We start from the raw sequence: 1,153,433 nt of genomic DNA, 5'->3' as shown, positions 1-1,153,433 counted from the left end.
TGAAGACGACGCACACACCCAGCCTCTGTGCAAGCGAAATTAACCAAAGATTGTTAAAATTCCCGACTCTGCCGGGAATTGAACCCGAGGCTCCTGTGACCGAAGGCCAGCACGCTAACCATTTAGTCATGGAGCCGGACACCATTTATACAAACCTTTGTGGATGAATTTGGAGCTGACTTAATTTCTGTTGACGACAATGCTCACCCTAATCAAGGAGCATCAGTGAGGAACTTTACGAGAGAGGAGTGGGTTATCAACCATGTGATTTGGCCATATAATACAAGAGTTACCAACATCAACGGATATGAACTGTATTGAGCATGCAGAGGACAGTTGAAAAACGGCTGTTTTTGATCGTCCACAACCTCCATAGGCACTCCTAGACCTCATTCGAGTTTCCCAGATGGAATGAAACCTTCTTCCTCAAGATTACGTCAATATACTGATCGCAAGCATGTCACAACTTATCATAGACATGAACAATGAGAGAAGAGGCCAGGCACGTACTGAGGCAAAGCGAAAAGTGAGAAATAAATTTTAACCGTTTCATCATCTATATATTTAAAACACCAGGTAGTGCGAGTTAGAGAAAATGACTGAATCTATTTGTCGTCGTAAAGCACTTTTACGAAAGCTCTAGGCCTGTAGATTTGCAGAGTATCTCAAAAAGCATAAACAATTCTTGCCACATATTTTTTAATTATCAAAGGAAATGTGTAGCATTCTGATTGGTCAATGCGCTCGTCAGTACTTCAAGGCCGCCTGAACCGTGAGAGCGCTGAGCAGGTGCCGCGATAGGGGAGGTGGACAGGGGTAGGCACACTTTCTGGTTACTCATTATTTGCGTTACATTTTGGGAAAAGGAATTTGTAAAGTTTACATTTCCAGGTTGTGTGTCTCTGTGATACAATAAACAACATTCTCTAACCCTTAATTTTGGGGTGTGTAAATTATAAATTACTTTTGTGATGATGATGATGATGACGATGATGCTTGTTGTTTAAAGGGGCCTAACATCTAGGTCATCGGCCCCTAATGGTACGAAATGTGACGAAATGGTATGACAGTTCAAGAATCCACAATCCTTCACTGACCAGAATTCGAAAACGTGACGACGAAGAATGAATGCACGGAAATGAAGTTAATGCAATCAGTGGATTCGACCCGCAGTGCTCCACATTCCCAGGAACTGGCGTTATTACAGACTGCTTCTAAAGAACAATACTGACTCGATGATGCTTGCAGTCGAAATGGGTCCAAAATCCAGGTCATAGGCCCCTCAAAATGGTAATTGCCGCTAGGAAAATAGAACCATTCTACGTGTCATGTTGCGGTACTAATCAAAAGTAGCTTAGACTCGCGGCATTCCACATGTTACGGTACTATGCACAGGTAATGAAATTCGCACATGTAACACAGACCTATGGCGTTTCGCACACTGCGGCGCTGTTTACAGGCAACGCAAACCCCCTCGTTTCTTTTTTTTTTTTTTGCTAGTTGCTTTACGACGCACCGACACAGATATGTCTTATGGCGACGACGGGACAGGGAAGGTCTAGGAAGTGGAAGGAAGCGGCCGTGGCCTTAATTAAGGTACAGCCCCAGCATTTGCCTGGTGAGGAATTTTGAAACTACGGAAAACCATTTTCAGGGCTGCCGACAGTGGGGTTCGAACCTACTATCTTCCGAATACTGGATACTGGCCGTACTTAAGCGACTGCAGCTATGGAGCTCGGTACGCAAACCCTTACAGGCAACGCAAACTTATGGGGTTCCTCACATAAGTGTACTAACCACAGGGACCCGCACTATCCTGTGGTGTTCCTCACATAGTGGGTACTAAGCACAGGCAAGGCAGAACCATTGTGTCGCTAATCCTATGGTGTTGCTCATGTAGGGATACGAATCACAGGTACTGTAAAAGCCACCGACGCACCTATTGCTACGAATCACAAACCTATTGTGTATAAGCGACCCATGGTGTTCCCCGCGTGGTGTTACTAATTACAATTAGTATCATGGTTATAATTCGATCATCCCTTGGTCGCCCCTTTTAGTTGCCTGTTAGGACAGGCAGGGGATACCTTGGGTGTATTCTTCGTCTGCGTCCCCCACCCACAGGGGGTGGTGTGTTTGGTCCGCGAGAGGTATTTTATTTCCCTCAAGTCTGCCGGCAAGCCGGTTAGGAACCCCCTATCCGCCACCTGGGACGCGCCACGTGGGAGTATCACCTCTCCCACTGCTACGCCAGAGTAGTAGGTTTGTAGAATTATTTTTGTAAAATTTTGTTAGTTGAAATACATCATGAAGAACTAACTGCAGAACTATTTATGATTACAATGAATGAATACTCTCTCTCCAGTTGGTGGTAAATGTCAGACAAAAGCATTCATTCATTCATTCATTCACTCATTCATTCATTCATTCATTCATTCATTCATTCATTCATTCATTCATTCATTCATTCATTCATTCATTCATACTTTTATGTAACAGGAAACCTTTCTTTAAATTGCTTTCTCCACTGTGCTAAAATTTTATATTTGTAGTTTTAAATTTATTTTGTGTAACTTCTAGGTTCACGCAGAAAGAAGTTCCATGGAATGTCCAGGAAGTCTCAGCCAAAGGAAGCAACGCTACTTATCACATTATCGTCATAAAAAAGAACCAATGAAACCTCAGACTGCCACATCATTCACCATACTCGTAAGTTCGAATGACTTCGACCAACTTCCGCTGGAGACACTGTGTTCGCTTCTTAGCTCCAACGAAATCACCGCACATGATGAGCTGGAGGTCTTCATGGCTGCTGTCAAGTGGCTCATGTTCGACTTTACAAAACGTCAAGAGAATGTCGTTGATGTGATGAAATGTGTAAGGTTTGGCTTGATGGCACCGTGGGAGTTGGTAAATATTCGTCGCAATCCTCAGAATCCCGAATTCGTTACTGTAGCAGCCATTCCGGAGGTTCGTCAGATGATACAAGATGGTTGTAACTACGCCTTGTACCGCTGCGAATTCGGTGAAGACGAGAACAACGGGTATTGGATTGAGCAGCTGAACCTGAGTGTACCGGAAACTAGAAACTATTCAGGTAAACGGCTCGTGCAAGTTTTCAGCACTACTTAATGTTTGAAGAATTCATTACATTAGAGTAAAAGAAGGGTGGCACTGTGTGTGGGGGGTGCAGAGGAAGAATACATCTATGGTATCCCCTGTCTGTCGTAAGCGGCGACTAAAAGGGGCGACTAAGGGATGATTGAATTAGAACTATGAAACTACTTGTGACTAGTACCATCATGCGGGGAACACCATGGCTGGCCGTTACTTGCTAGTAGTACCACACAATAGGCTTGGGATTATTAGGAGCAGAGAGTGTGTTCGGGCATTGCCTGCAATTAGTACGACTATATGAGTGACACCGTGGGTCTGCGTTACCTGTGCGTAGTATCACAATGTGTAGAATAACATATGTCTACGCTACATGATAAATACCATGGTTCACCTTTACTAGCGACAAGTACCACTCTAGGGGCAGTTGAACTCGATTTTGGACCCCTTTAGAAAACAAGCATCATCGATTCAGGTTTGTGCTTTGGAAGCAGTCCATTGGTCGCTAATACAATTGTTTTAGGATATTCTTTGAGAAATGTGGCATTGCAGGTCGGATCCACTGAGTGTTTTAAGTTCATAGTCATTGTTCATTGTCGTCTTTTTGAATTCTGGTCAGTGGATCGATTTTTGAATTATATTTAATTTTCAATATTGTCAGTTTGATCCGCTGATTATTTTTAAATTCACATCCATTCATTCACTCTTCATCATCACGTTTTGAATCCTGGTCAGTGGATGAGTTTTAGACTTTTAAATTTTCATTACATTTTGTCTCATTTCGTACTATTAGGGCCCGATGACCTAGATGTTGGGCCCCTTTAAAACACAAGCATCATCATCATGATCACGATCATGAAAAGAAGGGTGAGACTCGTAAATATTCCAGACAGATAGAAACATACACAGTAGTAATACAGCGTGTCTCCCTCGTATTGGTAAGAGAGTGAGACGATGGATGATAAGGCAGACAGTAAGCCTAGGACGATAGCCCGATATCAAAGTTGGTGGAGAACGTGCAGCGTGTTGTGCTGCCTCTAACGTACCGTAGAAGTAACTTCCAGCAAACACTGTGACGTTGTTTTAGGCCCGCTCCACCGTGATACACGAGGTGCACTCATCTACAGTCTCCTTGCAAACTGCAGTACGAAAAGGTCTCGGCTTTGATAGCATTGTACCCAGTCGCAGGCATATCCTCCATATATTCCCTTCCCAGGCTAGTCCAAACGGTAAGTCAATTCTGGGCTCTGGTTATTCAATTCGGTAGTGAATATGCCTCCTAACTGCGGACGGGTTTCATTATTTAAATTTAGAACTAATTAAAATTAACTCCAGATATTCTGGTTAATTGATTAGAAATAAAAGAGAATGTTTGGGTGCCGATTCAATTTTAATCGTAATTCGTCAAAAATGTCTGTCGCTGGTGAATTATTTCCAGATTCAGTTACTATTATGCGGTTTAAAGTCTCCTTATTGATGTCATGAAAGTCATGCATTAGTCTTACATAATATCTGCCAAAAATAAATGATCCGTTAAACACAAATACATTAATTCAACCAATAATATATCATCAAGTCCGCAATAACATTTCGAATTTCCATCATCGAGTTATTTCAGATGATTGAAATCCGTTGCTTGCATTTGAAATCTTCTTCTTCCTCTTCTATGGCTCTACAGTACATTGTGAACCTTGGCCTCTTCAACAGTCTTACGCCATTTACCTCGATCCAACGTAAACTTTCCAATTCTTATAGCCCATTTCCCGAAGATCTTCAGTTTCCACGCCAAGTTTGTCTCCATTGATCAGTCCGCCTTTATTTCGCTGAAGTTTCGCAATATAACCTATTTTTTACAAAGCGGGATGTCAGCCCTACGTCCAACCTCTTCCGGAGCATGTGTAATTTTTAATCAGAGTTTTCTTCCCTTAACCTTTGGAGAACCAACCCCACATACTACAAGGCAGCAGCATCTTCACCATAGCCCCGTTAGCCGCCACTTTTCAGGGTTCCTGCTGGGCCTTCACAGCTACCGAAGCGGTCACGGGGCACGCGCAGTCCCCACTGTACATCACCCCACCAGGCAATCCCTTACTTTATGACGTTACCCGTCTCCCCCGACGTGGACGAGAGGTTGGACTTATGGGAGACTGTACTTGAAATAGGAAATCTAAATATGTTATGAAACCAAGAAATTGGCGTATAGGATAACAATGCCCAGTGATATTCTTTTGCTAGTGGCTTTACGTCGCACCGACACAGATAGGTCTTATGGCGACGATGGTGTGAAAATGGGAAACCATGGAAAACATCTTCAGGGCTGCTGACAGTGGGATTCGAACCCACTCTCTCCCGAATGCAAGCGACCGGTCCCTGTGATTTAATATATTATTCTATCACTTGAGGAAAGAAAGCAAGAATATTATTGTCTGATATACAGTAGATAACAACCAAGTGAGAAGGCAACAAAAGCAATAATAACAGATTTCAGTCTGATGAGATATTCAAACTCACATCAATAAAATCAACGACAACTACATGCAAATACGTCTACTCCAATATCTACTTAAGATGTCAACTCTTAATTCAGAAAGAGAAAGTGGGTTTACCCGTTGCCACGTGACATTCAAGGCCTGGAAATGCTGGCCAGCTGATGGGGTCTTGGAGAGTTTCAAGATACGCCTCCAGAGGTCATCTTTTTGGGATGACCTGCACAAAGCTCTAAATGGGAAGAAACATAAGGAAGTTGATATTCACCTGGTAAACTCATAAACATGCTATAGGGAAGGGAAATATTTACAAAAATTATATCGGTTTAAATCACATAATACTTACTCCGTGCCTGTCAGTCTATAATATTTTGGAGAATCGTTTAAATTTTCAGGACGTTCCAGTCTCTATTAGTGCAGCCTATGTAATATTTTAATCTATTCCTGTGAGGAAGTTTGAGGCAACCCATTGATCTAATTAAACTCTAAACATTGGGTGCTTTCATATGACACAAAACTGTTTTTTTTTTTTTTTTTTTTTTCAAAGCAGTTTCACCAGACTTGATGTTTTTCCTTCCGTACGGCTGCACCTGATCTACTTTCTTCTGTAATTTTGTTGTTTTACCTTCTGCTGAGATTCTAATTCTTTCAGTTATGTCGAAGCTTATAAATTTCTTTCTAATAGTTATCAGTTGACTTCCTCAGAAAGATAGATTTCCTTAGTTCATCCAGTTGCTTTCGGAGTTGGGATGATACTGAAATTGCTGCCTTGGTAATGAGAGGTTGAGGAGCTTTCCTGTAATTGAAGCTGCCATTGATTGAATTCTTTCTGGTTTAGACGAATATAATCTGGGGTAGGTTCACTTCTGCGTTTGGCACATATTTGTTTATGAGTGGGGTAACCACCAAATATGGATGATATTGTATTTGGAAGGAGCCACTTCTTTGTGAGGTAACACTAAAATACGATTGAAAGAAATGCTTGCTGTACACTTTCGACGGTCTTGTTGGTAACCATAAATAACCTAGCTTTTGCCTTACCTCGAAACGGCAATTCTCCGCTTCTCTAGAAATATTTCCCCTGTAGGCGGGGGCAGTATAATAACACCCACGGTATCCCTTGCCTGCCGTAGGAGGCAACTAAAAGGATTCTTAGGATCTCTTAACTTTGGAACATGGGTCGGCGAGCATGGGGCCTTTAGCTGAGTCCTGGCATTGCTTTCACTTACTTGTGCCAGGCTCCTCACTTTCATCTATCCTATCCGACCTCCCTTGGCCAACTCTTGTTTTTTCCCAACCCCGACGGTATTAAGGCATTCGAGGCATAGGGAGCCTTTCATTCTCACGTCCTTCGTGGCCCTTGTCTTTCTCTGGCCGATGCCTTCATTTTTCGAAATTTTGGATTCCTTCCATTTTTCTCTTTGATTAGTGTTATTTAGAGGATGGTTGTCTAGTTGTACTTCCTCTTAAAACAATAACCACCACGTCAAACATCTAGAAAGATTGGATTAGTAAGAAACAGATGGAACATCACAATTTTCTTTTTGCACTTGGAACAAAGCAATGCACCATTTTAATGCTTTAATCACATTCCCATATTGTGCACGGAATGCACATTACATGATTTGGCCCTACACTAATTATTACATTATTGAGAGTAACACCACACTATTCGTCGCTGCTATAACAAATGTAGTCTTGCTGTTTTGGTACAGAAGTAGACGAAGAAAATACCTATACATTTTTACTACTACTAAACGTTTTCATTCAGTACCCTGATGGAGTAAGGCGGGTCTCCTAGAGGGTTACTCACTTTCTCAGAACAAGGTGATTTAAGGTGTGGGGACGATGAGGTAGTGTCCCTACTGACTTATCGAAAGACAGGTCCCAGTATTTGCCTTAGTGCAGGCGAATGGAAAACCACGGAAAACCATTCTGCGCTTAGCCAACGATGGGAAGCAGACCCTCCGCCTCTCGCTTGCAGAGCTGCAAGGCTGTTGAGCTGAAGGCCACTCAGCTCAGTCAATAGCATATAAATTATAAGAATAAACCACAAAAAAATGCGGTCCATTTAAACAACAAGCATCATCAAACTACAAAATATCCAAGCGGATCGAAACTAACTTATAGATGGAATAAGATGTAACACTATTACAGTTGTAATTAATGAAAGAAAAACGATATCAGGATGCACCTATGAGAGTTCTATAATTCGTACATCTATAGCACGCCGAAAGATACCACAAAAACCATTAATAAACTGCAAACATATCACACATATAATGCGAATCTCATATTCCCTGACACCGACCCATATCGCTGCCATCTACAGGTGACACTACAAACTTAGAGTCCCGTTATTCTAGCGGTAAATCACCCGTTCTTCCAAGCCTTGATATTACATAGTGCGCCGTCCCGTGTCCAGGTAGGGTCGCGTGAGATCCAGGCTAGCATGAAGACAATGTCAATTTCCAAAGTATAACGAAAAATTCTGGGCTATGAGTCCCGAAACTAGAGAAAACACCGTCGTGGTAAACCACCGGATGAACAAACCTACGCAAACGGACGTCTCCAATTCGCGAAACCGGTTCGTATCCAAATAAAGTAGCACAACTCTTAATCTATATTTATTTACAAACTACGTCCATAATCTAGTAAGTCATTGAACGAATTAGCAGTTTTAAACAATACTATTTATTAAAACAAGAATGAATGAAATCTTGAAAAAGAACTTTAAGTGTGTTGAAATACCATTAAAGAAATGAACAATAATTCATCAATGTCACATCTCATCAAATGCTTTCAAATTATTTTAAATTTGGAGGCCTCCAAGTAATTAACAAGAAAGAAACATCAAACATTACACCTTGATTGGGAGTAGTTTGAAAATGTCTGACGCAAATCAGGATCACGTTTACAACCTTCTTACAACATTACATAATCTGTTCCTACAAATTTTCACTCGATTTAATTAATTATTTCCCAACTTCATTTGCGGTATGATGATCTCATTTTGCTAGTAATTATCACATTCAGTTATCAGGGATATCAATTATCAGATAAAACATTCTTTCCAAGTGTCCCAAGCATTTCACCTGTCTAACTGTCCTGAGTTTTCGATACAGTATCTCGTAGGCATTGAGGAAAAGATAACTCTGCAAGTCATTCTTCTATTTAACATAAATAACCAAAATATTATTATAATTATTAATTAAGTTGCTCGTTAAAGAAATACTAATTTCAAAAGAAATATATATATATATCCTTAAGTGCCAGTTCAGACGGTATATGTGTCCTATCACTCACATCTAACAAGCATCTAAACTAATTCAATTAAATATTAGGCAATCGGTTTTGTGAGAAGACTCTAACTGTTACCATCAATCTTTAATTATGAATGTTAACAGTGATATCATATGATGTATGTAAATAAACTTCTGAGCTTAGTTTACCAGAGTAAAATTACCTATGGCTAGGAAATTCTACAGACATAAGTTGCCTTCCTAATATCATCTATGTGTGGAATCATTTTCGATTTTCATATAAGTAGTTGCTAAGTTAGATACGATATTTGAATTGTAATTGACATTGTATAAAGCTTTCCGAAAGATTAACATATATTTGAGAACCAATTATATTATTACTTATCTCGAATAGCATCAATTGACCTCATTTTATTTTTAGAAACTATCTCTTCATTTGCGATGTAATAATCATCATCATCATAACTCCTACCATATTACTATTCTTCCTATACAATTCATGTAACACGCCTCATGTGTCATCTTAATAGTGTAACAACATCACAGTTCACGCACATTACATCCTCGCCGTTATTCATCAATCAAATATCCTACTTTATTCTCAAACTTTCTTCGAATTCCATAAATTGTCTCGTTATGTCTTGCAACGATGTTATAACAACCTTTCCATGATCATATCTTACCTCAGCTTGATTGTACATACGTTATCATAGACCTAATGTCGAGCACAATATTGCTTAATATCGAATTTACATGAACTAACCTTTCCTTCACCAAGGGCAACATTACGAACGCAAAAAGAAAATAAGTTATCACTGGATAATCACTTCCTATATGAATGGATTTGCCTTGCATGTTAGAAGATTACCTACTAACCCCTGATACTGTGAATTCAGATAACCATTCACGTAACATCACTCTTATAGGACACTTAAAAATAGCACTTTCGAGTAAAGAATGCAAATATAAATGGCGCTTGCCAAATAACAAATATCTAAACTACTTACTAGAATAATGTCGAGACTTATCTTTTCCTCCCGCTCTCGTTGCTGCTGTCACATGTCCAATTGATTAGGACATGTGGTCTCCGGGTTTAGGGCATCACATTAGCCTGTCGGGAACGTTTGGGATGGTCTTCGCTTGTCTCCGACTCTCATGGGCTGGACTTGTCGATCGTGATACCATCATCTAGGTAGCCTCTGCCTCTGTACGTCTAGCACATGACGTAGCCGGTTTCCTGCGTGGTGAACATGGAAAAACAGATCAGCATGGTCAATTTCGTCATCTGAAGCCTACTATGAGCTACTTATTAGTCTGACTGCTGCTTCTTATGTGGCTTATGATATTTTAGAATCTTTCTCTACGTCTGTTAAAGCTCCAATTAAACCGCAATATAATTCTTTCTATTTCTTGCACAACAATTATTATTCTTCTGCGACTTCTTAATATTGAATTCATTTCGTTGTATGCAAGTTCTTGCTGGTCTCCCGTGACGTAGTACTACGGTACTCTGCCAATTAAATTGTGTAGCTTTATATTAAGAAATGTTACAAATTCTATCTCGCCGATGACTTCTATTGCTTGTGAAGATGTTTGTTATTATTTATCTCTAACTCTTATCTATTTTCCTATTCTCAATCAGTCTTCCTCCAGAAGCTCTGTGTATTCTTCAGCTAGTATGTCCAGTGTAAACCGAATTTTTTTCTCAATAAGCATATTTTAACAACATCTGGATGTCATCTTTTTTCAACGCCTTCTGTAATTTCTCCCCTTCTTTTACCTGACGGGAGTATCATTTTCTTATCATTTAAGCACACGTTGACGTTCTATGTCTGGGATTCGTACGACATAGCCGCCATTTTTACTCCGGATAAACCTTTGTACACAGTGAAATGGCACAATAGGCAACGGCTTAACTCAACTGAGATCAAATGGTTATTCATTCATAAATAAAGAATCATTACCGCCTATAAATATGACAGAAAACATCACAAGTTACGTTGTAGGTTGGAATTTACTGTAATCATTGTATATCTCTGCCCGTTCGCAATCAATAACGGTGTTTTTAACCTCCGGTATTACTCCAGCCCGTTGGACAACATAATTCTAGTGATATAACTAAGTGGAAATTAATGAAATCTGACTTGAAGTGCGTCTCAGATGTGTTTATTGCAATGTCAAGGAACCCACCATCCCGCCCCAAGAAGTACATTTACTTTCATAACCTAGTGAGAATCAGCGAGTAAGAGTACACAAGGAACTTTTAATTTATATTCCTAACACTAGACCTCATAGAATGCTCTGCTGTCGTCTCTATATCTCGATATCACAGGTCTGGTCCAGGTCCTATCCTAACGTCCGCACGGCAAGGACCAGTCCACACCAATCGTGTTTCCACACGAAACTAGAGGCCTTGGGCCACTTCGCGGCTTCTAACCTGAGGGCGTACTCCCCCAGACCCCCTTTGCTTGTCCCTATATCACTGGTCTGGTCCAGGTCCTATCCTAACGTCCGCACGACAAGAACAACTCCTCACCAATCATGTAACAATAACCACCACCACCAGCTATCGAAGCTCCACTCACTCGTTAGTTCCTAAGTACAGAGGTTGGTAGCACTCCACCGCTTGACATCATCCTTCCCGAGAAGGCCGCAAGCATGTAAACAAACAACAGTCGTTCCGCGGATGTGAAATTCTTGTCCAACAGGCTGGAGTAATGATGTGTCCTATATCCCCATATGGCCACACCTTATCTCGTTCAGACTCAATTATTTCTCATATACCCAGCCAGAAACTAACATCCAGTTTCACGTTCGCCAAATGAGTATTTAAATGGAAGCATGACACTTCTGTTTTACTCACAATGGGTTGAAGTCTCCAGATTTTCAAGTAATTTTCCAGTAAAGACAGATATTTGGTCAGAAGCTCTTCAGTCGTCTGCATTACCTGATCTTGTACAGCTAGAGCCAAGTCATCGGCGTAGCAGAATTCTTTGGATGAAGTGTCAGGAAGGTCCGAGAGATATAAGTTGAACAATAATGGTGAGAGAACTGATCCTTGTTCAGCTTCCTCTCCTTGCTTATCTTGCATCCAGTGATTACTTGGAACTTCCGATCACTCAACATGTTGTTTACCAGTTGAGCCATATTCTGCAGGGTATGATACGAAGAAATTTGTAGATAAGGCCTTCACCCCCATACATTTTCAAAGGCAGCAGTAAGATCAACAAAAGCAACAGATGTTTTCAGCTTCATTTGATATCCTGCCTCAATGAAGGATGTAGGAGACAATACTTGGTCACAGCAGCTACGCCCTGGTCTTGTAACGTTAAGCTAGTAGTAAGCCCAACCTATAGTTTTGAAAGCCACAGTGTTAAGTAATGGAAATAATTAAGTTGTGTATGAAACTGTACATGATGCTGGATTTAGAATGTTAAACTAGTAGTATTACTTGTAGGATATTTTTTCCCATGGAATTGCTTGTTGAACTCGAGTTGTTGTAGATGTTGGGTAGTATGTTTTTAACTTGACTTTATTATCACTTGTAGTGTCAATCTACAGTATTGTAATTCGTAGTGTATATAATGACGCTGGATTTAGAAAGTTAAAGTAGTAGTATTGCTTGCTTGTTGTACTATTGTTGTTGTTGTTGTTGTTGTAGTGTAATTACGGTTTACCTTCACTTTATTATCACTTATAATGTTAAGCTAGCAGTAAGGTCAGCCTATATATGGTATTGTAAGCCGTAGTGTTAAGCACGGAAATAGCTAAGTTGTGTGTGAATTTGTATATGATGCTGGATTTAGAATGTTAAACCAGTAGTAATTCTTGTCATATTTTCTTCCCATATATTTGCTTGTTGTTTGCTTCTTTGTTTTTTGTTTTTTGATTTTTTGGTTTGTTTGTTGTTTTGGTTAATTTAACTTTACTTTATTATTGCACTAGCAAATGTACCCGTGCTTCGCTACGGTATTCTACAATATATACGGATATCGAAGTAAATTGCTGTACATGAAATGAATAAAAATAATTCATATTGAAAAACGGATTGTATAAAAAGACGACTCTGGCCTCATTTAGCTATATAAATGGCTGGCCCCTTATTATTTCCTCGTATCTCATCTATTTAAAGCAAGATTATTTTAGAACCGTTGAATAGGGTGAAATTTGTGTAAGATTTTCACACAGTGAATTACTTTTCAGATACTTATGCGACAGCTTCAAACATAGAATTTGGCTGGATGGGCCAATATTCGTGTAGAATTTGATGATCCCATCTTATTTATACGTGAATCAAACCATCAATTATACGTATACAAAGTGCAAAATTTAGGTAAATCCAGAAATAGAGCCTAATTTAACATAAGGGACAGAGATACGACAAAAAGTCATAGGATCAAAGTTGTAGATCACTCCAAACTGAACAGAGATTGTGCCATCCGTTTTGTGATACGACTTACCGTTTAGCCACCAAATACCTCGAAAGGAAGGTCTGCACTGTCATTAAAATTGCCTCCATATTTCGATATTTTTGGTGGGTAAAAAATTATTTTTAAAAAATCTCGTACATCTTCCATCAGTTACAGGCAAAAAGCTATATTTTTGCCAAATTTATATTTTCTAACTCGTCTGGGAGATTTCGCTGCCATCTTGATATGAAGGAGGGGATTAAAAATTAGGACTTTCAGGAAACTTTTAAGCCCATGAAACCTATAGGTCATCGTTCAGGATAAATATCACCGACTGTGTTCTTATGCAGATTTGAAACTCCCAACCTGTCCCTCTCAGAGAATTTTGAGAATTTTAGATTTTTTCTAGGGATCCTGAAGTCATCAGGTTGTCTGGTACCAAGTTTTAATTTTCTAGGATGCCTCGAATGGTCACATTAACTCACGCCTGTTTTCATTTTTATGCCTTAATTTATATATGTATAGTACAGTATATATAGATCGCGCCAAACTAACTTCTATTTATTAATATGGATTATATATTTCACCCGCTTCCGAAGCGGTTCTAGGGGTGTCTTACTCCCACCGTATGTTTTCCAGGTAGTAAGTCACACTTGAAAGTCATACTGGAACATACACACGTCTATTACCTTGGGCATATTTGACAATTTATTTTTACACCCTTTCTCACCCTCTATGCCAAAGGGGGGAACTTTTGACAATTTATTTTTTCACCCTTTCTCACCCTCTATGCCAAAGGGGGCTGAAGCTGGACTTAAAAAATCCGGAATGTTACTATTCATCTCAGTGACCCGGAAAACTATGGATTAGGCAGTATATTCGATTACTATTACATATCGGAAGTATTACTATTACTATAGTATTACTATAGTATTACTATTCATCTCAGCGACACCGAAAAGTATGGCTTCGACACTATTTTCGATTATTTTTAAATCTGAATCCCCTCACCTCCCACCAGAAACGTGGATGAACATGGACTTGTACAATATCCGGGGTCTCACCATTCATCTCAGCGACCCCGACAACTATGGATTCAACATTATTTTCGTTTATTTTTATATATCACTCTCCAATTGCCACCCACCACGAAGGAGGCTGAACTTAAAAAATTCCGGAGTGCCATTATTCATCTCAACGACTCCGAAAAGTATGGATTCGACACTACTTTCGATGATTTTTATATCCCAGCCCCCTCGCCCCCCCGCCCCTAAGGGTTCCTGGGGTGCCCTACCCCCACGTGGTTTGTCTCCTGATATTAAAATTTAAGTGTACAATTCACCTCGGTGACCCCTAAAACAATGTATTCGACACTATTTTCGATTAATTTTATATATCACTCCCCCCTCGCCCCCGATCCCAAAGGGGGATAAACTTGGACTTATAAAATAACCGGAGTCTCACTATTCATCTCAGCGAGCCCGACAACTATGGATTCGACACTATTTTCGATTATTTTTATATATCATTCTCCCATCTCCCCCACCACGATGGGGGCTGAAATTGGACTTTAAAAAAATTCCGGAGTGTCACTATTCATCTCAGCGACCCCCAAAAATATGGATTCGACACTACACTCGATGATTTGTATATCTCAGCCCCTCGCCCCTCGCCCCTAATTTTTCCTGGGGTGTACTACCCCCACGTGGTTTGTCTCCTGACACTAAAATTCTGGAGTGTCACTATTCATCTTAGCGACCCCGAAGACTACGTATTCGACAGTATTTTCTATTATTTCTATATATCACTCCCCCATCCCCCCCAACGAAGAGGACTGAACTTGGACATTAACAAATTCCGGAGTGTTGCTATTCATTTCAGGGAGCCCGAAAAGTATTGATTCGACACTACTTTCGATGATATATATGTCTAACCCCCTCGCCCCCCCCTCGCCCCTAAGCGTTCCTGGGGTGTCCTACCCCCACGTGGTTTGTCACCTGATACTAAAAATCCGAAGGGTACCATTCACCTCGGCGACCCCGAAAACTATGTATTCGACACTATTTTCGATTAATTTTATATATCACCACCCCCCTCGCCTCCCGCCCCAAAGGGGGATAAACTTAGACTTATAAAATATCCGGAGTCTCACTATTCATCTCAGCGACCCCGACAACTATGGATTCGACACTCTTTTCGATTATTTTTATACATCACTCTACCATTGCCCCCTACCACGAAGGGGGCTGAACTTGGACTTAGAAAAATTCCGGAGTGTGACTATTCATCTCAGCGACCACGAAAAGTATGGATTCAACACTACTTTTGATGATTTTAATACCTCACCCCCTCGCCCTCCCAGCCCCTATGGTTTCCTGGGCTGTCTTACCCCCACGTGGTTTGTCTCCTGAAACTAAAAATCCGGACTGTACAATTCACCTCGGCGACCCCGAAAACTATATATTCGACACTATTTTCGTTTAATTGTATATATTATTCCCCTCTCACCCCCACCCGAAAGGGGACTGAACTTGGACTTTTAAAAAATCCAGAGTGTCACTATTCATCCAAGCGACCCCGAAAGGTATGGATTCGACACTATTTTCGTTAATTTGTGCATCTGACCCCCCTCATCCCCCGCCCCGAAGGGTTCCTGTGCTTTCTTACCCCCGCGTGGTTTATCTCCTGATACTAAAAATCCGAAGTGTACAATTCACCTCGGTGACCCCGAAAACTATGTATTCGACACCTTTTTCGTTCATTTTTATATATCACCCCCCTCACCCCCGCCCCAAAGAGGGCTGAACTTGGACTTTAGAAACCCGAAGTGTCACTATTCATCTCAGTGACCCCGAAAAGTATGGATTCGACACTATTTTCGTTAATTTGAATATCCCCCTTGCCCCCCACCCCCGCCCCTAAGGTTTCCGTGGCTGTGTTATCCCCACGTGGTTTGTCTCCTGATACTAAAAATCCGGAGTGTACAATTCACCTCGACGACCCCGAAAACTATGTATTCGACACTATTTTCGTTTTAATTTTATATATCAGTCCCCCCTCGCCCCCCACCCAAATGGGAGCAGAAATTTGACTTTTAAAAAAAATCGGGATTGTCACTATTCACCTCAGCGACCCCAAAAACTATGGATTCGACACTATTTTCGATTACGTTTTTACCTGACCCCCTAACCCCCCACCCCTAAGGGGGCTAGTGGTGGCTTACCCCCACAGCGCTCGTCTCCAGATAGCAAATAATATGTGTTCAAAGTTTGATTGAAATTGCTCCAGTGGTTTAGGAGGAGATGTGTCATTTACATACAAACATACAAACATTCATTTTTATATATATAGATTACTGAAAATGACCATTGCCACTGGGATATTTCCCAATTAAAATGTATTTGTTAATAATAATAATAATAATAATAATAATAATAATAATAATAATAATATATTAAGGATTTAAGAAAGTCCTGATGATGATATTGATGATGATGCTTGTTGTTTAAAAGGGCCTAACATCCAGGTCGTCAGCCCCTAATGGTACGAAATGAGACGAAATGAAATTACAAATTAAAAGCCCCAAAACATCCACTGACCACAGTTCAAAACGCGAGGACGAACAACGAATGGATGGATGGATATGAATTTAAAACGATCAGTGGAACCGACCCACAGTGCCTCACATGCAGAGGAGCTGGGGTAGAACAATAGTATTACTGGCCAAGGGACTGCTTCTATAGAGCACAATACTGAATCGATGATACTTGTAGTCAAAAGGGGGTCCAAAATCCAAGTCAGCGGCCCCTCACAATGGTACTTATCGCTAAGAAAGTATAACCATGATATTTGTCATGTTGCGGTACTAATCAAAAGTAGCGTAGACTCGCGGTATTCCACACATTATGGTACTACTCACAGGTAATGAAATTCGCACATGTATTACAGACCTACGCTGTGTCGCACATTGCGACGCCAGTTACAGGTAACGCAAACCTATGGTGTTAATCACATAAGGGTACTACTCACAGGTAGGTATTGTAAAAGCCGTCGCGCTCTTGTTTGCTACTAATTACAAACCTATTTGGTATCCAACATAGTGGTACTACGCGAAAGTAAAAGCGACCCATGGTGTTCCCCGCGTGGTGGCATTAATCACAAGTAGTGTCGTGGTTTTAATTTGATCATCCCTTGGTCGCCCCTTTTAGTCGCCTCTTACGACAGGTAGGGGATACCGTGGGTGTAGTCTTCGTCTACGTCCCCCAACCACAGGGGGGGTTGTGTGTTTGGTCCGCGAGAGGTATTTTATTTCCTTCAAGTCCGCCAGCAAGCCGGTTAGGAGCCCCTATCCGCCACATGGGGCGCACCACGTGGGAGTATCACCTCTCCCCCTGCTTCGCCAGGGTAGTAGGTTCGCGGTTAAGAAAGTCGATCTGTTTCACTAGATAAAGGATCATAAGCTGCGCGTATTAAAATAATTTTCGTAAATATTTAGGAGTTTTATTCTCCGGAAATTACATATGTATTCTTTTACAAGTTGTTTTACATCGCACCGATAAAGATAGGGACAGGAAAGGGCTAGGAGTGGTAAGGAAGCAGCCGTTGCCTTAACTAAGGTGTGAAAATGGGAAACCAGGGAAAACCATTCTCAGGACTGCCGATAGCGCAGTTCGAAACAATGAAATACGGTAGATACAAACATACTCAAAACTTGAAAACAGTTAAAAAGTTTCTGTCAGCACGCAGAAGTTAAGATGTACAAATAAAATAACGATGCAATAATTATAATGAGAGTAGTAAACATCTAGGAAAAATTCACCCCAAGAACTCAAACAAATTTGGACAACGGAAATCTATCAGAAAACTGTCTAACGCCTTCTCGTTCCACTTCTCAAGAAAAGTGACCGAACAGATGTGAACAATTACAGTGGAATTTTCCTGGTGCAAGTCGCTGCCCGTAGGAAAACAGGAACAACTAGAATCACTCATAGGCGAATACCAAGCACTTAAGGCCCCACAGATCCTTTGCAGCACAGATACTCAATCTGAAAACATCTTGAAAATACGACACACCTGAAAATAACCCACAATCTGCACCTTCGTGGACTTCCAGAAAGCATACGACTCCAATGACCGGCATTCCCTCTTCCAAACACTGAGTGAATAGGGAGTGGACAATGAGACTAAAAAAATCATCAGACTAACTTTCACCAACACGAACTTCCAAGTAAAATTCATGCGAAATATATCTGACATATTTCAGATAAATACCGGTGTCCGACAAGGAGATGGACTTTCCCCAATAATTTTTAACATGGACCTGCACAAAAGCATCAGAGAATGGGAACAAACTCTAAAAGCTCAAGGAGGAAATTGGCAACCATTAAGTATGACAAGAAAACATGTAAAAATATCCTGTCTCGCTTTCGCAGATGATCCCGCGATCCTCGCAACAAACGAACAACGGGCAATCAGTCAATTTGAAACCCTCGAGAACTGCTCAGAAAAATTCGGTCTAGAAATCTCTTTCTCATAAACCAAGCTCATGTGCAACCACTGCAACCTCCAGAATTTGGACACGAAATTTGTCACAATCGAAAAAGTAACTTAGTTGCGATATCTCGGAGATATTGTAATACCAACAGGAAAAGAACAGTAGGCCCTTGAGGTGCGCATCCAGAAAATGAAGAGATCCCTCGACCGAACGCAAAACATTTACAACAAAGAAATACCACATCTTCACCCAAATTCGACATTAACAGCACTGTGATCAAGCCTGAAATAATATACACGAGTGAAACACCGGATCTCCACAGAAAAACAGTACTCGAAGACATCCTGAAAGAGGAACGTAAAATCAGAAAAATTCGGCCCAAAGCTGACTGACGATGGACACTGTCTGCAATCTCTTGCAAATCCTGAGGAGCTCTCAAACCTTGCGGACACATCGAACGGCTTCCAGAAAACAGACTGACAAGAATCTTACTAGAGGCAACAGAAAACATCAAAACAAATATCTGGGCATCGGAAATGCGCCAAGACCTGGAAAATCAGGAATCAAAGCGGCCGACATCGCAGAGCGACCCTGCTACAGCAAGTGGGAAGTGAAACTACAAGAAGAACACAGGAACCAAGTGGAACGGCGATGAGACAAAAAATTGAAGGCTGTCTGGCAAAGAAGGAAATGCTCAACTTCTAAGTGAGCTTAGCGTGATCAGTTTTCTGGTCTTTTTTCGCAACTAATAATAATAATAATAATAATAATAATAATAATAATAATAATAATAATAATAATAATAATAATAATAATAAGTTCAGGTAGAAGCAAACGTCCTCCATGAGTCTCCCGATGCAAGAATACTAGGGTAGTGCAATCTGTTGAATTTTAGGCACACTAAATCAAATAGTTCTCGTGGGGACAAACTGAAATATTAATTTTTCTTACTAAAACAATATTATGATGGACTTAGAAATAAATGTAATTGAATATCAATTTTAATACATGTTAATTATGTAAATGAATGCTGTATTTAATTACAGAATGATGCGTCATGTTCAAAGGATTACAGATCGTTGCTCTTGGACAGAAGGGAATACACAGTTTGCCACGTAAGATTTTAAGGAACCTGTTTGGTTCCACGTAATTGTTTAAGAACGCGGTAGATTAGTAATGTGCATATTCCTAAATTCAGGCAGCATACAACTTTTTCTCAAGATACAGAATTGAAGTTGGCAGAATATTTTTTGAAAGTAGGCTCTACTGGATACGGGTGCTACATAGCTTGGTATTTTAAATGGTTTAAAAGAAAGGAATTAATAAAGTCTAATTCGGAACAATTTTTGCTAAATCCTGCAACCGTGGAGCTACAGTCGGAAACGAAGAAAATGGATTCAGTGCTTGTGGGATTCATCCATTTAACCCGAAATGCTTACCTGACCACGTGTTTGCTCCCGAAACAGTGTATTAAGATCCCAAGACTTCCACAGTAATACATCCTGAGGATGTGTTAACTGAGTCAGGAAATAATCAAGTGGAGAAATTGCAGGCACAGGCAGTGACAAAAAAAGGTCAGAGACATATGGCGAATGGGGGTAGTGGTTTCGAGGTCCTCAGCTCTGTGCCATCGGCTTGAGGATCTACCAAAGCACAAACGGAAGATGGGAACATACCCATTCATGATAGATCCTGCTCTTTTTACTCAGCTAAAAGGGAGAAGGCCAGACCAGCCAAGAATATGCTAGCGAAAACATAAAAAGTAATAGTCATAATGATGATGTGTGCAGTGTTTGTAAAGAAAACTATACATAGATTGTGAAAAATGGACGCAGTGCCTGAATTGTTTCGTATTGCGTGTGTTGTGAATGGAAATTATCCATTCCAGGGTTGTTCTAGTGATGAGAAGTCAGCTGTCTGTTTGCTCCGTATGAAGCGTCCATTTCTCCCAATAGCTGGGGCATACGGACATTAGTGACCCGTACATTTATTTCATTATTTCTGAGCAAAATATCAAATTTGACGGAAAATGCAATATGCATTATTTAAACAAAAAATGCAAAAGTATTAGTGATAATGTACCCGGGTGAGAAGGGCCATAGGCATCATGATTTGATATTAAAAGGTAAATTCGGGGATATGAGAACATTGAAATACACGCTGGAAGCCAGTTGGGCGGACGGAAAGATTCCAACATTTTCAGGCCTACATGCGACAAGATGGATCCAGTAGATTTAGGTCTGTATAATGGGTGGTGTATTTCCATGTCGGAAGTTAAGAGGATTACCCGAACGAGAGGTACACGAGATAGCCGATCGATTATTTACGAAATTAGAAACGGAGAACTCAACACATAGGGGCTGATTGCCACAGGGAAGTGGCGGAGGGGTTAATCCTGAACAAGGCTGATCGCCATACGTCACCAATACTGAGAAGTGTCGCAACGAACTTCCCGTGCCTCCAGGCAAATTTGTTGTCAAGTTGTCGAGGAGAGATATTTAAACAACCCGCTGCATCGTTAGCCAATGACATGATTTCTAAAATGCCCACAGATGTACCAACATGACAGAATAAAATGTGAACTCTAGTTATCTTCTGAGTTAATTAAAATGTTCCAACCACCGAATTGAACAGAGGGGAATTTTTAGATATCATCTCCAGGTGAATTCATTGTAAGTTTAATAAATTAAGATATAGAATTCTAGGAATGGACCCCCGCTGGAACGCTATTGGTCAGAAGATACTACGCTCACTTGGACGCCGACTTAACGCGCGAAAATAGGAGGACGGATATCGAGTAATATCTCCGTAATCTACGATAGATGTGGGATACCACGGGAATGTTTACCGCCAGTTTATTAAGTGGGATAAGTTAAGACATCCAAATCAGCTTGCAAGTGCCGATTTATGAAAACCAACCCCCTATCTCTGGAATGACAGCTGATGAACCACGCGGGAAGGCCCAGCATCCATAAATACGATGGACTGGAACCTCATGGGCTCACTTTAAGTCAGTACCTCGAGATACTTTAAGTCAGTCAGCTAGAGCCGCGAGTACATGGAGACGGTTCCGCGCTGAAATTACGTGAGTCAGTATGGAAGTGGAGATGGACAGTGATATTATTCGTAGTGCTGGGTGTTAATATCATTTTAACTTTTATGATGAATGTTATATACTTATAAAGTTTCAGTGATTTAAAATAAATTATCGTGAAAGGCCGATAGCACTTTTTGAAGGCAGTGTGCGGAGCCTGAACTAATAAGTTTTAAGATAGACGGTAAGACAATTATCCGGAGCAGGAACTGACTAAGCGGGGCGAACACTAGACGGCCGAGGAATATTTCGGGAAGTGCCGGTTGACAATTGCGATACGCGCCGGGTCGAATTAAACGACACATCGTCGTAAGTGTCAAGGCTTATGGTTCGGGCATAAGCGAAACATGAACAGTGATAGCGTAATGGGTCATAGGGACTATCAGTGTTTTGATATGTAAATTATTGTATCTTCATAATTAAGGTGTTGGTAATGAGTAATCGCCCAGGTGTGGTTCTCAATAATGTTATAAAGTCAGCAAGATGAACGAGTAGACGAATATGGGGTCATGGGGCCTCTCAATCACCACGAGACACTGGAAATCTACAGAGGAATGAGTACACAGTTTTGATTTATTTTGGGGATGATATCGCGATAAGACGGGAATATGTGTAAATTAAGCATGGTTACTTAACGTAACGCATGGATCGCTTCACGATTCCATGATTTTATTTAAGGTAGACGGATGAACTAATTTACATTAACGTAATTATGGGTTAAACTAATTATTTGATTATTTGTTTGTTGTATATAATGCAAATATGGGTTATATCTTTCAATTAATGCATGCTGTTTGTTAATACATTGATTTGAGTTCATTTAAAGTGTTGGGTTTTTCTTTATGCTAACCCAGTTTATTTAGATTTCTCAATCACTTGTACCGTAGTTATGCGTATTTTTTACCAGAAATCCAGATATATGAAAGTGCCAGTGTGTTTAATTATATGTTTGTGTACGGAAGGTCACAAGAAATAATAATAATAACACTTTCTGAGTTTGCAAGTTAAAGTAATTTAAATGTGGAGAAACGTATGGCACGTGGAAGCCTTTAATTCAATCAGAAAATTTGATTTTAATATTATTTGTTGATTTAATGATTTTGGACTCCATAATAATTAAAATAAGTGGTTTAGAAGCGAGAACCGAGCTCGATAGCTGCAGTCGCTTAAGTGCGGCCAGTATCCGGTATTCGGGAGATAGTAGGTTCGAATCCCACTATCGGCAGCCCTGAAAAATGGTTTTCCGTGGTTTCCAATTTTCACATCAGGCAAATGCTGGGGCTGTACCTTAATTAAGGCTACGGCCGCTTCCTTCCCACTCCTAGCCCTTTCTTGTCCCATCGTCACCGTAAGACCTATCTGTGTCGGTGCGACGTAAAACAACTAGCAAAAAAAAAAAGAAGCGATAGAGGCACTAATATATGACGGTTACGTTATATTGAAGACCCAGATTGGGTTAAGCCCATTTTTTATTTCGGAAGTTGAGCGGGACAAAAATCCGGCATGAGATAAAATTGAGTCGTACTCATGTTGTTGATAAAATGGATGAATTCCGAGACCTACGTCGATGTTATATGCCGATTCTGGTGTTATGAGTGGCAGATGAGTTCACGCACCGAGTTCACTACAGTTAAATGGGTTTGATTTATACCAGGTTTAACTCGATTTGGAGAAAATGGCCCTATGTTACCAGTGTTAAATTCCTATTGGTTATGTTAAACTGCACAGCTTATTTCCGAGATTTTTTGAAGACTTCTGCGCATGGTTACATCACTGTCACTCGTTTCATCACGCAGTTCAAACATCAAGCTAACAGATGGCGCTCAAATCTAAAAAACGTTATTTCTTCCTTCCTTCCCTCCCACCGTTTCTTCCTCGTAGTTGTAAAATGTTGTCACGCGACTTACGGTATGGTTTCCTGGATCACAAATAACGAAAACTGTGATATTATTCAACCAAAGTGAATTTAGTGCCACATTTGGGTAAACAGTTTCCTGTCTTAAAATGAGAATGCTGCTCATTACTTTTATTTATTCTGTCGCAAGGGAAACGGCACGATAATGAATTCTCGCATGTATTAGTTTCAGGTAGTGATCGCCAAAATGTCTCCTTCCTCGAGTTCTTGAACTATCTTGAACGTATTAGAAAACAAGAAGAATATCAACGAGGCTCTGCTGCAGATGATCACAATGCCAACTGTTGCGGAGACAGTCCAAGTAATGACAGCAAGTCCTGCCAGTGTGACAGTCCTGTTAACGTCCACAAGAGCTCTCAGTGCGACAATCCGCTCATTGTTAATCGCAGTGCTCAGTGTGACAGACCCTGCATTGAAAATAAGGAATCGCAATGCGACAGTTCCTCGTTCGATCGGAAGATTTACTGCTACGATGCACCCGCTTCGGAGGATGTGCACTGAACCGTGGACAGTATGCTCCATATCTGTACGTTATAATCATTTCCAGAAATATATTCCGGATGCTAAGAATATCTTCCTGGAAATCCTCTATCATATATTAAACAGTCCAGTCTTTCACAACAAAATCTCATTATGATTCTTTATAATAATTGCTACATTGCAAAATAAACACAAAATACTATATTGAGAGTTGGATTATGAATTGAAAGCGAACTGGGAAGAATTGTAAAAATATATTATTATTATTATTATTATTATTATTATTATTATTATTATTATTATTATTATTATTATTACTATTATTATTTCAAGTATACTGACATGTTAACGACACGTGTAGGCCCTACTGAATACGATAATTCCGAAGAGAAGATACGCTGGGCCTTGCACACTCAAGCACTCGCAAATATTGAGCGTTTCTGAATGTTTTCTGCCTCACACCGTATAGCACGGAACACGACAGAGACATAATCGCTTCTCGGGACACACAAAGCATCTCTGGAGCGGACCTCGCTGATCTCCGTTGAAGAAACTCCTGTTATCTTTGATCGGCCAGGTGGCTATCCATCTTTACTGCAAGCTCCCGCCGACCTGAACAAAGCACATTGGCCGACTCCTCGTTGGATGTTAGCCTTTCCACTACCTTTCTACACCATGGCTACCACCACTTCCATCACCACCACGACCTCTGCCCTCACCTTTTCCTACTCTCCTTTTCCTACTATCCTATGACGACTGTTACGTCTTCCCATCCGTCACCGCTTATGTCCGCCTTTCTTTCTATGCCAATACCTCTTCGTTCAATCAGTGTTCCACCTCCTCCCCCAGGCAATCTACACCGTCCACCAACTGATGCTACACTAGCACCACCGACAACTCCGTTACTACAATCTACAACCGCACCAGCACCAGCCACCAGCCAACTGTCATCACCGCCGTCAACTTCATCTACTACTACTGTTTACAGCTGTGTCGTTCGCGGCGTAGACCCTCTCCTTCCAGTAACAGAAGTTCAACGTCATCTCCGTCTTCACGCCGTTCCAGTCCGGAAGGCTTCCCGCATTTTCAACACCTATGGCCCCACGTACTTAGTGGGTCTTCAACTATCTACTGCAGCAGCCGTCAACCATCTCATCACCAACGATGCATCCCTCTACGGCCGTCTTTATAAAGTCGAACCTTCTCGTTCTCCTCCCCGCTGTAGACATCCCCTCCCTACACCACGTCGTCGCACCCGGCCAGATCATCCTCCCTTTCAACCTACACACCACGTCCGCACATCTTCTCCCCATCTGAATATCTCTTTTCCCCCACCGCCGACACTTGAACATCTACAACACCTCACAACCGTCTTCTACCACATCGTCTCAATACTTAACCTTCTCACCTTTCCCAGCACCTTCCAAACAACCACTCTTGTGTAAACCTTCACTTTTCCCATCTCCCTTAAACATTTCACGCCTAATACACATTCTCCTTCATTAACAGCACCGTAGCCATTTCCCATTCAATCTGTCAAGTCGCTTACCCACCCTTTTTCATTTATCGCATCTCTCAGTTATCTTCACCTCTCTTGACCCGAGAGATCGCGTTACGATCTAGGAAAACTTAAAGAGCACGGAAGACGAGCGTGTTACAGACTGTGTGCTCAGTTACCAAGAAGATTCTAGGGAAACAATGCTGCAGCAGGTAAGGAACGTGGCAAGTTGTTTAGGTGAGATAATAGTCTAAGGGACAATCCAGAAGAAGAGTTTATGCTGGATAGTAACTAGCTAGCGAATGCACGGGCTGGGTCTATGAGACCCTTACGCGTCTTTTCTTTGCTTTTTCTCAGAGACGGAAGTACCGGTAGTTGGTTCCATGTGGTTTCCGCTACCTTCCTGCCTGAATATCTTTGGTAACACGACAGAATTGCAACAAAGTGTTCGCTTTCACTTGTGATCTGTGGTATATTTTAGTGTTCTGTAGGCCTGTTAGACCCCGTGCAGTCATCCTAGATTTTCTTTATGTTATTCTATCTTATATTTTCACACTGTGTTCATAAGTATAATTTTGTGTTCTTATAGCGAATGTAGGTCAAAGGAAGAATATTGGGAATAAATATAGAGTAGTGTGCATAATGCAAAGACACAAAGATCCACTACTCATGCTCCCAGTGCATAAATTAGCAGTGTTTGGAGCACGCTGAATTTCTGCGGAATGGCCTTGAATATGAAATGCAAATGTTGCCTTGCAATGAACTGAGAGGATTACATTGTCCAATTTTCAAAGGTCTTGAGTTTTGTGTTAAATTATAATAATATTATATTCGTTTATGGCCATTGGATACCACAATCACACATTACTGGAAGCCATCCTTGCAGCCCAAAATCTTTGTATTCTCTCTTTGGCAGATCCTCTTCTTTCCTCTGTTCATCCCCTATTCATTTTCTGTTTGTCATAGAAGCCTCTGAAGCTGTCGATCACTGATCATTTGTCGGAAATTTTGGGTTTACTGACAAGTGTTTTAAAAATCTGTCTTGTCAGCCTCTTCTCGTCCATTCTAAACAGATGCCCATAACATTTGTGTCTTCTTTTCTTCATTGACTCAATCAATCTTTCATTTTCTTGGTATATTTCTCCCATTCCTCGTAACCCATCCTGGTTATCCACGATTTTTGGACCCATTACCTTGCGGAGGACCTTCCTCCCAAATTTCTCGGCTTCTCTTAATCCCCACATTCCTGTCATTCGGAGGCATTCACTAGTATACACTCTATTTTGATTACTGCATTGTTTTAAATACGATATATATATATATATATAATATTAACGTGTAAAAATTCGGCTGTAAGAAAAACAGCATTGTAAAACAGTATCATGACAATTCTTGATTTTTAACAATATGATGATGTTGCACACATAATGATTGACAAGAAGAAGTTGATTTTCATGTAAGTATTACGAACGCATTTAAGAATGAGTCGTGGGGGACACGGACGAAGAATACACACACGGTATTCAAAGGGATGATGACTTTAGAACCACGAGAATACTTGTGTTTTGTACCATGACGTGCGGAACACTATGGGTCGACGTTACTTGCGAGGAAAACCATGGGTCTATGTTTCATAGAAGCGAGAAATACTACAGGTCTGGGCGTTGTGATAAGGGCATCGTGTCCATTCCACCGGTCGGTTCCACAGTGTTCGGAAGGGTCTGCGTTACTTGAGAGTAGTACCACTTGGAGAAACACCTTGGAGAAACGTTGCCTCTGATTAATACCACTCAGTGAGAAGCACCACGGGATTGGCTGGCACCTGTGATTAGTACCACTATGTGAGCAAATCCATACGTCTGCGTTAGCTGAGAATACGTGAGGAACACCATGGTTCTGTGTAGTCTGTGGGCGTTGCCATATTGTGTGGTACACCGTTGGTCTGCATTACCTATGATTAGTACCACTATGTGAGTAACGCCATGAGTATACTTGGCCTGTGGTTAGTTCCACGTGTGAGGAACACCACGGGAATACCAGCCCCATTGATTAGTCCGACTATGTTAGGAGCACCATGGGTGTGCATTGCTTGTGAGTAGTACACTTATGTGCGCGGCACCATGGGTTTGTGTTACCTGTGGGTTGTGCCATTGTGTGTGACATACCATGGGTCTACATTACCTGTGATTAGTACGATAATGCGACAATCACCATGAGTTTACGTTAACCTGTGATTAGTACCGTTATGAAGGGCTGGTGATCTGGATTTTGGACCCTGTAAAAGTAATTAAAGCATTGTGAACTGCATCGACTGATTGCTTTTTATTCACGATCTATTTTATCACCAATTTTTTAATGTTCTGTTGAGTGTATACATTTCGAAAGTTTTAATCTTTGTCTCGTTCACCTCGTACCATTAGGGGCCGATAACCTAGCTATTAGGCCTCTTTGAACAAGAAACAACATCATCATCACCATCATCATCATTGCCATCATCATCATCATTATCATCATCAACATCATTACCATCACCATCATCATCAGAAGAAGAAGAAAAAGAATGGGGTCTATGACAACAAACCCGTGCATTCACGTGTCGTATTATCCCGTTCACTGGTGGGCGAGAAGCAAGCCAAGACTGAGTTAGCGACCAGTGTTGCCTGTCATAGACGTTTTACGTCCCACTTACTACTCTTGCAAGGTTCGGAGACACAAGGTGCCGGAATTATGGCACAGAAGATCTTCTTTAGGTGGGGGTAAATCTGTCTACTCGAGGATGATTTATCTGAGCATTTACAGATATCACTGGATTGAACCAGGAACGATACTGCAGTCGGAGGTAAGTCTGATATAGTCTTAAGTGATGACATTAGCATTAGCACACCATGTTGAGTGTAAGGAGGACTACATTCGAGGGTAGGAATGGGAATAGTGGCTTCATTGTTGTCACTTTGCGTAGGATCGATCAATCAATCAATCAATTGATCGATAACTATTGGTCTGCATTTAGAGCAGTCGCCCAGGTGTCAGATTCCCTATCTCTTGTATTCTTAGCCTTTAGTTCAACGATTGCAAAGAAATTTGGGAATTTATTGAACATCTCCCTTGGTAAATTATCCCAACCCCTAACTCCTCTTAATATAAACGAATATTTGCCCCAGTTTGTCCTCTTGAATTCCAACTTTAAGTTATCGCTTCTTTTTCAACTTCACCCGTAAGGTAATTTCCCGCAATCACAACGTGGCTTGGGAGCCACACGAAAGTAATTCTAGTGTCGGCCTCAGACAGCCTTGCTAGAAGGTCATGAATCTGCCGCGCCAATGGCTGTTGCGGGGCATCAGATGAAGGATCGGTCAAGAGAGCGGCAGGGTCTCTCGCTTTTGCCCGCCGTGTGTGCATTGTTTGGAGAAGAGCTGGTAGGTGAAGCCCTCCTATCAGTTTGGAGGTTCTTTAGGGGAGCGCTGAGGCTTCCCTTCTCCTGTCTTTTCTCGGAACTGGTAGGTGGACTGGAGCAAGGCCAACTAGATATACAGGCCATAAGGCTCCCCCTCCACTTCCGGCGCTACGTCACACTAAGAGCCATCCGCTTCATTTTTCGCCAGTGACTTGTAGGCTGATATGAACCTCGCAGCAGTAAGGCTATCAATGGTGTTGAATGACTTAAGCATGTGTGAACATCGTGAATTATGTCCACGTCGTGTTGTATACCTGGTTGTAGAAGCAACTATAGGTTATAAGGTAGTATGCATAATTTCTGATAATAATAGTGTTAATAGAAAAATGTTTGAAAAGCTGTGCAAAAGCAATTTACAAACCACTTTTCAAAATCCATTTGACGAAACACAAAAGATTTGTGTAATGTTCGATACTGTTCATTTATTTAAAAGCTTAAGAAATAACTGGCTTAATCAAGCCGATAACTTACAAACGTTCGTGTTTCCCTGACTTTGACAACCCTGAGTCAGACAAAAAATGTTTTGCTAGTGTTGGTCACCTTAAAAAGCTCCACAGAGGAGAAGAGAATGATGTAGTTAAGCTTGCTCCTGCCCTGAACCAAAAAGTGTTGTACCCAACTTCATTAGAGCGACAAAATGTAAACCTTTGTTCTAAGCTCTTCGGTGAGAAAAATGTCGCCGCTTTAAAACACTTTGATAAAATAAAAAATGGAGATGGTTTTAAAAGCACAGCTGTATTCTTAGAAATAATTCTTCAGTGGTGGAAGATTGTTAATGTTAAGCATGCTTTCAAAGGCGACATATTTAACGACCCTCATTGTAACGCAATATTTTCAATTCATGACAACAATGTTTTATTTCTGCGCCAGTTTTTAACATGGTTAATTAGATGGGATAATCTGTCTGATCAAGGGGAGATTACACAAAAAACAGAGAGTCGTCATGGAAAACTTACTAATGAAACTCAAACAGCCTTAGTTCACACTACAAAAACTATTTTAGAGTTAATACATTTCTTGAAAACAAGTTTAGGATTCAAGTATGTATTGTTAGGGAAATTTCAAACTGACGAACTGGAAGCACGATTTGGGCAGTACAGGGGAATGAGTGGTGCCTGCTACCATATTTCAGTGAAGCAAATCCTTCAGTCAGAACGAAAATTGAAAGCCCTGATGGCAATAAATGCATACTCTGCTAAACATGCAGCCATCCCTATTAGTGATATTTCATTAACTATGTGGATTGCAAGAGCTCAGATTGTAAAAGCTTCAAACCAACAGACATTTCACATTTTGAAAATGTGGTAGTTGAGTTAAATGATGTTATTGTATCTGAAAACATTTTATTAGGTCTAGTTTATATTGGTGGATATATTTGTAAAGTAATTATGAAAAATTGTACATGTATAAATTGTCAAGATGTTGTATTGTTAAATAATGATAATGTAACGTCAGATGTGTTAAAGCCGGAGGACAATTTTTATTTCAATATAATTGACAGGGGAGCTTTGAAATATCCATCAGATTTTATTGTTAACATTTTGATCACACAGTTTAAATTATTTAGTGTACTTATAAGAGATAAATTTGGATCGAGGTTTTTACATGGTGATTCTCAAAGAAACATTCTGATTTTGCTTGTCAACAAAGTTCTGGAAAATGAAAACGTCATGTTTGAAACATGCAGTGATTGTAGAAGTAGTTTTAAAGATTACATTGACAAATGCATATACATCTTTTGTAATATATTATTGAATAACTATAGAAAAGTTATCGCAGACAAACTCGTTGCTAAGAAGAAGAAATCCTCAAGTAAGGATAGCCATAAATCGGCAAAGAAAAGGAAAATTGATAAACTGAAACCTTAAGAATTGTTAGAAAAGTTTTAAGTTGAAGCCTAATTTCTAAGAAAGGTTCCAGACTATTGTTGTGAATTGCTATCATGTATTTGCATAGTAACATTAAAACTATTTTTATACGTATTATGGGTTTTAATCTTTTGCATGAAACCGTGTTCCGTTACAAATGACAGATGTCAGCTTAATTTTACGTAAATAAATGAACATAAACTGTTCCGCTAGTTTTCCCCCGCATAAAACTGATGTAGTGCACAAGCCTAAATAAAACCTCAATTAAAGGCGTGTTCAGTTATATCGTTAAGGTTCAATAAATTAATAATATCATGGAGACGGTGAGAGCGGGCCGTATACTACCATGCTGAACGCCAGCCACTCGCGTGACGTCACGGTCCGAGCCTTGTGGCCTGTCTATCTAGTGCGGCCTTGACTGGAGTTGGGGAAGTATTTCCTCCCGCCCTGCTGGGGAGGATTTCCCAGCCGAACTTGGCTGCTCAATAATGCGAGTTGCCAGGAGGTACCGATACTGCCAGGGCTCTCCATTATGTTTGATTATTGTTGCTGGCTAATCTGACTTTTCTATTGTTGTGCTGTGTTAGTACACACATGCACAAAAATACTGTCTCAGTATTGCAGCAGGTAGACAGCCCACTACAAGAGTGTTGTGACTGAAATGGGCACAGTGATGGATGTATAGCCTGGCTCCGCGGTGTAGAGGTAGCGTGCCTGGAGGCCCCGGGTTCGATTCCTGGCCAGGTCAGGGACTTTTAACTGCATCTGAGAGCTAGTTCTAGGTCCACTCAGCCTACGTGATTACAATTGAGGAGCTATCTGACGGTGAGATAGCGGCCCCGGCCTAGAAAGCCAAGAATAACTGCCAAGAGGACCCGTCGTGCTGACCACACGACACCTAGTAATCTGCAGGCTATCGGGCTAAGAAGCGGTCGGTTGGTTGCGCCATAGAGGGTGGGGTTCATGTACAGCAACATGCACTACCCGTTCACTCCCTTCCCCTCCTTTTCAATACTGAGTGGCCTGCAAATCCCTCCCTCACGCTTCAGTACTGGAATGGGGCAATGTTGATTGTCTATGTCGTTACAACATTTCTCCGCAAGCATGTACAAAGCTCCCTAGTGTGATCCGTACTAGTGATACCCTTTCAGCATGGGAAATTGACAACTCCGCAGCAGCCATGGATTTAAATTATCTCCTGACATCTGGGTAAGGTAGATTACCCAGAATTTTGATCCCCTGGATATTTTCCTCCTCCCTGAATATGGAACACACCTTAGAGATTGGAGCATTCGCATCTGTGCATTTGACACAAAGAGGTGTTGGAGTGTAGTAGATACCAGCATGCTCATCTTCGTCACACAAGTTACAGGTCGTCGGGCCTTGAAAAGCAGTGAGGTGTGACCAAACTTCTGGCAGTTCAGCACACCATCAGGCGGTACATTGAAACCTTTACACGTCTGGACAGAGTATGAGCCCCGAAGGTCAGGATTAAAGAACCCGTACCGTGCAGCATTTCACCGACACGCCTCTTTAACCTCCGCACGTCGGTTACTCCCCGACGAGCGAGGTTTCTCATCATGTCAAGCCTTAATCAAATCCCTGTAGAAGATAACTCCTTTGCAGGAACACAGGGATTTATGCTTGTCAACTTCACTCTTCCCAAATGATTTGGCTTTTAGTAGCTGTTTCGACTGCTCAGCCGTCAATGTCTCGATTAGTACGCATCCCAAACTATCGTATACTGAATTGCTGATTAAGAAAGATCCTTAATCTAGGAAATTCTTTCCATCGACCCTGAGAACAACCAGGAATCGAGGTAGAGGGTCGTCACTTTCACAACACTCAGGTACAGGAGTGTATCTCTTGCGCTTCTTAACTTTAGTAGACTCTGTTTTAAGCGTGCCACCGTGTCAGAAGGAAGAAGATTGTTCCATTGTCGGTCACACGACTAGCTAGGGAAATAAACAGTCATCATTTGGCAGAGGTAAGGCTACTCCAGAGGTCGCCCGGCCCGGCCGTTAGTGACCACTCCCCAAGTAGCCAAGCATCACCCCCCCCCCCCCCACCAACAGGAAACTTGTGACGGGGGAAAGACGAAACCTCCACACCTCTCAGGCAACTTGCGGGACAACTTGTTCTTCTGGTCCTTCGCCGAGGCCAATCCAGCACGGATGTCCGTGAGATGGCATAGACCTAGGGATTAACGAAAGCACTAGCCCACTCACCGACGTTCATGTCTTGGGCTCCCTAGAGAGGAAGAGGTGTAACGTGCCTGATTCCTGTCAAAAGTGTTAGTTCTAGGGCGAAGGCTGGAATCATCAATCAATGATTCAATAAATACTGATCTGCAATTAGAGCAGTCGCCCAGGTGGCAGATTCCCTATCTGCTGTTTCCCCAGCCTTTTCTTAAACGATTGCAAATATATTGGAAAGTTATTCAACATCTCCCTTGGTAAGTTATTCCCATCACTAACTCCCCTTCCTAAAAACGAATATTTGCCCCAATTTGTCCTCTTAAATTCCAGCTTTATCTTCGTATTGAATGGGACTCACTCTTCGTGTGTTCTACTGTGGAGTTGCCGAGAAACGGAGTCCTCGTGATATCCCAGTATTGTCTGGCCATTTGTGGGTTCGTTATGAGCTGTAAAGGCTTCGGGTGTCGTTTCGTTTCCTCAAGTCTTCAAGGCGGGGCACGATGACTTCGATTATTGACACCTTAAAACAGAACAATCATAATTCTTCACGAGGTCGAAACTGTTCTTTTAAGTGTGATATTGTTGAGCGTCCTCAGTTTTTCCCCTTGAAGTGCTAGTCATTGACGTCAGTATTATTCCTAATGTATACCGGGTCCTTGAAATGAAAATTCTTGTAATAATGGATCGTATTCTACGTAGAAATGGAGGTTCCGTGGCTATTAACAGCCGTTGCTTAGCTTCTACTTACACTTGCTACAAGAAGTATTGGTACACCCTATGTTTCCGCAAAATATGTGTATACAGGAAGCATGAAAGAAAATAACGTGTGTGGCCCTTAATTTAGTGTACATCAAAACTACAATGCACTGCTAAGGACATACACTTTAAAACTGCAGAACAAGTATTGGCACATAGGTGTTCATGCGTACGTTTCAGTATCGTGTATACAAGCCATTGGCACGAATTCCAGCCTCCAGACGTTTCGGCATTGAATGCACCAACTTCCTCGTCGTTTCAGGTGCAGATTGTAAAAACCTCTTCAGTTCTTCTTTACCAGACGGGCGGTGCTTGGCCATTTCTCTTCCAAGATGATCCCACAGATGCTCAATGGGATTCAAATGGGGGCTCACTGATGGAGTAAAAGGTCGTCTGGGAGCGTTATACAATAACCAGCCTCGAGTTTTTAAAGCAGTGTGTTTGGGGTCGTTATCCTGTTGGAAATGGAAGACCCCATCCAGGTCGAGCATGTGAACACTGTTGGATAAATTATCCGGCAACACATCAATGTGTTTGTACTGATCCATATGTCATTCAATAAAGGCCAGCTTTCCAACTTCCAAGGATGCCATGCACGCCCAAACCATAACATGTCTACCACCATGCCTTACTGTTGGCACTGTGCGTTGTTGGTGTAATTTGGTGTTAGGTTTTCGCCACACTTTGTTTCGTCCGTCGGAACCAAGCAGGTCGAACTTCGACTCGTCTGAGAATGTGACAGTGTTCCACAATTCCACCAGTTTTCCACAATATTCCTTGGCAAACGAAAGGCGTTTTTTCCTATTTACCTCCGAGATATATGGGTTTTTGTGGGGATCTGCTATGTATATCGCTGCTATGCAAGCCATTCCGTATTGTCTGTGCACTTACCGTCTTGTTAGATGTTGTGGCGACATCCGCAGCACTTCTTGTCGAATCTTTTTGGACTAAACGTACGATGCGCCGTTTCTCTCTTTGTATGAGTATTCGTGGGTGACCTGATCTGGCTTTGTTATCTGTAGATCCATGCTCCTTATATTTATAGATGTCACAGTGGAGTAGCTGACACAGTATGTACCTATTCTATTCGTACGGGCTGTTTGCTTTAGTAACGCACTGCAAGAAAATAATAAACTGAAAAGGATTTCAACCACTCAACATACATTCAACAAAGCCTTCAGAAAACGTATATCTACTGTATCTGTCTGCAATCATGTTAACCAAACATACAGCTTCGAATAAACAAAAGCGCGCCCATAATTTTGTATCATTCCTATTCGAACAAGCAAACTGAACACTTGAAATAAACAAACAAAATAAAGGGTTCCTGGAACATGTTAGTATCTAGTGGAATGTCCTTACGACTTTTTAATTGCCTGACATCGTCGCAGCATAGAAAACATTAATTTATTGCACATATCGGAGCTGATTTTCTGCCATTCCTGAAGAATCACACTTTTTAGTTCCTACTTCGTACGCAAACGTTGCCTACGGAGATTCCTCTTCAACGTAGCCCAAAGATGTTCGATGGGATTTTAATCCGGGGACTGGAAAGGTGTTCTAAGCTACTTAGGAATGTTCCAGATCAATCACGCCTTATTAATATCAGCAGTGTGTTTTGATTCATTATTATGCTGGAATATATAAACAGGTGGCATCCCCATATTTTCGGCTCTCTGTTTCACGTTTGCCCGTGGGATTGCATTATAGCCTTCCTTGTTCATTATTCCGTCGATGAAATGTATGTTACGCATACCTCTGGCTGACATACAGCCCCAAAGCATTACAGACTCACCACCGTATTTTACAGTTGGGAATGTATTCGCTACATCATTGTCCGTACCATATTCTGTGGATGCTATCTGACCCTGGAAAGGTTTATTTTTGTCTCATCAGACCAGATAACATCATTTTAGAATTATTTCTCCTTATTTATATGGCCCTTAGCGAATGTCAGTATAAGCCGTTTGCTTTTTATACTTACACATGGCCTTTTCCGAGGGATTTTTCCGTAGTACCCATGCCGATACAGGATCCGACGGATGGTGGAGTTGCTGATCTTCTTTCCAGTACATTTCTCCGTGAGTTGCCTCAATACTGGTGCACTTAATTTGGAATCTTACTTAATAAGCCGAACAACAAGCCGTTCTTTCCTTTCAGTTCAACACTTTCTCTTGGGTTTCCTTGGCGTGTTCTTAATACTGCCTTTGTATTTAAATGTAGCAACCACATATTGCACAGTACAATGTGTTCTATTGACCAGCTGATCAATCTTTCGTAATGAAAGTCCTTTTAGTGTCAGTTTAAGTATAGTGTTTTTGAGCTCCGTACTTAACTCTGCACACCTACCCATGTCCACCACAGATACACTAGGAAGGAGACTATCGCACTTGACCAGTCGTATGCCGTCACTGAGACTATTCCGTTCATCGCAACCAAGCGGTGGGCATCATCATGTCCATGTGTACGAATACAACCGGTACACCCGTTTGTCGATGCCGGCACATTAATATCGAATCTTCTTGCCTGTATGTAAATAAGTATGGTTTTCACTAACGAATTGTCATTGACAAACCATGTTTTTACCCGTAATGTACGTTTTATTTCACTGTTTCAATCGTTAATGTGAATATACGAGACTTGATAAGAAATTGAAGCCTGTACGAATAACAGAGACACATACTGTATCCCTGTAACTTCTGCCTTGTGAGTACAGTAACGCAAAGTACTCTCGAACGGCGGATGAATGTTCTCCTTTCTTTGGTCCAGTGTTTACAGTTCTGAGTTCTACCACATCTACCGTCAGACTGACTGATAAACAAGGCTTAGTGACGATACATACACATGACCTTGTGCCCCATGCTGTTCACAACAGCGAGGCGTACAAGGGCTCCACTGTGCCAATAATTATTTGGCGGTTCTAATAGTGTATTTTCCTTTCGAAATCACTCGTTGCTTCTGTCTCCGCATAATATCGAACATAATAATGTGTATCTACCGTATCTCTGTTTACGTGTATATCTTGCATGTTACTCTGTCGTTCATTGCTCCCAATATTACAATAACATGGGGTGTGTCAATAGTTTTCGTAACAAGTGTACTTGTGCCAGGCTCTTGCCGAACTCAGCTTCTCTTCTCACTCTGATGGTGAATATTTTCCCTCCCTTTAAGGTACTTATATTTCCTTAACCTTCGCATACGGTCTGCGTATGCTTGCCTACAAGCACTTCATCTTAAAACAGTAATCACTACCTCCCGTCTTCTGGCGCGACTACAAGTGGGAATAGGGTCTGAATTGGCGACTACGGTTCCCGAAGATGAGTCTGGCTTTGTTTCCACTAATTTGCATCAGGCACTCGATTGCATCTTTCCCATCCGAACTCCTTTCTTCAACTCTTGTTCTTTCCCCACCCCGATGGTATTAGAATATTCAAGGCCTAGGGAGTCTTTCATGTTCACGCCCTTCGTGGCCCTTCTCCTTCCTTTGTCCATACTTTCACTTTCTGAAGTGTCGAATCCCTTAAATGTTTCTTCTGGTTAGTGTTAATAGAGGCTCGAACCCTAGAACTGCGGACCGTCTCCCGGAAAGACTGTGTGCTGTTTCATCTGGTGAGACGAGAGAGGCGATCTCAGAATTCCAACTTAATTTCATAGTGAATCACCATATGGCAGTAACACCAAGCCATTTTCCAGATACTTTTATCTTCCGTTTTGAAAGCTTTTGTAAAAGATATGACGATCGCAGGCTGCTATTTAGTTGCAAAAGTGCATCTTATTCTTGCAAGTTGCTTTACGTCGCACTGACACTGATAGGTCTTACGCCGACGAAGGACAGGAAAGGACTAGGAGTGGGAAGGAAGCGGCTGTGGCCTTAATTAAGGCACAGCACCTAAATTTGCCTGGTGTGAAAATGGGAAACCACGGAAAACCATCTTCAGGGCTGTCAAAAGTGGGATATGAACCCACTATATCCCGAATACTGGATACTGGCCGCAATTAAGCGACTGCAGCTACTTGCAAACGTGGAAGTACATTCATGTTGACATTGAGCAAAATGACAGCCCACTATATTGACGTTTTAGCGCTTGAGTATTGACGTACTGTGTGAGAGGATGATCATTATTGTGTGGAAGGTAGTGAAAGTGCGACAGGATGTCTCAGAAGGTGTGTGCAATTCAGGAAAAAAGTCCGAAATTTCGTATGGATTAATTTTTCTTTAGTAACAAACAGAAATAATTGAAAACTGGTTCTTGAGTAATCAAAAAAATTCTTGAACATGGCGAGTATAATGTTTTTGTGCAGAAAAGGCAATAACATTTTATTAAAAATATTAAACCTTTTTATGATTAATTCAAAATAATTAGATTGTCTTGTTATATCTACCAGCTTTGATAAGTTTGAGTTATGACTGCGGTGTGTATCCTGATACTGTTTTATTTTATTCTGTGCATTGTGGAAAATCAATGCAGCATTTGACAAATAAATCTGAAGCAGTTCCAGCGAAAACAACAATCACCACCATCACCACCATCATCACCCCCTTAAAAACCAGTCATGGATTCTTCAATGATCAATCTGGATTCTTGCCCCATTTCCTTTTAAGGATTTTACAACAACATTCATGCTAAACCATAAGGTCAGTTTAATTACGGATGTGAGGGCAGAAGAATTGGGCTGCAGGTGAACTTGTAGTGCTGAACTAGTTACAAAGTTAAATTGCTCGCTGCCCAGGCAAGCTCAACTCCGACTGTGATTGAATGGTTACTTATTGGCACAGTCCACTGGAAGTCAAAGCAATAAGACTCAGCCGTAAGCTCCTAAGTCGCCGTCGCCACCAGACCAAGGATAGGATTATCCTACACTCTCCGCCCCCGAGGGACAAGTTGCGCCGGATATTTGGAACTGGTCGTCATGGATACACACCATTTGTCTGGCCGGTTTCACACTGTTATTGAAACTTCAGATATAGCACCATTCGTGAACATTTGTATACACCAGGCACATCGCTACCACTGGGCTCACGTTATTACAAAAGGAGATTTAGAAACTTAAATTAGGAGCGCTGTATGGACGTAGGACATCTATTGCTATCTAACACCGCACAACGAAAGGCCCTGATGCTTGATACTGAGATCTTCTTCGAAAAACAAGAAATGACTCACTGAATTGCGTGCTTGTTGGCTTGCCTTTTTTTTTTTTTTTTGCTACTTGCTTTACGTAGAAGCAACTCAGATAGGTGTTATGGCGACGATGATATAGTAGAGAGCTAGGAGTGGGAAAGAGACAGCCTTGTGTGAAAATATAAACCACAGAAAACCATCTTCAGGGCTGCCGACAATGGGGCAGTGCAAGTTCACAGATGTAAATGTAGCCTACTCAAAATCGTTGTGTGACGATTAAGATCATCATGAACGTTTTCGTCCACCAGTCCCTTTTTGTGTTGACTTTACACCTGACAATGATTGATCTGTTATACAGAAATATTGGTATTTGATCTCCTGCTACCCAAATTAACGTATATGCTCGTGTTATTAGCCAAGAAAGGAAAGGCAAGGGACTTTAAAGAAAATTCAAGAAGTAAATTTATGAGACCATCCACAGCGACCAAAAATGTGGTGATCCAATGGACCTCGAAAAAATATATTTAAAGGCCCTAACATTCACTGTTTTAGATAAGTATGTATCGCGCAACATTTTGCCCAAATCACATAAGCGTGAGACGGTCAGAAATGGAAGGGAATCGTGTCTCTGCCTGTCGATCCTGCTAACTGCACGTCCGTCCTCGTTTTCACGCGTAGAATAGCAATATGCTCCTTTTTTTTCTACATTTCGGTTAATCCAGCGGAATAAAAGATTAAAATGCAGGTTTAATGAGACACGTTAAAATGTTTTTTCCTACGAAAACGCGTGGCATTAACGTGAAATGTGATAAAACTGTACAAAGTCGAGAGGGAATGAGAATGATTTCCGCACGGTAGGGCTCATCGTCCGAAGTTGTACGAAATTCTCCGTGATTACCAGTTTTCATATTGCACCTCTGACACTGGCACGGCGCTCCAAAATCGATGATTCCTTCCTTAATATCTGTCCTATCGAAAAGAGTAAAGTGGCTCTTTAGTTGTTCCGTCTACCCAACAAACAAACAAACAAACAAACAAACAAACAAACAAACAAACAAACAACAAATAAACAATCCAACAAACAGGAAAGCTAAAAACTACTGAAACCGGGCGGGTTGGTTCTGCGGTTAGGAGGGCGCAACTGTGAAGTTCCATCCGGAGAATAGTGGGTTCGAAGACCACTGTTAGCAGCACTGAAAATGTTATTCCTTGGCTGCCCATTTTTACACCAGGCAAATGCTGGGGTTATACCTTATGGCCATGACCGTCTCTTTCCCACTCCTAGCCCTTTCCTGTCCCATCGTCGCCATAAGTCCTATCTGTGTCGATGCGCCATAAGGCCAGTTGTAAGGAAAAACTACTGATACGATCTTAATATGGTGAAATAAATGACCATAGAGAAAGCGGATCCCCTAAAACTTCATTTATAAGATTATCACATGTTATGTTAAATTCCAGCATGGGCTAAATCCTTACTTCCACTGTGCTTTAAATTGTCAGCTCCATTCTACCTCGAGAGTTTCACTACCTGTGAGAATTGCATTTCATTGAAACCTCGAATTCATTTCAGCATAGTTTTCCATATTTCCGCTTTCGTTTCTCTAGAGGTCAACTCATTCTCTAACATACCCATAAATTTGCTGACACGGATAAAATGCGTTGCGTATTCCTAAATGTCAACCGATTTCGCCAGAATTTAGCAGGATGAGAGCTTGAACCACTCTACTACCCATTCGACAGAGGACGCACGTCCCCTTAATCTCTCAAGAGAACTAAGTACGTCTGAGCATAGGCTAATAAGACTTTGTCCTACAAGAATGAGACAAATATCATTTTAAGCCTCACGACGCGAAGAAAAAACACGGTAACTTTATACGTAAAATCCCACGGCCACTAAATGGTATTATAATACTAATTTGGGAATATTAGGTCGCGTTATGTTATAATCTGCTGACGCGTTTCCTGTTCGACACCGTAAACCATATTTTAAGGCCGTAAACCAACCGTTTTCGAGATAATGACGCCACACTCCTCCGCTATAGGAATCGGATATAGAAATTACCGGCCGTAACCATCTCAACGTCAGCTCCAGGGTTATAGAATACAGGCTTCGTGTTCGAAGTAGACCCTGTGTGAGTGTAGGCAGGGCCAGAGAAAGATGCTGCATGAATATTTTAAACTCATAGCTTGCGTTAATCTACGATATACTTATTGTTTCTGAATCCATATTTCCATACTCTTACTCGCATAATGATCGTGAATAGTACTACAGTGTTGCTTTCGCTGTTTACGATGTTGTTTGATGATAATATTTGTTGTTTAATGGGTCCCTACAGCTAGTTCAATCGGCGTCTACTCGTACGAGTTGCAACGAAATGACAGGATAATTTAAACTTCAATATGTATCCACTGACTACAATTTAAAACGAATGATGATTTAAACATGGCCATGAATCCAAAACAGTCAAGGGATTCAATTCACAATGCCTCATTTTTCTGAGATGATAATTGTTGTCCAAAGGCGTCCAAAATCCACGTCTTCGGTCCCTTATAATTGTACTAATCACTAGTAAAGCAGAACCATGGTGTTCTTCCTACAGTGGTTCAAATCACAGTTAACATAGACTCATGGTGTTCCTCGCATGGGGTACTGATCACAGGTAATATAGACTCATGGTGTTCCTCGCATGGGGTACTGATCACAGGTAACGTAGACTCATGGTGTTCCTCGCATGGGGTACTGATTACAGTTAACGTAGACTCATGGTGTTCCTCGCATGGGGTACTGAACACAGGTAACGTAGACTCATGGTGTTCCTCGCAAGGGGTACTGATCACAGGTAACGTAGACTCATGGTGTTCCTCGCATGGGGTACTGAACACCGGTAATGTAGACTGATGGTGTTCCTGGCATGGGGTACTGATCACAGGTAACGTAGGCTCATGGTGTTCATGGCATGGGGTACTGATCACAGGTAAGGTAGACTCATGGTGTTCCTCGCATGGGGTACTGATCACAGGTAACGTAGACTCATGGTGTTCCTCGCATGGGGTACTGATTACAGGTAACGTAGACTCATGGTGTTCCTCGCATGGGGTACTGATCACAGGTAAGGTAGACTCATGGTGTTCCTGGCATGGGGTACTGATCACAGGTAATGTAGACTGATGGTGTTCATGGCATGGGGTACTGATCACCGGTAATGTAGACTGATGGTGTTCCTCGCATGGGGTACTGATCAAAGGTAACGTAGACTGATGGTGTTCCTCGCATGGGGTACTGATCAAAGGTAACGTAGACTCATGGTGTTCCTGGCATGGGGTACTGATCACAGGTAACGTAGACTCATGGTGTTCCTCGCATGGGGTACTGATCACCGGTAATGTAGACTGATGGTGTTCCTGGCATGGGGTACTGATCACAGGTAACGTAGACTCATGGTGTTCCTCGCATGGGGTACTGATCACCGGTAATGTAGACTCATGGTGTTCCTCGCATGGGGTACTGATCACCGGTAATGTAGACTGATGGTGTTCCTGGCATGGGGTACTGATCACAGGTAACGTAGACTCATGGTGTTCCTCGCATGGGGTACTGATCACCGGTAATGTAGACTCATGGTGTTCCTCGCATGGGGTACTGATCACCGGTAATGTAGACTGATGGTGTTCCTGGCATGGGGTACTGATCACAGGTAACGTAGACTCATGGTGTTCCTCGCATGGGGTACTGATCACCGGTAATGTAGACTCATGGTGTTCCTCGCATGGGGTACTGATCACCGGTTATGTAGACTCATGGTGTTCCTCGCATGGGGTACTGATCACAGGTAACGTAGACTCATGGTGTTCCTGGCATGGGGTACTGATCACCGGTTATGTAGACTCATGGTGTTCCTCGCATGGGGTACTGATCACAGGTAACGTAGACTCATGGTGTTCCTCGCATGGGGTACTGATCACCGGTAATGTAGACTGATGGTGTTCCTGGCATGGGGTACTGATCACAGGTAATGTAGACTGATGGTGTTCCTGGCATGGGGTACTGATCACCGGTAATGTAGACTCTTGGTGTTCCTCGCATGGGGTACTGATCACCGGTTATGTAGACTCATGGTGTTCCTCGCATGGGGTACTGATCACCGGTTATGTAGACTGATGGTGTTCATGGCATGGGGTACTGATCACAGGTAACGTAGACTCATGGTGTTCCTCGCATGGGGTACTGATCACCGGTAATGTAGACTGATGGTGTTCATGGCATGGGGTACTGATCACAGGTAACGTAGACTCATGGTGTTCCTGGCATGGGGTGCTGATCACCGGTAATGTAGACTCATGGTGTTCATGGCATGGGGTACTGATCACAGGTAATATAGACTCATGGTGTTCCTCGCATGGGGTACTGAACACAGGTAACGTAGACTCATGGTGTTCCTCGCATGGGGTACTGATCACCGGTTATGTAGACTCATGGTGTTCCTCGCATGGGGTACTGATCACCGGTTATGTAGACTCATGGTGTTCCTCGCAAGGGGTACTGATCACCGGTTATGTAGACTCATGGTGTTCCTCGCATGGGGTACTGATCACCGGTAATGTAGACTGATGGTGTTCATGGCATGGGGTACTGATCACAGGTAACGTAGACTCATGGTGTTCCTGGCATGGGGTGCTGATCACCGGTAATGTAGACTCATGGTGTTCATGGCATGGGGTACTGATCACAGGTAATATAGACTCATGGTGTTCCTCGCATGGGGTACTGAACACAGGTAACGTAGACTCATGGTGTTCCTCGCATGGGGTACTGATCACCGGTTATGTAGACTCATGGTGTTCCTCGCATGGGGTACTGATCACCGGTTATGTAGACTCATGGTGTTCCTCGCATGGGGTACTGATCACCGGTTATGTAGACTCATGGTGTTCCTCGCATGGGGTACTGATCACCGGTTATGTAGACTGATGGTGTTCATGGCATGGGGTACTGATCACAGGTAACGTAGACTCATGGTGTTCCTCGCATGGGGTACTGATTACAGGTAACGTAGACTCATGGTGTTCCTCGCATGGGGTACTGAACTCAGGTAACGTAGACTCATGGTGTTCCTCGCATGGGGTACTGATCACAGGTAACGTAGACTCATGGTGTTCCTCGCAAGGGGTACTGATCACAGGTAACGTAGACACAGGGTGTTCCTCGCAAGGGGTACTGATCACAGGTAACGTAGACTCATGGTGTTCCTCGCAAGGGGTACTGATCACAGGTAACGTAGACTCATGGTGTTCCTCGCATGGGGTACTGAACACCGGTAATGTAGACTGATGGTGTTCCTGGCAAGGGGTACTGATCACAGGTAACGTAGACGCATGGTATTTCTTACACCATTACGACCGAAACAACGCACGTCTGGGCGTTCCATGTGATTAGTACACCTGTGTGAGGAGCACCGTGGGTTTGCGTTGCCTATGAGTGGCGTCATTTTGTGAAAAACACCACAGGCCTGCGTTACCTGTGCTGAGAACATTACTTGTGAGTAGTACCATAACGTGTGGAACACCGCGAGTCTACGCTACTTTTGATTAGAACCGCTACATGAGACATACCATGGTACTACTGTACTAGCAATGAGTACCATTATGAGGGGCCATTGGCCTGGATTTTGGATCTCTTTAGACGACAGGCATCATCGATTCAAGAATGTGCTTTGGAATCAGCCCCTTGGTCAGTATATAGACTACCACTGTTGTGATGTTTGGGACATCACTGCATGTTTTCAATTATTGAACTATATAATTAAGTGATAAGATGTATATATTTAATCACTGATAGGTCATGTTTAAATTTATATATATAGGGGTTTTATCATATATTTCAATCATCATTTCATTTCTTTGTATCGCGGCTATAATGTATTCTGAACGAACAAATTATTGGGTAAAGTATTTCAACATCATTCATATTAATAACTTGCAGTAAATTTTCCAATGGCCGTTGTGAGGTGACCAGAGTCAGCAGGCTAATTTCAGCCCGTTTCCAGGAAAAGTACGTCATCTAGGTTTCGAGAGACCTCACCCTCTCTACCTCATGAAGAGACAGTTGATACATTATGAACGCCCACTTTTCGAACTTCGCTACCTGACGCTTTATTTCAGCGGGAAAGTTCGGCCTATGTGAATGAACGTAATGAAGCAACGTGATGTGAGATTTGTGCTGGACAAAGCGGAGGAAGGACAGGTTTTTCTGCGAGTACTCCGGTTTTCCCTGTCATCCTTTCATTCCAAACACACTCTCCAATATCATTTAATCTCATCTGTCATTCATTAAATCATCTCCCCAGAGGAGTGCGACAGGCTTCGGCAACCGGCACAATTCCTATACCCGCCGCTAGACGGAGGCTTTATTCATTCCATTCCTGACCCGGTCGAACGTGTGGAAACAGGCTGTGTATTTTCACTATTATTATTATTATTATTATTATTATTATGATTATTATTATTTGAAAATATAGAGTACTTATTTCTGGTGAATGTCAGTATAATCGAGTTTCCTGCCTCCCTTTTTTCTCCACCTGTGTATGGCTTACTGTCCGTTTTTGTGCATAATTCTTAACTTATTAAAAAATTTACCTCTGTGTATCACAGCAGGCAATATGAGTGAGGCCTACTGTGTATTGTAATGTCGTAGTATATGGACCTACAGTGCATTGCTACAAATTCAGTGAGTGGACTTGGTGAGGGCTAGTACTTCAGTGTATTTTATCGCAGCCATTGAAGGTATTGAGCTTCAGGAACGAGCTTTCGCCAGACTGGTGACAGATGTGTATGGATTGATGAGCGAATAAAGGAATATATAATATGCCAAATTCAGATTCAGCACGTCAACTATGAATATAGCTGGTGTGGCGTGTATTGTACATAGAGGCACGCAAATCAGCCGAGTGCCTCGCTTGATGCTCAGTGTAACGCAAATAACAGGCCATCGTATTGGCTCTGTTGGAGAGTACCATCGCGTGCTCTCAAAAATATAACACTCCATTTGTTTATGTGTCCTGACTATACCAAAGATGAACAATTTTAGGTTATTAGTAATTCTGAGAATTATATTATGACTGTTCATCATCATTAGGCGTGTGTCGTGACCCCATTGTGTTGTCTCTAGAGAGTTATTACATGCTTCACAAAGTGTCGCCATCCAACTCGATCTTCAGCCTTTCTTAGGACGTTCTGAAGAGGAAGGCCGGTTATCTTCGTAGCCTGATGTAGCCACCTACTTGTTGTCCTTCTACGTGGTCGTCTGCGTTCTATGATATACTTCTCCAGGTTGTCTCCATCCCTCCTTAAGGTATGTCCAAGGAACAGAAGTATTCTTTCACTGACACGTGTAGAGAGACGTTTCACTATGTTCAGCTCTTAAGCTGCCTCTGTGGGTCCGTGGTAGAGTGTCGGCCTCCGGATCCCAAGATAGCGGGTTCAAACCCGGCAGAGGTAGTCGGATTTTTGAAGGGAGGAAAAAAGTCCATTCGACACTCCATGTCGTACGATGTCGGCATGTAAAAGATCTCTGGTGATACATTTGGTGTTTACCCGACAAAATTCATTAAATCTCAGCCATAGACCCCCAAGAGAGATCCGGTTTACTCTGTCTGCCATCTAGCGGACCTAGAGTAAAACGGAACGTCGAAATTGACGAGCAGACAGCCAGATGGCGTCAAATCGAAATGTCTGCAAACGGTAGCTGAGGCTATACGATTATTATTATTATTATTATTATTATTATTATTATTATTATTATCTTCAGCTCTTTAATGATGGACTCAGTCGTTCTCCTTTCGGTCCAAGCTACACGGAGCATTCTACGCCAACACCGTATCTCAAATTCATCGATGTGGTCTTTATCCTTAGCCTCGACAGTCAATGTCTCACAACCGTAAAAGATCACGGAAAATACTAGTGCTTCACCATCCAATCTTCGTGATTTTCGATATTGACCTTTAATCGACGTGTGAGGTGCACTTGATTTCCACGATCAGTGGTCATGAGCTTGGTCTTCTTCAAAATGATTTCTTATCCGTAAATGAGACTTACATCCTTCACTTTTGCAAGTAAATCTGCAAGCTGATCTTCCCTACTGGCAGTGAGTGTGATGTCGTCAGCAAAACGCACGTTGTTGATTTTTCGTCCAGCAATTGAGATGTCTGTTATGTTTTATATTTTAGGCAACGAGCCTTATAAGAACGCGAATATGTTTATGAAACGAACGAAATTGAGTTCCGTGATTTTCATATGATAATCTTAATTACCATTAAGATTCACACGACTGTTCTTGATGATGATGATGATGATGATGATGATGATGACGATTATGATTATGTTGTTTGTTGTTTATTATTTAAAGGGGCCTAACAGCTACGTCATCGGCCCCTAATGGCACGAGGGTGTAACAAAATGAAAATTAAATCTTCAAAATATGTCCGCTTACTATAATCTAAAAGAAATGATGCTGAAAAAAATGATCGTGAAACACAAACAATTAGTGGATCGAATTCACAATGCCTTAATTATACTGAGATGATACGTTTTATCTAAAACGGTCCAAAATCCTAGTCAACGGCCCCTCACAACGGTACCGTGCTGTTCCTCCTATAGTGGTGCAAATTAGAGGTAACATAGACTCATGGTGTTACTCGTATGGTGGTACTAATCACAGGTAATGTAGACCTATGGTATGTCACACACAGTGGCACTACTCACAAGTAACAAAATTCCATGGTATTTCGCAAATAAGGATACTACTCGCAAGTAACGCAGACCACTGGTGTTCCTCACATAGTGGAATTAATCACAGGCAACATGTACTCATAGTGTTCCTCGTATAGTGCTACTAATCGTATGCAATGTTGACCCACGGTGTATCGCACATTATGGCACCACCCGCAGGCAACACAGGCCCATGGAGTTCTTCATACAATGGTATTACTCCCATAGTAATCCTCCCCCGTTGATACTAATCACAGACCCGGCTGGAGGGTGCCTGGTGGTTCGCGTTCCTTAGGTAGAAGTGATTATTGCTCCGAAAGCGAGCACAACCAGCCACATGTAAGTTAGTAGTAATCGCAAGTAAAGTCGACTCATGGTGTTCATCGCGTAATGGTGGTACTAATCACAAGCAGTCTCATGGTTTTAATGTCATCATCGCTCGGTCGCCCCTTTTAGACGCCTCTTACGACAGGCAGGGGATGCCGCAGGTGTCCCCCACCCGCTGGTGGTGACGGTTTTCTTTTTAGTTGAACCATGTGTGTAGCTGATGATGATACAATACCGTGTGTATACGAGTACTTTGACAACATCTCAAAACGTTATTTTAAAGAAATGCCTCATGAATGAAACGAAAATTCCGATATTCATGAAACTCTTGAATGGTAATATCGAAAAATACTGAGTGATCCAGCAGAGTGCAATACAGTTTGAAATATAAACGTTTCTAAGATCGAAGGATAATGTTCTCAATTATCGTAAAAATGCAGACATGACATAGAGTACACTGAACATGACTGTAACCGATTAGTTCATCACATACTCTGAAGCACAAGGAAGCTCATCGTGAACTGGAAATAATGTGGTATGGTATCAACTTACAGAACTGTGACACTCCAAAATATCTGGGCATAATGCTTGACTAAACTCTCACATTCAGGAAGCATTACGAACTCAAAGTGTCGGCAAGGAATAACACACTGCGTAAATTGGCTGATTCACAGTAGGGTAGTCAGCCGCAAACCATCCGCACGTCTGCAATGGCGCTTTGTTATTTCGTCGGAGAATATGCAGGTGGGTGTGGCCCTCAACGAGACATGCAGCTCAAAGTCTACTCCAGTTGACAAACTCTGTTACCTTGACCCCTGTGGGTGGGGGACGCAGGCGAAGAATACGCCCATGGTATCCTTTGCGTGTCGTAAGAGGCGAGTAAACTGCTAACACATCCTGCGAGTGACGGGCGCAGATGCATAATACACCCCCGGTACCCTCTGCCTGTCGTAAGGGGCGACTAAAAGGGTAACACCTCTTGCGAGTGGGGGACGCAGATGAAGAATACAACCCCGGTATCCTCTGTCTGGTCTATTTTAAGAAGCGACTAAGAGAGGCGACCTAGGCGCGGATATGGGTTGTGGTTTAGTATAATGTGTTGGAACTTCAGGGAATGGGAGGGGCTGAATACATTCACAGGTAATCCCGGCCTGTCGCAGAAGGTGACTAAAAGCGTCATGTGGCCATCAGTCCCCTCTTTTTTCTAAGCGTTATTTGTAGAGCTATTCAAAATTCTTGATGTGCGTGCTGCTCGGAGATGGCAATATTACGTGTGTGACTACGCTCGGAACCTCGCTGGTTACCCCGATAATCCAGTCGAGTGGGAGCGCCATGTACTATATCTGCCTGACAACACAGGCCCCCACACAACCGAATGCCCGAAGAACATATTATTATTAATTGTTTGTTATATTGTCTCTATATTTATTACTCTGTATGGGATATATGCTATTGCGAGTTATTGAGGTGCTTATTGCTCCAGCCATCGCGTATTTTGCATCGTCCAACAGCGGACCTCGCGGAATACCTGTTAAGAACAGGTGGGTATTGCCTTGGCTGCTTTGTTCTGGAGTAGGTGGCATTCGGGCAGGATGATTTCGGGCATGGCTTCGAAACAACTTCCGCCTGCCACGGGTGGTTCGCTACCCAAAATTTGAACATTTGATTTCCTGAGGGGGAACCCCCTGAGAAAAAGCGCAGTGGGTAAATTTGGGTTCCAGCTTCCCTAGGTTTACGTTTGCTACCAGAACCGAGGGGAAAGATTTCAAGCTGGTGAAATCGATCCTTTTCAGTCACACATCGAAGGTGTGTACAGCGAACTTGAAGACCTTAAGAAAATGCGCAAATGGTGGTTTGCTTCTTAAGACGAGTACTGCACTCCAAGCAGATCGGTTGCTTATGTGCGACCACTTTGGCGAAATTCCCGTCAAAGTGGAAGAGCTCAAAACCGTCAATCTGGTTCGTAGTGTTATCTTCCACTGTGATCTCGTTCTGAACACTGACGATGAATTAACGGAAGACATCGTGGCGTTACACACGTTCCGATGCACCACGTCCAAAGTCAATGGTGAACACGTTGTCACGGGTGCGTTCATTGTCTCCTTCAAATTGTCAGTTTTGCCAGAGAAAGTCAAGGTAACCACCTATCGTTGCGATGTGAGGCCGTGCATCTCGCCTCCTATGCGGTGCTATCAGTGCCAGAGATTCGGACACATTGTATCTCGTTGTTCTCATCCATCTATATTGGTACGTGTGGAAGAGGAGTTCATGGCGCGGAGGAGTGCACAACTCCATATAGGTGCGCTAAGTGCCGTGGTCTTCATTCTCCATGAGATCGGAATTGTCTGGTATACCTGAGTAAGAAGAAGATCCGGGCGATCAAGAGCCTGGATGGTCTCTCCGACCAGGAAGCACGCCTTAATTTCAATTCATTGAATGTCACAGCCAAGACACTAGACTTCAGCATGATAGCACAGTCATTCACAACTGAAACACATTCCTAGAAGATCGCTGCTCCCAAGCGGCAGTTGCTCCTGTGTCCTGCGCCGCAAAGAAAAAAGCTCGAGGGCGGGTTCATCCCTGCCTTGAACAACAAACACGTCTGTGCCGGCTAAGAAACTTTCGCCGGTACAGCGAAGTAAGAAGACAACGTCTCCTTCAAACATGAACCAACAGCGGGAGAGAAGAACGTCCCCTCAGGGTGTTCTTCTACCCTTCCTACGAATGTGGTCTCAAGCCCTCCATCCGGAGGGTCAGAGTCTGCGCCAGCAGATTGTCCTGTTGGAAAACCTGCGCGCTCCCCTCGTAAGAATAAACCCCGCTCCTGGAATACGTCGAAGAAATTCGTCACCGGACGATGTGATGCACACAGAACATTTACCTCCACCTGCGGATGGGGATCTAAGTGTAGGTTAAGTAGCGATTCGCTGATTCTAACATAAACATCAGAAGTTCATACTATTGTAACAGTAAATTTGGTACTTTGGTAGAGATGAGACGCAGGGCGTGTACCAGTCGCTGAAGTGCACACAGAGGGAGAGGGTTTGTTAACAGAAATCTTAAAAACTTGTGTTTCAGAGTTTATTAAAAAATTTAAATTAATATCACCTCTGTACAGCATATACAGTCGAAAACGTTCCTTGACCTATGGCTGGCGATGTCCTTGGATTCCGGCAGCTCCATATTCCATAGCAACGAACCACCATTCGTCCCCCGATGGAAGTTCTAGAAGATCTATTCGGTACTTTGAAGATCCATGGCGTCGAGGTAGTCCTTGTAAATGGTGAACATAAATGAACATCGTTCAGCTCTGGGGCGAGTTAGTGCAACGGCTGCTTCTGCACAGATGATAGAGTGTTTATAAATGCTTTTGACAAAGTCCAAACACAAAATGTCTCGGTGAAATGTCACTTAACTTTATCACATGTCAAGTGAAAGAAACATTCACAAAGTAAAGTCCACTCGGAACTGATTGTCCAGTTTAAAGTTATTTAAAGTTCGTTGCACCTATTACAACGTGAAGTAAGTTCATTGAAGCACTGTTCAATTTAAATGAAATAAAGATGTTCCGCTCGTGAATCAAACTCGTTCACGTGTTGAAACCAAAAGACGAAATTAACTGTGTACTGACAGTCCTTGGTTTGACTGTTCATAAACTAAATGTGCCCAGAATTGAAATACACTGTTCATTAGAGTAGAAATGCACTGTTCATTAAAATAGAGATGCGCTGTCCACACCTGCACAGTTCACAGTTCATGACCACAGCTCACGGATTGGCAAATTAAATTTGGATTAAACACAGTTTATAACTTAAAGTATCGAGTCCTCGGCAAGGAGCAATCAGATTCAAGTCCATAAAATTTCAATTTCGAACACTCGAAAATGTTTGCGGGTCTCGGACACTCGTATAGAGTAACAGTCAATAAATAATGTCCAGACGATACACAATTCACCTCACGTCCTATCGGAGTAAAAGGTTGTCACAATATAAGGAAATCTGAATAAGTCCACATTCAACGTGACTATATTAAAGTCCACGAACTTGAAACTTAGCAGCGGCTTCACGTTCGGTTACCGCACCCGCGAACTGACTGCGCGAATACGACAGTCTAGTGTGCTTATAGAAATCCCGGCCGCAAACTGGTATCACATTCTGCAGCGCACTGCTGCTCACTATAACAAGCTGTAACACACACTGACACACTGACACACTCTGATCTGCTGAGCGAAGCAGCACGTATTTATATTTGATCCGAAACTTGTAGAACACTCTGCATCAATCCAGGCTGTGGAGTGCAGCGAGGCAGGCTGTGACGTCACCCGCTCACTACGTCACACGCGCGCAGCTGGTGCTCGCTGCCCGGTCAGTTCTTCGTAAGCGGACCGGAGCATAACACGTAAGTTTAAGATTTTCATAACGGGGTCTTAGTCTGTACCGCCGTTACCGGTACATCTCCCCCTCCTCCTGGGGAAAAGAAAATTCGATAGGATTTTCTTTTAATGATATTCTCTCCTGAAATATTTCTTTAGGTTGGCTGCATTGTAAATGCCCTCGATGCTTCCATCCAGTTTCTTGATTTTGTATGCCCCGTTCTCGAGAACCTCTGCAATCCTATATGGTCCTACATAAAGTGGGCAAAACTTTGCATAAATGCGAAGTTCGGGATGTGAAACAGCTGGTTTTCTTATCAATAGCCAGAGGGTTTAGATACGGAGTGACACGTTTAGAAATGATACCATTATTTTCCATTTCCTTTATCACAGTCCTGGCTTCTTCTCGGTACTTCTCAGGAACTGGATAGGGCCGTTTTTTATAAGGAGAGGTGTCCTTGACATTCAATTGGTATTCAAAATCTCTAATAACGCCTGGTTTGTCATCAAAAACTTCAGGGAATTTCTCAAATATTTGTCGAGTTGCTTCTGCCACGCGGGAATCGAACTCTGGGCTTTCAGCCGCACTGGTGAGAAATATGAAGTGATCACGACCTTCGTCGAACACATCCTCAACAATGGGCACTTCCTGGCCCTCGACGGGTCCCTCTTGACCGGGTCTACCCTCTTCGCAATTTATTTCATCGGCAGGCAAAGCATCGCTCATCTTGCCTCCGGCTTCTATGAATGGGGTACCCAGACCTTGGCACTTCAAATTATTACAGTCTACCAGCTGCAACTCTACAGAGTCGATATTAAAAAATCGTATGACGTTGGCAGGATAATCAATGATTCCCCCATACTTGGCTAGGAAATCTGACCCTAGGATGACGTTGAATTTCATCGGCGAAATGACTAGGAATATATGCTCGAACTGAACACCTTCAATGTCAAATGTAACAAAAGCTTGAAATTTACATTTGATATGCTTGTCCGGTACTATCCCTTTAATTTTGATCTGCGCGACTGGTATCAATAACATGTCTTTTCCTCCCTTCAACATTTCAATTAACCTCTCAGACATTAATGAAGCTTGAGCTCCAGAATCGATTAAGGCAGTTACATAAAGGGTATCCAAAGTAATATTAATAACTGGAAGGCTTCGTTGGACCTTCGGTGTTGTAGGAGTGGGATCTTCATACAAGAGATCTGAGTCATCCAAGTACCAGTAATTAATATTAGTGACACAAATTATTTCCCCTCTACTACAGTTTTCAGGCAATCTTATTGTTGTGTTGTCGGAGTTTTTTTTTTAATTGCGCCTGTCGATTCGAGGTTGGTCGCAGGCGTCGTGTTCTGTCTTCTGGCATGCTCTTGATATTCTAAAGAGGTAGCGCCAGGTAATCCTTCATCCCGGTTTCGATTCTGGATATATTCGCGAGTTTCTCTCCATCTTCTTTCGATCTCGGCTCTCGGCGAATCTCCATCTCGAGTAAGCGATTCGGTAGGTTTCTTCCACGTTTGATTACGTCTATAAGGCGCACTTTGCCTGTATGGACGTCTCCTGAATCGTCGGAAATGAGATAACGGATCTCTCCGTGGTTCTACTTCCTCACGGGGTTCGGGATTCGATCTCGGCGGGTTATCAACTTCGACATGGTTAGTTGCAACCTCTTTCGTCTTAGTAACCCTAGGTAGATTTTGTGTATGGGCAGTGTCAAGTTTCCTTAATAAATCATCAAGTTGTTCTAGGTCTTGAACATTGGCTGCCACAAGAATTTCTTGTACATGCGCCGGAAATTGTAAAGTTACTACTTGTATTAACTCCTGTTCTGGCAAAGGAGGATCAAAGAACTGCATCTTCTTTAATTGGGAAATGAGAAAATCAGAATATCGTGAAGAATTAATAGCTGTGTTGTATCTCCTAGAGTATAATTGTAACTTAATCAAATGCTGAATTTCCGAATTCCAAAACCTCTTCAACAAGGCTTCCTTGAATTCATCATAGGTTTTAATGTTAAATTTAAATGCTGTGTACCAATTTAGTGCTTTCCCCTCCAATAATCTAGAAGCTATCCTCAATTGATGATCGGATCGTACTTTATTCTCTTGAAAGTACTCTTCAATATTGAGAAGGAATTCTTTCGCTGTGTACTCTTCCTTTCCGGAAAATTTTGTAGGTTTATCGTCTGATAATTTTAAGACTGTGAAAATGCTAGAAGTATCTCCACTAGACCCTTGACACTGGTGTGTAGACACCTCCTTCTCCACCTGAGAGATTCTATTATCAATCGTCTCTATTTTTCCTTGCAATTCGACCTTGATAGTCTTAACTTGCCCACGGATAGAGTTTTCCACACTCTGGACTTCCTTTTCGAGGTCCTGCTTCACTTCATTTACATCGCGGCCTATGCGAATGATTTGAGTATGTGCGCTATCTAATTGGTTTTTTACATGCTTACCTGTTTCCTCTTGCTTTGTCTTAAGTAAATTGACTTCATTACTTATTTTCTGAAAGTTAGTCTTAAAAGATTCATGGATGTTATCCTGAATAGAGGCTATTTTTGCTTGTGCCTGTGATAACTGACCATGAGATTCTTTAAATTCTGCCTTTAAGCTTTCAACTTCCTTAATCAATTGATGTGAGGTGGGAAAAGAAGCTTTTAAGTCTTCAACTATTTGTAGTTTAAGGTCCTGTTTTACTGTTTCTAAGTCACGGGTGAGGCGTTCGTTTATTTCCGTAAACTTAGAATTAATCTTCGCATTAGTTTCTGAGAATCGTTTTTCAATCTCAGAACCAGCTTTAGTAAGCCTATTTTCCAAATTAGCATTAACTTCGGTAAACTTGGTATTAATTATTTTAGTTACTTGTGTGATACGACTTTCTAAGTTGGCTGCAGTTGCGGTACTGGTTTCATTAATACGAGTGTTAATCTCATTAATACGAGTGTTAATCTCAGTAATACGAGATTCTAAAGTAGTACCTAGTTGAGCAGTTACGGCATTAGCCTCGTTAATACGAGCTTGTAAATCAGCACCTACTTGAGCAGTTGCGGCATTAGCCTCGGTAATACGAGCTTGTAAATCAGCACCTACTTGAGCATGCGATTTGGCGATACGTTCATTTAAGCTAATCTTAAGAGCTTCAATAGCAGCTAAAATATTTTCCATTTTGATGGTAATATATTTAAACCAAGCAACAAGAAAATCATAAACCACTTGAAAAGGATTCAGATATCACCATTATTGTCCAATGGTTAAAAGTTCATGTTCAAAGTCATTCAAACATTCCCAAAAAGAAAAATCTCTAAGACATTTAACACACAAAAGTTATCCCATATCATTGATAACACTTCTTATTATAGAGAAGTTAAATCTTGTTAGAAAGTTCACTGTAATATTAATAGTTATTCCACATAAAGCACTGGAAATGTATCTGAATTAAATTACTAAGTCACACGATTTAGTGCGATTTTGTCTATCACTGCACTTCTTAATTATTACTAGTACTTCAACATTGAGCTTAGAATGGTTAAGTGTCAATTTAATGTCTGCTGCACTCATAATTAAGTTCTGATATTGCTGAAGCGCTAATTTCTAATTTTACTGCACTCCAAATCGGCCCCGATACGACTGGGGCGCCAATTTCTACCCCTCTCCTCTGTAACAGTAAATTTGGTACTTTGGTAGAGATGAGACGCAGGGCGTGTACCAGTCGCTGAAGTGCACACAGAGGGAGAGGGTTTGTTAACAGAAATCTTAAAAACTTGTGTTTCAGAGTTTATTAAAAAATTTAAATTAATATCACCTCTGTACAGCATATACAGTCGAAAACGTTCCTTGACCTATGGCTGGCGATGTCCTTGGATTCCGGCAGCTCCATATTCCATAGCAACGAACCACCATTCGTCCCCCGATGGAAGTTCTAGAAGATCTATTCGGTACTTTGAAGATCCATGGCGTCGAGGTAGTCCTTGTAAATGGTGAACATAAATGAACATCGTTCAGCTCTGGGGCGAGTTAGTGCAACGGCTGCTTCTGCACAGATGATAGAGTGTTTATAAATGCTTTTGACAAAGTCCAAACACAAAATGTCTCGGTGAAATGTCACTTAACTTTATCACATGTCAAGTGAAAGAAACATTCACAAAGTAAAGTCCACTCGGAACTGATTGTCCAGTTTAAAGTTATTTAAAGTTCGTTGCACCTATTACAACGTGAAGTAAGTTCATTGAAGCACTGTTCAATTTAAATGAAATAAAGATGTTCCGCTCGTGAATCAAACTCGTTCACGTGTTGAAACCAAAAGACGAAATTAACTGTGTACTGACAGTCCTTGGTTTGACTGTTCATAAACTAAATGTGCCCAGAATTGAAATACACTGTTCATTAGAGTAGAAATGCACTGTTCATTAAAATAGAGATGCGCTGTCCACACCTGCACAGTTCACAGTTCATGACGACAGCTCACGGATTGGCAAATTAAATTTGGATTAAACACAGTTTATAACTTAAAGTATCGAGTCCTCGGCAAGGAGCAATCAGATTCAAGTCCATAAAATTTCAATTTCGAACACTCGAAAATGTTTGCGGGTCTCGGACACTCGTATAGAGTAACAGTCAATAAATAATGTCCAGACGATACACAATTCACCTCACGTCCTATCGGAGTAAAAGGTTGTCACAATATAAGGAAATCTGAATAAGTCCACATTCAACGTGACTATATTAAAGTCCACGAACTTGAAACTTAGCAGCGGCTTCACGTTCGGTTACCGCACCCGCGAACTGACTGCGCGAATACGACAGTCTAGTGTGCTTATAGAAATCCCGGCCGCAAACTGGTATCACATTCTGCAGCGCACTGCTGCTCACTATAACAAGCTGTAACACACACTGACACACTGACACACTCTGATCTGCTGAGCGAAGCAGCACGTATTTATATTTGATCCGAAACTTGTAGAACATTCTGCATCAATCCAGGCTGTGGAGTGCAGCGAGGCAGGCTGTGACGTCACCCGCTCACTACGTCACACGCGCGCAGCTGGTGCTCGCTGCCCGGTCAGTTCTTCGTAAGCGGACCGGAGCATAACACGTAAGTTTAAGATTTTCATAACGGGGTCTTAGTCTGTACCGCCGTTACCGGTACACTATGACACTCTTACAGTGGAATTGTAACGGTTATGGCAGGCATCTTACTGCGGTGCGCCAGTTACTCAGACAGTTCGCGACGAGTATAGTCTGTATTCAAGAAACCAATCTCAGACCAGGTCATCATACGGTCTTGAGGAATTTTCGACTATACTCGAAGGAACGACATTATGGCCACCGGGCTTCCGGTGGAGTTAGAATATTTTGTTGGAAGCAGTTGCGGTACGAGTACCGCTGCCTGTCATACAAATACTGTGTGATGTGTATTTTTTAACGTCAATGACGTAATTGATCTTATAGATCAGCTCCCACCTCCATTCCTCTTCTTGGCTGATGTTAATATCCACAGTCCTTTATGAGCATCTACAATGCCTTGCCCCAGAGGAGAGATTAATACGAGAGCTGGATTTATGCATTTTGTATACGGCGGAAACAACGCATTTCACTATGACGTGAGTCTCCGAAGGCGAGCGCTGTGCCCCTGATTCAGTGGAATACACGTGATCATTGGTTCATGCTTCACACCAACGTATTCACAGTTTGATGATAAATTTATATTCACACTTTTCGAATCTAGGTACCTCTCCTTTTTGAACAACTTCGTTATTTATTCATGTTAATCTTACCTTGAACTTGTTCCTAATTCAATTAGCTTTTCAATATGGAAGAGTATAAGTTCACCCTCGGCGTGTGTTCATGTCGCAGGCTTAATGAAAACTATGTTCTGTGATTTCTTAGCAGGTATGCTGACCCTGTGGTCATTAAATCCTAATTTTCTTAGTAGCTACTATCACCTGAACATGTTGCCCAATCATCGGCAACTTTCACGCTGATTGGTACCGATGATGTAACCTTTCGCCACTGTCTTCCCTTAGATGGGTTATTCTTTTTAATTTATTATTTAATCTTTTCGACATTATTTATTGAGTGTTATTACTAATATTCCTTCAGGACATTTTTTTCAGATTTTTAAATTTTTTTTGAAGTCTGTTATTATTCTACGTAGTAACTTAATAGTTAGTTTTCCAGCGCTATTTTTGTCTTCCGCTTCGAGAACATTCCATCCCTCTACGTACCAGAGTCGCGAGCTTGCACTCAGCCAGCTGCTCTCCAGCTCATCCAAGTGCTTTAGCTGCAGCTCTGAATCACGCCATGTCATGGAGCAGCTAACAGTTTATGCGTGGCAGAGTCTTCATGTTCAATGCAGAAACCTATCAGATGGCAGTTTTGACTCTGCATTTAACGGCGATTTATTCCTCTGTCTTTGTTCGTATTCGCCAGTAGCACTAGCTCTTCTTTTTAAAAACATTACTGGCAACTGGTTCGTCTAGCCGCCTGTGATTATCTGTTCACTTGGGTTTTTTCTACTAGTCAGCGAAATTTCATGGCTGAAGGCTTTAAATGCTGTTATCTGGGTTTGCTGAAAGTTTTCTCCATGGGGGAGTGATACAAATGTTCTCTCTTCAAGAGCTTGTAATTTAGTCAAATACTTTATGTCAATTTTTATCAATCAATTTTCTTTCTCTATTTAAACGTAACGTTTCCTTGTCATCTTTAATTAACTTTAATATTTTCTTGTTATCAAAATTTTTGTAACTTAAATTATGGTTTGACATTAGTCAACCTACAATGTAGTTTATGTATTTCTTTCGGATTATGCTGAATTTTTTTAGCTTCAATAAGACATCTGTCTTATTTCTTTTCAACATTAAAAGTGCCTTAACCATGGTTTTTGTCTCCCTTTAAGGATTGTAAAATGTTTGCTTCTTTTAATATGATTACTTATTCTTATTTATTCTTAATTTTGTTAAAATAAACTGTGTAACCGCTGTTCCTTACAACACGCTTGTCTGTTCTCTATTTATCCCCGGAAACTTTTGATCCTTTCCTAAGTTTTCTCCAATGATCTCCGTGACAGTGGCCATTTCCACATTATTCTTGCTTTGTTGTAACATAAATCTATGGAGGTTCCTCCTCTATGGATACTTAAACGTGCTGATTTGTCAAGGTTTACATAATTAGCTGCCTTTAATGATGCGAACAGCCGGAACATAGACGACGATCTACATAACTTATATAACACAAGTTACTTCCACTGCTGCTAAGGAGTACATTCCATTCTTCGACGAAAACTCGTTCCTTGGTGGAACGAAGAAATTGCTGCTGCTCTACGTCGCGCTCATAGGCAGCCTCCTGTGGATAACTTACTTACGTTTAAACAACACCGCACTAAGGCGACAGTTCTTATTTGACAGAGTAAGAAAACTTCCTGTGAAAGGTGTGTTTCGATTTTGACGTTACATACACCGTAATCTCAAATGCGGACTAAACTTCGCGGAGTATTTTCGGAGTACAAGGACCATCCTCAGTACCGGGAATGTCCATTGCAGGACGCATCATGACTGATGCATCCTCGGTTGCAAACCTTCTAGCAAGACATTTTGTGGATGTATCCGGTTCCCGGGAGTACCACAGTGATTTCTTATCTCCGAAGCGGGGGGAAGAACATCATCATCTTAGTTTTGCCCCTCAAGCTTCAGAGGACTACAACGTGCCCTTAAAGGATTTGGAAAACCACAGCGCTTTTGCTCTTTGTAGACAAAAGTCTCCCGTACCATATAACATCCGTAACCAGATTTTGAAACACCTTTCTATCTCCTTGGGTACTCAATCGAATCTGGGTAGAGGATGAGTTTCCGTCACAGTGGCGAGAGGGTGACAAGCCTGACAAAAATCCTAAATATGCAGGAACTTACAGGCCTATTTACCTAACTAATTGACTGCGTAAGCTGTTTGAGAGGATGGTGTATCGCCGAATTGTGGATGCCTGGAGAAAAGGGGAAATTCCCCGAGTACCAATGTGGTTTTCGAGCCGCTCGCTCCACTACTGACCACTTGGTACGCCTGGAGTGTGCTATCCAGGACGCATTTGATGGCTGTTTTCTTTCACATAGAACAGGCCTACGACACTACATTGCGACATGGCATCATAACAGTCCTGCATCACTGGAATTTCCGTAGAAACTTGCCCGTATTTATTGCGAATTTTTCGTCCCTCCGTCTATTCCGTGTCCGAATGGGGAGGACATGTTCGCAATACCACCTTCAGGAAAATGAAATCCCGCGGGGATCGTTGCTCAGTGTTAATCTCTACGCGATTACCGTAAACGGTATTGTCGCTGCTGCTGGTTCAGCAGCAATACCGTCGCTATATGTGGACGATTTTGCTCTGCATTATAGCTCGCATAATATTGCAGCCGCAGAGCGACAATTACAGCAAGCTATTAGGAGAGTGGAACAGTGGGCTTTAGAACATGGTTTTCGGTTTTCAACCGCAAAGACCTCTGTGGTCCACTTTTGCCTGAAGCGCACTCTTCACTCCCATCCTGAGCTTTTTCTAGTTGAGACCGATTTCTTGGGCTCCTTATCGATAGCATATTATCGTGGAAGCCACACGTGCGGCATATGAAAGTGCAATGCACTAAGAAGTTGAATTATTTGAAGTTTCGTAGCAGCACTCCCTGGCGGTGGGGGGTGGGCTGACCGCACGGTGCTCCCACGACACAATAGGGCACATATTTTATCCAGGTTAGACTACGGCAGTGCAGCATATGGATCAGCAAGGCAAAGCGTCCTTGCGAAAATGAACGGCATCCACCACAACGGCGTTACGTACACGCCTGCTCGCTGAATCTGGTGTACCGCCACCACACCTGAGGCGTCAGCAAATGCTTCCGTCCAATGCTGAAAATGTCACTTCACCCTTAGCTATCGTTGCGTATTCCACAATGTAAACCGTCGGCTGTACGCTGTTTATCCTCGAGCAACGCGGCCGGTTGGAATGCGCTTGGATAGCAGTCACAGATTGTTTGATGTACCTTCGGTTCCCCGTCTCGTCTGACAACCAAGTGGGATACCTCTGTGGATAATACGACGACCTGAAATAATCCTGGATCTGCACACTGGCCCGAAGGAAATCACGGACCCTTCGATTTATCGGAGGCTCTTCCTGTCCGTTGTTGGCCGATATCCAGATTCAGTCGTCGTATACACGGATGGTTCGAGAACAGACACGAAAGTGGGCAGTGCGTTCGATGTTGACGAGGATAGGTTTCTTTTGCTCTCTCGGAAACCTGTAGTTAATACACAGCAGAGCTGTATGCTATCTGTGAAGCTCTGCGGTACGCACTGTCCGATAAGCGCCGACACATTCTTCTGTGTACTGACTCCTTGAGTTCGCTCCAGTCTATTGATACCTGTTTCCCTCGGCATCCCCTGGTGCACCGGGTCCAGGACCTGCTGGCCGGGTGTTCGGATGCCGGCACCAGAATCACGTTCATGCGGCTCCCAAGCCACATGGGTGTTGAGGGAAACGAGTTAGCCACATAAGGCTGCCAAGGAGGCAGTTACACTGCTCCCGTTGCCTTACAAGGTTCCAGCAAGTCATATTCACTCTCAGCTGAGACATTTGGTGGCACACCACTCCACTTCCAAATAAGCTGAGAGCGATAAAAGGTACAATGAAGGTGTGGAGGACTTCCCTTGGGGCTTCTCGGAGGGTAGCAGTGGTATTCTGTCGTCGTCGGACCTGCCACGGCATAGTAACGCACTCCTATTTACTGAAAGGAGAACCCACTCCGGTGTGTATTTGCGGCGATCGTCTTACCGTGTACACGTCCTTACGGAGTGTGTGGACCTGGTCGATCTGCGCCGTAGTCTAAAACTTCCGAGTGCAATCTCCCTCATCCTGCGAGACGACGAGCAGTGCGCAGACTTCGTCATCGATTTTGTGAGTGATAGTGGTTTGTTTTATCACATAATAACGTCGTGTTTCGTATTAGTCTTTATAATATTGGTTACTACATTTTATTAATTTGACGCTGTTTGTATATTTGAATGTGTTTTTATAAATATAAATTTGAATTATATATAATACATTTTATACCCTCTGTGGGTGGGGGACCAGAGATGAAGAATTCCCTGCCTGTCGTAAAAGGAAACTAAAAGAGGCCCTGGGGCTCTCAACTTAGGAGCGTGAGTTTGCGACCACGTAGCCCTTAGCTGAGTCTTGGCATCGCTTTCATTTACTTGTGCCAGGCGCCTCTCTTTCATCTATCCTGTCCGACCTCCCTTGGTCAGCTCTTGTTCTTTTCCTACGCCGACGAGATTACAGCATTCGAGGCCTAGGGAGTCTTTTATTTTCACTCTCTTCGTGGCCCTTGCCTTTCTTTGCCTGGCACTTCATTTTTCGAAGCGTCGGATCCCTTCTTGTCCTTTTTCCTTGTCCCCCTCTCTCTCTTTCTCTCCACCCGCCGTGGTAGGGGTATGGAGACGTAGACTACACCCACGATATCCCTTGCCTTTACAATCTGGGCTTCAAGCCCCTCGTTTTACAATCCTGAGCTCCCAGCTCAAATTTACAATTTAAAATGAGAACCAATTTAACCAAGGGCAGAAATCCCCTAATTCAAAGAGCAGTTGCTTCCAAAATTACAACATCTAGACTTCAAGAGGCATTCGTTACTCTTACAACATTTGGAAAAAGAGATAACAGGGTCTCAGCTTCTCACGCCTACTCAAGGCAACACTGCATGAAAAGTGACAAACTCTGGCCTTTCAAGGCACTATTTACAAATTGAAATATTATTACACAGAGGTATCTCGTACCCAACCTACAGGGCCTTTGAGAAAAGGAACAGGTTAAGTAAACGGCTCGAAACACAAACTGAATGGAGGCGAACACTTCGCTCCTGATAATGAAATATTATAACCTATAGGGCTTTCGGCCGATGAAGCAGGGGCTATTCCCACACTACTGAGGTGGCTCGCATGGAAATCACTTTAACACATTACGGGAAGAAAACCGGTTCGCAGTTAAAGCTTAATGAAGTTTTACATTAGCCAAAAGAAAATTTATATTTCAGAAAAGTAGGTTACATAGTTAAAGATTCGGACCTTTCCCCTCGGATTAGGTTGCGGAGGTAACTACAACCAGAAGATGTAATTTATGTGGCCATTACCTTATAGATGTTCTGCTACCGACGAAAGGGGCCGCCCGCCTCTTGCTTAAGCACACACACTCAGATAGACGACGATCAATTGGCCAAGAAACGTAAAAAGCCGCAGTTTATAAACCCTCAGGGAAGGTTCGAGATCATTCAAGACTAAACCAGCCACACCATCTCAATTTAATTGGTTAATCTGAAAGTTTCACTCAGAATCGAACAAGAAGCGTGTGATAGGTTGAAAATTAATTACAGGAATTTTTCATTGGCCAGATTCAAAACTGGCGGAAAGAAAAGGAAGTGTTGCCAATCCAAAAATAAATCAACAGAGATCAGTTATGGTAAACACAGGAATATAAAAGTTCCTTAAATTATAAGTTCTTTCACTTTGCACCAGAGTGCATGATCATAGATTTTTAGTATTGTCATCTGTAGAAAAATGTCCAAACTTCTTGATGCATTGCAAAACAAAACAAGGAGAAATTCAGTCAGTTTAGGAAACTTTACGCCGAAACAATTACTTAATATTTCAGTGGTGACATCTTCTGGTTAAAAGTTCCAAGTTCGTGTAGTTTCAGCTTCACCTTTTGATCGATAGGGGAGTTCTTAAAGACGGTTATTTTGAATAAACGGAGTAGAGGTGTACCTCCCGGTACAAGCATCATCGCAAGGATTAAGATATTTTGAATCGGATCCACTGATTGTTTTAATTTCACGATCATTTTCTCACTACCATTCATTTTAGATTCTATTCAGTGGATACACTTTGAAGTTTTAATTTGCATTTCGTTACCCCTCGTACAATTAGGCGCCCATGACCTAGCTGTTAGGCCCCTTTAAACAACAAGCAGCATCATCATCATAATATTATCTTCATCATTTCGTTCATCTCGTATCCATAGTGGATGATGGCCCAGATGTTCGGCCTTTTTTAACAACAAGCACCACCACCATCATCATGTTTGTTGAATTTTGGCCGGTGTATGAATCTTGGAATTATAAATGTCATTAGTCTTACATTTCGTCGCATCTCATACCATTAGTAGCCTAGATGTTAGGCCTCTTTAAAGACAAGCACCATTATCATCGTCATCATCATCATACATCATTTAAACACCCCTCAAATATCGATGTTCAGTTGGTTACGTTACCTTAGAGAAGAGAATCTCTAATTTCTTACTCAGTAATCATTCTCACCACTGGGAACGTTAACAACCATGTTAAGCCTCTTAGGAGAGAATGCAACTAGGAACTTCCGTCCCTCACAGTGACGTGGAACCCACATAGTAAATAGCTGGAACATCTCATCAGCGGCGAACGACTTCTCTTATTATTGCTGACAAAGTTGGTTAACTCTGTGATGAACGCCGCCTGCTGAATGCTCTAATTGATCTTGAATAACTTGACTTCCGGCCTCAAAAGTTTCCGTCAAATCGCAACATTTCCTGACTTAATCAACTTTACATTTACGTTTGAGTTGAGCTATTTCAGGGACACAGCTCCCAAAGGTCCATTCCTGTCGCCTGGTTCACAAACCTACTGCCTGGGGGAAAAGCCCTTTCATGGCTGCCTCTAACAGCTGTTTGCTAAATACTGTAACATAGCTATAGTTTCGCTGGAGTGAGAGATGTATAACTCTGGTCAACAATGTTTACTTTTTGTTTTTCACTCGTTTTGCTCTGCGCTTAACCGGTGCCTCGTGCCATAAAATGAAGGTACAATAATACTGATTTGCTTTCACGGTTAGGGCATTGATGGCTTAGAATTTTATGCGTTTTTCTCCATTGTGTAGCATAATTTATCTCCTGATGATCAGTATATATATTCTCTCCAATCTAGTATGCCAGATGGAGCCCCCTAAACCAGATGACGAGCAGCCCCGAATGATACGAGGTGCAACAAAATGACAACCACATCTAAAATTTCAAAATGTATCCAACCGAGCTCGATAGCTGCAGTCGCTTAAGTGCAGCCAATGTCCAGTATTCGGGAGATAGTGAGTTCGAACCCCACTGTCGGCAACCTGAATATGGTTTCCCATTTTCACACCAGGCAAATGCTGGGGCTGTACCTTAATTAGGGCCACAGCAGCTTCCTTCCTACTTCTAGCCCCTTACTGTACCATCGTCGCTGCGACGTAAAGAAACTTGCAAAAAAGAAATGTATCCACTGACTAGAATCTAAAAGGAATGATGACCTAAACATGAACATGAATCCAAAATAATCAGTGGATCCGATTCACAATGCCTTGTTTTCTGGGATGATGCTTGTTGTCCAAACGGGTCCAATATCCAGGTCACCGGCCCCTCATAATAGTACTAATCACTAGTAAAGGAGAACCATAATGTTTCTCCTATGGGTAACGAAGAATCATGGTGGTACAAATCACAGGTGATGTAGACCCACGAGATGTCACACTTAATGGCTCTACTCATAGGCAACACAAACGTATGGTGTTCCTCACGTAAGTGTACTAAAGAATTCACAAGCAGCGAAGACCCATGAGACACCTCACATAGAGATACTAATCACAGGCCACGTATTCCCATGGATTCGCTCGCATTGTGGCACTAGTCACAGGTTACGTATACTCATGGTGTTCCTCACATAGAGGTACTAACTATGGGCACCGGATATATCCATGGTGTTCCTCATATACTGGTACTAATCACGGTCCATGTATACCCATGGTGTTCCTAGCATTGTGGCAATCATCATAGGTTACGTATACTCATGGTATTCCTCATATATTGGTACTAATCACGGGCCATGTATACCCATGGTGTTGCTAGTATTGTGACACTCATCACAGGCTACGTATACTCATGGTATTGCTCATATATTGGTATTAATCGCGGGCCATGTATGTCGTGGTGTTGCTCACGTAGTGGTACTAATCGTAGGCAATGTAGACCTACGGTGTCTCACACATTACGGCACCACTCACAGACAACACAGACCCATGGTGTTCTTCATATAATGGTACTACTCCCATTGTAATTCTCTCCCGTTGATAATAATCACAGACCCAGCTGGAAGCAGTAGTGATACGAGTTCCTCAGGTATCTGTGAATATTGCTCTAAAAGTGAGCACAGCCAGGCACATATAGTAGTACTACTCGCAAGTAAAGTCGACCAATGGTGTTCATCGCGGAATGATGGTACTAATCACGAATATTCTCATGGTTCTAATGTCATCATCCCTTGGTCGCCCCTTTTAGTCTCCTGTTACAACAGGCAGTCTTCGTCTCTATCCTCTAGCCAAAGGAGGTAAGATAAGAGAGAAAAGGAAAGAAAAACGAGATCCGACACTTCGAAAAATGTAGTATCGTACAAAGAAAGGCAAGGGCCACGAAGGGCGTGAAAATAGAAGACTCCCCAGGCCTCCAATGTTTTAACACCCTCGGGGCCGGAAAGGAAAAAGAGTTGACCAAGGGAGGTCGGGCAAGATAGATGAATGTGAGGAGCTGGCACAAGTAAGTGGAGCAATGCCAGGACTCAGCTAATAGCCGCGTGGTCGCGAACCCACGCTTCCAAGCTGAGAGCATCTGGGGCCTGTTTTAGTTGCCTCTTACGACAGGCAGGGAATACCGCTGGTGTATTCTTTATCCGCGTCCCCCACCTACAGGGGGTCCCTAAAGTAGAAAAGGCATAGTTGAATCGTTGCGATGCGAAAAATAATGTTTATAACATAATTTTTTCGCAAACGTTACATTTTTCCAATGAATAAAGACTTTTACGCAATAGGAAGATAGGAGAAAACGAGGAAAACAATAGATCATTAGGAACAAGTTGAATTGCTGCTTTGTATTCCAGAGGGTTCTCGCGAAAAGTCACTTTCCATCATACTCTTTGGCGACAATGTCCATGATTTCTTAATGGATGGAACCTTTCTCCTTGTTTATCCGAGAAACCGCCCAAATTGTTCTTGAATGTCTCTAGATAAGAATCCAACATACGCATTTTGAGAGATATGCGGCTTCCTATTTTACCAAAATTTTCCACTAGCTCCTTGACTAGCCTCGTGCTTCCCTTAGCAGCCTTCTTTGACGGCGATAAAACTTCTCCAGGTTGTCTTTCCTTCTTCGAACTTTTCTACAAAATCTTCCTACTTGATAATCTTTTTAATCTGTGGGCCCGAAAAAAATGCTTTAACTCTGTCTTCCGGCAACTTCAGGAATGTATGCCAAGGTATGTTATAATTGCTTGGAACTTAGTCCTGTACTTTTACAAATTGTCTCATAAGGCTGAGCTTAATATGCAGAGCTGGCATTAAAATTTTAGTTGGATCGACCAGTGGTTGTCACTTATAGTTTTTGTTCCGACAGTAAACTCATATCTCAGAAGGAAAATTATCATCTTGTAACGCTTGTGTTCGATCTGGCCGCCCCTTAAACGAAGATAGCCAGGATGCCTCGTATAGCCTCGTTGAAAAGCCATGAGAAACGATATCTCCTTAAAATCTCCGATGATCTCGAATTTATGATCTTTGTCCATTAGTTTACATTGTCGTAATTTTCCTCAAGATGTGTGGAATACCCCGTAGGGGCTGATGGTTAATAGTTTCCATTATACCCTTGTGGATGGAGGACCCAGACGAAGAATACAACCATGGTATCCCCAGCCTGTCGCAGGAGGCGACTAAAATGTGTGAACAAGGACTGATGAAATTAGAACCGTACTTGTGATTAGTGGAGAACACTACGGGCCTGGCCGTTGCTTGTAATAAGTTTAATCGTGTGTATTCAACTGGTCGGTTCCACTGTGTTCAGGAGGGGTGTGGGTTACCTATGAGTAGTACCACTTTATGAGAAACACCATGGATATACGTTACCTGTGATTAGTGCCGGTATGTGAGATACACCACGGGTTTGGTTGGCGCCCGTAATTAGTACTACTATGAGAGGAAAACCACGTGTCTCCGTTGCCTGAGAGTAGTAGTACCATTATGTGAAGAACACCATGGGTTTGTGTTGCCTGTGGGCGTTACCATAATGTGTGCTACGCCGTCGGTCTACAATTGCCTATGATTAGTACCACTATGTGAGCAAAACCACGAGTATACATGGCCTATGATTATTTCCATTAAGGAACACCACGGGAATACCGGCGCCCGTGATTAGTCCCACTATGAGAGGAACAGCACGGGTCTACGTTACTGGTGAGTAGTACCCTTATGTGCGAAACACCATGGGTTTGTGTTAGCTGGGAGTGGTGCCATTGTGTGTGATGTACCATGGGTCTACTCTACCTGTGATTAATTAGTGCCACCATGCGAGAAACACCATGAGTCTAAGTTACCTGTGATTAGTACCACTGTAGAAGGAACACCGTGGTTCTGCTTTACCAGTGATTAGTGCCACTATGAGGGGCCGGTGACCTGGATTTTGGATCCCTATTGATAATAAGTATCATACCAGTAATTCAGGCATTGTGAATTGGGTCCTCTGGTTTTATTTTTCACGATCATTTTCACCTTCATTCGTTTTAGATTCAAGACAGTGGATACTATTTGACTTTTAATTTTCATTTTGTTCACCTCGTATTATTAGGGTCCGATGGCCTAGTTGTTAGGCCCCATTAAACAACAAACATCCTTATGATCATCAGTTTCCGTTATGCAGCAGGGCCGCTCTTGAGCTGTGGGATGAACCTTCTTTGAATAGACGCAATTCAGGTGGATTTTTGTACAACTCCTATCTGTTCGAATAACCCTTTAATGTCGTGACAGAAGCCTTCTTCAGTGCAGAAGCTCGCAAAAGATGTGCTCAGACACGCGCACGCTTCGCACACCAAATTTCACTTCTTTTGCCTCGAAATCAAGGGCTCTGCTTTAGACTCGGGTAGATCTAAATATAGAACCAAGACATTTATATCCTATTGATTTGGAAAGTACGGTGATTTTTCTGTTTCCATAGCCTTAAACATATCCGTCCCCTATCGTTCTGGCTGAGAGAAATCCCATGTTATCCAAGAGAGTAAAGAATTCAATGCCACACCACAAAAACAATTCTGGACCATAAGGACAAGTAACACATAGGGGGAAACGAGTCACAAATATCGTGTTGACCGGTGTAATACGTAATTATTTGAAAGTATTTTCAAGTTGCACGGTTCACTAACTCGCGTCTGATTACAGTTTAAGCTAAATATAAATACATTTACAGAAAGTTAACTCCGTAGAGTGGAAATTACAAACCTGGGAAACTCAAGGATTAAACTGAATTGAACTAGTTACAAAACCACACACACACTGAGTGGCGAAAAGTCACGGGAAGGGGTGTCCCGTGTATGACCCCTGAGCGTTGCGGATAGCTGCACTGTGTCACAGACACTAGTGTCGTGAAGATGGGATCACGTTCCAAGTTAACCGACTCTGAACGTGGAATGACCATGAGCGCACAGCGCATTGCGCAGATTACACGTGAATTCAGGTTTCCGAGGTCAACAGTATCGAGGGTGATCTTCAATATCGCAAGAGAATGTTACCGCCGCACGGCAATGGACTATGGAACAGTGGTGGAGTGTGGTATGGCCCAATGAATCCCGGTTGCAGTTATGTCGAGCTGATGGGTGAGTGAGAGTGTGGCGTATGCTCCATCAAGCTCTGGATCCTGCGGGTCAACAAGGCTGTGCCTAGTCGGGGGTGCCTCAATTCTAGTCTGGGTGGCCTTCTCATGGTCTCAATTAAGTCCCATTGTCCGGCTGCACGGAGCGTTGACAGGTGCACGTTATGTGGACATTCTTTCAGACCATCTCCATCCCTTCCTAACCCTAGAGTACCCTGGCGGAGATGCCATGTTTCAACAGGATAATGCGCCTGTCACCGCTCTGTGGTGACACGCAGGTGGTTGGAGGAGCACTCCAGTGAAGTTACGACAATGAATTGGCCCTCCACATCCCCCGATCTTAATCCAAACGAGAATGTATAGGATGTGTTCGCTCCATGAACACCGCACCAATTGCACGAGACCAATTGTGGGTAGGAGTGCAAGATGCGTCCCTCCAGATCTTGTAGAGTCATGCTTCGCCGTATTGTTGCCGTTTTGAAGGCTCGCGGAAGAGCAACATCACATTCAGTGTCTTTTGGACACTCAGTGTAAATATACTATCTCTTTTAAGAAATGAATGACTAGATCAATCGCTCTCAATTTGTTTTTATTCATTCATATGCCATTCGTTGGCGTAACGCTAAATATTTCGCAAATATTCAAGTTACATTAACCTCTATGGCATTTGAGCAAATTAAGGTGTCTTTACTATAGCTAATCTCGACATGTTATAAATCATTATTAATTTGATTTACAATGAAGAAAATTGTAAGACGGCTCGAAAAATTGATTGGAATACGTCTGTATGTTCTTTTAGTTACACAGCTTTCTCTGTCAATAGTTTCGAAGTGAGTCTAACCGCTGCAATTCACAACGGTTCAGGTGTATACGACAACTATCATTTAAGATGATTATAATAAAACATCCAACTATCTACATTAGTCTGTAATGAGTATTGTATACCCTATTAATAGCATTTATACGAATTTCAAATAGATTAAGATACCTTGAGCCTAATCTTTAAATTTTACTCAAGCTTACAAATTTCAGTTCTACCAGTCTAACCATATACGAAAGGCTGAGGAAGGAAGGGAAACCAAACAATACAGTAATGGGAATAAAATCTCCTTGAAGAAAAACGAAAGTTGAGATCGACATTGTTTCACACAGGCCGTAGATAAAACTGAATCAGAAATGTTCGCCAGGATATTAACTCCTTAACATTCAAGAAGGAAAATAAATGGCATACTAACTTTTCAGAGTCTCACCATGGAGATTGTACCGGGTGGTACACCTCCACGCCGCTAATTTAAAATGTGCGCCTTTTGAAACTCCTCTGCTGAAGGAACTCTGAACTTTATCTACGCTATTAATTCTCTACCTTCTCAGAAGATGTCACCACGTGGAAAATTTTGAGTTTTAGAACTGTGTCACTTTTGATGTGTTTTTGTTTCGCTTGAAGTAAGAAGTGTGAACCTTCTCTTCTAGAGGACTCTACTGAAGATCAACAATAGTGCAACCTAGTGAGGAGTCAACGAACTATTTTTTTTGGAGAAAATTTAATTTCAAGAGTTTGTTCTTTGTTAAATTTCTTTCTGTCATTGTTTAAGTTGGCAATATTTACCCCTTTCTTCCCCTTGTTATGAATGTAACCAATCCCGAATTTCTTTAATTAATTTCTGACCAATCAGGGGTATCTTCCCCCAACTTGAATCTGTTGCGGGGTCCTATCCAATAAAAACGTTGTGGGCGGGTGTTTTCATTCCCCTAACGCCTAGAACCTTCCACGAGAGGTTATAAACTGCTGATTTTTGGGTCTCCGGGCCACTTTTGTTCCATCTTTCAGTGTGTTAAGTACATAGCAGGGGGCGGGAAGCGCCTCTTTCTTCGGCAGCGGTCAACAACAAGGTAATGGCCGATTAATAACTTCTTTCTTTGCTAGCTCAGCAGTTTAACTTTCGGGGCGGGTTCTAAGCGTTCAACCATGTAACCTTTTCCTAAAATGTAAAAACAACTGGTATCTATTCTATTTTCAAACGACATATCGGGATAGAGAGTGCTTAACCCCCTCGAGCTCCCACTCACATCGTCTTGAGGTGAACTTATTTTTCTCAACCAATTCTTCCGTAATATAATGTAAATTGCTATTAAGTCACCTCTGTAGTATGGGATTAGCCCTTGTATTAACGGCCTAGTGCCAAGTAGGTCTTAAGCAAAGTGTATTAGGAGTGCAAGTTCGCCTCCTCTCAAATTGTATTTTAGAGGTCATGTATTAATCTTCTTGTTATTTAACAGACCTCAGTAGGTTGGGTATTTTGCCCCTGTGTATATGTTCTTTGAGGACGGCTTAAAGGTGGAGTTCGGAGTGGCCTATGATAGGCTTGTATTTTAGGGGAAAGTTGCCCTTTTTGAAAATTGTGTTTCTGCCTCAAGGAGGCTTTTGGATGTAATTGGAAGCAGATGTTTCTGGCATGTTTGGGGGTTTTCGGCCCCTTTGTTGTATGGTGTTCATTGTAAGGTTGGGCTCATTGCTCAAGAATTATGTTTCTGACTTTTGAAGCCCCAAATGGGGTACCTATGTAAATGTATTTGTCAATCGTGTTTCGGCTACTAAGTACCTGTTCTATTTGTTGTTACCTAATTTTGAAAAGAAAATATAACCTTGTTAGATTTTAAAATTAATTTCACTTCAGTAGCTTGAGACCCGTTCACCACCCCCGCACCTTCTTTCACGCATAACTACCACCAAAAACACGGTAACAAGTGGTAGCAGAGCGTGGTTGAATGGGTCTCAATTTAGCCCCTTTTGACGGCTACACATTGTTTTGATCCGAACTCTAACCATTTTCTCAGTTGCTGGAATTTTTTGACTTTTTCAAAAGTGTTCTGTCATCATGCCAGGCCCTCGCGATGTTCTCCATCTTAATTATTTGCGCAAAGAGGAGTTGATCTATGAATTAACTATCAGAAATGTACAATCTGGAGGCACGGTTGCAGTAGACACAAACAAGCTTAGAGAGTCCCTAGATTTGCCTATTTCCATCCCCAATTTGGGAGAGAAAGAAATTGATGACTCTCTTTCCACGATCGTCGAGAATATTACTGGGCTAGCTTCTGTAGTTAGTTTTTTTGATGAAAATGATCCGTCTCCTAATCAAATTAAGCGTGTGCAAGGCAGGCTATATCATTTTTCGAATAGGGTTAACGATCTGTTGTCTCTTAAACTGAATGACGTTCAGAGGAAGGAAGCTAGTACGCTGCTTGAAAATATTTCTGATTTGTCTAGCAAGGTCACTCTATTGTTGACTGGGGAAGTTCCTCCCAAATCTGATCAACCTACCATAGTAAATGTAGGTAGTGAGGAAGCGCCTCCCAAGGGAGAAGTTAATAGGAAAACCATCGCTGCTCAAACTATCTCTGCCCCATTGGACAACGAGTCTGAACGCCGTGCATCGCTGAGTAACATTCGTTCTGAATTAACTTCTTTGCCATTGAAACCTTTACCTACTATGTCACCCGGGTTTAGCAGCTTGCCTCATCCATTGGCAATGTTGCTCAGAGGTATTTCTAAGTTTTCTGTTAATACCACCAGTGACGTAATTTCATTTTTAAGATTTCTAGTGGAATTTCAGGATCATGCCCTTGTGTTTTCTCTGTCTCCATGTCAAATTTTGCAAATTATCTATCCGTATGCTATTGGTATTCTCTCAGATAAAATTGTAAGAGCCATTGCCGAGCAATCATCTATTGAGGATTTCCATGCCCATTTGCTAGCTAATTTCATCCCGGCTAGGGCCAGGTCCTCCCTTATTCAGAAGTACTATTATCGTGTACAGCGCTTGGACGAAAACTTGGCTGATTTCATACAGGACATTAAGTTTTACACTAGAGTGTTTGCCCTTCATTTTCCTGAAGATCAGATTGTACAGGCTATTGTAGAAGGCATTTCACCATCTTATAGATCATACTTGTGTTTCGCGGCGTGCCCGCAAACCTTCTCTGAACTTGAAGCATTGGCCGTCTCAGCGGAAAGAGTTAGATACGCCGATTCTTTGCGTGTCGCGAAAGAACCCCCGCCTTCCTTTAGTAACACTCGGCCGCCACCTCGCCGACCAGTCAATCCCCGTAAATGTTATGCTTGCGGGTCGCCTGACCATCTGCGCAACAAGTGTCCGCTGATCAAGTCAAGTGGGACAAGGAATGGAGCCGGGTCATCACAAGGCTGTTTTAAATGTGGGGCTTTCTCACATATTGCCAAGAATTGTCCGAACTCAAATAGCACCCCCTCCTGCTCAACTTCTGGTGCAAATTCCATCTATGCCAATAATAAAAAGTGACTAGTGGCTTCGGCTGAGTCGACTAATCCATCTTCCCGAGACTCAGCCCCTGGTAAACAGGTTGTAAATTCAGAGGACGATCAGCCTTCAAATTCATCTTTTGAATGCCCTAAAGAATGTCTTAGGATTGCGGCGGGTACCCCCGCACCTGTTCCTTTTCTTAAGATTGAGTTAAATAACGAGCCTATAACAGCTCTCTTAGATTCAGGCAGTGTTTGTTCGATTATTTCGGCTGAATGGTATTCTAAATTGAAAACGGTTTGTAAACTTCCTGACTATGTCTCTTCTCCTGTTCAATACGTTTCGGCTAATTCATCTCCATTAGAAATTCTAGGTTCCTTACTGGTCAAAATTCGTGTTTTTAAGTTTACATGGAAAGTTAAATTGTTTGTGGCCAAGCAATTGTCTAGCCCCATTATATTGGGAGCGGACTTTATTTCTCACACTGGTCTTGTGCTCGATCTCCAGTCTAGGTCGTGCACATTCAAATTTGCTTCTAATTGTAAAATCCCTCTATTAAAGTGTAATTCTGTGTCATGTTCTTCTATTTCGCCTACCCAGGATGAGATGTTGTTAGACCTTAGACATCTACCTGAGGAGCAGGCTGATAGTATTCGCAAACTGTGTCAGTCGTTTCCCGAGGTGTTCTCTGATACTCTTGGTGTTACTGACCTTATTGAATACAAAATTGAGGTCACGGATTCGATTCCTGTCCGTGTTCCACCTTATAGGCTATCTCCACCTAAAATGAAGGCTCTGAAAGAAATTATTGACCAGATGTTGAAGGATGGTATTATTAGGCCCTCTAAGTCGGCGTATTCATCGCCTATTTTTCTAGTCCCGAAACCCCAAGGAGGCTTCAGGCCTGTCATTGATTACAGGGCTCTCAATCGGAAGGTGGTGTTGCAATCTGTGCCCCTTCCTGACCTTCATTCTTGTTTTTCATGGTTTCGTAAGGCCAAGTTCTTCACCATCTTGGACTTGAATCAGGCCTATAATCAAATTCCCCTTGCCGAAGAGTCTAAACATCTTACAGCGTTTGCCACGGACTGGAACTTATACGAATACAACCGCGTGCCTTTCGGGCTCCCCACCGGAGCAGCTGTACTCACTAGGCTACTAGATAGGGTTTTCTCCGACATCAAATTCGAGTACTTATATCACTACTTAGAGGATGTCGTCGTATTTTCAGAGACTTTTGAAGAACATCTAGATCATCTGCGAGAAGTTCTCGATCGCCTTCGTAAGGCTGGGTTAACTGTTAAGTTGTCCAAGGTTGCCTTTGCTAAGCCCTCTATGTCATTCCTAGGGCATATTGTGTCACCCGATGGGGTAGCAGTCGATCATTCTAGAACACAGGCCATCCGTGATTTTAAACCTCCCAAGGACATTAAAGGTATCGCCAGGTTCATTGGTATGGTGAATTTCTTCAGAAAGTTCATTCCTAACTTTGCTAAAGAGCGGCGCCCTTAAACCTTCTTCGTAGGAAAGGCATCAAATTTGAGTGGGGACCTTCTCAACAAGCCACTTTTGAAGATCTGAAATTAGCTCTCTGTAATGCCCCTGTCCTTGCTATGCCTGATTTCTCAAAGAAATTCATCGTCCAAACGGACGCGTCATCGTCAGCTGTAGCTGCAGTCCTTCTTCAAGAGACTGAACTAGGGAGGCGACCCATCGCCTATGCATCTAGGACTCTATCGGCTCAAGAAGCCAAGTATTCCATCTATGAGCTCGAAGGGTTGGCAGTCTTATTTGCCTTAGAAAAGTTCCGTCTCTATCTGGAACATGTCAAATTCGACCTGGAAACAGATAATCAAGCCCTAAGCTGGGTCTTAGGTAGGCCGCGTCGTACTGGTCGTATAGCCCGTTGGGCCATCCGTATTTCTGCCTTCCAATTTGATGTGAGGCATATTAGAGGTACCGAAAATGTTGTTGCCGATGGACTCAGCCGTATGTTTTCAGACGACGTTGAGAACCATGAACAGGTCGACAGTTCATCACCCCCCGAGTCCATGCTATCTGGTGTTAATGCCATCTTAACAGATGCTCCCATGCTTTTTAGGGACATTGAGAAATACCAACGTGAAGATCCGACGCTGGCTCCGATAATGGAAACCCTTTCTTCTGGGGAACATGTTGTCCCTTATGTTCTGAGGAATGGTGTTTTATGTTGCCCTTCGAGGCAGGGCAAGATGATGAAGGTTGTTGTTCCAGCGGTTCTTGTACCTATGATCTTCAAGTATTATCATGAGACCCCATTAGGAGGGCATCTTGGAATCTTTAAAACCCGTGAAAAGATTCGTGAAATGTTCATCTGGAAAGGTATGGACGGTGAAATCCGTGAACTAGTAAAGGCTTGTAAATCCTGTTTGATTAGTAAACCCACCATGTCCACCAAGATAGGCCTCTTGTCTTCGCATCAAGCATCGCGCCCCATGGAACGCCTGTATATTGATTATGTAGGACCCTTCCCCCAGTCGAAGGGAAATGCCAACAAATTCATCTTTGTATGTGTAGATGGTTTTACCAGATTTTCCTGATTATTTCCGACTAAGCTGGCTACCGCTCAGTCTACCATTACTTGCTTAAATTCTATTTTTGCTTCTTTTGGTCCGTGCCAATATATTGTATCTGATAATGCTAAGGCTTTTACATCTAATTTATTTCGAAAATTCTGTTTTGACTTGTCCATCTCTCATGTAACTACTTTGGCTTATTACCCTCAACCATCTCTGGCTGAACGGGTTAACCGTAATCTCAGGTCCGCACTGATTGCCTATCATCATGAAGATCATTCCAGGTGGGACACGTCCCTGCATTGGATAGCTTTTGCTTTGAATTCGGCGGTTCATGAATCTCACAAGTTTACTCCAGCTTCTTTGATGTTCAAGTTTGTTCGCAACTCGCCGCTCTCTAACCTCTGGTCTCTGAATGACATTCTACCCGAGACAATAGATCCGAATAACATTAAAGATCTTTGGAAGAAGGCTAAAGCTAATCTTAAGGTGTCTCATGAAAAGGTTAGGGAAAAGTATGATCGTGGACGGAGACCCACAACTTTGAAGGTAGGTGACCAGGTGATGGTCAAGAATTTTGTTCCCGCGGGCAAGCTTGCCCCCAGATTTCATGGGCCTTGTATCATTCTCGATTTTCTTACGCCAGTTACGTTGTTAGTAAGCAATCCGGCCACCGAGAGGATATTTAGGGTTCACCTGTCACAGGTGAAACCAGTGTAAATTTCGTGTTAACTCGCTTCATATAATTTGAAAGAAATATGAAGGTTATATATATATATATTTTTTTTTTTTGAGTTCAACTTTTAAGGCTTTCTGCCCCTTCTATAATATTTTGGTCTTATATGTAAGCCTCTTGTAAAACCTTCCCCGATCCGTTAAACTGCCATTCTGTCCTTGCCTCGGCCATTACCACGCTCCCGTCTCCTGCTTCAATACACACTGTGGCTTAATTTGAGTAAATGCCATGGATATCTGCACGCCGCTGACCCCTCAACCTCCTCACCAAGCCTGTGCCCTCAAAGAAACATGATGGTCCAACACAATTCTGCCGCCGAGTTTTTATGTTTCAGTGCCCCCGCAGCCGCGCAGCGCCGTGCAGCAACTGGGGAGGGGAATGGGCCCCCTCCTCTCCAGCGAGGACGACATGTGCACGGCGGGCCGGAGCTCTCCTCCCGGCCAAGGCTGATGTGCGGCGCACAACCTGCTACTTGCCCGCAGCCTGTATATGTTCACCGCGGGCGCGGCGTACTTCAACACCTCTGCTCCGCTCATAGTGCGGGCGAGCGGTATCTCAGGGTACTTGAGGGGTCCGAGCGGCCTCCTTTGGACGCAAGCTGCAACGGCCGGTCTGGCCATCCAACTTAGCCTACATCAACTACATGGACAGTCACTATAAGAGATGACCACACTTGGGAATTCAACAACAAATTTGGTGGACATTGCAAAATTTTTCATCACCTTTTAAAAGATTATCTTCAGAAATTCGCCTTCTACAAACATAAAAACCTTACGTTACCAATTACAACAAAAATTTTGGAACTGAATTAAGAATTTCTCAAATACTTCTGCAATTTATTTTAATATCAACATCAAAACTTGGACTTTGTTTTCAAACTATTTCATGTGTCACCCCTGGTGGAACTTTTGGGGGGGGAGGTCTGTACCGGGTGGTACACCTCCACGCCGCTAATTTAAAATGTGCGCCTTTTGAAACTCCTCTGCTGGAGGAACTCTGAACTTTATCTACGCTATTAATTCTCTACCTTCTCAGAAGATGTCACCACGTGGAAAATTTTGAGTTTTAGAACTGTGTCACTTTTGATGTGTTTTTGTTTCGCTTGAAGTAAGAAGTGTGAACCTTCTCTTCTAGAGGACTCTACTGAAGATCAACAATAGTGCAACCTAGTGAGGAGTCAACGAACTATTTTTTTTGGAGAAAATTTAATTTCAAGAGTTTGTTCTTTGTTAAATTTCTTTCTGTCATTGTTTATGTTGGCAATATTTACCCCTTTCTTCCCCTTGTTATGAATGTAACCAATCCCGAATTTCTTTAATTAATTTCTGACCAATCAGGGGTATCTTCCCCCAACTTGAATCTGTTGCGGGGTCCTATCCAATAAAAACGTTGTGGGCGGGTGTTTTCATTCCCCTAACGCCTAGAACCTTCCACGAGAGGTTATAAACTGCTGATTTTTGGGTCTCCGGGCCACTTTTGTTCCATCTTTCAGTGTGTTAAGTACATAGCAGGGGGCGGGAAGCGCCTCTTTCTTCGGCAGCGGTCAACAACAAGGTAATGGCCGATTAATAACTTCTTTCTTTGCTAGCTCAGCAGTTTAACTTTCGGGGCGGGTTCTAAGCGTTCAACCATGTAACCTTTTCCTAAAATGTAAAAACAACTGGTATCTATTCTATTTTCAAACGACATATCGGGATAGAGAGTGCTTAACCCCCTCGAGCTCCCACTCACATCGTCTTGAGGTGAACTTATTTTTCTCAACCAATTCTTCCGTAATATAATGTAAATTGCTATTAAGTCACCTCTGTAGTATGGGATTAGCCCTTGTATTAACGGCCTAGTGCCAAGTAGGTCTTAAGCAAAGTGTATTAGGAGTGCAAGTTCGCCTCCTCTCAAATTGTATTTTAGAGGTCATGTATTAATCTTCTTGTTATTTAACAGACCTCAGTAGGTTGGGTATTTTGCCCCTGTGTATATGTCCTTTGAGGACGGCTTAAAGGTGGAGTTCGGAGTGGCCTATGATAGGCTTGTATTTTAGGGGAAAGTTGCCCTTTTTGAAAATTGTGTTTCTGCCTCAAGGAGGCTTTTGGATGTAATTGGAAGCAGATGTTTCTGGCATGTTTGGGGGTTTTCGGCCCCTTTGTTGTATGGTGTTCATTGTAAGGTTGGGCTCATTGCTCAAGAATTATGTTTCTGACTTTTGAAGCCCCAAATGGGGTACCTATGTAAATGTATTTGTCAATCGTGTTTCGGCTACTAAGTACCTGTTCTATTTGTTGTTACCTAATTTTGAAAAGAAAATATAACCTTGTTAGATTTTAAAATTAATTTCACTTCAGTAGCTTGAGACCCGTTCACCACCCCCGCACCTTCTTTCACGCATAACTACCACCAGAAACACGGTAACAGAGATAATTCCTAGTCAAAAATTGTTCAAGATGTCTGGAAACGAGAAAATCAAACTGCAGCCTCTCATTCTTGTTCAATTTCACCTGAAGTCCATCTCTGTGAATGAACGGAGGGCCTGGAGCACTTTTCAAACAGCCACTGCCAGTGCTGAAACACGTCCGGCAACTTTTAGGCGAGTGGAAAATATTCGAAAGAACATAATGATACGTGACAGTCGGCAAGTTAGTCAGTTGTGCCCCCTGTTGGTGGAGGACGCATATGAAAATAAACCCACTGTATCCGCCGCCTGTCGTAAGAGGCGACTGAAAGGGGTAACCAAGGGATGATTGAATTAGAACCATGAGACTACTTTTGATAACTACCATCACGCGAGGAACACCATGGGCCGCCTTTACTTGCGAGTACTACCACTATGTTAGGTACACAATAGCTTTGTGATTTGTAGCAGCAGTGGGGGTTCACTATGTGTTTATAGTACGCGTGATTTGTGTCACTATATGCAGAACACCACGGGCTTAGGTTGCCTGTGATTAGTACCCACTAAGCGAGGAATAACACGGGATATATCGTGTCCCTGTGATAATTACACGTATGTGAAGAACACCATTGGTTTTCCTTGCCTATGAGGGCCACCATTTTGTGAGAAACACCATGAGGTTGTGTTGCCAATGAGGGCGCTATTATGTGAGGAAAACTATAGGTCTGCGTTATCTGTGCGACGTGCAATACTTGTGAGTATTACCACAATGTGTGAAACACCGTGAGTCCACGTTACATTCGATTAGAATCGCTACACGACAAATACCATAGTTCTACTTTACTAGCAATAAGTACCATTATGAAGGGCCGTTGACCTGGATTGAACCCTCGTAGACAACAAGCACAGTTGATTCAGGATTGTGCTTTGAAAGCAGCCCCTTGGTCACTATACTTTATTGTTTTAAGATAGTTTCTGGGAAGGTGGAGCATTGCGGGTCGGATCCACTGATTGTTTTAAGTTCATAATCGTTGTTCGTAGTCGTCTTTTTGAATCTGATCAGTGGATTGATTTTGGCATAAAATTTTACTTCCAGTACCGTGAGTTGGATTCATTGATTATTTCAAATTCATATTCAGCCATTAATTCTTCTTCATCAAGTTCTCAATTCTGGTCAGTGGACCAGTTTTGGACTTTTAAATTATCATCATATTTCGTCTCAGTTCGTACCATTAGGGGCCGATGACCTAGATGTTATGCCCCCATTAAACAACAAGCATCAAAATCACCAATGTCAGTTGTGACGTCAAATACAATGGTGAATCGGGAGCGTTCGTCAGCGAGAGGAGTGCAGAGTATGCATCCGGCGGCGATTATGACTGGAGGTGAGGTAAGATTTTTTGTCTTATGTCAAGTCCAGGCATGCCATGTAATAAGATATATGTGAACGTATAAAACAGGGGTTACAAAATATTCCACGCCCCCCCCCCCCCGCAATAAACACAAAGAAATAGAACGTTGACACAATAGTAAGTCCAGAAATCTGCTGACTTATTAGAACCTGCATGGCGCAACTTTAAGACTGGTCAAGATGAAATATTTTCAATTATGTCTGTTGATGTTTCAGACTTCCACGATGCTTGAGAAACATTTTACCAGGGAAAAGGTGTAGAAATCCCCCAAACTAGTCACGGTGTATCATCACTGAAGCCTCCTTCCAGGTGATGACAGCGTGAGAAATAATTTCGAAGATGACTGAAAACGGAAGAATAATAGGCCCAGAAAGTAGAATATACAAAAGAATGGCAGTAGGAGGAAAAATGGTCGATGATAAGTGAAGATGAAGTGCTCCAAGAGTGGACAGGGATTAACAATAATGTAAAGTAATACACAATCGTAGAAAGGTGCAAAGTGAAGAAAATGTGACAAGTAGTTCGGAATGTGTAGGATTACGTGTGAAAAGGGCTATGTCCACTGAGATTTCCAAGCCGCCGCTAAATGGCAACAGTGTTGTTGCCTGATGATTTCTTTTTTGCTATTTGTGTTACGTCGCACCGACATAGATAGGTCTTATAGCGACAATGGGATAGGAAAGGCCTAGGAGTGGGAAGGAAACGGCCGTGGCCTTAATTAAGGTACAGCCCCACCATTTGCCTGCTGTGAAAATGGGAAACCACGGAAAACCATCTTCAGGGTTGCCGACAATGGGATTTGAACCCACTATCTCCCGGATGCAAGCTCACAGCTGCGAGAAACCTAACTTCACGGCCAACTCGCCCGGTAATGATTTCTTAAGAATGCTGCAATACGCCATTCAATTGTTTTAGTTTCTCTTTGCTGGCGTTATAAGTGTGTGCGTAGACTTTTATTCTGTCCTATTTTGTGAATAATTGCTCCTCAAATTACAAGGAATGTATAGTGTAAACTATTCAAACGTCCGCCTCCGTGGTGTAATGGTTAGGATGATTACTTCCACCTCCCAGAGGATCGGGTTCGATTCCCGGCTCTGGAACGAAATTTGAAAAGTATTTCGAGGGCTGGAACGGGGTCCACTCAGCCTCGGGAGGTCAGCTGAGTAGAGGTGGGTTCGATTACCACCTCAGCCATCCTCCGAGTTGTTTTCTGTGGATTCCCAATTCTTCTCCAGGAAAATGCTGGGATGGTATCTAAATCAAGGCCACGGCCTCTTCCTTCCCTCTTCATTGTCTATCCATTCCAATCTTCCCACCCCGCACAAGGCATAGCAGGTGAGGCCGCCTGGGCGAGGTACTGGCCCTTGTCGCCGGTTGTATCCCCGACCCATAAATCTCACGCTCCACGACACTCCCCATGAGGCACTACACATGAGATCCCTCGCTGAGTTTGAGGGAAAAACCAACCCTGGAGGGTAAAAGGATGAATAAGAAGAAGAAGAATGGGAAATGGTCGAGGATGGGAAGGTTGTTAATCATTTCAAAGTAAGTTCCATGAATACTTAATTTCTTTTAACATTAAAATTGTGGCAGACGAAGTAATCTGAAAGCTGTCAGCCAGATGTAGAAAGTGTGACAATATAAGAATGTTACACCGTCATAGAAAGGGTCCGTAAGGGAAACTTGAAAGAAACATTCAATCTGCTATCTGTGAATCTAGTTTCTCAATGAACTCAATTACAGATGGAAAAAGAGAAGGACTTAAGGGCTACGATCCCTCACCTGGAAAGTAATAATAATAACGGCGTGTGGCGTCCGAAGAGGCCGACTGCAGATCTTTCGAGTTGACGCCGTATAGGTGACCTGCGCGTCTATGAGAATGGGGCCCTACCTGTGATGAATTCTAATGCTGAAGACGGCACACACAACCAGCCCCTGAATCATTGGAATTAACCAATCAAGGTTAAGATCCCCGACCCGGCCGGCAATCGAATCCGAGTCCCTCTGGACCGAAGGCCAGCGCGCTAACCATTTAGCCAGGGAGCCGGACACCTGGAAAGGAATTAGCACAAAGAATATTACATGCAGTTCGGTGGGGAGTGACTGAGAACACAGCACCAAAATATTCCAACTTTGTCATAAAACCGCCAATGAAAAAAATGAAATGGCTTATGGCTTTTAACGCCGGGAGTGTCCGAGGACAAGTTCGGCTCGCCAGGTGCACGTCTTTTGAATTGACTCCCATAGACGAGCTGCGCATCGTGATGAGGATGAATTGATGATGAAGACGACAGATACATCCAGCCCCCATGCTAGCAAAATTAACCAATTATGGTTAAAATTCGCGACCCTGCCGGGAATCGAACGCGGGGTCCTGTGACCAAAGGCAGGCATTTCGGCATGGAGCCGGACACTCCTTTGTAACTTTGAAACGTTTGAGGAACAAATAATTAAAATATTGCATTACAGACAGATATCTTGTAATACATCCTGTTCATTACCTTTCTACTGTTCAGTTTCCAATTGTTGAGGAAAATAACAATTTAATTCTAATATCGTTGTAGCTGTTGGGAGAGTTCCCGTTGAAAAGATGCTCCATAAGGGAGATCGAGGAAGAAGAGGAAATAAATTGACACAAATACTTTTAACTGAGATCAATGAGCCCATTTTATACCGAAATGATCAGAAATGCCTTGCAAGTAGTGCGTTGACAGAGGAGGGAAATGCAATAATACGACATGGTTCGTTGCATGATAATGAAAGTTTAGCAGTGTATTGGTTAATATAAGTAGTTCGGGGGTGGTTTTGTGAAAAAAACATTTTCCAACGAACTTATCAGTTCTGTTTGGCTAAGTGGGTAGGTGTGTTGTAAATAAGATGGAAAGATTGCAGTTCGAGGATAGGGGAGATTGAAATTCCGAAACTAAAAGCAAGCTAGGTGGAGTGTGTTGGGTGGAGCCATTAACAAAGGCGGTAAACGCCAATCATAAATAACGTAACTCGAAATCCTGCGTCATAATGAAAAACGGTTAAGACGAATGTTAACTTCGGGTGATATCATTCTACCATCTCTGCCGTGGCATAATAAAAAGTACCGTAGTAGAAATCTTTCTTTAACCCAAGAAAAATATAGGTCTTGAAAAGTTTTCATAAAAGTTCTGGCGTTATCTGATACGGATTTATTCGCAATTGCCGTAAGAGGAAAAATTGGTTAACCAGGAGATATGTCACTATGGCTGAAGGAACATTTGTAATTGGACGAATGATCAAAAAATTGGGAAAAAATCTGGTAGGGTAAGCATATACATTGCCTCTAGAAGATCTAGTAAAAGGACCAACGACGTCAATGTAAAGTGCTTGTTTTAGAACAACTAGGAGGGGAGGCATTGAACGTAAGACAAAGCCTTCTTCCCCCAAGATGTCGGAAAATGCCGCACCCAAGACGGCCGAGGCGGCAATGTTGACTGCGGCTGGGAAACCACCTCCCAGCCCGTCTAAACCAGAAAAAAATGGTGGAGATGAGGGACTCCTTATCAGGCACTCCCCTACTCCTCCTGCGAAAGAGGAATCATGCCTTCCATCTGGAGGGTGTGTATTAGCGCCAGCAGGTACCCCTGGTTCAAAACCTAGGCCCTACCTTCGTAGGAAGAAATCAGACCGTCCAAAAAGCGTCGAAGAAGATCTCTGCGTCACCTCGTCCGCTGATGAGGGGATCGCCGTCGATCATTCTTGTAAATCCACGGATGTAGATGTTGATGTTTGTGCTAAGATTCAAAAGGGTCTTACCGCTTATAAACTAAAACTTTATTTTGTAGTCCACACCGATTACAGTGGAATTGTAAGGGTAATGACAGGCGTCTGGAGTGATGAGGTCAAAAATACAGTACGAAAGAAGAAACGGCTTTACCATGAATTTCTTGCCGACAAGACACCCTCTCGTTGGAATGCCTACAAGATAGTCCGTACTGGTGCTAATAATGTCATAGCTACAACAAAGCACCTTTTCAAAATCATTATACAAAACTAGACACGCGTGTGGGCGAGCGGGAATTACACTGACTCACCAAAGGCATGCAAAACACAAGATATCCAGCGCTTCTGTGTCATCTATATAAATAAAATTGTTCGTGTCTGTTTGTTTGTCTGTTTGTTCCATCACGTCGAAACGGCTGGATAGATCTCAACCAAACTTCATATTTAGAGTATACTCATCCCGGGGAAGGTTTCGATATGCATATCATTTTAAAATCCTTGAATGCACGGGGGGTTTATAGGAAAACCAGAATGGTTTTTCCACCATCACGTCGAAACGGCTGGATAGATCTCAACCAAACTTCATATTTAGAGTATACTCCTCCCGGGGAATGTTTTGATATGCATATCATTTTAAAATCTTTGAATACACGGGGGGTTTATAGGAAAACCAGAATGGTTTTTCCACCATCACGTCGAAAGGGCTAGATAGATCTAAACCAAACTTCATATTTAGAGTATACTCCTCCCGGGGAAGGTTTCGATATGCATATCATTTTAAAATCTTTGAATACACGGGGGGTTTATAGGAAAACCAGAATAGTCTTTCCACCATCACGTCGAAACGGCTGGATAGATCTCAACCAAATTTCATATTTAGAGTATACTCATCCCGGGGAAGGTTTCGATATGCATATCATTTTAAAATCTTTGAATAGATGGGGGTTTATAGGAAAACCAGAATGGTTTTTCCACCATCACGTCGAAACGGCTCGATAGATCTCAACTAAACTTCATATTTAGAGTATACTCCTCCCGGGGAAGGTTTTGATATGCATATCATTTTAAAATCTTTGAATACACGGGGTGTTTATAGGAAAACCAGAATGGTCTTTCCACCATCACGTCGAAACGGCTGGATAGATCTCAACCAAACTTCATATTTAGAGTATATTCCTCACGGGGAAGGTTTCGATATGCATATCATTTTAAAATCTTTGAATAGACGGGGGTTTATAAGAAAACCAGAATGGTTTTTCCACCATCACGTCGAAACGGCTCGATAGATCTCAACTAAACTTCATATTTAGAGTATACTCATCCCGGGGAAGGTTTTAATATGCATATCATTTTGAAATCTTTGAATAGACGGGGGTGTATAGGAAAACCAGAATGCTTTTCCTCCATTTTCTCTTATACTATTGATTTTCTGTAAACTTCGTTTACCGTACGTGAAACGTCTCTTCATTATAAACAACTTTCGTTATGTTCATAATTTACCTTACTCTTTACATGACGGAGAAATTTACAATTTTCTGCTGGTACCATGCTCTGCATTGAGTGACCGACAGACCGACAACGAACCTACAGGTTACCATGGCAACGTCTCTGACTGCATGCCAGCAGGGAAGTAACGTATTATCATTTTCCTCATCATGCTTTTAAATTCGTGGTTGTTCCTTGGGTAGAAGGCAAGAGAGGCGTCAATCGGCCTATCTGCGGGATATTGGCGGAATATCGTTTGATGTTATAACCGCCTTCGAATAGCTTAAGTAATAACACCATTAGTCATCTTCTTATTATTTGTTTACCTAGGAATCACTGGACCTAAATTTCTTCTCTGTTACCGCTTTATTATATCCATAACTCACACTAGCATAATTTATTGAGGGGCATTTGATTTTCCAATACATTAACTTGGCATTTACATATTTGTCGTTATCCGGCTGTCCTCAGTTATAATCCATTTTCTATTACTTTCAACTTTCTTAACTGTATTATTTTCTTCCTTAATTACGCCGTATGTACGCGAGTGCTACAAACTACTGGATGTATTTCCACCAATACTCATATTTAGAATACACCTGTCCTTGATAGGTTTTAGGGCAAATATTGTTTCTAAATCCCTGAACTGACTGGGGGTTTATACGAAACCGAAACAGTGATTTTGCACTTCCACAAAATATACACAACCAACGTTAATTTAAATCTACCTGCCTTGGTAGAAATTAATTTCTAAACCTTTTTTCTCGTGTGCATCATTTCGATACGAGGATTAATAAGGGAGATATCATTAACGGACCGTTTTTCTGTACAAGTCCCATCGGACTTAACTCACGAGCGTGTGCGTGTAAAGCGTATTCCTTACAACTTGAAAACTACTGAAGACATTCGAACCAAAATTCATATTTAGCATCCACCTGTCCAAAGGTAGGTTTTAAACGTAAATAACATTTCATGTTCCGGAATGGACTGGCGGTTTATAGGGAACCGAAATGGTGATTTTACTCTTCCACAATATATACAGAACAAGACCAACCTGACTGGAAATCGACCAAACGTGATGGAATTCCACCTCTAAACCTTTTTTTCATGTGCATTTTTTCGTCAGGAGGATTAATAAGGGAGATATCATGAATGGTCAGTTTTGCAGGTTAAGTCCAGCGGTCATAACCAAAAAGGTGTTTTACATGGAGCAGATTCCTTATCTATATAAATCAAATCGTAACGACTGTGTGCCTCTACACTGACTATTTTGGCGAAATTTTCGTACAGCTTTCCGTTTAAGGGGTAATAATGACCATCTGCATAATTTTTGGTTTAGTTTACTGAAAGTCCTAATTTTTACCCGCCTCGCCCAAAATCCAGATTGCGGCATAATCTGCCAGAAGAAAAAGAAGATAATTGAAATTTGACAAAATTATACGTTTTAGCCTGTAACGAACGGAAAACATCCAAGATCATTAAATTTTTCACTTTTTATCCCCGAAGAATATCGAAATATGCAGGCAATTTTAATGATGGTGCAGACCTTCGGAAATTCCTATCACATAACAGATTTCACAATCTCCGTTCAATTTGGAATGATCTACAACCTTGGCCTTATGACTTTTTGCCGTATCTGTATCAATTTTACGTTTGATTTTTCTCTATTAATGGATGTTAAGTCAATTTGGAATTTTCACATGCATAATTCATACCTTCGATTACTTATATGAAATACAGAATCATCAAACTCTTCGCGAACATTGGCCCACCCAGTAGCCATATATGAGCCAAATGCTATGTATGTAGCTGTCACATAATTATCCGAAAAGTAATGTAATGTGAGATAATCTTACAAGAACGTTACCCTGTTCCACGTTTCTAACTCAATCTGACCCAAGAATAGATGACATATCATAGGACCAGCCATTTAGGCCACTAAATCCGGCGTGTCTTATGGTATAATCCTTTGTCGATATGACGTACGTTTAGTAGCAGTTATTCTGTAAATGAAGGTCTTCAATATTGTAAACACGCATATACTTTCGTATGTCGATCTATATATATTCACTGATGTCGATTTGTAGCGATCGAGAAAGGGTGGGTCTGCTATTGTAATCAGTACTCCCCACACCGACTTTGACTAGCAGTATGAAAGGGTTCCTTCTCCAACTCCTGTGTAACTGTCATTAGTAAGGAAGGTCTACAATTGTAATGAATAGTTCACTTCTCGATTCGACTTGCAGAAGGCAAGTGAGCATGCAGTTTTGTTTAAAACTCCCCTACCCGATTGTGTTTGGCAGTAGGCAAGGGTGTCCGCCATTATAAAGAAATGTCCTCATCTAAAATGTGACTGACATTAGGCATAGTGGCCTGCTATTTTGATATAAACTCACCAACTTGGTGTGACTGGCAGTAAGCTGGCTGGAAGTAGGAAAATGGGCCTGACATTATAATGATAACTGCACAACTCAATTTCGAGTGATAGTAGGGTAATTGCCTGCCATTATAATAAAAACTCCTCAACTGTAATCTGTCTGGAAGTAGGAAAGGGGGGCTGCCATTTTAACGAAAACTCCCCAAATCGATTCTGTCCGCATAGTGGGCAATGGGGCCTGCGATTATAATGTAAACTTCCCAACTCGATTGTGAATGGCAGTAGGCAAGTGAGCCTGCCGTTATATCACAAATCCATAACAAACACTTTACATTGGAAACAACGTACGGGGACCTCCCCATGCTCTTTCTCGGATAACGCTAAGAGACATGCAATTTTAAAACAATCTTATTTACTGCATGTACACTATTTACTTCGATATTCGAATACAATGTAGAATACCGTAGCGAAGCACGGGTACATTCGCTAGTCAGCGATAAAACAGGAAACTTATTGGTTGGTCGGAAAAGAGCAAGAGAGCGGTGGGGTAGCTACATCGAGAAGATATCAACAGAGGAATTTCCCCATCCACTAATCCCAGTCACTGCTATTGTGGAAGGACCTGTCAGAGACATTGAAGGAAACGAAGCCTGGGGAAGCTACTGGCCCAGACGATCTTCCAACATAACCCTCAACTATCAAGAGTGGGATACGGCAAGATGGTTAGCACGACTCTTCAAGCGGATCATTGGGGAGCGTCGAACACCGAGCGACTGGAAACGGTGCTTCACCGTACACATCCTCAAGACGAAGGGGAGCCCAGCTGAATGTGCAGTTTACTTACCGATCCGACTTTTGTGACACGAGATCAAGGTATTCGAACGGGATCTTGATAAAAGGTTATGTGAGATCGTTGAGCTTTCCAGAAACCAAGCTAGATATTTGAGAATTGTGGCACAACCGATTCAATCCACGCTGCACAACTCTTGGTTGAAAAGCAACATGAAGAGAAGAACAATCCGATCCATCTAGCTTTCCAGGACCTTGAGAAGGCCTTTAGTCGCCTCATATGACCTCATATTGCTAACACTGCGAGACCATGACATTCAAGGCCCAAAGTACACTCCTAGCACATACAAAGTTTCATAGTGGAGTACGACCAGGATACCTTTACAACTGGGTTCAGCTGCTTTATGTAAATACACGGAGCTATGTTCAGACCGCCGCAGAAGCATCCAGAGGTTCAGCCCTGTCACCCCTCTTGTTCATTCTAATGATGTACCCTGTAACAGCAGACCTGCACCGTTCTTTGCGATGGACGCTTCTCTGCGCAGATAATGTACCGTTGGCCTCTGAGACCCAGTTTCATCTGCAAAGCCAAACCCAACAATCGAGTGATTGGCTAGCACAATATGGCCTGCGTCTAAATAAAAAGACTGAATATAAGATGTCAAATCCACAAGCGATCGGAACCATTCAGGTAGACGGTGAGGACCTGCGGCGAGTGACAAAATTGAAGTATCTTGGCCCCACGATCGCCAAATGATGGCCGATTTGTCGAATAGGTCAATACAAGGATATCCGCAGTCTGGATGAAATGGAGAACAACAACCGACGTCATTTGCGACTGGGGGATTAAAGACAATCTCAAATCAAAATCTATCGTACTGTCATCCGATATGTTGCAGTGTGTGGTTGCGAATGTTTGCCGACTACGACAGAGACAGAACGTCGACTGGGCGTCATGGAGACGAAGATGCTGAGGTGGACAGCTGACGTCACTAAACTGGATCGCATCTCCAATGAATCCATCAGGGAGAGCTTTGGTGTTGCACTGATTCAAGAAAAAATTTGCGAAAGTCGTCTACGATGATTTAGACATGTACTAAGGGAAGACGCCGACACTATCGTGAAGATGGGTTGCATGTTAGAAGTCGCCAGTATGAGACGAAACGGACGACCAGAACAGCAATGGGCCAATACCCTTCACAACGATCTGAACAGCATCAATTTCCGCCCTGACATGGCCCAGGACAGAGCTAAATCGAGACAAAGAAACCATGTATCGGTCCCCGCAGCAGGAGGGACAAACGCAGAAGAAAAAATAAGAAGATTAACAGTCATCTTACTGGGCTGCGAAAGCTAATCAGTGAGTTCGAGGAGAGTACATCCTGTATTGAGGAAAATAATCTCAGACCAGTTCATCATGCGGTCTTCAAAATTTAAGACTATACTGGACAGAACGAGTTTATGCTCACCGGGCTTCCGGTGGCAGTGATATTATCGTTCGTTCTAATACCTACAGCCAAGAGGTTCCACTAAAAACCCAGCCGGGAGCAGTATTCGCTATGTGGACGATGTTCTTCTGCATTATAGCTCACAAAGTATGGCAGTCGAAGAGCGACAATTACAACAGTGGACCTTAGAACATAGAACTGCAAGCAACTCTGTTGTTCACTTCTGCCGGTTGATGAAGGTGATGATGATATTTGTTGTTTAAAGGGGCCTAGCAGCTAGGCCATCCGTCCCAAATGGTACGAGGTGAACGAAAAGAAATTTAAAACTTCGAAATGAATCCACTGACTAGACTCTAAACGGCAATCAGTGGATCCTATTCACAATGCCTTGCGTGCTGGGATGATACTTATCTAAAGGGGTCCAAAATCCAGGTCACCGGCCACTAATAATGGTACTAATCATTGGTACAGCAGAACCATGGTGTTCCTCCTATAGTGGTAGTAATCACAGGTAACGTAGGCTCGTGGTGTTTCTCGCATGGTGGTGCTAATCATAGGTAATGTCACACCCAATAGCACCACTCACAGATAACACGAACCGATGATGTTCCTCACATAATGGTATTACTCTCCGGCAAGGCAGACACATAGTTTTCATCACAATGGAACCTACCACGGGCGACAGTCTAACCTGTGGTTTTTCTCACAAAGTGGTGCCAACCACAGGCAACGTAGGTCCATGGTGTTTCTTATAAAGTGGTACTACTCATAGGTATCACAGATCCATTCTGAACACAGTGGAACCGACCGATGGAATTCATACCATGAACATCATCACAAACAACGCCCTGGCCCGCAGAGTTTCTCGCACAATGGTACTGCTTCTATGTAAGGTAGATTCATGCCTTTCCTCGCAAGGTGGTACTAGTCGCAAGTAACGTCGACCTAAGGCGTTCCGCACGTAATGGTACTAATCGCAAGTAATCATATGGTTCTGATATCATCATCTCTAGGTGGCCTCTTTTAGTTGCCTCTTGAGACTGGCAGGCGATACCGCGGGTGTATTCTTCGTCTGAGTCCCCCACCCACAGGGGGCACTACAGCAGGATGAGCGCCTTAACCTCCTTCCCTCATGTTGTTTCTTTCCAAATCTTTCCTGACTTCAAGAATCCACATTGTTGTTGACTTCTTGTTCCAAGGATAGTTGACGATCTGAACCTGTTGTCATTCATTCAGTATACATGTCCAAAACACGTCAATCGCCTCTTCCGCATTGTATCTCTGATGTTTTCTATTTCCCGATTAATTTCATCATTACTTCTTAATTTCCAGAGTCCTATAGTTTTTAGCGGACAGAGTACTTCCGGTATAATTTTTTCCAGTATTTCTAATTTATTAAGCTTGTAATTCAGTACAAAACATTCACTCGCGTATAGGCATTCCGGTTTGACTACTGTGTTGTAGTGTTGTATTTTGAGTTATTTGGATTTATTATTATTATTATTATTATTATTATTATTATTATTATTATTATTATTATTATTATTATTATTATTATTATTATTATTATACGTGGAATCGATGTCATTCACAAGCAGAAACACGTGGCGGTCAGATAATTCTCACAAGATGAGATTTTGTAGCGGTGTGTTTGTTTGGGTTAAAACATCCGCCCTATTCAACTGTGCTTCCACGTACCTACTATGGTACGAAATTTAGAGACGGAGTGATTGTCATATATACTGTAATTCGGCTTCCAATCTAGTACTCTACTCATGAAATCTCGTCTCACTGTATTACCCATTACCAACAAGACTTACATCTCTACTGGCTGGATCAAACACGCGAACGTATGAACGTTTAAATGTGTTTCTACAAGACCTACAGTTATCAATTTGACACCTCTTGGTGTGTACCCGTTTCATTTGTCTTGTGTTTGTTTTCATATTTACCTTAAAAGGAAGGACTCAATTACTCGAATAATATTTCAAGTCTTTGATGCTAGTGCATTTCGTTTTGAATGGCATTGGAAGTGAAGTGTATAAATTTCACTCTCTTTGTACAGACGTGGTTTGTCGTGAGGAGGATAATGGAGAAGAATTCACTCACCTCGGTGAAGGTGATAGTGGGCAGGTCTATTTGAAGAGACAGCAGTTAATATCTGTTAGGACTAAGTGGTATGGATTAGAGTGTAGAGGCACGCTCACAAGACGGATTGCTGCTGGGAAATTAATATAATGTTAGTCGCTCCATTTAAGGGGTCTGAGACATTGATGTCGCAATCTTGAGTACATACAGGGGAACTGTCTACGTTTGACTAGACATTTACAGTATTTTATAGAAACTTGGAAGGATGATAGGTGAATCGCAACCCCCCCCCCCTGTGTGATAGGGACGCAGGTGAAAATGTATCCATGTCGTAAGAGAAGAGGCGACAAAAAGGGGCCCCAGGGGCTCTCAACTTGGGAGCGTGGGTTGGCACCACAAGGCCCTTAGCTGAGTCCTGGCATTTCTTCCACTTACTAGTGCCAGGCTCCAAACATTCATCTATGCGGTCCGACCTTCCTTGGTCAACTCTTGTTCTTTTCCGGCCCCAGCGTTCGAGGCTCGTTTCGCACTTCGTGTAGTACATCATTTTTCGAAGTATCGGATCCCTTTCTTTCTTTTTCTCTCTCTTCACCCCTGTGAGTGGGGCACGCAGGCGAATTATGCACCCACAGTGTCACTTGCCTGTCGTAAGAGGCCACTAAATGGGGTAACCTAAAACGGAAATGGATTGAGACTTTGCATTCATAAATTGTATCCTCCTCCCCTGGATAGGAGGGTATGAATCCATCCATAGGTAAATCCTGCCTGCCGTAGAAGACCACTAAAAGGGGCATGCGGCCGTCAGCCCCTCAATTTATTTCATTTTAATGAAGGTTGTTCATGGATGGAACAGAATTTGATGTGCGTGCTGTTTGGACAACGACTAGTCGCGAAAGTCCAACCAGTGATTAGGGCTATTTACTGGCCGGTGACCAGGATATTGGACCCCTTAGGATAACAAGCATCATCTCAGAAAATACGGAATTGTGAATTGGATCCACTGATTGTTTTTAATTCACGCTAATTTCTTCATCATCATTCGCTTTAGATTCTAGTCAGTGTATAATTTTTAACGTTTCAATTATTGTTTCATTCCGTTGCGCCTCGTACCATCGGGGTCCGATGACCTAGCTCTTAGACACTTTTAAACAAGAAACACCATCTACATTACCTTTGTAATCTCGCAATCCTGGGTTGATAACATTTTTATTGTCAAGTCCAAACAGTAAAACAGGCAATATTCTCTTTTTTGCTACCAGGTGAGTGTTTATACATTATTATCGAAGCAAAGACCCCGGAATTGGCAGGTAATTATGATATTATGGTATTCTGAATAATAATTAGGTATATTACTAATTCAATCAGACCACGATGAAGTTTCTAATCCGGCTAATTGCTCGGTGTTCCTGACTGCAGCATCAGTTGTTACATAAATTAAATTGAACTGCTTGCGGGATGATAATATGTATTAATTTAGTTAAATACACGTACACAAATAATGATAATCTCCACTCAGTTAATTTATGATATAACTTCATGTTTATTAATATTACGGTACTGTATATGATTCCTCACGGACGAATTATCTCTACTGACATGCAGTACACCATGTTCGACTGTAAAATCAGAAACGGCAGGAGCTACTGGTCTGAAATGTGATCATAATGATAAATTAATCACTTGTTTGAAACAAGTTTACTGCTAAAACTCGCATGAAATTAAAAATAAGAAAATGCTGTAAATATGATGATAGAAAATCAAAATTGTTCCTTATAACTGTAGTATAACTTCACACTCTTGGCCGAAATTCTTTTGTCTCTTCAGATAGAAGTTTTGTCAAACAGTTATGATCTGCGGTTCAATAATATCCTTGCGTAGAATTAGTTTTGGAGTCCCAACGAATAAAATATATTTGATTCATTTTCAGGCACCTTTCAACAACTGTTATCATCATCATACGTATTCAAACAACTCTTTAAGAGATAATTGGAAATGAAATGTAATTATAGCCCCTGTGGTTGAGGGTCGCAGACGAAGAGTACACCCACGGTATCACCTGTCTGTCGTAAGAGGCGACCCAGGGATGATGACATTAGAACCATGATATTACTTGTGATTTGTACCATTAGGTGTGGAACACCATGGATCGGCGTTACTTGCGACTAGTGCTACCTGGCGAGGAGAACCATAGGTCTATGTTACATAGCAACAGTACCATTATGTGAGGAATACTACAGGTCTGGGCGTTGCTTGTGATAAGTATCACCGTGAACATTCCACCGGATAGTTCCACTCGGTTCAGAATGGGTCTATGTTACCTGTGAGTTGTACCACTTTGTGAGAAACGCCATGTTTCTACGTTGCCTGTGATTAGTGCCAGTACGTGGTCAAAACCGTGGGTCTGCGTTGCCTGTGTTAGCACAATGTACATTGCCTATGATTGGTACCATTATGTGAGCAACATCATTAGTATACGTGGCGTGTGATTAGTTCCAGTAAGTGAGGAACTCCACGGGAATACGCCCCCCTTGATTATTCCCACTATGCAAGAAATACCATGGGTCTGCGTTGCTTGTGAGTTGCTTATGTGCGATACACCAAAGTTTTGTGTTAACTGTGAGGGGCGCCATTAAGGTTGACTTACCATGGGTGGTACCTGTCATGCTAGAAACATCATGAGCGTACGCTACCTGTGATAAGTACCATTATGAGGGGCCGGTGACCTGGATTTCAGACCCTTGTTTTTATAACAAGCGTCACCTCAGAAAAGAAGGCATTGTGAATTGGATCCCCTGATTGTTTTCGTTGAACGATCATTTGTTCATCATTATTCGTTTAACATTCTAGTCAGTGGTTACATCTTGAGTTTTAATTTTTATTTCGTTCAGCTCATACCATTAGGCTACCTAGCAGTTAGCCCCTTGAAACAACAATCATCATCATCATCATCATCATCATCGTCATCATAATCATCGTGCAGGTTTAACAGTACCCTGCTTCGTTCTTTGATGTCTTTAATTCTATCTGCCGTATACCTTATTTACAAAAGGAAACGTTGAAAAATACCTTGTTGAGAAGTCGTCATATCTTAAACTAAACATGAAGATTTAAAATTGGAATATTCAACATTAATCTGTTCAGTTCATAGTTCGTTTTTTATTCCTCCTTTCTTGTAAAGTAATTTCGTGTCTTCGGATTCATTGAGGTAGTTAAGTTCTATTTAGGCGCTCTCTAATGCTGGTGAACTGCATTGTATTATCTAACCATACAGAGTCCTCACATCTCCGACAATGCTAAGAATCTAACATGGGCTTCCGAAAACGTCAAATATATTCCAGCTGTGGAAATCTCCAGGGAGGCTGCGGTGCGCCTGCCATTCCTGGATGTCGGTAATTCCTCTGACTGTGTTTTGACCAATAGAAACTACCTCGGCAACCACTCTGCTGATTTCAGTAATTCTTCCTGTTTATCCGGGAAGCAAGCGTTAAAACTAATTACGCTACTCCAACAACTCGACTTACTGTTTCACTTTCTACAACCAAGTTCATATGAAACTTCTTCCTAACTTTTGCAGTTTTGTACGGGAATGGTCATAAACCGTCAATGTAGTCGCTTGACACGCCAACAAGTGAAGCGTACGTGAAGTGTGGGCAGGCACGAAGAAGGGCATCCGGCAGAAGAACAGCAGCAGAGAAGTATGATAACAGTCAGTCTCTATGGTTATGTAGAAGTTTACAAACAACTCACGTGCGCGGTTTCTGTAAAACACGCAGTTTCCAGCCAATGTCATCTGATTTTCCTTTGGTAAGAAGAACATTTACACAACTGACGTACTGATGAGCTCAATATTACAATCCTCGGTCTAATAAGAGGCTAGGTAGGCAATGTATACGGAATTTGCCACCTGCGCGACAGCCTTAAGTGCAGATCATTGATGATTGTTTGTTGACTGACCGACATATACAGCGTTTTATTATAATTAATATATATAAAACACTGAGGTGTACATTTCGAAAAACTCAGACTCCGGAACTATAAGGAATTGCGAGGTGCAAAAAAAGCTAAGTCACCCCCGTACAGGCCATGAAGGCCCTTGGAGGAGTGGAAGGTAAAGGCTTCCACCATTCTTAACTTCGGCTCGTGATGGGGTAGAGTGGTTAGCTCTACGCCCGGCCGCCTTTGCCCCCAGGAATTAACATTGTATTCATTTTGGTGTAGGCTGAGTGAACCTCAGGACCATATGCACCTCCGATAGTGGAAATCTCTTTTCTAAAATTGTTTTACGACTTCCTGACGGGGATTCGAACACACGTCCTTCCGGGCCAAGCGAGCACGCCTTTACCGCTTCGGCCAGGCAGCCCCTAATTCCGAGGTGCGGTTTGCACAAACATGCTGTAAATCGCCTGAATGTAAGTTTACACGTTAATCAAGTTTATTTACACGCGGTCGGGGAATTTGTATGCCGGCGGCATGATATTCCTGACGCCAAACTCAGTTGAAGAGCAAATGAAGATGAAATGAGTTATGATACCACCTCTGGTACCCCCTGCCTGTCGTAAGAGGCGATAAAAGGGGCGACCAAGGTGCGGAAATGGATTGTGGCTTTGGTGCCATGGGTTATTCATCCCTGTATGTAAGGGGCTGAATACATCCTCGGGTAGTCCCAGCCTATCGTAAAAGGCGACTAAGTGGGTCATGTGGCTACCGGTCCTCTTTCTCATTTTTCTTGAGGGTACGTTGTAGACCGAATCAAAATTCTTGACGTCCGTGCTGCTTGGGGATGGGCCTGTTACGTGTGCGACTATCTCCGAAAGACCAACCGTATCCCAAAGGTCCAGTTTGGTGCTAGCGCCATGTATCCGCCAGACAAAGCACGTCCCCGCAAAGCCGAACCAAACCAAATCAAACCCCATGGCACTACAGCCCTTGAAAACCTTGGCCTACCAAGCGACCGCTGCTCAGCCCGAAGGCCAGTAGATTACCAGGTGTCGTGGTCAGCACGACGAATCCTCTCGGCCGTTATTCTTGGCTTTCTAAGCCGGGGCCGCTATCTCACCGTCAGATAGCTCCTCAATTCTAATCACGTAGGCTGAGTGACCTCGAACCAGCCCTCAGGTCAAGGTAAAAATCCCTGACCTGGCCGGGAATCGAACCCGGGGCCTCCGGGTAAGAGGCAGGCACGCTACCCCTACATCACGGGGCTGGCTCGCAAAGCCGAACACCAGAAGTATTTAATACTCTAATTGCGTTTTTAAAGTGTACTTGTCACTCTGTACACGCTATGGGACATCCTGTTGCGGGAGATTTGAAGAAGGGAGTCCTAGTGCGCAATGCCTCAGCCAGCCCGTATAGGCATCGTCCAACATCTGACCCCGGGCAAGACCTGCTATAACGGGGTGGGTATTGTTTATGTATCTTGGTACGGCTAGAGACGCTCCTGATCCGAAACAAAAGTCTACAGTGTGCCCGAGTCTTTAACGTTTGATTCCATCACGGGCAAAACCCTAGGAACAAGCGCAGCGTCATGGTATGGGATCATACCTAGGTTCTTGGTTGCTACCAGAACTGATGGGAGTGACTTCAAGATGGGGAAAATTTCTAAACTCGTGAAGTCTAATTTGTTTAGTAAACCGTGCAAACTTATCGGTTGCTCAAGTACGAGCACTTTGGCGAAATCCTCCGTCAAAGTAGAAGAGCACAAAAGCTTGAATCTAGTTCGTGGAGTTATCTTCCACCGTTATCTCATCTTGAACACTGACGATGAGTTGATTGAAGACATGAAGCACCATGGCGTGACACACGTCCGACGCATTACGCGCAAAGTCAAACGGCGAAGACGTTGCCACGGGTGCGCTCATTGTCTCCTTCAAGTTGTCAGTGTTATCAGACAAAGTCAAGGTAAGAACTTATCGTTGCGATGTGAGGCCGTACATCACGTCTCCTATGCGACGCTAACAAAGCCAGGGATTCGGACACCTGAAATCTCCTTGCACGAATCCGTCTGTATGTGGTACATGTGGAAGAGAAGCTCACGGCGCGGAGAAGTGCACAACTCCCTTCAGTTGCACTAACTGCCCTGGTCTTCCTTCACCTCGAGATCGGAATAGTCCGGTATATTTCAGTGAGAAGAAGATCTTTGAGATCCTGACCCTGGATGTTCTATCCTACCAGAAAGCGCGCCGTAAATTCAATTCCACGCACACACCTGCGAAAACATTAGACATCAGCGTAATAGCACACAGTCTACCAAGTTTGTCGTTTACTTCAGCAGTACCCGACAAGATCGCTCCTCTGAGCAAAGCCGCAAAGAGTAAGAGCTCCAATGGGGTGATTACGCACCCTTCGACTACATAGTAGACTTCTTCTGTCATGAGGTCGGCGATTGCCGTTCGAAAGCCGGTGGAAGCGGCATCGTCGATAGAGGCTGGGAATTCACCTCGGGCCCGTCGAAACCTGAAAAGAGGGTAGAGAAAAAGGGCGGCCGTTTTAGATGCTCCCAAACTCCTACAAAAGGCGAAGAACGCCGTACATGTTCATGGAATTTTCAGGGCCAGCACGTACGCCTGCTTCAAAACCTAGGCCCTCCACACGTAGGAGGATTTCCGCCGCCCAAAAGCATCGAAGGAAATCGAAGGAGATCACCTTGTCCGGTGTTGAGAAGATTGACGTCGAGAATTCATCTCCATCCACGGATGTAGATGTTGATGTTGGTCTTTAGGTCTAAAAGCGTTTCGCCGCTTATAACCTAAAAATTATATTTTAGTCCACACTATGACGCTGTTCCAATGGATTTGAAACGGTTATTCCAGACATCTTACTGGGCTGCGCCAGTTAATTGGTCAGTTCGCTGAGTGTATAGTCTGTATTCAAGGAACTAATCTCTGAACAGGTGACCATACGGTGTTGAGAAATGTTAGACTGTACGTGACTGAGGCTTCAGGCGGCGTTGGTAGTTTTGTTCATTCTGTTAGCGACAATGGAGGCAGTAGCACTACGTCTTCCGCTGCCTGTCGTAGCATCAGTGTGTAATGTTTATTTTCTACCAGACCAGCTTATTAATATAAATAATGTAATTAATCTTATAGATCAACTCCCACCTCCATTCCTCTTATTGGAAGATTTTAACGCACATCACCCTGTATGTGCCCTTTACGGAGTGGGAACTCCGCAGCGCCTTGGCCATTTGCAAAGGCACAGATCCTGGAGCAGATAATGTCCCTAACCAGAATTTGAGCCACCCGAGCGTAGATAACCTCTAATTTCTTCTTGGGGTGTTCAAAGGAATCTGAACAGCGGGTGAATTTACGCCACAGTAGCGAGAGCGAATGGTAATTCCTCTCCTAATTCTTGATAAAAATCCCAAGTATAAAGGAATTTACAGACCTATTTCTCTTACTAAATGTTTGTGTAAACTATTTGAGATGATGGTGAATCATCGACATGCGTGGATTTATCAATACTTTAGCCCTGGAGACAAGATTTTCACACGCGCGGAACGACTGTCGTTTGTTTACACGCTCACGGCCTTCTCGGAAAGGATGCTGTCAGGCGCTGCTCAGTGCTGCCAATGTCTCTACTTTGGAACTAATGAGTGAGTGGTGCTTCGATAGGTGGTGGTGGTGATTATTGTTACACCATTGGTCTGGACTGGTTCTTGCCGTGCGGATGGTTAGGATAGAATCTGGACAAGACCTGGGATATAGGAATAAGCAAAGTGGCGCTTTTGTTGTTCTGAGGTTGGTAACGGATTGTGATTATCATAATTGACATAAATGAGATCACGTGCCACTTTACGTTGGCAAATAGGAATGCAAGTAGATACTTCAGCAATGAAAATGGCGTGTAATACTCTCAATTATGTTATAAAATTAAATGTAGTTCTTGGGGCGGGATGGTGGGTTCCTGGACATCGCAATGAGGGAAGTCGCACCTCTCCTCTGAGACGCATTCCAAGTAAGATTTCATTAATTTCTATTTACTTATAATTTTATGAAAATGTTATCTCCAGGGTTAAATTTTTACCGTGGTTTTTGGAGAAAACTGTCCTTTTTCCGAGCACCGATATGATGTTTCAGCCACTCACTCTACCGCTGACAATTTGGTACGCCTCGAGATTTCTACGCAGAGAGCATTTATCAAAAAAAAGCATTTACTGGCTGTTTTCTCTGACTTAGTAAAGGTGTATGACATCACATAGCTATATGGCGTCCTTTTAGTCCTGCATCAGTGGATATTCCGAGGTTTCTTGCCGGTTTTTAGTGATTTCCCTCCGTTTGTTCCGTGTCCGAGTAGAGAGGGCTATTCTTAATAACGTGTTCAGGAAAACGGAGTCTCACAGGGAGAGGTTCACAGTGTCCCACACTCTGTGATTACCATAAACATTATTATTGATAATTTGGACTAACTTATATCATTGGTAAATGCTAATAACAAAACTGGTCCTAAAACTGACCCTTGTAGAACACCATGATCTATGTTTCTGTCACAGTAATAGACATTCATAATTTCATATTTGCTGAAATCAGTACCGGTATATGATATTTAAACAATCTATTGCCTATGCCCTAAAATGATTTGAACCTGTTATAGGCCATTCTCCGAACTCCGTACCTATATAAATTTTCTGAATGCAAGCTGTGGTAAATTACACCAAATCTTATGTTGTCTAAGAAAATACCTTAACATGCACCCTTCCCATCTAGTACGTCATATACCCGTTGAATAAAGTTAATGAAACTGTGGCAGTAGATCTATTTTTACGAAAGACGTTTTGGCAACCAGCTAATATATATTGTGTTTCTCTAAGAATGATAGTAGTCTGTCGTATATAATACTTTACATTATTTTGGAGAATACAGATAGGAGGCAGAGAGGTCTATAGTTACAAGCATCTTCTTCACTACACTTTTTATGTATCTGAACAATTTTAGTTACCTTGAATTTGTATTGAAATTTACCAGTGGTTAGTGAAAAATTTATCAAATGACAACTAGGCTTGATTATTTATTGGTAACAGCATTCAATAAGGTAGTTTGAATAACCATCTAAACCAGAAGATTTATTATTATGCATTTGTTTTATTATTTTTTCTATATCTTGCTCAGTTGCAGGAGTAAGAAACACGGATTATACATTCCTATGAACTGTATTCAAGTTTGTTCTTATCACTGATGTTTGAAGAAACTGTTTCTAGAAAATAGTTACTAAAGATTTCTGCAACTTCTTCCGCCAATTGGGCAGTAAGCTGGCGATAGTAGAGAAGCAAGCTGTAGCCAGTAAAGTTTGGACTTTGCACATGACTCTCACATTACCAACCAGTTTCTGTGTCTGTGGGCTCACATTCATCACTAGCAACATAAATTCACCCTCCTTAGCATGATACACGGGTTCCGGAAACCTCATGTTCTTATTTAGTGCACCTGGGAAATAATAGCAACAGAGGGTTAATACAAGACGAATAGCTAAAGTGGCGCTGGGCATGTCGCCCAGTAGCTATTTCCATGGTACTGAAAGCGAAGGCAGAACAAAAGGCTTGTTCTCTAATGAAAGGGGAGTGTTATGACTGTCATAACGTATTCTCTTTCGTTACGAGCACACATTTACCGCTAATGTGTTTATCGATCACAACCACGGATATCGATGTGTTTACGACCTATTAGCCGACAAGTGCCTTCTTTGTGATTCGTGCGCAAAGATCACGGGGGCCGTGTCACACTTGCTGTCTGATCACCGTTAGTCTGCTTCTCTTTTATTGAGTGTACTTTGGATTCTCGTTCACTTGCTAAAGCCGATAACTTCCTTCCACAGAGGAATGTTTCTCTGTGTTATGTAAGTTATGTACATAAAGGAAGACAGGCAAAAACGTGCTGGACTGAACCATGAAAAATAGAAATATTGACAGAAGTAAGGGGACAGAAGATTGAAAATCCACAGCCATTTCCGTTCTTCGAACAGGTCAGGAATGGAATGAATCAAGCCTCCATCTAGCGGCTGCCGAAGCCTGTCGCACTCCACAGGGGCAATGTTAATGACTGACAGATGAGATGATATTGGAGAGTGATACTGGAATGAAAGATGACAGGGTAAACCGGAGTACTCAGAGAAAAACCTGTCCCGCCTCCGCTTTGTCCAGCGCAAATCTCACATTGAGTGAGCGGGATTTGAACGACGGAACCCAGAGGTGTGAGGCCGACGCGCTGCCACCTGAGCTATGTAGGCTTTAGGACAGAATATTATTAAAATCAAATAATGGAACGCAGAAAAAGTAACTACTTCCCACACGTAGACGGAGGTCATGTCTTCAGTGGTCTTTGTGCGTCTCTTCCTTTAAAACACTCTGTTGATTCTAAGTAATTCAGCTGATGTCATGTCAGACCAACAGCGTATATTCCTGAAGCGCGAACTTAGTCCACTTAGGTCCCCTTTTGCCTTCTATTCTCATTTTACGGTGGTAGTATTTTTCAATCCCCATTATATGCCCCAAGTATCCCAGTCATCTTCAACCGGCCAATGCATGTGGAATTCTTAAAATGAAAAGAAATGTTCCTGTGGTTCGGAATCCTTGTAAACTGGAGAACCCGTACATAAGCTCCCGATGTAAATATATACGTACAGAAAGAAGCTTAGCTCTTAATTATGTTTTCGAAGGAGTAGTGCTAGGGAGAAGAAAGCGAATATCAATCAGGAGGACATGGGAAGGGCCCCTGTGGCTACATAGTACACACTGTATCCCCTGCCTGTCCTTATAGTGGCGTCAATGGCAACAATCAACATGAAAATTGTATCCGCTGTAGGTGGAAGGGACTGAACACACCCACAGGTCATCCAGATTAGTCTACAGCAGTGCCGCATATGGATGCGCAAGGCGAAACTGAATAGCATCCACCACAGCGGGGTTAGGCTGGCAACGGGAACTTTTCGTACAAGCCCCATTGCTAGCCTGCTCGCTGAATCTGGTGTGCCACCTTTACACCCGAGGCGCCAGCAAACGCTTCTGTTATACTGCAAATTTGCGATAGATGCCACTTCACCCAAGCTATCCTTGCGTATTCCACAATGGAAACCGTTGGCTGTACGCTGCTTACCCTCGAGCAACGCGGCTGGTTGGAATACGCTTGGATAGCAGTCACAGATTATTTGAAGTACCTTCGGTTCTTGGTCTTGTCAGACAACCAAGTGTGGCACCTCCGTGGATAATACTTCATCTTCTTCTTCATGTGCCATGTCCTCGCAGAACGTTGGCGATCAGTAGCATGATCTGTTGTTTGTTCATAGCTGTTCTGAACGGAGTAAGCATTGTCACCTCAAACCTCTGGTTCAAGTTGCCGAGCCGTGATGTCTTACTTCTCCCCAGACCACGTTTTCCATTAATTTTCCCTTGGAGTATTACTTGCAGAATGCGGTATTTACTGTTCCGCATCATATGACCAAAGTATTCTATCTTCCTTCCCTTGATGGTTGTGAGAATTTCTGGTTCTTTGTTCATACGGTGCAATCTTCCTTATTGATCATTTTAGCTGTCCAAGGTATCTTCAGCATCCTTCAGTACGTCCATATTTCAAATGCTTGCAACTTCTTGCACATGGTATCAGTTAGTGTCCATGCCTCAACGCCGAATAACAGAATTCTGAAAACGTAGCACTGCTTGTCAAAAGTTTTCTCTCTGAAAATAAGTTCTGGCCTGCTCAATTCTGTATCGGATCTCGTGAGTAAGGTCCCAGTCACCATTGATGTGACATCCCAGGTATTTAAATGTTGCCACTCTTGCGATCTGGTCCTGTGCTGCTTGAGATTACCTCGAATGCCATCTTCTTTCCTACGTATAACCATCCACTTGTTCTTTACATTAAGCCTCAAGACCATGGTGCTGCTGGTTTCAGTGACAGCATTATAGATCCTGGAGATTGGTTGCAAGTAGCACAGTGTCATCGGTGTACCTGATGTTATTTATGATGAAACCATTAATCACAACTCCTTGAGTCTTTCCGTAAAGAGCATCTCGAAAAATCTTTTCTCAATATATGTTGAAAAGCATGGGGGAAAGAATACAGCCTTGGCGAACTCCTTTCATAATTGAAACTTCTTCCGAGACACGACCATCAACTCTTATGCCAGCACTCTGGTTCCAGTAGAGATTACCAATAATACGGACGTCCCGCCCACCAAGTCTTAATTCTCGAAGAATGTTCATAATACGACGACCTGAAATAATCCTGGATATGCAAACAACCCGAGGAGAACACGGACCCTTCGATTTATCGGAGGCTCTTCCTGTCCGTTGTTGGCCAGTATCCTGATTCAGTAACTATTTACACGGATGGATCGAGAGCAGAAGCGAAAGTAGGCTGTGTGTTCGTTATTGACGACTTTTATTCCCTCTACTGGAACCCTCTAGTTCGTACACAGCAGTGCTCTAAGCTACTGTATCTGTGAAGCTCTCGGTACACACCGTCCGATGAGCACCGGCAATTTCTGCTGTGTACATACTCCTTGAGCGTGCTGCAATCTATTGATACATGTTTCCCTCGGCACCCTCTGGTGCAGCGGATCCAGGACCTGCTGGCCGGGTGTTGGGATGCAAGCACAAGAATCACGTTCATGTGGTTCCCAAACCACATGTGTTTAGAGGGAAACGAGTTAGCCATAAGGCTGCCAAGGAGGATGTTACCTTGCCCTCGTTACCTTACAGGGTTCCAGTAAGTGATATTCACTCTCAGCAGAGACATCTGGTTATGTCCCATTGGGAAATGGGGTGGCAGGCCACCCCTCTCCCAAATAAGCTGAGAGCGATAAAAGGAAGTACGAAAGTATGAAAGACTTCGCTTCGGGCTTCTCGGAGCAAAGCAGTGGTATTATGTCGTCTTCGGATTGACCACGGCATAGTCACACACTCCTACCTACTAAAGGTTGAAGGCCACTTATGGCGGTCATCTAAGCGTGGTACATATCCTTACGGAGCGCGTGGACCTGGGCGATCTACGCCGTAGTCTGTAACTTCGGAGTATAATCTCCCTCATCCTACGAGATGACGAACAGTCAGCAGACCTCGTCATCCTTTTTATGAGAGATAATGGCCTGTTTTATCGAGTATAAAAGTGTATTTTTTTACTTTGCTTTTATTGCAAACTGAGTTTTTCTCTTAACTATAATTTTTAATTCTCTTTTTGTATATTCTAACATGGTTTGAGCTGTTCAGCCGAATAAAATGACTTCTCTTTAAAGTCAATGCCTCATTCAATATTATTACATTATAATCAATTTTAATATAATTTTCAGGTAAATGAGGCATTGTGACATTTACAATGCAATGTTTTTTTTTAATGCATCATCCTGCTCAGCATTATTATGTTTATAACTCCGGCTTAATTTGATATTTAAATATATACTACTTAGTTTCATCTCGCATCTTCAGATGCGATGACCTTTAAATCCCTTTAAATAACAAGGTAGGTTAAGCACAATGTTGCCGTTAGTACCACACGATATCATGAATTTTTACATACCTTCAAAATTGAAAATACCGAACATGTTATCTGAGAGCATTGTGGCCTAGCCAGTTATGGCTGCTAAATCTATACTCGGCCAAGCCTCGAAATGGTTTTTCGTGGTTTCCTCTTTGATCTCCGTGATGGCACTATTCTGAAGGTCACGGGTACATTTTTCTCATTCCTAGACCATAAGCATACACCGCGTCACACGTAGCTCGCCCATAGGAACTGCAGAACTGTGGAGGCGAACATGTTGCTGGACACTCCGGGCACTAAATGTCATATACCCCAATATATCTTTTAAAAAATTTTGTTTACTTTTACAATTGTCCATGATACAGCCTCTTGACGGAGAAATCACAGCGCGCGTCACTCGCTCTTACTCGGTGCAAGCGTAAATGGCATAGGGAAGCAGTCAGTTCCAGCTGTGTATGCGCGGTGCGTCATTGACCATCACATGCGTGCTGCCAACGAGGCGTGAAGCCAGCAGACACAAACATTCAGATAATAATTTTTCCTTGTCGGTGTTAATTCTTGAACTGTTTACGTCGCCTCCATAAGCCATAGATATTTGCATCTAGTACTGTATAGTGCAGGAGAAAGCTCCCTTCACAGCGAGTTAGGAGAAGAACATCTGTGATTTTGGAACTACTGTAACTCGATTGTTTTGACACATTCACCCGTAATGTTGGCGCAATAAAACACCATGTCTACTCTACACCGTCTATTCGTAGACCACCATCTGAACGATATAACGCGAAATGAGATTCATCCGGGACGCCATGTCTTAGACTAGCGCCACACTGTAAGGTCACGCTGTGCAAGTGTAGCCACCCACCTCGCAGGTCGCAAGTGTGGCCCTAGTGTAGTCTCCTGCCACGATGATGTCCGTCCAGCCCAGGTACTTAAGCAGGTCGTCACACTGAGATTATAAACTGACCTGACTGTGTGGTAACGAACTCGTACACCAGAAGCTACAATTAGGTCGATCTCTAGTGCTGTTGCTGTTACTTGAGAGCTTGGAGACAGGCAAAATGATCCTTCCTGTGAACGTCGCCTCTTTCTGCTTTGTAGTCACTCCTTGAGTTCGTTACACTCTATTGGTACATGTCTCTTCAGTCACCCTCTGCTGCAGCGAATCCAGGATCTGCTGGCCGGGTTTTGGAGAGCTAACACCAGAATTATATGGTTTTTCTTCCTTTTTTGCTATTTGCTTCTCGTCGCACAGACACATATAGTTCTTATGGCGAAGATGATATAGGAATGGCCAAGAAATAGGAAGGAAGTGACCGTGGCCTTAATTAACGTGCCTGAAGGGACACCACGGATACCATCTTCAGGGCTCCCGACAATGGGGTTCGAACCCGCTATCTCCCAGATGCAAGGTCACAGCTGTGCGCCCCTAACCGCACGGCCAACTCGCCTGGTAGAGTTATGTTTATGTATTTCTCAAGGCATATGGATGTAGCGAGAAATGAGCCTGATAAGGAGGCTGTTACGTTAGCCTCGCCTTGCGAGGTTCCAGCCAGTGATATTCACTCTCAGCTGAGACATTTGTTTATATCCTATTGGGAAATGGAGTGGCAGGCCACCCTTCTGCCAAGTAAGCTGAGAGCGATAAAATGAATTACAAAGGCATGGACGACATCCATTCGGGCTTCTCGGAGAAGAACAGGAAAAAATCTAAAGAAAATCAGCTTGATTTGTTCTGGGTGGTTTCCGACAAAAGAGTAGCGTTACGAATATGTTGCAAAGTTTGGGCTAGGAAGACTTGGGAGGAAGGAGACGAGCTGCTCGACTAAGTGGTATGTTCCGAGCTCTCAATGGAGGAAGGGTGCGTGTTTTTAAAAGTACGAACACTCACAGTATGAAGATAAAGTTGCAATTCAAGAGGGCAAATTGGGGCAAATATTCGTTTATAGCAGGAGGAGTCAGGAATTGAAATAATTATCAAAGGGAGGTGTTCAATAAATTTCCAACTTCTTTCCAATTATTTAAGAAAAGACAAGGTAAAGAACAGATAGTGAATCAGCCACTACGCCAAATGCAAATCAGTGGTGATTGATTGAAGCCAGTGATATTATGTCGTCTCTGGATCGGCCATCGTATAGGCAAGCACTCCTGCTTACTGAAGAGAGTGGAAACCCCGACTGCGCGGACCTGGCCGATCTGCTCCGTAGTCTAAAACTCCCGAGGACCATCTCCCTCATTCTGTGAGGTAACGAGTAGTCACTAGACCTCATTGTCCGTTACAATAGTAAGAGTGGATTGTTTCTTTCGTGTTTAAGAGTGTGAAGTTCTTACTTATATATTTGTTTTATAATGTTTGTTACTGTCAAATACGCTTTTATTCTTTTAACTCTGTTTTTAGTTTTTTTAAATATATTTTAGTATTGTTTGATCTTTTCAGCTGAATACTATACACAATATCACATCAAAGGCAATACCTTAGTCAGTTTTATTACATTTGAATCTATTCTAAAGTGATTTGATAGGAAAATGCAACATTGTGAATTAATCCACTGGTTATTTAATATTCATAATCATTTTCCAAATTCTTATACTTTTTTACATCCTAGTCAGTGGGTAAATTTAAAATTTTAATTATTGTTTAAGTTCACGTCGTACCATTCGGGGCCGATGACTTATGTGTCAGGACCCTTAAAACATTAACTGTCATTATCACGACCACCACCACCACCATCATCATCAACCACTGCCTGACCAGTCTAGACGGCGGGTTCACGCTACTTCTGTCAATGTTGCATGCTTGCTGGAGGTTTCAGAATTTCAGATGTTAAGAGGTTCTCTCAAGACGATGACAAGCCGTGCAGTGTAATGTAGTACTCGAGTGATTGTGAAGCCACCGTCTATCGACTTTAGAACAGAATTATGAAGTTGGGAATTGAGTTGGCAATATTCATTTAACGTGCACATGTTAGAGCAAGGCGGAGGAGAAGTGAGCTTGTCTGATCCAGTCAGAGCAAGGCTGCTCCTAACAGAATAGCCAGCAGGCCAGTCGTTTGCCACACGCCCTGCTTATTGAGTTAGTAATCTCGTTCCAGCTCCAAGAAGGGTAAATCCCCTTCCAGCCAGGTAAACTCATCTCCAGATTGTGGAGCAGTGCCGTGCGCGTTTCCTTCCCTAAATTCCGAACCATTCCTGTAACACCTGTTTCTATGTGTTTTAAACAAATTACTTGTTTTCTTGCATTATTCCACCGATGGGAAAGAACGTTATAATAGTTCTGTGTAGTTTTCAATGTGTACAGGCAAGGAGACTGACCGCAGCGCACATCTTCTCTAAGTGTGGAGAACTGCCTGAGCTTCCAAACCAAACCAAACCAAACGAAACCCCATCGCACTACAGCCCTTCAAGGGCCTTGGCCTACCAAGTGACCGCTGCTCAGCCCGAATGCCTGCAGACTACGAGGTGTCGTGTGGTCAGCACGACGAATCCTCTTGGCCGTTATTCTTGGCTTTCTAGACCGAGGCCGCTATCTCACCGTCATAGAGCTCATCAAATCTAATCACGTAGGCTGAGTGAACCTCGAAGCAGCCCTCAGGTGCAGGTAAAAATCCCTGACCTGGCCGGTAATCGAACCCCGGGCCTCCGAGTAAGACGCAGGCACGTTACCCCTACACCACGGGGCCGGTGCAAAGCAAAGTAATCTCGGTACAGGACATCAAGGCCCCTGGAGGGGTGGAAAGTAAAGGCTTCCACTATCCGTAACCTCGGCACTTGATGGTTAGAGTCCGACCGCCTTTGCTCCCAGGAATTAACCTGGTACTCATTTTTGGTGTAGGCTGAGTGAACCTCAGGACCATGTGCACCTCCGGAAGTGGAAATCTCGTTTCTCAAATTTTTCAGCTTCCTGACGGAGAATCGAACCCTTGTCCTACCGGGTGAACTGAGCACGCCTTTACCGCCTCGGCCAGGCAGCCCCTGACTGATGACGAGTGCTGTTTCTTTCCGGCTAGTTTAGTCTGCCGGTAAATTCTGAATTTTAAATATGAACTTCTTTCCTTGTGTTTGATTGCAGACCTTCAAACCCATAGAGTTAGTAAATGATACACTAGAGGTAGCATTGGCGCCACCGTCTACGAGAGAATTACTGTAGCGGGCGGAGCATGTTGCAATCGCAGCTGTTTGGCAAAAATCTCACTTCACTGTACTCATCAACGTAAATCGCGGCCTTATAAAACTGTGTGGATATACATAAGGTTTCAAATTCTTAGATGTAAATATTCTCAGGTACTACAGTATACTTGCGATGCTTCTTTCCAGTAAAAAAAGAAAAGACTAGGAGTGGGAAGGAAACGACTGTGGCTTTAATTAAGGTACAGCCCCGGTTTTTGCCCGGTGTGAAAGTTGGAAACCATCTTCAGGGCCGCCGACAATGGAATTCAAACCCACTATCTCCTGAATGCAAGCTGACAGCTACATGACCTAAAGACTGCAGCCAGTCCCTCGGTATCTTGCACATGGTTTTTCTGGATATTCGCTTTCAAAGGCAGGGCAATTCACTGAAAGGAAAATGGCATCCCTTATATTTCGCAAAACATTAATTTCAGTCTTCAAGGTAAGATCCAAAGAATCTCATACACTCCGACAGGATAATCAGTCGCGAAGTCAGCCCAATTACAGTAGGCAATTCACATGACAATAAGTGTCACGCAAAGTACTTTTTCATATGTACGGAAATGAATTTGAAGGAAAATACCTGTGAAATGATATGCCATGGCCCTTTGTGAACCTCTCTACGCAGTCATAAGCTGCACGGGAGACTAGCATTTTCCTTGAGAAGGATATACTTCAATTTATCGGGAAGCTTCAGTAGTGACAGCGCCAAACAATCCAGCTTTTGCCAAACAGCGCGCTCGTTCAACTTCGCACGCGACTGCAGCGCCAATGCTACCTCTAGTGTTTCGTTTTTCGTTTACTAACTCTATGTTCAAACCTGTCTTTTACAATATGTGTTTTAAATCTGCAGTTTCTATTTCAATAATAATAATTTCCTTAGTCAAATGGTAATTAATCAGTGCCTTGTGTATTTGAAGGGGAAATGGAATCGCCTATCTTCACAATGTTAATTAGAAAACGTTTTCTCATAAACCAGTGCAGCTAGACATCGCATGTTGTCTGTAGATCTTATGAGTGCTATTCCTGAGTGAGATTGTTGGTTTCAACAGATTCTGAACATTGTTTTCCTCCTAAAACTCTCATTATGATAGAGTTTGAAATAAAACTGTGTTCAGAATACTGTAATGAACATGTTCTGAAAATGTTAGAAGAGTCAGTAGAATCTGAGAAAATATTCCTTGAATATGATAATGTCAAATTTACGGAAAACTGATCCCAAGTTAAATCATCCCTGTTGCATAATCTACTCTTCATTCCTTACCTCCCAAGGCATCCTCCGTTCTAACTTGTCTTGCTTTTCTGGTTAAAATGTCAATTGCACTGTCTAAATTTCAGAGTCTAAGCTTATCTGAAGCCAGAACAGCATCAACTGTCTAACACTTGGTAATATTCCCTTCGATGTATGTTGCCACTGCCTTGGAAATAGCTTTCCTTTCTCTTCTTCTTCTTCTTCTTATTCCAATTCACACGCCTTTTAAAAACTTTACCACTAAATCTAGGCATTTGCACACACACACACACACACACACACACACACACACACACACACACACACACACACAGAGGCAGAGACAGAGAGAGAGATTTCACCAAAACCCAGCTCGATAGCTGCAGTCGCTTAAGTGCGGCCAGTATCCAGTATTCGGAAGATAGTAGGTTTGAACCCCACTGTCGGCAGCCCTGAGTATGGTTTTCCATGGTTTCCCATTTTCACACCAGTAAAATGCTAGGGCTGTACCTTAATTAAGGCCACGGCCGCTTTCTTCGCACTCCTAGCCCTTCCCTGTCCCATCGTCGCCATAAGACCTATCTGTGACGGTGCAACGTAAAGCCACTAGAAAAAAAATGATTTCAACAAACTACCGATACCGCCACAACACAAATTCGAAACAATCAGAATGTTTTAAAACTCACGGCGTTGGCGTCGAGGATGTCCTGTAATGACGACCTCCTTCCCGTCACCATTGAACACCTCTTATGGAACCACGTAATCCCTGGGTGGTGAACGGCCCTGGAAGTTCTGGTAGAGAAGCTCGAACCAAGGAGTCTGATGACATGTAAAGTGCAGCGTGGAATGTATAGCTAATAACTAAATTCCATTTAAGTTCCAAGAAGGGAGTAAAGAAGCACGTAACACCAAACAGAATGCCAATAAAATCTCAACGACACTTCCTTACAGCACTGTACTGGAGATAATTGCGTAAGACTGTTCATACGAGTTGCGAGTTCCACTGTTCGTAAACTTTAGCACACATAAACAAGTTTCAAGTGACGCTTTTATCGAAGAAATTAAATCAGTTTAACAATCTGCGACGAAAGGTAAATTAACATAGTTCAAAAGTGAAATAATAACTGCCCGATTCATTGGTCGGAAAAAGAGAAATTAATGGAGTAATGTGAAAAAACACAGTTCGTAACTTTCTCCATCAGTAAGGTTAATGCAATGAATTTAACACTGCTTTTTTAAGCACAGTCTAATGAAAATCAAAGAATGCCATTGAGACGTAGTTTTATAGAACTCTTGAAAGTATGACAAGCGTTGTAATGAAGTACAGTCCCATTACCACACTACAGCACTTCATGAAATGAGAACGATCACTAAAACAAGATCGAATGAAAGAAAGCAAAGGCCTTTCTCGATACATCGTTTTGCGAAGTTTCCTAAAGCACACAGTCTTTCAAAGCACAATCTCATGAAATTAACACAGTTCTTTTATTGAGAATAGTCATTCGAAATTAACATAGTTCTTTCATTTAGTACAATCTTTACAAGTACGAAAAGAAATTAAGTTCCCGTACGGAAACACAGTCTAAAAGAGCATAGTTCCTATGGAAATGAACGAAGTCTTTCACTGAGCACAGTCATGAAGATAAGTTAAGGCACAGTCTAACGCAAGAGGCGATGTTCCAACACTGCGGCACAATCAGTGCATATATGATAAATTGGGCCCGGATTTTTAGGTGGCATTAACCTTCACTTTAGGTTTTCTGTATTCTTAAAATAGGTTATTTTAGGTTTTGCCTCCAGGCAGCAATATTTTTTGGTTTTGGTAGTTCTGTAAAATTGATTTATGTACTTATTTCACAAAAGTTTACATTGTCATATTCATAAAAATACACTGTACTGTTTCCTTTGTAAGTTGTTTTTGGCATTGCAGTAAATAACAACGTACATACCCAAATTGTCTGGCGTAATTGACTTGCTGTTGTCACGTAACACATTCTTTTATGACGAGAAAGTTCTTTCAACGGAACATGACATCACTGGAGCGTAGTACATAGATGCTAATGCATTAGGTTGTAGGGGTGATTTTCCTGAATACTTTTCTCGCTGTAATACTGAATTGATGATTTTCATATCTTCAAAACCAGAACTGCGTTGAAGAATCTTCTGCAGCTTCGAAAAACATGCCACTCCCACTCTCTTCTGAAAACATTGCCAATGATATCCAGGGAATCTTTGATTGGCAAGGTTGCACTTTCCAACTGGGGAATAGCTTCTGGTATAAAACAAAAATGTGTCTTAATATATGCTAGGGAAGCGACGAGGGTCGGGCACTCGAGCGATTTCTTGGCCTTTGCGATGCAGGAAGCTTCTGTTTCATCCAAGTCATTGACAACATTTTAAATTCCTGCCAGGTGCTCAGCATAGTAATTATCAACAGACAACCAAGTTCCCCAGCGGGTAAGTATCGGCTCAGGTGGAACAGGTGTTGTTGGTAGTTTCTCTTTGAACAACTGTATACGTGTTGGGGCTTTGAGGAAAACTTTCTTGACTGAAGAAACCACGCTGCTGACGTCACTGAAGTTGCTTCTAATCTCCTCCGCTAGGCGGGGCCAAGCAAGTAACGTGTACCATGCTCGGTAGAAGGACTGTAGAACCTGCCCTGCCTTCAATATGTAAGCAGCACTGTACGTCACTAACAAAAGGAACTTACTATCTTGATTCTCTCCTGGCCACAACATGCGTAAAGCATCCCTCACACCGCACGCTATTGTGCTGTTCTATTTCTTTACAAAGAATTAGATGAGCGTTACCTCTTTCATTTTGATCCAGCTTATCTACTACCGCATTCACAATGAAGCGACCGCAACTGTCAGATGTTTGATCGACAGAACACCAAATATAGTGATCGCCTATATCTTCTCTTGTTTCATCTAATGTCTTCTGGTAAACAGGATGCAAATAATTCTTCCTTAAAGTGGATTCATTAGGCATACTGCGGCCGCTGATGTCTCCTAAGACAGGTTACTTAGCACGTTCCATGGGACGTTTGCAGACACCAACGCCTGACATAGGCGAAAGTTAAAGTTATCTTCAGGTTTGCTAACTGTGGAAGAAACAAACGTTTGCTTACTGTTGCTACTGGACTTATTTCTCCTCGCTACGCTAGCCATGTGAGCAGCTGCAGATTTATGCTGCTCAAAATGGGATTTCTGCTCACATTTAACCTGAAATGACGAATCCAAATCCTAAGTACTCTTCAGTAAGCGAGCCAGGGTATTGCAATGCAGGTTTTAGATAAGTTACGGGAAACTTGGAGCATGCATGACAGAAGACTCCTCGACCGTCTGTAGTGAAGTGTCCATCTGTAGCAATCCATTTTCTCAATAAGTGCGATTTAGGCATTGTTTCGCTATACAGCAATTACGGTTAGAAAATACTGCAGGAACCAGCCACCACACACTCTGCCGGCTATACTCTTTATGGACGACTGGAGGAGAAACTGTTTATTTTTGGGAGATGAGAAGAATGCACATGCCCGGTGAGGCACGGGTTGAAGGGGTTTCCACTAGCAGAGCCAGTGAAGCAGTGGTTACCATAGCTACTCCGCTACTATCCAGGCGACTTTGTATTATCTTCTACCGGCAGCTCTTCACTCTTGACTGTTGTAATCCAGCAAACTGCAAAATGTGAGTCAATATTTTCATGTAGCAGATAAGAGCAGATAAGAGCCGATCTGTCTGAGCAGAACAGGAAGATCGTGCTTGCAGGCAACATTCTTCATTCTTGCATTCTTCTCATCTCTACACAGTACGTTCCTCCTGACCTTCTATCAGATGCATCAAGGAGCCACCAGATGTCACATATGTAGTGGGAAGCATGGAATGTGCTGCATTTAACGGTAGTAACGTGAACTACCTCCGTCCTACTGCTTGTAATTGCGGTGGAAATAATTTTACAATACAGGGAAAGTAACATTCTTTATTTGAAGAAGGTAAAACAGCTATTTAGGTTATTTTAGGTGTCAACCCTTCATTTAGGTTTTTATTTAGGTGCAATGAAATTCACATATTCTGCTCCAGGAAGTGTGAAACGAACGTATATATCGAAATTTTTGAGTTAAATAGCGAGGAAAAAGTAGGTTAAAACCTAAAAATCCGGGCCCTAATGATCAGGCACAGTTTTTCAGAAAGTAAAGCACATTCGGAGCGTTGTTCAAACGAAATAATTTGAATGCACGGTCTTTAAGAGAACAACTAAGTTTTCTTACAAAGTACAGTCTTTCAGAAAAAGAACTGAGTTCTCACGAGTCACTTCGCGAATATTTGTTCGTAGCATGAGTGTTACTTTTGCTAGATAAATCCTATCACACTCGTGTCACAGTTAAATGTTAGTCGATCACTATAAATGACTTTTAATAGTTTAAACACCTCTCCTCACACTTGAAATTTAGAGTGCAAGGTTCGTAACTTTACTGAGCATTCGTACTTTACGCGTAGAACATCGGCGTTTCGCCAGGCAGAGTAACGATGCAGAATTTACTACCGACATACGTGAGGTCGGACCACGGGCTTCAAAACTCATATAACTCTAACTTCTAAATACTCGGCTATCTTGCCACCGATCTTCTTGAAACTTGGTACATCACCATATTTAATACTGGGATACATGATGGTGTAGTCAGAAATTTGATATCATGCTTCATTCAAGAGATAGTGACAGAAGGTTCTATTGTGACGGCATTTGTCCTTGGCGAGCCCAGAGCAGCGAGCAGCCGCATGACTCGCCGTCATATCCGCTGCCTGTGCATACAGCGGTAGTTTCAAATCACCTAGACGAGTGTTAGCTTGCGTGGTCTCAGAAATACTTTGGGCTGAGAATGTCGGCACCGCAGTCCCGTTCCATTATATAATGTCTAAATTCGAAATAGCATCCATTTACTCACTCAACAAGGTAATTCAAGAACCAACAAACAGAATCCCCTGTAGGTGGGGGACGAAGACGAAGAATTAACCCATGGCATCCCCTGCTTGTCGTAAGAGGCGACTGAGAGGGACGACATAGGCAAGGAAATGTATTGTGAATGAATTTAGATATTCCCATCCAGACGGGGTACATCACATGGTACTAAAGCCACAATCCATTTCCTCGCTGTATGTTGTAGAAGGCGACTGAAAGAGTCATTTGGCCATTGATCTCCTATTTATTTTAGGGTGCTCCGTCACTCAAATCTTCAACTTTTGATTTCCTAAGGGCGGCAACCTCCTCGGAACAAGCGCAGCGTCACAGTATGGCACCCAGTTTCTCTAGGTTCCTGGTTGCAACCAAAACCGATAAGAATGACTTCAAGCTGCTGAAGTCTATTTTGTTTAGTAGACTCATAGATGGTGTCTACGGCGAACTGGAAGACCTTACAAATCACAATGGCAGTTTGCTGCATAAGACACACACGCTGCACTTCAAGCTGAGTAGTTGATCAAGTGCGACCATTTTGGCGAAATCTTCGTCGAAGTGGAAGAGCACAAAACCTAGAATCTGGTTCGCGGAGTTACTTTCCAGGGCGATCTCATCTTTAATAAGAACGATGAGTTATGAAAGACATCAAACACCGTGGCTTGACATACGTTCGGTGCAAAGTCGACGGTCGAGACGTTGCCATGGGTGCGTTCATAGCCTCCTTCAAATTGTCATTGTTACCAGAAAAAGTCTAAGTACATTCCGCCTCCCATGCAGTGCTATCAGTGCCGAAGGTTCGGGTATATGGTATTCCGTTGCTTGAATCAGTCTGTGTGTGGTGCATGTGGCAGAGGAACTAACGGCGCGGAAGAGTGCATAACTCCTTACAGGTGCATTAACTGCCCTGGTCTCCATTCGTCCCGAGATCGGAACTGTCCGATATATCTCGGTGAGGAGAAGATCCAGGAGATCAAGACCCTGGATGGTCTTTCCTACCAGGAAGTGCGCCGTATATTCAATGCTATGAATGCGCCTGCAAATGCAGTAGACTACAGTAAGATGGCAAAGAGTCTTCCAATTTCGTCGTTTACTACATCAGCACCTAGTACGATCGCTGCGCCCAAGGAGTCTGTTGCTCTTGTGAGCAAAGCCGCAGAGTGTTAAAGCTGGACGGTGAGAACCACCCAACCTGGGACCACAAAGTATCCTGTGCCGGCTGGGACACCTAAGCCGGCACAACAGGTGGGGAGGGCCAAGTATTCCCCCACCAAGAGGTCGGCGGAAGCCGTGCCCACGCCGGCGGAAGCGGCATCGTTGAACGTGGCTGGAAAAATATCTCCCAGAGCGTCTAGACGAGAAGAAATGGAGGGTGGAAGGACGCCCTTACTACGCGCTTTCCCACGCCTCCTGCGAAAGGGGAATCATGCCCTCCATCTGGAGGGTATGCATCAGCGCCAGCAGATCAATCTGCTTCTAAACATGTGCGCTCTCCTCGTAGGAGGAAACCCCGCTTCCTAGAAGCGTCCAGGAAGATAAATCCGTGCATCTATCTCCATATTCGGGTGGAGATATTACTGTAGATTAGAAAGCGTCCCGCTGCTTACAATGTAACACTTCTTTTAAAAGTCCACATTATGGAACTGTTACAGTGGAACTGTAATGGTTACGACAACACGTTGCTGAACTGCGCCAGTTAATCAGTCAGTTCGCGGCGAATTAGTTACACGGGTTCATCCTTATTGTTTATAGTGTACTTGGAGCATTTACTGAAACATATAACATGGCTCCGCGAACCAGATTCTAGGTTTTGTGCTCTTCCACTTCGACGAAGGTTTCGCCAAAGTGGTCGCACTTGATCAATTGGGTGAAAATGTAGTAACCAGCTTTTTATGGCTGACTGTCCGTAGAGGAATCAATTTAATGTTTCAGAATTTGTAAAAGGACGAAGCAAGCATGCCATGAAACCCACCGTTTGCAGGAGTAAAGTGAAGTGGGGAACAAACCCAGGATGACTGCATATCAGGTAGAGAAAACAACTGAAGAGATGAACCAGAGCTAAAGTACAGTAGTTAAGATCCGTATTCTCCCAGGTTTGTGGTATAGTATAAGAAGTCCAATCGAGGTGTTACGCGACAGTGAGCTCGCAAATGCGATCAGCGGTATTCTTTAAGAAAGAAACATGTTCTCGGACGAAATTATCTTTACATCAGTCTTCTTTCACACCGTCCTTACTGTACGGGAGTGAAATCTGGGTGGACATGTTTTTCGTAGGTTGAAAATATGGGATATGGAGCTAGCCAGAATGATTACTGGTATAAGCTGACACGATGGATGAAGCTGTGAGTATGGTCATGTGAGGTGAATGGAGAAGGAAGGGCTACCGAGAATAGTAGTGGACTCGACCAGGCTAGGTAAGAGAAGCAGTTGACAATGATTAGATTCGGGTTTTAATAGTTTACGGGGATGAGGTGTAGAAGTAAAGAAGTCCACGGAGCTAGTTGCACATAGAGGAGCATATGCAAGTCACAGATGCGCGAAACTGAACGCTGAAAGGCATGAGAGTCCAGAATGAATACGTACATGAATAAAGGTGCGAGTCCACTGACTTCGCGGTCCAAAGAGTATGGGTTAGAACCCCACTGTCGGCAGCCCTGAAGATGGCTGTCTGTGGTTTCACACGAGGAAAATCTGGGCTGCATGATAATTAAGACTACAGTCATTTCCTTCCCTATCTTATCGCGTCGTCGCCGTTAAATCTCTCTGATTCGGTGCCACGTGAAGGAAATACACATGCAAAAATGAATAAACCCCGACATATTGCTTGACTCCAATAATATGAGAGAATAAAGAACTAGGAATAAAAAAACAATTGTGCCGGGCTCCGATAACGGCAGCTAATAGCCCTAAGCGAACGATCCAACTGTGCAACTTAAGCTATATCGGTAACAATTGATAAATACACGAACTTACTTCTGTATATTTTGGCAATAACGTATCATTTGCTATAAATCAGATATTCTTAGTTCCAAATATTCCCCCAAAACAAGATAATTCACATTAAAATTATGATATGGACAGCATAAGGAAGCTTTTGACGTGCAGTGATATAATACCCTGATCGAATAAAATTTACAGCGATTGCCTGAAATTGACGTGAATTCACATTCCAGTTAGCACATTTCATTGAGTTCAATATATTCCAGCAAATGTGATGAAATACTGCCAGGGACATCAGCCTTTCAAAGCCCAATAATCATTTAGTAAACAACACTGTCAGAGGAGCCCACATCTGGGAACTCTGGGGTTCATCCCAGCGGGTGGCATCACCACCAGTCTATTGACTTTCATGATGTGATTATAAAGTCAGTATGTTTATTTGTGTGCTGGGGGAGGTTTAATTGTTAACTCTCGAGTCCCGGGGCTTTGCTATTCCAGAAGCGAGAGGAAAATTAGCTGCAAGTAAAAGCAGACCTAGTTTTCAACTGCTTTAAAAACCTCGTGCGAATGACGTTTTTTAAAAAAAATCATTGTATTGATCTGTGGAAGATAAAAATAATTCATTCTCGAATACGTCAGTTTCGTGTCATCAGATTTACTAGCTGGCGTACAAAATCTCCCTTGCGAAAAAATTCCGACATCTTGTAGAAGGTCAGTCGGACGTGCATTCTAATAAATAGTCTTGCCTAGATGAGTAGGTCAGACGGTAGAGGGCTGGCCTAGTGACCCCAACTTGATAGGTTCGATCCTGGATCAGTTCGGTGTTGTTGGAAGTTGCTCAAATACGTCAGTCTCGTGTCGGCAGATTTAAGGGCACGTAAAAGAATTCTTGCGGACCAAATTCTGGCACCTCAGCGTTTCAAAAACCGCCAAAAGTAGTTAGAGAGCCGTAAAAGTATTTATTTTTATTATTATTATTATTATTATTATTATTATTATTATTATTATTATTATTATTATTATTATTATTATTATTAATATTATTATTATTATTATTATCATTACGGAGTTTCCGTGCAACAGAGAGAGGTGAAAGAAGGTGCTGGTTGGAATAGGTCTATCTACGATGTCAAAGATTAACTTAAAACTTTTAAAAATGAAGGTTATATTTCTTTTCAAATCTCAAACTTAACAAAACACTTCAATTAGTGAGATAAAAAGGTTACAGGTACAAATAGCAGTTTGATACAAGGAAGAAAACCCAAGGGTTGGAAATTAGAAGTGCTGAGCTTCCAGCTCCAAATGTACAAGTTTAGTTAGACGAGGAGAGAAATCTCCCAATTCAAGAGCACTTTGCTCCAAAGGTTACAAATGCAGCCTTCCAAAGGCCCTACCCAAAATTACACAAAAACGAGAAAGAGTTTACAAGCTCTCCGAATTCAACAAAGCAGACTGGCTCCCAATTTCTTACAGCCTACTCAAGCCAACATTACACAAAAAGCTTACAAATTTCTGGCCTCTCTAGATCCAACCTACAATTTACAATTTTGTACAGAGGGGTATCTATTACCCAAACTACTAGGCCTTCGTGGAAAGGAAGTACAGGTTAATATTACTGGCTCAAACTCAAAATGGATGAAGGCGTACACTTGCGCTCCTTGAAAACCAAGTATACAACCCTAATTGGGCTCGCGGCCCGATGATACAAAGGCTAATCCCAAGCTACTGAGGTGACTAGAAGAACAAGTTATTTGGTAATTTACAGGAGAAAAATGGTTACAAAATCGTCGTCAGCTCAAGATAAATTGAAGGGGAACTCGAGAGGGTAACGCACTCTCAATCCCTGATTTACCATTTAAGCCTTTATGAAATTCTACATTAGCCGAAGCAAAGTTTACATTTTAGAAAACAGGTGGTTACATAGTTAGAAATTAGAACCTTCCCCTCGTGTAAGTCTGCGGAGATAGGTACAGAGATAAAAAACTGGTATCCATTACCTGGGCTGGTGTACTGCATGCCGAAGAATGAGGCTCCCGGCCTCCTGTCTTAACACACACGCACTCAGCATATATACACGAGGGGATGGTTCGAGAGGGTTCTGGACTAAATTCGCACACACCCTCTCATTGTTATTAGCTGAATAAAAATCTACAAGAAGCCTGTTATTGGCTGGAAATAATTACAGAAATTACTAATTGGCCAGATTCAAAAGCTGACGGGATGAGAAGGAAGTGTTGGAAACTTTGAAATAACAAAATAAATGAACATTGATTTAGTTATGAAAACCTAAAAACACAAAACTTCTTTAAATCACAAATTCTTCCACCTTGCGCCAGATTGCATGACCACATTTTTTTTGTAATGACATCTATGGAGAAAGTTCAAACTTTCTGACGTAAACCAAAACAAAACAAATAAATCCAGTCAGTTTACGCAACTTCAAAATAACACATTGCTTAATTATTCAGTTGTGACATCTTCTGGTTAATGTCCCAACTTCATGAATTAGTGGTTTCTAGTTTAGTTTGATAGATAGGGTTCCTTGAGGCGCTTCTTTCAAATGTGCGGGTTTGAGATGTACCTCCCGGTACAATTATTATTACTTCCCCAAGAACCTAAATCTGAAGCACTGCAACTCTAAGATCATCTGTACTCTATGCCTCTGAGTGTGTCTTGATGAATCGAAAGGGCCCACTCAGGAAACTAGAACTTAAAGAGAGGAAGATCTTGAATAGGATACTAGGACCCATGAGAGGGGAGGATGTCATCTGCAGGATCAGGTACAACAACGAGCTCTACGAACATCAGGAAGACATAGCCACGTGTATGATGAGAAGGCGACTGATTTTCTACGGGCACATGCAAGCTCACCAACAAAATAATCCTCACAGTGACAAGTAGGGGAAAGACTTTCAAGTCCAAGTGAATCGCTTCTATAAAATCAGACCTAAAGGAACCACAGAGACCACAGAGAACCGATCTCAGTACCGACAGGCCATCCTACAGGGAGTTTTCCCACTATCCCTCACAGGCAAAAATAATTCAATTTTTACAAGTTATTTTACGTCGTGCCGACACAGATAGGTTTTAAGGCGAGGATGGGACAGGAATGGGCTAGGAGTGGGAAGGAAGTGGCCGTGGCCTTTATTAAGGTACAGCCCCGGCATTTGCCTTGTGTGAAAATGGCAAACCACGGAAAACTATCCTCAGGGCTGCATAGTGGGCTTCGAACACACATGTTCCGAATACTGGCCCCACTTGAGAGGCTACAGTTATCGAGCTCGGCCAAAAACAGTACAGGGACCACCAGACCTGTGTGGACGGATGGAAGGAAGCAGGCTCGCAGGTAGATAATGAAAGTGTACTGGGCCAAAGAGTTAAGATGAACCCCGTGGCCCTAGTAGGACAAACGGAACCACAAAACGTATATTATTATTATTATTATTATTATTATTATTATTATTATTATTATTATTATTATTATTATTATTATTATTATTATTATTATTATTATTATTATACCATGTTTTCGTGGAGCAGAAAGAGGTGAAAGAAGGTGCTGGGGTGGAATTGGTCTATCTACTATATCAAAGATTAACTAAAAACTTTAAAAGTGAAGGTTATTTTTCTTTTCAAATTTCAAATTAAACAAGTTTCTTCACTAGGTGAAGAAAAGAAAGTTCAGGTACAATAACAATCTTGATACAAGAATTGGAGAGATCTCCCAAAACAAGAGCACCTTGCTCCAAATGTTACAAATACGGCCTTCCAAAGGCCCTCTCAATATTACAGCAATCTCAGAAAGAGCTTACATGCTCTCCAACATTAACCAAGGAGACTGCGCTCCCAATTTCTTACAAAAATCTAACAAATTCCTGCCTCTCTAGGCCCAAATTGCAAATTAGTACACAGTGGTAAATAGTTCCCAAACTACTGGGCATTCGTAGAAAAGAAAAAACAGGTTAAATTACTCGCCCGAACACAAAAGGAATGGAGGCGTACACTTGCGCTCCTAGAAATATACATATAAAACCCTAATTCGTTCTCGGCCCGATGATGCAGAGGCTAATCCCAAGCTACTGAGGTGACTAGAATGAAGGTTAATTAAACGCTTTACAGAAAAGCGAAACTGATAAAAATCGTAGTCACCTCAAACTAAGTTGAAGGGGAACTCGAGAGAGTAACGCACTCTCTATCCCCGATTTACAGTTTAAGAATTTATGAAATTTTACATTAGCCGAAATAAAATTTACATTTTAGAGAACAGGAGGTTACATAGCTAGAAATTCGAAAGTTCCCCTCGTGTAAGCATGGGAAGGTAGCTACAGAGAGATATGACTGGTGGCCATTACCTTGGCTGTTGAACTGCCTGGCGAAGAATGAGGCGCCCCTCCTCCTGTCTTAACACACACACTCAGAAATACAGCGATCAAAAGACCAAAGTATCCTGGAAAGCCCGCAACTTGTATACCCGAGGGGACGGTTCGGGAGGGTTCTGGACTAAATCCGCACACATCCTCTCATTTTTATTGGGTAAACCAGAAACCTACAAGAAGCCAGTGATTGGCTGAAGAATATTTACAGAAAATTAGTGATTAGCCAGATTCAAAAACTGGTGGAGTGAGAAAGAAGTGTTGAAAACCTTGAAGTAACAAAATTAATGAAGGTTCTTTTAGTTGAGAAAACATAATGACACAAGACTTCTTTAAATCATTAATTGTTTTACCTTGCGCCAGAGTGCAACACCTCACGACATCTATGGAATAAAGTTCAAACTTCTTGACTTAAACCACAACAAAACCAATAAATACAGACAGTTTAGGCAACTTCACCAAAACACAATTACTCCATAATTCAATGGTGACATCTGATCAATGTCCCAACGTAGCTGTTTCAAGATTTGTATGAGAGATAGCGTTCCTTAAGGCGCTTCTTTTAAATGTGCGGGGTGTACCTCCCGGTACAATTATTATTATTATTATTATTATTATTATTATTATTATTATTATTATTATTATTATTATTATTATTATTATTATTATTATTATCATATTCATCTTTATCCACCTGCGTAAAACTTAACAGAAAACGAATATATATACAAGGTGAAACAAAATATTAATTACAATTGAGATTGCTACTCAAAGTTGGAGTGTTCGTTCTGAGGTAATAAGTACTGATCTTCTTTCAGCAACGATTTTGCGCAGGCAAAGCAGACAAATCCTCTTCAGCAATTCATCACTAGTAGGCACTTGTGGGGGAGTAACGGACTCGTAAGCAGAAGTGCCAGTTATTTAAAAGTATATTGAACCCACTGTGGGTGTGGAAAGCAGATGAAGAATACACCCACGGTATCCCCTGCCTGTTATAACAGGCGACTAAAAGTGGCGTCCTGGGCGTGGAAATGGATTGCGGGTTGGTACCATGTGTTGTACCCCTGCGAATGGGAGAGTGTGAAAATATCCACAGGTAATCAGTGCCTGTGATAGAAGGCAAATAGGCCATTGGTCTCTTTACTTTCTTTATTTTCTATCGTGGGGACAGGATACATGAAAGTGAGGAGCCTGGCGCAAGTAAGTGGAAGCAATGCCAGGACTCAGCTGAGGGCCCCGTGGTCGCCAACACACGCTCCCAACTTGAGAATCCCGGGCCCCTTTTAGTTGCTTTTTACGACAAGGAGGGGATATCGTAGGGTGTGCTTTTTCTCTGCGTCTCCCACCTACAGGAGGTGATATTTGCTGTAGAACTAACTAAACTTGTGCAATTGATGGTGAATTATGCATTTCTGAATGCACTTTGGAAATTAATAATAATAATAATAATAATAATAATAATAATAATAATAATAATAATAATAATAATAATAATGAAAATTCACAGCCTGCTTCCAATCATTCAACCGTGTCAGGAATGGAATTTATGAGGCCCCCATCTAACAGCGAGGATGGGAATTGTGCCGGCTGCCGAAACTTGTCGCATTGCTCTGGTGCGTTGATTAATGAATGACAGATGAAATGACAGATAGATAGATAGATAGATAGATAGATAGATAGATAGATAGATAGATAGATAGATAGATAGATAGATAGATAGATATAGGTTTTTATTGGCGTAGTTAAGGCCATTAGGCTTTCTCTTACACGAAACCAATCTTGGAGAGTGTTGCTGAAATGAAATATTACACGGAAAACCGGAGTACCCTGAGGAAACCCTGTCCCACCTCCCTTATGTCCAGCACTAAACTCACATGGAGTGACCTGGATTTGAACCACGGAACCCTGCAGTCAGAGGCAGGTGCGCTGCCGCCTGAGCCACGGAGGCTCAATAATAATAATAATAATAATAATAATAATAATAATAATAATAATAATAATAATAATAATAATAATAATAATAATAATAATTGTACCGGGTGGTACACCTCCACGTCGCTAATTCAAACTTTGCGCCAGTTGAAACTCCCCTACTGGAGGAAGCCTGAACTTTATCTATTGTGTTAATTTTCAAGTTTCTCAGAAGATGTCACTACTTGGAAATTTTGAAGTTTCTGAACTGGGTCGTTTTCGACGTATTTTTGTTTTGCCTGTAGTAAGAAGTGTGGACATTCTCTTCCAGATGGCACTACTGAAGAACTGCAATTGTACACCCTAGTGCGAAGTGAAAGAACTATGTTTTTGGAGAAATTTTGAATTCATAAGTTTGTTCTTTGTTAAATTTCTTTCAGTCATTGTTTAAGTTGGCAATATTAACCCTTTCTTTCCTCTTGTTTTGAATTTAGCAATCCCGAATTTCTCAAATTAATTTTCCACCAATAATGTGTTTCTTCTTCATCTTGTGTAGGGGTTTTCTTGGTTAGCCAATAAAATTCTTGTGGGAAGGTGTTCTCATTCTTGAAACGCCTCGAACTTTCCGCGAGAGTATATAAACTGCTGATTTTCGGGTCTCCAGGCCACTTCAGTAACATCTTTCGGTGTGTAAAGTACGTAGCAGGGGGCGGGAAGCGCCTCTTTCGTCGGGCAGCAGTTCAACCATCAGGTAATGACCGTTTAATAACTTCTTTTCTTGCTAGCTCAGCAGTTTAACTCTCGGGGCAGGTCCGAAGCGTTTTACCATGTAACTTTTCCCTAAAATGTAAAGACACTTGGTATCAATTCTATCTTGTTAAACTACATATTGGGATAGAGAGTGCTTAACCCTCTCGAGCTCCCACTCATATTGCATTGAGGTGAACTTATTTTCTCAACCGTTTCTTCCTTAACGTAATGTAAATTGTCTCCTTCTATAAGTCACCTCTTTAGTATGGGATTAGCCCTTGCATTTGAGGCCTAGTGCCAAGTAGGTTTTAAATAAAGTATATTAGGAGTGCAAGAACGCCTCCGCTCAAGTTGGTATTTTAGAGGCCATGTAATATTTCTGTTTCTTCTCTGAATAGGCCTCAGTAGGTTGGGTATTTTTACCCCTGTGTATGTGTCCTTGGGGGACAGCTTGAAGGTGGAATTTGGTGTGGCCTTTGGTAGGCTTGAACTTAAGAGCGGGTCGCTCTTTCTTAAAATTTGTTTATGCGTGCCTCGAGGAGGCTTTACTGTGTAATTGGGAGCAAGAGCTCCTGGGCATGATTGGGGTCTTCTGCCCCTTTGTTGAATCTTGTATAGCGTAAGTTTGGGCTTATTGCTCAAGAATTATGTGTCTGGCTCTCTGAGCCCAAATCCTGTAACTCTGTAATTGTACATTCTCGATTGGTTGCTTCGCTACTCTGTACCTGCCATTCTTGTTATTTCTTAATCTTGGAAAGAAAATATAACCTTGCTAAATTTTATCTTAACTTTAATTTCGTATTTTGAGACCTGTTCACCCCCGCACCTTCTTTCACCTCTGCAAATCCACGAAACTCCGTAACAATAATAATAATAATAATAATAATAATAATAATAATAATAATAATAATAATAATACCAGGGGTAGACCTTCCCCGGCTACTTAAACTGCGCGTCTTCTGTATGGCCATCTATGTCATTGAACATGAACTTTTAAAATTTTCAAAAAAATTCTCCTCCGACGGTTAGATTGCTCTGCCATCTATTTTGTAGCAACCTCTAACGGCTAAGCACAAACTAATTGCTGAAGATATTTTTGTTGTTGTAGTTGGTAAACTACTTTTCTGATCATTGTTTTTGAAAGTTACGAAGTAGTCAACACTTCACCTGGTTCCTCCCCTAATGTAATCTATCACATGCCTGTAACTATGATCTCTAGCCAATCAAACCCGGGGGTGTGTATGAAAATTTAGCCTATCAGTGCTTTGTATTTTAATTTAATCTGGAACTTTCCCCTACGGAGCTATTTAAGGAGAGCACTTAAAGGCCGTTTTGTCTGATTTTCTACGGATATTCAGAATGCGACTTTACGGACGTTAGAGAGGGCAGGAGGCAGGGTGCAGCATACTCGAAGAAGATCCAGCGCTATAAGGTAATGGCAGAATTTACCTAAACATGTGATTGCGCCGGTGGATATTTCGAGCGTAAGGCTTCAGCAATTTCCTTAAGATCTAACATGTAATATTTCTTTTTGAGCTGGAATGTAGGACCTTCTGCGCGTTCTTAGGACTCAATTTATATTCTCTAATGGAATAACATTCCATATAAGGGAGCACGAGTGGCGACCCTCTGACCCATCCCCTCCAACTTGGTGTTGGGTTACAAAAGTTTTCATCGTCTACATTTAGAAAATATTGTCTATAATTTAAATATACCTTGTCCCCTTTAGTCGCCTTTTTTAATACGGGATTAGCCTCTGTATCATTGGGTCTTAAGCCCACTCAGGTTCTTGTCTCTTCCCGAATGTTCGTTAAGGAGTGCTGGTGTTTCGCCTCCTTGCCTTTTCTTTATGACCTATTTTGTGTAATCTTTTTTTTACACGTAAAGCCTCGTACTATGGGTAATTATGCCTCTGTATATTCTTGTGGCTTACCGGATAAAAAGTCTACGTTTTTGTTCCCTTCAGAAACAGTACTTGAAACTGTGAAACCTTGTAATAGATAACCGCACCATGGGGCAATCGGTGTATGAACTGTATGAAGTGGGATCACCCCAGGGGTTACTGGACGTAACTGAAATTATAAGGAGCAATTGACTGCTCTGTTGAGGCTAGCCTCTATTGTATCTACACAAGCTGACTCTCCTGTAATATTGTACCTGTTCGGAGAAACTATTCTCCTTCATAATATTGTACCTGTCAGGAGCCTGTGATTAGTACCTACCGATATATGAGGAACACCGCGGATCTATTTTTATTTGTAAGTTAACGACTGGGAATTCTCCCAATTAATTTCGTACCTGATTAAGGACGTTATGTCATTAAATTGCTATCTCTCTCAGTTTAAAGAAAGGAAAAGAAGCAACATATCAAAACTTTTGTTTAAGTAAATATTGCTCTAAGTGATCCCCTGTCCAGCCACTCTCTTCCTCTGCGAGCCACGGAATCGCGATAATAATAATAATCATTAAATCTAACTTCATATGGCTATTTCTAGCCGAGTGCAGCCCTTGTAAGGGAGGCCATCCGATGAGGGTGGGCGGCATCTGCCATGTGTAGGTAACTGCGTGTTGTTGTGGTGGAGGATAGTGTTATGTGTGGTGTGTGAGTTTCAGGGGTGTTGGGGATAGCACAAACACCCAGCCCCCCGGGCCATTGGAATTAACCAATGAAGGTTAAAATCCCCGACCCGGCCGGGAATCGAAACCGGGACCCTCTGAACCCAAGGTCAGTACGCTGACCATTCAGACAACGAGTCGGACGATAATCATAATAATAATAATAATAATAATAAGAAGAAGAAGACGACGAAGGTCGGCGACCATGACAATCTAAATAACGAACACCGATTGCGTTCATTTCGACAGTGTATAAACTCCCGTCTGCTGCTGAACGGAAGTGGTTCTGGAGTGTTGCATATCAAAATGAGATGATTTTCACAGTTTACTTAACGGGATGGACTAGAGTTCACACAATTTCTCCTCCGTGAACAGTTAGTCGAGAAGGGACAGTCAATTTGAATATGTGCGCTTGCAGTTCCTCTTCAAATAGAAACGGAATCTGCAGTGAAAGGCAGAGACGACTTTGTCTTCTAGCGCCCATAGTGATTTGCAAATAATGACGAGCTGGCTCCCTTCCAACGCAGCTGTTCGAAATTTCTAGCATGTTATGTCCTCTATATGTGAAGTCGTCATATGGCTGCGGTTTGGAGTGGGAGAAACGTTCGTAGTCGTGAGAGGACGGGCCTGCGAATATTTGCGTAGGCTCATAAAGGAATATCTACATTCATTGAAATTTATTACGGCCTTTGAAGGGAAAGCGGAATGTTTATTGAGGTCTGAGAAAATGGGCGGGCACCTTGAAACTCTGGCATAAGGAATATTGTGCTCTGTAATTTGCTGTCATTATTTAATGGCAGTAAGTTTATATTAATGATTTGAAGAACAGTTGAACAGGATAATTGCCGTGTTGGATGCAGGTGATATTCGTCCTGGTTAGTAGTTATATTTTAATAAAAATTTCATAATACTGTAGGTCATCAGGGAACGATGATGAAGAAGTTAGGCCCCTTGAAATCATCATCATCATCATCATCATAATCATCATCAATTGCAGGCAAGCGTAAAGGAATATGTTAATTGATACCCACTGACAGACTGAACCTTCCAAGGCATAAGTTCATACTGAAAATGTATTTGTATGCACCTACTGACTAGGGAACACTATACCCAAAAATGGGCCTTTCATCCCAAATTTTGCAATTTAGTTCTTTCATGCCACAAAACCATTTAATACAATTTTTATTAGAAATGGATCTATAGTATTAATATTATTACTTTTATTATTATTATTATTATTATTATTATTATTGTTCCGGGGATTCTGTGGAACGCAGAGGTGAAAGAAGGCGCGGACGTGAAAGGGTGGATATAGAAGAGTCAGAAGATGAATTTAAAAATCTTGAAAGTTGAGCTATATTTCCTCCTCATATCATTTGTTTTTCTTTTCAAATTTTGAACTTTACACTTTGATAAGCTCGTGAGCTTGAAGCTGCCTGAGCGCTGTGGCACCTCTCCACCAACAGTCAAGGAGACGGATCTCCTAATTTTTACATCAGTGGAAGAGCTTCTTTGCTCTACAATTTTACATTTTCCAAGCCTATCAAAAGCACAACTTACATTTAACAAAATGAACAGTATACACTCTCTTAATTGCTCAACTGTCTAATTGCTTTACAATGAAATTAATTAAGTTGACTTTAACAGGGGCTACCAATACCTAATCTACGTGGCCTTAAAAAAAAAGTTAAAGTTACTGGCCGAATTTAAAAATGTTAGGGCGCGAACACTTGCAATCCTTGAAATTTACACGAAATACTTAAAATACTCTTTGCGCTTATAGCCCGAAGTAACAGAGGCTAAGCCTATACTACGGAGGTGACTAGATGGAGAAAAATATTTAAGTTACAAACATTACTAGATAGATTTAAAGGTTATACAATCATAATCACCTCAATATCAAGTTGAGGGGAATACAAGAGGGTCCCTCACTCCCTATTCCCAGATTTTGGTTACGTTTCTTTCGACTAGTTTGAAATTTACATTTGAAGTTTGAAATTTACTGGAGAAAATAAAAGTTACATTACTAAAGATTTGAAACATTCCACTCGAGCTAGCTTTGAAAGACTATCACATATTAATCGTAATCTCCCATTATCTTTAGCTTATGGACCTCCCGAAGATGAATGAGGCAGCCCGCGCTTCCGTTAGGAACACACTTTGGACTGGAGCGACCTCGCTCACCAGTCCTCGGCTTTTATAGCGGAGAGGAACGTTCCAGAAAACACCCTCTATTCCTATTGGTTAATTTAATGTATATCAGAACATTTTGGTCGGTAGATAAATAAATATACAAACTTTCTCATTGGCCAACGCTTTAAGTTGGCGGGAAGAGATAGAAGTGTCGATAATTTTGAACATCAAAAACAAACACCAAACATTCCACTTTAAGAAACATTAAACAAAAAATTTTTCTTGAATTTTAAGCGTTTATCTTCACCTCAGAGGGCGCGACATAAGTAGATAGTAGCGACATCTGTTGAGAAATGTTCACACTATTTCCAAAATGAGTTTCAGATTTCCTGATCTAGATGGCCTTCTACAAGGTGCTAGTTTTAAATGCACGGGGCGGGTGTACCTCCGGTACAATTATTATTATTATTATTATTATTATTATTATTATTATTATTATTATTATTATTATTATTATTATTATTATTGTACCGGGCGGTACAACTCCACACCGCTAATTCAAAATGTGCGCCAGTTGAAACTCCTCTGTTGGAGGAAGTCTGAACTTTATCTACGCTATTAATTCTCTACTTTCTCTGAAGATGTCACCACGTGGAAAATTTTGAGTTTTTGAACTGTGTCATTTTTGATGTGGTTTTGTTTCGCTTGAAGTAAGAAGTGTGAACTTTCTCTTCTAGAGGACACTACTGAAGATCAACAATAGTGCAACCTAGTGCGAAGTCAAAGAACTATTTTGTTGGAGAAATTTTTATTTCAAATGTTTGTCTTTGCTAAATTTTTTCTGTTATTGTTTAAGTTGGCTGTATACCCCTCTCTTTCCCCTTGTTTTGCATTTAACCAATCCTGAATTTCTTTGAGTAATTTCCGACCAATCCGATGTATCTTCCCCCAACTTGGATATGTTTCTGTACCCTAGCCAATAAAAAGTTTGTGGGAGGGTGTTTTCATTCCCCTAACGCCTAGAACCTTCCGCGAGAGGATATAAACTGCTGATTTTAGGGTCTCCGGGCCACTTCTGTTCCATCTTTCAGTGTATAAAGTACATAGCAGGAGGCGGGAAGCGCCTCTTTCCTCGGCAGCGGTCATCAATAAGGTAATGGCCGATTAATAAATTCTTTCTTTGCTAGCTCAGCAGTTTAACTCTCGGGGCGGGTGCGAAGCGTTCCTCCATGTAACCTTTTCCTAAAATGTAACGATCTTTTCTTCTATTCTCTTTTAAGCTGCATATTGGGATAGAGAGTGCTAACCCTCTCGAGCTCCCACTCACATTGTCTTGAGGGGAACTTATTTTCTCAACCTATTCTTCGTTAATGTAAAACAAATTGCTCTTTTCTAAAGTCACCTCTTTAGCATGGGATTAGCCCTTGTATTAACGGCCTAGTGCCAAGTAGGTCTTAATCAAAGTGTATTAGGAGTGCAAGTTCGCCTCCTCTCAAATTGTTATTTTAGAGGTCATTTAATTAACCTGCTTTTCATTTAATAGACCTCAGTAGATTGGGTATTTTACCCCTGTGTTTATGTCCGTTGAGGACAACTTGAAGGTGGAGTTTGGTGCGGCCTGGGAGAGGCTTAAATTTTGAGAGCGAGTGGCTCTTTGAAAATTGAGTGTTGTATGCCTCGTGGAGGCTTTTCTGTGTAATTTGGAGCAAGGGCTCCTAGGTATGAATGGGGTTTTCTGCCCCTCTGTTAAAACTCGTGTTTGGGGTAAAACTGAGCTGATTGCCCAAGCAGTGTAAAATCAGGGCGCGAAGCCCAATTCCTGTAAATATTGTAACTATCCTTTTTGATTTGCTACTTTGTACCTGCCATGCTTGTTATTTCTTTGTTTTTGAAAAGAAAATATAACCTTGTTAAATTTTAAATTAGTTTTGCTTTCGTAGCTGGAGACCTATTCACACCCGCACCTTCTTTCACCTCTACCTACCACGGAAAACTCCGTAACAAGTGGTAGCAGAGTGTGGTTGAATGGGTCTCAATTTAGCCCCTTTTGACGGCTAAACATTGTTTGTTCCGAACTCTAACTATTTTCCCAGTTGCTGGAATTTTTTGAGTTTTTCAAAATTGTTTTGTCACCATGCCCGGCCCTCGCGATATTCTCCATCTTAACTATTTGCGCAAGGAGGAGTTGATCTATAAATTGACTATTAGAAATGTACAATCTGGAGGCACGGTTGCAGTAGACACAAACAAGCTTAGAGAGTCCCTAGATTTGCCCATTTCCATCCCCAATTTGGGAGAGAAAGAAATTGACGACTCTCTTTCCACGATCACGGAGAATATTACTGGGCTAGCTTCTGTAGTTAGTTTTTTTGATGAAAATGATCCTTCTCCTAATCAAATTAAGCGTGTGCAAGCTGGGCTATATCATTTTTCAAATAGGGTTAACGATCTCTTGTCTCTAAAGTTGAATGACGTTCAGAAGAAGGAAGCTAGTACCCTGCTTGAAGATATGTCTGAATTATCTAGCAAGGTCACTCAATTGTTAACAGGGGAGGTTCCTCCCAAAAGCGATCTACCCACCACAGTGAATGCAGGTACTGAGGAAGCGCCTCCCAAGGGAGAAGTTAATAGGATAACCGTTGCTGCTCAAACTATCCCTGCCCCATTGGACAACGAATCTGAACGTCGTGCATCATTGAGTAACATCCGTTCTGAATTAACTTCCTTGCCATTGAAACCTTTACCTACTATGTCACCCGGGTTTGGCAGCTTGCCTCATCCATTGGCAATGTTGCTCAGAGGTATCTCTAAGTTTTCCGTTAATACCACCAGTGATGTAATTTCTTTTTTAAGATTTCTGGTTGAATTTCAGGATCATGCACTTGTGTTTTCTCTTTCTCCATGTCAAATTTTGCAAATTATCTATCCATATGCTATTGGTATTCTCTCAGATAAAATCGTAAGAGCCATTGCCGAGCAATCATCTATTGAGGATTTCCATGCCCATTTGCTAGCTAACTTCATCCCGGCTAGGGCCAGGTCCTCCCTTATTCAGAAGTACTATTACCGTGTACAACGCTTGGATGAAAACTTGGCGGATTTCATACAGGACATTAAGTTTTATACTAGGGTGTTTGCTCTTCATTTCCCTGAGGATCAGATTGTACAAGCTATTGTGGAAGGGATTTCACCACCCTACAGGTCATATTTGTGTTTCGCGGCGTGCCCGCAAACTTTCTCTGAACTTGAAGCATTGGCCGTCTCAGCGGAAGGAGTTAGATACGCCGATTCTTTGCGTGTCGCGAAAGAACCCCCGCCTTCCTTTAGTAATACTCGGCCTCCACCTCGCCGACCAGTCAATCCCCGTAAATGTTATGCTTGCGGGTCGCCTGACCATCTGCGCAACAAGTGTCCACTGATCAAGTCAAGTGGGACAAGGAATGGAGCCGGCTGTTTTAAATGTGGGGCTTTCTCACATATCGCCAAGAATTGTCCCAATTCGAATAGCACCCCCTCCTGCTCAACTTCTGGTGCAAATTCCAACTATGCCAATAATAAAAAGTGACTAGTGGCTTCGGCTGAGTCGACTAATCTATCTTCCCGAGACTCAGCCCCGGGTAAACAGGTTGTAATTTCAGGGAACGGGCAATTTTCAAATTCATCTTTTGAAGGTCCCAAAGAGTGTCTTAGGATTGCGGCGGATTCCCCCGCACCGGTCCCCTTTCTCAAAATTGAGTTAAATAACGAGCCTATAACAGCTCTCTTAGATTCAGGTAGTGTTTGTTCTATTATTTCGGCTGATTGGTATTCAAAATTGAAATCTGTTTGTAAGCTTCCTAACTATTGTTTGTCGGCGATCCAATATGTTTCGGCTAATTCCTCTCCATTAGAAATTCTCGGTTCCTTATATGTCAAAATTCGTATTTTTCAATTCACATGGAATGTTAAATTGTTTGTGGCCAAGCATTTGTCTTGCCCCATTATTTGGGAGCGGACTTTATTTCTCACACTGGTCTTGTGCTCGATCTTCAGAGTAGGTCTTGCACTTTCAAATTTGCCTCTAATTGTAATATCCCTCTATTAAAGTGTAATTCTGCATCATGTTCTTCTATTTCGCCTACCCAGGATGAGATGTTGTTAGACCTTAGACATCTACCTGAGGAGCAGGCTGATAGTATTCGCAAATTGTGTCAGTCGTTTCCCGAGGTGTTCTCTGATACTCTTGGTGTTACTGACCTTATTGAATACAAAATTGAGGTCACGGATTCGATTCCTGTCCGTTTTCCACCTTATAGGCTATCTCCACCTAAAATGAAGGCTCTAAAAGAAATCATCGATCAGATGTTGAAGGACGGTATTATTAGGCCCTCTAAGTCAGCGTATTCTTCGCCTATTTTTTTAGTCCCGAAACCCCAAGGAGGCTTCAGGCCTGTCATTGATTACAGGGCTCTGAATCGGAAGGTGGTGTTACAATCTGTGCCCCTTCCCGACCTTCATTCTTGTTTTTCATGGTTTCGTAAGGCCAAGTTCTTTACTATCTTGGACTTGAATCAAGCCTATAATCAAATTCCCCTTGCCGAAGAGTCTAAACATCTTACAGCGTTTGCCACGGACTGGAATTTATACGAATACAACCGCGTGCCTTTCGGGCTCCTCACGGGAGCAGCTGTACTCACTAGGCTACTAGATAGGGTCTTCTCCGACATCAAATTTGAGTACTTATATCACTACTTGGATGATGTCGTCGTATTTTCAGAGACTTTTGAAGAACATCTAGATCATATGCGAGAGGTTCTCGATCGCCTTCGTAAGGCTGGGTTAACTGTTAAGTTGTCCAAGGTTGCCTTTGCTAAGCCCTCTATGTCTTTCCTAGGGCATATTGTGTCACCTGATGGTGTAGCAGTCGATCATTCTAGAACACAGGCCATCCGTGATTTTAAACCTCCTAAGGACATTAAAGGTATCGCCAGGTTCATTGGTATGGTGAATTTCTTCAGGAAGTTTATTCCTAACTTCGCTAATAGAGCGGCGCCCTTAAACCTTCTTCGTAGGAAAGGCATCAAATTCGAGTGGGGACCTTCTCAACAAGCCGCTTTTGAAGACCTTAAATTAGCTCTTTGTAATGCCCCTGTACTTGCTATGCCTGATTTCTCGAAGAAATTCATTGTCCAAACCGACGCATCGTCGTCAGCGGTAGCTGCAGTCCTTCTTCAAGAGACTGAACTAGGGAGGCGACCCATCGCCTATGCATCTAGGACCTTGTCGGCTCAAGAAGCCAAGTACTCCATCTATGAGCTCGAAGGTTTGGCAGTCTTATTCGCCTTAGAGAAGTTCCGTCTCTATCTGGAACATGTCAAATTCGACCTGGAGACAGATAATCAAGCCTTAAGCTGGGTCTTAGGTAGGCCGCGTCGAACTGGTCGTATAGCCCGCTGGGCCATCCGTATTTCTGCCTTCCAGTTTGATGTTAGACATATCAGAGGTACCGAAAATGTTGTTGCTGATGGACTCAGCCGTATGTTTTCTAACGACGTCGAGACCCACGAACCGGTCGACAGTTCATCACCTTCCGAGTCCATACTATCTGAGGTTAATGCCATCCTAACAGATGCTCCCATGCTCTTTAGGGATATCGAGAAATACCAACGTGAAGATCCGACGCTGGCTCCGATAATGGAAACCCTTTCTTCTGGGGAACATGTTGTCCCTTATGTTCTGAGGAATGGTGTTCTATGTTGCCCTTCGAGGCATGATAAGATGATGAAAGTTGTTGTTCCAGCGGTTCTTGTACCTATGATCTTCAAGTATTATCATGAGACCCCATTAGGAGGGCATCTTGGTATCTTTAAAACTCGTGAAAAGATTCGTGAAATGTTCATTTGGACCGACCATGTCCACCAAGGTAGGCCTCTTGTCTTCTCAGCAAGCGTCGCGCCCCATGGAACGCCTGTATATTGATTATGTAGGACCATTCCCCCAGTCAAAGGGTAATGCCAACAAGTTCATCCTTGTGTGTGTAGATGGTTTTACCAGATTTTCTTGGTTATTTCCGACTAAGCTGGCTACCGCTCAGTCTACCATTACTTGCTTAAATTCTATTTTTGCTTCTTTTGGTCCGTGCCAATATATTGTATCTGATAATGCTAAGGCTTTTACATCTAACTTATTTCGTAAATTCTGTTTTGACTTATCCATCTCTCATGTAACTACTTCTGCTTATTACCCTCAACCATATCTGGCTGAACGGGTTAATCGTAATCTCAGGTCCGCACTTATTGTCTATCATCATGAAGATCATTCCAGGTGGGACACGTCCCTGCATTGGTTAGCTTTTGCCTTGAATTCGGCGGTTCATGAATCTCATAAGTTCACTCCAGCTTCCTTGATGTTCAAGTTTGTTCCCAACACGCCGCTCTCTAACCTTTGGTCTCTGAGTGACATTCTACCCGAGACAATAGATCCGGATAATATTAAAGATCTTTGGAAGAAGGCTAAAGCCAATCTTAAGGTATCTCATGAAAAGGTTAGGGAAAAGTATGATCGTGGACGGAGACCCACCACTTTGAAGGTAGGTGACCAGGTGATGGTCAAGAATTTTGTTCCCGCGGGCAAGCTTGCCCCCAGATTTCATGGGCCATGCATCATTCTCGATTTTCTTACGCCGGTTACATTGTTAGTAAGCAATCCAGCCACCGAGAGGATATTTAGGGTTCACCTGTCCCAGGTGAAACCGGTGTAAATTTTGTGTCATCTTGCTTCATATAATTTGATAGGAATATGAAGGTTATATTTTTTTTTTGAGTTCCACTCTTAAGGCATTCTGCTCCTTCTATTTTATTTTATATGTAAGCATTTCTGTGAAACCTCCCCCGAGTTGTTAAACTGCCATCCTGTCCTTGCCACGGCCATTACCACGCTCCCGTCTCCTGCTCCACTACACACAGTGGCTGGCTTAGATGAAATGCCATGGATATCTGCACGCCGCTGGCCCCTCTATCTCTCTACATGCCTGTGCCCTCAAAAGTAACATGATGGTCCAGCACAATTCTGCCGCCTAGCTTTAATGTTTCAGTGCCCCCGCAGCCGCGCGGCGCTGTGCCGCGGCTGGGTTCGAGGACGGGCCCCCTCGGCCCCAGCGAGGACGACATGTGCACGGCGAGCCGGAGCTCTCCTCCCGGCCTAGGCTGATGTGCGGCGCACGACCTGCTACTTGCCCGCAGCCTGTATATGTTCACCGCGGGCGCGGCGTGTTTCAACACCTCTGCTCCCCTCATAGTGCGGGCGAGCGGTATCTCAGGGTACTTGAGGGGTCCGAGCGGCCTCCTTTGGACGCAAGCTGCAATGGCCGGTCTGGCCATCCAACTTCATCAACCTCAACTACATGGACAGTTACGATAAGCAATGACTACACTCGGGAATTCAACAGCAATATTTGGTGGACATTGCAAAATTTTTCATCACTTTTAAGTATTAAAAGTTTATCCTCAGAATTCTACTTCTACAAACTTAAAAACTATTCTTCATCTGCAACAACAAATTTTGAAACTAAATCAAACCAAATTAAGAAAATCTTATAAATTTTTTTGGCAATTAATCTCCATATCTACATCAAAACTTGGACCTTGTTTTCAAACAATTTCATGTGTCACCCCGGGAGGAACTTTTGGGGGGGGAGGTCTGTACCGGGCGGTACAACTCCACACCGCTAATTCAAAATGTGCGCCAGTTGAAACTCCTCTGTTGGAGGAAGTCTGAACTTTATCTACGCTATTAATTCTCTACTTTCTCTGAAGATGTCACCACGTGGAAAATTTTGAGTTTTTGAACTGTGTCATTTTTGATGTGTTTTTGTTTCGCTTGAAGTAAGAAGTGTGAACTTTCTCTTCTAGAGGACACTACTGAAGATCAACAATAGTGCAACCTAGTGCGAAGTCAAAGAACTATTTTGTTGGAGAAATTTTTATTTCAAATGTTTGTCTTTGCTAATTTTTTTTCTGTTATTGTTTAAGTTGGCTGTATACCCCTCTCTTTCCCCTTGTTTTGCATTTAACCAATCCTGAATTTCTTTGAGTAATTTCCGACCAATCCGATGTATCTTCCCCCAACTTGGATATGTTTCTGTACCCTAGCCAATAAAAAGTTTGTGGGAGGGTGTTTTCATTCCCCTAACGCCTAGAACCTTCCGCGAGAGGATATAAACTGCTGATTTTAGGGTCTCCGGGCCACTTCCGTTCCATCTTTCAGTGTATAAAGTACATAGCAGGAGGCGGGAAGCGCCTCTTTCCTCGGCAGCGGTCATCAATAAGGTAATGGCCGATTAATAAATTCTTTCTTTGCTAGCTCAGCAGTTTAACTCTCGGGGCGGGTGCGAAGCGTTCCTCCATGTAACCTTTTCCTAAAATGTAACGATCTTTTCTTCTATTCTCTTTTAAGCTGCATATTGGGATAGAGAGTGCTAACCCTCTCGAGCTCCCACTCACATTGTCTTGGGGGGAACTTATTTTCTCAACCTATTCTTCGTTAATGTAAAACAAATTGCTCTTTTCTAAAGTCACCTCTTTAGCATGGGATTAGCCCTTGTATTAACGGCCTAGTGCCAAGTAGGTCTTAATCAAAGTGTATTAGGAGTGCAAGTTCGCCTCCTCTCAAATTGTTATTTTAGAGGTCATTTAATTAACCTGCTTTTCATTTAATAGATCTCAGTAGATTGGGTATTTTACCCCTGTGTTTATGTCCGTTGAGGACAACTTGAAGGTGGAGTTTGGTGCGGCCTGGGAGAGGCTTAAATTTTGAGAGCGAGTGGCTCTTTGAAAATTGAGTGTTGTATGCCTCGTGGAGGCTTTTCTGTGTAATTTGGAGCAAGGGCTCCTAGGTATGAATGGGGTTTTCTGCCCCTCTGTTAAAACTCGTGTTTGGGGTAAAACTGAGCTGATTGCCCAAGCAGTGTAAAATCAGGGCGCGAAGCCCAATTCCTGTAAATATTGTAACTATCCTTTTTGATTTGCTACTTTGTACCTGCCATGCTTGTTATTTCTTTGTTTTTGAAAAGAAAATATAACCTTGTTAAATTTTAAATTAGTTTTGCTTTCGTAGCTGGAGACCTATTCACACCCGCACCTTCTTTCACCTCTACCTACCACGGAAAACTCCGTAACAATTATTATTATTATTATTATTATTATTATTATTATTATTATTATTATTATTATTATTATTATTATTATTATTATTATTATTTATTCTTCCTCAAATGATTGAGTTACCCACTGTGGGTGGGGGACTCAGACGAAGAATACACCTGCGTAACTCTTGCATGTCGTAAGAGGCGACTAGACGCGGGCTCTCAACTTGGTAGCTTGGGTTGGCGACCACGGGTCCCTTATCTGAGTCCTGGCAATCTTTCCACTTACTTGTGCCAGGTTTCTCACAATAATATATCCTGTCCGACCTCCCTTGTGCAACTCTTATTCTTTTCCGACCCCCACGGTATTAGAACATTTGATATCAAACGAGTTATTCATTTTCATTCCCTTCGTGGTTCTTGTGCTTCTTTGTCCTGTTTGTTTGTCCTGTTTGTTCCGAAATGTCGGATCCCTTCTATTTTTATTCTCTGACTCCCTTTGTACGCAGATAAAAGACAACACCCACACTTCTGTATCCCCTGCCTGTCGTAAGAGCCGAATAAAAGGGGCCACGAAGAGATGAGCTTGAGATAATCCGTGATCAGTTCCATTACGCGATGAACACAATGAGTCGACTTTACTTGCGGTTAGTAATACATGTTACTGGTTGTGCTACTACCTGAGGAACACGTACCGCTACCGCCTGCAGCTGGATCTGTGACTAGTATCGTTGGGAAGGGTTACTATAGGAGTAGTACCATTCTGTGAAGAAGACCATGGGTGTGTGAGTTGCCTGTGGGTGGGGCCATAATCCATGATACACCGTGGGTCTACATTGCCTGTGATTAGTACCACCGTGCAAGGAACACCGTGATTCCTTGTTAGCTGAGATTAGCACTACTGTATTATGAGGGGCCGGTGACCTGTATTTTGGACCCCTTTGGACAAGCATCATCCCAAAAAATAAGGCATGTGAATCGGATCCACTGATTATTTTGGATTCAGGTTGATTTTTTCGTCAACATTCGTTTTAGATTCTAGTCAGGTGGATACATTTTTAAGTTTTAATTATCGTTTCATTTCGTTGCACCTCTTATCATTACGGCCCGACGGCCAAGCTGTTAGGACCCTTTAAACAACGAGTATCATAATCTATGATTGAGTTTGTTAAACCAACAAAGAATATCACACAGTACAGAACAAAAGAAAAAAAATAATTATAATGTAGAGAAAACAATCCTTAGTGACAAAGAAGAAGCAGGTACGATATAAAAAAAATACTTTGCTGTAATTGATTTAACGGAAGATTAAAGAATTAGAAACTTAAACAAAGCAAGTGTTTGAATGAGTGAAAGTATTATTGTTGCAGAGATTTAGTGAACTAGACAGATAAGGAAGCGTGAGGAGTAAATGGCCGGACGGACTGAAGCCAAGGATTTAATGTTAAATATTAAAAGAAAATACCAACAATAGAAACGATAGGAAATTTACAATAGGTAACAAACTGACAAGTTTGGAATCTCAGTACATAACCAGGGGAGAAAGGACTCCAAATTTCGTACGAGATACAGGATCGAAACTAGGCCAAGTTATTAGCATTCATTCGTGAGGCACTAGCTTTTACAGCGCAAGTTCCCCAGCAGAAAGGTAAATGTTCATAATGAGAGAAGCAGAAGCTTCTGGAACAAATTACCATCAGGCGAGTCGAACCTTCAACTTCAGATTTACATTTACAAGGCTCTCGAACCGTGAACCACAATTTACATTTTACAATTTACAACGCACTCATAGGCCTCGAACTCACATTAGTTTAATTTAATAATATAAATGACTTTACGTCAAAATATATCTAGCAGAATACTTTTTTCTACTATTAAAAGAAAGTAGAAAACAAAGATTAATTGGAAGACCGAGAACAAAATAAAAATGGAGGCTGAAGCCACTTAAGCAGTACAAGATTAATGATAAAATCTAGTAGAGCCGGAGTGGCAGAGAATATAATATGCTACGTGATGACTAAGGAAGGAAAATGTAATTCAGAATTCAGTGTAGAAAATTTAGAGATAGAAAACTTAGTCGCCAGAGAACAAAATGAATAAGGGGAACGAGGGTACACACTCGTGCGTCCTTACAGTTTACAAAGCTTGCATGAGGCGCGATTAAACTAAATCCGTATAATTTCTAGAAAACCTGCATTTTAAGTTCTAACAAAAGACGAAAACTTCGCATAAAATTTAGGGGAAACACAGATCGACCTAACTATTACATGCTTAGGGGATATCTGGAATCTTCTCTTTGTCACACGTAGATAAAGTTCACATAGTAAGATGATAGTTCTACTTTACATTATGCCTCCGCTAGCCACTGAAACCGACTCCCAAAGGAGACCGATACAATCAGCGTAGCACTCTCAAAGTCCCGATAAGCACTGGCACTTCAGGTTCAAAACTACACAGATATGTATATTGGGGCTGGTTGACTGTTCTAGATCAATAATGTAATAAACAGTTGTTTGGTAGAACATTGCGTAATTTGGAAGAAATCTGATTGGTTGATGAAAGTTTCAGACAGCGGTGATAACTCGAAATTAAATAAAAGCTACTGAAAAGGGATCAGGTTAACAAACTTTAAAACATGAACATTCTAACTCAACACACTTCAGGACACTAGGTGGAACTCAGAATCAAGAGTAGGGACAACTAATTAAGAAACATTACACTTCGTTTATATGATAAAGTTCAGAGTGTTTCTGTTAGGTTTCACTGGTGTCACTTGGTATAGCGGGAGTTCAAACTTAGGGACAGGTCTTATTTTTGTCAAAGACCTCCCCCGCCTATGGTTCACCATTCTAAAGGAATTTCAAAATTGCTTTTTAAATCACGAAGTAATGTCCATATTGGCTGTTGAAATTATCTTTGAAAGCAGAAAAGATCAGTAAGCAATATTAAGTCCATACAGCATCCCCGATGCTTAACGGTAAGGGAGGCTGTCGCGGCCGAGGTCCGGGTTCGTGGAATCGGACCTACTAAGTACCCTGAGATACAGACCTTCAGGTATTATAAGAGACGGCGTGTATTGAAGCAGGCCACAACCAAGGACTTTGGCACCGGTCTGCATACAGTAGGCACGCACGCTGTGGTCGGTTTTACGGACACAATTCTATGTAAGTTCCCTTCGCACGGGAACCGGGCGGGCAAGAATTTGGCACATACGCACGTTCCGAACGGGTCCAGGTCAGAACAGCATATCAGCAATACAGATGATAATGATAACACCACCCAAGTTGTTGATAGCGGAACTGAAACACTGCACAACGCGACGACAGAAGTATATTTTTGAAGTAATTTTATTGAAGTGAGACGTGGCTGCTTTAAGTGGGAGGAGAGGCATTTTTGGGTGATAAACTGCAAATAGAGGCTGAGGAAGCTGGCAGGACTTAAATTCCACGAACCTAATACGCTCGCGTAGCAGGGGAAGAGGAGATACTCCCACGTGGCGCGTACGAATGGTAATAGAAGGGGGAGTGGTCCTAACCGGCTTGCGGGCGGAGTTAAGCGAAATAAAATAGCTCTCGTGGAGAAAACACACAACCCCCTGTGGGTTAGGTACGAAGACAAAGAATACATCTCACGGTACACCTGCCTGTCGTAAGAGGCCACTAAAAGGGGCGATCAACGGATAGTTGAATTAAATCCATGACACTACTTCTAATTGCTCCCATCACACGAGGAACATTATGGACCGCCTTTACTTGCGAGTAATACCACTATGTTAGGAACACAATAGGTTTGTGATTAGTAGCAACAGAGGCTGAATCAGTGTGGGTTTTACAGTACCCGTGATTAGTACCACTTTATGCGGAACGCCATGGGCTTACGTTGACTGTGATTAGGGCCTGGGCGTTGCCTGTTGCCATTATATAAGCGACTCCGTGGACTTCGTTGCCTAAGATTAATACCCACTCTGTGAGGAACACCACGGTGAAGTTCGGGTCACTGTGATTAGTACACCTCTGTGAGGAACACCAAGGGTTTGCGTTGTTTACGAGTGGCGCCATTATGTGAGAAACACCATAGGCCTGCGTTACGTGTGCATACTACATTACCTGTGAGTTACACCACAAGATGTGGAACACCGTAAGTCTACGTTACTGATGATTAGTACCACTATATAAAAATATACCATGGTTAATACTTCCAAGCGATAAGCACCATTATGAGTGGCCGTTGACCTGGATTTTGGACCCCTTTAGACAACACGCATCATTGATTCAGGATTGAGCTTTGCAAGCAGCACCTTCGTCAGTAAATAACATTGTTTTAAAATAGTTTCTGGGAAGGTGGGGCATTGCGGGTTGAATGCACTGATTGTTCTAAGTTCATAATCATTTTTCATCGTCTCTTTTTTTAATTTTGGAGTTATTTTTAAGTTTCAATATTGCGAGTTTGATCCGCTGATTGTTTTAAATTCATATTCATCAATTCATTCTTCATCATCACGTTCTGAATTCTGGTGACTGGATGAGTTTTGGACTTTTAAATTGTCATTATATTTCGTCTCATTTCTTACCATTAGGGGCCAATGACCTATATGTTTGTCCCCTTTGAACAACAAACTTCATCATCATCATCATCATCACAACTTAAATGGTCGTAGGGAAGATTTTACAATTAAGAGAAAACTTCAAAGATCTTATAAGTACATTGAAATTGGATGCACCATAGGTAACGACAAAGAAGAAAATTTACAATTATCAATATATTTGAATGTAATACAAGGCAGGTAAAATCTAAGCATGCCTTCAAAATACCTGAATGTAAGGAGGCACGGAAGTTAGACGGATCTAACTTAACTCAACATATACTTAACACCTTACAAGCTAAACATAAGTAATTATAGAAAGAAAAATTATTCGTAGGTTTCTAGCAACACAAATAATTAAGAAAGGACCAAGTCCGTTAAGGGGGCTTAACTTAACATAAGCGAATCCTCAAATTCCTTTCAATCTCTGGGTTACTGACCAACAGAGTTACAAGCGTGAGAAAATCTACAATCGTAAAAGGGGCACTGAATGTGGAGGTAAGTTTACCGATGCGGAAATTTCTTAACAAATACCTTGTATCCGTCCTTCTGGCTGCTGGACGGCGTCCACGATCGTATCTCATTTTCACATTCCTATGGGATGCCGTAAGATTATCACTAGCGTTTCCCCAAGAACACGGATATATTGTTTCAGGCAGATGAAGGTTTAGCTGGATAGAGGCGATTTCGGGACAAAATTAAACAGCAGGGACTTACGCGAGAACATGTGAGACTTGTGGTTAGCAGAGTTAAGGGGAGGTGTTAGCCCCTATGCCAACAATGTAAAATTGCCATACTTTGTGACCCGTTTTGTCTGGAACCGCTAGCCCCACAAATATCAAATTTGGAATGCTGTTATGCTGATACCCTGTATGTGTACTGAGTTTGTTTCAAGAAGTAATTACTGAATATGAAATTTTAAGGGATATTTTTCTCTAGTACGCAATTTTAATACATTTTTCATCAAAAATGTATCTGTAAAATCCGTACAACTGCAAGATGGGAGTTAGGAGTAAATCAGTAGATTTATCATTAGTATCACTATATATTAGCAAAAATTCATTTTTCTATGATGAGAAGTTTCTGAAAAAATGGGTCATTTATACAAAAAGAAATAATTTTCAGAACTTAAAGTTTCAACATATATCAGTGTATCCCTGCAGCATACTCCGGGTTGTCATCATCATCATCGTCATCCTCAGTCTTTATAAACTGCCTATTGTGCTTCCTAGCTTGCTTAATAAAGTCTTTGATATCCTTATCAGCTCTTTTAACTCTAAAACTATCAATTTCTTTAAGCGCTCTCACAGGGTTCAACGTTTAAATGTTTCAAAACACATATCCTTCCAAAATTACCATCATTAAAGGTCAATACATCAACAGATACACCTGTGTACAGAGTTTCCAAGCCAATAAACACTTTCTTAGGGATTCGAGTCCACACAACATTGTTGAAAGGCTCACTGGGGTTTTAAGTCTTGCCGTGCGAACATTTTTTCAGAAAAATTTGGATCAGCATGAGCTGATTGCATTATTCAACAAATCCAATGATACAACAATATATGCATTGTGTAAATCATCTTCATCTTCATACGAGTTCTCAAATGATAATAGTTTACGTCTATAAGCACTTCCAATGGATTTGGGACTTGTGTTTCTAATACACTTAAGAAAATGGAAATTGCAACACCATGAAGGCATCAGTCGTTTGTGTTGATTTTCAAGATATGGAACGATGCCATGTAAGTATGTAAACAATCAAAGTTTCAGACCCATTGGATTGTTGCTACAGGTCTCCCCACGTAATTGGTTGCGGAGGAATCAACTCCAGTATACGGGCTCTGGTGTAGCGTACTTGACTTGCAGTCTGTGAAGTGAAGTGTTCCCGTCAGACATGCCTCGACGACAGAGAAGAGCACGCTATCAACAACTGTCGCCGTTTGAGAGGGCTCGGATAATTGGGCTGTGTGAGGCTGTATTATCACTAAGGACTGTCGCTGCACGTGTTGGCCGACAGGCATCTACGGTACAACGTGTATGGAAGCAGTGGTCAAATGAAGGTACCCACACTCGTAGACCTGGCACAGGCCCAGCGCGACGGACAACTGTGAGAGAGGATCGCCGCATCATTCGGATGGCCCGGATGGAACCCCATGCAACAGTAGAGCAAATTCGAGCAGCTGTGGGACCCCACGTTACACAATAAACAATAGGTAATCGCCTGCGTGCAGGTGGCTTACGAGCCCGTGTTCCTGCAGAAGGTGTTCCATTGACCCCACAACAGTGACGTGTAAGGCTGGCCTGGTGTCGAGAAAGATAGACGCGGGTCGACGAATGGCATTGGGTCGTCTTTAGTGATGAATCGCGCTTCTGTCTCGCCCGCAGTGTTCGCCGGAATCGTGTGCGCCGACGTGCCGAGGAGAGGGGCCGCCCGGATCTTATTGTCGAGAGGCACACAGGGCCAACACCAAGCATTATGGTCTGGGGAGCTATTGGCTTTAATGTGAAATCACAATTAGTGCTTGTTGAGGGCACTATGACTGCTCGACATTACGTTGATAGGGTACTCCACCCAGTGGTTGTCCGTATGATGGCGAACGTTGCTAATGGGACATTTCAGCAGGACAATTCCCGGGTTCACACTGCACGCTTCTCCAGATAAGCTCTCCACGACGTCACAACCTTAGAACGGCCCGCCAGATCCCCGGACCTCAGTCCTATTGAGCATGTGTGGGACATGATGGGTCGACAACTGGCCAACCGTCCTCAGCCAACCAAAACTCTGGAACAACTGACCCGTGCAATGCAGCAAGCATGGGCCACAGTTCCCCAGGAAGCGATTTAGGGCCTTTTTGACTCCATGCCTCGACGAATTCATCAATGTATTGCAGCTCTTGATGGGCACATCTTGTATTGATTGTTGTCCAAACTTGCGGTCAGAGGGAACTGAAGGTGTAGTCATCGAATCACAACTGAACACTCGTCCTGTATGTTCAATTGCAGCAATGTAGCACCACTCCTTCTGGGTGTTGCAATTTCTGTTTTCTTTAGTATATCATGATCAGATGTATGCTCTAACCTCACATTTTCAAGTGGACCTCTATTATTGCACAAGACAACTTTTATTTTCCCTCCAACACCTTTCCTCTTCTTGAAAATACCCTTTGGTTTTGTCATTTGAAGTAAACACGAAACACACGATGTGAAAAAATAAGAATATGAAACAACGATACCGCAAAAAAATTGTCAGAGTTAAACCAAGGAACAAAAAAATAGCGATGTCCGCATGTCTACTACATAACTTACAGAGTAGCCAACGTGTATTACACCGAAAACAGAAATATCAAAACAAAATTTACAAAAAAAAAAAAAGTTAAAGTTTTCACATTATCAAGACAAGATATTGGCAAGGTCCAAATGAAGCCATGATCGGACTGAAACAAGTTTCGGGACATTTACTTCACCTGTTCTTTCCCGCAAAGGCCCTGTAGGTTGAGTACTGGATACCCCTGTATAACATTACCTTTCAATTAGTTTTTCTTTCCGCCAGTTTTGAATTCAACCAATCACTAATTTCTGTAATTAATTTTCCACCTATCACAGGTTTCTTCTCCGATTCTGAGTGTTGCTTTTGAAATCCACCAATAAAATTTAGAATGTGTGTCTTGATTAATCGTGTATGATCTCGAACCTTCCATGAAGGTTTACAAACTGCGGCTTTTCTCGTTTCTGCGCCAATTGATCGTCATCTTACTAACTGTGTGTGTCAAAGCAGGAGGCGGGCGGTCTCTTTCTTCGGTCAGCAGTACATCTACAAGGTAATGGCCACATGACATATTTCTTTCTGGCTAACTCCGCAGTTTAACCCGAGGGAAAGGTCCGAATCGTTAACTATGTAACCTTCTTTTCTAAAAATGTAACTTTCTGCCGGCAAATGTAAAACCTTCATAAATCTTTAACTGTAAACCTGGGATAGAGAGTGATGTACCCTCTCGAGCTCCCCTTCATCTTGGTTTGAGGTGACTACGTTTCATAACTGTCCTTCATTCTGTATTGTGGTAATTTAAATTCTATACGAGTCACCTCAATAGTTTGGAAATAGCCCCTGTTTCATTGGCCTAGAGCCCATTAGGTTGTTTTAGTGTTTATATCTAGGAGTGCAAGTATACGCCTCCATTTAGTTTGTGTTTCGGGACATTTACTTAACCTGTTCTTTCCCGCAAAGGCCCTGTAGGTTGAGTACTGGATACCCCTGTATAACATTACCTTTCAATTTGTAAGTTGTGTCTTCATGGGCGAGTGATTGTAATTTTCGGATATTGCCTTGAATAGGCTAGAAGAAACTGAGAGCCTGTTAGCTCTTTTCCAAGTTCTGTAACTGTAAACTGTGCCTCTGGGGAGGCTAGATATTGTGAGTTAGGGAGCAAGTGCTCTTGAATTAGGGGATTTCTGCCCCTCATTAAATAATTCCTCTTCCTTTTGTCAAATTCTAAAACTAGGGGCTTAAAGCCCAAAGTGTTAAGGTTCTGTATCTTCGGCTTTTCCCAATCTTGTTTAATGATTGCTAGTTGTACCTGTAATATTATTTACAAAATAATTGTTAAGTTTTAAGTTCTAAAGAAATATAACCTTTGTTAAAGTTTTAAATTAACTTTGTTATTGTAGATAGACCCATTCACCCCGGCACCTTCTTTCACCTCTGCGTTCCACTGGAAACCCTGTAACAATTACCATCACGTGTGGAACACTATGGGTCACATTTACTTGCGAGTAGTACCACTGTGTTGGGTACACAATAGGTTTGTGATAGTAGCAGCAGAGAGTAGTTCAGTGTGGGTTTACATTCCCTGTGATTAGTACACCTATGTGAGGAACACCATGGCTTTGCGTTAGCTATGAGTGGCGCCATTATGTGAGAAACACCACATGTCTGCGTTATCTGTGCAACGTACATTATTTATGTGTAGTACCAAAATTTATGGAACATTGCGAGTCTACGTTACTTTTAATTAGTACCGCTACATGAGAAATACCATGGTTCCACTTTACTAGCGGTATGTACCATATGTGGAGCCGTTGTACTGGATTTCGGACCCCTTTATACAACAAGCATAATCGGTACAGGAATGTGCCCTTGGTGTTAGTATATTATAAAGTTGTTTTAAGATAGTTTCTCTGAAGGTGGGGCTCAGCGGGTCGGATCCACTGGCAGTTTTAAGTTCATAAGGAATGTTCATTGTCGTCTTTTTGAATTATAGTCATGGATCGATTATGGAATTATTCTTAACTTTCAGTTTTGTGAGTTGGATCCGCTGATTGTTTTAAATTCATATTCACCCATTCATTCTTCATCATCACGTTTTGAATGCTGGTCAGTGGATGAACATTGGACTTTAAAATTGTCATTACATTCTGTCTCATTTCGTGCAATAAGGAACCGATGACTTAGATGTTAGCCCTCTTTAAACAACAAGCATCATCAGAATCATGATCATCAATGATTTTTCTACGTCAGTCGACGTGGTTGTAGATTATGTATACGCAGGAACAAGAAAAATCTCGGAGCATTTATCTGGGAGTGATACCCTAATATCATCCAATTACTAAGTGAGTAGATCCTCTTTAGTAAATTATTCAAATGTAATATTGTTTCTAACTTGCATTTAATCTTCTCTCCATTTTCATCTTGAGTGGAATTCGGTGAACAAATTGCTTTTTAAACGAGTTCAGCTGAGTCATGGAGGAGTGTATCACTAGATTGTAAACTCTCGATGGGTTTTGAAGAGAAGAAAAAGGCGTGAAATACACATCATGCTAGACTTTCAAACACAATTTATCAAAGAAAGAAGTAACATATTATCTGAAGGGACTCCTCACAAGTGACTCTCTGATATGGTGAAAGGAATGAAGGAAAGCCCCAATTCCGAACTGCCTTTCACCCAAACATTCTGATTTTATTGTAAAAAGAGAGCGCCGGTACTCAGCGATGAAAATAGCGCGTTTTCCTGTGAGGAAGTGATGTCCAAAAATCAGGTAAATCGATTTTGTTCAGGATATTTGAAATGATGCTTAACTTCAAACGTATACGCTGGAACACACTGTTATAATTACGAGGGCTGTAAATAGAGGCAACGTAGTTCAGACACTCGCAGGAGGTCGAGCATGCGCAAGTAGAATATGGGAGCGGTCAGATGGCGCTGTTGTCGATATGTAGTGTGCATTTTGACGGGCATCCAGTTGACAGTGTTTGCTGTGTGGAGTTGAAGTGAAGAAAGCCGATTTCACCGCTCTGAAGCATGTATTCAAAAGATGATCAGCGTTTGTGAATAAAAATCGATGTTGCCCGTGGCATCAGAATGTGATCGACGATTACGTTAAACCTGTGGTGACAATGCATTCCCGTATAGCACGGTTGCACGGTGGGTCAAGGATGTTCTTTACGGGTCGGAATGTGGTCTTGGAACACCCTCCGTACATACCAGACATTAGACCTTGTGACTTTGACCTGTTCCGAAGTTGAAGGAGACCCTCCGAGGCCGCCGAAATCCTGACGCGGCATCTGTACTTCGCGTAGTAGGGCACTCCATGGCTGTCATCGACAGAGAATGCCTTCCAAGCGGTCCTCAATGGCTTCCCGACATTTGGCAGACTTTGAAGGTGACGGTATTGAATGAATGTAATGCAGTTGTACTTGTTAGATCATTAAACATTTTCTAGCAATATATTTATCTACAGCCCTCGGAAAATACACTCTAACGCAGAAATCCCTCCAAATACCGCATTTATTTCCAATTGTCCACCTTTATTTTCAAAAACTCCTGGGTCTAAAGGAAGAAATTCAACTTTCTGTATCTGTAATGTTACGGAAGAGTCTGATTGTGAATACCACTTCACGGCTTGGCCAGAATTGTATACTCACAGAAAAATTGATTCCCTGTCAATCACGGTGACAGCAGTGAACTCTTTCACATAAATCATTTCGTCTCGCGTGACGTGGAACATGATAACGGCTGGCGCTTTTGGCGAAGTAATTGTCCTTCTTCCTTAACACTCACGAGAATTCTATCAGCGAAAACTTTCTGAATAACCGGCAAATTTCCTGGAGGGGATCAGAAAGTGAACGTGCTAAGTAATGCTTGAAGATTAACTTTATCATATTTACAGACCTTTACTCGGATACCAGTCACTGATAATAGCACGCAGATTTATCGATTACATATGGCGTTCTCTTTAATCCATATGTACTACATTAATTTACAGAGTCATGAGGGTCCTCTTGTACGCGCGCTTCTTACATTACAGTATATCACTAACAAACACTGAAACATGCGTTGAAGCCTAGTAATTTCTATTTAGACTTTGTTGCATCGCCTGCAGGCAATAAATACAGTTTTGTACATATCAAAATGAACAAGAAGGTAAATAATTTTTTCAAGTAACAAAGAGGTAACAGCTCTTTCCAGTCAATTCATAAGAACAGCATGGATACCCGTTGTTGAGATAAGTAATTTTAGTCAATGCTATTATTGTTTGAAAATTCATACTTGGCATGTGTTGTACCTGTTTGGAACTGCATTCAGTGGGTATATTTAATCAGTCATAATGGATATCACATCAAAGTGAGATCATAGCCCTACCCGAATTTAGTGGTATGACTCAGAGACAAATATCAGCCGAATGTACGGTGCTGTCTGTAATACAATTGAGGAAAATAAAGACAGGGACCATTTCATCTCAACGCAAAGGGCGATGTGGCCCAAAACGGGAAACCTCATACATATCTCATCAGAACAAGCAAAATTAAATCTCACTACCTGCGGGTGGGGATACACCCGCGGTATCCCCTGCCTGTCGTAAGAGGCGACTAAAAGGGGCCCAAGAGGCTCTCAACTTGGGATCGTGGGTTGGCGACCACGGAACCCTTGGCATTGCTTCCACTTACTTGTGCCAGCCTCCTCACTTTCGTCTATCCTTTCCGACCTCCCTTGGTCAACTCTTGTTCTTTTCCGACCTCGACGGTATTAGAGCATTCGAGGCATTGGGAGTCTTTCATTTTTACGCCCTTCGTGGCCCTTGCCTTTCTTCGTCCGTTACTTCATTTTTCGAAGTGATGGATCCCTTCTTTCTTCTTCTTTTTTCTCTCTCACTACCCCCTGTGGGTGGAGGACGCAGACGAAAAACACACCCGCGGTATACCCTGCCTGTCATGAGAGGCGACTAAAAGGGGCGACCATGGGATGACTGTCTTAGAACCATGAAACTACTTTTGATTAGTACCATCAAGCGGTGGACACCATGGGTCGCCTTTACTTGCGAGTAGTGCCACTATATTAGGTACACAATAGGTTTGTGATTCGTAGCAGCAATGCGTGTGGACTGTGGGTTTCCAGCACCCGTGAGTCGTACCCATTTGAGCAACAGCACGGGTTTGGGCGTAGCCTGTGAGTTGTACTATTATATGAGCGACACCGTGGATCTGCGTTGCCTGTGATTAGTACACCTAGGTGAGGAACCTCATCGGTTTGCGTTGGCTATGAGTGGCGCCATTGTGTGAGAAACACCATAGGTCTGCGTTACCCGTAAGAGGTACAATACTTGTGAGTAGTACCATAATGTTTGGAACATCGTGAGTTTACGCTACCTTTGATTAGTACCGCAACTTAAAGAATACCATAAGTGTCATTATGCGGGATCGTTGATATAGATATTGGCCCATTTAGACAAGTATCATCGATTCAGGATTGGGCTTTACAAGCCGTCCCTTGAGCAATAATATTGTTTTTCGGAATGTGAGGCATTGCGCGTCTTATCCACTCATTGTTTTAAATTCATATTCATCAATTCATTCCCCATCATCACGTTTTGAATTCTGGTCAGTGGATGGATTTTTTAAAATTTTTAAATTGTAATCGCATTTCGTCTCATTTCGTACCATAGGGGCCGATGTTAGGCCGCTCTAAACAACAAGCATCATCATTAAATTAAACCTGAAAATAATAGTTCCGATTTAAAAAGGATTTAGGTTGTGCACGAGTAAAAATTGGTGCTATTAACGTGTCCCATGAAGAAAAGGAGTCAGTAATAGACAAGAAGATATCACAAATAGACACAAGAAGAGTGGCGAAGGGTGATAAATGTCGTTTTGAAGCTCAAGCTTATAACAGCACATGTAAGGAGGCGGAATAATAACGCGAAAGTCTTGCCGAAGAACATCAAATAGACAGCAAATTTTTCACAAAACAAGATGTTTCGGGTCTGTTTGGTTCCTGTTGATGAACAGCGACAAGTACATCCCAATTTTAGAGAGAAATCTGCCCCAGAACTAAAGAGATTGGGAAAAGGAACACAACGTCCAAAAAGCGATTTTCCAACAAGACCACGTCCATTGCCACGTATGATGAAAACTGGTTTCCAGTGTTTAGAATGTCCTCGAAATTCACCGGACATTATTCCTCTAAAAAATCATTGGGCAATTAAAGAAAACCAGATGAGGAAATGGACTGCACTGCCAAGGAAATAACTATATTTTATGCTGTAGTGAAGGTGTGGTTTCGTGACCAAGAAACAAGGGAAATGTGTAAGAAACGAGTGGAAATGTGGACATATTAAATACTAAAACATTGATTAATAAGAAGTAAATTTGATGATTTTTAAAATAATTTCAAAAAATGTGTCTCAGATCAAATTAATATGCACAAGACTGTGTGCTTTTAGGGTAGACAGCTGCCCACTTCGACAGACGAAATGCCCGCACTATCCGCGTTAATGAGCGATACAACAAGCGATTCAGGTTCCCATCACTTCCCGAGTTCCGAAGTATGCATTCATGTGCATTTCTGTAGAAGGTCTTGGCGGCTGTTAATCAGAAATCTGAATGGATAACAATGGGTCCCTCGTTCCATTTCGTCCAATGTAACCTTTCGTTCCAGGAGCTCACATTGTACAGCGTGGCGCAAGGAAACGGAAAATTATGAAGTAATGTAACTTCCACGAATAAACAGAGAAAAACGCATTTTTATTGACGAAAGTGTATGTATACAATATGCCACTTACAAATATCACAAACTGTCACTTTAGTTCTTACAGATGACATCGAAAAGATGTGCCCCATTTCGGCGCTCACATTTTAATAACTCTCGCTTTAGCATGTTCTTGGGGAATGGCAGTGATTTTGTCTTCAATCTTCTGCTTCAGTTTGTGGATAGTTGCCAGACGTGAGCGCTACACTTTAGTTTCAAGATGTCCCCACGGGAAGAAGTCGCAAACGCAAAGATCAGGTGATCTCGCAGGCCATGGAATGTCGCCGTTACGTGAAATGATGCAGTTCCAAACAGTTCGCGATTGGTGGTGGTGGTAGTGACTAATGTTTTAAGAGGAAATACAATTAGGCAACCATCCTTTATGTAACACTAATCATGGAGAAAAAATGGAAGGGATCCGACACTTCAATAAACGAATGTGTCGGTCAAAGGAAGCCAAGGGCCACAAAGGACGTGAAAAAGAAAGACTTCCTAGGCCTCGAGTGCTCTAATACAGTCGACGTCGGAAAACAACAAGACTTGCCCATGGGATGTCGAATAGGATAGAGGAAAATGAGGAACCTGCCACAAGAAACTGGAAGTAATATCCGGATTCACCTAAGGGCCCCGTGGTCACCAACTCACGCTCTCAAGTTGAGAGCCCATGGAGTCTCTCTTAGTCACCTCTTTTTCTCGTAGTGGCTTTACGTCGCACCGACACAGATAGGTCTTATGTCGACGATGGGATAGGGAAGGCGTAGGAGTTGGAAGGAAGCGGCCGTGGCCTTAATTAAGGTACAGCCCCAGCATTTGCCTGGTGTGAAAATGGGAAACCACGGAAAACCACCTTCAGGGCTGCTGACAGTGGGAATCGAACCTACTATCTCCCGGATGCAAGCTCACAGTCGCGCGCCTCTAACCGTTCGGCCAACTCGCCCAGTAGGCACCTCTTACGATAGGCAGGGTATACTGTGCGTGTTATCCTACCGCCCCCGCCCACAGGGGGTAGCTGGCGAACGGCTTTCATCGATTGTCGAGCGGTATGTAACGTGGCTCCGTCCTGCTGAAAGCCCAGGTTTTCGACGTTCAGAGCATGCAGTCTCGGTGTAAAGAACTTTTCAAGCATATCAATATACTATACCGAGCGGATGTTACTGTTCTTGCAATGCCATCCTCACATTCAAAAACGTAAGGCCCAATGACGCCATGACATGAAAGAGCACACCACACTTTGGCGTTGGCCCTGTGTAATGAACGCTTGTGTAACTAAGTAACGAAAATTCTGTTTGTTTCCGTATCCGATGAGCTGGAAGTGGGCTTCGTCGGAGATCCATATATTGTTAAGGAAATTGGTGTACTTGTTAATTTTATCCAACACCTGTTCGCTAAACTCCCAACGCGACACAGGGTCTCGTAGATTTCATTTCTGCACAACCTGTAACTTGTACGGGTGGAACTTGAATTCGTGGACTATTCTTTGCATACTTCATGGCTCAAACCTAGCCCAGATGCATGTTGTCGCACGGAACGGTGAGGACGCCTGTCGATGGAAACAACTTCAATGTTCTCAGGTGTACGTACCGTTCGAACGCCTCCTGGAGGCTTTCTCTTCAAGGCTGAACCAGTTTCTTCAAAATTACGCACCCATGTCGTAAACGTATGATCAGATGGCGCACGTCGGGATGGTAATGCTGTCGAAATAACCGTTGCACAGCAATCACACTACCACCCTGCATGTAATACGCTCTCACAACAACAGCACGTTCCACATCACCCCAGTGCTGATGGCAACGCGTCCACAACAACTACGCAGCGGTTCCGAAAACCTGCCAGCACTACAGGGATGACAACACTAACGTTCAAAATTTCGTATTTCCCTTCGCCATCCTGTATATAATCTATATTACAATAATTTACTAAAAACAGCTTTGGCTGCTCTACTGCACCGATGTGCTTCATATTTTTTATTCTCTCCGGAAATACCTGCCGCTGAATCATGAGACATTGATAGATCTCAAAGTTGAGCCAAATTTGAGTAATCATAAAATCATCAAATGATCACTCCAATAATTGCAGGCGAAGGCTTACTCTAACCCGCAATACATTCTGTACTTAGCAGGTTGCTAAGCGACCAACACTTTAATTAATATTCTGATATACTGTATATGATGTCCATCCTTAGTAATGCCATTGCATGAAACCATGTTTGATTCCTACCTGTCAAGCCAGAGAGTACACTTCCTCTGCTCACGGAAGGATGTTATTCCCTATCGGATACTCTTTGATTATCTAACCTTTCCCAGCATGGAAATATAATCAACAGATCGCAGAGCATTCCTAATAACTTACATGCTGCTAAGGGAAAAAAGTCTATGTGCAAACAGACCCCATCATGACATACGCCTTAGACATTCTATAGGAACATCTATCGAAGGATAACCTAACTACACTAGAAAGAGTGAAGCCATGTATCTTAAAATGTTCTCTGCCTGGCAAGAAACCGCTCTTTGAAACTAACCTATAAGCTCACAAGACAACCGTTCTATATAGAATAACTGCGATTGAAAGTACCATTGCCTTCTATGACACAATACCAAGCTTTACATCAAGAACTGCAGGATAAAAAGCTAATCTATATAAATAAAGTTGTAGAGGGTCCACTGTTTGTAATTTCGTTTGTTTTGCCAATTTTTCTGATATTTGTCTGTTTTAGGTCATCTCAAGACCGTATCAGTGGTGTTTATTTCTCGTGTCTGTTTGTCTGTTTATTCCACCAACACGGCGAAACAGTTAGATAGATCTCGACCAAACTTCGTATCTAGAGTATACTCATCCTGGGAAAGATCTTAATATGCATATGATTTAAAAATCTCTGAATAGACGGGGGCTTATAGAAAATCTAGAACAGTTCTCTTTCATTTTCTCCTATACTGCTGATTTTCTGTAAAACCGTGGACTATATGTGAAGCCTTCTTTCATTATAAACAACTCTTCAAACGACGGAGAAAATGACTGTTTCCTGCGGGTCTCATGCCTGCATTGAGTGACCGACACTCTCTCAAGGAACCTACCGGTTGCCATGGCAATGCATCTGGGAAGTAACGTATTGCCATTCATGGTTGTTCCTTGGATAGAAGGCAAGAGCGACGTCAACTGGCATTCTATTGGCGGAATAGCGTTGGAGGTTACAAACGTCCTCGAATAGCACAAAGGGGCGTTGCTGATATTTGAACAATACCGCCCATTATTTCACACCGTAAGGTGTTTTCTGTCATTTGCTATAATTTTTACTGCATTTCTATTCTACTTCTGTTTTCCACTTACATTTCTCCTCTGCCTTATCTCTTTAGGCTTAGTAATAACACCACAAGTCATCTTCTTAGCAATTTACCTAAGAATCCCTGCAGCTACATTTCTCCTCCGTTACCTCCTTCTTTCGTCCGTAACCCATATCATGACAGTTGACTGAGGGGCACTTTAATTTCAAATGGTCCACATGGTTTACATAATTGTCCTGTCCAGCTGACCTCAGTTATAATCCTATTTTCTATTAATGTCAACTTCCTTTACTGTATATCATTCTACCTTAATTACACCGTAATCCTGAAACCTGGACACTCTTTTCTTTGAGGAAAAATTCCAAACTGTCCAAATGTATAAGTTTTTACCCCGGAAAATATAGAAATACGGATGAATTTTAATTACGGTGCAGACCTTCGTTCCGTGGTAGTTGGTGGCTAAACGTTAAGTCGTATTGCAAAACAGATAGCACAGTCGCCGTTGAATGTGCAGAGATCTACAACTTTTCCCTATGACTTATTGTCGTGTCTCGATTGTTGATACGATAGATAGCGTTGCATTTCTCGACTAGAATCAAATCTCTCCAGCTCGATTGTGATTGGCATTACCAAGGGGGCCTGCCTTTATAATGAAAACTCTCTATCTGAATCGTGAATGGCAGTTGCCAAGTGAGCCTGCCGTTACAGTAAAAACTCCCGAACTTGATTGTGATTGGCAGTAGGAAATGTGGCCTGCCATTATCCACAAAACTTCCCCAATGCCTACCTTACATAGGAAAAAACATATGGTAACCTCCCTGGTTTGTTTCTCAGATAGCGCGAAGGGACATGCAATTTATTATAAACTTACTCACAGCGTTTACAGTAATTTGCGGAGAAATCCGTATACAATGTAGAATGCCGTAGCGAAGCACGAGTGTGTTTGCTAGTATATGGATGGATATTTTTACCGCGCTTTTTCTTAAATGTTCATAAAACCATTGCAAAGGCCAGGCAAAATGTTATGACTATTTATAACCAGTGCTGTGGGTCCTCTAGTGATATAATAAAAGTACAAAATATAATACCTAAACAAAACACTGAAAAGAATACATTGTTACAGGTATTACGTAACCACATGAATTACCCCCTTAAACTGCACTCCCCAACGATGTTGAGTTTTTCAGTTCCTTCAGATAAAATATATCGTCATCTAAGTAGAACAGTTTACGTCATATGAATGTTTTCTTTAGATTACGTCTGCATTTTTATTTCGAATTATTTTATGCCATTGTTAGAGTGATGTTTAGTATCGTATGTTGAAATCAAAATAAACGCGCAATATTGCATTAGATGGCTGCACTAAGAATGAGCAGAGCACAGAGGAACCGCCCGTAACTTAAACGAGGTTCTTCTGATTGCTTCAGCATATAGAGTGCACCATTATAAAGAATCTTATGCATATTGACATCAAGATTTAATGTTAGGGCATTACTGCAGAGAAGACGTGGGTATTTCAAGGAATGCTGCGGTAAGTTTTCTCCCATTCTGCACCACATGTTCCCGCAATAAATCTAACAGGAAGGTGCGGGAAACTTTCCAGGACACAGCGCTTGAAGCCTTAAAAGGTGGACTTGAACTTTCATAATCATTACTATTACAAACTATCCACTTCGTGTTGGTATCGATATGACAGTCTAAGAATAAAAGAATTAGTTAACCGCCTAATCGATACGTTTGTTTGCCTATGACAATTTATAAAATCATTCGTAGTACATGTTTCGTCTGCTTTGCAGACATCTCCTGCTCCATTCACTTATGCTTAGGTGCAAAAATATGAAAGTATGCACAATTTTTCCTATGACCTTAAAATGTGTGATTAAAGAACTTATCCTCTAAAATAAACACTTGTTTAGCTTCCAATTTCAAATATAAAATCTTTTTCAGTGCCTGTCGTGCTTCTGCTCGAAAACGTGTTTGAAAAAATCACTCGTTAACTTGTTACAAACGTGTTACTTAAGGTGACCTCCTTGTTGTCAAACATAAAATGGTCGTGCAATTCAACGTTAGGATGTGCTTTGATGCTTATTTGACACTTGACCATGAACTAGGCAATTGGGTAGTTTGTAACACGATATGCAGCCGATGGAAAAATACTGCACGAAAGAATAATTATTGAAAACGTTTCCTTCCCAAGTGTTGGCATTTAGAATTGTTTTTCTGGTAGAAAGAAAAGAGGGGGTGGGGTATTGTGGATGGTCCTGACTTTCCCCTGCTTGTGGATTACCCTATTCATAATTATCATAATATTAATGAAATAAATAACATAATTAAACACTGCAGTGAAAATACCTTACCGGTACTACAGGTAATAGTGATGTTGTTATTTAAAATATTGTCCAAACGTAGCCTAAGTTTTAAGTTATATATGACAAATCAATGAACCGAAGTGTAAAAATCACAGCATCCAAAGACATTCCTATATATTGAGGCATTAAAATGTCAGCAAAACACTGTTCTAGCTTGATATGCTCAGCTTGTGGAAAACTAAACGTAATTAATGTCACTGGCTACTACATGTACGCCGACGTTCCGGAATTTTGTCCCGCAGGAGTTCTTTTACGTGCCAGTAAATCTAATGACTCAAGGCTGTCGTATTTGAGCACCTTCAAATAACACCGGACTGAGCCAGAATCGAACCTGTCTTAAGTGTCTGAGCCACTCAGCCCGGCTTGTGAAGTCATATTCATCTTCATCCTACTTAATTACTTTCCTCCAAATGGTGTACTTATTAGCAAAGCCTAGATGTAGTGTGTAGTTACTCACCAGCAGATGCAACACAGTCATGACATTTTACAGTGTCTATGCAGCACTCTTCCTCATCCACAATTAGTGTAACTGAATCATTTTTGGAACTGACCTTTTGCATTTTACTCACCACTTTGTCGCTTCACTTGAACATAACCTATAGCACTGTCTCCTTAATTCTCTCTGCCACCAGTGTAACATCAATATAGTTTAGTTCATTTTTCTACACTTATAGCTATATAAATAAAATCGTAACGACCTTGTGTCTATACATTGACTATTTCGGCAAAATTTTCGTACAGTTATCCGTTTCACGTGTAATAATGACCATCTGCAGATTTTTTACCTTTGGTGTCTGTCTGCTTGTCTATAACTTGAAAACTACTGGACATATTTCTACCAAACTTCATAAATAGAATCCACCTGTCCTTGAGTAGTTTTAAGGCGAATATTGCTTCTAAATCCCTGAATTGACTGGGGGTTTATACGAAACCAAACCGTGATTTTACACTTCCACAAAATTACACAACCAAACTTAATGGGAATCAACCTGCCTTCTAAACCTTTTTTCTCATATGCATCATTTCGATACGAGGATTAAATAAATGGAGATATCATGAACGGTCGGTTTTGCAGGATAAGTCCAGCGGACATATCCCAAAAGGTGTTGTACGTGGAGCAGATTTCTTACCTATATAAATAAAATCGTAACGACCATGTGTCTGTGCATTGACTATTTTGGCGATATTCTGATACAGCTATCCTTTTAAGGGGTAATAATGACCATCTGCAAATGTTTAGCTAGAGTTTCCTGAAAGTCCTAAATTTTACCTCGAGAAATATCAAGATTGCGGCACAATCTGCCAGACGAGACAGAAAATTGATATTAGCTTGTAACCGGCGGAAAACTTCCAAGACCTTTCAATTTTTCACTTTTCATCCCCGAAGAGTATCGAAATATGGAGGCAATTTTAACATCGGTGCAGATATTAATTTCGAGGTATTTCGCTGCTAAATGGTCCTATCAGAAAACGGATGGCACAATCTCCGTTCAATCTGGAGTGACCTACAACTTTGGTCCTATGACATTTTGTAGTCTCTCTCTGTCCCTTGTACGTTAAATTTGACTGTGTTTCTCGATTGTTCGTAATTTTTGTGCTGTATACACTTATATTACACAGTTTGACACACTTATTGGAAAGATAGAGTCATCGAATTTGGCACGCACATTAACACGACGAATGGCTCTATGTGAAACTAATTTAATGATTCTAGCTTCCACCTAAGTATGTGAAAAATAATGTAAAATGTTAAAAATGTACCAAAATTTTACCCCATTGAAATATCGTAACTCAATAGAACAATAAATATGGGACACACGATAAAATGTTTAAGATCAAACATGTAGAACGATGAAAGGGGCTTCTGATGGTGCAAACCGTTTGTTGATATGATCTACCGTTTAGGACCAGTAAATTTCGAAATGAAGGTCTGCATTTACAAATGAGACCATGATTAACTGTCATCTATATAAATAAAATCGTAACGACCATGTGTCTGTACATTGACTATTTTGGCGGAATTCTCTACACTTATCCGTTCCAGGTGTAACGATGACCATCTTCATAATTTTTCCTTAGGTGTCTGTTTGTTTGTCTATAACTTGAAAATTACGTGATATACTTCTTCCAAACTTCATAATTAGAATACATCTGCCCTTGGGCAGGTTTTAAGGCCAATATTGTTTCTAAATCCCTGAAATGACTGGGGTTTATACGAAATCGAAACCGTGATTTTCCACTCCCACAAAATATACATAACCAAACTTCATGGAAATCTACCTGCCTTAATGGAAATCAATTTCTAAACCTTTTTCTCACGTTCATTATTTCGATACGAGGATTAATAAGGGAGATGTCATTAACGGACCGTTTTTCGGTACAAGTCCCACCGGACTTAACTCAAGAGCGGGTGCGTGTAAAGCTTATTTCTTATAAATTAAAAACTACAGCAGATATGTCAACCAAACTTCATATTTAGCATACATCTGTCCAAAGGTAAGTTTTTAGGTTCGAACCATGTCAAATTCGCGGCATGGACTAGGGTTTATACGGAACTGAAACACTGCTTTTACTCCCCCACAACATATGCAAGACCAGCCTAACTGGAAATCGACCAACCTTGATTAAAATCCATTTCTAAAACTTTTTTCGTGTGCATTGTTTAGTTAGGAGAATTAATAAAGGAGATATCATGAATGGTCGGTTTTGCTAGCTAAGTCCAGCAAACATAGCCCAAGAGGTTTTGTACATAGAACAAATTCCTTATCTATACGAATAAAGTCGTAACGACCGTGTATCTGTACATTGAGTATTTAAGCAAAATTTTCGTACAGTTATCCATTTAAGGTGTAACCATGTTAGCTTTAGTTCCCTGAAAGTCCTCATTTTCAACCCCCCTGCCCCAAAGCAAGATTGAGGTGAAATCTGCCAAACGAGGTAGAATATTGACGTTCACCAAAATTATACGCCTTATCCTGTAATCGACGGAAAGGTCCCAAGATCTTTAAATATTTTATTTTTTACGCCCTAAACACATCGGAATATTGAGGCAATTTTAACGCTGCTGCAGAGCTTCGTTTGGGGATATTTCGTGGCTAAAGGTAAGACGTATAACAAAACGGGTGGAACAATCTCAGTTCAATTTGGAGTGGTCCTAGGACGTTTCGTCGTATCTCTATTCCTTATATGTCAGATTTGTCCCTATTTCTCGATTAAACTACATTTTGCTCTTTGTAAACGTATAATTCGTAGTTCGAATCACTTATAAGAAAACGATAGGATCATCTAATTCTAAACGAGCATGTCCCACCCAGTATCCACAAGTGAGTCATATTCTATGTTTGTAGCTGTCATGTTAGTACCCAAACCCTTATAGAAATGTCACCCTATTCAACGTTCCTAACTCAATTTTATGCATAAATAAACGAAACAGGAGAAAATATATTCAGACTATCCATTTAGACCGCTAAATAAGGCGTCTTATGGTACAATCCGTTTATCGATATGATGTATCGTTTAGCAGCAGTTGATCTGTACATGAAGGTTTTGTAATAAAGTAAACATGCACATACTTCGTATGGTGATCTATATATATTCATTGAAGTCGATTTTTAATGATATAAATAGGGTGTGTTTGCCATTATAATTCATATTTTACATCGATAGTGACTCTCAGCTGGAGGGCGTCTGCTATTGTAATCATCACTCTTCACATCCACCTTGACTGACAGTACGAATGGGATTCTTCTCCAACTCTTTTGTAACTAGCATTAGTAAGGAGGGGCTACCAATGTAATTAATAATTCCCTTCTCGAATTGACCGGCGGAAGTCAAGGGAGCATGATTTTTTTTCAAAACTCCCATAAGTTATTGTGTTTGGGGGTAGGCAAATGTGCCCGAAATTATAAACAAACATTTACCCATCTAAAATGTGACTGGCATTAGGCATAGTGGCCTTGCTATTATAATGGAAACTCACCACCTCGGTATGATTGTCATTAAGAATAGGGCCCTGTCATTATAATGATAACAGCACGATACAACTTTGACTGGCAATAGGGAAGGTGTCTGCTATTATAATAAAAATAAATAATAAAAAAGGCAAATGAGCCTGCCGTTATCATCAGAACTCCGCAACTCGCATTTTACATTGGAAACAACGTATGAAAACCTCCCCCTGCTGCTTCTGAGTAATGCTAAGGGATATGAAATTTAAAAAAAATCTCATTCACTGCATGTACAGTAATTTACTTCGATATCTGTAGAACACCGTAGCGAAGCACGGGTGCATTTGCTAGTTGAACAATAAAGACTTTTAATGCTTGTCTTTAACGGGCCTCGGAAGTGGGAGGCCAGTTGCCGAACCATAAATCTATATTTTTCAGGAATGATAGGTTATAGAACTATAACACTAAAATGCTAACTATATTTTTACGTTAGTGCATAAGTCCGATTTGTTGCTAGAGTAATGGTGAAAGCCCGAAAATATAAAGCTATTCTTTAATATGGGAATCAGTCTAGAAGTGAATGGCAAAGGTGATTTACGTGATCTCTAGCAATGTTCCAGTACATTGCACGTGCTACTTACCAATTTGCTTTTGATCCGCGAATTTCTGCCACAAAACTGTTGCTATGTTTCAAGGATGTCACCATGATGGAATCCACATATGGTAGATTGTCTGCGCTTTTTTGAACCCTTCTTCTGTCATTCTGAAGTTATTCGCGATCACGAAAAATAAACATTCAGCTTTCAGTGGTTGGTAGAGCTGCATGCGGTACCAGATCGTGACGTCACAACACGCCGCTTACGTCACAGGACGTTTGACTCGCCTTGCGGAAAGGGACTTTAAAATATTTTTTAATCGTAGAAAACAAGGCAACTTTCCACAAAGTAATAAGTTTACGTTCCGTTTCATTGGTGTAATTTACATTTTTAAAATTATCATGTTCCCTATTGTTCTCTGGAGAATTACTTGTAGTGGATGGTAGTTACTGTTTCGCATAATATGACCATAGTATTCAGGTTTTCTTCTCTTGACGCTATTGCGAATTTCAGGATGCAAAATAACTACTTTCGTAATATTTTCTGATATAGGTATTATTTGTGTATGATTCGGTAGGACAACATTTCATATGTACAAGGTTTAAGTTACTGCCCAAGCTTCAAAGACATATATACACAACTTTTTCGCATCATCTTGGTTTTTGCCAGACGACAGTGCATATGCTCTGTTAGGGATAGGTAGTTGATACTCGGCACAATGTATAGCAATGTAAATAAATGTATTGCAAATACAAACGTACATAACCAGTTCAAATGTTTCAATACGAAGTCACACCGCCTCTGGCTTTGATTCAGAAGCATACACTTCCAGGCACGCTGTCTACCAATTCATCTAGGCGTCCTCTTTCTAGCCTGTCCCATTCTTCGACGCCACTCCTACAGACGCCTAATGGTGTACGTGGAGGGTTGCTGTGACCACGGATAACACGCTCCTATATGTTCCAAGTATTCGCAATGGGATTCGGATCTGGAGAACATGCGGGCCAATACATCCGAATGATTTTGACCTCCTGAATGAAGTTATTTATCAGGCGCGAACCGTTGTTCTCGTTCTGTAGGCGGAACTGGTCACCAACGTGTTGATGGAAAGGCAGCACAAAAGGTTCGAGGATGATGTCCCGATGTGACCCTTATTGCAGGTTGCCTTCAATATTATTGAGCAGCGTCCGGCGAACACACAGTTTCTCGGCCCAAACTATGATGGGTCTTCCACTCTGCTGGACCTGTGGACAGGGTGGCGGAGGCGTTCGATGTTTCCAGTGGTGAGGGTGATCTTGCAACGACAAATGGGCTTTGATTCAGTGTCCAATCTTCGCACTTTACCCACTTGTTCCAGGCACCACGGTACTGCGGAGCGAGTATCATCCAGAGGATGGTTTGTGCTGTAACAGTCGTGGAAGTGGCCCCCAAGAGTACTTGCACACCCACGTTACATTGTCATCAGGATTCTGAGGATCACAATCCGAAGGTATCGATCCTGAGGGGCTCCCGTTGACCCTGGCGGTCCTGTGTGAGGCAAATTTTCTACAAACGCGGTTTATTGGAAACGATTCCAAGTCCTCACATCGGTATGATTCATCCCTTTGGCTACGTTCCTATCGAACAGCTCTTGGTCGGGTCCGGTCAAATGATACGCGCATCCTATGAGGCATGTTGACGCACTGACGGACCGTCCAGGTCAACGTGTACTTCCAAAGTTCGGCGCGTAATTGTGTACTACGTCCGGATGAAGTTATCCAAGAGGTGGCGGTAACTGTAGCCTTGTTTCCGTGCACGAGAGTTAGATATGAAGTTATCTTTGAGCGAAAACTGCCAGGTTTGGAACTTTAATAGTGGCAAGTATATAATTACAACTGATAGATCCTTTACTGCTATTCAAAGTAGTCACCAGCATTGTGTACAACCCGTTACCTGTACAACCCGTTACCAGCGATATGGAAGTCGTAGGATACCGTCTAGCAGCGCCTATTTTCTTGGTAGTTCGAATGGAGTGATCTACTGCCTGACGGAACTCTGGAACAGTTCTGAAACCGACGCCACGAAGTGGTTCTTTGATCTAAGGAATCAAGTCACATTCAAAAGGGATTAAGTACGCGGTCTGTGGTAGGTTGTACAGCAATTCCCAGCCCCATCGACCGAGCTTGGGCTGTATGCGGCCGAGCATTGTCGTGCAAAATGACAGGTGAGTTCTGCAGAAAGTGTCGCCGCTTCTGTCTGAAAGCTGGCCGCAGGTTGTGTTCCAAAAACGAAGAGTAATACTGCACATTGACGGTCCGCTGTGGAAAAACGTAATGCGTTATGATAACATCAACAGAGTCGTCGACGGGAATAACCATAACGTTCAGATTGCTGGGGTTCTAGTGGACTTTCATGGTGGCGAGTAATGACGCCATTCGTTCGATTGGCGTTTCAGTTGTCGCTCGTAAGATTCGGCACATGTCACGTTCAGCGTAATGATACGGCGTAAGAAAGCCTCTCTTTCGTCCCCATAGCGCTCCAAGTGGTTACAGACAGCGTCATACAGTAACGATTCCTGCATTTTCGGCAAATCAAGCGAAACTTATCGTGATGCAGTTTTTCTCATGCCCAGCCGTTCCTTCAGAATGCGAAGCTCAGTCGTATGGGCTAATCCGGTGTGTCGGGTCAGTTCACGAATCATATGGCACCGATCAGTGTGCAGTAACGCTGAAAGAGCATGCACGCGTGTCTTCTTCACTGACACTAGGACGACCTGCCCGGCGCATTGGCGTCCCTCGTTGAAGGCTTTTACTCACCGTGCCACTGTTCCGTGAGGCAGTGCAGATTCCCCGCAAGTCTCTTACAGACCACGAACACAATGTCGTGCTGTACAACCTCTGGCACATTCAAACTTTATTCAAATCCGTTGTTGTGACAACACTACATTAGATTGCCAGCTAACACGAGGCTCTGTTCCTCTCGCCAGTTCGCATGCGCGTGATGTGGGGATACAAGGTCCATGTGCTCTGAGGTGTGTAACTAACGTGTGCTATCAGCGACATTATCAGGTTCCGTTGCGTGGCGTCTCGACAGCAGTGTGCCAACCTTTGCATAAGTGCTTACCCAGTATTATAGGTACGCGTAACAGGGTGGCGGAGCAAAACATTTTTCATATGTGTATTAGAATCTTAAATTCGTAACAGTGAAGTGCCTTTTCTTGCTGACGACTACCCACTTCGATTTCCTTACATTCAATTTATAAGTGTTAAGTTTTTAGTCTGTGTAAGTTAATTCATGAATAAGTAAAACTTATAAACTGCCTGAAAAAGAAAACATATGATAACACATAATGATAACTAGTCTTATTACATTGTTGGAGGACTTCATTAATGTAAGTACTACATTTGAAGTATTTAATAACTTGAACAGAATTTTATAAATATTTGTACATTGGTGGGTGGGAGACGCCCATCGTAAGATGCGGCTGAAAGGGGCGACCAAGTGGTGATAGATTTTGAACCATGCTAGCAACAGAATCACGTTGATGTGGTTCCCAAGTCCGGTGTAGGGGGAAACGAGTTAGATGATAAGGCTGCCAACGAGGCGTTCACATTTTTGGCACCGTTACTTTACAAAGTTCTAGCCAGTGATATTTGTTGTCAGCTGAGGCATTGTTTATGTCGCATTGAGAGATGGAGTGGCAGACCACCCGATCAGCAAATAATCGGAGAACGATAAAAGTAAGTACGAAGGTGTGGAAGACTTCTTTTCGGGCTTCTCGGAGGAAAGCAGTGGTATTATTTCGTCTTCGGATCGGCCACGGTATAGCAACGCACTCCTACTTATTGAAGAGAGAACCCCCCCCCCCCCCCCGATGTAGTCTAAAAGTCTCGCGTACCATCTCCCTATCTTACGAAATGACTAGCAGTCAGCAGATTCCGTCATCCTTTTTATGAGGAATACTGGCCCGTTTTATGGCGTATAAAAGTGAGATTTTATATCTGCTTTTAATTTGATTGTATTGTTAGATTCGTTTTATATTTTACTCTCTTTGAGTGTATTTTGTTTGTTAACTTTAAACTTGGGCGATATTCAGGGTGTATCCGTGATGACGTTACAAACTTTCAGAGTTGATGGAGGACGGCGAGATCAGACCTGCACAACATTCACTAGCCTCTCCCTATATAACAAATGTTCGAAATGACGTCCCCCTTCCTCAATGCAGGCATGACATTGTCGCACAAAGTCCTGCCGTACCTGTTGGAATATCCCCAGTGTCGTTTGAACAGCGTCGCATGCAGTGACAGAGATTCTCTTCAGTCTCGACAGGTTTCTCATACACAAGGCGCCAGAAGAGGAGATCAGGTGAACGAGCGGGCCACGAAACAGGACCTCCTTTTCCTATCCACTTTGCAGGGAATGTCTGATTCAGGTGTTTACGAACCCTCAATCCAATGTGAGTCAACGGCCGCAGCCGTGTTGAAACTCCGCATCCCGTGAGATCTCCGAAGTTAAGCAACATTGAGCGTGGTCAAGATTTGTATGGGTTGCCAGGAGCGGAGAGAAACTGGCCACCCTACCGTACGTAAACTCTGGCTCAGGCACAGCTCTGCTGAGGTTCAGACCTGCCTTTGTGCAGAATACACCCTTTCCCGTACCTTAGTCCAACGTGAGGTGGGGTCCATCATGTTGGAACCGCACCCGTTGACGAAGGGCAAGTCGAATGTGTTCCAGGAACGTGGGTAGTACATCTCTGAGCACCACTGTGTAGGGTGCTGTATTTAGGCAGGGAGGAAGAAGAAACGGGCCTGCTACGTAATCATTGGCTATGCCTGCCCACACACTGACTGAAAGTTTGGTGATGATTATTCACAACTGTAGCGTGGAGATTTTCATCAGCACAACAGTATTTAGCATTCCTTCTCTGGTGAAACAGGCTTAATCTGTGAAAAGCACATGCGCAGGAAAGCGAGGAACGACTGCAAGGCGCTGCAAGACGACTCGAGGTGCGATGTATGCACTTTCTGTGGATGGTAGCTGCATTTCACGTAATACTCGCCACACAGTTATATGCGAATCATTCATTTCTCGTGCAACTTCTCGAGAACTGACTGCAGGCTCCTAATTCACGCGAGCATGCACTGCATCTTCTGAGTCGGAAGTCCGTGTAATTCGTCGTTCTCCTCGGTCATTTTACTGAGGTACCAATCGCCCTGTTTCGGTTAATCATTGGAAGAGCCGTGGAAACATGAGAGCCGGATTTGATCCTGTTCAGCCGATCGAATTCTCTGCTGCTTCCATTTGCTGGTCCATACACAAGCACCATATCTGAAGATTCCCTAACTTCGGACAACTCCCTTCGGATAGGGCTGATCAACGTACCACTTCAGACGGTAAACACAGACTGAAGCCTACAGTACAGACATCGCACACCGATCATGTCAGTACAGAGGACCCCATCTGCATTGGAGTCGTTGAGTTATTATCCTAGCCCCTTCTGATCGTAAGGATTGTCTCCCCTGTTGTACTCTTAGCACAAGTAGTGTACAGTACAGTCAGAGGTATCAGGCAGATTTTTACTTTAACTTTTGACTGCCGGACGCAGTGGTGTAGTGGATACAGCATTGGTGTACTTATCGTGAATCCCCTGTGGATGGGGCACGCAGACGAGGAATACACCCGCGGTAATCCCTGCCTGTAGTAAGAGACGAGTAAAAGGGGCGACCGATGGATGACGGTATTAGAACCATACGATTACGTGCGGAACACCATGGGTCGACGTTACTAGTAGCACCTGGGTTTACGTTACATCATTATGCGTGGAACACTGCGGGTATGGGCGTTGTTTATGATAAGACTGATCGTGTGCATTCCACCGGTCGGTTCCACTGTGTTCAGAATGAGGCTGCGTTACCTATGAGTAGTACCACTTTATGAGAAACATTATGGGTCTACGTTGCCTGTGGTTGGCACCACATTGTGAAATAAACACGGCTTGGACTGGCGGTGCATGATAAGTACCACTGTGTTGAAAATCATGAGTATGCGTTGCCTGAGAGTAATACAATTATGCGAGGAACACCATGGGTTTGTGTTGCCTATGGGCGTTACCATACACCGTGTGTCTCTATCACCTATGATTAGTAGCAATATGTGAGCGTCACCATGAGTGTACGTGGCCTGTAATAAGTGAGGAGCTTCACAGAAATACCACCGCCCGTGATTAGGTCCACTATGTGAGGAACACCATGGGTCTGCGTTGGTTGTGATTGGTGTCATTGTGTGAGACATATTATTGGTCTACCTTACATGTGATTAGAACTATTATAGGAGGAACACTATGGTTCTGCTTTACCAGTGATTAGTACCGTTATGAGGGGCCGGTGACTTGGGTTTTGGACCCCTTCAAGTAAGTATTATCCCACTATTTATGGAATTGTGATTAGAATCCACTGATTGCTTTTGTTTCACGATCATTTTCTCATCGTCTTCCGTTCTAGACTCTAGTCAGTGGATACATTTTGAAGTTTTAATTTTCATTTCGTTCACCCTGTACCATTACGGGCCGATGACCTAGCTGTTAGGTCAGTTTGAACAGCAAACGTGACTGACGACAGTGACTACAGTTCCTCATCTCAAATTGATCCATTTGCCATCCTCCATCATCCCTGAAAGTTTGTAACAACATGACGAATACACCTTGCATATGATCGCACGCCAAGGCAATAACTTATTCTACCTTAATAATTATACGTTCTCTATCAGTTAATAACAAAATACGGCATTGCAAATTATATCCCCTGATTATTTTAAACTCATAATCATTTTGATCATAATTTGTTTCAAATTCTATTGAGTGGATATATTTTTAAATCTTAATTATCGCGTCATTTCGTTCCACCCCGTAGCATTGGAGGTCGATATGTTAGGCCCGTTCAAACACATCACAATAAAATCCACCACAGAAAGCCGCAACAGTGAACACATCCCCGCACATACGTTTGGCGTCGGGAAGTGCATCCGGCCGTAATAATTAGCTACGTCCGTGCAAAATACTGGCGCTGGTAAGTAGAAAAAGGCCAGGGAAGATAGAAAGAGAAATGTTAGAAATATATTTGATATTTGAAGGATTCACATTGTAATGTGCACAGCAGAATCCTAATCCACCAAGAGCAAAGGGAGCTAAGTTATGAGCTCCGTCCTTCTAATTAGTAAGGACATGGATTAACGATCCCTAAGCCGCGTCCTTCTACGACGGACCGTGCCTGATCCCAGCCGCACGGCTGCAATTTGTTTGCCTTATCATATTTCTTCCAGCTTTCACACTCTTCCGCTCTGCTGAGGGACTGGAATGGTCTTTGACGGTGATAACGCCTTTGTAACTGGGGACCAGCTAAATGTACTCTTCTTGACACAAAACGTACGGGTAAAGTGAGAAATGGAGCGCCAACGTACTCTGGAGAGGTGTTCCTTACTTGTGCTCCAATGGAGCAGTAAAATCTCCCCCGTCGTCATTTTATCTCTTTGGTTACGCAACTCTGTTTCTTTTGAAGACGTACTTTCGACACATATAATACCTTGCTAGGATAGCGATATTTGCACTGCTCTTGATGTAATTACTATTCCAGGATTTCCGTTAAGTGAAGGATAAAATCATTGTAATACCTATATATATAAATAAGAGTTTTGTCTGTACATTGCTCAGAATTTGAAAAGAATGGTATTTTTGTATCGGTCAAGTCAACAGTAACAAGGAGATGCAGTTTTTACTTTTCCGTAATGTCTGTCTGTCTGTCTGTCTGTCTGTCTGTCTGTCTGTCTGTCTGTCTGTCTGTCTGTCTGTCTGTCTGTCTGTCTGTCTGTCTGTCTGTCTGTCTGTCTGTCTGTCTGTCTGTCTGTCTGTCTGTCTGTCTGTCTGTACACACATCACGACAAAACGGCTGAAGAAAATTTGATAAAAATCGGTATTATAAAGTCGGAGGATGAGCTACTACTATCTAGGCTATGTATCATTTTACTCACGCTGAGTGAAATGATAGTTTAGAAGAATACTTGAAATTGAATTCTCAGATATTTATATTATTAGTGGTCATATCGATAAATACTACTCGTCGCCATAAGACCTATCTGTGTCGGTGCGACGTAAAGCCCCTAGCAAAAAAAAAATAAAAAAAATAAAAAAATACTACATGCAGTAACTTAAGTTATACAAAATTTAATTTCCTCTCATTTAGGTCATACGTTTTTACCGTACCGGCTATGATAACACAGATATTCATGAATTTGGATTTTTGTTGCTAAGTTCATATCAACGCCGAGCATCGAGAAAATGGGTTAACAGAATTTAATAAAAATCTGTATATAGAGTCGGGGAATAAGAAACTACAGTTTAAGCTCTAAACAATTTTATTCACCCTGGGTGAAATTGTGGTTATGGGGAAGGCACTTAAAATTGAATTTTTAAATACCTATGTTACTGGTCCTATGGAAAAGTAGTACATAACAAAAGTTATAGTGAATACAACTCCCGATCATCTATGTTTTATTCAGTTTTACCGAACCGACAATGATAAGAAGGGTATTTCAGAGCCGGGAGACAATTAAAATAATATGAAGGCCTACAATATCGAAAGCGCGTAATATTAATCAACAATAACATTACATTAACCGTTGTTTGTTTTGATGTTATTTGTCTCTTATGCTGACACTCAACTCCAATAGATGGGATTAGTGCCGCGTACCGAGTATAACAGCGTGGCAGAATATTGGCGTGAAATAGCTGAGGAGTTGGATAACTTTCTTCTTTAGCATGCCATCCTCTGGTTCATACATTTTCTGATACCTACTGCTGGTTTGTAACACACTGGTTCATCATAGTATTCCAACTGTTCGATCCCTACTCTGACGCGCTGTTTTTAATGAGCAGTGTGTACACTTAAGACAGAGGCTCACTTAGTAGTAGTAGTAGTAGTAACTGGTCTATGATTACAGTTTAGACCAATTCCAAATTATAGTACCACAATTCAGTAAATAACTCAAAATTCAACTCGGAAAAGAGCCGTTTCTTAAGAAAAGATTCTTCCTCTTCACTTTTATTAAATCTATATTCATTTTATTCCAAATTAGCAGCGAAGATGTGGTTTCTCCTCTGGCTTGGAGGAAAAATTGCCTCCATGTCAGATAGATTTTTCCCCCGGCAGTGTAGTGAATTGAGATTTACCTACTCATCGTATACTCCCAGGAAACAGATAAGTGAACGGGCAGATTTTTTGCCCTGGGACTATCCACTTTTCGAACACCCGACCCTCCCCGCCGATAAAAAAAAAGCCAAGAGTGTTCATGCACGGATGTCTGCACCTTGATCATTCCAGCTCTGGAACGTTGAACTGTTAGTTCGGCAGTGATGTCCTGTTCGTTAAAAGTGAGAAAATAAGCGGTTTTTCATTTGATCGAGTATTTCATATCAAAGCATTGCTTTTAAGCGCGCCACTCCTGCTGACGTCATTCTTATGACCCATGTTCATTTCAGTTGGGAAAACCACTAAGAGAGTCTTCCTGAGAATCTACAAAGGTAGGCGAAGAGCGAGTGTCTGCTGTGATAATGAAAACTCCCCAATCTGATTGTGACTGATGGTAGGCAAGCGGGCCTACCATTACAATGGAAATTCCCTAACAGTCTTGATATGAGAAAAAACGTTTGGTTACTTCCCCATCTTGTTTCTAGGGCAACGTTAAGAACTATGCAATTCAATACAATATTAGGTGTACACTACCTAACCTAGAATTCTGTATACAGTGTAGAAGTCTGTAGCGGATCAGCTAGTCTATATGTACAAAACGCTAACGTGTATGTTTCACAAAACTCAAGCACTTAAACCAGAGGGAGTTAAAGGTGTGGTTTGTACCAAAATCTTTCAAATCGTCTCAATAGTATAGGAAAATGCTTGCATTTCTTGAAAAGTCATTAAATGATCACGCTAGTAATTGCAGGCTAAGGTTTACCCTAACCCGCAATATATAGTATTCTGTACTTGGCAGGTTGCTAAGCAACTTACATTTCCAATAAACTTCTAACGTGTATATCCTTAGTGATATCATTGCATGCAGCCATGTTTGATTACTACATTTCAAGCCAGAGAGTATACACTTCCTCTGATGATGGAAGAATACTGTTCTCTGCGAGATACTCTTTGATTTTCTGACCTTTATCGGCTTCTGAATATACTCAATAGTTGGCAGAACGTTCTTGATCACTTACATGCTGCTAAGAGGAAACAGTCTACGTACGTACATACGGGAAGGTATCAAGTCGACTAGCCTTCTGTATGACTATTAATAAAGTGCAGGGACAAACGCTTGAAAAAGTAGGTGTCTACTAACCCGAACTAGCATTCAGCCTCGGCCACTATCTCGGGCAAGATCGACACACAGATAATATTGTACAGAAAGAGGTGTTATAAACTAAATTACGAATGAATCAGTTATTGTATACCAGTATTAAATGTTCATAATACTACTGAAATGGGTCAACAACACAATATGACTTCGACAGACATATCGAGACGAGTTATCTGACCTGTTTCTAAGGAATGCAGCGGAGCAACACGAGTCCTCCAGTAGTGATAATTGTTATTGTTTTAAGGGAAAAATTTTACTCGAATGTGAAGAAGAATGGAAGCGAATGGGGGTAGCGGAAAGAGAAAGAGAAGGCCAAGTGATTTGCTCCCAAGACCTCACAAACCTAGTATTGTGGAGGTCGGAAGGGAAGAAGAGTTGGCAAAAAGAGGTGTTAGAGGCAACGTGCATGGGGCTGCCGCATTCATTCACACCTTGTGTGACAGAAAATATCTGCACTTTTCTGCCAACGAATTGTTATAAATTCAGTAATAATAGTTTGATAAAAGGGAAAAGCAACGTTTTAGTAGACACGTAATTAATTGCAAATAACAAATTGCCCAACATCGGGTCCCGGGAAATGCCTTCTACGACCAGGTGTGTATTGCCTAGGAAACTTGGTTCGACTGCAGTGGCTCCTGATCGGAGTGGGTGGCATTTGGGGAGGATGTTTCCGGGAATGGCTGAAAACAAACGTCTAGAGTCTGCCCAGGATAGTCGGCCACCCAAGTCTTTAAACTTTGATTCCCGCACGGTGGTGGGGGGCAACCCCTGAGAACAAGCGCAGTGATTAGTACGATTACGTGCGGAACACCATGGGTCGACGTTACTTGCGACTAGTGCCACCTTGCGCAGCTTCCCTAGGTTTCTGAATGTTACCAGACCTAGTAAAGTCTATTTTGTTTAGTAGGCGTATAGAAAGTGTCTACGCTGCACTGGAAGACACAACAAAAATGCGCAACGCTAGTTTTTGTTAAAGACGCCCACTATCCTGCAAGCTGATCGGTTGCTCAAACACGACCAACTTGGAGAAATGCCCGTCAAAGTGGAAGAGCAGAAAAACTTGAATCTGGTTCGTGAAGTTATCTTCCACCGCGATTTCATCTTGAACACTGACGATGAGTTGACGGAAGACCTGAAGCACTGTGGCGTGTCACACGTCCAACGCATTACCCGCAAAGTCAACGGCGAACACGTTGCCACTGGTGCCTTCATTGTCTCTTTCAATTTGTCAGTGTTACAAAAATGTCAAGGTAACAACCTATCGCTGCGTTGTGAAGCCGTACATCCCACCTCCCATGTGGTGCTACATTTGCCAGAGGTTCGGGCATAAGATATCTCCTTGCTCGAATCCGTCTCTGTGTAGTACATGTGGCAGAGAAGTTCATGGAGCGGAAGGGTGCACAGTACCTGTCAAAAGTTTAGGACCACATAAAAAATTGCGAAATGTCATCTAGAACCTAAAACTGTGCCGTTAGACCTCTTTAATTTTCTTTCTGAGCTCTCATATCTGTACTGTGAAAGTTATAAATGTTTAACTCTTGGAAAGTCACACTGTACTGTATACTCTTATTGGACGCAAATACCACCACCAAGATTCTTTTGTAGACTTACCAATAGATATGCGGCACCAATTTTTTGCGTGTTTTACTTTTTCGAAGAACTGCCAAGATGGTTGAGTTTTCTTTTTTTCTTTTGTCAGGTACGGTCCAATGCCTCGGGGCGAGCTATCGGCATCAGACTTATCTCCCCCGACAGTTTCATTTGCACTCTACATATGGCATCCAAGAACACATTTCTGATGCGGATAGTTCACACTGAGACCTATGACAAGAACAAGTTAAAATTGATCAATTTAGCGCTGGTTTGAAAAAAATTAAGCGCATAAAAATCAGTGCTGCGTATTTTCAGGAATTTTATATTTATACTAAAAAGACCCCCACCTATTGCTAAGTCTACAAAATAATCTTGGTAGTGATACTTGAAACCCATTAGAGTACATAATATTTCCACCGTCGCCATAAGACCTATCTGTGTCGGTAAAGTCATTGGCAAAAAAAATATATTTCCAAAATTTAGACTTTCTCATGCGATCTTTCAATAGTTAAAAATGTATAACTTCTACAAAACTTGGTTTAACTCAATGAAATCAGGTGACGTATATCATATTGGTTTCGAGAGCTCAGCAAAAAATAAAAAAAATACAGATGTCTATTAGCACAAGTTTAGGTTCTATAAGACATTTCATTACTTTTTATGTGGTTCTAAACTTTTGACCGGTACTGTACGTGCGCTAACTGCCCTGGTCTTCATTCTCCTCGAGATCGGAACAGTCCGGTAAGTCTTAGTGAAAAGAAGATCCAGGAGATGAAGACCATGTATGGTCTTTCCTACCGGGAAGCATGCCGTAGGTTGAGCTATATAAATGCACCTGCCAAGACGCTAGATATCAGCATGATAGTACAGAGTCTGCGAGGTTCGCCGTTTACTTCATCAACACCTGTCAAGATCGCTGCACCCTGTGAGACGAGCCGCAGGCGGGATCATCCAAGTGTTCGATCACAAACAAATCTGTGCCGTCTAAGAAGCCTATGCCGGCATAGCAGGGAAAGAAGATAGTCTCCTTCCCATAAGAGTTCGACGAAAACCACGCCAAAGCCGGCGGAGGCCTGTCTAATCAAGAAACGAAGGCGGCGGAGAAGGACCTCCCGTGAATTGGGACGTACGCCTTCCATCCGATAGTACTGATTCAGTGCCACCAGATATTCCAGTATGAAAACTTGTGCGCTTCCCTCGTAGGAGCAAAGCCGACCACCAAATGCTTCGGAGAAGCTCTCATCTCGTTCCCAGGAGATGGACGCCCAGCATTACGGATGTATACGATGATGTTCGTGTTTAGATCTGTTACGGTGGAATTGTAACGGTTATGGCAGCCATATTACTGAGCTGCGCCAGTTAATTAGCCAGTTCGCTGCGAGTGTAGTTTGTATTCAAGAAAAAAGTCACCGAGGTTGTTATCATACAGCCTTGAGAAATTTTAGACTATACTCGAAATAATAAGATGATGCCAACCGGGCTTTGGAAGTTTTGTTTGCTCTGATAGCTACAGAGAAGAGGTTCCAGTAAGAAACCAGCTAGAGGCAGTAGCGGTACGTGCTACGTTGCCTGTCATAGCGACAGCGTATGTTTACTTTCCACCAGCCCAGCCTCTTATTGCCAGTGGTGTAATTGATAGTTGCCCCCTCCATTCACCGTATTGGAACACCCATCACCCAACATGGAGCTCTGAAGCGCCTTGCCCCTGGAGAATGGAACTGGAACGGTTAATAAAGGAGCTAGATTTATGCATTCTGAATGCACACTTCAGCGTAGCTCACTGCACCTCTCCCGCATTGTCTGTGCAGTTGAGCGCTCGTTCCTTCGCTTCGGTGGAATGCAAACGATGACCTCTGCCACAGTGACCAACTCCCTATTATTCTTATTAGAGGCCGATGACCAAGATGTTACGCCCCTTTAAACAACAAGAAACAAACGTAGTCAATAGAATAAAAAATTACTTAACAACAGATTAACAATTATAAACATATAACAACTTCACTTATAAACACGATAAACATGTTTTTCGGGAGTTTCAGACTACAGTGTAGAACGTTGATGTCCACACACACTCTGCAACATAATGATGCTAGCTGCTCCCTGATTGATTCTTAAACGTACTGATGGACAAAGTACCCTTAACGACGCTAATAGCCGGAGTGTAGGCGACAAATATATCTCATAAATCACAAGTTATTCTTGGTTCTGCTGCTACTGCTGCTGCTGCTGAGGAGTCTATTCCATCCTTTTCTCGGACTCGTTGACGAAAACTCGTTCCTTGGTGGAACAAAGAAATTGCAGCGACTATAAAAGAACGCCGTCACACTCAAAAATGCTACCATAGGCAGCCTTATGTGGCCAACTTGGTAACACTTCAGGCGCGAGTTCTTAATGGACAGAGTAAAATTGCTTTCCTGGGAAAGATGTGTGTTGTCTATGACGTCACATACACAGTCATCTCAAGTGTGGACTAAACTTCGACTTGTGTCGTGTATACAAGGGTCATCTTCAGTACCGGGTAATTCTATTGCAAGCAGTATCGTCACTGATTCACCCTCTGTTGCTAATCATCTAGGCAGTCATTTCGCGCAAGTGTCTAGTTCCGGGAATTACCAGCCTGATTTCCTAGCTCTGGAGCGGGAGGCAGACCGTCATCATCTGATTTTTTCACCCAAGGTGTGAAACTGAATAGGATTCACCATAGCGAAAATCATTTTTCATCATCATTCGTTTCAAATTCTAGTCAATTAATATATTTTAATATTTTAAGTATTATTTCGTACCACCTTGTATCATTAGGGACCGATGACCTAGAATTTAGGCCCCTTTAAACAACAGTCATCATCATCATGATCATCATCATCACCATCGTCAAACATTTACTTTCAATGAAGTATGTTATTTCATTTCAAAGGCAATGCCTCATTCAGTTTTATGAAGTATTGATTTATTTTTCAAATCATTTTGTAAGAAAATGAGGCGTTTCCAATTATATTCACTTGTTATATTAATTGTAAAATCATTTTTCATCATTTTTAAAACCTGTTCATTGAGTTAATTTACTTCAATTATTATATTTCGTTTCCTCTCGTATCATTAGGGGCCGTTAGGTGCCTGTAGACGACCAGGATCATTATCTTGCGGAGTGAACGTCTACACTGCGGTCTAAAACTCCCGAGTACCATCTCGCTAGCCGTCCGTTTCATGAGAGTTAGTGGCCTGTTTTAACATGTTTAAAAGTGATTTTTTTGGTTTTTAATTGTTATATTATAGTTAATAATGTTTGTATTCTATTGACTATGTTTCTATTTATCCTTGTATATTTGGTTATATTACCTTATTTAACTGTTAAGATGATTCAAAAGCGATTTCACTTTAAATTTAATGCCTTATACAATTTCATTATATTTTACTTTATTTTTATATTTTTAAATTTTAAAATAATGCATTTTGAAATACATTCACAGATTATCTAAAGTTCATAATATTTTACATCTTTGTCAGTGGGTTATTTTAGATTTGTATTTATAATTCTCATTTTGTCTCACCTCTTACCATATGGAGGCGATGACGTACGTTTTAGGCTCCTTTAAACAACAGGCATTTCCTGGCTAAGTCCTGTGGTATTGAAAGGTGCTCAAACACGCCAGCCTCGTACTGTCATATTTAGATTTACTGGGACGTAAAAGAACTCCTGTTGGGCTAAATTTAGGCATCAAGTCTCCCAGAGCCGTACAGCCAATAACATTATTATTATAACACGCATCACTATCATCATCACGCATTACGTTTGGTAATACACGCAATAAATAGATCGTTCAGCGTTATTCAGGCCGTTCTTCTTTAGCCATTGAAATGGTAGATGCTGGAATTTCCAAAATACCGTCTTTACCGTCTTTATTGCGAATGCACTTGCCGACACACTCTAGTATTTAAATTTTCGAGACTTCCTGCGATAAACCGGGGCATTTTGGAAGTCACGTCTCACAGACCTTAAAGAGGGCGCTTCCTCTGAAGGTTTATTAAATATTGACGTAAAGTGCGCTTACAGGGCGGAGAGAGGCCCCACCTGTGTGAGAGAAAGAGAAAAGGGAGAGAGGGCGCCGGCAGCGATGAATTTGCTGCGGCGCACCACAGACTCTTGTAGCTCAACACTCACTCAAAAGTAAAATATTTACACATTTTTCTCATACCGTCCATCAGCATGTCAAATTTGGCTTGCCCACAATTTACTATACGCTTCTCGCTGCCTCATCGTATTCAGTTTCAAAGAAGCCGTAATGGAAAATAACATTGCTTCTTTCGTATCGTCAGTATTTAAAAAAAAACATGCATTTTAATCACAACGTAGCTGGAATGTATGTCGAGAGGTGTAATCCATAAGGCGGTAGCCCTATTTTTACAAAAGCTAATCATCGTCTATTTCATAGTGAGAAATTGTTAATCGGAGGTTATTTAGTAGTTCAAATCTATTTTCTTTTCTGCAATTTTCTTTACGTCGTACCGACACAGACAACTTAGGTCTTACGGTGACGATGTGATAGAAAATGGCTAGAAGTCGGTAGGAAGCGGCTGTGGCCTTTAAGGTACAACCTACGCATCTGTCTGGAGTGAAAACGGGAAACCACAGAAATCTAAGTTCAGAGCTGCCCACAGTGGAGTTCGAGCCAACTATCTCCCAAATGCAAGCTCACAGCTAAATGACCCTAACCACTCGGCCAACTCATTCGGGCTCGATGCCAGCTCACTCTGGTGGTATTTGAAGTTCCCCGGATACGTCAACCTCGAGTCAGTAGATTTACTAGCATGTAAAGCATCTCCTGTGAAGCAAAATTCCGGCATCCAGGCATCTCCGGAAGGCAGTACATAGTGAGACATAAAACTAGAGATATTCTTCTCCATCTTACTTTTTTCCCTCTGTGCGTGGAGGCGGTAGAGTTACATCCACGGTATCCCCTGCCTGTCGTAAAAGCTCACTTAAACGGGAGAAGCTGGGAGTGTAGGTTGACAACCAAGGAGCCAATAGCTGAGTCCTGGCATTGCGTCCGCTTATTCATCTATCCTATCCGAGCTCCTGTGTCCGTTTCCTACCCCGACGGTATCAGGATTGCGAGGCCTCTCATATCCTTGCTCCTCGTGGCCCTTGTCTTTGGCATTTATCGAAGTGTGGACCTCTTCCATTTCTCCCTATGACTAGTGTTACCCAGTTGTACGTCCTCTTAAAACAACAATCACCACCACCACCGCCATCTTTCTGCTCTTGACCTAATTATCATTATTTCTTGAATTATTTTCAGTATCATCTCCTAATTCAAAGAGAAATTAGGGACTGGAATAATTTGCTTGACAAACTTCCAATTCTTTGAGGTAGTTTAAGAAAAGACTAGGGTATCTGCCACCAGCGCGAGATCATTGGTGACTGATTCGAAACATCATAGCATGTCGTTGAAAATGTGCATCATACTGAGACTTGCTGTATACCTGATATAGAAACATGGTTTACACCCTCTGTGTGGGGGACGCAGACGACAGGCTTCGGTATACTCTGTCAATCGTAACTGGCGAATAAAAGGGGTGACCAAGGGATGATGAAATTAGAACCATGAGAATAATTGTGATTACTACTGTAGCAGGAGGTACACCTCAACGCAGCTCATTTAAAATAACCGCCCTAATAAACTGAAACTACACGAACTGGGAACATTAATCAGAAGATGTCACCACTGAAATATTAAGTAATTTTGTTATTGGGAAGTTTTCTAAAGTGACTGAATTTATCCTTGTTTTGTTTGCCATTCATCAAGAAGTTTGGACATTTTTCCACAGATGACACTACAAAATTATGTTCATGCACTCTGGTGCAGAGTGAAAGAACTTACAACTTAAAGAAGTTTCATATTCCTATGTTTTTATAACTGAATCTATGTTCATTTATTTTTGGATTGGCAACACTTCCCTTTCTTTCCGTCAGTTTTGAATCGGACCAATCATAAATTTGGTAATTAATTTTCAACCAATCCCGCATTTCTTGTTTATTTTGAATCTACCAATAAAAATTAAGAGGGTGTGTCCTGATTAGTCTTGAATGATCTCGAACCTTCCCTGAGGGTTTATAAACTGCGGCTTTTCATGTCTCCTTGTCATTTGATCATCGCCTTTCTGTGTGTGTATTAAGGCAGGAGGCGGGGCCGCCTCTTTCTTCGGTCAGCAGAACATCTATAAGGTAATGGCCACATAAATTCGATCTTTCTTGCTACCTCCGCAGCTTTATTCGAGGTAAAGGTTCGAGTCTTTAATTATATAAAAATACTTTTCTTAAATATAACTTTTCTTTCGGCTAATGTAAAAACTTCATAAATCTTTAATTGTAAATCGGGAATAGAGAGTGAGTTACTCTCTCGAGCTCCCCTTCATCTTGGTTTGAGGTGGCTACGTTTTCGCAACATTTCGTTTCTGTCATATATTAAAGTGATTTCCATTCGAGCCACCTCAGTAGTTTGGGACTAGCCGCTGTTTCATCGGCCGAGAGCCCTGTAGGTTTTTAATTTTTTTATTATCTTGGAGCGCTGAGTACGCCTCCCTTCAGTTTGTGTTCGGGCCGTTTATTTAACCTGTTCTTTTTCGCAAAGGCCCTGTAGTTTGGGTACTACACTCATGCTCGTAAATTAAGTATGATTGCAGATTGTGGTGCCACACAACGTGGCACTACACAAAACTGGCGCTAATAGCATAGGCACATAGTGAACACAAACGAAACATATCTGTAAGTCCACAGTACTGCTGATAATTTGAGAAAACTGTCCCAAAATACATGTGCTATAAAATGGCACTGTTTCCTGCGCATGTACCCCGACATCAGTATGGGATATGATCACCATGCACACGTATACAGGCCACACAACGGGTTGGCATACTCTGGATCAGGTAGTCGAGCAGCTGGGGTTTGAAGACGTGCAGCGATACGTCTACTGAGAGCATCCCAGACGTGCTCGATGGGGTTTAGTTCAGGAGAACAGGTAGGCCACTCCATTCGCCTAATATCTTCTGTTTCACGGTACTCCTCCACGATGGCAGCTCGGTGGGGCCGTGCGTTATCATCCATCAGGAGGAAGGTGGGACCCACTGCACCGCTGAAAAGGCGGACATACTATTGCAAAATGACGTCCCAATACACCTGACCTGTTACAGTTCCCCTGTCAAAGACATGCAGGGGTGTACGTGCACCAATCATAATCCCACCCCACACTATCAAACCACTACCTCCACATAGGTCCCTTTCAAGGACATTACGGGGTTGGTATCTGCTTCCTTGTTCACTCCAGATGAGAACCCGGCGAGAATCACTGTTCAGACTATACCTGGACTCGTCCGTGAACATAACCTCGAACCACTGTTCCAATGACCATGTACTGTGTTCTTGACACCAGGCTTAATGGACTGTCATGTGAACAGGGGTCAGTGGAATGCACTTTGCAGGTCTCCGGGCGAATAAACCATGTCTGTTCAGTCATCTGTAGACTGTGTATCTGGAGACGACTGTTCCAGTAGCTGTGGCAAGGTCCCGACCAAGGCTACCTGCAGTACTCCGTGGCCGTCTGTGGGCACTGATGGTGAGATATCAGTCTTCATGTAGTGTTGTACACTGCAGGCGTCCCGTACTGTAGCGCCTGGACACGTTTCCTGTCTGCTGGAATCGTTGCCAAAATCTTGAGATCACACTTTGTGGAACACGGAGGGCCCGTGCCACGACCTGCTGTGTTTGAACAGCCTCCAGTCGCCCTGTTATTCTACCCCTCATCAATATGTGTTATTTGAGCCATTTTCACCACACAGTCACCTTTAGCACGTTTGAAAACATCTGCACACTTACTCGCTGCACCGTACTCTGACATGCACCAACACACCTCTGCGTATTAGGACTGCTGCCAGCGCCACCGTGCGTGACCGCAGGTCAAATGCACTACATGGTCATACCCCGAGGTGATTTAAAACAGCAAACCCCCCACCATAGCGTTGTTTCACCATGTATCAGCATTATGCTTAATTTCTGAGCATGAGTGTAGTTACCGCTGTGTAAAAACCAGTTCAATTTGTAAAAATTTGTAAACTGTGGCTTGAGAGGCTAGAGATTGTAAAGTCTGATGTAATGTTGCCTTGAGTGGGCCGTAAGAAACTTAGAGCCTGTTAGCTCTTTTTCCAAAATTTTGTAAAAATAATGAGTGCCTCTGGAAGGCCAGATGTTGTATTTTGGGAGCAAGTGCTCTTGAATTAGGGGATTTCTGCCCTTGAGTAAATGATTCCTTGTTTGAATTAAAGTTGTAAAATGAATCCTTTCCAGACTGTTTCGGTTGAGAAAATTCCCAAATCAAGTCTGTTAAAAGCCAACAACAGGATCAGAAGCGCACTTCAAGAAATTCTACAACTTCCGAGTGACACGCCGACAAGTATGGTATGATCTATTCGAGCCACAAATATGAAGGGTTAGCATTAATGCGCGCTACTTGGGAAGCGTACCTTCAACAGCTGAACATCAGTCTTAAGCTAGAAGCTGTGAATGATTCGCACGTAAATGCTATTCGAAATTTCACAGCAATAAAAACTCGCTGCCTATCTGAACTTCAACTCAATGAAGAGACATCATCGAAATCTGTTAGACAACTGCGCGATATACTTAGAACACGCCATTTTGAAGCTTGGTGTTCATATCCACAGAAAGGAAGAGGTGTTGAGTTCTTTGCTCAAGTTCCTGCTGCTAATTCTTGGGTTACCAGAAGGGATGGCTTAACTTGTTCGGAATGGAGGGAGATGTTGAAGATGACCGCGATGGTTGCACCAGTACGTACTCTGCCGGGACGTTCTACCAGCACAGGCCACTGCAGACACTGCAGTGAGTATGAAACCTTACCACATGTGCTGAAGACTTGCCCTCAAGGAGAGCTGCTTAAGATCAGAAACCTGATTGCTAATGCTCTTCGTCTCAAAAATCTAGAAGTGTACGAAGACGTCCACTGCCTCGCCGAAGGAGGCAGCACTCGCAGGATTGATATTATAGCGATTGACAGACGGAGGAACGAAGCAGAAATTATTGATCCTACGGTACGCTTTGAATCTTCAGCCTCTCAGCCGACTGACGTAGACAATGAGAAAAAGGATATCTATAATCCAACCATCCCTTTATTCCTTGAGTCGTATAACCTTAAAAAATTACGGTGACTGGACTTTTCTTTCGCGCGAGGGGAACAGTTTCCAAATCTTTCGTCACATGGCGACAAAAATATAAACTAGCAAGAAGTCTACAAGATGAGATAGTCGTCTCACTCATCAAGTACTCCGTTTCGATTCTTCGTCACCATTTATATGGAGATCATGCCATTTAATATGGTTAATTGTAACTTATCATTTTTAAACATTAATCTCCTTTATCTTCCCTCAAAATTGTTATTATGTATTATTCTGTGTCTTATGGCAAATCTAGGGTGTCCTGGATCAGACTATACAAATAAATAAATAAATAAATAAATAAATAAATAAATAAATAAATAAATAAATAAATAAATAAATAAATAAATAAATAAATAAATAAATAAATAAATAAATAAATAAGGGCTTGAAGCCCAGAATCTGTAAAAAATCACTACTCTTGGATTTTCTTAGTCGTGGTTCAAGATTGCTAATTGTACGTGTTATATTGTTATTTGTTGATTTTTTGAAATTCTAAAGAAATATAACCTTTGTTAAAGTTTTATATTAATTTTGGTATTGTAGACAGACCCATTCACCCCGGCACCTTCTTTAACATCTTTCTGCTCCACTGGTATCCCCGTAACAACTACCATTACGTACGGAACAGCATCGGTCGACGTTACTTCCGATTAGTGCCACCTTGAGAAGAAAACCATACGTCTACGTTGTATAAGAGCAGTACCATTATGTGAGGAACCTATGGGTCTGAGTGTTGCTTATCACAGAGGTCATCATGTGTATTCCACTGTGTTTAGAATGGTTCTGTCTTACCTGTGAGTAGTACCACTATGTTGCCTGTGATTAGTACCACTATGTGAGGAATGCCATTGGTCTGCGTTACCTGAGAGTAGTACCATTATGTCAGGACCACCATGGCCTTGTGTTGCCGGGGAGCGTTACCATAATGTGCGATTCGTATGGGACTTCATTGCCTGTGATTTGTACCACTGTGTGAGCGACGCCATGAGTACTGTATACGTGGCCTGTGGAACACCATGGGAATACCGACGCCCGTGATTAGTGCCACTATGTGAGGAGCACCATGGATCTGTGTTGCTTGTGCGTTGTGCCCGTAAGTGCGAAACACAATCGATTTGTATTAACTGCGAGTGGTGCCACTGTGTGTGACATACCATGGGTTTCCATTACCTGTGATTAGTACCACCATACGAGGAACACCATGGTTCTGCTTTACTACTGATTAGTACCACAGTGAGGGGCCGGTGGCTGTGATTTTGGACCCATTTAGGTAAAAAGCATCATCCCAGTAACTAAGACATTGTGAATTGGATTCACTGATTGTTATTGTATGATCACTTTTTCATCACCATTCGTTTTAGATGCTAGTCAGTGGATACATTTTGAAGTTTTCATTTGCATTTCGTTACATGTCGTTCCATTACGGACGATGACCTAGCTCTTAGGCTCCTTTAAACAACAATCATCATCATCATCATCATCATCATCATCACCATCAAAACATGGTTTCTTATGTACAAGTTGGGGAACTGAACGGTCTGTGATAACTTCTTTACGATTATTGTTACAAAGACGGAAACACTGTACTCTATTTTTGCACATACCATAGCTCTGTCTGACAAATGCCTCGCCCTGTACAATCTCTGGAGTTATTCTACAAACTATAACAGCACAGTACGCTTAAACCTCATGTCTTTTCTTACTGCAATACATCAGCCGAGCTCAAACAGACAGATTCCTTATCCTCAGTGGGGTTGGCAAAGAAGTTCCGCGTTTGGTCAAATGAGCACCACATCAAAGGGAATATATAACAGATCCTTTACCTCTGGAATGCATCAGGGACATTTCTATGTATCTTAATGTTTTGTATGTACTTCCAAGGCTGCCACCAGATATTCAAGAATATCACCTTGCTAATAGAGTTTAATTTCATTTACAGCGAATACAGTATGCGCAATCGCCCTAGGCTCCTTACGGTATTGACGTCTTCATCCGTACAGTGTGTCAAGTTGATTAGCCCTGAGGTCAACAAATCATATTAGAAGACACAGAAGCAGCACGTGCCAGAGGCAGCATTTTAAACAGCACAGCTGTTCAACCCCCTGGGGGTGGGGAACGCAGAGCAATCACTGTATCTCTCTGCCAGTCGTAAAAGGCGCCTAAAAGGGGCGACCATGAGACTACTTGTAGCATTATGTGAGGAACACTTCGAGTCTAGGAGTGTCAGCATGTGTATTCCACTAGTCAGTTCCACTGTGTTTAAAATGAGCCTGCGTTACCCATTAGGAACACCATGTGTCTACATTGCTTGTGATTAGTACCCCTATGTGAGTGACACCATGAGTATACGTGGGCTATGATAAGGTCCACCAAGTGAGGAAAACCACCGGAATAACGGCGCCTGTGGTTAGTCCAACTATGTGAGTAACAGCATGGGTCTGCGTTGCTTGTGAGTTGTGCCCGTATGTGGGAAACACCATGGGTTTGTGTTACCTGCGAGTGGTACCATAGTGAATGACATACCATGGATCTACATTACCTTTGATTAGTACCACTATTCGAGGAAAACCATGAGTTTACGTTTCGTATAATTATTAGTACCACTATAGGAGGAAAAACATGGTTTTGCTTTACTAGTGATTAGCACTGTTGTGAGGGGGTGGTGACCTGGATTGTGGACCGTCTTAGACAATATGTATCATCCCAGTTAAGACATTGTCAGTTGGGTAAGTGAGTTTTTTGATTCAGGATCATATTCATTCTTCCATTTTTTCCCGTCAAGAATATCATCTTGCTAATAGAGTTTAATTTCATTTACAGCGAGTACAGTATGCGCAATCGCCGTAGGCTCCTTACGGTGTTGAAACTTTAGGTGATATTACATTTCCTCCTATCTCGTACCATTAGGGGCCGATGACCTAGATATTAGGCCTCGTTAAACAACAAGCATCAAAAGCAAAATTTTTAAAAATTTTCCTTTGGGTTTTTATCAATCTGACAATATGGAATAGATGCATATATTTTAACCGGTCTAGAAAGCCAAGAATAACGGCCGAGAGGATTTTTCGTGCTGACCACACGACACCTCGTAATCTGCAGGCCTTCAGGCTGAGCAGCGGACGCTTGGTAGGCCAAGGCCCTTCAAGGGCTGTAGTGCCATGGGGTTTGGTTTGCATATATTTTAAAATTCTAAAAATTCTTCAAAATACTATATATTGAGCTAACACCTTGAAGGTTGAAGTAATGAATGATCATCTCAAATCTGCAAAAGTGCAAATTAATGCCAAATAAAAATATGTTACTATCTTTTGTTATATTGCAGATTGTCCAAATGCTAATGACACTTTAACAACATCCGCCCCTAGTTGTGACACGGTTCCCTACCAGGAAACAAGTCTCTTGAACTCAGTTTAGCACTTCAACGTGGCTTCGATTCACTTCACTTGTGACGAGCTCTTTACCGTTATTATTAGTGGGGACCGGATAGTTTGAAAATGTAAATTTTGTGGGTTTTTTGAAAGTTGCTTTACGTCGCACAGACACTGATAGGTCTTATGGCGATGATGGGACAGGAATAGGCTAGGAATGGGAAGGAAGCGGTCGTGGCCTTAATTATTAGGGTACAGCCCCAGCATTTGCTTGGTGTGAAAATGGGAAACCACGGAAACCCATCTTCAGGGCCGCCGACAGTGGGGTTCGAACCCACTATCTCCCGAATACCGGATACTGGCCGCACTTAAGCGACTGCAGCTATCGAGCTCGGGTTTTGTCGGCTTATTGGATGTATTGCATATTGCAGTACGTATGTTGAGTGTTCAGTTCATTGGCTAGTTTGGACCTCAACAGTTCAGCCATCGGCCGTTAGGTGGTCCAGGCATTACTGAAGAGGCGTACTAGGGAAATGAGGAGTGAGGTAGTTTCCCATTGCTTTTCTCACTGAGCCAGAAGTTGCTGTTATATGACAGCCTATCAAATCCACTGAAATGTCAGCATTAACCGACCCTAGGAGTAACATTTTCACACTAATCCCAGCAGAGACTAGCAGCTATGACTACCATCAGTCATAGTTCGGTCACCTTGTCAAAGCCAAGGATGAGACTGAGACAGGTCAATGAAAGTAACCAAATTGTTCTAGCCCATACCAGAAGGCATAGTGCACTGTAAACACTAGCGCTTACCAGCAAAGACATTCTTTCAGCATATACATTCCAAATCAAGTGTAATTTAAAAACATCTCGAACAAAATTGGTTTTGCCTGTGTGTTGGAGATCCCATGTAAGCAACTTTCTTAGAAACAGATAAACAGATTACAGTATTTTACGTAAGCACTCTGGCTGGCTATTTCAAGAAGATCGGGTGGAATATTCGTTTCACCATCTCGGCAGCGAGCAGGTCCCCATTTCAAGTAGTTAGCGCCCTAGGCAAACAATATTTAGCTGCTCCCTCCCCCCAACCCTCGTTTTGCTGTTCCCCTAAAAAAATTGTTTACAAATTAAATTTTACAGTTTTCAAGATTATGAGTCTTAAAACAGCACATTATGCAAATAGAATTACTTCTCATAGTTAAATTTATCAAGCCAAATAAAGGTAAAAGCCAAATAAGAATCAGGCTGTTTATATTTTTTTTAAAAAAGCCGTTGGTTCAGTTTGATAGTTAGTGTGTAAGTAAATAATTTTAGAAATATGACACACAAATTATCATTAATTTGTTGTAATTTATTTAGATCGCATTTAAAAGTACAAGTTTTGTTTATAGGCTACTTGAATATAATACTGCTTTACATAAAAGGATGTCTTTGATTTTTTCCTAACAAACTCTTGAACAATTTCATCAAAGATGGTTTTCAAAGTTAAATCTTTTTCAGTGCACATAAGGACTAATGAGTTTAATTTTACATTAAGAAGAGTTGCCCTCTTATCATTTTTTGCTCTACTTAAAACTGAAGAATCCCTTTCTGCAGTACAGTTGGTTATTTTTAAACTCAAAAAACCCTAATTGCAAATTCAAGGATGGGAAAAGTACTTGACAAATTGTTTTGCATACTATAAGAATACACTTAGGCAAGTTTTGGAATTCTTCCAGTTCAACATACATTTCAAAGTGACTGATATATTCAGGGTTCAGCGAACTAAATTTTAAAGTAGCGTTCTTCACATCTGATTATTCGTATGAGCAAGTCAGTAGTAGAGGTAACACTTAAAATCTGCATGCTACGCCTTCATATGCTTCTTGCTAAGTTTCCTATAAGTTCGTACATTATTTTAAGGAACACATTAGTTTTGAAATTTGTTTTTGCATCTGGGTCTCCTTCAATACCACGTGTTTCATCTGCACATATTTTCCGTCTTCTTACTCTTTCGAGTAGCTCGGAACATCACATCCACCTATTTTCAAAGCAGATTGCTCATATACTGTATATATAATTCATCCATTTTCGCTTTGATGAATCCTTCCAGGATTGTCAATTGCGTTACTCCTCCGTCAAGATTAAGATTTTCATACTGAAAGTTTTTAGAACACTTGTCAACTCTTTCCAAAATGCCAATCAGCACAACTAACAAAAATGTGGTCTCGAAATTTTGAAAACAGTAATTATACAACTGGACGAAGGCAAGGAAAACTGCTGTGGCAGTACAGCATTCTGCGGCAGCCGAGCCAACAAGATTGAGGGAATGTGCTGCACACGGTATGTATTCAGCAAGATGACTTTTGGTGCTTAAAGACCTGAGTAAGCTTCTGACATATTGGAAGCATTATCGTAACTTTGGTCCATACAGTTCTTGATGTTTATTTCCAAACTCTCTAGACAGTCAACTACAGCTTTTTATAGTCTAGCAGATGTATGTGATATTCCAGACAGAAGCTTAATGAGTCGTTCTACAGGCTTTGGCTCTGTTTGAGGTACATATCGTAAAACAATACCCAAATGGTCAGTGTGAGGGTAATCAGGCATCGAATCTACTATGAGAGAGTGGTATCTAGCTTCTTTTACTTCATCAGCTACAGTTTAAAGCACGCAATTCCCCATAACTTAAATAAATTAATTCCAAATTTGAGAAGACAGATATGAGGTGTGCCTTTGATCTTTGTTATCATATTACCCGATGTGCCGGGCAAGGAATGGGTCATATTCACTGATTAACTCTAGGCATCCAAGATATAAACCGTTTGAAGTTGATCCAAAATCCTCATTGTCTCCTTGGAAAGGTAAACACCTAACTGCCAAAAATCGTACAACAGAAACTATTCTTGAGAATATACTTCGCCAGTAGTTTACCTCATCTTCATACTGTGTAAACAGAATTTTATCAAGCTGCATTAACTGGCTTTGTCTGTTGATGTACAGTACATAAGAACATTACGCCTGTGCTCATGAGAATGTTCATGAAGTTTCAGTAGTTCGTAGCTGTGCTTCCAGTCACTAAAATCGGTAGACAAATGTGTTTTGCATTGTCTGGTTGAAGTGAACAGCATTGAATACGAAGTAATATCCCAGTTGACTGTGAATATAATAATCAATCTCCATTAGGAAGAGTACTCTTAAACATGTTTTGAGATAATGTTCTTTTACCATCATTGTAAGTTCACAGAGATTTCGAAAAATTCACCATTACGTTTTGTTTTGGACAATGTTTAATAACTACTGAATTTAACTTGACATTCTAAGTAGCAGGGTCATCTATAAAAAATGAATTAGGTAAGGCTACCTCAGGTTGTGATTGTAAAATAGTTCTAAACGGCTGGTGGACAACTTTAGGCCCGTCGTTCAATTTAATACTAACACAGGGCTGATCAGTCTGTATATCTAGGCCTTGTAAGTTTTCTTGTGTAAAGTTAAATGGGACCGACGACGAAGTCAAAGTGCCCATTTTAGGCACTTTCTTAAGTAGTTCAACTTCGTCACTCTGCTTTTTAGTAGTGCGTTTGTTTGTATTCAGCACCACTTAACTTTTTACCCATGGTTAAATACCGAAAAACATGTAAGAATTACACGAGTTGGCTAGGTGAAGTTATCAGGTTGATTGTGAGCGGTTGTAAACAAGAATACACGATCCAATGACAGACAGGGCAGTGGCTGTCTAGACTAACAAACCACCAAGTACAATTGACCACCCAGCACCCGCACGAGATTCTTATTGTTTGCAGTTATTTAATTATCTTCATAAAATTTAAATACATAGATTAAATTCAGTTTTTAAAGTTAGAATAGTTTAAACTGTTTTATATAGGGCAATAAAATAATTGGAATAAATTGTGGAAAGTAAAAGTAATTTGAGTGTAATGAATTTAATTCACGCAGGCCATAATTATTCGATGTGCTGTCGCCGCCCCTCAGAAACTGGCGCCCAGTCCGCCCATTTGTAAATCGGGGCCTGGCAGCGAGCGAACCGGGTTAGCTTTGTGAGGAGTTTTTCAATTAATGTATTAATGGAGCAGAAATTATTTATCAAAACAGTGCTTGTCAGGTAATAGTGATTATTCAACTGACGGCGTTGTCGTCTGTTGTCAAGTAGCATGCTCGAAGGTAGTGAATTATGAAAATAATTTTCAAATTCAACAACTTGGTCAACTCTTGTTCTTTACTTGTGACTAGTACCACCTTGGGAGCAAAACTGTGGGTCTACGTTACATAGGAACAGTCCCATTGGGCGATGAACACCATCTGTCTGCGTAGACTGAGAGTAGTGTCATTATGTGAGGAGCACCATGGGTTCTTGTTGCCTGTGGGCGTTACCATAATATGTGATAAACCGTGGATCTACATTGCCTATGATTAGTAGCACTTTGTGAGCAACACCATGAGTACACGTGGCCTGTGAATAGTACCACATTAGGAGGAACACTTTGCTTCTGTTTTACCAGGAATTAGTTCATTATGAGAGGCCAATGACCTGTATTATGGATCCCTTTAGATAACTCGTATCATCCCAGTAATTAAGACATTGTGAATAGGTTCCACTGATTGTTTTTATTTTCTCGTCACAATTCGTTTTTGATTCTGGTCAGTGGATACCTTTTGAAATTTTAATTTGCATTTCATTACACCTCGTACCATCAGGGACCGATGACCTAGCTGTTAGGCCCTTTTAAAGAACAAACATCATCATCATCATCATCATCATCATCATCATCATCATCATCATGCAAAAACGAATGTATATACGCGAGAGATGGAAAGAAGGACAACACACTACATCTACTCCAGTGTATGAAATCCGTTTATTCTTCAGTGCGAACTTTTTAAGTGTTAATGCATATTTTCTACATTTTAGTGCTTAAAGATGCGGTCCCCAATGATTACTGTAATATTTATTATTTTTTTACCGACGGAAACACTGTTCCATAGAGAGACCTTATATTCCAAAGAATGTGAGTCAAATTCCAGCTAAATTGTCTGTGACTAATGAAGTTCATAATTGTGCCGATCAGCGCCACTTCTCTTTCTTGCCTCACAACTCGCTGCAAATCTGTTCCAACCCTAACTCAGTTTGACTTCTGTTTGACATGGAAATGGCCCTCATTGCCGTTATGGTCTCTCACTGATTCAGTTTCTTGGAGATGCGGATGCAAGTCCCTCCGGCTACGTCCGTTTCCGCGGTACAAACAAGGATGTCCCAAAGTCGAAGTTCTCTTAGCATATGACTGCCATCTCCCAGCCCGATACAAGACCATGCGGCGCCTATTGAATTTCTGGCAACTCCTGCTCCCTCTCTGCAAACATGAAGAGGAAGTTTCTCGCTGTGTATTTGGCTGTGATGTATTTCAGGCCCCAGCGCACAGTCTCCAGTACAAGTCCATTCAAAATCAAGAGGGGATAGAAGAAACTGTGTGATCTCTTCAGTGTATAGCGCCTTCATTGACTCGTCAGTGTCCCTTTCCCCGCAGAGCCGGGGATTTCAACCACGTATAGTTTATTCGCTTGGCTGGGTAATGTGTTTCGTCCTAAAACACTCCTCTTCATATAGGACCCCCCGCGTGTGGGGGACGCAGACGAAGAATACAACCACTGTAACCCCTGTCTGTCGTAAGAGGTGACAGAAAGGGGCCCCGGCCGCTCAAAAAATTAGGGAGAGTGGTTTGGCAAACATGGGGTCCTTAGCTGAGTCCTGGCATTGCTTCAACTTGATTGTACTAGGCTCCTAACTTTCATCCATCCTGTTCGACCTTCCTTAGTCAACTGTTGTTCTTTTCCAACCCCGATGGTATTACAGCATTCGAGGCCTAGGGAGTCTTTCATTTTCACGTCCATCGTAGCTCGTGTCTTCCTGTGTCCGTTACTTGACTTTCTTCGAAGCGTCGGATCCCTTTATTCCTTACCTCTCCTGGATGGGGGACGCAGACGAAGATTACATCCACGATACCCCTGTCTTTCGTAAGAGGCGAATAAAAGAGGTTACAAAGCGATGATACATTTGGAACCACGAGACAATCTGTGATTAATACCATTACGCGATGAACACCATGGGTCGAGTTTATTTGGGATTAGTACTACTACATGAGAAGCCTCCGTGGCTCAGACGGCAGCGCGTCGGCCTCTCACCGCTGGATACCGTGGTTCAAATCCCGGTCACTCCATGTGAGATTTGTGCTGGACAAAGCGGAGGCGGGACCGGTTTTTCTCCGGGTACTCCGGTTTTCCCTGTCATCTTCATTCCAGCAACACTATCCATTATCATTTCATAGCATTTATCACTCATTAATATCACCTTAGGAGTGGCGACCCCATTGTAATAACAGCCTATATGGTTCATTCATTACATCCCTGACCTGGTCAAAGACTGGAACACAGGTTGTAGGTTTTCATTTTTCTCACTACTACATGTGCCTGGTTGTTCTCCCTCTTAGAGCAATAATCACTACTACCTGAGGAACTCGCACCACTACTGCCTCCAGGTGCGTCTATGATTTGTAGCATCGGGGAAAATTACTATGAGAGTAGTACCATTGTATGATGAACACCATTGGTCTGTGGGTGGTGCCATAATGTGCAATAAACCGTGGGTGTTAATAATAATTTCGTGTGGCTATTTCTAGCCGAGTGCAGCCCTTTTAAGGCAGACCCTTCGCTGAGGGTGGGCGGCATCTGCCATGTGTAGGTAACTGTGTGTTATTGTAGTGGAGGATAGTGTTATGTGTGGTGTGTGAGTTGCAGGGATGTTTGGGACAGCACAAACACCCAGCCCCCCGGGCCATTGGAATTAACCAATGAAGGTTAAAATCCACGACCCGGCCGGGAATCAAACCCGGGACCCTCTGAACTGAAGGCCAGTACGCTGACCATTCAGACAACGAGTCGGACACCGTGGGTGTTCGTTGCCTATGATGTGTACCACAATATGGGGAACACCACGGATCCAGCCGGCGCCCGTGATTATTACCTCTGTGTTGGGAACATAATGGGTCTCTCTTACCTTTGAGTAGTGGCGTTACGCCTACACTACCTGTGGCTAGTACCACCATGATTCTTCGTTACCTGTAGTCAGTACTACCATCGGAGAAACAGCATGCTTCTGCTTTACCAGTGATTACTTCCATTATGATGGGCCGGTGACCTTGATTTTGGACTCCTTTGGACAATAAGCATCATCCTTGAAATTAAGGCCTTGTGAATCGGATCAGCTCATTGTTTGTCATTATCGTTTCATTTCGTTGCACTTGGTATAATTAGGGGCCGATGACGGAGCTTTTAGACCGTTTTATACAAGAAACATCTTCATATAGGCCGACACACAACGCACCACACTACCAAACAAGTAAGCAATAGTGAATATATCCGTGCAAGTAGGTTTCGCATCTCATTGTAAATCATGGCAAAATGCAGGCTGAATGCCGACCGAAGTAAATTAAGGAGAATAAGAAGAAGCAGAAGAACAAGAAATGGAAGAAGAAGTGTGATCTCCTTACTGACTTTTTTTCAATTCACTTTTGCGACATCTTTTCTCAGTATAGGATAAGACATTGTAGCATGGGTTTTTCTAACTTGCGTCGAATTCCACCACTTTAGACTTTATGTTCGCTCTCTGTTCTTCAAATTGTGTTCTGTTCCTAGCTTCACAGTTTTCAATTAACCTGAAGGAATGTATGCCTCTTATGTGTCCGCTTTTAATGGCCCTCTTGAAGCAAAACTGACATCCTTATTGTTAGACAGTTCCGAATTTCTCCACATTCCGATTAGCTGCCTACCCCACATTCATTACGAGCAGAATCTAGTCCTGTCGCAGTCTGTTGCCGTTCAGGGGTGCTTAAATGAGGAACTGTGTTTGCCCAAATAGCTACGAGCTAGCGATACACGCTCTCCGTTGAATTGTGGGAGAAGGCTGAACGGTACAATTCGAGTTAGGGAAGGCTTCTTCCCGGAACGTATCGGGGTGTCAGAGCACTCGTACTTATTACATGCGCTAGCGGTTCATGTCCTCACGGAGTGTACTGACCTGGTCAAAATAAGTCGCGTTCTAAAATTACCTCGCACCATCTCCCTCGCGCTGACTAGGAGTCAGCATTTTGTTAATTAGGTTTGTGAGCGGTAGTTGACTACTTTACAGGTTTTAAATTGCGCGAAACTTAATTTTCCCCACATAATTCTAAGAGTTCTTTTAATGTTTACTAATCCTGTTGTCAGCTTTTAAAACCTTTAAAAGTCGAATTTAATATTTTACTGGGGGAGAAATCTCGCATGTTCATAAAGTATGTGCTGGTGTAGCCACACATCAATACAATTTTAGCCAGTCTTATCATTTTATGTAATCTTCGATGTTTTAACATTAATGGTATCCACATGAACGAAGGCAAAATCAAGTGCATTATTATACTGACGAATGTTCCGGAAGTAACTTTTGGTTTTACTATCATTCTTTTCTTAAATGATGATTACAGCATATTATAATGACATAATACAGACATCCCAGCGGCCAAATTGTGAAGTGGGCAGCAATGATGTTGCGTATTTTCACACAGCAACGGTATTTCCAAATCGCACACTTCGTACAATTTTTCTAAACTCATTTTTTAAAAGAAAATATAGATATTTATGAAATGAGAGTGCAATTCGTCACTGCTAATGTCTATTCCCTTTCTTTTAAATGCTCATTTGCCACTATCGGTTACTTGTGAGCGCCGCAAAAGGGATCTACACTACTGAAATAATGCATATGATTTTTATAAGTTTATATTTGAGCAAAGTTATAGGAATGTTTAAGTAAAACATTTCCTCGTTGATTTTCATTCATAATCGATTTTGGCCAACTATCAACTCCGTAAAGGACTCTCCACGACTTCAGATTCCACCATTCTCTTGGTTACAGCTTCTTTCTTTTGAGTAATCTAGGAATCCATCATATATGTGTATCGTGTTTCTGATCTGTTGTGTATGCCTAGATTCATGATGTCCATTTATTGTTTTTATTTACACATTTATCACAAATTAGTTTTCATTGTAGTATAACAAGGCACATATTTGTACTCGCAGACTCTTGTAATGTTCTCATCCATATATGAACCAGTAGAGAAATGTTAATACTTGATATCATCTAATCTCATATCGATAACCTCGATATAAAGCCTGTTAATACAACACTATTGATCAACAGAGTGGGCGAGAAATCCCCATATCCCCGTAACTGTCAGTATGAAATGTTATTTAGGTTATGTTCCTTAATGCAGGTTGGTAGCTATATTATTTCTTATTAATTGCTGAAATAAAGACTTGGAATGTATATTGTCGCAGTCAAATGTTAGTGTGGGGCTATAACAAATGTGAGCGGTAAGAGTCATACTATTGAGGAGCGGTTAGTGGCAAGTGTGTCGATGCACGAACGACAACACACAGGAAGACAATGAGAGAGATTAAAGGTTTACTAAGGCAACACTTATCGATTGGGGCAGACGTGCTTTTGCCTCGGGCAGTATTAAAGACAGGCCGTAGAGTGGACTGAAAGAGATACGAGAAAAAAAACATGTGTTTCGAGTGAACAATCCCCTATGAAGTCGACACATAAACATGCTTCGGAACTCTGTATTATTGCATTTGGCACTACAATGTGAATGGTGGTTCGCGAGCATGAGGAATTTGTAGGGAAATTTGTGTGGGCTGACAAGACGCAATTCAAACTTAATGGTACTGTCCCCTATCTACTGGTCTCCTGCAAATCCTCACGTTCATGTCGAGGAATCCTTGCGTCATGTGTTGCCATTACGGATAGATGTAATTCGATCTGCAGTTCGTTGTCATCGGTGTTGTTTAGAAGCTCCGGCTGGTCGTTTCAATGATGTAACAATACACTGTCTCTGTGCCTGCAAGTGAAACTTCTCAGAAGATCTGGATTATCAAACAGTGAGTATTTTTTCGGACCCCGCTGTAGAACAACGAGTAAGGGGGGTAGTCAGAGCGTACGTCAGGATAGGTATTTGACTGATTGATTACGTTGCTGCTGCGTTGCCAAGTATACGAGGGCAGTAAATAAAACAGTGACAATGTTGTCCAGACAATCGCAGGAGACCGGGCATGCCCAAAATGGATATGAGAGCGATTAGGTGTAGTGTGCATTTGACGGGCATCCAGTTGGGAGTATTGTTGCTGTGTGGCGTTGAGGTGAAGAGTGCCGATTTCACCGCCCTAAAGCATGTTTGCATAAGGCGATCAAAATTAAAATGGAGATTGCCCGCGGCAGAAATGCCTCATAATACTGTAGAGAGTTACGTGAAGCATTACCGTATGGGATAAAGGCGTTTCGTGCTGGTCGTGATGGGACTGCGGATTTGCACCACATAGGTCGGCCCTCCATTCCTCAAGATCAGATTGACATAGTGAGTGATCTCGTTTCCGTAGATCATTAACGGACTGTTCGGGAATTATCCGTAGAGTTTGGTCTCAGTCATCAAATGGTGACGAAATGTCTGAACATGAGGAAAAGTGTGTCCCTGCCTGGCATCCACCTGGAACGCATTTTTACAGAGTACAAGTGTAGTCGCCATAGAGCCTGAGTTAACCCCTTCAGTCCCGAATTATCTTCTGGCGTCGAAAAAAAATATTTTTGCTGCCTAGCAGACCCCTTGGGATTCTTTTAAGTCATATCACAACAAAAATTGTTTTTGTTGCCATTGCTTCAAAAAATATGTTCTTTTCCAATATATTGGACACTGGGTCTGGGAGGTTGTAAGATCATGAAATCTTAAGTGACTAAAATGCAGGTTTAAAAATACTTTTTTATTGCAGAATATGACTACACATCGTTAACATCAATGATATGTATAAATAAATCGCAAAATAATTAAGACTGGGTTTCTACTTCAAAAGAAATACTCCCAAGAAACAAAATAACTTGGATTGACATCACATGTTTACATTTCTTCCTAGAAATTAAACCTGTTTGCTGTCTGTATACCTGCAACAAGGATGTACTGGTATTTCTCTTTGGGAAAATGGAATGATCATACATATGTCTTTCAATAAAATGTGTATTGCGATGTAACCTAGAAACCGTGCAGGCTGTGATGTGACGGATTGATGGATGACCATGACATAGAGATCTACGGACTGTGCAGCTTCCTCTATACAGGTCCACGACTTATTTAGTACAGCTCAGTGTAGGGAAATCAGTGCTTTAATTTTACTGTCATTGGTACTTTTGAAATTTGTTTTACCAGACTACAGGGCATAAATATCTGTATATTTTGCAAAATTTTCTAAATCATGATCTGTGGTAAACTTGATGAAGAAATCAATAGGATAATCTTGAAAACCTTGAACGTCACTGCAATCATGTTGGAAACGAATAAAAGAGAGAAAGAACGTTGCCTGAATTGATTTTCAGTGTTTTTTTTTTTTTTGTAGTTTTTCAGCGAGATAATCCTACAGGTGGCCATTGTTTGTTATAGTTGTCTCACCACCTAACTGTATAAGTAAACCTACAGCTTCTTCCCCGCCTTCTGCCATTGGTTGATCTGTCACATCCAATATCATCTGCCAGTCCTGTGAATCCCATTTAGGTTTCATGTCTTCCTTGACTGAAAGATTTGTACATCCTATCCTGACGCCTTGGCCTACAGCAGCTGGAATATCTTCAAAATTATCATCCCTTTCATCTGACATATCAGTATCAAATCGATCTCCGTCTTCGAGCATGTCTAGTATTCCCTTGGCATGCGTTTCATTCAGAACACTGATGTTTTCCTGCATCCTAGAAGTAAAACAAAATATTACATAATTTCTAAAAATAACCTCGCATTTTTATTGTTGAAGGGCAAAACCTAATTCTTATACATTTTGGAAGAATTATTGTATAATTTAAGCCTGTAATACTTTGTAAAAGTTTCACAAGTTGCGAACTCTCATCAGCATCCCGGTCATGAACTTCAGAAAAAGTACTACCATTGTGACCTGATGTCCAAAATTTTGGACATTGAATTCCACCGCTTAGGAAGCTCAAGTCAACTTATTTTTTCAGTTATCATATTATAAAGCTGAAGCTTATGTTACTCACTTCCACACACATAATTTTCTGAAGTTATATGAAGCAAATGGCTCAAGTAATTAATACAGAAATGCGACTTACCTGATGATCCTGGCAATGAGTCTGCCATCTTGCATGTTTTGATGTTTACTTCATAACTCTATCAACAGAAGGCAGAGATATTCGATGCCTTGCACTAACCGAACGTCCTAAATAATGATCGTGAAGTTTGAATGGTAATTGAGACAGTTTACTGTGTTTAAAATAGGATAAAAGTTAGTGTCCAATATATTGGACACCAGGTCTGAAAGGGTTAAAGGGTGAATCGAATGAATGGCGTCACCCTGGTTTATCGGGTGAAGCTTTTTATGATTTTGGCATACGACTACGCATGCTGTGCCTCAGGGACAAACCGTCAACTGTGACTGCTGTTGCGACATCTGAGACCCGCTATGCGGCGCAAAGGTCCCCGTTTATTGCGAGACGAGTGCCCTGTCGTGACGTTGTCATGTCAACACCCTCCGTACTCACTAGACATGAACCCTTGTGTCTTCAAATTTTTTACGAAGTTGACGGAAGCCTTCCCAGGGCGCCGATTTCGTGACATGGCATCTGTAGTCCAGCAGAGAACGTCTTGCCAACGTCCCCCAACGACTTCCCGACATTTGTCAAAAGACTTTTTTTTTTGCTAGGGGCTTTACGTCGCACCGACACAGACTTTGCGGGTGACTACAGTGAAGGAATATACTTGTTAGTTCATTGAACATTACTTTACTCACAGCCCTCGTATTACAGCTAAGATTTATAACCGGGGAAAGTTTATGGTTGATGTAGGATAAAGGCATTTGCTGCGGTTTGACGTCGGTCTCCATTTGATTAAACACGTGGTCAGACTATGATGAAGACTTCGCAGACACTTGTACGCGGTTGGTATGTTGTGGTAGGCAATGAATAATGTGGCTTTGTCAGCAGAGGCAGAGAGAATGCCGAGCCTGCAAGTAACAACAAGAGTTGAAACGTATCTAAAAATATAACATTCTGCAACGTAGAACACAGCTAAATTTCTGGTTAGTGGTTTAATGTCGCTGGTACGACTACAAGGACTCTGGTCGCTCCATTAAATATGTAAATGAAAATAATTAATATAATTGATTTTACGTTCTGAAAACTACTTTTGAGGATTTCAAAAGCGCCGAGGTGCAATAATTTGGTATCCTAGGAGTTCTTTTACGTGCCAGTAAATTGACCAACAATGCAATTAACGAAAGTGCCATTTGGTGGCCTACAACTTCCGTGCTTCGTATGACCTTACGGCCCTATCAGCGAGGATATTCCTTCTTAACTTACATATCGTCTTTCTTCTTCAGTAAACTGGCTTCAAGCTGCCGAAAGTGCACTACACTACGTCCCCTGTGTTGCGTCATAGAGCTCACCGACACACAACTTCTTTCCTCCTTGTACAACTACGAAAAAATCTACGTAATATTCTTAAGAATAATTACCTGATGTAAGGCACCATCCCAGTGCAGCCTCAAGGAGAATTCCCCGTCAACCCTCCGTGAGTGGAAGCACACAAACATTACACCCACGGTAAACCGTGCCTGCCGTAAGAGGCGAATAAAAGGGCCGACCAAGGGAACCATGAGAGTACTTGTGATTAGAACCATCACGCGAGAAACACCACGGGTCGACGTTACTTGCGACTAGTGCCACCTTGCGAGGAGAACAATGGGTCTACGTTACATAGGAGCAGTGCCAATGTGTGAGGGGGCGTTGTTTCTAATAAGTGTCATCGTGTACATTCCACCGAGCGGTTCCACTGTGTTTGGAATGGGTCAACGTTACCTGTTTTTAGTACCTCTATGCGAGAACAACCACGGGTTTGTCTGGCGCCCGTGATTAGTACCACTATGTGTTGAAAACCACGGGTCTGCGTTGTTCAACCGTTCTCTCAAAATCGCGTTTACAAAACCAGCCCAGTGTTTTAAATGTACTAAGGGGTGCCCAAAAATAACCGGAATAACATTTTCATGGGCGAAGCTCGTGTAGTACGCATTTCTACCGCTAGGCGTGTATAGCGCCGCCTGTGTTGTCGACGTGGCTTGTCGTGTTCATCTCAGGGATTGTTCATGCTGTCGCTATTATTTCCTTCTTTCGTTTCTTATGATGGTAACCTTAAGTGTACAAAGTGCAAACCTTTTATTGGGAAGTTTTAAGGACATTACGCAACAGTGTTCGTCAAGAAAGACCCGATTTGTGGCAGACAGGGGACTGGTTCGTCCACCACGGCAACGCACCTGCACACTCAGCCATCTTGTTAGACAGTTTTTGGTTATAAATGGCATGATTCCGCTGCCCTACGCCTGACCTGGCTCCGTGTGACTTTTTCTTATTTACACGCTGGACAAGGGGCGTGAAAGGACACCGATTTAACAACATTGAAGAGGTCATGAAAAAAACGAGGGAGGAGCTGTCAGTCATGTCTATAGATGACTACAAGAAATGTCTAGAACTGTGGAACCACCGGTGGGACAAATGTATTTGTTGTTATATGGAATATTTTGAAGGGGATAAGGTTGTTTTCTGAAAAAAAATTGAAAATATGTACCTTTAAAAAATAATTCCGTACGCCTCGTACCATGGTACAGTTTACGTAAGACGAACCCTCCGACAATTGTGGTGGCGTCTGCCTTGGAAAGGAAGTGCGTTGTGGCCTGTTTTTTGCGATAGTATATAATGTGGTATGGGAGGTACTGAAATATTGAGAACAGTACAAACACCCAGGACTCGAGATTAAAATCCCAAGGCCCAGTGAGGTATCGAATCTGAGGTCCCAAGGCCGAAAGGTCAAGAATAAGAATAAAGCCTGGAGCCGTAGTTTTCTTGCAATGTTTGCTGAGATTTAGGTAAGTTTGCATAAACATTTCCCTCAACTATACATGGCGAATCTAAGTTTATCTGCTGTCTTGCACACACCAGTATGTCTACCACTTTATCCCCTTTCTTGATGCGGGGATGAGGTGATATGGAGTTATATGTTAGAAATAATGAAAATTAATTGAATGATGGTGAATTAAATTTTGTGAGCAGCTGGAAGAAATCGTCTGTGACCGGTGAATAGGAAGTGTACCGGCATTTGGCAGGAGTAAAAGTGGGAAGTGGATAGGGTATGCCAGTAATATCAGGGGCTGTTATGTGAGATTTGTCGTGTTTTCACAATGTTCAAGCAAGCCTAACACTGCATGACAGGTTGTGTTTCGCTCTAAATGCACGGCACTTACTTGAGGTCGTGTGGGGTGGGAGTGTTCCATGAAGCTCCATTTAGTTAATGTACACACTCAAAGTCCTCTCATAGCTAGCATAAACAATTAGTACATAACTTTCTACAAATGTCAGGATAACAGTTTTAAGACAGTGTTTAAATATCGTGCCATAATGTATGTCCGCCTCTGTGGTGTAGTGGTTAGTGTGATTAGCTGCCACCCCCGGAGGCCCGGGATCGATTCCCAGCTCTACCACGAAATTTGAAGAGTGGTATAAAGTCTTGAAGGGGGACCACTCAGCCTCGGGAGGTCAACTGAGTAGAGGTGTGTTCGGTTTCCATCTCAGCCATCGTGGAAGTGCTTTTCCGTGGTTTCCCACTTCTCCTGCAGGCAAATGCCGGGATGGTCCCTAACTTAAGGGCACGGTCGCTTCCTTCCCCCTGTTCATCCCCCTGCAAGGCCCCTGTTCAACATAACAGGTAAGGCCGCCTGGGCGAGATACTGGTCATCCTCCCCAGTTGTATCCTCCGACCCACAGTCTTACGCTACAGGACACTGCATTGGAGGCGGCAGAGGTGGGATCCCTTACTGAGCAACCCTGGAGGGTAAACAGATTAAAACAGAAGAAGGAAAGACATAATGTGCCCAGAGGCTGGTAGAACGCCCAACTAGGGCCATCGAAAATTACGTAAGGAGGCCTACGAGACAAGATGAGTGAGATAGTTTTAGGTAGCTTTCCTTACAGAATCAGAAAGAGCTACTACAGCGCGGCTAGTACATTTCATGGCGTATGGCTGTTAGTGACGGGAGTTATTTATTTATTTATTTATTTATTTATTTATTTATTTATTTATTTATTTATTTATTTATTTATTTATTTATTTATTTATTTATTTATTTATTTCGTATGGGATATAGAGGGTACAGAGAAACTATATATGTAATATACACTTAAAGTAGATAAAAAGAACAATCGGACAAAGGATCAATCGAAGGTAATTAACTTATAATTTTATGTCCAGAGAATTTAGCCAATTCAGCGCCGAGAGTGTCCGAGTGCCAGTGGAATTAACCAATTATGGTTAAAATTGCCGACCATGCCGGGACACCTGGGACCAAAGGCCAGCACGCTAACCATTTAGCCCTGGAGGCGGACGAGCCGTATTCTGAGTGGCATTAAAGGTGCGTTCACACCAAGCTAGTTAATAAACACTGTTAACCAACAATATTCACCAACATTTCTGACACTTAATAAACAAATAGGGTGCTTGTTATCTTTTGGAGCATGTTGATAAACTTGTGAATGAACCTTTTCATTAACGTGCCGTGTTTTCGTTAACATTTCGGTTCTCACATGCCCAAGGACGCAATTCGTACCGCGGAATACGATGCTTTCTCATTTCTTCTAAAAACTGACTATCAAATCGCTAGCGAAAGTTCTTATATGCAGTATTTTTAATTTTGTATACTTGTAGCTGTGTTCTATTGCAGTTTAATCTCAGCTTCACTTCTCGCGGAATAATCTAATCTTCCATAATCACTTGTATATCATCAAAATAATGCTAGCCTAACTAGGATAAATAAAGAATTTTCTTTATTTCGTACTTTACCAATGCCTTGAGATTGTTGTATAAAGCTTCAAACACCTCAGGCACAAATACTGAAATTGCTTGTTTTGAGACTCTAGACAAATACATAAGTAAAATGTCCGAGTCATCAGTTGCTAGGAATCTTAAAGTAATACCTACAAAGATAGCCTGTCATTAGTGGAGCCGGCATTCCGATAATCTGTAAAATTTCTTGCAATTTCAGGCCAACTTACTGTCAACAAGAACTGAAAGTCATGTGGAGCATTTTCAAGAAAATTTTGAAAACCTGCTGTAATATTAATTAAAAGTTTTGACTTAAGTGTTCTCTCCAAACCTAATTATAAACGCCTTTCCAATATTCTTCTTTGCCACACACTGCGTTTATTTCTTCTTCAGCTATGCGTCGTAATCTCACAAACAGCCTTTCTGGTGTGCACATAATGTTGAAGAAATGTGTTAACAAAAGTAAATTAACTATGTTGAGAAGTGTTTTCATTAATATTGTTTATTGATTTTTTGTTAACATTTTTATTATTTTTGGTGTATAGTAGCCATTACCCAGCACCAGCCGTGGATCAACAGCTACATACTGCCCCTGAGATTCCAGTGGAAGCTGCATATTGCCGGTGAAAAGGGAAGGTGAAAAGAAGTCTCGTTTCAAATCGAAATTCAGAAAATGATTATGTTCATGCTATAGGCTCGGTTACTGAGTTCGAGATATTCTGAGTTCTGAAAGGGCGGCCTTCCAGAACATTTCAGCATTCCTGTTGTGGAATGAAATGAAATGTCGTATGGCTTTTAGTGCCGGGATGTCCCAGGACGGGTTCGGCTCGCCAGATGCAGATCTTTCTATTTGACACCGTAGGTGACCTGCGCGTCATGATGAGGATGAAATGATGATGAAGACAACACATACACCCAGCCCCCGTGCCATTGGAATTAACCAATTAAGGTTAAAATCTCCGACCCGGCCGGGAATCGAACCCGGGACCCTCTGAAATGTTCAGCCAACGAGGCGGACATTGTGGAATTTTGAACTTCTTCTAATGTCCACGATTATATTTATTAATTTTTCTGGGTGACAATGATTCCAATTCGGTATCAGAGATCTTAAACTGGGGGCGTGGAAGCCGAGTGTCCTAATCACTGGGTTCTCATTTACGCTGCAGCGGGTTCGAATCCCGGAAAATGAATTCAGAATTTTCGAAATGAATATTATATCCTTGTTATTAGAATTTTACGTAAAACTTGAACTCCTGTGGATACGCAAACGGTATGAATTGTCAGATAAAAGTAACTGATTGATTGATATATGTTGTTTAAAGGGGCCTAACAAACAGGTCATCCGCTCCTAATGTTAAGACGTGCAACGGAATGAAACGATGATTTACACTGACTAGAATCTAAAACGAATGATAATGAAAATATGACCATAAATCCAAACAAAAAAAACCAGTGGATCCAATTCAAAATGCCTTATTTTCTGCGATGATGCTTGTTGTCCAAAGTGGTCCAAAATCCAGATCACCGGACCCTCATTATGGTACTAATCACTGGTAAAGCAGAACCAATGTGTTTCTCCTATAATAGTACTATAATAATAATCGTATGGCCTCAGCTACCGTGTGCAGACATTTCAATTTGACGCCATCTGGCCGTCTGCTCGTCAATTTCGACGTACCGTTTTACTCTAGGCCCCCACTAGATGGCAGACCGAGTAACCGAAACTGTCTTGGGCGTCTATGGTTTACATTTAATGAATTTTGTCGGGTAAACACCAAATGTGTCACCAGAGATCTTTTACATGCCGACATCGTACGACGTGGAGTGTCGAATGGACTTTTTTCCGCCCTTTAAAAATCCGACTACCTCTGCCGGGTTTGAACCAGCTATCTTGGGATCCAGAGGCCAACACTCTACCGGTGATCCACAGAGGCAGCTATAATAGTACTAATCTCATGTAACGAAGAAACATGTTGTTCCTCGTATGGTGGTGTAAATCACAGGTAATGTGGACCCTGAGTATGTCACACATAACGGCACTTCTCACAGGGACACAGACGCATGGTATTGCCCACACAGAGGTACTAGACACGGGCGCCGGCTAGATCCTTGGTGTTCCTCATATAGTGGTACTCACCATAGGCCACGTATACTCATGGTGGTACTAATCATAGGTGATGTAGATCCACTGTATATCACACATTATGGCACTACTCACAGGTAACACCAATCAATGGTGTTCTTCGTATAATATTACAATTCCCATAGTAATCCTCCCCCGAAGATACTAACCACAGACCCAGCTGAAGGTAGCACTAGTACGAGTTCCTCAGGTAGTAGTGATTATTGATCTAGGAGCACAACCAGGCACATGCAGTGGTAGAAATCGCAAGTAAAGTCGGCCCACGGTGTCCATCGCGTAATGGTACTAATCACAGATTGTTTCACGGTTCCGTTGGTAATTCCCCTTATTCGTCTGTTATAACAGGCAGGGGATATCGCGGGTGTATTCCTTGTCTGCAACCTCACAGTGGCTCTGAGATTGGTATTTCTGGACTTCTCATTTTTTAAATTTAGATATACTTGTAGAAGGTTTTCACAACGATTTACACTGAACTTCTTTGATGAGCATATTAACGTCAAGTAGAAAAGGCCGTGGATGAGATATTAGAGGAAACACCAAAGCTTTCTATAGAAACAGCACGGAGACTCCTCTGGTGGTAATTTATCACCGACTAGAGGTATTTCTTGAACAACTGTGGAGACAGCTCTAGGCAATATATTTCCGCAGTGACGATCGGTACGAAGCAGCTGGTAAGGAGACAGCAGTTTGAGATGAAAATATCGGGCACAATTCAAGAAGTTTCAAGTTTACAAACGCAAATATCCAGTTTGGTAGAATAACTTAATTCAAAAGCACATTTCACGTCATAGGACACATTAAACTTCTTAATATACAGAGTAGGAGGGGTTTAGGTCGGCAGCCGGGAGCATAGGATCCGCTAAGTTGGATGCGGTGGTGGTTGGCGAATTCTCTGACTGGACGGGCTGTAAACGGTATCCAAAGTTAAATAAGACGAACAACACGAAAGGAAATTTTTGTAATCATACCTAAGTACGACTACGTTGGTTAAAACACGAATAATTCCTCAAGCTCAAACGTCCTGCTACCCCCTGTGGGTGGGGGATGCGGACGAATAATACAGCTACGGAGTTGCCTGCCTCTTGAAAGAGGCGATTAAAAGGGACAACCTAGGGATGATTGAATTAGAACCATGAAACTACTTGTAATTAGTATCATCACGCGAGGATCACAACGGGTCGCATTTACTTACGTTTAGTACCACTACGTTAGGTACACAATACGTTTGTTATTATAATAGCAACATAGGGAGAATCAGTATGGAATTTACAGTACGCGTGATTAGTACCACTATATGAGCGATACCATTGGTCTGCGTTGCCCGTGATTTGTACCACTATATGAACGATACCATTGGTCTGCGTTGCCTGTGATTTGTACCACTATATGAACGATACCATTGGTCTGCGTTGCCTGTGATTAGTACACGTATGTGAGGAACACCACGGGATAGTACGAGTTCCTGTGATTAGTACACGTATGTGAGGAACACCACGGGATAGTACGAGTTCCTGTGATTAGTACACGTATGTGAGCAACACCACGGGATAGTACGAGTTCCTGTGATTAGTACACGTATGTGAGGAACACCACGGGATAGTACGAGTTCCTGTGATTAGTACACGTATGTGAGGAACACCACGGGATAGTACGAGTTCCTGTGATTAGTACACGTATGTGAGGAACACCACGGGATAGTACGAGTTCCTGTGATTAGTACACGTATGTGAGGAACACCACGCGATAGTACGAGTTCCTGTGATTAATATACGTATGTGAGGAACACCACGGGATAGTACGAGTTCCTGTGATTAATATACGTATGTGAGGAACACCACGGGATAGTACGAGTTCCTGTGATTAGTACACGTATGTGAGGAACACCATGGGTTAGTACGAGTTCCTGTGATTAGTACACGTATGTGAGGAACACCATGGGTTAGTACGAGTTCCTGTGATTAGTACACGTATGTGAGGAACACCACGGGATAGTACGAGTCCCTGTGATTAGTACACGTATGTGAGGAACACCACGCGATAGTACGAGTTCCTGTGATTAGTACACGTATGTGAGGAACACCACGCGATAGTACGAGTTCCTGTGATTAGTACACGTATGTGAGGAACACCGCGGGTTAGTACGAGTTCCTGTGATTAGTACACGTATGTGAGGAACACCACGCGATAGTATGAGTAACTGTGATTAGTACACGTATGTGAGGAACACCACGGGATAGTACGAGTTCCTGTGATTAGTACACGTATGTGAGGAACACCACGCGATAGTACGAGTTCCTGTGATTAGTACACGTATGTGAGGAACACCACGGGATAGTACGAGTTCCTGTGATTAGTACACGTATGTGAGGAACACCACGGGATAGTACGAGTTCCTGTGATTAGTACACGTATGTGAGGAACACCACGGGATAGTACGAGTTCCTGTGATTAGTACACGTATGTGAGGAACACCATGGGATAGTACGAGTTCCTGTGATTAGTACACGTATGTGAGGAACACCACGGGATAGTACGAGTTCCTGTGATTAGTACACGTATGTGAGGAACACCACGGGATAGTACGAGTTCCTGTGATTAGTACACGTATGTGAGGAACACCACGGGATAGTACGAGTTCCTGTGATTAATATACGTATCTGAGGAACACCATGGGTTTGCGTTGCCTATGAGTGGCGCCATTATGTGAGAAATACCTAGGTCTGCATTACCAGTGCGACGTACAATACTTATGACTAGTACCATCATGTGTGAAACGCCGTAAGTCTACGTTACTTATGATTAGTACCGCTATATGAGAAATACCATGGTTCTAGTTTCCTAGCGATAAGTACCATTATAAGGGGCCGTTGACCTGAATTTTGGACCTCATTACACAACAATCGCCGGCCCCGTGATGTAGGGGTAGCGTGCGTGCCTCTTACCCGGAGGCCCCGGGTTTGATTCTCGGCAAGGTCAGGGATGTTTACCTGGACCTGAGGGCTCGAGGAGCTATCTGGTGGTGAGATAGCGGCCCCGGTCTAGAAAGCCAAGAATAACGGCCGAGAGGATTCGTCGTGCTGACCACACGACACCTCGTAATCTGCAGGCCTTCGGGCTGAGTAGCGGTAGCTTGGTATGCCAAGGCCCTTCAAGGGATGTAGTGCCATGGGGTTTGGTTTTACACAACAATCAACATCGATTCAGGATTGAGCTTTGGAAGCAGCCCCTTGCTCAGTATATACTATTGTTAGAAGTCGAATCCACTGGTTGTTCATAATAATTGTTCAACTCCTCGTTTTATGAATTCTGGTCAGTGGATTAATTTTGGAATTATTTTTAACTTATACGAGTTGGATCCACTGATTATTTTAAATTCATATTCATCCATTCATTCCTCATCATCACGTTCTGAATTCTGGTCAGTGGATGATTTTTGGACTTTGAAATTGTCATTACGTTTCTTCTGATTGCGTACCATTACGGGCCGATGACCTAGAGGTTGGACCACTCTGAACAACAAACATCATATAAATAAAGTTGTCTGTAATTTCTTTTGTTTCGCCATATTTTCAGATATTTATCCGTTTCAGGTCAACCCAAGACCGAATCGGTGGTTTTTACTTTTCGTGTCTGTTTGTCTGTTTGTCTGTTTGTCTTTTTGTCTGTTTGTCTGTTTGTCTGTTTGTCTGTTCCACCATGACGTCGTAACGGCTGGTTAGATCTCAACCAAACTTCGTATTTAGAGTATACTTATCCCAGGGAAGGTTCCGATATGCATATCATTTTATCTTTGAATAGACGGGGGGTTTATAGGAAAACCAGAACGGCTTTCCTCCATTTTCTCTTATACTATTGATTTTCTGTAAACTCCATGGACCGTACGTGAAACGCCTCTTCATTACAAACAACTTTCGTTATGTTCATAATTTACGTTACTCTTCACATGACGGAGAAATTTACTATATTCTGCGAGTATCATGCTCTGCATTGAGTGACCGACAGACCGACAACGAACCTCCAGGTTACCATGGTATCGTCTCTGACTGCTTGCCAGCAGGGAAGTGACGTATTGCCATTTTCCTCATCATGCCTTTAAATTCGTGGTTGTTCCTTGGGTAGAAGGCAAGAAATGCGTCAATCGGCCTATCTGCGGGATATTGGTGGAATATCGTTGTAGGTTATAACCGCCCTCGAATAGATTAAGTAATAACACCATTAGTCATCTTCTTATCTGTTTACCTAAGTATCACTGCACCTAAATTTCTCCTCTGTTACCGCTTTATTATATCCATAACTCACACTAGCATAATTTATTGAGGGGCATTTGATTTTCCAATACATTTACTATACATTTACATGTTTGTCTTTATCCGGCTGTCCTCAGTTACAATCCATTTTCTATTCATTTCAACTTTCTTAACTGTATTATTTTCTTCCTTAAATACCCCGTATGCACGGGAGTGCTAGAATCTACTGGATATATTTCCACCAAACTTCATATTTAGAATACACCTGTCCTTGATAGGTTTTAGGGCAAATATTGTTTCTAAATCCCTGAACTGACTGGGGGTTTATACGAAACCGAAACAGTGATTTTGCACTTCCAAAAAATATACACAACCAAACTTTATGGAAGTCTACCTATCTTGGTAGAAATTAATTTCTAAACCTTTTTTCTCATGTGCATCATTTCGATACGAGGATTAATAAGGGAGATATCATTAACGGACCGTTTTTTCGGTACAAGTCCCACCGGACTTAACTCAAGAGCGGGTGCATGTAAAGCGTATTTCTTACAACTTGAAAACTACTGAAGACATTCGAACCAAACTTTATATTTAGCATCCACCAGTCCAAAGGTAGGTTTTAAAGGTCAATAACATTTCATGTTCCCGGAATGGACTGGCGGTTTATAGGGAACCGAAATGGTGATTTTACTCTTGCACAATATATGCAGAACAAGACCAACCTGACTGGAAATCGACCAAACGTGATGGAATTCCACCTCTAAAACTTTTTTTCATGTGCATTTTTTTGTCAGGAGGATTAATAAGGGAGATATCATGAATGGTCAGTTTTTCAGGTTACGTCCAGCGGACATAGCCCAAAAGGTGTTGTACGTGGAGCAGATTCCTTATCTATCTATATAAATAAAATCGTAACGACCGTGTGCCTCTACATTGACTATTTTGGCGAAATTTTCGCACAGCTACCCGTTTATGGGGTAATAATGACCATCTGCATATTTTTGGTGTAGTTTCCTGAAAGTCCTGATTTTACCCTCCTCGCCCAAAATCCAGATTGCGGCATAATCTGCCAGACGGAAAATAAAATTCAAATTTGACAAAAATATACGTTTTAGCCTGTAACGGACGGAAAACTTTAAAAATCTTTAAATTTTTCACTTTTTATCCCCAAATAATATCGAAATATGGAGGCAAATTTAATGATGGTGCAGACCTTCGGGAAGTCCTATCACATAACGGATTGCACAATCTCCGTTCAATTTGGAATGATCTACAACCTTGGTCTTATGACTTTTTGTCGTATCTGTATCCCTTTTACGTTTGATTTTTCTCTATTAATCGATGTTAAGTAAATTTGGACTTTTCACTGGATAATTCATACTTCCAATCACTTATAGAAAATATAGAATCATCAAACTCTTCACGAAAATTGGCCCACCCAGTAGCCATACGTGAGCCAAATGCTATGTATGTAGCTGTCACATAATTATCCGAAAATTAATGCAATGTGAGATAATCTTACACAAACTTTACCCTGTTCAACCTTTCTAACTTAATCTGACCCAAGAATAGATGAGATATCATTGGACCAGCCATTTAGGCCACTAAATCCTTTGTCAATATGACGTTTAGCAGCAGTTAATCTGTAAATGAAGGTCTGCAATATTGTAAAATGCATATACTTTCGTATGTTGATCTATATATATTCACTGATGTCGATTTGTAGTGATCGAGAAAGGGTGTGTCTGCTATTGTAATCAGTACTTCCCACACCGACTTTTACTGGCAGTAGGAATGGGGTCCTTCCTCAACTCCTGTGTAATTGGCAGTAGTAAGGAAGGCCTACCATTGTAAATAATAGTTCACTTCTCGACTTGACTTGCAGAAGACAAGGGAGCATGCAGTTTTGTTTAAAATTCTCCTACCCGATTGTTTTTGGCAGTAGGCAAGGGTGCCCGCAATTATAAAGAAATGTGCTGATCTAAAATGTGACTGGCATTAGGCATAGTGGCCTGCTATTTTGATGGAAACTCAGCAACTTGGTGTGACTAGCAGTAAGTTGGCTGGCAGTAGGAAAAAGGGGCCTGACATTATAATGATAACTGCACAACTCAATTTCGACTGATAGTAGGGTAGTTGCCTGCCATTATAATAGAAACTCCTCAACTGTTATCTGGCTGGAAGTAGGAAAGGGGGCTGCCATTGTAACGAAAACTCCAAAAATCGATTGTGACCACGCAGTAGGCAATGGGGCCTGCAATTATAATGTAAACTTGCCAACTCGATTGTGAATGGCAGTAGGCAAGTGAACCTGTCGTTATATCACTAATCCGTAACAAACACTTTACATATGAATCAGCGTATGGGGACCCCCCATGCTGTTTCTCGGATAGCGCTAAGAGACATGCCATTTTAAAACAATCTTATTTACTGCATGTACATTATTTACTTCGATATTCGAATGCAATGTATAACACCGTAGTGAATCACGGGTACATTAATTGCTAGTAGCTAAATAACACGAACAAAACGAAAGGAACAATTTATAATCACAGCTACGTAAGACTACGTTGATAAAACACGAAAATATCCATCATCTCAAATTTTCTGCTAAACTTAAATGCGCCGATCTGTTCATTAAGAATGTATGAAATTTTAGCTACTTTCACTTTCAAATATTTTGTTTTTCAATCTGTATATAGAAGATAATCGTTAGCTTATGTCTATTTTCTCACGCAGTAACAAGTTTTTTACCATGAAGTGCTCATATGACACGGAAGATATTTTAAACGTATCTTCTACTTTACTTTTTCTTTTAGAAAGAATTCATTGCAGCAGAATGGCCATATTGGTACATACATGATATATATTACATTTTCTTTGTTAGCTTATCCTATATAATATTGTCTAATTATAATATTCAATATATAGTATTCAAACAGTTTTATCCGTCATCATTTCTCCCTATTATATTCATTTAACTGTGCGGTTCCTTTTAAGTGTGCACGGTTATGTCTTACTACACTCAAAAATAGACTTTTGCCTCTTATTACACATGGTTAAGTGGTACCTGTCACAGAGCTGATTACACAGTGCGCATACACAGTTTTTGGATGGTTCGTGGTATTTCATGTTCTGGAAGATTTTATGGTGAAATCCATGGTTTGCCAGTCTGGTGAGTACGTTCCTTAGTTTCTGGTTTTCGTTCACCCATCTCCTGTCTATCATAGCGTCTGTTCCATAGAAGTTTAGGGGTATTTCTCGTCGTTTCTTCTCTCTAATCTCGATGAGTGTCTTCGCTGGCTTGGTGTATGGCAGGGATAACTGGAGTTGTAGGTCCTCTAGATAGAATTGTCACCGGTTGGTGGGACGGAGAACTGAAACTACTGTGTGTTTGGAAATGTAAATTTTAATTTTTTTATTTGTCTGAAGGATTTAATTTTTTTTGCAACTCTGGACTCTACTGGAATTTTGTGTAATTGAAATATGTTTGTAAATTTTTTTTTAAAATATGGAAACATCAAGAAACATTGAACTGTATGAACATTTCAACATGCAAAAGTGTTTTGAAGTGATTTTTTTAAATGTAGTTTTTATGTAATCTGATGTAAAATTTGTAAGGTGATTTATTTTGGAGCATCCTGTACCTGTACCACACGTGTGGTTTCCTATGATGAAATTTTGGGTGTTGTAATCATAATGTTCCAGAACTTGTGCAATTGCAAACGATGTTAAAATTACCATATATGGTAACGAGATTTCCTATTGGCAAAAAGGTCCAGGAATCTAGGGTAAGTTTGATCTTAATGGGTGATTGTAATCGGGCCATTTCCGGCCTTGTGGCCGGCTTCGGAAAATGATGCGTGTGCTCGGCGTCTTTTCCATCCGACCGCCGAAGCGAGCGTTCGCGCTCGAGGGCTGCTGCCCTCGGGAACTCCTGCTTTTCCGAAGTAAGTGTTATTTCAGTGTTTTTGCAATGTTATTCTCAATGTTTTCTGGTTTCGTTTCATTTAGTTTAATTCCTTTTGTGTTTCATTATTTCTTCGCTTAATGTCATTTTAAAGTTTAATTTGATGTGTCCGAGTTTACCCTAGGTTCCAATTGCCGTAGTTTCTATTCTTTTATCCATTAAATACTTTCGGTTTAAACTATACCTTTAATGTAGCATCACCTTCTTCGTTAAATCAAATTGTATGTTAAGTTACTTAAGTATGTCTTGTTTCCGTGTCATGGAACTGTATTTGTAAAATTTTGTCATTTTTAATATAGTTGAGCTAGAGGGTGTTTCTTATAAGTCTTTTCTCCCCCATAACGTCATACGTTTCCATGGACCTCAGTAGGGCTTCCCAGCACGTTCCACTTCCTGTCTTAGTTGTCATTTTTAGACCTGTAAGTGTTCCCTGTATTTGGTTTATATTAATTTTCCGCCACTGCGTCATATTTGTACCTCCTTATTCCGATTAATTATTATTATTATTATTATTATTTATGGTAACCGTAATTGTCCCGAACTGCGGTAACATTTGTTATTATTTTTATTTATGTACGCGCTCCAAGTAGCGCGGTTACATTTGGTAGCAGAGCGTGGTTATGGAAAGGAGCGAAGGCTTACAATGATCATCCTCGGCTAACTTTTCTAAAATTAATTTTAAATTTTTTAAGTTTGAATATAGATTGTAAGTGTTCCGTGTGTGTTCTTAATTCCCGCTTTTGTTTTCGTGATTCTTGCGTGAGTTCATCTCACCACGTGTTTTCGTTCCGCGATGTGCAGTCTTGTTACTGTGTTTCTCTTGTAATTAACGGTTGTAGGAAATAGTGCGTCACTATTTGTAACAAGTTTTTGGTTTCGTTAGTTTCAATAAATTTTTCTGTGTGGCAAGATTTCACTTGACCACGGTTTTTTTAGTAAAGTGATATCTTCACATGTCGTGTGCTGTGTTCGCCTTCCGAAAGTCTTCTTTGATAAATTTCAATATGTTTGATTATGTCAAGTTTTTTTTTTCGATTCGTGTGTTTTCATCGTAACACCCGTGGGATTACTTGTGGCTTTAGGCTATGTCATTAAATTATGCTAAGTGCTGTACTTAAGTTATCTCCCAAACAGCTGAGTTGCGTATTGTGTTGAAAACAGATGATTGCTTGACTAACTTCCGAGATTTTGAGCGCTCAATTCAATCTTATAAAAGTTTCTCGTGTCGTAATCATCTTCTTTTTCTTCCAGATACGTAAATTGTGGTGTGAATTGTCAGAGTGATCATTGTGTTCTGATTGAATTTTAGCACGGAGTTTCCTTAGTTTATCTGTAATTTCTCTTTTGGTAAATTTTTGGCAACAATTTTAAGGTTATGTTGTGAATTTTCGTCTATTTCTTCGAGTGTTTTCCTGTTCGTAAATCTCGTGTTTCAGCAATTTATTTTCTAAATTTTGTTTCTTGTCGCCTGGTATGTTATGTTTGGCAGTATTCCACGTGTGTGATCTTTTAAAGGTAATTTTTACGTCATGTTGTAGCTCTGTATGTACTTAAATTTCCGGTCATGTGTTGTTTTTGGTCTTTTGCTGAATCTGGGTTCGTTTCCAAGTAGGTATGGGACTATTTTGGTGACTGTTTCCCAACAAGCTGCTAAATTACGAAAGTTTCCTAGTTTGTCTTGTGCTTTTCCATCGTGTGTCTGTTTCCTTGTCACGTATATTTATTTACCCGTGTATTCCTATATTTGCTAGGGAGGGTTCTATGAGGACTTGGATAGGCTCATAGGGTGACACGTGTTCACCATATCTTTAGACCAGGTAATGCTGAGGCTCATTTTGGGCAAATTTGACGGGTTGCGGATCTGCACTTGTGATCGTGACAGGTTGGAAATCTAGTGTATCTGGTATGAGATTCCTCGTAATCGTTTTCTTGGTATTAGGTGCCTAGATAGAAAATGATGTCCCTTGTGATTATAAGAATGATTACTAGGAAGATTTTCTGCAAATGTTCATTTTGGTGTTCTTACGCTGAGCTATAAATTGGTAAATTCATAGTAGGTCTGCAGATGGCCAAGATTTAACGTTCTGTTAGTTTAAATTTGTCACTAGTGAAATTTTGAGGGTATCCTAATTTAGCTAAGCCATTCAGTTAAATTTTCTGCTTGTTTTGTCTTGTTCGAGTTTATCGATAGTAAGAATGTCTTGCATTACGGGTTCGTGTCTTCCAAATTTATGTACTCAATTTGTAGAAGTATGGGATTCTGTAGACTGAGTACGGTTCTAAATTTTGTAGCTGTGCTGTATCTGTCCTACGATTTTGAATATAATTGTGCCTTTGGTAGGCATATGTGTGTGTGTACTGAGACTTAGGGTTAAGGTGCTGAGAGGCCGTTCCTCTTCTAGGAGTACAAAATTGGTCCTAAGAGTCTCATTGTCGTGTGATAAGTTCAAGGGTACTCGAGGTCATGTTCTGATGTTCTGTCCTTTTATTTTGTGGGTACTTCTTGATGTGTCATCGCATGGGTGTTTTTGTGTGTGTGTGTGTGTATGTCTGTGTACTGTGTTTGTATGTCATGTGATGAAAGTCGGTATTGAGGTCGTCCGTGCCTTTTACCATTCGTCGGTTATGCTGATTCAGTGATCGTCGCACGTGTTTTGGTAGTTTGATGTTGTCTGTGTGTATGTCGAAGGACAGATAAGCTTGGTAGTCTTGTGTGTCGTGCGGTTATCTGGTAATCTCTGGTATGAAGGTTGTTCTTGTACCTTTTTATTTCTTATATCAGTGAGTTGGATGTCTGCATGTGCACTCTTGCATCGCTTTGGTTTTTCATTTTTGAGTTCCTGTTGATAAAGTAATGATTTTCATTTGGTATTCCGGGCTTTATTGCGCCTTAATTTGACTGGTGTGACACGTAATACGTAATGTGAGTTTATCTATGTAAAAAAATTTCATGAGTACATGATAGGGTAAATAAATAGTGACTTACTATCCTCAATTCATAGAAAGTGGTTGCAAGCTAACGTAATTAATTATTTCTCGGTTTTGAGTTCCCTTGTAACATTCTCAATTCTTCCTTTCATTTGTTTCGTTCTGTTCCTTCATGTTGGGTGATTAAGAACGCACACGGTAACTTAATTTGGTAGTTATAAGGAATTAGTTGTAAGCAAATTTTAATTAATTGGCGCGCACTATTTTTCGGGTTTTGTAGTTAATATAGTTACTTTAGTTGTAATGGGAAGGGTTATTTATAATCATATTAATTATATAATTTAATGTAATGTCTGTTGGGGCAAGTTTAGAAGTTTATTGATGATTAGTTACGGATTTTATAATGTTTTGGCACTGGGGTAAACTCTGGCAAATTTTCTTTTAGTTTTTTAATTTTCCTAAATTTTGAAATTCTGAAATAGCACTTGCCAGGAGGGCTGGGGTTTCCCAGAAACATGAGAGGGAATCTCCCTAAGGAGGCTTGTAATTGTTAATGAAAAAACACAAAAAACTCACCCTCGAAACTCAAGGTTCCTCTTAACGTCAGCAATAGTTCAGGCCAGTGGCCTAAGTTCTTCAGTTCCAAATTTCTGCTGCGTATGTTTATGTTCCAGTTACTGCGATGCCACTGACATTTCAACCTGGGATATCTATTTGGAGTCTGCAACGCACCTATTGGCCACTAATGTCTGATGGTGGAATGGAAAGCTGTTTAATGGTGACAGTAGTCTGTGCTGTGCCATCTGCCTTCGCCAGTTATGGACCTGTTCACTAAGTTGGGTGGGCTGTGCTGAGGCTGTATGTGAGCAATGGTTGGACTGCAATTAGGATGGAGACGTTGGCAACGGCCACGGTCAACGACTTCGTTTGACAGCGATACCAACGCTCTACTGGTTTTTGCCTGTATGGACGTTCCTGAAGAGAACGATGATAAGAAATTGTGGTGTGGTGCAATTTGTGGCGTTGTGAAAATATTCTGATCTCCATTAAACCTCCCATTTTAAGTTCATTTAGATTTTGTTATTTTTGGTAAATCTTTTTTGTCGAGCGGAGCTCGACTTTGGGAGGAGGAGAATGTCACCGGTTGGTGGGACGGAGAACTGAAACTACTGTGTGTTTGGAAATGTAAATTTTAATTTTTTTATTTGTCTGAAGGATTTAATTTTTTTTGCAACTCTGGACTCTACTGGAATTTTGTGTAATTGAAATATGTTTGTAAATTTTTTTTTAAATATGGAAACATCAAGAAACATTGAACTGTATGAACATTTCAACATGCAAAAGTGTTTTGAAGTGATTTTTTTAAATGTAGTTTTTATGTAATCTGATGTAAAATTTGTAAGGTGATTTATTTTGGAGCATCCTGTACCTGTACCACACGTGTGGTTTCCTATGATGAAATTTTGGGTGTTGTAATCATAATGTTCCAGAACTTGTGCAATTGCAAACGATGTTAAAATTACCATATATGGTAACGAGATTTCCTATTGGCAAAAAGGTCCAGGAATCTAGGGTAAGTTTGATCTTAATGGGTGATTGTAATCGGGCCATTTCCGGCCTTGTGGCCGGCTTCGGAAAATGATGCGTGTGCTCGGCGTCTTTTCCATCCGACCGCCGAAGCGAGCGTTCGCGCTCGAGGGCTGCTGCCCTCGGGAACTCCTGCTTTTCCGAAGTAAGTGTTATTTCAGTGTTTTTGCAATGTTATTCTCAATGTTTTCTGGTTTCGTTTCATTTAGTTTAATTCCTTTTGTGTTTCATTATTTCTTCGCTTAATGTCATTTTAAAGTTTAATTTGATGTGTCCGAGTTTACCCTAGGTTCCAATTGCCGTAGTTTCTATTCTTTTATCCATTAAATACTTTCGGTTTAAACTATACCTTTAATGTAGCATCACCTTCTTCGTTAAATCAAATTGTATGTTAAGTTACTTAAGTATGTCTTGTTTCCGTGTCATGGAACTGTATTTGTAAAATTTTGTCATTTTTAATATAGTTGAGCTAGAGGGTGTTTCTTATAAGTCTTTTCTCCCCCATAACGTCATACGTTTCCATGGACCTCAGTAGGGCTTCCCAGCACGTTCCACTTCCTGTCTTAGTTGTCATTTTTAGACCTGTAAGTGTTCCCTGTATTTGGTTTATATTAATTTTCCGCCACTGCGTCATATTTGTACCTCCTTATTCCGATTAATTATTATTATTATTATTATTTATGGTAACCGTAATTGTCCCGAACTGCGGTAACATTTGTTATTATTTTTATTTATGTACGCGCTCCAAGTAGCGCGGTTACAAGAATGTCTCTTTTGCTTGTTCGTAAACAAGTCTGGATGGGGCCATTTTCTCTACTCATAGTGCTCTTCCTAGATATCGGGCTTTCACTTTCTCTGTCAGACATAAATTTTCCCATTTTACTTCCAGGCCGTATGTTAGGACTGGGCTTATTTCCCTGTGGAAAAGGGTTATGGCTGTTTGTAGTGATAGGGAGGTAATATTCTTTACGCTGTAGATTCCCCTGATTGCGGCATGTTGCTCTTTCTTTTACGTGTTTCCTGAATGAGTTGCATGTTGTCTGTAGGATGATTCAAAGGTATTTGTACGAGTTTACTAGGTCTATTTCTTCCTCGTCCAGTGTCATTCCATCTGTAGCTGCAGCTTTTCCTCCTTTTCTGAATACCATGTTTACCGTTTGTTGTGGTTAATTTTGAGGTCGTTTTGCTTCTTCCAGGTATGTACGTTGTTCAGCGTTTCCTGTAGTTCGACCTTGTTGGGTGACCTTATGACCATGTCATCTGCATATAGGTACAGTGAGACCGAGGTGGTTTTCCCTGATATTTTCGTGATGTATGCCGTGGCAATATTGAATACTATAAAGCTCATTGGGTCTCCCTGTAGTTCTCCGTTTGTTTGTACCATTATTCATGATGTCGAGACTCCATCCTTGATTTCTATTTTGTTGTAGGCCAAAATGTTGTTAATCGTTTCTCTGATGACATGGTTTTCTCCCATCATGTTTTCTAACTTTTTTAGCAGCTCCGTCCTGCTTAGTAAGTCGAAGGCTTTTGTGTAGTCAATGAAGATAGTATGATGTTTACCTTTAGAGTGTCTTAGTGTTTCATGCATATCATTTAGTAGATTGTTTATGGCATGTTATGTCAACCTTCCTTCTCTGAATCCGAACTGCTGGTCGGGAATTAGTGAGTCTACCGATACAGTGAGTCTTCTGGTGAGTAATTTATAGTATACTTTGAAAATATTACTTTCAAAGGCTATTCCTCTATATGAATTTGGATCATTTTCTTCTCCTTTCCTTTTATATAGGTCCTTGATCGTTGATTTTCTCTTGTCATCTGGTATTTCAGCAAGTGCCACACATTTATTAAAGAGATCAGTCCATACGTCTATTAGTATATCCACCGAGTCTTTCAGCATTTCATTGTAGATTCCGTCGGATGCAGCTGCCGTATTATGTTTTGTAGAGTTTATTACAGCTTTAGTGAATGGGGTGGTATTTTCCTCACTACAGGGTGGTCTGATATCATGTGATAAGTTCATGTTAGGACATGTTTATTTTCCTAGGTCTCCATAGGAACTTCTCCAAAGGTTCTGTTGGATTTTCTTTTCAGTGCTATGTAAGGGTTCTTGCGTGCTTCTTTAGCTTCCAGTAGTGCGCGTTTTTCTACCCATTGTCCCTTCTTGTCCTTCAGGAGTAGTTTGTGCGCTTTCCTTTCTCTCGCGTATTCTTCAAGTTATTACTGAGTCTTGCCTGTTGGAGAGCAGCTAGTGACCGTTTTCGCTGCTGGTAACACTCAGCATGAAACCGTGGTTTAATTGGGATCGTCGCTACTGTTATAGCACTGTGAATGGTAGACTTAGCAAAGCTGATATTGTTTTCTTGTAAGTGACTTTTTGCGTGTTTGAGGGCGTGCTAGTTGTTGGTTAGTGTTTGTATGTTCAGTTGCCGTGAGGTTGGTTGCATTTTCGTGTTTGATGTAGCATTATTGTTTCTTAGCAGCAGAAGTTTAGTATGGATAGCGGCGTGTTGAATGTTGGCCACAGGCCTTGCTGACTTTTGATGGCTATGTCCTCTCCTCGGTAGTAAAGGAGGTCTATAGTGCTTGCGCGTTTATGGTGAGGTAAGCTTTTTCCTGTGGCTTATTAATAAGGCAGAATCCTTCTTCTCGTAAGATGTTTAACAACACAGTTGTTTTGTAGTTGGGTTTGTCCAGTCTGCAGTTGAAGTGCCCTGCTAGTATTACATTTCTATCTGAACTAACTTGCGCTATTGCCTCTGACAGTTGTTCTACTGTATCATCTATGGATGTACCATATGCAATGTACATCCCGATTATGGATAGGTATGTAGCTTTTACAATCACTTTGTTTCTTCCTTCAATATGATTGATCCTAAGGTTGATTGGTTTAAACATGATGGAGACGCCCTTTTCTGGTCTGCCTCTGGGCTTATGTTTTGCGTATGAGTGTGCCGTATAGTATCCTGGAATGTCAAGTGGTTCTGTCAGGAATGTTTCTGTGGCTATTATTATGTCTTTTTCTACCCATATACCTTCTGGTGCTCTATTGATTTATTTTTCAATCCTTCTACATTCCATAATAAGATGTCCAATTCCTTTCCCGTGGAGATGTGCCATTCTTCTTGTCATCATCATCATCATCATCATCATCATCATCATCATCATCTGTTTACCCTCCAGGGTCGGCTTTTCCCTCGGACACAGCGAGGGATCCTACCTCTACCGCCTCAAGGGCAGTGTCCTGGAGCTTCAGACTCTCGGTCGGGGCTACAACTGGGGAGAATGACCAGTACCTCGCCCAGGCGGCCTCACCTGCCATGCTGAACAGGGGCCTTGTGGAGGGATGGGAAGATTGGAAGGGATAGGCAAGGAAGAGGGAAGGAAGCGGCCGTGGCCTTAAGTTAGGTACCATCCCGGTATTCGCCTGGAGGAGATGTGGGAAACCACGGAAAACCACTTCCAGGATGGCTGAGGTGGGAATTGAACCCACCTCTACTCAGTTGACCTCCCGAGGCTGAGTGGACCCCGTTCCAGCCCTCATACCACTTTTCAAATTTCGTGGCAGAGCCGGGAATCGAACCAGGGCCTCCGGGGTTGGCAGCTAATCACGCTAACCACTACACCACAGAGGTGGACCATTCTTCTTGTTCTTTGATAAAAGTTGTTTCGAAATCGGTAAGTGCGGAATGTCGCGCCATTTGGCCAGAAGTCCGGGTTGAAGGCCTTTTCCCGGTCCCCATGTGTACTCCTAACTTGAATGCTTTATGTATGCCGCGTGTAGGTAGTTGCTTACATCCAATGATTTTGGTGATGCCGTTGTTTAGTAGGTGTTCTTTTATATCTTGCTCTGATATGTCTGAGTCCAATCTGCTGAGGTGGTCTTCTTGTGGAATAGTATGTCCTGCGTTTATACCGTGGCTGCCTCTGTGGATCAATGGTAGAGTGACGGCTTCCGGATCCCAACATAGTGGGTTCAAACCCGGCAGAGGTAGTCGGATTTTTGATGGGCGGAAAAAAGTCCAATCGACACTCCATGTCGTACGATGTCGGCATGTAAAAGATCTCTGGTGACACATTTGGTGTTTACCCGACAAAATTCATTAAATCTCAGCCATAGACGCCCAAGAGAGTTTCGGTTTACTCGGTCTGCCATCTAGTGGGCCTAGAGTAAAACGGAACGTCGAAATAGAAGAGCAGACTGCCAGATGGTGTCAAAGTGAAATGTCTGCACACGGTAGCAGAGGCCATACGATTATTATTATTATTATTATTATTATTATTATTATTATTATTATTATTATTATTATTATTATTATTATTATTATTACCGTGGCTTGGTGTGTCATTGTGATTTGGAGTGGTTGTTGGGATTGTTGGCCTGTTTCCTTCCGTACTAATGGCCTTTCTTCCTTTTTGAGGTCTTTGGTGTTTTCTTGTACTACTTCATTGTCTGCGTTCAAGTTGGTAGGCTCAGTCGTGGTGGTTGCGCTGTCTCTCGTTATTTTGGTGTTATTCGTAGTTCTTCTGGTTGCAGATTTTTGCAGGCCTTTCCACAATATGTCTGTTTGCTGAAGTTGCGTCTCCAGGATGAGTATCATTTTCTTCATTAGATCATCGCTTACTTCATTAAGCTTTTCCTTGATTTCATCGCATGTGTGTTTATTTTCAAGCGCGATTAGTCTTGTCACATGATGTTCTGAAGTTCCAGAGTTCAGTCCGTAGGTTTTTAGGCAGTGCTTCACACATCCATAACAGGGATCCTTTCTTTGACCTCAGAGCGTTGTACTCTGTTATTGTGAGAGTAGTGCATTCTCTGTGGAACCATAGTTCACAGTCACACCACAGCTGACAGTTTTTCGTCCTTTGTCACAGGGGGGTGCACTCAGCCGTGCGCAGAAGGTGTTGCATTTTCCTCGCTTAGCGCATGACGTCACGGTAGAACAGCTATCCACGCGGGACCAGGGTAGACCGAGGCAAATTCTTCAGTTATCACATGTATCGGATGTATTTGTTTACCTTTGAAGTGCGTGGGTGTTTAAACGAGTGTCAGAGAACCTAGTTTCTTATTTCGTTTGTGCTGTTCAAATACATGGAATCTTTCGGCGTTAAATACATTCTCCCCCAACTTGACAGGTTCGATCCTGGCTCAGTCCAGTGGTATATGAAGGTGCTCAAATACGTCAGCCTCGTGTCGGTAGATTTACTGGCACGTAAAAGAACTGCGGGACTAAATTCCGGCACCTCGGCCTCTCCGAAAACCGTAAAAGAGTAGTTAGTGGGACGTAAACAAATAACATTAATTATTATTAAATACATTCTCACAGCAAGTTTGAATCAAGATTGCCTGGAAAATTTATTTTCGCGCCTAAGAGGTCTTGGGCATTTTTACGATCATCCATCTCCACCTGATGTGAAAAATAGCATCAGACTGTTGTTGTGAGGAGCCAGTTCCAGCGATATTCCTCATTCCCATGAGTCACCTGTAGCTCCTGCCGAAGGAGGAGAATTTGTTACATCGGCTATGTTTGGCAACATCCTCCCGGATATGACAAGCTCTGGCGATGACTGCTGGTGACAAGGATATTAATGACATTGAATTGCCAGCTGTTGATAGTGATGATCTATCCGTACAGGAAAATACTGACTGTAGTCTGGAGGGATTCAAATACGTTGCAGGGTTCATCGCATATCGCTGCCGAAAATTTGCCAGGTGCCTGGGCACGCCTACAGGAGATTTGTTGATACCACCTGATGACCCAAGTCTGGGGTGGGTACTCGTGCTGTTTCGGGGAGGTTTGCTCGTCCCTTCCGATAGTTTTATGGAAATTATCACTAAATTCGAACTGATATTTGCTGAAGTTCACGGACGAACATATTTGAACAGGGAACCAGAAGATGTGAACAATATGTTTGTGCAGTTGAAAAGCCGTTTTCCTGACGTCCATCCACAAGTCTTGAAATCATGTGCTAAGATCCGAACCTTACTCCGTTTGCGTTGGTTGGCTGCAAAACAGAAATAAAACAATAGAGGCTTCCCGTAATAATTACGTCCCACGAACTACTTTTATGGTTTTCGGAGACACCGAGGTGCCGGAATTTTGTCCCGGAGGAGTTCTTTTACGTGCCAGTAAATCTTCAAATACCACCGGACTGAGCCAGGATCGAACCTGCCAAGTTGGGGTCAGAAGGCCAGCGCCTCAACCGCCTGAGCCACTCAGCCGGCAAAGAGGCTGCCCGTAAGCGAAAAACTAGAATGTGGCATTTATCAACAAAGTAAATGTCAAGAAATGTTCGTTACCGTTGTATTTGTTGTTTTAAACTTCGTGTGCAAAGCCACGGGACCTTTGCCTTATGCGCAGAACTCGGAAAAGAACTTATTTCATACCCTGTCTCGCTTTCATTGACTACGATTCGAACTGTAGCCCTTTTGATGAAAATCGGATAGATAGTGAATATACTAGACTGTGATACTCTTCTAGACTTATGTCAACGGAAAGAAAGACAAGCCGTTTATTTGGTGCTAGTGTTCCAAGACTTGAAGTTATTACATATCGCAATGTATCCTGTAAGTTTTCACCGTGAAGTGTTGAACAAATTAACAGTGTTTGTGATATAAAACAAAACCCATCTGTCAGTCAGAGTGAGGTGCAGATTCCATGCATTTCGTCAACATCATCTTCACTGAGGTAAGAGTGAATAACAGTAAATAAAAATAGTCTTATTTGTCCCGAATCTGTTGATTTAAACCTAACATATCGCGCACTTCTAAGTACCTCTTATTTTGTAGCGCTACGATGTTATACGTACTTTATCTTCTACAGAATGTATGTTTCTATAGAATACATTGTATGACGTTCAAAAATTCTAAAATATCACTTCGGTATATTATTAAAATGTGAAAAATTACCCGCGCGCTAATACAGTCTGCCGTCAGCGGCTACCAGCGATGTTCCATGGTGACGTCACAGCGACAGCCAATGGCAGCCCGTAACGCGGAATGACTAACCTTACTGTTCTCTATTAACCTTGCTTTGTCAGGGTTATGGCTCATTTGGCACATTTTGGGCACTGCTTATTTTCCATGTTCTGGTTGTTTGCAGAAATTTTCCTCGCAGTTGTGGCAGGCCGGTGATTTCCTTCCTGTGTGTGTCACCGTCGTACGGGGTCTCCAGATTAATTGTGTTTTATGTGTCATAATACGTTCGTCACCCGGAGTACAAACAACAATAAAACGTCTTTTGCATTAGTTGCAGGCAAATGTCTTTTTACGAGAGTGCAGTGCCGTGTGTTTTAAGTTGTGAGTTTTCAAACTCTTGTTACATTCCGTGCAGGCGTTTAGTTTTTGCCTCGTGTGTATTCTGTAGGTCGTCGCTTGCCCTCGGTAGGATCTTTGTTTAGTTGTGCGATTTGCAGATTGTCGTCCTTAACCTCGCAGTTAGTTTGGTCTCACGTGTATCCAGTATTATTAAACCACTTAGTTTTATTTGCTAACACTTGGAACATTTGATTGTATCGCGTGAGTCGTCCGAACCTTACACTTACACTCGGATTCACTTATATTTCAATTACATATCACTCCTTGACTAACATCTCGACCGCCATATATTACAGTTCTCTTTTAATGAGCTGCATGTACGGTTTTGTTCTGTCCTGCAATTTAGCACAAGTCATTCCTAGGTTGTTTAACTCAGAGAGGAGTGTGAAGATTTCTCTTCAATAACAAACTACTTCAGGGACGTTGCACACAGCGCGCATTAGTACTGAGTTCATAAAAATGAGAAGCGGATAAATCCGGGGGTTTCCCTATGAATTTCTCTATTTTGAAGTTCGGCCACTCACGGGCAGTCACGGCATACTTCTTAAACTGTTCCAGGCATTCTTTTTTCTCTAAACATATCTCGCCCTAGCTGCAGTCCTGCTTCTATCTGACGTACAGTAGCATACTAGTGCAAGCAGTGTTACGTATTGTTCCTCCTGTTTTCTCCCGATTTTCTACGGTATATTAATACGTATTAATGCCGAAGACATTTCTTAGCATATACTACGAAAAACGTGACAGCAAGCAATTAGCTGAATTGTGCCGAACGGATAAACGGGAAGGTTTCAAATTGTGAGGCTTGGATAGCTCTATCAAGGCTTAAAGAACAAATTTCAAACATCAGTTGCGGCCTTAATGCAGTTCTGAAAAACTGCCTAATACGGCTTGTTTCCTTTCTCGTTTCCCAGCTAATTAGCTTATTTACATAATTCTTTCTGTAATGCGTTCCTTAATTCAATACCCTCTGGCGGTTTTTGATTGTTTAAATATCCTCACCTAATGCAGTTATAAGAGCTGAACTGAAACTCTGCATTGACTCATATTTGCGCTCGTAGTGGTAGAAACAGTCAAACTGCGAATCTATCGACCGGATATGATTGAGTTTCCAGTGATCAGACTGTAATTTTTAGGAATAAGTAAGGAATATATTCTCATATTTTATTAAATTTTATCTATCTAAAATTCGTAGGTCATATCGCTAGGATGTTTTAATAACAATGTTACTTGCTTTACGTCCCACTAACTACTCTTTTACGGTTTTCGGAGACGCCGACGTGCCGGAATTTAGTCCCAAAGGAGTTCTTTTACGTGCCAGTAAATCTACCGACACGAGGCTGACGTATTTGAGCACCTTCAAATATCATCGGAATGAGCCAGGGTCGAACCTGCCAAGTTGGGGTCAGAAGGCCTGCGCCTCAACCGTCTGAGCCACTTAGCATGGCAGGATGTTTTCAACACTGACTTGCCTGCCTGAAGGGCTAGAACTATAATAATAATAATAATAATAATAATAATAATAATAATAATAATAATAATAATAATAATAATAATAATAATAATAATAATAATAATAATAATAATAATAATAATAATAATATTTAATTTAATTTAATTTAATTTAATAATAATAATAATTATTATTATTATTATTATTATTATTATTATTATTATTATATATATATATTCGTTTACGGCCATTAGAGACCACGTTAGATAACAATTACATGTTTCTGGAAGCCTTCCTCACAGCCCAGAACTTCAGCATCCTCTCTCTGGCAGCCTGTCTTCTTTCGTCCGTCCACCCACGGTTAAGTTTTGGTTCGTCATGGAATCCCTGAAATCTGTCGATCACTGACCTAAACTTTGTTCGGTTTGAGATGTCTTCCGAATTTAGTCCCACCTGTCTGAGATCCTTTCTTACCTCCCTGAACCATTAATTAATTATTATTATTGTTATTATTATTATTATTATTGTTATTAAATATATTAAATTTCTTAGGTAAAGTACGTTACTGGTCATCATGTCCTCCTTAATACTGTAAGCAGAGTAGGGCTCAGTGGCTCAGAGGGTTAAGGCGCTACCTTTCTGAGCTCAAGTTGTCATGTTCGATCCTGGCTCAGTCCGATGGTATTTGAATGAGTTCAAATATGTCAGCCCCGTATTTGTAGATTTTCCGGCACTTAGAAGAACTCCCGCGAGAAAACATTCCGGCACCTCGGCGTCTCCGGAAATCGTAAAAGTTGTTAGTGGGTCATAAGTGAATTAACATTATTAAGTTATATTACGTATAAGAAGAGTGGAAATATTTCCCTCTTTGTGGTGCGTGTTCGTTGGTAGTTTCGCCTTCCCACCCTTATATTTTAGCGAGTGGCGAGCTTGGTCCTTAATGGCAGCGATTGCTTTACCTTGTCTCCGCTTCTCGTCCTGTACAGACCCATGCTTCATGAAACGCAGATAGTTGTGGGCATATCTTCCCTTTACTCGTCCCTTTCCTTGTGTAATAATGTTGCGTGAATAAAGTCATTACTTATCTGTATCTTTATACCACTTTATATTAACCTTAGTGATATTTTAACTTACCTTAGTAATGCACTAGTGAAAGTAATTATCATTACTATGATCCTTTCTTAATCAACTGAATTATTTTTTGCTAAGTATTCTGATGTTGAACATTTTCATAAATTTATTTTAACCTTCTTTCAATTTTAATAGTCGCTGCTACTGGTTCAGCCGTAATAGATCATAAGCAATGGCAGTCGCAGAGCGAATATTACAGCAAGCTGGTAGGAGAGTGGAACAGTGGACCTTAGGACATTACAGGTGTTTTACAATCAACTTTTCATATTCTACTACATGGCTCAAAATTAAGATTTAATTTCACCGAACGGCTTCTAAACCTCGAAAACAGGGAACTAGGCCAAATGGCAGTATTGCGATTCAACAAAACAGCATTTAAAATTGTTTTACATTATTCAGTTGGTTCCTCTTTTCATCCAAGTCAGAGTACAATGTTTTCCAAACTTGCAATTATTTTTTGCACAGGAAACGAACAAGTTAAGATCATTAACCAATAGGTTGTGAATAGTTTGATAGGTGACCAAATAACGTAATAATGTGCGAAGATGGTAATGAAGGTAATACAGTTGTTTAGTGCAATGCAACGAGATAGAATTTACTGAAGCTAAACAAAATTATCGTTCATGCAGAAATTAAGACGGATTCAAGTTCGGGAAGAAATTCTTTTATACCAAGGATAGATTTAGAACCAGTGAATCCAGGTATACAATTAGTTCTTATATGGAGGCAATTTCCCCTAAATTTAGCCATTTCTTTCCCGATGAATAAGTCCCCAGGATAAAATTTAAACTTTGTTTAAATCTCTGTATTCCATTACTTCGGACGGTTGTATGTAGCTTTCTCAAGAGTAATCACATCCATAGGCATCAAAGTACAACACCGAGAAACAACTGCACTGAATATGGTTTTTAAGGGAATACTACAATACATGTTTTGATTCCATTCGAATGTTCTATAAAACCTGGAAACTGTAACTTTTATTCATAAGATATATTAATAGTCCATTTAGAATTACTTTATAGATAGTAATTTCTACTGTCGAATACTGGACTATGTACTAGTATAAAATATTACTGCAGTATACCACCGATGGTACTATTCTCTTTTAGCAGAAACTCTTTGAGTCCATTCTAGATTTAATTCTGTTATCTTTATATGTTTATCCTACCAATTTAGTTTTACCTTTCGAAGTCCATAACAAATTTTGTATTTCCTATACCTATTTTTCCTTTTCATTTTAGATTATTTGTAAGCCAAATTACTTATGTTTTAATTTAGGAGGACAAGTTGTACTATCAATTAGTTATTCATTCGACTCTAGTCGGGGTCCACGGGGCCTATAACTTATTTCTTACCACTGCTACATTCGCTCCTTGACTACCGCTGCTGTCATATTGTTCTGTGAAACGAGTAACACTGAGTGACCGTAAGGTTTTCTCAAATGTAAATGGATTCCTTGAATAATTACGTGAAATAATTATCATTTGCTTTTGTTTGAAACGATATAATTCACACGCTACCGAATTATTATTTGTTGACATGATAATAAGCTTTCGGGCTTTTGTCGTGTTCTCAAAGTATCTTAGGTTATAAACAGATGTAGAGAGGATAACTCGGGGGTCGTAGAAAAATCGCACAGCTTCGGGGAAAGGAGAAATAGAATATGGGTCACTACTTTGTCAAAAAGGAAAAGATTAAAAATCAAATGATCATAAATATATCTCCCATCCATCAACGTCTGCTAATTTCAGGTGTTAACCAGTCATAAGACACAGTTGCTAGGTAACAACACCTTACATCACTCCCTGCACGGTCGCTATGCTTACACTTCCGTCACACATTTTGTCGCTTCACGTTACAACAATTTTCGAATGATCGCAGTCATAAGACATATTATTTATGTCAAAATCTAAATTCCCGCAATTATATGAGGTAATACGGTTGGCTGATGAGAAGTACACAGCAATGAACACAGATAACATTCAGCACGAAGTTGCCACGTTTGTGGGAGGCTGATAAGCTTACATGGGAAATTTGAGCCGAATGGTCCAATATTTCAGTCTACAAAGAATGGTTCGAACAATTGTTGTACGGAGGGCAAGCTGTTCCCTGAACCAGAAGGACGCATGGTTGCTAAACAGGATAAAATGGTTGCCACAAGAAATTACATGAAGTAAAGGATTCTAACGTGACCAATGATGGTGAAATCCTTTAGAGGACTTTGTTACGCGTCTTCAGAAGAAAAAATCCCGACTGGTCAAAAGACGTTTTCTAATAATGAAGTTTTGAATTCACGACGTACTCTCATCACTGAATACACCTGTCACTATATTATACGTACTTCTTTCCACTCCCGTGTCTTCAACGTGGATGTAGTATCTCCTGCCTTCCACCTCCACGCCCTCTCACCCGGCTGACTCTCAGTCATTTTTTCTCGTTTTGTCCTTTTTTCCTCCCTACTGTACACTTTTCTTCCTTTCGTCATCTATATTCCATTCTTATATCCTGTTATTCGTTGCACTTAATTTTATTTTCATTCAGTCAATACTTATCTGCACTTAGCGCAGTCTCTAAGGTGGCTGATTCCCTATGTGTTTGTTTTACCTTGCCTTTTCTCAAACAATTGCAAAGAATTCGGAATTTTTTTGAACATTTCCCTTGGTAAATTATTCCAATCCTTAACTCCCTTTCCTATAAACGAATATTTGCTAGAATTTGTCCTCTTGAATTCCAACTTTATCTTCATACTCTGACCTTTCCTCCTTTTAAAGACACCACTAAACATTTTTCGTCTACTAATGTCATTCCACGCCATTTATCCACTGACAGCTCGGAACATACCACTTCTTCTAGCAGCTCACCTACTTTCTACTCTGTCCTACCAGCCCAAAATTTGCAGCATTTTTGCAACGCTTCTCTTTTGTCGGATATCACCAAGAACAAATCCTGCTGCTCTTCTTTGGATTTTTTCCAAATCTCGAATCAAGTAATCCTGGTGAGAATTCCATACACTGGACCCACCAGATCGCATCGAAATGTACAGTGGTGTCCTTCACGGTGTAGATCCTTACATCTCGGATCAAGAAATCCTCCACGAATTGAATCTAGCTGAAATTCCTGTCCGTCGAGCCTTTCGTATTTGGAATACCTTGGGACCGACCTTTTTAGTTCGCCTCCACCTGCCCACTGATGACGACGTACAACGACTTATATCCAGCGGAGCACGTTTTTGCGGTCGACGCCTGAGAGTGGAACCTTTCCACTCTCCTCCCCTACCATCCAACAGCCCACTTCATCGTCCCCGGCCAGGCCCTCCATATCCACCTCCACCAAACGTCCGTCCACATCCTCCAACTTTCTTCCGCTTCCCACCACACCCGCAAGCCGAACTACTCCGACTTCTTACTACCTCCATCTGCAATATCTCCGCTACGCTTCACCTCCTCATCCTACACCCTGCAACCCTTCTTTTACCTCCTATTCTACTTCTGCACATCGCTTTCCCATCTTCTATATCGTTCGCATCACCCAATATTCTCATTTCGCCCGGCCAGAGAGATGGCGTCACCCTCTAGGAGAACACCGCCCCCCCCCCGTTCCGGGCGGAGAATGAAAACCGTTTCGAACGAATTAAAACAGCGGTGTCGCTAGCGGCGTGCTAGCCGGCCAGTGTCTTGGAAAGGCGCGGTATCCAACTGGTGAGCTCATGCCGTACTGGGGCGAAACACTTCTAATTTTGACGATTGAGTTTCCCGAATTTTATTTAGCTATCTCAATCGGAAGCCATACATTTGGTCAATAGTAAGACAAGTTGAAGTTGAGATGGGAGAAGACCAATCTGGTTTCAGAAGAAATGTAGGAACATGTGAAGCAATCTTGACTTTACGCCCATGTACATGGCGTCCGTAGATTTAGAAAAGGCATTCTTTAATGCTGATTGGACCAATTTGAGATTCCTAAGGTGATTTTGCTCAGATACCGTGAAGGTAGAATTATCTACAATCTGTATAAAAATCAGTTCTGCGGTGATAAGAATCGACGGTTTTGAAAAAGAATAAGAAATCCAGTAAGCAGTGAGACATGGCTGAAGTTTGTTACCCCTCCTTTTCAATGTTTACATAGAACTGGCAGTAAAGGAAATCAAAGAGGAATTTGAAAAGGGAATCACAATCCAAGGAGAGAAAATCAAAACAATGAGATATGCCGACGATATTGTTATTTTTATCTGAGACTGCCGGAAATCTCGAGAAGACGAAGACTTAGGTAAGGAATACAAGATGAAAATAAAAACGTCCAAAACAAAAGTAATGGAGTGTGGTCGAACGAAGGCAGGTGATGCAGGTAATATTATTTAGGAAATGAAGTCTTAAAGGAAGGAGATGAATATTGTTACTTGGGCAGTAAAATAACTAACGATGGCAGAATTAAGGAGGACATAAAATGCCAAACTGCTACGAGATCAACAATCCATTCTCCAGCGTTGGGCAGATTACTTTAATAACATCAGCAGAATTTACGCATCCACCAATATCTAGTCCTGATCCTATCGTAGGCCCTGTTCCCTCAATTACATCCGAGGAAGTAATGCTTGCCATTAGCAAAATAAAAAATGGAAAAGCAACTGGTCCAGATGACTTATCAGCGGAAATGTGGAAAATGCTCGGAAAGCCTGCTTCAGAGTTCCTTGTCTCACACTTCAACCAAATCATCGCTGAGAAACAGCTTCCACACTCATGGACAACTAGCACAACAGTTCCAATCTGGAAGGGAAAAGGAGATGTGAGTTATTGCTCGACCTATCGCCCTATACGACTCCTCTGTCATACTTTCAAGATCTTTGAACGTGTACTTGACAGCAGACTCAGATGTATTGTCTCTGTAACACCAAACCAGTGTGGATTTGTTAAGGGATGCAGTACCATCGATGCTACCCATGCCACACGCCTCTTGATGGAAAAGCACAGAGAGAGACAGAAGAGGGTACACATGGCATTTCTAGACCTAGAAAAGGCTTTTGACCGTATCCCACACGAACTTATTTGGCGAGCTCTTCGCTGTCATGGCGTCCCTGAAGAGTATGTAAGCTGGGTGCAACTTCTGTATCGCAATTTCACTAGTGTCGTCCGGAGTCCTGCTGGAATCTCTCCGCCTTTCGCTATCACTGTGGGTGTTCATCAAGGTTCTGCCCTTTCACCATTGCTATTCATCCTCTGCGTGGATACTTCAACAGCTGTCATACAGACTTCACATCCCTGGACCCTTCTTTATGCCGATGATGTGGTACTTGCACAAGAAACCCGTCCTGAACTCCAGCATCAGGTTCAAACGTGGAAGGACAGACTGGCTGAAAATGGACTGCACCTCAATATCCAGAAGACAGAATACCTGGAATGTGGCCCCCAAACCAGAGGTACCACAAGTATCAGTGAAGAAGACCTGCAGAAGACCATGCAATTTAAGTACTTGGGATCCGTCGTCACCTCGAACTGTGACACCACTCCTGATATCGGATGAGGGTAAATGCAGTTTGGCTCAAGTGGAGACAGGTCACTGGAGTCCTCTGTGATGAAAAGATGCCTCAATATCTAAAGGCAAAAGTTTATAAGAGTGTGATACGGCCAGCAGCGATCTATGGGACTGAATGTCGCCCCATGACGAAACAACAGGAGCAAATGTTGACAACCATGGTGATGAAGATACTTCGATGGTCCATGGGGCTGACCCGATGTGACCACATAAGGAACACGGACGTCCGGCAAAGGTTTGGTGTCGCGCCCATCATAGACAAAGTGAGGGAAGCCCGTCTCCGCTGGTACGGCCACGTCATGAGAAAACAGGACGACTCAGTTACCAGAACAGCGCTCCACATCAACCCAGAGGGAACAAGACCACGAGGAAGACCGGCAAAGAGATGGACTGACAACATCAGGGCAGACATGCACAGTGTTGGCTTAACACCAGATGATGTCAACGACAGACAGAAATGGAGGAGATGTAGCAAAGCAGCAGACCTTGCAAGTCGGGATTAATGCTAAGAAAGAGAGATAAAATGCAGACTAGCACAAGAAAGGACATTTGCTCACTTCGAGCAGTGATATAGGAATCAGAAGAAGGCAGGTGGAGGCGAACTAAGTAAGTCGGTCCCAAGGTATTCCAAATACGAAATGCTCGACGGACAGGAATTTCAGCTAGATTCAATTCGTGCAGGATGTTTTGATCCGAGATGTCAGGATCCACACCACGAAGGACACCACTGTACATTTTGATGGGATCTGGTGGCGATGACGGTGATTACGGTTCTCGTTCGATGTCTGCTGAGGTGAATGGCGGCGGGACCGGTTGCGTTGCTGAGGCGTCTTCGTTGATGGACGAACGGTTGGGGTACCAGGAAGGGATGGGGCGTTATGGTGGTAGAGGACGTCGTGGTCGTGCTTGTGATCGTTGTGGTATTAGCCATAATGGGTAGAGCGAAGTGTACTAGTGCGGCTTCCGATTGACGATTGAGTTTCCTGAATTTTATTTAGCGATATTTTTGGTCCTGCTAGCCCGGGGGGGGGGAGGAGGGTAGTATTGGCATATATAGCAAGTGGAAATGGGATTCTCCCCTGGTACGTCGGCACTGATCACAGTGGTGTCGCACAACGTCTGCTGGCCTGTTAGAGGAACTTCATCGACCGGTGACTAATGCTTGTCTTTGTACTGTCATGTCGAACGGGAGCCCTACACCGTAAGCTGCCATGCAATTGAACGTTGCTTGAAGAAGTGGTCAGATAGGTGGTCGAAGTGCTCCGCGTGGGGCTTCACCCCAGCACTGTCTTCTCTACCTGTGTGTGTCGTGAGCAGTGCAAGGAGATCGCTTGGGCTGACTACTGGACTCTCAGGGGTACCCACCTCCATATACTTTCACAAATTATCACTGAACATTGGAGACTCCATTAGTGTAGTGAAGTGCTAGTGCCCAAAACAGTGACGTGTTCACCTGGACTACAATGTACCCCATAAGTACTGTCACTACCAGCTCCACTACTGCCACCACAACCACTTCAGCAATCCTGGCCAATACAGACCACTCCCGATCAGTGATGTGCACCAACACCGACCCCACACAAACGTCACGAACGTCACATCAGCTGCCAGTAACCCCTGCACCAACCCGGGATTCCCTTCGTGTGGTACCAAAGTGACCTATCACAAGCCACGCAGAGAACAATAGTCACAGGACGACGATTCCAGCAACCGAACAGACACCTGCCTTTGGTGGACCAGAGATCGCACACACACCAGTAGTATAATAGACGGGTTCTGCGGCCTCCTCCTCCTCCGGCTCTCGGGAGAGGCCTCCTCCTCCTCCTCAGCCAGTGGCCTCCCAGTGGCCACCTCCTCCTCCTCCTCCTCAGCCAGTGGCCTCCCAGTGGCCTCCTCCACCTCAGCCAGAGGCCTCTTCCAGTGCTGCCAACTTAACCTAACTAGCGCGAGATAAACAAAGCCACGTGCTTTTTGACAGACAACAACGCACCGCTAACCTCAGTACTGCCATCTTGACGGGCCTAAACCTCAGTAGTACCAACTTAACCTCACAAGCGCGAGGTAAACAAAGCCACGTGCTTTTTGACAGCCACGTGCTTTTTGACAGATTTGTAAACAAAGCCACGTGCTTTTTGACAGCTGTCATCGACAACAACGCATCGCGAACCTCAGTACTACCATCTTGACGGGCCTAAACCCCAGTAGTGCCAACTTAACCTAACTAGCATGAGGTAAACAAAGCCACGTGTTTTTTGACAGCCACGTGCTTTTTGACAGATTTGTAAACAAAGCCACGTGCTTTTTGACAGACAACAACGCATCGCTAACCTCAGTACTGCCATCTTGACGGGAATAAACCTCGGTGGTACCAACTTAACCTAACTAGCTCGAGATAAACAAAGCCACGTGCTTTTTGACAGCCACGTGCTTTTTTGACAGCTGTCATCCGTCATCTTTGAGCACAGTGCTGCCCTCTTTAGCTACTTACCTTTGAAATGTGGTGGCGGATAATTTGAAAAATGCTTTTTGACAGCAGCCATCTTGCATCGCAAACCTCAGTGCTGCCCTCTTTAGCTAGATACCTGTGGTAGCAGACAATTCCACGTGACAGCAGCCATCTTTAATCAAGAGAGCACCGTGCTGCCCTCTATGTGGTGGCGGTAAATTGAAAAATTCCACGTGCTCTTGTTTGGAAACAAACTCACGTGCTTTTTTGACAGCTACCATCCACCATCTTTAATCAACAGAGCACAGTGCTGTACTCTTTAGCTAGATACCTTTGAAATGTGGTGGCGGCAATTTGAAAAATTCTATGTGCTCTTGTTGGGAAACAAAGCCACGTGCTTTTTTTTGACAGCTGTCATCCGCTATCTTTAATCAATAGAGCACCGTGCTGCTATCATGCGGGCAATTTCGTCACCTATCACCCGCCATCTTTAATCTACAGAACACCGTGCTGCCCTCTTTATGGCTACTACCTTAAGCATGTAGTAGCGGGCAATTTGAAAAGTTCTGTTAGCTATCATCCGCCATCTTTAATCAAGAGAGCACCGTGCTGCCATCTTTAGCTAGATACCTTTGAAATGTGGTGGCGGCAAATTGGAAAATTCCACATGCTCTTGTTTGGAAACAAACTCACGTGCTTTTTGACAGCTACCATCCGCCATCTTTAATCAACAGAGCATAGTGCTGCCCTCTTTAGTTTGAAATGTGGTGGCGGCAAATTCCACATGGTCTTGTTTGGTAAACATAGCTACGTGCAGCTATCATCCGCCATCTTTAATCCAGAGAGCACCGTGCTGCCCTCTTTATCGCAGTAGATGTAAATTCGTCACCTGTCATACGCAGTGCTGCTATCTTTAGCTAGATACCTTTGAAATGTGGTGGTGGATAATTTAAAAAGAAAAATTCTACAGCAGTCCTCTCTCGACGCTAATTGCATAAGATGGCGGCTATACATGACTCCTTAAGGGTGCTTACGCAAGACGGCTGCTATACAAAGGTTCTTATGAGACGCCCTTGGGATGCTTGCGCAAGATGGTGGTTATACAAGGCTCCTTATGAGACACCCTAGTGATGCTTGCGCAAGATGGCGGTTGCTCTTATGAGGCGGCTTAAGGGTCCTTGCACAAGATGGCTAGAGACGCCCTAAGGATGCTTGCGCAAGATGGCGGACACAAGATGGCGGCTATACACATCTCCTTATGAGACGCCTTAAGGGTGCTTGCGCAAGATGGCTGCTGCTCTTAGCTTAGAGGCTAACGTGTCGTGCTAGTTCGATTCATTAAATTTAGGGCTTAAATGCAAAATGTTAAATATCTCGAAAGCAGTGCACCGTAGAGCAAAACGGACAAAATTTTTCTGCCTAATACCTAGGTTCGCAGTATGAGGAACAAGAAAATCATAGTCTAATGATGGGATCAACGGTTCGGTTCCTACTTAGGCCCTTTGGCATTTGCTCTGTTTTAGCTTGTATTGAAGCGAGTCTTCGTAACATGATCAGGTTTAGCTATGGTAGAGAGTATAACGTGCCGTGCAGGTTCGATTCATTAAATTTGGAGGCTTAAATGCAAAATGTTAAATATCTCGAAAACGGACAAAATTTTTCCGCCTAATACGTAGGTTCGTAGTGTCAGGAACAATAAAAAACATAGTCTAATGATGAGATCAACGGTTCGATTCCTACTTAAGCCCTTTGCCATTCGCAGCTATCTATTTCTACAAGATGGTGGCTGCTCTTATGAGAAACAAGATGCCTTGAGACGTCCTAGGGATGCTTACGCAAGATGGCAGACACAAAATGGTGACTATACATAGCTCCTTATGAGACGGCCTAGGGGGTGCTCGCACAAGATGGCGGCTACTCTTATGAAGAAAGCTAGCTTAGAGGCTACTGCGCAAGATAACAGCTGCTGTTATGCATGTGGTGGAGGGCAATTTGAAATTCTATGTGCTTAATCAACAGAGCACCCTGCTGCCCTCTTTAGCTGAAATGTGGTGGTGGATAATTTGAAAAATTCTTTTGACAGCTATCATCTTTAAACAAAGGCGACTATACATAGGCTGTTAAGGCCTTATCATTCTCCTCCTCCTCCTCCTCCTCCTCCTCCTCCTTCTCTACCTCCTCCTCCGCCTCTTATGTCAAGGCATAGCTTTATATCGAACAAGTTTAAACCTGCATCGCGAAGGCAAGCGTGTGCAGCGATAACATTATTGTGCATGTTTAGACTTTCGAAACATAAGAAGAGTAGAATCAAACGCTGTACTCGATACAACATGTGATCAGAACATTGATTGATGCGTTCAGAAAACAAAATAAGTGATCAAGACTAGAATCGAACAATGTACTCAATACATCATGTGTTTAGAATATGTCAGGGGATACGCTTGTTCTAAGAAGATCAGATTGAAACATAACAAGACTAGAATAGAACACTGTAATCGATGTTGTTAACTTCAACATGTGATCAGAACATTGATTGATGTGTTCAGAACACAAAATAAGTGATCATGACTAGAATCGAACACTGTACTCGATACAACATGTGATCAGAACATTGATCGATGTGTTCAGAACACGAAATAAGTGATCAAGACTAGAATCGAACGCTGTACTCAATACAACATGTGTTTAGAACATGTTAGGGGGTACCCTCGTTCTAAGAAGATCAGAATGAAACATAACAAGACTAGAATCGAACACTGTAATCGATGTTGTTAACCTCAACATATGATCAGAACATTGTTTGATGTGTTCAGAGCAAAAGTACAATTTTGATGATTTGCGCAGCTAACTCGCTCGGTAAACGATATAGCCAAAGTATAACTTCAAATTATTTACCTTCCATCATTCGTCTTGTGTGTAAAAATCAGTCGAACAAGTTATCGCATAAACATGGCTGAAAAAAAATCGTGATAGGGTATGGAACCCAGGGGTTACATCTTATCAGAAGGGCAAAAAGGATGAAAGGACTCTTCCTCCTCCTTACCGCACATTCCTTGGCTAAAGGGCTAATGGGCTAAAGGGCTAATGGGCTAAAGGGCTAAAGGGCTAATGGGCTAAAGGGCTAAAGGGCTAAAGGTGCAACAACCTCATCGATCGCTATCAGCAAGAACGCTTGTACTTTGTTAAGTGTAGAAAATTAATCTTTATTGGTAAATGGTTTTATGTTCAGAACAAGGAATGGAACCTAGGGGTTACGTCTTACCTAATAAAATCCCCGAGGTGCGATGAGTTACGTTTTTCGAACTAGTGTTTGGAACACTGAACTTTTCAAGATGGCAAGAGTGAGGTTAGCAATGTTCTGTTGTTGGATTTTAAATTCCGCGCTACAACATGCATAAGGTGGCAGCCCTTGAGGTTTACTCCCGTAAAGATGGCAAGAGTGAGGTTAGCAATGTTCCGTTGTTGGATTTTTAAAATTCCCCCGCTATAACATGCAAAAGGTGGCAGCCTTGAGGTTTACCGCCGTAAAGATGGCAGCAGTGAGGTTAGCGACGCTCCATTGTCCTTCAAAGTGAGGTTAGGGTTCGTCAAGAAGACAGCTGTCAAAAAAGCACGTGGCTATGTTTACCAAACAAGAGCACGTGGTCGTGACGTCACGGTCACGTAGTATGCTGCCTCAGCATGTAAAGTTCAATGTCTACACCTACGTAGTTAACACTCTGCTATGTTCACAAGATTTTTATACATCACTATTCTTTAAGCTTTAAGTTCATTCACATAGGCTATGCTAAGATAGCAGCACAAACACATGCGAACTTTGTACATTCTAATGGAATAAGTTTAGTACTGTGTGCGTCATGGATACATGATGTGTGCACGCATTTAATCTTAACTATACGTAATGCTGCTGCTTTGTTTACAAGATTTTTATACATTGCTATTCTTTATGCTTTAAGTTCGTGCACGCACAAGCGATACTCGTACGCTCTAGCAGGAGAAGTTTAGTACGATATTCGATACATACATTATCGATAGGTGATGTGTACACGCTTTAGAACATAGCTCATCTTTATGCTTTAAGTTCATGCACATGGGTTAGGGATACTCAAAAGCGATTGCTACATGCTCTAGCGGAAGAAGTCTAGTACGATAGTAGATGCATGTAAAATCGATAGGTTATGCTAAGATAGCAGCACACTTACATGATTTTAGCACAATCTAGTGGGAAATGTTTAGTATGATAGTCGTTTCGTGCAAAATCATTAGGTAATGTGTAAACGCTTCGAAACAAGGCTATTCTTTGTACTTTAAGTTCATGCGTACAGGTTATGCTAAGATAGCAGCACAATCTAGCGCAAGAAGTTTAGTACGAGAGTCGATGTATGTAAAATCGATAAGTAATGAGTACACGCTTTAAAACATGGTTATTCTTCGTAATTTCAGTTCATGCATCTTAGTTATGCTAAGATAGCAGCACAATCTAGCGGAAGAAGTTTAGTACGATATTTGTTGCATGCAAATCGATAGGTGATGTGTACACACTTTGAAACATGGCTATTCTTTTTACTTTAAGGTCATGCGTATAGGTTATGCTAGGATAGCAGCACAATCTAGCGGGAGGAGATTAGTACGAGAGTCAATGCATGCAAAATCCATAGGTAATGTGTACATGCTTTGAAACATGGCTATTCTTTGTACTTTTAAGTTCATATGTATAAGTTATGCTAAGATGTCAGCACAATCTAGCGGAAGAAGTTTAGTACGAGAGTCAATGCATGCAAAATCGATAGGTAATGTGTACACGCTTTGAAACATGGCTATTCTTTGTACCTTAAGGCCATGCGTATATGTTATGCTAAGATACCAGCACAATCTAGCGGAAGAAGTTTAGTACGAGAGTCGATGCTTGTAAAATCGATAGGTAATGTGTACATGCTTTGAGACATAGCTATTCTTTGTACTTTAAGTTCATGCGTCTTAGTTATGCTAAGATAGCAGCACAATCTACCTGCAGAAGTTTAGTACGAGAGTCGATACATGCAAATTCGATAGTTGATGTGTACACGCTTTGAAACATGACTAATCATTGTACTTTAAGTTCATTGGTATAGGTTATGCTAAGATAGCAGCACAATCTAGCGGAATAAATTTAGTACGAGATTTGATGCATGCAAAATCAATAAGTAATGTGTACACGCTTTGAAACATGGCTATTCTTTGTACTTTAAGTACATGCGTACAGGTTATGCTAAGATAGCAGCACAACCTAGCGGAAGAAGTTTAGTACAATATTTGTTGCATGCAAAGTCGATAGGTAATGTGTACACACTTTGAAACATGGCTATTCTTTTTTACTTTAAGGTCATGCGTATTGGTTATGCTAAGATAGCAGCACGATCTAGCGGAAGGAGTTTAGTACGAGAGTCAATACATGCAAATTCGATAGTTGATGTGTACACGCTTTGAGACATAGCTATTCTCTGTACTTTAAGTTCATGCGTATAAGTTATGCTAAGATAGCAGCACAATCTACCTGCAGAAGTTTAGTACGAGAGTCGATACATGCAAAGTCGATAGGTAATGTGTACACGCTTTAAAACATGGTTATTCTTCGTACTTTCAGTTCATGCATCTTAGTCATGCTAAGATAGCAGCACAATCTAGCGGGAGAAGTTTAGTACGAGAGTCGATGCGTGCAAAATCGATAGGTAATGTGTATACGCTTTGAAACATGGCTATTCATTGTACTTTAAAGTCATGCTAAGATAGCAGCACGATCTAGCGGATGAAGTTTAGTTCGATGGTCGATGTATGTAAAATCGATAGGTGATGTGTACACGCTTTGAAACATAGCAATTCATACTGCTGCTCTGTTCCCAAGACTTTTAAGCATAGCTAATCCTAATGCTGCTCTTAGCGACGTCGAGCTAAGGATTGATTACGTGACCGTGACGTCACGACCACGTGCTCTTGTTTGGTAAACATAGCCACGTGCTTTTTTGACAGCTGTCTTCTTGACGAACCCTAACCTCACTTTGAAGGACAATGGAGCGTCGCTAACCTCACTGCTGCCATCTTTACGGCGGTAAACCTCAAGGCTGCCACCTTTTGCATGTTATAGCGGGGGAATTTTAAAAATCCAACAACGGAACATTGCTAACCTCACTCTTGCCATCTTTACGGGAGTAAACCTCAAGGGCTGCCACCTTATGCATGTTGTAGCGCGGAATTTAAAATCCAACAACAGAACATTGCTAACCTCACTCTTGCCATCTTGAAAAGTTCAGTGTTCCAAACACTAGTTCGAAAAACGTAACTCATCGCACCTCGGGGATTTTATTAGGTAAGACGTAACCCCTAGGTTCCATTCCTTGTTCTGAACATAAAACCATTTACCAATAAAGATTAATTTTCTACACTTAACAAAGTACAAGCGTTCTTGCTGATAGCGATCGATGAGGTTGTTGCACCTTTAGCCCTTTAGCCCTTTAGCCCATTAGCCCTTTAGCCCTTTAGCCCATTAGCCCTTTAGCCCATTAGCCCTTTAGCCAAGGAATGTGCGGTAAGGAGGAGGAAGAGTCCTTTCATCCTTTTTGCCCTTCTGATAAGATGTAACCCCTGGGTTCCATACCCTATCACGATTTTTTTTCAGCCATGTTTATGCGATAACTTGTTCGACTGATTTTTACACACAAGACGAATGATGGAAGGTAAATAATTTGAAGTTATACTTTGGCTATATCGTTTACCGAGCGAGTTAGCTGCGCAAATCATCAAAATTGTACTTTTGCTCTGAACACATCAAACAATGTTCTGATCATATGTTGAGGTTAACAACATCGATTACAGTGTTCGATTCTAGTCTTGTTATGTTTCATTCTGATCTTCTTAGAACGAGGGTACCCCCTAACATGTTCTAAACACATGTTGTATTGAGTACAGCGTTCGATTCTAGTCTTGATCACTTATTTCGTGTTCTGAACACATCGATCAATGTTCTGATCACATGTTGTATCGAGTACAGTGTTCGATTCTAGTCATGATCACTTATTTTGTGTTCTGAACACATCAATCAATGTTCTGATCACATGTTGAAGTTAACAACATCGATTACAGTGTTCTATTCTAGTCTTGTTATGTTTCAATCTGATCTTCTTAGAACAAGCGTATCCCCTGACATATTCTAAACACATGATGTATTGAGTACATTGTTCGATTCTAGTCTTGATCACTTATTTTGTTTTCTGAACGCATCAATCAATGTTCTGATCACATGTTGTATCGAGTACAGCGTTTGATTCTACTCTTCTTATGTTTCGAAAGTCTAAACATGCACAATAATGTTATCGCTGCACACGCTTGCCTTCGCGATGCAGGTTTAAACTTGTTCGATATAAAGCTATGCCTTGACATAAGAGGCGGAGGAGGAGGTAGAGAAGGAGGAGGAGGAGGAGGAGGAGGAGGAGGAGAATGATAAGGCCTTAACAGCCTATGTATAGTCGCCTTTGTTTAAAGATGATAGCTGTCAAAAGAATTTTTCAAATTATCCACCACCACATTTCAGCTAAAGAGGGCAGCAGGGTGCTCTGTTGATTAAGCACATAGAATTTCAAATTGCCCTCCACCACATGCATAACAGCAGCTGTTATCTTGCGCAGTAGCCTCTAAGCTAGCTTTCTTCATAAGAGTAGCCGCCATCTTGTGCGAGCACCCCCTAGGCCGTCTCATAAGGAGCTATGTATAGTCACCATTTTGTGTCTGCCATCTTGCGTAAGCATCCCTAGGACGTCTCAAGGCATCTTGTTTCTCATAAGAGCAGCCACCATCTTGTAGAAATAGATAGCTGCGAATGGCAAAGGGCTTAAGTAGGAATCGAACCGTTGATCTCATCATTAGACTATGTTTTTTATTGTTCCTGACACTACGAACCTACGTATTAGGCGGAAAAATTTTGTCCGTTTTCGAGATATTTAACATTTTGCATTTAAGCCTCCAAATTTAATGAATCGAACCTGCACGGCACGTTATACTCTCTACCATAGCTAAACCTGATCATGTTACGAAGACTCGCTTCAATACAAGCTAAAACAGAGCAAATGCCAAAGGGCCTAAGTAGGAACCGAACCGTTGATCCCATCATTAGACTATGATTTTCTTGTTCCTCATACTGCGAACCTAGGTATTAGGCAGAAAAATTTTGTCCGTTTTGCTCTACGGTGCACTGCTTTCGAGATATTTAACATTTTGCATTTAAGCCCTAAATTTAATGAATCGAACTAGCACGACACGTTAGCCTCTAAGCTAAGAGCAGCAGCCATCTTGCGCAAGCACCCTTAAGGCGTCTCATAAGGAGATGTGTATAGCCGCCATCTTGTGTCCGCCATCTTGCGCAAGCATCCTTAGGGCGTCTCTAGCCATCTTGTGCAAGGACCCTTAAGCCGCCTCATAAGAGCAACCGCCATCTTGCGCAAGCATCACTAGGGTGTCTCATAAGGAGCCTTGTATAACCACCATCTTGCGCAAGCATCCCAAGGGCGTCTCATAAGAACCTTTGTATAGCAGCCGTCTTGCGTAAGCACCCTTAAGGAGTCATGTATAGCCGCCATCTTATGCAATTAGCGTCGAGAGAGGACTGCTGTAGAATTTTTCTTTTTAAATTATCCACCACCACATTTCAAAGGTATCTAGCTAAAGATAGCAGCACTGCGTATGACAGGTGACGAATTTACATCTACTGCGATAAAGAGGGCAGCACGGTGCTCTCTGGATTAAAGATGGCGGATGATAGCTGCACGTAGCTATGTTTACCAAACAAGACCATGTGGAATTTGCCGCCACCACATTTCAAACTAAAGAGGGCAGCACTATGCTCTGTTGATTAAAGATGGCGGATGGTAGCTGTCAAAAAGCACGTGAGTTTGTTTCCAAACAAGAGCATGTGGAATTTTCCAATTTGCCGCCACCACATTTCAAAGGTATCTAGCTAAAGATGGCAGCACGGTGCTCTCTTGATTAAAGATGGCGGATGATAGCTAACAGAACTTTTCAAATTGCCCGCTACTACATGCTTAAGGTAGTAGCCATAAAGAGGGCAGCACGGTGTTCTGTAGATTAAAGATGGCGGGTGATAGGTGACGAAATTGCCCGCATGATAGCAGCACGGTGCTCTATTGATTAAAGATAGCGGATGACAGCTGTCAAAAAAAAGCACGTGGCTTTGTTTCCCAACAAGAGCACATAGAATTTTTCAAATTGCCGCCACCACATTTCAAAGGTATCTAGCTAAAGAGTACAGCACTGTGCTCTGTTGATTAAAGATGGTGGATGGTAGCTGTCAAAAAAGCACGTGAGTTTGTTTCCAAACAAGAGCACGTGGAATTTTTCAATTTACCGCCACCACATAGAGGGCAGCACGGTGCTCTCTTGATTAAAGATGGCTGCTGTCACGTGGAATTGTCTGCTACCACAGGTATCTAGCTAAAGAGGGCAGCACTGAGGTTTGCGATGCAAGATGGCTGCTGTCAAAAAGCATTTTTCAAATTATCCGCCACCACATTTCAAAGGTAAGTAGCTAAAGAGGGCAGCACTGTGCTCAAAGATGGCGGATGACAGCTGTCAAAAAAGCACGTGGCTGTCAAAAAGCACGTGGCTTTGTTTATCTCGAGCTAGTTAGGTTAAGTTGGTACCACCGAGGTTTATTCCCGTCAAGATGGCAGTACTGAGGTTAGCGATGCGTTGTTGTCTGTCAAAAAGCACGTGGCTTTGTTTACAAATCTGTCAAAAAGCACGTGGCTGTCAAAAAACACGTGGCTTTGTTTACCTCATGCTAGTTAGGTTAAGTTGGCACTACTGGGGTTTAGGCCCGTCAAGATGGTAGTACTGAGGTTTGCGATGCGTTGTTGTCGATGACAGCTGTCAAAAAGCACGTGGCTTTGTTTACAAATCTGTCAAAAAGCACGTGGCTGTCAAAAAGCACGTGGCTTTGTTTACCTCGCGCTTGTGAGGTTAAGTTGGTACTACTGAGGTTTAGGCCCGTCAAGATGGCAGTACTGAGGTTAGCGGTGCGTTGTTGTCTGTCAAAAAGCACGTGGCTTTGTTTATCTCGCGCTAGTTAGGTTAAGTTGGCAGCACTGGAAGAGGCCTCTGGCTGAGGTGGAGGAGGCCACTGGGAGGCCACTGGCTGAGGAGGAGGAGGAGGAGGTGGCCACTGGGAGGCCACTGGCTGAGGAGGAGGAGGAGGCCTCTCCCGAGAGCCGGAGGAGGAGGAGGCCGCAGAACCCGTCTATTATACTACTCACACCCAACACCTCCTCCACCATTGAATTTCCCCTCCTCTCAGGAGCCCGAAGACACATCTCCAAACCCAGAACCCTTAAGAAAACGCCCTCTGGACCCGTCCTTTCCTACTCCTCCAACCAGCCCCCGAATATTGCAATCCCAGGGCCATTTTCACAAAATTATTACAGTTCAACTTCAGGCGGGAAGACACGGCAGATATTCGCCCCACTAATAATGAGGTAATTGTTAACATTAATGGTGAGGCCGCGGCCCGTCAACTTACCAACTCAGTCGGCACTTCCCAGCTCGGCTCAGCTTCCCCCTGAAAACCCCTTTCATTCCCCGCGACGCGAACCCCACCCACACCACCGCGTCACATCCTGTTTAGTTGCGTTATCCGTAGGGTAGACCCAAACATTTCTGAGTAAACTATAATCCAATAATTAAATGCGGAGGATATTCCGGTAAGGAAAGTCTTCCGGATTAAGAAAAACTCAGGCCCAACCGTCATGGTCTGAATTCTCCTCCCCACCTCCCGGGACGTAGATCGCGTCCTGGAAAGTGGGGTATCTATATTCAGGCATCACCACCGTGTGGAACCCTCCCGTACCCCCACCCCCAACCTATTCGATGCGAGCGCTGCCTATCTTAAAACAAACATAATATTGCGCACGTCACCGCCGAACATCCGGTATGCAGCCACTGCTCGCAGTCCCGCACCACCTGCCGATGCCCCAACGTCCAGATCCCCCCAAATGCAACACCTGCGGAGAATCCCACCCCACCTACTCCTTAAGTGCAAATCCCGCCCCCAACCACCCAAGAACCGCCCTGAACTAGTCGCCCTTTTCTGAACCATCGATGGCCCGACACAGACTTTCCAATCCCTCTTCCACCCCCTACCCTTAAAGATATCACCTGATTCCTAGCTATCTCCCTCCTCAGCATTCATCCTTACCACCGCCCCGTATTGCTATCCCGACTGCAGGCTGCCGCCAACCCTAAACGTCCACTTCCAGTCCTTCCATTCTGGTCTCAACACCCACTTCCACTTCACACGCCTCGAGACCCTCGTTTAACCATGGACCCTATCCCTACAAGAAGATCCCGGCCTCCAGAACCTATCTCCATCATCTTCCTTAATATACAGTCCTTCCAGTCCAAACGCCTATACCTCAAAGCCCGCACCACCCAATACACCTCCCACGTAATCATCAACGAAACCATGCTACGCCCCCACCAGTCCGCCCATCTTCCCGGCTTCACTATTCACAGAGCATACCACCCCCTTGATGTGGGTCAAGGGAGAGCTGCATTGCCACCCGCACACTCTCTCCGCTCTATTTCCCCGAATCCCTAGCCATCACAGTCTACTTCCGTTCCCGGATCCTACAACTAGCCACCATATACCACCGGTCTCATGTCCCCCTTCCCCTAGACTTCATAACCTACCTGAGCGATACCTATCCCCACTTCCTACTACTAGCCGACCTAAACCTCACTTTTAGAACCCGCAGTGAAATGGATAATCTCCTAACCCTCCTAAGTGATAGAGACTGCTCCCTAATCCCTGGCCAAACTCGTCCCGCTTCCAACACCACCCCAGACGCTATAATGGCCCACAAATCCCTAGCCTAGATCCTCACCATCCAACTACTCCCTAGGATAGGAAGCGACCACTCCCTGCAAATCCCATCCTCAAACCCCGGCCAACACCCACTCCTCCAATCCCCATTGCCAATTTCTCCAAAGCCGACCCGCCCTCCTACCAAACTGATCTAAACAAAGCCCTAGAGAACTCGCCACTCCCTCTCATCGATCAAACTTCCGTCGATACCCTCAACACGTTCATCCCTTCCGCCATAACCTCCGCCTCAGAATCCAGCATCCCCACCGCTCTGCATTCGCTTCACAGCCCTCACTGCCCCCAACCGCTTCATTCACCTACAGAAACCCTTGCAATCCTACCTTCGAGAAGTCACCACTACCCGTGACCGCTACTTTTTCGCCTACACCAGAAAACCCTTAGAACCATCAAAAACTACCTCACAGCCCACTCCCGCCGCAGCTGGGCCCAAACCTTCAATAACCTGAACACCCTCCACGCCCATCCCACTAAAAGCTGAAAAGACAATGGCGGCAGTGAAGAAGTGCATGTGAGAGAGCTCCGTAAACCACCTAGCAAATCAGCAAGTTTAACTGCAATTCGTGTGTACTAGGTCAAGTTTCATAACTAAATAACACTCAGTGGCTACATACATTCATTCACAATGTCTCTAAAGTCATTGAACAAGCGGATTTCTTCATTCGAAGAAAAGCTAAGCGACATCCAAGCTCGCTTCGAGAAAGCAACGCGCGCCGCCAACAGCAGTGCTACCAACCCCGGCGATGTTTCCCTAGACGCACTCGCCCTTGAGTTCCAGTCTTTCAGAGCTGCTGTCACCGAGGAGCTTAAGGAGGTGAAGTCCGAACTTACCCAAATGCACAACCAGATCTCCAAACAGGACGACCTAATCGACGAAGCAGAGCAGTACAGCAGGAGAAACTGCCTATTACTCCACGGGGTGGCAGAAGCTCCGAACGAGGACGTCTATGACAAGGTGTTCGGTATTGTGAAATCCCACCTAGGAATAGACTTGACATTGGACAATTTAGATCGCTGTCACAGGATTGGGAAACCAAGGAGAACAACAGCTGAGGTAGTGACGGGAGGGAAGAGGCCCATCATAATAAAGTTCACGCGATATCACGAACGTGACCGTCTCTGGCGTGCAAAGAAATCGCTGAAGGGATCGGGTATGCTGATAACAGAATCGCTAACAGCAACGAGAAAGGACATACTAAACGCCGCGCGTGACCACTTCGGTCAGAAATCTGTATGGACTAAGGATGGACGTATCATTATTCTAAGCTCTGATGGGAAGAAAATTCAAGTGACCACACGAGCTGACCTTAACAATGTTATTCAAGCAGCTAGGGGGTGAAACAGTGTGAAGTAACGACAATGTGGATTAGTTTAAGTTTGTATTATAGTGTTTTATTATTGAGTGTGAATGTGATTGAGTGCATGAAAAGCCGGCGCGATATCAGAGGAAATACGCAGGTAAGAAGCATGTATTCTTCTTGGTATTCTGTTTTGTGTGATGAATACTGTTATAACCACTACCAGCTGTGGACCTGACTGTCCCGCTACCCCTAACCTCTCCTATCCGAGAACGGAGATACCCCGCTGCCAAGGTTCATTAGCGAAAGTATTTCAGGCCAACGCACGTTCATTGAACTGCATTCATTTAAATTCTCAATCCCTACCTGCTCACCACGAGGAGCTAACAACTCTCCTTGAAAACAGTAATGTACACGTAGCTTGTATCAGTGAGAGTTGGTTACGCGCAACTATCCCTAGTAGTATGGTACACATAACGGGCTATAATATTTACAGGCATGACCGAATAGATAAAAGAGGTGGAGGAGTAACCTTGTACTGTAGAGATGATATTAAATGTAAAATCGTATGCACATCTGCCCACTGTCCTGACCCCAGACCTGAGTTCATTTTTGCCGAGATAACTGTGACAACAGTTAAAGCTTTAATAGGAGTTGTTTATCGGCCACCACGGGTAGGTCACCTCTCAGACATTGAAGACATCCTGCAGAGACTATCACCTGCTTATGAACATATTTTAATATTTGGAGACTTCAATACTAATTTACTGGAACAGACTGGAGATACAAAGCAACTCTTAAGTATTTTCCAGACGTGTGACATGACAATACTTCCACTAAAACCGACAAATCATACCTCATCTTCACATACACTAATTGACTTAATGGTCACTAACAACCCACAGAAAATAGTATCACATGGACAAATTCCTACCCCTAGTATATCGACACATGACTTAATATACTTATCTTACTCGCTTAAAGTACCGAAGTATAAGTCCAGATACATCACATTCAGGGACATGAAACATATAAACTTAGATCATCTGAGAGTTGACGCCTTGAATAGTCCTTGGGATGACGTAAAAAATATAAACGGTATCGATAAGAAAGTTGAAACTTTAAGTTCACTTATACTTGGTCTCCTTGATAAACATGCACCTAAGCGTACGGCCAAAGTCTCCCGACCTCCTTCTCCATGGCTGACCGATGACATTAAACAAATGATGTCTCACCGTGACGCGTTACACCGGCTCTACAGACGCACACACTCTTCCAGAGCGCTTGAACAGTATCGACAACTTCGGAATAGAATTAAAGTAATAATTCGAAATAAGAAATTTTCTTTTTACAATCACCTGGCTGGAAATTTAAATGTGTCAAACACTTGGAAACAACTTCGTTCCATTGGAATTGGGAAAGCTTTGCCCCAGCCATGTAATCCAGACATCTCTCTGGAGAGATTGAATGCTCATTTTTCTGAAGTAAAAATTAAACCGGAAATACGCACAATATCACAGACTATAAAATCTCTTCTGAACCACCCACCACCAAATAGGCCATTCTTTGAATTTCGCGAAGTCACAGAGATTGACGTGAAACGCGAGGTATTATCAATTACATCATCTGCTGTAGGACCTGATGAAATACCCATACTCATAATACAACACATCATTGACATTATTCTTCCTGCCATTACTCATATATACAACACGTGCCTCACAAGTGGCCTCTTTCCAAAAATGTGGAAAAATGCCATTATAAATCCTGTTCCCAAAACTTCCTCACCTGTACTTATAACAGATTATCGACCTGTTTGCATACTTTCATCTCTCTCCAAGCCTCTTGAACGCATAGTACACGTGCAATTAACCGACTATTTAAATAAATACAAACTACTTGACCCTTTACAATCGGGTTTCAAAAAGGGACACAGTACGGCCACTGCCCTGCTGAAAGTTACAGACGACATGAGACGCGCTATGGACGAGAGGCAGGTGACGTTACTTACACTTCTTGATTTTAGCAGCGCTTTTGACACAGTAAATATAGACGTACTGGTTGCTAAATTGAAATTGCTTCACCTTGGACAGACAGCCCTAGAATTCTTTATCTCATATCTTACGGAACGAAAACAACGCGTAATTATTCAGAATAGGTCATCCAAATGGGTAATGAAATTTTCAGGAGTACCACAAGGCTCTGTACTTGGACCACTTCTCTTTGTTATCTATATTAACGATATATCGACACGGCTAAGACACTGTAAATACCACTTGTATGCTGACGATCTGCAGATCTATTACCATTCCAAAATTTCAGACATCAATCAAGCAATAGGTTATATGAACTCTGACTTAAATAATATCTGTGCATACGCTCATGAAAACTGTATTTTAATTAATCCATCAAAATCTAAAGCTATTATTGTTGGGCAGACGAAACAAATCAGTGCGGCAAAAAACAAAAACATTCCTCCACTAACTTTATCTGGTAAAATTATTCCGTACGAAAACTCGGTAAGAAATCTTGGTGTAATTATAAACGAGAATCTTAACTGGGGAGAGCACATTACAAATATCTGTAGAAAAGTGTACGCATCCCTTCACCCACTAAAATATCATCAAAATATGCTGCCACTAAACATGAGAATTAGGCTTATAAATACTCTTATCCTCCCTATATTTTCCTACTGTGACGTAGTACTAATTGATGCCACGAGAGAACAACTAAACCGATTACAACGTGCTATGAATTCGTGTATTAGATTTATCTTTTCCTTACGCTATGATGTTCATGTTACCCCTTATTATCGACAACTTTCCCTTCTAAAATTTGAACAATATAGAAACCTCCACGTGGCAGTATTAATCTTTCGAGTATTAAAAGAGAATATCCCATACTACTTATCTTCACAACTCAATTTCCTATCCTCTTTCCACCAGCATAACACACGCTCTGGCAGTACACTTGCTATCCCTCTCAGCAGGTCAGCAGCATTCAGCCGTTCCTTTGTTGCAAATGGAGCTAGAATATGGAATTCTCTCCCCCACAACATTAGAGCCATACAATCCTTAAATTCCTTCAAGTTGTCTTGCCGTGAGCATCTCCTCGATATGTGCCGCCAGGCTGAATGAATCTGGCAGAGTGAATGTGTGTATGAATGTACGTTTACTGTGCTTAGGGTATTTAGTGTCAATCAACTTTTAACTTGTAACGATAGTTTAAGACATGACTAAGAATATTTATAGAGTTTATGTTATTTTGTTTCATATTTTGTTTCTAGTCTGTAATGGTAGTTTTAAGATAAGATTATGAATATTGCTCTCAGATGTACTATGTTAATGAAGTGTGGTTAAGTGTAAGAGAGGACCATGAGTCCTAACTTCGCCACTACAAATAAAGGCAAATATAATAATAATAATATAAATTCTGGCGAAAGCTCAATGGCCTCCACGGGGCTAAATACAAAAATACAACCCCCCGACATCCCATAACCCTTTTTGGAGTAGCTCCAGCCAACACCCAGGAGAAACTGGAAATCTTCGCTCAGCATTTCTCCCAGGGCTTTAATACTCACCTTGACTCAAACTTCGGAAATACCGATACCCCACAATGCCTTTCCTTAGCCTCCTCCCCACTTACCCCCTCAAACAGCCACACCCTCTCCCACAATCCCCACGACACCCCCATTACACCTACCGAAATCCAATCATTCCTGTCCATATCCTGTAACTCAGCACCCGGACCTGACAACAGTCGCTACCTCCACACACGACATGCCCCGCCATCGCTCCTTACTCTACTGGCGAACCTCTACACCTTCATTCTTCGCACAGGATTCTCTTCCACTTCCTGGAAACATACCACAATGCTCCAGTTCTGTATTTGATAATAACCCCCCTTCGAATTCGATTCCTACCGCCCCATTACCTTGATCGCAGTCCTAGTCAAAATCCAGGATAAAATCCTAGTCCACCGCCTCCACTCTCACCTGCAATCCAACCATCTCCTATTCCCATCACAATTAGGTTTCTGGCCCAAACTTTCCAAAGAAGACCAACTCCTCCGTCTCATTCAAACCACATCCAGTAACTTTAGCGTGCTCCTTCCAAGCTCCTAATCATATTTGACTTCCATCTGGCTTTCGACTCTGTCTAGCACCCCACAGTCCTCTTTTAACTAAGGTTCTTCACCTTGTCCATCTCTTACATCTGTCTGATATCCTCATACCTAGCCAACCGCACTACCCAGATATCCATAAACAACCAACTATCCCCACCCTTTACTCTCACTCTAGGAGTCCCCCAAGGATCACCCCTCTTCTCGTTACTCTTTATCCTCTTCGTAGCTGATATTCCAAACCCCCTGCCACCGCCCAACTCCTACAGTTTGCAGACGACACAGCCTTCGTGGGCCCCCAATACTCAGTCCAAATCATCAACCGAACCATCCAACCTTACCTCGACACCTTCATCTTCTGGTGCGACGGTGGCACCTAAAACTAAACCCCGATAAAACCCTAGCCATCCTCTTCCGCCGCAACCGCAGCAAATCCAGCACCCGCAAACCTGACCACCTTAACCTCAAAGTCCGGGACACCTGCACCCGCACCCAACCCACCTTAAAATACCTCGCCATACTCTCTGACCAGCACCTAACATTTCGCCCCCACTTCGAACACCTCAAGTACAAGACGACCTCCTATGCCCGACTGGTGCGCCGCCTGCCTGGCATAATCTTCCCTCCTCCTCCACACATACAAGACAACCTCCTTTTACCTACGGACTCACCACCTGGGCAGCCACAGCTAAATCCAACCCTAACCTCTATCTCCCCCTCCTTTCAATAGAACGACGCACCGCACGCAACGCCCTCCGGCCCCCATGCTGCTATCCCACCTCAGACCTCCACGACATGTTCCCATTCCCCGATTTTGACTCCTATGTACTCACCCAACTCCAGCGCGGCTATCGGCGAGCCCTCGACCGAGACCACCCCTCCCTAAACCACCTCCTCAATGGCCCCCTCCCACCTCCCCACATTTCATCCAAATACCTTTCCATACACCGTTCCCTGTTCTCACCCTGAGGTGATGCCACCCTGAGGACTGTGACCACACTACACCACCTCCCACTCTCTAGCCCCACCTCACCAACCACAATAGCCCCCATTCCCCAATAGTAACAGTTCAACACATGACACACTTGGAAGCACGCACACACGTCCTCACCACTCCTTCAATACGAGGTCCTCCTGCTCTGTGTGCAGAATCCACATCACAGCCAAATATTTGTTATTTACCTATTTATTTTATTGTATTTACACTATTGTAACAAAAGAACTCCGTGTCTATGTTATCATTTTATTTTTCTAACCTATAAAAAATTAAGTATTAATTTTGTATTAATCTGTAGTGGGAACATCTATATATATTGTAATATAGTGAACCCTTTTGACCACATTGTATTATATTAAATTTCTATGTAATCACTTTATTCATCTACCATATAAAAAGTAAAGTATTAATTTCGTATCAATCCGTAGTAGAAAAAACTAAGAGCTGCAAGTATTGTAATATGTAATACAATGAGTACTTTGACCGCACTATAACCAAGTATGTATTATTTGTACAGAAATTAATTGTGAATTAAAAAATTCAATGAGCTCTCTGTTTGCATCGTGTTTTAAATATTGTAATAGTACATTGTATTGTAAAATATTATAATAACGTTTTGTTAACCTGCTAATGTACCTCTCCAACACCAGTTTAAACTGTGTACTATTAACTGTAAATAACTAAAATGAAAATAAATGAGAGGTAAAATTCTCCTCCTCTGCCACCTCTAGAAAGTCAATCCACACACCCCTGAAACCTACTCCCACAACCCTACAAAACCCCCACAAATCTCCTGGCCAGAGAGAATGCGACACCATCTGAGTGGCCCGCCCCTCCCCCGCCCCCCAATCGAGGAGGGGAATGAAAACCTCTTAACTGGAATTGGCAGTGGTGTCGCTAGCGGCGTGCTAAGCGGCCAGTGTCTTGAGAAGGTGCGGTATGGAACTGATGAGCCCATACAGCACGGAGGCGAAAAACTGGTAATTTGGACGATTGAGTTTTCCGGAATTTAATTAACTATCTCAATCGGAAGCCATATTTTTGTTCATGCTAGCCCGTGAGGACATACAGAGCAAGTGGTGATGCAATTCTCCCCCAGTACGTCGGCACTGCATTGTGCTTATCACATGTATAGCTTGCAGTGGTGTTGGTCGCTAGATACAGAGTACATCTCGGCCCATAAGTGGCCACGGCTGATCCTTGGTCCAACAGATCTGCACTCTGACCGGCCAACCGAGCAGAGGAGGGGTGGTAACGACTCTACCGTGGCTCTACGCCTCTGCATTCGGGAGACGGGACCGGACTGGAGCTCACGGCTGGCCCCAACTGTCGGATACCCTGAGAATGGTTTTCCGCGGTTTTCCATTCTTCTGCACCAAGGCTAATCCCGGGGTAGTTCCTAGTATAGGCCACGGCCGCCAACCCGCTCACCTTTTCCGAGCATCTCCTTCACCGTAACAAATCTCTCGGCTTGAGAGACGGCGTCACCTTCTAAGAGGCCCGCCTCCCCCTTCAGGGAAGGATTGAAAACATTTTTAGTACTAGCAGTGGTGTCGTTACCAGAGTGCTAGCCGGCCATTGTCTTGGGAAGGTGCGGTATCCAACTGATGAGCCAACGCTGGTAATTTTGACGATAGAGTTTCCTGAAGTTTATTTGTCTTACCATTTTTCTGAAAATAATATGAGTTAAAATTTTTCAGGTATGAGATACTAAACTAATTGTGCGATAGTTTTCACACTTATCAGCACCGGCTTTCTTGGGAATAGGTACAACAACATTTTACCGACAATCGCATGGCACTTCTCTTGTTTCATACATCTTACCCACTAGATGGAATAACCCTGCCATGATCGTTTAGCCTACGGCAGTAAGTAATTCAGAGGGAATGTTATCAGTTCCAGATGCCTTATTCCTATTTAGATCTCTCACAGCTCTGTCAACTCTGACCTCGGAATTGGATCCCCGATTTCATCAGCATCAACAGCCTCTTGTTGTTGTTCCAGAACCAAATCATCTACCTCTTTACCTTGATGCAACTGTTGGAGGTCTGCCATCATTCTACAATGTCTTCTTTCCCTAGACTTTGCTTTCCATCTGAGCTCTTAGTATTCATACATCTAGATTTCCATTCTCCAAAGGTATCCTTGATTTTTCGGTATGCAGCATCTACCTTTCCTACAACAATACAACCTTCAAAATGCTTGCACTTCTCTTTCAGCCATCCTTCCTTAGCTATCTTGTACTTTCTATCCACTTCATTCTTTAATCGCCTGTATACCTTTCTGCCGTGTTCATTCCTCGCATTCTTCTATTTTCTTCGTTCATCAATCAGGTCTAGTATCTCCTGAACTATCTACTGATTCTTGGTTGATCTTTCCTTCCTTCTTAACATTTCTTCAGCAGCCCTATTGACCTCATTTTCCATAACTATTCATCTCATACTATTGTGTTTCCTTCAGCCTTTTCATTTCGTCCTTGTGCAACATGTTCCTAGAAACAATCCCTCACACTCTTTTCTTTCGACTTGTCTAGATCCCACCTCCTTGCATTCCTTCCTTTCTTCAATTTATTCACTTTCATATTGCATTTTATGACCAACAAGTTGTGGTCAGAGTCCACGTCTGCTCCTGGGATAGTTTTGCATTCCAACACCTGATTTTTAAGTCTCTGCCTAATCATAATGAAGTCTATTTGATATCCTGCAGTGTCTCCAGGTGTCGTCCACGTATACAGTCGTCGTTTTTGATGTTTGAACCAAGTAATAGCAAGGACTAAATTGCGATCAGTGCAGAATTCAGCTAGGCGACTTCCTCTTTCATTCCTTTGCCCAATCCGAATTCTCCTACTGTATTACCTACCACTGTACTCCATTCTCCGATCACAATTACATTCCCGTCACCTTTTACATATATTATTAAATCTTCTATCTCTTTATATATTATTCTAAATTCCTAATGATCCGCTGAACTGGTAGGCATATAGACCTGCACTATTGTGGTGGGCCATGGTTTGATGTCTATCTTGACATCAATAGTTTGTATCGCTATGCTCGTTGCAGTAGCTTACCCGCTGCCCCATTTTCTTATTCGTTATTAAAGCAACTCCTGCATTTCTCCTTATTGATTTTGTGCTGATAATTCTGTAGTCGGCTGACAAAAAAATCCCGTTGGTCCTGCGAGCGTACTTCACTTACACCAACTACATCTAACTTTAGTCTATCAATTTCCCTTTTCATATTTTCTAACCTACCACAACAATTCAAACTTCTAACATTCCAGGCTCCGACTCGCAGAATGTCAGTATCCATCTTCCTGATGATTGCCCCCTCCGGAATATTTTTCCGGGAGGAAACCATCATCAGTGCATCATTCAAACAGAGAGAGCTCCATGTCCTGGGGAGTTATTACGGCTGTAGTTTCCCGTTGCTCCCAACCTTGCACCAGTCTCAACACAGCTAAGCCATGTTGAGTATTATTACAAGGCTGTATCAGTCAATCATCTAGACTACTGCCCTTGCAACTTCCGGAAGTCTGCTACTCCCCTTTCGATGAACCATTCGTTAGTCTCGTCTCTTGACAGATAACAATATGGTTGCACCTGCGGCTCGGCCACTCCCAATCAATCTCACTGTGAAACATACGCTTCATTGATTTTTTTCTTTACTTGTGTTGTGTTTGTTGAGAATGGCGTATTCGAAGGTTTCCCTAGTTTTTTCTAGGAGAGGCGCAGGTTTTGTGCACAGAGTAGGTGCGGGCGCTAGTAGAACACATCCAGAGTATCGCCTAACTGAGCCTGACATTGTTTCCACTTACTTGTGGCAGGCCCCTCATTGTTATCTTTCCTCCCTCGGTCAGGTCCTGTACTTTTCCGTACAGGATGGATTTGCGCGACCTGGGGACTGTTTCGTGTTTACGTCCTTCATCCCCTTCTCTTCCTTTCTGAATCCCATCATTCCTCTTAGTTCGTCCATTTTCCTTTCCAATTAGAGTCAAGGAAGGATGGTCGACTAGTCGTGATCATCACCTCCACGTGCCTTCAGTTTAGTGATGAAAGCATTCCTTAGCAGAAAAAGTCGGGGTCCCATACTACGGAAATTGTGCCGAAAGTAGAAGGACTAAAGGGCTCCGTAAGGTACAAAATTGAGAGTCTAAGATCGATCTGTCAAACTAAAAACTAAATATCGAAAATCACTTTCGGCCTAAATGCAATTCCGGAAAAAACAGCCTAAAATCAATTGTTTCTTTACTTGTTTTCTTTCTTGATTCAAATCCTAGGCAAATTAACTCTGCATTCACTCACATTAGCGCTCGTAGTGGTGCTTAAGTGAAATTCTGCATTGACTCACATTGGCGCTCGTAGTGGTGCTTAAGTGAAACTCTTCATTCACTCACATTAGCGCTCATAGTGGTGCTTAGGTGAAACTCTGCATTGACTCGCTCGTAGTGGTGCTTAAGTGAAACTCTGGATTGACTCGCATTAGCGCTCGTAGTGGTGCTTAAGTGAAACTCTGCATTGACTCATATTAGCGCTCGTAGTGGTGCTTAAGTGAAACTCTGCATTGACTCACATTAGCGCTCGTAGTGGTGCTTAAGTGAAACTCTGCTTTGACTTAGATTAGCACTCGTAGTGGTGCTTAAGTGAAACTCTGCATTGACTCACATTAACGCTCGTAGTGGTGCTTAAGTGAAATTCTGCATTCACTCACATTAGCGCTCGTAGTGGTGCTTAAGTGAAAGAATGCATTGACTCACATTAGCGCTCATAGTGGTGTTTAAGTGAAACTCTGCATTCACTCACATTAGCGCTCGTAGTGGTGCTTAAGTGAAACTCTGCGTGACTCACGTTAACGCTCGTAGTGGTGTTTAAGTGAAACTCTGCATTGACTCACATTAACGTTCGTAGTGGTGCTTAAGTGAAATTCTGCACTCACTCACATTAGCGCTCGTAGTGGTGCTTAAGTGAAACTCTGCATTCACTCACATTAGCGCTCGTAGTGGTGCTTAAGTGAAACTCTGCACTCACTCACATTAGCGCTCGTATTGGTGCTTAAGTGAAACTCTGCATTCACTCACATTAGCGCTCGTAGTGGTGCTTAAGTGAAATAATGCATTGACTCACATTAACGCTCGTAGTGGTGCTTAAGTGAAACTCTTCATTCACTCACATTAGCGCTCGTAGTGGTGCTTAAGTGAAACTCTGCATTCACTCACATTAGCGCTCGTAGTGGTGCTTAAGTGAATGAATACATTGATTCTCATTAGCGCTCGTAGTGGTGCTTAAGTGAATGAATGCGTTGACTCACATTAGCGCTCGTAGTGTTAGAAAAAGGTAAACTGCTAATCTAATCGACCGGATAACGATGATTAAGAAAATGATTTTAATTTTAGGAAATAAATAAAGAATATATTCTCATACTTTATTATATTTTGTTTACCTGAAATTCGTAGCTCATATCCCTAGGATGTTTTCGACATTGAGTTGCTTGTGTGGAGAGATAGAACTGTGGATTTTTGTTGAATGCTCACTTTCTTCGATAAGAAGGAATCAGAACTTGTCCTCTTCCACTGATGGAAATAATCGCTGCGATGTTCGTGTTTCTTCCAGTAATTTGTCAGTCACCGTGATCTTAAAACAACAGGCACTTCCCACCCGTTCGTGGCACACTTCTGTACAAAAGAATCTTGTATTTGCGTGTGAGCCACTAACACTTCGCCCTTTATTGCATCTGCTTTCACACACTGCTGAATGCCTGAGGTGCGAGATGGGAGGATTTTGGAGCTGGCCGGTAGAGATCGCGTACAGCGTCTCGCTAGTGTACCGGCGCCGACAGACGCCAGTCAGTGGGTGAGTGTGCTCGCGCCGTGTCGTGTCGGGGCACGTTGTGTTGTGTAGTGACCGTATCGTGTTGTCATCTGTCGCCGAGCAGTGACAGCTCCCGTCAAGGTAAGTCGATTTGCAATTCAGCCTCGGGAGGCCGACTGACGTCACGGAGCAGCACCATTGTATAATAACTAATTAGTGCGGTTTTGTTGTATTCTATCGACAGCAAAATACTTGAGAACAATTACTTATCATGTAATGTTTCTTCCAATGTGTGACCGCATCAAAAATCCTGTTAGACGTTTCACCCAGGCTATAATATGGCATTTTCAGTGACAATGATAGAACTGTAATAAGTATAGTACTGAAGGCGATTACTGTATTTTGAAGTACGAAGGTGTTATTGCGATAGATGAATGGTATTGTTACGGGCTTTTCATCAGCGTGGCTGTGGTTTGTATCCAAGCCAATGTACGAGGGGTTTTGAAATGAAAATTCACATCCCTGTACTTCCGGTTCCTTGTAAACTCGTGATGTCATGGTTATGATCACAGTTTATTTTATTGATTTAATCTCGTGCCAGAAATATACGGCAAAGTTCAAATGTTATATTATTGGTGACCATAACCTGTCTACCTCCAGTGCATTTAATGCGGAGTAATGAATGCAGGAGGCTGGACAGCAATTGTTGTGGACTTCTCCATATTCTCACCTTCCGGCTAAATTAACTTTGATCTGCCCGCTCCACGTCATGGCCATCAGGCAGAGTTTCTGAAATATGGTGACAAAATAAACATTCCCGTGAATTCATTGCCGGTATCTTCCTTTCTAGAGGTGTTGTAAGGACTTACAGGCCATACTGAGAAGATAAAATATTTTTCTTAATAAAAAGTTGCTAATCGTAGAAAATTCATATACGAAGTGAAAATACGTTTATAAAAGCAACTTTTAACACGCATTAGTGGAAATAACTAATTCTCCCGCTGTAGTATTTTGCAAGGTATCCCTAATCGTATTCTTCTCGAATTATTAATGAATGACCAATGAGCCAGTATGTTCGACGTTAACTTTCACTCCAATGGCGAAATGCATTTTACCTTCTGGCACTACTTGGTAAATTGAACAGGATTATCTCGTTCATCCATTCCGTAAACGTTTCTTATTTATTGCTTTCCTGAATAAATCTTCGTTGTGTTAGGTTTGTGAAACACCTGGCCAATTTGGCCGTGCAGTTAGGGGTGCACAGCTGTGATCTTGCATCTGGGAGATAGTGGTTTCGAACCCCATTGTCGGCAGCCCTGAAGATGGTTTTCCGTGGTTTCCCATTGTCAGACCAGGCTGTATCTTAATTAAGCCCACGGCCGCTTCCTTCCCACACCTAGACCTTTCCTATACCATCGTCGCCCAAGACTTATCTGTGTCGGTGCGACGTAAAACAAATTCAAAAATAGGTTTGTAAAACATTGCAAAATATTTCTTTTAGTATTTATGACCTCATTTCATTCATTCATACTTTCTTTCTTTCTTTTTCTCTTCCCTTCTTTCTCTCATTCGTTGAGGCTGGGATGTCTCCTTCTCCCGCTTTTCTTATCCTGTTAATTTTGCAAATTCTTGTTAATTCAGCTGTCTTGCCTGTTATGGGAATTATCATCACCAGAAGCGTGTATAACTAGTAAGAAATCGTCAATAATTTAATAATAATAATAATAATAATAATAATAATAAACTAGGGCACTATGAAGAGGTGACAATTGTACTAATCATCCGTTCGAGTGCGGCCGCTATACCTAAAACTCTGGTGGAAGGACTAAAGAAGTTGGATTTTAGCACCAACATCTACAAGATCATTGAGAAGGCGGTCGTCATTGCGACGACTGGAATTGTCCGGAAATTGGTGGATTCAAATTCTGGGTAAAAATGTAGCGAAAATTGAGGTTTATTGTCTATGATTTCCTAAAATCAGTACAATTGCTTGAATATCATTACCACGAACGTATTCAAAATAAATAATAATATTCTTAATTATAATACACGCTTCTGGTGATGACAGTTCCCATAAGAGGCCTGACAACGGGAATAACAGGAACTTCTAAAATTAGCAGAATAAGAAAAACGGAAAAGAACTACTAAATCGGTGGCCCGAACGGATTATTTCTGAAGAGAAGAGAAGAAAAATTAATAATAATAATAATAATAATAATAATAATAATAATACAGTGGAACCTCGATATCCCGAATCACCTCGGGAGTTGTATACATTTCGATATAAAGAGAATAGCGTTTTTGAGCCTGTATAGCACACATAATGTATCTATGGTTTATACTGAATACATTATTTTTACAGATAAAATCCTTTTTACGGTATCACGTCAATTATAACACTTATCATAGTAACTTTTAGAAGTCCGGCGGTCCCAGGTTCTAATGATTATTAGCCCTGGCCTGGGGACTGGGCGTTTGTGTCGTCCCTAACGTTCTTTTCCTCACATTGAACACTCTACAATTCTGCAATTTCAGTTACACGCAGGTTCATATCATATGGTGCAAATGATCTCTATAGGTCGATGCCCATACAGTAGTGACACAAGGAACATCTTCTGTTTGTTACGGTTAAACTTTCCTCCCTTCACGTTGAAACTTCTCGTCAGTACCACGCAGCCGAGATTCTTAGAATGAGCTTCTCATCCGCGACTACGGGGATTGCTTTCGTACGTGACCGGCAATTAACTCACACCCGAAAAACTGCAAGGTTACGCCGATTTTCGGATCACTGGAAATTTTAGTTTTTCTATTCCCGCCGTATTAACTCCCAGCATCACTGCAACCCACAAATGCCGTATCGCATAGTTACAGAGTATTTTCCGTTCAAGGGAAGAAATGTTTGCTTCGACAATTCGAGAAATGAAGAATAGGAAAAATAGCCGGGAAATATGAGTCACTTCGAGATAATGAAAATTCGAGGTTCGGGATATGGAGCTTTGAATGTTAACATTATCTTAAGTCGTTAGAGATTATGGTGCCAGAATGTATCTCGAAATGTCTCTTTCCAAGTCTTGGAATTCATTCTAAATCGAAGTGCAAAGAAGGAGGAAGCTAAAATTCTTGAGTTACAGAGCCAGTTATATAACATGTGACATTCGGCTTGAAATGTGAGGGAGAGTCAGCAATGCAGAAAATCCATATCTGATGAAGATCGAGTGAATAGTGTCTAAATTTGCAGAACAATTTTTAATTCAATCAATACATCACATGACAGTACCGAGCAGGTAAAATAGCTGACAATTAATTAATTAATTAACAAACACGTATGTCTACTGTATGAGCCGTCACTCATCAACATTAACATTTAGAAAGCCATGGGATGAGTAACAAATAAAGACTATCACTACCCATAGCCTCCCAACACAGTGGTGATTGTTTAAAATGAACTACATCTGCGTAACTACGTTAATTACAGGTCCGATTCTTCGACGTGTGTGGGTACCGGTAAAAGAAAGAATCCGTAGGTTTGCAAACGTAGGACTAGAACGAAAACAAGAGTTTACCGTCGGATGGGAAAGATGAATGTGTGGAGCCTGACATGAGTGAATAGTGCAATACACATACACGCTCACAAGACGAGATCTCGTTTAGTGTTCTTAATATAGGCAGAATAATAATAATAATAATAATATTAATAATAATAATAATAATAATAATAATAATTGTTACGGGGTTACCCGTGGATGCAGAGGTGAAAGAAGGTGCCGGGGTGAACGGGTCTAACTACAAAGTCAAGAATGGAATTTAAAACTTTAACCAAGGTTATATTTCCTTTTCTTTTTTAGAATTTCAAACTTAACCATCTTTCACTAAGTGAACACAATAATATATCAGGTACAATGACAAACTAGAAACAAGACAAGAAAGATCCCAATTTTAGTGATTTTTACACTCTTGGGCTAAACGCCCCGAGTTTTACAATTTTGAGCTCTTAGCTCAATTTTGGCAGAGCACAAATTTTAATGCAAGGGCAGAAAATCCCCAATACATGGAGCACTAGCTCCAACAATGACAATTACAGGCCTCCCAGAGTCACTATTACAACACTTGAAAAGAGCTAACGTGCTCTTAGTTCACAAGCCTACTCAAGGCAATATCAGACTTTACAATTACTTGCCATCAAGGCACAACTTACACAAATGAAACGGGGGAACCTCGTACCCAACCTACTGGGCCTTAGCAGAAAAAGAACAGGTTAAGTAAATGGCCCGGAACACCAAGTTAAATGGAGGCGTGTACTTGCACTCCTAAATATGCATTCTTGAAACCTAAAAGGCACTAGGCCGATGAAACAGGGACTATTCCAAAACTATGGAGGTGACTCGTATAAGAATAATTTAAGACATTACAGAAAGGAAGAAAACTAGTTACAGAACGTAGTCACCCAAACTAATATGAAGGGGAGCTCGAGAGGGTAAACCACTCTCTATCCCCGAATTACAGTAGCAGATTTTATGAAGTTTTTATATAAGCCGGCAGAAAATTATATTTTTAGAAAAGTAGGTTACATGGTAAAAGTTTCGGACCTTTCCCGCGGGTTAAACTGCTGAGCTAGCAAGAAACAAAGATGTTAAACGGCCATTACCTTGCTAAAAACCTGCTGCCTGATGAAAAGGCACCTCCCGCCTCCTGCTTCACATACACACTTAGTTAGATGTTGATCAAGTGGCCAAGAGCCGTGAAAATCCGCAGTTTATAAATGCTCGGGTAAAGTTCGAGACCCTTCATGAATAATCAAGACACACCCACAGAATTTTATTGGAGGATATAAAAGTTACACTCAAAATAGAAGAAATACGTGATTGGTTGGAAATTAATTACAGAAATTCTTGATTGGTTAAATTCAAAACAGTCAGAAAGAAAGGATAAATATTGCCAACCCAAAAATGAATGAACGAAATTTAGTAAAGAAAAAACTTATGAATACAAAATTTCTTCAAAAAGGTTCCTTCACTTCGCACCAGGGTGCATGATCATAGTTTTTTCTACTGACCTCTCTGAGAGAAAGTCCTAATTTCTTGATGAACGGAAAACAAAACATGTTGAAAGTCACACAGTACTGGCAACTTCATAATCAAAAATTACGGTAGTGACATCTTCAGAGGAAACGTTTAAATAGGTCCAGTTTCAAGTTCAGTGTTTCTCCTGTAGAGGAGTTATAATTTGCTCAAGATTTAACAGTGCGGCGTAGAGGTGTACCTCCCGGTACAATAATAATAATAATAATAATAATAATAATAATAATAATAATAATAATAATAATAATAATAATAATAATAATAATAGGGAAAATCCTGTTTTCCGCTCAGTCGACCAGGTCAGGAATGGAGTGAAAGAAGACCGCATCTACCGGCGAGGATAGGAATTGTGCCGGCTGCCGAAGCCTGTCGCACTCGTCTGGGGCAATGACGGAGGAAATGAAATGCTTTAGGAGAGTGACGCTGGATTGAAAGATGACAGGGAAAATGAGTACCGAGAGAAAAACCTGTTCCGCCTGCGCTTTGTGCAGCATAAATCTCACAGACCGACAGGAGTTCTTTTACGCGTCGGTTAATCCAGCGGTGCATGGCTGACGCGTTTGAGCAACTTCGAATACCACGGAACTGAGCCAGGATCGAACCTGCCAACTTGAACTCAGATGGCCATCACCCTACACTTTGAGCTACGGAGTAAGGCAGGATAAACTCCGGCTGTATGGCTAAATGGTCACTGGGGTCCCGGGTTCCATTCCCGGCAGGGTCGAGAATTTTCCCCATAATCGGTTAATTCCTCTGGCACGGGCACAGGGTGTATATGCCGTTTCCAACATCATTTCATCCTTATCACAACGAGCAGGTCGTCTACGGGCGTCAAATCGAAACACTTGCACCAGTCCTCTGCGGAGGCCAGACGCCATTATTACACAGTGGTTGGCCGTCTTTATTCAGAGTAATTAACCTGTTGACTATATCCAATTCTTGTTTCTGAAGCTTTCGACTCTGTGACGGGGAATTGAAGGCATATCCTATGAGGTAAATTGAGCACTCCCTTACCGCTTCGTCTGGGAGTACACGAGGAGTACTCTGAACAATTATTTCTTAGTATATTCTGAAAATAAACAGCACGTATTATTAATGGGAAAGTGACTGTCTACTTCCTTGGATGATTGATCAGCTTCGAGGCCTTCGGTTCAGTTGGTCCTGGTTTCGATACTTGGTTGGGTCGGGAATTTTTGTCGTTTATACTCAACTCCCCTACGGTTTGAATTTTTCTCGATACACTCTTCGTCATGTGTTTATATACTGTGCAGGCAGCACATATCACACTGCCAGCAACCGCATGTGTTTGGTGTCAGAATGTCCTGTAAAGCAGGACCAAGTGATACAGTACGCACCCGCAACTACACCTACTGAGAATCGAACACCACTTGAACTACGAGGCCCAAAGTTTAGTACACCTTCTACACATCCATGAAGCAAAGCACTGAAGGTTAATGGTGGGGTAGAAGGTAAAGGCTTCCACTATCCGTAACCTCGGCACATGATGGAGTAGAGTGGTTAGCTCTACGCCGGGCCGCCTCTGCCCCCAGGAATTAACCTGGTACTCATTTCTGGTGAAGACTGAGTCAAGCTCAGGGCCATCTGCACCTTCGGAAGTGGAAATCTAGTTTCTTAAATTTTATGATTTCCTGACGGGGATTCGAACCCACGACCCTCCGGGCGAACCGAGCATGCATTTACCGCCTCGGCCTGGCAGCCTCTAAGCACCCATGAATGTAATAATATTTAAAATAGGATGTGGGGCCGTCCGGATACGAAATGCGGTGGGGTGGATCGATAAATTGTGCAGCACTGGCTTCTACCCATGAGCTCAGGTTGGGGGTTCGATCCCAGCAGTTCGGAGTTAAAGGTACACAAATACATCAGCCTCGTGTAGGTAGATTGTCCGGCAAGTAGAGAAATTCCCACGGGACAAAATTCTAGCATCTCGGCTCCTTGGAATGCTGTAAGAAAATACTAGGGTAGGTGGAAATTCCCTCATTGCGAAGGAAAGAGCCAAGGTATGATACTTTTGGAAACGTGAGACAATCTGTGATTAGTGCCATTACGCAATGACCGGGCGAGTGTCTGTGCGGTTAGGGCTGTGCGGCTGTGAGCTTGCATCCGGAGACAGCGGGCCCTAACCCCACTGTCGGCAGCACTGAAGATAGTTTTCTGTGATTTCCCATTTTCGCAACTGGAAAATGCTGAGTCTGTAACATTTTTAAGGCCACGGCCGCTTCTTTCCCATCGTTGCTATAAGACCTACCTGTGTCGGGGCGGCATGAAACAAATTGTAAACGAAAAAGTAATATAATTACGCGATGGTCGACATCACTTGCGATTAGTACTGCTACATGTGCCTGGTTGTGCACCTCTTAGAGCAATAATCACTACTAGCTACAGCTGGGTCTGTGATTAGTGTCGTGGAGGGAAGATTACTACGGGAGTGGTAGCATTATATGAAGAACACCACGCCTCTCTGTTGCCTGTGGTTGGTGCCATAATGTGTGATACACCGTACGTTTACATTGTCAATTATTAGTATCACTATGTGAGCAACATCTTGAGTACCGGGTGAGTTGGCCGTGCGGTCAGGGGCACGCGGCCGTGAGATTGCATGCGGGAGATAGTGGGTTCGAGTTCCACTGTCGGTAGCTATGAAGATGGTTTTCCGTCTTATGTCTTATGTTGACGATGGGATAAGGAAGGCATATGAGTTGGAAGGTCGCGGCCGTGGCCTTAATTATGGTACAGCTCCAGAATTTTTCTGGTATGTAAATTGGAAACAAAGGAAAACTATCTTCAACGCTGCCGATAGTGGGATTCGAACCCAGTATGTCCCGGATGCAAGCTCACAGCCGCAAGGTCAACTCGCCCGGTGACTGATTGTTTAGGATTCATAGGATTTTTTTATCATTCGGTTTGGATCCAAGTCAATGGATATATTTTAAAGTTTTAATTATAGTTTCATTTCGTTGCACCTCGTAATATTAGGTGCAGATGACCGAGTTGTTAGGCTACCTTAAACAACAAACATCATCATCATCATCACCATCATCATCGGAGCCAAGTTAACGTGCAGACTATGACTTGAAGTGAAGTGTTCGTTTGCACGAGCATGTCACCGCTTGAGACGTCTCGGATAATAGGTCTGCGGAAATGCTTCTAGGTAAAACACGTATGACATCAGTAGTGAAATGAAGGGAGACCTGTAAGGACAGACCCCGGAACAACACTGGCACCACACGTGTCCCTGCAGCGCCATTCCTACTGACCTCGGAACATCGACGTACGAGGCCGTTTAGGTGCCAGAAATGGCCACACTGGGCCAATAAACGACAACGTGTCGTGTTCAGTGATGCATCACCCTTTTAAGATATAGGCAATGATCGTTGAGATTAGTGCCACTAAGTGTGTGAAACACCACGGGTTTGGCTGGTGCCCGTGATTAGTACCACTACGTGAGCAAGGCCATGAGTATACGTGGCCTGTCATTAGTTCCACCAAGTGAGGAACACCACGGGAATACCGACGCTATGTGATGATCATTCGTTTCAGATTCTAGTCAGTGGATACATTTTGAGGTTTTAATATTAATTTCATTATACCTCGTACCATTAAGGGCCGATGACATTGCTCTTAGGCCCCTTTAAACAACAAACACCATCATCACCATCAACCACGTGTGAAAAATGGTGGGTGGACGCTTTCAAAACTTCCCACGGCCATCCCGAATTGTGGACAAACTGACCCTCACAACCCAACAAGCATGGAAGGTAATTCCACAGGGCGTGATCCAGAGCCTCTATAACTCAATACCACGCAGGATTGAAGAATGTATTGCAGCATTCATTGTGCGGACCTGTGTCCACACGTACTCGCAGAGGCATCTGAAGATTTTATCATCACATCACAAACTCCAGTCTACGACACACTTTCTGTTTTCCCTGGTGTGTTTAATGGAGCATAAAATCAGTATTATAATGATTATTATTATTATTATTATTATTATTATTATTATTATTATTATTATTATTATTATTATTATTATTATTGGAATATACTGAACAATTGTTAATTACGAAAATTTTAGAGTACATATTATTAACATACCAAAAGCTTTAATTATTTGAGAAATGAACAGATTTATGCAGCAAATCGATTCAAAAACCGTTCCCTAAGAGATTGAAGTTGTAGTGTCATCGCGTCCCACGAGCCCAATGAATTTTCGTCATATTCGTTTGCTAAGAAGGTTTGAAGAAGGTTCCAAGGTGATAAATTGAGCCCGTACTTCAAATACATTTCACTCGTGTGACAACAAATAAAAACAACAATCCATGACGCAAACGCCCTGCCAAGATGATTGTTGCCCGGCCTGCTGACTTGAGTAAACTGTAGTTTCACGTATTCAGTATAACGACATTGTCAGTCGCATTGATTGACTTTTGTGACCAGGTCTTTTGCCCCTTGTACAAGGCACCATCTCGAGAAGTCTTACGCGAAAGAGCTAAACCTGTTCCAGCCCTCAGTCCGGAATTAAAATCCCAAGACTGGTTGGAAAATCATCACGGGTCCTCCGTGTAAGAGGCCTCACACATGGTTGATGATAATCGCTGGTTCAATTGTCCTGTTTCATATTCGTGATCTCCTCTTAAGCTGTTGTGAGCACGGGATGTGAAAGAAGGAGGGGTGGCTAGGTTGGCAACCGGCTCTAAAATCGCTAAACCGCTGTGCGTGGGGACGCAGACAAAGAATACACAAACGGTATCCCCTGCGTAACGTAAGAAACGTGTAAAAGGGCCCCCATGGACTCTCAACTTGGGAGCGTTGATTGGACCCACGGGGCTCTTAGCTGACCCCTGAAATTGCTTCCAAATACTTGTTCCAGGCTCTTCAGTTACATACATTCTGGCCGACATCTCTTGGTCAACTCCTGTTCTTTTCCGACCCCGATAGCATTGGGGCATTTCAGGCCTTCATGGCTCTTGTCTTTCTTAATCCGGTACTTCATTTTTCGAAGTGTCGGATCTTTCATGTTAACCCCTTGTCGCTGGGGGAAGCAGACGAAGAAGACACCCAGGATATTCCCTGCCTGTCGGAGGCGAATAAAAAGGGCGACCAAGGAATGGTACTTTCGGAACCATGAGAAAATCTCTGAATAGTACCACTAACCCGACTTGCGATTAGTACTACATGTACGCGGTGGTGCTACCTCATAGAGCAAAACTCACTACTCCTGAGGAACACGTGCCTCTACTGCTGTCTGTGATTAGTACTACTACATGTGCCTGGTTGTGTTCCTCTTAGAGCAATAATCACTACTAGCTGAGGAACTAGTACTGTTGTCTGTGATTAGTACTACTACATGTGCCTGGTTGTGCTCCTCTTAGAGCAATAATCACTACTAGCTGAGGAACTGGTACCGCTACTGCTGTCTGTGATTAGTACTACTACATGTGTCTGGTTGTGCTCCTCATAGAGCAATAATCACTACTACCTGAGGAACTAGTACTGCTGTCTGTGATTAGTACTGCTACATGTGCCTGGTTGTGCTCCTCTTAGAGCAATAATCACTACTAGCTGAGGAACTGGTACCGCTACTGCTGTCTGTGATTAGTACTACTACATGTGTCTGGTTGTGCTCCTCATAGAGCAATAATCACTACTACCTGAGGAACTAGTACTGCTACTGCTGTCTGTGATTAGTACTGCTACATGTGTCTGGTTGTGCTCCTCTTAGAGCAATAATCACTACTACCTGAGGAACTAGTACTGCTACTGTAATTAGTACTACTACATGTGTCTGGTTGTGCTCCTCTTAGAGCAATAATCACTACTACCTGAGGACCTCGTACTGCTGTCTGTGATTAGTACTACTACATGTGTCTGGTTGTGCTCCTCTTAGAGCAATAATCACTACTACCTGAGGAACTAGTACTGCTACTGTAATTAGTACTACTACATGTGTCTGGTTGTGCTCCTCTTAGAGCAATAATCACTACTAGCTGAGGAACTGGTACTGCTACTGTAATTAGTACTACTACATGTGTCTGGTTGTGCTCCTCTTAGAGCAATAATCACTACTAGCTGAGGAACTGGTACCGCTACTGCTGTCTGTGATTAGTACTACTACATGTGTCTGGTTGTGCTCCTCTTAGAGCAATAATCACTACTAGCTGAGGAACTGGTACCGCTACTGCTGTCTGTGATTAGTACTACTACATGTGTCTGGTTGTGCTCCTCATAGAGCAATAATCACTACTACCTGAGGAACTAGTACTGCTGTCTGTGATTAGTACTGCTACATGTGTCTGGTTGTGCTCCTCTTAGAGCAATAATCACTACTAGCTGAGGAACTGGTACTGCTACTGCTGTCTGTGATTAGTACTACTACATGTGTCTGGTTGTGCTCCTCTTAGAGCAATAATCACTACTAGCTGAGGAACTGGTACCGCTGTCTGTGATTAGTACTACTACATGTGTCTGGTTGTGCTCCTCTTAGAGCAATAATCACTACTAGCTGAGGAACTGGTACCGCTGTCTGTGATTAGTACTACTACATGTGTCTGGTTGTGCTCCTCTTAGAGCAATAATCACTACTAGCTGAGGAACTGGTACTGCTACTGTAATTAGTACTACTACATGTGCCTGGTTGTGCTCCTCTTAGAGCAATAATCACTACTAGCTGAGGAACTGGTACCGCTACTGCAGTCTGTGATTAGTACTACTACATGTGTCTGGTTGTGCTCCTCTTAGAGCAATAATCACTACTAGCTGAGGAACTAGTACTGCTGTGATTAGTACTACTACATGTACCTGGTTGTGCTCCTCTTAGAGCAATAATCACTACTAGCTGAGGAACTGGTACCGCTACTGCTGTCTGTGATTAGTACTACTACATGTACCTGGTTATGCTCCTCTTAGAGCAATAATCACTGTTACATGAGGAACTAGTACTGCTACTGTAATTAGTACTACTACATGTGTCTGGTTGTGCTCCTCTTAGAGCAATAATCACTACTAGCTGAGGAACTGGTACTGCTACTGCTGTCTGTGATTAGTACTGCTACATGTGTCTGGTTGTGCTCCTCTTAGAGCAATAATCACTACTAGCTGAGGAACTGGTACTGCTACTGCTGTCTGTGATTAGTACTACTACATGTGTCTGGTTGTGCTCCTCTTAGAGCAATAATCACTACTAGCTGAGGAACTAGTACCGCTACTGCAGTCTGTGATTAGTACTACTACATGTGTCTGGTTGTGCTCCTCTTAGAGCAATAATCACTACTAGCTGAGGAACTAGTACTGCTGTGATTAGTACTACTACATGTACCTGGTTGTGCTCCTCTTAGAGCAATAATCACTACTAGCTGAGGAACTGGTACCGCTACTGCTGTCTGTGATTAGTACTACTACATGTACCTGGTTATGCTCCTCTTAGAGCAATAATCACTGTTACATGAGGAACTAGTACTGCTGTCTGTGATTAGTACTGCTACATGTGTCTGGTTGTGCTCCTCTTAGAGCAATAATCACTACTAGCTGAGGAACTGGTACCGCTACTGCTGTCTGTGATTAGTACTACTACATGTGTCTGGTTGTGCTCCTCTTAGAGCAATAATCACTACTAGCTGAGGAACTGGTACCGCTACTGCTGTCTGTGATTAGTACTACTACATGTGTCTGGTTGTGCTCCTCTTAGAGCAATAATCACTACTAGCTGAGGAACTAGTACCGCTACTGCTGTCTGTGATTAGTACTGCTACATGTGTCTGGTTGTGCTCCTCTTAGAGCAATAATCACTACTAGCTGAGGAACTAGTACCGCTACTGCTGTCTGTGATTAGTACTGCTACATGTGTCTGGTTGTGCTCCTCTTAGAGCAATAATCACTGTTACATGAGGAACTAGTACTGCTACTGTAATTAGTACTACTACATGTGTCTGGTTGTGCTCCTCTTAGAGCAATAATCACTACTAGCTGAGGAACTGGTACTGCTACTGCTGTCTGTGATTAGTACTACTACATGTGTCTGGTTGTGCTCCTCTTAGAGCAATAATCACTACTAGCTGAGGAACTAGTACCGCTACTGCTGTCTGTGATTAGTACTGCTACATGTGTCTGGTTGTGCTCCTCTTAGAGCAATAATCACTACTAGCTGAGGAACTAGTACCGCTACTGCTGTCTGTGATTAGTACTACTGCATGTGCCAGGTTGTGTTCCTCTTAGAGCAATAATCACTACTAGCTGAGGAACTGGTACTGCTACTGCTGTCTGTGATTAGTACTACTACATGTGTCTGGTTGTGCTCCTCTTAGAGCAATAATCACTACTAGCTGAGGAACTAGTACTGCTACTGCTGTCTGTGATTAGTACTACTGCATGTACCTGGTTATGCTCCTCTTAGAGCAATAATCACTGTTACATGAGGAACTGGTACTGCTACTGCTGTCTGTGATTAGTACTACTGCATGTGTCTGGTTGTGCTCCTCTTAGAGCAATAATCACTACTAGCTGAGGAACTGGTACCGCTACTGCTGTCTGTGATTAGTACTGCTACATGTGCCTGGTTGTGCTCCTCTTAGAGCAACAATCACTACTACCTGAGGAACTGGTACTGCTACTGCTGTCTGTGATTAGTACTACTACATGTGTCTGGTTGTGTTCCTCTTAGAGCAATAATCACTACTAGCTGAGGAACTAGTACTGCTGTCTGTGATTAGTACTACTACATGTGTCTGGTTGTGCTCCTCTTACAGCAATAATCACTACTAGCTGAGGAACTAGTACCGCTACTGCTGTCTGTGATTAGTACTACTACATGTGTCTGGTTGTGCTCCTCTTAGAGCAATAATCACTACTAGCTGAGGAACTAGTACTGCTACTGCTGTCTGTGATTAGTACTACTGCATGTACCTGGTTATGCTCCTCTTAGAGCAATAATCACTGTTACATGAGGAACTGGTACTGCTACTGCTGTCTGTGATTAGTACTACTGCATGTGCCTGGTTGTGCTCCTCTTAGAGCAATAATCACTACTAGCTGAGGAACTAGTACTGCTGTCTGTGATTAGTACTACTACATGTGCCTGGTTGTGCTCCTCTTAGAGCAATAATCACTACTACCTGAGGAACTGGTACCGCTACTGCTGTCTGTGATTAGTACTACTACATGTGTCTGGTTGTGCTCCTCTTACAGCAATAATCACTACTACCTGAGGAACTGGTACCGCTACTGCTGTCTGTGATTAGTACTACTACATGTGTCTGGTTGTGCTCCTCTTACAGCAATAATCACTACTAGCTGAGGAACTAGTACCGCTACTGCTGTCTGTGATTAGTACTACTACATGTGTCTGGTTGTGCTCCTCTTAGAGCAATAATCACTACTACCTGAGGAACTAGTACCGCTACTGCTGTCTGTGATTAGTACTGCTACATGTGTCTGGTTGTGTTCCTCTTAGAGCAATAATCACTACTACCTGAGGAACTAGTACTGCTGTCTGTGATTAGTACTACTACATGTGTCTGGTTGTGCTCCTCTTACAGCAATAATCACTACTAGCTGAGGAACTAGTACCGCTACTGCTGTCTGTGATTAGTACTACTACATGTGTCTGGTTGTGCTCCTCTTAGAGCAATAATCACTACTAGCTGAGGAACTGGTACCGCTACTGCTGTCTGTGATTAGTACTGCTACATGTGCCTGGTTGTGCTCCTCTTAGAACAATAATCACTACTACCTGAGGAACTAGTACTGCTGTCTGTGATTAGTACTGCTACATGTGTCTGGTTGTGCTCCTCTTAGAGCAATAATCACTACTAGCTGAGGAACTAGTACTGCTGTCTGTGATTAGTACTACTACATGTGCCTGGTTGTGCTCCTCTTAGAGCAATAATCACTACTAGCTGAGGAACTGGTACCGCTACTGCTGTCTGTGATTAGTACTACTACATGTGTCTGGTTGTGCTTCTCTTAGAGCAATAATCACTACTAGCTGAGGAACTGGTACCGCTACTGTAATTAGTACTACTACATGTGTCTGGTTGTGCTTCTCTTAGAGCAATAATCACTACTAGCTGAGGAACTGGTACTGCTACTGTAATTAGTACTACTACATGTGTCTGGTTGTGCTCCTCTTAGAGCAATAATCACTACTAGCTAGGAACTGGTACCGCTACTGCTGTCTGTGATTAGTACTACTACATGTGTCTGGTTGTGCTCCTCTTAGAGCAATAATCACTACTAGCTGAGGAACTAGTACTGCTACTGCTGTCTGTGATTAGTACTACTACATGTGCCTGGTTGTGCTCCTCTTAGAGCAATAATCACTACTAGCTGAGGAACTGGTACCGCTACTGCTGTCTGTGATTAGTACTGCTACATGTGCCTGGTTGTGCTCCTCTTAGAGCAATAATCACTACTACCTGAGGAACTAGTACTGCTGTCTGTGATTAGTACTGCTACATGTGCCTGGTTGTGCTCCTCTTAGAGCAATAATCACTACTAGCTGAGGAACTAGTACCGCTACTGCTGTCTGTGATTAGTACTGCTACATGTGTCTGGTTGTGTTCCTCTTAGAGCAATAATCACTACTACCTGAGGAACTAGTACCGCTACTGCTGTCTGTGATTAGTACTGCTACATGTGCCTGGTTGTGCTCCTCTTAGAGCAATAATCACTACTAGCTAGGAACTGGTACCGCTACTGCTGTCTGTGATTAGTACTGCTACATGTGCCTGGTTGTGCTCCTCTTAGAGCAATAATCACTACTAGCTGAGGAACTAGTACCAATACTGCTGTCTTTGATTAGTACTACTACATGTGTCTGGTTGTGCTCCTCTTAGAGCAATAATCACTACTACCTGAGGAACTAGTACTGCTGTCTGTGATTAGTACTGCTACATGTGCCTGGTTGTGCTCCTCTTAGAGCAATAATCACTACTAGCTGAGGAACTAGTACTGCTGTCTGTGATTAGTACTACTACATGTGCCTGGTTGTGCTCCTCTTAGAGCAATAATCACTACTAGCTGAGGAACTGGTACCGCTACTGCTGTCTGTGATTAGTACTACTACATGTGTCTGGTTGTGCTCCTCTTAGAGCAATAATCACTACTAGCTAGGAACTGGTACCGCTACTGCTGTCTGTGATTAGTACTACTACATGTGTCTGGTTGTGCTCCTCTTAGAGCAATAATCACTACTAGCTGAGGAACTAGTACTGCTACTGCTGTCTGTGATTAGTACTACTACATGTGTCTGGTTGTGCTCCTCTTAGAGCAATAATCACTACTACCTGAGGAACTAGTACTGCTGTCTGTGATTAGTACTGCTACATGTGCCTGGTTGTGCTCCTCTTAGAGCAATAATCACTACTAGCTGAGGAACTAGTACTGCTGTCTGTGATTAGTACTACTACATGTGCCTGGTTGTGCTCCTCTTAGAGCAATAATCACTACTAGCTGAGGAACTGGTACCGCTACTGCTGTCTGTGATTAGTACTACTACATGTGTCTGGTTGTGCTCCTCTTAGAGCAATAATCACTACTAGCTAGGAACTGGTACCGCTACTGCTGTCTGTGATTAGTACTACTACATGTGTCTGGTTGTGCTCCTCTTAGAGCAATAATCACTACTAGCTAGGAACTGGTACCGCTACTGCTGTCTGTGATTAGTACTGCTACATGTGCCTGGTTGTGCTTCTCTTAGAGCAATAATCACTACTAGCTGAGGAACTGGTACCGCTACTGTAATTAGTACTACTACATGTGTCTGGTTGTGCTCCTCTTAGAGCAATAATCACTACTAGCTGAGGAACTAGTACTGCTGTCTGTGATTAGTACTACTACATGTGCCTGGTTGTGCTCCTCTTAGAGCAATAATCACTACTAGCTGAGGAACTGGTACCGCTACTGCTGTCTGTGATTAGTACTACTACATGTGTCTGGTTGTGCTTCTCTTAGAGCAATAATCACTACTAGCTGAGGAACTGGTACCGCTACTGTAATTAGTACTACTACATGTGTCTGGTTGTGCTTCTCTTAGAGCAATAATCACTACTAGCTGAGGAACTGGTACTGCTACTGTAATTAGTACTACTACATGTGTCTGGTTGTGCTCCTCTTAGAGCAATAATCACTACTAGCTAGGAACTGGTACCGCTACTGCTGTCTGTGATTAGTACTACTACATGTGTCTGGTTGTGCTCCTCTTAGAGCAATAATCACTACTAGCTGAGGAACTAGTACTGCTACTGCTGTCTGTGATTAGTACTACTACATGTGCCTGGTTGTGCTCCTCTTAGAGCAATAATCACTACTAGCTGAGGAACTGGTACCGCTACTGCTGTCTGTGATTAGTACTGCTACATGTGCCTGGTTGTGCTCCTCTTAGAGCAATAATCACTACTACCTGAGGAACTAGTACTGCTGTCTGTGATTAGTACTGCTACATGTGCCTGGTTGTGCTCCTCTTAGAGCAATAATCACTACTAGCTGAGGAACTGGTACTGCTACTGCTGTCTGTGATTAGTACTACTACATGTGTCTGGTTGTGCTCCTCTTAGAGCAATAATCACTACTAGCTAGGAACTGGTACCGCTACTGCTGTCTGTGATTAGTACTACTACATGTGTCTGGTTGTGCTCCTCTTAGAGCAATAATCACTACTAGCTGAGGAACTAGTACTGCTACTGCTGTCTGTGATTAGTACTACTACATGTGCCTGGTTGTGCTCCTCTTAGAGCAATAATCACTACTAGCTGAGGAACTGGTACCGCTACTGCTGTCTGTGATTAGTACTGCTACATGTGCCTGGTTGTGCTCCTCTTAGAGCAATAATCACTACTACCTGAGGAACTAGTACTGCTGTCTGTGATTAGTACTGCTACATGTGTCTGGTTGTGCTCCTCTTAGATCAATAATCACTACTACCTGAGGAATACGTTCCGTTACTGCCTCCAACCGGTCTGTGACTATTATTATCGGGGGAGTAGTACCATTATGTGAATCACACTATGGGTCTGTGTTGCCTGTGAGTGGTGCCATAATATTTGATTCACCGTGGGTCTGCATTACCTGTGAATTGTGCAACCAATGAAGGAACACCGTGATTCTGCTTTACCAGTGATTAGTACTATTTTTAGGGGCCAGTGACCTTGATTGTGGACCTCTGTGGACAAAAAGCATCATCCTTGAAAATGAGGCCTTGTGAATCGTATCTTCTGATTGTTTCAGATTGTACTCAGTGCACCTTTTTTGTAGCTTTTATTAACGTTTCACTTCGTTGCATTTCGTATCAGTAGCTGTCAGGCCCTTTTATGAAGAAAAACTTCATCATCATGATCAAATCATTTGTTGTCGTGTAGTAGTTCGGTTAAATTTGAGAGATGATGACTTCGTACCCCATAGTTTGCAGTGCTCAGGATAGCCTTTTTTACCCTCTTCTTGGCGAAAATCTACGTTCGTTAGTGCGACGTTAATTACGATATAAATCATATTTATTTAAACCATCTTCTACAGCTCTTCTGTTTTAACTGACATCGTCGTATTTATAGATTTAGTTTTTCTAAGTCTTTAAAATGTAATACTAGTCTCTTCCTCCGAGTGGATGTTCGAGTACATTCTTATCCCTATTTAATGGTATAAATACACACCAGCAATAAATCTAGGAAGGAAAACCCACACTATCGCGGTTTTTATTCCTTTCATTCGTTCCACATGTAATATTGCCCTTGGTAAAGTACATTTCTGCTAGAATTCTCCTAAACCTGCATTAATCCGCATAAAACGCTATATGCTCGGCAGACAGTATCATGTGTTTCATTGGAATTCTCTGGTAGAAAAAACAAGTTGCGAAAACTGTTCTCATTCTGGCTGACAATCTCTGACAAGGAAGCCTCAGAGGCTCCATTGTTGATTAAAATATTATATTCAGCCATAAGTTGTTATTTCCTAAGTATACTAGCCGTAGCTATTCGTTGTGGTTATTACACGTCATTGTACTATAAGGCTTAGCAAATAGTTTTTTTAAGTATAAATAATCGCTGTGTGAACAATTCATTTCAGCAGTTGAAAGTACAGCAACTCTCAAAGAGGTTTTTTCTATTTTTTGCTATTTGCTTTACGTCGCATTTGACTGATGTGAAATTGGGAAACCACGGAAACCATCTTCAGGGCTGCCGACAGTGGGGCTCGAACCCACTATCACCCGATTACTGGATACTGGCCGCACTTAAGCTACTGCAGCTATCGAGCTCGGTACTCTCCAAGAGTTATCTTCCATATAACATTGTTAGGTGCTGATACTTTGACATGGCGGTTGTCCGACCTCGTTATCCGGTCTATGAGATAATATTATTTTACTTTTTATTGATTTTACATTAGCTAAAACTTTTCTCTCTTGTTTTAAAATTTATAATGCTTAATTTCATTGATATACAGTATTTCAAATTTTACATTGATTTTTCATTTACATTTCAAATGCAACTTTATGTAACCGCCTGTGGGTGGGGGACGCAGGCGAAGAACACAACCACGGTATCCCCTGCCTCAAGTAACAGGCGACTAAAAGGGGCGATCAAAAGATGCTAAATTTTGAACCATGACCTTAGATGTGATTAGTTCCATCACGCGAGGAACACCATTAGTTGACTTTTCTTGGGATTAGTACCAGTATGTGAGGAAAGCCATGGTCTTTTCGATGAATAACTATGGATTTACGGTACCCACCACTGTGTCCAGGTACGGATGGACCACCCCAAGTCCTCGTTGCGGTCTTGTGAACATCATGGGTCTGGGCGTTGCCTGTAATTAGTACCACTATGTAAGCCACAGCACGGGATAGTACGAGTCCCTCTGTACCACTGTGTAAGGGACACCATTGGTCTGCATTACCTGTGAGTAGTACCACAATGTGTGGAACACCGTAATTCTACGTTACTTGGGATTAGTACCGCTACATGCGGAATACCATAGTTCTACTTTACTAGCGATGTGTACCATTATGAGGGGCCGTGGATTTTGGACCAGTTTAGACAACAAGCATCATCGATTCAGGATCGTGCTTTGGAAGCAGCCCGTTGGTCAGTAATACTATCGTATTAAGAAAGTTTCTGGGAAGGTTGGGTACTGCGGGTCGAGTCCACTGATTGTTTTAAGTTCATAATCATTGTTCATTGTCCCTTTTTAAATTCTAGTCAGTGGATTAATTTTGGAATTAGTTTTAACCTTGAATATTGCGAGTTGGATCCACTGATTGTTTTAAATTCATATTCCTTCATTCATTCTTCGTCATCACGGTTTGAATTGTGGTCAGTGAATGAGTTTTGGACTGTTAAATTCTCATTTATTTCGTCTCATTTCGTACCGTTAGGAGCCGATGATCTAGATGTTTGGCCCCTTTACACAACAAGAATCAACATCATAATCATCATCAGTTTTATGTCATTTTTAGAATAATGTTCAGTAACTACTTCTTATAAATTTAGTTTTTTAATTGGGCCTGTAGCTATTTTGTAATCAATTATTATTTCACCCGACTCTTGACACAAGCTCTTGCAATTAGTTTCCACTGACTCTCACTCTCATTACGGCGGTTACGGTATGGATACTTGTGAGGCTTGTGGGCGGTGAGTAATGATATGCGGACCACTAGAGCGTCTGAATTCTCAGAAAGTTGCCAGTGTCCTGCAATAATACTTTCTAGATCATTGAGGGAAGCAGTAGTATACTACTTCACACCCTCACATTGCCTAGAACCCGTCGTTACAGCCCAGTAGGCTGCTAATGCCGAGCATCTGGCCACTTAAGGCAACAATTATTATTTTTACCGCGATTGTTGCGAAGCAGAGAAGGAAAGAATCGTGAGGGTTGAATTTTTGGAGCGAAGCATGAACAAAAGTTTAAATTTTGCGAACAAAATTAACTGAAATTTTTCTTTATTATCTTACGACTGGATTATTTGGCAACAACAACAAAATTCTAAGTCGAATTAATAAGAAGGGGAGCTTAGAGCATGACTCAATACCCTGAAGAAGCCGTGGCTTCAAGAAAAACGTTCCATGAGGGAATAAAAACTTTCAGCCTTCATATCAGAAGGGTCTCGAACCTGACAACAATTTGCATGTTACAATTCAAAACTGCCCGTCATGGGCAGGGATAATTTACATTAATGTGTTTGAGTAAAACATCTCTTATTACATAAAGCACAATACACCTCTTGCCTTCAAATCAAATTTCACACTCGTTACCCTCGAATCGAGGGGAAGCTACAAGTTAGAGAATCTGAAGCTCATACTACACGGCCATAAACAGGAAGAAGAGAAAAAAGCAAAGGTTAACAAGCAACGCTGAGAACTACGCTCGATAGCTGCAGTCGTTTAAGTGCGGCCAGTATCAAGTTCGAACCCCACTGTCGGCAGCCCTGAAGATGGTTATCTGTGGTATCCCATTTTCACACCAGGCAAATGCTGGGGCTGTACCTTAATTAAGGCCATGGCCGGTTCCTTTCCACTCCTAGCCCCTTCCTTTCCTACCGTCGCCATAAGACCTGTCTGTGTCGGTGCGACGTAAAGCAACTTGTAAGAGGTTGAAAACACTCAAGCACTCTAACGTTTAAGACCCAAGAAACACCTAACAGAGCATAAGGCCCGATGACGCAGTGGATAAGTCATACCACGCGGTGACGAAGGCAAACAACATTTAAAGTCCAAAGGGAAGGTAGATGCATTTAGGAAATTCGAACACTTAGTCACACAAAGAAACATTTCAAGAAGGGAAACGAGGGTACATACTCGTGCGTCCTTATAATTGCAAAATTCCCTTTAGGGGCGGTTACTTTAAAGTCCTAAAAATGCCAACAAAAACCTGCATTTCAAGGCAAAAGAGAAAGCCCTACATTAAGGTTATAGTAAGCGCAGGTCGACATAACCGTTACAACTTAAGGGAGAACGCTGGAATCTTCCCTTTATCCACACGAAGATAATGTAAACATAGTTAGATTAAAATTCTGCCTTTAATTTAAGCAATCTTCTAATAACAGCCCGCGCCTCAGCACCTCCCGAGGGAGACCTACTCAGTCACGTAAAACACTCCAAGATTCAATGCAATATTTCTAGAAGGCTGGCTGATAGTTCCAGAACGATGGTGTAATCTATTTCCTAATTGGTACAATCTAATGTGATAAGACAAATTTAAATTGGTTTTTACACCTTGGAATGTTGGTAATAACTCCAAAATAATAAACAACCTACTGAAGGGTGTATTTAAAGATATCTTATCGTTAACTGAAGAGTGATCAAGTTCCTTGACCTCCAAACATAAATATTCTCAATAATTAGTTCCAGTACATAACACAAGAGGGCCCTAGAAAATTGCTGTTAGAGAACTCTAGTCTAAACACGTAAAACTTTTTTGGTATAAAATAGTTCAAACACTTCTTAATAGGTAACACCACAGTCGGAGATACGGTGGCACTTTAAGCATAGCGAGAGTCGTAATTAATGGTACAATTATCATCGTTATCATCCTCAACAATGTTATCAAAAGCTTAAAGACGTGATATTCGACTGGTAAACTACCATCTTCCAGTCGAACTTAATACGAGTTACTGGATGTGGGGTGGCTTGAATTATTGTGTAAAGGGAATTGGGGTTGTTGATTGACATTGACCTGTTCAAGCAATGACTGCAATGTTGTTGAGCAAAACTCGCTCACACGAGTGTTTACCAAACTAGAGAAGTTGCTCTTTGAGCGTTCCACAAACTCAGCGGCCGATGACCTAAATGTTAGGCACATTAAAAAACACGAGTATCATCTATAAAACCACCAAAGTTCATTACAATAGACGTAACGTGCGACAACATTGTTCAATATCGAACTTCCAAGAGGAAGGACCAACGTGCGCAGCATCAAGAGCTTGACCTTGATATGATGTCATCGGTTGGTGCAATGGCGTCGCCATCTTGAGGTACTAAAATCTCCTGGCCACGTGACTAGCTGTTACTGTAGCTTTTCACTCCGTTGTTGTACCATATCGTGTTAAGTCTCGCTTCATTTGTATCAGGGAGTTGTACTACAATATAGAGAAAGAAAGGATTATGGGAGAACATTTCACCGAACGAGTTGGCCTTGCCATTGGGGTCGAGTAGCTGTGAGCTTGTATTCGGGAGATGGTGGGTTCGAATCCGACCTAGCCCTTTTTCATCCTTGCGATGCCAAAAAACCTTGATGTCTTAGTTCCACGTTAAAAAATTAGAGATAGAAGAGAATTACTAAAATGTCCTTACTTTCGCAAAATGGTACGACATTGCGACATATAGGCAATAAATGATTTCAGAATGATCAAAAATGAATTATAGAGGGTTGATCGGCTTTCCAGAATTGCAAGAGGTCAAAAATCTCCAATGACGGGCTTCAGACGACTAACCGGGAGTGTGTCATTGTTAAAGCGGTCAATAGTCGTGGGGCGTGTTCACGCTACAGAAGCTCCAGCCGAACACATGTACCGTTTAGAAAAAAATTGGGACTCGTGGATGTGTTTACTGATTAGACCTCGGTGATGATAAGGAGGTTCCAGTGCGACTATCGAAGCCCCCACACGATCGTTTGTGAGTCAAATAAGATTTAATTTTTGATCTTTCCGTGTGTTTATTACACTCGTATTATAGATTCCCCTCCGTGGCTAAGGCGGCAGCGCGTTGGCCTCTCACCCCTGGGTTCTGTCCTTCAAATCCGGGTCACTCCATGTGATATTTGTACTGGACAAAGCAGAGGCGGGTACTCCGGTTTTCCCTGTCATCTTTAATTCCAGTAACATTCTCCATTATCATTTCATTTCATCTGTTAGTCATTAATTATTGCCCCAGAGGAGTGCGACAGGCTTCGGCAGCCGGCTAAATTCATATCCTCGCCGCAAGATGGGGCTTCATTCATTCCATCCCTGACCCGGTCAATGACTGGAAAACAGGTTGTTGTAGGTTTTTCATTACAGATTCATTGCACGTCAACTTTGTATTGAAGATGGAACACATGTCCGTAAGCGACAAAATGGGGCAACCAAAGGATGTTGTTTTAGAAGCATGAAATTACCTGTGATTAATACCATCACGTGAGGAATACCATGGGTCGACATGACGATTAGTACCACTATGTGCGGAACACCATGAGTCTGTGGTTAATATCATTTCGGGAGGAGCACCGTAGGTTTAGATTACCTGTGATTAGTACCATTATAAGGGGCCGGTGACCTAGATTTGGACCCTTTTCGACAATAAGCTTCATCTCAAAAAATATGTATGTATGTTCAGTCCGTCAGCGATTCCGCTGGTGGGATCCTCAACAGCTCTGCCATCAGCTCTCATAGATGGCCTAGGCACCACTGAAGAGGCATACTAGAGAAATGAGGAGTGAGTTAGTTTCCCGTTGCTTTCCTCACTGAGCCATAAGTTGGTATTACATATCAATCTGCCACGCCCACTGAAATGCATGCACCAACCGACCCTATGAGCAACATTTTCACACCATTCATAGCAGGGACTGGCTGCGTAAGGATTGGCATTACTAGCATCGCTCATACCTCAGTCACTTTCATATTGTCAAAGCCAAGGATAAGACTGAGACAGATCTATGAAAGTAACAAAATTTCTCTAGCCCATACCAGAAGACATAGTGCACTGTAAACACTAGGTCCCGCGAGCAAAATATAAGTCATAACGAATTTGTCCCATTGATGGTTTGGATTCATTCCTCATTTTGACAATACTTATCACGTAAAAGGGTCTACATCATCTTCGTCTAAACGTACGTCGATGGCCATGGCACACACCGGATCGAATGTCACGTCTGTGTGGTTCAAGCAATAAAGCTCAGTGGCTCGATGCAACAGTCACGTAAAATTACAATTTTGCTGCCTACAATTATTATTATTATTATTATTATTATTATTATTATTATTATTATTATTATTATTATTATTATTATTATTATTATTATTATTATTATTATTATTATTTTATATATTTATTTTCCACAAATTGTACGTACAATTCAGGTACGGTGATTGGAGAAAGGGAATAGCCCCACATTCACGAACGTGCCTCCATACCCTGCAAATTTCGCTGACATTATTCGTTTAACAAGACTCGTAAATACGCATTATTACCGCTATTTGAAGCTGAAATTTGTTCAATAAACAGTTATTATATCTGAACTTTACGCCGTATTGAATATTGTACTAAGATCTGTGAAGCACTTTGTGAACTTTCCTTTTCTACCACTTGTATTGATGAATGAAATACTGTACTTACGTTTTCAGATCTGATGTGAGTGCGTTGTGAGTCCGACAGATAACATGTCCTGACTGACTGATTCATCATCGCCAAGTCAAAACTACTGGACATAAATTAATGCTTGGGGATGAATTTATATTAAAGTGTACCTCCTCACTAACCGAGTATTTGTGGATATTCCGTCCATAACGGTGTGAAGAGGGGGGGGGGTGTATTTAAAAAGTGTATGTCAAAATGTCAAAAATTTAACATTTTAAAGACGTGAAATTTTTGGTATTGGGAATCTCCTTTAAAAGTAAATTCAAACACGAATTTTTCTAAATATCCACTTAAGGGGGGTAAAAACAAGTAAAAAAGGGATTGAATCATTTTTATGAGGATGCTTACATCTCAAAAACTGAATATGTTACAGACGTGAAAATTGATATGAGGGATATCCTTTAAAAACAAGGAAACAGGCGTTTCTTTATTTCCGGAAAATCCACTTAACGGGGGTGAAGAGAAGTGAAAATGGGGTGAATTTTTAAAATGAGTATATCTCAAAAACTGAGCATGTTCCAGGTGTAAACATTGGTATTTGGAACCTCCTTTAAAAATGAAAAAACACAAGCCTTTTAGTTTTTCGGAATGTCCACTTGGGGAGGAGGGTGACAAGGACTTAAAACGGGGTTGAATTCTTTAATGAGCAAACTTGTATGTCAAAACCTGAATATGTTAAAGACGTGAAAATTGCTATTAGGGACCTCCCTTAAAAGTAAAGAAACACGACCTTTTTGTTGAATTGCTGTTATGAGAATATTTATATCTCAACAACTTGAGAGAGTACTATCTCTTACGTGGAGAGTTCAATGTCACATGTTCCAGAGTTAACTCTACCTGGCCATCTTAGCTCCCAATGGGAATGCCACAAACGTGATTTACAAATAAGTTCTGTGGTAAATTAAACTCAATTTTTCGGTAAGTTTTTATACTTTAAGGATTTTCAGACAATGTGTTAGTACAGAATGGGGGAACGATTTCTTTTATCATAACACGAAATCCACGCGAGCGAAGCCGCGTGAAACAGCCAGATTGACTTTACCTCCCACTAACTACTTTTATGATTCTCGAAGACCCCAAGGTCCTGGAACTTGGTCCCGCAGGAGTACCAGTAAATATACCGATACGAGGCTGACGTATTTGAGCACCTTCAAATACCACCGGACTGAGCCAGAATCGAACCTGCCACGTTGGGGTCAGAAGGCCAGCGCCTCAACCTTCTGAGCCACTCAACCCAGCTGAGTCCGATTCCGGAGACAGGATCTTTATAGTTAAGCAAGCTTGTTAATCTACATGCTTTTGGTATCGTGATCAATACTTTGTTCCTGTAGCTCGGATTCCACGGAGTGCGGGCAAATATCTCTGCTCAGATGTTCCTCATTTCGTCATTTAAGTCCAGACAATAGCATACGTGACCCATGGAGCCGATCAGTTTACTTCTGATCTCTGTCTAGATGACCTGTAGACTTTAGTGTACCACGTGGTCAACGTGTCATACTCTTTTCTATTGATTTATCTCATTAGGACTTGCACTCGGGACATCTACGTAAGAGAAACAATTCTCCTATGCGAAGGAATTGGAACTTGGTATTCTTTTAGCCATTGCATGACATGATGCTGGCCATTCAGTTTAAACGAAAGTTGAAACGAATGCAAGCTTGTTGTTTCACATGACCCTTGATATCATAAACATTACCAAGGGGCATGAGGATTCGAAGAACAGGGATGTGATTTCTCTTCTGTGTAATCCTACATAAATTGGCAGGGATTCGAACTAGTGACTGTGCCACTCGGTTATCACACCCCATCGAACAAGTCAGGATTATAATAGTTTGTAATAAGGAACCTCCTCTATTGCAGTAGATCATTACTGCTCTCGGCGAAGAAAGGTGAAACACGCTGCTCCACATCACTCGCTAGAAATAGGACAGACAACTCGTGTCGATAAGCCTGTCGTAGTTCCTGCCCTTATGAACATTTAATACGGTAATGTGCTTCGACCATTAGGGCGTGTCTGGATCTTAACATTTTCAAACGATCTTGCTCGAGATAGTGCGACATACTGTGACGGAATATTGTTTCAGGTAAAAACACACCCACATTTTCAAGAGGTTGGTATTGGTCACGCAGAAGGCTAGTTGACCTGATACATTCCCGTCTGTGCGTAAGTCCATGTTATCTATTAGCACCGTGCAAGTTGTTAGCAACGCTCTGCCATCTGTTGAGTTCATTTAGAAGCTGGGAAAGTCAGAGAATTTAAGACTATTTAGCACAGAATATTAATCTTCTATGATCAGAGGAAGCTTCACAAGTAGTAATCAAACATGCTTCCATGTAATGACATTACTAAGGATGAAAATGGCATGTTGTTGTTGTTGTTGTTGTTTAAGTAATCAGTCCATAGATTGGTTTGATGCATTTATACGTAACTAGTGCATCCTACATCTGCTCTAATCTACTTGTCATATTCATACCTTGGTCTACCTTTACCGTTCTTACCACTTACACTTCCTTCAAAAACCAACTGAACAAGTCCTGGGTGTCTTCAGATGTGTTCTATCATTCTATCTCTTCTTCTCGTCAAATTTAGCCAAATCGATCTCCTCCCACCAATTCGATTCAGTATCTCTTCATTCGTGATTCGATCTATCCAACTCACTTTCAACATTCTTCTGTAACACCACATTTCAAAAGCTTCTATTCTCTTTCTTTGTGAGCCAGTTATCGTCCATGTTTCACTTCCATACAATGCCACGCTCCACACGAAAGTCTTCAAAAACATCTTTCTAATTTCGATATCAATGTTTGAAGTGAGCAAATTTCTTTTCTTAAGAAAGCCCTTCCTTGCTTGTGCTAGTCTGTATTCTATGTCCTCCTTACTTCTGCCATCGTTAGTTATTTTACTACCCAAGTAACAATATTCATCTACTTCCTTTAAGACTTAATTTCCTAATCTAATGTTTCCTACATCACCTGCCTTCGTTCGACTGCACTCCATTACTTTTGTTTTGGACTTATTTATTTTCATGTTGTACTCCTTACCCAAGACTTCATCCATACCATTCAGCAACTTTTTGAGATCTTCTGCAGTCTCAGATAAAATAACAATATCATCGGCAAATCTCAAGGTTTTGATTTCCTCTCCTTGGACTGTAATTCCCATTCCAAATTTCTCTTTGATTTCCTTTACTGCCTGTTCTATGTAAACATTGAAAATGAGAGGGGACAAACTGCAGCCTTGCCTCACTCCTTTCTGGAATGCTGCTTCTTTTTCAAAACCCTCGATTCTTATCACTGCAGACTGTTTATTATACAGATTGTAGATAATTCTTCGTTCTTGGTATCTGATCCCTATCATCTTCAAAATCATAAATAGCTTGGTCCAATCAACATTATCGAATGTCTTTTCTAGATCTACGAATGCCGTGTACATGGGCTTGTCCTTCTTGATTCGATCATCTAAGATCAGACGTAAAGTCAGGATTGCTTCACGTGTTCCTACACTTCTTCTGAAGCCAAATTGATCTTCTCCCAACTCAGATTCTACTTGTTTTACCATTCTTCTGTAAATAATACGTGTTAAAATTTTGCAGGCATTAGATACTAAACTAATGGTGAGGTAGTTTTCACACCTGTCCACACCGGATTTCTTGAGAATAGGTATAGCAACATTCTGCCAAAAATCGGATGGCGCCCTTCCTGTCTCATACATCTTACACACTAAACGGAATAACCTTGGCATGCTGGTTTTTCCTAAGGCAGTCAGTAATTCAGAGGGAATGTCATCAATTCCAGGTGCCTTGTTCCTATTTAGATCGCCCACAGCTCTGTCAAACGCTGACCTCAAGATTGGGTCTCTCATTTCATCAACATCAACAGCCTCTTCTAGTTCCAGAACCAAATGATCTACATCTTTACCTTGATACAACTGTTGGATATGTTTCTGCCATCTTTCTGCTTTGTCTTCTTTCTCTAGAAGTGGATTTCCTTCTGAGCTCTTAATATTCATACACCTAGATTTCCTTTCTCCAAAGGTTTCCTTGATTTTCCTGTATGCCGCATCTACTTTTCCCACGACCATACAGCCTTCGACATCCTTGCACTTCTCCTTCAGCCATTCTTCCTTAGCTACCTTGCGCTTTCTATCCACTTGATTCTTTAATTGCCTGTAGTCTTTTCTGCCCTCTTCATTTCTAGTATTCTTGTATTTTCGTCGTTCATCAATCAGGTCTAGTATCTCCTGAGTTATCCACTGATTCTTTGTTGATTTTTCTTCCTTCCTAACATTTCTTCAGCAGCCCTGCTGACTTCATTTTTCATGATTATATACTCTTCCTCTATTGTGTTTCCTTCAGCCTTTCCATTCAGTCCTTTTGCAACATGTTCCTTGAAACAATCCCTCACACTCTTTTCTTTCAACTTGTCTAGATCTCATCTTTTAGCATTCTTTCCTTTCTTCAATTTCTTCAACTTCAGATGGCATTTCATGACGAACAAGTGTGGTCAGAGTCCGTGTCTGCTCCTGGGAAAGTATTGCAATCCAACACCTGGTGTCTGAATCTCTGCTTAATCATAACGAAGTCTATTTGATACATTCCAGTGTCTCCAGGGCTCGTCCATGTTTACAGCCGTCCTTTGTGGTGTTTGAACCAAGTATTGGCAAGGACTAAATTATGATCAGTGCAGAATTCAACCAGCCGACCTCCTCTTTCATTCCCTTGTCCCAATCTAGATTCTCCTACTGTATTACCTTCTCTTCCTTGACCAAGCGCTGCATTTCACTTTTCCATCACAATTACATTCTCGATACTTTTTACGTACTGTATTAAATCTTCTATCTTTTCATACTGTACATTCTTTCGATTTCCTCATCATCCCCTGAACTAGTAGGCATATAGACCTGCACTGCTGTGACGGGCTTTGGTTTGGCGTCCATCTTGACGAGAATAATTCTTACATTATGCTGGTCGTAGTAGCTTACCCACTGCCCTATTTTCTTATTCATTATTAAACCAACTCCTGCATTTCCCCTGTTTGATTTTGTGTTGATAATTCGGTAGTCGCCTGATCAAAAATCCTGTTCTTCCTGCTAACGTACTTCACTTATACAAACTACATCTAACTTTAGTCTTTTCATCTCTCTTTTCAGATTCTCTAACCTACCACAACTTCTAATATTGCACGATCAGACTCGCAGAATGTCAGGATCCATCTTCCTGATCATCGTCCCCTCTCTTGTAATCCCCACCTAGAGATCCGAATGGGGGAGTAGTTTGCCTCAGGAATATTTTACCCGGCACGAAGCCATCATCAGTACATCATTCGTACAGAGAGTTACGGCTGTATTTTCCTGTTGCTTTCAGCCGTGTAGCAGTATCAACACAGCTAAGCCATGTTGAGTATTATTACAAGGCCACATCAGTCAATCATCTAGACTGCCGCCCTTTAACTTCCGAAAGGCCGCTAGCCCCCTTTCGATGAACCATTTCTTAGTCTGGTCTCTCAAATGGCATAAATGGCATACATCAGAATATTAATGGAATTAAATGCCGGATGGCTTTTAGTGTCGGGAGTGTCCGAGGAGAAGTTGAGCTCGCCAGATGCAGGTCTTTTGATTTGACGGCCGTACGCGATCTGAGCGTCATGATGAAAATGCACTGATGATGAAGCACCCAGCTCCCGTGCCAGCGAAATTAACCAATTATGGTTATAATTCCAGACCCTGCCGGGAATCGAACCCGGGACCTCTGTGGTCAAGGGCCAGCACGCTAACCATTTAGCCATGGAGCCGGACATAATATTAATGAGAGTGTTAGTCGCTTAGCAACCCGCTAAGTGCAGAATGTACTGCGGGTTAGGGTAAGCCTTTGCCTGCAATTATTGGAATGATCATTTAACGATTTGATTTGAGGATTACTCAAATTTGGCTGAACTTAGTGACCTATCAATGCTTGATGATTCACCAGCAGGTAATTCCGCAGGGAATGAAACAAAATGAAGCAAAACTGTTCAGTAGAACGGACGGATTTGGCTAAGCTGTTTTTAAAAACTCTTTTAATAAATAGATGGTGCACATTACAAAGAAAGACATAGACCGTAAAGGAAACTGCCATGAATTTGTAGTGATTTATTATTGCTTTAAATTGAGTGAATCCGTATGAGACTGTACTTACAGTAGATATTCGTCATGATCTAAGTGTAGACTATACATATATTTTAAGTCCGCCTCTGTGGTGTAGTGGTTAGCGTGATTAACTTCCACCCCCGGAGGCCCGGGTTCGATTCACGGCTCTGTCACGAAATTTGAAAAGTGGTCCGAGGGCTGGAACAGAGTCCACTCAGCCTCGGGACGTCAAATGAGTAGAGGTGGGTTCGATCCCCACCTCAACCATCCTGGAAGTGGTTTTCCGTGGTTTCCCCACTACTACTCCAGGAGAATGCCGGGATGGTACCTAACTTAAGGCCACGGCCGCTTCCTTCCCTCTTCCTTGCCTTTCCCTTCCAATCTTCCCATCCCTCCACAAGGCCCCCGTTCAGCATAGCAGGCGAGGCCGCCTGGGCGAGGTATTGGTCATTCTCCCCAGTTTCATCCCGCGACCCAGAGTCTGAAGCTCCAGGACACTGCCCTTGTGGCGGTAGAGGTGGGAACCCTCGCTGAGTTCGAGGGAAAAGCCGACCCTGGAGGGTAAACAGATGATGATGATGATGATGATGATGACGATGACATATTTATAACCTTCCGGGGAATTTTAGTAGTAATTTTTCCGCGAATAGTCAATTTTCCATTAGTGAATTAATATCCCAAGTTGTGTTGAAGGATACCTAATCGATGTTCAGTATAATTGTGTTCCACTGTAATTTATAATCATTATAAAATGATGAAGCAATTGACCAGCAGTGCTGATGTGAGTATAATGCTTTTCAAAAAATATGATAGTATCCTTTGTCATAGGCAGAGTTGACGTCACATAGATTATTTCTTGACCTCTTGTTATGCTATACATCAGGAATTGTCAGGCTTAGCTCGCTAGAACAGCCGCTTGCCAATGCGCCAGCAGTGACCTGCTGGATGGCAATAACAACCCGTACGTTCATGGAAAGTTTTCCTTTCAAGCGTTGTTGTTAAATCTACTGTTCTGCAACTATCATAAATACTTATCTGAAATAATAATACTATAAATGTAAAAGTTTACCAGAAATGTATTATGATAATATTGTTATTATATTAAATAATAATGGGCAGCCGTATACACAAATTACAAACCGGATAACATACTGTACTCGAAACGTAAGGACCTCGAGAAAAGTGCAATTATTTATGATATACATGAATTCATATTGTATAAGTGGTTTTGAACAGTGAAATTTCCTCTTAGAGCTGCAAGAGCTATTATGACACCGTTCCTAATAGTACGGAAGAAACTATACCACTCGAGGAACGCCGTTTTTCGTTGACTACATTTTTTGTGAACAAGGTTTGGCATTATGTTTTGAGCTGATTTATATTTTTCAGATTTGGTCTAAATTCTTCTTTCCCAGCATGATCTTTGATGATATATCCATCTCATGAACTTCATAATTGTTTTGCAAATAGAAGAGAAATTGTGTAGTAGAGGTGGACGGCTTGGGAGGCCTCTGGACGTTCTCCTCTGAGGTTACGTCAAGTCGTTGGTGTATGAAACCCCCATAGAAACGGATGAAGACCTCTTGCTAGGGTCCAAGCTGCCCGTCTCCTGGTACAACAGACATCCGCAGTCTTTGCGTGCGTGCGACAGAACTGCATGCACCCTTGCAATACATGCATTGAGACTGGCGGTTGTCACTTTGAACAATTACTATGAGCTACGTTGTTGGTATGTGGTGTACGCTACGTATGTCCATAACACAATAAACATGAATTTCCGACCATTGGCTCCCTATCTCAATAAATTAGGTTGTGGACCCGCTGTCCCCTATTTCAGTTCGAACCAGAAGCTTTGCAATTTCGTTGTCCTGGAAGTAAACAGAGTGATGTAAACTTGTCTGAAATTTACTTCAAATATATATATATATATATATTTTTTTTTTTTTTTTTTTTTTTTTTTTTGCTAGGGGCTTTACGTCGCACCGTCACAGATAGGTCTTATGGCGACGAAAATAATTCTCATATAATTCTCATATAATTATGGACATTTCAAGTTTTTAAAATAATCTTATTAACCAACCATCTAGCAACGTGCTAATAATACGTAACAGAGTGATATTGTCGTAGTTAGTGCGTATTCAGTTCTGAACCATATTTAATGGCCTAAATCATATTGGATATCATAGACTATTTACTACTTGGTTGATCATTTCCTTCATGTCCGACTCGTTGGCTGAATGGTCAGGGTACTGGCCTTCGGTTCGGAGGGTCCCGGGTTCGATTCCCGGCCGGGTCGGGGATTTTAACCTTCATTGGATAATTCCAATGGCCCAGGGGCTGGGTGCTTGTGCTGTCCCCAACATCCCTGCAACTCACACACCACACATAACACTGTCCTCCACCACAGTAACACGCAGTTACCTACACATGGCAGATGCCGCCCACCCTCAACGGAGGGTCTGCCTTACAAGGGCTGCACTCGACTAGAAATAGCCACACGAAATTATTATTATTTCCTCCATAAATCTATTTATTAGTGCTATACGAGCTTTATCTTCATATTGATCGTAATCCTAACATGTAATGTTTTAGATCGTATTTCTTCAATTGGTTCAAGGTTTTATGACAAATTTAAAACATTCTGCCAACCCTTGAGCGTACGTAATAAGCACAACACTTCCCATTCGAAGTCGAGAGTCTTCCGCAGTGTGTGCCCGCACCTCGCTCCCAGTTTTCCAGCATCTCGCACATTGCTGCTATACATGATAACAGTGTATATGTGAACATACCCACGGGACATGATTTACAGTACCTCGAATTCCAACAAGAGGGTCGTATTTTTCATTTCATTAATCCCACTTGGGTGTTGGACGGCATTCGACCCGTAGAAATGCGGAGAGACTGGATTTTAACCATACGTTGGAGTAAAAACAGGGAAAAGATGAGATCACATGATCTCTTTTCGTTAACAGGCTACACCAACATGCTTTATCGGCTCTTTCCATTATAATTCACCTCTTTAAGGTGCCTAAGACTTTTAAAATTATGAGTGCAAGTCGGTATCAGTTTAAAATTGTAGAAAATGAGGTTCACCAAACTGAAGACAAACTACACAGTGATATATACGCGGTACTGAGCGCCTCAGACGGTTGAGGTGCTGGCCTTCCAACCCCAACGTGGCAGGTTCGCTCCTGGCTCAGTCCGGGGGTATTTGAAGGTGCTCGAATACGCCAGGCTCGTGTCAGTTGATTTACTAGCTCGTAAACGAACTCTTGTGGGACTAAATGTCGGCACCTCGGCGTCTCCGAAAACCATAAAAGTAGTTAGCGGGACGTAAAAAACAATAATATTTTTATTATTATAAACTGGTAAACGCGTAGTGGACGGCCGCTCGACCCTGAGTGGTGGTGATGTCCTTAACTACTTTGGATATTGACAAATTGTAGAAAGAATATAGTGCAAATTTCAACACTCCTGTGGTATGTTCTTAAGGAACCGTCCATCACTCACACTTACAGTCATTGTATATTACTACCCGCCGCAACCAGAGATAATGAGCCTAATGACCGGAAAATAACGACTAAAAGTTCAATCATGATTATTAATTAACGATCAACCATGACTAGTGATTGATTTAGTCTCTGCTATCGTGAATTATTCATAACTGAAAAAATGGGATTGTTCCTTCAACACTCTGTCGTAAGTCTATGACTCCGTATATATAGTTCTTTTTATAATGTGGAAAGTACCTCAGGGCACTGTGGAAGAAAAATGAAACAAAAATCGTGTAATTAAAGTGAGAATACCGCATTATTTTGATTTTCAGCCTCAGTTTCTTTTACGTTTTTGACATATTAACTTAAAGTCAAAAACATTTACAAAAATAAGACATTTACACATTTTATGGAGAATAAGGTTTAAGAAGTAAATCATTCTATGAATCTTGAATATTTAATTATTTTTATATATTCTACTCAAATATTAGTTGCAGTAATGATTGAAACTGATGACTAAATGATTGGTGGCTGTTTAATTCAGCCATAGTTAGCACTAATATCATGATTAATTTATTAATCAAACATTTGTCGTGAATGAAAATTTAGGTGAGTGCTCAATCGATTGAAAATAAGTTGATTACGCACAGCAGTGATACATGACCATCCTCTCCTAGGTTGATGTAATAATAATAACAATAATAATAATAAAAATAATAATAAGTGTACGGGCGGTACGCCCCTACTCCGCAGTTTTAAATCTTGCGCCAATAAATCCTCCTCTACAGGAGAAACTCTGAACTTTAAAAACTGGATCAATTCATAAGTTTCTCAGAAGATGTCACTACCGAAAATTTTGTGATTATGAAGTTGTCAATACTGTGTGGAATTCAACTTGTTTTGTTCACTATTTATCAAGTTTGGACATTGTCTCGTATATGTCTCTACAAAACTATGATCATGCACCCTGGGGCAAAGTGAGGGAACTTCCTTGAAGATATTTTGTACTCATAAGTTTTCTTATTACTAAATTTCGTTCTTTCATTTGTGGGTTGGCAATATTTATCTTTTCTTTCCGCCAGTTTTTAATTGAGTCAATCCAGAATTTCTGTAATTAATTTTTGACCAATCGTGTCTTTCTTCTTCGATTTTGATGTGTAACTTTTAGCTAGCCAATAAAAGCCTGTGGATGTGGCTGTTTTATTCATGAAAGGTCTCGAATTTTCCTCGAGGGTATAAAAACTGCTGATTTTCTTGTCTCTGGGCCACATCATCAACATCTAACTTAGTGTATGGACGTATAGCGGGAGGCGGGAAGCGCTTCTTTCTTCAGGCAGAAGATCTTCAGTAAGGTAATGGCCGCTTAACATCTTTATTTCTTGCTAGCTCAGCAGTATTACCCGCGGGGAAGGTCAGAAACCTTTATCATGTTACCTATCCCTTAAACATGTAGAATTCTGTAAAATCTTCATATATCATTAAATGTAAATCGGGGATAGAGAGTGCTTTACCCTCTCGAGCTCCCCTTCATTTTGGATTTGAGGTGAGTATGTTTTCGTAACCGTTTTTCTACTCTTCCTTAATGTGTTAAATTTATTTTGTATACGAGTCACCTCCATAGCTTGGGAATAGCCCCTGTTTCATCGGCCTGGTGCCTTTTAGGTTTTAAAATGTGTGTTTAGGAGTGCAAGTTCACGCCTCCATTCATTTTGCATTTTGGGCCATTAACTAAACCTGTTATTTTTCTACTAAGGCCCAGTAGGTTGGGTACAAGATACCCCTGTTTCTTTGTAAGTGTGCCTTGAGGACAGTTAATTTTAAAGTTTGTTGTGGCCTTTGATAGGCTCAGAATATTGAGAGTGGGTCAGCTCTTTTTTTATGTGGCAAAAGTGCCTCTAGGAGGACTGATATGGTTTTTGGAGCAAAGGCTCCTTGAATGAAGGGCTTTTCTGCCCTTTGGACAAGAATGTACCTTGGTAAAGTTGAGCTGAGAGCTCAGAAATTGTAAAAATTAGGGCTTCAGGCCCAGATTGTTAAATTATCTCTAAATCTTGGCTTTCCTGGTTTTTTACCTGATTTGACTTGTTGTTATTTGTTAAGGTTTCAAATTCTAAGTGAAAATTGTTAAGTTTTGCTATTTTCGAAGATATAACCTTTAATGAAATTTTAATTCATATCTCGGCTTTGTGGATAGACCCATTCCAGCCCGCACCTTCTTTCACCTCTGCATTCCACGGGTATCCCCGTAGCAATAATAATAATAATAATAATAATAATAATAATAATAATAATAATAATAATAATAATAATAATAAGGAGTAAGACAGGGAGATGGGCTCTCTCCACTACTCTTCAACTGCGTCCTTGAAAAGGTAATACAGGAATGGCGCAAACAGAAGTCTGTCCTCAAGATTGACCAACCAATCACTCTTGGTAGGGGCAAATTAGCAGTAGACTGCCTGGCATTTGCGGACGATCTGGCAATCTTAACTCGTGACGTTTCAACAGCCATAAACCAGATCGAACTCCTGAAAGAAACAGCGGAAAGTGTCGGCCTCCAAATATCGTTTGAAAAAACTGAATACATGACCTGCAGCAAAGAAGCCCCTAAATTCATGGAGACAAAATATGGCAAAATAAAACGGGTCCAGCAATTCAAATATCTCGGCGAAATAATTCAGGAGAATGGAATGGAAACAAAAGCCAATGAAGTTAGATGCCAAAAGATGGAAACTGCGTATAGACTCACCCAAACTATCTATAACAAAAAGTGTCTCTCCAAGCATGCAAAACTAAGACACTATAATACAGTTATAAAACCAGAATGCCTCTATGGATCAGAGACACTAATTTTGAACAGGAAAACTGATCTAGAAAATATTCAGAAAAAGGAACGCAAGATCATTAGAAAAATTTTAGGCCCAAAACTCGTAGATGAACAGTACCGCCTTAGAGGGAAACAGGAAATCAAACAATTTTCTAACATTCACAGCGACATCAGAAAACGCAGATTAAGATTCTTTGGACATATAAAAAGGATGAACCCAGATAGACTTGATGATGATGATGCTTGTTGTTTAAAGGGGCCTAACATCGAAGGTCATCGGCCCCTAATGGAATGAGATAAACGACATGAGAGATGATGTTAAAATTTTAAAAAACATATCCACTGACTAGAGTTTTAAAAAAATGATGGAGAAAAATGAGGGTGAGATTAAAACAATCAGTGGATCTAATACGCAATGCCTTATTTTCGAATAAAATAAGAGAATCTACAGGAAAACAAAAGAATAAGGCATTGCCTGGTAGTACATAATTTACGAGAGACGTTAAAATAACACATTAAAATACGCAACACAAACTAAAATTAAGTCAATACGATAAAAGCGAAAGTGACACAAAACACACTAGGACAAAGGACAGCATCACACACGATAAAACAGTCCACTATCTCTCATAAAGCGGACGACGAGGTCTGCTGACTGCTCGTCATCTCGCAAGATAAGGGAGATTGTACTCGGAAGGTTAAGACTACGGCGCAGATCGACCAGGTCCACACACTCCGTAAGGATGTGCACCACGGTAAGATGGTCGCCGCAGGTACACACCGGAGGGGGTTCTCCTTTCAAAAGATGCGAGTGAGTCAAGATACCGTGGCCGATCCGAAGACGACATAATACCACGGCTTCCCTCCGCGAAGCCCGAAGGGAAGTCCTGCATACCTTCGTTGTTCCTTTTATCGCTCTCAGCTTATTGGGAAGTGGAATGGCCTGCCACTCCATCTCCCAATGGGACATAACAAGATGTCGCAGCTGGGAGCGAATATCACTTACTGGAACCTGGAAAGGCAACGGGGGCAGTGTAACTGCCTCCTTGGCAGCCTGATCTACTAACTCGTTTCCCTCTATGCCCATGTGGCTTGGGATCCACAGAAACGTGATTCTGGTGCCAGCATCCCAACACCCGGCCAGCAGGTCCTGGATTAGCTGCACCAGAGGGTGCCGAGGGAAACAGGTATCTATAGACTGGAGCGAACTCAAGGAGTCGGTACACAGAAGAAAGTGTCGGCGCTCATTGTACAGTGCGTACCGCAGAGCTTCATAGATAGCATAGAGCTCTGCTGTGTACACACTACAGGTTGCCGGAAGAGCAAAAAGGAACCTATCATTGTTAACAACGAACGCACAGCCCACCTTCGTATCTGTCCTTGAACCATCCGTGTAGACGACGACTGAACCTGGATAGCGGCCAACAACGGACAGGAAGAGCCTCCGATAAATCGAAGGGTCCGTGTTTTCCTTTGGGCCAGTGTGCAGATCCAGGATTACTTCAGGTCGTCGTACGACCCACGGAGGTACCCCACTTGGTTGTCTGACAAGGCGAGGAACCGAAGGTACGTCAAACAATTCGGAAATGCTATCCAAGCGTATCCCAACCGGCCGCGTCGCTCGAGGACGAGCAGCGTACAGCAAACGGTTGCCATTGTTGAACACGCAAGGATAGCTTGGATGAAGTGGCATCTGTCGCAAATTTGCAGCATATGTAAGTAGAAGTTGCTGGCGCCTCAGGTGTAAAGGCGGCACACCAGACTCAGCGAGCAGGCTAGCGATGGGGCTTGTACGAAAAGCTCCCGTCGCCAACCTAACCCCGCTGTGGTGGATACTGTTCAGCTTCGCAAGAACGCTTGGTCTTGCGGAGCCATATGCTGCACTGCCGTAGTCTAACCGGGATAAAATGTGTGCCCGATAGAATCGCAGGAGAACCGTGCGGTCAGCCCCCCAAGAAGTGCTGCTAAGAAAGTTAAGGATATTAAGCTTCCTAGTGCATCGCACTTTTAACTGCCGCACGTGCGGCTCCCACGATAATTTACTGTCAAAAAGGAGCCCAAGAAATCGGTAAGTGTCAACAACTGGAAGAACGACGTTGTCTAAATAAAGCTCAGGATGGGGGTGAAGAGTACGTTGACGACAAAAGTGGACAACGGAGGTCTTTGCGGCAGAAAACCGAAAGCCATGTTCTAAGGTCCACTGCTCCACCCTCCTAATAACGTGTTGTAATTGTCGCTCTGCGACTGCCATATTACGCGAGCTATAGTGCAGAGCAAAATCGTCCACATATAGCGACGGTATAACTGCTGGACCAGCAGCAGCAACAATACCGTTGATGGCAATTGCGAACAGAGTGACACTAAGGACCGATCCCTGTGGGACTCCATTTTCTTGTACGTGGTATTGCGAATATGTCCTCCCTACTCGGACACGGAATAGACGGAGGGACAAGAAATTCGCAATAAACGCCGGCAAGTTACCTCGGAATCTCCATTGATGCAGGACTGAAAGGATACCATATCGCCATGTGGTGTCATAAGCCTTCTCAAAGTCAAAGAAAACAGCCACCAAGTGCTGTTTGCGGAGAAACGCATCCTGGATAGAGCTTTCCAGCCGTACCAAGTGGTCAGTGGTGGATCGAGCGGCTCGAAATCCACATTGGTACTCGGACAAGAGTCCTTGTTTCTCCAGACACCACACAAGCCAGCGATTAACCATCCTCTCAAACAGCTTACACAGGCAGTTTGTAAGGCAAATCGGTCGGTAACTTCCTGCATACTTAGGATCTTTGTCACGCTTGAGGACAGGAATAACTATGCCCTCTCGCCACTGAGACGGAAAATCACCCTCCATCCAGATTCGGTTGAACACACGAAGGAGATAGAGTAGACTATCATCACTAAGGTGTTTCAACATCTGGTTATGGATGTTGTCCGGTCCAGGAGACGTGTCCTTGCAAAGCGCTAGGGCGCTGCGGAGTTCCCACTCCGTAAAGGGCACGTTGTAGTCCTCTGAAGCTTGAGAGGCAAAACTAAGGTGAGAACGTTCCGCCTCCCGCTTCAGAGCGAGGAAATCAGGATGGTAATTCCCGGAGCCAGATACATCCGCGAAATGACTAGCGAGGTGGTCAGCAATCAGGAGGGGTTCAGTGACGATATTGCCTTCAATGGAAATTCCCGGTACAGAAGATGATCCTTGGATACCCGAAATACGTCGAAGCTTAGTCCACACCTGAGATGATGGAGTATGTGACGTCATAGACGACACATATCTCTCCCATGAAGCCTTCTTACTGTGGCGAATAAGAACTCGCGCCTTAGCGCGGAGTTTCTTAAATGTTACCAAGTTGGCCGCAGTGGTCTGTCTACGGTAATGTTTGTGAGCGCGACGGCGTTCTTTGATAGCTGCTGCTATGTCTTCGTTCCACCAAGGAACGAGCTTTCGGCGAGGAGTCCCCGAGTAGAACGGAATGGACTCCTCAGCAGCAGCAAGAATAACCTGGGTGATGTAAGTTATTTCCTCGCCTACGGTCCGCCTGATTTTGTCGTTAAAGGCAGCTAGTGATGTGTACTTTGGCCAATCAGCATGTTTAAAAATCCATCGAGGGGGAGCCTCGACGGATTTGTGGTTCAGCAAAGTAAGAATTATGGGAAAATGGTCACTGTCACAAAGATCGTCATGTGTGTTCCACCGAAACAGCGGAACCAACGTTCGGCTGCACAGACTTACGTCTATGCGAGAATAAGTGCCGTAACGTACACTGAAGTGTGTTGGTTCCCCTGTGTTCAAAATACATAAATCCAGCTCTGTTACTAATGTTTCCAGCTCTCTTCCCCGGGGGCAAGGCGACTCAGAGCCCCAGATGGGGTGATGGGCGTTGAAATCTCCCAACAAGAGGAAGGGAGGTGGAAGCTGATCTAGAAGATCAGTGACATCATTGATGTTAAGAGCCTCACCTGGTGGAAAATAAACATTACACACTGTAGTTATGACAGGCAGCGGTACGCGAACAGCTACTGCCTCCAGCGGGGTTCGTATTGGAACCTCCTCGCTGTAGGTATCAGAACGGACAAAAATGCCAACGCCACCGGAAGCCCGGTGAGCATAATGTCGTTCTGTCGAGTATAGTCAAAAATTTCTCAGTACCGTATGATGACCAGGTCGGAAATTTGTTTCCTGAATACAGACTATACTCGCCGAATACTCGCTAATGAGCTGGCGCAACTCGGCAAGATGCCTATCATAACCGTTACAATTCCATTGTAACAGTGCCATAATGTAAGTGTGGACTATTGTGGTTTAGGTTAGGAGCAGCGTAATGCCACCTAACCTAACCTACACTCACCTCCCCATCCGAGGATGGAGATTCATGCTCCACGTGCATCTCCCCGCCACTAGACGAGGTGAAGCATGCCTTCAATTTCTTCGACGTTGTTTTGGGGTGGGGTTTCCTCTTACGAGGGGAGCGCGCAGGTCTTCTAGGAGGAAGACCCGCTGGCGTGGAATCAGGCCCTCCGGGTGGAGGGCGTGAAGCCCCATTCGTAGGAGAAGTGGAAGAACGCCTGCTAAGGTCGTTCTTCTTCCCCACAGTCGATTCTTGTTGAGACGGGCTGGGAGGTGATTTCCCAGCCCTGGTCGACGATGCCGCTTCCGCCGGCTTGGGCTCGGCTGTCGCCGACCTCGGGCTCCTTCCCCTTTTGTGCCGGCACAGGTATATTGGTGGTCGAAGGCCGGGACGGACCCACCTTCGAGCTGGTTCTCTTTGGCTTGGGCGCAGCGATCTTCTGGGCAGGTGTTCCAGTTGAAAATGAGGAACCTGGCAGGGACTGTGCTATCAAGCTGAAGTCAAGTGTCTTGGCCGGTGCATTCAGAGAATTAAACTTACGGCACGCTTCCTGGTAGGAAAGACCATCCAGGGTCTTGATCTCCTGGATCTTCTCGCTCAGATAGGTCGGACAATTCCGATCCCGAGGAGAATGAAGACCAGAGCAGTTAGTGCACTTGAACGGAGGTGTACACTCCTCCGCGCCGTGAGCTACTTTCCCACATGTACCACACACTGACGGATTCGAACAACGAGATACCATGTGTCCGAATCTCTGGCATTGATAGCATCGCATAGGAGGCGGGATGTACGGCCTCACATCGCAACGATAGGTTGTTACCTTGACTTTCTCGGGCAACACTGACAATTTGAAGGAGACTATGAACGCACCCGTGGCAACGTCTTCACCGTTGACTTTGCGTGTGATACGCCGGACGTGGGTCACGCCACGGTGCTTCATGTCTTCCATCAATTCATCGTCAGTGTTCAGGACGAGATCACGGTGGAAAATAACTCCACGAACCAGATTCAATGTTTTGTGCTCTTCCACTTTGACGGGGATGTCGCCAAAATGGTCGCACTTAAGCAATTGATCGGCCTGGAGCGCAGTGCTCGTCTTCAGAAGCAAACCACCATTGCGCATTTTCTTCAGGTCCGCAAGTTCGCCATATACACCTTCGATGTACCTACTGAATAGAATGGATTTAACCAGCTTGAAGTCCTGCCCATCGGTTCTGGTAGCAACCAGGAACCTAGGGAAGCTGGATCCCAAATTCAATCGCTGCGCCTGTTCCCAAGGGGTTGCCCCCCTTAGAGAATCCAAAGTTAAAGACTTGGGTAGCGAACTACCCGAGGTTGCTGGCGGAAGTTGTTTCGACGCCATCCCGAAAGTATCCTCCCCGAATGCCACCCACTCCGATCAGGGGTCTCTGTAGCCGAACCAAGCAGCCAAGGCAATACCCACCTGGTCATAGCAGGTATTGCCCGGGGTCCGATGTTGAACGATGCCTAATACGGGATGACTGAGGCAATGAGCACTAGGACTCCCTTCCTCCAGTCACCCGCAATAGCATGTACCCCATAGCGTATACAGAGCACTAAATATAGAAAAAATAAATAAAAAGAATTAATAATAATATGTCCTTCTGGCATTCGGCTGTGCGGGGACCTGCGTTGTTAGGCGGATACCACTGCCCGGGTACATGACACTCCCACCCGCCGCGTCCAGGGTGGTTGCTGGCACGGGCTTTTGAGCGTAGTCGCACACATAGGAGCTCCATCGCCGAGCAGCACGCACATCAAAATTTTGAGTGGTCTACATCTGACCCTCAGAAAAATAATAAAAAATAAAGAGGGGACCATGGCCACATAACCCTTTAAGTCGCCTTCTACGACAGGCAGGGATTACCTATGGATGTATTCAACCTCTCCCATCCACAGGAGGTCCAACACATTATACCAAACCACAATCCATGTCCGCGCCAAGGTCGCCCCTTTTAGTCGCCTCTTACGACAGGCAGGGGATACCGCGGGTGTATTCTACATGTGCGTTCCCCACCCGCAGGGGGTAGCGTGTTTGGTCCGCGAGAGGTATTTCATTTCCCTCAAGTCCGCCGGCAAGCCGGTTAGGACCCCCCTATCCGCCACCTGGGACGCGCCACGTGGGAGTATCACCTCTCGCCCTGCTACGCCTGCGTAGCAGGTTCGTGGCCAGATAGACTTACCAAGCAAATAGTTGAATTTTATGAAAACCGAAGTAAAGCCAAAACGGACAAAATAAAATAGATTGGCGAAATTAAAACAGATCTCAAACTGGCCTGATGATATCCAAAGCCGGGTTATCTTCAGAACCAAAGTTCATAAGTGGCAAGTTGACCAAGAGGAAAAACCAAAGAAGAAGACCGGAACAACATGGTCTCAAGAGAGAAAAGAAGCACACAGGAAACGAATGAAGGAAGTGTGGGCACAAAGAAAGGCAAATGCCTGTCTCTAAGTACTTTGCGTAGTCCTAATGGGCTCATTCGCAAAATGTATGTATGTATGTATGTTTAGTCCTCAGCCCGAAGGCTGGTTGGATCCTCAACAGCTCCGCCATTAGCTGTCATAGATGGCCTAGGCATCACTGAAGAGGCGTACTAGGGAAATGAGGAGCGAGGTAGTTTCCCGTTGCTTTCCTCACCGAGCCAGGAGTTGCTATTACATATCAGTCTGCCAAGCCTACTGAAATGCATGCACCAACCGACCCTATGAGCAATATTTTCACACCATTCATAGCAGGGACTGGCTTCAGAAGGAATGGCATTACTAGCATCACTCATACCTCAGTCACTTTCATTTTGTCAAAGCCAAGGATAAAGCTGAGACAGATCAATGAAAGTAACAAGATTGCTCTAGCCCATACCAGAAGACATAGTGCACTGTAAACACTAGGTCCCGCCAGCAAAGGCATATTCGCAAAATATAAAATATATAATAATAATAATAATAATAATAATAATAATAATAATAATAATAATAATAATAATAATAATAATAATAATAATAATAATAATAATAATAATAATAATGTTACTGGCTTTACGACGTACTAACTACTTTTTCGGTTTTCGCAGACAACGAGTTGCCGAAATTAGTCCGGCAGGAGTTCCTTTACGTGCCAGTGAATCTACCGGCACGAGACTTACGTATTTGAGCACCTTCAAGTAGCACCGAACTGAGCCAGGATCGAACCTGCTAAGTTCGGGTCGGAAGGTGAGTGTGCTAACCGCCTGAAACTTCAGCCCGCCGCTATGATTAAAGGATAGTCTACAGGGTGTATCTATATTCGTATTACACGTTTGTAGGGCTTGTACGGGGGACGAGTAGATAACATTTAAATAACAGTCCATGTTCGGCAACATACCGTTTTTCCTCTGCAAGCAAAACACTACCACGCGTCTTCTAATTCAATGAGCACAGCTGTTCTAGTGTTACAAGAACGGCTTGACGTGGCGACCATCGACGTCGGTACAAACATTGTTCCCTGCACTCGCTGACAAATATCTGGAAGTCGAACATCCGCCCGTGCCACATCCCGCGCAACCAGGTCTTTCTTTGAATCATGCCGCCCGGTAATTGCGACAATTCATGTGGGCCACATAAATATTCCGCCGTACAAAGTGAACACCTCCTGTACATCAAGTTTTTGCTATATATTATTCATGTATTCTGAAGGTGAGTAGAAATATCCTCAAGGTACTAGACATCGTAAAATAAAGAAATCATAATGGAAAAGAGGAAATTACTGTGTACCTGTCAAATTAGTCCTTCCGTCAACCCGTGTGCGTGGGGGTCGCAGAAGAACAATAGACCCACGGTATCCCCTGCCTGTCGTAAGAGGTGATAAAAACGGGAGACCAAGGCATGATGCTATGAGAACCATGAGTCTACTTGTGATTAGTACCAATACTTCAGCAACACCATGGACTTACGTTACCTAGGAGTAGTACTCTTCTGTGAGGAACAGCACGGATCTGGGCGTCACCATCGTCTGTATCGCACCGAGGCAGGGGGGCTCACTTGGCTGCGCGGGCAGAAGTTTATGTGAGAAAAGGTGCCGTACCGGTTCTCCTGTGTTCAGAATGCGTCTGCGTTACCTATGAGTAGTACCACTAAATGAAGAACACCACTTAGTACAACTAAGTGAGGAAAACGACGGAAATACCGGCGCCCGTGATTAGTCTCACTATGTGGGGAGCATTTTACCTGCGAGTGGTGCCGTTATGTATGGGTCTGCATTACCTGAAGTTATTACCACCATGAGTCTCAGTTACCACCATGGTTCTGCATTACCAGTGATTAGTATCATTATGAAGGGCCGGTGGCCTGGATATTCGATCCCTTTCTATAAAAAGCAACTTATCAGAAAATAAGGCACTGTTAATTAGATCCATTGATTGTTCTGGATTCATGGTCATGTTTTCCTTATCATTCGTTTTATATTTTGGTCAGTGGATAGAACTTGATGTTTTAATTATAGTTTCATTTTGTTGCACCTAGTACCATTAGGGGCTGATGACCTAGCTGTTAGGCCCGTTTAAACCACAATCATCATCGTCAACATCAGTCCATCCCTCGGAATGAGAACGCCACATTCGTTTGTGTGGACAGTTGCATTGCATGCCCACGAAACGCTGGCAGTAAATAAAACTGAAAGCAACAGTCTTGAAGCCTTTGACATGCGGTGATGGTGACGTGCCAGATGCGACCAGGCCATTGTTGTGTCAATAGCGACCGAGTGGATAAGCATCGTGCCGCATGCGACCAATCAATCACTTACAATTGATCTGCATTAAGGGCTGTCACCAAGTGGCAGATTGATTATAAGTAGCTAACTTGGTCTTTTCTAAAATAAAGGTCTGACAGCGTGGTTAGCAGGTTCGAGTGCCGCTGGTCGAAAGAAAAATATAATAATGTTGCTGGCTTTACGTCCCAGTAACTACTTTTATGGTTTAAGCAGACACCGAGGTGCTGGAATTTAGTCCCGCACGACTTATTTTACGTGCCAGTAAATCCACCGACACAAAGCTGACGTATTTCAGCACGTTCAAATACCACCGGACTGAGCCAGGATCGAACCTGCCAAGTTGGAGTCGGAAGACCAGCATCTCAACCGTCTGAGCCGTCTGAGCCACTTAGCTGGATGAAAAAAAAATCACCATCAGAATGTTGGCCGGCAGGGTAGGAAAGTTGGTGGTAGACAGTTTCTAATCACTAGATTGCATGCCAAAAGCCTGGATTCAAATCCAAACCTTTTCGCAGTATTCAAATGGAGTGAGGGGATATGATGATGTTGATGGTGATTCGGCCATCGGATGGCGACGTAAAGTATTGAGCAGACCCCTTGGTATTATTCGAGAGGAGTAGGCTACGTGCCGAAACCGGGTTTCATCTCTCCCTACTTCATTATCATAATCCCACATCCAGACGCGCAGGCCGCTCACGGGTGTCACGTAGAAAGTCCTGCACCAGGAAAGCCGAACACGTCCTCGGACACTCCTCTTACTAATAGGACACGATAAGTAAGTAGGCCTAAGTCGTAAATAATTTCAGAGAATTAGGATTTCTTTTTTTTTTTTTGCTAGTGGCATTACGTCGCACCTACACAGACAGGTTTTAAGGCGACGATGTGATAGGAAAGGGCTAGGAATGGGAAGGAAGCGGCCGTGGTCTTAATTAAAGTACAGCCCAGCATTTGCCTGGTGTGAAAATAGGAAATCACGGAAAACCATCTTCAGGGCTGCCGACAGTGGGATTCAAACCCACTATCTCCCGGATGCAAGCTCAGGGCCGCGGGCCTCTAACAGCATGGCCACCTCGCCCGGTGGGAAAAGACGTAAACACATCACCATGTTTCGTGTTGTCAAATGAGTTTACCCCAGAAGTGTTATGTAAAGTACGGGCAGTAGCTGCTTATAGGACTTACATGGCATTGCACTTCGTTTAGCTTACCTTATCTCGGGTGATGACACAACTTATCAAATGACAATTTGCTTGTCAACGCCGGTCGCTTCCGGTACGGTTACAGATTATGCGGTCGCTAGTGGCACGGGTCGCATGCGGCACGGTCGCATCTGGCACGCCATCGCGGTGATATCTTAAGATGACGGTTCTAGACGCTGTCAACGAACAGAGATTAATCCGTCGCAAAATATCTAACCGCCAGTTTAATGACAACTGTGACAAAAGCCTTCAACGTCTTTCTTCCATCTGCTTTACGTCACACCGACACAGATAGGTCATAGGCGACGATGTCGTAGGAAAGGGCCAGGAATGGGAAAAAGGTGGCCGTGGCCTATATTAAGGTACATCCCCAGAAATTTCCTCGTGTGAAAATAGAAAACCACGGAAAACCATCTTCAGGAGTGCCGCCAACCTTGACACTTTTTTATCGTGTTTTCCGTAGGCTGTATGCGGTTGCTTTCTTCCTATTCCTACCCCTTTCCCTTCCGTCTTTGCCGTATGACTTATCTGAGTCGATGCGTCGTGAAACGAAACTAACCTACAGTAGAAATAAAGGGCAACGGCTTTAGAGTACTTAACACCTAAAATCTGTCCGACTCGTTGGCTGAATGGTCAGCGTTCTGGCCTTCGGTTCAGAGGGTCCCGGGTTCGAGTCCCGGTCGGGTTGGAGATTTTAAACTTAATTTGTTTAATTCCAATGGCCCGGAGCTGGGTGTTTGTGCTGTTCCCAACATCCCCGCAACTCACACACCACACATAACACGAACCTCCACCACAATAACACGTAGTTATCTACAAATGGCAGATGCCGCCCACCCTCATCGGAGGGTCTGCCTTACAAGGGCTGCACTCGGCTGGATATAGCCACACGAAATTACAAAACCATAAATATGGTCATGAATTGAGACTAAGGACTCCACATCACTGAGGAAATTTTGATCTGTAATCAATGACAAAGCTACAGATATATTTTGTGATAATATGGTTGATGTGAGAGAGCCTCCGTGGCTCAGGCGGCAGTGCGCCGGCCTCTCACCTCTGGGTTCCGTTGTTCAAAGCCCGGTCACTCTATATGAGATTTGTGCTGGGCAGTGCGGAGGCGGGACAGGTTTATCTCCGGGTACTCCGGTTTTCGCTGTCATATGTCATTCCAGCAACACTCCCCAGTATCACTTCATTTCATCCGTCAGTCATTAATCATTGCCCCAGAGGACTGCGACAGGCTTCGGCAGCCAGCATAATTCTCATCCTCGCCGCTAGATGGAGCTTCATTCATTCTATTCCTCACCTAGTCGAATGATTGGAAACGGGCTGTGAATTTTCATTTCATGGTTGGTGTGAAGAGTTACTTATGAACAAAAGATACTGCACGTCCGGATTTGGATTGACATGCTGCACTTCGATATATTTACGACTGTTGTTTTCGCGCTTTCTTGCCCGTAAACTTGGTTGCTTCTGGACAGTGCTGCCTCCTGGTGCGGACCTGCTCAAACTGGATACACACTTGTGCAGTTCGTCTCCTACCGTACTTTGCCTTGTCAAGTTAACTGAACTTCTTTCATTTGTAACAATGTTATTGATTGATGTCGCGGCACGGAAGAAAAACACAGTGCTATATTTTCTCAGTTTGTTACGTCCTTGATTTCACACGAGGAAATTTCTGGGGATGTACCTTAATATAGGCCACGGCCACCTTCTTCCCATTCCTGGCCCTTTCCTACGACATCGTCGCCTATGACCTATCTGTGTCGGTGTGACGTAAAGCAGATGGAAGAAAGACGTTGAAGGAAATGTTTAGAAATATAATGTATAAGTGGTATCTGCTGCCTGCTGTCATTTCTTGATGGATGCAGTACTTTTGCATCCATCTCTTGGCACAGGCCGGAGTAAAGTGTAACTTCCACCGAAGTCCCAGTCAACATCCATGGCTGTGACAATATGGAAGTTGCTGGGGTATGGGTGGTGCTGAGTAATGACATTCGGAACATGACTAGTGCATCTGAGTGTTATGAAAGGTGCTGCTCATAGGGTCAGTCGTGCTGCAGTAGTACTTTCTGACCCAGTGAGGAAAGCAATGGCAAACTACCTCACTCCTCATCTTGCCTAGTACGCCTCATTTTGGTGCTGCTATTGGTTTTTGTGGTTTCCTTATAACCGCATAACCTTTGGTGGTGCTAATTGAGGATCCAACAAGCCTCTGGGCTGATGACCTAACAGACAGACAGAAGTGGTATCTTATTCCTAAGTTAGAAGTAACAGACATAAAAGTAGCGAGAATGATTCCTGGTACAAGGAGATGGCAACAGTGGCAGGAGGGTACTCGGAATGAGGAGATAAAGGCTATGTTAGGAATAAACTCGACAGATTAACCGGCTTTGGTGGTGTGGTCATGTGAGGGGAGTGGAAGAGGATAGGTTATCTACTGTAGGATAATAAGGGACCCTGTCATGGATGGTAAGAGAAGTAGAGGGAGGGCAAGCTGACGATGGTTAGACTGAGCTGCTAACGATTTAAAGATAAGAAGTATAGAACAAATAAGGCCACAGAACTAGTTACAAACAGAGGAGTGTGGAGGAGGTTATTAAATTGACAGACCCGTGCAGACTGAACGCTGAAAGGAATAACGGTCTATACTAATATTATGCATAAGCGAAGTTACTATCAAAACTAACACTATTATCAACATAATAATCATCATCGCCTTTTTCTACTTCTTCCCATTTAAGTGGGGCCGGCATTTCTGGTCGCACTCCTCTAGAAGCTTCTCCCTTGGACTCTACTTGCATCAGCATCAGTACTGTGAAGTTCCTTCCTAAAAGAGGGTCCACATCATATTTTAGAACGTCCTTGAGGTTGTTGCCTATCTAATACAAGACTGTACGCTCTATTGCCACATATTCGTCCGGTCGTCTTTAAACGCGACCAAACCACTTTAAATGAGGTTCTCTCAATATCAATAATAATAAAGCAGAAGCATTATTATTTCTAGGTCTTCAATATTTCGTGAAAGTTTTCCTGAAAGGCTCATTAAAAATGGAACAAACTTAACGGCCTGTTTCGAAATTCTTATTCTATTTCTACCTTTGCCCACTTATCCGATCTCTTAATACTTCATAAACAAGCCTTCAGTTTATTATGATATTGGTACAAGTGAACTATTTCACAATTTATAGTGCATTATTACATAATTAATTATTAATTAATTTTATAACTTACGTCAGTACATTTGACGAGTAAAAGCAGAAACATTTGCAGCCCGTTTAACAGTCGGACACAGATCCGAGTTCCTGTAATTAGTGCCTACTATATGAGGAACACCACAGGATAGTTCGAGTTTATGTAATTAGTGCCTACTATATGAGGAACACCACGGGATAGTTCGAGTTTCTGTGATTAGTGCCTACTATATGAGGAATACCACAGGATAGTTCGAGTTTCTGTAATTAGTGCCTACTATATGAGGAACACCACGGGATAATTCGAGTTTCTGTGATTAGTGCCTACTATATGAGGAACACCACGGGATATTTCGAGTTTCTGTGATTAGTGCCTACTATATGAGGAACACCACAGGATAGTTCGAGTTTCTGTAATTAGTGCCTACTATATGAGGAACACCACGGGATAGTTCGAGTTTCTGTAATTAGTGCCTACTATATGAGGAACACCACGGGATAGTTAGAGTTTCTGTAATTAGTGCCTACTATATGAGGAACACCACAGAATAGTTGGAGTTTCTGTAATTAGTGCCTACTATATGAGGAACACCACAGGATAGTTCGAGTTTCTGTGATTAGTGCCTACTATATGAGGAACACCACAGGATACTTTGAGTTCCTGTAATTAGTGCCTACTATATGAGGAACTCCACGGGATAGTTGGAGTTTCTGTGATTAGTGCCTACTATATGAGGAAGACCACAGGATAGTTCGAGTTTCTGTAATTAGTGCCTACTATATGAGGAACACCACAGGATAGTTCGAGTTTCTGTGATTAGTGCCTACTATATGAGGAACACCACAGGATAGTTCGAGTTTGTGTGATTAGTGCCTACTATATGAGGAAGACCACAGGATAGTTCGAGTTTCTGTAATTAGTGCCTACTATATGAGGAACACCACAGGATAGTTCGAGTTTCTGTGATTAGTGCCTACTATATGAGGAACACCACAGGATAGTTCGAGTTCCTGTAATTAGTGCCTACTATATGAGGAACTCCACGGGATAGTTGGAGTTTCTGTGATTAGTGCCTACTATATGAGGAAGACCACAGGATAGTTCGAGTTTTTGTGATTAGTGCCTACTATATGAGGAACACCACAGGATAGTTCGAGTTTCTGTGATTAGTGCCTACTACATGAGGAACACCACATGATATTTCGAGTTCCTGTAATTGGTGCCTACTATATGAGGAACACCACAGGAAAGTTCGAGTTGCTGTGTTTAGTGCCTACTATATGAGGAACACCACGGGATAGTTCGAGTTTCTGTGATTAGTGCCTACTATATGAGGAACACCACAGGATAGTTCGAGTTTCTGTGATTAGTGCCCACTATATGAGGAACACCACAGGATAGTTCAAGTTTCTGTGATTAGTGCCTACTATATGAGGAACACCACAGAATAGCTGGAGTTTCTGTAATTAGTGCCTACTATATGAGGAACACCACGGGATAGTTGGAGTTTCTGTAATTAGTGCCTACCGTATGAGGAACACTACGGGATAGTTGGAGTTTCTGTAATTAGTGCCTACTATATGAGGAACACCACAGAATAGCTGGAGTTTCTGTAATTAGTGCCTACTATATGAGGAACACCACGGGATAGTTGGAGTTTCTGTAATTAGTGCCTACCATATGAGGAACACCACAGGATAGTTGGAGTTTCTGTAATTAGTGCCTACTATATGAGGAACACCACGGGATAGTTGGAGTTTCTGTAATTAGTGCCTACCATATGAGGAACACCACGGGATAGTTGGAGTTTCTGTAATTAGTGCCTACTATATGAGGAACACCACGGGATAGTTGGAGTTTCTGTAATTAGTGCATACCATATGAGGAACACCACGGGATAGTTCGAGTTTCTGTAATTAGTGCCTACTATATGAGGAACACCACGGGATAGTTCGAGTTCCTGTAATTAGTGCCTACTATATGAGGAACACCACGGGATAGTTCGAGTTTCTGTAATTAGTGCCTACTATATGAGGAACACCACGGGATAGTTCGAGTTCCTGTAATTAGTGCCTACTGTATGAGGAACACCACGGGATAGTTCGAGTTTCTGTGATTAGTTCCTACTACATGAGGAACACAACAGGATATTTCGAGTTCCTGTAATTAGTGCCTACTATATGAGGAACAAGACAGGATAGTTCGAGTTTCTGTGATTAGTGCCTACTTCATGAGGAACACCACGGGATAGTTGGAGTTTCTGTAATTAGTGCCTACTACATGAGGAACACCACGGGATAGTTGGAGTTTCAGTAATTAGTGCCTACTATATGAGGAACACCACAGGATAATTCGAGTTCCTGTCATTAGTACCTACTACATGAGGAACACCACGGGATAGTTGGACTTTCTGTAATTAGTGCCTACTACATGAGAAACACCACGGGATAGTTGGAGTTTCTGTAATTAGTGCCTACTACATGAGGAACACCACGGGATAATTGAATTTTTTGTAATTAGTGCCTACTACATGAGGATCACCACGGGATAGTTGGAGTTTCTGTAATTAGTGCCTACTATATGAGGAACACCACGGGATAGTTCGAGTTTCTGTGATTAGTGCCTACTATATGAGAAACACCACAGGATAGTTCGAGTTCCTGTAATTAGTGCCTACTATATGAGGAATACCACGGGATAGTTCGAGTTTCTGTGATTAGTGCCTACTATATGAGGAACACCACAGGATAGTTCGAGTTCCTGTAATTAGTGCCTACTATATGAGGAACTCCACGGGATAGTTGGAGTTTCTGTGATTAGTGCCTACTATATGAGGAAGACCACAGGATAGTTCGAGTTTCTGTAATTAGTGCATACTATATGAGGAACACCACAGGATAGTTCGAGTTTCTGTGATTAGTGCCTACTATATGAGGATCACCACAGGATAGTTCGAGTTCCTGTAATTAGTGCCTACTATATGAGGAACTCCACGGGATAGTTGGAGTTTCTGTGATTAGTGCCTACTATATGAGGAAGACCACAGGATAGTTCGAGTTTTTGTGATTAGTGCCTACTATATGAGGAACACCACAGGATAGTTCGAGTTTCTGTGATTAGTGCCTACTACATGAGGAACACCACATGATATTTCGAGTTCCTGTAATTGGTGCCTACTATATGAGGAACACCACAGGGTAGTTCGAGTTGCTGTGTTTAGTGCCTACTATATGAGGAACACCACGGGATAGTTCGAGTTTCTGTGATTAGTGCCTACTATAAGAGGAACACCACAGGATAGTTCGAGTTTCTGTGATTAGTGCCCACTATATGAGGAACACCACAGGATAGTTCAAGTTTCTGTGATTAGTGCCTACTATATGAGGAACACCACAGAATAGCTGGAGTTTCTGTAATTAGTGCCTACTACATGAGGAACACCACGGGATAGTTGGAGTTTCTGTAATTAGTGCCTACCCTATGAGGAACACCACGGGATAGTTGGAGTTTCTGTAATTAGTGCCTACTATATGAGGAACACCACAGAATTGCTGGAGTTTCTGTAATTAGTGCCTACTATATGAGGAACACCACGCAATAGTTGGAGTTTCTGTAATTAGTGCCTACCATATGAGGAACACCACGGGATAGTTGGAGTTTCTGTAATTAGTGCCTACTATATGAGGAACACCACGGGATAGTTGGAGTTTCTGTAATTAGTGCCTACCATATGAGGAACACCACGGGATAGTTGGAGTTTCTGTAATTAGTGCCTACTATATGAGGAACACCACGGGATAGTTGGAGTTTCTGTAATTAGTGCCTACCATATGAGGAACACCACGGGATAGTTCGAGTTTCTGTAATTAGTGCCTACTATATGAGGAACACCACGGGATAGTTCGAGTTTCTGTAATTAGTGCCTACTATATGAGGAACACCACGGAATAGTTCGAGTTCCTGTAATTAGTGCCTACTATATGAGGAACACCACGGGATAGTTCGAGTTTCTGTAATTAGTGCCTACTATATGAGGAACACCACGGGATAGTTCGAGTTTCTGTAATTAGTGCCTACTATATGAGGAACACCACGGGATAATTCGAGTTCCTGTAATTAGTGCCTACTATATGAGGAACACCACGGGATAGTTCGGGTTTCTGTAATTAGTGCCTACTATATGAGTAACACCACGGGATAGTTGGAGTTTCTGTAATTAGTGCCTACTATATGAGGAACACCACGGGATAGTTCGAGTTTCTGTAATTAGTGCCTACTAAATGAGGAACACCACAGGATAGTTCGAGTTTCTGTGATTAGTGCCTACTATATGAGGAACACCACAGGATACTTCGAGTTCCTGTAATTAGTGCCTACTATATGAGGAACTCCACGGGATAGTTGGAGTTTCTGTGATTAGTGCCTACTATATGAGGAAGACCACAGGATAGTTCGAGTTTCTGTAATTAGTGCCTACTATATGAGGAACACCACAGGATAGTTCGAGTTTCTGTGATTAGTGCCTACTATATGAGGAACACCACAGGATAGTTCGAGTTTGTGTGATTAGTGCCTACTATATGAGGAAGACCACAGGATAGTTCGAGTTTCTGTAATTAGTGCCTACTATATGAGGAACACCACAGGATAGTTCGAGTTTCTGTAATTAGTGCCTACTATATGAGGAACTCCACGGGATAGTTGGAGTTTCTGTGATTAGTGCCTACTATATGAGGAAGACCACAGGATAGTTCGAGTTTTTGTGATTAGTGCCTACTATATGAGGAACACCACAGGATAGTTCGAGTTTCTGTGATTAGTGCCTACTACATGAGGAACACCACATGATATTTCGAGTTCCTGTAATTGGTGCCTACTATATGAGGAACACCACAGGGAAGTTCGAGTTGCTGTGTTTAGTGCCTACTATATGAGGAACACCACGGGATAGTTCGAGTTTCTGTGATTAGTGCCTACTATATGAGGAACACCACAGGATAGTTCGAGTTTCTGTGATTAGTGCCCACTATATGAGGAACACCACAGGATAGTTCAAGTTTCTGTGATTAGTGCCTACTATATGAGGAACACCACAGAATAGCTGGAGTTTCTGTAATTAGTGCCTACTATATGAGGAACACCACGGGATAGTTGGAGTTTCTGTAATTAGTGCCTACCGTATGAGGAACACTACGGGATAGTTGGAGTTTCTGTAATTAGTGCCTACTATATGAGGAACACCACAGAATAGCTGGAGTTTCTGTAATTAGTGCCTACTATATGAGGAACACCACGGGATAGTTGGAGTTTCTGTAATTAGTGCCTACCATATGAGGAACACCACAGGATAGTTGGAGTTTCTGTAATTAGTGAATACTATATGAGGAACACCACGGGATAGTTGGAGTTTCTGTAATTAGTGCCTACCATATGAGGAACACCACGGGATAGTTGGAGTTTCTGTAATTAGTGCCTACTATATGAGGAACACCACGGGATAGTTGGAGTTTCTGTAATTAGTGCCTACCATATGAGGAACACCACGGGATAGTTCGAGTTTCTGTAATTAGTGCCTACTATATGAGGAACACCATGGGATAGTTCGAGTTTCTGTAATTAGTGCCTACTATATGAGGAACACCACGGGATAGTTCGAGTTCCTGTAATTAGTGCCTACTATATGAGGAACACCACGGGATAGTTCGAGTTTCTGTAATTAGTGCCTACTATATGAGGAACACCACGGGATAGTTCGAGTTCCTGTAATTAGTGCCTACTATATGAGGAACACCACGGGATAGTTCGAGTTTCTGTAATTAGTGCCTACTATATGAGGAACACCACGGGATAGTTCGAGTTTCTGTAATTAGTGCCTACTATATGAGGAACACCACGGGATAGTTCGAGTTCCTGTAATTAGTGCCTACTATATGAGGAACACCACGGGATAGTTCGAGTTTCTGTAATTAGTGCCTACTATATGAGGAACACCACGGGATAGTTGGAGTTTCTGTAATTAGTGCCTACTATATGAGGAACACCACGGGATAGTTCGAGTTTCTGTAATTAGTGCCTACCATATGAGGAACACCACGGGATAGTTCGAGTTTCTGTAATTAGTGCCTAGTATATGAGGAACACCACAGGATAGTTCGAGTTTCTGTAATTAGTGCCTACAATATGAGGAACACCACGGGATAGTTCGAGTTCCTGTAATTAGTGCCTACTGTATGAGGAACACCACGGGATAGTTCGAGTTTCTGTGATTAGTTCCTACTACATGAGGAACACAACAGGATATTTCGAGTTCCTGTAATTAGTGCCTACTATATGAGGAACAAGACAGGATAGTTCGAGTTTCTGTGATTAGTGCCTACTTCATGAGGAACACCACGGGATAGTTGGAGTTTCTGTAATTAGTGCCTACTACATGAGGAACACCACGGGATAGTTGGAGTTTCAGTAATTAGTGCCTACTATATGAGGAACACCACAGGATAATTCGAGTTCCTGTCATTAGTACCTACTACATGAGGAACACCACGGGATAGTTGGACTTTCTGTAATTAGTGCCTACTACATGAGAAACACCACGGGATAGTTGGAGTTTCTGTAATTAGTGCCTACTACATGAGGAACACCACGGGATAATTGAATTTTTTGTAATTAGTGCCTACTACATGAGGATCACCACGGGATAGTTGGAGTTTCTGTAATTAGTGCCTACTATATGAGGAACACCACGGGATGGTTCGAGTTTCTGTGATTAGTGCCTACTATATGAGAAACACCACAGGATAGTTCGAGTTCCTGTAATTAGTGCCTACTATATGAGGAATACCACGGGATAGTTCGAGTTTCTGTGATTAGTGCCTACTATATGAGGAACACCACAGGATAGTTCGAGTTCCTGTAATTAGTGCCTACTATATGAGGAACTCCACGGGATAGTTGGAGTTTCTGTGATTAGTGCCTACTATATGAGGAAGACCACAGGATAGTTCGAGTTTCTGTAATTAGTGCCTACTATATGAGGAACACCACAGGATAGTTCGAGTTTCTGTGATTAGTGCCTACTATATGAGGATCACCACAGGATAGTTCGAGTTCCTGTAATTAGTGCCTACTATATGAGGAACTCCACGGGATAGTTGGAGTTTCTGTGATTAGTGCCTACTATATGAGGAAGACCACAGGATAGTTCGAGTTTTTGTGATTAGTGCCTACTATATGAGGAACACCACAGGATAGTTCGAGTTTCTGTGATTAGTGCCTACTACATGAGGAACACCACATGATATTTCGAGTTCCTGTAATTGGTGCCTACTATATGAGGAACACCACAGGGTAGTTCGAGTTGCTGTGTTTAGTGCCTACTATATGAGGAACACCACGGGATAGTTCGAGTTTCTGTGATTAGTGCCTACTATAAGAGGAACACCACAGGATAGTTCGAGTTTCTGTGATTAGTGCCCACTATATGAGGAACACCACAGGATAGTTCAAGTTTCTGTGATTAGTGCCTACTATATGAGGAACACCACAGAATAGCTGGAGTTTCTGTAATTAGTGCCTACTACATGAGGAACACCACGGGATAGTTGGAGTTTCTGTAATTAGTGCCTACCATATGAGGAACACCACGGGATAGTTGGAGTTTCTGTAATTAGTGCCTACTATATGAGGAACACCACAGAATTGCTGGAGTTTCTGTAATTAGTGCCTACTATATGAGGAACACCACGGAATAGTTGGAGTTTCTGTAATTAGTGCCTACCATATGAGGAACACCACGGGATAGTTGGAGTTTCTGTAATTAGTGCCTACTATATGAGGAACACCACGGGATAGTTGGAGTTTCTGTAATTAGTGCCTACCATATGAGGAACACCACGGGATAGTTGGAGTTTCTGTAATTAGTGCCTACTATATGAGGAACACCACGGGATAGTTGGAGTTTCTGTAATTAGTGCCTACAATATGAGGAACACCACGGGATAGTTCGAGTTCCTGTAATTAGTGCCTACTATATGAGGAACACCACGGGATAGTTCGAGTTTCTGTAATTAGTGCCTACTATATGAGGAACACCACGGGATAGTTCGAGTTCCTGTAATTAGTGCCTACTATATGAGGAACACCACAGGATAGTTCGAGTTTCTGTAATTAGTGCCTACTATATGAGGAACACCACGGGATAGTTCGAGTTCCTGTAATTAGTGCCTACTATATGAGGAACACCACGGGATAGTTCGAGTTTCTGTAATTAGTGCCTACTATATGAGGAACACCACGGGATAGTTCGAGTTTCTGTGATTAGTGCCTACTATATGAGGAACACCACGGGATAGTTCGAGTTCCTGTAATTAGTGCCTACTATATGAGGAACACCACGGGATAGTTCGAGTTTCTGTAATTAGTGCCTACTATATGAGGAACACCACGGGATAGTTCGAGTTTCTGTAATTAGTGCCTACTATATGAGGAACACCACGGGATAGTTCGAGTTTCTGTAATTAGTGCCTACTATATGAGGAACACCACAGGATAGTTCGAGTTTCTGTAATTAGTGCCTACTATATGAGGAACACCACGGGATAGTTCCAGTCTCCGGCGTCTCCGAAAACCGTCAAAGTAGTTAGAGGGATGTGAAAACAATAACATTCGTATTAATTTATTTTAAAATCATTTTCATGAAATAAGTGTTTGTGACTTAGATCCACTGATTATTTTCAATTCATTATCATTTTTAATAACATTTGTTTAAATTCTAGTCTGTGGAATACACTTTAAAAACCACCATTTGCTTTGGTTTCGTTTCACCTCGTGCAATAAAAGGCCGATTACCTAGATGTTAGGCCCTTTAAACAACAAGCATCATCATCATCACCGTCATTTTGGTAGGCTGATTTAACATAACATCTGCTATTCAGTACAGTATTTGCATATATCACTAGCATGTCAGTGAGATAACGCAGTCACAGATCACTCTTGATAAAGATCAGTGACACATACCAGAGTGTGGCACATGAACAGCAAGGGTTGTGTGTGTGTGTGTGTCATTTACAACGGCTGACGGGAAATTCTAGTTTGAATCTTTTATGACACATTAAATGTGTAGCGGAAACCGCGTGGCGCAGTGCGTAGTGTGCTGCTGAAGTCGCGTTGCATGTCGCCTTTACTTCGAACTCACAGCACTGTTTGTTTATCTCTTCCATTGTTTAAGTATGATCCGTAGCACTGCTAGAGCCTAGTCTAAAGTTATCGGACGCTATGCTTCTAGTATCCTTCTTCTGGTGGTTTAGCGCCGCGTTAGAGGTAAGAAAGGGCCAGCCAGCACTCGGAAGGCAGACATCAAGCCTTAAGTGAAGCACAGCTCCAGATTTTCCCTGTGTAAAAAAAAAAAAAAAAAAAAAAAAAAAAAAACACGTGAAATAAATCATCTATTGGACTGCTTGATGTCCGTGTTCAAGATCACCATCTCGCAAATGAAGGTGATGGTGCTGATTACTGTTTTAATAGGACGTACTACCAGGCAACACTAATTAGAAAAAAAACTGTGGAAGGGATAGGACACTTCGAAAAATGAATGTATCGGCCAAAGAAAGGCAAGGGTCATGAAGGGCGTGAAAATGAAAACTCGCTAGGCCTGGATACCTAACGCCGTGGGGGTCGGAAAGAACAAGAGTTGACTAAGGGATGTACGATAGGATTAATGAAAGTGAGGAGCCTTGTACAAGTAAGTGGAAGCAATGCAGGTTTCAGCTCGTCAACGCGCGCTCCCAAGTTGACAGCCCCTTTAGTCGCCTCTTACGACAGGCAAGCAGCTTAGCCGATAAATCATCATGTTCCCCAATAATGTGCAGTACATCGTCTCTGGGAAAGGGAACCCTCGTAACTTCCTCGGAGAAGAGCGGGTTCCTGGCATTGCTTGACGACAGCTCAGACGCTTCCCAGAGGTTTCCTCCTGAGTTCAATTACGATGTTTTCTTTGCCTAGCAATGATGTAAATACGGGTATAATATTAATGCAGCATTTACTACTGTACTATGCACACTGCTAGTGTAAATAATTTAAGTCAATGAGAGGATTTAGAAACAAGAAATTAACAAAGAGCAGTGCAGCCAGTGGGGCGCATTGATACTTATAAGAAATCATTATACAATTAGATTACATGAACATTTTTCAAGTACGTGTATATCTCTTCTAAAATGAATGTAAAAATATACTTTGTCTCAAGGAAGCCTCTGCACGAGAAGAAGTAGTTCATAAAATCAAAATAGACATGCAGTTTAGAATGAAGGGGACTTTGTGTAGTGGTAACACTAAATGAAAACAAAATTTTATTGAAAATGAGCAGGATGAACTCAGTTGTGAAATTCTCACTGAAAACTGTTAGAAGCTACGGTAAATTTTCGTACCGGTACCCTCGAGACCACCCCGCGAGCCACACATTGAATACCACGTGGTTTTCATCCTAATTACAATACGATTGAAAATATTTACATCCCAGAATAAATTGCACCAGATGCATGCTCCCTTGACCCAAGGTGCTTTAGCGCTAATGGGCCTTGCTCTGTCATCCAACTCGGGGCCGCTATCTCACCATCAGACACCTCCTCAGCGGCTGAGCAGGTCACGGACTGAAACATACCGTGACCGTGATGGGTCAATACAACTGTTTAATGTTCAACTCACACTTTCACCTTTTCGCGCTCAACATATATGCAGGGGTTTGTTCGAAGAAGCTCAAACTAATTTCTGTGTTTTTCCAACCAAATTAAAAAAATATCAGCACGTAAACCGGTTTAACACACATTAAAATAAAATAAATCACACTAATACTTGAAACTATAAACATTTCAGAAATGAATATACCTTGGACGTAGCCGAAAACAATATTAAACTTCTAAAAAAAAAGTATTTTAAATTGTGGTTTTCAATGACAGAAAGATCAGATATTATTTCGTCTTTCTTCTTTACTCCTAGACCTGAAAGAAAGAACATTTAATTCTGAATAATTTGATATCAATATAATGTGTGTCGTGCAATTCACACATGAAGCATGGCACAAAGTTATTCACTGTACACGTAACTGTCATCGATGTCAGGTCCTCTCGGTCTGATGCACGGTGAGCAGCTGTCACTGTGTCATATAACAGGAATCACTTTCGGCAAAAGGAGGTCATTATTAATGTATAAATCTCCTGAAAATACAAGGATATCGGCCTCATTCCGCCTTGAATATTGCCTACCCGTTACGATAAAAATATGACGCAAGCACATGCAACAACGGGGTAGTGAGAAGGGGTAAAATTAAAGTTCGCACAGTACAACGAACACACGATATACCAAATAGAAGAAATGAACTCTAAACTAAACGGACACCAAAATCAAATTGTTGTATTCATAAGCCAACCAAAACAGATCCATTCACGCAATAACAACTTCGAATAACACCCCCTCCCCCCCCCCCTTCAAATGGCACTAGAGCCCTTGAAGGGGCTTGACGTACCAAGCGACCACTGCACAGCCCGAAAGCCTGCAGATTACGAGGTGTCGTGTGGTCCGCACGACGAATCCTCTCGGCCGTTATTGTTGGCTTTATACATCGGGGCCGGTATCTCACCATCAGATAGCTCCTTCATTGTAATCACGTAGGCTGAGTGGACCTCGAACCAGCCCTCAGGTCCAGGTAACAATCCCTGACCTGGCCGGGAATCGAACCCGGGGCCTCCGGGTGAGAGGCAGGCAGGCTACCCCTACACCACGCAGCCGGCTATTTCAAATAACCACAACGTAAAAATTCACGGTCAATAGATTTCATTTGTCGAAAATAAAATTACTTTTTAGGGCTGGTGGATATATCTGTAGAGTAAAACACAAATCCAATGCTTTAAGTTACTGTCATGATCAACTGTTAACATTTAACAGCCACGAAAATGACCAAAATCCCTAAATAAGACAGAGCCGTGAGCGTTCTCCCGCCGATAGAATGGCGCGCTGAGTGCGAAAGTGTTAAGGAGCTTTCACAACATATGTATGCATGTAACTTATGTTTAGTCATGAGCCCGAAGGCTGGTTGGATCCTCAACAGTTCCGCCATGAGCTGTCATAGATGGCCTAGGCATCACTGAATATTTAAAAATAAATTCAAGATAAATTAAAATGAATGTGCAACTCTGTCATTGCCAGTAGTCAACTGCGCTCTCGCAAGATTGCAGCACTGTCCATTTATATTAAAGACGGGGATGCATTTCGGGCACTTTACCTCACTACAATGCAAAATTTAGAAAAGTTAAAGCGAAAGGTGATGATTAAGGACAATTTTCTGAGTTAAAATCGTCGAGAATACAGAATTTGCAGACGTAAGCCTTTAAATCATATCATTAAAAGAATCATATAAACATTCAATGAATTATAGTATTTAAATGAGAAATTGAGAAAAAGTAGCGGTAATTAATATTTCTTTCAACATAACCAGTATTTCACGGAAACTATGTTCAATTTTAAGCTGGCGAACTAAAGAATATGTATTTAGCTGAATTTCTTATATCGAAAGGTAATGTTTGTCAATTTTCCACCTCCCATTGATCACTGTATTACAGCTTCGGGATTGGTCCTGTCAGAAGGGTGGGTAATCCAATGTCTCCTGATTCATGACCGAGGGAAAAGAGTGTTATTTGAGAATCTGTCAATATTTAGTAGTGAATGATGGTAGGAAACCACTGAAGACATAAATAGTCTTCGGATGTGTTCTGTGACATGTTGATAGATTGATACGTTCGATGCAGTGGTGAACAGAGCTGTCGATTTGATACGAGCACTCCTTGCTGTGGGAAGGAAATGACTTTAACTCCAGCAGATGGACCGTGTGACAGTTCGTTTTTGGTGGTACAAAATCACAAGTATGGGTTGTTTATAGGTCGACTAAAAGTTTGTTGTGTGCCGGATTAAGTCACACAGCAGACAGCTATTGTACAAGCAAGTATGAATTGATTTCTATGTAAGGTAAGGGTGAGATAATTCCCATAGAAAATCAGTCCACTGAATAGACAGACATTTAACCGACGAGGGCCTTAGTAGAACGAGCAGTCAAACATGACAATCTTTTTTTTTGCTGGGGGCTTTACGTCGCACCGACACAGATAGGTCTTATGGCGACGATGGGATAGGAAAGGCTTAGGAGTTGGAAGGAAGCGGCCGTGGCCTTAATTAAGGTACAGCCCCAGCATTTTCCTGGTGTGAAAATGGGAAACCACGGAAAACCATTTTCAGGGCTGCCGATAGTGGGATACGAACCTACTATCTCCCGGATGCAAGCTCACAGCCGCGCGCCTCTACGCGCACGGCCAACTCGCCCGGTAACATGACAATTATCACCGCTACTAGAGTTTGTGTTTGTGTATAGGGGTTGATGGGCGAGTTGTTTAGCCATACGCTTCCCAGCAAGACTATCAATGTGTATGTGATTTTGAATGTCAGAATTGACGTCCCTTTGATTCGGATTCTACGTAAAACGGTACATCCCATGGCTATGCTCACTACATCAAGAGCCACGTAAAAATACAAGCTTGTTTCTTTGCTTCGTTTGTGTATAAGTCCATCAAGCTTTTCCCTAACTGTATATGTTGAAGCAGGCTTTTGAAATCTACAGCCGTCTTTATCGACTTCCCAGCAGCCTGTTTGCAGGCAGGGCAGATCTACAAACTGCTGCAAGTTATACCGAGTCGTGAAATTGTGGACCTAATATCCAACATGTTAAGTGAAAAGCAATTTAAAGTGTTTTTGGGCGATTCTAAAAGTCATAAAAGAAAATTAAATAATGTCCTACCACAGCGATATGTATAATTTATTTTTTTGCTAGGGGCTTTACGTCGCACCGACACAGATAGTTCTTATGGCGACGATGGGATAGGTAAGGCCTAGGAGTTGGAAGGAAGCGGCCGTGGCCTTAATTAAGGTACAGCCCCAGCATTTTCCTGGTGTGAAAATGGGAAACCACGGAAAACCATCTTCAGGGCTGCTGATAGTGGGATTCGAACCCACTATCTCCCGGATAATTTTTAGCTCCACTCTTGTTCAATTTATACGTTCATGACCTGCCTACCACAAAACGAACCATGTACATCACTATGCTGAGGATATCGCACTGGTTGCACAAAGTAATAACTACGAAGACGGTGAACGCATTCTGACGGAAGAGCTGGAGAAATTGTCAGCATTTTTTAAGACCTGGATATTAATTCCAAGCACAGCAAAAATTGACGTATCTTGTGTCCACTAGCACGTTTTGTTGTGAACTATAAACCAGGAATTTTGTTTAACGGTCAAATGCTGAGATACAATCCTTACCCTAATATCTTGAAGTCATTTTAGACAGAACCGTGAATTACAAAGGCCACGTTACGAAGCTCTCTCATAACACTGCAGCAAGAAACATCTGCATAAGCTCAGTGGTACCTCCTGGGGAGCCTCTGCTGACTGCCTACATCTTGTCTACTCGGCTGTCGAGAACTGTTCACCTGTTTGGTTAGAAGGCACAGTGTGTTGCATCACTGCGACTGTGAAATCAATTTCATATCACTGGTTACCTGTGTCAAGTTACATCCCTCCAACACACCTAAAGCGGAAACAAGTTCTTCTGAGGAAATCGAAGAAAATCTTCGCATCCCCTTCTTTAGGAACTCTGTCATCCGCCACAGCAACCAGAGAGTGTCACCGCAGGGAAACTTATTGGCGATAGATTTAATTTAAATGATAGTTGGAAGAAGGAAGGGGATCGAATGTCCACCGTGATGATCCCACTAAGGCACCAAAAGGTTTCCACCTACCAAGGTACATTTGGTGTCGTCTCAACAGACCGAGGACTGTAACTACGTGTTGTATCAGCTGACCAATGTGCGAAAGCAGTTTAGAAGAACAGACGATTGAACATCTCGTCCAACGCTGTCCTCTTCGTTCATACTCTGGGTTTCCTGATGAATTGTTCAGTCTCTCTCCAAATTTAATTAAGTGGCTGTAAATCTCGGACTTTAAAGTGTAATTTTGTCTTGTGTCAATTTTATGAAGTGTTTAATCAATCGTACGACTAAATAAAGAAATAAATCATGCATAATTTCTGATGGCCCGTAATCGAGCAGTCTCAGTAATCCCTATTCTAGGCTGGTCGAAAACCTTGACTTTGGTCCCTTTACAGAACAACAATCATCAACATCATCATCATCACCGTCATCATCTTTCTCAACTAATCTTGTACATAAGAAACAAAGTAAATTCTACTGTGAATATTGAATTTTCACGACCGCATTGCAATCGAAACAGACTTTCAACGTATTAGGTCGTGTTACGTACATGTAGTACGTGTTGAAGAGATGTTAAGTAGAGAACACAAATGGCCAGCCGGACACCAGTGGGATCCGAATCCACAACCTCCCGATTTCGCGTCGGTTGCTCTACCAATTAAGCTATGGTGTCCTGGGTTGTGGGTTCGGATCCCACTGGTGTCCGGCTGGCCATTTGTGTTCTCTACTTAACATCTCTTCAACACGTACTACATGTACGTAACACGACCTAATACGTTGAAAGTCTGTTTAAATTCTACTGTATTAGGCTATGTGGCTCAGATGGTTGAGCGCTGGTTTTCTGAAACGTAGGTGTCTGATCCCTCTCAGTGTCTGCTGTCATACACCAGCGGCGTGTCTGGTGGTTTAACTCCACAAGCTTCTGTACACCTCAGAGGGTCTGAATTGCGTAAAAGTAATGAATGCGAACGTAAAATAGATATCATTACATTTCATTGAATTCTGAATTTTCAAGGGCGTATTTTAATCAAAATCGAGTTTCAACAGAACAAATATGACCTAGGCCACCCACTGATTAGTCAAAAGTCATGGGAAGGCACTGAATGTGATCTTAATAACGATTTGCTCCTCCGCTAGACCCCAGAAGGGCAGCAGTACGGCGGGGCATCGACCCTACAAGGTGTTGGGATCGTTCTGGAGGGATATGAACCCACACATCTTGCACTGCTACCCACAATTGGTATTGTGTACTTGATGCGGAGTTCATGGAGTGCGCACCAGAGTCGACAGCATCCCATGAATATCGGGGAATCTGGAGGGCCAATCCATGTTTGTAACATCACCAGAGTGCTCCTCCAACCACCTTCATGCCATCACAGAACGCTGACAGGCACATTGTGCGGTTGGAACAGGGCATGTCCATCAGGGTCTCTAGTCCAGAAAGGCATGCACATGATCTGAAAGAAAGTCCAAGGAATGAACACCTGTCAATGCTCCCTGTAGCCGGAAAATTGGGGCCTAATTGCAACTATAGGAACGCCGCCCAGACCGGAACTGAGCCACCTCACGCCTGGACACAACCTTGTCGACACGCAGGATCCACAGCTTCATGGGGCATACGCCACACTCTTACGCGCCTATCAGCTCGATACAACAGGAACGCTGCCACTGTTGGATGGTCCATTGCCGATGTTCGCATGTCGTTGAGCTCTGTGTCTAGCTGTCAGCAAAGGCACACGAGTTAGTGTCGGCTAGTGAAGTCTGTGCGGTGAAGTTGCCTCCTGACCCCCGACATTCAACCTGGCGGTGATCTGACTCACAGTAGTCCGTCGAGTGCCCAGTACGTTTCTGTGGAGCGACGATATATTCGTTCGTTGAACACCTGTGGTCATCCCGTACGGCGATTTCCGTGTGTGGTAACGTTCTCTCTGCGATACTGAAAGATCCACCCGCCACAGTGTTGACCTCGGAAACCCTAAATCGCGTGTAATCTCCGCAATGCGTCGTGCGCCGATGATCATCCCATGTTCAGAGTCAATTAACTCGCGACGTGTTACCAACGTGTTCACGACAGACTGCTCAACTACGCCGCAGCAAGCCGCAACGCTCAGAGGTCATACACGGGACATTTCCTAATGGGACTCCACTTCCCGTGACTTCTGGTCACTCAGTGTATGTACGTAAGACGACCTAATAGGTTGAAAGTCGATTTCGATTAAATTTTAGTTTCTTGGGGTAGGGGTACCGTTTAAAAATGAAATGCGAATTAGCTCTAAATGAACTACAAGAAGAAGGACGCTTCATCAATGGATCAGCGTTAGAGCGTTGGTCTCTATATACTAAGATCTCGGCTGCATACCCGGAAGAGGTAGTCAAGAGTAGAAATAAGTCCATTCAACACTCCACGTCGTACAATACAGCTGGTATGCCATGTGCGCAATACATTCAACGCTCCACGTCGTACAATACAGCTGGTATGCCATGCGCGCAACACATTCAACACTCCACGTCGTACAATACAGCTGGTATGCCATGTGCGCATTTCCGCGCACGTACAGAAACTGTCATAAATATTCTTACATCTGTAGGGAGAGGAGCTGTTTCACCTGGTGCAGAGAATTAAATGAAGGATGAAAGACGGGATCAAGAACATGATAGCTGCTGTGAATTCTATTATTATTCTTGCACACGTTCGAAAAATAACACACACACACACACACATATTGTTTGTACAGGAAACAACAAAATGAACAGTAATCCACACTTCTGGTGTGTCAAATGTATTCGTACCCATTCGTTGCAGCAGCAAAAATATTTCAAGAACGTCCTTTAATATTTCGTTGGGTTTCCTTTCGCTTTCATGCGTCTTGATATTGAGTCAACCGATGTTCTGGTGATCTCCGCTGAAAGAGAGGCCCATTCTTCTTGAAGCGCAATTTTTTATTCACTCCTGTTGGAAATGTGACGTTTTCTAATTCTTGAGTCAAGAATGTTCCACCGGTGTTCCGTAGTCCTGTTCTTGTAGTAAGCAAGCGTGACATATGTTTATACTGTATTTCTCTCACCCAGTCTGTCTATGATTGACTGCACAGTCGATTTCACTCTTCCGACAAGCTTGGATATCTCTCCTGTTGTTTTTGTCTCATTACGGAGCTTTATTCTTAACTTCCGTAGATCGGTACTGGTTTCTTTGCTTTTCCGACCCAGGTTGACTGGGCAACCCACAACTGACTGCAGACGCACTGGGAACAGACTAGTAAGCACTGCATGCAAGCGACTTGTCCTCAGACGGACAAAGCTCCGGGTGTACGGACACTTTTGACAGGCGAGGTACAGTGTAGTTCCATTGTTTTCCTTCCTATTAATTACAGAGTTGTAATGGAATTAATTGCGATGGTATTGACACATGTCGTTGTTTGTTGCAGTAATTAGACATGTACGTAGCTGGAATTAATGGATTACTTTACACTGTACATGTACGCGTACGAATACTTATGGCAGTGTCTGTATCTGTATGTTGCCATGCCAGAGAGCTCATACCATCAAAATACACATGCTTGTTTAGAAAAATTAATTCGTAACTACACTAAATATTACAGAATATTCCTATAATAAGAGGCTATTATGTTGCTACCGGTGTATACGGCTTATTTTACTGCAGATGCAATCCCATTTCAGGATTCGCTTTGCAGCTAACTTTAAAAATACGCCAATGAAGCAACGTTTGTAATTTACACTAAACAATTATTTTGAAGTATATACACATATTACGGTATACTGCAGACGCTTGATTACCTGCGTATGATCCGACTCGTTGTCTGAATGGTTAGCGTACTGATAATCGATTCAGAGGGTCCCGGGTTCGATTCCCGACCGGGTCGGGGATTTTAACCTTCATTGTTTATTTCCAGTGGCTCGGGAGCTGGGTGTTTGTGCTGTCCCCAACATCCCTGCAACTCACGAACCACATATAACACTATCCTCGACCACAACAACACGCTGTTCCTTACATATGGGAGATGCCGTCCACCCTCATCGGAGGGCCTGCCTTACAAAGACTGCAAAACCAAACCAAACCCCATGGCACTACAGCCCTTGGAGGGTCTTGGCCTACCAAGCGACCGCTGCTCAGCCCGAAGGCCTGCAGATTACGAGGTGTCGTGTGGTCAGCACGACGCTTCCTCTCGGCCGTTATTCTTGGCTTTCTAGACCGGGGCCGCCATCTCACCGTCAGATAGCTCCTCAATTCTAATCACGTAGGCTGAGTGGACCTCGAACCAGCCCTCAGGTCCAGGTAAAAATCCCTGACCTGGCCGGGAATCGAACCCGGGGCCTCCGGGTGAGAGGCAGGCACGCTACCCCTACACCGCGGGGCCGGCACAACAAAGACTGCACGCGACTAGAAATAGCCACACTAAATTATACCTGCGTATGGATTATTCACGGAAGTTTCGGAACTTAAAAGAATTGCAGCTGAAGAAATAACGGGGTCAGGTTTCAAAACCTACTCTAGATACTTATGTACACGACATTTTCTAAAATGTAAAGTATGTAAATATTAAAGAGGGCATTACACTCTACAAATAGTTATATTGAATAGCTGTAGTAACCAGCCTCCTCCGAGTTACTCTTGTTTTCATATATTTGAGTAATTACTCGATGAGTAGTTGTAATGGTCACTTTGCTCTTCCTTGAATTGCACTAGTCAGGTGTTAAATTCCGGATTTTTTCCCATTTTCAGGAGAAGTAAAATGAAAACTTAAATGTGCTTCAGTGCTTCTGTTGCTCTGTAGTACATGTAGAAAACTTGTGATCCGTAGTACCACATGCACGTCAATGGCAACACTGGTATTTCACCTGACTGTGTAACTTCCTGCTGTCTTAACACTGGAGTGCAATCTGCACTATACAGACAAGTATGTGACCTGCCTAAATCGAAACTAACCGGTAGGAACAAATCAAAATGCCTTCACGCGTTCCCTGAGACTATGAGACTTCGCCACTTTCAGGCGTTAAAATGTTTGCCTATAACAACGGAGAGCCCATCTTCCTAGTATAGGCCACGACCGCCAACCCTCTCACTTCACCGTAACAAATCTCCCGACCTGAGACGGAGGGGAGGAATGAAAATATTTTAGTAGTAGTATCCACAGGGTTTGCATCCATATGGGAGGATAATTATATTAAATAATAAATAATATCTGATAAAATATTGAATGTGAGGTTTTCGCATCACCGTGTACTCAATGCATTCTCTTGTGTGCGACTGTGCAGTTTTTCGATACATGTAATGGCTATACAAATAATATTCTCGATATTTTCCCATTAAGTACGCTATGTCACTTTATTATAAGCAAATTCTATACCGTGTGTCCGAAAACTACCATATAAGACAACCAGTGCGTGAATTTGTTGAGTACTCTAAGTCCATTTATCTCGATTAAGATATTGACCAGCGATTCACTGAATCAAATTCGGCAATTAAATTCGACCGTCTGGCAACATCTCTCTGGAAGTTTGGTACTTTCGTAAAAATGAAAAGTCTTCTCCGTACAGGACATGAAGCCCCTTGGGGGGGTTTAAGGTCAATTTTCTCCCACCTGTAACCTCAGCACCTGGTGGAGTAGAGTGGTTAGCTATGCGCCCGACAGCCTTTGCCCGCGGAAATGAACTTGGTACTCACTCAATGTATAGGCTGAGTAAAGCTCGTAGCCTTTGAACCTGCGGAAGTGGAATTATCGTTTATTCAATGTTTCGACTTCCTGACCAGGAATCGAATCCACGTCCTTCCAAATGAATAGAGCACGTCTTTGCAGATTCAGCCAGGCATTTCAATAACGAGGAAAATCGACAGTTATGAAATACCATTACTCAGATAGAGCTTGTAGTTCTAGAATACTGAAAACCCCCTGTGGGTTGGGGACGCAGACGAAGAATACACCCATGGTATCTCCTGCCTGTCGTAAGAAGCGACTAAAAGGGGCAACAGAGGGATGATGAAATTATAACCATAAGACTACTTTTGATTAGTACCATTAAGTTACGTGAGGAACACCATGGGTCTGTGGTTAGCACCATCGTGTGTATCCCACAGATGTCTGTGTACGGCACTCGGCAGCGCGGAAAAAGTGTCGTATGCTGCGCTAGAATGTGTCGGGTGTCCTGTGTTCTGCGTTACATCTGAGTGATAGCACTGTGTGAAGAACAATCCGAGTGGGGCGGTTCCCCGTAATTAGTACCACTATGAGAGGAACACCATGGGTCTTCGTGGTCTGTTTTTGTTGCCATAATGTGCGATACGCCGCGGTTTTGCATTGCCTATGATTAGTACCAACAGGTGATTGGCACCAAGAGAATGCGTGGCCTGTGATTACTTCCACTATGTGAGGACCATCATGAGTCGACGTTTCCAGTGATTATTACTATTAATAGGGTCCGCTAACCTGGTTTTTGAATCCCTTTTTATAACAGGAATCATCCCAGAAAAGAAGGTATTGTGAATTGGATCCACTGATTGTTTTGTATTCATGGTCATATTTTCACTTTGAAGTTTGAATTATTGTTTCATTTCGTTACACCTCGTACTATTAGGGGCCGATGACCTAGCTGTTATGCCCCTTTAATCAACAATCATCATCATCATACATCAGAATACTAAATGTTCAACTATCTAAGAGGCCATAATCGGTGACTTCGATGCACTCAAAGACTGAATACCTATAATGGTAACGATAGTCCGACTCGTTGGCAGAATAGCTAGCGTACTGGCCTTCGGTTCAAGAGGGTCCCGAGTTCGATTCCCGGCCGGGTCGGGGATTTGAACCTTAATTGGTTAATTCCAATGGCACGGGGGCGGGGTGTATGTGTTGTCTTCATCATCATTCCATCCTCATCACGACGCGCAGGTCGCCGACGGGAGTCAAATAGAAAGACCTGCACCTGGCAAACCGAACTCGTGCTGCGATATCCCGGCACTAATAACCATACGACATTTCATTTAATGGTAATGATGTATGTATCACGAACTATACTAGGTTCAACTTCGACTGGTCAACAAACGTGATACTCGGGCGAACATTTCGTAGCTGACCGAGCTTACCCCTGCGAATACTGCTGAGTGTCACTAATCGAACACAGTCAAATGAAGCTGTTCAACTAACGTGGACAAATGTGAACGTTAATTATGTTTTTCTCTTACTTAAAAATTATCCGAGCTTTTTCATTATAAGGGACTTATTCCTAAGATATCTGAACCGTTTTGTTTTGTTTTAGATGTGTTTTACTTGTGATATAAAAATTACACTTTCTTCTTACGTGGTACTAAACCTTAAGGTACCGCATGGATTGTGTCCATGAGCATTAGCAATTCGTAGCTCAAACACATGTGTGCTTAGTAGTTCAAACTGTTAAGGCGCTTGCTTTCTAATTCAACGTTCGCTGGTTCGATCCTGGCTCAGTCCGGTGATATTTGAAGGTGCTTAAATATGTCAACCCCGTAGCGGAAGATTTACCGGCACGTAAAACGACTCCCACTTGACAAAATTCTGGTACCTCAGCGTCTCCGTAAACAACAAAAATATTTACTGGGGCGTAAAATCTATAACATTAATTATGACTAACCTATAATTAAGACAAGGAAGTCTCACTCATAACGGAAAATAAAGAAAATACCATGCCGCATGGCTAAGTTGTTGTTTGGGGTTGGTACGATGCTACAGCAAACAAGGGAAATCAGCAGGGCCATATTTCACGTAGAGAGAAACATTAACTGACTCGGCGGGATTTCATACTGGGTAGTAGTATACAATGCTGCTTCACAGAAACGTTTGGCGGCTTGCCTATACGGCCTGGCGTCAGACTGCTTCATTTATCCATGGTATTCACACTGTCACGCAATACTTTAGTACTGTATTCATGTAAGTATTCATACTAATAGTGGCAGTGCTATCAAAGAATATCGCATAATGTTCTCTGGCTACTTTAACAGAATCAGGAAGATATTGTTGTGCAATACTCTAAAGTGAGTTACCATCAGAACATGAGCACTTTGCGTGTTGTTAAGCTGCCTTGTTATGGAGAGTCTCCCACCGGGTGTCTGTTGTTTCCTTGAACTTATGTGTGGCTAACAAGCAAGAGGTCAGCGTCTTGCTTCCTAGATGGCGCCGTGTCTTGTGATCATATGCAGCTAATGAACCCGGAAGTGAAATTACTCTGCCGTTAGTCAACCTGTGTCTTCATCGGTCAGCTTCTGAGATGTGAGGTCGGCGGGATGAGGGGTTGATAGACCAGTGAAATTGCCGCTGCCACTTGCCACGGTAAAGATCCTGGCTCGTGCATGCCGAAGTTTTGAAATTAAATGTCACGTCCATGTGATAGAGAGACTATCAACAGCCACGGAAACCTTCAAGCTTGTTCATTTCGGTTTCGGGTACGTTAAGGAATTAATGTGGGTCAAAATTTCGACAACCTGGCTTCCCCCAAAGTCTAAAGAATTTGAATGAGCGTTAAAATCAGGCGATATTTTTTACCTCTACACATATTCAATTATTTCGTGAACATATACAAGTAGCCTTCGTGGCTCAGGCGGCAGAGCGTCGGCCTCTGACCGCTGGGTTCCGTGGTTCAAATCCAGGTCACTCCATGTGAGATTTGTGCTGGACAAAGCGGAGGTGGGACATGTTTTTCTCCTGGTACTCCGGTTTTCCCTATCGTATTTCATTCCAGGAACAGTCTCCATTACAATTTCATTTCATCTGTCAGTCATTAATCATTGGCCCAGAAGAGTGCGACAGGCTTCGGCACCCAGGCACAATTCCTATCCTCGCCGTAAGATAGGGGCTTCATTCATTCCATCCCTGACCCGGTCAATGACTGGAAAACAGCTTGTAGGTTTTCATTCATTCATTAATATATACAAGGACAAACAAAAATTAAGTTTCCATGCGTTACCTTTTGGAAACGAGGGAATGGGACCCAATCAAATCCGATAGTAACTAGTCTCACCAACAGATTGTAACAATGTGTACAGGTCAGTAAACCATGACCTTGGCATACAGACAGTTGAAAAATTGTGGTATAGGAGAAAGTTCGTACAATGTTGAATTCTCTTGGAGCAAAATTTACTGGAGGACTATCTCCGTATTGGGAGAGAAGTTTATCCAACTAGGAGTAGAGCGGAAGTGGTGTCATCTACTTGCACGGGCCGAACTACCGTAAATGGCGAAGAAAGTGATGACAGTGGATTAACAATTAACGCCTTTGATGAAGTGAACCGCTGAACATACAACTAGACAAAGTAGCAATATTTCAGTTTTGCGAAAAATGGACTAGAATTTTACACACATAAAATAAGAAATCTGATATTACAAATAAGAAAAACGTGTTTATTTTTAACTATCACATGTTCTTCTCCTTGGCCTTTTTGCCAATTTCATATGTTGGAAGTTCGTGTTTATTTAGCTCAGTTTGACGACCGGATAAACTTCCTGACACTAACTCTATAAAAAGCTTGTGAGGTGGGTGTTCAAAAGAGTACTGAAGGAGATGTAGCAATCTATAAAGTTCGTACTTTTTGGTAGGATGATCGTTAAGAGATAGTGCATTCAAGGCTACGATCATAAGACCACACTCCCATGACTTTGATGCACGTCAAATAGAGAGGAAAAAAGGGGCAGGGCCTAGGCTACTGGACAAATGATCCGACAAGAAACTTTAAATTTTGAATTGATTTAGTAAAATATATTTTCATTTCTGTTCCTGTTTTATTTTTAAATGTAAAAACAACAACAACAGTGACTGATGAGGAATAAAAACCCGAATTAATATTTAGAAAGGAATATCACAGTAGTAAAGTTAGAGCTTAATAATTAACAGAGGATAATGAGCTCCCATTTGACAAGATTTGATCATTTTTATTCATGTTTGGTAAAAAATTTTTGGGGTCTTTTATGAAGAAGCTCGAACTTCCAAGACAACATGTAACATTTCAGGGAGATATAGAACTCTTAACTTTGTCATTCAATGGCCAAACGAGCCAAGCGTTCACATCCACGTACCACTTAACAGCATCACCTAATTGGACACTCGCTTCCTTCACTTAAAGTGGAGGAAACTCCACAAGGATCCAGGAAAGCCAGAGCAGAAGCTGATATTACACGGCCGAGAATGGCATAAATAAATTGAAAATAGGAAAGGCCGGAAACAAAATAGAATGGGACGCTGAACCCACTCAGGCAATCCCGTGACATGACTTGTCATGAAAACTAATAGGGCAGAAGGCCCGATGACACAGCGAATAAGGCATACTACGGTGTTGAACAAGAGGGAGGGAAACTTACTTACCGAAATGCAAGATTTTTTAGAAAATTATAAAAAACTATTCACAACCCCTATGAGAGAGGGACGCACTTGAAGAATACACCCACGGTCTTCCCCGCCTGTCGCAAGAGGCGATTAAAAGGGCCCCAACGGCTCTCAAATTGGGGCGTGGGTTGGCGACCACGGGGCCCTTACCAGAGTCATGACATTGCTTCCACTTACTTGTGCCAGGCTTCTCACTTTCATCTACCCTGCCCGATCTCCCTTGGTCAACCCTTGTTCTTTTCTGACCGCGACGGTATTAGAGAATTCGACGCCCAGGGAGTCCTTCATTTTCACGCCATTCATGGCCCTTGCCTGTTTTTGGTCCGGTGCCTAAATGTCGTAAGAGGTGACTAAAAGGGGCGACCAAAGGATGATTGAATCAGAACCATGAGCCTACTTGTAATTAGTACCATCAAGCGAGGAACATAATGGGTCGACTTTACTTGCGACCAGTACCACTATGTTAGGTACAGAATAGGTTTTTGATTAGTTTTTTTTTTGCTAGGGGCTTTACGTCGCGGCGACACAGATAGGTCTTATGACGACGATGGGATAGGAAAAAGTCTAGGAGTTGGAAGGAAGCGGCCGTGGCCTTAATTAAGGTACAGCCCCGGCATTTGTCTGGCGTGAAAATGGGAAACCACGGAAAACCATCTTCAGGGCTGCCGACAGTGGGATTCGAATCCACGCTGTCCGGGATGCAAGCTCACAGCCGCGCGCCTCTACGCGCACGGCCAACTCGCGCGGTCCTGTACTCTGAAAAATTATGCAAAGCGTTTGGTAAGCTTTACATTCTGGGATTCCGAAGAAATCCCATTTTTCTCGTCTTCGGGCGCTCTTATGCTGTAGATATTGGAGCATTTTGGTTTCATGCCAAGCAGTCTGTTATATACTCCCAAAGAACACAGCTACAGTGAACAACGGCAAATACCAGTGTTTCCAAGATCAGGGTTTACTGAGGGATAACACCCCCATATGTCACTCAGCTGATATCACCACGATACAGTTGATATATCTTATGTTAAGTAGCGAAAACAATATCACGAGTTAGAACTCAGAATGTAGTGAATTATTACTATTGTACTATTTATTTATTTATTTATTTATTTATTTATTTATTTATTTATTTATTTATTTATTTATTTATTTATGTTTACCGTTTGAGTTGCCAATGCAATAATGTACAATATTTTCTTTCTAAAAACTGAATTTTAAGTCTATTTGCCTATTATATTGATTTCTAGCCGATAAAACTTAACGTGATTTTTTTTTTATTAGTAGGTCAGATAACTCATCTCGATATGCCTGTCGCAGTCATTTTGTTTTGCCTGCCATTTTCGATAGTTTTGTGAATATTCAATGTCGGTAACATAGTTCGTAACACTTCTTTCCATATAGTATTCACTGTACATCGACTATTCGGCGCATGTTTGCCTTAAAATATTTCAAACGATCTTAGCCCGAGATAGTGTAACATACAATTAGCGGTCATTAATGGTCATACAGAAGGCCAGTGGACTTGATACCTTCCCGCCTGTGCGTACGTCAACTGTTTTCTCATAGCAGCATGGGAGTTATTAGGAACGTTCTGCCATCTGTTGAGTCTATTCAGGAGCTCTGGAAAGTCAGAGAATCAAAGAGTATCTAGCAGAGAATAGTATTATTCCATGATCAGAGGAAGTGTATACTCCCGGGCTTCACAGGTAGTAATCAAACATGGCTGCATGCAATGACATTACTAACGATGAAAATCACACAGGCTATATCAGAATGTTAATGAAAGTATTAGTCACTTACAAACCCGCTAAGTATAGAAAGCAATGCGATTTAGGACAAGCCTTCGCCTGCAATTATTGGAGTGATCATTTTACGATTTCATTTTATGATTACTCAAAGTTGACTGAACTTAAAAACCCATCATCATCTCCTGACTCACCGGCATGTAATTCTGGAGAAAATAAAACAAGAATGAAGGACATCGCACCTGCAGAACGGACGGACGGATTTGCGAAAACTGTTTTCTGTAATCTCATTTAGTGTTTAGATGTATGTCAAGTCTCTCTAGGGATATCCTCCAATTACAACAGACATTGTGAATGATGAATGAATGTTCTCAGCCTACGGCTGTTGTGATAGGAACACTCCATCTGTAGGAACCTAAACAAATTAAAATAAAATTGTATTATTATATTAATGAACAATAATAACGACAATGACAATACAAGATCAAAGCCATACTAGTACTTACCACTATTAACACGTTCAGATTTATGTCCCACACTCAGCTGTCTGACCGTAGTGTGCCCGCATGTATCTTATATACATACTTCTAACTTATTTACTTGCTAAGTTTCCTAGGCTTGGTCCAATCTTTCCTCATCATTCTTACGATTATTTTCACATTCTCAATCTGACTTAACACACGTCCTTCATTATTATTACCACGAACCTACTACGCTGGCGTAGCAGGGGAAAAGGCGATAACCCACGTGGCGGATAGGGGCGTCTTAACCGCATTGCCGATGGAGTTGAGTGAAATTAAATAGCTCTGTCGGACCAAACACACTACTCCTTGTGGGGGACGCAGGTGAAGAATACCTCCACGGAATACCCTACTTGTCGTAAGAGAGGACTAAAAGGGGTGACCAAGGGATGTTAAATTTTGAACCATGAGATTACCTGTGATTAGTACCATCACTCGAGGAACACCATGAGTTCATTTTTTCTTGCGATTAGTACCATTATGCGTGAAATACCAAGGGTATGTAAGTGGATCACTATGGGTTTACAGTAGGCTACCCATCTAGAGTATCCGCCGCTATGACGGAGGCTCAGCCTCTACCCAGATTCGGCTGGAACACCCTAAGGAGATAAAAAGAGGCTGTCCTCGCTGGGGCGTTCCAACATTTGGTTATGGACATCATGGGTCTACGTCCCGAGGAACACCACGGATTTGTGCATAGTACCACTATGTGACTAACATCGTGAGTGTACGTTAATTGCGATTAGTACCACTACATGAGAAATAACATGGTTCTACCATACTAGCGATAAGTACCATTATGAGGGGCCGTTGACGTGGATTTTGGACCCCTTTTGACAACGAACATCATCGATTCAGGATTATGCTTTGGGAGCAGCCCCTTGGTCAGTTAGTTTCTGGGAGGGTGGGACAATGCCATTCGGATCCACTAATTGTTTTAAGTTCATTATCATTGTTCATCGTCATAGTTTTACACCCACGGTATTCTCTGCCTGCCTTAAGAGGCGACTAAAAGTGGCCCCAGGAGCTGTCAACTTGCGAGCATCGGTTGGCGACCACAGGGCCCTTAGCTGAGTCTTGGCGTTGCTTCCACTTACTTGTGCCAGGCTCCTTACTTTTATGTATCCTGTTGGAACTCTCTTGGTCAGCTCTTGTTCTTTTCTGACCCCGATCGTACTACAGCATTCGATGCCTAGGGAGTCTTTTATTTTCAAGCCCTTCGTGGTCCTTGCCTTTCTTTGTCCGGCACTTAATGTTTGGAAGTATCGGATCCCTTCCTTTTCTTTCTTTTCTCCCTCTCCCTAACCCCTGTGGGTTGGAGACACAGACGGAGACTACACCCACGGTATCCCCTGCCTGTCGTAAGAGGCGACTAAAAGGGGTGACCAAGGGATGATGAAACTAGAACCATGGGAATAATTGTGATTAATACCATTACGTGCGGAACATCATTGGTCGACGTTACTTGCGGCTAGTATGCGAAGAAAACCATGGGCCTACGTTATATAGGAGCGGTACCACCTATGGGTCATAGTGTTGCTTACGATAGAGGTGATCATGTGTATTCCACTGTGTTCAGAATGGTTCTGTGTTACCTATGCGTATGAGAAACAGCATGAGTTTACGTTGCGTGTGGTTAATGCTACAATGTGAGAATTCCCCGTCATAAGTACCCCTATTTGAGAAAAACCATTCGTCTTCGTTGGCTGAGATAGCACCCGTATGTCAGGAACACAATGGGCTTGTGTTGTCTGTGGGCGTTACCATAATGTGCGATATACTGTGGGTCTGTATTGCCTCTGTGTGAGTTACACCTGGCCTGTGATTTGTGCCACTGTAGGAGAAACACCCTGGTTCTGTTTACTAGTGTGAGGAGCTGGTGAACCTCTTACATAATAAGACATTGTGAATTGGATCCGTTGATTGTTTTTGTTTCATGATCATTCTGTCATCACCGTTCGTTTTAGATGCTAGTCAGTGGATACATTTCCGAGTTTTAATTTGCATTATGTTACACCTCGTATCATTAGGGGTCGATGACCTAGCTGTTAGGCCCCTTAAACCACACTCATCGTCGTCTTTTTGAATTGTGGTCAGTAGGTGAATGTCATTGTATTTCGTAACATGACGTACACGTTAGGCGCCTTGACTGTAAACACACTACCCCTGTGGGTGGAAGGCGCAGACGGGAAATGCCCCGCTTGTCGTAGAAGACGACTAAAAGGTTCATGTAGTCATGGGACCTTCTCCACAGTTTGCTGCAGAGCGATGAAACTTTATGTGCGCGCTGCTTTTACGTCTACGACTTTGCACGAAAACCCTGGCGGTATACGCCTGACAACACACACAGCCGAATGCCAGAGCATATTACTTATCAATGTTTATTTATTTATTCACTTATTTATTTATTTATTTATTTATTTATTTATTTATTTATTTATTTATTTATTTATTTATTTATTTATTTATTTATTTATTTATTTATTTATTTATTTATTTATTTATTTATTTATTTATTTATTCTTATCAAATTATGTATGCTGTGGGGTGCTCATTCCCTCAGTCAGCGTATGGATCAGCAAGTCACAGTATTTCTTGCAACTTTGAATAGCTTCCTGCTGAGCGGTGTTAGGTTGGCATTCCGTACATGTCCCATTGCTAGCCTGCAAGTTGAATCTGGTGTGCCGCCTTTGAACACTTGGGGCGGTAATCTTACCATGGTACTTATCCTTTCGGAGTGCGTGGATCTCTCTGATCTGCGTCGCAGTCTAAAACTTCCGAGTACCATCTGCCTCATCCTAGGAGCAATCAGCAGACCTCGAAATTCATTTCATAAGGTATAGTGACCTATTTTATGGTTTATAAAAGTGAATTTTCTATTGGGTTTTAATTTTTTGTTTCAATGTTAACTACGTCATTTTCCATCGGCGCTGTTTTAGTTTGACGTTTGTGTACCTTAATATGCTTCAGCAGTTAGATCGGTACCAAGAAGACCTCAGAATGATTCCCTTTGTAGGCTCTGCCTCAAGGAGATCGAAACTCTTGCGCATGTTCTGGGACCTTGTCCTCATGGTGAACTTTTAAGGAATACGCGTCATCATAACATCCGCTCGTTAATAGCGGCGACGCTAAAAGAGCATGGTTTCCAGGTATTTGAAGAGGTTCATGGCTTAGCGAACAACGGAAGCCACCGAAGGATTGACATCATTGCTTTCAAGAATAATTCGCTTTGAAAGCCATACGTCACAGCCCTCAGATGTTAACCTAGAGAAGAGGAATATATACTTACCAACAATTCCTTACTACAGGGAGAAATACCAGTTAGAGGAAATCGACATAGTAGGTCTGATGATTGGAGCAAGGGGAACGATTCCCGCTTTTGCCGCTAATTTCTGGAAACAGATGTCTCTGCCAGTTACAACGTTACGGGAGATTGCCATCATAGCCTTAAGGGGCTCACTGATAATTCTAAGAAATCACTGTTACAATTAGGTTACCTTCAACATTTCTCAAGTACAGAATACCTATTTCTCTTCTAAATATAAATGTAAAAGTATACTTTGTCGCAAGGCAGCCTCTGCATGAGAGGAAGTATTTCATAAAATAAAATTTGAATAACAAAAAGCTGATTATAACATTATTAATATTATTTCTGGTTGCTCTGAGTATGCTGCAATAGAGCGAATTTCCAGCTATAAGTGGTGCTGTACACTTTCAGCAGACATATCATATTCCATTCTGTCGGGCCCCGTTTGTCACAAGAAGCGAACTAGAGCAGCGGAGTGGTTCCAGCACACATGTTGTCAGTATAATCTGCATGACATTAATGGTATAGCACTCACGAGGTCTCATCTGGTGGAAGGACGCTTTAGCGTTCACGAAGAGATTCTGAAATGAGTCGGTTGTATTGCTTTCTTCCAACATTTCTGCGCATGAACACACTTCGATGCTTAGGAGGTTAGTCTAAATGTGTGTTTATTTTCTAAAATAAACGAACTCAATGATGTGGAAGGTAACATTCTTCATACGTACGACGAAACGAAGAAGAAGAAGAGGAGGATGTAACTTAACTGATTCACAAAATACTCAAGCTGAACTTTCCACCTTTCCATCTTCAGCTACAAACTGATTCGTATTATACACGACATTGCAAGTGACAGGAACACAGATAACAGCACCTATCACTTCATGAAATGTAACATTATTAAGTTACGAGCAGCTATCGTTACTTAAGAATATTAATACAGTCTCCTGTTCGAAAAAAACTCTGGGAATTATCCACTGGAGACTCTGTCGTGTATGGGATCAGGAATCGCCACGCAGTTTGCTATTTATACCAGTTATGCTTCCGTAGTCAAACAGCTGCTGTACTTTTATTTCGGCTCTAGAGAAGTCTAGGGTACTTTCTGGAAATTATTTTAACATGGACCCCTTCATTGAGCCAAAGCTCTTCAAGTAAGTTGTAAGTCAGTATCCAGGTTGAGAAATGATTTTTACGGATAATCGGAGGACAGGAGAGAAAATGGACTGTTCGTTCATTGTGAATAAGTAATTGTTCACCAGAAAACTGCAACGTGGACAATAGAGTAGTAATGACTGTTTGTACTCGTCGCACGTGCTACCTGCTGCTGGGATTTAGAGTTCATGACCGCCAAGCAATATAAGGCTATTGATATTGCTGCCTTAATGATGGCGATGATTGACCCGCACAAACACCCATCCCCACAGTGTCCGCACAGGTAGCAACAAGACAAGAAATATAGGTTTAAAAAGAACAAACAAGTGGAAGCAAAATTATGCAAAGGTAAACCAACACAAAAGGTACTTACCACAAATAAGACAAGCGACCAGAGGCCATGGAAAGAATGAAAATAATGATCACTGTATGGTTTCAAATACTACAATAATAACACGTCCAGGTTCTTTTGAAGTAAATAAATATATTTAATCAGAGAAGGAAATAATATTAAGATAACTCTGGACTCAGAACATCACCAGGAAATTTAAAAAAAAAAATTCAAAGAGAAATAATACCAAAACACAACTAACCTACGGTTCGAACCGGCCTAACTTTTGGGACCCAATATGAATTTCATAACCAGCCTATCTTCTTAGTTATAAAATACAAATAAATTATGCTTCTGCTTAATTACCTTAGATTGAGTTTAAAACCTTCAGCGTCATAAATTTAGTTACTTGCATGAAATTAATTAATTAAGTTAATCATTCCTTACTTGTAAAATACACCAACCAAAGGAGATACTAGGCGAGGAGTTTGTATAAGGTTTCTAAACCTCGAGCGAAACGAAGAAAACCAAGAAAAACCCCAAAAACTAGGGAAAAGGAAAAATCAAGAAAATCACAACACGCGGGCGAACAGTAATACCAACCAATGGGTCAAATCACATATAGCAAATCGGCCCCAAAATAAAGACAACGGGCTTAGCATATAACTTTTCAGACATCACCGGAGCATGAAAAATACCATTTTCTCTTAAATCATCAATTAAAGCAATAGCCCACAAACGTCCAGTACATTTTCATCACAATCATCATAATATCCATCCCCATGGCAACAACAACAATACAAGTACAGACCCGAGGGAGAGGACCAATAATAATTAAGATCACAACAATGCAATCAACAAACCGCACGAAAAGTTAAAAAAAACGAATTTCAGAGGAAAATTAAAAGCCGAAAGAAAAGGGGAAATAACAGGCAAAAGAAAAATTCCCACCGGAAAACCTTACGAAAACTGCCTCCCTTAGTATCTTTCACAAAGCAAAAACGTCTCCTCTAACTCGAGCTCAAGACATCACCTCTTTCCTGTTAAAAGGAAAATGCCAAGAGTTTCCAGAACAAATATTACAATCTTTGTACCACATTTTTAAGAGTTTCCAATTTTGAACAATTCTAATTTTGAAATACCATACCAAACACGGGAACCGGTATCTAATCACAACATGCCGCCGAAAAAGTTATTATTATTATTAAATTCAAGTTCTGGTAAATGTTCGACGTCGTATTTCTAGGAGAGGCATAGTATGTGTCACCAACTGAATAGCACCAACACTTCGATGAAATAGTAGCAAAATGTCATTAGAAGAAAGGTTTCAAACTTACAGTCTTCCGGGTGGCGTTGAAGAAGAACGCTGTTACTTACATTAGGCCGAAGTTCAAACAAATAAAACTAGTAGAAAATACAACATCTGCGATGCTCCAAAAGTTCGTCCAGAGTACAGGAACTCATAAATCGGGGAATGTGACCCCGAAAATGCACTGGATCAACCAGGCACCATCTTGAAGTTGAACATCATAGCGGAGCTATACATGCACGTCTGTTCGGCTTCCATGTTCTCGGCAGACCCCCTCTCTCTTCCTCTTACAACGGTAAGCGGAAGTTGGCTTTCGTTACTCCAGGATCGGGATGCGCCAGAGGTTGCGCAGTAGGTTACAGTCCACGGAAATTAAACGACTCCCGGTAGAGCATATTAACCAACAGAGTTTACAGACCCGATGCAACTTCGAGTAGTTGCGTATAATCAAGTTTCAAATAAATAGTAACTCACCCACAGTCGTAGGAGAAGGAAGCAGTTCATTAATTTAAGTTACTATGAGGATTAAGTCCATATCTCGCAGGAAGATAAAGTGAAATAATTTCCACGGAGATAGACTCCAATTCGAAAATGTCAAACAAGGAGACAGTGTATTAATACTGTCTCAGCCTCCCGCCCAGAAACCACACGTACACTCGTACTTTATGTTACACATACTGCGGTGGTCCAGAAGTATACTAAATTTTGGTGAAGGAGTCCATATGAGTAAACGACACACCGAGATAAGTTCACTTCCATGCACTCCCTTAACATGATTGCATTATGCCTCAGGAACGCCAACATACCAATGTATATGCCTTCCAATTGTAGTTAGTACCTTTAAACCCAATGCTTGTTTAGTTCAGATATCACAAGAATAATAAGACTGTTGTACTACACCAGCCACATAACCAAAATGTTGATTCATAGTTCACATACAGTAGATATGTATTACGATGAATACCCGGAATTATCTTCTTCAAAAGAAAATTAATTTGCAAGTTCTTGGGTATTTTCTGTTACCATAATTATATCACCTCTATACCAGAATATGTTCCAGTTAACGAATGGAAAATTCCCAAACATCAATTTTAAACCTTGAGATAGTAATAGAGATATTCTCAATCTTAATATCAGTTTTATATATCGAGTTCCCATTTACCTACCAAGAAATGCAATCTTCTTGTTTCAATATCAAGATAAACGAAAATTACCACCCGAAAAGAAAGGAACGCAAGGGAGCAAGGAACAGGGAACAAGAAAGGATCATAAATTGGTGTATGCAGTACTACATGATACCCAAGATCCAAGTATTAGCTTTAATTTAAATTTTTAACTTGCGCTCGATTGAACTAGGGCCCGAGTATACCACAAAAATACCCCAAATAATGCATAACACAGGCAGAACCAAGGTAACCAGAACCTTTTTTCAACAGGTAGAACAAAACAGAGGCAGAACTTCAACACAGGGAGAAAGCAAAATTCTAAATTTCACAAATACACCAGAAAAGATGCAAATGAATATCCAACAAATGAGGTTCAACATACCATATACACCATGCATAACCAAGATGAACAAGAACAATGAGAGGCAACCAATACACAGTCAATTAGCAAAGTTACAGGTAAGCGAAAATAGAACATAAAATATGGAAAAATCCAAGGCTAAAAAGGTAAACAAATTCATAGCAAGGGAAGAGTAGGCAGGATCGGTTGGAGACCTCTAAAGATCATTTAGATGGAGGGTACGCGTTTCAGTTTGTCATCAACAACAGACCAACCAACCAACACCAAGCTACCAAAACTTACAGATCAAAATTAAGTACAACACAGGACCATAATTAGCTCCATGGAAGCAACGGGACAGAAATAGGGACAGGAGAAACTCAGGAGGGAACAAAATCTGGAATCAGGTAACTAACCTACTGCATGGAAACATAATCACAATTCATTCCACAAAGGGACACCCAATCAAATTAAAAGGAAATTTAAAACCTCAGATCAGAAGACCCCAAAATGGAAAATAACGAGCACTGACCAACACAGCGTACACTACCGGTTACCCAATAGGGTCTCAGCATTACCTGGTCTAAAAATATGTGACTTTCCGATCACACTGTCGCTCTACAGCCAACAGGTGCCTCCCCCTATCTCCCAGGGGAGCAGGCAAATAAAACATAAGTGGCAGAATACGAGGCAAGTCCATGGAAAATGCTCACAGAAGCATGAAGAAGGCAGTTCACAACCAATAGACCCCATAATCAATTAGCAGGAAGATTCCAGTACCGACTAAGAGAATCCTAATCCGTCCCATACCAGAGTAGCAAACTCAAAGCACGGTAAGATGGTCAACACCAATGTCAACAGACACCAAAGAACCACTGAGAGAAGAACACCATAGAGTGGCAGATAAAATTTTAAATGAGCATTACAGAAGAACCAAAAACAGATACCATGACATCAGATCAACCAGAAATGCAGGGCGACAGGAAATGAAGAAACCATGAAACACGAAACCAGGAAGTTACAACAAGGTAAGATAGTTCCAAACGAGAAATAAATTCATGCGAGGGGTTATTCCCAAATCTACAGAGGCACAAGATAAAACATCAAGGCAACACATCGCCCCTACCTGACATGCCATAACCACAATTACACACACTACAATAATAATAGTAAAACCATAATGACTACCCCAAGCCACGTGTTAGCCCTTAAAGGGATCAAAGGAATACACCATCCTCAACAACATGCTCAGTAATCAATATGCAAATCCCAAAATCAAACTTACGGTACCGTACACTTTCCTCCAAACACAGGATCACGACCAAACCATTACAGGTTAAAAGGAACTCAGTCCTCAGGTGTTATGACCCTACTGCATCACTCAACTCCAAAACAATAAGTAGATAAGGTAAAAGGTTTCACAGAACTCACAACTCGAAATGGAACTAGGCAAATAAAGATAGGTTAAATGAATTTCGCAGAAGAAATATACCTAGACACATAATGACTTCAACAGGGTATCAAGTCAGGTATGCCGAGAACTACCAAATACAAGAACCTCCATATATGATCAAAAATTTACATCAGGATGACAACAAGGTCACAAATTTCAGACAGAACGAGCTAGTTTAATAATTCCACCATAGACAATTCATCAGCAGGAACACTTGAGGCAGGCCGCACCGTACAAATACTTTCAACAAGGTAACAAATACAACCGATAATAGGGTACCAAACACAATGAAACAGAGAACCACATGCAATCAATAGTTGGGAAAAGGGTAAACAAGCAAAGACACTAAAATGTCCAGGCACATGGCCAACAAGTCACCAACCCAATCACCGATTAACAGAGTTCAACTATAGCCCATAACTACCCAATAACAGATGACATAATGTAACATGCCTCCGTCCACCACCTAACGACACACCAAACCGACACCAACCACAAGACAGGGTAAAAGTGGGAACCACTCATGCAATAAGCATAGCCAAGTCTCGCACCTAGCACAGATCAGCAATCGCACAGCAAACACGGAAACAGTTCACCAGCAACTGGTTGTATAAAACATAAATGATGACTTCCAAGTAGATATAAGGCTCTACACTTTAAAGACAAGTTCCCCACGGGACTAATGGTAACAAAACAAGGTTAGGAAACATTTACCAGACAAAGCCAAGGCAAAGATTTTCGAGTTAACAACCGGCCCAATGTAAAGAAATATCACAGGCAGGATTAATTTCAAAGTTCAACAATCATCAAGAATTAAGTACTTGAAAGAAACAGGTACAGGCATGCACACAATCCCATTTAGGCCAAAATAGGTACCAAGGCATAATTTCAATCGCACAGAGCAAATATGAGTAACGCATACATGCCAACCACATAAACCAGGAAAGGTTTTAAACGGGTTCATAGGCACTAACGATGGGAGGATACGATGAAAAGCCAAACAGATCAGCAGTAAATCACACCCATACTGACCAGGCGCAAGGTAGACATGCCAATAGTTTAAGTACATGCAAGGTTCGCACGCTGTTAGCAACGCAGTAGGTAAAATCAACAACGATAGTTTCTCGCAGAATGATTTTAGCACAGTCGAAGCATCATGTCAGGAAAAATAATTAAAATAATAACAAACCTGGGAAGCAAAATAAAAGGTCAGGACAGATAATGTAATAAGTTCCCAGAGTACAGGCCAACGATCATAATCCAGTAAAACAAATAACGTCACACGCAACATATCCGAGCAAAACCAATAACTCGATTAAACACAATTAAAACCACAGATTAAATCATTTTCGCAGGTAGACCATGAAAATACTGAACAAATAACCACCAAGAAAATCACAGAGTACACGGCAAACTGTGGTACACTCGTAGCCCAAAGCCAATCGATTCGTGCTCAAGTGTCGGTCATTTCACAATTTTTTAAGATAAATGATGATAAATTCAGAATTTAGAGTAATTGATAAACTTCAAACTCACCAATTTACGAAGAAACAAAGAAGGGAATGATACAAGGCACCTGAAAGCAGTAAGGCAGGCAGGCGGGAAACACACGAACAGCAGCTGGTAGGGCAATACCAACATCACGTACACAATCCAAGAAGGTAGCACACAGCTCGACAGGGAACCGGACAAAACACCCCGAGGATATTAACATGAAACAAATTTTTGTACAGTTAAACAAGATGAATGCATTTCCTTTACATTTTTTTAATAGATATCTTAACATGCCTTTCATTACCCAGACACACCTTTTAAAACCATACAGTGACAACGTTAAGGGGATGCCAAGAGGGTCAGCTACAAGCCGACGAAACACCAAAACACAAGGGACAACAAACAGGCGAGCAATTCTGAAGGAACAGCTCGCATACCGCCCAGAGCGAAGTGAAAACAAATGAAAACCACGCTCTGGAGCTACCACTTACTGACCCGCACAAACACCCATCCCCACAGTGTCCGCACAGGTAGCAACAAGACAAGAAATATAGGTTTAAAAAGAACAAACAAGTGGAAGCAAAATTATCCAAAGGTAAACCAACACAAAAGGTACTTACCACAAATAAGACAAGCGACCAGAGGCCATGGAAAGAATGAAAATAATGATCACTGTATGGTTTCAAATACTACAATAATAACACGTCCAGGTTCTTTTGAAGTAAATAAATATATTTAATCAGAGAAGGAAATAATATTAAGATAACTCTGGACTCAGAACATCACCAGGAAATTTAAAAAAAAAATTCAAAGAGAAATAATACCAAAACACAACTAACCTACGGTTCGAACCGGCCTAACTTTTGGGACCCAATATGAATTTCATAACCAGCCTATCTTCTTAGTTATAAAATACAAATAAATTATGCTTCTGCTTAATTACCTTAGATTGAGTTTAAAACCTTCAGCGTCATAAATTTAGTTACTTGCATGAAATTAATTAATTAAGTTAATCATTCCTTACTTGTAAAATACACCAACCAAAGGAGATACTAGGCGAGGAGTTTGTATAAGGTTTCTAAACCTCGAGCGAAACGAAGAAAACCAAGAAAAACCCCAAAAACTAGGGAAAAGGAAAAATCAAGAAAATCACAACACGCGGGCGAACAGTAATACCAACCAATGGGTCAAATCACATATAGCAAATCGGCCCCAAAATAAAGACAACGGGCTTAGCATATAACTTTTCAGACATCACCGGAGCATGAAAAATACCATTTTCTCTTAAATCATCAATTAAAGCAATAGCCCACAAACGTCCAGTACATTTTCATCACAATCATCATAATATCCATCCCCATGGCAACAACAACAATACAAGTACAGACCCGAGGGAGAGGACCAATAATAATTAAGATCACAACAATGCAATCAACAAACCGCACGAAAAGTTAAAAAAAACGAATTTCAGAGGAAAATTAAAAGCCGAAAGAAAAGGGGAAATAACAGGCAAAAGAAAAATTCCCACCGGAAAACCTTACGAAAACTGCCTCCCTTAGTATCTTTCACAAAGCAAAAACGTCTCCTCTAACTCGAGCTCAAGACATCACCTCTTTCCTGTTAAAAGGAAAATGCCAAGAGTTTCCAGAACAAATATTACAATCTTTGTACCACATTTTTAAGAGTTTCCAATTTTGAACAATTCTAATTTTGAAATACCATACCAAACACGGGAACCGGCATCTAATCACAACATGCCGCCGAAAAAGTTATTATTATTATTAAATTCAAGTTCTGGTAAATGTTCGACGTCGTATTTCTAGGAGAGGCATAGTATGTGTCACCAACTGAATAGCACCAACACTTCGATGAAATAGTAGCAAAATGTCATTAGAAGAAAGGTTTCAAACTTACAGTCTTCCGGGTGGCGTTGAAGAAGAACGCTGTTACTTACATTAGGCCGAAGTTCAAACAAATAAAACTAGTAGAAAATACAACATCTGCGATGCTCCAAAAGTTCGTCCAGAGTACAGGAACTCATAAATCGGGGAATGTGACCCCGAAAATGCACTGGATCAACCAGGCACCATCTTGAAGTTGAACATCATAGCGGAGCTATACATGCACGTCTGTTCGGCTTCCATGTTCTCGGCAGACCCCCTCTCTCTTCCTCTTACAACGGTAAGCGGAAGTTGGCTTTCGTTACTCCAGGATCGGGATGCGCCAGAGGTTGCGCAGTAGGTTACAGTCCACGGAAATTAAACGACTCCCGGTAGAGCATATTAACCAACAGAGTTTACAGACCCGATGCAACTTCGAGTAGTTGCGTATAATCAAGTTTCAAATAAATAGTAACTCACCCACAGTCGTAGGAGAAGGAAGCAGTTCATTAATTTAAGTTACTATGAGGATTAAGTCCATATCTCGCAGGAAGATAAAGTGAAATAATTTCCACGGAGATAGACTCCAATTCGAAAATGTCAAACAAGGAGACAGTGTATTAATACTGTCTCATGATGATAATGATTCTTGTTGATTAAAGGGGCCGAACATCTAGGTCATCAACCCCTAATGGAAGGAAATGTAATGACAACTGAAAATGCCCAAAATTCATCCCCTGGTCAAAATTCAAAATTTCATGATGAAGAATGAATGGATGAATATAAATTTAAAATGATCAGCACATCCAACCCGAAATATTGAATGTTAAAAATAATTCCAAAATCAATCCACTGATTAGAATATTCAGAAAGACGACGATGAACAAAGGTTATGAACTTAAATAATAATCAGTGAATGAGTGGATCCGACCCGCAATGCCCCATTTTCCCAGAAAGTATCTTAAAACAACGGCATATGCTGACCAAGAGGCTGCTTCCAAAGCAAAATCCTCAATCGGACATGCTTGTTATCTAAAGGTGTCCAAAATCCAGGTCAACGGCCCCTCATAATGGTACTAATCGCTAGGAAAGTAAGAACCATGGTATTTCTTACGTAGTGCTAGAGTAACTTCCATACACAACAGACATGCACCGATGAGTTGTACTCCAGTTCCCTCAGCCATCAAACGTAAACACATTGTGGTACTTCTCACAAGTATTGTACGTCGCACAGGTTACGCAGTTCTATGGTCTTTCACAAATAATGGCGCCACTCATAGGCAATAGTGGTATTAGTAAAGCAAAGGGAAGTCTTCGCCGTACAGGCCATGAAAGCCCCTGGAGGGGTCGAAGGTAAGGGCTTCCACCATCCGTAACCTCGGCACTTGTTGGGGTAGAGTGGTTAGCTCTATGCCCGGTCACAGTGGTATTAATCACAGGCAACGCCCAGACCCGTGGTGTTTCCCGGATCGTAGACCCATGATGTCATTAAGAAGATACTGAAACGCCCCAGTGAGGACAGCCCTTTTTCCTCTTTGGGGTGTTCCAAGCGAACCTGGACCGCGGTGAGCCTCCTCCATAGTGGTGGATTCTATACACTGTAAACCCATATTGATCCACCCACAGACCCATGGTATTCCTCACAGATTTGTACTAATCACTAGATATGTGGACTCATGGTTTTCCTGGCGGGATGTTATCAATCACAGGCTTCTTACGAGAGGCAGGGGATACCGTGGGTGTGTTATTCGTCAACGTCCTCCACCCACAGGCGGTTGTGTGTTTGGCCCGCGAAAGCTACCTAGGTATTTTATTTCGCTCAAATCCACCGGCAAGCAGCTTAGGACCGTACTATACATTAACTGGGACGCGCCAAGTGAGAGTATCACCCCTTCCCCTGCTTCAGCTGCGTAGTAGGTTCGTAGATTTAATTTATTATTTTAGAAATATTTTATTTCCTTTATGCAGGTAATTTTTATCATTTTTAAACTAAGCTGATTTTTTTCAACCCTTTTATTACAAAGTATGCTATTCACTCAATGAATGCTATACTGTATATCCGATTAATACATTTAGCTCTTTGTGATGTTTCTGTATGAATGTTTGAAAAATATGATTTTTAAATACGTTTAAATTAATTAACCGTCGTATAAGTCTTTATGGATCAGGTTCACTAATTATTTTAAATGCATTCAAATGCTCAACCTAGCTGATGGGTGTACGTCAAAATAATATTCTCATATAGTATCACTGGGAGTCATGACATACCTTCTGTTTCAGAGAGCTTGAGACTCAACAACGTGCGTAACAAGATACCGACTTTTGCAAAAATACCTACTACAATATCCTGAATTGCACTACGCAGACGAAGAGTGCGAAAATCCTCCAAAACTCAGACGGTATTCCCAAAAATCACGTCGGGTGGGAGCGCCTGACATCACACAGCCGAATGCCAGAAGGGCATATTATTAATTGTTCACGTTTTATTTATTTATACCTATTATTCTGTACAGCCCCGTGGTGTAGGAGTAGCGTGCCTGCCTCTTACCCGGAGGCCCCGGGTTCGATTCCCGGCCAGGTCAGGGATTCGTCGTGCTGACCACACGACACCTCGTAATCTGCAGGCCTTCAGGCTGAGCAGCGGTCGCTTGGTAAGCCAAAACCCTTCAACGGCTGTAGTGCCATGGGGTGTTTTTATTATTCTGTACACGGTATGGGGCACATGCTATTGCGGGTGACTGGAGGAAGGTGTCCCAGTGTTATTTGCCTCAGTCATCCCGTATCGTCCAACAACCAGGTGGGTATAACCGAACCTTAGCACAGTACCATAATAATTAAGGTATGTGTTTCACTGTTTATGTCTTAACTGTGCGTCTCAAAATACGCCCACTCGCATTATTCACCGCTCGTTCTCACGCATGATTACATCCAGCGTACAAACGGATCCGTTGTGCTTTTATTACTTTGTGAGTAGAAAAATAAACGTTTGCTACTTTGCTTTACGTCGCACCGACTCAGGTCTTATGGCGACGATGGGATAGGAATGGGAAGGAAGCGGCCGTGGCCTCAATTAAGGTACAGCCCCAGAATTTGCTTGGTGTGAAAAGGGAAATCACGGAAAACCATATTGAGGGCTGCTGACAGTGGGATTCGAACCCACTATCTCCCGGATGCAAGCTCACAGCTGCGCGCTCCTTACCGCACGGCCAACGCACCGGGTGAAAAATGAAAAATAAACTATAGCTACTCTTAAAACAATGAACTGTTGATGATGATGATGATGATGATGATGATGATGATGATGATGATTATTATTATGATGATGATTGTATTCGTCGTTTAAATAGGCCTAACTTCAGAATGTATCCGCTGAATAAAATGTAAAAGAAATGATGATTAAAAAATGTCTACAAATCCAATTCACAATGCCTATTTTATGAGATGACGCTTGTAATAACGGAGGCCAAATTTAAGGTAACAGGCCCCTCATAATAGTACTAATCACTGGTAAAGCAGAACCATGGTGTTCCTCCTATAGTGGTACTAATCACAACTAACGTAGACTCATTATAGGCAATGCGGACCATGATGCGTCACACTAAGGACACACCTCACAAGCAACGCAGGCCCGTGCCGTTCTTCATATATTGGGACTAATCACAGGTCAAGTAAGCTTTTGGTTGCCGCTCACCTAGTTGTACTAATCACAGGCAATGCAACCCCACGGCACGTAACACATTATGGTACCACCCACGGGCAAGAGCCAAACCTGTATTGTTCCTCATATAGTGGCACTACTCTTTGGTAACGTAGACTAATTCTGAACACTGGAGAACAGATACATTTCAGCCAGCGTACGGCACATTTTCTCGCATGGACTTTGGTCGACCCATGGTGTCTTTCATGCAATGGTACTAATCACAGGTAGTGTCATGGTTCTAATTTTATCATCCCTTGGTTGTCCTTTTTATTCACCTCTTACGACAAGCAGAGGATACCGCGGGTCTATTATTGGTCTGCGTCCCCATCCACAGTAGGTTGTGTGTTTGATCCGCGAGAGCTATTTTATTTCACTCAAGTCCGCCGGCCGCCGGTTTGGAACACCCTACCCGCCACCTCGGACGCTCCACGTGGGAATATCACCTCTCCTTTGCTACGCTAACGTAGTAGGTTCGTGGACACAATGAAATATCACGACGTTTAAACACACAATAATTAAAATATTGGGTATTCATAACTTTTCATTGGCAAATTCGTCATGAATATCGTTAAATACTCGGCTTGCGGTTTGATCATAATGTTACGTCCTACTAACTACCAGCACCAGATCGTTGTCGCCCAGAAGTTCTTGTACGTGTTAGTCCGCCGTATTCCAAGAAACCAAACCCCATGGCACCAAAGCCCTTGCAGGGCCTGGGACTACCAAGCGACCACTGCTAGGTCCGAAGACCTGCAGATTACGAGGTGTCGTGTGGTCAGCAAGACGAATCCTCTCGGCCGTTATTCTTGGCTTTCTGGACCGGGGTCGCCATCTCACCGTCAGATAGCTCCTCAATTCTAATCACGTAGGGTGAGTGGACCTCGAAGAGCCCTCAGCTCCAGTTAAAGTCCCTGACCTGGCCGTGAATTGAACCCGGGGCCTCCGGGTAAGAGGCAGGCACGCTACCCCTACACCACGGGGCCGGCCCGTGGTATTCCAGCGGATTGAATCCACCAACTTCTGCTCTATCTTCTGAGTTATACTAACCGGTCCACCATCATCATCTATATAATTTTATTGACCAATCCTCAATGTTCTTCTTCAAGTACCATGTCCTCCAAGAACGCCGGCTATCCAAACTATGTCTTGCACTCTATTTGCGAGCAGGGAACTTGAACTGAGCTAGAACCACTGACAGAGATTCCTCAGACAAGATGTCCTTCTGTGACTTCAACTCCACTTTTCTTCAATTTTAAAGTCCTCTTTATGAACGTGAGGATTTCCACCTCCTCGTGCATGCGACACCCCACTTCCTTGGTGACTCCAGCAATCCAAGAGATTTACAACATTTCCCCTGTAATTATTATATAATTCATATTATTCTCGTAAACTCGCTGTGACAAACTCGCCATGTATGGATAGCGTGCCTGCCTCTTATCAAATGACCATGGGTTTGATTCCCGCCGGAGAACTAGAACGGCAATCACCCAGACTCGTGAGAAATGACTGTCAGGAGAGTTAGCTAACGCGGCTGCGAACATCAAGGTAATTCTAGAATATTCCTAGATCAGTCATCTGACTGTAAACGGATTCTTTCACCGTGCCCCGAGTGAGGCGCCCCTGTGTGTGGAGGCGGTAGAATAACACCCACGGTAAACTCTGCCTGTCGTAAGGGACGACTAAAAGGGGCCCCACAGGATCTTGGAAACGACGTATGACGACCGCGGCACCCTTATATGAGTCCCGGCATTACTTCTCCTTGTGTCAAGCTCCACACTTCCAATCTATCCTAACCGACCTCCCTTGGTCAGCTATCGTTCTTTTCCTAACCCAACGGTATTAGCTGTCGAGACCTAATTTTCACGCCCTTCGTGGCCCTTGTCTTTCTGTGTTCAATATCGTCATTCCCGCTTCCGTTTTTCCCTACGATTAGATTTAATAAAGGACGGTTGCCTAGTTGTACTTCCTCTTAAAACAGTAATCACCACCACCGCCACCCCAATTACGACAGGGGATCATTGTGCCAGGCTCAGTTCGTCAATATTGGCGACATCTACAGGACCTTGCCGTGAGACGTGGTAGATACGTGTTGCCACATTCAACTTGCATGTTATAATGGCGCATGTTGTTGTTCAGAGCATGCTTGTAATTTCAGTCTTTTTCATTAGACGCCGTCTCCATACGGAGGTTGGCGATCCACGTAGCAAGCTCTGATGTTGACAATGCAACATCAAATTCTTCTTCTGTGCCCTTTCGAATGTCCTTTAGCCATGAATTTCGCCGTCTACAAACGGACCGTCTTTCTTGTATGTTTCCTTCAATAATTAGCTGTAATAAATGATACCACTCGGCTCTACTGTGTTTTCCTTTGTTCTATAATAAGTAACAGTTTTAAGCTAGCTATTCGATAAATTTTTTCTCGAGAAAGCTTTGGATTTACACCTTCTGAATGATGAGAAATAAAACACCCAGAGATAAATCTGAAGTGAGTTTTTACACTCGTTTGGAAACGCAGTGTGCTCGAGGTGCTAACGAGGTAGCTTCAGGTGTACGAGATTCATTGAAGAACTTTCAATGTATAAAAAAGTTTCCAATAGAAACTTAGACTAACCAGATTTATGCCAATATTAAGATAAAGATTTTCTTCAAAGAAAGGTTACATTCTAAGTACATTGCCCAGCAAAGTAAAACAGGAAGGAGCTATGTATTCCTTACGTGGCCTGTTTAAAACATAATTAGGTATGATTTAATTTTCAACGCTATGAGAAGGAAACAAGGGGCGAAGCCTGACACCGTCAATTCATGGGAGAGAGAAAAGTCGCGTCCCTGCCATTCGCATTCCACGTAACACATGGACAAACCGTGGCTATGATAACGTACCAAGTACAAGCTTTCCTCCTTGTCTGCTTGCTTCGAGACCTGTTAGGTAAAAAGAAATTACTAATTACAATATCTTCGGTAGTAAACCTAAGAAAATGACATTTATGTATTAAAATGGTTTAGAAACCCTCCTTAACTTACACGACCAATGAACATTCCAGATAACTGCCTAACAAGCACCCAGCCCCTGTGGGAGGGAGACCCAGACGAAGGAAACACATACGGTATTCTCTGCTTGCTGTAAAGGGCGACTAAAGGGGCGAACTTGGCGCACAAATGGAATGCGGCTTCGAAATTAGGAATTGTAAACCCTGTGGATGGAAGAATATGAAAACATCCACAGATAATCCCTGCCACTCGTAAAAGGCCATCCGTCCCCTCTTTTTTCCTTTTACCGGGAGAGTTGGCCATGCGGTTAGGGGCGCGCAGCTGTGAGCTTGCATCCGGAAGATAGTGGGTTCGAATCCCACTGTGGGCAGCCCTGAAGATGGTTTTCCGTGCTTTCCCATTTCCACACCGGGCAAATGCTGGTGTTGTACCTTAATTTAGGCCAGGGCCGCTATTTTCTCACACATAGCCCTTTCCTCTCCCATCGTCGCCAAATGACCTGTCTGTGTCGGTGTGACGTAAAGCCACTAACAAAACAAATCTTCCTTTTTGTTTCCTTCAGGCTTGGTTGTAGACCGATCACAACTTTTATGTGCGTGCTACATGCATGCATCCTCTTACTACGACTCAAAGACCAGACAATTTCCCCAACCCATCGGGTGGAAACGCCGTGTACCCGACAGTAGTATCCGCCTACAGTACAAGTCGCGGTACAGCCGAATGCCAGAGCATATTATCATCCCACGAACCCATTACGCTAGCATAGCAGAGGGCCACGTGGCCCGCCAGGTGGCGGATACTGGGGGGGGGGGCGGCACTAGAAGGTAACGCCTTCTCTCTGGCCAGGAGATTTGGCGGGTTTGGAGGATTGATGGAGTTTGTGAGAGGGGGGGTGGGGTTTTGATTCGGTGAAGGAGTGGGGAGGGGGTCTCGACCTCTTCGCTAAGTGTTTTATTGACTTTTCAGTTTGTACAGTTGGGTTAAAATATACGTATTTTGTGCTTTTACAATTTGTTTTTGCATTGTTACAATAACTGTTTCGCGTTTTTCATTTTCCTTTGCTGAGTTATTATACATTTGTACATTTGATACTACATGGTTACAATAGAGAATTATTACAATTTGCATTTTAAAGAATATCCATAGCCCCCGGGTTTTAAATGACTTTATTGGGAGGTTATTAGGATATTTACAGTATAGTAATCAGAGGTTATGATCATTACACTATAGTATTGTTTGTACTGTGGTATTTAACGAAGTTTACAGTTAGCTACATGTTATTTACACTATTTAGAGTGTTCACAGTTGGTTACAGACTATTTAGAATATTTACATGGTTTGTTAAGACTGAAAATCGGAGTTTACTGGAAACAGATCTACTTATAGGTCATTTGCTGCTTCTGAAACATAAATGAGATATATTTGTACAAAGGCTTTTACTTTGAGACTGAAATCAAATGGAGGGGAGGAGTTCGACGAGGGCTCACTGGTCATCATTGAGTGTCTTGCTGCGGGTCTCTCGCGGACCAAACACACAACCCACAGCGGATGGGGACGCAGACGAAGAATACACCCGCGGTATCCCCTGCCCGTCGTAAAATGCGAGACTAAAAGTGGTGACCAAGCCATGATGATTTTAGAACCATGAGACGACTTCTGATTAGTACCATGGATCACCGTGGGTCGATTTTTCTTGCGATTACTACCACCATGGGAAGAACATCAGGGATCTACGTTACCTAGGAGTAGAAACCTTGTGTGAGGAACACCTTGGGTCTGGGCGTTGCCTGTGGTTAGTACTATCGAGTGTACTCCACCGAGGCTGGGGTGCGGGCATTAGGCTGCGCAGACTAATGTCCATGTGCCGTAACGCTGCGCTGCAATGTGTCTGTTCCCTGTGTTCAGAATGGGTCTGCTCTACCTATGAGTAGTACCACTTTCTGAGAAATTCCATGGGTCTACGTTGCCTGCGACCAGTAACACTATGTGAGGAACATCACGGGTTTGACTGGCGTCCGTAATTTCACTATGTGAGGAACACGATGACCTGAGATTAGTTCAATTTTGTGCAGAATACCATGGGTCTGCGTTACCTGAGAGTAGTTCAATTTTGTGAAGAACACCATGGGTCTGCATTACCTGAGAGTAGTTTAGTTTTGTGAAGAATACCATGGGTCTGCGTTACCTGAGATTAGTTCTATTTTTGTGAAGAATACCATGGGTCTGCGTTACCTGAGATTAGTTCCATTATGTGAAGAACATGATGTGTCTGCGTTACCTGTGAGTAGTTCATTTTTGTGAAGAAAACCACGGGTCTGCGTTACCTGAGAGTAGTTCAATTTTGTGAAGAACACCATAGGTCTGCATTACCTGAGAGTAGTTTAGTTTTGTGAAGAAAACCACAGGTCTGCGTTACCTTAGATTAGTTCCATTATGTGAAGAAAACCATGGGCCTGCCTTACCTGAGAATTCTTCCATTTTGTGAAGAACACCGTGGATCTGCGTTACCTGAGAGTAGCTCATTTTTGTGAAGAATACCACGGGTTTGCGTTACCTTAGATTAGTTCCATTATGTGGAGAACACCATGAGTCTGCGTTACCTGAAAGTAGTTTAGTTTTGTGAAGAACACCACGGGTTTGCGTTACCTTAGATTAGTTCCATTATGTGGAGAACACCATGAGTCTGCGTTACCTGAAAGTAGTTCCATTTTGTGAAGAACACCATGGATCTACGTTACCTGAGAGTAGTTCAATTACATGAAGAAAACTAAGGGTCTGCGTTACCTGAAGTAGTATCATTGGATGGTTCGGCGGCCACCTCCACCTCCGGCTCCCAGGAACCCGCTCCACCTCCTCCTCCCGAGGGGCCTTCCCAGGGACCCGCTCCACCTCCTCCTCCCGAGGGGCCTTCCCAGGGGCCCGCTCCACCTCCTCCTCCCGAGGGGCCTTCCCACAGGCCCGCTCCTCCTCCCGCGGGAATTTGAATTGATATACAACGCCAGATGCTTTTTGACAGCTATCATCGATAACAGCGCATCGCTAACCTCAGTACTGCTAGCTTGACAGGCCTAAACCTCAATGCTGCCAACTTAACCACACTAGTGCGAGATTTGAATCGGTAAACGAATCCACGTGCGATTTTGACAACTACGTGCTTCTTGACAGACAACAACGTATCGCTAACCTCACTGTTGCCATCTCGACTGGCCTAAACCTCAGTGCAGCCAACTTAACCTTACTAGCGCGAGATTTGAATCGGTAAACAAATCCACATGCTGTTTTGACAGCTGTCAGCCGCCACCTTTAATCAAGAGAGCACCGTGCTGCCCTCTTGTAGGCAATTTCGTCAGCTGTTCAGACAACAACGTATCGCTAACCTCGCTGCTGCTATCTGGACGGGCCTAAACCTCAGTGCACCCAACTTAACCTTACTAGCGCGAGATTTGAATCGGTAAACAAATCCACGTGCTTTTTTGACAGCTGTCATCCGCCATCCTTAATCAACAGAGCACCGTGCTACCCTCTTGCACGCAATTTCATCAGCTGTTATTCGCCATCTTTAATCTACATAACACCGTGCTGCCCTCTTTATGACACGTAGTAGCGGGTAATTTCGTTAGCTGTTATCCGCCATCTTTAATCAAGAGAGCACAGTGCTGCACTCTTTAGTTGAAATGTGGTGGCAGATAATTTGTCAAGCAGCCATCTTTAATCAAGAGAGCACCGTGCTGCACTCTTTATCGTAGTAGCAGATAATTTAAAAGAACATGTCAAGGAATACCTGAAGATTATATTACAAAAGAAGTGATTAAGAATATAATCGAACAGTGTACTCGATACAACATATGATCAGAACATCGATTGATGTGTTTAGAACATGTCTGGTGTATACCTTCGTTCTTTATTTGTACTTTAAGTAAAAAAACAAGATGACTTTTCCTGTTATATTATGTGACCCTCTCATTCCGATGGCTCCGTCAGCTTCCGCTTCGAACGCTGGCGCTGTACTGCGTCCGGGGTGCCATCTGGTGACGAATGAAAGTACCATTTCCACTTCTATTATAACGTCTAAATTCAAAATATTGTTTGAGAAAGCTTTCTCGAGGACAGTCGCAATTTTCTTCTGATGGCCCTGAGAATTTCAGCTTATTTTCTTGACACGGCAAAAGCCCAAAAGCCTATATCATATCAACCATACGTTTATTATTATTATTATTATTATTATTATTATTATTATTATTAGTATTATTATTGTGCCGGAGGTACACCTACTTCGTAATTCAAACTAAGCGCCTTTTAGAGGGTCATCTATAATATAATCAGTCAAACTCATTTCGGAAGAAGTTTGAACGTTCATCGTTAAATATCTCTACTGTCGACTTAGGTGCTCCCTCTGGTGGGAAGTGGAACAATTAATTTTCTAAAAAATTCGTAATTTCGAGGTTTCCATAGCTGAAGTGTTGTAAATTCCTTTTTGTGTTCTTAGGTTATTACCACTGCTATCCCTTCCTTCTTCTTCTTCTAAATGTTTGACCAATCAGGAATTTTTGATAATTATTTCATTATCCAATGGTATTTGTGGGTATGTCCAGGGCTTCGCTCCAGAGAATTCTGAAACCTTCCTCTCCGCTCTAAAAGCTGGCACCTTTGGGGCCATGCTGTCTTTCGATCGCTCCAGTCCAGCAGCAGGGGACACGCCTTGCCCATCTCCGAAAGGCCCTTCAGCTCAAAGTAACGGCATACATCTTTTATTCATGTAATAGCATCAGATAGCTAACTCGAGGGGAAGATTTCTAAATTCTTTCTTAATGTAAATCTTAAACATCTTAGCCTAACTTGGGGAATAACGAGTGTGAACTCTGTTGTATTCCCCTTCAACTCGGTGTTGAGGTGACTATGATTTCGTACGCCTTAATATTTCCCTTTTGTAATTTAAAACATTTTCTCTTCATCTAGTTACCTAGCCTCTGTAACTTCGGGCCATCAGCCCACATGGGGTTTTTAGGATTCTCTTGTGAACTTCAAATGAGTGTAAGTGTTTGCCTCCTTACACTTTGGTTTTCGGCCGAGATATATAACCTTTTCTTTTTCACTAAGGCCAGGTAAAATGGGCACTGATTGTCTCTGTTAACTATTCTTATTTAAATTCCTATGTAAATGTAATGTAGATTGTCGAGCGAGTAAGACAGTGAAATCTGATTGTATTTTTACCTAAATTAAAAGTTAAGCTGTGCCTTTGAGAGGCTTGAATCTGTGTCGGTGCGACATGAAGCAAATGGCAAACAATCGTCATACGAAAATGAGCGGAGCTGGGCAACAGGTAGATTCTATTGAATTATTTTCTAAAATATTAAATTTTAAGTTCTAGTAAATGAACAGAGTACTAAAATAATTATTCATCGAATTTGTGTTCTGGAAAGATACCAGCACACGTGATTATGGATCAATATACCCCATAATCACAAAACTATTATAAGAATTCAAAATATTATAAATAACTTCTGCATATTTCTCTAACGAGGCAACATTAAATACTGACGACAATTTAGGATGCTGGCTGTTTTAATAGAGTTGGAGCAATTGATATTAGGAGTCAGTCAGGTATTCCATTTAATTTGTTTCCTGCAACATTGCACTCCTCCACGGAACTTTCTTAAACACTTGCTCTGCTTCGAGAAGCAAATCATACTTTACACTTTTGCTTCTCCTATTGAATCGTCAAATTCTAGGCCTAAACCATAGCAAGAGGAACACTGGAAACATACACTGCCCGCGCTCTGAAGAATCATTGCAGATCGGTTGACGTGGCAAAAGCAAATCGTTACTGCACCGGGTTTCTTAAACTAACGCTCAGGATCGTGCAGGTCATCGTGAGTTACACATTGACCGCATTGACTCTCAACTGAGTCATCATAGCGGGAGAATACTTGTCCATATCGGCCGTGAATTGCTCCCCGGGGAGGGTTAGCTCTGCTCAGATTGCAAGTAATCCGCCAAAATTCGCGATTTGACTCATAGACTTCAGAAGTCCTCCTCAGTGAGTCTAACGACCCTTGACTAACATACGACTTGTTTTAACGGATACCTCCCTAATCTTACGACCTATTCCAAATCTGAAAATATAACCCACAAAGAACATCAGAATTAAAACCCAGAAAACGCCCGTTCATTAAAAACCTGAGCTTTCTCTCCTCTCATCCGCCTGACTTCGAAATTGAAACAAAACGCATTTGAAAAAGAAATGATTAGCCATGAGCGAGTTTCATCCGTGATTTCGGAGTAAATACTGTCTCCATGACAGATTGTTTTCTCCCCCGTCGGTGCAGTGCAATGGAGATTTTCCGGCTCATCGCTAATTCTCCCGTACAGTTGATTGAAAGGGCATGGTTTTCGCCCTAGGACTCCACGTACTCGCTCTCAGAAATCGTAATGGTATATTGGAATGATATATAATTCTGCCCAGTTACTATACAGTTTGTAGAATCTCTGAATTGAAAGTGAGTTTGCACTTAGGGAACGAAATCTTCGAATTTACATGAAAAATGGTATTAAATAGAAAATCAAAAGTGATGGTTTGTTGATAACTTATTTATTTGTTAGGGCCATCGTAGTACCCACGTTAGTGCATACAATCAAAGTGTTTCTGGCAATCAGGTAGATACCATGGAGATGTGCACTCTCGTAATTTACCTAAGAGCCTCTGCGGCTCAGGCGGCAGCACACCGCCCTCTAACCGCCGGGTTCCGTAGTTCAAATCCCGGTCACTCCATGTGAGATTTGTGCTGGACAAAGCGAACGCGGGACAGGTCTTCCTTCGGTAACTCCGGTTTTTCGTGAAAACTTTCATTCCAGAAACACTTCTTCTTTTTCTACCGCTTTTCTTACACTGTGTTATCGCGGGTGCAAACTGTGTCGCGCATGTGGATTTGGCCCTATTTTACGGTCAGATGCCCTACCTGACGCCAACCCTACATGGAGGGATGTAATCACTATTGCGTGTTTCTGTGGTGGTTGGTAGTGTGGTACGTTGTCTGAATATGAAGAGGAGAGTGTTGGGACGGACATATACACCCTGTACCCGAGCCAGAACAATTATTCAGAAGCGATTAAAATCCCCGACCGGGCCTGAAATCGAACCCGGGACCCTTTAAACCGAAGACCAGAACGCTGATCATTCTGCCAACGAGTCGGACTTTCATTCCATCAACACTCTCCAATATAATTTAATGTAATTTGTCAGTCATTTTCCATTGCCCAAGAGGAGTGCGAAAGGCTTCGACACCCGGCTCAAATCAAATCCTCGCCACTAGATTGGGGCTTCATTCATTCCTGACCGGATCGAATTATTCTTATTATTAGTATTATGATTCGTTGGCTGAACGGTTAGCGTACTGGCCTTCGGTTCAGAGGGTACCGGGTTCGATTCCCAGCCGGGTCGGGGATTTTAAACTTAAATTGGTTAATTCCAATGGCATGGGGGCTGGGTGTATGTGTTTTCTTCATCATCATTTCATCCTCATCACGACGCGCAGGTCGCCTACGGGCGTCAAATAGAAAGACCTGCACTTGGCGAGCCGAACCGGTCCTGGGATATCCCGGCACTAAAAGCCATACGACATTTCATTTTCATTATTATTATTATTATTATTATTATTATTATTATTATTATTATTATTATTAACAAATACATGGCAATTGGGAAATACCCCGGTGGTAATGACCACTTACAGTAGTGTGATAATAAAGTAAAGTTAAAACATAACTGACCAACAACAACTACGATAGGAGTTCTGGAAACAGGCTGTGAATTATTAATAATAATAATAATAATAATAATAATAATAATAAAAATAATAATAATAATAATAATAATAAAATAAATTTTATTATTACCTCATCTTTCCTTCTTTCTTAATCCGTTTGCTCTCCAGGGTTGGTTTTTCCTCGGACTCGGCGAGGAATCCCACCACTAACGCCTCAAGGGCAGTGTCCTGCAGTGTAGGACTTTGGTTCGGGGATACAACTGGGGAGGTGGATCAGTACCTCACCGAGGCGGCCTCACCTGCTGTACTGAATAGGGGCCTTCTAGGGGGATGGGAAGATCGGAAGGGATAGACAAGGAAGAGGGAAGGAAGCGGGCTTTACGTTAGGTACCATCCGGCCATTTGCCTGGAGGAGAAGTTGGAAATCACGGAAAACCACTTCGGGGATGGATGAGGTGGGAATCGAAACCCCTCTACTCACTTGACTTTTCAAGAATGAGTGGACCCCGTTCCACTACTTTTCACATTTCGTGGCAGAGACGGGAATCGAACACGCCCCTCCGGGGATTGCAGTTAATCACACTAACCAGTACACCACAGAGGTGGGCCTCCTCTTTCTTCTTTTCTTTATTTCTTTCTTCCATTCTTTCATCCATTCATTAAAATCAATTTCTTATTTACCGCCTACATCCCCAGAAATCTATGCTCCTCCTCCTCCTCTTCCTCTTCTTCATCATCACCAACTAAACGTTCTCTTCAGTCTGAGGTGTGCTATCTCCACCCCAGGTTTCCACATGCTCGCTGTACATATCACTGTGACTATTCTGCCATTGTTAATTCCTTGTCACGTCCATCACTAAGCCATGCAGACATTCATTCTGTTTCAATCTCGCGATCTGTTCACGCATACATATCACAACATCAACCCAGCGAACCGGCACGAATGATCCACATATCAGTCTACGCTGCCACAATGCTATCGTGTGATCTGTTCATTTCATTTCGGAAAGACTGGCCCATTATTCAATTTGCCTTCTTTATAGCTATTTCCGAGGTAAGGCAGCTCTGCTTCATTCGTGCAGTGTGAACTCAACTGACGGCGTTCCGTTAGAAATTCATGGCATAGTCAGGCCCACCTTCACTTTCGCGAAATATTGAAAGTAAACGAAGTGCACCTGGTTAATGATGATGATGTTTGTGTTTTAAAGCGGCCTTGCACCTAGATCATTGGCCCCTAATGGTACGAAATAGAACGGTAATTAAAACTTCCACTGCCCACTGGCTAAAATATAAAATGAATACTAAAGAAAAATGACCATGAATCCATAATAATCAGTGGATGCAATTCACAATGCAGTCTTTTCTGAGATGAGGCTTGTTATAAAAAGGTGTCCAAAATCCAGGTCACCCCTCATAATAGTACTAATCATTGCTAAAGCAGAATCATAGTGTTTCTCCTCTAGTGGTACTATTCACACGTAACGTAGAATCATGGTGTTCTTCACATAATGGCACCACTCGCAAGCAGTGCGGACTCATGGTGTTCCTCGCACGGTGGTACAAATCACAGATGATGTAAACCTGTGGGATGTCACACATAGTGACACCATTCGCAGGCAACACCGTACCATAGTGTACCTCACATAATGGCACCACTCGCAACCAACGCAGACCCATGGTGCTCCTTTTATAGTAGGACTAATCACGGGGCCTGTATTCCCGTGGTGTTCCTCACTTAGTAGAACTAATCACAGGCCACGTATACACTTGATGCCGCTCACCGGGTGGTAATAATCATAGGTAATGGAAACCCATGGCGTATCACACATTATGGTACCACCCACAAGCCACATAGATCCATGGTGTTCCTAACATGATGGTACTAGTCACAAATATTCTCATAGTTCTAATTTCATCATTCCTGGTCACCTCTTAAGACAGGTAGAGAATACCGTAGGCGCATACTTCGTCTCCGTCCCCCACCCGCGCAGGGTGGGTTTTTAATGTAACTTCTATTATTGCATTCAAAAATTATCCTGCTTTTTAAATTTTTTGTCCTTTCTCGGAAATGATGAATATTAGGATACGAATAATAAAGTATTCTGGGAAGCTTCTCACCAAGTAAACCGTGCTTCGAATGCAGCCACTTCCCTGTGATTCGAATTCCATTTGAACCAGGAGACCTGTTAGCTGTCGTTTGTTTCCTTGCGTTCTACTATACAGCATGTGGCAAAACAAACAGTACTGAAATGCTCTGATCATCAAGCACTAATGAATATCACCCCATAACAACGGAATGGACGAAGCAAGATGGAGCTACTGCCCACACCGTGAGGGGATGCCTTGTTCTTCTAAATAACACTTTGGATATCGCTTAATTTCCCGTACGCGAGTTGGCCGTGCGGTTAGGGGTGCGCATCTGTGTGCTTGCATCCGGGAGATAGTAGGTTCGAACCCCACTGTATGCAGTCCTGAAGATGGTTTTCCGTGGTTTCCCATTTTCACACCAGGGAAATGCTGGGGCTGTACCTTAATTAAGGCCACGGCCGCTTCCTTCCCATTCCCAGGCCTTTCCTATTCCATCGTCGCCATAAGACCTATCTGTGTCGGTGCGACGTAAAACAAATAGCAAAAAGAAGAAAAAATCCCCGTACCTTTCCCACCCCACGGATCGCACGCCTCCTCATGTCTAAGTTGTGGATCGACTCCCCGTGGGTAGGGGACGCATACGAAGAATACACCCACGGTATCTCCTGCCCCTTGTAAGAGCTTACTAAAATGGGAGACCGAGGGATGATGAAATTAGAACAATGAAATTAGTGATTAGCACTATTTCGTGAGGAACACCGTGGGTCGACGTTACTTGCGATTTAATACCACCATGTGAGGAACACCATGGATTTAGGTTACCTAAGACTAGTACCCGTATGTGATTAGTACTACTATAGAAAGAACACCATGGTTCTGCTTTACCAGTGATTAGTACTATTATAAAGGGCCAGTGACATGGATTTTTGACCCCCTTCCTGTAAAAAGCATCATCTTAAGTAATATGGCTTTGTGAATTGGATTCACTGATTGTTTGGTATCCATGATAATTCTTTCATCATCATCATTCGTTTCATATTCTAGTCACTGGATACATTTTGAAGTTTTAATCATCGTTTCATTTCGTAGCAGCTCGTGACATTAGGGGCCGATGACCTACATATTATGTCTCTTTAAACAGCAAACATCATCATCACCTTCATCGTTAAATTGTGGAACACATTGGTACAGTCATCGACTTGAATGTTGTGGTATAGAGCATGTATGAGCAGGGGAAGTCCATGTAAGTTGGACCTGTGTGGTCACCCCTTGTTTGAGGCAAAGTCAGCAAGACAGCCGAGGATATCTTTCTTCCTGGCGTGACAGCTAAGGAGGCAGCCCCCTCATCATGCTAGCTTCCGTAGGGCTAATAACCCACGTGGAGCGAAATTAACTATTTAGAGAAACATGAGAGTAGCCGGACGGATAACAAGGGAACAACATGGCGCGAAAAGGTATAGGAGAACTGCTGCCTGAAATGTAACCTCTCTGTCCGGGAAGGAGGTAGAAATAGTCGAAGAAATGGAAGAGTACAAGCTTGCCATACTTGAAGTCAGTGAAACCAAGAGAAAAGGTAATGGTCAAATAAATTTGGATAAGGGACATGTAATGAGGTACTCAGGAGTGAGCAGGAATGAACGGTCAAAAGAAGGAGTGGCCATCATTATGGGAACATTTTAACTCCGGACTTATCACAGTGGATGTGGAACTAGAGGAAAGTATTACGCTAGTGCAGATCTATGCTCCCACTGAAGATATGCAAGAAGTAGATAAGGAGAAATTTTATATTCAAATGCAAAAAGCTATAGACAAAGCCAGGGAAAGAAGTAGACATGTTACTGCGATGGGGTACTGGAATGCTAGGATTGGAAATGGGTTACGTCGAGAACATGGATGTATGGGCCAACATGGAGCAGAACGAACCATCAATACCAATGGTGAAAGAATGCTGGAATTCCGTATTGATAATGAGCTAAGGATTGGCAACACCTTTTCCCCCCATAAAAGTATCTATAAATAACTTTTGAGGCAGTAGGCAGAGGAGCAAAGAGTTGCATTGACTACTTTTATTACACTAAGAACATGACTTATGCAGCACTAGATGTAAGGGTCTTCCACAGTGCAGAAATGAGTACAGAAAATCGGCTTCTGGTTATGAAAACAAGGTTCAAGGCTACACCCACACCCTCTCATCTTTGATTTGAGAAAATAAGAATTTCTGCGTTTAGAGAGGAAGAGGTAAGGCAGAATTATGTTCAGAAGTTGGGGGGAACTTCAGCAAACAGAAACAGAAGAACCTGAGAGAGGTTGGAACTTAGAAGAGAAATGAAGTGAATTTAAGACGAATATTATCAAAGTAGCAGAAGAGGTCTGTGAGAAAATTACAGTAAACACACGAAGGAAACGAGCAAATTGGTGTACTGAGGAAGTCAAGGAAGGTGTAAGGAAGAAAAAGGTAGCTTGGAAGAAGTACACGAGAACAAGAAGGGTAGAGGACTGGAGGAGTTATGTTGAAGTACGTAATGAAGCTAAGCGGCAAGTACAAGAGGCAAAAGAAAGGAACTGGCAGAATTTGGTGAGGAATTGGAATCAGAACACAGAAATAATCAGAAGAAGTTTTGGAAGATACCAAGATCCCTCCAAGACAAAACTGAAAAGAGAATCAGAAACATTAAAGACATGAACCAGAAGATCTAAACGAGGCTGCGGGACATCCTTGATACATGGAGCACGTACTATGAGGATGTGTTCCGCGCAGACCAGAATCCACAAGACGACCCCGGTAACGGGGCAAAAGAAGAACTACACGAAGGGGAGACAATATGCAGAGTGACGTAAGAGAGGCTATGACTGAAATGAAGGTGGTCAAGGCAGCTGGTTGGGATGGAATTTCACCGGAATTGATGAAGTATGGAAGAGAGGCTGTGGTGAAATGGATGACAAGAATATGCCAACAAGCATGGAGCATTCGGAAGATTTCAAAGGACTGGGAGAAGAACATTATTGTTCCTATCCATAAGAAGGGCAGCACTTTGGAGTGTGCAAACTATCGAGCAGTTCGTCTTTCTAGGCCGGAAAGATATACTCTCGCATACTGGAGAGGAGGCTGAGACAAGAAGTAAAGGAAAGGTTGGAAGAAGAACAGTGTGCTTCCAGGCCAAGTCGACAAACACATGGCCATATATACACACTAAGAACCATTATAGTGAAACGACTTAGTCGAGGGAAGGATGTTCTAGCTGCATTTGTCGATATATAGGCCGCATTTGACTCGGTCCCCAGGGAACATCTTTGGGCAGCACTTGAAGATGAAAAGGTAACCAAGACTCTCTTACGCCGCATTAGGAGCTTGTACAATAGAGTCCAAGGAGTGGTGAGAATAGCTGGTGAATGCTCTAGGGAATTTGAAATGGCGAAGGGAGTAAAGCAAGGTGACAGCTTGAGCCCTCTTTTCTTTGTGATCTTCATGAACCAAGTCATTCAGCAGTGTAAGAGAAGAACTAACATAATTAAGATTGGCAACTTGAACATGAGACCCATATATGTCCAACCCTTGGTCTATGCAGACGACATTCTGATTTTGGCTGGGAAAAAGGAGGATCTCCAACAAGCTCTTACAGAATGGGCTTATGCCTTCCAGGACCGTGGGATGGAAGTGAATGCGAGCAAAACCAAGGTCATGCAGTTCACCAAAGGAGAAAAAGTACAGCTTCAGATCAAGAGGAACAATGAGGATATTGAAAATACAATAAATTTACACTTGAATCCGAAACAAACAAAGTAATCAATATTTTAAATTTGACTATTCATAGGCACCATTCCTCTTTATCTTACAAAATTTTCAGGAAACCCACACAATCTGCAACTACCATTCGTCAAGACTCCACACATCCCCAAGCACACAAACGCGCTACCTATACTAGTTTAGTCCACCGTGACTTCACAATACCCATGTCAAGAAAATACGTGAACAACGAACTTAATACTATTCGTGCAATCGCCAAATTACAGTAAGTCCTTTATAGAACAGATTATCAACAAGTTCAGACACCGACCTAAGGCCACTCCTACTAAAGGAAAATCTAAAGACTCCACTTCTTCCACCAATATCTTCAGAAAGCATAACATAAAAGTTTCCTTCAGAACAAATTACAGGAATTCTGAAATTCTGCGCAATTCCCCATCAGTTAATATATCCAGCACTGTTTCAAAGTCCGAAATCTACAGATTCAAATGCAACGAATGAAATTCATCACACGTTGGGCAAACAGGGCGCCTTTTCACGGCTATGTATTCAGAACATGTCAACGCTATAAGATATAATAGGTTTTCAGCAATAGCTCAACGCATTTCCGACTCCAACCACAAGTTTACCGACATCGAACACGATTTAGAGAGATTGTTGTTTGATAAGTGGTGTTTTGCTCAATTGATTCATTGGCTGATGATGTCGAAACTAGTACCAATCTTCTTTGAACGACATGTGATATATACTCACATCAATAAATATTCATTGTATTGAAAAGGTGGACCGTGGGTAGTACTTTACATTATCCCGGAGTTAAACACCGGCCCAATATACAAATGGGACGCTTCCGTATCAGAGATATTTCAGGTCTGTTATGAGCCGTTATCCGGAATCTAGTGTACAGTACGGTATGCAGATGGCTCGCAGAATTAGTGGGCTGTTCGTTGGTTGCTAACGAGAATAGGTTCATTTTGCTCTACCCAAACCCTGGAGCGGAGTTTAATGCATTTGGACAGGTGCCAGATAGGCATTGAAATTCCCAGCTACTGCTAGGCGTCTTCTTAGTTAAGGTGGCAGAAGCACACACCTCTATTGCTAGGAAATCATACCGTGCAGAGGCTGGTTCAAATCCCAACCGCTTTCTGTCAATTATAGTGTGGAAATCGTATGGTTCGCCTCCCTGGCTTAATGGTCAGAGTACTGATCATCGTTTCCAAGGACCTTAGGTTCGATTCCCGGTCGGCACGAAGATTTTATGTATGATTAATATGTCTAACTCGGGGAGTGGAGGTTTAAGTTTGTCTTAATACACTTCTCTTCATCTACGCTAGCGGAAAACATATCCAAACACCATGAAATATCGAATGTACAATACGAAAATTTTGCAATATATTTGCCGAGGTAACATATTTAATTGATCAAGGGTACAAGACTACAGGTTCATATGGGCGACAAAAGCCATCGCAAATGTGCCATGCTGGTCCATTAATGACCGCTTTAATCGACTGACTGTTGAATGCAGACATGCAAACGTGCATGCATTGTGTCGTACAGATCGCGGATGTAAACCTGTGGGATGGGTTTCACTTGGTCGGTCAATACAGGGACGGTTAATGCCGGTTGTGGATGACGCTGGAATTGTCGTCCAATGATGTCCCATCGTGGTCGATTGGGGACAAATCGGGAGATCGAGCAGGCCAAGACAACATGTCGGCATTCTGTACGGCACGTTGGATTACAACAGCGTCATGGGGTCGTGCATTATCCTGTTGAAAAACACCCCCGGAAATGCTGTTCATGAATGGCAGTACGACAGGTCGAATCACGTATACATCTGCAGTCAGGTTGCGTGGTATAACTACGCGAGTGCTCCTGCTGTCATAGGAAATTGCTCCCAGACCAAATCTCCCGGTGTGGGTCCAGTGTAACGACGCCGCAGAGAGTTGTAATGCATTCGCTCACCTGGCCCCCTTCTAACCAACACACGGCCATCACTGACACCAAGGCAGAACCGGCTTTCATCGGAAAACACAACGAACCTCCACTCCATTCTCCAATGAGCTCTCGCGTGACACCACTGAAGTCGCAGACGGCGTTGGTTTGGTGTAAGTGGAATGAACGCCGCAGGGCGTCTGGCTCGGAGCTGACCTCCAGGTAACCGACTTCCAACATTTCGTTGCGTCACTGTAGTCCCAAATGCCGCTCGAATTGCTGCAGACGCAGTCCGCTGCGCCACAGCCATGGTCCTCCCTCTCGGTGGTGCTAAGGGGATGTCCTGAGCCCGGTCTTCTTGCGAGCGTACCTTCCCGTTACCACTACTGCCAGCACGCATGCTCAGTGGAGACATTCCCGCCAAGTCGTTATGCAATAGCGCGGAAGGAAAATCCACCTTCACGTAGCCGTCACCTACGGCCTCGTTCAAACCTAGTGAGTATTGATACAGACCTCTTCGTTGTCGTAAAAGCATAATTGACCGGCTCACATTCACTCCGTCCAATCTCACAGGTAACTAACGCTCTTGCACAGTACAGCCCGTATTTAATGCAAACCGTATGTGCAAAATCATGGGGCCGCTACTAGCACCACGCGAATGTGATTTGCTGGAAATTTGAATCAATGCCATCATTCAGATGTATAAATAAAACTACCAGCGTTCGTTAATCCAGCACAACCCCTTCGTGGTGTTTGGATATTGTTTTCTGCCAGTGTATGTACAACGCATCAAACTAATAAGCACCTCAGAATCATGCAATATTGAATTCATCCCTTCGCACGGTGTCGGAGTTAGGAAGAGCATTGCACGAGGGTACTACGGTAGCGTAGCAGGGCGTAAGGTGATACTCCCACGTGGCGCGTCCCAGGTGGCGGATAGGGGGTTCCTAATCAGCTTGCCGGCGGACTTGAGCGAACTAAAATAGCTCGACCAAACATACAACCCCCTGCACGTAAGGGACGCAAATGAAGAATACATCCACGGTATCCCCTGCGTGTCGTAAGAGGCGACTAATAGGGGTCCCAGGTGATCCCAACTTGGGAGTGTGGATTGGTGATTAAGAGGCTCTTAGCTGAGATCTGGCATTGCTTCCACTTACTTGTGTCAGGCTCCTCACTTTCATCTATCCTTTCCGACAATCCTCGGTCAACTCTTGTTCTTTTCCGACTCCGACGGTATTAGAGCATTCGACGCCTGGGTCACGTCCTTCCCGGCCACCGTCTTTCTTGACCCAGTACTTAGTTTTTCGAAGTTTTGAAGTTTTAAGACTGGCAGGCGATACCGTCTGCTCCCGCCCACCCACAGGAGGCAGTGAGAGAGAAGGAATACGACACTTCGAAAAATGAAGTACCGGATAAAGAAAGACAAGGACCTCGAAGAGCGTAAAACTGAAAGACTCCCTAGGCCTTGAGTGCTCTAATACCACTGCGGCTGAAAAGAACAAGGGTGGACCAAGGGAGGTCGGACAGGATAGATGGAAGTAAGGAACCTGGCACAAGTAACTGGGAGCAATGCTAGGACTCGGGTAAAGTCCCCGTGGTCGCCAAGCCACACTCCCAAGTTGGCAGCCTCTGGGGCCCCTTTTAGCCCCCTCTTACGACAGGCAGGGTATACTGTAGGTGTATTCTTCGTCTGCGTCCCTCACGAGAGAGCTATTTTAATTCGCTCAAGTCTGCCGCAAGCCGGTTAGGGGCCCCCCTATCCACCACCTGGGAGTACCACCTCTCCCCTTGCTACGGCAGCGTAGTAGGTTCGTGGAGTCTAACAAAAAATACGAGTTATAAATTGCTCCATTGTCTCATCTGTGACCTTCCGTTAATCGTCTCCTTAATTTTTCTGTTCTGTCGTATTTGTAGTATCAGCTCATATTACGAATTTATATTAACACATTTCGTATGTTGGTTATTAATATTTTCAATACAGTCATATTGATCTGTCGTTTAAATTCGCAGAAGAACGTTACTCTTTCCAGTAACTCTGTTTGCGTCACATTAGCTGTTATTCATCTTCCAGCTAATGACAGTCATCAACAAGCCAATAACAAAGTCTCCAGGAAGAGTTAAGCATGGTCGCCTTATCTGAATCGCCTACATTTGCCATACATATGATGCTGGCACAAAACAGATTAACAAAAATTATAGTATTATGAAACATATCTGCATAGATCAGCCGAGTCGTCTCAGGTCTCAAATACCCTACCGATGGCGATACACTCCTCTAATGCAGAAGCAGCTCTTCTTTCACATCTATATTTATTTCCGTTAAATACCTCTGAGTTAGGTTTTGTAGCGTTCTATTACAACAGATCATTTTGGACAAACTACTTTGATCGTATTAGCGGGTATTTGTATTATACCAACTTGCAACAAACTATGTTTGTGGAATGGTCTTTCTCTCTTGGCATCACAATTGTTCTTTGACTCGTCTCACGTTGCCGAAATATAAGTTGCAACGAGAGCAATATCGACTATAAGGACTAATGGGTTATATATCTTATTGTTTTAATAGGCTGGTGGTCCACTATGTACATACATATTTTCATATAAACATTTCACAAAAACAACTTCTAACGATTGACATGTTGAAGTCCTTCACTAGACGTTTCTTTCCTGCGAACGCCTGCGCGATGTGCCAGGTGGCGAAGAAGACTTGTTTTTGTCCTGTGTAGCTCAATTAGTTTAATTTTAAGTCTGTCATGCAATGTATTTAGAATAAGCATATTGCATGCTATTTCTGCAGGAACTATGGTTAATTTCTTGACTTCTACACATTGGTTAAATTTCTACTGACAAATCGACGCATTTCCTTTTTCTGTGCTTGTTGTCCACAGGTTATGGGAGCTGCAATATGACTGATTTAACATGTTTCCATCGGCTTCTAATAGAAACACGATATCTGACACTTCCGACTCGCTGAATTGCAAGGTATTAACTTGTTGTACGGACTCTCAGTGAGTTGTTACTGATGAGCCACTTTCTGCTGGATTATTTTTGCTTCTTGATCATGCCTGTATCTGTATTTCCCCTGTTTCAATAGCTGACAATCATATTGTATTGTTTCTATCAATGTGTCCGGCTCCATGGCTAAATGGTTAGCGTGCTGGCCTTTGGTCACAGGGGTCCTGGGTTCGATTCCCGACAGAGTCGCGAATTTCAACCATCATTGGTTAATTGCTCTAGCACGGGAGCTGGGTGTATGAGTTGTCTTCATCATCACCATTTCATCCTCATCACGACGCGCAGGTCGCCTACGGACGTCAAATCAACAGACCTGTATCTGGCGAGCCGAATATGTCCTTCGGCACTCCTGGCATAAAAATCCATATATAGAGGATTGTTGCCTAGTTGTACTTCCTCTTAAAACAATAATCACCACCACCACCTTAAAAGCCATACACAATTCCATTTCATTTCTATCAATGTGGAGAACTAGCTATTATTATTATGAGGAGTAGTAGTATTAGTAGTAGCGAATTCTCCCAACATTGGAAGATTTCTTGATTTCTTCTTGTTGTTCCAATAGCCTTTAATTATTTCCGTGAAGGCTTGTTTACATTCTTTTGACCACTTTGGTCGGTACTGTTGTTGTTGTTGTTGCTCTGATGTAGCTTCCCATTTGTTTACTTTGTGTCCAGTACCTGTTGAACTTACGTTGGCGTTTTTGAGGTCCTTTCGAAGGTCGTTAATCCAGGGTGTTTGGGAACTTGTCTGTTGTTTTGATTGATTGTAACTTGTAACCGCCTTTCTCCTAATCATGATGTAAGTATAATGGTGTGCCAGCCTACCGCAGTGACGTCACGCTGGGAAGGCGGTAACCTTAGAGCGCATCGTTCAAATGTATTCATTTACAATCGAGAGACCACTAATATGTTACTACAGTCAGTTTATTATTATGTCATTAATATTCTAAGTATTTCACTCTTACATTTATGTAATGAATGCCTTACACATAAGCATTATACGGTAGCTCTAGCAGTTCACAATGTTTGACATTTTCTTGGACGTTTATCTAATTTTCTTCCTGTTCAACTGTTGCAAGCGAATACAATATCTTGTGCGCGCTAAACTAAAACTCACTTCTCGAGGAATTTTCACCGTTGGCGGTAATGGCTTCATGGTTCTCTCTGTTAGTTTGTCAAATGTGTAGGGTTCCCCCAAAGATAGTTACAGTGAAGGTCATTAAATTCTTTCTCCAGTATATTTGTAACTTTCAGTAACTCGTAACTGGGTCTCATTAAATTTCCTCGTTAGACACACTGGAGCCAGTTTGTTTGTTTGTTTGTTTGTTTGTTTGTTTGTTTGTGGCTACCGAACAGCTGTACCTTACTTTTTTTCTTAATGTGTTTACCCTCCAGGGTTGGTTGTTCTCTCGGACTCAGCGAGGGATCCCACCTCTACCGCCTCAAGGGCAGTGTCCTGGAGCGTGAGACAATGGGTCGGGAGATACAACTGGGAAGGATGACCAGTACCTCGCCCAGGTGTCCTCACCTGCTATGCTGAACAGGGGCCTTATGGGGGGATGGGAAGATTGGAAGGGATAGACAAGGGAGAGGGAAGGATGCGGCCGTGGCCTTAAGTTATGTACCATTCCGGTATTTGCCTGCAGGAGAAGTGGGAAACCACGGAAAACCACTTCTAGGATGGCTGAGGTGGGAATCGAACCCACCTCTACTCAGCTGACCTCCCGAGGCTGAGTGGACCCCGTTCCAGCCCTCGTACCACTTTTCAGATTTCGTGGCAGAGCCGGGAACCGAACCCGGACCTCCGAGGTAGGGGGGGCGCAGTTAATCACACTAACCACAACACCACAGAGGCGGACTTGATTTTATTTTCACGGTTCATTAAACATTTTATTTGCCTTCGAGAAAAAAAATTGTCCGAACATTGAAGTAATTATCTCAGAAATGCCATTTGCATTTTTTAGGTGCTGTAGTAATTCCCATTCATTCTTCAATAACTGTTAATATTTTTCCTTAAGTCACTATTTTCTCTTTCCAACAGTAGGATCTTTCTTCTCAAATCATCCAACTCGTTAGTTCCATTTTCTCCGTTATAGCCCACCTTTTCTTCAGTTTCATCTTCCCTAAAATTAACATAGATAAGTTATTTATTCTTTCAGTTGAAGAAAAATGGAATGTTATATAACATTTAAACATGTATTCATTGTGTTTCTTCACTCACCTCTTGAAATCAGCAGCCGGCGATCTTAAAAGTTCAGCTACATCCTTGTGTCGATTTCTCTGTTTTCCCTCTCAACCCTCCTGCCACTATTAGGAGTTAATATATTTCCTCCTAGTGGTATAGTCTCACACATCCGGTTTTAATTCACGGCTGCTTTTATTCCGATAATTTAGAAGTTGTTGTCTTAAAGGGATTTAAAAGCACGTCATAGCGAAATAAAGCGAGCAAACTCGATCTAAAGCAATAACGTAATAACAAACTTTGTATTAACACAGCACGTATTGAATAAAGACAATAATAATTTATCGTGTATTATAAATACGTACCTTGTTTCACACTGAATTTATCATTGCACCGAGAAGCGTTTTCCCACAGACTGGCAAGATCTTCGTTTTTCGGGAATGAAAAATACTTTGTGTATGATCCCTGGGTTTTTCTGTAGTAGCTTAAACAGCCTGCTACTGCACATCCCGGCATTTTCAAAAGTGTGATCCGTGCAGATTAATGAAAAGAATAAAAGAGCTTCAAGTCATGTACGGGACGTTTTTAATACAAGCCATGTAGCCGCAGAGCCAGTTTCTCGCAGTGCTCCCCGCGTGACGTCACTGCGCAGAAGCAACGCGTTTTCGTCTCTCTTACTGACACACCATTAGGCTATATTTACATCACGCTCCTAATGACCTTCCTCTCTTCTTGTTTGATTTCTTCAAGTACTTGTTTTCTGTTGAGTGACAGTGTTTTACTTGCGAAAAGGAATGTTGGATTTATGACTGTGTTGTAATGGCGAAATGTGTATGTCTCGACATGGATTTTTTGTTGCAAATGTTTAGGAATAAACCCTGATACCTTTTTTAATTTTTAGAGACGTGTTTGTTGTCAGATCTTTTCAAGGCCTGTCGGTTTGGTAAAGTCTCCGATGTGTTTTAAGTATGGGACACTATCAATTGTATTATACTTTGTTCTCAGGCTCTTGATATCTGTCATTGAACATAAGAATTTAGTATTGTCGAAGGATATCTGTGGTCCCACCTTTTCTACACTTTCGTTTAGTTTCGAGCTGTTTAACGGTAGTCTGCTCACCATTAGTTAGTTTCGCCGAATCATCTGCAAAAGCCAGTTATTGTATATAGAGGTTATCTTTGGGAAAGCCCAGTCGGATTGGCTTCCAGAACTTACATTCCTTGAGTTAATTCTCCCACTCTTCCGTAACATTATTATTATTATTATTATTATTATTATTATTATTATTATTATTATTATTATTATTATTATTATTATTATTATTATTATTATTATTATTATTATTATTGCAACCTTACCAATTAGTAAACAAAACATCCAATTGAAAAATACAAACATCAAGAAGAAAACAAGCACAATACTTACCGAAGGGCAGTAGCATTTAAAAAAATATGAAGCGTGGAGGGCAAAGACAAGAATAAAAAAGGCCAGGATCTTACATAACTCTGACAGGTTGCCAGGTAAATATTGCTAACTACTAAATGACACACCAGATAAATTTGAAATGAAGAAAATTTACTAAGCAAATGTAATTTGAAAATGGTATAAAATAAGAACAATAATAAAAAAAATATATAATTCTTTTTCTAAAATTTAAAAAATGCAATCAAACTAGATGAGGAAAACAGTATTTTAAAATAAAGTTGAAATTAAGGAGAAATGAAGCTCACATTAACATAGGCTTCCGCCGAAATTAAGGTTTGAAAATTCATTAATAACTCATTACCTTACATACAGAAAATAATATTATTTAAAAATTGGTTGCAACCGATATGCGGGCTCGCGATATAAAATCACTTTAAAACTGAAATTTGCTACACTACAAAATACTAAGTTACAAGACGCACACAAGGACACACGAAAAAGAAGAAAATTTAGTGGCTCCAACCGCGAATAAACATTACACAAAAGAAACGAGCTAGATGAAAACACAATAAAATAATAGTGCACAGCAATCCCAACAAAATGAAGTATATTAAAGGAAATTTACAATTAACGGTGCACTCATAAAAATAATTAAGGAACACTGAAGCACCCAACAAGAGCTACCCGTTACCGACGCGAAGCCAAGATCCCATAATAATCATCAAAGCCACCCAAAATATTAACGTATCATCAGATTAGATAAGAAGGGGTGACATGACGTAAAAAAGACAAAAGCAAGGAACCCAAACAATGGGAGAAAAGATAATAAGACAACGAAAGAAAACTCCCATTATAAACTTAATTTCGACCAGCAAATTTCAATTTTAAGATTGTAAGTTATTAAAATAATAATATTAATAATTATTATTTATCCAAGAGGTGATAGAACCAGTTTACATTAGCCTTACTTAATCAATTCACCAGCGATTTACATACTTTAGAACAGAGGGGGCCGTGGAATGCGCTACGATGCGAATATGAGGTGTCATTAATTAAGGCCCGTAACAACGCGATAATCATTACGTACAGATAACCAGCCACGAAGGCAATAGGACAAAACCAGACAGCAATTACAACCAACCAGAAAAAAACTAAGGGAGAAAACACGCACCGAAATGAATTACAAAAAAAATAAAAGTAATAATAATAATAATAATAATAATAATAATAATAATAATAATAATAATAATAATAATAATAATCGTCATCATAATGAACATCAAGAAACACAGTTGGCAATAATGGACCCCGACAAAAACGTAAGACAAAATCACTTACACAAAATATCACCTCATAGATGCATAACTAGCGATCCCGAGCTCCCTACATTACATTAAATTTTCTTTTTCCAACCGGTTCGGTTCAAACAGATATCAAATTTTGCTTACAAGGTTGCACTATACCAAAATTGTCGTTTATAATGTTGCTCATGTCCGCGATGAAATTACTCACACTGGTGCCTGAACGAATGGGATCCCTTCAATAAATTATAATTTTCAGTACTTACTTGGAGTAAAGATATCCAAACTTACAAGACACTTGAAACTTTTAATACCGATAACGGTTAACACACAGCACCAAATTTACATGTTACATTAAGAAAATATTAAGGTTGGAGCACACTGGATACTTCAAAAAAAAATAACACAGGGCCTAGCCCTCACATTACTCTTTAACCGCCGGAGTCAAGCTCCATTATAATAGCTTTCCCTTTTCGCCAAGCCGTCTGCTTGGGAGCTTCATACAACACAGCCATCTTGGAGAGTAACGGCGAGCTGACTACTGCAGACTACTGAGCTCACACCGAGCTAGGCGAGTAGGCAGTCCCATAATTCAATGCGTGCACCGCGAAAATGCGCAGAAGTTACAAATGATAATTCGGCGCATTACAGAGTCCAGTCAAATGCCTGACAATAATGGATAGATAACTTGAATTAAATTGGTCTGGTAACTTCCACAGTTAGGAAACAGTTCCAACAATGGCCGATAATACAGATAACGGCTGGATACACAAGTCGACATGACAGATGAATAAATAAATACACTTAGATGCTTTGATGTAATAATTCAGTTATGTCCAGTAAATATTAGTTCCCATTTTCACATTACAGTCCTCCCCTCCCGAAGCCAGAACACAGGAGAGGCGCAAGTCCAAAACAATGGATAGCATGCCAATGGTATAATTTCAATGTCCAAACAAATCTTCATACGTTGGATACAGGAAGAGAGACACCAAATTTTTTTTTTCCAGGTTCAAATAACAAGGAATGGTCTTACTTGGTTGCTGGAATGTTGACCTTCACACAATACTAGCAGACAAACATGCTGAGTGTGAACAGAATGGGATGCAACGGGGCCAGCGTCTCATCACGCACCACACAAGTTGACAGTACATTATTCAGCACATTGATCACACCAGTACCGAGCGCAGTAGGGAACCACAGATATCACACACATTAGATCTCCGATCAGCAGATGCATGGGTGCTCGCGCGCGCAAATAACTGGAACACCACACACAGGAGCAGAAAGAGAGGGCCCAAGTGTACATAGCAGACCATAATAAACGTAAATGATTCAACCACTAAAGTTGGGGACCACAAAATTTTTCCAACTACTTTTCCAGGACACCTTAGCAATATTTCATTATGTTTCGAGGAGTTACACAAGTTCCACATGTCCAAATTTACCAGCGATAATAGCTCCAATTTTGCACCCGAGTTAAACACATAAGTAACACCGTTAACATCATTATACCAGACCACATAGTTTGCATCGGCATTTGAAGAATTACCAAAATAACGAGGTTGTTTTACATTCTTTTGTTGACTAGTAAGCAAACATACAAAAAATTTTGAATTACCAATTCATGAGTTATAGTATTACCCATCCAACCTTTGAATAAGACTTACATAGTAAGAAAAGGGATAATAACTCAACTGAAATATTCCAAGACTTCAATATACTAGTATCGAGACTAATCACAAGAGATCAGAAATGTAATTTTGAATATTTAAGGTGGCTCATGGAATTCAGTGGCAAGTTACAGCGGTTTTAGTCTCAGCAAGTTAAGTAAAATTTGATAGACTCAACAATTTGATAGGTCGAAGACCATTATAGTTTACACATTCTTTTACATGAAATACTAGCATACTTCCACACATCACATAATTCCACAGGACAGTACAGATACCAGAAAGATCGTTAAGACCAAAAGCAGGAAAGATAAATGACCAGGGGGAATCAGGGAGGTAACAAAGCAAAAAGATATTACTAAATGGAGGCAGCAGAGCACATACTGACAAACCATGTACAGAAAACAGGTAGCCCAGAACATGAAGATTAGGAAAACAGGAGACGCAGAGGCAGAAACTTTCACAATAAACACAACCATCCGCAACCATAACGTAGCAATCACACAGATAATCGACCCAGAATAAGGAGCAAGCAATGGCAATAACTGGAGACTTAACCGGTATAATCATAGATGGTGGGGTGTACACAATGTGTGTCCGCAAGAGATCACCATGCAACCATTACCGAGGCCAACAACCACATGACAGCCAACAATTACAGTCAGGACGATAGAGAACAACTGAGAAAAACATGGAAAAGATATTACATCCACCAGAACCAGCTCAACGCAGCATAACAAGGGCCAAAATTCAGGGAAAGTTACCTCTCCATATAAATAATCTTTGAATATACTGAGCACAGGTGTATTATCACAACCATCAAGTGTTCGGAAGAACCTCTGGATAGCCCAGGACTAATAATATGGTGGCAAAATAACAGTCCACCCTGTGTGATTAGGCCAATCACCACAGACACCCTACCAGCCAGTCGGAATACACGGGATATAATAAAATATAAACGATGAAGAAGTGATAGGTTACACGATGACAAGGCGCATAAGTTGATGGAGAAGAACCTTCAGTCAATCAGTTGGGTCCCATACCCCAACGACGGACAAGGAATTTTAGCGACAGTTCCGAATTTACCCCAAATGATCCCATACTCATTGGAATAGAACCCAGAACAGTCAGATGACAACCAGGCAACGATATAGTGTTGCAAAAACATGCAGGGTAGAGCCAGAAGCGACAGAGTTACAAGGGGTTACCTTACTAAACCAGATGAGGAACTACGGAAGGCACGAACAAAGGGATACCATATGTAATTAAGATAAATCGGAAGACATTACACAGTGACAAGCACCAGATGCAAGGAAAATTTCTCGTACACAAATTTTTCACAATAACAGCAGATCATATACAGCATCTGATCCACGGATACAAATCAAAAGCGACATAAGCTCTCATACCACTAGACATCAAATGAAGACATGATCAGGCCAGTGTACATTCACAAAATGACAAGATTTACCAATTACACTCCCATAACCCACAGAAAATGAACAGGAAGGAAGATTTACTACAGAAGGTTAATTTCAGAACAGATTCCACCATAATTAGATAAAGAACGCCACCAGTAACAACACAACAATTGCGAAACTCACAACCAAAATCCCAACATGAAGACACAGTAAAAACGAAGGGTCGTTTAGCTATAAGCTAGCTGTACTCCACACCAGAACTCAGAAATGAATCCACACAACTGCCATGAAGTACCAGTAACAACACATGGGTATAACGACAACAGAAAAGGGCAACTAAGAGTCGACACATGCAGCAACCAACCAGAACTAGCAATGAAAAATCAGGAAGAATGAAAATTCACTCAAGCACATGGCCAAAACTGAAATCATTAACCAGCACCAGAAGATCACACACATGCGTGACACTAGTCACACTTAGAGCAGCAGAGAATGAAACCCAGAGCAAGAGTTTAGTACACAGACACCAGACAGGAAATATGCAAGGGGAAGAAGCTAATACACAATGACTACAATTAACCAGGTCAAATAAACCACAGATTCACAAGGAAATTAAGATCACACCTCATTACAACAAGACCACATGAGTGAAGTACATGCACACGGCAGGAGAAGGTGAATAACAGGTGATGAGTAGTACCAAAAGGACGAGACATGAATAACATCAGGTACAGAAATTAATCACTCCACAACAGAACTGACAGAGCTATCTGACATGAACACATCAAATTAAAAAGATAATACCATCTCATATGAACCATACAGACGTAGCCTATCATCGTTCAATCAGGAAAGGCTTTTCAGAGTATATGACAATAGGAAGACTGCCCAAGGTTACACAAATAGCATTAAACACAACAGTTCCAAGTGAGATTCCCATCAATACACCATAATCACATGACATAATCATCCACGAGTTCAATACAGACCTACAACAACACCATATCAAGAACGGGAACATGCACAAGACCACGCAAGGTAAAATAGGAAGAAATCCCACAGCACATGACCCAGATATGAACCAATATAGGCCTACATAAGCAAGAATCACCAACACATGAGAACTCACCACATTAAATAAACTCAGAATAATAACACATGACACATCGTAACCTGGACAAGGCAGAACGGTAAAAATAAAAGTGGAAGGAGAGAGTCACCATGGGTCAAGATTGTAAATCAATTCCGCATGTTCAGGCCAAACAGCGAGGTGGGTACACAGTCACTGCAAGAGAAAATTTTATTACAATACAATTTCATATCACACACTCTGGACCATGGATGAAACTGGAATAAAAACATCACTTAGAATTTAAATCAGGGTCACAACAGCAGTTCCAAAACCCAACACAAATTAATCCAAGTAAATCCCACCAAGGACAGGCACAGCAATTTCAGCAAGACCAATAGTATACCAAGAAGCTGCAGATAACAAGGTCAAAGAACTTCACATCATTAAGGTAAAATGTGGAAGAAACTTTCAATTATTAAATCAGAAAGCAGATTAAGTAAATACTTCAAATTAATTATTAATAAAGGCGAGAATGGTCTTCAACTTACCCCTACATGGCAGGTATAGAATAAGCAGACCCCAAAACCAACAGGATTCCATGACCACGGAACATGGTAAATAAAACAAGCAGCAAGTGCACGGATACAGAGCCACGCCATACTCCAAGTACAAGAGGGCAGCGACAAGCAAGTCTCGATCAAACATGAAACATACGTAGGAAGGAATAATTTTGGTCCATCTCAGTTTTACAATTTTTTTTTAGTTTAAAAGGTTGGTCACTTTTAGCAGCCAGCAATACTGACCCGGGCAACTTATAAGGTTGTTAGAACAACAACAACAACAACCACAGCGAATGCTACCACTCACTACTGCAACCTTACCAATTAGTAAACAAAACATCCAATTGAAAAATACAAACATCAAGAAGAAAACAAGCACAATACTTACCGAAGGGCAGTAGCATTTAAAAAAATATGAAGCGTGGAGGGCAAAGACAAGAATAAAAAAGGCCAGGATCTTACATAACTCTGACAGGTTGCCAGGTAAATATTGCTAGCTACTAAATGACACACCAGATAAATTTGAAATGAAGAAAATTTACTAAGCAAATGTAATTTGAAAATGGTATAAAATAAGAACAATAATAAAAAAAATATATAATTCTTTTTCTAAAATTTAAAAAATGCAATCAAACTAGATGAGGAAAACAGTATTTTAAAATAAAGTTGAAATTAAGGAGAAATGAAGCTCACATTAACATAGGCTTCCGCCGAAATTAAGGTTTGAAAATTCATTAATAACTCATTACCTTACATACAGAAAATAATATTATTTAAAAATTGGTTGCAACCGATATGCGGGCCCGCGATATAAAATCACTTTAAAACTGAAATTTGCTACACTACAAAATACTAAGTTACAAGACGCACACAAGGACACACGAAAAAGAAGAAAATTTAGTGGCTCCAACCGCGAATAAACATTACACAAAAGAAACGAGCTAGATGAAAACACAATAAAATAATAGTGCACAGCAATCCCAACAAAATGAAGTATATTAAGGAAATTTACAATTAACGGTGCACTCATAAAAATAATTAAGGAACACTGAAGCACCCAACAAGAGCTACCCGTTACCGACGCGAAGCCAAGATCCCATAATAATCATCAAAGCCACCCAAAATATTAACGTATCATCAGATTAGATAAGAAGGGGTGACATGACGTAAAAAAGACAAAAGCAAGGAACCCAAACAATGGGAGAAAAGATAATAAGACAACGAAAGAAAACTCCCATTATAAACTTAATTTCGACCAGCAAATTTCAATTTTAAGATTGTAAGTTATTAAAATAATAATATTAATAATTATTATTTATCCAAGAGGTGATAGAACCAGTTTACATTAGCCTTACTTAATCAATTCACCAGCGATTTACATACTTTAGAACAGAGGGGGCCGTGGAATGCGCTACGATGCGAATATGAGGTGTCATTAATTAAGGCCCGTAACAACGCGATAATCATTACGTACAGATAACCAGCCACGAAGGCAATAGGACAAAACCAGACAGCAATTACAACCAACCAGAAAAAAACTAAGGGAGAAAACACGCACCGAAATGAATTACAAAAAAAATAAAAGTAATAATAATAATAATAATAATAATAATAATAATAATAATAATAATAATAATAATAATAATAATAATAATAATAATAATAATAATAATAATAATAATAATAATCGTCATCATAATGAACATCAAGAAACACAGTTGGCAATAATGGACCCCGACAAAAACGTAAGACAAAATCACTTACACAAAATATCACCTCATAGATGCATAACTAGCGATCCCGAGCTCCCTACATTACATTAAATTTTCTTTTTCCAACCGGTTCGGTTCAAACAGATATCAAATTTTGCTTACAAGGTTGCACTATACCAAAATTGTCGTTTATAATGTTGCTCATGTCCGCGATGAAATTACTCACACTGGTGCCTGAACGAATGGGATCCCTTCAATAAATTATAATTTTCAGTACTTACTTGGAGTAAAGATATCCAAACTTACAAGACACTTGAAACTTTTAATACCGATAACGGTTAACACACAGCACCAAATTTACATGTTACATTAAGAAAATATTAAGGTTGGAGCACACTGGATACTTCAAAAAAAAAATAACACAGGGCCTAGCCCTCACATTACTCTTTAACCGCCGGAGTCAAGCTCCATTATAATAGCTTTCCCTTTTCGCCAAGCCGTCTGCTTGGGAGCTTCATACAACACAGCCATCTTGGAGAGTAACGGCGAGCTGACTACTGCAGACTACTGAGCTCACACCGAGCTAGGCGAGTAGGCAGTCCCATAATTCAATGCGTGCACCGCGAAAATGCGCAGAAGTTACAAATGATAATTCGGCGCATTACAGAGTCCAGTCAAATGCCTGACAATAATGGATAGATAACTTGAATTAAATTGGTCTGGTAACTTCCACAGTTAGGAAACAGTTCCAACAATGGCCGATAATACAGATAACGGCTGGATACACAAGTCGACATGACAGATGAATAAATAAATACACTTAGATGCTTTGATGTAATAATTCAGTTATGTCCAGTAAATATTAGTTCCCATTTTCACATTACAATTATTATTGTACCGGGAGGTACACTTCAACGCCGCGCATTCAAAATAAGCGCCTTAATGAACCCCTCCATCGAACAAAAGTGGAAACTGCTACAACAGGAACTTAGAACTTTAATCAGAAGATGTCACCACCGAAATATTAAGTAAATTTGTTATTGTGCAGTTTCTTAAACTGACTGAATTTCACCTTGTTTTGTTTGCCATTCATCAAGAAGTTTCGACATTTTTCCACAGATGACACTACCATAAAAATTATGATCATCCACCCTGGTGCAAGGTGAAATAAATTATAATTTAAAGAATTTTGTATCCCTCGGTTTTCCATAACTGATCTATGTTCATTTATTTTTGGATTGGCAACTCTTCCTTTTCTTTCCACCAGTTTTGAATCTAGCAAATCACTAATTTCTGTAATTAATTTTCAACCTATCACAGGCTTCTTGTTCGATTCTGAGTGTAACTTTGAGATTAACCAATTAAATTGAAAGGGTGTGGCTGGTTTAATCTTGAATGATCTCGAACCTTCCCTGAGGGTTTATAAACTGCGGCTTTTCACGTTTCTTGGCCAATTGATCGTCGTCTTTCTGAGTGTGTGTGTTTAACAGGAGGCGGACGGCCCCTTTCGTCGGCAGCTAGAACATCTATAAGGTAATGGCCACATAACTTAATTCTTTCTTGCTACCTCCGCAGTTCTTTTGGCTAAGGTAAAATCTTCGTAAAGTCTTTAACTGTAAATCGATGATAGAGAGCCCATTTCATCTTGGTTTGAGGTGACCACGTTTTCGTAACCTTTCGTTTCTTCAATGTATTAAAGTTATATCCATGCGTGCTACCTCAGTAGTTTGGGAATAGCCTCTGTTTCATCGGCCGAGAGCCCTATAGGTTTTTTTTTTTTTTGGAGCACAGTCTTCGCCTCCATACAAATTGTACTCGGGCCGTTTATTTAACCTGTTCTTTTTGACTAAAGCCCTGTAGGTAGGGTACTAGATACCCCTGTGTAAAATTATTTTCTATTTGTAAATTGCGAGCACAGATATTGTAAATGTTGATGTTATGTTGCCTTGAGTGGGCTGTAAGAAATTGAGAGCCTGTTAGCTCTTTTTCAAAGTTTTGTAACGGTAAGGCGTGCCTCTGGGAGGCTAGATATTGTGATTTAGGGAGCAAGTGCTCTTGAATTTAGGGATTTCTGCCCTTAACTAAATAATACCCCTTCCATTTGTAAAATTGTAAAACTAGGGGCTTGAAGCACAGAATCTGTAAAAATCACTAATCTTGGACTTAGTCTTGTTTCAAGATTGTACCTGACATGTTGTTATTTGCTGAGTTGTTTCTTTTTTAAGAAATATAACCTTCAGTTCAAGTTTTAAATTAATTTTGACATTGTAGATAGCCCCTTGCACTTTCTTTAACCTCTTTCTGCTCCACGGGTAACCCCGGAAAAATTATTATTATTATTATTATTATTATTATTATTATTATTATTATTATTATTATTTTGCACTCCGGAGTTGGTGAACATGTATTTTCTTGCGATACGTTTCTGACTGTTGAAAGTATTGATTGTTAGTTTCCACGAACCTACTACGCTGGCGTAGCAGGGGGAGAGGTGCTACTCCCACGTGGCGCGTCCCAGGTGGCGGATAGGGGGTCATAACCAGCTTACCGGCGGACTTGATGGAAATAAAATACCTCTCGCGGACCAAACACACTACCCCTTGCGGGTGGGGGACGCACATGAAGAATACACCCGCAGTATCCCCTGCCTGTCGTAAGAGGCGACTAAAAGGGGCCCAAGGGGCTCTCAACTTGGGAGTGTGGATTAGCGACCACGGGGCCTTCAGCTGAATCTTGGCATTGCTTCCACTTACTTGTGCCAGGCTCCTCACTTTCGTCTATCCTGCCCGACCTCCCTTGGTCAACTCTTGTTATTTTCCGACCCCGACGGTATTAGAGCATTGGAGGCCTAGGGAGTCTTTCATTTTCACGCCCTTCGTGGCCCTTGCCTTTCTTCGTCTGTTACTTCATTTTTCGAAGTGATGGATCCCTCCTTTCCTCTTCTTTTGTTCTCTCTTTAGCCCCTGTGGTTGGGGGACGCAGACGAATAATACACCCACGGTATCCCCTGCCTGTCGTGAGAGGCGACTAAAAGGGGCGACCAACCGATGATTGAATTAGAACCATGAAACTACTTTTGATTTGTACCATCATGCGGGGAACACCATGGGTTGCCTGTACTTGCGAGCAGTAGCACTAAATTGGTACGAAATAGGTTTGTATTAGTAGCAGTAAAGAGGCTGGCCTGGGGGTTTCCAGTACCCGTGCGTCATACCCATGTGAGCAACACCGCGGGTCTGGGCGTTGCCTGTGAGTTGTACCACTGTATGAGCGACACCGTGGGTCAGCGTTGCCTGTGATTAGTACCCACTATGCGAGGAACACCACGGGATAGTGCGAGTCCCTGTGGTTAGTACACCTAGGTGAGGAACCTTATCGGTTTGCGTTGGCTATGAGTGGCGCCATTGAGTGAGAAACACCATAGGTCTGCGTTACCTGTACGAAGTGCAATACTCGTGAATAGTACCATCTTGTGTGGAACACCGTGAGTCTTCGCTACTTTTGTTTAGTACCCCAACATGACAAATACCATGGTTCTACTTTACTCGCGACATGTACCATTCTGTGGGGTCTTAGACGTGGATTTTACTCCCCTTTAGACATCAAGCATCATTGTGCTTTATAAGTGGTCTCTTGGTCAGTAATACTATTATTTACGATCTTTCTTGTGTCTGATCCACTGTTTTTTGTTTGTTTGTTTTTTGTTTTTTTTGTTGGGTTCATGTCCATCCATTCATTCTTCATGACATTTTTTATTTCCTTTTGGTCTGTGGATGAATTTGAACTTTTTCTTATTTCCTTTCGTACCATTAGGGGCCGATGACCTCGATGTTAGGCCCCTTTAAACAATAAGCATCATCATCATCATCATCAACGATTGTTAGTTTTGTCAGACATTTGCATAGACTTGTAAAGGATAACGGTTGATAATAATTGCGATATTAAAGCAGCTATGATCGTCATTAGACTGCAGCATATGCCACTTCTTATCCAGCTGTTATTTAGTAGTATTATGAACTGCAAGCAATAAATCAAGTTTGTAGGAGTTGCTAATGTAGGCCCCTGCACAGACAGAGCGTGTCTGGTGCAGAGAAAACAGTGCAGCGGAGATTTATGTTCCTATCCGCATCCTGTTGAAGTCAGAACGAAGACTATTTCGTGTGAGTTACAGCTTAAAGACAAAAAGCAATAAAAATACGTAAAGATACTGGATGTTTTTATGGGTATTGCTGGCGCGGCATTTCAGAAGAAATGTGATGTACGGTGAGATATCATAAACGAAAAGCTAAGAAGCATTGACGACAATACGGGTTAAAGTAGGAGATACAGAGTCTTCATTTTGTTTAGATAGCTATTTGTGGGAAGATTACAAGTCTCCCACCTTAATCCAAGAGCTGGTAAAGTAGTCCCCAGACACAAGATCATGAGTCTGTCAGAAATGTAGGCCTATTTCGAAGAGCGAACCTCAAAAGTGCTGTTGTTCTTTTCATAACACAGCATCTTCGATTCTGGGTAAAGATTCTGGCCTCTGAGATGCTTTAAATGCCGTAATACCGTGTCATTAGCCTTCATCATTTTCAAGATCTAATGTGGGAGAAATTTTCAACACGCAGGTGTGTCTAAAACTCATATCAATTGGGAAGTTTTCAAGAAAGCAAAATAACCTGACGAATTGAAACAAACCTCAAATAACTAACAATACCTAACGCCATAGCACTACAGCCCTGAAGGGCCTTGGCCTATCAAGGGTCCACTGCTCAGCCGAGGGCCTGCAGATTACGAGCTGTAATGTGGCCAGCACAACGATTCCTCTCGGGCGTTATTCTTGGCTCTCTAGACCGGGGCCACTATCTCAACGTCAGATAGTTCCTCAATTCTAATCACGTAGGCTGAGTCGACGTCGAACCAGCCCTCGGATCCACGTAAAAATCCCTAATGTGGTCGGGAATCGAACCCGCGGCCTCCAGGTAAGAGGCAGACACGCTACCCCTACAGCACGGTGTCGGAAAACCTCAAATAACGTAATTGAGAAATAGGCTAAAGTCTCACTCCACCAGTAGCTGCAAGGACATGTAAGGTACGGGGGCCTAAAACCTTCCCCGGACCTAATTCCTTCCCCCTAGGGATTTCCAGTTTGCGCGGTTGGTTACCTTATGTTAGCCGCGCTCATACGCATAGCCTCATCGCGTTGTCTTGTTCAGAGAATTGGTTGGGTGTACCTTGTTAGTTTCCATATACAAGGAGGATTCATTTTTCATGCTGAGCTGAGTTAGTGCGGCATTGAGATTAACGGCCTGTTATTCCTAGAGTGAGCGCTGATATGTGTATCAAATACTGGACTGCATTTCAGTCTCTGGTGTAGTTCGTGGCGTGTAATCGCTACAGCGAGGTGGTTGGCATGGGTTACTAAATGAGGAAATGTTCATAATTTCGTCCCCCTTCATTGTATTTGTTATTTATGAAGTGTATTACTATTTTCATATTGAAAACACATTCAGTGGGATGAGGACGGTATGAGAAAGGCTATTACGTCAGTGAGGGACAGGATAATGGATTACAAACGAGCAAGTAAAGCATTGAAGATCCCTCGAGCAACGCTGAAAGACTGTGTTAAACGTTTTTCTTAAATGGCCTTCAAGTAGTCATTATAGAGAAAGTGTTTGGTAAGCTTAGAAAGGAAATATATGTGAAAATTAACTGTACCCTTCATAAATTTGGCACGAGACGAAATTACGAACACATTTGAATCGCTAATTGCAGAAACCACCTAAGTGCACTTTTTCAAACTGTTGGAAAAATTAAAAAAACTGTTGGGAGTATAAGTTGAAGTCTGATCTCTTTCTAATTTTTTTAAAACATTAATGTGCTAGAAAAGTGTAATAAACAAGAAATAAGTTTTACAAAATTTTTAATGCCTAACAGCATAGCTTGTATGGAATATGGGTTGTTTCTGCTAAAAAAAAAAAAAACAATGTATTTATCTCCGAATAGTACAATTCCGGCAAAAACTCAATTTTGATAAAAGTGTCACTTAGGTGGTTTCTGAAATATACGATTCATTTTGGTAGTTTAGTTTTTTCCGTGCTTATGTCAAATATTGACCACCTTACGTTATTCAGTAATATACTCGTATACACCAATGTCCCTTCAATGTCTTTTTTTTTTTTTTTGCTATTTGCTTTACGTCGTACCGACTCAGGCAGGTCTTATGGCAACGATGGGAGAGGAAACCGCTAGGAATGGGAAGGAAGCGGCCGTGGCCTTAATTAAGCTACAGCCCCAGCATTTGCCTGATGTGAAAATGGGAAACCACGGAAAACCATCTTTAGCGCTGCCGACAGTGGGATTCGAAGCCACTATCTCCAGGATGCGAGCTCACAGCCGCGCGCCCCTAACCGCACCGCCAACTCGCCCGGTATACCAATTTCTAGCCTTGTCCATAATGTCCCTCAATAGGAAATATTTCCCTGAGAGGCACGCACGCATTTTTACTTTGTTATATTGACAATACTGTTCGCGCTATTGGCGGGAACGCCTCTGTAGCTTCATACAGTTTCCTTGTCAGTCTCGTGGTGTGAGCCATTGTTGACAGTGACTATTACGCGTTGAGTAATAACTGTGTTCTAGAATGTCACGGTGTCTGAGAGACGCATACTTGCATTAACGCACGTTTTGTTGCGTGCCTATTAGACACGTATTTCCATAAATGCTGCTTTTATTTCTGGTGAGTATAACTACATGTAACTATTTGCTTTTCATTTCTTTTAGAGATTATATTATGGTACAAGGGCTAACATTACTGTAATTTATGCAGGTGGGAGGAATGGAGCAGGTTCCCTACACATCGCGCAAAAGAAAATCTGATCTCTTGAGAGGGGATGATCGAAATTTCTTTTTACCAATTCTTCACCAAGTTGTAGGAACTTGTTAATCCATGTACTGCTTTCTTGAAATTCAGTCGACTCTAAACGGTCAACATCTAACCACTTGACCTTGATATCAACCATTTGTGAAAAGTGAAGTTTAGAAATAAAGTGCGATAGTTTCTCCAAATCTCGAAGTTGGCAACTATTTATTTATATTACAAAATTCGAAACAATACAGTTACACACCAGGAATAATTACGCGATTTTGGCAGCCACACAGCTAATTGACTGATGTGGCTGAGTCGGACGCATCTGACATTTATTTCACTTCACTCCCGGACGTATCAGTGTTGCCATAATACACGTCCGAATGGAACTAGAATTAAGATTTTTGGCATTTATTTCATAAACCTGAAACACTATAACTATACCATGCATCAGACTGTAGTAGAAGACGTACATAAAAACGTTAATATGTGCATGTGGTGTGCCACCAACATCGTGATTGCCATCCCTGCCTAGGCCTTGAATGCTCTAATACCGTCGAGGTCGGAAAATAACAAGAGTTGACCAAGGGAGGTCGGACAGGATAGATTAAATTGATAAGCCTGGCACAAGTAAGTGGAAGCAAAGCCAGACTCAGCTGAGGGCCCCGTGGCCGCCAACCCACGCTCCCGTGTTCAGAGTCCCTGAGACCCCTTCTAGTCGCCTCTTACGACAAGCATTTTACCCCCCCTAACCACAGAGGAATATCTCGCTGTAAGGCAGTTCCTCTAATTATTGTCACATAGACTGAGTGGATCTGGAACCAGCCAGCAGCTTGAGGCAAATCAAACCCGGGATCTTCTTCTAACAGGGAAGTTCGCTGCCCCTACAGGTACAGCCCCCCTCTTCCACCAAACCATCAGTTTAAAGACTCTTAACATTAAGAACAATGTACATGGCAACATGTCACTACTTTTCAAAGAATCACAATTACGGTTGGAGCTATGTAAGCGGCCAAATTTAACTCGAGTTCTCCACTCCAGTGAGGTCAACTAGCGTACGGCGAGCCGGAGCCCTCCTTCCGGCTAAGGCTGATGTGCGGCGCACCACCCGCAAGCTACTCGAGGACTGCAAACGAACTTCGCATCTGCGACGTGCTTCACCACCACTACCCCTCTCATAGTAGCGGGGGAGCGGTATCTCAGGGTACTTGAGGGGTCCGAGCGGCCTTCACTGGACACAAGCAGCGGCGACAGTTCTTGCCGTCAAAATTAATCGACAGCTAATGTACTTCTTAAGTTACATGGACATTCCATATCCGCAATTACTACATTTTTGCTCCAATCAACCTTTGGTGGACTTAGAAAAGTTTTACTTCCATGAATTAATGTTTTGGTTTCGCAAATTCTACAAGAACAAAGAAATTATAAAACTGGATTTAAACTAGTCCCACCCATCAATATCAAACCAATTAAAAGACCTCTGACAACTAAAAAATTGTATTTAGTGCAGACACTCTCTGGATAGGGCTTATCAGACGAGGCTCCTTATGAAGTCAGCTCAAGCTGTAGGTGATATCTTAAATATGCTTCCTACTTAAGCTAAAACTTACCGATCCAATGATTTTGGCACATTGATTCTACAGTCATCTGGGGACTGCAGTAGCCAACTTCACGTCTCCAGTGTAGAAAGTAACCTACTTCTATTTCGTAAGCGATGTGGGAATTCATTTGTGTGTTCAGTTAACCACATTGTCCCTTTATGTCGATGAAATGAGGACATGACAGTTACGTGAACAGTGCGCTGTATTTCGTTTCCTTCCGCACAATTGCGCCAATCTATCAGCACATTCCGTTCATGGTTTGAGAGCTCATTTCATACCAGCTTTGATGTTACGTTCCATTCTCTTGCGTCCTCAATTATGCCACAATATTAATGTATGAACTGACCGCGCATTGCTTCCACATGAGGTTCATGTCGTCGGCTGAGAGTCCTGTAGGACGGAAATTCCATTTCGGCTCCAACAATCCCTTGTTCACGACCAGAGAATTAACACAGAGAGGTCATTATTGTGTCGGAGCAGGCGAACGTTAACTCCATAAAGCGACAGGTAATTGCACTGAGGATCTTATCAGGATTGATAACGTCACATATTATTATTATTATTATTATTATTATTATTATTATTATTATTATTATTATTAATTTTATTATTATTATTTCCTTCTTTTTCTTTCTTAATTTGTTTAACCTCTTGGCTTTGGTTTCCCTCCAGACTCAGCAAGCGATCTCACCTCTACCGCTTCAAGAGCAATGTCCTGTAGCGTGAGACTTACGGTCGGGAATACAACTGGGAAGGATGACCAGTGCCTCGTCAAGGTGACCTCACCTGTTATGCTGAGGAGGGGTATTGTGGGGAGAAGATTGGAAGGGATAGACAAGGAAGAGGGAAGGGAGCGGCCGTGGCCTCAAGTTAGGTACTGTCCCCATATGCCACCAAAATCTGGGTTTGCTCAGTATCTCGTTCACGCCCTCTCGCGAACGTTTAACTAATTGTACTAGGTTGAGATTTCGAGGAACATATACTTTCCCTGACAGACATGAATAATGTTGGAGCTATGCTAAAGTAATGGCAAAAGTTGGTAAATTTAATCAAATTTATTCAAAAGAAAATCAAAGCAATTAATTTGACAACATACTATAATTGCGACCAAACTCATGACAAACACGAATAGAATTGCACACAAATTCATCTCCCAAATGTCTGGAATTGAATATATATGTGCACTCAAAATTATGAACATAATTAACCGTCGAATATTTGATCACTTAGCCGAAGGATTTGCTTATTTCACGATCTGCCTATCATCGACGAGTCCCTATCCACCTCGCGCTGATGTTTTAGGAGAACTCTACAATTTAGCCTAATCTACAATACTGTACATCCTGAATGAATCGTTATCTTATCAACTACACGCGCGACATCAAATAAACATGGATTTTAACCCTCGCGTGGATTTCATATACCACACACAATTATTCAAAAGCAATGAATCACAACACAACTAAAACAAATCAACAGACACAGGCCCTTAAGAATACACTGCCACTCCGTTATCGCAAATACACTCTCACGTACTCTATCATTCAACACTAAGCACATGCCGATAAAAACTGATAATCATGACAGAAACTAAACAAACCTACTCCATTCTAACGTTCTTGCAGGTACTTCCTGGTATAAAATAATCGGTTATGGAAATCGATAATTCGTACTCGTGAGTAGTGCGGTGCTAATATTATCATCACATAGGCCTCTGCAAATCTGACACTCCTGCGGATCCTTTGCGGTCCAGCTGGCACATAACATCAGCTGACAGCGATTACCAATCACACATCTTCCGCCTTACACGAACGGGAATTCAAATGCGTTCACTTTTTTTCTTCTTTTTTACATTTTTATCTTTATTCTTACACTTTTTACTGATATTTTCTTATTTTTCACATGTTTTCCTTGTTTTTCGTTTCATTTTCTGCTTAAGGACGACACACACACCCAGTCTCCGAGCCAGCGGAAATAACCAATTAAGGTTAAAATCTCCGACCCGGCCGGGAATCCAACCCGGGGCTCCTTGAACCAAAGGCCAGCACGCTAACCATTCAGCCATGGAGCCGGACACTACTTCGCAGGGCACTCGCCTGCACATAAACCTGGAGAACGACGCTCCGTAATAACACACATGTGGTCTACACTCTCATACCATCTTACCTCAATGGTCTCTCTGAAAGCGCCTATCTTATTATTTTAATTATCAAATGCGCACTCTCAATAACATTGCCTAACTGCAGATGACGTTGATTTAACTAACAAACAATAACTCGGTGCATTTTTCAGTCATCATGCTAACTTCGACCACGCTTAACACTTACAATGATACTAATTTCCATCTCATATCGACTGCATACGGTAATCCTTGTAACAACCTGCCTTTATCAACTGCACAATCGTTACATTTCCTATCCGTGATTAATAAGCTAACTAGATAATTATAGCCATGATACAATGCATTATTAATAAATTTCTCCTGGCAGCGTTGACTCTGAAATACTAATAACATAATAATCACTTCTATATCAGAGTCGACTCTTTCATACTAACACAAATTCATTCATGCGTACTACCCTGTATGCATGCATTACAATCAACATTCTCTACGTCTTGACATTATATTCCGTCCCATGTATGTCTCTGATTTTATCCCTTGACTCCCATAACATTTAAATATTTACTTCCCTGTATTTACATGTATAATTTATCTCAAGTGGTCCCGTAATAACACAAGATGAAATTAAATGAAATGAAACGAAACCACTCAGTTTACCTTTCCTTACAAATTCCTATCATTTACTGTACCGTAAACTACAGTTTTCAAATCTTTATAATAATAAAAACGCTACTTATCTAATATTTACAAAATAAACGTTCCCTCTAAAATATCTACGTGAGTTTTTACATGCTAAAATTTGTTCTACTCATCCTTCGGCTGCCATCTCTCTTCCAGCGTAGGGTATCATTCCCTACTGCTTCTCCTCCATCATTATGCCATCGCTGGGTCCCATTGGTTCAACTGCTCCTTGGATGCTGGGCTGGATCATGACGTCGCCTGCTCTGGATACGACACTGCTACTTCTGCTGCCCCTCGCTGATTTGACCGGACTAGTACTGGCTGCACGAATAGCGTGGTAACCTCGTGAGAGTCTGTAACGTCAGTCGGACCTCATTTATTATTTAACCTTTGACTTAAGGAGTTATTAATCATTAGGAACGGCTATCAAGATCTATTTTATCTTGGTGGATTGTGTTTCTACCACTATTCCCTACTGTCTTTCTAATGTTTATCTTCACTAGCGAACACCGTTCCCGGATGCCCGTCAGAAACTCCCGCACTTCGGTTTCGTTTCTGTAAAGCGATGGTCTTCTATACTCGAACGCACTCGTAATATGCCTCACTCATGTCAATCATTCTGGTATATCCTCCACACCTGTTTACTGCATCTTAAACCTCGCCATTACACCGTGTCCCTTCTGAATTATCTTTACACGAGCTGCGCGAATACTCTAATAATGTTTTCATATAGAACTGATTCCCGAATAATACTCTCCACACAGCATAAAATAATTCTAAGTCTCCTTCTGAAACCAAGTTCGAGAATAAGTTCGAAACTTGATTAAGGCTGAGTCAGTAAGTGTTTTCGGCGGACGCAATGCTCGCATGAATTACCACTGCAACTCTTAAGAAATGAGATTGACAATCAGAATTGAAATGTGAGTACATTTAGAATGTCTCAGAATACTAACGGAATGTTTCCACTGATACGAATTGAATCTCTCTGCCAATACGAACTGGAAGTCTCTTCTCATACGAACACGAATGAATGACTCTCCTGAATACCCAGGCTCTGTCTTTTAAAAAAGCTCTCTCAGCCGTCGTTTTCATAAATTCCCCTCTATGTGGATTCTATGCGTCCTCCAATCGCATCCACACTCGTTCTTTTGATCCCATCTTATTGGTTGATTACTCATCCCCATCCTTCTCGAGCTCAACTCTCCAGGTTCGTTCCGCTTGTACCAACCCCGTCGTTGATTTACCACCTCCATTCCGTCATGGGTTGTGTGTGCCAAATAGCTTAATTTTTCGCATAGTGCAGTTTTACAATCTTTATCCTGCCCGTCTTCAATTTCCTAAAGGAACACTTCCTGATACAACACTCGTTTCAAGAACTCCCTCCATTTTTTTGGATTTGTAAAACATTGTCTTCTCGGCTCGAGTTAACCCCGTATTTTCATTGTATGGGAGTTTTCTAAAGAACTCTTTCACAGGCCCTAAAGTTTTATGGCCACATTGTCAACGCCCGACAAACCTTCAAAGTCCTTACGTCTCATTACTATCAATTACAGTACGAATTTTTACAATATTCTACTCCCATTCCTCAATATCTATAAATTTATCTTTTCATGAGCGCTCCAGCATGGGCTCAGTACCATGCCGGCATTTGCCTGGAGAAGAAGTGGCAAAACACGGAAAACCACTTCCAGGATGGCTGAGGTGGGAATCGAACCCATCTCTACTGAGTTGACCTTCGGAGGTTGAGTGGACCCCGTTACAGTCTTCGTACCACTTTTCAAATTTCGTGGCAGCTGATCACACTAATCACTACACCACAGAGGCGGTCACAACTTATTTACTAACTGAAATTAATATAGGTCTAAACTTTCTCACGGTTACTGGTGCATCTCTCTCCTCCGGTGCAAAAGAAATGTCCAGGGAATGAGTTGCTCGTCAGTTCATTGCGGAGCACGCTATCAGTGCAATACTCACCTAGCTCACTGTGGTGATCACACGTATTGCAAGTCTCTGTGAGCGCGCTCGATGACTCACAAAGTACTGACAAGTAACTAATTTCCTGGACGTTTGCTATTCACTGGAGGTTGAGAAGCGGTCGCTTAGTGGACCAAGACCAATCACGGCTGAAGCGCCATGGGGTTTTGTTTCGTTTATGGAGGTGGTGGAGGTGATTAATGTTTTGAGGTGAAGTGCGATCAAGATATCATCCACTCTTAACACTTTTGACAGGAAAAGTGAAGCTTTCTGGCACTTACAGGAAATGGAAAACGAACTGGAAGGACCACGATAGGCGCGAAAATCAAGGACACTCAAGAAACCGCTGTGGGTGGGGGATGCAGACGAAGAATACACCACGGTAACCCCTGCCTGTCGTAAGAGGCGACTGAACTGTGCGATCAAGGGATGAACTATGAAATTAGCTGTGATTAGTACCGTAACATGAGGAATACAATAGTTCTACTTTCCTAGCGATAAGTACCGTTATGACTGGCCGATGACCTGCAATTTGGATCCCTTCAGACAACAAGCATCCTTGATTCAAGATTGTGTCTTGGAAGGAGTCCCTTGGCTTTCTGGGAAGGTGAGGCAATGTGGCTCCGAAATCATAGTTAGTCGTCGTCTCTTTGAATTCTAGTCAGTGAATCGATTTTAAATTATTTTAAACTTTTAGTATTGTGAGTTGTATCCGATGATTATTTTAAATTCATATTCATCCATTCATTCTTCATCATCATGTGTTGAATTCTTGTCAGTGAATTTTGTACTTTTAAATTTCTTCCCATTTGGTACCATTAGGGCCCTTTAAGCAACAAGTATGGTCATCGTTATGGTGATAAACCCAATACCGTCTGAGTCGAGAGGGAAGATGGTTTAAGGAATGACAACGACGAACCTAGTGGGAGCAATAAAAGAGTCGGCTAGGGACACGACTGACGTGGTATGCCCCCTCCACTAGCGGTGTGCATAAAGGTGTTGTATTTACATATATACAGGTCTGTGAAGAAAGGATACCGCTAGTTTCTATGATGTCATGACTTTGTCTTAAAGTTTGAGTTCAGCACAGCCTGTCTCGACCCAAAACGTTCGCTAGACCTGTTAGAGGTACGAATACAATATATCGCGAGATCAACAAACCTTTCAGTGGACTCTGATATTTAGCTAATATAATTGTGACGGTGTTCTGTAGGCATCGTGATTTCTCAAGATCATTCACAAGATCATTAATACTCAAGTAGTAAATACTGGAATATCCCGAGGCATCAGACCTTCTCAAGAACACTGCTACGGAACTAGTAGATTTTTAAATTGTGCCTTCTCAAGTTCACTGCCATTGAGCCAGTAGGTACTGGTATGACGGTGCGCATCGTTCCATTTAAGGAATATTGTTGCCATGCCTGAAGAATCTTCAGCTCTTCCGCGATTAGTGTGGAAATATTCGGATAACTGTCAACCAGTTGTGTTACTACTTCATGTCTGGATATCATGTTTTTGAAAACATTCAGTCCCGTATTGGTTGCTGGATTTTTCTCCGTCCGCACATCCTCAGGGGTACACCGGAATGGACAGGCAGGACAGTTAAGTATATGGTTCTTATCTTGAACTTGACCACCCCTGTGTCTGGGGGACGCAGAAGAAGACTACACCCACGGTATCCCCTGCCTGTCGTAAGAGACGATTAAAAGAGGCGACCAAGGGATGATGACATTATTCCCATGAGACTACTTGTGATTACTACCATTACTTGAGAAACACAATGGGACGACGTTACTTGTGACTAGTACACACTTGTCAGGAAGGCCACGGGTCTACGTTACCTGAAATTAGTTCCACTACGTGAGGAACACCATGGATCTGTGTTACTTGTAAGTAGCACCCTTTTGTGGGGAATACAATAAGTCTTTGTTGCCTGCGGGGAATGCCATTATGTGTGATATTCGGTAGGTCTACATTACCTGCTATTAGTACCACTATAGGAGGACCACCATGGTTCTGCTTTACCAGTGATTAGTACAATTATGAGGGGCTGGTGACCTGGACTTTGTACCCATTTAGATAATAAGTATCACCTCAAAGAAAGAGACATTGTGAATTGTATCCACCGGTTGTTCTGGGTTCAATGTCATTTTTCATAATCTTTCGTTTTATATTTTAGTCAGTGGATATATTTTAATTATCGTTGCACATCGTACTGTTAAACAACAAACTCTCAGCTTGGTCTTCGCAGCTCACAGTCCCGTTCAAGACGAACAGGATCTATGCATCCCTTTGATTAGACAATAATTCTTGATATTTCAGCTTTCCAGGTCTGCGGGAGATACTTTCTGCACTAAATTCCATGGTCTTGCATTCAAGATTTGTATGAATTATTTAATGCTCTGATGGCGGATCTTGACGGATCTTAGCCTTCCACCAGCATCCTGGTTCACTATTAAGCTTGTCCAGAAGGGTAGTATTCGTGCAACACAATCCGTTTACAGTGCCATCAGCTTTCTTAGTGGCTGCCGGTGAATAATTCACGACTCTTATCACATGTTTCATTCACCATTCACCATGTTTGACAGACAGCACGTCACTTGTTCTCAAGAGGCCGAGTGTATGATATTCTATACATTTTGACAACAATTAATATACTTCGAAGGGCCAAAACTGGAAACTAGTGATTTCAGGTATGAGATAGGGACACTACTTTAACATTTCGTGATAAAAAAGAGCAAATCGTTTGGTTATACGCTTTGCTGTTCAACAAACTTGTTTGTGAGAGCAGTGAGGCAGAAAGAGAGTTTTAAGTCCCCCACCCCCATTAAACACTACTCTTCCACAGCGGTAAACATTGGCTTGTGACAAGTTGGATTCAGTGGTCAGTCGATGCCTTACGGTAGGGAGGGGCAGGGCGGAGCGGGGCGCACATGTCGGTAATGGATCACCTTGCTAATTGCTGACCTGGCCTGCTCTCAGCCACAGCTGATCTACGCCCTAATATATACGAGTGAAGTGATTGCAAACTTACTGTAGTGCTAATTGGCTGCGGAAATGTGGTCTACAGAAGTCAGCGTGCAGGGTAATGTATGATAGGGGAGTTGCACGAGCCGGTGAAATAAGGTAGTACGGTATATAATTATCGACGTCTATCCATTAACACAGTAAGCAAAAAGAAAGCAAAGTCATCTCCGTACAGGCCATGAAGGCCCTTGGAGGGGTGCAAGGTAAAGGCTTCCACTATCCGTAAGCTTGGCGCTTGATGAGGTAGAGTGGTTAGCTCTACGCCCGGCCGCCTTTGCCCCCAGGAATTAACTTGGTACTCATTTCTTATCTAGGCTGAGTGAACCTCAGAGCCATGCGCACCTCTGGAAGTGGAAATCTCGTTTCTTGAATTTTACGACTTCCTGACGGGGATACGAACCTACGTCCTTCCGGGCGAACCAAGCACGCCTTTACCGCCTCTGCCAGGCAGCCCCTATTTACACAGTGAGTAATCGGGAAAATTATTCTATAGATTAATTAGGATTTAAGCATTGAGTCACTGGATATCTTGCATTATGAGGTACAGGACCTGTAGTCTTATGTGGAACCTGAAACACACGAATGTCACTCTCATTTCGAATATTTTACGTTCAGTGCCTAATAATGAGGCACCTTCAGTGAGAAATAAGTGATCGAATGGTCCATCACTCCTCAGCATTATGTTAGGCTGTTTAAAACCATTTCCAATATTATAATGTGTTAGCGGGCGTATAATTTAGCATTTTTCATAATGAAGTAGTGTCTGGAAGTTCAACCGTTCCGATTTTTACTATTAATTATTATTGATGTGGAGGTGTGGGTAAGGGTTCGAAAGAATGGTAACGAACAAAGTAACATTGAATTTAATTCGCATGGTTGTACAGTGATGAAATATGTATTTGAACATGGAAAGAGCTGTTGGAAATTAAAAATTAAAACCAATAAATAACGTCAATCGTATCCACGGTAATGAGGACAGCTGAAACACAATAATAAAGGCATCTATGGAAATTAATGAAGTCAGTGCAGATATTTTACATGTACTAAATTAAATCAAAACGGAAACATTTCCAGACACTAATTCATTAGAAGATCACTTCTGTGGTAAATATAATAAAAATGTCTTTCATAAACAGGCAATTGCATTTTATTCCTTCTAGATCTCATAACTATTGACGAGGAATTCAGTACTATTTCCACCTCCTATATAGGATACGTATTTTCAAAAGTATTTCTCCCATTCCTTCCCCGTATTATGTTTTCCCTATATTGAGTGATCTACACCAACAAAGGCTCTTGAATGTCGAGTTCGGCATGTAATATCCTCGCGAGAATCTGACTAAGAAGCATAACATTTTCTTCTTAAAAGTAGCTTAAGTTTGCTCCAAGACACATAGCTCTTATGGCGACTATGGGATAGGAAAGTTTTAGGGGTGGTAACGAAGTGGCCATGACTAAAGGTACATCCCCAGTATTTGTCTGGTGTGAAAGTGGGAAAACACGGAAACCATCTTTTGGGCTGCCGACAGTGGAGTTCGAAACCACTATATCCGGAATAGAAGCTCACACCACAAAGTTTCCGCCCTGTCTAAGACAATTCCAAGGGTTATATAAAATATTTGATGCAATGAACATTTAGTGTCCGAAAAATGCAATGGGATAGGACCGTGGATTATTATCTGGCCGGATGAATTGGAAATTCCACAGATGTTGTCAACATTGAACGGCACTGTAAGCGTAACGAAACACGTAGACCGGGGTTTCCCATGGATTCTTTTTCCAGTAATGTGCCTACCCAATAATCACTGGGAGCTAGCATCAAATTTACCATCGTCAGTTGAAAAGCTGAAAACAAAGAAGTAACAAAGGTATCGAATATGTTTTAGGGATCTCGGAAAGAAACTGTGAAACGTCACATCCATCTGTGTGTCGGCCGCAACACACCTACTGTATACTGGGCGCTCGTTAAGGATCTCTCACTGGGGACTGAGTGAGTTGGCCGTGCGGTCGGCAGCGCTGAATGTGAACTTGCGTGGTTTACCATACTCACACAGAGTGTATCTTATCTAAGGCCACGTCCGATCCCTTCCCATCGTCACCGTAAGACCTATCTGTGTCGGTGCGACGTAAAGCGGGCTTGTGCACGTGATTAGTCCCAGGATGTTAGGAACACCGTAGGTTTGTGTTACCTGTGAGTGGTTCCAAAATGTGTGATACACCGTTGGTCTACATTCCCTATGATTAGTACCTGAACGTGAGCGACACCATGGGTATACATGGTCTGTGATTGGTTCCATCAAGTGAGGAACACCATGGGTTTGTGTTACCTGTGAGTGTGATACACCGTGAGTCTACATTACTTTTGATTAGTACCACTATGAGGGGCCGGTGACCTGGAGTTTAGACCCCATTAGATAATACATATCGTCCCAGTATTATGACGTTGTGAATTAGATCCACTGATATTTCTCACGGCAAGTTTTCCATCATCATTCGTTTCAGATTCTAGTCACTGGATATATTTTGAAGTTTTAATTTTCTTTTCGTTCACCCCGTATCATTAAGGCTATCATCATCATCATCATCATCATCATGTATGGCACAAACTTGAGGCAGATGCTTCTTTAGCGCAGTTAACCTATGCTTGCACATTCCATATTCGTGACCAATGATAGTACGATACACAACTTCGTGCGTAATGGAAGTGGGCCTGTGTAACTGCCTCAAGCTGTAACATAGCATCAGTCCTATGCTTAGTTCAGTCACCCAGTAGTTGAAGCACTTGGATAAAAGTCACCCTGAAGTTATCCTGGACCTCAAGACTGGCCCCAAACTGGCCCGTATTTTGAGGTTCATTCAGTCTAGAATTAGAGCTGCGTTACACGGACGGCTGGACGGTAGATCGGAAAGTAGTTTGTGCGTTAGTCATTGAAAAAATACATTTCTGCTTCTTTTACCTGAGACATACTGCGTGTACACATTATAAGCTCTGCGGTTACGTGCAATTCGACGAATTTTGACACTTCCGTCATGTGCTCGGATTCTATAAGATGTTTGTAGTCGATTGGTAGGTGTTTTCCGCAACACCCTTTGTTTTAGTGCAGCGTATTCATGACCTGCTGCCGGATTATGCAACGTACGTTAATATGCCTCACGAACCACACATATATAGTGGGAAACATACTGGCTGACACACACACACGCTTCTCCTGTTACCTTGCAAGGTTCTGGCTATTTATGTTAGATCTCAGCTGAGACGCGCTCGTATGTGTTGAGGTTCCCAGCTGACCATGGTACTCGTCCTCCCAGATTGCGTGGACTGGCTGTTCATAGAAGAAATCTCAATCAACCTAACACCATCTCTCACACATTGCAAGATGACGAGCACTGACTAGATTTTGTTATTGTTTTTAAAAGAGAGAGGGTAGTATTTTATCCTTTAAAAATTACATTCTTAGGTTAGGGTAGTCTTTTAATGTTGAATCTTTTACGGTGTCACTTGATTTAATGCACTTTTCTAAACTTTTATTATGAGCTCGTTTTCGATTGAGGTGAGTGTGATACAATGTATCTCTTTTTTAACCAATTTGATGTAGTTGTATTATGACATAAACAAATCAGTAAGCCCGGTCGGTGGGGGACGCAGACGAAGAATACATGGACCGCATACGCTGATTATCATAACAGGCGACTAAAAAGGTCGACCAAGGGATGCTTGAATTAGAACCAGGAGACTACTTGTGTTTAGTATCGCCACGCGAGTAACACCATGGCTCTCCTTTACTTGCGATTTGTACCACTCTTAGGTACATAATAGGTTTGTGATTAGCAGCAACAGTGGGTGAATCGCTATGGGTTCACAGTACCCGTAATTAGTACCACTATGTGCTGAACACCACGGGCTTAGGTTGCCTGTGATTAGTTCCATGGTGAGAAACACTATGGGAATCCCGCCGCAGCGTGATTAGTACACCTGTATGAGGAATGCCATGGGTTTGCGTTGACTATGAGTGACGCCGTTATGTGAGAAACATCATAGGTCATGTGTGGAACACGGTGAGTCTACGTTACTTGTGATTAGTACCGCTACATGAGAAATACCGGCAGTTCTACTTTCCTACCGATAAGTACCATCATGAGGGTCCGTTGACCTGGATTTTGTACACCTCTAGACAACAAGCATTCTCAATTCAGGATTGTGCTTTGGAAGCAGTCCCTTGGTCAGTAACAATGTTCATTTTAAGATAGTTTCTGGGAAGGCTGGGTATTGCGTTCGTAATCATTGTTCATCGTCCTCTTTTTGAATTATACTCAGTGGATTGATTTTGGAGTTACTTTTAGATTTCAATAATGTGAGTTGGATCCGCTGATTATGTTAAATTCATACTCATCCATTCATTCATTCATTCATTCATTCTTCATAAACATGTTTTGAATTCTGATCAGTGGATGAATTTTGGTCCTTTAAATGGTCATTAGGTTTGGTATCATTTTGTACCATTAGGGACCGATGACCTAGATGATAGGACCCTTTAAAAAAGAAGTATCATCATCACCATCATCAGGAATCCTAAAGGTGGGGGCTGAAATTCTTATCCTCGAATGGACTTATATCGCCGAGCTCGCAATAACTTGCAGTATCCCCTATCAACAACGACATTACACTGATTGTTGTTTTTATTTGAGGTGTGCTTTGTCTCTTTTTCTGCTACTCACCTCCACTAGGTGTCCTTATTGCTGCAAATACAGAAATAAACGCGCCAACTGTTGCTAAGCAACCGCTAGCAATCGCTACAGTCAAAATTACGGGACATATCCTCCACTTATCTCCTTTAACAATTTTAATTACTTTCCTCTAAATTTTACAATTCAAGGAAATGCATTATGGATGTCTAAATGGCTCTGTTTCCGACGTCACCACAATCACTTTGAGCCTGACGTGTGCAGTTTTATGACCTATAAAGTAGCACCGGAGGACACAAGATTAAATTCTTAAGGAATAATGGGTTTTATCTACCTCCCCCGAAGTGCCACTATATTTGCTGAGATGATTAGCGTTAAAATATGACTGGAAGGTCCTCTGTAACTTCAAGGAGTGAATGATGACCAAGATCATATTTTCAACTGTTAAGTATCAGGTGATTTATTACATCATGGATGTAGAGCCATTAAAATGGATACTGTTCTAAAGCAAACTTTTACGATGAGGATTAAATTTAATTAGTCTTATATCTACACACAGACGTTCTCCATTACTCCCATTAATAGCGTCGTTACTCATGTTGAGAGAGACTATATAGTACAGGAATATGGCCAGATCAGTGGTGCAAGAGGCGTTCGACAGCTTCCTCATTCAACTTCTTCTTTATGTTGTATCTCCTTGTACACATGTGACCATATGCAACCATGGGTCCATAACATTGTGAGCATAGAATGGTGATCACTAAACCTCAGGCGATTTTGATGTTTGTTTTATATTCCTTTTCCAGCTACTTCCCTGTATTGTTCCTATGCGATCTCTATTAAGAGCTGCCTGACCGAGGTGGTAAAGGCGTTTTGGTTCATCTGAAAGGACGTAGGTTCGATTCTCCATCAGGAAGTCGAAATATTTAAGGAACTATATTTCCACTTCCGGAGGTTTATGATTACGATGATGATGATGATGCTTGTTTTTTAAAGGGGCGGAACGTCTACGTCATCAGCCCCTAATGGAACGAAATGTAATGACGATTTAAAAGTCCAAACTTCATCCACTGATCAGCATTCAAAACGCGATGATGAAGAATACATGGATGAATGTGAATTTAAAATAAGCGGATCCAACTCACAATACTGAAAATTTAAAAAATCCAAAATCAATTCACTGACTAGAATTCAAAAAGATGACGATGAACAATGATTATGAAGTTAAAACAATCAGTGGATCCGATCCGCAGTGCCCACCTTCGCAGAAACTAGCGTTAAACAATAGTATTACTGACCAAGTGAGAGCTTCTAAAGCATAGTACTGAATCGATGATGCTTGTTGTCTAAGGGGTCAAAAATCCCGGTTAACGACCCCTCATAATGGTATTTATTTAGGGTATGGTTTACAATCGCATCACAATAAAAGTATTTTAAAACTATTTACACATCTTAACACATTAAGCCAGATTGGTATCTCTGATATAATTAACACCGTTTTGAGTATCCATCAGGAACTCGGCTGAATCTCCTGAGAAGGCTCTTAGAGGGCATTCTTGGATAATATGCAGAACAGTTTGTCTTTCAGCACCACAACTGCACTCGGGAGATGGAAATCTCTTTCATTTATAAAGGGAGTCTGCACATCTGCCACAATTAGTTCTGATTCGGTTTAGGGTACACCACATTTTTCTGGCGAGCTCTAAACCTGGTGGCTTAGATGTTATGCATGGCATAGCTTGCTGTTCTGGTGTTGCAGAGGTCTTCCATAATTGCTTCCAGCTGTCAATCATGTTGAAATTAATTTTAGCAAGCTTCCTTGCACTATTCAATGGAGGGTGGTGAGAGCGAAGTATCTTCCTGTTAATAACAGGGAGGTCAAGATGTACAGGAAAAGAATTGTTGCATATATTATTGTACACCTTGATAAGTGCTTGTTCTCATCCCACGGATGGAGGTAGTATGTGACTTAATGACGGCAGCCAGTATGTTGGAGTACATCTGATTGTGCCTGATATTAAACGCATGGTTTGGTTGAGCTGAGTATCAACAAGCTTAACATGAGCGCTGTTTATCCAGATTGGTGTACAATATTCAGCCACGGGATAAAGTAGTCCAAGGACAGAAGTCCGAAGTGTATACGCTGTTGACCACCACGTAGTGCCGCACAGTTTCTGCAGGGTATTATTTCTAGTTCTGAGCTTAGCGGCAGTTCTGGTAAGATGGTCTTTGAACCTTAGATTCCTATCTAGAATGACTCCTAGAAATTTTGGATACTTGGTATGTGAGAGTAATCCACCATCAAAGATTCGCTTGTTTATTGTTGAGATGTAACGAAGCAACTACTGTCTTTGCTGCGCTTGGCTGTAACCTCCAGTCACGAAAGCATCGCTCCATAGTAGATAGGTCTCTGGTTAGAATATCCTCGGTAACTTCGAAGTCTATGTGGATAACAGCAAGGGCCCAGTCATCTGCGCACCCAAACTTCCTAGATGTAGTCTCTGGCATATCTGCTATATATAAACAGAACAAAAGGGGAGCCAGCACAGAACCTTGTGGGAAACCATTATTGAGATTCCTCAGTGAGCTCATACTATTACCAATTTGAACCAGGAAGTTTCTGTTACTGAGCATGTTGTTAATAAGATTTCCAATGTTCAGGCATGGAATGATTCGTAGAAGTTTGAGAATCAATCCTTGTCTCCTCAGAGTATCATATGCTGCTGTTAGATCAACGAAGGCAATTGAAGTTTTCTGGTGTTTCTGAAAATTAGCCTCTGTGAATGTTGTCAAAGAAAGTACCTTATCTGTACAGCTTCGGTGTGGGCGGAAACCAGCTTGTTCAACAGGTAAGCTTTTGAAAATGATATGGCAAGTACGGATATAAATAATACTTTCCAGGAGTTTATAGATCATGCTAAGCAGAGCAATTGATCTATAGCTTTCAGGTTCGTTGTTAGGTTTGCCAGGTTTAAGAATAGCAAACAATTTTTGCCCTCTTTTATTTATGAGGTATATTACCTGATAGAAAAATGTCTGTGAAAAATTTAGCATACCATATTCTTACATTTTACCACAGTTGAGAACGAACTCTGGATGAATACCATCGAAATTTGGAGCCTTTTCTGCTTTCATATCTTTCAGTGCTATTATAACCCCTGCTGGAGTGAACGGAGTGGAATATTAAGAATTCGAGGTGCATATTTTCTTCAGCTCTCTTAACATTGATCGTGTGTTGTTTATTTTGAGGAGCTCTTGAAGTGTTGACTATGTTGGACGTAATTTGATTAGGTGTAACAGCTCCGTTAGCACGGTGTTGTGGTTTGCCTCCACCAAGCTTCCTAAGGAGAGACCAGGCCTTTCTACTTGATTTTTGGAAGTCTATGGATTCAACAGTTCCTGACCATTTAGCACGTCTTGCAGCGTCAAGTTGGCATAGCATTTCATCAGCTATTTATCGGTCGTTACTTACACAGAATTCCTCATAACGTTTCTCACATTTCTCAGTCCAGCTGGGCACATATTCCCTACGGTAGCCTCTTGGGACACATTTCTTTGCTGTACTTATGATTGCACCAAAAAATCGCTTGTATTTGGACCTTATGGAAGGAATCCAATCAACGCATATATCAAGGTTTTCCGAGAACAGTGTCCAGTTAGCTTTATTGAAGTTCCATTTAGGGTGTGGAAAGGACCTTATTATTGGGATATTGTGACCCATTTCCAGAAGAACTGGTCGATGTTGCCTGTGTGGAAAGTCTGCCATAACCTGTATAGACACTGGCAAAGGTTGGAGATTATTGTCGGACGAGATAAACACAGGTCGGGATTATGGTCTGCCTTCCAGGCTGAGGACCGAAATGTAGATAGATCTTTGGCATCAGTCCAATCAACCATCATCATTGCGAGAATATTTCCACATTTCATCGTGGCCATTGAAATCTCCCACATATATCGTAGGATGACTATGAGTATGGAGTACATGCGCAGGCCAAGTTATCCCCGGAGGTTTATAAATATTAACCACAGTAACTTCTCCTATCTTGGAAACAATCTCATGGATACCAAAATCAGAACAAATAGATATAACATATGCATTTTCTATATTGGTTCGTGCATATGTTGCAATACCGTAGACCGTGTCATAGGTGGCACCTAGTAATTCAAATCCAGGCATGGAGCCTCTTGAAAGAAGTTCGGTTACATCTCCTGCATGTGCTTCCTGAATCAGGGCTATGTCAACGTTGTTATTGACCGAGATCTTGTGTAATACTTGGCATTTAGATCGACTAACGCCTTCTACATTCAACTGAGAAATTTTCTAGAGAGAGGGACCTCAGAAGAACCGTTTGTCAAAGGCTTACATTTCATTGTATGATGTGCTTTATGCCAGGAGATCCAAACAACCAGTGTTGTTGGTCAGTTAGCACCACCCGGAGGACACGTGTAGGGACGTTAAGCAACCTTGTCCCCGCAATCAGAAGTGTAGACTCTGAGTTTTATGAACATCGGGAGGGCCATACATAGCGTCTATCTTCTCCATGACTACCGTGGTATTGGTGGCAAGTCAAACAAAATGGCTGACACTTACGGCAAAGAATGTAAACCTGTACCGGTATATCTCTCTTCTATTGTTACCTATGGATCGAATGCACTTAGAAAAACAATATGGCTGATACTTAGGGCACGACATTAACCCTGTAGATAACACACACTAAACACTTAATGTAGTGTCAAAAATACTGCCTAGAAACCACAAACGGAGCATAGTTCTAACGTATAGATGGGGATAAGACGCACAGAAACTACACTTGATCTGAAGTCATGGCCTGCGAAAATAATGGTTCTTATCGCTAGTAAAGTAGAACCATGGTATTTCTCATGTAGCGGTACTAATCACGAGCCACGTAGCCGTACACTCTTCCTCGCATTGTGGTGCTCTTACTCACAAGTATTGTACAGTACGTCGCACAGGTGTCGCAGACCTGTGGCGTTTCTCATAGGTAACGCAAACCCATGGTGTTCCTCCCATAGGTGTACTAATCACAGGAAACGTAAGCCCGTAGTGTTCCGCATACAGTTGTATTAATCACGGGTAACCCACTGCTGCTACTAATCACAAACCTACTGTGTGTGTTTCTACTCGCAATTAAAGGCAACTCATGGTGTTCTCATATCATGGTATTGTTCACAATAAACGCAGACCCATGGTTTTCCAAGCATAATGGTACTACTCACACGTAATACAGATCCATTGTGCTCCTCACATACAGGGTGATTTTTTCCACCGTATGCCTACTCTAGGGATTGATCGAGAAGAGGATACGGAACAAAAAAGGTCTAATGCAAATATGACCGTAAATGCGTGGTTTGCATGGACCATTTATTCAATCATACCACATTGCTGTCCGGCCCATCTGACGTATAACTGGCCCCTGTGGCCGTATGTTTTGGCAGAGACATGGAGTTATTGCAGGGTAACATAATTTAATAATTTTGGGTTCATTCACAGTTATATGTGTCCACTTTAATGTTTTTGGTGAGATTTTATATTTCGATTCATTATTGTAATGATTGATTCCACCACCATATACGCCAACAAATCATTACAAATGAACAACTTGACATCATAACCTATATTTTCAGGTTCACGCGGCGAAATGTTAACGCCAGGCGTCCACAAGAAAGACTACAAACACAGTATATTATCCTGTTAGGCCACTCACTGCCAGAAATGGGGAGAATATTATCAACAGTACTTACATCTAGACCATCTTTGCTATCTGAAGCATCAGGTCATTGTTCACACGGTGCAATAAACGTGTCATTTACCGCATCACTTCCACGTAAATGCATGACACTAGCACTAGAATTATCATTAGACAATTCATCTTCACTCTCCTTACAATCACGGGAAACATATGACAATTTATCAGCGTATAATTCATGTATAATATCACCAGGAGTCAGTCCACTGTTTTTGTTTACCGGCGCTGCCATGTTTGTTTACTAGCATTGATGGATACACGCAAGATATTCGAAGGCAAAAACAAATGTCACTGACGCACTAAAACCGGCAAAACCAGTACTAAAAGAAGCGGAGATTTTCTACCATTTAGGTACATCAACGATAATCTTTAAATAGTTCCTCAATAACCGTTAGATGTCATCAGAATACAGACTTGCACCAACACGTATTCATACGTGATCGGCTGCAGAGCACCGTGCTTGGAAACACGTATTGATACGTGAGCGGACAGCATTGTGATACCTTGTTACAGAGACGGCGGTCTAATACGCGTTGTACCATGGAGCCACAGTTGTGTTGAAAATGGTAGGAAAGGGCGCTAGGGCATGACATGTTGGGAACAGTACCACACTCTAGGAGGAAACTACGCATACAGCGCGTATTGGCCTGCAGACTCTGTAACTAAGTATGATTCAATACATGGTCGCTAGCATGGACACCATGCTTTTCCGAACATACGTTCATTAGACAATTTTTGTTCCGTATCCTCTCCACGATCAATCCCTACAGTTTGTACACGGTCGAAGAAATCGCCATGTAGTGGTATTAATCGAAGGTGACGTTGATCCATGGTATTCCTCACGTAATGGCACTATTTACAGGAAATCTCATGGGTCCAAATCCATCTTCCTTTGCTCGCGCCTCTTAGTGGCCTATTACGACAGACAGGGAATATCGTGGGTGTAATCCTCATCTGCGTCCCCCACCCGCAGGGGATACAATTAAATAGGAAAAAATAATCGGAAATAATATCGCGATTAATATAGTTGGAGGTTTCTCTGGTGAGAATGAACGGGAAAGGAGTTTAAAGTTTTGCAGTTCTCACTGAATTAGCGGTATTCGCTACATTTTCGTATGGAGAGGTAGAACAATTTTCGTTACAGTTAAAAGTATGAAGGCTGAGGTTTATTTTTCAAGCTGTTTCTAATTGGCTTTCATCGTTCGTGAGCTGCTCTCACCCGGCTATTAGCCACTATTTGTTTTTGGTGAGCGATCTGAGGTCGCAGTTCATTCCCGTATTGATCCTGAGTTCTCCACAAACAAGGAGCTTTATCTCTCACTCCACTTCATTGGACAGTATTGTTACTCTCAGACTCAAGAGTGGAAATTCTGCTCTTCGCGCTTTTCCACTGACCATTTAGGTCGTCAATCAATGTGCAACCCGACATATTATTACCAGGAATTTCAACAAATCACAGCTACCTATCGCGACAATTTTATACGTGTCTCATCACTCTGATTTGATGTAAATTCATCAGGAAAATGCGCTGAAATATCTACGAGGGCAGATCAGAAAATAAATTACACTTCTCAGTTATGGCCATTTATTACACCACCTATACAACAACAACACGACTATAACGACATATACTGTAACGTCATTTTTCCACATAGTTTCCAAGAGACTCCAAACATTTCTGCGAACGCACAACCAACTTGTCGATGCCGGATGCATACAAATTTCCTGCAGCGTTCTGCAACCACTCGGAGACAGCGGCCTTCACCTCCTCATCGGTCTGGAAACGTCGACCACCGAGCTCCGTTTTAAACTTACCGAACAGATGAAAGTCACATGGCGCTAGGTCGGGACTGTAGGGTGGATGTTGCCAGACCTCCCACTTGAAACGCTGCAGCAGTTCTTTCGTTTGGCGGGCCTTGTGAGGTGTTGCGTTAACGTGCAACAAAATCACACCGGCGCTCAATTTGCCCCGGCGCTTCTCTTCAATCGCTTTACGCGACCGGTGCAACGTTTGACAATACGACGCCGCGTTGATCGTTGTTCCTTTCGGCATGAATTCCGCGTGCAGCAAACCCTTTATGTCAAAGAACACTGTCGCCATAACCTTACCGGCTGAAGGTTGAACCTTGGCTTTCTTTCATTGTGGTGATGAGGGGTGCACCCATTCCATTGATGTTCGCTTCGTTTCGGGGGTGAAGTGGTGGACCCACATTTCGTCGCCTGTGACGATTCGCCGCAAAAACCCGTTGCCGTCTGCGGCATAGCGTTGAAAAAATGCCAGGGACGATTGGAAACCTTGTCCCTTGTGCTCATCGGTGAGAAGACGTGGGACCCATCTTTGACACAGCTTACGATATCCAAGGTCCTCGTGAACAATGGCGAACACACTGCCATACGACATGTTCAGCTGCGTCGCGATTTATCTCAGTTTGATACGCCGGTTCTGTCTAATGATCGCATTCACACTGTTGACCTTTGCACGTGTCCTGGACGTTGCGGGCCTACCTTCGCGATGGTTGTCCGTGATATCCGTGCGTCCGGCTTCGAATTGCTGACACCACTTTACGATACCTTGCCGGGACATGGCCCGCTCCCCATACACAGCACTAATTCCACGATGAATGCTCGTGCCATTCTTCCTTTTGGCCACTAGAAATCGGATTGTCGCACACAGTTCATATTTGGAGTGAACGTCCAGTTGACGCGCCATTGCATTTGGCCGCTATTCACACAATACTAGATGAGACACCACAGCGACCTTCCTAACAGACGTGTGGGCAGTGTCTGTCCATTTCCCCGCTGTGCCCACGTTTGCGACACACAGCGCGCTGCTGCGGCGCGTTAGTGCAACTAACCTTTTGATCCATCTACATATATACCTTCTTTGATTTGTCTTCGGCAATGGACTTGACCGCACAAAGCACAAAAACATAGGACTTAAATTATGCTGTTATGAAAATGCCGTTGGCCCCATATTAGCAGCAGTGTTGCCAGGTCTACAAATAAAGAATTGGTAGATTGTACGTAAACATTGCTGGAGTTTTAATGAAAATTTCTGTATTTTCTCGAGCAATGAACTGTTATAATATAACTAAATTGAATTATACAACAGTCATTTAAAGTTATTATAAGAAAAAGTACAATTTTACTCACCTGTACTCTCTGGCCACTCTATTCTTATTCTTATTCTTCATCTTCTTCTTATTATTATTATGCTCTTTCTCCCCAATCTTCCCGTACATGAAGTTATTCATCAGGAGTATGAATTGTTTGCCAAGTCGTAGCAGGATGCAGATTTTGGATTCTATATGCGAGTCGGTGATTTCCCTTCGAATGACGCAGTCAAGCGTCAATTTTGAGTTCAATAAGAGGGGAGATATTACGTAATTCGAGCCTAAAGTGAATGCGGGGAAGTACCTAACGAGTGGTGGTGGTGGTGGTGGTGGTGGTGGTGGTGGTGGTGGTGGTGGTGGTGGTGGTGGTGGTGGTGGTGGTGGTGGTGATTATAGTTTTAAAAGGAAGTACAACTAGGCAGCCATCCTCTATTAACATTAATCAGAGGGAAAATGGCAGGGATCCGACACTTCGAAAAATGAAGTTATCGGCCAAGGGAAGACGAAGACCACGTGAGGCATGTAAATGATAGACTCCCTAGGCCTCGAGTGCTCTAATATCATGGAGGCCAGAAAATAACAAGAGTTGACCAAGGGAGGTCGGATAGAAGGGATCAAATTGAGGACCTGGCACAACTAAGTGGAAGTAATACTAGGACTCAGCTAAGGGGACCGTAGTCGCCAACCCGCGCTCCAATGTTTAGAGCCCCTGTGGCCTCGTTTAGTTGCCTCTTACGAGAGGCAGGGGATACCATGAGTGTTATCCTACCGCTCCCACCCACAGGGGGATACGTAAATGTTATCGATAAAGCATCATGCAGTGAGGCAAAGAAAGAGTTTTTCGCCACAAATATATTATGCGCCATTAATTAGTATTATTCATTTTCCTTAAATTTCGATTAGAAGAAATTCCGGGAGATTCTTTGCTTTTTCGAGTTTTCTGGTGTGTTGCAAAAAATCGGGAGATCTCCAGAAATTTCGGGAGACCCGGCAACACTGATTGGCAGGCGAAAAGTAAAACTATATTTCCGTGCTGAAAGTTTTGCGCTCTGAATATATTACTATCAGACCAGGCATAACCAAATCAAGTACCTATGTATTGTACCAGTATATAGCTCGTACTAGCTGATAGTTTAATTGAGAACATGAAATGAATAACTCAGGGCTTATAACGGAGAAAGCTAGTGCAATTGTAGAGAGGGAGAGGTTCTATCTACAAGAATTCGAAGTTCAATTTAAAACGTGAATTTATTCGCTGTTTGCAAAATGAATTTTGTATCACCTCTATAGGCGTCCTCTTCCGAGTTGGTCCTCCAGGAGTCATCCTACTATGGAAGCTCGATACCATGCAGGCTGCTCGCCACCATAGTACCACGTTCCAACAACGATCTAGAAGATCTCGTTGATCTGGATGATCCCGTTGCGAGTTTGCACCACTCGTAAATTTTAATGTAGCAAGAGTGTTCACTTTTTAGTTCATGTACGACGATAAACAGTTTGAACTTAACACTCACTTTGAGAAAATGTAGAAGTTAAGTGGAGGAAATCAGTGGTTCCTTGCCACTTTGAAAGGAAGTAAATAACTAAGTTCAAATGGCATTGATCACTAAATATAGAAGCTTGAGGGAGTCTAACATTTCAAAGTTCTCTTACACAGGAGGTTACAAGTGGTGATGGACAGTCTGAGATGAGGTCTAGAGATTTCTCGAGATTTTTCGACATTAGCAGAGGCACTGATTCTCACGAGAAATTTCGAGAGATCTTGATAGCGCTGTGTCCGCTTTGTGTGCCGAGTATGTGAATAGCTAACCACGGGCCTTTTCTCTTCCGTAAAATTGTGTGGACAAGCGACTAGGGCGTTCATTTTTACCGAGGTCCATTTTGACACAGTATAACATAATTATAAAGGATACGTATTCTGGTATTGTATACAGCGGTAAGTACGCGAATGAGTTGGCTAAACACAGACAGTGATCGCTACTGTAGGTACACCTAACTGGATATTAGATGCGTGCATTATTCGAACTCGAGATGGTGCAAGATGCGCCTTGGTGCATATGCAACCACTATTACGCATGAGTGGAACGTGTACTTCAAAACTCCTGAGATTTCTCCTATTTTTTCAAAAGGTAAGTGTACATCGTTATCAAATCCCACATTCAATATCATATGACCAGTGTTTGTCTTTAACGATGTTTTGATGATGAAATAAATAAATCATATTTTTAGGGTATTCGCGTCATAATTAGGTACTTCGGTATGTGTATGTTGACTATTCAGCCCGAGGCTGGTTTGAAACTCTACAGCTCCACCAACAGCTGTTATAGATAGTCTAGGTGTCACTAAATTGGCATACTAGGGAAATTAGGAGTGAGGTAGTTTCCCGTTGTTTTCCTCACTGAGCCAGAAGTTGCGATTTCATATCAATCTGCCAAGCTCACTGAAATGCGTGGACCAACTGACTCTAAGAGCGATATTTTCACACCATTCATAAAAGGGGCTGGCTGCATACGGAACGGTATTCCTAGAATCGCTCATACCTCGGTCACTTTCACATTGTCAAAACCAAGGATAAGACTGAGACAGGTCAATGAAAGTAACAAATTTATTCTATCCCATACCAGAAGATATAGTGCACTCCAAATACTACATCCTGCCAGCAAAGGCATCAAATAACGGTGCAATGTGTAATTAGGTCTAATTGTACGCGACAACTTTAAGACAATATCCGATTCGCAACGTAAGTCATGGATGTCGGTAATTTTAAAGAGATTCCACATAGTACATCCCGATGTGTCGTTTGTTCAAAAGAAGTAAAATACTTGGGCAGAAATAGGCCTACTTCTGGGATGATCCGGCACTTAAAAATACATAATATCAATGAAAGGAAAATTGTCACAGAACACCTTCGGCCCGTCTACATCACAAGAAGCCACCCTATTGACAACAATTGCGAGATATCCAGGTAGTTGTACATTCTATCTACTATTATTAACAAATTATAAGGGTTATTTTACCAAGATGTCCACCTCAAATGACTCGTGAACTGTTTAAGGTATCTCAAATTCTGTTTTCACTTTCGTTAATGGTATAAGGGGCTCGTAGTTCAATATGCAGTACATTCCTAGACACACACGTTTCCATATGAGAACTGCTGATGGTATTCTATCAATCATACGCTCGTAGTTACAGCAATGTCGCACAACCCGCAGTACAGAATACGTCTCGAAAGCGTTGCCACCACCACCCTATCGTTAAAACTGGAGCAAATTCGGGCATTTTAAATTAGACATTCCACTCATGTGTAATGGCGTTTGTATACGCAGCAAAGCACATCCTTCCCCGTCTCAAGTTTCAATAGACTCTAATGCACGCCTCTAGTATCCAGATATGTGTACATCCTATCTACAGTTATTCACAAATTATACAGGATTAGTAAGCTAAAATACCTACCTCAAATTAGTCGTGAAGAGATTAAGACACTGACATTCTGTTTACACATTCGTTAATGGTATTAATGGGTTCATTGTTGAACAGGCTTTTGACAAAATGTATCGGCTTACACGTTTCCATGTGCGGACGTAATTTTACGCAATAACTGCTTATGGTATACTATCAAGTTTACACTCGTAGTTACTGGGACGTCACACAGATCGCAGCACTGGAGAATCGGTCCCGGGATTCTCGCGAGAGCCTCGATATCTGTGACATCAGTCTCCAGAGTGTCGAGTGAGAGTTACAAGTTACCACTAGTTACAAGTACTAGTTTAAGGACGTGCAAACATTCTAAGTTCTCATCTACACACGAGATTTCTAATTTCAATTTGTACTCACGGAGTATAACGTTTATTTTAACAAAGATTCCGCCAGACTTTCAGCATTTCGAGCAGTGTCGGTGTGATGTGGTGAGCCTGACATGATGGAGCTCCCAACGATGAATGCTGCAAGCTCCTGCCTGGATGTCCCTTTCAGACCTGAAAGAAAACTTGAGGTGTGAATTTTTTTTGTACATCAAAAACTGAATAGAATGCTACTCAATACATATATTTATGGTTTGTTTTACAAAATAAAAACTATGCTCTAAAGAAGCACCCGCACCATTGTGCATATCAACATTCAAAACCTCATGGTGATACGTACAATGTTATATCTTCACAATTTACGTTCAGTAACCAATTTACAGACTTCATTGATCACATTCTGATATTCAGTAAAGCTTGTAGATTAATATGAATGCAACTAATAAATACTTACTTTTGGCATTAGTGCTTCCTGCCATGTCGCCGTTCATCTGTCGCTGGAGGTCAAGAGTTAATCGAAAAATAACTGAAGTACATGCTGCGTGTCCCGAACAAGCACTTCAGTCAGTGTAGCGCCAAGAAAACGTCACATACGCTCAGACATAAATAAAATAGGAACCCGCATAATTGGGCGTATACGATCTGAAAGGGACGTTTTCTTGCATTGACGTCACCCACAGGTACGATTGCATTATCGTGGATTATCTCCGGATACCCTGGATGGATTTAGCTCAACCTTGTACACGGAGACGTTTGTGTTATTACGCTCACAATGGCGTATTTCTCATGTCACTGGGTTTAATAATAACGAAGTTTTTGATTTTTCGACATGTAACGTTCTGGTCTGTGTGACAGTTTGTTCTTGGCTGCGGTCAACTCTACCAGTTGATAGTCTAACGTCAGTAGCGGGCTGCCTAACTAGCCCCTGCCAGACTTGCTACAAACAGCTGTGGCGAGCTGAAGCGTACACTCAGGAAATATTTCATGTACTATGTGTTCCCGGTACAGTATGTATTTTTATATTTATTCATTTTGATTATCATTAATTTAATTTGTAATTATTAGCTAAGTAGTCAAGATGAGTGCAATTCGAGCTCCTGATTGTCTCAAGATAACTCTGGAGCTCTCGTTACGATAAGCATTCAACTAATCATCGTTGTGCCAGAAATTACCAGTATGTGACTATGTTTAGAGCCGGAGCACTTAAGAACGAAAATTCATTGACAGGGAGTGTGACGATTGGTTGTTTCTCCTCTATACATGTCAGCAGAGTTAAGGATTTAGTACCGGGCGAGTTGGCCGTGCGGTTAGAGACGCGCGGCTGTGAGCTTGCATCCGGGAGATAGTGGGTTAGAAGCAGACTGTCTGCAGCCCTGAAGAAGGTTTTCCGTGGTTTGCCATTTTCACACCAGGCAAATGCTGGGGCTGTACCTTAATTAAGGCAACGGCCGCTTCCTGCCCAATCCTAGCCCTTTCCTATCCCATCGTCGCCATACGACCTATCTGTGTCGGTGCGACGTAAAGCCACTAGCAAAAAAAAGAAAGATTTAGTATTGCAAGGCCCATTTGCCGTGACAGGCAGCACACAATATAATTGGCATCTAGTAGGAAACACAGTGGTAACAATTACAATCAAGTGAATCAAGTGCTTGGGCCACGTAAAGGATAGTGGATTGTATGATGGTTGGATATTTAATAGTGACAACTATTTAATACGGTGGGTAAAAGCCTACAACGACTTTTGTCATGCCCAGACGTTTCTTCAGAATATGCAGCAAAGTCGTATGAGCTAATCCGATGTATGGCATCGATTAGCGTCCAGTAACGCGGCACGTCTTCACAGACACTAGGAAAACCTGGCCGACGCATGTCTGCCTCATTTTAGCGTCCCTCGATGAAGCGTTTTACACAATGTGCCACTGTTATATAAAACAATGCAGATACCCCGCAAGCCTCTTGAAGACACAGAGACACTGTCTTGCTGTACGACCTCTGGCACATTCAATTGCATTCGCTTCAGAACTGTTACAGAGATTTGCCAGGCATTCTAAGTGTTACGGGGTTACCTGTGGAGCAGAAAGAGGTTAAAGCAGGTGCCGGGGTGAAGGTATACCTACAATATAAAAATTAATTTAAAACTTAAACTGAAGGTTCAGCACTTCAAACTTAACAATTTTTCATAACAATAAAACATCATGTACAATGACAATGTAGAAACAAGTCAAGGAAAATACAAGACTAGTGAACTTTACAGATCCTGGGCTTCAAGCCCCACGCTTTACAACTCCTGAGCTCCCAGCTCACATTTACAATTAAAAAATAAGAACAAATTTAGTCAAGGGCAGAAATCCCGTAATTCAAAGAGCACTTGCTCCTAAAATTACACTATCTAGCATTCCAGAGGCACTCTTTACTATTACAAAACTTGAAAAGGAGCTAACAGGCTCTCGGTTCCTCACTGCCTACTGAAGGCAACATTACATCAATCTCTGGTCTCTCAAATCACCATTTACAAATGGAACTTATTTTTACAGGGGTATTTAATACCCAACCTACTGGGCCTTAATGGAAAAGAACAGGTTAGATAACTGGCCCAAACCCAAGGTGAAATGGAGGCACACAGCTCTCCAAGATAATGAACACCTAAAAACTTAAAGGGCTAGGCCGATGAAACAGGGGCTATTCCCAAACTACTGAGGTGACTCGTATAGAAATTGCTTTAACACCTTACAGAAGAAAAGTTACAAAACGTAGTTACCTCAAACCAAGATGAAGGGGAGCTCGAGAGGTTAATTCACTCTCTGTCCCCGATTTACAGTCAAAGATTTTATGAACCTTTTACATTAGCTGGAAGAAAGTTACATTATAGAAACGTAGGTTACATGGTTAAAGATTCGGACCTTCCCCTTGGAATAATCTGCGGAAGTAGCTACAACAAGAAGGATATAGTTTATGTGGCCATTACCTTATAGATGTTCAGCTGCCGACGAAAGAGGCCGCTCGCCTCGCTTGACACGCACACTCGGATAGATGACGATCAATTGGCCAAGAAACTTGAAAAGCCGCAGTTTATAAACCTTCAGGGAAGGTTTGAGATCATTCAAGACTAAACTAGCCACACCCTCTCAATTTTATTGGTTGAGTTCAAAAGTAACACTCAAAATCGAACAAGAAGCCTGTGATAGGTTGAAAATTAATTACAGAAATTTTTCATTGGCCAGATTCAAAATGGCGGAAAGGAACAGGAAATATTGCCAACCCAAAAATAAATGAACATCATTCAGTTACAAAAACCTAGAAATACAAAACTTCTTTAAATTTATCGCGTACTTTCGAAAGGTATAACGCAATAGTATTTGCACGACCATGGTCAGTATGAACAAGGATATTCCCAATAGAAGGTAGCAGCAAGCCGTGGAAGATAGTAGGGCACACCAAGATCAGATGGATAAAGAATAAATAAATTACTAATAAGTAAAATAAGTTACTACTGACTAAAATAAAAGCAAATATTTAAAGGAAATTAGGAATTTAATGGGAAATGAAATTTTTAAGTCTTTTACTAACATAATTCTTTTAGATTAATAAAATGTAAAATGTGCAAGATCTCGTCAAAAGAAAAGAAAACCCTTGTTCAGACCTTGGGATCCCAGAACTAAACTAAGCAAATTACAGTAAGTTAATGAATCAAGAAATAAAACTTGACTGTAGCACAAGAGGAGAAAACGGTCTCTTAAAGACTCTCTCTGGTTACTTAAAGAGATAACTCCACACGATGTTACATCCAAACAAGATCAATAAAGGATAATACCCAGAAATTAAATATATTTAGAAATTAAGAACCAGCAAGAACAAAACTTTCAAGGAAATAAACTTTAAATCCTCAACACAAGGCGCACGGTTGACCCAACAATTCATCCCATCCGCATGACAAATCAACCACATTTTAACACTCACAACACAGAGAACGCCCGTCAGCTGTCAGCTCGTAACAGAGAGTTCGCATCACAGCAATGTTTACAAGATGCAGTCATGGTAACGGGATCACACAACCCGAGAAAGAAAATGGCTGCGCGTAAACAACCGAGTTAGTCAAAGGAACCGCTTTCAACTCACTAAGTAACACTTGCTCTGGATGAACCATTGACACACTCAAAAATCAAAAAGTCTCTAAGAATAAATCCACCCATAACAGAATGTTTGAAAAATGCCTTTTAGATGCCACAGTCAATGAATAACACCGGTTTTTGCAATGACATCTAATCTGAATGTTAACATGAAAAGCTCAGCATAAACGTGGTGGAATTAATTAATAGGCAAAAACATTGCTAAAATCTTACATAAAAGAAACCCCAATAACTTAAATCATAACGTTATTACGAAGTGATAATCTGTAACTTCATGTCGAAACATTTTCAAATGTAAATCGTTTGTTTCGAGAAAGATCATGCGCAATATAATTTAAATTGATGTTTCGACTTCTAACGATCAAAGAACAGTTTCACTTTCAGTTAGCATGCATTTCTTCAAGTAAATCCAGCACCCAGATCGAAATTTAGGGTTATCAGTAGTTACAGTCTCCCCGCACATACCAGGTGGCTCACGGACGCCGTACTTTCTACTTATAAATGTCCCGCATGCATAAGTGATGTGTGGGGTGTCTGCCAACTGATTTTACCAGGGGAACTACTGCCAGCGGGCAGGTTACGTCAGAATATGAAGAGATAAGAAACAGAGTCACCCTCGCAGCATGTTACTCAGCGCTGGCGGTCGAATGCACCCCTTGCATTAGTAAACATCGTTTTCGACCGCATAGTTCTAGGCTGGTGTATGGTACAGCCGCACTATATTTACTGTCTGCTTATCGCCAATGGCTAGTGTGTTCAGCAGCGACGAATACATAGACATTATTTTAATCTGGACAACCCGGTCGGAATGCAACCGAAGCTCCAAACAGACGTATGCCTTCTACACAAGTATTTCACCGCACAGTATCGTTTTTGCTTCATACCAGCAACTCTTTTATCGAGTGGAATGTCTACACATGTATAAATTAACAAGTGATTAAATTTCCTTTTCTGCATCTTTGGCGTGTTAATAAACAGTAGCGGTGATTAGGGGGTGGGGCGTGAAGGGAAAGTCGCCCCCGCCCCTCGCCACTTTGTGGAGTAAACATTACACATTCACTTTAGCCACCTGGAACTAGGAATTATTATTATTTGTTTTGCTAATTGCTTTACGTCGCACCGACACAGATAGGTCTTATGGCAACGATGGGATAGGAAAGGCCTAGGAGTTGGAAGGAAGCGGCCGTGGCCTTAATTAAGGTACAGCAACAGCATTTGCGTGGTGTGAAAATGGGAAACCACGGAAAACCATCTTCAGGGCTGCCCTCAGTGGGATTCGAACCCACGATCTCCCGGATGCAAGCTCACAGCGAATTATTTGTAAAAGAAACGTTATCTGTACAAGCGTTTGTGTCTTATCTCCTAATTCTTTCCTTTATTTTCCTTAATTATTAACAAAATGTTTGGCGAAAATAAGCACCAAATGCTGTTCGTCGCGGCTAACCGATTTGTATAACGCTACGGCAAGTAGTGGAGACTTTGCATGTGCTGTGGGGAAGGGTAGTAGGGGTATAATGTTTTGCCAAGGTCGTGGACACTGAGTTATAATTCACCGGTATGCCGCACGCACTCGTCAGTCTGGCAGCCTCTTCAGTGTCTGTTAGTTCCTTAGTGTGTATTAAAATACTAAATAACTTTTAATTGCATGATCATGCCGTACTTCTATTTAATTGTACTGGCTGAGCTAGCCGTGGAGTCTTACCTGATAGTTGAATATTATATTTATGTATCATATTACCTTATATTTGTATTTATCTTAGCTTCTGTCACCTCAATTCTCCAACTTCGTACCTTCACGTGGTGCCCCTGTTAAGCCGAGCAACTCAGTGGGAGTTTGGGTAACCAACCCCAGCGGGAAACTAAATCGTTGAGCAGACAGGTTTTGGAGGTCAGTAGAAGGCAACGAAAACCCCCACTGAAATCATCCCAAGAAGTTCATGGCAATGGACCTCTGTATAAATGACTCCGGAGGTAAAACTTCCCCTAAATCGGATCTCCGGGAGGGGAATACATCGAGGTTTTCTAATAGAGATGAAGTAAGGATGAGCAAAAGCACTAGAAAAAGTAAATCGGTTTTGAGGATAGCTACTTGGAATGTACTAACTTTGTTACAGCAAGGAAAATTGGTAAATGCTAAACCAGAAATGGCTAAAAACAAACTTGACATACTAGGCATGAGTGAAGTGAGATGGGGAGATAGTGGAGAACTGGATAGTGGAGGATATACACTATATTACTCAAGTGCTGAGCGTAGTGGACAAGATGGAGTAGGAATACTAATTAAGGAGGATATAAAACCCTAAAGTGTTGAAAATAGAATATGTAAACGAGAGAATAATTATGCTAAGCTCGAAAGGCGATCAGAAAGATTTAGTAATAATTCAAGTTTATATGCCAACCAGTCAACATCCAGAAGAGGAGGTAGAGGAAAGTTACGACCAAATACCGTAGAATAGATTAGTGGAAGAGAAATTAAGAATGCATGTGTGGTGATAATGGGAGATTGGAATGCCGTTGTTGGAGAAGGACGTGAAGACAAAATAGTTGGGAAATATGGGCTTGGAGTTAGAAATGACAGAGGCCAGGTGTTAGTTGACTTCTGTAAAAGAAACAACATTGTTATTGGCAATACATTGTTTGAAAACAGCAAAAGGCGGAGGTATACATGGACATCCAGTATTAATAATGAAAGGTACAAGATAGACTGTATTATGATCCAGCAAAGATATAGGAATGGCTTAAAAAATGCAAAATGTTATCCAGGAACGGACATATGTTCTGATCACAACCTAGTTGTTGCAGAACTGTGCATTAAATTAAAAAGAGTTGGGATAAGTAACAGCAATGAAGTGATAAGCCTGGAAAATTTGAAAGAAAACAAAACTGTAGTAGAGTTGGAAGAGAGACTTGTTGAAAGATTACAAACTGAGAATGAGGCTGTGTTAATGAAAAATGGGAGAGATTTAGAAACAATCTTAAAGAGACAGCAAAAGAAGTTCCGGGAACAAAACGGAGGAGAAAAATAAGAAAAGAATGGGTAACTGAAGAAATGTTGGACAAAATAGAAGAAAGGAGAAAATGGAAAAACGTAAACACTCAGGAAGGAAGAAAGATGTATAGGAAATTAAATAATGAATTAAGAAGGGAGACGGTACATCCTAAAGAAAAGTGGATCAGAGAAACCTGCAGCAAACAAGAACGGTTGGAAAGTGAAGGCAAATATGACATGATGCAGAAAGAAGCTATGGAGTTAACATTCAAGGATAAAAGGAATGGAAGTGGAATGACTGAGATTAAAACATTGGATGGACAGTTAGTGAGTGAGCCTGAAAGAGTTAAGGAACGATGGAAAGAGGTATAGTGCCATAAAGATGGCAGCACGATGCTCTGTTGATTTAAGATGGCCACGATAAAGTTTAGTACCATAAAGAGGGCAGCACTAAGGTTAGCGATGCAAGATTGCGGATAACAGCTGTCAAGAAAGCACGTAGAATTTTTCAAATTACCCGCCACCACATGCCTAAGTTGGTAACTATAAGGTTTAGCCCCGTCAAGATAGCAGCACTGAGGTTAGCGATGCGTTTTTGTTTAAATATGGCCGCTTGAGAGCTGTCAAAAAGCACGTGGCTGTCAAAAAAGCACGTGAAAATTCAAATCTCGTGCTAAGATTTCCCGTGAGGTTTACTGCCGTAAAGATGGCAGCACTGAGTTTTAGGCCCGTCAGGATAGCAGAACTGAGGTTAGCGATGCGTTGTTGTTTAAAGATGGCGGATGACAGTCGTCAAAAAGCACATAGAATGGTTATATGATTGGAACAGCAGACCAGACGAGAGTAGTATAAATTTGGAGAAGGAAGAGGAAATAGAGGCATCTATTAGGGAAATGAAGAATGGCAAGGCAGGTGGTGTAGATGAATTACCAGTTGAACTACTCAAAGTACTGCAGGGGAAAGGAAAGGATATATTTGTAAAACTGTCAAGAAAAATACTTAAAAGGGAAACGGCCAAACGATTTTCGGGAAAATATACTAATACCAAAAGAAAAAAGGAAAAATAGTAAGAAATGTGAAGAACACAGGGCACCAAGTTTAATTTCTCATGCAGCTAAAATACTATTAAGAGCAATAAACGGAATGATTTACAGACGAATGGAGAATTATATTGGTGAAGGACAATATGGAGTAGGCACAAGGGATGCCATTGTGTTACTGAAGGTCATTGGAGAAAGGTACGTAGAGAAGAATAGAAAAGTATACACAGTCTTTGTAGACATAGAGAAGGCATTTGGCAAAGTGAGGTGGGAGATACTTGAAAAACATGGAGTGGGATGGAGAGAGAGAGAAGACTGATCAAGGAATTATATTACAACCAAACAGCAAGAGTGAGAATAAGGGGAGAATTAACAGAAGAAATCAGACTGGGGAGAGGTGCTAGACGGGGTTGCTGCTTATCACCAACTTTGTTTAATATTTACTTGGAGGAAATTATTCGTGAATGCTTGGATGGGGGTAAGAGAATTGAATGTATAAGATTTGCTGATGATATGGGAGTGATAGCTGAAAATGTGAAGGACCTCTGCAAAATGCTGGGAGAATTAAACAAAAAGTGTGAAGAGTCTGGAATGAGCATAAACAAAAATAAAACCAAATTCATGATACTTGGAGGTAAAGATGAAAAAGCGACAATCAAAATAGGGGGAGGAATTATTGAACAGGTAAATGTTTAAGTATCTTGGAAGTATTGTGACTGAAGACCTTCCCCCTATAACAGACATAAAAGTTCGAATTGCCTTAGCCAAGGAAAGCTTCAACAAGAAGAAAAAACCGTTTTGTGGCCCTCTAGAGAAAGATCTGAGGAAAAGGCTTCCAAGGTGTTACATATGGAGTATAGCTCTCTATGGCCCTGAGGCATGGACATTAAGGAAGGAAGAACAGAGAAGAATATAGGCATTTGAGATGTGGATTTGGCGAAGAATTGAAGGTGTAAAGTGGGAAGATAAAATATCAAATGAGGAAGTTCTCAAGAGGAACATGCTGACAAAATCCAAAATAGTAAGAAAAACTGGATAGGGCATAATGTAAGACACAACACCTTACTACTAGTAGCAATTGAAGGGATGATAAAAGGAAAACGAGCAAGTAGAAGGAGATGATGCCAGTTATTAGACAGCATTAGAAAAAGAAAGGAAGATTATGCAGAAGTGAAGAAAAGGGCACAAGATCGAGAGGTATGGAGGTCACAGCCATGATTGGATCTGCCGATTTTTAGTTATTCAGATTTAAACTCTAACTTCCTGTTTTCAAAACAACTTAAATCTACTAACGCAGGTCCTCATTTGCAAACAGGGTAATTATTCCAATTAATTAATTATAAATCTCTCATTAAAAACAAGGTACAACGAATTGTCCAGAAAATAATAATAAACGTCCAATAATAGATAAATTAACCCGGTGAAATTGAGCAACATTTAGAAGGGTGTGGGAAAACACAATATATTAGGCGACATTTATGGTACTCTGACGTAAGGCAAATAACGCCGCCCTATTGTCTTTTATTTAATGGTTCATCACTGCTGCCCACTGTCCGGCTCCATGGCTAAATGTTTAGCGTGCTGGCCTTTGGTCACTGGGGTCGCGGGTTAGATTCCCGACAGGGTCGGGAATTTTAACCATAATTGTTTAATTTCGCTGGCAGGGGGGCTGGGTGTATGTGTCGTCTTCATCATCATTTCATCCTCATCACGACGAGCAGGTCGCCTACGGGTGTCAAATCAAAAGACCTGCACCTGGCGAGCCGAACTTGTCCTCGGACACTCCCGGCACTAAAAGCCAAACGCCATTTCATTTTTACTGCTGCCCAATGACTAGTTACATATTGAAATGACGGGACATAAACGTTAACAAACTAACCTCAATGTATCAATAATGGAGGTTCCTATACCCAACGAAATGATCAATGAAGATATTCATAATTAACTCGGTTTTTAAGCTTAATGAGGAATACACACACTGTCTCTCACTTAATTTAATGTTATATATTTTGATGTACGTATTACTATAAGAGTATTCTTCGGTGTTTGCCTGCCTGGTGTAAATAATTCAGCTCCCTTCTGGAAATTTGCTATCTCTCGTCGGACAGAAGAAAACCACGCTGTAATAATACATACAAGCAAACATATTACATGTGCATATGCCGTTAGTCAAGCTAAATCTGCAAAAACGTACCAAAGCCGTAACAAGACAAGACTAGGGTGATAATGAAATTTCCTTCTATTTGAACTGAATTGATCTTTCCTTTCGGAAGAGTTCGTGATTATATTTCTTGCTTCTTAGGCGTCCTAATCGAATTTTATATGTAATTACGTTTGTTTGTCCAACCCTTATCTCGTTTCTCTACGAGTTCGGGCATGAGGTAGGTATGATAGTAGGAAGGGAGAGGGTGAAACCCGGTACTGGCACCAAGGAGTCTGCTGAAGGCTTAACGTCCCCATCCGACAGACGAATCGCCATCAACAGCGTCATATGCCCTCACTCCATATGAGCACTGCGGAGAGGTTTGGAATTTAATACACGCTTTTGGCACGCAATCTAGTGATTAGAAATTGTATACCACCACCTCCCCTACCCTGCCGGCAAACATTCTGATGATAAAAATGTTTTCGACCAACGCTGGACTCGAACCGGATAACCTCGGTGTCAGACCGTTTAGACTTCGACGCCTTAAGGATATTTGCGACCAGGCGGGCTTAAATTCTATACGTAAGTAGTGGACGAAATAAGAACGTACCGGTAATAAATAAAATGCTGCGTTCGTCATTTAACTCTAACTACGTTATTCGAACATGCCAGAAATCTACTTACCTCGTACTAACCAATCACTAGTGATTTTAACAATACGGCAGTGGAAGTACATATTTCTCGCAAATCGCGAAATGAACCATGACAGTATAGTGCCAATGTGCCAGATTAACATTAACTGCACACGTCGTATCGGTGAGTAGGGACACAGAACTGTATGGTTCCCGACACTGAATCGAACACAGCCATTAGAAAATAACTAAAAATCATTACCTTAACAGGAGAGAAAGAGTAGAGGAGTATTCCCAGCAGCGCCTGCCTGTTCCCATAGTAAACAAGCTGATAAGGGAAGGAACGATAAAGTAAACTTGGAAACGGCCAGCCAGCAAACACCAAAAGAGAATTTAAAGGAGTTTTAAACGTGTCCAAGTCCAGCCTGCATTCTTAAATTCAGATTCGTGGGAGACACCACACAGAAGTAAAAAGGTAGGCTTATTCGTTCAAGAAAGGCATTTCAGGTTGAAGGAGCAGTTAGCATTATATTACCTCATCCATTTCTTCTGCCTTAGCACGCTGACGAGGAGTTCGAACATAGATGGCGAGAAAGATTAGCCAAAGAGACTCTTAGCTCCATCCGGTAATATGTCCACATTTAGCGAGCCGATGCGACATCTGAACTAGTTTTTCAGTCCAACTACTCCAAGGCAGGACATAGCGCAGTCGAGAATGATCGAGAGCTAAGTGAGGTAAGTAGAGAGAGACATGTCACATCAGGCAGCTGATAGTAAACGATGAGCAGAGTAGGTATGGAAGTAAACAAACGTCGCGCAACTGACGAGTTTTTGGAACACCAGAGAGGAATTCACGATATCAGAATTACAGTAAAATAGTGCAGTCGGCGACACAAAGTAAGCAGCCGATGTTACAGGAGAGAAATAAGGTCACCACTGTGGCCAAAGTGAGTTAGCACGGTATACAATACATGATATAAGCTCACTGGACATCACCATGGAGAAATCATTTAATACCGTCTCACATCTCCTCTGGACTTGTTAACCTCTTGGATTCGGTTGGAAAGTGAGTCCACAAGCTTGTGCAGGTACGCCGCATCCATGTTAAACCACTCGCTGATAATTTGATAGCGCAATACCGCCAAAGCTGATGTCGGCGTTTTACCCGCTGCTCCAACGTGTCCCGCATATTTCCAGTGGGGTTCAGCTCAGGTGATCATGTAGGCCAGTCGAGATGTAATACTGTGGGGGAGTGTTCATTAAACCAGTCACATATGCGTACAGTCCGATGAACTTTGAAAGACAACACCTGTTCATCCAAAACGTTTAAATAAGCATGATGGTTCATCTTAGCAATCACCTCAGTGCGTGGGTCCAATCCATGATACGACAAACACCCTCAGAACATCACAAGCCCACCTCCGGCTTGAACCTGACCTTGCACACATCCAGGATGAATTGCTTCATTTAGCGTTCGGTGCACTCGCCGACGATCGTCATTCGAATACAGGCACAAACGTGATTCGTCAGATCACATTACGTTCCGCCAGTCAGCTCCTGCGACAGGTACCAATTCACCTAAGCTATTCTTGTGTATTCCACAATGGAAACCTTTCAGCTGTACGCTGCTTAACCATGAGCAATGCAGCCGGTTTTTATACGCTTGGATAGTAGTCACTGATTGTCTGATGTACCTCGTGTCAGCCCACCATGTAATAATCCTGGATCTTCACACCAGCCCAAAAGGGAGAACGGACCACTCCATTTAACGGAGACTCTTCACGTCAGTCGTTGTCCAGTATCCAGAGCAGTAGGCCTACTTGTTTGCAAAGACGGTTCGAAGGTAGATGCGAAAGTAGGTTGTGGGTTCGTTGTCGATATTAAGAGGTTTCTTTTTCCTCCACGGGAAGCCTGTAGTGTGAACACAGCAAAGCTCTTTCCTATATTTGTATCTCCGCGGTATGCGGTGTCCGGTGAGCGCCGGCACCGACTGCTTCAGCTCGCTACAATCTATTGATGCTGTTTCACTCGGCGCTCTCTGGTGCAGCGGATCCAGGACCTGCTGTAGTGTGAACACAGCAGAGCTCTTTCCTATATTTGTATCTCCGCGGTATGCGGTGTCCGGTGAGCGCCGGCACCGACTGCTTCAGCTCGCTACAATCTATTGATGCTGTTTCACTCGGCACTCTCTGGTGCAGCGGATCCAGGACCTGCTGGCCGGGTGTTGGAGTGCTAGCACCAGAATCACTTTTATGTTGCTCCCGAGCCACATGGGTCTAGAGGGAAACGAGTTAGCTGATAAGGGTGCCGAGGAGGCGGTCACATTGCTCCCCTTCCCTTACATGGTTCTAGTCAGTCGTATTCTTTCTCAGCATGCCCCATACGGAGAGGTAGTGGGAGGCCATCTCTTTTTCAAATAAGCTGAGGATGATAAAAGGAACTACGAAGGCATGAAGGATTTCCCTTCGTGTTCCTCGGGGGAAACAATAGTATTTTGTCGTCTTCGGATCGTCCATGATATAGCAACGCTTTCTTACATACTGAACTGAAAATCCCCACCGGCGTGTACCTGCGACAGCCGCCTGACCATTAACGGATTGCGCTGATTTGGCCGATCCCTGCCGTAGTTTTGAAACCTGCTAGTACCATTTCCCTCATTCTGTGAGTCAGCAAACCTCGTCATCAGTTTTTTGAGGGTTAGTGGCTTGTTCTATCGTGTGTAAAAGTGAATATTCTGAAGTTTGTAATACTTATTTTATTGTTAACTGTTTTTTTCTTCTATTAGTCTTAGTGATGTTCGCGCGCGGCTAACACGTGAGTTGTGAGGCTCACTCCCGGAGAAAGTAAAAATAGGAGGGGTAAAACAGTGAAGTGTGCATTGAAACTGTGCTTGTGTTCCGTGTGTAAAGCGTGTTTAACTGATAGCTAAGTACCACATGCGAAAAAGCTACGGTTTCATAATTATCTTTAAATTATTGATTGCTTTGTGAAGTAGCGTCATGCCTGCATCCAAGCCCAGAGGAAGTGCTGCCAACCCTAGCGTACTCCAGGAGCCGGACGTAGCGAAGGTGCTAGCCGATGCGATTGCAGCCAGCATAGAAAGTAAAGTTTTAAATAGAGTGGAGGAGGCACTGTCTGAGTTCAAGACTTTGAATGAGGAACTTAGAAAACAACTCAGTTTAAAGGACAGTGAAATTGAACAATTGAGGCAAAGCTTGGAGGAGCTACGGACATCGTCTAAAGAAGAAATTATCTCTCGGACTGATGACCTCGAGCAGTACCAGAGGAGAGACAATCTGCGAGTGTTTGGTGTGCCTGAGACTGAAGGGGAAGACACTGACCATCTTGTACTGGATGTTGCACGAAAAATAGGAGCTGACATTCAGTTAGCCGATATTTCGCGCAGCCACCGTGTTGGTACGAAGGCGCGGCAGAAACCTCACCCGATAATAGTTAAATTTGTGTCATACAGAGATCGCAGCAGACTGTTTCATAATAAGAGGAAGCTTAAAGGGAGTGGGGTCACCATCCGGGAAGATCTGACGACCTGCCGGCTGAGCATCCTTCGTGCAGCAGTGGAGCTCCACGGACTGCGTAACGTGTGGACCAAAGACTGCACGGTCATCATTCGGAAACCAGACGGCAGCAAAATCCGAGCAACACGGATGGAACACATCACATTGTAAATATTAAGATAACATTATTTTCCATGGTTATGAAACTCCGTTGCCCACTATTCTGAACTGTAACTTTGAAATTTCAGTATTACCATATTTGTATTGAACCCGACAGGGGCATGATCCAAGGACCTTGGGTTGGTATCGATCTCAGTAATTACGCACGCAATGCTATTAAAGGGAAAGAACGCTGAAAATGATTAATGTTCATATCATTAATAGAGGTCATACCGAAACTAATTAATATTCATACCATTGAGATAGATAAATTGTGTATTTTAAAATTATTTTATGAGATTTCTTTGTCTGCGACTTATTGCGCAGTATTATCCTTTGTGTAGCGGGGGCCCCGCAGATGAAACCAAGCCAACTTAGACCCGGGAGGGGTTATGAATGGGGATTCCCTGTGACATCACTCGAGAGAAGACATCCCTCCTCAAGGCTCACAGAATGAGGGGAAACTAACTTTTTCGAAACGGAATATAGGAGCCATCTTGGAATCGGACTGGCCAACTTAATTACCGACGAGGTAGAAAATTAATAAAACTCGAATTAGGGGCTCATCTCCCGATTTAAAAGGGATGAATGCTACTGGGACATTTATTTAGAGTGTTTAATGTCCTCTTCCGTGATAACTTTCAGCAGGAGAAAGAATACTGTGTTGTTTCTGCGTGGAAAGGTACTGGGGCCATCTGGTTAGTGTCATGACAGCTCCTCGAGACCGGGATTTCACCCCGTGTGGTGGGGGAAGCAGAACATATTTTAATTAATTTAAAGAGATTCACCGAAGGATAATTGAGTGGTTATGTCTCAATCGCACCAACTAGATACTGGTCACCGACCAATCGTACTATTTTACCTCGAGTACGCCGGGAATAGGCGATACGCAAATTAGTGGAAGGGGTATCGCTCCCTAGTAAAAACTACTGCAGAAAGGAAGAAGCGTCAGTCGGGATTTGTGGCTTACAGGCGGCGGAGCTACGTGTCGTCGAGCTTCTAGTGATCTTTTGTTTGAGTGAATTTCAATTTAATTTACAAGTAAAATCGCGTACTGTGCGTAAATATTGCAGAGATTGGATAGACGTGACGCGAGGGTCTAAACTTTAAAGATCAGAGACGTGTCGCGAACATTAAATATAATTTGTAATAATATTATTATTATTATTACTACGGCGCTACTGTGTCGAGTAGTGACAAAGGTACGCGGAATCCGATACTGAATCGCGGATTGCGGAGTGAGGTCCGGTATCGTGGCTGGACGTTCACACCGAATATAACTAAATAAATCTTGGAATAAATAGTGACGTGTTGTGTGCCTCAGGAATATTGCCAGCGGTTTCGTCAACCTAGAACAATGGACTCCCAGTTGGAAAGAAGAATGGTGCCTCCAGTAACTGCTGTGGTGCTTGTGGGTCAGCACTAAACCCACAATGGACTCCCTGAGCTGACAACGGGTCATCGAGATGGAGATGAGTATAAATCATAATTAATATGACGTAATCAGATTGGACGGGGAACAGTTATCATTACCTGACGCTATAATGTTAAAGATTGTAACTTCAGTAATGTAGATGTGCTACCATGATACACGTAGCTTCTATTTACTTTATTTAATTAGTAACACGTCTGAGCAATCAATTGTAAATAAAGGGGTAACACGATAAGCTTGCATGCAGTAATAGATTGACTTAATCATTTTATTTGGGAAAACTTGTAATTATTGATGCGTCAGGAGACTAATTTTTAGTAATTCAGAGTAATTCAAGTTAGGTTGTAGTTAGTCCAGCGAGGATATTGCATGGCTGGTAAATAGTGTAATTTTATTCCGTGAGCACCCAGAGCTACGAGATATGACTTCGGAACTGACATCCCAGGCCTCCAATGACATATATTTAGATAGGAAGTGTACGATTTTAATTGGCAGGCTTATCACCATTTAAGTGCAAATTGAGGAATATTTAATTCATAATTGTATTACCGTGTGACGATTTATCAGAAATCACAATTTAGATATGGATTAATTACACCGTCATTACGAGGAAGTTAATTATGATCACGCAGTATGGTCTAATTTCCAGGTAAGTCGTGTAGGGAGATGGTGTAATGATGAACCCAATAATAATAATAATAATAATAATAATAATAATAATAATAATAATAATAATAATAATAATAATAATAATAATAATAATAATAATAATAATAATAAATTGTAGTTATGGTAATCAAGCAAGTATTGGTATCATAGAAACCGGTGTCGCGTCGCGGGATCATGATATTGTAAACGAATGTGTGTGTTGAATTGAAGTGAAGTATTGAGAGCCGATGTAATTTTGTTTAAGGAACAATGAGGCTCAGTTTATTAGTGAACGATCCCCGAGATGGGGTGTTTTGTTAAGAAAGGGCGTTATGCCTGTGAAGGCCGAGGCCAATGACCACCCGCCGTGTGGGGGCTGAGGGCAGTTGACCTACTGAGGAGAAGTGTCGGTTTTTTGTGTATTCTCGTCCGCTCGTGTAAGAGGGAGCCTTGAGTTGAAGTGAATGAGGGCGAAAGAATCGCTTAATAATGAAATATTCAACACGCCAGACTGATGTAGTCGCTAATAAATGACACGGCGATTGTTACCAGTACTTGTTAGTTTACTGCCATTACACACTTGAGTATAACGTAGTTTAGGGTTTTCAGAGTCCCACTTCCATCCCAACGGGTGTCAGTTCAGTTCCCGACAGCGGCATTGGTACCCCAATGCTCAACCGAAGGCTGGATGTCTCACGTGTTTACTGTATATAATTTGTGTTCTTTAAGGGTTTATGTATCTTGTTGTGATTATAATTGAGTTACCGATGGTGTTGACCATCGGGGTGGTGAATTTTTTACAAGTGAGGGTCGGTTCAAACCCGGGCGTTTGTTCCACATTTTTATGAGTTCCTTCGTGGTACTTCGTTGGGGAATAGCTGTGTGTTTAGTATAGGGATTGCTCAGATTCGTTGCATGCATGTTAATCCTATTGGTCAATGATATCACATAGCCTCAGTGTCTATGATAAGTGTTTTCCCGTTCGAATCTCGTCATAATGGATCGCTCTGCGATAGATAATACTCGGATCCATCACAAACGACTGAAAGTCGATAACAAACAACAACAATTGATAATAATCCATGTAATTCATTTGTATATAAATGCGTCATTACCATCATCATCATTAAGGCCTAATAAACCACGTGTATTAATCTAAACTTTAACCCGAATGTGTTCTCATTGTAATTAGGTATGACCCGTCTCCTACCCTGTATGCCCTTAAGCTTAGTCGAGTTAAGCGCCCATTTGTTTTATTTCAACCCGTTAACGCCCTGTAGATATCATGCCGGAGCCATTAGGTGTAGGGACGGGCACATACTTAAGATGGCGCATCCAAAGTGGGGCGAGATAAAAGGGCGTAAGTGAACTGTGGGGGCTCGATATGTCCGTAAATAAGGGCTACCCAGATTTAGGAAATTTAGCGCCATATAGAATGACATCCAATGTCTGGCTATATAAATACGGCCCAAGGTGGGACATATTCTACGGTTTAATAGGCGTATTTTGATGTTTAATAGGCGCATAATTATCCCACCTATTGCATACCATTAATGCAAAGATAGGGGCGTGTTGTGTTGTGTATTAGGCAAGGCATACTTGTGCGGCTTCCAGGAGTGGGCACGATTATTTTGGTAACCCATGTCTGCTTCTGACATTTCCACGCGAGGCCCAGTTCATTATGATTGAATAAGTGATACCTTGATGTCAATATTAAATCGTTTTATGAATGAGAACACAGTCATGGTCCAATGATATGGGCAGAGCCATGACATTCGAGTAAGCAGGGGCGTATCCAAAATTTAAGGGGATTAGTTCGAATCCCGGGAAACAATGAAATGAATTTCCCATAAGTGAGGTTTGAAGTGAATAGTGGCTTTCTCTTAGTGCATATCTATTCACGGATATTAGCCAGTGGTGCGTGTTTCGTCACCAAACAACCTGCTATTAGGAAATATATTGTACGTTAGTATAACCGTGGATGAGAAGAGGTAACCTCACGCCTACTTTTCTTTTTCGAGTGGCAGTAGGTTGATTTCATGGGTTCAGTTTGAGATTCTGATGACTTTGTGTGTTTGAAGGACCTCAATGCTGAGGGCATGGGTTGATTTACTGGCACTATACCACATGTGTTGGTATTTAAAATCGAGCCCAATTTTAAAATCACAGGTCAACCGGCAACTTTATTAACTGAATTTGAGGGCTAATGTTATAATCATTTTCGGAAATTTCCCGTTGCCTTCTTATATAAATTTCATGAACCTTAATGATGTTAGGCGGTTAGGCAGCTTCAATGATAGCCGTTTTTGAGGCTTAATTTGCAATGATGATTAAAGTAAAGATTATTTGAAGCTGGAAGAACGTAAAGTTTGGATAGAGGAATCCTTTCTTTTAAAATAAATAATAATTATATATTGTTGTGGTTTGTTGACGCCGACGTTAGCGAGGGGGGTCCTGTCATCTCAAAGGATAGCGACATGGATAGTGAAGCCATGCGGGCTTTGATGGACGCCTTTAAGGCACTTGAAAATAAGATGGAAGAGAACAGTGCGCGGAGTAGGGCACTTGAAAATAAGATGAATGAGACTAGTGCGCAGATTAGGGACAGTGTGAAAGACGATATTAAGACACTTGAAAATAAGATGGAGAATAGGATGGAAGATAACAGTGCGCAGATTAGGGAAATGAAGGACGGTGTGAAGGACGATTTAAAGGCGAATCGGGAGGAAATGAAGGACGATATTAAGACGCTTGAAAATGAATGCAAACAGGGGCGCGCGGAGGTCAGAGAACAACTAGAGAACTTTGACGGTAAATTAACACATTTTGAGGTTAAATTGGAAGAAAACCGAACCGAGACTAGTAAGATGATTGAGGAGAAATGCAGTAGTTTAATGAACAAAATTCAGGAGGTTCAACAACAATGCGAAAAGGGGGCTAAGGAACTAAGCGATAAAATAGACGCGGTTTCTCAGCTCAATGCCGTTGTTGAAATAAAGGTCGAGGGAATAGTTGAGCGGCTTGGTCAGGTTGAGACCGATATCGAGAGAGACATAACTCGCGTGAATGGCGAAATCGTGGATGTAAATGAGAAAATCGATCGGCTGAATGGTGAGATGGAACAGGTCAGGTCCAAAGCGAATGACCGCGACACGAAGATCGAAGAGATAGTGGAGCAGGTCAAGGACAACCAGATAAATATCAGGATCGTTGAAGAATGGACGGAGAAAGCCTTGGCGGTAATTGAGGCCCTAGACGAAAAGATTACGTCAGTATCGCAAGCAGCGCAGTCCGATACGAAACTAACTTTTGCCAGGTTACGGAAGGAAGTGTCAGGACAAATAGTAGGAGAGACTGCTAAACAGATCCACGAATGGAGCGAAGAGAAAGGCTCGAAAATGATGGTGAAATTGGAGATCCACGAAGAACAAATTAACGCGCTTCGCGAAGAAATAGAGGGAATGAAGAAATTAGACATTCGGGATGAACCACATTTCAAAATGGAAACGGCCGGAATGAAGAAAATGGAATTAGGTAGCGGATCACATCAAATGGGCTACAGTCTGTTCAAGGAGCAACTACCCGGCAATGAAGAGTATAAATTACCGACGATGGACGAGAGAACGTCGACCTTGCTTGGCCAAAATTCAATACCGATGTATAGTCTCTTACGTTCGGCGGATGATAAGCCAAAGAAATTCAAACCAGGCACTAGGACTACGCCAAAAAGCTTCCTCCGCGAGGTAGATGATTATATGGCAGATCATCGGGTACCAGCGGATCGGAAGTTACGTGTAGTTGAAAAATTTTTGGAAGACCAGGCTCTCGAATGGTTTAAAGCGTTCCGCTACTGTTTTGATAGCTATGAAGGCTTTAAGAAGCTATTTTTGGAAAAATACTGGGGTTTGGACACGCAGCAAGGACTTAGGTTAGAGCTTTACTCGAGGAGGTACGCTTCGGGAGGACCCACAAGGTTCTGCGATTATTTCACGTCCCAGCTGGTGAAGATGCGCGAACTGGACAGCCCGCCGACTGAAAGTGAATTAATAACCGCCATCACAAAGCAATTCCCAGCTGACGTCCAGCGCATGTTGATTGCGGCAAATATCCGTACGGCAGTGGAAGCCGAGCACGTGTTAAGACAGTTGGATCAGACATCTCATGTCGGGCACGGTCGAGCTAGAAACGTAGAAGCCATCAACACGTTAAACGTTCGAGAGGGGGATCAGTCGGTAAACCGGAGTACTCAGGTGATAAGTACTCAGACTGACGCTCAGATAGGCAACCAGAACAGGAATAATAGGGATTGGAGGTCTCCGAAGTGGGAAAACCACCAATGGAAGTGTCGAAATGACCAGGGTAGGAGTCAATGGTATCAGTCAGGGAGGTACAACCACGGACAGAGCGGCGCACGAGGGCGACGACCTTACGAGAGAACACCCAATTCCTACTGGGGTAACCGTGGTCGACAGAACAACAGACCGCGAGAATACTATCGGGGTGACCTCAACGACAGAAGGAATGAGTCACGCCGTTACGTCAGAGATCTGCAAGATACGCAGGCCGGAAACGATCGGTGGAAAGATTCGATGCAGCAGTTTGCTAAGTCGGATGAGTGTCGAGGGGCAGAGAGCCTCGAACTACAGGCACATAATGCTGCAAACCGTGCCAGTAATCTTGATCCCCGCGCACCACCATATTCAAGTGGAGGCGGAGGTCAGCTAAAAAAAAATTAGGAAAACCGAGTGAGGAGATAGTCGGATTTTCGAGGACTACCGACGCGAAGGGGGAACCGTGGACGTCCGTGACCATCGCATCATGGATAGCTCAGCCCGATGACCTCGTTGAAGATCCCGTTCAGGCATGTCCAAAACCAATCAGAGCGTTACCCGTCATTTATGTCCGTGTTAACCAGTTGCTGGTTCGTTGCCTTGTAGACACAGGCGCGAGCGTCAGCGTGGTATCTAAAGTATTAGTCAAAGAACTGGAATCGAAGCAATGTATTCCAATCATTCCGATTTCCAATATTAAGGTTAGAGGAATAATTCCGGACCGCACAACTACATGCAATAGCCAGGCCTATCTAGATTTGGAAATTGGGAACAACCTCATATCACATCCGTTTATAATTTTGACTAGAATGGAATATAATATCATCATTGGAGCTGATTTTCTTCGGGAATTCAAAGCGGTCATTGACATGGACAAGAATGAAATTAGATTCAGGAACGATTCAATTCAGGGAGATGTAAGGTTAAACGACTTCGAGGGACAACACGGGGAGGAGAAAATTTGGACCATGGAGATAGAACAATTGGAACAAGAAGGAGGAAATTGCTTCCCAAACTGGGATGCCTATCGGGACGAGATGATCAAGGAGTTTGAAGGGATGATTTTCAAGTTAGAAGCGGAGAATGAAGGACCATCATTGGCGGAGGTAGTCCAAGAAAAGATCGACGAAGCGAAGATAGGGGAGGAAGACAAAGGCGCATTACAGAGAGTCATAGAGAGACACGAAAATGTATTTGGGTCACGTCCAGGGAAAATTCCAAATTTCAAGTATTCCTTAGTCGTCAACAATTGGGAACCATTTCGGCAAAGACCATATCCGATACCTGAAAAGTTTCACGCTGGGGTGAAGAAAATTATACAGGAGATGGAGGATAACGGAATTATATCAAAATCACCCACACCATTTTTGAATCCCTTGGTCATGGTGGAGAAGGGCAACGGTTCGTTGCGGGTTTGCCTCGACGCGCGAGCAATAAACCAGCGATTAATCCCAGAGTATGACCAGGCCCCGTGTATAAAAGAGGTCCTTAAGAAATTCCGGGGAATGAAATTATTTAGTGGAGTTGATCTGACATCATCCTTTCATCACGTGGAACTTGACCCAGCCACCAAAATTTTGACCGGGTTTCTGTTTGATGGGCAAACCTACGTTTTTAACCGGTTACCCTTTGGATTGAAAACAGCAGGGTCAGCGCTCATTAGGGCACTAGATCGTAACCTCAGTGACGAAGTTAAACAGTTTACGGTGAGGTACGTGGATGACATCCTTATTGCATCTGAAACTTTGCCAGAGCACCTGGAGAAACTTGATAAACTATTAGCTGATTTAGAAAGGAACAACTTCAAGGTAAACCTACCCAAGTCTAATTTCTGCCAAAGGAGTATCCTATTTTTAGGTCATGTGATCGACTCAGAAGGAATCATGCCCAATCCTGTTAAATTAAAGGCAATTCAAAATTTTCCAAGGCCGACGAAGGTGAAACATGTCAGGCAATTTTTAGGAGTTTGTAACTTTTTCGCGGATCATTGTCCGAACTATACCAGTATAGTTGCACCATTACAAGATCTCCTCAAGAAAAACAATAGGTGGAAATGGGATCTTGCATGCGATGAAGCATTTGCTAAAGCAAAGGATCTGTTGGCCCATAGTGTGAAATTAGGATATCCGGACTATACACAGAAGTTTATTGTGCAAACTGATGCGTCGATTATAGGAGTCGGGGCAGTACTATATCAAGAGACGCCCGAACCCGAACAGAGGATCACCTATTTGGCTTTCATGAGTCGCAAATTAAGATCGCATGAGTTGAAATACACCGTGACCGAACTAGAGATGCTCGCGATCGTGACCGCTCTTAACCATTGGAAGAAATACATTTATGGGTACCCAATTGTGTTGAGAACGGATCACAAAGCTCTGACGTTCATGATGAAATCTGCATTAACAAGCGAGAGAGTCAGCCGGTGGTGCTTGTTTGTGCAGCAATTCGACATTACAGTCGAGCACTGCGCCGGAAAGGCAAATGTAATTGCAGACGCCCTCAGTAGAAATCCAGATCCGGAACCTATCGTGGTTAACCAAATACAGTTGATAGAACAAGGGGACCGCGAAATCATAGAAAGGCTGCGGACTATTGGTGAAGAACAGCAGAAATGTCCGGAAATGAAGAAGTTGATCGATTTCCTCCAACGTAGAATACAGCCAGGGACGGATGAATACCGTGAACTTCAGAAAAGATCCGAGAAGTACCAATTTTTTAATGGCATGCTGCATAAATTTGTGGACGAGGACCACACGCAATTCAGGATCGTGGTTCCAACGACGTTGCAGGTTGACTTAGTTTGGCTCGCTCATCACGTTACAGGTCACGCAGGGAGAGATAAAGTGATTGCTACACTTCGGGAAACTTTTATCTGGAAAAATTTGAGGAAAATTGTTCAGCAGGTACTCCTTACTTGCGACATTTGCCAACGGGTAAAACCCAATCCATACCTACTTAAGCAAAAATCGAAGCCGTTGTTGCCAAGTAAACCTCGGGAACTGTTCGCTTTAGACTTTTACGGACCACTTCCCAAGGGAAAGAGAGGGCTTCAATACATTTTGGTATGCGTGGATGTGTTTTCAAAATTCGTCACTCTCTGTCCAATCCAGAAGGCAAATACTAGAGCCGTTATAAATCAGTTGAAGACTAAAATCATACCACGTATGGGCAAGCCCGAATGTGTTCTCACGGATCATGGGTCGCAGTTCACATCGGGAAACTTCAAGCGAGACATCGAAAACATAAACATCAAACATCATCTAAGTTCAATTAGGCATCCGGAGTCGAATCCCGCAGAGCGGATAATGCGAGAAATCGCAAAGTTTTGCCGTATCTACTGTCCTAGACAACATTGGCGTTGGGTGGACGTGATTCCTGTTATCACAGAAAGTATCAACGGCACTATCCACGAATCCACCGGGCAAATTCCGTCAGTGATTCATTTGAACAGTTTTCCAAAGAGACCATGGCACGAGGTCTTAAAATGTCCGCAGGATCCTAGACTATCGGTTGAGCTATGCATACAAGAGACAGCAAAACTTTTGAAGGCCCAAGCAGAACGAAGATTACGACGTCTCCGTAACAAGAGGTACCATCGACCACTGCGCGTAGGGGAACTTGTTCTCGTTAAACGACCAACAGTATCCGATCCACCTAACAAGTTCTACCACAAGTTCGCTGAACTGTACATCGGTCCTTACCGAGTCATCCAGAACCTCGACAACAACGCGTACAAGGTGCAAAGCATGGACGGCGCGACCGAAACCATCTACAACGCGGCAAATCTGAAGTTGTACCATACGTCCGGAGGCAACTTAGAAGACGTGGACAACGCTGAAGAACTTGGAGCAACGGCTGAAGAAGAGGATGAGGATGACGGAGAAGAAGATCGACGTGACGTGTCAGATGAAGAGTCGGGACCAAATGAGGAAGCCGAAGAAGTCAATTATTTGGAGAATTTGTTTTCACAGAGAGATCTTGGGGATGAAGAATGTCCAGAATGTCAGTACCTGGAGAACTACAGAGAAGCATTGCGTCAGATAGCATATTATTTGGAAAGAGAGAACCAGGAACTTCGCCAGAAAGCAAAGGTTTGGAAACAGTTGTGAATCGATATTGCCAATTGAATATTTAGCGACGAAATGTGTCCAGTGCCTGTACCCATTTCTTCTCGGGGAGAGGGGAATATGAACCCGACAGGGGCATGATCCAAGGACCTTGGGTTGGTATCGATCTCAGTAATTACGCACGCAATGCTATTAAAGGGAAAGAACGCTGAAAATGATTAATGTTCATATCATTATTAGAGGTCATACCGAAACTAATTAATATTCATACCATTGAGATAGATAAATTGTGTATTTTAAAATTATTTTATGAGATTTCTTTGTCTGCGACTTATTGCGCAGTATTATCCTTTGTGTAGCGGGGGCCCCGCAGATGAAACCAAGCCAACTTAGACCCGGGAGGGGTTATGAATGGGGATTCCCTGTGACATCACTCGAGAGAAGACATCCCTCCTCAAGGCTCACAGAATGAGGGGAAACTAACTTTTTCGAAACGGAATATAGGAGCCATCTTGGAATCGGACTGGCCAACTTAATTACCGACGAGGTAGAAAATTAATAAAACTCGAATTAGGGGCTCATCTCCCGATTTAAAAGGGATGAATGCTACTGGGACATTTATTTAGAGTGTTTAATGTCCTCTTCCGTGATAACTTTCAGCAGGAGAAAGAATACTGTGTTGTTTCTGCGTGGAAAGGTACTGGGGCCATCTGGTTAGTGTCATGACAGCTCCTCGAGACCGGGATTTCACCCCGTGTGGTGGGGGAAGCAGAACATATTTTAATTAATTTAAAGAGATTCACCGAAGGATAATTGAGTGGTTATGTCTCAATCGCACCAACTAGATACTGGTCACCGACCAATCGTACTATTTTACCTCGAGTACGCCGGGAATAGGCGATACGCAAATTAGTGGAAGGGGTATCGCTCCCTAGTAAAAACTACTGCAGAAAGGAAGAAGCGTCAGTCGGGATTTGTGGCTTACAGGCGGCGGAGCTACGTGTCGTCGAGCTTCTAGTGATCTTTTGTTTGAGTGAATTTCAATTTAATTTACAAGTAAAATCGCGTACTGTGCGTAAATATTGCAGAGATTGGATAGACGTGACGCGAGGGTCTAAACTTTAAAGATCAGAGACGTGTCGCGAACATTAAATATAATTTGTAATAATATTATTATTATTATTACTACGGCGCTACTGTGTTGAGTAGTGACAAAGGTACGCGGAATCCGATACTGAATCGCGGATTGCGGAGTGAGGTCCGGTATCGTGGCTGGACGTTCACACCGAATGTAACTAAATAAATCTTGGAATAAATAGTGACGTGTTGTGTGCCTCAGGAATATTGCCAGCGGTTTCGTCAACCTAGAACAATGGACTCCCAGTTGGAAAGAAGAATGGTGCCTCCAGTAACTGCTGTGGTGCTTGTGGGTCAGCACTAAACCCACAATGGACTCCCTGAGCTGACAACGGGTCATCGAGATGGAGATGAGTATAAATCATAATTAATATGACGTAATCAGATTGGACGGGGAACAGTTATCATTACCTGACGCTATAATGTTAAAGATTGTAACTTCAGTAATGTAGATGTGCTACCATGATACACGTAGCTTCTATTTACTTTATTTAATTAGTAACACGTCTGAGCAATCAATTGTAAATAAAGGGGTAACACGATAAGCTTGCATGCAGTAATAGATTGACTTAATCATTTTATTTGGGAAAACTTGTAATTATTGATGCGTCAGGAGACTAATTTTTAGTAATTCAGAGTAATTCAAGTTAGGTTGTAGTTAGTCCAGCGAGGATATTGCATGGCTGGTAAATAGTGTAATTTTATTCCGTGAGCACCCAGAGCTACGAGATATGACTTCGGAACTGACATCCCAGGCCTCCAATGACATATATTTAGATAGGAAGTGTACGATTTTAATTGGCAGGCTTATCACCATTTAAGTGCAAATTGAGGAATATTTAATTCATAATTGTATTACCGTGTGACGATTTATCAGAAATCACAATTTAGATATGGATTAATTACACCGTCATTACGAGGAAGTTAATTATGATCACGCAGTATGGTCTAATTTCCAGGTAAGTCGTGTAGGGAGATGGTGTAATGATGAACCCAATAATAATAATAATAATAATAATAATAATAATAATAATAATAATAATAATAATAATAATAATAATAATAATAAATTGTAGTTATGGTAATCAAGCAAGTATTGGTATCATAGAAACCGGTGTCGCGTCGCGGGATCATGATATTGTAAACGAATGTGTGTGTTGAATTGAAGTGAAGTATTGAGAGCCGATGTAATTTTGTTTAAGGAACAATGAGGCTCAGTTTATTAGTGAACGATCCCCGAGATGGGGTGTTTTGTTAAGAAAGGGCGTTATGCCTGTGAAGGCCGAGGCCAATGACCACCCGCCGTGTGGGGGCTGAGGGCAGTTGACCTACTGAGGAGAAGTGTCGGTTTTTTGTGTATTCTCGTCCGATCGTGTAAGAGGGAGCCTTGAGTTGAAGTGAATGAGGGCGAAAGAATCGCTTAATAATGAAATATTCAACACGCCAGACTGATGTAGTCGCTAATAAATGACACGGCGATTGTTACCAGTACTTGTTAGTTTACTGCCATTACACACTTGAGTATAACGTAGTTTAGGGTTTTCAGAGTCCCACTTCCATCCCAACGGGTGTCAGTTCAGTTCCCGACAGCGGCATTGGTACCCCAATGCTCAACCGAAGGCTGGATGTCTCACGTGTTTACTGTATATAATTTGTGTTCTTTAAGGGTTTATGTATCTTGTTGTGATTATAATTGAGTTACCGATGGTGTTGACCATCGGGGTGGTGAATTTTTTACAAGTGAGGGTCGGTTCAAACCCGGGCGTTTGTTCCACATTTTTATGAGTTCCTTCGTGGTACTTCGTTGGGGAATAGCTGTGTGTTTAGTATAGGGATTGCTCAGATTCGTTGCATGCATGTTAATCCTATTGGTCAATGATATCACATAGCCTCAGTGTCTATGATAAGTGTTTTCCCGTTCGAATCTCGTCATAATGGATCGCTCTGCGATAGATAATACTCGGATCCATCACAAACGACTGAAAGTCGATAACAAACAACAACAATTGATAATAATCCATGTAATTCATTTGTATATAAATGCGTCATTACCATCATCATCATTAAGGCCTAATAAACCACGTGTATTAATCTAAACTTTAACCCGAATGTGTTCTCATTGTAATTAGGTATGACCCGTCTCCTACCCTGTATGCCCTTAAGCTTAGTCGAGTTAAGCGCCCATTTGTTTTATTTCAACCCGTTAACGCCCTGTAGATATCATGCCGGAGCCATTAGGTGTAGGGACGGGCACAGTATATACATTTCCTACTCGTGACACTTCATTTTTAATTAACTTTTGAATTTAACCAAATACGTGTAGCCTATTTGCGTTCTTATTTTTTATGATTAGTATTAATGTAATATTTTTTAAATAGTTTCAATACTTTACCAGTAATATATACTTCATTAATTTAAGACAAGACACCCCTAGTTTAGTTGCCCTTTAAAAATATTAGGTAATTTTATGCACAGTTAATTCATTACCTGCACCCTTGTACTTCAGTTAACGATAATTTTCTCCTAGCCCCTAGTGTTTATTTGTCTATTTTGGTGATTTACATTCTAACAAGTTGGTTACTGTCACGAGTCACAATGGACATTCCTCTGACGTCACCTGTTTATCTCAGCAGCCACCAGGCCATATACCCTCTCCTTTCCTTCCGCTGTCCCCGCTCCCCCCCCCCCACCTTCTAGTTCCAACCCTGACCAAAGTACCGCTAACATTCTTAAGAACTTCGTCTCGCAAGATCCTAGAGCCCTTCACGTCTGTCATATAAACGGCCACAGCTTATTAGCTGCCAATCGAATGGATGAGCTTACAGAAATATTCACCCCAGTTGTTTTCCATGTCCTACTAGTGTCTGAGTCATGGTTGACAGCTAACAGCCCGTCTTCTTTGTGTCAACTTGAAGGCTACTCGCTTCTGAGAAATGACCGCACACACAAGCGAGGTGGAGGGGTATGTGGCTATTTCTTAACCAACCTCAAACCCAAAATGCTAGGTCATTCACCAGGCAGGTATGAGAGAAAACCAGAATACATGTTCGTAGAAATAACAGCGAACGGGATTAAAGCACTTGTAGGAGTAGTTTACAAACCTCCGAATACAGGTCACTTAGAAGACTTTGAAGCTGACTTAACTGAACTGCTGCCAGACTACCCCCACACAATAATTATGGGAGATTTTAATACGGACATAATTGACGTAACTTCTCCCGAAACCACGCGACTTAAAACATTGTTTCAATCCTATAATATGGACATCTTGCCTCTCTCTCCAACTCACCACACATCTCATTCGCACACTCTGTTAGACCTTATAGTTACCAGCAATTCAGACAGAGTTCTCAATGTTGGTCAAACCTCTGTACCTGGTATTTCTGCACATGACGCAATATATATCTCGTATGACCTCCGGCCACCGAAACGCTCCCAGAAATTTATTACCTATCGACCATTGAAAAATATAAATAAAGATAGACTCTTTCAGGACGCAAGCAACATACCCTGGCATAACATAACGACATATAACAAACTAGACGACAAAGTCACATTCTTTAACAGCAAAGTAACGGAATTATTTGACAAGCATGCCCCAAAGCGGCGAGCGAGAATATCTAAAGAACCCTCTCCGTGGTTAAATGACGACATTAGACAACTAATGAAACAAAGAGACTGCGCCCACAGACCAAAAAAAAAATGACCCTACTGTACAAAATTTTGACGAATATAGGAAGTTACGAAATAAGACAACGCAACAAATACGGAATGCTAAACTGCGCCACGCTTACAGTTTGATTACGCCTAACGGTAGAACAGCGACGACATTGTGGAAATCTATTAATAACCTTGGACTTACGAAGAACAAAAACAAAGACGAAATTACAGTACCTCTCGAGGCTCTTAACGAGTACTTTATTGCTAGTTCCTCCGCAGTACGACCTGTCGACAAACAGAAACTTGTGAACCATTACGATACACACCCCACCCCTGACAGAGATAAATTCTATTTCAGTCACGTGACACCCCTCCAAGTCAGGAAAGCAGTCCTTAGGATAAGCACAAAAGCGAAAGGAATTGATGACATTGGGACTGACATGGTGAAACTAATTCTTGATTTTATATTACCAACTGTAACCCATATAATCAATTTCTCTCGTATATACTCCACCTATCCAACTCTCTGGAAGAAGGCTATTGTGTTTCCTCTTCCGAAAAGTCAAACGCCTTCGAACGAGGGAGACTATCGTCCAATATGTATTTCATCAGCTTTATCTAAAATCTTATAATATATAGTCCATAAACAAATGTAAGAGTACCTTCAAACGCACAATCTCCTTAATCCTTTCCAGCCCGGTTTCCGACAAGGACATAATACAACTACAGCCTTACTCAAAGTGACTGAGGACGTTCGACAGGAAATAGACAGAGGACGAGTCACAGTTCTAGTACTACTAGCTTCCAGTAAAGCTTTTGACAGCGTAGACATTTACATATTACTTGTAAAACTGAAGGCTCTACATTTTTCTCAAAGTACGATTGCTTGGATGCAATCACGGACGTCAACAATGTGTGAAAGGTAATAATGGAATTGTTTCATCGTGGCGTCACGTGAATAGAGGAGTTCCTCAAGGCTCTGTACTTGGACCACTTGTTTTCGCACTCTTTGTGAATGACATCTCATCGAATTTAAGACATTGCAAATACCACATGTACGCTGACGAACTTCAACTCTACACAGACTCTACAGCACAAGACCTTCAGGAAAATATAGACTTACTAAACATTGACTTACAGACTGTTAGTGAATGGTCTGCTGCCCACGGCCTGCAATTGAAACCTACAAAGTCACAAGTAATCTTTCTAGGCCACCAAAATCAAATGGCAAGTATCAATAATCGTCCATTGCCGAGAGTAATCCTTCAGAATGTTGCAATTCCTTTTGTACCACAAGTGAAGAACATCGACGTTATCATGGACGAACGCATGACTTGGTCTGGACATATCTCACATATCTGCCAGAAGGTTTTCTCTGCTCTTCATTCTTTATATAAATATAAATACATATTTCCGATAAAACTTAAGCAGAAATTAATCGAGGCTCTTGTAATGCCACATTTCGACTATTGCGATGTTGTTTTCAATGATGTGAGGCCACTGCTGTCCCTAAGGCTACAACGCGCTCAAAACGCATGTGTGAGGTATATATGCAATCTAAGAAAATATGACCACGTGTCATCATCTTTCCTAGAACTAGAGTAGTCACGACTCCACGTTCGTCGTAATCATCATACTCTGTCTCTCCTCCACCGAGTCCTTACTACATCTTCCCCAACTTACCTTTCTTCGCGTTTCCATTATTTCTCAAATGTGCATAACAGAGGTACACGGGCTCAAACATCAAACTTGCTCGTCATTCCTCACCATCGAAGTGCAACATATAATAACTCATTTTCTGTGTTTGCCGCCCGAGAATGGAATCGCTTACCGGAGGACGTCAGAGGAATACCAACCACCAGGTCATTTAAAAGAGCGTTAAGAGGTACAGCAGGATACGAATGAACTGTGCATTTCTAGTCCTTTACTGATGGTGTTAGTACATTATTACTACTAGCTATTATTTTTATTATTATTGCTGTTATTATTATTAATATTAGGCCTATTATTATTGTTGTAAGTATGTTTATCTCACTGGGGTGGAATTTTATTTCTGTTATAAAATATTTAGATTGTCTTTAACTGTGCTATACTTAGTATTAATTACGGTAGTGTTAACTTTGATTCTATGTACAAATTGGTTTAGTGTAAGAGAAGGCCTAATGGCCTTAACTACGCCAATAAAGACATTTATCTATCTATCTATCTATCTATCTATCTATCTATCTATCTATCTATCTATCTATCTATCTATCTATCTATCTATCTATCTATCTATCTATCTATCTATCTATCTATCTATCTATCTGTACTTGTGTATTTTAAGGTGATATTTTACATTTAATTTGATGAAATGTTTGATTTAATTTTTTATGTCATTTTAAATCATTTTATAAAAAAAATAAGCATTGAGAATCAAATCCACTGAACATGTTAAATTCATAATCACTTCCCTCATCGTGTTTTAAATTCCTATCAGTGGGTAAATATTAGATTTAGGTTATCTGTCCATTTCGGTTCATCTCCTACAATTAAGAGCCCATCACCTGGACATTTGACAAGAATCATAATCATCATCATCATCTTTACTTACAAAACTGTACGTTGAACCACCAACCGTGGATAGGGGATGCAGACGAAGAATACACCCACACCCACCCACGCCTCTCTCAAGAAGCGACTAAAAGGGACGACCAAGGGATGATGACATTAGCACCATGAGAATAGTTGTGATTAGTACCATTACGTGCGGAACAACATAGTCGACGTTACTTGCGACTAGTACCACTTTGCGAGGAAAATCATGGGTCCACGTTACATACGAGCAGTACCATAATGCGAAAAACACTACAGGTTGTTTATGATAGTGGTCATCGTGTGTATTCCACCGGTCATGTCCACTGTGATTAGAATGGGCCTGCGTTACATATGAGTTGTACCACTTTATGAGAAACACGATGGGTCTACATGCCTTTGCTGGCAGGATGTAGTGTCTTCTGGTATGGGCTAGAATAAATTTGTTACTCTCATTGATCTGCCTCAGTCTCATCCTTGGCTTTGACAATATGAAAGTGACCGAGGTATGAGCGATGCCAGTAATGCCATTCCTTATGCAGCCAGTCCCTGTTTTGAATATGTGAAAATATCGCTCATAGGGTTGGTGGTGCATATATTTCTGTGGGCTTGGCAGACTGATACGCAATAGCAACTTCTGGCTCAGTGAGGAAAGCAACGGGAAACTACATCACTCCTCACTTCCCTAGTATGCCTCTTCACTGACACCTAGGCTATGTATGACAGCTGTTGGTGGAACAGTAGAGGATAAAACCAGCCTTTGGGCTGAATACCCGACAAATGGGTCTACAATTCCTGTGATTACTCCTGTACCACTATTTGAGAAACACCAGGGGTTTGGTTGGCGCTCTTGATGAGATCCACTATGTGAGGAAAACCACGGGTCTGCGTTGCTTGTGAGTAGCATCACCATGCGAGAAACACCATGAGCCTACGATACCTGTATTTAGTACCAGTATAGGACGAACACCATGATTAGTATAAGTCAGGGATTCGGCCACCACCACCGCCACCGGCCGTCCGAAGAGGCCTCCTCCCCCCGCGGGAAATTTGAATTTTGGCGGGAGATTTGAATTATGGCGCGAGATTTGAATTTGTAAACAAAGCCACGTGGTTTTTGACGGCTGTCATCCGCCATCTTTAAACAACAACGCATCGCTAACCTCAGTGCTGCCATCTTTACGGTACTAAACCTCACGGGCAATCTTAGAGCGTAATTTGAATTTCCACGTCCTTTTTGAAAGCCACGTTCTTTTTGACAGCTCTCAAGCGGCCATATTTAAACAACAACGTATCGCTAACCTCAGTGCTGCTATCTTGACGGGGCTAAACCTTATAGTTACCAACTTAGGCATGTGGTGGCGGGTAATTTTAAAAATTCTACGGGCTTTCTTGACAGCTGTCATCCGCCATCTTGCATCGCTAACCTTAGTGCTGCCCTCTTTTAGGTACTAAACCTTATTGTGGTGGTGGTGGGTAATTTAAAATCCACGTGCTTTTTTGACAGCTGCCATCCGCCATCTTGCATCGCTAACCTCAGTGATGACCTCTTTACGGCACTGCGGACAATTTGAGAAAATTCTATGTGCTCTTGTTTGTAAACAAACCCATGTGCTTTTTGACAGCTGACAGCAGCCATCTTAAATCAACAGAGCATCGTGCTTCCATCTTTATGGCACTGCGGGTAATTTGAAAAATGCCATGTGCTTTTTTGACAGCAGCCATCTTTAATCAAGGGAACATTGTGCTGCCGTCTTTAGCTACTACTAAGTAAGAGATGGAGACCATAATAGAACACGATACTTCATACAACATGTGTTTAGAACATGTCAGGGAATAACTTTGTTCTAAGAAGATTAGGTTACAAAAGAAGTGATTAAAATATAACAAGACTAGAATCGAACACTGTACTCGATGCCGTTAACTTCAAATGTGATCAGAACATTGATTGATGTGTTCAAAACACTAAATAAGTAATAAAGACTAGAATAGAACACAATACACGATACAACATGTCCGGGGATACCTTTGTACTAAGAGAAAAAAATAAGACCAGAATTCTAAACAGCTTACGCAAGATAGGGGCTGTTATAACCCCGTTTTCATCTACCTGCTCTGTCAAGGCATAGCTTTATCGAACAAACAACGCGATCTTATGCATAAGGCATTGCGCAAATCGCGTAGCTGCAGCGATGCATGTTTAGATTTGAACACATATGGCTGTTCAAACATATTACAACTAGAATCGCATACTATAGCTCAATGTTGTAGAACACTGCATTGCAAGACTAGAATCAAACACTGTTCAGAAAAAAATTCCTTCTCAACATACTTACTAAGCTGCTCTTCCTCCTCCTCCTCTGTCAAGGCACATCTCTTTCGAAAATGCATTGCAAAAGCAAGAGTGTGCACGTGCTGCAGTAATAACATCATTGTGCATGTTTAGACTTGAACACATACTACCGCTCAAAAACATATAACTAGAATCACATACTATAGTTCAATGTTGTAGAACACTGCATTGCAAGACTAGAATCAAACACTGTTCAGAAAAAAAATCTTCTCAACATACTTAGTCAGTTGCTCTTCTAAGACGATAACATACTCACGAATCTGCTAAACACCTTCTTCCTTGACATACTTACTTTTCTTCTTCTTCGAGTATATAAGAAGAAGGGGCGGGAGGAGGAGAAGGTAATATCCAATCTAAAATAAAAGAATATGTTAATTCTACATTATTTATTTACATTTTGTATGTACAAGTTTCATCTTAAATCATTTGCTGTAGTTATTTCCGCTTTATATATGTACATTTTATAATGTCGGGGTACCTTATCCTTCGTAAGTAATAATGCAATTCTGCTAATTTTATATGTACAAGTTTAAACTTAAATTAATCGCTGTACTACGCTCTCAGAGTACCTCTCCCTTCTTACCATGTTTTTACAATATGTACAGTAAATTGTGATGTAAGACAGCTTACCGTATATGTTACAAAGTACACACGTCTAGCATAATATACACACACACATCTGCTTTATGTAAAGTAGTACCTATGAATACTACTATGCCCCCAGGCTAGAGTGTTGGTAGAATTTGGAATGACAAACCGTTTGAAATCACCATTATTAAGGGCTACCTTACTAATGAAATGAGTGTAAAACTGATGCTTCTTGCTTCTAATAACAGCCATTTGCTTATGTAAAATAGATGAATTACTATTAATCAAATTTTTACAATTTTCTAAACTTAGCTGATTCTGAACTACACTCTTTTTAATTCCTTTTAATCAATTTATTTGTAATTGATTTAAGAGCATTATGCAATATGATTTCTATTTAGTACCTACAAATGAATCGATAATATTTCCAGCATATTCGTCTTTCATTTTACCTAGAACGTTTTTGTTTACTAGCGGTAGATTATAATGATTATTTTCAGGATAGTTACTAGTATCAAACCTACCTATGTGTGGCTTTATATAATTATAATAGTCGTCATTTTTGATTTGGTAAATAAACGAATCGGTATCTGTGTAGAGCAATTGCGCATTATGAGCGTACTTCTTCATCATATAATCGTAACTGAATTCATACATCAGTGTTTTAATTAATTCAAGTACTGCAAAGCCAACGTAGGTAGGTTTGTCTTACTTAACCTTAACACGATTCATCTGTATAATGACTAAATTTTCATGTATGATAGTACAGCTATGGAAATTTGGTTTACTTATTAAATGGTCAGCACTATACCTTTGCTTAATATTTTCCCAGTTTGTAATCAATTATACATCAACGCGTTTGTCAATATTTTCCATAGTCTTACCAAACACACTGTTATTCATAAGCTTGTAGAAATCTATCTCAAACTCGTTAACTGCATTTGTTCTTAAATTATTGTTGAGATCAATATATATGTTTATCCACGGTGACTGATTAAATTCTAGTACGCGATGAATTTCGGTTAACTGCAAACCATGCTGCAAACACTGAATGACATACTTAGATTTGTCACACGATTTCGCGATTAGCGTCTTTGTTGTTGATGTGATGTACGGAGAATTCATATTTTCAGGGCAGAACGGTAAGTTATTATGATAAGTGTGTAACCCTTTAGGATACTGTAAGTCAACTTCAAGGAAATACCATTTATTAGCTTCATCGTCTAGGGTGTGCAGCTGTAAATCGTTAATTTTGCACTGCGGTAGCCAGCGGAAACTATTTAATGGTAGATGCTGACTCATCGCCCACCCATACTGATTGTTAGCATCGAGATAAACAATATACTGAGATTCCTGACTAGAGTCAAAACTCGACATGTACTTATTATTTGCCTTTGAATATCGCCCACTACACTGACTTAGACCACCTCGAATAGACGATTTTATAAAGTGCATCATATCGATATCTGTTAGCAGTTCCAAATTCACTTGCGTGTATTTTAACATGGCATCCCAACTTAACCCAGGTGCTGTAAAATACTGACATGGATCAAGGCTGTAGGTTTCCTTGCAAACACAGCGAAAATTTTCGAAAACATCAGCTAACAAAAGTACATCCGTCCTTGAATATGAGTCAGAGTATTCACCTAGCGTTTGAATGTGGAACTACTCCCAGATTCGTTGTGTATATAAATAGTCATCATCACTAATATGAGCTGAATTCAGTGAGCTGTAAAATGATTGTTTGATGGTAATTGGCGTTCTTCGATGCGTTTTAAGCAGTCAAGATATTCATAACAGAAGACACCCTTACGCCGAATTAAATTAAACTCCTTTTCTTCAGGAATAACACGTCGAATTTCTGTAAATTGTTCTGGCTGCAAATTACTCGAAAGTTTATCAAGGCTACTCGCCATAAAGCGGAACGAGTCAAGAAATCTCAATTTTGTAGTATGCTCATCTATTTTTAAGCACTTTGTAAATGCAATATACCTCTCTTTGTTCTGAGGGATTATATCTATTTCTCCATCTGAAGCTCCAAATTTTGAAATAAGAAAATGTTAGTCGTAACCAGATAAGTTATGAAAAATTACTGGAATAAATTTTGGAACTCTGTACTGAAGATTACAGCTATTATGAACAGGGCATCTGTACAAGCCAGTTAAATGGTCATGATCGAAAACTTTAGGGTCTTTTTCGAATATTCGCCATTACAAATACTACATTTTGTAGCACGTTCATGTCCTTGTAACTGAATTTCGGTAAGCGGCTTCATGGGAATGCTAGTATTTAGAATAATGCTTAGACGCACTGCATCACTTTCAAGTCTTTCTAAAAATACTTGAGCAGCATCAGGTCCTCGGTACAGCTCTAACTTGTTAAGCGTACTATCATAACTACACTTGATGTAATACGCGAAGCTATACGGGACATGCATGTGTGTAGTATTAGTGAAAGATTTGTCTGGATTAGGCGTGCATGTTCTGCATGGCTTGAGGATGGCTTCAAAGTCTGCGTAAATAACAAAGCGCACCCACACCTGCTTGTTATAATTCGTAAATTTTAAAACATTATTACCTGTAGTAGGTATCTCTGTACATACATGATTGCAGTCATTCTTAGAATGGTTTGTTAACTGATCTTCAGTTCTAAGATAGTGCAAGAATCCGTCGCATAGCCACTTTTTACATCTTTCTTTTGACAACTGACTACCAACAAGTGTACTCAAATTTTTAATCCAACAAAAGTGAATATTCTCACTGTTTTCGATATAGAATAAGTTAGCATGAGTACTCTTCTTATTACATGCATAATATAGAGGACCTACTACAGACTTTCTGTCTATACCATACCCATTAATGCTAATATTATTAAGTTGTTCAAAGCGCTTAATGACCTTTAACAGCATAAGAAATTCTATAGCATCTAAATTAAGTTGTGTTGAATAATGAGGATACGATGATGTTCTATTCGCTTCATTCGATTTCGCAGGATTTAAAGCCGACACGACAGCCCATCCAAAACACGCCTCATCTTTGTTTTGGATGTTTACAACATCTTTTCGCTGAATCCATGTCGGCAGTTCGATGTACGAAGATCCTCGCAAGGGATTGTACTTATTGATGTTAACTTCTAGATTCAAAATTTCAACTAAAGCACACCCTGATTCTTTTTATTGAAATTCCTCGCTCTTCGTCGAAATAATGTTTGCGATATCCCTAAATACATTACTAAAATTAGTTGACTCACTTACTACTAAATTCTTCGTATTAAATGATTTGGTTATTTCACTTTCACCTGTGCTCTAAATATACAAGGCAAAAAGTTCGAAATTAACATTAAATAAATTATGATCAGACAAAGTTTTGCTAAGAAGCTGCTGCACATCCGGTTGAACGCAATTTAAAAAGGTTTAGGTGCTTTTAAACTTCTGACTAGTACGAATTATGCAACTAAAAATCCTGCTTTTAAATGCAGTATTAATTTCTTCGATGCTTGTATTATTAGCACTTCTACAGACATTGTTTTTATGTGCATCACTTCGTAAGTGACCCTGAAGATGTGAAGATGGTACATTAGTGTTAAAGTGTTCGCAGTGTATAGTTTGAAGTTCTTGATTTTTCCTTGGTTTTTTTTGTTACTACAGCTTTCTACATCACGATCAGTATTTACACGCTTTTTTTCGCACTACCGGAGGGTTATAGTCGCAAGTAGATACCTGATGATGTTTTATTATAAAATGACGTGCAAAGCTATCACTTCTTGTGAACGTTGCCTTACACAGCTCGCAGGGAAACATAGTGTCTTCTCTTTCTTAGAATAAATTGTTTAGGTGAACAACGTGTGCAACAAGTTCTGGAAAGAGAACAACCATTTATGAATAGAGATTAGACGAAAGTTGCAATGTTCGGAAGAAACCAAGTTTCAACCTATAGAGGTCAGACACTTTCGCGCGTTTGGAGTTACAAAATTAAATATAAACGTAATGGAGACACACATAGTTGTAAGGTTCGGAAGAAGCCGAGTTTTTACCTATAGAGGTTAAATATTATCGTAAATTTAAAGTTAGAAAAAGCAAACAGAGAGATGAATGTTCCATACTTAACAAAGTAGAAGCACTCTTTCAGATAACGTTCTATGAAGGTGTTGCTGCTGTTGTTAAAAAATGGTAACTCAATGTCCTCTCGAGTCGCAAGGTTAAAAACTGGAAAAAACAACAACAACCATTTATTAATAGAGATTAGACGAATGTTGCGATGTTCAGAAGAAACCTAGTTTCAACCTATAGAGGTCAGACATTGTTACGAGGTTGAAGATACAAGATTAACCTATTCCTTGTCTATGCCTTCTAAACCTCCCATCCTACCACAAACAGCCGAGGCTGCCTATGAGGGGTACTGGCCCAACTCCCCAGTTGTATCCTACGACCCAATAAACAACTAATTATCAATAGATATATTACTGCCTAAGAATAGCACATAGTGATGAAGGTTAGTTAGATTATCAACAGAACTGCCTAACATTAACCAATAGTTTAGGCTTAACTTAAGTTGAAGGCTGCAAACTGAAGAATGGTTACTCGAATAATGATAACAGCAGACAGTGATTTTCTAAAAACAAAGAAAAAATAAATCGTAATAATAATAATAATAATAGTACTATAATTAATCTTACCTTTTGTTTTACTACTAGACGGTGGACGATAATGAGCTTGAATCAAAGAACAGGAATTGTATATGCACACACTTAACACACACGGGGGACTGCAACTGCTATGCGTTACTACAACCGGTCGACTGCGACTTGTTACTAGGCAAAAGTGCGAACGTCTACACACACACACACACACACACACACACACACACACACACACACACACACACACACACACACACACACACACACACCCACACACGCGCGCGCACGCACGCACACACACACACACACACACACACACGTAGCACTGCTACTGTTATGCATGACATCATCCGGTGCGACTGTTGACTCGCCCGTAAAATACAAAAGCAGGAAGTGGTGTACAGTTGCAACAAAAGTTTACGTACTAACTTCTTTCTGCACCCTGAAGTTTATAGATTGAATAATTAGCAAATAAGTCGCCTTCCGAGTTCTGTTTCCTGAAGAAGTACAGCGGCAGCCGCTGATGACGAGGCGCACGTTAAAAGAGCGATCCTCGGACTCTATACTTATAAAAGGGGCTATCATCTACGATATCCCTTGCCTGTAACCTCTTACAGCTTTTGGGCTGGGTCGAGAACAACACAAGACGCCGAGGTACCGCAATTTAGAAGTTCTGTTAGTAAACGAGGCTGACGTATTTTAGCACTACCAGACTGTGCCGGGATCGAACCTAGCGACAAAAAGACAGCGCTTCTAAGTGACTCAGCCCGACGCGGCAAGAGAGAACAACACTTTTAAGTCTGTAGTGCTTACTGCTGCTGCGACTTTTTGTACAGTTAGCGAGCGAGCAGTCGCCTTCGTGTCTCGCATCCCTGTAAGTGTTCGTGCGCTACCCGACTTGCAGCAGCTTGTGCGTTTGCTTCAAACTCACTCCAATACAACGTTTTAGTAAAAGACATCCCCGATATTTTTCTTGCTCGGGAGGAACTTACGCATACCTAACCCGGTGCCAGAACTCTAGGGTCTGCACAAGGGTAGTCCTCTTTCGAAACCCGGTGCTGGTACATACCTACTCGCAAGGCATAACGCCCGAACTACACTGTAAATGCTAGGGAACGGCTGGCTGCTTCCCCGCTCCTAGCCCTAAGAATCCGTTTTACGACCGGAAGCCCTTCCGGACGCAAATACTAGGATTTTAAGTCGCAAGAATCTGTTTTACAGCCGGATGCCCATCCTTACGCAACAACTAAGATTTTAAATCGCTAAAATCTGTTTTACAGCCGGATATACTTCCTGACGCTAGGACTGGGTATTTTAAATCGCAAGAATCCGTCTTACAACTAGATGCCCTTCTTGACGTAAGGCCAAGACCAAATCGGTGGTCTTTACTTTTCGTGTCTGTTTGTCTGTTTTTCTGTTCCATCATAACGTCGAAACGGCTGGTCTCAACAAAACATATTTAGAGTATACGCATCCCGGGGAAGGTTTCGATATGCATTTCATTTTAAAATCTTTGAATAGAAAGGGCGTTTATAGGAAAACCAGAACGGTTTTCCTCCATTTTCTCTTATACTATTGATTTTATGTAAACTCCGTGGACCGTACGTGAAAAGCCTCTTCATTATAAACAACTTTCGTTATGTTCATAATTTACCTTAATCTTCACATGACGGAGAAATTTACTATTTTCTGCGGGTATAAAACTTGGAAAAGACAACCAACGTGCAGAAATTCCTCGCAGAATAGGTATGAGTTGGACTGCATTCCGAAAACTAAGATTCATCCTCACTAACAAGGATGTTCCAATTAACCTGAAGACCAAGGTTTATAATACGTGCGTGCTGCCAGTTACAACTTACGGTCTGGAAACGATGACTCTGACGAAGGAAAGTGCTCGCAAGCTTCAGCGAACAAAACGAGCCATGGAGCGACAGATGCTAGGGATCAGCCTTAGGGATAAGATCCGTTCAGAGGACATCAGGAGAAGAACTAATGTAACAGACATCCTAGAGATAGTAGCAAAACTAAAATGGCAATGGGTAGGACACGTAGCTCGACAAGACTACAACAGGTGGACCTCTAGGATTGTTCACTGGAGACCATGGGGACACAAGAGAGGCATTGGAAGACCCCTGAAGAGATGGCTCGACGACATAAAGCTGTTGGCTGGAACACGCTGGTTCCAAGTGGCTCAAGACCGAAGACGATGGAAGCACATGGAAGAGGCCTATATCCAGCAGTGGATTGAAATAGGCTAGAAAAGAAGAAAGAAGAAAAAGAAGATCATGCTCTGCATTGAGTGACCGACAGACCGACAACGAACCTACAGGTTACCATGGCAACGTCTCTGACTGCTTGCCAGCAGGTAAGTAACGTATTGCCATTTTCTTCATCAGGCTTTTAAATTCGTGGTTGTTCCTTCGGTAGAAGGCAAGAGAGGCGTCAATCGGCCTATCTGCGGGATATTGGCGGAATATCGTTGGAGGTTATAACCGTCCTCGAATAGATTAAGTAATAATACCATTAATCATCTTCTAATCTGTTTACCTAAGAATCACTGCGCCTAAATTTCTCCTCTGTTACCGCTTTATTATATCCATAACTCACACTAGCATAATTTATTGAGGGGCATGTGATTTTCCAATACATTCACTTGGCATTTACATATTTGTCGTTATCCGGCTGTAATCAGTTATAATCCATTTTCTATTAGTTTCAACTTTCTTAACTGTATTATTTTCCTCCTTAAATACTACGTATGTACACGAGTGCTAGAATCTACAGGATATATTTCCACCGAACTTCATATTTAGAATCCACCTGTCCTTGGGTAGGTTTTAGGGCAAATATTGTTTCTAAATCCCTGAACTGACTGGGGGTTTTCTACGAAACTGAAAACGTGATTTTTCACTCCCACAAAATAAACACAACCAAACTTAGTTTAAATCTTCCTGCCGTAATGGAAATTAATTTCTAAACCTTTTTTTCATGTGCATCATTTCGATACGAGGATTAATAAGGGAGATATAATTAACGGACCGTTTTTCGGTACGAGTCCCATCGGACTTAACTCAAGAGCGGGTGCGTGTAAAGCGTATTTCTTTCAACTTGAAAACCACTGAAGATATTCCAACCAAACTTTATATTTAGCAACCACCTGTCCAAAGGTAGGTTGTAAAGGTCAATAACATATTATTTTCCCGGAATGGACTTGTGGTTTATAGGAACCGAAATGGTGATTTTACTCTTCAACAATATATACAGTACAAGACCAACCTGACTGGAAATCGACCAAACGTGATGGAATTCCATCTCTAAAACTTATTTTTTCGACAGGAGGATTAATAAGGGAGATATCATGAATGGTCAGTTTTGCAGGTTAAGTCCAGCGGACATAGCCTAACAGGTGTTGTACGTGGAGCAGATTGCTTATCTATCTATATAAATAAAATCATAACAACTGTGTGCCTCATATTGACTATTTTGGCGAAATTTTCGCACAGCTACCAGTTTAAAGGGTAATAATGACCATCTGCATATTTTTTGGTTTAGTTTCGTGAAAGTCCTAATTTTTCCCCTCCTCGCCAAAATCCAGATTGCGGCATAATCTGCCAGACGAAAACGAAAATTGAAATCTGGCAACATTATACGTTTTATCCTGTAATGGACGGAAAACTTCCAAAATTTTTCACCTTTTATCCCCGAAGAATATCGAAATATGGAGACAATTTTAATGATGGTGCACACCTTCGGGAAGTCCTATCACATAACAGATTGCACAATCTACGTTCAATTTGGAATGATCTATAACCTTGGTCTTATGACTTGTTGTGGTATCTGTATCCCTTTTACGTTTTTTTGATTTTTCTCTATTAATCGATGTTAAGTATATTTGGAATTTTCACATGCATAATTCATACTTTCAATCACTTATGGGAAATATAGAATCATCAAACTCTTCACGAAAATTGGCCCACCCAGTAGCCATATGTGAGCCAAATGCTATGTATGTAGCTGTCACATAATTATCCGAAATGTAATGCAATGTGAGACAATCTTACAAACACTTTGCCCTGTTCAACGTTTCTAACTCAATCTGATCCAAGAACAGATGTGATATCATAGGACCAGCCATTTAGGCCATTAAATCCGGCGTCTTATGATATAATCCTTTGTCGATATGACGTACGTTTAGCAGCAGGTAATCTGTAACTGAAGGTCTGCAAAATTGTAAACACGCATATACTTTCGTGTCTCGATCTATATATATTCACTGATGTCGATTTGTAGCGATCGAGAAAGGGTGTGTCTGCTATTGTAATCAGTACTCCCCACACCGACTTTGACTGGCAGTAGGAATGGGGTCCTTCTCCAACTCCTGTGTAACTGGCAGTAGTAAGGAAGGCCTTCCATTGTAATGAATAGCTCACTTCTCGATTTGACTTGCAGAAGCCAAAGGAGCTTGCAGTTTTGTTTAAAACTCCCCTACCGGATTGTGTTTGGCAGTAGACAAGGGTGCCCGCAATTATAAACAAATGTGCTGATCTAAAATGTGACTGGCATTAGGCATAGTGGCCTGCTATTTTAATGGAAGCTCACCAACTTGGTGTGACTGACAGTAAGATGGCTGGCAGTAGGAAAAGGGGCCTGACATTATAATGATAACTGCACAACTTAATTTCGACTGATAGTAGGGTAGTTGCCTGCCATTATAATAGAAACTCCTCAACTGTTATCTGTCTGGACGTAGGAAAGGGGGGCTGATATTGTAACGAAAACTCCTCAAACCGATTGTGACCGCGTAGTAGGCAATGGGGCCTGCAATTATAATGTAAACTTCCCAACTCGATTGTGAATGGCAGGAGGCACGTGAGCCTGCCGTTATATCACAAATCCGTAACAAACACTTTACGTTGGAAACAGAGTATCGGGACCTCTCCATGCTGTTTCTCGGATAACGCTAAGAGACATGCAATTTTAAAACGATCTTATTTGTAGCACGTACAGTTTTTATTCGAAATTCGAATATAATGTAGAATACCGTAGCGAAGCACGGGTACATTTGCTAGTTCATTATATATGTTGTAAGCTAGGGATAACACTGTTCACACTCGTGTCAAAAATAAATACTGCCCTAAGGCAAATGAATAGCGGCAAGATATACGTTGTCCTGGTCTATATAACAATGCTGACGTACAGGGCAAAAATTAAACATAAAAATGTTCTTAACTACAACTTAGAGATCGAGTAAAATTAGTGAGTAAGCTCAATTGCGAGTATAATATTTAAAGTAGAAATAGATACATTAATTGTAACAAAACTACAGTTTGCATATATCTAAATAATTTTAATTGAAATAAGCGATATCTTTTCCCATGTTCTGGCTATCAGCAGCTAGGGGATGGGAGTATTCTATTATACTGATATGTTTTATCTATATTTGGGAAATTTTGGAAATGGTACGTAAAACTTTTAGCTTTAAATTCACTTGAGAAACTCTGCTTTACAGATTCCCATTTTTCTTCTGCTCACAATTCATGTTTGAATAAATGGTGATCGTCGTTAAGGGTTAGAACTCTTGATTACTACAGTTAGTATTATTACCATGGTATTCAATAAAATTGTATAATCTTCATCAACAATTAGTTGTTATCATTATGGCCATCATCATCAATAATTTAAATTCTAAAATTGAGGTGAATTTTCTTTCTTTTACAGGTTGGTTCCTTATTTCACATCGCTGATTTACAAGAGAATGATTTTGCGTCCGATGGCTCGGTAAGTTTTTGTTACCATTGTGTTGTCTAGCTTTCATTCTTGAACAGTTTAGTGATGAAGCTCGTTCAGTAATATTAGGTATGTTGACATGAAATACAAGGTATAAGAATACTTTATTCATTCTATGATTTCCTTCTCCACTGACTCCCCACACCCTGATTGATGTTGTCACCGAAGCTTCTGTATCACACACGTGGACTTCACGTTTTACGGTCGGATATAACTTTGACCCCAACCCTAGTTGCAGGAACGCATTGGCTGTAGAGTACTTGCGTGGTGTATTGTATGTAGATTAAGAGGTGTCAAAAGGAGGCAACAGAAGAGTCTTCCGCTCGTCCAGAAGGAAGTAGGTTCAATTCGCTGCCAGAAACTCGAACAGTTAGTAAGGATAGTTGTACTCTGGAGTGGTTTTATTTATTTATTTATTTATTGACTTGTGGCGTGGCTCAGGTTATGAAGCCTGCTGTTATGACAAATCATCTCATATGTACTACATTGTACAAACTACAGAGTATTAGGATTTCTAGTTACATATAATTAATTATAAAATTAAACTTAAATAATAGTTATAAACAAAAGGAAAATTTCTGAGAGTCACTTTTTTAAAAAACATTAAATACTAATTTCTTAAGTCTATGTACCATTTATAACATGTTTTTTTAAATACATTTCTACTATGTATGTCTCTAATTACAGCCGGAAGGGAATTCCAAGAGCGTATGGTTGCAGGTATGAATGAGTTGCCGTACCCGGTCGTGCGGTAAACTGGGAAGCTCAGCAGGGAAGAGGTTTCTGACCTTGTAGGTATACTGTTTGGAGATGACAAGTATTTAAGATCCATTCTCAGATAACTTGGTGTGTCTGTACGGAGAATGTTGTGAACAAGCGAAAGAGAGTGAAGGTTTCTTCTCTCCGCCAAATATAACCACGACAGCTGTTCAAGACAAGGTGATATATGGCAATACCTGGGCATATTTAATACAAAAAGGATGCATGTATTATAAGCCCGCTGAAGTTTAGCGTTAAGTGTGGTGTTTAGGTTGTTGTATATTACGTCACCATAATCGAAGATGGGTAGAATTAAGGTTTGAACAAGTAACTTTCTCGTATTTAGAGGAAGGAGATCCCGTAAACGTTTAAGAGAGTGCAAAGAAAGGAATACTCGTTGGCATATTTTCTTCGTGTGCTCCGTCCAGTTTAAGTACTTATCAAAAATGAGGCCAAGGTTTTTTACTGTTTCGTTTATTTGTACTGGTGTTGCGTGGAATAGGATTGGGGGAATTTTAACACTTTTCAGTTTGGTATGATTACTTTTGGATCCAATTATGATTGCTTGCGATTTGAATGGATTGACTTTAAGAGAATTATTTTTAGTCCAATCCTTTATATTTTCCAGGTCATCGTTTAGTTTGTCAATGTCTAGTTGAATGTCTTTCGGGTTTGTTTGTATATAAAGTTACCAAAAACAACACACACCAAGTTAGCACCTAAGGAGCAGACACAAACAAACAAAGATTCCTCGACGCAGAGGAATTATAAATATTTTCTCGGTGATATTGGATTTGAAAAATTGTAGGGACCATTGGCCAAATACTTTTTCCACCTAATAACTCATTTTTGAACCTCAAAATTAATGCAGGGAAACAAAAACCATGACAATATGTAAATCCAACAAAACACCTATAAGACACATCAAAATTGGACCTAATAAAATTGAACAAGTGAAACAGTTTTGCTGCCTAGGAACCCTAATCACTAGAAGGATAGCAATGGCAAAGGGAGCCATCTCGGAATGCCTTTGTATGGAGCGTGCTTCTGTTCGGTTGCGAAAGCTGGACATTAGGACAGACTAGAGGCAATTGAAATGTGGATGTGGACGAGAACGCAGAGCATAAGTTGGACTGAAATTAAGAGCAATACCGAAGTCCTTAGAGAGGTAGGAGTCCGGTAACTGACATTGAGAAACTAAAAATAAAATTTATTGGCCGCATTCTGTGGCATGAGGAGTTCTTTTGTAACATAATTAAAGGAAGAGTTGCTGGAAAAAGAGGGCGATTCAGAGCGTCTTATTTCAAGAACCTCCTTCTCTAGATGAACTGCAGGACCTATGTTGAGTTGAAAAGACTGGCTAAAAGTAGACATCATCATCATACTCTAGAGGCTAAGCCTTCTTGCTGCAACAATTCTACTCTCACTCCTACTATTCTTCTCCCTTCCTTGTAGTCTTCACATCCCATAAAATTTCACACATCTTCCAAGTAAGTCTTCCTTCCATGGTTTCCCTCATCCTTTATTTCCTAATATTTTTCCTTCAAGGACCTTAACTAGGAAGTCATTATGTTTAAGCGTTTATGACCTACGACTTTTATATTCCTTTTCATATCCTTTAACATTCTCCGGTGAACATCTCTATTCGTCTTTTCCTCAGTCCAGCATATCCCCGTCATTTCCTTCTCATTCCATATTTAAGTTGCACCAATGAATCTCGTTCCTTTTTTCCAGTAGTGCAGATGTCACATCTGTAAAATAGTACACTCCATACAAAGGAATTTACAAAAGCCTTTCTTATACGGGTGTATCTATGAAACTAAAATATAAATAAAACAATTTAGGAACTAATTTTGAACATGTGTTTTAGTAAGTTGGATAGAAACAGTTGTTAAGGTATACCAAGTCACAAATAAGTTGGAATCCGAATTGCACAGCCAAATATTATTAAATAGTCCGATGTGAAAGTCTTTTCACATTTCAATGAATGTGGTACTTCTAAAAGAACTTCTTGTTATCATAGTTGGACACCGTAGGACAGAATATTTGACAAGATGATGGAATAGCTTGGAGGTTAAAGAAAGAAAGGAAGAAAAACATTTCATTTTCCCATTGCAGGCAGTATCTATCATTATTGACACTCCCTCGGTTGCTAATCATTTACGCAGCCATTTCGCAGGTGTGTCTGGTTGCGGGAATTTCATTGTGATTTCCTAGATCTGAACTGAGGGGCAGAACGCCATTACCTCAGTTTTGCCACTCAAGTTTCAGAGGACTACAACGTGCCTTTTACGGTGTGGGAACTCCGCAGCGCCTTGGCGCTTTACAAGGACACGTCCCCTGGACCAGACAATATCCATAACCAGATGTTTAAACACCTTAGTGATGACAGTCTACTGTATCTCCTTCGTGTGTTCAACCGAATATGGATAGAGCGTGAGTTTCCGTCATTCCTCTCCAGAAGCCTGACAAAAATCGCAAGTATGCAGGAAGCTATAGACCTATTTGTCTCACTAACTGTTTCTGTAAGCTATTTGAGAGGATGGTAAATCGCCGACTTCTATGGTGTGTGGAGTAACGCGGACTTTTGTCGAGCCGCTCGCTCGACCACTGACCACTTGATACACCTGGTGAGTTCTATCCAGGATGCATTTCTCCGAAAACAACATTTGGTGGCTGTTTTCCTTGACTTAGAAAAGGCGATACGCCATCCTTTCAGTCGTGCATCAATGGAATTTCCGAGTTAACTTCCGATTTTAATTCTAATTTTTTGTCTTTCCATCTATTCCGTGTAGGGACTAGGGAGGGCATAATGGAGTCCCACAGGGATCGGTTCTTAGAGTCTCTGTTCGCGTTATTGTCACTGCTGCTGGTTCAGCAGTAATACCGTCGCTACATATGCACGAATTTGCTCTGCATCACAGCTCACAACATTCGATTGTTGCAGAGCGACTTGGGAAAGAGGAACAGCGGACCTTAGAGCATGACTTTCGGTTTTCAACTACGAAGACTTCCATTGCTCATTTTTTACCAAAGAGCAAATTCCATGCCCGTCATAAGTTCTACTTAGAGGAGGGACGGGTCTGCTCTTCCTGTAGTTGACACATACCGATTTCTTGGGCTTATATTCGATAGTAAATCATCCTGGAAGCCACACGCGCGTCATTTAAAAATGAAATGCGATAAGAAATGTAATATCTTCAGGTTTGATAGCGATACTATTTTGAGGGCAGACGGCATGGTGGTCGTACGATTTTATGGGTCACATACACTGGCGGAAATAATATCCAAACACCAAGAAGTGGTTGCGCTAGATTAACGAACATTGATAGGCGTGTTTATACATCTAAACTATGACTTTGATTCAAATTTCCAGCTAATCGCATTGGCGTCGCGCTAATAGCACCCCATGACATTGCGCACCTCGTTGCTTTACATACGGGCTGTACTGTGCTAGAGCGTTAGTTATCTGTGAGATTGCGTAGAGTGTCTGTGAGTGGGTCAAGAATGCCTTTATGACGACAAAGAAGCCAGTATGAACAGCTCACTGCGGTTGAACGAGGCCGTATAATAGGGCTACATGAAGGTGGATTTTCCTTCCGCGCTATTGCAGAACGACTTGGCATTAATATCTCTACTAGCGTACATGCGTGCTGGCAGCAGTGGTCATGAGATGGCACGCTCTCAAGAAGACCGGGCTCTGGACGCCCCCCTGGCACCAGCGAGAGGGAGGACCGCCGTATTCGTCGAATGGCTGTGGCACAGCAGCAATTCCAGCGGCAGTTGGCACCACAGTGACGCAATGAACTGTTCGAAATCGGTTACTTGAAGGACAGCTCGGAGCCAGACGCCCTGCAGCGTGCATTCCACTTACCCCAACCAACGCCCTCTGCGACTTCAGTGATGTCAAGCGAGAGCTCATTGGAGGATGGAGTGATGTGATTTTCGATGAAAGCCGGTTCTCCTTTTGCCAGTGATGGCCGTGTTTTGGTTAGAAGGAGGGCAGGTAAGCGCCTGCATTCCACCTATCTACGGCGTAGACACACTGGACCTACACCGGGCGTTCTGGTCTGGGGAGCAATTTCCTATGACAGCAGGAGCACTCTCGCGACCTACACCGGACGTTCTGGTCCGGGGAGCAATTCCCTATGACAGCAGGAGCACTCTCGCGGTCATCCCACGCACCCTGACTGCAGATGTGTACGTCTATCTAGTGATTGCACCTGTTGTGCTGCCATTAATGAACAGCATACCCGGCGGTGTTTATGCACAGTGGCGACAGGTTGCCTTGGCCTGCTCGAACTCCCCATACGTCCCCAAACAAGCACGTACGGGACATCATCGGACGACAACTCCAGCGTCATCCACAACGGGCATTAACCGTCCCTGCATTGACCGACTAAGTGAAAATGGCATGGAACTCCATCCCACAAGCTGACATCCGACACCTTTACGTCAGAACGTATGCCTGCATTCAACAGTCAGTCGGTTATTAATGGACCTGCATGGCATATTTGCGATAGCTTTTCTCGTACGGATATAAATCTGTAGTCTTGTTCCTTTTATCAATTAAATATGTTACCTAGACATATATTTTGCCAAAATATTTCCGTATTCTACATTCCTTACTTGCTGGTGTTTGGATATTTATTTTCCGCCAATGTATTTTATCCCAGTTAGACTACGGCAGTGCAGCATATATATCAGCAATCAAACCATTCTTCGGAATCACCATAAAATTCACCACCGCGTAGTTACACTGTCAAAGGAAGCATTCCGTACAATCCCCATTGCTAACCTACTCACTGAATGTCGTGTGCAGACTTTAAAACTGAGTCGCCCACAAACTCTGTTGTTGTTATTCTGAAAATTTGAAAGTGATACCACTTCGACCAACTTATCCCTGGCAATTCCACAATGGAAGCCGTCGGCTGGAAGCTCCATATCCACGACCAACTCACCCGGTGGTACACGCTTGGAGAGCAGCTACAGACTCCTTGATATATCTTCAGTTCCGTGTCTTTTTTGACGACCAAATAAGGTACCATCGTGGTTAATACGACGATCTGAAACAATCCTGGATCTGCCGATCAATTTGTTGGAGGCTGTTCTTCTCCGTTGTTACCCGATATCCAGATTCAGTAGTTATTTACACAGATGGAACAAGAACGAAAAGGGAAGAAGGCTGTCCATTTGTTGTTCATAATAGGAGGTTTGTTTTCCCTCCACCGAAAACCTATAGCATGCACACAGCAGAGCTCCATGCTATCCTTGAAGCTCTGCAGTTCACGCTGTCCAATGAACGTCGGCACTTCCTGGTGCTGATGATGACGATGATGTTTGTTGTTTAAAGGGGCCTAACAGCTAGGTCATCGGCCTCTAATGGTACGATATGCAACGCAATGAAAATAAATACAATCAGTGGATCCAATTCACAATGCGTTAATTACTGGAATGATATTGTCTAGAAGTGTCCAAAGTCCAGGTCACCGGGCCCTCATAATATTACTAAGTACCGGTAAAGCAGAACCATGGTGTTACTCCTATAGGGGTACAAATCACAGATAAAGTAGACTCAAAGTGTTTCTCCATGATGGTACTCATCAAAGAAAATATAGGCTAATGGTATGTCACACACAATGGCACCACTCACAGGTAAAAAAAAAACATGTTTCGCAGATAAGGGTAGTATTCACAAGCAGCGCTGGCCCATATTTTGACAAATATATTGGGACTATCACGGGCACTGTATTCCCGTCGTGTTCCTCACTTAGTGGAGCTAATCACAGGACACGTATACTCGTGGGTTTGCTCACATAATGCTTCTAATCATTGGCAACGTATACCCATGGTGTTTCTCATGAAGTGGTAGGTAACACAGACCCATACTGAACAGAGTGGAACCGACCGGTGAAATGCACACGATGACCAGACCCGTAGTATTTGTCGCATAATGGTACTGCTCCTACGTAAGGTAGAGCTTGCAAGGCGGTGGTGGTCGCAAGTAACGTTGACGCTTGTGGTTCTAACAACAAGCAGTCTATCATCCCTTGACCTAGGACTGTAAAATTACCTTTGATTAGTGCCATCACGCGAGGAACGCCATGGGTCTGTGATTAGTGTATTCATGGGGGATAAGCTTGGGTTCATAGTTTATAGTACCACTGTCTGCGGGACACCAGGCGTTAACGTTACCTGTGATTAGTACCCACCTATGTAAGGAACATCATGGGTTTGCGTTGCCTATGAGTGGCACCGTAAAGTGAGAAACACCATAGGTCTGCGATAACTCTGCGTAGTACATTATCTCCGAGTAGTATCACAAGTGCGGCACACAGTGAACGTACGTTACTTATGACTTGGATTTTGGACCCCTTTGGACAACAAGCATCATCGATTCAGTTCATCATCATCACCTAACGATGAAGTGAATGATTCAGAGCAGACTTCTCAGTTTGTGCAGTGAGGTAGAGAGTGGTTATGAACTAGACCGACATTGTGGAACGATTGTAATACAAGCTCTGCAAGTGTCATGACTCAGAAGCTTCTAGCGAAATTATCACACTTCTGAAAATCAGAGATGTTTGCCAGAACAGAAGAGGCGTAGGCGATGCATGGGGTAGCTTGGGCTATACCTGGGGACGAAACATGACGACCTCGCCTCACACCTCTACCCGGTATCTATGAGTGGCGTATATGATTTACTACTTCTACTGTAGCTGGAGCTGTCTACGGCACTCGACACGAAGAAAGGGTAAAGGCTGAAGAAAGTGGTTTGGCAACCTCCCCACACCAAACAAGGATCACTTAGAACTTGTTAACTCAGCAGTGTGCAAGGTGTGATTGACTGCTGGCTTTCAGGAACAGAGGCCGTCATGTTTTTTTCCTCTAGCGCACTAAAAATTGTTTTGGACGTTAGAATCCATCGTCTCCTATCGATTTTCAGTTTGATCACAGCAAAAGGGACAACGTTCTGGGAAGATGAAATGAAATGGCGTATGGCTTTTAGTGCCGGGAGTGTCCGAGGACATGTTCGGCTCATTAGGTGCAGGTATTTCAGTTTGACACCCGTGGGCGACCTGCGCGTCGTAATGAGGATGAAATGATGATGAAAACAACACATACACCCAGTCCCCGTGCCAGAGAAATTAACCAATTATGGTTAAAATTCCCGACCCTGCCGGGAATCGAAACCGGGACCCCTGTGACCAAAGGCCAGCACGCTAACCATTTAGCCATGGAGCCGGACTCTGGAAAGATGTTCAAGTATCAAAGGAGTTACTACGGAGTACATGAAAGGACTTATCTCACTGGCATGGTTGCAAGAATTTAGTTTATGCAAAGAAAGGATATGAAGAAAAAACTAATTCATGACACTTTCATGTTAATGTACAGATACTGAAGAGGAAAGTAATTAAAATTAAGAAATTTACGAGCCGATGGCTTATATGTACTGCTCCATTAGACAACAAGCATCATCATCATAAAATTAAGAAATTCTCAGTTACACATCCCTCATTAATATATAAGTCACTTAAAACAAATCTCGTCGACATGATCTCCATATTCAGTCAGTCCGAAAGCCAAAAGACGTCTCTCTAGTGTGAAGTTCATTAAAACTGACAGTAGTAAGTCACTTCATTAACAAAAACATACCTCGCATGGATATGGATTTCATGTACACTCGAAACACAAAGGGATTGCACTTTGTCGTGGTCTTCATTAAATAAAAATTAGTGACAAACCTCATTTTTCAAAAGAGACAACTCACATGGACACCTACCGTCTGTTCAAACACACTGTCATGACGTTCATTAATTAAACTAGAGTATGTTTCTTACCGAGCGATTTGGCCACGTAGACACCGGCGGTATCCACTGCGTGTCTTAAGAGGCCACTAAAAGGGGGACCAAAGGGGTGATGGAATTGGAACCGTGAGGTTACTTGTGATTAGTACCACCATATAAGGAACACCATGCGTCTGCGTTGCTTGTGTGTAGTACCATTTTGTGAGGCATACCATGGGTCTACATTACCTGTCATTAGTACCAGCAGGTGAGGAACAGGATGGTTCTGATTTACCAGGGGTGGAGAGCTGGATTATGGAGCTCTTTTTATAAAAAGCATCATCTCAGAAAATAAGGCATTGTGAATTGGATCTACTGATTGTTTTGGTTCATGGTCGTTTTTCAACGCCATTCTTTTATATTCTAGTCACAGGATACATAAGTTTTAATGATCGTTTAAATTCGTTCCAACTCGTACAATTACGGTGGGGGTGATTATTGTTCTAAGAGGAAGTAGAACTAGACAACCATCCTCTATGTTACATTAACCAATGAGACAGTATGGAAGAGATCCGAAACTGCAGAAAATGAAGGTATCGGCAAAAGGAAGACATGGACCACGAAGGACGTGAAAATGAAAAACTGCCTAGGCGTCGAATGCTGTAATACCGTCAGCATCGGAAAAGAACAGGACAGGACAGATGAAACTGAGGAGCCTGGATATGGATACCATTAGGGGATGATTACGTACATGTTACAGCCACTAAACAACAAACATCATCATCATGGCTGAGCGGTTAGTTTCACGCAGATGTGAGCTTGAATTCGGGAGATGGTAGGTTCGAATCTCACCGTTGGTAGCCCTGAAGATGTTTTTCCATATTTACAGCAGGCAATCGCTGAGGCTGTACAAGATTGTGAGCAATTGCAAAATGACCTCGATAATGTCGTCAGACAGCAGGCAATGGTATGATGATAAACTGGGTTAAAATTCAGGTTGTGAGTTTCACAAACAAGAAAAGTCCTCTCAGTTTTAATTACTGTGTTCATGGGGTGAAAGTTCCTTTTGGGGATCGTTCTAAGTACCTATGTGTTGATGTATGGAAAGATATTCATTGGAGTAATCACATAAATGGGATTGTAAATAAGGAGTACAAATCTCTGCACATGGTTATGAGGGTATTTGGGGGTTGTAGTAAGGACGTAAAGGAGAGGGCATATAATTCTCTTGTAAGACCCCAACTAGAGTATGGTTCCAATGTATGGGACCGTCACCAGGATTACTTGATTCAAGAACTGGAAAAAATCCAAAGAAAAGCAGCTCGATTTGTTCTGGGTGATTTCCGACAAACCTCTTTATATTTATTTTTTGAAAGTAGTTTGATTCCCACTTTGTTCTTTATTTTGGGTTGAGGGTATCAGCGTTACAAAAATGTTGCCAAGTTTGAACTGGAAAGACTTGGGAGAAAGGAGACGAGTTGCTCGACTAAGTGGTATGTTTCGAGCTGTTAGTGGACAGATGGCTTGGAATGATATTAGTAGACAAATAAGTTTTAGCGGTGTCTTTGAAAGTAGGAAATATCACAATATGAAAATAAAGCTGGAATTCTAGAAGATAAATTGGGGCAAATATTCGCTTATAGGAAGGGCAGTTAGGGATTGGAACAACTTAACAAGGGAGATGTTCTTTAAATTTCCAATTTCCTTGCAATCATTTAAGAAAAGGCTACGAAAACAACAGATAGGGAATCAGCCACCTCGGCGACTGCCCTAAATGCAGAACACTAGTGACTGATGGAATTCAGATGAAGGCTGCTAACTTTCCTATTCTAGCCCTTTTCTGTATTTGTTTCACCGAACATCTGCCATGTGTTAGTGCGACGTGGAAATATCTCCTCTGTGCAGCTTTACATCTCACTAGTTCTTCCTGGAAGGTGCCCGTTTTTTCCCTGAATAAATCCTATGTATGATTGAACATTTATTTTCTTTAATTGTATATCTTTCTTAGTACCTTTTATTTTAACCTTTGCTTTTTGTTCAGTTTATTCGATTCCATTATCTTCAAGTGTCTATAGAAAATTGATTACTTTATTCATCACCAGAATGCACTGAATAAGGTTCGAGAGGATGAACAAATAAATATGATTAGATTTGCAGATGACGTTGCCATAGTTGCAGACAGTGAACAACATCTCAAACAAATGGAGGAAGTCATAGGTAATGAATACAGCATGAAAATAAGTAAGACAAAGACGAAAGTTATGGTCAGCGATAAAAAACAGACTCAAGTATGAAAATAATTGTGGGCAATGGAAAATGTTAAGGAATTTAAATATCTCGGAAGCTAAATGACCAAAGATGGGAGAAGCAAGGAGGAAATTAAAATTATAATTTTTCAAGCTAAATTAGCATTTCACAAGAAGAATCCTTTATTGCCTACAAATTCCATTAATCTTAAAACAAGAAAATAAGCGTATGTGTGGACCATTGCCCTTTATGGTTGCGAAACGTGGACAATTGGAAAAGAAGAAAAAGGAGGTTAAATTCTTTTGAACAATGGTGTTATAGAAAAAAGCTAAAGATGAGCTGGACAGAAAATATAACGATTGCTGAAGTATTTATGAAGGTGGAGGAAAATTGTACCTTATGGAAAATAATAAAGAGGAAGAGGGCTAGACTGATAGGGCATACTTTGAGACACGACCGCCTGTATTGGAGGGAATGGTTGAAGGCGAAAGATGTCGAGGAAGACCACGCCTACAATATGTACAGCAAATCATGTCTGATGTAGGATATAGAAACTATGAAGGTATGAAGAGGAAAGCTATGAATAGAGCCGACTGGAGAACTGCCGCAGACAAATTCACGGATTTAATAAGAAGAAAGATTCATTATCCTTTACTATTACTGCGCTAATACGCCTTCCTATTCGTCCGGTCACACACGTTAACTAGTGAACACGGCGTAGTTACCAGTTCAGGCGCTTGGAGCACTGAGAACCTGGCATTAGTCTGCTTGACGAGACTGGTCCAGTGATCATTGCTATGAGTGCTGGTGTAATTTGAGCCTGTGTTTACCTTATTTCGTTCGTTTCTTTGGTCGCGAACCGTTTTAATGTGTATCTACATAATATGCTTTACTGCCGTGTTTCTTTACTTTAGTCGATGAATTATTTTTCGTTTCCGTTTGGTGACGAAAATTTTAAGCTTTAAGTTTCAAATTGCGTTCAATATCTGAGACTTACCAACAATTCTTAAGTGGGGCTAATACCTTAACACTTAAAATAAACAGTGGTTGGTACGCGTGGATGTTGACGGGGTGGAAGAATTACCTTTGGTTGTAGGGCTGTTTTGTCGTCTGTTATGTTAAAGAAAACAAGGCATCACTGGCGTATGCGTAGGATTGGATGCACCGTTGAATCTGTACCATGGGTACCGTAAAATTACGGTAATAATGTAAAACAGCAAGCTAGAAAATCGTACGATTCATATATGAATCACTATGCATTGTAGGGTTAAGTGCAAAAGCTACATCAACAACAGAGATCTTTGAGAGACCCTTATTCTGTAAGTAGCTCCAAAATAGAGAGTTATGTGAAATTATCTATTTCCTGTAGCATTTAATACCGTTAACATTGTTTTGTGCGTTCCTTTTCCCTCTGTGGACAGACCACTCTTTTCACTGAACTTCTTTAATAAGGTATAATGTCTGATTTAAATTTACTGTGCTGCAAGGAACAATCGTGTTTCAATGCCAGATACAGCGCATGGCGGCAAAACTGGAAAACATACCCATATCGCTGTCAGAGTAGAGGGCGATGCCTTATTAAACAAACGTACCTCATAAACATGCCTTTGCTGGCAGGACCTAGTGTTTACAGTGCACTATGTCTTCTGGTATAGCCTAGAGCAATTTTGTTACTTTCATAGATCTGTCTCTGTCTTATCCTTGGCTTTGACAAGATGAAAGTGACTGAGGCATGAGCGATGCTAGTAATGCCATTTCTTATGCAGCCAGTTCCTGCTATGAATGGTGTGAAAATGTTGCTCATAGGGTCGGTTGGTCCGTGCATTTCAGTGGGCTTGGCAGACTGATATGTAATAGCAACTTCTGGCTCAGTGAGGAAAGCAACGGGAAAGTACCTCACACCTCATTTCCCAAGTACGCCTCTTCAGTGATGCCTAGGGCATCTATGACAGCTGATGGCGGAGCTGTTGAGGATTCCACCAGCGTTAGCGCTCACGGACTGAACATACATCTTATAAACACGGCCTTAATGTACAGTCTGATCAGATTGGAAATGATGTCTCACTTACATGACATTCATATTTCATGTGAATCAAATGAAATGACGTATGCCTTTTAATGCCGGGAGTGTCCGAGGACAAGTTCGGCTCGCCAGGTAGAGGTATTTAACTCCCATAGGCGACCTGCGTGCCATGATTAGGATTAAATGATGAAGAAGACGACATCCCCCGTGCCAGCGAAATTAACCAATGAAGGTTAAAATTCCCGACCCTTCCGGAATCGAACCCGGGACCCCTGTGACCAAAGGCCAGCACGCTAACCATTTAGCCATCATGTAAAGTAACGTCACAAACTTTATCAGAGCCTTCTGGCATACCCATATAAGAATTGTATGACCGGCAGAGTTCGCCCTGCGGTTGGGGGCGCGCAGCTGTGAGCTTGCATCCGGAAGATAGTGGGTTCGACCCCACTGTCGGCAGCCATAAAGATTATTTTCGGTGGTTTCCCATTTTCACTCCTCGGCCTTTCCTACCCCATCGTCGCCGTAATACCGATCCTATGGAACGTGAAGCAAATTGTAAAAACTAAGGAAGAATTTCTATGAGAAGGTGAAGTTTGAAACGTAAGTTTATTTTATTTTATTTTTTCTCTCGTCATGGGAATATTTCTGTTTCGAGTCTGTTGACAGTTACAGCATTTCATGGTATAAACAATCATTATTATGAGCATCATCAGCACCATCAGTTCTTCAAATGTAGGCGAGATATCTTGAAATCATTTTGGAGTTCTCTCTCGACAGTGCCTCTACCGGCCACCGCGATAAACATCCTGCAAAGACTCATTAAATATTTATTATCTGAGCTCTGAACTCCGAACATTTTTTATAGAGAGAGTCAGCTCTTCCCCCCCTTTTAGAAATACTGTAACTAGCTACTCTCGAGGTATTAGCAATTCGATGGCTGACGTTACATGCATAATGGAACATTTCTAATGTACTGGCCGCGCACTCTTGACCGGAGAACAGGTGGGAAGTAGATTCTAAATCGTGTACATACAGTAAGTTATTGCTAAAATATATTCTTAACGGTGATCGAATATTTGATAAGGCAATAGACATTCAGCATCAATGGAGGCTGAAAGCTACTGTATGCAGGGTGGCCGTTAAAGGTGGTGGTGTGATTATTGTTTTAAGAGGAAGTTCAACTAGGCAAGTGGGTGGGGGACGCAGACGAAGTGTACACCCACAGTATCCCCTGCCTGTAGTAAAAGGCGACTAAAAGGATCGACCAAAGAATGATAACATTGAAACCATGAGATGACTTGTGACCAGTACCACCGTGCGAGGAAAACCATGGACCTACGTTACATAGGAGCAGTAGCATTATGTGAGGAAGACTACGGGTCTGGGCGTTGTTTGTGATAAGTGTGTATTCCACTGTGTTCAGAATGGGTCTGCGTTATCTGTGAGTAGTACCATTACGTGGAGAACACCATGGGTGTGTGCAACATAATGTGTGATACAACGTCGGTATACATTGTCTATGATTAGTGAGCAGCACCATGAGTATACTTGGTTCTACACAGTGACGAACACCACGGAAATATGGGCGCCCGTGAATAATCGCACTGTGTGAGGATCATCATGGGTCTGCGTTGCTTGTGAGTTGAACACCATGGGTTTGTGTTACGTATGAGTAGAGCCATTGTGTTTGACATACCATGGTCTGCTCTGCCAGTGATTTGTACCATCATGAGGGGCCGCTGACCCGGGGTTTGGACCCCAGTAGTTAAGACATTGTGAATTGGATCCACTGAATTTTTTTTTGTTTCATGAATTTTTTTTTTTTCACGATCCTTTTTCCATCATTATTCGTTTTAGATTCTAGTCAGTGGATACACTTTGACGTTTAATTTGCATTTCGTTACATGTCGTACCATTAGGGGCCGATCACCTTGCTGTTAGGCCCGTTTAAGTAACAATCATCGTCATCATCATCAATTAAGGTAACCTATCTTAAACGTAAACTATAGCAAACAGAAACTACTTATGCTTCAAAATTACAAAGTCAACGGGAAAGAGCACAATAATACAGAGAAGGAGTACAGTTTTTAAGACATACACAATCAAGTTGTAAGAACATAAAGAGAATTAATAAGCAAACTACTGTAGAATTATCTGTAGAATATTACACTTCTCCTGTGAGGTTCTACCCAGATTGAGGAAGGTACTGGGGAAGAATAAAGTAGAAGAGACCAAATAGGACGATGTCGACGAATTACTGAAAACAAAAGAGAAAACCAACGAGATACTCCACTAATGTACTGAAGTTAAACACTACTCTCAGTTCGCCCAGAGCGCAGTTCGCCCCTGGCCTGTGTGCGCACCTCCTGTTGTAAAGTACGTATTCTTCGTACGCGTGCTCGCGGTACCAATAATGAATTAACAGTAGCGCATGCTGTCTTTAGCCCGTAACCACTCATCTCGTTTTACTACCCCTCTTTAGGAAGAGGAAGCGATGCATTTCAGAATGTAGTAAAATCGGCGGGATGAATAAAACTAAATCGCACTGGGTAGTAGACCACCCAGTCTGTCCGTCTGTTAGGTCGTCAGCCCAGAGGCTGGTTGGATCCTCAAATAGCACCACCAAAGGCTATACAGTTATATGAAAACCACAAAACCACTGGCAGAGCATAAATGACGCGTACTAGACAAAATGAGGAGTCAGGTAGTTTGCCGTTGCTTTCCTCACTGGACCAGACAATGGCATTGTAGCATGGCTGATCCTACGAGCAACACCTTTGATGACACTCAGAGACACTGATCATTACTCAGGACCACAGCTTCCGTATTGTCGCAGCCATGGATGAGGCTGCAACTACGGTGGAAGCTCCTCTTCGCTCTGGCCTCTACCAAGAGAAGGATGACAGAACTACTGTATCCATGACCACCCACTCTGTTTCTTCTTCTTCTTTTCGTATTGCTTTTCCCACACCTGTGGGGTCGTGGTTGCGAATTAAGTCACACATATGCGGATTTGCCTTGTTTTACGGCCGGATGCCCTTCCTGACGCCAACCCTATATGGAGGGAAGTAATCAGTATTGCGTGTTTCTGTGGTGGTTGGTAGTGTAGTGTGTTGTGTTGTGTGAATATGAAGAGGAGAGTGTTGGGACGTACACAAACACCCAGTCCCCGAGCCAGAAGAATAAATCAGAAGCGATTGAAATCCCCGACCCGGGCTGGAATCGAACCAGGGTTCCTCCAAACCGAAGGTCAGTACGCTGACCATTAGGCCAACGACTGGGACATCCATGACCACCCAGTATACAACATAAACATAAAACATAATTTAGTGCGCTATGTATGAACAAATGAATATTGGTGTGATAACAGCACGTGGGTGTGAAATTTGAAATCGATACTTTCCTTACAAAATAATGATGTAATTATACCGTATTGGTGAGTAGATCCATAAAAATTACCCTACAAGGAAAACGTGACTAGGTAATGCAATGCTCATTGTACACAGATTTATGCAGAGGTGCCGTAATCCAATAAGTCCTTACTTACTTACCACAGGTAAAAGGATCAATTTTTATCTTAGGTTGTCCGGAAGAAGAGAAAATGAGCATTATTCTTGCAAAAAATTCTCTTCACCGTAAAAGTTTATGGCACGTCCATGCTTACGTACAATAAGTAGAAAACAGTATCGTTTCCTACTTTAACCCAAGAACTACTGCAGGCTTATCTGTCAAATTCTGCAATTATTTTACTCCTCAACATATTACCATGGAAATTAAACGATGACTATAATCATTTATTAATCGTAATAAACCCATATTATACACCAATAGAAATCTGAAAATTTGTTCTACATGAAGATAAAAGACATAATAAAAAATGTCACGATTTGTAACCATCGTAAAATACAATTATTATAACATTTTTTGAACAAAGGAAATTGTTGAAACATTTTGCTCTAACAAAAGAATTTCTGAGATAATTTACACCTGAACCACACAAGTATGTTCTTAGAATTTTCGCACTGTTCTCCACTTTCCATTTCGAACGCTACGTAAAACGCAATTTTTATCGAAAGGGACTTTGAATTCTTTTCACGAATTTCGAACCCACAGCATATCTTAATGTTCTTAGATCAATTTATTCTTTCCTGTGTTGTAATCAAAATCCTTATAACAATCTGCACAAATATCAACAGTTCACACTTATACCTTCACTGATTTCTTCTTATATTGACGTACTGTCAATAATAACATAACCTGTACCGACTTGAGCATCATTCCGCTTGTCGGTATTTCCCAATTATTTCTGAGGTACCTTGTACTTCAGTGTCATTTTCACTACTTTCAGAAATTATTCTCTCGTAGGAATTAACACAATAACCAATGTTACCAACAGTACTGTCACTAAGATCTTCGAAAATCAAGCACTTGATTCCGGAATCGTCAACAAAGCGGACTGCCATGTTGATTCTAATAATAATAATGTTATTTGCTTTACGTCCTACTAACTACTTTTACGGTTTTCAGAGACGCCGAGGTGCCGGAATTTAGACCCGCAGGAGTTCTTTTACGTGCCAGTAAATCTACCGACACGAGGCTGACGTATTTGAGCACCTTCAAATACCACCGGACTGAACCAGGATCGAACCTGCCAAGTTGGGGTCAGAAGGCCAGCGCCTCAACCGTCTGAGCCACTCAGCCCGGCCATGTTGATTCTATGAACATATGAAATTACTTTCACTTTTACAGCTAAATAAACTTCTAGAAGGTATTGTTCGTTTTTCAAAGACTTTACAGCTGGTATCTGTATTAGTGCCATCTGGTATCCAATTACCTACGGTGGAAGAACGACACCGTGTCTCAGAAAGAAGATCCTCAGTTCTAGGGTTAAGAGGAGAAGTACACACTTACAAGCCTAAAACTGTCCCCTGGACTTACACACCGCCATTGATATTTCCCTTACTTTATCTGTAAAACGCAGACAACAAGAATGTTTGTAATTAATATTCTAAATGTTCTGTGTCATTAGCAATTTTCGTGTAAAACCAACCGTCAGGAATATATATCGAGTTTTATGTGGACGCTTCCCTCTGGAACTTTCTCTTCCTGCTGACTTTTCGGACATACGAGGGCTATCAATAAAGTAAGGCAACGTAGTTCAGACAGTAGCAGGAGATCGGCCATGCGAGTGGTTAGATGGCGCTGTAGTGTGCATCCAGTTGGGAGTGTTGTTGCCGTGTGGCGGTGAAGTGATGTATCCATATCACCGCTCTAAACCATGTTCCCTAAAGCTGATCAGAGTTCGTGTATTAAAATCGTAGTTGTCCGTAGCAAAAATGCATCAGAATGTTATTTAGGATTGTGTGAAGTCTGTGGCTGAATGCATTATCGCATAGAACGGTTGCACGATGGGTCAAGGCTTTCCGTGCGGGGCGCAATGAGACTGCAGATTTGCACCGCACAGGTAGGCCGTCCATTTCTCAAGACCAGATTGACATCGTGAGTGGTGTCGTCATCGGTGGACTGCCCGAAAATTATCCGCAGAGGTTGGTCTCAGTCCTCAAGCGGTAGGGCACTTACTGACAAAATGTCTTAATATGACAAAAATTGCGTCCCGTTGGGTTCCACATAAACTCACCGTCGTACAGAAATGGCATCCAGCTGGACAGATACCGCACGAAGGAGGCCCACTTCTGCAGCGTACTGTCGCCATTGATGAGACGTGGGCAAGAGATTACGAGACTGGGTTAAAGCATCAATGGAATGAAAGATGTCACCCAGATTCACAGGGACCCAGTCGGGTGAAGCTAGGAGGGACAAACCGCCAACAGTGACTGTTACTGCCCATTTCTGGAGCACACCTGCGTCTGGCTATGAGCCTGAAATGTCCCCGTTTATTGCGAGACGCAAACAATAATCACCACGACAATGCACGTTGTTATGTAACAAACTGTATCAAGCCATTATTGCAACGGTGGCATTGGAAGGTCTTGAGCAACCCTCCATATTCAGCAAACGTTAGTCCTTGCGACTTCGACCAGTGCAGGAAGTTGAAGAAACCCCTCCGATTTCCTGACGTGGATCTGTACTCCGCTCTAGGGCGCCCCGTCACTGTCATCAGCAGAGAACCCCTTGCCAACGGTTCGCAACGGCTTCCCGACATATGGCAGACTTTGCGGGTAACGGCATCGAGGGAATGTAGTTGTTAGTTCATTAAATATTACGTGCTATCAACATTGCCACAGCCATCGTATTCTAGCTTAGATCCTAATCGGCCTTATCTTGAATTTAAATACCATGTTTTATAAAGATACACCAATCAATTCTTGCGTGATCCTGTAACAGACAAAAGTACAATAATTAAACTAAACCCGGCATACGCTATTGTTTATCCTTCCCCGTATAACCACCAAGTATCAGGTCAATGTTTGAAAAATAACGACAGAAAAACGAATATTTACATAAGACACATTCGCTTTTAAATTAGTGAAAATAAAACAATTATCTCCATTGCTGCAAAAGATACGTATATTCCACTCTGTCATATGTTTACTGTTCATTGTGAGCTCTTTCGCTGTTATCAATACCAACTGCACTTACGGGGGATCAAATGAACGTGACAAATAGAAAACCACAGTATTCTGGCAATAGGTGACAATTTTCGTTTTATTTACTTATTTAATATTTAATTATTCTGGAAACCAGAACAGTAAGAATTCGAATTAGAGAGTCCCGCAATGAAAAACATATTTTGATTGGAGTAGCACAATGCTACATGAAGGAACAGTGAAACAAGTAGAGGAAGAAAATAAATAACTAACAAAATAACTGTAGAGACAAAACAATTAACAATAAAATATAAAGTCAAAAGAAAAGAACAAGATAATTAAATATTGCAAGGCAAACGAATAGAAGAACTTATAGCTAGACACAGTAAGATAAATACAGATGACACATAAGTAACGGTATAGTACAGTAACATATAAATATATTTCACTGTGTACAATAGAAGAGACAGCAATGAGAAGAGTAAAAAAAGGAAAATGAAGGAAATGAGCTAAGTTAAGTGAAGGAAGAATCAATTAAACGAGGAGTACGAAGAAAAAGCCTCCAGGTTCCTGCCAGAAGATAAACAGTTAAGGAGGGTTGGATGCGGAAAAGTAAAGTTCTTTGAACAAGAAAAAGGCGGGAATACGGAATAGGAAGGGATCGATTTATCCTGGTTTTGCAAGTTGGAACATGTACGGAAAAGAAGGATATAGGTTCAGGAGAACGGAATAAACCGTTAACAGCGTTATACAGGAATCTAAGGTCGGATACTTTCCTGCGTGTATATAATGGCCAGTACCTGACTGCTGCTCAAGTTTCGACAATCAGATACTCTGGCTCCAACAATGGCACAGAAGAATGACTGCACGCGGTCAATGTAATTCAGATTAGTGGGTGATGAGACAGACCAAATGGGAGACGCGAATTCAATAATTGGTAGTATGCAAGATACGCCGTGCATATCGCTGATGTCAGAAAATCTATACACCAAATTAAGAAGTGATATTACTCGTGAGGTTATCGTTTGTATGTGGGGGACAAATAACTATATACTGTCAAACAACACTCGTAGGTCACTTTGTTCCGTTAGTGTTGGGAGCGGGTTTGTCGAGGAGGGAGTATTTACTAAGAATAGGGGATTTAGGAAGCGTGATCGAGATGGAGAAACACTTGGCATGATTAGGCTTAAGACGCCTTGTGGAGCACCTTTCAGAGAGAGAGAGAGAGAGAGAGAGAGAGTTAAGCCCACTCTGTAAGGAGTTTATGTCTCATAAAGAATCGATGCATATCTTTCACCATACCTTAAACACTGTTGAAGATATCTCATGAGCGTTTTCATGGTAGTCTAACTTTGTATGCAAACAATATGCTCTTTTCTTCGACACTAGGTGTTGAATATTTTAAAATAGTGGTTCAAGTTGAAAACTTAATATGAAAGGTGACGACTGAGAAAAGCTATTTCAAGAATAAATATCTTAAGGATGAAACAGTATATCGTTTTTAAAAGGATTTTAATTATTTCAGCAAATATTAATTCACCATTTAAGTGCAAATTAAATATGCAAGCTTTTTAAATATTTTGTATGTAATAACAAGGACTTAAGAAAAATGAACGTTAATTCCTGAATGTTAATGGAAGGGTGTTATTCCTCATATGAATTAGTATTCATGTTTGGTCCGCATTGATAAACAATTAAAAAAGGTTGAAAAAAGAAGCCCACCTAATCAATACATATTTGATTTGTGATTATACAAGCATCACACCGCGGCCCTAGTGTCGACCATAACCTTGGTCATCATCAGCAACGAATAATTTAAATTGAAGTTATATTTGACTTATTCTGTGCTTTCAACAATTATAAAAACATTTTATTAAAATTTAATGCTGTATTAAACCATTATAATATTACCAAGGGGAACAAGAGTTAAAATTCTAATATTAATAATTCAATTACCTGCAAGTTTCCTCACATAATATATTTTATCTTTTCCTTTTTTTACAGTTGGCTTTACGTCGCACCGACACAGAGATAGTGGGTTCGAACCCCGCTCTTGACATCCCTGAAGATGCTTTTTGTCGTTTCCCGTTTTCACATCAGGCAAGTGCTGGGGCTGTGCCTTACTTACAGCCACGGCCGCTTCCTTCCCACACTTAACCATTTCCTGTCCCATCATCGTCATCAGTGATACGAAGATAAACAGCTGAGGTTACATCAGGTGTTGGTGATCTACATGAGACGCACTAGACCGTGCTGTGAACAAACACAAGATTAATGTAATACGTTTCTCAAGATCCACCAAATATTACCTAATAAGGCGATGTACCATACTCATTAAAACTTGATTACTTTATGAAATGTCACATGGTCACATTTTTTATACACAAGTATTGAATGTTAATTCATGTTTCCTAAGGAATAACTTCTTCTTCTTCTTATCACTGATTCACAAGTATTATTACATCCTTTCTTCAACCTTCTTCCAGACGTCTCAGTCGCTTAACAAGACTGAATTGTCCACTTTAAGTAACATTTATCAAGATTTAATTGAAAGGATATCTGATGAGATGGATCACAACATTTGTTAAAATATTTAACATATTATATGACATTACTTGGGCGGAATTTTACTACTTAAGAAATAGAATTTTAACTCATGTTCCCCATAGTACTATTTTGATGGTTTAATATAAATATTGAAATAATAACATTAAGTTATTTATTAGACCACCTAATCAATACAAAATCGTCTTGGATGGTTTACATAAATTTGTTAGCTAATAGTGGGACATGTTTCGCCTTCCCTGAAGGCATCATCAGCCATAGTCTTAACCTTAAATTAAAAATAAGCGTCTAAATAACATGTAGTGATTAAATGAATTTTAAAAATCTTGAAGAGATTTGAAGTAGAATAACATTAAAAATAACAATGATGGTTTGAAAATACAATGTGATGAGATACAATAGTGGAAGTATTAACAAAATTAACATTAGAAGGCTGCTAAAATAAGCAGCAAATAATAAATTAGCAGCCTTCTAATGTTAATTTTGTTAATACTTCCACTATTGTATCTCATCACATTGTATTTTCAAACCATCATTGTTATTTTTAATGTTATTCTACTTCAAATCTCTTCAAGATTTTTAAAATTCATTTCATCACTACATGTTATTTAGACGCTTATTTTTAATTTAAGGTTAAGACTATGGCTGATGATGCCTTCAGGGAAGGCGAAACATGTCCCACTATTAGCTAACAAATTTATGTAAACCATCCAAGACGATTTTGTATTGATTAGGTGGTCTAATAAATAACTTAATGTTATTATTTCAATCTAATATCATCAATACGGACCAAAAATGATATTTATTACATGTAATATAAATATACCATTACATTTTAAGAACAAGTTTTATAATTGTTTCAAGGAGACATTGAGACAAATATATTTGTCCATTTAAAATATACTTGGCTGAAGATGACCAAGATTATGGTCGAAACTATATAACCAAAACATTTATATTGATTAGGTGGACATTCTTTTTCATCCTGCGTGTTACTCATGCACAAGATTATTTGAGCTAGGCCTACATATATTTCAACTTTACTAACATTGAACTCATGATAGGTTTTCCTCTCCCCGTAAGTGAGGTAAATTATGCCAGTTCTGTACATTTAAATAATGCCTTATCTAAAGTAAAATTTGGAAGTTCATTTTGAATTTTATTTTTCGATTACAGCCCAGTCCCAACAAATACAAGTATGATGCCGTGCCGCAATTACAAGTAGACAAATCTTTAGATTACAGATTCCAGATTTCCAGACTAGTAATTGAAGGCGAAATACCAATAAAAATCTACACTCTCAAAAAGTAAGGAGCGAATGGTATTGTATAACTTTCCCGTAAGTACACTTTATACACAGGCTATTGTAACTAAGGTGATAGTGCTTGTTGTGTGAATGCACAGGGCTTGCAACTACATGACAGCTGAATTGTATCTTGACAATAATTAAAATGAAGTCTGGCAGCGCTTCAGGAAAGCAACTCAATGTTGAGGACATCCTAGGGATATGAGCTACGAGTTTTAGGTAATTAAAATATAATAAGTGAGAATACATTCGTTATTTATTCTTTAAAAATACAATGCTTTCCTTAATCATCGTTATCCGGTCAATTAGATCAGCAGTTTGTCTTTTTCTATCACTAGGGGCGCTAATGTGAGTCACTTAAGCCGTTATAGCTACATTCGCTGCGGACATTTTTCAAGAAATCGAAACACTCCTGGGGGTACTGAGCGAAGCAATAATAACATAAGTTAATTAGGCTACGATTTGAATCAAGAAGAAGACGAGTAAAGAAAGAAGCGATTTTAGGCCGCTTTTCCGGAACTGCATTTAGGTCGGAAGTAATTTCAGAATTTCATTTTTTCAGTTTGATAGAGCTATCCAAGACTCACAATTTGAAATCTTTTCCGGCCCATTTATACCTTTAACTTTTGGATTTCTTTATCATGTGGAAACGTATTTATTTCCGAAATGACGCAACTCCCCACGACCAATAACCACAGTACCTTGTCCGAATCGGTCGCCTTCCTGCACAACATTTAGCATATACTGCTCTCCACGGCGTCTCTATACACGCTGACGTCCATCACGCTGTGTCAGGGGAAATCTGGACTCGCCTGTGAACAACATGTGACGTATTCACTGTTGCCCACAGTTGTGCGACAATATGTAACGTGGCGGGCCACCTTAATTTTAATATAAGTAAATGCTCGCTCATTTACTTCTCCATAAGCAATATCACATGGGCGCCAGCTTTCAAACTTATGGCTTTAAGAAAATATTTGATCATTAATATTAATAATCATACCTAATGAGACTGTAAATACTCCCAGAGGTGGGGTGACAGAACAATAACCATAAAGTACACACAAACTTGGCAAATAAGGATCATTAATAAGAATTTCCGAAAGCACCAATTAGAATAACTATTTATTAGGATGAAAAACATGACGGCGTATTTAAGAAATCTGAACCTACGGAAACGGAAGAAACATTGACTGAAATAAACTTTAGGAAAATGAACTGTTACGCGGAGACTTGGAGTAATTTATGCCATTAGCTCACCATTTGTAGATTCTGTTATCTTGACATGTTCAAAGTAGTAGCTGACGTTTGATGGACCTCTCGTAAGGCGACGTCATCTCTCGATGTAGGTACCAGTCTTATTTCTGATTCGTGTATAGCCTACTAATTGAACTACGACTTTCCTGACTTTAACACGTCCTATGATACTCCTTACATAAAGTTGTAATGAGCCGTAATATCAATATCAGAAACCACGTTGGGTTACGTTCATGGAGGGTGGTGACAGAACAATAACCATAAGGGTGGTGACAGAACAATAACCATTAAGTACACACAAACGTGGAAAATAACGATCATTAATAAGAATTTCCGAAAGCACCAATTAAAATAACTATTTATTAGGATGAAAAACGTGACGGCGTATTTAAGAAATCTGAACTTACGGAACCGGAAGAAACATTGACTGAAATAAACTTTAGGAAAATCAACTTGTATTCTTCCGTATTACATAACTGTAGGGTAACTAAATACATGACAAAGATATCTCCTGTTCTAGACAAGTCAAAACCGGTCTCTCGTTGACTATTTCTCGTCATTGAGATAACCAGGTCTCAATGAGAGTAATATTGAGTAGTGTTTTACTCGGATGCGAGGTGAACTAAGTTAAGACCTTCTCCGATGTCAAGACATTCTCTTATGTAAAAGAGACGTACACACATTCTCCGATGTTAACCAAACGATTCGACCGGAATAGGCGCTCTCCAGCTCTTGTCGTTGATGTACATAGGCTCCGAAATCTCCCTCCATGTACCGTATCACGTCGTCCAGTAAAATCTAATGTTATATCCCTTCTCCTACCCATCACTGTATATCCATCATCTTGTTTCATAACGTACAATCACAGAGGTTGAACTTTGGCGGGCAATCAAAGCGTCACGTAGCGAACTTCAAAAAGTAGGCGTTAACAATTTGTAACTGTCTCTTCAGAATATGGAGTGAGGTAAGCAATATTGAAAGCTTGATGACGTCTTTTTTCCTGGTAAAGGGCCAATATTAGCATGTCGTGTCCGGTCACCTGACCTTGGCTACTGGAAATTTACTGCAAGCTATTAATACGGGTGATGTTGAAATACGTAACTTAAGAATTAGTTCGTTCAGAATACGTTATAGCCGTGATACAAATAAATGAGATGATAATGTGAAATGGATGACTAAAAAACCCTATATATAAATATTATAATATAAATGAGCTACCACAAATTAAATATATACATCTTTCAAATTAATTACACAGTTTGATCATTTTTGTACATTCTGTGATGTTCAAAACATCACAAACACAGGTCTCCATTGGCGAAGTTGCCAGTTGACGTGGATACGGGAAAACAGAAGGCGAGCTGCGCGATATTGCTGCGTTAAACGGGGCACTCGAACAGGACGTCTGAGTCGTAAGGACACTTCCCCTAACCTGTTCCTTACTGTCTGGTCAGACACCGTGACTCCAGTGACCCTCCTGAGGTCTTGTTGCAGTTCTCTGGCAGTTGCTGAACGATACCGCAACGCACAGATGGTCAGCTATTGGTCATCCTGTGGGGTTGTCATGCGTCCACGACCTTGTCCAACCCTCCTTGTGACCTGGCATGTCTCATTGTAGCGGTTCCACAAACTGTGAATAACTGATGGAGAGTCATTGACATCCACACGAACACGACGAGAAGTCCATCCTTCTTGGATCAAAGTGACGGCGCTTGGGACTTGACCCTCGTTATGGGATGTGCTGGTTTACGTACAACGTGGTCAAATGACCGCAGTATTCTGTGTACCTCACAACGACACACGGACGTACCGCTATTCACTTTGTTTTGAGGGATCTCCTGCCAGTTTAATGCATGGCTACACCTACAGATGGAGTATAACTTCGATTTGACATACCCTGAGTAGCTAAGATCTAAAGGTATGTTTTGAGACCATTAGAACCTCATTAACGAAATTAATGTTCACATATCAGACATTAGAAAACATGTTTCTCTAATTCTTTTGAACTGTGTAAATGAATGTTTGTATGTATGTCTGGAATGGACTCAAAAACTACTGGACCGATTTTGCTGAAAATTTCACAATTTGTTCCTATTACCCCCTGGGAGGATTTAGGAAATGTTTGCACGAAACCTGATGGGTAGTTCGGCATAGGGTTGAGGAGTGTGGAAAAAAAGAAAAAAATAGGGGAAGGTAAGTAAATCGCATGACAAGTCTGATCAGCAGGTTGCCTAATCAACGGTACGTAAAGATTATGATGTGTTTCTTAAAACTTATCTTCTTCTTTTCCTTCTACTACTTCTTCTTCTATGAACGGTATATGAAATGAAAAGTCCAAGTTCAGTCGCCATAGCATAAGCGGTGAGAAGGAGTTAAGAAATAAATTGTCGAAAATAACAGATATTACGGGTGAATATCGGGAAAAATTACTGTAGGGGCAAGAAGCCACTAGCACCCCTAAAGGAAGGGGTGAAGTGTAAAAATCTGGAAGATAACCGATATTAGTGGCGGGTTCATAGTCTTTGGGGTAGCCGAGATGAACCGTGACACTCTGGATGCTGTATGAACTTCCCAATCCGGATGGGGGTTAGAATGGGTGAAAGGAATGTCCAAAATGACCAAGACCATGGATGGACGTGTGCATATTCCAGCATAGCTCTCAAATAAATTTGATACTCATATGCCTTACTGTTTGGGAAAGAAAACTGTAGGGTAAGACACCCCTACGGGCTGGGGTTGAAAGGGGTGGAATATAAAAATAATAGAAAACGACCAATGTTAAAATTTAATTTCTCCGTAGGATAGGTAGGGTAAGGAATCATTACTGAAGCTCTCGTCTGCATTTCTAATTCATTCTTGCGTTTTTCGGCGTGTCTTGTACCTTGCCAACCTTCATTTGTTTTCTCTTGCGCCTTGCGAGGGTTTATATTTTCAAGGTGATGTGTCGCTTGTTTTCTCATGTATTTTTTAGCTTGGACTTGCTGATCATCGTGATCTACTGTAATCTTGTGTGTATTTGTGGATTTCCATTATCTAGTTCAATTTTTTTAAATTTCATCATAATCAGTGCATTCTTTAAGTTTCACGGGAACTATGAAGGTAAGAACACTTCTACTTAAGTACGATATCAAACATGGATATTTACCTTCAGTTACCAGGGTACCTGATTTACTTTTTATCCATTATTCCCCTGTAGGTGGGGGTAGTAGAATATCACCCACGAAAGCCCCTGTCTGTCGTAAGAGGCGACCAAGAGGGGCTCCTTGGGAGCGTACGTTGGCGATCACGGGTTTATTTCGGTGTCCTGTCATTACTTCGATTTACTTATGCCAGGCTCCTCATTTTCATCTATACTGTCCGACCATCTTTGGTCAACTCTTCTTTTCCGACCCAGACGGTATTAGGTTACCGAGGCCACCCACGCCCTTCGTGGCCCTTGCCTTTCTTTGGCCAATACCTTAATTTTTCGGAGTGTTCGATATCTTCCTCTTTTCCCCTCTGATTAGCATTAATAGAGTATGGCTGCCTAGTTGTACTTCCTCTTGGAACAATAAAACCTTTATCCATTACACATTAAAATTTTTCTTCATTATAATCATTTGCATTTAGGCTATCTCTTAATTGTAACATATTTATTTATTTATTTATTTATTTATTTATTTATTTATTTATTTATTTATTTATTTATTTATTTATTTATTTATTTATTTATTTATTTATTTATTTATTTATTTATTTATTTATTTATTTATTTTAGTTCAAACCTTATGCCTTGTTCTCATTCACTTCTGGGGAATAGGTACGCTCTGTTATTGTCCAGGTCTCTTCCGTTGTGTCGAGAGGTGGCTCTTCTTTCCACCTTTCATTTATTTGGAAAATTTTGCTTACTAGTACCTGGTCCACGGTATGTCTTGATGTGATTTATTTAATCCATGATGATTATTTGTAATGATGTTTTTAATTTTCTATGTTTTCTCTTTGTGTGTGTGTGTGTGTGTGTGTGTGTGTGGGGTCATTTTTTGTGATATGTTCTCCCTCCTTTTCCGCCAAATATTCTACTATTACTACTAGTACTACCTGCATCAACTGAGGCGACTACTAGCGGTGGGACTGATACAGAAAGCTCCCTTTGCCAACCTGATTCCGTTGTGGTGGATGTTACTCAGTTTAACGACAACGCTTTCTCGTGCTGATCCATATGCTGCACTGCTGTAGTCTGATCTGCATAACATACGTGCCCTATAAAATCTTTGGAGCACCGTGCGATCGGTCCCCCTCCTAGTGCCACTAAGAAACTTCAAAATATTAAGTTCCTTACAGCATTTGACTTTTAAATTACGAACGTGCGGCTCCAGTGATAATTTATTGTCGAAAAGGAGTCCAAGAAATCGGTACGTGTTTACTGCAGAAGGACGACCTCCTCTTAATAAACCTCAGATTGTGGTTGAAGTGTGCGCTTCTGACGTAGGTGAACAGCAGGGGTCTTGTAAAATGAATACCGAAAATCATATATTTAGACCCACCGTTCCACTCTCCTAATAGCTTATTGTAATTGTCACTCTGCGACTTCCATGTTTCGTAAGCTGTAATGCAGGACAATATCGTCCAAATATATTGACGGTATTGCTGCCGAATCCGCAGCCAGAACAATACCGTTTATGGCTGCTGCAAACAGAGTGCCACTGAGAACCGATCACATGTGAAATTCCGTTCTCCTGAACGTGATATTGTGACTATGTCCTCCCATCTCGAACACGGAACAGATGAAGGAACGAAGTATTCAAAATGAAAACCGTCAAATCACCTCGTAATATCCACTGATGCAGGGCTAAAAATGTACCATGTAGCCATGTGGTGTCATAGGCCGTTTCCATATCGAAAAAAACAGCCACCAAATGCTTCCAGTGTAAATGTCTTAAGCCGTACCACGAGGTCAGTGGTGGAGCGAGCAGCTCGAAAACCACACTGGTACTCAGACAAAAGTCTCTTTTGTCCAAACACCACGCAAGTATCCTCAAACAGTTTACACAGACTGCCCGTCAGATAAACAGATCAGTAACTTCTGGCATGTTTAGGCCCTTTGCCAAACTTTATATTGTTGATGGTGATGATGATGTCAGTAGTTTAAAGGGGCCTAACAGTTAGGCATTGGCCCTTTATGGTACAAGGTACACGGAATGTATCCACTAACTACAACACAAAACGGACAACGATGAAACAATGATCGTGAAACAAAAAAATCAGTAGATGCAATTCACAATGCCTTCATTACTGGGATGGTGCTCACTGCCTAAAGGATCCAAAATCCAGGTCACCACCCCCTCATAACGGTACTTATCACTGGTAAAGCAGAACCGTGGTTTTGCTCACATAGAATTATAGGCAATGTAGACCCACGGTGTATCACACATTATGGCAACGCGCACGGGCAACACAAACACATGGTGTTCCTGCTCTCAGAAAACGGAGACCCATGGTTTAAATCACATAGTGGTGCTAATCACGGGAGCCACCCAAACCTGGGGTGATTTTTACTTAGTGTCACTAAACACAGGCAATGTAGACCCATGCTGTTTCTCATAAAGTGGTACTACACATAGCTAACGCAGACCCAATCTCAAAACAGTGGAACCGACTGAGGGAATACACACGATGATCATTATCACAACACCCAGAACGGTAGTATTTCTCTCATAATGGTACTTCTCCTAACGTAGACCCATGGTTTTCCTCGAAAGAAGGTTCCAGTCGCAAGTAAAGTCGACCGATAGTGTTCCGCTCGTAATGCTACTAATCACAACTATGCTCATGGTTCTAATTTCATCATCCCTTGCTTTGCCCTTTTATTCGAGAGGCTGTCGTTACTGATGAACAGTGAGTTAATAACCTTGAAAAAATTATTCAAGAAAGCGAAATAGGCAGAGAACAAATTTGCAGTTTCGTTCCGAATGTTGCCTAAACTATTTAACTCCGCGTATTTTTAAGTTTTATACGGTAACACGGTAAAGGAAGGCATGTTACCAAAGATCTCGATTCAAAATGTTAATGTTTATATCTTTAGTTTCTGGGAACTGAGTTTTGTTATTAGTTCCTGGTTGTGGGACGTTATTTCGTTTCAAATATTGTGTGAATCTGTCCGAAGGCCGATTGAACGGTATTCATGAAACTTCTCGAATATCAAGAATTCATCCTAAGTTCAAAGAAATCGGAATTAAAACAGAGTTTGGTTCACCTGAAAGTAACTGAAAAGACAGAAAATGAACAAGGCCTGGTAATACCATAGTGCAGGTATTTTCTATAACTCGCTGACTCCTGGTGGCCTTTTTGGATTCACTGAAGCCTTAGTTTCACTACTGAGAAGTAGATTGGCTCGATGACATCGATTTTTGGCCCCTGAAACAATATTCATCACTATCGTCATCATGCAGAGTGACAATATGTTTGTCCATTTCACACCAGGCAAACGCTCAGCCTGTACATTCATTAAGCCCACGGCCCTTTCCTATTCTATCGCCGCCAAGAACCCAACCGAGTCCGTACGACGTTAAAACACCAGCACTATAATTATTGAAATAGGTTACATTACCCTGCCCTTAACGAATATTTTTATATTACGCAACTCACATAGTGGTACTATGTTTAAACAACCACTCAAGTAGTAAATGAAGAGTCCTGCCCTCTCATGAACTGAGTGTCAATTTTGGCAATAGTACACAGCAGTAGTGATTAACTCGGAGATATAAGTAATGGGAAAGGAGGAGAAGGAATTCTCAATATAGACAATGTAGGAAATATAGGCAATGTGGAAAATAATACACTAGTGTACAAAAGTTAAGCAGAAGTTACGAGTAAGCAGGGCAACAGGAAATAGACCGCAAATCGCTCGGCATGTGCACCTACCAACCTTACATGTTCACTCTCTACAGGAGAGGAGTGTTTCCTACTTTGATTAGCGGCGTAACCGGAAGGTTAATACAGCCAATGCCTGCGTCCCATTTCCCTCAGTCGTGCTTGCCCTGTTATAGTGTGCGGAGTGTAGCCTCGTGGTGAACGTGACAACAATGGCACAACGACGCCATTCGGACCCCGTTTTGCATGGTAGAATACTCAGCCGTTAGGAAGCAGGCCAGACACAGACCGAAGTGCCACAAAGTGTCAATTCCAGCCTTTGGAGACGATTTGGAGACACAGGAGATGTTCGTCGTAGGCCAGTACAAGGTCGACCAAGGTTAACCACGCCACAGCAGGACCGATATCTGGCCTTAACCGTCCGACGAATTCGGAGTGCACCTGCAAGACAATTGTCGGTGGAGCTTGCAGCCGTCTCAGGGGGTGCCGTTTCCCGGCAAACTGTGTACCGGAGGCTCAGACCAGCAGGGCTGTTTGCCCGACGTCCAGCGGTGTGCGTCCCGCTCACTCCAACACAGAGACGGGCCCGTTTACTGCGGAGCCGTCAACATCGAAACTGGACCATGAATGAATGGAGGCATGTGCTCTTCACAGATGAATACCGCTTCAGTTTTCAGCACGATTCCCGTCGCACATTAGCCTGGAGAGAACCGGGTAGCCGATACAACCACAGGAACATCGTGGGACGTGACCAGTATGGTGGTGGTGGCGTCATGTGTGGGGCGGCATCATGTTGAGTGGCCGTACGGACCTGCACATCTTCATGGGTGGTCCCAGCAACACTGTGGACGTTCAGAGATACATGAATGAGGTACTGAAACAACATGTTGACTCTTCAGAGGTGCGGTTGATCCAAACTTCCTCATAATGGACGATAATTCCCGACCGCACCGCGCTGCTCTGGTGGATGAATTTCTGGCTGGGGAAGATATTCATCGCATGGACTGGCCAGCGAGGTGTGCGGATCGGAATCCTATCTGCGGTCTGGGGAGGTGAATTGCATCCGGTCAGCCTCCACCAAGGACCCTCCAAGACCTTCGCACTGCCATTTCGGACTGCCACAAGAGCTCTTGGATCATCTGATAGAGAACACGCCACGTCGCTGCGAAGCATGTTTGGCCGTTAGGGGTAACCATACACCCTATTATCAGCATATTTTGTTGTGAAAAAGATTGCCAAGTTTTGTTAGTTGTTGTCAAAGTTGTACCTTAGGTATCAGAACCTTCCTGACAGTGATTGTTGGACAAGTTGTGGGGAATATGGTGTGTGATTCAGCTACCGTTGGTTCAGCAATCCGTCTGACATTCCTACCAGGCGGTATGGCCTCGTTTAGTGATTATGATTAACTTTTGGTCACTAGTGTATTTGCTTGAACAACAAAGTTCGCAATTTTTAAGCGGGTAAGTTTGAAAATGGTAAACCCAAATCTTTTTAAATGAATATTTCCGTTTCTTCTGTGACTTTAGAATGAAGAAACAAGGTAGAGGCTATATTGGAGTGTACGGGAAAGGAAGTAAGTACTCAGTCTGGAGACTGAGAATTTCATGCATTTCTTTATCTTTAACCTTCGATTTAAAATTGTACATGATTATACCCTGACTTCAAAGTCCGATAAACTTTCATCTACACACCTGTAAACACTAATATATATTAAATATCACCAAATATCAAACTTGTCTCTGACGTACAGTTTCTGGCTCACTGTGTTGACGTTCCTGAAAGATAGATTGCCATAATGACTACACGCACTGTACTTGGCGCCAAACGAACTTGGTTCAACGTGAGGAAGGAAAAAAAGAAAATAAATGCTTTCCAGTGATATCCTCTGGCCGACCGGACAAGACAGCTGTCACGTCCTGGCCCGCTATCGATTGGGGTGCGTGCCGTAGACATATATCGCCACTTTCCTGTTCCAATGTTCTTAGTGCATAGAGACATTTTAATGTTGAAAACATCTCTTAACCCACGCTGTAGAGGAATTTCCTCAATTGAAGGGCTTATTTCCAAAGTACCGAAATGAAATTTTTCAGGAAACGCATTGTTTTAATAAACGGACTCCTAATAAGGCGAGAGACGTAATTGTTTCTGTACGGCTGCAACATTTAAAACACAGGGTGTAGGCTAGGTTATATTGTAGGTGCTAAAACTTTCAAATATAAAGCGCCACTTTGGAAATAAGCCCTTCAATTTTGTCCTTATTTTTCTACCATTGAGCTGGTATTCATTTCATTTTCCGAGCGTAATGATTTGGCTGCCTCTCAATTTCTCTCAATTTTGAACGCACACAAACCTCAGTTCCTTCTTTAGGTTGTTTTGAATCGTGATATTGACTCCTAGTTTGTGAACTTATAGAAGTATGAGATAACAACTTTGTATTTTTATTTAAATATATTTTAACATAAAGTCTTTCGGAGCTAGTGCTAAAAAAGTTTTAATTGCCAGTTTTCATGGCTTTCATGCAGCTGATGATGGCGCCAAAGTAACGCCGAAACTAGTACTGCTTAATAAATGTAATATGTTGTAGTAAATTCAGACAACATTGTTTTGTATTGAATGGGTGGAACCCCTGAAAACGTTTATAAGTATTTGTGATCTCGGTTCAATACGGATAACATAAAAGATGAAATTTCTTATGTTAAAATCTCAATTTCTTCATAAAACGTTGCCATTCGCATTAATATTCGCCACTATTAAAGAAAATTGCAGAGAAGTTACGAGCGAAAGAGCAGACTCCCGCCATAAACGGTAGGCGTTTTTTTGTATACCTTACTTCAACAGTAAAGAATAAAGGTTTAGTTGGTAATATACCTAGGTGTGAAGTATTGTTTTGTGGAGCACGGGAGACCATCAAAAACATATTCCCATAATGTTTTTGAAGTGTGTACTCTATATACATATATCCCAAGAGAAAATTATTTCCCACATGTATTTAACAACTATTATAATTTAACTTGGTACATTTTTAAATTCGAGATACGATTAAGCTTTACGGCGTGCTGTATGAAATAATGTATATATGAGACCAACTGGTGAAATTAATTTCAAATGAATATTAAAATAAAGTTAGTCTTGCAAAATATTTTACGTCCATTGCATCTTACGTGCCTCAGTCTGATTACTTAGCTGAATATCTAGCGTAACACCTTTCGGTTCAGAGGGTATTTTAGCGTTTCTTGATTAATTCATTTTACTGGGTATTTGAGTTTATAACACAACAACAACAACAACAACAAAAGTTGGCCATTTCTAAATGGTTTTCCTTTTAACATTTGGCCATTTCAGGAAATTATTATTTTACTGCGCACCTTCATGCCTTCACAATGATTACCAAAGAGAGTTGACATCTCTTCGATTGCTAATATCTTAAAGAGAAGCTCAGCTGCAGTTGAACCTCCAGCATCAAATGAGAGAATTGGTGGGCCGAGCTGAGGTACGACCCCGTATACGAAGGTGTTCGCTAGCTTCGTAAGCACATAAAAGAACTCCTTCGCAACAAAATACCAGCAAGTTGTCGTCTTTAAAAAAAGTAATAGTGGTTAATGGGACGTTAGAACTGGTGTGTACTTTCCAATTCTTCCTCTTGGAAGTTCATTCTAATGATTTGTTTATCCCTGCGGTGAGTCTTCTCCAACTGGATCGGTCCTATGCAGTACGTTTTGCGTCTGCATAGTTCCTGTATCCCGAGTTCACGGAAAATGTCATCATGAATGTGTTTCTTGGTCTTCCACGAGGACGTTTTCCTTGTATTTTACCTTCCAAAATTACCTCTTGTAGGTGGGCGACGCAGATGAACAACCACCCACGGTATCCCCTACCAGAATTAGAACCATGAGACTACTTGTGATTAGTACCATCACACGAGGAACACTATGGGTCACCTTTACTTGCGATTAGTACCACTATATTAGGTACACAATAGGGTTGTCATTGTTAGACATATTGGGTGAATCAGTATGGGTGTACAGTACCTGTGATTAGTATCATAATGTGAGAAATACCACGGGTATGGGTGTTGCCTGCGATTAGTACCGCTACATGAAAAATACAATGGATCTACTGTACTAGCGATAAGTACCATTATGCGGGGCCGTTAACCTGGATTTTGGACCCATTTAGACAAGAAGCATAACCGATTCAGGATTGTGCTTTGCAACCAGCCCCTTGGTCAATATATCTGGAAGGTGGGCTATTGCGGGTCGGATCCACTGACTGATTTAAGTTCATAATCATTGTGCAATCACTGGATTGATATTGATTACTTTTAACTTTCAGTATTGCGAGTTGGATTCGCTAATTATTTTAAATTCATGTCCATCCATTTATTCTTCATCATCGCGTTTTGAATTGTGGTCAGAGGATGAATTTTGGACTTTTAAATTGTCATTAAATTTCGTCTTATATCGTTCCATTAGGGGTCGATGACCTAGATGGTACACCCCGTTAAACTTCATAGAGCTCATCTGCTGTTCCATTCTTCTTGTTAAGCGTGACTGTTCTATTTGTGTTGTTGTTGTTGTTTTTGTAGCTGAATGTATATCGAATTTGACCAGGTGTGAAGTGTTTCGTTTCATAATATCGATGATATCCACTCATCCTACGGAGTAGTTTTCAAAGTGAACCAAACATGTTTTCAGTACATCGCTATTAAACGATGGAGACTCCCTCATAGTAACAACTTGCTGCCTTTTACGACTTCAGGCTTTCTGCTCTGTCGGTATAAATTGCGGGTAAAATCGCCAACTTGGGGTAAACTTTCTGGAACTCGTGCGCTAAATGTAGTAGAAGGAAGGCTTTCTTTCCTTTTTTCCCCTAATATTTCAGCCTGTCCTTAACTCTTGCTTACACGAAGGTAGCCAGACGATATTCACATTTAACCATTGTCAGATGGATTTATTAAATTGCATAGCTCTTAACGTTACCGCAGAAACGCGACGGGGAAAGTCATGATACCTCTTTTCTCATATGGAGACTGCGTTAGGGAAGTTTCAGTGTAATAGCAGACTCGTTTGCCTACTATCAGTCACAATCAAGTTGGGGAGTTTTCATTATGACGGTAGGCCCACTTGCCTAGTGCCAGTCAGAATCAAGTTGGGCAGTTTTCATTATTATTATTATTATTATTAAAGCGTCTTTATTGTGGCGAAGTTAGGGCTCCCGGCCCTTTCTTACACTTAACCACTTCATGTATATACAATGTATATTTTACATAAAATTTAAACATATGAAATCTTTACAACCTAAAGTATAACTAAAGCAACTAAAGTATCACTAACTAAACTAAGGTGAGTAAAGTATAACTAAATTATATACAGGAACACATTGCAATAAACAACCATATTCACTCTCATTCATGCATCCCATTCACACTCAAGAAAGACTGGAAGTGCTTAAAAGATGACGCTGGCAAAGGATTTTAAATTTTGTCTTAGATTTAGCTTCCCTGATGTCATTGGGGAGTTCATTCCACCAGCTCGTGGCGGTGATAGTGAACGATCTGTTGTAGGTTGCGGTTCGATGCACAGGAATTTCTAGCGTACAGCCTGACCGGGTATTGAACAGGTGCAGGGAACTAAGGTAGCGAAATCTGGTGGATAGGTAAGGAGGAGTGTTTTCAGAAAGCACTTGATACACCAAAGTAGTTGCGTGGAGTCTACGTCTGTCATTCAGTCGTAACCAAGATAATTGTGTATAGAATGGGGATACATGGGCGTATGGTTGTATGTCGAATGCATACCTGATGCATGCATTTTGGGCACGTTGCAGTCTCATGCTTTGCTCGTTATTGATATCAATAAAAACTGTATCACAATATTCGAGAATTGGAAACAAGAGTGATTGAATGAGCTTTATTTTCAAGGACCGAGGAAATATATTTTTAAACCGCTTCAGAGGATGCAGGCTTTGATATACCTTTTGGCACACTTTCATCACATGTTGCGACCAGTTCAGTGTTTCGCTTATAGCCACACCAAGATTCATAACTGTTTCACAAAATGGAATAATGGTATTGTTTAGTGCTACAGGAGGAATTTCATATTGTTTTAAGACGTGTAAGTTTTTTGAAGTACCAATGATTATTGCTTGCGGTTTAAGAGGATTAATTTTGAGATTGTTACTCAATGCAAAATTACTTATGAGACTTAAATCAGCATTAACTTTTTCTACAGCACTCTGAATTTTATCAGTTCTTGAGTGGTAGTAGATCTGCAGATCATCAGCATAAAGATGATACTTGCAATGTGTAATCGATTTGGCAACATCGTGTAAGTAAATTGCAAACAGCAATGGTCCAAGTACAGACCCTTGGGGGACACCGAGGGGTTTGTTAAGCCACTCAGATCTGCTATTATTTACTTTGACACACTGACGGCGATTTTTGAGGTACGAACTGAAAAAGTTTATTGCCGTCGTGCTGAAATTTAATGAATCCAATTTTGAAAGTAGCAGTTGAGGAACAACAGTATAAAAAGCACTAGAAAAATCAAGTAGAACCAGTACAGTCACTTGTCGAGTGTCCATTGCCTGTCGGATATCATCAGTTACTTTCAGTAGGGCAGTTGTTGTGCTGTGTCCTTTCTTGAAACCAGATTGGTAAGGGTCAAGCAGTGAGAAGTTAGTCAAGTAAGTGAGGACTTGTTCGTGTACCAAGCGTTCTAGTACTTTGGAAAGGGGTGGGAGAATGGATATAGGGCGATAATCTGATGGTAAACTAGGAGAATTCTTCTTAGGAATAGGAATGACGATACCGTGCTTCCACACAGTTGGGAATACTCCCTGTACAAGGCAATGATTAAATATATGCGTCAGAATAGGTAATATGGCACCAATAATATTTTTTATGAAAGATAATGGTATGTCGTCATTACCCGGAGCATCAGACTTGAGGGAGTAAATTACACGCTTCACATCGTTCGCCCCAACTTTTTTGAAAGTGAATTTTACTTGATTTACTCGGGAATGAGCATTTATGGCGTTAATATCATCATCAGTTAGGTCATCAACTGGTTGATGATGATGATGATGATGATTATTATTACCGGTATTATCATTATTAGGATAGTTAGCATCGTAGTCATTATTGTCAGTAATATCATTATTAGTGTATGCTGCTTTCGTAAAATGAGAATTTAGATCATCAAGTGGTATACTGGGTGTCTGCATGGTCAGGCTGCGACCTATACCCATCTGATGCAAATGTTTCCATATTAGTGCTGAATTTCGTCTGTTTGTTATCTCTTGAATATATTTATACTTGCTGTTACGAATTAATTTCTTAACTTGATTTCGGAGAATACGGTAATTTTCGAAATCACTAGTGCTTTCAGTTCGCCTAAATCGCCTATACCAAGCATCACGATTTGCCATGACCGACTTAATTTCATTTGTTAGCCAAGGAGACGAAGGGTGAGAAACTCGAATTTGCTTCTTCGGAGCGTGTTTGTCATACAGTCCTAATATTAAAGAGTTCAGTCTGTCAACCTTATCATCAATGTCATTAGTCAGTAGAATGTCATTCCACGGCAATTGATATGCTTCATTTCGTATTATCTCAGTATTAAAATGCTTGAAGTCTCTTCGCATCATGTACCTGGTTTTGTACTTTGGTGCCTTGAGAGAGTAACATAAGTATATGAGATCGTGGGTCGAAATACCTGGTACAGCAAGCTGTCCATGTTTTACCACTTTCTGCGGATTGTTTGTTATGATAAGGTCAATCAGTGTGTGAGACGTGTGGTTTATTCTGTGAACATGGTTAGTCGCGTCTAGTGTCAGTATATTGTAGTCCATGCCATGGAATAGGTTTTGTAAGTATGTTGATTCGTTACTTGTAACTAGGAGATTAGTATTGAAGTCACCAAGAATGATTATGTTTTCGTACAGCGGAGTTAACTTCGATAGTGCCACTTCTAGGTCAGATATATGTTGTATGTCCGGCGCCTTGTATACCACTCCGATCAGTAGTTTTTGATTATTAACCAAGAGTTCAACAAACATGAATTCAGGTCGAAATGGAGTCTTAGGATCTGAGGTCATAATTATTTTACTTTTTAAGTCGCTACGGCAATATATAGCGCAACCGCCCCCTACACGATTTAAACGATCTAGGCGATGTAACGTCATGTTATTCAGCTTTACGAGATCAGATTTGAGTGACTGCTGTAACCATGTCTCTGTTACACATTATGACGGCAGACACACACTCCACCTGAATTTTTACAGCCTCAGAAAGACAGTCTTTGTGGTTCTCCCAAATAAATTCAGCATAGTTCATTAGGATGACGTCACTAGGAAGGTCGTGATTAAAAGCAATGCTGTCTTATGGAATACTCAATCAAATGAAAAACCACACATTTTCTCATTTGCAACGAACAGTACTACGCTGCCGATCTAACAGTCCGAAGTTCCAGGCCGCTGACAGCTGTGAACACTCCCCTGCCATTATTCCGTTAAATGTACCCACTCCTCATTCCAGTCGGAATTCCAGGCATCGAATAACTGGAATACTATGATGAACCAGTAGTTATACCCCTGTGGGTGGGGGCGGTAGAATAAAACCCACGGTATCCCCTGCCTATCGTAAGAGGCGACTAAAACGGACCTCAGGGGCTCTGAACTTTGGAGCGTGGGTTGGCGACCGCGGGCCCCTCAGCTGAGTCCTGGCATTTCTTTCACTTACTTGTGCCAGGCTCCTCACTTTCTTCTATCCTATCCGACCTCCCTTGGTCAACTTTTGTTCTTTTCCGACCCCGACGCTATTAGGTTTGCGAGGACTAGGGAGTCTTTCATTTTCACGCCCTTCGTGGCCCTTGTCTTCCTTTGGCCGATACCTTCATTTTGATAAGTGTCGGACCCCTTTCATTTTTTCTCTGTGATTAGTGTTATATAGAGGATGGTTGCCTAGTTGTACTTCCTCTTTAAACAATAATCAGCACCACCACCAACCAGTAGTTATCAGGAAATTTATAAACCAGAGGAATGGCATATTAAAGAAGAGAGTTATCTTAACTACCCAGCTACTTCAGGCAGGCTTTTGTACTCGGTACGCAGCAGTAATGCCATCTGTCGGAGATGAGTGGCAGAAGAAGACAAACAGTGACCCGTGTAATGTTATTGTTGATCAATAATATGAGCATTCACATTTAGTTTTCTTCCGACTCTGTGGTACGAGGGCATCACGACTCCCTCTTGTCTTATTATTCAAGCGATCGGTCCTTTATAATTTTTTCTCATTTTCATAATCATCTTCACAATTTTCATTGTACCGGGCGAGTTGGCCGTGCGCGTAGAGGCGCGCGGCTGTGAGCTTGCATCCGGGAGATAGTAGGTTCGAATCCCACTATCGGCAGCCCTGAAAATGGTTTTCCGTGGTTTCCCATTTTCACACCAGGCAAATGCTGGGGCTGTACCTTAATTAAGGCCACGGCCGCTTCCTTCCAACTCCTAGGCCTTTCCTATCCCATCGTCGCCATAAGACCTATCTGTGTCGGTGCGACGTAAAGCCCCTAGCACAATTTTCATTGTCGATATGGACCGATGACCATGAGCTTTTACACCTTAAGACAATCATGACAAAATCAATTTCCGTGTCTCTCTATAAGCAATTAACTTAAAATGATATTGTCTCTGCAACGTTTTCCACTTTATTTATTTAGGTAATTAGTGTTTCATTCATAATGGAAGGTTCAGTCAATCAATCACTCTCTCCTATTTTGAGGCGATCCGGAAATATGGGAACATGTTGACTCGGCTCAGTTTTACGGCCGGTCCCCCATCCTAACGCAAACATTGCTTGGAGGGATGTTGTTATGTTCTTAATACTCTACTCACTACTTAACATACTTTATTTAACTCGGATATGCATCTGCTGCACAGCATGCCGTATCTATTCATTACTATGAAAGTTCCAATGGGAAGACTAGCTGTTCTCTCCAGAGTGCCATTACAGCCCACTCAACGTTTTAAAAATACACTAATTTAAATATATCGTGCTCTAGTGCTGGTTTGTGTCGTAGTGCTTTGCATGTAAGTGAAGAAATGTGTTGTACGAAAGTACGCAGACCCCGAGCCGAAAGAAATAACCAGGCTGTATGAATTGAAGTCAGCTACGCTCATTATTAATCCGAGGAGACGGACAGCAATCAATTCTTCTCTTAGTTTTTCTTCTTCTTCCTCTCATTACTTGATTACATTGCACCCGTTGTTCCACCGAGTGAGGCAGTGATAAACGCTCTCAGAAGAGACATCAGAAGTGGCAGGCCAGCCCTCTCCCAAGTAAGCTGAGAGCGATAAAAGCAACTACGAAGGTACCTAAGGCTTCCATTCGGGCTTCTCGGAGGGAAATATTGGTATAATTTCGTCTTCGGATCAGCCACGATATAGTAACGCACTCCTGTTTACTGACGAGACAATCCCCACGATATGTACTTCCGGCGATCGTCAGACCCTCGTGCACACATGTTGTAATCTGGTCGATCTGCGCCGTAGTTTAAAACTTCCGAGTACCATCTCCCTCATCCTGCAAGATGACGAGCAGTCAGCAGACTTCGTCATCACTTTATGAGGACTGTTTTATCGTGTATGGAAATGTATTATCTATTCGATTTTATTTTATCGTTAGCTACATTTTACAGTATTCTATTGACTCTGTTTTAGTTTTTCTGTGTGTATTTTAAGGTGTTCTTTTAACTTCTAATTTGAATGGTAAATATGATTTTACTTTAAGGCCTTGTCTTATACAACCGTAATCTGTATTTTCTATCATTATAATAGAGAATAAGGCATTGCGAATTAGATCCGCTGATCATCTTAAATTCATTTATTTAATTATCATTTGTTTTAAATTCTTGTCAGCGGATACATTTTCACATATTAATTTTCAGTTCATTTTGTTGCACCTCAAGCTTCATCATCATCATCATCATCATCATCATCATCATCATCATCATTATGATCACTCCTCGTTGACTGCGTTACACTGTGTCACTGGATACTGCAGGCCTACATAGCATGTGTATAGTTGTATATAACTCCTTGTAGATTAACTAAACAGAGAGACAAGTCACCGTTATGAATTTCCAGGCGTAGTCAATACTTCCTCTCAATCAATCAATCAATCAATCAATCAATCAATCAATCAATCAATCAATCAATCAATCAATCAATCAATCAATCAATCAATCAATCAATCAATCAATCAATCAATCAATCAATCAATCAATCAATCAATCAATCAATCAATCAATCAATCAATCAATCAATCAATCAATCAATCAATCAATCCCGGTCTGCATTTGGGGCAGTCACCCAGGTGGCGGATTCCCTACCTGTTGTCTTCCAAGCCTTTTCTTACATGATTGCAAAGAAATTGGAAATTTATTGAACATCTCCCTTGGTAAGTTACTCCAATCGCTTCCTATAAACGAATATATGCCCCAATTTGTTCTCTTGAATTCCAACTTCATATTGTGACCTTTCATACTTTTAAAGACACCGAGCTCGATAGCTGCAGTCGGTTAAGTGCGGCCAGTATCCAGTATTCGGGAGATAGTTGGTTGGAACCACACTGTCGGCAGCCCTGAAGATGGTTTTCCGTGGTTTCCCATTTCCACACCAGGCAAATGCTGGGGCTGTACCTTAATGAAGGCCACGGCCGCTTCCTTCCCACTCCTAGTTCTTTCCTATCAAATCGTCGCCACAAGACCTATCTGTGTCGGTGCGCCGTAAAACAAATCGTAGAAATCGTAAAACTTTTGAAGACACCACTAAAACATATTCGTCTGCTGATGTCATTCCACGCCATCTCTCCGCTGACAGCTCGGAACATACCACTAGTCGGGCAGCTCGTCTTCCCAGCCCAAACTTCGCAAACTTTTTGTAACGCTACTCCTTTTGTTGGAAATCGCCCAGAACAAATTGATCTGCTTTTCTTTGGATTTTTTCCAGTTATTGAATCAAGTAATCAAGTATACACTGGAACCATACTCTAACTCGGGTTTTACAAGACTTACACGCCCTCTCTTTTACATCCTTACTAAAACCCCTAAATACCCTCATAACCATGTGCAGAGATCTATACCCTTTATTTACAATCGTATTTATGTGATTATCCCAATGAAGATCTTTCCTTATAATAAGACCTAAGTACCTACAATGATCCCCAAAAGGAACTTTCACCCCATCAACGCAGTAATTAACACTGAGAGGACTTTTCCTATTTGTAAAACTCACAACCTGACTTTTAACCCCGTTTATCATCATACCATTGCCTGCTGTCCATCTCACAACATTATCGAGGTCATTTTGCAGTTGCTCACAACCGAGCAAAGTCAATCAACTAATATTCTCGAATTCCTGTCCCTGGAAACTTACAACCTGTTTTCCAGTCATTGGCGGGTCAGGGATGGAATGAATGAAGCCCCCACCTTGCGTCGAGGATAGGAACTGTGTCGGCTGCCGAGGCCGATCGCACTCTTGTAGGGCAATGATTAATGACTAACAGATGAAATGAAATGATAGTGGAGGGTACTGCTGGAATAAATGATGACAGGCAAAACCGGAGTATCGGTAGGAAAACCTGTCCCGCCTCCGCTTTGTCCAGCACAAATCTCACATGGAGGCCGACGCTCTGCCGCCTGAGCCACGGAGGCTATCAATTTTATAAAAATTAAATAAAGTTACGAAATTTAATTTAAAATTAGCAACATATCGGTGATGGAGGAGGACTGCAGTCTATCCGCCGTGAGAGACGTTACCTACATATATCTCTCAGCTTGGCAATGCATCTTATAGCGCATTCAACCTACTATTCATCCATCGCCCAAGTGCATGAAGAACAAAATCATTCTGTTGTCTAGAAACAATCGCATCACTAAGACAACCATTTTTTAAAAAAGTTTTCGCATATACACTTGAAGCAAGTCTTCAGATATTATTTACGACTCATTAGTGAAACTGAATTAGAAACAGAAGCAGCGATCAACTTGTTTTTGCGCCCTTGGATGGAAGTCTCCATTCATCACCTCTCAACACACTGTATACTGTTCCACATAATAAATCAATCAAAGTTTATTCCTCTTCACCTCCCAAGTCAATCACGTTACACTTCTCAAACAGATGAGCCACAGGCGCCGCGCTCTGTGAACGGGTTCACACTCGTCGGGAGATTACCTTGTAAACAGTTCTTTTTCTTCATCGGACAACTAGTCTGAATAGAAGATAGAAGTTCTTTATTACCACATTGTTACTCCATACTTCAATAGGTTTCAATGTTCTTTGATAAGAGAATTTATTGATTCTGGAATAGTTACGGACATGCTTTTTTGCCATAGCTTCGCCCAATCCGATGGTGATGAGGACAATTCGTGGAGCAAAGGACAAAACAAATAGCCACCTTTATATTAATGAACGGAAGGAGAGGAATAGGTTAAATACCTCCAGTAACCACGGCATTAGGTAAAGAAAAACAGGACCCTGAAAGATTAGAATTTGAACAGCTCTTTAAGCCCAGAAAACCTAGTAGATCAGAGAATAAGTTGAAGGTGAGTGGTCAAAAATAATGTTAATATTACTGGTTTAACGTCCCGATAACTACAGTACTTTCACAGTTATCCAAGACGACGAGGTGACGGAATTTTCTTTCGCGAGAGTTCCTGTATGTAGTGATAAATCTACAGAAACGAGGCCAGCGTATTTGAGCACGGATCGAGCCGGCCAACTTGGACTCTTGAAAGACAGCGCTTTACCGTCTGAACCACTCAGCCGAGTGACAGGGGTCAGGAAGAAGAGTGGATGAAAGATAATTGCATTCTGCTAGGATTTGTTTAAATATATTGTCCTGAAAATATAATATTTGCGAAACCATTTTAAAAATCGCTTAATCTTATTATATATAAAAATGTATGTATGTATGTATGTAAATGAGATATCTCCTCCTAAACCACTGGATCAATTTCAATCAAATTTTGAACACTTATTATTTGCTATCTGGAGACGAGCACTGTGGGGGTAAGCCACCACTAGCCTCCATAGGGGTGGAGGGTTAGGGGGGGGGGGTCAGGTAAAAAATATCGAAAATAGTGTCGAACCATAGTTTTTGGGGTCGCTGAGGTGAATAGTGACACTCCCGATTTTTTAAAAGTCAACTTTCTGCTCCCATTTCGGTGGGGGGTGAGGGGGGACTGATATATAAAATTAGAAGAAAATAGTGTCCAATACATAGTTTCTCGGGGTCGTCGAGGTGAATGGTACACTCCGGATTTTTAAAACCGGGAGACAAACCACGTGGGGGTAAGACAGCCCAGGAAACCTTAGGGGGGGGCAAGGGGGTCAGATATACAAATTAAAGAGAATAGTGTCGAAACCATACTTTTCGGTGTCACTGAGATGAATAGTGACACTCCGGTTTTTTTAAGTCCAAGTTCAGCCCCCTTTAGGGGATGAGGGGGGAGTGATATATGAAAATAAACGAAAATTGATGTATGTATGTGTGTAAATGACACATCTCCTCCTAAACCACTGGAGAAATTTCAATCAAATTTTGAACACATATTATTTGCTATCTGAAGACGAGCACTGTGGGGGTAAGCAAACACTAGCCCCCTTAGGGGTGGGGGTTAGGGGGTTCAGGTAAAAAAATCGAAAATAGTGTCGAAGCCATAGTTTTTGGGGTCGCTGAGGTGAATAGTGACACTCCCGATTTTTTAAAAGTCAAATTTCTGCTCCTATTTGAGTGGGGGGGGGCGAGGGGGGACTGATATATAAAATGAAACGAAAATAGTGTCGAATACATAGTTTTCGGGGTCGTCGAGGTGAATTGTACACTCCGGATTTTTAGTATCAGGAGACAAACCACGTGGGGGTAAGACAGCCCAGGAAACCTTAGGGGGCGGGGGACAAAGGGCTCAGATATACAAATTAAGGAAAATAGTGTCGAATCCATACTTTTCGGGGTCCCCGAGATGAATAGTGACACTCCGGACTTTTTAAAGGCCGAGTTCAGCCATCTTTGGGGTTTCCCTGATAATTTTCAAACCCATGATTATTTTCCTAAAATTTCCTTTTTAATATGATTAGTACTGTACTGCTATAGCTACAGCATGTACTAGAACCAGTGAAATCCATCAAGAATAAATATTTTTCATGAAGTTATTTTCAAGTAGCCAATTAATTTTCATTTGAACTTTTTAAATATTAACCAATCAAGTTAGCTCAATTATTCCAGTAGATATTCTTCTCTATGAAATATACGTGCACGCAAAATTTTAATACATTACCTCAAAAACATTCAGATTGAACAGGGAAACGGTTCTGAAGAACAAAAGTTACAGGAAAGTAGCAACAAACGTACCGATAAAGGGCTTGTTTGAAGTACATGGCTTAACGCTTTTGGTCATAACTCCCAAAGAATTTGAGATATTGAACAAAATTTTGCACTGTTGTAAAAATGAAATATCAATTTTAAATTAAAAATAAATAAATTGAAAAATCGAATTTTTGGTCCGTGTAAGCTGTTGCTCCCCCATCAAAACTTTATTCCCTGTTGGTAAATTAACCAAACATAAGGGAGCATGAGTGGTTACGCTACGAACCCTCCCCTTCTATTCGAATGGAGTGACTAAAATTTCTTAACTTCTAAATTCTGTACCGTATTAGCCAAACTGTAGCATGGGAATATCTCCTGTATCTCTGGGCTTTAAGCCCGCTTAGGTTTTTCCTGTATATTTGTCGGAGTACTTGTTTCCCGCATCAATTTCTTTTTGAATCCAGCCTTTAGTAGACATTTCCTTTCTCGCTTTTCGTGGCCGCGTAGTATGGGTCATATGTCTCTGTACGTACTTGACTCTTGAGGGTAACGTTGAATTTAAACAATTTGTGTAATTTTTGTAGGTAAAATTTATCTTGCTCAACATGGTCATACTTGGTGGAACGTTTTACCGGGTGGTGACTGTTCGATTAATAGTGTACCGAGACACTGCCTCTGCCTTTTTAGCCAGGAATTTGATTTAAATAAAGGTCAATCTATTTATAAAAACGAATTTGTATTCTGCTCATTGTACCGGTAGTGAGCTAAGATCCTCCTCTAGTATGTTAGAGGAAACATGGAAATTCCTTCCCTGATTGTTGTATCTATTGGAAGCTATGCGTTCATTATTGTACCTGTTTGAGGCTATACACTCATTATTGTTGGCTTATCATTGTACGGGTTCATAGCTTACGAGCAATTTCTTTTCACTGACGAGCTCCAGTCGCATTGTTAACCTATGCTCTTAGTTGATCGTTGTTTATGGTTAAAACATATATTTCAAAATTAGTCAGAGGAAATAAGTAAACTTTCTCGAATTTTATTAGGATAATTTGTACTCTAATTTGCGCACTGTCAAGCAGTCACCCCACACGCTTCCTTGTCTCTGAAGACCACGGATGTCCCCGCGTCAATAATAATACTAATTGTTCCGGGGTATTCTGTGGAACGCAGAGGTGAAAGAAGGTGCTGGTTGGAATGGGTCTATCTACAAGAGTCAAAGATGAATTGAAAAATTTAAAATAAAGGTTATATTCCTTTTCAGGTCTTAAATCTCAACAAAACTCTTCACTTGGTGAAAGAACAAGGTTTCAGTTACATATCAATATTGATACAAACATAGAAAAGCTAAGAATTGGTAACTTACAATTTTGAGTTTCAAGCTCCTAATTTACAAGGTCCAACATTACAAATGTTGTGTTTAGCCAGATAGATAAGGAGAGATATCTCCCAAAACACAATTTTCAAGAGCACTTTCCTCCAGCGGTTACAATTTCCGGCCATCCAAAGGCCCCACTCAATGTTACACCAATATCTATTACATTACAAGACAAGAGCTTACATGCTCTACAAATTCAACCAAGGAGACTGCGTCCCAACCGTTACAGGCCGATTAAGGCAACCTTTAAGTTTACATTAGAGATTAGAGCTTATTTGCTCGTTTGAATTACATTTCTAGGCCTCTCTAGGCACAACCTACAATTTACAACGCCAGATTGATTACCTTTTATATTACACAGGGGTATCTAGTACCCATACTACCGGGCCTTCGTGAAGAAGAAAAGTTTACATTACTGGCCCAAACACAAAATGTGTGGAGGCGTACACTTGCTCTCCTCGAAATCGGAAATAAAAACCCTACTTGGGCTTGCAGCACTACTGAGGTGACTAGGAGGTCAAGTTAACTTATGATTTACAAGAGAAAAAGGTTACAAAATCGTAGTCACCTCAAGATTAATTGAAGGGGAATTCGAGAGGGTAACCCACTCTCTATCCCCGATTTACAGTTTAAGTCTTTAGGACTTACATGAAATTTTACATTAGAAATCAGAAACTTAATATTTTATTAATGGGCTGTTACATAGTTAACGTTCGGAACCTTCCCCTCGGGTTCAGATTGTGGAGATAACTCCAGAGATAGAAAACTGGTGGCCATTACCTGGGCTGATGGTCTGTCTGCGAAAGAATGAGGACCACCGTCTCCTCTCTTAACACACACACACACTCAGAAATTCGGCAATCAATAAGACAAGTTAACTTGAAAAAGCAACAGATTTTATACTCGAGAGGAAGTTTCGAGAAGGCTCTGGACAAAATCCGGACACACCCTCTCATTTTTATTGGCGGATAAAATAGGCGAAAGAAACGTTTGATTGGCTGAAAAATAAATATAGAAAATTGATTATTGGTTAGAATCCCATGTTGATGGGATGAATAAGAAGTGTTGCAAACCTTGAAGTACCAGGAATAAGAAAAGACAGTTCAGTTCAGAAAACCAATTAACAGGAAACTTCTATAAATTTCTAGTTATTTCCCTTTGCACCAGAGTGCATCATTCCGATACGAGGATTCATAAGGAAGATATCATTAATGGACTGTTTTCCGAACAAGTCCCACCGGACTTAACTCAAAAGCGGGTGCATGTAAACCATATTTCTTATAACTTGAAAACTACTCAACATATTTCAACCGAACTTTATATTTAGCATCCACCTGTCCAAAGTTCTTTCATAGACATCTATGGAGAAATGTCCAAATTTCTTGAAATAGTTTTTAATACACCAAAACAAAACCAAGAAATCCAGTCAGTTTAGGAAACTTTGAAATAACATATTACTCTGTCATTTAATAGTGAACTCTTCTGATCAACGTCCCAAATTATTATACTAGATGTTTCAATTTTATATGATAAATAGCGTTCGTAATGGCACTTCATTTAAATGCAAGGGGTTGAGATGTACCACCCGCACACCAATAAATAATTATATCATCAAACAATGTAATGCTCGCAGCTAAAATGTGATACATGTGACCTGATATAGCTCGATTCCATTAACGACCTGACAAAGAAATACGTGTATTTCATCTCTCCCTCTCTTTGTGGAATCTAAAAGAATTCCAATAGCGAATGTTTTTAAGCTTGGAAATCCGCGAGTGGCTATCTGTCTGGAGCCTTGGCGTTTACATCGGACCTAGACGGAAAAACGCCCGTCTGATTGATAGCAGACCAAGATTCGATGCGTCCCTCCGTTGCATACTGCCACGCTCTGTGGAAAAATTGATTTCCTAAAAGGCTCCACGTAATTAAGTAATCTGAAATAGTTTTCTAATAATACCCTTCACGGTACTAATTCCACATTGAGCTAATAGCTTAAAACTCCTCCAAATATAAAGAGAGCTGCGATGAGCAATAAAGAGGATTTCTTCACATTCATTGTATGACTGGGTATGAAAAGTTATTTCATATGGGTTCTGATCATACCTTTAGCAAAAGGGGGGGAGACCCAGCTTAACAAAGGAAAAAAGAAGGTTAACATTCATTCGATTGTTAAATATGCTACAATTGTTGTTGACAATTCCTGCACATATCCCAGCATTGGCATGATTCCTGGCAACCGGAAGCAACTTCAATAATGTCAGAATTTTAATAATAATCATAATATTTTAAAATAAAATGTTCAAAATTTGCCGCCTTTTAACAATATATCACTGTTTCGCTTGTAAATTCCAAGTTTATAAGAATTTTTTACTTTTCATTTTTTAAAGTGTGTATCAAACCTCCAGCTACAAAATGAACCTCAATCATTAACATAGACTGTAATTAGGATTTTTTGTTGGGTTTTTATTCCGAGCAGCAGAAAATATTAATATTTTTGCAATAAATATGTTATATAAAATCGAATTTCAATCCCATTGATCTGAATGAGGTACAGATTGTAGTACAACACTATGGGAGGGAACTCTGAAAAATTTATAATTATCCGTGAAACAGTAAGGGAGTTATGAAGGAAACTGTTAAAAAGGCGGGACATTTTGAACATTTTATTTTGAAATGTTGTAATTAGAATTTTGACATTATTGAAGTTGCTTCTGATTGCTATGAAGCATGTCAATACTGGGTTATGTGCAGCATTTGTCAACTACGTTTGTAGCATATTGAACCCTTTGGTCCATATTGTGGGATACCTACCTTTCTTACCTATCGGCAAAGTTCATGAGATCTGTCTCTTGGGTCGTATCGGGTTCTTCGTCACTTGCTGAGGTAAAGGTAGGGTTCAGTAATTCTAATCTATCTACTGGAATGAAAGGTCTATTTAAAAGATTCCTATTTATTCAGGAAAATTATGAAGTAATCTGATATGTCAATGGTATCATAGAAGTCAACTGTGTCCACTGGACACCACAATCATTTTTACATAAACGTCAGAACACTGGTGTGAGACTTTAACGTAACTGCCTGATGGGCATTCTTACTAGAAACCATTGTCTCAATTATTAATCATTTAAGAAAGGAAAGTCTGGAAATCCTTAAATCCGGCTTCCATGTGAGACCACATGTACCATCATAGTGATTCGTTATGGTCCAGCCCTCGTAACACGAACTCTGGACTCTGGGTATAATTAAGGCCGTCCAATCGGTGTGTGCCACACAGTGGTTCTACGGCATGGACCATTAATTGAATCGATGTGACCTGCGTCTATGTCATGGAACGACGTCTAATCTTCTAAGTTACTTTAAAGTCATTGTGGATGATGACCGCAAGGAAATGATGCTACAATGGCATATGGCCCTAATCTAAGTCACTGAGGTTGATGACCCCCTGACCATCCAAGTTTCTAGGCTGAAGGCTAAACACAATTAAGTTACATCGGTTGATGACCAAAGTTTCCACTTTACTATCCCCAGCATATTCACTGCTCAAATCAATCAAAGTTCAATAATTACAACAATAGCAATGCTCACAAACTTTGTGGCAGTAAAATCCATTTCTTTCGGATATGTCCCTTTAATCGTTACTTTACATTTAATATTCCCCAGAAAACAAACTAAAATTTCCAGAATGCATCTCCAAGTTATTCGCTTGATTAAAGTTATTTCAAATGCGGTTTCACTGAATTTAATAATTAAATAAATTTAAATGATTTAGCGAAATGTTAAAGAACAGTAACTTTTAAATTCCTACGCAGCTGTGATGTGAATTCAATCTAGTGATGTTTATCTGGCTGGAAAAGAATTGTTACATAATTCATGTCCAGTTATATATCTTGTCTCGTGATCTCACACTTTAAAATCTAATCTAGTCCTAACCGTTATTAACACTTGGATATCCTAATAATCTACGTACAAACCAAACAACTCGCCATATAATTACGATGTCATATCTCGTCATTATCATTTATGAATTTTACACACCCCTCACAGACAAACCGATCATCACAACCATCGCTCTATATTTTGGACAACCCTGACTTTGGTTACTCTGTTCCTTATACTCGAAGTTCATGGTTTCAAATGTTCAATACGTCCCCAATTATAGTATTTCACAATACTCAGATCATTACCGGCTATGAATTTAAACTAAATCCAGCATTTTAACGTTTTCCCTGGCCGAGAATACAGTACAATCTCAATTCCACGCCTGTCCCGTTATCACAGCTGAGGCCTCTCATCCACCAAGTTCGCTTGGCAGTAACGTGAAACACCTGGTTTATTCACAGTTGACTGGCTTCTCAAAATGCTCTCTTTAAACTCTGCCGACATAATTAAACAAATACGATATTCTAACCAACAAAATGCACAGATTAAGCTTCAAGATGCCCACACTAATTATACGCGTCGCCAATTAATACCGCTATGGATTTCAACTATTCCCTTCCATTCCCAACATTTTAAAACATACCTCGGGCTATCGTGTCCCGGCTTCAATGACAGGACTCTAACCTGATTCGCACATCTCATCTCAACTCATATAAAACATTCTTCGGGCTTCCATGTCCCGGCTTCAATGACAGGTCCAACCTGATTCACAAATCTCATAACAACAAAACTAACCCCTGTTTCCCAGCTCCACAATTATCATCGACAAAGAACTGGAATAAAATCCTCACTAGAAATCTCGACGTCTAATATCGCGCAATGCATTAATCATGAATAACTTCGCATAAATGATATCGTATTTAATAACTCGATTTTTACGAGAAAATGACTGAAACATTCTACTAGATCTTTTATTGTCAGTCAGACACAGTTTAAAATGGGCATAGAAAAACGTTTCTCTCCGTGACCAAATTCATCACCCTAGGTTCTCACCCGACAGCGCGCTTCCACTCGATTGAAAATGAGTGACCATGGATTACTATTATTAACGTCAAATTGCAGACAGGAGAAATTTACGTCGAATGAACATCTTATTTTAACATCACAAAATACAGGCAGTGCACTCACACGGATGACGATCTACATTGGACGTGATATCACTTCGAAACCCTATTCAATAACTTTTTACAACATTATACGGCACTCGCAAGACTTCAAAAATTTATCCAAGTGGGAAATAAAACAAATGACTCTTTTAGTCGTACTCTCACATTTACAAAACTTAGTAGGGGTGACCACTGCGTCGTATATCCCCATTCAAATACACTTTTAGAGATCATGAGACAAGATATAAGAGGTAGTAAGATGGAAAGTCACCTACCTCATGTCGTCACGCCAGTGTTCGTCATAGGGCTCACCTGCGACCCTGGCATTTTATTTAGCCATTTTTACATTCATGACTTTACAAACCATTATGTTTCTTCAAGTTTCCTGGAATAAAGCATTAAAAAAAAGAAAATACCCTTCACTTGTTTGCTGAGCGCACACGATGGACTATAATTATTTCGGCACACGGATTACTTAATCACATTAGAATTTATTCAGTACTTTGACCGTCCTATCTGGTACAATTATTTCACTCAAGAAAACTATCTCCTCATGGAGTCAAGACCTAGCCGCAATGGCTAAAATCTGCAGTTGAACTCAGTCTACTTTCGTTGTTTGATTTCGCAGAGCAGCTCAACAATTTTTCGTCCGCTTTGTATTACAAATGCCGGAGAAGGAGACTTCGTCATGGCGTCCCTTCGTATTTATAGCAGTTCGGATATCTCCCTTTGCCGCCAAGAAATTTTCTATAAATTTTCTGACTTACCTAAACTGTAATTTCAAGAGTTTTGAAAGTGACTACATGCTTGCTACATTTCTGGCGGTAGTGTTCATGGACATTAAAAATTTTTACGGGTTCGATTTGTGAGATGATTGACCCCCTTTGATAGGCACTATATTTTTTTGACTTGGCTTGGTTCACTCCATGTACACGCGCTTTGAAATAGTTCACAAAAATGACTTGAGATTCTTCCGCCGTTGACACGTGTGGCTGACGTCACGTACCCCAGAGCGTGGGACCGAAGGTAATCACCCCCTCGCCACGTGTCAAATCCATGCTATCAAGAATCCAACTTTTAAATGATTGTCGATTTATGCATAATGTTATTAGGGCACAAAGGTCATGGGTTCAATATATAACAATCGAATGAATATTGGCCTATTTTCCCTGTGTTAAGCTAGGTCTCCCCCCTTAAGTAATCTGAAATAGTTTTCTAATAATACCCTTCACGGTACTAATTCCACATTGAGCTAATAGCTTAAAACTCCTCCAAATATAAAGAGAGCTGGAATGAGCAATAAAGGGGATTTTTTCACATTCATTGTATGACTGGGTATGAAAAGTTATTTCATATGGATTCTGCTCATACCTTTAGCAAGTCTAACTGCTTTGCTGCAATGCTGGTGTAATATTGTTGGGAAGGGCAATTAAAATGAATGCTTAAATGTAATGGAATCAGAACGAAACTAACAAGAATAAGGACGTCAGAGAATGCAATGGAATGGACTACCATAGGGAGAAATACATTCTCATGATTCAGTGTCATCAACATGAATATCTTCGCTTATATTATTTCATAGCATTACTACAATATTTGTAAAATATATATTCTTACGTACTTACTTGGTTTTTATCGTAAGATACTGATATTCTCTAACCTGGTGCGTGACGACTGGGACAGAAAGAGTTGATTCAGTCGTTATCCAGGAAGTAATATAAATAGAACTTGAAATAATCTCCATTCTGGATTAGTATGTCATAGAAATGAATTTCTATGAAATTTTGTACTGACATTACGTGACATTTTGGTCTCTTTGCAAAAGTGTAGAATTCACGTGTTATAAAGAGCTGTTACGACTACGCTCATGTACATTCACGCCGATCTTACACGCATATGAGAGTAGCCTGAAGGATTTCATCATAACCATTTGGCGGGAGTTCAGTCTTGTACTATTGTGTCTGAAACACTCAGAGAAAGAGGGTCAGTATATATATCTCTGTACTTCCAGGCAATGGCTCATTCCACCGTAACCTATATTTTCCATAATTTTCTTAGAAAATAAGGCATTGCGAGTTAGATCCACTGATTGTTTTAATCTCATATTCCTTTTTCATCATTTATTTTAAATTCTAGTCAGTAAATATATCTTTTTGAATTTTAATTGTGTCTGTGTCAGCCCAGAGGCTGGTTGGATCCTCAAATAGCACCACTAAAGGCTATGCAGTTATAGGGAAACCGCAAAAACCAATGACAGAGCCTAAATGAGGCGTACAAGGCAAGATGAGGAGTGAGGTAGTTTGCCATTGCTTTCCTCACTGGACCAGAAGGTGCTACTGCAGCACGACTGACCCTATGAGCAACACCTTTCATAACACTCAGACACTAGTTGTGGGCCAAATGTCATTACTCAGCACCACCCACAGTCCACCCCAGCAGCTTCCATATTGTCACAGCCATGGATGAGACCGGGACTTCGGTGGGAGCTACACTTTGCTCTGGCCTGTGCCAAGAGACGGATACAAAAATACTGCATCCATCAAGAAATGGCAACAGGCGGAAATTTTAATTATCAAATCATGTCATCCATCTCGTACCACGAGAGGCCGATGGCCTAGCTGTTAGGCCCCTTTAGTTAACAAACAACATCTTCATCACAATTTTGCATTACACGTTCAAATTATGTAGAATGAAGAGCAGTAAATATACAATATAATTTAATGAGTTCATGACTGTGAGCAATTACGGCTCCGATATTTCACCTCTGGGTAAGTAAAGTGCAGCCCAGTGTGCTGTTTTTAAATGCTCAAAGTGTGGGAGGTAGTGAATTGTATTGGTGCACATCTCCACCCGCCCTTTTTACCTGGACCTGGCAAGCGGAACGCAGGCAATCAATGAGGTAAAGCCGGAGCCCGGAGGTCATCGAGGCGATGCTTCGCTCAGCTGTTGCTAAAACATATGCGTCCCTTTTGATGTCAGCTTGCCTCGCGTCTTAGTGCGCTGGTTGGACAAGGTAAAGGAAGGAAGTGGCGCTTAAAGACATCGAGGCAAGCTCTGGTTCAGACGGAGGAGCAGTCGGCGTTAAATGAGCTTTTCTGGAATCACATATTGATTATTTGACTGCTGCCGTTGCTTGTAGTGAAGCCAGAAGTAATTAGATTTTGAGTTCTCCCGTAAGTAATTAGTGAAAAAAATAAAAGGAATTAGGTCCTAGTAATTAACAATGTACTTCTCAAGATGTGGAGCACGTATATAGCTGTATTTACAACGTCAGACGTCTCCTCCTATATTATGATGGAATGAGTAAGTCCTTATTATATTTCTACATAGTGAGCACCCGTCGTTGATGCGTTATTTCTGTTCAACAGTAATACCATGTACCTGAGATGTGTGGCTCTGAAGACTGAGCACATCTCAAATATCTGACAAAAATAGCCAGTCATTTTTAATTTTATCGACAACATTTCTCTCTTACTCTCCACGAGCTTATGCAAAGTTACGATTCACACGGTTAAACACCCCCCCCCCCCCAGTTTTGGGAGAAGTGCGTGGACGAAGAATACACCCACTGTATTACCCGCCTGTCGTAAGAAACGACTAAAAGAAATGGATTATGGCATTGGATTCATGAATTGGACCCCGTGTGGGTGGGAGGCGTTCAGTACATCCACAAGCAATCGTTACTTCGCTGTCGGTCCCCACTCGAGTGTTAGCTGTACACCAATCAAAACTGAGTGTCTGAGTAAGAGAAGGAGTTAACACACAAAAATTCAGAAATTTGTTTTATTTTTTCAATCACTACTGATCTGCATTTAGGGCAGTCGCCCAGGTGGCAGATTCCCTACCTGTTGTTCTCCTAGCTTTTTCTTAAATGATTGCAAGGAAATTGGAAATATATTGAACTTCTCCCTTGGTAAGTTATTCCAATCCCTAACTCTCCTTCCTATAAACGAATATTTGCCCCAGTTGGTCCTCTTGAATTCCACCTTTACCTTCATCTTTCCTACTTTTAAAATCACCCCTCAAACTTATTCGTCTATTAATGTCATTCCACACCATCTCTCCACTGACAGCTCGGAACATACCAGTCAGTCGAGCAGCTCGTCTCCTTTCTCCCAAGTCTTCCCAGCACAAACTTTGCATCATTTTTGTAACGCTACTCTTTTGTTGGAAATCACCCAGAACAAATGCTTTTCTTTGGACTTTTTCCAGTTCTCGAATCAAGTAATCCTGGCGAGGGTCCCATGCACTGGAACCATATTGTAGTTGTAGTCTTACCAGAGACTTATGTACCCACTCCTTTACATCCTTACTACAAACACCCTCATAACCGTTTGCAGAGATCTGTACAATTTATTTACAATCCCATTTATGTGTTACTCCAATGAAGATCTTTCCTTATATTAACACCTAGGTACTTATAATTATTGCTATAAGGTTCTTTCACCCCAACAACGCAGTAATAAAAACTTATGGGACTTTATTTTTTAGTCTCACTACCTGAATTTTAACCTCGTTTATCATCATACCATTCCGTACCGTCCATCTCACAACATTGTATCCCAGCAATCCTGTGTACTACTTGTGCTTGTGGGATAATTCCTTTTCTGTCCAAATACATACAGAAATCTGAGGGCCTCGGGAATCAGCTGTACAGGAGGGGCGAGAGTGACACGAAGTTCCATTTCTAACCACAAAATTTCTTGTGGTGGCACAAATAGTGGATTCTATGTGATTATTTGAAAACACTCTTGAAAATTGTAGTGAAGGACAAACTAAGTGTTAAGGTAGAAAAGTACTGAGCAGAGAAATTACAACAATAAAAGTAACAAAAGGCAAGTCAGGTTTCTGTTCCTCAAGTTCTCATATTCATATTCAGAATCATGGACAAAAGTTTAAATTTTTCGAAAACAACCTGGGAGGCCAAAACACAAGAACAAGATGAGAGGTTTGCTTACAAGCGAAGTGTTGAAACAAGCACTGGAAAACCTGACTATCCTGTATCCATCAGGAAGTGATATTAATCACTTAAAACACAGAGATTTTCTTTGTGGCCATTGATGCCTTCACGGCCCGAAATAAGGTGAAATTCTCTAAGTTTCTCTGAGAATTTTGATGTGCGTCATCAGAACAAAATCTCGACTGTTCACAAGAAAGGCTTCTCAAACAATGAGGTTTGAATTTTGACGTTAAAATAGAATGGCTACAGCGATTTGCAGATTCATAGAGCCCTGCATCCCAGAGAAGCTCACTGTAGGAATAAGTGAAGGGAACTGCCTTACATTCACAACACCACAGATCGAATTGCCAAGGTCCTCCACGAACACAATACAAAAACCATGTTTGTCACCGTCACTAAGACGCTCACGGTCTGGGTAAAACCAAGGACAAATTATCCCCACTTTTACATCCTGGGGTATACAAAATTCCCTGTACTTGCGGTAAGGTATACATTCGCCAAACATGCCGGTCCATTGGTTCTCGTATCAACGAACATGAACGAAATATTCGTCTCAACCAGCCTGACAAATCAACAATAGCTCTATCGTCGGGTCATGATGTCGTGTTCCAAAATGCTCGAACTCTTACCCACACTAGACACTACAGGTGCATGATTATACGGGAAGCTGTGGAAATACAGTAGTTAGAAATCCTAACAATTTCAACAGGGACATTGGCTATCAATTAAGTAATATGTGGTTGCCAGCCATCAAGGATTTAAGTCCCTTCACTATTGTACTTCGTTTCGGTGTTTTCCAAATTCGTACGTTCCGCATCGCCAGATGATTCACTCCAGGCTTGTGTCAGTGCCATTCCTTCCTATGTGTGTACACCTGTTATGTTAGCTGACACCCTCTCAGACTGATTCTGATGGTTCCGTTAGCTTCCGTTTCGAACGCTACCGTTGGACCGCGTCCGGTGAGCCATCTGGTGACGAATGAACGCACCACCTCCACTTCTGTTATAACGTCAAAATTCAAACATCACTGTTTGAGAAGCCTTTCTCGTGAACAGTCGAGATTTTCTTCTGAAGACGCAGAGCACAGTTCTCTGCGAAACGTAAAGAACTTCACCTTATTTTCTTGACATGGCATAAGCCCAGAAGCCTATATCATGTCTCAGAGATTTGCTTTGTCTACTCCGATACATTCCAGCAGTGCATCACGGACTACATTTAAGCCTCAAACCAACTCCTAAGAAGTGAATGAAGATCTTGACACTGAAAACCAAGAAGGGGAAAAAATCCTAATTCATAGTATTATCTTCTTTACATAGAGTATTATTTTTAAACTAGTATTGTTTTATAAACGATAAAACTGCAAAACTGAAAGAATATATATTGATATTTAAATTTTCAGTTCTGTTGTGTGTTCTGTATAATCTAATAAAACCTTATTTATCTAGGAGCTTTGTTTTTGTGGGTGAGCCCCTTCTCTTACTCGATTAATGTGCATGCTGCTTGGGGTAACGACTTGTAGTAATAGCTTGACAAACACCCGAGTACCAGAGCATATTATTATCAACAATGTATTTATGTTACTATTGTTATCAAGGTCTGTATGCGCTATGGGGAACGTGACTATATGGCGGATTTGAGGATGAAAACTCTGGTTAGCTGCAGTCGCTTAAGTGCGGCCAGTATCCAGTAATCGGGAGATCGTGGGTTCGAGTCCCACTGTCGGCAGGCTTGAAGATGGTTTTCCGCGGTTTCCCATTTTCACACCAGGCAAATGCCGGGGCTGTACCATAATTAAGGCCACAGCCGCTTCCTTCCAACTCCTAGGCCTTTCCTATCCCATCGTCGCCATAAGACCTATCTGTGTCAGTGCGACGTAAAGCAAATAGAACAACGAAAGCTGTGGTAAACAGTGTCTTAGTCAGGCCGTCCTAGCCATCGTTCAACATTAGACACCTTCTATGACCACTCAGCCTTGGCTACAGAGGCACCTGATCGGAGATGGCTGCATTCTGAGAGGAGGATAAACGTCAAAAGTCTGTCCATGGTGGTACCCGAGGGGTGGCAACCACGGGGGAGAATGAGCAGCCTGTAATGATGGGATCCAGCTTCACTAGGTTTCTGGTTGCTACCAGAAACGATGGGCACAACTGCAAGCCAGATAAATCAACGCTTTTCGACAACAATCACTTAGTAGACCTTGTCATCCTTTTATAGCGGATACTGGCCTGTTCTATCACGTTTAAAAAATTCTTATAAGTGCGTTTTTATTCTGTTGGCCTTCTTTCAGTCTATCTGTATACTTTTAACTTTTAATTTGATTCAAATACATGGTTTCACTTCAAATTCAATGCCTTATTCCATTTTATTATACTTTTAAATCATTCTATATGAAAATAGGTCATTGCGAATTACATACACTGATTATTTTAAATTCATAATCATTTTAATCATCTTCTTTTTGTTGTTACGTATAGGCCGAGTAAGAACCACAATATTCAACTATTGCGTGGTGGGTGGGTCAGTAATTGCTCATCTTCTGTCCTCCTACTTGGTCGTCTGTCCTGGAACCTCTGGATCCTCCGGTCTTTCTGTTCCTCCCAGTTCCTGTCAACCATGGATACTTGGTCTTTTACATTTGCCAGTACACGAGAGGCATTCTGGCATGATGCGTCCTGTAGACGTGTCAATAAAATGCCAGGCGTCTCTTCCTGGCCACGTTCGCGATTTTTTCATACTATTTGTAGAGCTCTGAGATGGGTCGCCTTTTGTATTCTTTCCCTTCCTTGACTGGTCCTAATATCTTCTCAATATTTTCTTCCCTGGATTTAGAGCTTGTCCATGAGTCTCTTCCTGTTGATTGTTAGACATTCTGAAGCATACAAGACTTCAGGGCGGATGACTCTCTGGTAGAGCTTCAATTTAGTGTTTTGGGAGAAACACTTTTTCATTGTAGGTGTTTTTGGTCAGTTGGTACGTCAGTTCTAGTTTATTAACTCGAGCTAGTAACGCTACTCCTTCCCAGACATTGGGTTCCAGCTTATTTACCCAGGTACTTAAACCTGTTGATTTTCTTGATCCTTCATCATTATTTAATCCCTGTCAGTGGATAACTTTAAATTTTAATGAGTTTTACATTGGACTTCATCCCGTACCATTAGTGGCCGATGACCTAGATGTTAGGTCCCATTAAACACCAAAGCATCATCATTCACCCTTCTTAGTAGACACATGGAAAGTGTCTATGGTGAACTTAAAGATCGTAAGCAAATGCGCAAATTTAGTTTGTTGCTCTAGACGCGACAACTCACACGGTAACCAAACAGCAATAATTATTCAAAATCACTCACTACTCAATTATTTCACGTGCATGTTTCGGTTGTCTTAACATCATTCCAAAATTTCAAATATTTCATCCTACCGAAATCTTTCAGCGGACAAATGTTGCTCAGAATTACGCTTAAACCATTTTAATTCTGTAATAGTTCTTCGTAAACCATATCTTAGTGGATGTTTTTGGGAATATTTTGTTTCCTGCTTCCTGAAATCTACCACGAAATTCAGGGGGTTTGAAACTGTATGTAGTCAAAAAGTATTATTTTCCTGGCACATCTTTCTTTCTTTCCTTCTTAATCCGTTCACCTTCCAGGGTTTGTTTCTCCCTCGGAATCAGCGAGGGACCCTACCTCTATCGCCTGAAGAGCAGTGCCCTGGAGCGTGAGACTTTGGGTCGGGGAAATACAACTGGGGAGGAGGACCAGTGCCGCGCCTAGGCTGCCTCACCTGCTATGCTGAACAGGGTCCTTGTTGGGGATGGGAAGATAAGAAGGGATAGACAAGGAAGAGGAAACGAAGCGGCTATGGCCTTAAGCTTTGTACCATCGCGTCATTTACCTGGAGGAGAAGTGGGAAACCACGGAAACCACTTCAAGATGGCTGAGGTGGAAATCGAACCCACCTCTACTCAGTAGACCTCCGGAGGTTGAGTGGACCGCGTTTCAGTCCTGGTACCAATTTTCAAGTTTCATGGCAGAGTCGGTAATCGAACTCGGGCCTCCAGGAGTGACAGGTAATCACACTAACCATTACACCAGAGAGCCGGACTTCAAAAATAGTCACAAGTCTTATTAACTGTACAGTATATTGTTCACTTCATGACAACAGCTCGACCACCAGATGTGCCGCCTGAACAGTTTCGGAATGCTGTGAAGGAAAGGAATTCCCTCTTTCTAGTCTCATTCCTTGATATAAAATCATCTACCAAACCCATTGGGGAGAGCTCACCGGACTCTCTGGGTATAACCGCATCAGTACAGCTCAACCCATCCCACCCATTGTGGGTGGGGGACGCAAATGGAGAATACACCCATGGTATACGCTGCCTGTCTTAACAGTCGACTAAAAGGGACCCCAGGGGCTCTCAACTTGTGAGCGTGGGTTGGAAACCAAGGGCCACTTAGCAGAGTCCAGACATTGCTTCCACTTACTTGTGCCAGGCTCCTCACTTTCATCTACGCTGTCTGACCTCCCTTGGTTAACTCATGTTCTTTTCTGATCCCGACGGTATTAGAGCATTCGAGGCTTAGCGAGTCTTTCTGTCTCTACTTCCTGTCGGTGGGGGACACGGACGAAGGCTACACCTACGATATCCCCTGCCGGTCGTAAGAGTTGACTAAAAGGGGTGACCAAGTGGTGATGAAATTAGAACCATGAAAATAATTGATAGTAATACCACTTCGTGCGGAACACCATTGGTTGAAGTTACTTGCGGCTAGTACCACCATGCGAAGAAAACCATGGGCCTACGTTACATAGGAGTAGTACCACTATTTGAGGAACATATGGGCCAGAGTGTTGCTATGATAGAGGTCATCATGTGTATTTCACTGGTCCGTTCGACCGTGTTCAGAATGGGTCTGTGTTGCCTGTGAGTAGTACAACTCTACATGAAATATCATGGGTTTACGTCGCCTGTGATTAGTACTGCTATGTGAGAAACGCTACGGGTTTGGCTGACCACCGTGATTAGTACCAATAGTTGAGGAAAACCCTGGGTCTGCGTTGCCTGAGAGTAGTACCATTATGTGAGGAACATCATGAGCTTGTGTTGCCTATGGGTGTTACCATAATGTCGGATACACCGTGGGTCTGCACTGAATGTGATTAATACCACTATGTGAGGAGCACCATTGGTCTGCGTTGCTTTTCAGTTGTACCCCTATATGCGAAACAGCATGGATTTGTGTTAACTGCAAGTGGTACCATTGCATGTGAGATTCCATGGTCCTGCATTACAAATATATCCACTGACTAAAAATTTAAAACGAATGATGATAAAAAAAAAACGGCTTTGAAGTCGAGACAAGTGATTAGTGCCACTTTGAGCTATTCGGCCCGTTCAAACAACCATCATTATCTTAACTCATCCCGCAGCCAACGTTGGGACTTCCTTTCTAAACCTTGTTACGCTGTATCTCTCGACTCGGGGCTCCGAAGACTAGCGCGCTCCGCATTTTAAGGGGACTCGACATCTAGGAGTAGCTAAATGGTTAGCGTGCTGGCCTTTGGTCACAGGGGTCGCGGGTTCGATTCCCGGCAGAGTCGGGAATTTTAACCATCATTGCTTAATTTCCCTGGCACGGGGGCTGGGTGTATGTGTTGTTTTCATCATCATTTCATCTTCATCACGACGCGCAGGTCGCCTAAGGGAGTCAAATCAACAGACCTGCACCTGGCGAGCCGAGCCCGTCCTGGAATCTCCCGGCACTAAGAGCCATACGCCATTTCATTTTTCATCTAGGAGGAGAATTGTATGGGGGGAAAAACGGCACTCTACTCCCCTGAGAACATTCTTGGACGGGCAGAAAAGGCCTTGCCCGCAAAGTCGCCGCCACTGCGGGAATCGAAACTGGGCCTCCGTGGACGAGTGGTGCACTATGGAATTTCAATGGTGAGCTAGCGATTTGGAGAATAAGAATCAACATAAAATTATAGAGGGTCGATGTTGCACACTCATGGGAGAGAAGGACAAATTATTTTGTATTCGAGGCTTGTATCTTGTTTTGTACTTTATTTTCTTATGTGCCATTGATGTTTTTTCAGATTATACGAGTGCCTCCCCTACATCCCCTGAGGGAGAATGCTGTCCCGCAGGAACACACGTACACATGTGAAATGTGTTTACACTTGTTTCACAGAGAGCTAAAAGCATCCTGTGGTGAAACAAACATTCAGGGTAACAGCGCTCTCTTTTATTCTTGTCCACGTACTCACACACAACTTCAACTCTGTTTCACAAGATTAACTATAGTATCTATCGACAGTTTTACAAATGAACTAGCCCATTTTAAGGATGTGGCTAATGATCTCAATGCACGAACATTATTTCATTTGTATTATCATCCCCTATTCCAGCGTAGACGGATAGGTGCACTGCTCAAAAATGTTTTGATCACTTTTTTAATGCAGTCATAGCTCTATGATACGCATATTTTATTCAAATGTAAAAAGACATGATCATGATGATGACGTTTGTTGTTGAAAGCAGCCTAACAGCTACAAAATGAAACTATAATAAAAACTTCATAACCTATCCACTGACATAAATATATATAACGAATGATGATAAAAAATCACCATGAATCCAAAACAATTTTCAATGCCTTTTTTCCTGAGATGATAATTGTTATTAAAAGGGCTCCCAAATCTAGGTCACCGACCCCTCATAATAGTACTAATTACTGGTAAAGCAGAACAATGGTGTTCCTCATATAGTGGTACTAATCACAGGGTATGTCGACTCACGTTGTTTCTCGATTAGTGGTACTATTAGTGGTAATAGAGATCCATACTATGTCACAGATAACCACACCATTTCACGGCAACACAGACCCATGGTGCTCCCACATAGTGGGACTAATCACGGGCGCCGGTATTCCTGTGGAATTCCTCACATAGAGGAATTAATCACAGGCCACGTATACTCATGGGGCCACTCACCTTGTGGTACTAATCGTAGGCAATGCCAACCCACGGCGTATCACACAATAAGGTATCACCTACAGGCAACACCAGCTCATGGTGTCCCTGACATAATGGTACCACTCTCAGGAAACTCAAACTCATGGTGTTCCTCACATTGTGGCACTAACCACGAGCCCCGTGGTGTTCCACAAATTAGGGTATTACTCCTAGGTAACGTAGCCCCGTGGTGTTCCTGATATGAGGGTATTACTCCTAGGTAACGTAGACCCGTGGTGTTCCTGATATGAGGGTATTACTCCTAGGTAACGTAGCCCCGTGGTGTTCCTGATATGAGGGTATTACTCCTAGGTAACGTAGACCCGTGGTGTTTCTGATATGAGGGTACTACTCCTAGGTAACGTAGCCCCGTGGTTTTCCTCAAATTAGGGTATTACTCCTAGGTAACGTAGATCCGTGGTGTTCCTGATATGAGGGTACTACTCCTAGGTAACGTAGCCCCGTGGTGTTCCACAAATTAGGGTATTACTCCTAGGTAACGTAGACCCGTGGTGTTTCTGATATGAGGGTATTACTCCTAGGTAACGTAGACCCGTGGTGTTCCTGATATGAGGGTACTACGCCTAGGTAACGTAGCCCCGTGGTGTTCCTGATATGAGGGTATTACTCCTAGGTAACGTAGACCCGTGGTGTTCCTGATATGAGGGTACTACTCCTAGGTAACGTAGCCCCGTGGTGTTCCACAAATTAGGGTATTACTCCTAAGTAACGTAGACCCGTGGTGTTCCTGATATGAGGGTATTACTCCTAGGTAACGTAGACCCGTGGTGTTCCTGATATGAGGGTACTACTCCTAGGTAACGTAGCCCCGTGGTGTTCCACAAATTAGGGTATTACTCCTAGGTAACGTAGACCCGTGGTGTTCCTGATATGAGGGTATTACTCCTAGGTAACGTAGACCCGTGGTGTTCCTGATATGAGGGTACTACGCCTAGGTAACGTAGCCCCGTGGTGTTCCTGATATGAGGGTATTACTCCTAGGTAACGTAGACCCGTGGTGTTCCTGATGAGGGTACTACTCCTAGGTACCGTAGCCCCGTGGTGTTCCACAAATTAGGGTATTACTCCTAAGTAACGTAGACCCGTGGTGTTCCTGATATGAGGGTATTACTCCTAGGTAACGTAGACCCGTGGTGTTCCTGATATGAGGGTACTACTCCTAGGTAACGTAGCCCCGTGGTGTTCCTGATATGAGGGTATTACTCCTAGGTAACGTAGAGCCGTGGTGTTCCTGATATGAGGGTACTACTCCTAGGTAACGTAGCCCCGTGGTTTTCCTCAAATTAGGGTATTACTCCTAGGTAACGTAGACCCGTGGTGTTCCACAAATTAGGGTATTACTCCTAGGTAACGTAGACCCGTGGTGTTCCTGATATGAGGGTATTACTCCTAGGTAACGTAGACCCGTGGTGTTCCTGATATGAGGGTACTACTCCTAGGTAACGTAGCCCCGTGGTGTTCCTGATATGAGGGTATTACTCCTAGGTAACGTAGACCCGTGGTGTTCCTGATATGAGGGTACTACTCCTAGGTAACGTAGCCCCGTGGTTTTCCTCAAATTAGGGTATTACTCCTAGGTAACGTAGACCCGTGGTGTTCCTGATATGAGGGTACTACTCCTAGGTAACGTAGCCCCGTGGTGTTCCACAAATTAGGGTATTACTCCTAGGTAACGTAGACCCGTGCTGTTTCTCATATCAGGGTACTACCCCTGGGTAACGTAGATCCATGCTGCTCCTAAAATGTTGGTACTAACCACGGGCAATGCCCAGACCCATGGTGTTCCTCATATAAGGGTACTACCCGTAGGTAACGCAAATGAATGGTTTTCCTCACACAGTGGTACTAATGACGGGCAATGTCCAGTCCCGTGGTGTTCCTCATATAAGGGTACTACTCCAAGGTAACGCAGAACCATGGTGTTCTTCAAGTTGCGGTACTCATCACAGGTGATCTCATGGTTCGAAATTGAGCATCCCTCGGTCGCCCGTTCTAGTCGTCTCTTTGGAAAGGGAGGGGATACTGTGGGTGTATTCTTCGTCTGCGTCCCCCACCCTCAAGGGATTATGTGTTAGGTCCGCGAGAGATATTTTATTTCGCTCAAGTCCGCCGGCAAGACGGTTAGGAACCACTCCCCCTTCAATATCCGCCAAGTGGGAGTATCACCTCTCCGCTTGCAACGCCAGGGTAGTAGGTTCGTGGTGTAGACAGACACGCAATGAAAACAAGTTTTCTTCTGTCTTTTGCATCATCCATTTCTTAAATTACAAACATATATTTTTAACTTACTGTATGTATACTTACACATTATACTTCCAAAAAATATTAAATACTTATTTATTATAAGATAGTATATTCTAAGTTTGTCAGTTCCTCTCAAAATGGTCCCTTTACCGAAACATATATTATTAATATATCACCCTTGTTATATTGTTCCCATATAAACAGTAGAGAGTTCATTCAGTTTCTCCTCTGTCCAAGAACTACTTCCACAATCACGTAGTAAAACTATATAAAGAAACTAAAAACATGAGATCTAACACTTAAAGAACAGGAAGTTCCTACAAGTATCCTACAAGTAATGTAAAATTACGACGTTATAAATTAAATAAACAAACAGAATACTCCCATCCCTTAGTTACGGTTCACTTGAACCGGGGAAATTCAGATTCGATTTTCATACAGGCATGATTTTCCTTATTTGCATTAGTCTACTAGTTTTTTCATTAGTTTACTAAAACAGATTTAGCAGAACCAATTTGCTTCACTTTTGTTTCATTCTCTCCGGAATTAAATTCCGACGAATCATGAGACATTGATAGGTCTCTAAGTTCAGCTAACTTTTAGTAACCGTAAAATCAAATCATTAAATGATCACTCCAATAATAATGCAGGCGAAGGCTTACAATAACCCGCAATACATTGTGTACTGAGCGGGTTTCTAAGTAATTAACACTGTCATTAATATTCTGATATGTGATTGTCATCCTTAGTAATGTCATTGCATGCAGCCATGTTTGATTACTACCTATCAAGCCACTTCCTCTGATCACAGAAGAATACTATTGCCTGCTAGATACTCTTTGATTCTCTAACCTTTCCCAGCTTCCAAATATCTCCAACAGATAGCAGAGCGTTCATAATAACTCACATGCTGTTGAGAGAAAAAAGTCTACGTACAAACAGACGCCATCATGACCTACGCCTTAGAAATTATCTGGAAATACCTATCAAAGGATAACCTAGCTACACTAGTTAGGGGAAAGGCCATGTATCTTAAACAAGTTCGCTGCCTGGCAAAAAACGCTTCTTCGAGACTAACGTGTGAGCTCACAAGACAACTGTTCTACATAGGGAAACTGCTTTCTACGACACAATGCCAAGCTTTACATCAAGAACTGCAGGATAAAAAATCGAATATATGGATTGAATTTTTACCAAACAGACGATATTAGAATGGATCACCTGTGACTACGAGAGAAGAAGAGCACACATGTTCTCCAGCAGCCTATTAACTGTTACATCCATTCTCTGAACTGTTTTGACCTACATTAGTTGAATTAGTGTTTACTCTATTTCTCACTTTCACTTTTTGCCATATCATTTTTAATATACAAAATATACCTGGCGTGATTCAATCTTTGTTTAGTAATTTTATAATGATTGTATAAAAACTTCCCCTCTTTATATTTTTGCTTTAGATTCATTACCGAATTCTTTGATCCTCAGCGAGTCTGTTCCCTGCGTTCTCTCAAAAGACGTGCCTCTTGCATTATATCTCTGCATAACAAACAGCATTATTCTCAAGAAATGATTATTTAATTTCATCGACTGCAAATGTTAAGCTCTTTGGGCTTTGTCAATCGTGAAATTACTAGCGTTTCGCCCCAGTCTAGCAGTGGGCTCATCAGTTGGATTGCTACACCTTTCCAAGACGCTGGCGGCTAGTGCCTCGTTGAGACACCACTGCAAGCCTAGGAGAAGCATGTGCCTTCACTTGTATAAATGCCTGCCTTTGGCCGTTATATCAAAAACTCTCCTACATAAGAGGCGAAGCACCGGTAATATCTGTTTCTATATTTGGTCATTATTGTTATGGAGACCCATTATCCACCACATCGTATCTCCTATTTCCCTTTTTCTTAGCCTTTCTTTCTTTCTTTCTTTCTTTAATGACAACATTTTGCCAATTTCACAGAATTCCAGTGATGTTCTTTTGCTCCTTCAGTCTGACATGAACATCGATTAGTTACTTCTTACTCGGCTGCTTTCAAACTTTGTGAATATATCTATCCCAGTAGACTTCCATTACACTTATCATTGTGTATACGTTTTACCTGTAAATAAATAAATAAATAAATAAATAAATAAAAGCTGTTGACTCTGTTGATAGGGAAACCCTAGATAAAGTAATCCATGAATTTGGAGTTAAAACTAAATTGGCAAGCCTAATCCGTGAAACACTTACAGACACTATCTCGAAAGTAAAATTTATGGGTGAAGTATCTCGACCTTTCGAAATAAATACAGGTGTCAGGCAGGGCGATGGTCTATCTCTACTCCTTTTCAATTGTGTCATGGAGAAACTTGTAAGAATTTGGAATGAAAAACTGAAAGAATCTAAAATATTGCCACTCATGCTGGGGAAGAACAAAGGTGTTGCAATAAATTGCCTAGCATTTCCAGATGACTTTGCCATACTTTCCGAAAGCCTTACAGATGCAGCAATGCAAGTCAATCTCCTTGAAAAGACAGCCAACATGACAGGCTTGAGAATCTCTGCCGAGGAAACAAAATTTTTGACGAATATAAAAAGTGCCCCAGAGTTTTCTGTAACGGATATTGGTCGAATAGAAAAAATAAAGAAATTCAAATATTTGGGTGAGACAATTCAAAAAAAAAAGTTTAGAAAAATCTGCTATAGAGGAGAGGATACAAAAGATGGAAGGAGCGTACGGTATAACTAAGAATACTTACAACAAAAAGTGCTTATCAAGAAAACTTAAAATAAAGCACTATAACACAGTAGTGAAACCAGAATGCCTTTATGCCAGTGAATGTCTAGCATTGAACTACAAGCTTGATAAATTAGAAATATTAGGAAGAAGAATTATAAGGAAAATATTAGGTCCTCTAAGAATTGCAGAGTTTTGGAAATTAAGAAGTAACAATGAAATTTACCAGAACGTAGAAAACATATCAGAAACAATAAGAAAAAGGAGATTGCTATTTCTTGGACACATTTACAGAATGGATGACAATAGACTAACTAAACGAATCTTCAAGTACCTTTGGGAGAAGAAATCAACTACCACCTGGATTCAAGAAGTCAAGAAAGACCTGGAAAGGAACAACAGACGAGAAGAAGAATTATTGGAAAGAAAGATTTTTAGGAAGAAAGTCTTACAAATGGAAGGATTCCAAGGGAGGAAGGAAAAGAAAACAGGCACAAAGTGAACTGAAGACAGGAAAAAGAAACACAGTGAAACAATGAAAGAATACTGGAAGAAAAGGAAAGAACAACTAAGGAGGAACAATTTAAATTGTAATGTGGTCCTTAGAAAGCCGGAACACAAGAATAAATAAATAAATAAATAAATAAATAAATAAATAAATAAATAAATAAATAAATAAATAAATAAATAAATAAATAAATAAATAAATAAATAAATAAATAAATAAATAATATAAATAAATTATATAAATTAAATAAATAAGTAAATATTCCCATAATCTATCACTTAAGTTAAAAACAGAATGTTATTTATTTATTTATTTATTTTATGCCTTTGTATGTGGCGAAGTTAGGGCTCACGGCCCTCTCTTACACTTAACCACTACGTACAGTACATAATCACATACTTAGGAAAATAACATTAGCAGAACCTATGTTCATTGAACTTCTACTGCGCTCCAGAACTGTTATTCAAAGATAGCTTTTGTCTTGATTTCTTGGGAAACTACCAAAATGCGCATAGTGAATAAAGTTCATTGATAGTCATCGAAATTGTTTTTCCTGGTCGTTATATCCAATTGACAAAATGCGGTACTTTTCATTATGGTTGCTAGAAGATCTTATAAGCTGCACGATACTCAGTGTACATTGCCAGACGTCTACCATGCAACCACAGCGTGAGAGTGTTGAGTTGCATGTCAATAATTTGAATCTTACATTTTTACATAAAGCTGACTTGACTAAGCTGTGGCGAAATTTGTTCCCATTAGTTGCTACAGCTTCGTAATTTTTTATATACACTGAACTTTTTGATTGTGTTGGAATCTCGTGAGTTTTGAACTACTTCGAGGTAGTTTTCAGTTTTTGTTAGGGACTTTTTCATGAACGGTCGTGTTAGAAGATGACCGTTTAAAAACGACGTCAGATTATTTTCGAGCACTGTTGATTCTTATGAAGATAGAAGGATTCAATAGGATGCAGTGCTATTTTGAAGTTTGAGAACTCCACCGAATTATTTCTCTTTTGAGGTGACGTCTGAAAATGTATATCACCGAGTCGTCCTTTGTCTCAGAAGTAAGGCCTAACACTTAGTAGACAATGCAGTGAGCCCTCAATTGGTCTTCTGAGCTGGTCGCAACAATTAAGAATGAAATGGAAAACTTTCTTCGGACACTCAATACTCGTCGTCGTTGCTCAACGTGTGGTCCCTGGTCACATGTCAAAAATGGCTACGGGTTAGGTAAGACAATTAATAAAGAGTACCGCTAACCCTCCTTGACGTCGCCTTCTGATGCTTCTCACAAGGCGACGCACTTTCACTTGAGTCAGATGTCCCCAATGTTCCAAAAATGGGTCTTCGCCTTCAAATGATTGTAGTTTTGGAGCGGTGGATTTATCGCTCTCATTCGTTGTTCTAGTTTGTACCAACCCTCCATGGGTTGGGGACGCAGATGAAGATTACACCCACGGTATCCCCCTGTCTGTCTTAAGAGGTGACTAAACGGGTACGCCAAGGGATGATTAAGAACCATGGGACAACTTGTGATGAGTATCATTACGCGAGGAAGACCATGGGTCGCCTTTACTTGCGAGTACTACCACTATTTTAGCCACGCAATAGATTTGTGATTGGTAACAACATTGGGTGGATCACTATGAGTTTCTAGTATCCGTGATTAGTACCGCTATATGTGGAACACCATGGGCTTAAGTTGCCTGTGATTAGTACCGCTATATGTGGAACACCACGGGCTTAAGTTGCCTGTGATTAGTACCGTTGTGAGAAACACCACAGGTCTGGGCGTTGTCTGTGATTAGTACCGTTGTGAGAAACACCACGAATCTGGGCGTCGTCTGTGATTAGTACCGTTGTGAGAAACACCACGGGTCTGGGCGTTGTCTGTGATTAGTACCGTTGTGAGAAACACCACGAATCTGGGCGTTGTCTGTGATTAGTACCGTTGTGAGAAACACCACGAATCTGGGCGTTGTCTGTGATTAGTACCGATGTGAGAAACACCACGGGTCTGGGCGTTGTCTGTGATTAGTACCGTTGTGAGAAACACCACGAATCTGGGCGTTGTCTGTGATTAGTACCGTTGTGAGAAACACCACGGGTCTGGGCGTTGTCTGTGATTAGTACCGTTGTGAGAAACACCACGAATCTGGGCGTTGTCTGTGATTAGTACCGTTGTGAGAAACACCACGAATCTGGGCGTTGTCTGTGATTAGTACCGTTGTGAGAAACACCACGAATCTGGGCGTTGTCTGTGATTAGTACCGTTGTGAGAAACACCATGGGTCTGGGCGTTGTCTGTGATTAGTACCGTTGTGAGAAACACCATGAATCTGGGCGTCGTCTGTGATTAGTACCGTTGTGAGAAACACCACGGGTCTGGGCGTTGTCTGTGATTAGTACCGTTGTGAGAAACACCATGGGTCTGGGCGTTGTCTGTGATTAGTACCGTTGTGAGAAACACCATGGGTCTGGGCGTTGTCTGTGATTAGTACCGTTGTGAGAAACACCACGAATCTGGGCGTCGTCTGTGATTAGTACCGTTGTGAGAAACACCACGGGTCTGGGCGTTGTCTGTGATTAGTACCGTTGTGAGAAACACCACGGGTCTGGGCGTTGTCTGTGATTAGTACCGTTGTGAGAAACACCACGAATCTGGGCGTTGTCTGTGTTTAGTACCGTTGTGAGAAACACCACGGGTCTGGGCGTTGTCTGTGATTAGTACCGTTGTGAGAAACACCACGAATCTGGGCGTTGTCTGTGATTAGTACCGTTGTGAGAAACACCACGAATCTGGGCGTTGTCTGTGATTAGTACCGTTGTGAGTAACACCACGGGTCTGGGCGTTGTCTGTGATTAGTACCGTTGTGAGAAACACCACGAATCTGGGCGTTGTCTGTGATTAGTACCGTTGTGAGAAACACCACGGGTCTGGGCGTTGTCTGTGATTAGTACCGTTGTGAGAAACACCACGGGTCTGGGCGTTGTCTGTGATTAGTACCGTTGTGAGAAACACCACGAATCTGGGCGTTGTCTGTGATTAGTACCGTTGTGAGAAACACCACGAATCTGGGCGTTGTCTGTGATTAGTACCGTCGTGAGAAACACCACGAATCTGGGCGTTGTCTGTGATTAGTACCGTTGTGAGAAACACCACGAATCTGGGCGTTGTCTGTGATTAGTACCGTTGTGAGAAACACCACGGGTCTGGGCGTTGTCTGTGATTAGTACCGTTGTGAGAAACACCACGGGTCTGGGCGTTGTCTGTGATTAGTACCGTTGTGAGAAACACCACGAATCTGGGCGTTGTCTGTGATTAGTACCGTTGTGAGAAACACCATGGGTCTGGGCGTTGTCTGTGATTAGTACCGTTGTGAGAAACACCACGAATCTGGGCGTTGTCTGTGATTAGTACCGTTGTGAGAAACACCACGGGTCTGGGCGTTGTCTGTGATTAGTGCCGTTGTGAGAAACACCACAGGATAGTGCGAGTCCCTGTGATTAGTACATATGTGTGAGGAACACCATGGATTTGCGTTGCGTATGTGTGGCGTGTAATGTAAGAAACACCATAGGTCTGCGTTACCTGTGCGTATTACATTACCCGTGAGTTGCACCACAATGTGTGGAACACTGTTAGTCTACGTTACTCATGATTAGTATCGCTACATGCGAAATACGATGGTTCATAATTTCATAGCGATAAGTACCATTATGAGAGGCCGTTCATCTGACCTGGATTCTGGCCCCCATTAGACAACAAGCATCATCGATTCAGGTTTGTGCTTTGGAAGCAGCCCTAGTTTCTAGGAAGGTGGGGCATTGCGGGTCGAATCCACTGATTGTTTGAAGTTCATAATCATTGTGCATCGTTTCTTTTTAAATTCTAGTCAGTGGATTAAATTTTGGAATTTTTTAACTTGCAACATTGCGAGTTTGATCCGCTGCTTATTTTAAATTAATATGTATCCATTTATTCTTCATCATCACGTTGTGAATTCAGGTCAGTGAATGAGTTTTGGACTTTTAAATTGTCATTACATTTCGTCTCATTTCGTACCAATAGGAACCGATGCCCCTTTAAACAACAAGCATCATCATCATCATCATCATCATCATCATCATCATTATCAACAGCAGCAGCAGCAGAAGCAGCATTCCCTTTTCCATTACGTAGAAAGAGTGATGTCCACATTTGTACCGAAATAATCCCTCATCCCATGATATATTTTCTGAATAGTCAGTATTATTTCTGGGTGAGTTTTCAGAATGTCATCACTTTTCTTGACTACTTTGTTGAAAAATGTAACCTGCCCGTACCTAGCTGAATGGAGTCCTTAACACTTCTGGTCGTAGTTTTTCCTTTGTCCTCTAGCCTTTGTGCCACACTTACTGTGTATTGCAGTTACCATTTGTCTGTATTGGCAAAATCTGGATTTCAGATCGTCTGTTTGAAATTTATCAGATAGCGCATATTTCAAAAAAGTTATTTACGGCATAAGTATAGAGACTAATACACATACAAATGTCTTAATTATAGACTGTTTTGTCTTTGTGTGTTCAGTCCTTAATCCTCTTTGCATTTACTACACGCCTCCATAATCCTCTATTTGTAACCAGCTCTGTGGCCTTCTTGAGTTCGATACCACTTATCTGAGTCTAACCAGTGTCTTCTTCCTCTACTTCTCTTATCCTCCATGACATGACTGCGTACATATTCATCAATGGAGTTCACTCCTAACTCAGTTTCCAGTTCCTCACTTCGAGTACCCTCCTGCCATTGTTCCAACTTATTTGTTCGAGCGATCATTGACACAACTTCTAATTTATAGAGAAGATATCCGGAATCCACCCAGCTGTTACTAAGCAGAATATTAATGGTTTCAATAAATTAAGACGACGTAGATACTTTAAATATTTATACGATCTATACGAATGACAGATATGAAATAGCGGGCCAATGCAACATCTTACACTGAAGAGCCTTTGGTGATGAGGGGTGTTCTCTCAGGTCCAGCCCCTCCCTCGTAAAGTTCTAATTTCCTGGAATGTATTTGTAACATGTACACGTGTCTACTTTTGCTCTGTTTCATTTATCGCTTAGTGCCAATAACCTTACATTAAGAAATTTATACAGTCGTTACCGCAATGTAAAATGATCTACCGAAGATCTTCAAGAACTGTTCTAATATGACAGCATCATGACGGTAGATTTACTGGCACTTGAAAGGACTCCTAGGGGATTAAATTCTGGCACCTCGGTTTCCTGGAAAACCTCAAAAATAATTAGTCGGACGTAAAGCCAATGACATTATTATTATTATTATTATTATTATTATTATTATTATTATTATTATTATTATTATTATTATTATTATTATTATTATTATTATTATTATTATTATTATTATTATTATTATTATTATTATTATTATTATTATTATTATTATTATTATTATTATTATTATTATTATTATTATTATTATTATTATTATTATTATTATTATTATTATTATTATTATTATTATTAGATAATTTCAATTAGACCCCTTGTGGGTGGGAGACGCAGAAGAAAAATACACCCACAGCATCCTCTATCTGTCACAAGAGGCGACTAAAAGGGGCAACCAAGGGATGATGAAATCAGACACATGAGACTACTTGCAATTTCAGTACCATTGCGAAGTCGGTCGACGTTCCTTGCGATTAGTACCACTATATGATTAACACCTTGGATCTACGTCTCCCTATAGGTGGAGGCGGTATAATAACACCCACGGTATTCCCTGCTAGTGTACACTTTGGAGCGTGGGTTGGCGACCACGGGGCCCTTACCTGAGTCCTGACATTGCTTTCTCTTACTTGTGCCGGACTCCCCCCACCTTTTTTTGACACGGATGTTATTAGAGTATTCGAGGCCTAGGGAGCCTTTCATTTTACTCCCTGCGTGGCCATCGTCTTTCTTTGTCCGATACCTTCATTTTTTGAGTTCTCGGAACCCTTCCATTTTTTCTCTCTGGTTGGTGTTATATAGAGGATGATTGCCCAGTTATATTTCCTCTGAGAACATAATCACCACTACCACCACCACCACCATGGATCTACGTTTCCTAGTAATACACTTATGTGAAGAACATCACGGTTCTGGGCGTTGCCTGTGGTTAGAACCACCGTGGGGAGGGGGAGGGGGGCACTCGGCTGCGCAGAGTGATGTCCATGCGAGGAAAAGTGCCGTAAGCTGCGCTGGAATGTGTCGGTTCCCCTGTGCTCAGAAATGGTCTGCGTTAGGTATGAGTAGTATCACTAAATGAAGAACACCACAGATCTGTTTTGCCTCTGATTAATACCACGGGTTTGGCTGTTGTCCGTGATTAGTACCACTATGCAAGGAAAACAATGGGTCTGCGTTGCCTGCCAGTAGTATTATTATGTAAGGAACACCAGGAGTCTATGTTGCTTATGGGTGGTAGCATAATGTGTGATACGCCATGGGTTTGCATCGCATATGATTAGTACCACCAGATGAGCGGCACTAAGAGTATACGTGGCCTTTGAATAGTAGCAGTATGCGAGGAACACCATGGGTCTAATTTGCTTGTGAGTAGTGCACTTATGAGTAAACCACCGTCGGTTTGTGTTACCTGTGAGTTGTGCCATTGTGTGTGACATACCATGGGTCCACATTGCCTGTGATTAGTACCATTATAGAACAAACACCATAGTTCTGCTTTGCCTGTGATTAGTACTATTATCAGGGGCCGGTGTATTGGATTTTTGGCCGCTTTTTATAACAAGCATCATCTCAGAAAAGGAGGCATTGTAAATTGGATCCACTGATTGTTTTGTGTTCACGAACATTTTTCCATCATCATTCGTTTTAGATTTTAGTCAGTGGATACATTTTGAAGTTTTAATGATCATTTCCTTTCGTTACACCTCGTACCTTCAGGGACCGATGAAGTAGTTTTTAGGTTCCTTTAAACAACAAACATCATCAATTTAAATTAGAAGTGAAAGACAGAATGTACTTTTTGCGGAACCAGAACTAATGCTATCCATCAATCGTCTCCACGGAAGGTCAGGGTCGTTCTAAAGTGGAGACTACTGGAGTTACAGCAGCTGCTGTCTGCTCGGAACGGGAAGGGGTGGTAATAATGAGATTCCACCAGTAATTTATGGCGAGTCTCTCAAGTTTCGTGTCCATGAGCTCCGAAACTCTATCCTGCTGAAGTGAAGCTGTCGTTAGCACATCTGTGAGGGGACCAAGCGAGGAAGCGAGGATACGAACTTCCTTGCTCATGTGTATCACATTTGAAATCAGGTGAAGTAGAAAAATTAAACCTTTTGTTTTACTATTTCATTTGATAGGTCTTATGAGTGCGACGGGATAGGAAAGGCCTAGGAGTGAGAAGGAAGCGGCCGTGGCCTTAATTTAGGTACAGCCCCAGCATTTGCCTGTTGGTAAAATAGGAAGCCACGGAAAACATCTTCAGTGCCGCCGACAGTAGGGTTCAAACCCACTATCGCCCGGATGCAAACTCACAGCTCCGTGACCCTAACAGCACGGCGAAGAAATTAAGCCTTTGACGCAATCTTGCTAAGAAATGGTGGTTACCATCCTCATATTTCCTCTGTCCCGTCAGCTCAAAAATAAGATATCTTGGACAAAATGTTATCTGTGCCACCCTCCTTCACTTAGTAGAAGTAGAGAAGTAACCTGGGTACTTGGAAGTTCGATTCCTGGCCGGACTGTGGGATTTATTCGAAGATTGTTAATTCCAGTGGCTCGGAGAGTGTGTGTGATTGTTCTGTCTCTACACTTCTCTGCAACTCTCATACACCATATCCAACAACTACCCCACAAGGCAGAGGCATCGCTCCCTTGAACCAGTGGCGGCTCTTGAAAGCACTATGTAATATCTACTCTCAGTTATATTTATCACACAATATGATAATAATTATCTATGTTATTCTCCGTTATGCCATTGTTATTTGAGAAAAAATGGATTTCATACTAGAAATATTAAGTTAAAGTATCCAAGTACATAACCCATCAATCTTATAAGAATTTATTTTGATGATCTTGACCTACAATAACATTTTATGTATGTATAACCACGTCATCATTAACATAGGATATGAATCCTCAGACATTACACTGTTCATGCATAATAAACACATATGATCCTGCTGTGCTTCAATATTCCTTTCCTTGCTCTTCAAATCAATCATTTATATCCCACATTCCATCGTAGCATTACATATTCATTCAATGCATTCTTCATTCTCAACATATAACATCGTTATGTCTTCATCATGACTCATTTTACATTATAACACTTCACATTTTCATATAATTAATCTATTTATCATATCTGACGCTCAAATAAACGTATTTTCAAATATTCCCAGTATCGGACCAATATCTTCTCAAATAACGTTAACAACTCTTCAAACTGCCATTATATCCATATCTAATGCATATCCTAATTTATTACAGTAACACATAACCTCTACATAACATAATATCACTTGGCATTGCGTATCCAAGATCCTATATTATCCCTCTTATAAACATTTCACATATGGTACAGTATAACATGGCTGATTGGAATTCATTGATTTCATTGGAACATTATTACAAAGTACATTCTCATTAATCTCCATGCAATAAGTTCATGACGTGTAGATTTGGTGCGCAAAGCATATATCTTTTTGGAATAATTACGCTTCATTTATACTTTCAGGGAAGTGATTCTGACATTGTTTTGGATTATTATTATGTGTTAGTATTGTCTGGTGAATCTATGGTTTTTTAAAATCAATATTGGGATCATATTTTGTTATAAATGTTGTGTCCTAAGTGGAAACCATCTTGTTTTGACTATAATTGTCCATAGATAATACTAAGAAGAAGGGTACTTGATTTATTTGTTTACAATCTTGCCCGAAGTGCCCGACATCTTATTTCAATTTACCATCGCTCTCATAGAAATGACGATGAAGACGTAAACTCTATACTCTCTCCATGATGTTGCTTAGGTCAGAGTATACATTGTCTGTTTACTACTTTTGACATTAACTGAGTCAGCCATCTTTAAGAAAGGGCAACCTTCACGTTTCGCATGGTGTTGCATAGGATATGATCTACATTTCACTCAAAGCTGGCGGTGACCCACTTTTATGGAGATAATGATAAAGTAAGATATTTATTAGTTTAAACTTACATATTGTTACAGTTTTTGCTTGTGGAGCGCATCCTTTATCCGAAAGGTCTAGAAGTGTATACAGTTGTAAATTTATTTTCGTATGGTGCAGATTTTTGATAGTTGAAACGTTCAGTGAGGACTTTTATACATATCTCTTGTTATGTTAGTTTAAACGTGGAAAGAAATGGGAAACTACCACCTTTATTTATTTTTCGAAGGTAGTGCATGAAATGGTCATCGCTGTAAAAGATTCCAGAGGTAAAGCGTCCTCTCAGTCCGATCTCCGCGAGAGGACCGCAATGAGAGAAACACTTGACCAAGACGTAAAGCAACATGTTGTTCTGAAGAGGAAACGTAAGGTAGGAAACAGACTCAGAATAGAAACTTGGAATGTTAGAACACTATTGAAAAGTGGAAAACTCGAAAATGCCAAGCAAGACATGATTACGAACCGTCTGGATACCCTTGGTATGTCTGAGGTGCTTTGGGGTGGAAGTGGTGAAGTTACAAGTAGTGATTACCATTTTTACTGCTCAGGAGGAGAGAAGAATGGAACAAATGGAATAGGATTTCTACTGAAAAACGACCTCAGAGGGAAAGTTATTAAAGTAGATGCAACTGATGGCAGGATGATGATGATAAGATTAAAGGGACAAAGAAAAGTTTTGGTGCTTATACAGGTGTATATGCCAACCAGTCAACACCCCGAAGATGAGGGGGAAATATTATGAGATAATAGAAGACACAATTGAGAAAGAGCAAAAGGGGTGCTTGTGTTATTATTATGGGGGATTGGAATGTTGTAGTTGGAGAAGGTGAGGAAGAGAGAATTGTTGGAAAATATGGACTTGGAGAAAGGAACAATAGAGGACAGATCCTAATTGACTTCTATAAAGAGAAGCAGTTAGTGATAGGAAATACATTATTTGAACACCACAAAAGACGCAGATAATACTTGGACGTCTCCACTGAATGATCAAAGATATCAGATGGACTATATCATTATACAAAAGAGATACAGAAATGGGATGAAGAATGCGAAGTCTTATCCGGGAGCAGACATAAACTCGGACCACAACCTACTGGTAGCTGAGGTGGAAGTAAAACTAAAGAAAACCACTAAAGCTGCAGTTATAGAGGGGCTAAATCTAGAAAAGTTTAAGGAAAAGGAAACCGTGATGTGATGGAGAGGATTTTTACGGAACGATGAAAAGCACTGTAGATACAGGAAACATAAATAGACTGGATAGCAAATACAGATGGAATGAAAGAGGCTGAAAAAAAGGACTTGGCATAGGAGAAGGACGAAGAAACAGAAAAGAGTGGGTAACAAAGGAGATGTTGGAGAAAATGGAAGAAAGAAGAAAGTAGAAAGCAATTGAAACACAAGAAGCCAAAAAGCAGTACAGAAAGCCAAATAATGAGTTAAGAAGAGAAACTTACAGAGCTAGAGAAAAGTGCTTAAATGAGAAATGTGAAGAGATTGAGAGTTTGGAAAGAGAAGGGAAAAATGAACAGATGTATCAGGAAGCAAAGAGGATGGCATTTAAAAGGAAAAGTTGTAGGAAATGAGGAACAGTTGAAGAAAGTGACGAAACAATCTCTCATCAAATGAGACTTTAGAACAATGGAAAGCATATGTAGAGTCTTTGTATGAGACTGAAGATAGCCCACTAGACATCCAAATAGAAGTCCGACACATTGGCTGAATGATCAGCGTATTGGCCTTCAGTTCAGAGGGTCCCGGGTTCGATTCCTTGCCGGGTCGGGGATTTTAACCTTCTTTGGTTAATTCCAAAGACCCGGGAGCTGGGTGTTTGTGCTGTCCCCAACATCCCTGAAACTCACACACCACACATAACATTATACTCCACCACAATAACACGCAATTACCTACACATTGCAGATGCCGCCCACCCTCATCGGAGGGTCTGCCTTACAAGGGCTGCACTCGGCTAAAAATAGCCACACGAAATTATTATTATTATTATCCAAATAGAAGAAAGTAAAGTGACTGAAGATGAAAGGGATGCTCTATATTTGAGGATAAAGTTGCACTTGCTATTAAAGAAATGAGACGAGGAAAAGCATGTGGAATTGATGACCTACCAATGGAAATTGTAAAAGGGTTAGGGAATAAGGGTACGCAAATTTTAACATCACTTTGTAACAGAATATTCGAGACAGGCCAGTGGGCTGAAGATTTTCTAACCACGGCAATGATCCCTATAGCAAGGAAGAAGGATGCATGTAAGTTTGAAGATCACAGGACCATAAGTCTGATTTCCCATGCAGCAAAAGTACTATTGAGAGTCCTGAATCGCAGGTTATATAACAAATTACATGAATCGATTAAGGAAGAGCAGTATGGATTTAGAAAGGGAAAAGGTACAAGAGATGCTATTGGGTTACTAAGAACTATTGGAGAAAGATACACTGAAAAAGGAAGACTGGTATTTGTGACTTTTATTGACCTGGAAAAGGCTTTTGACAGAGTTCAGTGGGAGAAATTGATGGGCATACTGAAAAATAATGGAGTAGACTGGAAATAAAGAAGGCCAATTAAGAACCTTTACATAAACCAAACTGTCCAAATCAGAATAGGGCATGATCTGTCAGAAGGGAGCAGAATTGGCAGAGGGGAGAAATTAATTGCAAATTGCTTTCAATGAAAACAAGGTGTGGCAGTTGGAGGAAAATGAATTGAATGCATTTGATTTTCAGATGACATGGCGGTTCTAGCAGAAAGTAAGAAAATGATGAATGCTATGTTGGAAAAATTGAACCGATCCTGTAAGAAGTTAGGCAAGAAAATTTATAGGAAATTGCCAAGGAAATGATCATGGGGTCAAAGAAGGACTCAACAGCAAAAATAATACTTTCGGGGGAAGAGATCGAACAGTGTCTAAATTCAAATATTTGGGAAGCATAATGAGAAATGATCTTTATTGCTTGGACGAAGTGAAGACTAGAATTGCAATGGCCAAGGAAGCATTTATGAAACAAAGGACACTGTTGAGTGGGCCTCTAAATAAGGACCTTAAGAAGAGGTTAGTGAAGTGCTTTGTGTTGAGTGTGGCGCTTTATGGGGCTGAGACTTGGACGTTGAGAAAAGAGGAAGACTAGAAGCATTTGAAATGTGGATCTGGCGGAAGATGAAGAAAATCAGCTGGCAGGAAAAAGTAAGGAATGAGGAAGTATTAAGAAGAGTGGGTGAAGGAAGGAGAACGATACTGGAATGCATTCAAAGACGGAAGAAAAATTGGTTAGGCCACTGTTTGCGACGAAGTTGTTTTATAACCGAAGCATTGGAAGTGAGGATACAAGGAAAACTGAAGAGAAGAAGGAAGAGGTCTCACTTAGTAGACAGTGTAAAGGTAAATAGGAGCTATTGGAAGACAAAGAGAATGGCTGAAGACAGAACAGCGTGGAGAATTCATGCGAAGACCTGCCGATAGGCAGACCATCGATGATGATGACATTCCCTAACTGGGGTTTGTATTATTTTTGATGAAGACTACCTATTCCCTTAGATCATTGGCATAAATAATCACTCGCGAGAATCTAATATATTTTAAGTCATTCTGAAGACTCTAAACACCGATATAGGCTTTAACTACAGACATCCTAACGTTGTTACTACTTATCGATATATATGTTGTTAGAAAAAGTTATCTTTTTCCGTCGCTTTCTGGAATGATATCTATGATTTGGTCATCCTCTACAGCTCTGGATTCTGGTCATTCTGCTTGACCGATCATCGTGATGTCATTGGGAACCAAAGGTCATCTCTGCCATGTCGGTCCAGCTCAGAATCATCCAGGTAGTCGACTCCCAATCTTCTTAACAAGCTACGGTTTTCTTCAAAAAGTCGACTGAGAATACAAAATACAATGATGAAATCAGCTGTGACATAATAACAGTTTGAAAGCCTTCTAACGTGATTTATCTACTTGATTCCGCTCAATGTCGCTATTATATCCCCACTTTGTCTTCACTAGTTGTTAATGTAGTCACGGCCTTGTCGTTACACTTTCCAAATGCCTCTGCGAAATAATTTATAAGTTGCGAATTTTATTATTTCACGCGTTTGTATTTATCAGCTTTATATGCTCTATGACATCTAGAGGTGTCCACAGCGATTCCAGCCTTATATACGTAGAACTCCCTTCAGTCTGCAATGAGTAGTGGGCAGACCTGTTATATTTTTAAAATGTTTCCTGCTCATATGACGTAGTTTACGTGACTTACTTTCATTCCTTTATATGAGCTTCTTCATGTCCGATTCTTTAACTGAACGCTCAGTTTACAATGTCTTGGGTTCGATTTTCAGCCAGGCCGGGAATTTTTAACTAATTCCTCTGTTTCAGGAGCTGGCCGTTTTTGTTTTTCCAAATAGGTACAATTCTTCATTCACATACACCACAACACACAATGGTGAGCACATCCCTCCACGTCGGGAAAGCCATCTGGCCGTAACACTTAAATCCAAATAAATTGCCGACCCCAAGCAAATGCGATAAGACCACGAGGACGAACAATACTTTCATCCTTCAGCTGATCTCGTATGGCAGTTGATCGTCAATGGGGATGCGGGGAGCAGACAAGAATACACCCACAGTATCCCCTGCGTGTCGTAAGAGACGACGAAAAGGGGTGATCAAGGGATGACGAAATTAGAACCATGAGCCTACTTGTGATTAGTGCCATTACGTGAGGAACACCATGGGTCCTTGTTGCCTGTGGATGGTTCCATAATGTATGATACGCCGTGGGTTTGAATTGCCTATGATTAGTACCACTATGTGAGGAAAACCACGGAAATACCGATGCCCGTGATTAGTCCCACACTGTGAGGAGGACCATGCGTGTGCGTTGCTTGCGAGTGGTGCCCGTTTGTGAGAAAGACCATGGGCCAGTGTTGCCTGTGGATGGTTCCATAATGTATGATACGCCGTGGGTTTGAATTGCCTATGATTAGTCCCACAATGTGAGGAACACTACGGAAACACCGACGCCCGTGATTAGTCCCACAATGTGAGGAACACCACGGAAATACCGACGCCCGTGATTAGTCCCACAATGTGAGGAACACTACGGAAATACCGACGCCCGTGATTAGTCCCACAATGTGAGGAACACCATGGGTGTGCGTTGCTTGCGAGTGGTGTCCGTTTGTGAGAAACACAATGGGTCAGTGTTGCCTGCGATTGGTACCATTATACGTGACATACTATGGGTCACCTTTGCCTATGTTTATTACCACCATGCGAGGAACGGCATGAGACTACGTAGCCTGTGATTAGAACCGCTATAGGAGGAACACCATCGTTACGCTTTTCCAGTGTTTAGTGAGGGACCGGTGACCAGGATTTTGGAGCCGTTTTTATAACATGGATCATCTCAGGAAGAAAGGAACTGTGAACTGGATCCACTGCTTGTTTTGAATTCATAGCCATTTTTCATCATCACTCGTTTTATATTTTAGTCAGTAGATGCCTTTTGAAGATTGAATTATCATTTCATTTCGTTATACCTCGTACCATTACGGGCCGACGACCCCTAAACAACAACATACATCATCATTATCGATAGACGTTTTTTTTTTACCTGTGTCGTAACTGGTCTATCGACGATTCTAGATACTTGGGCAACCGGTCAGCCTTTTCGCCTTTTATGGTCCGGTACCCACGTCGGCTTAGCTTAATTTCGAATGAACAAATTAGGGGAACAAGAGTGAAATAGCTAGCAGTTCTATTTGCACGAGATGTTTGGAGAGGAAGGTGCCAGATATGGAGTATATAAACCGTGTGTAAAATGAAGAGGAGAATAAGGCAGTAAAGAACTAGTTACAAATTTTGCAATATAATAATGAGTCTACCAGAATATACATCTAAGAGAGAGGAGTTAGAATCATATACTAGATGTAGACCCGTGCTTCGCTACGGAATTCCGCATTGTATACAGAATTCTAGATCAAGTAGGATACACGATGCGAATAAGATTTTATTAAAATGCTTAATAAGATAGGTATTAAAAATTAAATATTAGGCACCTTCCCCTAAACTACCATTTCACACAGTGTGAATAAAATTATTTATAGTCTAGATTGTAGAGCATCATTCCCCTACTTTACATACCGACTCTCATTAAATTATTTTCAGCCATTTTCTCGTGATGCCCGTACAGACAGACAGACAGACAGACAGACAGACAGACAGACAGACAGACAGACAGACAGACAGACAGACAGACAGACAGACAGACAGACAGACAGACAGACAGACAGACAGACAGACAGACAGACAGACAGACAGACAGACAGACAGACAGACAGACAGACAGACAGACAGACAGATACAGATTTTTTTTAAATTCTCAACCATGTACCTCTTATTTTATACCAGTTTATATGTATAATATTTTTCGTCATCATTTGTTTTAAATTCTAGTTAGTGGGTAAGTTTTAAAGTGTTAATTATCATTACATTTCGTTTCAACTCTTACCATTAGGGGCTGATGACCTATATGTTAGGCCCCATTAAACAACAAGCATCATCATCATCATTTGACCGTAGTCCTGCGCTGTAGTCTTAAACTTCCGAGTACCACTTTCCTCATACTACTACTACTACTACTACTACTACTACTACTACTACTACTACTACTACTACTACTACTACTAATACTACTACTACTACTACTACTAATCGTTTTCATTCCTCCCCTGAAGGGGACGGTGACGCCCTCTCTCAGTCCAGGAGATTTGTTACCATGAAGGAGTTGTGCGGAGAAGGTGAGAGGGTTAGTGGCCATGGCCTATACTAGGAACTGTCCCGGCATTCGCCTTAGTGCAGGAGAATGGGAAACCACGGAAAACCATTCTCAGGGCAACCGACGGGTGGGGCCATCCCTCATTCCACAAGATCACCTCGCTCGCCGTTCGTTTGTGAGAGATACTGGCCTGTTTTATCGTGCTTAAAGGTGATCTTTCTATTTGTTTTTAATTTTCATTATTGATAAGTATGGTTTTGTATTCTTTTAACTGTGTTTGTATCTCTATTTTTGTACTTTTAATTCGGTACTGAGCGACTGAGTTGGTTTGCACAGCTGTTAGCTTGCATTCGGGAAGTAGTGTGTTCAAATCCCACCATTGTGAAGATATTATTTCATGTTCATACCATCAAATGCTGGAGCTGTACCTTAATTAAGGCCACGGCCAGCAGCTTCCCAATGGCTCTTTCCCGAAAACCTTACATGTGCTAGTGCAACGTTAAACAAGTACGAACTTGCATGAAATATATTATTTCTCTTTAAAGGCAACGCCTTATTTAATTTTGCTTCATTTTAATCCAATTGTAAATACTTATTTAAATAAATAAGGCGATAGTGCGTCACCAGTGAGTGTAAAGGGTCCTTCTTTCATGACTGATATTTATTGCTTATATTTATAATCATATTTTCAACACAATATTTAAAATTCTGGTCAGTGGGTATGTTTCAGTTTTTATTATAATGTCATTTGTCTCACCCCTTACCATCAGGGACTGATAACCCATCTGTTAACCGCCTTTAAACAACAAATATCATCATCATTTATTTTGAATTTGTTTTCAATTTTTACTTTTAATTAAATATAATATTACAGCTATAGTAAGTGAGACAGAAGAAGATGCAAACTCAACAACTTAAGCAATATAGCCCGAAGGGTAGGACCGAGGATCGCCTACAACAAGACAAAGACATTGAATACCACTGAGGATTGGACAACACTGGAAGGCACCAGGCAAAAGGTGGACAAATTCAAGTATCTAGAAGAATTTATAACAGGAAGGAATAGGAGCAATGAGGGAATAACAGAGAGGATAAAGAAGATGCGATCAGCCTTCTGTATGACCAGAGATATATACAATAAAAAGAATATATCTACAGACGCAAAGATCAGACATTACAAGGCAATGGTGAGAAATGCTGTATTATATGCTGCTGAGACAATAGCACTAGGAAGAAATGGTGCGGAACAACTAGAGAAAGAGGAGAGAAAAATATTGAGGAAAATACTAGGCCCTAAGAGAGGAGGTGAGAGATGGATGAGGAGACCCAGGGAAGAACTATACCGGAACATGAGGACAATCTCAGAAGAAATCAGACTGAAAAGAGCAAGGTTTGCGGGACATGTCATCAGGATGAATATGGATAGAATGACGAAAAGAGTATGGGAAAGAACAGCGAGGACATGAGGAAAGACAGGAACCAAGTGGGTAGTTGAACTCCGGAAAGATTGGTCGGAATTGGGGATCAAGGTGGAAGAAAAAGAAAATTGGAGAAGCAAGTACATACCGACTAATATGCCAGAGATCAATGATAGGGATGGATACAGGAAAAGGATTGAGAGTCACCAGTGGAGTAGACAAGAGAAGAGGATACTGAATATCTCGGAAGAAGAGCGGGGGAGAAGAAGAGAAAGGATGAAGAGGTTCTGGGAGGAGAAGAAGAAAATGTAATCCATGAAGGAGCTGTCCGTGGTCCTACAGAGCCGTAACGCAAGAAGAATAAGAATAAGAAGAACATAATATTACATTTTAGCGAATTATCCCAATATTGGAAGACGTCAAGCAAATAACTCAATCAATTTTTCTGTGTATTCTTCTCCTTGTTCTAATACGCCTTCATTCTTTCCGAGAAGGCTCGACCACTTTGATCTGAACTGTTCTTGTTGTAGCTTCTCAATTGTTCACTTTGAATCTAAAGATTTATCTGTCTGTTGAGTTTACGTTTGCGTTTTTGAGGTATTTTGGAAGTTTGTTAAGCCAGGTGTTGAGTTCTTAAGTGAGATAACAGTTCTGCTAACCTAGTGAGATGACAGAAGAATTCCATTCGTCTTTTCCTAATGTCAATGTCAAGAGGCAGATCTCGTAATGTTTGGGAAAAACAGGTAATGAAGGACCTTCAAATTAGAGATGTGAACTGGTGTCGCGTATATGAGCAGCATCTGTGGATGGATAGAACAAACTGTCGGAGGCTAGTACACAACCGCACCCGGCTGATGATGTTGATGAATTTCGATATTAGTGAACTTTCTTGCTGTTTTGATTGCTCCTAAGATTTTCGTAATGATCTTCCTCCCTTATTTTTTTATTTCTTCAAGTTCTTCTTTTCTTCTTAGTGCCAGTGTTCCACTTGCGTAAAGGAGTGTTGGTTTTATAACTCTCTTGTAATGCCGAATTTTTGTGTCTTGACATGAAATTTTTGTAGTAGATGTTTTGAACTAAATATAATACTTTTCAATTTTTTGGAGACACGTTTATTGTGAGATACTATAAGGCCTACCAGTTCGATAAAGTAAGGGATGTCAACTGTACCATATCTTGTTCTCAGGCTCTTGATATGTGTCTTTAACATAATGATTTAGTAGTAGTAGTAGTAGTAGTAGTAGTAGTGTTTCGTGTGACTATTGCTAACCTGGGGCAAGCATTGTAAATAAAGTCCTCCATAAAGCGTAGGCGATGTCTGCCGCTTGTGGTAAACTGCGAGTTCATATGGTGGGGGCATCATGCTCTGTGTGGTTGAATGTTGTGGGCAGAACAAACACCCAGTCTCCGAACCAACGAAATTAATCACTTGAGTTTAAATATTGCTCGACCCGACCGGGGAATATGTTACCATCACCACGTTCTTACATCTAAACTTTATGCCTGCATTTCTACCTGTACGACATACATTTCAGCCATCACATATAATTTCCAATGCAAACTCTAATATAAAATGACTACATTCTATCTTCGAGTTATACTGCAATATTACAAGGAGAGGGAGACAGATGTTCGTTTTGTTAACGATAATTACTCTCTTCATCAATTCCCTGAATTATTGTCGTTGCCTTAGTGAAGTGTTAGAGGAATGTTAGAGGAATCGACTTTATCAGACGACTCTTCGCTGAGCTGCCTGAGAACTGGCTGGCGGAATCCTTTATGGGATTCTCGATAGGCGCATAGCGAGAGCAGGTTTAGAATAAAAAGTTCGTCTTAATTAACGAACTCAAAATGGAATCTCTCTCCTCATCAAAATTGCTCTCGTTTCTCTAGCGATGATCCAATTGATTGCAAGCCTTTGTCGTTTAGTACTTCGCTCAAAAGTGCTTGAGCCTGAAGTGAGAGGAGGAATTTCACTCTTCAGAGCTCAGTAAATATTGTAAACTATCCGAGGGAGGGCAGTGTTGGTGCACTGCTAAGATCTAGCTCGTGCGGCCAATAACTCTCTCTTTTATAATCCACTAGCTGCTCTACCCCCAGGCAAGGTTTTTGATGATGACAATGTTTGTTGTTTAAAGGGACCTAACAGCTAGGTCATCGGCCGTTATCGGTACCAGGTGCAACGAAGTGAAACTATAATTAAAACTTCGAAATGTATCCATTGACTTAAATATAAAACGAAAGACGATGAAAAAGTGACCACGAGTCCGAAACAATCAGTGGATTCAATCCACAATTATTTTCTGAAATGATGCTTGTTATAAAAAGGGGTCCAAATCCAGATCACCCGTCCCTAATAATAGTATAAATCGCTGGTAGAAAAAACGATGGTGTTCCTCCTATAGCGGTACTAATCACCAACGTAGACCAATGGTGCTCCTCGCATGGTGATACTAATCACTGGTAAAGCAGACCCATGATGTTCCTTACATAAGGGCACCACTCGCAAGCAACCAAGACCCATGGAGTTCCTCACATAGTGGTACTAACCATTGGTAACAGCCAAAGCCGTAGTGTTCTTCATATAGTGGTACTACTCATGGGTAACGCAGATCCATTCTGAACACAGGGGAACCGACACATTCCAGCGCAGCGTAAGGCACCTCTTCAGGCACGGAGTGCTCGGTCCCCGCCTCGATGGGATACCCACGATGGTAGTAACGTAACGTAACGTAGATCCATGGTGGTACTAATCGCCAAGTAACGTCGGCCAATGAGTTCCTCGCGTAATGGTACTAATCACAAATAGTCTCATGGTTCTAATTACTTCGCCCTTTGGTCACCCATTTTAGTCCCTTCTTACGAGAGGCAGGGGATACCGTGGGTGTATTTTTCATCTGTGTCCCCAACCCACAGAGGATGGTAAGTTTTTTTAAATGCATCCATGCGATATTCAATGCACAATAAAACGTAGCATGCATTGCCATGGATTTTAGAGAATTAACATTTTTTTTCTCAAAATAAACAAATATAAAGTTCCACTTCTAATTTGAGAACTAAAGCACGGCCCGGAAAAAACTTTGAATCCTCATGCCAAGCTGAATGTATCAGACGGTAGAACGCTGTCTTTCTTAGCTCGTGTTAACTACGGGTTTACAGGACCCGTGATTAGTACCGCTGTATGGGGAACACTCACGGGCTAACATTGCCTGTGATTAGTACCATTGTGTTAGAAACATCACCGATCAGGGCATTGCCGGTGATAAGTACCACTATGAGAGGAACTTCACCGGACAGTACGAGTACACGTATGTGAGGAGCACCATGGGATAGTATGAGTAACTGTAAATAGTACACGTATGTGAGGAACACCATGGGATAGTATGAGTAACTGTGATTAGTACACGTATGTGAGGAACACCATGGGATAGTATGAGTAACTGTGATTAGTACACGTATGTGAGGAACACCATGGGATAGTATGAGTAACTGTGATTAGTACACGTATGTGAGGAACACCATGGGATAGTATGAGTAACTATGATTAGTAGACGTATGTGAGGAACACCATGGGATAGTATGAGTAACTGTGATTAGTAGACGTATGTGAGGAACACCATGGGATAGTATGAGTAACTCTGATTAGTACACGTATGTGAGGAACACCATGGGATAGTACGAGTAACTGTGCTTAGTACCCACTATGAGAGGAACACCATGGGATAGTATGAGTAACTGTGATTAGTAGACGTATGCGAGGAACACCATGGGATAGTATGAGTAACTGTGATTAGTAGACGTATGTGAGGAACACCATGGGATAGTACGAGTAACTGTAAATAGTACACGTATGTGAGGAACACCATGGGATAGTATGAGTAACTGTGCTTAGTACCCACTATGAGAGGAACACCATGGGATAGTACGAGTAACTGTAAATAGTACACGTATGTGAGGAACACCATGGGATAGTACGAGTAACTGTGCTTAGTACCCACTATGAGAGGAACACCATGGGATAGTACGAGTAACTGTAAATAGTACACGTATGTGAGGAACACCATGGGATAGTATGAGTAACTGTGATTAGTACACGTATGTGAGGAACACCATGGGATAGTATGAGTAACTATGATTAGTAGACGTATGTGAGGAACACCATGGGATAGTATGAGTAACTGTGATTAGTAGACGTATGTGAGGAGCACCATGGGATAGTATGAGTAACTCTGATTAGTACACGTATGTGAGGAACACCATGGGATAGTACGAGTAACTGTGATTAGTAGACGTATGTGAGGAACACCATGGGATAGTATGAGTAACTGTGATTAGCACACGTATGTGAGGAGCACCATGGGATAGTATGAGTAACTGTGATTAGTAGACGTATGTGAGGAACACCATGGGATAGTATGAGTAACTGTGATTAGTAGACGTATGTGAGAAACACCATGGGATAGTATGAGTAACTGTGATTAGTAGACGTATGTGAGGAACACCATGGGATAGTATGAGTAACTGTGATTAGTAGACGTATGTGAGGAACACCATGGGATAGTATGAGTAACTGTGATTAGTACACGTTTGTGAGAACACCATGGGATAGTACGAGTAACTGTGAATAGTACACACGTATGTGGGGAACACCATGGAATAGTTCGAGTAAGTGTGATTAGTACACGTTTGTGAGGTACACCATGGGATAGTATGAGTAACTGTGATTAGTAGACGTATGTGAGGAACACCAAGGGATAGTACGAGTAACTGTGATAAGCACACGTATGTGAGGAACACCATGGGATAGTATGAGTAACTGTGATTAGTACACATATGTGAGGAACACCATGGGATAGTACGAGTAACTGTGATTAGTACACGTATGTGAGGAACACCATGGGATAGTATGAGTAACTGTGATTAGTACACGTATGTGAGGAACACCATGGGATAGTACGAGTAACTGTAAATAGTACACGTATGTGAGGAACACCATGGGATAGTATGAGTAACTGTGCTTAGTACCCACTATGAGAGGAACACCATGGGATAGTACGAGTAACTGTAAATAGTACACGTATGTGAGGAACACCATGGGATAGTACGAGTAACTGTGCTTAGTACCCACTAAGAGAGGAACACCATGGGATAGTACGAGTAACTGTAAATAGTACACGTATGTGAGGAACACCATGGGATAGTATGAGTAACTGTGATTAGTACACGTATGTGAGGAACACCATGGGATAGTATGAGTAACTATGATTAGTAGACGTATGTGAGGAACACCATGGGATAGTATGAGTAACTGTGATTAGTAGACGTATGTGAGGAGCACCATGGGATAGTATGAGTAACTCTGATTAGTACACGTATGTGAGGAACACCATGGGATAGTACGAGTAACTGTGCTTAGTACCCACTATGAGAGGAACACCATGGGATAGTATGAGTAACTGTGATTAGTAGACGTATGCGAGGAACACCATGGGATAGTATGAGTAACTGTGATTAGTAGACGTATGTGAGGAACACCATGGGATAGTACGAGTAACTGTAAATAGTACACGTATGTGAGGAACACCATGGGATAGTATGAGTAACTGTGCTTAGTACCCACTATGAGAGGAACACCATGGGATAGTACGAGTAACTGTAAATAGTACACGTATGTGAGGAACACCATGGGATAGTACGAGTAACTGTGCTTAGTACCCACTATGAGAGGAACACCATGGGATAGTACGAGTAACTGTAAATAGTACACGTATGTGAGGAACACCATGGGATAGTATGAGTAACTGTGATTAGTACACGTATGTGAGGAACACCATGGGATAGTATGAGTAACTATGATTAGTAGACGTATGTGAGGAACACCATCGGATAGTATGAGTAACTGTGATTAGTAGACGTATGTGAGGAGCACCATGGGATAGTATGAGTAACTCTGATTAGTACACGTATGTGAGGAACACCATGGGATAGTACGAGTAACTGTGATTAGTAGACGTATGTGAGGAACACCATGGGATAGTATGAGTAACTGTGATTAGCACACGTATGTGAGGAGCACCATGGGATAGTATGAGTAACTGTGATTAGTAGACGTATGTGAGGAACACCATGGGATAGTATGAGTAACTGTGATTAGTAGACGTATGTGAGAAACACCATGGGATAGTATGAGTAACTGTGATTAGTAGACGTATGTGAGGAACACCATGGGATAGTATGAGTAACTGTGATTAGTAGACGTATGTGAGGAACACCATGGGATAGTATGAGTAACTGTGATTAGTACACGTTTGTGAGAACACCATGGGATAGTACGAGTAACTGTGAATAGTACACACGTATGTGGGGAACACCATGGAATAGTTCGAGTAAGTGTGATTAGTACACGTTTGTGAGGTAGACCATGGGATAGTATGAGTAACTGTGATTAGTAGACGTATGTGAGGAACACCAAGGGATAGTACGAGTAACTGTGATAAGCACACGTATGTGAGGAACACCATGGGATAGTATGAGTAACTGTGATTAGTACACATATGTGAGGAACACCATGAGATAGTACGAGTAACTGTGATTAGTACACGTATGTGAGGAACACCATGGGATAGTGTGAGTAACTGTGATTAGTACACGTATGTGAGGAACACCATGGGATAGTACGAGTAACTGTGATTAGTACACGTATGTGAGGAACACCATGGGATAGTATGAGTAACTGTGATTAGTACACGTATGTGAGGAACACCATGGGATAGTATGAGTAACTGTGATTAGTACACGTATGTGAGGAACACCATGGGATAGTACGAGTAACTGAGATTAGTAGACGTATGTGAGGAACACCATGGGATAGTACGAGTAACTGTGATTAGTACCACTATGAGAATAACAACATCGTATAGAAGGAGTAACTGTGATTAGTAGACGTATGTGAGGAACACCATGGGATAGTACGAGTAACTGTGATTAGTACACATATGTGAGGAACACCATGGGATAGTACGAGTAACTGTGATTAGTACACGTATGTGAGGAACACCATGGGATAGTATGAGTAACTGTGATTAGTACACGTATGTGAGGAACACCATGGGATAGTATGAGTAACTGTGATTAGTACACGTATGTGAGGAACACCATGGGATAGTACGAGTAACTGAGATTAGTAGACGTATGTGAGGAACACCATGGGATAGTACGAGTAACTGTGATTAGTACCACTATGAGAGGAACACCATGGGATAGAAGGAGTAACTGTGATTAGTAGACGTATGTGAGGAACACCATGGGATAGTACGAGTAACTGTGATTAGTACCCACTATGAGAGGGACACCATGGGATAGTACGAGTAACTGTGATTAGTACACGTATGTGAGGAACACCATGGGATAGTATGAGTAACTGTGATTAGTACACGTATGTGAGGAACACCATGGGATAGTATGAGTAACTATGATTAGTAGACGTATGTGAGGAACACCATGGGATAATATGAGTAACTGTGATTAGTAGACGTATGTGAGGAGCACCATGGGATAGTATGAGTAACAGTGATTAGTACACGTATGTGAGGAACACCATGGGATAGTACGAGTAACTGTGATTAGTAGACGTATATGAGGAACACCATGGGATAGTATGAGTAACTGTGATTAGCACACGTATGTGAGGAGCACCATGGGATAGTATGAGTAACTGTGATTAGTAGACGTATGTGAGGAACACCATGGGATAGTATGAGTAACTGTGATTAGCACACGTATGTGAGGAGCCCCATGGGATAGTATGAGTAACTATGATTAGTACACGTATGTAAGGAACACCATGGGATAGTACGAATAACTGTGATTAGCACACGTATGTGAGGAACACCATGGGAAAGTACGAGTAACTGTGATTAGTACCCACTATGAGAGGGACACCATGGGATAGTACGAGTAACTGTGATTAGTACACGTATATGAGGAACACCATGGGATAGTATGAGTAACTGTGATTAGTACACGTATGTGAGGAACGCCAAGGGATAGTACGAGTAACTGTGATTAGCACAGGTATGTGAGGAACATCATGGGATAGTATGAGTAACTGTGATTAGTAGACGTATGTGAGGAACACCATGGGATAGTATGAGTAACTGTGATTAGTAGACGTATGTGAGGAACACCATGGGATAGTATGGGTAACTGTGATTAGCACACGTATGTGAGGAACACCATGGGATAGTATGAGTAACTGTGATTAGTAGACGTATGTGAGGAACACCATGGGATAGTATGAGTAACTGTGATTAGTAGACGTATGTGAGGAACACCATGGGATAGTATGAGTAACTGTGATTAGCACACTTATGTGAGGAACACCATGGGATAGTATGAGTAACTGTGATTAGTACACGTATGTGAGGAACATCATGGGATAGTATGAGTAACTGTGATTAGTACACGTATGTGAGGAACACCATGGGAAAGTACGAGTAACTGAGATTAGTAGACGTATGTGAGGAACACCATGGGATAGTACGAGTAACTGTGATTAGTACCACTATGATAGGAACACCATGGGATAGAAGGAGTAACTGTGATTAGTAGACGTATGTGAGGAACACCATGGGATATTACGAGTAACTGTGATTAGCACACGTATGTGAGGAACACCATGGGATAGTATGAGTAACTGTGATTAGTAGACGCGTGTGAGGAACACCATGGGATAGTATGAGTAACTGTGATTAGCACACGTATGTGAGGAACACCATCGGATAGTATGAGTAACTGTGATTAGTACACGTATGTGAGGAACACCATGGGATAGTATGAGTAACTGTGATTAGTACACGTATGTGAGGAACACCATGGGATAGTATGAGTAACTGTGATTAGTACACGTATGTGAGGAACACCATGGGATAGTACGAGTAACTGTGATTAGCACACGTATGTGAGGAACAGCATGGGATAGTATGAGTAACTGTGATTAGTACACGTTGGTGAGGAACACCATGGGATAGCACGAGTAACTGTGATTAATACACGTTTGTGAGAACACCATGGGATAGTATGAGTAACTGTGATTAGTACACGTTTGTGAGAACACCATGGGATAGTACGAGTAACTGTGCATAGTACACACATATGTGAGGAACACCATGGGATAGTACGAGTAAGTGTGATTAGTACACGTTGGTGAGGAACACCATGGGATAGTACGAGTAACTGTGAATAGTACACACATATGTGAGGAACACCATGGGATAGTATGAGTAACTGTGCATAGTACACACATATGTGAGGAACACCATGGGATAGTACGAGTAACTGTGAATAGTACACACATATGTGAGGAACACCATGGGATAGTATGAGTAACTGTGATTAGTACATGTTTGTGAGAACACCATGGGATAGTACGAGTAAGTGTGATTAGTACACGTTTGTGAGAACACCATGGGATAGTATGAGTAACTGTGATTAGTACACGTTGGTGAGGAACACCATGGGATAGCACGAGTAACTGTGATTAATACACGTTTGTGAGAACACCATGGGATAGTATGAGTAACTGTGATTAGTACACGTTTGTGATAACACCATGGGATAGTACGAGTAACTGTGCATAGTACACACATATGTGAGGAACACCATGGGATAGTATGAGTAACTGTGATTAGTACATGTTTGTGAGAACACCATGGGATAGTACGAGTAACTGTGAATAGTACACACATATGTGAGGAACACCATGGGATAGTACGAGTAACTGTGAATAGTACACACATATGTGAGGAACACCATGGGATAGTATGAGTAACTGTGAATAGTACACACATATGTGAGGAACACCATGGGATAGTACGAGTAACTGTGAATAGTACACGTTTGTGAGAACACCATGGGATAGTACGAGTAACTGTGCATAGTACACACATATGTGAGGAACACCATGGGATAGTATGAGTAACTGTGCATAGTACACACATATGTGAGGAACACCATGGGATAGTACGAGTAACTGTGAATAGTACACACATATGTGAGGAACACCATGGGATAGTATGAGTAACTGTGATTAGTACACGTTTGTGAGAACACCATGGGATAGTACGAGTAACTGTGCATAGTACACACATATGTGAGGAACACCATGGGATAGTATGAGTAACTGTGCATAGTACACACATATGTGAGGAACACCATGGGATAGTATGAGTAACTGTGAATAGTACATGTTTGTGAGAACACCATGGGATAGTACGAGTAACTGTGAATAGTACACACATATGTGAGGAACACCATGGGATAGTACGAGTAACTGTGCATATTACACACATATGTGAGGAACACCATGGGATAGTACGAGTAACTGTGATTAGTACATGTTTGTGAGAACACCATGGGATAGTACGAGTAACTGTGAATAGTACACACATATGTGAGGAACACCATGGGATAGTATGAGTAACTGTGAATAGTACACACATATGTGAGGAACACCATGGGATAGTATGAGTAACTGTGCATAGTACACACATATGTGAGGAACACCATGGGATAGTACGAGTAACTGTGAATAGTACACACATATGTGAGGAACACCATGGGATAGCACGAGTAACTGTGAATAGTACACACATATGTGAGGAACACCATGGGATAGTATGAGTAACTGTGAATAGTACACACATATGTGAGGAACACCATGGGATAGTATGAGTAACTGTGAATAGTACACACATATGTGAGGAACACCATGGGATAGTATGAGTAACTGTGAATAGTACACACATATGTGAGGAACACCATGGGATAGTATGAGTAACTGTGATTAGTACATGTTTGTGAGAACACCATGGGATAGTATGAGTAACTGTGAATAGTACACACATATGTGAGGAACACCATGGGATAGTACGAGTAACTGTGAATAGTACACACATATGTGAGGAACACCATGGGATAGTATGAGTAACTGTGAATAGTACACACATATGTGAGGAACACCATGGGATAGTATGAGTAACTGTGAATAGTACACACATATGTGAGGAACACCATGGGATAGTATGAGTAACTGTGAATAGTACACACGTATGTGAGGAACACCATGGGATAGTATGAGTAACTGTGAATAGTACACACATATGTGAGGAACACCATGGGATAGTATGAGTAACTGTGATTAGTACACGTTTGTGAGGAACGCCATGGGATAGTACGAGTAACTGTGATTAATACACGTTTGTGAGAACACCATGGGATAGTATGAGTAACTGTGATTAGTACACGTTTGTGAGAACACCATGGGATAGTACGAGTAACTGTGCATAGTACACACATATGTGAGGAACACCATGGGATAGTATGAGTAACTGTGATTAGTACATGTTTGTGAGAACACCATGGGATAGTACGAGTAACTGTGATTAATACACGTTTGTGAGAACACCATGGGATAGTACGAGTAACTGTGAATAGTACACACATATGTGAGGAACACCATGGGATAGTATGAGTAACTGTGATTAGTACACGTTTGTGAGGAACGCCATGGGATAGTACGAGTAACTGTGATTAATACACGTTTGTGAGAACACCATGGGATAGTATGAGTAACTGTGATTAGTACACGTTTGTGAGAACACCATGGGATAGTACGAGTAACTGTGCATAGTACACACATATGTGAGGAACACCATGGGATAGTATGAGTAACTGTGATTAGTACATGTTTGTGAGAACACCATGGGATAGTACGAGTAACTGTGCATATTACACACATATGTGAGGAACACCATGGGATAGTACGAGTAACTGTGATTAGTACATGTTTGTGAGAACACCATGGGATAGTACGAGTAACTGTGAATAGTACACACATATGTGAGGAACACCATGGGATAGTATGAGTAACTGTGAATAGTACACACATATGTGAGGAACACCATGGGATAGTATGAGTAACTGTGCATAGTACACACATATGTGAGGAACACCATGGGATAGTACGAGTAACTGTGAATAGTACACACATATGTGAGGAACACCATGGGATAGCACGAGTAACTGTGAATAGTACACACATATGTGAGGAACACCATGGGATAGTATGAGTAACTGTGAATAGTACACACATATGTGAGGAACACCATGGGATAGTATGAGTAACTGTGAATAGTACACACATATGTGAGGAACACCATGGGATAGTATGAGTAACTGTGAATAGTACACACATATGTGAGGAACACCATGGGATAGTATGAGTAACTGTGATTAGTACATGTTTGTGAGAACACCATGGGATAGTATGAGTAACTGTGAATAGTACACACATATGTGAGGAACACCGTGGGATAGTACGAGTAACTGTGAATAGTACACACATATGTGAGGAACACCATGGGATAGTATGAGTAACTGTGAATAGTACACACATATGTGAGGAACACCATGGGATAGTATGAGTAACTGTGAATAGTACACACATATGTGAGGAACACCATGGGATAGTATGAGTAACTGTGAATAGTACACACGTATGTGAGGAACACCATGGGATAGTATGAGTAACTGTGAATAGTACACACATATGTGAGGAACACCATGGGATAGTATGAGTAACTGTGATTAGTACACGTTTGTGAGGAACGCCATGGGATAGTACGAGTAACTGTGATTAATACACGTTTGTGAGAACACCATGGGATAGTATGAGTAACTGTGATTAGTACACGTTTGTGAGAACACCATGGGATAGTACGAGTAACTGTGCATAGTACACACATATGTGAGGAACACCATGGGATAGTATGAGTAACTGTGATTAGTACATGTTTGTGAGAACACCATGGGATAGTACGAGTAACTGTGATTAATACACGTTTGTGAGAACACCATGGGATAGTATGAGTAACTGTGAATAGTACACACATATGTGAGGAACACCATGGGATAGTATGAGTAACTGTGATTAGTACACGTTGGTGAGGAACGCCATGGGATAGTACGAGTAACTGTGATTAATACACGTTTGTGAGAACACCATGGGATAGTATGAGTAACTGTGATTAGTACACGTTTGTGAGAACACCATGGGATAGTACGAGTAACTGTGCATAGTACACACATATGTGAGGAACACCATGGGATAGTATGAGTAACTGTGATTAGTACATGTTTGTGAGAACACCATGGGATAGTATGAGTAACTGTGCATAGTACACACGTATGTGAGGAACACCATGGGATAGTATGAGTAACTGTGATTAGTACATGTTTGTGAGAACACCATGGGATAGTACGAGTAACTGTGATTAATACACGTTTGTGAGAACACCATGGGATAGTATGAGTAACTGTGCATAGTACACACGTATGTGAGGAACACCATGGGATAGTATGAGTAACTGTGATTAGTACATGTTTGTGAGAACACCATGGGATAGTACGAGTAACTGTGAATAGTACACACATATGTGAGGAACACCACCGAGAGGGTCGAGTCTCTATGATTAGTACCCACTATGTGAGGAACACCATGGATTTACGTTGTCCATGAGTGGCGCCATTATGTAAGGAAGTCTGTAGTTCCACAATGTGTGGAACACGTCCAGTCTACATTACTTGTGATTAGTACCACTACATCAGAAATACCATGGTTCTACTTTACTAGCGATGAGTAACATTATGAGGGGCCCTTGACTTGGATTTTGGAACCCTTATGGCAACAAGGATCATCGACTTAGGATTGCGCTTTGGAAGCGGCCCCTTGGTCAGCACCCACTATTGTTTTTAGTTTCTGAGAAGGTGAGGCCTATGAGTCCGATCCGCAGATTGTTTTAAGTTAATAATCATTGTTCATCGTCGTCTTTTTGAAAAGTCGTCAGAGGATTAAGTTTGGTATTATTCTTCACATCCATTATTGTGAGTTGGATCCGCTAAATATTTTAAACTGATGATGATGATGATGCCTGTTGTTTTAAGGGGCCTAACATCGAAGGCATCGGCCCCTAATGGAACGAAATGAATGACATGAGACATGAAGTTAAAATTTTAAAAAGTATCCACTGACTAGAGTTTAAAAAAATGGTGATGAAGAAAAATGAGTGTAAGATTAAAACATTCAGTGGATCTAGTACGCAATGCCTTATGTTCTATTAAAATAAGAGAAAATACAGGAAAACGAAGGAATAAGGCATTGTCCAGTAGTACAGATATTAACACATAATTTACGTTAGACGTTAAAATAACACATTAAAATGCGCAACACAAACTAAAATGAAGTCAATGAGATAAAAGCGCAACTGACATAAACAACACTAGGACAAAGGACATCATCACACACGATAAAACAGACCGCTATCCCTCATAAAGCGGATGACGAGGTCTGCTGACTGCTCGTCATCTCGCAAGATAAGGGGGATTGTACTCGAAAGGTTAAGACTACGGCGCAGATCGACCAGGTCCACACACTCCGTAAGGATGTGTACCGCGGTAAGATGATCGCCGCAAGTACACACCGGAGGGGGTTCTCCTTTCAGTAGATGGGAGTGCGTCAAGATACCGTGGCCGATCCGAAGGCGACATAATACCACGGCTTCCCTCCGCGAAGCCCGAAGAGAAGTCCTCCATACCTTCGTTGTTCCTTTTATCGCTCTCAGCTTATTGGGAAGTGGAATGGCCTGCCACTCCATCTCCCAATGAGACATAACCAGATGTCTCAGCTGAGAGCGAATATCACTGGCTGGAACCTTGAACGGCAACGGGGGCAGTGTAACTGCCTCCTTGGCAGCCTGATCTGCTAACTCGTTTCCCTCTATGACCATGTCGCTGGGGAGCCACACAAACGTGATTCTGGTGCCGGCATCCGAACACCCGGCCAGCAGGTCCTGGACCCGGTGCACCAGAGGGTGTCGAGGGAAACAAGTATCAATAGACTGGAGCGAGCTCAAGGAGTCAGTACACACGAGAAAGTGTCGGCGCTCACTGCGCTGTGCGTAGCGCAGAGCTTCACTGATAGCATAAAGCTCTGCTGTGTACACACTACAGGTTTCCTGGAGAGCAAAAAGAAACCGATCATTTCCGACAACGATCGCACAGCCCACCTTCGTATCTGTCCTTGAACCATCCGTGTAAACGACGACTGAACCTGGATAGCGGCCAACAACGGACAGGTAGAACCTCCGCTAAATCGAAGGGTCCGTGTCTCCTTTCGGGCCAGTGTGCAAATCCAGGATGATTTCAGGTCGTCGTACAAGCCACGGAGGTACCCCACTTGGTTGTCTGACAAGGCAAGGAATCGAAGGTATGTCAAACAATTCATAACTGCTATCCAAGCGTATCCCAACCGGCCGCGTCGCACGAGGAGAAGCAGCGTACAACAAACGGTTGTTGAACACGCAGGGATAGCTCGGATGAAGTGGCATCTGTCGCAAATTTGCAGCATACGTAAGTAGCAGTTGCTGGCGCCTCAGGTGTAAAGTCGGCACACCAGACTCAGCGAGCAGGCTAGCGATGGGTCTTGTACGAAAAGCTCCCGTCGCCAACCTAACCCCGCTGTGGTGGATACTGTTCAGCTTCGCAAGAACGGTTCGCCTTGCGGAGCCATATGCTGCACTGCCGTAGTCTAACCGGGATAAAATGTGTGCCCGATAGAATCGCTGGAGCACTACACGGTCAGCTCCCCAATTAGTGCTGCTAAGAAACTTCAAGAGGTTAAGCTTCTTGGTGCATTGCACTTTTAGCTCCCGCACGTGTGGCTCCCACGATAATTTACTGTCAAAAAGGAGCCCAAGAAATCGGTAAGTGTCAACAACTGAAAGAACGACATTTCCTAAATAAAGCTCAGGATGTGGGTGAAGAGTACGTTGACGACAAAAGTGGACAACGGAGGCCTTTGCGGCAGAAAACCGAAAGCCATGTTCTAAGGTGGACTTCTCCAACCTCCTAATAGCTTGCTGTAATTGTCGCTCTGCGACTGCCATACTGTACGACCTATAGTCCACATATAGCGACGGTATTACTGCTGGACCAGCAGCAGCGACATTACCGTTTATGGCAATCGCGAACAGAGTGACACTAAGGACCGATCCCTGTGGGACACCATTTTCTTGAACGTGATATTGCGAATATGTCCTCCCTACTCGGACACGGAATAGACGGAGGGACAAAAAAATTCGCAATAAATACCGGCAAGTTACATCGGAATCTCCATTGATGCAGGACTGAAAGGATACCATATCGCCATGTGGTGTCGTAGGCCTTCTCCAAGTCAAAGAAAACAGCTACCAAGTGCTGTTTACGGAGAAACGCATCCTGGATAGAGCTCTCCAGGCGGACCAAGTTGTCAGTGGTGGATCGAGCGGCTCGGAAACCACACTGGTATTCGGACAAGAGGCCTTGTTTCTCCAGACACCACACGAGTCGGCGATTTACCATCCTCTCAAATAGTTTACACAGGCAGTTTGTAAGACAAATCGGCCTGTAACTTCCTGCATACTTAGGATCTTTGTCAGGCTTGAGGACAGGAATGACTATACCCTCTCGCCACTGAGACGGAAAATCACCCTCCATCCAGATACGGTTGAACACACGAAGGAGATAGAGTAGACTATCATCACTAAGGTGTTTCAACATCTGGTTATGGATGTTGTCCGGTCCAGGAGACGTGTCCTTGCAAAGCGCTAGGGCGCTGCGGAGATCCCACTCCGTAAAGCGCACGTTGTAGTCCTCTGAAGCTTGAGAGGCAAAACTAAGATGATGACGTTCTGCCTCCCGCTTCACAGCGAGGAAATCAGGATGGTAATTCCCGGAGCCAGACACATCCGCGAAATGGCGAGCTAGATGGTTAGCAATCAGGAGGGGTTCAGTGACAATATTGCCTGCAATGGAAATTCCCGGTACAGCAGATGATCCCTGGATACCCGAAATACGTCGAAACTTAGTACACACTTGAGATGGAGTATGTGACGTCATAGATGACACTTATCTCTCCCATGAAGCCTTCTTACTTTGACGAATAAGAACCCGCGCCTTAGCGCGGAGTTTCATGAATGTTACCAAGTTGGCCGCAGTAGGCTCTCTACGGTAACGTTTGTGAGCGCGACGGCGTTCTTTGATAGCTGCTGCTATTTCTTCGTTCCACCAAGGAACGAGCTGTCGGCGAGGAGTCCCCGAGTAGAACGGAATGGACTCCTCAGCAGCAGCAAGAATAACTCGGGTGATGTAAGTTATTTCCTCGCCGACGGTCCGCCTGATATCATCGTTAAAGGCAGCTAACGATGAGTACTTTGGCCAATCAGCATGTTTCAAAATCCATCGAGGGGGAGCCTCAACGGATTTTTGGTTCATCAAAGTAAGAATGATGGGAAAATGGTCACTGTCACAGAGATCATCGTGTGTATGCCACCGAAACAGTGGAACCAACGTTCGGCTGCATAGACTTACGACTATACGAGAATATGTGCCGTAACGCACACTAAAGTGAGTTTGTTCCCCCGTGTTCAAAATACATAAATCCAGCTCTGTTACTAATGTTTCCAGCTAACTCCCCCTGGGGCAAGGCGTCTCAGAGCCCCATAAGGGGTGATGGGCTTTAAAATCTCCCAATAAGGGGAAGGGAGGTGGAAGCTGATCTGTAAGATCAGTGACATCAGTTATGTTAAGAGCATGACCTGGTGGAAAATAAACATTACACACTGTTGTTATGACAGGCAGCGGAACGCGAACAGCTACAGCCTCGAGGGGAGTTCTTAAATGAACCTCTTCGCTGTAGGTATCAGAACGTACAAAAATGCCAACACCACCGGACGCCCGGTGAGCATAGTACCGTTCTTTCAAGTATAGTCTGAAATTTCTCAAGACCGTATGATGACCAGGTCTGAAGTTGGTCTCCTGAGTACAGACTGTACTCGCTGCGTACTCACTAATGAGCTGACGTAACTCAGCAAGATGCCTGTCATAACCGTTACAATTCCACTGTAACAGTGCCATACTGTGGACTATAAAAGGAGTGTTAGGTTATGAGCGACAAAATGCTCGTAAGCCTAAACACTATCTAGTTCTACATCCGTAGATGTAGAGGACAGCGCGACATCCATTCCGTCATCAAACGATGGCAGGGGTGCCGCCCAGAACTTCGACGCTTTTCGGGCGCGAGGGGTCCCCTACGAGGAGAGCGCGCAGGTTTGGGAGCAGAAGTGCCCCCTGGCGCAGACTCATACCCCCCAGATGGGGGGCATGACTTCTCCTTCGCAGGGGAAGTCCGAGAGCGCTCAGGACGGGCGCTCTTCTTCCCCTTTTTCTTTTCTAGTTTAGACGGGCTGGGAGATGGTTTTCCAGCCCTGGTCGACGATGCCGCCTCCGCCGGCTGGGGCACGACTTTCGTCGACCTCCTAGGGGGGGGAGACTTAGTCTTCCCCCCTTGCTGTGCCGGCTGGCAACTGCCAGCCTGCACAGACTTTTGGTTGGTCGAAGGTGGGGTGGTCTCCCCCTTCGAGCTTTGACTATTTGCGACGTTGCTGGGAGCAGCAACAGTCGCATTAGGCGCAGCGGTCTGGACAGGTGTCGAGGTTGATAATGACGAACCTGGAAGACTCTGAGCTATCAAGCTATAGTCGAGTGTACGGGCAGGGGTATTCGCAGAATTAAACTTACGGCGCGCTTCCTGGTAGGAAAGACCATCCAGGGTCTTGATCTCCTGGATCTTCTTCTCACTCAGGTATGTCGGACAATTCCGATCCCGAGGAGAATGAAAACCGGAGCAGTTAGTACACTTGTATGGAGTTGTGCACTCCTCCGCGCCGTGAGCTACTCGTCCACATGTACCACATACAGCCTGATTCGAACAGCGAGATACCATATGTCCGAATCGCTGGCATTGATAGCATAGCATAGGAGGCGGGATGTACGGCCTCACATCGCAACGATAAGTTGTTACCTTGACTTTCTCTGGTAACACTGACAACTTGAAAGAGACAATGAAGGCACCAGTGGCAACGTCTTCACCGTTGACCTTGCGCGTAATGCGCCGGACGTGTGTCACGCCACGGTTCTTCATGTCTTCCATCAACTCGTCGTCAGTGTTCAAAATAAGGTCGCGGTGAAAGATGACTCCGCGAACCAGATTCAAGGACTTATGCTCCTCCACTTTGATGGGGATTTCGCCAAAGTGCTCGCACTTAAGCAACTGATCAGCTTGCAGTGCTGTACGAGTCTTTGGAAGCAAACTACCGTTGCGCATTTTTTTTAAGTTCCTCCAGTTCGCCGTAGACGCCTTCGATGTGCGTACTAAACAGGATCGACTTCACCAGCTTAAAATCGTGCCCATCGGTTCTGGTAGCGACCAGAAACTTAGAGAAGCTGGATCCCATTCCTTCACGCTGCGCATGTTCCCAGGGAGTTGAACCTCTCAGGGAAGCAAAAGTTAAAGACTTAGGTGGGGGACCACCTTGAGAGAGCCGACTTCGTTTGGAAGCCATGGCCGATAGCTTCCTCCCCGAATGCCACCCACTCCGATCAGGGGTCTCTGTAGCCGAACCAAGCAGCCAAGGCAATACCCACCTGGTCATAGCAGGTACTGCCCGGGGTCCGATGTTGGACGATGCCTAATACGGGATGACTGAGGCAATGAGCACTAAGACTCCCTTCCTCCAGTCACCCGCAATAGCATGTATGTACCCCATAGCGTGTACAGAGCACTAAATATAGAAAAAATAAATAAAAATAATCAATAATAATATGTCCTCCTGGCATTCGGCTGTGCGGGGACCTGCGTTGTCAGGCGGATACTACTGCCCGGGTACATGACACTCCCACCCGCCGCGTCCTGTGTGGTTGCTGGCACGGGCTTTCGAGCGTAGTCGCACATGTAGGAGCTCCATCGCCGAGCAGCACGCACATCAAAATTTAGAATGGTCTACATCTGATCCCCTCGGAAAAATAATAAAAAATAAAGAGGGGACCATGGCCACATGACCCTTTAAGTCGCCTTCTACGACAGGCAGGGATTACCTATGGATGTATTCAGCCTCTCCCATCCACAGGAGGTCCATCACATTATACCAAACCGCAATCCATGTCCGCGCCAAGGTCGCCCCTTTTGTCGCCTCTTACGACAGGCAGGGGTACTGCGGGTGTATTCTACATGTGCGTCCCCCACCCGCAGGGGGTAGTGTGTTTGGTCCGCGAGAGGTATTTTATTTCCCTCAAGTCCGCCGGCAAGCCGGTTAGTACCCCCCTATCCGCAACCTGGGACGCGCCACGTGGGAGTATCACCTCTCCCCCTGCTACGCCATAGCAGTAGGTTCGTGGAAATATTTTAAACTCGTATTCATCCATTCATTGTTCATGATCACGTTTTGATTTCTGGTCAGTGTACATCTAAAATTAGACTTCTGAGATGTGTGTTCTCCACCTTGTTCCATGGTGCTGAGACCTGGACGCTAAAGAAAAGAGACATTTGAGTTATGAGGTATATTGCGATAAGGTCACAAACGATGAGGTAATGAGGCGAATGGGGAAGAGAAAGAAAATATTAAAAACTGTCAAAACCAGAAAGTTCCAGTACATCGGTCATGTGATGCGAGGGGAGGAATATCGTCTACTGCAGCTGGTGAAGATACAAGGCAAAAGGAGACCAATTCTCGGACTGGTTAATTGTCCCAATATTGAGCTGTTTTTGCTCCACCACCTAAGGCAAGAATCTCTGTGGTGGTAGCCGACCATTTAGGAGGAGATAGCACTTGAAGAAGGAGAAGAAGAAGGAGGACAAGAAGGCATTCGATTAAAAGTTTCACGATTTCATTTTGCAAACTTCACTGAAAATTACATTTAAAACAAACACGTAATTTTAAAGAAAATGTTATATGTTCGCTTTAACCTAATGAAATGTGTAAATAATATCCCCATGAAATAGAGACATACTTCTTTCGTGTGTCATGGGTTTGCCATCCCTGCTCTAGGCAAATCCATGTAGTATAATGCAGGTATATTTTAATTTTCTGTATAATTATTGATATTGTAAGTTTTATTACCTTCAAAAAGCTGGCTATAATTTTATGGGTAGTGGCTTTGTTGAGAGAGTTATTTTCGTAGGCATTCTGTGCTTTTGTACTTTATATCATTAATTAATTTACTTATCTCACCTACAGACTGATGGTGGGATACGTGATGAAGTGGATGTAGGATAAAGACAGCATGGATGAGATGGAGGGAATTGACAGGCGTACTCTGCGACAGAAGAATGCCACTACGTCCTGTCACTTTATACGGTGTTGAAAGTTACAGAGCGCCAATGGAATTGTGCACGCTCCGTCGGTCGATGGGCGTAACACTCCTGCATCATGTCGTAAACGGCACCGTCCGCCACTAAACGGGCATTGCACGCATCACTGAGAAGGCACGGTCCTGCGTGCAGCACCTGGAACAGTTGCCAATTTCTCCAACACCTTTGACATTAATGGTCAACGACACCGCGCACGTCCAAACGAGCGCTGGCATGACACAGTGATTGTGGATATGAAGACCACATGATGCCCAAGACCGTGCAAAATGGCGAGCTGCCCCCTGTGGGTGGGGGACGCAGATAAAGAATACACACACAGTATCCCCTGCCTGTTGTAATAGGCGACTAAAAGGGGCCCCATGTGTTTTCAACTTGGGAGCGTGAGCACGGAGCCCTTAGCTGAGTCCTGCCATTTCTTCCACTTACTTGTGCTAGCCTCTTCACTTTCATCTATCCTGACCGACCTCCCTTTATCAACTCTTGTTCTTTTCCGACCCCGACGGTATTAGAGCATTCCAGACGTAGCGAGTCATTCTTATTCACGCCCTTCGTGACCCTTATTTTTCTTCGCCCGTTACTTCATTCTTCGAAGTCACGGATTCCTTCTTTTTCTTGGTTTATCTCTCTCTACCTCTGTAGGTGGGGGACGCAGACGAAGAATACACCCAGAGCATCCCCTGCCTGTCGTAAGAGGTGACTAAAACGGGCGATCAAGGGATGATTGAATTAGACCATGAAACTACTTGTGATTAGTACCATCACACGGGGAACACCATGGGTCGCTTTTACTTGCGCGTAGAACCACTATATTAGGTACACAATAGGTTTGTGCTTAGTAGAAGCAGAGAGTGGTTCACTGTGGACTTCCAGTACCTTTGATTAGTACACCAATGTGATATGCACCATGGGTTTGCGTTGCCTATGTGTGGCGCGATTATGTGAGAAACACCAAAGGTGTGCGTTACCTGTACGAAGTACAATACTTGTGAGTAGTACCATAATGTTTGGAACACCGTGAGTTTACGCTACCTTTGATTAGTACCGCAACATGAGAAATAGCATGGTTCTCCTTTACTAGTGATAAGTACCATTATGACTGCCCGATGACCTGGATTTTGGACCCTTTAGACAAGAAGGATCATCGATTCAGGATTGTGCTTTGAAATCAGCCCCTCGGTCAGTCATATAGTTTCTGGGAAGGTGAGGCATTGCGGGTCGGATCCACTGATTGTTTTAAATTTATATTCGTCATTTCATTCTTCATCATCACGTCTTGAATTCTGGTCAGTGGATGAATTTTGTACTTTAAATTGTATTTGCATTTCGTCTCATTTATTACCATTAAGAACCGATGACCTAGATGTTAGGCCCTTTCTAACAACAAGCATCATCATCATCATCATCATCATCATCATCATCATTATCAAATGGCGAGCCAAGATCAGAACAGCGGACCCTGCACCAGCGGGAATACGGTTAAAAAGAAGAAGAAGAAGAAAAAGATTGATAGTAGCCTCCGTGGGCGGGACAATCACTTTGCATGTCCAACCTTCACACTGTTGAGGCACATTATTACTAGCTTCTCTTGTTTCGCATCTTGTTTGCATTGTTGCTGATCTGGATTTCATTTCTTCCTTCTGGTATGAAAGAAAGCCAAGTATGTTCTTACTATTAAATGATTAGTGACAGGTGGAACCCATAGCAGCTCTCTTCACATTCTATAGACTTAAATGACTTAAAATTTCACATGACTGCCGCTGATACCTACCTGATTTATCGCCATGAGCTATTTTCGTGCAAAGTAACCATAAGAGACATTCATAGAGTTTTATGCTTTAGGCCCTTTCTGATGCATCTCCTTCTGCTGAAATCTGTTGGACAGCTTAGTCAAGATCTGAAACACCAAATTTAATTAAACCCACGTGTCCTTGATACTGTAACAGATACAGAAAAGTATTAAACTGAAATCGACATAGGTCAATACTATGGCGTCAGTATTGTTGTCAGAATACAGTATACCCCCTACGGATGGAGACGCAGACGAAGAATATATCCACGGCATACCCTTCCTGTCGTAAGGGGCGTCTAAAAGGGGCGACCAAGGGATGATGAAATTACAACCATGAGAGTACTTGTGTTTAGTACCATTACTTGCGGAACACCATGGGCCAGCGTTACGTGTGACTAGTACCACCTTGCGTGAAAAACCATGGGTCTACGTTACATAGGAGCAGTACCATTATGTGAGAAACGCTACGCGTCTGGGCGTTGTTTGTGATAATGGTCATAACGTGGGTCTGCATTGCCACTTCGTGATAAGCACCATGCCTGTGAATACTACCACACCATGAGTATACGTGGCACGTGATTGGGTCCACTGAGTGAGGAATAGCACGGCTTTTGCTTTCCCTATGCGAATAAAACCGTGTGTCTGCGTTGCCTGAGAGTAGTATCATTATGTGAGCAACACCATGAGTACACGTGGGCCCGTAATTACTCCCACTATGTGGGGAACACCACTGGTCTGCGGTGCTCTATGTGCGAAACACCACAGGTTTGTGTTACATGCGATTGGTGCCATTGTGTGTGACGTACCATGGGTCTACAATACCTGTGATTTGTACCACCAGCGATAAACGCCATGCGTCTACGTATTACTGTAGGAAGGGCACCATGGTTCTGCCTTACCAGTAATTAGTACCATTATGAGGGACCAATTACCTGGATTTTGGACCCCTTTAAATGATGACTATCATCCCAGTAATGAAGGCATTGTGACTTGGATCCACTGATTGTATTGTTTCACGATCACTTTTCCATCACCATCCGTTTTAGATTCTAGTCAGAGGACACATTTTGAATTTTCATTTCGTTCACCTCGTACCATTAGGCCTCGTTAAACACCAAACAACATCATCATCACCATCTTCAGAGTACAATATTAACGGACTGGCATGTCGCGGTTAAAATAATGCTATCATATGGAATGCTCGATGAAATGAAGAACGGAACTTTTACGAACAGTGTTGAGTAGGCGTTCTAAATGTGCCTAGTCCAGGGCTGGAATGAAGCCGTCACTAGAAGTCTCCAAATTGCTGAATGAAAACAATGTGATATTCGTCTGTTACAGAGACAGAGCACCAAACGTGAACTGCAAGCAAGTGGTGAAAACACTACACAAATGTGTTAACATTCTTCTACAAATGCATATTCCGAATAATAACGGTGGAACGTTTCCTTTGACGCAAAACGTTTTTGAATAGTGTACACTAATAAGAAAAAGAAAATGAATTTCAACATTCCGAATAAAGAATATCGGACCGGCAACGGAAAGTAAAGAAGTGGAATCGGAGAAGAGGCTTTTGGCGGATGGTTTTATTCCGTATAGAGTAAGAAATAAGTTACAAGTTTGTGAGAAACTGCAAAATTACCTCGATAAATTTGTCAGATGGACAGCAGGCAATGGTATGATGATAAACGGGGCTAAACGTCCTCTAAGTTTTAATTACTGTATTAATGGTGTGAAAGTTCCTTATGGGAATCATTGTAAGTATTTAAGTGTTAATGTAAAGAAAAATCATCATTGGGGTAATCCCAATAAATGGGATTCAAAATGCTCATGGCTATGAGAGTATTTCGGGGTTGTAGTAAGGACGTAAAGGAGATGGTCAATATATCTCCAGTTTCTTTGCAATCATTTAAGAAAGGCTAGGAAAAGAACAGACAGGGAGTCTGCCACCTGGGCAGATCAGCAGTGATTGATTGATTTTGTAATTACAAAACTGATCTAACACATTTTTTAAAACCTCTAATATAAAATATACACCCAGGAGTAAATATTTAATTTAATAATGGTTGCAATATTATAAAAAATGAATCAAAGAGTTGTGCGAATCCAACTGAATATGTACCTAGCAAATAACGTTAATAACGTAAACCGTTATCAATTCAATCAGAATATAAAAATGGTTACACAACATTTCCTAAATATGGATCACAAAAGGGATTATTTTCCAGTAAATATCCCGTGTAATATTTTAATGGTGCCATAAAAGGTATATGAGCAAATGACTAAATACTACCCATTAAAAATCGTACTGGATTAACGTCCATTGAAATGATAAACTGTGTAATTCACGAGCTAATTCACACTGTCAGTGGATGTAGCCACGGTATCAATTGTCAGTTCAAATATGAGTATAGCATATTATTTAAAAATTACAAACTGTGTGGCAATTTTTCAGTAAATAAACAAACAAATTCAGTCATAAGTTAAATGTGCTAATGGTATACTTCATTGCTTCGTAGTGCAAGAATTTTCATTTTAACACATCGATTTTCAATATTATATGGACAAAGAAACCATTGGAAGAGCACCGTAATTCTTGCAAAGCACGTTAACAATTATCCATTCTTCAAGAATCCGAAGAGATCTTATCAGACGACTTCTTAAACTAAATATTTATTCAAGCTGAAGGGAAAAGGGTTGTTCATTTCTGGAAATTCTGGTACCGTGAATTGTGTGCATTAAATAAGTGAAACAATATCTATGAGGAAAATCACAGACAATTTTTAATAGTTCGTGCATTTATATCGCGTAACTATTTGCGAATATAGACTGAATAGTTTTACCCACAAGAAATACAGTTAACTTGGAGTCACTCTCAGTTTTGAGCTGGTGATGAAGCTGATCATGATTGTGGTTTACATGGGCATGACATCTAGGCCATCGGGCCCAATTCAGCTGTGAAGCATTATGACACCATGGATACGGGTTTACCTTTTGATTTCCCCGCATCATTGGACATATTGTGACCTTAAGGACCATGTTCGCGCGCGGCTAACACGTGAGTTGTGAGGCTCCCGGAGAAAGTAAAAATAGGAGGGGTAAAACAGTGAAGTGTGCATTGAAACTGTGCTTGTGTTCCGTGTGTAAAGCGTGTTTAACTGATAGCTAAGTACCACGTACGAAAAAGCTACGGTTTCATAATTATCTTTAAATTATTGATTGCTTTGTGAAGTAGCGTCATGCCTGCATCCAAGCCCAGAGGAAGTGCTGCCAACCCTAGCGTGGAGGACACCATTCGGCGCGTACTCCAGGAGCCGGACGTAGCGAAGGTCCTAGCCGATGCGATTGCAGCCAGCATAGAAACTAAAATTTTAAATAGAGTGGAGGAGGCACTGTCCGAGTTCAAGACTTTGAATGAGGAACTTAGAAAACAACTCAGTTTAAAGGACAGTGAAATTGAACAATTGAGGCAAAGCTTGGAGGAGCTAAGGACATCGTCTAAAGAAGAAATTATCTCTCGGACTGATGACCTCGAGCAGTACCAGAGGAGAGACAATCTGCGAGTGTTTGGTGTGCCTGAGACTGAAGGGGAAGACACTGACCATCTTGTACTGGATGTTGCACGAAAAATAGGAGCTGACATTCAGTTAGCCGATATTTCGCGCAGCCACCGTGTTGGTCCGAAGGCGGGGCAGAAACCTCGCCCGATAATAGTTAAATTTGTGTCATACAGAGATCGCAGCAGACTGTTTCATAATAAGAGGAAGCTTAAAGGGAGTGGGGTCACCATCCGGGAAGATCTGACGACCTGCCGGCTGAGCATCCTTCGTGCAGCAGTGGAGCTCCACGGACTGCGTAACGTGTGGACCAAAGACTGCACGGTCATCATTCGGAAACCAGACGGCAGCAAAATCCGAGCAACACGGATGGAACACATCACATTGTAAATATTAAGATAACATTATTTTCCATAGTTATGAAACTCCGTTGCCCACTATTCTGAACTGTAACTTTGAAATTTCAGTATTACAATATTTGTATATACATTTCCTATTCGTGACACTTCATTTTTAATTTTAATTAACTTTTGAATTTAACCAAATACGTGTATTTGCGTTCTTATTTTTTTTTATGATTAGTATTAATGTAATATTTTTTTAAATAGTTTAAATTCTTTACCAGTAATATATACTTCATTAATTTAAGACAAGACACCCCTAGTTTAGTTGTCCTTTAAAAATATTAGGTAATTTTATGCACAGTTAATTCATTACCTGCACCCTCGTACTTCAGTTAACGATAATTTTCTCCTAGCCCCTAGTGTTTATTTGTCTATTTTGGTGATTTACATTCTACCAAGTTGGTTACTGTTACGAGTCACAATGGACATTCCTCTGACGTCACCTGTTTATCTCAGCAGCCACCAGGCCATCTACCCTCTCCTTTCCTTCCGCTGTCCCCGCTCCCCCCACCCTCTAGTTCCAACCCTGACCAAAGTACCGCTAACATTCTTAAGAACTTCGTCTCGCAACATCCTAGAGCCCTTCACGTCTGTCATATAAACGGCCAAAGCTTATTAGCTGCCAATCGAATGGACGAGCTTACAGAAATATTCACCCCAGTTGTTTTCCATGTCCTACTAGTGTCTGAGTCATGGTTGACAGATAAGAGCCCGTCTTCTTTGTGTCAACTTGAAGGCTACTCGCTTCTGAGAAATGACCGCACACACAAGCGAGGTGGAGGGGTATGTGGCTATTTCTTAACCAGCCTCAAACCCAAAATGTTAGGTCATTCACCAGGCAGGTATGAGAGAAAACCAGAATACATGTTCGTAGAAATAATAGCGAACGGGATTAAAGCACTTGTAGGAGTAGTTTACAAACCTCCGAATATAGGCCACTTAGAAGACTTTGAAGCTGACTTAACTGAACTGCTACCAGACTACCCCCACACAATAATTATGGGAGATTTTAATACGGACATAATTGACGTAACTTCTCCCGAAACCACGCGACTTAAAACATTGTTTCAATCCTATAATATGGACATCTTGCCTCTCTCTCCAACTCACCACACATCTCATTCGCACACTCTGTTAGATCTTATAGTTACCAGCAATTCAGACAGAGTTCTCAATGTTGGTCAAACCTCTGTACCTGGTATTTCTGCACATGACGCAATATATATCTCGTATGACCTCCGGCCACCGAAACGCTCCCAGAAATTTATTACCTATCGACCATTGAAAAATATAAATAAAGATAGACTCTTCCAGGACGCAAGCAACATACCCTGGCATAACATAACGACATATAACAAACTAGACGACAAAGTCACTTTCCTTAACAGCAAAGTAACGGAATTATTTGACAAGCATGCCCCAAAGCGGCGAGCGAGAATATCTAAAGAACCCTCTCCGTGGTTAAATGACGACATTAGACAACTAATGAAACAAAGAGACTGCGCCCACAGACAATACAAAAATGACCCTACTGTACAAAATTTTGACGAATATAGGAAGTTACGAAACAAGACAACGCAACAAATACGGAATGCTAAACTGCGGCACGCTTACAGTTTAATTACGCCTAACGGTAGAACAGCGACGACATTGTGGAAATCTATTAATAACCTTGGACTTACGAAGAACAAAAACAAAGACGAAATTACAGTACCTCTCGAGGCTCTTAACGAGTACTTTATTGCTAGTTCCTCCGCAGTACGACCTGTCGACAAACAGAAACTTATGAAACATTACGACACACACCCCACCCCTGACAGAGATAAATTCTATTTCAGTCACGTGACACCCCTCCAAGTCAGGAAAGCAGTCCTTAGGATAAGCACAAAAGCGAAAGGAATTGATGACATTGGGACTGACATGGTGAAACTAATTCTTGATTTTATATTACCAACTTTAACCCATATAATCAATTTCTCTCTTATATACTCCACCTATCCAACTCTCTGGAAGAAGGCTATTGTGCTTCCTCTTCCGAAAAGTCAAACGCCTTCGAACGAGGGAGACTATCGTCCAATCTGTATTTTATCAGCTTTATCTAAAATCTTAGAATATATAGTCCATACACAAATGTCAGAGTACCTTCAAACGCACAATCTCCTTAATCCTTTCCAGTCCGGTTTCCGACAAGGACATAGTACAACTACAGCCTTACTCAAAGTGACTGAGGACGTTCGACAGGAAATAGACAGAGGACGAGTCACAGTTCTAGTACTACTAGATTACAGTAAAGCTTTTGACAGCGTAGACATTGACATATTACTTGTAAAACTGAAGGCTCTACATTTTTCTCAAAGTACGATTGCTTGGATGCATTCCTATCTTTACGGACGTCAACAATGTGTGAAAGGTAATAATGGAATTGTTTCATCGTGGCGTCACGTGAATAGAGGAGTCCCTCAAGGCTCCGTACTTGGACCACTTCTTTTCGCACTCTTTGTGAATGACATATCATCGAATTTAAGACATTGCAAATACCACATGTACGCTGACGACCTTCAACTCTACACAGACTCTACAGCACAAGACCTTCAGGAAAATATAGACTTACTAAACATTGACTTACAGACTATTAGTGAATGGTCTGCTGCCCACGGCCTGCAATTGAACCCTACAAAGTCACAAGTAATCCTTCTAGGCCACCAAAATCAAATGGCAAGTATCAATAAACGTCCATTGCCGAGAGTAATCCTTCAGAATGTTGCAATTCCTTTTGTACCACAAGTGAAGAACCTCGGCGTTATCATGGACGAACGCATGACTTGGTCTGGACATATCTCACATATCTGCCAGAAGGTTTTCTCAGCTCTTCATTCTTTATATAAATATAAATACATATTTCCGATAAAACTTAAGCAGAAATTAATCGAGGCTCTTGTAATGCCACATTTCGACTATTGCGATGTTGTTTTCAATGATGTGAGGCCACTGCTGTCCCTAAGGCTACAACGCGCTCAAAACGCATGTGTGAGGTATATATGCAATCTAAGAAAATATGACCACGTGTCATCATCTTTCCTAGAACTAGAGTGGTCGCGACTCCACGTTCGTCGTAATCATCATACTCTGTCTCTCCTCCACCGAGTCCTTACTACATCTTCCCCAACTTACCTTTCTTCGCGTTTCCATTATTTCTCAAATGTGCATAACAGAGGTACACGGGCTCAAACATCAAACCTGCTCGTCATTCCTCACCATCGAACTGCAACATATAATAACTCATTTTCTGTGTTTGCCGCCCGAGAATGGAATCGCTTACCGGATGACGTCAGAGGAATACCAACCACCAGGTCATTTAAAAGAGCGTTAAGAGGTACAGCAGGATACGAATGAACTGTGCATTTCTAGTCCTTTACTGATGGTGTTAGTACATTATTACTACTAGCTATTATTATTATTATTATTATTATTAATATTATTATTATTACTATTGCTGTTATTATTATTATTAGGCCTATTATTATTGTTGTAAGTATGTTTACCTCACTGGGGTGGAATTTTATTTCTGTTATAAAATATTTAGATTGTCTTTAACTGTGCTATACTTAGTATTAATTACGGTAGTGTTAACTTTGATTCTATGTACAAATTGGTTTAGTGTAAGAGAAGGCCTAATGGCCTTAACTACGCCAATAAAGACATTTATCTATCTATCTATCTATCTATCTATTTATTAATTATTTGGCAGTGAAAAACCTTTGTAAAGCTCCCTCGTACTTGTTACAAAAAGTTGCATTAGGTTGCACATGCTTACACAACCTTTGTAACCTGCTAAACACCACTCCGTCTTAACTAAAAGGATACACAGGTAGAGAGAGAGGGAAGAAAATCTCAAGCCAGAAAAATCGATAATGATACCGTCACCCGTTGAAAAAATGGCCGAACACGATGTTGCCAGCTCGCGAATCGCATTATTATGATGAGATTTCGAGACATGCATAATATTTAATATTGGAAACCTCGGGATGTTATATGATTTAATTATAGACATCTGCCAAAATTCTAATTCTTTATAATATATTAACGTGTGGAAGAATACGCAATCGTTGCATTATATAACAAGCTAAGCGTCCCTTGTACGCAGCACCTTCATGGAAGACATTGTTGGGGCATTATTTTGATAATTAATTTTGAATAAATGGCCGAACATTTCAGGTTCCGCACATAACCAGACTACTTAAGAATCTGAGTCACACGTTTGAGTGTATTACCGATGTCATACGACACGTGGAACTATTAATTAAAAAAAGTAGTGGGGACTATTCATTGTCTCTTGCATGGAAGGGGGAAAGTTTATAAAAGGAATCAGATGATGACAACAGTATCCACTTCACGCGAAGGATCCAAAGCAGAACCACGGTTTGATGGTGTTCTGATCTATTTAGTGTTTCAGACTGTAAATGTACAGTTTATATCTTCGAGAATATTGTAATTGTCTACAAACAATAGTATTTAAAAAAAGGTTGAAGTTATGTGATCGCAAGAACGGTATAATTGTAACTTTTTAAGTGATGCAACGAGTATTTTCATTATAGTGAAATAATTGTATGTTTTGTGTTAAAGTGACGCAACAAGTCTTAATCTCATAAAAACTGTTATAAGTGTAGAAGATAACCATTGGATTATGAACGTGCTCAGCGGGAGTAGCAACGGACATGAACCCGTGACCAACGTCAACACCATGGAAGCTTAAAAGGAAAGAATAAGGGTCTTACCCGGGACCCGAACCTTGGATTGTTACGACATGATGATAAGTACTAAAATGAAATAATTTTTTTAATAAATGCGCGGTTATTCATTATGCAGATCACGTAAATTAGGTTAGACATGTAAATTGCATGTATTTTTTTAATTAGAAAGAGAACTTGTGAGTGGTCTTCATATTCATTTATGTTCATTTCATGGAATTTATAGTCTACTCCATGGGCTTAAATATATATATAATTAACGTAATGCATGTATTTGACGTGATGATAAAATATTAGTTAGTCAGAGTGCTTAGATTAGGTAATTGTAATAGATAGTGGATTTGTTTTTGGCACTGAGCCGAGCCGTCATTTTGTATAATTTATTTACGTGATATCCAAGCTTATTATGATAATGCATGGTGATTATGCTTGTAAAAATGGATTATCGACTGTTAACATTAGGATAGCAAGGCACTCTTATTTTCATGTAATTCGCATGATGATATATTTGTAGATGGCTGTATTAATTATATGCGTAACTTGTGACATGCCTAGACATCGAACAGACGCCTTCCTATTGAGATTAGCGTTTTCCTTTAATGTCGAATAATTTCCCTTTCTGAATATGAGAATATCCTTATGGATATGTTTAAAATCCATATTTGATTTTATTGATTTGATTTTAAAATGTAGGAAAAACCTAGGCTGTATTCTGTAATCGGATGGAATCGAAGCTGGTCATTCTGAGTTGATGGATGTGAATATGAGACAATGAACAGTGGATTGATATTGTATTATATAATTGTGGCAGGACAGTGAATTTATAAGCCAGTGGAGCTTTGGAAATATGATATGAGAATATATAATGAAATAAGATTATTTAACAAATATGTGTTCCAAGGGAAACGATTTGCTTTCACCTTGAGATGTTGAAAGGATATTTCTGCCACACCGAGCCATTATTAGCCGGGCTTTGACGTCCAGAGATTTACGATAAGGGGAGAGTGAAGAAGGTTTGTCCCTTTTAAAGGATTACTGTATGCTGTATTGTTCGAGCTATTCCACTTAGAATGAAGGCCGTGCGACACTGATTATTGTTTAAAGGGTTCTTTGACTTTTTCATGTATGATCTTATAATAATATTTAACTAACTGGAACGCCAGTATTATCATTTATTTGTAGACCATATGATTAATTAAGAAAGGCAGTTTTTTTAGTCCCGTTTGTCGATGCTATCTTGGATATCATTGGTTCGAGTTCTGAGGCAACCATGGATTTTTGTTGTCAAATTTTTTTTAATATACAGCCAATTGCATGTGTATATTGTTATTGATTATTTTCATATTGTGTATATATTTTCCTTTTTATACATTCTTTTAGTCGTGTTTCACACTTTATGTGGATAAAATAATCGAGTTTTATTTTCGTAATTTTTGTCATTGGATTCATTGGGATGTGGGTTCGATTTCTGGACCCGACATCAGTCATTTTATTTTGATGAGGATTATATCGACTAGCATTCATTTTATTCTTTGTTTATTTTGTAATATAATTAATTTAGCTAGGTGACCACTTCAAGTTATCTTCAATTTATTTTGTTGTATAAATAATTGCTTCTTCTGATAGTGAAGAAAGTTATTAATGATAACCGTCGCATTTATAAGGATATTTCTGAATTTTTTTATTTGAAAAGTATGTTATACAAATTATGATGTAATATTTATCATCATGTCGGGAAGAATAAAGAGGTAAAGGAGAAATAAATTTCTTTTGACACTTTACAATTTGTATTTAGTCCGTTGGACATTGCATATTCAACATTGAGATATTATAAATATTCAGGATCAACCTTTAATTAATTTGATTTATCAAGGCTCAATAAATAGGTATTTAAACTTTTGTCTGCCTGTCATTTTGCCGAATAACATTGTATCCCAGGTTTCCTTCCGTTCATTTATGCCTTTAAGCTAGTTATGTGTTATTTTCTTTGATCTTCTGCCGCGAACGTACCATGGCCTTGGGAGGTCGGTGGTTTGATTCTTTGGAACGGAAGGGTGCAGTAGACCCTTGCACGGTCGGAAGAGCATTTGCTCACCCATCATTCTGAATTTTTTTTGTTCCTTCCTGATGAGGTGGCATTTGACTCTAGACTAAAAAGGTCCCTTTCCATCAGGCGCTTTGGCGTATGGTGCTATATGGCAGTATCCCGATTTTTTTAGGGATTATCATGCAGTCATTTGGTTCTGTCCGGCAGATGGCGTGGGGTGGAAAGGTTGCATTTGGCGCCCAGCGTGGGGCATTTTCGGCATTTTTAGGCATTTACAATGTTAGGTATTTTCGGCATTTTCGGAATTTTTGAATTTTTCGGCATTTTCAGAATTTTTCGATGTTTTCGATAGAGATAATTTCAAATGATAACTTTTGCGGAAATGGGCGTCAGACATGGCAATGCCATATTTAGGAATATAGAACTGACCAAGTATTATATGAAGGAACACGATGGTTGTTCAATTTATGGGATGCTGATAATTGGATCAGTATGCGAAGTGAATGACAGATTAAAATTAATGTGATATTCATGGCAAAATGAAAACATAGTCGTGGTTATAGTCTATGTGACGATAACCAGGACAGTCATTCATAGTAATTGAGGTACCCAAAATCATGTAGGGATTTAATTAAATCCCGGGAAACAATAAAATGGTTTTCCCAAATCTGAGGAAAAATGAATATCGATACCCTTCAGGTAATCGTATTCATGGGTAATTGTCAGGAGGTACTGGTTGTAACAGGCCTCATTACTCATAGTGAATCATTTATTAAATTTGTGTTAGTGTTTCGCGGTAGGTAAAGGTTACCTCAGGCCTTTAGTGTTTGTTGTTAAGTGGCAGTAAGTTAGGATTCATGTGGAAAGTTTTGGGACGATATTACCCAGTGTATTAGGTGTATCTGCCTCAATACTGGAAGGATGGCCTAATTTATTGGCATATACCACCTGTGTTGGTATTTAACTTGCGATATTTTTATTATACGAACTTATTCAAAATTAATAATAATAATAATAATAATAATAATAATAATAATAATAATAATAATAATAATAATAATAATAATAATAATAATAATAATAATAATAATGATAGGCTACGTATTCAAAATATTGTGATGAAACGTACCCTTGATAAATTATACTGTTGAATAATTTTGAGATAGCTGTATTCAGGCTATATAATTAATTCAAGTCACATTGTTGTGAAAATTTTATGATTTTGGATTAAGTTGACCTTGAATTGATTTCATTTTCAAGTTGATTTCTCCTAATCCGAGGTTCGAGTTAAGGGGGGCCCATTTAATTGAAATATGGTGTAAAATGGATATGGAAGAAATAAGGGCTCTCCTAGAGGACTTTAAAAAGGACATTTGTAAAAACCTTAAAGTATTTGTTCAGAAAATAGATCAGAGTAATGAAACAGTTAAGCACATGATTGATCAGAAGATAGATCAGAGAAATAAAAGGTTTGAGGACATGAAAGAGGACATTAATAAAAATATGAAAGTGATTGATCAGAAGATAGGTCAGAATAGTGAAGACATTAAAAAGAGTAGTGAAACAGTTAAGGACGTGATTCATAAGGGTTTAGATGTGAGGAGTGAAAACATTAAAAATATAATTGATCAGAAATTCGATCAGTCGAGTGAGAACATTAAAAATAATTTTCAAAGGTTAGGTCAAGATATAAGACAGAGTAGTGAAAAGATGAACGGTTCTATAGAGGAAGGTAAAGAAGAAATATGTAAACAGTTGGATAAATCGAGTGAGAATTTAGAGGAAACGGTAATTGAGCGCGTCGAATGTGTTGAGACTCAGACATTAAGTATGTCAGGTAAAACTGAAGTGCGTATCCAAAAGGAGGCAAAACAGTTTATCTCATCGAAGAATTCAGGCATAAGAAAGAAGAAAAAGAAGACGCACAGTAGCGCGAAAGGTTTGAATTGGAGACCACAGCTTAGAAGAAAGAAGAATGGATCGTCAGGCCAACGGAAAGGACAGTATCATATCAAACGGTATTGTTACAAGTACGGACGGTGTACTAGTCCGAGAAGATGGTACTCGAGGAGGAGGAGTCGACGCAGAAGAGGATAGAAGCCACAACCCGCGAAGTGGAAAGAAAAAGTAGATGGGCGAATTTTGAATCCCAGACGATACGTGGAGCAGCGGGAACGTAATCGACAGAACAGACGGAAGACAGCCGTGTTGCAGCAAGCAACTGAATATGGAGGTCCAGAGTTGCAAACTCAATGGGACATGAGCAGAGATCCTGAATGGAAGTCTGTAGTGATGACATACGATCCAGAAGCATCGACATCATTAGGACAATATGACAGGAAAAGAGAGAAGAAAGATTAAAATGTCAAACTTTATCTTCAGAGTAGTAGTATAAGAGACATTAAAGTAAATACCTATATTTCAGATTATGATCCCAGATTGAAGGAAACTGTACTTGATACAATAAAATCAAAAATTATATTATCCACCAGGAAGCATTAGAGCAGATTTAGAGCAGAACTCCGAGGAGGAATGAGAGGATCAAGATGAAGATGATGACAACATTCCACAGGATGAAGAAGATGAGAATCTTGAGGAAGTTGAAGTCCAGATGACAAGGACTGAAAACCAGGAAGACGAGGATATCCCATGGTGTCAAAATTGTGAAGAATTAGAACAACGTCGAGAAATTTTGGGTCAAGTTGCTTTTATACTCGAACGGGATAACCAAAGGTTTAGGGTTGAAAACCGAGAGCTCTTGAGAACAATACACTGCCGAAGAGACCACAATTAATTATGTAAATGAGAGTCTCTTCAATAAATTGAAATCAGTCAAGAAATTTGTAACCCTTTCCAAATTTCTTGAGTCCGACGGAAAGGCAGATGTGACCTTATCGGTCATGTACATATTTATTTATTAATTATTTGGCAGTGAAAAACCTTTGTAAAGCTCCCTCGTACTTGTTACAAAAAGTTGCATTAGGATGCACATGCTTACACAACCTTTGTAAACTGCTAAACACCACTCCGTCTTAACTAAAAGGATACACAGGTAGAGAGAGAGGGAAGAAAATCTCAAGCCAGAAAAATCGATAATGATACCGTCACCCGTTGAAAAAATGGCCGAACACGATGTTGCCAGCTCGCGAATCGCATTATTATGATGAGATTTCGAGACATGCATAATATTTAATATGGGAAACATCGGGATGTGATATGATTTAATTATAGACATCTGCCAAAATTCTAATTCTTTATAATATATTAACGTGTGGAAGAATACGCAATCGTTGCATTATATAACAAGCTAAGCGTCCCTTGTACGCAGCACCTTCATGGAAGACATTGTTGGGGCATTATTTTGATAATTAATTTTGAATAAATGGCCGAACATTTCAGGTTCCGCACATAACCAGACTACTTAAGAATCTGAGTCACACGTTTGAGTGTATTACCGATGTCATACGACACGTGGAACTATTAATTAAAAAAAGTAGTGGGGACTATCCATTGTCTCTTGCATGGAAGGGGGAAAGTTTATAAAAGGAACCGCGATGTTGACAACCCATTCCTCTTCACGCGAAGGATCCAAAGCAGAACCACGGTTTGATGGTGTTCTGATCTATTTAGTGTTTCAGACTGTAAATGTACAGTTTATATCTTCGAGAATATTGTAATTGTTTACAAATAATAGTATTTAAAAACAGGTTGAAGTTATGTGATCGCAAGAACGGTATAATTGTAACTTTTTAAGTGATGCAACAAGTATTAATTTCATTATAGTGCTATTAATTGTTTTTTTGTGTTAAAGTGACGCAACAAGTCTTAATCTCATAAAAACTGTTATAAGTGTAGAAGATAACCATTGGAATATGAACGTGCTCAGCGGGAGTAGCAACGGACGTGAACCCGTGACCAACGTCAACACCATGGAAGCTTAAAAGGAAAGAATAAGGGTCTTACCCGGGACCCGAACCTTGGATTGTTACGACATGATGATAAGTACTAAAATGAAATAATTTTTTTAATAAATGCGCGGTTATTCATTATGCAGATCACGTAAATTAGGTTAGACATGTAAATTGCATGTATTTCCTTTTAATTAGAAAGAGAACTTGTGAGTGGTCTTCATATTCATTTATGTTCATTTCATGGAATTTATAGTCTACTCCATGGGCTTAAATATATATATAATTAACGTAATGCATGTATTTGACGTGATGATAAAATATTAGTTAGTCAGAGTGCTTAGATTAGGTAAATGTAATAGAAAGTGGATTTGTTTTTGGCACTGAGCCAAGCCGTAATTTTGTATAATTTATTTACGTGATATCCAAGCTTATTATCATAATGCAAGGTGATTATGCTTGTAAAAATGGATTATCGACTGTTAACATTAGGATAGCAAGGCACTCTTATTTTCATGTAATTCGCATGATGATATATTTGTAGATGGCTGTATTAATTACATGCGTAACTTGTGACATGCCTAGACATCGAACAGACGCCTTCCTATTGAGATTAGCGTTTTCCTTTAATGTCGAATAATTTCCCTTTCTGAATATGAGAATATCCTTATGGATATGTTTAAAATCCATATTTGATTTTATTGATTTGATTTTAAAATGTAGGAAAAACCTAGGCTGTATTCTGTAATCGGATGGAATCGAAGCTGGTCATTCTGAGTTGATGGATGTGAATATGAGACAATGAACAGTGGATTGATATTGTATTATATAATTGTGGCAGGACAGTGAATTTATAAGCCAGTGGAGCTTTGGAAATATGATATGAGAATATATAATGAAATAAGATTATTTAACAAATATATGTTCCAAGGGAAACGATTTGCTTTCACCTTGAGATGTTGAAAGGGTATTTCTGCCACACCGAGCCATTATTAGCCGGGCTTTGACGTCCAGAGATTTACGATAAGGGGAGAGTGAAGAAGGTTTGTCCCTTTTAAAGGATTACTGTATGCTGTATTGTTCGAGCTATTCCGCTTAGAATGAAGGCCGTGCGACACCGATTATTGTTTAAAGGGTTCTTTGACTTTTTCATGTATGATCTTATAACAATATTTAACTAACTGGAACGCCAGTATTATCATTTATTTGTTGACCATATGATTAATTAAGAAAGGCAGTTTTTTTTAGTCCCGTTTGTCGATGCTATCTTGGATATCATTGGTTCGAGTTCTGAGGCAACCATGGATTTTTGTTGTCACATTTTTTTTATATACAGCCAATTGCATGTGTATATTGTTACTGATTATTTTTCATATTGTGTACATATTTTCTTTTTTTTATACATGCTTTTAGTCGTGTTTCACTCTTTATGTGGATGACAAATCGAGTTTTATTTTCGTAATTTTTGTCATTGGATTCATTGGGATGTGGGTTCGATTTCTGGACCCGACATCAGTCATTTTATTTTGATTAGGATTATATCGACTAGCATTCATTTATTCTTTGTTTATTTTTGTAATATAATTAATTTAGTTAGGTGACCACTTCAAGTTATCTTCAATTTAATTTGTTGTATAAATAATTGCTTCTTCTGATAGTGAAGAAAGTTATTAATGATAACCGTCGCATTTATAAGGATATTTCTGTTTTTTTTATTTAAAAAGTATGTTATACAAATTATGATGTAATATTTATCATCATGTCGGGAAGAAGATAGAAGTAAAGGAGAAATACATTTTTTTTGACACTTTACAATTAGTATTTAGTCCGTTGGACATTGCATATTCAACATTGATATACTATAAATATTCAGGATCAACCTTTAATTAATTTGATTTATCAAGGCTCAATAAATAGGTATTTAAACTTTTGTCTGCCTGTCATTTTGCCGAATAACATTGTATCCCAGGTTTCCTTCCGTTCATTTATGCCTTTAAGCTAGTTATGTGTTATTTTCTTTGATCTTCTGCCGCGAACGTACCATGGCCTTGGGAGGTCGGTGGTTTGATTCTTTGGAACGGAAGGGTGCAGTAGACCCTTGCACGGTCGGAAGAGCATTTGCTCACCCATCATTCTGAATTTTTTTTGTTCCTTCCTGATGAGGTGGCATTTGACTCTAGACTAAAAAGGTCCCTTTCCATCAGGCGCTTTGGCGTATGGTGCTATATGGCAGTATCCCGATTTTTTTAGGGATTATCATGCAGTCATTTGGTTCTGTCCGGCAAATTGGCGTGGGGTGGAAAGGTTGCAATATCATGGTAAAAGTACTTGAAAAAAAGGTTTTAATGTTTGTTAAATCTACACTGTACCCCACTTCTGATTAACACAAATCCACATACTCTCAATATTGGACCATGAATTGGTGACCAAGCGGCCTCTAATTGAGACTGTAATTGTGCTACGTTCCAGGCTTTTATATAATCTATCCGAATTTCCAATCTCTGATGGTTATTTCTTGTTCCATTCTGACCACGAAGTATTAGGTTTACGAAGCCCAGGAGAATTTAATTTCCACGCTGTTCAATGAATTGGAAATTTATTGAACATCTCCCTTGGTAAGTTATTCCAATCTCTAACTCACCTTCCTAAAAACGATCCTTTTCCCCAATTTGACCTCTTAAATTCCAGCTTTATCTTCATATTGTGATCGTTCCTACTTTTAAAGACAGCACTCAATCTTATTCGTACCGGGAGAATTGAGCGTGCGGCTGTGTGCTTGCATCCGGGGGATAGTGGGTTCGAAACCCATTGTCGGCAGCCCTGAATATGGTTTTCCGTGGTTTCCAATTTTCACACCAGGCAAATTCTGGGGCTGTGCCTTAATTATGACGACGGCCGCTTCCTCCCCACTCCAAGTCTTTCCCATACCTTCGTTGCCATAAAACCTATCAGTGTCGGTGCGACGTAAAACATTATTGCCAAAAAAAAGGACTTAATCGCCTACTGATGTCCTCCCACGCCATCCCACCACTGACAGCTTATAACATACCATTTAGTCAAGCACCTCGTCTCCTTTCTTCCAAGTCTTCCCAGCCCAAACTTCGCAACATTTTTGTAACCCTACTGTTTTGTCAGAAATCACCCAGAACAAACCGAGTTGCTTTTCTTTGGATTTATTCCAGTTCTTGAGTCAAGTAATGCTGTTGAGGGAACCATGCTCTAGTTGGTTGGTTTACATCCTTACTACAACCCCTAAATACTCTCGTAACCATGTGAAGAGATCTGTACCCTATATTTGCAATCATATTTATGTGATTACCTCAATGAAGATATTTCCTTATATCAACACGCAGGTACTTACAATGATTCACACAAGGAACTTTCACACCATCAACGCAGTAATTACAGTATCCAAACTAATATAAAATTTATAAAAACCGAACAAACCTGTTAGTGGGAATATGATAGCCACTATAGTCGGTTATACTCCATAAAAAAGAAGGTAAAACATCGGATAAGGTAGTCGAATTTTATTTGGAATATCACTCACAGTGCATGAACTAGGTATCTCTCCTGGCAGTGTATTCACCACCACAGGCACCGTGAAAATGGAATTCCGGGTTAAATGGGCAATTGAGAGTGTTAAGCACTATGGCGAAGGCAATAGCTCCACGACAATGTTCATCCGCTACTGCCATTGCTGTCCATGAAACTTGCCCAACATGTCCGCGTATGAATGTTAGATATTCAGGAAAGTTCAAACTTCCTCATAGACCAATCTCACACCAGACGAAGACGTAAAGGCCATATGATGTTTGTGTTCATTGTCCCAAGAGGAAATATTACTGGCCAAATATTCTTTCTTAATACTCATCCGAGGGAAAATAGGGAAGGTTCACGATAGGGGTGTACACGGAAACACTCCCAAGGTATCACACACCTGATACTCTCGGGGACAGAGGACAACAAGAGTTAATCAAGGAAGGTCAGACAGGAGAGATTAAAACGAGGTGACTGAAACAACTCAGTAGAAGCACTGCCATACTGAGCTGGAGGCCTCGTGGTCGTGAACCCACCTTCCAAATTAAAGAGGCACTGGGAGTTTCCTCTTTTAGGTGCCCCTTACGACAGGCAGAGGGAGTCACTGTTTAACAGTATAGCTTCATCCAAAACGATGGTCACTACTAAACCTTCATTGTGATTTTTCCATCATCATTCGCGAATCTACCGACTCGAGGCTGCCGTATTTAATTCGCTTCAAATAACACCGAAATAATGATGATTATGATGATGACGACGACGATTGTTGTTTAAAGGGGCCTAACAGCTAGGTCATTGGCCCCTAATTGTAAGAGGTGAAACAAAATGAAACGATAATTAAAACTTCGAGATGAATCCACTAAGGTATAAAACGAATGATGATGAAGACATGACCATGAATCCAAACCAATCAGTGGATCCAATTCACAATGCCTTCTTTTCTGAGATGATGCTCGTTATAGAAAGGGTTCCAAAATCCAGGTCACCGGCCCCTCAGAATGGTACTAATCACAGGTAACGTACACTCATGGTGTTTCTGCCATGGTTGTAATAATCACAGGTAATGGAAATCCATGGTATGTCTCACACAATGGCACAACTCGCAGGCAACTCAGACCCATGGTGTTCTTCACATAGTGGGACTAATCACGGGCGGTCCACCTATTAGATTACGCCTACTCTCTGGCCTGGTCACTAGCACGGTGCCTCGAGTGAACCCAGCACGCGGTTTAACTCTTGAACAAATAAGAGAACAACGAAAGACCTGTCCATTCCTACATGATTCACCACGCCTAACATCAGAAGGACTTCATCTACAGAGCCGCATAGTTCCTGAGATTTGTGAGTGTTAGCCGTATCAGTTATTTCAATTAACTAGGTAATGTTAATTTTCTTCTGAACGGTAATGGACCGATGACCTAAGATTTCCCGATTCATTTTACAGGATTGAAGATCACATTTGTTCAACAGTTATAGGTATTTTCTAAGAGCGCAGAACAGAAATATGGATTTAGAAGAGAAGGGCGCGAACCGGGCAATCACTGATCTTACGTAAATTTTGCACACACGTTAAACGAGCCAAGAATAACATAACGACCAACGCATTTATTTCAGTTATTTACCAAAAAATTCTTCCGGAAATTAACTCATGCGACCTACAGGAAGCGTTGAAGTTCTCACGTTTGAATTGACGCGCTTGGCTATGCAGGGCTACGGCGCGTGTTGGGTTCACTCGTCGAAGGACCGCGCCACTAACCTGGCCAGACAGTAGACGTAACCTAATATGTGGCCCGCCCCTCCCCTTCAGGGTGTGGAATGAACGCTTGTAATGATGGTTGCGGCGTGAAAATGATGTAGTGGCACTAGAAAAATTTAATTCGTGCATTGATTGTGGGTCAATAAAGGCAATAGAGTAAGATTATTATAATGAAATTAAAGATTAATCAGTATAACAAGTACGAAAGCAAGTTAGCTTACTCCTTACAGTCTCTGCAACAATAATGCTCGTGGTAGAAATGTTGAAAGCACCAAGCAGTTCTACACCAACCACACCTAACGAAGCGAGGAAAAGCGCTTAATCCTTAACTGCATGCATTACTTTTCATGTCGGTTTGCTGACGAAAATTTCAAGCTTTAAGTTTCATATTGCGTTCAATGTCTTAGACTTACCAACAATTCTTAACACCAGTATGTGATCTGGTTTGCCACAATGGAATATATATTTCCCGTAGGTGGGCTGGTGGCCCGTTCCCAACAGGGAGAGTAAAATAACTACAAGCGGCAGAAGCTGGAATTTTTCGCTAAGCTTTTAATATCCAAAGACCAATCATTACTGCCTACTGTAGTGCTGTTTTGTCGTCTATTATGTAAAAAAGAAAGAAACAAGGCATCACTGGTATGTGTGTTGGATTGGCTGTACAGTTTAAGCAGTACTATACCATACCGTACAATTACAGTAATAGGTTAAAGCAGCAAGCTAGAAAGTCGTACGTTTCATATATGAATCACTATGCGTTGTAGTGTTAATATCACACATTCAATATTTTTCTTCCGACGCAAAAATAACTTTGCCTATGCTGATTACCATTACACAAACAAGCACTATCCCCATACAGTTACTATAAGGTATGTCAGCTGTTGGACAGTGCGAGTTACGCGCTAATTCAAACATACAAACTTTAATGCTCTCTGTCGGTCGCACGATTAAATTCATATTCTCGGCTCATTTAACGTGCACGTAAAATATACGTAAGATCAGCGATTTCCCAGTACGCACAGTGTTGACCTCTGGGGTAAACCTACCCCACACCGTTCCGAAAATTGTCCTTCTCGCCTGAACGATGAAAGACAGACTAAAGGAAGCAGAGGAAGAAATTCCTTGACTATTTGTACTGTAAAGAAAAGAGACGAAATATTTTTCATTAATATACAGAATGTCCGCTTCTGTGGTGTAGTGGCTGGTGTGATTAGCTGCCACCCCCCGAGGTCCGGGTTCCATTCCCGGCTCTGCCACGAAATTTGAAAAGTGGTACGAGGGCTGAAACGGGGTCCACTCAGCCTCTGGAGGTCAACTGAGTAGAGGTGGGTTCGATTCCCACCTCAGCCATCTTGGAAGTGTCTTTTACGTGCTTTCCCACTTCTCCTCCAGGCAAATGCCGGAATGGTACCAAACTTAAGTCCATGGCCGCTTCCTTCCCTCTTCCTTGTCTATCCCTTCCAATCGTCCCATTCCCACAAAGGCTCCTGTTCAGTATAGCAGGTGAGGCCACCTGGGCGAGGTCCTGGTCATCCTCCCCAGTTGTATCCCCCGACCCAATGTCTCACGCTCCAGGACACTGCCCTTGAGGCGGTAGAGGTGGGATCCCTCACTGAGTCCGAGGGAATAACCAACCCTGGAGGGTAAGGAGATTAAGAAAGAAAGAAAGAAAGAAAGAAAGAAAGAAAGAAACAAAGAAAGAAAGAAAGAAAGAAAGAAAGAAAGAAGAATATACAGAATTATACGTCCAGCCAGTGTGAAGGGGAAAGGGTGGCACAGGTAATCCCTACAGGCAGTCTGGCTGAGGCAGTGAAGGCGTGATTGGTTCATCCGTAAGAACGTGGTTTCGATTCCTGGTTAGGATGTCGAAGAATTTAAGAAACGAGATTTCCACTTCCGGAGATGTGCGTGGCCCTGAGGTTCATTCAGCCTACACAAAAAGCGAGTAACAAGGGAGCCGAGCGCCACCGAATATCGAGGTTAAGGATTTTACTACATTTAAAATTTGCTTTACATCTCACCGGCAGACATAGCTCGTATGGCGAGGATGGGATAGGAAATGCCTAGGAGAGGGAAGGAAGCGGCCGTGGCGTTATTAAAGGTACAACCCAAGCATTTGCCTGGTATGAAAACGGAAACCACGGAAAACTACTTTCAGGGGTGCCGTCATAACTTGGCGCCCCTAACCGTACGGCCAACTCCTCCCGTTTATTAGATTTATCGTTGTTATGCTATGAGGGCATATATGGACGATTAGAGGACGGAGGTTCTGGGGCTCAGTCAGCCCGCTGTAGGAACGTTCAACGTCGGACTCCGAGCAGTACCTGGCATGACCAGATGGGTATTGCCTTAGCTGCTTAGTTCGGCTGCAGACGCCCATGATCAGAGTGGGTAGCGTTAAGGAAAAATGTTTTCGAACATGTTTCGAATAAAATTCCATAGCCATTTTGTGGTGGTCCTCGAACCTCTTCTTCCCAAGGATTCAACCTCGTACGTACATGCGCAATGTGATAATATCAGCTTCCCTAGGTTCCGAGTTACTACCACATCCGATGGGCATGATTTCAAGCTGGATAGATCCATCCTTTTCAATCGACACATCGAAGGTGTTTAGGGCGAACTTAAAGATATCGGAAAAGTGCGCAGAGTTAGATTACTACTCAAGGCGCGCGCTGCAGCTCAAGCTGATCACTTTGGAGAAATAACCGTTAAAGCGGAAGAGCACAAATCCTTGAATTTGGTTCGCTAAGTCATATTCTACTGCGTTATGAATGTGAACACTTGACGATGAGCTGAGGGAAGACGCGAAAAACCGTATCGAGAACACCTCCGGTGTATTACCCGCAAAGTCAACGGTAAAGACATTGCCACTGGTGCTTTCATTGTGTCCTTCAATTTGTCAGCGTTACCAGAGAAAGTGAAGATAACAACCTATCGTTGTGATAGGAGGCCGTGCCTCCCATGCGGTGCTATAACTGCGAAAGTTTTGGACATACAATATCTCGTTGTTTGAATCAGTCGTGTGGTATTTGTGGATAAGGAGCTCATGGCGCGAAACGGTGCACATGTCGGAACAGATGGTATTCGTTCTTCTCGAGATTAAAAACGTTCTCATTGAGAAGAAAATCCAGGAGATAGAGACACTGGATGGACTTTCCTACCAGGAAGCGGATAATGCTGCTTGCTTGCTTGTTGTTTTAAGGCGCCTAACATTAAAGGTCATCGGCCCGAAGCGGATAATAATGCACCTGCCAAGCCAATAGAATTTTCCGATACTGCACAGAGTCTACCCGGTTCGTCGTTCCTTCCAGCAACACTTGTGAAGAGCGCGGAACTAAATTCGATGGATGACAGAATTGGAACCATCAGACTACTTGTGATTAGTACCATTAAGTAAGCAACATCATGGGTCGACATTACTTTTGATTAGTACCAGCATGTGAATAACAGCATGGGTATACGTTACGTATGAGTAGTACACACCCTTATGTAAGGAACACCACGGTCTGGGCGTTTCCTGTAGTTGCTACCATCATGTGCATCCCACCGAGGCCGGTAGGTGGGCACTCGGCTGCGCGGACTAATGTCCATGCGAATAAATGTACCGTACACTGCGCTGGAATGTGTCGGTTCTCCTGCGTTTACTTAGTATCACTATATGAGAAACGCCGCGGGTGCACTTTGCCTCTGATTAGTACCACTCTGCAGAAAACACCACGGGTTTGGCTGAAGCCCGTGATTAGTACCACTATGTGAGGAACACCATGTGTCTATCTTATGCGTGACATACCATGGGTCTGCATTACCTATGATTAGTACAACTATAGGTCCCGATTTTATCAACGTGGGTTAAATATTCTCTAACCCTGGGTTTATTAACTTAGGGTTAATATTTTAACTCATTCTTACGAGTCTCGCGTTTCAGCAGAGGGTAAACGAACACCGTATTAACCCTCGCTGGAAACAGCTGCCCTACTAATCAAGGAGGCGGTGGCAAAAAATCAGTGATCACATGAACACACTTCTTGCGTGGTTCTTTTGTTCATTTCTTACGCGGTATTTCGTTTTCTTCCTCAGGTCCGTGGTAGATATTATTCTTTCGTGACCGTGATCGAACAGTGGAAGAAGTGCAGAGGAGAAATAGTGGCACGAATTTTTCTGCTTTAGAAAGAGCATTACTTATTGAATTAGCCACCGAGTAGCAAAGCATTATAGAATGCAAGAAGACTGACGGTATAAAAGGAGAACACATGGGAAAGAATAACTGGGGGATTTAATAGCCCACGTTACAGTGCGATCTACGAAACGAGTAAAATAGTTCTATAAAAATTTTAGCTTCTCTGTGCCAAGATTTGTTTTTTGAACGTTCACCTTCACAGCAATAACACACACGAAAGTAAGTACACAGTTTAATTTCAAAGTGCATTTCTGTATAACCACTGCGTAATACACAGTATAATGTCCATAAGTGTTGTTGTGCAACTGCAGTGCTGTCGTTATCAATGTGAAGAATGATGTCATTCTCATTTCCTTCTCCTTCCTGTGAGATACTGATGCAGAGTCAAGTTCACCTCGGGTCTCCACAGCAATAACGATGTTGCTACTATTACGGTCAACGTAGTTTCTAGTTTAGTTCGCAAGCCCAAGTTTGTTTCGATTAGCTGTGTATTTTAACCTCTCGCGAACTTCATCGACGAATTTACTGACGACGGTTTTTGACAGTCTATCTCTTCAGAAATTGTCCCTCAGATAGATTTTCAAAGTCTTTCCTTCTTATTATAGGCCTATTTCAGTTAGGAACACCGTTTAATAAATCTAAATAAAGCAACTCTGCTTCAAACGCATGACTTACGGCGGCCATTTTGCTCTTAACCTCGAACAAACAGTTTAACCCAGGTGAAAGGTGGGGTTAACTTAACTCCGGTCTTAACCTAGAGTTAAAAATAACCCTCCTTGATGAAACGGAATGGATAGTCAAACTCAGAGTTAAAACTGTGTAACTCGGTGTTAAGGTTTAACCCACGTTGATGAAACCGGCCCTAGGAGGAACACCATGGTTCTGTTTTATCGGGTGGTGGAATTATGTGTGACACACCATGGATATGTATTACCTGTGATTAGTACCACTATGGGAGGAACACCATGGTTCTGCTTTATCTGCGAGTGGTGGAATTATGTGTGACATACCATGGGTCTGTATTACTTGTGATTAGTACCACTATGGGAGAAACACCATGGTTCTGCTTTATCTGCGAGTGGTGGAATTATGTGTGGCATACCATGGGTCTGTATTACCTGTGATTAGTACCACTATGGGAGGAACACCATGGTTCTGCTTTATCTGCGAGTGGTGGAATTATGTGTGACATACCATGGGTCTGTATTACCTGTGATTAGTACCACTATGGGAGGAACACCATCGTTCTGTTTTATCTGCGAGTGGTGGAATTATGTGTGACATACCAGGGGTCTGTATTACCTGGGATTAGTACCACTATGGGAAGAACACCATGGTTCTGCTTTATCTGCGAGTGGTGGAATTATGTGTGACATACCATGGGTCTGTATTACCTGTCATTAGTACCACTATGGGAGGAACACCATGGTTCTGCTTTATCTGCGAATGGTGGAATTATGTGTGACATACCATGGGTCTGTATTACCTGTGATTAGTACCACTATGGGAGGAACACCATGGTTCAGATTTTGGACCCCTTTGGACAACAAGCACTATCTCAGAATATGAGGCATTGTGAATTCCATCCAGTAGGCCTAATTGTTTTGCATTCGTGGTCATATTGTATCTTCATTCATTTTATGTTTTAGTGAGTGGATACGTTCTTAAGTTCTAATTATCGGTTCATTTCGTTGCAGCTTGTACCATTAAGGGTCGATGACGTAGCTGTTTGGCCCCTGTAAACAACGAACATCATCAATTCGGTGGATGTGATTTAACTCCATCAGATCCACCTTCTGAAAAACGTGCGGCCTGAACTCGTAGCAGCCCCCCCCCCTACCCCTCCCTCCCTACGGCAACGAAATGCGTCGAGCATTGCTCTCCAACCTCTGGAGTTGGATGCAGAAGCGATTGTTGTTTCGTTGCCCGTCGTAATAAGAGTTTGTAATATTTATTTCACATTAAGGCCAGACGCTGAAGATCAATTACGTAAATTAACTTATAGAGCAGCTCATGCCCTCTTTTCCGTTATTGGTTGATTTTAACGCCCATGAATCATTATTGGGCTTCGAAATACCTTGACCCAGAGGAAGAGTTTTCGAGAAGTTGATAGGAGAGCTACATTTTGAATACAGGGTGTTAAACATATTACAGAGCAGTGCACGGAAACTCTGCCTTGACGCTCATTACCCTGCCCATTGTTCTTTCTGTAACCTTTACTACGGTGGTTACACAAAACAAGTAATAAACACAATAAAGGAGGGAAGTAAGAGCACTTACACACTATCAGAAAACACTATACACTCAGAGAAACATCAGCTGGCCTACACGGATCTCAGCCAACGAAAACATAATACGAAATATCAGTAGGGCCAACTAGTGGATAATAAACCAGGAAAGTGGAAACAGGCAGGACCTACCGAGGGCATGGACATGGCTTGGATTGCAGATTCTGAAATAAATCGCCGTGATCCTTAAATTTGAAAAATGTTACTTACAAGTGAAATTTTACAAGTACATTCCGAACAAAGTTCACCAAATTACAACTTACGAAACTATAACCTCCGTGATACACATATCTTAGCAGTTCATTGATAATGGGCTTCACTACGAGTTTCAAACTTCAAACCAAACTATACAACTAGTTACAGATCCAGTAGTACAATGCAAGTTAGTAGGTTAAACCCAATTACAGTTCACGGTGAATTGAACGTATTCTCCTAAACTCGTACATCAAGTGACACTGAACTACCAGAGGCAAACCCCAAGGTAAATGTATTAATTTACAATCTACACATTTTGTGAAACAAGAAAAGGGAATACCTCGAAAACAAACAGGCAAGCCCAGCTGAAAAGCTAGGGCATCCTCAATAATAAATTTGGCGAATCTAGGTTAGGCTAGGCCAGACTCCTATACGAAATTGCAAACGAACATTACGGAAATTTTAACCGGAACGGAAAGTAAGAGTGCTTACCCGAGGATGCGCCATTTCTGAAGCGAGGCGTTGCACATGACGCAGACCAACACAGACTAAAGGCAGATCAGGCCAAGACAAGACCGAATAATCACGATCGCTGCCTCGCTCACTAAATATAGGAAAACTCTGGCTTGGAGTAGCCAATCAGAATGTATGAGTCCGCCCATCCCCTCCTAGGTTCACCAATCACAATTCCTACTCCCGTCGCGAACTTTAACATTCTCGAAGACACACGTTCGCGAATCTTCCATTTCCAGAATAGTAAGAAATTCCAGAATAGTAAGAAAATTCCTTCTAGAAAACATAACCCACAAAAGGCAACACACCCTGTTCAACAATTTTCTAGATACTTCCAGTAAGTACAGAATAGAAATCTACCATTTACAATTACATATGTTACAAATATTACACAGTACAGGTTAGGTCATTACAAATAAAACGTTATATCATACTTTACAAATAAAGTCTTCAAAAAGCACTTTCCACTTCCACAATATTGTTCACCTGTGACACTTTCTATAGTGAAACCAAAATCCTTCGGGACTCTTCCTTCCCGATGGAATCTGAAACGTGCTGATTGGCCAAAGTTCATTTCACTGATTGTTTTAACTACTCGAATAGCTGGAGAAAAATTAATGTATAAATATGAATGCAAAATAATCAGCAGATCAAATTCAAAATATTAAAATTTAAAACTAATTCAAAAATCAATCCACTAATTAGAATTCAAAAAGGCGACGATGGACCATGATTATGAACTTAAAACAGTTTGAATATCCGGCCCGCAATGCCCCACCTCCCCTGATCTACCTAAATACAATAGTATATGCTGACCAAGGGACTGCTTCCAAAGCTCAATCCTGAATCAATAATGCTTGTCTAAAGGGGTCCAAAATTCAGGTCATCGGCCCCTCATAATGGTGTCCCCCTGTGAGTGAGGGCGGTAGAATAACACCCAAGGTATCACCCGGCTGTCGTAAGAGGCGACTAATAGGGGCCCTGAACTTGGGAGCGTGGGTTGGCGAACACGGGGCACTTAGCTGAGTTCTGGCATTGCTCCTCACTTTCACCTGTTGTATTCGACCTCACTTGGTCATCCCTTGTTCTTTAACGATCACGACTGTATTAGGTATCGAGGCATAGGGAGTCTTTCATCTTCATGCCCTTCGTAGCCCTCGTCTTTCATTGGCCCATGTATTCATTTTTTGAAATGTCGCACCCCTTCTCTGATTAGTGTTAATAGAGGATGGTTGCCTAGTTGTAATTCCTGTTAAATCAATAATCACCACTACCATCAACCTGTCATAATGGTACTTATCGGTAGTGAAAGTAGAATCATAGTATTTCTCGTGTAGCGGTACTAATCACAAGTAGCGTAGGCTCACGGTGTTGCACACATTGTGGTTCTACTCACAGTTAACGCACAGGCGACGCAAATCCATGGTGTGCCTCACATAGTGGGTACTAATCACAGGCAACGCCTAGACCCGTGGTGTTCTTCGAAACGCAGGACCATGATGGCCACAACGAGATGATGAAACTGCCCAGCGAGTGTAGGCTCTTTTACCTCCTTGTGGTGTTCCAAGGGAACCCGGACAGAGGGGAGCCTCCTTCATAGTGACGGGTATTGTAAACCCACACTGATCCACCCACAGTATTCCTCACATAGTGGTACTAATCGCAAGAAAATATCGACTAAGTTGTTACTCGCATTATAGTAGTAATCACAGGTAATTTCATGGTTCAAAATTCAGCATTCCTTGGTCTCCCCTTTTAGTCCCATCTTACGACAGGCAGGGCCGTGGTTGTATTCTTTGTATCCGACCCCCCCCCCACCCACAGTAGGTCATCTCAAGTGTGGATTAAACTTCATCTCATTCTGGGTATACAAAGACCATCCCTTGTGCAGGGAAGTTCAGTTCAGGCTGTATCGTTACTGATCCACCCGAGGTGTATATTCATACTTCACGTCACTTCGGGGCTGTGTCTGGTTCCGGAAAATGCAATCCAGATTTCCTTGCTCTAAAACTGGAATCAGGATAAATTTTGGATATATATTTATTTTTTTTTGCTAGGGGCTTTACGTCGCACCGACACAGATAGGTCTTATGGCGACGATGGGATAGGAAAGGCCTAGGAGTTGGAGGGAACCGGCCGTGGCCTTAATTAAGGTACAGCCCCAGCATTTGCCTGGTGTGAAAATGGGAAACCACGGAAAACCATCTTCAGGGCTGCCGATAGTGGGATTCGAACCTACTATCTCCCGGATGCAAGCTCACAGCCGCGCGCCTCTACGCGCACGGCTTGGATATATTTAAGGGTTTACGAGTTATTTGATGGACTCGTTTGTAATTTGTTAACAATTTAACTTAACTTCTTGGGTACAATATGCGGGTGTTTTTAGTGCGAGGAAAAGTTATGACGGTTCCTAGAAGAAAGGCCCTGATACCCTGCCAATTGTACTAGCCCTTTCCACTATCGTGAGCAATTTCTCTTCATCGCTCGGATGGAGTGAAGACTGAACGGCTTTCCTGTAGGAAGGGATTTATTGGGGGGCCGTGACTGATAAGAAGTTCGCACCAAGAACAGAAAAACTAAGTCTTCGTTTAAATAACTCCTGTTAACACGGGTAAGGCTTACTACGACATTTGGCGAGAACATAAGACGCACTCTAATACATGGTTTAGTTAGTTGCGGCGATATGCTCATTAAAATTAAGACATGACAAGGAAGCAAAATAAGTGGCTGAGCGAGTGGACTTCGCGGTACAGGCTACATTGCTATAAGCTCTTATACGTGACATGATGTTGGAGCCCCCATTGTCAGTAACCCTGAACATGGATTGTGCACCCAGCGAGTACCTGTCTAGGTGGAGTGTCCGACTCATCCGGTGACAGGTTCCTCATGATGATGATGAAGTTTGTTGCTTAACGGGGCCTAACAGCTAGGTCATCGATTCCTAATGGCACGAGGTGCAACGAAATAAAAATGTAAACTTCGAACTATATCCACTGTCTATATTTTAAAACGAATGATAATGAAAAGTGATCGTGAAACAAAACCGATCAGGGGATAAAATTCTCAATACCTAAACTACTGGGATTATGCTTATTACCCACAGCGGTCCAAAATACAGGTCAGCTGCCTCTCATAATGCTACAAATCACTAGTAAAACAGAACCATGGTGTTCCTCCTACAGTGGTACCAATCACACAGGTAACACAGACCCACGACGGGCACCGGTATTCCCGTGGTGTTCCTCACTTGGTGGAACTAATCACAGGCCACGTATACTCTTGGTGTTGCTTACACAGGGCTACTAATCATAGCCGATGAAGACTCACGGTATACTCTATAACACATCATGGCACCACTCACAGGCAACACAGACCCAGGGTGTTCTTCATAGTATGATTCTAATCACAGATCCAGATGTAGGCAGGAGCAGTACCAGTTCCTCAGCTAGTAGTGATTATTGCCCTAAGACGGAGCACAACCAGGCACATGTAGTAGTACTAATCGCAAGTAAAGTCGACACATGGTGTTCATCGCGTAATGGTGGTACTAGCAGCAAGTAACGTCTTTCCATGGTGTTCCGTAAGTACTGCTACTAATCACAAGTAATCTCATGGTTCTAACGTCATCATCCCTTGGTCGCCCATTTTAGTCACCTCTTACGAGAGGCACGATATATCGTGGCTGTAGTCTTCATCTGCGTGCCCCACCCACAATAGGTGCAGTCGCTTTCCGGGGGGGCGGTCGAAATTCTTTGACCGAGGTCGATAGCTGCAGTCGCTTAAGTGCGGCCAGTATCCAGTATTCGGGAGACAGTAGGTTCTAACTCCACTGTCGGCAGCCCTGAAGATGATGATTTTCCGTGGTTTCCCATTTTCACACCAGGAAAATGCTGGGGCTGTACCTTAATTAAGGCCACGGCCGCTTCCTTCCCAGTCCTAGCTCTTCCCTGTCCCATCATCGCCGTAAGACCTATCTCTGTCGGTGCGACGTAAAGCAACTAGCAAAAAAAAAAAAAAGTCTTGGCACACAATGTAATATCTAGATAATTATGTACATTATTATTATTATTATTATTATTATTATTATTATTATTATTATTATTATTATTATTGGTGTGTAAAACATCTCTGGCGGAGCATTGATACAATTAATTTTAATCAGCCATAGGAATCTTCCTGTAGAATCCCGCTTTTATTTCCAGACGTTAGCATAATTAGTAGGCAGCCCACATAGACAGCACGAGGTCAAGTCGAATGCACCATCATTAAGCGAATCCCGTGCCTGTACCTGAATATTAAGACTATGACCTCTTCCTGCTCTTTCTCATACAAGCGTCGCCCATAACTCATGTATTAGTACGATGTTGAACAGATAAGGAAGGAGTGTTCATAGCTCCCCATTCCGTTCCAGTTTTCCTACAGTGGATCAGCTAATGGCGGCTATAGCGTTATAGCGTGGAGAAGCTGACGTGATATGCATAGTGTGTTCCAATTCATACTCCTAATGCGCAATTAAGTACTCGTAGAAGTGACGGAAAATCACGTAATTTGTTGTGAATGTTTGTTCTAAAGCTGTGCAAGACCATTAGCTAATGTAATGCTTCCACTTTCAGTCAACAGTGATCTGCATCAGGGATGAATCTCTCGTTACATTGCACTGTTTTGGGATCGACTTTGTTGTTTGGGAGTGAAATCTAGAGCGACTCAGGATGTGTTGTTCAGAAATGTTGAACAATAGACATGAAAGTAGAAAGAATGATTATTGGTAAGAACAGAGAGGGGAAAATAGTAAGAGAGTGTTCGCAGTTATTCTCGTGTGAGACTTTTGTTTCTACAATTTTCTATACGTCGGAGCAACACAGATATGTCTTATGGCGACGATGGGACAGGAAAGGGCTGGTAGTGGGAAGAAAGCGTCTGTGGCCTTAATTATGGTACAGATCTTCCTGGTGTGAAAATGCGAAACCACGAAAAACCGTCTTCAGGGCTGTCGACAGTGGGGTTCGAACCCACTATCTCCCGAATACTGGCCGAACTTAAGCGACTGCAGCTATCGAGCTCGGTTCTTATGTGAGAAACATCTAGAATATACACTCAGTAACAGCCAAGTGCTGTGAAAGAGTTACGATACCCACCACTGATCTGCAGGTGACAGATTCAATATCTGTTTTTTTACCTAGTCTTTTCCTAAATAATTGCAAAGGAATTGGAAATTTATTGAACATCTCCCTTGGTAAATTATTCCAATCCCTAACCTCTCTTCCTGTAAACTAATAATTTTCCCAATTAGTCCTCTTGATTTCTAACTTTATCTTGATGCTGTGATTTTTATACTTTTCGAAAACATCACTCAAACTTATTCGTCTACTAATGTCATTGCACGCCATCTCCCCACTGACAGCTCTAAACATAGCACTTAGTCGAGCAGCTCGTCTCCTTACTCTCAAGGCTTCCCAGCCGAAGCTTTGCAATATTTTCGTAACGCTACTCTTTTGTAGAAAATCACCCAGACAAATCGAGCTGGATTTATTCCAGTTCTCGAATCAAGTAATCCTGGTGAGGGTCCCATACCCCGGAACAATTCTCTAGTTGGGGTCTTACGACTTATCTGCACTCTCCTTTACCTCCTTACAACCCCTAAATATCCTTATAACCTTGGGCACAGATTAACATCGGAGATCACGCAGGATCTTTCTTTCAGCATGGGTATATGAACGTCTGTGGAGAAATATGGTAATTAAATTCACTGAACATCTTCCCTGTGTTTACCAAATAAACTGTATTGATCACAGCAAGCTATCCATAAGACTTAAAAGTTATCAGAGGTGCATGGCTTCGCACTCTGAATGAACCAACAAATCTAACATACAAATGACAATAAGACGTAAGAAACCTTATCAACTAATTCGAAAGCTCAAATCCTAATGACCACCGAGCTCGATAGCTGCAGTCGCTTAAGTGCGGGCAGTATCCAGTATTCGGGAGATAGTAGGTTCGAACCCCACTGTCGGCAGCCCTGAAAATGGTTCTCCGTGGTTTCCCATTTTCACACCAGGCAAATGCTGGGGCTGTATCTTAATTAAGGCCACGGCCGCTTCCTTCCCACTCCCAGCCCTTCCCTGTTCCATCGTCGCCATTAGACCCATCTGTGTCGGCGCGACGTAAAGCCCCTAGCCAAAAAAAATAATCCTTCTTAAACACCATTCTTGTCCCTCACTCGTTGGAATATGCTCCCCAACCAACCTTTATCCGATCTCATAAAAGTTACTGAAGTAGAGTTCATCTTCTACAAAGGAGGGTGAGCATAGGGCACTATAAAGCATATTCATTAGACTATGGTAACATCAGATTTTATCAGCATGATTAGGAAAGTATGGCCATGTTGCGTATGAACTCGGTACATGAAGTTGTGGGTATGAACTGGATTCCGTACAGGGGTCATGTGAAGCAAATATAGGACGACACGTTTCCTATAAGAAGAGGAAGAATGTACTCAGCCATGGAGTGGAAGGGAAGTATAGAGGAAGACATGGCGGACGATGTAACACTCGGGTTTCAGTGTGGAACTAAACGAGGACTTAGGTCATTGACAGAGGCTGGCGCACTGACTGACCAAAAGGCTAACGGTCTATAGTTTACTATTTATTTATTTATTTATTTATTTATTTATTTATTTATACATACAGATTTTCAGTGCTCTGTGTCTTTTGGTATAGGCTAGACATGTTTCCTATTTGCTTTTTACTTTCATTGACCTGTCTGTCTCAGTATGACTCCCCCACACATAGACAGCTAAGCTACGCAACCCAACGAAATAAATCGCTCTAATGAAGTTACATGGAAGACTGCTATGCTGAGCTACGCTAACCTAAACAACGCCAAGGTAAATTTTACCGATCCCCAAGGAGGCGATTTTCATAGCTGCAGCTGGCTTCGCGCGTGTGCTCGATCACTTTTTTTCCCGACATCTAGCAAACAGTCATTTCATGTGCGTGGCTTTCGTGAATTGCCTCAATACAGTACCTATTATATTGCTTAATTGTTTTTGTTAATTATGATTGAAGCGATTCAAAAATATACTTGTCTGTCAAATAATCTATATATGAATAACTTGTCCTGACTGACTGACTGACTGACTGACTGATTCATCATCGCCGAGCCAAAACTACTGGGCATAAAGAAATGAAATTTTGGGGATACATTCTTATTAAGGTGTAGGTACTCACTAAGAAAGGATTTTTGGATAGTCCGTCGGTAAGGGGGTGAAAAGGGGGGTGAAATTTTAAAATGAGTTCATAAGTTTACAGATGTAAAAATTGGTATTTAGAATCCTCTTTAAAAATAAGGAAACACGTATTTTTGTTTTGTTTTCGGAGAATCACAATAGGAGGGGTGAAAAAGTGTGAAAAATGGGTTGAATGCCTTTAATCAGGATACCGGTACTTATATCTCAGAAACTGAAGATATTACAGACCTAAAAATTGGTACTTTTGATCTCTTTTAAAAATAAATAAACACGTGTTTTTTTGTTTTTGTAAATCCAATTAATGGGAGGGTGAAAAGGGGGCTGAATTTTGAAAATGAGTGTATCTATATCTCAAAACAGTAAAGACTATTTTAGAAAAGTATAAAAATATGGCTAGAAGTACGGTTTATGTAGCAGCAATAGATTTTGAGAAAGCTTTTGACAAGGTGAATAGAGAAGCCCTATTAGAGAAATTAGGCAGGCTAGGGATTTCGGAGAAGATGTTGAGGGCAGTGGAAGGAATATATAGGGTTGTCAGGTTTTGTGTAAAATTGGGAGAAGGGAGACTGAGTGGACCATTAGAGTCCAAGGTGGGTTTAAAACAAGGATGCAAGTTATCGCCAATACTGTTTATTTTATTTATCAACGATATTTTAGAGGGGTTTGGGGCAGAAAATTGGGTTGTACCAGTAATTAATGGTTTTGAAGTACCAGGACTGATATTTGCGGATGATGTGTTATTGATGACGCTAACCTCAGGGGCGATGAATAGGGCCTTAGAGTCAGTGACGCTATTTGCGAGGAAATGGGGATTGAAAATTAATGGAAATAAGTCTAAAATATTAGTAGTACAGGTGGACAAAAGAAGAAAGATAGAAGGTAATTGGGTAATTCAGGGAGAAAGATTGGAACAGGTAAGGAAGTTGGAATATCTAGGAGTTATTTTTAATGATAAAGGAACTTGGAGTGACCAGATCAAAAGGGTGAAATATAGAGGATTGGCAGCCTTAGCCTCAGTCAGAAATTTGCTAGTCAAGTACCCGGGGATCAGTTATAAAACACTGAGACTTGTGTTCAGGTCGGTAATCGTTGGGAGGGTATTATACGGCTCAGAAGTTTGGGGGATGGATGAGAAAAGAGAGGAACTAAGAAGGATTGTTAGTAGTTTTGCTAAGTTAGTAATGGGCTTACCGAGGTGTACAGCAAATGTAGGGGCGGAATTAATGTGTGGGGAGGATTTGGAATCGGAGGGTGTGAAAAGAATAGTTAGATACTGGATGAATTTAAAAAGACAGGAAGGTGGGAGAGTATTGCAGACAGCGTATGCACAGCAATTTAAGAGCATGTATAAGGGTGGATGGTTAGAAAAAATAAAGGGATATTTGGAGAGGATAGGATTAGGACACCTGTGGGGGGAGGTTTGGTCGAAGACAGAAGTGAGAGGGATTAATATACTGGAAAGGAGAATTAGAGATATCCATAGGCAGAAATTATTGGGGGAAAGCAGACTAAGAAATTCGCTGACGGTTTTGACGAAAATAGAGGAGATAGCAGGGTTGAATATTAGATACGTCGATAGGTCAAAACGGTATGGGATGATGTGGTGGCTTTTAGGTTTGCAAAGGAATACAGGGTGAATACAGGGGAGGGATAAGACAAGATGTGTACTTTGCGGAGATGTGAATGATGATTTTCACTTGCTAAGAGACTGTGAGGTAACGAGGGGGTTAAGACATGGATTATTGAGTGCCGAGCATCGGGAAATATTGGGGAGAGGGGATGAGAACGCAATCCTGAGATGGATTATTACACAATGGGAAAAAGGGGGTGAATTGAACAGGTATTTATGTGCGACAAAAAAGGCATGCGAGAGTAAAATGAAGGAGAGTGAGTTAGAGGGTAGGCAGGGGAATAGGGGGGTGGAATAGTTATGCATATAAGGGAAGGGGATAGTATGATAAAATTCTAATGGATTAGGGAATATAGGGATAGAGTACTTAGTTATGTGGAGTTGGGAAATGATACAGGATTGCATGGTCTGTTTGTTTTAAAGTTAGCTGGAATGCAAGTGCTGAAATGCTGAGTGTTGTGGTTTGATTTATTGATTAGGTGTAGGTCAGGAACAATAATGTGACGCAAGTACAGAGCACAATAAGGACACTGGATGAATATGTTTGAACATTGAGTGAGGCACTGCTACAGTTAATGACTGCTAGATATTATTCTTATTATTATTATACTTATTATTATTATTATGATTATTATTATTATTATTATTATTATTATTATTATTATTATTATTATTATTATTATCATTCTTTATTATTTATTTTACTTTGCATGTGAACATGTATAGGGGCGAAGTCGCCTGTTATGTTCAATAAATGTATGTATGTATGTATATCTCAAAACTTTGAAAGTTTACAGATGTAATAATTGGTATTTAGAATCTTCATTAAAAATAAAGAAACACGTATTTTATAATTTCGGAAAATCCCTATAGGAGGGGTGAAAAGGGGTGAAAAAGAGGTTGGATGACTTTAATGAAGATACTTATGTATTTTTTGTTATTGGAAAATCCAATGAATGGGGGTTAAAAGGGGGTTAATTTTTAAAATGAGTGTATCTATATCTTAAAACTTTAAAGTTTATAGATATAAAAATTTTATTTAGAATCTCCTTTAAAAGGAACACGTATTTTTGTTGTCGGAAAATCCAATTAATGTGGGGGGGGGGTAAAAAGGGGAAGATTTTTTAAAATGAGTGTATATATAATTCAAAACTTTTAAAGTATGCAGATGTAAAAATTGGTATTTAGAATCCCGTTTAAAAATATAAAAACACATATATTTTGTTTTCGGAAAATCCCAATACGAGGGTTTAAAAGGGTGAGGAAGGTGTTGAATCGCTTAAATGAGGACACTTATATCTCAGAAACAGAATATATTACAGACCTGAAAATTGTTATTTGGGATCTCCGTTGAAATAAAGAAACACGTAGTTTTTGTTTTTGGAAAATTTAATTAATGGGGGTTAAACAGGAGTGACAAATTGGGGTGAATTTTTAGAAAGACTATGTTTACAGTATATCTCAGAAACGTAAAATGTTACAGATGTAAAAACTGGTATTTGGATTCTCCTGTAACAGTAAAGAAACATAGGTGATTGGTTTTCGAAACTTCACTTAAGGGGAACTAAAAAGGGGGTGAAATTTTAAAATGAGCATTTCTGCAGTATATCTCGAAAACTTAAGATGTTACCGAAGTGCAAAATAGTATTTTTTATCTCTATTGAAAATAAAGAAACATATAATTTTTGTTTTCTGAATACACACTTGGGTGGAGGGGTAAAAGTGACTCAAAATGGGGTTTAATTCTTTTAATTCGAATAGTGATATCTCAAAAGCTGAAGATGTTACAGACGTGAAATTTGGTATTTGGAATTTTCTTTAAGAATAAGGGAATACGCATTTTTTTTCGGAAATACACGTAAAGGGAGGAGAGAAATTGAAAAATTAGTTGAATTATTTGCATGAGGATACTATTATCTCAAAAACGAAAGATTTTGCAGACGTGAAAATTGGTATTTGGAATCTGCTTTAAAATTAAACAAAGATGTATTCTCGGAAAATCAAATGAAGGGGGTGGGGAGGTGAAAAATTGAAAAATTACTTGAATTAGTTATATGAGGATACTTACATTTAATAAAAACCAATGTTGTTACAGACGTAGAAATTTGATATTTGGATCTCATTTAAAAACAATGAAAAAAGCGTTTCTGGCCGAAATCATTTTGGGGAGCGGGGGTGAAATGGAGTTGAATTCCTTTCATGTGGACACATATCTCAAAAACTGAAGATGTTAGAGTCGTGATAATTGGCATTTAGAAGATCCTTTACTATTAAAGAGACAAGTATTTTTAACGGGAAATTCACTTAATTTGGGGAGGGGCGCAGTGTGAAAGAAAGTGAAAAAAGTGAATTCTTTTTATGGGGATACGTATATCTCAGAACCGAAGGTAACAGACGTGACCATTGGTATTTGGGATCTCCTTTAAGCATAAGGAAACACACCTTCTTTTTTGGGGGGGGGGCAGTGGGGTGAAAAAGCAGTTGAGACCAATTGATTTTACTGTTCATAATGTACTTATTCTGATCATAAACTCGTTCGTTTTCAAGAACCATATTTTCCTTTGGAGTACAGAAAGTTACATTACAGTAGATTCTCCTGGCATATAAATAAAAATTGAACACTTTTCAAATAAACGATATGAATGATATTGACCGTGAAATTGTTCACCTCTATAATAAGGTCAATAACTCACGGAAGTATATCAATCGTGTCGCCTGAAATCTCGCGCACTCGCCTACGCGCGATGATGGTGCTGGTCACATTGTCAGCAATGATAATGGCAGAGGATGTAATTTACCGCCAAGTAGCAGTTTTGCATCTTGCTGTGGTTTCCAGATAATCAATATTATTATTATTATTATTATTATTATTATTATTATTATTATTATTATTATTATTATTGTTACCGGGGTTTTAGTGGTAGGTAGAGGTGAAAGAAGGTGCGGGCGTGAACGGGTCTCAAACTACGGAATCAAAGTTAATGTAAAATTTAACAAGGTTATATTTTCTTTTCAAAAACAAAGAAATAACAAGCATGGCAGGTACAAAGTAGCAAGTTCAAAGGGTAGTTACAATATTTACAGGATTTGGGCTTCGTGCCCTGTCTTCACAATGCTTGGGCAATCAGCTCAGTTTTACCCCAAACACAAGTTTCAACAGAGGGGCAGAAAACCCCATTCATACCTAGGAGCCCTTGCTCCAAATTACACAGAAAAGCCTCCACGAGGCATACAACACTCAATTTTCAAAAGAGCCACTCTCAAAATTTAAGCATCTCAAAGGCCACACCAAACTCTACCTTCAAGCTGTCCACTAAGGATATATACACAGGGGTAAAATACCCAACCTACTGAGGTCTATTAAATGAAAAGAAGGTTGATTACATGACCTCTAAAATAACAATTTGAGAGGAGGCGAACTTACACTCCTAATACACTTTGATTTAGACCTACTTGGCGCTAGGCCGTTAATACAAGGGCTAATCCCATACTAAAGAGGTGACTTAAGAAGAGAACAATTTGTTTTACGTTAACGAAGAATAGGTTGAGAAAAATAAGTTCACCTCAAAACAATATGAGTGGGAGCTCGAGAGGGTTAGCACTCTCTATCCCAGTATGTAGCTTTAAAAGAGAATAGATGAAAAGAGTCGTTACATTTTTAGGAAAAGGTTACATGGTGGAACGCTTCGCACCCGCCCCGAGAGTTAAACTGCTGAGCAAGCAAAGAAAGAAGTTATTAATTGGCCATTACCTTGTTGTTGACCGCTGCCGAAGAAAGAGGCGCTTCCCGCCTCCTGCTATGTACTTAATACACTGAAAGATGGAACAGAAGTGGCCCGGAGACCCTAAAATCCGCAGTTTATATCCTCTCGCAGAAGGTTCGAGGCGTTAGGGGAATGAAAACACCCTCCCGCAAATTCTTTATTGGCTAGGGTACAGAAACATATCCAAGTTGGGGGAAGATACATCGGATTGGTCGGAAATAACTCAAAGAAATTCGGGATTGGATAAATCTAAAACAAGGGGAAAAAGAGGGGTATACAGCCAACTTAAACAATAACAGAAAGAAATTTAACAAGAAACAAACTTTTGAAATAAGAACTTCTCCAAAAAAATAGTTCTTTCACTCCGCACTAGGGTGCACTATTGTTGATCTTCAGTAGTGTCCTCTAGAAGAGACTGTTCACACTTCTTACTACAAGCAAAACAAAAATACGTCGAAAATGACACAGTTCAAAAATTCCAAAATTTACAGGTGGAGACATCTTCTGAGAAACTTGAAAATTAATACTGTCCATAAGGTTCAGACTTCCTCCAGCAGAGGAGTTTCAACAGGCGCACATTTTAAATTAGCGGTGTGGAGGTGTACCGCCCGGTACAGACCTCCCCCCCCCCCAAAAGTTCCTCACGGGGTGACACATGAAATTGTTTGAAAACAAGGTCCAAGTTTTGATGTAGATATGGAGATTAATTGCCAAAAAAAATTTATAAGATTTTCTTAATTTGGTTTGATTCAGTTTCAAAATTTTGTTGTTGCAGGTGAAGTACAGTCTTTAAGTTTGTAGAAGTAGAATTCTGAAGATAAACTTTTAATACTTAAAAGTGATGAAAAATTTTGCAATGTCCACCAAATATTGCTGTTGAATTCCCAAGTGTAGTCATTGCTTATAGTAACTGTTCATGTAGTTGATGTTAATGAAGTTGGATGGCCAGACCGGCCGTTGAAGCTTGCGTCCAAAAGGAGGCCGCTCGGACCCCTCAAGTACCCTGAGATACCACTCGCCCGCACTATGAGGGGAGCAGAGGTGTTGAAGCACGCCGCGCCCGCGGTGAACATATACAGGCTGCGGGCAAGTAGCAGGTCGTGCGCCGCACATCAGCCTAGGCCGGGAGGAGAGCTCCGGCTCGCCGTGCACATGTCGTCCTCGCTGGAGAAGAGGGGCCCGTCCTCTGCCCCAGTTGCTGCACGGCGCCGCGCGGCTGCGGGGGCACTGAAACATTAAAGCTAGGCGGCAGAATTGTGTTGGACCATCATGTTTCTTTTGAGGGCACAGGCATGTAGAGAGATTGAGGGGCCAGCGGCGTGCAGATATCCATGGCATTTCATCTAAGCCAGCCACTGTGTGTAGTGGAGCAGGAGACGGGAGCGTGGTAATGGCCGTGGCAAGGACAGGATGGCAGTTTAACAAATCGGGGGAGGTTTACAAGAAATGCTTAAATATAGAGCAATATTATAGAAGGCGCGGAAAGCCTTAAGAGTGAAACACAAAAAAATATAACCTTCATATCCTTTCAAAACAATATGAAGCAAGTTAACACAGAAGTTTCACCTGGGACAAGTGAACCCTAAATATCCTCTCGGTGGCTGGATTGCTTACTAACAACGTAACCGGCGTAAGGAAATCAAGAATAATGCATGGCCCATGAAATCTGGGGGCAAGCTTGCCCGCGGGAACAAAGTTCTTGACCATCACCTGGTCACCTACCTTCAAAGTGGTGGGTCTCCGTCCACGATCATACCTTTCCCTAACCTTTTCATGAGATACCTTAAGATTGGCTTTAGCCTTCTTCCAAAGATCTTTAATATTATTCGGATCTATTGTCTCGGGTAGAATGTCACTCAGAGACCAGAGGTTAGAGAGCGGCGTGTTGGGAACAAACTTGAACATCAAAGAAGCTGGAGTAAATTTATATGATTCATGAACCGCCGAATTCAAAGCAAAGGCTAACCAATGCAGGGACGTGTCCCACCTGGAATGATCTTCATGATGATAGGCAATAAGTGCGGACCTGAGATTACGATTAACCCGTTCATCCAGAGATGGTTGAGGGTAATAAGCAGAAGTAGTTACATGAGAGATGGATAAGTCAAAACAGAATTTACGAAATAAATTAGATGTAAAAGCCTTAGCATTATCAGATACAATATATTGGCACGGACCAAAAGAAGCAAAAATAGAATTTAAGCAAGTAATGGTAGACTGAGCGGTAGCTAGCTTAGTCGGAAATAACCACGAAAATCTGGTAAAACCATCTACACACACAAGGATGAACTTGTTGGCATTACCCTTTGACTGGGGGAAGGGTCCTACATAATCAATATACAGGCGTTCCATGGGGCGCGACGCTTGCTGAGAAGACAAGAGGCCTACCTTGGTGGACATGGTCGGTTTACTAAGCAAACAGGATTTACAAGCTTTTACAAGTTCACGGATTTCACCGTCCATACCTTTCCAGATGAACATTTCACGAATCTTTTCACGAGTTTTAAAGATACCAAGATGCCCTCCTAATGGGGTCTCATGATAATACTTGAAGATCATAGGTACAAGAACCGCTGGAACAACAACTTTCATCATCTTATCATGCCTAGAAGGGCAACATACAACACCATTCCTCAGAACATAAGGGACAACATGTTCCCCAGAAGAAAGGGTTTCCATTATCGGAGCCAGCGTCGGATCTTCACGTTGGTATTTCTCAATATCCCTAAAAAGCATGGGAGCATCTGTTAAGATGGCATTAACACCAGATAGTATGGACTCGGGAGGTGATGAACTGTCGACCGGTTCATGGGTCTCGACGTCGTTAGAAAACATACGACTGAGTCCATCAGCAACGACATTTTCGGTACCTCTGATATGCCTGACATCGAATTGGAAGGCAGAAATACGGATGGCCCAACGGGCTATACGACCAGTACGACGCGGCCTGCCTAAGACCCAGCTTAAGGCTTGATTATCTGTCTCCAGGTCGAATTTGACGTGTTCCAGATAGAGACGGAACTTTTCTAGGGCGAATAAGACTGCCAAACCTTCGAGCTCATAGATGGAATACTTGGCTTCTTGAGCCGACAATGTCCTAGACGCATAGGCGATGGGTCGCCTCCCTAGTTCAGTCTCTTGAAGAAGGACTGCAGCTACCGCTGACGACGATGCGTCGGTTTGGACAATGAATTTCTTCGAAAAATCAGGCATAGCAAGTACAGGGGCATTACAAAGAGCTAATTTAAGGTCTTCAAAAGCGGCTTGTTGAGAAGGTCCCCACTCGAATTTGATGCCTTTCCTACGAAGAAGGTTTAAGGGCGCCGCTCTATTAGCGAAGTTAGGAATAAACTTCCTGAAGAAATTCACCATACCAATGAACCTGGCGATACCTTTAATGTCCTTGGGAGGTTTAAAATCACGGATGGCCTGTGTTCTCGAATGATCGACTGCAACACCATCAGGTGACACAATATGCCCTAGGAATGACATAGAGGGCTTAGCAAAGGCAACCTTGGACAACTTGACAGTTAACCCAGCCTTACGAAGGCGATTGAGAACTTCTCGCAGATGATCTAGATGTTCTTCGAAGGTTTCCGAAAATACGACGACATCATCCAAGTAGTGGTACAAGTATTCAAATTTGATGTCGGAGAAGACCCTATCTAGCAGCCTAGTGAGTACAGCTGCTCCGGTGGGGAGCCCGAAAGGCACGCGGTTGTATTCGTATAAATTCCAGTCCGTGGCAAACGCTCTAAGATGTTTAGACTCTTCGGCAAGGGGAATTTGATTATAGGCCTGATTCAAGTCCAAGATAGTAAAGAACTTGGCCTTACGAAACCATGAAAAACAAGAATGAAGGTCAGGAAGGGGCACAGATTGCAACACCACCTTCCGATTGAGAGCCCTATAATCAATTACAGGCCTGAAGCCTCCTTGGGGTTTCGGGACTAAAAAAGTAGGCGAAGAATACGCTGACTTAGAGGGCCTAATAATACCGTCCTTCAACATCTGATCGATGATTTCTTTTAGAGCCTTCATTTTAGGTGGAGATAGCCTATAAGGTGGAAAACGGACAGGAATCGAATCCGTGACCTCAATTTTGTATTCGATAAGGTCAGTAACACCAAGAGTATCAGAAAACACCTCTGGAAACGACTGACACAGCTTACGAATACTATCAGCCTGCTCCTCAGGTAGATGTCTAAGATCTAACAACATCTCATCCTGGGTAGGCGAAATAGATGAACATGATACAGAATTACACTTTAACAAGGGAATTTTACAATTGGACGTAAACTTGAATGTGCACGACTTACTCAGGAGATCGAGCACAAGACCGGTGTGAGAAATGAAGTCCGCTCCCAGTATGATGGGGCAAGACAAGTGCTTAGCCAGAAACAGTTTAACTTTCCATGTGAATTTAAAAATACGAATTTTGACATATAAGGAACCGAGAATTTCTAATGGAGAGGAATTAGCCGAAACGTATTGGATCGCCGACAAACAATAGTTAGGAAGCTTTGAAACCGAGGTTTCGTTTGTCTCCTTTCCACCAACATTTTGAGTTTGCCTATTACGGTGTAGAAAACTGTATTGTAATTTTCTTCTGCTTTCAACGGTGTTCTCACTGTATTTCATGTTTAACTCTGCGAGCGCATGTGAGCTCTGATTGTTACCGCCATCTACGGCTATGTTGGGATCTACTTATCCCCTTTCTCCTTGAAGCTGCTCCGGCCAATCAGCGCTTGGTGTCAGCCATCTTGATGTAGACACTCTCTCTGGCGCGAGAGAGAGGGAAGCGAAGCGAGCAGGCAGTTGCTGCTTGGCAATCATGGCTAAATGTCGTTGGCGTTCTGTACTCAAAGTGATGCTTTGGGATAGCATCATGGACGGTGGATAGTAAATCGTAAGGATGTGGGGATGTGCTCCACACCCTCATAATATTTCCTTTTTTCTCAATTTGTAACCTCGTAGTGAGTGATTATTTCTAATATGCTGCAAAGGAATATCTCCAACTGGTAAAGTACACATGGCTGAGCCATGTATAAAACATACTACTGATTGAGCAAGCAACCATCCTGTAAGTCAACCTTTGTTATTTTGGTATTTTCATCAGCGGTGAACTGTTCGTGTGATTTCTTCGGTGGAAACTTATTAATTATCAAAGTAGTGCGTTTCGATTATAATGATGTGGACCTTTTCATTGTTGGGTAAAATTATTGTGCTCTTCCAAAACAAAGTATCGGGTTGAAAAGACCTTGTTAATTCAGATTACCTAGTGTATAACATTTCTCGTAATGGAATTTAAGTGTTACTTGGGGTAATTTTCAAAGAAAAGCAGTGGTGTAAAATTTTTATTATTATTATTATTATCATCACACCGTTATGATGATACTGCTGCTCTGAAATTTATTTTGGTTTTTTAAAGTAGGGTAATACGTGGGAGGTCCAGTAGGGATTACTTGTGCTATGCTGGTTTATTTTAATTTATTTCCTTTATTTTGTTGGGGCTTTTATCGTGTTTTGCGTATGATCTGTGCCCTTCTGGCCTCCATTGTTTTGGTGCCATTGTTGGTTCTTCCATCGGGATTGGTTCTCCCATGGTTTAACAATTGCTTTTGTTGCCGGGGTAATGGATGTTGATTTTTGAAGTGGAATGTTGTTGGTGATGATTTTTATGTTGGGAGACTACCCTGTCTGATGTTGTTTCTGTATTTTTGACACCCGGTTGCGCATTTACTGTTTCTTGGGCACCCCAGTTGCTCTCTTTCCCTTTTCCTTCTATGTTTTTGTGGAGGGTTTCTTTCCCTTGGTAAATTATTTTGGAAAGCACTTAGCATCCCATGACTGGAACTCCCACCGTATTAATGGTACCCGTTTGTTGATGTGAAACGGATAGAGAGTAGGAACCTCTCAAGGAATAACGGTGAACCAAGAAGGTTGTATTTTCTAATTTTTAACAAGGTATCCTTTCCGAATGGAATCCACTGATAAATGATTTGGTGTTTGTTACTAAGTAAACTGGTTGAGGTGATTGTAATACTTTCTGCAGCCTTTATCTTTCTTGCCGACTGGCGTTTTGTGTTTTAATTCTTTAATTTTGGTCTTTTTCTAACTCAAGGTACCATTTAATTTACTTTCATTTCTTTCTTACCGACCGGCGGTTTTTAAATGATTTTTCTTTAATTTATCTTTCGGTGTTTCTTGAGTTTTAATTGTGTATTTCCTGTGGTTTTAAGCGAGGTCTGCTTTCCTTATTTTACCTAATTTAAATTAATCTTGTTGAATTTTAAAGGCCTCCTTATTTTAAACCTATGTCATCTAATTTTATTTAGTTTCTGGTACCTAGTTTTTTTAAATACTACTAACTACGAGGTTGTCATTTTTTTTTAAATTTATTAACCTGAGTTTGATGAATTATATATCTTCTTAAAAAAAAAAGGAAGTTTTGTCTTTATTTCCACGCAACATTTATTTGATACACTGTCGGTTGGTAGCTTGATCCATCTGTTTTTTTCTACCACCTGGAGGTAAGTTTGGTTTTTTTTCCCTATGTTCTTTTGTGTTTTCTGGGTGTGTAGTGTTTATCACGCTTCCGTTTCGTTCCTTTCAACTAGATCTTTGTTCTGTGTTGGGTTTTTACTGCCAATCAGTTTAGTTGGCACCGGGTAACCTAACTGGTGGGGCAGCTTACAAACAGATTTCAATTTTGAATACCAATCAGCCGAAATAATAGAACAAACACTACTTGAATCTAAGAGAGCTGTTATAGGCTCGTTATTTAACTCAATTTTGAGAAAGGGGACCGGTGCGGGGGTATCCGCCGCAATCCTAAGACACTCTTTGGGACCTTCAAAAGATGAATTTGAAAATTGCTCGTTCCCTGAATTTACAACCTGTTTACTAGGGGCTGAGTCTCGGGAAGATGGATTAGTCGACTCAGCCGAAGCCACTAGTCACTTTTTATTATTGGCATAGGTGGAATTTGCACCAGAAGTTGAGCAGGAGGGGGTGCTATTCGAATTGGGACAATTCTTGGCAATATGTGAGAAAGCCCCACATTTAAAACAGCCTTGTGATGACCCGGCTCCATTCCTTGTCCCACTTGACTTGATCAGTGGACACTTGTTGCGCAGATGGTCAGGCGACCCGCAAGCATAACATTTACGGGGATTGACTGGTCGGCGAGGTGGAGGCCGAGTATTACTAAAGGAAGGCGGGGGTTCTTTCGCGACACGCAAAGAATCGGCGTATCTAACTCCTTCCGCTGAGACGGCCAATGCTTCAAGTTCAGAGAAAGTTTGCGGGCACGCCGCGAAACACAAATATGACCTATAGGATGATGAAATGCCTTCTACAATGGCTTGTACAATCTGGTCCTCAGGGAAGTGCAGAGCAAACACCCCAGTATAAAACTTAATGTCCTGTATGAAATCAGCCAAGTTTTCATCCAAGCGCTGTACCCGATAATAGTACTTCTGAATAAGGGAGGACCTGGCCCTAGCAGGGATGAAGTTAGCTAGCAAGTGGGCATGGAAATCCTCAATAGATGATTGCTCGGCAATGGCTCTTACGATTTTATCAGAGAGAATACCAATAGCATACGGATAGATAATTTGCAAAATTTGACATGGAGAAAGAGAAAACACAAGGGCATGATCCTGAAATTCAACTAGAAATCTTAAAAATGAAATTACATCACTGGTGGTATTAACGGAAAACTTAGAGATACCTCTGAGCAACATTGCCAATGGATGAGGCAAGCTGCTAAACCCGGGTGACATAGTAGGTAAAGGTTTCAATGGCAAGGAAGTTAATTCAGAACGGATGTTACTCAACGATGCACGGCGTTCAGACTCGTTGTCCAATGGGGCAGAGATAGTTTGAGCAGCGATGGTTTTCCTATTTACTTCTCCCTTAGCAGGTTCTTCCTCGCTACCTACATTCACTATGGTGGGCTGATCAGTTTTGGGAGGAACTTCCCCAGTTAACAATTGAGTGACCTTACTAGATAATTCGGAAATATTTTCCAGGAGCGTACTAGCTTCCTTCCTCTGAACGTCATTCAATTTTAGAGACAACAGATCGTTAACCCTATTCGAAAAATGGTATAGCCTAGCTTGCACACGCTTAATTTGATTAGGAGAAGGATCATTTTCATCAAAAAAACTAACTACAGAAGCTAGCCCAGTAATATTCTCGACGATCGTGGAAAGAGAGTCGTCAATGTCTTTCTCTCCCAATGTGGGGATGGAAATGGGCAAATCAAGGGACTCTCTAAGCTTATTTGTGTCTACTGCAACCGTGCCTCCAGATTGCACATTTCTAACAGTCAGTTCGTAGATCAACTCCTCCTTGCGCAAATAGTTAAGATGGAGAACATCGCGAGGGCCGGGCATGATGACAGAACAATTTTTAAAAATTCAAAAAAAAAATTCCAGCAACTGAGAAAATTGTTAGAGTTCGGAACAAAACAATGTTTAGCCGTCAAAAGGGGCTAAATTGAGACCCATTCAACCACGCTCTGCTACCACTTGTTACCGGGTTTTAGTGGTAGGTAGAGGTGAAAGAAGGTGCGGGCGTGAACGGGTCTCAAACTACGGAATCAAAGTTAATTTAAAATTTAACAAGGTTATATTTTCTTTTCAAAAACAAAGAAATAACAAGCATGGCAGGTACAAAGTAGCAAGTTCAAAGGGTAGTTACAATATTTACAGGATTTGGGCTTCGTGCCCTGTCTTCACAATGCTTGGGCAATCAGCTCAGTTTTACCCCAAACACAAGTTTCAACAGAGGGGCAGAAAACCCCATTCATACCTAGGAGCCCTTGCTCCAAATTACACAGAAAGGCCTCCACGAGGCATACAACACTCAATTTTCAAAAGAGCCACTCGCTCTCAAAATTTAAGCCTCTCAAAGGCCACACCAAACTCTACCTTCAAGCTGTCCACTAAGGATATATACACAGGGGTAAAATACCCAACCTACTGAGGTCTATTAAATGAAAAGAAGGTTGATTACATGACCTCTAAAATAACAATTTGAGAGGAGGCGAACTTGCACTCCTAATACACTTTGATTTAGACCTACTTGGCGCTAGGCCGTTAATACAAGGGCTAATCCCATACTAAAGAGGTGACTTAAGAAGAGAACAATTTGTTTTACGTTAACGAAGAATAGGTTGAGAAAAATAAGTTCACCTCAAAACAATATGAGTGGGAGCTCGAGAGGGTTAGCACTCTCTATCCCAGTATGTAGCTTTAAAAGAGAATAGATGAAAAGAGTCGTTACATTTTTAGGAAAAGGTTACATGGTGGAACGCTTCGCACCCGCCCCGAGAGTTAAACTGCTGAGCAAGCAAAGAAAGAAGTTATTAATTGGCCATTACCTTGTTGTTGACCGCTGCCGAAGAAAGAGGCGCTTCCCGCCTCCTGCTATGTACTTAATACACTGAAAGATGGAACAGAAGTGGCCCGGAGACCCTAAAATCCGCAGTTTATATCCTCTCGCAGAAGGTTCGAGGCGTTAGGGGAATGAAAACACCCTCCCGCAAATTCTTTATTGGCTAGGGTACAGAAACATATCCAAGTTGGGGGAAGATACATCGGATTGGTCGGAAATAACTCAAAGAAATTCGGGATTGGATAAATCTAAAACAAGGGGAAAAAGAGGGGTATACAGCCAACTTAAACAATAACAGAAAGAAATTTAGCAAAGAACAAACATTTGAAATAAGAACTTCTCCAAAAAAATAGTTCTTTCACTCCGCACTAGGGTGCACTATTGTTGATCTTCAGTAGTGTCCTCTAGAAGAGACTGTTCACACTTCTTACTACAAGCAAAACAAAAATACGTCGAAAATGACACAGTTCAAAAATTCCAAAATTTACAGGTGGAGACATCTTCTGAGAAACTTGAAAATTAATACTGTCCATAAGGTTCAGACTTCCTCCAGCAGAGGAGTTTCAACAGGCGCACATTTTAAATTAGCGGTGTGGAGGTGTACCGCCCGGTACAATTATTATTATTATTATTATAATGTTCTGGACCGTCGTCAAAATGTGCGGACCGCGCCGGAAACGGGTCCTGGCCGGTTAATGATTACGATTGCAGTCCGTCTGCGGGTTCAGTACCGCCAAGGCACCCAAGACGACACAATGCCGGATATTCTCAAGGATTTAATCCATATTAAAATGCTCATAGGAAAAGATGGCAAAGATTTAGGGACCCAACTGGCCGGGTGGAATACCTGGACCTAGCCCGGGAAATACGAAATCGATTGCTGGAAACAAAGATTGAAAAATGGGAGGAATTTAGCTGTAATCTCTCAGAAAACGAATCAAATCTCGAATTTTATCGGACTCTCTCAGAAAACGAGTTAGATCGCGAATTTCGGCGGATTATATATAAAACGTTAAGCATTCAATTATAAATTTCGATATAATACCGTAGCGAAGCACGGGTATCTTGCTAGTTAAATATAAACATGAAGGACAACTGTTGGCAAGAAATGAATACAACTCTGGACATATATTTTACGTATCAATTATTGCTTTTACACATACGTTCTATGATTTGTGTACTTTCTAATTATTCATGTTTTCTTAATATCATCTTCAGTATCTATTTCTTTATTAAATATCCTGACAGTTTGAACCCTATTGTACTTGGGTATATTAGGGTTATTGTTTTGATCAGTTTTTTTAATTATTGGTCCTTGACACAAAATTAGGAAACTAAATTATTGAAGATGTGGTGTATGAACTTAAGGAACTGTTTGTAGCAGCAGGATTTCCTTAAACAGATTGTTTAATGGCTTTGAAAGTTCCACATTGTAATTGTTTAGGTGAAACTCAAGGTCGAATCTCGTGGCTCAGTGGACCACCGTTTGTGAAGATCAACAAAAACACAATTAATCGCCTGCGATGTTTAGCACATACACTTTCCATGGCCGGACAGAAACTGTGTTATTGACCCACAAACTACGCTTCTACGGTTTTCGGAGACGGTGAGGTCCCGCAGGACTTCTGCTACTTACACGAGACTGACTCATTTGAGCACCTTCAAATACCACCGGACTGAGCCAGGATCGCACCTGCCAATTTGGGGTCAGAATGCCAGCGGCCCCTGCCATCTGAGCCACACAACCCGGCCAATATCATCCTCAGTAATAGACGGAAGTTCATAAAACTGTTCCTGATTTCGATGAAAATAACTCATGTTTAATTCTTCATCATTTCCATCCAATGCCAACGGGCGTAGCCGTGTTGAAATAGCGGTTCCCGTGAGATCTCCGAAGATAAGCAGCATTGGGCGTGGACAAGATTTGGATGGGTTGCCACGCGCTGTTGCTGCGGGGTAAGGGAATGGAGGAGCGGAAAGGAACTGGCCACGCTACCGTAAAAGGTTCGGACCTGCGGAATACACCCTTACGTACTTTCCATGCCAATGGCTGAATGAAATGACTGAATTCACCATGAATTATTCGCCTTTCAATTTCTCGCATACATAATCTTCTTCTCCTTTCTCTTTCCTGATCACAGAAGTCAATAAATTAGCCTCCTCTTCAATTAATCCGCCATCTGTAAACAGCTGCCTACGGTAGTTTGGCTTAGCTTGTTATTCGTTACGTAGCACAACATAGCTTGGCTTTACTTAGCATAGCGTTGCTTAGCGTAGCTTATGCTCGCTTTCTCTGTGTGGTGGACTTCATCGTTGGCGTTGAGATTATGAAAGTGACTGAGGCATGAGCGATGCCAGTAATACCATTCCCTGTTATCAATGATGTGATAACGTCGCTCGTGGGGGTGGTTGATAGTGCTTTCTAGTGGGCTTGGCAGAACTTGTGACTCGGTGAGGAAAGCAACGGGAAACTACTATCTCACTCCGCATTTGCCACGTCAGTTACGCTGACAGCTGACGGTAGAGCCATTGAGAATAAAGCTAGCCTGCGGTATGAGCACTCACCATACGATAACTGGCTATTTGGTCACACTCATCCATGCACATGAGTTGGTACGGTGCTATTATTGAGAGGAATTGAATCATTCTGTCGTGATTTGGCATTGAATAATATCCAACATTAGGATCGTTGAAGAGTATTTTCATACAAGAGAATTAGGATTCGTTGGTCAAGTTCAGCGAACTATTATATGCTGACGCCAGGCACTTTCGCGACTGATGCTTTCATATATACTGAAGGAATACTATCCCCACCGCTCCCCAACAACTAAAGACAAGGTATAGTAAGATTTTAAAAAGTGAACAGCTTCAAATATCTCGGTGGGATTGTGCAGATGGGATCTAATGAAAGAGTTGGTGAGATAGCATGGGCGCAGCGTTTCGAAGAACACACGACCTGTAGAAGAAAAAGGCAATTTCATTGCAAACTAAACTCAGACATTACAACACGGTGATTAAATATGAATGTCTCTATGGAAGTGAATGCCTCTGAGTTACTGGAAAGGCTGGTCTGAGAGAAGTTTGAGAGGAAGATCCTCCTAAAGATAATGGGCCCAAAGATCGTGGCTGGACAATTCAGGTTGCGAGGACGAGAGGAAAACCGAACGACTGATGGAATCTGTACCGGGCGGTACACCTCCACGCCGCTAATTTAAAATGTGCGCCAGTTGAAACTCCTCTGCTGGAGGAAGTCTGAACTTTATTGACGGTATTAATTTTCTACTTTCTCAGAAGATGTCACTACCTGTAAATTTTGGAGTTTTAGAACTGTGTCATTTTTGATGTGTTTTTGTTTTGCTTGAAGTAAGAAGTGTGAACTTTCTCTTCTAGAGGACACTACTGAAGAACTACAATAGTGCACCCTAGTGCGAAGAAAAAGAACTGTTCTTTGGAGAAAATTTTATTTCAAAAGTTTGTTCTTTGTTAAATTTATTTCAGTCATTGGTTAAGTTGGCAATATTACCCCTCCTTTTCCCTTGTTTTGTATTTAGCCAATCCCGAATTTCTTTTATTAATTCCTGACCAATCGGACCTATCTTCCCCCAACTTGAATATGTTGCTGTATCCTACCCAATAAAGAATTTGCGGGAGGGTGTTTTCATTCCCCTAACGCCTCGAACCTTCCGCGAGAGGATATAAACTGCTGATTTTAGGGTCTCCGGGCCACTTCTGTTCCATCTTTCGGTGTGCAAGGTACATAGCAGGGGGCGAGAAGCGCCTCTTTCTTCACCAGCAGTTCAACTCCAGGTAATGGCCTCTTAATAACTTCTTTTCTTGCTAGGTCGGCAGTTTAACTCTCGGGGCGGGTTCGAAGCGTTCCACCATGTAACCTTTTCCTAAAATGTAACTACTCTTTTCATCTATTCTCTTTTAAAGCTACATATTGGGATAGAGAGTGCTAACCCTCTCGAGCTCCCACTCATATTGTTTTGAGGTGAACTTATTTTTCTCAACCTATCCTTCGTTAACGTAAAACAAATTGTTCTCTTCTTAAGTCACCTCTTTAGTATGGGATTAGCCCTTGTATTAACGGCCTAGTGCCAAGTAGGTCTTAATCAAAGTGTATTAGGAGTGCAAGTTCGCCTCCTCTCAAATTGTTATTTTAGAGGTCCTGTAATCTACCTTCTTTTCATTTAATAGACCTCAGTAGGTTGGGTATTTTACCCCTGTGTATATGTCCTTAGAGGACAGCTTGAAGGTGGAGTTTGGTGTGGCCTGTGATTGGCTTAAACTTTGAGAGCAGATTGCTCTTTTGGAATTTGACTTTTGTATGCCTCGAGGAGGCTTTTCTGTGTAAAGAGGAGCTAGTGCTCCTGGGCATGATTGGGGTCTTCTGCCCCTTTGGTTGAATTTTGTATATCGAAGGGTTGGACTTCTAGCTCAAGAATCGTGTGTTTGGCTCTTGGAGCCCAAATTCTGTAATTGTACATTTCAAATTGTGTTTTTGGCTACTAAGTACCTGTTCTATTTTATTACTTAATCGTGAAAAGAAAATATAACCTTGTTAAATTTTAAATTAATTTCACTTTAGTAGCTTGAGACCTTTTCACCACCCCGCACCTTCTTTCACCTCTAACTACCACGGAAAACTCCGTAACAAGTGGTAGCAGAGCGTGGTTGAATGGGTCTCAATTTAGCCCCTTTTGACGGCTAAACATTGTTTTGTTCCGAACTCTAACAATTTTCTCAGTTGCTGGAATTTTTTTTGAGTTTTTCAAAATTGTTCTGTCATCATGCCCGGACCTCGCGATGTTCTCCATCTTAACTATTTGCGCAAAGAGGAGTTGATCTATGAGTTAACTATCAGAAATGTGCAATCTGGAGGCACGGTTGCAGTAGACACAAATAAGCTTAGAGAGTCCCTTGATTTGCCCATTTCCATCCCCACCTTGGGAGAGAAAGAAGTTGACGACTCTCTTTCCACGATCGTCGAGAATATTACTGGGTTAGCTTCTGTAGTTAGTTTTTTTGATGAAAATGATCCTTCTCCTAATCAAATTAAGCGTGTGCAAGCCAGGCTATATCACTTTTCAAATAGAGTTAACGATCTGTTGTCTCTAAAGCTGAATGACGTTCAGAAGAAGGAAGCTAGTACGCTGCTTGAAAATATTTCGGAATTATCTAGCAAGGTCACTCAATTGTTAACTGGGGAGGTTCCTCCCAAAACTGATCTACCCGCCACGGTGAATATAGGTAGTGAGGTAGATTCTCATAAGGGAGAAGTCAATAGGATAACCGTTGCTGCTCAAACTATCTCTGCCCCATTGGACAACGAATCTGAACGCCGTGCATCGTTGAGTAACATCCGTTCGGAATTAACTTCCTCGCCATTGAAACCTTTACCTACTATGTCACCCGGGTTCAGCAGCTTGCCTCATCCATTGGCAATGTTGCTCAGAGGTATATCGAAGTTTTCCGTTAATACCACCAGTGAAGTAATTTCATTTTTAAGATTTCTTGTTGAATTTCAGGATCATGCCCTTGTGTTTTCTCCTTCTCCATGTCAAATTTTGCAAATCATCTATCTTTATGCAATTGGTATTCTCTCTGACAAAATAGTAAGAGCCATAGCTGAACAGTCATCTATTGAAGATTTTCATGCACACTTGCTTGCAAATTTTATTCCTGCCCGCGCGAGGTCATCTCTGATTCAGAAGTACTATTACCGTGTACAGCGCTTGGATGAGAACTTGGCTGATTTCATACAGGACATTAAGTTTTATACTAGGGTGTTTGCTCTTCACTTCCCCGAGGATCAGATTGTACAAGCTATTGTGGAAGGGATCTCACCACCCTACAGGTCATATTTGTGTTTCGCGGCGTGCCCGCAAACTTTCTCGGAACTTGAAGCATTGGCCGTCTCAGCGGAAGGAGTTAGATACGCCGATTCTTTGCGTGTCGCGAAAGAACCCCCGCCTTCCTTTAGTAATACTCGGCCTCCACCTCGCCGATCAGTCACCCCTCGTAAATGTTATGCTTGTGGGTCGCCTGACCATCTGCGCAATAAGTGTCCACTGATCAAGTCTAGTAGGGCAAATAACGGAGCTGGTTCAGCACAAGGCTGTTTTAAATGTGGGGCTTTCTCACATATTGCCAAGAATTGCCCAAACTCGAATAGCACCCCCTCCTGCTCAACTTCTGGTGCAAATTCCACCTATGCCAATAATAAAAAGTGACTAGTGGCTTCGGCTGAGTCGACTAATCCATCTTCCCGAGACTCAGCCCCTGGTAAACAGGTTGTAAATTCAGGGAATGTGCAATTTTCAAATTCATCTTTTGAATGCCCCAAAGAGTGTCTTAGGATTGCGGCGGATTCCCCCGCACCTGTTCCTTTTCTTAAGATTGAGTTACATAACGAGCCTATAACAGCTCTCTTAGATTCAGGCAGTGTTTGTTCGATTATTTCGGCTGAATGGTATTCTAAATTGAAATCTGTTTGTAAACTACCTGACTATGTCTCATCTCCTGTTCAATATGTTTCGGCTAATTCATCTCCATTAGAAATTCTAGGTTCCTTTCTGGTAAAAATTCGTATTTTTAAATTTACATGGAAAATCAAACTGTTTGTGGCCAAGCATTTGTCTTGCCCCATTATATTGGGAGCGGACTTTATTTCTCACACTGGTCTCGTGATCGATCTTCAGAGTAGGTCTTGCACTTTCAAATTTGCCTCTAATTGTAAAATCCCACTATTAAAGTGTAATTCTGCATCATGTTCTTCTATTTCGCCTACCCAGGATGAGATGTTGTTAGACCTTAGACATCTACCTGAGGAGCAGGCTGATAGTATTCGCAAATTGTGTCAGTCGTTTCCAGAGGTGTTCTCTGATACTCTTGGTGTTACTGACCTTATTGAATACAAAATTGAGGTCACGGATTCGATTCCTGTCCGTTTTCCACCATATAGGCTATCTCCACCTAAAATGAAGGCTCTGAAAGAAATCATCGATCAGATGTTGAAGGATGGTATTATTAGGCCCTCTTAGTCAGCGTATTCTTCGCCTATTTTTCTAGTCCCGAAACCCCAAGGAGGCTTCAGGCCTGTCATTGATTATAGGGCTCTCAATCGGAAGGTGGTGTTGCAATCTGTGCCCCTTCCTGACCTTCATTCTTGTTTTTCATGGTTTCGTAAGGCCAAGTTCTTTACTATCTTGGACTTGAATCAGGCCTATAATCAAATTCCCCTTGCCGAAGAGTCTAAACATCTTACAGCGTTTGCCACGGACTGGAACTTATACGAATACAACCGCGTGCCTTTCGTGCTCCCCACGGGAGCAGCTGTACTCACTAGGCTACTAGATAGGGTCTTCTCCGACATCAAATTTGAGTACTTATATCACTACTTGGATGATGTCGTCGTATTTTCCGAGACTTTTGAAGAACATCTAGATCATCTGCGAGAAGTTCTCAATCGCCTTCGTAAGGCTGGGTTAACTGTTAAGTTGTCCAAGGTTGCCTTTGCTAAGCCCTCTATGTCATTCCTAGGGCATATTGTGTCACCTGATGGTGTAGCAGTCGATCATTCTAGAACACAGGCTATCCGTGATTTTAAACCTCCCAAGGACATTAAAGGTATCGCCAGATTTATTGGTATGGTGAATTTCTTCAGGAAGTTCATTCCTAACTTTGCTAATAGAGCGGCGCCCTTGAACCTTCTTCGTAGGAAAGGCATCAAATTCGAGTGGGGACCTTCTCAACAAGCCGCTTTTGAAGATCTTAAATTAGCTCTCTGTAATGCCCCTGTTCTTGCTATGCCTGATTTCTCGATGAAATTCATCGTCCAAACCGACGCGTCGTCGTCAGCAGTAGCTGCAGTCCTTCTTCAAGAGACTGAACTAGGGAGGCGACCCATCGCCTATGCATCTAGGACCTTGTCGGCTCAAGAAGCCAAGTATTCCGTCAATGAGCTCGAAGGTTTGGCAGTTTTATTTGCCTTAGAAAAGTTCCGTCTCTATCTGGAACATGTCAAATCGACCTGGAGACAGATAATCAAGCCTTAAGCTGGGTCTTAGGTAGGCCGCGTCGTACTGGTCGTATAGCCCGTTGGGCCATCCGTATTTCTGCCTTCCAATTCGATGTCCGGCATATCAGAGGTACCGAAAATGTTGTTGCTGATGGACTCAGCCGAATGTTTTCTAACGACGTCGAGACCCATGAACCGGCCGACAGTTCATCACCTCCCGAGTCCATACTATCTGGTGTTAATGCCATCTTAACAGATGCTCCCATGCTTTTTAGGGATATTGAGAAATACCAACGGGAAGATCCGACGCTGGCTCCGATAATGGAAACCCTTTCTTCTGGGGAACATGTCGTCCCTTATGTTCTGAGGAATGGTGTTTTATGTTGCCCTTCGAGGCATGACAAGGTGATGAAGGTTGTCGTTCCAGCTGTTCTTGTGCCTATGATCTTCAAATACTATCATGAGATCCCATTGGGGGGGCATCTGGGAATATTTAAAACTCGTGAAAAGATTCGTGAAATGTTCATCTGGAAGGATATGGACGGTGAAATCCGTGAACTTGTAAAAGCTTGTAAATCTTGTTTGCTTAGTAAACCCACCATGTCCACCAAGGTTGGCCTTCTATCTTCGCATCAAGCGTCGCGCCCCATGGAACGCCTGTATATCGATTATGTAGGACCCTTCCCCCAGTCGAAGGGAAATGCCAACAAATTCATCTTTGTATGTGTAGATGGTTTTACAAGATTTTCCTGGTTATTTCCGACTAAGCTGGCTACCGCTCAGTCCACCATTACTTGTCTAAATTCTATTTTTGCTTCTTTTGGTCCGTGCCAATATGTTGTGTCTGATAATGCTAAGGCGTTCACATCAAATCTTTTTCGTAAATTCTGTTTTGACTTGTCCATCTCTCATGTAACTACTTCTGCTTATTACCCTCAACCATCTCTGGCTGAACGGGTTAACCGTAATCTCAGGTCCGCACTTATTGCCTATCATCATGAAGATCATTCCAGGTGGGACACGTCCCTGCATTGGATAGCTTTTGCTTTGAATTCGGCGGCTCATGAATCTCACAAGTTTACTCCAGCTTCTTTGATGTTTAAGTTCGTTCCCAACACGCCGCTCTCTAACCTCTGGTCTCTGAGTGACATTCTACCCGAGACAATAGATCCGGATAATATTAAGGATCTTTGGAAGAAGGCTAAAGCCAATCTTAAAGTGTCTCATGAAAAGGTTAGGGAAAGGTATGATCGTGGACGGAGACCCACCCATTTGAAGGTAGGTGACCAAGTAATGGTCAAGAATTTTGTTCCCGCGGGCAAGCTTGCCCCCAGATTCCATGGGCCGTGTGTCATTCTCGATTTCCTTACGCCGGTTACGTTGTTATTAAGCAATCCAGCCACCGAGAGGATATTTAGGGTTCACTTGTCGCAGGTGAAACCTGTATAATGTCTGTGCTAACTTGCCTCATATAATCGTGAAAGGAATATGAAGGTTATATTTTATTTTGAGTTTTCAATATCTAGGCATTCTGCCCCTTCTATATTATTTTGTTTTATATGTAAGCATTTGTGTGAAACCTGCCCCGAACCGTTAAACTGCCATCCTGTCCTTGCCACGGCCATTACCACGCTCCCGTCTCCTGCTCCACTACACACAGTGGCTGGCTTGGATGAAATGCCATGGATATCTGCACGCCGCTGGCCCCTCAATCTCTCTACAAGCCTGTGCCCTCAAAAGAAACATGATGGTCCAACATGATTCTGCCGCCTAGCTTTTATGTTTCAGTGCCCCCGCAGCCGCGCGGCGCTGTGCCGCGTCTGGGTTTGAGGATGGGCCCCCTCGACCGCAGCGAGGACTACAAGTGCACGGCGAGCTGGAGCTACCCTCCCGGCCAAGGCTGGTGTGCGGCGCACGACCTGCTATTTGCCCGCAGCCTGTATATGTTCACCGCGGGCGCGGCGTGTTTCTGCACCTCTGCTCCCCTCATAGTGCGGGCGAGCGGTATCTCAGGGTACTTGAGGGGTCCGAGCGGCCTCCTTTGGACGCAAGCAGTGGCGGCTGGTCTGGCCGTTAAAAGTATCAACGTTGAAGTACATATCCAGCTATATGGACACTCCAGTTCAACTTTACTACCTTTTCTTGGGTAGTCTACTGCAATATCTGGTGGACTTAGCAAATTTTTCCTCAACTTTAATACTAAAGTTTTTCTTCTCAAATCAACCTTCTATAAACATTAAAACAGTACTTCCGCTGTTACTACAAAATGCTGTGAAACTGAATCAAACCACATTAAGAAAATCTTATAAATTCTTCAGCAATTAAACTTCATATCCGCATCATAACTTGGACCTTGTCTCAAACTGATTTCATGTGTAACCCCTGGAGGAACTTTTTGGGGGGGGGGGAGGAGGTCTGTACCGGGCGGTACACCTCCACGCCGCTAATTTAAAATGTGCGCCAGTTGAAACTCCTCTGCTGGAGGAAGTCTGAACTTTATTGACGGTATTAATTTTCTACTTTCTCAGAAGATGTCACTACCTGTAAATTTTGGAGTTTTAGAACTGTGTCATTTTTGATGTGTTTTTGTTTTGCTTGAAGTAAGAAGTGTGAACTTTCTCTTCTAGAGGACACTACTGAAGAACTACAATAGTGCACCCTAGTGCGAAGAAAAAGAACTGTTCTTTGGAGAAAATTTTATTTCAAAAGTTTGTTCTTTGTTAAATTTATTTCAGTCATTGGTTAAGTTGGCAATATTACCCCTCCTTTTCCCTTGTTTTGTATTTAGCCAATCCCGAATTTCTTTTATTAATTCCTGACCAATCGGACCTATCTTCCCCCAACTTGAATATGTTGCTGTATCCTACCCAATAAAGAATTTGCGGGAGGGTGTTTTCATTCCCCTAACGCCTCGAACCTTCCGCGAGAGGATATAAACTGCTGATTTTAGGGTCTCCGGGCCACTTCTGTTCCATCTTTCGGTGTGCAAGGTACATAGCAGGGGGCGAGAAGCGCCTCTTTCTTCACCAGCAGTTCAACTCCAGGTAATGGCCTCTTAATAACTTCTTTTCTTGCTAGGTCGGCAGTTTAACTCTCGGGGCGGGTTCGAAGCGTTCCACCATGTAACCTTTTCCTAAAATGTAACTACTCTTTTCATCTATTCTCTTTTAAAGCTACATATTGGGATAGAGAGTGCTAACCCTCTCGAGCTCCCACTCATATTGTTTTGAGGTGAACTTATTTTTCTCAACCTATCCTTCGTTAACGTAAAACAAATTGTTCTCTTCTTAAGTCACCTCTTTAGTATGGGATTAGCCCTTGTATTAACGGCCTAGTGCCAAGTAGGTCTTAATCAAAGTGTATTAGGAGTGCAAGTTCGCCTCCTCTCAAATTGTTATTTTAGAGGTCCTGTAATCTACCTTCTTTTCATTTAATAGACCTCAGTAGGTTGGGTATTTTATCCCTGTGTATATGTCCTTAGAGGACAGCTTGAAGGTGGAGTTTGGTGTGGCCTGTGATTGGCTTAAACTTTGAGAGCAGATTGCTCTTTTGGAATTTGACTTTTGTATGCCTCGAGGAGGCTTTTCTGTGTAAAGAGGAGCTAGTGCTCCTGGGCATGATTGGGGTCTTCTGCCCCTTTGGTTGAATTTTGTATATCGAAGGGTTGGACTTCTAGCTCAAGAATCGTGTGTTTGGCTCTTGGAGCCCAAATTCTGTAATTGTACATTTCAAATTGTGTTTTTGGCTACTAAGTACCTGTTCTATTTTGTTATTACTTAATCGTGAAAAGAAAATATAACCTTGTTAAATTTTAAATTAATTTCACTTTAGTAGCTTGAGACCTTTTCACCACCCCGCACCTTCTTTCACCTCTAACTACCACGGAAAACTCCGTAACAGAATCCATCAAGAAGCGTCCACTCAAGTTCTGTGGCCATCTATTTAGAATGGATGACAAGTGGTTGACTAGGGAAATTTTTTCCATACGCGATAATAGACCTACATATGCGAGAAGTGGTTTAGGGAAGTCAGAAAGGGAAAAATAATGGACTAAATGGTGAAGTCCAAGAAGCGACACCAGATCAGTAACTTCAAGGGCTTTCGTGAAGAAGAACAGCAGAACAGCTGGTGGACAGCTGGAATGAGACAGACTGCCACAGAGGGAATGCAACGATACTGGGCTGCAAAGAAAGCTTCTAGAATATGTAAATGTTGCTTAGAGTGGCCGTAAACGTCCCAAATTAATACTACGTCTCACTAGTTTAGGGATGTTCCGTAATTTAGTCTCGCAGGGGTACTTTTACGTACTGGTGAATCTATCAACAGGACGTTTGCCTATTTGAACTCCTTCAAATACATCCATACTGCACCGGGATCGTACCAGTCAACTTGGGCCCTTCTATGTGCACCACTCACTACGGCTCCCATTAAAAAAACTGCGCTTACAACCTTGTCCGCTCTCCTTATCCAAGGACAGTTACTGCTAACAGTATATTATTATTATTAGCTGCATGCCTGTTGAATTACTACATGAAAACTAACTGGAAATTTTAAACGAGCACTTCCTTCCAATAAATGGTCACCGGAATCTAATTCACATTGTCGTAGGAATACATAGATACGTCGCCTGCTAGGTAACCACCTACAATGAAGTTCTACAAGGAAATTTTTAAAAGCAGTCAGTAAGACTTGTGTTACTGACTTATGCCAGGATATGATAATAAATTTGCTACGTGCACCTAAATGAAAATCTCGTCTCGCTGAATTAGAGGCATTTTTATCGAGAAAGAACTAAGCACGCGAAATTCCAGCTCCCCGAATCACGTATCGACCAAGGAAATATCCGCGATCGTGTACAGTGAATGCCACTCACCGAATTCAACGCTTAGATCTATTTCATTTTTATAAATGGAGGTAATGTCTTTGCGTACGTCAGAATGGTGAAGATGATCCATTCATCTCACTGAAAGAGATGTTTTCTCCATTAAAACTTTGAAATACTATGGCGGTGGCTATTGCATTTTCTTAATCTCTATCTGATGCTAGTTTCAGTCTTGTAAATGCCCTTGTTTCCTCGATATATATGAGGAAAATGCCGATAGATGGAGCTATGCATGTCAACATGGCGAATATGGTACACATCACTTCACTAAAAGAAAGCCAGTTTTCTTTTAAAAGTACACGCATCATCGTAGTGAGAAGTTCCTTGTAAACGAGAGATAGTATGTATCCAATGCCAGTTGAAACATTTCCGATATCGCAACATTACCGTGAAAGACAGGTCCGCCTCTGTGGTGTAGTGGTTAGTGTTATTAGCTGCCATCCCCGGAGGCCCGGGTTCGATTCCCGGCTCTGCCACGAAATTTGAAAAGTTGTACGGGGTCCACTCAGCCTCGGGGGGTCAACTGAGTAGAGGTGGGTTTCATTCCCTCTTCAGCCATCCTCGAAGTGGTTTTCCGTGGTTTCCCACTTCTCCTCCAGGCAAATGCCGGGATGGCACCTAACTTCAGGCCACGGCCCCTTCCTTCCCTCTTCCTTGTCTATTCCTTCCAAACTTATCATCCTCCGCCCCCACAAGGCCCCTGCTCGGTATAACAGGTGAGGTCACCTCGTGGAGGCACTGGTCATCCTCCCCAGTTGTATCCAACGACCGAGAGTCTGAAGCTCCAGGACACTGCCCTTGAGGCGGTAGAGGTGGGATGCCTCGCTGAGTCCGAGGGAAAAACCGACCCTGGAGGGTAAACGAATAGAGAAGAAGAAAGACAGAAGGAATAGGGATTTTATATTCGTAGATTCTTCTTCTTCTTCTTTATTTCACAAGTTTATTGTAGGTAACATAACATGTATTTCGATATTTTACATGCAGAAAAGAGCTTAATAATAATTTACATAACTTTACAATGCACGTCTTCATTATTCTCTTCGTTGCAGTCTTTTCTATATGTGATCCCTACTGAGCATTCGGGAATGTCCTGACGCTGTTGCGGATCTTCAAATTTGCAGCCTTTTGTGTCACATTGTGAGTGTAGCTGTCATATCATAAGTTTTCTGTAAATTATTTTGGTGTGAGTCCATTGGTAGAAAGGGGAAAAGGAAGAATTGTCACTCTGTGTTGTGTCCAGAACCTTGCTACTTCCATAGCCAGAGGAGTATACGTATCGACCTTCTCCCTGTATTTCTGTTTCATATTGTGGTCATTCGGGATAGCGACGTCAATGAGATACGAGTGTTGAGTCTTTTTTGTCTGTTAATGTTATGTCTGGTCTATTGTGCGGAGTTGTTTTATCTGTTTGTGTCGTTCGATCCCTGTAGAGATTTAAATTTTCATTTTCCAGTACACTTAGTGTGGAGTATTTTTAATAAGCCATCCTGTTCTGGATCAAAGATCGGGTCAGGGCAATTTCTTGGTGTTTAACTTCGGCTATGTGCACGATGTTAACGCTAGTTGCTGAAGATGTGCTCTACTACTGTTGCACTACCTGCATGTGAGATCACCTTATCTTGGATCCCTCACTTTTATGCTTCTTCCTCTTCTTATTGTAATCATTTCTTCCTTGTGCCCAACTAACGAGCGCGAATGAACTTATTTAGCTGATGTCTTCTTCTCCCAAAATCTCTTCATTTTCTCGCTGTGGCTTTTCCTGCGATCTTCTGACCAGGTTCAGTTGGTTTGTGGTGCTTTATCAATCTCTGATTACTCATTATGAGAACATGTCCGTAACATTTTAAACGTCTTTTCCTAAACGTGTCTGAGTGTTGTTTCCCCTGTGCGGACTGGTCCAATCTTTCTTGCTGTTATTCATCTTTAATCAATGATCTGTGTTTCAGATGCGTATATTGCTTCGGGATTGATTACAGTGTTGTATCGTCTTAATTTTATTTCGGGATATGGAATTTTTATTATAGACCCCAGGTGTTCCAGGTGAGTCTGTACGCTCTTTATAGTTTAGAGATCCTTTCTTTGCTTGCTTCACAATTTAGTCCTGAAGGTTTGAATTTAGACACTTGTATCATTTGCCATATTGGGTTATTATTATTACTACGGTTGTTCCGTGGATCACAGCGGAATAGGAAGTCCATTAGTTGAATGGACAGAGAGAGCACATACAGTATATAAAATTACGAAAATTTTATATTTTCTTTTTCTTCTTCAGTCGACATAAAAATTTCAAACACTTGGAAGAGCCCATAGCTTATAATGAACAATTTCAACAAGAAACAATAAGGAAATATTCCAAAATGCTCCTAGAAAAGAATCCTAACAGCACCCTAAGTATTTCACTCACATTTCATATAAGAATTTACATAAGACAGGGGTGAGGGCCCAGTACAGCTTTAAATGATCCCCTGATCATAGTGACAGATTTCAAAATCTAGGCCGGCCTTTACGAGAGAAGAGGAGCTGAAGCTCAATAAATTACCATCTTCCGAGCCACTAGGCTGGGTGATTACCCATTACTTTAGCGAAAACGCGGTACACTCGTTATTTAGACAGAAAATAAATATTGAGCAAAAACTCCAATGAAGCGGGAGCAGAAGGCCCATACTAATGCAGGAACAAAAGTGAAACCCAGCTGTAACCGCACTCCGTACACGAGTAGAAAAATCACTAGGTGGGCAAAGCCCGTAGAATCAGTGGCTAATCCTTACTACCGGATGAATTAAGAAACCCGAAAGAATACGAAGAAAGCAAAATTTAGAAAAAAAAATTTTAGTCACACGAAACTCAATTTGAATGGAGGATAATTAGGGTACCACATTCCTGCCTCCGAGAAATGTTAACAACCCATCAGGATATAATTCGAAGAGCTACCTAACTTTAAACAAACTGAAAGGAAGCCCTAGCCTTCCAGAACATATACCAAATACTGAGTTCCTAGCCATCTTCTTTATAACTTCATGTTCGAAGGTACTCTCCCTACCTTGCTCAGCGTTGCACCTTAGAAAGGTTCTCAAGAAATTCTTCGAAGGATAGTGCCAGAAGTGTCAAGAATAAAGAAACAGGGAAGCTACTGTATTAGAGTTATTATTATTATCATTGTTGTTGTTGTACTTTTGTTGTTTCCATATTTGTATGAATGCATAATACTGTAATTATTTGTTGGGTACACTTAAGTTTTGATCACGTAGACCACACTTCAAGCCTACTTCTCCTAAAACTACATAAATCTGACACGATTTACGATGATATTACAAGTGTTAGTGATCTCACCTGTTTTATCATTACGAAATTTTTTAGTAATTCACAATTACAAGGTACAGACGTATCAAGTCTTTGCATTGCACGGGTCGGGCGGAGTGACGTCATCGGAGCTCCAGTACGGCCTGCACATCACGAAGACAGTGTAATACCCATATGATTTACTGAAGTATATATCTGTTTTATTAATGCACAAAAACTATAAACATTTAAAGTACCAATAAATTCCGCCCTAATTGTACAAGACAATATATAAGTATTTTAATACGTAGTGATACATGGAACATGCTTCTTAAATGAAATTTTCCCATTAGCCCCTTGTTAGCGATGCTCTAGTTATGTACACTATTCCAAAAGACAAATTAGAACGGTTGGATAAGTTATTTTCAACTAAATTAATAATTAGTCAGAAAATATTAGGTTACATTTCAAACTACCTGCAAGGTACAAGAGTATTTCGTGGATACACTTCTTGGTCATTGTAGTCTACATATGAAGTGTGTTTAACTCTTGCTGTGTGTATTTTGTTACAGTTATGTAAGTACATATTTCTAATTCATTTTTTCTTTTTGACACTAACATCATTATCGTCTGAAAAAGACGTGCTTGCACAACAATTCGAAACGCCTCTATAACAAGCACAAAACAATGTGCTTCCTGCGATTAGTAAAATTTGTGTTACCAATAGCTGATGCTGGCAGAACACTCTAGCGGTAAAGCACAGTTACCTTGAGAAATCATTGAAATTGATCTTGGTACTTCTGGAGTGAGAGAATCAGCCGTCTAGGAAAAGTCCTAGTCCGTTGTCCAGGAGACACCCGGATGTATAACAATATCACATGCAAATACACTCTACTAGGAGGTTTATCTCGTGACAGTTTTATCAGTTAACATAAAAGGCATAACATCAAACAAGGAAACCTGTTACAACAACTCTGCCAAATACACAAGTCTGACGTTCTCTGTGTTCAAGAAACTCACAGAAGTAGCGACCAAAGACGACCAGGAGTATTAGGAATGCGTTTGGTAGCCGAGAGACCACACGAAAACTATGGTAGTGCTGAACGTAATATCTACCTCATCTACAGACAACAATGATATAGAAATCTTAACAGTGGAGCTATCGAACTGCATCATAACATCTGACTATAAAGCACCGAACGTTCCATTCCACTTTACTGATTTAGCTGTAGGGCAAGAAAAGAAAGTTCGTATCATCATGGGCGATTTCAATATCCATAGCTGCCTATGGGGATATAGAGAAGATAATGAAGATGGTGAAGCTATTATTACGTGCTCAGAATCTAGTCAACTGTCCTTAATACATGACAGTAAACTTCCCGCTTCTTTCAACAGTCGTCGTTGGAGACGTGGATACAACCCAGATCTCATTTTTTGTCAGCAATGCTATATAACAGCAGTATGTGAAGTCTGTTTGCGAACCTATACCTAACACACAGCACAGACCCATTATGTGCCAAGTTTCCTCAGCAGTTCATCCACAATCTGTGACTTTAAGAAAGCGGTACCACTTTAAGAAAGCTGATTGGTTGAAGTACACAACGCTTAGATGAAATGGTAGCAGACATCGAAACTGTTCCCGAGGTGTATGATGTGTTCATCGATGCCGTGCAAGAATGCTCTTACACGTCAATCACAAGAGGCTGTAGGTCTCAGTATATACAGGGTCAACCGGGCGAGTTAGCCGTGCGCGTAGAGGCGCGCGGCTGTGAGCTTGCATCCGGGAGATCGTGGGTTCGAGCCCCACTTTCGGCAGCCCTGAAAATGGTTTTCTGTGGTTTCCCATTTTCACACCAGGCAAATGCTGGGGCTGTACCTTAATTAAGGCCACGGCCGCTTCCTTCCAACTCCTAGGCCTTTCCCATCCCTTCGTCGCCATAAGACCTATCTGTGTCGGTGCGAAGTAAAGCAAGTAGCAAAAAAAACATACAGGGTCTAGTCGCCAGTACAGTAGATAAATGAAATGAGTACGTACTGCTCTATGAAGAAAATCCCTTCAGTGACGATACTATTCAGGCTGGTCAACAACTAATCCAGTCCATGGGTGAAATAAAGAGAGAACATTGGGTTAGGTTGATGGAAGAACTAGATATGGCAAGAAACAGCAGAGAATTTTGGAAGCTACTTAAACGTCTGAACAATGACCCCACGAAAAGTCCTCTAGATAGCAACATTACTTCTAAGCAGATATCCCATCAACTCCTAATAAATGGCAAAACAGACAAGCGAAAAAGACCACCAAAACTTCAAAGAAATATCGAACAAGAAACATCCAGTCTGTCCAATCCTTTCACTATGAACGAACTGGAAAACGGCATAAAAATGAGCAAATCTGGAAAGGCAGCCGGTTTAGATGACATGCGTATGGAGCAGATACAACACTTTGGGAATGCTACCAAACAATGGATCCTACAGCTTTTTAATAATTGTTTGGATCGATGTGAAATTCCTAAAATCTGGAGGAAGACTAACGTGGTTGCAATCCTGAAACCTGGTAAGTAGCCTACGGATCCAAAGCATTTCAGACCAATATCACTCCTGTGACATCTATATAACATTTTTGAAAGAATGCTTCTGAACCGTATAACACCAGAGGTCGAACCTCTTCTAATCCCAGAGCAGGCTGGATTTAGACCAGGAAGGAACTGCAGTACACTGATCCTTAATCTGACACAGCTCATAGAAGACGGGTTTCAGCGTGGTGATATTACTGGAGTGGGTTTTGTTGATCTATCTTCAGCATGTGATACTGTACAACACCAGACAGTTCTCAGGAAGTTATACCATCTTACTATGGATTTCAGGCTCACAACGATTATTGCCACGCTGTTGCAGAACCGACGTTTCTTTGTTGAATTCCAAGGACAGCGGAGTAGATGGAGAGTACAGAAGAACGGTCTCCCACAAGGCAGTGTACTAGCACCAATGCTATTTAACATATATACCAACGACCAACCTCTTCCACCTCACACAAGGAGCTTTCTGTACGCAGATGACCTGGCCCTGGCAACTCAGAGTAAAAACCTCGAGCAAGTGGAACAAAACCTTACTGGTGCTTTGAAGATGCTCTCAGATTATTATGAGGGAAATCACCTCAAGCCAAACCCGTCGAAAACTAATGTGTGTGCCTTTTATTTAGAGAACAAAGAAGCCCTGCGGAAGCTGCGTGTGAGTTGGAAAGGAGTGGAGCCGGAACACAGCAATACTCCAGTTTACCTTGGTGTTACTCTAGATCGTTCGCTGACCTTCACCACACACTGCACCAAACTCAAGCAAAAGTTTCATCACGAAACTGCCTATTGCGTAAGGTAACTGGTTCTGGATGGGGTGCCCATCCCCAGACAGTAAGGACAACTGCCCTAGCACTCTGCTACTCTGCTGTAGAATATGCTAGTCCTGTGTGGTACAAATCAGCTCACGCAAAGAAAGTGGACATTGCCTTGAATGAAACCTACAGGCTAATCGCAGGCTGTTTAAAACCAACACCAACACAGAAGTTGTATTCACTTGCAGGTATAGCTCCACCTGACATCAGACGTGAGGTGGCCGCTAATATCGAGAGACAAAAGGTTTGCAGCATCTCAGCCCATCTCCTTCAGGAACATCAGCAACCACCAGCTCGACTGAAGTCCAGGAAGAGTTCTCTACAGTCTTCTGTTCCACTTGATTCTGACCCAAAAGAGGCCAGGGTTAAGGTATGGAAACAAAGGTACGCAGATCATCCGGAACGTGTTGAAATTGAAGAAAAGTTGCCACCTGGTCACGAAGAGGGATGGTGTATATGGAAGTCGTTAAACAGACTGCGGACCGGCGTTGCGAGATCTAAGGAGAATCTTGCATCGTGCATGGTGGGGACTCATTGTGCGAATGTGGAGAGGAACAGACTTCTAGGCATCGCTTGCACTGCCGTCTATGCCCAGATTCATGTACAGGGGTGGAATTAGCACTGGCTGGAAACAATGCCATCAATGTTGCCAAATACTGGTCACAACATGTTCAAATAATGTATATATAATGTAAATATTTTCATAAAATACTTGCTTTCTCTTTTTTGATTTTTATGTACGTTCTTCCATTTGTTATACTTCATATGCAAATTTGTCAAGTGCTTCATTCATAACTATATACGATAATTCGTTCATGTACATTTTTTATATTCAGTATCTCTTTCTTGTATACGGTATATTGGTACCTCTGACACGAAATAATATAACCTTGAGAAACGCTGAAAGTCAGTGACTTAAGGAGTTATTGACGATCCCTTGCATACAGCAGACTCACGCACGAAATGATGTATATACCGTTGAACATCCATTTTGTCACATAAAACGAAATTGTCAAAAAAGTTGACTTACGGGGTTTTAAAACAAATTGATTCAATTATTATTGTTACGGGGTTACCCGTGGAGCGGAAGGATTGGTTGAAAATTAATTTAAAAATTTATGATTGGCTACATTCAAACCTGGCAGAAAGGAAAAGAAATATTGCCAACCCAAAAATAAATGAACATAGAGTCAGTTAAGGACAACCTTGAAATACAAAACTTCTTTAAGTTATAAGTTCTTTCACCTTGCACCAGAGTGCATGATCACAGTTTTTTGGTAGTGTAATGTGTGGGAAAATGTCCAAAACAAAACAAGGAGAAATTCAGTCAGTTTAGGAAACTTCACAATAACAAAATTACTTAATATTTCAGTGGCGACATCTTCCGATTAAAGTTCCAAGTTCAGGTATTATCAATTTCACCTTTTGATCGATAGAGGAGTTTATACAGGCGGAATCGAGGTGTACATCCTGGTACAATTATTATTGTTATTATTGTTGTTATTTTTATTATTGTTATTATTACTATTATTATTATTAGTATAATTATTATACGCAAATGCGTGGGCTAATACAGTAATCTGCCTCTTCTGGGTTAGAACTCTAACGACTTGGGGTGGATTGTTCAAGAGGACCAGCGCTTGGCGACACTCCTGCTAAACCTGAAACTAAGATACGGTGCTACACCGTCCCCACACAAATCTGAGCTGAAAGGAGAAGTTGTTAAAATACGAGTATTAATAGAAGGGGGTTCTTATTCGAGCGAATTGGACACAGGATTTAGCTTTTAGACTTAAACCGTCCCTGGTGTTGTTTCGGTTAGGTAGTTCAGTTCTTCACTGTCTTTTGGATGGTTTGATGATTTACATGGTCATTGGAGTTAGGTTTAATAAGGATAACGTGTCTACATTCAAGGTGGATGAGAAATAGCGTCCTGTGCCTTATATTATTCCTCTTGGGGCAAATCAGTATGCGGCGGTATGTTGTGTTACAGTCCCGTGGGGCTCAATGAAACTCTCTTCTCCCGCTGCTGTGGGATTCAGCATGAATTTAACTCCTAGCCAATTATAATATATGCAAGGCTTCCTTGCGAGGGGCTCACGGACAGATCTCTTTGAATACCGTACTGTACAGTGTACCAATAAAGCTTGCACCACCACAGAACGTGAGATTCAGTCTTGTCATTTCACTTCAATTTGGCTGCTTTAGGCGTCACGATAAATAGTCGCACACTTTTGAATGTTCGTATCCGGTTAATAGTTATGATAAATGATGATGTCCACGAACCTACTACGCTGGCGTACCACGGGGAGAGGTGATACTCCCACGTGGCGCGTCCCAGGTGGCGGATAGGGGGTTCCTAACCGGCTTGCCTGCGGACTTGAGGGAAATAAAATACCTCTCGCGGACCAAATACACAACCCCCTATGGGTGGAGGACACAGACGAAGAATACACCCACGGTATACCCTGCCTGTCGTAAGAGGCGACTAAAAGGGGCGACCAAACAATGATCCATTTAGAACCATCAGACTACTTGTAATTAGTACCATCACGCAGGGAACACCATGGGTCGCATTTACTTGCGCGTAGTACCACTTACGTACACAATAGGTTTGTGATTATTAGCGACAGTGTGTGAATCAGGAGGAGGGTCCCACAGTACCTGTGATTCGTACCCCTATATGAGCAACACTATGGGATGAGCGACACCATGGTTCTGCCTTACCTATGCTCCGTTCCCACTATGTGAGTATATCCACGGGATAGTACGAGTCCCTGTGGTTATTCCATTTATGTGAGGAACGCCTTAGGTTTGCGCTGCCGTTATAGGTTTGCGTTGCCTGTAAGTGGTGCCGCAGTGAGCGAGACACTATATGTGCGCATGACACTACCTGTGAATAGTACCATAATGTGTGGAATACCGCGAATCTCCGCTACTTTTGATTGGTATCGCAACATTACACATAGCATGGTTCTATTCTCCTAGCGATAAATACCATTATGAGGGGCTGATAACCTGGATTTTGGACCCGTTTCGACTACAAGCATAATCGATTCTGCATCATGCTATAGAAGCAGTCCCTTGGTCAGTAATACTATTGTTTTGTGCCAGCTTCTGTGCATGTGAGGCACTGTGCGTCGGATCCACTGATCGTTTTAAATTCATATCCGTCCATCCATTCATTTTTCGTCCTCATACTTTGAATTCTGGTCAGTGGAGGATTTTGGAATTTTAAGTTGTCATTTCATTTCGTCTCATTTCGTACCATTAGGGGCCGATGACCAAGGGAGGTAGGGCAGGATAGATGAAGGTGAAGAACCTAGCCCAAGTAAGTGGAAGCCATGCCAGGACTCAGCTAAGGGCCTCGTGGTCGCCAACCCACACTCCCTGGTTGATAGGCCCTGGGGACCGTTTTAGTCGCCTCTTACGGTAGGCAGGGTATAACGTGGATGTATTCTTCCTCTGTTATGATACAAACAGATGTTGATCTTGTTATTATTCGTTGTATTTAATGTACTAGCTGTGATGGCCGCCACTGACTACTTAGCATGTCTCCCCCCGTCATGGTGTTCCCCAAATTCTGAGGCGCGTAAGTGGACATTCCTCTCCCTGTGCGAAGGACATACCACAGAGGATCAGAAAATAATTTCTCCTGAAGCCGGTTATCATTCCTTATTTTCTAACTGTGCGAGACTATCTACCACTGGTAATCGGTGTTTCAGAAAGTCGTGTCTTTGCAGCTCACGATCCCCGGGGCGAAACACTGAACACACATGCGCATGGTTGTAATGCTGTGAGGAACGATACAGGGAGAAGGTGATTGTGGATATTACGTGTCTGTCCTGGTGGCGATTCACCGGCAGAATTCTTAGCTGAGTCAGGCACTGCTTCGAGCTACCTCTGATAGTTTCTATCCGACCTCCCTTGATCATCCAACCCCGAGTATTATATTTGCAAGGTTTATCGAGTCCTTCATTCTAATGCTTTTCATGGCACCACCCTTTCTTTTTCCTGTATTTTCACCCATTCTTAGAAAAAATATCCTAGGTTGGGCCGCCTCTGTGGTGTAGTGGTTAGTGTGATTAGCTGCAACCCCCGGAGGCCAGGATTCGTTTCCCGGTTCGGCCACGAAATTTGAAAAGTGGTACGAGGGCTGAAACGGAGTCCACTCAGCCTCAGAAGATCAACTGAGTATAGGTGGGTTCGATTCCCACCTCAGCCATCCTGGAAGTGGTTGTCCGTAGTTTCCCACTTCTCCTCCAGGCAAATGCCGGGATGGTACCTAACTTAAGGCCACGGCCGATTCCACCAAGGCCCCTGTTCAGCATAGCAGGTGAGGCCACCTGGGTGAGGTACTAGTCATCCTCCCCAATTGTATCCCCCAACCCAGAGTCTGAAGCTCCAGGACACTGCCCTTGAGGAGGTAGAGCTGGGATCCCTCGCTGAGTCCGAGGGAAACACCAACCCTGGAGGATAAAGCGATTAAGAAAGAAAGAAAGAAAGAAAGAAAGAAAGAAAGAAAGAAGTATAAACAAATTAACAACAAAAAATGAAGATTAAAAGAAAATCATCGGTTACTAGTGGTAGATAGTCTCACACAGTTAGAAAATAAGGAATGACAACCGGCTTCAGGAGAAATTATTTTCTGATCCTCTGTGGTGTGTCATGTGGTCCCCGTGAAGATGTCCGGCTCCATGGCTAAATGGTTAGCATTCTTGCCTTTGGTCGCAGGGGTCCCGGGTTCGATTCCCGGCAGGGTCGGGAATTTTAACCGTCATTGGTTAATTTCTCTGGCACGGGGCCTGGATGGATGTGTTTTCTTCTTCATCATCATCATCATCATTTCATCCTCATCATGAAGCGCAGGTCGCCTACGGGAGTCAAATCAAAAGACCTGCACCTGGCGAGCCGAACCCGTCCTGGGATCTCCCGGCACTAAAAGACATACGCCACTTCATTCCCGTGAAGTTTCCCTCGGTTACATCGCTGATTTCCATGGCAAGGTTCACTGCCTCTCATTTTAGGCAGATTCTTGTCTGACTGGACCGTTCAATTCCCATAAGAAACCTTCGAACATGGCGAGAATGGAACCGAGCCTTCGGTTAAGAGGCAGGACAACTACGTCTACACTAACGGGAGGAAACGTATAGTAACAATACAATTCAAACTACAACAATGTTATTGAAAACAGTTTAAAGTGATTTTTATTTTATTTTCAACATCGATATACCACGATTCTTATGTGAGCGGACCACCAGGGCACAATTTAAAACTCTGGCTGGAGTTTAAGACTAAGTGCTGATCATTCTGCAATGTACTGGATGTAGTGAAATTCCACCCTAAGTCAATGGAATTCGAACTCGATTCGAATAATTCGCCAATAACTGGACTGACTAGGTCAGTGAGTCAGCGTCTCCCTATTTAAAATAATTAAATGACTTATCGAATGTAACCAATGACTGTTACCCATTATTTCGTTGCTTGGGCACATCGTAAAGTGGAACACAAAAGTATGTCCCTCCTAGGGCAGGTGAGTGTTGCCTTGCGTGTGTTCGAATCCTCACTTGAAAGGGAAAAGAAGGAAATGAGAATGCTGATGGAGAAGGTGAGGAGGAGTAGCACAAAGGACACATCGCGACGTAATTTCCACAAGATTGTTATTAAATATCGTATGAGGAGCGGCATTGCACCATTCTCTCTCCTGGAGGCCGCAGGTTTTATTCCCGGCCGATTAAACGACTTTAATTCTAAATTGAGTTCAATCGCCTCTTAAGACCAAATAAGGAGTTGTGGGGTGTGAAAAGCAGCGAACTAGATATTGAAAGCCAAGCAGTTCGACTAAGGATCAGTCTAATATCTGTAGGTTACGTGGATGGACAGCAGTGGTCATGGTAGCCAATAAGCTATACCACTAAGGTATTCTTTTGGAGTTTTCTAACAAATAAGGAGAAGAAACTGAAATGAATAAGTTGATTTGTAGTACACAGTGGAACCAATGTATGAATTTATATCTGGAACATCCATTCACGTAAATCGCTCGATTATCTGTGTAGCCCTGTTGTTGGAGGTCGCAGACGAAGACTACAACCACCGTATACTCTGCCTGTCGCAAGAGGCGACTAAAAGGGGCGATCAACGGATGATGATATTAGAACCATGGGACTACTTGCGATTAGTAGAATTATGTACAGAACACCATGGGTCGATGTTACTTGCGACTAGTACCACCTTGCGAAGAAAAGCAAGGGTCCACATTACATAGGAACAGTACCATTATGTGAGGAACACTACGAGTCTGGGCGTTGCTTGTGATAAGTGTGCATTCCACTGGTCGGTTCCAGTGTGTTGAGAATGGGCCTCCGTTACCTATGAGTAGTACCACTTAATGAGATACGCCATGGGTCAATGTTGTCTGTGGTTAGTATTACTGCGTGAGAATTACCACGTGTTTGGCTGGCACCCGTGTTTGGTATCACTATGTAAGGAAAGCCATGGGTCAGCGTTACCTGAGAGTAGTACCATTTGGGGCCGATGACCTCGATGTTAGGCCCCTTTAAACTACAAGCATCATCAGTAGTACAATTTACCGAGCTCGATAGCTGCAGTCGCTTAAGTGCGGCCAGTATCCAGTATTCGGGAGATAGTAGGTTCGAACCCAACTGTCGGCAGCCCCTTAGATGGTTCCCGTGATTTCCCATTTTCACACCAGGCAAATACTGGGGTGTACCTTAATTAAGGCCACGGCCGTTTCCTTCCCATTCCTAGGCCATTCCTGTCCCATCGTCGGCATAAGACCTATCTGTGTCGGTGCGACGTAAAGCAACTTGCAAAAAAAAAAAAAAAAAGTAGTACGATTATGTGACGAATACCATGGCTGTGCGTTGCCTGTGGCAGTTACCATAATGTTTGATACACCGTTGGTCTACATTGCCTATGATTAGTACAACTAGTTGAGTAACACCATGAGTACATGCTACCTGAGATTAGTCCCAGTATGTGAGGAACACCATGGGTCTGCGTTACTTGTGCGAAACACCAGGTGTTTGTGTTACCTGTGAGTGGTGCCACTGTGTGTGACAAAGCATGGGTCTACATTACCTATGATTAGCACCACTATAGGAGGAACACCATGATTCTGGTTTACCGGTCGTTAGTACTAAAATGAGGGACCTCTGACCTCGATTTTGGACCAGTTTATATAATTAAGGCTTTGTGAATTGGATACACTGATTTTTTTGTTTCACGATCATTTTTCGTTATCATTCGTTTTATATTCTAGTCAGTGGATACATTTGAAATTATAAATTTTCACTTCGTTCACCTCGTACAATTAGGGGCCGATTATTAAGCTGTTAGGCCAATTTAAACAACAAACATCACATTCACCAAATCGTTCGATTATTGTGGATCTCATTTATGGAATGTTTTCCCATTCACTAGCGTAATGTGCAGTGCAGTCGTGATCTAAGACTTTGTAGCAAACTTTATACATTTAAAATACACATTCACTTTGCTTGTAGCTCAGGATTAATCTAGAAAAGAAACATATATTAATGTAAAAGCTTTTTTAAGACCTGAGGATATAAAATCCAATCTATTTACGTCTAGAGATATTTATTGCGCCGTTTACTAACAAGCTCAGCGCGTAGAGAACACGATATTTGTTTCCGTGCCAACTGAACTTAGCATGTTTTTGAAGCAATTTTACAGTGTTACAGATATTAACAAGAAGTTGTTATACAGATTTTTGACGAGGCAATCACTTTGGATGTACACGTTATAAAGCAATATATCACCACATTTGACTGCCTTTGTGTTCAGGCCTAACTCTTTGGCCTGCTTAACTTTAATTTTAAATTAGGACACTTCCACCTAATGAATACTTTTAAAATTTAGGTAGAATTTTATTCTGTCTAATTATTGCAGTAGTGCAGTTTCGATCTCTTACCAAGACCATCCTCAGCTACAACGAATCAAGCCTCACACAGCGGAAAGCGGTCTGTCAACTTACAGTCCTCCAGTAAGAACGTCAACTCGGGAAAGAAAAAATCCCGTTTCGAATCAAACATACTTTCGAAACCAATGATGAAATGTGGTTCATTTCCCAATTTCAAGCTGGCGGTCTGGACGCATGGTAAAACAAAGAATTTTCCACCGAGCTCGATAGCTGCAGTCGCTTAATTGCGGCCAGTATCCAGTATTCGGGAGATAGTAGGTTCGAATGCCACTATCGGCAGCCCTGAGGATGGTTTTCCGTGGTTTCCTATTTTCACACCAGGCAAATGCTGGGGCTGTACCTTAACCCTTTGTTGCCTGACGGTACGTTAAAGCACCATCTCATATTTCATGGCTTTGTAATTATTCAGTAAATTCTACCCTTGTATTTTCCTCATGGTACTTTCAAGTAACTAATTCTTGAAACAGAGATATTTCAATTTTTAGGTTGGTATTGATGAAAAACGCGGGAGATCGTTTTATTCTTAGCAGTGTAGTCATAGTGTTATCACTGTAAACAAATGACATTTTGATTGATTATTTCTTTGCTCCTACTGTTACATTCGATCTGCAAGTGATCTTAGTACATGTAAGTATGCTTCTATAATGCAATAAAATACTCAAATTGATGAAATTTGCAATTGGTGTGAATATATAGCTAGTAAATGGCGAGGTACTTAGAAGTACCGTCAGGCCATATGGAGGGTCTCATTTTGGTCATATCCAAAACCGAAAGTAATGCTTTCCTTCGATGGACCTCAGTGTTTTTCTATGGAAAGACAGTAAAGGTGTGTGCTTAGCGCCTCATTTCCATGGAACAGAAGCCACAACTGTTTCTGAAGGATGGAACTAATGTTACTGTTGATTGCCTGGTTGTTGTGCAAGACTACAATGCACACATGGGTGGAGTGGACCATGCTGACAGACTTCGAGGCGTATATGGTTTAGACTGTCGATCCAAAAATGGTGGCATAGATTATTTTGGGGAATGATTGAGATAGCCTACATCATATACTGTAATCTGCATTAAAAGGCCCCTCTAATGGCATTCCGGCATAATGTGCACTAGGACTGATGAACCAGAAAGAAATTCCTCTTCCAGAAAAACTTTCACGTGATATGAGGTCACCAAAGTCACCAGAGCAAACTTGTCTACCAAAAAGGAGGAAAACAGAATATTCTGTGCCCAGTGATGTCAGACTAAGTAATCGTGGAAATCATTTTGTTGTTTTTGTAAAAAACGGTGGTCGATGTGATGTGTGTTCGAGAAAGAAGGTGCAGTCAAGACCGCACTCAAAGTTTACTACATGTAGTGTTTTTCTTTGCTGCAATGAAAAAAAGAACTGCTTTGCAGAGTATCATAATGTGTCAGCTGTATAGGATGTATGCAAGATGTTCTACATATGAACAATAATAATAGGAAACTTCACTCTTATTACACATATTTGCTTTAAATTTTGCTTTTACATTTTTGTAATAGTTTTAGGTATGATAAACATGTTCTACTAATATTTTGAGACAATATATGTGATATAATTCCAAAATGTGAACATTCTTATCTACCCAAGTATGAAGCCTCCTATATGCCTGACGGTACTTAAGAGTACCAGGCCCCAAAAACATACCAAAAATTAAAATCACTGACTGACAGAGCAAATGCAACACCAAGAACGAGTGGTCAGAACTTTATGCCAATTGCAGGGTAGACTGACGTCACTGAGGTATGCTCATGATGTGAAATGCGCCGCTGTGCTGCGCACGTAGCGAACGATAAATGGGACACGGCGTTGGCGAATGGCCCACTTCGTACCGTGATTTCTCAGCCGACAGTCATTGTAGAACGTGTTGTCGTGTGCCACAGGACACGTGTATAGCTAAGAATGCCAGGCCGCCGTCAACGGAGGCATTTCCAGCAGACAGACGACTTTACGAGGGGTATGGTGATCGGGCTGAGAAGGGCAGGTTGGTCGCTTCGTCAAATCGCAGCCGATACCCATAGGGATGTGTCCACGGTGCAGCGCCTGTGGCGAAGATGGTTGGCGCAGGGACATGTGGCACGTGCGAGGGGTCCAGGCGCAGCCCGAGTGACGTCAGCACGCGAGGATCGGCGCATCCGCCGCCAAGCTGAAAGATAGAATGAAGTTATGTGGTCATTACCTTATAGATGTTCTGCTGACCGGAGAAAGAGGCGGCCCCGCTTCCTGCCTTGGCACACATACATATCAAGACGACGATCAACTGACAAGCGAACATGAAAAGCGGCAGTTTATAAACCCTCAGGGAAGGTTCGAGAGCATTGATTAAAACAAAGTGAACAAGAAATGCGGGATTGGTTGAAAATTAATAACAAAAGTTAGTGATTGGCTAGATTCAAAACTGGCGGAAAGAGAAGTAAGTATTGGAAACCCAAAAATAAATTTACATAGATCAGTTATGGGAAACCAAGGAATATGAAACTTCTTTAAGATATAAGTTCTTTCACCTTGCACCAGGGTGCATGATCATAGTTTTTAGTAGTGCCATCTGTAGAAAAATGTCCACGCTTCTTGATGTATAGCAAACAAAACAAGGAGAAATTCAGTCAGTTTAGGAAACTGCACAATAACAAAATTACTTAATATTTCAGTGGAGAAATCTTCTGATTAAAGTTCCAACTTGTTGTGTTATTAGTTTCACTTTTGTCGATGGATGAGTTCATTTAGGCGCTAATTTTGAATGCGTGGCGTTGAATTCTACATCCCGGAATAATAATAATAATAATAATAATAATAATAATAATAATAATAATAATAATAATAATAATAATAATAATGTAAGGGCTAAGCATTGTTAGTACCAATGCGGCTACACTACGACTCCCCATTAATGCAGGAGGGATTTTTCAAATAAAGATTTTCGTTCCTGTTGTTCGGATTGCACATGCAAGTTGTGCCCAAATATATGGGAATTAATCGGAGAATGGATCTATTGATACACCCCAAAACGACGCAAGAATTCTCTATGAACATACGCCCTACTGTTGGTCCTTCAGGAACGGTAGAACGTGGAAATATTTGGGTCTTTGAATTCAGTGTGGAGTCAGGCATGCCGTTATGGACATTGCAGTACTTCGCCAGCAAGTGGGCCACGCTTGCAATGCCTCGAGTGTTCGAACGTGTCGGCGTTTAAAGGCGTACGTTTAAGTGCATAGCACTTGTTGTGTTTGAATGAAGCCTCTGTGCTGGTACGTGGGGTGTGCCATTGTTTCCGTAAAATGTTCAAAAGCGTGTGAACGGTCCACCATAGATCTTATGTTTATAAGTGGTCTTCGTTTAGTTTAATTTTGTAAATCCTCCCTCCGATTACTTCCCATGTGCTTTGAACACTCTGTATAACAGAAGGTCTTTTAGCTTGTCTTTGTAACCATTCTCCTCTACCTTACCTATGTTTTTCATTTTCACATATTCCTTCAATTCCACTTCGTTTTTCTGATCCTTGAAGATCCCTGAAACTTCCGCTCCATTTATATTGCTTTACTGTCTCTTTAGAGGTATTGGTGAAGAATTTACTATCCCTTTCCTTATCTTTTATGAGTCCTTGTTTCTTTGATATCTCATAAAACATTCAAGTAGGATTATTTCTACTGTAGTCCTCGTCTTCGATTTTATCTATATTCCAGCTAAATCCAGGCCTTTCCCGCCCATATCTCACTTCCTCACAGTGGCAGACTGCTGGCATGAAAGGATTAGTGACTTCTTCAAACCGTGGATTATTAGGCTAGTGAAAACGACAGAATGTTGCAAAATATTTTAGTTGACAGTTAACACCTAGTCACGAAGGAAGAAGGGCAAATTGATTTATGAAGAGCAACGTACTTTCCTTTCCAGGAAATTAAGTTTTGTAAAATGGATGCAATGATGTCGTAACTATATTATGATTATTATTTTGCTAGTGGCTTTACGTCGCACGGACAAAGATAGGTCTTATGGCGACGATGGGATAGGAAAGGCCTGGGAGTGGAAAGGAAGCGGCCGTGGTCTTAATTAAGGTACAGCCCAGCATTTGCCTGGGTGAAAATGGTAAACCATGGAAAACCATCTTCAGGGCTGCTGACAGTGGGATTCGAACCCACTATCTCCCGGATGCAAGCTCACAGCCGCGCGCCCCAAACCGCACGGCCATCTCGCCCGGTATTATTATTATTTCGTTTCACCATCTATGGAGTATTTCTTCATTCATTCTGATCTTCGTTTCCTCTTGTCTTCCGAGACAGTAGGCGTGGCTTTTAATGTAGATATGTCTTAGAGCGTTATAGTTTCGTCTTTAGTTATTACTTTGGCTGCTCAATGGAATAGTGAAATTTGTGTAATTTTTAATTTAACTAGGTCTTTGTGAGTTTCATTAAACCAGTTGGGTTTTGTTTTGAGGTTACGGAAGAAGTCAGAGATTTGTTTGGTTAATGAATTTGAGTTCGACCGTAAAAACTGTATCCTCCTTTTTCGCTTACTATCTGAGAGTTTCTCAGTTTTCTTGTGGAGTGTTTCATTCTTGATGTATAATGCTTATGATCAGTACCAGTATGTGAGCAACATCATGAGTGTACGTGGCTTATGATTCGTTCCACTAAATGAGGAACACCACGGGAATACTAACGCCCGTGATCACTGGGAACACCATGGTTCTCCGTTGCATGTAATACCCTTATGTGCGAAACACCAGGGGTGTGTGTTACCTGTGAGTGGTGCCACTGTGTGTGACATACATTGCCAGTGATCAGTACCATTACGAGAGGCCGTTGGAGCCCTTCAGATAATGAGTATCATGCTAGCAATGAAGACATTGTGAATTGGATCCTATGATTGTTTTGTTTCACGATTATTTTTTCACCATCGTCTGTTTTAGATTTTAGTCCGTGGATACATTTTGAAGTTTTAATTTTGGTTTCGTTCACCTCGTACCATTAGGGGCCAATGACCTAGCTGTTAGGCCCCTTTACACAACAAACGTCGTCGCCGTCATCATCATCATCATCATCATCATCTTTGGCTAACGTCTCAGAAATAACAAGAATGGAGTCTTACTTATTTCTGCAAGGAGTCACGTTTTCACGCATAATTTTAAATAATGGTGAAGAGTTGTGTAAATATTGTTAATGGTGGAATGAAATCATTTAGGCCATGGATCGGTGCAGCTTTAGTTATTTAACATCCTTATTAATTGACATTGGTAGTGGATGTTCGGCTCCGTAGCGTAACGGTTAGTGCCATCCTCGGGAGTCCGGGTTCGAATCCCGGTACTGCCAGAAATTTAATATTGGCAAGAGGGCTGGTATGTGGTTTAAATGGTACATACAGCTCCCCTGAATAGAGCTGCACCACCTCAGGACGAGAACACGAGTGGATCCTCGCTTGTGTATTAACACAAACGTGTTCTGTTTCTGACATCCACACTCAAGCAAATTAAACGAAGTTGGTGGTCTTTGTGAAGAAATGTTGACCTCGCTTCCCACTGCGACATAATATGACCCCTTTCAAGCCCGGTCAGCTAGCAGTAACAGCTTCCTCAATGCAGCTGAGGAAATTCTAGCTGTACATAGCTTCAAAATACAAAGAGAATAATAGGTAGGCAGATTTGCATGTAGTAATAAGAGCCAGGGGTCGTTTGGTATGACTGTAATGCAGGGATGAGTTTGTGTTGTTGTAAGCGAATTTGAAGTTGATTTCATTGGAAGATAGAATCGTTCATGGAATTCTCTTACAAGAACTGTGGACATTACTCCGAAGTTACGGAGCGCGCAGCTGTGAGCTTGCATCCGGTAGATGGTGGGTTCGAACCCCACTGTCGGCAGCCCTGAAGATGGTTTTCCGTGGTTTCGCATTTTCGCACCAGGCTGTACCTTAATTAAGGCCACGGCCGCTTCCTTCCGAGTCCTAGCCCTTTCCTCTTCCATCGTCGCCATAGGACCTATCTGTGTCGGTGCGACGTAAAGCAACTAGCAAAGAAAAAGTCATTATGCGATTTTTTTGGACGTTACGACGTATACCTGTAGCGTGTACCTCTCAACGTCCTTCTAATTGAAGGGTTGAATGCAAGAACCAGCCAGCTCCATTTTTGCTGACGTTTCCGGAGCTAAAAATAAACTCTATAAAACAAGTATGAATGATGGTGTAAATACTTATTTCTGTCCGTACATTAATGATGACCTCCTTGATACATTCAGTCTGTATTGTAGCAGCATTTTCAATTTTCTTGTCTTTTATAGCAATAAATTAATTTAGGAGCCACCTGGTTCTTGCATGGAAAATGTTTAATTCAATGACTTATGTGCTTCTACTTACCAAAAATTGCGTTTTTACACAATAAATGACAGTATTTCAATGTGCAAACACTCCATAATGACACAGAAATTCTAAGAACATTGAATATTAAGTGTATCCACCATTACACTACGAAAGGTGATGTTATTCACTTCCAGATGAGGTGTTCACATTATTTTCCTTTGATTGGCTTGTTATGTTGTTGTAATACCACTTGACAGTGGGAGGTACGTAGCATTCGGCCAGTGCCATTACATCGCAAAGTTTTGCTTTCTTGATGTGCAGAGCTTCTGGATACAGTTTCTGACTTGTGTGAGGAAACCTTGGAGTACTGCTCTTTTTCAAGAGAGGAAACTCTTGTAGAGAAAAACCTGATGCATTCATTGAACATTTAAGAGTTCTACTAAATTCTTCACTATGAATAAACAACCGATATTCTGAAATGGAGAACTTCTCTTTACTTACACCACTAACATTCTTCTTTAAGGATTCTTCAAAAGTACCTTTATAGTCTAGAAAGCTGTCTCTCTCAATTAGTTTGACAACAAATTGTGAGCTTGACCCTCTTATGAGGTTCAGATAGTCTTTAGAAACATACAGTCTATCTCTCTCCTCCATTTTTATTTTCTAGTATTACGAGGCTTCGGTGACATGGAAGATAGCTGTGGCCAGAATTGCACTACTTTAGTTAAGCCTACACTAGTGCAGAGCAGGACTGGGCAATAGCGGCACCAGTGAAGATGCACTGAACTAAAATCGAGAAAAGAATCAGGTGGCTCCTGGAGCTGCCTTGTTCTTGCATTAAAATTATGAAGAATGCTATCTCCATGTGGCTTCTTCTCCATTGTATCGCCAATGGAGGCCATTGGAGCTGCATGGTTCTTGCATCCAACCCTTCAATTTCATTACAGATTCAATAATTTTCCTTCACCGATTGTGGACTGAAATAAAGCTAATGTGTCAAATCATGCGTCTATATCAAGATTATTGGCATAGAACCTCTAGGCATGCGTGGAATGTTTACTAACGCGAAGGGAAGTTTTCAAAAAAACATTTGCATTAGCCAGGATTTGTACCGAGGCCGCAGGTGAGAAATTAGTGATTATTCAACTTGATTTTCACTCCCCTCTAAGGAAGTAGATTGTAACACACCGACAACTTACAGTAGCCGTATCGGGGAGCAATGAGAGGAATATCTGCTGGTGTTCTTAGTCAAGCTGAATTTTATTTCCAGAGTGATTCTGTAGCTCACACTAAGTTCTCCCTTTTCAAAAACATGATTACTTTACTTACTTTTGTTAAGTCCACAGGTCCTAATGTTTTCTAGTTTATGTCTGTTTCTTTGTTTTACATACATTTGTCGATTCTAGAAATAATAACCGAGAGAGTAGACATCTCTGGATGACAAGACCAACACCTCCATGTTTTTAATTTAGTATATGTACTCCTATTTAAACTCTGATTTCGATTTCCTTTAAACTCAACTAACAACTCATTTCTTAGACTTAATCGGATCGCACGTTGAAACTCTATTATAATTCATAAACAATTTCTTCATGCCTTTGATATTATTATGGAATAAATTAACCAGATATTTGCTTCATATCTGGGCAGAGATTTTCAACATTTTCAAGGTTACTGATTTCTGGAATATTTTATGTGTGGGCCCAGAATTGGATTAATTATTTAATACTGAATCAGATTATCGCATCACAACATCATTTTGTCATTAAAGGTCTTTACAAGTTGCTTTACGTCGCACCGGCTCAGATAGGTCTTATGGCGTCGATGGGATAGGAAAGTGCTAGGAGTAGGAGGAAAGCAGCCGTGGCCTTAATTAATGTACAGCTCCAGCATTTTCTTGGTGTGAAAATGGGAAACCACGGAAAACCATCTACAGGGATGCCGACAGTGGGGTTCGAACCCACTATCTTCCGAATACTGCATACCGGCCGCACTTAAGCGACTGCAGCCATCCAGCTCGGCGTCTTTAATATCGGAGCTGGTCACGTTAAAATAATAACATCGAGAAGGTGGCCGTGCGATTAGGGTCGGGACGTAGCGAGTTCGAACCGCACTGTCGCCACACCTGATGTTTTCCGCGGTTACCCATTTTCCACGCCAGACAAATGTACCCTAATTCAGGCGACGGCCACTTCCTTCCAACTCCTAGTCCTTTCCCATCCAATCGTCGCCGTAAGACTTATCTATAATAATAACAAATGAAAAAATTTCACATATAAATTAAATTCACGTTTGATAATGGAATAAGACACCACCTAATCTATAGGCATGTGCTACCAAAACACAATCGTAAAAAAACTACCTATGGTATAAAGCAACGCTAAGAGAGCAGTATGTTAAGACTAGTACTCAGAGAACCCTTACTTCTGATAATAAGTACCTTGTTACGTTATCGTGAATAGAAAACATCTTGCTTTGCAATTCTGTCATTTGCTGGTAAATTTGTTTAGTTTACTATGTACGACAATGGGCCAAATAATGCAATCAGTTTGTCATTGTTATATCGATTAATAGTAAAATAACCCTCTATTATTGATAATGTTCCTTTCAATTTGGCTAAGACACGATGCCTGGCACATACACATAACTCCATGTATGCCGTGCAGTGATCAAGACGCGATCAACGTCTGGATGAAACACACTGTCTCTTGCGCTCGTTGAGTTGGAGAGCAAACGCGATGTTTTCTGCTCGATTGCACTGCCAGCTGGATGTGCGCCCGTCTGTGTTTAGGCTGAACACTCGAGCCGTAAGTACGAGAAGTTGCCTAACAAGACAGGCGCGTTGGGTGATTGGAGCTGACGAAGTTTTGAAGCGGGGTTGAAGGTGAGGTTGGATAAAATGGGATGGGTAAGAGGAAGAAGAAGAAGATGGCAGCCTTAGATGTGTGAGAGAGCCTGTCTGAGCTGTAAAAGTTTTATTCCGGTAGAAAAAATAAAAAAGAGTAGGAAGAAGGTGAGAGAAGTAAATGCAAGCAGGCAGACAGACGTGGGGCGTTGGAATAACAAGTTGATACGCAGCTGGCAAACTTCCAAACGGTTTTACTAGTATTACAAATACGTACATTCCTAGAGTGTCTATTAAAATATTCTCATTTACTGTGGTGCTGAAAATTTAAAGCAACGTTTTACTGTTATTTAAATAAATAATTTCACTGGGTACCGACGAAAATACACATCGCCTATTTTTAACACTAGTACAGCCGTCTACTTTTTCACACTAAAACCGCTGAAATATATCAGATACCTAAAAACACCGATGCGGTCTATTTGACCTCTATTGAAATTATATTTTCATTCTCGATACGCACAATTAATCTTTATTATCGTTTTGCCTCTGTTTCTATACATTGCTTTATGAGTTTCAATATTGATTTATCAATAAAAATACACTACTGTCGTCAGAAACATGCCGCTTTGAATATGGAGTAGATCTTGGGTTTTCTTTCGAGGTCGTGACGAACAAACCTACCAGGTGCAGTCTTCCCAAACTCTGCTACAGTCCACTGCGTGATGCATCAGTACCTAATGACGCATCATCTGGCTATGGGAGGCTTTTACCTTGGTTCTCGCGAACCCTATGATACCATGGTTTACGGGTTACTGTTGCAACGACTGTAATAGAATAATTGAACACTCTTCAGTACTCAGTCTATTCGAGACATCATTATAATTTGCATACGGTATAAATTAAGGGGTATAACCAAAGTTGTTATGCTAATAATTATAATAATAACTTTTGATACGTTAGTAATTCTTTCGGCGTAATTCTATAATTGTTTTTGTTTTATTTTGTACTGCGTTTCCAAATTCCTTTGTTGAATAAATAATTTCGTTTTTATAACACCCTTGGTATTCCCTGCCTGTCGTAAGAGGCGACTAAAAGGGGCCCCTGGGGCTCTGAAAATTGGAGCGTGGATTGGCGACCATGGGGCCCTTAGCTGAGTCCTGGCATTACTTCCACTTACTTGTGTCAGGCTCCTCACTTTCATCTGTCTTATCTGACCTTCCTTGGTCAACTCTTGTTCTTTTCCGACCCCGACGCTATTAGGTTTCCGAGGGCTAGGAAGTCTTTCATTTTCATGCCCTTCGTGGCCCTTGTCTTTCTTTGGCAGATACCTTCATTTTTCAAGGTGTCGGGTCCCTTCCTTTTTCTCCTCAGGGCTAACAACCTTAAGTAGACAAACCGTCACCCGCTAGGGTGGCCTCATCTACATACTCGCTGGACTCAAACATGAAAGGAAACATTAATACAAAGAATACCCCAGGTGGTAACAAATCCACCCCCACATGTGACGGGGCAAGCAGGTCATCGGATTCTGAGGAGCCTGCACCTTCATGTACTCCACCATGCAAACAACAGCAGAAAAGAAAGAGAAATATCACCTACTTGGCTACAGCGAACATCAAATCGTTGCTAAAGACTGGTAAACTTAAACAGACTCTAGATGTGCTGAACAAAAATAACATCAAGATTGCAGCACTACAAGAAACGCGATTCACGGACGAAGATGCATTTGAATCCCAAGGATACAGAATATACAAATGGAAACCAGGCATCAGGGTGATGAAGACAGTCCCATATCTTGGCACTGGCTTTGCTGTTCATCATAGCATGATCGATCACATAATAGGGTTCACTTTACTTAATGGTAGGACCTCCTCAATATCTTTGAGGTTTCGCAATAGGGCATATACCATAATGAACTTCCATGCACCCACAAACGACACAAATAGAAATGACCTGGAATCAGTTGAACAATACTGGAGCATTCTAGAAGAAGCCGTGGACGAGATCCCACAACATCATACCACCATAATGATGGGTGATTTCAATGCACAAGTAGAAAAGGAGAAAAAATATTGCAGGATAGTGGGCCTCTATCCAGCCCATAAGAGGACAAATAAGAACGGAGAACTTCTTATACATCTTTGTGACAAGTATGGTCTTGTCCTAAAATATACTACCTTCAAACACCTGCCTAGGAAGGCGAAGACATGGAAGAGCCCAAATCCACTACTACGTGAATTCCAGATAGACCATGTGGCCATGGACAAAAAGCATCACAATGAGATTCAGAATATCACGGTGCTAAGAGGTGCTAACTTAGAGTCGTACCGTTACCTATCTCTGGTAAAAACCATCCTACAACCACTGAGGAGGCCACTGAATGTCGGCAGAAAGGCTAAAATACCAAAGTTCAACACCTTCCGACCGAGTGATGAAGACTGTGATTTCAAAGTCACTCTGAAAGAAAACACACAGAAGCAAGGGTGGCCCAACCTACAAAAAGCTCTACTGGACGCTGCTCAGAAGACAATGCCTGCCTCATTGCCTGCCTCATCCAACAAAGGAAAACATCCATGGTGGACCACTACATGTGACCATGCTATAGAAAATAGACGCAGAGCCTGGGTCACGTGGAACCAATGCAAAAATGAGGCTAACTACCAGGCCTTCCTTACTCAAAGGAAAATAACTGCCAGTATAGTACGACAGGCTAAGAGGAACCATAACAAGGCTCTAATATAACAGGCGGAAGAGGACTTTAAGAGGCACAACTCAAGAGATTTCTACAGAGAACTCAGAAAACAGACAACGAAATACACAGCTCCCACCCTTCATCTTCATGGACCTGATGGGAAGCTTCAGTTCAACAACAAGGATTGTACCAATACTCTTGCAGGGTATTTCAAACAGCTCCTCAACGCAGAGGAACCTAAAGAGAGACTCACATTCTCTGAGCCTCATTCCAGAAACCGAGACTCCACACCGCCAACCACTGAAGAAATAAGGGAGATTATCAAGAGCCTAAAGAACAACAAGGCCTCAGGTGAAGACGGAATAGTAGCGGAGATGTGGAAACATGCTGACGAACAATCCATACAAAGCATCCATCAGATCATAGAGGATATTTGGGCAACGGAGACCTTACCTGAGGAATGGACCTCAGCGGTGATCCATCCTCTACACAAGAAAGGTAGTAAGATAGACCTCGACAACTACAGAGGCATCTCTCTAATATCGGTTACATACACGATCTTTCTAAAGCCCTGCAAACCAGAGTGGTCAGTCAACTGGATTCCCAATTAGGTGAATATCAGGCTGGTTTTCGGGCAAATAGATCTTGCACAGAGCAGATACAGAACCTCAAGACAATCCTGAGGTACAAGAATCGTGGCGGACACCAATGGGTAGTCATACTAGTGGACTTCCAGAAGGCACATGATTCAATAGATAGGCAGACCCTCTTCTCCACCTTATGGGAATTAGGCCTGGATGAGAAGTCCACCACCTCCAAAGTAAAGTTTAGAGGTGAGCTCTCAGAGAGTTTCTCTATCCAAACAGGAGTTAGACAAGGTGATGGAATTTCTTGCATTCTCCTTAATTGCGTTCTAGAGAAGATTATCAGGGAAAGGACCGCCACATTACCTCCAGGAGGTGGACTGCAAATTGGCTACAAGAAATATAATCTCAGTGTACCTTGCGTGGTCTTTGCCGACGACCTTACCTTATTAGCCAACAACATAGAAGAAGCTACTCACCAGCTACAGAGCCTCTATACCATACCAGCTAAAACCGGCTTGGGGGTCAATATAAAGAAAACTGAGTTCATGACTAACATAAAGGGAGTCCCACTCACTATGCCACTGGAAAACACCACCATTCGTAAGGTTCCTGCAGTGAAGTACCTAGGGGAGTAGATTTCAGCAACCGAGAATGAGACATTAGCAATAGACACCAGATGCACCAAGTTGGAAAGGATCTACCATACCTGTAAGAGCATCTATACATCCAAGTGCCTCTCTAAGAACCTTAATCTCCAACATTACAATTCAGTAGTAAGACCGTCCGTACTGTACGCCTCTGAGTGTCTTCTGATGAACAGAAAAGGTCCACTGAGGAAGCTAGAGCTCAAGGAACGAAAAATACTAAGGAGAATTTTAGGACCAATAAGAGAAGGGGATGGTACTTACAGGATAAGGCACAACAAAGAGATCTATGACCATCAAGAAGACATAGTTACATCCATGAGGAAGAGGCGATTGACTTTCTATGGGCATTTGACTCGTATGAGTACTTACAGACTTACCAGCAAGATTTTTACCACTACAGGCAGAGGGAAAGCGTCCAAAAATAAATGGATCACCACAGTGAAATCGGACTTAGAACAGCTGGGGATTTCAGAACAAACCATACAGGATCGTGTATTATTCCGGCAGCTGACCTTTCAAGGTGTCTTTCCAGAGTCTCTCACCAGCAGACAGAGTACAGGCACCACCCGACCGAAGTGGACCGAGGAAAGGAAACAAGCACACAGCAAGAAGATAAAAGCTTTCTGGGCAAAGAAAAAACAGAATTTCCATACAAGGAGTCGAAACAAGCCCCGGGGTCCTCAGTAGGTCCAAACGAGAAGAAGAAGAAGAATACTAATATCAAACCTTCAGCCTGAACAATCCGGTTTTCAGCGTGATCTGCATCACTGTGATCACTTGATTGGTAGTAATCTTCGTATGCAATTTCTCTTAATAGATCCTTCGTACCTGGACCACATTCTACCAGACATATCTTCAGAAATGTGATGCAGTGGACTCAGCAATTGATGGTGACTGTACTGTGACAAGCTGACGAATAACAACACTACCAGAGGCACAGCGGAAATAATGCTCGTACAATTCGTTATATATTCGAGTTCCATTGCCATGTTTTTAAACATTGCCGTTGACAGGATAATTATGAGCAGATGATTATATCTCAACGAGAGAGATGCGTTATAATACATTTTACTACGACAATTAAATCAGCGGTCAAAATGACCGCTTCGGCGGTAATAGGTATACCCTTTTGTTACTAACGTCCCAACAGTTGAAGCAAAATTAATTATATCTGATATGGTTGGTCCTGACCAATAATTAGGAAACGTCGTATTAAAAACTTGAGCAGGTCAGGTGTAATTAAAATTCGATTTATCAGAAAATATTGTATACGAATTTTATTCGTAGCTCTAATAATCTGTACGGTGTATATGTGTATACTTCTACATCCATAGAAAAAGAAAACCCATGGCAATGCAGCCCGTGAAGGGCCTTGGCCTACCAAGTGACCGCTGCTCAGCCCGAAGGCCTGCATATTATGAGGTGTCGTGTGGTTATCACGACGAATCCTCTCGGCCGTTATTCTTGGCTTTCTGGCCCGGCGTCGCCATCTCACCGTCAGATAGATCCTCAATTCTAATCACGTAGGCTGAGTGCACCCCGAACCAGCCCTCAGGTCCAGCTAAAATTCCCTGACCTGGCCGGAAGTCGAAGCCGGGGCCTCCGGGTAAGAGGCAGGCTCGCTACCCCTACACCACGGGACCGGCATACTTCTATATCCATATTAATATATAAAAAGAGACTGTGAGTTTGTTTATACTTAACAGGTAATCTCAGGAGCTACTGGACCCATTTAGAAATGTATTTCGCCCTTTGAAAAATAATAACATTCCGAGTAAGGTAGGCAATGGATCATGCCAGAATATTAATTTTCTGTGTTATTTATTTATTTATTTATTTATTTATTTATTTATTTATTTATTTATTTATATATTTATTCCTGACTTACATAACCCCCTGTGGGTGGGCGACTCAAATGAACGATATACCCACATGATTCCAGGCTGTCGTAAGAGGCAACGAAATGGGGTCCCATAGGCTCTCAACTTAAGAGTGTCGGTTGGCGACTACAGGGTTCTTAGCTGAGGTCTGACATTGCTTCAACTTACTTGTACTAGGCTCCTCAATTTGTTCAATTCTGTTTGACCTCCCTTGGTCAACTCTTGCTCTTTAACTACCCCGACGGTATTCTAGCATTCGAGGCCTAGGGTGGCCCTTGCCTTTCTTTGACCGCTACTTCATTTGTCGAAATGTCGGATCCCTTCCTTTTTTCTCTCTCTGACCCCCTTTGGGTGGGGGGACGTATATCAAAATAAATTGTTTTAAGTTCATAATCATTGCTGATCGCCTTTTTGAATTCTAGTCAGTGGATTGATTTTGGAATTATTTTTAACTTTCAATATTCTGAGTTGGATCCGCTGATTATTTCGAATTCATATTCATCCATTCATTCTTCATCGTCAAGTTTTGGATTCTAGTCAGTCGATGACTTGTGGAATTTTAAATTGCCATCAAGTTTTTTACCATAAGGGGCCGATGTCCTAGATGTTTGGCCCTTTTAAGTAACAAGCATCATCATCATCATCATCATCATCATCAAATGACCAATTTTTTTCTGAGCTATACAAATATGAATTTTTCTTCCTTGAAACTTGCGACAAGTGTACCTCCCCTCTTAAATAGTATGTGGGTGAAGTCCTTCGATCAAGATGACTAGAGACGTTTTAAAGGGCAAGCAAGCTTGTAATTTTCCATGACAAATGGCATCGTGTCGTTGTTGTGGACCATCACTTTCCTGTGAAATCCGAACTATAGAAACGTGATTTCATATCAAAAATCCCGTACGAATGGGCTGGGATTTGCAACGTGATAGCCGAAAGATACAGTCTTATGCATATTAACGTTAACAGAGAAGGAGTTTTATTTTCTGAAATTATTGTACAAATCATAAAGGTTACTTCTTGCTAAGCAATATTTTAGTACTTAACATGTTTACCCTTGACACTAATTAACATTTCCACTCGTTTCACCAAAGAGTTTCTTACATATTTTCATTATTTCTTGGTCACGATACCACACTTAACTGCAGCGAAAAATATCTTTTCCTTCGTAGTCCAGTTCATTTTCCTCACCCATTTCTTGATAATTGCCAAAATATTTCCTATAGGGTTAATGTCCGGTGAGTTTGCAGGCAAGTCCAAACACTGGAAACCATTTTTATCATAAAGTCTGATTTTTTCAATACATGGCATGGGGCGTGGTTTCTCCACGTTCAGTTCCTCAGCCTCTCTCTTCAGTTCTGGGGCAGCTTTTCTCTCTAAAATCGGTATGTACTTGTCGCTGTTCAACAGTCCATCAAGAGGAATCAAACATTTAGGGCCCGCGAATATAAAAGTTTTGTGGAAACTTTACTGTCTGTTTGATGTGCTTCTCGTTACGTGTGAGATGTTATTACCTTGCACTTCTAAATGACTTTCATCGCCTTCCGCTACTCTTCTTGTGCCCATTTCTGATATTTTCTTGCCCAATACCATTTCATTTCCTTCTTGGAAAATGTTAACAGCTGTTTTCTGGCAGGTATTCGAGCAGTCGCGGAGATATGGACCCCGCGTGGTGGGGATGGGGGCACGGCTTGTGAGGGGCCCATGACTGTTTCTTAATTCAGTAGCTGAAGAGTGGTTTTGCATATTGATAAAGCTACAGCACACAACACAATATTATTTGTATTATTCAGGGTTATTCCAAACTTAGCCCGTCGTAGTGCAATAGGAGAACGGTAGTTATTTCTGAATGAATGTGGGTTTCCCAACCTGTCTCAATAATAACCATCCGTTGCTGCCGTTCAAAATAATCAGAAAGGCTTTTGAAGTAATTAACCATTTCCGAGAAACCAGTATTCAGCGAAAATGCGATGACAAGGACAGCCTCAGTACATAAACTCCATTTACTGAAGTTTCGAGCTTGTTCGTAACTCTCGGCAGCCAGTTTAGGTAAGTAGGCGTACGATTGACGGTTGAGTTGTAAATTGTTTGGTCCTAGGAATGAGATTATTTCTTAATATTGTGACGTTCAGCGTGTTTTGGTTTCTGTAATTGGAATATGCATTTCTTGTGTGTTCGTACCATGTAAGTGTATTATTTTAATTCGCTCGGATTTAAAAACTCAGTTGCATAACTTATTATTATTACTTTTATTATTTTTATTATTATTATTATTATTATTATTATTATTATTATTATTATTATTATTATTATTATTGTCGTTCCAGCTCATTGCAATCACATACAACCTTGTACTACGAAATAAACTTCTAACTTTCCTTATTAGGAAATGAGGGGCCCCTTTTTAATTACTGCGGGGGAGGGGGGACGAGCTTCTTAGTGCCACTACTGTCTTCCAGCTTCTAAAAGCCACCTAAGCACTCTTGAATCACGCTCCAAATCGTTTTTTAAAATCTAAACCACTTTTTTCAGGATTAATTTGACTTGTTCTGATGAGATGTGCATCGACTTTCCTCGACGTTTTCGGCCACATTGCCTTTTCTTTTGAGATGAAATGGACCCAGTCACATTTATCTTTCTAATTATATCACAAACAGCTGATATTTGCCTCTGGGACATACCACTAAATTGGGGGTTTACAATCTTACGCCTCTTTGTTGGTGTGATAGCCATTATGACTGATTAAGTGTACGCACTAAATGCGGTTTCAGATACAAACCGATGCCAGGTATGAACTTCCAAACACAAACAATAGGAGCATTAACCACAATTACCTATCTCAACAACGGGTATTTTTATTTTATGAAATACTTCCTTCCATTCAGAGGCTACCTTGTTACAAAGTGCATGTTTTGTAGAAGAGAAACAGATAATTAACCTTGATAAATGTTGAGGTAATCTAATTGTAAAAACCATTTACTAATATAATTATAATTAATAATTATTAATGAGCTCGTCATGGCAATCTCCCCTAACGTAGTAACTTGCAGAGACAGCTGTTTCCAAAAATTGGCGCAAAACCGGGAATTGTTCCCCTCGCTATAGTCATCAGACCCAATATATCGATTTCCTCTAGCCAGTATTTCTCCCTGTAGTAAGGAATTCTTGTTAGGTAAATACTCCTCTTCTCGAGGTTGACATCTGAGCGCTGTGACGTATGGGTCTCAAAGCGGAGAGTGGAGTCGATGATGCAACCTTTCTTGCAGTAAACGATGTCGATCCTTCCATTGTCCGCTAAGCCATGAACCTCTTCGAATACCTAGAAACCATGCTCATTCAGCGTTGTCGCAGTTAACGAGCAGATGTCATGATGACGCGTGTTCACCCTGAGGACAAGATCCCGGAACATGCTCAAGAGTTTCCATCTCCTGGTGCCGATGTAACTGTTGAAATGATTTTGTCATCTTAACTGACTGAGGCCATTCACTGTATGACAAGCTTTGATGGTCAGGAGTTATCAGGAGTATATTCATTGTATAAATATACACCTCTTCCTTTCTGCTGCATGTTACACCACTCACTTAAGTCCCTTGATTTCAGTACTCTTCTCACTTTTCTCCCATCAGTTATTGCTAAGCGAGGATGCAGTGAAATTTCAGGTGGAGGGACACTGAGATAGTTATTTCCCCTTTCAGATTTCTTGTAGCATGGGTGTATTCGTCACCTGGGCTTACAGATGTTAATGTGCTGAAGATGCGCTTCCCAAGTGGCGCAGAAGAGTCCCAACTACTTATATTTTTTCTCAGTGTAGACCATTCAATTAGGAATTAGGTATTTGAAGAATTCCCTTAAGAGGACTTCGTATTAGTATGTCAGTATCAGCAACGAACTCTTGTTAACAGCTGTTATCTCCTTATTACTTAAAAACTAAATTTACCTGCTTCTGTACTGTCACTGGTTTCTCACGAAAGTGAGATTTATTATCAAGTTGTTTCAGTTGATGGAAGTATCAGCCTACTTAACCTTCACCTGAAACTGAATATATGTCAGAGCATCAGCAGAATTGCCGAGTTAAATTACATAGCCATAATATAATATTAAGGATTCACCACATGTTCTTAAAGCTCTGAATTCCCATTCGTTTTGTAATTTAATCGTGGCCCGAGCGGAAGAGCTTCTCAAGAAATACTGAAAGAACGTGAGCTAAATTTTTTCCAGAACTTGATGTAAATTTTATAGCTCTTACAAAAAGCTCCTAAAGGTAGACAACTCTTCCGTCTCTCAACCTGCGCAAGGCTGGTTGAATCACGAGGGGGAACTAGACATGCATAGGAAAGTACGCCCTCCTTAATGCTCTAGTGACTCAACCTTATTCTACACTCCGGCGAAGTAGTTGTTGGGAAACAGGCTTTAAAAGGCGTGCCATAGAATTCAGAATGTATGAAGGTGTGACACAATCTTAATTACACGCCTGGCTGGTCCGTACCCGTGGTCCGGTGAAAAGAACTTTGATCTCAGAGCTCCACGAGGGAGGAGAGAGAACGAGATAACAGTACCCATTATCCCGTGCAAAAGGTGGCTAGCAGAATGAGATTGGTGTAACCCACTACACACTGTGAGTGAATCCACGGGTAAATCTTAATCGATTCTTTTCACCAGATCAGTGTACGTCATTTTTCTGTAATACTGAATTTTAAATTCGGCTCATTACATTGCCTCTTGAATATGATGATAACGGTAATACAACATTACACTGAGCGAGTTGGCCGTGGGGTTAGGAGCGCACGCCTGTGAGCTTGAATCCGAGAGATAGTGGGTTCGAATCCCACTGTCGGCAGCCCTGAAGATGGTTTTCCGTGGTTTACCATTCTCACACCAGGCATGTGCTGGGGCCACGGCTCCTTCCTTCCAATTCCTATCCCATCAGCGCCATAGGACCTATCTGTATCGGTGCGCGGTGCGACGCATTACAAACATCCCCCTCTTTCGTCAAATTGTCGGTGTTGTGGTTTCCAGTACTGAAAGCCCGGGGTTTGATTCCCTGTGGGTGGGGGACGCAGACGAAGAATACACACACGGAATTCCCTGCCTGCCGTACCAGGCGACAAAAAGGGGCCCTAGGTCTCGCAACTTGGGAGCGAGGGTTGGCGAACACTGTGCCCTTAGCTGAGTCCTGGAACTGCTTCCACTTTCTTGGGCCAGGTTCCTCACTTTCATCTATCCTGTCCGACCTCCTTGGTCAATTCTTGTTCTTTCCCGACCCGACGGTATTAGATAATTCGAGGCCTAGGGAGTTTTTTATTTTAACGCCCCCCCGTGGCTCTTTTATTTGTGGTGGGCCGATGACCTGCGATGTTAGGCCCCTTAAAACAACAAGCATCATCTTTTCTTTGTTTGTCCGGTACTTCATATTTCAAAGTATCGGATCCGTTTTACCCCCTATGGATGGGAGACGCAGATGAAGAATACACCCACGATATTCCCTACCTGTCGCGAATAAAAGGGTTGACCAAGTAATGGTACTTTTGGAACCATGAGAAAATCTACTACACGTGCTCCTTCGTACAGCAATAATCACTACTACGTGAGGAAGTCGTACCGCTACTGCATTACTATCATTGCAGGAGTAGCACCATTATATGCAGAACACCATGGGTCTGTATTGCGTGTGGGTGGTGCCATAATGTGAGCAACACCATGAGTATACGTGACCTGTGATTAGGATGAGGAACACCACGGATCTACCCGGCGCCCGTGATCAGTACCTCCGTGTGAGGAACACAATGGGTCTACTTCGCTAATGAGTAGTACGCTTATGTCTGACATACGCTGGGTCTTCATTACCTGCGGTTAGTACTACTTTAGGACAAACATCATGGTTTCGCTTTACAAGTGATTATCATTCTTATGAGGGGTCAGGGACCTGGATTTTGGAGAACAAACTCATCTCAGAAGAAAAGTTATTGTGAATTGGATGCACTGGTGTTTTGGATTGACAGTAATTTTTCATCGTCATTCGTTTTAGTTCCTAGTCATTGGATACATTTTGAAGTTTTAGTTATCGTTTCAGTTCGCTGCAACGCAGGTGTGACTGGCTAGTTCCTCTATTTCGTGGTTTGGTAACTACAACGGTGAACTACAACAGAAGTACGAAATAATGAGTACATGTTTCCACAAGGGAATTCGGTAATAAGACAGAGCCAAATCCACTCTAGGTACCAGCCGCAATTAACATTGTCAATGATAAAGAGGAGTGGCGTGTTGTCGGCTAAATATCGATGCACAGCAGTGAAGTTGCTCGGCTGAGTAACTGAGATCATTCCACACACAACATTACTATTTTCGGAATTGTAACTATTATGACAGGAATCTTACTGATCTGCACCAGCTAATTAGTCAGGTAGCGGCGAGTATTCAAGAAGTAATCTGAAACCGGGTCATCAAATGGTGTTGAGAAATGTTTGACTACACTCAATAGAATGGTATTATGTTAACCGAACCTCCGGTGACGTTGGTAATTTGACTCGTTCTGATGCCTACAGCGAAGATGTTCAACTCAGAATCCGGCTGGAGACTGTAGCGGCATGACTACGGTTTGTCATATTGTTTCCCACCAGACCAGTCTCTTAATATCAATTATATAGCTGATATTATAGTTCATCTCCGACATCCCTACCCATTATTGGGTGACATTAACGCCCATCACTCATTATGGGGCTATGGAATGCCTTTCCCCACAGAAAGGAAGATGGATCAGTTAATTGGGCTTCATCCACATGATAGGCTGACGCAAAGTATTTTGGGTGAAATGCCAGGAGGATGAATACTACTAAAGTCGCTCAGGAATGAGTCTATACACAGCGGAGGTTAATATATAACATAGCCACACCTTTCCGCGAAAGAAGCGGAACGCTGACCAAATACGATGTTGGTAGCGCCTGAGGGAGCGAGCACTCTACTCTAACCATGTTAGGGGAAAGCGTCTGGCTGAGGACGTAAGAACGTGGAGAGACTGCGCGTGCTTCGCACTAGTCTCTTAGTTTCTTCCCTAGTCCTGCGGGGAAAGAAAAACAATTACTAAGAAGGTAGGTAGGTAGCCGTGTTGACTTTCCTTGGCGTTCAGGGAATGGGAAGCACACATCGCGAGGCGAAACTGCAAGCACAAGACGTGGAGACAGACAGGAGCTTCTAAACCAACCAATCAATATGAAGTACAAGTAGCGTAAATTTCCCGGCCGTTTGTCTTATTATTCGCATATATTTATTTCTCTATTACCCGAAATTCCTTTAAACGAATTTCTCGAAGTAAACATTTCCTCCCGTTGAAGGAAAAAAGTACTCTGTAACTCGAATGTTGTACAACATTAACTGTGCAATACGGCATGTTTGCTCTGTGAGGAACAGTTAGCAAGTAAGGGAAGTGATACAGTGTTGCTGGAAGCTAATATGACGGGAACCGAAAACTTAAAGCTCTAGTGATCGGAAAATCGGCGCGAAGCCTCGCTGTTTCTCGGGTGTGAATCAATTACCGGTCGCGTGCGAATGCAACCCAGGGATTAGCGGATGGCAAGCCCCATTTACAAATTTCGGCTGCGTCGTACTGACGAGAAGTTTCAACGTTAAGGGAGGGAAATCCCCTTCTTCGTAGACAACTGCCCTGCTTATCCCAAAGTTCTCGTTCAGGAGTTAAAGCCAGTACTCGTGGTCTTCTAACATCGAAACTACGCCCCACGGACCAAGGTGTGATAAAATTCTTGAAGCATTTCAATAGGGAGAGGGCTGTTCAGAGAGGATCTTAAACAGAGGAGTCATTAACGGACATTAATCTGCTACAGTCGATGGCAATGGTGGACTGATGTGAAGCGGGAAACAACACTCAGGAGCTTCAGAACACGGGCAGGGAGAAGTCACCCCTATTCCTGAAGAATGGGTGGTGTATCAAAACCTTGATAACTGTGAAGCTGATTTTGAGGCTTACATAAATGTGAACTCTGAAGTTATATTGGCCGAACATCCAGCAGATACAGTCAACGCCGAAGAAGAAGAAGAAGAATAACAAATTCTCAGCAAGAAGAGTTGGAGCTGCCTTTTCCAGTACTGTATCCTGTCTTCTAAAATGTTACGACAATAAGGGTTATAATTAAAGTGATGTCGTAATATAGAGTATATTTTTAAATACCGTTAACAATACTGTATTCAGTACGTACATATCGTGTGCTATACGTGCTCAAAAGAGGTATTTCCTATATCTCGAAATTTCGATAACTCAAAATAAAATTCATCACCCTAGGTGATTCGAGTTATCGAATATTTGTAGAAAGCAGAACTCAGAGAATTAGAGTAGGTAAGGGTTATTCTGCGCGAAGGCAGGTCCGAACCTCCGTAGAGGTGTTCCTGAGCCGGAATTTACGTACGGTAGGGTGGCCAGTTCCTTTCCGCTCCTCCATTCCCTTACCCCCCACCAACAGCGCGTGGCAACCCATCCAACTCCTGACCACGCCCAATGATGCTTAACTTCGGAGATCTCGCGGGATCCGATGTTTCCACACGGCTACGGCCGTTGGCAGAATTAGAGGAGGTGAAGCTTTATCTGACCCTGTATTAAGAGTTGAATTCGTCAAGGCAGTATTATTGTACCTTTACGTTTTATTATATATAAGTGGGATCAGAGATAAGGCTTTTTTCGGATGATGTCGTACTGTATAACATAATAAATAAGTTGGAAGATTATGAGCAAGTGCAAAATAACTTGTAAAATATTGTCACATAGACAGCAGGCCCGCCTCTGTGGTGTAGTGGTTAGCGTGATTAGCTGCCACCCCCGGAGGTCCGGGTTCGATTCCCGGCTCTGCCACGAAATTTGAAAAGTGGTACGAGGGCTGGAACGGGGTCCACTCAGCCTCGGGAGGTCAACTGAGTAGAGGTGGGTTCGATTCCCACCTCAGCCATCCTGGAAGTGGTTTACCGTGGTTTCCCACTTCTCCTCCAGGCGAATGCCGGGATGGTACCTAACTTGAGGCCACGGCCGCTTCCTTCCCTCTTCCTTGTCTATCTCTTCCAATCTTCCCATCCCTCCACAAGGCCCCTGTTCAGCATAGCAGGTGAGGCCGCCTGGGCGAGGTACTGGTCATTCTCCCCAGTTGTATCCCCGACCCAAAGTCTGAAGCTCCAGGACACTGCCCTTGAGGCGGTAGAGGTGGAATCCCTCGCTGAGTCCGAGGGAAAAGCCAACCCTGCAGGGTAAATAGATTTAGATAGACAGCAGGCAATGGTATGATGATAAACGGGGTTAGAAGTCAGGTTGTTAATGTAACTAATAGGTCCTGTCAATTTCAATTACTACTTTGTTGGGGTGAAAGTTCGTTATGGAGATCATTATAAGTACCTAGGTGTCAATATAAGATCTTCATTAATGCACTTTTAAATAAAGGGTACAGATCTATGTACATGGTTATGAGGGTATTTAGGGGTAGTAGTAAGAATGTAAAGGAGAGAGAGCATTTAAGTCTCTGGTAAGATCACAACTAGAGTATGGTTCCAGTGTATGGGACCCTCACCAGGATTACATGATTCCAGAACCTGAAACAATCCGAAGGAAAGCAGCTCAATTCGTTCTGTGCGATTTTCGACAAAAAAGTAGCGTCATGAAAATGTAAAGTTTCGGATGGGAAGACCTGGGGGAAGAACAAGTGGTATGTTCTGAACTGACAGTGGAGAGATGGCGTTGAAAGACATTGGTATTCCAATAAGTTTGAGTGGTGATTTTAAAAGGGAATATCAGAATATGAAGATAAAGTTGGAATTCAACAAAAATTGTGGTTGTTGTTGTTGTATTCATTTAGGTGAAATAAAAGTTCAAAGTTCGGATCTGAGATTCCTGAAACACGTCTAACGTGGTATTCACCTGACCTACTCTGATGTAATATGAACCATCGCATTTAACAAATTTTAAATTTTAACTAATGTTTTGCATGTTATACAGACTATCCGAACACAAAGAAGAAATTTGCACTTGCCCTGAATAAAACACATTCCAATACACCGCTTTGAATAATAATATAATTACGTATTTGGAATGCTTTCTTCTGTGAATGTTGTGTTATTTGGTTAACATTCCATCAATTGAGATATCAACTCCTCGGTATCAAGGAAGCAATAACGAACTTACAGAATGTTGCTTATTGTACCTCAAAGACACACAACCTGAAAACATAAACTTTTACAAACTCAAAAGTTTTCTTTCACTACTTAACGCAAATAAACAATAACATTGTAAAGGTTACAGGATTTGTTCTTGTTTTAGCGAAGGTTTTCCCTTCTTCGCTATGTCTTAGTACTGTTGAAGGTCTCCTCCACGTCTCTGACGCGTTTGGCTGAGAGCTATGCTATAATGTGCACACGTACATCCTTAATCTCGGTCATTTTGGATATTCTTTTTCATCCCCTCAAACCCCCATTCAGATTATGGCTGAACTTCGGCACCGCATCACCCCCTGTGGCTGAGGGACGCAGACGACGAATACACTCACGGTATCACCTGCCTGTCATAAGATGCGACTAAAAGGGGCGATAAAGTATGATGAAATTAAAACTAAGTGAATACTTGTGATTAGTGCCTTACGTGCGGAACACCATGGGTCGACGGTACCACCTTGCGAGCAGAACCATTGGTCGAAGTTCCATAGGAGCAGTACCGTTATGCGAGAAAGACTACGGGTCTGGGTGCTGTTTGTGGTAATGGTCATCATGTGTCGATTTCACTGTGTTCACATAGGTTTTGTCTTACCTATGAGTAGTACCACGTTATGAGTAACACCATGGGTCTACATTGCCTGTGATTAGTGCCACCAAGTGGGAAACACCACGGGTTTGGCTGGCGCCCGTGATTAGTACCACCATACGAGAAACACCATGAATCTCTGTTACCTGTGATTCGTACGACTACAGAAGGAACACGATGGTTCTGCTTTACCGGTGATTACTACTATTATGAGGGGCCGGTGACATGGATTATAGACCCATTTAGATAATATCATCCCACTAATTAAGACATTGTTAATTGGATCACTGTTTGTTTTGTTTCACGATCAATTTTTCATCATCGTTTTAGATTCAAGTCAGTTGATTCATTTCAAAGTTTTAACTTTCCTTTCGTTCACCTCGTATCGTTAGGGACCGATGACTTCGCTGTTAGGATCCAATAAACAACAAACATCATCCGGTATACAACAGTTCATCTCACCGATCCACGGAATCTGTACTAATATCCGACAATGCCACCGACATCAGCAGGGATTTTTACCGCCATATTCTGAATAGACAGCGAACCACTAATCAACTGCAGCGTTATTGTAACGTTGTCCTATTAAAATGGAACATAACTCATAGCAATACTCTGTGAAAATATGAGTGCATAAAGTTTTCAAGAATTTCGTGTGGGTGGGGGACGCAGACGAAGAATGCACCCACGATATCCCCTGTCTGTCGTACGAGGCGATAAAAGGGACGACCAAGGAATGATTGAATTAGAACCGTGGGACTACTTGTAATTACTACCATCACGCGAGGAACACCATGGGTCACGTTTACCTGTTACGTGCAAAATTGGTTTTTGATCAGTTGCAAGAGAGGGTAAATCAGTATAGGTTTTACAGTACCCGTGATTAGTACTACTATATGAGGAACACCACGGGCTGACGTTGCTCGTGATTAGTACCATTGTGGGAAACACCACAGGCCTGGGCATAGGCCGTGATTAGCACCACTATATGAGCGACACCGTGGGTTTGCGTTTCCTGTGATTGGTATCCTCTAAGTGAAGAACACCACGGGATATTACGAGTCCCTGTACACGTATGTGAGGAACACCATGGGTTTGCGTTGCCTATGAGTGGCGCCGTAATGTGAAAAACACCATAGGTCTCTGTTATCTGTGCGTATCACATTACCTGTGAATAGTCCCACAATGTGTGGAACAATTTGAGTCTGCTGTACTCATGATCAGTAACGCTACATGAGAAATACCATGGTTCTAGTTTACTGGCGATAAGTGCCATTATTTTTTTTATTTATTTTTTTCTGACTTACATTTGTGGCGAAGTTAGGGCTCACGGCCCTCTCTTACACTTAACCACTATAAACAAAATTTAAAAATGTAAACATAAAAGGACATAGAGATTCTAAAAAGAAATAATACTACGGACAGATAATTCTAAGACTAAGTTAGGCCTACATATCAGTACAGCAATTCATGTGACAATACTAATAAAAATGACAAATAAATAAATAATAATAACAATAATACTAATAATAAATGAAGAAAACCCATTCACACAACATACACACAATGACTCACACAACTCAGTTTTACGTTCCCAGGAAAAACTGTCTGCAGGCAGATTTGAATTTATGAGGGGAGCCGGATATTGGATCCCATTAGACAACAGGCATCATTTGATTCAGCATTGTGCTTTGGAAGAAAGGCTTGTTCGCACAGCTCGTTTCAATCAATCCAAAGCATATTCCATTGGGTTCATATCGGGGGGGAACATGAGTACCAATCCAGTCGGACAATACTGGCACGATTGATGAAATAATTGACAATGACTGGGCGATGGACAGGGAGTTTTCATCCAAACACTTGAAATATTCCACGAAATAATATAATGTATACTATATCGAAAATTATCGTTATGTACGGTTTTGTGTTAAAAATAATAATATATATATATTAATTATTAATAACAATTGTACCGGGCGGTACACCTCCACGCCGCTAATTTAAAACGTGCGCCAATTGAAACTCCTCTGCTGGAGGAAGTCTGAACTTTATTGACGGTATTAATTTTCAAATTTCTCAGAAGATGTCACTACGTGGAAATTTTAGAGTTTTTGAACTGTGTCATTTTCGACGTATTTTTGTTTTGCTTGTAGTAAGAAGTGTGAACTTTCTCTTCTAGAGGACACTACTGAAGATCAACAATAGTGCACCCTAGTGCGGAGTGAAAGAACTATTTTTTGGAGAAATTTTTATTTCAAAAGTTTGTTTCTTGTTAAATTTCTTTCTGTTATTGTTTAAGTTGGCTGTATACCCCTCTCTTTCCCCTTGTTTTGTATTTAGCCAATCCCGAATTTCTTTTATTAATTTCAGACCAATCAGATGTATCTTCCCCCAACTTGAATATGTTGCTGTATCCTACCCAATAAAGAGTTTGTGGGAGGGTGTTTTCATTCCCCTAACGCCTCGAACCTTCCGCGAGAGAATATAAACTGCTGATTTTAGGGTCTCCGGGCCACTTCTGTTCCATCTTTCAGTGTGTAAAGTACATAGCAGGGGGCGGGAAGCGCCTCTTTCTTCGGCGACAGTCAACAACCAGGTAATGGCCGATTAATTACTTCTTTTCTTGCTTGCTCAGCAGTTTAACTCTCGGGGCGGGTCCGAAGTTTTTCCATTATGTAACCTTCCCTAAAATGTAAAGGAACTTGTATCTATTCCATCTTTTAAACTGCATATCGGGATAGAGAGTGCTTAACCCTCTCGAGTTCCCAATCATATTGTTTTGAGGTGAACTTATTTTTCTCAACCTATTCTTAGTTAACGTAAAACAAATTGTTCTTTTCTAAAGTCACCTCTGTAGTATGGGATTAGCCCTTGCATTAGTGGCCTAGAGCCAGATTAGGTTTTAAAAACAAAGTGTATTAGGAGTGCAGATCGCCTCCTCTCAAATTGTTATTTTGGAGGTCATGTAATTACCCCTTTTCATTTAATAGACCTCAGTAGGTTGGGTATTTTACCCCTGTGTCTATGTCCAGTGAGGACAACTTGAAGGTGGAGTTTGGTGTGGCCTTTGAGAGGCTTAAAGTTGAGAGCGAGTGGCTCTTTTTCGAAAATTGAGTGTTGTATGCCTCGTGCAGGCTTTTCGGTGTAATTTGGAGCAAGTGCTCCTGAGCATGAATGGGGTTTTCTGCCCCTCTGTTAATACTTATTTTGAAGTAAGGTTGGGCTGATTGCCCAAGCATTGTGAAGTCAGGGCTCGAAGCCCAAATTCTGTAAATATTGTAACTACCCTTTTGACTTGCTACTCTGTACCTGCCATGTTTGTTATTTCTTTATTTTGAAAAGAAAATATAACCTTGTTAAATTTTAAATTAATTTTACTTTCATAGCTTGAGACCTGTTCACCACCCCGCACCTTCTTTCACGCATAACTACAACAAAAACACGGTAACAACAATAATATATAATACATACACAAAGCAGTATATAATGATAATTTTCGATAGATGGAAAGGGAATAAGAATGAAGGAAACAAGGTCCCTCGATGGCCGTTCTTAAAAATGGATAGCTGTCTCTTGTAATTAAAATTTAATTCATTTCAGAAGGATACGTTAAAAATGAATGCAAGTCTCTTTGTGTGGGACGTGAACAGAACGTTTTTCGATATTCACATAAAAATAAATCTGAGTCTTTTCGTCTTTGGAACCACTGTCGACGCAAAAACCTAAGTTCGTTCATTTCGTACGAGCAGAGAATATTTCCACGTTCCTAAACGTAACATTTAACTGAAATCTTGGGATTTGTTTAGAAAGTTACACTGTCGAGCACTGCCTCCGAGAAATAATTAACACTGAAACTTATAATTTCTGTCCCGAGGAACGAAAAAAGTCATTTATCCTACGTTTAGGATATGAATTTCAGACTTCATTTACACAGACGAAGAAACTGCTAAATACTTTCAAGAAGTATCGTCTCAACGGAGAAAAATGCAAGTCTTTTAGGTGAAGTATTCACAAAAATGTTGACTCGTAAGACTCGGCCGTGGAATGTTTGTTTCCAGACATGGCACTTGATGCGACTTACAGTATCTCTGACCTAGTCCAAGAGCTGAGAAGCAAGGCGCGGCTGTGGATCGATGACTGAAAACTCGGTGCGGTTTACACCAAGTTCATATAGTGGGGACCGGCGACTCACTTATTGCATCAGCTTACCGAAACCTTTAATAAATGCCACATAAGGAGTGATTAAAACACAGGCGTAGCCATTGTCACTTCTTTCGTAGCCCAGTAATTAATTACTGGACATATTAATTAAACAAAGTTTAGGCCAGTGATCGACAAATTCCAGGGATTCCATGACGAGCCAAAACTTAATCGTAGGTGGACGGAAGAAAAAAGACAGGGTGCCAGAGAAAGGATGCTAAAGTTTTGGGCTGTGAAGAAGGCTTCCAGAAACATGTAACTGTTACCTAACGTAGTCTCTAATGGCCGTAAACGAATATATATATATACAATACACACTGAGCTGGATAGCTGCAGTCGCATAAGTGCGGCCAGTATCCAGTATTCGGGAGATAGTGAGTTCAAATCCCACTGTCGGCAAGCCTGGATATGGCTTTCCTTGCTTTCCCATTTTCACACCAGACAAATGCTGGGACTGTACCGTAATTAAGGGCCCGGCCACTTTCTTCCTACTCCCAGCCCTTCCTGTCCCATCATCGCTAAAAGACCTATCTATGTCGGTGCGACGTAAAAAAAAAAGTGACGTTTACCTTGTGTCGCGTACGTCACTAGCTCCGCGTTGGAGGTTATACAGGTGATGAATTCCCGAGCGGTAGAAATACTTCCTTACCGGTACTTTTAACATCAAATAATTACTGTATCAGGATTACTAGTACAGTATACTGAAGAAATATCGGATGTTTATTTTGAGAACATTTTAATCGTTCAGGAGCAGTGTAATGATAGTAATAATAATAATAATAATAATAATAATAATAATAATAATAATAATAATAATAATAATAATAATAATAATAAAACTATATAATATACATTATACTATATCGAAAATTATCTTTATATACTGTTTTGTGTTAATTATTATTATTAATGACAATAATATATATTGTACACACAAAACTGTATACAATGATAATTTTCGGTACATGGAAAGGAAAGAAGTATGAAAGAAGGAAGGAAAGTGTAATACCGAGGTTGTTAGCAACGTGGCACATATCGTCAACCCTAAATATGTTTCTTCCATGGGTTCCCGTTTTCACATCAGGAAAACATTAAAAAAGTAATGCATCATCCACCAAACAAATGTCCTAAGGCATTCTGTAGAATGATGAAGTGGTACTTCAAAAGTAATGCATCTTCTAGTTTATTGACAACGAAAACCAAACAAATCACTTCAACTGTAAGTTGACAGAAAACCAGATCACTTTTCTTGAAATAAGTACATTGTGTAGCAACTTCATTCAGTACAGAGTGAATCTCCCCTTGTAGGAATGCAGTCCTGCGTAACTCCCGTAGATTTCGTGTCGGAGCAAGTCTTGCTCGTTTCAATCAATCCTAAGCATATTCCATGGGTTTCATATCGGAGGGAACATGAGTACCTGTCCAGTCGGCCAATACCGGCACCATTGTTGAAATCATTGGCAACGACTGCACGATGGACGGGGAGTTGTCATCCATATACTTGAATCATTCCCCGAAATGCTGATGAAACATGGATATAGAATGTACTGGGGAGTGTTGAGTGTGCTCTGACGCCCCCAAATGGTGCTAATCCCGAAAATCACTGATCCACCACTTGTCTCTACTCGATGGACGGGATATCAGGGCCCTCCACGTACGTCGTCGACGGTTATTGTATTCATCTGTGAAAATGGCGCCAATTTTCCATAGGCCATAGTCCATTCTTGGTGATTTCGTGCCCACATGCACCATACTGGGTCTAAGGGCCGGACCTCTCCATGGCCACCGTGAATACAGAGAGGCGTTGCGGAGTCTGTTTCGTACAATCTTGTTGCATACGTGCCTCCCACTGGCTTTCATAAAGTCATTGTGCCAGTGTGGTCGGGGTTCTTTCGGGCTAGAAGTCGGAGATACCAGTCATCTACCGCAGTCGTTGCCGTAAGACGACTAGTATGAGGCAAGTTATGAACACTACTAGTGTTCGACTCTGGCTCACTGCTATTCGCATCGCAACGTCTCGTGTTAGCAGTCCTTGTTGACAAAAAGCAACAGTCACTGTGCAATATCTGTCACCTGGCAGTCGCAGAACGTCCATACACGGATTACAAAAGTCCTACACTGTTGTCTGAACGAAGGTCCACATGTAACTGCCTCACTGAGATTCAATGAACCACGAACCTACTACTCAGTCGTAGCAGGGGGACAGGTGAGAATCCAACGTCTTGCGTCCCAGGTGGCGAATAGGGGGATCTTAACCGGCTTGCCGACCGACTTGTGCGAAATAGAACTCGCGGATATAACGTGTCGTAATAGGGGCGACCAAGGGATGCTGAATTTTGAACCTTGAGATTACTTGTGATTAGTACCATCCCGCGAAGAACACCATGAGTCAACTTTTCTTGCGATTAGTACCATTGTGTGACGGATCCCATGAGTCTGTCGATTTACAGTACCCGTCTATATAATCGACCAGATTAGGTTGAACACACCAAGGAGGTAAAAAGAGCCTATCCTCGCTGAGTATCATGGGTCTGCGCTTCGTGGAACACCACGAGTCTGGGCGTTGCATGTGAAAAGTACCTACTTTGTGAGAAACACCATATGTCTGCGTTACCTGCGCGTAGTACATCTATCACTATGTTAGGAACACCGTGAGTCTACGATATTTGAGATTAGTACGCTACATGATGAATACCATGGTTATACTGTACTAGCGATAAGTACCATTATGAGAGCCCGTTGAGGTGGATTTTGTACAACAAGCATCAGCAGCTCCTTGGTCGGTAAATATCATTGTTTTAAGTTAGTTTCTGAAAATGTGGGGCATAGCGGGTCGGATCCACTGATTGCTTTGAAGTTCATGATCATTGTTCATCGTCTCATTTTGAATTCTAGTCAATGGATTTATTTTCGAATTATTTTTAGCTTACAGCATTGTGAGTTGGATCCACTGATTGTTTTAAATTCTTGTTCATCAATTCATTCTTCATCATCAAGTTTTGGATTATGGTCAGTCGATGAATTTTAGAATTTTCGATTGCCGTTACATTTTGTCTCGTCCCGTACGATTAGGGGACGATGGCCTAGATGTTAGGCCCCTTTAAACAAGAAGCATCATCATCATGTTCAACGAGATGAGCAAGCTTGTCATAGATGGAGATATACGCAAGTTTGTTTATTTTCACATCATGTCAATGTAGGTCGAGAAGGAATGTGTTTGTGGCATATGTATATTTCCAAAACGAAAATGATACATGAATTGCAGTGAATATGGTATGAATATTAGCATTTGCCTAAGTTGATGCCTGTCGTGAGAGAACTCGAACATTGGCATTGTGCCATCTCGTTAGGCACTTTTATACAACAAGGATTTCCGGCTCCATGGCTGAATGGTCAGCGTGCTGCCCTTTGGTCCAGGGGGCCCAGGGTTCGATTCCCGGCCGATTCGGGGATTTTAACCTTCATTGGTTAATTCCAGTGGCTCGGGAGCTGCGTGTTTGTGCTGTCCCCAACATCTCTGCAACTCACACACCACACATAACACTATCCTCTACCACAAAAGTACGCAATTACATACACATGGCAGATGCCGCCCACCCTCACTGGAGGGTCTGCCTAACACGGGCTGTACTCGGCTAGAAATAGCCACACGAAATTTATTTTGTTCTATATAACAAGAATCATCATCCGCACACCTCTCCGCGGCGTTCATAAAGAGTGACGGTCATGTTGTCAATGGTCGGATGGGAATGTTAAGACTTGAGCAGACCTCTGTGTTATTAGATAGAACTACGCTGCAGTTTCACCCCCTCCCTTCCTATTATCATGTATCACGTCATTCATTTCATCTCATTAAGTCCTCTGTCCGGTTCCATGGCTAAATGTTTAGCGTGCTGGCCTTTGGTCACAGGGGTCCCGGGTTCGATTCCCGGCAGGGTAGGGGATTTTAACTACAATTGGTTAACTTCGCTGGCACGGGGGATGGGTGTATATGTCGTCTTCATCATAGTTTCACGCTCATCAGGACGCCTAGGTCGCCTATGGTCGTCAAATCAAATAACCTGCACCTGGCGAGCCGAACCTGTCCTCGGACACTCCCAGCACTAAAAGCCAAATGCCATTTCCGTAAGTCCTCTCATAAGGTGGACATCAGGAAGGGTACCCGCTCCTACACACACGATGGCAGTCCAGTTAGTGAAAGTGAATAAGATGCAGGAAAGTTAATGCAGTGCGATCAAGGAGTGAGATATCGGACGAAATGATCTTCACATTGAACTCCTATCATATAGACTTCGTTTTATGGCAGTGAAAGCTGCGTGGATTCATGACACTGTTTGGAAGTAATAATCACGAAAGTAGCGAGAATGAATCCTTGCACAAAACGGAGGGGAACAGTGACACGGAAATAGGGGATGAAGGCTGAAACTCAACTGATGAAGATAGGCATATACTCCGACTACGGTGGTGAGCTCATGTGAAATAAATGTAGGGCGAGAGAAACAAACGTAAATCAAAATGACGATGGTTAGACTCGCTTTTTGATTTAATGATAATACTTTTAGAATTATTATTATTAGTACTATTATTGGTTTATAGAGTGCTTTACTTCACAACGACTCAGATAGGTCTTACGGCGACAATTAAATAGGAAAGCGCTAGGCTGATGATGATGATGATGATGATGATGCATTTTTGTTTAAAGGGGTCTTACAGTTAAGTCATCCGCCGCTAATGGTGCGAGATGAACTAATCATAGCCAAAGTAGACCCACGTTGTATCACATATTACGATAACGCCCACAGGAATCAGAAATCCATGGTGTTCCTTACATAGTGGTACTACTTTCAGGCAACGCAGACCCATTCTGAACACAGTGGAACCGACCGGAGGAATGTACACTATGACTCTTTGTGTTCCTCGTATAACGGTGCTGCTTCTATGTAACGTAGACCCTCGCAAGGAGGTACTAGTCGTAAGTAATGGTCTTCCGCACGTAATGGTACAAATCACAAGTATTCTCATGGTTCTAATGTCATCATCCCTTCGTCGCCCCTTTTAGTCACCTCTTACAACAGGGAGGAGATCCCGTGAGTGTATTCTTCGTCTGCGTCCCCCACCCTCAGTTGGGGGGGGGGGGGAGAGACAAGGAAGAAAGTAGTATCCTACACTTCGAAAAATGAAGGAACGGACGAAGAAAGGCAAGGGCCACGAAGGGCGTGAAAATTAAAGACTCCCTAGGCCTCAAATGCTCTAATAACGTCGGGGTCGGAAAAGAACAAGAGTTGACAAAGGGAGGTCGGACAGGATAGATAAAAGTAAGGAGCCTGGGACAAGTAAATGGAAGTAATGTTTGGACTCAGCTAATGGCCCCGTGGTCGCCAATTGACGCTCCCAAGTTGAGAGCCCCTGGGGCCCTTTTTAGTCGCCCCTTACGGCAGGTAGGGGATAACGTGTATGTATTCTTCATCTGTTTCCCCCACCCACAGGGCGTAAAGTTGTAGGAGTGGGAAGGAAGCGGCCCTTGCCTAAATTAAGGTACAGATTGTTGTGCAAATGGGAAACCATGGAAAACCACTTTCAGGGGTGCCAGCAGTGGGGTTGAAAAACAATATCTCCCGAATGCCCCTAATCGCACGGCCATCTCGCTCGGTACTTGTATAACTAAACGGGGCCTCTAATCTATTTGCACACTGAGGATTGTCGAGGTGCTTAGTCAATTCACGGATGGTTGCAGACTGAACATTGAACGATCTACAGTACATGTAAGAGTATGTATGAAGATGTATATTCTAGTACGCAAAATTCAGCTCTGAATGCTTTTTTCATGAACTGAGTTTAATTAGAACGTTAAAACCCTCCTGACCTCAGGGATTAGTTCTGTATTTCAAGTAACATTTCACTGTCTTGAATATTTGTAAAGGAGTAAATTATATTGCATTAGACACGCTTATGAGAAAATAAACATAATAATTGTACGTTTTGTAGCTGGAGAGACACTGATGACAGTAACTAATGTCTCCCTATTTTCATTCCATTTCTTAAATTAGGACGTATTTACTATACGATGTTGTAAACGCTACAGATTTCCTCGAGTGAAAAATTACAACAGGTCTCATTTCCATTTCTGGAATGAAATACACAGAATTCGCTTCGTGTATTCTGGGAGGTAATATACAAGAAATAGTAAGATTACTTTTAAATGTCACCGTCCAACTCTTGCTGCGGAAAGAAAAGCAAAAAGAAAGTTTTCCACCCTGAGGAACTGAATAAGGAATGATTAACGTTCCTCAGAATCTCATATTTCTATGTTATTGAACTCATCATTTCTCATCCCCATGACTGCTTCCAGTAACATTGCGGTGGTTTGATTTATTCATTGGCCACTCAGCGCTCGAGATTCATAAAATACAATAGACGACGAAAGAGGTGAAAGTGAATTTTAGTAGAAGTTGAATATTTCCAGACATATACTTCGTAAGTTTATAAAAGATCTTAAAATACAGCATGGCCTGTAAAGAGGTGAACTGTGCTCAGCTGTAAGTACAATTACCGGTACAAGGGGAAGGATCTGAGTCTGCCTAAAGTAATTTTGAATAATACGTTTCTAAATGACTTGAAAATAAAAACTTAATTGAAATATTCTAACCCCCTATGGGTGAGGGGCACAGAAGAAGGATCCTCCCACGGTTTTCCCTGACTGTAATCCCACTATGTGAGAAACACCATACGTCGTCTGTGTTTAGTATCACTATAAAAGGAACAACATGGTTCTGCCTTAGCAGTGATTAGTACCATTATGAGGGGCCGGTGATCTGGATTTTGGACCCCTTTAGGTAATGAGTATCGTCCAAGTAATTAAAACAGTGTGAATTGAATCATCTCGTTGTTTTACTTTCAGGATTACTTTGTCACCATCATTCGTTTTACATTCTGGTCAGTGGATACATTTTCATGTTTTAATATTTGTTTCATTCATCTCTTACCATTAGGGGCTTATTATCTAGCTGTTAGGCACCTTTAAACAAGAAACATCATTATCATCATAATCATCATCATCATCAAAAATTGAAAGAGTGATCATTTGAGGAGGCTGAGAATCGAGGAAGTGTGAAAAAATCTTTTCTTGGGCGAAATATCGCGTCATACGGACAATAAATGTCATGAAACTTATCGGAAAGGCATTAGAGACGATAAAGCGGTTTGTCAAAATTCCAAAATAACCCATGCTAGAAGGCTTAGACCTCTTGGGAGCATCTGAAGTGTAAGGCTTTCTTGCGTCTTCGGATGAATTTCGCGCTACTGGAGGCCCAGCAGAACACGTCTACTCCTCAGCGGAGGAAAATTACAAACTCATAGTTAGTAAAGGTTTCACGTGCGGCCGCAACCCAGCCACGTCAGTTTCCTTACTTCTAAGGTTGATACTGAAACACAGTAATGAATGGAGTGATCCCTAAACGTTTAACCTAAAGTGCTTTCACCTTCGCCAGATTTATCCTTACACGTTTCATACACAGTTATTTTCCCTGCATACGTCCAATTTCTGTTTCATCTACGGCTTTAACATGTATTTTCTTTGATCATCTGAAGCTTGTACCCCTTTTTCATTCCATGTGCTGGGCCATTTCAATGTACGTTTTCAGATGCACGACAATACTTCTCCGCAGTGCAGTAAGGCAGGCTGAAAGAACACTTGCTGTGAAAGTTGTGTGAGTTTGACATAAATACGGATCTCCTGCATAAGCGCAAACGTTTGGTAGCAGCATCCATGAATCCACATTTACTGGTGACAAGGCGTTCGAATCAGAAGGTTGCAGAATAATAAATTAATGGGAAACCAGTTCTTAGAAATACAAGTCTTTAGGACGGCTTTCTTAGTAAGACGAGATTTAGTGGATTCCATCATTGATTTTACGTCAACTAGAAAACGCCTCCCCGTGCTGTCCTTTAGATGTGGAAACAAAAGGTATTACCTTGTAAATGCACGTGCAGGTATGAATAAGGATAACAAAAAGAACTCTGAGAATACTCAAAACTTCTGGCAGATGCCAGATGACGAGGTCGGCATGATCCCCGGTCAACACGTCAAGCACCTGGCAGGCGATTTCAGTGCGGAACTGGAGAAACAACGAACGTAGCGAGTTATAGAAGGACCTAATGCAGCCTTAGACACACAAATAACAACGGCAAACGCTCAATAGAACTCCGTAAGTTGTATCAGGTGATGATCAAGTCTACAGTTTTTCCTAGAAAATCTAAGTACCAGACCATCTGCCAGTTTGGTTCATTTCAAACAGACCACGTTGCAATCAGTGCAAGAAACTGAAGTAGATCATGAAAGAGAGAGTTCGTAAAGATAAAACATCGATTTCTTCACACAAATAAAGACGACATACCTACCTAAGCGACAAGTACCTTCTAACACAGCTCCACCGAGGATTTATTTTCAGTTCGTCGATGATAATAAGGAACGCTTCACAGCTCACATCTTGCAAAGAGAGATGAATGACTGGAACCAATTGAAGTCCACAATATGCGAGACCCTGTATAATCTCGGACAACCTCAAAGCAAGCTACGTTACAGATGGTTGAATACTGATTGTGACCGTGTAGTATACGAGCGAGCAACAGCCTGAACGAAGTAGAATTTGACTAAGCGACAGGAAGACAGGGAGGATTTCACAATGGTACAAAAGCTGTTAAGCAAGAGCATTAGGCGCGTAGAGGGATGTTATGATCTGTCGACGCCAGTAAAGTTCTACAGAAACTTATATCAGGCATTCAAAGAGGAGCTATTCACTTTACTTCGCTTGTAACTTCTGGCAGAATACTTCGACAATTTACTCACCTGCCAAGAGCCAAGGAAGGAATACCTGTAGTAGACACAGTAGATGTCGGCCTCACATCTGAAACACCTAAACGTCAGCAAATAACTGCCTCAAGAATAACAAGGCACCTGGGGAAGATGGCATCATGGCGAAATCCCTTTAAAGCAGGCGGAAGTACGATCGCAGAGGTCATACACCAGATTCTGCTTGTCTGTTGGGAGACTGGGAGGATACCTGATGACTGGAAGCCAAGCGCTAATATATCCACTGCACAACAAAGGTGACCGAAGAGATGTGAACAACTACTGGCGAATATCACTGACGCCAATAGCCTTCTAGGTTCTCTCTAGGATTCTCAGCATAATGTGGGGAACCACTTGGTGAATATCACGGAGGATTTCGGCGAGGACGTTCTTGAACCGAGCAGGTCTTCATTGCGAAAACGATTCTCCAATTAAAATATGTGACGGCCGTGAACACCGTGGTATTTGTCGGCTTCACTGACCGCAAGACACTGTTCTCAAAGCTGCGAGAATGAGGAGTGGATTACAACACACGGTCCTTTATCGAACAGACTCTCACAGACACCTCCTCCAAGGTAAAATTTAGAGGAAAGCTGTCTCGGAGTTTCAAGGTTACAACTGGTGTGAGACAAGGAGATGGCCTATTCTACTCGACCTAGCACTTGAAAGAGTCGTAAAGACCGGGGAACCTACATAGAGCAGTCTCGGAAACAAACCGGTTATCATTAGAGCACGAAAGATCGAGAGCAGGAGTCTGGCCTTCGTGATCCTAACCAATAACTCTACGGATGCTGCAGTAGTGGTTCATTCCCTACACGTGACAGCAGCAAAGAGAAGACATCTAATATCATACGACAAAACCAAGTACTTCTACAGTAACAATCGATTCCGGTGTCTTAGCGAATGAGTCCATCCGAATGGTAGAGACGATACCTACATCTTAGACAGATGTTGCCTAACTCAACGCAGTATTTGAATTGTCGCAAAACCGTTACAACGAGAAGTACATTCCTACGAACGACGAAATATGCCATTACAAAAGTGTTTGTCAGACACCTGTTCTTAAATATTGCGGAGACGTTACTGATGAACAGAAAAGGCACCATGGATGACCTAGAAATGATCGAAAGAGGTATCCGCTCGGATGGAACCTACCGACTGAAAGCGAACTCTGAACTGGAAACGGAGAACACTAGCATGCGACGTAGGCGGCTGAAGTGTTAGTGTCACCTTCTGAGAATCGACAACGGCAGGCTTACCAAGAAGAACTTCTCATCCATCAAAAGCTACAAGACTGTAAGCATGTGACTCAGTGAAGTGAAAAAGGACTTAGCTTCTGCTGAGATTTCTGTTACCGATGTCTAAGACCACCCAATATTTTGTAGGATGATAAATTCGTGGTCTCCTCTACTAAAGGTTGTTAAATCTAGCAAACCTCTTGCACAGGAAAGAGAGGAAAATCTAACAGCAGGACTCAGAGAAAGAAAGCGAGAATCCAAAAAGAACTAGTCATAAGTGCTCCCTAGTGGGTTTATATCATTAATAAAGGAGGGGGGGGGAATTGTTAATCAAAGCTTGGTATAAACTAGGTGAAACCTTGAAATAACTAAGGGTGAAAACTCAAAGATGAAAGTGACTTGGGTGAATTATCCTTAGAGTGAATAAGGATGAAAAGTCTACATTCCAATGAAATCCAAGGATTTAGTAAAACATCGATTGAGACTGGCATTGCGATAGCATGGTAACATGGACTGCGCGCTGCGCGGCAAAAGTTGGATTGATATTAGGTCTGTCATCAGACACTGCCCGCTATTCTGAAACGTTTGCATGACTTATGCATATCACTTTGGTTCAATTGCAAGCCTTGAGTTATTCTCTTGCTGATCAACCTTCTTCAGGTGAAGGTACATGGTAACGTGGAATTCTACTTTACTTTCCAGAACACAACAACCTTACTGGTGCTAAAGTTTTCATCGCTGCTGTTCAACATTCTGCCAGTAGAGAGGGCTATATATACATTTATTCATGTTTATAGACAATTTAAAATTCACCTTTCTGGTCTGCACGAGAACTCTCACGTTTCACAGTACTGAGAGAGGTCATTGACAAACTTTTATAGAGTATATTCTTACTTCAGAATGCACTTGTTCAGCCCTGTGAGTGGGGAACGCAAAGAATACACCCACGGTATCCCATTCTTCTCATAAGAAGTGACTATAAAGGACGACCAAGGGATGATGAAATTAGAACCACGCGACTACTTGTGACCAATATCATTACGTGAGGAACATCACGGGTCTGAGCGTGGCCTGTGGTTAGTACCATCGTGCATATCTCACCGAGGAGGGGGCAAGGGCACGCGGCTCGCGGATTAATGCCCATGCAAGAACAGGTGCCTTACGCTGCGCTGGAATGTGTCGCTTCCCTGTGTTCAGAAAGGGTATGCGTTACTTATGAAGAACATTTCGAGTTTACGCTGCATCTGATTAGTACCACCATGTGAAGAACACCACGGGTTTGGCTGTTACGCGTGATTAATGCCACTATCAAAGGAACACCGTGCGCCTGCGTTGCCTGAGACTAGTATCATTACGTGTGGAACACCATGGGACTATGCTGCCTGCGAATGCTGCTATTATGTGTGACATACCATGGGTCTGCATTACCTGTGATTAGTACTGTTATAAGGCACCGATGACCTGGATGTTTGACCCCTTTAGTTAATGAGTATCATCCTAATAATTAAAACACTGTGAATTGGATCCTCTGATGGTTTTTGTTTTGCGATCATTTTTTATGAACATTCGTTTTAGACTTTAGTCTGTGGATACATTCTGAGGATTTAAATTTTGTTTCGATCACCTCATTCCATTAGGGGCCAATGACCTAGCTGTTAGTCCCGCTTAAACAAAAAACGTCATCATCATCATCATCAAAAATTCAAGTAGTGAGCATTTGAGAAAGCTGAGGATCGAGGAAGTGTGAAAGAATAGCTTATTTAGCAACATGTCGCGGCATGCGGACAATAAATGGCATGTAAATTATCGGAAACGCATTCTAGAGGATGAAGCTTGTTGTCAGAATTATAAAATAACCAATGTTAGAAGGCTTAGGCTATTGGGAGCGCCTCGTGGGGTGAAGCCACCGCCGAGCACGTCTACTGCCCCAGCGGAGGAACATTCCAAACTTGTATTAACTAAATATGTTATGTCGGAAATACTCATCACCTGATGCTTCCTTACTTACTTCCAAAACTGGTACTGAATCACAGTAGTGAATGGAGTGATTCCTAAATGTTTAGCCTATCGTCAGAGTCATCCTTACGCCTTTCACACAAAGTTATTTTCCCTGCATACATCCAATTTCTATTTCATCTAAGGCTTTAAAACGTATTATCTTTGATCGTCTGAGGTGTGAGAGTTTGACATAAACACGGATGTCCTGCATAAGCGCAAACTTTTGATAGCAGCATCCATGAATGCAGATTTACTGATCACAAGGCGTTCGAATCAGAAGGTTACAGAATAATTAAGGGGAAGCCAGTTCTTATAAATACAAGTGGCTCCAGCGTCATTGGAACAGCTTTCTTAGTAAGACGAGATTTAGTGGTCTCCATCATTGATTTTATGTCAACTAGAGAACGCCTTTCCGTCGTGCCCTTCAGGCGTGGAAACAAAGGGTATTCCTTCGTAAAAGCACAAGCACCTGCTAATGAGGACAACAAAAAGAACCTTGAGAATACTCAGATATTAGATGATGAGATCGGCAAGATCACCGGTCACCACGTCAAGCTTCCGTTAGGCGACTTCAATGCCCAATTGCGGAAAGTACGCAGGTAGTGATACCTTTGGAGACGATACCTTATACAGCGCATAGACACACAAACACCTGCGGCAAGCGCTTAAAAGAACAGTGTGAATTGTATTAGATGACGATTATGTCTACAATCTTCCTAGAAAACCGAAGTACCAGACGACCTGCTTGGTTTCAAATAAACCACGTCGCAATCAGTACAAGGAAAGAGATGATGAAGGTGAGAGTTCGTAAAGGATGAAATGTCGATTCAGAACACTTCTTCACCCCAAAAAGAAGATCTAAGCGACAAGTATCTTCTAACACAGCTCGGATTGATTCCCAGTTCCTCCATGATAATGAATAACGCTTTACGGTTGGCATCTTGCAAAGAGGGATGAATGACTGGAACCAACTGAAGTCCACAACCTCGAAGGAAGTGACGTCATAGGTGGTGGAATACTGAGTGTGACGTTGGACTTGACGAGCGAGGTAAGCCTGGACGAAGTGGAATTCCACTAAGTAAGAGGAAGACAGAGATGATTTTACAAATGGTCCGTCAAAACTTCTATCGGGCTTTCGAAGAGGAGCTCTCAGGATATGATCCACAACGTCTTCACTTCAAGAACCGATTTTGTAAAATGGTAAATTAGTGCTCTTCTCTACGAAAGCCACGAACCTACTACGCTGGCGTAGCAGGGGGAGATGTGATACCCCCGCGTGGCGCGTCCCAGGTGGCGGATAGGGGGGTCCTAACGGTTTTGCCGGCGGACTTGAGGGAAATAAAATACCTCTCGCGGACCAAATATACAAACCCCTATACGTGGGGGACGAAAACGAGGAATACACCCACGGTATCCCCTGCCTGTCGTAAGAGGCGACTAAAAGGGGCGACCAAGGGATGATTATATTGTAATCATGAAAATCCTGTGATTAGTACCACCACGCGGGGAACACCATGGGTCGCCTTTACTTGCGCATGGTACCACTATGATGGGTACCAAATAGGTTTGTGATTAGTAGCAAATGAGACCGCGACGTCTTTTACAGTAGGTACCTGTGATAAGTAGCGGTATATGAGCGACACCATGGGATGACGGAACCAATGGTTTTGGCTTGCCTATGATTATTACCCACTATATGAGGAACAACACGGGATAGTACGAGTCCCTGTGGTTAGTACACTTAGGTGATGAACACCATAGGTTTGCGTTGCCTGTCAATGGCGCCGCAATGTGTGAACAACAGTAGGTCTGTAATACATGTGCGAATTTAATTACCTGTGAGTAGTGCCATAATGTGTGGAATACCGCGAGTCTACGCTACTCTTGATTAGCACCTCAACATGACAAATACCATGGTTCTACTTTACTAGCGATAAGTACCATTATGAGGGTCCGATGACTTGGTTTTTGGACTCCTTTCGACTACAAGCAACATCGATTCAGTATCGTGGTATAGGAGGAGTTCCTTGTTCAGTAATACAATTGTGTTACGCCAGCTTCTGTGCATGTGAGGCACTGTGGGTCGGTTCCACTGATCGTTTTAAATTCATATCCATCCATTCATTCTCCGTTCTCACGTTTTGAATTGTGATCAGTGCAGGATTTTGCGTTTTTATTTTGTCATTTCATTTCCTCTCATTTCGTACCATTAGGGGCCGATGACCTAGATGTTAGGCCCCTTTAAACAACAAGCATCAATCAATCATCTATACTAAAGATTGTTAAAAAATAGCTTGCCAGTCGCCACAATCAGTAGTGTTGAATTGCAGTGATGGGTAGAATTTCACTGTAAACTATAGCACTAGTAAGAATTACAATTGCCGTGTTCTGGAAATTAAGTACTTGATAGCAAGGTCGAGCTTTGAATTAATTTCACCTCGAGATAGTTTGTCAGTAAGCGAATTAACTCAACGCGTGCAAGTGAACCAAAGTGATATGTGTAAGTAATGGAAACGTTTCCATGCAAAGGTGAGTGTTTGACGAGAAACCTGATATCAGTCCAATATTTGCCCAACAGTGTCCATTCCAAGTTACCGCGCTGTCGCAACGCCAGTGTCAGACGATGTTTTACTAACTCCTTGGATTTCATTGGTATCTAGACTTTTCATCCTGTCTTATTCACTATAAGGATAATTCACCCAAGTCACTTTCACCATGGAATCTTGACCCTGGAGTTTTCACCCTTAGTTACTTTAAGCTTTCACCTAGTTCACACCAAGGGTTCATAAATCAATAACCCCCAAACCTGTTTTAGTATAGTCAGCTGGATCTACTGATTATTTTAAATGAAGATTCATCCATTCATTCTTCATCATCACGTTTTGAAATCTGGTTAGTGAATGAGTTACCGACTTTCAAATTTTCATTACATTTCGTACCATTAGAGACCGATGACAGGTGTTAGCCATTTTCGTAAGAAGCGTCATCAGCTTCTTTTCGCTCCAGGTAGCCTTCTCTTTCATCTGTCAATTGAGACGCGGACTACACAAACACTAAAATTGTCTTAAAATGTTTACTTCCATGCAGCCGTTGTGGAGGAACATAAGTCTACGTCCAGAAAGTATAAATAGACCACCAACATTTACTGCAGTTTCTCTCACGTGTGTTGGAGCGGTAATTCTTTGGCTAGTATACTACAACATTTAGGGCATGTTTATACTGCTGTTTTGTTCGTTTCCTCTCACACTATTTTAAAATGATGATTACCACAAAGCACACCACCAACACCACAGTGTTTATAAATCAAACTACTCACTAATCGTTAAATAATTTTTCTTGTGACGAATTAATGCCCTTGGGGGGCGGGGTGGGGGGAGGAGACCAACACCTTTGACCGACCACAAATCCGATCTTTACATGTATATTGTTAATTTAAAATTGAACTTTTCACCCTACAACAGTGCAATACTTCCGGAGATACGACGAAAAACGTGAAGCTCTGTCACCAAAGCAGGACCTTTATTGGTAACTTTGCTCGTTTGCCGTAACTTTTGTTTTTCAGAGCCGCTTCCCTGAAAGCTCTCAAAGTGTCTAAGATATTAAGATGAAATTTTTCATACATGTATATTTCAAACAGAAGAAGAAAATATACCAGATAACTACATTCACTTCAAAAGTATTTTAAATAAAAATTAATTAAAAAGTTGACTCCTTGAAAATAACTTCATGAAAAAGTACTTATACTTGATGGACTTCACTGATTCCAGTACACGTTGTAGCTACAACATTACTAATCATAATTGTTCCGGGGTATCTGTGGAACGCAGAGGTGATGAAGGAAGGTGCGGGCTTGAATGGGCCTAACTACAATATCAAAATTAATTTAAAACTTAAGCTGAAGGTTATATTTTCAGAACTTGAAACTTAACAATTTTTCATAATAATGAAGCATCAGGTATAATGACAATCATAAAACAAGTCAAGGAAAAATACGAGATTAGTGAACGTGACAGATTTTGGGCTTCAAGCCCTCGTTTTACTGTTCTTGAGCTCCCAGCTCAGATTTACAATTAAAAAAAGAACAAGTTTAGTAAAGGGCAGAAATCCCCTAATCCACAGAGCACTTGCTCCCTAAATACAGTATCTGGTCTTCCAGAGGCACTCTTTACAGTTACAAAACTTGAAAAAGAGCTCCGTTTTCTTTCAACCTCCTCAAGGCAACATCAAAAATCTTACACTCTCTGGCCTTCTGTGGCTCAAATTACAATTTAAAACAGGGGTATCATGTACCCAACCTGTTGCAGGGTTACCCGTGGACCAGCAGATGTGAAAGAAGGTGCCGGGGTCTAACTACAAATTCACGAATTGATTAAAACTTTAACAAAAGTTATATTTCTTTAGGATTTCAGAAATCAACAACAGAACTTAACAACTTTTCACTTAGTGAGATAACAATGACATATAAGGTACCATGACAAAGTTTATACAAAGCAAGAAAACCCAAAATTTAGTGACTGATTAGTAATCAGGTCTTCCAGCCCCTCGCTTCTGAATTACTGAGCACACAGCTCAAGATTTACAAAGATACAAAATTATACGAGGGCATAAATCCCTCAATACAATGGAGCACTAGCTCTGTAATTTACAAAATCAAGCCTCCTAGAGGCACTTTTACAACAGTTGAAAAAGAGCTAACGTGCTCTCCGTTTTCCAAGCCTCTCCAAGGCGATATCAGAAAATACAATCACTTGCAATCAAGGCACAACTTACAATTTGAAACAGGGGTATCTAGTACCCAACCTATTGGGCCGTAGCGGAAAAGAACAAGTTAAGTAAATGGCCCGAAACACAAATGAAAGGAGGCGAATGATTGCGCTCCTAGATACGAACACTTAAGACCTAAAGGGTACTAAGCCGATGAAACAGGGGCTATTCTCAAACTCTGGAGGTGACTCGTAAAATAAGAAATTAAAAATTTAACGAAAAGGAAGAAAACCAGTTACAAAACGTAGTCACCTCAAACCGATATGAAGGGGAGCTCAAGAGGGTAAATCACTCTCTATCCCCGAATTACAGTTAGAGATTTTATGAAATTATTACATTAGCCGGCAGAACTTACATTTTAGAGAATTTAGTTACATTGTTAAAGTTTCGGATCTATCCCTCGGGTTAAAGTGCGGAGCTAGCAAGAAGTAAAGATGTTAAACGGCCATTACCTTCCTGAAGAACTGCGGCCTGATGAAAGAGGCGTCTCCCACCTCCAGTTTGACGCACACACTAAGTTAGATGACGATCAAATGGTCAAGAGACGTGAAAATCCGCAGTTTATAAACCCTTGGGGAAAGTTCGAGACCTTTCATGAATAATCAAGCCACACCCTCTCAATTTTATTGGACGATTCAAAATTTACACTCAAAGTCGAAGAAGAAATCCAGGATTGGTTGGAAATTAATTTAAAAATTAGGGATTTGCTGGTTTCAAAACTGGCAGAAAGAAAAGATAAATATTGCCAACCGAAAAATAAATGAACATCAATTATTTAAAAATCTTATGAATACAAAATTTCTTCAAATAAGTTCTTTCACTTCGCACCAGGGTACATGATTACAGTTTTCTAGCAGTGTCATCTATGAGAGAATGTTCAAACTTCTTGATGAACGGAAAACAAAACACAAGTTGTATTTCACACAGTACTGCAAACTTCACAATAACAAAATTACAGTAGTGACATCTTCTGAGTAAAGGTTTAAATAGGGCTAGTTCCAAGTTCAGTGTTTCTCCTGTAGAGGAGTTTTTTTTTTTTTTTTGGCGCAAGATTTAAATGCGCGGCGTTGGGGTGTACCTCCCGGTACACAGCCTATAGGGCCTTTGCGGGGGAAAAAAAAAAAAAAAAAAACAGGTTATGTAAATGGCCCGAAACACAAACTGAATGCAGGCGTACAGCTCTCCAAGATAAGAACACTCAAAAAACCTAAGGGGCTCTAGGCCGATGAAACAGGGCTATTCCCAAACTACTCAGGTGACTCGTATAGAAATTACTTTACCACATTACAGAATGAAAAAAAGTTATAAAACGTAGTTACCTCAAACCAAGATGAAGGGGAGCTCGAGAGGTTAATTAAGTCTCTATCCCCGATTTACAGTTAAAGATTTTGTGAAGGTTTTACATTAGCCTGAAGAAAGTTACATTTTAGAAAAGCTGGTTACATAATTAAAGAGTTAAACTGCGGAGGTAGTAAGAATGAATAAAGTTATGTGGCCATTACCTTGTACATGTTCTAGTTGCCGACGAAAGGGGCCGCCCGCCTCCCGCTTAACGCACACACTCAGAAAGATGACGATCAATTGGCCAAAAAACCTGAAAAGCCGCAGTTTATAAACCTTCAGGGAAGGTTCGAGATCATTCAAGACTAAACTAGCCTCACCCTCTCAATTCTATTGCTAGATTTCAAAAGTAACACTCAGAATCGATCAAGAAGCCTGTGATATGTGGAAAACTAATTACAGAAGTTAGTGATTGGCTAGATTCAAAACTGACGGAAATAAAAAGGAAATATTGCCAACCCAAAAATAATTGAACATCAGTCCGTTACAAAAACCTAGAAATACAAAACTACTTTAAATTATAAGTTCTTTCGCTTTGCACCAGGGTGCATGATCATAGTTTTTTATGGTGTCATCTGTGGAAAAATGTGCAAACTTCTTGATGAATGTGAAACAAAACAAGGAGAAATTCACTCGGTTTAGGCAACTGTACAATAACAAAATTACATCATATTTCTGTGGTGACATCTTCTGAGTAAAGTTCTAAGTTGGTGTAGTTTGAGATTCACTGTTTTACCAATAGAGGAGTTCATTTAGGCGCTTTTTTTTAAGCGCGGCGTTGAGGTGTACCTCTCGGTACAATAATTTTAAAGAAATCATAGAAAACTATTCATATGTTGGAAAATGATCAGGGAAATGTCAAATAGTGGCCATGATACACCGCGATTTGGAATAATTCATTACACACAATGACATATGTAGGCAAATTGCTAAGGAATACTGTGTGTGTCGTACTTATGTTTCCTTTTAGTATTCATTTCTATTGCTGCGGGAAAAATTTTAATACACCACATTTTTCTATGTTCAAAAGTGTAGGACCCACTTAATGAATCAGTAAACCAAATGACATGTACATTTCAGTCCTGTTGATCGGGGTGGTACCCCTGGCTCTCATAACAGACTACTAGAACGGGAACTTAAGTCGCTGTCAACTAACGGGCGTGCTCTGGCGGCATAAATGCCTGTTGAACTGCAAAATCAAATAAATAAATAAATAAATAAATAAATAAATAAATAAATAAATAAATAAATAAATAAATAATTAAATAAATAAATAAATAAATAATTAAATAAATAAATAAATAAATAAATAAATAAATAAATAATATTTTTGGCATTTTGGAAGTTTGATCTCCCCCTCTCTGAGACAAGTTCAACTAGATAGTCAAGGGTAGCTTTCTTCGCCGAAGTTGTTTCACTAATGTACTTAAATTTGGAGGGTGAAGAGGAAACAGTCTTAATACTCACATTCCTTGTAAGCTTACACGGTAACAAGTAAGTGTACTGTGATGATGATGCTTGTTGTTTAAAGGGACCTTACATCTAAGTCATCGGCCCCTAATGGTATGAAATGAGCCAAATATAATGACAATTTAAAAATCCATAACCTCCCACTGACCAGAATTCGAAATTTGTTGATGAATGGATGAATGTGAATTTAAAATAATCAGCGGACTCAACGTGCAATATTAAAACATAAAAATAACTCCAAAGTTAATCCACTGACTATAATTTAAAATAATAAACGATGAACAATGATGATGAACTTAAAACAATCCGTGGACCCAACCCGCAATGCCCCATCTTCCCAGAAAATATCGTGAAACCATAGTATATAATGACCAAGGGGCTACTGCCAAAGCACAATCCTGAGTGGAATATTCTTGCTGCCTAAAGTGGTCCAAAATCAAGGACAACGGTCTCTCATAATGGTACTTATCGCTGGGAAAGTAAGAACCATGGTATTTCTCATGTAACAGTAATAATCATGAGTAACGTAGATATACGGTGTTCTGCACATTGAGGTACTACTCAGGGGTAATGTAATACCCACAGGTGACGCAGACACATGGTGTTTCTCTCATTACGGCGTCACTCATGGGCAACGCAAATCCATGGTGTTCCTCTCACATGTTTATCAGTCCAAATTAAACGATAACAAATTTTAGAATAAAAATACTTTTAATCAAATCCTAACGGTAATATCAGCATTTATTTTCACCGAATAATTTGATACGTTGTGAGAATTATCGTGTATAATATTAGTTTAATTACGGTAATAGAGTTATGGACATTGTAAGTTAACTGATCAAAATTACACGTATTTCCTGTACTTCCTCGTACTAGAATAATAGCCACCTCCACCGAACTCTCATGCTAACGAAGTGGTCTTGTCCACATCTCCCCGTACACCCCAATATTCATAATCTATACGTCCATCGACATGTTATCTTATGAGCCGGGGAGGAAAATTGGTACTCTTGTTTTATACGACCCGACTTTGCATGTTGCTAGCCTCGAAGTACCAAAGTTTTAACTGGCGCGTGAGAGAAATTACGACTGGAGTGGTGGCAGGGAACTAATGGAGTAGTTTGTTTGTCTTCATCGGCGCTCAGGTGGCTCTGCGCCTAGCGACAGCTCTTGTCATCGCCAGCGTTCTGCTACACCCATAACATATTATATGATGGCCGATATTTAGTGCATTCGTATTGCATTAATCTGCCGTTAGCTAAAGCACTCCAAATCGATATGAAAGCTGAGCTAACAACTCTATTTGTTGTTACCGTAATTACATTCATTACAGACCCGATCAGTGAAGGTACATTTGCTATCTTCTGCTTCTCGTAGGAGTTAAAGTACCGAGAGACATGTCCAGAACAATTTCTTCCAACACGACTTTCTACATGGCAATATAATGTGCATAAGACGCACTTTTTACGTATCAGTTGCAGAGTATTTAGAAAAGCAAGCAGAACTTTCTGATTGTGGGGAAATACAAAGTGACTGTCAAATAACAAGTTGCTTGATGATGATGGTGATGATGATGCTTGTTGTACTGCGCACGCACAGGCTGTACAGATGGCGCAGCTAACCTACCCCGTGCTCAACCGCACACGCACTCTCTCTACGTGAGCATAAGGCAGTAGCGTTCAGTGAAACATTGATATTTCAAGCGAACAGTATACAGTACAGTACGTCTAGATGTAAGGATAGGACAGAGCGACAATAGTGTTTGGCCGTCGCCATGGCCATATGGTATTGGACTTGTTGGTGTTTCTCAAAGGACTTTCCAGCATGTCTAGCTACAGTTGTGTTCTACACGCGGCCACGAAACACGACGTCAGGATTGTAGTTGGAAAAAGATCCTGACTGCGAGGGACCAGAGACGCGTCTCACGGCTTCTGAATCAAAATCGCTTCCAAACGCGACAGGAATCGCTGCAGTCAGTGAATGTAGGTCCATCCCCACCTGTTAGCGAGAGAGAACTGCAAGCACTGAACATTTGGAGTCTGCAATGGGCTGGCGGAACGTAATGTGGTCTCACGAATCACCTTTTTACCTGTATTCCAATGACGTACGTCCTCGAGTACACCGCAGGCCAAATGAAGCATTTCATACTGGAAGTGTGCAAAGTCACGTTCAAACAGAAGGTGTAGTTCATGAATTGGGCCCGCTCACTGAGGAGACCACTTTCAGTCAATATCTTCATGACTAGTATGATCTTGAAACCCCGATGACGACAGCAATGTTCATCAGGCTGGACGCATATGAGACTGGTTTTGTGAACACTCCCCCACTCTATTAGATCTCTATTCGCCTGAAAAATCCTCACTTGAATCCCATTGTTCCCCGCCGCAATTTGGTGGAGTTACACGACCAAATCCTCACCGCCTCTGGACTTGATAACCGCCTGGATTCGGTTATGAAGTGAGTCCATAAGGCTGTGCAGGTACGTCACATCCAGGTTAAGCGCTCGGTGAGAATTTGGTCGTGTAACTCCACCAAATTGCGGCGGGGAACAATGGGATTCAAGTGAGGATTTTTCAGGCGAATAGAGATCTAATAGAGTGGGGGAGTGTTCACAAAACCAGTCTCATATGCGTCCAGCCTGATGAACATTGCTGTCGTCATCGGGGTTTCAAGATCATACTAGTCATGAAGATATTGACTGAAAGTGGTCTCCTCAGTGAGCGGGCCCAATTCATGAACTACACCTTCGGTTTGAACGTGACTTTGCACACTTCCAGTATGAAATGCTTCATTTGTCCTGCGGTGTACTCGAGGACGGTATTAATTTATGTTTGTAGTTATTTCTGCGAGGGTGACTTACTATTTGTCCGGTGAGTTTATGCCCTATCCAGTGTACACTTGAAGCCTCGTGCTTTCGCTGATTATTGGACTGACGTAGCGTGACCGCACGAAATCTTCTTCTGTGGGATTCAGTCCGAAGATTTGTTTGTAGCGACTTCATGAACTCTGGTCTGTGGTCCAAGTAATTATCATAACCCTTGTCGTGAACGATGTGATTTATATATCCTAGACGTGGTCTACCTCTAGAGTTCTTTCCTTCTACATTGCCCTCCAGTATTGTGTGCAGAAGACTTTCTTGCCTCAAGATATATCCAATCCAATTGTCTCTCCGGTGAGTAAGCATATTCCATAAACATGGCTTCTCTCCAGTCCTTTTCAGCGTTTCTTCGTTAGTGATTTTGTCCACCCATGGAATTTTCAGTATTTTCCTGTAGCACCATATTTCAAAGGCTACTATACGTTTCTTATCAGCGAAGCTAATAGTCCATACATCAGTACGCTCCACAAATATATCTTCAGAAGACGTTTTCTAAAGCTCATACTAATGTTTTTGGCTTGGTTAATTCAGCTGACTATTTCGCTTCTACTTCATCCATCTGCTGTTATTTTTCTACCGAGATAAGTGAACTCCTGTACATTTGTTAACTGCTCTCCATTTAAAGTACAACGAGGATGTTCATATTGCCGGCTACAGAGAAGGAGTTTGGTTTTCATTTTGTTGATCTTCATATTATATTTGTTGAAAGTGGATTCTCTTTGTGCTGCCGTATAATTCAGATCATCTTCGTTTTATGCCAGGACTGTGATATCATGAGCAAAGCGAAGCATGGTAATTCTTTCTCCTTGAATCTTGAGACCTCCAGTCATTGGCAAATTATAATTTATTTCATCTATTGCTTTTTTAATGTATGCATTAAATTGGTGAGAGCGAACAGCCTTGCCGAACTTATTGCTTAATGTAGGCTTCTGCTGTGGAAACTGAACATCGCATAACAGCTATCCCGTCTTCATACAATTTCCAAATTGCCCTCCTGTCCTTGTACTTGACACCCAGTTCTTTCAACACCATGAATAGTTTATCCCACTCAACCTTATGAAATGCCTTCTGCAGGTATACGAAAACAATGAATGTATCAAGATCTTTTCGTAGTCGTTTCTCTATAATCTTCTTCTATATAAATCTAATCGTAACGACCGTGTGTCTGTACATTTACTATTTTGGCGAAATTTCCGTACAGTTATCCGTTTCAGGTGTAATAATGACCATCTGCATAATTTTTAGCTTTGGTGTCTGTTTGTCTGTTTGTCTATTTGTCTGTTTGTCTGTTTGTCTGTTTGTTTGTCTGTTTGTCGGTTTGTCTGTTTGTCTGTTTGTCTGTCCTCCTATAACTTGAAAACTACTGGATACATTTCCACCAAGCTTCATATTTAGAATCCCCCTGTACTTGGGTAGGTTTTAGGGCAAATATTGTTTCTAAATCCCTGAACTGAGTGAGGATTTTTACGTAACCGTGATTTTGCACTCCCACAAAATATATACAACCAAACTTAATGGAAATCTACCTGCCTTAATGGAAATTAATTTCTAAACCTTTTTTTTCTCATGTGCATCACTTCGATATCATTAACGGATCGTTTTTCGGTGCAAGTCCCGCCGAACTTAACGCAGGAGCGGGTGCGCGTAAAGCTTATTTCTTACAGCTTGAAAACTACTGAAGATATTTGAACTAAACTTTCTATTTAACATTCACCTTCCAAAGGTAGGTTTTAAGGTCAATAACATTTTAAATTCCCGGAATGGACTGGAGATTTATAGGGGACCGAAATGGTGATTTTACTCTCCCACAATATATCAAGTACAAGACCAACCTGACTGGAAATCGATCAAACATTTTGGAAATCCAATTCTAATTTCTTTTTCTCATGTGCATTTTTCAACAGGAGGATTAAAAAGGGCGATAACATGAAAGGTCGGTTTCTCAGGCTAAGTCTAGCGGACATAGCCCAAAAAGTGTTATACGGGGAGCAGATTCCTTATCTATCTAGATAAATCATATCGTAACGACCGTGTGTCTGTGCATTGACTATTTTGGCGAAATTTTCGTACAGCTTTCCGTTTAAGGGGTAATAATGACCATCTGCATATTTTTAGCTATAATTTCCTGGAAGTCCTAAATTTTACACCCCCCCCCCCGTTCTCGCCCAAAATCAAGATTGCCTCACAATCTGCCACACGAGCTGAAAAATTGAAATTAAGCAAAATTACACGTTTTAGCCGGTAACCTACGGAAAACTTCCAAGATGTATAAATATTTCACTTTTTATGCCGAAGAATATCGAAATATAGGCAATTTGATGACGGCGCAGACCTTCGTTTCGAGGTATTTCGCGGCTAAACGGTAAGTCCTATCACAAAAAGGTTGGCACGATCTCCGTTCAATTTCGAGTGATAAACAACCTTAGTCCTGTGATATTTTGTGGTCTCTCTTTCTCACTTATAGGGTAGATTTGGCTGTATATGTCGACTGTTCGTAAATTTTATGCTTTTTACACGTTTTTTAGATTGACACACATATAAGAAAGATAGAGTCGTCGAATTTGGCACGCACATTGACACGACCAATGGCTATATGCGAACCAAATTTCATTATTCTAGCTTCCACATAAGTATGTGAAAAAGAATGTAAAATACTAAAAAAGTACCCAAATTTCGCCCCATTCAAATACAGTAACTCAGTCGAACCCATAAATATGTGAGATACGAGATGTTTAATACCAAACATGTAGAGCGATAAAAGGGACGTCTGAAGGTGCAAACAGTTTGTTGGTATGATGTACCGTTTAAGAGCAGTAAATCTCGAAATGAAGGTTTGCACTTACAAACGTGCCCATGCTTATCTGTCATCTATATAAATCTAATCGTAACGACCGTGTGTCTGTACATTGACTATTTTGGCGGAATTTCCGTACAGTTATCCGTTTCAGTTGTAATAATGACCATCTGCATATTTCTTAGCTTTGGTGTTTGTTTGTCGGTTTGATTGTATGAGTTTTTATAACTTAAAAACTACAGAATATATTTTTAGCAAACTTGATATTTAGAATCCACCTGTCCTTGTGTGGGTTTTAGGGCCAATATTATTTCTGAACATTAAATTTACTGGGGGTTTATCCGAAACAGGAACCATGATTTTCCACTTCCTCAAAATATGCACATCCGAAATTAATGGAAATCTACAATCCTTAATGGAAATTAATTTCTAAAACTTTTTTCTCATGTGAATTTTTCGACAGGAGGATTAAAAAGTGAGATATCATGAACGGTTGGTTTTGCAAGTTAAGTCCAGCGGACGAAGCCAAAAGGTGTTGTACGTGGAGCAGATTCCTTATATATATATATAAATGAAATCGTAACGACCGTGCGTTCCTGTACATTGACTATTTTGGCGAAATGTTCGTACAACTACCCGTTTGAGGGGTAATAATGATCATCTGCAATTTTTTTGCTTTAATTTCCTGAAAGTCCTAATTTTACCCCCCTCGCCCAAAACCCACATTGCAGCAAAATCTGCCACACGAGCAAGAAAATTGAAATTTGGCAAAATTATACGTTTCAGCCTGTAACGGACGAAAAAATTTCTAGATCTTTAAATTTTTCATTATTTATCCCCGAAGAATATCGAAATGTGGAGGCAAATTTAATGATGGTGCAGACCTTCGTTTCGAGGTATTTCGTGGGATAAATGGGAAGTCCTATCACATAACGGATGGCAAGATCTTCGTTGAATTAGGATTGATCTCCAACCATGGTCTTATGACTTTTTGTCGTATCTGTATCGCTTATACGTTAGATTCGTCTCTATTTCTCGATTTTAAATAAATTTGGATGTTTTACCTGCATTATTCATACTTTCAATCACTTACAGTAAAGATAGTATCATCAAACTCTACCCGAACATTGGCCCACCCAGTACCCTTATGTGAGCCAAATGCTATGTCACATAATTATCCGAAAAGTAATGCAATGTAAGATAATCTTACACAAATTTCAACCTATTCAATATTTCTGACTCAATCTGACCCATGAATAGATGAGATGCGAGAAAATATCATAGAACCAGCCATTTAGACCGCTAAATACTGCGCCTTACGGTACAATTCTTTGTCGATATGACGTACCGTTTAGCAGCAGTTTATCTGTAAATGAAGGTCTGCAACATTGTAAACATGCAAATACTTTCGTATGTCCATCTATATATATCTTCATTGATGTCGATTTTTAGCGATTGAGAAAGGGTGTGTCTGCTATTGTAATCAGTACTCCCTACACCGACTTTGACTGCTGGCAGTAGGAATGGGGTCCTTCTCCAACTCCTGTGAAACTGGCATTAGTAAGGGAGGCCTACCATTGTAATGAATAATTCACTTTTTTGATTTGTCTTGCAGAAGGCAAGGGAGCATGCAGTTTTGTTCCAGAGTCCCCTACCCTATTGTGTTTGGCTCTAGGCTAGAGTGCCCGCCATTTTAAACAAATGTTCCAATCTAAAATGTGACTAGCATTAGGCATAGTGGCGTGCTATTTTCATGGAAACTCACTAATTCTGTGTGACTGGCAGTAAGCTGGCTGGCAGCAGGGAAAGAGTCTGTCATTGTAATGATAACTGCACAACTCAATTTTGACTGGTAGTAGGGAAGTTGACTGCTATTACAATAAAAACTCCTCAACTATAATCTGTCTGAAAGTAGGAAAGGGGCCTGCCATTGTAACTCAAACTCCCCAAATCGATTGTGACTATGCAGTAGTCAATGGGGCCTGCAATTATAATGTAAACTTGCCAACTCGATTGTGAATGGCAGTAGGCAAGTGAGCCTGCCGTTATCATCACAACTCCGCAACCCATACTTTACATTGGAAACAACGTATGGGAACCTCCCCATGCTATTTCTCGGATAAGGCTAAGAGACATGCAATTTTAAAATAATCTCATTTACTGCACGCACAGTATTTACTTTGATATCCGTACACAATGTAGAATACCGTAGCGAAGCACGGGTACATTTGGTAATTGAACTTAAAGCTTCTTTTTTCTTTTTGCTATTGACGTTACGTCGCACCGACACAGATAGGTCTTATGGCGACGATTGGAGAGGAAAGGGCTAGGACTGGGAAGGAAGCTGCCGTGGCTTTATTAAGGTACAGCCCCATCATTTTCCTTGTGTGAAAATGGGAAACCACGGAAAACCATATTCAGTGCTGCCGACTGTGGGGTTCGAATCCACTATCTCCCGAATACTGGACTCTGGCCGCACTTGGGCGACTGCAGCTATCGAGACCGGTATTCTTAAGGCTAGGATTGCTTCTAGAGTCCCTCTACCATTCCTAAATCCAAATTGATTTTCTGTCAATGCCGACTCCACCTTGCCTTCAATGCGTTTCAAGATAATGGTCATGAGAATTTTAGGGGCATGGTTACACGGCTCAGTGTGCGATATTGGTCACATCTATCAGGAGATGATTTCTTTAGAATGGTCACTATGACACACTTCCTAAAGTCCGGTGGGATATGTCCCCTGTTGTACATTTCACAAATCAGATCAAATAGCGCTTTCTTCACATTGTCTCCAGAGGCCTTACCGTTGTTCAGCCTTTCCATTGCTTGACTAAATTCATCTAGGATTATTTATTTTCATCATCTTCTTTATTTACTAGCTCTTCATTTTCTAGTATTTCTCAAGGTGTATATTTTACTCCATATACATTTTCAATGCATTCTTTCCATTTTGAGGCAATTTCAGAATCTTCATACACCAATTCTCCATCATCTGTCTTCAGTCCATTGCATCTAATCCTCTTGTCCCCAAAGAAACCTTTGACTACCTTAAATGCTGCCTCAGATTTACGATTCTTAACTAGTTCTTCTATTTCAATGCATTGCAATACCAGAATTTTTTCTCTGGCTGCCTTCGCCTCTCGATTTATTTCGTTTCTCAATTTCCTGTATTGTTGTTATCCTTCTTCGGTCGCAGAGTTCTTAAACTTTCTTCTTTTTTCTATCTTCTCAATTATTTGATTAGTTATCTAGGCTTTCCTGTTCTGTGATTTCGGCTTTCCCACATCTGTTGCTGCCGTTATAACATTTCCCTTCCAAGCATTCCACTTATTCTGCATAGTTCCTAAGTCTATTGCTGATAGTTATGCAAGAAGTGAATCTGTCTTGTTTTTAAAATCTATAGCAAAGTTTTGATCTCTGAGAGCTTCAGTACTCCATTTTTGACTGTTCTTCCTTTCCAGAGTTTTTAGTTTTGGTTGACATTCGCTCTAAACCATGTTGTGGTCACTACCAATATTTGGGCCAGGGCAGCTTCTACAGTCCTTCAAGTGTGTCTTAAATGGCTGCTTTAATAACATGTTGTACAAGTATAACGTCTTCGTGAATGGTGTTGAAATAATGTACTTGCAACCTCCAGCTGATTGTAAGCGCAGAATGCCAATAAACGGTTTCTCGATAGTTCCGTGTGCCAAGCCCAAATTGGCCCACAACCATTCCATCTTTAACCTCTCCAATAACAGCATTCCAGTCTCCAAGGGTTGTCAGATTCTCATCTCCTTTAACACCTTCGATTAATTCTGTGAGATCATCGTACATTCTTTCCACTTCTTCATCATCGTGGGCAGTGGTTGGCATGTAGACTTGAATTATTACGGTGTCCCTTTGTTTAGTATCTAATTTCACTAAAATCATTCTTCCACTCTGCTGAATGTATCTTTTAACCCGGTGACCCACTTCCTTCGTCAGCACCACTCCAACTCCTCCCTCTCCTGGTTTGTCCATAATGGTTCCCGTGTGGATTATTTTGTAATCACCAGTCCGAAAGTCTCTATTATCAGGACACCTCACTTCTGCTGTTCCTAACACATCTAAATTCATCCTTCCAATCGCAAGCTTTAGGTTTTCCAACTTTCCACGTTGTAGAAGTGATCGAACGTTCCATGTTGCAATGCGCCTCAAGCATTGAGCACTTGTACAAGCACACCCCGCTCGGAAATCTGATTGCGGCGATAATCCGCAAAATTTTAAGAGTACAGATTTTATGGCATGAGACGCTATTGCTTGGGATATCCACAGGATATTTAATGCATTGGTTTCCCGTTGTCTTCTGCATTCTATGCCGTTGGCGATTCCTTGTTCGTTAATCTGCCTTTAGGGGTAATTTATCACCCCAAGGAAAAGAGAGTGCCCTGTACCTCCTCCAGAGAGGGAGACCACTTTTACCGGTGGTCACTCGGTCGGACGCAGTTTAAAGTCATACCCGAGGCAGACACAAATGTAATCACTGAAACCAGCACCAACCTTCATGTATCTCAAACGTTTAAAACAGTGTATAACTCTCACTTCAAAGAATTGTGTACATACTAACTTGTACAAACATATAAATTCATTAGTTTGAAACATAATTGTTTGTTCCGAGCAAAAGAAATATATATTTTAAAAATTAGATAATGCGTATGTCTTTTAGGTGCAAATATGGCGTATCGGCAAGACTGTACGAACCACATGTTCAAGAAAGGGGTAATACAACTTCTTTGCTAGTTGGCTCTCCCGCATCGATCCATTCATTGCTGGGCTCGATGTTCCATGATATTAATGGTGTACTGTATGATCAAAAGTGTCATTTCACGAAATAAGCTAAAACTTGTTGATGAAAATGTTTTAAAACCACTAATTCAAGATGAAGAAAACGGAAACAACACTCGTACCTCCTCCTCAGAAGACGGGGATCACTCAAAAACAAAATCATTAGAAAAATAGTGAACTATTACCATATTTAATACTAGAAATGACAGCATCACCACTTTCCATATGTTCAAAAGCCTGCCAACGCACTTGCTGTATTTCTGTAAAGTCAATTTGTTTTACGTCGCAAGGACACAGATATGCCATATGGCGACGATGGGATAGGAAAGAGCTAGGAATGGAAAGGAAGCGGCCATGGCCTTAATTAAGGTAACGCCCTAGCATTTGTCTGGTGTGAAAATGGGAAACCACGGAGAACCATCCTCATGGTTGCCAACAGTGGGACTTGAACATATCTGCAAAGTGCCATGTATTTTGTATATTTGTAGTGTATATGTTTATGTATATTTTTATTTATGTATTTGTATTGTATCAACGCTCCGATACGAAATAATAATAGTGGTGAAGTACCGGATCGTGGGATCAACACCGCAGAGATAATCGTATATTTGAAGTGCAGGAAGGATCCCATTTCTTACTTCGGCATTTATAATTAGAACCGAATTCAGTAATTTATTGTTGTGATAAATATTAAAACACAGTACTGGAATAACTACATATTGAATGATAAATATGTGATGTGATTCAAATGACTTTCGCGTATACAGTTGCGCTGCACTAAATACAGTATATGAAGTTACTGATAAAAATTATCGAAACACTTTTATGAAGTCACAACAACATTAATAAAAAGTAGAGTGTTCAATTTGCAGAATACTTTCATACTAATTAACACACAGTTTTAAATATATGAAATATTAATTACCTAAAAATATAGTTGAATTTATCATCCTAAGAAACTGCAAAAGATTTCAGTCTGTTCATGGTAATACCAACTGCATATGCGCCATACGCAAGTGTCTGGGATATAGTGTGATGCCACATCCAGATTAGGCTCATTATTTGTCCTATAGATGGCATTTCTTGTGTCGGTCGGTTTAACCTCATCACTTTTAAGGTCAACGGTGTTATAGGCATCATATGTAGCTCAACCCGAATGTAGCAAAAGCTGAACAAGAGATTTACAGATCTTATCTACATGTATTTGATAAAATACCTGGAGAGATTTGAGGCTTTAACATAATTTTCAAGTCAATGATACTTCTACGTTCAAACGGAAAATCTATTCTGTTCCTGAGAAATACCCAGAAGAAAGCAGATGGAGCCTGATGTGAAAATATCCAAGTGCAACACTCCTTTCATCAATCCGTTGGCAATTGTTAAGAAACCAAACGGCATCTTGACGAATATGTCTGGATGCTCGTGCTAATAACAAACGGCTCAGATTGGAATACGACCATACTCTTCCGTTAACATATATTATTAGCAGTTTTGTAGAAAATATTTTTCACGGGAATGGATATGACATCTTCCTACTGTCACATCGTCGTAGATGAGCATAGGAGATTGTTTAATGGACTCTTATTTAACAACATCACGTATGACTTTAATCGTCTTCTCTTTGGGATAAAAATTCGGGCGCAGTTTTGATTAGGGGACGAGAAAACCAATTGTCAGATGAGATCAAACCCATAACAACCATTTACAGTACGTTGACGACATTCTTGTAGCTTCCGATACATGGGAACAATATCAGAAAGACTGAGTCAACATGACACGAGTATTCAGTTCGCAGTGTGACATTGCTATAAGAAGGACAGTGACAAATGGATGATGCTACTCCCACGCGTATTGGAGTGAGTCCATGTGACGGCTCCAGAGTTTGGAAAATGTTAGGGAGACACATACTGTTGCTAATCGCCCACCCAGAACAAATCGATAGGAGGATCAGAATTTGTTGCCTCGTAGTCCTTCTGCTACAGCTACGTCCTTCCAACAGAGATACCGGAATGAATGCATCGCATCAGGCACTGTGAAATCGGCTGCATGACGGAGGAAAGGCGACTAAATGGAGCCTCAGGGACTCTCAGTTTGGGAGCTTGGATCGGTAACCGCGAGTACCTTAGATGAGTCCTGCTATTGCTTCAACTTACTTGCCTCAGGCTCTCAACTTTCATCTATTCTGTCCGATCACTCTTCGTCAACTCTTGTTCTTTTCTGACCCCGGCAGTATTAGGTTACGTGTCATTTTGTGCCTTTTATTGCCCTTGTCTTTCTTTGGCTGAAAGCTTCATTTTCGAAGTGTCGGGTCTTTTCCATTTTTCCCTGCGGTTAATTTTAATAGAGGATGGTTGCCCTTCTCTTGGAATAACAATCACCCCCTGTAAAACTCTGGAGACGAAGCTATCAGGTGAGCGATGGGACGAGGTTTTAGCACGTAACACCATCACGTCAGGTTTAGTCGACCAACGCCCTTATTTCCTGTCCAGGATAATATTACTGGACTATTCTCCAAGCTACATTTACAAGTTTACTACTACTCTTAGCGAGAGCTTTACAGTGTTTTGCCCATCCGGACAGAGTGACTGATAAGTTCCTTGTGACGCGTGACATAGAGTGATTGGTGTAGCAGGCATATTCACCGGACAAGTCCTGTGTTGATCATCGTGAACTGAAGATAACGATCCCCCTCTCGTCAACATTTAGCAACTGACTGAAGCTGCTATCCAAGAGAATAACTCTTTGCTACAAAGGAAGTCGGATTCATTGGCGCTGACTATGCCTCGTCGTGTTCAAGCGTGCCTCATGATTCGAGGCGGCTATAGACGGCGTTGATGTGCAACACACTGATTCATAATATTGTGTTCGATATCCCACATTAAAAATATTATGCGTTAGTTGCATTTCTATTGCTTTTGCATAGGTGATGGCATTTTGTTTTTCTTTGTATATAGGATGTGTTAGTAATGTGTGCGAATGACGCCTGAAATCGCGAGAATCGGTTCCTACGACTCCCAGGCCGCACTCAATGTCGCATGTGAGGAATTGCTTCAGTGCTGACGTCCCCAGAGTGTCCTAGGCTCACTCACGAGAGTGAGTCGTCCGTGTGTAACTGCGGCAAATTCGAACGTGCAATGTTTACTATTTCGTTCATATAGAGTGTGATATAACAACCGTCCTTTTTTAAATATATGAATTATGTCACATAATAATGAAATAACAATTTAAACAGCGTCGTGCGAGTTCGGAGGATTGCAAACGTGGAGCGAAGCGGCGAGTAGCGGGGAAAGTGCGATCGCCACCTGCCCGACCAAGCCACGTGCAAGTTTAGGAACAACGCCTCGTAGGGACCATTTGAAATCGTCCGCGAAGTGATGTGATTGGCTGACTTCAGCAGGGTGCGAGATACTCATCAGTATGACCAAACTTCTAACGCCCACCATCCTGTATACGCACACGTTTCAAAGTGATTTTATAGAATCTGAGAATGTTTCTTCAGAACGAAACGTGGAGTTCATTATTTAACAGTGTGTATGTTATAGTGTAATGTATTATGAGGAGAGAGAGCTGGTGCTTACGATACGCATACAGTGGTAAATAATGGGATTATAACTGATGTTAGATTCTTCCAAGAGAAAAAACAAACAAACAGATGGAAACAAGGTGATGGTAGTTTCAATTCAGTGCCGTGTATTTTGGAGCATACTGTACTACTCCGCTACTGGTATGTTACTAATTAGTCAGTCAGTTATTTGAACTAATTTAAAACTCACCTAAATCGGATAATGCAAGTTTTTGAATTAATCAAACGTTATTGAAATTAAACATACAATTTATCCACTCAGGTGTAAAATTTAAATGATTTTTCTCGATGGATTATAATTCTGGTGCTAAAACATGAACATATTTCACAAGTTCGGGCGATGAAATATATCATAATGACGTCCATTCTCCCGTCAGAAACAAATGTTCAGCTCTGGTATTCGAGTAAAACACGACGTTTATTTGCAAATTATTATGATTGTACAAGATAAAGCGATAGATAATATCATACTGTTTGTAAACTTTACTAACACGTTTGAACAAGGGAGATAATTTAATTGGCTGTCATAAATATTGATAGCTAGTTCTGGTTAAGTTGTCACAAGCAGATATTAAAGTGTTCGCTAAGGCTGAAAGCAATCGGAGTAATTTTGTTAACTATTAAGAGCACTTTTGGGAGAAATGATCATACCATTAACCTGGCAGAAAAGCAGGCCAGCCAGAAATGTTATCGTGTCCGAGTCACAAGGATGTGAGTTTGCGTTTCACAAATCCCATATGCAATGACTGGTATTCGAGCCACAGTCGCGTAGGTGAGAAGCCAGTGACTGTGTCATTAAACTACCACGCCCACTTTGACGCGGAGTTGTTGTTCTTTGTGATTTCATGAGATTCGTCTTAACAGAGCTAACGTACTGATATCTCATCTAACTACGCAGAGAATTTCGCTGCTCAAAAGAGGGAAGATGGAAAAATATTCAATATTCGACTGGCTCCTTCATTCAAATGAATAATCAAATGGGAAATATAATCAATTAATCGAATACAATGTAATAATCGAATAAGCGATTATTATATATTCCACTATCCCATCATTAGATGGTACCCAACCTATGATGAATTCTAGTTATGGACACGACACAAACAAACACCCAGCTCTCGAGCCATGGGGATTAACAAATGATAGTCGAAACCGCCCACGCAACCGGTAATCGATTCCCGGACCCATTGGACCGAAGGTTAGTTTCTGACCTTTCAAATGTTGTCGGAGCTACGGCCGAGTTTTGTCGGGTAAATGTCACCGGAGACATTCAACAACAAGCAGTGACCAATGGAATCTTCTTACCCTTTAACAATCTGAATACCAATCTCAGGTTTGTTGATGGTGATCACGCTTGTTGTTTCAAGAGGCCTAACATCTAGGTCATCGGCCACTAATTGTACGAAATATAATGAGAATTAAAAAGTTCAAAATCATCCACTGACTAGAATAATAGGTGATGAAGAATGAATAGATGGATATGAATTTAAAACAATCAGTTGACCCGATCCAGAAACTACAGCAAAACAATAGTATTACTGACGAAGGGACTGCTGCTTAAGCACAATCCTGAATCGAGGATGCATGTTGTCTAAAGGGGTCCAAAATCCAGGTCAACGGCTCATCATAATGGTACTTACAGTAGAACCATGGTATTTGCCATGTTGCGGCACTAATCAAAAGTAGCGTAGACTCACGGTATTCCACATATTATGGTACTACTCACAAGTATTGTACGTCGCACAGGTAACGCATACCTATGGTGTTTCTCACATAGGTGTACTAATTACGGGCGCCGGTATTCCCGTGGTGATCCTCACGTTGTGGGTACTAGTGACGCCCAGACCCATGGTGATTCTCACAATGGTACTAATAACGGGTACTGGAAACCCACAGTGAACCACTTTCTGTTGCTACTAGTGATGATGATGATGATGATGATGCTTGTTGTTTAAAGGGGCCTAACATCGAGGTCATCGGCACCTAATGGTACGAAATGAAATGACAAAGTAAAAGTTCACAATCATCCACTGGCCAAAATAAAAAATGCCATGAAGAATGAATGGATGGACATGAATTTAAAACAATCAGGGGATCCGACTCAAAAAACTATCATGAATAATAGTATTACTGCCCAAGGGACCACTTATTAAGCACAATACTGAATCGAGGATGCTTGATGTCTAAAGGGGTACAAAATCCAGGTCAAAGGCCCCTCAGAATGGTACTTATCGCTAGTAAAGTAGAACCATGGTATGTGTCATGTTGGGGTACTAATCAAAAGGAGCGAAGACTCACGGTGTTCCACACATTATGGTACTACTCACAAGTATTGTACGTCTTACAGGTAACGCAGACCTATGGTATTTCTCACACAATGGCGCCACTCATAGCCAACGCAAAGCGATGAGGCTCCTCGCCTAGCAGTACTAGTCACGGGTGCCGGTATTCCCGTGGTGTTCCTCATATAGAGGATCCTAATCACAGGCAATGCAGACCCACGGTGTCGCTCATATAGTGGTATTAATCACAGGCAACGCCCAGCACGTGGCATTTCTCACATGGGTAGGACTCACGGGTACTGGAAAACCACAGTCCACACCGACTGCTGCTACTAAGCACAAACCTATTTCGCACCTAATATAGTGGTACTACTCGCAAGTAAAGGCGACCCATAGTGTTCCCCGCGTGATGCTACGAATCAAAAGTAGTTTCATGGTTCTAAGACAAACATCCCTTTGTCGCCTCTTTTGGTCGCCTCTCACGACAGGCAGGGGATACCGTGGGTGTATTTTTCTGCTGCGTCCCCCACCCACAGGAGTAGAGAGAGAGAGAAAAAAGAAAAGGGAAGGGATCCGTCACTTCGAAAATTGAAGTAACGGACGAAGAAAGGCAAGGGCCATGAAGGGCGTGAAAATGAAAGACTCCCTAGGCCTCGTATGCTCTAATACCGTTGGGGTCGGGAAAGAACAAGAGTTAACCAAGAGAGGTCAGACAGGATAGACGAAAGTGAGGAGCCTGGCACAAGTAAGTGGAAGCAGTGCCAAGACTCAGCTAATGGCTCCGTGGTCGCCAATCCACACTCCCAAGTTTAGAGCACCTTGGGCCCCTTTTAGTCACCTGTTACGACAGGCAGGGGATACCACGGGTGTATTCTACATGTGTGTCCCCCACCCGCAGGGAGTGCTGCTACTAACCACAAACCTCTGGTGTACCTTATATAGTGGTAGGCTACTACTCGCTACTAAAGTCGACACATGGTGTTCCCCGCGTGATGGTGCCAATCACAAATAGTTTAGTGGTTCTAATACAATCAGCGCTTGGTCGCCCCTTTTAGTTGCCTCTCACGACAGGCAGGGGATACCGTGTGTGTATTTTCCTTGTGCGTCTCCCACCCACAGGGGGTAGAGAGAGAGAAAACAGAAGAAAAAGAAGGGATCCGTCACTTTGAAAAATGAAGTAACGGACGAAGAAAGGCAAGGGCCACGTACGGCGTGAAAATGTAAGACACCCCAGCCGTAGAATGCTCTAATACCGTCGGGGTCGAAAAAACCGAGAGTTGACCAAGAGAGGTCGGACAAGATAGATGAAATTGAGGAGCCTGGCATAAGTAAGTGGAAGCAATGCCAGGACTCAGCTAAGAGCCCCGTCTTCAACAACCCACGCTCCCAAGTTGAGAGCCCTTGGAGCCCCTTTTAGTCACCTCTTACAACAGGCAGGGTATACCGTGGGTGTATTCTTCATCTGTATCTCCCAACCACAGGGGGTAATGTCGGGTTTTAAAGCCACTATCATGGGATCCGGACGCAAGCAGTCTACCGAGGGAGAAATAATAACTGACAGTCAGCGTTCTGTTTTCATTTGACATCGATATTTTAAATGTCGTTGGAAAGTTAATTTATGAATAGGGACAAATAAATGGTGGTGAATCTATCTTAGTTTCTATTATGTCTCAGGAGCAGTTTTTCACTGAATTGCTTGCTGTGTATAAGCTCACCAACTTAACTGAAACCTGTTGTACTGCGGGCTTGTATTTCATGGAGACAACTCGGTGGTACAGGCCATAAGTCACTTCACCATGCCAAATCCCTGCCTGGCCTGTTTGCTCCAAGAGAAAGACGTGGGCGCATTGTCTGCTGTATGTAGCTTACTGTGTTCTTTATGGCCGTCTCCTCACTACACATCAATTGTTCCTGCGGCGCGCATACTAATACTTGACCTCCGTCACGTATCCACAGCGCATTGCGGTACTTAGTATATACTACCTTGCTATGTCTGCCAAAATACATGATGTATTTCTAGAATCTCCATGTGTTCGAATAAAATAGGAAATAATGTTGGTTGCTGGAAGGCAAAATTTCAGTCAAATATAAATTCAAGAATTAAATTTATCATCCCTACCAGGACGTGAACAAGAGGCTGTGTGGTGTTACATCCGATACGTCCCTTGCCTAACCCTCTGAAAATGATTAAACGGGTGGGAACTGTACCTTAGTTCTGCAATAAGTACCTACATTCTGACATTACAGTCTGCAAGAACACACCATCCACACATACAACAGCAATATAAGCACACGTATAGATATTTACAAAAGACTGGAATATTCTCCCTAAACACACACACAAAGAAAAAGCTGGGTCTGCAGTAAAAGTACTTGAGAAATACAACGAAACATTAGCTATGATGATGGTGTTGATGGTTATTTGATGTGACCTAACATCTAAGTCATCGGCCTCTTAAGGTAGGAGGTGCAACGAAATGAAACGATAATTAACACTTCAATATAATGTAAAAATTATGAAGATGAATGAATGACCATGAATCCAAAACAATCAGTGTATGCAATTCACAATGCCATCCTTTCTGTATAAAATGGGTCGCAAATCCATGTCACTGACCCCTCATGATAGTACTAATGATTGGTAAATCAGAACCATGGTGTTCGTCCGATAACAGTATCAAACACAGGTAACGTAGACTGAAGGTGTTCCTCACATAATGGTACTAATCAGAGGCAGCGTAGGTCTGTGGTGTTCTTCATAGAGTGGTAGAAATGCAGACCCATTCTGAACCTAGAGAATTCGACACATTCTAACGCTGCTTCCGGCACATTTTCTCGTATGGACATTAGTCCGCGCAGCCGAGTCCCCCACCCCAACCCCTCACAAATCGGTGGGAAATATACGATGGTACTAACCACAAGCAACGCCCCAGTCCCGTGGTGTTCCTCATATAAGGGTACTAATCCCAGGTAACATAGATCCATGGTGTTCCTCACGTAATGGTACTAATCACAAGTAGTCTCATGTTTCTAATTTCATCAACACTTGGTCGCCCCTTTTAGTCGCCTCTTACGAACGGTCAGGGGATACCGAGGGTGTATTATTCGTCTGCGTCCCCCACCCAGAGGGGGTGAAACATGAGCTACCGTTTGCAAATAAAAGAGTGGCCAGTTGTATTTTCCTCGGTAGCTCACGGTCTCATTTTCCGATGTGGTGTGCACAAGTTTCAATATGGAAACCTTCCAAGTGTATGCACTTTCATTCATAAACAAATTAATACAAAAACAAACGTAACAAATTATGCCGCAGTTAATAGTCGGAATTCATCCATTCTGACATTATGCTGTCTGCTTGGTAAAAATCCACCCATGTATATAATAGCTTTTTTATCATGTAGTTCTTAATGCAGAGCTTGGAGTTGCTTCGTAGAGAGCAACGGTATTTTCTAATCGCAATTCGTCTATGCATAGAACGGTTGTCTTGTGAACTCATAGGTTAGTCTCGAAGGAGCACTTTTTGCCAGGCAGAGATCGTTTTTAAGATACATGGCCTTCATTCTTTGTAGTGTAGCTAGGTTATCCTTCGATAAGTGTTCCCCGATAAAATGTAAGGCGCACGTCATGATGGTGTCTGTTTGTACTTGGACATTTTTCTCTTAGCAGCATGTAAGTTATTAGTAACGTTCTGCCATCTGTTGAATTTATCTAGAAGATCGGAAAGGTTAGAGAATCAGAGAGCGTCTAGCAAGGAATAGTATTCCTCCGTAATCAAAGGAAGTGCACAACCTCTGGCGTGGCAGGTAGTAATCAAAACATGGCTGCATACAGTGACATTACTAAGGATGAAAATCACATATATCGGAACAAAGTGTTAGTCGCTTAGCAACCTGCTAAGTACAGACCGTCTTACTAATAAAAAGTCCTTATACAGTTGTTTAATTCTTGTTTAGTTAAACAGTGAATAAACCCTTTATAAGCGTTTTACATTTTTCTTAATAATAAACGAGGTATACGCATTTTATTACTATACAGCACGTATACACTCGTTCCAAGGTATTGGATTCTCTTCCTGCAGTTTACTGACGTATTTCGCACGTTCACCGCCTTTATGATCGCTTCTGCTAGATATCTACAAGCAAAACATTCCGGAAAGTCGCACAATAGCACGGCATATCGAAAAGGCGGTGGCAACACTAAGTGAGACAGCTAGAAATTAGCTTATACTGATATCAACATTTCTTCAGCTTGCTTGTGTAATGAATGCCAAAAAAGAAATGGAATGGCTTAAGGAAAGATCAATAGCTCCTGACTGGGATAGTACGGAAAACATAAGCAATTGTAATTGAATCGGCGAGTTGAAAAGTGGTACACTTCCAAAATCCTTACTTTACAGGAGAAAGGAAAAACTGTTTTGTAGCTTAAAAGAAAGGTTTGATCAAAAAAGTTTCTATTAGGCATTTATGCATCATATTTCTGCATATTCAACTACAAAGTATGGAAATCATATTACGTATGGTTTTCAAGTTATGCCATTTTTTATCTCAAGGAATATGTCCCCTTTTACAGGTACTCAAATTTGAGAAAAATCTTTGTACGGGCAGATAATGTATAATGAGCTCGCAATATCAAAAGTCTATTAAGCAGTAAAACATTATTACACAAAAATACGCCCAACCATCATTTCTTTTATAGTTATTCATTGTAATTCTCTCTCTTTAAAGTGTTTTACTTTACGAAGATGTCTAGCCTCCATAACCTCTGAACGGAGTATGTATTTTATGTTTAAAATATCGTGAAGGTCATCAACGTTATCGTCCAGTCTTTCAACGTGTGTTCAGTGTTAAATGGATAAGTCGAATATTTCACCAGGATTATATTACTGTACACAAAAAATACCACGAAAATAAACTGCTCACTCGTTTCTTTTTCCGCTACTCGCTGCTATACAACGCTTATACAAGGGTTCTGGTCTGTATAAGCAATTCAGCGAATAACTATAACAGATGTATACACAGGAGTCTTATGCACGGTTTATTAGTAACGAATTTCACATAAACGGTGTATAAACCTTGTATAAAAGTTATACACCGTTTATTAGTAAGACGGAGAATGTATTGCGGGTTAGGGTAAGCCTTTGCCTGCAATTATTGGAATGATCATTTTAAGGATTTGATTTTATGATTACTCAAAGTTGGCTGAAATTAAGAGTCCTATCCATGTCTCGTGGTTCATCGGCAGGTAATTCCGGAGATAATAAAACGAAAATAAAACAAATCTGTCCTGTAGAACGAACGGATTTGCCGATGCTGTTTTAGTAAACACTTCTAATGTATAGATTTGAATGTGAAAATTACCTGTGAAATGTTTTATTTTTAAAGTGCAGTAGTATTAATAGAGTATGGTATACCAGTATAGTATTAAAATGTTTAGCACTTGTTTTCTTTATTCTTGGGTCTACATTCGTCAGGATTACAATAAATAAATAAATAAATAAATAAATAAATAAATAAATAAATAAGTAAATAAATAAATAAATAAATAAATAAATAAATAAACAAAGTGACACAAACAGCGCATTTGAAACATAATAGCGTACGTTAAGACAAATATACGTGTATTGACGAAAGTTAATAATGTTTAAAATTCTATTTCTTTGTTTCAGCTATAGAAGTTCAGAAAATTCAAGGATGTGGACTTTTCCTTAAGGTAAGTCGATTACTTACGTTACTTATTTACGTGTAGTTCATTTACATGTGCTTAACCAAATTCATAATCGGACAATAAATTGACAAACAGTTTTTCTAAGTATAAAAGCATTGTTTTCATCTGTTATTATGTGTATTAGAAACTTAAATCTGGAAAATATGAAGGATGTTACACGGAAGATCCCATACTTCACTTCCTGGAATGCGACTCAGGAGTTGCATGACCGTTGTTCTCATGTTAGTAGACAAACAAGAACGTAAAATGAAGCAATTTCCTCCTTTGTGCCGAAAGCTGAACGGCTAAAGGGCGCGAAAAGGTTTCAAATTGTGAGTTGGATTGCTCCATAAAACTAGAAAACGTATTTCGAAAATCTCTTCCAGCCTGAAAACCGCCTAAAATCGCCTGTTCCTGTGCTCGTTTTCTTTATGATTCAAATCCTAGCAAAATTAACTTATTTATATAATTCTCTCTGTAATGTGTTAGTTAGTTAGTTTAATACCCTCACCACACCTAGTGTAGTCATAACGGCTTAGCGCTCGTAGTGGTTGAGATAGGAAAACTGCTAATCTAATCCTTCGAATTGGGCATCATACCGGCGCATCGTAAGAAACGTATACTGTGTCCTTTGTGTTTATAAAATTAGCGAAAAGAACGAAAATTCATTACAAATGCACCAACAATAAGATCCAGTGACCGAGTTCGACAGCTGCAGTCGCTTAAGTGCGGCCAGTATCCAGTATTCCGGAGATAGAAGGTTCGAACCCCACTGTCGGCAGCTCTGAAAATGGTTTTCCGTGGTTTTCCATTTTCACACCAGGCAAATGCTGGGGCTGTACCTTAATTAAGGCCACGCCCGCTTCCTTCCCACTCCTAGCCCTTCCTGTCCCAAGACCTGTCTGTGTCGGTGCGACGTAAAGCGACTAGCAAAAGGAGATTCAGTGATGAACCGGGTTCCAGCTGCATAGTTCGCATTCGGTGATTAAGAAAAAGTTCATTAGGAATAAATAAACAATACCTTCTCATACGTTATGATATTTTATTTACGTAAAATTCGTAGCTCATATCTCTAGGATGATTTCTACATCAAGTTGCTTGCCTGAAGGTGTAGAACTCAACGTCAGTGGTTACAGCACACGTCGCTCCAGTCGTCTCCTTTTCACTTCCCTCTATTCCTTTGTGTGGCCTGCTTTTCATTCCTTTCTCGAGATCTAACGGATTTAAGAGGTATTCTCATCGTTCTTTGCCTTCCTCATAACTCGAGAACACGCTTACCGGTGCGGCGCCTCGATTTCAGAGAAGCAGCCTTATGGCTTCCTGTTATTCGAGACACTTGTAACCATGTCTCATTCATTTGTTACGACTTCATTATTTCTTTCAAACACCACACGAGCTTCCTTGAATTGGTATTGTTGCAGTGAAGAAGCCACTTCGCCGCTACAAGTGTTTTCAGCACATCCAGAGTCAGGTACGAACATAACATCGGAAGCGTAGCAGAGATGATAAAGACGATGAAATATGAATGAATTCTAGAGATTTAATCAGAATTGCGATGTCTTAAGTGAGATAACTGTCCCCCTCCACACACACCATAGTCGAAATAAAAGTCCATTCGATACTCAATGCTATTCGAAATTTGCATGTAAAAGACCTCTTATAACAATCTGAAAAATTATACACCAAATTTAATTCAAACTGAGCTAAACATCGCCTAGCTAAGAACTGGTTTACCTGCCACCTGGTGAAGTAAAATAGAAAGTCACAATTGACGCGCAGTCAGCCTAGATGACATCAAACTAAGGAGTCTATACACGATAGTTGAGGCCATCAATAGTGCTGTTGGCTTTATGCCCCTCTAAGTACTTTCGGGGACACCGAGGTGCCTGATTTTGTCCCGCAGGAGTTCTTTTACGTGCCAGAAAATCTACCAATATGAGGCTGACGTATTTGAGCACCTTCAAATACCACCGGACTGAGCCAGGAACGAACCTGCTAGGTTGTGGTCAGACGGCCAGCGCCTCAACCGTCTGAGCCACTCAGCCTGGCTAATTATGATTCGCAGAGAACTTTGCTCTGCGTCATCAGCAGAAAATCTCGACTGTTCACGAGAAAAGCTTCTCAAACAATGAGGTTTCAACTTACATGATACAATACAAATTAGAAGTGGAAATGGTACGTTCATTCGTCACTAGATGGCCTACCGGACGAGGTACAGCGCTAGCGTTTGAAGCAGAAGCTGACGGAACCATCACAATCAGTCTGAGAGGGTCACATAACATAACCACTGCCTGCTCGATATCCACCCGATGACTACGCAGTCCTTGAATGCAGATCGAGAAGGCAGTGAATATAACGCATCCGGTGAGCCATCTGGTGACGAATAAACGTACCATTTCCACTTCTATTATAACGTCTAAATTCAAACCTCATTGTTTGAGAAGCCTTTCTCGTGAACAGTCGAGATTTTCTTCTGAAGACGCAGAGCAAAGTTCTCTGCGAAACGTAAAGAATTTCACCTTATTTTCTTGACACGGCATAAGCCCAAAAGCCCATATCGTGTCTGCAAGTACAGGTCGTGAAAGCATCAATGGTAATACTACTCTTACTATCATAAATATATTATAATAACCGTATAGTGTTATGTGAAAGAAGAGTATGAAAAGAACATAATGAACCTGAGAATTGTGGAAAAGATTTTGAGTACTCATGGCTTGGTATCATTTTAGTGTGCGATTTGGATGGATGGATGGATGGATGGATGGATGGATGGATGGATGGATGGATGGATGGATGGATGGATGGATGGAGGAGATGAAGGAGGATTTTATTTCCGTCTTCTTCGAACTAACCCACCTTTTGATTATACACGAGCCATGCCAACTAGGGACATTTATTTCCCATCTTCCGGATAATATGTAAACTACGGTGCATAATTTAATGCACCTTACTTCAAAATTCACAATTATAGCCGTAACTATATATAGAAAACATGAGCGGCTTTTAATAATATTAAGCAATTATTTACTGCAAATCTTGCTCACAAAACATTGGCAACAGAGAGCTATGGATTATAATGATCACCCACCTGCACATGACTTCCTTTTTCTGAATTACTGGCTCCCTGGTTCCCTTTCTTCACCTGCTCGTTTCCGGCAACGGGAATTTTGTATCTCCACAATATGCAGATCTATTAATCTTGCTTCTGCGCCTATCTTTCTACATTATGAATATGCTACGCAGGTACAAGTAATTTACTCCCAATTAACCACAAAATACTGTGCGTTCCTCGCTCGACTACCCACATCATGTGAACCTGACATTACTGCGCTTTTCATTCGACAACGGTAACCTTCCCGTACATTCGTACTGCCCCTCCTCAAATAAATAAATAAATAAATAAATAAATAAATAAATAAATAAATAAATAAATAAATAAATAAATAAATAAATAATGCTATTGGCTTTACGTCCCTCTAACTACTTTTAACGGCTTTACGAGTCCCCAAGGTGCCAGAATTTAGTCGCGCAGGAGTTCTTTTACGTGTCAGTAAATCTACCGATCTTCAAATACCATCGGACTGAGCCAGAATCGAACCTGCCAAGTTGGGGTCAGAAGGCCAGCGTTGTTTCTTCTCTGAGCCGCTCATCCCGCTTGCCCCCTTTCATGTTCCGTATAAATACCATGAAACTGTTCAGCATCGTGTGCTGCTCGTTCTGTTTCATCTCATTCTACGCTAGGTGAGCAGGAACACTATTAATAAAATGGCTTTGTCCATAATTACCAAACTTAAACTCCGAGAGTTGGCATAAAGTTTGATTCAGCGGCTGTTTTTGTCGGATAAATACACTACATTTGTTATGGATTCTCGAAACTTGAGGTCATCTTCTCTATGTGTTAATGCTGCTATATCAACTGTATATCAAATTTCTCACCTCTGTGGGTGGGCATGAACTATGCAGTGCAGCAATGCTGTGGGAGAGGTTCAGAAAGCTGTAGCTGAATTAAAGAAAACTAAGGCCCCACAATTAGAAGGGATTCCAGGTGAGTTAGTCATCAGCGCTGGGGACCAAACAGTGGAAGTACTTTACACTTTGATTAATGTGTACCAGGAATTATCAGTGAAAAAGACATAATTGCAAAAGCGTTTAAATGCTCAGTCCTGTTTTCCACGTTTCTAATTCTCCTGAATTCTGCACAGGTGAATAGAAGAGGAAATAGAAACTTTTCCTAACAGAAGATCAGTTTGGTTTCAGAAAACAAACATGAACGAGGGAAGCTACTTTTGCCCGAAGGCTTACCGTATTATAAGACTGATATTCAGAAAGATAAGCACACCTCCGTAGCGTTCGTTGACTAAGAGACAGCATTTGACAATGCTCACTGATGTAAAATATCCCCTATCGTGAAAAAGATAATCATTACACCAGAAAAAGTGTTATCATGTGTGAAATGTATGACGACCACGTGGCCACTACTAATGGAAGCAATGAAACAAGAGAGGCCTGGATCAGGAAAGGTGTTAGACAGGGTTGTGTTATGTCTCCTATGATATTCAATGCATACAAGCACCATTGAATGTGCTTCGAGGGAAAGTCAGTGAAGGAGTTACGATCAAATGTGATAAATTTGATATGCTGTTGATGTAGCTGTAATGACACATACAGAAAATGACCTCAAGTTGGTTTCGTCCAACGTGAAAGTCGTATTCGCTAATTTCTACATGAAAATTAATACCAATAAATCTACGTAGATAGAAATGGAACGCCCGTACGAAATGTAACACAAAAAATCATGATGTTGGAAACTTGAACAGCTTTAGTTAACTGGAGAGTAAATTTACATCTGACGAGAAAAGTATATTTATGGAACAAGTCAAATCGTGCAGGTCAAAAATTCATTCTTCAAGAAATAAAAGTATCCTATGTTGCAAGAGCTTGAATAATGAGACGAGGAAAGAGTTAAAACATACATCTCGAGTATAACATTCTACGGATGTGAGACTTGTACAGTAATGAAATATGAAAAGTGCAGGCTTGAAGCATTCGATCTCTTGTGCTACAGGCAAATGCTGAAAATTATCTGGAAAGAAATGTTGATAAGCGAACACGTCCTGATGAAAATACAGCAAGACCGGAGCCTGTGGAAAAATTGTCCGACGGAGATATAGCCTAGTAGTACATATACTGAGAACTGGAGGATCCTACTGATCATACAAGAAGGAAGAAGCAGTAGAGGAAGACCTAGTTCGTCTTATATTCAACAAATGCATAAATTTGTTGGCTGTATGAAATATCAAGACGTGAAACGACTTGCTCGGACATAAATGCTTTGAGGACCGCTGCCTTTACTCCAGCCTCTGTAAACTGACCTTTCAGTTGATAACCGGATGATGATATTTTTACCACTACAGAACGTGTTTTTATTAATGATTCATATATATTAACACAGTCATCTCGTCAATTTTCCGTTGTGTAAAATTTCTAGGTTGTACAACAACCCATATTCTTCATAGTAAATTTCAGGCTACGAGAAGTTTTAATCCTAAGAAACTGGAAAGACAGCATGCAGTTTTCACCGAAGAAAAAATAAATGACACCGGTCATTAACGGATAATTTCTTAAAGATACTCCAGAAGTGTTTGGAAAATGAAGGCGGGGAGTTTCAACATCTCATTTTATAGCGCTGACAAGTAATACATTCTTCTACATACCCCAGATAATCGGCAAAAGGCCAGGAAAGAAGTGGAGTCAATGCTAATTGTGGGAATTAAATCATCATTAGTGAAAATAGGTGCAAGCTGAATCATGTCGTATTTATGCTTAATCAAGACCTGTGCTTTCTTCCAGTGTCTGAACTATTGTAATGTGACATATATTAAGGTTTTCATGTTTTGCTAGTGAATATATCCACTAATTTCGCCGCTCTCGAAGTCCTCAGAAGTGCAGAAAATGTTGTCGGGCAGATATTCGTTTAGCCTGCCGAAAAACTATGGACGCGAGACTGGCGAATTTGTACACTTTCATATGCCACTGCACCGTGGAAACAGAAAGCAAGAGCTCAACAGATGGACTCTTATGTAAAGTGTACGTTGTTTGAAATATAAATTTCATCAAATATTTAATTATAGCCGAGATGTGGTGTACCCTCATTATCATTAGTAACTGGTGCTAAGACTGGTCAATTGACATGAAGTTCCTCGATGTTTAGTGATGCTTCACGATGGCACATTCTGAGGAAGACAGTGGAGTGGATTCCCCTTGGCGTAATTACCAGCAATATCCCATCAAATGGAGATCCCTTGGGTCTTGTAAGATCTTCTGCCACCCGTTGACACATCCAGGTTCTTTGACCTAGCATCTCCTACAGAAAATGTTGCTAACCCATCTCACATCGAATTTGAGAGGCTTTTTCTCAACTGTTGGCCCATTACCCTTCTACAAGAGCTCCTCCTCTCGAATCCGTGGGTCCTGATTGACAAAGAACGAACTCACAACACATTTATATTTTCGTCAGTGATGTTCTCAAATTTTATTGCATTTTTGGCACGATTGAGAGCATTTTTGAAGAACATTTTTAAAGCCTACTAATATGGAGACAAATGATATACAAATATTTATTTTTAACCTCTATCGGCTGTTTGTTTATTTGGAAGTAGTAGAATCCTAATCGAAAGCGGTTTAAGTGCAAGTTTATCTTATTTTACATCTTTGTACTGAAGTCTTAATCACCTCACTGTAATAATATTTACAAATAATAGTATGGTGAACTACATTCCAGAACGTAAATCTTGTCGAGCGTGAAACGGAAGACCGACCCTGACCTTGTTGTGTTCGTATCCGAGCGATCAAACGCCAATTCTAATAGTTCATCCGCTTGATGACCGCTGTTAATCAACCGCAACGTGTTGCGGATTATCCAGCCATGACCACAACCTAGCTAACGCGTTTTCAAACCAACTGAGCATGTTATTTGAAAATCGAGCCGTGTCCATTAGGCATCGTTCATCGATGTAACAAGATACTTTATTACGATCAGAAAATGGCTATACAACTATTTGGCTTCCACGCCAGTTTTAGTATATACATAGAAGTCAGTCTCCTTGGGTTCAGGTAAAACAGTGAGCTTGCTTGCTCTCCCACGAAGACTGGGTATTTACTCTTTCCTCATAACGCACTACACCGCCATCAGAGAAACGCCCATTAGCTGATATTTTACAGTACTTTGATTCGATCTGAAACGGGTAAATATCTCAAAATATACCAAAAACGAATATACAGACAGCGGAACACCCGTAAATTTATTGAAATAAAGGTAATGAAAATACGTCCATTTAACAATAAACTCTGCTGTGGACAGAAGACGTCCATTCTCCTCACCAGGAGACTGAGTATTATACGCGGCGGATTTCAATCTTGGTCTGGTGTTTAGAGTGGAGTTCAGTTGGCCTAGTGAATTTAGTATTTAAGAGCTGTTTCGTAAAACAAGTGGCGAAAATGCTCATCAGACCTGAGTATTACGATTGAAATAGAAATGGTGTATGGCTTTTAGTGCCGGGAGTGTCCGAGGACAAGTTGCTAGATGCAGGTCTTTTGATTTGACTCCCGTAGGCGACCTGCGCGTGGTGATGAGGATGAAATGATGATAAAGACGACACATACACCCATTCCCTTTGCCACAGAAATTAACCAATGATGGTTAAAATTCCTGGGACCAAAGGCCACGGAGCCGGACTGAATGTTCGTCAATAGTCTAGTTTCTTCACTACATCTGGGTGACATTATATAATGTAAGCAAACAAACAAACAAACTAGATCCAAGGCTGAAGAGCACGGCAAAACCCCAACAAACAAGACATTATCCTCACTACACTTCTTCTTTCCTGCACCCATAAAACGGGAACTCCCGGGCTCACTCAGGGTCGGTTCGTCTGACTAGGAGAGAGTATGTCCAAAGTTCTTGTACCAGATGTAATGGCACTTCACTTTTCCTAAACCAGCCTTAGCAGTTTGATTCCACGTTGCCATTTGGCGCCTTCTTCCTCTCTTAGGCTCTTCAATGGCAAGAGCTTTCCGCACTAAATTGTGTTCATTTCTTCTTCTGACGTGACCATGCCAACGGAGCTGTTTTTCCTCCATGTTGCCGCTAATGGACACAACTCGCACATGTTCATTGCACACTTTGTGACGCAGAGTGCCTCCCGCCGACCATCACAATATCCGCATCTCTGTGTCATGCTTTTCCTCCCTTGCCCAATTTTCAGAGCCAGACATGAGAGCAGGTCAGACAGTGGTTTTGTACACTTTGGCTTTAATTTGACTGGCATCCGCTTATCACACAGAACACCATAAGTGACCGGCATTTCATCCAACTAACACTTATGCGGTGCTTGAGATCAGATGTCCAAGGTATCTGAATTTGTCGGTCAACATCAGCGATTCTCCAGCAAGGAAGATAGACAGGGTTGTGAGGGCCCACTTGCCTTGGTTGGGCACAGTTGAACAACATACACTCTGTCTCCTTGCGACTTATTCTCTAGTATTAATCGCCATCGTTATACTCAGTATATTACATGGAAATAAGGTAGTTCATGAGCCAGTGAATCAAACAATCACCTCTAATGACTGGCCTCTTCGGTAACGGTTCTAGGAGTCCCACTGCACACAACATTGTTTTCATTATTGGCGCCTTATCAGTCCTCTAATTCTCGAGGACACCATTAACTACCCATTTCACCCTACAATAATTCCTAGTGAGGCTATGTTTTATCTATACACATGAACATGAACAGTTGTTTCCCCTAATCAGCACCTACACACGGATAAATGTCTATCTGCTTTAGCTGTGTTCAGAGGAAATGTTTTCCTTTCCTCCAACGACGAGTTATTAGGCCCTAATATCAAGACAAGACAACAAGTGCAAGAGAAACGGGACGTTTAAATTGAAAATCGCGTATGCTTCTAGCAGAATATGCCACGAACCTACTACGCTGTCGTAGCAGGGGGAAAGGTGATACTCCCACGTGGCGCGTCCCAGGTGGAGGATAGGGGGGCTTGCCGGTGGACTTGAGCAAAGTAAAATAGCTCTCGCGGACCAAACACACAACCTCCTGTAGGTAGGGGACGCAGACGAAGAATACACACACGGTACCCCTGCCTGACCTAAGAGGCGACCAAGGGATGCTGAAATTTGAAAGATGAGATTACCGGTGATTAGTATCATCACGCGAGAAACACCATAACTCCACTTTTCTTGCGATTAGTACCACCATGTGAGGATTACGATGGGTCTGTGCGTGGATCACTATAGGTTTACAGTACCCGTGTCGAAGGCTCCCCTCTGTCCAGGTTCCGTTACAACACCCCAAGGAGATAAAAAGAGGATATCATCACTGGGATGTTTCGGCATCTCGTTGTGGACATCGTGGCTCTGCTCTCCGAGAAACACCACGGGTCAGGGCTTTGCCTCTGGTTAGTAGTACTATATGAGCGACACCGTGGGTCTGCATTGCCTGTGATTACTACCCACTATCTGAGGAAAGCCATGGGTTTCCGTTGCGTACGAATGGCGCCATTATGTGATGTATGTCATAGGTTTGCGTTACCTGTGCGTAGTACTTTACCTGTGTGTGGAACAGCGTCTACGTTACTCATGATTAGTACCGCTACATGAGAAATACCATGGTTCTACTTCACTAACGATAAGTACCATTATGAGGGGCCGTTGACTTGGATTTTGGACCCCTTTTTTACAACAAGTATCATCGATTCAGGCTGGTGCTTTGAAAGAAGCCTCTTGGTTAGTACACACTATTGTTTTAAGATAGTTTCTGCAAAGGTGGGGCATTGCGGGACGGATCCACTGATTGCTTGAAGTTCATAATAGTTGTTCATCGTCGTCTTTTGAATTCTAGTCTGTGGATTGAGTTTGTGAATTATTTGTAACTTTTAATATTGTGATTTGGATCCGCTGATTATTTTACATTCATATTCATCCATTCATTATTCATCTTCAAGTTTTGAATTTAGGTCATTGGATGAATATTGGAATTTTAAATTGACATTACATTTCGTCTCATTTGATACCAATTACGGCCGAAGACCTAGATGTTAGGCCCCTTTAAACAACAAGTGTCATTATTGAGCAAAATATGAACCACGGCCGGTTGGTGTCGTGATTGTGGGATTGTCACTCGGCTATCATGCATATTATTATTATTATTTTCTGAAGGAAAATTGAGTTTAGTGTAAAACCACCGAAGAGTACATACCTATTTAATTTGTTAGTAGTTAGAATTTTTGAACGGAAAGCCACATGTCAGCACTGAAATCTTGAGCTAATTGCTGCTGTGTTTGTTTAATAACAATGCAGTAATTATTCATATTGAAACACTTGTGTTTGCATCAGATTGGTTTTGTTGAATATAGGAATTTACGTATTCTTGAGCAACTGACGTCATAACAGTATACGATTACACTGAACAAGATTTTACATTTGAAAGGCAAGCGAGAACAATACTACTTAATTAAGAATAAATGTTACTTAAGTATTCAACACAGACATTATCGGTTGCAAAGTTCTTGTTGGCATGCTTTACTAGACAACCGATCGTGCCCATTGTCGCGAGCTCTGACACCGTCCAGGAGATTTCCAAGAAGAATATAAATTATAAAGTAAGTGGAAGCTCCTCCGCTGCAGGGTACAGTGTAACGTTTCATTCCCAACTGCATAGAGCATAGTGTTATAGTAAATGAGGTAAAGAGCAGAAAGTGGTTGGTGGTCGTGATTATTATTTTAAGAGGAAGTACAACTAGGCAACCATCCTCTATATAACACTAATCAGAGAGAAAAAGAGAAGGGATCCGACACTTCGAAGAATGAAGATATCGGTCAAAGAAAGACAAGGGCCACGAAGGGCGTGAAAATGAAAGACTCCCTAGCCCTCGCAAACCTAATAGCGTCGGGGTCGGAAAAGAACAAGAGTTGACCAAGGGAGGTCGGAGAGGATAGATGAAAGTGAGGAGTCTGGCACAAGTAAGTGGAAGCAATGCCAGGACTCAGCTAAGGGCCCCGTGGTCGCCAATCCACGCTCCAAAGTTCAGAGCCCCTGTGGCCCCTTTTAGTCGCCTCTTACGATAGGCAGGGGATACCGTGGGTGCTATTCTACTGCCCCCACCCACAGGGGGAAAAAGAGCAGAAATCACTGCGAACAGCGAATGAACGACACAGTTTTACGAATCAAGAATAACACCGAATTACAGGAGGTAGATATCTGATATGATATTTACTCTTTCTAATGCAATTTTTCATGCTGATTTCAAATCTGAAAACCGTTTGGCTCTATAACGTCAGATTTTACAGATGTTGTAAACGTTTTATTTTTCATGGAACAGCGTTCATCGAGAATTGTTTTAATTGTTTTTCGTTATTTTTCATACAAAGCCGAATAATTTAATTTACTTCCTTTTTATTGTCAGTGGCAGTGGCAGAGATTGCATAAATTCATCAGATCTGTTTTGCTACGTGTGAGGCTGTGTAACAAACAAATTCAATGTGTGCCATGTTGGCATCAATCTTGGCTAAATCCATGTTCATTAGTACTCCGTGTAGCAATCAATGCTTCTGTCTGTGAGTTGCTTTCCTTCTACAATGTTAAACATGCCGTATTTCTCAAGAACTATGGGCGATAGAGACAAATGGTTCAACCTCCCTTGGTCAACTCCAGTTTTCTTCGGACGGTACATGGTTAGAGAAGCTAGACGGTCTTTATTTCTTCACTTCCGATTGGAGTATCGAGATGTCGTTGCCCTCTTGAAAGAGGTAATAATCACCAGCACAACGACCTCCATCCACTCCTTCATAATAATGAACATAACCTGCATATGGCCACCTTTGGACGATAGCCGTCACGTTGTCTGTTGCCTCTGTAGTAATCTGAACTTCCGTAGTTTAGGGTCGTTTTATCGCAGGAATAATTTTGAACGAAACGCAGACATTCATACAAGGGCTATTTGTTTACACACAAGTGGTCTTCATTTTGGTACACTCGCTAACATCTAGTTACAAAGTAACAAATAATGACAAACGAGCATGTTTGATTGACCGACTTATATTCTCACATTTTCTTGAAAGAACTGTATAATAAACTGCCTTTGAGAAGTTCCTTGTTCTCCATTTGAATTAACATGTTTCTCTTGTCTTAGAACGCGTGTTCGATACCTAGACATCCACCGAAATTCATTTTTTTGTTCATCAGTTTGTAAAAAGTTGTCTATGTTGTTACGAGAAATTTAACAAAGAAATGGTATTAATAAGGTACCTTCTGATTTAGCGAGAGCAATAAATACAGTTATGGGTACTGGAAGGATTCACACAACTATCGAAGTATCTCACTGATGAAGATGTTTAGAGGCAATTTGGAGAGCGGGATCCGATCAGTGGTGCAGAATAAATAGCATGTAAGTCAGTGTGTTGTCCCTGCAGAGGGGGTCTGTCGGAACTTGATATTCAGTGTGCATCAAACATAAATTCAATCCATTCAGTTATCCACTTAATCAACCACTCAGTCATCAGTGGCTATCCGTCAGTGGGTGAGAAGAGTGTTATTCATTCATGCACGACTACAATTCAACCATGTAATTAACCATTTACCGGTTCATTCGATTCAATCATAACGTATGTTGTAGCAATAGGATAAAACTGGTGACACAAGAGTAAGCACTAAAGAATCACAGGAAGGGGAAGATACATGTTGTCCTGGATTATATCGACGTCTAGGACAAAATACTGAAAATCATATTTAGTGTAATAATAATAATCAAAAAGCATACACAATTGTCTAAAAGAGGTACAACAACAAAAATTCTTATCCCAAAACGCAAAATTACGACAGTACAACACAGTTGTAAAAGCAAAAGCCCTTTATGCGTAGTAACTCTGATAATTGGTGGCAGATCTGAAATAAGAAACATGAGAAAAACAAGAGAGGAAAATTCTCAGGAAAATTCTGAGACCTAAATTCGAAAACGGTATTTGAATGAAAAGGATATCACAGGAAGTCTATCAAGTAAGACAAAGAATCATTAGAAAAAGAAGATTAAAATTCTATGGTCACCTGATCAGGATGGATAACATGATAACATGATGATGCTCGTTGTTTAAAGTGGCCTAACATCTAGGTCATCAGCCCCTAATTGTACGAAACGAGACGAAATATAATATCAATTTGAAAGTCCAAAATCATCCACTGATCAGAATTCAAAACGTGATGATGATGATGATGAATGAATGGATGAATATGAATTTAAAACAATCCGTGGATCCGACCCGCAATGCCTCAACTTCCCAGAAACTATATTCCTGACCAAGGAACTACTTCCATAGCACAATCCTGAATCGATGATGCTTGGTCTTTGAAGGGGTTCAAATATCCATGTCAACGGTCCCCCATAATGGCACTTTTCGCTAGTAAATTAGAGCTATGACAATTCTCAATTTCCAGTAAAAATCAAAAGTAGCGTAGACTCACGTGTTTCACACCTTATAGTCTTGCTCATATAGTAGGTACAACCACTGCCTTCGTAATGTCCAGGCCGTACTGTACCTCTGATGACGTCACGCTTTGGGGGGGGACTTGAAGGCGATATGCATATGTTCCGCTTGAATAACACATTCGTTTAAATTACTTAAAGGACTGTTAACAACTTATAAAACCAAAACCTATCCTCAAATATTTGTTAATTCTGACATGCAATGCATATCCTTCTCCGTAACGTTCTATTTCTGGCGTATATACGTTCGTTTGAGTGAGTACAGCCTGAGACATATTCTTGCGATTTTATCCATTTCCCGATCAACTGGAACATTCACATCATACACACTGACAGAAAACATGCAGCCAATTACCATTACTATTTATTACAAATATAAATTATTTCTGTACCTCACTGTTTCCACTCCATGAACACTGCAGCTTTCCTAGATCTCTTACAGGAAGTTACACCAGTATGGAGTAGGTCTGCTCTCTTTGAAGCACTTTGTTGAATACACAAGTCGGTGTGAATTTTGGAAAAGTTATTTAAAAATATATTCACCCAAATACATATACACTGTCCGGCCAGGTCTTCCAATTTCTTCCCGCAGTCACATATGACTAGGGAATCTGCCAACTGCATTGACTCCAAAGCCAAGGATTTTGTGACACACTTAGGATCGTCTGAATTTAGAAATACCATCTTATATGTATCTGACACTAACACACAAAATACTTTGTACACCTAAATTCCAAGTTCTATTGACATGTCTGATGGATACTTTAGGGCCCTCGATTTAGGAAATTCAGATATCTTACTTCTGGAGGTAATTCATAAATAAGATCTGAATCTGTCAGAAGATAAGATTTACATAAATCACACTGGTGTTTGATACTCATACTTTTTTTTTTTGCTATTGGCTTTTCGTCGCACCGACACAGATAGGTCTTACGGCGACGATGGGACAGGAAAGGTCTGAATAGGAAGGAAGCGGCCGTGGCCTTAATTAAGGTACAGCCTGGCGTAAAAATAGGAAACCACGGAAAACCATCTTCAGGGCTGCCGACAGTGGGGTTCGAACCCACTGTCTCCCAAATACTGGATACTGGCCGCACTTAAGCGACTGCAGCTATCGAGCTCGGTGATACTCATAAATAAGACTTCCATTTTCAAATACACCGAATTCAGATAAGCCGTAGGTCTGATTACATAAAAAATATAGGACCTACCTAATGTTACCTATGTTTATGACATAATAAAAATTTTTAACTCGCCATCTGGACGAAACACTCTTATTTCTCTCAGGATGTGATTTTCAGGAAAGTGCTTGATACACACAACTGTGTTGTGATTAACTATTAAATTCTCCCTGGGAATAGCCTTCTTCCAAAACTTAACTCGTTCTTCATCAGAAGGGAACACAAATACCGGAGTGTACTCTCCTTGTTTATAATTGGCCTTGCAGCCAGGCACGCAGCAGCTCTTAGGCTTGGTGATTTCCCCCTCTGGTCATCTTAATTCAAGTATATACAATTCGTGGTTAATAATAAAACACACAATGCACTAACTCAATTAATTTTACACTATAAATATAACTTTACACAAATAAACTACAAAATTAAAACACTGAAGAACGATCTTCGTAACCTATAGCTTCACATAAATACACGCTCACACTAAGTTTTCTTCACTAATTAACGACTTTCCACTTAATAATGCAGTCGATGACGACTCATTCTCACATATGTCTGAGTGAACATGCGGCAATTGTTAAAATTATCAACAAAACTGCGAAAATCTATGTTTAACTCTATTAACTCATGTGCTAAACTTCCCCCCTAACGATCAGCTGATTGCTTTCCCGCGCTCGTTACAGTACGGCCTGGACATCACGAAGGCAGTGGTACAACTCACAGGCAACGCCCAGACCCGTGGTGCTTCTCACAATGGCACTAACCACGGGTACCACAGTGAACCACTCTCTGCTGCCACTAATCACAAACCTACTGTGCACCTAACCTAGTGGTACTACTCGCAAGTAAATACGACCCATAGCTTTCCCCGCGTGATGGTACTGATCAGAAGTAGTCTCATGGTCCTAATTCAGTTATCCCTTGGTCGTCTCTTTTAGTCAACTCATACGACAGGCACGGGTTACTGTGGGTGTATTCTTCGCCTGCGTCCCCCACGAACAGTGGGTAAAACGAGAGGAAAGAAGAATAAGAAGGGGTCCATCACTTCGAAAACTGAAGTCATGGACCAAGAAAGGCAAGGGCCACGAAGGGCTTGAAAATGAAAGACTCCCTAGGCCTCGAATACTCTAATACCGTCAGGGTTGGAAAAGAACAAGAGTTGACCAAGGGAGGTCAGGCAGGATGGATGAAAATTAGGAGCCTGCCTCAAGTAAATGGAAACAACGCCAGGAATCAGCTAAGTGCCCCGTGGTCGCCACCGACGAAGCGAAGTTGAGAGCCTCTGGGGCCCCATTTAGTTGCCTCTCACGACAGGCAGCGGATACCGTGGCTGTATTCTTCATCTGCGACCCCCACCTACAGGGGGTCTATTATATTTTATTATATTCTATTCTATATGTCAAATAATTCAAAAATGTTATGAGAGGAGTAGATATTGCGATTAAAGTTTGTTTCGTAGATCTAGAGAAAGCTTATGAAAGTATACAAAGGGAAAAATGTTAGCCGTAGATGGAATTAGGGGTGGATTATCACAAGCAATCAGCGGCATTTATGATGACTGTTACGGAGTTATCCGTGGAATGCAGAGGTGAAAGAAGGTGCGGGCTGGAAAGGGTCTAACTTCAACTCCGAAAGATGAATTAAAATTTCAATAAAGGTTATATTTTCAATAGACAACAAGATTTAACAAATTTTCACTAGATGAACTAACAATAAAAAAAACACAGGTACAATGATAACTTTACAAACGAAAGCACAAATTTCGGGGTCTTTACAAGTTCTGGCTTCGAGCCTCAGTTACACAATGTTTGAACTACTAGCCCAACATTACCAAAGTACACTCATTCAAAGGGAAGAAAACCCCTTCATTCAAGGACCACTTGCTCCCAACTTTTAACCTCAAGCCTCCCAGAGGCACTTTTCAAACACAAGAAAGAGCTGAGCCGCTCTCATTTTTTCGAGCCTATTAAAGGCAATACCAGACTATTACACAAATTGCCATCAAGGCACCACTCACATCAAATGAAACGGGGGTATCTCGTACCCAACCTACTGGGCCTTAGTGGAAAAGAACAGATTAATTAAATGACTCAAAATACAAAGATGAATGGAGGCGTTGCTTGCACTCCTACATGAAACGTTCTAAAACCTAAGGGGCACTAGTCCGATTTAACAGGGGCTATCCCCAAACTAGGGAAGTGACTCGTATAAAAAATTTTAACACATTAAGAAGAGAAGAAAATCGGGTATGAAAACGTAGTCACCTAAAATCAAAAATGAAGGGGAGATCGAGAGGGTAAGGCACCCTCTATCCCCGATTTACAGTTAAAGTAATAAGAAAATTTTACATACGCCGGCACTAAGTTACATTTTTAGACAGGTAGGTTACATTGAAAAGGTTTCGGACCTTCCCCGAGGGTTAAACTGCTGAGCTAGCAAGATATAAAGATGTTAAAAGGCCATTACCTTTGTTGGTGAGCAGCTGCCCGAAGGAAGAGGCGCTACCCGCCCCCTGCTATACTTCCATACACTAAGCTAGATGTTGAAGTGGCCGAGAGCCAGAAAAATCAGCAGTTTTTATACTCTCGGGAAAGATTCGAGACCTTTCATGAATAATTAAGACACACCCACAGTCGTTTATTGGGTAGCTTACAGTTACACATCAAAATTGGAGAAGAAAGACCCGATTGGTCAAAAATTAATTACAGAAATTTACGATTGGCTAAGTTCAAAAGTGGCGGAAAGAAAGATTAATATTTCCAACCCACAAATGAAAGAACAACATTTAGTAAAGAACAAACTTATGAATACAAAATATCTTCAAGAAAAGTTCCTTCACTTCGCACCAGGGTGCATGATCACAGTTTTTGGTAGAGACATCTGTGAGAGCATGTCCACACTTCTTGATAATTAGTAAACAAAAACAATTCGAAATTAACACAGTGACATCTTCTGATAAACGGTTGAATTAATTCAGTTTTAAATTTCAGAGTTTCAGCTGTAGAGGAGTACTTTAAGGCGGAAAATTCAAATGTGCGGCGTATAGGTGTACCAAGCGGTACAATGACAATCATGCCGCCATGAGAAATGGTGGAAGGAGTTCTTGTTTCAGCAAAGTTGCAGGGGTTAAATGTAGACATGCAATATTTCACTTTTTTTGTTCATAGCACAGCTCATTTACTGAAAGATTTCACATTGTAGAGGGGGATTCAGTTGGGTGGAAAATGCTTAGCCAATGCCGACGACTGGAAGCTGTGGTCTTCAACTTAAAAAGAGGTACAACACAGACTAATGCGGTGCCAGTAAGGAAGAGATTTAGTATCGCGGAAACAAAATATGAACAAGTAGACATTTCAAGTGCATTCTGCCAAGATGATAGCAGAGCAAGTGAAACTGAATCACGGCGCAGTAAATGTGATGTAAAGTAGAGAGCTCGCAGTTGCGGTCGACGGTTTTCTGTAAGAAGAAGGTCAGCTCCCGGACGAAAATACGTTTAGAGATGGGAGTGACAGCTGGGTGCAATTGGAATATCTTATGCGTACGTTAGAAGTAAGAGGCATGAAAGTGATGAGCCGGTACAAATGGATGGGAACAAAGGCAGGAGTGTACTCGGAATAAGGAAATAAATTATAATTTAGCAATGGCCACAATGGATGAATCTGTACGATTAAACCATCTTTGATGGTGGGGTCATGTGAGGCGAATGGAGGAAGACACGTTACTTAGGTGAATAATGGACTCTGATATAAAGGCAAAGAGTAGTAGTGGCAGACTAGGGTGACGATGATAATGATGATGATGACTTTTGTTGTTTAAAGGGCCTAACATTTAGGTCACCGGTCCCTCATTAATCAGTTGTAAAGCAGAACCATGGTGTTCCCCCAATAATCACAGGCCACGTATACTCTTGGTGCCACTCAGTAGTGGTGTTAATCCTGGGCAATGCAAACTCACAGCGTACCACCCACAGGCAACAGAAACGGATTGTGTTTCACACATAATGGTACTACTCTCAGGCAACGCACACCATTTCTTCGAACCGTGCGCAGAATATAATACTGCACATCGCTGCAACTAATATATGATCGCTGTCTACATCAACCTCTGTGACTGGTAAGCCCTTGTTCCCTGTATCTCTGTCTTACTATTATGTAATCTTACCGCTATTAGCCGTGGACGACTAGTGGCGCAACTTGTGAATAATTGCTCGGTTCATACCGGGGCACAGTCAGTTGAGAGAATGGCGTACGACGAAGAACTACTTCTTCTTGCTCTGCTACTAAAAATGAAAAACCGAAGGGTTAGGAAAATGCGGAAACATCTTATATTCGTTTCTCGACTGACTAGAGGATTATATTATGCATTCTTTGACGATCTAAATGAGGATGACGGTAATTTTTTAATTACCTGCGCATATCAGAGTCGTCATGTTACGAATTGCTCGGCTTCATAAAAGAAGAAATAACGGGAAACGACACAGGACTAAACAAGGGTTCCCCAGCTGAGCTTTAATTCACTAATATAGCCATATAATGGACCAATGGTACATGTAAATGTAAACGATTATAGATTTTTTATGGGTATTACATATTTCCATATTAGAGTAGTAAACGTTTTATAATACTCACATACCGGGCGAGTTGGCTGTGCGGTTAGGAGCGCTCAGCTGTGAGCTTGCATCCGGGAGATAGTGGGTTCGAATCCCACTGTCGGCAGCCCTGAAGATGGTTTTCCGCGGTTTCCCATTTTCACACCAGGCAAATGCTGGGGCTGTACCTTAATTAAGGCCACGGCCTCTTCCTTCCAGCTCCTAGCCCTTTCCTTTCCCACCGCTGCCGTAAGACATCTCTGTGTTGGTGTGACGTAAAGCCACTAGCAAAAGAAAAGGTATAATATTTACCTAGAGTATTCTTCTCGCCTACGGGTTTTGCTTCGAATTCTGGAACAAAAAAAATGCTGTTCCAGGAATTCAGTGTTTCTATTTTGTCAGTGTAAGCTGCAGTTCTGGAGTCCCAAGTGACCGGTTTTCATTCTACCTCAAAAATGGTGTTCAGTATTTATTTGAATTTCAAATATTTTTGCCATCTCCTTCATTTGCTGTTGTAGTTTACTTAATTGGCGATGTGAATAAAAATGAGTCTAAGCGAGTGAGCGTGTGCTCACTGAGTGCCTGAGTGTCTCCCTGTCGATGAGCTTTTACTCCGCATTTGCGGTGAATAAAAATATAGAGCGGAAGCACAGCGTACACTCGAGTGTCTGGAGCAGCCACTCAGTGTCACTGATCAAGGTCGTGCACGTGGCATGTATATAAAACCTTAGACTGTGATAACACTTCGATGACTTCCGGGTAGTTCAATGCTTAACATGGCAGACGACAGTGTGGAATTCCAGTCCGCTTTTATCTCCATTTTAAAGGAACATACAATTATGTTTTCAAAGTTACAGTTACCGGATAAGAAGCACAAGAAAACAAGTGCAATAAATGCAGTTCAGCGTGAACTACTCGCTAAATTTAATTAAACATTTCCGTCCAACGAGTGTCTGATTGGCTGAATGGTCAGCATTGAGGCCTTCGGTTCAGAGGGTCCCGGCTGGATCGGGGATTTTAATCGCCTCTGATTAATTCTTCTGGCCCGGAGACTGGGTGTTTGTGTTTGTCCCAACACTTTCCTCTCCATATTCGCACAACACACTACGCTATCAACCATCACAGAAACACGCAATAATGATTACCTGTACATCCCTCCATCTAGGGTTGGCGTCAGGAAGAATTCTCTTGAGATATCGGGCCTTGACTTTTTCTATTGTCATCAGGTCGCTGATTGTGAGTTTTTCCCAGGTGATGCTAATCCCATAGGTTGCTATTGGTGATATGGCTGCCCTGAACAGGGCCAAATCCACATGTGCGACACAATTCGCACCCAGGACCCCACAGAGGAGGAAAAAGCGGTAGAAGGAGAAGAAGAATTTCCGTCCAGCAACTGTTGGTAAAAAATTACAAAACATGAAAACAAGACTGAAATATTATTATTAAATGAAAAGCGCACAATGTGCAAAAACAGTTTTTGTACAGATGGTCAACTATGCTAATGTCATTCTCATTATTGAGGTTGTCCTCATTTCGCAGTTTTGTGCACGATATCTTTCACAACGATCGTTGCACAGGTTACATATACAATATTCGTTCGTCTAGTGGAAGTTTTTGGTTCGGCAGAATCTGCGGTGAAATCCATGAGTGGCGTAACGTGTAATTACGTGCCGTAGCTCGTAATCTGCTTGCTTCCACTCTTCCGTCATTATGGCGTCCGTGGAATAGAAGTCGGACCAAATAGCATTTCTTTTCTCGTAGGGCTTGGTGTTTGGTAGACAAAACTGTGTTTTGATATCCTCAATGAAGTATTCCTCTTTGGTTAGAACATACGTTAACCTTGAAGGGGCTGACTTCCCAATGCCTAGAATTCTCTTGAGATATCGGGCCTTGACTTTTTCTATTGTCATCAGATCGCTGATTGTGAGTTTTCCCAGGTGATGCTAATCCCATAGGTTGCTATTGGTGATATGGCTGTCCTGAACAGTAGCATTGCTGTACCCAATGATATTTGTCGAGGTTGTTGAATGTTGTAGATGGCTTTTATTGCTACGGCTGCTCTTTCTTTGACGTGGATATTGTAGGATGTTAGAGTAGTTTGGAGTGTGACTCCAAGGTACTTGAATTTCGGCACTACTTCTACAGGTTTGTTGTGCATGGTTATTGTATTTTTAGGTGCATGTTTTCCTCCTTTCCTAAAGGTCATTTGTTTAGTTTTGTTGTGGTTTATTTGCAAACCGTTTCTTTCTGCCTATGATGTGAGCCTATTGAGGACCACTTGGAGCTCTTCTAAATTTTCTGAGCCTATTGCCATATCATCTGCGTAAAGTATAAGCAATGCTGAGGTATCTGTGATTATTTCTGTGATGTCTGCTGTCATGTTGAATAAAATTGGGCTGATTGGGTCACCTTGTAGGACTCCGTTTGTTTGGGTTACGTTTTCGGATAGGGTTATGTTGTCTGATATTTAGACATAGTTATATTTGAGGATATTCGAGATTATGATTGCTATCGGATGTGTAACCCCTGAAATATAAAGTAGAATTAAATCGTACGGGAAACAAATGCATATCGTTAAAATGGGAGAAGCGGCTGATGAATCTGATGCAGGGGAAGAATAACCCCACCATCAGCCGTCCGAAAGGTAGGAAATCACAGCCTGAATATTACATGGTAGGCCTATAACGTAAATAACAAACATGAATTATGAAGAAAATAATATATTGACAATTGAATGAAATTATTAAGGAGCCACATCTGCAGGACCGGATGAGTTGGTCGTTCGGTTAAGGGCCCGCAGCTGTGAGCTTGCATCCGGGAGATAGTGGGTTCGATCCCCACTGTCAGCAGCCTTGAAGATGGTTTTCCGTGGTTTCCCATTTACACACTAGACAAATGCTGGGGTTGTACCTTAATTAAGGCCACGGCCGATCCCTTCCTACTCCTACACCATTCATATCCCATCGTCGCCATACGACCTATCTGTGTCGGCGTGACGTAAGCAAGTTGTAAGATCTGCAGAAGTTGTCATCCCTTCGACTTCCTACAGAGGCGTCATAACTCTGCAAACATCGGAGTTTCTCCAAATTCGGGAGTCATAGACAGAGTCAGGCCGTGATACATCCACACTGGTTTAATTCTTCCTTTCCATTGCAAGTGGCCTGTACATTAATGCTACGGACGCCTTTTCTGTAAATGTAGTCATTCCCATGAACATGTGGCTTCTGAATTTGTACATGAGTACAGTCTACAGTTCCGACAGCACACGGGAGGCTCACACGTTCTTGCTACTCAGCTCGTGCTTCCTGCATCTAAGCAACATTTGTTGGAATTTTATCTAATAATCTCCTTTCATTTCTCTTCATGTCAAAACTTGCGAAAATGTTTTTGACACAGTTCTCCGAGATGTCTTCAGCAACTCCACTCTGAAACCCAGGGTCGCCAACATAACGCAAGAAGATTTACAGTTTTTTTTCATTTGTTAGTGCACCACCTCTTGTTTCTTTGGAGTGCCCAAGGAAATGCTCCGCTAACCATTCAGCAAGCTCCTGAAAAACCACAGCCTGTTTCCAGTCATCTGACCGGGTCAGCAATGGAATGAATGAAGCGGTGAGGATAGGAATCGTGCCGGCTGCCAAAGCCTGTCGCACTCCTCTGGGCCAATGATTAATGACTGACAGATGAAATGTAATGATATTGGAGAGTGTTGCTGGAATGAAAGATGACAGGAAAAACTGGAGTACTCGGAGAAAAAACCTGTCCCGCCTCCGCTTTGTCCAGCACAAATCCCACATGGAGTGGCCGAGATGTGAACCACGGAACCCAAAGATGAAAGGCCGGCGCGCTGCCGTCTGAGCCACGGAGGCTCTTCAGCATGCTCCTTACTAGACCTTTCTAACACTCTGCGAAGTTTATATAATTTTCTTTTCCGATTAACCACCACCATTACCTCTGCCATGCTATTGAACTTGACACTACCATTTGGAGTCACCTACTGAGTTAGCTCAAGGAAACATGAGCAGGTGCTTACCGGAAAGAGTGCCTGCTTTATCTTTATTCACCAGAAATCTGGAGCGCCCACTCTGCTACTCGAGCGACTGGGGTGTGTGCTCAAGGTCGCAGGTCTGCTGTGAGTGACTGCTTCCGACAGGCGGTTTTTATTCACCTCATTGGGAGTGCCTGCTCTAAATTCGCGAGTAAAGAGTGCGTGCTCATTTTTATTCACACCACCCATGTCTCCATGTTCAATAAATAAACTAACACAATAAGTAAGATATAATGGTTAGGTGGATCGCTGACTCAATTGCGTTCCATCTTCCGCATTACGTCAAGCTCGTGTGTGAACACGGACTTGAGTGACGTTTCCGTATGCGCGGGGAGGTACATCGGGTGACTAGTTGCGCCACTAGTCGCCCACGGCTAATAGGCTACATTTATTGCAATGCCCCGTCACGCATTTGAGCAACTAAAAAGTCGCCAGAGCAGTTGCTGGCTCAGATGACGGCCGGCAACTAGTTGCTCAGTTGCGCCACTAGTCGCCTGCGGCTAATAGGCTCCATTTGATCCAATGGTTCGTGACTCGCCAGAGCAACTAGTGGCGCCACTAGTCGCCCACGGATAATAGCGGCCTAGATGTCTTTTACTATCTCCAGAAGCCTTCTATGAATAACGTAATCTTTTGGGAACATCAGAGCATGTATTAGTTATTAATAGTTCATTTGTTCACAAAACTCGAGCATTTTTTCTCCTCTCGAGTTTGTTTAATATCTTCGTGACCACCAACTGAAGCATTCAAGTCTCCCATGAAGATAATTTTAGCTTTGGTGTCTAACTCAAAGATTTCTTGGATACAACCATACAGTTTTTCTACAACATCGCCTTCACTCTTTGTGGTTGGAAAATATACTTAAATAATGATTACGTCAACAGGGTCAGTTTTTATCTCAACCATCATAATCCTGTCACCGATATGAAGGGTATTCATCACATGTTGACATCATTTACCTTTTAGGGTTATTGATACTGCATTCATTCCACCTTTATCATTTCCGGTGTGTATTACTCTGAAATTCCCTGATTGAAAGTCTACGTTTCCTGCCCACCTAGTTTCACATACACCAAGCACATCTACGTTTTTCTTGATCATTGAGTTCTTCGCTTCTTCCAATTTGCAAGTATTTCGCATGATGACGATCGGAGAGGCCTTGTTTCTGTTTCCACTCCTACCGAATCTTGGCTTCCGGCTTCCATGATTAGTAACTACAATTCTATTACCTCTAATTGGCATGGCTGCTATACAAGGGTTATCCCAGTTCATCCGCCTTTAGGGATGATTTCTCATCCCAAGGACAAAAGGGTGCCCTGGACCTTTACCTGCTCATCCGCCCTCCGAGGAGCCCGTTCGCACTTGGTCGAGGGGGTCACTTATACCGGTGGTCATTGGGCGGACGCAGTTTAACGCCATGCCTTGGTCTGAAAAGGCTGACTCTTCTGCCAGTTCCGCCGTGCTGATGATCATCATTTCCGCCTTCACTGACGTAGAGGTTTGCACAGGTAATACTGTGATAGTGTGTAGAAAGAAGGGTCTGGATAATAGGACTGATGAATGCAAATGAAAGCAATACAAAACCATTACGTCCATAGTAATGGCGCCGAGAAGTGTAAACTCCATGTCCTAGGCAACGCTGGTGAGAACGTATAAAGCGCCCGTGCCCGTCTTCTTCATAGTTTCCATCGCATTGATAATAAATATAACAATATGGCTGCTATTAAGGGTAAAAAATGGTAAATATATAACCGAGTGTCTCCCTGTGTATTGTTATCTATGGACTGAATTGTAGGGAAAACAAAATGGCTGACACTTAGGGCATAAAAGATACATAATATTTGTGCCAAAAATCCACATTAAACGATCTCAGATCCATTAAACAACACTAATACACACACAATACACGTCATAGTGTCATAAACACTGCCAGGAAATCATAGACGAAGCAGATGGAGATTCGATGCACCAACACTTCACACATCCACCTTCCTTCCGAAGGGTACTAACCACAACTAGTCTCATGGTTCTAATGGCATCTCCCTTTGGTGGCCCATTTTAGTCGTCTCTTACAACAGGCAGGGAATACCGTGAGTGTATTCTTCGCCTGGCACACGGGGTGACGATGATACAAAATATAGTAGGTGTGGAAACAAAAGGAACATGCCGAGCTAGTTGTGGAGACATTTAGTTAATTCCTACAGGCTTGCAGACTGAACGCTAAAAGACGTAACAGTCTACAAAGAAGATTTACGTTAGAGTGATATTTCATCTTTTAAAATCCTGAATTATAATGGTGAACTTTATTCCTTTAATTTGATTGTGTATTTTCGTCAATTGCTATAAATGTATTCCATCGCTCCAAGGGAATTATTTTATGAGTTAAACCGGCTGATGTACTCGGGGTACTCTACGTATTTCTAAATCCTACATTTTATACAGAATTGTAGATGTAGCCTATATGTTGTAAGACGGCGATGTCACCTTCTAGAATCTACACGCAAGTACACTAATTTGTTTACTCTATATTAAGCTACACCTTATTATCCACACCCTTACCATGTGCGATACTACTACCATATATATTGTTAGCGGACGGTAGTTAGTTCGATGTCGAGGACAAAAGGTCTTCGTGTCAGGTCTTAGTTCATGCCATTTCCTGTCGCAGTAATTAGCGACTTGTGACAAACACCCACGGAAGTTGCTTAATTAATATTGTTAGGAAGTTTATACAACTCCACCATTCTATGTAAGTGGAACGATATCGTATTCCGCATAACTTATCTATTTTGTATTACTTCATACAAATCTATAGAATAAATCATCACGTAATCTTTTTACATTATTAGATCGAGCATAGAAATGAAAGAAATGAACATCTTGTACTTCGGAACTAATTAGTTGAATTACCAGGAGTACGCATAATTTATTTGTCGGATTTTTGGTGAAGAAAACACGTAATTTTCGAGGGAAATTAATTTTTTGTTTATTATAAATATTGGCCATCGACGTTTACACACTTCACCCATCTTTCAAGTAAATTATGAATACCATGCAGAATATCATGCGGCAAACAAGTCGTCGAGCCATTTTCCAAGTTCCTCGAAATTGCTGCTGTGCGATCGCGTGCAAGATTGATGCGAAGAGGTGATAGTCAGATGTCGCCAGGTCGGAGCAGTACGGAGGGTGCGGAAGAATGCCCCATCCAAGCAATTTCAAGGTGTCTTTTACTGGTTTTGCTGTGTGAGACTTTGCATTGTCGTGTAACAAAATAACTTTGCCACGTCTTCTGGCTCATTCCGGTCGTCTTTGGATCGATGTGTGATTTAAATTAATCATTTGTTGGCGATAGTGTTGAGTTTCAGTTGGGTCATCATCCAGTAACGCCTGCAATTGCTCGTCTTGGCACGTTTGTGGTCTATCAGAGCGCGCATTGAAATCACCACCTTTAAATTGTCTCTCATGTTCTAACCAATGGAGCGTGTCCACCATATGTTTCTACCAGCAAACGATGACTTTGCACAGCCTTTTCCTTTTAATTAAATAAGAAAAGCAATGCGTGCCGCAAATGTTCTTTTTCAGGCACAAACTTCAGCATGATCACAGAACGACACAACACAGACGCTAGTTTTTGGTGGACTCAACTTGTGTGTGTTGGTAGGTTAATGTCAGACGAACAAATTGACGTATGTGCCAAATTAATTCGGTGCGTACTGCGTACGGCGGAAAACACTTATGCATACACCTGGTATATAAATACTGCATTTCCAAACAATGAAAACTGCATAGTTTCGGTGTGCACGACCTTCGTTCTCTACCACCAACCAATGACTTGTGGAGACTAATCTCGTACCCGTCAACTTGTGGAAATCTTTACTTTACGTAGACTCCATGTTGTCTTGAGAGGACGACAAGCACAACATAAGTATTTATGCCGATCTTTGAACAGATATCAAGCACAGTTTTGGCAACATTTGTTCACCTACAGATAGACTTCACTCAGTATTTGAAAACAATTATGGATGTCAAGCAACCCATGTGAACTGAAGTGATGCAGTAGCTAACGGGAGGCAACCGTAGTGTCACCTTACGAACTCAAGAAAACAAAACACCATTTTTGCCTTTTCTTGTTATCGTCAGGACATCTCTTCGAATCACCCTGTACGCGGTATCTCGCAGAGTGATTTGTGGGTCGTTACATCCATAAATCGCCTTCTTGAATAATCTATCCCAGGAGTACTCGTAGTACACGGTGACCATTTTATTCGAACGATATCTGGACCACGAAGGAAATCATTAACGTGAACCTCACATTATCGTCCATTAAGAGGAATTCTCCTCCAAAATGTTAACGATATGACATCACCATGTTTCAGTGCATGTCTTCGCTGTATCGTAGTGCTGTGACATTGTCTTTGATGAACAAGAGAGGCGTATGGTATCCCCAATTAATGTCACCCCAAAACACCAGGGAACCACCACTTTGATGCATGTGTTTGAGACGTAAAGCCTGACCAGATTGCCTCCAAGCAAGTTACCAGCGAACGTTAGGAACAAGGCTTATGCGCCACCAATCGGTGAAAAGGGTCTTCATGCCAATATTCCCGAGAGATTATTCAGCATAGTGTTGGGCCCATCTGAACCCCGCCCTATGATGTCTAAGATTGAGATCTGGGCCTCGCCATCTCGCCGAGACTGAAGTTGTACCTCGTGCACCTGTTTATCACAACTCGAGTTGAAACCTGGTGTGGTGTGGCAGCCAGAATATCATTATTCGGTAGGGTGTCATTGCATTTAGGGACCCTCCGAGCTGAAATTCCAACCTAATGGTCATCGACTGCAGTTGTAGCCCTTGGACGACTTTCACGAGGCAACTCATCAACACTTCCCGTCTCCCTGTACCACTTCCCCGACCCAAATAATTCTGATTACGGCCCACACTTCGAGCAATTGTCCTAGTTGACCATCCTTCTTGAAACAATGCGATTATGTACACACGTTCCAATGTTGACATTGCAGGGCGAACCATCCTTGACATTCACTACACTCTAATGCTACCACACTCATCTGAAATACGGCCACCCATTCTGCCTTTTTGTTGAGGTACGTGAAGTTGTATGTTAAACAACCATCCGATGGGTCGTCTTTCCGGTCTGCAAATCACAGATCATGATAGCAGTACAGTCAAATGGGAAACACAGACTGATAAAGACCTTATTTTTATATCTGTGTCGGTGAAATCTTGTACCGTCTCTTCTCTGAGCAGAAAGGATCTCGATAGGAACGTTTCACTCAAGGAATTTCAGTAACCGTATTACTAAACAAGAGACATGACATTATCATTACAGACATTTAGTGTTAATAGCTCCAAATTGATAGTTTCTAATTTTAGGGTCCTGACTACGTGGAGCTTAGTACAAATATGGACCAAGAGAACACAATAAATTGGGAAGACTTTCGATAAATTGGGGCTCTGAAATTTGAGCAATGAAATTAATTTCCAGTCCGTCGGGGTCCTAAATAAGCTCAAAAACACTCTAGAGCTTCTTATTTCTTCACCGCTTTTGCATTCCGATAAAAAATTTGAAATCATAAACACTTCAATCTGTCCCAGTTTGGTATATAAATTTCAGAGAGTACCACCACAAAAGATTACAGTCAAATTTATAAATGATGCCGATACTATGGTTAGGGGAACATTAAAGGAAATGTTGCAACTTCCCATGGATGTCCCGAATGATGTGATATATGCTGAAATTAAATTTAAAAGGTATGGGTTTATTCGGTGTATCACGGGAAATATATCTGCAACATATTAATGCATGCAACATTTTGAAAGAAATCAGCACGAGCCTTGCCGCATTAAATGTATCAAAACAAAATCTATTTGAGACAAAAGGCATGGTTTTGTAGGTACAAAGAAAGTTCGACTCGAATTGAGAAGAGTTTTTGACAACTGGAGAAAGAAATATAATAAAGACAAAGGTGTAGTCCTGTTTAAACAGTATACTCCAGCGAATACATGCATTCGTGATCATAAAGGATTGTCTTGCAGTGAATGGCGTGATGCAATAAAAATGAACGCTAATGTTTCTGCTTTGCGTACGGTACCTGGCAGATCCCAGGGCAACAGCCTCTGTCGGCGTTGACACAGAGAGTTCGAAACTCTTTCACATGTCCTGGGAGCCTGTCCACATGGTGAATTACTACGCACCTCACGCCACAATGTAGCCAGATCAATGATTGCTAACGCTCTTAGAGGACAAGGTTATAATGTCTATGAAGAAGTACATGGACTCTCCAACAGACGAAGCAACCGACGCATTGATATTATTGCTTTAAAGCCATCCTGTTCTGAAGGTTTCATCATTGATCCAACAATCAGATTAGAGACAACGAAAACCAGCCGGAAGAGGTCGATGCTGAAAAAAGAAGAATTTATGAAGATACGGTGGACTTCTTTAAGCGATAAGGTCTCACCCATCTCTGTAATCGGCTTGATGTTAGATGCTCGAGGAACCATACCCACATTTTTTGTCAACTTCTGCGATACCTTTGGGCTGAATAGAGATTTCATCTATAACATCGCGATTACCACACTCAGGAAGTCCATCATGATCTTCAAGAACCATGCTTGCGGACCTCAAATAAATGTTTGACGTGCCTCACTCGATTGCCTACACTTAACATCATACGATCACATTATCTACTGTATCTATATCCATTATTGTTGTTAAGGCACACCTGGAGCTGTTGCAGGAAGATTGTATAATAATAATTCATCATTTCACATCGACAAAAATGAAATTATATCTAGGGTCATGGCACGAGTGTAATTAATTACCTGAGGTCGTGGCAGGCTATGCGGTAATATAATTATGAGCGTAGACCTACTAGGCGTGCATTTGAAGACTGAGAAAGCTATTTACAGATCTAACGAGAACAACCACAGTATTTTATCTAAATTAATCCAATATTTTAACTAAATTAAATGAATTACGTTAAATAAAAATGCACTATTTAGGGAATAAAATCATTTACTGTTCCGTAATGATGACTGGTCTGGTATTATCTTGCAAAAATGCATACAGTGAATGTAATTAGAATATGAGATTCTCCTAGTTATTTAAAATTTTCTTTCGAATCAATACTTCATTATACCAAAGAGTTCCGACGGCGCAGTCGATTGAAGTTCATTTTAATAATGGTTCATCTCCCACTGGACCGTATAGTTGCCTTGAAGAAATTTGATCACGTATTCAACACGTGTAATAATTCAAGGACTTGACGCTAGGCTCGTTTTACAACCTTAAGTACTTCCATATTCACTACCAGCGGACAAGGTTAAAGCATTAGATGAAACTGATTCCAGTAGTTTTATTTTCTAATTTCATAATCTCCAAGCTTACTGGTCAATCTCAATTAACTAATTTACCTTGGTGTTACTGATACATTAATCCTGAAACAGTGAATGTACGTTGAAGTGTAAATTCTATTGTTAATTCAAGTGTCATTAATACTCTCCGCGAGATGCACATTAATACTAAATTCCTAAAATGAACCCCAAATTATATTACAACCGAACAGCAACAATGAGAATAAGAGGAGAATTAACAGAAAAATCAGACTTGGGAGAGGTGTTAGATATTGATTCTGCTTATCGTCTATTTTGTTTAATATTTAATTGGAGGGAATTACTTGTGAATATTTGGTTGCTAAACGAGGTGTAAACATTGGAGGTAAGAGATTTGAATGCATGAGATTTGTTTATGATACGGCAGTAATAGCTGAAAATGTGAAGGACCTCCGCAAAATGCTGAGAGAATTAAACCAAAAGTGTAAAGAGTATGGAATGAGCATTAACAAAAATTCCTGAAATTGGAGGTAAAGGTCAAAAAGCAACAACCAAGATAGGGGGAGAAATTATTGAAGAGGTGAATAAGTTTTAGTATCTTAGAAGTATTGTGACTGAAGACTAGAGCTCTGCATTTGCAAGAAAACAACCGCTCGAGCATTGCCCAGTTCGTGCCGCTGCTCGACAGCTGGGAAAAGTCCACGCTGCGATAAGGCTGTGGCCGGCCGTCCTTCACCTCTCGGTGATCAGTGGAAGTGCCGAGCATTGCCGAGTGCTCGAGCGTAATCATAATCCCGGCCGGTGACAGTAAACCCGCCGCGCTCTCAACAGTCGTTAGTCCTCAAGAAGAAAGATATGTCGGAAGAGGAGGCGAAGAGTGAAGCTTGGAAATCGTTTGCATTTGTAGTGGATCCTGTCACGCAGGCTTCTTCTGGGTTCGTGATACTGTACTTTCTTACCAGCCAAGCACAACAGGTATGATTCGGCGCTGCAAAAGTAACTGAGGATCAGAATTCCACCGAACACGTGCAGTACCAAGCAGCATGAAGAAAGTTGGTGTTGATAAGTTATTCGATATGAGTGGAATAGATTTGCTACCATTAAATACTTGTGTAAAACTGGATTCAAGAACTATTCGCAGGAGCTCATCAATGTTGGCGCGACTTACGGCAAAGTCAATATAGAAGATGTTCTTCCGCACCCTACCACTGTATCACGGCATGTTAAAAAAAGAGCGACAAAATACGGGCGACAATGGTGCCCAAGCTAATATGTGCCCTAAGGGATAAAATGTGCGCTTTAGAAGCTGATCTGTGGTCTGATAACTACAAGAAGAGAACTTTTTGACTGTGACATCGCATTATGTTAACGATGAGTGGCAGTTAGAAACGCTTGTTTTGCTAACAACTGAGTTTTCGGACATATCTAAGACAGGAGTGAACATTCGGCACGAAATCGAAGAATGTTTTTGCTTGGGTTAGCAATTAACAGGAATGATGTTAAAAAATGTTACTTTGTCACCGACTAAGGAGCTGATATGAAGAAGGCACTTGAATCTTACGACCGTCTGCCTTGCTTTGACAACTGCCTGATGACTGCGCTTAGTCACACATTTCAGGAGACATGTTTAGAAGACGAAGCTCCTGAAATCCTGTCGTGTCTGCCATCAGCAAGAGCTATAGTGAGGTATTTGAAGAGATCGGGTCACTCCGTGAAGCAAGAAGATGTAACGCGGAGAAACTGTATAGTGTTAATGCTCAATTCCTTAGTAAGTCAAATCGACGATATACGAGATCAACTAGATTCCCGGAGGCAATCGAAGCTCTTAGAAACTTTCCATGAAGAGTGCGAAGGAGAAGTTGTCGTTTTTCTAACCCTCCTTAAACAAGCGAGTTTGGATCTGAAAAGTGCAAAAATAACAGCGCTGGTACGTGTGCTGCCTTGGTACACGCGTGTCTTACATCATTGTGAACCTGAAGACAGTGACAACGAAGTAAGAAATTATTTATAAGGTATGATCATTTATAAAACAGTTGAATTATTGGAATGCAGTTGTATACATTGTTTATCCTTTTCAGTACATGACGAAAATAAAACAGAGCAGCATACTTCATCAGAGAGAAGTGCAAATTGGATGCTATCCATTACGTTGCGAAGGTTCTATGGCCATTACGGCGTCATTTGAAGAAACTCACAGCAGAAGAAAAGCAAGTCGCGTATGCTGAAGTTCGACGATTGTGCTCCGAACTGCCTGTAAATGGTAACGTTGATTCACTGAAACAAATTAGTAAACGAATGTTTGTTTGTCTAATCTTCCACCTTTCGTTAGATCAACAACTATGCCGTCTAAAATGTACAATATTTGGGAAGGGTTTCGCAGCCTAAATATTCCACAATGCGTTTTTATGTCATTTTTGCGATATATGTGGGAATTCACTGGAAATATAGCTTTTAGTAACCGGTAATCCTAACTAAGGTTATTTACATATTTAAGGGTGACAGGAATACATTACGGATGTTTTCATTCATTTTTAGAGCCCATTCAAGCGAACAGTGACCAAGTTCTTCCCATGAAAAAGTCCAAGGTGGACTGGAGTTCTTATGAGGACGACGAAGATGGACACACAATTACTACTAATGAATTCGACAGGTACCTTTCACTCTCCAAATCCGGCTGTAGCTGTGCCGAAGGACAACTTTTGAAGTGGTTAAAAACGCACGCAGAGTTACTTCCAAGGCTGTCGGTAGCAGTGAGAAAAGTTCTATTCATTTCTGCACTAGTGCTGCCAGTGAGATAAATTTTAGCCAGGCCGGTCGCCTGTTGTCTAGCAAAATATCGTGCTTGGAATCAGACAAGGTGGATGATGTCTTATTGATCCATCACAATTTCGTAAGTATTCCGAATGTACTACGTAATCACAAGAAAGGAAACATTCCTCAAACTCTATAAACGTATAATTCCACTTTTATTTACTTCAAAGGAAGAAGTACAAACAGCCAGCTGTAGTAGTAGCTCCAGGAACACAAATGACTCCTGTGCATCAGGGAGCACCAGTGACAAAAAACGAATTATATAGTTATGATTCACATGTAACTTTATTTACAGGTCATAATTTGTTTATAAATTAACGCTTGTAAAAAGAAAATGGGTGAGTATTACGTTTAAAAACAATCTTGCATTTCTTCTTGATACTGCATTCGATGTTGGTGCAATGTATATGTGGCCGAGTCTGGAGATGGGCTACACATAGCCCACTATTACTGTATCGCCGTTTTTGTAGCGAACGGAACAAAATGTTACAATTACTGGAACACATGATCACCTCAAAGACGAAACTCCAATAGTCTGCAACATATTAACACACTTCAAATGTAACCTATACAACTGTAATATTTAGGTTATAGAACTGATGGTAAAAAACGAAAGAAATTTGTAAAAGAAATAGGTGAGGGTTAATGTAAAGTAGTGGCCTATGATCTCAAGGAGTCCGGCGTATCGCAGCTCGCTGGCTAGCTGGCACTGCGTCCGCCGGTTACTGAAGACCGGCCAAGCGTTTGGCGCACTCGGCCAGTCGCTGGCGATCGGTAGCCCGCAACCGGCTGCACAGGACGCTCGACCGCGTACTCCCGAGAGCCAGAGAGGCGAGCGAGACTCGCCGGTAAAAGTCAGAGATAATGCAGACCTCTACTGAAGACCTTCAATCTATAACAGACATAAAACCTCGAATTGCCTTAGCCAAGGAAAGATTCAAGAAGAGGAAAAAGCTGTTTTGTGGCCCGCTAGAGAAAGATCTGTGGAAGACTTGCAAGATGTTATGTATGAAGTACAGCTCTACATGGCACTGAAACATGGACATTAAAGATGGAAAACAGAGAAGAATAGAGGCATTCGAGATGAGGATTTGGAGAAGAATTGACGGAGTAAGCTAAGAAGATAGAATACAAGAGAGTGGGAGAAGTGAGGAGCACGCTGACCGTAATCCAAAAAAGGAAGAAACATTGTATAGGTTAGGGCATAATCTAAGATATAATACTTTACTACGAGTAATAATGTAAGGAATGATAAAAGGAAAACGAGGAAGTAGAAGGAGACGATATCACTTATTAGACAGCATTAGAAAAAGAAAGGAAGATTATGCAGAAATGAAGAAAAGGGCACAAGATCGAGAGATATGGAGGTTACAGCCATGATTGGACCTGCCGGGTTGCAAAACAACCTACTGTATGATGATGAGCGCAGCTTAAATATTTGTGAGCGGCAGGAAGTTAAATTTTCACATGTGCTGTATATACCCAATCAAAAAGGTTCTTCCTGTCACACCGGATTCGTACTGCATTTTCCTGCTCGGTTTGTTAGTTAAGTAGCCATGTGGATTTTGTTTAAATTCCAAACACCGAATACATAAAACTTAAATGCGTCAATAACATGATTTACAGGCTCGCTCAAAATTTAACTGATATTTCTCGTTAAGTTATAATTTCATAAGTAATTGAAAAGCCTTTGGCATATCGCACCAATAACTAAATTAATGTTCTGACATTCGTAAACTCCATATATTTTACACGCAAATATTTGTTTGTATTTGCCACAATGAAATTTATTTGAAACAAAAAACTGTGTTTCAAAACCTTTCTTCTGTATGTGCTTACAATGATGCTTTTAGCCTAATGATGCTGGCGCGATTCTTGTGTTCTCATCAGTGCCTATAATTATTCTCATAAATAACGCAATCGTACCTCACTGCAGATATCAGTAATTTGAGGTTGATTTTCTCACAGATACATTCAAACACGGTTAATACTGGCAAAGGATTTCATTTTCACGATCGGCACTGCAACTAATTATTTTAAATTCTAATCAATGGACTAGTCCTTAAACCTGTCAGCAATATCAAGCTGGTTTATCTCACCGTACGGACTGCGGAGACGTGGTCGGTCTCCGCAGTACTCCTGAACTTACTACCATACCCATGCCCCTCATTCCTTGAGATGGCGACTGCGCAGTAGACGATGCGATTAGTTTCATGATTGATAGTGATCTGTTTTTAAACTGGAATGTATACGGGGCGATCAAAGAGTTTCCGTTTTGTGGCCGAACAGCCTTGAGTCAGGATACCCATCAGGCATAATTGCCGAGAGCATTGCGGCACTTATCCCACCGAGCACCAGGTTGAAAATCCGCGTCTGGTAAAACACCGTGTGCTGCTGCGTGAAGAAGTTCGTAACCGCCTGCTGCACATCCACGACCGACACTTCAAGGCTTTTTTGAGGGGACTGAAGGCGCGATAATCCCCCGTCTGCTTGTTGTTGTCCGTAATGGATGAGATCGACCGGCGTCCTGTGCGAACCGCACGGTATTCCACAACGACTGACATGCTCAGTCTTCATTGTCCGATGGATGTCCACCGGTGTTTGTCAATCGGCAGCCAAGAACAGAATAGCAGCACATTGGTCCTGTTTGGACGCTTCTGGCAATAACGTCGCCATAGTTCACGTGGCCGTACTTAACGCACGCACATCGACACAACTGCTACACTTGTCACTTTGCCTACATGTGTGTGCTTATATACCCGCACCTGAGTTACGCTACGTTGCAAGTCCGCTTCAGCAACGTCCTCAAACGGGAACATTTTGATTCTACTCTGCAAGTACAAGTGTAGAAGTTGCGTCTAGAAAACTTTGGCATGAAATTAAATGTGAAGAAGACTGGAATGCGGTGAGCAAACTAAGGTCACTGTGGGTGGGGTTCAACTTAACATATTGATATTTAAGGTACTGAGTATGCGCATGTATACCATTTCTTCATGCATAAGATACAGTTTTACATTACTAAGATTTATACATGTAATCCGCAACATACTGAATTTCAGTCATGCCCTTGTTTGATATGATGAAGTGTAGTACCCAGAAGAACAATATTTTCCTAAGTTCCAAGGGTGTGAAACACCCTAAAACACTCCGCGAATAGTAAAACCACCAAATACCTTTGGAGTCGTATCTCATTACATTTTTCTTGCTTGTCCTGCTTTCAACACAGTCACGGCATAAAGCGCTGTGAAATGTTCCCAGTGAACTCATACAGGGTGAGCTGGAATTTTATTCTGGGCATAGACTAACTGATCCGAAGAACTGTTCCTTTCAATAGCTATCACATCCCCTACAGAGTTGCGATTCACATTTTGAGAAATGTGTAGAATAGAGGGATCTGGATGGAGTGCCCTTTTATGATGGGTTTTATTCAAGAATTTCATATGAAATCACATTTGGATGGTTTATCACCTGTGTTATTCCATTACCAGCCATCTTACTCTGTCTTTTAGTAGGGTGGATGGACTTCATTATCATCGTCACTTTCAAACGCATCATCAGTCTCACGTGAGTTTTTCTGTTATGCTGCTATAACTTTCACTGCTAGTAAATCACATTGATTAATTTTCTAAAACTACTTCACTGCCCAATTCACTCTGACTACCCCATAATATACACTCGATTTTATTCCTTGTAATACAAAGTTTACTAGGGCCGTCCATTTCTGTTGATTATCAAGCGGGTAATCATCCTACTTGGAGAGCGTTTGCCTGCTGCGTGATGCAATCTGTGATATTCACCCCAGCTTCTAGATAAAGAGAGAGAGAGAGAGAGCAGATTGTCAGCTTTCAGACGGTATACTGCATGTCATATCATCTATGGACAGAAAGCTTGAACTAGTTGCAGAAATCCACGGCCGACTGGATCCCTCGCTACGCTCCTTAGCTAGCTAGAGCGTCGCAATCAAGTCGGCAGTGAGAAAGCTTACCTATCAGTAGACCGACTGCCAGGCGTCTGTTTATGAATGGTCACTCCACGCTCAGTCGCCTGGCAGGCGGCAAAATATGCCAATGAGTAACCCAGCTCAAATATCTCGGGTCATACAACATGGATGATATGGCGCCAATTTATTGTGCGATAAGAAAATGCCACTGCATGTAAAATCTACCCCACAGTGATTAGACCGGTGTCCCTTTATGATTCTGAGTGCTGGCCTACAGCATCGAAGCATGAACAGGCATTTAATGCAGTGCTGCCGTGGTCCAGTGGCTTGACCCGACTAGACCATATCAGGAACGATGCCGTACGGAAGACATTCAAGGCTGCACAGAGAAAATGCGCGAATCACGTCTGCAATCGTATGGACATGTACTTCATAGCAACGAAACTTCAGTTGCAAAGACTACCCCTCAACTGAATGTGGAGGGTCGCCGACCTCGAGGGCGACCTCAAACCCGCTGGCCGGACCGGGTGAGGGATGTCATGCGACTCCCCACACTCAGCCCTCGGGACGCTATGGATCGATTGAAGAGGAGGAAACGTTTCAAGAAGGCAGACCCCACATAAATGGTGAAATGACAGTTGTTGATGATGATGATGATGATGATGAAAGCATTGTGAGTCTAATCCACTAATTATTTTAAAATCGTATACGTATTAATTTTAGTCAGTGGTTACATTTACAGTTCACCTCATGCCATCAGGAGCCGTTGAGCTGGGTGTTAGGCGCCTTAAAGTAACAATCATCATCACCATCAGATTTGAGGTCTTCCCAGTTAGGTACTACACTTTTAATTATCTTGAGGAGTACATAGCTTATAAAGCTCTTTTATTATAAAAATCTTCGTTGTGTCCGCCAGCCTGGATTTTGAGCCCTTCCCTCTCCTCAACCAATCATTGACCACGTCAGCTGGTCTTGCACATTCACATAAAGGGCTGAAATACCTCCCAGAACGAAACGCTACCTTGCTGCAATATGTGTCAACTACTTATTTAGGGCGTTGTTCTGCTCTATTATTGAAAAAGAACATTTCATAAAGAACATTCGGCTTAAGATTGTTTTACGTTTTGTCCGTTAAATAGTAAAGCAATTCAAGGTGAGAGGAAAGCTGAGTGTAGAAGGTTGCTAACAGAGTTTTGTCTTTAGACTGTTCTAAGTTGAGCGCAGTTTGAGAAGAACTGATGATCTTTTCAACATCACATAGTAAATACACCCGGCCTTGTTTCAAAAAATCCCGGGAACGCAAACGCGCGCGTGTTGTGTGTGAGTCATCTGTTGAGTTTCTCTGCTACCTAGAGGCGCAATGTGCTCTCGTGCTGTCTCCGGTCTAGGTAGACAGTATCCTCGTTCGCCACTGGGTATTGCCAACTGCTACGCCAAGATCCGAAGAACGCCGGGCCCAAGAATATGCAGACGAACAATACAGCCACAGTATCCCCTGCCTGTCGTAAGAGACAACTGAAAGGGACGACTTGTGATTAGCACCATTACGTGATGAACACCATAATAATATAATGGCGTATGGCCTCTGGAGAGGTCTGGTGCGGGTATTTTTCTCGTAGACGGCCTATTAGGCGACCTGTATGTCTCTGAAGATGAGGGATTTACCTTGGATGATTTCTAACACTCAATACACAACACACACCCAGCCTCCGAGCCATTTGAATTAACCAATGAAAGTTAAAATCCTGACCCAGCCGGGAATCGAAACCGGGACCCTCTGAACCGAAGGCCAGTACGTTGACCATGCAGCCAATGAGTCGGACATGAACACCATGGGTCGACTTTACTTGCGATTCGTACTAGGCCTACTACATGTGCCTGGTTGTACTCTCTCTTAGAGCAATAAACACTACAACCTGAGGAACTCGTACCGCCATTGCTTTCAGCTGTGTCTATGATTACTATGATCGGAGGAGAATAACAATGGGAGTAGTACCATTACATGAAGAATGCCTGTGGGTGTTGCCGTTGGTCTACATTGACTACGATTAGGACCACTATGTAAGCAACACTATGAGTATGCGTGGCCTGTGATTAGTACCATTATGCGGGCAACAACATTGGTATACGTGGCCTGCTATTAGTACCATTATATGAGGAGCACCGCGGATATAGTCGGTGCCCGTGATTAGTACCTCTATATGTGGAACACCATGGGTCTGCGTTGCTTGTGAGTAGCACACTTATGTGGCGAACTTAATGGGACCGCCTTGCTTGTGAGTAGTATCCTTAAGTATACTACTATAGAGGAAATATCATGGTTCTGCTTTACCAGTGATTAGTACTACTATGAGGGGCCGGTGGCCTTGTGTTTGGACTCCTTTGGATAACAATCATCATCCTAGAAAATAAGGCCTTCTGAAACGGATCCACTGATTGGTTTGGATTCATCGTCATTTATTTATCATAATTCGTTTTAGATCCTATTCAGTGGATACATCTCGAAGTTCTGATTATCGTTTGGTTTCGTTGCACCTTGTATCACTAGGGACCAATGATCTAGCTGATAGGTCCCTTTAAACAACAAAATAATCATCATCATCAGGAGCAGCATCATCAACAACATTTGAGTCTGTTCTTCTCCTTAAAACCAATTATTGTATACACGCTGGAGAAATACAAATAGCACTGTAGGCATATTTGCTTCTGTTGAAATCAAGCCTGGTGAATGCTGAAGGTTCAGTGTAGTCAGGTAATTTGTACCACTATGAGCTGCAAATAACGGGTAGTTATCAACTTTCCATTCCCTGTGGGCAGCTCCGAGAGGACATTTCCCCACTAAATGTTATTGTCAACTCATTGTGGAAATCGAGTTTGCCTAAGTGCTGTTCTACGAGCATCACACCAGAGTTGTTAAGATTTCCATCGCATATTGCACGATAAAAATATTCCGTCACTCAAGAGGAAGGGTTTGAGGAAAAATACGGTAAACCGGTAACCGTACAACAGGATTATATATTTCATTCAGCAATTATTATTATTATTATTATTATTATTATTATTATTATTATTATTATTATTATTATTATTATTATTATTATTATTATTATTATTAATTGATCCTATTCATTAGATTTTATATTCTGATTTTTATTATTTAGACTGTAATTTAATTAGGTATCACGCATATTATGTCATTTAATCGTAGGATAAGGTAATTTTGTTTGTAATTATTCTGTACAAGTGAGATTTGTTGATTTGAAACGGTCATGCTGAGACTTTTAACTGTGGGTAGGTGAGCTGGCAGGATACTTTGCAACCAAGGCTATGTTTAACCGAGGCTGTATTAGGCAAGTAAATTTTCCGCTGACACATGCTACGTAGTCATCGTTTGTACGCGTGGTCAAGCTTTTAGACACATGACCGATTTTGTAAAGTGCGTGGCCACGTGGTTTTGATAACAATCAAAGCAAATGTAAGCAACATCCTATTTTCCTTATTCATATCACAATCCGGCCTTTCCTTTCACTTAAAGCCTTTGCTCCCTAGCTTCTGCTACCGGTATTCTTAGAAATCTATTGAATTACGCAATGTTCCTAGGACATCAGTCAGTATTCGCCAGCTACCGTGTGTCGATGTGCAAGGGATGAACAGATAGGGAGATGAGTGGTCATCACGAATTTATAAAAGTTGAGGTAAGAATAGTTGGCCCGTCTAAGAGTGGTGGTCAGAGCTAAGAAGTCGTCTAAGTGTTCTAAGTGTGCTAAGAGGTGTTCTAAGAGGTGGTCTAAGAATCGTCGAAGAGGTGTAGGAGTGGTGGTCTGATCTGAGTAGAGACTTGTACTGGGCTGATAGTGAAGCAGCATGTGGAACTTCGTAATGTAAGTCAATTTGAGAAGATTCTGTGCTGTGGTCTGCAGAGATGTAGGAAATATATATATTTAACCGATATGTGCCGTTAACAGTCGTCATGGTACTTCGAATTCTTTATTGAATTCTACCATGCAGTTCGCGAACTTTGTTCGAGAATTGAATCTAACGTAGATACATCCAACATCGCATAGAACTGTTTTATTTATTTCACCAGCCTCTATAGTAGCTATCAGGGCGTGTAAAACTAGATAGTACGCCTGGATATTACAGATTCTTTCAGTTAATTTTTCCATTTATAATAATAAATATTGAGTGGACGTAACGCATTGGATCTTACTACACTCAGGCAGGGAATGTAGGTCAACTCCAGGTTACATAAGAAGATAACAGCAGACGGCTTCCGACTTCTATCCGTGGTTTTACCAAGAATTTTACGTTCAACAGTGTTGTGTGCATACAGCAGATAACTACAGCATCAGATATGCTATGCATAAATAACATGAAGAAGAATGTAATCAGCGGTAATATCATAGTTCATGTTCATGCCAATAGCTTTCTTTATTTAGATCATATTTTCTGTGTATGTTCCAACAAATTCAACAGGTTATATTTTTAGTGTTAAAGTACGGCAATGCTAGTTCATTGTGACGTAAAGTATAGTCATAAATTCAGTTTTCGTTTACCGGGCGAGTTGGCCGTGCGGTTAGAGGCGCGCGGCTGTGAGCTTGCATCCGGGAGATAGTGGGTTCGAATCTCACTGTCGGCAGCCCTGAAGATCATTTTCCGTGGTTTCCCATTTTCACACCGGGCAAATGCTGGGGCTGTAGCTTATTTAAGGCCACGGCCGCTTCCTTCCAACTCCTAGGCCTTTCCGATCCCAATCGTCGCCATCAGACCTATCTGTGTCGGTGCGACGTAAAGCCACTGGCAAAAAAAGTTTTCTTTTAATAATAAATGATTCTATTTCCAAGTACAATCTCAGTAGTGGAAATGCAAACGTGATCTACAATTGTTCTGATCCACTTTCCTGTATATTGCCAGATGTGTGAGTTTATAACCTCACGCCTTGAGATAATTCAGATAGGAGGCATGCTCTCCGAATTTTGTTGTTTATCACAGCAACTGGGGCTCAACCAATTTGCAGTATAGTGTGTGAAGGAGATTAATAGTAATAGTAGTGGTAGGAGTAGTTACAAACCAGAGTACCGGAGTACATCATATGATCGGTGAGCATTATAACACGAATAACAAGGATGTTACACGGTCCTAGGAACATTGCGTGATTCAATACGTTTCTAAGAATACCGGTACCAGAAGCTGGGGAGCAAAGGCTTTAAGTGAAAGGAAAGGCCGGATTGTGATATGAATAAGGAAAATAGGATGTTGCTTACATGTCTTATACAATTTTACCGTACCGGCTATGATAACATAGATATTCATTAATACGTATTTTTGTTGGTAAGTCCATATCAACGCCGAGCCAAAACAACATGGGTGGCAGAATTTAATGAAAATCGGTATATAGAGTGGGGAAGTAAGAAACTACAGCCTAAGTTATAAACAATTTTATTCACCCTGAATGAAATTATAGCTCAGGGGAAGGTGCCTAAAATGTAATGTTTAAATTCTTATGTTCAGGGTCCTATCGAGAAGTACTATATAACAAACGTTATAGAGAATACAATTTCCGAACAATTATGTTTTATTCAGTTTACCGTACCGACTATGACAAGAGTGGTATTTTACAGTCGGAAAGAAACTAAATGTGAAGGCCTACAGTATCGAAACCTCATAAAATTGATCAACAATAACATTACATTGACCATTCTTTGTTGTGATATTCTTTATCTCTTCTGCTGCCACTTATCTCCGATATATGGCATTACTGCTCCGCACGGAGTATAATATTGGCGGGGAACCGCTAGGGAGTTAGACAACTTTCTTCTTTAGCATGCCATTCCTCTGGTTCGTACGTTTTCTGATACTGCTGGTACGTAACCCACTGGTTCGTCATAGTATTCCAGTTATTCGTTCCCCACGCTGACAAGCGGATTGGAATCAGTAGCGTCCACACTTAACGGAACAATAGCAGAGGAGTGTTTACGGCTCGCCACTGTCTGCGGCCTGGTCATTCCAGCCCTGCAACTTCGGACTGTTGGATCGGCAGCGTAGTACTGATCGTTAGAAGTGAAAAAAGTGTGGTTTTTCATTTGATGGAGTATCTGATATGATAGCACTACTTTTAATCGCGACATATTATCCTGTGTTGATTTCAGTTGGGTAAACCACTAAGACAGTATTTCTGAGGATGTAAGAAGTCAAGTGGAGAGTGAGTGTGTGCCGTTATAATGAAAACTCCCCAACTTGATCGTGACTGAGGTAGGCAAAAGGGCCTACCATTACAATGAAAATTACCTAACGCAGTCTTCTCATAAGAAAATACTTTTGGTGACTTCCCCGTCGCGTTTCTAAGGTAACGTTAAGTGCTATGCAATTTAATGCAATCTTACTCACTACCTAACCTAGAATTCTGTAGCGAAGCACGGGTACATCAGCTTTTCCTCCGAGGAAGTCTGTTCCAACACAAACACTTGCCTTGCGAGTGCGGATACCGGACGCTCTCCTGCTGTATGTTGTCCACAATCGTTCTTCTACAGTCATTAACACACTTCTGCTACCATTATCAAAAGACTACACCGATACTGTTCGAGAGGCCTGTGATCCGTCGCCTTGACCAAATGAACTCTTTCAGTTCGGATATTCATCATCGTCCACACTAACTGAAGTGAATTAACATGTAATCAACTTTTATAAGGTTTTATTAAACTTAAGACAACCAACTTGTACATAAACAAATTCAGTGGCAACAGTAACATCTGACTAGAAAGTGTCAGGGAAAATATACGAGTAAGGCAACTTTAAAACTTGATTAAGACATGTCAAAGTGATCTCACAAATAAATTATATCATTTACCCCCCACCTAGATAATAGTCCTTAAGGTGGGCAGGACAGGGCCGGATTCTTGTGCTCCGTCTCGGTAGCTGGTCAGGAGTGGGAGGGGCGGTTGGACCCCTTTCTTCTGACCTTGATGATTCAGGAGATTCCGTCTCGCATGGAGCTGGATCTGAAGATCCGGGTGTTGAGACAGGGGTGTGGCAATGTTCTGGGCTTCCATGGGAATGTTGTCCATCTATTACTCCCCCGGCATTCCCCCCCCCCACCCCTTTGTTCAGAAATGCCTATTGAAGAAGGCAATGGTGCCCGGTCTCCAGTCGGAACAGTAGTTTCCCTTCCATCTTGGTGTTGTATATGAGCATACTCGGGATTTGCTTCAAGAAGAGTAACTTCTTCCACGAGTGGTCCGTACTTAGATTGCCTGACATACTGCCTTAGGAGTATTGACCTGGAGTCAGAAGCCATGAGACGATTGAGTGTCCATAACTGGATTTTCTCTGGTGCTTAAACATCCGCTCGTCGGGAGTTTCATTGGTAGTAGTACACAGCAGTGATCTGACGGCATGGAGGGCATCATGTACAACTTCACACTCTTGGATATCCATTCCCCTTGATTTCAAAGCGAGTTCTATAGTTTTCCACACAACTCCAACGTATTTTTCTGCTTGGCCATTGCCTCATGGATTGTATGGAGTCGTCCTGCGTGTCGCCATACCAATTCTTGGGACATGAATGCTGAGCCTCGATAGGAGTGAACATACGAAGGTAATCCAAATATGGAGAAAAGTTGCTTAAGCTTAGAAATAACAGTGGACGAGGTGACATGCGGGCAAGAAAACGTGAAAGGGAATCTGGAATATTCATCAACTAATATGAGGAGATAACGGTTCTAGATTTGGATCGTAGAGATCCCACGTTGATGCGCTCAAAGGGACGGGTAGCTTCGAAGAGATTACCTTCATGCCTGATGAATCTAGGTTTCAATTCAGCACAAATTTTACAAGCTGATATGACCTTCTTTACATCTTCTAGCGAATAAGGCAAGTTCTTCGACTTAATAAAGTGATTAAGCCGTGTTATATCAGGGTGACAAAAAGCTTCATGGAGGATTTTCAGTTTAGGTCCGCAACACTGAATAGCCAAAAAAATTGTGGAGATGGCATCTGCAGCTTCGTTATGTTGTCCTGGTCTGTAAACTATTTCATAATCAAAACACGGGAGTTCAAGTCTCCAGCACAGTATCTTCTCATTCTTCACCTTACCAAGATAGCTGGTATCAAACATAAAGGCTACTGACTTCTGGTCAGTGATGAGTCGAAAATGTCTTCCTAGCAGGTAATGTCTCCATTTTTTCACGGATTCAATGATAGCCTGCGTTTCTTTCTCCACGGATGAATGTCGTTGTTCAGAACGGTTTAGTGTGCGAGAGAAGAAAACATTTTGTGTTAGTGTTGCTCCAATGATGTGTTCTGAAGCATCAGTCTCTACAGTGAACATAGCTTTATCATCTATAGCTGAAACTAGTGCATTTTTCACATCATCTTTCAGCGCTTTAAATGCTTCAATAGCTTTGTCATTTAATGGAAAACTACCACTTGAAAGGTTATGTATTCTCTGGGAGAATCTTGGGATGAAGTTGGCAAAATGAGCGAACATGCCCATCGCTCTTCGAAGAGAGTCACTTGGTAATGGGAGCTCTTGTAAAGATGTCAGTCGGTGGGGATCTGGGCGAATTTCATGATTGTAGATGACATAACCCAGTAGCTTTATTGTTTTGACCGAATAAACACTCTTTTTCTCGTTAATCGTAAATTTATACTTTTCCACGGCTTTCAGGAACTTCTTCAATTTGAAGTCGCGTTCTTCCTTGTTCTTTCCACCCACAATGATATCGTCTAGGTAAGCAGTAACCCCATTAAGTCTTTCATTTTTTATGATCGTATCTATTGTTCTTTGTAAATGAAAATGAAAATCTTTATTATTATTCTTTATTATTCTTTATCATTACTTTTCTCTAGATCACAGTAAACAAATACCAAATTGATCCGTTGAATGAGAAAAATAACAGCGTTCAACTTTAGCCACACACACAAACTTCTACTAACTTTAAAACAAACAGACATAGTTAATATACATACAAAGAAAGAAAAGAACACCACAGTTTATAGGCAAAGACAAAAAGAAAAGAACACCACATAAAAACCTACTGTCGGGCCAAGTCATCACCCCTGGTGAGAAGAAGGCCGCCCTCCCGATGTTGACCCAACCGGCCCTGCCCGTCGAGACCTCCTGAAGGCCCCAAGATCTAACCAGATGACAATGTTATCCCTATCACCATTCCATTTCTAAACGTACCCATTGGACATGCCATGAAGTCCGTCGGATACTCCGGATATGTGACTCCCTCTGATAGGGTCACCCAGTAATCATCCTCAGTGTTTTCATGTCATGTTCTTTGGAAACAAGGTACTCCGTGGGGCCAAATGGAATCCGTTTGTACTGCCAAAGTACTGCAGTGGTCTTGTAAAGGTCTGTCAAAATGTAAAGTTCAACATCTTTGTAAACGTGGCCTTCAATTTTTATATCTACAGAACAGGCTCCTTTCACTAAAGAGCTAAGCGACGTTGAAGCCATAGTGACAGTGAAGCCACTAGCAGAAATAGGTATTTTGAGCTTTTGGACCAGCTTCTCAGAAATAAAACTTGTTGATCTGCCCGTATCAACAAGAGCGTTGGTCTTCATTCCGTTCAAACGGATGGGTATTATAGCTTTAGATAAACAACCCATTGGAGAAATGGAAGCTAAAAGTATGGTATGACAATGGCAAGATTTGTTGGAGCTTGAAGATTTTGAGCTCTTACACACCTTTGCGTAGTGGCCGATTTTTGAGCAGGCACGGGAAGTGGCCTGCCTTGCTGGACTAGAGTTCCTGTTGTGATAATTAATTCCACAGAAGTAGCATTTATTTATTGTTGCCGCGACAACCTCACCTGATATTTCATTACCCGCCGAACTACATTCACGTCTTTCGCCGATTGAGTGAGATGAAGTAGAGAAACGATGCTCCTGGACAGTATTGACTAAAGCAGGTCCTTGGTATTGAATAGATTGTTCCAGTACCGACTGTGAAGCCTTTGCTTTAATCGAAGCCTCCTCGAGGGTAAGATTAGGATTCTCCAATAACGTCTGACGAATGCTTCAGTCGAGAAGGCCGGCAATAAAAGCATCGCGAATACAATCGTCTCTGTTCACTTCTGCCGTCACAGCTTAAAACTTACAATCCTAGCTCAGAAGCCTTAAAGATTGTATATATATCGATACAGTTTCGCTAGATAGCTGCTTCCTAGTTGCCAATTTGTGTCGGGCAAATATCTCGTTCACAGGCTCGGAAAAAATTCTTACCAAGATGCTGATGGTATCATTAGAAGTTTTGGCTTCATCGATATATTCGTAAACGGTACGTGAAACATGGTTGATCAATATGCGTCACTTACTTGATACGCCAAAATGAAGTTCTTGAACGTGCTGTACCAATGTCTCCATTCTTGTTGAGCGTTACTGGATTCTGGGTCAATGCTTAAACGTTCCGGACGAAGTAATTTTTCCATTATCTTGCTTTCTTCTTAAGTTTAATAAATTGAAGTCAATTAACATGTAATCACCTTCCATAAGGTTTTATTAAACTTAGGACAATCAACTGGTGCATAAACAAATTCAGTGGCAGCAGTAACATCTGACTAGAAAGTGTCAGAGCAAATATACAGATAAGGCAACTTTAAAACTTGATTAAGACATGTCAAAGAGATCACTCTTCAATGTGATCGTATTCGCCGATAAACTACTCTGACAAGTAAATGGAATACGTTTGCTAACTGAAACGTTTCCCCTGCGAGCGCAATTGTCAATGTATAATATAATCCTTACGCATTTTCATGGTAAGTAGAAATCTCCTGGAGAGTTACGCTGTGACTCGCTTGCAGAGCACAAGCATTAGAATTGCTCTACCTTCCGATATCCTAATATTCGATGGCTGTGGTATAGAGTATAATATTACAAAGGAGGGGAGTTAAACGTGTTTTCTTCCCCCGCATAGTTCGGGAGAGAATTCTTCTGACCTCACGTACGCACGTTATGGTCTACATTACCGTTCCCGCTCCTCTCCCTTGAATATTCGATATCTGCGCTTCAGAATATATCAGAAACATTTAATGGTTCGAGTGTTCCATTATCTTTGTTTCCTTATTCCTTACAACGTCCGTAACCTATAATGGGGGAACTCAACCTCGATCAGAACTTTCTTGCCTAGGACATTTAATACATTGAATTCCGGTTTTTCGCGGATAATACAAATGTTTCTCTACGTACGAGAACTAAAACTAATGTCACTTAAGAGGACGTTCTTCAGCTTATAGACTACCAGGTATTTTTAGGGGCATGGATCCATCCAGACAAAATTTGATGATGATGCTCATTGTTTAAAGGGACCTAACATCTAGGTCATCGGCCCCTAACGGTACGAAATAAGACGAAATGCATTGACAATTTAAAAGTCCAAAATTCATTCACTGACTAGAATAAAAACGAGATGATGAATAAAATTATAAATATGAATTTAAAATATTCAGCGAAGCCAACTAAAAGTACTGAATGTTAAGAATTATTCCAAAATAAATCCACTGGCTTGAATTCAAAAAGATGACGATGAACAATGATTATGAACTTAAAACAATCAGTGGGTCCGACCCGCAACACCTCACCTTCCCACGAACTATATTGAAAAATTACTATTACTGACCAAAGGGATGTTTACAAAAGACAATTCTGAATGATTCTTGTAGTCGAAAGAGTTCAAAATCCAGGTCAACGTCCCCTCATAATGGTACTTATCGCTAGAACTATGGTATTTCTCAAGCTGCAGTACTAATTAAGAGTAGCGTAGATTCACGGTGTTCCAAAACGTTATGGTACAACACACAAGTTGGCCCCATTGTACATCACACAGGTAACGCAGACCTATGGTGTTTCTCACCTGATGGTGCCACTCGTAGGTAACGCAAACACATGGTGTTCCTCACACAGTGGTTACTAATCACAGGCAAGAAAAGCAGCTTGACATACTCTGCATGATTTTTGACAAGAGAGTAGCATAGCAAAAAATTCCCAAGTCCTTCCTATCCCATTGTCGCCGTAAGAACTATCTGTGTCCGTGCGATGCAAAGCAAATTTAAAGAAATAATTACATTTTTGTTTGTAATTTTAGTCCTACGTACACGAAAACTTGGTAGTTGTATGTAATGGCTGGAACTGAATGATCCATTTTCAGAATTTTCCAACAACTTTTGTTTTATTATTTTCAAACTGTGTTTGTATAGGTTGGAGAAGATAAACGAATATGTTATAGCATTATTATATAATTATAGCGCTGTATTATTTTCATTAAAGCACATGGTATTGCGCAATAGTTGCATATTTTCTCATTGTGTAACAAAAAATATTTCTGAGATTCACGGAATATTATTAGAACTGTTACTGCAAAATATATTTTTCACAATTTGCTTTACGTTTCATAGATACAGGTAGATTTTTTGGCGATGATGGGATAGGAAGGTGCTAGCAGCAGAGAAAAAGCGTTTATGGCCCTAATTAAGGTACATCCCCAGCATTTACCTGATCTGAAAATGGAAACCCATGGAAAACCACAAAATATTATGAGTGCCGTACGTGTGCATATGTGTCCACAATTTGAAGGCAGTTAGATGAAAATTGTCGTGCTGAATACTGGAAGAAAGTTACTCGTCAGTAATTAATTTCTGATTTAGAATTAAAGTGATTGAATCGACGTGCCTTGTCTCATCATCTCTCGGTATCTGTACGAGCTAGCCGTAGGCACTCTCCTCCGATTATAACACACTTAGCCGTATCATAACTGTGACACTTTCCGAAGGTGGAAGGTTTGAAAATGTAAATGAATAAAAGAAGACAGCACAATGTACCCAAGTTTTTGGAGTGCCTACAAGTATCAAAATCTCAGTTTTTCCGCTTATTTGGGCCATTTTTGTACTAATATTTCAGTTGCATGTCCCCGCCCTGTCATTATTCGGATGTGGGATCATTATTGGTGCTAGTCTGGCGCGCCTGGAAGCAGCGGCAAACACGCCATCTTTTAAGCGCATTGAAAATGCACCTCAATTTTCTGTTTTGCATAGTGGGGAATAGGCAAATTATTTGGGTGATCATAATGACGATGTTTGTTGTTTAACAGCTAGGTCATTGGCCGCTGATGGTACGCGGTGCAACGAAATGAAACGATAATTCACACTTCAAGATGTATCCACTGACTAGAATCTAAAACGAATGATGATGAAAAAATGACCATGAATCCAAAACACTCAGTGGATCCGATTCATAATCCTTTATTTTCTGGGATTATGCTTGTTGTCCAAAGGCGGTTCAAAATCCAGGTCACCAGCCCCTCATAATCGTACTAATCACTGGTAAAACAGACCCATCGTGTTCCTCCTATAGTACTACTACCATAAGTAACGATAAATCATTGTGTTCCTCCCATGGCGGTACTAATCACGTTTATTCCCCAAGCAGGTACGGACGGTTCTGAGTTGCTGAGTGACGGTACAACAGCACAGTGATACAAACTAATAGATCTTCAATGAATGCATACGAGAGAATATTGACAAAATGATGGCAGAACTGTCGCATAATGAGGAAACTCTAACAAGGAGACAGTGGAACGGACTGCCACCTGAGACAATTGGCACGCGGCCAGCCACCTCACCACTTAGTACAGGTCGATAGCAGCAGAGGTCGAACTGGCGACCTTACTCACAGTAGTCCTTGACTTGAAGTGTACATAGAGGCCCGATAATATAAAGGTACAGTGTTCGTTTTTTAATTTGTTTTACGTCGCACCGACACAGACAGGTCTTATGGCGACGATAGGATAGGAAAGTGCTAGGAGTCGGAAGGAAATGCCCGTAGCTTTAATTAAGGTACATTTGTCTGGAGTGAAAATGGGAAACCACGGAAAACCATATTGAGGGCTGCCGACAGTGAGATTCGAACCCAGTATCTTCCAGATGCATGCTCACTGCTGCGTGTCCCTAACCGCACGGCCAACTCACCCGGTACAGTGTTGGTAGTGAGTTGTTACGCGCAACTAATAATATTGAAATGCGAAAATTCGACATTATCAAACTGTAATTAGACCTGAAGCATTATACTTACTTACTTAATTAATTAATCTGTTTACCATCCAGATTTGGTTTTTCCCTCGGACTCAGCGAGGGATCCCACCTCTACCGCCTCGATGACAGTGTCCTGGAGCTTCAAACGTTGGGTCGGGGATACAACTGAGGAGAATGAGCAGTACCTCGCCTAGGCGGCCTCACCTGCAATGTTGAACAGGGGCCTTGTCGGGGGATGGGACGATGGGAAGGGATAGACAAGGAAGAGGGAGGGAGTCGGCCATGGCCTTAAATTATGTACCATCCCGGCATTTGCCTGGAGGAGAAGTGGGAAACCACGGAAAGCCACATCGAGGATGGCTAAGGAGGGAATCGAACCCCCCTCTACTCAGTTGACCTCCCGAGGCTGAGTGGACCCCGTTCCAGTCCTCGTACCACTTTTCAAATTTCGTGGCAGAGCCGGGAATCGAACCCGGGCCTCCGGGGGTGGCAGCTAATCACACTAACCACTACACCACAGAGGCGGACCCTGCAGCATTATATGCAGCATAATGTTTAGCATTTCGAACATTTAGCAATAAAGGAAAGGAGGATTATCCGAAAAATTCTTGGTCCCACCCTCAAAGATTGTGTTTATAGACTTCGGAGCAACTCAGCAATATACACGCACACCGAGAAGATATCAAGCGTCATACTGAAAAGAACTACTTCATAAGTCTCTCACCGAGCTCGATAGCTGCAGTCGCTTAAGTGCGGCAAGTATCCAGCATTCGGGAGATAGTGTGTTCGAAGCCCACTGTCGGCAATCCTGAAGATGGTTTTCCGAGGTTTCCCGTTTTTACTCCAGTCGTATGTCGGGTCTGTACCTCTGTTAAGGCCACGGCCGGTTCCTTTCCACTCCTAGCCCTTTCTTACCCCATCGTCGCCATGTCCGTGCGACATAAATCAACTTTTTTAAAAAAATCAGAAGTCTCAAAATTATTCCCCCTTGGTTTGTGGGGATCAGTACGGATCTTTTAAGGTATGGAATCTCAGAAACGGACATTCAACTCCGAGCACTACTGGAACACAAACTTAAGACAGGTTCACCAAGAAGTCCCAACTCGACTGAAGCATGTCCATCTGATGCATGGAAGAGAGTACACCGGAAAACAGGATCTCTCAAACGCCTAAAATCTCACGCGTGCAAACTGCGGCGCAGAGTTCCTGTGCACAATGCATCGGTCCCACTCGGCTCGGCTCGGACCAACGCTTCGTCTCTGGGCTTCTCGGCTTAGCTCGGCTCAACTCGGCTTGGATTTGGAGCGCTACGTAGCAAGTGAGGAAGAGGGAGACAGCGCTATTGCTTCAAATCGAGGCGTGGGGGTCTGCACTGTGGTCAACCAAGCGAAGTCGTCTTTTGCACTGTGCACAGTGCATGCACCCTGAGAGGCCCTGCTGCAAAAGGATGCAAAACTGGTGGGCCCGCAAGGAGACAAATAGTTGAAATCTCGGGGTGCTCAGTGGCGCTAACGACGGATAATAATAATAATAATAATAATAATAATAATAATAATAATAATAATAATAATAATAATATGATCATGACGATGGCCCAGCTGAATGGTGACAGTTCAATAATGTCATCAATCTCACTTTGCGGTATCAACGCATATTCTTCCAGTACAGCAACTCGTAACTGCTAGAGAGTGCTCGATGGAGTCGGACATAAATCAAATTCGTCTCCCGAGAGCATCTCACACGTACTCTATCGGGTTTACTTCGGCGAACATTGAGACCAAACCGTGCGAGCAATATCTTCAGTTCACTGGAAGATATCAACCAGCTGCGTTCTGTGCGAGGGCGAGTATTATCGGTATGAAATACGGGCCCACAGCACCTCGGAGGTGCCAGCATCAACACGCGATTCCGTTCAACTGCATGAAGAGGTATTCGAGTGATCATCAAAATGTATCCCCACACCACTGCGGACATCTCTGTGTACATAACACATACATACAGCCATAGAGCTACAAACGTTGTTCAGTTTGTATCGATTAACATGAAGTCGGTGCATAATTCAAACGTTGTCGCATTGGAGAAGGGATTGTACGTGTATGTTGATAGTAACTAAGGACGTATCACTTCTCTACACTTAACAGGCGAACTCCTTTCAGGGCCTCCGCATCTATATCTGTCTCAGGGTTTGGTGCGCCCGGTGCACTTACTTCATCTGGTGACCGACAGGGTGCGAAGAAAATCATAACATATTAAAGAAAGTCGTAAAGGTCCAAATGGGCAATTTATAAAATTTGAACTGTTTTACATTTTATTAACGTGTGAATCACTCTGTTTAATGTGGCATTTGTTTCAATCAAATATTTGCATATTTACTATTTTAAAAAGTGTATGTAATATACCGGTGCACTTCTATTTCAAGACGCGTTTATTGCAATGTATCGTTGATTAAACATATCTCAGGGACTATTCCCTCCATAAGGCTGTGGTTTGGCGTGTGTTTTATTAGTTGGTCAACCTGCTTGAGCTGCAATCGCAAGATGCAGTGTTGTTTTCGCGAAGCATCTATTCTGCAGTAGGTGAGATTTACCGAAACTTTTAAATTCAATTTACTCAAAGTCACGTTTTCCGAAACAAATGCTCCCTTTTCTCAGAAACCATTGAGTGCATTTCCATGAAATGTTTACCAAATGTTTGTCACATTATGGATCTACTTTAGTTGACATTTGTTTTTATAATAAATTATCTGCAAGAAATGAATTAAAATTGGGAATTTTTTTAAAAAACTATAAATTTTTGGTAGCAAATATTTTAAAGCTATTCTAGGTTAGTGTATGCAAAAGACGTCAATTTACATCATATTAAACAATCACCTTTCTAAATTTAATGGCTCCAGAGGAAAAAGGTCCATTTATTCAGCTATTTTAACATTGACGAGATACAGCGTTACGACTCCGCTTAAATAAAGTAAAAGTGCTTTACAGTCTCATATTTGTTTAAAGAGGTAATGGAATTGAAAGGAAATAATAACAACAAAATTTACAATGAACTTCATGGAATTTTATGTTTAATGGAAACAGGAAAATCATAATAGTGAACAGATTAATAATTATCTAAACTGACTGACTACGCACACTGGGTCCCTCTCGGGAGTCTTTTAAAACGATGCGGCATTATACAAAATAATTCCATGTTCTACATCTGCCACATTACTTTGCGCAAATAATTTTGCAACACCCTGCATACGTAACTAAGAATTACGACAGCTTTCGCACTGACTGCGGGGGTGAACGTACTTGAATTCCAAATCTTATGTACGAGCTACGTGGGGTTCCATTCACTACTGTGCAATCCATCAACGCTATTGGAATGGTGGAGAGTCTGGCGGTGATGTGTGATGGATGCGGTTCTCTGAATTTTTAAAAAAGTGGACTTGATAAAAGTGGGTGTGGTCAGCTAAATGACCAAATGAGAGCGATTTATTTGACTTCCTGTAGATTTATTGTCGAGTTTATTTATTACGGAAGCGGATCTCCCTATTCCCGTTATCACCATTCGATCTCTCCAAAATTCCTGCTGACAATATCATTTGTAATCAATTATTAAAAGAAAAAGTATGAATATTCCCGGAACTTACAAATTCCTTACCCAGTATAACCCGTACTCGTGTGAGGCTATTACAATAAAATTTACATTAAAATATACTGCATGACACTGCCAATTCGTAAGCTACATACTCACATGGAACTAATTTCTTCCCAAAATTCATATATAGAAACCCCTGTAGGTGGGGGACGCAGACGAAGACTACACCCACGGTATCCCCTGCCTGTCGTAATAGGTGACTAAAAGGGTGACCAAGGGATGATGACATAACCATGGGACTACTAGTGACCATTACGTGCGGAACACCATGGGTCGACGTTAGTTGCTACCTTGCGAGGAAAACCATAGGTCTATAACATATAGGAGCAGTACCATTATACGAGTCTGGGCGTTGCTTGTGGTGAGTGTCATTCCACCGGTCGGTACACTGTGTTCAGGATGGGTCTACGTTACTTATGAGCAGTACCACTTTATGATAAACACCATGGGTCTACCTTGCCTGTGTTTGGTGCCACGAAGTGAGAAACGCCAGGGGTTTGGCTGGTGTCCGTGATAAGAACCACAATGTGAGTAAAACAGTTGGTCGGCGTTGACTGAGAGTAGTACCATTATGTGAAGAACGCCATGTTGCCTGTGGGCGTTACCATAATGTGTGATACACCGTCGGTCTGCATTGCCGATGATTAGTAGCAGTATGTGAGCAACACCATGAGTATACGCAGTCTGTGATTAAGTTCACCAAGTGAAGAACTCTACGGGATTACCGGCGCCCGTGATTAGTACCACTATGCGAGAAACACCATGAGTGTCCATCACCTGTGATTAGTACCACTATAGGAGGAATACATTGGTTCTGCTTTACCAGTGATTAGTACCATGGTGAGGGGCCGGTGACCTGTATTTAGACCCCTTTAGATAATAAGTATCATGCCAGGCATTGTGAATTGGATCCACAGATTGTTTTTGTTTCACGATGATTTTTTTCGTCATCATTCCATTTGCACTCTAGTCAGTGGATATATTTTGAAGTTTTCATTTCGTTCACCTCGTACCATGAGGGGACGATAACCTAGCTGTTAATCCCCTTTGATCAACATTTATCAGCATAATCGTATGATAACTATTACCAAAATCAACAAAAAGAATATCAAACGTAAAATTTTCGTAGACGTGATTATACAGTAGTTAGAAATTTTGTGACTTCCCCTCTCGGAGAACAATCATCGAACGAGAAATGTAACTGTTACCGTGTTTTGGTGGTAGGTAGAGGTGAAAGAAGGTGCGGGCGTGAATGAGTCTCAACCTACGGAATCAAAGTTACTGTAAAATTTAACAAGGTTATATTTTCTTTTCAAAATTAAGTAATAACAAAGAACAGGTACTTAGTAGCCGAAACACAATTTGAAATGTACAATTACAGAGATTACAGAATTTGGGCTTCGAGCCCTGAGTTCACAATTCGTGAGCAACTAGCCCAACTTTCCGATATACAAATTTTAACCAAGGGGCAGAAGACCCCAATCAAACCCTGGAGCACTTGCTCCGAATTACACAGTAAAGCCTCCTCGAGGCATACCAAAATTGAATTCCAAAAGCGCAATCTGCTCTCAAAGTGTAAGCCAATCACAGGCCACACCAAACTTCACCTTCAAGCTGTCCTCTAAGGACATATACACAGGGGTAAAATACCCAACCTACTGAGGTCTATTAAATGAAAAAGAAGGTTAATTAAATGACCTCTAAAATAACAATTTGGGGAGGAGGCAAACTTGCACTCCTAGTACACTTTGATTAAGACCTACTTGGCACTAGGCCGTTAACACAAGGGCTAATCCCATACTAAAGAGGTGACTTAAGAAGAGAACACTTTGTTTTACATTAACGAAGAATAGGTTGAGAAAATAAGTTCACCTCAAGACAATGTGAGTGGGAGCTCGAGAGGGTTAGCACTCTCTATCCCAATATGTCGTTTTACAAGAGAATAGATGAAAAGAGAAGTTACATTTTAGGAAAAGGTTACATGGTTGAACGCTTAGAACCCGCCCCGAAAGTTAAACTGCTGAGCTAGCAAAGAAAGAAGTTATTAATCGGCCATTACCTTGTGTTGAACGGCTGGAGAAGAAAGAGGCGCTTCCCGCCCCCTGCTATGTACTTAACACACTGAAAGATGGAACAGAAGTGGCCCGGAGACCCAAAAATCAGCAGTTTATAACCTCTCGTGGAAGGTTCTAGGCGTTAGGGGAAAGAAAACACCCGCCCACAACGTTTTTATTGGATAGGACCCCGCAACAGATTCAAGTTGGGGGAAGATACCCCTGATTGGTCAGAAATTAATTAAAGAAATTCGGGATTGGTTACATTCATAACAAGGGGAAGAAAGGGGTAAATATTGCCAACTTAAACAATGATAGAAAAAAATTTAACAAGGAACAAACTCTTGAAATTAAATTTTCTCCAACAAAATAGTTCTTTGACTCCGCACTAGGTTGCACTATTGTAGATCTTCAGTAGTGTCCTCTAGAAGAGAAAGTTCACACTTCTTACTTCAAGCGAAACAAAAACACATCAAAAGTGACACAGTTCTAAAACTCAAAATTTTCCACATGGTGACATCTTCTGAGAAGGTAGAGAATTAATAGAGTAGATAAAGTTCAGAGTTCCTCCAGCAGAGGAGTTTCAAAAGGCGCACATTTTAAATTAGCGGCGTGGAGGTGTACCACCCGGTACAGACCTCCCCCCCCCCCAAAAGTTCCACCAGGGGTGACACATGAAATAGTTTGAAAACAAAGTCCAAGTTTTGATGTTGATATTAAAATAAATTGCAGAAGTATTTGAGAAATTCTTAATTCAGTTCCAAAATTTTTGTTGTAAGTGGTAACGTAAGGTTTTTATGTTTGTAGAAGGCGAATTTCTGAAGATAATCTTTTAAAATGTGATGAAAAATTTTGCAATGTCCACCAAATTTGTTGTTGAATTCCCAAGTGTGGTCATCTCTTATAGTGACTGTCCATGTAGTTGATGTAGGCTAAGTTGGATGGCCAGACCAGCCGTTGCAGCTTGCGTCCAAAGGAGGCCGCTCGGACCCCTCAAGTACCCTGAGATACCGCTCGCCCGCACTATGAGGGGAGCAGGTGTGTTGAAACACGCCGCGCCCGCGGGGAAGGTATACAGGCTGCGGGCAAGTAGCAGGTCGTGCGCCGCACATCAGCCTTGGCCGGGAGGAGAGCTCCGGCTCGCCGTGCACATGTCGTCCTCGCTGGGGCCGAGGGGGCCCATCCTCGGACCCAAACGCGGCACAGCGCCGCGCGGCTGCGGGGGCACTGAAACATTAAAGCTAGGCGGCAGAATTGTGTTGGACCATCATGTTTCTTTGAGGGCACAGGCTAGGTGAGGAGGTTGAGGGGTCAGCGGCGTGCAGATATCCATGGCATTTACTCAAATTACGCCACAGTGTGTATGAAGCAGGAGACGGGAGCGTGGTAATGGCCGAGGCAAAGACAGAATGGCAGTTTAACGGATCGGGGAAGGTTTTACAAGAGGATTACATATAAGACCAAAATATTATAGAAGGGGCAGAAAGCCTTAAAAGTTGAACTCAAAAAAAAATATAACCTTCATATTCCTTTCAAATTATATGAAGCAAGTTGACACAAAATTTACACTGGTTTCACCTGTGACAGGTGAACCCTAAATATCCTCTCGGTGGCTGGATTGCTTACTAACAACGTAACTGGCGTAAGAAAATCAAGAATGATACAAGGCCCATGAAATCTGGGGCAAGCTTGCCCGCGGGAACAAAATTCTTGACCATCACCTGGTCACCTACCTTCAAGGGGGTGGGTCTCCGTCCACGATCATACCTTTCCCTAACCTTTTCATGAGACACTTTAAGATTGGCTTTAGCCTTCTTCCAAAGATCTTTAATGTTATCCGGATCTATTGTCTCGGGTAGAATGTCACTCAGAGACCAGAGGTTAGAGAGCGGCGAGTTGGGAACAAACATGAACATCAAAGAAGCTGGAGTAAACTTGTGAGATTCATGAACCGCCGAATTCAAAGCAAAAGCTAACCAATGCAGGGACGTGTCCCACCTGGAATGATCATCATGATGATAGGCAATCAGTGCGGACCTGAGATTACGATTAACCCGTTCAGCCAGAGATGGTTGAGGGTAATACGCCGAAGTAGTTACATGAGAGATGGATAAGTCAAAACAGAATTTACGAAATAAATTAGATGTAAAAGCCTTAGCATTATCAGATACAATATATTGGCACGGACAAAAAGAAGCAAAAATAGAATTTAGGCAAGTAATGGTGGACTGAGCGGTAGCCAGCTTAGTCGGAAATAACCAGGAAAATCTGGTAAAACCATCTACACACACAAGGATGAACTTGTTGGCATTACCCTTTGACAGGGGGAATGGTCCTACATAATCAATATACAGGCGTTCCATGGGGCGCGATGCTTGATGCGAAGACAAAAGGCCTACCTTGGTGGACATGGTGGGTTTACTGAGCAAACAAGATTTACAAGCTTTTACAAGTTCACGGATTTCACCGTCCATACCTTTCCAGATGAACATTTCACGAATCTTTTCACGAGTTTTAAAGATACCCAGATGCCCTCCTAATGGGGTTTCATGATAATACTTGAAGATCATAGGCACAAGAACAGCTGGAACGACAACTTTCATCATCTTATCGTGCCTCGAAGGGCAACATAAAACACCATTCCTCAGAACATAAGGGACAACATGTTCCCCAGAAGAAAGGGTTTCCATTATCGGAGCCAGCGTCGGATCTTCACGTTGGTATTTCTCAATGTCCCTAAAAAGCATGGGAGCATCTGTTAAGATGGCATTAACACCAGATAGCATGGACTCGGGGGGTGATGAACTGTCGACCTGTTCATGGTTCTCAACGTCGTCTGAAAACATACGGCTGAGTCCATCGGCAACAACATTTTCGGTACCTCTAATATGCCTGACATCAAATTGGAAGGCAGAAATACGGATGGCCCAACGGGCTATACGACCAGTACGACGCGGCCTACCTAAGACCCAGCTTAGGGCTTGATTATCTGTTTCCAGGTCGAATTTGACATGTTCCAGATAGAGACGGAACTTTTCTAAGGCAAATAAGACTGCCAACCCTTCGAGCTCATAGATGGAATACTTGGCTTCTTGAGCCGATAGAGTCCTAGATGCATAGGCGATGGGTCGCCTCCCTAGTTCAGTCTCTTGAAGAAGGACTGCAGCTACAGCTGACGATGACGCGTCCGTTTGGACGATGAATTTCTTTGAGAAATCAGGCATAGCAAGGACAGGGGCATTACAGAGAGCTAATTTCAGATCTTCAAAAGCGGCTTGTTGAGAAGGTCCCCACTCAAATTTGATGCCTTTCCTACGAAGAAGGTTTAAGGGCGCCGCTCTATTAGCAAAGTTAGGAATAAACTTTCTGAAGAAATTCACCATACCAATGAACCTGGCGATACCTTTAATGTCCTTGGGAGGTTTAAAATCACGGATGGCCAGTGTTCTAGAATGATCGACTGCTACCCCATCGGGTGACACAATATGCCCTAGGAATGACATAGAGGGCTTAGCAAAGGCAACCTTGGACAACTTAACAGTTAACCCCGCCTTACGAAGGCGATCGAGAACTTCTCGCAGATGATCTAGATGTTCTTCAAAAGTCTCTGAAAATACGACGACATCATCTAAGTAGTGATATAAGTACTCGAATTTGATGTCGGAGAAGACCCTATCTAGTAGCCTAGTGAGCACAGCTGCTCCGGTGGGGAGCCCGAAAGGCACGCGGTTGTATTCGTATAAATTCCAGTCCGTAGCAAACGCTGTAAGATGTTTAGACTCTTCGGCAAGGGGAATTTGATTATAGGCCTGATTCAAGTCCAAGATGGTGAAGAACTTGGCCTTACGAAACCATGAAAAACAAGAATGAAGGTCAGGAAGGGGCACAGATTGCAACACCACCTTCCGATTGAGAGCCCTGTAATCAATGACAGGCCTGAAGCCTCCTTGGGGTTTCGGGACTAGAAAAATAGGCGATGAATACGCCGACTTAGAGGGCCTAATAATACCATCCTTTAACATCTGGTCGATAATTTCTTTCAGAGCCTTCATTTTAGGTGGAGATAGCCTATAAGGAGGAAAACGGACAGGAATCGAATCCGTGACCTCAATTTTGTATTCAATAAGGTCAGTAACACCAAGAGTATCAGAGAACACCTCGGGAAACGACTGACACAGTTTGCGAATACTATTAGCCTGCTCCTCAGGTAGATGTCTAAGGTCTAACAACATCTCATCCTGGGTAGGCGAAATAGAAGAACATGACACAGAATTACACTTTAATAGTGGTATTTTACAATTGGAAGCAAATTTGAATGTGCACGACCTAGACTGGAGATCGAGCACAAGACCAGTGTGAGAAATAAAGTCCGCTCCCAATATAATGGGGCTAGACAATTGCTTGGCCACAAACAATTTAACTTTCCATGTAAACTTAAAAACACGAATTTTGACCAGTAAGGAACCTAGAATTTCTAATGGAGATGAATTAGCCGAAACGTATTGAACAGGAGAAGAGACATAGTCAGGAAGTTTACAAACCGTTTTCAATTTAGAATACCATTCAGCCGAAATAATCGAACAAACACTGCCTGAATCTAAGAGAGCTGTTATAGGCTCGTTATTTAACTCAATCTTAAGAAAAGGAACAGGTGCGGGGGTATCCGCCGCAATCCTAAGACACTCTTTGGGACCTTCAAAAGATGAATTTGAAAATTGCACGTTCCCTGAATTTACAACCTGTTTACCCGGGGCTGAGTCTCGGGAAGATGGATTAGTCGACTCAGCCGAAGCCACTAGTCACTTTTTATTATTGGCATAGGTGGAATTTGCACCAGAAGTTGAGCAGGAGGGGGTGCTATTCGAGTTTGGGCAATTCTTGGCGATATGTGAGAAAGCCCCACATTTAAAACAGCCTTGTGCTGAACCAGCTCCATTATTTGCCCTACTAGACTTGATCAGTGGACACTTATTGCGCAGATGGTCGGGCGACCCACAAGCATAACATTTACGGGGTGTGACTGGTCGGCGAGGTGGAGGCCGAGTATTACTAAACGAAGGAGGGGTTTCTTTCGCGACACGCAAAGAATCGGCGTATCTAACTCCTTCCGCTGAGACGGCCAATGCTTCAAGTTCAGAAAAAGTTTGCGGGCACGCCGCGAAACACAAATATGACCTGTAGGGTGGTGAAATCCCTTCCACAATAGCTTGTACAATTTGATCCTCAGGGAAGTGAAGAGCAAACACCCTGGTATAAAACTTAATGTCTTGTATGAAATCAGCCAAGTTTTCATCCAAGCGCTGTACCCGATAATAGTACTTCTGAATAAGGGAGGACCTAGCCCTAGCAGGGATGAAGTTAGCTAGCAAATGGGCATGGAAATCCTCAATAGATGATTGCTCGGCAATGGCTCTTACGATTTTATCAGAGAGAATACCAATAGCATACGGATAGATAATTTGCAAAATTTGACATGGAGAAAGAGAAAACACAAGGGCATGATCCTGAAATTCAACTAGAAATCTTAAAAAAGAAATTACATCACTGGTGGTATTAACGGAAAACTTAGAGATCCCTCTGAGCAACATTGCCAATGGATGAGGCAAGCTGCTAAACCCGGGTGACATAGTAGGTAAAGGTTTCAATGGCAAGGAAGTTAATTCAGAACGGATGTTACTCAACGATGCACGGCGTTCAGGCTCGTTGTCCAATGGGGCAGAGATAGTTTGAGCAGCAACGGTTATCCTATTAACGTCTCCCTTGGGAGGCGCTTCCTCACTACCTGCATTCACTATGGTGGGTTGATCAGATTTGGGAGGAACTTCCCCAGTCAACAATAAAGTGACCTTACTAGATAATTCGGAAATATTTTCCAGGAGCGTACTAGCTTCCTTCCTCTGAACGTCATTCAGTTTTAGAGACAACAGATCGTTAACCCTATTCGAAAAATGATATAGCCTGCCTTGCACACGCTTAATTTGATTAGGAGACGGATCATTTTCATCAAAAAAACTAACTACAGAAGCTAGCCCAGTAATATTCTCGACGATCGTGGAAAGAGAGTCATCAATTTCTTTCTCTCCCAAATTGGGGATGGAAATGGGCAAATCTAGGGACTCTCTAAGCTTGTTAGTGTCTACTGCAACCGTGCCTCCAGATTGTACATTTCTGATAGTTAATTCATAGATCAACTCCTCTTTGCGCAAATAATTAAGATGGGGAACATCGCGAGGGCCTGGCATGATGACAAAACAATTTTGAAAAAGTCAAAAAATTCCAGCAACTGAGAAAATGGTTAGAGTTCGGATCAAAACAATGTGTAGCCGTCAAAAGGGGCTAAATTGAGACCCATTCAACCACGCTCTGCTACCACTTGTTACCGTGTTTTGGTGGTAGGTAGAGGTGAAAGAAGGTGCGGGCGTGAATGAGTCTCAACCTACGGAATCAAAGTTACTGTAAAATTTAACAAGGTTATATTTTCTTTTCAAAATTAAGTAATAACAAAGAACAGGTACTTAGTAGCCGAAACACAATTTGAAATGTACAATTACAGAGATTACAGAATTTGGGCTTCGAGCCCTGAGTTCACAATTCGTGAGCAACTAGCCCAACTTTCCGATATACAAATTTTAACCAAGGGGCAGAAGACCCCAATCAAACCCTGGAGCACTTGCTCCGAATTACACAGTAAAGCCTCCTCGAGGCATACCAAAATTGAATTCCAAAAGCGCAATCTGCTCTCAAAGTGTAAGCCAATCACAGGCCACACCAAACTTCACCTTCAAGCTGTCCTCTAAGGACATATACACAGGGGTAAAATACCCAACCTACTGAGGTCTATTAAATGAAAAAGAAGGTTAATTAAATGACCTCTAAAATAACAATTTGGGGAGGAGGCAAACTTGCACTCCTAGTACACTTTGATTAAGACCTACTTGGCACTAGGCCGTTAACACAAGGGCTAATCCCATACTAAAGAGGTGACTTAAGAAGAGAACACTTTGTTTTACATTAACGAAGAATAGGTTGAGAAAATAAGTTCACCTCAAGACAATGTGGGTGGGAGCTCGAGAGGGTTAGCACTCTCTATCCCAATATGTCGTTTTACAAGAGAATAGATGAAAAGAGAAGTTACATTTTAGGAAAAGGTTACATGGTTGAACGCTTAGAACCCGCCCCGAAAGTTAAACTGCTGAGCTAGCAAAGAAAGAAGTTATTAATCGGCCATTACCTTGTGTTGAACGGCTGGAGAAGAAAGAGGCGCTTCCCGCCCCCTGCTATGTACTTAACACACTGAAAGATGGAACAGAAGTGGCCCGGAGACCCAAAAATCAGCAGTTTATAACCTCTCGTGGAAGGTTCTAGGCGTTAGGGGAAAGAAAACACCCGCCCACAACGTTTTTATTGGATAGGACCCCGCAACAGATTCAAGTTGGGGGAAGATACCCCTGATTGGTCAGAAATTAATTAAAGAAATTCGGGATTGGTTACATTCATAACAAGGGGAAGAAAGGGGTAAATATTGCCAACTTAAACAATGATAGAAAAAAATTTAACAAGGAACAAACTCTTGAAATTAAATTTTCTCCAACAAAATAGTTCTTTGACTCCGCACTAGGTTGCACTATTGTAGATCTTCAGTAGTGTCCTCTAGAAGAGAAAATTCACACTTCTTACTTCAAGCGAAACAAAAACACATCAAAAGTGACACAGTTCTAAAACTCAAAATTTTCCACATGGTGACATCTTCTGAGAAGGTAGAGAATTAATAGAGTAGATAAAGTTCAGAGTTCCTCCAGCAGAGGAGTTTCAAAAGGCGCACATTTTAAATTAGCGGCGTGGAGGTGTACCACCCGGTACAGTAACCATTCAAGCTAAGGGCGCCAATCTTTAAGTTGAGGACTTAAAGATAAAAATTTATAATCAAGCTTGGACGGACTCTTATCACAGGGGTGGGGTGATAGTGCACTAATCATTAAGCAGGAGAATTAGAAATCAAAAGGCTAATTAAGGCAGATTGATTAAAGTGAACTAGAAAAATACTATTTATTATATTTACTATAAATGACGACGGTTTAACGAGAACTGAATTTAAAATAGAAAATGAATTTAACAAAAAATTGAATGACTCTACTTCGCGAAAACTTGCAATATCTTTAACTCGCTTGCTCACCATGTAGTCTTGTTCTGCTGGTCCTTGGAAAGCTTCCATCCTTGTAGCTGGAACATCACCGGTCGTCTTTGAGATCTCTTCATCTGCAGCTAAGTACCACTCCTGCCTTGCCAATTGCACCCACCACTAATTGGAAGATGACTTCAAACTAACACTCCCTATTATGCTTTATCCCATATATTGGAGATAAGCCCTAAGTCATAGTTAGAAGAACCACCTTGGGTTATATGGAGAGGATACTCAATTAAGAATCCTTCTAACTTTACTAAAAATGTTCTCTGAAGTTTCATTTCTATCTAGATTAAAACTATCTATTGACTTAGACTGGTTCAAACCGGTCTTGTAGCCGTGCTGTACGTAATTCCTGATGAGAGTGGCTATACACCCCTCATTCAGAATTTCCTAAGTATCGAGACGAAGAATCAAGTAGAAAATCAAGTAGAAGCTCAATAAGAAAATCGCGTAGAAGATGTAGAATAACTCGTAGAAGTCCAGTAGAAGATCAATAATAATGCAGAGAGAAAGAAGCCAAGAGCTCCAACACGCCCTTTTATAACCTTCTCTCGCGCTAGTTACAGGTCGCTACACGTGGTCCAATCAGATGACACGTCTCTCCCCACTCCAGATATTAGAGTTGACGGGCCATAACCAAGATATCAACTGTTCTTCTATTCGTCCTTTCACTCAGTATCCATGGCAACATGACGCTCCTTTGAAAATATAGGCGGTGATCAGTTCGAATAATTCTGGTCGAAATACGGTAGCTTACGTTACCACGCTTGAACACGTGCTCGCTTTTCTCAGAACTTGATGTCTAAATTTGTCCTTCCTTCTTCCTCGGTGATGTGGCAAGATAGAGGAAATCTACTGCAAGTTAATTTTAAACGAATGTCGCAAGAATCTAAGTGAATATGAGGATATTCAGCCCTCGTTTACAAGTCGTAGTTACAAAGTAATGAAATGATAGTGAGCAAATGATTAAACATGAATTATAATACAATTACATACCAAGATAAATATCATGACGTTAAATTCCTGAATTAATTACACATAATAAAATTAACATAATTACACTGTAACGTCTGGAACGTTACATACGCCCCCATGAGTTCTTAACAAATATCACATGAGTTGAGAACTCACACACTTACTCCCACATTGACTTGAAATACCTCTATTACCTGCCCATAACGAGCGACATTATTTTCATACAATTAATTATATCTCACTGTTTCCATATCTCGCTTAGACTGCTTACCATTGCGACTGTCTGTTATTTCAGTTCATCTTGAGGTTTAGATGCTAAATTATGCCCATCATAAGCAACTTTCCATTTTTGTAAAAAACAAGATTACCCTAGAGAATATCACATAATATATATACAATTCAGATTACAAACTCTGCCGAGTGTCTATTTGTCCTTTTTACTTCCCATCTCTCCGACATTCTTTGCTAGATAGCAGTAACACGGTCTCTTCCAATCTTTTACATTAAAACTATGGAAAACAAATGATACAAACAATTTACACTTTTATCACTCTTTCGAATGTTTCAACCTTATCTTGAAGCAGGATGCAATACACTTCACACAAATACACACGTGATTTAAGCTCACGGTAAAATTATTGCAAGTTAGAAATGCACATACGGGAAAATTAATTATTTGCCGTCGTCAGCTTTAATTAGCCTTCGGTAACATCTCAGAAAACAAATATATAAAATTTCATGGCCTCACATACGGAAAACAGATGATCTATCGTCAATGAACGAGCGTAACTCTACCGCCACACAAACACCTTCCTTGTTTACAAACACAACTAGGAAATACCACCACAATTGAGACGTAACTCATACCGCTCGTAGTCTGACATAACAAGTAGCAACTTCCCCGAGTTACTGACCTATATCTCACAATCCGGTTCAGCCACCTCACACGACAGGTATCTCCGTAAACTACTAATGTTGTATGAACCATTCATTACGCTCTCGCATTCAATACACAAACGTATTGATCTATCAGACTTAGGCACGGCAATTAAGGGATTAACATATTGACTGTTTGATAATTCAATCACATCGTCTGCTAACATAGCTTGAATTTGATCCTCTACGGCTTTTGCATATTTGTGTGGTATCGGATACCGCGGTCCGCTGAATGGAGTCTTATCCAGCACAGAAAAAGAATGTTCATACAGATGGGTAACACCAGGTTTCTCGGAGAAAATCTCCACGTGTTCACATAACACTTCAAATAACTTGTCCTTCTGGATTTCATTTAACTCATTTCTACTTACGGCTTCTTTCAAGCCACATATTTTATCCTCATGAATCCACAACTGGCACAACTTCAGGCCCTCACTAGCCTCTTCATTAACTTTAGAAACCTCTCTCATTCTCCACACTGTACTAACTTCCGTTTTCCTCTGAATTTCCTCCTCAAACTTGACCTTGATATCCTCATTATTCCACCTCAAATTTAGCACTAGATCATTGTAATTTAACTGAGCCAATTTTAACGTTAACCAGTCAGATCCCAAGATAAGATCAAATATCAAATGCGGAATTACCAAACATATCTGAACGCTAATAAAATTATTAATACAGATCGGGACAACTACTTGTTTACAAATTTGCTTAGACTTCTTTCCAACAGCCGTAATGATGAAAGTAGACTTAACAGGCATTTCCTCCAACTGAATACCCTGTTTCACTAATGACTCATACCACTGAGAACTAATACATGATATTTGGCTACCAGAATCAATCAAAACTTTAACCCACGCCCCCCAGACTTTCAATTTAACAACGGGATTGACTACTTTATTACTTGAATCTCCATTATTCTGCTCGGGTTCATACAACAAATCGTCTCTAACATCTAGGTCATATGGTAACACTTTCATGGCAAGACACTTCGCTACCTTCGTACTAGGCTGGAATTCTGACCTAACATTACAGCCTCTAGTTAGTTTAAAGGTTCCCTTTGTGTATTGACGTTGGACTCATTAGTACATTGCTCTGGCCTCCGTTGGGAATTTCCTGTCCTATATTCAGGTGCTCCGCTCCTGCTGTTCTGCTGAGGTCTGAACTGATTGCGAGCTTCGTGATTCTGTGTACTACCGTTATGTCTCATTCCGTTGTGATGACTAAAAGTTCTGAATATTCTCCGTTCTACTTCTAAGGTTACCTAACGCATCAAAACTGCCTAGTAGGTTCTCCATCTCCTGAATAGTACCAACTTTTTGCATGCAGGCCGCTTCTCTCACCCTGTCCGGAAAATGTCTCAAAAGTAGTCTTACTACATCAGACCCTTCGGTTATCCCATCTAAGTTCTGACAAATCATGACATGTGCCAGGAAGTACTCGGTCATAGTAACTCCCTCATGTGGTTTGTACCTCCCAAATACCACCCTTTCTCTCTCCCGAGCTTGTATCGCTTCATTCCAGAATTTCTCTCTAAACTTATTTCTGAATTCTTTCAGGTTCGTCATCGTCTGCCTATATACCATGAACCAAGACCGAGTTTCTCTTACAAAAGCATGGTCAATATTTTCCATAACGTCTTCCCAGTCCATAGACCCTTCCTCTAGACGCTTTTCAAATCGTTTTTCTATCATCTTAAGGAAATCTAGCGGGTTCGTTTGTTTCCCATTAAATTTAGGTAGTTCAATTTCCCTAATGTAGCTATTTCCTAGACATTGCCTTCCCGTGAAAACCTGTTTATCCTTTGCCACCTGTTTTAACTGATTTTCTGCTTTCTCTATCCGGCATTCTACCTCTTTGTCTCTCCTATCAATTTCGCTCTCCAAATTAACCTGCTTCTCTTTCAATGTCCTAATTTCAATCTTATTCTCTTCAGCTATCGCAAACCTTTCTTCACTTGCCCGGGTCTCATCTTCTATTCTAAGCTTTACAGTGTCAATCTCTTGTTGGACGTGGTCTTTAAATATCCGTATTTCCCCTCTTTGAGTCTCAACTCTCTTATCAATACTAGTTACCTGCCTCATTACTTCCTCCCTAGTAGAGTTGTTTTCCTTCCCCATTAATTCCAGGAATTCACTTCTCTGTTCCGCAAACTTTTCTTCTACCTTTTTCCCTTGCCGTACATATTCACTTTCCTGGTCCTCTAATCGCTTATTAAAATGTTCATTTTTTACCACCAGATCGCGTAACTGCCTACTGTGTTCGTCCATTCTCCGATTCGCTTCCTCCTTATTTTCTCTCATCTCCCTGCTTAATTCAGCTTTAGTTTGCTCTAACTGTTCTTTAAGTTCATATTTAATATTCTCAATTTTAGTGTTAGTTTGTTCTAATTCACTTTTTATTTCCGATTTACTGTCCTCTATCTTACTTAACATTAACTGCATCATTCCCATTAACTGATCATTATTATTACTTTCATTGTTAGTGTTTACTTCCGCTTCGCCCCCCATCCTACTATCATCTGACTCCATACTGACTTCTTTCTGCTTGCCTTCACTCTCCATACTACTACTATCTTCAATTTCCTCTACTAGACTACACAACTCTTCCTCTGAACTCAATACATTATTGCCTTTTATCGCCCGTCCACTGCGCAACATCCTCTCCTCTTTCGTCTGATCAGCCATGACCCTTCCCACAATCAAACACTCCTAATGAAACGTGGATATCCGAATTTTGCCCATAATACGAATTCTGATATCGTTACTGTCATTAACTGCTCCGTACTTAATGATTTTCTCGCCACACGTTGGAGCGGCATTTATGTTACTTCCCCTCTCGGAGAACAATCATCGAACGAGAAATGTAACCATTCAAGCTAAGGGCGCCAATCTTTAAGTTGAGGACTTAAAGATAAAAATTTATAATCAAGCTTGGACGGACTCTTATCACAGGGGTGGGGTGATAGTGCACTAATCATTAAGCAGGAGAATTAGAAATCAAAAGGCTAATTAAGGCAGATTGATTAAAGTGAACTAGAAAAATACTATTTATTATATTTACTATAAATGACGACGGTTTAACGAGAACTGAATTTAAAATAGAAAATGAATTTAACAAAAAATTGAATGACTCTACTTCGCGAAAACTTGCAATATCTTTAACTCGCTTGCTCACCATGTAGTCTTGTTCTGCTGGTCCTTGGAAAGCTTCCATCCTTGTAGCTGGAACATCACCGGTCGTCTTTGAGATCTCTTCATCTGCAGCTAAGTACCACTCCTGCCTTGCCAATTGCACCCACCACTAATTGGAAGATGACTTCAAACTAACACTCCCTATTATGCTTTATCCCATATATTGGAGATAAGCCCTAAGTCATAGTTAGAAGAACCACCTTGGGTTATATGGAGAGGATACTCAATTAAGAATCCTTCCAACTTTACTAAAAATGTTCTCTGAAGTTTCATTTCTATCTAGATTAAAACTATCTATTGACTTAGACTGGTTCAAACCGGTCTTGTAGCCGTGCTGTACGTAATTCCTGATGAGAGTGGCTATACACCCCTCATTCAGAATTTCCTAAGTATCGAGACGAAGAATCAAGTAGAAAATCAAGTAGAAGCTCAATAAGAAAATCACGTAGAAGATGTAGAATAACTCGTAGAAGTCCAGTAGAAGATCAATAATAATGCAGAGAGAAAGAAGCCAAGAGCTCCAACACGCCCTTTTATAACCTTCTCTCGCGCTAGTTACAGGTCGCTACACGTGGTCCAATCAGATGACACGTCTCTCCCCACTCCAGATATTAGAGTTGACGGGCCATAACCAAGATATCAACTGTTCTTCTATTCGTCCTTTCACTCAGTATCCATGGCAACATGACGCTCCTTTGAAAATATAGGCGGTGATCAGTTCGAATAATTCTGGTCGAAATACGGTAGCTTACGTTACCACGCTTGAACACGTGCTCGCTTTTCTCAGAACTTGATGTCTAAATTTGTCCTTCCTTCTTCCTCGGTGATGTGGCAAGATAGAGGAAATCTACTGCAAGTTAATTTTAAACGAATGTCGCAAGAATCTAAGTGAATATGAGGATATTCAGCCCTCGTTTACAAGTCGTAGTTACAAAGTAATGAAATGATAGTGAGCAAATGATTAAACATGAATTATAATACAATTACATACCAAGATAAATATCATGACGTTAAATTCCTGAATTAATTACACATAATAAAATTAACATAATTACACTGTAACGTCTGGAACGTTACAATTTCTATACTAAATTCTATATTTCTATATTTTTTAGTTCGAGTAGCTACGTTTACGATTTCTCGGAGACTCCGGGGTACCGACAAATTGATCCAGAGCAATTCTGTTTACGTGTCAGGGGCACGACGTGGACATATTCGAACACCTTCAAATGTCACCGAACTGAGTCGAGATCGCACCCGAGCACGTAAGTTCAGAAATCTCTACCATATAAGGAATTTAGGCCAGCTAACCGTATGATTTATTATTTTCGTGATATACTACTACCATCAAAACATGTTGACACCCTGCGGGTTGGGACACAAGAGTCGACTAAAAGGCATAATCCCTGCCTGTCACAGAAGGCGACTAAAAGTTTTATGTATCCAGCATTACCCTCTCGAGAGTTACTTGTAGACCGACCCAAATTTATGAGCATATTTCTCCTCTGATTTGCGTTTGATAGTCCATCTCCTTGACTGAATGGTCCCCGCAGTCACCTTCGGTTCAGTGGATACCCCGTTCGACTCCCGATCGGGCTGAGGATTTTCGTCGCATTTGATTTATTCCTCTAGCACAGGGACTTGGTCCTTGTGACCGTCTAAATAAACATCTCTTTCTACATTCAACAACACCTCTCACTACCAACCACCACAGAAACACGAAAGTCTGTGCGTTCAGCGTCACGTAGCCACGGCCTCTTCCTTCTCACTCCTAGCTCTTTCCTCTCCCATCGTCACCATAGAACCTGTCTGTGACGTACAGTAACTTATAAAATGCAACACGAAATAGTGAATATATTAATTCACATAGGGTTGACGTCAGAAAGGACATTCGGATGTAAAACTGGACTGAATCCACATTACAGTATTACCTACTAACTCAGAGGTGCTCACGCTGGGCTCACAGCACTGTCCGATGAGTGATGCGGTTGTAGCGGTAGGGCGGTACAACTGCAAGTACTCGCGGAGGACAGGAGCACAGTGTAGCGCGAGACACATGTTTAACAAGCGGAGACTACGAAGTTCAGATAATGAAATGTCGTATGGCTTTTAGTGCCGGGATATCCCAGAACGGGTTCGGCTCGCCAGGTGCAGGTCTTTCTAGTTGACTCCCATAGGCGACCTGCGCATCATGATGAGAATGAAATGATGATGAAGATAACACAGCCCCCGTACCATTGGAATTAACCAATTAAGATTAAAATCCCCGACCCGGCCGGGAATCGAACCCGGGACCCTCTGAACCGAAGGCCAGTATGCTGACCGTTCAGCCAACGAGTCGGACGACGTTCAGATCACGGATTATCTTCAAATTTTGTACACTTTTAGTAGCCCATTGGTACAACATAATGTGCAAGTAGTAAGGCGTACTACTTAGGCATTTTCGAGAACATCGCAAGAGAATTTTCGTGTCAATGGTGGGTTGCGGTCGCGAGCACGAAATGGTGACGGTCGAGTGATTAGCGTTCAAGCTACGTAAGAGCTGGATCGCTGGATCAAGACCCGCTCATCACTTTTCTTGTTTTTCAACACTGGCCATATTCTTTCATATATATTGCAGGTCAGAGCGTCCAGGTGCAAAGCAGTTCCGGGTACCTTACTCGATTTCACTATCAAGTACGAGGGATTTCGCAAATCACGACAGGCATACATTTTCAGGAAAACTTTATGCATTTGGTCGTTTGCTTGTTGATAATTATAAATAATATATGTATTTTTTGTACTCCGCCTCTGTGGTGGAGTGGTTAGTGTGATTAGCTGCCACCCCCGGAGGCCGGGGTTCGATTCCCGTCTCTGCCACGAAATTTAAAAAGTGGTACGAGGGCTGGAACAAGGTCCACTCAGACTCGGGAGGTCAAGTGAGAAGAGGTGGGTTCGATTCCCACCTCAGCCATGTTAGAAGTGGTTGTCCGTGGTTTCCCACTTCTCCTCCAGGCAAATGTCGGAATGGTATCTAACTTAAGGCCACGGCTGCTTCCTTTCCTCCTCCTTGCCTGTCCCATCCAATCTTCCCATCCCTCCACAAGGCCCTTGTTCAACATAGCAGGTGAGGCCGCCTGGGCGAGGCACTGGTCATTTTCCCCAGTTGTATCCCCGACCCAAAATCTGAAGCTCCAGGACACTGCCCTTGAGGCGGTAGAGGTGGGATCCCTCGCTGAGTCCGTGGGAAAAACCGATCCTGGAATGTAAACAGATTAAGAAGAAGAAGAGAAGTACAACTTCCCTGCAAAGTGTGTTCGCTCTCACTTCACTGTGGCGTATGCTTGCTACGTAAGCTGCCCTCATATACGTCACGCCAGCCCGGCCTCAACTGGCGCCCTGCTGAGCATCTCAGTACTAACTGAAAAAAAAAAGTTACCAAGGCATCAGTTGTTGGTTGCATTGCTTTGACAATGCATATTTAGACACTGGTTACTAGTGATGGGACATTCGAGTCATTTTACTGAATCGATTCATTTGGTTCCGTTTACGTTACTGAATCGATACAGTGATCCGATTCACGGCACATTAGAGTCACCGCTCCTACTGCATCTGTGTATAGTGTACTGGTAAGACAGCAGCAACGGGATTCAGTGCTCGGAACTGCCATTTGGTCTTCATACTAAGAACTCCTTTCTTAGAAAAAAAATGCTAGTCTCTCTAATACATCAAAGGTTTCCGGCGACGAAGGATGGGGAAGGTCTAGGATTAAGAAAGTAGCAGCCATGGCCTTAATTAAGGTACAGTCCCAGCATTCCCTGGTGTGAAAATGGGGAAACTACGGAAAACCATCTTAACGGCTGCCGACGATGGGATTCGAACCCACCATCCCCCAATGCTTGCGCATAGCTACGCGATACTAACCGCACGTCCAACTCGCTCAGTCATTTTTCAAAATATGTATTTTTCTATCAGCTGAGGATTTTTTTTAATCGTCATATTTTGTATAGGCTACCCGAGATGTACAGTAGCCCGCTGGTTTTCTGATTCAACATACTGTTGGTTAAGTTATTGCGTCAGTCGGCTCACTTACTGTCCACATATGATTGAAGTCGTGTGCAACGATGTGACATATGAACGGAGAGAATACTGAGCCGTTCTTCCCAATATAAAACTCGTACTTTTGAGTGGTCATGAGCAAGACTTATAGTCATAGGACAGGCTAGAGTCGAGTTTAATTGTCAAATGTCAACTAAGTTATAATACTAAGATTCATTAAACTAATAAATAGTATAACCTAATAGTGTACCTACTTACTAGCTATTTCAGAATTATGTTTTGACTATCATTTTAACACTGCAAATAAATCCATCTATTATATAAACCTCCCTGTAAGAAGAGGACAGTGAATGCAAGTGGGTATTATTTTCAATGAGCTGAGCTCGAGAGTTCATTATAGCATACGATTCTTTCGGTGTACCATGGCTCACTGTATGTCTTGTGCAGCGGAAGCTCGGCTCTCCGCCAGTGTCCAGTGTGCCGATAAGGAGCCGTGTGTATCTTGTGTCTCACTGAGCCGTGCTCGTTCACGATTCTTTCGTTGTACAATGATTCACTGTCTCGCTGCAGCGGAAGCTCGGCTCCCCGTCAACGTCCAGTGAGTGCGCCACTCAGCACTGTCCGCTGCAAGTAAGCTGAATCGTGTGCCGTGAGTTCGCCGTTCCTGTGAATCGATTCACTCGGACACTTGAATGAATCGATACACTGCTTCGAATCATGTATTCAGTAGCCAACACTACTGGTTACAGCTGTAAATTCCACCACTATCATCAGAAAACTGCGGATAGTTGTAGGTCTTTAGTCACACGCTCCTACGGTTAGATAGCCTACTATTGCAGAGCAGGCCTACGTCATTGTATATAACGATTCAGTCAGAAGAAGAAGAAGAAGAAGAATATTTTGTGATTTGTCTTATCAGTGAAGAAATCTATTTCTGTCGGCATGACTGGTAGACAATGATGGTCTTGTAGCATGAGCGACTCGTAAACAGCCTGGTCGCACCAAGCATACGTTGTTTGTCGCTTTGATGCCTGTAGGTAGGGTGGTAGAATATATTGACGGTATCCCCTGTCAGTCGTAAAGAGTCACTAAAAGGGGAACCAGTGAGTCGGACATTACGTCCACTTACTTGTGCCAGGCCTGCCACTGCACAACCTATCTTGTTCAACTCTTGTACTCTTGCTACCCTAACAATATCAGGTTTTCGTGACTTATAGGTGGGCCGGCGTAAGGTTGCACACAATGTTGGTCACACAGCAATGGCGCACTAAGCGATGTTGCCGCCGTGACAAGAGCTGATTGCACGACACTTGATTTTTTAAAAGCATGAGAGAAATGCTTTTAATGTCCTCACGATAATACACAATACAAATAAAATCGGCCGACAAAAATCGAACTTTCAACACACCGATTAAGTTTACAATAAAATATTTCGTCACACAAAATGATACGAGATACATATACTGCAAAGCTCTTGTTATCGCGATGTTAGAAAATGCGGAAGAAATCGGCTGACAAGAACCTCACTTTAAATCTATATAAATAAAATTGTAGGGGGTCCGCTGTCTGTAATTTCTTTTGTTTTGCCAATTTTTCAGATATTTATCCGTTTTAGGTCAACTCAAGACCGAATCGGTGGTTTTTACGTTTCGTGTCTGTTTGTTTGTCTGTTTGTCTGTTCCACCATCACGTCGAAACGGCTCGATAGATCTCAACCAAACTTCATATTTAGAGTATACTCATCGCGGGGAAGGTTTCGATATGGATATCATTTTAAAATCTTTGAATACACGGGGGGTTTATAGGAAAACCATAATGGTTTTTCCACCATCACGTCGAAACGTCTGGATAGATTTCAACCAAACTTCACATTTACAGTATACTCATCCCGGGGAAGGTTTCGATATGGATATCATTTTAAAATCTTTCAATACACGGGGTGTTTATAGGAAAGCCAGGATGGTTTTTTCACCATCAAGTCGAAGCGGCTGGATATATCTCAACCAAACTTCATATTTAGAGTATACTCATCCCGGGGAACGTTTCTGTGTGCATATAATTTTAAAATATTTCAATAGATGGGGGGTTTATAGGAAAACCAGAATGGTTTTCCTCCATTTTCTCTTATACTATTGATTTTCTGTAAACGTCGTTTACCGTACGTGAAACGTCTCTTCATTATAAACAACTTTCGTTATGTTCATAATTTACCTTACTCTTCACATGACGGAGAAATTTACAGTTTTCCGCTGGTATCATGCTCTGCATTGAGTGACCGACAGACCGACAACGAACCTACAGGTTACCATGGCAACGTCTCTGACTGCATGCCAGCAGCGAAGTAACGTATTGCCATTTTCCTCATCATGCTTTTAAATTCGTGGTTGTTCCTTGGGTAGAAGGAAACGGAGGCGTCAATCGGCCTACCTGCGGGATATTGGCGGAATATCGTTGGATGTTATAACCGCCCTCGAATAGATTAAATAATAACATCATTAGTCATATTCTTATTATTTGTTTACCTAGGAATCACTGGGCCTAAATTTCTCCTCTGTTACCGCTTTATTATATCCATAACTCGCACTAGCATAATTTATTGAGGGGCATTTGATTTTCCAATACATTAACTTGGCATTTACATATTTGTCGTTATCCGGCTGTCCTCAGTTATAATCCATTTTCTATTACTTTCAACTTTCTTAACTGTATTATTTTCTTCCTTAATTACGCCGATGTACGCGAGTGCTACAAACTACTGGATGTATTTCCACCAGGACTCATATTTAGAATACACCTGTCCTTGATAGGTTTTAGGGCAAATATTGTTTCTAAATCCCTGAACTGACTGGGGTTTATACGAAACCGAAACAGTGATTTTGCACTTCCACAAAATATACACAACCAACGTTAATTTAAATCTACCTGCCTTGGCAGAAATTAATTTCTAAACCTTTTTTTCTCATGTGCATCATTTCGATACGAGGATTAATACGGGAGATATCAATAACGGACCGTTTTTCTGTACAAGTCCCATCGGACTTAACTCACTAGCGGGTGCGTGTAAAGCGTATTACTTACAACTTGAAAACTACTGAAGACATTCGAACCAAAATTTATATTTAGCATCCACCTTTCCAAAGGTAGGTTTTAAACGTAAATAACATTTCATGTTCCGGAATGGACTGGCGGTTTATAGGGAACCGAAATGGTGATTTTACTCTTCCTCAATATATACAGAACAAGACCAACCTGACTGGAAATCGACCAAACGTGATGGAATTCCACCTCTAAAGCTTTTTTTTTTTTCATGTGCATTTCTTCGTCAGGAGGATTAATAAGGGAGATATCATGAATGGTCACTTTTGCAGGTTAACTCCAGCGGACATAGCCCAAAAGGTGTTTTACATGGAGCAGATTCCTTATCTATATAAATCAAATCGTAACGACTGTGTGCCTCTACACTGACTATTTTGGCGAAATTTTCGAACAACTTTCCGTTTAAGGGCTAATAATGACCATCTGCATAATTTTTGGTTTAGTTTCCTGAAAGTCCTAATTATTACCCGCCTCGCCCAAAATCCAGATTGCGGCATAATCTGCCAGAAGAAAAAGAAGATAATTGAAATTTGACAAAATTATACGTTTTAGCCGGTAACGAACGGAAAACATCCAAGATCATTAAATTTTTCATTTTTATCCCCGAAGAATATCGAAATATGCAGGGAATTTTCATGATGGTGCAGACCTTCGGAAATTCCTATCACATAACGGATTGCACAATCTCCGTTCAATTTGGAATGATCTACAACCTTTGTCTTATGACTTTTTGCTGTATCTGTATCCCTTTTACGTTTGATTTTTTTCTATTAATCGATGTTAAGTCAATTTGGAATTTTCTCATGCATAATTCATACTTTCGATTACTTATATGAAATACAGAATCATCAAACTCTTCACGAAAATTGGCCCACCCAGTAGCCATATGTGAGCCAAATGCTATGTATGTAGCTGTCACATAATTATCCGAAAAGTAATGTAATGTGAGATAATCTTACAAAAACGTTACCCTGTTCCACGTTTCTAACTCAATCTGACCCAAGAATAGATGACATATCATAGGACCAGCCATTTAGGCCACTAAATCCGGCGTGTCTTATGGTATAATCCTTTGTCGATATGACGTACGTTTAGTAGCAGTTAATCTGTAAATGAAGGTCTTCAATATTGTAAACACGCATATACTTTCGTATGTCGATCTATATATATTCACTGATGTCGATTTGTAGCGATCGAGAAAGGGTGGGTCTGCTATTGTAATCAGTACTCCCCACACCGACTTTGACTGGCAGTATGAAAGGGTTCCTTCTCCAACTCCTGTGTAACTGTCATTAGTAAGGAAGGCCTACAATTGTAATGAATAGTTCACTCCTCGATTTGACTCGCAGAAGGCAAGTGAGCATGCAGTTTTGTTTAAAACTCCCCTACCCGATTGTGTTTGGCATTAGGCAAGGGTGCCCGCCATTATAAAGAAATGTCCTGATCTGAAATATGACTGGCATTAGGCATAGTGGCCTGCTATTTTGATGGAAACTCACCAACTTGGTGTGAATGGCAGTAAGCTGGCTGGAAGTAGGAAAATGGGCCTGGCATTATAATGATAACTGCACAACTCAATTTCGAGTGATAGTAAGGTAATTGCCTGCTATTATAATAAAAACTCCTCAAGTGTAATCTGTCTGGAAGTAGGAACGGGGGCTGCCATTTTAACGAAAACTCCCCAAATCGATTCTGTCCGCGTAGTAGGCAATGGGGCCTGCAATTATAATGTAAACTTCCCAACTCTATTATGAAAGGCAGTAGGCAAGTGAGCCTGCCGTTATATCACAAATCCATAACAAACACTTTACATTGGAAACAGCGTATGGGGACCTCCCCATGCTCTTTCTCGGATAACGCTAACAGACATGCAATTTTAAAACAATCTTATTTACTGCATGCACACTATTTACTTCGATATTCGAATACAATGTAGAATACCGTAGCGAAGCACGGGTACATTCGCTAGTACACCAATAAATGTTAGAATAATACACAGCGGTACTAACACAAAAGGTTTCAAGTAAAATCTATAAAATTTACGAAAATTCAGAAACCTTATTTTCATACCTGATTAATACAGGTAGAGGCTCGATACCCTCGAGATCACTGCCATCACTACCGTCGCCTTCGTTGTCATTGTCGTCGTCCAGGCAGTACATCAACTCCTGACAGTCACTGATGATGCCATGTAAGCTTATTGCCATTGCCGAGTTAATGAATATTTCGACATGGCTAAATTTCTTTCTCCACGAAGCCGCATCCACTTCAGTAATTGTGAAGGACTTGCTATTAGTGCATACGTAATGTTTCACTTCACCTCATACCGTACCAACTCCATGAGGTTGAAGTGACAGTGGTACGGCGACAACCTAATAACCTCGTGCCCTGTTACTTCGCTACCTCATCGACTATTTAGTCATACACATATGCGCTGGGATATTTCTTTACTGCAGCCATTCCACTAACAGTTCTTTACGGGCGCTCGAAGTAGGGGTCTTGTCCATTATTACGGAGTGGTAAGGTGCATTGTCCGTAACGATGACAGAAAGTACTTCGAGCTGTAATAGACGTACACGTGTCTTCGTACTGCATCTGTCTGGAAGGAATTAATTGCTGTTACAGGAGATAGCTTAATTCGTTTCTTTCCCGGAGTGCTGTGAAACAAGTCCCTACTATCAGCCGCGTTTCCGCTACTCCTATGTACTCCAGCCCTTTTTCCTTGTGTTCTTGGAGGCAAACACTAATGTTTGACATATGCGTTCCATAACTTGATCTGCAGGAACAGAGAGACGGCTATGCAAGCGTACGTATTTCCTCTCCCTCTCGTAAAACTCACGAGTTATGCGCACTAAGTCTAATGCCTGACTATCAAGGGCCACTCCGCGGCGCAGAGGATCATCACTTCACTGTTCATAACTACGTATGTTGTCGTTTCCGTGACATCGCACTGCATTCATTTAAATAACATTTTACCTCACAAAGAAAACAAAACTTTCTTAAACGCGCGAATCACACCTGACCACGTGATAGCGGCGATGGACGAAACGGCAACACTTCAATACGGTAGTCAAGTTAGTTATAGATGGCACCACTATACTACCAATATTGCCAACAACAATCAACTGAAAATAGTTCGTGTTTATTTTGTGGCTCGCTTAAACCTTATAATATATTTTAAACGCTCATATTTGCGTACGCAAATAAAAGATTATAAAGATTAAAACGGTACTAATCACAATTAAATACGAATTAACATGAATGAAATTCGTAAGTGTATCAGATATAAAAAGTAGTAAATTGGTGATTCTGATTGACGGGTGGCGTTCTTCATTTCATTTTCGTAGTGGTGCCAACAATACGTGCTCAAAATCCTCACACTTTGACGTCAGGTACGTGCAGAAGACGCGTAACAGATGTATAAATTACATCTGATTTGTCGAATACCAGTTTACGTACATTCAAGGTTGTTTTTATCCCTAGAGCAGCTCTTTTCCCGTCGTACGTTTAATATCAGAAGTTAACGCTATAAAGGATGTGTGCACACATGTATCCGCCTGGTGATGACGATGCTTGTTGTTTAAAGGTAATTAGCCCCGTATGGTAGGAAATGAGACGAAATGTAATGACAATTTAAAGTTCCGAAATTCATCTATTGACCAGAATTCAAAACTTGATGATGAAGAATGAGTCGATGAATATGAATTTAAAAAGATCAGCAGATGCAACTCATAATATTGAAAAATAAAAATAATTCCCAAATCAATCCTCTGACTAGAATTCAAAAAGACAGCAATGAGGAATGTTTATGAACTTAAAACAAGCGGCTGCTTCCCAAACACAACCCGGAATCGATGATGCGTGTTGTGTAAATGCATCCAAAATCCAGGTCAACGGCCCCTCAGAATGATACATATCGCTAGTAAGGTAGAGCCATGGTATTTCCCATGTAACGGTACTAATCACAAATAATACAGACTCACGGTGTTCCACACATTGTGGTACTACTCACACGTAATGCAGCCTGTGGTGTTTCTCACATAATGGCGCCACTCATAGGCAAACCCATGGTGTTGCACACATAGTGGTACTAAATTACAGGCACCCGTAGTATCCCATGGTGTTCCTCACAGAGTCGGTACTAATCACAGGCCCACGGTGTTGCACACATAGTGGCACTAACCACAGGCAACGCCCAGACCCTTGGTACCAATCACGTGCATTGTGAACAAACAGTGATCCACCCACGTTGCTACTAATTACAAACTTATTGCGTACCTCACATAGTGGTACTATTCGCAAGTAAAGTCGACCCATGGTACTCCTCGCGTGATGGCACTAATCACAAGTAGGCTCATGGTTCAAATACAATCATCCATTGGTCCCCCATTTTAATCGCCTCTTCCGACAAGCAGGGGATACCGTGGGTGTATTTTTCATCTGCGTCTGCCACCCAAAGTGGGTCAGAGAGAAAGATGGAAGGGATCCGACACTTAGAAAAATGAAGTACCGGACAAATAAAGGCAAGGGCCACGAAAGGCGTGAAAATGAAAGACTCCCTAGGCCTCGAATGCTTTAATACCTTCGGGATTGGAAAAGAACAAGAATTGACCAAGGGAGGTCAGACAGGATGGATGGAAGTGAGAAACCTTGCACAAGTAAGTGGAAGCCATACCACGACTCAGCTAAGTTCTTAGTGGTCGCCAACCCAAGATCCCAAGTGTAGAGCCCCTGAGGCCGTATCCGCCTGAGAAACCCTTGAAGTTGCAGTATACGTCCATTAGGTCATTTAGCAGGTCATGTTCCCCTTCATACAAGACTTCCGGGGCGTACTCTTCCCATACAAGTAACACAACGTGCAATTGGGGAATATTTTAGCTACTGTCATATGATCAGCCTCCTGACCGCTCCCTAATAATCAGAATTATTGATCATTACAGGACGCTTCGCCCGTATGCAAGCATCTGCGACGAAACTCAGTCAGTTGGATCTGCAAATTGGACGGACATGGGTAGCTGTACGTCAGCAAAGTATTCAGTATCTCTACAACACTATCCAGGCGCAAGTTGCCTATACAAGATGATAATATTTGTCTCGGTCTCACCCAGGCGACTATTATTCGAATCCTATTTTCTGCACTACGCCGTCCGTCATACCAATATTTGAGGTAAATTTAATCTACTGTGGCGGTTTAATGTGGGTTATAGCATAGGAACAACGTAACAATTTATTCCGAATTTTCTGCAACCATACCGACGTCCTGGTTCTAAGCATTGTATTTCATTAATTCAAAGAAACCATTGTTACATGAGATTGAAAGAGAGAGGTACTTGTTTCCTTTCATCTGTAGAGGTATTGGGATTCGTAGAGAAAAACATTATTTATAGAGCCATTTATACGAAGTTTTGTAATAATTGAGACTAATGTGCTTATAAAAATTCATATTTTGTTCCCTGTCAGTATTTACATGATTGACTGGTTTTTATTCACGTTACAAAAAGGCTAAGTGGTATCTGTTTCTAATGTGTCTGCCTGTTAGGGCATCAGCCCAGAGGCTGGTTGGATCCTCAAATAGCACCACCAAAGGTTATGCAGCTATAAGAAAACCACAAAACCAATGGCAGCACCAAAGTGAGGAGTGAGGTAGTGTGCCATTGCTTTCCTCACTGGGCCAGACAGTGCTATTGTAGCACAACTGATCCTATGAGCAATACATTTAACAACACCCAGACGCAGTGGACGTGGTCCGAAAGTCAGTACTCAGCACTACTCATACCCCAGCAGATTCCATATTGTCACAGGCATGGATGAGACTGGAACTTCGGTGGAAGCTACACTTGGCTCTAGCGTGTGACAAGAGACGGATCCAAAAATACTGTATCCATCAAGAACTGACAGCAGGCAGCTGTTTTTGATATAAATGCAGAAATTTCGGTTTTATTCTTACATTCGGTAATAATTAGAGCACTTTAAGTGTAAGCGTTTTATTTTAATCTTATTCGGTCAGTTCAGTGGCAGCTATTGCTGTGAATTTGCTGTAATTCAGTTGGAAAAAAAAGGAGAAATCCCTCTCACTAGAGTCGTCTGCTTACACATAAATAGGCGTCGTTTAAATTCCATACGTCCTGGTGCATAAAAGTTATTCCTTGATTCATAACAGGATGATGAACGAATAACATATACACTGAGTGACCACAAGTCACGGGAAGGGGTGTCCCATTAGAATACGTGCCACGTATGACCCCTGGGCGTAGTTGAGCAGTCTATCACAGACGCCATTGTCGTGAATATGCCAACATGTTGCAAGTTTGAACGTGGGATGATCACCGGCGGATGGCGCATGGTGCATTAATGGTTACGGCGAGAGAGTCAATTTATCGTGTTAAGTTTTATAAGCAATTATTTCATGTTTTATTCCTGCTGTTAACGATATATTATACTTTTAGAAGTATAAGTATGCTTTTTATCTGTTTTCAGAAAGTAGCTTAATTCCGACTTTGTTTATAATTCTGGGTTGAGGGTATCAACCTGAGCGGTTGCAGGCTGGGGTTTCCGAGGTCAACAGTGTCGAGGGTGGATTTTCAATAACGCAGAGAGAATTTTAACACCCACGTAAACCACCGCACCGGAAGACCACAGGTGTTTTACGAGCGGACATCACTTCGCCTCCGCAGAAGCATACTGGGCGTTCGACGGGCTACTGTGAGTCAGATCACCGTCCAGTTGAATGTTAGGAGTCAGGAACCCATTTCTACCAGGACTGTAAGAAGGCATAGGCTTCACCAGCCGACGATCAACTCCTATCCCTTTGGTGACACCTCCACACAGGTCTCAACGACGTGTATGGGTCCGCGAACATCGGCAGTGGACCATGGAACAGTAGCGATGTGTGGTATGGTCCGATGGTTCCCGGTTCCTGTTGTATCGAGCTGAGAGTCTGGCGTATGCCCCATGTAGCTATGGATCCTGCGTGTCAACAAGGTTGTGTCCAGGTGGGAGGTGGCTCTCTGTTCTGGTCTGGGCGGCGTTCTTATGGTCGCAATTAGACCCCATTTTCCGACTGCAGAGAGCATTGACAGGTGTACGTTATGTCGACGTTCTTTCAGATCATCCGCATCCCTTTCTGGCCTAGAGTACCCTGATGGACTTCAACAGGACAATGCGCAATATATAGAACTAATTAACTTAATATGGCCCAGTTTTCCTTGGACGTGTTGAAGACAATTCCATATCTTTGGAAGGTAAATATGAATTACACATGTATACATGAATATTCAGGTCTATTATTTTGAAACGAATTTAAATGTTCAATTCGCTACAAATTGTTCTAATTGGTGACACATTTAAAGGGCAGAAAATATTTCGAACATGTCTATTCTCTATCAGTAGTAATAAAACAGTTGCCACTATTAAAATATCAAGCTATGTAGGAGATTAATTTAAAAGTGCGCGTTCGGAGTACTTCAGCGAGCAGTTATTGATTTGTCCTTTAAAGATATTACAAAGTTCTGGAGTCCACATCCTGGTTATTAATTAATGGACTGCGTAAACGACAGATAAGAGAACACATACCATCAGAACTCGGCAACTCAACACCTGACTAGTACGATGTTTCTTCACTGTATTCTAACACAATTCAGAACTTTTGTTCTGTCTTGTGCCGCACCTTCCCTTGTGGAAGAGAGAGGCTATTCCCATCGGACGTCAAACTCAAGCGAAGTTAGCCGTATTGTTCAGTAACGAGGAATTCTCTGCGGAATCTTACCACGGTCTCGCAGCGAGTAACATCCGGTCGTCTAAGAGAGGAATATGGAACCAATGTTTCAGGCAAAGAATATATTTCTCAAAAATGCCGCACTTTCCCTTCATGGTCATAGTTCACCTTCACCAAGTAGTAGACAGTCTGTCACGTAACGTAGGTCGCATCTGCCACGGAGGACGCGGGTTTAATATATGGTACGCCCAAGTACCGAGAGCTAGAGTGGGATTAACTGGTAGTGCTGATGATAATTGTTTTAAAAGGCTACAAATAGCTAACATCGCATCTTAACAGCAATTAGAAGAAAAATAGAAGAGATACGACCCTTCCAAAACTGAGGTTTACGACAAAAGAAAGGGAAGGCTCACGTAGACCGTGGGTGGAGGACGCAGACGAAGAATACACCCACAGTATCCTCTGCCTGTTGCAAGAGGCGACCAAAAGGAGCGCCAAAGGGATGATGATATTAGAACCATGAAACTACTTGTAATTAGTACCATCACGCGGGGAACACCATAGGTCTCCTTTACTTGCCAGTAGTACACAATAGGTTTGTGATTAGTACAGGCAGAGAGTGGTTCACTGTGGGTTTACAATACCTGTGATTAGTACCCATTATGTGACGAACACCACGGGATAGAAAGAGTCAGTGGCGAAGAGTAAACTAAGTAAGGGGGTTGACAGAGATAGGCCTATTTTTTATTAACCGGACGAGTTAGCCCTTCGGTTATTAGGGGCGCGCAGCTGTGAGTTTGCATCCGGGAGTTAGTTGGTTCGAATCCCACTGTCGGCAACCCTGAAGATGGTTTTCTGTGGTTTCCAATTTTCACATTAGACAAATTCTGGGGCTGTACCTTAATTAACCCTTTTAGTACCAGTCGCTTATAGGTGGTGTATACGAAGAATATCAGGCTCATTTTTAAGGAATTGCAATGTTTCAGTAAAATCATTATAACTTGCTTATTATTATTGAAGATATGCATCCGAAATTTTTACTTATCACAGAAAAGGAGTTGCTTCGCATATTTCTAAAGTCACAAGCTATGTTATTGTTACGGGGCTACCCGTGGGGAAGCAGAGGTGAAAGAAGGTGCCGGGATGAATGGGTCTAACTACAAAGTCAAAGTTAATTAAAAATTTTAAGCAAGGTTATATTTTTCGAAATATAACAAAACTTCAACAAATTTTCACTTAGTGAAATAACAATGACATAGCAAATTAGAAACAAGACTTAGAAGGATCCAAGATTTCCGAACTTGACCATACTTGGGCGTAGAGGTGTACCTCCCGGTACACTTATATTAACGCTATAACGTATAAACATTATTAGTTCAATAATTATCAAAATGAAAATTGAAAAGTCAAAATTAAGATAAAGAAACACAAATCAAAGTTTAAATTATCCACTGAAAAAAATATTTTTGTCTTGGTTCAGATTTTGCAAAATTTCAATATCGTAGGCACTAAAGTTTCTAATTTTAAAAGAAAATGATTTTCCTATACAAATGTACACATTTCACTTTTAACACTTGTGACACCCTACGCAGGTGCCATGAAAACCCTTCATACACTTGGAACAGGCAGTTCGTGATCTTTCTATTGGCCCTCCATCTTTTTAGCTGCACCCGACGCATCTTTTCAATAACCTGCCACCTTATTTCACTGAAATTTCACCTTCGCTAGGTGGATCTAGCTTGAGTAAGGCATCGTTTATTCGGTTTTCTCCTGGATCCATTCCTTTTCTATAAATTCTATTATGGAGGAAGTGAACTTGAACCGTGTCAGAACTTTACTAGAAGTATTCTCTTTATAAATCATGTACGAATTCTGCACCATTCGCGCAAAGATACAAAATACCACCTTCTCCCAATATTTTAGTGGTCGGCGCTCATCAAAGTATGTGTACAGCATCATGTAAGATGCGTCAGTTCCTCCCATTGAATTGTTATTTTCGAAGACTACAGGTGGCTTTCATACTTCAACCTTCTGTCCTCGACGCCTCTTGACTCTTGTTTTAGTATGTGCTGTGCAGGAAGCACTGGATTTTTCTGTGATTTTTTCCCCGATACCCAGCAAAAAGAACCTCATTACTACTAAAATACTTCTCTTGTCCTACACCAAATTTTACTTTCAGCTCCTGCGAAATATCTTTTCTGTTGCGTATGAGGGCGCCTGTTAGGTAAGTATCATTTTCAAAAAGGTACCGGACCAATTTATTTGTGAAAATAAATAAATAATGAATGTAGGACCATGCCACTTGTAAGTTTCCCCAAACAGTCTCTTTACTTTTCTGGTCTTATTTGATGTACAGTGACAACTTGAATGACTGCTGCTAAAATAATTGTCAATAAAAACGTGATGGCCTTTCTTCAGATGGTTTCCCATAGTCAGTAATATATGAACTACTACATATCCCAAGCCAAAGTTCTTAATTTTCTCTTTGTCTACATCACTCTTTGCCCCTCTGTAGCAATAAAACCCCAGACAGTAATTGATAACAGAGTCAAAAATCATCCAAAACTTAATGCTCCACCCATGATGCTTCTTATTAGGGAGGAACTGCATCAGAGGTGAATGGCATTTCGCGCCCATTAACGATTCATCTACACTTAATTGCTGATAATGTGTGTAGTGACGCCGGAACAGTCTATTGGCTGAAATCTTGCATATGTATCATATTTAGAGTGACCAGGTGGAAAGATGATACTATTGTCAGTAAGGTGGAAAAATTTCAGAATTAACTGAAATCTATTGCGGGAAAACATGGTACCGAACCAAGGAATCTGTCTTGAATTAGCAGACCAGTATGAAATTATAGTTGGCCTTCTTGTAATACCCATTTCCAATAATACTGCCCAAAAGGCTTTAATTTCTGTGACAGTAACAGGTCTCCATTGTCGAGCTGTTGAATGGGGCGACGGTGGCTTTAGACAAGAGAGGAACTGATTTGCGGACCTGTTCGTTTCCTTCAGAATTAAATTCAAAATATATACAGTAAAGAACAGGTCAAAATACTGCACAGTCTCTGCATCAGCGGGAGGGGCATGATTAGGAGCGGGTGTTTCGACATACAGCGGGGAGGGCTCGAACCGGATGGCATTTCCAACCGAAACTTCACTGAACATTGTATTATGCATATAGACATTGTTGTCATTACTGCCTACATCACGGTCTACGCTGTCTCCAGTTCCGTCACTTTGCGAATCAGCATCACTGTCACTTTCACTAATGACAATACCACGAGCAGTGGCGAAACTACTTGGAGTCATTTGAGGCAATGCCTACCCTAAGAAACAGGTTAACAAATGTATCTGCTGCTGTTATTGTGCTATGTACTACATGGTTGACAGCAGGCTATGTGTTTCGCTGAAGGCCCGCTAGATGGTAACAGCGGACTACTTGTTCTGACAGGCAGGCAGGAAATAACTTGACTCACCTAGAACTTTTTGTTTTGTTTGCGTTTGGCCAGCTTGCTGACTGCGAGCGGGGTGGTTACTGCCCGCGCCCCTCTCTCCGCAAGGTCTAGGGCCCGTTGAGGCATGCCTCTTCTGCAATACGAGAGTGTAGAAATTCCAAGCGAGAAGGCGACAATGAAGTAAGTATTGTTAATTGTGAAAGTGCGCGGGCTATTCTTTTGAATTAGCAGGCAATCAGTGCATTATTGGCAATATTAGTGAGGATTCAGACATGGAAACAACCAACTCAAATTCTTAGTTTCTGTTGTGTAAAACAAGACTGGTTGAAACTCGCGTTTAAATAATGAGTAAAGCAAGCCCCTGCGGGAACTTAACAGGAGCAATTACCTAGAGTTGTTAGATCTTCTTTCAAACCAGGAACAATACATCCGAGATCATCTCCAGTCCACGTCGTACACCTCTACGCAGCACATTTAAATCTTGCGCCAATAAGACCTCCTCTATAGGAGAAAAACTTACAACTTACAACTAGACCTCCTTAAACTTTTGCTCGGAAGATGTCACTACCTTAATTTTGTGATTATGAAGTTGCCAGTACTGTGTGGATTTCAACTTGTTTTGTTTTCCGTTCTTCAAGAAGTGTAGACATTCTCTCATAGATGTCTCTACAAAAAAAAAAACTATGATCATGCACCCTGGTGCGAAGTGAAGAAACTTTTTTGAAGAAATTTTGTGCTCATAAGTTTTTTCTTTACTAAATTTCGTTAATTCTTTTGTGGATTAGCAATATTTAGCTTTTCCTTCCGCCAGTTTTGAATTTAGCCAATCCAGAATTTCTGTAATTAATTTCCTACCAATCACAGGCTTCTTCTTTGATTTGGTGTGTAACTTTAAGCTAGCCAATTAAATTGAGAGGGTGTCGCTGTTTTATTCATGAAAGGTCTCGAACTTTCCACGAGGGTTTATAAACTGCTGATTTTCACATTTCTTGGTCACTTGATCAACATCTAACTAAGTGTGTGGATGTGAAGCAGGAGGCGAGAGGCGCCTCTTTCATCAGGCAGCAGGTCTTCAGCAAGGTAATGGCCTTTTAACATCTTTATTTCTTGCTAGCTCAGCAGTTTAACCCGCGGGAAAGGTCCGAAATCTTTACAATGTAACCTACTCTTCTAAACATGTAATTCTCTGCCGGTTTATGTAAAAACTTCATAAAATCTGTAAATGTAATTCGGAGATAGAGAGTGATTTACCCTCTCGAGCTCACCTTCATTTTGGTTTGAGGTGACTACGTTTTGGTAGTCTGGGAATAGCCCCTGTTTCATCGGCCTTGTGCCCGTTAGGTTTTAGGAAGCTACATAGAGGAGTGCAAGTATCCGCCTCCTTCCTTTTTTGTTTGGGCCATTTATTTAACGGTTATTTCTTTTATTCGAAGGCCCTGAAGGATGGGTACGAGATACCCCTGTTTCAATTTGTAAGCTGGGCCATGGAAAGCCAGAAAGTGTAAGATATTTTTGGTGTTGCCTTGACTAGGCTTGAAGAACTAAGAGCGAGTCTGCTCTTTTCAAGTATTGTAAAAGTGCCTCTAGGAGGCTTGACATTGTAAATTACGGAGCTAGTGCTCCATGTATTGAGGGGTGTTCTGGCCCTTACATAATATGGCGATCTTTGTAAACATTAGTGCGAAGCTCAGGAATTGTTAAATGAGGACTTAAAGCACAAGTTCTGTTTATACCAACAATCTTGTCTTAACTAGACTTGTCTTTTGCTACTAGTACCTGTGATTTTGTTACTTGTTGTAATATTTACAAAACAAAAAAAAATATAACCTTTGTCAAAATTTTAAATTAACTTTGACTCCGTAGTTAGACCCATTCATCCCGGCACCTTCTTTCACCTCTGCTGATCCACCAACCATGGTAATAATAATAATAATAATAATAATAATAATAATAATAATAATAATAATAATAATAATAATTGTTCCGGGAGGTACACCCCAAAACCGCGCATTCAAATTCAGCGCCTAAATGAAGTCCTCTATTGGTAAAACAGTGAAATGGAAACTACACCAAACTTAGAACTTTACTCAGAAGATGTCACCACAGAAATATGATGTAATTTCTTATTGTGCAGTTGCCTAAACTGAGTGAATTTCTCCTTGTTTTGTTTGCCATTCATCAAGAAGTTTGCACATTTTTCCACAGATGACACCACTGGAAAACCTATGATCATGCACCCTGGTGCAAAGTGAAAGAACTTATAATTTAAAGAAGTTTTGTATTTCTAGGTTTTTGTAAGAGACAGATGTTCATTTATTTTTGGGTTGGCAATATTTCCTTTTTATTTCCGCCAGTTTTGAATCTAGCCAATCACTAATTTCTGTAATTAATTTTCCACCTATCACAGGCTTCTTGTTCAATTCTGAGTGTAACTTTGAAATTGACCAATTAAATTGAGAAGGTGTGGGAGGTTTAGTCTTGAATGATCTCGAATCTTCCCTGAGGGTTTATAAAATGCAGCTTTTCACGTTTCTTTGCCAATTGATCGTCACCTCTCTGAGTGTGTGTATTAAGCAGGAGGCGGGTGGCCTCTTTCGTCGGCAGCTCGAGCATCTACAAGGTAATGGCCACATAACCTTATTCCTTCTTGGTTCCTCCGTAGTTTAACCCCAGGGAAAGGTCCGACTCTTTAGTACGTAACAACCTTTCTAAAATGTAACTTTCTTCCGGCTAATGTAAAACCTTCATAAAATCTTTAACTGTAAATCGGAGATAGAGAGTGAATTACCCTCTCGAACTCCCCCTTCATCTTGGATTGAGGTGACTACGTTTTGTAATTCTTCTGTAAGGTGCTAAAGTAATTTCTATACGAGTCACCTCAGTAGTTTTGGAATAGCCCCTGTTTCATCGGCCTAGAGCCCTTTAGGTTTTTAAGTGTTTATTATATGGGAGCGCAGTGTGCCTCCATTCACTTTGTGTTTGGGCCAGTTATCTAACCTGTTCTTTTTCCATGAAGGCCCAGTAGGTTGGGTATTATATACGCCTGTATAAATCATTTTCAAATTGTAAGTTGTGCCTTGAGTAGGCAGTATGGAACCGAGAGCCTGATAGCTCTTTTTCTAATTTTGTAATTGTAAAGAGTGCCTCTAGAAGGCTAGAAATTGTATTTCGGGAGCAAGTGCTACATAAATTAGGGGATTTCTGCCCTTGAATAAATTCGTGCTCTTTGTAAATTTGAGCTGGGAGCTCAGAAATTGTAACGCGAGGGGCCTGAAGTCCAGGATCTGTTAAGACCACTTATCTCGTCTTTTCCTAGACTTGTTTTAAGATTATCACTGTACCTGATGTTTCATTGTTATGAAAAATTGTTAAGTTTGAAGTTCTGAAAATATAACCTTCAATTTATGTTTTAAATTAATTTTGATATTGTAGTTAGACCCATTCAAGCCCGCACCTTCTTTCAACACCTCTGCGTTCCACAGATATCCCGGAATAATAATAATAATAATAATAATAATAATAATAATAATAATAATAATAATAATAATAATAATAATAATAATAATAATGGTATTTACTTTACGTCCCATTAACTACTTTTACGGTTTTCGGAGACGTCGAGGTGCCGGAATGTAGTCCCGCATGAGTTATTTTACGTGGCAGTAAATCTACCGACACGAGGCTGACGTATTTGAGCACTTTCAAATGCCGCCGGACTGAGCCAGGTTCGAACCCTGCGAAGTTGGGGTCAGAAAACCAGCACCTCAGCCGTCTGAACCACTCAGCCCGGCACGTCGGGCTTTAAGGGCACATCAAGTGAAATACAGAATTAATTATTTGACTCTGCAACTACCATAATTCAGGAGACGATCAAAGCAGAGTTACATTCGTGTGATTTCGTTGGTATTCAGGTGGATGAGATCTTAGATGTATCAAATAGGTCTCAAGTCGGTGTAATATTCCGGTTTTGCTCAAAACAGCATCCGCAGAAAGACTCATAGCCTTTTATGATGTTTCGATTGATAAGACTGCATCGGGCTCATCAGAATGAATTGTCGACATTCTGCGAAAGTGAGGTGTTATTGATAAAATCGTATGTCAAACGTATGATGTGTGCTCCACAATGGCAGGAAAGCAACATTACTTTAAACAAGTTTGTCGACGGGCAATATTTCTGCACTGGTATGTCCATTCTTCTCCATTGCACCAAAACCAATAAAATCAGTCAGGCTCTTCATTCATAAGCTGACAGCTCATTTTGTGGAATCCAAAGGATTCAGACTTCCACAAGCATGTACTACCCGTTGGATCTTTCATTCCAGAGCAGTTCCACACATTTTCACACTATGATGATTTAAGACAGGTTTTTGAAGATATTCACAGTATGGTGAGGGTTGGGACAGTGAGTCGAACAACTTCGCTGTTGGGTTGCTAACATACTCAGAAAGGCCCAATTAATTGAAGGAAATATGGTTTAACGATTTTGAAAACAATCAGTTTGTTGCGTTGTTGGATAAAAGTCGCTTCATAGTTTATAAAGAGAGCTTCCCTGCTATTAAACTGAACAGTCTTATGAACATACCACCCTTTATAACAGAGAAATACGTAAAAGTGAATTGATAAACATATATTCCGATATAGAAAAACATTTGTCTCCTAAAAAGCTTTTACATTATATTGTCCTCAGTGACCTGGAACCAGTGTATGTTCAAGTGTCAAAATTCATTCGCTTAATATTAACATTTCATGTAACCACGACATCCCCTGAAAGAAGTATGAGTACTCTGAATATGATAAAGACCTTCTTGCGTAATACAATTAATAATGAAAGACTCAGCAGTCTCAGAACAATTTCTATCGTCGGTAGATGCAGAGTGGATCTCGGTCCATAACTGGCCACGGCTGGTCCGTGCTCCAACAGCTCTGCACTCTGACCGCCCAACCGAGCGGAGGAGGGGTGGCCACGGCTCTACCGTGGCTTTACGCCTCTGCATTCGGGAGACGGGACAGGGCTGGACCTCATGGCTTGCCCCAACCGTCGGCTATCCTGAGAATGGTTTCCCGTGATTTTCCATTCTCCTGCACTAAGGCGAATGCCGGGACAGGTCCTAGAGTAGAACGCAGCCCGGAAGGCGGTTTCGTTGCGCAGAGAGAGAGACAGAAGTATGAGGTGCGGTGATGCCAATGTGGCTACTCATAACAGCATGTATGTGTAAACATTTTTTCATCCAGTTATGTCTTTAATTCCAAAGCGATGACCTATATATTTTTTGGTTTTAAAAGTTTTCTGAAAATCCAAATTAATTTTTAACATCAAACCCCGAGAAAGTGTTGAGGGTAATTTTCGAGATATTAAAGAAGTTAAATGGAAGTTGAGAGAAATGAAGGCGAAGTGCAGAGAGCATAACAGCATTAATGTGTAAACATTTTTCATCCAGTTATGTCTTTAATTCCAAAGCGATGACCTATATTTTTCGTGGGCTTAAACGTTTCCTAAAAGTCCAAATTAATTTTTAACATCAAACCCCGCGAAAGTGTTCAGGAAAATTTTCGAGATATTAAGGAAGGTAAATGGACGGTCCAGTTTCAATGCCGTAGGATATTCGCCGTTTTTATACATATCAAATATTGTTGTACGCAGAACATTTTTAATGAAATCATCGAGGACCGTCACTGGCTTCTTCCTCTAAGGGTTATTCTCTGGCGACCTGAACACCGCATTATTTTTATTTCCGAAGCTTGTTTTATCCTCTGTACTGTTTGCAGGCCGATACCAAACGCGAGAGCTGTCTTCTTTTGAAGCGTGGCAACATGGCGTTCCTCACCTTGTCCGCCTATGAACGCCTGCTGCTGCATGCTTACCAAATACAAATACACTTTAAATACTATTTCCCTCGCCTGTCGACGGAATACTTGTCTTTTTGCTCTTCCTGGATCTACCGTACACACGCAAATAGTTCCCTAAATTTGTTGATTATGATATTTACAAATAAAACTCGAAACAATCACTCGTGACCCGCACAAGCAGGCACCTATTACTGAAATGATTCTATTGGCTCAGCGGAAAACACGTCATACTACAAAGTGCGCGAATGTTACTGCGCAACCCTCTTCAAATCGCCTTCCGGGCTGCGTTCTACTCTAGTATAGGCCACGGCCGCTAACTCCCTCACCTTCTCCGAGCATCTCCTTCACCGTAACAAATGGCCCGGCTTGAGAGACGGCGTCACCGTCTAAGTGGCCCGCCTTCTCCTTCAGGTGAAGAATGAAAACAGTTTAGTAGTAGTAGGCAATTTCTATCCTGTGAAGGAGTTGATGAATGATGAAACATTGAAGGACCGTATAATTGACCATTTGGAACCAAGAAAACTCGACGTTTGGAACTACTCTACAAGAAATGTTAAGCTAAGATTTTCTGCCTACCCATTCATTAACTAATAGCTTCCCCACTGGCCACGAGGTTTATTGTACTGCGGAATGTCATAGCTCTGAAATAACATCACCAACATTGTTATTACATGACCCTGATATAGCTACACCTTCATCAGACTCAACTAAATCGCCATCGTTCTGAAACAGATCGCGCGCGGCAGAGGTCATTTTCCTACTCACAATCTTTTACGGTGTACAGAATATAGGTCGCTTTTAACAAATCATGTCTCCGTAAATAAAGCGAATGGCGCGATAGTTGTGGTAGATTTAGAAACTACAGGTTCCGAAAAGTCTAGACATTGCCTACGAGATAAGTAAAGGCCTCTGTATGTGCGGTCTTTTCAAGTACTAAATTGACAGAGTAGCAGCAGTTCAAATGGCGCCGCCAGATGTCAGGATAGACCTCCATTCCTTAGCACGATCCCAATTGGCGTTTACGAGAACAACACGCACATACTGTAGAAACATATTACAAAGATAAAACATTGCGTTTTGGCCAGAAAAGTGATATTTCTGTGACGTTTAGTAAAAATTGATGTTTCACACTGTAATTCAAGAAGAGCTCATACGAGTCAGATCGTGTAGTTGCGACTGGAAAGTAGGGCCAGACAACAAGGTGACCTGAGAAGTGTCAGTGCTCTTTTGTTTCTTCGTGTCTGTATCTACCTTTCTATTCTCACCTTCTTAAATTTCATTTGGTACACAGCAATAAACAATTGTTTAGCACTCGCAATAAACATCCTGTGAATAGAATGTTTACAATAAATACTCTTCATTCTTCTTTTTCTACCGCGGGTGCGAACTGTGTCGCACACGTGGATTTACGGTCTCCCTTCCTGTCGCCAACCCTGTATGGAGGGATGTAATCACTATTGCGTGTTTTCTGTGGCGCTTGGTAATGTAGAACGTTGTATGAATAAGAAGAGGAAAGTGTTGGGAAAAAATGGAAACACCCAGTGTCCAAGCCGGAATAATTAATCATACGCGATTAAGATCCCCAACCCATCCGGTAATCGAACCCTGAACCATCTGAACCGAAGGGCTCAACACTGACATCAGCCAAGGACCCGGAAGTTTACAATAAATACTCTCTCGGCGGTAAATACAGAACCTCGTATACCTATTTATAACTATGCATCAAAAATTATCTTAAACTTACGTTTACACATAGAAACTATGTGTTCTCACTACAAGCTGAACACGCCTTATATAATTATCTTTAAAGTCTAACTGACCTAAAAACTCACTAACTTAACTTTTTGCTTCATAATTTAGCATAATTTAGTAGTCAGTGTTTTAAACAGTGGTGTATTAACACGAAGTCTAGCGGGCGAATCTGGAACTATAACGTATTTCGCGCTCTGTAACCTGTCATGTAACAAGCGTCTCGGTATAACACTGCGATAATACGACCTGGCCAATCACAGCGCATGTCATAGATGGCCTAGGCATCACTGAAGAGGCGTTCTAGGGAAATGAGGAGTGAGGTAGTTTCCTCACTCAGCTGTCATGCAGAGGCCTTATTAATGATCGCGTAGGCAACGGTCTAGATGACTGCATTGTGCTGTTATCTGTCCGAAAACTAAGAACTACAAGCCATGGCCGACTGGATCCCTCTAGCTAGAGCGACGCATGAAGTCGGCCGTGTACAGAGTGTTTGCGTAAGGAGCGCTATTAGTACAGTCGAGATGTACATCCGTGCTTGCAAAAGGTCCGGTCGTTCTGAATTTTGTATATGTTGTTAGGACCTAAACCAATATTAAAAGAGCAGATTTGCAATTTCCACGGCAGTGTACCCAAAAAAACCATGACATTTTCGGACTTTTTTAAGGTTTTGCTCAATATCGCAGTGAAGAAAGGGTTTGACCGGTATCGTTGATCTATATACTTTTAAAAGTAGGCTACATTTGCTACAATTTGAGACCAAGTTCATTTCTATACAGCCACTGGTTCCCAAGATACAGTTCTTCTAAAATAGGCAATTTTTTCCAAAAAGGGATTTTTTTTCGGAATGGTCACTTATTTTGTGAACTATCTTCTAAAATACGCATCTCATATCAAATATTATATGAAATTAAGTTGTAGTAAATTTGATTAGCTGTCATTTCAGACCAGACTGGTGCCTATATGCCCAACGGTTCTCTCAAAAATGGCAGATAACCAAAAACAGTCATAAGTGGGTTTTGGGGGAAAATGCAAATAAACTGTTCTCAGGTCTTTTTATTGTTTTATTTATCAAACAGTTAAATTTGTCATTGTTAAAAAATTGTTCGATGAAAAAAGAAAAGGTAATATACCTATCGGGAATTATGTCATCGTCAAACATTGTTTTATATACCTATATACTAAAATGCTTGTACAATCATCATGGTACCTACTACACGGAGAAAATTACACTTACACAAAAACGAAAACTAATAAAAATCATGTAGGTATTGTTTTGGTTGACAAATCAAGCCTTTCTTTTTATCTTAGATGGCCCGGGCTTGGGGTCGCACGAAGATGGTGCCTCGATGGCTGTGATGGACACTGGGAGAGGCGCCCAGTCTGTAGTCGGGTCATCTTCATCGTCCGAGCATTTCAGCTCCACATCTGGGACGTTAATGCACAATTTGCCACCGCATGACTGACAGAGGACTGAGCATTGTAGCCCAACCTTTCTGCACGAGTAGCTCCCAGAGCACTCTTTCTTGCATTTACATGAAATTTTTCGCAGAAGGGCAGGAGGGGCGGGATCCATGCTGGTGGGGGTGGGGGAAGGTACCTGGGAAGACAGCTTCCACTCCCAATCAGTGGGATTCAATTTGACTCCCCGCCACTTCTGCACTTGGAAGTAGCACCTTGCTGCATGGTGGACCGCGGCATCTTCCGTCCGTGGCAAACGGGCGAGGTTTATGCTCGCTGAAGTGACAAACGTCCTATACCTCAGGAAATACAAAGTATCCCTCGCGATGTCACCCCCATATACAGCCACAAAGCACTTGATGCCTGCTTCTCTCATGGCTTGTGGGTTGGATTCTGGCCGAAAGAAGACTTCCACGTGCTCAGCAAGTGTTTCACTCTTGCTCAGGAGTGTTGTGATTTTGGTCTTTCCTTGGCCAAACGGTGCTGAGGGGGTATCACACCCGGTAAACGCGTGGGTGAATAGTACCGTCCCTGGTGATCGCTGGGAGTCCTGGTGGTTGTAGAAGGTCGTAGAGTAGTGACTGCAACCAGCTTCGCTCTTCGTGCTCTTCTGAAAGTAGGCATTTTTCTTTTCAGCGCCTAAACCATTGAAAAGAACGAGCAGGTCGACGTCTTCTCCAACTATGACGACCCGATCGGCTACTACTCTTTTTGAAAGCGCCCTCATGACGATCTCTCGATCCGCATCTTATTCTGCAACAGCCACTGCTACTCCCTCCTTCTGAAAGGTGTCACAAAGAAGAGTTATTAGGCGTTTCTTGTTCTCATTGCCCAATACATGCTCTTGAGCAATCTGAATTACTGTGGATTCATCGAACGTCAATTCGTAACTGGAATGAGCTGCGTAGCGCCAGAGTCGTTCCGCTGTTTTGGTAATTTTTTTGGTAGCATCTTTGGGATAGCCGTCAGAAACGATGGAGACATTCTTACGAAAGTGGTTACGGACGTAGGTGGTATTACGCGCCAAAAGTGCGCGAACTGTGCTCTTCCGCTGCCACACGACCTTGTGCAAGAAGTAGCCACCATCCAAAACGACGTGAGTGCTGGCATCTATCGGCGTGTGTCTGGAAAGAGGAGTGAAGGCAGAGTACAGAGTGGATATTGTGCCCTTGCGCATTGAACAGAGATATCGGGAACGGGGCCAACTCATACTTGAAGTCATCCTTTAAATCCTCGGGACCTGTCAGAAAACCACTACTGATAGAAAGCAAACTGTCAGTTTTGGGAAATGGAGGTTGGAGAGCAAACCAGTTTTTGAGTTTTTCCACATGACTGTTATCTCGGACGATTCTAGAAGGTTTCATGTCTACATGCTGCTCCCCAGTAGGATATGAGATGCTGCAAAAACTTTCAAGCTCTTCAGATATGTTCACCATAAACACCATTCCTGTTGTCCACCTTGCCAGCACACCGTTTTCATGGATCGCATCAGCTTCTGTTCAGTTGTCAGGTATGACACAACCCAGACCAAAACTTGTCAGACCAGCGAATGCTGAATGATCCTTTTGTGAACATGTCGTATTCACTTTTATCCATCCGATTTTGTAGAGCCATCATATCCTGAAGGTAGAGGTGCACTCTCTTAGCGTACAGAAAATGTCCAGCTGCGTGGACAAAAGGGAGCATCTTGTGGACAGTGTACAAATGAAGGTTCCAATAAAAAATAAAATAAAACCATAAAACCATAAAAAGACGTGAGAACAGTTTATTTGCATTTCCCCAACTTATGACTGTTTTTGTTATTTGCCGTTTTTGAGAGAACCGCTGAGCCTACCGGTATCACTCTGGCCTCAAATGAAAGCTAATTAAATTTTCTAGAACTTCATTTCATATAATATTTGACGTGTGATGCGTATTTAAAAAATAAGTGACCATTTTCAAAAATCACTTTTTTGAAAAAAAAATTGCCGTTTTTCGAAGAACTGTATCTTGAGAACCAATGGCTGTATAGAGCACGCCCTGGTCTCAAATTGTGGCACATTTAGTATACTTTAAAGGTATATAGAGTGACTATACCGGTTGGACCCTTCCTTCACTGAGATATTGAGAAAAACCCGAAAAAAGTCCGAAAATTTCATGGTTTTTTTCTATACCGCCGCTCGCACAGCACTTTCGAAATTGCAAATCTGGTTTTTTAAATATTTGTTTAGGTCCTAACAACATATACAGAATTCAGAACGACCGGACCTTTTGCAAGCACGACCCCCTTATCATGTTTAACTTGACTGGACTATATGGCGTTCCCGGCAATTTTCGCTCGGTCGCCGAGTTAAAGCCACGGCCGCTTCCAACTCCTAGCCCGTTCCTATCCCATTGTCGCCATAAGACCTATCTGAATCGGTGCGACATAAAGGCATTAGCAAAACATTTTTTTATAACTATTTTAATCATATTATTATATGGAATTTCGTTTTCGACGCATACGTTCTCGTAGGAGATTTAAGGTGGATTGCCGAAATCACTTGCTGAATACCTCTAGCTGACATGTTCGATGTGCGTAGTGTGAATGAGTGCGTGAATGAGCTTATTTTCTCAAAAATTAGAAATGTATTTGCTAGTTATAGGTTTTTACGGTGTTTTCTTCTTTTATTATTATTAGTGTTAGTTTTAAAATTATTATCATGTAAATTTATATTTTGTTGTACATTCTATAATTTTTTATTTTATTACTATCTCCATATTTTCTATTAGTACTATATTGTTTAAACAAGATTTGATGTATTTAAAAAATTATATGTATGTTAATTATTATAAATGTTGTGGTTAAGTATAAGAGAGGGTCTTGATCTCTAACTTTGCCACGAATAAAGACGATTTACTTGCTTGCTTAATGACTCTGAAACAATCCCTACAGCAACCTATAAATCTACGTGCACTTGTTTCATTTTTAAGTATCGACTAAATAGACAGCGGGAGTTGTCAAATAACTACATACGTTTAGAATAAAAAAAATAGGAATATATTTCATTGTTTTGTAGATTTAATAAGAGAAATAAGAATTAAATAGTTTTTCGGACAAGTCGCCTTAAACAATATTATTGTAATCGAGTTCAATCCGCCTGTCCTTCATTTTGGCCAATACATCTATTACTCTCGTCTTGAAATCAAGCGTCTTGCTAAGATTCCACAGCAATTCCTTCTCTATAGCTAGAGTTCCCAAGTTAGACAGTCTCTGGTCGGTCATCGAATTCCTTAAATACATTTTCAATAGTTTGAAGGCACTCATAGCGCGTTCACTAGACTCTGACTTTAACGGAATATACAGCATCAATTTAAGCAGTTTTGTTGTTTCTGTATGCAACCTCTGGAGTTCGTCATTAAGAATGTAAGCCAGTAGTTGTTGGGGTTATAATTCCGTAACTAATATTGGTGGGCAAGAAAATGCATGTACTTGAAGGGTTTTGATTCTGTCATTGATCTAGTATGTGTATATTTGTTATACTTCGTAATTGTACATTATTATTTTATTTTCACACTGTCTTGTAATAAAGTAAATTCAAATTAATTACATTAAAATCATGTCCGAGATATCCACCCATTACCCATTGCAAACAAGGTCAATAATTGTGGATTGGTCGAAACTGGCGAAAGACAGCCAGGAACTGAACCCGGGCCTCTTATACAAATGAATAAAGCATAAAATGCAAGAACCCAAGACAGAAATAAGTTAAAATAGATTAAGGTTTATTATCATAAAATTGGCTGAAGCAGATATGACATTGGCACGTAACAAACAAAAGGATACATAAGGAAAAATGGTACTCACATACATATTTTTGGAGGTTATTTTCTTTTAAAATGCATAGGAGTCTTTTACTTCCTCAGGAATTATCTCATCAACTTCTTCACTTATCTCATTTTTATAATTACAAAGGGAAGGATCAATCGATTCAGACAATGCCAACCAATGGTATTCTTAATTTGTCACAAAAGATTTCTTACGTGAAACTGGAACCTCAATCGAAGAATATATGATATATATACTAGTTGATGTACCCGCGCTTCCCTACGGAATTCTAGTGTACACGTTGTGAGCAAGATTGTATTAAATTGCATGGCTCTTAACGTTACCCTAGAAACGCGACGGGGAATTCACCAAACATCTTTTCTCATATGAAGACTGAGTTAGGGAATTTTCACTGTAATGGCAGACCCACTTGCATACCATCAGTCACAATCAGGTTGGGGAGTTTTCAATATAATGGTAGACACTCACTCTCCACCTGCCTTTTTACATCCTCAGAAAGAGGGTCTTAGTGGTTTTCCCAACTGAGATGAACATACATTACAATGACGTCAGTAGGAATGGCGCGATTATAAGCAATGCTTTCATATGAAATACTCGATCAAATGAAACACCACACATTTAATGAACAGGACTACGCTGCCGATCTAACAGTCCAAATTTCCAGAGCTGGAATAACCAAGCCGCAGACAGCCGTGATTCTTGAACACTCTTCGTCTTTCTTTTCGGCGTTGAGAGGGTCGAATAGTGGAGACTCCCAGGGCAAAACTATGCCCTTTTACTAATCTGTTTCCTAGGAGTACCCGATGAGTCGGAAAATATCAATTCACTACACTGGCGGCGGAAAAATCTATCTCACTTGGAGGCAAAATTTTCAAGAAGGGTTAATATTAGTGGGATAGCTACTATAATGACAAAACCAAAAATGTCCTTGAAGGAGAAATAAGGGTGGAATGGAATTTTATCTGAATTTCTGTTTAGACCTAAGGGGTTATTTGATCCTGTTTGATGAAGGAATAAGAGGTGAATTATAACTATTATAGCTACAATAAATGGTAAAACAAAATGGAAAGTAAAGAATCGAGTGAGAGTAGCATTTAGAATTCAATAAAAGCGAAGAGGAAGAAGATTTTTTTAAGAAAAGGCTCTTTTAAGGGTTGAATTTTGAGTTAATTAGTGAATTGTGATGCTATAATTTAGAATAGGCCTAAATTGTTGTTCGAGACCAGGCCATACTACTACTACTACTACTACTACTACTAAGTCAGCCTCTGCCTTAAGTATGCACACTGCTCATTCAAAACAGTGCGTCTGAGTAGGGATCGAATAACTGGAATACTATGAAGAACCAGTATGTTACGTACCAGCTGTATCAGAAAATGTATGAACCTGATTAATGGCATACTAAAGAAGAAAGTTTTCTAACTCCCCGGATATTTCCCGCCAATATTCAGTCAGACTGTTATACTCGGTACGCAGCAGTAATCCCATCTATCGGAGTTGAGAGGCAGCATAAGAGAAAAATAACATCACAAAAAACATTGGTCAATGTAATGTTGTTGATCAATGTTTATGCGCTTTCGATATTGTAGGCCTTCACATTTAGTTTTCTTCCGACTCTGAAATACCACTCATCATGGTCGGTACGGTAAAACTGAATAAAACATAAATGATCGGAAATTGTATTCTCTGCAACTTTTGTTGTGTAGTACTTTTCGATAGGACCAAAAACGTATTTAAAATTTAAATTTTAGGCGCCTTCTCCTAAACTACAATTTCATCCAGGGTGGATAAAATTGTTTATAGCTTAGACTGTAGTTTCTTATCCCCGACTCTATATACCGATTTTCATTAAATTCTGTTAACCCATTTTCTCGTGGCTCGGCGTAGATATGAACTGCAGCTAGATATGAATGTGCAACAAAAATACAAATTCATGAATATCTGTGTTATCATAGTAGGTACGGTAAAAACCTATAACAGATAAATGGTCTGAAATTTAACTCTATATAACTTTGGTTATGTAGTATTTATCGATACGACCACTAATAATATAAATATTTGAGAATTAAATTTTAGGCCGTTTTCTAAACTACCATTTCATTCAGCGTGAATAAAATGATTTCTAGCCTAGATTGTATTGGTTCATTCTCCGACTTTGCATACTAATTTTTATTAAGATAGGATCATTAATAACATAAATATTTGAAAATGAAATTTTAGGCCTTCCCCTAAACTACCATTTCTATCAGCGTGAATAAAATTATTTATAGTTTAGATTGTAGCGACTTATTCCCCGATTTTGTATACCGATTTTCATTAAATTCTCTTTAGCTGTTTTCAAGTGATGCGTGTTCATACATACAGGCAGACGGAAATTAAGGGAAAAGTAAAAAGTGCATTTCCTTATTACTGTGGACATGACCGATACAGAAATACCATTCTTTTCAAATTCTGAGCCACGTACAGACAAAACTCTTATTTTATATATATAGATATCGACATTTAAACCCGAAAAGTAATTGCAACCGCTCCAGAACAAAACGAGGCCAAATTTCAATCCACAAGACAGCAACAATCTACAGAGAGTAGCCTCTCTTAGAATTTATAATGACATAGAAGTTCTTCAGTCATAATGAATAATCACAGAACACAAAGAGGTTATAGGTAGGAAGAAGAGGCGTTGCCATAGCTACAGAAGTGAAATAAACATAGTCAAAGATGATATGTATAAGACATAGAATAAGATCCCGGAATGTAAAAATAAAACGGTTAAACCAGCCATGAGCTGAGACAAGGTAATCAAATAGACAAAAAATAGTAAAACATCCATAAGGTAGCAAAAAAATTAACACAGGTCCGACATTCATACAACGCATCCACACATGCACACGTAGAGACAAGATGCCCAAGGCAACATAAAATGCATAATCAAGATACACCGCGATAAAAACCGCAGTAGCGTGAAAAAAGTGGGTGTAAGGCTCGTGAGCTCGATGTGAGAGTCCAGATCAAATAATCAGGGTGGCCGCAATACAGGGCAAGGCTCACCTAGTCAATAAAATAATCAAACCACAAATACGCTACGAACATAATTATATCGCCCCTGCATAAATTGTACTGAACTAGCGTTTTAAATACACATCACAACATGAGCTCAAGTAAGACGTCGAAGTAAGAGAGAAAGAAACAGGTCTCAAATGAAAAATCTTCATAATCAAACAACATTGCACACACCTCTGTCAAAACGGGTCAGTGTTACCTTCTTTTTTGTTTTTGTCCCTACGTAAGAACAAATATATATTATAAAGTAAAGGGAAATGTGAAAATGAATCCGCCACAATAAAATTTAAGAACAAAGAGCATAAACGGGAACACTAGCCTACCATAGCTGCAGCAAGCCAAGGGAAGTAGTAAAAAAATTAAATACCTGGAATAAGAATCCACAGATCCCGTACGCTGACTCAAAGCAGAGTGCCACGAATGGAAAAATATAAATCTTTTTAAAGTACCATTTAAATGATACGAAACATATTTCATATTTCTGTCCCTCCATCTTTTTAACCAGGGCTTCCATTCTTTTCTCATAGAGGTCATACAAAGCAAATTTAGGACAGAAAGAAATGCTTTGGAAATTCATAATGGCAGGAGGCGCCATCTGTCAAAAACGGGAGGAAGGAGATGTCAAGTCAGAGAACAGTTACCATATTCAGATAACAGACATATGATATCGATATCAGGTAATAGAATAACAAGACCATTTGAGGAATAAGATATTAAGACCACTAGGTGTGGCACAGATTTTAGCCAATAAGAGCAGCTTTATGAGTGAGATCCAAACACTAGCCAATGAGAACGAGAAGAGACGCTGGTAAGTCTGTCTACTGGGCGGAGACATCTCGCTATAGAAAAGTCATAGTTGCACAGTCACCGCCTACAGATAGCGTTAGTGTTGAAACCTATTTGAAAATCAAAGGGAAAATACACAGAAAAGTCAGCGGCTACTTTCGCCTACGTGCTTCGTGAAACTGACGCGAGCCCGAGCATTGCCGAAGTAAGACGAAAATAAGTAAAGTGGGGAATAAAATACTGTCACGAAAGTAGAAATAATTAACGTTCTAAGAATAATTTATTTAACTAGACAATATTTCGTTCACAAAATGTTAAGGGTACACGCTGTCTCCCCTAACGCTTCGCCCCTGGTACGAGTGCCTGTGATTAGTACACCTATCTGAGGAACACCATGAGTTTGAGTGGCGCCATTATATGAGAGACACCATTTAGTACCGCAACATGAGAAATACCACGGTTCTACTTTACTAGCTGTAAGCACCTTTATGAGGGCCATTGAAGTGGATTTCGGACCCCTTTAGACAACAAGCATCATCGATTCCGGATTGTGTTTTGGAAGCAGCCGCATGGTCAGTATATACCATTGTTTTAAGATAGTTTCTGGTAAGGTGGAGCATTTCAGGTTGGATCCATGGGTAGTTAGTTACAAAGCCCATATATAGTTTCGTTTCATCACGTCCAATTAAAAAGCCCTTTTCTGTAATTTATTAAAATGTTAAATATTGAAATTAATATACCGGTGTATATCTTTACATCAATTATACTGTTATTATTGTGGTAAGGCTGGTAATTTAGACTTAATGGAACCACTAAAATCTTGTAAAACATCTGAAATTAAAAGTTATGGAAAAAGTATCGTATGAGTCTCTTTTCTTGCTTAAAATTGCAAGGGCACTTGAAATAAACCTTAATTTATTTCTACATCTTTACGCCATTCGTTGAAACCGGTAGTTATAAGCCTTAATTGTGTATTCATTTATTGTATCATATACCCAGAAGAGGAAATATATATTCCATATTTAAAACTGAAATTACCAAAAAATGTGAAGCAAAAATTAAAGCTGGTTTATTTGATGGACCAGAGACGCGACCTAATGAGGGATCCAAATTTTCAGTCGTTAACGAGTGAAACACAAAAATATACAGAGAGTTCATTTAAAAGCACCACTGAAAACTTTCTAGGTGACAGGAAATCTAAAAATTACAAGGGAATTGTCAATGTTGTAACATGAATGTGAAACTTCAATTTCTACACAACCACACTGACTACTTCCTCAAAAATCTTGGTGCAGTGAGTGAGGAACAGGGTGAAAGATTTCATCATTATATTAATAATATGGAAATAAGAGACCAGGGTAAGGGGAATGGAGCAATATTTGCGGATTATTGCTGGTGCTTTAGAGGAGAACATCTCAATGTCACAGCAGGGAAACAAATCGGCGGAACATTTCGACCGACAAATTGAACGTCTGAACTACTGTAAGTAACCTAACTCCATAGCGACCGCTACTCAGACCGAAGGCCTGAAGATTATGAGGTGTCGTGTGGTCAGCACGACGAATCCTCGCGGCTGTTATTTTTAGGCTTCTAGACCGGATTACTGTACTTTTTATTAATATTATTCAGTTAGTTTTATACACTTTAATTATATATTGCGGTGTTAAAACATGTTTAATAATAATATAGCTGATTTGAAGTTATTGAATTTCTTGTTCAAATTTTGAAGTTTTCTGTTCTTGTTTCTAAAAATTAGATAAAACGAGGCACGGTAGAGAAAATATATATACAGCCTTGGATTCTACAAACCTCAATACCTAAGAAGTTATTTCATATATATTGTCTTTACAAACTAAATATAATTATTTAATAATGATCTTTGCCAGTATTGATGTTTTTAGATTTTCTTTTCAAAGTTACAAAAACCCTGACGTGATACAGAAAATCTGAACTCTGATATAGACTCAGGGCACTTTAGTTGAAAAGAATTTGCAATATTTCCCCTTGTATAGAAGAATTTGAAATGCATATCAGTGTAATTATTTTAAATTTTTGATCGGTGGATAAGAGAATAATGGTCGATGTAGCAAACATTGGTCTAGAAACATATAACTTACTGTAACTTTCCTGCTCTTTGAAAATATTGCGCTAGGGTTGTAATTTTAATAGAACTTACAAGTTTGTGTTGGAATGGTTCTCTACGATTTCTCAGCCGTTTTCGAGTTTGGCTAAGAGTGTGAAGTAATGTTTATTTTCCTCAAGGGTACGAACCATGGCGATGTTAAGTAAAACCCCAGTCCCCCTCTCATTTCATTGATGTGACTGGAACCTTGTAGCGGTTTGTGTGTTCGAGATCAAAGTATGATGGAAAATTACATTAAGTGGTCTGCTCTAGACAGTGGTGGCCTTCAGCCAGCCTACCAGCAGAGGAAAGGACAATGTTAATTAGGCAGCCCACAACGTGGTGTGTGATTTTTAGGAATAACGTAGGCCCAACGTGCCATTCTAAGCGATGTACAAAAACTGAAAAGAAAATACATAATTTCATCAATCTAGATGATTAAAAAGCATCTTTTATAAAGAGTCAAATACAATCGGTTCTATTCTAAAAGTACTGAATTCTCTCCTCGCTGTATCCCGATACTGTTGATTTCTAGCGCCTTAAAAACTCGCGTGAGGAAGAATTCCAACATTTTACGTCTGTTAAGATAGGATGTTAAACGGATATTAACGTAGAATACGTCTTTTCGAAGGTCCATCTTTATTCAGAATCGGTAATCGGACAAGTGTAGTCTGCGTTTTTCTAGTTACCACAAACTATCACAGTGTGAAATATATGTTTCCTTCATCTGTTTGTGCATGTTTACCGCTGTTAGTGCAAGTATAATTGTCTATTAAAACATGTCTAAGGCCCCTCAAAATGGTACATGTCGCGAGTAAAGTAGAGCCATGGTGTTTGTCATGTTGGGGTACTAATCGAAAGTAGCGAAGACTCACGGTGTTCCACACAAGATGGTACCACTCACAAGTATTGTACTTCGTACAGGGAACGCAGACCTATGGTGTTTCTCACACAATGGCGCCATTCATAGCCAACGTAAACCGATTAGGTTCCTCACCTAGGTGTACTAGTCACGGGTGCCCGTACTCCCGTGGTGTTCCTCACATAGTAGGTACTAATCACAGGCAACGCAGACCCACGGTGTCGCTCATATAGTAGGTACAACTCACAGGCAACGCCCAGACCCGCGGTGTTGCTCACATGGGTACGACTCACGGGTACTGGAAACCCACAGGAGATCCTTTCTCTTTGCTGCTACTAATCACAAACTCATTTCGTACCAAATATAGTGGTATTACTCGCAAGTAGAGGCAACCTATGGTGTTCCCCGCGTGATGGTCCGAATCAAAAGTAGTTTCATGGTTTTAATACAATCATCCCTTGGTCGCCCCCTTTTAGTCGCCTCTCACGACAGGCAGGGGATACCGTGGGTGTATTATTCGCCTGCGTCCCCAACCCACAGGGGGTAAATAGAGAGAAAAAAGAAAGAAGGGATCCATCACTTCGAAAGTGGAAGTAACGGACGAAGAAAGGCAATGGCCACGAAGGGCGTGAAAATGAAAGACTTCCTAGCCCTCGAATGCTCTAATACCGTCGGGGTCGGAAAAGAACAAGAGTTGACCAAGGGAGGTCGGTCAGGTTAGACGAAAGTGAGGAGCCTGGCACAAGTAAGTAGAAGCAATGCCAAGACTCAGCTAAGGGCCCGGTGGTCAACAATCCACACTCCCAAGTTGGGAGGTATTTTATTTCCCTCATGTCCACCGGCAAGCCGATTAGGACTCCCCTATCCGCCACCTAGGACGCGCCACGTGGGAGTATCACCTCTCCCCCTGCTACACCAGCGTAGTAGGTTCGTGGCTTAAGGTTTCTTAAGTGTATATTCTTCTCCACCTGAGATCAGCATGCAGAGATTTAATTCTGGCGAAACTCGTGATAGGGCAACTTTACGCAGTAATGTGCACGATAACATTCTCCAGCCTCGTGAAATATCTGTCCCTAAGGGTTTTATTTATTGCCATGCCATCGCAAACTGTTACCAGGAATTGAGCTCATTTGAAATTCAATGTCAGAATTGATGGAATCAATAGCATTCTTGGTTTCCCGAGTGACACAGCCAGTTACAATAGTAGTTTTAATGCAAAGGTTTTTATTTACAATGGCCTTTCATTGCATAACTGTGATGGGTTTATATTGCTGCACTAGCAATTGATGGGAAGGCGCAGATTTCCGCACACAGATATACATCAGAGCATGGCATACAGATTCTGAAGCGGATAAACAGAAGGCTTATTGAAGACCGCTGACTGGTGGAATCCAGATGCTAGTCAGAATACTACCAGTCGTCATTGTGAGTGTTTTCATTGAATATAACACGTGAGTATCGTTTTGAGAATTTGTAAGCTACGAAAAAGTTAAAGATGACAAGCACGAAATTCTAGGGGTAAGGCTCATTTCTAATGATAATAGGCAATTAGATGTCTTTGGAGTGTACAGACCAGGAAAGGTTAGCGCAGATGCTGATTCAGAATTATTTGATAAGATAATCAGCTATGTGGGAAGCGATAAGGAAAGGAACGTGATCGTAGCGGGTGATCTCAATTTACCAAATGTCAATTGGGAAGGTAATGCGAACGACAGGAAGCATGACCAACAAATGGCAAATAAGTTAATATGGGAAGGGCACCTGATTCAGAAAGAGATGGAACCAACTAGAGGGAAGAATATTCTGTATGTGGTGCTGGTAAAAACAGATGAGCTCTATAGAGAAACCGAAGTAATAGATGGTATTAGTGATCACGAAGCTGTTTTTTGTGGTAATTAAAAATAAATGTGAAAGAAAGGTAGAGATTAAAATTAGCACTGTCAGGCAGTACCATATGGCTGATAAAACAGGCATGAGGGAGTTTTTAATAAGCAACTATGATCGGTGGAAAACGGTAAATAAAAATGTAAACAGACTCTGGGATGGGTTTAAAGCAATTGTTGAGGAATGTTAAAATAGGTTTGTACCTTTAAAGGTGATAAGGATTGGTAAAGATCCACTATATGATAACAGGGAAGTAAAGAGACTAAGAAGGAGGTGCAGGTTGGAAAGAAATAGAGTTAGAAATGGCTGTGGAAGTAAGGAGAAATTGATGGAACTTACTAGGAAATTGAGTCTAGCAAAGAAGTCAGCTAAGGATAACATGATGGCAAGCATAATTGGTGGCCACACTAATTTTAGTGAAAAATGGAAGAGTATGTACAGGTACTTTAAGGCAGAAACAGGTTCCAAGAAGGACATTCCAGGAATAATTAATGAACAAGGGGAGTGTGTATGCGAGGATCTTCAAAAGGCAGAAGTATTCAGTCAGCAGTATGTAAAGATTGTTGGTTACAAGGATAATGTCGAGATAGAGGAAGAGACTAAGGCCAAAGAAGTAATAAAATTTACATATGATAACAATGACATTTACAATAAGATACAAAAGTTGAAAACTAGAAAAGCGGCTGGAATTGATCAGATTTCTGGGGTTATACTAAACACAATGGGTTGGGATATAGTACCATATCTGAAGTACTTATTTGATTATTGTTTGGCCGAAGGAGCTATACCAGATGAGTGGAGAGTTGCTATAGTAGCGCCTGTGTATAAAGGAAAGGGTGATAGACATAAAGCTGAAAATTACAGGCCAGTCAGTTTGACATGCATTGTATGTAAGCTTTGGGAAAACATTCTTTCTGATTATATAAGACATGTTTGCAAAATTAATAATTGGTTTGACAGAAGGCAGTTTGGGTTTAGGAAAGGTTATTCCACTGAAGCCCAACTTGAAGGATTCCAGCAAGATATAGCAGATATCCTGGATTCAGGAAGTCAGTTGGACTGTATTGCGATTGACTTATCTAAGGCATTTGATAGGGTAGATCATGGGAAACTACTGGCAAAAATGAGTGCAGTTGGACTTGACAAAAGAGTGACTGAATGGGTGGCTCTGTTTCTTAAAAATAGAACTCAGAGAATTAGAGTAGGTGAAGCTTTATCTGTCCCTGTAAAAATTAAGGGGGGAATTCCTCAAGGCAGTATTATTGGACCTTTATGTTTTCGTATAAATCAATGATATGTGTAAAGAAGTGGAATCAGATATAAGGCTTTTCGCAGATGATGTTATTCTGTACAGAGTAATAAATAAGTTACAAGATTGTGAGCAACTGCAAAATGACCTCGATAATGTTATGAGATGGACAGTAGGCAATGGTATGATGATAAACGGGGTTAAAGGTCAGGTGGTGAGTTTCACAAATAGGAAAAGTCCTCTCAGTTTTATTTACTGCGTTGATGGGGTGAAAGTTCCCTTTGGGGATCATTGTAAATACCTAGGTATAAATATAAGGAAAGATCTTCGTTGGGGTAATCACATAAATATGATTGTAAATAAAGGGTACAGATCTCTGCACATGGTTATGAGAGTATTTAGGGGTTGTAGTAAGGATGTAAAGGAGAGAGCATATTTGTCTTTGGTGAGACCTCAACTTGAGTATGGTTCCAGTGTATCGGACCCTCACCAGGATTACTTGATTCAGGAACTGGAAAAAATCCAAAGAAAAGCAGCTCGATTTGTTCTGGGCGATTTCTGACAAAAGAGTAGCGTTACAAAAATGTTGCAAATTTGGGCTGGGAAGACTTGGTAGAAAGGAGACGAGCTGCTCGACTAAGTGGTATGTTCCGAGCTGTCAGTGGAGAGATAGCATGGGAGGACATCAGTAGACGAATAAGTTTGGATGGTGTCTTTAAAAGTAGGAAAGATCACAATATGAAGATAAAGTTGGAATTCAAGAGGACAAACTGGAGCAAATATTCGTTTATTGGAAGGGGAGTTAGGGATTGGAATAACTTACCAAGGGAGGTGTTCAATAAATTTCCAATTTCTTTTCAATCATTTAAGAAAAGGCTAGGAAACCAACAGATAGGGAATCTGCCACGTGGGCGACTGCCCTAAATGCAGATCAGTGGTGAATGATTGATTTGTCTTTCATCCATGACGAGCGCCACTTCACAGAACCCCATTGTCCATGTGCTATGTGAATTATAACAAACCAAGAAAGCTCTGTGACATTCGTACAATGTCGGCAGTTAGTATCTTACCCTCGAGCTGTAACCATGCATTGCCACGCAACGGAGGACATAAAAGAGACATCTTGTCCAAATGTTTATTCTTTAGTTAGTAACACGACGATAGAACAGCAAAATACTCGTGATAAAATGTCGTGACGATCATTGGCCATTTTGAGCTTCAGGTTTATTAACTGAGTCTACAGTTAAACATAATCGCTTCCTTCTTAGCACAGGGGTCCCGGCTTCGATTCGCGGCAGGGTCGGTAGAAAAAGGCAAACTGGTAATCTAATCGATCGGATAACGATGATTAAGAAAAGTATTTTAATTTTTAGGAATACATAACGAATGTATTCTCATACGTTATTATATTTTATTTACCTAAAATTCGTAGCTTCTCTCCGTAGTATGTTTTCGACATTCAGTTGCCTTCCTGAAGGCCTAAAGGTAGCTCTAAAAGTGTGTTCCTCTTCATACTTAAAGGTAGCCTCTGGTACTCCAATATGACGGTAATGTAACACGGAATAAATCTGTTGTCTGATCCAGCGAGATAAATAACGAGGAGGATCAGTCCCGACGGCATCTGGCTATTATATTGAATACCCACGTCATGTCTTCATGTCCCCCTTTTAGTCATCTTCCCTTACTACAGGCAGACAGGGGACACCGTTGACATTATTCTGTCATCCCCACGCATAGGGGAAGTAAGATTAAGTACTAAAATGTGTTACAGATGCGTGTTACGCAGCTTACATTATTATTATTTTAGTCCCATTCTTGCCATTCTAAATGCCTAATTTAATTATTTTGCTGCATATTTCCTAAACATGAAGAGCTTATTTGGCTGCCTATGTTAGCAAAAAAAAAAAAATGTTTCAACTTCCGGGCTCTGATAATGAATCATTTGATGCACGCTTGAGAGGGTTGTTTGCTTGGAGAGTTTCATTTCATCCCCACCTATAGGCTCACTGACTAGCCAGAGGAGACAGGCAGGCCAAGGCCAAGCTCCATTCGTTCATAACGTGGTGGAGCAGTGGTGTGCTGTTTGTGTAACTCCTCCCATTACAGCTTGTTTTTTTACCTACTTTCTGCTTTCTAATTGCGTCATTCGTCAGTGAGATTCAACACTCAGACTACGCTGTTGGTTACTAAAATCTTCGGTCTTATGTTCATTCCAATCACCTACCAGTTGATCAATTTATGCCTAAAAGCTACGTGAAGGCTCGTGGCTTTTAGCGCTGTACTGCAACGTATACAAATTCAAGTGTTTCTTCTATCATATCAGGAAGTGTTACCAGAAGTCAAAAGCGTCGAGAACGTTCGATATGTCAGTGCAATGTTACATGTAAAGAAATAGTTATGCGTGTTTTTTAACTCAGTACCGGTGGCTGGAATCAAGTCCAGTGGAAGACTTATGTAAGCAAAGTGTAGTTTTTTTTTTTTTGCTATGGGCTTTACGTCGCACCGACACAGAAAGGTCTTATGGCGACGATAGGATAGGAAAGGCCTAGGAGTTGGAAGGAAGCGGCCGTGGCCTTAATTAAGGTACAGCCCCAGCATTTGTCTGGTGTGAAAATGAGAAACCACGGAAAACCATTTTCAGGGCTGCCGATAGTGGGATTCGAACCTACTATCTCCCGGATGCAAGCTCACAGCCGCGCGCCTCTACGCGCACGGCCAACTCGCCCGGTAAGTGTAGTTTTATCTAGCCCTTATTTTTAAACGTGTGCATTGAGATAGGCGTTTCCTAGTTTTCTCTTTCAAATGCCTTATCATAAGTTATGCCAAATTAAGGGAAGTTCCTTCTGTACGTACCCCCTGTGGGTGGGGGGCGCAGATGAAGAATACACCTACGGTATCCCCTGCCTGTCGTAAGAGGTGACTAAAGGGGGCCCCAGGGGCTCTCAACTTGGGAGCGTGGGTTGGCGACCACGGGGTCCTTAGCTGAGTCTTGGCATTGCTTCCACTTACTTGTCCCAGGCTCCTCACATTCATCTACCATGTCCGACCTCCCCTGGTCAACTCTTGTTATTTTCTGACCCCGACGGTATTACAGCATTCAAGGCCTAGGGAGTCTTTCGTTTTCACGCCCTTCGTGGCCCTTGCCTTTCTTCGTCCGTTACTTCATTTTTCGAAGTAACGGATCCCTTCTTTTTTCTTCTTTTTTCTCTTTGGCTACCCGTGTGAGTGGGGGACGCAAACGAAGAATACACCCAAGGTATCCCCTGCCTATCGTAAGAGGAGACTAAAAGGGGCAACCAAGGGATGATTGCATATAACCGTGGAACTTGCGAGTAGTACCACTCTGTTAGGTACTCAATAGTTTTGTGATTTGTAGCAGTAGAGCGGGGTTCACTGTGGGTTTCCAGAACCTGTGATTAGTACCTCTAAATGCGGAACACCACGGTTTTACGTTGCCCGTGATTATTACCATTAAGTGAGAAACACCACGGGTCTGGGCGTTGCCTGTGGTCAGTAACACAATATGAGCGACACCGTGGGTCTTCGTTGCCTGTGATTAGAATCCACTATATGCGGAACACTACGGGAATACCGGCGCCCGTGATTAATACACCTAGGTGAGGAACACTATGGGTTCGCGTTGCCTATGAGATTCGCTGTTATGTGAGAAACACCAGAGGTCTGCGTTACTTGTACGACGTACAATACTTGTGAGTAGTACCATAATGGATGGAACACCATGAGTTTACGCTACCTTTGATTAGTACCGCAACCTGAGAAATACCATGGTTGTCCTTTACTAGCGATGAGTGCCGTTATGAGGGACCGTTGACATGGATATTGAACTCCTTTAGACAACAAGCATCAGGATTGTGCTTTGGAAGCAGTCCCTTGGTCCCTAATATATATTTCTGGTCAGGTGAGGCATTGCGGGCTGGATCGACTGATTCTTTTAAATTCATATTCATTCCTTCATTCTTCATCATCACGTTTTGAATTCTGGTCATTGGATGAATTTTGCCGCTGGCGTAGCAGAGGGACAGGTGATACTCCCACGTGTCGCGTCCCAGGTGGCGGACAGTGGGGTCCTAACCGGCTTGCCGGCGGACTTGATGGAAATAAAATACCTCTCTCGGACCAAACACCCCCTCCCCCTGAGGGTGGGGGACGCAATGTAGAATACACACCCCGGTATCCCCTGTCTGTCGTAAGAGACGACTAACAGGGGCCCAATGGGCTCTCAACTTGGGTGTGTGGATTGGCGAGCACGGGGCCCTTAGCTGAGTCTTGGCATTGCTTCCACTTACTTATGCCAGGCTCCTCACTTTCTTCTATCCTATCCGACCTCCCTTGGTCAACTCTTGTTCTTTTCCGACCCCGACGGTATTAGAGCATTCGAGGCCTAGGGAGTCTTTCATTTACTCGCCCTTCGTGGCCCTTGCCTTTCTTCGTCCATTACTTCATTTTTCGAAGTGACGAATCCCTTCTTTCTTCTTTTTTTTCTCCCTCTTTACCCCCTGTGGGTGGGGGACGCAGACGAATAATATACCCACGGTATCCCCTGCCTGTCGTGAGAGGCGAATAAAAGGGCCGACCAAGGGATGATTGAATTAGAACCATGAAACTACTTTTGATTCATACCATCACGCGGAGAACACCATGGGTTGCCAGTACTTGCGAGTAGTACCAGTATATTAGGTACGAAATAGGTTTGTGATTAGTAGCAGCAAAGATTTGGTTCTCCTGTGGGTTTCCAGTAACCCGTGCGTCGTACTCATGTGAGCAACACCGCGGGTCTGAGCCTTGCCTGGGAGTTGTACCACTATATGAGTGACACCGTGGGTCTGCGTTGCCTGTGATTAGTACCCACTATGTGAGGAACACCACGGGAATACCGGCACCCGTGACTAGTACACCTAGGTGAGGAACCTAATCGCTTTGCGTTGGCTATGAGTGGCGCCATTGTGTGAGAAACACCATTGGTCTGCGTTACCTGTAAGAAATACAATACTTGTGAGTTGTACCATCATGTGTGGAACACCGTGAGTCTTCGCTACTTCTGATTAGTACCCCAGCATGACAAATACCATGGTTCTACTTTACTTGCGACATGTACCATTCTGAGGGACCTTTGACCTAGATGTTAGGCCCCTCTAACAACAAGCATAATCATCCTTCTGTTCGTGTCGTCCACGCAATCTTAGACGCCGGAAGGGTCTGATAATGCCCTGAATTCAGAGTATTACTCGCGAAACTGTTAATGGTACTTCTTTATGTGGGCGTGAGGAGTAAGGAGGGAGCTATTCAGGACTATGCCCCTTGGTCAGTATATACCAGTGATTTAAGTTTGTTTCTGGGAAGGTGGATCTTTGCCGGTCGGATCCACTAAGTTGATAATCATTGTTCGTCGTCGTCTTTTTGAATTGTAGTCAGTGGATTGGTTTTGGATTTTTTTTAAAGTATTGTGAGTTGGATCCTCTGATTATTTTCATCCATTCGTCCTAGTTATGTTTTAAATTCTGGTCATTGGAAGAATTTTAGAATTTAAAATTCTCATTATATTTGGTAACATTTCCTACCTTTACGGGCGGATGACCTAGATGTTGGGCCCTTTTAAACAATGATCATCATGATCATGATCATTATCAAACTTTTCTTGACTTGGAATCATGCAACATTACAGAATAGGCCAGTCATTAGGCTGGGCAGTTTTCTTCTTGGGTGGGCCGATCACCTGCGATGTAGGCCCCCGAAAACAACAAGCATCATTTCTTCTTGGCAATATCAAGACACTTTAAAGGTAGTGTATATGCGTAGATTTCAGGTTGGTTTTCGCTACGACGCCTCACTGAATCTTTTAACTACTTTTATATACTTTTAACTAAAATGTGAATTGATAATGGTCCCAACATGAATATCCTGCAGTTAAAATATATTACTGCTAATAATAATGTAATTCGTAATTTCGCGTAATTGAAAAATAAACGGTGACCATTCTCTTTCACTTGACTGTACCTGTATTCTTTGAAGGATCGGTTCTCTTAATTTTCTCCCTCTCATTGGAGTCAGGAGGTTTGTTGCCCAGTTGTACTTGCTATTAAAACATCAGTTATCATCACCGGATGCGAATTTTTCCATTTTTCCCAGATTGAGCTGAATGGCTCAGACGGTCGAGGAGCTGGCTTTCTGACCCCAACTTGGCAGGTTCGATCCTGGCACAGTCCAGTGTTATTTGAAGGAGCTCAAATTCGCCACCCTCGTGTCCGTAGATTTATTGTGGGAACTAAATTTCTGGATTTCGGCGTCTCCGAAAATCGTTAAGAGTACTTAGTGGGACTTATAGCAAATAACATTATTATTATTACTGTTACGGAGTTATCCGTGGAAGGCAGAGGTGAAAGAAGGTGCGGGCTGGAATGGGTCTAAGTACAAAGCTGAAAGATGAATTAAAATGTCAATAAAGGTTATATTTTCAATAGTAGAAAAACTTAACAAATTTCACATAGAATTTAAACAAATAACAACAACTCGACCACTATCCACTAATCAGGTACAAGGAATAATTTTACAAACGAACGCCCGAGTTTCGGGGTCTTTACAAGTTCTGGGCTTCGAGCCCCAATTACACAATCCTTGAGCTACTAGCCCAACTTTACCAAGGGAAACTCATTTGATCAAACGGCAGAAACCCCTTCATTCAAGGAGCACTTGCTCCCACCTAGTAATGTCAAGCCTCCTAGAGGCACCTTTCAAAACACCAGAAAGAGCTGACCCGCTCTCAATCTTTCAAGCCTACTCAAGGCAATACCATATCTTACAATCACTTGCCATAAAGGCACAACTTACAAGAATTAAACAGGGGTATCTCGTGCCCAGCCTACAGGGCCTTCGTAGAAAAAGAATAGGATAAGTAAATTGCCCAAAATACAAAGCAGAATGGAGGCGAGTACTTGCACTCCTACATGAACACTTGTTAAAACCTCTAGGCCGATTAAAGAGGGGCTATTCTCACACTAGGGAGGTGACTCGTATAAGAATTTTTTTAACACATTAAGAAGAGAAGAAAATCGGTTATGAAAACGTAGTCACCTCAAATCAAAAATGAAGGGGAGCTCGAGAGGGCAAAGCACTCTCTATCCCCGATTTACAGTTAAAGTAATAAGAAAATTTTACATAAGCCGACACTAAGTTACATTTTTAGACAGGTAGGTTACATTGAAAAGATTTTGGACCTTCCCCGAGGGTTAAACTGCTGAGCTAGCAAGAAATAAAGATGTTAAACGGCCATTACCTATGTTGAAGAGCTGCTGCCCGAAGGAAGAGGCGCTACCCGCCCCTTGCTATACTTCCATACACTAAGCTAGATGTTGTTGAAGTGGCGGAGAGCCAGGAAAATCAGCAGTTTTTATACTCTCGGGGAAGATTCGAGACCTTTCATGAATAATTAAGACACACCCACAGTCGTTTATTGGGTAGCTTACAGTTACACATCATAATTGGAGAAGAAAGACACAATTGGATGAAAATTAATGAGAGAAATTATTGATTGGCTAACTTCAAAACTGGCGGAAAGAAAAGATTTATATTACCAACCCACAAATGAAAGAACGAAATTTAGTAAGGAACAAACTTATGAATACAAAATTTCTTCAAATAAAGTTCTACTACTTCGCGCCTGGGTGCATGGTCGTAGTTTTTGTAGAGACATCTATCAGAGAATGTCCACACTTCTAGATAATTAATAAACAAAAGCAGTTCGAAATGAACACAGTGACATCTTATGAGAAACTGTTGAGATAATTCAGTTTTTAAAGTTCAGAGTTTCTGCTGTAGGTGAGTACTTTAAGGCGAAAAATTCAAAAGTGCGGCGTAGAGGTGTACCAACCGGTACAATTATTATTATTATTATTATTATTATTATTATTATTATTATTATTATTATTATTATTATTATTATTATTATTATTATTATTATTATTATTATTATTATTATTATTATTATTATTATTATTTCTTAATCTATTTACCCTACAGGGTCGGTTTTTCCCTCGGACTCAGCGAAGGATCTCACCTCTACCGCCTCAAGGGCAGTGTCCTGGAGCTTCAGACTTTGGGTCGGGGATACAACTGGGGAGGATGACCGCTACCTCGTCCAGGCTGCTTCACCTGTTATACTGAACAGGGGCCTTGCGGGGGGATGAGAAGATTGGAAGGGATAGACAAGGAAGAGAGAAGGAAGAGGCCGTGGCCTTAAGTTAGGTACCATCCCGGTATTTGCCTGGAGGAGAAGTGCGAAACCACGGAAAACCACTTCCAGAATGACTGAGATTGGAATCGAACCCACTTCTACTCAGTTGACCTCCCGAGGCTGAGTGGACCCTGTTCCAGCCCTCATACCACTTCTCAAATTTCGTAGCAGAGCCGGGAATCGAATCCGGGCCTCCGGGGGTGGCAGCTAATCACACTAACCACTGCACCACGGAGGCGGAGATTATTATTATTATTATTATTATTATTATTATTATTATTATTATTATTATTATTTCCAAAGAGGAAATGAAAATACCGCGCGAGTTGCTTGTGCGGTTAGGGTCGCGGAGCTGTAAGCTTGCATTCGGGAGATCGTGGGTTCGAAACCCTTCTGTCGGTAGCCCTGAAGATGGTTTTCTGTTGCTTCCTAGTTTTACACCAGGCAAATTCTGGGGCTGTACCTTAAGGCCATGGCCGCTTCCTTTCTACTCCTAGGCCTTTCTTCTCACATCGTCACCATAAGACCTAACTCTGTCGGTGCGTCGTAAAGCAAATCGTAAAAAATAAAAAAATAAAAAAGCCTACATGCATATATTTAAAAGATGGTTCTTTACAGCTACTATCACCCCAACCATCGCCCATAGAATGTGTTTTTCACGTTACATTTAATATAATACTAGAGTTAAATTCCGTTAGTGCTGATCATTCAACTTAATATCACAATCAAGTTACTCTTACAATCGTTTGCAATAACTGAGAGAACAAATTTTCAAACCGTCGAGGAAATAACTATAGGAATGCTAATTGTTACGATAAATTACAACCAATGGATAGAATAGAGCCCAAGGGATTTGGTGGGCTTATCGTTGAAATACGAGTGTGGTATCAGCAGTTACATGCGCCTACAGAAGTGCGTGACCCGTAATCTTCATACAGCATGGAATGTTCAGCGTATATAGAATCTGGTAGGAAAGGAATTAATTATTCATGTATTTCAGATGATATTGGTGTTTTTATGCAACATACTTGTAACCTTGGATCGACAAAATAATTAGTTTTATTGATTGGTTATGCAGTGTAACAGAATAGACTAGTTCGAAAGCTTCCTTCCCTAACACCGAAACATCCTAGAGAGAGCTTTTATTCCGAGATGAGGAATATCTCAGTATATCATCCCTGTTTCCTCATTGGACAGAAACAATTCTGTAGCTCCAGGCCGAGTATCTCAAACAGTAAAAACGCTGGACTTCTGAACTGAAGACCCCTGTTGATGGGTGACGCAGATGGAGGATACACCCACGGTATCCCCTGCCTGTCGTAATAAGCGACTAAAAGGGGCAACGAAGGGAAAATGAAATAAGAACCATGAGAATATTGTGATTACTAATCATGACGGAATCGAGTAGAATCGAGTAATGTGCTCTTAGAATCGGTATACTCGACTGCGGACTCGAGTCTAAGCATACTAGTGTGGACATATCTTACAACTATAATCCATTGCACTGGAGTGCGCGACATTCAAGGTCACCCACGACCATTTTTTTTTACAATTTGCTTTACGTCACACCGACACAGATAAGTCTTATTGTGATGATGGGATATGATAGGCCTAAAAGTGAGAAGAAAGTGGTCGTGGCCTTAAGGTACAGCTCCAGCATTTGCCTGGTGTGAAAATGGGAAACCACGGGAAACCACCTTCAGGGCCGACAGTGGGGTTCGAACCCACTATCTCCCGAATACAAGCTCGCAGATGCGCGACACTAACCGCACGGCCACTTGCTCGGTTCTGATTTTCGTGGTGTCGATTACAATATGTTTGCTGCTGATGATTGGTTTCGTTGAGTCAGCGGCCGTCAATAATTTGATTGTTATGATAATTATCATCATAGGCACTAACATTTTGGACTTACTAACAAACTGTCAACTTGAAAGACAGACAAGTAGGACCGAAGAAAAATATTTGTATTCGTAGACCTAGAGAAAAGCAGAGCTCAACATATTTACTTTAAGTAATAGATTGTTTTATGTAAGAAATACATTGTCCGGCCCCGCGCTGTAGGGGGCAATGAGTACGCCTATCACCTGGCGCCCGCGGGTTCGATTCCCGGCCGAATCAGGGGTTTTAAATTGTAATGATTAATATCCCTGGCCTGGGGACTAGGTGTTTGTGACGTCCTTAATCTTCCTTTCCTCACACACAACATTCCATACTACCGCCATTCCAATTACACGCAGGTTCATACAATATGGTGCCAGTAGCGGCTAAAGATCCACATGGGTCGACGCCCCGAACAAATAGCATTAAAAAGGTAATACATTAAAAATAGATCTTCTGCTTTTAATCTAAGTTTACATTGTTTACATAACTATGTTACAGTATTTACCTGGGTATGTGTTACGATCCTTGTCAGTCCCACGATGGTGACATAATTGCCCTTCAGGCATTCTCACACTGATTTCGTGTACTACATTCAGGTATTTTAGCATGGTGTTTCTAGAACAGAATGACGTCCTATCTGACGATTTGCTGCGTGTACATACATGATCTTAATAACCTACAATATATCTGCCGAATGTATGATGTAAATATAAAATGCTGTATTCACCTGTTGCCCCGGACGATTGTAGGCTTTGGCGCAGTTAGCAATAGGCTAGGGTTACAATAAGTCTGTCATACCACCGATCATTTTAGCGTATCTATACCTATGTATATGCATAATGGTTACCAGATATCTAACTTTCCAGAAGCGAAGCAATACAATGTGTGCAGAAATACCGTCTATAAATTAACTAGTGTTTAAAATACACTAAACACAACATACAGTGATAGTGATTTTAAACAGCAATGACAATACCAATACGTCCAACTACGTACAATTTTATGGTTTTAGGAGATGCCGAGGTGCCGGAATCTAGTCCTTCAGGAGTTCTTTTACGTGCCAGTAATTCTACCGACACGAGGCTGAGGTATTTGAGCACCTTCAAATACCATCGGACTAAACCAGTATTGAACCAGCCAAGTTGGGCTCAGAAGGCAGAATAAGCTATGATATCACTATTAGAATAGAGGACATATTCAGTGGAGCGGGTGAGGGACGCCGTAAATGGATATTTTCATATTTTATTATGCGATTATAGCTGTAGTATTAAGGTTCTCAAGTTATCATCAAATTTTGCTCATTAATTAACACTTTTTAATATCGTACCGCGCCATCGCAATCTCATAAAACCTCAGCGACCAGTTGTACGCATGCTTCTTCCATCCAGGAGCGCGCGAGAGAGCGAACGTGTGTCACGAACCTACCACGCTCGCGTAGCAGGGGGAGAGGTGATACCCCCACGTGGCGCGTCCCAGGTGGCGGATAGGGGGGTCCTAACCGGCTTCCTGGCGGACCTCTCGCGGACAAAACACACTACCGTCTGCGGGTGGGGGACGCACTTGTAGAATACACCCGCGGTATCCCCTGCATGTCGTATGAGTCGACTAAAAGGGGCAACCTAGGCGCGGATATGGAATGCGGTTTGGTGTAATGTGTTTGACCTCCTGTGGATGGGAAGGGTTGAATACATTCACAGGTAATCCATACCTGTCGTAGAAGGCGACTTATAGGGTCATGTGGCCATGGTCCCCTCTTTATTTTTTATTACATTTCCGAGGGTCAGATAGAGACCATTTCAAAATTTTGAAGTGCGTGCTGCCCGGAGATGGCACTCTTACGTGTGCGTTTACGCCCAAAAGCCGGCAGTTGCCCACCCTGGATATTAAGGGTGAGAACGCCAGCCGAATGCCAGAAAGACATATTATTGTTAATTATTTTATATTTTTTCTCTATATTTAGTGCTCTGTATACGCTACGGGGTACATGATATTGCGGGTGATTGGAGGAAGGGAGTCCTAGTGTTCATTGCCTCAGTCATTCCGTATTAGGCATCGTCCAACATCGGACGCCGGGCAGTACCTGCTATGACCAGGTGGGTATTGCCTTGGCTGCTTGGTTCGGCTACAGAGACCCCTGACCGGAGTGGGTGGCATTCGGGGAGGAGGTTTTCGGCCATGGCTTCCAAACGAATTCGCCCCTCTCACGGTGGTCCGCCACCGAAGTCTTTGCTTCCCTGAGAGGTTCAACTCCCTGGGAACATGCGCAGCGTGAAGGAATGTGATCCAGCTTCCCCAGGTTTCTGGTCGCGCTAACAGAACCGATGGGCGTGATTTTAAGCAGGTAAAGTCGATTCTTTTTCGTAGACACATCGAAGGCGTCTACGGCAAACTTAAGGACCTCCAGAAAATGCACAACAGTAGTTTGCTTTGGAAGACTCGTACAGCACTGCAAGCTGATCAGTTGCTTAAGTGCGACAACTTTTCGAAATCCCCGTCAAAGTGGAGGACAATAAGTCATTGAATCTGGCTCGCAGAGTCATCTTTCACTGCCACCTTATTTTGAACACTGACGACGAGTTGATGGAAGACATGAAGAACCGTGGCGTGACACACGTCCGGCGCATTACGCGCAAGGTCAACGTTGAAGAGGTTGCCACTGGTGCCTTCATTGTTTCTTTCAAGTTGTCAGTGTTACCAGAGAAAGTCAAGGTAACAACATATGGTTGCGATGTGAGGCCTACCGCCCGCCTCCTATGCGACGCTATCTGTTCCGGGAGGTACACCCCAACCCCGCGCATTCAAATTCAGCGCCCAAACGAACTCCTCTAGCGGTAAAACAGTGAAACTGAAACTACACCAACTTAGAACCTTACTCAGAAGATGTCACCATAGAAATATGATGGAATTTTGTTATTATGAAGTTTCCTAAACTGACTGAATTTCTACTAGTTTTGTTTGCTATGGATCAAGAAGTTTGGCACTACTAGAAACTACGGTCATGCACACTGGTGCAAGATGGAAGAATTATCATTTAAAGAAGTTTTGTATTTCTAGATTTTTTTACAGATTGATGTTCATTTATTTTTGGGTTGGCAATACTTCCTTTTGGTTTCGGTCACTTTTAAATCCAGCCAATCTTTAATTCCTGTAATTAATTTTCCACCTATCAAATTTTTTCTTGTTCGATTTTGAGTGTTACATTTGAATTGACCAATTAAATTGAGAGGGCGTGGCTGGTGTAGTCTTGAATGATCTCGAACCTTCCCTGAGGGTTCATAAACTGCGGCTTTTCACGTTCCTTGGCCAATTGATCGTCATCTTAATGAGTGTGTCAAAGCGGGAGGCGGGCGGCCTCTTTCTTCGGTAAACAGAACATCTACAAGGTAACGGCCACATAACTTTATTCTTTCTTGATACCTCCGCAGTTTAACCCGAGGGTAAGGTCCGAATCTTTAACTATGTAACCTACCTTTCTAAAATGTAACTTCTTCCGATTAATGTAAAATATTTCTTAAAAACCTTTGACTGTAAATCTGGGATAGAGAGTGATGAATCCTCTCGAGCTCCCCTCCATCTTGATTCGTTTTGCGACTGTTTTTCCTCCTTTCCGTAATGCATTAATTTTACCTTACACGAGTCACCTCAATAGTTTGGGAGTAGCCCCTTTTCATCGGCCTAGATCACATTAGGTTTTTTAAAGTGTTCATTATCTCGGAGCGCAATTCGCCTCCACTCAGTTTGTGTTTCGGGCCGTTTACTTAACCTGTTCTTTCCCACAAAGGCCCTATAGGTTGGGTACGAGATACCCCTGTTTCAAATTGAAAGTTGGGCCATGGAAGGTCAGAGAGTGTAAGATTTTTGAGGTTGCTTCGAGCAGGCTGAAAGAAACGGAGAGCCTGTTAGTTCTCTTGCAAGTTTTGTAATTGTAAAGTGTACCTCTAGGAGGCTAGATAAGGTGATTTAGGGAGCAAGTGCTTTTGCATTAGGGGATTTCTGCCCCTCATTAAATAATACACCTTCCTCTCGTAAAATTGAAAAACTAGGGGCTTAAAGCCAAAGTATTAATGTTCTAAATCTTGGAATATTCCCAATCTCTTTTAATGATTGCTATTTGTACCTGTAACATTGTTATGAAAATTGTTAAGTTTGGAGTCCTATAAGAAATATTACCTTTGTTAATGTTTTAATGCAATTCTTGACATTGTCGTTAGACCCATTCACCCCGGCACCTCCTTTAAGCTCTTTCTGCTCCACGGGTAACCCCGGAACACTATCAATGCCAGCGATTCGGACATATGGTATCTCTCTGTTCGAATCAGTCTGTATGTGGTAAATGTGGACGAGTAGCTCACGGCGCGGAGGAGTGCATAACTCCGTACAAGTGCATTAACGGCTCCGGTTTTCATTCTCCTCGGGATCGGAACTGTCCGACATATCTGAGTGAGAACAACAACCAGGAGATCAAGACCCTGGATGGTCTTTCCTACCAGGAAGCGCGCCTTAAGTTTAAATCTAAGAATACACCTACCAGTACCCTCGACTATAGCATGGTAGCTCAGAGTCTTCCAGGTTCGTCACCTGTGCTGATCGCTGCGCCCAAGGCGACTGTTGCTGCTCCCAGCAACATCGCAAAGAGTAAAAGATCGAAGGGGGGATCACCCCACCATCGACCAACCAGACGTCTGTGCCCACAGCAAGAGGGGAAGGTTAAGTCTCCCATCCCTAAGAGGCTCGCGAAAGCCGTGCCCCGGCCGGCGGAGGCGGCATCGTAGACCAGGGCTGGGAAACTATCTCCCACCCCGTCTAAACCAGAACAGAAGAAGGCGGCGAAGAAGAGCGCCATTGCTGAGCGCTCTCGCACTTCCTCTTCGAAGGAAAAGTCATGGCCCCATCTGGAGGATATGAGTCTGCGCTGGGAGGTACTCCTGCTCCCATACCTGCGCGCCCTTCTCGTAGAGGCCCTGCTCGCCCCCGAAAAGCGTCGAAGTTCTGGGCGGCATCCCTCCGTCTGTTGGTGACGGGATGGATGTCGCGCTGTCCTTTACATGTACGGATGTAGATGTTGATAGTGTTTAGGCTTGCGAGCATTTTGTCGCTCGTAACTTAACACTCCTCTTATAGTCCACACTATGGCACTGTTACAGTGGAATTGTAACGGTTATGACAGGCATTTTGCTGAGTTACGTCAGCTCATTAGTGTGTACGCAGCGAGTATAGTCTGTATTCAGGAGGCCAACATCAGACCTGGTCATCATACGGTCTTGAGAAATTTCAGGCTATACTCGACAGAACGATATTATGGCCACCGGGCGTCTGGTGGCGTGGGCATTCTTGGCCGTTATGATACTTATAGCGAAGAGATTCCTCTAAGGACCCCACTGGAAGCAATTGCGGTGCGGGTACCTCTGCCTGTCATAGCAACTGTGTGTAACGTTTATTTTCCAATGCCAGTCTCTTAACATAAATGGTGTCACTGATCTTATAGATCAGCTTCCACCTCCTTTCTTCTTTCTGGTGATTTTAAAGCCCATCGCCCCATACGGGGCTCTGAGACGCCTTGCCCCCGGAGAAGAGAGCTGGAAACATTTGTAACAGATTTTGATTTATGTATTTTGAACCCAGGGGAACCAACTCACTTTAGGATACATTACGGCACACATTCTCGTCTATGCAGACGAACGTTAGTTCCACTGCTTCGGTGGAATGCACACAATGATCTCTGTGACAGTGACCATTTTTCCGTCATCCTTACTTTGTTGAAACATAAATCCGTCGAGGCTCCTCCTCGATGGATTCTTAAACATGCTGATTGGCAAAGTACACATCACTTACTGTCTTTAATGACGATATCGTGCGGACCGTCGGCGAGAAAATAACTTACTTCACCCAAGTTATTCTTGCTGCAGCTGAGGAGTGCATTCCATTCTTCTCGGGGACTCTTCGCCGAAAATCGTTCCTTGGTGGAATGATGAAATTGCAGCAGCCATCAAAGAACGCCGTCGCGCTCATAAACGTTAGCGTAGACAGCCTACTGTGGCCAACTCGGTGACATTTAAGGAACTCCGCGCTCAAGCGCCAGTTCTTATTCGACAAAGCAGGAAGGCTTCGTGGAAGAGATATGTGTCGTCTATGGCGTCACATGCTCCATCATCTCAAGTTTAGATTATGCTTCGACGTATTTCGGGTATCCAAGGATCCAAGGCTCCGGGAATTACCATCGTTATTTCCTCGCTCTGAAGCGGGAGGTAGAACGTCATCACTTTAGTTTTGCCACTCATGCTTCCGAGGACTATAATGTGCCCTTTACGGAGTGGTAACTCCACAGCGCCTAACGCGCTTTGCAAGGACACTTCTCATGGGCCAGACAATGTCCATAACCAGATGTTCAAACACCTTAGTGAGGATAGTCTGTTATCTCCTTCGCGTGTTCAACCGAATCAATCCCCTGCGGGTGGGGGACGCAAATGTAGAATACACCCGCGGTATCCCCTGCCTGTCGTAAGAGGCGTCTAATAAAAGGGGCCTAGAACTCTCTACTTGGGAGTGTGGCCTGGCGACCACGGGGCTCTTAGCTGAGTCCTGGAATTTCTTCCACTTGTGCCAGGCTCCTCACATTCATCTATCCTGTCCGACCTCCATTGGTCTACTCTTGTTATTTTCCGACCCCGACGTTATTAGAACATTCGAGGCCTACGGAGTCTTTCGTTTTCACCCCCTTCGTGGTCCTTGCCTTTCATCGTCCATTACTTCAATTTCGAAGTGAGGGATACCTTCTTTTCTTCTTTTTTCTCCCTCTCTACCCCCTGTGGGTGGGGGACACAGACGAAGAATAGACCCACGGTAACCCCTGCGGGTGGGGGACTCACATCGTAGAATACACCCGCGGTATCACTGCCTGTCGTAAGAGGCGACTAAAAGGGACCCACCACGAACCTACCATGCTGGCGTAGCAGGAGGAGAGGTGATACTCCCACGTGGCGCGTCCCAGGTGGCGGATAGTGGGGTCCTAACCGGCTTGCCGGTGGACTTGAGGGAAATAAAATACCTCTCGCCGACCAAACACACAACCCCCTGTGGGTGGGGGACGCAGACGAAGAATACACCAACGGTATACCCTGCCTGTCGTGAGAGGCGACTAAAAGGGGCGACCGAGGGGGTGTTTTTCTTAGAACCATGAAACTACTTGTGATTAGTACCACCACACGGGGAACACCATGGGTCGCTTTTACTTGCGCATTGTACCACTATATTAGGTACCAAATAGTTTTGTGATTAGTAGCACACAGGAGCACCGTGCGGTCGGCTTTTGCAGTACCTGTGGTTAGTACCACCATATGAGCAGGACCATGGGAGGATAGCTACCATGGTTCTGCCTTGCCTGTGATTAGTACCCACTATATGAGGAACACCACGGGATAGTGCAGGTCCCTGTGGTTAGTACTCTTGTGTGATGAACACCATAGGATTGCGTTGCCTGTAAATGGCGCCGCAATGTGAGAAAAACCAGAGGCCTCTATTATATTTCGATTTTCATAACTTGTGATTTGTACCATATTGTGTGGAATACCGCGAGTCTTTGCTGCTTTTGATTAGTACCGCAAAATGGCAAATACCCTGGTTCTACCTTCCTAGCCATAAGTACTGTTATGAGGGGCCGATAACTTGGATTTTGGACCCCCTTTTGACTGCAAACATCATCAATTCAGTGTAGTGCTATAGCAGCAGTCCCTTGGTCAGTAATACTATTGCTTTACGTCAGTTCCTGTGAATGTAAGGCATTGCGGGTCGCATCCACTGATTGTTTTATATTATTATTATTATTATTATTATTATTATTATTATTATTATTATTATTATTATTATTATTATTATTATTAGAGTATGGTAATGTACACAAAACAATACAAGAATTAAATATGCAACACAAAATTTTATATACATAATTACAAGATATTCACATAACATTGAAAACAATCATGCAAGCAAAAGGGTTCAAAGAGTTCTTAGTTCTCTAGCCTTTGTATGGCCTCAGAAGAAGCCACCACAAATTCCTGGCTGGATCCAGCGAATGCCATTCCAATGCATTCGGGGACAATATTGTTGATAGTCACCTTACCTGCACCACAGTCACAGGCTGCAGATGATCTCATACCCCATTTAAACAACATTGATCCACTTCTCCCGTGGATAGTACGTACTCTGTTGAAGGATACCCATGTCTTGCGGGGCAAATCAAAGCCAGCTGGAAGATTCTTATAATTGAACAGTGTCTGCCATTGAATCGGAGCTACGCTGTTCCACTCTTGTTACCAATCAGTTTCTGGATTGAAATCCCTCCTAATAAGTTCCTGTACTGTTTGAATAGGAGGAGATCTTGATTTGAGGCGGCTGAATCTGTCGTTAAAATCTTCATGTATAGGGAGATCAGGGTTGGTTAATATCATGTTGTGTTCTATAATCACGTTATTCAATCTTCTAATTGTAGGAGGTTCTATGTGGCTGAGCACTGGCAACCAGAAAAGAGGAGTAGATTTTACTGTGCCGCTTATGACACGCATTGTTTCATTCAGGACCGTGTCCACCTTTTAAGCATGAGAGCTGTTGATTCAAACTGAAGAACAGTACTCAGCTGTAGAAATCACCAGCGCTATAGCTGAATTACGCAAAGTAGATGCAGAAGCTCCCTCATGTGGAGCCAGCAAGTTTGTGGATGATGATGTTGCGTGACGTTAATTTGGCTACTAGGTTGGATAGATGTTTCCTGTATGATAGCGTTCGGTCGAGAGCAACTCCAAGATATTTGGGGATGGCATTGTGAGGGAGAAGAATTCCATTAAGTGACACTTTCAAGGTGATATTCGCTTGCCGGTCATTTAAATAGAAGAAGCAGGTTTCCGTTTTACTAGGGCTTGGTTTCAAGCACCACATTTTGAAGGATGTGCACAGAACATCCAGGTCTGCATTTAAGTCCTCTCTATCACATTAGAATCCACATGCTGACTAATTATTGCCAGATCGTCGGCATAAGCAAATTGACGAAATCTAGTGACAGGCATGTATGTAATATACAGGTTAAACAATAATGGAGAGAGAACAGATCCTTGAGGTAGACCATTGTTAAGAACCCTTCTTTGCTGTGATTTGTATGCATGACGGATAACGAAGGAGTGGAGAAGATCTTATAATAGGAATCTGCATTCCAATTTCCAGAAGGACAGGTCGATGTTGTCTATGTGGAAAGTTCATAAGAACTTTACGAAACACAGGTAAGCTGGATCCCTGATGATCACATGAAGCAAAGCACAAGTCAGGAATGGTTTCTGAGTCCCATCTTCCTGACTTGAATGTAGGTTTGAGTTTTGGATTGAAAATCAGTTGCATTTTACAAAGCTCTGCCCACTCTATAAGTTTCTCTCCGCACCGATCACTATATATATAACCCCACAGAGTATGATGATTATTGACATCACCCACATAGATGGACGGGTGAGAGATTGTTTGAAGAAAATGCCTGCATCAGAATTAGCAAAGACTAAATAAGAGCAAGTGATGGAATTTCGAACAAAGGTTGCAGTTCCATAAGAGTGATGATAAGTGATGATGATGATGATGATGATGATGATGATGCTTGTAGTTTAAAGGGGCCTAACATCCAGTTCATCGGCCCCTAATGGTACGAAAAGAAATGGCAACAAAAAGTTCAAAATCATCCACTGACCAAAATAAGAAAATATCATGAAGAAAGAATGGACGGACATGAACCCCCCCAAAAAAAACGAAAAAACAAAAACAGTGGATCCGACGCAAAAACGATCATAACAAATAGTATTACTGACCAAGGGACCACTTATAAAGCATAATCCTGAATCGAGGATGCTTGATCGATGATGTCTAAGGCCCCACAGTATGGTACAAATCGCGAGTAAAGTTGAACCATGGTATTTGTCATGTAGGGGTAATAATCAAATGTAGCAAAGACTCACGGGGTTCCATACAAGATGGTACTACTCACAAGTATTGTACTTCGTACAGGTAACGCAGTCCTATGGTGTTTCTCACACAATGGCGCCACTCTTAGCCAAAGCAAACCAATGAGGTTCCTCACCTAGGTGTACTAGTCACGGGTGCCGGTATTCCCGTGGAGTTCCTCAAATAGTGGAACTAATCACAGGCAACGCAGACCCACGGTGTCGCTCATATAGTGGTACAAATCACAGGCAACGCCCAGACCCGTGGTGTTGCTCACATGGGTACGACGCGCGGGTACTGGAAACCCACAGACCAGCCTCTTTGCTGCTACTAATCACAAACCTATTTCGTACCTAATATAGTGGTACTACTCGCAAGTACAGTCAACCCATGGTGTCACCCGCGTGATGTTACGAATCAAAAGTAGTTTCATGGTTCTAATTCAATCATCCCTTGGTCGTCCCTTTTAGTCGCCTCTCACGGCAGGCAGCGGATACCCTGGGTGTATTATTCGTCTGCGTCCCCCACCAACAGGGGGTAAAGAGAGAGAGAAAAGAAGAAGAAAGAAGAGATTCGTCACTTGGAAAGATGAAGTAACTGACGAAGAAACGCAAGGGCCACGAAGGGCGTGAAAATGAAAGACTCCCTAGACCTCGAATGCTCTAATAGCGTCGGGGTCGGAAAAGAGCAAGAGTTGACCAAGGGAGGTCGGACAGAACAGACGAAAGTGAGGAGCCTGGCATAAGTAAGAGGATGCAATGCCAAGACTAAGCTAAGGGCCCTGTGGTCGCCAATCCACACTCCCAAGTTGATAGCCCCTTAGGCCCCTTTTATTCGTGTCTTACGACAGGCAGGGGATACCGTGAGTGTATTCTTCATCTGCGTCCCCCACTCGCAGGGGGTAGTGTGTTTGGTCCGCGAGAGGTATTTTATTTCCCTCAAGTCCGCCGGCAAGCCGGTTAGGGCCCCCCCTATCCGCCACCTTGGATTATCACCTCTCCCCGTGCTACGCCAGCGTAGTAGGTTCCCAGTAACTTGTATTCAGGAATGTTTCCTCTTGAACGAAGCTGAGATTGATCAGAGGCATGAGTTTCCTGAGTATACATTACATAAACATTATTTTCCAATGCCAGTTTGGAAAGGTAGTCACTTTTAGATCTACAGATTCTTTCGATGTTGGTTTGAAGGACTATCAGAACAGTTCCCAGATTTGCTCTGGAAAGAGCTAGTATCGTTCGTTTCGTGTACCATTAACCAGGAGATCACAAGTGATAATCTGCCAATCAAAAGCTGACGTTCAGTTCAGTACTGGCAACGCAGTTACCTGTACCTATCCAGGGGCACCAGTGGGAGGTATCAGCCTCATCCCCATTGTTTTAAATTCATATCCATCTATTCATTCTTCGTTTTCACGTTTCGGACTTGAGGGAAATAAAATACTTCTCGCGGACCAAACACACAACCCCCTGTGGGTGGGGGACGCAGACGAAGAATATACCCACAGTATCCCCTGCCTGTCTTAAGAGGCAACTGAAAGGGGCGACCAAGGGATGATGGTCGGCTTTACTTGCGAGTAGTACCACTCTGTTAGGTACTCAATGATTTTGTGATTCGTAGCAGCCCAGTGGGGTTCACTCTGGGTTTCTAGTACCTGTGATTTGTACTACTAAATGCGGAACACCATGGGTCTGAGCGTTGCCTCTGGTTAGTAACACAATATGAGCGACACCGTGGGTCTTCGTTGCCTGTGATTAGTACCCTCTATGTGAGGAACATCACGGGAATACCGGCGCCGGTGACTAGTACACCTAGGTGAGGAACCTCATCGGTTTGCGTTGACTATGTGTGGCGCCATTGTGTGAGTAACACCATAGGTATGTGTTACCTATATGACGTACAATACTTGTGAGTAGTACCATACTTTTTGGAACATCGTGAGATTACGCTACCTTTGATTAGTACCGAAACTTGAGAAATACCATTGTTCTCCTTTACTAGCGATAAGTGCCACTAAACGGGATCGTTGACATAGATATTGACCCATATGGACAAGCATCATCGATTCAGGATTGGGCTTCGGAAGCAGTCCCTTGGTCAGTCATATTGTTTCTGGGAATGTGAGGCATTGCGCGTCTTATCCACTGATTGTTTTAAATTCATATTCATTAATTCATTCCTCATCATCACGTTTTGAATTCTAGTCAGTGGATGAAATTTCTACTTTTAACCCGTAATCGCAGTTCGTCTCATGTCGTACCATAGGGGCCCATGACCTAGATGTTAGGCCCCTCTAAACAACAAGCATCATCATCATCATCAACCGAATCTGGATAGAGGGTGAGTACCCGTCTCAGTGGCGAGAGGGCATAATCATTCCTGTCCTCAAGCCTGACAAAGATCCAAAGTATGCAGGAGTTACAGACCGATTTTTCTTACAAACTGCCTGTGTAAGCTATTTGAGAAGATAGTAATTCGCCGACTAGTGTGGAGCCTGGAGAAACAAGGTTTATTATCCGTGTACCAGTGTGGATTTCGACCCGCTCGCTCGACCGCTGAACACATGGTACGCTTGGAGAGCTCTATCTAGCATGCGTTTCTCCGCAAGCAGCATTTCGTAGCCGTTTTTTCTTTTTGCCTTATTTAAGGCCTATGGCACCACATGGCGATACGGTATCCTTTCAGTCCTGCACCAGTGGAGATTCCGAGGTCACTTGCCGGTATTTATTGCGAATTTTTTGTCCCTCCGTCTATTCCGTGACCGAGTAGTGAGGACATATTCGCAATACCACGTTCAGTAAAATGGAGTCCCACAGGGATCGGTCCTTAGTGTCACTCATTTCATGAATGCCATAAACTGTATTGTCGCTACTGCTGGTTTAGCAGTAATACCGTCGCTATATGAGGACGATTTTGCTCTGCACTATAATATCGTGATATGGCAGTCGCAGAGCGACAATTACAGCACGCTATTAGGGGGTGTAGCAGTGGACCTACGAACTTGGCTTTCGGTTTTCCACCACAAAGACCTCTGTTGTCTACTTTTGTCGGCTTTATTTAGGAAATGTCGCTATTCCTGCAAGTTAGTTGGCACTTACCGATTTCTTGGGCTCCTTTTCAGTAGACCCCTTGTGGGTGGGGGACGCAGGTATCCAAGGTGTCCCCTGGCTTTCGTAAGAGGCGCCTAAAATGGGCGACCAAGCGATGTTTGTATTAGAACCATGAAAATGCTTTTGATTAGTACCATCACGCCTTTACTTGCGAGTAGTACCACTATATTAGTTACACAATTTATTTGTGATTAGCAGCAGCAGGAAGTGGTTCACTGTGGGTTTCCAGTACCCGCGATTAATACCATTGTGAGAAACACAATGGGTCTCGGCGTTGCCTGTGCTTAGTGCCACTGTACGAGCTACACCGTGGGTCTGCGTTGCCTGTGCTTAGTGCCACTGTACGAGCTACACCGTGGGTCTGCGTTGCCTGTGATTAGTGCCACTGTACGAGCTACACCGTGGGTCTGCGTTGCCTGTGATTGGTACCAAATATATGAGGAACACCACGGGAATACCGGCGTCCGCGATTAGTACACGTAGGTGAGGAACACCATCGGTTTGCGTTGCCTGTGAGTGGCGCAATTTTGTGAGAAACACCATAGGTCTGCGTTACCTGCAGGGCGTACAATACTTGTGAGTTGTACTGTCATGTGTGGAATACAGTGAGTCTACGCTACAGTACTTTTGATTAGTACCCCAACATGACAAATACCATGGTTTTACTTTACTATCGATAAGTACCATTCTGAGGGGCCGTTGACCAAATTCATATCCATCCATTAATTCTTCATGACATTTTTTACTTTGGTCAGTGGATGATTTTGAACTTTTAACTTATCATTACATTTCGTACCATTATGGGCCGATGATCTAGATGTTAGGCCACTTTAAGCAACAAGCATCATCATCATCATCATCATCATCATCATCACCTGTTCGATAGTTTATTATCGTGGGAGCCACACGTGCGGCCGCTAAAAGTGCAATGCACCAGGAGGCTTAATCTCTTGAATTTTCTTAGCAGCACTAATTGGGGAGCTGACCGCACGGTGCCCCTACGCTTCTATAGGGCACATATTTTATCTAGGTTGAACTACGGCAGTGAGGCATATGGCTCAGCAAGGCCAATCGTTCTTGCGAGATTGAACAGTATCCATCACAGCGGGGTTAGAATGGCGACGGGAGTTTTTCGATCAAGCCCCATAGCTAGCCTGCTCGCTGAATCTGGTGTGCCACCTTTACACCTGAGGCGCCAACAGCTCCTTCTGTCGTATGCTGCAAATTTGCGACAGATGACACTTCACCCATGCCATCCTTGGGTATTCACCGTCGGCTATACGCTGTTTTTCTTCGAGCAACGCGTTTGGTTGGAATACGCATGGATAGCAGTCACAGAGCATTTCACGTACCTTCGGTTTCTTGCCTTGTCAGACAACCAGGTGGGTAGTACGACGTCCTGAAATAATCCTGAATCTGCAACTGGCCCGAGGGAAAACAGGGACCCTTCGATTTATCGGAGGCTCTTGCTGTCTGTTGTTGGCCTCTATCCAGGTTCAGTCGTCGTATACACGGATGGCTCGAGAACAGACACTAAAGTGGGCTGTGCGTTCGTTGTCGACAATGATAGGTTTCTTTTTGCTCTCCCGGAAACCTGTAGTGTGTACACAGCAGAGCTCTATGCTCTGCGGTACGCACTGTCCGATGAGCGCCGACAGTTTCTTCTGTGTACTGACTCCTTGAGCTCGCTACATTCTATTGATACCTGTTTCCCTCGCCACCCTCTGGTGCAACGGATCCAGGGCCTGCTGGCTGGTTGTTCGGACGCCGGCATCAGAATCACCTTTCTGTGACTCCCAAGCTACATGTGTGTAGAGGGAAACGAGTTAGCAGATAAGGCTGCCAAGGAGGCAGTTACACTGCCCCCGTTGCCTTACAAGCTTCCAGTAAGTGATATTCGCTCTCAGATGAGATATCTTGTTATGTCCCATTGGGAGATGGAGTGGCAGGCTACTCCTCTTCCAAATAAGCTGAGAGCGATAAAAGGTACAACGAAGGTATGGAGGACTTCCCTTCGGGTTTCTCGGTGGGAAGCAGAGGCATTTTGTCGTCTTCGGATCGGCCACGGTATAATAACGCACTCCCATTTATTGGAAGGAGAACCCCCTCCGATGTGTACTTGCGGTGATCTTCTTACCGTGGTACACATCATTACGGAGTGCGTGGACCTGGTTGGTCTGCGCCGTAGTCTAAATCTCCCGCGTACCATCTCCCTCATCCTGAGCGATGACGAGCAGTCCGCAGACCTAGTCATCCGTTTTATGAGGAATAGTCGTTTTTTTATCGTGTGTAATGATGTCCTCGGTCCTAGTGTATTTGTGTTCACTGTGCTTTTATCCCATTAACTTTATTTTAGGTCGTGTTGCGTATTTTAATGTGTTACTTCTTACTTAACTTCTTTTAACTTCTATATATATCTGTATCCAAGCAATACTTTATTCCTTTGTCATATGTATTTTCAATTATTTTATTAGAAATAAGGCATTGCGAATTAGATCCACTGATAGTTTTAATCTCATAACCATTTTTCACACCAATCAGCGGATATATTTTAAAATTTTAATTATCATATAATGTCGTCCATCTCGTTTCATTAAGGGCCGATGACATTCGATGTTAGGCCCCTTTAGACAACAAGCATCATCATCATCATTGGTCAACGTTTCTTGCTACTAGTACCACCTTGCAAGGAAAACCATGGGTCTACGTTACATAGGAGCAGTGCCATTTTGTAAGGAACACTATGGGTGTGAGTGTTGCTTATGATACTGTCATCGTGTCTATTCCAGCGGTCGGTTCGACTGTGTTCAGAATCGGTCTGCGTTACCTATGAGTAATGCCACTTTCTGGGGAAAAACATCGGTGTACGTTGCCTATAATTAGTCCTACTATTTGAGAAAAACCACGAGTTTGGCTGACGCCCTTTATTATTACCACTATGTGAGGAAAACTACGGGTCTGCGTTGCCTGAGAGTAGTACCATTATGTGAGGAGCACCATGGTCCTGCTTTACTAGGGGCCTATGACCTGGATTTTGGACCCCTTTGGACAACAAGCATCATGTCTGAAAGTAAGAAATTTTGAATAGGATCCACTGATTATTTTTGATTCATGCCCATTTTTCATCATCATTGTTACTTCATCTTTCATTTTAGATTCTAATTGTTGGGTTAGACCTCTTTAAACTATTTAAACGACGTCATCATCATCTCTGTACAATACTGCTGCATTAGTATAGTTCTGCATTCCTCCGAGTCTGAGTAATATATTCTGACAGGCCGATATGTGATATTTTATTGCGAAGACATTCTTTTATATACCATTTTGCGTTTAGGATGTCAGCATTTGGCCAACACCCAAGTTCTGAAATTCAAAACATACTGTCTGCATATCCCGTGGGAAATTTAAAAACCGCGTGAGGTTGTGAAGCCCAGAGGAAATCTGACGACCTCGTCTGGACAAGAGGGTCTCGGCGAAGCAATGAATGTGAAGTAGAGCGCGAGGAAGTGACACAAATTGAAGGGTAAAGATGACGCAGGAAGTTGAATAAAAAGCAAGCACTGCGGATATACAAAATACTGGAACTCTACATTTCCACCGCATTCTTATTTCCGGACCGTAAATGAGGTATGGCGTATCCTAGGTGCTCTAATGCATTCTGTGCCATTTGAAAGAAACTTCTGTTGCTCGTAAAATGAAGTAGAGATATCAACAATTCCCTGCGAAATTTACTCTATTAGAGGAACTTCTTGTTACCCGCACGGTATCCCCTGCCTGTCGTAAGAGACGACTAATAGGAAGGACCAAGGGATGGTTGTACGAGTATTTGTGATTAGTACCACCACGCGAGGAACACCATGGGTGTCTTTTACTTGCACGTAGTGCCACTATGTTAGGTACAAAATAGGTTTATGATTAGTAGCAATAGTGTACGTTGCCGGCTTTTACATTACCTATGATTAGTACCACTTTAGAAGCGACACCATGGTTCTGGCTTGCCACTGTATGAGGAACCCCACGGGGTTGCGCGAGTCCCTGTGGATAGTACACGTATATGATGAACACCATAGGTTTGCGTTGCCTGTCAATGTGCGAAACACCATAGGTCTGTATAATATGTCGATTTTCATTAGCTGTGAGTAGTACCATAACGTGTGGAATACCGCGAGTCTACGCTACTTTTGATTGGTACTGAACATGATAAATACCATGGTTCTACTTTCCTAGCGATAAATACCATTTTGAGGGCCCATGACTTGCCTCAGGCATCATCGAGTCAGTATTATGCTATAGAAGCAGTAATACTGTTGTCTTATGCCAGTTTCTGTGAATGTGAGGCATTGCGGGTCGGATCCATCCATTCATTCTTCGTCCTCACGTTTTGAATTCTGGTCAGTGGAGGATTTAGGACTTTTAATTTGACATTATATTTCGTCTCCTTTCGTACCATTAGGGGCCGATGAGCTTAGATATTAGGCCCCTTTAAAAATATGCATCATCATCAACCACGAACCTACTACGATGGCGTAGCAGGGGGAGAGGTGATACTCCCACGTGGCGCGTCCCAGGTGGCGGATAGGGGGGTCCTAACCGGCTTGCCGGCGGACTTGAGGGAAATAAAATACCTCTCGCGGACCAAACACACTACCCCTTGCGGGTGGGGGACGCACATGTAGAATACACCCGCAGTATCCCCTGCCTGTCGTAAGAGGCGACTAAAAGGGGCGACCAAGGGCTGACTGAATTAGAACCATGAAACTAATTTTGAATCGTACCATCACGCGGGGATTACCATAGGTTGCCTGTACTTGCGAGTAGTACCACTAAATTCGGTACGAAATAGGTTTGTGATTAGTAGCAGTAAAAGCCTGGCCTGGTGGATTCCAGTACCCGTGCGTCGTACCCATGTGAGCTACAAGGCGGGTCTGGGCGTAGCCTGTGAGTTGTACCTATATGAGCAGCACCGTGGGTCTGCGTTGTCTGTGATTAGTACCCACTATGTGAGGAACACCACGGGAATACCGGCGCCCGTGTTTAGTACACCTAGGTGGGGAACCTTCTCGGTTTGCGTTGACTCTGAGTTGGGCCATTGTGTGAGACACACCATAGGTCTGCGATACTTGTACGTATTGCAATACTTGTGAGTAGTACCATCTTTTGTGGAACACCGTGAGTCTTCGCTACTTCTGATTCATACCCCAACATGACACATACCATGGTTCTATTTTACTCGCGACATGTACCATTCTGTGGGGCCTTAGACGTGGATTTTGCACCCCCTTTAGACACCAAGCATCATTGTGCTTTATAAGTGGTTCCTTGGTCGGTAATAATGTTATTTTCGATCTGTATTGAGTCCGATCCACTGGTTTTTGTTTGTTTGTTTGTTTGTTTTGTGTTTTGTTGAGTTCCTGTCCATCCATTCATTCTTCATGCCATATTTTATTTTTATTTTGGTCAGTGGATGCCTTTGCAATTTTTGTTCTTTCATTTCGTACCATTAGGGGCCGATGACCTTCGATGTTAGGCCCCTTAAAACAACAAGCATCATCATCATCATCATCGCATCATCATCATCATGAGTACGGCTATAATAGGAACGTCATGGTTCTGCTTTACCAGTGATTAGTACCATTATGAGGGGCCACTGACCTGGATTTCGACCCCTTTAGCTGATAAGTACCATCCAAATAATAAATATATTTTGAATTGGATCCACCGATTGTTTTCGTTCCACGATCATTTTTTCATAATTTTTCGTTTTAGATTCCAGTCAGAGGATACATCTTCAAGTTATAATTATCGTTTCATTTCGTTGCACGTCGTACCTTTAGGGACGGGTGACCTTGACCTTTCTACGTTGTTGCAGTAATACTCGTGGGTCTTGTAGTAGAGGAAATTATATTTTTGAACTAAAGTGATAAGTTTCTTCGTGTCTAGTATTAATAAGTTAAAAAAACTATCACAAAACAGAACGTTCCCGACTGTATCCAACAAACAGCTGAAGCTGACACACATTTGCCGCCAAATGGTCGTCCGAAAGATCTCGACCCGACCGTTTACGAAGTTTCACTAATCGTGATAATTCTGTTCGATTCCGTTCCGCCAGTCGAAAAATATTCTTGGCAGAGAATCCTGTTCCGTTCGGTTCGATTCGATTCGACTCGTGGCGATCGCCATCTCTATTTCCCATTTAAACACATGTTAAAAACAAATTATGTTCGGTTCGATTCCGTTCCATTAGGCCGGCCTTAGTAGTATAATTGGATGGTTCTGGCGCCTCCGCCGCATCCTCCGCCGCCCGCCTCCTCCGCCGCCGCCGCCGCCGCCCGCGGTAAATTTGAATTTTGGCGGGAAATTTGAATTTTGGCGGGAGATTTGAATTTGTAAACAAAGCCACGTGCTTTTTGACAGCTGTCATCGACAACAACGCATCGCTAACCTCAGTACTGCCATCTTGACGGGCCTAAACCTCACTAGTGCCAACTTAACCTAACTAGCATGAGGTAAACAAAGCCACGTGTTTTTTGACAGCCACGTGCTTTTTGACAGACAACAACGCATCGCTAACCTCAGTACTGCCATCTTGACGGGCCTAAACCTCAGTAGTGCCAACTTAACCTAACTAGCGCGAGGTAAACAAATCCACGTGTTTTTTGACAGCCGCGTGCTTTTTGACAGATTTGTAAACAAAGCCACGTGCTTTTTGACAGACAACAACGCATCGCTAACCTCAGTACTGCCATCTTGACGAGCCTAAACCTTAGTGGTACCAACTTAACCTCACTAGCAAGAGGTAAACAAAGCCACGTGCTTTTTGACAGCCACGTGCTTTTCGACAGATTTGTAAACAAAGCCACGTGCTTTTTGACAGCTGTCATTGACAACAACGCATCGCTAACCTCAGTACTGCCATCTTGACGGGCCTAAACCTTAGTGGTACCAACTTAACCTAACTAGCATGAGATAAACAAAGCCACGTGCTTTTTGACAGCCACGTGCTTTTTTGACAGCTGTCATCCGCCATCTTTAAACTACAGAGCACCGTGCTGCCCTCTTTCGTCACCTGTCATCGGCAGTGCTGCCATCTTGACGGGTCTAAACCTTAATGCTACCAACTTAACCTAACTACCGCGAGGTAAACAAAGCCACGTGCAGCTGTCATCCGCCATCTTTGAGCACAGTGCTGCCCTCTTTAGCTACTTACCTTTGAAATGTGGTGGCGGATAATTTGAAAAATGCTTTTTTGACAGCAGCCATCTTGCATCGCAAACCTCAGTGCTGCCCTCTTTAGCTAGATACCTGTGGTGGCAGATAATTCCACGTGACAGCAGCCATCTTTAATCAAGAGAGCACCGTGCTGCCCTCTATGTGGTGGCGGCAAATTCCACGTGCTCTTGTTTGGTAAACATAGCCACGTGCTTTTTTGACAGCTACCACCCGCCATCTTTAATCAACAGAGTATAGTGCTGCCCTCTATGTGGTGGCGGTAAATTCCACGTGCTCTTGTTTGGAAACAAACTCACGCGCTTTTTTGACAGCCGTCATCCGCCATCTTTAATCACAGTGGTGCACTCTATGTGGTGGTGGCAATTTGAAAAATTCTATGTGCTCTTGTTGGGAAACAAAGCCACGTGCTTTTTTTTTTGACAGCTGTCATCCGCCATCTTTAACTAACAGAGCACTATGCTGCTGGCAATTTCGTCAGCTGTCATCCGCCATCTTTAATCCAGAGAGAACAGTGCTGCACTGTATGTGGTGGCGGTAAATTCCACGTGCTTTACAAACCTATGCGCTTTTCTGACAGCTGTCATCCGCCATCTTTGAGAACAGTGCTGCCCTCTATGTAGCGGTGGCAAATTCCAAGTGCTTTACAAACCTATGTGCTTTTCTGACAGCTGTCATCCGCCATCCTTAATCACCGTGCTGCCGGGTGACGGCAAATTCCACGTGCTCTTGTTTGGAAACAAAGCCATGTGCTTTTTTGACAGCTGTCATCCGCCATCTTTAATCACCGTGCTGCCCTCTATGTGGTGACGGCAAATTCTACGTGCTCTTGTTTGGAAACAAAGCCATGTGCATTTTTTGACAGCTACCATCCGCCATCTTTAATCAACAGAGCATAGTGCTGCCCTCTTTAGTTTGAAATGTGGTGGCGGCAAATTCCACATGCTCTTGTTTGGTAAACATAGCCACGTGCTTTTTTGACAGCTATCATCCGCCATCTTTAATCCAGAGAGCACCGTGCTGCCCTCTTTATCGCAGTAGATGTAAATTCGTCACCTGTCATACGCAGTGCTGCTATCTTTAGCTAGATACCTTTGAAATGTGGTGGTGGATAATTTAAAAAGAAAAATTCTACAGCAGTCCTCTCTCGACGCTAATTGCATAAGATGGCGGCTATACATGACTCCTTAAGGGTGCTTACGCAAGATGGCTGCTATACACAGGTTCTTATGAGACGCCCTTGGGATGCTTGCGCAAGATGGTGGTTATACAAGGCTCCTTATGAGACACCCTAGTGATGCTTGCGCAAGATGGCGGTTGCTCTTATGAGGCGGCTTAAGGGTCCTTGGCTAGAGACGCCCTAAGGATGCTTGCGCAAGATGGCGGACACAAGATGGCGGCTATACACAACTCCTTATGAGACGCTTTAAGGGTGCTTGCGCAAGATGGTTGCTACTCTTAGCTTAGAGGCTAACGTGTCGTGATAGTTCGATTCATTAAATTTAGGGCTTAAATGCAAAATGTTAAATATATCGAAAACGGTGCACCGTAGAGCAAAACGGACAAAATTTTTCTGCCTAATACCTCGGTTCGCAGTATGAGGAACAAAAAAATCATAGTCTAATGATGGGATCAACGGTTCGGTTCCTACTTAGGCCCTTTGGCATTTGCTCTGTTTTAGCTTGTATTGAAGCGAGTCTTCGTAACATGATCAGGTCTAGCTATGGTAGAGAGTATAACGTACCGTGCAGGTTCGATTCATTAAATTTGGAGGCTTAAATGCAAAATGTTAAATATCTCAAAAACGATGCATCGTAGAGCAAAACGGACAAAATTTTTCCGCCTAATACGTAGGTTCGTAGTATCAGGAACAAGAAAAAACATAGTCTAATGATGAGATCAACGGTTCGATTCCTACTTAAGCCCTTTGGCATTCGCAGCTATCTATTTCTTCAAGATGGTGGCTGCTCTTATGAGAAACAAGATGCCTTGAGACGTCCTAGGGATGCTTACGCAAGATGGCAGACACAAAATGGTGACTATACATAGCTCCTTATGAGACGGCCTAGGGGTGCTCGCACAAGATGGCGGCTACTCTTATGAAGAAAGCTAGCTTAGAGGCTAATGCGCAAGATAACAGCTGCTGTTATGCATGTGGTGGAGGGCAATTTGAAATTCTATGTGCTTAATCAACAGAGCACCCTGCCGCCCTCTTTAGCTGAAATGTGGTGGTGGATAATTTGAAAAATTCTTTTGACAGCTATCATCTTTAAAAACAATGGCGACTATACATAGGCTGTTAAGGCCTTATCATTCTCCTCCTCCTCCTCCTCCTCCCCCTCCTCCACCTCCTTCTCTACCTCCTCCTCCGCCTCTTATGTCAAGGCATAGCTTTATATCGAACAAGTTTAAACCTGCATCGCGAAGGCAAGCGCGTGCAGCGATAACATTATTGTGCATGTTTAGACTTTCGAAACATAAGAAGAGTAGAATCAAACGCTGTACTCGATACGACATGTGATCAGAACATTGATTGATGCGTTCAGAAAACAAAATAAGTGATCAAGACTAGAATCGAACAATGTACTCAATACATCATGTGTTTAGAATATGTCAGGGGATACGCTTGTTCTAAGAAGATCAGATTGAAACATAACAAGACTAGAACAGAACACTGTAATCGATGTTGTTAACTTCAACATGTGATCAGAACATTGATTGATGTGTTCAGAACACAAAATAAGTGATCATGACTAGAATCGAACACTGTAATCGATACAACATGTGATCAGAACATTGATCGATGTGTTCAGAACATGAAATAAGTGATCAAGACTAGAATCGAACACTGTACTCAATACAACATGTATTTAGAACATGTTAGGGGGTACCCTTGTTCTAAGAAGATCAGAATGAAACATAACAAGACTAGAATCGAACACTGTAATCGATGTTGTTAACCTCAAGATATGATCAGAACATTGTTTGATGTGTTCAGAGCAAAAGTACAATTTTGATGATTTGCGCAGCTAACTCGCTCGGTAAACGATGTGGCCAAAGTATAACTTCAAATTATTTACCTTCCATCATTCGTCTTGTGTGTAAAAATCAGTCGAACAAGTTATCGCATAAACATAGCTGAAAAAAATCGTGATAGGGTATGGAACCCAGGGGTTACATCTTGTCAGAAGAGCAAAAAGGATGAAAGGACTCTTCCTCCTCCTTACCGCACATTCCTTGGCTATAGGGCTAATGGGCTAAAGGGCTAATGGGCTAAAGGGCTAATGGGCTAAAGGGCTAAAGGGCTAATGGGCTAAAGGGCTAAAGGGCTAAAGGTGCAACAACCTCGTCGATCGCTATCAGCAAGAACGCTTGTACTTTGTAGAAAATTAATCTTTATTTGTAAATGGTTTCATGTTCAGAACAAGGAATGGAACCTAGGGGTTACGTCTTACGTAATAAAATCCCCGAGGTGCGATGAGTTACGTTTTTCGAACTAGTGTTTGGAACACTGAACTTTTCAAGATGATAGCAGAGAGTTTAGCAATGTTCTGTTGTTGGATTTTAAATTCCGCGCTACAACATGCATAAGGTGGCAGCCTTGAGGTTTACCGCCGTAAAGATGGCAAGAGTGAGGTTAACAATGTTCTGTTGTTGGATTTTAAATTCCGCGCTATAACATGCATAAGGTGGCAGCCTTGAGGTTTACCGCCGTAAAGATGGCAGCAGTGAGGTTAGCGACGCTCTATTGTCCTTCAAAGTGAGGTTAGGGTTCGTCAAGAAGACAGCTGTCAAAAAAGCACGTGGCTATGTTTACCAAACAAGAGCACGTGGTCGTGACGTCACGGTCACGTAGTATGCCGCCTCAGCATGCAAAGTTTAATGTCTACAACTACGTAGTAAACATTCTGCTATGTTCACAAGATTTTTTACACATAACTATTCTTTATGCTTTAAGTTCATTCACATAGGCTATGCTAAGATAGCAGCACAAACACATGCGAACTTTGTACATTCTAATGGAATAAGTTTAGTACTATGTGCATCACGGATACATGATGTGTGCACGCATTTAAATTTGACTATACGTAATGCTGCTGCTTTGTTTACAAGATTTTTATACATTGCTATTCTTTATGCTTTAAGTTCGTGCACACACAAGCGATAGTCGTACGCTCTGGCAGGAGAAGTTTAGTACGACAGTCGATGCATACATTATCGATAGGTGATGTGTACACGCTTTAGAACATAGCTCATCTTTATGCTTTAAGTTCGTGCACATGGGTTTGGGATACACAAAAGCGATTGCTACATGCTCTAGCTGAAGAAGTCTAGTACGATAGTCGATGCATGTAAAATCGATAGGTTATGCTAAGATAGCAGCACACTTACATGATTTTAGCACAATCTAGTGGAAAAAGTTTAGTATGATAGTCGTTTCGTGCAAAATCATTAGGTAATGTGTAAACGCTTTGAAACAAGGCTATTCTTTGTACTTTAAGTTCATGCGTACAGGTTATGCTAAGATAGCAGCACAATCTAGCGCAAGAAGTTTAGTACGAGACATGCAAAATCGATAGGTGACGTGTACACGCTTTGAAGCGTGGCTATTCTTCGTACTTTAAGTTCATGGGTATAAGTTATGCTAAGATACCAGCACAATCTAGCGGAAGAAGTTTAGTACGAGATTCGATGCATGCAAAATCGATAGGTGATGTGTACACACTTTGAAACATAGCTATTCTTTGTACTTTAAGTTCATGTGTATGAGTTATGCTAAGATAGCAGCACAACTTAGCGGAAGAAGTTTTGTACGAGAGTCGATACATGTAAAGTCGATAGGTAATGTGTACACGCTTTGAAACATGGCTATTCTTTGTACCTTAAAGTCATGCGTATAGGTTATGCTAAGATAGCAGCACAATCTAGCGGAAGAAGTTTAGTATGATATTCGATACATACATTATCGATAGGTAATGTGTACACGCTTTGAAACAAGGCTATTCTTTGTACTTTAAGTTCATGCGTCTTAGATATGCTCGCGATAGTCGATGCATGTAAAATCGATAGGTTATGCTAAGATAGCAGCACACTTACACGATTTTAGCACAATCTCGTGGAAGAAGTTTAGTACGAGAGTCGATGCTTGCAAAATCATTAGGTAATGTGTACACGCTTTGAAACAAGGCTATTCTTTGTATTTTAAGTTCATGCGTCTTAGTTATGCTAAGATAGCAGCACAATCTATCTGAAGAAGTTTTGCACGAGAGTCGATACATGCAAAATCGATAGTTGATGCGTACACGCTTTGAAACATGACTATTCATTGTACTTTAAGTTCATGGGTATAGGTTATGCTAAGATAGCAGCACAATCTAGCGGAAGAAATTTAGTACAAGATTCGATGAATGCAAAATCAATAAGTAATGTGTACACGCTTTGAAACATGGCTATTCTTTATACTTTAAGTTCATGTGTATAAGTTATGCTAAGATAGCAGCACAACCTAGCGGAAGAAGTTTAGTACGATATTTGTTGCATGCAAAGTCGATAGGTAATGTGTACACGCTTTGAAACATGGCTATTCTTTGTACCTTAAGGGCATGCGTATAGGTTACGCTAAGATAGCAGCACAATCTAGCGGAAGAAGTTTAGTACGAGAGTCGATGCTTGCAAAATCGATAGGTAATGTGTACACGTTTTGAGACATAGCAATTCTTTGTTCTTTAAGTTCATGCGTCTTAGTTATGCTGAGATAGCAGCACAATCTACCTGCAGAAGTTTAGTACGAGAGTCGATACATGCAAATTCGATAGTTGATGTGTACACGCTTTGAAACATGACTATTCATTGTACTTTAAGTTCATGGGTATAGGTTATGCTAAGATAGCAGCACAATCTAGCGGAAGAAATTTAGTACGGTATTTGATGCATGCAAAATCAATAAGTAATGTGTACCCGCTTTGAAACATGGCTATTCTTTGTACTTTAAGTTCATGTGTATAAGTTACGCTAAGATAGCAGCACAACCTAGCGGAAGAAGTTTAGTACGATATTTGTTGCATGCAAAGTCGATAGGTAATGTGTACACGCTTTGAAACATGGCTATTCTTTGTACCTTAAGGTCACGCGTATAGGTTATGCTAAGATAGCAGCACAATCTAGCGGAAGAAGTTTTGTACAAGAGTCGATGTGTGCAAAATCGATAGGTGATGTGTACACGCTTTGAAACATGGCTATTCATTGTACTTTAATTTTATGGGTATAGGTTATGCTAAGATAGCAGCACGATCTAGCGGGTGAAGTTTAGTTCGATGGTCGATGCATGTAAAATCGATAGGTCATGTGTACACGCTTTGAAACACAGCAATTCATACTGCTGCTCTGTTCCCAATACTTTTAAGCATAGCTAACCCTAATACTGCTCTTAACGACGTCGAGCTAAGGATTGATTACGTGACCGTGACGTCACGACCACGTGCTCTTGTTTGGTAAACATAGCCACGTGCTTTTTTGACAGCTGTCTTCTTGACGAACCCTAACCTCACTTTGAAGGACAATAGAGCGTCGCTAACCTCACTGCTGCCATCTTTACGGCGGTAAACCTCAAGGCTGCCACCTTATGCATGTTATAGCGCGGAATTTAAAATCCAACAACAGAACATTGTTAACCTCACTCTTGCCATCTTTACGGCGGTAAACCTCAAGGCTGCCACCTTATGCATGTTGTAGCGCGGAATTTAAAATCCAACAACAGAACATTGCTAAACTCTCTGCTATCATCTTGAAAAGTTCAGTGTTCCAAACACTAGTTCGAAAAACGTAACTCATCGCACCTCGGGGATTTTATTACGTAAGACGTAACCCCTAGGTTCCATTCCTTGTTCTGAACATGAAACCATTTACAAATAAAGATTAATTTTCTACAAAGTACAAGCGTTCTTGCTGATAGCGATCGACGAGGTTGTTGCACCTTTAGCCCTTTAGCCCTTTAGCCCATTAGCCCTTTAGCCCTTTAGCCCATTAGCCCTTTAGCCCATTAGCCCTTTAGCCCATTAGCCCTTTAGCCAAGGAATGTGCGGTAAGGAGGAGGAAGAGTCCTTTCATCCTTTTTGCTCTTCTGACAAGATGTAACCCCTGGGTTCCATACCCTATCACGATTTTTTTTCAGCTATGTTTATGCGATAACTTGTTCGACTGATTTTTACACACAAGACGAATGATGGAAGGTAAATAATTTGAAGTTATACTTTGGCCACATCGTTTACCGAGCGAGTTAGCTGCGCAAATCATCAAAATTGTACTTTTGCTCTGAACACATCAAACAATGTTCTGATCATATCTTGAGGTTAACAACATCGATTACAGTGTTCGATTCTAGTCTTGTTATGTTTCATTCTGATCTTCTTAGAACAAGGGTACCCCCTAACATGTTCTAAATACATGTTGTATTGAGTACAGTGTTCGATTCTAGTCTTGATCACTTATTTCGTGTTCTGAACACATCGATCAATGTTCTGATCACATGTTGTATCGAGTACAGTGTTCGATTCTAGTCATGATCACTTATTTTGTGTTCTGAACACATCAATCAATGTTCTGATCACATGTTGAAGTTAACAACATCGATTACAGTGTTCTGTTCTAGTCTTGTTATGTTTCAATCTGATCTTCTTAGAACAAGCGTATCCCCTGACATATTCTAAACACATGATGTATTGAGTACATTGTTCGATTCTAGTCTTGATCACTTATTTTGTTTTCTGAACGCATCAATCAATGTTCTGAAGCACATGTCGTATCGAGTACAGCGTTTGATTCTACTCTTCTTATGTTTCGAAAGTCTAAACATGCACAATAATGTTATCGCTGCACGCGCTTGCCTTCGCGATGCAGGTTTAAACTTGTTCGATATAAAGCTATGCCTTGACATAAGAGGCGGAGGAGGAGGTAGAGAAGGAGGTAGAGGAGGGGGAGGAGGAGGAGGCGGAGAATGATAAGGCCTTAACAGCCTATGTGTAGTCGCCATTGTTTTTAAAGATGATAGCTGTCAAAAGAATTTTTCAAATTATCCACCACCACATTTCAGCTAAAGAGGGCGGCAGGGTGCTCTGTTGATTAAGCACATAGAATTTCAAATTGCCCTCCACCACATGCATAACAGCAGCTGTTATCTTGCGCAGTAGCCTCTAAGCTAGCTTTCTTCATAAGAGTAGCCGCCATCTTGTGTGAGCACCCCTAGGCCGTCTCATAAGGAGCTATGTATAGTCACCATTTTGTGTCTGCCATCTTGCGTAAGCATCCCTAGGACGTCTCAAGGCATCTTGTTTCTCATAAGAGCAGCCACCATCTTGAAGAAATAGATAGCTGCGAATGCCAAAGGGCTTAAGTAGGAATCGAACCGTTGATCCCATCATTAGACTATGTTTTTTCTTGTTCCTGATACTACGAACCTACGTATTAGGCGGAAAAATTTTGTCCGTTTTGCTCTACGATGCATCGTTTTTGAGATATTTAACATTTTGCATTTAAGCCTCCAAATTTAATGAATCGAACCTGCACGGTACGTTATACTCTCTACCATAGCTAGACCTGATCATGTTACGAAGACTCGCTTCAATACAAGCTAAAACAGAGCAAATGCCAAAGGGCCTAAGTAGGAACCGAACCGTTGATCTCATCATTAGACTATGATTTTCTTGTTCCTCATACTGCGAACCGAGGTATTAGGCAGAAAAATTTTGTCCGTTTTGCTCTACGGTGCACCGTTTTCGATATATTTAACATTTTGCATTTAAGCCCTAAATTTAATGAATCGAACTATCACGACACGTTAGCCTCTAAGCTAAGAGTAGCAACCATCTTGCGCAAGCACCCTTAAAGCGTCTCATAAGGAGTTGTGTATAGCCGCCATCTTGTGTCCGCCATCTTGCGCAAGCATCCTTAGGGCGTCTCTAGCCAAGGACCCTTAAGCCGCCTCATAAGAGCAACCGCCATCTTGCGCAAGCATCACTAGGGTGTCTCATAAGGAGCCTTGTATAACCACCATCTTGCGCAAGCATCCCAAGGGCGTCTCATAAGAACCTGTGTATAGCAGCCATCTTGCGTAAGCACCCTTAAGGAGTCATGTATAGCCGCCATCTTATGCAATTAGCGTCGAGAGAGGACTGCTGTAGAATTTTTCTTTTTAAATTATCCACCACCACATTTCAAAGGTATCTAGCTAAAGATAGCAGCACTGCGTATGACAGGTGACGAATTTACATCTACTGCGATAAAGAGGGCAGCACGGTGCTCTCTGGATTAAAGATGGCGGATGATAGCTGTCAAAAAAGCACGTGGCTATGTTTACCAAACAAGAGCATGTGGAATTTGCCGCCACCACATTTCAAACTAAAGAGGGCAGCACTATGCTCTGTTGATTAAAGATGGCGGATGGTAGCTGTCAAAAAAGCACGTGAGTTTGTTTCCAAACAAGAGCACGTGGAATTTTTCAATTTGCCGCCACCACATTTCAAAGGTATCTAGCTAAAGATGGCAGCACGGTGCTCTCTTGATTAAAGATGGTGGATGATAGCTAACAGAACTTTTCAAATTGCCCGCTACTACATGCTTAAGGTAGTAGCCATAAAGAGGGCAGCACGGTGTTCTGTAGATTAAAGATGGCGGGTGATAGGTGATGAAATTGCCCGCATGATAGCAGCACGGTGCTCTGTTGATTAAAGATGGCGGATGACAGCTGTCAAAAAAGCACATGGCTTTGTTTCCAAACAAGAGCACGTGGAATTTGCCGCCACCACATTTCAACTAAAGATGGCAGCACGGTGCTCTCTTGATTAAAGATGGTGGATGATAGCTAACAGAACTTTTCAAATTGCCCGCTACTACATGCTTAAGGTAGTAGCCATAAAGAGGGCAGCACGGTGTTCTGTAGATTAAAGATGGCGGGTGATAGGTGATGAAATTGCCCGCATGATAGCAGCACGGTGCTCTGTTGATTAAAGATGGCGGATGACAGCTGTCAAAAAAGCACATGGCTTTGTTTCCAAACAAGAGCACGTGGAATTTGCCGTCACCCGGCAGCACGGTGATTAAAGATGGCGGATGACAGCTGTCAGAAAAGCACATAGGTTTGTAAAGCACTTGGAATTTGCCACCGCTACATAGAGGGCAGCACTGTTCTCAAAGATGGCGGATGACAGCTGTCAGAAAAGCGCATAGGTTTGTAAAGCACGTGGAATTTACCGCCACCACATACAGTGCAGCACTGTTCTCTCTGGATTAAAGATGGCGGATGACAGCTGACGAAATTGCCAGCAGCATAGTGCTCTGTTGGTTAAAGATGGCGGATGACAGCTGTCAAAAAAAAAAAGCCCGTGGGGTTGTTTCCCAACAAAAGCACATAGAATTTTTCAAATTGCCACCACCACATAGAGTGCACCACTGTGATTAAAGATGGCGGATGACGGCTGTCAAAAAAGCGCGTGAGTTTGTTTCCAAACAAGAGCACGTGGAATTTACCGCCACCACATAGAGGGCAGCACTATACTCTGTTGATTAAAGATGGCGGGTGGTAGCTGTCAAAAAAGCACGTGGCTATGTTTACCAAACAAGAGCACGTGGAATTTGCCGCCACCACATAGAGGGCAGCACGGTGCTCTCTTGATTAAAGATGGCTGCTGTCACGTGGAATTATCTGCCACCACAGGTATCTAGCTAAAGAGGGCAGCACTGAGGTTTGCGATGCAAGATGGCTGCTGTCAAAAAAGCATTTTTCAAATTATCCGCCACCACATTTCAAAGGTAAGTAGCTAAAGAGGGCAGCACTGTGCTCAAAGATGGCGGATGACAGCTGCACGTGGCTTTGTTTACCTCGCGGTAGTTAGGTTAAGATGGTAGCATTAAGGTTTAGACCCGTCAAGATGGCAGCACTGCCGATGACAGGTGACGAAAGAGGGCAGCACGGTGCTCTGTAGTTTAAAGATGGCGGATGACAGCTGTCAAAAAAGCACGTGGCTGTCAAAAAGCACGTGGCTTTGTTTATCTCATGCTAGTTAGGTTAAGTTGGTACCACTAAGGTTTAGGCCCGTCAAGATGGCAGTACTGAGGTTAGCGATGCGTTGTTGTCGATGACAGCTGTCAAAAAGCACGTGGCTTTGTTTACAAATCTGTCGAAAAGCACGTGGCTGTCAAAAAACACGTGGCTTTGTTTACCTCATGCTAGTGAGGTTAAGTTGGTACCACTAAGGTTTAGGCTCGTCAAGATGGCAGTACTGAGGTTAGCGATGCGTTGTTGTCTGTCAAAAAGCACGTGGCTTTGTTTACAAATCTGTCAAAAAGCACGCGGCTGTCAAAAAAACATGTGGATTTGTTTACCTCGCGCTAGTTAGGTTAAGTTGGCACTACTGAGGTTTAGGCCCGTCAAGATGGCAGTACTGAGGTTAGCGATGCGTTGTTGTCTGTCAAAAAGCACGTGGCTGTCAAAAAACACGTGGCTTTGTTTACCTCATGCTCGTTAGGTTAAGTTGGCACTAGTGAGGTTTAGGCCCGTCAAGATGGCAGTACTGAGGTTAGCGATGCGTTGTTGTCGATGACAGCTGTCAAAAAGCACGTGGCTTTGTTTACAAATTCAAATCTCCCGCCAAAATTCAAATTTCCCGCGGGCGGCGGCGGCGGCGGCGGCAGAGGAGGCGGGCGGCGGAGGATGCGGCGGAGGCGCCAGAACCATCCAATTATACTACTGGCCTTTATAGGTAATAGAGAAATGTTGGCCTGTTTTACTTTGTTCAAAAACTATAATCACCACCATTTACATCCCATACAGGCTTATAGTTACTGTGTTAATAATTTTTAGAGACTGCTCTACTTTAAATTGTTTCGTTACCTGTTATCCAATCATTGCTATGTAGTTTCATCACTGCAGTAGCCGGAGAATACACCCTCACCATGTAATTCTATTGCGGATGAGACCGAGCGCCCAGCCATAAAACATGGCTGTGATTTCATCTGGGGCCAGTTATTGCTGGTTATATCGATCATGCAAGTGGGGACGGTAGTTTCAGTACGAGGTTATTAACGTCAGCAAAATATATTATAGGTGTAATGGCTTCGATAATTTAATAAGGGGAGAGAAAAATAAATGTTGTCGCTGGTTGCGGTAATAAGGATCGATTAGTTGGTGCGCTTGACACGTATCTCGTCGACTTTGAGCGATAATATAATGATGGTAGTTGGCAGCAGCTCAAGGTACTGGGCGAAGTCTTCATCTGTACAACATGTAAGTCGCGAGCAGATCCCTTCCTCTCCATTACAGTGCTAAGGAAACACAGTGTATTTGGAGACGGTAACGAGTCATCCTGACGTCAGGTCTTGTGTCAAAATTAACTGGTTCATGAGGCTCCTTTAAATAATATCATCATCATCATCACCATGTCCGCCTACATAGTGTAACTGTTATCGGTATTAACTTCAGTCCTTGGAGGCCCGGGTTTGATTAGCGCTGCTGCCAAGTATTTAATAATGAAAGGAGGGCTGGTATATGGTTGAAATGATAAGAGGCCGATGATCTAGATGTTAGGCCCATTTAAACAACAAGCATCATCATCATATGGTTGAAATGGTACATTATGAACACCATATGCTTGCGTTGCCTGTAAATGGTGCCGCACAGTGAGAAAAACCATAGGTCTGTATTATATGTCGAATTTCATAACCTGTGAGTAGTACCATAATGTGTGTGGAATACCGCGAGTCTCTGCTACTTTTGATTAGTACCGCAACGTGACAAATACCATGGATCTACTTTCCTAGCGATAAGTACCGTTATGAGGGGCCAATAACTTGGATTTTGGAGCCCCTCTAGACTGTAAACATCATCGATTCACTGTTATGCTATAGCAGCACTCCCTTGGTCTGTAGTGCTATTGTTTTACGTCAGTTTATGTAAATGTAAGGCATTGCGTGTCGCGTCCACTGATTGTTTTAAATTCATGTCCATCCATTCATTCTTCATGACATTTCTTATTTTGGTCAGTGGATGATGTAGAACTTTTAATTTGTCATTTCATTTCGTTCCATTAGAGGCCGGTGACCTTCTATGTTAGACCCCTTAAAGCAACAAGCATCATCATCGATATTGTGTTAAGGAATGGAGGAAATTTAAAAGGGGAGGATGTGCAGTTGAAGAGCGATATTGGTAGCGAAGCAAGTAAAGAACTGAGAATAATAAGGGAACATTTATGGGCAGCTAGAAGGCAAGGCCTGAGAGCACATATTAGAGGCCAGCAGTTGGTAGTTAGAAACGGCAGGTGGTCATGTGTGTGGGCAGTGAACAAGCTTCAGGAATTGGATTACAAACACCAGCAGGTTGGCGAACAATCGACGGGTGAAGGTGAGAGGAATGTCGAAGCAAGTGCAGAGTGTGCTGACGTAGTAGTGAATAACCGTGACGAAGTGACCGAAGTCCAGTGTCCAGACGAGAAAGGGGCAACGGGAAGAACACCGAGGGAGGAGGGATTGGTGCTGTCTCACGCAAGCGGAGCAGTGGAAGGAGAAGAAAGAAGGCGTCGAGAAGGTTTGGGTAGGGGAAGAAGCCTAAGTTTAAAAGACTTGTGGGGTAAGAAAAGTACAGGGTAACAGAATAAGGCTAGTAAATAGAGTGCCGAAATGATTAGAAAGGAGGAATGGGGAAGCAGATAGAGAAGGAGCGAGGGTAACGAGAAGTAGAGCGAACAACATAACACAAGGAAATAAATACAAGGGGGGGGGGGGGTAGTAAGAGGATGGAGAGGGGAATAAATAGCTATGTTGGAAGATAGGATTTGTAAATACGGAAGGGGCGCTAAGTAAATTGGGAAACGGGGTGGGGGTGTGAAAAAATTAGTGGAGAGTTTTGATATTGTGGCCCTTTTGGAAACATGGTTAGAAGAAGGAAAGTCTGGCGTGGAAGTGGTTTGTGGTAAGAAAGGCGGGGGAGAGCCTGAAGAGGTATGTCTGGCTTTTTTATATAACCACCCTAGTGGCTCAGTATATGCAAATGATAGAGGAAATTAGTGGGATCAGTGAGAATTAGGAAGAAGTGGGAATGATATTTTCGGGTGACTGGAATGTTAGAATAGCGAAGTTAAGTACAATATACAATAAAGCGGGGAAAGAAATAAGGAGGGGTGGAAGAAGGAGTAAAGATATAAGAATAAATGGTTATGGGCATATACTGCTGGAATTATGCTCGGCAGGTAATCTATACATTCTAAATGGATGGTGGACTGGGGATAGCGAGGGGAAGTTGACGTACATTACGAAGAAAGGAGGGAGTGTTATCGACTTGGTAATCAGCTTGGAGGGTATGTTGGCGAGAATAAATAACACTGAGGTTCTTGACAGGGTTGAATCTTATGCCCGGATATTTATAAACTTGAGGAGAATGGAGCACAGGGATAAGTTGGGAAAAGGAATGAGGGACAGAGAAAAGGGCATGAGACTTATTAAATATAAATGGACAGAGGGAACTAAAGTGAGACTTGATAAGTATTTACAAAATGAGTTCCAAATGATTAAGGTAGAGTGTTAAGTAGCATTGAGTTGTAATAATGCGCATAGGGCCGTAAGCTAGTAGGATACCCCATTAAGAGGGTAACAGAGGTCACAAGATACAGATCGAAAAGGGTAAGAGAGGCAGAGGTTTGGTACAATAGTGAGTGCAAGGAATTAAGGACAGTAAATATGAGGGCGCTGGAGGGCTTTAGGAAGCATTAAGGGAGATAAGAGAGGGAAAGGTTTTGTAGACTGAGGAGGGTCCACAACCATGCTACGCAGGCGTAGGAGGGGGAGAGGTGATATTCCCACGTGGCGCGTTCCAGGTGGCGGATAGACGGGTCCTAACCAGCTTGCCGGCGGACTTGAGGGAAATAAAATACCTCTCGTGGACCAAACACACTACCCCCTGTGGGTGGGGGACGTTCATGTAGAATACACCCGCGGTATCCCCTGCCTGTCGTGAGAGGCGACTAAAAGGGGCGACCAAGGGATGATTGAATTAGAACCATGAAACTACTCTTGATTCGTACCATCACGCGGGGAACACCATAGGTTGCCTGTACTTGCGAGTAGTACCACTAGATTATGCACGAAATAGGTTTGTGATTAGTAGCAGCATAGAGCCTGGCCTGGGGGTTTTCCAGTACCCGTGCGTCGTACCCATGTGAGCAACACCGCGGGTCTGGGCGTTGCCCGTCAGTTGTACCACTATATGAGCGACACCGTGGGTCTGCGTTGCCTGTGATTAGTGCCCACTATGTGAGGAACACCACGGGGCCCGTGGGACCGGCACCCGTGACTAGTACACCTAGGTGAGGAAGCTCATCGGTTTGCGTTGGCTATGAGTGGCGCCATTGTGTGAGAAACACCATAGGTCTGCGTTACCTGTACGAAGTACAATACTTGTGAGTAGTATCATCTTGTGTGGAACACCGTGAGTCTTCGCTACTTTTGATTAGTACCCCTACATGACAAATGCCATGGTTCTACTTTACTCGCGACATGTACCATTCTGAGGGGCCTTAGGCCTTGATTTTGGACCCCTTTAAACATCAAGCATCCTCGATTCAGGACTGTGCTTCATGAGTGGTCCCTTGGTCAGTAATAAATTATCTATGATCTTTTTTTGAGTTGGATCCACTCTTTCTTGTTTTGCTCGATTTTTTGTTGTTTTTTGTTTTTTTGGTTCATGTCCATCCATTCATTCTTCATGACGTTTTTTATTTTGGTCAGTGGATGATTTTGATTTTTTTGTCAATTCATTTCGTACCATTAGGGGCCGATGACCTCGATATTAGGCCCCTTTAAACAACAAGCATCATCATCATCATCATCATCACTGAGGAGGGAATACAAGGGAAAGATAACAGAAAGGAAGATGTTATGGAAGAAGGAACAAGTTGAGGCGATCAATAGGGAATGCAAAAACAAGGAAGAAAGAAAGATATGGGAGATAATCAATAAAATTAATAGGTGAGAGAAGAGTTAGAGTAAACCTAATATTGACTATGAAACATGGATGAAATATTTTCGAAAACAGTTTGGAATGAAGGATAGGTGGAAGGGAGTGAGAGGGGTGGATGTAATTGGGAGGGAGGTAACAGTAGGAAGTTATGAGCTGGATAGAGGAATATCAGGGGAAGAGGTATTGGAAGTTTTAGGCAAAGCAGAAAAGTAGGACAGCATGGGGTGGGAACGGAATAACAAATGTATTTTGGAAAGAAGCGACAATAATAGTGTGACGAGGGAGAGTTATTTAATAAGGTGTTCGAAGGTAGTAACTTCCCGAAGGAGTGGCAAGAAGGTATTATATGCACTATTTACAAAAACAAAGGAGTAGGGAGCAACCCTAGTAAGTACAGGGGTATAACTTTATTAGACGCATTGAGTAAGGTTTACACGGGTATATTAGCGAATAGGTTGGGAAAATGGGCGGAAGAGTTTTCTATACTATCGATCTATCAGAGTGGGTTCAGAAAATGACGTACAACGATGGATAATATAATGACAGTGAAGACAATAATTGATAAATATGTGAGGAAGGAAGGAAGGAAGGAAGGAAGGAAGGAAGGAAGGAAGGAAGGTGTATATAGCAGCGGTGGATTTTGAAAAGGCTTTTGACACAGTGAGTAGGAAGGCTCTGTCCGAGATATTTGGTAGGGTAAGAATTTCTAAAATGTTGAGACGTGCGACTGAGGCTATAATGAGCAAGTGTATTGTAGCAGTAGAATGGAGGATGGGGTTGTAATTGGTTTAATCGATTCAAATATAGGTTTAAAACAGGGTTGCAAATTACCTCCAATTCTTTTTTATTTGTATCAATGACATATTAGATGGGCATGGGGAGAAGTGGGCGTGTACTGTATTAGGAGAGCTAGAAATCCCAGGTTTGATATTTGCAGATGACGCTGACGGGAGGGAGCTTACAGAAAGGTTTAAATGAGGGTTGGGAGTACGCTAGTGAATGAACGCTGAGAAGACAAAGGTGATGGTGTGTAGGAAAAGTAGGAAACGGAAGACAAAGAAGCATTGGGTGATAAATGGTGAGGTAATAGAGGAGACAAATGAGCTACAGTATTTGAGTGTTTCTATAATCAGGAATGGTAAATGGTCCGACCAAATCAAACAAGCTAAGTGGAGCGGATTTTCAGCACTCTCAGGTATAAGAATACTACAAAATAAATTCCCGGGGATTGATTTTAACCTTCCAGCGGGCGCGCATACCTGGATCTCCAAGGCGGGCGAAGGCTAAATGGCCGCCCTCTCCTTTACGTCATCAAATCGAAGACTTCTTAACAGGAATCGGAAGCGACGTTCGCTGAAGTTAGCCGCAGTATTATCATTCCGGGTCCGTTGGTAGAAACAATTCCGATATGTTTGTGCGGTTTACTCTTTTCACGGCTCTCAAGAGCAAGGCACCTAAAAGAGCTAAAATTTCCGATCTTGTTGTTTTTCCAAAATCTCTTTCTCGAGCTTCTGTATGTTGCACATTAACCCTGTCAATAAACGTATTTCTGTGTCTAACAATTTCATCCACCATATTTGAATTTATTATGGTGAGAAAGCATTCTAGTTCAGTCTTACAATGGCGAACTATTCATTCAGGAAAGGTTTTTATCAAGGTCTTTGTCCCACGAACCTACTACGCTGGCGTAGCAGGGGGAGAGGTGATACTCCCACGTGGCGCGTCCCAGGTGGCAGATAGGGGGTCCAAACCGACTTGCCGGCGGACTTGAGGGAAATAAAATACCTCTCGCGGGCCAAACACACTACACCCTGCGGGTGGGGGACGCACATGTAGAATACATCCGCGGTATACCCTGCCTGTCGTATGAGTCGACTAAAAGGGGCGACCTAGGCGCGGACATGGATTGCGGTTTGGTATACTGTGTAGGACCTCCTGTGGATAATAGGGGTTGAATACATTCACAGGTAATCCCTACCTGTCGTAGAAGGCGACTTAAAGGGTCATGTGGCCATGGTCCCCTCATTAATTTTTTTTATTTTTCCGAGGGTCAGATGTAGACCATTTCCCAATTGATGATGTGCGTGCTGCTCGGAGATGGGCCTCTTACACGTGAGATTACGCTCAAAAGCCTGCAATTGACCCCCCAGGAATATTGCGGGTGGGAGCGCCATCTACCTTGGCAATAGTATCCGCCTGACAACACAGGTCTCCGCACAGCCGAATGCCAGAAGGACATATTATTATTAATTATTTGAGTCGTCTCAAAGCAAAACGGATAAAGTCCACTCCAGCACATTTCGAGAAAATGGCAAGAAACCACTACCACCTTCCATTAAGGCAGTTGCTTACGAAATATAAGCATCAAATCACAAAAAAATTAACTGATTATTAGAACAAGTAATAATTCTCATAGTATTATTATTTAGACTGTTATTGTTGTTTTAAAAGTGGACTTGATTAATTTTGCTTCTAAGAAGTGGTCTTTATTCATTTTGCATGTTACTAGTATGGATTTTAATCGTTTTGCTACTATTCATTAAAAGCACAAAATACAAGAAGACATAATATCCTTGTTTCTTTCACTATGGTTTAAGAGTGCGCTGGGTGGACATTTAAACACACAGTTCAAGAGTTTCCTCTGTTGCACTGCAAAGGTCATTATCGACATTGTCGTTGACATCTGACTGACGACTCTCCCAAGAGTCAAAGAAGTCAATTTAGAATTACAGTGATGGGCTCAACTTCCAATCAGAGCCAAACTGCAATTCAAGGAGCCTTTTCACGATTGACAATTAATTCTTGTTGATTGAAGTAGTGTTCTTTCGAACAGGTGCACGGTTTATAGCCGACACATTCTTTTTAGTTTTCATCAGGGATCTGTAGGTTCCAGTTCTATGATAGTAAAACGGCTCTCCATCCACAAGGACCATGAGAAGAGACGTTTTTGATCGTCTGAAAAAGTAGCGTTTGCAAGCTGCGAATTTAAAGTGCCATTGTTGAATAGCTTTCATGTGCTCTGTTGCCTCTTGTTTCCAGTTAAATATATCCATGTCAATCCCTGGTTGACGAATGGATCCTCGATTACTTCTCTCTTCTTGAATTCTTTTCACAGAGACCGAATAACCGATCAGGGGAATGAAGGAATGACCTCATGCTGTACCTACTATACGTCTCTTTGTGTTTGCAGGAACCACCTTTGGAGCATAGCTATCATCGTTCTATTTTTATTTTGCCCGCCCCCCCCCCCCCTCACATCCGTCGGCGAAAAGCTTTATCTTCTTAATGTTCGTTAAGTCCAAGTTCTGCAAGCAGTGATAAACGCAAGATGCCACCTCATTCGAACCTTTCGGATAGGTTCCCTCCGTCCATATGTAGCTGAAACAGTTATCTGGTGTCGTTGTGCTCTTAGAATTTCCAACAACAATAGAGAAATTGAACATGTAGACTTCGCGCCGATAGTAAGTTTCCTGATCAGGAATTTTGGGATATGACAAATTCTTCTGACGATCGAAAGACGGTGTAAGTACACCTGGTTCACTTTCTCTCAGTAACGAAGAAAAGGCTTGGGCCTTTTTCTTGTGAATCGCCTTGCTAGCTTCCAGTGAAGACAACTTAATAGGATCAGTTTCCCGCTTAATTATCTCTGAAAATTCAAGATAAGTGGAGCACACGTCGAGCCTGGGCGATCCAAATCCTAGGTTAAACTTAGATTAAAAATGTAACGAAAGTAGGAGTTCTTCACTTTCACACTGTCATCAGCTTGGGCAGTGTAAGCTTTAGCCAACCTTTGGATATTCAGATCAGAACTAAGGTAACTTGAACGAGTGATACTACGACAGTAGTGGGATTCAAGGCACTTTACCCAACAACTGCTTTCTTCTTGGTGGTGTACTTCTGAGAAGTGTGATCGCTAACTCTTTTCTCCCAGACGACAGTGGACTTTATCCGTTTTGCATCTAACCTGAGTTTCTAGAGGGGAAATACTTAAGGATTTTATGGCTTTTGCTTGTAAATAATTGCATGCTTCAGTAGACACATCTTTTACCGATATATTTCTACCAATATCTCATTTTTGTTAAAAGTGGACTTAATCCGTTTTATGATAATTATTTGGAGATATTAGGTCGTGTAATAATAAATAAACACCAGCTGACGCGTTTCAATCCTGCGACCAGGATCGTCTTCAGAGCAACAACAAAGCAAAATGGCTACGGTCACTCCATAGTAACCAGACTCAAGATAGAGAAACCCTGTTAGAAATGTAGTTCATTCCAGGGCCTCCAGAGTCACGGAGAAAGATGTTGACGAGTTAACTATGGAGGGTAGCCATGATCTACTCAGTATATAGGCGGCTAATTTATTCTTTCTTTCTCTATATTTAGTGCTCTGTACACGCTATGGGGTACATGCTATTGCGGATGACTGGAGGGAGTCCTAGAGCTCATTGTCTCAGTCATCCCGTATTAGGCATCGTCCAACTTCGGACACCGTGCAGTACCTGATATGAACAGGTGGATATTGCCTTGGCTGATTGGTTCGGCTACAGAGACCCCTGATTAGAATGGGTGGCATTTTTGGGGAGGAAGTTTTCGGGCATGGCTTCCAAACGAAGTCACCCCTCTCAAGGCGGTCCCCACCGCAGGCTTTAACTTTCGCTTCCCTGAGAGGTTCAACTCCCTGGGAAAATGCGCAGCGTGAAGGAATGGGATCCACCTTCCCTAGGTTTCTGGTCACTACCAGAACCGATGGGCATGATTTTAAGCTGGTAAAGTCGATCCTGTTTAGTAGACACACTGAAGGCGTCTACGGTGAACTTGAGGACCTCGTGAAAATACGCAACGGTAGTTTGCTTATGAAGACTCTTACAGCATTGCAAGCTGATCAGTTGCTTAAGTGCGAGCACTTTGGCGAAATCCCCGTCATTGTGGAGGAGCATAAGTCCTTGAATATGGTTCGCGGAGTCATCTTTCACCGTGACCTTATTTTGAACACTGACGACGAGTTGATGGAAGACATGAAGAACCGTGGCGTGACACACGTCCGGCGCATTACGCTCAAAGTCAACGGTGAAGACGTTGCCACTGGTGCCTTCATTGTCTCTTTCAAGTTGTCAGTGTTACGAGAGAAAGTCAAGGTAACAACTTATCGTTGCGATGTGAGGCCGTACATCCCGCCCCCTATGCAATGTTATCAATGGCATGGATTCGGACATGTGGTATCTCGCTCTTCGAATCAGTCTGTATGGGGTACATATGGAAGAGTAGCTCAAGGCGCGGAGGAGTGCACAACTCCGTACAAGTGCACTAACTGATCCGGTTTTCATTCTCCTCGGGATCGGAACTGTCCGACATATCTGAGTGAGAAGAAGATCCTGGAGATTAATAACCTGGATGGTTTTCCCTACCCGGAAGCGCGCCGTAAGTTCAATTCCACGAACACACCTGCCCGTACACTCGACTAGAGCATGATAGCTCGGAGTCTTCCAGGTTCGTCATTTACAACTTCGTGACCTGTGCTGATCGCTGCGCCCAAGGCGACTGTTGCTGCTCCCAGCAACGTCGCAAGGAGTAAAAGCTCGAAGGGTGGACCACTCCACCTTCGACAAACCAGAAGTCTGTGCCGGTTGGGAACTGCCAGCCGGCACGGCAAGAGTGGAAGGCTAAGTCACCCTCCCCCGTAGGGAGTCGGCGAAGGCCGTGCCCCAGCCGGCGGAGGTGGCATCGGCGACCAGGGCTGGAAAACCATCTACCAGGCCGTCTAAATCAAAAAAGAAGAAGGTGACGAAGGAGAGCGTCCTTGCTGAGTGCTCTCGCACTTCCCCTGCGAAGGAGAAGACCTGTCCCCCATCTGGGGTTATGAGTCTGCGCCAGGAGGTACTCCTGCTCCCAAACCTGCGCGCTCTCCTCGTAGGGGACCTCCTCGCCCCCGGAAAGCGTCGAATTTCTGGGTGGCATCCCTGCCGTCTGTTGATGACGGGATGGATGTCGTGCTGTTCACCACGTTTACGGATGTGGATGTTGATAATTTTTGGGCTTGCGAGCATTTTGTCGCTCATAACCTAACACTCCTTTTTTTCTCCACACTATGGCATTTTTACAGTGGAATTGTAACGGTTATGACAGGCATCTTGCTGAGTTTTGTCAGCTCATTCGTGAGTACGCAGCAAGTATAGTGTGTATGCAGGAGACCAACTTAAGACCTGGTAATCATACGGTCTTGAGAAATTTCAGACTATACTCGACAGAACGATATTATGCACACCGGGCGTCTGGTGGCGTGGGCGTTTTTGTCCATTCTGATACTTATAGCGAAGAGGTTTCTCTAAGGACCTCACTGGAAGCAATTGCGGTGCGGGTACCTCAACCTGTCATAGCAACAGTGTGTAATGTTTTTTTTTCCACCAGGCCAGCCTCTTAATTTTAATGATGTCACTGATCTTATAGATCAGCTTCCACCTCCATTCCTCTTATTGGGTGATTTTAACGACCATCACCCCGTATGAGGCTCTGAGACGCCTTGCTCCCGGGGAAGAGAGCTGGAAATATTAGTAACAGTGCTAGATAATGTATTTTGAACACAGGGGAACCAACTCACTTTAGTGTACATTACGGCACATATTCTCGCATAGACGTAAGTCTATGCAGCCGTACCTTGGTTCCACTGTTTCGGCGGAATACACACGATGATCTCTGTGACAGTGACCATTTTCCCATCATCCTTACTTTGTTGAAACATAAATCCGTCGAGGCTCCCCCTCGGTGGATTCTTAAACATACTGATTGGCCACAGTACACATCACTAGCTGTCTTTAATGGGGATATCAGGCGGATCGTCGACGAGGAAATCACTTACGTCTCCCAAGTTATTATTGCTGCTGCTGAGGATTCCATTCCGTTCTTCTCGGGGTCTCCTCGCCGAAAACTCGTTCCTTGGTGGAACGATGAAGTAGCAGCAGCCATCAAAGAACGTCGTGCCGCTCATAAACGTTACCGTAGACAGCCTACTCTGGCCAACTTGGTAACATTTAAGAAACGGTCAAGAAAATGGAGTCGCACAGGGATCGGTCCTTAGTGTCACGCTGTTCGCGATTGTCATAAACGGTATTGTTGCTGCTGCTGGTTCAGCAAACATACCGTCGCTATTTGTGGACGACTTTGCGCTGCACTATAGCTCCCGTAATATGGCAGTCGCAGAGCGAAAATTACAGCAGTCTATTAGGAGTGTGGAGCAGGGGACCTTCGAGCATGGCTTTCGTTTTTCCAGCACAAAGACCTGTGTTGTCCACTTTTGTCGCCAACATTCTCTTCACACTCCTTCTGAACTTCATTTAGGAAATGTATCTATCCCTGTAGTTGACACTTACCGACTTCTTGTGCTCCTTTTCGATAACAAATTATCGTCCGAGCCACATGTGCGGCAGTTAAAAGTGCAATGCGTTAAGAAGCAGAATATAATGAATTTTCTTAGCAGCACTTCTTGGGGGCTGACCGCACGGTGCTCCTACGACTCTATAGTGCTCATATTTTATCTCGGCTAGACTACGGCAGTGCAGCATATGGCTCAGCAAGACCATGCATTCTTGGGAACCTGAAGAGCATCCACCACGGCGGGGTTAGTTCGGCGACGGGAGCTAGTCGTACAAGCCCCATTCCCAGCCTCCTCGCTGGGTCTGGTGTGCTGCCTTTACACCTGAGGCGCCAGAAACTCCTACTTACGTATGCTGCAAATTTGCGACAAATGCCACTTCATCCAAGCTATCTTTGCGTGTTCAAAAATGGCAACCGTTTGCTGTACGCTGCTTGTCCTCGAGCAACGCGGCCGTTTGGGATACGCTTGGATAGCAGTTACGAATTGTTTGACGTACCTTCGGTTCCTTGCCTTGTCAGACAACCAAGTGGGGTACCTCCGTGGGTCGTACGACGACCTGAAATAACACACTGGCCCAAAAGGAAACACGGACCCTTCGATTTCTCGGGGGCTCTTCCTGTCCGTTGTTGGCCGGTATCCAGAATCATTCGTCGTCTACACGGATGGTTCAATGACAGAAACGAAAGTGTGCTGTGCGTTCGTTGTCGACAATGAGAGGTTTCTTTCTGCTCTTCCGGAAACCTGTTGTGTGTACACAGCAGAGCTCTATGCTATCTGTGGAGCTCTGCGGTACGCACTGTCTAATGGACGCCGACACTTTCTTCTGTGTACAGACTCCTTGAGCTCGCTACAGTCTACAGATACTTGTTTCTCTCGGCACCCTCTGGTGCAGCGGATCCAGGATCTTTTATGTGGCTCCCAAGCCACATGGGTGTAGAGGGAAATGAATTAGCAGATAGGTTTGCCAAGAAGGCCGTTACACTGCCAGCGTTGCCTTTCAGGTTCCAGCAAGTGATAATAACTCTCAGATGAGACATCTGGTTGTGTCCCATTGGGAGAGTGAGTAGCAGGCCACTCCTCTTGCAATAAGCTGAGCGCGATAAAAGGTACAACGAAGGTATGGAGGACTTCCCTTCGGCATTCGTCGAGGGAAGCTATGGTATTATGTCGTCTTCGGATCGGTCACGGTATCTTGAATCACTCCCTTCTATTGAAAGGGGAACCTCCTCCGGTGCGTACATCCGGCGATCATCTTACCGTGATACACATCCTTACGAAGTGCGTGGGCCTGGTCGATCTTCGCTGTAGTCTTACCCTCCCGAGTACGAATTTCCTTATCCTGCGTGATGACGAGCAGTCAGCAGACCTCGTCATCCGTTTTATGAGGGATAGTGGTGTGTTTAATAATGTGTAATGATGTTTTATCTGCTAGTGTATTTGTGTCTGTTCCGGGGTATCCGCGGAACGTAGAGGTGACGAAAGAAGATGCGGGCTTGAATGGGTCTAACTACAATATCAAAATTAATTAAAAACTTAAACTGAAGGATATATTTTCAGAACTTCAATCTTAACAATTTTTCATAACAAAGAAACATCAGGTACAGCGTTGATCATAAAACAAGTCAAGGGAAAAAATACGAGATTAGTGAACGTGACAGGCAACAAAAAAATCTTACACTCTCTTGCCTTCCATGGCCCAACTTACAATTTGAAACAGGGGTATCTTGTACCCATTCTATAGGGCCTTTGCGGATATGAACAGGTTAAATAAATGGCCCGAAATACAAACTGAATTGAGGTGTACACTTGCACTCCTAGATATGAATACTAAAACAACCTAAGGGGCTCTAGACCGATGAAACAGGGGCTATTCCTGAACTACTGAGGTGATTCGTATAGAAATTTCTTTAACACATTACAGCAGGAAAAACTGTTAGAGATAAAAGTAGGGAGCTTTAGTTGGCAGCACTGTGGTTTAGGCCCGTCAAGATAGAAGCACTGAGGTTAGCGATGCGTTCTTGTCGGTGACACCTGTCAAAAAGCACGTGGCTGTCAAGAATAGCATGTGGCTTTGTTTACCAATTCAAATCTCGCGCTAGTAAGGTTTAGTTGGCAGCACTGAGGTTTAGGCCCGTGAGGATAGCAGCAGTGAGGTTAGCGATGCGTTGTTGTCGGATGACAGCTCTCCAAACACACGTGGCTTTGTTTTCAAATTCAAACCTAGCGTCAAAATTCAAATTTCCCGCGGGAGGTGGAGGCCTCTTCCGAGAGCCGGAGGTGGAGACGGCCGCCGAACTGTCCACTTTATCTACTTCTAACGTAAATTATGTATATCCACGAACCTACTACGGTGGCGTAGCAGGGGGAGAAGTGATACTCTCACGTGGCGCGTCCCAGGTGGCGTATAGTGAGGTCCTAACCGGCTTGCCGGCGGACTTGAGGGAAATAAAATACCTCTCGCGGACCAAACACACTACCCCCTGCGGGTGGGGGACGCACATGTTGAATACACCCGCGGTATTCCCTGCCTGTCGTAAGAGGAGACTAAAAGGGGCCCAAGGGGCTCTCAACTTGGGAGTGTCGATTAGCGACCACGGGGCCCTTAGCTGCGTCTTGGCATTGCTTCCACTTACTTGTGCCAGGCTCCTCAATTTCGTCTATCCTATCCGACCTCCCTTGGTCAACTCTTGTTCTTTTCCGACCCCGACGGTATTAGAGCATTCGAGGCCTAGGGAGTCTTTCATTTTCACGCCCGTCGTGGCCCTTGCCTTTCTTCGTCCGTTACTTCATTTTTCGCAGTGACGGATCCCTTCTTTCTTTTTTGTTCTCTCCCTTTACCCCCTGTGGGTGGGGGACGCAGACGAATAATACACCCACGGTATCCCCTGCCTGTCGTGAGAGGCGACTAAAAGGGGCGACCAAGGGATGATTGAATTAGAACCATGAAACTACTCTTGATTTGTACCATCATGCGGGGAACATCATAGGTTGCATGTACTTGCGAGTAGTACCACAAAATTCGGTACGAAATAGGTTTGTGATTAGTAGCAGTAAAGAGGCTGGCCGGGTGGGTTTCCAGTACCCTTGCGTCGTACCCATGTGAGCGACACCGCGGGTCTGGGCGTAGCCTGCGAGTTGTACCACTATATGAGCGGCACCTTGGGTTTGCGTTGCCTGTGATTAGTACTCCCTATGTGAGAAACACCACGGGAATACCGGCACCCGTGATTAGTACACCTAGGTGAGGAAACTCATTGGTTTGCGTTGGCTATGAGTGGCGCCATTGTGTGAGAAACACTATAAGTCTGCGTTACCCGTACGAAGTACAATACTTGTGAGTAGTACCATCTTGTGTGGAACACCGTGAGTCTTCGCTACTTTTGATTTGTACCCCAACATGACAAATATCATGGTTCTACTTTAATCGCGACATGTACCATTCTGTGGGGCCTTAGACATGGATTTTGCTCCCCTGTAGACATCAAGCATCATTGTGCTTTATGAGTGGTCCCTTGGTCAGTAATACTATTATTTACGATCTTTTTTGAGTTTGATCCACTGTTTTTGTTTGTCTGTTTTTTTTTGTAGGTCCATCCATTCATTCTTCATGACATTTTTGTATCTTGGTAAGTTATTTTGTTATTTCATTTCGTACCATTAGGGGCCGATGACCTCGATGTTAGGCCCCTTTAAACAACAAGCATCGTCATCATCAATTATGCACATACATTTGTACTACCAGGTATTGCCTTATTCCCTTGTCTCCTATGTTTTCTCTTTTTTATTAGAAACTAAGGCATTGCGAATTAGATCCACTGATTGTTTTAATCTCATACTCATTTCTCTTCATCTCCATTTTTTTAAAACTCTAGTCAGTGGATACTTTTTAAAATTTTTACTTCATATCTCATGTTGTCCATCTCGTTCCATTAGGGGCCGATGACCTTCAAACCCCTGCGGTTGGGGGACGCACATGTAGAATACACCCGCGGTATCCCCTGCCTGTCGAAAGAGGCGACTAAAAGGGGCCCGAGTGGCTCTCAAGTTGGGAGTGTGGTTTGGCAACCACGTGGCCCTTAGCTGAGTCTTGGCATATCTTCCACTTACTGGTGCCAGGCTCCTCACTTTCGTCTGTCCTGTCCGACCTCTTGTTCTTTTCCGACTCCGACGGTATTAGAGCATTCGAGGCCTAGGAAGTCTTTCATTTTCACGCCCTTCGTGGCCCTTGCCTTTCTTCGTCCGTTCATTTTTCGAAGTGGCGGATCCCTTCTTTCTTCCTCTTTTCTCTCTCTCCCTACCGCCTGTGGGTGGGGGACGTCGACGAAAAATGCACCCACGGTATCCCCTGCCTGTCGTGAGAGGCGACTAAAAGGGGCGACTAAGGGATGATTGAATTAGAACCATGAAACTACTTTTGATTTGTACCATCACGCGGGAACACCGTAGATCGCCTTTAGTCGCGAGTAGTGCCATTATATTAGGTACACAATAGGTTTGTGATTCGAAGCAGCAGTGTGTGTGGACTGTGGGTTTCCAGTACCCGTGAGTCGTACCCATGTGAGTAACACCGCGGGTCTGGGCGTAGCCTATGAGTTGCACCACTGTATGAGCGACACTGTGGGTCTGCGTTGCCTGTGATTGGTACCCACTTTGTGAGGAACCTCATCGGTTTGCGTTGGGTATGAGTGGCGCCATTGTGTCAGAAACACCATAGGTCTGCGTTACCTTTACGACGTACAATACTTGTGAGTAGTACCTTAATGCTTGGAACACCGTGTGTTTACGCTACCTTTGATTAGTACCGCAGCTTGGGAAATATCATGGTTCTCCTTTACTACCGATAAGTGCCATTAGCATCATTGTGCTTTATAAGTGGTCCTTGGTCACTAATAATATTATTTACAATCCTTTTTGAGTCTGATCCACTGTTTTTTTTTTTTTGCGTTTTTGTTGTGTTCATATCCATCCATTCATTCTTCATGACATTTTTTTAATTTTTATTTTTATTTCGGTCAGTGGATGCTTTTCACTTTTTTGTTACCTCATTTCGTACCATTAGGGGCAGATGACCTCGATGTTAGACCCCTCTAAAGAACAAGCATCATCATCATCATCATCACACTATAAATATCGTTGAACATTCATGCATAAGAGGTACGGTCCTCTTTCACGCGCCCGCACACTCACACACACGTACAAACGAGCGAAATATATTTACTTACATGTTTCATTCTTGTATGAGAGAATGCGAAGACAATTGGGCGCATGGCGGCAGACTGACCGCCTGACTCGAACGACAGTAGCACCCACCACTTAGAAACTGAACAGCGGCTGATCGGCGCCGACGGAAAAAAGTACGATATCGCTGTCTCGCGTCAAGATGAGTAATTAAGGAATAACCGGGGGTTCAGCCTGGCTAGTTGTCCATGAAGGGCACCAGCTCGTGATTATCCCCAAAAGGCGGCCAAATTGCCGACCACGTGCCCACTGGAAGGTTAATATACAGAGAATGGTATTTAAAACAGTGGTATTAATTAGGGTGTTATACGGAGTAGAAGTATGGGGGGGTTGAGAAGGATCGTATTATATTAAATAAGATAGTTAGCAGATTTGGCATAATTGTAATGGCCCTCCCAAATTGCACGACTAATTTAGCAGCTGGAGTTATGTGCAATGAGTGTATAGAGGTTGATATCATAAAAAAAGTGTTGTGTTACTGGAGAACATCGAAAATGGTTGGTTTACTCCTGCAGACTGTTTACCAGAACCGGATTAAGAGTACATTTGGAGATTACTGTATTGATAAGTTGAACAGTATTATTGAGAGGTTGGGTTTAGGAAACTATTCGGGGAAGGAATGGGAAAGAATGTATTAAGCGTGTTAGAGGAATACATTAAAAAGTATCAAAGATATTCAATCACAGGAACTGGAGGTTGGACGTAGGAGAAGGACGACCCAACATGTTTAATAGAAACAAATATGTAGTAAATATAAGAATAGTAAAAGTGAACAGATTAGAAAGAAGAAGACTAATTGCGGGGATGATGGGAATTTATATTAATAAGGGTTGTGTGGTGATACAAGAGAAGAGTTTCACTTGTTAATAGCATGTAAGGGGAGTCTTGTGGAGAGTGAGAAATTCATGAGTCAGGGACAATTGGAAGCCATGAAACAGCCGGGTAACGAACTGAAGATCGTTAATTGGATAGCGAAAGAGGGGAAAGAACCCTGGAATATAAGCAAATTTTAGAGGTAGTTAGAAAACGCTGTATAAAGAGGTTAAAGGAAGCAGAATTTAGAAGATAGTTGTTTCTCCTGTCGTAGTTGTTGTTGTTGTAATAGGAGTAACAGGGAGAGATATGTAGGTAAGCAGCAGGGAGTCAAGGTCTCCTCACACTGTTGATTATCAGAGTGGGGGAGGAAGAGGGTGCGTCAGAGTGATTTCCTAGGTCAGTACTCAGCTGCCTGACTCGGCTGATGACGGGACGGGCAGCTGGCTGTGGGTAGACACACTTGAAAACACTTAAAACCCTATATGGGCTTCTGACCCGAAGTTACAGAGGCTAAGCCTTTACTACAGAGGTGACTAAACGGAGAAAAGATAATGTTACAAAAGAAGAGATGAATTTTCAATTTTACATCATAGCCACCCCAATACAAAGTTGAATCGGAACTAAAATGAGGGTGAACACTCTTCATTCACTACGGTAGAATAAACTCCTTAGACTTGCTTAAAATGTACCTTGAAAAGATCAGGAGATTTGAAACCTTCCCCTCAAGCCAGCTTTCTGAAGCTATTACATGATTAAAATATTTCTGCAATTACCTTGATCTGGTGGGCCTTGCCCGGTGCCTCCACTACGTACACACTCTGAACCTCTTGACTGGAACGATGGAAAATACAACATGGTCTAAAAGGTCCCAGCTTTTATAGCGGTGGCATGTACAGACCCATAATTTTGATTGGTTACAAAATGGAATATCGAAATTTCTGATTCGCTAATACTATCATGAAGAAGGAGGCAATGTAGTGCATATAACAAAAAACAATTTACAAACTCTTCAGGTTAACAAACATTGACATTATAAATGTATTTGAAAAATTAATTGTCGGCTCTCCCACCAGATGGGGCACATATGTTGACAGTAGAGACATCTGGAGATACGGTTCGAAACTTCTTCTGATGCACAGTTCAATGTTCATACTACAGATGGCCTTCTAAAAGGCTCTCACTTTAAATGAACGGAGTAGGTGAACCTCCGGTACAATTATTATTATTATTATTATTATTATTATTATTATTATTATTATTATTATTATTATTATTATTGTTATTATTATTATTATTATTATTGTTACCGTGGTTTGGTGGATCAGCATAGGTGAAAGAAGGTGCCAGGGTGAATGGGTCTAATTACCAAGTCAAAGTTAAATTAAAACTTTAACAAAGGTTATATTTTCTGAGTTTTAACAGGCAAGAATGACAAAATTTAACAAGTTTTCACTAGGTGCTATAATAACGATATAGCAATTAAAAGAACAGTTTAGAAAAATCCAAGATTTCAAATCCTAGACACACTTGGGCTACAAGCCCCTAGCTTTACAACTTTTGAGTTCCTAGTTCAACTTTAACCAAGCAATAATTTGTTCAAAAGGGCAGAAAACCCCTGATACATGGAGCACTTGCTCCCAATTACAATATCAGGCCTCCCAGAGGCACTTTTACAGCACAAGAAAAGAGCTGACACGCTCTCAGTTTTTCAGGCCTCTTCAAGGCAATAGTAGACTTTACAATTACTTGCCATTAAGGCACCACTTACAAAATGAAACGGGGGTATCTTGTACCCCACTTACTGGGCCTTATCAGAAAAAGAATATGTTAAGTAAATGGCCCGGAATACCAAAAGGAATGGAGGCGTTTATATGCGCTCCTACATATGCATTCTTAAAACCTAAAAAGGCACTAGGCCGATGACACAGGGGCTATTCCCAAACTATGGAGGTGACACGTATAAGAAATAAATTTAAAACATTAAGGAAGAGAACCAGTTATCAAAACGTAGTCACCTCAAACCAAAATGAAGGGGAGCTCGAGATGGTAAATCACTCTCTATCCCCGAATTACACTTACAGATTTTATGAAGTTTTTACATCAAATGGCAGAAAATTACATGTTGGAAAGATAGGTTATATTGTAAAGGTTTCGGACCTTTCCCGCGGGTTAACCTGCTGAGCTAGCAAGAAATAAAGATGTTAAACGGCCATTACCTTACTGAAGACATGCGGCCTGATGAAAGAGGCACCTCCCGCCTCTTGCTACACGTCCTACACACTAGATTAGATGTTGATCAAGTGGCTAAGAGTCGCGAAAATCAGCAGTTTATAAACCCTTGGGGAAAGTTCGAGACCATTCATGAATAAAACAGCCACACGTCTCACGTTTTTTTGGGTCGCTTAAAGCTACACATCAAATCGAAGAAGAAACCTGTAGGAAATTAATTACAGAAATTCTTGATTGGTTAAAATCAAAACAGGCGGAAAGACAGGATAAATATTGCCAACCCAAAAATGAATGAACAAAATTTAGTCAAGGAAAAACTTATGAAAACAAAATTTCTTCAGAAAGATTCTTTCATTTCGCACCAGGCTGCATGATCATAGTTTTTGTAGTGACCTCTATGAGAAAATGTCCAAACTTCTTGCTGAATGGAAAACAAAACAAGTAGAATTTCACACAGTTCAGGAAACTTCACGAAAAAAAATACGGTTGTGATATCTTCTGAGAAAATGTATAAGTTGGTCCAGTTTTAATTTTCGAGTTTCTCCTGTAGAGGAGGTTCTATTGGCGCAAGATTTAAAAGTGCGCCGCAGAGGTGTACCTCCCGGTACAACTATTATTATTATTATTATTGTTATTATTATTATTATTATTATTATTATTATTATTATTATTATTATTATTATTATTACCATAATCTTGCTAGCTAATTTGTACAGAAGCATTTTTATCTAGATGGTTAATATCGTTTTCCTACATACCGGGTGTAATGCCTTGTTATTTAGGTTAGAAGGCTGCTGTGTACGTTTTTGATTTAGTCCGATGAGGAGGTCACATGCTCTACGGCTCGCAACATCGCAGCAAGGGACTACTTAGACGACAGAACCTGTTTAATGGATTGGACTCCGTGGAGCAGTTGTCTGGCCCAGCATCACCTGTTCGCAACATTTCATACCTCTGGGTTTACCTGAACACTGGCTGTAGTTTATTCCTGTTCCCAATGTTTCATGGCCCGATATCCGGTAGAGTGAAAACTACAGTTTAATACTCAGATAATATTGAAAAGAATCCAAAACTCAATGTTGAACAGCATTCTACCTTTCCATACACTCGTATTGTGAGGTGTTTCAATTTAGGGGTTAAGGGTTTTGATAAACTTATGAATTTAAGTACCTACTTTATGTAAGTAATCGCAAACGCCTTAGCACTAACATTTCTAGTATAATTGGATTTGTCATGTTCTTAAAAATTCAAACTTCCTGATACCTTACCTCACCTTATTCTCTGTTATTCGATTTATACTGTTTCAGTTCTTTCCAACTGTGCACTGCTTGCGTACATTGTACTAAAAGCGCTCGGCCTCGGAAGACTTTGCGGCCAGCATTTGCAGAGTGAGAGAGCATACATCCATAAATTTTCTTGTTTGAAAAGTTGTAACTTACGACGTAGGCCTAATACTACAGTCTGATGAATATCGACAAATTACAGCGCACAACGGTGGAGATAGGTTTGATATGGGGAGGACAATTGAGGTTGGTAGTGGAAAATTTATCTTCACTATTGAAGAGTAGAGACGGTTCAGATACTGGGAGGAGGATGTGGTTCAATCAGGCTATTTTTCCAGGGTATTCTGGGCAGTGAGGCGTGTCTGAGACCTTGATCCTGTATATAAGACTCGCATTCTTATTAAACATGAAAGGTGACATCCTATATTGCAATTTATTGAACCAGATTTGCGTTGGGTTAGTGGGCTGAATGTTAGCGCAGTGTTTTCCTCTTCCACCCGCTGTAGGTGGGGGATGCAGACGATCTATACACCCACGGTATCCCCTGCCTGTCATAAGAGAAAATTACAAGGGGCCCAAGGGGCTCTTAAGTTGGGAGTGTGGATTGGCGACTACGGGACCCTTAGGTTCCACTTACTTCTGCCAGGCTCCTCACGTTCGTCCATCTTCTCCGACCTCACTTGGTCAACTCTTGTTCTTTTCCGACCCCGACGGTATTAGAGCATTCGAGGCCTAGGGAGTCCTCAATTTTCACGCACTTCGTGGCCCTTGCCTTTCATCGTCCGTTACTTCACTTTTCGATGTGACGGATCCCTTCTTGTTTTTCCTCTCTCTCACTACCACCTGTAGGTGGGGTATGCAGACGAAGAATACACCGACGGTATCCCCTGCCTGTCGTGAGAGGCGACTAAAAGGGGCGACCAAGGGATGATTTTATTAGAAGCATGAAACTACTTTTGATTAGTATCATCTCGCGGGAACACCATGGGTCGCCTTTACTTGCGAGTAGTACCACTATATTAGGTACGAAATAGGATTGTAGTTAGTAGCAGCAGAGAGTGGTTCACTGTGGTTTTCCAGTACCCGTGATTAGTATAATTGTGGGAAACCCCACGGGTCTGGGCGTTGCCTGTGATTAGCACCTACCATATGAGGAACACCACGGGATTACCGGCGTCCGTAATTAGTACACGTAGGTGAGGAACACCATAGGTCTGCGTTACCTGTGTGACGTACAATACTTGTGAGTAGTACTATAATGTGTGGAACACAGTGAGTCTGCGCTACTTTTGATTAGTACCCCAACATGACAAGTACCATGGTTCTACTTTACTAGCGCTAAGTACCATTATGAGGGGCCGTTGATCTGGATTTTGACCCCTTTCGACAACAAGCATCCTCGATTCAGGGTCGTGGTTTATTAGGGGTCCCTTGGCCAGTAATGCTATTATTTATGATAGCTTTTGGTCGGAACCACTGATTGTTTTACATTCATTTCTATCCATTCATTCTTCATGACATTTTTTATTTTGGTCAGTGGATGATTTTAAACTTTTACTTTTGTCATTACATTTCGTACCATTAGAGGCCTATGACCTCGATGATAGGCCCCTTTAAACAGCAAGCATCATCATTATCATCATCGTCATCATCGTCATTATCGTCCCGGCATTTGATATCCTCACACTGCCACAGCTACGGGACTACTGTCAGCCGATTACCTGCGTTAAACTTGAATGACGTTATAAACTCTACACTTTCCACGGACGTTCTCACTGTTTCTAGTGCCGTGTGTCATGATTTCTCCTGTACCTCTCCTATCCAAGTGGCCTATTTAAGTAGCTCTCATTGTCTGCTACTTCGAGGTGTTCTTCGGTTCTTGGTGTTACGCTCATGTAGATCTTCACATCGGTATGGGGTTTATTCTTCGACCATGAGGTATTGTAAGCTTCGTATGACTAGATTCTTGACTGGTTGTACTCGATTAACTATCCTTAAAACCCGCGGTTACTCGCATGGTGAGCTCGGCGCTCACCTTCGTAGTATATTGCTTCTTGTTGGAATATTACAAAACCTCCACCTTTGTAAGTCCCTGTACCTTTGTAACAGATTATTATAAAGGGGATATGTCAGTCATTTTCATTATTTTTGAAGATAAACACCCGCGATCCATTATTAGGCACGGCAGTGTATGTTTGGTGAGCGGTGCGCTCAGTAGCGAGGAACTGTGCTACTTATATTTCACTCATTGTAATAAGTCAGGTTTTGTTTTATGCTTATGTTTAATGCGAAATGTTTATACTGTGGGTGTTGTTAGACAATATTTACAAGTTATTGTGGCATCCAGTGATCAGATACTTTCGTGGTTGTGTGAAACGGAGGGAAGTTCTTGAACATCGAGACTGATGGTATGAAACAGATGAGGTTTACGGAAGTGAGCATAACTCTGTTTCAGAGTGTCTGCAAGTTCTGGGGAAGGAGAGGAACTTTCGTTTATAGCAAACTGTGATATCAATGTGCATAGCTTGTTTTACGACCGGATGCCTTTCCTGACGCCAACATCAGTTGAAGAGCTAATAAAGATGAAATAAATGATGGTGAACGAAGTTGGCTAAACAGGTGTAAGGAATCGGCTGTAGTCTGTGAATAGAAACTGCCCCGGTATTTGCCTGGAAGCGTAAACAGAAAACCATTCTCAGCACAGCTAATGGTGGGGATCGAACTCGCGCGTCTCCCGAATGTTGAGCTTGCCGCCATAGCCACTCCACTCGGCTGTGTTCCTAAATAAATAACTATCTCAAATGGACATATTAAAAATACCTCCATATTCATATGGACATATTATAGCCTTTAAACGTAAAGGTGAGCGCTGCGCTCACCAGCGAGTAACGGTGCACGTAAAGACCTAGCGAGTATTGCCGGGATAAGCAAGCAGGTGGATGCCTAATTCCTTCGTTTGGAACGCTGATCGAAATTACGAGTGTGTCAGTACTCTCTAAAACTTCTGGTACTTAAAAATTTGTTTACATTCTTCCACTGCGGAACTTGTTAACGTCTATTCTGTTGGGCTAAATGCATCTGTGTTATATCCAGTCAGTAGTATAATTGGATGGTTCGGCGGCCACCACCCCCACCGGCTCCCAGAGGCCACCTCCACCACCAACACAGCCAGAGGCCTCCCAGAGGCCTCCTCCACCACCACCACAGCCAGAGGCCTCCCAGAGGTCTCCTCCACCACCCGCCGGAAATTTGAATTTGTAAACAAAGCCACGTGCTTTTTGACAGCTGTCATCGACAACAACGCATCGCTAACCTCAGTACTGCCATCTTGACGGGCCTAAACCTCAGTAGTACCAACTTAACCTAACTAGCGCGAGATTTGAATAGGTAAACAAATCCACGTGTTTTTTGACAGCCACGTGCTTTTTGACAGACAACAACGTATCGCAAACCTCAGTCCAGTCATCTTGACGGACCTAAACCTCAGTGCTACCAACTTAACCTCACTAGCGCGAGATTTGAATTTGTAAACAAATCCACGTGCTTTTTGACAGCTGTCATCCGCCATCTTTAACTACATAGCACCGTGCTGCCCTCTTTATCGCAGTAGCTGCAAATTCGTCACCTGTCATCGGCAGTGCTGCCATCTTGGCGGGCCTAAACATTAGTGCTACCAACTTAACCTCACTAGCGCGAGATAAACAAACTCACGTGCTTTTTTCTGACAGCTATCATCCGCCATCTTGCATCACAAACCTCAGTGCTGCACTCTTTAGCTAGATACCTTTGAAATGTGGTGGCGGCAATTTGAAAAATTCTACATTCTCTTGTTTGGAAACAAACCCATGCGATTTTTTGACAGCTATAATCCGCTATCTTTAATCCAGAGAGCACCGTGTTGCTCTCTTTAGCAACTTACCTTTGAAATGTGGTGGCGGCAAATTCCACGTGCTCTTGTTTGGAAACAAGCTCACGTGCTTGTTTCTGACAGCTGTCATCCGCCATCTTGCATCGCAAACCTCAGTGCTGCAGTCTTTAGCTAGATACCTTTGAAATGTGGTGGCGGCAATTTGAAAAATTCTATGTGCTCTTGCTTGCAAACAAAGCCACGTGCTTTTTTGACAACTGTTATCCGCCATCTTTAATCAATAGAGCACTGTGCTGCTATCATGCGGCCAATTTCGTCAGCTGTCATCCGCCATCTTTCATCCACAGAACACCATGCTGCACTCTTTATGACATGTAGTAGCGGGCAATTTGAAAAGTTCTGTTAGCTGTCATCCGCCATCGTTAATCAAGAGAGCCCCGTGCTGCCATCTTTAGCTAGATACCTTTGAAATGTGGTGGCGGCAAATTGAAAAATTCCACGTGATCTTGTTTAGCAAACAAACTCACGCGCTTTTTTCAGCTGTCATCCGCCATCTTACATCGCAAACCTCAGTGCTACACTCTTTAGGTACATACCTTTGAAATATGGTGGCGGATAATTTAAAAAGAAAAATTCTACAGCAGCCATCTCTCGACGCTAATTGCATAAGGTGGTGGCTATACATGACTCCTTAAGGGTGCTTACGCAAGATGGCTGCTATCCACAGGTTCTTATGAGACGCCCTTGGGATGCTTGCGCACGATGGCAGTTATACATGGCTCCTTATGAGATGCCCTAGGGATGCTTGCGCAAGATAGCGGCTGCTCTTATGGGACGGCTTAAGGGTCCTTGCACAAGATGGCTTGAGACGCCCTAAGGATGCTTGCGCAAGATGGCGGACACAAGATGGCGGCTATACACAACTCCTTATGAGACGCTTTAAGGGTGCTTGCGCAAGATGGCTGCCGCTCTTATGAAGAAAGCTAGCTTAGAGGCTAACGTGTCGTGCTAGTTCGATTCATTAAATTTGGGGCATAAATGCAAAATGTTAAATATCTCGAAAACGGTGCACCGTAGAGCAAAACGGACAAACTTTTTTTTCTGCCTAACACCCAGGTTCGCAGTATGAGGAACATGATAGCATAAGAAAAACATAGTCTATCAACGGTTCGGTTCCTACTTAGGCCCTTTGGCATTCGCTCTGTTTTAGCTTGTATTGAAGCGAGTCTTCATAACATGATCAGGTCTAGCTATGGTAGAGGGTATAACGTGTCGTGCTAGTTCGATTAATTAAATTTGGGGCATAAATGCAAAATGTTAAATATTTCGAAAACGGTGCATCGTAGAGCAAAACGGATAAAATTTTTCTACCTGATACCTAGGTTTGCAGTATCAGGAACTAGAAAAAACATAGTCTAATGATGAGATCGACGGTTCGATCCCTACTTAGACCCTTTGGCATTGGCAGCTAACTAATTCCACAAGATGGCGGCTATACATAGCTTCTTATCAGGCAGCTTAAGAGCGCTTGCACAAGATGGCTGCTGCTCTTATGAGACGCTCTAGGGGTGCTTGCGCAAGGTAGCAGCGACAAGACGGCGACTATACACAGCTCCTTATGATACGGCCTAGAGGTGCTCACACAAGATGGTGGCTGCTCTGATGAAGAAAGCTAGCTTTGCATCGTGCAGGTATCTTTACAGCACTAAACCTCATACCTTTGAAATGTGGTGGCGGGTAATTTGAAAAAATCGACGTGATTTTTCTTAACAGCAGCTATCTTTAAGCAATAGCGGCTATACATAAGCTGTTAAGGCCTCCTCTTATGCCAAGGCATAGCTCTATCGAACAAGTTTAAACCTGCATCGGGATAGCTAGAGTAAGCACGTGCTGCAGTGATGACGTCATTATGCATGATTAGACTTGCAAATCACTAAAAAAACATAACAAGACTAGAATCGAGCGTCGCTAACCTCACTGCTGCCATCTTTACGGCGGTAAACCTCAAGGCTGCCACCTTATGCATGTTATAGCGCGGAATTTAAAATCCAACAACAGAACGTCGCTAACCTCACTCTTGCCATCTTGATGGGCTTAAACCTTACTGTTGCTACCTTGGTTATACGCTTTTGTGTTAGTTTAATGTTATTCGCTAAGCTGTTCGCATCATCGAAGTAGAGAGTAACAAATGTCAAGTAGATTTAAAGAAGAATCTGTTAGCAGAAGGTAAAAGTCCGTCATGGGAAAACCTATTTCTAGGTATATTTGCGAAGAGTGTGGAAAAGCATTTTCCCGAAGCTATCACAGGAGACGTCATGATATATCATGTAGGACAATTTTTCAAAGCAAACATTGTAGAAGAGTGTTCAAGAACGCATACAACGCTCAACGTCATGAAGCCGCGTATAATGTAGCTTCATCGGGAACAAAATGCAAAGAGCTCAGCCATATTCCAGCGAACACTGATTGATGTTTAAAAAGTACACCTCTGCGAGAGATTTTCAATTCTCCCTTGTTGTCTAGACCTGCTGCGAGTTCTGTTACTAAGCACAAACTTCAAGATAAAGAGAGGCAAGATCATGATTATGATAATAAGGATAATGATGTTGATCAAAAGAGTAGTAAAGGGAAAGTAGAAGAAGAAGAAAATCTTAATATTTCATTGCCATTACAGCTTGATGATTTTACTTCATTTCCTAAGCCTACTACACGTTCTGTCGCAGTGCAAACATCTCAAGAAGAGATGCAAGGTAAAGAAGAAGGAAATTTCAACGCTTCATCGCTATCGAAACAAGTTAAGTTTGTACCTAGAAACGCTACTGCTGAAGCACGTATTACATCAAAACAAGTCCCTACCCATCAACTGTCTGCATATAGACTCAAAGTTCACAACGAGCCTCTGTTACCCTATGTAGATATAAGATACTGTAAAGACCCCAACGTACTCGTAAAACGTTTACAACTGCTAAGAGCCTATCATGATGCTGGTTACACACAGTACAAAGAAGATATTTTTGAAATAGAGTATGAATTACGTCGTGTAGGTATTATTAAGTAAGCGCTTACCCTCACCTAAGTCATCCATCTCTAGTATATAGTCGATCGAGTATAGATTATTTCCCAACATTCTCCCTTCCTTAGGGTGTTAACTCCGCCTCTAGTTGTAGAGCCGGTCTCAAGCCCGGATAAAGAGAGGAAAGGCACCCTAGCCCTTTAGCCCTTTAGCCAATTAGCCCTTTAGCCCATTAGCCCTTTAGCCTAATAGCCCTTTAGCCTTTTTGCCCATTAGCCCTTTAGCCCTTTTGCCCATTAGCCCCTTAGCCTATTAGCCCTACAAGGAATGTGCGGTAATCTAATCTTCTTAGAACAAAGGTATCCCCTGACATGTTCTAAACACATGTTGTATCGAGTACAGTGTTCTATTTTAGTCTTGATCACTTATTTAGTGTTCTAAACACTGCAATCAATGTTCCGATCACATGATAAAGTTAACAGCATAGAGTGCAGTGTTCGATTCTAGTCTTGTTATGTTTCTTTAGTGATTTGCAAGTCTAAACATGCATAATGACCTCATCACTGCAGCACGTGCTTACTCTAGCTATCCCGATGCAGGTTTAAACTTGTTCGATAGAGCTATGCCTTGACATAAGAGGAGGCCTTACCAGCTTATGTATAGCCGCTATTGTTTAAAGATAGCTGCTGTTAAGAAAAAGCACGTCGATTTTTTCAAATTACCCGCCACCACATTTCAAAGGTATGAGGTTTAGTGCTGTAAAGATACCTGCACGATGCAAAGCTAGCTTTCTTCATCAGAGCAGCCACCATCTTGTGTGAGCACCTCTAGGCCGTATCATAAGGAGCTGTGTATAGTCGCCGTCTTGTCGCTGCTACCTTGCGCAAGCACCCCTAGAGCGTCTCATAAGAGCAGCAGCCATCTTGTGCAAGCGCTCGTAAGCTGCCTGATAAGAAGCTATGTATAGCCGCCATCTTGTAGAATTAGATAGCTGCCAATGCCAAAGGGTCTAAGTAGGGATCGAACCGTCGATCTCATCATTAGACTATGTTTTTTCTAGTTCATGATACTGCAAACCTAGGTATCAGGTAGAAAAATTTTATCCGTTTTGTTCTACGATGCACCGTTTTCGAGATATTTAACATTTTGCATTTAAGCCCCAAATTTAATGAATCGAATCAGCACGGTAGGTTATACTCTGTACCATAGCTAGACCTGATCATGTTATGAAGACTCGCTTCAATACAAGCTAAAACAGAGCGAATGCCAAACGGCCTAAGTAGGAACCGAACCGTTGATAGACTATGTTTTTCTTATGCTATCATGTTCCTCATACTGCGAACCTGGGTATTAGGCAGAAAAAAAAATTTGTCCGTTTTGCTCTACGGTGCACCGTTTTCGAGATATTTAAAATTTAGCATTTAAGCCCCAAATTTAATGAATCGAACTAACACGACACGTTAGCCTCTAAGCTAGTTTTCTTCATAAGAGCGGCAGCGATCTTGCGCAAGCACCCTTAAAGCGTCTCATAAGGAGTTGTGTATAGCCGCCATCTTGTGTCCGCCATCTTGCGCAAGCATCCTTAGGGCGTCTCAAGCCATCTTGTGCAAGGACCCTTAAGCCGTCCCATAAGAGCAGCCGCTATCTTGCGCAAGCATCCCTAGGGCATCTCATAAGGAGCCATGTATAACTGCCATCTTGCGCAAGCATCCCAAGGGCGTCTCATAAGAACCTGTGTATAGCAGCCATCTTGCGTAAGCACCCTTAAGGAGTCATGTATAGCCACCACCTTATGCAATTAGCGTCGAGAGATGGCTGCTGTAGAATTTTTCTTTTTAAATTATCCGCCACCATATTTCAAAGGTATGTACCTAAAGAGTGTAGCACTGAGGTTTGCGATGTAAGATGGCGGATGACAGCTGACAAAAGCGCGTAATTTTGTTTACTAAACAAGAGCACTTGGAATTTCTCAATTTGCCGCCACCACATTTCAAAGGTATCTAGCTAAAGATGGCAGCACGGGGCTCTCTTGATTAAAGATGGCGGATGACAGCTAACAGAACTTTTCAAATTGCCCGCTACTACATGTCATAAAGATGGCAGCACGGTGTTCTGTGGATGAAGGATGGCGGATGACAGCTGACGAAATTGCCCGCATGATAGCAGCCCAGTGCTTTATTGATTAAAGATGGGCGGATAGCAGTTGTCAAAAAAGCACGTGGCTTTGTTTGCAAGCAAGAGCACATAGAATTTTTCAAATTGCCGCCACCACATTTCAAAGGTATCTAGCTAAAGACTGCAGCACTGAGGTTTGTGATGCAAGATGGCGGTTGACAGCTGTCAGAAAAAAGCACGTGAGCTTGTTTCCAAACAAGAGCACGTGGAATTTGTTTCCAAACAAGAGCACGTGGAATTTGCCGCCACCACATTTCAAAGGTAAGTAGCTAAAGAGAGCAGCACGGTGCTCTCTGGATTAAAGATGGCGGATGATAGGTGTCAAAAAAGCGCACGGGTTTGTTTCCAAACAAGAGAATGTAGAATTTTTCAAATTGCCGCCACCACATTTCAAAGGTATCTAGCTAAAGAGTGCAGCACTGAGGTTTGTGATGCAAGATGACGGATGATAGCTGTCAGAAAAAAGCACGTGAGTTTGTTTAAGAGCGCAGCACGGTGCTCTCTAGATTAAAGATGGCTGCTGTCAAAAAGCATTTTTCAAATTATCCGCCACCACATTTCAAAGGTAAGTAGCTAAAGAGGGCAGCAATGTGCTCTATACATTAAAGATGGCGGAATGCAGCTGTCAAAAATGCACGTGGATTTGTTTATCTCGCGCTAGTGAGGTTAAGTTGGTAGCACTAAGGTTTAGGCCCGCCAAGATGGCAGCACTGCCGATGACAGGTGACGAATTTGCAGCTACTGCGATAAAGGGGGCAGCACGGTGTTCTGTAGTTTAAAGATGGCGGATGACAGCTGTCAAAAAGCACGTGGATTTGTTTACAAATTCGAATCTCGCGCTAGTGAGGTTAAGTTGGTAGCACTGAGGTTTAGGTCCGTCAAGATGACTGCACTGAGGTTTGCGATACGTTGTTGTCCGTCAAAAAGTACGTGGCTGTCAAAAAACACGTGGATTTGTTTACCTATTCAAATCTCGCGCTAGTTAGGTTAAGTTGGTACTACTGAGGTTTAGGCCCGTCAAGATGGCAGTACTGAGGTTAGCGATGCGTTGTTGTCGATGACAGCTGTCAAAAAGCACGTGGCTTTGTTTACAAATTCAAATTTCCCGCGGGTGGTGGAGGAGACCTCTGGGAGGCCTCTGGCTGTGTTGGTGGTGGAGGTGGCCTCTGGGAGCCGGTGGGGGTGGTGGCCGCCGAACCATCCAATTATATTACTCCAGTCTTTTGTAGAATTTGTTACTTGACATAGCACACTATTTTCTAGTACGGTGAATACTTACGGTATGGCCGGAATTTGTAATATATTATTTAAAAAGTTGAGATTTTATTCAATCTCCTATTCTATTTTCAAATCTTCCGCAATGTTTCTTATTCCACGTTGACAGTTGGTTGGGATACATCTATTCTGTTTAATGAATGTAATTTTAAGTGAAGAGCACATGAACAGAACATCAACGTTATCAAATTAAGGAGAGCAATCTTAAAGTTTGAAACCGAATTTCAAGGGCACCAATGGACACTAAAGTAATCTTGAAAGATATGTTACATACGTAATACATAATATAAATTGATACCTTCTACTTTTAAATTGTAGTTTTATTGGCCAAGAACCTACTACGCCGGTGTAGTATGGGGAGAGGTGATACTCCCACGTGGCGCTCCCCAGGTGGCGGATAAGGGGTCTTAACCGGCTTGCCGGCGGACTTCAGCGAAGTAAAATAGCTCTCACGGACCAAACACACATTCCCCTGTGGGTGAGGGACGCACGGGAAGAATACACCCACGGTATCTCCTGCCTGTCGTAAGAGGCGACTAAAAGGGGCGGCCAAGGGATGATCGAATTAGAACCATGACACTATTTGTAATTAGTACCAGCACGCGGGGAACACCATGGGTCGCCTTACTTGCGCGGAGTACCACTATTTTAGGTACACAATAAGTTTGTGATTAGCAGCAACAGTGTGTGAATCAGGGTGAGTTTTACAGTACCTGTGGTTAGTACCACTATATGAGCGACACCATGGGTATGCCTTGCCTATGATTTGTACCTACTATGTGAGGAACACAATGGGGTAGTACGAGTCCCTGTGATTAGTGCACCTAAGTGAAGAACACCATAAGTAGTATAAGTGGAGAATTCGGCCACCTCCTCCTCCTCAGGCCCTCCTCAGAGGCCTCCTCCTCCCGCGGGAAATTTGAATTTTGGCGGGAGATTTGAATTTTGGCGCGAGATTTGAATTTGTAAACAAAGCCACGTGCTTTTTGACAGCTGTCATCCGCCATCTTTAAACAACAACACATCGCTAACCTCAGTGCTGCTATCTTGACGGGGCTAAACCTCGGTGCTGCCATCTTTACGGCACTAAACCTCACGGGCGGGAAATTTGAATCTTAGCGCGAGATTTGAATTTCTACGGGTTTTTTGACAGTCACGTGCTTTTTTGAGAGCTGCCATCCGCCATCTTGCATTGCTAACCTCAGTGCTGCAATCTTAACGGCACTAAACCCTATAGGCACGTGGTGGCAGGCAATTTGCACGTGCGTTTTGACAGTGCTGCCTACTTTATGGTACTAAACCTTATCGTGGTGGTGGGTAATTTTAAAATCCACGCGCTTTTTGACAGCTGTCATCTGCCATCTTCCATCGCTTACCTCAGTGCTGCCCTTTTTACGGTACAAACTTTGAAATGTGCTGGCAGTCATTTCCACGTGCTTCTTGACAAGCTGACAGCAGCCATCCTTAATCAACAGAGCATCGTGCTGCCATTCTTAGGTACATACTTTTGAAATGTGATGGCGAGCAATTTGAAAAATTCTACGTACTTTTTTGACAGCTGCCATCCGCCATCTTGCATCGCTAACCGTAGTGCTTCCCCCTTTATGGTACTAAACCAAATCGTGGTGGTGGTGGGTAATTTCAAATCCATGTTTTTTTTGACAGCTGTCATCCGCCATCTTCCATCGCTAACCTTAGTGCTGCTACTTTTAGCTAATACCATTGAAATGTAGTGGTGGTAATTTCCACGTGCTTTTTGACAGCGACCATCTTTAATCAACAGAGCACCGTGCTGCTATCATTACGGATACTACCTTAAGCATGTAGTACCGGCTAATTTGAAGAATTGCGTATGCTTTTTCAACAACTGTCATCTGCCATCTTGCATCATCAGAGTACCGTGCTGCTATCTTTACGGCACTGCAGGAAATTTGAAAAAATCCGTCAGCTGTCATCCGCCATCTTTAATTAACAGAGCATCGTGCTGCTATATTTATCGTAGTAGCGGGCAATCCAACATGCAGCTGCGACCAGCTTTAATAAAGAAAGCACCGTGCTGCTATTTTTAGCTACGTATCTTTGAAATGTGCTAGCGGGTAATTTGAAAAATTCCTTTAGCTATCATCATTAAACCGTAAAACTTTAGTGCATACTCGAACCTAACATCTCATCTACCATCCTGAAGGAGACTATTCTTAGTTTATGACAAGATGCCCTTCCCGACGCTAATTAACGCTTAGAGGCTACTACACAAGAGGGCGGCGGCTTTTACAGCCTCCTCCTCTTCTACCTCCTCCTCCCCCACCTCCTCTTCCTCCTCCTCTGTCAAGGCATAGCTTTATCGAGTATGCATCGCCAAGGAATGAGTGTGCAGCGATAACATCATTGTGCATGTTTAGACTTGCGGATTTAAGAAGAAGTAATTGAAATATAACAAGACTAGAATCGAAAACTGTACTCGATGTTGTTAACTTCAACATGTGGTTAGAACATTGATTGATGTGTTGAGAACACTAAATAAGTGATCAAGACTAGAATCGAACACTGTACTCGATACAACATGTCTTTAAAACATGACGGGGGGATACATTTTTCTAAGAAGTTTAGATCACAAAAGAAGTCATAGAAACATAACAAGTCTTGAATCGAACACTGCAATCGATATCGCTAACTTGAACATGTGATTAGAACATTGTTTGATGTGTTTAGAACACGATACACGATACAACATGTCGGGGGATACCTTCGTTCTAAGAGAAATGATAAGAGGACTAGAATTCTGAACAGCTTGCGCAAGATAGTGGTTGTTATAAAATCCTTCTCCTCTACCTGCTCTGTCAAGGCATATCTCTATCGAACATACAACGCGATCTTATGCATAAGGCAGTGCAAATGCTGCGTAGCCAACTCGCTCAGTAAAAGTACAACTTCAATGATTTACTTGTCTTGTGCGAAAATCAAAAACTACAGAAAAAAACATACTGCGTAACCAACTCTCTCGGTCACACATACCGCACAGCTAACACGCTCAGTAATTGCTAACACACGGGTTATCGACTAGACCACTGATATACGTATACACGTCATGCGAAAATAAAAACCATACTGCGTAGCCAACACGCTCGGCCACACAATAACCGCACAGCTAACACGCTTATTAATGTAAATACATCGCCACACGGGTTATCGACCAGTACACTGATATACGCATACACGTCACTCTTTTTCGAAACACACGGACAAGAATGTTGCGAGATATTACACCTAATATACTTACATGTAAAAGAAAGGGGGGGGGGAAATAATAAATCATCATTTTTTTTTTGTATGCATGTAAACTCCTCCAAGCTGTAAGACCAAATGGGAGCAGCACTGAGAGTTCCTGCTACGGCTTGCAAAAACCTGAACGTAAGTGACATGTTATCTCAGCAAAAATACACATTACCTTTTTTCTGCATGCACGCAAGTAAGACACTTACTGAAATAAAATTATGGATACCGCGATTCAAATCTCGGTCCTAGCGTCAAGAAGGGAATCCAGCCATAAAACAGATCCTTATGTTTCTTGTAATTACTCGTTGTCAGGAAGACTGACGATCGCGCAGGAGAGGGCTAGGAGCGGCGAGCTACTCCCCTAGCATTTGCTATCTTCAGGTCTGCTAACAGTAGGGCTTCGAACCGGCTATCTCACGAATACTATATCTTATTCATAAGTTGGAAGTAACAGACACGAAAGAAGTAGCGAGAATGATTGCTGGTACAAGATGTTGATGGTGATTCATCTGTTGGATGGAGACGTGAAGCCTTGTGCGGGCCCCTTGATGCTATTCGACAGGAGTAGGCTATGTGCCGGCACCGGGTTTTACCCTCTCCTTACTGTCGTATATTACATCCTCGAGCGGTGGGGGGGGGTAGTAGTATACAATTTCGTATAACTGGAAGTTGCGCCAAAAGCCTGCATTATTTTCCAAAAGAGTAAGGGCATATAATGCTGTTGATGGTGTTTTAACGGTCGGATGGGGACGTTAAGCCATGTGTGGGCCCCTTGATGCTACTCGACAGGACTAGGTAATGTGTTGGCACCGGGATTTACTAGGACATCCGGTTATAAAATCCGCTACGACAGATTTATTGTACTTTATATTGCGTGTACTGTAATTTAAAATCCTTGTCTTTGCGTCAGGAAGGGCATCAGGCTGTAAAACGGATTTTTACCATTTAAATTCCCGGTCCTTAGACATTTCGTAGAATGTAGAATACACCCGTGGTATCCCCTGCCTGTCGTAAGAGGAGACTAAAAGGGGCCCAAGGGGCTCTCAACTTGGGAGTGAGGACTGGCGACCATGGGGCCCTTAGCTGAGTCTCTTTCATTTCTTCCACTTACTTGTGCCAAGCTCCTCACTTTCGTCTATCCTATCTAACCTCCCTTGGTCAACTCTCGTTCTTTTCCGACCCCGACGGTATTAGAGCATTCAAGGCCTAGGGAGTCTTTCATTTTCACGCCCTTCGTGGCCCTTGCCTTTCTTCGTCCGTTACTTCATTTTTCGAAGTGACGGATCCCTTATTTCTTCTTTTTTCTCTCACTTTACCCCCTGTGGGTGGGGGACGCATGCGAATAATGCTCCCGCGGTATCCCCTGCCTGTCCTGAGGGGCGACTAAAAGGGGCGACAAAGGGATGATTTTCATAGAACCATGAAACTACTTTTGATTCGTACCATCATGCGGGGAACACCATGGGTTGCTATACTTGCGAGTAGAACCACTAAATTAGGTACGAAATAGGTTTGTGATTAGTAGCAGTAAAGAGGCAGGCCTGGGGGTTTCCAGTACCCGTGGATCGTACCCATGTGAGCAACACCGCGGGTCTGGGCGTAGTCTGTGAGTTGTACCGCTATATGAGCGGCACCTTTGGTCTGCGTTGCCTGTACCCGCTAAGTGAGGAACACCACGGGATAGTGCGAGTCCCTGTGGTTAGTACACCTAGGTGAGGAAACTTATCGGTTTGCTTGGATATGAGTGGCGCCATAGTGTGAGAAACACCATAGGACTGCGTTCCCTGTACGAAATCCAATACTTCTGAGTAGTACCATCTTGTGTGGAACACCGTGAGTCTACGATACTTTTGATTAGTACCCCAACATAACAAATAACATGGTTCTACTTTACTCGTGACATGTACCATTCTGTGGGGCCTTGGACCTGGATTTTGCACCCTTTTAGACATCAAGCATCATCGCGGGTTATAAGTGGTCCCTTGGTCATTCATTCTATTATTTACGATCTTTTTGAGTCTGATCCACTGTTTTTTGTTTGCTTGTTTGTTTTTGTTGGGTTATTGTCCATTCAATCATTCTTCATGACATTTTATATTTTATCTTGGTCAGTGGATGAATATGAACTTTTGGTTATTTCATTTCGTACCATTAGGGGTCGGTGACCTCGATGGTAATCTCCTTTAAACAACAAGCATCATCATCATCATCAGACCTTTCGTGTTAGGAGGTTATCCGGCTGTAAAAGAACATGTTTTAACTATGTTTGTGCAGCAACTGCAACAACGTATTTTTAAAAAACCTGAATTCTAAAATAAACAAAACGGGAGAAGTAAGCATGTAGATTAAATTATATGTAGTATGCTCATTGCTAGTGCTTGTAAACGGAGTAACTTAAGACACAAGATACAGCAATTTAAAATCCCAGTCCTTGCGCTAAGAAGGGCATCCGGCCGTAAAGCAGATTTTTGCGATTTAAATAATGATGATGCTTGTAGTTAAAGGGGCCTAACATGGAGGTCATCAGCCCCTAATGTTAAGAAATGAAATGGCAACACAAGTTCAAAATCATAAATAGTAGTATAATTGGATGGTTCGGGCGCCGCCACCGCCACCGGGCTCCCAGAGGCCACCTCCACCACCACCACAGCCAGAGCCCTCCCAGAGGACTCCTCCACCACGCAGGGAAATTTGAATTTGTAAACAAAGCCACGTGCTTTTTGACAGCTGTCATCGACAACAACGCATCGCTAACCTCAGTACTGCCATCTTGACGGGCCTAAACCTCAGTAGTGCCAACTTAACCTAACTAGCGCGAGATAAACAAAGCCACGTGTTTTTTGACAGCCACGTGCTTTTTGACAGACAACAACGCATCGCTAACCTCAGTACTGCCATCTTGACGGGCCTAAACCTCAGTAGTACCAACTTAACCTAACTAGCGCATAGTAAACAAAGCCACGTGCTTTTTGACAGCCACGTGCTTTTTTGACTGCTGTCATCCGCCATCTTCAAACCACAGAGCACTGTGCTGCCCTATTTATCGTAGTAGATGTAAATTCGTCACCTGTCATCGGCAGTGCTGCCATCTTGGCGGGCCTAAACCTTAGTGCTACCAACTTAACCTCACTAGCGTGAGATAAACAAATCCACGTGCAGCTGTCATGCACCATCTTTAATCCATAGAGCACAGTGCTGCCCTCTTTAGCTACTTACCTTTGAAATGTGGTATGTCACAGCTGTCATCCGCCATCTTGCATCCGAAACCTCAGTGCTGCCCTCTTTAGCTAGATACCTTTGAAATGTAGTGGTGGCAAATTCTTTATACTTTTGTTTGGAAACAAAGCCACGTGCTTTTTTGACAGCTGTCATGCGCCATCTTTAATCCATAGAGCACAGTGCTGCCCTCTTTAGCTACTTACCTTTGAAATGTGGTACGTCACAGCTGTCATCCGCCATCTTGCATCGCAAACCTCAGTGCTGCACTCTTTAGCTAGATACCTTTGAATTGGCGGCAAATTCCACGTGCTCTTGTTTGGAAACAAAGCCACGTGCAGCTGTCAACCGCCATCTTTAATCTAGAGAGCACCGTGCTGCCCTCAATGTGGTGGTGGTAAATTCTACACGCTCTTGTTTGGAAACAAACTCATGTGCTTTTCTGACAGCAGTCAACCGCCAGAGAGCACCGTGCTGCCCTCTTTATGCCGGTGGCAAATTCTACGTGCTTTTTGACAGCTGTCATCCGCCATCTTTAATCAAGAGAGCACCGTGCTGCCATCTTTAGCTAGATACCTTTGAAATGTGGTGGCGGCAAATTCCACGTGCTCTTGTTTAGTAAACAAAGCCACGTGCTTTTTTGACAGCTATCATCCGCCATCTTTAATCAGTAGAGCACTGTGATGCTATCATGCGGGTAATTTCGTTAGCCGTCATCCACTATCTTTAATCTACAGAGCACCGTGCTGCTCTCTGTAGTAGCGGGCAATTTGAAAATTTCTGTTACTTGTCATCCGTCATCTTTAATCAACAAAGTTTGTACAGCTATCTTTAGCTACATACATTTAACATGTGGTGGCGGATAATTTGAAAAAAAATTCCGTTAGCTATCATCCACCATCTTTATTCAACAGAGCATCATGCTGCTATCTCTAGCTACATACATTTAACATGTGGTGACGACAATTTGAAATTCTATCTAGATGCCATCTTTAATCAACAGAGCACCGTGCTGCTATCCCTTTGAATTGTGGTGACGGATAATTTGAAATTCCGGTAGCTATCATCATTAAACATTAGTGCATTCGCTAACCTAACCTCTCATCTACTATATTGTAGGAGAATATACGACACCTCCTCTACCTCCTGCTTTTCCTCCTCCTCCTCCTCCTCCCCTACCACCTCCGCCTCCTCCTCCTCCTCCTCCTCCTACTCCTCTGTCAAGGCATAACTTTATCGAACACGCATCGCGAAGGCAAGAGTGTGCAGCGATATGCATGTTTAGACTTGCGGATTACGAAAGAAACATAACAAGACTTGAATCGAACACTGCACTCGAAGTCGTTAACTTCAACATGTGATTAAAACATTGTCTGGTGTGTTCAGAACACTACATAAGTAGAATCGAACGGTGTACAACATGTTAGGGGATAGCTTTGTTCTAAGAAGATCAGATTGAAACATAACAAGACTAGAATTGATCACTGCACTCGATGTCGTTAACCTTAACATGTGATCAGAACATTGATCGATGTGTTCAGATCACTAAACAAGTAGAACCGAACACTGTACAACATGTCAGGGGATACCTTTGTTCTAAGAAAATTAGATTGAAACATAACAAGACTAGAACCGAACACTGTACTCGATACAACATGTTAGGGGATGCCTTTGTTCTAAGAAGATCAGATTGAAACATAACAAGACTAGAATTGAACACTGCACTCGATACAACATGTGATCAGAACATTGATTGATGTGTTCAGATCACTAAACAAGTAGAACCGAACACTGTACAACATGTTAGGGGATACCTTTGTTCTAAGAAAATTAGATTGAAACATAACAAGACTAGAATCGAACACTGCACTTGATGTCGTTAACCTTAACATGTGATCCGATACAACATGTTAGGGGATACCTTTGTTCTAAGAAAATTAGATTGAAACATAGCAAGACTAGAATCGAACACTGTAAGAACATTGTTTGATGTGTTCAGAGCAAAAGAACAACTTCAATGATTTACCTAGTGTAAAAATCAAAAACACACACTGTGCACATATCGCATAGCTATCTCGCCTATCACTTGCCTAGTATGAAAATCAAAAACACACTGTGCACATATCGCATAGCTAACTCGGCAACACTTCAAATGATTTGCTTAGTACGAGAATAAAAAATCTATACCCCGTAGCTTACTTGTTCATCGCACTGCTAAGACGCTTAGTAATTGCAAATACACTGATATATGTCATACGAAAATCAAGAAAGCACACTGCGTAGCCAACTCGCTCGGGTCACTTGCTTAGTAATTGCAACACGACTAGAACACTGATACACGTTACTCTTTTTTTCTTGAAACACACACACACACGGATAAGAATTATATGTACACATGTTGTCTCCTCCAAGTGTTAAGACGAAATAGACGCAGTACTGCGAGTTTCCGCTCTAGCTGGCGAACGGAAGTAGCATGATATCTCAGCAAAAAATAGAAAAATACGCGTGAGCTTGCATACACGCAAGTCAGACACATTTATGGATACCGCGATTCAAATCCAACTTATGCCATTAGGAAGGGCATCCGGCGAGCATCTAGCTGTAGATCCCCGATTCTCGTGTTAAAAAGAGCATCTAGTTGTAAAACAGATTCTTAATCCGAGTTCTTTGACGTCAGGAAGGGCAACCGGCCGAAAACAATAGTGTATGATGTAAGAGGCTAGATACTGCTAGTTTTGCGTCAGGAAGGGCAACTTAGACAAATTCTTGCGATTTAAAATCTTAGTTTTGCGTCAGGAAGGGCATCCGGCTGTAAAACAATAGTTCGTGATACAGCGATTTAAAATCTAAGAAGAGCATCTAGCTGTAAATCCCCGATTCTCGTGTTAAAAAGAGCATCAAGTTGTAAAACAGATTCTTAATCCGAGTTCTTTGACGTCAGGAAGGGCAACCGGTCGAAAACAATAGTGTATGATGTAAGAGGCTAGATACTGCCAGTTTTGCGTCAGGAAGGGCAACTAGTCTTAAAACAAATTCTTGCGATTTAAAATCTTAGTTTTGCGTCAGGAAAGGCATCCGGCTGTAAAACAATACTTCGTGATACAGCGATTTAAAATCTAAGAAGTGCATCTAGCTGTAAAACCCCGATTCTCGTGTTAAAAAGAGCATCTAGTTGTAAAACAGATTCTTAATCCGAGTTCTTTGACGTCAGGAAGGGCAACCGGTCGAAAACAATAGTGTATGATGTAAGAGGCTAGATACTGCCAGTTTTGCGTCAGGAAGGGCAACTAGTCTTAAAACAAATTCTTGCGATTTAAAATCTTAGTTTTGCGTGAGGAAGGGCATCCGGCTGTAAAACAATACTTCGTGATACAGCGATTTAAAATCTAAGAAGTGCATCTAGCTGTAAAACCTCGATTCTCGTGTTAAAAAGAGCATCTAGTTGTAAAACAGATTCTTAATCCGAGTTCTTTGACGTCAGGAAGGGCAACCGGTCGAAAACAATAGTGTATGATGTAAGAGGCTTGATACTGCTATTTTTGCGTCAGGAAGGGCAACTTAAACAAATTCTTGCGATTTAAAATCTTAGTTTTGCGTCAGGAAGGGCATCCGGTTGTAAAACAATAGTTCGTGATACAGCGATTTAAAATCTAAGAAGAGCATCTAGCTGTAAAACCCCGATTCTCGTGTTAAAAGAGCATCTAGTTGTAAAACAGATTCTTATTCCGAGTTCTTTGACGTCAGGATGGGCAACCGGTCGAAAACAATAGTGTATGATGTAAGAGGCTAGATACTGCTATTTTTGCGTCAGGAAGGGCAATATAAACAAATTCTTGCGATTTAAAATCTTAGTTTTGCGTCAGGAAGGGCATCCGGCTGTAAAACAATAGTTCGTGATACAGCGATTTAAAATCTAAGAAGAGCATCTAGCTGTAAAACCCCGATTCTCGTGTTAAAAGAGCATCTAGTTGTAAAACAGATTCTTATTCCGAGTTCTTTGACGTCAGGATGGGCAACCGGTCGAAAACAATAGTGTATGATGTAAGAGGCTAGATACTGCTATTTTTGCGTCAGAAAGGGCAACTTAAACAAATTCTTGCGATTTAAAATCTTAGTTTTGCGTCAGGAAGGGCATCCAGCTATAAAAATAGTTCGTGATACAGCGATTTAAAATCTAAGAAGTGTATCTAGCTGTAAAACCGCGATTCTCGTGTTAAAAAGAGCATCTAGTTGTAAAACAGATTCTTAATCCGAGTTCATTGACGTCAGGAAGGGCAACCGGTCGAAAACAATAGTGTATGATGTAACAGGCTAGATACTGCCAGTTTTGCGTCAGGAAGGGCAACTAGTCTTAAAACAAATTCTTGCGATTTAAAATCTGTAAAACATATTTTTAATCCCAAGAGAATCGAACCCGAGACTACCGGGTGAGAGGCATGCACACTAAACGAAACTGTAGGCTATAGGTTACATTTTTTTTTGTTCCACAGTCCTTGAAGTTGTATCGGCGCAGTCAATCAGAGCGAAGTGCGGAATGCATGTGTTGGCTGAAATTGTACACGCTTCTTCCGGCAGTAGTAACCTTGAACGAAGACACTGCGTGGTTATAAGCTACTTGTAACTCACGGAACGTCTTCTTAGCTGAGTAGCATTCAGCCCGTGTAAGCTCCTAACATAAAACATCATGATTGTACGGAGAGGTTAAAACACAGTGCCAGCATACAGCCCACTCCCATCGAAAGAGCCTGCACGGCGCCGGCATGTAGGCTACTCCTGTTGAAGGAGCCTGTACAAGGTTTAACACCCCTCCATCAACAGCCCTTACTTAATGCTGGCTTTTTTTGCACGCCCTCGAAACTACCTAAGAATGTAATATACAATAGTAGGGAGAGGGTACAACCCGGTGCCGGCACATAGCCTACTCCTACCGAAGAAGCTTGCACACAGCTTAACGCCTCCATCCGATAAATGAATCACTCTCAACACTCTTGTACTCACAATCATTTTCGAAGGAGTCTGCATAAGGTTTAACGTCCCCATCAACAGCCCTTACTTAATGCTAGCTTTTTTGCACACCCCGCCTCTTAGATCATACACCATAGTTTTACGACTCGTTACCCTTCCTGACTCGGATTTTAAATCGCAGTATACGCGATAAATTTGTTGTAGCGGGTTTTATAACTAGATATCCCAGTGCCGGCACATAGCCTTCTCCTACCGAAGAAGCCTGCACAAGGCTTATCACCTCCATCCGACAAATGAATCACCCTCAACACTCTTCAATCATTCCCGCTACTTCGGGAGATAGCACGTTCGAACTGCTACTGTCGGAAGCCGTAAAAAAATAGCAAATGCTAGGCGAGGGACCTGCGCGATCGTCATAACATGATCTAGCCGGATGCCCTTCCTGACGGCATAAGTTGCCAGGATTTGAATCGCGGTATCCATCATTGTGTCTGACTTGCGTGTATGCAAGCTCACGCGTATTTTTTTGCTGAGATATCATGCTACTTCCGTTCGCCAGCTACAGCGGTAACTCGCAGTACTGCGTCTATTTCGTCTTACAACTTGGAGGAGGCAACATGTGTACATATAATTTATGATATTTCATCCCCCTATTTTTTTAAAATAACATGTAAGTATGTTGTATCTCAGAACATTCTTATCCGTGTGTGTGTGTTTCGAGAAAAAACAAGAGTAACGTGTATCAGTGTTCTAGTCGTGTTGCAATTACTAAGCGAGTGACCCGAGCGAGTTGGCTACGCAGTGTGCTTTCTTGATTTTCGTATGACATATATCAGTGTATTTGCAATTACTAAGCGTCTTAGCAGTGTGATGAACGAGTTAGCTACGCGGTATAGATTTTTTTATTTTCGTACTAAGCAAATCATTTGAAGTGTTGCCGAGTTAGCTATGCGATATGTGCACAGTGTGTTTTTGATTTTCATACTAGGCAAGTGATAGGCGAGATAGCTATGCGATATGTGCACAGTGTGTGTTTTTGATTTTTACACTAGGTAAATCATTGAAGTTGTTCTTTTGCTCTGAACACATCAAACAATGTTCTTACAGTGTTCGATTCTAGTCTTGCTATGTTTCAATCTAATTTTCTTAGAACAAAGGTATCCCCTAACATGTTGTATCGGATCACATGTTAAGGTTAACGACATCAAGTGCAGTGTTCGATTCTAGTCTTGTTATGTTTCAATCTAATTTTCTTAGAACAAAGGTATCCCCTAACATGTTGTACAGTGTTCGTTTCTACTTGTTTAGTGATCTGAACACATCAATCAATGTTCTGATCACATGTTGTATCGAGTGCAGTGTTCAATTCTAGTCTTGTTATGTTTCAATCTGACCTTCTTAGAACAAAGGTATCCCCTAACATGTTGTATCGAGTACAGTGTTCGGTTCTAGTCTTGTTATGTTTCAATCTAATTTTCTTACAACAAAGGTATCCCCTGACATGTTGTACAGTGTTCGGTTCTACTTGTTTAGTGATCTGAACACATCAATCAATGTTCTGATCACATGTTAAGGTTAACGACATCGAGCGTAGTGTTCGATTCTAGTCTTGTTATTTTGCAATCTAATTTTCTTAGAACAAAGGTATCCCCTAACATGTTGTGCAGTGTTCGGTTCTACTTGTTTAGTGATCTGAACACATCAATCAATGTTCTGATCACATGTTAAGGTTAACGACATCGAGTGCAGTGTTCGATTCTAGTCTTGTTATGTTTCAATCTGATCTTCTTAGAACAAAGGTATCCCCTAACATGTTGTACAGCGTTCGATTCTACTTATGTAGTGTTCTGAACACACCAGACAATGTTTTAATCACATGTTGAAGTTAACGACTTCGAGTGCAGTGTTCGATTCAAGTCTTGTTATGTTTCTTTCGTAATCCGCAAGTCTAAACATGCATATCGCTGCACACTCTTGCCTTCGCGATGCGTGCTCGACAAAGTTATGCCTCGACAGAGGAGGAGGAGGCGGAGGTGGTAGGGGAGGAGGAGGAGGAGGAAGAGCAGGAGGTAGAGGAGGAGTCGTATAATCTCCTTTAAGATAGTAGATGAGAGGTTAGGTTAGCGAATGCACTAATGTTTAATGATGATAGCTACCGGAATTTCAAATTATCCGTCACCACAATTAAAAGGGATAGCAGCACGGTGCTCTGTTGATTAAAGATGGCATCTAGATAGAATTTCAAATTGCCGTCACCACATGTTAAATGTATGCAGCTAGAGATAGCAGAACGATGCTCTGTTGAATAAAGATGGTGGATGATAGCTAACGGAATGTTTTTTATTTTCAAATTATCCGCCACCACATGTTAAATGTATGTAGCTAAAGATAGCAGTACGAAGCTTTGTTGATTAAAGATGACGGATGACAAGTAACAGAACTTTTCAAATTGCCCGCTACTACAGAGAGCAGCACGGCGCTCTGTAGATTAAAGATTGTGGATGACAGCTGACGAAATTACCCGCATAATAGCAGCACAGTGCTCTATTGATTAAAGATGGCGGATGATAGCTGTCAAAAAAGCACGTGGCTTTGTTTACTAAACAAGAGCACGTGGAATTTGCCGCCGCCACATTTCAAAGGTATCTAGCTAAAGATGGCAGCACGGTGCTCTCTTGATTAAAGATGGCGGATGACAGCTGTCAAAAAGCACGTAGAATTTGCCACCGGCATAAAGAGGGCTGCACGGTGCTCTCTGGCGGTTGACAGCTGTCAGAAAAGCACATGGGTTTGTTTCCAAACAAGAGCGTGTAGAATTTACCACCACCACATAGAGGGCAGCACGGTGCTCTCTAGATTAAAGATGGCGGATGATAGCTGACAAAAAAGCGCATAGGTTTGTTTCCAAACAGGAGCATAAAGAATTTTTCAAATTGCCGCCACTACATTTCAAAGGTATCTAGCTAAAGAGTGCAGCACTGAGGTTTGCGATGCAAGATGGCGGATGACAGCTGTGACGTACCACATTTCAAAGGTAAGTAGCTAAAGAGGGCAGCACTGTGCTCTATGGATTAAAGATGGCGGATGACAGCTGCACGTGGGTTTGTTTATCTCACGCTAGTGAGGTTAAGTTGGTAGCACTAAGGTTTAGGCCCGCCAAGATGGCAGCACTGCCGATGACAGGTGACGAATTTACATCTACTATGATAAAGAGGGCAGCACAATGCTCTGTGGTTTAAAGATGGCGGATGACAGCTGTCAAAAAAGCATGTGGCTGTCAAAAAGCACATGGCTTTTTTTACCGCGCGCTAGTTAGGTTAAGTTGGTACTACTGAGGTTTAGGCCCGTCAAGATGGCAGTACTGAGGTTAGCGATGCGTTGTTGTCTGTCAAAAAGCACGTGGCTTTGTTTACAAATTCAAATTTCCCGCGGGTGGTGGAGGAGGCCTCTGGGAGGCCTCTGGCTGTGGTGGTGGTGGAGGAGGCATCTGGGAGGCCTCTGGTTGTGGTGGTGGTAGAGGTGGCCTCTGGCGGCCCGGTGGCGGTGGCGGCGCCCGAACCATCCAATTATACTACTATAAATAATAGTATTACTGACCAAGGGACCATTTATAAAGCATAAACCTGAATCGAGGATGCTTGATGTCAAAAGGGGTATAAAATCCATGTCTAAGGTTCCACAGAATGGTACATGTCGCGAGTAAAGTAGAACCATGGTATCTGTCATGTTGGGGTACTAATCAAAAGTAGCAAAGGTTCACGGTGTTCCACACAAGATGGTGCTACTCAGAAGTATTGTACTTCGTACAGGTAACGCAAACCTATGGTGTTTCTCACACAATGGCGCCACACATAGCCAACGCAAACCGATGAGGTTCCTCACCTAGGTGTACTAGTCACAGGTGCCTGTATTCCCGTGGTGTTCCTCACATATTGGGTACTAATCACAGGCAACGCTGACCCACGGTGTCGCTCATACGGTAGTACAACTCACAGGCTACGCCCAGACCCGCGGTGTTGCTCACATGGGTACGACGCACGGATACTGGAAACCCATAGACCAGCCTCTTTACTGCTACTAATCACAAACCTATTTCGTACCTAATGTAGTGGTGTTACTCGTAAGTACAGGCAACCCATGATGTTCCCCGCGTGATGGCAGGAATCAAAAGTAGTTTCATGGTTCCAATTCAATCATCCCTTGGTCGACCCTTTTAGTCGCCTCTCACGACAGGCAAGGGATACCGTGGATGAAATATTCGTCTGCGCCCCCCAGCCACAGGGGTTAAAGAGAGAGAGAAAGGAGGAGGAGGATTGGATCCTTCTCTTCGAAAGATGAAGTAACGTACGAAAAAAGGTAAGGGCCACGTAGGGCGTGAAAATTAAAGACTCCCAAGGCCTCGAATGCTCTAATACCGTCGAGGTCGGAAAATAACAAGAGTTGACCAAGGGAGGTCGGACAGGATAGACGAAAGTGAGGAGCCTGGCACAAGTAAGTGGAAGCAATGCCAAGACTCTGCTATGGGCCCCGTGGTCGCCAACCCACACTCCCAAGTTGTGAGCCCCTCGGTGCCCTCTTAGTCGCCTCTTACGACAGGCAGGGGCTGCTTGTGTATTCTACATGTGCGTCCCCTACCCGCAGGTGGTTGCGATTTAAAACTCCGATCCTTAGACTTTTAGCGTTAACGCGTGAGTAGTCGCTAGCCGAAATGTAACGTGAGTGGTCGCGCGTGAGACTTTCTCTCACATTAAAATAAAAATGACATTTTTCACAGCTTTGAGGGGCGCAGGGCTGAAATCTACTACTGAAATGAAACGCAAGTTTTACCTTATTTATTTTAGATAAAAATGAAATGATTAGCTGTGTGTGAGAGAGAGAGGAGAGATTGCGTATGGCTTTTAGCGCAGGGAGTGTCCGAGGACAATTTCGGCTCGCCAGATGCAGGTCTTTTGATTTGATATCCGTAGGCGACCTGCGCGTCATAATGAGGATGAAATGATGATGAAGACGACACGTACACCCAGCCCCCGTGTCAGCGAAATTAACCAATGAAGGTGTAAAATTCCCGACCTCGTCGGGAGTCGAACCCGGAACTTCTGTGACCAAAGGCCAGCATGCTAACCATTTAGCTATGGAGCTGGACATGATTAGCTGTTTATTAAAGACACAAATTAAATAACATATGCAATGAACATAAAAATAACCTACGTCTTGAAGTTGGAAAAGGTAAAATCTCACACATGCATTATATCTAGTAATATTTACGTTCAAAGCAAGGTTTCTGAACACAACAACATTTTCAAAAACAAGAAGTGCTCATAATACAAATACTAACGCGTAGAACGGGAGTAAGTTTCCCGCTCCACTTCAAAATAACACCGTCATTAGTTGCACGGTGGGAGAAACTCACACAGCATGCTCGGACAGATAGGAACCTTTGTTCTGACGAGCGGAGCGGGCGCTTACCCTTCAAATGGTAATCGCTCTACTCACGACGGTTATAAACTCAGCTAGAAGAGGGAACAGTCACCTCCCTTTCATCACTGTGGAGACATATCACGATAAAAAGTAATGTGAGAGAAAAACTCATTTAGCGACTACACGCGGGTTAAGAAGGGTATCCGAATATAACGCAGATTCTTGCAATTTAATATCCCGGTCTTTGCGTCAAGAAGGGCATCCGGCCGTAAAACAACAGCAACATGCTTTAACTGTCTGCTCCTTGCTACTGCTGTTTTTCGTAAAGTAGGACATTAGATACTGCGATTTAAAATCCTTTGTCCTAGCGTTAAGAAGGGCATCCAGCTGTAATACAGATTCTTGCGTCGTCGTCAACAAAGCTATCTTGATTCTTGCAAAATCCCGGTTTTGCGTCAGGAAGGGCATCCGTCCGTAAAACAATTGTTCCTAAAGTAAGTCTCTGGATACTGCAATTTAAAATCTTAGTCCTTGCGTCAAGAAGGGCATCCGACCGTAAAACAGATTCTTGCGTTCTCGTCAACAAAGCTTTTTTAAACATTTACAAAATCCTAGTCCTTGTAGGCCTACTTTGGGCGTCAGGAAGGGCATCCGGCTGTAAAACAGATTCTTGCGATTTAAAACCCCGATCCCCAGACTTTTGGAGTTAAGAAGGGCATCCGGCTGTAAAACATAGAAAGGAAGGAGCCGTGACCTTAATTAAGGTACAGCCCCAGCATTTGCCTGGTGTAAAATTAGTAGAGGTGACAAGAGTGTAGTTCGAACCCCGCACTGCATAACGCTATGGATCGTGATTTATCTGTTAGGCGTACACTGCTTGCAAATCCCGGTCGTGTTACGTTAGGAAGGGCAACTAGTCGTTAAACAGATTTTTGCGATTTAAAATCTTAGTCGTTACGTCAAGAAGGGCGTCCGACTGTAAAACCGATTTTTGCGATTTAAAATATTACTCGTTACGTCAGGAAGGGCATCCGTCTGTAAAACAGATTCTTGCAATTTAAAATCTCAGTTCTTGCGTCAGGAAGGGCATCCGGCTCTAAAACGTTTTCTTAGGGCTAGGAGCAGGAAGCGGCTAGCCGCCTCCTAGCATTTACAGTGTAGTTCGGGCGTTAAGCCTTGCGGGTAGGTCATGTACCGGCACTAAGTTAATAAGCAGACTTTGCAGTTCCGGCACCGGGTAACGTCTCGTGTTGTCAACATAACAAATTCGATCCTAGCTCAGTCCGGTTGTGGTAGATTTACTAGCAGAACTCCTAAATTCCGTTAGCTTAGCATCTCCGAAAACCGCGTGACTAGGACGTAAAGACAATAATTCTGGTTCAGGAACTTAGGTTTGTTTCTGTTTGATAGTAATTACATTGTAGAGTTTGTGTCAGGAAAGGCATCCTGGTGTATGGTCGAAGATATACAGCGTTAGCTTATAAAGGCCCTTGTTTTGCATAACATGTAAAGCTGCTTAGGCGAGGTACTAGTTTTATTGTCTACCCGAAAGTATAACTGTTTAGAACACTGTCTTTGTGGTAGTATCTGTGTGTTACACAGTCAGTCAGAGCGAGGTAAGGAATGCATGCGTTGAAAGAAATTGTACACTGCTTTTCCGGCTGTAGTAACCTTCAGCAAGCAGCGAGGACACTGTGTATGATTAAACCTAAGGCAACCAGTTTACACACCGGTAACTCAAAGATCGATTCTAACTCTAAGCAGCTTAATTAACAGTGCAATAGCATTTTCTTGACCGTGTAGGTAATTCCCTTAGTATTGCTTTCTAGCATTTAGCTGAGATAAAATATTATGATTCTACGGCGAGGGTAAAACTTAGTGCCGGCACGTAGCCTACTTCTGTAAAATAGCACCAAGGAGTCTGCTCAAGGCTTAAGTCCCCATCTTACGGGTAAATCAGCATCAACCGCATTATATGCCCTCAATCATTTGGAGTTTAATGCAGGCTTTTAGCACACACTTAAGTTATTCGAAATTATATACTACTACCTCCCCGACGACGTAATATACAACAGTAGCCGGCACATAGCCTACTCCTATCGAATAGCATCAAGGAGCCTTCACAAGGCTTAACGACCCCATCCGACAGATAAATCACCATCAACAGCGTTATAAGCCCTTATTCTTTTGGAATTTAATGCAGTCTTTTCGCACACCCTCTAGTTATTAGAAATTGTATACTACTACCCCCACCCCGAGGATGTAAAATACGACAGTAGGTAGAGGGTAAAACCCGGTGCTGGTACATTACCTACTCCTATCGCCAACAGATGAATCACCATCAACATCTTGTACCAGCAATCATTCTCGCTACTTCTTTCATGTCTGTTACTTCTAACTTATGAATAAGATATACTATTCGGGAGATAGAAGGTTCGTGCCTCGTACTGTCAGCAACTCTGAAGATAGCAAATGATAACGGGGCACCTGGCCGCTCCTAGCCCTTTCCTGCGCGATCGTCAGTCTTCCTGACGACGTGTAATTACAAGAAACATAAGGATCTGTTTTATGGCCGGATTCTCTTCTTGACGCTAGGACCGGGATTTGAATCGCGGTATCCATCATTTTATTTCTGTAAGTGTCTGGCTTGCGTGTATGCAGGAACAAGGTCATGTGTATTTTTGCTGAGATAACATGTCACTTACGTTCAGGTTTTTCCAAGCCGTAGCAAAAACTCACAGTACTGCTCCCATTTGGTCTTACAACTTAGAGGAGAATACATGCATACGAAAAAATTATGATTTATTATTTTTCCTCCTCCCTTTTTTATCATGTAAGTATCTTAGGTGTAGTATCTCACAACATTCTTGTCCGTGTGTTTCGAAAAAGAGTGACGTGTATGCGTATATCAGTGTTCCGGTCGATAACCCGTGTTGCGATGTATTTGCAATTAATAAGCGTGCTAACTGTGCGGTTTGTGTGACGAACGACTTGGCTACTCAGTATGGGTTTTAGTTTCGCATGACGTCTATACATATATCAGTATTCTAGTCGATAACCCGTGTATTTGCAATTACTGAGCGTGTTAGCTGTGCGGTGTGTGTGACGAGCGATTTGGCTACTCAGTATGGTTTCTTCTGTAGTTTTTGATCTTCGCACAAGACAAGGTAAATCTTGAAGTTGTACTTTTGCTATATAAATATTTTCGTTTACTGAGCGAGTTAGCTACGCGATATGTGCACAGTGTGTTTCCGTAGTTTTTTTATTTTCGTACTAGGCAAATTATTTAAGTTGTACTTTTGCTATATTTATATTATCGTTTACTGAGCGAGTTGGCTACGCGATATGTACACACCGTATTTCTTTAGTTTTTGATTTTCAGAATATGTAAGTGATTGAAGTTGTACTTTTGCCATATACATATTATCTTTTACTGAGCGAGTTGGCTACGCAGCATTTGCACTGCCTTATGCATAAGATCGCGTTGTATGTTCGATAGAGATATGCCTTGACAGAGCAGGTAGAGGAGAAGGATGTTATAACAACCCCTATCTTGCGCAAACTGTTCAGAATTCTAGTCTTCTTATTTTTTCTCTTAGAACAAAGGTATCCCCCGATATGCTTTACCGTGTATCGTGTTCTGAACACATCAAACAATGTTCTAATCACATGTTGAATTTAACGATATCGACTACAGTGGTCAATTCTAGTCTTGTTATGTTTCAATCACTTCTGTTGTGATCTAATCTTCTTAGAACAAAGGTATACCCTGACATGTTCTAAACACATGTTGTATCGTGTATCGATTTCGATTCTAGTCTTGATCACTTATTTAGTGATCTGAACACATCAAACAATGTTCTGAACGCATGTTGAACTTAACGACATCGAGCACAGTGTTCGATTCAAGTCTTGTTACGTTTCAATCACTTCTTTTGTAATCTGATCTTCTTAGAACAAAGGTATTCCCCCCTGACATGTTGTAAACACATGTTGTATTGAGTACAGTGTTCGATTCTAGTCTTGATCACTTATTTAGTGTTCTGAACACATCAATCAATGTTCTAATCACATGTTGAAGTTAACGACATCGAGTGCAGTGTTCAATTCTAGTCTTGTTAGGTTTCAATCACTTCTTTTGTAATCTGATCATCTTAGAACAAAGGTATCCCCCTGAAACGTTGTAAATACATGCTGTATCGAGCACAGTGTTCGATTCTAGTCTTGATCACTTATTTAGTGTTCTCAACACATCAATCAATGTTCTAATCACATGTAGAAATTAACAACATCAAGTTCAGTGTTCGATTCTAGTCTTGTTATGTTTCAATTCCTTCTTTTTAAATCCACAAGTCTAAACATGCACAATGATGTTATCGCTGCACACTCATGCCTTGGCGATGCATGCTCGATAAAGTTATGCCTTGACAGAGGAGGAGCAGTAGGTAGAGGAGGAGGAGGAAGCTATAACAGCCGCCGCCCTATTGTGTAGTAGCCTCTATCTAAGCGTTAATTAGCGTCGGGAAGGGCATCTTGTAGTAAACTAAGAATAGTCTCCTTCAATATGGTAGATGCGAGGTTAGGTTCGTGTATGCACTAAAGTTTTACTGTTTAATGATGATAGCTAACGGAATTTTTCAAATTACCCGCTACCACATTTAAAAGGTATGTAGCTAAAGATAGCAGCACGATGCTTTGTTGATTAAATCTGGTCGCAGCTGCATTTAGAATTGCCCGCTACTACGATAAATATAGCAGCACGGTGCTCTGTTATTTAAAGATGGCGGATGACAGCTGACGTATTTTTCAATTTGCCCGCAGTGGCGTAAAGATAGCAGCACGGTGCTCTAATGATTCAAGATGGCAGATGACAGCTCTTAAAAATGCGTACGGAATTTTTCAAATTACCCGCTACTACGTGCTTAAGGTAGTAGCCGTAAAGATAGCAGCACGGTGCTCTGTTGATTAAAGATGAGGAATGACAGCTTTCAAAAAAGCACGTGGAAATTGCCCGCCACCACATTTCAAACGTATGTACCTAAAGATGGCGGCATAATGCTCTGTTGATTAAAGATGGTCGCTGTCAAAAAGCACGTGGAAATTACCACCACCACATTTCAAAGGTAGTACCCAAAGATAGCAGCACTAAGGTTAGCGATGGGAGATGGCGGATGACAGCTGTCAAAAAGCACGTGGGTTTTAAATTACCCACCACCACCACCACGATTAGGTTTAGTACCGTAAAGAGGGCAGCACTAAGGCTAGCGATGCAAAATGGCGGATGGCAGCTGTCAAAAAAGCACGTAGAATTTTTCATATTGCCCACCATCACATTTCAAAGGTACGTCCTAATGATGGCAGCACGATGCTCTGTTGATTAAAGATGGCCGCTGTCAGCTTGTCAAAAAGCACGTGGAAATTACCGCCACCACATTTCAGGGGTTGTACCGTAAAGAGGGCACCACTGAGGTAAGCGATGGAAGATGGCGGATGACAGCTGTCAAAAAAGCACGTGGAAATTGCCTGCTACCATGTGACCATAAGATGTAGTGCCGTTAAGATTGCAGCTCTGAAGTTTGCGATGCGTTGTTGTTGTTGTTATTCTTGTTGTTGAGGTTTAGTTCCGTAAGGATGGCAGCACTGAGGTTAGCGATGCGTTGTTGTCTAAAGATGGCGGATGACATCTCTCAAGAAGCACGTGGCTTTCTTTACAAATTCAAATCTCGCGCCAGAATTCAAATCTCCAGCCAAAATTTAAATTTCCCGAGGGAGGAGGAGGCCTCTGAGGAGGGCCTGAGGAGGAGGAGGAGGAGGCGGCCGAACTCTCCATTTATACAACTGTAAATGGCGTCGCAATATGATAAACACCGCAGGTCCTTGTTACATGTGCGCATTATATTACTTGTGACTAGTACTATATTGTGTGGAATACCGCGAATCGGCGCTAATTTTGATTAGTACTGTTACATGACAGATACCATGGTTCTACTTTCCTAGAAATAAGTACCATTATGAGGGGCCAACGACGTGGATTTTGGACCTCCTTAGACTACAAATATCATCGATTCAGTATTGTGCTTTAGAAGCAGTTCCTAGGTCAGTAATAATATTGTTTAACGCTGGTTTCTGGGAATGTGGGGCATTGCGGGTCGGATCCGCTGATTGTTTTAAATTCATATTCATCCATTCATTCTTCGTCATCACGTTTTGAATTTTGGTCAGTGGGTGATTTTCGACTTTTGAAATTTAATTACATTTTTTCTCATTTCGTACCATTAGGGGCCGATGACCTAGATGTTAGGCTCCTTTAAACAACAAGCATCGTCATCAGTTTAAGTGACATAATATTTAATGTGATGTCATGAGTTACGAGGTAAAAACGTGCTACTTGTATACGGCGGAATAAAGGATAATGCAAGTAAATCTATATTGTTTGTAAAACATTGTGTGAAAATATTTTGTAATGGGAAACAAGAATTATACTTCTTGTTAAACATTTGCTTTGCTATTTGCATGTGGTAATGAAAAAATGATCACTTTTCCTAATATGCACTTCTCAGCCTAGTGTAAAAGGTTTGTGTAAAACACTCTAGCTTCTTGTCCGCAATATTCCTTCAAAACCTGGAGGTGCTGATACCTTTCTTTTTATATTGCAGTCTTGTCCTAATTCGTGTGACTGAGCCCTTAATTTGTTTATGACTGTACTCATTCGCCATCGTACCTGCCTTTCATTAACACTGTCAGAATTTGAAGCTCTCTGTCCTTTTTCCTCAGTGTAAATGTTAAAGCTATTAAAACTGAACTGAATCACAACAACTGGTTTACTGAACAGAATTTCTCAAATTAAACCAACGGTTTTTCATTAGTAGCAACAATGCACCACAATGGAAAATTATCTATTTCTTGTTTTAACAATGTTTGGGAATCCACAAGGAATCTAAATGTTAAGACACAACAGTGAGAGACGTTAGCACGTTCCTTCCCTGCACACCGAATATAAAACTCGTTTTAGAACATTGACCAATCACATTATCACGGTGGTTGAATTAAACAACATGGAATCCTATATTTCATTCCATACATAGCGTATTTTTGGAAAATTGTGGGCAAGCTATCACTATTTCCTTCGTTATTTGTTATGAAAAGAGTTATAATCTTTCGATTGTTGATGCTGTACTATTCCTAACTTGTTTTACCTTGTGTTTCGATTAATCTATTTTATTCGTCCGAAGTTGGTAATTCTTGTTTATCTCTTAGTGTCCTTGTATTTTCCCGACGGTTTGTGCATTGCTCTTTATATCTTCCCCCATTTGTACCATCTCCGCAGTACCGCTCGTTGTCGCTCCCAAGATCCCCTGACCCAACTGCCTCATTTGGCGGCGGGGCACGCTTCTTGTGCTGCAAGAGTATCAGTATGGAATTTCAGCTTTATTCGGCCAGATGACTGAGACCCTATCTGTTGGATAAACACCGAATGTGGCACTCGCAACATGGAGTGCCGGATGGACCTATTTCCACCTGTCAATAACCTAACTCTGCAGGGTTTTATAAAATACTAACAGTTGTACGCAAACCACATCGACCGAGATGTTCCAAGAAACGTTCTCCTGCACATCAACCAAACAAGACATGTAAGCTCCTCACATAAAGCTACGGCAGCTACAAGAATAACAAAGCACACAGCGCCGCTTCTCACAATACTGCATCGAAACGGAGGAAGGCATTCAGACTTCATGAGACGAAGACTCTTACCTTAGATTTTCTGCTTCAGAGGTCATAACAATACATTTCTCCTCATTCCGTTACTCCAAATGTTGTCTGTCTCAGATGAAAGCACATCGAGCATACAATATCCTTTTGCGGTAAGCTAATTTACCGTGGAACACGCCATCAAGAGCGCAATGTGCCTTTAAACACTGGGAGAATCTCTGAGTTCCTCTCTTTATGTGCCTGCAGTAACTTATCCGCGCTGTTGGGAAGTTTATCCCCCAGTCAACTTTTACAAGTATACAGTTTTATTTAGACGGTGGTCATCGTTAGAAACTTCTTCATTTCTCTCTTTCATATCTAACGTAATGTCGAAGAGGAGGAAAACTTTTCTTTTCACATACATAAGTAAAAATGGTAGCTCCCCCAAACTTTCCATGAAACAAAAGGTGTCCTTTACCTGTCCTTTAGGGACCGATGACCTAAAGAATCATCATCCCGCCAATTTTACTACTGCTCTCCCGCGGGTGCGAACTCAGTCGCACATATGGACTCGGTCATTTTATGGCCGGATACCCTTCCTGACGTCAACCTTATATGGTGGAACGTATTCTGTTGTAAACAAGGTTGGGTTTACAAAAAGCACAACTTCTTTATTTGCTTCACATGTAAAATTACAATATTTACACTAACAAAACTGAAAGTTATCTCGAAGCAAATTGAACTATGAATTTGGAGAAAGAGTCTGTCTTTGTACACTATATACACGTTGGAGTATTCACGTTCACTACTATTTCGGAAAGATAGTCTTTGTGACATGAAAAGTTCTTGATAGTCGAAAACTATCAGAAGCACTGACGTAAATATCTCAGAGAGTCCTTCTTTGTTGAAGTGTCTGAGTTCATTAACGTAAGTTCAATGACTGAAGAGTTCCTACTTAGCGAAACTAAGTCGATAATGGGAGCTTGCATTAGCTACGGAATGATAGTGGTATATAATGGTAAGACTGGGCAGCGGAATAGGCAAGAGGAGCGGTGACCCGAGGTGAGACCTCTTACTGCCAGAAATTCAGTCTACCTGGCCGAAACACATTTTCAAGAGGAGTAGCCTCCGTGCTCGACGTAGGGTGTATTCTGGAGCTGGACACCGGGGTCAGTGGGGCGTCTGGACAGGCTAGGAGCTCCTTTATATAGCACACACGACGTTCCAGGCACGCGCACTGAGGGCTGCGCGTCGAGGCTCGAAGAATAACACACTGGCACGCGTGTAGCTGGCTGGCGGATCGAGAAGGGAGCGACGGACATACAACATATTCAATATTGTGTTTCCTTTTCCTTTGTTACTTGGATGTACTGTGTGTATGTGGAGAGGTGTGTATGGAGATAAGGAGTACATCCAGTCCCCGAACGAGGGAAATTAACAGCACGAGGTTAAAATACCCGACCACCCCCTGTGGGTGCGGGACGCGGATGAAAAATACACCCACGGTATCCCCTGCCTGTCATAAGAGGCGACAAAAAGGGCCCCACGGGCTCTCAACTTGGGAGCGTGGGTTGGCGACCACGAGGCCCTTAGTTGAGTCCTGGCATTGCTTCCACTTACTTGTGCCACGCTCCTTACTTTCATCAATCCTGCCCGACCTCCCTTGGTCAACTCTTGTTCTTTTCCGACCCCGACGGTATTAGAGCATTCGAGGCCTTGGGAGTCTTTCATTTTCACGCACTTCGCGGCCCTTGCCTTTCTTCGTCCGTTACTTCATTTTTCGAAGGGAAGGATCCCTACTATTTTCTTCTTTTTTCTCTTTGTTTACCCCCTGTGGATGGGGGACGCAGATAAAGAATACACCCACGGTATCCCCTGCCTAAAAGGGGCGACCAAGGGATGATTGCATCAGAACCACGAAACTACTTGTGGTTAGTACCATCATTCGGAGAACACCATGGGTCGAGTTTACTTGCGAGTAGTGCCACTATATTAGGTACACAATAGGTTTGTGATTAGTACCAGCAGTGAGTTGGTTCGCCTGTGGGTTTCCAGTACCCGTGAGTCGTATCCATGTGAGCAACACCGCGGGTCTGGGCGTTGCCTGTGAGTTGTACCACTATATGAGCGACACCGTGGGTCTGCGTTGCCTGTGATTAGTACCCACTATGTGAGGAACACCTCGCGAATACCGGCACCCGTGACTAGTACACCTAGGTGAGGATCCTCATCGGTTTGCGTTGGCTATGAGTGGCGCCATTTTTCGAGAAACACCATAGGTCTGCGTTACCTGTACGAAGTACAATACTTGTGAGTAGTACCATCATGTGTGAAACACCGTGAGTCTTCGCTACTTTTGATTAGTACCCCCAACATGAGAAATACCATGGTTCTACTTTACTAGCGGCATGTACCATTATGAGGGGCCGTTGACATGGATATTGAACTTCTTTAGACAACAAGCATCATCGATTCAGGATTGTGCTTTCGAAACAGTCCCTTGGTCAGTAATATTGTTTCTGGTCAGGTGAGGCATTGCGGGTCGGATCCACTGATCGTTATATATTCATATTCATTCGTTCTTCATCATCACGTTTTGAATTATGCACAGTGGATGAATTTTGTACTTTTAATTATCATTGCATTTCGTCTCATTTCATACAAATAGGGGCCGATGACATAGATGTTAGGCCACTTTGAATAACAAGTATCATCAAAATACCCGACCCGGTCGAAAATAGAACACAGCTGGCAAATAAGACAAGTAGTCTCTGATGCAAAGTAGGATAGTGTGGATATCGTCTTCCTTAGGACTGTGTAGTCACTACAATAATGCATGTACACATACTATTTCCCTCGAATTAAAAATGTTATAAGACATTATTGTAATTATTATGGTATATGATTATGGTGATGATTGCTATTTAAAGGGGCCAAACAGCCAATGTATGAGGTGGAACGAAATGACACGATAATTAAAACTTGAAAATGTACCCACTACCAGAATATAAAGAAACGATAAAGAAGAAAATGACTATGAATCCAAAACGGTCTCTGGATCCAATTCACAATTCCTTATTCTCTGAGATGATGCTTCTGGTCAAAAATCCAGGTCACCGGCTCCTCATACGATAGTACTAATAACTGATAAAATAGAACCATGGTGTTTTCCCTAGAGTTGTACAAATCATAGGTAACGTAGTCTCATGGTGTTACTCGCAAGGTGGTACTAGTCACAGGTAATGTAGTCTCATGGTGTTACTCACATGGTGGTACTAGTCACAGGTAATGTAGACTCGTGGTGTTACTCGCATGGTGGTACTAGTCACAGGTAATGTAGACTCGTGGTGTTACTCGCATGGTGGTATTAATCATAGGAAACGTAGTCTCATGGTGTTACTCGCAAGGTGGTACTAGTCACAGGTAATGAAGACTCATGGTGTTACTCACATGGTGGTACTAGTCACAGGTAATGTAGACATATGGTGTTGATCGCATGGTGGTACTAATCACAGGTAATGTAGACTCATGGTGTTACTCGCAAGGTGGTACTAGTCACAGGTAATGTAGACTCGTGGTGTTACTCGCATGGTGGTATTAATCATAGGAAACGTAGTCTCATGGTGTTACTCGCAAGGTGGTACTAGTCACAGGTAATGAAGACTCATGGTGTTACTCACATGGTGGTACTAGTCACAGGTAATGTAGACATATGGTGTTGATCGCATGGTGGTACTAATCACAGGTAATGTAGACTCGTGGTGTTACTCGCATGGTGATATTAATCATAGGAAACGTAGTCTCGTGGTGTTACTCGCAAGGTGGTACTAGTCACAGGTAATGAAGACTCATGGTGTTACTCACATGGTGGTACTAGTCACAGGTAATGTAGACATATGGTGTTGATCGCATGGTGGTACTAATCACAGGTAATGTAGTATCATGGTGTTACTCCCATGCTGGTACTAGTCACAGGTAATGTAGACTCATGGTGTTACTCGCATGATGGTACTAGTCACAGGTAACGTACCACGAACATACTACGCTGGCGTACCAGGGGAAGAGGTGATACTTCCACGTGGCGCGTCCCACGTGGCGGATAGGGGGGTCCTAACCGGCTTGCCGGCAGACTTGAGACAAATAAAATACCTCTCTCGGACTAAACAAACTAACCGCTGCGGGTGGGGGACGCACAAGTAGAATACACCCGCGGTATCCCCTGCCGGTCGTAAGAGGTGACAAAAAGGGGCGAGCTAGGCACGGACGTGCATTGCGGTTTGGTATGATGTGTTGGACCTCCTGTGGGTGGGAGAGGCTGAATACATCCACAGGTAATCCCTGTCTGTCGTAGAAGGCGACTTAAAGGGTCATGTGGCCATGGTCCCCTCTTTATTTTTTAATGTTTTTCCGTGGGTCAGATGTACACCATTTCAAAATTTTAATGAGCATGCTGCACGGAGATGGGCCTCTTGCGTGTGCGATTACGCCCAAAAGACCGCAATTGCTCACCCATAAATATTGCGTGTGGGAGCGCCATGTACCTTGGCAGTAGTATCCGCCTGACAACACAACCGAATGCTAGAAGGACATATTCTTATAAATAATTTTATATTTTTTCTCTATATTTAGTGGTCTGTACTCGCTATGGGGTACATGCTATTGCGAGTGACTGGAGGAAGGGAGTCCTAGTGCACATTGCCTCAGTCATCCCGTATTAGGCTTCGTTCAACATCGCACCACGGGCAGCACCTGCTATGACCAGGTGGGTATTGCCTTGGCTGCTTGGTTCGGCTACAGAGACCCCTGATTGGAGTGGGTGGCATTCGGGGAGGAAGTTTTCGGGCATGGCTTCCAAACGAAGTCGACCCTCTGAAGGTGGTCCCCCACAGAAGACTTTAACTCTTGCTTCCCTGAGAGGTTCAACTCGCTGGGAACATGCGCAGCGTGAAGGAATGGGATCCAGCTTCCCTAGGTGTCTGGTCGCTACCAGAACCGATGGGCATGATTTTAAGCTGGTAAAGTCGATCCTCTTCAGTAGACACATTGAAGGCGTTTCAGAGAACTTGAGGACCTCAAGAAAATGCGCAAGGGTAGTTTGCTTATGAAGACTCGTACAGCACTGCAAGCTGATCAGTTGCTTCAGTGCGACCACTCTGGAGAAATCCCCGTCAAAGGGGAGGAAAATAATTCCTTGAATCTGGTTCGCGGAGTCATCTTTCACCGCGACCTTATTTTGAACACTGGCGACGAGTTGATGGAAGACATGAAGAACCGTTGCGTGACACACGTCCGGCGCATTATGAAGACGGTGAAGACGTTGCCACTGATGCCTTCATAGTCTCTTTCAAGTTGTCATTGTTACCAGAGAAAGTCAAGGTAACAACTTATCGTTGCGATGTGAGGCCTTACATACCGCCTCCTATGCGATGCTATCAATGCTAGGGATTCGGACATATGGTATTTCACTGTTCGAATCATTCTTTATGTGATACAAGTGGACGAGTAGCTCACGGAGCGGAGGAGTGCACAACTCCGTAAAAGTGCACTAACTGCTCCGGTTTTCATTCTCCTCGGGAACGGTGCTGTCCGACATATCTGAGTGAGAAGATGATCCAGGTGATCAAGACCCTGGATGGTCCTTCCTACCAGGAAGCGCGCAGTAAGTTTAATTCCACGAATATACCTGCCCGTACACTCTATTATAGCATGATAGCTCAGAGTCTTCCAGGTTCGTCATTTACAACATCGTCATCTGAGCTGATCACTGCGCCCAAGGCGAATGTTGCTGTTCCCAACAACGTCGAAAAGAGTAAAAGCTCGAAGGGGGGCCACCCAACCGTCGACCAACCAGAAGTCTGTGCCGGCTAGCAGTTCGCAGCCGGTACACCAAGAGGGGATGGCTAAGTCTCCCCTCCCTAAGTGGCCGGCGAAAGCCGTGCCTCAGCCGGCGGTGGCGGCATCGTCGACCAGGTCTGGGAAACCATTTACCAACCCATCTAAACCAGAAAAGAAGAAGGCGGCAAAGAATAGCGCCCTTGCTGAGCGCTCTCCCACTTCCCCTGCGAAGGAGAAGTAATGTCCTCCATCTGGGGGTATGAGTCTGCGCCAGGAGGTACTCCTGCTCCTGCTCGTAGAGGACCTGCTCGCCCCCGAAAAACGTCGAAGTTCTGGGCTGCTGAGTAAGCAGCGAGTCTAATCTGTATTCGGGAGAAAAATTTCAGACCTGGTCATCATACGGTCATGAGAAATTTCAGACTATACGCGACAGATCGATATTATGCCCACCGAGCGTCTGGTGACGTGGGCATTTTTGTCCGTTCTGATACAGCGAAAAGGTTCCTCTACGGACCCCACTTGAAGCAATTGCGGTGCGGTTACCTCTGCCAGTGATAGCAACAGTGTGAAACGTTTATTTTCCACCAGGCCAGCTTCTTAACATAAATGATGTCACTGATCTTATAGATCAGCTTCCACTTCCCTTCACCTTCCTGGGAGATTTTAACGGCCATCACCCCATATGGGGCTCAGAGACGCCTTGCCCCAGGAGACGAGAGCTCGAAAGATTAGTATCAGAGCTGGAATTATGTGTTTTGAACAAAGGGGAACCAACTCACTTTTGTGTACGTTACGGCACATATTCTCGCATAGACGTAAGTCTATGCAGCAGAACGTTGGTTCTGCTATTTCAGTGGAATACACAGGATTATCGCTGTGACAGTGATCATTTTCCCATTACTCTTACTTTGTTGAAACATAAATCCGTCGAGGCTCCCCCTCGATGGATTCTTAAACATGATGATTGGCCAAAGTACACATCATCGCTGCCTTTAACGATGATATCATTCAGACCGTCGGGGAGGAAATAAGTTACATCACTCAAGTTATCATCTTCTGTACCGGAAATTTCGATTGGAGGCAACATCGTCACTGAATTACTCTATATTGCTAACCATCCAGCTAGCCATTTCGCGGATGTCTCTTGTTCGGGGAATTACCATCGTGATTTCCTCGCTCTGAAGCGGGAGGAATAACGTTATAACCTCAGATTTGCCACTCGTGCTCCAAAGGACTATAACGTGCCCTTTACGGAGTGGGAACTCCGCAGCGCATTAGCGCTTTGCAAGGACACCTCTCCTGGACAAGACAACATCCATAACCAGATGTTGAAACATTTTTAAGAAGACAGTTTTCTATATCTCCTTCGTGTGTTCAACCTAATCTGGATGGAGGTGATTTTCCGTCTCATTGGCGAGAGGACATCGACATTCCTCTCCTCAAGCCAGACAAAGATCCTAAGTGTGCAGGAAGTTACAGACCTATTTGTCTTACGAGCCGTTCGATCTACCACTGACCACACGGTACGCCTGTAGAGCTCTATCCAGGATGCGTTTCTCCGCAAACAGCATTTGGTAGCTGTTTTCTTTGACATAGAGAAGTACTACGACACCACATGGCCATATGGTATCCTCTCAGTCCTGCATCAATGGAGATTCCGAAGTAACTTGCCGGTAGTTATTGCGAATTTTTGTACCTCCGTCTATTCCGTGACTGAGTAGAGTAGATATATTCGCAATACCACGTTCAAGAAAATGGAGTCCCACATGGATCGGTCCTTAGTGTCACTCTGTTCGCGATTGCCATAAACGGTATTGTCGCAGCTGCTGGTCCAGCAGCAATACCGTCGCTACATGTGGACGATTTTGCTCTGCACGATAGCTCGTGTAGTATGGCGGTCGCAGAGCGACAATTACTGCAATCTATTAGGAGGGTGGAGCAGTGGACATTAGAACATGGCTATCGGTTTTCTGCCGCAATGACCTCTGTTGTCCACTTTTGTCGCCAACGTACTCTTCACCCATATCCTGATCTTTATTTAGGAAATGTCGTTCTTCAAGTTTTTGATGCTTACCCATTTCTTGGGCTCCTTTTTGACACTAAATTATCGTGGGAGGCACACGTGCGGGAGCTAAAAGTGCAATCCACCAAGGGGTTTAATATCTTGAAATTTCTTAGCACCACTACTTGGGGAGCTGACAGCGCGGTGCTCCTACAATTTTACAGGGCACACATTTTATCCAGGTTAGACTACGGCAGTGCAGCATATGGCTCAGCAAGACCAAGTGTTCTTGCGAAGCTGAACAGCATCCACCACAGCGGGGTTAGGTTGGCGACAGGAGCATTTCGTACAAGCTCAATCGTCAGCCTGCTCGCTGAGTCTGGTGTGCCGCCTCTACAAGTGAGGCGCCAGCAGCTACTACTTTTGTACGCTGCAAATTTGCGACAGATGCCACTTCATCCAAGCTATCCTTGCGTGTTCAACAATGGCAACCGTTTGCTATACGCTGCTTGTCCTCGAGCAACGCGGCCGGTTGGAATACACTTGGATAGCAGTTACAGAGTGTTTCACGTACCTCCGGTTCCTTGCCTTGTCAGACAACCAAGTGGGGTACCTCCGTGGGTCGTACGACGACCTGAAACAATCCTGGATCTGTACACTGGCCCGAAGGAAAACTCGGACCCTTCGATTTATCGGAGGCTCTTCATGTCCGTTGTTGGCCGCTATCCAGATTCAGTCGTCGCCTACACGGATGGTTCAAGGACAGATAGGAAGGTGGGCTGTGCGTTCGTTGTCGACAATGATAGGTTTCTATTTGCTCTACCGGAAACCTGTAGTGTGTACACAGCAGAGCTCTACGCTATCTGTGCAGTTCTGCGGTACCCACTGTACAATGAGCGCCGACATTTGCTTGTGTGTACTGACTCCTTGAGTTCGCTCCAGTCTATTGATACCTGTTTCCCTCGGCACCCTCTGGTGCAGCGGATCCCGGACCTGCTGGCCGGGTGTTCGGATGCCGGCACCAGAATCACGTTCCTGTGGCTCCCAAGCCACATGGGCTTAGAGGGAAATGACTTAGCAAGTCAGACTGCCAAGGAGGCAGTTACACTACCCCCGTTGCCTTTCATGGTTCTAGCAAGTGATATTCGCTATCAGCTGAGACATCTGGTTATGTCCCATTGGGAGATGGAGTGGCAGGCCATTTCACTTCCCAATACGCTGAGAGTGATAAAAGGAACAACAAAGGTATGGAAGCCTTCTCTTCGGGCTTCGCGGAGGAAAGCCGTGGTATTGTGTCGTCCTCGGATCGGCCATGGTATCGTGGCTAACTCGCATCTTTTGAAAGGAGAACCACCTCCGGTGTGTACCTGCGGCGACCATCTTACCGTGGTACACATCCTTACTGTGTGTATGGACCTGGTCGATCTTCGCCGTAGTCTTAACCTCCTGGCTACCATATCCCTTATCTTGCGAGATGACGAGCAGTCAGCAGAACTCGTCATCCGCTTTATGAGGAATAGTGGTCTGTTTTACAGTATGTAATGATGTCCTTTGTGCTCGTGTCTTTGTGTTAATTGTGCTTTTATCCTATTGACTTCATTTTAGTTTGTGTTGCGTATTTTATGTGTTATTTTAACTTCTAATCTAAAGTATGTATATATATCTGTACTTGCAGGCAATGCCTTATTCCTTTGTCTCCTGTATTTTCTCTAACTTTATTACAAAATAAGGCATTGCGAATTAGATCCACTGATTGTTTTAATCTCATACCCATTTTTCATCACCATTTCTTTAACTCTAGTCAGTGCATACGTTTTAAAATTTTAACTGTCACGTATCATGTCGTCCACCTCGTTCCATTAGGGGCCGATGACCTTCGATGTTAGTCCTCTTAAAACAACAAGCGTCATCATCATCATCATCATCATCATCATCATCATCATCATCATCATCGAATGTGTATGCTTAAATTAGATTTTACAATTTTTAGTCTTCTTTTGAACCCTAAAGTAGTGCGAGTTCGTGCTTCATATTAAGCCCCAAGTTTGACAAAACACCAAATAACCCAAAGGAAAAAGGGAAAATGAACGCAAGGCAGAAAAATAGGTAAATGGTTCAGCGCATGACGTCCATTACCATAAATTAGCTTAAACATACTGTACCGGTAAAAGAGCCCGACTCTCAGATTATATTTTAAAGTAAGCAAGTATATAGTTCTCAGGGCAAAAACTGGGTGACTAGTAGCTAGGGCTCGGTACAGGAGGTAGGGTCCTATCTGCAAGAAAACTTTGACTCTGACTGAACATGAGTTTATTCATATAAGACATGAAATTGCACATCACCTCCAGGTAGATATAAGTTGTCTTGCACATAGTTCTATAATATGGCTCGGATTCTCCAGTTCACCAAGCCGGGCAGGTTGGAATACGCTCCAGAAGATTCCAGGGACTCCGTATAGAAGCGGCTGGACTTTCTGGGTTGGTAGAAGGTAGAGATGCCTCGAACCTTCGAGGCCCAGGTTGAACCCCGATGATCCTGGTGATGTTGCAGATAATCATTTACTACCTCAGTCCAATGTGACTGAGAGGGATGATGTCTCCAAGGTCACTCGCAGTACTGATAAATCTGAGTTCATAAAAACCTTGGGTGATTAATCTATTAGTGAAGTCACTGGTTATTATTCGTCAAGACTTTCATAATTTAACACTCGTAAAATGATATGTCTCTGTATACGAGGATTATGAATACCTTCAAAGTTCACCACTAGCAAAAGTCTTCGTCTCTGAATAAATACTGGCAAAAATAACACAAGTCCCTTCTCATGAAACTATGACCAAATTTAATGTTCATCACTGGCGAAGGTACAAGTCTTTGAATGAACACGGACGAAAAACATAAGTCCATCCACATGAAAATATGAATAGATTAAAAGTTCATCACTGGTGAAATTTATAAAGTTTTGAATCAACACTGGCGAATGTACAAGTCTTTGAGTGAACATGTACGAAAAACACAAGTCCATCCACATGGATAAATTTACAGTCCATCACTGGCAAATTTATAAGTCTTTGAATCAACACAGGTGAAATCCTAAATTTATGTTTTAAAGACGTTGAATGAAGTTAGAGTTCATCACCGGCAAAGTTTATAAGTCACTGTTTATTAGAGGAATGAGTCTCTAAACACTCGCAAATATTGTAGGTTCAATTTATGAAGAATTCGTTATTTAACATACGTAAATAATACAAGTCCAATTATGAATTTAACACACGTAAATAATACAAGTCCATTTCATGAATAATTGGAAAAATTCCAGTCTCGAACACCCGTAAATATTGTAAGTTCAATTATGAAGACTTAGAAAATGTTCCTTAACACTCGAAATATTGCAAGTCCACTTGAGAATACTTGGAAGAATTCGTTCTCCCACACTCGAAGAAAATACAAGTTCACTTTATGAATGCGTAGAAAATGACAGAGTTCCTCGTCGGGACTGTCACTACACGACGATAGTAGCAGCGAGAGTGTCCACGCTGACTACTCAGCTGTAACTGAGTGAACAGGCTACAGTGGGCCCTCCTTTTATTCGATGCGGGGCGTCCACGTCACAATACGGCTTGACTGAATATCTCCTGAACCCTTCGAAGGATTTACTTGAAACTCGAGCATTGCGACGTTCAGGTGATTCCAAACAAGATGACATATAGCTCAAGCCGCCAGCATAGTTATTACGGGAGTTACAAAATTTTCCCCTCGAACAATCCAGAAGATGTGACGTGGAATCTAGTCCAGGCTGAGAACACGTTGTGTGACGGGCGAGCGGTCTAGCTAGCCCCTGTGGCTACGTCACAGCTCACAGCTGTCCTTCACTCGCTTGCTTACCCCGCTGACGGTAAACAAACCAGGCGTGCTCAGAACATTACGCGTGATAATTAAATGTCATTTATACTCAAAACAATACTCATGTACGGGTCGTAACCGGTACAATACCTCCACATAAAAATCAATCGACTCATCCTTAGAGCGCACCAACACATAAGGAAATAGGTGTAATGCACAAGAAACATAAGGGAAACCATAAAGTAAAGTGGCTTACACACTACAAGGCCATTAAATAATGTAGAGTAAAATACACCAAAACATCCCTTATTTCATACTTACCATACAAATACTGACTTCACAAGGTTCAATGAAATAGTTTATTTACACCCGTCAACAGGCCTACACAAGTGCACAGATACTTCATCATCGAAACTCCCAGATATATTAGTTAAAAGGGGAAGTAGAAGTGTCCCAAGTAGTAATACACTAACCACAAACATAAAATCGCCAAACATAAACCCAATGACCAACGAAATAGGTTTCCACAAATTATCAGAAGGGATCAAAGAATATAGAATTACAGAATAAATTCAATTTTAGCTGTGCAGAACCACGAATCAGTTATCTCAATCATTTCCAAGACCTTAACCTTAACCACAATGACCATTTAACAATTTTGCAGATTAACTAAGTTTGATATTCTCACATGCACAATACACCACCTGCTTAGGAAAAGGATAGAACTAGGCAACAGTAAGGTTGACTGATAAATGACATACAGAATTACAAGCTTGGAAAAATAATCAACATCATGGTTAAGGTAATATCTATATATATATATATTTAGGCAAGGACGATCATGGAAAAAAACTGTCGGAGACCTCTACGTATTACAAGATGGTGGGGTCAGGATAGGTTTGTCATCAACAACAGGTATATCCACCAGAATCAACCCAAAAATAGATCACATGATTACCCAATCACCTTAGACCGCATGAAAAACGGGACAGTATAATGATAAGAAGAAGAACCTCAGTAGAACAGAAAGGTTAGAAGTTACAAAACCTCCCAGCTTCACACAATTATAACAATTACTCTCTGCCAAGAACATCTGATCATATTTTAAGAAAAAGGATTAAGATATCTTCAAAACAGACAACTGAGAGAGTTACGATTAATTTCACACGCAGCACAATCTACCTGTTGCCCATAGGGCCTCGGTAGTTAACCGGCCTACAGATAAGTGATATCAACCACCCTATCACCTCGCAGCGAACAGGTACCTTCCTCCAAATCCACCGGAGGCCAGGTAAATAATTAAAAATAAAGGTAGATAATGATGCAGCATGCTAGGAAGCACGGAAGACGATAAGGAAGAAAGGACACCAACCAACAGATCCCATAATCTGCCAGCAGGGCAACTTAAGTACTGCCAAGAAACCACAGGTTAATCCCATACTTAACTAGTGGTCCACAGTACGGCAAGATGACTAGGCTACTGTGTCAAGAGACACAAAATCTACTGAGAAGTGCAACACCATAGAGTGGTAACTTAAAATTAAATGAACTTTACAAGGTTTTAAATGAAATTCCTAGAAGACATCAACTTGGCAGGATATGTAAGGCATAAAAAATGAAGAAACTAAGAAAACAGCCACTCCAAAACAATAAGTTACACCAAGCTAGCTCGTTCCATATGAGTAACAGAATGGTACAAGAGTTTGCTTTCCAAAGTTACAGGGACAATCAGTAAATTAAATAAAACACCGCCATACACCCAAATAACATCAATACCTTATTATCACAATGTACAACGCTAAGAACAACAATGGAACAACACGCTTGAATAATAGTGAGACTCAGAAATAATCAACAAGGCAAATGAATATTTCAATAAGGTACAGAACTACTTCATCACAGAATCAACAGCCACAATACATCAGTACTTTTACTACAACCACGTTATGAAGGTAACAAGCGTTTACTGATGAGTAGATAAAAATTTCAATCTTAGCAATTTCAGATGTGGTAACGAGCATAATGAGGGTCTACAGAAATTGCAGAGGGTATGATCGGTGAATACTAGATAATAGGGAGAGCTACAAGCAAGGTCCACCACTGCGAAGCACACACAACAGGGAACCAGAAAAGGAAACACAGTTAAAGGTTTTTAAAAAAATCCATGCACAATGCAAACAGGTTACCCTTCCACATTCCCAATCGATATTACCCCACAATAACGACATTTTCCCTTAACGAAGATGACCCAGGACTAGGTATGTAAGTAACTAGAAATTCTACAACATTTCATCCAAAACAGTTAACTGGCATATACTTAGAAATTATCAACCATTTTCACACCAACAGCACATATTAACAGACATACTGAAAGCAGATTAATATAAAATATTTCACTATACGTTGATCTTACACATACTACCACAAATAGGCACGACAGTTATCACAAGCAAAATGATCAAAATGTTACTCCATGGCAGAGATATTGCAGGATATTTCAGATCCAATTTCAACAGTAGTTCAATTATTATCAAGATAGTAATCACTATAACCTGGTTACCCAATACACTTTCACCAAACAGATACTAATTATTCGGATCGCTGAAATGTAGTCTGCACATACAGTTCTCAAGTAGCACCAGAAAACTCTATCTGGGTACATTTACTTAATATCAGCAACGGTACACTGGACATTAACCCGGCTTCACCTGAGAGAGGTGAATCCGACGGATTCGCTTGGCAACGGGGTCACTCACAAACATAGATACTGGTGACAGGAACTGTAGGATAGTGCAAGGACTTTGATACCTGGGTGCAAGTTTAGCCGAAAACTGGTTAACAGCCTTACTAATTGGGTAACATTTGATGAAAACTTGATCACCAACCTTTAACTTAGTAGGTTTCCTACCCTTGTTGTATCTTTTCTCTGTCTTCTATTATGACACAGACAAGTTCTTTCTGGCTTCGTTCCATATCTTCTGAACATCATTAGGACTTGACCGGTCAGGCAGAAGATCTTCAATCCGAAGAAGGTTGGAGGTAGGAGAATATGGTGTGTAGGAGAACATGAGGGACATAGGAGTTTTGCCATGTGATTCATGACAGGCCGAAATGAAAGCATAAGCCAACCATTGTAAACAGGTATCCCATTTGGTCTGATTATCATGATGGTAGGCGATCAAGGCAGATTTCACGTTCCTATTTTTCCCCTCAGCATAAGATGGATTGGGGTAGTATGGAGTAGTAGTGACATGGGAAATGCACAACTCAAACAAGTATCTTTTAAACGAGTGACTGGTGAACGCACTGGCATTGTCCGAAACCAAGAACTTGGGAGGGCCAAATGAAGCAAAAATAGCATTTAAGCAATTGATAGATGTCCGTAAATTAGTTGATCTAGTTGCATAATCCAAGAAAATCGAGAGAAAGCATCCACACGCACACAAATGTGAGTGTTCCCCAAGGCGGATCGAGGAAACGGACCCACGAAATCTCTAATTAGTCTCTCTAGTGTGCGGGTCGCTTGAGAGGAAGATAATAAACCAACCTTGGAGTTAATGCAAGGTTTGCTAATCGCACAAGAAGTACATGCCTTGACCCTATTCCTAATATCCTGATCCATCCTTTTCCAAATGAAGAATTCCCTAATTCTTTGTCTAGTTTTAAAGATGCCTAAATGACCGGCAAGATGAGAAAAATGATCATATCTAAAAATCATGGGTCCCAAAACTTTAAGAACAACAATTTTGAGGTTGCGGTCATCACGACCTTCACAACAAAGGACCCATTTAGACAATGAATAAGGTTTTACGGAATTTCCAGCTGTAATCTTATCAGTGATTTCTTTCAATTCAGGATCAGCTTGTTGATGATCGCCAAACTCATGAAATAGTAAAGGTAGATCAGAAAGAATAGCGTTAACTACAAACATGTTAATTACTACAGGATCATTTGAATCAGATTTTTCCTCTACTGCCTCATGACCATCAAACATTCGACTTAGGCTGTCAGCGGTAACATTCTCGGTTCCCCTAATGTGTTTAACATTGAACCTGAAAGCGGAGATTCGAAGGGCCCCTCTGGTAATTCTTCCGGTTCTTTTGGGTCGATTCAATGCCCATAACAAAGCCTGATTGTCTGTCTCAAGATCAAAGTCAACATGCTCAATGAACGACCTAAACGTTTCAAGGGCAAACAGCACGGCGAGGCATTCCAATTCATAAATAGAGTACTTGCTCTCTTGATCCGTGAGGATCCTTGATACATATGCTACGGGTCTTCGTCCATCCTCATACTCTTGAAGCAACACGCCAGCTATAGCCTTACCAGAAGCAGCAGTCTGAAATATGAAGCGGCGTTTAAAATCCGGAATGGTCAAAACAGGAGCGTTCGACAGGGCTAGTTTCAATTTCACAAAATCTTCTCTCGGGGAAGGTCCTCAGAAGAACTTCACATCCTCCCGCCTCAAATTGTTTAAGAGGACCAGCCATCTCATCGAAATTTGGAATAAATTTACGAAGAAAATTGACCATTCCAACAAAACGTGCAATGCCTTTTACATCTTTAGGGGTATGAAATTCTCGAATACCCTGGGTCCTATACTGATCAATAGAAACTCCATTTGAGGACACAACATGCACAAGAGAGGACATACTGGGTGAGCAAAGGCTACCTTAGATAGCTTAACAGTAAGACTAGCTTTTCTCAGGCGCTCAAGGACTTCGCGGACATGGTCTACATGTTCCTCAAAGGTTTTAAAAAATCACGACATCATCAACATAGTTAAAAACGAATTTAAATTTAACATTTGAGAGGATAGAATCAAGTAAACGAGTTAGAACATCCGCACCAGAGCTCAATATAAAAGGCAGGAGAACAAATTCATACAGATTCCAATCAGTAATGAAAGCTGTAAGCGGTATGGATCGCTTAGATAGAGGGATTTGGTAGTAAGTCTGGTTAAGGTTCAGTACCGTAAAAATTTAGCTCCAGAAAACCACCCAAAACAAGTATGCAAATCAGGCAATGGTATAGACTCGAGAACCACCTTGTGGTTGAGTAAATGGTAGTCAACGACCGCTCTGAAGTCACCAGAGGGCTTAGGTACTAAGAATACCGGAGAATCATAAGGCGAGGTGGAAGGCCGAATGACACCTTCTTTGAGCATTTGCTCAATAATTGTTTTTAGTTCCAGCATACGCGGAGGTGAAAGCCTATAAGGGGGAGATCGAACAGGTTGGTTGTCGGTCAACACTATGTCATACTCTGGGACATCAGTTAGACCTAGTTTACTGGAGAACACCTCGGGAAATTGTTGGCAAATATTACGAATTTGCTCTGCCTTCTTGTCACTCAAATGATTAAGTTTCAGCTGATTGATATCATTATTCTCCTGTGGGGTAGGATTAGCAACAGCAGAAACACTAACAGTCCTAAAAGGGACATAAATAAAATCAAATTTATAGTTAGGGGCAAATTTGAAGAAATAATTTCTGTCTTGAATATCTAACACTAGTCCCACAACAGAAAGAAACTTAGTGCCAAGAATAATGCTACATGAATGATTAAGAGTGACCAGATAGATGGTTTTCCAAGCAAAGTTTCCAATTCTAAGTTTAACCTTAGCAGATCCTAAAATTTTTCTTTTCTTACCATCCGCCGTGACACATTCTACATTAACACACTGCAGACCAGGCATATTACAAGGTGACATCTTATGGCAATACCAACCAAAGCCCATAACGTTAACAACGCTACCCGAATCAGTTAAGAAAACTAGGGGTTCATTATTAACTTGTACAGGAACAAAAGTTCCCTTAGACCCAATATTAGCTGAGATCCTGTTACATCCATGAGGACATAATATTGTGTCAATATTATCAAGGATTTTAATTTTTTCAATTTTATTATTGTTAAGATCATTCATTAGTCATTGACCCTGATTCCGAGAAGAAGGGCAGTTATTTTTGGAGTGTGGCCTCGAGCCACAGTTATAACAGCAAATTCCAGAACTTCGCTTCGCCGAAGGAGAAGTATTTCTTAGGTGATCGCTACTACCACAATTAAAGCATTTTTTGACATTCGAGTGGTTTATAGCAAGCGGATGTGGAGCAGGGTTTACTGGATTACTGGTTGGAGGATGTTGAATTTGTCGCAATGCATCCCCATGCTTGACATCTTCAGCAAACGAACAAACATCTTCAAGATCCGCAAATGTTGTTGGGCATTTTGTCAACGATAAATAAGATCGGTATGCAGGTCACATACCTTTAATAATCCAAGTCACCATCTCTTCTTCTGGTACAGCTATTCTAAAACCTTTACAATAACATTTTAAGTCAAGGATATATGTCAGCAAGTTTTCACGCTAAAGTTGAATCCTGAAACAATGTTGAGGAATCAGACTCTGGAGGGCCAACCAGGGGATGAATTTTGACAGGACTAAGTCATGAAATTCATTTATTTTTAAATTATTAGAAATAGCTTCAATAATTTCTCGTTTTAGAATACCCTCACAATGGGGAAATAATGCCCTAAACATACCCAGATCATCCACAGAATTCACGCTCCCAGATTCGGTCATTTCAACAAGAAACCGCAAAAGGCAAATACACTCATCAATAGAATTAACTGAGAAATTCTTAACTCAGATGAAATAACTCTTTCAGCGGGTTATGCGGAGGGATGACATTTACGCGTGACAATAAAGTCTCTAATACAGGAGTAGATACGAAACATGCATTATGGTGGCACAAATTAGAGGCAACCTGGTTAGAATCACACTTAGGATTAGGCCTAGAACAGTTTTGATTGCTTGTAATGTTAAAATTCTCCATTTCTTTACTGGCAAGTATAATTTCTAGGTCGGCGGATATACTCGTGGACAAAGATAAAAGTCTGACACATTCAGATGCATATTCAGCTTGAGGTTTGATAGTTAATAAATCTTGTATTCTGTTAATGAAGTGGCATGTCCTGGCTCTGAGCCGATTGATTTCACCTTTAGTAGGGGCCTGTTCGGCAAACTCCCTTTTGAAAAGACAAATTTTATGCAACGCGTTATCAATATCATGCAAAGACTCACTCACCTTCTCAGGAGTAAGAGGGGATAAATTGATGGGTACTTGCATACAGTCTAACAACGAGGAGATGCACTCAGCGTGAGTATGCCGAGGTTCCTGTCCTCTGATTAACAACTCGTAAATCAACTCCCCTTTCCGGAGTTGATGGTGAAACAATACTTGTCGAGCCATAGTTGAAACGGATATGCAAGAGAAAAAACCAAGAAGATACTAGAACAAAAAATTGCGCTCCTTTTCACAAAATACTTCCCTTAATGTACCCTTTAGTGTTTCTCTCAAAACTTCTCTCATTCGATACCGTGCCAGCGAAAGACTATAAATGCACTACCGGTACTTAAATTGCTTGAAACCAAAGGTCCGCTACCAATTACTATACCAGCCGTACCGGCGATTACTGGTACAAGTAAACAAAGATGACCAGAAACCCTAAGAAAATTAACCATCAAAATTGTCAGTAAATACTCACCAACTCGTTAGCCGACGGCCGATAACACAGAGAATAGTTGGATCCAAAATTAAGTATTGGCTCGGTATGAAATGAATAAACACCAACATTTATTTCTCTAAAAAAATTGAAATGTATTTAATAATTCATTTGCAAGAACTTTACAATTGTTTGAAAGTACATCTTTTTTTCTTCTTTAAAACTTACGGTGCACCGTTTAAGACAAATTAAATTTAAAATTAAATAAAATAAGACTGGATTAAATCAAAACAATTTCCACTGAGATGAGCGACGCCCTCTAAATAAAAAACTAAAATTAACATTAGAGAATAAAATGATTAATGAGAAAAATTATCTCCTGGCAGAAGCCCCTAAAATAAACAGCTTTTCCAGCACATTAATTTCAAAATATTACTGGATGTCTTGCCCTTTAATTAATAATCGGACTTAAAATGAGAGGCCACGGATTCTCACGAACCAGAACTCAAGGGGACTCAAGGAAAAGTAAAAGAAAGTTGATCGAGTACTAGCTCAAAACCAAAAGAAACACAAAGGTTATCTGTAAACAGGTCACCAACACGACCCAAAATTCACCGCGCTTCATTAAGGATACCAAGTGCCTCCAAAATTTGGGGGACAACCCGCACAAATTAATCATCAAACCCCAAAGATATAGGATTTAAACACATCAAGACAAGAACCACGCCCAAATCACGACAATGATATATATCATTAATACAGAGCGAATGCACTCCAATAAAATAATAAACGAAAGTGAGAAAGCAACAGCTCAAACTTCAGGCCACGGCCAAATTATCACATTAATCTCCTTTAAAAAAATAATTATCATCCACATCAGACCAGTAACACATCACCATGGGCAACGGTTGCCATAGAAACAACCAACAAGAGCATGAACCATAATTTTTTAAAAATATATAGGCCTACATTGCATATAGAAAAGGAGAACTAGAGAATGGAAATTAAAAGTATAAGAAGATTCGGGTTTCCTGAGAAAATCGCGTGGTCTAAAATTTTACCGCAAACGACTACGCGTTAGTAAAATTATGTCATTTCTTATTAACAGCATATCTTTAACATGGTCCGAAAAATAGTTAAGATTTACAATGAAGTTATTTCTCGCAGAAAAATGCAGAGAGATAAACAGGTTTTGATAGAGTTCTTCCTGCGGTTCGGAGTTTGAAAAGGTGCAGTCAGTAAGCCGAGTACTTTTCAAACTTTCCAAATGAATAAAATTAGTACGTAAGTTGCGGACGTCCACTCCCAGAAGAATCATAGACAACTTTATGAATGCTGTGCTATATTGATGCTCTAGCAATGAGCCAACACAAAACACATCCAACATCCATGATGCACGACAATGAACTCGCCTCACGCCAATAAGCTACGCAAAGCCGAACTTAGCTGGATAGCGAACGAGCTGCGGGAGATGCAACATTTGTCTAGTATCTGCGTTGTCACACGGATTTTGAATCAAGATTTCGAAGTGGCAGGTAAATGTTTTACCTCCTGCGGGTGGGGGACTTGCATGTAGAATACACCCGCGGTATCCCCTGCCTGTCGTAAGAGGAGACTAAAAGGGGCCCAAGGGGCTCTCAACTTGGGAGTGTGGATTCTCGACCACGGGGCCCTTAGCTGAGTCTTGTCATTGCTTCCACTTACTTGTGCCAGGCTCCTCACTTTCATCTATCCTGTCCGACCTCCCTTGGTCAACTCTTGTTTTCTTCCGACCCCGACGGTATTAGAGCACTCGGGGCCTAGGGAGTCTTTCATTTTCACGCCCTTCGTGGCTCTTACCTTTCTTCATCCGTTACTTCATTTTTCGAAGTGTCGGTTTCCTTCTTTATCCCTCTTTCTTCTCTTTGTCTACGCCCTGTGGATGGGGGACACAGACGAAGAATACACCCACGGTATCCCCTGCCTGTCGTAAGAGTAGACTAAATGAGGCGACCAAGGGATGATTGAATCAGAACCATGAAACTACTTGTGATTAGTACCATCAAGCGGGGAATACCACAGGTCCCCTTTACTTGCCAGTAGTACCACTCTGTTGGATACTCAGTAGTTTTGTGATTCGTAGCAGTCTATCGGGGTTCAGTGTGGATTTCCAATACCTGTGATTAGTACCACTAAATGCGGAACATCACGGGCTTACGTCACGTGATTAGTACCATTATGTGAGACACACAACGTGTCTGGGCGTTGCCTCTGGTTAGTAACACAATAGGAGCGACATCGTAGGTCTTCGTTGCGTATGTTTAGTACCCACTTTGTGAGGAACACCACGGGAATACCGGCGCCCGTGATTAGTACACCTAGGTGGCGAACACTATGGGTTTGCGTTGCCTATGAGTGGGGACATTTTGTTAGAAACACGAGAGGTCTGCGTTGCCTGTACGACGTACAATACTTGTGAGTAGTACCATAATGTTTGGAACACCGTGAGTTTACGCTACCTTTGATTAGTACCGCAACTTAAGAAGTAGTATGGTTCTGCTTTACTAGCGATAAGTGCCATTATGAGGGAACGTTGACCTGGATATCGAACCCCTTTAAACAAGCATCATCGATTCAGGATTGTGCTTTGGAAGCAGACCCTCGGTCAGTACTATTGTTTCTGGGATCGTGAGGCATTGCGAGTCAGATCCACTGATTGTTTTAAATTCATATTCATCAATTCATTCTTCATCATCACGTTTTGAATTCTGGTCAGCGGATGAATTTTGTACTTTTAAATATCATTTCGTCTCATGTCATACCATTAGGGGCCGATGACCTCGATGTTAGGCCCCTTTAAACAACAAGCATCATCATCATCGTATGCATTTAATAATCTATTCATCCTCTCAAGGAAATGTCCTTGTCCTTATGTGTCCTTCACCCAGGAGATCGGGGTTGGAAATTAACCTCCCAGCTCGTTTAAACAGGGAAAGAAGGCGGGGAAGACGGACGGCCTTACGAGGCGCTCCCCTCTTAGCGAGGAATACCACCGCTGTCTCTGTGGATCAGTGGTAGAGTGTCGGCTTGCGGATCCCAAGGTAGCGGGTTCAAACCCGGCAGAGGTAGTCGGATTTTTGAAGGGCGGGAGAAAGTCCATTCGACACTCCATGTCGTACAATGTCGGCATCTAAAAGATCTCTGGTGACACATTTGGTGTTTACCCGCCAAAATTCATTAAATCTCAACCATTGACGCCCAAGAGAGTTTCGGTTTACTCGGTCTGCCATCTAGTTGGCCTAGAGTAAAACGGAACGTAGAAATTGACGAGCAGACAGCCAGATGGCGTCAAATTGAAATGTCTGCACATGGTAGTTGAGGCCATACGTTTACTATTATTAATAGTATTACCACCGCAGAAGAGCGTCGAAGAAATATTCGGCGTTAATCACCTCGTCCGTTGATAAGGGGATGGACGTCGAGCATTCAATCTACATCCACGGTTGTTGAGTTTCGTGTTGTGTTTAAAAATCATCTGTCCTCTTACAACCTAAAATTCCCGAAAAGTCCACACTAAGCACTGTTACAGTGGAATTGTAATGTTTATGACAAGCATCTTTCTGAGCTGCGCCAACTAATTAGTCATTTCGTGGGGAATATAACTTGTATTCAAGAAACTAATTTCAGACCAAGTCATCAAATGGTACTGGGAAATATTAGACTTTACTCGGCAGAAGGAGATTATGCTAACTGGGCTTCTGGAGGAGCTGGTATTTTCGTTTGCTCTGTTACCTATAGTGCAGAGATTTCACGAAAAACACAGTTGGAGTTAGTAGTGGCAGAGTTTCGTTGCCTGTCATAACAACAGTTTGTAAATTTTATTTCCCACCGGTTTAGCCTCTTAATATCAATGATATAAATGAACATATAGATCAGTTTCCACCAATTTTCCTACTTCGTGTGATTTTAACGCCGATCACCCGTTATGGGGCTCTGAAATACCTTGCCCCATGGGAAAGGAATTCTAACAGTTATTCGGATAGCTGAATTTATGCATAAATACAGGGGAACCAACACACTTCACATTTTGTCGATATGCTACTTGTATATGTTTATTGTAAATCGGGCTAGATATTTCCATTGAACACGAACTAGGATACAACTGTTCACACACTGTCTTTGTGTATTGCACTAAGAAATTGAATATTTCGAAGTTCCTTACCAGTACTACTTGTGGATGCTGACCGCACGGTGCTCCTACGACTTATTTCATCCAGGTTAGACTACGGCAGTGCAGCATATGGATAAGCAAGGCAAATCGTCCTTGAGAAAATGAATAGCATCCACCACAGTGGTGTTACGTATAAGCACTATTGCTAGCCTGCTCGCTGAATCTGGTGTGCCGCCACCACACCTGAGGCACCGGCAAATGGTTCCGTCCAATGCTGAAAAGTTACAAGAGATGTCACTTCACCCTTAGCTATCCTTGCGTATTCCACAATGTAAACCGTCGGCTGTACGCTGCTTATCCTAGAGCAACGCGGCCGGTTGGAATACGCTTGGATAGCAGTCACAGATTGTTTGATGTACTTTCGGTTCCCCGCCTCGTCTGACAACCAAGTGGGGTACCTCTGTGGATAATACGACGACCTGAAATAATCCTGGATCTGCACACCGGCCCGTAGGAAAACACGGACCCTTTAGGTTCAGTCGTCGTTTACACGGATGGTTCAAGGACAGATACGAAGGTGCGTTCTTTGTTGACGACGATAGGTATTTTTTTGCTCTCCCGGAAACTTGTATTGTGTAGACAGCAGAGCTCTCTGCTACCTGTGAAGCTCTGCGGTACGCACTGTCCGATGAGCGCAGACACTTTCTGGTGTGTACCGACTCCTTGAGCTCGCTACAGTCTATTGTTAGATGTTTCCCTCGGCGGCGTCTGGTGCAGCGGATCCAGGACCTGCTGGCCGGATATTCGGATGCCGGCACCAGAATCACGTTTCATGTGGCGTCCAAGCCAGTTATCAGATAAGGCTGCCAAGGAGGCAGTTACACTGCCCCCATTGCCTTACAAGGTTCCAGCAGGTGATATTCGCTCTGAGCTGAGACATTTGGTTATGTCGCATTGGGAGATGGAGTGGCAGGCCTCCGAATAAGCTGAGAGCGATGAGAGGTACAACGAAGGTATGGAGGACTTCGTTTCGGGCTTCTCGGAGAGAAGCCGTGGTATTATGTCGTCTTCGGATCGGCCACGGTGTCCTAACGCGGTCCTCTTTACTGAACGTAGAACCCCCTCCGTTGTGTACTTGCGGCGATCATCTTACCGTGGTGCACATCCTTACGGATTTCGTGCACTTGGTCGGTCTGCACCGTAGCATAAAATTTCCGAGTATCATCTCCCTCATCCTGCGAGATGACGAGCAGTCGTCAGATCCGTTTTATGAGAGATGGTGGCCTTTTATCGTGTGTAATAATGTACTTTTACTTAGTGTATTTGTGTGAACTGTGCTTTTATCCCCTTGACTCTATTTTAGTTCGTGTTTGCGTATTTTAACTTCTAACATGAATTATATATCTATATCTGTGCTTTCAGCCTTATTGCACTATCACTTATACTTTCTATACTGTTATTACAAAATAAGGCATTGCGAAATAGGTCCACTTATTGTTTTAATCTCATAATTATTTTTCATTACCATTTATTTATTTTAAACTCTAGTCAGTGGATATATTTTAAAATTTTAATAATCAAGTAATGTCGTCCCGTCCATCTCGTACCTTAAGGGGCCGATGATCTCAGACGTTAGGAACCGTTAAACAACAAGCATCATCATCAGACCTCATTCAAAAGTACAATTTTAAATATTATACTCAGTCAATTATTCAAGGCAAAACAAAATGAAAGTATTTTACAAAATCAGATGAAGACGATGACTTTTGTTCTTTTCTGTTTAAACTTCGGTAACAGTTTGATATAAGCGGAAATACAGATACTAGTAACGACCGTAACACAGTGTTCGACAATCAGTCCATAGAAAAGAAGTAAGTAACCCTTCAAGAAACTTTTTGAGACGTAATACGTTCTTTGTGACCAGAAGTATTTTCTTTAAAACAGGAATTTCATTAGTAAGATCAGGAAGGAATAATATCCTTTTCACGCAGAGCAGTGAGGGCAATACTAAAGAGGACGCCATTGTATGTGAAGCTTATATATCAATACAAATATAAAGCAGGGTTTAAGAACCAGCTCAACATCTGAATGTGACGTAATAATTTAATTTATATGCAAATCTCCTTAACTTTCTTCATTCCGTTTGAATATCGAAGTGGAGAGCGATTTAAACTTTCCCACCCAGAGGGAGAAACTGCACCTGGGAAATATCGAATTTATTGCGTCAAAATTACATTTGAATACAGCAAACTATTTAAAGGTGACGATATTTCCATTGCATATTTTCACCAATCAGGCATACGTTATTTGTGAGCCACGATTACATTTACTGATACCTTTCTGAAGTTCCTCAAATTGATCATTAAACCTTACAAACCTAGATTGTGACATAAAAATGCAATTTACTTTACGTTCCACTTACTGCATTAACAGCAAAAGAAAGAACATGAAAAGTATCATTGGTATTTTAAGTGCTGCGCCTGTGGGTAAGGCAAGCAGACGAAGAATACACAGACGGTGTCCGCTGCATGTCGTAAGAGGTGACTTAAGGGACCACTTGGGCAGAAAAATTGAGAGCGGAAGTAGGCCAGCACGGGGCCCTTAGCTGAGTCCTGGCACTAGTTTCACTTACTGGTTCTGGTCGTAGAAGGTGACTAAAAGGGTCATGTGGTCAACGGTCCCCTCTTTCCTTTTTTAGGGTTAGATGTAAACACATTCAAATTTTTTATATGCGTGCTGCTCGGAGATGGCCTCTTACGGGTGCGATTACGCCCGAAAGCCCGAATGTGACTACCCAGGTATCTTGCGGGAAGGAGCGCCATGTACCCGTACAGTAGTATCCGCCTGACCACACAGGTCCCCGTCTGACAACACAGGTACCCGGACAGCTGAATGCCAGCAGGATATATTGTTATTGTTTTTTTTAACTTATTCTCTATATTCATTATCTGTACTCGCTTTAGGGTACATGCTATTAAAGGTGACTGGAGAAAGTCCTAGTAAACACTGCCTCAGTCATCCCGTATTAGGCATCGTACAACATCGGACCCCGGGCAGTACGTTCTATGACCAGGTGAGTATTGCCCTGGCTGCTTGGTTCGGTTACAGAGACCCCTGATCGGAGTGGGTGGCATTCGGGGAGGACGTTTTCGGACATGGCTTCCAAACGAAGTCGCCCCTCTCAAGGTGGTCCCCCTCCGAAGTCTTTAACTTTTGCTTCCCTGAGAGGTTCAACTCCCTGGGAACATGCGCAGCGTGAAGGAATGTGATCCAGCTTCCCTAGGTTTCTGGTCGCTACCAGAACCATTGGGCGTGATTTTAAGCTGGTAAAGTCGATTCTTTTTAGACACATTGAAGGCGTCTACGGCGAACTTGAGGACCTAAGAAAATGCGCAACGTAGTTTGCTTATGAAAACTCGTACAGCACTGCAAGCTGATCAGTTGCTTAAGTGCGAACACTTTGGCGAAATCCACGTCAAAGTGCAGGAGCGTAAGGCCTTGAATCTGCTTCGCGGAGTCATATTTCACAGCGACCTTATTTTCAACAATGACGACGAGTTGATGGAAGACATGAAGAACCGTGGCGTGACACACGTCCGGCCCATTAGGCGCAAAGTCAACGGTGAAGACGTTGCCACTGGTGCCTTCATTGTCTCTTTGAAGTTGTCAGTGTTACCAGAGAAATTCAAGGTAACAACTTATCGTTGCGATGTGAGGCCGTACATCCCGCCTCCTATGCAATGCTATCAATGCCAGCGTTTCGGACATATGGTATCTCGCTGTTCGTGTCAGTCTGTACGGGGTACATGTGGACGAGTAGCTCACGGCGCGGAGGATAGCACAAATCCGTACAAGTGCACTAACTGCTCCGGTTTTCATTCTCCTCGAGATCGGACGTGTCCGACATATCTGAGTGAGAAGAAGATCCAGGAGGTCAAGACACTGGATGGTCCTTCCTACCAGGAAGCGCGCCGTAAGTTTCATTCTACGGATACACCTGCCCGTACACTCGATTATATCATGTTAGCTCAGAGTCTTCCAGGTTCGTCATTTACAACATCGTCACTTTTGCTAATCGCTGCGCCCAAGGCGACTGTTGCTGCTCCCAGCAACGTCGCAAAGAGTAAAAGCATGAAGGGGGGGGGGGGGGAGGACCACCACATCTTCGACCAACCAGAAGTCTGTGGCGGCTGGCAGTTCCCAGCCGGCACAGCAAGAGGGGAAGGCAAAATCTCCCCTCCCTAAGAGGTCGGCGAAAGCCGTGCCTCAGGCGGCGGAGGCGGCATCGTCGACCAGGTCTGGGAAACCAGGTCCCAGCCCGTCTAAACCGGAAAAGAAGAAGGTGGCGAAGAATAGCGCCCTTACTGAGTACTCTCGCACTTCCCCTGCGAAGGAGAAGTCATGCCCCCATCTGGGGGTATGAGTCTGCGCCTGGAGGTACTCCTGCACCCAAACCTGCGCGCTCTTCTCGTAGCGGACCTGCTCGCCCCCCGAAAAGCGTCGAGGTTCTGGGCGGCACCCCGTCGTCTGTTGATGACGGGATGGATGACGCGCTGTCCTCTACATCCACGGATGTAGATGTTGATAGTGTTTAGGCTTGCGAGCATTTTGTCATTCATTACCTAACACTCTTTTTATAGTCCACACTATGGCACTTGAATTGTAACGGTAATGACAGGCATCTTGATGCGTTACGTCAGCACATTAGTTAGTTAGTACGCAGAGTATGGTCTGTATTCAGGAGACTATCTTCAGACCTGGTCATCATATGGTCTTGATAAATTTCAGACTATACTCGACAGAACGATATTATGCCCACGGGCGTCTGTTGGCGTGGGCATTTTTGTCCATTCTGATGCTTATAACGAAGAGGTTCCTCTAAGGACCCCACTGGAAGCAATTGCGGTGCGGACACCTGTGCCTGTCATGGCAACAGTGTGTAATATTTATCTTCCACCAGGCCAGCCTCTTAACATAAATGATGTTACTGATCTCATAGACCAACTTCCTCCTCCCTTCCTTTTATTGGGCGATTTTAACGCCTATCACCCCATATGGGGCTCTGAGAAGACTTGCCCCCGGAGAAGAGAGCTGGAAACATTAGTAACCGAGCTGGATTTATGTATTTTGAACACAGGGGAGCCAGCTGACATTAGTGTACGTTCCGGCAGCTATTCTCGCATAGACATAATTCTATGCAGCCGAACGTTGGTTCGCTGTTTCTGTGGGGTACACACGATGAACTCGGTGAAAGTGACTATTTTCCCATTATCCAAACTTTGTTGAAACAAAAATCCGTCGAGGCTTCCCCTCGATGGATTCTTAGACATGCTGATTGGCCAAAGTACACAACAACAGCTGTCTTTATTGATGATATCAGGCGGCCCGTCGGCGAAGAAATAACTTAGGTCACCCATGTTATACTTTGCTGCTGCATAGGAGTCCATTACGTTCTTCTCTGGTACTCCTCGCCGAAATCTCTTTCCTTGGTGGAACGAAGAAATAGCAGCAGCTATCAAAGAACGCCGTCGCGCTCATAAACGTTACCGTTGACAGCCTACTGTGGTCAACTTGGTAACATTTAAAATATTCCGCGCTCAGGCGCGAGTTCTTATTCAACAAACTATGAAGGATCCGTGGGAGAGATATGTGTTCTCTATGACATAATCCATCATCTCAAGTGTGGACTGAGCTTCGACGTATTTCGGGTATACAAGGATCATCTTCTGTACCGGGAACCTCCATTGCAGGCAATATCGTTACTGACACACTCTCAATTGCTAACCATCTAGCTAGTTATTTCGCGGATGTATCTGGCTCCGGAAATTACCATCCTGATTTCCTCGCTCTGAAGCGAGAGGCGGAACGTAATAAGCTCAGTTTTGCCACTCAGGTTTCAGAGGACTACAACGCGCCCTTTACGGAGTGGGAACTCCGCAGCGCCTTGGCGCTTTGCAAGGACACGTCTGCCGGACCGGACAACATCCATAACCAGATGGTGAAGCACCTTAGTGATGATAGTCTACTATATCCCCTTCGTGTGTTCAACCGAATCTGGATAGAGGGTGATTTTCCGTCTCAGTGGCGAGAGGGCATAGTCATTCCTGTCCTCAAGACGGACAAAGATCCTAAGTATGCAGGAAGTTACAGACCAATTTGTCATACAAATTGCCTGTGTAAGCTATTTGAGAGGATGGTGAAACGCCGACTCGTGTGGTGTCTGGAGAAACAAGGACTCTTGTCCGAGTACCAGTGTGGTTTTCGAGCCGCTCGATCCACCAATGACCACTTGGTACTCCTGGAGACCTCTATCAAGGATGCATTTCTCCGCAAACAGCATTTGGTAGCTCTTTTCTTTGACTTAGAGAAGGCCTACGACACCACATGGCGATATGGTATCCTTTCAGTCCTGCATCAATGGAGATGCCGACGTAACTTGGCGGTATTCATTGCGAATTTTTTGTCCCTCCGATTATTCCGTGTCCGAGTAGGGAGGACATTTTCGCAATACCATGTTCAAGAAAATGGAGTCCCCAAGGGATCGGTCCTTAGTGTCACCCTGTTCGCGATTGCCATAAACGGTATTGTTGCTGCTGCTGGTTCAGCAGTCATACCGTCGCTATATGTGGACGACTTTGCGCTGCACTATAGCTCGCGTAATATGGTAGCCGCAGAGCGACAATTACAGCAAGGTATTAGGAGAATGGAGCAGTGGACCTTCGAACGTGGCTTTCGTTTTTCCACCACAAGCACCTGTGTTGTCCACTTTAAGGTTCCAGCAAGTGATATTCGCACTCAGCTCAGACATCTGGTTATATCCCATTGGGAGATGGAGTGGCAGGCAATTCCACTTCCAAATAAGCTGAGAGCGATGAAAGGAACTACGAAGGTATGGAGGACTTCCCGTCGGGCTTCGAAGAGGGAATCCGTGGTATTATGTCGTCTTCGGATCGGCCACGGTGTCCTGACCCAGTCGCATCTTTTGAAATGAGAACCCCGCCCCCCGCCGGTGTATACCTGTGGCGATCATCTTACCGTGGTACACATCATTACGGAGTGTATGGACCTGGTCGATCTTCGCCGTTGTCTTAACCCCCCGAGTAAAATCTCCCTTATCTTGCGAGATGACGAGCAGTAAGCAGACCTCGTCATCCGCTTTATGAGGGATAGTGGGCCGTTTGATCGTATGTAATAATGTCCTTTATGCTAGTGTCTTTGTGTCATCCTATTGACTTCATTTTAGTTTGCTTTGCGTATTTTAATGTGTTATTTTAACGTCTATCGTAAATTACATATATCTGTACTAGCAGGCAATGCCTTATTCCTTTTTCTCCTGTATTTTCTCTTATTTTATTATAAAATAAGGCATTGCGAATTAGATCCACTGATTGGTTTTATCTCATACTCATTTTTCAACACCATTTTTTTAAATTCTTGTCAGTGGATACGTTTTAAAATTTTAACTGTCATATATCATGTCGTCCATCTCGTTTCATTATGGGCCGATGACCTTCGATGATGTTAGGCCCCTTAAAATAACAAGCATCATCATCATCATCATCACGTCGACTACAAGCATAATCGAATCAGACCTCCTGTGGGTGGGGGACGCTGGTGAAGAATACATCCACGGTATCCCCTGCATTTCGGACGAGGCGACTAAAATGGACCCCATGTGCTCTCAACTTGGGATTGTGGGTTGGCGACCACGGTGCCCTTAATTGAGGCCTGGCTTTTCTTCCACTTACTTGTGCCAGGCTCCTTACTTCCACATATCCTTTTCAACCTCCCTTGGTCAACTCTTGTTCCTTTTAGACTCCGATGGTATTAGATCATTCGAGACATAGGGAATCTTTCATTTTCACGCACTTCGTGGCCCTTGCCTTTCTTCGTCCGTTACTTCACTTTTCGAAGTGGCGGATCCCTACTTTTTTCTCTTTGTCTACCTCCTGTAATTGGGGGACGCAGACGAAGAATACACCCACGGTATCCCCTGTCTGTCGAAGAGGTGACTAAAGTTAGCGACCAAGGGAAGATTGCATCAGAACCATGTAACTACTTGTGGTTAGTACCATCATGCTGGAAACTCCATCGGTCGCCTTTACTTGCGAGTAGTACCAATCTGTTAGGTACTATATAGTTTTGTGATTCGTAGCAGCAGAGCGGGGTTCACTATGGGTTTCGAGTACCTGTGATTAGCACCACTTAATGCATAACACCACGGTCTTACGTTGCCCGTGATGAGGATTCCATTAAGTGAGAAACACCACGGGTCTGGGCGTTGCCTGTTGTTAGTAACACAATATGAGCGACACCGTGTGTCTTCGTTGGCTATGATTAGTCCCCACTGTATGTGCAACTCTACGGGAATACCGGCGCCCGTGATTAGCACACCTATGTGGGGGACACCATTGGCTTGCTTTGCCTATGATATTCGCCATTATGTGAGAAACACCACAGGTCTGGGTTACCTGTAAGACGTACAATGATTGAGAGTAGTACCATAATGTTTGGAACACCGTGAGTTTACGCTCCCTTTGATTAGTACTGCAACCTTATACCATGATTGTCCTTTACTGTCTGGCTCCATGGCTAAATGGTTAGCGTGCTGGCCTTTGGCCACAGGGGTCCCGGGTTCGATCCCCGGAAGGGTCGGGAATTTTAACCATCATTGTTAATTTCGCGGGCAAAAGGGCTGGGTGTATGTGTTGTCTTCATCATCATTTCATCCTCATCTCGGTGCGCAGGTCGCTTACGGGAGTCAAATCTACAGACCTGCACCTGGCGAGCTGAAGATGCCCTCGGACACTCTCGGCACGAAAAGCCATACACCATTTTTTCTCCTTTACTAGCGATAAGTGCCATTATGAGGGACCGTTTACATGGATATTGATCTTCTTTAGACAACAAGCATCATTGATTCAGGACTGTGCTTTTAAAACAGTCCCTTGGTCCGTAATGTTTTGATTTTCAGGATCTGGAACGATGCCATGTAGGTAAGTATACGATCAATTGGTCGCGGAGGAATCACCTCCAGTATACGGAGTCTGGTGTAGCGTAGTTGACTTGCAGTCTGTGCAGTGAAGTGTTCCCCGTCAAACATGCCTCGACGACAGAGAAGAGCACGCTATCAACAACTGTCGCCGTTTGGAGGGCTCGGATAATTGGGCTGTGTGAGGCTGGATTATCGCTAAGGTCTGTCGCTGCACGTGTTGGCCGACATGCTTCTACGGTACAACGTGTATGGCAGCAGTGATCAAATGAAGGTACCCGCACTCGTAGAGCTGGCACAGGTCCAGCGCGACAGACAACTGTGAGAGAGGATCGTCGCATCATTCGGACGGCCCGGATGGAAGCCCATGCATCAGGAGCGCAAATTCGAGCAGCTTTGGCACCCCACACTACACAACAAACAGTTGGTAATCGCCTGCGTGCAGCTGGCTTACGATCCCGTGTCCCTGCAGAAGGTGTTCCATTGACCCCACAACAGCGACGTGTAAGGCTGGCCTGGTGTCAAGAAAGATCGACGTGGGTCGACGAATGGCATAGGGTCGTCTTTAGTGATGAATCGCGCTTCTGTCTGCCCGCGGTGATCGCCGGTATCGTGTGCGCCGACTTACCGGGGAGAGGGGCCTCCCAGATCTTATTGTCGAGAGGCACACAGGGCCAACACCAAGTATTATGGTCTGGGGATCTATTTTCTTTAATGTGAAATCACAATTAGTGCTTGTTGAGGGCACTATGACTGCTCAACAGTACGTTGATAGGGTACTCAATCCAGTGGTTGTCCCTATCATGGCGAACATTGCTAATGGGATGTTTCAGCAGGACAATGCCCGGGTTCACACTGCACGCATCTCCTGTTCTCCACGACATCACAACCTTAGAATGGCCCGCCATATCCCCGGACCTCAGTCCTATTGAGCATGTGTGGGACGTGATAGGTCGACAACTGGCCAACCGTTTTCAGCCACTCATAACTCTGGAACAACTGTCCCGTGCAGTGCAGAAGCCATGGGCCACAAGTCCTCAGGAAGCGATCCAGGGCCTTATTGACTCCATGCCTCGACGAATTCATCAATGTATTGCAGATCGCGGTGGGCACATCCTGTATTGATTGTTGTCCAAACTTGCGGTCAGAGGGACCTGAAAGTGTAATCATCGAATCGCAACCGAACACTCGTCCTGCATGTTCATTTGCAGCAATGTAGTTTCACGCCTTCTGGGTGTTGCAATTTCCATTTTCTTCAGTGTATTATTTCTGGTCGGGTGAGGCACTGCGGGTCGGATCCACTGATTGTTTTAAATTCATGTCATTCTTTCATTCTTCATCATCACGTTTTTAATTCTGATCAGTGGATGAATTTTGTACTTTTAAATCGTCATTGCATTTCGTCTCATCTCGTACCATTAGGGGCCGATGACCTAGATGTTTGACCCCTTTAGACAACAAGCATCATAACCATCATGGGTCGAATTCACTTGCGGTTAAACTACCACATATTCCTGGTTGTGCTCCCTTTTAAAGCATTAATCAGTACTATGTAATGAACGCAAAACGCTAAAGCCTCGAAATGGGTCCATGTCTAGGAACAACAGGGGAGAATTATTAAGGGAGTAGGACCATTATATGAAGAACACCATGGGTCTGTGTTACCTCTGAATGGTGACATTATTTGTGACATACCAGGGTCTACATTTCCCTGTGTATAGTATCACCATGCGAGGAAAACCACGAGCATACTTTATATTTATTTCGTATGGCATATACATGGTACCAGGAAACTATAATATATATACAGCGTTAACAAAATATGCCGCACTTGGAGGTCGGAATGCGATTCCTCATCCCATTGCAAGACAAATGTTTCTATAGCTAAATCGGATCTGGTGCTGCAAGAAAACAAGTCGGAAACGAGAAGCTGGCATCACTGTCACATCCTGCAGCGCATCGGAATGTAATAGAGAAACGTGCATTATCCCCCTCTACCGTACCCGACGTCGAAGCTCACTGAGTACACTTCTGGGTTATCAAACCCACATGCACCATGGAGCTACGGCTCGAATCTACGTCAGGTTTCTTTTTTGTGTGTGACGTCAGGTCCGTAGTTCCCTTCGTGTAACTGCGTTTATAAGCATGGCATCCTGTTGTCACATGACAATAGGCGAACACATGACAGTGTGATCCATTCAACTGAATGCATTAGTCGACTAACCACGCAGTGCACAACCACAACTCGTCCTGTCAAGTGCATGTAGGGCGGCTTCCTTTTGGAGTGCACGGCGAATGCAACGATATGCTTTTAGTGTTAGCTGCATCCGATAACCAAGCTTCTGATGCTGCTCGTGAGTATGCTGCACGGTACCGTGAAAGGCGCATCCCGATAAGAAAATGTTTTTCGTCGCCTTGAGCAACGCCTGCGGGAAACCGGTAATCTTCGTCAACAAGTAGTGGACAGACGTCGTCCAAGGACTAGACGTACTCCGCAAACAGAGGACGACATTCTTGAAGCCGTTAACCCATCACCTCGGCGATGTACCCGTGATACTGCAAGGCAGTTCCAGGTATCTCAAACACTGGTTGTTGACGTGTTGCACGACGAAAAACTGCATCCATATCATTACACGTTAACTCGACCCAAGGGCCAGAAGGGCGCATTCAACGAGTACAGTTCTGTGAATGGCGTTTGCAAGAAGTTGAAGATAACGAACATTTTATAAAGTATGTGATATTGAGTGACAAATGTAACTATTTTCAACCATCACAACAGCCATTATTGGTCTGACCACAACCCACTTGTCACCAGTGTACGTGGCATTCAGGCACGCTTTGGCAGAAACCTGTGGGTTGGAATCGTGCTTGGTACCGCTACAGAGATCCCTGATCGGAGTGAGTGGAATTCGGAGAACATGATTTGGAACATGGCTTCAAAACGTCTTCGACCTGCCAAAGATGGTTCCCCACCGAAATCTTTAACTATTGATTCCTTGGGGGGTTCAACCCTCTGGGAACAAGCGCTGCGTGAAGGAATAGATTCAGCTTCCCCAGGTCTCTGGATGCTACCAGAAATGATGGGAGGGACTTCAAGCTTTGCTTTTCAGGCACTTAAAAGGTGTCTACGGTTGAATGGAAGACCTGTAGAAAATGCGCGACGGTTATTTGTTGCTAGAGACGCGCACTGCCGTGCAAGCTGATCTGTTGCTCAGCGATATTCCCGTTAAAGTGGAAGAACACATGACTTTGAATCTGGTCCGTGGAGTTATCTTCCACCGTGATCTCATCTCGAACACTGTCGATGACATGAAGCACCGTGGCGCAAATCGAACGGAGAGGACGTTGCGTTCATTGTCTCCTTCAAATTGTCATGTTACCAGAAAGTCAAGGTCAATCGGCGCGATGTGATGCCGTACATCCCGCCTCTCCAATGCGCTGTTATCAAAGCCAAAGACATATGGTATTTCGTTGTTCGAATCCGTCTGTATGTGGTACATGTGGCCGAGTAGCTCACGGCGTGGCGCGGAGGAGTGCACAACTCCATACATGTGCACCAACTGCTCTGGTCTTCATTCTCCTCGGGATCGAAATTGCCCGACTTATCTGAGTGAGAAGAATGTCCTGAAGATCAATACCCTGGATGGCCTTTCCTACCAGGAAGCGCGTCGTAAGTTTAATTCGACGAAAGTAGTAGAGCTGTGGTGATTCTAAATATGCAGATTCAGCACTTTTTGTGCAGCTTCAGCATCTAATAGTGTACTAATGCCGATTACCGACTATGGTCATTGACCTCTAGTATAGTAGGTGAACAATGACGATTTTGGAATTTTTGCATAATAGTGCGAACCTAACCTCACAGTCGCCATCTTGATGGGCATAACTACACTTTAACGGGTAGTTGCACTTCCCGACACCTAAGAGGGCAAGCCTAACCTCATGGAGGGGCCTAACATGAGTTTAACAGCTAGATGTCCTTCTCGAAGTGGACAGTCGTTATCTTGAAAAGGCCTAATATTATATGACGTAGTTTTACGGCGAGATGCCCTTCCTAAGGCTATCGTGAGTGGTAGGACAGTGATGACACTCCCGGCATTGTTTTAAGTAGGTGGGCAATGCGGATTGACACAAGTAATCACATGGAGGAATCTAACTACACAGGGATATAGTTTTACGGCAAGGTGCCCTTTCAGACGCTAATTGCACAAGATGGCGACTATACACAGCTCCTTATGAGACGGCTTAGGGGCTGCTTGCGCAATATGGCTGCTATACATGGCCTCTTATGAAGAAAGATGCAGGCCATGGGCAATTGCGCAAGATGGCGGCTATACGTAATCCTTTATGGAGAAAGATGACGGCCATGGGCAATTGCGCAAGATGGCGGCTATACATGGGCTCCACGAACCTACTACGCTGGCGTAGCAGGGGGAGAGGTGATACTCCCACGTAGCCCGTCCCAGGTGGCGAATAGGGGGGTACTAATGGGCTTGCCGGCGGACTTGAGGGAAATAAAATATATCTCGCGGGCCAAACACACTACCCCCTGCGGGTGGGTTCGCAAATGTAGAATATACCCGTGGTATCCCCTGCCTGTCGTAAGAGGTGACTAAAAGGGGCCCAAGTGGCTCTCAACTTGGGAGTGTGGATTGGCGACCACGGGGCCCCTAGCTGCGTCTTGGCATTGCTTCCACTTACTTGTGCCTGGGTCCTCACTTTCATTTATCCTATCCGAGCCCCCTTGGTCAATTCTTGTTCTTTTCCGACCCCGACGGTATTAGAGCGTTCGAGGCCTAGGGAGTCTTTCATTTTCATTTTCCGAAGTGACGGATCCCTTCTTTCTTCTTTTTTCTCTCTGTTTACCCGCTGTGGGAGGGAGATGCAGACGAATAAGACACCCACGCTATCCCCTGACTGTCGTGAGAGGCGAATAAAAAGGGCGACCAAGGGATGATTGCATTAGAACCATGAAACTATTTTTGATTCGCACAATCACGCGGGGAACACCATGGGTTGCCTGTACTTGGGAGTAGTACCACTATATAGGTACGAAATAGGTTTGTGATTAGTAGCAGCAAAGAGTGGGTTCTCCTGTGGGTTTCCAGTACCCGTGCGTCGTACCCATGTCAGCAAGACCGCGGGTCTGGGCGTAGCCTGTGAGTTGTACCACTATATGTGTGACATCGTGGGTCTGTGTTGCCTGTGATTAGTACCCACTATGTGAGGAACACCATGGTCTCACTGGTAGCCGTGACTAGTACACCTAGGTGAGGAACATTATCGGTTTGCGTTGGCTATGAATGGCGCCATTGAGTGAGAAAACCATAGGTCTGCGTTACCTATACGAAGTGCAATAATTGTGTGAAACACCGTGAGTCTTTGCTACTTTTGATTAGAACCGCGACATGACAAATACCATGGTTCTACTTTACTCGCGACATGTACCATTCTGATGGGCCTTAGACCTGGATTTTGGACCCCTTTAAACATCGAATATCCTCGATTCAGGATTGTGCTTTATAAATGGTAATTGGTCAGTAATACAATTATAACCTTTTCTGAGTTGGGTCCACAGTTTTTTGTTTTGTTTGTTTTTGTTTTGTGTTTTTTATTGGTTCATGTCCATCCATTCATTCTTCATGACATTTTTTAAATTTGTTCAGTGGATGATTTTGAACATTTTGTTGTCATTTCATTTCGTACCATTAGGGGCCGATGACCTCAAAGTTGGGCCCCTTTGAACAACAAGCATCATCATCATTATACATGGTCTCTTATAGAGAAAGATGATGGCCATGGGCTATTGCACAAGATGGCGGCTATACATGGGCTGTTATAGAGAAAGATGTCGGCCATGGGCGCTTGCGCAAGATGGCGGATATACGTAGACTCTTATGAGACAGCTACTGGCTATTGCTCAAGATGGCGGCTATACACGGCTCTTATGGAGAAAGATGCCTGCTAAGGGCGATTGTACAAGATGACGGCTATACACGGGTTGTTATGGAGGAAGTTGCTGGCCTTGGGCAATTGCACAAGATGGCGACTGTACATGGGCTCTTATATAGAAAGCTGACGGCCATGGGCGCTTGCGCAGGATGTCGTCTATAAAAAGGCTCTTATGAGACGTCCTAGGAGCGCTTGCGCATGATGGCGGCTGCTGTTATGAGACGGCGTAGGGGCGCTTGCGCAAGATGATGGGTGCTCTTATGAGACGGCTTAAGATCCGCTTGCGCAAGATGGCGGCTATATAAAGACAGCGTATGATCTGCTTGCACAATATGGCGGCTTCTCTTACGAGACGGCTTAGGGTCGCCTGCGCAACATGGCTGCTATTCATACGCTTATATGGAGAAAGGTTGCTTAGAGGCTAATGCGCAAGATGGCACCTATACATAGGCTCTTATAAGACGGCTTAAGGGCGCTTGCGCAAGTACATCTCTGCGAGAGATTTTCAATTCTCCGTTGTTGTCTAGGCCTGCTACAAGTTCTTTTAATGAGCACACATTTCGAGATGAAGAGAAACGAGCTCATGATTATGATAATAACAGTAATAAAGGGAAACGAGAAGACGAAGGAAAGGAAGATCTCAATGTTTAATTGCCATTAAAGCTTTATGATTTTACTTCATTTTCTAAATTTACTGCACGCCGCGCAAACATCTAAAGAAGAGATGCAAGATAAAGAAGAAGAAAATTTCAACGCTTCATTGCTATCGAAACAAGTTCAGTTTGTACCTGTAAAAGCTACTGATGAAGCACGTTATACATCAAAACAAGTCCCTACATATGAATTGTCTGCATATAGCCCTAAAGTTCACAACAAGCCTCTTTTACCCTATGTAGACGTAAGATACTGTAAAGACCCTAACGTACTCGTAAAACGTTTGCAACTGCTAAGAGCCTATCAAGATGCTGGTTACACAGCGTATAAAGCGTATGTTTTTGAAACAGAACAAGAATTACGACGTGTAGGTATTATTGAGTAAATGCTCTCTCTCGCCAGTACAACAGCCTAAACACCTTCCTACATTCACAGCACTTACCCTCACCTAAGTCATCCTTCTGTAGTATTTAGTCAGTCGAGTGGCTATATTGGTATAGATTATTTTCCAACATTCCCGCTTCCTTACGGTGTTAACTCCGCCCCTAGATGTAGAGCCGGTCTCAAGACCGGATAAAGAGACGAGAGGCACCCTAGCCAATTAGTCCTTTCGAATTTTTGCTTTTTCTTGCCTTGTCAACATTAAAGTAGACCATAAAATAACTCTAGTGTTTAAATGTATATTCATAAAATATTTCAATCAAACAATTAGTGTTTTAAACAAAAAACACCTGTTGTGTCAACATTCCGTCCTACTGTGTTGTAGTTTATAGGGCTGAGGGTTCGATTCGTAGAAGTAAATCTCTCGAGGTTGTATCAATTCAAAAGAGCTATCGACTTAGAAAGAGTGTCGTGTAAGTAGTCGTCCCTAAAATCAAGGTAAGTTAACAATATGCATTTCCGATCCCTCTTACAGATCATTCTATCTGCATAATAGTAGTGATTATTGATTTAAGAGGAAGTACACTTCTATTCCTTTCCTTGTAAACTAAGTTTCAATCCTATGATTTTATATTGTGTTAAAACAGGGTTTGAATCCATAATTTTTCTCCTTAACACATTATGGTGTAGGACAAAGGCATCCCCTACTAAGTAGTAAAATCATTTATCTGCACAGTAGTATGAATTTTTATTCTGTCACGGTAACTAAACTTCTTTTCTGTTGCATGTGTTCGAATCCCGCAAAATACATCTCCTTGGGACAAGGGTATCCTCTGCCAAGTAGTAACTAAAATAATTTTATCTGCAGTGATTAAGAAGAAGTATGTTGGATAGAGATATACAACATTTACACTCGTTGATTGCATAGGAGCGCGATTGTATCAACAGAGATATTAACCTTATAATGTTTTGCGTTATAAGTTTTCTGTTCTGAACACTATTAGCCAACATGTTTTGTCATGTTCTACAATCAAATCTAGTGTGTGCTAATTGTAATTTGTCTTGACGATTAGAAACATACCACGAACCTACCGGGGTACCAGCGGGAGAGGTGATTCCCCCACGTGGCGCGTCCCAGGTGGCGGATAGAGGGGTCGTAACCGGCCTGCCGGCGGACTTGAGGGAAATAAAATACCTCTCGCGGACCAAACACACTACCCCTGTGGGTGGGGGACGCAGGTGGAGAATACACCCACGGTATCACCTGCCTGTCGTAAGAGGCGACTAACAGGGATCCAATGGGTTATCAACTTGGGAGTGTGAATTGGCGACCACGGGGCCCTTAGCTGAGTCTTGGCATTGCTTCCAGTTACTTGTGCCAGGCTCCCCACTTTCTTCTATCCTGCCCGACCTCCCTTGGTCAACTCTTGTTATTTTCCTACCCCGATGGTATTACAACATTCCAGGCCTAGGGAGTCTTTCATTTTCACGCCCTTCGTGGCCCTTGCCTTTCTACGTCCGTTACTTCATTTTTCGAAGTGACAGGTCCCTTCTTTCTTCTTCTTTTTTTCTCTCTCTCTACTCCTGTGGGTGGGGGACGCAGCCGAAAAATACACCCACGGTATCGCCTGCCTGTCGTGAGAGGCGACTAAAAGGGGTGACCAAGGGATGATTCTCTTAGAACCATGAAACTACTTTTGATTAGTACCATCACGCAGGGAACACCATGGGTCGCCTTTACTTGCAAGTAGTACCACTATATTAGGATACGAAATAGGTTTGTGATTAGTATAAGCAGAAAGTTGGTTCTCCTGTGGGTTTCCAGTACCCGTGAGTCGTATCCATGTGAGCAACACCGCGAGTCTGGGCGTTGCCTGTGATTAGTACCCACTATGTGGGTATACGGGAATACCGGCACCCGTGACTAGTGCACCTAGGTGAGGAACCTAATCGGTTTGCGTTGGCTATGAGTGGCGTAATTTTGTGAGAAACACCATAGGTCTGCGTTACCTGTACGACGTACAATACTTGTGAGTAGTACCATCATGTGTGGTCCACCATGAGTCTTCGCTTCTTTTGATTAGTACCCCAACATGACAAATACCATGGTTCTTCTTCTTCTTGCCAGTTGCTTTACGTCGCACCGACATCGATAGGTCTTACGGCGACGATGGGATAGGGAAGGTCTAGGAGTGGGAAGGAAGCGGCCGTGGCCTTACTTAAGGTACAGCCCCAGCATTTGCCTGGTGTGGAAATGGGAAACCACGGAAAACCATTTTCAGGGCTGCCGACAGTGGGGTTCGATCCCGAATACTGGATACTGGCCGCACTTAAGCGACTGCAAATACCATGGTTCACTAGTGATAAGTACAATTCTGAGGGGTCTTAGACCTGGATTTTATACCCCTTTAGACATCAAGCATCCTCGATTTAGGATTGTGATTTATAAGTGGTCCATTTGTAATATTGCTCTTATTTATGATTTTTTGAGTCGGATCCACTGTTTTTGTTTGTTTTCTTGTTTTATAGGTTCATGTCCATCCATTCATTCTTCATGACTTTTTTTTTATTTTGGTCAGTGGATGATTTTGAACTTTTTGTTGACATTTTCATTTCGTACCATTATTGGCCGATTACCTCGATGTTAGGCCCCTGTAAACAACAAGCATCATCATCATCATCAATATAAACATACAGAACAGTAGAAATAACAGTTTTCTGTTTAATAGTCAACATGTTTTGTCTTGTCGGATAAAGACACTGCATGTCAATTCCATACTTTTGCAGTTGCATTCTGTAACTAGATTGAACCTGTTTTGTCTTGTCGGATACAGCATTTGCTTATCGTACAATATTTTTTCATGCTGAAAAACGTATTACCTTCTCCTACCGCCCCTTCCTCAATAGATAAAAATTATGCGACGAGGTCAACGCTACATAACGTAAGTATATTTGTTTGTAATGTGACGTTCAATTCAAGAAGGCATCTGTCCGTAGGAGGAGGGATTGAGCTAACCTCAGTAACTGTAAGAAGGAGTCCTTTTGCCGCGGGGAGCCCTTTTGCGAGGAAGAGGAGCCCCTTTGCCCTTTGCCCTTTTTCCAGGAGGAAGAGCTCTTTTGCCATACAGATAAGGAGGAGCCCTTTTGCCCTTTTGCCCTACAGATGAGGAGGAGGTGTCTTTTTGGCCCATTTGCCCTTTGGCTAGTAGGAGGAGCCCTTTTGCTATTTTGCCCTTTTGCTATACGGATGAGGAGGAGGAAGTGGAGAGGAAAGGCGGCTCTGTCCCTTTGGAGGAGGAAGAGATCATGAGAGCCTATTTATGGCCGCCATCTTGCGCAGTAGCCCCTGGGCTAGCTTTCTCCATAACAGACTGTGTATAACCGCTATCTCGAGCAAGCGCCCTTAAGTCGTCTCCTATGAGCTTATGTATAGCAGCCTTCTTGCGTAGGCGGCGCTAATCCGTCATCTTGCGCAAGCAGCTCAAAAGCAGTCTTTATATAGCCGCCATCTTGCGCGAGCACCCCTGGGGCGTCCCATAAGACCACCCGCCATCTTGCGCGAGCACCCCTGGGGCGTCCCATAAGAGCCTATTATGTAGTCATATTTCCCTATAACAGCCCACGTGTAGCCGCCGACTTGAGTAATCGTCCATACAAAGGGCACTAGGAAAGTTTTGCAATACGTTAAAAATGGTTGGATTGACACCCCTGTTATGGTGAGGGATGAAAAGAGGGTTGAAAGCTGGTCTAGAAGACAGCAAGGCGCGACCTTCACAACAGTTGTTACAAAGCAGTGGGATTTAAATCGAGTTAAGATGTCAGTGTGGTCTAAACGTGAATATCGCGCAATTATCCGCTACAATTTTGCACGTGGATTAACTGCTGACCAGTGCCTGGATGAAATTATTTCTGTGCTGGGGAAAGACTGTCCACATCGGACAACAATTTTCCGCTGGTGCAAAGAGTTCCAGAGGGGAAATTTTGGGGTTGAAGACGATCCTCGTTCGGTGCGACCGTCTGAATCAGTGACTGAAGAAAACATGGAAGCTGTGAGGAAAATGTTGCAGCAAGAGAGGCGGTTGACATATCGGCAGGTAGAAGAGGCCCTCCACATCCCTACACCTGCTACTCATTCAGTTCTATACGACCATCTCCATATTAGAAAGGTTTGTTCCCTTTGGGTGCCCCATTCACTTTCAGACGAACAAAGGACACATCGAGTGAAAGGTGCCGACAAATGCTAAAACAGTTTGAAAATGGGACTTCGCGTAGCGTCAATAGCATCGTTACAGGTGACGAAACTTGGCTTTATTATTACGATGTCCCAACAAAGTCCCAGAACAAGGTGTGGCTGTTTGAAAATGACGGTACTCCTGTGACTATGCGAAAGTCAAGGTCAGTAAAGGAAAAGATGATTCCAGTACTCTTCACTAAGCGGGGCATGCTGACTCGGGTTGTGCTAGAAGCACGAAGGACAGTTACTGCGAAGTGCGACAGTGAGACTTGCCTGCCTCAAGTTATCCAGGCGCTCAAGCAGCTCCGTCCAAAGTCACGGCTCAACACTTAGCTCTTGCATCACGACAATGCACCAGCACATCGTGCTAATGTAACAATGGATTTTCTGGCCAGATCAGGGTTGACTGTGCTTCATCACCCTCCATACAGTCCTAATCTTGCCCAATGTGAGTTCGCACTCTTCACAGAAGTAAAGATGAAGCTGAAAGGGTAGCGTTTTGTACCCGACGAGGAACATCTGGCAGCATGGGATCAAGAGTGTGAAAATGAAACCGAAGGGAAGTGGTAGAGTTGGTTCAGTGGCTGGTTTCGACGTATGGAGAATTGTATTGAGTTGGTAGAAATTATTTTTAAAAAGTCTAAAGCGTTCACTCACATTGCAAAACTGTCTTATTGCCATTTGTAGCTGTCTCATAAGAGCATATGTACAGCCGCCATCTTGCGCAATCGCCCATGGCCGGCATGTTACTACACAAGAAGCCGTGTATAGCCGTTATCTTGCGCAAACGCCCATGGACGCCATCTTTCTCCATAAGAGACTATGTAATAGCCGTCATCTCGTACAATCGCCCTTGACTGGCATATTTCCCCGTAAGAAGGCGTGTATACCGGCCATCCCGCGCAAGCGCCCTTAGGCCGTCTCATAAGAGCGGCCACCATATTGTGCAGTAAGCCCCTATGTCGTCTCATAAGAGCAGCCGCCATCTTGCATTAGCAGCCCCTAAGCTGTCTCATAAGAAGCTGTGTATAGTCGCCATCTTGTGCAAATAGCGTCGGGAAGGATATCTTGCAGAAAACTACGGCCTTGTGTAGTTAGGCTTCTCCATGTGCTTACTTATTTCAATGCCCATTCCCCTACTACTTAAAACAACATTGGGAGAGTCATTGTCCTACTACTCAAGATAGCGTCGGGAAGGGAATCTCGCCGTAAAACTACGTCTTGTAATGTTAAGCTCCTCCAAGATAATGACTGTCCACGTCGAGAAAAGCATCTAGCCGTAAAAGTAAGATTAGGCCCCTCCATGATGTTAGGCTTGCTCTCTTAGGCGATGGGAAGTGCAACTACCCGTTAAAGTGTAGTTAGGCAGTTCAAGATGGCGACTATGATGTTAAGCTCGCTCTCTTACGCCAAAATTCCCAAATCCTCATTGTTCACCTACTATACTAGGGGGAATGACCTCAGTCGGTAATCGGCATTACTACACTACTTGGTGCTGTCGCTGCAAACAAAAGTGCTGACTCTGCGTATTTGGAATCACCACAGCTCTAGTACTGACGAATATTCCTGCCCGTACACTCGAATACAGCGTGATAGCTCAGAGTCTCCCAGGTTCGTCCTTCACGACATCGTTACCTGTGATGTTCGCTGCTCCCAAGGCGACTGTTGCTCCTCAGAGCAATGTCGCAAAGAGTAAAAGTTCGAAGAGGGGGGGGGGGGGGGTGTACCAACCCACCTTCGACCAACCAGAAGGTTAAGTCACACCTCCCCCGTAAGAGGTCAGCGAAAGCCATGCCCAAGCGGGCGGAATCGCCATCGTCGACCAGGGCTGGGAAATCATCTCCCAGCCCGTCTAAACCAAAAAAGAATGGGGCGAAGAAGAACGCCTTTACCGGGCGCTCCAGCACTTCCCCTGCGAAAGAGAAATCATGCCTTCCATCTGGAGGGTTTGAGTCTACACCGTGAGGTACTCCTGCTCAAAAACCTGCGCGCTCTCCTCGTAGGGGAAATTCCCGCCCCCGAAAAGCTTCGAAGTTCTGGGCATCATCCACGCCGTCTGTCGATGACGGGATAAACGTCGCGCTGTCATCTACATCTACGGATGTAGTTCACGAGCATCTTGTCGCTCACAACCTCATAACTTTTTAATTTTTGTTTCGTTCATCTGGCACCCTTAGATGCCGATGACCTAACTGTTAGGCTCCTTTAAACAACAAGCATTATGTTATTCTACAGTTCAAATACTCGTAATACCGTTTCGTTTTATTTCCCTACATGGGAGTATAAGGAATAATTTAACATTAGGATGATGCACATGAATTGCTGCAAAACTAACGTTTATTGGATCTATATTGTTAAGGAACTATAACAAATTAAATAACTTCAGGAAAGCTCTGGAATGGAAGTATTTTCTTGAAGTGGTTCAGCCCAAAGGTAAAAGAGCTCTATATTTATGTATGTCAATAAATCAGTCTTTTCCAATTAATCATTTCCATGTGAGCTAATTCCAATCTTATTACTACCACGGAATAGGACTAACAGTAAATCTTGAAGTAAGAATTTCTACCTAAAACAGTGTGTTCCAGTTTACGCCAGACATACGTATTCATTAGAAAGTGTTCCTACACAAGTTAAATCTGTTCCGTTTATTAAAGGGTTGCTGGGCCCTATACAGCTAAGAGCTTCACAAATATTAACTCTACTTAATGTTCATATTTTATTCATTATTCTGTCACCACTCTAGTATTTATTACTGCTGCACCCTGTAGTTATTTATATCTCCGCGTTAATGGCTCTTCTTAATAAGCAGAGAGGACCAGGACGAACTCTCCTCCTGGTTACATTTCTCCGTACCGCAGGAGGATTAATAACTGACACTATTGAAACACACTGTTAACATTGTAAATTCAGGTGCTCAGAGGTTGTGAACACTGAGAAGAATATTGCTACCTGATTCATGATTTTAAAATATTTTGTTGTTCTCTTGCTGTACAATTTCGAACGAAGAAGTTAATCATTTTGCTAAATCTCTGAGGAGCTCAAAACTGATGGAATGTAATTGGCATGGTATATCAGTATTTTGGCATTAACTCCGCTCATAACCTCAACTTCTCACCTCCATAGAATTGATTTTTGAAGTATTTAAACTCAATAGAACTACAACTCTCCATTTATTCGGAAGGATTTTACTATTAGGAGCCGATGACACAGAAGTTACGCCCTTTTAAACAACAATGGCAAATGTCTGTGGGTATGAAGTTGTGAGCTTGCATTCGCGAGGTAGCGGATTCGAGCCCCACAGTCGCTTCCTTCACACTCATAGCTCTTCCCCATCCCATCGTCCATTTCGTCACCGGACTTTAGGTCCCACTAAAGGTTTGCAATACTTCATCAAAAAAAAAAAAAAGGCACTGAATGAACCTTGTAAATCAAACATATACAAACTTAAAATTCACTGCAACAATGTGCCAGTGGCCCTCACATTTTTCAAAAAGCTACTTTAACCTTTGTAACTGAAGATTTGTTCTGTGATTCGTAATATTATTTTATCCAATCAAGGCACTTTTCTTGTGAGAAAAAAACCCTGCGGGCAGGGGACGCACCTGTAGAATACACACGCGGTATACCTGCCTGTCGTAAGAGGCGACTATAAGGGCCCAAGGGGCTTCAAACTTGGGAGTGTGGATTGGCGACCACGGGCCCTTACCTGAGTCTTGGCATTGCTTCCACTTACTTGTGCCAGGCACCTCACTTTCGTCTATCCTGTCCGACCTCCCTTGGTCAACTCTTGTTTTTTTCCGACCTCGACGGTATTATAGCATTCGAGGCCTAGGAAGTCTTTCATTTTCACGCCCTTCGTGGCTCTTGCATTTCTTCCTCCGTTACCTCATTTTTCGAAGTGACGGATCCCTTCTTCTTCTTTTTTTCTCTCTCTACGCCCCTGTGGGTGGGGGACGCAGAAGGAAAATACACCCACGGTATCCCCTGCCTGTCGTGAGAGGCGACTAAAAGGGGCGAACAAGGGATGATTTTCTTAGAACCATTTGATTATTACCATCACGCGGGGAACACCATGAGTCGCCTTTACTTGCGAGTTGTACCACTATATTACGTACGAAATAGGTTTGTGTTTAGTAGCTTCAGGGGGGTGAATCAATATGGGTTTTCCAGTACCCGTGAGTCGTACCCATGTGAGCAACGCCGCGGGTCTGGGCGTTGCCTGTGAGTTGTACCACTATGTGAGCGACACCGTGGGTCTGTGTTGCCTGTGATTAGTACCCACTATATGAGGAACACCACGGGATAGTTCGAGTCCCTGTGGTTAGTACACCTAGGTGAGGAATCTCATCGGTTTGCGTTGGATGTGAGTGGCGCCATTTTGTGAGAAACACCATCGCCTGCGTTCCCCGTACGACGTACAATACTTGTGAGTAGTACCATCTTGCGTGGAACACCGTGAGTCTTTGCTACTTTTGATTAGTACCCCAACATGACAAATACCGTGGTTCTACTTTACTCGCGGCATGTACCATTATGAGGGTCCTTAGACCTGGATTTTGGGCCCCTTTAGATATCAAACATCCTTGATTCAGGACTGTGCTTTATAAGTGGTCCCTTGGTCAGTAATACTATTATTTATGACCTTTTCTGAGTTGGATCCACTGTTTTGTTTGTTTTGGGGTTCATGACCATCCATTCATTCTTCAAGACATCTTTTTATTTTGGTCAGTGGATGATTTTGAACTTTTTGTTGTCATTTCATTTCGTACCATTAGGGACCGAGGACCTCGATGTTAGGCCCCTTTAAACAACAAGCATCATCATGATCATCATCATGAGAACCATGAAACTACTTTTGATTAGTACCATCACGCTGGGAACACCATGGGTCGCTTTTACTTGCGAGTTGTACTACTATATTAGGTACGAAATAGTTTTGCGCTTAGTAGCAGCAGTGGGTGTGGACTGTGGGTTTCCAGTATCCGTGAGTCGTGCCTAGTGAGCAGCACTACGGGTCTAGGCGTTGCCTGTGATTAGTTCCGACTATGTGAGGAACAGCAGGGGATAGTACGAGTTCCTATGATTAGTACACCTAGGTGAGGAACCCCATCGGTTTGCGTCGGCTATGAGTGGCGCTATTGTGTGATAAACACCATAGGTCAGCGTTACCTCTACCACGTACAATACTTGTGAGTAGTACCATGATGTATGGAACACCGTGAGCCTTCGTTCCTTTTGATTAGTACCCCAACATGACACATACCATGGTTCTACTTTACTAGCGATAACTACCATTCTGAGGGTCGTTTGACCTGGATTTTGGACCCATTTAGTCATCAGGCATCCTCGATCCAGGATTGTGCTTCAGAAGTGGTCCCTTGGGCAGTAATACTATTATTTATGATAGTATTTTGAGTCGGATCCCCTGATTGTTTTAAATTCATGTCCATCCGTTCATTCTTCATGACATTTTTATTTTTTTGGTCAGTGGATGATTTTGAACTGTTAATTTGTCTTTTCATTTCGTACCATTAGAGGCCGATGACCTTGATTTAGACCCCTTTAAACAACAACTACCATCAGCGTCATCATCTTGTGAGGAGAGATTCTAGCTGCAGTCGTTTTTATTTCCATACTGACTTCGGATGCGTTTTTCCACAAGATTTGAATCCATTTCGAACCAGGGAATGGCAACGTTCTGTAGTTTCTCGAACAACGGACTTCCTATCGAGGCGTAATTGCAGCTTTCATTTACATTGGTCCCTTCTTTGCGTTCTGTGTTCTGTGACCATACAGTATATCAACGTCATGTATCCATGATTGGTAGAAGTGATTCGCACATGCGGCCTAATAATCAAGAGAACAACGCCAACTTGAATAAGAAAACATTCTCGGGGGTAAAACGTTAACATATTTTAGGCCCTTTTAAACAACAAGCATCATTTTTTTAATATGTGTTTATTACTCTGTACACGCTATGAGGTATATGGCATGGCGGCTGATTTGAGTAAGCGATTCCTAGTGCTCATTGACTGGGTCATTCCGTATTAGGCATTTCTGCAGAGTGTTGTCCCCATTGATGAAACGTCGGCTCGAGGCTACGCGCCTAAATTAAGGCAACAGTCGAAGGAATGGCGTCAATCAGGTTCACGACGTCCAAGGAACCTAGTCGGGTGAAATTCATGCTGATTGCAGAATACGACTATGAGGGTGTTACGCATGCTGTACCTCAGGGACAAACCGTTACAGTGACTACTGTTGCCGCTGCGTCGCTATGCGGTCCAAACGTCTTCGGTTATTACGAGACGATCGCCATATCGCTTTGTCATGTCGCAAACAATGGCAAGCTCTTACTGCATTGGGAGTTCCTGGAACACCCTCCACACTCGCCAGACATGAGTTCCTCCGGGGGCGCCGATTTCGTGACGTGGCGCTGTAGGTCGCTCCATCGCTGTGCCTGCCGACATTTGACTTTGCCTACATTGAAGGAATGTAATGTAATTGTACTTGCTAACAACCCTCGTAGAAGCAATACGTGAGATTTTACGAGAGGCAAATGTAGCACAGAACCAATAACATTGCACTGAGGAGCCTTTACTGACAGAGAGAAGAAAACATCTTGTAACTCCATTAAGGCGAACTTCTTTTCGCCTAATTACACTGAGTCATGCAGTGAACTCGAGGGGGAAGTTTGATGTTGTTCCAGGAGTGTGCAGTTGTGTTTAGCAATTACGGCGAGTGCTTCAACAGCACTGCTCCCAAGTAAGACTGGAGCTATTTAAATTCAATTAAAGAAGATTACTGCTACGTTACAGAACGTACTAAGAACTTGTGTTCGATTACAGTCAGTCAAATACACGAAGAGCCAATTCCCCTACTTTAAGCTTAGTTTCCTCTGATCATACTAAAAAAGACGGTCACTTCCCTCTATCTCAACCCCTGTCGGTGGGGTCCGCAGACGAAGAATGCACGCATTCGTAAGAGGCGACTAAAAGTGTGAGCTAGCCGCAGGATATATTGTGACTTTGGCACCATTTGTTTAAACCTGCGTGGGTGGAGAAGGCTATTTATATCCACAGATAATCCCTGCCTCTCGTAAAGGCGACTAAAAGGGGCCACCAAGGGATGAAGAAATTATAACCATGAGACTACATGCGATTAGTACCATTAAGTGAGCAACACCACGGGTCTGGGCGTTGACTGTGGTTAGTACCATCGTGTGTATCCCACTGAGGCGGGCACTCGGCTAAACGGACTGATGTCCATGTGATAAAATGTGCTACACATCCTTACGGAGTGCGTGGACCTCGCCTAACTGCGCCGTAGTCTAAAACTCCCGAGTACCATCTCCCTCGTCCTACGAGATCACAAGCATTCAGCTGACCTCGGATAGTGGCCTCTTTTTTTCGTGTGTAATAAAGTATATTGTATTAGTGTATTTTTGTTGACTACGCTTTTATCCCATTGAATCTATTTCAGTTCGTGATTTCGTACTTTAATGTGTTATTTTACCTTTTAACTTGAATGATATATCTCTCTGTACTTCAAGGATACGCCCTATTCCATTGTAATCTACATTTTCTATAATTAAATTAGGAAATAATGCATTGCGAATGAGACTGACTGTTTTAATCTCATAAAAATTTCATCAACTACTTTAAATTTTAAAATTTTAATTATCATGTCTTTTCGTTTCATCTCGTACCATTTATGGCCGAAGAAATGAAATGTCGTATGGCTTTTAGTGCCGGGTTCGGCTCGTCAGGTACAGGTCTTTGTATTTGACACCCGTAGGCGACCTGCGCGTCGTGATGAGGATGAAATGATGATGAAGACAAAACATACACCCAGCCCCCGTGCCATTGGAATTAACCAATTCCCGGCCGGGAATCGAATCCGGGACCCTGTGAACTGTGAACGCTGACCGTTCAGCCAACGAGTCGGACAATGGCCGGTGACATAGCTGTTAGGCCCCTTTAGACAGTAAACATCATCATCAGAAAATGTGTCGGTTCCCCTGTGAGGAACACCACGGACATACGTTGCCCCTGATTAGTACCACTATATGAGGAACGCCTTGTGTCTGTGTTGTACGGTGTACGAGCGGCACGAAGAGTACCCGAGGACAGTGGTTAGTTACAGTTTGTGAGAAACGCCATGGGAACACCATGAGTCTTACGAGGCTTGCGAGTAGTGCCATAATGTGCGACATACTTGGGTATGCATTATCTTTGATTAATACCACCATGCAACGAAGACCTAGATCCTACGTTAATTGTACTAGTAGCACTTTAGAAGAAATACCATGGTTCTGCTTAATTAGTGATTAGTACAATTATGAGGGGACAGTGACCACGATTTTGGACCCTCTTAGACTACAAGCATCATCGGTTCAGCATTGTGCTTTAGAAGCAGTCCCTTGGTCAGTAACACTGTATTTTAAGGCTAGTTTCTGGGAATGTGGGGCAATGCGGGTCGGATCCACTGATTAAATCCGTCCGTCCGTCCGTCCGTCCGTCCGTCCGTCCGTCCGTCCCTCCATCCATCCGTCCGTCCGTCCGTCCGTCCGTCCATCCATCCATCCTCCTCACGTTTAAAATTCTGCTCAGTGTTGTTACATTTAGCCTCATTCCGTACCATTAGGGCCGATGGCCTAAACGTTAGGCCCATTTAAACAAGCATCATAATCATCATCGAGATATATAACACAAGTTATTCTTGCTGCTGCTGAGGAGTCCATTAGGGAATCCTCGCCGAAAACTCGCTCCTTGGTGGAACGAAGAAGTTGCAGCAGCTATTAATGAACGCCGTCGCGCTCACAAACGTTATCGTAGGCAGCCTACTCCGGCGAACTTGGTAACATTTTAAAATCCCCGCGCTAAAGCGCGTTTGCTTTACCGACAAAGTAAGAAAGCTTCGTGGGAGAGATAGTATCGTCTATGACGTAACATTCTCCATCGTCTCAAATGTGGACTAATTATCCAAGGATCATCTTCTGTACCGGGAATTTCCATTGCAGAGTCACTGTCGATTGCTAACAATTTAGCTAGCCGTTTCGCGGATGTGTCTCGCTCCGGGAATTAACATCGTGACTTCCTCGCTCTGAAGCGGAAGGCAGAACTTCATCACCTTAGTTTTGCCACTCAAGCTTCAGAAGACTACAACTACTACAACTACGGAGTGGGAACTCCCCAGCGCCTTGGCGCTTTCCAAGGACACGTACCCTGGGCTAGACAATGTCCATAACCAAATGTTGAAACACCTTAGTGAGACAGTCTTCGACTGTTCACCCGAATATGGATAGAGGGTGCGTTTCCGTCTCAGTGGCGAGAGGGCATAGTCATTTTTGTCCTCAAGCCTGGCAAAAATCCTAAGTATGCCGGAAGCTACAGACCTATATGTCTCACTAACTGCTTGTGTGAGCTATTTGAGAGGAAGGTAAATCGCTGACTGGTGTGATGTCTGCAGAAATGCGGACTTTTGTCCGAGTACCAATGTGGTTTTCGATCTCTCGCTCGACCAAGCTGAGAGGGAATACAAGAGGGTACCTCACTCTATATTCCCTGATTTCGGATAAGATATTTCGACTTGTTCGAAGTTTCCATTTAAAGTTAGATTTTTACATTTTTAATAATAAAGTTACAATACTAAAGATCTCAAACCTTCCCCTCGAGAAAGCTATGAAAGACTATCACATGTTAAACAAGATCCGCCATTACCTTAAGTTGTTTGACCTCCCGAAGGTGGATGATGCGGCCGCTGCCTCCGTTATGTACACACTCTAGACTGGAGCGTACACTAAGATAACCTGGTCCGAAAATGTGCTAGCTTTTACAGCAGAGGGGGAGGTTCCAGGAAACTCTGGTCCAAGGCCCTGACACACCCCCAATTCTCATTGGATAATCAAATAAACATCAAAATTTTATCATTGGTGAATAAATAAATGCACAAAATTTTTCATTGGCCAACGCCTTAAACTGACAGGAAGAGATAGAAGTGTTGATAACATTTGAACATCAAAAACAAGCACTCAGCTTTCCAGTTTATGAAGCCTTAACACACAAAATTACTCTTGAATGTTAAAAGTTCATCTTCACCCAGAGGGCACAACCTAAGTTGATAGTAGACACATTTGTCGATAAATGTTCAAACACCTTGCACTAGAAGTTTCAAACTTTATGTTGCAGATGTCATTATCCCAGGCGTTAGATTTAAACGTACGGAGCAGGCGTACCTCCGGTATAAATATCATAGCAACCGATGTGGCCCACTTATGCAGCAGAATGTTTATCTTACCACCATCTAGAGCAAACAGTTCCCGAGATATCATGTCTAAATTGGATGGTAACACCACGAACCTACTACGCTGGCGTAACAGGGGGAGAGGTGATACTCCCACGTGGCGCGTCCCAGGTGGAGATAGAGGGGTCCTAACCGGCTTGCCGGCGGACTTGAGGGAAATAGAATAACTCTCGCGGACTAAAACACACCACCCCCCTACGGGTGGGGGACACACATGTAGAATACACACGCGGTATACCCTGCCTGTCGTATGAGACGACTAAAAGGGGCGACTTAGGCGGGGATATTGAATGCGGTTTGGTATAATGTGTTGGACCTTCTCTGGATGGGAAGGGTTGAATACATTCACAGGTAATCCCTGCCTGTCATAGAAGGCGAATAAAAAAGTCATGTGGCCATGGTTCCATCTTTAATTTTTATTATTTTTCCCAGGGTCAGATGTAGACCATTTCAAAATTTTGATGTGCGTGCTGCCCGGATATGGGCCTCTTACGTGTGCGATTACGCCCAATAGCCCGCAACTGATCACCCAGGAATCTTGCATGGTAGGAGCGCCAAGTACCTTGGCAGTAGTATCCACCTGACAACACAGGTCCCCGCACAGCCGAATGCTAGAACGACATATTCTTATTAATTATTTTATAATTTTTCTCTATATTTAGTGCTCTGTAACAGCTATGGGGTACATGCTATTGCGGTGACTGGAGGAAGGGAGTCCTAGTGCTCATTTCCTCAGTCATCAGGTATTAAGCATCGTCCAACATCGGACCCCGGGCAGTACCTGCTACGACCAGGTGGGTATTGCCTTGGCTGCTTGGTTTAGCTACAGAGATCCCTGATCGGAATGGGTGGCAATCGGGTAGGAAGTTTTCGGGCATGGCTTCCAAACGAAGTCGCCTCTTTCAAGGTGGTCCTCCACCTAAGTCTTTAACTTTTGCTTCCCTGAGAGGTTCAACTCCGTGGGAACATGCGCAGCGCGAAGGAATGGGATCAAGCTTCCCTAGGTTTCTGGTTGCTACCAGAACCGATGGGCATGATATTAAGCTGGTAAAGTCGATCCTTTTTAGTAGACACATTGAAGGTCCCTACGGCGAACTTGACGACCTCAAGAAAATACGCAACGGCAGTTTGCTTATGAAAACTCGTACAGCACTGCAGCACTGTTTAAGTGTGACCACTTTGGCGAAATCCCCGTCAAAGTGGAGGAGCATAAGTCCTTGAATCTGGTTCGTAGAGTCATTTTTCACCGCGACCTTATTTTGAACACTCACAACGAGTTACTGGAAGACATGAAGAACCGTGGCGTGACACACGTCCGGCGCATTAGGCGCAAGGTCAATGGTGAAGACGTTGCGAATGGTGCCTTCATTGTCTCTTGCAAGTTGTCAGTGTTACCAGAGAAAATCAAGGTAACAACTTATCGTTGCGATGTGAAGCCGTACGTCCGGCCTCCTATGCGATGCTATCAATGCCAGCGTTTCGGACATATGGTATCTCGCTGTTCGAATAAGTCTGCATGTGGTACATGTGGACGAGCAGCTCACGGCGTGGAGGAGTGCACAACGCCGCACAAGTGAACTAACTGTTCCGGATTTCAGTCTCCTCGGGATTGGAACTGTCCGACATTTCTGAGTGAGAAGACCCTGGATGGTCTTTCCTACCCGGAAGCGCGCCGTAAGTTTAGTTACACGAATACACCTGCCCGTACAATCGACTATAGCAGGATGGCTCAGAGTCTTCCAGGTTCGTCAATTAAAACATCGTCACCTGTGCTGATCGCTGCGCCGTAGGTGACTGTTGCTGCCCCGAGCAACGTCGCCAACCAGGAGTCTGCGCCGGCTGGCAGTTCTCAGCCGGCACAGCAAGAGGGGAAGGCTAAGTCTCCCCTCCCTAAGAGGTCGGCGAAAGCCGTGACCCTGGCGGTGGAGGCGGCATCGTCGACCAGGGCTGGGAAACCATCTCCCAGCCCGTGTAAACCAGAAAAGAAGAAGGCGGCCAAGAAGAGCGCCATTGCTGATAGCTCTCGCACTTCCTCTGCGAAGGAGAAGTCATGCCCCCCATCTGGGGTATGACTCTGCGCCGGGAGGTTCTCCTGCTCCCAAAGCTGCGAGCTCTCCTCGTAGGAGACCTGCTCGCCCCCGAAAAGCGTCGAAGTTCTGGGCGGCATCCCCGCCGTCTGTTCATGACGGGATGGATGTCGCGCTGTCCTCTACATCTACGGATGTAGATGTTGATGGTGTTTAGGCTTGCGAGCATTTTGCCGCTCATAACCTAACACTCCTTTTATAGTCCACACTATGGCACTGTTACAGTGGAATTGTAACGGTTATGACAGGCATCTTGCTAAGCTACGTCAGCTCATTAGTGAGTACGCAGCCAATATAGTCTGTATTCAGGAGACCAACTTCAGACCTGGTCATCATAGGGTCTAGAGAAATTTAATACTATACTCGACAGAACGATATTATGACCACCGCGCGTCTGGTGGCGTGGGAATTTTTGTCCGTTCTGATACTTATAGCGAAGAAGTTCCTCTGATGACCCCACTGGAAACAATTGCGGTGTGGGTACCTCTGCCTGTCATAGCAACAGTGTGTAATGTTTATTTTCCAGCAGGACAGCCTCTTAACGTAAATGATGTCTCTGATCTTATAGATCAGCTTCCACCTCCCTTCCTCTTATCGGGAGATTTTAACGCCCATCACCCCATATGCACGAACCCGCTACGCAGGCGAAGCAGGGGGAGAGGTGATACTCCCACGATGCGCATCGCAGATGGGGGATAGGGGGTTCCTAATCGGTTTGACGGCGGACCTGTGGGAAACAAAATACCTCTCGCAGACCAAACACACTACCCCTGCGGGTGGGGGACGCTGATGCAAAATACGTTCGCGGTATCCCCTGCCTGTCGTAAGAGGCGACTAAAAGGGGCCCAAGGGTCTCTCAACTTGGGAGTGTCGATTGGCGACCACGGGGCGCTTAGCTGAGTCTTGATATTGCTTCCACATACTTATGCCAGGCTCCTCACTATCGTCTATCTGTCCGACCTCGCTTGGTCAACTCTTGTTTTTTTCCGACCCCGACGGTATTAGAGCATTCGAGGCTAGGGAGTCTTTTATTTTCACGCCCTTCGTGGCCCTTGCCTTTCTTCGTCCGTTACTTCATCTTTCGAAGTGACGGATCCCTTCTTTCTTCTTTTCTCTCTCTTTATACCCCCTGTGGGTGTGGGACGCAGACTAATAATGCACCCACGGTAGCCCCTGCCTGTCGTGAGTGGCGAGTAAAAGGGGTGACCAAGGAATGCTGGTATCAGAACCATAAAACTACCATTGATTAGTACCATCACGCGGGAAACATCATGGGTCGCCTTTGCATACGAGTAGTACTACTATATTTGCCACACAATAGGTTTGTGATTAGTAGCAACAGAGAGTGGTTCCCCTTTAGGTTTCCACTACCCGTGCGTCGTACCCATGTGAGCAATACCGCGGGTCTGGGCATAGCCTGTGAGTTGTACCCCTATATGAGCGACACCGTGGGTCTGCGTTGCCTGTGGTTAATACCCCCTATGTGAGGAACACCACGGGGCCCGTGGGACCTGCACCCGTGACTAGTACACCTATGTGAGGAAACTCATCGGTTTGTGTTGGCTATGTGTGGCGCCATTGTGTGAGAAACACCACAGGTCTGCCTTACCTGTACCAAGTACAATACTTGCGATTAGTACCATAGTGTGGGGAACACTGTGAGTCTTCGCTACTTTTGATTAGTACCCCAACATGACAAATTGCATGGTTCTACTTTACACGCGACATGTACCATTCTCTGGGGCCTTAGACGAGGATTTTTCACCCCTATCGACATCAAGGATCCTCGATTCAGGATTCTGCTTTATGAGTGGTCGCTTGGTCAATAATAAATTATATATAATCCTTTTTTTGAGTTGAATCCACAAATTTTTTGTTTGCCCGTTTTTTCTTGTTTTTTCTTTTTTTGCTACATGTCCATCGATTCCTTCTTCATGACGATTTTTCTTCTTTTGGTCAGTTTATGATTTTGAATTTTTTGTTGTCATTTCATTTCGTACCTTTAGGGGCCGATGACCTCGATGTTAGGCCCGTTTAAAGAACAATCATCATCATCATCATAATCATCATCACCCCATATGGGGCTCTGAGATGCTTTGACCCCGGTAAAGGGAGCTGGAGAATATGTGTCGTAATGTACACTAAAGTGAGTTGGTTCTCCTGAGTTCAAAATACATAAATCCAGCTCTGTTATTAATGTTTCCAGCTCCCTTTACCGGGGTCAAAGCATCTCAGAGCCCCATATGGGGTGATGATGATTATGATGATGATGATGATTGTTCTTTAAACGGGCCTAACATCGAGGTCATCCGTTCTTCTCGGGGACTCCTGGCCAAAAATTCTTTCCTTCGTGGAACTATGAAATAGCTGCAGCCATCAAAGAACACCGTCGCGCTCATAAGCATTACCATAGAGAGACTACTGTGGCCTACTTGGTAACATTTAAGAAACTCCGCGCTCGGGCGCGAGTTCTGATTCGACCAAGTAAGGAGGCTTCATGGGAGAGATATGTGTCGTCTATGACGTCACATACTCCATCATCTCAAGTGTTGACTAAGTTTCGAAGGATTTCGGGTATCCAAGGATCATCTCCTGCACTGGGAATTTCCATTGCAGGCAGTGTCGCCACTGACCCTCTCGCGATTGCTAACCATTTCGCGGATGTATCTTGCTCCGGGAATTACTATCCTGATTTCCTCGCTTTGAAGCGGGAGGCAGAACGTCATCACCTTAGTTTTGCCACAAAAGCTTCAGAGGACTACAATGTGCCCTTTACAGAGTGGGAACTCCGCAGCACCTTAGCGGTTTCCAAGGACGCGTCTCCTGGACCGGACAACATCCATAACCAGATGTTTAAAACACCTTAGTGCTGATAGTCTAATATATCTCCTTCGTGTGTTCAACCGAATCTGGATAGAGGGTGATTTTACGTCTCATAGCGAGAGGACATAGACATTCCTGTCCTCACGCCTGACAAATCCTAAGTATGAAGGAAGTTACAGACCGATTTGTCTTACAAACTGCCTGTGTAAGCTATTTGAGAGGATGGTAAATCGCCGACTCGTGTTGTGTCTGGAGAAACAAGGACTCTTCTCCGAGTACCAATGTGGTTTTCGTGCCGCTCGATCCACCACTGACCACTTGGTATGCCTGGAGAGCTCTATCCAGGATGCGTTACCCCGCAAACAGCACTTGGCAGCTGTTTTCTTCGAATTGGAGGAGGCCTACGACACCACATGGCGATATGGTATCCTTTCAGTCCTGCATCAATGGAGATTCCGAGATAACTTGCCCGTATTTATTGCGAATTTTTTGTCCCTCCGTCTATTCCGTGTCCAAGTAGGGAGGACATATTTGCAATACCACGTTCAAGAAAATGGAGTCCCACAGGGATCGGTCCTTAGTGTCACTCTGTTCGCGATTGCCATAAACGGCATTGTCGCTGCTGCTGGTCCAACAGTAACACCGTCCCTATATGTGGACGATTTTGCTTTGCACTATAGCTCGTGCAGTATGGCAGTCGCAGAGCGACAGTTACAACAAGCTATTAGGAGGGTGGAGCAGTGGACGTTAGAACATGGCTTTTGGTTTTCTGCCGCAAAGATCTCTTTTGTCCTCTTTTGTCGTCAACGTACTCTTCTCCCCCGTCCTGAGCTTTATTTAGGAAATGTCGTTCTCCAAGTTGTTGACACTTACCCATTATCGTGGGAGCCACACTTGCGGGAGCTAAAAATACAATGCACCAAGGGGCTTAATCTCTTGAAGTTTCTTAGCAACACTACTTGGGGACTGCGCGATGCTCCTACGATTTTACAGGTCACACTTTTTATCCAGGTTAGACTACGGCAGTACAGCATATGACTCAGCATGACCAAGTGTTCTTGCGAAGCTGAAGAGCATCCACCACGGCGGGGTTATGTTGGCGACGGGAGTTTTTCGCACAAGCCCAATCGGCAGCCTGCTCGCTGAGTCTGGTGTGCCGCCTTTACACCTGAGGCGCCAGCAGCTCCCACTTTTGTATGCAGCAAATTTGCGACAGATGCCTCTTCATCCAAGCTATCCTTCCGTGTTCAGCAATGACAACCGTTTGCTGTACGCTGCTTGTCCTCGAGCAACGCGGCCGGTTTGAATACGCTTGCTTAGCAGTTACAGATTGTTTGACGTACATCCGGTTCCTTGTCTTGTCAGACAACCAAGTTGGGTACCTCCGTCGGTCGTAAGGCGACCTGAAATAATCCTGGATCTGCACACTGGCCCGAAGGAAAACACGGACCCTTCGATTTATCGGAAGCTCTTCGTGTCCGTCGTTGGTCGCTATCCAGGTTCAGTCGTCGTCTACACGGATTGTTCAAGGACAGTTACGGAGGTGGGCTGTGCGTTTGTTGTCGACAATGATAGGTTTCTTTTTTGCTTACTGGAAACCTAGTGTGTACACAGCAGAGGTCTATGCTATCTGTGAAGCTCTGCGATACCCTCTGATGCAGGGGATCCAGGATCTGCTGGCCTGGTGTTCGGATGCCGGCTCCAGAATCACGTTTCTGTGGCTCCCAAGCCACATGGGCATACAGGGAAACGAGTTAGAAGATAAAGCTGCCAAGGAGGCTGTTACACTGCCCCATTGCCTTCCAAGGTTCGCTCTCAGCTGAGACATCTGGTTATGTCCCATTGGGAGAATGAGTGGCAGGCCATTCCACTTCCCAATAAGCTGAGAGCGATAAAAGGTACAACGAAGGTATGGAGGACTTCCCTTTGGGCTTCGCGGAGGGAAGCCGTGTATAATGACGCCTTCGGATCGGTGATGGTATCGTGACTCACTCGCATCTTTTGAAAGGAGAACCCCCTCCGTTGTTTACCTGCGGCGACCAACTTACCGTGGTACACATCCTTACGGAGTGTGTGGACCTGGTCGACCTTCGCCGTAGTCTTAACTTCTCGGGTAGCATCTCCCTTGTCTTGCGAGATGACGAGCAGTCAGCAGACCTCGTCATCCGCTTTATGAGGGATAGTGGTCTGTTTTATCGTGTCTAATGATGTCCTTTTTCCTCGTGTATTTGTGTCAATTGCGCTTTTATCCCATTGACTTCATTTTATTTTGTGTTGCGTATTTTAATATGTTATTTTAACGTCTAATGTAAATTATGTATATATATCTGCACTACCAGGCAATGCCTTATTCCTTCTTTTTCCTGTATTTTCTATTATCTTATTAGAAAATGAGGCATAGCGAATTAGATCCTCTGGTGTTTTAACGTCATACTCTTTTCCTCATCACCTTTTTTTAAACTCTTGTCAGTGGATACATTTTATAATTTTAATTATCATGTATCATGTCGTCCATGTCGTTCCATTAGGGGCCGATGACCTTCGATGTTAGGCCCCTTAAAACAACAGGCATCCCCATCATCTTCAATTGGATGGTAACATGCTTCTTATCACATAAACATCAGATATATCATAGCAACCAATGTGGCCAACTTATGCAACAGGATGTTTACCTTATCACCTTCTAGAGAAAATAGTTTCCGAGGTGTCTTGTCTTGACTGGTTGGTAACATGCTTCTTACCACATAAACACCAGATATATCATAGCAACCAATGAGGTCTACTTATGCAACGGGATGTTTACCTTACCGCCTTCTAGAGTAAACTGTTCCCGATATGTCTTGACTGAACAAGTATTCACGAAGTGTGGAGAAAAGTCTTGTGTAGTAACATTTATTTCTAGGTTTATAAATAGGTACAGTCATCCAAAATCAATGAAACGTACGTACAAATTAAAGAGGTAACTCCAAATAATAATTTGCCATAAAAAACTAAAAATGGAATTTTTTAGCAATATCACCGTTTGTGACTCTACTTAAGAGAGGATGAATGCTCAGGTGTACCACTTAAAACATGACCATCATCAACACGGGAATGCGAACCATTGCCATCTTGATGAGAAGCCTGGGACGATTCGACTCTATTATCATTCTCAGAAGCGAATGTTGTCCTGATATTAACCCAAGAAGGAAGGGCAGACCATGGTGCGGGATAGGTACGGTGCTCTTTCAGCCCGAGGGGAGGAAGGGATGAGGTCGGAAATGACTTAGGAGATGAGCAATACAACTAGCACAGTCGTCAGCTGTGTGTTAGGAATGGGCCCATTGCGTTGCTGCCGGCAAGAGGCAATTTCTGTAGCAACTCGCTGATCGCAATATATTGACTAAAGAAATAGGCACGTAAGGAAATAACTAAAAAGTAAATATCACCGCCCGATTATCATTTTTTCTCATTTTTGTAATGGCTGATCACTGCTGCCAACCTGCCTAGTTACATATTGATCACCAGACATAACCATGACAAAGTAACTTCAGTGTACATATCGATAGCGAATGATCCCCTAAGCTAGTAAATGAAATAAATGAAGATCAGTTTCCACGCTGAATGAGGAATTAAGGAAATAAACACACTACGGCAAACAAACTAATGTTGCATATTTCTGTTTTTATGCTGATGGAACAGTAGGCGTACTATAACCATATTCTTGAAAAGAGGGGCGGGTTAAACGATGCAATTTATTTAATAAGTCTTTGCAGTGTGATTTTCGAAAGTCGCAGACATTACTTAAGGTCTTCCCTTTCTATTGCGCGGACGTTTCCTTCTCTCTACAATAACATGTAAAGGAGGGATTATTAGGCTGGATATCCAGGAAGCATAGGAACACTACGTGAACAGAAATTAGGTCAGCCTTCAAGCTCACTTAGGAATTGAGAATAATAATGTCACTAGTTCTACTAACTACTTCTATGGTTTTCATATACGCCGAGGTGCCAGTATTTCGTCCCACAAGAGTTCTTTATGTACCGGTAGATCTAGACATGAGGCGCCACAAACCTACTACGCTGGCGTAGCAAGGGGAGAGGGGATACTCCCACGTCGCGCGTCCCAGGTAGTGGATAGGGGGCTCCTAACCGGCTTGCCGGCGGACTGGAGGGAAATAAAATACTTCTCGCGGACCAAACACACTACCCCCTGCGGGTGGGGGACGCTCATACAGAATACACAGGCGGTACCCCTGCCTGTCGTAAGAGGCGACTAAAAGGGGCCCAAGGGGCTCTCAGCTTGGGAGTGTGGATTGGCGACCACGGGGCCCCTAGCTGAGTCTTGCCATTGCTTCCACTTACTTGTGCCAGGCTCCTCACTTTCGTCTATCCTGTCCGACCTCCCTTGTTCTTTTGCGACCCCGACGGTATTAGAGCATTCGAGGCCTAGGGAGTCTTTCATTTTCACGCCCTTCGTGGCCCTTGCCTTTCTTCGTCCGTTACTTCATCTTTCCCTTCTTTCATCTTCCTTTCTCTGTCTCTCTTTACCCTCTGTGGGTGGGGGACGCAGACGAAAAATATTCCCACGGTATCCCCTGCCTGTCGTGAGAGGCGACTAAAAGGGGCAACCAAGGGATGATTGAATTAGAACCATGAAACTACTTTTGAATCGTACCATCACGCGAAAAACACCATGGGTTGTCTGTACTTGCGAGCAGTACCACTATATTAGGTACGAAAAAGGTTTGTGATTAGTAGCAGCAATGAGTTGGTTCGCCTGTGGGTTTCAAGTACCCGTGCGTCGTAGCCACATGAGCAACACCGCGGGTCTGGGCGTTGCCTGTGAGTTGTACCACTATATGAGCGACACCGTGGGTCTGCGTTGCCTGTGATTAGTACCCACTATGTGAGGAACACCACGGGATAGTACGAGTCCCTGTGACTAGTATACCTAGGTGAGGAACCCCATCGGTTTGCGTTGGCTATAAGTGGTGCCATTGTGTGAGAAACACCATAGGTCTGCGTTCCCTGTACGAAGTGCAATACTTGTGATTAGTACCATCTTGTGTGGAACACCGTGAGTCTTTGCTACTTTTGATTAGTACTCCAACATGACAAATACCATGGTTCTACTTTACTCGCGACATGCACCATTCTGAGGGGCCTTAGATATGAATTTTGGACCCCTTTAGGCATCGAGCATCCTCGATTCAGGATTATGCTTTATAAGTGGTCCCTTGGTCAGTAACAGTATTATTTATGTTCTTTTATTGCGTCGGATCCACTGTTTTTTGTTTGTTTTTTGTTTATCGTTTTTTGTTTTTTCGGGTTCATGTCCATCCATTCATACTTCATGACATTTTCTGTTTTTGGTCAGTGGATGATTTTGATTTTTTGTTGCCATTTCGTACCATTAGGGGCCGATGACCTCGATATTAGGCCCCTTTAAACTACAAGCATCATCAGCATCATCATCAGACATGAGTCTGGCGTATTTGTGCACTTTCTTATACCGGCGGACTCGAATCCGCTAACATGAGTTAGTCATACATTCTCTCCTTCACTCGCTTAAATTAATTTAAAACTTTTCCTGCCTTATTCTGATGTACGCATTACTATAACTGCATTCTGAAAGGGAGGGGTAGGGAATATTGATTGTATAATTCATTGCGATTTACGTTAAACCCCTGTCACTAATGTTATTATTATTATTATTATTACTATTATTATTATTATTATTATTATTATTACGGGGTTTCCCGTGAAACGCAGAGGTGAAACAAGGTGCCGGGGTGAATGGGTATAACTACAATGTCAAGAATTGAATTCAAAACTTAAACTGAAGGTTATATTTTCAGAATTTCAAACTTAATTTTTTCATAACAATATTACAGGTACAAGTAGCAATCATTCAACAAGATCGGGAAAATTCCAAGATTCAGATTCTTAACATCTTGGGCATTAAGCCCCCTAGCTTTACATTTCCTGAGCTACAAGCTCAAATTTACAAAGAGTACAAATATGCTCAAGGGCAGAAATCCCCTAATTAATGGAGCACTTGCTCCCAAAATACAGAGGCACTCGTTGCAATCACAAACTTTGAAAAAGAGCTAACAAGCTATCAGTTTCTTACTGCCTACTCATTCAACATTACATCATTCTCTGGTCTCTGAAACCACCATTTACAAAATTGAACATGGAATAAGATTAACAGGTTAAATTAATGGGCCGAACACAAAATGAATGGAGGCGTATACTTGCACTCCTAGATATGATCACTTCAAACCTAAAGGGCACTAGACCGATGAAACAGGGGCTATTCCCAAACTACTGAAGTGACCCGTATAGAAATTACATTAACACATTATAGTAGGAAGAACAGTTAGAGAAAAACGTAGTCATCTCAAACCAAGATGAAGGGGAGCTCGAGAGGGTAATTCCCTCTCTATCTCCGATTTAGAGTTAAAGATTTTATGAAGTTTTTACATTAGCCGGCAGAAAGTTACATTTTTAGAAAAGTAGGTTACATAGTTAATGATTTGGGCCTTTCCCTCGGGTTAAACTGCGGAATTAGCAAGAAAGAAAGATGTTATGTTGCGATTACCTTGTAGATGTACTGTTGACCGATGAAAGTGGCTGCCCGCCTCCTGTTAGTAAGATGACGATCAATTGGCCAAGAGACGTGAAAAGCCGCAGTTCATAAACCCTCAGGGAGGGTTCGATATCATTCAAGATTAATCAGGACACGCCCTCTCGATTTTATTGGTGAAACACAAGATGAAGAAGAATTACGGGATTGGTTGGAAATTAATTACATAAATTAGGGATTGGCTAGATACAAAACTGGCGGAAATAAAAGGAAGAATTGCCAACCCAAAAATAAATGAGCATCAATCAGTTACCAAAACCTAGAAATACAAAACTTCTTTAAATCATAAGTTCTTTCACTTCGCACCAGGGTGCATGACCATAGTTTTTGTTGTGTCATCTGTGGAAAAAGTGTCCAAATTTCTTGATGAATGGCAAACAAAACAACGAGAAACTCACTCAGGTTATGCAACTGCATAATAACAAAATTACATAATATTTTAGTGGTGACATCTTCTCATTAAAGTTCCAAGTTGGTGTAGTTCCAGTATCACTGATTTACCAATAGAGGAGTTCGTGTAGGCGCTAGTTTTGAATGCGCGGCGTTGAGGAGTACCTCCCGGTAGAGACCTCCCCCCACAAATGTCCTTTCTTGGGGTGACACAGAAGAACTTTGAGAAAACATTTTCAGTTGAAGAGAAAGAAACATTTTCTAAGTTTTATTTGACCTCCAGCTTTAGAGTGTCCTTGTTGTTGTAGAATATGACATACATGTTGATAGATTTGACGGCAAGACTTGCCGCCACTGCTGATACCCACTTCAGGTCGCCCGGACCCCTCAAATACCCTCAGATACACCTCTCCCGGTACTATGAGAGGGGTAGTCGTGGTGATTATTATTATTATTATTATTATTATTATTATTATTATTATTATTATTATTATTATTATTATTATTACTATATTGCCAATGGGAAATATATCGGTGGCAATGGTCACTTACAGTAATGTAATAATAAAGTAAAGTTAACATAATTACCCAACAACAAACAAACAAACAAACAAACAAGCAAGCACAGAACAAGAGTATAACAAGCAGATATATGGACGGAAAATATTACAAGAATTACTTGTAGTTTAATATTCTAAATCCAGCAACATCACATACTTATTCAGACACAACTTAAGTATTTACAGTGCTTAACAATACGGCTTACAATATTATAAGTTGACGTTACTACTAGCTTAACATTATAAGTGATAATAGAGTGAAGTTAAACCGTAATTACCCTACAACAAGCAAGAAATACTACTAATTTAACTTTCTAAATCCAGTGTCATTATATACAAATTCGCACACAACTTGAGTATTTCCAGTACTTAACACTACAGATTACAACACTATAGATTGAACTTACTACTACCTTAACGCTACATGTGATAAAGTTAAAACATACTTCCCAACAACTACACCAACTCAAGTACAAAAAGGAATTCCATGGAAATAAATATATTACAAGAAATACTATTAGTGATTCTAAATCCAGCATCATGTACAGTTTCATACACAATTTAATTATTTCCAATACTTAACACTATGGCTTACAAAACTATAGATTGAGCTTACTACTTGCTTAACGTTGCTAATAAAGTAAAGTTAAAACATTGTTAATTACCCAAGAACAACAAAAACATGAGTACAACAAGCAATTCCCTGGAAAGAGAATACCACAAGAAGAAACTCCTAGTTTGACAATCGAAACCGAGCAGCAAATCACAAGTTCAGTCTCCGTAATTTACAACTTTTACTTTTCAATTTACACAAACACGAATGGTCTTCTTAACTGACTTGATACCAGAAGGGAATCTATCAAGGACTGCTGCAGGTAATATATTCCAATCCCTTATGGTCCTGTTGACGAAGGAAAACTTGCCCACGTCCATATGCTGGTTTCTCGCCCTAATTTTATGCTTATGATAATTTCTCGATAAGTATGAGGAAGGTTCCAACCTTTTCCTAATACTACTCCAGGCAGCCCTTCCCGTATAGCTCTTATAAAGATCACACAGGAGAGTTCTAGTTCTTCTAGATTCAAGACTTTCCCAATTAATGGTATTCCTCCCATTCCCAGTTACGAAACGCATCACTCTTCTTTGAACTTTTTCTAGGGAATTTATTAAAGCCATCCTGTACGGATCCCAGCATGCAGATCCATATTCGAGAATGGGTCTTACGAAGCATTTATAACTTTTATTTAAACCTACTAGGGTGGTGAACACATAAATGAGAATTCCAATAGAAGTATTTTCCTTCTGGACCTTCATGCCGCACAGAAGTTTTACTAAACAATTCTTTTTACTATAATATGATTTATCTATTGAGCGAAAACGCTATGCAGTGTGCGTCTCATAGCTATCGAGATGGAATTGGTAAAGTACTTTGTATCTGTAGAACCTATATATAAGACTTGTTACAGTTACCTCTAAAGTGACATTTCAGCTGAGTGACAACGGTAAAAATACGGACCTCGAGATAGGCATTCCTGAAGAGGGTTTTCTCCACTTTCCCATTTTCACACATTGATTCAAGAGTCTGTATTGGCTTGTGACAAAACCATTGTATTCTTCCGAAAACCACTGATAAGGACAGGTTTGGTTGTGATCCACCGAAAACAAATTATAATGAGCGGTTAGGTTGTGATCCACCGAAAACCACTGATTGGTGCAGGGTTAGGTTAGGTTCGACAGTATTTGTGCTTGAGCGACTCTTGTCATTGAAAGCACTGTCGTGACGACTGAATGAAATAAACATAAAACTGAATCCGTTGATCTACAAAGTCTTCATCCAGTAAATACGCCAGGAACTGGCGAACCAACACCGTACATAGAAAGTTTACAGGAATCAACAAAACATGATATTAATAAATTCGTGGTACTCACTGTTCTTTAAAGAGAAGAAATATCCAGTCAACAATAGCTGCAGTGAACGTGGTTTTTCACTATTATTGTCCGGCCCATTGGCTAAATGGTTAGAGTGCTGGCCTTTGGTCATAGGCTGCGGGTTCGATTCCCGATAGGGTCGGAAATTTGAACCACTGTTGGTTAATTTCTCTGGCACGGGGGCTGGGTGTATGTCGTCTTTATCAACATTTCACTATTATTGTGTAAAATAGAAACTTACTAGTTTTGACAAGTACAGTATGTACAACAGCGACTCCTGAATGATGACAGGCAGGATGTCCAACCTCACTAATCTATATTCCAGACTATTTCTACTTAAAAAATTGTATTTGTCCTCTAATGTGATTTTGCAATTTTTGCTGAATATTTATGTGGCTGAAATGAAGGTGGATAAGCTACAGGGTCTCCTTTTTATAAGAGGAATGTATCGTGTATCGATCAGTATTTTTATAACTAGTTGACGTTCGACAATTACTTATACTCAGCTCTCTAGCCTCCACGTCTCGCTGAGTGGCTCAGACGGTTGAGGCGCTGGCCTTCTGAGCCCAACTTGGGAGGGTCGATAATTTCATAATTTCGGCTTCATGTACATTACTGTTTCTCTAAGATATGTTGATAATAATTCAGTCATGTACGACGACGATGTACTTCATGGTATAGAAAGCTGTCTCTGTGGACCAGTGGTAGAGTGTCGGCCTCCAGATCCCAAGATAGCGGGTTCAAACCCGGCAGAGGAAGTCGGATTTTTGAAGGGCAGAAAAAAGTCCATTCGACAATCCATCGTCCCTACTCTGGCAAATTAGCGAATCTGCAAATTGTCAAAAGGTTAGAGGAGCTGAAAGAAGTTGTAATTACTCATGTCAAATCAATTTTTATATTTAATGATTGGTTTCATGTGTTAGGCATAAAGAACAAGTTGCAGATGTGAGGCTTTGTCAGAGGGTAGACAATATTTAACCAATAAAATCTACACCAAAACATCAGAAGTACAGATTCCCTAGTTTGTCACTTTCGCTAGTTTGCCAGAGTGGGGACGCCATGTCGTACGATGTCGGCATGGAAAAGATCCCTGGTGACACATTTGGTGTTTACCCGACAAAATTAATTAAATCTCAGCCATAGACGCCCAAAAGTTTCGGTTTACTCGGTCTGCCATCTAGTGGGCCTAGAGTAAAACGGAACGTCGAAATTGACGAGCAGACGGCCAGTTGGCGTCAAATTGAAATGTCTGCACACGGTAGCTGAGGCCATACGATTATTATTATTATTACGATTATTATTATTATTATTGTTACCATGTTTTGGTGGATCAGCAGAGGTGAAAGAAGGTGCGGGCTGGAATGGGTCTAACTACAAGGCCGAAAGATTAATTAAAATTGAAATAAAGGTTATATTTTCAATAGACAACAAAATTTAACAAATTTTTACGTAGAATTTAAAAACTTAACGAGTACAACAAGTCAACAACTATCCAGTAATCAGGTACAAGACCAGAAAAGCAAGGATTTAGAGACAAATTAATGATCTGGGCTTCAAGCCCCACGTTTTACAATCTCTGAGCTCTCAGCTCACAACCACAAGTTACCAAAGGGCAGAAAACCCCTCATTACATGGAGCACTTGCTCCCATCTAGTAATGTCAAGCCTCCTAGAGGCACCTTTCAAAACACCATAAAGAGCTGACCGCTCTCAATCTTTCAAGCCTATTAAAGGCCACAACAACTTTCGCACTGCCTGCCTCTCAAGGCACACTTACAAATGAACATTGGTACCTTGTACCCATTCTACTGGACCTTAAAGTTAAAAAAAGGTTAATTTAAACGGCCCCAAATACAAAAGGAAAGGAGGCGAGAACTAGCACTCCTACCTGAAACTAGTTAAAACCTAAGTGGCGCTAGGCCAATTACACAGGGTATATTCCCATACTATAGAGGTGACTCGTACAAGAAAAATTTAAGATATTACAGAAAGAAGGAAAACAGTTGCAAACGTAGTCACCTCAAAACAAAAGGAAGGGGAGCTCGATAGGGTAAGGCACTCTCTGTCACCGATTTACAGTTAAAGTAAGATGAACATTCTACATGAGCCGGCACTAATTTACATTTTCAGACAGGAAGGTTACATTGAAAATATTTTGGACCTTCCCCGGTGGTAAAACTGCTGAGCTAGCAAAATAAAAATGTTAAACGGCCATTACCTTGTAGAAGAGCTGCTGGCGGATGAAAGAGGCGCTTCCCGCCTCCTGATATTCTTCCATACACTAAGCTAGATGTTGTACGAGTGGCGGAGAGCCAGGAAAATCAGCAGTTTTTATACTCTCGGGGAAGATTCGAGACCTTTCATGAATGATTAAGACACACCCGCTGTCGTTTATTGGGTAGCTTACAGTTACACATCAACATTGGGGAAGAAAGACGCCATTGGCTGAAAATTAATGACAGAAATTTATGATTGGCTAATTTCAAAACTGGCGGAAAGGAAGATTAATATTGCCAACTCACAAATGAAAGAACAACATTTAGTAAAGAACAAACTTATGAATACAAAATATCTTCAAGAAAAGTTCCATCACTTCGCACCAGGGTGCATGATCATAGTTTTGGGTAGAGACATCTGTGAGAGAATGTTCACACTTCTTGATAATTGTAAACAAAAACAATTCGAAATTAACTCAGTGACATCTTCTGATAAACGGTTGAATTAATTCAGTTTTAAAGTTCAGAGTTTCAGCTGTAGAGGAGTACTTTAAGGCGGAAAATTCAAATGTGCTGCGTATAGGTGTACCAACCGGTACAATTATTATTATTATTATTATTATTATTATTATTATTATTATTATTATTATTACCGTACTTTTGTGGTAGGTAGAGGTGAAAGAAGGTGCGGGTGTGAACGGGTCTCAAACTACGAAATTAAAGTTAATGTAAAATTTAACAAGGTTATATTTTCTTAGCAAAAAACAAGAAATAACAATAAGGGCAGGTACAGAGTAGCAAAACCACTAATCGAGAATGTACAATTACAGGATTTGGGCTCCGAGAGCCAGACACACAATTCTGAGCAATTAGCCCAACTTTACGATATACAAAATTCAACAAAGGGGCAGAAGACCCCAATGAAGCCCAGGAGCACTTGCTCCAAATTACACAGTAAAGCCTCTTCAAGGCATACAACACTCAGTTTTCGAAAAAGAGCCACTCGCTCTCAACTTTAAGTCTATCAAAGGCCACACCAAACTCCACCTTCAAGTTGTCCTCTGAGGACATATACACAGGGGTAACATACCCAACCTACTGAGGTCTATTAAGTGAGAAAAAGGTTAATTACTTCATCTCTAAAATAACAATTGAGAGGAGGCGATCTGCACTCCTAATACACTTGTTTAAAACCCTAATCTGGCACTAGGCCGCTAATGCAAGGGCTAATCCCATACTAAAGAGGTGACTTAAGAAAGAAACAATTTACATTACTGTTACGGAATCGGTTGAGAAAAATAAGTTCACCTCAGAACAATATGAGTGGGAGATCGAGAGGGTTAAGCACTCTCTATCCCAATATGTAGTTTTGAAAGAGAATAGAGGCTAAGAGTCTTTACATTTTAGGGAAAGTTACATGGTAGAGACGCTTCGGACCCGCCCCGAGAGTTAAACTGCTGAGCTAGCAAGAAAAGAAGTTATTAAAAGGCCATTACCTTGGTGTTGAACTCCTCCCCGAAGAAAGAGGCGCTTCCCGCCCCCTGCTATGTACTTTACACACTGAAAGATGGTACTGAAGTGGCACCGAGACCCGAAAATCAGCAGTTTATATACTCTCGCGGAAAGTGCGAGGCGTTTTTGGTATGAGAACACCCTCCCACAAGGATTTTATTGGTTCACCAAGAAACCCCCTACACAATACGAAGAAGAAACATATTATTGGTTGAAAATTAATTCGAGAAATTCGGGATTGGCTAAATTCAAAACAAAGGGGAAGGAAAGGGTTAATATTGCCAACTTAAACAATGACTGAAAGAAATTTAGCAAAGAACAAACTTTTGAAATTAAATTTTCTCAACAAAAACAGTTCTTTCACTTCGCACTAGGGTGCACCGTTGTAGTTCTTCAGTAGTGTCCTCTAGAAGAGAATGCTCACACTTCTTACTACAAGCAAAACAAAAATACATCGAAAACAACACAGTTCAGAAACTTCAAAATTTCCAAGTAGTGGCATCTTCAGGGTAACTTGAAAATGAACACATAAGACAAAGTTCAGACTTCTCCCAGTAGGGGAGTTTCAACTGGCGCACGGTTTAAATAAGCGGCGTGGAGGTGTACCGCCCGGTACAATTATTATTATTATTATTTTTATTATTATTATTATTATTATTATTATTATTATTATTATTATTATTATTATTATTATTATTATTATTATTATTATGGTGTACGTGGAATTACTTTGCAATCCTATCTGTCTTAATGGTAATGTACTATGTATATGTACTAGTGTTGGCTACTGAGTGCGTGATTCGAAGCAGTGTATCGATTCATTCAAGTGTCCGAGTGAATCGATTCACAGGAACGGCAAGCTCACGGCACACAAATCATGCACAATCACGGCTCAGTGAGCCGCACGATACACACGGCTCCTTGTCGGCACACTGGACACTGGCGGGGAGCCGGGCTTCCTCTGCAGCAACACATATAGAGTCATGGTACACTGAAACAATCGTATGATATAATGGACTCTCGAGCTCAGGTCGTTTGAAAATAATACCCACTCGCATTAACTGTCCTCTTCTTACAGGGAGTTTTAAATAATAGATGGATTTATTTGCAGTGGTAAAAAGATAGTCAGAACGTAATTCCAAAGTACCTAGCTTGTAAGTAGGTAGGCAGTTAGGTTATTCTAATTATCGTTTTAGTTTAAATCAATCAGTATTTTTATAACTAGTTGACGTTCGACAATTACTTAAACTCAGCTCTCTAGCCTCCACGCCTGGCTGAGTGGCTCAGACGGTTGAGGCGCTGGCCTTCTGAATCCAAATTGGCAAGGTCGATCCTGGCTCAGTGCGATGATATTCGAAGGTGCTCAGCCTCGTGTCAGTCGATTTACTGGCACATAAAAGAGCTCCTGCAGGACTAAATTCCAGCACCTCGACGTCTCCATAAACCACAAAAGTTGTTAGTGGGACATAAAGCCAATAACATTATTACTTAGCTTACCCTATGACTATGAGTCATGTTCATGACCACTCGAAATTGTCTGTTTTATATTCGGAAGAACCACTCGGTATTCTCTCAGTTTGTATGTCGCATCATTGCACAATACTTCAGTAATCGAATCACGAGGTCACCGGTGTACGTTGACAGTGAGTATGTAAGCAGACTGATGTAATAGTTTAAATAAATGATGTTTAATCAAAAATCCAGTGGGCTACTGTACATCTCGTGAAGCCTATACAAAATATGACGATTTAAAAAAATCCTCTGCTGATAGAAAAAGACATTTTCAAAGATGACCGAGTTAGTTGGCCGTGCGTTTAGGGTCGCGTAGCTATGAGCTTGCATTCGTGGAATCGTGGGTTCGAATCCTACCGTCAGCAGCCGTTAAAATGGTTTTCGGTGGCTTCCCATTTTTACACCAGATACGGTTGCTTCCTTCCCACTTCTAGCCCTTTCCTATCTCTTCTATTCTGTTCGTCGCCACAAGACCTATCTGTGTAGGTGCAACGTTAAGCAAATTATTTGATATTTAGTTTGTGGGCTACTTATTGTAGACACAGGTACTTTTATATGTAATTCTCTCCATATATATATATAGTATATGTGAGTTGTGACTTTCAGAGAACTGAGGAAAACCATTAGATAGTGTATAAAATTGTAGTTATGTCAGTAATTATTATTATTAAGGGGAGACCCTACTGAGTTTTTCAGTCAAAAATGGTCCAGAAACCGAAAATGAGATTTTTCCATCAGATTCCTTGCCGCGCATTGTAATATAATTTTTTTGCTTGTACGGCCATTTTTAAATGCTCTGCGGGGGCGTTAAAATGACGCGTGCCCTTCAGTTTGAATGGACACGCCCACTTCCCTGCAGATAAAGTGGCATAGCTCAAAGATTCTTTTGTGTTTCAACTTGATTCTTGAGCATGATGTTTAGGAATGGCCTAGTGCTGCCATCTGTTATCTTATTTTTGATGATTTGTTGAAGAGGTATATTAGGGAAAAAACTCAAAATCCAAATGAGACTTTACAATCTGTTATTTGGCATAAATGCCCTAAACAGACCTTTGTTTCCAAAGCAAGGGTGGACATGGCTATTGTAAATGCTGTGGGGGAGTTCAATATGGGTTCCGTAGCCTGTCAAAAGGTCAAAATGGCAGTTGATGGCAGACAATTGAGTGAATCCACTTACAAAGTGGGCCATGAACGTGACAGAGACAGGAAGCAGAAAAGTGCCATGGATAGTAAAGAAGACAAAAAAACTGTTAGCAAGAAGCAGAAGCAGTCAAAATCAGTTGCTGAAGAGAGAAAAAGGGCTAAGGAAGGAGAAACATAGGTGCTGGGAAGTTCTGATGAAGGTATTATTACTTGACAGATGTTTATTTATAAAACTATCTTTTTCTCAGAACTAACAATTTCAGATGTTTAAAACATTCCTTGCACAACAGTTTTTGCACGATTACCTTCAAACTGTATCCACACACTCTACATTATAAGGTTCATGAAACTTAGTATCCGTTTTAAAATGTAATTATAATTTTCAGAGATATTGGGTGTGAAATCCAAAATTTTCATAGGTTTTAACATGGTTATGAGGTGTAGCGAGAAAAATGGAAATAATTGGATAACCAATGGATTGTTTTTGAAATGAATACCAATTATTATTAAAATATGTGTTGTGACTATTGTAAGAAAGTTTCAAGAAAATATTTTCAAAAATATTGTGCATGGGACATTTTGAAAATGATGTACTTTTTTCAAAACAAATTGTTATAAATTGAAAAATATCCATTCAAATTCATTCAAATGTTATAATTAGCTTAAACTTAGTTATCTCAATGAACTACCAAAATTTGGTGAAAATCAGATAAGAATTGTAGAAAAATTAAAACTCAGTAGGGTCTCCCCAAGTTTTGTGCTGTAATGTAATAAGCAAGTGTAGTACTGAATCTGAAAGTTAGATGACGCACAGGAAATCAGTTCATAGAATGATGACCAGATGGCAGCAGCAAGCATAGAATGTTCTTGCTGCTGTCTTATCAGTACACACTACACAGATGCAATAGGATTGATGACTCTAATGAGCCGTGAATCGGCTCACTGTATCGATTCAGTAATGTGAACGGAATCAAATGAATCGATTCATTAAACTGAATCGAATATCCCGTCACTAATCTGTAGAGCCTATATATAAGACTTTTTACAATTACCTTTCAAGTGACATTTTAGCTGAGTGACAACGCTAAAAAGAATATGGACTTAGAGATTGGTGGTTCAAATCGACCCGTCGCCAGGAATTTATAACCGGTAAGTGAAATTCACGTAAGATGCAAATATAATGGTGTAAATAAATGTAAGACAAAATAAGTATAAATTAATTCCAAGTTTGGTGATTACTGCGTTATGATTTAAAATAAATGCATACGTATTTTAACAGGCGTACAATGTTTACATGGTGCATTGCTGCCATGTCCTCACATTGCGCCACAGCAGTTCAAGATAATTTCACTCCGATTGGACACTGATCCCCACCTGCACATCTATACCACCCTGTAAGTCGCAGATACACAATTCCCACAATCTTCAAATGTAACTTCGTTATATCTGAAAGGACAAGACAATCAGAAATGTATTATTTCCCAGCAAAGTTATAATATCCTTAACCTCATGGAATGGCTCTTACAATGGTACAGCTAACTCCTCGGCTTCTCCTCTTGTTTCTTATTCTTCTTCTTCCTCCTCGGATTCACTGCTTCCATGATGAATAACTAGTTCCTCCACTTCAGGAAGACCTCTCACCTCATTATTGTAGAACTCGACAATCTTCTTCTCAGTGTTTTTCACTTCATTTCTCCACATCTCTGCTGTCACCTGTAGGATATATTGAAGTATCACAACCTGACAAGTATATGATAAACTCCACTTGCCTATATCCAATAAATAACATGTCCACTTGGCCTACTTGATCAAGAGATTCTTTCCACACAGCTGTACCTCTGTCCAACCCGTGACTAGGTCTTGCAACCACTCTTTTGTTCTAATACTGTTTTGCTACAGACCATAAAAATTCGATGGCATTGAAAAATGAGTGGTATGGAGGAAGTTGTAGGACAGTATGGCCTTCATTGTGCAGCATTTCGTCAACAATGTGCCTGGTTAAAAAGAAACAGAGAAATATTGTTATGCATACGTGAAAGCCAACAACATGAAAGTAAACAACATTACCTAAACTTATGTTTAGATGCTTCTGTACCTCTTTAAGTGACTTCGATTCATATTACAAAACCTTTGCATCTCATCTTTTGCAGCATTTTCTGGTGGAGAAACTCCATTCTGCCTTAACCGTGACTATAAATTAGAGGAAAACTAAAAATTAATTTCTGCAACATCATTACATACCATTCAGTAGAAGGAAATATTCAATGAAGTATAATTACTACTAATTGATCCTTCCTCCATTTCGTTGTTGGTTGATGCTCAACAAGCTTACAGTGATATGGTGCATTATCCATTACAATAACACAGGGTCCCATATTTCTTAATCGTACGATTAACTGTGTTTCCACCCACATCGGAAATTTCTCACTGTTCATAGCGCCATGATAATCTTGATTTCTCTTCACGTTTGTGGCAAATATCAAATCAGCACCTGTAGGAATTTTAAGTTTTAGTATGAAGTTATTTCTTCTAAAAAGTATCCCCTAAAATATGAGATCACCCCTCGTCAAGGATAGGCCTATTAATTGATAAAAATTGTGATTTCTGTTGAATGATACAAAAAGATGTCTGATTTTAAGTGAAACCAACTACTATGTAGCAAAGTCACCTGATGATGAAGTCAATGAATTAGTACTTACACTACTTTATCCTAGCATCTCTCATGAATGTATTTCCATTAGTAGGCCTATATCTGGATTAGGAGTCCATGATCACTTACATTAAGGATCATGACCCATTTCAATGCCTTAGAACAAATGTAATTGCTGCGAACACTGAACATATATCAGGCAGTAAGAAATAGAAAGCTTGGAAGGTGTTTAACAGTCAGGTATCAAGCACTGATTCAGGTGGAGATTGTCGAATGCAGAATGAACGTAATAAATAGGCCTACAATACAAGTAATTTACTGATACAAATATCCAGTAATATTATATGAAAATACAGTGGGGAGATTTTGATTGAAGTATCTCTCTAAGGTTAATCATTGGCCTAAAGCGAATACCTGCAAGTTTTAATAACGATCCATTAACAGTGGAAACGCCAAAATAAAAAACCACATACAGAACCCAATGAGCGGTAAGTTATAATGCCACCTCCGATCTAGTGCCAGTCAATTTCAATCAGTCACCACTGATCTGCACTTAGGACAGTCACCCAGGTGGCAGATGTAATTTCAGGGATAGGCCTAGTCTTTTCTTCAATAATTGGAAAGAATTTGGAAATTTATTGAACATCTCCCTTGGTAAATTACTCCAATCCCTCCCTTCTTAAAAAAACAAATATTTGCCCCACTTTTCATCCTCAACTTTATCACTGTACTGTGATCTTACCTACTTTTAAAATACCACTGAAACGTATTCGTCTACCAATGTCATTCCACACCACCTATCCACCGACAGCTCGGAACATACCACTTTGTCCAGCAACTCGTCTCCTTCCAACCAAGTCTTCCCAGCCCAAACTCGACAAAATTTTTGTCACTGGATGTTCACGCTTCCGGCGTTTACCTGGGTAGAAAATTCAACTCCCTTCTTGAAATTTCCTATTACTTTTCGGACTAAACCGAAACTACACTGTAAGAATACACACAAGAAAATATATTACATACACATATGCCGTAAGTCAACAGGAATACACAAAGGTTAAGTCCACAAACCGTATCAAAGTCGACACAAGACATGGTATAGGCCTACATGATTAGGTTAGGTTCAGAATGAAATACTGCTCCATTTCAACTGATTGGCATTATGTCAGAAACTTATCATAGAAACAAGATAAAAACGAATACTTACCCCAGTTAATAATGAAACTCTTGCTATTAGGTTCCAATCACTACGACTGACACCTTCTTCGTCGTTTTCGTGTTTCTATTGCTCGTAGCAATGTACAAGCATTTCTTGACCTGACGTAACGTTGCATTCCGTTTCGGAGGAGTTCTTGCAGAGTTTTCTTCCTTCTTGGACATCCCAATCGAATTCTGTTCGTATAAGTGTGGGACGAAATAGGAACGTAATTAATAAAATGATGTGTTCATCATTTCACACAAACTATGTTATTAAATGCATTATCCAAACATGCCACAATTCTAGTTACCTGGTATTAGCCAAATAGATTTACAATCCCACGGAAAAAGAAAATATGCTTTAAAAATTCTCGCAAATGTATCACTAGTGACTTTAACAGCAATGCGGTGGCAACTCGGAATTGAAGCTAGAACAGTGATTGAACGTTGCCAACGTGCCAGATTAACAGTAAATGTAAGATGTCGTATCGGCAAGTAGAGTCCCTAAACTGTATGGTTACCGACACTGCAAAATACCCAACAGCAAGAAAAGTAATGATAAATCACTACCTTAATATTACAGGAGAGAAAGGGTAAGGTTGCACCCTTAGGGTACGGCCTTACACGGAGAGGACTATAGTTTAAGCTTTGGGAATAACCTGAATTACAACTAGTTTACAGGAAGAGAAAGAGAATTTCGTGATAATACACTCAGTCAGCTATGTACGAATTGATAAAAACTAATCCGCTCGGGGCTTTAAAAATCAATACTTCACGAACATTCTATTCATTTCTTTCTCTCTCTGGTTATAATGGATTCTGAGTGGACATTTATTAAATTTATTTTTTCGAATATACTGAAAAGTGAAATGCTTTTACAGCTGCGAATTAGCATTGATGATGATCGTTGTGGCGATTGTTGGTATTTTCTGAAAGTGATGACTTGGTTCTATTAACCTTCACTTACTTACGCTTGATAGTGTGAAGTACGATACCAAAATGTGTTCAACCCGAGAACTGGAACCGAATAAAGAAGGAAGGATTACAGAATATTACATTCGTTTCTCAAAACCCTGCCGGCCCCATGGTGTAGGGGTAGCGTGCGTGCCTCTTACCTGGAGGCCCTGGGTTCGATTCCCGGCCAGGTCAGGGATTTTACTTGGATCTGAGGGCTGGTACGAGGTCCACTCAGCCTACATGATTAGAATTGAGGAGCTATCTGACGGTGAGATAGCGGCCCCGGTCTCGAAAGCCAAGAATAACGGCCGAGAGGATTCGTCGTGCTGACCACACGACACCTCGTAATCTGCAGGCCTTCGGGCTGAGCAGCGGTCGCTTGGTAGGCCAAGGCCCTTCAAGGGCTGTAGTGCCAAGGGGTTTGGTTTTGGTTTCTCAAAACCTTGAATATATCGCTTTTTATTTTTCTCGAACACCTCCAGACACTTTAAAAGAAAAGTCTTTTCTGTCTTAACGTTATCGAGCGGTAGTAATGTGGGCATGACATAACGTGTAATAGTATACTGGTGGTCGTGGCACAGTCAAACTCAAGATATTTATATCTGGTTTACAGAGCCACTCTGACGTAAAATATTTGATCAAGTTGCTTTTTTCCCGTTTCAAATCTGTTGTTTCAGACACTGAATTTCTAACACTCTCAAGTAGCATCTCCCTCATCCTGCGCGATGACACGCATCTGTTTTATGAGGCATAGTGGTCATTTTTACCGTGTGTAATCATGTCCTTTTCGTTAGTGTATTTGTGTCAACTGCGCTTTTATCCCATTCCCTCTATTTTAGTTCGTGTTTGCATCTTTTAATGTGTTATTTTTACTTCCGTCATTAATTGTATATATACTTCCAGGTAATGCCTTATTTCATTATCACCGCTATTTTCTATCATTTTATTAGAAAATAAGGCATTGCGAATTAGATCCACTGATTGTTTTAATCTCATACTCATTTTTCATCACCATTTAATTTATACTCTTGTGAGTGGATGCATTTTAAAATCGTAATTATCAAATCACGTCATCCATCTCGTACCATTAGGGGCCGCTAACCCCCTTTAAACAACAAGCATCATCATCAAGACACTGAATTAGCAGGACAAGAGTGCGAATGTATATTATGAGCTAAAACGACTGTGTTAGGATGGTCTGAGGGCGCCATGCCCTATCCATTGATGAATTAAAATAGAGTTTGCTTTTAACTTCAGCAGCTACAGCGAGCACATCCATGTCACCTATAGCTTGGGTACCAACCCCGTTAACGTATCACCCATAGTGCTTTTGAACACTAACATAATTCTTAACCCTCCAAGTGCTGATGGTTTCACTCTTAAGTGCTGAGCATTCTTAAGGCAGCGTGCAAATATTTTTTTTAAAATTTATCATAAATACAAATTCGTAACTGCATATGGCCTATTATATATCAATTTGTTCAGGAAAAATTATAGAGTAATATAATAGTAGGATGTTTTACTTACAAGTATCCAGTAAATGTATAATGGATGATTAGTCATACTTTAGAAAAAATTATTCCAAATTTTGAGGTTGGTAACAAGCACTACATTATCTGAAATTAAATTCCAAAATATACAAAATGTGCCAAATTGTATTACACGCACAGTGATACATAATAATAGAAACTTCAATGAATAACAAAAAATTCACAGGGAAAAAGACTCGGAGAGAGTCTGTTGTGGTGGGCCACTAGGTCTAGATGTGCTTGGTAGGGTTCGCACGTTTGGATTATCTACATCACTACCTGACGCATCACTATAGTCATGGGTATCTAAATTAGGGTCATATTCTTCCCCACTTCCAGAAGAAAAGTTGTCTAATGATTAATCATCAGGAAAATCTTCTATATTACCAATGTCTTCTTCACTTTCATCACTCCCAAGCTCCTCCAATGCTTCTCTAATTGCACTTGAACAACTTAGTTCACTCATGTTTATATTATAATAATCACTAAATAAAATAAACCAATTAAAATAGAGTAAATCAGCCACACAATAATCACAAAAAGGCTAGCAAACAATAACCTTCAAACGCACGAAGCAACAGCGCAGTTTGAGCAGACGTAAAAAAAAAAAAAAAGAAAGACCAGTTCACAGCTGACAAGATCGCCGCTTACTGCTTTATTTCCCCAACGAAAGACCAACTTACACTTCCAACCAGATAGAGAATTTAATTTAGCAACGAGAATGTTCCTAAAATCGATTGTTATACCGATTTTAGGAGTTGTTATATCGATTTTACGAGTCGTCCCACTGTGAGACGATAGCACTTCGAGGGTTAACTGACATTTAACCGGTGTATTCAGTGTTCAGTTCGTAAATTCATCAAATATGCGTATCTATTTTCATACGATCGTGTTATGAAGACCCACAACTATATCTCGTTAACATCTAGCTATCCATCCAATGTGCCGTAGCTGCAAACGACAAGTGGTTCAGTAGAAACATGCAGCCTACAAAAACAGCAACTAGGCACGTTCGTGTAGGTTGAACAAGTCACCACAACAGATTTCTATGATGATGCTTGTTGTTTAGAGGCCTAACATCTAGGTCATCGGCCCCTAATGGTACGAAACGAGATGAAATATAATGACAGTTTTAAAGTACAAAATTCATCCACTGGCTGGAGTTCAAAAAATTATGATGAATGGATGGATGCATATGAATTTAAAATAACCAGCGGATCCAAATCACAATACCGAAAAATAATTCCAAACCAATCCACTGATTATAAGTGAAAAAAGACGATTATGAGGAATGATTGTGAACTGAAATCTATCCCAGCAGTTACCTGAGCATTGGATTTTCTGTGTGTCTTAACATCAACATCCTCCCGTGGTTAGGCTAGAATTAGTTTACAATGTCATTCTGTCATATCACCTCTCGATATTTCTAGTCGCATTACGTACGATCTCACTGCAATTAACTCACCGAAACTTCAGCCACTCGTCTTTCTCCATAAATCTCGCTGTCTTTTCAGAATTCTGCTTTTATCATTTCAACTTCTGTTTATCTTCTCCTTAAACTCAGTATTTTATCGAGGTAAATAGCAGTGTTTACTTTCACAAAGGAAAGGTAAACAAACAGCCGTCCGGATAAATTTATGAAACGTGGGAGTAAGAAAGACAAACATCGGAGAAAGAAAAGAATGTTTTCTAAGCTCTGGAACACTCCCATCTGTGCTCGTCAGTCTCTTCACTGCTCGCGCGAACGTAGGTGCTTATTATGCCACTCATGTTCTCTGGGACACTCTAGTTTCAGGGGCTCACAATTTCTGAATTCATCCCTATCAGAGTGAATTATTAAAATGTTGTACTGCTGCTCACAAGAAGAACGGGCGCATAGTATTTTTTCTTCGTCGAATTCAATATTTAATCAGAGTGTTATGAATTATTTATAAAAATATAATACACCTCCCATTTAGATATACCCGCTGTGGGTTTGGGACGCAAGGGAAGAATGCCCCCACGGTATTCCCTGCCTATCAAATGTGGCGACCTAGACGCGGAAATGTATTGTGGCTCACGTACCATGTGTTGAATACATCAACAAGTAATTCCTGCACGTCCTAGAAGGCGACTAAAATGGTCATGTGACTATCGGTCCCCTCTTCATTTCTTTAATCATTTTGAGGTTTAGTTGTAGACCGATTAAAAAAGTGTTTAAAAAATCGATCCTTTCCTTACAGAATGTGTGAACCTGGCCGATCTGTACCGTAGTCTAAAATTCCCAAGTACCATCTCCCTCATCCTGCGAGGTGACGAGCAGTCAGCAGACCTCGTCATCCGTTTTATGAGGGACAGTGCTTAGTTTTATCGCATCTAAACGTAGTGTTTGGTATTCGTCTGTATATTATTGTTCACTACGTTTAATTAATTTGACTCCACGAACCTACTACGCTGGCGCAGCAGGGGGAGAGGTGATACCCCAAAGTTGCGCGTCCGGATAGGGGGTCCTAACCGCTTGGCAGCGGACCTGAGCGAAATAAAATACCTCTCGCGGACCTAACACACTACCCCCTGCGGGTGGGGGACGCACATGTAGAATACACCCGCCGTATCTCCTGCCTGTCGTAAGAGGCGACCAGGAGGGGCCCAAAGGGCTCTCAACTTGGGAGTGTGGATTGGCGACCACGGAGCCCTTAGCTGAGTCTTGCATTGCTTCCACTTACTTGTGCCAGGCTCCTCACTTTTGCCTATCCCGTCCGACATCCCTTGTTCTTTTCCGACCCCGAGGGTATTAGAGCATTCGAGGCCTAGGGAGTCTTTCATTTTCACGCCCTTCGTGGCCCTTGCCTTTCTTCGTCCGTTACTTCATTTTTCGAAGTGACGGATCCCTTCTTTCTTCTTCCTTTTCCTCTTTCTCCACCCCCCCCCCCCGTGGCTGGGGGACGCAGACGAAAAATACACCCACAGTATCCGCTGCCTGTCGTGAGAGGGGACTAAAAGGGGCGACCAAGGGATGATTTTCTTAGAACCATGAAAATACTTTTGGTTATTGCCATCACGCGGGAACACCATGAGTCGCCTTTACTTGCGAGTTGTACCACTATATTACGTACGAAATAGGTTTGTGTTTAGTAGCAACAGGGGGTGAATCAGTATGGCTTTTCCAGTACCCGTGAGTCGTACCCATGTTAGCAAAACTGCGGCTCTGACGTTGTCTGTGAGTTGTACCACTATATGAGCGACACCGTAGGTCTGTGTTGCCTGTGATTAGTACCCACTATGAGAGGAATACCATGGGATAGTACGAGTCCCTGTGGTTAGTACACCTAGGTGAGGAACCTCATCGCTTTGCGTTGGCTATGATTGGCGCCATAGTGTGAGAAACACCATAGGTCTGCGTTACCTGTACGAAGTACAGTACTTGTGAGTAGTACCATATTGTGTGGAACACCGTGAGTATTCGCTACTTTGGATTAGTACCCCAACATGACAATTACCAAGGTTCTAATTTACTTGCGACATGTACTTTTCCGAGGGGCCCTAGACCTGTATTTTGGACCCCTTTAGACATCAAGCATCCTCGATTCAGGGTAGTGCTTCATAAGTGGTCCCTTGGTCAGTAATACTATTATTTATGATATTTTTTGAGTCGAATCCACTGTTTTTTGTTTGCTTCTTTATTGTTTTTTGTTTTTTGGGTTCATGTCCATCTATTCATTTTTCATGACTTTTTATTTTGGTAACTGGATGATTTTGAACTTTTTTTTGTTATTTCATTTTGTACCATTCGGGGCCGATGATCTCAACGTTAGGCCCCTTTAAACAACAAGCAGCATCACACCCGCGGTATCTCCTGCCTGTCGCAAGAGGCGACTAAAAGGGGCGACCTAGGCTCGGACACGGATTGCAGTTTGGTATAATTTGGTGGACCTCCTGTGGATGGGAGGGGTTGAATACATTCACAGGTAATCCCTGCCTGTCGTAGAAGGCGACTACAAGGGTCATGTGGCCATGGTTCCTTCTTTTCTTTTTTTGGTTTTCCGAGGGTCAAATGTAGGGCATTTCTAAATTTTGATGCGCGTGCTGCTCGGCGATGGAGCTCCTACGTGTGCGACTACGCTCGAAAGCCCGTGCCAGCAACCACCCAGGACGCGGCGGGTGGGAGTGTCATGTACCCGGGCAGTAGTATCCGCCTGATGACACAGGTCCCCGCACAGCCGAATGACAGAAGGACATATTCTTACTAAAACTTTTATTTACTTTTACTTATATTTAGTGCTCTGTACACGCTATGGGTTACATGCTATTGCGGGTGACTGGAGGAAGGGAGTCTTCGTGCTCATTGCCTCAGTCCTCCCGCATTAGTCATCGTCCAGCATCGGACCCCGGGCAATACCGGTTATGACCAGGTGGGTATTGCCTTGGCTGGTTGGTTAGGCTACAGAGAACCCTGTTAGGAATGGGTGGCATTCGGGAACGATGATTTCGGGCATGGCGTCGACACCACTTCCGCTTGCCACCTCGGGTAGTTCACTACCCACGTCTTTGACATTTGATTCCATAAGGGGGGCAACCCCTCGGGAACAAGCGCAGCGTATTAGTCTGGGTTCGAGCTTCCCTAGGTTCCTGGCTGCTACCAGAACCGATGGGCACGACTTCAAGCTTGTGAAATCGATTCTATTTAGTCGCCACATTGAAGGTGTATACGGTGAACTTGAGGACCTTATGAAATCCGCCATGGAGGTTTGCATCGAAAGACGAGCACTGCGCTGCGAGCAGATCGGTTGCTTAAGTGCGACCACCTTGGCGACATCCCCGTCAAAGTGGAGGAGCACAAAACCTTGAATGTGGTTCGTGGAGTTATTTTCCACCGTGATCTCGTCCTGAACACTGACGATGAATTGATGAAAGATATGAAGCACCGTGGCGTGACCCACGTCCGGCATATCACACGTAAAGTCAACGGTGAAGACGTTGCCACGGGTGCGCTCATAGTCTCCTTCAAATTGTCAGTTTTGCCAGAGAAAGGTTATAACCTATCGTTGCGACGTGAGGCCGTACATCCCGCCTCCTATGCGGTGCTATCAGTGCCAGGGATTCGGACACATGGTATCTCGTTCGAATCAGTCTGTGTATGGAACATGTGGGAAAGTAGCTCACGGCACGGAGGAGTGCACACCTCCGAACAGGGGCACTAACTCGTCTTGTCTTCAATTCCTCGGGATCGGAACTCTCCGACCCATCTGAGTGAGAAGAAAATCCAGGAGATCAAGACCCTGGATGGTATTTCCTATCAGAAAGCGTGCCGTAAGTTTAATTCTCTGAATGCACCGTCCAGGACACTGAACTTCAGCATGATAGCCCAGTCCCTGCCAGGTTCGTCATTTTCCATTGCAACACCTTCCCAGAATATTGCTGCGCCCAGGGCGGCAGTTGCTCCTATGTGCCACGCCGCAAGGAGAACGAGCTCGAAGGCGGGTCCATCCCGGTCATCGATCACCAATATACCCGTGCCGGCTAAGAAATCTACGTCGGCACGGAAGGGGAAGAAGACAACGTCTCCTTCCCCTTTGAGTTCGGCGAAAGCCGCGCCTAAGCCGGCGGAGGCGACATCGTCCACCGGGGCTGGTAAATCTCCGTCCAACCCGTCTAAATAAGAATCGACGGGGGGGGGGGGGGAAGAAGAAGAGCCCCCTTAACAGGCGTTCTTCTACATCTCCGACAACTGGGGCCTCACGCCTGGAGGGCCTGATTCTGCGTCAGCGGGTCTTCATTCTGAAAGACCTACGCGCTCCATTCGTAGGAAGAAACACCGCCCCCGGACTACGTCGAAGAAATTCAAGGCATGCATCACCTCGTCTAGTGATGGGGAGATGAACATGGAGCATGAATCTCCATCTTCGGATGGGGATGTGAGTGTAGGTTAGGTTAGTTAGCATTACGCTGCTCCTAACCTAAACCTCAGAAGTCCACACCTACAATATGGCACTGTTTCAATGGAATTGTAACGGTTATGATAGGCATCTTGCTGAGCTGCGCCAGCTCATTAGCGAGTATTCGGCGAGTATAGTCCATATTCAGGAAAGAGATTTCCGACCCCACGAACCTACTACGAAGGCGTAGCAGGGGGAGAGGTGATACTCCCACGTGGCGCGTCCCAGGTGGCGGATAGGGGGGTCCTAACCGGCTTGCCGGCGGACTTGAGGGAAATAAAATACCTCTCGCGGACCAAACACACTACCCCCTGCGGGTGGGGGACGCACATGTAGAATACACCCGCGGTACCCCCTGCCTGTCGTATGAGTCGACTAAAAGGGGCGACCTAGGCGCGGACATGGATTGCGGTTTGGTATAACGTGTTGGACCTCCTGTGGATGGGAGGGGTCGAGTACATTCACAGGTAATCCCTGCCTGTCGTAGAAGGCGACTTAAAGGGTCATGTGGCCATGGTCCCCTCTTTCTTTTATTATTATTTTTCCGAGGGTCAGATGTAGACCATTCGAAATTTTGATGTGCGTGCTGCCCGGAGATGGGCCTCTTACGTGTGCGATTACGCCCAAAAGCCCGCAACTGTCCACCCAGGACCATTGCGTGGTGGGAGCGCCATGTACCTTGGCAGTGGTATCCGCCTGACAACACAGGTCCCCGCACAGCCGAATGCCAGAAGGACATATTATTATTAGTTATTTTTATTTTTTTCTCTATATTTAGTGCTCTGTAAACGCTATGGGGTACATGCTATTGCGGGTGACTGGAGGAAGGGAGTCTTAGTACTCATTGCCTCAGTCATGCCGTATTAGGCATCGTCCAACATCGGACCCCGGGCAGTACCTGCTATGACCAGGTGGGTATTGCCTTGGCTGCTTGGTTCGGCAACAGAGACCCCTGATCGGAGTGGGTGGCATTCGGGGAGGATGCTATCGGGCATGGCTTCCAAACGAAGTCTGCTCTCTCAAGGTGGTCCCCCACCTAAGTCTTTAACTTTTGCTTCCCTGAGAGGTTCAACTCCCTGGGAACATGCGCAGCGTGAAGGAATGGGATCCAGCTTCCCTAGGTTTCTGGTCGCTACCAGAACCGATGGGAACGATTTTAAGCTGGTGAAGTCGATCCTTTTTAGTCGGCACATCGAAGGCGTCTATGGCGAACTGGAGGAACTTAAGAAAATGCGCAACGGTAGTTTGCTTATGAAGACTCGTACAGCACTGCAAGCTGATCAGTTGCTTAAGTGCGAGCACTTTGGCGAAATCCCCGTCAAAGTGGAGGAGCATAAGTCCTTGAACCTGGTTCGCGGAGTCATCTTTCACCGCGACCTTATTTTGAACACTGACGACGAGTTGATGGAAGACATGAAGAACCGTGGCGTGACACACGTCCGGCGCATTACGCGCAAGGTCAACGGTGAAGACGTTGCCACTGGTGCCTACATTGTCTCATTCAAGTGGTCAGTGTTACCAGAGAAAGTCAAGGTAACAACTTATCGTTGCGATGTGAGGCCGTACATCCTGCCTCCTATGCGATGCTATCAATGCCAGCGATTCGGACATATGGTATCTCGCTGTTCGAATCAGGCTGTATGTGGTACATGTGGACGAGTAGCTCACGGCGCGGAGGAGTGCACAACTCCATACAAGTGCACTAACTGCTCCGGTTTTCATTCTCCTCGGGATCGGAATTGTCCGACATACCTGAGTGAGAAGAAGATCCAGGAGATCAAGACCCTGGATGGTCTTTCTTACCAGGAAGCGCGCCGTAAGTTTCATTCTATGAATACACTTGCCCGTACACTCGACTATAGCTTGATAGCTCAGAGTCTTCCAGGTTCGTCATTTACGACTAAGACACCTGTCCAGACCGCTGCGCCCAAGGCGACTGTTGCTGCTCCCAAATAGTCGCAAATAGTCAAAGCTCGAAGGGGGGGACCACCAGAAGTCTAGGAGGTCGACGAAAGTCGTGCCCCAGCCGGCGGAAACCATCTCCCAGCCCGTCTAAACTTGAAAAGAAAAAGGGGAAGAAGAGCGCCCGTCCTGAGCGCTCTCGGACTTCCCCTGCGAAGGAGAAGTCATGCCCTCCATCTGGGGGATATGAGTCTGCGCCGGGAGGCACTCCTGCTCCCAAACCTGCGCGCCCGAAAAGCGTTGAAGTTCTGGGCGGCACCCCTGCCATCTTTTGATGACGGGATGGATGTCGCGCTGTCCTCTACATCTACGGATGTAGAACTAGATAGTGTTTAGGCTTACGAGCATTTTGTCGCTCATAACCTAACACTCCTTTTATAGTCCACACTATGGCACTGTTACAGTGGAATTGTAACGGTTATGACAGGCATCTTGCTGAGTTACGTCAGCTTATTAGTGAGTACGCAGCGAGTATAGTCTGTATTCAGGAGACCAATTTCCGACCTGGTCATCACACGGTCTTGAGGAATTTCAAACTATACTCGACAGAACGATACTATGCTCACCGGGCTTCCGGAGGCGTTGGCATTTTTGTACGTTCTGACAGCTACAGCGAAGAGGTTCCATTAAGACCCCCTCTTGAGGCTGTAGCTGTTCGCGTCTCGCTGCCTGTCATAGCAACAGTGTGTAATGTTTATCTTCCACCAGGCCAGCATCTGAACATCAATGATGTCGCTGATCTTATAGAGCAGCTTCCACCACCCTTCCTCTTATTGGGAGATTTCAACGCCCATCACCCCATATGGGGCTCTGAGACGCCTTGCCCCCGAGGAAGAGAGCTGGAAACACTCCTATCAGATCTGGATTTATGTATTTTGAACACAGGGGAACCAACTCACTTTAGTGTACGTTACGGCACATATTCTCGCATAGACGTTAGTCTATGCAGCCGAACGTTGGTTCCACTGTTTCGGTGGAATGCACACGATGATCTCTGTGACAGTGACCATTTTCCCATCGTTCTTACTTTGTTGAATCATAAACCCGTCGAGGCTCCCCCTCGATGGATTCTTAAACATGCTGATTGGCCAAGGTACACATCACTAGCTGTCTTTAGCGATGATGTCAGGCGGACCGTCGGCGAGGAAATAACATACATCACCCAAGTTATTCTTGCTGCTGCTGAGGAGTCCATTCCGTTTTTCTCGGGGACTCCTCGCCGAAAACTCGTTCCTTGGTGGAACGATGAAATAGCAGCAGCCATCAAAGAACGCCGTCGCGCTCATAAGCGTTACCGTAGACAGCCTACTGTGGCCAACTTGGTAACATTTAAGAAACTCCGCGCTAAGGCGCGAGTTCTTATTCGACAAAGTAAGAAGGCTTCATGGGAGAGATATGTGTCGTCTATGACGTCACATACTCCATCATCTCAAGTGTGGACGAAACTTCGACGAATTTCGGGTATTCAAGGATAATCTGCTGTACCGGGAATTTCCATTGCAGGCAGTGTCGCCACTGATCCCCTCGCGATTGCTAACCATCTCGCTAGTCATTTCGCGGATGTCTCTGGCTCCGGGAATTACAATCCTGATTTCCTCCCTCTGAAGCGGGAGGCAGAACGTCATCACCTTAGTTTTGCCACCCAAGCTTCAGAGGACTACAACGTGCCCTTTACGGAGTGGGAACTCCGCAGCGCCTTAGCGCTTTGCAAGGACACGTCTCCTGGACCGGACAACATCCATAACCAGATGTTGAAACACCTTAGTGATGATAGTTTACTATATCTCCTTCGTGTGTTCAACCGAATCTGGACAGAGGGTGATTTTCCGTCTCAGTGGCGAGAGGGCATAGTCATCCCTGTCCTCAAGCCTGATAAAGATCCTAAGTATGCAGGAAGTTACAGACCGATTTGTCTTACAAACTGCCTGTGTAAGCTATTTGAGAGGATGGTAAATCGCAGACTTGTGTGGTGTCTGGAGAAACAAGGACTTTTGTCCGAGTACCAATGTGGATTTCGAGCCGCTCGATCCACCACAGACCACTTGGTACGCCTGGAGAGCTCTATCCAGGATGCGTTTCTCCGCAAACAGCACTTGGTAGCTGTCTTCTTTGACTTGGAGAAGGCCTACGACACCACCTGGCGATATGGCATCCTTTCAGTCCTGCATCAATGGAGATTCCGAGGTAACTTGCCGGTATTTATTGCGAATTTTTTGTCCCTCCGTCTATTCCGTGTCCGAGTAGGTAGGACATATTCGCAATACCACGTTCAAGAAAATGGAGTCCCACAGGGATCGGTTCTTAGTGTCACTCTGTTCGCGATTGCCATAAACGGTATTGTCGCTGCTGCTGGTCCAGCCGTAATACCGTCCCTATATGTGGATGATTTTGCTCTGCACTATAGCTCGTGCAGTATGGCAGTCGCAGAGCGACAGTTACAGCAAGCTATTAGGAGGGTGGAGAAGTGGACCTTAGAACATGGCTTTCGGTTTTCTGCCGCAAAGACCTCCGTTGTCCACTTTTCTCGTCAACGTACACTTCACCCTCATCCTGAGCTTTATCTAGGTAATGTCGTTCTTCCAGTTGTTGACACCTACCGATTTCTTGGGCTCCTTTTTGACAGTAAATTATCGTGGGAGCCACACGTGCGGGAGCTAAAAGTGCAATGCACCAAGAGGCTTAACCTCTTGAAGTTTCTTAGCAGCACTAATTGGGGAGCTGACCGCGTGGTGCTCCTGCGATTCTATCGGGCACACATTTTATCTCGGTTAGACTACGGCAGTGCAGCATATGGCTCCGCAAGGCCAAGCGTTCTTGCGAAGCTGAACAGTATCCACCACAGCGGTGTTAGGTTGGCGACGGGAGCTTTTCGTACTAGCCCCATCGCTAGCCTGCTCGCTGAGTCTGGTGTGCCGCCTTTACACCTGAGGCGCCAGCAACTACTACTTACGTATGCTGCAAATTTGCGACAGATGCCACTTCATCCGAGCTATCCCTGCGTATTCAACAATGGCAACCGTTTGTTGTACGTTGCTCATCCTCGTGCGACGCGGCCGTTTGGGATACGCTTGGATAGCAGTTATGAATTGTTTGACGTACCTTCGATTCCTTGCCTTGTCAGACAACCAAGTGGGGTACCTCCGTGGGTTGTACGACGACCTGAAATCATCCTGGATTTGCACACTGGCCCGAAAGGAGACACGGACCCTTCGATTTATCGGAGGATCTACCTGTCCGCTCTTGGCCGCTATCCAGGTTCGGTCGTATTTACACGGATGGTTCAAGGACAGATACGAAGGTGGGCTGTGCGTTCGTTGTCGACAATGATCGGTTTCTTTTTGCTCTCCCTGACACCTGTAGTGTGTACACGGCAGAGCTCTATGCTATCTGTGAGGCTCTGCGGTACGCACTAGACAATGTACGCCGACACTTTCTCGTGTGTACTGACTCCTTGAGTTCGCTTCAGTCTCTTGATATCTGTTTCCCTCGGCACCCTCTGGTGCAGCGGATCCAGGACCTGCTGGCCGGGTGTTCGGATGCCGGCACCAGGATTATGTTCGTGTGGCTCCCCAGCCACATGGGCATAGAGGGAAACGAGTTAGCGGATCAGGCTGCCAAGGAGGCAGTTACACTGCCCCCGTTGCCTTTCAAGGTTCCAGAAAGTGATACTCGCTCTCAGCTGAGACATCTGGTTATGTCTCATTGGGAGATGGAGTGGCAGGCCATCCCACTTCCCAATAAGCTGCGAGCGATAAAAGGAACAACGAAGGTATGGAGGACTTCCCTTCGGCCTTCGCGGAGGGAAGCCGTGGTATTATGTCGCCTTCGGATCGGCCACGGTATCTTGACGCACTCCCATCTACTGAAAGGAGAACCCCCTCCGGTGTGTACCTGCGGCGACCATCTTACCGTGGTACACATCCTTACGGAGTGCGTGGACCTGGTCGATCTGCGCCGTAGTATTAACCTTCCGAGTACTATCTCCCTTATCTTGCGCGATGACGAGCAGTCAGCAGACCTCGTCATCCGCTTTATGAGGGATAGCGGTCTGTTTTATCGTGTGTGATGATGTCCTTTGTCCTAGTGTTGTTTATGTCAGTTGCGCTTTTATCTCATTGACTCCATTTTAGTTTGTGTTGCGCATTTTAATGTGTTATTTTAACGTCTAACGTACATTATGTGTTAATATCTGTATTACTGGGCGATGCCTTATTCCTTCGATTTCCTGTACTTTCTCTTATTTTAATAGAACATAAGGCATTGCGTATTAGATCCACTGACTGTTTTAATCTCACCCTCATTTTTCTTCATTACCATTCTTTTTTAACTCTAGTCAGTGGATAATTTGTAAAATTTTAACTTCATATCTCATGTCCTTCATTTCGTTCCATTAGGGGCCGATGACCTTCGATGTTAGGCCCCTTAAAACAACAAGCATCATCATCATCAGATTTCCGACCAGGTCATCATACGGTATTGATAAATTTTCGACTATACTCGACAGAACGACATTATGCTCACCGGGATTCCTTAGCATTTTTGTCCGTTCTGATACCTACAGCGAGGAGATTCCAATAAGAACCCCGCTTGATGCTGTATCTGTTCGCGTTCCGCTGCCTGTCATAACAACATTGTGTAATGTTTATTTTCCACCAGGTCAGCCTCTTAACATCAATGATGTCACTGACCTACTATGTCAGCTTCCACCTCCCTTCTTCTTGTTGGGTAATTTTAACGCCCATCACCCCATATAGGGCTCTGAGACGCCTTGCCCCCGGGGAAGAGAGCTGGAAACATTGGTGACAGAGCTGGATTTATGTATTTTGAACACAGCTGAACCAAAACACTTCAGTTTATTCTACGGCACATATTCTCGCATAGACATACGTCTATGCAACCGAACATTGGTTCCGCTGTTTCGGTGGAACACACACGACGATCTTTGAGACAGTGACGATTTTCCCATCATCCTTACTTTGATGAAATAAAAATCCGTCGAGTCTACCCCTCGATGGATTTTTGAAACATTCCGATTGGCCAAAGTACACATCACTAGCTGCCCGGCGAGGAAATAACTTACATCACCCAAGTTATTCTTGCTGCTGCTGAGGAGTCTATTCCGTTCTTCTCGGGGACTCCTCGTCGACAACTCGTTCCTTGGTGGAACGAAGAAATAGCAGCAGCTCACGAACGTTACCGCAGACAGCCTACTGCGGCCAACTTGGTAACATTTAAGAAACTCCGCGCTAAGGCGCGAGTTCTATTTCGCCAAAGTAAGAGGGCTTCATGGGAGAGATATCTGTCGTCTATGATGTCACATACTCCATCATCTCAAGTGTGAACTAAGCTTCAACGGATTTCGCTTATCCAAGGATCATCTCCTGTACCGGGAATTTCCACTGCAGGAAGTGCCGCCACTGACCCTCTCACGATTGCTAACCATCTAGCTAGTCCTTTCGCGGATGAATCTGGCTCCGGCAATTACTATCCTGATTTCCTCGCTCTGACGCGGGATGCAGAACGTCATCACCTTAGTTTTGTCTCTCAAGCTTCAGAGGACTACAACGTGCCCTTTACGGAGTGGGAACTCCGCAGCGCCTTAGCGCTTTGCAAGGGCACGTTTCCTGGACCGGACAACGTCCATAACCAGATATTGAACCACCTTAGTGATGCTAGTCTATTATCTTCTTCGTGTGTTCAACCGAATCTGGATAGAGGGTGATTTTCCTTCTCAGTGGCGAGACGGCATAGTCATTACTGTCCTCAATCCTGACAAAGATCCTATGTATACACGGGGCTACAGACTGATTTGTCTTACAAACTGCCTGTGTAAGCTATTTGAGACGATGCTAAATCGCCGACTCGTGTGGTGTCTGGAGAAACAAGGACTCTTGTCCGAGTACCAATGTGGTTTTCGGGCATCTCGATCCACCACTGACCACTTGGTATGCAAGAGAGCTCTATCCGGGATGCGTTTCTCCGCAAACAGCACTTGGTAGCTGTTTTATTTGACTTAGAAAAGGCCTATGACACCACATGTGGATATGGCATCTTTTCCGTCCTGCATTAGTGGAGATTCCGAAATCACTTGCGGGTGGTTATTGCGAATTTTTTGTCCCTCTGTCTATTCCATGTCCGAGTAGGGAGGATATATTCGCAATACCACGTTCAAGAAAATGGAGTCCCACAGGGATCGGTCCTTTGTGTCACTCTGTTCGCGATTGCTATAAACGGTATTGTCGCTGCTGCTGGTTCAACAGTAATACCGTCGCTATATGTGGACGATTTTGCTCTGCACTATAGCTCGTGCATTACAGCAAGCTATTAGGAGGGTGGAGCAGTGGACCTTACAACATGGCTTTCGGTTTTCAGCCGCAAGGACCTCTGTTGTCCACTTTTCTCGTCAACATGCTCTTCACCTACATCCTGAATTTTATTTAGGAAATGTCGTTCTTCCAGTTGTTAACACTTACCGATTTCTTGGGCTCCTTTTTTGACAGTAAATTATCGTGGGAGTCACGCGTGCAGCAGCTAAAAGTGCAATGCTCCAAGTGGCTTAAACTCTTGAAGTTTCTTAGCAGCCTTAATTGGGGAAATGACCGCGCTGTGCTCCTACGATTTTACAGGGCGCACATTTTTATCCAGGTTAGACTGCGGCAGTGCAGCATACGGCTCAGAAAGACCAAATGTTCTTGCGAAGCTGAAAAGCATCCACCACAGCGGGGATATTTTGGCGACGGGAGCTTCTCGTACAAGCCCAATCGCCAGCCTGCTCGCTGAGTCTGGTGTGCCGCCTTTACACCCGAGGCGCCAGCAGCTCCTACTTTTGTATTCTGCAAATTTGCGACAGATGCCACCTCATCCAAGCTATCCTTGCGTGTTCAACAATGGCAACCGCTTGCTGTACGCTGCTTGTCCTCGAGCAACATGGCCGGTTCGAATACGCTTGGATAGCAGTTACAGATTGTTTCACGTACGTGCGGTTCCTTACCTTTTCAGACAACCAAATGGGGTATCTGCGTGGATAGTACGGCGACCTGAAGTAATCCTGGACTTACACACTAGCCCGAAGGAAAACACGGACCCTTCGATTTATCGGTGGCTCATCCTGTCCGTTGTTGGCCGATATCCAGTTTCATTCGTCATCTTCACGGATGGTTCAAGTACAGAAAAGAAGGTGGGATGTGCGTTCGTCGTCGACAATGATAGGTTTCTTCTTGCTCTCCCGGAAACCTGTAGTGTGTACACAGCGGACATCTATGTTGTCTGTGAAGCTCTGCGGTACGCACTGTCCAGTGAGCGCCGACACTTTCTTGTGTGTACTGACTCCTTGAGTTCACTCCAGTTTGTTGGTACTTGTTTCTCTCGGCACCCTCAGGTGCAGCGGGTCCAGGATCTGCTGGCCAGGTGTTCGGATGCCGACACCAGAATCAGGTTTATGTTGTTCCCAAGCCACATCGGTATAGAGGGAAATGAATTAGCATATCGGGCTGCCAAGGAGGCAGTTACACTGCCCCCGTTGCCTTTCAAGGTTCCAGCAAGTAATATTCGCATTCAGCTGCGACATCTGGTTATGTCCCATTAGGAGATGTAGTGGCAGGCCATTCCACTTCCAAATAACCTGAGAGCGATAAAAGGAACAAAGAAGGTATGGAGGACTTCCCTTCGGGCCTCGCGGAGGGAAGCCGTGGTAGTACGTCGTCTTCGGATCGGCCACGGTGTCCTGACTCACTCGCATCTTTTGAAAGGAAAACACCCTCCGGTGTGTACCTGCGGCGATCAATTTACCGTGGTACACATCCTTACGGAGTGTATTGACCTGGTCGATCTTCGCCGTAGTCTTAACCTCCCGAGTACAATCTCCATTATCATGCGAGGAGATGACGAGCAGTCAGCAGACCTCGTCATCAGCTTTATGAGGGATAGTGCTCTGTTTTATCGTATATAATGATGTTCTTTGTGCTAGTGTCTTTGTGTCAATTGCGCTTTTATCCTATTGACTTCATTTTAGTTTGTGTTGCGCATTTTAATGTGTTATGTTAACGTCTATCTTAAAGTATGTATATATGTATATGTCTGCACTAGCAGGCAATGCCTTATTCCTTTGTCTCCTGTATTTTCTCTTATTTTATTAGAAAATAAGGCATTAAGAATTAGATCCACTGGCTGTTTTAATCTCATACTCAATTTTCATCACCATTTTTTAAACTCTAGTCAATGGATACGTTTTAAAATTTTAACTGTCATATATAATGTCGTCTATCTCGTTCCATTTGGGCCGATTACCTTCGTTTTTAGGCCCCTTAAAACAACAAGCATCATCATCATCTAATTAATTTGACTCTGTTTAATTTGCCGTCTATCATTTTACCGAGAATTAGTCATTGCGTGTTAGATCCACTTATTTCAAATTTACAATCAACGTTGATCATGAATTCTTTTACATTTCTGTCAGTGGATATATTTTAAAATTTTCATTACCATGTCATATCGTCCACCTCGTAACATTAGGTGCTGATGACGTAGATGTTAGACTCCCTTAAAGAGCACGCATCATCCTCCTCCTCCTCCTCATCATCATCGGTATCTCAGATATCCGGTAGGTGGGAGCGTCATGTACACAGTAATAGTATCCGGGTGATAATGAAATCCAAGGACAGATTATTTTTTAATTGTATACTTATCACTCTGTACACGCTATGGGATACAAGCTCTAGTGGATGATTTGAGAAAGGGTGTCCTAGTGCCGATTGCCTCACGCAGCCCGTATTAGGCATCGTAGAACTTGGGACCCCGGGCATTACCGGCTTGATAGGCCTCTGATCGGAGTGGATGGCATTTGGGGTGGGGAGTTTGGGCATGGCTTCGAAACAGCTGAAGTGTACTGAGGGTGGTCGCCACCCAAGATTTTAACTTTTGATTTCCACAGGGAGGCATCCTCCTGTGCAGAAATCCAGCGTGTGATTTCCGGTTCCAATTTTCGTAGGTTCCTGGTCGCTACCAGAACCGATCGTCTAAAGTTCAAGATGGCTAAATCGATTCTCTTCGGTCGACGCATCGAAGGCGTATACGCGAAACTTAAGAAATTAAATTATAATATTTTTGATCACCAAGACTAGCACTGCGCTCCAAGAAGATCGGATGATCAAGTGCGACCACTTTCGCGATATTTCCGTCAAATTGAGAGCGCACAAAACCTTCAATCTGGTTCGTGCGTCATATTCCACCGCGACTTGATTCTAAACACTGACGATGGGGTGATGGATGACATGAAGACCCGGGGCGTGACACACGTCCAGCGCATAAGGCGCGAAGATAGCGGTAGTCTTCAAGCTGCCAGTGTTACCACGGGAAGTCGAGGTAACAACCTATCGCTGCGATGTGAGGCCTTACATCCCATCTCCAATGCGGTGCTGTCAACGTCAAAGGTATCTTCTCCACAAACCTACTACGCTGGCGTAGCATGGGGAGTGATGATACTCCCAGGTGGTGGATAGGGGGGTCCTAACCGGCTTGCCGGCAGACTTTAGGTAAATAAAATACCTCTCGCGGACCAAACACACTACCCCGTGCGTGTGGGAGACGCACATGTAGAACATACACTCAGTATCCCCTGCCTGTCGTAAGAGGCGACTAAAAGGGGCCCAAGGAGCTCTCAACTTGGGAGTGTGGATTGGCGACCACGGGGCCTTCAGCTGAGTCTTCGCATTGCTTCCACTGACTTGTGCCAGGCTCCTCACTTTCTTCTACCCTATCCGACCTCCCTTGGTCAACTCTTGTTCTTTTCCGACCCCGACGGTATTAGAGCATTCGAGGCCTAGGGAGTCTTTCATTTTCACGCCCTTCGTGGCCCTTGCCTTTCTTCGTCCGTTACTTCCACCTTCGAAGTGACGGATCCCTCCTTTCTTCTTATTTCTTCTCTCTCTTTACCCCCTGTGGGTGGGGGATGCAGATGAAAAATACACCCACGGTATACCCTGCCTGCAGTTAGAGGGGACTAAAAGTGGCGACCAAGGGATGATTGTCTTAGAACCGTGAAATTACTTTTGATTAGTACCATCACGCGTGGAACACCATGGGTCGCCTTTACTTGCGAGTGGTACCACTATATTAGGTAAGAAAAAGGTTTATAATTAGTAGCAGCAGAGTTGGTTCTCCTGTGGTTTTCCAGTACGCGTGAGTCGTACCCATGTGAGCAACACCGCGGGTCTGCGTTACCTGTGATTAGTTCCCACTATGTGAGGAACACCACGGGATAGAACGAGTCCCTGTGACTAGTACACCTAGGTGAGGAACCTCATAGGTTTGCGTTGGCCATGACTGGCGCCATTGTGTGAGAAACACCATAGGTCTGCGTTACCTGTACGACGTACAATACTTGTGAGTAGTACCATCATGTGTGGAACACCGTGAGTCTTCGCTACTTTTGATTAGGACTCCAACATGATAAATACCATAGTTCTACTTTACTAGCGATAAGTACCATTCTGAGGGGCCATTGACTTGGATTCTTGACCCTTTTGGACATCAAGCATCCTCGATTCAGGATTGTGCTTTATAAATGGTCCCTTGGTCAGTAATACTATTATTTATGATCTTTCCTGAGTCGGATCGTCTGTTTTTTGTTTTCTAGGGTTCGTGTCCATGCAGTCATTCCTCATGTCATTTTTTATTTTGGTCAGTGGATGATTTTGAACTTTTTGTTTGTCATTTCATTTCGTACCATTAGGGGCCGATGACCGCGATGTTAGGCCCCTTTAAACAACAAGCATCATCATCATCATCATCATCATCAAGGTATCTTCTTTTCGAATAAATCTGTGTGTGGAACATGTGGAAAAGATTAGAGGCCAACGACGTAGGCGTTAGGTCCCTTTAAAAACAGGCATCATTATCATCATCATCATCACCATGTAGATACGAACCATGTGTAACCACAATAAACATTATATAGAGGTGCAGTTCTTTCGGATAATGGACTACCTGCGAGAAGTTACCAGGCGGCCGTTCCTTTCTCTTGCCTTCTTTCTAGTAACTGTTCATTTTATCCGTCTCTATTTACCCTTGAGTCGACGTTCTAGCCCAATCTTTTTAACACAGTTGTCTCCACCTTCCAGTTATCGTCCCCCTTCCATGGATTAGGATATTTCTTTTCCCTCTACATTTGCCTTTTGTTGCCATGTCCGCAGTACTCCCCTTAATGTTGTAGAAAGTTAACACTCAGTGAAGCTCATTATTTGTATGACAAAAACTTCCTTTTTTTATAAGCACCCCCTGTGGGAGGGGGACGCAGGTGCAGAATAAAACCACGGTGGAAAGAGGGGACTATAAGGTGCGACTAAGGGATAATGAAATTAGAACTATAAGACTACTTGTGATTAGTACCACTATGTGAGGAACACCATGGATCTATGTTACGTAGGAGTAGTCCGCAATATATGAGGAACACCATGTGTCTGGGGGATGCCTGTGCTTAGTACCATCGTGTGCATCCTACCGAGGCTAAGAGTAGGGCACTCGGCTTCGCGGACTAGTGTCCAAGCGAGAGAAGGTGCCGTATGTTGCGCTGGAATATGTCGGTTCTCCTGTGTTCAGAATGAGTCTTCCTTACCTATGGGTAGTGACACTATATGAAGAACACCACGGGTCTACATTGCCCCTGATTAGTACTACTGTGTGAAGAACACCATGGGTCTGTGTTGTTTGTGGGTGGTACCATCAAGTTTGATACGGCGTGGGTTTGCGTTGCCTATGATTAGCACCACAAGTTGAGCGGCAACAAGAGTATACGTGGCCTTTGATTAGTTCTACTAAGTGAGAAACACCATGGGTCTGCGTTACTGGCGAGTAGTGCCCTTATGTAGGAACACAATGGATCTGCATTACCTGTGATTAGTACCATTATGAGAGGCCGATGACCTGGATTTTTACTCCCTTTTCATAACAAGCACCATCTCAGGAAAGAAGGCATTGTGAACTGGATCCACCTTTGTTTTGGATTAATGGCCAATTTTTTATAATTATTCGTTTTATATTTTATTCAGTGGATACATTTTGAAATTATAAGTAATTTCGTTACACCTCGTACCATATGTGGCCGATAACCTAGCTCTTAGGCCCGTTTAAACAACAACAAAAACAACCATACTCAGGATGAACTTCTTCATCAGAGTTCATGATGTTTGAAGTAGGTTGTATTGCAGTAGAGCTGGCGGCGATTTGAGTAGCCGGACAGGCCTAACTCACGGCTCAATTATTATTATTATTATTATTATTATTATTATTATTATTATTATTATTATTATTATTATTATATATAGAAAATTTGTTCCACAAAAATTATTTAAGATGGTGGAAGGCAACGGGATGTATTTATCTCGTAGCATGACTAAATATTTGTGATAATGTTGAATATAACTCAATTGCTAAATTTCTCTGGAAATGTGGCTTATATATACAAAAATGAGCCATCACAAACATGGACTTGTGTTAACTACACACATATACCATGCTGTGTGTGCCAGAAGGCGCTCCATGTGCCAAGATTAAGTAACGACTGCCGGGAAGAAGTCGGAGAAATATGGCGCACTTCTACTGCCAATGAAATTTTCACTCCACATTTTTACACTCGCATGGCGCCGCATTACTGTCTTCTCTGCCGTAAGGTCTCCATATTTTATGGTCTTATCCCAGCCCGCAACGTTCCTCCTTCTCTGTCGGATTCATTGTGAAGAATGGCCATTTCGAGTTTACCTTCCAAACTATGAACATTTTAGAATCTTAGAATTTGCATACTTTGTTATTATGGGAAAGTTAGAATTCTTTCTTCTCATTCTCTCTCAAGATCTAGTGTTTTAAGCATTTATAGATTTCGTTATACAGGAAGAATAACCAGAATAACCTCTCAGCCACAGATGGTGAAATATTATACTTTTCAATTTTAACAAGGCAGTTCATGCCTTCATATGCAGGGTGGCCCACTTAAAAGTTTCACCGCAAATATATCTGGAACGACAAGAGATACTGAAACATGACTTTCACGGCCAAGAAGGCAGGGAAGGGGCTAATTAAAGTAAATACTATGAACTACTCAAAAACCTAATAGAATATTACTTTCAACATAAACTTAGATTTTTCTCTATGGAAACACTGTATTATTTCTTGCGCAATACTTGACACGAAAAATCACATAAGGAATGGCGTTTGCTTCTTCGCAATAGGTCAATTACATCGCGAAATATTGCAACGTGAAGTTGACGCTTGAGATAAACGAAACGCGCAGCAGTTGCCCAACCCGAGGGTCCAGCGCGAACCTCTCTCTCCTCTTAATCGCGATATGATTGGCGTCCTACTACGCGACAGGCGCTGTACTTAATGTTATTTGCACTGTTATGAAGAGGGTTTGAAACATTACCTATTTCCAGTCACACACAATGGAATATAAAGAAAGCGGTTGCTCGTTCGTGTTCTATTGATCTCTATTACTGTACAGTACTGGAATGGACATAACGGTAACGAAATTGAATATCACCGGTCGGGGTATTACAAAATCAACCCCACGAACCTACTACGCTGGCGTAGCAGTGGGAGAGGTGATTCACCCACGTGGCGCGTCCCAGTTGGCGGATAGGGGGTCCTAACCGGCTTGCCGGCGAACTTGAGGGAAATAAAATACGTCTCGCGGACCAAACACACTACCTCCTGCGGGTGGGGGACGCACATGTAGAACACAGCCACGGTATCCGCTGCCTGTCGTAAGAGGCGGCTAACAGGGGCCCAAGGGGCTCCCAACTTGGGAGTGTGGATTGGCGACATCGGGGCCCTTAGCTGAGCCTTGGCATTGTTTCCACTTACTAGTGCCCGGCTCCTCAATTTCGTCTATCCTATCCGACCTCCCTTGGTCAACTCTTGTTCTTTTTCGACCCCGACGGTATTAGAACATTCGAGGCTTAGGGAGTCTTTCATTTTCACGCCCCTCGTGGCTCTTGCCTTTCTTCGTCCGTTACTTCATTTTTCGAAGTGACGGATCCCTTCTTTCTCCTTCTTTCTCTCTCTCCTTTCCCCCTGTGGGTGGGGCACGCAGACGAATAATGTCGTGAGAGGCGACTAAAAGGGGCGACCAAGGGATGATTTTCCTAGAACCATGAAACTACTTTTGATTAGTACCATCACGCAGGGAACACCATGGCTCACCTTTACTTGCGAATAGTACCTCTATATTAGGTACAAAATAGTTTTGTGATTAGTATAAGCAGTGAGTAGGTTCACCGGTGGTTTTCCAGTACCCGTGCGTCGTACCCATGTGAGCAACACCGAGAGTCTGGGCGTTGCCTGTCAGTTGTACCCACTATGTGAGGAACACAACGGGAATACCGGCGCCCGTGACTAGTACACCTAGGTGAGGAACTTCATCGGTTTGCGTTGGCTATGAGTGGTGCCATTGTGCGAGAAACACCATAGGTCTGCGTTACCTGTACGAAGTACAATACTTGTGAGTAGTACCATCTTGTGTGGAACACCGTGAGTTTCGCTACTTTTGATTAGTACCCCAACATGACAAATACCATGGCTCTACTTTACTCGGGACATGTACCATTCTGAGGGGCCTTAGACCCGGAGTTTGGACCCCTTTAGACATCAAGCATCCTCGATTCAGGGTTCTGCTTTATAAGTGGTCTCTTGGTCAGTAATACTATTATTTAAGACCTTTTTTGAGTTGGACCCACTGCTTCTTGTTTGTTTTTTTGTTTTTGTTTTTGTTTCTTGGGTTCATGTCCATCCATTCATTCTTCATGACATTTTAAAAGAAATTTTGGTCAGTGGATGATTTTTAACTTCTTTTTGTCATTTCATTTCGTACCATTAGGGGCCGATGACCTCGATATTAGGCCCTATTAAACAACGAGCATCATGATCATCATCGTCACAAAATCAACCGCTGACCAAGGATCTAGCAGAGGAAGAAAATACGTAGTTGTACGTCAATTAAATCATGTTACATGACAAGTACAGGACGTGTTACTGAACATTTTTAATTACTACGTTAAAATTACAATTTTGCACATGGTGAAGTGTATGTTTGTACAGTAGTACCTACAAAATAAACAAATTTCCCAGTAACACATAAACTTGTAATTTTTCTGTACGAATTTTGTACATTCCGAAGTAGTACAATGCAGAGTACCGTACTGTGTAGGTAAATAAAACACGCAAGGGAGAAATAGTTATTTTCATGTCCCTTTGCCGTGGCAGAAAACCCTATTCTTATTTTCATCCCTCTGATTGTTTTCGTTTCACGATAATATTATAATCATCATCCGTCTTAGATTCTAGTCAGTGAATATATTTTGAAGTTTTAGTTTTCATTTCGTTCACCTCGTACTTTTGGGGGCCGATGACCTAACTGTTAGGCCCCTTTGAACAACAATCATCATCATCATCATCATCATCATCATCATCATCATCATCATCATCGCCTCTGAATTATCTCATGGTTGAAACATAAAAGGAAACAAAATACACTTATCGTTTTATATTACTAAGTAAAATTTTAAAAAATCCTGATAATGTTCTCGGATGCCTGACCTGTGCAAGTATAACAAAAGAACAAAATAGAACAGGTATACTGTAGTTGACTTTGAACCCGCTATCACCTCACATCATATAGGTAATGTTTCCTACCACATTTGGAACAATTCCTGGATGGATCTCTTGCAGTTAAATTTGTTTAATGAACATTTTGTTAAATGTCGCCTGATAACGGTTGTATACTGACACGCCGTGTTAAATATTTAACGCACAGTTTATGCCCCGCGTAAAACTCGTTGTCAAATAATATTCCTCTCTCCGAACCTACGGTAAAATAGGTGGTCAAGCAATATGTTCCAAGCCGTGGTTAAACAACGGGCAGATGCAAAGTAAACGTGGAAAGCTCTTGCGATATTAAACTTCCACCGTGTGGAAAGGAAGGGATTTTAGCTCGCTAAAGTTAAATTAAAGTTTGTGGCGTTAATCTGGCTGGAGAACAACACCCTCGTGCCTGAGTATGGGTTGAGTGGCTCATTTAATAATACACATTGGTTCTATTTAACAGCTTGACGTTTTTCGGTAAATACTGTTATGATATGTGCTGAATAATAGCCCGGAACGTGCTACTCAAAGTAATGCGCTTTCCTAATACGATAAAGGTGTTTCTCGTGGTGTACACGTAATATCGTCTTAGAGTGATCGTCTCATGATGATCAGATCTCCTCAGTTTTCTTTCTATTTCAACATCACTTAAGGCAATGCTCCTGTGAAAATCTAAATTCTACAAGTTGCATCCTTTCACCGTAGAATTTTGAATATTTTATGCCAGCATCAATATGATACAACCTAAAAAGTTTGAAGTTTCAAACGACAACAGTTTTTCAGATATTAAAAAAATAACCAAATTGTTAAAATGGCTCAACTGATCCGGCTGAAAATGATATCTCAGTTTTAAAATACTAATGGAAATGAAGTGATGTGTGGGTTTTGACGAATTTTAATTAAACTAAAAAGAAATAAAGTATGGCAACTGCAGAGCGACAATTACAGCAAGGTATTAGGAGAGTGAACGTTACAAGATGACTTTCGGATTTCAACAGCAAATACTTCTGTAGTTCACATTCACCAGAGACACACTCTTCAGCTCCAACATGAGCTTCATTGAGGGGGTGGGGATTGCTCTTCTAGTATTGACACACCGACATATTGGGCTGCTTTTCGTATGAGCCGCACGTGCGTCAGTTAAGTCAAATGTGCTATGAAGCTGATCACTTAGGAGCCTCTTACCGGCACTACCAGTAGTATAATTGGATGGTTCGGGCGCCACCACCTCCTCCGGCTCCCAGAGGCCCCCTCCGCCTCCGCCTCACGGGTGGCCCTCCCAGAGGCCTCCTCCGCCTCCCGCGGGAAATTTGAATTGGTAAACAAAGCCACGTGCTTTTTGACAGCTGTCATCGACAACAACGCATCGCTAACCTCACTGCTGCCATCTTGACGGGCCTAAATCTCAGTGGTACCAACTTAATCTAACTAGCGCGAGATTTGAATAGGTAAACAAATCCACGTGCTTTTTGACAGCCACGTGCTTTATGACAGACAACAACGCATCGCTAACCTCAGTACTACCATCTTGACGGGCCTAAACCATAGTGGTACCAACTTAACCTCACTAGCGCGAGATTTGAAACGGTAAACAAATCCACGTGCTTTTTGACAGCTGTCATCCGCCATCTTTAAACCACAGAGCACCGTGCTGCCCTCTTTGTCGCAGTAGCTGCAAATTCGTCAGCTGTCATCCGCAGTGCTGCCATCTTAACGGGCCTAAACCTTAGTGCTACCAACTTAACCTTACTAGCGTGAGATTTGAATCCGTAAACAAATCCACGTGCTTTTTTGACAGCTGTCATCCACCATCTTTAATCCATAGAGCACAGTGGTGCCCTCTTTAGCTACTTACCTTTGAAATGTGGTGGCGGATAATTTGAAAAAAATGCTTTTTGACAGCAGCCATCTTTAATCCAGAGAGCACCGTGCTGCCTTCTTTAGCTAGATACCTTTGAAATGTGGTGGCAGGCAATTCCACGTGACAGCAGCCATCTTTAATCAAGAGAGCACCGTGCTGCCCTCTTTGTGGCGGTGGCAAATTCCACGTACTCTTGTTTGGAAACAAACTCACGTGCTTTTTTTCTGACAGCTGTCATCCGCCATCTCGCATCACAAACCTCAGTGCTGCAATCTTTAGCTAGATACCTTTGAAATGTGGTGGCGGCAAATTGCAATATTCCACGTGCTCTTGTTTAGTAAACAAACTCACGCGCTTTTTGTCAGCTATCATCCGCCATCTTATATCGCAAACCTCAGTGCTACACTCTTTAGGTACATACCTTTCAAATATGGTGGCGGATAATTTAAAAAGAAAAATTCTACAGCAGCCATCACTCGACGCTAATTGCACAAGATGGTGGCTATACATGACTCCTTAAAGGTGCTTGTGCAAGATGGCCGCTATACACAGGTTCTCATGAAACGTCCTTGGAATGCTTGCGCAAGATGGCGGTTGCTCTTATGAGGTGGCTTAAGGGTCCTTGCACAAGATGACAAGAGACGCCCTAAGGATGCTTGCGCAAGATGGCGGACGCAAGATGGCGACTATACACGACTCCTTATGAGACGCCTTAAGGGTGCTTGCGCAAGATGGCTGCTGCTCTTATGAAGAAAGCTAGCTTAGAGGCTAACGTGTCATGCTAGTTCGATTCATTAAATTTGGGGCTTAAATGCAAAATGTTAAATATCTCGAAAACGGTGCATCGTAGAGCAAAACGGACAAAATTTTTTCTGCCCAATACCTCGGTTCGCAGTACGAGGAACATGATAGCATAAGAAAAACATAGTCAAATGATTTGATCAACGGTTCGGTTCCTACTTAGGCCCTTTGGCATTCGCTCCGTTTTAGTTTGTATTGAAGCAAGTCTTCGTAACATGATCAGGTCTAGCTATGGTAGAGAGTATAACGTGCCGTGCAGGTTCGATTCATTAAATTTGGGGCTTAAATGCAAAATGTTAAATATCTCGAAAACGCTGCATAGTAGAGCAAGACGGATAAAATTTTTCCACCTGATACCTAGGTTTGCAGTATCAGGAACATGATAGCATAAGAGAAACATAGTCTAATGATGAGATCGACGGTTCGATCCCGACTTAGGCCCTTTGGCATTGGCAGCTATCTAATTCTACAAGATGGCGGCTATACATAGCTTCTTATGAGGCAGCTTAAGAGCGCTTGCACAAGATGGCTGCTGCTCTTATGAGACTCCCTAGGGGTGCTTGCGCAAGGTAGCAGCGACAAGACGGCGACTATACACAGCTCCTTATGATACGGCCTAGAGGTGCTCACACAAGATTGTGGCTGCTCTGATGAAGAAAGCTAGCTTTGCATCGTGCAGGTATCTTTACAGCACTAAACCTCATACCTTTGAAATGTAATTTGAAAAATTCTACGTGCTTTTTCTTAACAGCAGCTATCTTTAAACAATAGCGGCTATACATATGCTGTTAAGGCCTCCTCTTATGTCAAGGCATAGCTCTATCGAACAAGTTTAAACCTGCATCGGGATAGCTAGAGTAAGCACGTGCTGCAGTGATGACGTCAGTATGCATGTTTAGACTTGCAAATCACTAAAGAAACATAACAAGACTAGAATTGAACACTGCACTCTATGCCGTTAACTTTATCATGTGATCGGAACATTGATTGAAGTGTTTAGAACACTAAATAAGTGATCAAGGCTAAAATAGAACACTGTACTCGATACAACATGTGTTTAGAACATGTCAGGGGATACCTTTGTTCTAAGAAGATTAGATTACCGCACATTCCTTGTAGGGCTAAGAGGCTAAAGGGCTAATGGGCAAAAGGGAAAAAGGGCTAATGGGGTAATGGGCAAAAGGGCTAAAGGGCTAAATGGCTAATGTGCTAAAGGGCTAAAGGGCTAGGGTGCCTCTCCTCTCTTTATCCGGGCTTGAGACCGGCTCTACAACTAGAGGCGGAGTTAACACCCTAAGGAAGGGAGAATGTTGGGAAATAATCTATACGAATATAGCTACTCGATCGACTATATACTACAGATGGATGACTTAGGTGAGGGTAAGCGCTTACTTAATAATACCTACACGACGTAATTCATGCTCTATTTCAAAAATATCTTCTTTGTACTGTGTGTAACCAGCATCATGATAGGCTCTTAGCAGTTGTAAACGTTTTACCAGTACGTTGGGGTCTTTACAGTAGCTTATATCTACATAGGGTAACACCGGCTCGTTGTGAACTTTGAGTCTATATGCAGACAGTTGATGTGTAGGGACTTGTTTTGATGTAGGTACAAACTTAACTTGTTTCGATAGCGATGAAGCGTTGAAATTTCCTTCTTCCTTACCGTGCATCTCTTCTTGAGATGTTTGCACTGCGACAGAACGTGTAGTAGGCTTAGGAAATGACGTAAAATCATCAAGCTGTAATGGCAATGAAACATTAAGATTTTCTTCTTCTACTTTTCCTTTACTACTGTTTTGATCAACATCATTTTCCTTATTATCATAATCATGATCTTACCTCTCTTTATCTTGAAGTTTGTGCTTAGTAACAGAACTTGCAGGAGGCCTAGACAAAAAGGGAGAATTAAAAATCCCTCGCAGAGGTGTACTTTTTAAACATAAATCAGTGTTCGCTGGAATATGGTTGATCTCTTTATATTTTGTTCCCGATGAAACTACCTTACACGCGGCTTCATGACGTTGAGCGTTGTATGCGTTCTTGAACTCTCTTCTACAATGTTTGCATTGAAAAATTGTCCTACATGATATCTCATGACGTCTCCTGTAATAGCTTCTGGAAAATGCATTTCCACACTCTTCGCAAATATTCCTAGAAATAGGTTTTTCCATGACGGACTTTTATCTTCTGCTAACAGATTCTTCTTTAAATCTATTTGACATTTGTTACTCTCTACTTCGATGATGCGAACAGCTTAGCGATTAACAGTAAACTAACACAAAAGCGTATAACCAAGGTAGCAACAGTAAGGTTTAAGCCCATCAAGATGGCAAGAGTGAGGTTAGAGACGTTCCGTTGTTGGATTTTAAATTCCGCAGTATCATATGCATAAGGTGCCAGCCTTGAGGTTTACCGCCGTCAAGATGGCAGCAGTGAGGTTAGCGTACCATAGGGGCCAATGACCTAGATGTTAGGCCTCTCTTAACAACAAGCATCATCATCATCATCATCATCATCAACACGCATCATCGATTCAGGATTGTAGTTGAGAAGCAGTCCCTTGGTCAGTAATATTGTGTCTGGTGTGAAATGTTTCCTAACTCCTTTAGTAATTTTAAAGACATATAAATCTGAATTTAAATGAAAGGAAATGAAAATTAGTTTTCATTAAATAAAATACACAATCGTCGGACCTTGTACTCACACTTAGTCCTTACCTACTTACTTACACATATGTTATTTGAAGGGCGCCAGCTACAACTCCGTGCAGCAATAATAGAATGAGAATCTTGAATATCTCTAGGGTGTGGGGTAATAACCTTACTTTTGACAACATACAAGTTCTGCGAAAATTAGATTGGCGTTCGGTTTCCCCATTAAATTTGAGGTTACCTAATTCTGTCATCGAAATAAAACGATAAATTACTTTGATAGAACAAAATATATTCTTTAAATTGTACAGAAAATAATAGCAAGTCTTGCTGCGATAAAACAGATGAGATCATGAAATTATGACATTGCAACTCAAAGAAACTAGGCATGAATTTGAATTCTTCTTGACCGGACATTTAATAATTATACACGAAATTTATCCCTCACTGGTTCACTTGAGTGTACCTTCAATACTTTGAGTGTAATTACGACGTATTCCTTTGATATGGTGTTTACTGTAGATGTATGAAGCCTAATTTGGTGATGTATCCTTTTTTCACTGTGGAGTAAGTATCCGTGTGACTGCTTCTTCTCCATCGAGAGGACTCCTTGGCAAGCCTGTATGCCTTCATGGTAAGTGTATCCCTCTAACTGAACTGACCGACTGAGGTCTTACCTTCAACTTTACTCCATCACTGTTCACCTTCCACTTGACTAATGACGGACTGAGGCCTCTCCATGTCGTTCACTCAATGACTAACTGTGGTCTCTCTTTCCAATTGAACAATGACTGACGCTACAATATGCAGCCACCTTTTATAGACGTTAGTTGACACACCTACGCCAACTCCAGAAAAAACTATGATCTACTCCCACCTCGCGACAAATGTTACATGCAATGGTGGAACCGCCGGCGGCATCCTGGGTATCTTCAAGAAAGTGAGCTCACTGCTAAATCCTCACGATGACGTAGCAACGACTCTGCAGTTACTCCAGCAGTATTTCGCAATATTACAATGTTAGAAGTTATTGCACACACTACATCCACATCTGATATACAGCAACTCTTACTGTACATATTTTTAGTGTTAATCTGCACACACATATATAAGTAACAATTTGACTACAATCACGCAAGCGACAAGCATTGCAGAATTGAATTGAACAATAAAAATATTTACAATAATAGTAGAAAAATATCATAGATAAAATAATAATAATAATAATAATACTGACATAATAATAATAATAATAATAATAATAATAATAATAATAATAATAATAAATAATAATTGTTACGGGGCTACCCGTGGAACAGCAGAGGTGAAAGAAGGTGCGGGCTGGAATGGGTCTAACTACAAAGCTGAGATATTGATTAAAATTGCATTAAAGGTTGTATTTTCGAAATTAGCAAATCATTACAATTTTGACATACAATTTGACCATTCAACAAATAACAAGAAGGTAACAAATCAGGTACAAGACCAGGAAAGCCAAGATTTAGAGACACTTTAACGATCTGGGCTTCAAGCCCCACCTTTTACAATTTCTGAGCTCTCAGCTCACAACAACAAAATACCAAAGGGAAGAAATCCCCTCATTACATGGAGCACTTGCTCCCACCTAGTACATATCCAAATACAAGAAAGAGCTGACCCGCTCTCAATTTTTCAAGCCTATCAAAGGCCACATCGGACTTCAGTATTAACTGCCCTCAAGGCACACTTACAAAGAAACAGGGGTATTTTGTACCCAACCTAATGGGCCTTAGTAGAAAAATAATACGTTAAGTTAATGGCCCGCAACACCAAGTAGGATGGAGGCGAGTACTTTCACTCCTACATGAAATCTTTTAAAACCTAAGAGGCACTAGGCCGATGAACCAGGGGCTATTCCCAAACTATGGAGGTGACTCGTTTAATGAATAAATTTAACACATTAAGGAAGAGTAGAAAATCAGTTACCAAAACGTAGTCACCTCAAGACAAAATGAAAGGGAGCTCGAGAGGGTAGGACACTCTCTATCCCCGATTTACAGTTACAGATATATGCAGTTTTTACATAAACTGGAAGAAATTTACATGCTTTTAGAGATGGGTTACATGGTAAATGTTTCGGACCTTCCCCGCGGGTGGAATGTGTGGAATACCGCGAGTCTACGATACTTTTGATTAGTACCGCAACATGTCAAATACCATGGTTCTACTTTCCAAGCGATAAGTACCATTTATGAGAGGCCGATGACCTATATTTTGGACCCCTTTAGCTTGCAAGCATCGTCGATTCAGTATTGAGCTCTAGAGGCAGTCCCTTGGTCAGTATTACTATAGTTTTCCGTGAGTTTCTGAGACTGAGGCATTGCGGGTCGGCTCCACTGATCGTTTTAACTTCATATCCATCCGATCATTTTTCGTCCTCACGCTTTGAATTCTGATCAGTGGAGGATTTTGTATTTTTATTTTGTCATTGTACTTCGTCTCATTTCGTACCATCAGGGCCTATGACCTAGGTGTTAGGCCCCTTAGAAAACAAGCATCACCCCAACATTTCCCCCCTCTCTCTGCTATACAACTTTTACCAGATATCATACGCTCTCTCTCGCGCACTTGTAACATTCCTCCCAAAGCCTGTCAATTAATTTCTCTTTAATTTCTCTTAAATTACACATATTATCCCGGTACACTCGAAACCATATTTTACTTTCACCACTAAAAACATTCGACAAGATTTCCAGCACGTATTCTCATTCAATAATATTATTCCTCAACTTACTTGCAAATCCTTTCTCAACTAGTTTTACAAATTCTATACGATTAAACTGTTTTCCAGAAAACCTAGGTAAATCACGATCCGTACTGAATCAACCACTTGCTACTGTCACTTCTTCCGCAGTCTCACCTCTATTTTCCTATTACCTGGAATGAAGCAAATATTGTTCCACTTCTCAAATCAGGCAACAAATTTAATGTTTCATCTTACCGACCAATCTCTATTCTCCCCACACCATCCTTTATCTTTGAAAAAATTATACACCAGCGTCTCCTTGTATTCACTTTGCCGTATATCTCAACCAAGCAGCATGGTTTTCTACCAGGTGGCTCTTGTCTAACAAGCCTGGCCACTCTGCATAGCTTTGCATCACATGCCATTGCAGCTAAATCACAGCTGGATGTCTGCTACGTAGACATTTCGAAAGCTTTCTATTCTATTGACCATACTCTGTTGCTCCATAAACTCTCCGAACGATTTACTATACATGGCAGTCTTCTGACCCTTCTTGCTGGCTTCCTACATAACCGTTGGCAGAGAGTGGTAATATCAGGCACTTCATCCTCATGGTTACCAGTCACCTCCGGTGTTGCACAAGGCAGTACTCTTGGCCCCTTGCTGTTTTCTTTGTTTATGTACGATCAGCCGTCCGAACTCAACGAAACAGCGAATACCCTACTCTTTGCTGACGACTGCAAGATATTTAGGGAGATCAGGAATCCAGCAGATGCAGCTCTGCTACAGTCATCGCTTAATGCCCTCTCGAACTGGTGCCGTACTTGGAAACTTATCCCCAATCTACAAAAATGCAGCCACATGACCATAACACTGCGTAAATCTCCTCTACCGACATCATATTACCTACTCGACAAGCCCATCACCGTGGTTACGCAACAGCGTGACCTAGGTGTAATATTCGATACAAAATTACAATTTAAGACCCATATAGAAACATATACAACCAGGGCTATGAAATTACTAGGCATTCTCTATCGCTTCACAGAAATTTCTGACCCCGTTGCTCTTCGTCACTTCTTCCTCACGATCGTTCAACCTCTCTTAAACTACTGCTCTCCGATTTGGACAACAGCCGCCCCCTCCAATACCAAACAGTTAGACAGAGCAATGTCCTTCTTTGCTGCAATTGTAAGGAACAGAAACCCCAAGCTCAGAAATCTGTCTACGTAGCAGGTATTAATGGCAATTAATGTGTCACCGCTGCACATCAGGCGACAGGTAGCTGACCTGAGTTTCCTCCACGAGATCTTAAATGGACATTACCGCTCTGAACATCCTGTTTCTCTCTTCTCTCTCCGCGTTCCTTCCCGCTCCACCAGAACCAAAGACCTTCTCCACATTCCCCACACTCAGCACTCAATATTTCAACGATCTTTCCTAATCCGCCTCCCAACACTCTTTAACAATATTAACAGGAGACAAGAGCTTGATATAGCATCAAATAAAAGTGTATTCGAGAGGTGTGTAAAGATAAGTTGATGTGAAGGGATTATACCGCCATCTTGACCCACGACGACTTGGCTATGAACATGGACATTCTCATGGTTTTCGATTTGGACAGTTATTAGTAGGATGTGTACCTGATCTTGTTATATTTTGTTATGTTTGTTATATTTTATTATGAAAGTTTACGTTTGTTAAATAGTCTGTTGACAGTGCAAGGGAAATTTGCTCAGTGTAGCTGTATCTTGTGCTTCGTGAATAAATAAATAAAAATAAATAAATTCCTGACGTGTCACTCCCTGGCAACTCAAAATTTTTTCATCCGCTACTCTCTCAGCATTCTCTTCCACTATTCTCACTTCTTCCTGTAATTCTTCTTCTTTTCTCTCTCACCTTTTGTGATAGCGTTTCCTGTTCATTCCGTAGTTCAATGACCTCCCCATGCTTGCTTTCATTTTGTTCATTTCTATTAATTTGTTCCTTCGTATCTTCCCCAACTGTATTGTAAATCTTGTCCAATCTTTTGTCAACTAACTCATGAATTTCTTCCCGATTACTAGAAATTTTTAATATTTAATCCTATGATATTCTCTGTACATGTTCCTTTGACATGCTCGGTCTGAATATGCTGATTGCTCCGACTCAACTCCATTTCACCTTCAATTTCAACACACTCTTCATTTGACTTACTTTCTAACTTACATGTTTGATCATTTAACACTACTATCTTTGAATCTATATTACTAATGATCGCACTGTTACTATCAATTAATTTTTCTATGTTACTGTTAATCTGCTTATTAAAATTTTCGTTTCTAGTACTAATTATTTCTTCTGTTTTTTATTCCAAGTGTCGATCTGTTTCTTACAATTTTCATTATTACTACTAATTATTTGTTTCATTTTACTACTTAACTCGTTACTATTTTCGCTACTACAACCAGCCATTTCCATGAGCTCGGCCATTTGGGCCAACAGCAAAAGAAGTTGATCTTGGTTTCCCCCCTGCGATTTCCTTTTGAGTTTCAGTGTGCTTCCCGAATTCTTCTTCAGTTTCCTGAATTACCTCAGAACCTTCCATCGTGTTCATCTGTTCACTGGTAATAGTATGCGATCTCAAATTAATTTCCCTCTTCAAACCCCATAACATACCCCCAAAATACAAATATATATATATCACAAAATGACACTCCTGACATTTACCAGTAATAATTCCGTTGGCTTAAATGTGCACACTCATCCCAAAATGAACCCATGATATGCTGTCATACAGAACAAGTTCTGAATTTATTCGGGCCCCACGTTGGGCGCCACAATGTGAAATGTTTCCTAACTCCTTTAGTAATTTTAAAGACATATAAATCTGAATTTAAATGAAAGGATATGAAAATTAGTTTTCATTAAATAAAATACACAATCGTCGGACCTTGTACTCACACTTAGTCCTTACCTACTTACTTACACATATGTTATTTGAAGGGCGCCAGCTACAACTCCGTGCAGCAATAATAGAATGAGAATCTTGAATATCTCTAGGGTGTGGGGTAATAACCTTACTTTTGACAACATACAAGTTCTGCGAAAATTAGATTGGCGTTCGGTTTCCCCATTAAATTTGAGGTTACCTAATTCTGTCATCGAAATAAAACGATAAATTACTTTGATAGAACAAAATATATTCTTTAAATTGTACAGAAAATAATAGCAAGTCTTGCTGCGATAAAACAGATGAGATCATGAAATTATGACATTGCAACTCAAAGAAACTAGGCATGAATTTGAATTCTTCTTGACCGGACATTTAATAATTATACACGAAATTTATCCCTCACTGGTTCACTTGAGTGTACCTTCAATACTTTGAGTGTAATTACGACGTATTCCTTTGATATGGTGTTTACTGTAGATGTATGAAGCCTAATTTGGTGATGTATCCTTTTTTCACTGTGGAGTAAGTATCCGTGTGACTGCTTCTTCTCCATCGAGAGGACTCCTTGGCAAGCCTGTATGCCTTCATGGTAAGTGTATCCCTCTAACTGAACTGACCGACTGAGGTCTTACCTTCAACTTTACTTCATCACTGTTCACCTTCCACTTGACTAATGACGGACTGAGGCCTCTCCATGTCGTTCACTCAATGACTAACTGTGGTCTCTCTTTCCAATTGAACAATGACTGACGCTACAATATGCAGCCACCTTTTATAGACGTTAGTTGACACACCTACGCCAACTCCAGAAAAAACTATGATCTACTCCCACCTCGCGACAAATGTTACATGCAATGGTGGAACCGCCGGCGGCATCCTGGGTATCTTCAAGAAAGTGAGCTCACTGCTAAATCCTCACGATGACGTAGCAACGACTCTGCAGTTACTCCAGCAGTATTTCGCAATATTACAATGTTAGAAGTTATTGCACACACTACATCCACATCTGATATACAGCAACTCTTACTGTACATATTTTTAGTGTTAATCTGCACACACATATATAAGTAACAATTTGACTACAATCACGCAAGCGACAAGCATTGCAGAATTGAATTGAACAATAAAAATATTTACAATAATAGTAGAAAAATATCATAGATAAAATAATAATAATAATAATAATACTGACATAATAATAATAATAATAATAATAATAATAATAATAATAATAATAATAATAAATAATAATTGTTACGGGGCTACCCGTGGAACAGCAGAGGTGAAAGAAGGTGCGGGCTGGAATGGGTCTAACTACAAAGCTGAGATATTGATTAAAATTGCATTAAAGGTTGTATTTTCGAAATTAGCAAATCATTACAATTTTGACATACAATTTGACCATTCAACAAATAACAAGAAGGTAACAAATCAGGTACAAGACCAGGAAAGCCAAGATTTAGAGACACTTTAACGATCTGGGCTTCAAGCCCCACCTTTTACAATTTCTGAGCTCTCAGCTCACAACAACAAAATACCAAAGGGAAGAAATCCCCTCATTACATGGAGCACTTGCTCCCACCTAGTACATATCCAAATACAAGAAAGAGCTGACCCGCTCTCAATTTTTCAAGCCTATCAAAGGCCACATCGGACTTCAGTATTAACTGCCCTCAAGGCACACTTACAAAGAAACAGGGGTATTTTGTACCCAACCTAATGGGCCTTAGTAGAAAAATAATACGTTAAGTTAATGGCCCGCAACACCAAGTAGGATGGAGGCGAGTACTTTCACTCCTACATGAAATCTTTTAAAACCTAAGAGGCACTAGGCCGATGAACCAGGGGCTATTCCCAAACTATGGAGGTGACTCGTTTAATGAATAAATTTAACACATTAAGGAAGAGTAGAAAATCAGTTACCAAAACGTAGTCACCTCAAGACAAAATGAAAGGGAGCTCGAGAGGGTAGGACACTCTCTATCCCCGATTTACAGTTACAGATATATGCAGTTTTTACATAAACTGGAAGAAATTTACATGCTTTTAGAGATGGGTTACATGGTAAATGTTTCGGACCTTCCCCGCGGGTGGAATGTGTGGAATACCGCGAGTCTACGATACTTTTGATTAGTACCGCAACATGTCAAATACCATGGTTCTACTTTCCAAGCGATAAGTACCATTTATGAGAGGCCGATGACCTATATTTTGGACCCCTTTAGCTTGCAAGCATCGTCGATTCAGTATTGAGCTCTAGAGGCAGTCCCTTGGTCAGTATTACTATTGTTTTCCGTGAGTTTCTGAGACTGAGGCATTGCGGGTCGGCTCCACTGATCGTTTTAACTTCATATCCATCCGATCATTTTTCGTCCTCACGCTTTGAATTCTGATCAGTGGAGGATTTTGTATTTTTATTTTGTCATTGTACTTCGTCTCATTTCGTACCATCAGGGCCGATGACCTAGGTGTTAGGCCCCTTAGAAAACAAGCATCACCCCAACATTTCCCCCCTCTCTCTGCTATACAACTTTTACCAGATATCATACGCTCTCTCTCGCGCACTTGTAACATTCCTCCCAAAGCCTGTCAATTAATTTCTCTTTAATTTCTCTTAAATTACACATATTATCCCGGTACACTCGAAACCATATTTTACTTTCACCACTAAAAACATTCGACAAGATTTCCAGCACGTATTCTCATTCAATAATATTATTCCTCAACTTACTTGCAAATCCTTTCTCAACTAGTTTTACAAATTCTATACGATTAAACTGTTTTCCAGAAAACCTAGGTAAATCACGATCCGTACTGAATCAACCACTTGCTACTGTCACTTCTTCCGCAGTCTCACCTCTATTTTCCTATTACCTGGAATGAAGCAAATATTGTTCCACTTCTCAAATCAGGCAACAAATTTAATGTTTCATCTTACCGAACAATTTCTATTCTCCCCACACCATCCTTTATCTTTGAAAAAATTATACACCAGCGTCTCCTCGTATTCACTTTGCCGTATATCTCAACCAAGCAGCATGGTTTTCTACCAGGTGGCTCTTGTCTAACAAGCCTGGCCACTCTGCATAGCTTTGCATCACATGCCATTGCAGCTAAATCACAGCTGGATGTCTGCTACGTAGACATTTCGAAAGCTTTCTATTCTATTGACCATACTCTGTTGCTCCATAAACTCTCCGAACGATTTACTATACATGGCAGTCTTCTGACCCTTCTTGCTGGCTTCCTACATAACCGTTGGCAGAGAGTGGTAATATCAGGCACTTCATCCTCATGGTTACCAGTCACCTCCGGTGTTGCACAAGGCAGTACTCTTGGCCCCTTGCTGTTTTCTTTGTTTATGTACGATCAGCCGTCCGAACTCAACGAAACAGCGAATACCCTACTCTTTGCTGACGACTGCAAGATATTTAGGGAGATCAGGAATCCAGCAGATGCAGCTCTGCTACAGTCATCGCTTAATGCCCTCTCGAACTGGTGCCGTACTTGGAAACTTATCCCCAATCTACAAAAATGCAGCCACATGACCATAACACTGCGTAAATCTCCTCTACCGACATCATATTACCTACTCGACAAGCCCATCACCGTGGTTACGCAACAGCGTGACCTAGGTGTAATATTCGATACAAAATTACAATTTAAGACCCATATAGAAACATATACAACCAGGGCTATGAAATTACTAGGCATTCTCTATCGCTTCACAGAAATTTCTGACCCCGTTGCTCTTCGTCACTTCTTCCTCACGATCGTTCAACCTCTCTTAAACTACTGCTCTCCGATTTGGACAACAGCCGCCCCCTCCAATACCAAACAGTTAGACAGAGCAATGTCCTTCTTTGCTGCAATTGTAAGGAACAGAAACCCCAAGCTCAGAAATCTGTCTACGTAGCAGGTATTAATGGCAATTAATGTGTCACCGCTGCACATCAGGCGACAGGTAGCTGACCTGAGTTTCCTCCACGAGATCTTAAATGGACATTACCGCTCTGAACATCCTGTTTCTCTCTTCTCTCTCCGCGTTCCTTCCCGCTCCACCAGAACCAAAGACCTTCTCCACATTCCCCACACTCAGCACTCAATATTTCAACGATCTTTCCTAATCCGCCTCCCAACACTCTTTAACAATATTAACAGGAGACAAGAGCTTGATATAGCATCAAATAAAAGTGTATTCGAGAGGTGTGTAAAGATAAGTTGATGTGAAGGGATTATACCGCCATCTTGACCCACGACGACTTGGCTATGAACATGGACATTCTCATGGTTTTCGATTTGGACAGTTATTAGTAGGATGTGTACCTGATCTTGTTATATTTTGTTATGTTTGTTATATTTTATTATGAAAGTTTACGTTTGTTAAATAGTCTGTTGACAGTGCAAGGGAAATTTGCTCAGTGTAGCTGTATCTTGTGCTTCGTGAATAAATAAATAAAAATAAATAAATTCCTGACGTGTCACTCCCTGGCAACTCAAAATTTTTTCATCCGCTACTCTCTCAGCATTCTCTTCCACTATTCTCACTTCTTCCTGTAATTCTTCTTCTTTTCTCTCTCACCTTTTGTGATAGCGTTTCCTGTTCATTCCGTAGTTCAATGACCTCCCCATGCTTGCTTTCATTTTGTTCATTTCTATTAATTTGTTCCTTCGTATCTTCCCCAACTGTATTGTAAATCTTGTCCAATCTTTTGTCAACTAACTCATGAATTTCTTCCCGATTACTAGAAATTTTTAATATTTAATCCTATGATATTCTCTGTACATGTTCCTTTGACATGCTCGGTCTGAATATGCTGATTGCTCCGACTCAACTCCATTTCACCTTCAATTTCAACACACTCTTCATTTGACTTACTTTCTAACTTACATGTTTGATCATTTAACACTACTATCTTTGAATCTATATTACTAATGATCGCACTGTTACTATCAATTAATTTTTCTATGTTACTGTTAATCTGCTTATTAAAATTTTCGTTTCTAGTACTAATTATTTCTTCTGTTTTTTATTCCAAGTGTCGATCTGTTTCTTACAATTTTCATTATTACTACTAATTATTTGTTTCATTTTACTACTTAACTCGTTACTATTTTCGCTACTACAACCAGCCATTTCCATGAGCTCGGCCATTTGGGCCAACAGCAAAAGAAGTTGATCTTGGTTTCCCCCCTGCGATTTCCTTTTGAGTTTCAGTGTGCTTCCCGAATTCTTCTTCAGTTTCCTGAATTACCTCAGAACCTTCCATCGTGTTCATCTGTTCACTGGTAATAGTATGCGATCTCAAATTAATTTCCCTCTTCAAACCCCATAACATACCCCCAAAATACAAATATATATATATCACAAAATGACACTCCTGACATTTACCAGTAATAATTCCGTTGGCTTAAATGTGCACACTCATCCCAAAATGAACCCATGATATGCTGTCATACAGAACAAGTTCTGAATTTATTCGGGCCCCACGTTGGGCGCCACAATGTGAAATGTTTCCTAACTCCTTTAGTAATTTTAAAGACATATAAATCTGAATTTAAATGAAAGGATATGAAAATTAGTTTTCATTAAATAAAATACACAATCGTCGGACCTTGTACTCACACTTAGTCCTTACCTACTTACTTACACATATGTTATTTGAAGGGCGCCAGCTACAACTCCGTGCAGCAATAATAGAATGAGAATCTTGAATATCTCTAGGGTGTGGGGTAATAACCTTACTTTTGACAACATACAAGTTCTGCGAAAATTAGATTGGCGTTCGGTTTCCCCATTAAATTTGAGGTTACCTAATTCTGTCATCGAAATAAAACGATAAATTACTTTGATAGAACAAAATATATTCTTTAAATTGTACAGAAAATAATAGCAAGTCTTGCTGCGATAAAACAGATGAGATCATGAAATTATGACATTGCAACTCAAAGAAACTAGGCATGAATTTGAATTCTTCTTGACCGGACATTTAATAATTATACACGAAATTTATCCCTCACTGGTTCACTTGAGTGTACCTTCAATACTTTGAGTGTAATTACGACGTATTCCTTTGATATGGTGTTTACTGTAGATGTATGAAGCCTAATTTGGTGATGTATCCTTTTTTCACTGTGGAGTAAGTATCCGTGTGACTGCTTCTTCTCCATCGAGAGGACTCCTTGGCAAGCCTGTATGCCTTCATGGTAAGTGTATCCCTCTAACTGAACTGACCGACTGAGGTCTTACCTTCAACTTTACTTCATCACTGTTCACCTTCCACTTGACTAATGACGGACTGAGGCCTCTCCATGTCGTTCACTCAATGACTAACTGTGGTCTCTCTTTCCAATTGAACAATGACTGACGCTACAATATGCAGCCACCTTTTATAGACGTTAGTTGACACACCTACGCCAACTCCAGAAAAAACTATGATCTACTCCCACCTCGCGACAAATGTTACATGCAATGGTGGAACCGCCGGCGGCATCCTGGGTATCTTCAAGAAAGTGAGCTCACTGCTAAATCCTCACGATGACGTAGCAACGACTCTGCAGTTACTCCAGCAGTATTTCGCAATATTACAATGTTAGAAGTTATTGCACACACTACATCCACATCTGATATACAGCAACTCTTACTGTACATATTTTTAGTGTTAATCTGCACACACATATATAAGTAACAATTTGACTACAATCACGCAAGCGACAAGCATTGCAGAATTGAATTGAACAATAAAAATATTTACAATAATAGTAGAAAAATATCATAGATAAAATAATAATAATAATAATACTGACATAATAATAATAATAATAATAATAATAATAATAATAATAATAATAATAATAAATAATAATTGTTACGGGGCTACCCGTGGAACAGCAGAGGTGAAAGAAGGTGCGGGCTGGAATGGGTCTAACTACAAAGCTGAGATATTGATTAAAATTGCATTAAAGGTTCTATTTTCGAAATTAGCAAATCATTACAATTTTGACATACAATTTGACCATTCAACAAATAACAAGAAGGTAACAAATCAGGTACAAGACCAGGAAAGCCAAGATTTAGAGACACTTTAACGATCTGGGCTTCAAGCCCCACCTTTTACAATTTCTGAGCTCTCAGCTCACAACAACAAAATACCAAAGGGAAGAAATCCCCTCATTACATGGAGCACTTGCTCCCACCTAGTACATATCCAAATACAAGAAAGAGCTGACCCGCTCTCAATTTTTCAAGCCTATCAAAGGCCACATCGGACTTCAGTATTAACTGCCCTCAAGGCACACTTACAAAGAAACAGGGGTATTTTGTACCCAACCTAATGGGCCTTAGTAGAAAAATAATACGTTAAGTTAATGGCCCGCAACACCAAGTAGGATGGAGGCGAGTACTTTCACTCCTACATGAAATCTTTTAAAACCTAAGAGGCACTAGGCCGATGAACCAGGGGCTATTCCCAAACTATGGAGGTGACTCGTTTAATGAATAAATTTAACACATTAAGGAAGAGTAGAAAATCAGTTACCAAAACGTAGTCACCTCAAGACAAAATGAAAGGGAGCTCGAGAGGGTAGGACACTCTCTATCCCCGATTTACAGTTACAGATATATGCAGTTTTTACATAAACTGGAAGAAATTTACATGCTTTTAGAGATGGGTTACATGGTAAATGTTTCGGACCTTCCCCGCGGGTGGAATGTGTGGAATACCGCGAGTCTACGATACTTTTGATTAGTACCGCAACATGTCAAATACCATGGTTCTACTTTCCAAGCGATAAGTACCATTTATGAGAGGCCGATGACCTATATTTTGGACCCCTTTAGCTTGCAAGCATCGTCGATTCAGTATTGAGCTCTAGAGGCAGTCCCTTGGTCAGTATTACTATTGTTTTCCGTGAGTTTCTGAGACTGAGGCATTGCGGGTCGGCTCCACTGATCGTTTTAACTTCATATCCATCCGATCATTTTTCGTCCTCACGCTTTGAATTCTGATCAGTGGAGGATTTTGTATTTTTATTTTGTCATTGTACTTCGTCTCATTTCGTACCATCAGGGCCGATGACCTAGGTGTTAGGCCCCTTAGAAAACAAGCATCACCCCAACATTTCCCCCCTCTCTCTGCTATACAACTTTTACCAGATATCATACGCTCTCTCTCGCGCACTTGTAACATTCCTCCCAAAGCCTGTCAATTAATTTCTCTTTAATTTCTCTTAAATTACACATATTATCCCGGTACACTCGAAACCATATTTTACTTTCACCACTAAAAACATTCGACAAGATTTCCAGCACGTATTCTCATTCAATAATATTATTCCTCAACTTACTTGCAAATCCTTTCTCAACTAGTTTTACAAATTCTATACGATTAAACTGTTTTCCAGAAAACCTAGGTAAATCACGATCCGTACTGAATCAACCACTTGCTACTGTCACTTCTTCCGCAGTCTCACCTCTATTTTCCTATTACCTGGAATGAAGCAAATATTGTTCCACTTCTCAAATCAGGCAACAAATTTAATGTTTCATCTTACCGAACAATTTCTATTCTCCCCACACCATCCTTTATCTTTGAAAAAATTATACACCAGCGTCTCCTCGTATTCACTTTGCCGTATATCTCAACCAAGCAGCATGGTTTTCTACCAGGTGGCTCTTGTCTAACAAGCCTGGCCACTCTGCATAGCTTTGCATCACATGCCATTGCAGCTAAATCACAGCTGGATGTCTGCTACGTAGACATTTCGAAAGCTTTCTATTCTATTGACCATACTCTGTTGCTCCATAAACTCTCCGAACGATTTACTATACATGGCAGTCTTCTGACCCTTCTTGCTGGCTTCCTACATAACCGTTGGCAGAGAGTGGTAATATCAGGCACTTCATCCTCATGGTTACCAGTCACCTCCGGTGTTGCACAAGGCAGTACTCTTGGCCCCTTGCTGTTTTCTTTGTTTATGTACGATCAGCCGTCCGAACTCAACGAAACAGCGAATACCCTACTCTTTGCTGACGACTGCAAGATATTTAGGGAGATCAGGAATCCAGCAGATGCAGCTCTGCTACAGTCATCGCTTAATGCCCTCTCGAACTGGTGCCGTACTTGGAAACTTATCCCCAATCTACAAAAATGCAGCCACATGACCATAACACTGCGTAAATCTCCTCTACCGACATCATATTACCTACTCGACAAGCCCATCACCGTGGTTACGCAACAGCGTGACCTAGGTGTAATATTCGATACAAAATTACAATTTAAGACCCATATAGAAACATATACAACCAGGGCTATGAAATTACTAGGCATTCTCTATCGCTTCACAGAAATTTCTGACCCCGTTGCTCTTCGTCACTTCTTCCTCACGATCGTTCAACCTCTCTTAAACTACTGCTCTCCGATTTGGACAACAGCCGCCCCCTCCAATACCAAACAGTTAGACAGAGCAATGTCCTTCTTTGCTGCAATTGTAAGGAACAGAAACCCCAAGCTCAGAAATCTGTCTACGTAGCAGGTATTAATGGCAATTAATGTGTCACCGCTGCACATCAGGCGACAGGTAGCTGACCTGAGTTTCCTCCACGAGATCTTAAATGGACATTACCGCTCTGAACATCCTGTTTCTCTCTTCTCTCTCCGCGTTCCTTCCCGCTCCACCAGAACCAAAGACCTTCTCCACATTCCCCACACTCAGCACTCAATATTTCAACGATCTTTCCTAATCCGCCTCCCAACACTCTTTAACAATATTAACAGGAGACAAGAGCTTGATATAGCATCAAATAAAAGTGTATTCGAGAGGTGTGTAAAGATAAGTTGATGTGAAGGGATTATACCGCCATCTTGACCCACGACGACTTGGCTATGAACATGGACATTCTCATGGTTTTCGATTTGGACAGTTATTAGTAGGATGTGTACCTGATCTTGTTATATTTTGTTATGTTTGTTATATTTTATTATGAAAGTTTACGTTTGTTAAATAGTCTGTTGACAGTGCAAGGGAAATTTGCTCAGTGTAGCTGTATCTTGTGCTTCGTGAATAAATAAATAAAAATAAATAAATTCCTGACGTGTCACTCCCTGGCAACTCAAAATTTTTTCATCCGCTACTCTCTCAGCATTCTCTTCCACTATTCTCACTTCTTCCTGTAATTCTTCTTCTTTTCTCTCTCACCTTTTGTGATAGCGTTTCCTGTTCATTCCGTAGTTCAATGACCTCCCCATGCTTGCTTTCATTTTGTTCATTTCTATTAATTTGTTCCTTCGTATCTTCCCCAACTGTATTGTAAATCTTGTCCAATCTTTTGTCAACTAACTCATGAATTTCTTCCCGATTACTAGAAATTTTTAATATTTAATCCTATGATATTCTCTGTACATGTTCCTTTGACATGCTCGGTCTGAATATGCTGATTGCTCCGACTCAACTCCATTTCACCTTCAATTTCAACACACTCTTCATTTGACTTACTTTCTAACTTACATGTTTGATCATTTAACACTACTATCTTTGAATCTATATTACTAATGATCGCACTGTTACTATCAATTAATTTTTCTATGTTACTGTTAATCTGCTTATTAAAATTTTCGTTTCTAGTACTAATTATTTCTTCTGTTTTTTATTCCAAGTGTCGATCTGTTTCTTACAATTTTCATTATTACTACTAATTATTTGTTTCATTTTACTACTTAACTCGTTACTATTTTCGCTACTACAACCAGCCATTTCCATGAGCTCGGCCATTTGGGCCAACAGCAAAAGAAGTTGATCTTGGTTTCCCCCCTGCGATTTCCTTTTGAGTTTCAGTGTGCTTCCCGAATTCTTCTTCAGTTTCCTGAATTACCTCAGAACCTTCCATCGTGTTCATCTGTTCACTGGTAATAGTATGCGATCTCAAATTAATTTCCCTCTTCAAACCCCATAACATACCCCCAAAATACAAATATATATATATCACAAAATGACACTCCTGACATTTACCAGTAATAATTCCGTTGGCTTAAATGTGCACACTCATCCCAAAATGAACCCATGATATGCTGTCATACAGAACAAGTTCTGAATTTATTCGGGCCCCACGTTGGGCGCCACAATGTGAAATGTTTCCTAACTCCTTTAGTAATTTTAAAGACATATAAATCTGAATTTAAATGAAAGGATATGAAAATTAGTTTTCATTAAATAAAATACACAATCGTCGGACCTTGTACTCACACTTAGTCCTTACCTACTTACTTACACATATGTTATTTGAAGGGCGCCAGCTACAACTCCGTGCAGCAATAATAGAATGAGAATCTTGAATATCTCTAGGGTGTGGGGTAATAACCTTACTTTTGACAACATACAAGTTCTGCGAAAATTAGATTGGCGTTCGGTTTCCCCATTAAATTTGAGGTTACCTAATTCTGTCATCGAAATAAAACGATAAATTACTTTGATAGAACAAAATATATTCTTTAAATTGTACAGAAAATAATAGCAAGTCTTGCTGCGATAAAACAGATGAGATCATGAAATTATGACATTGCAACTCAAAGAAACTAGGCATGAATTTGAATTCTTCTTGACCGGACATTTAATAATTATACACGAAATTTATCCCTCACTGGTTCACTTGAGTGTACCTTCAATACTTTGAGTGTAATTACGACGTATTCCTTTGATATGGTGTTTACTGTAGATGTATGAAGCCTAATTTGGTGATGTATCCTTTTTTCACTGTGGAGTAAGTATCCGTGTGACTGCTTCTTCTCCATCGAGAGGACTCCTTGGCAAGCCTGTATGCCTTCATGGTAAGTGTATCCCTCTAACTGAACTGACCGACTGAGGTCTTACCTTCAACTTTACTTCATCACTGTTCACCTTCCACTTGACTAATGACGGACTGAGGCCTCTCCATGTCGTTCACTCAATGACTAACTGTGGTCTCTCTTTCCAATTGAACAATGACTGACGCTACAATATGCAGCCACCTTTTATAGACGTTAGTTGACACACCTACGCCAACTCCAGAAAAAACTATGATCTACTCCCACCTCGCGACAAATGTTACATGCAATGGTGGAACCGCCGGCGGCATCCTGGGTATCTTCAAGAAAGTGAGCTCACTGCTAAATCCTCACGATGACGTAGCAACGACTCTGCAGTTACTCCAGCAGTATTTCGCAATATTACAATGTTAGAAGTTATTGCACACACTACATCCACATCTGATATACAGCAACTCTTACTGTACATATTTTTAGTGTTAATCTGCACACACATATATAAGTAACAATTTGACTACAATCACGCAAGCGACAAGCATTGCAGAATTGAATTGAACAATAAAAATATTTACAATAATAGTAGAAAAATATCATAGATAAAATAATAATAATAATAATACTGACATAATAATAATAATAATAATAATAATAATAATAATAATAAATAATAATTGTTACGGGGCTACCCGTGGAACAGCAGAGGTGAAAGAAGGTGCGGGCTGGAATGGGTCTAACTACAAAGCTGAGATATTGATTAAAATTGCATTAAAGGTTGTATTTTCGAAATTAGCAAATCATTACAATTTTGACATACAATTTGACCATTCAACAAATAACAAGAAGGTAACAAATCAGGTACAAGACCAGGAAAGCCAAGATTTAGAGACACTTTAACGATCTGGACTTCAAGCCCCACCTTTTACAATTTCTGAGCTCTCAGCTCACAACAACAAAATACCAAAGGGAAGAAATCCCCTCATTACATGGAGCACTTGCTCCCACCTAGTACATATCCAAATACAAGAAAGAGCTGACCCGCTCTCAATTTTTCAAGCCTATCAAAGGCCACATCGGACTTCAGTATTAACTGCCCTCAAGGCACACTTACAAAGAAACAGGGGTATTTTGTACCCAACCTAATGGGCCTTAGTAGAAAAATAATACGTTAAGTTAATGGCCCGCAACACCAAGTAGGATGGAGGCGAGTACTTTCACTCCTACATGAAATCTTTTAAAACCTAAGAGGCACTAGGCCGATGAACCAGGGGCTATTCCCAAACTATGGAGGTGACTCGTTTAATGAATAAATTTAACACATTAAGGAAGAGTAGAAAATCAGTTACCAAAACGTAGTCACCTCAAGACAAAATGAAAGGGAGCTCGAGAGGGTAGGACACTCTCTATCCCCGATTTACAGTTACAGATATATGCAGTTTTTACATAAACTGGAAGAAATTTACATGCTTTTAGAGATGGGTTACATGGTAAATGTTTCGGACCTTCCCCGCGGGTGGAATGTGTGGAATACCGCGAGTCTACGATACTTTTGATTAGTACCGCAACATGTCATATACCATGGTTCTACTTTCCAAGCGATAAGTACCATTTATGAGAGGCCGATGACCTATATTTTGGACCCCATTAGCTTGCAAGCATCGTCGATTCAGTATTGAGCTCTAGAGGCAGTCCCTTGGTCAGTATTACTATAGTTTTCCGTGAGTTTCTGAGACTGAGGCATTGCGGGTCGGCTCCACTGATCGTTTTAACTTCATATCCATCCGATCATTTTTCGTCCTCACGCTTTGAATTCTGATCAGTGGAGGATTTTGTATTTTTATTTTGTCATTGTACTTCGTCTCATTTCGTACCATCAGGGCCGATGACCTAGGTGTTAGGCCCCTTAGAAAACAAGCATCACCCCAACATTTCCCCCCTCTCTCTGCTATACAACTTTTACCAGATATCATACGCTCTCTCTCGCGCACTTGTAACATTCCTCCCAAAGCCTGTCAATTAATTTCTCTTTAATTTCTCTTAAATTACACATATTATCCCGGTACACTCGAAACCATATTTTACTTTCACCACTAAAAACATTCGACAAGATTTCCAGCACGTATTCTCATTCAATAATATTATTCCTCAACTTACTTGCAAATCCTTTCTCAACTAGTTTTACAAATTCTATACGATTAAACTGTTTTCCAGAAAACCTAGGTAAATCACGATCCGTACTGAATCAACCACTTGCTACTGTCACTTCTTCCGCAGTCTCACCTCTATTTTCCTATTACCTGGAATGAAGCAAATATTGTTCCACTTCTCAAATCAGGCAACAAATTTAATGTTTCATCTTACCGAACAATTTCTATTCTCCCCACACCATCCTTTATCTTTGAAAAAATTATACACCAGCGTCTCCTCGTATTCACTTTGCCGTATATCTCAACCAAGCAGCATGGTTTTCTACCAGGTGGCTCTTGTCTAACAAGCCTGGCCACTCTGCATAGCTTTGCATCACATGCCATTGCAGCTAAATCACAGCTGGATGTCTGCTACGTAGACATTTCGAAAGCTTTCTATTCTATTGACCATACTCTGTTGCTCCATAAACTCTCCGAACGATTTACTATACATGGCAGTCTTCTGACCCTTCTTGCTGGCTTCCTACATAACCGTTGGCAGAGAGTGGTAATATCAGGCACTTCATCCTCATGGTTACCAGTCACCTCCGGTGTTGCACAAGGCAGTACTCTTGGCCCCTTGCTGTTTTCTTTGTTTATGTACGATCAGCCGTCCGAACTCAACGAAACAGCGAATACCCTACTCTTTGCTGACGACTGCAAGATATTTAGGGAGATCAGGAATCCAGCAGATGCAGCTCTGCTACAGTCATCGCTTAATGCCCTCTCGAACTGGTGCCGTACTTGGAAACTTATCCCCAATCTACAAAAATGCAGCCACATGACCATAACACTGCGTAAATCTCCTCTACCGACATCATATTACCTACTCGACAAGCCCATCACCGTGGTTACGCAACAGCGTGACCTAGGTGTAATATTCGATACAAAATTACAATTTAAGACCCATATAGAAACATATACAACCAGGGCTATGAAATTACTAGGCATTCTCTATCGCTTCACAGAAATTTCTGACCCCGTTGCTCTTCGTCACTTCTTCCTCACGATCGTTCAACCTCTCTTAAACTACTGCTCTCCGATTTGGACAACAGCCGCCCCCTCCAATACCAAACAGTTAGACAGAGCAATGTCCTTCTTTGCTGCAATTGTAAGGAACAGAAACCCCAAGCTCAGAAATCTGTCTACGTAGCAGGTATTAATGGCAATTAATGTGTCACCGCTGCACATCAGGCGACAGGTAGCTGACCTGAGTTTCCTCCACGAGATCTTAAATGGACATTACCGCTCTGAACATCCTGTTTCTCTCTTCTCTCTCCGCGTTCCTTCCCGCTCCACCAGAACCAAAGACCTTCTCCACATTCCCCACACTCAGCACTCAATATTTCAACGATCTTTCCTAATCCGCCTCCCAACACTCTTTAACAATATTAACAGGAGACAAGAGCTTGATATAGCATCAAATAAAAGTGTATTCGAGAGGTGTGTAAAGATAAGTTGATGTGAAGGGATTATACCGCCATCTTGACCCACGACGACTTGGCTATGAACATGGACATTCTCATGGTTTTCGATTTGGACAGTTATTAGTAGGATGTGTACCTGATCTTGTTATATTTTGTTATGTTTGTTATATTTTATTATGAAAGTTTACGTTTGTTAAATAGTCTGTTGACAGTGCAAGGGAAATTTGCTCAGTGTAGCTGTATCTTGTGCTTCGTGAATAAATAAATAAAAATAAATAAATTCCTGACGTGTCACTCCCTGGCAACTCAAAATTTTTTCATCCGCTACTCTCTCAGCATTCTCTTCCACTATTCTCACTTCTTCCTGTAATTCTTCTTCTTTTCTCTCTCACCTTTTGTGATAGCGTTTCCTGTTCATTCCGTAGTTCAATGACCTCCCCATGCTTGCTTTCATTTTGTTCATTTCTATTAATTTGTTCCTTCGTATCTTCCCCAACTGTATTGTAAATCTTGTCCAATCTTTTGTCAACTAACTCATGAATTTCTTCCCGATTACTAGAAATTTTTAATATTTAATCCTATGATATTCTCTGTACATGTTCCTTTGACATGCTCGGTCTGAATATGCTGATTGCTCCGACTCAACTCCATTTCACCTTCAATTTCAACACACTCTTCATTTGACTTACTTTCTAACTTACATGTTTGATCATTTAACACTACTATCTTTGAATCTATATTACTAATGATCGCACTGTTACTATCAATTAATTTTTCTATGTTACTGTTAATCTGCTTATTAAAATTTTCGTTTCTAGTACTAATTATTTCTTCTGTTTTTTATTCCAAGTGTCGATCTGTTTCTTACAATTTTCATTATTACTACTAATTATTTGTTTCATTTTACTACTTAACTCGTTACTATTTTCGCTACTACAACCAGCCATTTCCATGAGCTCGGCCATTTGGGCCAACAGCAAAAGAAGTTGATCTTGGTTTCCCCCCTGCGATTTCCTTTTGAGTTTCAGTGTGCTTCCCGAATTCTTCTTCAGTTTCCTGAATTACCTCAGAACCTTCCATCGTGTTCATCTGTTCACTGGTAATAGTATGCGATCTCAAATTAATTTCCCTCTTCAAACCCCATAACATACCCCCAAAATACAAATATATATATATATCACAAAATGACACTCCTGACATTTACCAGTAATAATTCCGTTGGCTTAAATGTGCACACTCATCCCAAAATGAACCCATGATATGCTGTCATTCAGAACAAGTTCTGAATTTATTCGGGCCCCACGTTGGGCGCCACAATGTGAAATGTTTCCTAACTCCTTTAGTAATTTTAAAGACGTATAATTCTGAATTTAAATGAAAGGATATGAAATTAATTTTCATTAAATAAAATACACAATCGTCGGATCTTGTACTCACACTTAGTTCTTGCCTACTTACTTACACATACGTTATTTGAAGGGCGCCAGCTACAACTCCGTGCAGCAATAATAGAATGAGAATCTTGAATATCTCTAGGGTGTGGGGTAATAACCTTACTTTTGACAACATACAAGTTCTGCGAAAAGGAGATTGGCGTTCGGTTTCCCCATTAAATTTGAGGTTACCTAATTCTGTCATCGAAATAAAACGATAAATTACTTTGATAGAACAAAATATATTCTTTAAATTGTACAGAAAATAATAGCAAGTCTTGCTGCGATAAACCAGATGAGATCATGAAATTATGACATTGCAACTCAAAGAAACTAGGCATGAATTTGAAATTTTCTTGACCGGAGATTTAACAATTATACACGAAATTTATCCCTCACTGGTTCACTTGACTGTACCTTCAACACTTTGAGTGTGATTATGACGTTTTCCTTTGATATGGTGTTTACAGTAGACGTACCAAGCATAATTTGGTGACGTATCCTTTTTCACTGACTACTAAGTATTCATGTGACTGTTTCTTCTCCATCGAGAGAACTTCTTGGTAAGTCTGTCCTCTATGCCGTCATGGCAAGTGTATCCCTCTAACTGAACCGACCGACTGAGGTCTCACCTTCCACTTGACTCCATCACTGTTCACCTTCTACTTGACTAACGACCGACTGAGGCCTCTCCTTGGCGTTGACTCAATGACTGTTCACTTATCCATTAGACTTGTTCACTGTTCACCTTCCTTTTAACTAATGACTAATGACGGACTGAGGTCTCTCCATCTCGTTTACTCAATGATCAACTGTGGCCTCCCCTTCCAATTGAATAATGACTGACGCGACAATATGCAGCCACCTTTTTTAGACGTTAGTTGACACACCTACGCAATCTCCAGAAATAACCATGATCTTCTCCCACCTCGCGACAAATGTTACATGCAATGGTGAAACCGCCGGCGGCGCCCTAGGTATCTCCCAGAAAGTGAGCTCACTGCTAAATGCTCACGATGACGTAGAAATGTCTCGGCAGATACTCCAACAGTATTTCGCAATATTGCAATGTCAGAAGTTATTGCACACACTACATCGACATCTGATATACAGCAACTCTTACTGTACATGTTTTTAGCGTTAATCTACAAACGCATATATACGTAACAATTTGACTAAAATCACGCAAGGGACAAGCATTGCAGAATTGAATTTAACAATAATAATAGTTACAATAATACTAATAATATCACAGATAAAATAATAATAATACTGACATAATAATAATAATAATAATGATAATTGAACCGGGCGGTACATCTCCACGCCGCTAATTCAAACTTGGCGCCAGTTGAAACTCCCCTTCTGGAGGAAGTCTGAACTTTATCTAAGGTGTTAATTTTCAAGTTTCTCAGAAGATGTCACTACTTGGAAATTTTGGAGTTTCTGAACTGGGTCGTTTTCGATGTATTTTTGTTTTACCTGTAGTAAGAAGTGTGAACTTTCTCTTCTAGAGGACACTACTGAAGAACTACCATGGTGCACCCTAGTGCGAAGTGAAAGAACTGTTTTTTGGAGAAATTTTTATTTCAAAAGTTTATTCCTTGTTAAATTTCTTTCTGTTATTGTTTAAGTTGGCTGTATAACCCTTTCTTTCCCCTTGTTTTGAATTTAGCCAATCCCGAATTTCTTTAATTAATTTATGACCAATCAGATGTATCTTCTCCAACTTGAATATCTTGCTTAACCCTAGCCAATAAAGTTTTTGTGGGCGGGTGTTCTCATTTCCGAAACGCCTCGAACTTTCCACGAGAGTATATAAACTGCTGATTTTCGGGTGTCTGCGCCACTTCAGTACCAACTTTCAAAGTGTAAAGTACGTAGCAGGGGGCGGGAAGCGCCTCTTTCTTCGGGCAGCAGTTCAACAACAAGGTAATGGCCGTTTAATAACTTCTTTTCTTGCTAGCTCAGCAGTTTAACTCTCGGGGCGGGTCCGAAGCGTTTCCACCATGTAACTTTTCCCTAAAATGTAAAGACTCTTTGCATCTATTCTCTTTTAAAGCTACATATTGGGATAGAGAGTGCTTAACCCTCTCGAGCTCCCACTCATATTGCTTTGAGGTGAACTTATTTTCTCAACCGTTTCTTCCAGTCTAGCGTGATGTAAATTGTCTTCTCATATAAGTCACCTCTTTAGTATGGGATTAGCCCTTGCATTAGCGGCCTAGAGCCAGATTAGGTTTTAAACAAAAGGTATTAGGAGTGCAGATCGCCTCCTCTCAAATTGTTATTTTGGAGGTCATGTAATTAACCTTTTTCTCACTTAATAGACCTCAGTAGGTTGGGTATTTTACCCCCGTGTCTATGTCCTTAGAGGACAACTTGAAGGTGGAGTTTGGTGTGGCCTTTGATAGGCTTAAAGTTGAGAGCGAGTGGCTCTTCCTTGAAAATTGAGTATGTATGCCTCGAGGAGGCTTTTCTGTGTTATTTAGAGCAAGTGCTCCTGGGCATGAATGGGGTTTTCTGCCCCTCTGTTAAATCTTGTTTTGGGGTAAAGTTGGGCTAGTTGCCCAAGAATTGTGAGTTCGGGGCTCGAAGCCCAAATCCTGTAAATACTGTAATTGTACTTTTGTTGCCTTGCTACTCTGTACCTGCCATTTTTGTTATTTCTGAATTTTGAAAAGAAAATATAACCTTGTTAAATTTGATCTTAACTTTAATTTCGTATTTTGAGGCCCGTTCACCCCCGCACCTTCTTTCACCTCTGCAAGTCCACGAAACACCGTAACAAGTGGTAGCAGAGCGTGGTTGAATGGGTCTCAATTTAGCCCCTTTCGACGGCTAAACATTGCTTTGATCCGAACTCTAACAATTTTCTCAGTTGCTGGAATTTTTTGATTTTTTCCTTTTTCAAAATTGTTCTGTCATCATGCCCGGCCCTCGCGATGTTCTCCATCTTAACTATTTGCGCAAGGAGGAGTTGATCTATGAGTTAACTATTAGAAATGTGCAATCTGGAGGCACGGTTGCGGTAGACACAAATAAGCTTAGAGAGTCCCTTGATTTGCCCATTTCCATCCCCACTTTGGGAGGGAAAGAAATTGACGACTCTCTTTCCACGATCACTGACAATACTACTGAGCTAGCATCTGTAGTTAGTTTTTTGAAGAAAATGATCCTTCTCCTAATCAAATTAAGCGTGTGCAAGCCAGGCTATTTCATTTTTTCAAATAGAGTTAACGATCTGTTGTCTCTGAAGTTGAATGACGTTCAGAGGAAGGAAGCTAGCATGGTTCTCGAAAATCTTTCTGAAATGTCCAGTAAAGTTACCCAACTGTTAACTGGGGAAGTTCCTCCCAAAACTGATCAACCCGTCACGGTGAATGTAGGTAGCGAGGAAGAGCCTCGTAAGGGAGAAGTCAATAGGAAAACCGTTGGAGCTCAAACAACCTTTGCCCCATTGGACAACGAGTCTGAACGCCGTACCTCGTTGAATAATGTACGTTCTGAATTAACGTCTTTGCCACTTAAACCTTTACCTACTATGTCACCTGGGTTCAGCAGCTTGCCTCATCTATTAGCAATGCTGCTCAGAGGTATCTCTAAGTTTTCTGTTAATAACACTAGTGAAGTAATTTCATATTTAAGGTTTTTAGTTGAGTTCCAGGACCATGCTCTTGTTTTTTCTCTTTCTCCATGTCAGATTTTGCAAATCATCTGTCCCTATGCAATTGGTATTCTCTCAGACAAAATAGTAAGAGCCATTGCCGAGCAATCATCTATTGAGGACTTCCACGCCCACTTGTTAGCTAACTTTATCCCGGCTAGGGCAAGGTCCTCCCTTATTCAGAAGTACTATTATCGTGTACAACGGTTGGATGAAAACTTGGCAGATTTCATCCAAGATATTAAGTTCTATACTAGGGTGTTTGCTCTTCACTTCCCGGAGGATCAGATCGTACAAGCTATTGTGGAAGGTATTTCACCATCCTATAGGTCATATTTGTGTTTCGCGGCGTGCCCGCAAACTTTCTCTGAACTTGAAGCATTGGCTGTTTCAGCGGAAGGAGTTAGATACGCCGATTCCTTGCGTGTAGCGAAAGAACCCCCTCCTTCTTTTGGTAATCCTCGGCCTCCACCTCGCCCACCAGTCACACCTCGTAAATGTTATGCTTGCGGGTCGCCTGACCATCTTCGGAACAAGTGCCCATCAATCAAATCTAGTAGGGCAAATAATTGGTCTGGCTCATCACAAGGCTGTTTTAAATGCGGGGCTTTCTCACATATCGCCAAGAATTGCCCAAATTCAAATAGCACCCACTCCTGCTCAACTTCTGGTGCAAATTCCACCAATTCCAATAATAAAAAGTGACTAGTGGCTTCGGCTGAGTCGACTAATCCATCTTTCTGAGGCTCAGCCCCTGGTAAACAGGTCGAAAATTCAGGGAAAGGTCAGCCTTCAAATTCATCTTTTGAATGCCCCAAAGAATGTCTTAGGATTGCGGCGGATACCCCCGCACCTGTTCCTTTTCTTAAAATTGAACCAAAAATGAACCTGTAACTGCTCTATTAGATTCAGGCAGCGTTTGTTCTTTAATTTCGGCTGAATGGTATTCAAAATTGAAATCTGTTTGTAAACTACCTGACTATGGCTCATCCCCTGTTCAATATGTTTCGGATAATTCATCTCCATTAGAAATTCTAGGTTCTGTAAATGTCAAAATACGCATTTTTAAATTTACATGGAAAATTGAATTGTTTGTGGCCAAGCAGTTGTCTTGCCCCATTATATTGGGAGCTGACTTCATTTCTCACACTGGTCTCGTGCTCGACCTTCAGAGTAGGTCGTGCACTTTCAAATTTGCGTCTAATTGTAAAATTCCATTATTGAAATGTAATTCTGCATCATGTTCATCTATTTCGGCTACCCAGGATGAGTTGTTGTTAGACCTTAGACATCTACCTGAGGAGCAGGCTGATAGTATTCGTAAGTTGTGTCAGTCGTTTCCAGAGGTGTTCTCTGATACTCTTGGTGTTACTGACCTTATTGAATACAAAATTGAGGTCACGGATTCGATTCCTGTCCGTTTTCCACCTTATAGGCTATCTCCACCTAAAATGAAGGCTCTGAAAGAAATCATCGATCAGATGTTGAAGGATGGTATTATTAGGCCCTCTAAGTCGGCGTATTCTTCGCCTATTTTTCTAGTCCCGAAACCCCAAGGTGGCTTCAGGCCTGTCATTGATTATAGGGCTCTCAATCGGAAGGTGGTGTTGCAATCTGTGCCCCTTCCTGACCTTCATTCTTGTTTTTCATGGTTTCGTAAGGCCAAGTTCTTTACTATCTTGGACTTGAATCAGGCCTACAATCAAATTACCCTTGCCGAAGAGTCTAAACATCTTACAGCGTTTGCCACGGATTGGAATTTGTATGAATACATCCGCGTGCCTTTCGGGCTCCCCACGGGAGCAGCTGTACTCACTAGATTGCTAGATAGGGTCTTCTCCGACATCAAATTTGAGTACTTGTATCACTACCTGGATGATGTCGTCGTATTTTCGGAAACCTTTGAAGAACATCTAGATCATCTGCGAGAAGTTCTCAATCGCCTTCGTAAGGCTGGGTTAACTGTGAAGTTGTCCAAGGTTGCCTTTGCTAAGCCCTCCATGTCATTCCTAGGGCATATTGTGTCACCTGATGGTGTTGCAGTCGATCATTCTAGAACACAGGCCATCCGTGATTTTAAACCTCCCAAGGACATCAAAGGTATCGCCAGGTTCATTGGTATGGTGAATTTCTTCAGGAAGTTTATTCCTAACTTTGCTAATAGAGCGGCGCCCTTAAACCTTCTTCGTAGGAAAGGCATCAAATTTGAGTGGGGACCTTCTAAACAAGCCGCTTTTGAAGATCTTAAATTAGCTCTCTCTAATGCCCCTGTCCTTGCTATGCCTGATTTCTCAAAGAAATTCATCGTCCAAACCGACGCGTCGTCGTCGGCGGTAGCTGCAGTCCTTCTTCAAGAGACTGAACTAGGGAGGCGACCCATCGCCTATGCATCTAGGACTCTGTCGGCTCAAGAAGCCAAGTATTCCATCTATGAGCTCGAAGGTTTGGCAGTCTTATTTGCCTTAGAAAGGTTCCGTCTCTATCTGGAACATGTCAAATTCGACCTGGAGACAGATAATCAAGCCTTAAGCTGGGTCTTAGGTAGGCCGCGTCGTACTGGTCGTATAGCCCGTTGGGCCATCCGTATTTCTGCCTTCCAATTCGATGTCAGGCATATCAGAGGTACCGAAAATGTTGTTGCTGATGGACTCAGCCGTATGTTTTCCAACGACGTTGAGACCCATGAACCGGTCGACAGTTCATCACCTCCCGAGTCCATACTCTTTGATGTTAATGCCATCTTAACAGATGCCCCCATGCTCTTTAGGGATATCGAGAAATAACAACGTGAAGATCCGAAGCTGGCTCCGATAATGGAAACCCTTTCTTCTGGGGAACATGTCGTCCCTTATGTTCTGAGGAATGGTGTTTTATGTTGCCCATCGAGGCATGATAAGATGATGAAGGTTTTCGTTCCAGCTGTTCTTGTACCTATGATCTTCAAGTACTATCATGAGACCCCATTAGGCGGGCATCTTGGAATCTTTAAAACTCGTGAAAAGATTCGTGAAAGGTTCATCTGGAAGGGTATGGACGGTGAAATCCGTGAACTAGTTAAGGCTTGTAAATCCTGTTTGCTTAGTAAACCAACCATGTCCACTAAGGTAGGCCTGTTGTCTTCTCATCAAGCGTCGCGCCCCATGGAACGCCTGTATATTGATTATGTAGGACCCTTCCCCCGGTCAAAGGGAAATGCCAACAGGTTCATCTTTGTATGTGTAGATGGTTTTACAAGATTTTCCTGGTTATATCCGACTAAGCTGGCTACCGCTCAGTCCACCATTACTTGTCTAAATTCTATCTTTGCTTCTTTTGGTCCGTGTCAATATATTGTATCTGATAATGCTAAGGCTTATACATCTAATCTATTTCGTAAATTCTGCTTTGACCTGTCCATCTCTCATGTGACGACTTCTGCTTATTACCCTCAACCATCTTTGGCTGAACGGGTTAATCGTAATCTCCGGTCCGCGCTTATTGCCTATCATCATGAAGATCATTCCAGGTGGGACACGTCCCAGCATTGGTTAGCTTTTGCTTTGAATTCGGCGGTTCATGAATCTCACAAGTTTACTCCAACTTCTTTGATGTTCAAGTTTGTTCCCAACACGCCGCTCTCTAACCTCTGGTCTCTGAGTGACATTCTACCTGAGACAATAGACCCGGACAACATTAAAGATCTTTGGAAGAAGGCTAAAGCCAATCTTAAAGTGTCTCACGAAAAGGTTATTGAAAGATATGATCGTGGACGGAGACCCACCCATTTGAAGGTAGGTGACCAGGTGATGGTCAAGAATTTTGTTCCCGCGGGCAAGCTTGCCGCCAGATTTCATGGGCCGTGTATCATTCTCGATTTCCTTACGCCGGTTACGTTGTTATTAAGTAATCCAGCCACCGAGAGGATATTTAGGGTTCACCTGTCGCAGGTGAAACCGGTATAATTTCTGTACTAATTTGTTTCATATGATTTTGAAAGAAATATGAAGGTTATATTTTTGAGGGGTTTCACTTTTAAGGCCTTCTGCCCTTTCTATAATATTTTTTAAAGCATTTATTGTAAACCCTCCCCGCACAGTTAAACTGCCATCCTGTCCTTGCCACGGCCATTACCACGCTCCCGTCTCCTGCTCCACAACACACAGTGGCTTGCTTATGAAAAGAATTTCTCCACGCCGCTGGCCCCTCAACCTCTCCACAAAGCCTGTGCCCTCAAAAAAATGATGGTCCAACAAAATTCTGCCGCCGAGCTTTAATTTTTCAGTGCCCCCGCAGCCGCGCGGCGCCGTGCCGCGACTGGGATAGAGGAAGAGCCCCCTCTACTCCAGCGAGGTCGACTTGTGTATGGCGAGCCGGAGCCCTCCTCCCGGCCAAGGCTGATGTGCGGCGCACAACCTGTAACTGGCCCGCGACCTGCATGTTCGCCCCGGGCGCGGCGTGCTTCAACTCCACTACTCCTCTCATAGTGCGGGCGAGCGGTATCTCAGGGTACTTGAGGGGTCCGAGCGGCCTCCTCTGGACTCAAGCAGCGGCGGCTGGCCTGGCCGTCAACGTCATCGGCAACTGATATATTTAGTCAGTTACATGGAAGTTTCACATCAACAATTAATACCTTTTTGGATTTTACTGCAATATCTGGTGGACTTAGAAAATTTTCTTCTCTTTCAAGAATTTAAAGTTTTTCCTCTTGAATTCAACTTCTACAAACATAAAGACATTACTTCAACAGTTACTACAAGAATTTTGAACCTGGATAAAACCAATTTTAGACAATTTTTATAAATGCTTCTGCAATTAATCTCCATAGCAACATCATAACTTGGACCTTGTTTTCAAACAATTTCATGTGTCACCCCTGGAGGGACTTTTGGGGGGGGGTGGGAGGTCTGTACCGGGCGGTACACCTCCACGCCGCTAATTCAAACTTGGCGCCAGTTGAAACTCCCCTTCTGGAGGAAGTCTGAACTTTATCTAAGGTGTTAATTTTCAAGTTTCTCAGAAGATGTCACTACTTGGAAATTTTGGAGTTTCTGAACTGGGTCGTTTTCGATGTATTTTTGTTTTACCTGTAGTAAGAAGTGTGAACTTTCTCTCCTAGAGGACACTACTGAAGAACTACCATGGTGCACCCTAGTGCGAAGTGAAAGAACTGTTTTTTGGAGAAATTTTTATTTCAAAAGTTTGTTCCTTGTTAAATTTCTTTCTGTTAATGTTTAAGTTGGCTGTATAACCCTTTCTTTCCCCTTGTTTTGAATTTAGCCAATCCCGAATTTCTTTAATTAATTTATGACCAATCAGATGTATCTTCTCCAACTTGAATATCTTGCTTAACCCTAGCCAATAAAGTTTTTGTGGGCGGGTGTTCTCATTTCCGAAACGCCTCGAACTTTCCACGAGAGTATATAAACTGCTGATTTTCGGGTGTCTGCGCCACTTCAGTACAAACTTTCAAAGTTTAAAGTACGTAGCAGGGGGCGGGAAGCGCCTCTTTCTTCGGGCAGCAGTTCAACAACAAGGTAATGGCCGTTTAATAACTTCTTTTCTTGCTAGCTCAGCAGTTTAACTCTCGGGGCGGGTCCGAAGCGTTTCCACCATGTAACTTTTCCCTAAAATGTAAAGACTCTTTGCATCTATTCTCTTTTAAAGCTACATATTGGGATAGAGAGTGCTTAACCCTCTCGAGCTCCCACTCATATTGCTTTGAGGTGAACTTATTTTCTCAACCGTTTCTTCCAGTCTAGCGTGATGTAAATTGTCTTCTCATATAAGTCACCTCTTTAGTATGGGATTAGCCCTTGCATTAGCGGCCTAGAGCCAGATTAGGTTTTAAACAAAAGGTATTAGGAGTGCAGATCGCCTCCTCTCAAATTGTTATTTTGGAGGTCATGTAATTAACCTTTTTCTCACTTAATAGACCTCAGTAGGTTGGGTATTTTACCCCCGTGTCTATGTCCTTAGAGGACAACTTGAAGGTGGAGTTTGGTGTGGCCTTTGATAGGCTTAAAGTTGAGAGCGAGTGGCTCTTCCTTGAAAATTGGGTATGTATGTCTCGAGGAGGCTTTTCTGTGTTATTTAGAGCAAGTGCTCCTGGGCATGAATGGGGTTTTCTGCCCCTCTGTTAAATCTTGTTTTGGGGTAAAGTTGGGCTAGTTGCCCAAGAATTGTGAGTTCGGGGCTCGAAGCCCAAATCCTGTAAATACTGTAATTGTACTTTTGTTGCCTTGCTACTCTGTACCTGCCATTTTTGTTATTTCTGAATTTTGAAAAGAAAATATAACCTTGTTAAATTTTATCTTAACTTTAATTTCGTATTTTGAGGCCCGTTCACCCCCGCACCTTCTTTCACCTCTGCAAGTCCACGAAACTCCGTAACAATAATAATAATAATAATATTATCACAGATGAAGTAATAATAGTGAAACTTATAATAAATACTGATAACATCTTGTAACGGGATTTGAACCGTTACACTGGGAAGGTGAGACATTGTGGTTTGGATCCACTGAAGGTTTTAAATTCATATTCATCCATTCATTCTGCATTATCACGTTTTTCATTCTCGTCAATGGATGATTTTAGACTTTTAAATTGTTATTGCATTTCGTCTCAGTTCGTACCATTAGGGACCGATGACTTAGGTGTTAAGCCTCTTTAAACAACAATCATCATCATCATCATCATCATCATCATCATTATCATCTCGTCCGACTCGTTGGCTGAACGGTCAGCGAACTGGCCTTCGGTTCAGAGGGCCCCGCGTTCGATTCCCGGCCGGGTCGGGGATTTTAACCTTAACTGGTTAATTCCAATGGCACGGGGGCTGGGTGTCTGTGTTGTCTTCATCATCATTTCATCCTCGTCATGACGCGCAGGTCACCTACTGGTGTCAAATAGAAAGACCTGCATCTGGCGAGCCGAACCCGTCCTGGGATTTCCCGGCACTAAAAGCCATACAATATTTCATTTCATTATCATCTCCATCAAATAAATTGTGAGAACGGTGAAAGGAACTACTAAGTTTCCCTTCGTGTTTCTCGGAGGGAAGCTATGTCGTCTTCAGTTCTTTCATTATTTGCAACGTACTCCTACTTACTGATGAATGAACCCTCCCCCCCACCAGTGTGTACTTGCGGCGGTCATCTTACCGTGGTACACGTCCTTACGGAGTGCGTGGACCTGGTCGATCTGCACCGTAATCTAAAACTCCCTCATCCTGCGAGGTGACGAGCAGTCTGCCGACATCGTCATCCGTTTTGCGACGAATATTACAATATTATCGTGTGTAAAATTCGATTTGCTCTTGACTTATTTTTCGTCTTATTCAATTAGTTCTATTTTAGTCTGTCGTAGTGTATTTTAATGTTTCGTGTTACTTTTTATTGACCAAATTATATGATTTTATTTCAAATGCAATGCCTTATATATTTTAATAAATATATCTTTTTAAAAATCTCTTTATAATAAGGCATTGTGAATTAATTACACTGATTTTTTTAAATTTCGTAATAACTTTCTTCATCATCCTAATCATCCCAGACACCACCTTGGATTTCTTCTGTAGAGGAGAGGTTAACCCAGTGATTACCGCTGACCAAAAATAATGAAAGTCTAGGGAATAATTTATTACATATTTTACTGCGTGTTTTATGAGATGTCACACCTTAATCATGGTGAACATAAGTTGGGGGCTATGAAACGGCTATCATACTTGTTGTCAACGTAATAAATCATGATGGCTACTTTCAAACTGCATTAGAACGTAACTACACTGAAAATATGGTTATACGTCAAATTAGTTCTCATCCAATGAAAACTCTTAATACTATTATTCTGCGTGGCTTGTGTGTAATCAAATGAAACGGAACTCTGATTCTGTTTCATATCATATGGTAACATTTCGAATTGCTGAACGTATCTCTGCGACGTATGTTCGTTAATGAAATACCTTCCAACCGATTAACTCCAAACGTATTCGATGTGCTGTGTTTATTACAAATTTCTTTACAAGTCGGAAATATTGAGTTATACTAAATCACGTCCGTGATGATAGCGCTAAATGATGGAGTTAAATAGCGCTCCAATAGTAAATATGAAACATGATTTACCAAGAAACAAAAGTAATTCTGATGTACTCGCGAGATAATGGGTTCCCAGTCACATTGTCAGCAGCCCTGAAGTTACTTTTCCCGTTTGCCCATTTTAATTCCAGGACAATCCTATGGACACAGTCGCTTCCTAACAATTCGTATCGCTGTTCTGTCCCATCGTCACCATAAGACCTATCTAATTTGGTGCGACTCAACACCAATAGAAAAAATGTATTTTCCGGCGTGATACAGTTCCTGCTCTTAGTTGACAAAGTGCACCCATGATATCTTCTACATTTTGGTTACATTCATATTTCTAATGCCCCAAAGTGGTTAGTCGCCGATGACCTAGATGTTAGCCGGCTTTAAACAACAAGCTTCATCATGATGATCATCATTAGGGACACTCAAAATTCTTCTTGAGTAGCGAGCGAGAATTCTTGGGTAGGCAATAACAATTTTCTTGAGTAGGATACGAAAGGTTTGGGTAGAAAAGACAAATAATTCTTCCATAATGTGGATCATTTGGAAATTAAAACGCAGGCAGTATTTTCAAATATTTATATTGTAACTGCAAAAGTTTCACTAAAAAAGTCAAAAATTTCAAAAATTGAAGACGAAAAACCTTTACCTCCTGCTAGTTTCGTGCTTTACATTCATAATTGTAAGATGACACCAATTCCATATTTTTCATTGCGATATTAGTTCGGAAATCAGTCAAACACACGAAATTTTTAAAGGAATGTACTTTTGACACTGGAAACCACAGGCTCTTGATTATTCTCACGCTTTGCCTGAAGAGCGCTCTTCTCCATATTATCCCAAAGATCTCCTTCATGAATGGGAATACGCATCAGTGATAGCATTTTGCTGAAGAAGGCCTTCACTTGGGCTCCTGCTGCAGACTGTGGCCGACTGGTTCCTCCAACATCAGTTTGTCCATATGACGTGCCATCTTCTTTATTTCCTCCATCGCTCTGCCCCTATGATTACATATCAGGCCATCCAATTTTCCCTACAGTAACCATTTGTAAACGCTTCTTCAAATTATGAATTTAGGGATACATATCTGCAGCAATGGGATTGGAATTTGTCTCCAGTCTGAGCAATAGAGGTTTCATCGCCAATGCTACAGATTGCACATAAAGCACTTGTAACTCACATTCCGCTATATTCTGGAGATGTGAAGATGAAGTGGACAATGATTCCTTTTCATCATTGCATTGGATTCATCATCAATATTATGTTTATATTACCCTGCCAGCCGTACGACATGATTGAAAGCAAAAAACCCTCTGGTAATATCTACTTCGTTGGGTGGGTTGGTAACCACCTTAAAACAACAGTTATCACCTACAATCGCCACAATGGTGGAAGCTCGTGACATAGATGATAGTTACACTTGGAATTAAATATCAATTAAGTAAGCAAGCAAGCAAGCGAGAAATCAGCCAGTTGGAGGGTTCTACATTAATGTAGTACCTGTAAAGATATTTCAAATTTTAAAACAAATTTCGATACGTTTTCGGGAATAAACCCTGTAAACTTCGAGAAGATATAATTCGTTATTCCAACCCTTCGACAAGTTAATCTGGAAAATGATCTCCTTATAGCCACCGGTACATACAATGACGAGAGATTTTAACTATATTTATTACGTATTCTAGAACTCTCATTGTATCAGCATAGCACGAATTTCTATATTCATGGATGTTTCAGTTTAAGAACCACGAACCTACTACGCTGGCGTAGCACGGGGAGAGGTGATACTCCCACGTGGCGCGTAAGAAGTGGCGGAAAGGGGTTCCTAACCGGCTCTCCGGCGGACTTGAGGGGAAATAAAATACCTCTCGCGGACCAAACACACACCCTCCTGTGGGTGGGGGACACAGACGAAAAATACACCTACGGTATCCCCTGCCTATGGTAAGAGGCGACTAAAAGGGGCAACCTACGCGCGGATATGGATTGTGCTTTGTTATAATGTGTTGGACCTCCTGTGGATGGGAGGGGTTGAATACATTCACAGGTAATCCCTGCCTGTCGTAGAAGGCGACTAAAAGGGTCATGTGGCCATGGTCCCCTCTTTATTTTTTATTATTTTTCGGGGGGGGGGGTCAGATCTAGATCATTTCAAAATTTTGATGTGCGTGATGCCCGGAGATGGGCCTCTTCCGTGTGCGATTACGCCCAAAAGCCCGCAATTGACCACCCAGGAATCTTGCGGGTAGGGGCGCCATGTACCTTGGCAGTAGTATCCGCCTGACAACACAGGTCCCCGCACGGCCGAATGACAGAAGGACATATTATATTATATTATATTATATTATATTATATTATATTATATTATATTATATTATATTATATTATATTATATTATATTATATTATATTATATTATATTATTTATATTATATTATATTATATTTATATAAAATTGGATGTTGGTATATTTGACGTTAATAGGCTCAAAAACTACTGAACCGACTTCGCTGAAATTTTCACAATTTGTTCTTATTGCATCTGAAAAGGATTATGAAGTGGTTTTAGCGAAATCGGTAAGGTAATCTTAATATTATGAGAAATTTTATGTAATTTTATTAAATTGCAAAGCCGCACCGAGATTGGATAGACTTGATGGACAGATTGTCGCTAGGCGACAGCAGCTTACGCTATATCATGATAGTCCGCTAAATGAAATGGCTTTTAGTGCCGGGAGTGCCCGAGGACGTGTTCGGCTCGCCAGGTGCAAGTTTCCGATTTGACTCCCGTAGGCGACCTGCGCGTCGTGATGAGGATGATAATATTTGCTGTTTATTGAAGGCTGAAAACCCGCCGCAAAGATTTACAAAGTACCTTTCTAGACAGGAGGTGCATTCTTATGCCTATTATTTTGAAATAGCAATCCAACATGCCGTGATCGAGATGTACTTATTTAAGAAACTGTTAAAAATATAGAATATCAACACTTCTAAGATATGGAATGACAAGAGTTATCACTCCCCTCCTAACGAAGAGCAACTGGGGGTTCCCAACGAGCAAAGGCGAGTCTATGTAATCTATAGGTCTATAGGTGGGTATGTAGGTATTGCATCTCCTCCTAAACCAAACTTGGTACACTTATGACTTAGTATCAGGAAACAAACACCAGAATCACCCTTGGGGGGGGGGGGTCTTGGGGTCTGAGTTACAAAAATAATCGAAAATAATTTTGAATTCATAGTTTTCGGGGTCGCTGTGATAAATAAAGTCGAATTTCAGCTCCCTTTGGGGCGGGAGCGAGGGGCGAGTGAGATATAATAATAATAATAATAATAATAATAATAATAATAATAATAATAATAATGCCGGCCTCGCGGTGTAGGGGTAGCGTGCCCGCCTCTGAGGCTCCGGGTTCGATTCCCGGTCAGGTCAGGGATTTTCACCTGCATCTGAGTGCTGGTTGGAGGTCCACTCAGCCTGCGTGATTGAAATTGAGGAGCTATCTGATGGTGAGATAGCGGCCAAGGGCTAGTAACGGCCAAGAGGATTCGTCGTGCTGACCACACTCCACCCCGTAATCTGTAGGCTTTCGGGCTGAGCAGCGGTCGCTTGGTAGGCCATGGTCCTTCGTAGCTGTTGTGCCATGGTGTTTGGCTGAGATGACTAGTGACACTCCGGAATTTGTTGAAGTCCAAGTTCATCACACTTTGCAGTGTTGGGGGCGAGGGGGGGAATGATATATAAAAAATAATCGGAAATAGTGAAAAATCCATATGTTTCGAGGTCGCTGAGATGAATAGTAACACCCGCGATTTTTTTAAAGTCCTTTGGGGTGGGGGCCGAGGGGGAGTGAGATATAAAAATAATCGGCAATAGTGCCAAATCCAATTTTTTTTTTTTTTTTTTTTTTTGCTCTTTGCTTTACGTCGCACCGACACAGATATTTCTTATGGCGACGATGGGATAGGAAAGGCCTAGGAATTGGAAGGAAGCGGCCGTGGCCTTAATTAAGGTACAGCCCCGGTATTTGCCTGGTGTGAAAATGGGAAACCACGGAAAACCATCTTCAGGGCTCGAACCCACTATCTCCCGATTACTGGATACTGGCCGCACTTAAGCGACTGCAGCTATCGAGCTCGGTAATCGACAATTTTCGGGGTCGCTGAAATGTATAGTGACGCTCCGGATTTTTTAAAGTTTGTATTCAGCACCCTTAGTGGGGAGGGGACGAGGCGGGAGTTAGATATAATAATTATAATAATAGAAATAATAGAAAATATAACTCGAATAGTGACGAATCTATAATTTTCGGGGTCGCTGAGATGTATAATGACACTCCGGATTTTTTAAAAGTTCATGTTCAGCATAAAATTAAATAAATAGTGAAACTCCGGATGTCGTTTAAGTCCAAGTTGAGCCCCAGTAAGCAGGGTTGTGAGAAGGGGTGAAGAAAAGAAAATGTGCAAATGACCGAGAATTTGGGTGTTCGTATGTATGTTCCAGCATAGGTGTCAACTAAACTTGGTACATATATTATCTACTATCTGCAAAAAATACTGCAGGGGCAAGACACCCCTAGAAGCCCTATGGAAGGGGGCGAAATATAATTAGAACTAAAAAGACCGATATTAGTGTTGAATCCATACTTTTCTGGACTACGGGAGAGATTTCAGCCAAACTTAGTACACTTATGACTTACTATCATGAGACAAACTGCGAGGAGGTATGGTAGATCCAGCACGCCTAGGGGTGGAGTGGGAAGGGCTGAGATGTAAAAATAATCGAAAATACTGTGGAACAGTGAGGCGAATACTGATACTCCGGACGTCGTTGTGTGTGTGTTTCTTCCAACATAGCCCTCATACAAAATTGGTACACATATGACTTACTATCTGAAAAAAATACTATTGGGTAAAACACCAGTAGCACTCCTCGTGGAGGTGGTGAAATATAAAAATAAACGAAAATGACTGATATTAATGTTTAAGAGTTCGCTGAGTTGAACTGTGACACTCTGGATGGATAAGTCATACTTCACCGCAATTGGTATGGAGGTTGAGAAGGGGTGAAAATGGATGTAAAAATAACCGTGATATATGGGTGTATGTGGGTATATTCCAAAATAGCTCTCTACAAATCTTGGTACATATATGACTTACCATCTAAAAAAAAAAAATAGTACTATGGAGATGAAACACCAATCGCCGCTGGGGGTGGGGAATGGGAGCTCATGACATTCCATTATTTAAATATAATTGAAAATAACCGATATCAATGTCAAATTCTTTGTTGTGACCCTCTGGATATCGTTTAAGTCGACGTTCAGCCTCCACTGGGACGGAACACTGAAAGGGGTTTTGTAGTAAATAGTCTAAAATGAGTGAGATTAGTGTTGAATCCACTGCGTTTGGGGTCTTACGGCTGATTGGTGAGAGTCTCAATGACAGTTGAAATCGTGTAGATCATATCTATACCGTGACGGATAAGTACATGAAATTATCACTTATTATCTTTTTGAAAGGATCAAATACTTCCCAATCAATTCGAGCTTCCACAAGGACAAAATTTTACTCGAAACTGAAATCATTTAAAACCTGAAATCAAACACATCTAAGTAACTCTAAAACTATATAATAGATGGTAAAAATCCATATCCCAGAAAGGAATTTTATAAAAATTCACTTTAACAGAACTAACTGGTGATATTAATCTTAAAAGTAAGAACAGCAAAGCAAAGCAAAGTCACCTCCGTGCAGGCCATGAAGGCCCTTGGAGGAGTGGAAGGTAAAGGCTTCCACCATAACCTCGGCACGTGATGGGGTAGAGTGGTTAGTTCCACACCCGGCCGCCTTTGCCCCCAGGAATTAACCTGGTACTCATTTTTGGTGTAGGCTGAGTGAACCTCAGGGCCATATGCACCTCCGGAAGTGAATCTTAAAAGTAAATATCCTAAACCAACCGGGCTAGCCGGGTAATACAGCTAGTTATATTATATTATATTATATTATATTATATTATATTATATTATATTATATTATATTATATTATATTATATTATATTATATTATATTATATTATATTATATTATATTATATTATATTTTTTCTCTATATTTAGTCCTCTGTACACGCTATTGCGGGTGACTGGAGGAAGGAAGTCTTAGTGCTCATTGCCTCAGTCGTCCCGTATTAGCCATCGTCCAACATCGGACCCCGGGCAGTACCTGCTATGACCAGATGGGTATTGCCTTGACTGCTGGGTTCGGCTACAGGGAACCCTGATCGGAGTGGGTGGCATTCGGGGAGGACTACTTCGGGCATGGCTTCGAAACGAAGTCGCCCCACCTAAGTCTTTAACATTTGATTCGCTGACAGGTTCAACTCCGCGGGAAAATGCGCCGCGTGAGGGAATGGAATCCAGCTTCCCTAGGTTCCCGGTCGCTACCAGAACCGATGGGCATGATTTTAAGCTGGTAAAGTCGATCCTTTTTAGTAGACACAACGAAGGCGTCTGCGGTGAACTTGAGGATCTCAAGAAAATGCGCAAAGGAAGACTCGTACAGCACTGCAAGCTGATCAGTTGCGTCAGTGCGACCACTTTGGCTAAATCCCCGTCAAGGTGGAGGAGCACAAATCCTTGAATCTGGTTCACAAAGTCATCTTTCACCGCGACCTTATTTTGAACACTGACGACGAGTTGATGGAAGACATGAAGAACCGTGGCGTGACACACGTCCGGCGCATTACACGCAAGATCAACGGTGAAGACGTTGCCACTGGTGCCTTCATTGTCTCTTTCAGTTTGTCAGTGTTACCAGAGAAAGTCAAGGTAACAACTTATCGTTGCGTACATCCCGCCTCCTATGCGATGATATCAATGCCAGGGATTCGGACATGTGGAATCTCGTTGTTCGAATCAGTGTGTATGGAAGTTCTGGGTGGCATCCCCGCCGTCTGTTGATGACGGTATGGATGTCGCGCTGTCCTCTACATCTACGGATGTAGAACTAGATAGTGTTTAGGCTTACGAGCATTTTGTTGCTCATAACCTAACACTCCTTTTATGGTCCACACTATGGCACTGTTACAGTGGAATTATAACGGTTATGGTAGGCATCTTGCTGAGTTACGTCAGCTCATTGGTGGTACGCAGCGAGTATAGTCTGTATTCAGGAGACCAACTTCAAACCTGGTCATCATATGGTCTTGAGAAATTTCAGAATATACTCGGTAGAACGATATTATGTCCACCGGGCGTCTGGTGGCGTGGGCATTTTTGTACGTCCTAATCATTACAGCGAAGAGTTTCCTCTAAGGACCCAACTGGAAGCAATTGCGGTGAGGGTACCTCTGCCTGTCATAGCAACAGTGTATAACGTTTATTTTCCACCTTGGCAGCCTCTTAACATAAATGATGTCACCGATTTATTGATCAGCTCACGCCTCCTTTCTTCTACTTGTGCGATTTTAACGCCCATCACGCTATATGGGGCTCTGAGACGCCTTGCCCCAGGGGACAAGAGCTGGAAAGACTAGTTACAGAGGTGGATTTATGTATTTTGAACACAGAGGAACCAACTCACTTTTGTGTACGTTACGGCACATATTTTCGCATAAGTTTAAATCCACGAATACACCTGTCCGTACACTCGACTATAGAATGATAGCTCAGAGTCTTCCACGTTCTTCATTTACAACAACGTCACCTGTGCTGATCGCTGCGCCCAAGGCGACTGTTGCTCCTCCGGGCAATGTCGCAAAGAGTAAAAGCTCGATTGCTAACCATCTAGCTCGCCATTTCGCGGATGTGTCTGGCTCTGGGAATTACCCCCGTGATTTCCTCGCTCTATTCAGCCGAACATTGGTTCCGCTGTTTCGGTGGAATACACACGATAATCTCTGTGACAGTGTCATTTTCCCATCATCATTACTTTGTTGAAACATAAATCCCTTCATGCTCCCCCACGATGGATTCTTAAACATACTGATTGGCCAATGTACACATCACTAGCGCCCTTTAACGACGATATCAGGCGGACTGTCGGCGAGGACATAACTTACATGACCCAAATTATTCTTGCTGCTGCTGAGAAGTCCATTCCGTCCTTCTCGGGGACTCCTCGTCGAAAACTCGTTCCTTGGTGGAACGAAGCATTAGCAACAGCTATCAAAGAACGCCATCGAACTCATAAACGTTACCGTAGACAGCCTCTTTTGGCCAATCTGAGAACATTTAAAGAACTCTGCGCTAAGGCGCGAGTCCTTATTCGCCAAAGTAAGAAGGCTTCATGGGAGAGATATGCGTCGTCTATGACGTCACAAACTCCATCACCTCAAGTGTGGAGTAAACTTCGACGTATTTCGGGTATCCATGGCTCATCTTCGGTACCGGGAATTTCCATTGCAGACAACATCGTCACTGAACCACTCTCGATTTCTAACCATCTAGCTTGACATTTCGCGGGTGTGTCTGGCTCTGGGAAGTACCATCGTGATTTCCTCGCTCTGAAGCGGGAGGCAGACCTTCATCAATTCAGTTTCGCCACTCAGGTTTCAGACGGCTATAACGTGCCCTTTGCGGAGTGAGAACTCCGCAGCGCCTTAGCGCTTTGTAAGAACACGTCACCTGGACCAGACAACATCCATAACCAGATGTTGAAACACCTTAGTGAGGACAATCTTCTGTATCTCCTTCGTGTGTTCAACCGAATCAGTTTGGAGGGTGATTTTCCATCTCAGTGGCGAGAGGGTATCGTCAGTCCTGTCCTTAAGCCTGTTAAAAGATACTGAATATGCAGGAAGTTACAGATCTATTTATCCTACAAGCTGCCTGTGTAAGCTATTTGAGAGGATGGTAAATCGCTGATTCGTGTAGTGTCTGGAGAAACAAGGACACTTGTCAGAGTACCAATGTGGTTTTCGACCCGCTCGATCCACCACTGACCTCTTGGTACGCCTGGAGAGCTCTATCCAGGATGCGTTTCTCCGCAAACAGCATTTGCTAGCTGTTTTCTTTCTCTTAGAGAAGGCCTACGACACCTCATGGCGGCATGGTTTCCTTTCAATCCTGCATCATTGGAGATTCCGAGGTAACTTGCCGGTATTTATTGCGATTTTTTTTGTCCCTCCGTCTATTCCGTGTCCGAGTAGATAGGACATATTCGCAATACCACGTTCAGGAAAATGGAGTCCCACAGGGATCGGTCCTTAGTGTCACTCTGTTCGCGATTTCCATAAACGATATTGTCGCTGCTGCTGGTTCAGCAGTAATACTGTCGCTATATGTGGACGATTTTGCTCTGCACTATAGCTCGCGCAGTATGGCAGTCGCAGAGCGAATATTACAGCAAACTATTAGAAGGGTGGGGCAGTGGACCTTATAACATGGCTTTCGGTTTTGTACCGGAAAGACCTCTGTTGTCCAGCTTTGTCGTCAACGTACTCTTCACCCCCATCCTGAACTCTCTCTAGGATATGTCGCTCTTCCCGTGGTTGACACTTACCGATATCTTGGGCTCCTTTTTGACAGTGAACTAACGTGGGAGCCACACGTGCGGGAGCTAAAAGTGCAATGCACCAAGAGGCTTAATCTCATAAAGTTTCTTAGCAGCACTAATTGGGGAACTGACCGCGCGGTTCTCCTACGATTTGACAGGGTAAACATGTTATCCAGGTTAGACTACGGCAGTGCAGCATATGCCTCAGCAAGACCATGCGTTCTTGCGAAGCTGAACAGCATCCACCACAGCGGGGTTCCGTTGGCGACGGGAGTTTTCCGTACAAGCCCAATTTCCTAAATGCTCGATGAGCCTGGTGTGCCGCCTTTATACCTGAGGCGCCAGCAAATGCTTTTTTCGTATGCTGCAAATTTGCGGCAGATGCCACTTCATCCACGCTATCCTTGCGTGTTCAACAATGGCAACCATTTGCTGTATGTTGCTTGTCCTCAAGCAACGCGGCCGGTTGGGATACGCTTGGATAGCATTTACAGATTGTTTCACGTACCTTCGGTTCCTTGCCTTGTCAGACAACCAAATTGGGTACCTCCGTGGGTAGTACGGCGACCTGAAATAATTCTGGACCTGCACACTGGCCCGAAGGTAAACACGGACCTTCGATTTATCGGAGGCTATTTCTGTCCATTGTTGGCCGATATCCAGGTTCAGTCGTCGTCTACACGGATGGTTCAAGGACAGAAACGAAGGTGGGCTGTGCGTTCGTTTTCGACAATGAAAGCTTTTATTTTGCTCTTACGGAGACCTGCAGTGTGTACACGACATAGCTCTATGCTGTCTGTAAAGCTCTGCGGTACGCACTGTCCAATGGACGCCGACACTTTCTTCTGTGTACTGACTCCATGAGTTCGTTCCTGTCCATTAATACTTCTTTCCCTCGGCACCCTCTGGTGCACCGGGACCAGGACCTGCTGGCCAGGTGTTCGGATGCCGCCACCAGAATCACGTTTATGTGGCTCCCAAGTCACATGGGTGTGGAGGGAAAGAAATTAGCAGATCAGGCTACCAACGAGGCAGTTTCACTGACTCCGTTGCCTTTCAAGGTTCCAGCAAGTGATATTCGCACTCAGCTGAGACATCTGGTTATGTCCCTTTGGGACATGGAGTGGCAGGCCACTCCACTTCCCAATAAGCTGAGAGCGATAAGCGGGCTTCGTTAAGGAAAGCCGTGGTATTATGTCGTCTTGGGATCGGCCATGGTGTCCTGACTCACTCGCATGTTTTGAAAGGAGAATCCCCTCCGGCGTGTACCTGCGGCGACCATCTTTCTGTGGTACACAGTGTATGGAACTGGTCGATCTTCGCCGTAGTCTTAACCTCCCGAGTACCATCTTACTTATCTTGCGAGATGACGAACTGTAAGTAGACCTACTCATCCGCTCTGTTTTATCGTGTCTAATGATGTCCTATGTTCTACTGTATTTGTGTCAATTGCGCTTTTATCCCATCGACTTCATTTTCGTTTGTGTTGCGTATTTTAATGTGTTATTTTAGCGTCTAATATAAATTATGTATATATATCTGCATTACCACGCAATGCCTTATTCCTTTTTTTCATGTATTTTCTCTTATCTTATTAGAACATAAGGATTGCGAATTAGATCCACTGATTGTTTTAATATCATACTCGTTTCCTCATCACCAGGTTTTTAACTCTTGTCAGTGGATACATTTTAGAATTTTAAATATCATAGATCATGTCGTCCATCTCGTTCCATTAGGGGCCGATTACCTTCGATGTTATGCCCCTTAAAACAACAAGCATCATCATCTTCAGTTTAAGGAAGTTACTTAATTACTAAAAATAATAATATTGAGTTTAGGGGACGGTGGCTTGACGGAACTTTTCTCCACAGGATTTCTGCTACGTGCCAGTAAATCTACCGATAAAAGCCTGTCGTGTTTGATTCCAGTGATCTACCTTCCGAGGTACTGAAGACGGCTTCCTTGTTAGCACATGTGTGTAGTGGGAAACGAGGCTGGTACATTGCTGTTGCCTTACAGCGACATTCGCTCTCAGCGGAGACATCTGGTTGTGTCTCTTTGGAAGGTGGAGTGGCAGGCCATCCCTCTCCCAAATAAGCTGAGAGGGATAAAACGAACTATGCAGGTATGGAAGTCTTCGCTTCGGGCTTCTAAGAGAGAAGCTGTGGTATTATGTCGTCTGCAGATCGGGCGTGGCATACTGAAGGGTGAACGGCCCGCGGTGTGTACTTGCGGCGATATTCTTAGCGTGGTACACATCCTCACGGAGTGCGTGGACCTGGTCGATCTGAGCCGTAGTCTAAAACATCCGAGTGGAATTTCGCTCATCCAACGAGATGACGAGCAGTCAGTAATCTCATCATCCGTCTCATGAGGGATTACTGCCTTTTTTATCGTGTGTAAAAATCTATTTCTTACTGGTGTAATTTTGTTTACTGTGCGTTTATCCCATTGTGTCTCTGTTACTTCGTATTTTGAAGTGTTAATATAACTTATAACTTAGATGCTATACATCTCTGTACTTCAAGGCAATGCCTTATTCCATTGTAATGAATATTTTCTATAATTTCACTAGCAAATAGTTCATTGCGAGTCAGATCCACTGATTTTATTAATCTCATAATAGTTTTTCATCATCATTTCCTTTTAATTCTGGTCATTGGATATATTTTAAACTGTACTACTAGGGGTCGATGATTAGCTGTTAGGCCCCTTCAAACAACAAACATCATCATCATCATCATCAGTTTCCTTGTTGTATTTCATCTTGTAAGAAATATCGCCGCCACTATGGACAAATATAGTACAGTACATTATAATATCTGCTTCATGATAACAAATAGAACACAATTTAAAAATGCCACGAACCTACCACGCTTGCGTAGCAGGGGGAGAGGTGATGCTTCCACGTGGCGCGTCCCAGGTGGCGGATAGGGGGGTCCTAACCGGCTTGCCGGCGACTTGAGAAAAATAAAACACCTCTCGCGGACCGAACACACAACCCACTGCGCATTCGAGGCATCGGCAGTTTTAACTTTCACGCCCTCCTTCGTCTTCGCCTTCATTTTTCGAAGTGACGGATCCCTTCTTTCTTCTTCTTTCTTCTTCTTTATTCTCTCCCTCTACCCCGTGTGGGTGGGGAACGCAGACGAAAAATACACCCACGGTATCCCCTGCCTGTCGTGAGAGGCGACTGAAAGGGGCGACCAAGGGATGATTGACTTAGAACCATGAAAATACTTTTGATTATTACAATCACGCGGGGAACACTATGAGTCGCCTTTACTTGCGAGTTGTATCACTATATTACGTACGAAATAGGTTGGTGTTTAGTACCAATAGGGGGTGAATCAGTACCGTATGGGTTTTCCAGTACCCGTGAGTCGTACCCATGTGAGCAACACCGTGGGTCTGCGTTGCCTGTGATTAGTACCCACTATGTGAGGAACACCACGGGAATACCGGCACCCGTGACTAGTACACCTAGGTGAGGAACCTCATCGGTTTGCGTTGGCTATGAGTGGCGCCATTGTGTGAGAAACACCATAGGTCTGCGTTCCCTGTACGAAGTACAATACTTGTTAATAGTACCATCTTGTGTGGAACACCGTGAGCCTTCGCTACTTTGATTAGTACCCCAACATGACAAGCAGCATGGTTCTACTTTACTCGCGACATGTACCATTCCGAAGTGCCCTAGACGTGGATTTTGGACACCTTTAGACATCAAGCATCCCCGATTCAGGGTTGTGCTTTATAAGTGGTCCCTTGGTCAGTAATACTATTATTTATGAATTTTTTTGAGTCGAATCCACTGTTTTTAGGTTGCTTTTTTTTTGTTTTTGTTTTTCTTGCGTTCATATCCATCCATTCATTCATTGTCCTCACTTTTTTTAAACTGGTCGGTGGAGGATTATGGATTTTTAAATTGTCATTTCATTTCGTCTCATTTCGTACAAATAGGGGCGATTACTTAGATGTCTGCCCCTTTAAACAACAAGCATCATCTCTATCAATTTAAAAGTCCTAAGTCGAGCTAATTACATTTCGGATATCACCAGACTTCAGCCTGGAGGTTACGTTTCTCCTGAACCTCGTGAAATTAGTTCATAATTTTCGATCGCCTAACCATAGACAGGATATGATGGTATTTAATTTCTAATCGCATAAGTCAGTATTTCACATTTTTGTTAATATGAATTAATTATTTATCTATTTAGTAATGCCAATGCGTATCACTCTCTTTTCCGGGTAATATTTCAGAGAAGGATGACAGAATACCCCCATTGTCTCGAGTCACCAGATTAGACCTCATCAGTGGCTGGGTTATTAACCCGAGATCCTGACACAGCTGATAACCCACAGAGCTGGCACTAAACATATAGCAGGTGGTAGTGATTGATGATGCACATGCTGTCTGTTGGGCTACCTAGCGGGTATATTCCTTCCTCTAAAGCGAGTCTGACAACATGTTCAAGCATATAGGCGCGTTTTACAAAACCGCTCTTCATTTTCAAGATTAAAAATAGATAGGAAATTTCCATCATTTTAGAACTTTCCACTCATTCAGAGCTAACCGAATGTCGTCATAAAAACTTGCGCCCGTCGCTTTCATGTATGGTCCATTACGATATTTTCATGCTCCTCTGCAATTTATTCCCTGATGAAGAAACAACACGTTTAAATTCACAAGCACACCCTGTATGAGAGGGACGCAGACGAAGAATACACACACCGTATCCCTTGCCTGTCGTAAGGGGTGACTAAGGGATGATTGTGACTACTTGCGATTAGTACCATCACACGAGAAACGCCACGGGCCTGCGTTGCCTGTGATTAGTACACTTACGTGAAGAACACTATGGGTTTGCGTTGCCTGTGATTAGTACACCTACGTGAAGAACACTATGGGTTTGCGTTGCCTGTGATTAGTACACCTACGTGAAGAACACTATGGGTTTGCGTTGCCTGTGATTAATACACCTACATAAAGAACACTATGGGTTTGCGTTGCCTGTGATTAGTACACCTACGTGAAGAACACTATGGGTTTGCGTTGTCTGTGATTAGTACACCTACGTGAAGAACACCATGGGTTTGCGTTGCCTGTGATTAGTACACCTACGTGAAGAACACTATGGGTTTGCGTTGCCTGTGATTAGAACACCTATGTAAAGAACACTATGGGTTTGCGTTGCCTGTGATTAGTACACCTACGTGAAGAACACTATGGGTTTGCGTTGCCTGTGATTAGTACACCTACGTGAAGAACACTATGGGTTTGCGTTGCCTATATGTGGTGCCATTATGTGTGCAATACCTTTGAACAACAATCATCATCATAATCATTATCATCGGAGCTTTCAGCCCCTTCGCTAGCCTGCTCGCTGGATCTGGTTTGCCGCTTTTAAACCTGAGGGCACCAATATCCTATTGTGCTATTAGGCCTATGCGAATTAGCTCACACGTTACTAGATATTGAGTACAATTTTCATGCTAAGAGAACACATCCATTAACAAAAAATTGTGATGGATAATTACAATGTTGATAGATATAAATGTAGATATGGTAGTGCAGTTATATTTCTGTCGCGACCTGATAGTGATTTCAATTCAGCACAAGATGTGCGTCTCTTTTTGGTTGAACACGCCTGCTAGTTTGGAGGCCGCAGGGTATACATGAAGTCGACAGAGGGATGATCCAAATATCTCTCCGTGTGAGAGCAACGTATCTCACTGTTGTCCCCAGCAATCACGGCTAATGCAATTGTGAGGGACTTTTGTGAATTGTTGGCGCTTGTAATGTCATTGCACGTCCGACGCTTCACCGCTCACCCTCGAGCCAACTTTCTAGAGGACACTTACAATGTAATATTAATTAGGAAAAGGCATACGTACAAAATGTCACATATGTAATGAAACGTGTATTTTCAATGTGTAAAAGGGTTTTAGGTGAATAGATTGTGCTTAACTTAACAGAAATATACCAGTTCAATTCCAGACGTATAGTTACTGTGAGCACATACCTACCAATGCATGTTGTATTGTGCCGAAAGGCTGTTTAGCTCACCTGCAGTTCCACAATAAACTACCATAAGTTATCCAGGTGTAGAGGAATGTTCTCAGTAGTGAAATGAGGAGCGAGGTAATTTTCTTTTCTTTGTTTTCCTAACTGAGGCAGAACTCGCTACGAAGTCACGGCAAGTGTGTTACACCCGGTGTAATTGAAATAAATTACGTCACTTGAACTGATGGTAGAAGAAGGTATTCTAAGCAGACATATTCAAATATGTCACTTTTATCTTAAACAGTGTAGGAGAAAGTAAATCGCAAAGATTTGGCCGATGGTTTTGAGAAGTCTGGTAAACAGAACGACAATTTAGCTGTGATATCCCCAAGTTGCCCTCCCCTCCAAGCCTGTGCAGCGTTCTAGGTCGAGGTGTCTCGAGGTCAGGGTGTTTATGGCTGTTCTTCGAGACACTGAAGTTTGTGGTTCACGGCAACAACGTTTATTGACGGTGGAAGAAGAAATTTTAGACTTGGTTAAAAATGACTGTGAGAAAATCACTGAAGGAAAACCAATGAGCAGTTTGTGCCTCAATGCATTGTACATCGAACAGATTAAGGGCCGATGACCTATATATTATTGCCCTTAAAACAGCAAATCATTTGCACTTACGGATCATCAGCTGTTGTATCCATATCATACACAAGTTTAAAAACTTCATGGACCAGACTTTCCCCTCAGGGAGCGATTCCGTCAGTACTTTCTGAGTAAGAAATGGCAATAGTTGGATCTCCTTGCTAGAATTCTTGCCACTGACGAAACGTGTTGCACTCCATATAGAGCAATAAATGTCCAGATACACTTTCAAGAGCAATTTTCCTTAAACGTATGGGTAGAAGTTTTAAGCGGACCTCTTGTACTCTCACTGTGTTCGACAGTAGCAATGATGAGTAATCTCTTGATCATACTCAGCCACAGTTTTAGATTCAAGTCAGTGGATATATTTTGAAGTTTTAATTATCGTTTCATTTTGTTGCATGGGTGTAGAGAGAGAGAGAGAGAGAGAGTATTTAGCAGATAAGGCTGCCAAGGAGGCAGTTGACTGCCCTCGTTGCCTTACAACGTTCCAGCAAGTGATATTCTCTCTCAGCTGAGACATTTTGTTATGCCTCATTGGGTGATGGACTGGCCTCCACTGAGAGCGATGAAAGGTACAATGAAGGAATGGAGTACTTCCCTTCAGGCTTCTCGGAGTGAAGCAGTGGTATAATGTCGTCTTCGGGTCGGCCACGGCATAGTAACGCACTCCTATTTACTGAAAGGAGAACCTCCGCCGGTGTGTACTTGCGGCGATCATCTTACCGTGCACACATTCGTACGGAGTGCGTGGACCTGGTCGATCTGCGCCACCCGAGTACCATGTCCCTCATGCAGTCAGCAGACTTCGTCATCCATTTTACGAGGGATAGTGGTTTGTTTTATAGCATATAAGCGTAGTGTTTCGTATTAGACTGTATATTATTGTTTACTAAATTGTATTAAATTGACTCTCTTCTAGTTTGTGTTTGTATATTTTAATGTGTTTTTAAATAGTACTTTGCATGATATATTATTGCATTTTAAAGCAATGCCATATTCTACCATGATCTGTCATCTATCATTTTACCGAAAATGAGGGATCGCGAATTAGATCCACTGATTGTTTTAAACTGACAGCCATTGTTCATTATCATTTCTTTTACATTCTAGTCAGTGGATACATTTTAAAATTTTAATTATCATATCATGTCGTCCATCTCCTACCATTAGGGGCCGATGACCTAGCTGTTAAGGGCCTTTAAACAACAAACATCATTATCATAATCATGAGCTAACATTGGAACTACACAGGCAAGAATGGATTTATATTCATTTTGATGTTGAGAATGCTAACGCTCCTCGCAGGTAAATTTCCTTCAGAAACAATTGAGCCTAAAGATACGTTTCTTATAACTGTCACAGCGTTTTTGCCTACCTGGGAGGGGAATTATATTTTGTCAAGAAACATTATTCTGATGAAATATTAAATGCTCATCTTTTTTTTAGTCTCTGTACATATTAATTTAAATGAAAGGAAATTTGTGTAGAACGTTTATTTTGATTACAGCAATGGATGTTTGTAGCATTGTTTTATCAACAAACTTATGATTAATTTTAATCATTCGTAAGAATCTGGTTCGAGTACGTACGTGTGCTTGCGCTCTAGCAACAAATCCATTGTCACATCCCACGCAGACGAAAGGTTTGAAAATTGAATGAACTACCACATGCATTTAGCATGCTACAATGGACGATGTGAGCTGTTTAATATGTATGTGACAGTGACAATAGACCCTGGAAGAGATGGAATCACGCTTGCACGGGGTAGAAGAATATGCTGACCCCCTGTGGGTGGGGGACCCAGATGAAGAATACACTTACGGTATCCCCTGCCTGTCGTAAGAGGCGACTAACCGGGGCCCAAGGTGCTCTCAACTTGGGAGTGTGGATTGGCGACCAAGGGGCCCTTAGCTGAGTCCTGGCATTGCTTCCACTTACTTGTGCCAGACTCCTCATTTTCGTCTATCCTGTCCGACCTCCCTTCGTCAACTCCGGTTCTTTTCCGACCCCGACGGTATTAGAGCATTCGAGGCCTAGGAAGTATTTCATTTTCACGCCCTTCGTGGCCCTTGCCTTTCTTCGTCCGTTACTTCATCTTTCGAAGTGACGGATCCCTTCTTTCTTCTTCTTTTCTCTCTCTCTTTACCCCTGTGGGTGGGGGACGCAGACGAATAATACACGCACGGTATCCCCTGCCTGTTGTGAGGGGCGATCAAGAGATGATTGAATTAGAATCATGAAACTATTTTTGATTCGTATCATCACACGGGGAACACCATGGGTTGCCTGTACTTGCGAGTAGTACCACTATATTATGTACGCAATAGGTTTGTGATTAGTAGCAGAAGACGGGGTTCTCCTGTAGGTTTCCAGTACCCGTGAGTCGTACCCATGTGAGCAACAGCACGGGTCTGGGCGTTGCCTGTGAGTTGTACCACTCTATGAGCGGCACCGTGGGTCTGCGTTGCCTGTAATTAGTACCCACTATGCGAGGAACACCACGGGAATACCGGCACCCGTGACTAGTACCCCTAGGTGAGGAACCTCATCGGTTTGCGTTGGCTATGAGTGGCGGCATTGAGTGAGAAACACCATAGGTCTGCGTTACCTGTACGACGTACAATACTTGTGAGTAGTACCATCTTGTGTGGAACACAGTGAGTCTTCGCTACTTTTGATTAGTACCCCAACATGACAAATGGCATGGTTCTAGTTTACTCGGGACATGTACCATTCTGTGGGGCATTAGACATGGATTTTGGACCCCTTTAGACATCAAGCATGCTCAATTCAGGATCGTGCTTTATAAGTGGTCCCTTGGTCAGGAATACTATTATTTATGATTTTTTTGCGTCGTATCTAGTGTTTTGTTTGTTTTTTATTGTTTTTTAGTTTTTGGTTCATGTCCAACCATTCATTCTTCAAGACTTTTTATTATTTGGGTCAGTGGATGATTTTGAATTTTTTGTTGCGATTTCATTTCGTACCATTAGGGGCGGATGACGTCGATGTTAGGCCCCTTTAAACAACAAGCATCATCATTAAGAACATGCTGGAACGATGGAGGGTAGGACTGCCATGGGGATGCGACAAATGACGGAGCGTATGGCACATAACAGTCCAGTTACAAGCAAGTACTGAGCATTACGCAACAAAGAATCTATTCAATTATTACTAAGCCTGGTACACTGATCAACGAAGATGAGGCTGTTTGTAACCATGGGAGCTTGAAATGATTTCCGCGTTATTTATAATTAGTTCGCCAACATGTGCAGAGGAAGAATATGCCCACGGTATCGTATGAGGTGACGAGAATGGATGACCATGGGATGATTGCATTAGAACCATGAAACTACTTGTGGTTAGTACCATCATGCGGGTAACATCGTGGGTCGCCTTTACTTGCGAGTAGTACCACTATGTTTGTGATTAGTAGCAGCAAAGAGTAATTGACTGTGGGTTTCCAGTTCCCATTATTAGTATCATTGTGAGAAATACCACGGGTGTGGGTGTCCCTTGTGATTAGTAACACTACGCGAGGAACACCACAGATATGCGTTGCCTATGAGTGGCGCCATTATGTGAGAAACACCATACGTCTGCGTTACCTGTGCGTACGTGTGAGTATCGCCACAATGTGAGGAACACCGTGAGCCGACGTTACTTGTTATTAGTACCGCTAAATGAGAAACACCTGGTTCTTCTTTACTAATGACGAGTGCCATTGTGACGTGGAGTTTGAACCCCATTTAGACAACAAGTAGCTGTACCTTGGTCAGTATATACTCTTGTTTGGAAGGTGGGCGCGTTATGGGACGAATTAGTTTCATAATTATTGTTCATCGTCGTTTCTTTTAATTCTAGTCAGTAGATATAATTTGGAATTATTTTTAACTTCCAATATTGTGAATTGGATCCACGATTTTTCATATACATCCGTTCATTCTTCACTATAAAGTTCTTAATTTTGGTCAGTGGATGAATTTTGGAATTTTAAATTGTCATTATACTTTGACTCATTTCGTACCATTGCGGGCCGATGACCTAGATGCTAAACAACAAGCGTCATTATCATTTTTAACAACTTTATTAACGTCGCATCGTCACAGATAGGTCTTATGGCAACTAGGAGTTAGGGAAGGAAGTGGCCGTGGCCTTAAGGCCTGGTGGAAACACGGAGAACCAACTTCAGTTCTCCCGACAGTTGTACTAGCACCCGCTATCTCCCGAATGCAAGCTCACAGCAGCGCGTCAACTCGCTCCCTGTACAAGTATGGAACTACACTGTACGTGAACTCTAGTTTAGGAAATAAACCACTCGGCTAATAATCACTGTCGAGTGGGCCAAACGATGGTCTTTAAAAATGTTGCTTTTTCACAGCACCTATAGTTAGCCGGTCAATGGTCATGGGTAGTAATTTCTGATAAATATATACACGTAGCGTGTTTTTGTATCTGAAGTATAACAAAAGCAAATTGAACGCGTCAACACAGCCACACGCAAGCACAAAGCAGGGGATTGACATAGCTGACGGTACACAAAGCCGCGGTTCCGTAGTGCCCATTTTACTGTACTGTATTTTATTCCGACCAACACACTAAACAACAGTCAAAGTTTATTGAATGGGTACAAAGAGACAGAGGGAAAAGCTATTCAAAATGAATTCGCTATTCGAAAATTTCTCATGCTAATTAACACAAAATCTATAGACTTAGCGATATAATACTCCTGGACCATTGGTGGCAGAATAACATTACAATCTCCTTTCAATACAAAGGATAAAGTGGAAGAGTTACGTCGAAAGATGAGGGAGGATGGCCTCACAAATCTAAATCGGTCACCCATGTCCGAAATAGGACGGGACTAAAAGGGGCTCAAGGGAGCGTGGGTTGGCGATCACGGGGACACTTTGCGGACTTTCGGCACTGCTTCCAGTTACTTGTGTCAGCTTCCTCACATTCATTCACCTGGTCCCATCTCACTTCGTCAACTCTTGTTATACCCCCTGTGGGTGTGGGAAGCAGACGAAGAATTCATCCACGCTATCCCCCGCCTATCGTAAGGGGCGATTAAAAAGGGCGACCAAGCGATGATCAAATTAGAACCATGAAACTACTTGTGATTCGTACCACCACGCGGGGAACACCATGGGTCGCTTTTACTTGCGCGTAGTACCACTATGTTGGGTACGAAATAGGTTTGTGATTAGTAGCAAACAAGAACACAACGGCTCTGTGATAAGTAGCACTATATGAGCGACACCGTGGAATGAGTGAACCCATGGTTCTGCCTTTCCTATGATTAGTTACCGCTATATGAGGAACACCACAGGATAGTACGAGTCCCTGTGGTTAGTACACTTATGTGATAGAACACCATACGTTTGCGTTGCCTGTCAATGTGCGAAACACCGTAGATCTGTAATACATGTGCGAATTTCATTACCTGTGAGTAGTACCATAATGTGTGGAATACCGCGAGTCTACGCTACTGTTGATTAGTACCGCAACATGACAAATGCAATGGTTCTACTTTCCTAGCGATAAGTGCCATTGCCAGGGGCCGCTGACTTTGATTTTGGACACCTTTCGCTTACAGGTATAATAGATTCAGTATTGTGCTCTAGAAGCAGTCCCATCGTCAGTAATACTATTGTTCTACGCCAGCTTCTGTGCATGTGAGGCACTGTGGGTCGGTTCCACTGATCGTTTTAAATTCATATCCATCCATCCATTCATTCTTCGTCCTCACGTTTTGAATTGTGGTCAGTGGATGTTTTGGGGCTTTTAATTTGTCATGTCATTTCGTCTCATTTCGTACCATTAGAGGCCGACGACCTAGATGTTAGGTCCCTTTAAACAACAAGCATCATCATCATCATCATTATCATCATCATCATCATCATCATCATCATCTCTTGTTATTGTCCGACCCCGACTGTATTAGAGCATTCGAGGCCTAGGAAGTCTCCCATTTTCACGCTCTTCGTGGCCCCTGTCTTTCTTCGTCCAGTATTTCATTTTTCGAAGTGTCGGATCCTTTCCTTTTTTCCTCTCCCTCTCCCTTTGACCAACTGTGGGTAGGGGATGCAGATGAAAAATACACCCTCGGGATCTTCCGCCTGCCGTATGAGGTGACAAAAACGGGCGACCAAGGGATGATTGAATTATAACCATGAGACTACTTGTGATTCGTACCATGGCGCGGGGAACACCTTGGGTCAACTTCACTTGCGAGTAGTACCACTATGTTAGGTACACAATAGGTTTGTGAGTAGTAGCAACAGTGGGTGGTTCACTATGGGTTCACGGTACGCGTGATTAGTACCTCTATATGCGGAACACTACGCGCTTACGTTGCCTGTGATTAGAACCACTATATGAGTGACACCGTGGGCCTGCGGTTAGTACTTACAATGTGAGGAACACCATGGAATATTAAGGGTGCCAGTGATTCGTACCACTATGTGAGAAACACCATAGATCTGCTTTACCTGTGCGTAGTACCACAATGTGCGGAACCCCGCCAGTCTACTTTACTTGCGATTAGCACCGCTACATGAGAATTACAATGGTTCTACTTTACTAGCGATAATTACCATTATGAGAGGCCGTTGACCTGGATTTTCAAGAAACATTGAATCAGAATTGTGCTTTGGAAGCAAACCCTTGGTCAGTTTAAGTTAGTTTCTGGCAAGGTGAAGCATTGCGTTTCGGAACCACTGATCTTGTAAAGTTCATTATCACTTTTCATTGTCTTTTTGAATTCTAGTCAATGGATTGATTATGGAACTGTTTTTAACATTCAATGTTGTGAGTTGGATTCGCTGATTGTTTTTAATTCATATTCGTCCATTCATCCTGATCCTCATGTTTTGAATTCTGTTCAGTGTATGAACTTTGGAATCTTAAATTGTCGTTACATTTCGTCTCATTTTGTACGATTAGTGGCCGGTGATCTGGATTTTAGGCCTTTGCAAACATCAAGCATCATTATCAACTAATGTTCATTTCCAGTCCTTTTCATTTCCACGCACTCAGGCTCTTCACTATGAATAATCATCATCGCTTTATGCTTTTTATTTGGACTGCATGAACACGTTTGATTAGTTCACACCAAACTCTCGAGTGTAACACTATCATTTCCTGAATTAAACATGTTCTCTTCTTTTCAGATTTTACTTGGATTCGGTCTTATAACTTGAGGGGTGTCAGGTATGTAAATACATTTAACTTTTACTCATAAAATATTTAAAAGCTATGTTTGTCGATTGGCCATAGCCATGGAAGCTGCAGTTGTACGTGGAATCTCAACTACAACGATGAGTTTGTATTTCAAATGTTCCACGCGCATATGTGGGATTTGAACCACAATCCCTTATTGACATACTGGAGACGATGTCACTCTGCTATCACACTATTTCGCCTACTACTTCTTTATCCTTGTATTTAATTTATTGGGTATTTTATTGTGCGATTATTCGGAGAGACATATCAATATTTCTGAAATTTAATTACTATGGGTTTAAAAAGCTATCGCTCCATTAACATATTAAGTGAGGAAATTAATTTTACTTGTGCAATCACGAATAATTGCCTGATGTTGCTGCCCTCCTGCTTTGCAGACCAGACAGAGATCCACAATCAAGGGTACAACAAGCGGTTTATAAAAGTATAACTGACCGGACAGCCTGAAAATTCTTTTGAAGGTTTCGGTCTGGAATTTGTGTAACTTTCTAATTACCGCGCAAACACCGACTACCGCATGTGTAATATGGGCTATGAATATCCTGGTACGTTTCAGCGATTGTTGGCCCATTACTATGAATGCAAATGTACGATTCCTTCTGAAATTCATCTGGTTACGTCTGTCTTTCTGCTTTCGAATTGTGTCCGTAGATTTTTCTCTTAACTTCACGTCGGATGGACAAATCGACCTTATGGGGACGACGGTGGAATAGGAAGGAGCTAGGAGTTGGAAGGAAGCGGCCATGGCCTTAATTAAGGTTCACTTTAGGTGTTGTGTAAATTGGGAAACTCCGAAAACCCTCTTGAGGACTGCCGATAGTGGGGTTCGAACACGCTATCTCAGCTACATGCACGGACAACTCGCTTGGTACACTACAAATTATTTACCCCCCTGGGACGCACCATGGTATCCCCTGCTTGTCGTAAGAGGTGACTAAGTGTGGCCACACGGAATCTCAATTTGGGAGCGTGGGTTGCCGACCACAAGGCCCTTATCTAAGTACTGGCATTCCTTACACTTACTTGTGCCAGGCTCATCAATTTCATCTATCCTGTCCGACCTTCCTTGGTTAACTCTTGTTCTTTTCCGACCCCGACGGTATTAGACCATTCGGGGCCTAGGAAATCTTTCATTTTCACGCCCTTCGTGGCCCTTGCCTTTCTTCGTCCGTTACTTCATTTTCCGAAGTGACGAATCCCTTCTTTTTCTTCTTTTTTCTCTCTCACTACCTGTGGGTGGGGACGCAGATGTAAAATAGAGCCACGGTATCCCCTGCCGGTCGTATGAGGCGAATAAAGGGACGACCAAGGGATGATTGAATTAGAACCATGAAACTACCTGTGATTAGCACCATCACGCGGGGAACACCATGGATCACAATTACTTGCCAGTAGTACCACTATGTTATGTACACAATAGGATTTTGATTAGTAGCAACAGAGGATGAAACAGTATAGGTTTTACAGCATCCATGATTAGTAACATTGTTCGAAACACCACGGGTCTGGGCGTTGCCTGTCATTACTACCACTATATGAGCGACACCGTGGGTTAGGGTTGCCTATGATTAGTACCCACTCTGTGAGGAACACCACGGATATGCCGTACACCTAGGTGGGGAGCACCATGGGTATGCTTTGCGTTACCTGTGCGACGTACAATAGTTGTGAGTGGTGCCATAATGTGTGGAACACCGTGAGTCTTCGCTACTTTCGATTAGTACCCCAACAGTACAAATACCATGGTTCAACTTTACTAGCGATAAGTACCAATTTGAGGGGCCGTTGACCTGGATTTTGGACCCCTGTAGACAACAACATCCTCGATTCAGGATCGTGCTTTAGAAGTAGTCCCTTGGTCAGTAATACTATTGTTTATGATAGTTTCTGGGAAAGTGGGGCATTGCGGTTCGGATCCGCTGATGGTTTTAAATTCATACTGTAACTGTAAAAGTTGATTATATCGGCTAGCTTAACACGAGAATCGACACAGCGGTGTCCGGTCTCTATCTGATTTGTTACAGACGAGAGGGAAGTAAGATAAATATAATGGAATGGTTTTAATTTTGCTCAAAAGTTTATTGATAAAATAAAATCAGAATTCATCACCAGTTACATTGATTATTTCTCCTGGGATAGAGTTGGTCCTGGTACACTGCGGGATCGCAATGTTCGTTCATAGTGGCACCATCTTCCGAGAAGGTCTCGAATATCTCGAATTTCTGGAAGGTGTAGATGATCTAGGAGCACTCGTAGTATTGGGTATAACACTGCACTAGGATTTGAAATGGACTCGTGAAGTGTTTGATCTGCACAAACAAAGTTATTTTTAATGGCGATTTTAAGTAATCACAAGTGACGATAAACTGTCCTCACAGTTTGAATGCACTGGATAATTGCGATTTATTATCACTGAACTTGACGTACACAGTAATTACTACTGGATTGAGTTTAGTAATAAATTAAATTGAACTCATAATTATATCTGTGATGCATCAGCCACGGAAAGTAAATAAGTCACTTTATCAAAGTTAAATATCAGAACTTCGGCTGAATAATTACGTAGAAATAAAATATTCCACCTTGAAACTGAACACAGTTCAAGTTCGAATTAATTCATGAAATAAAATGAAACCAAAGAATTTGTTCTGTGAATTTAGTCCCGTTCACGATTGAATAATGGCGAAAAAGAAAACACTATCCTTTCTAGAACCGTCCTGGGTTCAATACAAGTCTTATCTGGATAATTAAGAATTGTTAACTGCACCAGTTTATTTAACCACAGTTATAAGAATCTAGTAATTTGGAAAATAAGTCCTACGTTCGATAGCACTGTTCAGTTCAACTACTTGTGTCGGTAGCTTGCAACGTAAACGTATAGTTTGAGGAAATGCTCTAACATTTTGGTAGAGTAATCGTGCACTTTGATGTTTTACTATCACAAAATTCAATCCCCTGTACAGTTTGACATACTGAATTACGTTTCGCTATTAGCACAGTTTTATCACTTGTTAGGGTTAAATACAAAATTATGTACACTTTTGACGTTTCACTAACGACAAATTTTAATCACTTTTAGCATTCAACGTTAAATCAGTTTTTAAAGTCATTCAAATCCTGTCATCTCTTGTAATTCAAACATCAAATCACGTTTAAGTACTTGGTAGCGTAGTATCGTACTCGTGAAGAAATATACGTTCCGATCACACTGTTCCTTTAACTAGTTAACTGTTCACCTCTCAACTCATACGCAACTTCTATTACCACACGCTAATGATACTTTAATTTTCTAAGTCAAGTAGATGCGTTGTAGAATCAGAGTTCAATGGTACGCGGACTTAAAACTTTCTTCGGAGTGTCGAATTGGCGACTTACATCACGACAGCAGAATGATAAACAGCCGAACGTCCAGCCTCGACTGTGGCACAAAGTAGACTGAGTTGACAGGCGAAACGCCTGCCGCTTTATACGGGATCCCCGAGATATTGTGACTGTTTTATTTCTTCTAATATCTCCATTAATTCTTAACATATTTCTTTCAAAGTTGGGAGTTCATAATCATACAAAATTAGGCTACACGACGTAGTTCATCTCTTTTTACCTTAATCCACTCAAAAGATATTAAGGATGGAAATAATCGAACATTCTATCGGCTGATGCAACGTGGCCTTGACCGCGTTCCACAGTTCGTGACATCACAACTCCTCGTCGCTTTCAGCTGGCATGTTTGCAGGCTGCTGGATGAGCTCGCTCGGCGGGCAACATAACTTCACACATCCTGGTATAACACCCATCCATTTATTATTTAACATGACGTTCTTTTATTCTGGTCAGTGGATGATTTTGAATATTTCGTCTCATTTTGTACCAATGACGTAGTTGTTAGGCCGCTTTAAGCAACAAGGATCGTCGTCGTCATCATCAGATGTTATTTACAAATAAATACTGAACAGTATTTTTGTAGCTTTATTGCTGTGGCTATTAATAATTTCTAGCATTTTATAAGAAAGGAGATAAATAGTTTCATTCATGAACAAGGAATATTATGGGCTATTCGTAGCGCCAAGTGCCATAACACTGAACTATTACAGTAGTACATCAGTTCTCGTGAAACAGTAGTGAAATTTCCGACTGTGACCCACACGGTATCCTTGCGTGTCGTAACAGGCGACTATAAGGGGCGAAGTAAGCACTGATATGGTTAGTGGCATCGGTACCATGAATTGTATCCCCTGACAATGGCATGGACTGAATTCGTACGAAAAACCAGCCCTGTCTGTTCTAGAAGGCGACAAAAAGGGTCATGTGTCCATCGGACCTTATTTAATTTCTATGTTTTAGACTGAATCAAAATTTTATATGCATGCTGCTTGGGAAGTATGGAGTATATGAGAAAACAGCTACTTGGAGCGTAGTGTCCAGACACCAAATGTGGTTTCTGACGTATAAAAAGACTGCTTTCGTTCAAAAGTCAGCTAATCAGCGAGTTCCACGAACCTACTACGCTGGCGTAACCGAACAGTTGATACTCCCACGTGGCGCGTTCCAGATGAGCGAAGTAAAATACCTCTCCCGGACCAAACACACAACCTCCTGTGGGTGGGGGACGCAGACGGAAAATAAACACACGGTATCCCCTGCCTGTCATAAGAGGCGACTAAAAGGGGCGATCAAGGGCTGATCAAACTACAATCATAAGAATAATTGTAATCAGCACCATTAAGTGAGAAACACCACGGGTCTGGGCGTTTCCAGTGACTAGTACCACTATATGAACGACACAGTGGTACAGCGTTGCCTATGATTAGTACCCACCATGTGAGGAACACCACCGGATAGTAAAAGTCCCTGTGATTAATATCACTATGTGAGGAACACCATAGGTTTTCGTTGCTTGTAAATGGCGCAGCAATGTGAGAAACTCCATAAGTCTATGTTAAATGTGCGCATTATATTACCTGTGAGTAGTACCATATAATGTGTAGAATATCGCGAGTCTACGCTACTTTTGATTAGTACCGCAACACCACGAACGTCCTACGCTGGCGTAGCAGGGGGAGAGGTGATACTCCCATGTGACGCGTCCCAGGTGGCGAATACGGGGGTCCTAATCGGCTTGCCGGCGGCCTTTGGGCGAAATAAAATACCTCTTGCGGACCAAACACACTACCCCCTGTGGGTGGGGAACGCACATGTAGTATACACCCGCGGTATACCCTGCCTGTCGTAAGAGGTGACTAAAAGGGGCGACCTAGGAGCGGATATGGATTGCGGTTTGGTTTAATGTGTTGGACCTCCTGTGGATGGGAGAGGCTGAATACATTCACAGCTAATCCCTGCCTGTCGTAGAAGGCGACTTAAAGGGGCATGAGGCCATGGTCCCCTCTTTACTTTTTATTATTTTTCCGAGGGTCAGTTGTAGACCATTTCAAAATGTCGATGTGCGTGCTGCTCGGAGATGGGCCTCTTACGAGTGCGATTACACCCAAAAGCCCGCAATTGCCCACCCAGGAATCTTGCGGGTGGGAGCGCCATGTACCTTGGCAGTAATATCCCCGCACAGCCGAATGCTACAAGGATATATTATTATTATTATTATTATTATTATTATTATTATTATTATTATTATTATTATTATTATTATTATTATTATTATTATATGCGTTCAAATTCAGCGCCTGTACGTACTCCTCTAGTGGTAAAACAGTGAAACTGAAACTAAACCTACTTAGAACTTTACTCAGAAGATGTCACCACAGAAATATGATGGATTTTTTTATTTTAATGTTTCCTAAACTGACTGAATTACTACTAGTTTTGTTTGCTATGTATCAAAAAGCTTGGGCATTCTTCAATAGATGGCACTACTAAAAACTATGGTCATGCACCCTGGTGCAAGGTGGAATAACTTATCATTTAAAGAAGTTTTGTATCTCTAGGTTTTTTAACTGACTGATGTTCGTTTATTTTTGGGTTGGCAATATTTCCTTTTCATTTCCGCCAGTTTTGAATCTAGCCAATCCCTAATTTCTGTAATTAATTTTCAACCTATCACAGGTTTCTTGTTCGATTTTGAGTGTTACATTTGAATTGACCAATTAAATTGAGAGGGTGTGGCTGGTGTAGTCTTGAATGATCTCGAACCTTCCCTGAGGGTTCATATCCTGCGGCTTTTCACGTTTCTTGGCCAATTGATCGTCATATTACTGTGTGTGCGTGTCAAAGCAGGAGGTGGGCGGCCTCTTTCATCGGTCAACAGAACATCTACAAGGTAACGGCCAAATAACTTCCTTCTTCTTGCTACCTCCGCAATTTAACCCGAGGGACAGGTCCGAATCTTTAACTGTGTAACCCCACGAACCTGCTACGCGGGCGTAGCAGGGGGACAGGTGATACTCCCACGTGGCGCGTCCCAGGTGGCGGATAGGGGGCTCCTAACCGGCTTGCCGGCGGACTTGAGGGAAATAAAATACCTCTCGCGGACCAAACACACAGCCCCTGTGGGTGGGGGAGGCTGACGATTAATACACCCACGGTATCTGCTGCCTGTCGTGAAAGGCGACTAAAAGGGGCCACCAAGGAATTATTGTATTAGAACCATGAAACTACTTTTGATTAGTACCATCACGCGCGGAACACCATCGGTCGCTTTTACTTGCGAGTAGTACCACTCTGTTAGGTACTCTATAGTTTTGTGATTCGTAGCACTCGAGTGGGGTTCAGTGTGGGTTTTCAGTACCTGTGAGTCGTGCACATGTGTGCAACACCGCTGGTCTGGGCGTTGCCTGTGAGTTGTACCCGTGTGAGCGACACCACGCGTCTGGGCGTAGCCTGTGAGTTGTACCACTAGACGAGCGACACCGTAGGTCTGCGTCGCCAGTGATTAGTACCCTCTCTGTAGGAACACCACGGGAATACCGGCGCCCGTGATTAGAACACCTAGGTGAGGAACCTCATCGGTTTGCGTTGACTATGAGTGGCGCCATTGTGTGAGAAACACCATAGGTCTGCGTTACCTTTACGACGTACAATACTTGTGAGTAGTACCTTAATGTTTGGAACAGCGTGAGTTTACGCTACCTTTGATTAGTACAGCAGCTTGAGAAATATCATGGTTCTCCTTTACTACCGATAAGTGTCATTAGCATCATTGTGCTTTATAAGTGGTCCTTTGTTCACTAATACTATTATTTACAATCTTTTTTGAGTCTGTTTTTTTTTGTGTTCATGTCCATCCATTCATTCTTCATGACATTTTTTATTTTCTTTTTCTTTTTTTATTTTGGTCAGTGGATGCTTTTCATTTTTTTTTGTTATCTCATTTCGTCCCATTAGCGGCTGATGACCTCGATGTTAGGCCCCTCTAAACATCAAGCATCATCATCAGCAACTGTGTAACCTACCTTTCTAAAATGTAACTTCTTCCCGCTAATGTAAAAGGTTTCATAAAATCTTTGACTGTAAATCCGGGATAGAGAGTGATGTACCCTCTCGAGCTCGCCTTCATCTTGATATGAGGCGACAATGTTTTGTAACTGTTCTTCTTCCTTTTCGTAATGAATTAATTTAACCTTATACGAGTCACCTGAGTAGTTTGGGATTAGCCCCTGTTTCAATGGCCTAGAGCCCTTTAGGTATTTTTTAAGTATTCATTATCTCGGAGCGCAATTCGCCTCAATTCAGTTTGTATTTCGGGCCGTTTACTTATCCTGCATTTTCCGCAAATGCTCTATAGGTTGGGTACGAGATACACCTGTTTCAAATTGAAAGTTGGGCCATAGAAGGCCACAGAGTGTAAGATTTTTGAGGTTGCCTCAAGGACGCTGAAAGAAACGGAGAACCTGTTAGCTCTTTTGCAAGTTTTGTAACTGTAAAGTGTGCCTCTAGGAGGCTAGATATTTTGATTTCGGGAGCAAGTGCTCTCCAATTAGGGGATTTCTGCCCCTCATTAAATAATACCTCTTCCTCTTGTAAAATTGTAAAACTAGGGCCTTAAAGCCCAAAGTGTTAAGGTTCTAAATCTTGGAATTTTCCCAATCTCTTTTAATGATTGCTATTTGTACCTGTAACATTGTTAAGAAAAATAGTTAAGTTTGAAGTTCTAAAAGAAATATAACCTTTGTTAAAGTTTTAATGCAATTCTTGACATTGTAGCCAGACCCATTCACTCCGGCACTTTCCTTAACCACTCTCTGCTCCACGGTTATCTCTGTAACATTATTAATTATATATTATTATCTTTCTCTATATTTTAAGTACTCTGTACACGGGGTATATGCTGTTGTGGGTGACTGGATGAAAGGAGTCCGAATGCTCTTTGCCGCAGTCATCCCGTATCGTCCAAAATCGGACCCCGTCCAGTACCTGTTTTGACCAGGTGGGTATTGCCTTGGCTGCTTGGTTCGGCTACAGAGACCCCTGATCTGAGTGGGTGGCATTCGGGAGGTAGATTTCGGGCATGGCTTCGAAACGAAGTCGGCCTTCTCAACGTGGTCACCCACCACAGCCTTTAACATTTGCTTCCCTGAGAGGTTCAACTCCCGGGGAACAATCGCAGCGTGAAGGAATGAGATCCAGCTTCCCTAGGTTTCTAGTCGCTATCAGAACCGGAAGCTGGTAAAGTCGATCCTTTTTAGTAGACACATTGAAGGCGTCTACGGCAAACTTGAGGACCTCAAGAAAATGCGCAACGGTAGTTTGCTTTTGCAGATTCGTACAGCAGTGCAAGCTGATTAGTTGCTTCATTGCGACCACTTTGGCGAAATGACCGTCAAAATGGAGGAGCAGAAGTCCTTGAATCTGGTTCGCGGAGTCATCTTTCACCGCGACCTTATTTTGAACACTGAGGACGAGTTAATGGAAGACATAAAGAACCGTGATACACGTCCGGCGCATTACGTTGAAGACGTTTCCAGTGGTGCCTTCATTGTCTCTTTCAAGCCATTGTTACAAGAGAAACTCAAGGTAGTAAATTATCGTTGCGATATGCGTACATCCCACCTCCTATGCTAGCAATGCCAACGATTCGGACATATGGTATCTCGTTGTTCGAATCATTCTCTATGTGGTAGATGTGGAGGAGTGCACAACTCCGTACAAGTGCACTAACTGCTCCGGTTTCATTCTGCTCGGGGTAGGAACTGTCCGACATATCTGAGTGAGAATACCTTGGATGGTCTTTCCTACTCGGAAGCGCGCCGTAAGTTCAATTCCACGAATACACCTGCCCGTACACTCGACTACAGCATGATGGCTCAGAGTCCTCCAGGTTCGTCAATTAAAACATCGTCACCTGTGCTGATCGCTGCGCCCAAGGTGACTGTTGCTCCTCGGAGCAACGTCGCAAAGAGTAAAAGCTCGAAGGAGGGGTCCACCCCACCTTCGGCCAACCAGAAGTCTGTGCCAGCCGGCAGTTCTCCGCCGGCACAGCAAGGGGCGGATGGCTATATCTCCCCCCGTAAGAGATCGGTGAAAGCCGTGCCCCAGCCAGCGGTGCCGGCATCATCGACCAGGGTTGGGAAACCATCTCCCAGCCCGTCTAAACCTGAAAAAAGAAGGCGGCGAAGAAAAGCGCCCGTGCTGAGCGCTCTCGCACTTCCCCCTGCAAAGGAGAAATCATGCCACCCATCCGAAGAGTATGAGTCTCACCAGGAGGTATTCCTGTTCCAAAACATACGCGCTCTCCTCGTAGGGGAACTGCCCGCCGCCGAAAAGCGTCGAAGTTCTGGGCGGCATCCCCGCCGTCTGTTGATGACGGGATGGATGTCGCGCTGTCATCTACATCTACGGATGTAGATGTTGGTAGTCTTTAGGCATGTGAGCATTTTGTGGTTCATAACCTAACAGTCCTTTCATAGTCCACACTGTGGCACTGTTACAGTGGAATTGTAACGGTTATGACAGGCATATTGCTGAGCTACGGCAGCTCATTAGTGAAGTAAGCAGCTAGTATAGTCTGTATTCAGGAGACCAACTTCAGACCTGGTTATCATACGGTCTTTGAAATTTCAAACTATACTCGACGGAACGATATTATGCTCACCAGGCTTCCGGTGGCGTTGGCATTTTTGTACGTTGCGATACCTACAGCGAAATGATTCCATTAAAAACCCCGCTTAAGGCTGTAGCTGTTCGCGTTTCGCTCCCTGTCATATCAACGGCGTGTAATATTTATTTTTCACCATGCCAGCCAATTAACATGAATGATGTCACTGATCTTATAGATCATCTTCCACATCTCTTCCTCTTATTGGGAGATTTTAAAGCCCATTAAAACATATGGGGCTCTGAGATGCATTACCCCCGGGTAAGAGAGCTGGAAATATTAGTAACAGAGCTGGATTTATGTACTTTGAACACAAGGGAACCAACTCACTTTAGAGTACGTTACGGCACATATTCTCGTATAGACGAAAGTCTATGCAGTCGAACATTGGTTGCGCTGTTTTGTGGAATACACACGACGATCGTTGTGACAGTGACTATTTTCCCATCATTCTTACTTTCTTGAAACAAAAATCCGTCGAGGCTCCTCCTCGATAGATTTTTAAACATGCTGATTGGTCAAAGTACACATCACTAGCTGTCCTTAACGACGATATCAGGCGGACCGTTAGCGAGGAAATAACTTCAATTACCCAAGTTAATCTTGCTGATGCTGAGGAGTCCATTCCGTTCCTCTCGGGGACTCCTCGTCCAAAACTCGTTACTTGGTGGAACGAAGAAATAGCAGCAGTTATCAAAGAACGCCGTCGCGCTCACAAGCGTTAGTGTAGACAGCCTACTGCGGCCAACTTTGAAACAATTAAGAAACTCCGCGCTAAGGCGCGAGTTCTTATTCACCAAAGTAAGAAGGCTTCATGGGAGAGATATGTGTCTACTATGACGTCACATACTAAATCATCTCAAGTATGGACTAAGCTTCGACGGGTTTCGGGTATCCAAGGATCATCTCCTGTACCGGAAATTTCCATTACAGGCGGTGTCACCACGGACCTCCTCACAATTGCTAACCATCTAGCTAGTAATTTCGTGGATGTGTCTGGCTCCGAGAATTACCATCGTGATTTCCTCGCCCTGAACCGGGAGGCAAACGTCATCACTTTTTTTTTCCACCCAATCTTCAGAGGACTACACCGTGCCCTTTACGGAGTGGGAACTCCGCAGCTCCTTAGAGCTTTGCAAGTAAACGTCTCCTGGACCAGACAACATCCATAACCACATGTTGAAACACCTTAGTGATGATAGTCCACAATATCTCCTTCGTGTGTTCACCCGAATCTGGATAGAGGGTAATTTTCCGTGTCAGTGGCGAGAGGGCATAGCCATTCCTGTCCTCAAGCCCGACAAATATCCGAAGTATGCACGAAGTCATGGACCGATTTGTCTTTCAAACTGCAGGTGTAAGCTATTTGAGAGGATGGTAAATCGCCGACTCGAGTGGTGTCTGGAGAATCAAGGACACTTACCAAGTACCAATGTGGTTTTCGAGTCGGTCGCTCGACCACTGACCACTTCGTACGCCTGGAGAGCTCTATCCACGACGCGTTTCTCCGCAGACAGCATTTGGTAGCTGTTTTCTTTGAGTTAGAGGAGGCCTACGACACCACATGGCGATATGGTATCCTTTCAGTCTTGCATCAATGGAGATTCCGAGGTTACCTGCCGGTATTTATTGCGAATTTTTCTTCCTCCGTCTATTCTGTGCCCGAGTGGGGGGGGGGCATATTCGCAATTCCACGTTAAGAAAATGAAGTCCCACAGGGATCGGTGCTTAGTGTCTCTCTGTGAGCGATTTCCATAAACGGTATTGTCGCTGCTTCTGGTTCAGCAGTAATACCGTCGCTATATGTGGACGATTTTGCTCTGCTCTATAACTCGCGTAATATGGCAGTTACGGACAGCTATCAGGAACCCCCTGCGGGTGGGGGACGCACATGTAGAATACACCCGCGGTATCCCCTGCCTGTCGTACGAGGCGACGAAAAGGGGCGACCTTGGCGCGGACATGGATTGTGGTTTGGTATAATGTGTTGGACCTCCTGTGGATGGGAGAGGCTGAATACATCCATAGGTAATCCCTGCCTGTCGTAGAAGGCGACTTAAAGGGTTATGTGGCCATGGTCCCCTCTTTATTTTTTATTATTTTTCCGAGGGTCAGATGTAGACCAATCAAAATTTTGATGTGCGTGCTGCTCGGCGATGGAGCTCCTATGTGTGCGACTACGCTCAAAAGCCCGTGCCAGCAACCACCCAGGACGCGGCGGGTGGGAGTGTCATGTACCCGGGCAGTGGTATCCGCCTGACAACGCAGGTCCCCGCACAGCCGAATGCCAGAAGGACATATTATTATTAATTATTTGTATTTATTTTTTCTATATTTAGTGCTCTGTACACGCTATGGGGTACATGCTATTGCGGGTGAATGGAGGAAGGGAGTCCTAGTGCTCATTGCCTCAGTCATCACGTATTAGGCATCGTTAAACATCGGACCCCGGGCAATACCTGCTATGACCAGGTGGGTATTGCCTTGGCTGCTTGGTTCGGCTACAGAGACCCCTGATCGGAGTGGGTGGCATTCGGGGAGGATGATTTCGGGTATGGCGTCGAAACAACTTCCGCCAGCAACCTCGGGTAGTTCGCTACCCAAGTCTTTAACTTTGGATTCTCTAAGGGGGGCAACCCCTTGGGAACAGGCGCAGCGATTAAATTTGGGATCCAGCTTCCCTAGGTTCCTGGTTGCTACCAGAACCGATGGGCAGGACTTCAAGCTGGTTAAATCCATCCTATTCAGTAGGTACATCGAAGGTGTATATGGCGAACTTGCGGACCTGAAGAAAATGCGCAATGGTGGTTTGCTTCTGAAGACGAACACTGCGCTCCAGACCGATCAATTGCTTAAGTGCGACCATTTTGGCGACAACCCCGTCAAAGTGGAAGAGCACAAAACATTGAATCTGATTCGTGGAGTTATTTTCCACCGTGATCTCGTCCTGAACACTGACGATGAATTGATGGAAGACATGAAGCACCGTGGCGTGACCCACGTCCGGCGTATCACACGCAAAGTCAACGGTGAAGACGTTGCCACGGGTGCGTTCATAGTCTCCTTCAAATTGTCAGTGTTGCCCGAGAAAGTCAAGGTAACGACCTATATTTGAGATGTGAGGCCGTACATCCCGCCTCCTATGCGATGCTATCAATGCCAGAGATTCGGACACATGGTATCTCGTTGTTCGAATCCGTCAGTGTGTGGTACATGTGGGAAAGTAGCTCACGGCGCGGAGTGTACACCTCCGTTCAAGTGCACTAACTGCTCTGGTCTTCATTCTCCTCGGGTTCGGAATTGTCCGACCTATCTGAGCGAGAAGAAGATCCAGGAGATCAAGACCCTGGATGGTCTTTCCTACCAGGAAGCGCGTCGTAAGTTTAATTCTCTAAATGCACCGGCCAAGACACTTGACTTCAGCTTGATAGCACAGTCCCTGCCAGGTTCCTCATTTTCAACTGGAACACCTGCCCAGAAGATCTCTGCGCCCAAGCCAAAGAGACCTAGCTCGAAGGTTGGTCCGTCCCGGCCTTCGACCACCAATATACCTGTGCCGGCTAGGAAACCTACGCCGGCACAAAAAGGGAAGAAGACAACGTCTCCTTCCCTCACGAGGTCGGCGACAGCCGAGCCCAAGCCGGCGGAGGCGGCATCGTCGACCAGGGCTGGGAAACCATCTCCCAGCCCGTCTCAACAAGAATCGACTGTGGAGAAGAAGAGCGACCTTAGCAGGCGTTCTTCCACTTCTCCTACGAATGGGGCTTCACGACCTCCACCCGGAGGGCCTGATTCCACGCCAGCGGGTCTTCCTCCTAGAAGACCTGCGCGCTCCCCTCGTAAGAGGAAACCCCACCCCAAAAGTACGTCGAAGAAATTGAAGGTATGCTTCACCTCGTCTAGTGACGGGGAGATGCACGTGGAGCATGAATCTCCATCTTCGGATGGGGAGGTGAGTGTAGGTTAGGTTAGGTGGCATTACGCTGCTCCTAACCTAAACCACAATAGTCCACACTTGCATTATGGCACTGTTACAATGGAATTGTAACGGTTATGATAGGCATCTTGCCGAGTTGCGCCAGCTCATTAGCGAGTATTCGGCGAGTATAGTCTGTATTCAGGAAACAAATTTCCGACCTGGTCATCATACGGCACTGAGAAATTTTCGACTATACTTGACAGAACGACATTATGCTCACCGGGCTTCCGGTGGCGTTGGCATCTTTGTCCGTTCTGATACCTACAGCGAGGAGGTTCCAATACGAACCCCGCTGGAGGCAGTAGCTGTTCGCGTACCGCTGCCTGTCATAACTACAGTGTGTAATGTTTATTTTCCACCAGGTGAGGCTCTTAACATCAATGATGTCACTGATCTTCTAGATCAGCTTCCACCTCCCTTCCTCTTGTTGGGCGATTTCAACGCCCATCACCCCATCTGGGGCTCTGAGTCGCCTTGCCCCCGGGGAAGAGAGCTGGAAACATTAGTAACAGAGCTGGATTTATGTATTTTGAACACAGGGGAACCAACACACTTCAGTGTACGTTACGGCACTTATTCTCGCATAGATGTAAGTCTGTGCAGCCGAACGTTGGTTCCGCTGTTTCGGTGGAATACACACGACGATCTTTGTGACAGTGACCATTTTCCCATAATTCTTACTTTGCTGAACCACAAATCCGTCGAGGCTCCCCCTCGATGGGTTTTTCAACATGCTGATTGGCCAAAGTACACATCACTAGCTGTCTTTAACGACAAAATCAGGCGGACCGTCGGCGAGGAAATAACTTACATCACCCAGGTTATTCTTGCTGCTGCTGAGGATTCCATTCCGTTCTACTCGGGGACTCCTCGCCGAAAGCTCGTTCCTTGGTGGAACGAAGACATAGTAGCAGCTATCAAAGAACGCCGTCGCGCTCACAAACATTACCGTAGACAGCCCACTGCGGCCAACTTGGTAACATTTAAGAAACTCCGCGCTAAGGCGCGAGTTCTTATTCGCCAAAGTAAGAAGGCTTCATGGGAGAGATATGTGTCGTCTATGACGTCACATACTCCATCATCTCAAGTGTGGACTAAGCTTCGACGTATTTCGGGTATCCAAGGATCATCTTCTGTACCGGGAATTTCCATTGCAGGCAACATCGTCACTGAACCCCTCCTGATTGCTGACCATCTTGCTAGTCATTTCGCGGATGTATCTGGCTCCGGGAATTACCATCCTGATTTCCTCGCTCTGAAGCGGGAGGCGGAACGTCATCACCTTAGTTTTGCCTCTCAAGCTTCGGAGGATTACAACGTGCCCTTTACGGAGTGGGAACTCCGCAGCGCCCTAGCGCTTTGCAAGGACACGTCTCCTGGACCGGACAACATCCATTACGAGATGTTGAAACACCTTAGTGATGATAGTTTACTATATCTCCTTCGTGTGTTCAACCGAATCTGGATGGAGGGTGATTTTCCGTCTCAGTGGCGAGAGGGCATAGTTATTCCTGTCCTCAAGCCTGACAAAGATCCTAAGTATGCAGGAAGTTACCGACCGATTTGCCTTACAAACTGCCTGTGTAAGCTGTTTGAGAGGATGGTTAATCGCCGACTTGTGTGGTGTCTGGAGAAACAAGGACTCTTGTCCGAGTACCAATGTGGATTTCGAGTCGCTCGATCCACCACTGATCACTTGGTACGGCTGGAAAGCTCTATCCAGGATGCGTTTCTCCGCAAACAGCACTTGGTGGCTGTTTTCTTTGACTTAGAGAAGGCTTATGACCATGGCGATATGGTATCCTTTCAGCCCTGCATCAATGGAGATTCCGAGGTAACTTGCCGGCGTTTATTGCGAATTTCTTGTCCCTCCGTCTATTCCGTGTCCGAGTAGGGAGGACGTATTCGCAATACCACGTTCAAGAAAATGGAGTCCCACAGGGATCGGTCCTTAGTGTCACTCTGTTCGCGATTTCCATCAACGGTATTGTTACTGCTGCTGGTCCAGCAGTTATACCGTCGCTATATGTGGACGATTTTGCTCTGCACTATAGCTCGCGTAATATGGCAGTCGCAGAGCGACAATTACAACACGCTATTAGGAGGGTGGAGCAGTGGACCTTAGAACATGGCTTGCGGTTTTCTGCCGCAAAGACCTCTGTTGTCCACTTTTGTCGTCAACGTACTCTTCACCCCCATCCTGAGCTTTATTTAGACAACGTCGTTCTTCCAGTTGTTGACACTTACCGATTTCTTGGGCTCCTTTTTGACAGTAAATTATCGTGGGAGCCACACTTTCGGCAGTTAAAAGTGCAATGCACTAGGAAGCTTAATACCCTTAAGTTTCTTAGCAGCACTTCTTGGGGGGCTGACCGCACGGTGCTCCTGCGATTCTATCGGGCACACATTTTATCCCGGTTAGACTATGGCAGTGCAGCATATGGCTCCGCAAGACCAAGTGTTCTTGCGAAGCTGAACAGTATCCACCACAGCGGGGTTAGGTTGGCGACGGGAGCTTTTCGTACAAGCCCCATCGCTAGCCTGCTCGCTGAGTCTGGTGTGCCGCCTTTACACCTGAGGCGCCAGCAACTTCTACTTACATATGCTGCAAATTTGCGACAGATGCCACTTCATCCAAGCTATCCTTGCGTGTTCAACAATGGCAACCGTTTGCTGTACGCTGCTCGTCCTCGAGCGACGCGGACGGTTGGGATACGCTTGGATAGCATTTCCGAATTGTTTGACGTACCTTCGGTTCCTTGCCTTGTCAGACAACCAAGTGGGGTACCTCCGTGGGTCGTACGACGACCTGAAGTAATCCTGGATCTGCACACTGGCCCAAAGGAAAACACGGACCCTTCGATTTATCGGAGGCTCTTCCTGTCCGTTGTTGGCCGATATCCAGGTTCAGTCGTCGTCTACACGGATGGTTCAAGGACAGATACGAAGGTGGGCTGTGCGTTCGTTGTTAACAATGATAGGTTCCTTTTTGCTCTTCCGGCAACCTGTAGTGTGTACACAGCAGAGCTCCATGCTATCTGTGAGGCTCTGCGGTACGCACTGTACAATGAGCGCCGACACTTTCTTCTGTGTACCGACTCCTTGAGTTCGCTCCAGTCTATTGATACCTGTTTCCCTCGGAACCCTCTGGTGCAGCTAATCCAGGACCTGCTGGCCGGGTGTTGGGATGCTGGCACCAGAATCACGTTTCTGTGGCTCCCAAGCCACATGGGCATAGAGGGAAACGAGTTAGTAGATCAGGCTGCCAAGGAGGCAGTTACACTGCCCCCGTTGTCTTTGAAGGTTCCAGTAAGTGATATTCGCTCCCAGCTTCGACGTCTTGTTATGTCCCATTGGGAGATGGAGTGGCAGGCCATTCCACTTCCCAATAAGCTGAGAGCGATAAAAGGAACAACGAAGGTATGGAGGACTTCCCTTCGGGCTTCGCGGAGGGAAGCCGTGGTATTATGTCGTCTTCTGATCGGCCACGGTATCTTGACTCACTCGCATCTTTTGAAAGGAGAACCCCCTCCGGTGTGTACCTGCGGCGACCATCTTACCGTGGTGCACATCCTTACAGAGTGTGTGGACCTGGTCGATCTGCGCCGTAGTCTTAACCTTCCGAGTACTATCTCCCTTATCTTGCGTGATGACGAGCAGTCAGCAGACCTCGTCGTCCGCTTTATGAGGGATAGTGGACTGTTTTCTCGTGCATGATGCTGTCCTTTGTCCTAGTGAGTTTTGTGTCACTTTCGCTTTTATCCCATTGACTTAATTTTAGTTTGTGTTGCGTATTTTAATGTGTTATTTTAACGTCTCTCGTAAATTATGTACTACCAGGCAATGCCTTATTCTTTTGTTTTCCTGTAGATTCTCTTATTTTATTAGAAAATAAGGCATTGCGTATTAGATCCACTGATTGTTTTAATCTCACCCTCATTTTTCACCATAATTTTTTTTAAACTCTACTCAGTGGATATGTTTTTAAAATTTTAACATCATCTCTCATGTCGTTTATCTCGTTCCATTAGGGGCCGATGACCTTCGATGTTAGGCCCCTTTAAACAACATGCATCATCATCAGCTATCAGGAGGGTGGGACAGTTAGCCTTAGAACATGGCTTTCGGTTTTCCACAGAAAAGTCCTATGTTGCCCACTTTTGTCGGCTCCGTACTCTCAATCCACAACCTGAGCTTTATTTAGGAAATGTTGCTCTTCCAGCTGTTGCCACTAACAGATTTTTAGGGGGTTTTTTTTTTGATAGAAAATTATCGTGGGAGACACATGTGCGGCAGTTAAAAGTGCAATGCACTAAGAAGCTGAATATCTAATTTGGGTGCTGACCGCACGTTGCACCTGCGATTCTCTAGGGCACATATTTTATCTCGGCTAGACTACGGCAGTGAAGCATATGGCTTACTAAAGCCAGGCGTTCTTGCGAAGCTGAACAGCATCCACCACAGCCTGCTTGCTGAGTATGGTGTGCCGCCTTTACATCTGAGGCGCCAGTAGCTCCTACTTACGTACGCTGCAAATTTGCGACAGATGCCACTTCATCCAAGCTATCGTTGCGTGTTGAACAATGGCAACCATTTGCTGTACGCTGCTTGTCCTCGAGCAACGCGGCCGTAAGGGATACGCTTGGATAGCAGTTACAGATTGTTTCTCCTACCTTCGGTTCCGTACCTTGTCAGAAAACCAAGTGGGGTACCTGCGTGGGTAGTACGACGACCTGAAATAATCCTGGATCTGCACACTGGCCCGAAAGAAAGCACGGACCCTTCGATTTATCGGATGCTCTTTCTGTCCGTTGTTGGCCGCTATCCAGGTTCAGTTGTCGTCTACACGCATGGTACAAGGACAGATACGAGGGTGGGCTGTGCGTTCCTTTTCGTCAATGATAGGTTCCATTTTTCTCTCCCGGAAACCTGTAGTGTGTACACAGCAGAGCTCTATGCCATCTGTGCAGCCGTGTGGTACACACTCTCCAATGAATGCGGACACTTTCTTCTGTGTGCTGACTCCTTGAGCTCGCTACAGTCTTTTTATACTTGTTTCCCTCAACACCCTCTGGTGCAGCGGGTCCAGGACCTCCTGGCCAGGTGTTCGGATGCCGGCACCAGACTCACTTTTATGTGGCTCCCAAGCCACATGGGTGAGGAGGGAAATTAATTAGCAGATCGGGCTGCCAAGGAGGCAGTTACACTGCCCCGTTGCCTTTCAAGTTTTCATCAAGTGATATTCGGACTCATCTGAGACATCGGGTTATGTCCCGTTGGGAGATGGCGTGACAGGCCATTCCACTTCCCAATAAGCTGAGAGCGATAAAATATACAAGGAAGGTATGGAGGACTTCCCTTCGGACTTCGCGGTATCCTGACACAATCGCACCTTTTGAAAGGGAAACCCCCTCCGGTGTGTACCTGCGGCGACCACGTGGTTTACATCCTTAAGGAGTGTATAGACCTGGTCGATCTTCGCCGTAGTCTTAACCTCCCAAGTACCATCTCCCTTATCTTGCGAAATGACGAGCAGTCAGCAGACCTCTTCATTCGCTTTATGAGGGATAGTGGTCTGTTTTATCGTGTCTAATGATGTCCTTTGTCCTCGTGTATTTCTGTCAATTGCACTTTTTTCCCATTGACTTCATTTTAGTTTGGGTTGCGTATTTTAATGTGTTATTTTAACGTCTAATGTAAAGTATGTATATATATCTGCACTACCAGGCAATGCCTCATTCCTTCTTTTTCCGGTATTTTCTCTTATCATATTAGAACATAAGGCATTGCGAATTAGATCTACTGATTATTTTAATCTCATACTCATTTTCCCATCGCAATTTTTATCTCTCGTCAGTGGATACATTTTCAAACATTTACATATCATATATCGTGTCGTCCATCTCGTTTCATTAGGGGCCGATGACCTTCGATGTTAGGCCCCTTAAAACAACAACCATCATCGTCAGTACCGCAATATGGTTCTTCTTTACTAGCGACAAGTACCATTATAAGGGACCGTTGACCTGGGTTTTGGACCTCATCGGACAAGAAGCATCCTCGATTCACGATTGAGCCTTAGAAGCTGTACCTTGGACAGTTATACAATTGTTCTACGATAGTTTTTGGAAATGTGGGGCATTGCTGGTCGTATCCACTGACGTTTTAAATTCCGGTCAGTGGATGATTTTGAACTTGTAATTGTCATTAGAGTTCGTCTTATTTCGTACCATTAGGGGATGATGACCTAGAAGTTAGGCCTCTTTAATCAACAAGCATCATCGTCAACATCATCAGTTTCACCCCCTGTTGGTGAGGGACGCAGGTGAAGAATACACCCACGGTATCCCCTGGCTCTCGTAAGAGACGAGTAAAAGGTGCCCAAGGGGCTCTCAACTTGGGAGTGTGGGTTGGCGACCACGGGGCCCTTAGCTGAGTTCTGATATTGCTTTCACTTACTTGTGCCTGGCACCTCACTTTCGTCTATCCTTTGCGACCTACTTTGGTCAACTCTTGTTCTTTTCTGACCCCTACGGTATTAAAGTATTCGAGGACTAGGGAGTCTTTCATTTTCATCCTGGCCCTTGGCTTTCTTTGTCCGTCCCTTCATTTTTCGAAGTGACGGTTCATTAAGTTTTTCTTCATTTTTCTCTTTATCTACCCCTGTGCGTGGAGGACGCAGACGAAGAACATACCATGATATTCTCTGCCTGTAGTAACAGGCGACTAAAAGGGGTGACCAAGGGATGATCAAATTAGAACCATGAAACTATTTGTGATTAGTACCACCACGCGGGGAAAACCATGGGTCGCATTCGCTTGTGCGTAGTACCACTATGTTGGGTAGCAAATAGGTTTGTGATTACTAGAAAACGTGGGCACGACGGCTTTTACAGTACCTGTGATTCGTAGCACTATATGAGCGACACCATGGGATGAAGGAACTCATGATTCTGGCTTGCCAAAAATTAGTACCCACTCTATGAGGAACACCACAGGTTAGTACGAGTCCCTGTGGTTAGTACACTCAGGTGGTGAACACCGTAAGTTGCGTTGCCTGTCAAGGGCGCCGCAATGTGCGAAGCACATTAGGTCTGTAATACATGTGCGAATTTCATTACCTGTGTGTCGTACCATAATGTGTAGAATACAGCGAGTCTACGCAACTCTTGATTAGTACCGCAACATGGGAAGTACCATGGTTCTACTTTTCTAGCGATAAATGCCATTATGAGGGCCGATGACGTGGATTTTGGACCCATTTCGAGAACGAGTATATTCTAATCGATTCAGCATCGTGCTGTAGAAGCAGTCCCTTGGTCCGTACTACTGTTGTTCTGTGCATGTGAGGCCCTGTGGGTCGGATCCACTGATCGTTTTAACTTTATATCCATCCATCCACCCATCCATCCATCGATTCATTCTTTCGTCCTCACGCTTTGAACTCTGGTCAGTAGAGGATTTTGGACTTTTAATTTCTCATCTCATTTTGTCTCATTTCGTACCATTAGTAGCCGATAACCTCGATGTTAGGCCCCTTTAAATAACAAACATGAATCATCAATCAGTAAATTAACAGAGGCTTGTAGAATGAACGCTGAAAGGCATAACAGTCTATACAGAAAATTAATATTGTGTGGTTTACAAGCTCGATGCAGCTTGTTTTGAAGTATGTATTCAGTTGCCGAGGAGGACGGTATGATCTTTTTCTTGCTATGCTTCCCATCTGAACGAGATTTTTCTGTTCTGACATCACCAGTATGTGAGATGTCTAATGTGATTGGGATTATCCCGCCTAAGTTAGGCTCATTTCTGGCAAGGGTACTTCCGAGTTATCTCAATCGTATGAAACCTGTCTGTATTATTATTAATGCCACATGCTTCAGGTTTTAACCGATTTTCTCCCTTGCTATTTCTCTACGTTTAACTCCTCCTGAAAATGATAAATAATCATAAATGAGGTTCTGTGACGTAGAACATCCTAAACTTATGTCTTGGCTTTCATAGTAAACCTTTTTCACAAATTAAAGATAGGAAAGCTTTACATGAGGTTCAAACAGTCAAAGTTACTTTCCACATATTTGAGAACAGACAGTAACTCCTGGAGGCAGCAATGACTGGAATTCGTTATGAGCACCCCTTGCGGGTGGGGGACGCAGACGAAGAACACATGCACGGTATCCTCTGCCTGACGTAAGAGGCGACTAATAGGGACGACCAAGGTATGATGGAATTAGCACCATGAGACTTCGTGTGATTAGTACCATCATGCGAGGAACACCATGGGTCGACTTGCGAATAGTGCCACTAGGTGTGGTACACAATAGGTTTGTGATTATAGTAGCAACAGTGCGTGGATCACTATGGGTTTACAATACCCATGATTATGGTTACTATATGAGGAACCATGAGCTTACGTTGCCTGATCGGGCGAGTTGGCCGTGCAGTTAGGGGCGCGCAGCTGTTAGCTTGCATTCGGGAGATAGTGGGTTCGAATCCTACTGTCGGCAGCCCTGAAGATGGTTTTCCGTCGTTTCCCCTTTTCACACCAACCAAATACCCTAATTAAGGCCACGGCCGTTTCCTTCCAACTCCTCGCCCTTTCCTATCGCATGGTCGCCATAAGACCGATCTGTGTCGGTGCGACGTAAAGCCACTGAAAAAAAAATGACGTTGCCTGTAATTAGTACCCACTACGTGAAGAACACCGCGGGATAGTACGATTCCCTGTGATTAGTACCACTATGCGAGGGACACCACGAGTTTGCGTTGCCTGTGAGTGGTGCCATTATGTGAGAAATTCATAGGTCAGCGTTATCAGTGTCAGTGTATTACCACAATGTGTGGAATACTGTGAGTCTACGTTACTTGTGATTAGTACCGCTACGCCATGGTTCTACTTTACTAGCTGTAAGTACCATTATGAGGGGCGGTTGGCCTGAATTTTGCACTCCTTTAGACAACGAGCATCATCGATTCAGGATTGTGCTTTGGAAGCAGCCCCCTGGTCTGTTTATACCATTTTTTGAAGATAATTTCTTGGAAGGTGAGGCATTGCGGGGCGGATCAGCTGATGGTTTTAATTTCATAATAATTGTTCATCGTCGTTTTTTTTTAATTCTAGTCAGTGGATTTATTTTGGAAATCTTTTTAAATTTCAGTATTGTGAGTTGGATTCACTTATTATTTAATTTTTTCATTGTGGTCAGGTGATGAATTTTGGAGTTTTAAATTGTCATATTATTTCCTCTGATTTCGTACCATTAGGAACAATTGATCTAGATTGTATGCCCCTTTAAGCAACAAGCACCACCATCATCATCATCATCATCATCATCAAATCCGGTATGGCCGGAAAGTGCACCACCACACGGCAGTTGTCTTCTTAATTGCTCCCAGCTTGTTGGGAGTTCAGCCGGCCCCACGGTGTAGGGGTAGCGTGCCTGTCTCTTACCCGGAAGCTCCGGGCTCGATTCCCGGCCGGGTCGGGATTTCTACCTGCATCCGAGGGCTGGTTCCAGGTCCACTTAGCCTACGTCATTAGAATTGAGGAGCTATCTGACGGTGAGATGGCGGCCCCGGTCTAGAAAGCCAAGAATAACGGCTGAAAGGATCCGACGTGCTGACCATACGACACGGCATAATCTGAAGGCCTTCGGGCTGAGCAGCGGTCGCTTGGTAAGCCATGTCCCTTCGGGGCTCTTGCGCCATGGAGTTGGTTGTTTGGTTGTTCGAAGTTCGGATAGCTAGCCACTCCGATTCCCAGCACGCAGCGATTATTTGACGTAGCTGCGAACAAATATCTGCAGCAGGTACGTTCAGGTGGTAAAAGTGCCGCTTCCTTTGAAGCTTCGTCCGCAAGTTCATTTCCTGTCTTGGGAGCCTCGCGAAAGTGATTCGGGTGCCAGTATCAGACAACCTGGCTAGGCCACATCAGTGGGTGTTGTGGGAAACAGATGTCAATAGTAATCTCTTTCGTCACCAAGTGCTAACTGCAGAACTTCTAATGTGGTGAAAATCCCCACAGTATACAAACATTGGGAAGCGTATCTTCTTGCTAATATCATTGCAAACAAAAGAGCATCCTACATTTTCCGCAATCTTAGAACCATCCCTAAAGACATGTCGTGAGGCCGGGTAGTGGTGGAAGAAGTCCTGGAAATAGTTGCGATGAACAGAGGCGTCCGTGTTCACCTTGGTTCCACGGAGTAGATCTAGCCGCGGAACTAGTCACAAGAGTTGGGATACGCTTTTCTTGCGACTAAAATGTATTGCGTTATTATACAATATCTTCATGGTAAACAAATAGGGCACATGTATTTTCTTACTGCTATTAAAGAGAGAAGGCCAATAAACGCGCAATTCTGAAGCTTTAATTAATGGGAAAATAATAAAATACGTCAATTAATAAATAATGGTTAACCAATAAGAACTACTAGCATATTAAATTCTGATGTACACTTCCATTGCCACAACAATCCTAAAATATGAAACCTAAAATAGAAGTCCGGAAGTTAATACCTTGTGTAGTATCGACAACCAAACAGTCTACAATAACGATGTCAACAAGATGTATGTTATTGTTATGGACTTCATACGCTGCAGCCATTCATATCACCCTGAAGGCCAGAATGAGGAAACTGCAGGTCAGTCTATCTTCTTACCACACGAGAAATGGAGTAATTTAAGTAGACATGGCCTTAGGACTATTATTTATCGAACGGTTTCCTTAACATTTAAGGCTCTATACATCGAAATATCAAACTTGGCTCGCACACAAGACAATAACTGGAACAATATTTTCTCCTCCATCTACAAAGAACAGAGTGAAGTCGTTGAACATTTGCCAATTGTCGCTCAGAGATGCGACGAGAAATAAAGTGGACTCGTTTGCCACGCCCGTTCCTCTCTTCCCGGTGATCATCATCTGAGTTGCAAACTACAGCTCTCTCGCAAAGGATATGGGCTGCCATCTTGTACCTCACTGCTATAAAACCATACAATATGTCATTGTAACATACGATTGCGTCTATTTTTTCTCCAAGACTGCAAACAGAGAATTCTTAATTTCTTTCTTCGCGGCAAGTCTGAAGTTTAGTTTGGTGGACGATTATGGTTTTCAAAAATAAACCACTTTCAAAATGGAGCAAGTACTTCGAACTCCAGCCCTTCAGTAGAAAACAGAACAGAAATAACAAGAACGACAACAGTAATTGGACCAACCGCTGAACCTGTCGTAAGAGACGACTAAGAGGGGCGACCAAGGGATGATTGTCTTAGAACATGAAACTACTTGTAATTACTACCAGCACGCGGGGAACACCATGGGTCGGTTTTACTTGCGCGTAGTACTGTTATATTAGGTACCAAATAGGCTTGTGATTAGTGCACTATGCGGTCGGCTTTTGCAGTACCTGTGATTAGTACCCACTATATGAGGAACACCACGGAATAGTGCAGGTCCCTGTGGTTAATACTCTTATGTGATGAACACCATAGGTTTGCGTTGCCTGAAAATGGCGCCGCAATGTGAGAAAAACCAAAACGTCTGTATTATATGTGAGTAGTACCATAATGTGTGGATACCGCGAGACCCTGCTACTTTTGATGAGTACCGCAACATGACAAATACCATGGTTCTACTTTCCTAGCGATAAGTACCGTTATGAGGGGCCGATAACTTGGATTTTGGACCCTTTTAGACTGCAAGCACCATCGATTCAGTGTTATGCTATAGCAGCAGTCCCTTGGTCAGTAATCCTATTGTTATACGCCAGTTCCTGGAATGTAAGGCATTGCGGGTCGCGTCCACTGATTGTTTTAAATTCATGTCTATCCAATCATTCTTCGTCCTCACGTTTTGAATTCTAGTCAGTGGAGGATTTTGGACTTTTAATTTGTCATTCCATTTCGTTTCATTTCGTACCATTAGGAGCCGATGACGTCGATGTTAGGCCTCTTTAAACAACAAGCATCATCATCATCAGTAGCAGCAGAGAGGGGTTCACTGTGGGTATACAGTACCTGTGATTAGTACCACTATATGAGGAACACCACGAGAATACCGGCGCCCGTGATTAGTAAACGTAGGTGAGGAACATCATAGGTTTTGCGTTGCCCACGAGTGGCGCGATTGTGTGAGAAACACCAGAGGTCTGCGTTACCTGTGCGAAGCACAACACTTGTGAGTAGTACCATAATGTGTGGAACACAGTGAGTCTGCGCTACTTATGATTAGTACCGCAACATGAGAAATACCATGGTCCTCCTTTACTAGCGATATGTATCATTATTAGGGGCCGTTTACCTGGATTTAGAAAACAAGCATCCTCGATTCAGGATTGTGCTTTAGAAGCAGTCCCTTGGTCAGTAATACTATTGTTTATGATAGTCTCTGGATCGGATCCATTCATTGCTTTAAATTCAAGTCCGTCCATTCATTCTTCATCATCACGTTTTCTTTTAAATTCTGGTCAGTGGAAGATTTTGAATTTTTAAATTGTCAGCACATTTCGTCTTATTTCGCACCGTTAGGGGCCGATGACCTAGATGTTAGATCCCTTTAAACAACACAGATCACCATCATAATCGAGAAGTATGATGACGAAGTAATCTTAAAATCAACTTAACGATAAAACTCCCACACGTAGCTGAAGTAATTCAAAATGTTTGCGCTATTAACTTACCATTGTAAATACAACACCTGCACATACAAATTCACACATACTTCAATAATTCGGATTTCTTAATATCTTAATATTATAATTTACAGTGGATTGAGCGTTACATTGAAGTGTACACATAATTTACAGGATGCTGGAGCCTTTTCTTGAAGCATCCTACGTTATATTGGAAAGACTCTAAGACGCTGCAGGTAATACATTCCAATCATCAATTCCCCGATTTACGAACGAATATTTACTATGGTTAGTTTTCTGCGATCTATCTCTTACTTTCTGCAGATGATCTGTCCTGCTCATGTAACAGGGCTTTTCTATGTCGACTGTTTACCTCTCCCCAGTCTGGCTTATTAGGCACGGGACATAACCGTGTTCCTTTCCTTCTAGTTCCCAGCGTCTCCGACCCAAGTTTTTCTATCATAACCTACTTATCAGGTTGTATGGACCTAGGAAAGGTAGGTGCTGCATATAGGAAAATCAATGAAACGTTTGGAGAAATTATGAACATGAAGATCTCAGGTGGAAAACCACTTCTAGGGAAAGAAGACAAAGCCGAGTGATGGCAGGAACATATCCAAAAGTTGTATCAAGATAAAGACGTAGGTGATTTGGTTCTGGAACAAGAAGAGGATATTGATGCTGATGAAATGGGAGACCCAATTTTGAGGTCAGAGTTTGACAGAGCTGTGAGAGACCTAAATAGGAGCAAAGCACCTGGAATTGATGAAGTATCCTCTGAATTACCACCGCTTTAGGAGAGACCAGCATGGCAAGGTTATTCCATCTAGTGAGTAAGTTGTATGAGACAGGAGAAGTGCCATTCGATTTTCGGCAGAATGTTGTTATACCTATTCCCAAAAAAGCCGGTGCTGACAGGTGTGAAAACTACCGCACATTTAGTATATTATCTAATGCCTGGAAAATTTTAACACGTATTATTTTCAGAAGAATGGAAAGATAAGTTGAAGCTGAGTTGGGAAGGGACCAATTTTGCTTCAGAAGAAATGTAGGAACACGTGAAGCAATCCTGACAATACGTATGATGAAAGCAATTTGCTCACTTCAAACATTGATATAGGAATTAGGGAGATGTTTCTGAAGACTTTCATCTGCAGCGCGGCATTGTATGGAAGTGAAACGTGGACGATAACTAGCACAGAATGAATGAAAGAAAGAGAATAGGAGTTTTTGAAATGTGGTGTTACAGAAGAATGCTGAAGGTGAGATGGATAGATCGAATCGCAAATGAAGAGATACTGAATCGACTTGGTGAGAGGATATCGATTTGGCTAAATTTGACAAGAATAAGAGATAGAATGACAGGACATATGGTGTTTTCAGGATGATGCTAATAATCACGGGTCATGAAGACCCATGGTACGTCACACATAATGACACTTGCTCAGTTCGTTTCTGAAGGAAGTGTAGGTGGTGTAACTGTTCGACCCTAAGCTTCTCACTAGAGGAGACGAAAGTTAATACCTTGGGACACATGAATATCAAATAAACTGTATGTGGCTTGCCCGCAAATAGAAACGATTAACATTCCATGGTTCCCCATTTCTCTATGTGGTGTATGGGCACCAGCGTTACAGATTTAAACAAAACTGTAAAGCAAAATTTATATTTACTATCCTAGGGACTTCTACTTAAATCACAGGGGTAGGATTTTAAATAATTAACCATTAAGTATCCTTTGAGAAAGAAAACTAACGCAACATAAAATACAAATGAATTTATTATACAAAAAATGAGATGAATCGGAAAAGTTCCTTAACCCTTTGTTGCCTGACGGTACTTTAAAGTACCATCTCATATTTAATGGTTTTGGAATTATTCAGTAAATCATACCCTTGTATTTTCTTCATGGTACTTTCAAGGAACTAATTCTTGAAACAGAGATATTTCATTTTTGAGGTTGATATTGATGAAAAACGCGATAGATCGTTTTATTCTTAGGAGTGTAGTCATAGTGTTACCACTGTAAACAAATGACATTTTGATTGATTATTTCTTAGCTCCTATTGTTACATTCGACCTGCAAGTGATCTTAGTGCAGGTAAGTACCCTTCTGTAATGCAATAAAATACTCAAATTGATGAAATTTGCAATTGGTATAGATATATAGCTAGTAAATGGCGAGGTACTTAGAAGTACCGTCAGGCCATATGGAGGGTCTCATGTTAGTCATATCCAAAATCGAAAGTAAGGCTTTACTGATGCAAAATATTCGGCCGTGACAAGTTTGACACCATACTCACCATGTTACACATCGATGACAATTCTAAAATTCCAGAAAATAACATGGACAAGCCTCACAAAGTTAGGCCATTGGTAACAGCATTCAATGGTCATTTTCCAGACATTTACAAGAGAACAAGGGAACTTAGCATCGATGAGTCAATGATTTTGTTCAAGGGAAGGAGTAGTATCGAGCAGTATAATCCCATGAAACCAATAAAAGGGGTTTATAAACTGTGCTGCATTGCAGATCTGAGGGGGTACATTGTGAAATTTGACATCTGTCAAGGGAAGAATCAGTCCCTAGAACAAGAATTCCAGAATTATAGAATCATTGGCTTGGGGAGAGTTGTGCTGAGCCTATCAAAGCCATTCTGGGGGCAACACAGAAAATTGTACTTTGATAACTATTTAGCTTCTCTCCCACTTCTTGAAAGGTTGAAAGATGAAAATACTCTAGTATGTGGAACCATTAGAATGATTAGAAAGGGAATCCCACAGAAATTTATGTCTGAAAAGGAAATGAAAAGGGGGTGTTCTGAACATAGTATTTCTTCGATGGACATCAGAGCTTTTCTATGGAAGGACAGTGAAGGTGTGTGCTTAGCATCGAATTTCCATGGAGCAGAAGCCACAGCTGTTTCTAGTAAACAGAAGGATGGAAGTAATGTTACTGTTGATTGCCCGGTTGTTGTGCAAGGCTACAATGCACACATGGGTGGAGTGGACCATGCTGACAGACTTCGAGGGGTATATGGTTTAGACCGTCGGTCCAAAAAATGGTAGCATAGATTATTTTGGGGAATGATTGAGATAGCATTTGTCATTGCCTACATCATATACTGTAATCTGCATGAAAAAGTCCCTGTAATAGCATTCCGGCGTAATGTGGTCCTAGGACTGATGGACCAGAAAGAAATTCCTCTTCCAGTAAAACTTTCACGTGATATGAGGTCACCAAAGTCACCAGAGCAAACTTGTCTACCAGAAAGGAGGAAAACGGAATATTCTGTGCCCAGTGATGACAAGACTAAGTAATCGTGGACATCATTTTGTTGTTTTTGTAAAAAAATTCGTGGTCGATGTGAGGTTTGTTCGAGAAAGAAGATGCAGTCAAGACCGCATTCGAAGTGTACTACATGTAGTGTGTTTCTTTGCTGCAATGAAAAAAGAACTGCTTTGCAGAGTATCATAATAAGTCAGTTGTATATGATATATGCAAGATGTTCTACATATGAACAATGATATTAGGAAACACTATTATTACACATATTTGCTTTAAATTTTGCTTTTACATTTTTGTAATAGTTTTAGGTATGAAAAACATGTTCTACTAATATTTTGAGTCAATAAATGTGATATAATTCCAAAATGTTAACATTCTTACCTATCCGAATATGAAGCCTCCAATACGCCTGACGGTACTTAAAAGTACCCAAAAACATACCAAAAACTAAAATTATGATTTGAAAATATTAGCATTTACTATTTGAACATATTCCATTAAAATAAGTTGAAAAAATCAAGTATAATTCTTATTTTTCACTATTCAGGCAACAAAGGGTTAAAGCGTGGAGGGATTTAGAATTTACGTTACTGAAATTACTAATTGCTTGCTTTATCTAATTGAAGCTCACCAATTGCAGTTTCCCTTGAAGTCATCTGGTTTCCGTGGTTACTCGTTCTCTTCTTCTCTATGTAGAATTGACTCCATGGACATCCTTCCTTCTCTGATGTGGTACGGGCTATCTGGACTAGCACTCCCTAATTGCCTAGTCTTTAAATTAGACATTGGCCCTATACTTGTAAAAACCGATCAGCGTTGATCGTATCAGGAGAAAATTCAGAGATATGAATTTTTCCATGTTAGTAGAAATCTCAATGAAACTGAGCTATACTATTTATACGGTACAGACTTGTACAAAATTCCATGGACTTGAACTAAACATAGTTCTTCGTCCAGAAGATTTACTGAATATAACACAAGCCGTAAGCTTCTATCGTCTCACGCAGATCCGATAACATTACCGCAGCTGAGTAAAGTGTTGAAGCGACAACACACTGTACAAAAATAACTATGTCTCGGAGAGACCACACACTGTCTCAAAATCAATAACGTCGTTCAAAGTAGATGTTCACAGTAGAAGTAGCGATGTGAGTGAGTATCCGTGACTCCGTGAATCCGTAACTCCGTGTTATATCTCGAGGGTTGCTCCGCACTACATAATATATCACCGGGCTCTCCCCACTCTTGATAATAGCTCAATACCAATTCTCCATATAACGAAGCCTCTGATTCGTAGATCACATTATCATCTCCCTCTCTTCTATCTTCTTGACAAGTCCCGTAGGCGTGGCGATAATGTAGTCTGCAAGCCTAGCCTTGCACGCGGGTCGCTGTTTACTGCCATGGCTCATGAGTTTAACCCAATGACTCATGTAATTTTCCCCTGCTATAAGAATAACCTTTTCCGTATACACAAATATGAGATGAAATGACAACAACTATGTCCCCACATATTGACCATATTTACAGTACACAATGAATTCCTATCCTACCTAATATAATAATTTAAATAATAAATGATGTTATAACTATATAATATGATTCCTTGTTTACAAATGCTTGATGTAGAATAAATATGTTATTACGAATAATTGCCGATGGCGGATAAACTTGATATCGAGTTATATCGCGTAAAATGATAGTACACTAAATTAGTAGGGCTGGAGAAGCCTGGACGGTTACAGTGGTATGAAAGGTAAGGGTAGACTAAGGTATGAATATGACAGATGTAGGATGCGATAGTTACGTAGAAATGAAGAGGATAGCACAAGATGAAGAGTTGCATCAAACCAGTCTATGTATTGTTGACTCAAACAACACCACCACCACCTATTACCACACTACTTCTAGGATTGAAATCATTCAGCATGAATCATTCATCCTTTCGCTGTACCATTTCTGTTGGGTATGGATCGCGTATTTCAGGACTGGATAGCCCTGCGCCCTGCCCTTTAGCACCCTCATCACGAAGTGTAACGACTTGTGGGTGTCCCATTATAGATGTCTCTTCTCTTCACGTGCATTCCTTAGTACTTGTATTAGTCGCCCTCTAAAAGAGCGTCCGATAGAAGATAATTTTGAAAGTCTCATTGCCTATGTTTCCTTCATTCTTATGAGGCTTTATTTTAGAGAATTTATTTTCATTTTGTTGCTTAGTGCCCATTTCTGGAGTACATTTAGATGGCTTGCAATAACCTACTATCGCCAGCATTCTGTATTTTTCTGTATATTATGCAGTCATCCGAAAAAAATCTGTGTTCACTTCGAATTTCGTTCGGCAGATCGTTGATAAATGGCTTAAATAGTAGTGGCCCTATAACACTGCCCAGTACTACTCCCGACGTTATGGAAAATTCGTCGGAGTATTTGCTTCCCCCCTTTACCCTCCACCGTGGGTATGCGTTGCATGTGATTAGTTGCAATAGGTGAGAAACACCACGGGAATACCGGCGCCCGTGTCTAGTACACCTACGTGAGGAAACTCATCGGTTTGCGTTGGCTATGAGTAGCGCCATTGTGTGAGGAACACCATAGGTCAGCATTACCTGTACGACGTACAATACTTGTGAGTAATACCATCATGTGTGGAACGTCGTGAGTCTTCGCTACTTTTGATTGGTACCCCAACATGACAAATACCATGATTCTACTTTGCTAGCGATAAGTACCAATATGAGGGCCTTTGACCTCGATTTTGGACCCCTTTAGACATCAAGCATCCTCGATTCAGGATTGTGCTTTATAAATCTTCCCTTGGTCAGTAATACTATTATTTATGATATTTCCTTGAGTCGGATCCACTGTTTTTTTGGGTTCATGTCCATCCATTCGTTCTCCATGACATTTTTTTAAAAAAATTTGGTCAGTGGATGATGTTGAACTTTTTGTTTGTCATTTCATTTCGTACCATTAGGGGTCGATAACCTCGATGTTAGGCCCCTTTAAACAACAAGCATCATCATCATCATAATCACCTTTACCCTCTGCGTGCGGTCTCCCGGATCCATAGAACCACCCTTTTCTTTTTGTTTGTTTCCAGCATACCATGTGTTACTACAAGGAATGCTTGAGCAAAATCAATTACAATAGCATCGGCTGGCACATCTTTGACTAATTAGACTCTAATGTCTTGAAAGAGCGACGGCATCTGGGCTCTCGTAGGAGAAACCTTTTCTAAAACAATGTTGTCGGCCATTAATCCACAACATTTTCTCCTATTGTTCCCTTAGATATACTGCAATGGGGTGTTCCACTTGTTTGCATACAATGGGTCTCTACTGGTCCATCAGCAACCTGTTACCCCATTTAAAAATCGGGACTACTGTTGCATTATTCCAGTCATCTGGAAGCTGCGTATTGCTGAGAGACATAGTAAATAGTATACCCAAATAACGTAGAATAGTTGTACCTCCCAGTTTCAGAACCTCTCCAGGCCCTGTCGACTTAGTTTTCCTTTAAGTATTATGCAGAGTTGACGAACATAGCAAACAACGGAATAAATCATTTTCTTCTTCTGTGAGTCAGGAATTTGTCGTGCAATTTTGATGATGATTGTTGTTAAAATGCCCTAACAACTAGGTCATCGGCCCCACATGGTGCGAGTTGAACGAGAGGAACATTAAAACTTCAGATTGTATCCACTGACTAAAATCTAAAACGAATGATGAATAAAAAATGATCGTGAAACGAAAACATTGAGTGGATCCAATTCATAATACCTTAAGTGTTAGGATGATATTTATCTAAGGGTGATCCAAAATCCACGTCACCGGTCCCTCATAATGGTACAAATCACTGGTAAATCAGAATCATGATGTTCCTCCTATAGTGGTACTAATCACAGGTTACGTAAACTCATGGTGTTAATAATCACGGGTAATGAAGTCCCATGGTATGTCACACACAATGGCACTACTCACAGGTAACACAAACCTATGGTGTTTCGCGCATACGGGTACTACTCACAGGCAACGCAGATCCATAGTGTTCCTCATATAGTGGGAATAATCACGGGCGTCGGTATTCCCGTGGTGTTCCTCACCTATTGCAAGTAATCACAGGTCACGTATACTACTGGTGTTGTTCACATAGTGGTACTAATCATGGGCAATGCAGAACCACCGTGTATCACACATTATGGTAACGACCACAGGCAACACAAACCCATAGTGTTCCTCATATAATGGTATAACTCTCAGGCAACGCAGACCCATGGTATTCTCACCTAGCGGTTCTTGTCACTGGCGCCATCCAATCCAGTGGTTTTCCTCACATAGTGGTGCCAATCAGAGGCAACGTAGATGCATGGTGTTTCTAATGAAGTGGTACTACTCGTAGGTAACGCAGACCCATTCTGAACCCACGGGAACCAACCGGTGGAATGCACACAATGACACTTATCACAAGCAACAACCAGACCCATATTGTTCCTCACATAATGGCACTGTTCATATGTAACGTAAACCCAAGGTTTTCCTCGCAAAGTAGTAATAGTCGCAAGCAACGTCGAGCCGTGGTGTTCGGCACGTAATGGTAGTAATCACAAGTAATCTCATCGTTCTAATGTAATCATCCCTCGGTCGCCCCATTTAGCCGCCTCTTACGACAGGCAGAGGATACTGTGGGTATACTCTTCGTCAGCGTCCCTCGTCTACGGGGGTCCATTAATTTTGGCCGTACATTGTTACATCCTGTATACGACGTTACGTGTGCTAGGACTCACTCGACCTTGTACTACCTAACGGAAAGTTTTGGGTAGCAGGCCAGTTCCCCTGACTTGAATAAATCATCTTACGTGTGCTAGGACTACATACCGCTACGACGGTACCAGACCCGCAATATGTGCGCATGGCGAGCAGGTGGCAAGGGGCTCCCCTCGAAGGTAGTTATAATATTTGGAGTACCAACTGATAGGCATAGATATCAAGGATAATTTAATAAAAAACCACCTACTCAATACTTTCCACGTTTAATGTGGTTATTATCTACATGATTTTATGTAGACTTATTTGGCCAGGTACATGTTTCACCCATTATTTTGGGCATCTTCAGCCTGTAAACAACCTTTAGGTCAAGGTTTTTTTTTTTTGCTAGTTGTTTTACGTCGCACCGACACAGATAGGTCTTACGGCGACGATGGGACAGGAAAGGGCTAGGAGTGGGAAGGAAGCGGCCGTGGCCTTAATTAAGGTACAGCCCCAGCATTTGTCTGGTGTGAAAATGGGAAACCACGGAAAACCATTTTCAGGGCTGCCGACAGTGGGGTTCGAACCTACTATCTCCCGAATACTAGGTCAAGGTTTGGGACCTTTTTAACCAATATAAACATACCAATATATACACTATATACAATATATACATTATATACAATATATACAAACATTAACGAACTCTTAAGATGGGTAACATAAGTTAATACAGTTAAGTTTTTTGGTCCTAATCTATCTAATATGAAAAATGTCCAAAACTAAAATGGATCTTCTTTTCGGTAAAGAGGATTACATATCGGGGTTTATGTGACCCCTATATCATATTAAGTTCTTGACGTACCGTGTCTGCTGACAGGATGTGTCGTCAACAATAAGTGGAGATTTGAACTGATTGTTGCTTGTAGGTTGGTCAAGATTGAAAATATAAATTTAAATTAAATGTGTTTTAACTTGGCAGTTCTATTCTGGTTAACTTAAAATGTTCAAAAATAAAAATAAAATGAAACGGATCTTCTTTATTGAGAAAGGGTGATATTAAAACTGGGGCTTATTTGACCCACGATTTTCATTTTCATGTTCTTGACGTAACTAATATTTAAATGTGTTGTCATGCACAAGTGGAGATTTAAAAAGCCGATTGTTGTAGGTAGACTGGTCAAGTACGTTGTGAATGAAACTGTTAGCATCTTGACTTTGGGTCTCATGTAACGTCAAGGAATTGACAAGAGTACAATATTAAGCTGTTTCATAGTTTTAGGCTGCTGCTTAATTGAGAAGAAACATCCTAGACACTTGATACAGTCTTGTATGAATATTGTTCCCGTTGATGTGTTGCTTGGTCTTTGGGAGGGATCTTAAGAATATCTGTAATGAAGTAGAAAAATAATTTTGAATTAAAAATTTAGAGCACGCGTTGTGATAAAATGTATTAAATTAACACCTCTTAACTGTAAAATGACTTACTTGTTCAATTAATACTAGATGGACCTGTCTGTTCTGGCAGCGCCTGTCTTATCAACATTTCTACTCCTGGTGTTGTACTGGTGCGGTAATGGAGGGGCGGGGCATGGAGGGAGAGTGGGGGTAGGCTGGTCTATGGGCGTGTGTGTTGTTGCTGGAGGGGAGTTTCTAGAAGCGATATGGGTGGGTTTAACTTTTGGCGTGGTGGATGAAGCATTTGAGTGTGGAGATTTAAATAATTGAGGGATTTTGTTTTGATCTGAATTCACGATATTAATTAATCTAGGTGTTAATTCGTACAAAGGATTTTTAATTTCATTGACGTCGTTGAGATTTTTATTTTTATTGTAGGTTTGGTCTAAAAAGATGTGTAGATTTTCCAGTTCATTCATTAATTTCCCTTTACCTATGCTTCTAATGATGGTAAGATCTTTCTCTATGGATGTAAAGTGATGGCCCGTTTCTCTCATATGTTGGCTCATCGCTGAGTACTTATTGTGTTTTTGAGCGTTATAATGTTCCAGATATCTCGTGTTAAAGCTCCGGCCAGTCTGTCCGATATAAGAAAAATCACATTGTGTACATGTTAGTTTATATATGCCGGACCTTGAATAATGGTTGCTATTGTGATTGACCTTGTTGTGGTTAAAAAATATGTTTCGATTGGTGTTAACTTTCCTGAAGGCTATATTGATATTGTGCTTCTTTAAAGTATTTGCGATCTGTTGGACGGTTGGGTTGTTATATGTAAATGTGGCGAAACTAGTTTTTTTAGGTTTTTCTGGGACGAGGTTAGTGGACAATTAAATTTTGATTTTATTAATCAAACGGTTGACCATATCTATTTTAAACCCGTTGAGTTGAGCAAGATTCCTTATGTACCTCAGTTCAATTTTTAAATTGTTGGGAGAAAGAGGAATGTTTAAAGCTCTATAAATTAAATTATAGAAAGAGGCTTGTTTTTGGGACTTGGGGTGTAGGGATGAATTCATAATAGTTAAGGGAGAGTGTGTAGGTTTCCTGTATATTCGAAAATCGAAGGTATTATGTCCGCGTGTAATAGTTAAGTCCAAAACGTTTAATGAGTTCCTAACCTCATCCTCTTTAGTAAACTTAACATTGGGGTCAATTTTGTTTAGGGACTCCAAGATCTCGTCACTATTAGTGACATTTTTGTCGAAAATTATGAAGGTATCATCTACAAATCTCAGCCATAAACATACGCCTTTTATTTGTGTTATAATTTTTGTGTGTTCTATTGTGTCCATATAAATGTCTGCTAAGATGCCAGAAAGAGGGTCGCCCATCGTTAAGCATTTTTGTTGGTAAAACTTTCCATTGAAAGAGAAAAAGTTGTTGCTTAAGACAAAATTTAATATCTTCATGAATTCTTCAATTTCCATCTTACTAAGGCCGCTGTGTTTGTTGATATTATCACTCATGATTCTTACAGTTTCTTTGGTAGGGATGTTTGGGTACATATTTACGACGTCATAGGAGCACATTGAGTGATTGGGTCGCAGCTTAAACTTGTTTAAAATTTCGCAAAAAGTGAATGAATTTTTTAAAGGATGTTTATTATTGAATACGTAATGTTTTTTTAGAAAGCCATGAATGAATTTTGATACTTTATAGGTGGGGCTGTTTCTACAGTTTATGATAGGGCGTATTGGAATATCCTTCTTATGAATCTTTGGTAAGGCTCTGGCTGTCGGAATACTAGGGTTCATGTTAAAACGTTTTTGTTGTTCTTGTTCATTGAAAAGAAAGTTAGAACTTCTTATTAGAGTTTTTAGATTTCGCTGAATTCTCGTGGTTGGTTCTTTGTTGACTATTGTGTATATTTTGTCCTTAAAAAAGTCTTCTGTTTTTTGAATGTATGTGTTTTGATCTAGGAGAACTGTGGATCCTCCTTTGTCCGCTTTTGTGACAATAATGTTGTTGTCGTCTATTTTCTTTTTTACGTTCTTGATCAATTTTTTGTGGTCGAAATTTGAATATGCGTTTATTTCTTCCGCTAGTTTTGGTAGTTTCTTTTTTACCTCAAATCTGGTATCATTTTGTGTTTCTAAAGGGAGTTTAGAAATGTTAGCCTCGATCTCAGCTACTGTGTTGATAATATCCGTTTCTTTTTTCTTGCTAGGCCAGTTATGTTTTAAGCCTTTATTCAAGATCCCCATTTCTTAATTTAATACATTTTATCACAACGCGTGCTCTAAATTTTTAATTCAAAATTATTTTTCTACTTCATTACAGATATTCTTAAGATCCCTCCCAAAGACCAAGCAACACATCAACGGGAACAATATTCATACAAGACTGTATCAAGTGTCTAGGATGTTTCTTCTCAATTAAGCAGCAGCCTAAAACTATGAAACAGCTTAATATTGTACTCTTGTCAATTCCTTGACGTTACATGAGACCCAAAGTCAAGATGCTAACAGTTTCATTCACAACGTACTTGACCAGTCTACCTACAACAATCGGCTTTTTAAATCTCCACTTGTGCATGACAACACATTTAAATATTAGTTACGTCAAGAACATGAAAATGAAAATCGTGGGTCAAGTAAGCCCCAGTTTTAATATCACCCTTTCTCAATAAAGAAGATCCGTTTCATTTTATTTTTATTTTTGAACATTTTAAGTTAACCAGAATAGAACTGCCAAGTTAAAACACATTTAATTTAAATTTATATTTTCAATCTTGACCAACCTACAAGCAACAATCAGTTCAAATCTCCACTTATTGTTGACGACACATCCTGTCAGCAGACACGGTACGTCAAGAACTTAATATGATATAGGGGTCACATAAACCCCGATATGTAATCCTCTTTACCGAAAAGAAGATCCATTTTAGTTTTGGACATTTTTCATATTAGATAGATTAGGACCAAAAAACTTAACTGTATTAACTTATGTTACCCATCTTAAGAGTTCGTTAATGTTTGTATATATTGTATATAATGTATATATTGTATATAGTGTATATATTGGTATGTTTATATTGGTTAAAAAGGTCCCAAACCTTGACCTAAAGGTTGTTTACAGGCTGAAGATGCCCAAAATAATGGGTGAAACATGTACCTGACCAAATAAGTCTACATAAAATCATGTAGATAATAACCACATTAAACGTGGAAAGTTTTGAATAGGTGGTTTTTTATTAAATTATCCTTGATATCTATGCCTAACGTCATCTTCAATACGGAACAATAATGAGAGTTGTTACTTGTAATTGTACCAACTGATGCCAAGTCGAAGATGCACTTTATTCCTAACTGTTGAAAGGCTGAGCCTTTTATGCGTAGCCAATCGGTAATAGCCAGGGTGAAGGATGCAGAAGAAGAATACACCCACGGTACCCCTGCCTGTGGTAAGGGGAACATCATGGGCCGGCGTTGCTTGCAATTAGTACCGCCATATGAGGAACACCATGGGTCTTCGCTAGCTAGGAGCAGTACCATTATGCGCGCAACACCACGGGTCTGGGCGTTGCCTGTGAATATTACCATCCCGTTCATTTGACCATGGCAGGGGAGCGGGTGTTCAGTTGCACAGACTGGTGCCTATCGGGAATAAGTGGCGAATGATGCGTTCGAATCGGTTGGTTCACTGTTCAGAATGAGTCTGCGTTACCTGTGAGCAGCATCACTATATGAGGAACACCGCAATTTTGTGCATCGCCCGTGTGGACAACCATGGGTCTATTGTTACCTTGCGTGGTACCACAATGTGATATATATCGTGGGTGTAATTTGTGATTAGTACCACCATGTGAGCAACATATGAGTATACGTGGCCCACTATGTCAGGAACACCATGGTTCTGCTTTATCGGTGATTAGAACCATTATGAGAGGCTGGTGACCTGGAGTTTTGAATCATCCCAGTAAGTAAGGTATTGTGAAGTGGATTCAATGATTGTTTTGGTTTCACAATCATTGCTACATCATTTGTTTTAGATTATAGTCAGTGTATTTATTTTGAAATTTTAAATATCGTTTTGTTTCGTTGTGCGTCTTACTATTAGGGACGGATGACCTAGTTGTTAGGCCCCTTTCAACAACAAACACCATCATCATCATCATTATCATAACAATCATCATCACTTAGCCAGCGAACACTTTTCTAGGGATTCCGGAGGCAGACCATAATACAACTCAGTAGAATTTAACTCAGCCTCTCAGACCAGGAGTTAAAATACCATCAAATTATGATGATGATGATGATGATGATGATGATGATGATGATGATGATGATGATGATGATGATGATTATGCTTGTTGTTTTAACATGTAGGTCATCGGTCTCTAATTGTAGGAAATGAGAAGAAATATTACGACAATTTAAAAGTTCAAAATCATCCACTGACGAGAATAAAAAAATGTGATGATGAAGAATTAATGGAGTGGTATGAATTGAAAACAATTGGTGAATCCGACCCAGAAACAATAGTATGACTGCTTCTGAACCACGAACCTGAATCGAGGATGCTTATTGTCTAAAGGGGTCCAAAATCCAGGTCAACGGCCCCTCATAATGGTACTTATCGCTATTAAAGTAGAACTATGGTATTTGTCATGTTGCGGTACTAATCAAAAGTAGCGTATACTCCCGGTGTTCCACACATCACGGCGCTACTCACAAGTATTGTACTTCGCACAGGTAACGCAGACATAAGTTGTTTCTCACAGAATAGCGCCACTCATAGGTAACGCAAACTCATGGCGTTCCTCACCAGTATTCAGTATTCCCGTGGTGTTCCTCATGTAGTGGGTACTAATCACAGCAAACTCCCAGACCCGTGATGTTCTCACAATGGCACTAATCATGTGTATTGGAAAACCCTTACAGACTCATCTTCTGTTGCTACTAAAACAAACGTATTATGTACCTAACATAGTGGTACTACTCGTAAGTAAAGGCGACCCATTGTGGTCCCAGCGTGATGATACAAACCACAAGTAGTTTCATGGTTCTGATGCAATCTTTCCTTGGTCGCCCCTTTTAGTCGACTCTTACGACAGGCAGGTAATACCGTGACTGTATTCTTCCTCTCCATCCCCCACCCACAGGGGGTAGACAGAAAGAAAAAGGAAGAAAAATGAAGGGATCTGTCACTTCGCAAGTTGAAGTAACGGACGAAGAAAGCCAAGGGCCACGAAGGGCGTGAAAATGAAAGACTCCCTAGGCGTCTAATGATCTAATACCGTCGGGGTTAGGAAGGAACAAGCGTTGACCAAAGGAGGTCGCACAGGATGGATTAAGGTGAGGAGCCTGGCACAAGTAAGTGGAAGCATCGCCAGGAGTCAACTAGGGGCCCCGTCGTCGCCAATCCTCTCTCCCAAGTCGAGTCACTGGATACCTTTTAGTCGCCTCATACGACAGGCGTCTTCCAACCACAGGGGGGTAAATTCCATCGGAATTATCATAATAATCGTCATGATCATCAGCAGCAGCCGTCACACCCGTCGTTGTATAGTTTAGTAAGGTTTTCTTCCCGGCATTCGTTAGGCGTGTGTCCAGTGATTATAAATTCACGTAACTGATTTCTATGACTCGAAGTAGATCATATATCCTCTCTGTTATTTGAACGAGCGCTTCGATGCCTCTCAGCTACGAATCAAGCGCACCTCACATTTAATATTGATAACCTGAAAGAGCTCTCTTTCATCCTTTCATAAATATCCCTTGCATAATAAAACGGAATGGAATTTCATTCAATCAAACCTTTCTAATTAAAGTGAATGTTCGTGATTGTGGCACCAGAAAATGGAAAAGAAATAAATCATTCTGCGCCGTGATTGTAATAGAATGATATTAAAAGATAAAATGTTGGATTAACACTCAAAGAAATAGCAGAATGATATTTAGTCGTCATGATCAATAGATCATCAAGGTATATACAGATCTGAAGCTTATATTATCTAGACAGGGGTTTAACATCTTTAACTGAAAGGAATAAAGTAGCTTACAATTGGTAAGTAAAATGGGTCCACCTATTCAATAACACAGTAATAAAACATGTAAATGTATATCGTCAAAAATCAATTACATTGTCGTATTATTGGTACACGGGATCGGTTTGAGCTACTTGAGCCATCATCAGTTGTAAAGATGTAACACAAAGATTGGTACAATTCTAAGAATAGAAGACCATGAAACAAACAAAGACATCTAATAAAGAATAAGCGTTAATATCAATCTCTGGTAGAGCTGCAGTCGCTTCAGTGCGGCCAGTATCCAGTATTCGGGAGATAGTAGGTTCGAACCCCACTGTCGGCAGCCCTGAAAATGGTTTTCCGTGGTTTCCCATTTTCACACCAGGCAAATGCTTGGGCTGTATCTTAATTAAGGCCACGGCCGCTTCCTTCCAATTCCTAGGCCGTTCCTATCCCATCGTCGCCATAAGACCTGTCTGTGTCGGTGCGACATAAAGCAAATAGCAAAATATATATATATTGCACCCGTCCACCTCCCGAGTCCCAGACTAGCATTTATCTCAGGGGTGTCGGTTCATTATTTAAGTCATCAAATATAAATATAGCGGCATAATAGAACACGGGAATGAACGGAGCAATTTAAAATAAAAATGGGGAAGGCTCGATTGTAAACTTGAATTTAAGGACTCCATGATAGGACTAGAAGTGACTGTTAACTTTAAAAAGGATCTCATCTAACTACAATAAAAAGATTATGAGAATGGTTTCCTTTGAAATAATTGCCAGAAGGAGCAGTTTATTACGCCACCCGGCGTACGAAACTTTGATACATTTGGCAACGATATTTAAATTCCCACACATGTTACATAAATAAATCACTTGCTATACCGCAAGTGGTATCAATATGTTGCTGGGTTGCTTCTGAAAGAAATTACAAGTGGAGTATAACTTACGGATCGATTCCATTTGAATCGAACCGTTGTTCAAGGATATAGCTTCCTTTTATCGGGAGCCCGAGCATAACGCATGTTACGGTCGGCTTCTCGATTTAACTAAGATGATGTACTCCGGCTATATACATTTTTCCGAGACCGGTACTCGGACTGGGTAATGTTTCTCGTGAATTACGAAAAATGGATTACACGGACAGTTCCTATCTTACGATGTCCAGCTGATGCCATACCACTGAATTAGCATTTATATTTTATTTACACCTGATCTGAAATGTTACAAAGTAGCCTCAGTAGACTACTGCCACAGATGAGATAACGAGAAGCGGTGGGAAATACCGTGCGGAAACCGTACGATAACGAGGTAACAAATGTCATAATATTTCTCACTCATATTATTCAAACATACGAGTAGAGGGATGTTGTCACCAAATAATTTAATCCACTATCGTCAGAATATTCATTTATCCATGAAATTATCATCCTTGAAATTATTATTATTATTATTATTATTATTATTATTATTATTATACGTCACTCAAGATGTTATTATTATTATTATTATTAATGTTAATCAAGATTATTATTATTATTAATGAATCGGTCACTTGCGCCAAAAATGCATTAGGATATCGGTCGCAATTACAATTTTTTCACTGATCAACCAACGACATCATTACTGTTATTATTATGACAATTTATTATTATTCTGACCGCGACGATTTAACATCGTCCTTACATTGTTACTATGATTATCGGTTGCATATTCTCATTTAGATTCCAGTTTAACATCTTTATCAACGCTCAATTAATTAAGGCGGTCCAATCCTTTATCTGCAATATTTATTATTATTATTATTATTATTATTATTATTATTATTATTATTATTATTATTATTATTATTATTATCACGACATCATGATTGTCATCACTCGTCATTACAATGATTACAATATACGATCATTTATGTGGAATCTGAACTCTCATTATCTTTAAATCCGTAGTATCTCGACGAATAGCGGTGCAGTCTATTTATTTCGTACATGATGTCACGGGTTCGAATTTTACCCGCTACGTAACTCAGTATTTCTCTGTGACACTGCCCGTACATTTTACACTCATTTATATCCTAAGTGTCTCTCGTACGGAATTTATATCCCTTTCTATCTCAATATTCCTTGATTCATTTATTTCTCACAGAATTATCAACTGACTTATTTATTCACTTCTGACATCGTACGACCTTTTATTATCTGACTGCAGATTCTTTAACATTTTTCTATCTCATTTTGATCTACGCCTTAGTTCGTTCTCCACAAATAATCGTAACATTTTGAAATTATATTTACCAAAATTTGACAATCATGGTCTCGTAATATTAGTCCTACGTGTTCCGGCTGAATTGCAAATTTAAGACACGACATTTATTCGTAAAGAAAAATATTGGACCGTAATTTAAACCACACGTCCATTAACATGTACGGATTATTAGCACCGATCTTAAATTTCAATATTATTAATTCATCAAGTTAAATTACCACACACTTTAATTCCGAATTAAAAACGACATCCCGTCATTAAATGATTCCTGATAAACTCGACACCTGATCACTTGACTTTTATTATAACGCACGGCTCACTAAAAATTCCGATATCACATGAATTATTATTATATCCAATTTATAAAAAAAATTCTTCTTCAAAAACAAAAGTAGTTTTATTTTCATTTATTATTATTATTAATTAAAAAATAATTTTCGCCTGTTACACGGTAGTCTACTCTTAATATGTTTAACGCATAACCCCTTTTACAATTTCGATTTATTCTGACACTAATCAATCCAGATATGATTTACTTGGAAATTTTATTATTATTATCGCTTCTCCCAAATTTAA

The 1,153,433-nt window shown here is 42.1% G+C and overlaps 1 long non-coding RNA gene across 1 annotated transcript; it reads left to right on the top strand.

Annotated features, from left to right (window-relative positions):
• The first annotated feature begins 264,527 nt into the window (after nt 1-264,527).
• On the top strand, nt 264,528-1,108,421 carry LOC136872336 (uncharacterized). The gene is made up of 4 exons (XR_010859874.2): nt 264,528-264,618; nt 471,658-471,717; nt 731,115-731,158; nt 1,108,386-1,108,421. It is a non-coding gene; the product is annotated as an uncharacterized lncRNA (long non-coding RNA).
• The last annotated feature ends 45,012 nt before the right edge of the window (nt 1,108,422-1,153,433 follow it).

This window comes from Anabrus simplex, chromosome 4 (genome assembly GCF_040414725.1).
Source record: "Anabrus simplex isolate iqAnaSimp1 chromosome 4, ASM4041472v1, whole genome shotgun sequence".
Lineage (NCBI taxonomy): Eukaryota > Metazoa > Arthropoda > Insecta > Orthoptera > Tettigoniidae > Anabrus > Anabrus simplex.
Note: the sequence above shows the minus strand (reverse complement) of the source record. Positions and strands in the feature narration are given on the sequence as shown.